This window comes from Rhyacophila brunnea, unplaced genomic scaffold (assembly GCF_057557595.1).
Source record: "Rhyacophila brunnea isolate RB1 unplaced genomic scaffold, BYU_Rbru_1.0 scaffold_16, whole genome shotgun sequence".
Lineage (NCBI taxonomy): Eukaryota > Metazoa > Arthropoda > Insecta > Trichoptera > Rhyacophilidae > Rhyacophila > Rhyacophila brunnea.
Window position 1 is genome coordinate 15,699,637 of NW_028232816.1, and position 1,133,645 is coordinate 16,833,281.

At 33.9% G+C, this 1,133,645-nt stretch overlaps 17 protein-coding genes, 1 long non-coding RNA gene and 5 other non-coding genes across 30 annotated transcripts; 13 read left to right on the forward strand and 10 right to left on the reverse strand.

Moving 5' to 3' along the window:
* Positions 1-36,866: 36,866 nt before the first annotated feature.
* On the forward strand, positions 36,867-37,798 carry LOC147074452 (uncharacterized). The gene is made up of 2 exons (XM_085943962.1): positions 36,867-36,873; positions 37,422-37,798. Exons 1-2 carry the CDS (start codon positions 36,867-36,869, stop codon positions 37,796-37,798), a joined length of 384 nt encoding a protein of 127 aa, XP_085800088.1.
* Positions 37,799-121,808: 84,010 nt separating this feature from the next.
* Positions 121,809-645,555, forward strand: LOC147074453 (thrombospondin type-1 domain-containing protein 4-like). The gene is made up of 17 exons (XM_085943531.1): positions 121,809-122,006; positions 248,073-248,163; positions 252,404-252,576; positions 282,300-282,474; positions 287,711-287,813; positions 289,510-289,640; positions 588,450-588,642; positions 626,785-626,951; positions 627,360-627,753; positions 629,498-629,733; positions 634,993-635,204; positions 635,883-636,099; positions 638,781-638,928; positions 641,126-641,331; positions 644,463-644,607; positions 645,011-645,076; positions 645,317-645,555. The coding sequence occupies exons 1-17, from the start codon at positions 121,981-121,983 to the stop codon at positions 645,433-645,435; spliced, it is 2,802 nt and encodes a 933-aa protein (XP_085799657.1). The 5' UTR covers positions 121,809-121,980; the 3' UTR covers positions 645,436-645,555.
* On the forward strand, positions 502,529-502,600 carry TRNAP-UGG (transfer RNA proline (anticodon UGG)). The gene has a single exon. It is a non-coding gene; the product is annotated as a tRNA-Pro (tRNA).
* Positions 642,396-642,467, forward strand: TRNAP-UGG (transfer RNA proline (anticodon UGG)). Its single transcript has one exon. It is a non-coding gene; the product is annotated as a tRNA-Pro (tRNA).
* Positions 645,556-656,835: 11,280 nt separating the features above from the next.
* Positions 656,836-656,907, reverse strand: TRNAP-UGG (transfer RNA proline (anticodon UGG)). Its single transcript has one exon. It is a non-coding gene; the product is annotated as a tRNA-Pro (tRNA).
* A 168-nt stretch (positions 656,908-657,075) lies between these two features.
* Positions 657,076-657,147, forward strand: TRNAP-AGG (transfer RNA proline (anticodon AGG)). Its single transcript has one exon. It is a non-coding gene; the product is annotated as a tRNA-Pro (tRNA).
* Positions 657,148-664,370: 7,223 nt separating this feature from the next.
* Positions 664,371-664,442, forward strand: TRNAP-AGG (transfer RNA proline (anticodon AGG)). The gene has a single exon. It is a non-coding gene; the product is annotated as a tRNA-Pro (tRNA).
* Positions 664,443-690,812: 26,370 nt separating this feature from the next.
* Positions 690,813-696,056, reverse strand: LOC147074459 (transmembrane reductase CYB561D2-like). The gene is made up of 3 exons (XM_085943963.1): positions 695,829-696,056; positions 693,155-693,347; positions 690,813-691,123 (listed from the first exon to the last, which is right to left on the reverse strand). Exons 1-3 carry the CDS (start codon positions 696,054-696,056, stop codon positions 690,813-690,815), a joined length of 732 nt encoding a protein of 243 aa, XP_085800089.1.
* A 12,355-nt stretch (positions 696,057-708,411) lies between these two features.
* Positions 708,412-755,287, forward strand: GatB (glutamyl-tRNA(Gln) amidotransferase subunit B, mitochondrial). Of its 3 annotated transcripts, none has more exons than XR_015070187.1 (6): positions 708,412-708,931; positions 709,624-709,800; positions 714,464-714,616; positions 715,262-715,434; positions 715,748-717,264; positions 755,274-755,287. XR_015070187.1 is itself a non-coding variant. In XM_085943393.1 (5 exons), the coding sequence occupies exons 1-5, from the start codon at positions 708,497-708,499 to the stop codon at positions 716,397-716,399; spliced, it is 1,590 nt and encodes a 529-aa protein (XP_085799519.1). In that variant the 5' UTR covers positions 708,412-708,496; the 3' UTR covers positions 716,400-717,858. The 3 variants fall into 3 exon arrangements, 1 of the variants encoding a protein (XP_085799519.1); XR_015070188.1 differs by lacking the exon at positions 755,274-755,287 and adding an exon at positions 729,627-729,772 and having other exon boundaries at positions 715,748-717,217; XM_085943393.1 differs by lacking the exon at positions 755,274-755,287 and having other exon boundaries at positions 715,748-717,858.
* Positions 719,058-725,397, reverse strand: Aos1 (SUMO1 activating enzyme subunit 1). The gene is made up of 5 exons (XM_085943394.1): positions 725,232-725,397; positions 724,774-724,945; positions 721,992-722,248; positions 719,884-720,077; positions 719,058-719,525 (listed from the first exon to the last, which is right to left on the reverse strand). Exons 1-5 carry the CDS (start codon positions 725,321-725,323, stop codon positions 719,221-719,223), a joined length of 1,020 nt encoding a protein of 339 aa, XP_085799520.1. The 5' UTR covers positions 725,324-725,397; the 3' UTR covers positions 719,058-719,220.
* Positions 728,335-771,921, forward strand: LOC147074462 (adenylate cyclase type 10-like). Its single transcript, XM_085943964.1, has 32 exons — positions 728,335-728,593; positions 728,946-729,046; positions 729,944-730,121; positions 733,631-733,750; positions 733,867-734,086; positions 734,553-734,749; positions 734,922-734,995; positions 735,136-735,296; positions 735,552-735,705; positions 735,810-735,914; positions 736,977-737,225; positions 748,968-749,239; positions 750,005-750,103; positions 750,665-750,824; positions 752,943-753,054; positions 753,154-753,294; positions 753,717-753,866; positions 754,771-754,874; positions 755,183-755,287; positions 755,429-755,542; positions 757,323-757,362; positions 757,478-757,615; positions 759,103-759,215; positions 759,767-760,089; positions 760,304-760,469; positions 766,016-766,156; positions 766,328-766,449; positions 766,769-766,968; positions 769,801-769,966; positions 770,048-770,305; positions 771,222-771,360; positions 771,775-771,921. Exons 1-32 carry the CDS (start codon positions 728,407-728,409, stop codon positions 771,919-771,921), a joined length of 4,956 nt encoding a protein of 1,651 aa, XP_085800090.1. The 5' UTR covers positions 728,335-728,406.
* An 89-nt stretch (positions 771,922-772,010) lies between these two features.
* On the reverse strand, positions 772,011-780,078 carry LOC147074463 (neuralized-like protein 2). Its single transcript, XM_085943395.1, has 2 exons — positions 779,213-780,078; positions 772,011-772,963 (listed from the first exon to the last, which is right to left on the reverse strand). The coding sequence occupies exons 1-2, from the start codon at positions 779,889-779,891 to the stop codon at positions 772,851-772,853; spliced, it is 792 nt and encodes a 263-aa protein (XP_085799521.1). The 5' UTR covers positions 779,892-780,078; the 3' UTR covers positions 772,011-772,850.
* Positions 780,079-780,318: 240 nt separating this feature from the next.
* LOC147074464 (small ribosomal subunit protein mS37) lies at positions 780,319-780,900 on the forward strand. Its single transcript, XM_085943589.1, has one exon. It carries the CDS (start codon positions 780,427-780,429, stop codon positions 780,781-780,783), a length of 357 nt encoding a protein of 118 aa, XP_085799715.1. The 5' UTR covers positions 780,319-780,426; the 3' UTR covers positions 780,784-780,900.
* Positions 780,901-789,655: 8,755 nt separating this feature from the next.
* LOC147074465 (inhibitor of Bruton tyrosine kinase) lies at positions 789,656-811,643 on the reverse strand. The gene is made up of 15 exons (XM_085943397.1): positions 811,476-811,643; positions 806,578-807,027; positions 806,163-806,355; positions 805,461-805,678; positions 802,856-803,053; positions 801,706-801,936; positions 800,948-801,084; positions 799,893-800,042; positions 798,957-799,281; positions 796,532-796,654; positions 795,408-795,735; positions 794,307-794,499; positions 793,414-793,615; positions 791,749-793,056; positions 789,656-790,110 (listed from the first exon to the last, which is right to left on the reverse strand). The coding sequence occupies exons 2-15, from the start codon at positions 806,746-806,748 to the stop codon at positions 789,964-789,966; spliced, it is 3,924 nt and encodes a 1,307-aa protein (XP_085799523.1). The 5' UTR covers positions 806,749-807,027; positions 811,476-811,643; the 3' UTR covers positions 789,656-789,963.
* Positions 811,644-820,715: 9,072 nt separating this feature from the next.
* On the forward strand, positions 820,716-826,172 carry ND-18 (NADH:ubiquinone oxidoreductase subunit 18). Its single transcript, XM_085943499.1, has 4 exons — positions 820,716-820,811; positions 820,919-821,087; positions 824,419-824,778; positions 825,787-826,172. The coding sequence occupies exons 1-3, from the start codon at positions 820,765-820,767 to the stop codon at positions 824,773-824,775; spliced, it is 573 nt and encodes a 190-aa protein (XP_085799625.1). The 5' UTR covers positions 820,716-820,764; the 3' UTR covers positions 824,776-824,778; positions 825,787-826,172.
* Positions 826,173-827,533: 1,361 nt separating this feature from the next.
* Stoml2 (stomatin like 2) lies at positions 827,534-834,412 on the reverse strand. Its single transcript, XM_085943915.1, has 8 exons — positions 834,260-834,412; positions 834,050-834,157; positions 833,057-833,264; positions 832,323-832,511; positions 831,638-831,793; positions 830,240-830,355; positions 829,749-829,877; positions 827,534-828,110 (listed from the first exon to the last, which is right to left on the reverse strand). The coding sequence occupies exons 1-8, from the start codon at positions 834,305-834,307 to the stop codon at positions 827,817-827,819; spliced, it is 1,248 nt and encodes a 415-aa protein (XP_085800041.1). The 5' UTR covers positions 834,308-834,412; the 3' UTR covers positions 827,534-827,816.
* Positions 834,413-835,003: 591 nt separating this feature from the next.
* Positions 835,004-843,998, forward strand: LOC147074468 (zinc finger TRAF-type-containing protein 1 homolog). Of its 4 annotated transcripts, none has more exons than XM_085943917.1 (7): positions 835,004-835,363; positions 836,695-836,933; positions 837,666-837,827; positions 839,536-839,747; positions 840,548-840,708; positions 842,226-842,428; positions 842,940-843,443. In XM_085943917.1, exons 1-7 carry the CDS (start codon positions 835,154-835,156, stop codon positions 842,968-842,970), a joined length of 1,218 nt encoding a protein of 405 aa, XP_085800043.1. In that variant the 5' UTR covers positions 835,004-835,153; the 3' UTR covers positions 842,971-843,443. The 4 variants fall into 4 exon arrangements, with proteins under 4 accessions (XP_085800043.1, XP_085800042.1, XP_085800045.1 ...); XM_085943916.1 differs by having other exon boundaries at positions 837,663-837,827; positions 842,940-843,110; XM_085943919.1 differs by lacking the exon at positions 837,666-837,827 and having other exon boundaries at positions 842,940-843,998.
* Positions 843,999-844,302: 304 nt separating this feature from the next.
* On the reverse strand, positions 844,303-854,302 carry LOC147074469 (WD repeat-containing protein 89). The gene is made up of 8 exons (XM_085943920.1): positions 854,218-854,302; positions 853,944-854,088; positions 853,294-853,514; positions 852,311-852,492; positions 850,280-850,543; positions 849,684-849,775; positions 845,959-846,061; positions 844,303-845,371 (listed from the first exon to the last, which is right to left on the reverse strand). The coding sequence occupies exons 1-8, from the start codon at positions 854,225-854,227 to the stop codon at positions 845,228-845,230; spliced, it is 1,161 nt and encodes a 386-aa protein (XP_085800046.1). The 5' UTR covers positions 854,228-854,302; the 3' UTR covers positions 844,303-845,227.
* Positions 854,303-855,587: 1,285 nt separating this feature from the next.
* On the forward strand, positions 855,588-857,974 carry LOC147074470 (SAP30-binding protein). Its single transcript, XM_085943398.1, has 2 exons — positions 855,588-855,864; positions 856,118-857,974. Exon 2 carries the CDS (start codon positions 856,132-856,134, stop codon positions 857,002-857,004), a length of 873 nt encoding a protein of 290 aa, XP_085799524.1. The 5' UTR covers positions 855,588-855,864; positions 856,118-856,131; the 3' UTR covers positions 857,005-857,974.
* Positions 857,975-858,526: 552 nt separating this feature from the next.
* Positions 858,527-879,381, reverse strand: LOC147074471 (translin-associated factor X-interacting protein 1-like). The gene is made up of 11 exons (XM_085943399.1): positions 879,244-879,381; positions 877,113-877,247; positions 874,536-874,673; positions 872,616-872,791; positions 870,321-870,496; positions 868,554-868,789; positions 868,112-868,281; positions 867,353-867,548; positions 866,064-866,219; positions 865,810-865,987; positions 858,527-858,787 (listed from the first exon to the last, which is right to left on the reverse strand). Exons 2-11 carry the CDS (start codon positions 877,113-877,115, stop codon positions 858,576-858,578), a joined length of 1,641 nt encoding a protein of 546 aa, XP_085799525.1. The 5' UTR covers positions 877,116-877,247; positions 879,244-879,381; the 3' UTR covers positions 858,527-858,575.
* Positions 879,382-882,210: 2,829 nt separating this feature from the next.
* On the forward strand, positions 882,211-1,103,737 carry RanBPM (Ran-binding protein M). 3 transcript variants are annotated; one of them, XM_085943403.1, is made up of 12 exons: positions 882,211-882,412; positions 1,073,562-1,073,726; positions 1,084,091-1,084,320; positions 1,088,308-1,088,492; positions 1,089,827-1,089,939; positions 1,094,546-1,094,697; positions 1,094,988-1,095,123; positions 1,096,437-1,096,619; positions 1,097,959-1,098,108; positions 1,099,426-1,099,607; positions 1,101,035-1,101,146; positions 1,102,904-1,103,737. In XM_085943403.1, exons 1-12 carry the CDS (start codon positions 882,220-882,222, stop codon positions 1,103,035-1,103,037), a joined length of 1,935 nt encoding a protein of 644 aa, XP_085799529.1. In that variant the 5' UTR covers positions 882,211-882,219; the 3' UTR covers positions 1,103,038-1,103,737. The 3 variants fall into 3 exon arrangements, with proteins under 3 accessions (XP_085799529.1, XP_085799530.1, XP_085799531.1); XM_085943404.1 differs by having other exon boundaries at positions 1,099,447-1,099,607; positions 1,102,904-1,103,184; XM_085943405.1 differs by having other exon boundaries at positions 1,084,091-1,084,281; positions 1,102,904-1,103,184.
* On the reverse strand, positions 1,014,243-1,017,609 carry LOC147074473 (uncharacterized). Its single transcript, XR_015070294.1, has 3 exons — positions 1,017,119-1,017,609; positions 1,015,786-1,016,529; positions 1,014,243-1,014,928 (listed from the first exon to the last, which is right to left on the reverse strand). It is a non-coding gene; the product is annotated as an uncharacterized LOC147074473 (long non-coding RNA).
* A 4,410-nt stretch (positions 1,103,738-1,108,147) lies between the features above and the next one.
* Positions 1,108,148-1,125,708, reverse strand: Arp5 (Actin-related protein 5). The gene is made up of 12 exons (XM_085943401.1): positions 1,125,462-1,125,708; positions 1,125,170-1,125,335; positions 1,123,100-1,123,266; positions 1,122,477-1,122,668; positions 1,120,855-1,121,085; positions 1,120,308-1,120,429; positions 1,113,356-1,113,436; positions 1,113,049-1,113,234; positions 1,112,391-1,112,577; positions 1,111,241-1,111,400; positions 1,109,890-1,110,044; positions 1,108,148-1,108,532 (listed from the first exon to the last, which is right to left on the reverse strand). The coding sequence occupies exons 1-12, from the start codon at positions 1,125,565-1,125,567 to the stop codon at positions 1,108,231-1,108,233; spliced, it is 2,055 nt and encodes a 684-aa protein (XP_085799527.1). The 5' UTR covers positions 1,125,568-1,125,708; the 3' UTR covers positions 1,108,148-1,108,230.
* Positions 1,125,709-1,133,645: the final 7,937 nt, after the last annotated feature.

Here is a 1,133,645-nt window from a genome sequence, read left to right on the forward strand (position 1 = left end):
ATTTTGGGTCTTTCTTACCTACATTATTGATTATTTTAAACCTATCGGTCCCTTGGTTGCATTGCCACCTTTTCTGAAGAACTTAAATATTTCATCGATACAGTGCCCTCTGTGTCTTCCTTCTGGACGGTTTCTCTCCTTTGGGTATAACTGAATGCTATTGACAAAAATATAGTAAGTGTTCAAATAGAAACAACACGTTGTGTTAAGATCATAGATTAGTGAAACGGCAAATAATTTTCAACAGTTGGTGGAACGAAAATTTGCAGTCGTCGCCAGACGGAGGCTGACAGTCGAGGTGTGAGCACGTCAATTTATTTTGTGATGGCGTCGGAGGAATATATTCTTAAATCGTGCAAAGATGACTAAAAAACGTTCCGCATGTAGATACTTGAAAAAGAAGACATGTCAATGAATATACTATTATTATTACGAATATAATAATAAACATAACATTAAAAGGACGCATGTTGAATTTTTATGACAAATTATATTTCGTTCGGCTCGCGTCATTTGCACAATCCGCGCATCGCCTAGCCACTATATTTTTAGACCATGCCTCAGCTGAAGTATAGCCTTAATAATATGTTATTCGTAGAGTGACCTTCTTTCTGAAAACTGCTCTCGATTTATGCACTGACGCTCATTAAATATTAGTGTATTTGAAGGTTGTAACACACACTATTGCACGTCTATAATGTGTATTTCATTTTCCTATGACACTCACACATTAAAAACCCTGCTTCAAAATTTAGTGTATCGGGGTATAGCTTATCTAAATTCCATTTATTAATCTGTACTGTTGTATACATACTATTAAGAGTGGCCTACACCAATGCTGTACAACGTATCACAATGTATATAGATAAACCACATTTTCAACAATGCAAACATTCTGGTCATAAGATGTCAGGAAATTGGTATTTACGTACCTATAACAAAATGCATTGCACAGTTTAATAATGGCGCATTGCAGTGTGACGTGTGACGAATTATTTTTAGTTCAAGTCCATCGTAAAAATATATTAATCGATTATGAATAGTGTAAAATAAACCGGTTGCACGTACACACTCAACTACGATATAATAGTTTGACTTCTCAAATAAAACATTATCATAATATTATACTAATATGCTTGTAGATTAAACATACATAGGTAATTTGAAAACAACAAAAATATTATATAAAACTAGGTACTAGGAAAAACCATTTGACAAAATACGACGCCCAGCGGGACTCAAACCAGTATTCTCTAAATTCGCGACAATTTGATTTACCAATTGAGCCGTTTTCTTGATCTTTCTAACACTACGACAGACGATGACGCTCAATGACAGTTAAATAGTGTATTTAGTAATATATACTGTGACCTCACCGAGAATCGAATTCGAGATCCTCGGATGAAAGTCCGGCGCCTTACTCACTGGACTACGAGGGCCAGAATGCCAATTGCGTTAATTTTGGCAATCGGCTTTTGTGTTTTAAATCAAAATATCAATTAAGTACCTTAATTACTAAATGGCGTCAGACTCTCTCAAAATTTTAGTTATAAAGTACTTGCACTTGCTAATAATTTTAATAAACTATTCTTTCCAATTTGTTAAGCGCTTCATAGATGACACCACTGCTTAATTTCGTCGTAATTAGATAGCACGCATATTATGGCACGCCTATATGCGCACATTGACGCGAATTTAATAGATGTGTGTTCGAGCTACGCTGGGCGTCGTTTTTTTCAAAAGCCTTTTCTAGTATTTGTATACCTACCTACCTATAATATGTGCAAGTGATTTCAAATTATATAAGTCCAATAAAGGATGTTACATTCTCAAATATTGTGAATTACTCAGTATAAAAAATAGTTTATTAAACTAATAGATTAGTTTTTCCTGGTTTTATCTCATGACATATTAAAGTTTCATTAAAATCTTATCAGTCAAATTTGATTGAATTTTGTATACTTAGATTTATTTCTTGCACGCTCGGTCAACGGTATAAAGAAAATTATGAGTTTACTAGTACATAATAATATAATATAATATTATGTGACATAATATTACATGCAGGACCAGTTCTAGTAACTGTAGGACCCGTTGGTGCATGTACATAAGGAGCTTCTTCAGTATAGTTTTCTTTCAAACATGAGATTAAATTCTAATAAAAAACATCTTTTAGATTTCCTTGCAAACATAATATACATATGAGGCTGAATTCTAATAAATAATCTTTGCAAACATAATGCTAGAGCTTTGTTTCTTCCTAAGCCGAATCAGTCCCTTAGAAGGGACCTAATCACAGTCCACGGCAAATACAGCGGGTGATTGAAACACAATCTTTTACCTAAATCAGTGTTTTTAAAGCTTTTTGAATTATCGACACGCTACAACTAAATAAGATTTTGTGACACATCAAAAATTTTAAATTAGAAAGTTTTCCTTAATATAATTACTCACTTACTTACTAACTAACGCTTCAGTGTTGGGGTCATAGAGCAAACACAAGGTCACGCCACTTCTCTCGGCCCATCGCCACGTCACTGCTGTAGGGTGATGGAGAGTCAGCCACGGCGATGGAACCCTTGATGTTGTGCCACAAGGATACGGAGTGATGCACTCTCCCGCGGCACCCAATGCAATATGCACGTCCCAGCCACGTGAAGCGTCTTTTCGTGATTACTTCAATCACCGAATTATTTGCACATATTAGAGTTAACCAAAAAAATAATCGCGCGAGTTGTCGCGGTGTTGACCGGTCTGCTAAGTAAAAAGACAACAAATATACTTAAATAATATAGTATGTCAAAACAATCCAATAATTTTACATAATATAGAAAAATTAAGTAGTTTAAAACTTGGGTTTTACTACAACAATTTCACTAAAACCAAAAACACTGTCTTTTTACTTAGCAGGGCAGAGCAGTCGTACACACTGGTTGGGAAACACTTCTAAATTACCCATAGAATATGTATTTTTTTTTTCTAAAATTATGCTGGAATTATTGATTGGTTTGGTATACCTAATACAATTTGATACAGTGTCGTCTACGGGTCTATGCCGATTGGGTGGAACCGACTGCCCATTAGACAACTGGTAGACAAGTAAGAAAGTTCAATATATATAAGGTACTTAAAATAAATCGAAGTGTATGGTTGTTGCATAGACTCATGTCGATCGTCTTGCATATTAGAATAATATGCACTGACCAGCTGTGATATTCCCACCGTCTACAAACTTTTAAGCTTGAGTATAAATCAATAAAATCGGTAATACACCCTACTTCCAATGGCCAATAAGCCTATTTAAGGTTCTCTAGCCACCCTGCTTAGGCGCGCCATTTTGAAAAAAAATATCCATAATATTTTTCAAAATTTTTTAAGGGGGCGGGGTTAACAAAATCTAACAGTTGCCACTAGCTTCCACAAATACCCCGCATATTAAAGTATAACTTGCCGCTTCAATCGTGGACTCCAACGATTTTCAAGCACATTCCCCATACCAAGACACACTTTGAATCTAGCGATAAACATCTGATCTGTAGATATAACTAAGAGCCGTCGCATCCACAAGTTGTTATCGAATGCGAGTGACTTAATGGTCGTAATTATTATTAACACCATTAGTGTCCATTTGTGACGTCCGCGGTGTGTTGCCTTTTAGAGACAAACTGCATTGGAATATTAAAGCAAATGTTGGATACCCCAAATAGCCGCACCGATGTATGTGTGTCACCCGTCTTATAGTGGTCATAGATCTCCCGTGTCGTATAATGCCGAGATGAATGGGGCCAACTCGTTGAGAAGGCTGTTTGACAGCTGAATTATCCGATTCACGATCTTCAGTCATGATGTCCTAATAAAGAATAGGAACAATAAATTAATAATATTCCATTTTCAATATTGTTTAATTTTATTGAAAACAAACAGTCACTTATTAAATTATATATTGAGAATTATATAGAGAATCAATAAATAGGTAAAAAATAACGATAATAAAAGAGTAAAACAAAATAAGTGACATGTGTAAAATTAAACGATATAAGTACATAATATATATAAACCAATGCCTAAACTAAACTAATAATTATAAAACTATTGATAATTGATATAGGTACCTATTAGGTTTCCCCAAGTATAATATAACATACCTCTAATTCCCTGGATACCTCAAGAGAACCTAAAACAGCGACTGCATTACCTCTTTCGATTTCTGTGCTTATTCGCTGTCTCAGGTAAATACTCAGTTGAACGGTACTCACCTGTTTCATCAGTCAAGCGAGGACTGATCTCAGCCACATTCCATTTACCTAAATAATTTGTATATTTTAACATTTCTGGCGGGGGGGGGACCCGGTTATCTCAACCGTTGTATACCTACACGCCTGATCATGTTAGTTGTCTGGATCCACCAGTATAAGTTATCCGCTGAGTGAAGAGCGCTACATGCCAATATTTTAATACTTTTTATACTAATGAGTTTAGTTCTGAACCTGACGATTTATGATGGTATACCTACCTATAATTGAAAATTCGCTTCGGTGTCATCGATAAAATAATTTCAATATGCGAGAAACAAATTATTGAAAACTATATTATTTATATTATTTTTCAGATTTCTGAGCGATAAAACACACTTCTATCTATTAATCTATTCTATTAATTCTACCTTCTATCTACACTTCTGAGGCCTGTCGTGCGGGTCTAGGACGATTTGGCACCGGGACAACTGGACGCCACGGAATTTGAAAATAAATAGACGTTAAAAAAATATTTAATAATACTATTTATATTTAAATGATTATATTATGATTTAATAGTTGGTGAGAATGTAAATATGCAGACATAAATAATGATTTAATCGTGCATATATTTAAGTTCCAACGGAAAAAGAGTTTTTTATTTTATATAAAGCCTTAGGCATGGTAATTCTCAATCCGCAATAAAGAATACATTATGTTAAGAGTAAAATGAATTAAAACTACTAAATAGTAGATAGAAACTGATTAAAATACCTCGTCTACGTTCTGTATACGTGTCTACGACAGTGCGGCGTCAAATTGTCCGGAGTCCAGTCGTCCCATTCCCTGTCGTGCAGTATATTATAATATATTGTGATTTTGACAAATTTCTTATACAGCGTAAATTACCCGTCACTAATATACGCGAGGGGGGCTTTTGCACCGCCGAAGTCTCCTTTTCCGGGTGCCGCCAATTCTGTTTTGTTTGCGAATAAATACAGGGAAGGAAAATAGATAATTGATAATATTATTGTTCATAAGTGCTCCCCTATGCGTGACAGAAAAAATCCACAAAGAAACTGGGTCACGTAGGCTGATGACATGACCTGAAAAAAGTAATTTGTCATATTATTATTAAACTCTATTTGCAATGAAATGCAACGTACCTACTGTCGTTCATGATATTATATGCATACACCATAATATTATTATCTATCCCTAAAATTACTAATATCTGCAATCTGGCGAAAAAATCGATCGCTTTGGTATATTATAGTCCAGTCGTATTCGGGGTTTACTTGACAAGTAATTCACCTGAATGAGAGACTTTCCATACACTTAGGTATATTGTGCCGTGTTCGAGAATTTGTACATATTATTATGTAGTTGGCCGTATCACAGTTCACCGTGAGATATTATATCGGAAATAGATGGCCGCATAGCATTGAGGTCAAACTCATGTCACAGTAAAACGGAAGACAGAAGAAAATAGGTAGGTAAGTAAATAATTAGAAATGCAATCATAGTCGTGATTAGTATCAGATATTTGATAGGTACCTACCAATCAATATCAAATTAATGTTCTTGTCGAATCTCATAAAAAAATAACATTATTGTCTTCGATGATCCACGAACAACGCGTCATTTTTTGATATCAATATTATGCGACCGTCTCTTTCCGATACAACAACTCACGGTGAATTGTAATGCTTACAATTTATATGCAACCTTATAGTGCTAGTGCCCATTAACAACATACCTACTAAATATCCACACTCGTATCTTCGTGTTTTGTTACGGCCACCATATTGGAAAATGAAGGACGATGTTCAATTTTTCAAATACATCTCATTAAAAGATTATAATACTATCCTAATATTGAAATTAATCCTCATATTATAATATTTACTTGTTGACCAAATTATTGGATATGACCCAACATAATTATAAATTGATATTTTATTATGTAGGTACCTATATAATTTAAGGGTTGAAGAAGTTAAGTTCGACAAAACATATTTGTTAGAAGATGTTTTCATATAACCACATAGGTCATAGGACCTACCCATTTACGGGTGAAAAGTTAGAGGCAATTTACATTGAATTTATACTCCATGGACGTCTGTATAACTTCGTCACGAAATAAAAAAAAAATTGCGAGACCATTGACCGAAACTGAATATTCGAAAATTCACCAGGACTCAAGTAAATACAGCCTGAAATATTATAAATAATACATTTTGATTAAATAATAAGTGATTTTTCAACAAAAAAAGCATATTTTTTGAATAGGTACCATAAATTAATAAAAAAAAAAAATTAATGCCCCTTAACGTATTATCACAGGGCCCCATTAAAGCATAAATCTGCCCCTGTCCAATGTATAGTAAGTCCTATTGCATATTTAATTTGGAAATTGACTTAGGTACTTAAATTACGTGTGTACTTGGATCATTGTTTCATTATTGAAAGTGCCAGTGTGTGATGGAATCTTAAGTTAAGATGATAAACGAAATACATATTTTGATATTTATCCATGTTTGAAGAATATTTTCATCTCTTTTCTAAGTTTCTTTTATACCTACTATGGACGCCGCGCCGTAAAAATCCAGCGTCGTAACGCGTCGGTTTGAAAATGTAACACCGAACCTAGCAGCTTGTCGAAGTTCTGTTCAGTCTATTACCGCACTCGGTACCGTGTACACTGGTTGAGCCTGCGCGTGTTTTCCGCCCAAAAACGCGCAAAATCCCGCGCGGACAAGTGACAAACGGAAGTGCACAGTTTTACGAATAAATTAAAATTTTACGAACACACTCCTAATAATTGGCGGCATTTTACGGTGTTTAAGTGGACATTTTGAATTCTTAATTCGGCCATTGTTTTCCCGCGTTTTTTTAAATACAAATAAAATCTACATTTTATCTGAAAACTAATAACTCTGACTAAATTACAAATTGTTTTAATTCAATACATTAAACAACAGTTGTTCATGCCTAGAGGTAACATACGTTCCGTGAATAATAAATAATAATAATAATAAATTAATTAAATAAAAAAGCTTTTGTGAAACTTAGATGAAGTGATAATTTTATTTAAAAAGCATTGTGTTGTGATTTTCTTTTGTAAAGTTGCTGTTTTGGTTTTTTTTTATTATAAATGGGACAGGAAAATGCTTGGTTTTTTAAGGTGAGTTTATAAATCATTTATAAGTAATTTTAAGTAGGTACCTACATTTATTTTATGTTATTGTTGGTTTGGTATATAATATATAGGTATAGGTTCTTATAATGAAATTATTGATCTTATTATTTACCGATTTTATGGTTACAACCAGAATCGACATTATTCGAATCAGTGGTATACCTTTCCTTGCTTCCGATCAAGGCTAATGTGGTCCCTAAAACTTAATTCCGGATTTCGTTTATTACAAAGTTTTTTTCGTGTGATTCGAGTAGTTTAAAAAGCAAGGTACCTATCGTGTGTTGGTATCTCCTGTGGGTACCTACATATTTTACCTGAAATTAGCAATGTACCCACCTACTCAGCTAATATTATTTTTCTAGACTGTGTAAATAGTTAAGTGTTAATTTATTATGTATTATGTATTTACATCATTAACGTTGGGGACGCGGTATGTACTCGCAATTTGCAGAATATTTATTTATATATACGTATTACAGCTGTTATTATGTATTATTTAAAAAAAAGCTTTAAGCAGTACTTATTGCCACTTTTAGAATGTTGACAACTCGTATGTGTACAATATTTGATGCTTATTTGTAACGAGTACATCAGTGAAGTTTATCGATGATGAGAAGTGTCGAAGAATCACATAATATAACTAACTTCCCATTAGTAATATACCTACCTAAAATCAATTGGGAAAGCGACTGCGTTCATCCGAAACGCTTCGGATATTGATATACAATATATTACACTTACGTGAGGGTGGGTTTGGATGGACGTTAATTTATCAAATCAAATCAAATCAAATTTATTTAGTTTACATATAATGAACATCACAAATTATAAATTTAAAGCGTTAACGACATGACATAAAATAAGTGTTAAAAATTTTTTAAATAAAAATACAGAGAAATGTGAGTTAATAATACAATAATTAATAAAATAAGAAATAAAATAAGAAAAGAAATAAAATAAAATAACAAAAATAAAAGTAAAAAAAGTGGAGTATATCAATATCCGAAGCGATATCATTAAACATGATTATTGCCCTCACAATTTGCATTACTAATGGCAGATTAGTTCTGCACATTGGGAGAACAAACAACGAATGCCCTCGATTCCTAAGGTAAATTATCAGAGACACAAGCCAACACCACCAAGAATGGCAGAGTTCACATTTACGCCGCGTAGGTATACGTCTGAAAAAAATACGTATAAATCTTAAAATACACTCCACTTAGCATACTCGGTATACCTACTCGTAATTTTATGATGTATTCTAATTGTGTACCTACCTATCTAATTATACTGCTGTTATTACCAATGTTTCCGTATGTACTTATTTTATTTGTTTTCCATGTCACATGGACGTCTTGAATTAATAATTTGTAATGTTCACTTCATATAGGCAACAAACTTCAATTTGGATGATTATGATACGGCATGATAATAATTACTCAGGTAGTTGTAATAGTATGGGACTTTATTATTTATATTTTAAAAGCTCTTTCAGAAGGTTTCCCTAAGCTTTCGTGTCATCGTGATGTGTATTCAGTTGAGAGTTACATATTATTATTATACAAAAATATAGTATGTAGGTTGGTAGGTACGTTTATTATGTACTGTACGAATATTCCTATTGACGGTCTTTGAATTTGAAGGATGATTGAGAAAAAAATTTCATTCACACGGTACAAATTGGATCACCATACCATATGGAGTTAATTTGCAACAAAATGATACTAATCTAATTGCTTTTACCTACACCACCACGTCTCAACACCCCGTTTGCGAGCATATACTGTGGCGTAACTAATGCTAGGCGGCATTCAACGTTGTACTGAGAGTGCCCCAATAGTAACCTCACATCACGACTTGGTGCATGGTTCCTGTTACGATTTATTTATTCTTGTTAAGCTTGTGTTTTGAGAGCAGTGGCAGTTTTCTATAACGCAGACGTTCGGTCGCTTCATTAGAAAGTATTGACATATTAATTGAAAAAAAAAATGTAAAAGCAGAAAAAATCATGACCATACATAACAGGTAAACTATTGTTGTATTGCAATACCCATTGTTGCACAAGAATTTTTTCACAAGGGTGTCTCCAAACCTGTCAGCAACAGACCTCCACGTGCCTAAAACCACTTCTGCTTCAGAGTAAGTTTCGTGAAAATGCTATAATTCCCAGTCGGTACCTAGATGGCATGCATGTCAATTTAAGGTTTTTGATTTAGTTGTCTGTTTAATATAGCTTAAAATAAATAATAAAATAGGTAAGTAGGTACCTAACAAATTAGGATGACCTTGTCCAGAAGGCGCGATTTGATTCGCACGTATTCCAGGTACACGTGACCTCATTGAGCCGTCCACATGCACTCGCGGTGTGATGTCTGTGGCACGACAAGCACACACATATTTAGTACTCGAGCGTGAAGCGCGGTGAGACACGCGCCATCTGAACAAGGTCTAAAGCTGCTTAAGAGCGTACATAAGTGAAACGGCAAATAATTTTCTACTACAGGTGCGTCGAAATTAGACTCGCTGGCAATCGGAGAGCGAAAGCGAGCTGTGAACACGTCAATTTGTTTCGTGATGGCTACGGGGGTATTAATTCTTAAATCGTGTACAGATGACTAAAAAACATTACCAATGTACTTGAAAAAGAAAACATGTCAATGAATATATTATTATTGTTACTAATAGAACAATAAACAGAACATTAAATGGACGCATGTTGAATTTTTATGACAAATTATATTTTGTTCTGCAGGCGTCGTTTGCACAATCTTCGCGTCGCGTAGTAACGATCGTTTTAGACCGTGTCCCAGCTGATGTATAGCCGTAAGGGCGGGACTTTGCTTTTGAGGTATTCCAAATTATGTATATCCATGTACTAAAATTGTTATCAAAAAAGTTTTGACACAAAATATGTACAATAAGCTCATAATCCCCTCTATTATATTATGATAGTTCTATAATAGTTTGTCCTAACCACACTTTATTAAGTTATACTAAGTATAATAATCATTATATCAATTTATTTAATGCGATAAAGAACACATAACTCTCAACATGATTTGCTACTATAAATAATATTATTATGAGCTGGTATCAGTCCTCACTGCCTACGTGGATTAAAGACTTAAAAAGATATCCAACGAAATTTTAATTCACGTCTCAACTATGTCTTAATTGTAATTAATATTTATTAATAGGTCATCTGGTCTACGACCGTAGTAATCTGGCAATCATAATATATCATAATACTATGGAGTTGGCTGCAATTTTTTCAATTAAGTCACTAGCGTTTTGGACTTGGTACATTTTTATTACTGGTGTGTTGAATTTTCGGCGTATGCTCCCAGTTTGTCTGATCGGCTCGCTTCCTTGTTATCTATATAGATCAATTAAAACAATTTCGTTTCGTCTTATCGGATTGTGAAAATACACCCACATCAACCCACGTTGTTATGCCTATTAGCACGAGTGAAATAAACCAGTCTTCCACGTTGAAATAGCACCAACAGAACGTTCAAACTTTATGGAAAATAATAACATCAATATGCAGGTTAAGTCTGCGCGTTATTTCTGAGTTCCCTGGGCTTAGCATATTGAGAGAGATAAACCTATATGGCACTTTATCGTAATTCGCAATTCGGTGCCACGTCCTGAATGTAGTCGGCATTGGCTTGGTTTTGTGAAGTTTAGTCAATATATATAACTGATATCTCTTCTTTGAAATGTGTAAGAAATTACGAAAGCACTACGCTAAAACAGCTGTTTTACGTTTTCTAAATTCCTTTATATTAATATCTAATAGTTTTACGGTAGTTTTTATTGATTTTTGTTTGCCTGCTAGCAATATGTTACCTATCTAGGAACTTAGAAATAATGGGAACTGAAATACCTAACGGGTGTGGAGTATTAGGCAACCGATCTCGAGTGTGGAAGAATATGGGATAAACTTAAACACGTGTTGAGAATACGCTTGTTATTCGTTCTGACAACTGCTCTCGATTTATGCATCTCATTAAATATTGGTATATTTTAAGGTTGCAACACACACTATTTAATTGCACGTCTATAATTTATGGTTCATTTTCGTAGGACACTCACACATTCAAAACCCTGCGTGTAGTGTAGCTAAACCAAAATGTAGTGTATTGGGATGTAGCCTATCGAAATTCTATTTATTTATCTGTTTTGTGGGTGGATCTATATTAAGTGTACACTTTTAAAAAGGATGTAACAATGTAAAATTGAAACAAAACCGGAAAAAAGTTAACCTTCCTCTAAATTCGACTGCCCTTGGTCAAGGCATATTTCGCACATAGAGATCTACGGTCAATTTTAAACATTTGTTTCTGAGGAAAAATCTGATAGATACGCGGTATTGTACGATAGATAGTGTTATTGTTATTATATTATTATTTTGATACCGGGACTATTTCAAGGTTAAAAGTAGTTGTGGCGATAAGGTGCGTAACACTTTTTTTAGTTTTGGTGTAGAAAAATCAGCTGATTACACTTCTGTCAATTAATTTGTGTATCACTATTTTCATTCAAATTTCACACTATCATTTTGGTACATAATATGTGTACCGTATGGTAAAAAATATTATGTTTTGTAGTACCTATGCACCGCATCTGAAGTGTATTTATTCCTTATTAAATTCTCAGATATTTTTTTAAGTCGATGTTTTGACGTCTAATAAAATAATGTTATAGTCTCTAACGAAGAATATTTTAGGTAGTTATCGTTTTCTATTCTATCAATGTTCCAAACCTATAGCAACTTGTTATTTCACTGATTTCGCAAACCTGATAGGTACCTCTACCTATTATAAAATCTTAATAATTAATTATAAAGAATAATTAAACCTTGGACAATTTACCTACCTACTTATAGTCATTATTCATATTACATCGTTATTAGGTATTTGAATATTCTAAACGTATAAACTATTTTTAAGTAGGTAGTGTAGGTCTTTACGGAAAATGATCTCAAAGTTCTGCGATGATTTTTAACATTTACTACAGGGTTATGAAATAAGAGAGATAATATATATATTGAACTTAAAGTTGATTGTGTGATTGAGTTGCATGGCATGTTGCACTATCTTGTTGGAACTACATATCGTCCAGATCAAAATCATCTAATCCATGCCAGAAAAAATCTGTAGTCCGGTTTCTGTAGCGTTCTCCATTGACAATAACTGCATTGCCGTTTTTGTTTTAAAAGAAGACCGTCCAATCACACCTTCAGATTATAAACCACACCAAACTGTTAATTTTTAACCAAAAATGAGATTCATCGCCGAAGATGACTTTTTTATGAAAAATGAGTCTGTTTCGAGTTGCTCCAAAGCCCAATCACCAAAATTTCGACTTCCTAGTCGTAGTCTAAGTCTAAGTCCTAGAATTCCGAGCGACGTGTAATTGATTGTACTGGATTTTCATTGTCAACATCGATGTTGTCAGCAGTACGTTAACGTTTTTGACGGGTTGGATTGTTAACATCACAAAAATTACTTTTTGACTCGAATTTTCTAATTAAATTACGAATAATAAGCTCTGTTGGTCGAATATTTGAGCATAAATTTCACGTAATGCCCGTATGCTCGAATAGATTCATTATTGTTGTAATACATTTTAACAATTTTTATACGCTATACATCTGTATATCTTTCCATGATGCTTTACCAAACAATACTGAACACAAATGTCAATTTTGGTATCAGAAAATTTCTAGTAGATTATAGTTCATGGTAGACAGCTTTAAAGAATACTATTAGAGTATAAAATTGGATGATTATTTTCGGAGACAAAAATGTCTTTCGTTCGAGCACTTTTTATAGCGGATAAACAATGAATCTTGTTTAATTTTCCGTTATTTATATAGCATTTTGTGTTTGTCAATATTTTTTTGCAATTACAATCATTTTAAATACAAGTCGGTATTTATCTTACGAATAGATACTTACTGACAAACCGTCCACTTACTCCGAATGAATACTCTGTGGAATCACGGGATAGAAGCGATGGAATATTTCTGGTGAGGGAGGGATTGTTTCCGAATGATCACCGGTTTTGTAAAACTGATTATTTACACAGTAGAAATTATAAAATTGGCTGTTTGCAAGATAATTATTTGAAGTTCGCTACGTTGCGTGTACAGGAGACGAGTATCGATAAAAACGCGTCTTAATCTTGTGGCTGGAAGGCAAATACTGAATCCAAAGAACATTGTACAAATGAGGGGAGTTAATTCTACAGAAGCATCTAGAAATTCGGGTATGCATCGTAAAATGAAATGTATGACGATTCTGCTATACGAGCAATAGCGAGGTTTGGCATGCGTACCTATATTATATGGGTGTCGTCAAAAAAGGGGTGTCAGTACGTATGTAAAATTAATTTTCCAACCACGTGCAATATAAAATGTAAATTTTGTGCCAATATTAACGTTGACACTATAAGAAGATAATACTGAAACAAACTGATCGCAAATTTACAATATTTACCAACCCTTATTGTAATCTAGGTAAAGATATTTCATTAATATACCTAATTAATATATTACCTATATTAATTTATATGTTAAATTTGTATGAGCGCAGACGCTTTTATTTTTCAGATGCTGAGTCCATTACGAAATCAATGAATGTATAATATATCGACATTCAATTATTAAAACCTCACATGTGAAAAAATTTAAATATTACAGGATATAACTTTTTTATACACACAAAAATGAAGGTAGACTATGATAACTCGATTTATATAATATGTGCCCAATGTGTGAGGTATGTATTACGATTTACGACTTTATTATAATGAGACGATATGTTACATTTAAATAGTAGGGTTTCTATAGTGTGAACATTGAAAGCTTTTGTAAACCTAAATTAAAATAAAAATCAATGGTTTCAATATCTCAGTTACAGTCAACCTACAGTTTTAGAAACCCAATTCCCGTATCGTACAAAATCGTAAATGACGGTTTACACCAGCGATAAATTAAGGTGACGTAAATTTCCACGGTCCAGAAAAAAATATTCAATGAACCAAACTAGTATTTTTTTTAACTCATCTAGTACTAGCTAAACGTTTCGCTAAGATTCTGATTTATGATGTTGCTGAACATTGATTTTTTCTGCCCACCGTTTATTTTTATATTAAGTTTGTTTTACACGACAAAAAAATACTACAATGCGTTTCCATGACAATAAATCTCTTTTATGTTTTTAAGTGTTACAAGATCAAAATAACAGTCAAGTCAAGTTCAATTTTATTCTTTGTGATGTTTCATTCTGAGAGATTGTTTAAAAAGAAATAACGCTGGTTTAATTTTAGTCTGAAACTGTCTCATTAGAAGAAACTTGTTTTATAGATGTTCTATGTCAGAGGTCGGAAACTGAGACCTCCGGAGCCACATGCGATTCTCGTTATAATCAAATCCTTTTGTTATCACTGCTGCTAAAAAGCTTCGTCTAGTAGTTGGACTATTTTTTTTATAGCTGACATGCTTTTAGTAGGTATATAATATTATAAATGAATTTCCCGTAAAATATTCGTCCAAATCAAAGCAATTCTTGTAACTTTCGATTGAAAAACATTCGAGGTTGAAACAAGAAAAATTATTTTATTTTTGGTTGCTGCCATAGTACAGATAAAAATGCCAGTCGCCATAAACCATGACTTAGAAGCCAGTTTCAGTATAAGTATGATTCAATAACGTTAAGGACATAAAACGCAAGACATACAAAGACCGCTGAATGTCATCAAATGTAATATTATTACCAATACTGAATGCGCCTTTCGTTACCGTAACAAATGATACAAATATAAATAATGAAAATAACATATTCTTTAATGGTTTTGAAACAACGTTATTTTTATTAATTTTACTTAAATTCAGTCATTTACGTTGACAGCTATTTCGGGCTATAAACCAACCATTCCGAAGATGGGTTAAAAAGCTGTCAGCTTAAATTACTAAATTAAAGTAGAATTAACAAATATAACTTTGTTTCAAAACAATTATAACGGAATTCTATCACGTGAACTCCAGTTCAATTAATAATGTATTCTTTAATACCCATTTAACGTTATCCCCATATTTCTCCACATTCGAGAATTGTACCTTCTTATAACCACGCCCAGAAAGTAAACCCACTTCCCTTATTTTTGTGTTACTTGGTTGCTACGATAGACATAGGTATTTTAGGCGACCCTCGTAGTCCAGTGGGTAACGCGCTGGCCATTCAGCTGGGGGCTACGGACTCGTTTCCGGTGAGGAAAATCTGATTCTCAAAACCTGTGAAAAAAGTTAGTGATTGTTTCATTTGTTTCACTGTTATTAACACACTACTGTCATGGGGCCCTATGGTATGGTGTTCTCTTTTTGTAAAGGGGTTCCGTGGCTAAATTTAACTGGGAAACGTTGATGTACCTAAAGTGCCAAAAGTGATAAAAACTATATTTTAGTCCTATAAGTTACGTCATGTCCTGCTTAGAAGTTTAGTTCTGTAAATTTCTCGTCCTATTTGGGATTTCTCTCAATTCAATGCAGTGACGTCCCGTGGGGGTAGGCAGATTGAGCGTCGCTTGGGGGCGGCAGTTACTCGAAGGGCGGCAAATCGAGGAGAATCATTAGGTGTATAGGTATAGACATAGTTACCTAAACTTAGTAATAACGGAAATATCTTCCCATTAAAAGATTGAGTCACTGATTGGAAACAAAATGTATTAATTAAAATAAAAGGTTTAACAGGCCCGATTTTTTTTGTCGGGTTTGCGATGTCTAGTTTACCTCCGTTTTTCTTGGACGTCACATCCTTGATGAATAGCAATGCCACGTGTATATTTGCGAATTCTATTTGAATTATAGGTAGGTATCTACTGACCAAATTAATTTATCCAAATATTTTTGCCAGTCATTCGCGAGTTTTGAAAGTTGTCAGGTGTAGGTACATTTAAATGTATCTAAAAGCGTGGATACGCAATATTGTCTATTGAAGTATGGAATTTAAATTAGATTTAGTGGTACCTATATATATTGTTAGTAATGTACCCATACATTTCTTAGATATTTCAGTCATGAAAGGATGATAAAAAATGAGGTGGCATTTTGGCGCTACGTAGGGGCGGCATTTTGCCTATGGACGTCACTGATTCAATGGATCCCAATCTCCGACATGGACATAGAAGTAAAGTGCTAGGCACATATGGGATAAGTCTTTTATCAATAGATCAACAGAATATTTAGCCAAGTTAGTTTTTTTTAGTCAACTAGCAAAAAACATTTCCATTATTAATTAATTGATTGTTATCTGACTCTTGTTTTTTCTTCTGAACAATTAAACCATGGATATTTGAAAAAAAATGCCATGTCAAGTAACGTAATGTCACGTCATCTCATGTGATGTCAATATTAATGTCATATGTACGTACCAACTTTACCAAAAACGGACACAAGCGTCCCTTATCCACATTTTAAAAGATACACATCTTGTTAGCGGTGCGGTAGCGCAAATCGTCATAAGGAAAAGAATGCGAGGCCAAAATTTGTTGCGAAATATCATAAACTATTAGGGATGTAAGAAATGTGAGCTATGCTCTATTGATTTTTATGTAGATGTATTACCTACTAGCAAATATAACAAAGTGACAGTACAGTACCATTATTTGTTACCATTTTCACACGTCTTCTTTCATGTTGGGTAGTGTTCCGGATTCAAGTATTTGTCCTTGAGCTGCTACATCAGTCTGGCTGTCTTTGTAGAGTCTCCTGACCATAGACTAATATACTATATACTACTCCTGACTTTCACGAACTCGTTCATTTGTCAATTAATGGCGACGCTTAGCTGATGGTTCATCCTCGTCCACAATGTATATATTTTTGATTAGTTATATAATATGTTGCCCGAGGCTACAGTAGGTTGTATTACCCTATTCCTATTATAATACACCTTCAATCTTTTGGATAACACATTCATTTGTTGATAGTCTAACCACTCGATACGCCATTACCGCACTGTAAGCATCTGTCAAACTATTATGCGAGTATCATTTATTTTCTTTCATGACCCGATTAAAATAATCGATTCCTTCGATTTTTCAAATTTAGAATTTGCGTCTATACGACGTCTCGCTCTCTCTTACTACACATGTTCAAATGTTCTCTCAATATTAAAAACAAGTGAATTTAATATAATATTATTATTATGTACTCAACAAATCGTCATATTATTGATCAGGCACATAAATGAGCTAACACAGTCATAGAAGAATTCAATATGATACTTTTAGGCTTTATGGTACTTCCTCTTCCTCTACTTTAGCCGTGGGATTTAATCAAGCAATTTGCAAGGTGGTTAAACCTACGTGCCCGTTATGCCGGGTCCACACTGGTAACATGTCGCGCGACAACCTCGTTAAATTTTACGATATTTATCATACTTGCTTAAGAAGTTTTACGATAATTACCATACTTATCGTACATTTTAATGAGGTTGACGCGCGACATGTTGCCAGTGTGGACCCGGCATTAGACGGCCGGCCGGTGCAACTCAACGCACTGGCCGATTAACGGTCGCTCGGTAGGCTAACTATCAGTCGTTCTTGACGCACAGTGGACGCGCAGGTTTTATCATATTCTGTCAACTAAATCCAATACAATCGCTGTTTCTTATCGTTATTCTCGTGCTGGGATACATTTTTTTGTTCGAGATCCTACTTCAGTCTTCGTAAGTACCAATATGATGATACGCGGTGTTGAAGATGAATGAAAGCGCGAGACGAGCTATCCTTAGATGAGCTTCAAATGACTTCACAATATACGTATTGAATTGCATCGTCATTATTCACGTATTAGTCAAGATATGTCGCATTGAGAAAACTAAACAGAGAAGCCGCCATGTTTCAATTCCAATCCGCCAATTTACAAAATATTTTTTTTTCTCTGGCAACAAAATATACAATACTAGTCTCATTAAATGTTTTAATTAATACAAAACGTCAGAAGGGTCTGTATTTACAGTGCCTACATCAATATGACAAGTGTGACATAATAAAAATATGTATTCATACGTTGAATGAATAAATACGTTGCATCTGTCGATTATATCTATTTTATTGCCATTAAAACAATACATTTTAATCAATGCATACATTTATTTGTTTAGTTTTTGATTAAGTACACATTTTAGAATGACAGTTTTCAATCAAAACATTTCACTCTATGAATGATAATAATATTATTCTCGTCGACTATTTCCCATTCATACTTTTTATCGAATAACCAATAATATCAATTGTGACCCGTGGGTCAAATATAATGAATAAATTTAAAACAGTCGGTAACACACAATGGGCTTAGTAATCATATGTTTATTTTTAAAGCTAACACTATTCTTGGATTTAGTTTTTTGACATTCCTTTATAACATTTTTTTTATTAAGAAATATGTCAATAGTGATGAATTTGACTATCAATTTTAATGTGTGATTTAGAAAATATATTCCGAATTGACATGTCACATTTTCATCACCACCGTCACCACAACTTTGTCTTCGTCACCCTTCTACATCAGGCAATAGATTAAGCAAACCTTGCATCATTATTCCTTATGTCTAGTCCCATCCAGATTTGTTACCAATAATATGCTAATAAGAATATTTTATTGATTACTCATCTGCTTAGTGGTTCTCTCGTGGATGAGGTTGCAACCTCCTTGAAATTCAGTCATTTTCTGAGCGACCAAGATTCTCCACTCGTTCATCTGAGTGAAGGATGACCCCAGTAAGCTCATTCACTTAGTCGCTTCAGTACGCGCACGCTACTCTTCTGCTTCGCATTCCCCGGAGGCTATCCAAAACCACCAGTCTCTCCAGGTTATCTGGTCCCCGCTGAATAATATGACCAAAAAACTGCAGACATATTGCCGAGAGCCGTTACTTTATCTGGAGTCTGTGGATGATGACTGGTTCGTCCTGTGCTCTGTCGAAGAAATACAATGCATTTGGCACCAACACCACATTTCTAAGACATCGATTACCTTCTGTTCCCCTGCCATCAGCGTTCATGATTCGACACGGTACAAAAGATATTGAGAACATTAATTTATTGATTCATAAATTAGTGATTTTCAATTTCTTTTAAGTGCCTTAAAACATCAATTAGTGGGGTTGGTGACCCTGCTCTTCTACACGTATCAAACTAGACATTATTTTAACTTCCCGTTCCTAAGTAACACATGAGCGCCTAGCCACACGGGAACTTTTAACACAGATCTTAAATCCAAAATGTATGATCTTCCTTCACTCATTTTTAAAACTAATTGCTAAGATGTAATAGATGCTTTTCAAAAACAATTGTGTATCGATAGATGAAGCATTGAAAGTCACAAACTGAAGCAACAAGGGGATGTGTCTATCATTGTAGTCGTGCAATTAATTGTTTGATATTATAAAAAAAAATCAAACAGCCTGCGGCGCCCCTTGTTGATGCACGCGGCGAATAGTTTGAATACCACTGTCCAATAAATGTCATACAACTAAATAAATACTATAAGTAGGTACGAAATTTGGTAATCATTTAAATATCGTATTTTACATTTTTTTATTGTTAAAAGATAAGGTAGAAAAAGGCCAGCATGTTGTATTTCAAGCAAATCTGATGTAATATTGTACCTTTTTAAAAGAATATGTTTAAGCTATTTGGTGAGCCAAAAAACGCTATAACTTATGTTGTCCATTGAATCTTGAGGTGACATAAAAGGCGCGAAATTGAAAATTTATAAAAATTAACACATTTAGACCAAATTATCATGATGGTCATAAACCCATCATAAATCAATCACTGTGAACATCGATGACATGCCACATAAAACATAAACAGATAAATATACACTGCTTTAAGAAATCATTAAAAAGCAAGCAAGCAACTCTCACCTAAGTGGAATATATCGATATCCGAAGCAAATTAATTGGTTAAATACAATTAATAAAATTACAGCCAATAAAATTCTTCTTACTAATTAATTTGTAAACTTTAATATTTTAATGAAGGTCTGTTATCGATAATATTGAATGTTTTACTTTTTTTATCTGTCAAGTTTTTAAAATTCGTAAAACATGTTTCTTGATCACTCCATACATGTAGTAACGTCGAAGTTGATTTTCGTAAGGTACATTGTAGAGTTGGCATTCGTCACATCCGAGAGAGTAGTCCGAGACCTCTGCTTTTTGGAGCCATGTTAAATATAACTTAACTTACTTACCCAAGTAATCAATAATAACCAACAATCCAACACCTAGAAAAATCAATCTTGTCGATGGGCCCAATAATACAATAATATCATAAACAAATCAATATAGGATAACAATATTCATAACCAAAGAACGCGTTTATTTGAATAAGTACTAATGTGGATTGGTAAGTATTTATTTCGATAAAATCGGTGTATTTTACGTGCGTTTCATTAGTAAATGGGTTAATACGCGTGTGAGCGAAATGCATATACTTGAGTAAGCGATTGAGTGCAGCGCATAAGAAAGGATGCAACGTAAGTGTTCTATTTGTACGGCAGAGAGACAGTTTATGTATTACAGAGAGACAGAAGACAGAAAAATAAAACAAATATATTATAATGTACTTTATAGGTACCTAAGTATATTGATCATTTACATTTTAAACCAAATTATATTGAAGACAGCCTTCTTTGCAGATCGAAAGTGGAAAAAGTGTCGTTTGAAAATGATATAAGTAATATTATGTTTATATGATGTAAGTAAAATTCCAAATTTTGAAGTAGGTACCTACTTACAATATTTTACTGAATAATCGATTACAGACTATTTTCTCAAAATGAATTATTAACGTAACATTAATTGTTGTCATTGCTTGCGTGTGGAGTGGGCAAGCTAAACTTTATTGCTTACTTACAAATTAATGATATGATATAATATGTACATATAATATTCAAATTGTATGTAGCTATTATAAAGTTCACTGTAAATAGCAAGTTCCCCACCACACCACATGATAAAGTGGATAATATTTGATTTGTTAGGTGATAAATACTATCACTTTATGATATTTATGTATTGAGGCGGTTAATTGTTAAACTTACTGTCAAAACTGTCTATCTCGCTCTAAAAGTTAACACAGCCATGAGAGGTGTGGTTAAAACAACACTTTTTTACAGTTTAGATACCTAGTTAACTTATTGTAATAATTAACCGCCTCAATTATTTCTATTTAATTAAAGTATGATAAACTACCGTCGGTAACCGCCTTGTGTATAGAATAGTTTCGCTGAAATGTTTTCGACATAACCGCTACTCGCCAGTTTACGATCTCTGATATAGTTTTATATTTAGAGTAACTGACTACCACTATAACTGTATCGCCTGAGAGGCTAATTATTTTCATTGTCGAATATTATTAATATTTGATCAGGTGTAGCAGTTATATTACGTTATATAACTCACCGTGTAGTGCAGGATCCCATAGACTTCTCGTATACATAATATGTGGAACGCATTCTGACAATTGGGATAGGTTTTAGGGGTCACCAGGATATATAATGTCGATGTTGCCAGGCGATATTAGTGGTCAATTTTTTTTTATTGATGTTTTAATTTTTTTTCTTATAACCCACCAATAATTGTTCTGAATTCTTCAATAAAACCAAGACCGAATCAGGGATTGATTGAAAATGCAATAATTGTACCATGCCATCGGCATGGTCGTAGAACGGTTCGTCCCATTTGAAAAAATAAAAATAGCGAGTAGTGCAATGTGATCAAAATTATCGATTCTTAGGATCCTCCATGGCTTAAATTATTTTAGTTAGTAGCATTTTTGTATAAAATCACCCAGATTGGTTTCTTTACTATATCTATGCATATGACATTAGTTTTAGTATTTTGGTTAATCCAGAAACAGTGTAGGTTGCATATATAAGTAGGTGAATAAATTAAATAACGATAACCACTGACCACACTAAGTACATATTTTTATTAAAAAAAAAAGAAACAACAAGTCAAGTGTTCAAACTGCTTTAAGTAAAGTATCATGATCACAGTTTTTACAAACACTACTTACACATTTGCACAATGATATACATGTCAAAGCCGATTTCTTATAACTAAATGATAATGTACGGCAGTAAGGGACGATCTCCAAGGCTTAACGCAAGGTTAAACCATGCATATGTAATTGTAACTGCCGTACATTATCATGTAGTTATAAGAAATTGGCTTTGACATGGATATCATTGTGTAAATGTGTAAGTAGTGTTTGTAAAAACTGTGATCATGATACTTTACTTAAAGCAGTTTGAACACTTGACTTGTTGTTTCTTTTTTTTTAAATAAAAATGTGTACTTAGTGTGGTTAGTGGTTATCGTTATTTAATTTATTCACCTACCTATATATGCAACCTACACTGTTTCTGGATTAACCATAATACTAAAACTAATGTCATATGCATAGATATAGTAAAGAAACCAATCTGGGTGATTTTATACAAAAATGCTACTAAATAAAATAATTTAAGCCATGGAGGATCCTAAGAATCGATAATTTTGATCACATTGCACTACCCGCTATTTTTATTTTTTCAAATGGGACGAACCGTTCTACGACCATGCCGATGGCATGGTACAATTATTGCATTTTCAATCAATCCCTGATTCGGTCTTGGTTTTATTGAAGAATTCAGAACAATTTTTGGTGGGTTATAAGAAAAAAAATTAAAACCTCAATAAAAAAAAAATTACCACTAATATCGCCTGGCAACATCGACATTATATATACTGGTGACCCCTAAAACCTATTCCAATTGTCAGAATGCGTTCCGCATATTATGTATACGAGAAGTCTATGGGATCCTGCACTAGTGAGGATGGACTCAAACGGTGCAAAATTCAATATTATAGTATTTATGATATATGATAATAGTGAATAACAATTTATCTGTATTTTTTACTATTCGATAATATGATGGCTTGTGCAGGTAATACGATAAAAAAGTTGTTTACTATAGTTATCACTTTATCACCATTATCATTAGAAGTGTGACAACTTGAGATGTGTCTTGTCTTCTTCCAACAAATCTCAATTCTACTCTTCCATCCAAAGTAGACTATTTTCAATTTTTTATTCAAACAAATGGTACTCATTGACAGCGAAATTAATTTCTTTTCTTGTGCACTGTCATTCATACCGCGATAGTGACATAACCAGTACAGTCTGCACATCTTGACATGTTACTATTGTAGAATCGTCAATTGTGGTTGCATTTAGATTATTTGCGGCACCTAACTATCAATGTAAAGATTTATTTACCTAGATAGTTCGACAGTTTTGTAATAGTTGTTATTTTTTTTAATTTTGCCCATATGTGCTCCTCTCCCCATAGGGTTTTTAAACTTTAAGTCACACACACTTGAGTGCATGGTGACATAAGTCTTAGGTGACTTCTCCTGAGAGTATGACTGCATATTTTGTCCACTCGCCGAGTTGCTTTTTCGGATATGTACCTATATGGAACTATAAAATACTAGTCATAGTATGTTATTCGTTATTGGGACAGACAAAAATAATTACTTATTAACAAGTTCACGGTCAAAAACAGCCAATAATAGATAACTTTTGACATATGGAGATTAAAAACTATTAAATACGGCAGTGTATTAAGTGTCACTGGTAGGGTTACCAACAGCAGAAGACAAATAATTTAAACGAATCCAAGTTTTTATCCTTTATCATAATTATGAATCATGCTTTAAATTGAAATCAACAGAAATAAATTAAAAATAATACATTATAATACTAATACTATCGACTGAAGTACTTGATGGAATTTGAATTTAAATTCTCATGGATTCAAGCTCTGTACTATTCCATTTAAGTCGTTTTTTTGCGACCCAGGTTTCACCTTTCGGCATCTTCAGGCGCCGTGTACACTCACCAAAGGACAACGAATTCTCTTTAGTCTAGCTTATATTTGACTTTATTGTATTGATTTGTTATATAAGCTAGAATAAAGAGAGTTCGTTGTCAGTGTGTGTTTGCCTTTGGTGAGTGTAGACAGCGCCTGAAGATGCCAAAAGGCGAAACCCGGTTCGCAAAAAACGACTTAAATGGAATAGTACAGAGCTTGAATCCATTAGAATAATACATTAATATTAATTAACAACATTTCAAACCCTCAATTATTTATTTCCACTCCTACGAAATTTGTTCAATTTGAAAATTTTACCCCCTCTACTCAATTATAATTTAGAATTTTACCAACCGTTCCTTTTGCATATTATGTAAAAAGCTCTTTTTCTTACTTCACTACATTGGCAATAATATTACATTACATAAACTCAAATGTACATTTCGATATTCATAAATGATAATAATCGCCATGCAGGGAAACATAATATGTCGTAAAACAAGTGGTTAATTGATTTTACAATAAAGTAAATAATATAGACTACAGTGGTTTTGGCAACCCTAAGTTGTATGCAGGATAATAATATACAATATATGTTGACTTTGTCAAATAGTAGACGTGCAAAGTGTATAGGTAATTCATTCATATGTTATTCTGTGTTGGTACTGGGCAATATCGGTACAGTCAATTGCAATACAGTGTAAGCTAACATTAATTCATATAATATGTACAATAATACTGATAGGTACAGTACCTATTATCTTTACTATCGATTACAATATATAAGTATATTATACGTAATTTGAAAACACCTCAAATATATACCTACAGCTACTAGAAAAAAAATCGGTGCGTGTACTTATGTACGCGTGTTAGAAGTTATACTTCTTTGGATTCTTCTACTCTAGATTCTTCGACTAGCTCTTAATTATCTTGTAAAATTGACACTCAAGAAAAAGGGCCGCTTATTGGAGTACCGTTGGTATACATATTTCTATACACTTTAACTTATATTCCTAAATTATATAACTATTTCTCGTTGTTTTTATTTTTAAAGTAACAACTGTCACTCATCACACGACGTTTAATCGTTTGTTTTCGTAAGGGATTGCAAATAGCCGACAATAATAAATTCGTTGCATAGGCAACGGAACAATTCTACTATCAAACTTGCATTTGTATACTGCTGACTGATTCGCAGCTCACTTCATACTGTTGCGCACGCATTTCACGAGATTCTCTACTACCGATGAAACAGTACAAATTTTCGCGAAAACATGTTCGCATTTGCTTGTCTGTCAGTGCGTTTGCTGATGTTTTCCATCAACGGTGAAAAACGAAAAAAACATAGACGTGTTTATTGTTTATTAGTTTGCGGGAAGATATAATATAATATGTAGGTCTATGTTAGACGGAGACAAACAATATAAATCAAGATTAAAATTACTTGTATCCGAAGCGATACCTAGGTACTTGACTTGTGTCACACATTATTGCAATCGACTGTACTATGCATGATTTTTTCTCGTAAATTTCTCTCTAGCAACGACATAAAACGTATCAAATGTCACTCTTGTATTTCGCCACATCGCGGCATCATCAGACGGCATTATTAAATTATTATTTAGTCCATCGAGATGCCTTTTCCGAGTATTAATTTACTCAGTGCCTCTCCAACTGTACAATAAAGAGAATTTGATTGACAGCCAAGATACATTGCTAATGAACTATACCTATGGTTACAGTGATCATATTTTATTGGTGAAAATAGTGGACATTTAAGAATTGATTCACACTAGGGTTGCCAACTATATTATAACACAATATCAGAACATAGTCCATACCAATTTTCCATCTAAACCTAATGTCCGCGTTGCGCGTACATTTCTGAAATATATCAGCGCAAAACGTTTCCAATCTCCGTACACATAACCTTTTTTAGAAAATAGGTGTGTGATAAGTACCAGATTTTTTATTTGACTTCATAAGCTCATTTTTCACATGACGAGTGTCGTCACTTATTTATATATTAGGTACCTAGGTACTTCCTTATTTAGTTAGGTAACTTCTTTCTTGCGCGGCGTAATATTTTGAGGGGTTCATTTATCTACGCAAATATTTGTGCACTCATTTTTTGTACCAAATTTTCTGCACGTGTGAGTTTATGATCCGCACATATTATTATCATCATTCATCATCATCACAAGTGGCTTAACAAACCAGGGTGGGTCCTTGTTATGGAATGGCGGGATCAACTTCATATAAACTGTGATATATATAATAGATTATGTTATGGAATGGACAATAGCTTGTTAACAGTCTGATTTGATACAGTGATTGCATGTAGTCGATGCTTTCTTCTTTAAGCATGGCATTCTTAGACTTTTAGTTTGATAAGAAAGGTATATTATATAAAACATACTACATACCTATAAGAAAGAAGGTTTGAAACAATGCGCGATAAAGCATACCTTATCAAATGCATTACCAGACGTCTATTATGCTGCTTATTAATACTTGATAAGAATACAAAGATAGGTACAAAACTGTGGGGCAATAACATTCTAATCCGGGATATAAATAGTCAAAAGACAAATATTTCGAAACCAGACAGTTAGTTGTATTATTAGTAGATTTAGGGCCGTTTCAGACGGGACACCGGTATCGAACTCGTATATAAAGGCGCCTTTGTATTATATTTATGAAAGCTCCTGAGCTAATGAGTCAACGCGTGTCCGGTACACTTTTCCGTCGCCCGCTACATTCTCAAGCCGCCGATACACTTGTTTTTATTACCGCAGCCAGTGTTATGTTCTAATTTATAACGCGAAATTATGCGTTGACTCAATAGCTCTGACTCAATAACATAATACAAAGGCCCCTTTATTCGAATACAAAGGCTTTCTATATTATATCGAGCGCGACACCGGTGTCCCGTCTGAAACTGGCCTTAGATTGATTGACAATGTGTTTTACTGAATGGCCCAAAATACTGCAATTATCGCTGATTTTGTGCGATTCATCTCTCACTCTAATTCATTGCGGAATAGTCGTAAATTGTATGCAATAAATGTGTAGTTTTTATAGGTTGAATTAGTTAGAATAAAAATCCAATCGATATAGCGTGGGAGATTAAAAAAATACGTAGTTATAAACCGTGTTGCTTCTCTTAATTTGAATTTATTCCATGTCCACGATGTTTTTTTTAAGTTTGCTATTGTGGGATGGCAAAGCTAGCTGTTCTGAAATAACATTTTTTTTTATTAGTAGGCAAACAAATTATCACTTCAAAAAATTTAAATACACACTGTCGCAAAGTGATAAATAAACAGGTAACCTAGCAACGTTCAAGATGAAAACCGTGGCAATTATGCAATGGTACTGTACTATGCTATACTCCGCGGTTATTAATTTGGTCGCATATTTTATGTATGTATGATTTAAAAAATATTCTAGAATACCTACTTAGGGTGTTTTTAAAACAATACTTTTTAACCGGTTTAATAATAATAAAAAAGGGGAATTAGTAACTAAACATTGAATTTTATTTACTTAATTATTAATACAATGCATTTCCACCATGAATATAGGTAGGAACGCAAATAAAAAAATAATTGAACATATATATTTTACTCAAATTATATAAGATGTAATATTGTGATATGTAGTTGAATTATGTATGCAGTGTAGTAGCGAAAGGTGCCTATTGAACTAATATAGGCTGTGGTGGTCCTTTCGTACCATGTTCAATGCTAAGAAGATAATATTATGAGCCTCTACAGCAGTGTTTCCCAACGTGGGGAAATTTGAATGTTTTGGTGGGAAATGTACAAATCATTAATATTTGGTAGGTACATATTTTTTGTTAAATAACGCATTTTCGAAAATATTTTTTTGATATTGCAACCATGACTTTCCGAGAAAATTACTGTTGCCATTGCCATCATAATATTTAGTTTGAATGCGGTGCTTTAACGCTGTAAAGTGTAAAAGTGTAAATGATTTGTTACTGAAAAAAAGAAATCGTTTTGATATCACGAACTGTGGAGATTTAAGATTAAAATTGACCAAATTAGTATCTCACATAAAAACTCTTTGCAGCTCACATCAAACATAAGGATCGCATTAATAATTGTCTTCCGAGTTGTACCTACATCTAATATAATATAGGTACTTACTTACGAAAGTTAAATTGAAAATAGTATTGCCTATGTGCATTTTTTATTTGAAGTATTTTTTTTCCAGAATTTGTTAGTTAACTATGACATTTTGGTAGGGGGGGGGGGGTGCATGGAGATTTTTGAAGCGTTGAAGTGGGACATGGCACAAAAGGTTGTATTAATAGTTTTTGAACATGGACAAGACATTGGTGTACGCCACTTGCTCTACATATTAGGCCTATACTCGGGGTCCAAATGCTTACTACATAGTATTATTAGGTACTTACCAACTTATATAATCTTTTATTTTCTCTAACATATGTATTATTCCTTTCAGAATGAACAGTTCAGCTTATTAACCCATATTCGCGAAAATATCACTCGTTCTTAGAACGGTTCTACACGACACACTGTAATTGGGCGTCATGGTCTGTTGCAGTGTTGCTAACTTAGTGTTTTTCTTACCAGACCTAACATTTTTTAATATTTACCTAACTTACAAAATTCGCATCTGGCGTTAGGCATTAAATGTAGTGTTTGTTAGCAGTATAAATTGTGTGCAAACAATAATGTGCTTCAAAAGCAACTTGCCGGCGTCTGGTAGATATTATTTTGACGTATAAATTAAATGTAACATGTTTGTATACCGTCATGTTAGGTATTAGAAGGTATTCATTAGCTGCGAAACAATGAAGTGCTAGTTTCTATACATTTTTGTTAATTACAAGAATATCGGGCATTTTGTTCCTGCTTACTATCATATTTTCTTAGCCTATCTGACTTATTTTTGTTAATGGCAATTGGCAACACTGGCCTTTTGTAGTGTGAAATATATAATATATAATAATATGTTATTGTGATTTACTGGTTTGTGCATATTGATATCAGATTATAAAAAATCACAAACATTGCTTCGAAATTCTTCGTTTCGGTGTAAGCATTGTAGTACTTAACTACCTACTGTTTCGTTTTTTTATGTCACGTAAGTAAGTACATGTAATAGCAATTAACATTGACATCCAATAGGTACATATCTTAAACTCATACAGGTATGTTAAAAATTCACAGGTAAAAAATGTCGACATGAATATTTAATTATTAATTAACATCAGTTAAGACTAGCCTTTGGCACGCCCGAGGTGCTAAACATTGCTACTTAGTTGTATTTATTATATTCAGCTATTGCCAATATTCTACGAAAAACATGAAAATGATGATTTTTGTTTATTATAATTTTTGGCACATTTTTACAAGTGTATAATAATATTACTTATATCGATTTCAACGGAGCAATGTAAACGATGGGTATCTAACCGCTAAATGACGTTTCGTGGGGGTGGGCAGGCTATGCGCTGCTTAGGCATTCTAGAGGGCGGCAAGTTATGGAAAAGATATCTATAAATATTACAAAAATTTGAAAGTAGTTTTTGTGTACAAAATATTATGTATTTGCTGCTAGAGAAAGAAAACTACGTACGCCGGTGGATTATGTTAGAATTATCACAATTCTCATTATATTTTTTTGTTTAAGGCCATGCATTAGTTGAGACACGGTCTAAAAAGATCGTCGCTAGGCGATGCGCGGTTTGCGGGTCGCGGGTGCAAATGAGGCATGTCAAACCAAATATTATTTGTCTTATAAATCCAACATGTGTCCATTTAATGTTCTGTTTATTGTTTTATCAGTGACAATAATAATATATTCATTGACATGTTTTCTTTTTAAAGTAAATGGGTAAAGTTTTAAGTCATCTTTACACGATTTAGGAATTATTACGGCCGTCGCCATCACGAAACAAAATGACGTCCTTCCAGCTCTACATGCTCTCTCAGAATGGGCGCGAGTGCAAAATTTCGTCGCGCCTATGGTAGAAAATTATTTGGCGTTTCACTGATGAATCACCTTAAGATGGCCTACAATAAAATAATAGGTAGGTATAATATTTTTTGAGTTTCCGCAGAACAAATTAATAAGGCTATGTTCCCTGGAATTGACATACAATTATTAGAGATTGAAAACTGATATGGGGCGGCATTTTGTCTTGTTCAAGGATGGCACTTTACCTAGGGACGTTACTGTAACCATTTAAGAATAGTACCTACGGTAATTCACAAGATTTGAGAATGTAAATGTAGTATTCTTTATATTGAATATACAAAATTTCATAGCCACTAAAAAATACGACTGCCAATGGGGCTTGAACCAGTATCCACTGGATTCGCGCCAATGTGCTTTACCAATGTTATGTCTCAGGCGTCCTATATAATTACAAAGAGATTAAATAGTAGTTTTTACATATTTGAAATTAAAATTTAACCCAATTTGATTGTAAAAACCAGAGCGTTGGAGCGGGGCTCGGAGCAGGAGCATGGTGCACTGGAGCAATGGAATTTTACCCGGAGCACCGAAAATTTGTAGTGTTCCACTGCTCCGGATGTTTTTCTTATTATTAAATTTTCGTCCTAAAATCCAATGAAAATAGTATATTTTGACACTGCACACACTGGAATTATTTGAAATATGGCAACACTTTCGTGTGATAAATAACCTCACTTTTTTTGACAGAAGAGGCAAATAATGAGAGGCGATTTGCTGTCGGTAATTTTGTTTAATAGAATTACTAATGAAAATGACGATTATTTTAAAACTAATTATTTTTTTATTTTTTTAACATTTTTTGTATAAATATACTTAATACTTATTAAAACTTTTTACCCGGACCGGAGCCGGAGCGGAGTTGGAGCGGAGCAACTCAAAAAAGGGTCCGCTCCAACGCTCTGGTAAAACTGATAGTTAATTTCTTCGTAATTAGATAGGACGCCTGAGACTTAATTAGTAAAGCACATTGCAATAGATAATTAGTTCAAGTGCCATCGGGCATCGTATTTTTTTTCAATATTTTTTTCTATATGTATAATGAGTTAGTTTACTACGCTAACAAGACGTTTGTAATTTTATAGAATCGCTGGCATCAAAAAGTGTTTTCTATAGGTACCTATCAAAAATACAATAAACTTCGTTTGTCGAAATCTAAATAAAAAAAAATGGCAATAACTACATAATAAGTATTAACATTATTTGACAATAAACGGTGCGGGTTCAGAAAATATTTTACCATAACTAAAAATAAAGATTTATTTATTTTTTAATATACCTACCTACATATTATAACCACGCTGTCGGTTTTTTTTTTTGACAGGAATCATTTAACAATCATTATTAGTTTCGTAACACCTTTCCACCATGTAATTATGTTCACGATTACACATGCCAGTTGTTGGTTACTGCAACTGGCAGACGTTATTTTACTCGCTATTTCGCTTGTATTTCTCGATTGTATGTAACTATTCCATCGATCGAATCCCTCTATGAGCAGTTACTGAAACTAGCCACACAACCTATGAATCATTTTTGATCAGATTTTAAATCAACGTGTAATTTATATTAAATTCAATTATTTTCAAATATGTAAAAAGTTAACCAATAAACATTAATTGTATAAAAACATCTACCCATCTTTTTTTACACTGAAAAACAGGCAGATGTGAACATGACTATTATTACGTTTTCCTCGGAAGTAGCAAGACCTGGTTTTAATGAAACATGCTATTTTTACGATGTGGACTCTCTCAACTACATTTTATTTGGACTAGCGTTACGTTTCAAATATATGTGTAGCGGCAAAATGAATGTTTCATTCCCAAGTAAATTTGTCTTAATAACTCATAATTTAATAAATATTTATTTACGTTCCTACTTATTTATACTTATCATCCTATCATGTTACAGTCCCGGAGTATAGAGCAAGCACAAGGTCGCGAAATAAGTCTACGCTTAGCAATAATCCTATACAATAATTATTGATTATTTGGCAGAATAAGGTATATCGCACTGCTTTCGGTATGATATCGGTTCATTTCAGTAATGCTATGACAGCGCACCATCAATACAAGTATAAAAGAAAATTGGTTTGAAAATTAAATTATTGTGTAATTTAAGAGTTATTATTATACTTAGCTGTATAAATACTGCCGGCATGGCCTCCACAAGGGGAGGGCTGACAGGGCTCTAGCCTGGGGGCCCGGGCTCAGTAGGGGCCTGGTGAGGCGAGACGACCAGATAAATGAGATAAACACACATCAAAAATTTGTGTTTCACGATGTGGGGCCGATGACTGCCGGTAATCGTGAGATGGTCACTGTGCCGTGTAAACGCATCTAAAGAGATGTTCGCAAAAATCTTTTATTCATATAATATATTTTGATCAGTCTTGTCACGACTTCGTTGTAAATCTACAATAGTAAAATGTCTTAATTTGAATTTATCGCTTTTAAATGAATGCAATAAATTATTTATCATTCATTCTATTATTATCTGCAGCGAAATTAACATAAATCTGATTGAGAACGCAAAAAATTAAACAGTGGCCGAAATGGAAAATTATAATCGACGGTGTAATACAACGCCTTTGGAGCTTCGCTAGACATGAACATTTACAATCGCAGATTTTTCATTGTTGCTCTTTCAAACGTCATTAATCATTATATGGTACATAAATAGTGGTTTATCCGCCTTGTGTGGTGTATATAGGGTTGCCAATAATCGTCCCGGAATTGAAGTCCTTTTCCGGCTGTAGCTTATCCGGGACGCATAATATTACGGAATAATGTAGTTTGTCGAGAAATCATTGATGAACGGAATTTATTTAAAATCATGGAAAAATTACTTGACCGGACGAGCTTAAAAAGAGCTTTTGACCGAACGGAATTTCTGAAAAATGTCTCAAAATTTTCTGGAAAAAGGTTGGCAAATCGATGTGTAAAATAAAATTTAGCTATTCTTATAAGTGCCTCTATGAGAAGTAGGCATTCACGGTACGAATTTCGTTAAACTTTTTGAGACAATATTCTAAAAAATATTGTTTCGTCAAAGTCATCTAGTTATTCTAGTATGCTTCAGTTTTCAGTTATATCTAATAAATAAATTATGGCAGTTCAAAGTTACTGACTGATTGCTGCAGTTATTTAGTTTTCCTTGTATGCTGACTAATATTAAATATAATTATTATAAGATACACTTTATATTATTATATCTTAATATATATTTTACAAAAAAAGTACCTTCACCATCGGATGACGGATCTGGAAACGAAAAAGGACTTTACTCTAATTTTGTTCAATATTTGACAAAAAAATAGTACCTTCACCATCGGATGACGGATGTGGAAACGAAAAAGGAGTTAACTCTAATTTTGTTCAAAATAGGTTTGATTGAACACGATTAAACAAACGCTGTGCCCAAAGGATGTTAGCTGCAAATGCCGAATTATTATCTAAGTTTAACTTATACCTATTATGTTTTAAAAAAAATATGGAAGTGAAGTGGGAAAAAAGACTTAACAATCACTTTTCTTTAATTAGGTACCTACCTCAATAATTAATATCAGATTGGGAACATAAAACACCCATATTTAATTATTTTCATGCACTTTAAGGTTTATGTCTACTGTATGTTAATTATTAATGTTGACCGAAAACCATAACAAAAACTTTTTTATGCCTCCTGTAAAACTTGATTTGTGTGGGTTAAGTCTTTTTTTCGTTTTAACAGTCGTCATGTAAAATGTATGCTTAAAGTTTAAACCTTATAGCTGAACTATCTTATTATTTTAAGGCATCCATGATACGTACTATCAATAGAGAAAAAAATGCAAATTCTGGTGAGATGATACATCGGCCTATATTTAAGCAGAGTTTTTATTTTCTCGCCTGCCAAAGGTTCATCGAACCCAATTAAAACACATCAATCACAAGAATACTCTTGCGTCACCGCTTCTCAAACAGTCTGCAACTAACGGAACATTATTATATTTTTGAACCTCCTTGTCTTTTACATTAAGAGAAATACTTCAGTGAAACGGCAAACAATTTTCAACTATAGGTGCGACAAAATTTCGGAGTCGAGCTGTGAATACGTCAATTTGTTTTGTGATGGCATCGGGGGAATTAATTCTAAAATCGTGTAAAGATGGCTAGAAAACGTTACCCATTTACTTGAAAAAGAAAACATGCCAATGAATATATTGTTATTATTACCAATAGAACAATAAACATAACATTAAATGGACGCATGTTGAATTTTTATGACAAATTATGTTTTTTCTGCACGCGTCGTTTGCACAATCTTCGCGTCACGTAATCACGACGTTTTACACCGTGCCCCAGCTGAAGTATAGCCTTAATCCGTCTTGGAAAAACTACAAATTTATCATGTTACGTGTAACTGCATGAACTCTCTTCAAACTTAACTTATACCTACACATATTGACATTATATATATATATATATATATATGTTATTGTCACAAGACAGTGTCTTCACACCTACTGCTTATCATCGCGGAAAATATGTCCAAAATGTGCCGCTTTCCCGTGCTTTACGATGGTGATAAGTTTTTTTTAATTGCTCATCTTAACACAATATTTTCATTCATAAAATGATCTGACCAGGATGTATTTGAAATTCTTCGATGAAACTAAATCTATCTTTCTAGATAGCCTCATATATTTAGTATCCTCAGCCTCATGCCTCATGTAGTCCAGTCTGAATTTGTAATGTAATTTTTGTGCTATTATTGAATTAATTCTAAAATATCGCATAGAATTTAGTCATTTTTGATTCTTTAAATACAATCCGTAAATATAGTATTTAGTAAATTGCTAAAGTCATATCTGCTGCAAGAGAAAGGTTTCTTTTCATCTAGATTTAATCGAAGTAGTCAGAAATCCGCGCAATTCAACACCGGAATCTTCGAAAGTTCAACACACATTATTATGTAATTAAACAATAATTGTGGTGGTGGTAGGACTTTAGGAGTAATGAGGAGATAACATAACGATCCAAACAGCCTTTAATCACGCTGAGAGTGAAGAGATGACGTTGGACCTGGCTCGGCTGAAGGGAACTTCAACCTGTCTTGCCAGTTCTTCTAACTAAACGTATTATTCTAAACCGCTAAATACTGTCTATATCAGAGGTTCTCATATGCGGCCACCAGCGCTTTATAGAATAATATTTCAAAAATTTATTTATAAAATTATGAACCTGGTTGAATACACATGACTTGTCTTAAATTTCTTTCCACGCTCAAATGATCCATAATGTGTTTTTGTGATGAGTTCATGTGTGAAATAGTCCGTTTCTGAGAATAAAGTCAGGTCAAAGAATCGGCAACAATTGCTTTATTAATATTATCGATTTTTCCTACTACTGTATACTGTGAAAGATCCTTCAGTGTAATGCACTTCATAAAAAACAAATATCGAAGCCAGTTGACAGATGTTATACACTTAGAAGCAGCCATGCGGCTCGGCTCGCATTGGAAAAAAGGAATACAATTAAGGAATTTCCTTTTGCATTATTTTTAAATAAATAAGAAATGTACTAAAATGTTCAAATGTCTTTTATTAAATGGACTTGTCTATAAATAAATTGATTCATTTTTTTATTAAATATCACAACAAAAGTGAAATTTGGTGCGGCCACCAGACGTTTCCATAGAACTGGCAATGCCAATTGTGCGGCCACAGTTAAATTTCACGTGAGAACCACTAGAGTGTATACGGTGGAGCTACAGGACTGGCATGTCCTGGTATAACTCAAGAAGACTGGCGAGCGTCAGGAATTTTTGGAGGCGCCGTGTGGTGTTCATACGCATCCAGCGAACATTACCGAAGAAGAAGAATAACAATAAATCATGCAACAATCCGTATCTTATTCTCAAAACTCAATCCATTTCATTTCCAGTCCAACTCCTAATATATGACTAATTTCTAGTGTATTATCCGCTAGAACCAAAAATAAATCGTCATTATAGATTACAGCCGTTTGCTGCATAGTTTTAGAATCTCCAATATTTGTATGCGTTCATCACCAAACCAAACTTTATCATACGACAGACTATGTATGTAGAGATATACATATATTTTTTACTGTCAACCAAAACGTCACTGTTTACACAAATGTCAAACGAAGCAACAAAATAATTATAAATGTAAACGGCCCAAAACCTCCTATCTTACAAACATGAAATTTCGCAACTAGGCATTTTAACTGAGAACGAAACAGTCGTATTTTGAAGACTAGACGAAATAGATTATGTGTGTGGCCTATATTTTTATTTATTACATCAAATTGTAGGATAAACAATACTAATTCCCTAACTTTAAAACCGCATTTACGTACCTGCTTACCCTGTCCAGCACCAAGATCCTCGTCTCTTGCCATTTCAGACATGCATCAAGTAAATCGTTCTTCCATAAACGATGCAGAGTGAGGCAGGGTCAACCATGACGCCAGAATCCGTGCGGATTTGTCAACATGACCCAACCACGTGAAGCACAATCATTGCCAAAGGGGATTCACACAACATAATATCGCAACCACATACATACACAGTGTTTCTGTGAAGGTTCTGGCACAAATTCTTTATTAACTCGGCATCAATTTTGTGTGTGTCTCAAACTGTCAATAAGCTGACACTACGATAAGTATCTATATGTCTCCTAACCGTTATTTTATTACTTACTTCCTTTACCCTATCACGCCCAGCGTTGGGGCATAGCGCAAGCACAAAGTAAGGTCTCGCCATTTCACTCGGTTCATGACGGCGTAGCCTGCATCGCGTAGATCGCTTTTGTATCACAGTCTAATATATATATATATGAATCAAGTGTACAGTACTAGGTATCTTTATCCACAATGGGCTCAATTGGTTCAGTTAATCATTGATAAAAATAACAACTATTGATTAATTATGCAAACTTTATAATATTAACTATTAATATATAGTTATTTATGGCATATTTGTGCTTTATAAGAAAAAGCTATCCAAGTATTTGAAAACAAAATTCTCCGAAGAATACTTGGACCAATTAAAGAGGACCAAGGGTGGCGCATTCGTAAGAATGCCGAACTTTACGAGTCTTTCAAGCCGAAGATCAGAAATATTCTGAGGGCAAGAAGGCTGAGATGGGCCGGTCACGTTGTAAGGTGCGAAGAAAGCAGAGCTCTCTACAGGGTCTACAAGGGAGTCCCAGTGGGTATCCGGCCTCTAGGCCGACCTCGGAAGAGATGGTCGGACGCCGTCAGCAGGGATGCAGCGAAGCTGGGTGTGACCGACTGGAAAAGAGAAGCTCTGGACAGAGACGCCTGGAGGATGGTTGTGCAGTCGGCCATGGACCTAAATGGACCTTAGCGCCAGTTTAATCATCAATCAATCATATTTGTGCTATTTACTTACTTTACCTACCATAGTATGACTAATTAAAAATATTTAAATAATTATCGTGAAAATGCAATTTAAAAATGGCAATACTTCGTAATATGCGGCGTTGCCTGAACACTTCGCGATTCGCAGCTGTCATGTTTATTTGATGTATGCGTGTCATTTTGATGATGACGATTTTACGTAATTCAGCATTCAATGTACATAACTAGATTCTAGGTTTTTTAATTTAGATACGAGTATAATACGTCTCGCCTGAGAACCCGTGAAAGTGTAGTATCGAATATTTGTTTTCAATATACATATTTTGCACAAGATAAATAAATGATTATAATTATTTAACGAGTCATGATTCTCGTCAAAATATCTCGCCATAGAATCAGCTGTTATTATATTATATTATGCACGTTATTACACCGTACGTGGGGCAAAAAGCAAAATGAAAAATATTCTGCCCGCCTTTTTCGTTTTCCTCTCGCGCATGCACCGTGATAAGAGAGTTGATACAATATAACCTGAGCAAACAAAGTTGGATTTTTAGAGCGAGATTAAAGAGATAAAGTTTAAACCTGTTTTGAAAGAATTTTGGGTAGGCTCTAATTAATTAAGTATTATTATTTAGTATACCATGGATGTATATGCAATGTGTAAGAGTGATACAGTTATTTTTTGCTGTATTGTATAGTGTTATAAGTTATAGAATGGCGGGTGTTATAGAATAAACACCTTTTATATTATTTAAACTGACTATATTAGGTATACAGTAGGTACTCTCTCAGTAATCCGCCACCCCAAAAACCAGACAAGTGTCCAATTAGTGAAAGCGGCGGATTATAGTGCATACATATAAAATACGGTAAAAATTAAAACAGGTATCCTAAAAATAGTTTTTTTGAGAAATTTGAAGGTACTAGCAAACTAAGTTTATTAACTAAATAATAAACAGTAAATCACTTGATACAACTAGTTGTTCAGTGAGGCAGATATTCTTGAATGGCTTAGGATTCCTGGCTTTCCCTATGACCAAAAGCTTCATTTTGCGTCTCCCGATTATATTGGAGCACGGTATAATTGTTGTGATGCAGTGCTTTGGCACTTTCCTCCCTGGTACACAACTTTCTTCGCGATGGACGTACGTTTTACGAAGGAGAAATTTCCGAAATAAACCCGCCTCATCTGCGTTGTATACCTACTTGTCCGCGGCGGACTACTCCACTTGACAATCGAATACCGGCGAACTATAGAGCTTGATTTTGTGCTTTCAACTAGTAAAAATAATGGCAGATTATAGTAGTTGTCGGATAATCGAGCGGTGGATTACTGAGAGTGTTCTGTATACCTATAAAATATTATATTATAACAGTGGCGAAGGGTGATTTTTGGAAATAGTTGGGCTGTGGAGAAAGCACACTTGCCAGGTATAGGTCAAATGTCTTAGGCGCAACTAAAGCAGCCTATCGTTTTGTATGGACTGGAATAGACAGGCTGAGGTTACGTGACATAATACTAAAAAACACCCGGATTCACCAACAAATAATAATCCATACAATGCATATCCGTTACGTTATAAGGAAGTTTAAGCGATAAAGATGCATTGCATTCCAGACGTTTAGATTGAAAAGAACAATGGTGCGATAATGCAAATCTTTATCAAATACATTTCCAGACATTCATTCTGAATGCTTATTAATACTAGATAAGAATACAAAGAGAGGCCCAAAGCTGCGGGACCATAACGATAATTAATAGTAGGTATCAGTGGCGAAGAGTGGAGATACGCCGTTAACTGCACTAAACTTTGTCCGTCAAACGTATTTGTTTTCATTGCACTATATACTACAACGTGTAGAAAGTGTTTGTTAGTTTTTTTAAATTTCAATTAAACTATAGTAGGGGCAAGTTGTGTTCCTCTGGACAGTGGTGTTTTCTCGTAAACGGGTGATCATATTTTTTTTCTTTCAACACATTCGAATGCACATTTTTACACCAGGCAAAACTGTCCTTACGTTTAGTCTCATGTCTCAAAGTGAAAGACAATCATAGCGTTTGTCTTTTTTTCAATGAAAAAGTAAGTATTTTTCTTTATTATCAAGTGACTTTTTTATTGTAACGACGCCTTGTATATGGCACTATTTAATGTCACATAATAGTGTATCGGTTTAGAATGCTTTAGAGCTAATTACCTCTTTGATAACTTAACCCCAAAAAGTATAACATTAAAAACCGTTAAAAATTGCCATGTCATGTTCCTCTGGACAAATATTTGATTGTTCCTCTGGACACGTTCAGAGGCACAATGCATCATATTTTTATGAACAAAGTAACTTAATCTCTACCCAGTTCATATTAAAGTGTCACGCAGCAAACTTGGAAAGGAAAGGATCACCTCGTGGATCATAACTTACTGACAATCTGTCGTAAGCAATTTTAAGTAACAGGTAACGCTTCTCTCAACGATGCTATTTTTACAGAAGATGATTTTTTATCAGCATACGTTAAAGATCCTCCGCAAAATCTTGAACCAATTATAATAAACCAGCCGGAGGACGGCTCTATTTCAGTCGTGGAAACAAAGAATTCTGAGTCAATCGAAGTTGCTCAGATGCCAACTGAGTAGGTGCACGAGACATTTTCTTCTTACCCCGAGTTGCAGGAAAATGGTGCATACAAGCAAATTACCTGAAATAGTTAGTCCTTACCTAAAAGCACCCCCAAAGAAAATCGTCCGTGGAAGTAAACCAAGAAAATCCCGGATCGATATCGGTGTGTTAGTCAATACTTACACACCAGAGAAAAATGCATTAATATCAGTGACATTGAAAAGAAACATAAAAAAGGAATCTGAAAACAAAATTATACGGGATATATTAAGCCAAAACTTAAACTGAAAAAAGGGATACAATTATTGATTCTGTCGATCTCGGTATCAGCCAAATGCCACAAAACATGCATCGAGAGATGTTAACGGCCCACGTGCTCGTCGTAGGTCAAAATTGAGTTTTTATTGTATTTTCAAACCATGATCCTGGACACTCCTTAAACGTTGTAGATAATCTATTTATATAATTTTGAAGCCTTATTATCCTTTATAGTTATTTTAAACATTTGATGACTGCATAAAGTATTTTTATTACATAAAATAGTATTCTTTAAACCTCTCGCTCTAATGTTTTAGAATATAGTCATATTTCGGTACATAACTGTGCAGTGGTGTTAGCATTTTTTACGTTTATTAATTTTTAAACGCATTTATGAAACCATTAGTATAATTTATTTCGAGATAATTTTTGTAAAATATTCACGATAAAAAATTATATTGATAATCTCTGTGATCCCAAATTTGACAAGAATTAGGCATTTTATTATTCAAAAAATCGGCAAGATTAACACATTTGAAGATGATTCTAAAGATACTTATTATAAGCTATGTATTTGACCATTCAAGTGTGATAAACATCTTATGAATAATGATTGCTTTATAATAATTATTGACCTAAGAATAAGGTAGTGTTTTTTTGAAATACGCCATTTCTTTTGTCATTCCCCAGTGGTTAAGCTACAACATACGGCCGTAGCCATAAATTGTCAAACTATAATTAAAGTAGGGAGTAAAATGATATTAACGTGCGTGTTTGAACATGTACCGTTTAAAAAAAAATAAAAAAAAAATTCGGTTAAGTACATGTTCAAACACGCGCGTCAATATCATTTTACTCCCTACTTCAATTATAGTTTGTAAATTTATGGCTACGGCCGTGTGTTGTAGCTTAACCACTGGGGAATGACAAAAGAAATGGCGTATTTCAAAAAAACACTACCTTATTCTTAGGTCAATAATTATTATAAAGCAATCATTATTCATAAGATGTTTATCACACTTGAATGGTCAAATACATAGCTTATAATAAATATCTTTAGAATCATCTTCAAATGTGTTAATCTTGCCGATTTTTTGAATAATAAAATGCCTAATTCTTGTCAAATTTGGGATCACAGAGATGATGAATATATTTTTTTATCGTGAATATTTTGCAAAAATTATCTCGTAATAAATTATACTAATGGTTTCATAAATGCGTTTAAAAATTAATAAACGTAAAAAATCTTAACACCACTGCACAGTTATGTACCGAAATATGACTATATTCTAAAACATTAGAGCGAGAGGTTTAAAAGAATACTATTTTATGTAACAAAAATACTTTATGCAGTCATTAAATGTTTAAAATAACTATAAAGGATAATAAGGCTTCAAAAGTATATAAATAGATTATCTACAACGTTTAAGGAGTGTCCAGGATCATGGTTTGAAAATACAATAAAAACTCAATTTTGACCTTCGACGAGCATGTCCCCCCTTAAGTAATGAGTTAATGGTTACTTGTAGCATTTGTAAAAGGTTGGGTACTGAACCTAGCGTACCTAGTAAAATGTGATTGATACATGCCAGTAATACGTTCACAGGTCATGTACCTATTGCTAAGAATCATAGAGAAAACATACCAGGGAGTGACGTGAAGGTTTTTTTGTGTGTGAAAAGTGTAATATTTGAAATAATGAATCGGACAAATCTGTTAGTAGTGAGTATCTATTAATAATTGCAGATGTACTTACAAAGACATCAAATTTGACTATGTTTGTCTCATTAAATATTACTTATGTATAACAAAAATGTATTATTTTTATTGTCAATTTAAATAAAAATATTTTGAGTAATAAATATCGTTTTATATATAGGTTATTCCTAAGTTAAAAATGATTGATTTTGTACTGTCCAGAGAAACAACACTGTCCAGAAGAACATGACCCTATGTCCAGAAGAACATACATGGGCATGTTCCTCTGGACAATTTAGAGGTTTTTACAAAAGTGTCTATATCTCGCTTATTGAAAAACATTCACTGAAACAAAAAATAAAAAGTGATGCATCATTAATCTGAGCTCAAAATAATTTAATCTTTTTTTATAATTTTTTTATAGTTTTTGAGAAAAAAAATCAGGAAAGCTTAAAACTGGAGATTGTCCAGAGGAACACAACTTGCCCCTATATAAATCCGAGCCATAGAAAATAATAGTAAAAAAATATTCGTTTATCTATAAAATAATCTAAGATTTTGCTGATTTTAGATATTTTATGGATAGAAGAATATTTTAGATTATGGTTTGGTTTAGACAGAGCTTAATGAATCAAAAAACACTAACTCCATCTCTGTAATAATATGTATTCTTAATTCAACGAAAACAAATAAGTATGACTGAAAAGTGTGCAGTATTTTTGTCGGATCGCCCATAACATACCTAAATTATTATGGTTTGGTAGGTAGGGTTTAATTGAATTTTAAAAACTAACCAGCATCATCTGTGAATTTCTTAGTTAAATGAAAAAAGTAGTAAGTATAGTATAGTGTGCACTATTTATTTTTCAATGTCACTAGGTGAAACTACAAATTTCTCTAAAAAACATGACAATTTAGGTTTTGAGCATTAATTTGACATTGAAAATTGACTGTGACTAGGGAATCCAATCCCGAGCCAAAATCTTGATCCCGGGATTTCGGGATTACAATTTGATGATCCCGGGATCCCGGGATTGTCTTTTTTCAATAATTAATATAACAATTTTATATACACAAATAACGTTGATAAAATCGGTCAAAAATAAATCTAGTATCATTTATACTATTTAAGACATTTACTGTTAATATTGTGTAAGTTAAATCTATGTGTGCTTGCCAGACCCAGGATTCGAACCTGGGATCCACGGCGTTATAGTCCAAGGGCCGTATGTATGTGATTCCCAAATTCTTTATAAGCTATTTAACCGATTTTCTATCATATAGCCTATAGCACTGTTTGTGACGAAAGCAATCTGACGTCACGCGCCATTCAAAATGGCTGTCAATTTAATTTTGCATTCATTGCAACAAACGTTTGCTTGAGGCCCTTGTTCATTTTGTAGACTCTGTAAAACATTTGCGAACTTTAAAAACAGTTCCTAGTCGTGCTGTTTACAAAATACGTATAATTTTGATCCCTAGTCTATAATCTAGATAGTAGATAACTGATAAAATGCCTCGTACCTATTTCGCTTGCAATATTTCTCATGGAGAGATAAGATGGACTGACGTAAGATTACGATAAAATATCTCCGCTAAACGACCGCAAAAATATGTACCTACTGCTGTATCTGGCATTAAAATATGCAATTGGAAGCATTCTGCATTCTTCAAAATAGTATGGTACCTACCTATCTAGCTAATTATTGTAAGATAACTGTAATAAACAAGGCACAACTCTCAAATACACTGGAAACATCAATAGTGTCATACGGCGACTGGTATAAATGATAATATTATACAGAGATCATTACATATTATTATCTAAATCATTTGCATTTTCTGTCATTTATTCTTATTCTGTTTTGACATCTCATAATTATTGAAGTGAAGTTAGTCATAATAATATTCAGTATTGCCACCAAATGTATTCAGTGTTGCCACCAAATGGAAAAGTTTACTGGCAATACTTTATTCTTTCGTACAGTAGAATAATTATAAAATAAATGTGATAAAATAGCTGATAAATTATTTAAAGTTCATAATAATTATTCATGTATAATTATTAAATATATATGGTACCGTTCACACACTTTCAGACACATTTACCTACAATTTCAAAATTTTAAATTATTTATCGGGGAATGAAATTTTATTATATGAACACCATGACACATGAGATGTCACATTCGTGACGTCACTTAACAGCTAATTACATTTGTACCCATGCATACAAACGTGCAGTATAATATAGCCTATAAGGTTTTTGGGAATCTCATGCATACGACCCCAAGTGGCTGACATCCATTTCTCGTAAAAAATAAAATCTATCAATACAAACCTCTACTCTGTGGAGGCCCATATGATCCTAATAGGATCGGACATGGTCGAGAGAAGAAAAGAAGTTCAATCTTGGAAATACGTGGGTTTAATGGAGAAAATAATATTGTTACATAGATAATAATGTGAAAGTAAAACAGTTTTATTTATTTATGAAAAGATAATATAATAATATTATTTCTAATGTATTTATATGTTATTAAAAGTATTTTTTCTGTTATATTTTAGTTTTTATTTTATTTTCCATAAAAAAATGACAAAAAAATCAATCCCGAAAGTTTCGGGATTCATAGGTATCGAAAACAGTTCTGGATCCCTAACTGTGACATAAAATTTCCCTCTGGGCGTATTAATATATTGACGACGCCTAATTCCTTATTGACACCGCCGTGTGATGAAGTACTTATTTATATTATGCAATGATTTCGATGATGATGATGATGTATGCTAGTTACCTTGAAGATAATAAAATTATGTAAAAAAAAATATGTTTGTTTCAAATGACCCAGACTGTAGTGTCAATAATAATTTGCCTCTCCAAACAGAAACGAGGATGTTCAAACATCCATTATTGTCAGGACACACAGAGACGCGCTTTCTTTTCAATCAACACAGAATGAATGACGTTATTACTTATATATTTATCTTTTTTTCTTCGTATAAATATTTGCTTATCGAACACTCTTTTTCTGGAGTCATTGTATGCACGGTGTGTAAACGCACTGTGAATTGATTGGACTTTAATAGAATTCAATTAACTAAGGTGTGTAATATTTGTATAATTAAATACTTAATTAAATTATTATTAAATATTTTTTATTACATTATTAGCACCGATCACCCATGGCCTCATAAGGGGGGACTGACAGGGCTCTAGCCTGGGGGCCCGGGCTTTGGGAGGGCCCGGCGTGGCGGGTTGATCAGATAAGTGAGATAAACACACATCATTAATTAGCGTTAATGGTTTAAAAAAAAAGTCCTTAACATTTTAATTTATATGATTGTGTGATGTAATTTTTAATTATTGTATCAATACTCGACAACTCCATGATTAAAGTAGATGTAATAAATACACTGTATAAGTAAGTACCTTTAATTTGACCTAAAACACAATTTGAAAAACGTTAATATAGTGCGTGACACTGCTTTTAACTTAACCGATAGGTAGGGGGGCCGCCAAAGATCCTAGCCTGAGGGCCCGCTTTAGGATGTGGGGGTCATGCGATCACCTCATGTATAATGCGATATATATTTTATTAGTCTTCGTTATTTATGGCAAAGATAATCTCCGCTGAATGTGGTAATTAAATGACAGAAAAAACCAAGTGTGTCAGATTTAGGAGAAGGACATCGAGAATAAAGCTAGATAGTCAAAAGCCGAAAATATAGAAGAAATAAGGGAACGCGAAGCTGCAAATTTCGATCGTAATTGTTGATTATTCTTCCAATGAAATATGGTAAAAATATTTGTAGAAAATTACTGTTGTCAAATGATAATACATTAATTAATTTAAACGAAATATTCAATCTAAAATTTTCATTTACTGTGAACAGGTTATCGCATTGCATTCGAAGACAGTGACGTCCCGTGGGGGTGGGCAGATTGAGCGTCGCTTGCTTACTTTTTACTTGAAGTTGGAATATGTAGAAATAGCTACATAAACTTAGTAGTAACGAAAATTTCTTTCCATTAAAAAAAACTACTCACTGATTTTATCGGGTTCGCGATATCTAGATTACTTCCGTTGCCCTTCGACGTACACCAAGTAGACCAGAAACGACACGTGCAGGTTTGCGAATAATTAGTCTGATATTTTATTAGTAATATATCCATACAACACATTTCTTAGTTATTGGGCTCATGAAAGGATGATAAAAATACTGTATAAAAAAAATGAGGCGGCTTTTTGGTGCTGCCTAGGGGCGGCATTTTATCTAGGGACGTCACTGTCGAAGATAATCTATATTCTAACTACCTAACTCTATATTCAGTGCCCGGGCCTGACTATAATCGGCCTTGATAAATTACAAATGATGAGCTGGGGATGCTACATGGGTGTAGGGAGGATGCAAGTATGAAGGTGTTCCCTACCGTAATAAAAGACTATAGTATTGTGCTACATATAATGTTGGTTCCGCGCATGACCAGATTTACCACAGTGCTAAAGAGGCTTATAGGCCAGAGTCTCCGAATTAGTAGGAGCTCCGGAGTCTTGAATAAATTGAAAAAAACATTAAGGCAGAGGAAGCCTTCTCCTCCGCACCAAACTTGGCAAAAGTGGGTTGGAACCTTCATTAAAATATAATAATATTGAAATTAACTGCAACAAAAAAATATGTCACCGGAAGAAATATTTACAATCAATAAATATATCCCACCGGTCAAACGCGTTAACTTTGTGGGCGAATCAAATAAATTAAAGGAAGTACCGAGTTACATTTCAGTTATAGCACCTGTACACGTGCATGGATTTATTTGCACCAATAGTGTATATTTTAAACTATCGCGAAAATAACTGTTTATCTACACGTAAAAGTGCTGACTGTTTCTCCAATCTCATTCTTCAAGCGTAAATGAGACGCGATGTTGCCATTGTATGGTGTCATTTCACAGGTTCGTAGATAATTCGTAAACGTCAAAATATTCTGTGCGGTGTAGTTCGTATTTTTTCCGGTAGGTTCGGCACTATCGTTCTACTGCGGATGCGCCATGCAATTACCAAATATTGCGTGAAAATTCAGAAACTTCTGAACTTTTTTGAGCCATGCATGCAATCTTGCAACTTGCACGATAGTACGTGTTTAAAAGTGCATTTTTTTGTTATGGCCGCGATAATACGTACTGTCAACAGTAAATCTATTCACGTGTAAACGGGGTATTATGCTTACAACTTGAGCATGCGTAATAAAAATTACTAGCAAGATTTTTCAGTAAGTAACATAAATAAATTCTTAAGTAAATATAAAATATGATTTTTTTGAAATTATATTTGCTTAGTTTTTAGGGTCCCCATTACTCTTAATAATTAAACAGTAAATACAGCCCTGCATTAGCGTAACATATTAGATAGTAGGTTAATGATTTAAACAAAACGCAATTTTATAATACTAATTATTACACTTTTATTAATAATATTAAGTGGAACGGTTATTTTCAACTAGCGAAGTAGTTGAAAATGTCTCTGAGGTGGACGAAATCGGTTAATAATCGGTTTTAATAAAAGTCGAATAATTAGTACTATAAAATTGCGTTGTATTTAAATTAATAATACAATGAATTTATACCATGAATTGACAATTAACACAATAAAAAACTGGATTCTATTTACTATAAATTTACGCCAAATATACAGAAATTCTAATTTTTAAGCATCTAATTCTTATACATACAATATTCGTGTACGTTTTGACCATTTTTCGTAAAATGTAAGTATTATAATTCTGTGAAACACAGGTGGCCTGTGAGGACACTATATAGAGTCACAAATTGGACAATACATAAAAAACGAGCTATGGAGTTTCTTATAAAATATTTAGATTTAAAAAAACTACCAGACCAGACTGGTGACGATTCGTGCAAATTGGAAGGACACAGCGTACACCAATTAATTCTACAATATAGTAATGTCTGAAATTTGATGTTCTGAAAAATTTTGTGCGAAACACCTTTGAATATCTCAAACACCTGTACGTCAATTCTGTGTTTATTTTCATCATTCATTGACCCTTCTAAGTAGATAGCAATTTATTTATAAAAAAATAAATCTTCTTTTTCAATGTTATATTATAAATTATAACAGATCAGCTAACTCACGTGGTATTTTTTGGATTAAAAATATCATAGATTTTTCTACAGAATCGTGCCGCTAGCGTATAATTTGTACACGTAGAATTTTAGCGAATTTTTAATGGTATGGAAGGTGTTTTGAATGCGTGAACGGTAACCGTCAGGATGGTCTGTAATCTCAATTATCATTTAAATAGCCGAATAAAAAGTATTACTAATTAAAAGCCTGATGTATATAAACTCCACGTATATAAAGCCCTATTAGGTCCATACTCTGACTCGGAACACGTCTTGTATATCAGTAGTTCGATATTTTCGGATATAATGTAGTAGGCGGGCGCAAAAAAATGTGCATAGATTTCATACGGAGATTATGTCACTTTTTATTAAAAACGCGTGAAAAATATGTATTTATAATTAAGTTTTGTTTTAAGTAAATATGTAAGGTGTCTTATGTGGGTGTAATTAATTACTTATATTTTATAACACCGTTTTCGGTTACATTAAAAAAAAACATGAATTCATCCTTTGCATAATCAGTAATCACCATACATAAATATTTCGCTATGCATACTTAATACTAAGCCCAGTCGCACATTAGAAATCAAAATTGGGCGCAGAGCATTACACGTGTGTTGTCACAAATCACATCGACATATTCGAAGTGTTGCAGTCGAGACAAGGACGAATCGGCTAATAATTACTGAAACATGAATGAAACGCAAACAATCGCATGGTTTTAAGTCACCCTTTCGTTTAGCAAACATCTAATGACAACATATTATGATAATTTTATAGAGATAAATAATATATTGCCGTGAATACTAACTAAATATTTTTTCGAATTTATCATCATCGCCTTCATAAGTGGTTCAACAATCCAGGGCGGATCCGAGCTCTTTCTCCAGTCTTGGGCCAGTGCTCTCCAGGTGTTTGCGCCGGCCGCTCCAACATCTTTATCGACACCGTCCAACCATTGGGGGCTGGGCCTGCCAGACAACCAGCCGAGTATTCAGGATTCACCTCGGTGGTTGATCACTGTCCATTATTGATACTTGGTCTGCCTATTGAAGTCTACCATGCCGATTGTGGAGATACACTATTTTTGGAACAGGGGCCCTATGTTAGAACTTGCGAGTGCAAGCTTGACCGCCACACGAGTCGATAGTTAGGAAATCGGGGCCCAGGTCATAGAGTTTCAGATTATGCCGAATACGAAATTATTCTTCTTCCAATATGGGCCCATACATCTTACATAGCACCATCATCTCGAATATATTGAGAGCGCGCTTTTCGTATTTTTATCAAATGTTCAAAAGTGATTTAAAAGCCATATCAAATAATGAAACAATAAAGGCTCATTTACACGAGTCACTGCGGAGATCCTCCGCAGGGAATTGGATTCAGGCATTCACTTTTTGTTTATACGTGTCACCGAAAGTGAAATAGGTAGGTACTCGATTCATTCCAAAATGGCGACAAGTGAAATAGCGAACACATAAATCACAGAAACAGCAACCAAGAACGACAAAACAACACTTTGTTTATTACAATCAGTATGTACTATCAAATATGATGTGGACTGCAGAAACATCTATTTAATCGGTTTGTATTCAATTATTCAAAATGACAGTTTACGTACCTATCTAAATATTATGACAGTTTTAAAAATAGTAATTTTTGGCGAACGTGGGATTCGAAGCCACACCAATGGCTTCAAAGGCAGACCCTTCAGCACTACTCCATCCTTTCTTTTTACAACCGCAACGAAGTTTGACTGTGAGAACTGGATGACAGTCTCTAACATAATATTATTTGCAATTTCACAAAATAAAAATTTCGGTTGAGCTTGTCTGTTACTATTTCATTTGATTGGCTATTATTTTGATATAAACTGTGCAAAACGGGCGTCTGTTTAATAACAGCGTCACGTCAAAGAGGAATTCGGACGTCACTGGAGAGTGTTCTCATTAAAAAATAATAATATTTTCCTACTTTTTATTCCAGATTTTTATGAATATCCACCCACGTACTGTATTAAATTTACAGTCAGCCGTTGGCTGGGTTTGTAGAACAGATACTAGTGCATTAGTAGACATGGCTGTTTTCAGATGGTAACAAAAGGGTTAGGTATGACTTGTGAGCAGCAGCAGTTTTAGGTGCGTGGAGAGTCCCCCTTGCGATAAACCATTTTTGATAAAGTTATATTTTATATTGCCAAGGTTTAATAATTACAATTCGTTTAATTTTGTCTGTGAGTCTACTTGTCTAATTAACCGAGCGGGCATCGACTAAGAAGGACGTGCCGATGATCTTGGGTTTAATATTCTGCCGAGTAAGGCCCGTTTCAGACGGGACACCGGTGTCGTGCTCGATATAATATAGGAGGCTTTTGTATTCGAAGGAAGGGGCTTTTGTATTATGTTTATGAACGCCCCAGAGCTAATGAGTCAACTCATAATTTCGCGTTATAAATTAGAACATAAAACTGGCTGCGGTAATAAAAAAAAGTGTATCGGCGGCTTGATAATGTAGCGGCCGACGGAAAAGTGTACCAGACACGCGTTGACTCATTAGTTCGGAGCATTCATAAGCATAATACAAAGGCCCCTTTATTCGAATACAAAGGCCTCCTATATTATATCGAGCGCGACACCGGTGTCCTGTCTGAAACGGGCCTAAATATCAATGCGAATCTTGTAATGGTCAAATTGAGGAGATTTCACTGTCGACGCAATCGCAATAAAAATAATTGACTGACTTAGTTGATTTTCCAGACGAAAATACATAAAAATGCCATCGCTAAACAACTGGTTGTAATAGGCAGTTTATTCCCCCAAGGTGTTTGCAATTATGTATTTATTTTTAGATAGCGGTCATTGGACCGGGCATTGTTGGAATACGTGTAATAGATTCAATCGTTTAAATTTAATTCTTTCTATTATTACATCAAATTTACAGTGTTATGCGTACATCCAATAAATAGTACACAATGCATAACACTCAATTGGCAGAGATATTTCGACGCACCCGAAACATGTCAAGTTTTTGTAGGTATCTATTTTAATTGACACTTGCAAAACACATGTAACTTAAGGTTATACCTCAGTTGAGGCACGGTCTAAAAAGATCGTGGCTAGGCGATGCGCGGATCGCGGGTGCAAATGACGCATGTCAAACGAAATATGATTTGTCATATAAATCCAACATGTATCCATTTAATGTTCTATCCTATCAGTAACAATAATAATATATTCATTGACATGTTTTCTTTTTAAAGTAAATGGGTAACGTTTTTAGTCATCTTTACACGATTTAAGAATTAATACGCCCGTCGCCATCACGAAACAAATTGAAATGTTTCCAGCTCGACGTTCTCTCTCCGAATGGCTGCGAGTCCAAAATTTCGTCGCGCCTATAGTTTAAAATTATTTGCCGTTTCAATGATGTATCACCTTTGCCTGACGCACAAAGAATTAACTCAATCCTGTTTGTTTGTAGAAAAAATAATTTTCGCATGAATTTAAGTAGGTATTTAAGGCTTATTTTCGCAATTTCTGAACATGTAATCATGTAGGTATGTTATTAACTAATTTGAAGAATCTGAAACTATAGTGAAATGATAATAATGAATGACTGGCGCGAAGTTCTCTTCAAATGAACCTGCAATACGAAGTCACTTGACGCTAACTTAATTAGTAAACTAGGGGTCTTTTTTGCTTCATCATTTAGGCCAATGGTGGCGAACCTATGGCACGCGAGATGATTTTGCATGGCACGCGAATGTTTTATTTTGAAGAGGAAAAAATACCCATATTAATAATAATAAATGACAAATTTGAGCTTAATTACCAAACTAAGTAAAAATTAACATAAAACATCCGTGTACTAACTAACCACTATTGCCCAACCATATTTATTATGTATTATTTCCATTATATTTCAATGGCCCAACAAACAAAAAAGATTGGGAATCACTGAGAAAATACTACTTCATCTCTCATAAATCCTTTCTATTTCCAGCTAGTACGTATATCAATTAATTGCACCCCAATTTATACGGTCGTTCCGGTAAGTTAGTAAACATAGGGTTAACATATTCGCGTCGCAAGGTGCCCAAGTTCGGTGTCGATCACAATAATTGCTGGTGCCAGCTGTTCGGCAATGGGTTAATTTGCCTCCGTAACATGGATCCCTACACAATTGGACCTCATCATCATTATTGTACTAATAATAAAACGAATTACTGTTCCAACAAATAACTTGTTACGCAATGTGTTCAACGGGGTGGCCGCGTCAATCAAGATATTTTGACCGAATTGTTTGAATTGGTTCGGGTCATTATTGGCCCTTCGAATAGCTTGTAAAGATGTTGGTTGAATGACAAGAATGGCGGAACAGGGTTGCCAAAAATATTTTAGTCGGTTCATTATTCGGACGTAGAGTTGTGATCGAGATTTTTTTAGAAATTTAATGAAAAAGATCAGTCTGGAATATCGACAAAATTGTATTTCGAGAATTCTCATTTCTAGGTAAATCATCAACGAGATTCTGGAGAAATCGAGAAATTTCCACTAGGCTGAATGCCGATTAAAACCGGAATATTGTAAGACGGAATGCAATCCCTCAAGAATATTGGGTACTGTTCGGTTATCAGGAATACAGCGGAAAACACATTTTGAAAATAGCCGATAAACTGGATTATTTGTTAGTTTGGGTTAGTTTAGGTTAGGTAGGGTTAGGTTAGGTTTTGTTAGGTTTCGTTAGGTTAACCTAACAAATAATCCAGTTTATCGGCTACTTTCGAAAATGTGTTTTCCGCTGTATTCCTGATAACCGAACAGTACCGAAAATTGTTATTATATCGTAAAATACTTACGTCCTGTAAATGAATGACTTCAGGTCAACAAAAACGATTGATGATTGAGTGGGATTTCTTCTTGATGTATTAGAAAAATCAATTTACCTCGTGCACAACATTGTCTTTTAAGTTATGTCTTGGCGTGACATTGTTCGAACAATCTTAAATCCTATTCTAAGCGACTGGCTTCGCCGCCCTGTGGAAAAATTATTTGATTACATTGATAAATATTGTTTAAACATAAATTCACATTCTGAACAGATTAGATAAAAAAACCGGTCTTGACTGTTTTCTAAAAAGTTTCCCCTTCATGTAGCAGTTTTATATCCGGGCAACTAGCAATGCATCTTTCTGTATATTTTTAATTTTGTCCCGGAAACAAGGCGATTTTGAAAAACTTACTTAAAATTTAAGTCGGTCTACTTGTCAATCATTTTTTGTCCCATTTGGTCACATTTGTCACATTTGCCACTGGGCTCGATTTTGTTTCATTTGTCACATTTTTAAACCATTATAATATTGATTCTATTGGTTTCATTTATAATTGTCCCATTTGTCCAATTTGTCACGCTCGTCACATATCACATTTGTTATGCTGATGTGATTGTCCCATGTAATAGTTTACAAATGTGACAAATGATACAATTATGTATAGGTAGCATTATAACATTGATAATCAGCCTTTATCAGTCACCGGCCTTTATTAGTCACAGACCTTTTACACATTTTCTGGTGTCCCTCAGGGCTCAAACTTAGAGCCGTTGCTGTTCACGATTTTTATAAATCACATAGCATTGGTAATAAAAAATGCTATGTTTTTGTTGTTCGCTGATGACTTGAAACACTTTTTGGAAGTTGTCACCTTGGACGATTGTCGTCAGCTCCAACTTGATATAGATAATATATAAAATATTGAAGCAGGCGTAACAAACTAGAATTCAATATTGATAAATGCAATCTTTTGTCGTTTACCAGAGCCTCAAAAGTGTTGTTTTTCCAATACTCGATGCATGGCAGAGTTCTGTCACGAATATCATCTTTAAGGGATCTTGGCATTACGTTTGAGAGTAAACTGACATTTATTAGCCATATAGTTACCATTTGTAACAAGGCGCTTAAAATGTTGGGCTTTTCCCGGGTCTTTTCGGATGTTACGGTATTAAAACTTTTATTTAATTCTTTAGTTCGAAGCAGACTTCAGAGTGGGTCTATTGTTTGGGTACCGCATCAGTTGAAGTATGTCCTTATGGTGGAGAGGGTTCAGAAGAAATTCTTGAGAATCCTTTACTTGAGGTTGTATGGATACTATCCGTGGCTTTATCCAACTGACTTTCTCTTAGGTATGTTTACATACTGCAGTCTGTAATTTAGAAGAAATCTTTATTTAGCTACGTATTTTTTTCGACTTATACGAGGTATAAATGAGAACTCTGCCATTCTGGGCAGTGTTGACCTGTGTGTCCCTGATAACTATCTTAGAAATAGAGACCATCAGTTGTTTATTCTCCCAAGGTGCAGAACCAACCTGCCTTGCTTCGGGTGTTGATATATTCCACCTACGTGAGAATGAGTGTAGGAGGACGTTGTTTTATAAATTCTTAAAATAGAGCCTGCTTAACTCATCCGGTGTACTTCCTTGTACCTATCTAATTTATATTTTTTCTATGTATTCATTTCTACTGTTTAATAACTTACTATATAATTTATGCATATTCTGATCTATCTCTTTTTTATGCAATACTCTTTTATATTTCTTTCTTTCTAAATGTCATGTTGTGAACGTCTTAAACTTATAATTTGTAATGTCCACAATATGTAACAATAAATAAATTGAATTGAATTGAATTGAAAATTGAATTGAACATAATCGACATTATTTTGATCTCATTTATAATTGTCCAATTTGTCCCATTTGGTCACATTTGACCCGATGGTCACATTAATTTTGTCACATTATTATAAATTATAACATTGGCTTAATCGACATTGATTATAGTGATTTCATTTATAATTGTCCAATTTGTCCTATTTTTACCATTATCAAACAATTATTTAGACCGTAATAATTCATCGGAATATCACAGTGGTTAACAGTGCCTACCAATATTTGTTACTGAAATTTGTAATTCTTGTTATTCCGTTACTTTACCTCTCACTAATGACTATTCACTATAGAAATAGAAAATGATTTTTAAATAATATGTGCATCTACCAAACTGTCTGAAAACCGATTTCTACATGCACGTTTGAAACTTTTTCCCCATAAGAAAGGGATATCGGCAGGCTTCGTGTTTCAATATATTAAATTTAGTTCCTGCCATTTACATTTTAGACTCGGAAGATGCATCGACTCAATTTCTCATTGATTTTGTGTAGATTTTCGGAAATATAATATAACTCAACGCCCGATAAAATGAATTGCGCAATAAATTAAAGCCTACATGGTTTAAAGCCACAGCTGATACTCCGGTGGAAAACAAAAAAAAACTTTATGACTTGTATTTACGATTGCCATAAATTTTATTTGAATTAATCATTGGAAGGTCGAATTTCAAACTACCTAAGGGTGTATAATATTATGTTCACACGGATTTGACGCTTTTCTATACTTACTAATTGTTTCACTATTAAATAATCATAATATTAACTTCACCCAGGCATGTATGAAGTAACTAACAATATTATGATTAGTGAAACCAGGAAAAGTCTTAGGAGGTTCTTCCGGGAACACTCCCAGCACACCACACCATTGAAGGTCGTTTCTTGTTTGTTACACCATGAATCAAGGTAAACGACTTTTACCCTTAATTGCATGGTGCTGCTTTTCAGGAATAAACTGTATTATTTTTTTACATTTTTTGTGTGAATGAAATTTTATTTAAAAACTTGCAGTTCTCTGCAGTAAAGTTGACATAATTTACTGATAAAATAGTTAATGCTTTTATTCACAGGTGTCACTGTTAACTATAATAATATTACACATAAAAAGTGATCGATTAGAAAAATATTATGTGAATTAAAGGATTGCCATCATGCATTTAATGGTTAAAGGTGTGGAGAAGTAGTCTCTTGAATTCACCGCCTTCACGACACTCGTATCATTTGTTGTTCTCGCTGTCAATCCTTTAGTCGTCCACGTTCTTCTTCTTTACACGTCTTCCCACGGGTTTTGTTTCTCCCTGAGAATTCATTAAACATTTTCTTTATACTTGTAACGCGGGAACCGCTCATCCGTTGCAGATGTCCCGCCCATCTCAGAGTTTTTCATATGATAATTTTACTTATATTACTAACTACACTACTGTCATTGGGCCTCATTGTCAGTTATGCCTACTATTCAAAATAACATATAATTATATGAGTATACAAATCTTTACTGCGTCAGACTCCTCCATCATTTTCTGGACCATATATGCGCTGCAAGATTTTTGAGGTATAGGTACATGGTTAAATTACATAAAATAATCATATTAATTGGACTAACGTTTTACGTGATTAAGTATGATGTTTTAATAACTTTTTTTGCAGCTTACGATCCTAAAATAACTAGCTTTCAAAAACTCAATCTAAGGCATAAAGCCCATTGACGCAGCGAGTGCGGCGCTCGCGCAAAATTTCTACAAGTGGCGCGTAAATCATCGAAAATACAACGTAATCAAATACGCCAGCGCCCACTGGATTTGGCGACGCATTATACGCGCCCGCCGCATGAATCATCGTTTTTTCGCGAATCACCGCTTCTCGGCGATACGAATGAAAGAAAATACAATGGAGTCCATTCATTGAACACAGTGAGCAAAATCACGCTCTGGACGGCGTCGTCGATCGACGGGCGAAAAGTCATTATTTAATAACAGAGAACGCATTGTTTAATTTTATTGCATGTCCTTTATTTCGCTGGTTGAATAATGTCGTCGTAAATATTTATTACAAGCCCCGAAATAATATAATATTTTTATTGCTTTGTTATGAGAGACGCTGTAAAAATAATTGTTTTGTGCTGCTTGGGCCGCTTATTACATAGGTGAAGGGTAATGCGCGGCGAGAGACGTGTGATTATGGTTATGAATAAACACTTAATACGCCGACTTCGCCCGCTCGACGCGTTCTGTGGGCACCATCGCTAAAGGTTTGCAACGCCAAGTCATCATAGAAGCAATGTGTATTGTGCCCTTCCCTTCCCTTCGCACATTAGTGGCGTAGTTTTATTTAAATTTATTTTTATGAACATTATTTTACTAGAAAGTATAATTACTTCTGCTTAGGTACTTGGATCTTAAAACAGTTAAAACCGAGAACTATTGAACAGGTCCACATCTGCATTAATTAGGTAACCTCTGGACTGTATTCCAATGTATTAAATACTCATCTCAACTTGGTCCATGAGGATAATTTCATCATAAAATCACTGCTCTCGGTGACTGTTAAAAATGTGACAATAGTAACATAGATAATTTAGGAAAGATAGTTTCTTTGGCAACCCTAATATCGTTTTGTGAAGTAGGTATTCATGAAACTGACTAATAAACACAGTGGAGAAATGTTAAACATTTGGTCTACAACTCTACACAGATAACAATATTATGTAGGACCTATTTATTACCTGCGTATTGATTAAAATTAGATGTAAGTTTATTACAGTGCATTTAAATCGTGTTTATTTGATGACGGATAATATTCTTAGTCGATTATAATCAACTAATCAATATCATATTTTTAACTATTCATTATTTTGTATTACTTACTAAATTATTTTTGAATTCAAGAACACGATATGTACTAAGTATGTAAAATGATTATTAACAATTAGTGCAAGTACGTCAGAGTTAAAATTTTACAAAAATCAAACATCAGTAGTCAAAAAAGTTTTTTACCACGTTTTTCTTAGCTCGTATTCTTGTTTGTCCTGTGGTTGTTTATCTAGTACAAATCTTGCAATCGATTTTTAATTAACTTCCCGACTAGTTAGACATTTGAAACTTTTAGAATATATCAGAACACGATGCCAATGCATTCTTTTAATACTTTTTTTAGCCATCTTTAAGTAGAATTGAATTCATTTTCAGTTGATTCTGTTTTGTATGAAAAGTTATTTCGGAAGAAATCCGTAATCCAATCAACTTTTATTGGTTGCTAAGGAGGTGGTCCTAGCAACTAAATTATTAATATATACGTGCGTTACTATGGAAATCAAAATGAAATGTCAAAATGACATTTCAGTATTATTTCTATCAAGTACAAATTTTTTTGATCGTTTAAGCTAGTCAAGTCAAGTTTATATGATTCAACAGAAAATTTAAAAACGTGGTAAATAAAATATATAAAAAGTTCTTTTTATCTTGTAATTATTTTACCTTATTACTTATATACGTATTGTATTTATATAACCTATCAGAGTCAGTTTAAATAAAAAATACTACCAATAAAGGTATTAGTTACCTTGGTTTAAAATAACAGACACTTACATCAGATAAATCAGATGCGAAGACGTAGAATGTACCGTGGACCGTGGTAGCTAGCCAAAGCTCTTGCGAGGATCGCGATCAAGGAAGACAGAATTAATGGGAACTGGAATATACCTAACGGATGTGGAGTAACAGGCAACCGATCTCGAGTGTGTAAGAATATGGGATAAACTTAAACACGTGTCAAGAATACGTCATTCTAAGCTTGTCCCTCGTTCTGACAACTGCTCTCGGTTTATGCACTGACGCTCATTTAATATTGGTGTATTATTGTGATTACACACACTATTGCACGTTTATAATGTGTGTTTCATTTTCATAGGACACTCACACATTCAAAACCTTGCTTCAAAATGCAGTGTGGCTATCTGAATTATATTTATTAATCTGTTCTGTAATCGCGATCGAGTAAAGTACCATTTGCTTCTACGTTCGTTCAAAAAAAAAATTTCGAAATAGTATGTTTTCCAGGATGTTCCAAACTGTGTATTATATTTTATAATATATATCAGTTCATTTTCACGTCTCAGTCACGTTTAGACGATACGTGTGTTCATACATTGAAGACTTGGGAATGATTCCTCATTCAAGCATAATATACAATACTATAGAACAAAGACATTTATTTTTTGTGTTTCCTGGTTTATTTTTTTTATTGATTAGTGTTCATAGAATTTGAAATACTCATTAATGAATTAAATTCAATATTAATGTGCCTTGACTTATAGACACGTTGTAACATTAATTTAAATAGCGTAAAACATAAAAGGTTATTCTGCTCTGGCTTTAAAGTGTGAAATATGGTCGATTGCTTTGATTCGCAGATGATTTATACAATTTATTGCGAACCAAAATTAATATACTCAGAGCTTCTTTCTGAACGGAAGTTTTTGCCGCTATTACACATGGCTACACGCTTGACTCCATTGCGCTGATAAATAAATTAATATCGTAATGAATTACCATACGTTAGAAAAAATAAATGATTTATAACACGACATATTTTTTTCACACCAACTAGAACGTTTTAATAAGGATAATAATATTATCCGTATACTTACTTATATTTAGTTAGACGTCTATATTTTGGTTCTGAATTACGCCATAAGTTTCTAGTGAAAATGCGCAGTTTTTTATATATACTTTTAGCGGCCCGGATTCAAGCAGTCCGTGACAGGCCTCGGGACTATCAAACAGTGCACAAGTTGTACACAAATTAACACTTTTGATATTGTGCGTTGCAAAACAGGACAGCTTCTGACTGTGTTATTGACAGTCCCGAGGCATGTCACGGACTGGCTGATTCAGGGCCGCTACATATCATGAACATAATAATATTTTTCTAAGTTGAAGGGTCATTACCAACAGTATTCTGCACACGAATTTCTTCCAGTTGTTCCGAACTCAGCTCAGAGGATTGCCGAGATTACTGTAAATTACACGTAGGTATTTAACAATGTTTAACAACAAATAATTTTAGTCATGTACTTTCTGTTTAACAAGATTTTTGCGGCTTAATTCCTGGACCTATGGTGCGAACTACTAAAATTCATCTTTCGATTGACCAGTCGATCACGCTTGACGCGTTTAGATGTTTCAATACATCTAATATTGTATGACGTATGTAATAGAATGATGTTTACTGTATCGACTTGATTGAGTCGAGTAAATGGACAAAATTGTATACATTCCATCTGCCGAAATGCTTCAATTCGATGGCAATTTGTTTTATAAACATTGAAATTCCAGTGCGTTTGGCATTCAAAATAATATAACTGCGGGTTTATGGTCATAATTTATTAGTTTTATTTCGATACTATTAACTTCTCTGATAATAATTATGTTTCGATATTGCTGAATAATAAAATTCTGCATTGTATCGAAACGTCATAAAATATTAAATAATATTAATTCATGATTAAAAGTCAACATATTGGAATAAAAAGTCGAAATTTTACAAAATTCAATGAGTAAAGAAACATAATCCAAAATCAGGGGAACCCCTTCCCAATGGTTAAATTACAACGTATACATGTGAAGCAATAATGAATAAGCAATGATATACTTAGTCAAAGTATTACCATTATCATCATAAAACCAGTGACGTCGCTAGGCAAAATGCCGCCCCATCTTTTATACAGTATTTTTTTGTATGGGTACATTACTAACAAAATATATAAGTACCACTAAATCTAATTTAAATGCCATACTTCAATAGTAAATATTGCGTGTCCTCGGTTTTAGATACATTTAAATATACATACACCTGACAACTTTCAAAACTCGCGAATGACTGGCAAAAATAATTGGATAAATTAATTTGGTCAGTACCTACTTGTAATTCAAATATAATTCGCAAATATGCACGTGGCATTGCTAGTCATCAAAGATGTGACATCCAAGGACAACGGAAGTAAACTAGACATCGCGAATCCGACAAAAAATTCAGGTCTGTTAAACCTTTTATGTTAATCGATACATTTTCTTTCCAACCAGTGACTCAATATACTAAGACTAGATACCTATTTCTATATACACCTAATGATTCTCCTCGATTTGCCGCCCTTCGAGTAACTGCCGCCCCCAAGTGACGGTCAATCTGCCTACCCCCACGGGACTCACTGCATAAAACCGCCCCTAACGTGGTATGTTTAGGGCTTAAGCTTATATTATGATTATTATGAATATAAAATGTATTACCTAGCTCTTGATACTACGTTTTATCACTCTAACGTACTTATCTCAAATGGATGCCTACTTGCTGAGAAAATCTGCATAGGTAGATTCTAGATACCTCTAAACATATAGTAGCTAGGTTAGTAGTACCACAGGCGAAAAAATAGCCTCTCCATGGAATCGAGAACCATCGAAAGTTGTATTATTCGAATTCCTTCTTTTTCCCTCTTTTAGCAGTATATCTATGACCTGCCTTACGAGGATGGGATGTTATTGCCAGTGAGGTTATTGAATCATCATGTTTGAGAAGATCATATGGGCCCTCTACAAAGTTGTGGTTGTATTAACTAGGGTCCAATAAATATGTGGTACACGTTGAAGAAAAAAACAACATATTTTTTGCCAGATCCGCGATTCGAACGCAGGACTCACGATTTGTATGCTCTTTCAAATTCGACATACATATTATGCAGAAAAGATCTAATCCACAACCTACTAGTTTTGAGATATTTGAGGAAATAGAAGATTGGATAAATAAAAAATCACAGAAACTGCGAATCATGGTGTGCTTATGGCCTTTCCGCTTCATAAATCTAATTAGTCGTAAAACGTAAGAGATCATGGTGGAATTACTTTGTTTAATGCGAAGTATTGTTTTTTCCAATATTTCTAATTTTTATTAATTTATGTGAAAAAATAAAATGAATCGGCAACTTACACATGGGTATAAATCAAACTTCATTCAAACTCAGTTTATTTCTAATGTAGTTATTCGTTATTATAGATATTTTTTCTGTTATATTTTCGTTTTTATTTTATTTTCCATAAAAATTGATAAAAAAATCAATCCCGAAAGTTTCTGGATTATGTTTATCAATCCCGGGATTCATAGGTATCGAAAATAGCTCGGGATTCGGGATCCCGGGATTGGAATCCCTAATCCAATCCATAACCTACGTTTTGTTGTATGTAGTACCTAACAACAGAAATTCTCCATCATTTTTTTTAATATTATGTAAAAATCCAAGATTTTTTTTAACAGGATATTTTTAAATAAAACAATTATTAAAATACAAAAAATCAGTGTGTGTGTACTTACGTACGCGCGTTAGAAGTTATATTTCTTTGGCGTAACCAAACAAAACTTGTGATAACCTAGATACTTCGACTAGCTCTTAATTATCTTGTTAAATTACGCACTCAAGAAAAATGACCGCTTATTGGAACGCCGTTGGTTTATTTCTATACACTTTAACTTATATTACTAAATTATATAATTATTTCTCTTTGTTTTTATTTTTCAAGTAACAACTGTCACTCTGACGTTTAATCGTTTGCTTACGTAAGGAATTGCAAATGGCCGACAATAATAAATTCGTTACAATACGACAATAATAATAAGTTCGAACGGAACAATTCTACTTGCTAACTTGCGTTTGTATACATCTGACTGATTCGCAGCTAACTTCATGCTGTCGTGCACTTTCGTAACGGTGTGCACGCGCAGCTCTCAATTTCACTCCACCAAACGCCTCAAAAGAAGTAGGTATAACTTTAAAAATAAATGAGGTTTATTTATATGAAACTTATTTGGTAAACAAACTATGAAAACGTTTTATTTAAAAAAATATCAGAATGCTTCATCTTCTAGGACAAAGTCTAATGGACCACCATAACCTACGATGTCATCATTATAGTTTCTTCCCAATTTAAATTATCAGGAAATGATTTAGCATCTGCAGGTATCAGATACATTATTGACTTAATATCGTTAAGTTTGGCAGACAATATAAGTTTTCCCTGTGGCCACAGTGGAATCAAATGCTCAAAATGGCTTTTTACCGGCCTGCCCTTCACCATTCGCTTTAAGCAAACTTCTGCTTCGGAACCGTCCATTTTCATGAAAATATAAAAGGGTTGGTCTTTTTTATACAATTTCCCTGGTTATTAGTGATCCAATGCCATAGACAAAATATTGCCACTCCGAAAGTTAATTTCAAGAAAGATCCAAAGCCAATTGGATCTTTTATACAAAAATGTATGTCGTTGGAATCAAGACCAATTATCACTGAACTCTTTTCGCAAAATGTAAAATTGAAGATTTGCATTTTGACATTATTTTAGAAATGGATTGACGCGAAAGGAATAACGTTACGGGCTGGATCTTTTTTTCATATACGTATATGAGATATCCTCAATCGGATTATTGAATAAATTTTAAAAATATCCAATGAGCTTTGGATCTTTTCTGCATACATACGTCCAATTGTAGTTTACAGTTTTTGTTATTAATTTAAGCAAACTTATTCTTTTACGAATTTATGTTTTGTATCAATTAATTTCTTGATTCTTGTTTGACATAAGTATTAATTTATGAAGTGTAATGAGATATTTTTACCAGTCAGAAAATAACACTGAAAAAAAAATACATTATTTTCTAAATATACTTAACTCGTTTTTGCTATTCTTGGACATGACCAATACCTACATTGTTTGAAATATAATTAACATCACTGTCCACTGGAGTGTACTCATGATATTCTAAATCCTCTGCATCACAAGACTGTTATCCCGGTCATAAGGAAAGATCACGACTGCTCATTTTTCATGCGGAGTATATTTTACGATTGTTCTGCCACGTATTTCGTGAAATTTTAATAATTTGAATAAGCAGGTGACTGTTTTTCACCGGCTCACGTCAATGATCGACTCGTGTAACATAATATTGACTCACAGTTAGTTACGAGCTGTATTACAAACCCTACCAGGGACTTCAAACCCTGAGTCTCGAGCACTTTTGCGTGCGCCTAAGGACCCATTTGTTAAAAACAGGTCGCTACTCACTGATACGAACCTAAATGATTGTTTAAGGGGGGGGCATGCTCAGCGTACGTCAAAATGGAGCTTTTATGCTCTTTTCAAAGCATGATCATGGACATTCCTTAAACGTTATAGATAATTTATTTACATAATTTTGGAGCCTTATTATCCTTTATATTTATTTTAAACATTTGATGACTGAATAAAATATTTTTATTACATAAAATAGTATTCTTTTAAACCTCTCGCTCTAATGTTTTAGAATAGTCATATTTCGTTTCATTAAAGCATAAAACCATTGGTAAAATTATTTCGACATTATTATAGTGAAATATTTACAATAAAAAATTAAATTGATAATCTCTATGATCCCAAATTTGACAAGAATTAGGCATTTTATTATAAAAAAAATGGGCAAGATTTACACATTTAAAGATACTGATTTGACCATTCCAATGTGATAAACATTCTACGAATAATATTTGCTTTATAATAATTGACCTAGGAATAAGGTAGTATTTTTTTGAAATACGCCATTTCTATTGGCATTTCCCAGTGGCTAAGCTATAACATAATGTCGTAGCCATAAATTGACAAACGATAAATGAAGTAGGCAGTAAGATCATGTTAACGCGCGTGTTTGAACATGTACCTAACCGATTTTTTTTTTTTAAACGGTACATGTAAGAATTATTTAAAAATAGAACTAATATGTTTTATTTATCGAATATCATCATCAGCCGGGATCAATACACAGCTGGGTGAAGGCTTCCCCTAACCTTATTCACTCTTTTAGGTCCCTGGTTCTTCACTACCACGTACCCACATCTACCGAACTCTGCAGAGCTTATCGTCACTTCAATACTACATCTAGATAACTTGATTTTCACTGTTCTTGAGATAGCTATTGAATATGATTCTACATTTCTTTCTCTACAAAATGATAACACTAAGTAAGTCAGAATCCATTGGTGATGCCAATTGGGAGGGCAATAACTCTGTTCAACTAAATCGCTTCGGATGTTGATATATTCCATCTACGTGAGGATGAGTATAGGTGGACGTTATTTAATAAATTCTTAAAATAGGGTCTGCTTAACTCATCTGCTGTACTTCCTTGTACCTATATAATTTTTTGTATTTACACATTTATACTGCAGAATCTATCTCTTTTATTATGTACCTAATATTGTTTTAATAATATTTCGTTGTTTCTAAATGTCATGTTATGAACGTCTTAAACTTATAATTTGTAATGTCCACAATATGTAAAATTAATGAATTGAATTACAATTGAACTGAATTGAATTGAATTGAATTGAATTGAATTGAATTATATTAATTTTGTGTTTGAAAATATTAGATAACTTTAAAACCATAAATTCATTAAATAAATACAATAAAATAAAATATCTACAATATTATTTCTGAGTTCCCTGAATTGAACATTGTTCCCAATTAGACAAAGCACAATTTTCAATTTTCATTTTAAATATTAATATAGCCTAGATTTATGATTTATGTTAATCAAGTAAAGTTTTAATTTAATTTTCCCAACAATGACCAAATCAGAGTTATTAGTTGTAGTATTGAGGTAACGATATATTTATTACATAATAATAAGATTTGTCGTCCAGTTGCACACAATGAAATCAAATTCATACATACGTAGTTTGACAATTTGACCAAGTAAAAATATATTATAATAATATTTTTTAATTAATTTTAACACGAATATTATAAATAATAAACTATCACAATAACATTTCAAATCAACAGCTCTTCTATCATAAATTATTGTACATTTTCACTACATTGTGAGAATTTCAGTTTCACACGTTTTATATTCGTTTGCACGGTTTATTATCAGGTGCAGTGTCTGCTTATTCAAAATGATAAAGATTCTTCGAAAAAGGTTAGGTGACGGATCTCGTTATTTTTATTTGCATAATCTGTAGCGCCTCGAAAAACAAAAGGGGTTTTAAAAGTCTTTCTCAAAGTCGCGAAAGCTCCTCAGTTTTGCTGTTCGACCATGTTTCCTTGTCGAGTTACTTTCAATGGAGTTTGTGTAACCCTGGTGATCCGCAGAATACCATTTGGGGATCACTATTATAGAACATTACACGGCCCTTAACCTTGGCAATAGGTTGGGGGGGCCGCCAAACATCTTGGCCTAGGGGCCGGTTCAGGATATGGGGGCCATGCCGTTCGGAGTCTACCTATGTGTGCCAATGTATATACCACAGAACAGATTAATAAATAGAATTCCGATCAGCTATATCCCAATACAGTAAATTTTGACGCAGGGTTTTGAATGTGCGAGTGTCCTACGAAAATGAGCCATGCATTATAGACGTACAATAGTAGGTATGTGTTGCAACCTTCAATACACCAATATCAAATTTAATGAGAGTCGGTGCATAAACCGAGAGCAGTTATCAGTATTCGACGTATGACGTATTTTTGACACATGTTTAAGTTTATTCCATATTCTTCCACACCCGAGATCGTTTGCCTGCTTCTCCACACCCGTTAGGTATTTCAGTTACCATTATTTCTGAGAAAAATGTTGTATTTGCAGCATCATAAAGATTGCCGAAATTTTTACATACATTCGTGGATTTGGGTCGGTCGCGTATTGCGGATCATTTCTCGACAATTGGACAACTTCACAAGAGGTCACAAAATACAAATTAGGACGCAATTAAATTGTACGTACGTAATAAGCAATAATTATACACGGCGAATATTTTAAAACCAGTTTACTACCAGATTTGTCGAGATAAACATAGTGAATAATTTTAAAACATTTAAAACATCCGTTTGACTAACTAAAACTAGATAATAATTATTGTTGTGTTGTGATTGATAATAATTGGACTTGATGCTGTTTGGTTGCTAGCATACTTAACAGTGAGTAGGTCGTAGATCTATCTAAGTCTAGATTTTTTTTGTGGATAAAATAGTACGGACGTACTTACCTACCAAAATTAAAATACAATTATAATATGTTTATTTATTATGACTATGAGGCACGCAATGTGTTTTATGTATTGCCATATATTAAGGCACATCCTTACATATAAAATTTCAATATTTAAAGCCTGGATTTAATTATGTCTATAGGTACATATTTTATGACAGCCCTTTACAACCCAAGGGGGAATACCACAGAACAGATAATAAATAGAATACCAATAGGCTATATTCAATACGCCGCATGGTGAAGCAGGCTTTTGAATGTGCGAGTGTCCTACGAAAATGAAGCACGCATTATGCACGCGCAATAATGTGTGTAATACACCAACATTAAATGAGCGTCAATGCATAAACCGAGAGCAGTTTTTAGTATTCGACGTTAAACGTATTCTAGACACGTGTGTAAGTTTAACCCGGATTCATCCTTACTCGAGTCGGTTACCTGCTATCGCCTTACCCGTTGTGTATTTGAGTTCCCATTATTTCTGAGTTCCTCTGAGTTTCCTGGGGAATACCGTTAGGACCTACTGAGGATTATGAGGAGGAGTCGATAGAAAGCATACGTCATGCCAGTATCATCCAGAAGACCAATATCTAGTACTGCCCAGGAAGCAGTGGCGAAGGGTGACTTTTGGAAAGAGGTAGGCTGTGGAGTAACCATGCTTGTCAGATATGTTTACGGGAAATAAGAAGATAACCCAATATTACTACTGATGAATAGGTACACTAAATCGATGAAATTTCAAAAGCTCAATTAATTTGATATAATTAGTTTATAAATAAGCCATTAATTTGAATTATGTATTTTCCTAAACGTTTATAAACGTAACATACCTACGCTCAAAATATTTTACCTATCGTCTTTGAAAATATCCGTTGTTGTGTGTAATATGTTCCATAACAATTTATAATTTAACCCGTAAAACTAGACATTTTAAAATACTTCTATATTTAGACACAGACTTTGGTATAAATATTATTTATTTTTATTATTATTTGACCATGTCCGATCCTAATAGGATCATATGGGCCCCACAGAGTGGAGGTTTGCATTAACACCCACGATAGCCGCGTGGCTTGGTATAAATAACTGGTAAATAAAAATCGCGAGATAAATTATTTTATATTTTATATAATTAAGCGCTAACTAAACAACTTATGATTTCGGAATAAAAAGCCAGACAGTGATTGGCGCCATGAGACTGAAGTCATACAAAACAGATCTGGAAAAGGGTTCAAATTATTTCATAATATAGTTAAATTCAGGCGGCGCTAGTATAGGTATATGGTTATAAACCTTATTAAATAAAATTTCTAAATTCTGACGATATATGACTCTCAATTGGATGAATTTTTCAGTGTATTTTTTTTTTTTAATTAAATTATTTACTTGAAGATCTATTTTTCTTAGAAGTAGGCTTTAAATAATCGCTTACTATGGAGCCTTCGCCACTGCCAGGAAGATGAAGTACTATCCGGTTGAGGTATGGGCACTATTGAAGGAGCTTTAGGACTGACATAAAATATTGACCGAAACCGTTGGCAATGGATTGGGGGTCACTCAAAACACTACCTCCCAGAGACATGGATGGTAATTGCGCAGAAGAGTCGCGCGTACTTCTAACGTAATTCAAAAATGATTTAGGATCTGAAGTTAAGTTCCCCCCGATGCCATCAATGTACGACTTGTGTGTTATGTGTTTCCATAGGGGTGGGGTAGAGGGGCTGTAGAGCAGGGTCCTGAAATTGGCAAATCGTCCCTGAGAAATATATACATTGTACATTAACAAAGGAAACAGTTCTTTTACAGATTGTCACAATTAAAAATTACATTATCAAAAATAGATAATTCCTCATAAACCGAAGAAAAAAAATTGCACTGAGTGGAGCTCGAACTCTCATCTTTCACCTTTCTGGTGAGGGGTGTATCGATCCGTCTATGAGCCGTGAGAATTATTTCTAATAACTACGTTGTATCTGAAGTACCTACTTCAAACTTCTTAAATCTTCTGTGTGTTTATACAATATACATATATAATTATGTTAACTTTGAAACTAGAGTGGAAATGTTATTTTTTTAGATTGTGTTTAAAACGTATCATTTACGATCGTCATACAATATTCACATCCATTGAATATGTCGGAAGGTAAATCCTGGAATACTAAACCCAAATTCTATGGAATGGTACAAAACTCTCATTAATCAGAATGTATATAATATTAAGTAATATCGCATAAAAAAACTTTGTAACAAAACAAGATAATATTGTATTATTAATTGTTTATAGAAATAAGTGTGTATGTCATGTCAAGTTTCTTATTAAATTTTGTTAAAAAATTATAGTAATGGAATGATTTTCACAATAATTTCAGAACTGAAGCACTATTTTTTAAATTTACATGAGAATTTTACGAGGCGGAGCCACTCCGGTGCGTTCCGGTCCATTTTGCGCACTGCCTGTGAATAGTCTAGAAATCGAAATTTAAAAAAAATGTCCGGGAAGATATGTCCATTTTTATTACTTACCTTTGTTGCATTTTCAATCTATGATGCCAATGTATTTTTTGAACATTTCCTCAGTTGAAGCATATTGACACGACTAGAGTTGGGTATTTCCCGAGAAAATCTCAATCTCGAGATTCAGGATTTCCAGAAAAAAATTCTCGAGAAATCGGGAAATGTAAAAAAACCTGTAAAAAATCAGTGTAAAAACAGACCAATTCCAAAAAAATATGTTTTTTTTTTTAAATTTATGTAAAAAGACAAACAAAATAGCCGTAGGGAAACAAAAATAATTCAAAACATTACTTATTAACTCATTCGCTGCTGACTATATAATGATTTTTCAATTAGTTGCACGTTAATTACATCGATCGGCCGCGGTCATTACGCGCATGTGCAGCGTCCAAAGTATTAAAATAGAATTTCAAAAAACACAGACTGTCAATCACTGCGTCTGACAATCGCGTACGCTTGACACAAAATTCCTTGATATTGCAAAAATTGCGCTTATTTTGAGTCAACTTTGGCTTAATTGTGTTAAATGCCCCGATCAGTCTTTGAACGTTTTGTGTTTTCTGTCCACTATTTTTATATAGAAAATCGTTTTTTCAATTAATATTTAATAATAAAGAAATCCCGAATCCCGAGAAAAAAAGATTCTCGAGATCCGGGATTTCCCGAAATGTTAAAAATTTCAATTCTCGAGATTCGGGATGGAAAATCTCGAAAATTTCTCGAGAATTCCGGTCGGGAAATTCCCGAAACCCAACACTAGACACGACGTGGCGCTTTCAAGAATCCCTATCAATAACATTCGACATTCACAATAATAATAATTACTTTGTCGAAATCTATTTTTATACATATATTCACGAATCGGTGAAAACTTACACAAAATATTATTCTTCATAGATTCCTTATAGATTCACTAGAATACGCACATGTGAAACTCACACCAATTAAAAGGCACACGTGTTGGAGCGTGGGCGCCAGTGGCCGGTTAAAATGTCGGCCTGCTCAATGTGCGATGGTCATGAACTTGCCTCTTCAGTGATTCAAGGCATTTTAGCTGATACCAGAAATGTTACAATAGTTGCAAAGTCATGATAGGCATCCGTTCCTAAATGTCGAACACGTTAAGTATAACCATCACGTTATATTTATTATTTGAGGACAAACCTATAATGTTGTAGAAAAACCTTCTTTTAAACCAGTGACCGCTGAAAAGCTATGATGGTCAAAGGGGCCAAAGAATTCAAACTGATATTAGGTATTTAATGTATTCTTACGTCCTTTATCGCCTACTAATACGTTCTGATTATACAAGAATAAACATAATAAGGTAATAGTTTATTATTAAAATTTAATTTGCCATGTATCATTTAGGTATACGTTCACTGACTGGAGTACCTATATATAGTTAATAAAATATACTTATGAACTTTTATATATTATTATTAAAAAAATGAAGCTGAAAAAATCGTTAGGTACTAAACGTAATGCTTAAATTTGCCGCAAGTCATTTGGCATTGCAGCTTCATCTGTAGCAATAATTGTGTACTAAAAAGGTCTTATACCTATGTTTAAAATAACGTTGTATTCAATAAATGCAAATAAGAGTAGTCACCTACGCATGTAAATAACCAAAGCAAGACGGCCCTTGCAGTATAGGGCCTTTCACCCGTGGGCTCCGGGTTCGCTTATTGTCAAACATCATTTTTCTAGTCTCTATTAAATATTTATTATTTATATCGGTAACTGACTAATTTTGTTTGTTTGTAGAATATATTATTCCAGTGACGTTCAGTGGTGTCAGGGAGGTCATGTGTTGCTAGGGGTGCAAACGAAGGAACGAATATGACTATTACAACTATTAAGAGCAGTGACGGTTTCACATGAAAACCTGTCGCTCAGTTAGAAAGTGGCGAAATCTTAGTTAAAACAATAATGGAACCATTAAAAATTTTGGCAACATATCCTATTTTTGTATAGTAATATCTACTCAATTGCGGTTTATTTCACAAGTGGCCTCCAAACCCGTCAGTGCTTCTGACCCTGAATCTGACGTAGAGTACCTACGTTACGTGGAGATACTCTAATCTTCAGTAAATTATTTGTATGTAATTTTTTATTAACGTTTTCGTTGCACTTGTCTGTTAAATATGGTCGAAAGTGAGCAACAAATTAGATGGGTAGGTATCTAACAAATTCCTAAATATTTATTTGAGACTAAACATGAAAGGAGGCGGCATTATAAGTCTACATAAAGGCGGCACTGCTTAGGGACGTCACTGTGTTGTTCATTACACTTTTTTTTAATTGTACATAATAAATACTAAATCTGTTTGTTCCCACTATCAGCCGATCTCTCCGATGTTCGTTTGATGATATTAATCGAGTGAAAATTTCCAGAGTGTCTTATAAGTTCGCATATATATATATATTGTATATAAAAAATCGTTAGATGAAGGTCAATATACGACAGTCTATTTCTATTATATTATAATCATCGAGGTACCGATTGAAAATGAATCTTGGTATTATCAATATTTTGTCCAATTTATTATTAAGTTGGTGAGTGGTGACCCCCTACAGTTTGCGACCTGTGGGTTGGAAGCCTGTGAAAATTGGGCTCAAATGAAATCATATTATATTATTTATTTTGTGTTAAAACTAATATCGTAAAATAACGTTAAATTAAAATAATAATTATCATTACCATTAATGTAATTGCCAATAATGTTAATGTTGTCGTAACTAAGCTATAAATAGTTAACAGAAAATTTCTCACCATTTAATTCCTTATTTGATAACTTGTAACAGGTAATAAAATTTGACACTTGTAAAAAAACGTGATTCTTTTTACTACAACTAAACGGTTTAATGTTATGACGAAATGACATTTCTTTGGGCAAAGATTCATTTTTTAAAACTAGCCATTGCATTAATTTCTCAATTAATTGGATAAATAAAATTGTGAACGACCGTCGTATTCTGTTTGTCATTTATTAAGTGGAATAAATTATTTTTCAGCAGTTGGCCTGTTTCAAATTTTATGAGAAATCACAAATGAAGCCCGAATAACCTGTAGACTTTGGACATATCGCTATCATCATTAGCCTGAATCTATACACTGCTGGATGAAAGCCTCTCCAAGCTGAATCCACTTCTCTCAGTCCTATGAATTGCATTGCCACGTATTTCCGCAGAACTTCATCATTTCATCGATCCAGCGGCCTCTAGGTCTCCCTGGCGGACGTTTTGTACCTCTCTGGCACCACTGGATGACTAGATTTGTCCAACGATTGTACCTTCTTCGAGCTATGTGTCTTAGTACATATATCACGATAAATACCACTTTTTTTCCTGACCATGTCCGATCCTTATAAGATCATATGGGCCTCCACAGAGTAGAGGTTTGTATTAACAGATTTTGTTTTTTTTTTACGAGAAATGGATGTCAGCCACTTGCTCAACCTATTAGGTCCATACCCTGACTCACACACAAATTGAAAAACAATATGTGTACTTGCCAGACCCAGGATTCAAACCTGTGACCCATGGCGTGATAGTCCAACGCTTAAGCCGCGCGGCCACCGTGGGCGTTTTCCACTACCTACCTAAAATGTTGCGATTTTTCCAAAATTACAAGACAATCCAATGAAAAGTTAAATAACATTAAATCTGAAAAATATATTATGTGCGTGTTGACAAAATAATAGTTTCAAAAAGTGTCATAATCACGGACATTATGAAGCTGTCAGTTTCAAAGTCTGTAACATCGCCAAGATCGCCATTTTGAGATAATAGCAAAAAACCGTCAAGCACATTTAGAACTGCAAATAGACAAAGTACTTTCTTTTTGATAATATATCTTTGAGATAATTGGTAAATAATTAAAAAGCGAATAGCGAAAAATGTAATTAAAATTAATAAAAAAAATCATGATTAGAGTTAATCGTCAAATATATAAAATGGCGTCTGATAAATATAAACGACTTTACAATCATCATCTGGTTTAATTTTATTTAACCACAATTAATGAGTCTGGATTTGATATTAATATATACCTATATGAAAAAAATCTCGGAATCAAGAAAAATATTCTAAAAAGTATAAATGGTAGTTACGGACTTTGAAACTAGTTGTCTCCAAAAGGTACCAAATTTAATATGATTTTATTTTCAATTTTAAGATAACGGTATTTACAAGAATATTATTCTTTTATTATCATATATTATATATAGGTACTTATATTATAGTATATACAGAAATGCTACAAAATAGTTGTCCATGAAATTTAAGCTAATTCGAGAGTCATCGCGTTATTTTGTCATAATAATTATGTAGTCGATTCGTTATATTATAGTCGCCAGTTATCGGCATACTAAAACTTCCTCATTTTAAATCGATCTATGCTCCCGTGTTATGGGCCATGAAATGCTAATTTCATATTTCTTACAATGAATATAATACCTATACTGATTATTTAGGTTATTACTTCGGAAAAATACTCAAAATTCTTCATTTTCGAACTACATACCGGCACTTGGGTTCTTTTGAACCTTTTTACGTGTGATTTTTGGCGCTCGATTCAAACCTACTGTCAGGCTACAGAGAACATCAGTTCGGCACTACTTTACCGTGGATATAATTATAATAATTGGTTATTATATAGCCAGTTTCGAATATGTACGACTGAGCCACGAAATATAATGTCATGACATGACGATCACATCCGAGATCACACGACCGATAAACGTCACAACAAGTTACTTAATCCAATGTTAACATAAAGTTTTAGTGTCTATTTCTCTGAATTTGCGATGACACGGGACTTTTTCTTCAACATATTTTTTTAATTTTATTTTCATGTGCGGTGTAGTATATGTCGTCTCTGATACCTTTGTGGATTTGTACTCTTTTTCAAACCTTGTGTGGCGGCAACTTTTTTCTTTCGGCTTTTATAAAGAAAATATGTTTGAGATTAGGGTTTACCGTGTATCAAAGGAGTAAGCCTAAATAGGAATCAAAGAAATGGATTAAATATCTAATTTATTATGTTATGGAATTTAATATTATAAATTTTCTTTATGTCGATGTAAAACCGGTTTTGGTTTATTATTAAAAATATAGTATAACAAGCATGCGAAATGATCTCCCATTATGACTAACGAGTAAAGTGTACTACCTGCCAGTGCTAGCGCATATGCACGTGAAATACTGCCCTTAAGCCCCGTTTCATACGCAGCGAATTTTATCGCGCGATAATTTTCCCTCGCGTTGTTGCAGTAAACGGTGGAACTATGTATCAGCTTTCACATTACACTGACGCGGAATTTTTTCGTCGCAATGGCCGACCTGCACAAACGTGGAACTGGCCAGCTAGAAGAGTAGTTATTCCCTGTTACAAAGACGTTATCATAATATGTGATAGGGATCATACGATCCGTTACAAAAGACGTGGTTGCATTAGGCAGCATGGGGATGCATGGTGCATGCAGATGTATGTAGGGATGCATTGGAGCAATTGAATCAAGCTGTCTGAGTTTTTAGCCATATCCACCGAATCTCGCAAAGGAATTGCGAGGAATTGCGATATCAAATGGTATAGCTTAAGATTTATATTTTAGAGTTATAAACGATTTCATGAGCTTTTTACGTCACCATTGACGTGATTTTAAGGCGACTCTATTCGCCAAGAGAACTCATAGATAGTAACAACCGGCCGTTTTGGCTCCGGAAGGCTACGGGGAAGAATAGCTGGAGATAGGAGTAAGAAATTTTTGGTGAAGGAAGGCTGAGGGGAGGGGGAACATTGATTATGCAATTATTGAAGTTCAGTAGAATTTACAAGATAAGTATAATATATGTTTAATTACACAGCGCGTGTGCGGGGAGAAGTATTTAGTTAAGAATGCATCTTATTGGTTCGGAAGTGAGGTCGGAACTGAATTAAAAAACATTATTCAATGTTTAAATGAGGGTGAATGAACTTTATGAATCTGGAGGGAGCGTCAACCAAATGCGTGGCGAATTCGTTTTATTACCGGTAGCGAGCGGGAAGCGTCACAAAAAGAGGGCATTAGTAACAACCATCAAACATATAAAAGCTGCATTCACCATCCAAAGTTTCCACAATGAGAGATATAGTATACTTACTCCAATTAATATTGCAGATAAACGAGTGTTTCCTCCGTAAGTGTCCATGGCGTTGGTAGTCTGATACGACTGTCCCAGGATAGGGAGATTACAATTTGGTTGGGTGTCACTGAGAGAAGAAAGATAGTATTTAAAATTAAAATTCATTTTACTTTTAATTTTGACACTCTTTTCTAATTTCAATTTCCAATCATTACAGGCGGGCGCCGATTGAAAAGGGATAATAAAAGCGGCCCGCTTGTCCTTCTATAATCTATAATCTTTCGTTTGAACTCACGTTGAGAAGTATCCTCACGCTTATCAGTAGCAAAATAGATACCAAAATACTGGTTATAAAAATTAAAAATATTGGAATTTTCGGTATTAAGAAAGCAGAGAAATTGCAAAAACTATAACTAAAATGACTGAATCATCCGACAGAAAGAAATAACACCACATTTGTTTGACACAATACAATATTTTGTTAATAACTTACAAAGAGTTCTCGAGTTTGGTTTTATTACGAAATCTTCCGTGAGCGAAAAAAGGTTTCTCGCCTTCAGTTTCTGAATATAATTTGACATTATTTCGTGCGGTGAAGTTGTCAGTATTGAGAAAAAAATGTTTTTATCGAATACCGGTATTGAATATGAAATACCGGTATTGATGTTTTCATTCGATATTGCAATCCCTAGTCTATGACATCGACAAAGGACCCAACGACATATTCTCGTCGTTATGATACGCATTAAGCTTGTTACCGTAGAGTTTTAATATGGGATTAGGATTCGCTGCGATTGGGCGATTTTAGACAATATTGACGCAATCACGGCATACATATCTCTCTAAAATACTAATCTAAAAATAATTATAAATCATGTAGGTAGATTTTTTATAATTACAAATATTGTATAGATATTATAATATATCCCTTTTGAGACCCAATGACAGTAGTGTAGAAATACTAGTAATATAAGTGAAACAATCACAAACACCCAGGCTTTGAGAAAATCACAAAAATACCAATGCCTCGGAGCACTGCTCACATCGAGTCCGTCACTCGGTGCACTACTCATCTCGAGTCCAGTCTCTCGGTTATATTAACATCTCAATTCAATAATATAGTCGATCTTATCAGTACATCCGTAGCGACGATTATAACGTCAGTCTGTCATCTTCATCATTATATTTATTTATTCTTGAATCGATAAATAAACACTCTTCTCGAAACCTACATGCAACCACGACTACCTCCACACACTTCATTATCCCCAAACATGATTGTAAAATTATTACATTTCGGGGTAAATTATCGAGATCTAGCAGTCATTAGCATACCACTGGTATAATTACAGCGGCAAAATATATCGCAAAATCACTTGTATGTATTGTGAGATCACCGGGAATCAAACCCGGAGTCGCCGTACGAAATTGGACTATGGGGCCCCGCTGCTGATTATGAAATATGTGGAACCCCATACAAATGAGATCAGAAGTTTCAATAATTCTCTCCAGCATAAAAGTGTTTTATTTGGTTACATGTAAATTGTACGTATTACATTTCACCGTAGCACAGTTCGCCATGAGCTTTCTTATCGAAAAGAGATGACCGGATCCTATACGGTCATCTCTATTTTCATAGCCGATTTTGGCTAAATTTATGAATTCAAGAATGGAAACCTAACCTAACCTAACAAATAATTCAGTATATTGTGCTATTTTCAAAACTTGTTTGCCGCTGGTTTCCTGTAAAGTAAACCGACAAGAACCGAGTTTTATTTAGACAGTATCTATCTCAGTAGGTACTATACGACCCAAAGAGGTAGAACGGTCTTTAATATACGAACATATATTTCCGATACAGGGTTTCACGGTGAATAATTGTGATACGGCCAACTGCATGCGTACAAATTTCCGGACACGGGTTTGTTTACCCCGGAATTTGAATCCAAGAATTTGCGGTATGTTTCCCCTTGTCTCTCTTTACCATTGTAGTAAAATGATTAAGAAAACAACCAATCCTCGCAAAAATAAAGCTCACAGTGTGGCAGGACAGTTACATGACAGGTTGCCAATAACAGATTGTTCACTGGGTCAACTTCAAACATACTAAAATAAGTTTTTGTACTGAAGTGTAACATTATCTGAATGTATGAATTGTGTACTACTAGATTTTTTTTATCTAGCTTCCATTCATGATACTTTAATCACTATGAAATAGGAGGCCAATTAAAAACAAATAATAGTAAATTATATAAATGCGTGGGCAAGCGGTTATCAACAAAAATTAAACATTAATTAGACACGGAGGGCTGACGAACACAGTAAAGCGACGCGACAAACGTAAGCGATGCAAAACAAATTTGTATTGAAAATTACGTCGTATTATTATTTTATACTTACACGTGTTATAAACATAAATAAGTTGCTTTTTTACGTATAACTGTGTCTTTGTGTTCGGTAAGGTAGAATTGGTAGATGACCAATCGATGTGCAAAAAAAGTCTTGAAGCGAAACAGAAATTATACAACTGTGTAAACTAATGAGTAGGGCCCGGATTTATATGCTCGTGCATGTTTGTTAGGGTGTATGCACAGCTGTGGCAGTATGCACAGAAATCTGTTTTGAAAAACAGAATCCAAAAATAAAATTTTATTGTGCATATAAATCCATATTTGAGACGTTACAGCATATTTGAGACATTAGTGCATATTTCATAAATAAATTCATATTTTAGAGCTTTTGAATTTATAATTTTAGTTTTTTTAAAATTATTTTATCGAAATATAACTAAGTTAGGAAGGTGGATAGTTTAGATGCACTTGCATTTTTAATGCCATCCGAGATGTGGATTTATCAGAAAAAGTGAAGTCAACTCAGGCACTATTATTTAAAGTTTGCTCATTCACCTCTGTGGACGTTGAGAGGTCGTTTTCTGCATATAAACAATATACTGACAGATACCTATGCGGAAAAATTTAATATAAAATATAATATTGAAAAAAAAATAATGTATTTTTTTTCAGGCAAAAAACAGATAATAGGTAGTATTTAGGAATAGTTAAGTGTGTCGTTTTTGTTTTTTAAGTAAACATAACTTACTTACTTTACATTGCATTTATTATTCAATTATTTGTACTCGTGAAAAAACTATTTTGAAAATTGTAATTGAATAACTTTGCATGTATTGTTTGTGTTTTTTGTTCTGATATCTTATTGTGTTGAAAAATTATTAACTAGATATTCGATTTTTGTCAGTAATATTGGGTAAAGTGGGTATTTACAATTTTTTCCCACAAAAAATGTCAATTTTTAACTCCATATTTCTTCGGGTTTAATGCATATTTTATTGATTTTAAGTGCATGCATAATATAATCATGTTTTTTGTTGCATACAAATCCGCTCCCTACTAATGAGTCGTCCCCTGATGGTAAATATCAGGTTTAATTTAGATTTTCTATCTTCAGTTAATATTACGTACGTAGTTAAGCCAATATATGCATAATAAGTAGTTAGCACCGGTGAATTATGTGAATAACACATTGAAATACAGCATGTGAATTTAACAGACACCGGATCATATTACCAATATGCCAACGCCGTATTTATCCGTAATTACATTGCTTTAAGGAAAGTAAAATGATTTCTTAATTATTGATGTGTCGTTTACATGATAGGACTCCATTATAATGGGTCTTATACTAAAGTTTTTTTGTTAGTTCTATACAGCGCTCGAAATGGACAATTTTACTAACCGGAACGCTCGAAAATTTTCTGACAATTATAACATATTTACTTATGTAATAATTTATTTATTATATAATACAAATAAGTAAGTATATTATATTTGATGTTATCTACCTTCCAAGTACAGTCTTGTGACATGCAAGACATTAAAGGCATAATGTTGTCTGCGCCGCAGACGAAAATCGAGGTTCGCATCACGTCAAAATCATTATTCTTTTTTCTATGATTCCCATAAGTTTCATTCAAACTTTAAAAAATCTCTCGAAATCATGTTATGGAGTAATTGCATTTTGAAAGCTTGACATTACCTCTAAAATCAGGCATAATGCTAATTTCTTTATGTTTTATGTACATGTTCTATATATATATAGCTTGAATATTTTTCCTAGCCTACATATTTATAATATATAGAAAATAATCCATTGTTAACTAACTCTAAATGCCTAAATTATCGACTTACCCAATTTTGGCAGCAACCTCACGAATTACTTTTTAATAATTCACGAACAGCAGCTGCCCTACGGTGCGTTACGGTCCATTTCGATACCTGGTTCTACAATATTTGAGTTATTTATGTTGATAGGTGGTTCGGGATATAAAAACATCTTCAGAAGGACGATAAGGTGTAAAGTAATTTTAACAATATATCGCCGTCTTTCTCCGCGTCGCTTCCTTGTGTCTATCTATGTCCTTACACAATATTCTACAATGTACGTATGTCAGTTTGTCCGTACATCGTGGTGAAACGCATTACGAATGATAGAGTGCTTTCCTTCCGACGGAGCCTCACGGTGGCATCGTATCTCTTTGGACACGTGCGCAGAATGCAAAGGTTTATTATCTTACACCAGCGGCTCCAATCTGGTGGTACGCGAGACCAGATACCTCAAGAAGCAGTCTCGTAGATATCATACAAAAGCACATATTTTCTTACTAGATTGTCAAAATTCAGACCAATATTACACTATCTCCGTCGATGGCGCGAGGATCCTATATTGTTATGTTTAAGACAATTAGATATTCTTTTATAACTATTTTTTTATATTTTCTCATATGTATTTAGCCGATATTCTATTTTATTTTTGAATGTACGAATATTTAGTTTTCTTACAATCTAATGTCTCTGGTAGGTCTTCTTCTCTGTCTACGTGTTGGTCCTTTGTTACATTATATTATGGACACGAACAAGATGCCTTAGCTTCGTCGCACACACCATGTGAATGGTTGAATGTGAAGTCCAATATTTATTGGACTTCAGAATTCGGTTGACTTGAAGAAAAAGTAGATTTGACTATTAAGACCTTCTTAGGCATACTTGGCATATGAAGCATCTACGTCCAACGTCGGATTTTTACCTTATTTGTGAAGAGAGTGATGGTATGGTCAGCTTATTTATGAACTCGTTAGGTATTGATGAAGTTATACCTAGTATCCACCTCAAGTAAGGTTGTAAGGTACTATGATTCGTTACCGTAAAGCAGCACCGTCAGTATAAAAGCATTAAGCATAGCGCATATTTTGGTTCTGTCTGAATATAACTGGCAATCCCAAACATTCTTCTACATTGAGTTGAATATTGTCCCAGCCATTCCCATATCCTTCGTTTTTTATTGCGCTTGCCATCTTCCATGATTTATACCCCCAAGTATCTTCATATTGACACCACCACAATGTTTACAGCGCTCGAAATGGAAAATATTACGAACCGGACCGTTTAATAATTTACCGATAATATATTGGCACCTTTATGAAATGTATAAGTATTAGTGTAAAATAATAAATGTGTTAGATTTTATATTATTTATATACGTACTTACCTAGCTCAGACGATCAAATGAAATAACGCTATTTAAACTTGTGAACTTAAAAAAATATACACAAATTCAGTGAGTTCAATTAATATTTTTACGGACCAATACTCACTCAAGGTGGCCGCGCGGCTTAAGCGTTGGACTACCACGCCGTTGGTCTCAGGTTCGAATCCTGGGTCTGGCAAGTACACATATTGTTTTTAAATTTGTGTGTGAGTCAGGGTATGGACCCAATAGGTTGAGCAAGTGGCTGACATCCATTTCTCGTAAAAAACAAAATCTGTTAATACAAACCTCTACTCTGTGGAGGCCCATATGATCCTACTAGGATCGGACATGGTCGGAAAAAAAATAATCTCGAGAATTTCACAAACCGGAGCTGAGCTCCAGTGCACTCCGGTCCATTTCAAGCCCTGCTACGGCAGGTATATTTGACGCCTCTTCACGTTGATTTTCACCACATCGCTATCATCACCACATATAAATAATTGTTATAATTTATAATATAAAATAATAATATCCCGGATAGAATTGTCCCATAATACTAATATAATATACTTTATTGTTTTTTGGTTGGGCTATCGGTGACGACTAATACAGATTATCTGTAAGTGCCTACATAATTGATTTTAATGCTTTATAGTTTAGCTACCTAGAAATTGTTTTCAAAATTGGTTTTCTGTGGATAAAACATTATAAGTGAATAAACGATTACTATCTTCTCGCATTGAGTTAGATGCCATACGCGTTTTGAAACCGTTGTATTACTCATTCGATTAATTAATTAAAGAAGTGGCAATACAACATCTTGAAAGAATGACGCTATATTAAATACACAACGCATTAGATTGTGAAATCGTATAGATTTGTTTTGTATTGGGTATATATATAAACAACCTAGTTACCAGTGGCGAAGACTCTATAATAGGCTAGTTTTTAATTCCCTATTAATGTATTTAAATAATATCTTAATAATATCTTACTTATACAAAAATAATATAATTTGCCAATGTACCTATATGTATTTTAAATTGATTGTTCAACTAGACAGGCACGTGGCTATTTCACTAATACAATCAAAGAAAGTCTGCAACTAATTAGGTACATTTTACGTATACAACACATACAAACAATTAAACACCTATTATAAAAATATATATATACGGACAATGTCAAAATCACACTATCGCGAGCAGTGAGGCTGTAGGTATAATAGGCTAATATGTGAACAGTGATGTAATTTTTGTATATACATATACATTTATGGCCAGTAGATTCGATGCCAAATAGCCAAGGCTTGGATCTTTGTCGGGTCCCCCTACCTATCGCCAAGGTTAAAGGCAGTGTGGAGCTCTATATTAACGTTTTCCAAATGGTGTTCACGGTAAATTTAAGGGTATTTAATGATTTTTATACTTACATCCTTGAATTATGGAGTTATCGAGTAATAACACACAATTAAAAATTGCATCGCAGAACCACATATTTTACAACGTTTTTATTAGCTCGTATTCTTATTTGTCCGGTGGTTGTTTATCCAGTACAAATCTTGCAATCGATTTTAAACTAACACCCCGACTAGCTCATTTGAAACTTTTAGAATATATCAGAACACGATGCTAATGCATTCTATTAATACTTTTAGCCATCTTTAAGCAGGATTGAATTCATTTTCAGTTAATTCTGTTTTGTATGAAAAGTTATTTTGGAAGAAATCCGTAAGCCAATCCACTATTATTGGTTGCTAAGTGGGTGGTCCTAGCAACTAAATTATTAATATATACGTGCGTTACTATTGAAATCAAAATGACATTTCAGTATTCTATATTAGTTTGTTTTTTATTTACTTCATATAGACATTCATCAAGCACAAGTTTGAGCATATAATAATTCAACAGAAAATTTAAAAACGTTGTAAATAGAAAGTTATTTTATCTTGTAATTATTTAAATATAACCATCATTAAAGGAAAATAGCGCCGCAGGCGATTTTTTATTTTATTTTTACTTTTAGTGCTAATTTGTAGATGCGTCAGCTCGCAATAACTCTTAGGTGAGCATCCTTAGTTATATCTGTAAGGTGTTTATCGCTAGATTAAAAGTTTGGATTGTCAGAATATATGGAATATGTCCTAAAAGTTCTAGGGTCCACGGTTGGAGCGACAAGACACTATACGTTAAGTGGGATAGATGTGGAGGGAGAGAAACACATAAAAGGTTTTCTATTTCTGACACTATTGAAGTACCTCTACACATTTATGAATAGGTAGAGGGTACACACATAAACTGATAAAAATCTAAAGTAGGTACGTTAAGTATTGTTCAAGTACAAATTTGATTCATTGATCAGATCATAATGTGTACATATGATTTGATTACTAAAGAGGTTTATTATTAGTAAGTAACTTGTAGTTAGTATTTATATTGCAAAGAGATACGTCCCTTTCATACTAAAGGGATTATATCACGTAGCACCAGTGACGGCCCTAGACAAAATGCCGCCCCTAGGCAGCGTCAAAATTCCACCCCATTATACAGTATTTTTTATTATCCTTCCATGACTTCAATATCTAAGAAATACATTATTAACAAAATATATACCACAAAATTTAATTTAAATGTCATCTCTACTTCAATAGACAATATTGCGACTATTGCGAGTCCACGGTTTCAGATATATTTAAAAATACACCCGACAACTTTCAAAACTCGCGAATGCCTGACAAAAATATTTGGATAAATTAATTAGGTACCTAAGTATGTACTTACCTATAATTCAAATATAATTCACAAATCTGCACGTGTCATTGCTGGTCATCAAGGAGTGATGTCCAAAGACAACGGAAGTAAACTAGACATCGCGAACCCGACGAAAAACTTGTTAAACCTTTTATGCCAATTAATACATTTTGTTTCCAACCAGTGAACTGAATTGTTTAATGGAAAGATATTTCCGTTATTACTAAGTTTAGATACCTATTCCTATATATTTAATGATTCTGCGAGATTTGCCGCCCTTCGAGTAACTGCCGCCCCCAAGCGACGCTCAATCTGCCTACCCCCACGGGACGTCACTGCGTAGCACTATAATAAATATTCATTTATTTAAATACATCTATGATTTTCTTGCCGTAGGTAAAGTTTTATTATCAATAATTGGCGATATTTTTTAATGGACTGTATATTTGGATGTTGAGTTTGCATGTGTAGGGTGGGATGGTGGGCACTACTTTTAGGGTGTGGTAAGCAGACTAGAAATAAATACCAGGCGACAGTGCCACGTCCTGTCGATGTGCTCAATAATACTAGTTGACTAACAATATTATTATTTTTTATATCATAAGCAAAGCAATAGGTACAACGCGTCGATTTGAATACCAGCATAGATTTGTAGGTATCTATTTCGATAGAGCCGGTGTATTTTACCTGAGTTTCATTGGTATTGTCTTTAAATAGTTTTTTTTATTTATAAAAATAACGAAGCTTTAATACAATACAGTGAACGAGGTAACAAGTCACAAGTCTTCTATGCATATTACGTACGTGACTAAGCGTTGTAAGACCAGCGCGCATGAAACGGATGCAACGTCTGTGTATTATTTATGCGATCGCGCAAAAAAGACAAAATCATACAAATTTACGTGCGTCAGATTGTATGTGTGTGTTGTATGCGCTGCACAAATCAATACGAATATATAATATAATATGCAGATTAATTTGTCGGTGCCAATGAATTATTTTGAACTAATATGTAATGACAATGTCAAAATATTATTTACAATAAAAAAAAAACTATTTAAAGCACCGTTATGTAAATAAATGATTGCGTCTAAAATATTTATTGAAATTCCAGATTTGGTTGATAAAAATAATACCTACTTAATTGTGAAAAAATTCACATTTCAATGACCACAATATGTCGGAATGGGTTAGAAATATAACTTTTTTTTTGAAAATAAGTTAAGTATCACTAGAATTGCTATATTTTTTTAGAGTTAAGCCTTGACAACCCAATACATACATTGGCGATGGGTGCAAGACTAGTCAATGCGCTCCCCAAAGACGTAGACATTTTCAGTGACGTGCTATGTATTTTGTGTTCGAAATTTTATTTTTCTGTATAAAATTGTATTTATATTTTTATTATTATTATTATATATAGGTACATTATACCTTTCTTCTCTCTTGTGAAGGTAATATTTGTTATAGATAATGTAAATCTCATGTTGTGAACGTCTTGAATTTAGATTTGTTATGGTCACACTGTTTTGTTTTCTTAAATACTTAAATAAATATATTTTTTTAATATCCGAATGAAAGTCTTGAGTGTGGACAAAAAATCATGTCAACGTCGGTTACATGTAAATTGTACGTATTACATATCGCTCTATCACATTTCACCGTGAGCTGTCTCACCGGAAAGAGATGGCCGTATAACTGCGTTGTTAGTGGATTATTGCAGACAATAATGTTTCAATTTTGTATTAGATTCAATATGTAAGAACATTAATTTGATATTTTTGATAGGTACGATTTGATACTTACGAGCACCTACCAGAATTTTATATAAATATATACGATATGATTGTATTTCTAATTTACCGAAAAAAAATGAAGGATTTAATAATTATGCTAAATGATTTTTCGAATACCTAATGTTGATAGCATTAATATAAAAATAAATAGGTATCTACGTAATATGTTTTTTTTTGTATATAGGTCATTTGAACCAATTAACCTTTTCAGAATGTTTCAAATAGGTATTTTAAGACTAGCCCGGAAGTAGAAAATTAATAAGCTAGTTTGTTTTTTGGTACCTAGGTGTTCTTATTTTCCATGATCGATCTATTTTCGATTGTGGGCCAATTTGCAAGAAACAAGCGATGCCTGTATTTTACAGTGCGGTATCCAGGGAACTCAGAATATTTATCTGTTCTGTGGCGGTATCCAATTGATTTAACTTGACTTATATCATTTGTCACCTAGAAACATACCGTGTGTAAAGATTTAAAGAAAGCTTTTTGAAACAATTTAATATTTTTTTCATTATTTGTATACCTACATGGTTATAAGTATCACAGGCCTTCTCAACCGGTGTGCCTCAAAATATTGTTGCACCCAAGTACAAAAAAATGGGAAGTGCGTTACCTTCTGTTATGTAAGAAGGTAAGATTCTCAAGTATGGAAATTTAAAACACGTGTTAAAGAATATTATGTTGTTTTTATTGTTTACGTCTGTATCATACTTAATAATTAATTATGTACTTTTTCAAGTTTGTCTATTTACCAAGTATCAAGTAAATTTTGATGACATTCAGGGTGCTTTGTATATCATTTGTTTATTTGTTTGTCCCTCATTAGATCATAAACCTAAATTACCGTCAAAGTCTTGGTCTAAGTCTAAGGCAACTGGTTTTTGAATTTAAATGTTATTAATCTGTTCTGTATTGATGGCCACCATCAAAAAATAAATCAAGTCACTTTTAACATTTCTCTGTCAAATACTGCGAATAGGTAGTTATTTCACTCATTTACTGATACATTACAAAGTTGTCTTCCTTTAAACAAGCGTAAATTGGTCACTCAGTTAGAGCACACTTGAGTAAACAATGCCCTCAATATTGGGTAACTGCTCTCTGAAATGTTCTCAGTCATAAAAAAACTGCTGCTTCACATCAAACGTAGGGTCCCGTGATACGCCCGACTAACACCGGGTGTGGTTTGGTAGAGCCATTAACTTCGATGATCACCGGTAACATTTAATTTATACCTATATAATAACAATTAATATTCTCAATCTATTTTTTTCTTAACTTATAAAATAAACTGAACATGTTTGACACTATTAATAATTATTGTTATAGTGCACACCAGCTGTCGACCTACAATTTTTAGGTAATTGAATCAGGTTTATTTTTAGATGAAATACCTACGTTTATGTTAATTTAAAAAAAAATCATTTCAACGTTTTTTTCAGTGTGTAACAGTGCGTTAAATGTTGAGAAACACCGGTATATTGTACTCCCTGCAGCCCGATTTCCTAACTATCGTCTCGTGTGGCACCAGACGACATGACGTAATTGTGACGTCAGCCAATACACGCTCGAGCGGGTGGCATGTATTGGCTGACGTCACAATTACGTGATGTCGTCTGGTGCCACACGAGACGATAGTTAGGAAATCGGGCCCCTGGTAACAGTTCAAAGTCAATCTCAGATGAAGGTCACCTCATGTACCCCTTGCAGTGGTCAATAGCCACAGAGTCAAGTGGTGTTTTAAAATAAACGTCCATCCATCGAGTGTTTTATCTGAGTGATGCTATTTTGCAGCCGCAGTAAATTAATTCGAGCAACGAGAGAATCGTTAAAATTAATCTAGCATATTTATTCCAACGTAAGCAAATATGTTTACATATAAATACTTCATGAATATTATAATGTCCAGAGAAAGTTTGATAAATAATATAATATATTTAATGTAATAAATTTGGAATATAACTGTCTGGAATGCTCCATGAAAACGCGTTATATTTTTATATCAATGCTAGAGTGCCACCACTTTCCGGTAAGACAGCTCACGGTGAACGTTTATATATGTTGCTGTATTCCGTGTATTTTTAGCGAAATTATTGTACGAGTATTTTTCAATAAATCCACTTCAATTATCGAGTTGTCGGCAGTCGACACGATATTATAAAGCACTGATTGCGACTCTCTTTTGTTTTAGCCAAGTATAAGGTAAATCGTTTTACAGTGGCACCGTACCCATGCAAATTCGGCTTGCAGTTGTAGTGGTATTATTTGCTAGCATTGAAAAAGGCATTGTCGCGAGCAATTCAATACACGGGCGAATCGCTTATGGTGCCACTGTAGAATGATTTATCTATAACATCAGACCCTTAGGCATATTGGACTTATATCAATTTTTATTACTGAGGAAACATTCTAAAAATAATTATGAAATGAAATTGTACACGTATTACGTGAATCACAGCCACATATTTTAAAATCTTAATATTCTGTATGTAAAAATTAAACTTTTTTTTACTATTAACGCAAATTAATTGAGGTGTGTGTTTATCTCACTTAACTGGTCGATCGGCCATGTCTGGCCCCCAGACTAGACCTCATTTAGACTCCTTGTGGGGGCCATGAAGTCAACCACTAATTAAATATTTTACATTTTAAGTACAATTAGGGTTTCCTTTCGATCGCCATAGCCCAGAATTGATCTGGGAACAATGCATATTGTCCCAAACATACAATCATTCTCGTTTTGTGGTTTCGATTTCGTTCGTTCAGCAAAGGATTTAAATTTCACTTTCATCATTGTGTTGTTAACTTTTGAATGTATTTACTATAATGTACTTGGGTGGTACCTACGTGTACTTTCATACTTGTATTTAACACTCCCGTTACTGTGATGTCACCGTAGGTTACATAACCCATTAAATTTCTAATATTTCAGTTAATAAACGTCCTTCGTCATCATCAATACTACATCTAATTAAAATGATATTATTTTCAAAATCGACAGCATTATCAAGTAAATACATACAAGTTATAGATATCCGTCACATTTTATTTAGGTACCTGTCATAAATTATAAATGCACATTGCAAATAGAGCATCGCATTCTAAGTCAAACAAAAGGGATAGATCTATCTAAAAGTAGGTACCTACGAAAAGAGACATACTTAATTAATTGTGAGAAAGAGATAAGCGGTGCGATCAAGTATTATGGCCGGTCTTATTGTTGGCTCTAAGAAAGTATATACATACTCGTACGATCATAATTAAGTTTTGATGGCTTTTGATTGTTTTATAGATATATATAAAACAAATAGCAAATAATGGTGATGAAATTATTAGACTTATCTATGTTGCCAATTTCCTTTTACTTATTAAGTATAATATTTTCTAGCTTATATGGTAACCAAAGGTAACATCATCGGAATGGACGGAATTTATTAGCATCGTAAAGGGAAGGTTAACCAAAACTAGAACATATCATTTTAACTTTTAAATATAAGTACCTATGCGCACTTACAAAAATCTTGGTAAAAAAGGTAAGACTGGTCAAATTTTAAGATTTCATGTCCAAATGCCGATAGCAATGCCGAAAATAAATCTAGGCTAACACAAAACGAGTGGACATTTAGATCGGAAAATGTTGTTTTTAATTTATGGCTGACAATAAATCTTGTCATTCGACCAAAATAATATTTTTTGTGCAACAGAGATTACATACGTATATTGTGTTTGTGCTATCATATTACTATTTCAAATAAAAATTAGTAAATGTGCATCATTCGACACATATTGTTTTGACCTCTGGTTATCACAAAAATGGCCTACTCACATAGAAAAAAAACAGCTGGGCGTATCATATGTGATAAGAAATCTATGACTAAAATAAAAGATGACAAATGAACCGACATTTTTTTATAACAATATTATTCAATTGGGTTCAATCAATCTCGAAGTTTCGTTAAATTTTCTTTATCAAAGTTATTATTTTCCTTGTGTCATCTATTATCGGAAATTGGCTACCGTCTACCGTCTAATCGATGGACATGTACCAGTCAAGAATATTTAAGGTTAAGCCACATTTAGTTATATACCGTTGAAGTTGCCGATGTTTAGAATAATGATTATTTTTTTCCCCCATGCATCTTTGAATAACCCGCAAGCTTGAAAAAATATAGCTGACGTAATATAGCGTTGAGAACAACCGGATGCAAGCCACATCCTCTGGGAATATCCGAGAATGTACCCTGAGAGGGAAGAGATGTTCAATGTCCAACCAGCTGTTGTGTCCTTCGGGCCGTCCAACCTGGTCACCATAAAGACCAATAATTTTATAGCGTTTATGTGAAGATCACTTCATATGGATTTTGTATGTCCGTATTGTTTTAGCTTTGTTTTTTGTATTATATATATATATATATATATATATATATATACATACCATTAAATTCATTTATTTTATATTAACTCTCCGTGGTTTTCTCCCCCATGGCATCTTTTTTTTTTATTAAATTATGTCAATCAGAAAACTCAACCAAACCTCACTTGAGAGCGTCGGTATATCTCCTCAAGGCGTAAAAAACTGCTGATGCTTCACATCAAACGTAGTGCCTCGTGATACGCTCAATTAAGACCGTGTGTGGTGCGGGGCGGTTGGTTTGGAGGGGTCTTTGTTTATGTTTTTTACATGACTGTTTCTAGATAGCATTTTAATACTATTGAGAAAATCTAACATTTTTTCTAATTTTCTTACTGTCTGTATCTAGGGGCGGTAGGTTATATGAAAGTATGGTGAAGCCGGCAAGTATGGTAAAAAAGTATGGTGAGGCAGGCTGGTAATCAATTTGCGGCAAATTTTCCACGTTAACATTACATTATATGGGTACATTATAATGACCAAAGTAAATCCTTCGTGATGCTTGAATCCTTGCATTTTTTTTTATCGCGTCGCTATTTCTCGTAAGTGGTCGGTTTGTTGGCCTGCTTCATTCAGTTGTATGAGAAAGCCGATTGCTGTCCCCTCTCTTTATTTAATACCTCTATGGTCTGTATACATTTTTTTCAACAACAGTTGGCAGCACTGTCCCCATGGGGCGATGATTTTAGTACCTGTCATGTCTTGTTTTGAATAATATTTGAAGTCTTTATCGTCCATGATCTTGTAAGTAATCGAGTTTTATAAAAATGCGGTGACATTTTTAAAGTCGTCTGTTTAAAAGTTGATTTATAAAATATTGACACTATGAATTTGAGATTATTGCAGTTTAAAAGAATTTAACTGCATTCCTTTATCCACTTTATTGCCATACTATAACATTCACTGCCATTGAGAATTTAATATGCGTTATTCAAGAAAAGTAAATCATTTATAATTTTATAACCCAATTAAAATGGGATATATATGCATTTTACTTGAACAATATATAAATGCTTTTATATTACAATACCCACCAAGCATAGGCAGATCAGTGTTACCTGTTATTTTAATGGTCCGTGAGCCAACGATAATACATAATATTTATAATATTAAATGATTAAAAACACAAAAAATACATTTTCTATAACGTGTTTAAACAAAATGTTGAAACGAAAGATGTGGAAGAAAATCTTCTTTATATGGACGGGGCTAGAGCATGTGATTTCTCGACTTTTTTCACTTCTCGACATTCAAGAATTCTCTAAAAAATGAAGAATATTATCTGTTTTCTCGAGAATTTGAGATTATTTTTTTTTTTTTTTGATTTCTCGAGTAACCGTCATTATTACGAAATTACCTCTTCTTGCCGATTTTTTTTTGTTAATTTCTTAGATCTTCCGGTCAAAATCAAATTTAGTGTCTATTTTACCGATAAATCAATTTTCCTTTGAGAAATTACATTCAGTTTTTTTTTAAATTCCGGTTACAGTCGGCAGAGTGACAATTTCTTGATTATTTCTCGAGAATCATTGATCTAAGTTTCGTAAAAATTATTCTCGAGATTCGAAATTGGCCTGTTCTAATTATTTCTACAGAATATTCTCGAAACTATTCGATCACAACGTGTAGTGTAGACGCTAAGTAAAGAAAAGCAAAGTTGAAGAAATGGTTACGATGATCAATAATTAAATTAGATATTTCAGATTGCACTGTTTTCTCAGCTAATATCTACATACTGTGATTTGCTTCTGTACTGTCTATATAATTATATTATCATGAAAGATCGGCATTATTGAATACTTACATGTTTACAATTAATTTTGGTAGATGGCTTTTTAATACCTAGTTTAATATACATATATTAAATACATATTGCTGTATTTTATTTTGTTACAGTAATACTCTAATACTCATGTTTTATTAATAATTAATAACATGCATTTTCCTTGTGTATTTATTCAATAACCCGTATTGAATTGTCAGTATTAAATGTGTGTGTTTTATGTTGTATTGTTTACGCCCCCTGGCGCCGACTGGACTCATCTCGGAAATAATTACTCGGAACAAGTTGTTGTCCAGTGCACGTGATGCGGTTTTATGCGACGTTCACACGACATGAAATATGCTAGCGAAATAAAAACTTCATTAAGTTTAAGTGAATTATAAAATAGTTGCTGTTTGTTTTTGTTTACCGCATTCATTCTTAGATAAAGCGTATGTACACTACGTACATGGAAGATCCGTATATTCATATTGCTGACATATTTTCTTACATCTTCCCAGGTTATGTAATACCTTGACACTATGACGTATTCTTCTAATATGGCGTTGCAGCCCAGGGGCCTTATGTTAGAACTTGCGAGTTGTAGTCGCCCGGTCGACATGACGTCATATGACTCATTGTGACGTACTACCGGAGTGATAATAGCATTCGAGAAAATAACGCTAGTCAAATACTGGCGTTATTCATTGCCCCCATACACAAATAGGTGTTTCAGCATAATAATATCTATGGTGAGCAGTGTGTGTTGGGCTGCTTGCCTCGAGCGTGTATTGGCTTACGTTACAATTACGTCATGTCGTCGGGTGACTTTATATCACCAATTATAACATAGGTCTGCAGATTGTGTATTACCGTTCATTTTCTACCTCTACAATACTCGATCCTCCACACCCCTCTTCGGTTATTAATACTTGTGTAGGTATATAGTTGAACATGTCCATGTAGTGCAGAAATACAGGATGCAATCCTTCCTCTGGGAATGTCCTAAAATGTATATGAAAAGGGTTGAGAGTTGCTCAAGTCGATTCAACCAGTGGATTGCTACATCGATCCATCCGACCTTGTCGCCGCATAGATCAATTTTGTTGCATTAATGGCTTCATACTGCCAATGTGAAGATCTCTTCACATAGATTTGTTTGGCTGTTTGTATTTGCGGCTTTTTGCCTCTGCGCGCTCCTCTATCCCATGGGTAGGTAGGGACTTCAAGTAACGTAAATCAAGTGAAAGGTCTTTTAAGTACACTTGTGTAACTGCTCCTGGGACATTTCCATTTATTAAAAATGATGCTACACACGAAAAGGAATGGGAAAACTGCACGCCAGGACAATTGGACGCCGCACTGTCGTAGACACGTAAACAGAACATAGACGATGAATTTTAATCAGTTTACTACTTCGTAGTTTTAGTTCATTTTACTCTTAACATAATGTTTTTTTATTGCGGATTGAGAATTACCATGCCTAAGGCTTTATATAAAAATAAAAACTCTTTTTTCGTTGGAACTTAAACATATGGACGATTAAATCATTATTTACGAGTGCATATTTAAATTCTCACCAACTATTAAAACATAAAATAATAATTTAAATATAAATAATAATATTAAATATATTTTTAAAGGTACGTATAAGTACCTAACGAATTGCGTGACGTTCAGTTTTCCGGTGCCAAATCGTCCTAGACCCACACGAAACGTAGGATCCCGTGAATGCCCGATTAGACTGGGTGTGTGTATATGGTGAGTCCATTAACTTCAATTTGCATTTCATTATATTTTGATGATTCCTATGAGCAGGACATGTTCACTGTAAGCTCAACGCACGAGCTCCGAAGATAATCATTCACAAATATCCAGGTGGAAAGACAACAATTTCGATAGACTGAAGAGTGACGCGTTGGAGCTGGTTGGCGAGCCTGACTTGCTGGAGACTGCTGTAAACTGAGAATAACACATGAGTAGACTTGAGAAGGAAGAATTTTTTTTCGATTGATTCGAAGATTGACTGGAGTATATTTTTTCTATCTAGTAGGATTGATGACATATTCTCCGTGACTTACTGAAAGAGAGGTACGGATAAACCTCTACTCGTTTCAGCATCGCTTCAAAGTGCATTTCTCGTGTCAGTAGATATTGTCTCTGCCGCATTCGATATGGAATAATTATTATTACGAGGCTCATGCAGGCATAATTAGCGATTTCACCATCTGATTTTAAATGCAGGCCTCCCAAGATGGCGGTCGATTATTATTTACGCACAAAAAAAGGAAATCGGACAAATTTTGGCAGGTTTTTGAGACGTGTGCGGTACGTCCTATCCAGTGGCGGCGAAATTTAATTCATGTCTCATTCAACATCATTCATTATTTATTACATAACTGAGGTACTAAACTAACTAACCCATTTAAGGTGACGCTCCAGAATAGTCCCCACATCCTGAAGCGGGCCCCCAAGCTAGAATCTATGGCGGCCCCCCTACCTATCACTAAGGATAAAGGGAGTGTGATGCTCTACAGTAGCCTTTTCCAAACGGTGTACGCGGTAAAATTAATGTGTATATTTAGTGTTTTTTTGTATAGTTTAATACATCCTTTTGAATTATGGAGTTGTCGAGTATTGGATACACAATTAAAAATTGTATCGTAAAACCACATAATTTTTAATAATAATGTTATTGCAGGAAAATAGCGCCGCAAGCGATTTTTTTACTAGTGAAGCAAAGTTGTGATGTGTGTTTAGCTAACTTATCTGGTTGACTCGCCTCTCCGGGCCCCCAGGCTAGGGCCCTGTCAGCCCCCCCTTGTGGGGGCCATGCTCCAGACCATTTATATGGCCGAATACCGATTGTCCTCCAGGAATTTCTTTCCCGAGCTCTCTCTCTCACCAGTCGTTCACACTCTTTTTACATTATGAAATTAGTTATACATAATATAATATTAGTTATCATAGATTAATATTTAATATGTTTTTTATTTAAAACTGAATATACGCGAGTATATGTTTCATAACCACTCCTTGTAAACAATAAAAAAAAAGTTCATTAACAGTACCTCCACTCAATGGAGGCCTACAGGGGTGGTTCTAAGTTCTAACAAGATCTAGGCTCTTAAGTATGTATATTCCCCATGGGGAATACCCATCAAAAACGGTTGTGAGGAGGGGGGAGGGTTTGGTTGCTTATCACCGTGAATAGTTCACTTTTACAATAAAAAAATGACTTATTTTTTTAAAACTCATTATTGATTATAACTGTATTATAACAATTTACCGGAGATTTTGATAATATAACAAAACTATGTACCTACATACTAGCTAACCAAGGTAATATTTTTCTTGTTTTTTTATCAGCAAATTATTCACATAAAAACTACCGGTAGTTTCTTCATTAACAATAATTATTAATAAATAAATCTGCAACACAGTAAAGTACTGCCCATTTTATTTGTCTAAGAATGTTGTGCTGCACTGCATCAGGCTCCCAACACAGAAGAGATTAATAATATAGAAATGTGAAAACCCGTTCCGCTGGACTGAACCAAGGTTTTCAAGCTGGTCTATTTTACAACGTTTTTATTAGCTCGTATTCTTGTTTGTCCGGTGGTTCTTTGTCCAGTACAAATTTCCCGGCTAGCTAGACATTTGAAACTTTTAGAATATACCAGAACGCGATGCCAATGCATTCTTTTAAGCCTTTTAGCCATCTTTGAGCAGAATTGAATTCATTTTCAGTTAATTCTGTTTTGTATGGAAAGTTATTTCAGAAAAATCCGTAAAAAGTAAAATACTATTATTGGTTGCTAAGGGGGTGGTCCTAGCAACTAAATTATTAATATATACGTGCGTTACTATGGAACTCAAAATGACATTTCAGTATTCTATATTTGTTTGTTTTTTATTTACTTAAAGTACAAGTTTGAGCATATTGAGCATAATAATTCAACAGAAAATTTTAAAAAGTATATAAAAAGTTCTTTTTATCTTGTAATTATTTATTATATTCTGACCCAATCCACAGAACACGAAGCTCGACAGCCCTAAAATATTGAATGCACCTTTACGTGATAAACTAAACAAAAAAATATTATTTAACACATGCTTAAGTTTATCCCATATTTCTCCATACTCCAAAGCTTGTTATACTGTACCCCAGTGGCAAAGGGTGGAGGTAGGCTGTTAAGATTCGACATACATAGTGCACACTAAACTTTATCAGTCATACTTATATGTTTTCGTTGAATTAAGAACACATATTACAGATTGTGTCGGTTTTTTTTTTAATTCATTAAGCGCTGACTAACCAAACCATAATCGAATAAAAATATTCTTCCATCTATAAAATGTCTAAAATGATGTATGGTTTATTGCTAATATCTACTAAGGCTTGCATCAGGTATGGTGTCATGGAATTTTAAAACTAACAAACACCATCTACATTCTACACACTGTAGTCTTAGTTCAATGAAAACAAATATGTTTGACTGACGTTTTGTGTGCACCATTTATGCCTACCTGCGACCTTCGCCATTGCCACACTCCGTAGGTAAGCCATTTCCCAGTACGCTTGTGTACCCTGCACCGCGATTACCTAACTATCGACTCGTGTGGCACCAGACGACATGACGTAATTGTGACGTCAGCCAATACACGCTCGAAGCATGCCGCCCGCCCGCAGTGCCCACCGTAGATATTATTACGATGAAACACCTATATGTGTATGGTGACAATGAATAGCGCCGCTGTCGGAGTAGCGTTATATTTTCGAGCGCTATTATCACTCCGGTAGTACGTCACAATGATGTCATATGACGTCATGTCGACCGGGCAGCTGGCACTCGCAAGTTCTAACATCGGGCCCCTGGGTCCCAAAGAACGCGAAGCTCGATTGGACACACCTATACTTGTTCAGAAATGACAATAATTGTAAATTGTATTATCATGGATTTATATTTTTTTTTAGTTATTGCTTTTACACCGCACTGGTATGGTCCAAAGGGAAGTGAGTAGTTATACTTTTGAAAAGTTCAGCGCTTCAAAATAACTGCAATCAATGTATGTAATTCAATTATTTGCACTGTGATTTCGACGTGAATTCGTAAATAATTCATGTAATTGCTTTGACAGCTGGACCGGACCATTCTCCTGTACTGATTATTTACAATCAATTTAATTTTGATCATATAGCTGGCAACTACTTGGCATAGTCTTAAGTATGCACGCATTGTAATGTAATACTGTTCATTAGTTTAACGTTGATAACCCTAAATTCATAGTTATTAATCATTTGACACTGTCAAATTAATGTATTAGTATTACGCTAAAGTGAAGTTACGTTGAACTGAGGTTAGGAAAATTCATGGCACGATTAATATACCTAACCATTTATTATCTTTAAGCTCACTGTTGATTTCTTGGAATCGTGTATTTTTATGAATTTTGCCATATTGCAGTCCTCCGTGAAATGATGGTTTGGAAAAAGATGGCCGCGCAATAGTATTGAGAGCAAATTCATGTCTTAATAAAACCACCAGAATACAAGGAAAAGACCAAATATGTGAATAAGATGTGAAAAGAATATGTAGGTTAAACTATATGGTAAACTGTACGAAACGAAATATGCAATCGAAAATCTTCTTGTATTGCGATCAGGTTACCGCATTGCATTGAAGATAATAACTAACATTACCATTGTAATTCGCTTTTCAGTACCACGGCCCGAATATTATAGTCGGCCTTGGAAAAAAGCAAGGGATGCATTTGCAACAACAGATGAAACACAGATAGGCATGCTGTTGCTTCCCGTTGTACCTTTACAAATTTAGTTATATTACCTTTCTTAATTAATTAAAGGTATAAAATATCACACAGAGTAAGTTAACTGTCAGTTCTTGGTAGAAATACACTGGTTTTGGGTATTAATTAAAATATAGCACAATATATTTTAATTATATTATGATAAAAGTACGCATTCCACATAATTTATTAGTGATCAAGACAAGCATAAAGTCTTTATTGTAGTCTCGTGTTTTAATTGTCTTTTATTTGGCTACACATTTCTGGCATCTGGCTCAAAGCTAGGTATAAAATATACACAACACAATATTGAGTTAATCCAATCCAATATGATCTCTGAGATGAGATATGCATGAGTAAAAGAAGGTAGGTAGTTATTTTCTTTTATTGAATCCCACACACACGTCGAAAGCAGAACAGCGGTGCTTTTCGTTGGCAAGACAAAACACCTGTCCTTGTGGATAAGTGATATGTATGCAATTATCGTTTACCTGCCGCCAGCCAACCTGACTACCGGCCGACTGCAAAATTGTGGGTATCATGTTCGATATAACAGTCTACATATCATTTTGGATTCAGTTGAATTAAAATTAAATAGTTACGAATCATTTTAAATTTGTAGGTATGTAAGTATGCGAGGTTTATATTGAAAAAAAAATCAAATTATTGATTGATAGAGGTAGTCGAAAGAGTCTGAAGTAGCTGACCATTAATTTTAACACGGACTACAAATCGCAGTCCTCAGTTCCCAATGAATACGACAAAATATTCATCAGAATCACCTCCGCCTTGCGCCAGGGTTTTTGCAAGGCGGTTTCATAGGCCCTGGCCGAATTTAAATTAGCAATACCCGATGCGGGTAGAAGAACAGTTTTCAATAAGGCATATTCTCTCAGCCGGCACAATTTTCATTTGACTAGCATCAAGTAGAGTAGTTTGCGTGCCAAAGTCCTTAAGAAACCTCGATAGTAAATGCGAGGTATCCATGAAGGCATCTAAGGAAAAAAAAAAAAAAAAAAAACACTTTCGTGCTGGTATATTTAATTTATTCTTTCATATTATGAAAAAATATTTTTTTAGCCATTATTAGCCATAGCCATATTAGCCAGATCTACCATTTTTGAATAGGCATCTATCTTGCAAAATACCCATCTGGCATATGGCGTTAAATACATTGTTTTTCGTGACAACAGCTTAAAATTTATCATTCTCAAACCATATTTGCTTAAAAATCAATAGGACTTTTGTACCTAACCTCTGGCCTTGTAACATACAATATTATGTTAATTTTTAATTATTGTATATTGCCCCCCACACAATTATAAAAATATTTAAACAATGGAAATTTATCATCATCATCATCATTTATGGCACACAACCCTTGGCGGTCTTGGCCTCCTTCAAAAACTTCCTCCATCCTGGACGATCCGGCGCCATTACACTCCAGTTGCTTTGGCGAAGCATTATTCTTAAACCTCCTATGGCGCAGTCCAGCCATACCTTGACCTCCAAATACCACTTTCTTGAAGTCTCTCCTCAAATATCAATATTTCTCTCATCCTGTTTGCTGAGTAGGCCGTAGGTATATAAATATGAAGGGAATAAAATTAGAAATAAAAATATTTGAAATCCTATTTTGTTTTTTTTTCATTACACTGTTTAACAACACGAATGAAAATTGCGCCGCAGGTGATTTTTTACTCTTTATTCAACCAATTATTTTTTTCAGAAACATCCAACTTCTATTAATAATAATTATGAAAGGATGCTGAATCGTTATTGAGACTTCGAGAGATATTTATATACAATTGTTGTACAATATGTCGTTAGTCGTAGATCGGAGTGTATTTTTGGAATTGTTAAATTCCGCTCGATAGTTAAATTATTAAGTTTTTTCTCCTTCCTGAACAATTTCCCCAAATGGAGTTAGCCGGTTTGCAGATTAAGCAGTCGAAGAGTGGATGGAAGGTGGAGGGGGGGGGGGTCCGCGAAACTCCATACACATTGTAAAGGGTCCACGATGCCAAAAAGGTTTCGGAGCACTGCTCTATACTAGTCTACACCCTTTACTTACTTTACGAGGGACACGTTTTACTCCCGTCCAAACGTCTGGCAATCCGCCGACCAAATTGCCGGCTACCAACTCAAGGTCGCCTACCCATACAGCAGAAAAAAGATAAACAAATAAATACCTACATGACTTAGTAATAATATAAATACATACACTGTTTACTTAGTTAGACCGATCATTATTATTATGTTATAAAGTTTATTTTTTCTTCATTGCATTGCAGTGTGTTTACTGCCAATTATTCCAAAAATAATAATGTACTATAAATATTTATTACAGTAATCTTTCTATGTATTCTTTTTTTTGAATTTACTTGAAAATTAAATTTACCGACATCAAATTTCATAATGTTTGTCTGTACAGGTCTCTACTATGTTACAGGAACAAGTTTTTTGTTCTTGATAACGTTATGTAATTGTCAATAATTCTTAGTAGAAAAAAGATACTATAATTTTAATTAAAACAAAACACACTATCATTCACCGTTATAGTTGCAACATCACAAAAGAGATAAATGAAGAGATAGCTGCTTGAGTAAGAGCGAAAGAAGTTTGCTGTAGTAGACGTAGAATATGCTCCCAGAGAGAAGAGTTGCTCAAGTCGATCCAACAAGCTGTTGGGCACAATATGGTCGCTACACAGGCCATGATTTGAGTTTCCCCATCTCCACCCGCCATGTATATGCAGCCGCGGTTTGTGCACGGCTGCCTTCCATGCCGCTATAAACTTGTCAGAATGAAAATATTTTAGTGCCACACTTTCTTGACCCGAAGCGATGCTGCACGGGACTGATGTAGCAACCATAATGCTTTTAAGAAGTTTGCGGTGTCTTATTGCGGACGTGAAGATATCTTCACATAGTTTTGTATTATATGTTATGTTTTATATCCGCCTTGTTTTAGCTTTGTTTTGTACAATATTATGTATCATTAAATTCATTTTTTTATGTTAGTTCTCCGTGCTTTTCTCTCATGTGGCAACTTTTATTAAATAAATTCAACTAAATAAATCCAATTAAAGCTCACTTGTGAGCGTGGTGACATCAGTTAATGCTTCACATCGAAACGTAAGACCTCGTGAATCGAGTGTGGTGTGGGTGGATTGATTTGGAGAGGCCTATGTTTGTGTTGCAGTAGACATCTTATTTTTGATTCTCATAATGTGAAAATTGTACCTTATTTTGACATGGCGGACATTTTGGTAGTTTTATAGATAATTATTGTTTTACCGTGTACGCATGTCCCTTATATTTCAAATTGTGTTTCATCACTGTGAACAGCCGTCAAAATGAAAGTCTGACATCGCGAACACCACGGTGATGACCCTTCAGTGCGTAACGTTTTTTTTATGTAAAAAATCGCGATTGCTATATGTATATAATCATCATCACCATCATGAGTCTATCACCTGAATCTATCCACTTCTGGATGAAGGCCTCTTCAAGCTGCTTCCACTTCTCTCGGTCCTGTGCGTTGCGCTGCCATGTACCTACTTCCGCAGAACTTTATCATTTCATTGATCCAGCGGCCTCTAGGTCTACCTTGCGGACGTTTTGTACCACTAGGATACCACTGGATGACTTAATTTGTTCAACGATTGTCTCTTCTTCGAGCCATTTGTCCTGCCCATCCATATTTGAGGCTATATAACAATAGTCAAATTTTATTCTTCGATTTTTGTAAACCAAGACGTTAATACTTTCTAATGAAGCAATTTTTCATGGAAAACTTCCACTGCCCACAAAAGTTCTAATATTTTGTATTCGTTCCTTCATTCACCGCCCTTCATAATGTGCCACGCCTATGCAACGCATGAATTTCCTACTTCCACGTGACGTCGTTATTATTTCACAATATTGTAGTTACAATAACTTCATATATTATTGTAGTAGGGATTAAGCACTAAAAGTACTTACCTATATGTTGTGTTTATATTAATTGTTTTACATACTTATTAAAAGTGATATTAAACTCCTTGAAAGTAGTACAAACGTCAAAAGCGGAATGTTGAACCATTCATTGTAAAACAACTCCATTAAGTTCGCATAAACAAGATGAATTTAATCGCGCACGTCCCACAAGTAAAATGATAATTTCATTAAAACGTTCGCCGCAGTACGGGAGCCGGAATTACGCCAAATTATGATTGCTTCTTTCTGTTTTCTTTGTGAACGGACTATACCTGCGGACCAGGGGTTATTAATCGAGTGTAACTGAATTAAAATATTAATCTTTCCTTCTTATTCGTCGGGACCTCATGCAGTGATGTCCCTAGACAAACTGCTGCCCCTAGGCAGAGCCAAAATGCCGCCCTTTTTTATACAATATTTTTATCATTCTTTCATGACTCCAATATCTAAGAAATGTGTTGTTTGGATACATTACTAACAAAGTATATTCCACTAAAACTAATTTAAATACCATTTCTACTTCAACGGTTTTAGATACATTAAAAAATATACGTGACAACTTTCAAAACTCGCGAGTGACTGACAAAAATATTTGGATACATTAATTAGGTAGGTATGTCTGCACGTATCATTGCTGGTCATCAAGGACGTGACATCCAAGGACAACTGAATTAAACTTGACATCGCGAACCCAACAAAAAATTACAGTCCTGTTAAACCTTTTATGTTAAATTTATACATTTAGTTTCCAACCAATGAGCTGAATATTTTAATGAAAAGATATTTCCATTATTACTAAGTTTATGTACCTATGTTTATATATACATAATGATTCTCCTCGATTTGCCGCCCTTCGAGTAACTGCCGCCCCCAAGCGATGCTCAATCTGCCTACCCCCATGGGATGTCACTGACCTCATGACTGAAGATAGTGCCCCACACTAGGGGCGGCATGATATATGAAAGTATGGTGAAGCCGGCAAGTATGGCGAAAAAGTATGGTGAAACAGGTTGGTAATCAATTTGCGGCAAAATTTCCACGTTAACATTATATTATATGGGTACGTTATAATGACCAAAGTAAATCCTCCATGATGCCCTGCATTTTTTTTTATCGCGTCGCCATTTCTCGTGAATTATCGTTTTAATACTTACATCTATGGCCCCACATGATTAAGCCGTCTGTCGGCCTCCACGGCTAAGCTTCATTCCCCACTGCATTCAACGTCATGCAGAACCATTGACAGTGTGAAATCTGTTGCGTTTTTGATTTGGTCCATCTATCTGGAGGGATCTTTTCCTCGTCCCTTCCGACCTGACTCATTATTACGAGCTTATTAAAGATGAATGGATATTATCCATTTCGTTTCTACGTTTTATTTTAAGCAAAAGTTTTGAGGTTTCTGATCGATGTAAAAAATAAGTAAGTAAAATTCCGTTTTTAAATAAAATCGTATAGGGACACCATGTTTGTAGTACCGGACCGCTCCCAAATTTTAATAGAATGTATTGTCTTCGCAGTTTATAAATACCTGGGTAACGAATTAAAGGCATACGGAAGTAGGCGAGAATTAGGCCCGTTTCAAACGGGACACCGGTGACGCGCTCGATATAATATACGAGGCCTTTGCATTAGAATAAAGCGTCCTTTGAATTATATTTATGAATGCCTCAGAGCTAATGAGTCAACGCGTGCCCGGTACACTTTTCCGTCGGCCGCTATATTCACAAGCCGCCGATACACTTGTTTTTATTACCGCAGCCAATTTTATGTTCTAATTTATAACGCGAAATTATGCGTTGACTCATTAGCTCTATGGCATTCATAAACATAATACAAATGCATCCTATATTATATCGAGCGCGACACCGGTGTCCCGTCTGAAACGGGCCTTAAGGCTATACTTCAGTTAAGGCATGGTCTAAAAAGATCGTGGCTAGGCGATGCGAGGATTGTGCAAATGTCGCGTGCCGTACGAAATGTAATTTGTTATAAAAATCTAACATGCGTCCATTTAATGTTATGTTTATTGTTATATTACTAATAATAATAGTATATTCATTCATTGACATGTTTTCTTTTTTAAGTACATAGTAAAGTTTTTTAGTCATCTTTACACGATTTAAGAATATTTTCATTCGATGCCATGACAAAACAAATCGACGTGCGGACACCTCTACTATCTGTCTCCGATTGGCGACTAGCGAGAAATTTCATCGCACCTACTGTTGAAAATTATTTGTCGTTTCACTGAAGTACGCTCTTAAGCGTAAAAATATGACACAAAATCCAGACGGGAAAACGGCTGTTTCAAGCTGACTCTTTCCATTCCACTTGTTATTTCGTTATCCTTATCCAGTTGACTCGCAGCGCTCGAAAGTTTATATAATATATTTATGTGGATATATGTCACCAAGTCACCGAAATCGTGGTCTTCTCACGCCCTGTTTTCCACCTCGTCCACTAAACTTAAGGCGCTTTGTCAGTGTTTGATCATTTATACGCGTCACGTCAAGTGGCTGGCCCACGCTATAGTGACCATATTTTATTCGAAAAAATAATAACAAATCGGAAAATGCTCATAATCAAATAATATAATATTTTGTAAGCCATTTAAATGCGGTACCTATATATTTTCATAACAAAACAGATGATTTGACGTTAAAATATTAAAATAACACATAGATTCTAGTGTAAAATCAATGAAAATGCGATGTATGTAAGTTTTTAAACATTAGATAATTAAAAACACTTAATAATTCAATTTGGTCAGTGTCTACCAAACTGTGTGCTGCGTAAGGTTCCTGGTGTGCCGCGAAAGAAAAGATTAGCTAAGTATTTTCCAATACCTTATTATCAAATTGAATGTACCAGTCAATGTAAAATGTCATCAATCCTTTCGTGAGTAAGAAAGTTTCACAATTATGTACAAAGCACCATTTTCTGAGCTAGAGTTATCAGCATTTTGAATTCCAGCTTGAAGTTAATAATATCCTCGATTAGCTATTAAATATCCGTTGCCGTTTGGATCGCCATATCCTGGCGTATCTCATCCCTCATGGAGATGAAATAAAAATAACAGAAACTATTACAAATGCTAGACGAGTGTTTTATATAATAACACTATTTTGAGATTTAGTTAGTTCTCAAAACCAATTGTATCTTTCTTACTAACAAAACTATTATATATATAAAAAAAACAATATTATTTTATTGTTTTTATTCATATTAATTAAGCAGGTAGACTTATTTTTTGGGGCATTATTATTTGGTGTGCCACGAAACAAGCTCCTCTTCCCCAGTGTGCCATAAGGTAAAAAAGTTTGGCAGCCACTGAATTACGTGAACAATCTATGGAATCGGTTTTAAAATAATTGTAATCACATGCATTACAGTTAAAATATTTTTGCCTCTGGGAATCATAAACACGAGTTTAAAAATAAATATTTTATTGAATTGTACCGAGATTATGGTTTTATCACCGGAAAAAATTAACTGCGCCAGCCAAAGCGTACATAGATATTTGAATTAAAGTAATCGGTTCCATTTGTCAATAAAGGATTAGAATTAGAAGGTCGTAAGCGACGAAAACGTCATTCTGTTGGACGTGAATAGTAATAATATGGCGAATCGAATACGGTAGGTATGTAAGATAATGTGAATTTTAAACGTAACGCTTCTGTAAAATCATCGGATATTTTCTCTGTGTCCAATTCAATCGGTAGACAATTCGGTGGACGAACAAATCGAAGTGAAAATATTAAAATATCCTTTAAAGTGTCCAAAATGTCTTAGGATAACAACAGTGGCTAAAGCCAGCTGGATCTGCTAGTAATAATTATTACATTATAGATAGATCCAAACGAAGGATAACCTTCAAATAAAGGATTGTTTTCTATAATTTATTAAGAGGCCGCCTGGTCACCGTACCCATCGCGGGTATTAGAGTATTAGATTTTGATAAATCTGACGACATTAGAATCATCAAAGAGTGTAGTATAGAGCTAATGATTGTAGCAACGTCTCCAGATGCCTTCCTAGCAGATGAACCTAAATATATTTCGCAAGATTTTATGTTCATATATCTACTTAATTATTTCGTATAATTAACATCACCTGGCGTGATTTAAAACATCTGATTCTTGTAGGTATACACTAAAGTTGTTTTTCCCTTCCTGACTTGTTCTGTCAGATGTACCATCATAAATTATTAATCGCAGTGATTTTTTTCACTCGCTTGACCGTGTTCCAGATTTACCCACCTCACTCTTTCAATTTCTTTCATCTCGTGTTTCATGTGACATATTTTACCGTGACATTCAAAAATCTTGTGTACACGTAGTACATACAAATATTACAAGTTTTTTTTTTATACAGAAGCACACTGTGAAAATCTATAAATCATACCTACGACGTAATGTCACCATCTCACTTAAAAGTAATATTTTAGTTTATATTAACATACTAGACTGCAGGGATAGTCAACCTTTTTATACCTACCACCCACTTTTGTATCTCTGTTAGTAGTAAAAAAAAATAACCGCCCACCGGTTCCACAGTAATGGTGATTTATAATGTACGGAGTTTCGCTAAGTTTGGCAGAATAAATGTTTATAAAACAACTAACTTTAGTTAAATCTATCTTTTTATTTATACTTTGCATACATAGAAGCATGAAGTCTGATGAAATTAATTAATTAAATTATTAATGAGATCCCTGAGGCTAATGCTGCGAAACTAAATACTGTATATCTAATTGTCACGGGGAATTTTAAGAAAACATAATGAAAATGTTTTTAAAACCCCTACCGCCCACCATGAAAGCTGGAACGCCCACTAGTGGATAGTAGGGACCAGATTGACTACCCCTAGAGAATCTCACCTGTCTTGCATCTTATAATAAAACATAATTATATAAAACTTGTATCGTGCCATAAGGCGTGCACACAAGAGGGGGTTTTCGGGTCCGAACCGCCCCACCAGAAACAAAAAATACATATGTATTAGAATGCAATATTACGTTTTTCTTCATCTGGATCTCACAACTTAGTATTGTGTAACGGCTCAACGGGTGATTTGGCTGTGGAACTACCTTCTCAACGGGTTGGATCCTCTCAGCATTCTACTACCTATACGCAAGGCATGCGTCTGACGAAGACCTGTAGAACTCGGTGCAACCATATACTGCTTTAATATTCTGACGGCATGTCTAAATGATATGGACAATAATTAATAACAATCATCAGTCGGAAGCCAACAGCGGTGGAGTGAGGTTGTACAACTTCGCTTGCGTATTCGGGACGCTATTCGCCTGGTTACTCGCGAACGGTTATAAATACGGGATACAACAAAAATAATATTGTTTGTAAATGAATTTGACAATAAACTCAACATGTGTGGTCCCATGTGATTTTGACAATCAGTGCCAGTGCTTGAGAAAAAGTGAAAAATATTTATTGTTGCACGGATAGTGCACTTTGTGCGGGGAGTGCGTCAAACGCTGTGAAGCGAGGGGTTGTCCACACTGTTTTTTGTTCACACTGTTGCGCGAATTCCAAGACTGCGTGAACGGCAAAAGCAATAAAATGGAAAACACCACGATGGAAGTGAATGAAACCAAAAAAACGAAGAAGAAAAGAAACGATGATGAAGAGGAAGTGGTTGGAGAAAAAGAAGAAGAATGGCAGACGGTGACCTCTGGAAAAAAAACCCAGAAGAGACTCTGGGGTCACTCCAAAGGGAAACCAAAACATCGTCATGATAGCGACGGGAAGTAAAATTCCATTAAAATTGAAAATAGCGCAGATGCTGCATAAGGCAGGAGTAAAAGTACAGAAAATTTACAATAAAAATTTAAAGACGTACATCCAAGTAGAAGACGAAAAAGAAGCAGATAAAGTGAAACAAGCTGGAGAACTCAAAGATCTCGGTTTTGTGACCAAAGAGAATGACTCCTGCTCTTATGGAGTAATAAGAAAAGTCGATATTGATATGGACCTCCAAGAACTGCAAATGGAAATCAAAAGTGATGCAAAAGTAATCAACCTTAAGAGGTTGACAAGAAAAGGTGATACAGGAGAGCTGACAAAGACCTCGTCAGTCAGTATTAAATTTGGGGAGAAAATATTGCCGAGAACAATTTACATATATGGAGTCTCTTTTGCTGTAGAACCGTATGTATTCAGGGTTATGCAATGCTACAAATGCTGGCGATATGGGCATATCGCGAACAATTGCGGACGTACAGTAGAAACGTGCCCTAAGTGTGGTGAAAACCACAAAACCTGCGAAAAAAATGAGGAAATTACGTGCATCAATTGCAAAGGTAACCACGCGGCAAACAGCCAAAAATGCCCAAAGTGGCAAGAGGAAAAGAATTGCAAAGAAGCAATGAAAAAAATGAACATACCTTTCAAGGAAGCAAAAAAAAATATGTTAAATAATAGCTATGCTGACATATTAAAACAAAAAAAAATCGTAGGAAGAGATGAAAGCGAAACAATTCAAAAAACTAAGGAAAACAAAAAGAAAGAAGAAGCGGTGGTAGAAGCTTCAGGCTCAACAATAATATCTACAGGTAGTAGCGTAAAGCCTACAAAAAATAAGAAAAATTCAAAGGGGAAGACAGAGGTTAACGCGATGGGAGAAATTATGAAAGTCTTGCTGAAAGGGGGAGACTGGCAGCAGATCATTAAACAACTAATAATTAAAGCAGTGGACTGGGTATGCAAACAATTCAAAGAAGGACACTTAAAGGAAATTCTAGGGAAGGTTCTGGAGCAAAATGGATAATAAAAAACAAATTAGGATTTTACAATGGAATGCCAGAAGTATGAAGCAAAAAAAGGATGATATAGAACTCTACTTAATAAGACAAAAAATTTCAATAGCATTAATCTCAGAGACTTGGCTGAGGTCTGAATTAGACTATCTGAAATTCAATGATTACACGATGTATCGAAAATACAGAAGGGATGGATACGGAGGAGAGCGATTCTGGTGCATAAAACACTGGCGTCTAAAGAAGAAAGAAAGAAAGACGGAAGAGCTAGACAAAATAATTATAAAGCCATTTAACAGAATAGGAGTGAGGACCTGATCGAAGGATCCCCTTCTAGAAGAGAAGAGGCGATATGACAGCGAGTCGCAGTCAAAGCCTCGGTAAAATCACAAAAAAAAAAAAAAAATAACAATCATAATAATTATAACCGGTTGGCACGCGCATTCGATAACCTCATGGATGACCACTCTTAGTTATGGCTGCAAGTCAGCTGTTCATAGCTAGACTCGAAATGCGGAGTGTCTGGGTATGGGATATGTGTCCGAAAAACTGATGATGTCCGTGGTTGAAGAAATTAATATTTTGAAATGGACCCCTCATACCAGTTTTGTGTGTGCACGCATGCATGGCATCCCTATATATAATATAATAATATATTACTCGTACATTAATATATTACCTACTACTTCTTACCAATCGTCACTCGACTGCTTTCTTCTACTGTGATGGAACATGATTCGGTTCACGATGAAAAGTTAACCCAACATTGCATTACAAAATGTATGTTCCATAAGTCCTTATAATAAAGTCTACTTTTGTAGAATACTTAACAGCCACTAATTAAAAATTGACTAAATTATTTGAATAAATTGCTCCTAGGGTCCTTTTTAGGGGTCGGCAGTTTCTCGCGTTGTAATTTAAAAACTTACGCATAAAGAAAGATTCCTTATGTGTGTACTTATATACGCGCGTTCGAAGTTATACTTTGGCGTAACAAAACAAAAAAAAACTTGTGATGAACTAATAATTAATTATCTTATTAAATTACACACTCAAGAAAAAGGACCGCTTATTGGAACGCCGTTGGTTTATTTCTATACACTTTAACTTATATAATGGTTTCTCGTTGTTTTTATTTTTAAAGTACCAACTGTCACTCTGACGTTCAATCGTTTGTTTACGTAAGGAATTGCAAATGACCGACAATAATAAATTCGCTGCCTAGGCAACGGAACAATTCTAAACTATAATATTATACTGTATAATCGTCACGATTACAGTATTATACTGTGGCGTAAAGGTAGTGCGTTCGGCTGATAACCGAACAATCGGTGGTTCGAATCCAATCGAGTGCGTTTTTTTTCGTGTGAAAAAATAAATTATGTGTTACATGTCACACGCTAAAAATAGACTCTGATCTGATTTCCCAAACGCGCCAAAAGAATTATATATTCAAAAATAAACGCAGAATATAAATTAATTCTGAATAGGTATAATAAAAATTATTCAGATCTGATTACATTACTGAGCATATTGAGCATAATAATTCAACAGAAAATTTAAAAACGTTGTAGGTATATAATACCTTCTTTTTATCTTGTAATTTTATGTTTGAAGAAGTTGTAATGACGAAAATATAAAATATACTGACGCCTCTACTTTTCAAGACATTCTTCAAATAACAATTCTTAGTTTTATGATGAAAAGTACCTAATAGTGTCTGCAAAATTTTACATTGATTAAAACGGCCGTGTTTTAAAAAAAATTAACAAACCAATTCCAAAATCCCGGGATTCCTACATTGTTGATCCCGGGATTTTAGGATTAAGAAATAGATAAGATTGCAAACCCTAAGATACATGTATAGATTTCATTCTGACCAGTTCCCCATCGACTAAATACTTGTTAAAATCGTACCAATTTACACAATCAATATGTCACTGTCGTGTATTAATGCAAGCATGATGCGTGGGAGAGTATTTATTTATTTATTGGTACTACTTTCTTCTCAATGATTTATTTCGGTAATAATCCGAAATCTATTCTTGTCGAGCGCCGGAATTCAATCCAATCTAAAAAATGAATGCTCGGAGAAAATATTTTAATTGTATTTATTTTTGTCTTAAAGTAAGGTAAGTATTAATGTTATTATGCTATTTTAGATTTAATAAAAGGAAAATTGATATTATTGATACATATGGGCCTCCAGTGTTCATTGACTTTTACGAGGAATAATTGTTAGCTTTTCACTTAACTTATTCGGTCATGCATAGACAATAGATTATGGCATACATATTTTATCAGGTTGTCAATGTTTTTTTGAAAGTATGCTTAAAAGCTATAAGGCGAGTGCTCTGCCTATTAAAGGCACCTATTGAGGAAACGTGAAGCTTGTAATTTACATTTTTTGCTAATTTGAAGCTAATCTTGGAGTGATCCGTGTCGTCGGTTAGTAATTAAAGTAATACCGACCTTAGTTTAAAATACAAAAGCCGATAGCCAATAGTAGCTCAATTTAGAAAACGCTTCAGAGATTATTCTAAGAGACATTAGTTAAAATTTGTCGTAATTGAGTATGGTACCTTTAGCATAGTGGTCTATATGCGTGGGCGCGAAATCCGAGAGATGCAGGTTCGCTTCTTACTTCAAATCAAAAAGATTTTTTTATTGGTTTTAATATATTTTCTCAGAAGTGCTTTCAAACATTACCGTATGTTTAAACATAAAACGTTATAAAATGTGAATTCGGGGATCCTTATGCCAACAGAGAACCTAGCGGGAAAATACGAAGCTTGCAATTTGACCTTTTTTGATAATTTCCAATTTCAACTGTATTCTGATTTGCATTCTGTATTATATCTGAAAACATTAAAAAGATTTTTTTTTCCAAAAAAATATGAATTTGTTACATATTTATGTCATAAGTTACGTTATTATTACATTATTTTTATGGTCATATTTATTATAAAAATTAAGTTTAAGTTTTCTATTTTTTCTCGAGTAGATTTTTGACTAGTTCATCGTTTTAATATTTTTTTATATTTATATTAAAAAACATCGATTTGTATAAAAATATAAATGTGTATATCTTGAAATCCTAAGATGAAAAATACGTTTGTATATATTTTTATCGATAAACTTTGATATACTCGCTTCCGTCCGAATCGATATTTTATCGCCAGCTATCGTTGTTTTTATCGCGTAGGCGTAGATTTACCTGCACTACCCATTCCCGTTGGTCCAACAAAAGGTAAAGAAACATATCAAAACATCGTAAATTTGTTTCCATGCGGGACCTCGCTGCCTACTAACTGCCTCCGAAAATCTAATGATTCATTTCTTTCCATTCAAATCCTGCGGTCTTATTGAGATCCCAAGTACACGCATGTGTGTTGTGTTATTGTGAATTGAGATGCACGCATGCGCCGGTGGTATTGCGTTGGTTGTTTCTTATGAACGGTCGCCAATCTGTGGTGTAATAGTAAACTTTTGAAAATCAATCTAAATCCAATATAGTCTATGTCTTTGTAATAAATTAATAAGTCTATTTTGAATTTAGTTCGATTTTCAAATCGAACGATTACGTGTGATTGTAATGGTAACGATTTTATTATTTTTCTTCTATTGACAGACCTGCAAATAAAATGGCGGTTTGTGTGTTAGTTTGAATAAAATATTGTTTCGCTTACATAATCTACGTATGCGTCTCTCGGTGTTTTACATGGTTATTCATCTTAAAACAATATAATGGTCAATGCACTGGTTTTAAAATTGCCTATTGAGTATTTATGTAAGTACATGTATTTACAGCTAAATTTTATATTCAAATATCTGCTTTGATACATTATTAGTAGGTAGGTAGTAACAATGCAATGCCACTTGTAGCTAACTTAATCAGTAGACTCAAGGCAGTTCTTTTGCTTAAATTTCATACATTTACGTCCAATTTAGGTGTCACTGCGTTTTTATATTATCTGAGTGGAAGCGCTACATTAAGTTCTCGCACTCGTGTATTTTCGGAATATCACAGAATCCGAGGATTGCCGAATGCTCACAAATTTCCTAAAACAAACAAGTGCCAGGACAAGAATAGTGTAGGTAGGTAGCTGGTCTTCTCCTTTTGTGCCATACACGTACTTTTTAGACAGTGTAATAAAAAAATATATACTGTATTATATTTATAGTATATTCTTATCAAAGTGTTTTCGTGTGTGTGTATTTTTATTAAAATATTTAAGGGGGGACATGCTCAGCGTAGGTCAAAATGGGGCTTTTATTCTATTTTCAAAGCATGATCCTGGACATTCCTTAAACGTTGTAGATAATATATTTATATAATTTTGAAGCCTTATTATTCTTTATATTTATTTTAAACATTTGATTACTGCATATAGTATTCTTTTAAACCTCTCGGTCTAATGTTTTAGAATATAGTCATATTTCAGTACATACATGTGCAGTGGTGTTAAGATTTTTTACATTTCTTAATATTTAAACGCATTTATAAAACCATCAATATAATTTATGTCGACATTATTATAGTGAAATATTTACGATAAATTAATTAATTCGTAAATCTTGCCCATTTTTTGAATAATAAAATGCCTAATTCTTGTCAAATTTGGGATCACAGAGATTATCAATATAATTTTTTATCGTAAATATTTCACTGTAATAACGTCGACATAAATTATACTGATGGTTTTATAAATGCGTTTAAAAATTAATAAATGTAAAAAATCTTAACACCACTGCACATTTTACTGAAATATGACTATATTCTAAAACATTAGAGCGAGAGGTTTAAAAGAATGCTATTTTATGTAATAAAAATACTTTATGCAGTCATCAAATGTTTAAAATAAATATAAAGAATAATAAGGCTTCAAAATTATATAAATAGATTATCTACAACGTTAAAGGAATGTCCAGGATCATGCTTTAAAAATAGAATAAAAGCTCCATTTTGACCCACGCTGAGCACGTCCGCCCTCAATTAAAATTTTAATGAATAATAATGGTAGTACATGAATAATGTAATACAGTAATACAATAGTAACTAAAAAATAATAGTAATAGTAGGGGTATTATATAAATACAGGTAAAAGTCAAGAAAAACACATTGATCGATGATGGATGATACAGGCAGTCGTAAGTACTAGATATTATCTTTTTTCTTTGATTTTCTCTTATAAATTTTAAGAATTAGTTAGGTAATGTAAGTAAACTTATAAGTTACTCCCGAGATATTCCCACGTCGAAAAAAACTTCAAAGCTTCTCGCCACCTACTACGCCTCGTGATACGCCCGATTAAGACTGTATAATATGCTACGGGCAAATTGGATAATAAGCTCTATCATAATAATTGCTGTTTTGTATTAACCGGTCGGTTATTCAGGAAATACATACTATCTAGTGTTGAGTGTAATTTTATTATAAATGCATCCTCAAAATCGTACATATATTATTACCTAAATCAAATGTCTGTTTGGCATCTGTGGTCCGATTCGACACAAATCCTAACAACTAATAAGATGCATACGTTTCGGTTTTCACGACGCCATTCATCCGAAAATAATGCTTTGGAAGAACATTTCTGACTGTACGCCCTCAGTCACTAATGATCGTGTCGACTTCTTAATCTGAACGAATATATATTTTTATTTACAATTAGATAAGAAACGTAAGGTAATAAAGAGCATGTATGTTTTTATCTAATCGATCGATTGGGATGCACGAGCATAGGCACTACTTTAATCTAACCTTGTTGATTACTACGATTATTCCAATTGAGCTTTATCGTTTTCTATGAATAAATTTAAAAAAACATTAATTGTAAATACTACGCCATTATGATCACAGAATCCCGTATGACTCGCGTCTATGAACACTGTTCACACGTCCCAAATCCTCTTCTTTCATAAAAAGTATCTGGTGAACGTGATTGAATATGAATGGCATATCGTAGATACTCCACATCACAATATCTTACGAGTAAAACCACAAAACCCATTTTAAGAAAATAAACTAAGTTGGTGGTTTAAGGTAGATACGTGGAAACCCCAGGCGTTGAATGATTTTCACCCCTCAATAAGATAGAAATTCCACCTTGTACGAAAAAGCATGGGCATTGTTATTTGAAATTAAAATATATTATACCATTAAACTTTAAATGATTTTATTGTATTTAATTTATTTTTATAAACAGATTGACACACGTGTGTAGCAATCAAACTACTCAGCATTACAAGCGTGATACACTTCAATATTTATGTTTTGTTGTCAAAACAATTCAAAGCGGCGGAAGCCATTGCCTGCGTTTCCTCAATCATAACCTAGATCAATAGTGTGTATGTATTATGATTTATTTAATTGTGTCTATGTCTCTTGTAATGTATTGATTTCATTTGTATAAAATAGCTAGGATGATCCATAACTCATCACCACTCATCTCTAGTCCGTCACCTGCTTAAGGCCATGCATTAGTTGAGGCACGGTCTAAAAAGATCGTTGCTAGGCGATGCGCGGACTGCGGGTCGCGGGTGCAAATGACACCTGTCAAACGAAATATTATTTTTCATATAAATCCAACATACGTTAATTTTATGTTCTGTTTATTGTTCTATTACTAACAATAATAATATATTCATTGACATGTTTTCTTTTTAAAGTAAATGGGTAACGTTTTTAGTAATCTTTACACGATTTTAGAATTAATTGACCCGTCGCCATCACGCAGCAAAGTGACGTGCTTACGACTCGAGATTCTCTCAGTGAATGGCAGCGAGTCCAAAATTTCGTCGCGCCTACAGTTGGAAATTATTTGGCGTTTCACTGATGCGTCACCTTAACAGTAGATCGGTAATCGTCGCTACCGTGATAGTCATAGAACCGTGCTACAAATATTATTATTTACAAAACCAAAAGAGTCTCCGCCCACTACGACGGCCAGCCACCGACGCAACGGCTACCGGTAGAACATAACCATGTGCAGTCCGCGTAGTTTGCATTATACCAGGATATGAAGAGTGAGGAGGCGATGTAAAGCTGGTCTACCGCTGCGGTAGTAATAGAGTGAGGTTAAATATTCATGATATCGTATGGGGGTAACTATGCATCGAAAACGTGTGATTGTTAGTCCAACTACCATAATAATGGACGGAGAATCTAAGAAAATCATCAGTTTTGGAAACCATCAATTTGAGGTTTCAATCGGTTCACATACCTGGGTTCCAATATTACAAAAGAGAACGAGGAACTGGAAGAAATAAAAGCCCGAATAACCGCTGCAAATAAATCGTACTTCTCGTTGCTGCCCATATTCAAATCCAGAAATGTCCACAGAAAAACTAAGATCCGGCTCTATAAAACCGTCATACGCACAGTCGTTGCATACGGGTGCGAGTCATTGACGCTAAATATGAAAGCAGCTGAAATGGTGGACTGCTTTGAGAAAAGATCCTGAGGCGGATATACGGACCAATCAATGATGGTGGGGAGTGGAGAATTAGGTACAACACGGAACTATACCGCTTATACCAAGATTCAAAACTCTCCACCTTCATAAAACTCCAGAGGCTAAACTGGGCAGGCCATGTCCAGCGCATGCCTGAATCACGGTTACCGAAGAAGATTCTCGAAGGAAACCCAGGGGGGAAACGGCCAGTGGGAAAGCCACGCACAAGATGGGGTGACAACATTACAAAAGATGCCAACCAGCTGCTAAAAATCATGAACTGGAAAAGACGTGCGGAGGACCGTTCCGGCTGGAGGACGGTGGTGGAGGAGGCCAGGGCTCGACTTGAGCTGTAGCGCCGTCGAAGAAGAAGAAGAATCTAACAAAAACTCTGACGTAGGAGGGCCTCTTGCGTTTCAAGGAAAGCAACGACTGGCTTCGTACCATCTTTAACCTGACTTTAATCCTTCGTTAGGAATCACATGCGAAGTGTATTTATATACACATACGACTAGATAATAGATACATATTATTGTTATGCCTTTTCCTGCTTGTATCTAATTGAATATTATTATACTCGTACCTATGTGAATACTAATTTGTGTTAATGCATTTTTTTTAAATACATACCGAGGTTTTCAACGGACTAAAAAAGTCTCAATATAATATCCACTGCAACTCCATGCTGAGTATAAAATACCTACGAGCAAGTACTAAATACTCACATATTATTTTAAAGTTGTTACCTGCATGCAATTGTATATTGTTTAAAAAATATTTATGTTAATTTAATTATAACAAAAATGCTGAGGTCTTGATCAGTCTATCCCAATGTAATACCTACTGCAACCGTTTCGTAAGATATTATCATAATACTCGATTGAAAATAGATGTGCCACATTTTATTATTATCAAGTTGCCTGCTTTGAATTACAATAGAAAGCAGCTGCTGTGATGTATGTTCCCCATACATAAGGATGTCACGCCAAAATAATAAGTTTTGATACTCGATCTAAAGTGTCAATACTTGTGAGCGGTTACATGTCAATTGTACATATTACAGTTCATTGTGAACTGTCTCATCTGGAAGAGATGGTCGTACAGCATTGAGATAACAAAATGGTTTTTATTATGTATTTTCAATTGTTTTATTTAGACATGAATGTGATCTCAATACTATACGGCCATCTATTTCCGATAAAACTGTATTAACCAATTTGTCCATGTTTACCATTAATTAACCACCTACAATGTTTATGCCACTTAGGTATTATGATCAAATCTCCCGATTGATTGTGTATTCTTATATAAATTTACATTTTCAGAAATATATCATTTTCAAAATAGTATCTCCTATCCGACATCATACTTCTTTATACCATTCCGTCAATCTGTCACAAATTAATAATTGTAATGACGTTTAATACTTTCTATATATCTACTCGATATGCTAGTACTGCACTGTAAGCATCTGTCAAACTATGAGACTATGCTATCATTTGTTTTCTTTTATGACCCATTTATTTTTCAAATTTAGAATCTTATATCACCTATATATCTTATTTCCACCTTATACCTTTTAATACATCTTCTCTGTGTCTCGCTTTCTCCTACGTATTTACATATATTTTCTCTCATGCATTACAGACAGACAGATAGATAAATCAAGACAAATATTATGTAATGTTATATCCCGTTTACACGTGCATGGATTTACTAATGACAGTACGTACTATCGCGACCATAACAAAAAAAATGCACGTGTGAAGAAGTATATTCACGTATTATCGTGCAAATTGCAAGATTGCATGCATTAATCAAAAATGTTCTGAAGCTTCTCAATTTTCACGCGACAATTGGACCGATAACGATAGTAGCGAACCTGCCAATAAAAAAACGAACTACACCTCGCAGACTCATTTTGAGGTTAACCAATTTTCACGACCTGTCAAATAGTACCAAATAATGATAACATCACGTCTCGCTTACGCTTGAAGAACGAGAGTGCAAGTAAATCGATGCACGTACATGCGCTATAATGTTAGTAAAAACGAGTTTTCGCTACCGTGGGATGGATGTATTGAAATAATAGAATTGTAATATTGGTTAAAAAGTAACGATATCTACTTTAAAGTAAGAATACTTTTTTGATAACCCAACCCCACTCATAAACGTCGGTAAAACACTTCGTCATTTTGTTAAGAAATAGAGTAATTATTGCGTTATTTAGTCGTCTCACAAAGATTAGGTCTAATTTATTGGCGTATAAAACTGAAATCTGACATTTCGTTATCAAGTATTCTAAGTCCGTTGCCCTTTCTAGCTCTTGCTGTATCCACCTAAAAAAATATATTTAAGGCAGAAAAGATAATATGCTTTCAATCGTGACATATCAAAACCTACATTGTCAAAGTATATTACGATATACCTATTATCCCTATTACAATATGATCTGAGAAAAATAATTTACTTATAATAATGTTGTCGGTAAGTTTTGTAGGACGTAAGTAATAAAATTAGTTATTTTATCTTAATATTTTAAGAAAACATATGGTTACGCTTTTTGTAGTGGAATGTAATTTCAAGATGCTTGTGGATTACGGACCTATGGGGGGGGGGGGGTTAAACAGGATGTCAGATACTAACCTTTTATGTTGAGAGGGCTGGCGCGCACTGAAGTTGTGGTAAAGGAACGGTTCGGAATATCACTCTCACGGTTTCACTTGAGTTTTGGGATAAATGATGATGACGAATTCAAAATGGATGATAGACGCGACGTTCACTCAAACCGTATCAGATTTAGTGCGACGAAGGTGGTTATCGTGTGCGCGTGGTCCAGCGGAGCCGTTAATGTGTCTTGTATCATCCCCCTTCTGCGTACGCCTGAGCTAATTATTGACAGACAACATTTTATAATGACCAAGTCGTGGGTACTAGGTATATATCGCACTTATTTAATTCATAAATAATCTTCATTCATAATAATAATATTTTCATTTCATAATAATATCTTACCTATTTCATCACTCCCATAATGTTTTTTGCAGAAATATGAGCATTTTATATCTAAAATTTTCCAGCTATTATCTCGCAATCATCTCCTATTTTAAGAATCTAGTATTAAACCATTCTAAATATTAAACTCGACCCTACAGTATATACACTGAAAATACTGACATAATATTTTGATAAGTGCAGTATCTACCATTATTATGCAATTCCTTTAATAGTATCTATTCAAGAATACGTACAATGCAAAGGTAATTGAACACAATGTAACCCTTTGTATAAAAACACATTTCACGGGATGAGGGCTATAAAATTTAACATAATAAGTAAAATGGGTTGAATACAATTTTTAAACAGTGACTAGAAAGCAGATGTTTCGATTCTCACCAAAATAATATATAATTATTTAACAATGTAGGTACACACTGTTACCAAATCTAAACGATAAAATTAATGTCCGGAATCCCCATCGAAAACCTAAAAATAATCAGAACGAGTTTATAAAACAACAGTAATTTATTCTGACTTCTCGCAATTTAATGCATAACGCCTAGTAGGTACCGAAGTTTTTCATCCCTCGTATCTAGAAAATAACCTTTTCAATCTCGTCGAGCGGTCACCAAATAATTGAGAGAAACTGGGAACCTTGGGGCAGTGAGACAACCCGATGACAATAACTCTGTTCAACCAAATTGCTTCGGATGTTGATATATTCCATCTACGTGAGAATGAGTATAGGTGGACGTTATTTTATAAATTCTTAAAATAGGGTCTGCTTAACTCATCCGGTGTACTTCCTTGTACCTATATACTTCATATTTTTTGTATTTACACATTTATACTATAGAATAACTTAATATTGCATAATTACAATATTACATAATACTTTTTTAATAATATTTATTTGTTTCTAAATGTCATGTTGTGAACGTCTTAAACTTATAATTTGTAATGTCCACAATATGTAAAATAAATTAAAATTGAAATTGAAATGTAACTCTGCGGGAAAACAATCTGACATAATGAAAAGCGAACAGAAAAATATAACGGGGCTTCAAGAAAATATATGTTTACATCACGGCCACGCTGCGATTTTTATTTTCAAATAAAATCATTAGATCTTTTCCCCCATTAAGGAGGTAGCTCACCTACCGACAGTAATCTGTAATGTATTTAAGTCGTTTTGTCTAAAACACGGTACAGTGTATAATTAATATAAAATATATCGTATACCCAAGCTTAACGTTATGAACTAAGTAGGTACCAATAATTATTTCAGTGAGTGAAAAATAATCAACATGTATACCTACAACCCGACATCTCAATGTCTCGTGGCCCAGAACCCATTTAACATCCCCTTACGACGTATACCACGTGTGTCATGTAATTAATTGTCCGATATTGATCAATATAGGTATCCAATATTTTTAATACACCTTGCCAACTCCTCGTGAAGATTCGAAAATATCAAATCCCGTGTTTTATTCACTTTTACTATGTGTTCCTAATCCTTGCAAAAGCTCCCATCCACACCAATCCGAAAATTAAGTATTCCCTTAGTATCCTCACCCCAGGATCCAGCATGAAGGAGTGTCACTACATAAAGAGTAATAAATTTATTTATTACTGTAAGAATATTAAAATGTGTTATTATTTAAGGAGTTTTCCATAATATGTAATCATGCCATAAGTCTAATAATATAATGTGAAGATTTTTGTGGAGATAGAGGTTTTTGAAAGTATGACATCATTAAATCAACAAAATATAAACTCTTAATAAATTTACACATTTAAGAAATAATTGATGTGTTGAGAAATACAGAGATACAAGTGAGATATCGGTAAAAAAATAGTTTGCAGTAGTTTGCGTGAGTCACTATTAATTCACCAAACTATAAGTACATTATTTATGCATGACAAGGATTCAACCGTGATACCGGTTTATAAGAAAAGTGATAGGTATACATTTTATTAATAATATTAAATTGCATTCCATGAACTCTTGTGTATAAAATGCTGTTATTATTTTTATATCAGTGTATCTAATTTGAACCCATATAAACACTAAAAACGTTAACAAATATAAATATCAGTATCATTTGAGAACCAGACATAATTTACAGAATGTTAAAAACAGTTACCTACCTATGTGAAATTTATAATTGCATAATATTTAACTTTGACGTCGATTTAATCAACTGGGTTAGCTTCTCATACTAGTTGTGGTTGAGTCTAGCCGTCGTAATGAGCGATGGGCCTTATTATCCACCTACCATACAGGACTATATATGACACTATACCACTAGAGTTTGAACAGTGAACATTGATTTGTTATACGGTTCTATAAAAATGTGTTGTATGAGCCCTTATTAACACAAAATTCTTTTATTTTATACCCACCTAAATTTAATTATAAAAGAATTTTATTATGAAGCTTTTTATCGCATCTACTTACTTACACGGTTCTACGTGTTACATTTAACACATAGCAACACGTTGACGCCGTAGTATTACACAGTTTTTAATTACGTTTTTCTCTTTGTTACAGTAAAAGGTGAGGATTAATTGCCAGCGGCGAACACAAACCAACGGGCGTGAAGGTGTTAATTATTATTTATTGTGGAGTTCAAATTATAAAAAAATGGTTGTGTTCTAAATTCAAAAAAGAAGAAAGAAGCGTCTGAAGATTCATAGACAATCAAAATTGGATATTCATCGCGATGGATCGGGGATGCCTTGTTTTAAGGTAAGAAATTTTAATTCTTATTTATGGACATTGTCGGAATAATTACGATGAAGATATTCACATATTGACATCTAATTATTCTAAATACGTAATGAAGGTTCGGTGTATTTTACTCTCTCTCCTAGACCTAGAGGTTGACTGCGCCTGTATAGACCGTGTGGTCCAAAGCCACGAGTGATGTTTTGACATAACCGTGGGCATGACGTGTGACTTGGAAACCAAGAGTGCGAGACTGTTGGGTGCCCGGAGTTCCCAAGTCCACCTCACCCATTCGTACAGTAAACCATAAATAATTACAAACCACTTAAATTATCGCCAATACATAATGTAGCAGCCACATCTCTAGCCTCAACCATAAAATATATCGTTTAATATTGCTAATGCGAAAATATAAAGCATTTACGCACCCCACATTACGTTGGAAGAAAATCATGTACCTAATCATTCTTGTAGACACCACATTGCTACCGAAATTCTTTTTACCGGTGTATGAGATGGCTTGCACGTAAATTCAACGTTAGTGTTGTTCAACTGTTCAAAAATCTCTATACTAAGTCCTGTCGCACATAGAAACTCGTCCGACTGCCACACGTCGAATTCGTCGATGTGATTTTGTTGTCATTCATAAAACACAAGTAACTTAATGTAGGTACCACCGCATATAGGTTCGGTGCGACCTTTTGGTAGAAAAATACATCTGCTTATCGCGTGTAACAAATCTCACTCGACATGTCGAGAGTCGAGACAATTTTCTATGTACGACTAGGATTACGGAAGTAGGTACATTGACAGAATGTTGAAATGTTATTCTATATTTTATTTTCACAATTAAGTATTGCGGGTCTATTGCTTTAATCCCAGTGTTAAACCCAGTCCCAGTTTAATCACAGAGTGATATGACTATACAAATGTGTTGTGGAAATCGCGGTACGTCGTTCATTTGTTGTGTTTCGCCTGACTTATCCACACAATACACTTTGACAACGTGTTAATAACGTAGTCAAGGCAAAAGTATTTACTAAAATATTTCGGCACCTTGCTAAAAGAAGTTTTTCCAGTTAAATTTATAAAAAAATCTCTGTTAATTAATGTTTTATTTTAGCGAAACGATAGATCAAAGAAAACGTTTGCTTTTGAACATGACGTCACTAATTTTAACGCGTAAGCGAGTTTACTCAATATAAATGAACTTTTCAGTATTTTTCAAATATTCTTCAAGGTGATTTAACGATTACAAGTAGCCATGTAATGAAAATAACGTTTAAATTTAAAAAAAGTGTTGGTACTAGGAGCTGATCAAAGTTCTGACAACCATAATCACGATATATATCTATCATAACCCCGAAATAGAGTTGACAATAGTTTAGGTTAAATCCTCCATTAAATTACGTACTTACTTATTTGTTACGTGGTAAACCATCCAGCGGGTCTATTCTATACACAAGCCTGCTTTCGGTACGCTACGGCAGCTAAATAGGGTAGGAAAGTATAGAAAGTATAACAATTACAATAAGTTAACCGTCTGAACTGTCAAAACTGTCTATCTCGGTCTAAAATGTATCACAGCCAAGAGAGGTGCTGTTAAAACATAGTACTTATCTTATTGTAAGAATTATAACTAAATTATTGTAATTGTTACAATAAGTGTTAATAATTCGATACTTTCCTACCCTATTTAGCTGCCGTAGCGGACCGAAAGCAGCCTTGTGTATAGAATAGACCCGCAACTGTCCAAAAAATCTGATGTCTACAGCGCTACAGCAATCAAGCTAAACGTCAACGAAAAATAATTGTTTTAAAATAGGTCACAATAAAAAAATAATTATTATTATCGTCTCTATTTTCTATCAAGTGGCACTTTTTTCGCAAGATTTTGCGAATTCTTGCGGAACCCGGGGGTCTATTCTATACACAATGCGGCTATCGACGGTTAAAGTGATAAATATTATCACTTTTTGAGGTATTATTATTGTCACAATAAGTTAACCGTCTAACTGTCAAAATTGTCTATCTCGCTCTAAAAGTTATCACATCCAAGAGAGGGACAAGGGAGGGCAAGAAAATTTTGACAGTTTTTAGACGGTTAACTTATTGTAACAATTAACTGTCTCAATACATAAATATGATTAAATACCGTCGATAGCCGCCTTGTGTATTGAATAGCTTCGCTGGTAGGGAGTCACTACAGTGAATCGAGTAGATTAACGCTTTCGCTTATCGAGACGTCATTATAAGTTTAATAACAAAAATACTTATGGAAGATTGTATCAAATGATAATTAGGACAACCAATTAAAATTGTATCAATTTATTGTAATGTAATGAATAATAAATACTCACCGGTATGTATAAAAGAACATAATATATTATTTAACCAATAGATTAGAATGATGTCTTATCTTCTCTTATCTCAAGTGTTCCGTGTAATAATTACTAGTGAATCACATGTTATGTGACTACATATAAGTTACAAGTAATATGTTTTTAAAGACATAGAAATTATACGAGACGTTTATCAAAAGGGGCTTTTGATCGTGATGGGGGTCTTTAGTTATTAGATGAGAATTATGGATCTGAGGTAACGCCCTTTATAAAATGTATTATATACCTAAATACACGTGCAACAGGGGTAAACAATATTTAATTTTTATATTATCAAATTGAATTTTGAATCTTAATGATTGAAATAATATCACGTTTAGTATCACTTTACATAAACATTTGAATATAGAGCGTTTCTAACCAGCTGAGTATTTTTTGTAGTAGGTATTTGAGGTGGCAGCATGATTTTTCCTTTAAGACGAACTTTCACTCTAATGTCAATTTGACATGAATTTTTCACTGATGTGTTTTATTTTTCGGATATTACCTTATATCTATTAACAAGCTTGCATGCAGTGACGTCCCAAACTAAAATGCCGCTCTTAGGCAGACTTAGAAAGCCTACCCCTCTCATTTTTACTCTCAAATTGTAGAAACAGAATTCTTGAAAAATTTACATACTTACGTAATCTACTAAGGTTGGAGCACTTCTATGAAAACAAAAGTGTTTTTAGGTACATGGGGGTCTATGGCAGTGCCATACTTAGAGTCCCCATTATGTTATTTAAAACTAAGATGTCGGTAATTTCTATCGAAGCGACTGCATCGTCTACCTTACTGAAAAACGAAAACTGCCACTGCTTTCAAAAATTGTAATGATCGCATTTGTTCCTTCATTTGCCGCCCCTAAGCAACGCATATCCTGCCTACCCTCACATGACGTCTTTGCTTGCATGTGGCGTGGGTAACCTAAATATTAATATTATAATTAATTAATGAGTATTATTCCACTTTTATGTAGGTAATACTTGATATTAAAAGCAGCATAAAAAAATTCTACTACCTACCTATTTACACTAATTTTATTTTCACTAGGTAGGTACCAAATAATAGCAAATCCCGCACCATATTTTATCGCATAGGAAGTAGTACCAGACTAGGTAGTTGGAATATAAATTCATGTAATAAAGCAAAACGACACGGAGTGCGATGCAGAAACATCTATATTAACCTGGCAATAAAAACAACATCCAGAGTTGCTAATTAACGGTGTGACTTTATCCGTATTATAAGAGGTTTCGTCCTGGGTGACGTATTATTATGTATGGATATTGTAGGCGATGCAATCTAAGTTGCCGTTATATGGGCTTCCTAAAAATAGGCGCTTATCTTATAATTACGCTCCTAAGTATAGTTCTGCAGCCTAAATATATGAAAGTGATATAATTTTTGAGGCTTTCACGGTTGTTTTTTATCGTAGTATATTTTTGGGTTTCCACCGTGTCTCCTTCTTCCTTCTTACTCGACGTTTCGGGCTCGTTGCAGAGGCCATTATCATATCATCTCTTGATAATGGCCTCTGCAACGAGCCCGAAACGTCGAGTAAAGAAAGAAGAAGGAGACACGGTGGAAACCCAAAAATATACTACGATATGAATGTAATATTATACTAATGAGTGAACTTTCTTTAAATAGGATCTATTCTACTCACTTGCTGGACTCCTGACTGGTCTTAACACAATCACTGCTGAACTTTTAATTACCAAATTTAAATAACGCGTTAATTATATCTATTGGCCAAGTACTCCAAACGCGCCAGTCGCGATGTTAGCGCTAAATGAGTTCATGTATTTCTCGCGTGTTTTATTGTACCAATAATAATATGTAGTTGCATACCTCTGATTAATATATTCATATCGACATCTGTGAACAGATACTATCACTGTAATTAACTTCGATTAATATAAAATCAATTGAAAACGATAAACATAATACACGAATCATATAAATTCAACCTCCAGCTAGTGTTATTCCGAAACATCTTTTTAACATAACGAGGACCCTCCAGTTAGTAAGTGAGTGTTACTTACGCTTTGTGGAAGAATACATATTTTAATTTAAATCATAGGTGTGAAAAAAATATACTTTAGTTGTATTTAGTAGTTGTATAGTGTACCCTAAGGTTTTTTTTGTTTTTTTACCTACCTTATAATTATATAAACTACACTTGGGCACTATTTATACCTATGTGGGTATTGTAATATTAAATAATAAAAAAAACGCTTAAGGAATCGTCGGAGTTCGGAGTAATGTCTATTTCTACTCATCATGTATGGCACTACATCCCTTGGCGGGTCTTGGTCTCTTTGAAAAACTTCCTCCACCCTGGACGATCCAGCGTCGACACTCTTCAGTTGCGTTGACCGAGCATTCTTAAATCTCACGTGGCGCAAATACCTATGAATGACTGACAAACTTTAGTGTCCAGTAATTATGTCGTTCACCGACCATCAGTCTATCTCCACCCTTCGGCATTCTATGCACGTGACCGATCCAGCGCGTTATCTGCATTTCACCCCCATAATAATGTGTGTATAGCTCCTCATCATACCTTGACCTCAAAATGCCACCTTCTTGAACAGCCCAAAAGATTCTTCTCAATACTTACTCTCCTTTCAAAGATATCCATATATCTCTCCTAGCTTTTCCTACTTATTTCTAGCCCTCGAAAAATTTCGGGATGATTTTACATTCTACACACAAATTATGTTACTCATCAATCAATTCTCAGAAACGTTCTCTCAGAGAGTTACTATAATTTTTTTTTTACATAAATATAGTCAGCAGTATTTACGATTTTCGGTTTTTCAGCTGAAAAAAATATCCTCAATGCTTACGGCTTTTTCTGTCTAAATTAAAAATTTCATCCACAACTGAGTCCAAATATTTTTCTGACGTATTTTAGCTTCCTTCCAAAATAATTATAATATAAAATAATTACAAGATAAAAAGAGCTTTTTATATACAAAGTTTTAAAATTTTTTGATGAATTATTATGCTCAATATGCTCAAACTTGTACTTGATATGAAGTAAATAAAAAACAAACAAACAAACAAATATAGAATACTTACTGAAATGTCATTTTGACATTTCATTTTGATTTCCATAGTAACGCACGTATATATTAATAATTTAGTTGCTAGGACCACCCCCTTAGCAACCAATACCTAATAGAGTTTTAGTTTTTACGGATTTTTCTGAAATAACTAACTTTCCGTACAAAACAGAATTAACTGAAAATGAATTCAATTCTGCTTAAAGATGGCTAAAAGTATTAAAAGAATGCATTGGCATCGTGTTCTGATATATTCTAAATGTTTCAAATGTCTAGCTAGTCGGGAAGTTAGTTAAAAATCGATTGCAAGATTTGTACTGGACAAACAACCACCAGACAAACAAGAATACGAGCTAATAAAAACGTTGTAAAAATCAATAGTTGCTATCGGCTTTTCAGCCCAAAATTGATAATTGCATGCGGCGCCCCAGGACTGCACACTTTGAATACCACTGGACTAACAGGTGGTGATATTATTAAAACTACATTGTCATATCAGGCATTACAACAATTTTCTCACGAGAATGTTTGTATATTACTTTTAATATTAGTAACGTGATTAAAAATGAGCTAGTAATGTGAACCTCAGTCAAAACATTATGCCAAATTCCCAGCCAATGACCCCTTGTCTTAATAGTGCTTTGGTATGTTGTTTGGGTGTAGTAAAATTTGATTAAACATTTATTTATAAACATAATAAGAGAAGTGCATTCTACATTAATAATTAATGTTACCATATTAATGAACGACTGTCTACAGGTGTTTTTTCATGGGAAATAAATACAAAGCTTTAATAATTATTCTGATTCATTTGGTGTCATTTTCTATTAAAATATTGATTGACCAGATTGTAATACATCTCTCTATCATGGGCTAGCCGTATTAGATTGCCAACGCCTTGGACATTGAGCCACTTACGGGGAGGTTATGTAGCTAAGAGAATCCCTCTGCTGCCCTCTACCTTTATCTGCATTATTAAACATACTGAAATAATACTTCTGCGCTTGATGCTATATAAGCCCAGGAAATTCCCATCGCATGCCGGTACAGTCATATCTCGAAAGCATCCAGTCGATGGATGATAGTCTGTTCTCTGAAGATCGATTTTTACACTCGATCACCCTCGAACTAGAGTGCCTATGGTTATTATACCTCGTTGCAGAAGCGATGTTCCATTCATGACTCAATCTTCTTGTAATAATAAAATTAGGAAATATGTACGTATATTATGGTCCAAAAGCATTACAGCAAGTGTTTAAAAATTGCCTGGAAAACATGACCAATAATAAATTCATAATGTCGTAGTGTAAAATAGATATTGGTTTATTGTAAATAAACGCTCGATAATTTTCCGTAGATATTCAAAAATGTTATTGTTTTTTTATTGGCATGCGATTCATATTCAACGTTATGGATATGTATTGTAATTTAATTATTTTCTTCATACCTATTTCACGTACCACAACGCAATTTATAGTTATCCACTAAACGGAGCACCCACGATGGCCGCGCGGCTTAAGTGTTGGCCGCGTCGTGGGTCCCAGGTTCGAATCAAAACATTGTTAAAATCGGTCAAAAATAAATCTAGTATGATTTATACTATTTAAGACATTTATTGTTAATATTGTATACGTTCAATCTTGGAAATACATAAGTTTAATGGAGTAAATAATAATGTGAATTTAATATGAGATTGCTGTTTCTGATAGTAAAAACTTAATGAAGGGGTTAGCGAGATTTAAAATAGTAAAGCAAATAATGGTGTACTTATGGCCTTTCCGCTTCATAAATCTAATTAGTCAGCCAAATATGAAACTGCCGTAAAAAGTATGAGATCATGGTGCGATTACTTTGTAAATAGTGCCAAGCATGGTTTTTTTCCAATCTTTCTCATTTTTATTAATTCACGTGAACAACTAAAATGAATCGCCAACTTACACATGGGTGTAAATCGAACTTCATTCAAACTCAGTTTATTTCTAATGTAGTTATTTGTTATTAAAAGTATATTTTCTGTTATATTTTCGTTTTTATTTTATTTTCCATAAAAATTGATAAAAAATCAATTCCGAAAGTTTCGGGATTATGTTTATCAATCCCGGGATTCATAGGTATCGAAAATAGCTCGGGATCCCGGGATTGGAATCCCTACATAGTATTATATTTATTATTTATTATATTGTGAATCAATCACAAAACGTGTATCCGTTGTACCACTATCACAATATTCCGTGAATTTAAAATTATGTTTCAGTATACCTATCACTATTGTTTTGATATTATCAAAGCATTAACACTTCCATGGAACTATTCACTCAAATTTAAATACATAATACAATGGGTAATATTTATGGCAGTTTGGTTTTATATTAAATGCACCCCTGATAATATGAGCATATTGTATTCACAAAATGATATTTGATACACTTTCATTGTTCCTACCGAAAAAATACGAATCACGCCATTGAAAATGTTATTTTTATTTGTGTTAGAATGGCATCAGCTTCTCTTGCATTTAGTTTACGTCTCTTTGTTAACTCTTTGGTTATTTTAGCTACATGTTTATATTAGTTAAAAGTTCCGTTGAAATGATATCATCAAATTGATTTGGACGCATTCTATTCGATAACCAAATCAAAAAGTAAAAAGTCAATAATTGCTAAAGCCAATATTTGGTGATACTTATTGAGCACACCATTATGGCAACACCGGTAAATATAATAAACGGGTGTAATACCTATACCTATTATATTATATGCCATTCCGTGAAGTATTCATTGCTCAAAATAACCTTTCACGTCGTATTTTATTATTCACTTTCAGGAATCCAAGGCATACGAATGCATCCGTCCAAGATGATTTATGGAAAGAAAAATAAATTTTACGCGCCATTTTTTTCAACACGCGCCTTTTATTTTGGCGCCCAATCTATTTTCAACCTGCCCGATCTAGTAACACTTCAGCGAATGTCAAGTAAACCATGTTATGTTAGGTTAGGTTATTTCTTTTCTTTGTACACTTAAAAATTAGCCTATATTTATTTATCAGGTCTATGAGATTCAGTTGCATGAACGTTACCCTACGCAATTTATCGTGTTTCCACGATAATTCGTATCACCTTTTTAGTAATAATTATTATTGAGTAAAAACGTAGGGACGAGACGGACGTAGGATGAAGAAATAAAACGTGACGAATTGAGATGTCATTAATAAGCTTCGCCACCTACTATGCACTAGTCGTTTGTTTTCTGTCAATTAATATTATTATGTAGGTACGGTAACGTTGTTTACATATAGAAAAATGTTAATTTCTATTTCAAGTGTTAAGATAAGTCGTGTACCAAAAACAATCAGTATTTTTCGTCATTTTAAGCGTCATCAGCGTTAATCTATAATAGTATTTGGATTTTGTAGAAATATAAATTAATACAGAAGGTAATGAAATTACATACATTTTGATGTTACATAAGGAGAGGCACATTATTTAGAGATGTCACTTCTTATAAAGTCGTAAATGACTTTTTTGTTTAAAAAAAACATCTAGTGGTGCTAGCAACAAATCGCATGCGTCTCGGGCTGCGAGACGAAGCCGCCAGTACGCATACTGCATATTATGCACATGCTTACGAATTGAACATTCCTATAACGGCTCGCCGGTCGCCGCATCCCATACATATCCACGTTTCGAGAGGCTATGCGCGACTGTAGCTAGGTGCCCATGTGCGCGGTCTTCATTTCAATTTATTTATTTATTTTTTTAACATATTGTGGACATTACAAATTTAAGACGTTCACAACATGACATTTAGAAACAAAGATATATAAATATAACAGTATTTCATAAAAAAAGAGATATATCACGAGATGAATTAGATGAATTAGATAGGTACAAGGAAGTACACCGGATGAGTTAGGCAGAGCCTATTTTAAGAATTTATAAAACAACATCCACCTAAACTCATTCTCACGTAGCTAGGTGCCCATGTGCGCGGTCTTCATTTCAATTTTTTTTTTTTTTTTTTTAACATATTGTGGACATTACAAATTTAAGACGTTCACAACATGACATTTAGAAACAAAGATATATAAATATAACAGTATTTCATAAAAAAAGAGATATATCACGAGATGAATTAGATGAATTAGATAGGTACAAGGAAGTACACCGGATGAGTTAGGCAGAGCCTATTTTAAGAATTTATAAAACAACATCCACCTAAACTCATTCTCACGTAGCTAGGTGCCCATGTGCGCGGTCTTCATTTCAATTTATTTATTTATTTTTTTAACATATTGTGGACATTACAAATTTAAGACGTTCACAACATGACATTTAGAAACAAAGATATATAAATATAACAGTATTTCATAAAAAAGAGATATATCACGAGATGAATTAGATGAATTAGATAGGTACAAGGAAGTACACCGGATGAGTTAAGCAGAGCCTATTTTAAGAATTTATAAAACAACATCCACCTAAACTCATTCTCACGTAAGTGGAATATATCAACACCCGAAGCAATTTCGTTGAACATAGTTATCACTCTCCCAATTGGCATTATCAGTGGCAGGTTGGTTCTGCACCTTGGGAGAATAAACAACTGGTGGTCTCTATTTCTAAGATAGTTATCAGGGTCACACAGGTCAACACTGCCCAGAATGGCAGAGTTCTCATTTATACCTTGTATAAGTCGAAAAAGTCGGAACATCGGAGCGACGTTCCTGAAAGGTTTGATTTATGGCTGTGCGGAAGACGAGGTGAGTTTAGATATTGTGAGAGCATGTGTCATTCAGGTAAGAGCTCCCCGTAATTTTAAAAAATGTTCCAAGGTTTTCGTGAACCAAAAATTGTTGGAAATCTCTGGCGTGAAGAGTTGTACTTTTTCGTGAATCAAAGTTATTATTTTTATTGACGGTAAAAGGAGAGCAAAGCCGTCTTCCTCACATCAACAGAGCTCGCTCGTCTCGAAACATTTTTATGGGAAATTTTCGAGACTTCAGTCATTATTCGAGTTTTAGATGCTTTTATTTCAACTGTCAAAAAAGCATATTGCCAATCTGTTCCGAGTATTGGAAAAAAGATAAACGTTTCTTTCTGGCTATACAAAACTTTGCGCGTCAGGAAAAGGACTGACAAAAAGTATGTTTAGAATAATTTATATTATATCAATGGTCACCAACCTTTTTTTGTTTGGTGGAACATTATTTTGTGATATCTCGAGACAGTGGCAAAGTGCCGGTCTTAAGCAGACTTTGTCCAATTTCATGTTTAGTTTCAAATTATCTGCAAAGTATTTGGTTTCCTATTTACCTATTTTATTATGTATCGTCGGCTATCTTAAGCCGGATACTCATTAGCGAGCCGTAACGGTGACCGTTGCAGTTACAGTCACTGGTATGTACGCCAAATAATTAGTTCGAATTTAGAGTTGGTCACAGTATCTGGAAGAGTTATAATTTATAGTTACGTCTCATTAATGAGTAGGTATTCGACTTAAAACGGACAAATACACAAAAATATTTCATTTGATATACACACAATCTTCTTGGGTTTAGAGCATTTCCATGAAACCTACTATCAAATAGAGATGGTTTTAGGGACATGGAGTTTAGTCGCGCTGACAAGTTTGGAGGTATCCCTGTGAAAACTTTGCCTGTGTGATCAACCAACATTAATATAGGTAATATGTATTACAGTGGTAGTTCAATAATAGTTATATTGCCAGGATTTTCGGATTCGGTTAGATTCTTTCTATGATGCGAAAGTTTTGTTTGTTTCATGTAAAACCGGCACTGCTCTCAAAAGTAGTAATATTTATATTCATTCGCCGCCCTTCATATTGGGGTCTAGGACGATTTGGCGCCGGACAACTGGATGCCACGCAATTCGAAATTAAATATACGTTATGTACTTATAGATACTTTAAAAAAATATTTAATATTATTATTTATATTAAAATTATTATATTATGATTTAATAGTTGGTGAGAATTTAAATATGCACACGTAAATAATGTTTTAATCGTGTATATGTTTAAGTTCCAACGAAAAAAGAGTTTTTTATTTTTTTATAAAGCCTTTAGGCATGGTAATTCTCAATCCGCAATAAAAAAATATTATGTTAAGAGTAAAATTAATTAAAACTACCAACTTTAGTAGTAGATAGAAACTTTTTAAAATTCCTCGTCTACGTTCTGTATACGTGTCTACGACAGTGCGGCGTCCAATAGTGCTGGCGTCCAGTTGTCCCATTCCGTTATATTGTGTCGCCCTTATACAGTGGCGGTTTTCCACGAAACAGGCGATGCAATCGCTTCATGACACCTTAAATAAAAAAATAATCGAAGCATAAAATATCCTGACAACACAACTCTTGTCGTATTGTAATACGTATATTGTAATGGGGTTTATCGTACATGGGCCTTATGTTATAACTTGCGAGTTGAAGTTGCCCGGTCGACATGACGTCATATGACATCGTTGTGACGTACTACCGGAGTGATAATAGCATTCGAGAAATTAATTACACATTATTTTGACAAAACACATTCATATGATATTTAAAAATATATGGGGATGGAATTTTTTTTTATTGAAAGGGGTTCGAGGTACTTACCTACTATATTCTCTTGAACCGAAAAAGCCTTAGATAGTTACATTGTGAATTGAATGGATGTTCGCGTTTGCAATGGCGACAATTTACTTACATTATTTTCAGGTATCTCAAGCAATGTACAGTGACGTCCCGTGGGGGTAGGCAGATTGAGCGTCGTTTGGGGGCGGCAGTTACTCGAAGGGCGGCAAATCGAAGAGAATCATTTGGTGTATATAGAAATAGCTAAGTATCTAAACTTAATAAAAACGAAAATATCTTTCCATTAAAAAATCAGCTTATTGGTTGGAAACAAAATGTATTAATTAATATAGAAGGTTGAACAGGACTGTAATTTTTAGGGTTCGCGATGTCTAGTTTACTTCCGCTGTCCTTCGGCGTCCTTGGTGACCAGAAACACGAGCAGATTTGCGAATAATGATAGTCAATATTTTGTTAATAATGTATCCATACAACATATTTCTTAGATATTATTGGAGTCATGAAAGGATTATAAAAAAAAGTACTGTATAAAGAATGGGTCAGCATTTTGGCGCTGCCTAGGGGCGGTATTCTGTTTAGCGACGTCACTGAATGTAGAAAAGTGAAGAAAAACGCGACGATGTCAAATAAAATCAAACCGGCTCTGCTTTGGTCAATCGATCACAACTACAATAATACATCGATTCACACGTGTCATTGATCTATTATTACGATGGTAGCATTAGGTACCTATCTATCGAATTTCCATACAATTTGAAAATAAAATTGAAAGGGGGCGGTATTATAAGTCTACCTGACTGACAGAAGTTAATCAAAACTTAATTCATTGGAGTAAGAAACAGCTGATTCTGAAAATGGAATCTAAAATAGCTAAATGTTTTAAATTTCACCATTAGGTAAGTTATACTAATCTAATTTAAAACAGATTGAATTTATCGCTTACGAAAAATCACAGCATATGTAACACTTTCTAAATAAACGCAAAAGATATTAAAAAGCTTGTTTATCCAAAATAGAGTTATCATTTCTAAAATTACGCACCTTGATACTGCTCTGGGAAACGCAATATCATCGAAAGCGAATAAATTACATATTATAACCCGCTGCGGCTCCCTTGCGGTCCATTTATGATAAAAAATATTCATAAAATGGTCGGCGTATGGTCTATTTTAGTACCTACCTAATATAAATAACATTTTTTAGGTCAATACTAAAGGTCTTGTGGCCTTGTGGTGTTAACCATGTTTCTCTTATCCTATTAATTATGGTTGTTACCATGAATACAAATAAAAAATGTTTTTATTCAATTCATTATTCAAATTTTAATTCATTAAGATATCCAATTTAATTATTATTAAAGTTTTCGTACTTTCTTTTAATAAAAGTTTCTTTGAACAGTAAGTTTGTTTTCGATTCGTTATTATCATTATTAGTGTAGTATTTTATGATTTTTTTATATTGTTAAAAGAAGCTCTGTAACAGCAGATAATATACAACACCCACCAAAGGATAAATAACGTGGAAAATTATTCGAAACATAATCTCTGCCACCCCAGTCTTTCCAAAAACATAAAAACATCATACGGACTCACATAATATAATATTACAAGCATTTTTTTAGACAATGAAACAAAATAATTAAATTGTTTAAATTTATTTTTTATATGGTTAACCTTCTTCTATTACCTCAAAGGGATGCGCGCGAGATTAATATTTACATTATATTGAATCGCAATCAAATTGTCAGCTATTCTGCTAGGTCTAGCAGCCTGGGATGGTATCAAATGACATCCTGAAGGCCAAAATCCAGAATAGATATGCATATGACGCCAAATTTATATCGACAGTAACGACTTGCAAATTGTAAAAGTGACAAATCAGCGACATGTCAAACGGCGCCGTCTCTGCATACTTCACAATTTTATTAAAATCCAACACCACGTCATTAGGACGCCAAGCTGTCTGCAAGACCTAGCGAGACAGACTAGCGAGAGCCAGCTGGCTCAGCTAGTATCATATTATTATACTAATAACAGGGCACGAATCACTGAGATCCTATCTAGAAAAATCTAATTTGAGGGAATATGACTGCTGCCCATGTGATGGCTACACGTCTTAAATAGTGTTGCATTTCATCAACGACTGCCTAATAGTAAGTAAGTAGTATAGAGGGCTCTCGGAGCTGTGTAGATAATATTATATTCACGAAATTGACCTCCAAACACCCCACGAAATACTAAACAACAAAACAACACACTACACAACATATTTAATTTTTGTCATAAGAAAATTAAAGAATTATGTGGAGGAACATAATTAACTGCACCCTTCACCCAAAATATAATCGAGCATTTTTTTTAAATATCATAACCTCATGCGGCTCTCGTGGTGCAGTGCGTAAAGCGCTGGCTTTCAATCTGGAGCTTTGGGTTCGATTTTCTGTGAAGACAACATATTTATGTGATTATCTCAAAGCTTGAGTGTTTGTGATTGTTCACATTACTAACAACCACCTTTTACGAAAAAGCAAGGCATGGTTAATAATAAATATATATCATAATAACCACAAATGCGAATGTGTAAATAATGTACTAACTTAATTAAAATATAATATGAATATACGCGGGGCTAAAGTACCAATGAAAAACATGTATCATTTTTTATTAAATGATCACTTATTATCTTGTCCGGAAACTTGTACGTATGCAGTTCGCCGTATCACACTTCACCGTAAAATGTTACATCGGAGATATATGGCCGTATAACCTCTTTGGGTCATATAATACCTACTGACATTCATGTCTAAATAAAACACGGTTCTTGTCGGTTTACATTTTACAGGAAGCCAGCAGCAAACAAATTTTGAAAATAGACGATATACTGGATTATTTGTTAGATTAGGTTAGGTTTTCATTCTTGAAGTTTGCCAAAATCAGCTATGAAAATTCACGTCTTATTGTTCATATTGAATCTAATAAAAATCTCTTTCCGATAAGAAAGTTCACGGCGAACTGTGCCACTGTGAAATGTTTTACGTATAATATACATGTAACCATTTATTATACCGATAAATATATTATTATGAAAAATTGTGTATAGCTTAAATATAGTACTTAGTATTTAGTATTCAACCCAAATTTTAAAATACAAAGAATATTATTTAGTATTTTACCATTATCGGTCCTTGTAAAATCATCGTTACGAAACTTTTCCATCAAACCCCCCCCCCTATGATATTTCAATATTGTATGTAATATGGGTATTTGAGGACGATCTAAGAATTGCAGGTCATTTATGAAAATATAATTTATTACAAAATAACACTAACAAAAACGATGTAATATTTTGAAATAGTTTGTGGTTTTTTCACGACGTGATCACGGTCAGCGAAATGCCCTTGCCTTAATGCGTCAGTTGGACATCGACGGGTTAACATTAGCAGATGGCCAATATTATATCTATTTTTAAATATTTTTACACGAATTTTCAAATAAAATAAAATAATTTTGGCAACTGACTTAACGTCTTGTGTATGGCCAGTCAGGAGGAAATCAAAATAATATGAACTCAGGACGCGCTACAGAGAGCCCATTTACGCGTACACACAATATGACGCGATAAAAAATGCAGATTATATGACTTTTCGGCATCGCGATGTTTTCTCTACGAAATCACTAAGTTGTGGTCGGCAAACTGTCAATGGTGAATCTTTTTAGTACCTAGGTCAGGGATGGCGAATCTTTTTAGGTACGCGTGCCAAAATTTCCAAAATATTATTTTTCGACTGTCTGAAAAAAATTGAAAAAAACATATTTTTAAGAATTCTGTAAAGAAAATAGGAAAATTAACTTCGAGTTCTTGAGATTTTATCTATCGCCGTGTTTCTAGCCTTTTTATATATTTTATTCTTTAAATATTTTTTCCATGTTCAAAGAGATTGTGGAAGCATTTTAACCACGCTTCCTTCATAATACGAGTATTATATTCTTCCATTTTTAGCGATAATGTTTGAGGCAAAATACCAATCAGCTGTTTGTATTTGAACGAATGTCGATAAATTTCATCAGGTTTGTTGATTCAAAATTTTCATTTTTAATTGCCTGATCGGTCTCAAGCATTGTAAATCGATCAAAATCAGAGGTTCACGAGACGGCTTCTGCCGCCACCTGATGAGGTCAGTGCGATAAAGCCTACGGACCGACCTATAAAATTATATATTTACATTAATTTTACAAACGTAATGCTTATTCTTGAAATTTGTAGTATTTGCATGCTATTTTTTATACAGCGCGATCTGTCATTTACGAATTTAGTTGTTTCCGTTTGCGCATCGATAGGTAAATATTATTCGTAAAATAATATTAAAAACCGAAGAAAATACGCATGGCTACGTTGTCATTATTTTAAAATTTATTTGTAAATCTCTTTTGTATTTTTTTAATAGGTCATTTTTTTCTCTTCAAAATAAAACATTGGCGTGCCATGCAAAATCATCTAGCGTGCCACTGGTGGCACGCGTGCCATAGGTTCGCCATCCCTGACCTAGATATTCTACAAAAATAAAAATTGACAGTTAATACAAAATTACCTATTGATATTATTTTAGATATGTATAAATTAAAACGTCCTATACCTACCTACTCCTTTTTTCAACATCTGGCATGATTGCCGACACGTCATATTATTTACATTTTACAATATACGTAAAGGTATCGAAGAGTGACTCAACCCTACAAATTATTTACTTGCATCCTACATTACTCAGTAGGTACTACCCCACCAGTGTTGCCATATTTTGAAAGTGGAATTATAGTACAGTGCCTTCAAAATTATAGTATTTCGGCAAAAATTATAGTACGCGTTGAGTGACCAATAATTTTCTGCATCATTTTCAAAAAAATAAACATAAGGTAATTAACGTCTTGTTTTTTTAGAGAAAATATCCATTAAGGGTAATTAACGTCTCGTTTTTTTAGACAAAATTCAAATGTTAAATCATTGGTTTCCAAACTTTATGTTACTACGCCTCCCTTTTAAAAAAATCTAATCTAGGCGCCTCCCCCCCTTATTTCATTAAATAATACAGACACCTTTTTAAATAGTCAACAATGTACCTACTTACGAATACAAAAATGAAAAGAAAAAAAAAGGTTTTAATACTTATATTACATTAATTTTTGACGAATGTGCTTGTTTATTAGCACAATCAATTTCAATACTAGTCAATCCGAATTCATCTTCGTTCATTGACAAATGGAATCTATCATGGACCTCACATCCTGCAGCGGAACCTCTGGGTCAGGATTTTTCAACTATACATTTAAAACATTTAATAGCTCCGAAACAAAGCAGCGCAGTGAGCGACTTTTTTTGCTATTAATAAAATAGTGTGAAAAGTGCATTAGCAAACTAAACAAGAACTCAGTAAATAGATTTTGGTTTGCTTCAATATACCTATCTGGCGTAGAAATCATTTAAAAGCGGAGACATGGCGAACTTTTTTTTTGTCATTTTGATTTCCTAAGCTCCAATTTTTTTATGAATGCCTTCACTTTGTCGTTTTAAATCAGTGAATGCATATAAGTGGTCCTTGGATTGATCTATTCACTCAATTTTTTTTAAACTTCAACCAAATAGACAAGGTTAACAACAAAATTATTGTTCCTAAACAAATTTGCCTCAACTTTCAACATTAAGATTAATTTGACCCTTTTATTTCATTTTTTACGAGATAGCCATTGCGCTTCACAATAGTATAGAAGTGAGAGATTATAAAATTAGTCTCCATATTAATTTGCAGAAAGGTTTGCAAACAACCTTTTTATAGGACTGATTGTTTTGTGTAGTTTATAGCTAGTGGCCGTTTTATAAACTATGAAGTCGCTGTGTTAAGTAATTAACGTCACCTTTTTTTGGAGATGGGGATTATTTTTTTTTGCTTCTCACGGATTATTTTGGCGTTGTTTTTCTTCTATTGGCAACTTTTTTTCTGATTTCTCAAAATTTTAGTATTTTGGGCGTACTATACCTGTTTTATATCGTACATAGTACGCAGACGAAAATTATAGTACAAATACTATAATTATAGTACGGTTGGCAACACTGTACCCCACTCACATAATTCACGACTCTCAGGTTCGCCAGCAATGTTGCCTGTAAGGTGTGCGCGCGCACAACTACCAAAATGTGTCCGCACACATGTTTTCATTCACCGCACAGTCATCACACAAAAATATTGTAAAATAAAGTTTCCTTTGCCAGATTTTAGTTTTGTATACGAAAAGAAGATACGTATTTTAGTGTTTACCAATGACCACCTATATGCCGGGTCCTCTACATTTCTTAGTCTTTGACATGTTTCAACTTGCAAGAAACATTATCAGTACAGTCTCATAGTAGTCCTTATTGTGAAAACATCACAGTTCTTACAATATTTTTTTAAGTGTTCATGCCAAAAAGCATTGTTTTTTACTTAAAATATATAGATTTTATATGAATATAAAAAAAAAGTTCTGCAAGTTTAGTATTGAATATGTTTTATCAACGAATACTTTTTTCTTTATTTCCTATATTTTTATATAAGTACTTGAAAAAATATCGTTGTTAGTGTTATTATTATATAAAATCACTGAATTTAATAAATACTTTAAAAATACAAATTTTAATGAACAATTGTATTTGTGGGAGGGGGAGGGGTGTAAATTTACCGCACCAGGTGACATCATCCATAGTTACGCCACTGCTCAGATGGGTTGATGATCCGCACGCACAATAGAAAAATTAGAGGGAACGTTTCTCGCCAGCCCTTCAAATCCTCCACTGTAATGTACCTAGTCCTGGTCTTGACGCCGTATAGGAAAACTGATAATATCAGCGTCCAATCCCAACACTGATAGAATACAAAGAATTTTCAATAACACACTGTCGCGTTCACTGTTAATTTATTAGTGTTTTCCAGTATCTCATTAAAATACCCTTCTCTGTCAATTGGACGACCCTTTGCTACGTGATGACAGCTCCACGTGTCCGCGGATGACACGTGCACAAGCTACTGGATTATTATGAATAGACAAAGATACTTATTTTAAAATTTGTATTCACAATGAATGGGTAATAAAATAAGTGATGTCAAAATATTTTTTTAATTTATTAGGTTGGCATGACATTGGTGTCTTTATTCTATTCAATTGGTCAAAAACGACGTGTCTAATTAATTACAAAAAACCGAAAGTCCACTATTCAATATTAGTGGTTAATTACGTTTTGGTTCGTCACAATATGCAGAGTCGAACCGCTTTTTTATTTCGTTTCGGTTTACGTTCCGTTTACGAAAAATAACGGTTTTCCGGTTTTCAGTTTCCGGTTCAGGAGTGTTTAATTTTTACGTCTACGACAACTCTGAACGACAACTGTAGTTGTAGTGGAGAGTAAGATCATATTATTAACGGGTGTGTTTGAACATGTGACGGACCGAAAAAAAACGATATTTTTTCCCGGTTTGGCTCCGGTTTTCGTTCTGACAAAAATACCGGTTTTTCCAGTTTTCGGTTCAGTCCTAGTCACATGTAGTTTTTTTAGTTATTTTTTATCGTAAGTACCTACTTTATTTTCTAATTAGAACAATATTGTGTCAAAATTCTCGAGAATTAATCAGAAAAGGCTAATCTATAATACCGAGAATTTAATTTTTCGATAATTCTCATTTCTCGAGAAATCATCCATGATATTTTCGATGAATCTAAAAATTGTTAAGACAATTAAATATCTCAGTTATAGATATTGGCCGAAAGAGCTAATAAAAAGCTATCGACTTGAACGGAATTTATAAAATTCATCATGGAAAAGCTTGACTCTTGTTCTTAAAGTCTCGACTTTTATTGTGAAAACATTATGAAGTTTAACATTTATATTTAATGACCGAGATATTGAGATATAGAAATAGTGAGAAATTTTGAGCTTATTCCTGTCAGAATCGATATCCATTAGTCCAGTGTTCCCAAACCTTTTTACATTTCCGGACCGGTAAACATAGAAGAAATATTTCGGGTACCTCTAACGCAGAAAAAAGTATTATTTAGTTTTTAAATTATATATTATAACAGATATTATACACAACAGAAATATTATAATAGTCTGATTGCGAATATAAAAATATAACATGAAAATTATAGTGTTAATTGAAATAATCAGAAATTCATAATTATTTAATTGTTAATAATAAAACTTCTGGCATTAGGTTTGGTTAGGTTAGGTGTGCGAAACCTGCTGTTAGTGCTGTTACATCTTTAACGAATAATATCTGATAACTATGGCTTCAATATTGTATCGGAGAGACGAAGCGCTACATTGAAATCCAATCGGTTTCTCTGTTTCATTTTTATTGCGTACTGACATGGCCGAAAAAGTCTTTTCAGATCAACAGGTAGTTGAAAATGCAGATGATAACTAACAATGTTCGTATATTATGTCTGGATCAAAAGACAACATGATTTGGTTTCCTTATTCTCAAGTAGATATTAATTGCGCATGGATTGACGTCTTCCATGAAGGAATTCGTTTTTTTCAATTTGCTTATGACATATTACGTATATTGTATATTAAAATAGGAGGTAACTATGCGCGGACTATCCGACAATTCCTGCGGACCAGCAGTTTGGAAACACTGCACATCAATCCGTGATGTATCCACCTGACATGACGCTATTAGTCAAAACACCGTTTATGTAATCACTGAATTTATTTTCCAATTTAATACATAGTACCTAAAGTACAGAGTAACTAGAATTTGAACGTCTGATATTTACTGTGCCGGCTCAATATTTTACAGTCAATATAGGTACCGTAGATAATTTCTTTGATCTACAATATGATTTCTAGTGGCCACTGATTTGTGCTAACTCTGTGATATTAACTATGGTCCTGACTTCTGGCTGTGTCAGAAGTGGTCGAAGATTTTCACAGGAAACTTATGCTTGGGATAATAAATTAAAGGTATTTTATTTTCCATGTTTATGACTTTTTGAATGCCAGTATTTTCTTATTGCTTTTATATTTTTTTCCAAATGGTTATCGATCATAAAGTGAAGTGCACTCGTGTCGATGGCCTCCGCTTCCCTTTTGACCCGGCTACGAATTATTACCGGAGCAAAGTTGTTAATTGGGATGACTCCTTTCGCTGGACCAACGCTGCCTAATTACTAATTAGATAAAAGCAACGCATAACTGGATAAATACTTGACCTTTTAAGTCTCTGAATTTACCGTGAGTGCGTGTGTGAGTTGAGTCTTTATTGCTCGGGTTAACTGGTTAACTGCCAAATGTAGCGTAACAAAATGATGTAAGTCACATCAATTCAAATGTGCCAAGTACATAAAAAAGGAACTTAAATCCAAATATCACTGATGTTGTTAAGTTTGCAAAGCTTTATTAAGTCGTTTTTGTCACCATGTCAAAACTCAGTAGGTGCCTCCCTAAATAATGGTCGGTTCCATGACAAAACACCTAGTAGACATAGGTAGACCTAGTACAAATTTATAAGACGGTTTTGGTAAGCTTTTTGTGCTCACAAATAATAGTTTTAACTAAAAGATTATATACAATAAAATTTAATTAAAATAACTGATAATACTGTCTATTTATATCGGCCAATGGGTAGCCATATAAAGCAAATTATATCGGATAACAAAATATTATGTTGGTGTTATTGACCGTCTTAAATATTAAATTCACCTCTACCAGCTTAATAAAAATATTTCATAATCACAGGTAGCAGTGTAAAAAAATGCTGTAGAGGTCTGGGTTAATTAAATTCAATAAAACATACATAATTAAATATACGTTTGTTTTAACCTGACAATAATTATTCAACTAATGTGCGCAACTTTTTGATACATTGATGCGTTAAATGGTTGACCAATCGATGCGATGCGTTTTACGATATCAATTATTTTTTTAATTGACTAAGTAACGGATTTCTTTTATTACATAATTAAAAATGCAGCTAAACGACCTGAAGGTTTTCTCGTGTGTGTGTTTCGAAAATGCAACTAACTATAATTCATTTTACGTAGGCATCTATACACCCGTAGTATTGATATAATATGTTTGTTTTTCTTGTGAATTGATTGACTGTTTTTATGAAGTAATATCCCGTTTACACGTGCATAGATTTACTGCTGGCAGTATGTATTATCGCGGCCATATCGAGAAAATGCATTACTGTGCATGCATGTATCAAAAAAGTTCAGTGGCTTCTGAATTTTCACTCGCAACTTGCACGATATCTGCGTATGTGCATTAGAAATAATGTGTCGAACTTGAGAGAGAAAATATGAACTACTTACTCTTCTACGCAGAGAATTTTGACGTTTACCGATTTTCACAATCCATCCGAACCTGTCAAATAGCACCACACAACGACAACAAACGCATTCGTTTACGCATGAAGAATGAGATTGGTAAAACTTTTGTGTATAAACAGTTATTATCGCGATAGTTTAAATTACGCGATATTGTCGCCAGTAAATCCATGCACGTATACAGGCACTATAATGCTATATAGGTACATATTTATTCAATTGCAAGAAAGCACCTAGGTACATATTATAATGAGTACCTATACGTCTGAAAATACATTGAATTTTATCCCCATAAAATGAACAGCTTTTACTTACATTTATTTCAAAATGAAGTTGAGTACCAATATACAACAAAAAAACATAAGTACCTAGGTAGGTACTTACTAAGTATATTATATTATTCTGAATTTATTTAATTATAATTAATTTGTGGAAAACGTTCCCGTATTACATTTCAGTTTTCCATTTTATATACAATAATTGAGCATGCGATTAAGCAAATAAATAATTATAATGATTTTGCAACAAAGCTTTTTTTTTTCAAAACCATTATAATGGAGTTCTACCAGGTAAACACCAGTTCAATTAAAAAACAAATATTATACTAAACTTAATAGCTTTCAATAAAAAATATGTACTTATATGAAAAGGGTCACCTCAATAAGTATTTGCACAGGGTCAAGTATTCTGGCCCTGTCCTATTATAATATAATAATATATATCACAAATTAGGTAAGTATGCTAATTCTGAAGTATAATGAGAATATAATGCTTTTCTATTTCGTGTTATAATTTATATTCAAATATGTTAGAGATAGTAGTATTAAATCCGAGACTTGTATTTCAGTTGAGTAGGCTATATACTTGATCCCCCACGGTCCTGGGTTCGAGGCTTACTTGGAGTGGAGGCCTGTTGAGTCCAGTGGGTGGTTGCTCTATAAAAATATCAAAACATGTTTGGTTCACATTATTATCAGTAGTGTATCGTAAAATGCAATGATAAATAATTATGGAGGTAATATTTCAAGTATTGGTACATAAACTGTCTTAGAAATTAATAGCATGGTCTGGTGGTTTACCTTACCTGATCTGATAGGTAATTCTTTGAATTTACTTGAATTTATTTGAATTGAGAATAATAGTCATTTTACATTTATGTACACATAGCTGTGCAGGCGCGCACATCATGGCCCCCCACAAAGGGGGGGGGGGGCTGACAGGGCTCTAGTCTGGGGGCCCGGCGTGGTGATTCGACCAGTTGAATAAGATAATCATACACCACAAATTTGCTGTAATATTGAAAAAAAGTCGCCTGCGGGGCTATTTTACTTTAAAAATATTAACATTTAAAATGACTGTGCCATGCAATTAAGTGTAGGTAATAATATGATGATTGATATAATTAAAAGACAATTTAAATGTAAAATTTTATTTTATAGTTATTTTTAGTGTACCTATTTCCTCTGACTAATGACATTGACTATTTATCCAATATGATGAAGGTTTACAACTTACTTGACTACAACAAAACGGGTCGTGATCAGTGCTTCATAATAATATGATGCCAAGTAGAAACGACAACTCAATGGATTCTAGATTTATTTAAAAATACAAAGTATCGCAAACTAGACGAAATACCCCTAATCCATGGAATACCAGTTGGGGAACACTACTGTAGAACATCACACTGCCCTCAACCAGTGACGTCCCTAGGCAAAATGCCGCCCCTAGGCAGCGTCAAAAAGCCGCCCCATTTTTTATACAGTATTTTTATCACCCTTTCATGACCTTTCAGTATTTAAGAAATGTGTTGTATTGATACATTACTAAAAAATATACACCAATAAAGCATACAAAATTAAATTTAGATATAAAAAGTGAATAAATATAATTAAGTTAGATACTTACACAAATCATCAAAGTCTGATGTATTTAGTTGATATTTCTGACAGGTAGGTACAACATGTAAACAAAATATTTTTAGCTATTTCTATAAGTATACCAAATCTCGATTTGCCGCCCTTCGAGTAACTGCCGCCCCCAAGCGACGCTCAATCTGCCTACCCCCACGGGACGTGACTGCCCTCAACCTTAGGTAGGGGGCCCGCTCCAGGATGTGGGGACCATGGGGGGTCCGTTTCCAAAAATACCTATAACAATTTATTATTGATTTTTAAGCCAATAACATCTAGCAAGCGCCACCGACTTCCACATTTACCTCGTCCAGTTCTTATAGGTTCCCAGTAGGTAATCTTATGGGTGCATTCCACATACCCAGACAGTTCGAACTTTGAATTTAGCAATGAACACCTGGTCAGCTGTTATAACTTCGTATGCTCACCTACGAGATGCAGCGTCATGTCGCATCCACGCGTGGTTACCGAATGCACGTGGCCTAGCAGTCATAATACCTATATTGTATTAAGATCGTTAGTGTGCGTGATAATAAAAATAACCTTGCTACAAAACCTTGTTCCGGGGCAACTGGCTTTCACATTTCTATCTTATTATTCATCCCGTAGTCCTGAGGTCTAAACGTCCGACTCCCGTTATAACACAATTTCTATCTTATTAATTTATTATATTTTGTATAAAATGTTAGAAGATTGAAACAGGCTGCCAGATCGACGAGATAATTTCTCTTAAATTTTCACGGAAGTACGTAGAAAAGCAACATAATAGGAAACAAAGCATTTGAATCAGCTTGGAGAAGCTTTCGTCCAGGATTAGATTCATCCAAGACAATGGTTATGGTTATGTCTATTAATTATGAGTAGGTACCTACACCTTAATTGAGACACCTACCTTTGTTGCAAACTATTAAATTTATGATTAAAATGTCTGAATGAGAACTATTATGCTTACCTGGCTATAAATCAGTCTACTTCCTTCGCGTAAACGCCAGGTAAGCCAATAGCTACCAGTTCCTCGTATTATTATCTGCCATTCAGCCAGCCAACAGGTGTTTCAATAATGAGAAGGCGATGACAAGAAAACGCGTGGTTACAGCCTGCAGTAGTTGCATTTTAACGCTTATGACTAAATAGTAAAGTATACTGTTTGTGCCTACTTTGTTTCTTACAAAGTAAAAGTTGATTACAATAATTATAGGGACTTACTTTTCACCATACACGTAATCGTAAAGCAATTTGGAAGCTTTTAATTAGTTGTATCTATCATTCATGTTGTTAATAATATAGTATACTAAAATTAATATGAGTAAGTAATAATGTAATACAAAATGTCTTATGTGTAAAATATAACCATTGCCAACTGAATCGATATAAATAATTAGTATAAGTACATATGTCAAATTTAAATAAATAAATTCTAATGGATTTAATTTTTGTACTATTTCATTTGAGTCGTGTTTTGCGACCCGAGTTTCGCCTTTCGGCATCTTCAGGCACTATGCGCACTCACCAAAAGGTAAATACACACTGACAACGTGACAACGAATACAATTAAGTCTAACTTATACTATAATAGATGAATACAATAAAGTAGGTAAAAACTTTATCACCCACCTATTAAGTCAACAAATTATGAATAGGTAAAGTGTTCATAAAAAACACCTATCACTAATAATACAATCAATAGGCGAATACATCGTCAAACCCTAATAATAGATCATTAAATAATAATCAATAAATACTACATTCAAGATGTCTAAAATCGTCAATACTAGGAATTTAATGAAGTTAACTACCAATGAGATTATATTAATAATACCTATCAGTCTTTAAAAGTTATATTAGACAAATATTATTACAATATGCTACTATTTTTTTTCACGACACAAATGGAATATTACAAAACTTAAATCCATTAGAATTTAAATTCAAATTCCATCAAGTACCTTCGGTCGACAGTAAGAATATTAAGTAAATGTGTAAGTTTAATATTTTATTTAGTTTAAACAAAAGTCAATGATTAATTCGTTTCTTACTAGTAAATACTTAAGTGGTAGTTACATGTCCAAATATTTGCATAATATTATTTCATTGTAAATCAGTTACGAATTACGATTATATCACATACATTAACCTGGCATGTACAACTTATTGATCGCGGGATGAATTTTAGTCGATCCTCCAAAGGCCCACAATAATTGAGTTGTGAACTATAAGATTTACCCTTAAATTCGCGCAGTAGGCTCTTTGCCAGTTGCGAAGGGTGCCTTTTGAAGGTAGGCAGACTTTGGTAAATAAGCGAAAACAAGTCCTAGAGTAGCCATATTTACAGTAGGTATGCATTTGAATTTGAATTTTGAACTAAAAGTATACGACATAAAGACAACATGTACTAAAATAGATATTTAAAAAAATGTAATGCCCAACGCCTCAACCGCATTTCGATCTCGATCTAAAAAATTGTGTTATCACAAGAGTCGGACGGTCGGTCCTCTGGACCACGGAACGAATCCTGTGCACCGAAATGAATGGAAGGGGTTGTTAAGCTTAATGACAAAAAGCCTCAAGTCACGTGATAGAATGACACTGGTTTTGACATCGTGTGGATGTGTTTTTGACAATACGTTTGTAATTGTTTGTATGTGTTGTGTGCGTGTAACGTACCAAATTACTTGAAGCCTTTGTATTATTGTATTGGTTTCTGTTATGTATTAGTTACTAATAAAAATACATGTCCGTCTAGCATGCAGTCATTTTATGAATGAAAAATTATTTTTATTTTGCAGAATATAAAATAATCAAGTTATTATTTAAATTCGTTAATATGCAATTCAAAATATTTTTTCTTGAGAAGGTAGGCTTTAACTAATTGTCTAGTATGGAGTCTTCCCCGCTGCTCTTTGCACAATATGATAATAGTTTGATGATTGGTTTGCAATGAGTGCCCAAAAGAAGTTCAAAACTTACTACTTATTCTAAACTTATTCACAGCGAATGAGAAATTGGTAAAAAAACAGTATGCACTACGATGCATTCATCCAGCGCACTAAACAATGTTCGAATGTACACAGCGCTACAGATAGTGAACAATAAGACAATAATAATAACAATTTTTATAATATATTATTTTCAATCTTTATGACTGATATTCCCTGCGCAAATTGATTCTCATTTGGTTCTCAGAAACGGGACAAAGCAATACTACGATAAAATAGTCAAATGAAAAAGACGTGTGTCAATATGAGGTAAACATTGACTTACTTCGTTTGGCTTTTGACAGGTCGAAATATTATTGGAGTGTGACCACTTATTTGACATATTTCTCCATTACGACGAACAGATTCGCGTAATGTCAGATTCCCTTTGTCCTGGCAACAAAAATCTGAGAGCTATTTTTAATTTGACGCCCCGGTTGAAGTGATGTCATAAAAATTAATGGCCTGGTCGCCACTGACTTCGCGTAACTACAGCGCGCAGTGACGGTGCGTCAATTTATTGTTAATATTATTTTATTAAATGTCATCATAAATTATCATAAACGTACCACAATATTGTAGCGTTTGGTCAGTTAACAATGTGCGTATTCTATTTTTAAATTACTTAACAAAATTGTCTATGACATGATAATTTACACGTTTTCGCGCGTGCTCGTAAGAATAAACGCATCAATTCTGCATTCAACAAAAATAATATTATTTCAATTGAATAGTATGTGTATTTATATTTTTATGATGTGAGGTACACACACACATTATTTTAATACGTATATATTATTTGCTTCCTGATTGTTTTTTTTTTTTTTTTTAAATCATGTATATTATTTAATACAATGTCAAACGCATACTTGTTGTTTGTTAAATTTTACTTGATTTGCAATATTTTTGTAGAAGCTTAATCGATAAAGCTTACCGCTCGGTGTAATCTGAGGATTTGCGATGGATGCGTTCAAGTCCCATTCTGTATTTCCCCATAAATATACTAATTATTTCCTAATGATAAGTATATTTATGGGGTTGTTAAAAATGATGTCTGTTGAATAATGTTATAATATGTTGTTTATTTTAACGGACGAACCGTCCAACAAACATGTCAATGGCATTCTAAAAGCTATCGCATTTTCAGTTGATCTGTACACCGGACTTGGTATCGAAATAATATAGATAGCTACTGATTGACTGGTTTTACAAGAGAGAATGTGTGATAATTATATGACAATACTTATAAGGTTATTTACTAAATTATCGCCGCATGAAAAAACTTTTAATATTGTAGCTAAGTTTTTGAACGATATTATACTAATAATACGTAGAAAACAAGGCTTCGTCAGAAACTAACCATAAGTGCGAGTAAGAGAGCATTCAGCACTCGTATAATCTCCACAATATGTATTTGAATTAGACTATTAGAGTAAGATAGTAGACATACGAATAATTTACTTAGTGAAACTAGAAGTGAACCCGGTAAATATTGGTTTGACTTTGGGCACAGCCGGGAATATACGTATTGCTGAAATATATACTTACTTAGTTTTTTTAATGCGAAATATAAAGTTACTGGTTAAAGTTTTTAGTTAATTTAGTAGAAAAGACAGTTAACTGTGTATAGTTTAAATTTGATAGCCGTACTGAGACGTAAGATGATGGTATAACGTTTCATAGGTAACTAACTAATAATAAAAAAATGAGGTTCTAATGTGAGACAAATGCAAAGAAAATGGCTTCATATAGCTGGACAATAAATACCCTTTCTTTTTAGTATTATTGCTCTGAGGTACAAACCCATTGTAAAATAATTCTAACTATGATATTTGGAAGTTACAAAATCTACCGTTTGAAAACGGTCACAGTATTTCTAACAAAACCATTTATAAAATGTCGTATTACAATACTATAATTAGCGTAATTATTATCATCAATAATAGTACGTTACCAAAATACAGTAAATAAATACAAATATTTAATTAAAATAATAATTACGAGCGGCCCTGGTCCATTTACAAATTTCTGGCCTACAAGCGTCAAATAGTATGAGTAATGGCCTGATGATCAAAAACAATGCAGACATTTTTTTCAACTGTATCAAAAATCTTAATAAAAAAATACAAACTCTTGATGGAGTATGACGACTTCTTCATTTCAGTCAATCGAAATAATGTACTTTTGTCGTTCGTTTTCATTGAAGAATTAGATCATCTGTATGCAGTTTCATTAAGTTTGCAAAGTAATATGACCTTGCAAAACGATCATACTTTGTTTTCTGTATATTCATGATCCTGTGAGAAAATTAATAAATACCTACCAGTGGCGTGCGGTCCATAGACGCTGCACACAGTGTACACTATAGGTAGATGCATCGCACCCCTAGAAATAATCGATATACCTACATAGTACTTTGAAAAAAGTATTACGTAGGAAGGTATTTATTGTGCGATAAGTACTATACATTTTATCTAACTTTACTTATAAATCATATATAATATGCATATGCTTACTATTTAAAATAATGTACTTACCTAGTTAAATAAGTTTATCAAAGTTGCTGCAGCACCACACATTATATCAGCTACGCGGGGCGGGTATAGGTATATAAATTTCTAAACAACTCTAAATTGTAGTATAATATACTATTATACATTTATCGCGGAATCATTCGTTTGGAAACACTGACGTGATGTTGAACATATATCAGTCGGCAACGGAGCTACGTGCGCTAGCACTTTCATCACGAAAAATGACAATTTTTAAAGCTGTTTGAGGTTGGCAATGCGTAGGCTACGCATGCACTGAGATGCATTCATCTAGAAAACGAAAAAATGCCTGAATGTAGACAGGATGATTGTTGTCGTGCATCACATGGTGAATTTAAAAAAAAATCTTACGACGCTCATTTTGAACACCTACCACTGAATCTATTTTTTTTACTGTAAGTAGGTACTTAGCTATATAGTTAATTTTATTACTACATACTTATGTAACTACAAAAATTATCTTATTATAACTAATTTACCAAAATATTTTCCTAGGTAATAAAATATATTGGATGTTTTAATGCTTGGGGAAAATGAAATGTATATGCAAAACTAACAAATATGGAAACATTGGTAACTCGCTGTTGAGTTGAAACGAGATTCTGAAAGGTAAAAGAAATAAATTCAAACTTCACACCTCATATATTTGGTGAAAATATTGAATTGCTGTTTTTTTTATTTATGTGGGAAAATTCTATTATGTTAGGTTTCTTTTTATGGGTCCTTCGTGTCTGAAAAAATAAATTACTTGTAGGTAGGTATGTAAGTAACGATTTTGAAAATATTTCTTTTTTAGATAAATGGGATTAGATTGTATTGGCACACGGATTGTGTCCTGATTCTGACACCTTTTTTAGTTCAAAATCAAAACATTATACTTAGGTACTTATTTAAAAAAAAAACGAAATTGTAAAGTGAGGCTATTTTATATTCTTCAAAACAAAATTTATCATATTTTTAGAAGTCAAAATATATTTAGGTTTACTTTATCGAAGTAGGTATGTCAGTCAACACTAGAACACATAAATGTTATATTCATATTAAAAACTAAGAAAAATTACCAGGTTGCAGTTCCATTCTTATCTATGCGCTCAATAATACTTTTTTTCCTAACAACAATACTATTTTATATCATAAGCAAAGCAATACAGGGTATATAATAATTATTCATTATTCATAAGCTAAAGGATGCATCAATTTGATTACCAAAATAGATAGGTAGGTATATATTTCGATAAAGCCGGTGTATTTCACGCTGGTAAGCGACGTGTGAGCGAAATGCATGAGTGGGATGCAATGTGGGTGTTCTATTTTATGCAATCGCGCAACTAAGACGCAAACTCTTTCACATGCAAATGTACGTGCATCAGAGAGAGAGATAGCTTATAGGTACATTACAGACAGATAATTCAAGACAAAAATTTACATATAGGTATACTGTTAAATTAAGTATTGTGAACCAAACATACTCATCGTCAGTGTAAACATTAATGATCGAGTTTTGGTACGATCGCAATCATAAGCTCGATTCGATATCATTAAAAAGGATTTCAAGTCATTTTCATTTTTTGGGAAAACCTATTACATTTTACATTAAAAGATTAAACTATGAATTTAGACGGCACTTCAGTGAAACGGCAAATAATTTTCAACTATAGGTGCGACGAAATTCCGGATTGGCTGGCAATCGGAGAGCGAAAGTCGAGCTGTGAACACGTCAATTTGTTTCGTGATGGTGACGGGGGAATTAATTCTTAAATCGTGTAAAGATTACTAAAAAACCTTACCCATTTACTTGAAAAAGAAAACATGTCAATGAACATATTATTATTATTAGTGATAGAACAATAAATATAACATTAAATGGACGCATGTTGACTTTTTATGACAAATTATGTTTTGTTCTGCACGCGACATTTGCATAATCTGCGCGTCGCGTAGTCACAATCGTTTTAGATTTAGACCGTGCCCCAGCTGAAGTATAGCCTTAAGTATTCATGAATCTTTTCTACATAATATTCAAGAGTGATACCATCAGAATATTATAATTCAGTGATAGAAATGAAAATGAAAAAAAAATGTAATTATAATGCCGGGTCCACACTGGCAACATGTCGCCGGCAACCTCGTTAAATTTTACGATAATTATCATAATTGCTTAAGAAATTTTACGATAATTATCAAGGTTGCCGGCGAGATGTTGCCAGTGTGGACCCGGCATAAGATGAGCACGTTCAACAACGAATACACATTTTTAATTATTTTATTAGACTATCTTTGAATTGACAAATGTATTGAGAATAAACGTTCTATTTTCAAATGGTTTCTGTAATCGCGAACAAAATATTGTATTATCAAAAATTCAAATCTTCTAGCGGACCCATAGTATTGAGTAATATTGTTAGTAGGTAATTTAACCCCATTTTCATTATTATGCAAAGCAATTTTGATCACGGTCGTAAATTATTTAATCTCAAGTTTCCTCATACAATAATGTGTTCCTACTTGATCATATTTCAAGTTCCGCCGGGCGGCTGAGCTGATTTGAAAAGGTGAGGTCAACAAAACTACATATTCTTACTCCCAACAAAAATATTAATTTAAGACAACTGACAATTCCCGAATAAAATCACTATTACAGTGCGATTTCTGTCACAGCGCTCATCGCTCGAAATGGAAAAGTCTACGAACCGGAGCGCTCGATATACCTATTTATATACGATGTATTAAGATATTAACATACTTAGATATAAAATTTTATGTTTTTTATAAAAATAAGTCTGTTAGATTTTTTGTTATATGAAAATTCCTTCATTTCTGTTTATCCTGCACACAATACTTTTACATTCATAATAATGTTCTCTGTATGATTTCGCAAAGGTTTAGACATTTTAAATTTAATGTAATACAATTCTACGCTATATCGAACACACACTGAATTATAGACTCGAGGGAATGTAATAGCGGGAAAGTAATTACTGCGGCAGATTTTAGTTCCACAAACGATCGTGGTGACGTAGAAGACTCGATATAAAAGTCACACTATATGCTTTGGTTCCATTTAGAGCCTGTGATTTCTCGATAATTCTCGATATTATTACGAAATTATCTCTACTTGCCGGTTTTTTTTCATTTTTAGATCTTATAATTTACTTACCCACCTATCTATTTTCTTCCGTCTTTCCCGTGTACAACGTTGGTTTTTTTACGTATATTTTCAGTGTTTCATTTAGACATGAATTTGATTTCAATACTGCCATTTTTCCGACACAACAGCTCACGGTGAACTGTGAAACGGCAAACTGCATACGTAGAAATTTCCGGACACGTTGTTAATATTGCTCGATACTTGTAATAATAATTGTATTTGGTTTTTGGGCTAGTACCTAGTAAAGAAAATAGAAGAATGCGAGCCTTTTTAGAGTTTACCTAACCGATTTTTTTTAAACGGTACATGTTCAAATACGCGCGTTAACATCATTTTACTCCCTACTTTAATTATAGTTTGTCAATTTATGGCTACGGCCGTAGCTTAACCACTGGGGAATGCCAAAAGAAATGGCATATTTCGAAAAAATACTACCTTATTCTTAGGTCAATAATTATTATAAAGCAATCATTATTCGTAGGATGTTTATCATACCTGAATGTTCAAAAACATAGCTTATAATGAGTATCTTTAGAATTATCTTCAAATGTGTTAATCTTGCCCATTTTTTGGATAATAAAATGCCCAATTCTTGTCAAATTTGGGATCACAGAGATTATCAATATATTTTTTTATCGTAAATATTTCACTATAATACTGTCGATATAAATTATACTGATGGTTTTATAAATGCGCTTAAAAATTAATAAATGTAAAAATTTTTTAACACCACTGCACATTTATGTACTGAAATATGACTATATTCTAAAATATTAGAGCGAGAGGTTTAAAGAATACTATTTTATGTAATAAAAATACGTTATGCAGTCATCAGTTGTAGGATAATAAGGCTTCAAAATTATATAAATAGATTATCTGCAACGTTTAAGGTATGTCAAGGATCATGATTTGAAAATAGAACAAAAGCTCCGTTTTGACCTACGCTGAGCATGCCCCCCCCCTTAGAACTCCATACTGATATATTTTATATAATACACGGTGACAGCCCAAAAATTATAATAAATTAAATAATAAAATTAAATATAACGTATGTCACAAAAACTAATTCACCGATGCATTCATTATCAATGTTGGTAATAAATAGTACCAGTCTACCTATATTTATTACCTATCTAGATCTAACTGGCTCGCAATTTATAGCACCTGGCCATTCAGTGGGCGGTGTCAGGTGGCGACTTCAGGTGCTACGGTTCATCGACTCGCCTCGACTATTATTTTATTACGGCCGCCAAGCATGGATTTAGCTCATCTGGATATCATTTTACTTTCATCAATACGTTTTCATACGGAATAATAAAATTATTATCACCGCATGGCGCGTCTAGACGAGGTGCACACATGTCAGAAAATCTGTTCTCAATGTCGAATAAAAAAGGCAATGATCCCGTCGCATGGCTTGATAATACCTACCTTTTTTAACGTATTAATTTGAATTTGGACAGTTGCGGTTTTTGGTGAACATAATGTTTATACGTAATGATTTACTAACCATAGGCGGCGTCATCAAAACAGGCTATATTTCAATAGTGAGTCATATTAAAATTTCGTTGACAATGTTGACGTTAATAGATAATACTTTAACACGAAGAGTACTAACAACTTTGGCGATTTTGAAGATATATTCTTTTTAACACTACAATACGCTTATAGGCCCAATCAGGGCTCGAAATGGAACGGAATGCACCGGAGCGCCGTTCCGTCTCGTGAAATTTGTAAAATTATCGCTCCGTCTCGTGGAATAAATATGTTGACCGTCTGAGCTAGATAGGCCATAGAATAGAAAATCTGACACACTTATTTTTATAAAATACACATACGATTTGATAATTATGTAAATATCTTCAGAAAATTTGTCAAGCGCTCCGGTTCGTAAACTTTTCCATTCCGAGCGCTGGGCCCAATGACATTAGTGAACTTTAACAGTAGTGTATTTCAGATCCAGTGACTGCAATCATATAAGATAGGATAAGTATATGCTCAGAATATCAGTCCTATGCGACATTTCTTTTACCACGGGAAAAAACTCGACTACAAATCGCAGTCCTCAGTTCCCAATGAATATGACAAAATATTCATCAGAATCACCTCCGCCTTGCGCTACTAAGAATTTTCCAGGGTTTTTGCAAGGCGGTTTCACAGGCCCTGGCCGAATTCAAATTAGCAATACCCGATGCGGGTAGAAGAACAGTTTTCAATAAGGCATATTCTCTCAGCCGGCACAATTTTCATTTAGTAGTTTGCGTGCCAAAGTCCTTAAGAAACCTCGATAGTAAATACGAGGTATCCATAAAGGCATCTAGAAAAAAAAAAAAAATAAGTGAAACAATCACAAACAACCAAACTTTGAGAAAATTACATTAATATAATATAATAGTCAAATTTGAATAGTTTATAGCAGGTAGCATTTTAAGTTTTCACGTTATTCGCAGAGTATCTCCCATCAGAGCATCTCTCCCACCCGGAGCCAGTCTTGAGTACCGTACGTGGAAAGTCCTAAACAGACTGAGAACCCATGGTAGGGCGCACTCGAGATAACATGGTGAAGTGGGGGTTTTCCAATGACCAAATCTGGGAGTGTGGTAAAATACAAAGCATGGGACACATGTTTTCATGAATGGTTTATCCAGTAAAATTGAATTTCGACGAGATCCTATACGCCGAGGAAAATAGTGTTGCCTTCGCCAACTTCTGGAGCGACGCATTATAGCTATTGAAGACCTGATACAACGAAGAAAGCGTTATTCGCAAAAATTTGAAATCAGGGACCTTAATTAATAATAATATAAACATTATAAACCAATGTCGGCAACTTTATGCCTACATAGAGTGAAAATCATCATTTAAGGGGGATCCTATATGCATGGGCCCCACATCCTGAAGCGGACCCCCAGGCTAGGATCTTTGGCGGCCCCCCTACCTATTGCTAAGGATACAGGCTGTGTGACGCTCTACAGTAGTGTTTTCCAAATGGTGTACGCGGTAAAATTAATGTGTATATTTAGTGTTTTTTTGTATATTTTAATACATCCATTTGAATTATGGAGTTGTCGAGTATCGATACACAATTAAAAATTATATCATGCAACTACATAATTTAAAATAATAATATTATTGAAGGAAAATAGCGAATAGGAAATAGCTTTTTTTGCTATTGTTTGTCTCACTTATCTGGTCGACTCGCCACGCCGGGCCCCTCCTTAACCCGGGCCCCCATGCTAGAGCCCTGTCAGCCCCCCTTGTGGGGGCCATGCCTATATGCCAACAGAGAACCTAGCGGAAAAATACGAAGCTTGCACTTTGAGATTTTTTTTTGATAATTTACAATTTCAACTGAATTAATTAATAAACATGTATCTGAAAACATTAAAAAGATTTTTTTTAAATAAAGATAAACTTACAGTTATTGTAAAAAAATGTGAATTTGTCACATATTTGGTACATAGGTTACGTTAATATTTCATTATTTTTATGGATATATTTATTATTGAAATTTAGTTTATTAAGTTTTCAATTTTTTATCGTTTAGATTTTTTACTAATTCATAGTTTTAATATTTTTTATATCTATTTTAAAAACATCGAATTTTATAAAAAATATAATTGTGTATAACTTGAAATCATTTTTATATATATGAAATCTTATTTAGTTATGGTCCTAATATTTAAGCTCAATTTGCTCCAAACATAAATAATTTGAAAAACAATACATATGTGTATTTGACTGACCCAGGATTCGAACCTAGGATCCACGACATTATAAGCCGCTCGACTATCGTGTAATTTATACTTTGTCAAAAAGAGCGTTCATCCTGAAACAAGCCCTCCCTCAACCAAACATTCAATTCCCTCTCCCGCGATACCCGTTTTCGTCTTGACTAAGAGGGCGGTTTGTTATTCGTTATTACCACAGTTAATTTTCATATTTTTAATACCTGTTTCAACGTCACGCACTTGTAAATTTCATGTGAAATATGTTCTTATCTTATCATTGCTGGCATATTGTTGGAAATAGTACTAGTGAGGGCTCGTTAATTATCATCATCTGAGGGTGAACTACCCCGCAAGCGCCGTGTTGTCGATTCCTGATGTAGGTGTATTGTATGTGAAATCAAACGTCCTATATTTTGAAGTTATTATAATATTACATATTATTATGATTGATGAATATCGAAAAAGTTATACGCATTGCAATGCTAGGTGTCAGATAAAATATACGTAGCACTTTTGAAAATGTTATTCTTGTTAAGCGAAATTTTGTAACTTCTTCTGAATTCCGTTTTATTTATTTACTATTCGTCTGTCAATTTTAAACTAATGTTTATAATGGCTTAGGAAACTTGGTGAGCGAATTCTAGTACTCCAGTCCAAAACTGTGTAAACATAAGAATATATCGCTCGAAATGTCGTCATTAAAACATTGTGTAAGGCTGTGGAATAGTTTTAAGTAAATTAAATCAAATATAGTATTAACGAAACAATCATAATAATAGGTACCTACATTGCATTAGTAGGTGACCATATTTATTTATACCTTTTCCAATGCGTCAATTTTCCTTCAGTAAAAAAGTTATAGGGTTTCCGAAAAAAATCACTTACGACATGTAGTCTGTATGCGTAAATATGCTATAATGATCGAGTACAGACCTACAAACTTATCTGTAGAATGGGATAGACGAGCCACTGTCGAAAACTACGCAATCAAGACTCGTAACTGGACAAAATCTGACATTTGAATGACATTTTCAAAATGGCGTCCTATGGTAGTTTGTAGTTCCATTTTTGGCCATTCTACAAATAAGTTTGTAGGTCTGCATATGATACCATTGGCTGGACAGCGTGGCTGATTAACGGCGGATGAAGTAAAGTGATGATTCAAAAATAGCAAACACACAAAGAGAAGCATTTTAAATATGCGGGAACTATTAATCAAGTCATTGTATGGCCCGGGAGGGGGCCAATAAAGACCTAAGTTCAGCTGCGTGCTCATTATAATTACTTAGTAATAGGGTAATTGACTAATCTGTGATAATTAGGTAGGTACTCACCAGATATTGATAGTAGGTAATAGGTATATGTACCTACTTAGTTACTTACAGATTGAGACGTTTTATACCATTCTGCTTTCAGGACAATATGTGCCAATAGAGTTGCGAAAATATAGACAGATTTCAATTGTATAAAACAATGTTTCTTAACCTTTTTACATCCGCGTACCACAAAAAAATCAGAAAATGTTTTACGGACCATCAACATTAGAATAAAATAATAAATATTTATATAATTGATTTTTTATTCAAAACAATTAATTTTGCAACACAGTATGCTGATATAACAATATTTAAGTAAGTGCATTAAAACAGACAGTAACAAAAAATAAAATTTAAAAATTCATAAAATACAACATATAATTCGATGGTTTATCTAAATTGAAATTACATATTTAAAAATGGATACTAACTATCTTTGAACTGCAGAAAAATTTTGCGGCCCACCAAAAAATCTTCGTGGACCACCGGTTAAGAAACTGTGATAAAACACAATATAAATCATTGATTTCCTACAATAGGCTTTTAGGTAAATTCGCATTGGTTTGGCGTGTACACAATTTCTGACGGTTCGTAAAGTAATCCGTGGCCGTTGATTGGTCGGCTATTAGTACGGGGTAGTTTTAAGCTAATGCGATTTTATATATCATGGCTGCCAACCTGAAAGTATATTCTGAACAATTTTTGTTTGTAAACGTTTGTCCGTGCATGATCACTAAATGGTGCGTTCGACCCTCCGCTTGGCTGTCGAGTGTCGACCCTTCCGCTGTAAAAATCTAGAAGTTTGTAGGTGCGATATGTCTGCGTGGGGTATAAAGGTGACTTACATACATAAAACTCAACCCCAGACGGGGTTATTAATGGGTGCGCAGGCTAATAGTGCATCCATGAGCGCAGTGAAAAATTTCATCATTCGTAGGAGAAATTGAATCGGTGGAAAATTATCGTGTTGTTAGGTGTAATAGATTTCGAAACTCAAATTAATATGTGTCAGTTAAATTTGTAATTTTGTATATTCTTCAGATTATAAGTCCGTGTAACGCGCGTGTTTGAACATGTACCTAACCGAATTTTTTTTATTTTTTTTTAAACGGTACATGTTCAAACACGCGCGTCAATATCATTTTACTCCCTACTTCAATTATAGTTTGTCAATTTATGGCTACGGCCGTAGCTTAACCACTGGGGAATGACAAAAGAAATGGCGTATTTCAAAAAAAACACTACCTTATTCTTAGGTCAATAATTATTATAAAGCAATCATTATTCGTAGGATGTTTATCACACTTGAATGGTCAAAGACGTAGCTTATAATTAATATCTTTAGAATTATCTTCAAATGTGTTAATCTTGCCCATTTTTTGAATAATAAAATCCCCAATTCTTGTCAAATTTGGGATCACAGAGATTATCAATATATTTTTTTATCGTAAATATTTCACTATAATACTGTCGATATAAATTATACTGATGGTTTTATAAATGCGCTTAAAAATTAATTAATGTAAAAAATCTTGACACCACTGCACATTTATGTACTGAAATATGACTATATTCTAAAACATTAGAGCGAGAGGTTTAAAAGAATACGATTTTATGTAATAAAAATACTTTATGCAGTATATCAATTGTTTAAAATAAATATAAAGGATAATAAGGCTTCAAAATTATATAAATAGATTATCTACAACGTTTAAGTTATGTCCAGGATCATGCTTTGAAAATAGAACAAAAGCTCCATTTTGACCTACGCTGAGCATGTGGGCCGTTAAAAATAGTTAAAACGAACACTTTGTTTTTCATAACAACATAGAAATTGACTGACGATATTTTTTGTTTTTTTAACAATTAAATTTGTTGTAGTAAAACCGAAATTTTAATTTAATCAATATTGCTACGGAACGCCAAGCAGCTGATGCTTCATTTGCATTACAAATTTGTCAAATCAAAACAATTGAAAATCGTATTTTATTTATTTTTCCTTCGAAATTTAAATATCAAAATCGAAAGACATTTTTATGAAATACCAAAAAGTTTACGTGTCAATCACAATTTTATTGTTAGCAGTCTTACCATATTGTATTTTATAAATTGTATACATTTTTTGCCAGACCCAGGATTCGAACCTGGGACCAAGAGCAAGTGGCTGACATCCATTTCTCGTAAAAAAAATCTGTTAATACAAACCTCTACTCTGTGGAGGCCCATATGATCCTATTAGGATTGGACATGGTCAAAAAAAAAAAAAAATACATCTTTTATGGCGCTTAAAATGTATGTGTATATTCCTTCTGACCAATTTAGAGCATCTGTCTGGTGTGAATGCAATTTAATGCATTTATTTCACGTCAATTTTCGCTGCGACCAAACCGTATCGAGTGTCGCTTGGATTTCAGTCAACCGTCCACTGAAAGATCTCATCACTTCTAAAATGGGTTGCGCATATCTCCCAACCTCTTTCGTTGTATCCTTTGATGAAATATTGCGATTGTTGAAATTGTTCCCAGTGGGATAGCACACTATACTACGGCTATCGTATCCAAATATAGTACCAACGTTCTTTGTTAAAGATTTCGATCTAACTTTAATGTCTCCCAAAGTTTGGTGCGCCGTTGAATTTAAACTGTCATGGTTAACATGTCATAGCGCTGTGTGTAATGCAAATTGTGGAAAGCAAGAGTCAGGATCGATAGGAATCGAGTTGGGTTCCACATATCCCCTCGGCCAGGGTTGGCGAACCTTTTTACGTACGCGTGCCAAAATTTCCCAAATAATATTTTTCGACTGTCTGACGTACCAAGCAGTTTTTTTTATGGCGAATTTTTTTTTAGTTACTTATCTAAAAAAAACAGTTTTTAAGAGTTCTGTTAAAAAGATCTCAAAATTACAATTGAGTTATTAATATTTTATCTTTCACCGTATTTCTAGTCGAAGGCATATCTTTTATTCTTTGAATATTTTTTCCCTTGTTTTCAAATTACTCAGAGATCGGTGGAAGCATTTAAACCACTCTTATTTCATATTATATTCTACATCACTGAGCCGTTTTCCATTTTTAAAGATTATGTTTGAGGTAATATAACAAGCAGTTATTATATTTGAGTGACTGTCGATAATTAATTTCATAAGATTTGTTGATTGAATATTTTTATTTTTAATTTCCTGATCCTAAGGACCGACCTATGCAATCGTATATTAACATTAAACGTAATGTATATTCTTTAAAATGATTTGCCTGCAATTTTTTATACAATGCGATTTGTCATTATTTTATGCATGAATTTCGTCGTTTCCGTTTCCGCATCGATTGGTACCCAAACATAATATGAAAAACCGAAGAAAATACGCATGGTTATGTCGTCATTATTTTTTAATATTATATATAAGTAAGTACCTACTTACGTATAATTATATTTATTTGTAAAACTTTTTTATAAAAATACATTTTTATATATATATAAAATAGTAATATTTATTTTCTCTTCAAAATGAAACATTCGCTTGACATGCAAAATCATCTCGCGTGGCACTGGTGGCACGCGTGGCATAGGTTCGCCATCCCTGCCCTAGGCCTAATCAGTGATTTGTACAGTGTTACAAACTACACTGTCCATACTATAATAATATTATTGTATAATATTATGTACCTACAATGAATTTTGGTATTTGTACTAATTAGGTACCAGGTAAGGTAGTAAAGAAAGTATGCATAGTAAATAGGTCCGCGAAAACCTTAATTTTGAATTTCTGGACCAATTATAATTTTCTCGGATAAATGAAAAACTAATAATATTGTGTATAGATAAAACTGCCCATTCAATCAAAGTCTTTCATATCTGAGCTTTAAAGAAAATTCAATCAAAAAGTGTTTTAGATATTGATTAATTGAAATCCTTTTAAACGATCAGTATAATACTCTGCACCTTTCTTATTCTTAGTTGGATATCCATAGTAGCGCTACACGACTCTTTTTTTTTTTAATGTATCTGTGTTGTAAATATCGTAAAAATATATATTTTTTAAATACTGTCGACTGAGGGTAGAGGAAGGACATATTCTTCTGTCATTGCGGCAACAACGAAATTACTTTGGATTGGTGTTAGTGTCATTTTTGAAAGTAACGATACCAAGAGTGCCACAAGAATCTGACACCATTCTACCTACTTACTTGGTGGAATTTGAATTTAAATTCTAATTTATTTAAGTTTTGTGTTACTATATTTGAAAATTTTTTACGACCAGAGATTAAGAGCATACTTCAGTGAAACGGCAAATAATTTTCAACTATAGGTGCGACGAAATTTCACTCACTGGCAATCTGTGAACACGTCAATTTGTTTTGTGATGGCGACGGGGGAACTAATTCTTAAATCGTGTAAACATGACTAAAAAACGTTACCCATTCATTTGAAAAAGAAAACATGTCAATGAATATATTATTATTATTACTAATAGAACAATAAACATAACATTAAATGGACGTATGTTGAATTATTTGACAAATTATCTTTTGCTCTGCACGCGTCGTTTGCACAATCTTCGCGTCGCGTAGTCACGATCGTTTTAGACAGTGCCCCAGCTGAAGTATAGCCTTAATTGTTATTCTGTGTCAGTATGCATGTGCCATTGGTGAGTGCGCATGATGCCTGAATATACCGAAAGGCGAAACCCAAATCGCAAAAATGATTCAAATGAAATAGTAAAATTAAAATCAATTTAAATAATTTTATTATGAACACAATATTTTGACGTGCTCTTGTTGCCAAATTGAGAATTTCATCACCACATTCAGTATGAAGGCAAATAATACGACGAAGAATTACCTACTCATTTATCCAAGTAACAGAGTAATGAAATAGCAAATGAATCAGATACTAGGGAGTTTCAAAAGATCAGACAAATAAAATTATGTTAGTCGCTCACATAACAGTAAACCATAGCATACCACATCCTCGACGCCAAGAAAAATAGAGAAGGAGATCTATGCCTTCAATGGATCCCATCGCACATGGGTATTGAGGGCAATGAAAGGGGGGATGATCTGGCAAAGGAAGCTGGCCATTCAGGGGTACCATATCAGTGGATACCAGAAAACCTGGACTGGGATGAGACTATAAAGAAAATGGGCCAAAGTATGTGGATAGATTTTCACCATAGGGCATCATTAGAAAAGGGGAAATGGAGTAAGTCTATTCTACCATCACCACGAGAGGTGCCCTGGTTTGTAGAGTCTCCTTTGACGAGGAATGAACTTAAGTTAATACTGAGGCTAAGAACAGGGCACACAATGGGCAAAAGATTTGATGTCCTCATGGGAAGAAGCGACTCGCAACTCTGCGATGAATGTCATGTTTTAGAGGACATTGTGCATATAGCACTACAATGCCCTAAATATGAACTTCACAGATTACAGCTGCGAATTTCGGATATCTATGAGAATGTCGACGAATTGAAAGGTGTCCTGGCGGTGGGTAAGACGTAAGAGCTAGGCAAAATTGTAAAGTTATTTAACAGAATAGGAATGAGGACCTGATCGACGGATCCCCTTCTAGAAGAGAAGAGGCGATATGACAGCGAGTCGCAGTCAAAGCCTCGGTAAAATCACAAAATATGTAGGTATAACGTGGTCATACTAATATTATTAAAGCTGAAAAGAATACCAGTTAATAATATGTACTTACGAGTATAAGTATTGTTTATTGATACTAACTCTATATTTGGTGTCCCTTTCGTGAGAAAAGGGTCAGTGTAAGTTGTACGAACTTATTAACGCGTTAAATACTGCAAACAGAAAGAAAGAGAGAGAAGTCTCTTTTACGAGAAGTTATATTATTTTTGTATTAATATTTTGATATCGCATAAAATACGTTAGCAAAGAAAACAGTGAGACTAGTTTCTATCTGCTAATTTCTTTTGTCAACACACATAATCTACGGCAAATATCCCGCTGTTATATTGTGCGTGGAATATACCTTGATCTAGCAACGAAAAGAATTACCGGAACCAACGTTGTGTTTTCGAATTGCTTTTTCAAATCTAGTACAAATTACATCAAACATCAAAACGAATGAATCGCTTCAATAATAATTATAGACTAATATTGTATGAAAGTGTTACCTAATGAAATATTGTTTACTAAAGGGTCATCGTATTTTCGACGTGAAAGTTTGAATGTTCGCCAGGTTCAAAAATATATTATTACATTAGACTTTTTAGATGATACCTAATATGTTATGATTAGGGATTCCAATCCCGGGATCCCTAGCTATTTTCGATACATATGAATCCCGGGATTGATAAACATAATCCCGAAACTTTCGGGATTGATTGTTATCAATTTTTATGGAAAATAAAATAAAAACGAAAATATAACACAAAAAATACTTTTAATAACAAATAACTACATTAGAAATAAACTGAGTTTGAATGAAGTTTGATTTATACCCATGTGTAAGTTGCCGATTCATTTTATTTTTTCACATAGATTAATAAAAATGAGAAAGATTGAAAAAAACAATGCTTCGCACTATGAACAATGTAATTCCACCATGATCTCATACGTTTTACGGCAGTTTCATATTTTGCTGACTAATTAGATTTATGAAGCAGAGGCCATAAGTACAACATGATTTGCTTTACTATGTTAAATCGCCAACCCATTCATCAAATCTTTACTATCAGAAACAGAAATCTCATATTAAATTCACATTATTATTTATTTTACAATATTATGTATTTCATTAAACTTATGTATTTCCAAGATTGAACGTTATTACGATTGAACAATATTAACAATAAATGTCTTCAATAGTATAAATTATACCAGATTTATTTTTGACCGATTTTATCATTGTTATTTGTAAATATAAAAATGTTGTATTAACAATGGAAAAAAATGCGAATCCCGGGACCAGTCCCGGGATCTCGGGATTGTCAAATTGTAATCCCGAAATCCCGGGATCAGAATTTTGGCTCGAGATTGGATTCCCTAGTTATGACCTTCTTATGACGCGTTTTGGGGTAGCTTCCAATGAAGGTGAAGCAGAGGGCGAGCATCGGCGCGCTGGTGCGATCAAGTGAAGGAGGTGACTGGGGGCGGCATTCACTCTGCCCTGAGAGAAGCAGAGGGTGGAAAGGGATGGAAAGCTTGGTTGGTTAAAAGATGACAAAATTTCAAGGTGCTCACAATCCTCAGCCGTGGGGGAACAACCAAGAAGAAGAAATTTTATGATGAAATGTGGCAATGGTGAAAAGTGTGGTCAAAAACCTGTGAAGTAATTTATAACATACCTACTATAATAATTTTTTCTAGTGTGTATATGCATGAGATGTTTTAAAATTACGTGTGTTCAATATATAATATAGGTGTTACATTCTCAAATCTCGTGTCTTATTCGTTGAATAAAATAAATGGTTTATTATATTATTACATTTTTATCTGGCTTGATTAGCTGTAATTTATTCATTATGCAAGGCAAATTTATTTTTGGCAATCTTCCAGTGACGTCCCGTGGGGGTAGGCAGATTGAGCGTCGCTTGGGGGCGGCAATTACTCGAAGGGCGGCAAATCGAGGAAAATCATTTGTTATATATAGAAATAGCTACCTAAACTTAGTAATAACGAAAATATTTTTCCATTAAAAAAATAAGCTCACTGGTTTTGTCGGATTCGCGATATCTAGTTTACTCCCGTTTCCCTTCGACGTCCTTGGTGACCAGAAACGACACGTGCAGATTTGCGAATAATTAGTCTGATATTTTGTCAGTAATGTATCCATACAACACATTTATTTGATATTGGACTCATGAAAGGATGATAAAAATAATGTATGAACAAACGAGGCGGCATTTTGGCGCTGCCTAGGGACGGCATTTTATCTAGGGACGTTACTGCAATCTTCACACTGTCATTGCTAGCATCTATGGGATTAATCACAGTATTCGATTTAACACAGGCATTTCTGATAACATTTTGTCATCGATCGCGATAGGTACGTCGTTTCTATGCATACAAACGTCAAAACATACCAAGTGTACCAACTTGCCACAGATTAAGAATGCATTAAAGCCGATTATTATTAGTATTACCTCGTTTAATGGTTTATTTATATGATTGTTTTATACTGGTTAGTGACCGCTTAAGAGCTCGTAAATAACTTGAAATGAGTCGAGAACCGTCATAGAAGTAAAGTAATAGTATCCTCTCCCTCTTTCTTATTCCGCTCTCTGTTTTACAAATAATTTATATTTACTAACTCGCAGTGTAATCTACCCTCTTTTATCGCGATCAAAATCTTGTAGTACTCCAGTTATTTTACATGTGCTTTAACACAAATTTGTTACATAAATAAAAATATGTTCCTCCATAATTATTTAAAAAAAAACATGATAATTGTAAACATAAATATAAAAATAGAAAAAATAATAAGGGTGGGAACATTAATGAAAAGCAAAAAACGCAAGTATCAAGACATTTTGTAAATATTAGGGATTGCAATACCGGTATTTAAAAACCGGTAGGTATCCCAATCTTTTTGAACACCGAAATAGCGCTATTAAAAATCAGACAATACCGATATATTCGGTATTGAAAGTTGAAACACAATGACGTATTAAATAACATAAATATTTAACAGGAATGTAATTTTTGTCGGCTTACGCGATGACTAGTTTACTTCCGTTGCCCTTCGATGTCCTTGGTGAACAGCAATGACACGTGCAGATTTGCGAAACATTTGCATTATAGGTAGTTACATCCTTAATTTTAAATTTATCCTAATATTTCGTCAGTCGCTCGCGGGTTTTAGATGTTGCAGGTATATTTTTAGATGTAGTTTTCTTTTTCATTCGGTATTACGATCCCTAGTAGGTACGAGGGTGGGTCAATAAGTCCTTAGAAAAGCCGACAGGTGGCGCGACTAGTACTGTAAGCGGTTTGTTTTCATGCAGCGGCACTACCGATTCAGTATGCTGCGAAGTTTCAATCAGATTGGTCGGGTTGTTGTTTTTTATTTTCGTACATTTAAAAAAAAAATTGCTTGTTTACAAAAATGGAGAAAATTGAGTTTAGAGCTGTTATTAAACATTTTAATATAAAAGGGTTAACAGCAAAGGAAATAAAAAATGAGTTGGATTTAGTTCACGGCATATCTGCTCCTTCACTTGCAACTATTTATAACTGGTTAAATGAATTTAAACGTGGTCGTACATCAACAAAGGATGAACCACGCTCAGGACGTCCTGTAGAGGTGACTACACCAGAAATGATCAATAAAATCCACGATATGGTGTTAAGTGACCGAAGATTAAAGTTGAGTGAGATAATTGAGGTTACAGGGATCTCAAAAGGTAGCGTCATTTCTATTTTACATGTCAAATTGGGCATGAAAAAAATTTCTGCAAGATGGGTGCCGCGTTTGCTCACAGTCGACAATAAACGCAATAGGGTGGTGGCCTCTAAAGCCCTGTTGTCGCTCATGCAACGCAATCCGGATGAATTTTTTCGTCGCTTTGTGACTGTAGATGAAACATGGATACACCACTATACTCCCGAGAAGAAAGAACAGTCAAAGCAGTGGATTGCGAAGACAAACCATGTCCAAAGAAGGCGAAAACCGTAAAATCAGCTGGTAAGGTTATGGCTACTGTATTTTGGGATGCACGTGGAATTATTTTCGTTGACTATTTGGAAAAAGGAAAAACAATAACAGGGGATTATTATGCATCTTTATTGGACCAGCTAAAAAACAAAATTGAAGAAAAACGGCCTCATTTAAACAGGAAAAAAATCCTCTTTCATCAGGACAATGCCCGTGTTCACACATGTTTACGATCAATGGCTAAAATTGAAGAATTGAAGTTCGAATTGGTCGACCACCCACCGTATTCGCCAGATTTAGCCCCCAGTGACTTTTTCCTTTTCCCAAACTTAAAAAAATGGCTAAGTGGACAACGTTTTTTTTTCAAATGAAGAAGTCATCGATCGGACAAATGCTTATTTTGAGGACCTTCCGAAAACTTATTTTTCTGACGGTTTAAAAAAAATTGAGAAACGTCTAACCAAGTGTATTGAGCTCCAAGGAGATTATGTTGAGAAATAAAAAAAAAATACAAAAATAAAAACTGTTTTAATGCTTTTTTCTAAGGAATTATTGACCCACCCTCGTACATATATCTATGAATGTTTAAAATATTGTCCCGGATTTTCATATAGTTCTCTATTCAGAGGTTTTGAAAGCTCGAATCAAACGATTGACGAAATAAGCTCTCGGGTATAGATAGTGTATTTTTGTACATTTTCTCTTTATCGTAATAATAATATTTAGCTATTTATGTATATAGGAATTTTGTATTTTGATTCATTCACAAATAAAACATGGACAGAATATTTTGTCTTTTGTGAAAACGACAGCGTCATTACGCAGTCAGAGCAAGTCTGCAAAAGTGGAAACACGTAGGTATAATTGTTGTGACATATTTTTTCATTCATTTGATCGAAGGTCTATAGACTCTATAGAATATTAATAAAAACATTTCTAAACAATTAAGTAACGATAATATAGGCGCTTACTTTAGATTTAGTTCACCAAAAATTATCAACACCAAAGAACACCAGCGCCATTCTATATAAAGACTGCTTTCGGCCTTTACGGCAGCTACCTAGGGTAGGAAAGTAAGCATCGAAATATTAACACTTATTGTAACAATTACAATAAGTTAGCCGTTTGAACTGTCAAAACCGTCTATCTCACTCTAAAATTTGTCACAGCCAAGAGAGGAGCTGTTAAAACATAGCACGTATTGTAACAATTACAACTAATTTATTGTAATTGTTACAATAAGTGGTAATACTTGGATACTTTCCTACCCTAGATAGCGGCCGAAAGCAGTCTTGTGTATAGAATAGATGCGCAGAATCGTCTAAATTCTTCAATTTGTGCGTTTGCGTCTGATGTGTACTTATTACGGATAATTTCGCAACTAGTGGACAGCCTTAAGTGTTGACAATTTTTATATCATTATTTATTTTACCTATAGTTAGCGATGGGCATAAAAGTAGGTTGATAATAAAACAATGCCCACGATAGCATTCAACAAGTCAAATCGCCCTTATAAAATAGAGCCGAAGTTATGTATGTATGTATGTATACCGACCGGCGCACTATAAATAAAAGGTAAAACTGAAAGGTGTGAATCATGCGCGTATCGTGGGTCGCATCTCGACTCACCGCCGCAGGTGTGGCCGGTGCTTTATTATCCTAATTGAGCGTGGAACCCATACTATATTATCTGATTTGTGTAAACGGTTTTGATATTGTCTCAAAGATATCACACCTACTGATTTATTTGTATGTCAAATAATAAGCAAATGTTTGGAATCGGCCATTTTATTTATTACTAGAGATAGACCCGCGTGAAATATGAAAATAAACAGTAGATACAGAATGACGAAATAGACTGATTCGATATAATATTATAACATATTTTAATTCAATTGGATAGACAACGGTTGGGTTTAGACCCGCGCCTTTTTACTTGTACCTAACTACACCACACCGCCGCTGGTATCTGATCATTATCGTATCGTCGTTTCGGTAAAAAGTTGATACTACTATAATTTAAAAAAAATAACGATATTCTTAACAGTCGTAAGAGCGTACATAAGTGAAACGGCAAATAATTTTCAACAGTAAGTGGAACGAAATTTCGCAGTCGTCGCCAATCGGAGACTGAGTGTCGAGGTGTGAGCACGGCAATTTGTTTTGTAATGACGTCGGAGGAATATATTCTTAAATCGTATAAAGATGACTAAAAAACGTTCCGCATGTACTTGAAAAAGAAAACAAGTCAATGGATATACTATTATTATTACGAATATAATAATAAACATAACATTAAAAGGACGCATGTTGAATTTTTATGACAAATTATATTTCGTTCGGCTCGCGTCATTTGCACAATCCGTGCATCGCCTAGTCACGATCTTTTTAGACCATGCCTCAGCTGAAGTTATCGCCTTAACAATCATATTGTGTAGAAAAAAACAATCAAACAGTAATAAATTCTGGAAACAAAGGTTTTGCTGTACTTTTTACCGCTACGTGTGTTTTATTGCATAGGAAACATTTTCAATTCATTTTTGCTATATTTTTAACATTCTATGTGTTTTATTGCATAGATTGACGTAAGGAGGCCTCCAAACATGTCAGCGTCTTCTACCTCAGCGTATCTAAAACCACCAAGATTCAAGATCAATTCTGAGATTTTATTATTTATTTTCACCGTAAAAATAGGTGCATAAGTATGAGGCTTTCTTCGTCTCGTATGGCGGCAGGGTGTAGAACACAGCACAAAAATATGCTCAATGTCTCTTGACGCGATTGTAACTAAATAAACGTAGTCAATTTTAATTTTGTTTCTATAATAACAACGGTTGTATCTTGAAGATTGTAGATATTTAAAAAATATATAATTTGGTGTATAAATATAGAATATAAACACGGTTTGGCCTATTAACAATAGGGTTTTGTTCAACCGTAATTTTGGGGTTGCTTCTTTTTTATTTATGGACGTAGGTATTGATTTAATAATTTCTTCTACCCTCTGTGATCCCGTGGAGATGTAACTTTTGAAAACGAAAAGCGCTAGTTTTGTTTATCTTCGAATAAATCTATCATTTTTGATACGGTGTTCAACTATCTTTTTTATTATATACGGTGATTTGAGTACCTACCTTCATATTCTAGAATCTAGATTATATGTGACGTTTTTCTCATTAAGACAATTCTCAGATAGCACAGTCATATTATTTTATACTTAGAAAGAAAAAAGGTTTTTTTCAATTGTAACGAAATTACGATACAGTTGATATAAACCAATAACATTCTGACATTTCTAAAAGTTTATTCACTTTCCGATTTACTATATCAGAAGTTTCTGAACTATGGAGAGCCAATAAAGGCCTCAGCAGTGGCGATTGGTAGAAGTAGGCTGTTGAGATCCGACATAAATAGTGCACACTAAACTTTGTCAGTATTACTTACATATTATTATTTGTTTTCATTGAACTAAAAATACATTTACAGATAAGATTGTGGTGGTTAGTTTTATTAAATTTTAAACCCTGCCTAGACAGTTGCAAGGGCAGGTTACACAATTTCTTATTAAATACAATTGAATACCTACATTAATTAAATTACACGGTAAACGGTTAGGTAATTTAGTTTAACGTTTTCGCGGACAGATACTGTGTATTTAGAGCGATTGATGGACATTTTATAGAAATATTATATTATTTTAATGAGCTTCATTTCTTTGCTCACACAACGTGTTAGTAACTACAGGTCCTCTGCTCCCATTTTTTACTCGATTAAGACTATTGTACCTATGTAAACCAATGTCTTTTCAATGAATATAGTGAAGTTAATAGCACTATACCCAGCCACAATCAGACGTATCACGCGACCCTGGTCGACGTTTTGGTCTGAAGCACCAACACAAACATGGACCCTACAAACCAACCGGCCTCACACCACACTCGGTCTTAATCGAGCGTATCACGAGCCCTGCGCTAAGCATCAGCAGTTGTTTACGCCTTGGAATATCTCAGAAGCAAATATCCAAGTCGCCACGCTCTCAAGTGAGCTTTCACTGAGTTTACTGAAAGGCGTAATTTAATAAAAAGTGTCGTGTGAGAGAAAGGCACGGAGACTTAACAGAAATAAATGAATTTAATGATAAGATACAAAAAACAAAGCTAAAAAAATACGGACAAATGTGAGGAGATCTTCACGTCCACAATAAGACGCCTCAATTTTTTTAATGCAATTTAATTGGGCTTTGTGGCGACCAGGTCCGATTTGAAGCACCAGTATTTTTTTTACGACAGAATAGTTAACCAAGACTGAGTTACTAGTAGCTATAGGGGGCAATTTTTTTCGCACTTGTACTGGATGTACCAAGTCTCGGTAGATCAAATAATAATATTATTTTGAGAAGACGCCACGCTGTATTTATATTGTTATTATCATTTGTGATTGAAAACCAATTGCAATCGCCATTTATTAAATTATTAGATGACAAAATGAAATCTTCTTTAGATCGAATCGCCATTTATGTAATGGAATTTAAATCGACGATAATCTTTTCTTTATGAATATAGTGTCAACAAACTCTACCGTTGGCGACTACAACTCAAGACATTATGACAAAAATTGATATTGCTATTTGTCGGTAAATTTAAATAAATCACCTACGCGTAGGGATGTCAAAAGTATTGATAATATTTGACCGCCAACTCGATGTCTTTATTATCGATATTATAAATCAATACAATACAGGTACATTCCTACAAACTTATCTAAAGAATTGTTAAAAATGGAACAACGAACTACCATATGGACGCCATTTTGAAAACGTCATACGAATGTCAGATTCTGTCCAGTTGCGAGTCTTGATTGGGTAGTTTTCGATAGTGGCTCCCCCATCCACTCTTTAGATAAGTTTGTAGGTCTGTATAGATAATTTTATTTCGATTTACTACCTATTATAATTGATATGATACGAAATATCGTTACTTTTGTTTTGGAAGTGATTTTTGGAAGTGACTTACTCGATATATTTGAGACGTGCTATAGGTACTGGGGGTGTCTTGGATGGAGCACTGAATATATTAAGGTTCATCAGAAAACCTTGGAAGATTAATTGTTTCTGGCAGTAGGTATACAAGATTTGCATAAAATAGAGATAGTTCAGGAATACTTATTCAGAATTCCGCAGTATCATACTTACGTAACCTTAAAAATATCAACTTTAGTTTTTAGCCGAAACGGAATATCTTAAATTAACCGGTGACATTGTTTTGCCAAGAAAAGCTTTAAAAAGCTCTTGGATTCTTTTATTGTGTTAACTGCCAATTCATTGTGTAAATCAGTGATTTCCAAACTGGGAGGCGCGGAGTGTTGCGAAGGGAGGCACGAAAACTTTCACGCAATTAATGTAGTCACAGGTTTGCAGTTTGCAAATGTTTATTTTATAAAACGGCCGCTAGATATAAACTACATAAAACAGTTCTATAAAAGGTTGTTTGCAAACCTGTCTGAAAATATGGAGACTAATTTTATAAATAACTCACTTCTATAGTGTATTGTGAAGCGCGCTGGCTATCTCGTGAAAAAATGAAATAAAAGGGTCAAATCATAATGTTGAAATTTGAGGCAAATTTGTTTAGGAACGATAATTTTGTTGTTAAAATTGTTTATTTGGTTGAAATTTATCGTGAATAAATCAATGCAAGGACTACTAATGCATTCACTGATTTAAAAAGACGAAGTGGAGGCATTCATAAAATATTGGAGCTTTGGAAATTAAAATTACAAAAAAAATAAGTTCGCCACGTATCCACTTTTAAATGATTTGTGCGCCAGATACATTGAAGCAAACAAAACTTGCATTTACTGAGTTCTTGGTTAGTTTGCTATGCACTTTTCACGTTATTTTATTAACATCAAAAAGGTCTAAAATATTTTAAATATTTGGTCAGGCGTTGCAATTTGATGTGATACCTATATGATATTTTTTGATATATGATGATACTCGTATTTAAAAAGGTTTCTGTATTATTTAATGAAATAAAGGAGGGGAGGCGCCACGATTAGATTTTTTTAAAGGGAGGCGTAGTAACATAAAGTTTGGAAACCACTGGTGTAAATGCATTGTATTATCCCCTCCCTCTGAGGCAGACGAAAGCGGTCCAAATTTATTTATTAAAAGTACTAAAGTTTGTGTTTTATTGATCAATAAAGATCTTGACTTTTTACCGAAATCTAAAAAAGGTCTTGAATTTGATCTCAAATGTATTCGGCCAGCAAAATTTGGGTCGGATGAATTACAAAAAGAGTAATAAATAAACCAATCTCGAATTCTCAAGAAAACCAAAATTTTTAAATTCGAGAATTCTCAAATCTTCATGAACGAAAAACGTCAATATCATAAGCTCTAATCAGAATGAGACATGAAACGTTAATGGACGCGAAGTCACACCATAAAAAGTACATCATAAAATGTCTTTAGATACTATATCTGTTTTGCAAGATATGTATTGATACATATAGTTTTGTAATGACAAATGAGTATGACATCCCTACACACGGAGCCCTTCACGATGAAAACAATAATTGTAAACCAATTTGTCAATAGCCACAAATCAATTTGTGATGATATTTCCATCGCCATTAAAGGGATGACAATATTGACAGACGAGTGATGCGAGATTTATGTTATTGTCAATATCTTTGATTCGGTCAATAATTTTATTTATTGACACGTCTTGTCTTATTAACCGATACTGTGTACCGCACTTAGTGCTATTATCTATCCAAGGCCAGGAATGAATTGTTAACTCTTGAAAAATAAAAAAATATATTATTTTATCTCTACATAGTTCAAATACTTTACTGGCAATACTAATACTATTACTATCATTGGTAAATTTCACCCTGCAACTAAGATCGAATTGATAGTAATTAGATAATTATTTTCTTCTTTATATCAATCTTGACTTCTGGGATCCGCCCATATCCAAGTTCTTCAAATCTGACTCCACATTATTCCTCCATGCTGTATTTGGTTGACATACCAACTCTTTGCTTTTTTTACCTTTAAGGTCTGTAATAAATACATATAACTACCTTTTAATTATTTTTAATACAGTGTCATTTATTTATCTTATCTTTCCACAATATTTAAAAAAAATACGTACTTATATAATGATATAATATATTATAGTGTTGATATATGAGTCACTTAAATGTAAACGTAAGTCTTCCAGTCCATTATATGCCATATCTTAACCTGATTGATTAGTTCATTCGAGTCACGAAGAACAAAATTTCTCCTCGAACGCATTCACGAAGAACGATTTGCTTTTGTCTTCAGAATGTTTACGAAGGACATTGACTGGTATAAGTGTGTTCTTAGACGTTATTAGTCAGTCACACGTGAACGACGTAAATGTCTAGTCTATATCTACTTCCAACACTCTTCCAAGACTGGATCCTTTTGTGTGATTTTTCGGTCATAGTCCATGTTTTTACCCAGTCTTTCCAAACTTATTACAGTTATTTTATTTTATGTTTTGTTGAACAATATCGAAATATCTCATTAGAGTTAAGATTCTTCAAGAAAATCCGCAAGCATCGGAAAATATTTGTATTTATCTCCACAGCTGAGATTGAAATAGCATTTTAAAAGACTGAAAATGTTTTATCATGAAAAAACAAATACGTTTTTTATTATGATTCTAATTTAGCGATATAGCTAGGTACTTATGTGATTTTAGGCTAGACGTGCGACGCTCATGTAAGACTAATTAATTAAAACTACGTGAGTCAGAGATTCCCCTCTAATCATTTATGAGGTTATTGCTAAAAAGCTACATTTGCATAGTTTAAGTAAGGCCCGTTTCAGACGGGACACCGGTGTCGCGCTCGATATAATATAGGTGGCGTTTGTATTCGAATAAAGGGGCCTTTGTATTATGTATGTAAACGCCTCAGAGCTAATGAGTCAACGCATAATTTCGCGTTATAAATTAGAACATAAAACTGTCTGCGGTAATTAAAACAAGTGTATCGGCGGCTTGAGAATGTAGCAGCCGACGGAAAAGTGTACCGGGCACGCGTTGATTTATTAGCTCTAGAGCATTCATAAACATAATACAAAGGCCCCTTAATTCGAATAAAAAGGCCTCCTTTATTTATTCGAGTGCGACACCGGTGTCCTGTCTGAAACGGGCCTAAGAGGCTGTATATGAAACAATCACCAGGTTTTATGCGAATTTAACATTTCATGTTTCATGACTTGATGACATGATTATCTGATATAGATTATAAAATAGACAAGCGTATTAAAATACTATTGCGAAAATACGTTCATATTTCCAACTGAACTCAAATGAGTCAAATGAACTAACCAGTCACTACTGAGTGACTCGATTCCATGATTATTTTAGAAAACCACGAAATATTTTGTCATTCAAATCTATGGCCCAGAAAATATACCTACCGCGAAAACTTTTCTTAATGCAAAGCTGGGCTGAGTAGCTGATTACTTTTAATAAAACTGAATAATCTGGACGTCTTCATTCACACAACTACACGTCAGCATAGTACCTAGTTGTGAGATTGATACAATATTTTTAGTAAGTATTCTTCGATCTGTTTAATGAAAGCTTGTCTAACAAAAAACAAGCGAAATTCGCAAAATATTTAATTTGAGAAATTTGAGAAACGCTGAAAAATCTATGCTAGACCTATACGAATATTGGATCAAGATTTTTACAAGATACTTTAATATTAACTTTGTAAATTTGTTTGGTTTAGCAGGTTTAGCTTTAGGCAATAGAAAATTACACTTATACGTATAAATTTTTAGTTGAATAATTTATTATTAAGGGCTCAGGACTGTCAGTTATTTAACCTTCTACCAAATTATATGATATAGGTCAGGGATGGCGAATCTATGGCACGCGTGCCATGCGAGATGATTTTGCATGGCACGTGAATGTTTCATTTTGAATATTACTATTTTATATATATTTAAAAAGTTTTTTTTTATAAAAAAGTTTTACAAATACATATATAGGTACATACTTAAGTAATTACTTATTTATAATATTAAAAAAATTGTGTCGACATTGCCATTCGTGTTTTCTTCGGTTTTTTATATTATGTTTAGGTACCAATCGATGTGCAAATGGAAACGACGAAATTCAGGCATAAATAATGACAAATCGCATTCTATAAAAAATTGCAGGCAAATCATTTTAAAGAATAATCATTAAGTTTAATGTAAATATGTATACGATTGCATAGGTCGGTCTTTGGGATCGGGGAATTAAACAAAAAACTATTCAATCAACAAACCTTATGAAATTAATTATCGGCAGTCATTAAAATAATATAATAACTGCTTATTATTTTACCTCAAACATAATCTCTAAAAATGGAAAACCGCTCAGTGATGGAGAATATAATAATATGAATAACGAGTGGTTTAAATGCTTCCATGATCTCTTTGAGTAATTTGAAAACAAGGAGAAAAATATTCAAAGAATAAAAGATATGCCTTCGGCTAGAAATACGGTAAAAGATAGAATATCAAAAACTCAAAAAACTTAAAAAAAAAAATTCGCAATAAAAAACTGCTTGGCACATCGGACAGTTGAAAAATATTATTTGGGAAATTTTGGCACGCGTACGTAAAAAGTTTCGCCATCCCTGATATAGATAATACATTATAAAGGATGCCACGCATTAGTTACTACAAATGTGCTGATAAATTGATATAAAGTAGACAATTAAAACTACTTGCGGTGGCCAAAGACCAATTTCACTACATATATTATCCTCATGTCGCTCAAACATGTGAGACAGTTATTCACACTAGGTACATTAATTTTGGTACAGCGAAGGGAGTATAAATTTATTATGCTCGTAAAAAATAAGTACATTTCGAATAAAGTGGTCATACGATTTCCCTTTCAATAATTTATGCATTACTGTCATTCAAGTAGGTACAGACATTAACACATTAGTAGTAAGAGAAGAAAATAATTTTTATTTAATTAATTAGTGGTAAAACTGTTCGAGTACGGGTTACCTGCTGGCTGAGAATATCGCGTATTTCTTTAATTTGTATTTCCATATTTCTATCCCTATTGTATTGCAATTAAAGAGCTCAACCTAAAGTACAGTTTGTACTAAATACTCTAATCAATAATACTTTTCAACCCTTTCCATTTTTAAATTTATTTAAACTTTTTACTCTGCAAAAAAAATAAAACGGTTGTTGCCCAATATTGTATATTAAAATCAACATAAGGTACACTACCTGTTGAAATAAACGTTGTGCCTGTACATTATTTATGTAAATATTATTGTAATGTTGATTACTATTATCTATTTATTTACTTACTAATTACTTAACCTGCATGCATACCCATGAACGCCATTTGTGGTTGAATTTTTATGTATCTATACATATCCCTTCTATATCCCGCACAGGCATACTGCGCCGACGGGCTTCTACATTTACTATGTCGGAAGGGTCGAATGCACCGTTCGGTGGTTGATGTAGGCGAAGACGTTAAACTCTTCAGAATCTGAGCAAATGGCAAGCACAAGATCGCCCCACTTCCCTCGGCCTTCTCGCGCTTAATTTCACTGTGCTGTATCAGGGTATGTGGAACACGTGTCCTAGCCACCTGAATCTTCATAATCACGATATTCGTTGTAACGTGATCGTACAGGTACACTCAATAATTAGAGAGTTAGATTTTCAAAGCTCAAAAGTCAAAAACACAGAACAGATAATACATAGAATACCGATAGGCTATATTCAATACGCCGCATGTTGATGCAGGGTATTTGAATGTGTGAGTGTCCTACGAAAATGAAGCACGCATTATGCACGTGCAATAGTGTGTGTAATACACCAACATTAAATGATCGTAAATGCATAAACCGAGAGCAGTTTTCAGTATTTGACGTACACCGTATTATTGACACGTGTGTAAGTTTAACACGGATTCTTCCTTACTCGAGTCGGTTACCTGCTATCGCCATACCCGTTACCGGCATTTTAGTTCCCATTATTTCTGAGTTCCCTGGTCAAAAGTCTAGCTGGGGGTGAGACATGGCCCCCACATCCTGAAACGGGCCCACCGGTCCCCATTATTATTACAAAGCACCGGTCGGTGATCACAACCCTCTTTTATGGTAGCCAAGTAACATGCGACCATTCGCTATATTGGATAAATAGCCATTTTGTATTAGTCAGGAAATACACTTTATAAAATAAAATTCTACACTTGAATTATCATTTAATTATATACCTCATCAAAATTACATCGCACAGCCAAATATTTTAAAATGTCAATATATTTGAGTATCAATATATAGAGAAAATTTGTAGTGTCCCCTCCCCTAAGCCCAACCCCCGAGAGTCTTGTCACCCCTCCTTGTAGAGCCCATGGATGAGACCGTAGTAAGATTGCATCTTGCATCTCTTATAGAGTTACGTTCGTATAATTATTATTTCCGTTAATTTTATTGTTTTAACTAATATAATAATAGAAATATCAAAAGCTTCGATGCATTTACAACAAAATTATACTGCACAAAGGGTAAAATGATAATATTATTATACTCACTGTTAACAAAATATTTTATTGCCTCTATAAGGGTGTCGTAAAATAGACAAGACGATGTAATAAAATCCTCCAAACAATGATTTTTTTACAAGCACAAGTGATTTATTGGATACCAGATATCTCGTAAACTTCTTTGTACTGTATATAAGCGGTAAAATAAAAATTATGTTCATTTTAATCACAACAGCTATAAAAAGCTTTCTATCGTTATTTAATTGATTGTTACGGGTTGATTTTTTAAAGCGAGATGTTTTATTTTTAATATAGCTTAGTTTCTATGAGCTCCACGGTGGAGTAGTTGATGGCAGAGGGTTGGATCGGACCAGCGCTCGAAATGGAAAAAATTACGGACCGGAGCGCTCTCGAATTTTCTGAAGATATTAACATAGTTATCAAATTTTATATATTTTATACATTTATATATTTTATATAATTTATGTATTTTATAAAAATAAGTGTGTTAGATTTTTTGTTACATATGGCATATCTAGCTCAGACGGTCAAATTAATTTTCCCCCAAGACGGAGCGATAATTTTATCGATTTTACGAACTGGAACGGCGCTCCGGTGCGCTCCGATCCATTTCGAGCCCTGGATCGGACCCTTTTTTGGGTTGCTCCGCTCCGGGACCTAATACTTGCTTCAGCTCCACACCAGGGTCTGCTGCGCTCCGGGTAAAATGTTTTAATAGGTATATTATATGTATACATATGTTAAAAAATAAGTGGTTTTGACATAAAGTTTATTAGGTAACATGTAAATTGTACGTAAAAAATTCACCGTGGCACAGTTCGCCGTCAGCTTTCTATCGGAAAAAGATGACAGTATATCTACTATACGGTCTCCAATTTTATTAAATTAAATATGAACATTAATTCAATTTTCATTGCTGATTTTGGAAAAATTTATGAATTCAAGAGTGAAAACCTTACCTAACCTAACAAATACCTAATAGTATAATATCGGCTATTTTCAAAATTTGTTTGCTGCTGGCTACCTGTAACTGTAAACAGTGTAAACCGACAAGAACCGTGTTTTATTTAAATATGAATTTTATGTCAATACTATTATACGACCCAAAGAGGTTGGACAGTCTTTAATATACGTCCATATATTTCCAATACAACATTTCACGGTGAAGTGTGATACGGCGAACTGCATTCGTAAAAGTTTCCGGAATTATATTAAACAAAATTGTCGACATATCGTCATTCATTATCTGCCTCTTCTGCCAAAAACAGTGAGGTTATTTATCATTCGGCAGTGTTGCCGTATTTCAATTAATAATTCTAGTGTTGCTGTGTCAAATAATATTTTCATTGGATTTTAGGACGAAAATTTAATAATAAAAAAACATCTGGAGCAGTGGAGCACTACAAATTTTCGGTGCTCCGGCTCCGCTCCTGTTCCAGATAAAACCCTATTGCTCCACTGTTCCGTGCTACTGCTCCAAGCTTCGCTCCAACGCTCTGGTTGATACGAGTAGTCTCTGAAATCGTGGTTCCGATGGTCTGAGTCTGAGTATGTACCGTTTGACGAAAATTAGACGTTTGTGTTTGTTTAGAACAAAATAAATACCCAATGAGTTTAGCGAATGGTTACAATTATAATTCAAGACAAACATAACATATAACGTAATTATTGTTAACACTGAAATATCACATGCTTCCGATATGCAGTCCGATACTTTACCGATCCAACCACGAGCTCTGACATTTTTGAAACTGTATTTTAGATAATATGTAGCTATTAACTTACATTTAAAATAAGCTTATAAGCTCACGAGAAAACATAAGCTAACAATCCATCAACAATACCTAGCAGATCAATGTGAAAGTGTTACAACAAAAATAATAAGTAGGTACCTAGGTAGGTACTTTAATAACTTATTAATTCATTCAAGGCACGTTCTACTCGCGCTGATAGACCGGCATTCTATCATTCTATCAACAGACTTGATTATATCTATTTTTTTCATTCTGTTTCTGCTTCTGTATGTATGAATGAAGACTTAAATAAACAACTCCAAAGTACTCATGAACAGAGTTGATCACTAACCATTCCGTTACGTTAGGAAAACTTTGCTGTCGCCCACGTATATATTCTTTACGTAGATATAACTGAAAAGTGATAGTGAACTATGTAATAACACTAATAACTCGCCGATTTTAATATATTTTTTTAAATGTACGGCATAATGCATTTCCAGATCGAAGGAAAATTGCTTTAATCTATTTTAAATGCACATAATTTTAAAACATTTCGTTCATATACCTACACACTAGAAAAAATCATTTTGTAGAAAAAAATAAGACACCCGACGGGACTTGAACATGTATCTGCTAGAGTCCAGTCCAATTAAGCTACGGGCAATTCGATAAACATTTCATGTAACAACTACTAGTTAAAGTCGTTGTAATTTGCTCAATTTGCTAAGATACTCGTAGCCTAACTGGAAAAGCATACTGGCGCGAATCCAGCAGATACAAGTTCAAGTCCTGAAGGGTGTCATATATTTTTATCTACAAAATGATTTTTCTAGTGTGTATATGCATGACATGCTTTTAAATTATGTATATTCAATATACTTATACAATGTTACATTCTCAAATCGTGTGTTATTCGTTGAATAAAAAAAATGGTTTATTAATCTATATTTTTCTTCCTTAAATGTATTTAATTCTTCTGGTGCCATCGGCTATATTGTATATAATATCAGGTATGTTCAACTTCAAGTAATAATATGCTGTGAACGTGGTCCTATCCAGTATCAAAACTGCAGTAATTTACCACACTATTCCGTTCTCATACTATTTGGCTGAGTTTTAGTTTTATTTTGTGACCTATATTTTGTTTACTGCAGACCTTAAAATATTAGTTATTGTATTAAAAACCGTGACAAGCACACTTTTATTAATATAACACCTAACATGAATATTTACCAAGTCAAGCTATTCTACCACTATTAAAAGAGCCTATTGCATGACGGAAAGTGACTTAGATTAAAGGGCGCGGATTCACACCTTCTCTGTCTCTCACTCCTGCGGTGGTGAGTGATGCAATACGTATCAAATAATACGACGGTTCCCTCGTGGTTAATTTGAAAAATGATTGATTAATGCGTTAACTTAAAAAACTCAATAAATTATAATGTTATTATAATATCTCATCGTAAAATTCAGTACCTAGGTTTATGTAATTGCATAAAATATAATTTTACTAAAATCATTTAAAGTGTGTTTTTTCGACTTTGTGAATCCTGCCGCCCGCGTCTTTCGCAAAGTCGAAACCAACATCCCCAATTGCTGCGTTGCTGAATACAGGAATCTTTCCCTTTTTTCCATCATCAGAGCGATTTTTGGTTGCCGTCTGCTGCCCGGAACAGACTTCCTAGACCATGTCACATGTCTGCAAAAAAAAATACAAATTATTGTAAGACCCAAAACAATGGAAAAGTTTTTTTACGTATATTATAATATCTACTGCAATAATGATAAAGCTCTAGTTTATCCTCTTAAACTTGGATCATTATATAAAATAGGTGTTTAAAAATAATGAAAATTTGGGTTATGTTACTTTAGGTATGTGTAAGAATTATTACAAAATAATGGAAAACAACATCTAGGTAGGTACAGTAAAAACAAAACAATGATTCGGTTCGTGGATTGAATGCGTACGAATACGTATACCGGCATCAGCGCTACGAGTAAGCATCGGCTGCCAGGTAATTAGTAGCACTGGTAGGGGTAAATATTCGCACGCACACCATCGACCAACCGAATCATTGTTTTGATGACGTGTTAACGCTATTTATTCATTTTATAAGGTCAGTATTGCATGCTGTCAGATTAGCCTTAATATAAACATTATTTAGGACATGGTTTTACTATATAATTAGACAGTTTTATGACTGGTCGTCGACCCCTGGCATCTCAATTTCACAAGGCAAATAAATAAACACCACAATGACCGAGCCCTGCATTTTAAATCTATGAATTAATTTGACAGTAATACGCTTAGCCCAGCAGATAAATAAAAAATATATCCGAGAAGAATGTATTAATTGAAAACATTTAGGCTCTCGACAAAAAAACCGGTATCGTTTTGTATTAAATTTATTCCCCTTTTTGTGTTCATGTCTTCAAATAAATGATACAATAATTGTAATTTACAATTTACCCTGTCTTATGTGACGTTTAACAATTGTAGCGTTAGTTAATAATAAATAATAGCCATAATGACGTAGGTAGTTGTAATGAATGAGTACCAACGTATGTACCTATTTTTATTTTAAATTATTAACTTTAGTCGTAGTGCTCGGAACGGACAACACACACAAAGACCCCTCCAAACTAACTCACTCCGCACCACACTCGTTCACAATCGAGCGTATCATGAGGCTCTACATTTAATTGTGAAGCATCAGCAGTTTTTACGCCTGGTAATATCTCTGCGAGTCTATTCTTAACGGTTCACTCTAGCACATTTCCGTTATTTTCATTAGTCCAAATTAACACGGAAAGCATTCCATACACTAAACAGTTATCGGCGGCTATATCCAATTAGTCCAATTCGTAATACGGGGAAAATTTAGGTTGGTAGACATGTCGGTCAAATTCTAATGTTCGTGCTATCAGTTAGGGCCGACCCAATGACATTAGTATGGACGAATCATCTGAAAAAAAAATGACACTCACTTTATTGTTGGGTCTGCCGAATGGCATAATCTGTTCTAACGCCATTACAATAAAGGTGATATTGCTATAAATTCTTGATGCTTTTTGTTGGGTCTGCCGAATGGTTCGGTTCGAACGGGTTCGCTCAAATGAACATTGACATTAGAAACACTGCTCTAACGCCATTACAATAGAGGTCATATTGCTATAAATTCCCGATGCGTGATATCGCATAATGGAAATTGTGTGACGTCTACCTATACATACTAATGCGCGAATTTACTTGCTAGCTACTGTATTGAGTGCGTCGTCCATTAATAATGTCATTGGCCGAACCCAAGCGGATAAGCCCGAACACAAGCGGATAAAGCCGAACCAGCGCTATCTAGCCGGTAATGAGCTGAACACAAGAATTTTGTATTGACACGTCAGACATATTAACATAACCTACAATTTTATCATGTCATTGCGATTGCAGTAAGACAAATATTATGTTACTACTAGCTGTTACTAGCCACTCGATATTTGACAGCTCGAGGGGAACTATAAATTAAGACGGCGGCCGTGACGTAATCATATTTCAAAACGGTCCGATCTTGCATCTCAATCAAAAAGGCAAACGGCCTGTTAAAAGATATCACTTTTTGACAATTCAGACGGTTAACTTTTTTACATAATAATTAACCGCCAGATTACGTAAAGTGGTAAATGTGATATATTTATCACAATTAGCTCTTTTTTGATGTTAAGTGATATGTTAGAACAGCCCTGCAGGAGTAGATACCCAAGACTGTGGTCGCCACACTCTCAAGTGAGCTTTAACTGAGTTTACTGAGTTGACTTAAGTTGATAAAATGCGACAGAGTAGAGAAAAGCACAGAGAACTAACATAAAAGAAAATGAATATATAATACAAAAACCAAGCTGAATAATACGGACATACATACAAAAACTCTGTGAAGAGATCATCACTTCTGCAATAAGACGTCGCAATGTTTTTGAAATGCAATATTATTGGGATTTGTGGCGACCAGGTCGGACGGCCCGATGGGCCCAACAACCTCAGATTGAACAGGTGCGGTGTCTTTTGATATCGGGTATAATGTTCTGATTCATAGAGGGTATTTGGAGATGTAACATTGTTGTCACACTGAAATTGAAATTTTGATATACATCATTTCTACTGAATACTCGATGAAAGACTCAAAATAAATGATTTTTCCCATGTTCGATCATAAGAAGATAATATGGACCGCCACATAGTTGTTTTTACGAGATATTGGTGTTAGCCATTTCCTATTAGATAGCTATGCACTATTAGATCTATAAATACTCTGGGACCAAACACATAGGTATTAAAAACAAATTGTAAATTGATAGTATTTGTCAAATTTTACAAAATAATACTGGTTACTGGTTCTTAATTTACATTCGTTTAAGTAATGTATTGATTTATTGTCTTTAGATAATAATATTTTGATCTTGTTCAATTAAAATATCCAACTAAATATTTTTCTTTTATTGTTAAATTAGAGTTTTACTTACACCTTATTTCCTTTAGCGATACGTGCCATTAACATTATGCATGCCAATGCCATGCATTGATTAATTCCACGTAAACTGTTAATACATTTTACATAATACAATAATTGCATGTATCCTAATTTCACCACTAGATGTCGCTCGTGTGGTAACATTCCACCTTAAGTCAATAACTTTCCGGGAAGGAAAGGCATCTTCTATTTTGCCAAGGAAACAGAAAGCGCTTTTATCGCGAGTGACGTCACTGACACGTGCCATCTTCATCATAAGAGATAAAGCTGTTCGTATTCTTGTACAAATAAAAGTAGATAATATATAAAATTACTATGTGGCTAAGTGGCAAGCTGTCACACAATATTATATTAAGTAATCAAGAATCTCTCTGACTTGACAGACTATGAAGCCACTTATATAATAAGCAACTACAATATTATATTGTATCTACATAGCAAACAGATTGGACTACGCTAACACGAACTTTTTGTATTGAATTTTTTCATAGCGATTCCGGAACATTTTTATTTTTGATGATAATAATAAGCACCCCCCACCCCAAACAACGATAAGCGGCACATATTTCGCATATTTAATTTAGTATAGACTATAGATTATAGAACAACGATAAGTAGATCCATGTAAACGTTTTAATGAATCGAAAATGTTTATTCTTATATTCTTCATTCCTAGATAGTGCTGTAAGTTTTTGAAAACTTCTTCAACTATTCAAGAATAACGATAAGCAGAACAGAGATGGCGGATGTTATTGGTGTGAGCTTGTCATCTAGTGGCATAATTCAATTAAAAAAGGAAGTTTAACATCGAAAATTGGAGTGGATGTCAAAGGAAAAAACTGGCTTGGCAAACTTGGCAAACTGGAAAAGACGGGGACCCATATTATATTTCCAAAAGGGGACCTCAGTTCCAGGGAAACAAGGTACAGATGAAATGAATAGAACAATGATAAATGTATTTTAAAACATAAGAAAAAATAAGGATTTGACAGACATGTGTCAAAATTTGGCGAACCAATAGTTTCAAAAAATTTTGATGGTGAATAATTAAATGACTATTTGTTGTTATTTTTCATTTTCAAAGAACAACGATAAATAGCACTATATGCTCTTTGTCTGAGTGCCGAGTGTCGACAACTCATAATTCAAGTGTACTTATTAAATAAAATCGCTAAAAATTCACGGAATACCCTTAATTTGACCTCATGGAACCCTGGAATTCCGTGGAATACCATTTGGGAAACATGACACTGCTCTTAACCTTAGCGATAGATGCATCGTGGCTTGGGGGCCCGTTTCAGGATGTGGGGGCCGTGAATTACATTTGTAGGAATATTTCCCCGAAAAGTAAACTTGGTAGATATTCGAGAAGTAGTGTAACTTTTCGGTTGATTCAACAAATAAAATTCTGTTCGTGTTTATCTGTTTATACATCGCTGAGATGTGTATTTGAATTAAAACCGTATTCATTTTAAATAAGATATATACTTAATTCTGTTTCCTGGTTCAACTGAAAAAGTTAACGCTTTTCTTGTAACTCTCTGTTTCATAATAAAATTATAGTTAACAATATTCAGCTCGCTATTGTATTACGTCATATTGCACTCTTGTAATAAGTACGCTGGCGCCATAATGACGGCCTTTGTATGCATTTTGATAACACCTTCATAATATCAAAATGGTTGCATAATCAAGTGCAACATACCTTTGCACATTTCATTTCCTATCACGAAATGAGTGTTAATCACCTGGTATGAGTCCAGCACCTTTTATATCTTTTTATGAATACAAATTACATAAGTGTAAGGCGTAAAACTCACTTAACGCAGCAAGTGGGGCTCTCGCGCAAAATTTCACAAGTGGCGCGTAAATCAACGAAAATACAACGTAATCAAATACGCCAGCGCATACTGGACTTGACGACGCATTGTGCCCGCCTGCCACATGAGTCACCGTTTTTGGCTTCTCAGCGATACGAATTGACGAAAATACAACGTAGTACATTCATTGAACACGGCAAGCAAAATCACGCTTCTCGAAGCGTCGTCGACACACGGGCGAGAAGCCATTATTTAGGAACAGTGAACTCTTTGTTTAGTTATTGCATGTCCGATATTAATTACAAACCCCGAGAAATTTACTAATATTTTTATTGCTTTGTTATGAGAGACGCTGATAATAATTGTTTTGTGCTCCTTGAGCCTCTTACTTCATAGGTGAAGGGTAATGCGCGGGTGGGAGGGGGCCTACTCAATAGTGAGCGCACCAAACGCTTTTTTGGTGGGCTTTATGCCTAAGGGACACTGGTAAGTTATGCTAATTGCTCTCGCAGGTCAAAGCGAATAATTCGCACCGCTAATCTGACGACCATATCGACTTACGGACACAGTCACACTTGCGCGACAGGCGAGCTTCGAGCGTGCGAATCTGCCACTAATAAAAAAATAGTGTCAAAAAAGACAGAACAGAAAAACAGAAACGTTGGGGTCACCATTTATTAGGGGTGGGGGCGGGGTGGTGTTTGGAGTTGTCATCTTAGGTTACTTCTTACGGCAAGTTCGCCACTATCGTCCTACTATGCATACCGCCTTGCAACTGCCAATTATTACGTGAAAATTAAAAAGCTTGTGATATTTTTTGATTCATGCATGCAATTTTGCAACATGCATAATACGTCTTTTTACGTGCATTTTCTTGTGATGGCCGCGATAATATGTACCTACTGTTGTGGATGTTTCTCACTTTTTATGATTCAGACAGTTCACGACAATGTGATTTTCACAGCTGTCGTCTTTAACAATAATTATTATTATTACCATATTTAATGATATTCAGCGGACTTTAATTTCTTGCATTTTATGATCTGTCCGTTAATAAGTAATCAACCAAAACTTGCTTCAAAATCTTAGTCTATTGCGACTGGCTTTCGCATTTCAAATTGCACCCTTTTCTTTCTACGGTTTCATTTTTCATTCGTCAAGAACTGAATCAAAATCTCATCATTGTCGTAAAAAATATTATAATTATTAATTCTAGATAATATATATATTACTTTCTTAATAAAAACTTTTTCGGTTAGTTTCATTCAAATTTAATTTTGAATGAGAAATGAGACCAATCTCAGGAAATAAAAACTAGAATTGAGATCGCAAGGATTGCCTTTCTCAAAATGAGACACCTCCTTAGCAATCGACACATTAACGTAGGTCTGAGACTGCGCATAGTACGTTGTTAAGTTCTCTCAATTTTATTATTTTCTATGGTATGGAAGTATGGACGCTAAACCAAGAGATATAGAATTGAAACTTTCGAGGTGTGGCTGGCGCTGTATAGTTTATAGAATAGACGCATCCTCAAAATTCCTTACACTGACCGGATGACAAATGATGCAGTTCTTAATCGAATGAAAAATACAGTACATGAGCCGCTTTATTAGAGGACTAAAAACTCGTCATCCAAGGAAAGATCAACTCGCCGCATTTCGTGGCTTATGGACTAGTGAATCCAATCCCGAGCCAAAATTCTGATCCCGGGATTTCGGGATTACAATCCCGGGATCCCGGGATTGGCATTTTTTTTTCCATTGTTAATATAAAATTTTTACACATAACATTGATAAAATCGGTCAAAATAAATTTAGTATAATTTATAATATTTAAGACATTTATTGTTATTATTGTATATCTACGTTCAATCTTGGAAATACATAAGTTTAATGAAGCAAATAATATTAAATATATATATATATATATATATAAATAATAATGTGAATTAATACGAGATTGCTGTTTCTGATAGTAAAGACTTAATGAATGGATTAGCGAGATTTAAAATGGTCTTTCTCATTTTTAATAATTTATGTGAAAAAATAAAATGAATCGGCAACTTACACAAGGGTATAAATATAAATGAAACCTCATTCAAACTATTTTATTAATAGTATTTTTTCTGTTTTATTTTCGCTTTTATTTTATGTTCCATAAAAATTGATAAAAAAAATCAATCCCGGGATTATATTTATCAATCCTGGGATTCATAGGTATCGAAAATAGCTCGGGATCCCGGGATTGGAATCCCTACTTATGACACTTTGTGATTGATACGAGCGTGCAGCTGAACGTTCCGGGTAGCAGATAACAAGGCTACCATCGACTTGATAATGGACGACCACCACTAGGGGATGGCACGATAAGTAGAAGAATTCAACTTTTGTTGACCGGTGATAAAATTAATGTTCCAGTAATCGAGAAACTAATTAATTAGAACCCTACTTACTCGTTATATAGTAAAAATAACCTGGGAATTTCATAGTAAGTATGCATGTATAAAATGAGGGCAGTGCATGTTGAAATTTAATGCAGTTTCAAAATGGCCGGAATGATTCTAATATGCGTTGATTGTACTGTCAACAAATCGTTAAACCATTTCGCTTGCATCTTGTTTTGCCTGTAAAATACGAAAAGTTAATATTGTCGCAATGCAGTTTTTAAACATAATAAAATGTAGGAAACATAAATCAAAACATTGCGCAATTTTATGTAGATTTGGTCTCGCAATACTGGACTCCCACTAGTTTCTTTGATATCGAAATTCAGGAATTAGATTCTAGGTCTTGACCTAGAAATACGTCATTGTATTCGTTAGTTACTTTAAATCGCTTATAAGGTTAGAATATACATAGCGAAACAAAAATTGCAATACCGTGTAGATTAGAGAAATGAATCCCCTGATTGCCCAGACGAGTGGGACAAACATGACTCGATAACAGCGTTCCGGCAGCCATTTTATGCACATAACTCCATGCGATCTCAACGGACGTTTACGTTGTATGTTGTAAACCATGCGTCCGTATTTTAATAAATGAAACAAACCCATTAAACATTAATTTACGCCCAGAATAATGGCGTCCTAAGTACACACTCCATCCATGCTCCACTCCATCCATCCATGCCATCCAAGAATATCAGGAAAGGTGGGTACATCCGGCATTGTCAGTCTCACTTTTCCAGTATTCTTTTTGTTAAAATCATAGATCTACCTACATACTTTAAAACTCACAAGTCATACAGTAGGTATAGAAAAGTTAAATTGTCAACCAAATTGTATTATAGGCCTGAAAAAAGATTTATTTGCAGGCACTTATTAAATAACAAAAAAATAAATAATGCAAAAACGCAGTGAGTAGCTTAATTCAGCAATGTGGGTTAGATCGAGTAAATGGCCCGTGAAAAGTCCACAGCTCCCCTGTTTTTCACAAAAGAAAATGCATTTTTACAGCGACTATTTCAAAAGGTATGATTTATTTTTTTTACTTTCTTCCTTCCTTCCTGTCTGAAACACCCTACACGAGTTTATCTTTTCTTTATTTTACTGTGTCAAACACATAGAATTTTTTAATGTGTTTGTTTGTATGTGAAATATTGATACACACAGGCTTCTTTCATGGTCAATACCAGATTTTTCATATAACTTTTTATGGCTATTTCAATGCCATATAAATGACGCCACATATTGTATGGGATATATTAATTTTAATCACACTGTCACCGTTTGTACTTTGCATTAAGGCCATACCTCAGTTGAGACACGGTCTAAAAAGATCGTCGCTAGGCGATGCGCGGATTGCGGGTCGCGAGTGCAAATGAGGCATGTCAAACCAAATATAATTTGTCTTAAAAATCCAACATGTGTCCATTTAATGTTCTGTTTATTGTTTTATCAGTAACAATAATAATATATTCATTGACATGTTTTCTTTTTAAAGTAAATGGGTAACTTTTAAGTCATCTTTACACGATTTAAGAACTATTACGGCCGTCGCCATCACGAAGCAAAATTACGTGTTTCCAGCTCTACATTCTCTCTCCGACTGGGAGCGAGTGCAAAATTTCGTCGCGCCTATGGTTGAAAATTATTTGCCGTTTCACTGATGAATCACCTTAATACATTGGACGCAAAAGACGAGCCTAGCGCGTAAAAATAAGGTGGCCATTCGATATAATTAGCATGCTATTTAAATGTGGTAATTAAAAGTAATTATCTAGTCAGCAGTCGATGTGTTTAGAACGGTGGCTGAGATCGGTCATCGGTTGGCCGACAACACAGGTGAGTGTCGCTCAGTTGCTACCTGAAATTGTAAAATATGCATAGGTGTAAATCATGTGTAAATCTATTGTGTGTATCCAATAACCATATTATTATACGGTAGCCGGCAGAGTATAGGTACAACAACGACGAAGGCCGACTATATTCCGGCCGTGGCACTGATTTGCGAATTACGATGGTAGTGCTAGTTATTGATTATCTTCACATGGAATGCGGTAACCTGTTCGCAATAAATGAAGATTTTCAATTGTATATTTCGTTGAAATTATTATCATTTATTTCAATATGGCACAATCATCATTTTTATTCATTCAACAGTTTACCATATCACATTACAAGTATGAGAGATAACTAGCACTAACATCGAAGTTTACAGTTTCGTGTCACGGCCTAACTATAGTGGCTCGTGAATAACGATATTACGGTAATGATGTAGTCTTGATAATGGTCTAAAGCACCTGGGACGTTGCCCATCAGGAGGCCATTAAATATAATTAGCATGTTATTTAAATGTGGTAAGTAATTAAATATTAATTAAAAGGTCCGCCGCGAATGGGTTTTAAACGTCCTGTACAATAATTTAAATAAAATAATTTATATTACGTATCATTTTGTATATTATGATAAGTGATAATAATTATTTCCATATTTTTAATGTACGCACTTTAAGAAAGGGGTGTCTAGGCAGAGTCAATTACGCGTCACATTTTTCATGCATTTGATAGTACCTACCTACGCAAACCAATAAGAATAGTAAAACATTCGAACAATAATCTTCGTCACAGTAAAATAAAATGATAAAAAACTGCTACCAATTACTTTGATCATGTCAAAAATGTGCTCGGCCCATATAGCGCGTTTCATTTTGACAGTGAACAAGCTAGGTGACGTAATTAATTTTGGAATAGTTATAAAACCACTTGCGCTCGAACGCGAGGCGGTCATAATTCATTTTGGAATGGCTATAAACGTCGCGTGCTCGAGAGTCTCGCGTTCGCTTGCACTTGTCGCGCAACAAACGTCATGGCGTGAATGCATGTGTACGGCTCAATTAGGTCACATGTAATATCTGAAATGCGCACGAGTCAAATCACGCCATCTGGACAAGGCCTTTGGTTTTATTCGACGACACATCATTTTTATGGCCAATCAGTTGCCGATTATTGGACAGACGTAAGATAATGTTTGAAATCTGTCTCAACATATTTATTTATACATACCTACATTTGCTTTACCGAATATGGTGCTATGTTTTTGCTGATTTTTATCGGTTTACTAAATATTAAAGAGTAGGTATGTACTTACTATGCTTTAGGTTTTTTTTAAAATATTATTTTATAACCGTGCAATCCATAACATATTGATTGATAGATAGGTCATATATTTGAACAGAATATATTATATTTGCCGACATACAAACTAACTAATTATTATTCATCCAATACACTGTCGTTTTTTTATGACGCAGCATTTGATCGCATCGGCATTTTTTATTGTGTCAAGCGCCATGCCATATAAAAAACAAAATATAATTGATACTACCGCTCTGGCACCAATGGTTTGTAATATTAATGAGACTCTGATTGTATATCGATTAATGAATAATAATTGATATTCATATTATGAAATTATAAATTATAACAATACCTACATAGTAAAACTACCATACAGGGAAGATGTTGTATGACGTGCATTGAAGGTTTAGATCCAGGAGAAGTTCTATCTATGGCGACAACACAAACAATGACGCCTTCAAACCAGAGAGTTGGAGCGGAGTTCTGAGCAGGAGCACAGGGCAGTGGAGCAATGGGTTTTTACTTGGAGTAGGAGCGGAAACGGAGCACTGCTCCGGATGTTTTTTTATTATTAAGTATTAAATTATCGTCCTAAAATCTAATGAAAATATTATATTTGACACTTTGCAACACTGGAATTATTTGAAATACGGCAATGCTGCTGGGTAATAAATAACCTCACTTTTTAATAATTAGTTTTAAAACAAGTTTTAAAACTAATTATTGTGTTATTTTTAACATTTGTATAAGTACATAGTATAATACCTATTTACCCGGAGCGGAGCTGGAGCAAGTATTAGGTCCCGGAGCGGAGCAACTCAAAAAAGGGTCCGCTCCAAACCAAACCGCCCCGCACCACCCCCAGTCTTTCTAGCTATCCCGGGACCCTACATTTGAATGTGAAGCATTAGCAGTTTTTTTTACGCCTGGTAATGTCTCTGTCTCAGATGCAATATGGTGTTTTCTGATGACCAAGCCTGTAAGTGAGGCAAAATGTAATTTCTGAGGAAAATGATGACGACACGACGAATAAAAAGTACAAAATAATGAATTGATTGTATTATGTATTTACTTGTTGTAAATCTGAGTACCTACCAGTGTCGTGCGGTCCATAGATTCTGTGGATGCGGCGTATCCCTAATATATGCGTATGAATCTTCCGTAGCAATAAGTCGTATCTCTTCGTTCTCTACAAAAGCTGCAATAAGAAAACTAGCGATCATGACAGATGATTAAAATAATTAATTATGCTCGCAGCGTAGTATCAACGTGTGCATCTTATCATTGAAGGGATTGTCTCCGGTAAGCGAGGTCGTGGTAGAAGAAGAACATCCTGGCTCAAGAACCCCAGAGACTGGTTTGAGCTCAGCACTCGGTCTCTATTTAGAGCAACGACAGAGGTCTCTATTTAGACATGGAGAAAATGGTCGAACTCATCTCCGACATCCGATAACGAATATGGCTCGAAATGGCTCGTGTTGCTAAGCATGTGATTATTTAGTAATCAGAGTTTCCCAAACTATGTTCCGCGTAAAAATTATTGATTATGTATTATTTACCTACCCTACAAAAGAAATAAGGTGTTCCGTTAATTTTTCAGGATTTGCAAAGTGTTCCATCGCGGAAAAAGTTTGAGGAACCCTGAATTAGTATAAGTTATTAATTTTGTTTTGAATCGTAGAATATTTTTGGGTTTCCACCTTGTGTCCTTCTTCCTTCTTTACTCAACGTTTCGAGCTCGTTGCAGAGGCCATTATCAAGAGATGAAAATATGTGTTATGATTTGTTTTGAATCTTTTTTTATACAACTTGGTATACTCTAGCAGGTAAATAATATTTCTACTTTATTCTGTTCAATTGCTTGGTGATCCAAACAGGTTTTATAACAAATAAACTATGCCTAGTTAAATATAAATGGCCAGAGTACCCACCTAATATTATTTTACGAAATTATTATATATTCCACATAGATTAATCATAATATTTGTATATATATATATATATATATATATATATATATATAGTATTCTCATGTATGAAACCTGTTTATATTTTGATATATTATACATCGTATTCTGAAAAGCATCTCCCATCTCAGAAGTCATCGCATGCCACTGGTACATACATATTATCTTATCGTCGTTTTGAAGAAAATAACAACGTAATACCTACTCTATTGCTATTTTTTTTGACTGGCAATGTTTAATCCACTTTACGGCAATAATATAAAAATTATATTATGTAAACGATGTACAACGGACTTTGCCACTGTCAATACCAGATAGTTCTACCGTCTGACGCTCGTTAAATCATAACTAGATCTATCTGCACAGCTTCTTTATTCCGTGCTGGAAGTGCATGTACGTCTTTAAAAATGAATAATTTCAATTGATAGCGCTTTCTATCAGCATAATGCCTACAAAGTCATAACTAAATAGGTAGGTGGATAATACTTGCATTATTTTTTTGACATGCCGTATTCATACCTTGTTAACATAATGCAAACATGCATTTTGTCAAAATGATAATAACTCTCATTAACATTTTTAAATATTCAAATCGATCTCTACGAATTCATAGAAATATTTATATATATTTTTATATATCACAAACAACAATAGAGGAGAGTACCCGTGTATTTATCTATGCTTAACCTATTGAGACTATCTGCAGTCACACACAGATAGCATATATTCAACATACCTATAGCAAACCGTATGTTGTAGCTTAACCACTGGGGAATGACAAAAGAAATGGCGTATTTCAAAAAAACACTACCTTATTCTTAGGTCAATAATTATTATAAAGCAATCATTATTCGTAGGATGTTTGTCACACGTGAATGGTCAAAGACATAGCTTATAATAAATATCTTTAGAATTATCTTCAAATGTGTTAATCTTGCCCATTTTTTGAATAATAAAATGCCTAATTCTTGTCAAATTTGGGATCACAGAGATTATCAATATAATTTTTTATCGTAAATATTTTACTAAAATTATCTTGTCATAAATTATACTAATGGTTTTATAAATGCGTTTAAAAATTAATAAATGTAAAAAATCTTAACACCAATGCACAGTTATGTACCGAAATATGACTATATTCTAAAACATTAGAGCGACAGGTTTAAAAGAATACTATTTTATGTAATAAAAATACTTTATGCAGTCATCAAATGTTTAAAATAAATATATAGGATAATAAGGCTTCAAAATTATATAATTAATAGATTATCTACAACGTTTAAGGTATGTCCAGGATCATGCTTTGAAAATAGAAAAAAAGCTCCATTTTGACCCACGCTGAGCACGTCCGCCCTTAACTAGAGAACAATTTATTGACCACTAATGGTAAAAACATAAATTAACGTGAAATTAGGTAGCGAAGCCTCGATTATCGCAGCCTTTCCACGCGTTCGAAATTCAAATCAAATACGAGAAGAGAGAAGCATTTTGTTTAGATAGGCTTAGTGGATTACTGCCAAAAGTTGATAAGTCAATAATTTAGGCATTTAGAGTTAACAACGGATTATGTGTCCATATATAAATATTTATTGATAAAAATTGAAGGTCACCCGATCCGATATATTATAGAACATGCACATAAAGCACAAATAAATTAGCATTGTGTCTGATTTTAGAGGCCATGCCAAACTTCAAATTACAATTACTCCATAACACGATTTCTAAACTCACCAACTTTTAGCAGTAACCCCCCCCCCACGTTACATAATTATTTTTCGCGTGTTTTCTGTGGCTATCTGGATAATAAAACCGTCGTCAATAGAGCAGTGGCGTGTGCCCGAGATCAATATTGCGGCAGGCATGTTTGTGTAAAATAACTATTTTTAAATTTAATATTTGTATATTATTCAGTAATTAATAATACAATTTTGTAAGTAAAATACCATTGTAACGAAATTCAACATTAAGTATGACTATCTTAGCACTTTTGTTCGATTACCCATAGCATACTTCCCTTCAACAGGCACTCATCACCACTACATGATACGCTACCAAAAGTGCAGCTATAATGAATGTTATATTACATTAAAGATACGTGTTCGCCGAAGACAGACGAAACTCGAAATATCGTCTGTTTTTTTTTATATTCACTATACCATAATAATATTATTATATAACTACCATTGATCTATTCTGTATGTTGATTCATTTCGAAATAAAATCGATAGTACAAAAATTATTGCAATATTCTGGGACTATTATAAATCACAAAACTCCTCCCATTTTCGGCAGTGGGCGACGCAAAGACGTTGGTCATTAAATTAATCTGATGCATTTTTCCACCTATTCGATTTCAATTTGTTGTAATAGTATCTAAAATTACAACAAAATAATAATTTAAAACTATACGTCTTTAGGTACTCGAAAAAGAAAGCATTCTAATGAATATTTTTTCCAATATGAAAATAATAAGAAAAGAAAACGAAAGCTTTAAATTGAGTAAGTAAGTATTCAACATATATTATGATTTAAGAAACCATATTATTATTTCGTGCGTTTTCGACACCGCATAGGATTTCAGACTTAGATTTAAGCCCATTTTTGGACTAAACCTTAACATTTTGAGGGATGTCATACGTAATTCAAGTTCCTTAAATATAAATGCTTTACATATTATAATAATACATAATATCTTGAATATGTATTATTATTTATTACATACACAAACATTATTATAATTACGATCTTGTTTTGTTTGAGGAAGTTATCAAGAAGTTATCATATCGTACTTCGTTTGTTTGTTTGGGTTTAGACTTTAGATTGTAATTACTGATTAGTGATTACATTAATGTGATATCGTGTAATATGGGCTCGTGATATGACTCCCCTCGTTAGCTTTACCTCGACTATGCAAAAGTATGGAACCTTCTTTGCCTCGGGAATTAGTTGCAAAGTCAATAACATACTCTATTCTTGCATGTATTTTTATACCGAAATGTGTTGTCAACCGTTCTATAATATTCAATTATAGTACCTATAACATTGTAATTTTGATTATGTGGAAAATGTGAAATGGTAATTTATGCCAAATAATCCAACAATATATAATATTAAATGATTATTATACTTATTAAGTACTGTAATTTTGACACCATTGTGTACTACGATTATAGCAAAAGAACACAGTAAAAGATGGCTACAAATTTCGAGTTTTAATTAAGTAACTATCGAATCCATCTTCAGTTAGTTGTAAAGTTGATAGCATCTATCAACCAACATAGATATTGTGGTTAACTTTATAACAGTTATATTGTGATAATTTTATATTGATATTCGCAGTTATGCATAATTAGGTATGTAATCCTTCCTCCTCCTCTTTGTCTTCTTCTTGTCTCCCTTGGAGGTGTTCTTCTGGGCTTTGCCGGATTTCTTGGCGGCCTTTCCGCTAGTCGTATTTATCATGAATATGCCTCAGACTAAGAGCCGGGCCACACCGGGCGACTCTCGTCTCGAGACCAGTCGCCGAGATCAGACCGATGTATGCTTGCTTGCGCGACTACTGGGCGACCAGGGGCCCGATTTCCTAACTATCGTCTCGTGTGGCACCAGACGACATGACGTAATTGTGACGTCAGCCAATACACGCTCGAGCGGGCGGCTCGTCTAATTGTGACGTCATGTCGTTTGGTGCCACACGAGACGATAGTTAGGAAATCGGGCTGCTGGTGTGGCATGGTCCATATCACTGCATACATCGGTCTGGTCTCGGCGACTGGTCTCGAGACCAGAGTCGCCCGGTGTGGCCCGGCTCTAAGGACAATAAACCATGACAATGTAATCGTGTAAATCTTCAAAATGAGTAGGTATACTAATTTAATGCATATGACTGTGGCTCAAAAGGTTCTTAGCCCGGTCGACGGTCGTTGATAATCGTCTCGACTGGCATATGGTCATAAATAAAACCGGGTGCAATGTTGCAACCCTCTTCAGCGTGCACTGGCGAGTACATGCCGGGAAAGTGACGTATGAAAAAGCAGCTTCTGCACATGCGCCGATGCGACCTTTTGCTATTATATCTGAGTGAAATGTAAAGTGAAATTTGTTAACTTTTTTTTTTAGCAAAAATGTTCCACCGACGCTGTGCGGCGGTATATTAAGTTACATTTGTTTTGTGAACGACAGCGAAAATCACATCGACAAATTCAACATGTTGCAGTCAATGTGCGACTGGGATAACGGTTATTTCAACAGCAGAAGCAAATGTGTCATTTTTATAATACAGCCGTTTTTTTAAGAATATTTCAAAAAGTTTGTTGATAACCGACTTATCAACTGTACTCTTAATAATTGTGTATATTACAATATGTAAATTTGGAATCAAATATAGTAATATTTCTATGAGTTTCATACAAGTAATTGTATTTTTAATTTAATACGTTTCGAAGTTACGGAAGATTGCGTATGATGGAATACCAAAAAATCACCCTTGACCTCGTTAAGGCCTTGCTTAATCGTCATCATCATCAGCATCGGTATTTAGAGATAATCATCTCCGCCAGTACAAAGGCGAATAAATTAAACTGACTTGTCAGTATCGTCCACTGTAACATGCTTTATGAATGATGTTGATGAATGACTGTTTGTTTCAGTGGGTATTAGGTATATGAGTTATGCTCTAAACACAATGTTTGTAATTATGTGTAGTACCTATACATAATACATACCTAATTTTAAGAAACAGTGTTTAAATTAAATCAATTGTTATTTATCTGTTTTTTTTTAATATACATTTCACCATCGTCGTCAGACGGGATCGATTAATTATTGAATGAAGACCTCTCATTGCTCATTCAGCCACATTCGTTGGATTTAAAGTTGTGAACTATGGATGTCCATTTTATGATGTTCTTACGATCGGACATGTTAAAAAAAAATGTTTTAATACGCTAACTTACAAAATACTTTTTTCTGTAGCTATTAATTCGCACCGTGAGTCAGTCCATTTTTTTAGATTTCGATATCTAAATGTAAAACGTCTTAAAAGAAGTTAAAATATGCAATAAAACATATATGAATATGGCATAATGTATCTACGTCAGTGGTTTCCAAACTTTATGTTACTACGCCTCCCTTTAAAAAAAATCTAATCATGGTGCCTCCGGTCCTTTATTTCATTTAATAATACAGACACCTTTTTAAATATCATCATATATCAGAAATTATCATTTAAGTATATCAATCATCATATAGGTAGGTATCACATCAAATTGCAACGCATAACCACATATTTAAAATATTTAACAGTCTTGAAACAAAGTAGCGCCGCAGGCGACTTTTTTTACTATTTATAAAATAACGTGAAAAGTGCATTAGCAAACTAACCAAGAACTCAGTAGGTACTCGTATATAGATTTTTGTTTGCTTCAATGTATCTGGCGCTCAAATCATTTAAAAGTGGAAACATGGCGAACTTATTTTTGCTGTAATTTTGATTTCCAAAGGTCCAATATTTTATGAATGCTTCACTTCGTCTTTTTAAATCAGTGAATGCATTAGTGGTCCTTGCATTGATTTATTCACTCTTAAATTTCAACCAAATAGACAAGTTTAACAACAAAATTATCGTTAATAAATAAATTTGTCTCAAATTTCAACATTATGATTTGACCCTTTAATTTCATTTTTTTCACGAGATAGCCAGCGCGCTTCACAATATACTATAGAAGTGAGGTATTATAAAATTAGTCTCCATATTTTCCGACAGGTTTGCAAACAACCTTTTATAGGACTGTTTTGTGTAGTTTATATCTAGCGGCCGTTTTATAAAATAAGCATTTGCAAACTGCAAACCTGTGGTTAAATTAATTGTATCAAACTTTTCGCGCCTCCCTTCGCAACACTCCGCGCCTCCCAGTTTGGAAATCGCTGACCTACATAATAATATAAACAAATTAGTGTCGTTTTATTTTAGAAACTGTATTTTTCATAACTGAATTAATTCTTTAAAACATAATACATACATATCTCAAAACTATATAATTTGCACTTACTAAGTTTTTACACTCACGGTGCGTATTTAACCAAAAAACCGTTCGAAAATTTCCCTCATATTCTGTAATACTGAAATGATATAAGTTTCCCTATTGTTATAGTTCGAACTCTTTGACAGTTATTAACTTGATAATGTGTATTTAGCTATTAATAATAGTTCTTATATAAGAATGCTTATGATATGAACGTTATGGTTCATTGACTTTGCATATTTTATGAAACGACCTACAAGTATTGCACAAGAATGCACGCTGGTATGAGCTAAAATAATATTATTGTTAAGTTACAAATAATATGTAGGTATAACGGTAATTTATGGATTGTTATTCTAATATTATCGTAAGTATATAATTTGCTCTATTCCTTAATTATGCACTAAGTGTGGTTTATATTAAAAACTTGTCATTTGTAATAAAAACGGCTGAAAAGATTGCATCGAAATGAACTTTGTTGGTATTATCTGTTGTAAAACGTCAGGAAACTACAGCACCTCGGCCACATTTTAAGAGGACAAAAGTACAGTATTCTCCAACTTGTCATTCAAGGAAAGATCAATGGTAAGCGTAGCAGAGGACGGCACCGCATTTCGTGGCTTAAGAACCTCCGTGATTGGTACGAGTGCTGCTCCACTGAACTGTTCCGGGTAGCAGATGACAAATCTAAGATCGCCTTGATGGTGGCCGACCTCCGCTAGGGGATGGCACAATAAGAAGTATCAATAACAATATAGCAATAACATATCGTAAACATTACAAATTATAAATTTAAGTCGTTCACAACATGACATTTAAAAACAAAGAAACAGTGTAAAGAAGAGAAAAAAAAAATACTATGCAGTATCACAAAAACAAATGCTATTAATTAGGTATATTATAAAAAAAAGCGACTTGAAAATATTGACTTGTTTTTTTACATTATATTTTATTTTATCGTAAATCTTTTAGAACCAGCGTTTAATAATTTTATTTAATTCAGTCCCTGCAATTTATGGTATTTTTCAAAATATTTTGTAGTATGCACTGCAAAACGAAAATACAATTTCAATCATTAATTCCCAAATCATAGGTCGTCAGCTACTCAAATTGTGAAGGAAAGTAACACTATTATACACTACTAATTTAATGCATGAATAACTATTATTTCACATATTATCTACAATATTATTATGTATTTTAAAAAATTAATGGTAGAGCTGGGCGACGTGTTCTCGATTCTCTTTTTGCACGGTTTTTACATGGTCCAATAAGGACCAATTATTTATTTGAACTTATTAAGGGCCCACATGCCCCACGTAAGTCAAAATGGAGATTTTATGGTATTTTCAGAGCATAAGCCCGGACGTTCCTTAAATGTTGTAGATAATTTATTTATATAATTTTGAAGCCTTATTATCCTTTATATTTATTTGTAAACATTTGATGACTACATAAGCTATTTTTATTACGTCATAAAATAGTATTCTTTCAAACCTCTCGATCTAATGTTTTAGAATATAGTCATATTTCAGTACATCCATGTGCAGTGGTGTTAAGATTTTTTAGCTTTATTAATTTTTAAACGGATTTATAAAACCATTAGTAAAATTAATGTTAACATTATATAGTGAAATATTTTCGACAAAAAATTATATTTATAATCTCTGTGATCCCAAATTTGACAAAAATTAGGCATTTTATTATTTAAAAAAATGGGCATGATTAACACATTTGAAGATAATTCTAACGATACTGATTATAAGCTATGTCTTTGGCCATTCAAATGTGATAAACATCCTACGAATAATGATTGTTTTATAATAATTATTGATCTAAGAATAAGGTAGTATTTTTTTGAAATACGCCATTTCTATTGGCATTTCCCAGTGGTTAAGTTACATGTCACATTGCCTTTAACTTTAGCGATAGGTAAGAGGGCCCGCCAAAGATTCTAGCCCGGGGGCCCGGTAGAAATCACACGGCGAGCTGTGCCATGGTGAAATGTTTTACGTACAATTTACATGTAACTGTCAGGATATGGGGTCCATGTTCGTATACTTTTTTGACGGCCCTAGCGATACTTATTTTAAAAAATAGATTGGCGAAATCGGACGTCAATCTAAAAAAAATGGGCCGCCAATAAGTGACAATTAAAATTAAATAAATTACAATTTGTGGACCGTCACAGTTGATTCAATCACTGATTGCGAATGGGCAATCGACGGCACAGATTTTGAGATGTGACGGCAGCCCGATAAATCGTATTAATTCGATTCCGATGACAGCCGATGGACATGTTTATCGACCTTTATAAAGAAGCACTTTTACCATTACCACGAATATTGCCGAACCTAATAGGTAGGAGGTAACTACTAATGACAACGGCGTTTTTATTTTATGTAGATAATGCAATCGATTCGTCAGAAGATAATATATAAGGCTGACTCGAAATAGTTCAACCCACTCAAACAGTTATTAAAAGGTAGGTATATCGTGGCGCTACTGCCAAAAGTTGGTAAATCTTGAAATTATGTTATGGAGTAATTTCAATTTGAAAGTTTGACATGCCCTCTAAAATCAGGCATAATGGTAATTTCTTTATGCTCTATGTTCAAGCTCTATATATATATATCGGATGGTCTTGAATTTTTTTTCTAGCATTTTTTTTCCCAACCATGTCCGATCCTAATAGGATCATATCGATGGCTTAGAGCTAAAATATTGTATCTCCAGTTTTGGTCGAAAATGAGTTAAGTACTGAAATGTACCAAATATAGCCTATATTTTTATGTGTTAACATATTGCATCTTCTAAACCTACCATTTCAAAGATATATACCTATTTTTATATCACAAAATCTAATTTTCCAAGATTTGCAAACTTTCAATTGCAGTTTTCTCAATATTATGATTTATGGAGATACAATATTTTAACTCTAAGCCATCGATATGGGCCTCCACAGAGTAGAGGTTTGTAATAACAGACTTGTTTTTACGAGAAATGGATGTCAGCCACTTGCTCAACCTATTAGGTCCATACCTTGACTCACACACAAATTGAAAAACAATATGTGTACTTGCCAGACCCAGGATTCGAAACTGGGACCCACGGCGTTATAGTCCAACACTTAAGCCGCGCGGCCACCGTGGGTGTTTAGCATACATATTTATAATATAATATAAACACATAACTGCAAATATCTAAATTATCGACTTATCAACTTTTGGCAGCTACCCCACGAGTAAACTAAACCGATATAAACTATAGGCTTCTCGATAAATGCTTCTCTTTCGCCTATAAAATCTGAAAAAATATTTATGATGGAATTGGCGTATTTGGTTTAAATTTCGAACGCGTGGAAAGGCTGCGATAATCGAGACTTCATTACATAATAATTTCACGTAAATATTATGTTTTTACCCACTAGTGGTTAATTTATTGTTCTCTAGTTAAATGATGTCTTTAAAAGTCAAGGTAAAAATTAAACTATTTGCCCTACGATATATAAAAATCTTAAATACATGACGTATTAATACATTACCCAAGTCATAAAATAATAACCTACAACTAAAATTAAAGGGGTATATAACAGTGTTCCGAAATGGAAAAGTTTACGAACCGGAGCGCTCGACAAATTTTCTGAAGATATTTACATAGTTATCAAATCGTATGTGTATTTTATAAAAATAAGTGTGTCAGATTTTCTATTCTATGGCCTATCTACCTCAGACGGTTAACATATTTTTTCCACGAGACGGAGCGATAATTTTACAAATTTCACGAGCCGGAACGGCGCTTCGGTGCGTTCCGTTCCATTTCGTGCACTGAGCGTTCTTGCACCTGTGGTCCGCGAAAGCTTTCAACCGCCTATACCGTTACACCGGCTATACTATGCGGGGAATTACCACTAGAAGAAAGCTGGCCGCTAAATCAGCGTTGCCATGTTTACTGAAATTTCTGTAGATCTAAAGCCTAGTACCCACGCACGTTCCTGCTCGACGGTTTTGCTTGACGCTGTGAGGCCACCGTCGCACCGCCACGACTTTGACCACGAGTGAGAAGCGAGGCCACACGAGTATTGCCTTTGCGTCCTCACTCCCTCACTCAAACTGCATCGAGCAAGAATTACGGATCTTCAATCTTTTTCGGATAGCACAATTTGTTCGATCGATGTCGAACAAAAAACCATCGAGCCAGATGGTAAACACGTTGAGACATGTCGGAATGAGCGTAAAACCATCGAGTAAGAACGTGCGTGTGTACTTACTATAATGATATTTTTGACAATATACTGTTTAATGTATATCAAATTTGCTTATAAAGAAGCAGCGGCAGATGTCACACTAACCAAAAATTGTAATTTTATAACATAAGATTTTTTAATAAATAACATTCTCTCTACATATATTGGTTTTTATTTCTGGCTGATGTCCGCGAAATATGTATCCTTTGTTCGCCGGGCCGCGGTTGTTAAAAGGTTGACGAACACTACAGTGTAAACCATTTTATATTGATACTATGATATTGATATTGCATCACTTGACTACCGCGATTTACCCGTATTCATCCGAAACCTTAGACTATAGATAGATCTAGACGCCACCCATTGCATTGCTAAATGAAGTTGCGTGCCGTGCGTTTGGTTTGTGGGCGAGCGAAACCATTCGTATACAAATGTTTGAGACCATAAACCATTTCGCTAGTGCTCGCCCAAAGTACTCGCACTAGACGCTCAGAATTAAAATATAATTTTCTATTTTTTTACGTTATATAGTATTTTTAAGCGGTCAAAATGCAACCATTACGAAAAGATATCCATAATTTAAGTTATTTTAAAGAAACACTAGGTCACTTGATGTTAAAATACATAAGTAATAATATACAAATAAATTATCACGAACATGTATCAACTTAGCTATGAAACGTAATACCATCTTGCTTATCAGTACGGCTACCACATTTTAATACAACACACAGAACCATATTTTCTACTTAATTAACTAAAAATATTTACCACTGACTTTATGTTTAACACAAAAAATAGCGATTTTACCAACACGCGCTCACATGTTATCGACGGTTAGTTAAGCAACAAACTAAGATTTGGCGGCGACATTATAGCAAACCATATCACGCATCTGTAAACCTTTTATCTTACTCTAGCGCGTGTCGCAGAGATTATAAGGGTGCAGAATACTTTCTCACTCGCACTTATGCATCGTTTTTGTTCAAGCCTTGGATAGATCCCTAACAGTATGTAGATATATACCTAAATGACGTTTTAATAATAAAATTTCAATGGCTATTATTAATACTTTACTTAATAATGACTATGTATTTTTTAAATACCTGGTAATGTTCCTCCATCAAGAATTTACAATAAACAATTCTTTTAAGTTTTAATAAAATCGTACCGTTATACTTTAATAGAATTTTAAATATAGCGTGTAACTGTATATCGGTGTATATTATAATATGAATAAATTAGAAATTTATTGAAGCATCTTGTTATTATTAACTAACGTCTAAATATAAAATTGAATATAAAGGGTTAGGCCATCGTTTTGGATATGAATAAATAGCAACGCATCACGCACTTCAGATATGTATTTGGTTTCCAAACAAATCAAATACCAAATGGGCCATACAAATATACTTTTAATTGGACCCAGTGAGTGGGTTCTTAAAATACAAAAATAATTAAGATAAGCTCAAGGGGTAACCCTTTTGGTTTTTATTGAGTGAACATTGTGTGTGAAGATTTGTATTAGTAGAAAGCTATGAAAGTGAAGTGAGAGCTTTCTTGTTAGTATGTAATTTTAGATATTAACACCGTTAATGATTTACATAGACAAATCCCGGTGGGTATTTCAAGGTATTTAATAATATTACATTTATTAACAGATGCACGAGTAAAACAGAAACAATTGGAATTTTTCAGGATACATTTTAGAAATTATAATTATTGTAATACAACATATCGCAAATAAAACATCAAAAGTTTGCTTCGAATATCGAAAAATAAAAGCGATATCGTCAAGTTTTTCATACCTATTATATCTTAATATTATTTAACTATTGATATAATTATTTTGTTTTTTTGATTCAGTTCGAAATTAGCATGCTAAAACAAATTATTTCTCTTGCCAGTATTAAGTATTAAATTTATATAACTTACAATTAGTATATAATCAGGATATCTGTCCAATTGTATTTTAGATTTATTTGTTGATTCTGCGCAATATGTTACTAAAATATTACTTAAAAGCTCTATGCTTGCACTTGTAGAGGTTTCACCCAGTACTGCAACTGACACGTTTGTTTAGAGCATAGACAATGGCGAGTCGGTAATGACAGTTGTCGATAGACCTTGAATCTATGTAGAGGTTACAAGGGCCATTAGCGGTTTTCCAAATATTCAAGGTAAAATAGTCATGTTAAACCTTTACACTCAAAACATTGTTTAATATAACTTCATGCTATCTGCCGTGTAATAACCACTAATGCCATATAAAGGGTACAGATACCAACTCACCAACTCGTGTTTTCCTTTAACACTGCCCATACAATATCACATGTCACATACGAAAGCAACCGTCTGAATATAAAATAATAACGGGGGTAGTTGACAAAGAAATAACAACCACACCCCAAATACACTTATAAAATAGATCGTTCCAATAAATTATTTATCCCAGCATGAAAATAATAATATTATACTACAATACAATACGTTTCGCTTTCTGGAAATCTTCCATTGAATGATTTGTTGAGTTTGTCATTTTCTGATAAATAGTAAACAGGAACTTCGATGCTTTTACTTCTAAAAGATTCAATAATTTTCTTGTATATTTTTACGTAAAAGCTCAATATCACCTTGTCGACAACATGATATTATATTAACCCCTAAAGCTTTCGGCAAAGTGATGAACTACTGACATCCAATATGCAGTATGACGTCCATATGACGGGTTGGAGCAAGTGCAGTCGTCATCGGAGGAATGAGACATTTATTGCATTATTCCATTAAAAGCTCCGACAATGAAAGGCGGATCTGGGAAGCACTCAATAGCTGCGGCGCCGAGAGACGCCCTATCGACGACGCCGAGCCAAACACGCGTCGTGAAACATTATTATTTATATGAAACACAACTTTCTACAATTTGCGTAATGCTAAAAACTCTGTAAACGGCAATTCATTTAAGTCACGAGTAAGTAAAGGCCAGAAAGTTGTCATTGTCGATCGCGTGGGTTCACTCGTGCTCACGGTTGAGTGTGATACTGAAGCCGGAGTCGATTCACTTCTGGATGAGGCTTCTTCTAGTTCCCTCCACTCTTCTCGGTTCCTAGTACTTAGCTGCCATGTACATCCATCGAACTTTATGATTTATTCCATCTATCGTGTTTTACTTCGTCCCTGTAGGCGTTTAGCGGGCTTTGGCTATAACTGTATGGCAGCATTTTGCCAGCGGTTGTCTACTCGCACATAGAGTTGGGTTTCGGGAATTCTCGAGAAATTTTCGAGATTTTCCATCCCGAATCTCGAGAATTGAAATTTTTAACATTTCGGGAAATCCCGGATCTCGAGAATCTTTTCTCGGGATTCGGGATTTCTTTATTATCAAATATTAATTGAAAAAACGATTTTCTATATAAAAAAAAGTGGACAGGAAACACAAAACGTTCAAAGACTGATCGGGGCATTTAACACAATTAAGCCAACGTCGACAAAATGAGCGCAATTTTTGCAACATCAGGGAATTTTGTGTTTCAAAAGCGTACGCGATTGTCAGACGCATGTTTTGAATTATTTTTGTTTTCCTACTTCTATTTTGTTTGTCTTCTTACATAAATAAAAAAATCTTTTTTTTTTTTAATTTGTCGGTTTTTACACTGATTTTAGGATTTTTATAGGTTTTTTTTTTAATTTCCGATATCTCGAGAATTCTCGAGAATTTTTTTCTGGAAATCCCGAATCTCGAGAATGAGATTTTCTCGGGAAATACCTCTACTCGCACATGTCCAGCCCATTGCCATCTGCTTAGCGACCTCATCACATCGCATGCTCTTGTCTGCTTCATTATCCATTGTTTTCTTTTGTGATCTTTACGCGTTATACCGAACGTGCACCTTTCCATGCCACGTTGCGCTACTCGTAATTTTTGGAATTTTATTATATTAAGAGTCATATTTCATACGCATACGTGAGCGTTGGTTACACTTGACACAATAGGAGGTCACTTTTGAAGATACTATTCAGGCGTTCAAATGCAACCAATGCCAGTTTAGTTCTACGCATGGCCCCCACAAGGGGGATGACAAAGTTCTGGCCTGGGGCCCCGGGATTAAGGGGGTTCGACCAGCCAAGTGAGATAAATACACATCACCACATTGCACTAATAGTAAAAAAATGTCGTCTGTGGCGCTGTTTTACATATAATATGTGGTTGAGCTATGCGATTTTTAATTATTGTCGATATTTTTCCATAAAAGTCCATAATTGTGCACAACAACGTAAAAGTGGATGTATTAAAAATACAAAAAAATCGCTAAAATACCCTTAATAATTTTACCTCGAACACCATTTGGAATATGCAATTGAGCCCATATCCGGAAAACGACCGTTATCCTGAAAACGGCGTTCAGAGATATTGGCAGTTAAGGTGATTCATCAGTGAAACGGCAAATACTTTTCAACCATAGGCGCGACGAAATTTTGCGCTCGCTCCCATTCGGAGAGAGAATGTAGAGCTGGAAACACGTCATTTTGCTTCGTGATGGCGACGGCCGTAATAATTCTTAAAACGTGTAAAGATGACTTAAAACGTTACCCATTTACTTTAAAAAGAAAACATGTCAACGAATATATTCTTATTGTTACTGATAAAACAATAAACAGAACATTACATGGACACATGTTGGATTTATAAGACAAATTATATTTGGTTTGACATGTCTCATTTGCACCCGCGACCCGCAATCCGCGCATCGCCTAGCGACGATCTTTTTAGACCGTGTCTCAACTGAGGTATGGCCTTAAACATTTCAGTTACGGATTAACAGCGTGCAACGCGTGGTCAGTTTGGACTATCTACTAGCCTTGTGCCTTGTGCCTCTTGTTAGAATATCAAAGTAATATTTGGTGAGTGCATGCATATGTGTATTATACCTATGCCGCGTAATTTAAACCGATTTACCAAAAAACAGCGATATCGTGATAACGCTCGTTTTCCGGATATGGGCTCAATTGTAGATCGTCACACTGTCTTTAACTTTTGCGATAGGCAGGGGGGGCACCAAAGATTCTAGCCTGGGGGGCCGCTTCTCGCTTCGGGATGTGGGGGCCATGGTTCTAGGTATTCATATTCTCATATGTATATATATATTATATAGAACGGTGTAGTAAAGAGGCGCAATATCCAGCCGTTGTCTATCTTATTGATTTGAAAACATTCTAATCGAATCAGTCTATTTCTTCATTTTATTTACCGGTTCATTTTTATGTCCGACGATATCCACTATTGATAGTTAAATAATCGGTTAGTCCATTTAATAACTAAAATCAGTTAGTCGATTCAGCGTGACTTGCATTTTACTGCAGGTATTTAAGTATTAAAAGTATCTATCTACCATGGTTGAACAAACGGCTATAAGAAAGATTTCTTCGCGACTTAATCGGAAATAGTAGTAATGTGCATTGACATTTCTAATCCTTACGTACGTGAGTTCTTTCATCCATGAGATTTCAATAATCTCACAAACTATTTGTGACAGTGCTCGAATCAAAAACAATAATGCATTAGTTATGCATGTATTCCTTGACAATTCATCATTGAAATAATAATACTTCATATGTATTCAAAATCATTTGTAGGTACTATAATGTGTTTGTATATTTTATGTTAACAATTAGAATTTTTGGTTTTAGATTCCGATTAACGATTCATTGGAATTATTAATTTTCAATTTATTCACAATTAGGTACTTAAATGTGACAATAATATTCTTTGATAAGCTTTTTAAATGTATTTGTTTCTTTTTAAATGTGTTTACTGTAAACGTATGTTTGTTGTATATTATTTTTGTTGATAGTGTCCATCTGAGGTGGACGAACCCGGTTCAGATGTATTTAAGAGCGTACATAAGTGAAACGGCAAATAATTTTCAACACTATGACGTAATTTCGGCCGCGTTGCCATTGCCAGAGCGTTAGTTGACTTGTGAGCACGTCAATTTGTTTTGTGATGGCGTCGGAGGAATATATTATTCTTGTAATCGTGTAAAGATGACTAAAAACGCTCCGCATGTACTTGAAAAAGAAAACATGTCAATGAATATACTATTATTATTATTAATAATATAACAATAAACATAACATTAAATGGACGCATGTTGGATTTTTATAACAAATTATATTTTCACAATTTCACAGTCATTTGCACAATCCGCGCATCGCCTAGTCACGATCTTTTTAGACCATGCCTCAGCTGAGCTACAGCCTAAAAGTGGAATCAGTAGGTGCGATTAATGAAAATTGCGTTTTATTTAAACTAACACTACATTTTTTAATTGACTATTTCTTTTATTCAACGAATAATTCACAAGATTTTTGTATTCTACATTCTTAAATCTTGTGAATTAATTAATTGTTGAATAAAAGAAATAGTTAATTAAAAATTATTAGCAAGTTCAAGTAAGTCACAACAGAAAATATTGGAGAGATCCGTGACGTCGGTTAGTAATTAAAGTAATAAATGCTTTGATTTAGAATACAAAAATCGATTGCCTACCGTAAGTCAATTTAGAGAGCGCTTATGAGCAGGTATTAATAAGGCCAATAGTTAAAGTTTGTCGCAATTAAGCGTGGCAGCTGTGCCATAGTGGTTAATGCACAGGGTGCGAAAAACAAGAGACGTAGGTTCGATCCTGCCGGGTTTCGAAAAATATTTTTTCTATTGGCTATATTTTCTCACGAGTGTTTTCAGAATTATGTATGTTTAATAATAAAATGTCTGCGCCTATCTATCTGGCCACCTGTTTAGTAGGGCGTCGAATTGTTCACGAACAATCGAAACTAACCATTGCTGTTGTTCGTAAATTTACCGAAGATAAATACTGTTGATGAAACACAACATAATCGCCAGTAATGTTGAGCTGTGACATGAGATTTGATTTTGTTGTCGGAATTTAGATACACCACAAAAAGCTTTTTGTCTGCGAACATGATTCATATTAATTTTTACTTTTGGTGCCATTTCCTATCGGAGTTTGACGACAATATTACCCTAGCCAAGTTGTATCAGATCACCAATGCTTTGGACATTGTCACTTATGTAGGTTGTGTAGTGTAGTCCAGATGGCGCGATTTGACTCGCGCATAAAAACTCGCTCGCACCCCAAGTACATGTGATCTTATTGAGCCGTCCACATGTACTTGTGGCGTGACGTAGGTACCTATGTCAAAATTATTAAAGTATTTTCAAATTGTAGGATAGATATTATGCCGTAGTTATTATTGAAGTAGTGAGAATTTTACATTGGAGGTAAATTTTTGAAGCAATATACCCCGTTTACACGTCCATGGATTTACTGTTAACAGTACGTATTATCGCGGCCATAACAAGAAAATGCACGTGTAAATATGTACTATTCGTGCAAGTTGCAAGATTGGATGCACGAATCAAAAAAAAATCGGACGATTCTGAATTTTCACGCGACAGTTTGGATTTGTACGATATCTGTGCATGCGCAGTAGAACGGTAGTGGCGAACCTGCCAGAAAAAAACACTAACTACACAGCGTAGAGACTCATTTTGAGGTTAACCGATTTTCACGACCTGTCAAATAGTACCATAAAATAACAACATCGCGTCTCGCTTGCTCTTGAATAATGATATTGGCAAGACAGGCACAGTTATTATCGGGATAGTTTAAAATACTCACTATTGGTGCACGTAATTCATGCATGTGTAGATATAGCCGCTAATAAAGAATGAAAGAATTAAAAATGACGTATCAGTTGTCATTATTGAACGTCCTCGCCTACAGAGCTCTGCTCATTTTGTTTCTGTCAAAGTTTTGTACGTTAACGGCATAGGTAGAGTTGGGTTTCGGGAATTCTTGAAAAATTTTCGAGATTTTCGATCCCAAATCTCGATAATTGAGATTTTTAACATTTCTTTATTATCAAATATTAATTGAAAAAAAAACGATTTTAGAAAAAAGTGCACAGAAAACATAAAATGTTCAAAGACTGATCGGGGCATTTTACACAATTAAGCCAACTTCAACTCAAAATGAGCGCGATTTTTCATCGATCAGGGAATTTTGTGTCTCAAAAACGTACGCGATTGTCAGACGCAGCCACTGACAGTCTGTGTTTTTTGAAATTCTATTTTAAAAAGTAATTTTTTGAATTATCTTTGTTTCCCTACTTCTATTTTTTGTTGATGACTTCTTACATAAATTAAAAAAACACATATTTTTTGGAATTTGTCTGTTTTTACACTGGTTTTAGGTTTTTTTAAATTTCCCGAAATCTCGAGAATTCTCGAGAATTCTTTTCTGGAAATCCCGAATCTCGAGAATTCAAAATTTCATCATATCCCGAATCTCGAGATTGAGATTTTCTCGGGAAATACCCAACTCTAGGCATGGGCATAGCAAGCATTGATGAACCTTTTTTTTATCCCATTAGTTTTGCATGAAGTGTAACCAATAAATGGAATAATAAGGTACTATTTTCAATATGTATTTTTTAAATTGATAGTTACCTTCCTTATAAATATTCATAAATGCGTTAGAAAATGCTGCGGAAAATTAAAGGAGGATTGCGACACTTATTTAATTTATCTTTTTGCATAATATTTCGTGTCGGTTAAGTATTTTACATACTTTGGTGGCATTTTGATTGAATTTTGTAATATTCCCTTCTGGATTGGCTAGTTAGGAGGGGTTCTGCGAGATTTTACGAAATGCTTCAAAGGTTCTTCAGTACCATGCAAACCACAGAACAATTAATTATTTCTGAGTTCCCTGATGCACACGTGTGGTAGGTCATATTGTAGTTTTAGTTTCAATTCCACTCAGCAGACAACTTGTGTTGTCTCTCTACAACATGGCCCCCACAAAGGGTGGGCTGACAGGGCTCTAGCCTGGGGGGCCGGGCTCTGGAAGGGCCCGGCGTGTCGAGTCGACCAGATACACGAATTCTCTCTAACAGTAAAAAAAAAAGTCGCCTACGGGGCTATTTTCCATCATTAAATTTTGTATCGATACTCGTCACCTCCATAATTCAAATAAATGTATTAACATATACATAAAAAAACACTAAATATACACATCGATTTTACCGCATACACCATTTGGAAAACGCTACTGCAAAGCGTCATACTGACATTATCTTTAGCGATGGGTAGTGGGGCCCACCAAAGATCCTAGCCTGGAGGCCCGCTTCAGGATGTGGCGCCATGCTCTACAATCTACATTTTCGATATGTCAATTCATGGGTTACTTGATATCGCGTATTATTTTTTTTTGAACATACAAATCAGTTAAAGTTATTATTTATGTGTAAAAAATAATATTGTTAAGCCGTAGGCGCCCTTGAGTTAATGTCATCCAAAACTATAACGCACGTATTGAAATTATACGATTATATCAGAAAACACAATAAAAAATGTTATGTAAATCATTTTTATGGGGGCGTTATGGTGTATGATTTATTTGTTTATGTCATTCGAACGGTGTAACATATTTATTTCTCATTCATTTGCATAGAAATTATGATAATTTCTGTCACCATAACAGACTGGATTTTATCTCACTACCTTACCTGAATACATATTACCTAATTTAACATCTTTGTATACTATATTTTTTTTTGAATGAACGCTTTTTAGGTGGAATTGAAATGACAAAGCGTCTTATTTTAAATGTGTTACGAATTTAAAAGGATATTTATTTTTGATTAAAATAAAAATGCATTTAAATGCATCGTAGATTATATCTTAATTCTTAAGGTAGGTGGTGTCATAATATTGTGTATAATAAATATAAAAATTTGATGGTTAAATTATAAGGCAAAATTGAAGGTGAACGAATTGAGGCTTTTTTCTATGACACCAGGCATGCACACATGGGGGTGGTTTCGGGTCCGGACCCTCCCCTAGGAACGGAAAAATACAAATTATTTGGGTAAATGGAATATTAAACTATGGAAAATATACAAGTAGATAAAACTTGACACTCCACCATTTGTTCATTATCTTCAAATATGGGTCAAAATTATACAAAGCCAGAAAATGTTATAAGCCCTATAAATCCCATTCACTGCGGACCTTTTGATTAATATTTAATTACCACATTTAAATAATATGCTAATTATAATATCTAGTGGCCACCTGATAGGCAAAGCACCAGTTGTTTAATAGTCCTACTATCGAAATAAAAAACATAAGTAAAATTTGTCAAATATTAGCTAACCGATAGAGAACAAAAAATTCCGCATATCCATGGCAAATCCATGATGATGCATCCTTTCGTAAACATTAATTAATACAGGTGAAATTGGTTGACAAACGGGTTCTACATAGATCGCAATTACAGAGCGATATTGTCTGCACATGGGTAAAATCTAAATTGTATGAAAACACTTGTACGAGGATAACATTGCGACAAAATAATATATCGAAGCTGGTAGAAATGCATTGATAATGAATGAGAATTTTACCGGTAAAATCGTTTTAACGAGCGGTAATTTTAACAATTTTTTTACCACGTTTTTCTTAGCTCGTAATCTTGTTTGTTCGGTTGTTGTTTATCCAGTACAAATCTTGCAATCGATTTTTAACTAACTTCCCGACTAGCTAGACATTTGAATCTTTTAGAATATGTCAGAACACGATGCCGATACATTCTTTTATTACTTTTAGCCATCTTTAAGTAGAATTGAATTCATTTTCAGTTAATTCTATTTAGTATGAAAAGTTATTTCGGAAGAAATCCGAAATCCAATCCACTATAATTGGTTGCTAAGGGGGTGTTCCTAGTTACTAAATTATTAATATATACGTGCGTTACTATGGAAATCAAAATGACATTTCAGTATTTTATATTTTTTTGTTTGTTGCAAAATAGCAAAAAAATGATTTGTTGACAATTGCCTTATTGTCCTAAATTATTCAGGCCATGCATTAGTTGAGGCACGGTCTAAAAAGATCGTTGCTAGGCGATGCGCGGACTGCGGGTCGCGGGTGCAAATGACACCTGTCAAACGAAATATTATTTTTCATATAAATCCAACATACGTTCATTTTATGTTCTGTTTATTGTTCTATTAGTAACAATAATAATATATTCATTGACATGTTTTCTTTTTAAAGTAAATGGGTAACGTTTTTAGTCATCTTTACACGATTTTAGAATTAATTGACCCGTCGCCATCACGCAGCAAAGTGACGTGCTTCTGGCTCGAGATTCTCTCAGTGAATGGCAGCGAGTCCAAAATTTCGACGCGCCTACAGTTGGAAATTATTTGGCGTTTCACTGATGCGTCACCTTAATTCATCATGTTTATATGATTCAATAGAAATTTTAAAAACGTGGTATATATAAAGTTATTTTTATCTTGTAATTATTCAATCGTAAGATTACCATACTTAATTCAAAATATTTAATACCTAAGTAGAATACCATTGTTTTTAATTCTTACCGCTTCAGCATCTGGGCAAATGCTTTTCTGTCATTTGTAATTCGGCTTCATGGTTTCGGCCAACTTTACTTGATACAAATGTTTTAAACAAATTACATTATTATAATAACCTACCTACTGAACTCGTCATATGGGTATAATTGTTTGTAGGTAAAGATTCCTGTTCCCGTATATAAGTGTATGAATTCAGTATATTACCAACTTATAGTTATACCATAGTATTATTATCGTAATAAAACATTGTATTGCAATTCGCATGCATATAATAAATACACAACCACAAAATTCATTTATTTTATCACTTTAGTGAGATCAAAGATTGTGGTTTATTATGAAAGCAATTCAGTATAATATACTAATCTTACCTACCAATGAATGTGAAAGTTTGACATACGACATTTAGGTATATAACAAAGAATTGTTTTCTCACTGTATCTAATATTAGACAATATAATATTTTCTACCCGTATCATAAACTATCAAAGACCGCAAAGGTAGTAGGATTTATTGGTGTTTCATTTGACAGTGTGTCCATTTGAGGCAATACCATTAAATTTATTTTTATGTTGAAATAGTGTTGTGCACGTATTTGAGTATAAATCATTTATTAATTATTACTTACTAACTATCATCGGTAGCCATCGTGACCAGCCTATGAATCCGTCGCTTACTTCCATAATTCTTGGTTAATTTTCTTGTGCTACTTCAGACTTCTTTCTTTCGTAATTTTAGTATGTAAGTACCTATACACGTAGTTACGTACCGATATAGTATTGGCTAACTAGTAATTGTCTTTAAATCTTATAGCGAGATATTTATACGGAAATTCATGTCAATGTATTGCCATTTTTCAGGTGGATAGTGAGTGCTTTAGAACAGTGTTCCACGGACCCCAAGGTGTAGAAAACATTTTTTTAAATAAATATTTATTAAGTCATAGGCATGGCCCCCATAAGGGGGGGCTGACAGGGCTCTGGCCTGGGACCCGGCGTGGCGAGTTAACCAGATAAGTGAGATAAACACATATCACAAATTTTCTCTAATAATAAAAAAGTCGCCTGCGGAACTATTGTCCTTCAATAATATTTTTACACAATTTCTGTACAATGTTTAATTGAATATGGATACTCGACAACTCCATAATAATTCAAATGGATGTTAAATGTATATATTAAAATATATAAAAAAACCACTAAATATACACATTAATTTTACTGCGTACACCATGGTTTCCCAAACTATGGGTCGCGACCCACCAGTTGGTCGCGAGCGAATATTGAGTGGGCCCTCGCCACTGTATACATGAATTAAAAAAAAATAATTTTGCAGTTCACGTTAAAATTCGAACGTTCATGAAAAAGCTTATGCCATGGAAAAGTTGTATTGAGAATGGCAAGTATGATTGTTTTGAAACACTTGCAACTTTTATTATTGAAAACCAAGTGCAGCCTAAGATGAACGTACTGTCTGAAATTTCCAGTCATTTATCACTGTTAATAAATAACTTTGACGACTATTTTGGCGAAGAGATGAAAAAGTTTGATTCGTTGCGTTGGATTTGTAACCCATTTCAAGACGACTTACCAACTAGTAGGTATGTCAACAAAAGCAAGTGAAGAACTCATTGATTTATCAGAAGATCCGTCACTGAAAAATAGTTTCAATCGTAAACAGTTAACGAAATTCTGGCTCTCGGTTGCTGATAATAATTATCCTTGCCTGTTCGATGAAGCTATGAAAGTCCTCCTCCTCTTTACTACCTCATATCTATGTGAGGTCGGATTTTCGGCTATGGTTAACATTAAAACTAAATACCGAAATAAATTGGATATATCAAACTCACTGCGATTAAAAGTAACTAAAGTTGAAGTTGATGCTAAAACTGTAATGAAGAAAAATAAGAAACAAACAAATCCTTCCCATTGAAATAACTTTGTAAAAAAACCTTGCAGGTGTAGGTATTTAAGTAATATATTTTTTTTATTTAAGTTGTGTTTCTTATTTCAACAGTCTTTCATTAATATTGTTAACACTTATAAAAAATATTTTTTTTGTTTCAATTAGAACAAATAATACAGCATTAAGTAGTTCCACGACTCGCCACTAGGGAATCTGAGCATTGCCAATATTTATGTCCTCTTTTCTCTAAGACAGCTAAGAGGTGGGTCCCAAGATTGGAAATTTTTGTTAGATGGGTCGGAGCCCAGTCAACTTTGGGAACCACTGGCGTACACCATTTGGAAAACGCTACTGTAGAGCGTCACACTGCCTTTATCCTTAGAGATAGGTAGTGGGGCCGCCAAATATCCTAGCCTGGGGGCCCGCTTCAGGATGTGGGGACCATGCATATAGGTATAAAATACAAAGAAATTGGTTGCAATTTCAATCAATATAGGTATATGTATATTTTAATTTTACAATTACATTTTACACTTTTTAATCAATGTTTTTAAATACGAATGATACTGAGAAGTAACAAAAACGTTTAAAAAAAGCATGTTGCTCTGTTACCCAGTGTGCGATAAGTAGTTTTCATTCTGCAATACTGATTTTTTATTTACTTAAAACTAAAGAAAACAATGTTTGCCAGTAAATTTTGCGGCAAACGTTTGCTATCGGAAGCCTTTTCTAAAATTTACATCCCTTTATTATATATTACTAAATTTTAATTACGTTTTATTTTGTATATTTTACATCTTTTTATTTTAAAAATTAAAATTTTAATAAAACGGTTAAATTTTTATCGTAAACATTGTAAAGGGTCCACGATACACAAAGGTTGCGGGACACTGCCTACAACTTCTTCTAGCAACTTGAGTTAAATACTGAATATAAACAAAATTCAAATTTAAGTCCTGTAGATTTGACTGTCTTAAGACTTTCTTTCAGTTATTCACTATAGCCTACCTCCCTTCAACAGGCAACCTTCGCCACTCTGTGAGAGGGAAGCGTTTTGTTTAATAGGATTTGAAAACTTAGGATTGTAATAGCTTTTGGTCTTTAATCGTTCTCATTCTAATATTGAAATTAGGATTGGTATTGAAATTTTCGGTAACACAAAAATAGTTAAAAGTAGGTACATCGAGCATGCCACGGTTTTGATCATAAATAAATAATGAGTATTTTTTTTTCTGTACCTAGTGGGTGTAATTTTTATGATACAGTATGACGATTGACAGGTAATCTTGGTGATACCATATGGGTATACAGCTTTAGGCTTCTGGTCAGATTTTTTTAAACGTAGTTATCTACTTAATAATAACATGTCATACGAGTTTGGCCAGCTTTGTTCAACCTTGCCGCTCTCTGCATCGTCCTGTGATAAACTATAGAGACACGAGAATATTATTTTGCTCAGTCATTGTTCCTTAATACTGATAATCGTGATATAATATAATATTATTTACTACGCATTTGACAGAAAGAATTCGAAAAACGCAATGTTACCTCATGACATGGTTACTTTCTCTGGGAGTTGGGATCTCAGTGTAAGGACGAGAGGTAAAATTATTATAACAATACGTTATTTTACACACGCTGTTAGTATCCCGAGAACCGATTTTATTGGAACATTATTATAAAACACAATGTCTGTACAGGAATTGACGAAAATCTTGGTATACTTACGTCCCTGTATGAATCACCATCTTGCATTCGTGGCATGGCCCCCACATCCTAAAGCGGGCCCCCAGGCCACGATCCTTGGCAGGCCCCCGACCTATAGCATTGTAAGGTTCTACAATAGTGTTCCCCAAATGATATTCCGTGGAACTCAAGGGTTCCACAAGGTAAACTTTTATTTTGGCGTTTTTTGTATTTCGAAATAAATCCACTTCAATTATTGAGCTGTTGATATTCGGCATCATATTATTATGAAGCACTGATCGCGACCTCTTTTTCATGGTACCATTTTCGTTAGTCTGGATATACACTAAACATAATTAGGTATAAAAGAAATTTCTTATATCAATCATCATAATATCACATTAAATCACACATGCATCGCAACGCCAAATATTTTAAAATGTTAATATTCTTCTAGTGAAATAGAGACTTTTTTAAATTACCCATTCATAATAATGTAACGGTTTGTAATTCACACGGGATCAATGGACATTGTCAAACATAAATTTTGAAATACGAAATTTTTTTGTGTGAAGCAAAAAACGATTGATTGTTCCGTGTACATATGGTTGATGACCACTGAGCTTAGTTTTCTATGTGTCATTCTGTGAAGAGATTTATTCGCATTTTTTCAAGTGTTTAATTAATTAATATGATAGTAGTTCTTGATGTCTTTATAAACATTATTTTTTGTTTTTTTTTACTTTTAATTCCACTTTTGATAATGAATGATAAATTACGTAAATAAATAAGCTTCAAATAGCTTCTAATAGCAGCAATTATTTTATAAATTTTAATGAATGATTTTTAAAAAATAATGGTTAATTTATTGTACGTTGAAACTTAGTAGTGTGGATTTTACATACTACGTGTTTAACTTTTTTTTAATAAAAAATATTTATGGATTTCGCAACCTGACGTGGGCTTTAATCGTCTATTATTGCGTTAACAAAACATATTTTACGAGGAATGGTTGTTAGCCTTTACTAATCAAAATGGTGATATGGTCTGGATCAGAGTGTTGGAGCGGACCCTTTTTGAGTTGCTCCGCTCCAGGACCTAATACTTGCTCCGGCTCCGCTCCAGGGTCTGCTCCGCTCCGGGAAAAAAGTTTTAATACGTATTATATTATGTATAGATACAAATGTTCACTGTTAATATTTTTAAATGTTTCAAAATAATCGTCATTTTCATTATTAATTCTATTAAACAAAACCGACAGCAAATCGTCTCTCATTTTTTGCCTCTTCTGTCAAAAAAGTGAGGTTATTTATCACTCAGCAGTGTTGTCATATTTCAAATAATTACAGTGTTGCGAAGTGTCAAAATATACTATTATCATTCGATTTTAGGACGAAAATTTAATAATAAAAAAACATCCGGAGCAGTGGAGCACTACACATTTTCGGTGCTCCGGCTCCGCTCCTGCTCCGGGTAAAATCCAATTGCTCCAGAGCTCCGTGCTCCTGCTCCGAGCTTCGTTCCAACGCGCTGGTCTGGATTGTAACCAGTCCATAAAGTTACTCAGTGTTTGTCGTGGAGCGGAAATGGTGATTTACACTCTTCGGCTGAAGTTAGATTTCTACATTGTTTCTATACTTTTCGCCATTTATCAGAACTTTCTCAAGTTCACAAAGTAAATTCACGGTCGAATAATTGTTAATGTTTACTCGCCTAGTTTGACAGTTAAGGTCACTCTTTGCCCCTATCTCCTCACCAAAGAGCGAAAACTTAGCTGCGTAATAAAAGCATTGACAACTTACAACTTTACCATATCATTATGATCTTGCAGGATTCCACCATTCAGTAGCGTGGGGTTTACATAATATACAAAAAAAAACACTGCACCCCTTAGAGTCCTTAAGACTATAGATCTGCACCTACATAATATTACAGTTTCGAGATGCTATTTTTTATAACAAACAATTTATAAATATGATTTCTGTGAATAGTAAAATAAATTTTCGATTTTTTATTATAGGCAACCGTACAATCAATAATTTTATTGTATTAATACTATCGACCGAAAGTACTTGATGGAATTTGAATTTAAATCCATTAGAATATTGGTTAATTTCTAGCCGCCATCCATTTATATCTAACCTATCACAACAGTGGCCACAAACAAACACTATTTACCATAGACTAACCTTTGATGAAAGGTTATTTATTACCTTTTATAAAAGATTCTTGATAGTCTAATACCGGTCTTATACGTCTACGCCAATGCTAACTAACCCTTAGAATTGATTAATACAATCCAACTATTCGTGGAAAACGTATTTGGAAAAGCTCAGTCGTTGACCTTATAAGTTTGATATGAAAGCTTTTGACATTAGTCCATTTCCTCGTATTCTTACGAGCTTTTTGGTGATTATTCATTGCATCTTATATCTATTGTGCTATTAATATGTTGTCTGCCGCCATGAAAAAAATGGTGTAGGTATACGATGAAAACGTGGCTTGTTATGTACTATACAATAATAAAATCAATATAATCATTACGTTGCATTTAAAGAATCTGTTAAAATATTGCTAAAGGTCATAGGTACTAATACCTTGCAAATGATAGAGGCTGGGCGAAAATCATAGAAATGAAAACACAGATAGATTATACAACAACTTCATAGCTCACGTGCGATAAAAATTATTATACTTTACACATTCGTCAAGGTTAAGCAGTAAGTCGAGCTACTTAACTATTTTTTTTCTTCAAAGACAATGACGGATTTATATTGCAATAATTACAAGATAAAAAAAACTTTTTATGTACAACGTTTTTAAATTTTCTGTTGAATTATTATGCTCAATATGCTCAAACTTGTACTTGATATGAAGTAAATAAAATACAAACAAACAAACAAAATATAGAATACATTTTGATATTTCATTTTGATTTCCATAGTAACGCACGTATATATTAATAATTTAGTTGCTACGACCACCTCATTAGCAAGCAATAACAGTCTTTTCATACAAAACAGAATTAATTGAAAATTAATCCAATTCTGCTTAAACATGGCTAAAAGTATTAAAAGAATGCATTGGCATCGTGTTCTGATAATATATTCTAAAAGTTTCAAATGTCTAGCTAGTCGGGAAGTTAGTTAAAAATCGATTGCAAGTTTTGTACTGGACAAACAACCACCGGACAAACAAGAATACGAGCTAATAAAAACGTTGTAAAAAGAAAAGACCGTCACGGCTTCGAGTTCTCGGAAGACACCCTTCGTCACGAATATTTAACTTTATTGATATCATTGTTTAAAACTAAAATAGTCCAGTAGGAGTAAACTGAAATTATAGATTATAGACTAAAAAAATTGTAGGTTACACTCATTAAGCACGAATAATTACTTACGAGTTGTGCCTTTGAATATGGTAATTAAATGGGATGATTAGTGACGTCCCGTGGGGGTAGGCAGATTGAGCGTCGCTTGGGGGCGGCAAATCGAGGAGAATCATTTGGAATATATAGAAATAGCTATCTAAACTTAGTAATAACGAAAATATCTTTCCATTAAAAAAATCAGCTCACTGGTTTTATCGAGTTCGCGATATCTAGTTTACTTCCATTACCCTTCGACGTCCTTGGTGACCAGAAATGACACGAGCAGATTTGCGAATAATTAGTCTGATATTTTGTTAGTAAAGTATCCATCACACAACACATTTCTTAGATATTCAACTCATGAAAGGATAATAAAAATACTGTATAAAAAAATGAGGCGGCATTTTGGCGCTGGCTAGGGACGGCATTTTATCTAGGGACGTCACTGGGGATGAATATCTCCATTCTGAAAGAAATACGCGTAAAAATCTACAATATGAATTCAGATATTAAGAAGACACTAATTCGAAAAAATGATATATTGAGTTAGTGTTATACCAAAATGTTCCTTATTTCAAACTTTACCGTCTGGAAACCTTCTTAATAAATAAACAGTCTTTATTTTAAAGTCATCCTTTTTACGATTAATTAATAAACTCACATGATAGACCTTTATTTCAAACATTTTAACAACTTCAAAGTCAAATTTCTCAAAACTAGTATTCTCCAGTTAGTGTGTTCTGCCAGAACAGTGACGTTATGTAGTTTTGCAGTTTTTTTACGACGTATGTAGTTCTTCTTTAAGAGTGGGTATAACAGGATCCAGTGTGATTCATATTTCAGTCGAAGAGAGTCCACAGAGCGAGCATCACGTCATTTTAAATTAAATTTACAACAAAATACCTACCTGGTCATCGAAGATTTTATTTTAAAAATATAATAATAATTATTGTCGCTAGAGCAATTATTTGCAATGATTTATTAGGTGCCGTGAAGGCTCTCGCCAGCTGGCGGAATGAAAACAATGTGAAAAATAATAACAGTATATGGGGTGCCTATACGATAATATTTATTTTTAGGCGTTATAAATTATTTCGTGCATTGGCTTTACTCAACCAACAAAATACAATAATGGTACCTACCTATTGTTTCACTAGTACATATTATATTATAAAAGTAATTGCGTTACTAGTTTGTAAAAGTGTCTCTAAACTCGGGTACATCACTAGATATATTGTACGTTTTTTTAAATATTCATTAGAATTAAACAATATTTACCTATTTTTTTTAATAATTATGTAGGTCTTACACATTAAAAATAAATACTATTCATTAATTATGTTTTTTGGATAGCACATGAAATAAAAATGTAGGTAGATAATGTGTTTCAAAATCCTTCGTATGTTTAGTTCTCGTACAATTTCAGGTTAAAAAGTTATTTCTATGTTTCTAAACTACTAAACTAAACTCTAAGTTTAAAAACGTCACAATATCCACCATATTGGTTGCAATACTTCCCACCAAAAAGCTGATTAACATATTGAATTTAGTAACATTTAAGTATATTAAAAGATATTATTTTTTGCTCACCCCATACTCACTAAGCTGAAGCGAGTTTGTTTGTTTTAAATTTAATTTATTGACCATTACTTTTGACCTTGACTTTTTAATATTACTAGTAGACCAGCTATTTCGGACCACATATAAAAATATCATATTTTCAATTCTCAAGGGCATTTCTGTAGAGCGTCCCCTTAATGACACAGAAATCACAACAAATGTTTGACATCGGTACAAGAAGTTAAAAAAAAAACTAACTGCAGTGTAGGTAGCAGTACGATCGCTTTGATGAAAACTTAGTCAATAGGTTACCGGACCATTTAAAAAGAATAATATTTTTGTTTCAAATTGCAGAGGCGTTTATTATGCATTTGAATTAGTAAGTTGAATTATTATTAGCCAATAACCGATATATTCAATCGGTGATTCCGTGTTACATATTTGGCGATCTCGTGACGTATTCGTTGATTGATTGTCAGTTGTTTTTATTTTATTTAAATAAATAAATAGTATGCCTGCTTTAACTTCGATCGCGTGAAGGTTATTCGTGAAGTTTGACTGATTTAATTATCCTGCCATAAATCGGGCAATACTTTGCTTCACGTGTAGGCGGATGATGGCGTTTGTAATGAAATTAGAATTAAATATAAGAGAACATTGGCTCCAATATTATTACTATGTCCGCTCAGTAAACGTTCACCTGCGGCGCTAATAAAGTCATTAAACTTTTCCATTACTGTACCTACGCAATTATTACCTTACTTTGGAACCAAATGCAACCCATATGGGAGTAGGTCGCAAGCTGCAATCCCGAGGCTACATCAAAATCACATGTTATTTTTATTGTGTTTAAATCCAAAGTTTAGGAGTAATTGCTTACAATTATCGTAAAAAAACTGTTCTTATAAAATAAACTTCACTTTGTTTTTGAAGTTATACTTCTTTTGGCGCATTTGGAAAATCAGATCAAAGTGTATTTTTGGCGTGTGAGATATACCACATAATTTATTTTTTCAAACGAAAAAAAGACGCACTCGATTTGATTCGAACCACCGATTGTTCGGTTATCAGCCGAACGCACTACTACACTAGAGAGTGTGTATGTTTGGTATGTAACTTGTAGTTTTTAATTTCAGGCGCGACTCCAAAAAATTCTCATCGGTTATTTGGCTTCTCTAAATGCTATTTATATTGTTCACGTTTGAAAATCATCGTTCACATACATATTATTATGTAGACTCGAATATGAATTCGGAAAGCTATTCCATAATATGTATTAAAAATCGTAGTATCTACTTTATGTAGAACTTTAAGAGCGCCCCACTTGTGTTGTGAAATTAAATTGCATTTTTCTCTCTCCAAATCCTCAATTTTGGTGGCAAGACCTACAAATTTTGAGCTCCATAACTATTTGCTTGTTAAATCCACCAATAAAATTGTATTTCAAGAGTGCTCCTGTCGATATCAAATGGAGAAAAATTTGATTTGTCGACTTTTTGCAATGGGCGGATTTAAAACATCAACAATCATACCTTTTTGCATCAACCATCACAGAGTAAAAATTAGGCTCACGATAATGTCATTATATAATTTAATAAGTGTACAAATCAATGACAAAAAATAAAAATCCTGAATTTTGCAAAAGTTTTTATAAAAATTGGGAATTTGGCCATGAGCCGCACGCCAATACCAAAAGAGCCACATGCGGCTCGCGAGCTGCGGTTTGCCGACCCCTGATTTAGCGTAATATATATTACTGTTTTTTACCTATGTAGATAATCCAGACGATGTGTTATCGATCCCGGGATTGGTAAAATAAATGAAACCTTGAATAATATAAAGAAAAAATATAATATTCAATTAAAAATATTAATATTTTTTTTAGGAATACGTTAAAACAACTTGCTAAAATCAGTATTTTACAAAAAAAAAACATTAAAAACTGTCTCAAACTATCTTAACATAATATCATAAAATCGACAATATTTTGCCATACATGTTAAATTATAAAAACTTACACAACAGGTTTAATTATTGATTTGAATAGGTAGGTACTTAGTTGTTTTATTTAGAAATTGGTCACTCTGTAGTCTGTATGATATCTGTCATTTGTATATAAACACACAGTGTATTGTAAGTCCAAGAAGGACACTTTCGGAAAAACGCAATTTAAGATTTTTCAGCCTCTTGAATCTTGATGCTTATGGACTTTCGGTTTTTTGGCTTTAGAAATTTAAGATTCATGTCAAGAAAACATTCACACAACATATTAACTGTCTTTGAAAGATATGATATTTAATAATATTAATACTATCGATCGAAGGTACTTGATGGAATTTGAATTTAAATTCTAATAATAAAATTGAAGATGCCGAAAGGCGAAACCCGGATCGCAAAAAACGACTCAAATTGAATAGTACAAAACTTAAATCCATTTGAAGATTATGATACTTTTACTTTCAGTACAAAATCTTTCCATACCTAAATTATTTTTGACAAAATACAAATCCTTAACTGAGTAAGGGTTCAAATAGACTATATGACGATCGGGCACATATATGCTAAGAGCGTTTTAGTGTCTATGATCAAATCTATGCCATTCCGACATATTATACATACATATTGTATGAGAGCTATGGCATCGTATTTACACTCTGTGACACCCTGTGACACAGGACGCCAACATAAGAAACGGGTTTTTCAACATATATAATAATATGACCGATCGTCATAGATTGTATTGGAAGCATATGTACTGAGATTGCAAACATTAATGTATTATTATGATCTTAATAAATCATTTTGTCAATAAATAAAGCATTGCAGAGTTCAGCACTTCAAAACTACAAAATTACAGATCACAGCTTCTTTATAACGACCAATCAGTAAAGAGCAGTAAGCCTTCTATGTGTCATCTGACTTCTCATCTCGATCCGGTGCTGAGATAAGTGGGTGACGAGCACTTAAGTGTTTTTGACTCTACGCCCTTCAAAACTCACTTTTGGACGTGAGAAATTCCACTTGGCAATTTATCGTGTAGGTATCTTGTTTACTTAGTAATTCATTCGACATTTTGTATGTTCCTATTCTGACTAGATACTGATCTAAATCAACTGGCCAACGGATTTAAGCCAATACTTGTTTTCTTCTGTGTCGCCAAAATAATGGCACCACAATTTTTAATTTCCCGTTTGAGATGTTGAAAGTTACTTGTAGTATTAGTGTCAACAATAATAAGAAAAATGATAATAAAATAGATACAAGATTTGGATCAAATCATGATTGGCCTTCATTCGCGAATAGTGCAGTGTTTCCGGAATGGGTTCCGGTTTTTATATGTTTAATTTTACACAATAAAAGTTAAGTTTATATCCAGCGGGCAAGGTGGTACTAATTTTTTTCCGTTTATACAACATTCGACTTCTTCAAACTTATCCGTCCCGCTTCATACGCGGGTCTTAATCGAACGTCCCTATGTTGGCACTAACGTTGTCACTACTGAATCCAATCCCGAGCAAAATTCTGATCCCGGGATTTCGGGATTACAATTTGATAATCCCGGGATTGGCATTTTTTCCATAATTAATATAAAATTTTTATATTTACAAATAACATTGATAAAATCGGTCAAAAATAAATCTAGTATAATTTAAAATACTATTTAAGACATTTATTGTTAATATTGTATACGTTCAATCTTGGAAATACAAGTTTAATGGAGTAAGTAATATTGTAATATAAATAATAATGTGAATTTAACATGAGATTGCTGTTTCTGATAGTAAAGACTTAATGAATGGGTTAGCGAGATTTAAAATAGTGAAGCAAATCATGGTGTACTTTCGTTGTACTTGGACGTCACGTCCTTGATGACCAGAAATTACACGTGCAGATTTGCGAATTATAGCTAGGTACATACTACATACTTACCTAATTTAAAATTTATCCAAATATTTTTGCCTGTCACTCGTGAGTTTTGGAAATTTTCAGGTGTATTTTTAAATGTATTTGAAACCGTGGACTCGCAATATTGTCTATTGAAGCAGATATGCCATTTAAATTAGATTTAGTGGTATATATTTTGTTAGTAATGTATCAAAACAACACATTCCTTAGATATTTTTAGTCATGAGAGGATGATAAAAATACTAGGGGCGTCATTTTGTCTAGGGACGTCACTGCGTGGCAGCAAAGAACTAGGGACCGATAAGAGTGGAAGTAGTTACAGTAGGTCTTCATCCGACAGTGAATCGATCCCGGCTGATGATGATACTATATAATATAGATTCTCCAAGTAAATAAATACAAACAGTAAATAGTCCATTCCTATCCTATTGTGTTCAAATAAAGTCTACTTGCGCGTTTACAATCGACAGTGGTGAATTACTGATAATATCGGGCGTTTAGTGGTTCCAGTTGACTGGATCTGGTTACAAATTGCATCATCAGTGCAGAGATGTAAAAATAATTCACAATCGGCGGAAGTAGATTTAGGATGGCGCGATCCAAGATGATCTATTGATTCGGAGCCATTCATCTAGCACGGATCATTGATTCCTCGAATATTTTTGACAACACTTATCGATCAAGAATGCTTGATAGGTGTTATATTAACCGCGAAAATGACGTGTTTTTACAATTTTTAGTACCTATAATCAACGTTCCCTCTCATTTTTATATTGTGTGTACGGATCAGCAACGCATCTGAGCAGTGGCGAAGTGACCCGGTGCGGTATTTATTAATTTCGGTGATTTAATAGAATTTTTTAGAGAACAGCTGAAATGGAAATGGGTGAGGACATTGCTCGCCGAAAGGACGGCCGCTGGACAAATGCCGTCATCCAATGGTACCCAAGGGGCACTAAACGGCCACAGGGTCGCCCTAAAAACCGCTGGATTGATGAACTGATAAAAGCTCGGCGGAAATACGCGGTAGCGAATGACACAGGACCGAGAGAGTTGGAAGAAGCTTGGGGAGGCCTTCATCCAGCAGTGGATTGACCCCGGATGATGATGACGATGATGAATCGAATTTTATTATTTATAGTAAATAAAAAAAAGGAAATAAAGAAAAAAGTATTCGTTGATAAAATATGTTACATACTAAACGGTAAAATTGTGGTTCAATTTATGTCGCTGCTATTTAATGATAATATTATGTTTTTCACATCTCTCCTCTTGGAGGTGTGTTTATAGGACATTTATTAGGTGGTCATTGATAAACACTAAAATACGTACTTATCTTCTTTTCGTATACTTTGACATGCGATAAAATGGGATGGATATAGTGTTCCGCTCGACGTAAAATTTCACTTGCGTGCTCGCGTTAATCGCACTTGACCTTCGTCTTCCGAGAAATGAGTCGAAGAATTATTGTGCATGTGATCGTTTCGTGCATTCGAGCAAAACTAAAATCTGGCAAAGGAAACTTTCTTTTACAATATTTTTTTTGTGTGAGGACTGTACGAGGGATGAAAAATGTGTGCGGACATATTTTGGTAGGTGTGCGTGCTATCACTCCCCTCCATTTTGGTAAGAGATTTTTCTCAACTGTCACTTTGTGTTTTGTTTTCTTTTTTATCGTCTGTATTTGGGATGAAGGTGGATAATTAAGGCACCGGCATGGTTCGCGGCTCCCCATGTCTACCGTACGGGCGGATGCTGAGAGAGGACGTCGCACCCAGCCTTCCCAACAGCGACCGTCCGAAAATCAGTCGATCCCTCACGAAAATGCATACCGGCGCATTACTCGACCCCCTTTTTTGCTCGCTTGCCCTGCCGCGGCTATCGAATTACACGCACTACACTGATATTATACTAATATAATATGCAGAAAACTTAATTTAATACTTAAAATGGCTTTAAAGTTTATAAAAATAATTTTAAAAATAAATCAGGGCCCGAAATAGACCGGAACGCCATTCTGCCTCATACAACCGCTCCGGGTTGTAAAATTTTCCACTTCGAGCACTGAAATAACTTATTATACATCGCTTCCAAACACAAAACACTTAAAACTAACTAATCTATGATGCTAATGGCTGAGGATGCTGCTTGGCTGCTTTCCGCTGATGGAGGCTGCTTTGCTCAGCTGAAGAAGGCCGCTTTGAAGCTCTCTTCATCATGGTGCATCTGGGCCAGGGCTGATTGCAAGGCTCACAGACACGCTGCTGTTGACGAAGAGGGCTCAAGCGGCTGATGATGCAGGGCATTTGATGCCGTTTTCCCTCGTTGGAGCCAGGGTCTTGCCCGATACACTCGTCCGTGGGCCAAGTTCGCTGGCGGATGCAGTTGGTCGGGAGTACATCGGGAGCCATGACTTCGCAATCCGGGTGTTTCTGCTCTTTTCTTCACTGGCTTGGCTTTGGCAGCATCCTCTTTCTACTGCTTTTTTATTTTATACTTTGTTGAGCGCCACCAGAGGCAAGCCTCTGGACGTTTTTTTTCCTCGCCGTTTCCTATTCCGGTGTTTGGATCTCAGGGTGTGTGTCCTGGTGAAAGAAATTTCACCTGCTTCTTGATTCCAGACGATCAAAATCAAGAAGCGTAGTCCCACGTTGACTGGGGCCACTTATCACTCCCCTCCATTTTGGTAAGAGATTTTTCTCAACTGTCACTTTGTGTTTTGTTTTCTTTTTTATCGTCTGTATTTGGGATGAAGGTGGATAATTAAGGCACCGGAATTGTGATGGAAGCGGCGAGTTTATTTACGTTTATTATACTATATGGTTACATTTTTTAATAATTTAATTCTACGGAGGGCGAAATGTACGCGTTCGCGATTTTGCTGCTTGTCGCGATCTGAGCGCCATCTTGTGATTTTTTCCAACAAGAGCCGTTGGCGAAAAAAAAGCGACGTTGCAAATCGTCAACGGTTATATTATGGCATTGTTGCCATTCAACATATTATAATCTACTCTAAGGCATTGCCGGCTCGGCTCTGTTATTATTATTTAATTTCGTAATCAGCGCTTTATTATTTGTTGGCTTCGATACCGATTCGGGCCTCTTCAGATACACAAAAACATCCCCAAATGGGGACCATACGGGGGTGTCACAGTGCGCACATCTTACAGGGAACATTGCCTATAATATAATTTAATGACGTACCATTTAGATTGATATCGCTTTATTTCCGGACCTGTGGGTCTATTCTATACTTATCGAACACTAAATTGATAAATAGTATCAAACTTAGGGTAGGTTTGTATCAAAATATTAGCACTTATTGTAACAATTACACGAAGCTGGTTTTTATTGTTGCAATAAGTGCGATATTTTAACAGCAGCAAGATAGGTGCTGTTAAAATATAGCACTTATTGCAACAATAAAAACCAGCTTCGTGTAATTGTTACAATAAGTGTTAATATTTTGATACAAACCTACCCTAAGTTTGATAATATTTATCACTTTATCACTTTAGCGGTCGATAAGCATAGAATAGACCCACTGATGGCACTAGAACTATCGCATGGAAGTCATTGCCGGTGACTTAATAGTTAATAGTCAAAAAATACTCGTCTATCTATAAAATATCTAAAATTATGCCATTAAATCATACATAAATTTGGATATTTTATAGATAGAATAATATTTTTACAACTTTTTTATTAGCTCGTATTCTTATTTGTCCGGTGGTTGTTTATCCAGTACAAATCGATTTTTAACTAACTTCCCGACTAGCTAGACATTTGAAACTTTTAGAATATATGAACACGATGCCAATACATTATTTTAATAGTTTTAGCCATCTTTAAGTAGAATTGAATTCATTTTCAGTTAATTCTGTTTTGTATGAAAAGTTATTTCGGAAGAAATCCGTAATCCAATCCACTATTATTGGTTGCTAAGTGGGTAGTCCTAGCAACTAAATTATTAATATATACGTGCGTTACTATGGAAATCAAAATGACATTTCAGTATTCAATATTTGTTTGTTTGTTTGTTTTTTATTTACTTCATATCAAGTACACGTTTGAGCATATTGAGCGTAATAATTCAACAGGAAATTTAAAAACGTTGTATATAAAAAGTTCTTTTTATCTTGTAATTATTTTTCATTGAAATAAGACTACAATTTACAGATGGTATTCGTTAGTTTTTAAATTTCTATTAAACCCTGCGATAACCAAGCCATAATAGATAATAGTCAAAAAATACTGCCATTAAATCATACATAATTTTGGATATTTTATAGATAGAATAATATTTTTATCGATATCGTTTGGTATAGGCAGCCAACACCATCTTTAATGTCTACCTATTATTAATTCAATGAAAACAAACTAACCAGCACCAACACCATTTGCAAACTGTAGTCTTAGTAAAGTTAAATGAAAGAAGTATAGTTTGCACTATTTATGTCGTATCTTAAAACCCTACCTCCACCCCTTGCCACTGATAGACCGTGTGGTGTCATATGGAGTAAAGAAATAAGGGATTACTCTACGCCGTGTTGCAGCGTCTGGCCAGTGACGTCCCTAGACAAAATGCCGCCCCTAAGCAGCGCCTATATGCCGCCCCATTTTTATACAGTATTTATCATCCTTTCATGACTCCAATATCTAAGAAATGTGTTGTATGGATACATTAGTAACAAACTATATAGCGCTAAATTTAATTTAAATGCCATCTCTACTTCAGTAGATAATATTGCGGGTCCACGGTTTCAGATACATTTAAAAATACATCTGACAACTTTCAAATCTCGCGAGTAACTGGCAAAAATATTTGGATAAATTTATTAGGTTAGTAGGTATGTAGGTACCTACCTATAATTAAAATATAATTAGAAAATCTGCACGTGTCATTGCTGGTCATCAAGGACGTGACGTCCAAGAACAACGTAAGTAAACTAGATATCGCGAACTAGACAAAAATTATATTCCTGTTAAACCTTTCATGTTAATTAACTCATTTTTGTTTCCAACCAGTGCGTTAAATTTTTTAATGAAAAGATATTCCCGTTATTACTAAATTTAGGTACTTATTACTATATTATATACCTCATGATTCTCCTCCATTTGTCGCCCTTCGAGCAACTGCCGCCTCCAAGCGACGCTCAATCTGCCAACCCCCACGGGACGTCACTGCGTCTGGCCGTCGTGATGAGCGGAGGCTCTAATGCACAAACAAGAGCAATCCCGTAAATAAGTCAAGCCCAATTATATAGTAGCATCCGATTATCTCTGAATAATGACCCCCAATCACGATAATATATATTTATATGCAGAGTATCGAAGAGTTCAAGAACGCGCGATGTATCCACTATGACAGAGAGTCACACCCAGTGACATCACTGCCAGCAACCGGTGACTTTTGTGGCTGGCGCCGAATCACATCCGAATAATAAACGCATCGTTAATTGCGATGCTTTGTGTGTTTGACATCATTCATACATCGGAATATTACGGACGTATAAATAGCGGAGAATGTGACATTACCTACTTCCCTGACATTGTTACTAATCAATTAATGTTATTCATTACCGGGCAATTATACGTTATTTTTTCATAGAGGCGAATCGATGTACTATCAATAAAATGTGTAACATATTGGTTTTCAAACTTTTCATCTCGTGGCACCCTTCGTGTCTAAAAATGTTTTCACGGCGCCTTTAAAAAAATGCAAGTTAGTGTGATATTGTGTGAGGAATGAGTACGGATACTCTCCGAAGTTTTCAGACACAGCTACCCAGTGACATACCTTAAATTGACTCCAAATGCCACCCTATAGTAATTTTAGTATCAAATTGTATTAAAGTCATTACCTACTTTGCGACTTCTATATATCGACATCTATGATTATTGTATTACGCCACGCACTTTTTGTATGTATGTACATGTTCAAACACGCGCGTTCATTTATCGTTTGTCAATTTATGGCGACGGCCGTATGTTGTAGCTTAGCCTGGGAAATGCCAATAGAAATGGCGTATTTCAAAAAAATACTACCTTATTCTTAGGTCAATAATCATTATAAAGCAAACATTATTCGTAGAATGTTTATCACATTTGAATGGTCAAAGACATAGCTTATAATCAGTATCTTTAAAGGTATCTTCAAATGTGTTAATCTTGCCCATTTTTTGAATAATAAAATGCCTAATTCTTGTCAATTTTGGGATCACAGAGATTATCAATATATTTTTTTATTGTAAATATTTCACTGTAATAATGTCGACATAAATTTTACTAATGGTTTTATAAATGCTTTTGAAAATTAATAAAAATAAAAATCTTAACACCACTTCACATGGACGTACTGAAATATGACTATATTCTAAAACATTAGAGCGAGAGGTTTTAAAGATTTCTATTTTATGTAATAAAAATACTTTATGCAGTCATCAAATGTTTAAAATAAATATAAAGGATAATAAGGCTTCAAAATTATGTAAACAGATTATCTACAACGTTTAAGAAATGTCCAGGATCATGCTTAGAAAATAGCATAAAAGATCCATTTTGACGTACGCTGAGCATGTCCCCCCTTAAGATTGTTTCGAATTATTAAAGTTTTTAAACAGCATAACAGGCATAGTCGCGAAGCATAGTTTGAATACCACCGGCGTAAAGTAGTGACTAACGAGAGAAGCCTCAAACATTGTATTTTTATTGATGTTTTTGTAGTGAAAGTTTATACGTCGTCAAAGTCATCACTGAAGATCGTGACCTGGATAATTTGGATGTCAGCTAGTCTTCTTCGTGGCTCCGCTGAACCCATATCGACGTTCAGCTACACGCAGAGCATATGTCAGTGGAAAACCTGTGGTACCTATTATTGTTAATTTGTTCTGTCCATCTGAAATAGCCCTTCCTCGTCCTCATTAACATTCGACATAGACCATGTAGGTACGATTAGTTTTTCCAGGTCGGCTATAATATGGCTGACAGTTTAATATAGGTATAATATGATGCTTGAAATTATATATAAATACTACAATATGATATAGTAATTCAATTATACAAACATTACATAAGGTCAACTCTGCTAAAATATCTCATTGTAAGACACAAGATGTTAATAATTCTGAGTTAATCTTAATTTTCGGTGTTGTTATATATAGTCGAACAAAAACTGCTTGTCCACGTGTTTAATTATTTATTTATTTAAGAATACAAAACATTGTGGACATAACAAATCTAAATTCAAGACGTACACAACATGAGATTTACATTATAACAAATATTACCCTCATACAGAAAAATAAAATTTTGAAAACAAAAAACATACAATTTTACACAGAAAAATAAAGTTTCAAAAACAAAATGCAAATTAGAAAACTAAAAATGTCTATGTCTTTAGGGACCGCATTTACTAATCTTGCACCCCTCGCTAATGGTGCCTGATAGGCTTGACACGAGAAAACGGTTCCGATCCAGAATAAATCATGGCTGCGACCACGTAGGTAATTGGCAGGCGCAGGACACCAGGATTGGAAACTATCCCTCGCGCTAACAAGCAAAAGTGTTTCAAGAGAAGAAGAGACCGACGAGATTCAAGAGAGTGAAAAGTAAGCATGCCTTGTAGAAAGGCAGTCGGAAAATAATCATTTGACGAATTATTGAAAGGAAAATATGTAGTTAAATGTCTTAAAATAACATCGAAGAAATTTCTTCTGGACGCGTTCTAAAATAGACACAGATAATCGACCCATATTCAAGAATGCTACGCACTAATGAGACGTAGAGTATACGTAATACAATTGGATTCTTGAATGGTTTGGATTGTCGCATGGAGAATCCTAGAAGCCTACTCGCACGTAGAGCAGTAGAAGTTATATGCGAGTGAAAAGATAATGAAGAATCAAAAATTATCCCAAGATCATTCGCCTCAGATTGACGCTTTAATGAACTTTTTGACATAATATAATTAAATTTAATCGGGGCTCTCGACCTAGAAAAAGTAAGACAAAAACATTTGTCAGTATTAAATTCTAATTTATTATTTATTGACCTACTTTCAAGTGAACAGAGATTTCGCTGTAATATGCAACAGTCCAACTCACTGCGAATTGGCGCATATAATTTCAAATCGTCTGCAAAAAGTAAAAATTCTACTCCATCCAAGGCTTTCACTATATCATTGATAAATATGAGGAACATAATTGGTCCAAGATTTGATCCTTGGGGAACATATCATATTACATATCACACGCCAAAAATACACTTTGATCTGATTTTCCAAACGCGCCTAAAGAAGTATAACTTCAAAAACATGTATATTAAGTGTAGTAGGTACATATTTACTGAGTATTTATTAGTATTAACTCAATTTACTGAGTGATTGCAAAAAGCTGTTTCTTATTAATCCTTCCCACTTACCTCTAAGTTCCAAGTAAAAGCTCACTTAGAACAGTATTAATTATTAAAATCTACTCAGAATCAAAGCTTGCTTTGATATGCAGTTATAACATATTATTATAATCACAAACGCGTTGAAAGGTACCTATTGACAGCTTTTTGTAACCTATGAACTGAAAGTCAAATGGTTATTGGTTACCCATCCTAATATTTTGACTCTATTGCACAACGTGAATGACGTTTTTACATTCGTCATTAATATCTAGCATAACGGGATAATAAATAAATAAAACAAAAGTTTGATAGGCACTCACTAAATTACATTTGAAATATAATACAGATTAAATCTTGTCATTTAGGTTGTACCTAGGGATTGCAATACCGAATGAAAATGTTAATACCGGTTTTTCGGTATTTCTTATTGAATACCGGTATTTCTTTAATATAAAAAACAGAAGTAGGTGCTTATCAATAAATAAAGCTATTAAAATCTTTTTAAAATATTATTTTATAGCAAAAACCTACATAGGTCTACGACTATTATGTTGACATTTAAAAATATATATTGATCATAATTGTAGAACTAGTGATTTTTTACAAATAATTTGAATATATTGATAATTTTAACTAAAGCCCTCAAAAGTTCATCAAGTGCAAATAAGTCCGGCTGCAGGAAAAACTTCTTAAATTCAACGCTTGTACAGTCATCAATAATTACAGAATAATTGAATTTTTTTGTTACGGATGTTTTATATTTCGAAATAATATTATGATAATTAATTCATCGCGACAATAATTACTTATATAAATATATTTGATGAAATTTGTTTTATTATTTTTTCACCTCTGTTGGATTCACTCAATGCATTTTAACAGCACATAACTTATAATTCATTTTCAAAAACGTAAACGAGTGTGCTTTCTTAATACCGAAAATTCAGGTATTTTGGATATTTAGAACCGGTATTTCGGTATTGATAAATACCGGTTTTGAAATACCAGTATTGCAATACCTAGTTGTACCCAAGACGTAGAAATCGTCTGAAGGTTGACTTAGAGGCCACTGGATCAACGAGATAGTTAAGTTTTTCGGATATATGTGGTTGACATGACCGTGAGGAATGAAATCAGCTTAAAGACAGATTGATCTAGGGCCTAGATTCTAGGCTAATGATGATCATAGATTAATACTTATTGATTCGAAAGGAATGCGACTTTTTCAGTAGACATAAAAACGATTTTCTGTTGGTTTTTCCGTCCGTCGTTATGTAGTGGTGCATGTTCATACCTATGGAAGTAACGCTAAGTTCATTTCAATTGAAATTGTATGAGTTTTGTCTCCATTGCAAAAAAATGATTTTCTAGAATCACAGGTACATTTTCGAGGCCATATAATGTCAGTGGATATATTCATTTTCAATGTAGGTATTTATTTTTGGCATATTGTGTACGTTGTATAATATGTTAATTGAAGACGTTCACAATAAAATGTAGTTTTATAGTATTTACGAATGATATTAGAATACATTTCACAACTTTTTATTCTCTAGGTGACGTTAGGGCAGAGGGCCTATCTCTGTAGTAGATGAAGGCTTGAAAACTGCGTCAAACACATTTTTTTTTCAATGTGTGTTTGACCACCTTATAGATTAAAGTTGGACGGATGGCTTAAAACTATTCTACGCATAATAAATAGTATGTTATATAGTAAAGCCTCCATTTCACGGAGGTCCCATTTAGGTATAATTTGATTAGGGGCAAAAATGGTGACGGTGTCTTAATTCTCATGTAAATTATAAATTACCTTGAAACTTAAATACAACTACAAGTCGCAAAAACCTACTTTGCTTATTTCGAGAGATAATAAATATATGTCTTTAACCGTTTCGAATAAGGGTAGTTTGAAAAGTTTGTTAATTTTCTATGAGATCTGGTCACAATTCAAAAAGTAAAAACACCACTGAAGGCAATTTTTTGAAGCATATCACTTACCGAAACGAAAGTTCACGTTCACGATGCGAGTATCTATAAATAACAAAATACTATAAGTGCTTTCAAATAATATAGTAGTTATCCATTTTAAGGTGCATACCTACATGTTATGCAAGCATAGCAAGTATCATTCTTTAAAAGACTTGTCTCAAAATTTCAGTCAAATCCTATAGATACATATAGTTAGTGTTCGACAGACATTTCGTATAATTTTGCATTTACAGCAGCAATGGAAAACACCCAGTTCCGTGCCGTCATAAAACATAATATTTACTTAGGTATGGAAAAGCCGTCTACGCTGTTGACTATCGATCAAAAACGCATTCGAATAGACATTATTTCAGCGCAGTATTTAGTGATGTTTAATCGCCTGTTGACGAAACGTACATCCACCAGTAATATGCCAGAATCCAAACTGTTTTTGGAAAAGGGCAAGACAATAACATTAATATTAATACTTTCGACCGAAGGTACTTCATGGAATTTGAATTTAAATTCTAATGGATTCAAGCTCTGTACTATTCTATTTAAGTCGTTTCGACTTAAATGGAATTGTACAGAGCTTGAATCCATTAGAATAAACATTAAATAGATTTTTTTTCAAAAATATATGTTTTACTTGTTTTTTAATAAACTTCTCAAACTATTCTTCTTATGAACCTACTTATACACCTACTTTTATTATTAGTTTCGTGTACCTACTGTCTTTCGTATATAAAACATTTACTAATCGTAATATTTAAACAGAAATTCACCGAGAAAAACTGTAAAATAAATTCTGTATACCAGAGGTAAACTATTGTAACTCCAAAAATCGTGAAATGGAGTTATTGTTATATTGTTACTTCATTACTTATCCTGCATACGTGGTAAACAGCTGTAACTCATATTACTCTTATTATAAAAGTTAAAAATGTCATTGTAACTCCATAACTATTAGAGGTAAACAACAGTAAGAAAACATACAATTCTTTTGATGAAACTTATAATCGAACTACAGCGGTAAACAAACAAAAAGGTTTTGATAAATAGATAAATTTTATCTTTTTCCATTCACGAATGCCACAAGTTGAAAGTTCCAAAAATCACAAATTCGTCTCTTCTGTGAAGTTGTCATTTTGGAATTACTGTAGTTTACCTCTGGTATACAGAATTATATACAGAATACCAACAACAGTATAAATCTTTAAAAGGGAAGTAATATCGATAGTGGAGGGGGTGATATAACTTCCAGAGAACTTTTGTAATGACTGTGAACTTTCTATAAGATTATTAACAATGCCAGCTTCGATTAATTTAAGAATATTCTTTCTGATAACAAGCGAAAGTTTATCGACAAAAGTTGAGTAAATGTTTATCGAATATCTCAACACAACTGTTTTAATAAAGTAATACGTTACATTAGCGTGCTTTTGAAGAATGCTTTTTGACATTCCATAGTCTATCAAAATAGCGAAATTCTTACGCGAAGTTATCATTTTTTCCACGTATTGTACAAAAGCTATGTTGTAGTACGTCAAAGCATCACCATGGGGTCAAAAAATAGTTTTGTATTTTATCAATTTTACTGCTCCGGACGCTAAAAAAGTATCTGGTAACCACACAGAAGAAGCCTCAGATGTTGCCTAGAACAATAATATAAATTGTTAATTCGATAAAAAACATTTTTAAATTACCAGTGGTTTGCACGCACCTCAACAAAATATTTTCGATATCTATAAAAGTCTTTCATATAACATTCCACCAAATTAGTTTATTTTTGTAATATGCAACTAACCAATAAATAACCGTGCGTATATTTACTTACACCTCACGAAGTGATTCCCAAACGGGGCTCCGCGATATCTGTCATGGGAATCCGGAAAAGCTGAAACAAAAGCTGACTAAATATTGAAGCATTGTTATAAAATGCTAAAAATAAGGTTTGACACGACCAGCATTTAAGCAATATAGTGCATATCTTAACGCCACGTTTACCATATAGAGAATGCAGCGAGTAGATTACTCTTGTGCTACTGCATGGTGAGGAAAGGTCGACGGGGACGGAATCCTTGAGGCTAGATGCCAGAAGGGTATGGAGTGTCGTCCAAGCCACGTGTAGCGACTCTTAATGATTGAGTCCGACACCGAGTACTCGAGGACGTATCAGCTAACTCGAGTGTTTGTAACACGGTCGTACCAGTATAACCCAAATGGCAGAAACATACTATCATCACGTCAAGTAAACTTATATGCTAAAATCATCAGACCATACAATAACAATAAAAATTTACACGCTACAGAAAGCATTCCGTCATTTGTTGCTCCCTTCCATACCGGTATTAATAATTTGCAGAAAACAAACTGTCACACGTGAGGTTGGTTGTGCGACGTGATACGAGTGAGGTGATTTCAGTGTAGTTTTGATACATGTATGCACATTGTGTGCCCGTGATATGAGGTTACCCTGAACTCACATGTCGTGACGTAACTTGCTATGATAATAATGTGTTTCTGCCTTAAGATTCGGGGTTACATCTAAGTTGTACACATGCAGTTCATCGTGGGACACTTATTCATGCGCCACAGTACGTGAAACATGAGTTCGTATAACATTTTATCAAATGACGAGTTCTTCGTTAAACATATTTTCACCGTGAAATACATTTGTACGTATCTTACAAAATGCGGCAATAGTTTCCAAATAGTACTGTTCCAATTAGATTAACCCTAACCTAACTTAACCTAACCTAACCTAGTAAAGATATCTCCACATGTTGTAGCATACGTACAAATATACTCGACGGTGAAATGTTCAACGAAGAACTCGTCATTTGATTAAATGTTACACGAACTCATGTTTCACGTACTGCGGCGCACGAGTAAGTGTCCTGCGGTGAACTGTTTACGTACTAATTTCTGGATACGAAGATTCGGCGGATACATCGATTTTTAAAGATCAACAGTGGAGACCATTGGCACATGGTAAGATGCCACGCCTTACAGCCATACAAGAAGCACGCGTTGAAGAATATCAAAATAAAATAACCATAGAAACGTATGAAAAAACTATGAAACAATATATGTATAAAATATATGTTATAAATTAACACATATTTGGAAAGCTCAAACGATAGAATAGAGATAATGTATTACTAATAAAGTTTGCTGAAACATCCATGGCTTGTTGTAACTTAAGTGATTAAAACTACATCGAAGTAAGTAGATAGTTACTTTGAGAGAGCTATGTTATATGTTGATACTACATAGCCTGGCGATGTGAAGATTCTCTAGAATTATTTACATATTTGTTCGACAGTATAAACTTAGCTGAACTATCCATCCAGTGGCGTATCTTTTTTTTTTTAGTATTTTTATATTCAAGATTAAATACTGCATTAAAAATACAACTTGGAAATCCAATGACACAGTAAAATAAAAAAAATCTCTGACCTGACTGGTATTTGAACACATTGAATTTAAAATTCTAATGGATCTAAGTTTTGTACTATTCCATTTCAGTCGTTTTTACTGTACGTTTATAGTATAAAATTTAAACACATTATAATTTTAATTCAAATTCTATCAGGAACCCTCGGTCGATAGTATTAATGACATAATTTCGCTTTGTATAATACATCGTCGTGACACAGAGCATTCGCTGGCAGTGGCACTGGCATGAAACTTATGTTTCTAAGGATTTGACAAGTTCCATAAATGTCGATATTTACTCTGATAAATTATATAGACTAATTCAGAAAAATATCAAAATGGTCTTTTACAAGATTTGGTAAGTGGAGGTAAGGTCATTGCATCTTCTTTGTTCTTATTATTATCCTTGTTCATATCAATGTCTGTTGTTGAGAACGTCGTAAGCTTTTATTTTGTAATGTTCGGACTTTGCAGAGTCCACTAAATTTGTGATGTGATGTCATCTCAAACCACTCAGCTTTCTTTTTTTATGATTGGTCTAATCGGTCTTAAATCCTACAATCGATTATAGATGGTAATGTAAAAAAATAATGCCGTCGACATATGTTCCGAGATAATGAAAGGTAAACATTTCATAACTTCGTTACTTACATGAATAAAATGCTATGAGCGTCACCTTTTTTGTGTGTGGTGAGCAATGTCTCGTAAACCCCTCATGCATTCCATACCTACGTCACCTTCAGTGGGTTTTCTTCCTAAGATTTCTATAGGTATGTCTTATCTAAGGGAATATAATAATATACATGCATCAAGTAGATGAAATTATGCTGACATCGATTGAGACTAAAGATACTGAAGAAAATGAAATTAAAGTTTGTAAACGCCGCAGGCGAAAAAAAATCAAATCACCTAAAAAAATATGGAGAAAAAAGTGTACATGAGCTCACTATTGCTAGTAAAAATATGAGCTTACGACATAGTATGCAGTTTCCAATTGTCAGACATATTTCGTATTCAATTTTGAGATAACATATGTGAAATAAATGAATTTAATTATCTTATTTATAATAATTAATGAATCGAAACACAATTTTTAATTTTCACACGAGATGGCGCTATAGTCTTCAAGATTTAATGAAACGGAGCTGCGCTCCGGTCCACCCCGGTCCATTACGAGCGCTGTAAATACGGATAGCTTTACTACTTACATACATATTTCTGCATTTCATAATAAGATTTCAATGTTCACGGCACTGATCTACAACACTAAAGCTCTGAATAGTGTAACTTTAACAAGCTTTTGTCAGGTTCCTACACGGGACAATAGCCGCAAAATGCCACCCTCTGATATTTCGATGAGCTTTCTTTTGTTGTGCAAAGTGGAAAGGCTTTCGCGGGGCATTATAATATTAACGCTGTTGATATTTCCCTTAACTATCGCCTCTTGTATGAGTTTCGGGATTTTTTAAAGGTTTTCATAATATTAATATTTGAATAGCCAATAAAATGGTATTCGATCGAAAGCTTGCGAGATGTTGTCATGCTAGCGTTCGATACATGTTGTTACAGACTACAGACACTCGAGCTTTTTTGTATGGGCTTTTCTACTTAGTTGATTGAAGCGAAGCCTTCACGTCTTTTCATCATCATCGTCTCCGCAACAAAATGTGGATCATGACCACCATTAAGAAACATCTCCACCCCCTCGAATTGTACCAAGCTTCCTCCAACACTTTTGTGTCAGGCGTTCTGTGTATCTTTTTACACAGTACAACCACTGAAATCTAGAAGCGCGATGAAGAACCATACTTAGAACCGTGAGTCCTTAAGATAGGCATCTATCTTTAGGAGGCCGAAAACGACACCAGAGATTGCGTCGCCTACTGTATCCATATAATCTACGTCATATAGCAGGTAGTAAATGTATGGAAAAAAGGCAGTGGCCTAAAACGAAGCCATTTAAAATACGGCCATGAGTTACCCCATTTCCACCCGCCATGTATATGCAGCCGCAGTTTGTGCACGGCCGCCTTCCATGACACTAAAAACGTGTCAGAATGAAAAGATTTTAGTGCCACACTCCCTTGTCCCGAAACGATGCTGCACGGGACTGATGTAGCAACCATGCATCTAAATGCATTAAGAAAAAGTTTTAGAAAATAAAAAGAATCTTGACTTCTTCTGCCGTCATTTATCTTTAATGTTCTGAATTGTCATCTGCACCTGTGTACTGAAACTCTGCCAAAACGGTCAAGATACATCTAACTAAATCGAGCTAAATTATCAACTCTAGATGGTGTTTATTGCCAAGTGGATTTAGTGAATCAAGATGGACGGTGCGGACGACACAAATGGGCACTAATGATCCAAATAATTATGACCATTAGGCCACACGCACACGATAATTTCTTGTGACCATCCCACCAGTGGTCAAAGCTGCAGACCAGCCATTGCAAGCTACGTGACTTGGGCGAATTATTTTGTTATAGGTATTTTTCCGAAATGGAACCCCCCTTCTTTTAAAACATCAAAGCGTTTTATGTATCGAAATTGCAAATGTTTCTGAGAGAATATAACCTGAAAGTATAAATTATAATTATTGAAGCTAACATGTAATATTATATACCTCCCATTATGAATATATATATTTTAAAAATAATCATTAATATACATGTAATGAGTAATGACAGTATATAAATGTAAAGCTAAATTAACCTCACCTGAAGCTTCGTAGCTTAACAAAGCTTTCTGTGTGTGCGTCTGATGAGATGATTATTTTTAAGTCTTTGGGTACATGGAAAATATGCGAAAAATATACCCTCAAATTGAAGTTAATGTAGCAGGGCCCACTATTATGGTCAAACCGTAACACGAAACTGTAAAATTAAATGGTAGTGCTAGTTATTGCTCATACTTCGAATGTAATATAGTAAATTGTTCGTGGACAATGATATTTGTTGCATATTGAAATAAGTCTACGAAATATGCAATTGATAATATTCATTCATTGCGAACAGATAACCGCATTCCATTCAAAGATAATCAATAACTAGCACTATTATCATCCCCAATTCAATGTTACGGCCACAATTTAGAGTCAGCATTGATTCGTATTTAAGATTCATCGTTTAAAAACAAAATTCATTCCAACATTACATGATGCGTGCTATACACACAGACAAAACATTTTTCTACCCAATGTGTATTTATTATATTATATGAATAACATTTCGTTTTCCATTTATTTGCAGGATCCTCACCATTTTGGCTGTAGTCAACATCACATCAGGAAAGCTTGCTGGGCCAAGTGAACCTTTTGATCAAGCAATAGATCCCTTATCGGTAAGAAAACCTTGTACTAATCTTACATACTAAACACTTACATGGAAAATACATTACTGTTTATTGAAATATGGTTGCAAAGCACTTAAGGACTTTAGTATAATTTTTATATACAGGCCCTAGTATAGGGATAGAAAATCTTTTATGCTTGGGTACAAAAAAATGTCATGATGAGTAGGGTGAAGGATTTTTTGATGAGTTTCGACCAAGAGCCTTCCATCCAAATAAATTTTCGTTGAAAATATTTTTCAAGACCGAAATAGTTTTAAGCTCATTTCCCCCCTCTATGATGAATGAAATTCGAGATCTTTCCCAGTTAAAAATTTACCTAAGAATAATGTTTATTTGTTGTTGACAGTGTACCTAGTAGTAACGTGTCAACTTATAATTTCGTGTGTCTCACGTTCGACTCCCGGGTCTTTCAAATTCACATGTTTTTTCAATGTATATTTGCAGTATGGGCGACCTATAGGTTGTCTAAATGGCTAACATACATTTTTCATAAAAACATAATCTATTGATATAACGTCTACCTTATGCAGCCCCGTCTATAGAGTTCGGAAGAGGTTTTTTTAGTAATCTTTCCGAAAAGGAACCGAAAATAAATATACGTCCAGAATCTGATCTCCTATTTTTGCTAGGTTCTGCGTATCGTGGAACTCTTTAAAAATTTTAGTTTAGGTTCTACAATTTTTTCATATACCTAACGTGACTCGCATGCTATAGGTTCACTACTGCTGCCCTACGATGTGACATAGTCTTGATTGATAGAAAAATACGCTGAAAAGATTTATCGATAAAAATAATTGATGATATTAGTTACAAAGTCGTTTACCATCACTTAATTTTACTTTTTTTTTTTTAAATCTTAACAATTTTGTTTTTCAAGATTTTGCTAGGTATTCAATTCTGAATAATTTATCAAAAAATACCACAAATTTGTGTCATATGTAGTCAAAACCGGTGTAACAGGTAAGAAATGCTCTTGATCTATCTATGACGTGTGTTTTAACATTGTTTTACGTTTGTATGCAAAGCTTGATTTAACTTAGCAGAGAATCTTTTAACTTTCATATTTATTCGTCCCATAAAATTCATAAAATATTTTAGAGTTTAAAGTTTCATAAAATCTCTTTGTATTTATTTATTTTTTATTTGTAGAATGTCTCTAAATAAAAGTTAATAGAGGTGACATTTAACTTGTAACCTCAGTTACGCAAAAGAGAATACAGTACTTAATAAAGACTTTGAAATATCTGACCAACGTACGTATTATTCCGATAAAAAATGTGAAAACAAGTAAATAAATATCTTAATTTTATCTACTGTGTATTTCTAGTTGACATTAAATATTAACGGAATTTTCATATGCTATATTTTTAGTATTTTGCTCCGTTGTTTTATGACTTAAAACAATTAAGTATATTTAACGGTCATTTTGAAAAGTTGACTGTACATAGTTTGATACATATTATACTATACCTACCTGTATTATAACTAAACTTCATTGATTATAATTATTTAAGAGTTCAGTGTTTCATTACGAATTTTGGATAATTTAAGATTTAGTAATTAATTTTTCTTTTTCTCAATTCTTGACAAACCACCAACCATAAATTATTACAGAACATAAATTAGAACAAAAAAACGCCAAAACATTTTAATACCAATTACTACCCTACTACTTGGAACTACTCCCTATGGGAGCAAAGGTGGTGTTATAGCTATTTGGTTATGAAAAATTAAACTGTTACAGAGGAAATTTAAAACTTTGGTTACATAAAAGTGCAATAATAGTGTACATATTTATACTTACTTAACTTATCTATTCAAAAAATATTTTTTAACAATTTAATATTTTTTTACCTTGCCCACTCCACAACGCAATTTTATTATATGATGAGTAGTAATTCATAATTTATTTATCATAAGACGACATTGAATATACATTAAAGATTAAAGTCGCTCCTGAGGGAGAACAGTAAATGTTATTCTGCTGGTCTAATACTTAAACATGCCTGCAGGCTGCAGGTAGGTCCCATATTTTTCCTCATCTTTCGCCCTGTCACGGCCCAGTATTGGAGCATATGTCAAGCACAAGTTCGCGCCATTTCCCTCGATCCATCTGCCAACTCTTGTGCTTCCCGCCATGCCAGACCTGCAGCGCGTAGATCGCTTTTATAGTACCGCTGCAGGGTGAGGGAGGGCCGGCCACGACGATGGAACCCTTGAGGGGCTGTACCACAAGGGTACGAGGTATCTCACTCTTTGGCGGCATCCGGACCACATGTCTCAGCCACTTAAAATGTCTCTTCGTGATTACCTCAATCTGTGTCCACTCATGAACACGGATGTTTGTAACGCGGTCGTACCAATGTACCCCTAAGATTCGGCGGAGACATCGATTCTCAAAGGTCAAAAGCCGAGACCTTTAAAAACTATGTCTCACAGCCATACAGAAGCACATGTAGCAGGCACGCGTTGAACAAACGACATTTGGTCATAAGCATTAAAATTCGTTACAATCAATAAACAAAAATACGTTTTAAAAATTACAACAATTAAGATAACAATTTAGATAAATCGTCTATCCAAGTGAGATTAGATGGAATGTTATATTGTTTATTTAAGCTTTCATAAAATGACTACTTATCAGATTTTCGGAATAATGAATTTTTAAAATTGAATAACGGAAGCAGAAGTGGTTAAGTAGGTACATATAAATATATACGGAAATTATCCCTTACACGTTTATTATAGGTGTATAAATTAACAATTTCTAGCCTCCTCTTTGAATATTATATTTGAACCATAAACACTGCATTTATTTTTTAACTAAAAGCCATTTTTTAAAAAACTCTTAAGTATCTACCGGCTATCGTAGGCCGCCACTTGAAAAAAGATATCATTTGTAACTTTTCTTATTTAGGGTAGCAAAACTAAGGATTCAGGACATATTCTTCAGAAAAAAAATCATTTTGCGAGATTGTTTTTGAAAGAAATTTCTCGTTATCTACTTCTATTTACAAAATTAGAAAAATATAAAAGAAAAACCCATTTACTTAGCTACCAGAGTCTGAGATTTGCAAAACGGCAGTTATACAAAAGCCTTAGTAGGTAGTGTTGAATCACTTAGTTAGATTGCACTCGGGAAATATATACTTTAAAGACTTATTTTGTCATCTAGAATATATTCTAGCAAAAACGAATGACTGAGTTGGGACAGTCAGTACCACTTATCTACTTAGATGATTTTTCCGAATACAACGAACATTGAAAAATGATGACACCACTTTATTACGATTTGGTGTTGGGAGAAAGACTATCGACATTTACCCCTTTATGATATCGGTGAAATAATTTAAAGGATATTAAATTTGTAATACTATTTCGGTCCTACCTTTCCAACCTATAGGTCACAACTCGCAGGATTTTTTCTAATAGGTCGCAACTAAACTAAACAAATATTGACTGATGCAACATTCGATTTCAAAGTTAATTTTTAATTGGTATTCTAATGTGAACAATAGATTATCAAGTATGTATATTGTTTGGATAGCCCATGTCATATAAATCAATCGGTCGATAACATACCCACAAACAGCTAGTTACTAGTAGAAAATATAATATACACTAATTACCAAGATACTAGAGAAATAAAAACCATAGTGAATGAATGATTGATAAATGATAATCCATATTTAAATTTTATTTGACAATTATTTACAATGTGCTATTAAAAATACTTTTTTTTATGTAAATGTGACCGAGGATCACGATTAAAAAAGTAAGAAACCTGTAATTTAAGCTCGTATTTGAAAAAAGTGAGTAATAATTTTGTTTGCTCAACATTCTGTCAGGTTCTCTTACAAGTTCAGAATTCTATTTAAACTGGCTTAATTTTTAGTTTTATTATGTCTTATTATAAGTAGGTACAAATTAAAAAATCAGTATCTTATTCCAAAATAATCATTTTTCTATAAAAAAAAAACTTTTTGAGTGTTGTTATATTATATTTAAATTGCCAACGTTTTCCGTTTTTTCACTTCTACATAAAACGACAGCTTTATTTTTTTCCCAGTTGAAATGAAATCGTATTGAAATGGTATCTTCATCTTAAAATGATCATTGTATATAATGTCGTAAAAGAAAGCTTTAAGTGCTTACTATACACTTTTCATTATGTAGAACTGTTAAAATAAACTAGTTAAAAAGTGATGAAACGTTAATTATATTCCAGAATAAAGCCGTAGAATCAGAAGCCATCACCGCACCTAAAACCAGTATACCATCAGCGGACGATGGTGCAGAGACCTGGGCGTCTTGGGGAGCCTGGACACCATGCTCTAGGACTTGCGGTGGAGGAGTCGCAGTGCAGACGAGGAGCTGCTCGTCGTCGAACGCTGGAAATAGGTAAAATTAATAATGTAATTATTTTTAGTTCAAGACAAGATTTAAAAATGTAGCATTCACAACTTAACGAAATGCCGGAAACCAATTGCTTATTAGGAGATCCTAGAGGAAATCTTGGAACGAAAGGGATTCAACCACGCATTGATGGAATTCAACACAGTATGTAGATAGACTAAATTTTAATATATCACGTCTCAATTTTTGAGTTATAAACATTAATTCATGTATTATACTCGTATATAAAGTTTCAAGAATTCTCAAATTTAAGAATATTTAGATTTCAAAAATACTCCAGGTATTCAAAGTTCATATCTTTTTTAATCTTCTTACTCATATTTTAAAACCATTTTCGATTCTAAATAAAACATAAAGCAACTGTTGTAAAAGTGTATGTTTTTGTTGCCATATAAAGGGTTATATGGGAATATACCCTTTAGTGACAATTTATCCTAAAATAATAAAGCTTAAAATATGCACTACAATTCAATAGGTTACAAATTAACTTCTTCTTGATTTCCCTGAACCCAAGATCCACTTGCCAATGCTATAAAATAAATCTGACTTCAGACAATTTATTTTAGAGATAGTTATCTAACTTGTAAAATTAACTGCTCTGTACGACGCTATAACCTATGACCTTAAATTAACATTATTAATCTTTATTTTTAAACTCATAACTAGATTTTATGTCTTCTTACAAATTCATACATCTTTTTACACGAGTTCATTATTAATCTTGTGCGTGATTATTGACATTTGTTATTGTGATACTTATATAAATTTTATTATTGCATCACAAGTGAACACAAAAGTATCATTTCACATGCTATTTTCTTGTGAAAGCCATCTGTTTATTCATATTTACTAGGTGTTTAAAATGTCTTTGTAACACGAACGGATATTGGTAGTGTGTATTTCTTACTTCTCTTAAAAAAACTATAATGAAGTTAAACAAACCCCACATATTAATAGGGTCGCAATGATATGACCCTTCAATGCTGGATATCTTTGAAAGGAAAATATTGAGAAGGGTCTTCTTGGCAGTATGCAACAAAAATTGCCCGTTTTAAAATAATCACTCACGCAGAAAAATAGGCAGGCCGTGTATCAAGTATAGTAGATACTCAACTGTATAGAAGGAGACACAGTATCTTGAGGAAGTTAGCATCAGACGCCAACTTAACTGGAGACATCCGAGATTCAGATTGGGTTAGTGCCGATGTTATTTTTATTCCATATATTTTAGGCAAAAAATAAAATGATTCTTATGATTTTTATTATTAAAATACTTTTGTTTATTACATAAATTAATGGTATACCAGTGGCGAAGGGTGGAGGTAGGCTGTTAAGATCCGCCATAAACAGTGCACATTAAACTTTTTCAGACATACATATTTGTTTTCATTGATATAAGACTACAATTTACAGATAGTGTTGGTTAGTTTTTAAAATTCAATTAAACTCTGAGAAACCAAGCCATAATAGATAATAGTCAAAAAATACATGTCTATCTATAAAATATCTAAAAATATGCAATTAAATCATATATAACTTTGAATATTTTATAAATAGAATAATATTTTTTATTTATTATAGTTTGGTTTAGGCAGGGCTTAATGAATTAAAAAAATTAACCAACAATATGTGTAATATGTATTTTTAATCCAACTAAAACAAATAACTATGAATGAAAAAGTGTGCACAATTTTATCGTATTGCCCAAATTAGACCAAAACTATTATGGTTTCGTTTAGGCAGGGTTTAATTGATTTTTAAAAACTAAGTAACACCATCTGTAAATTGTAGTCTTAGTTCAATAAAAACAAATACATATGACTAAAAAAGTTTAGTGTGCACTATTTATAGCGAATCTTAACAGCCTACCTCCACCCTTCGCCACTGTGGTATACAAATAACGATGTAAGCGTCAAGATCGGTTAAGATCTCACGAAGTTATGCGCATTAAATGGCCGTTGGAATCCAGTTATCGATGTGTGTGTTCCCTCAGTCGTTTTGCTGACACTGCGGGTTCAACCGATTTAAGATTGAAATTTATCATGTAGGGATTTCTTTGTCTTCACCAGTGATGAGAATTTTTTCTTTTCACGACGGCCACATTAAATAATAAGAACTTTTTAGAGGGGGGGCGCATCTATATGCATATTAAAACTATTTTTTGGCATATACCTAAGCCAATCAGAAATTCCGTTCAGAATCAAAGTCGAGAGCTCTTTTTGATAAGATATACCTACCTACCATTCAGAACGATATTCAAAGCATTTTTATGCTTTTCTTATGCCAATATTTATTTTACCGGCTAAATTTAATAAAATCCGGTTTCAGCTGGCAGCTTAGCTTAGGCTTAGGCCAATTTCTCCTTGAGAAATGATAATTCTCGAAATATCGGAAAATTAATTTCTCGAGTTTCGAGATTGATCTTTTTTGATTATTTCTCGAGAATTCTCGAGACGAGATTTCTTGATCACAACCTCTACGTAGGCTGGGTGCTGGTTGCTTATTACTGGTCTACCTACATAGTGTCATAATTTTTGTTACTCTATGCTATTTCTTCAAAGGTTATAAGTAATTCTAAGGTAACATATATATTTGGACATCGTTGCCGAACGGTTGGCGATCAACCTCGCCGAATTCAAATAGCTACATAGGCCATTTAAATAGGCCATTTAAAAAAATAATGTTAGTGATATATTAAATAAAACTTCACATTTATGGTTGATAGGGAAACAATTGTTACCTACAATTAATCGCTGCAGAGCTGATCACAACAATCTTGCAGCATCCCTATCTCGTCTATGTACTTATAATAAATTATCATAAATGTCAAACGCTTCTTGAAAAATTAAGAAGTAAAAAATATCATTTACCACTTAACCTTGAAATGTTTAAAGCTCAGCCAAACATGAAAGCTTTTATGTGTATCCAAAAGTTTCTGAGAGAACGTAACCTGAAAGTATAAAATAAATGTTGTTTTTGTTTTTATAAACATTCATCTTATAAGTATATAAATGTAATAACAGTATATAAATGTACAGTTAAATGAGCCTCAGCTGAGCTTTCGTATCTTAATAATATATAAAATAAAAACTTTAGGACACCGTGTAGAAGAACAATTTTAATTCGTTCTTATAATATTATGTTAATTATCTCCGTGAAAGCGATATGTACGTGCATTGTGTACCACAAAGTGAGATGTAACAAATAGGTGAATAAATTGCTATTAATCTCTCGATGCACGAACCCCGCTCGATGTGAGGCATCGCGGGTTCTGTTCCGTGAATGAACTTAGTAACTTTGGTCTCTTCACCACATGATTTTGATTGGATGCATGTTTGATCCATTAATTGATTTCGTACACGGTATGTCCTAGAAACAACCACTTGCATAATATAAAATAATAAAATCAACTTAGCAAGTAAGTACGTATGTGTAACTAATATATTATAATATATTGTATACGTTCTTATAACTTAACATTTTGATGCCATGATTGATGGATATTGTTTTAGCTAATTTTATTACGTCCTAACACGATATCTAGTTTATCATTTTACGTTATTTTACGAGTAAGTAATGACAATTTAATGCAATTACTGAATATTCTACGACGGGTTTTCACAAACACTTCAAACATTTTGTTTTTATACTTTACTTATAATAAAGTTTTAACCTAATTTTATTGTATTAATTTATTATATAAATGAGAATTAACTGTTTTCGTTGTCTTCAGTATTTTACAGAACAAAAAATAATATATTTTACATTTATAATAGATTTTTCATGAAAAAAGACAAAGACAAAGATGTAATAAAATAGAAAAAAGTTATGCCCAACCGAGTTCGAAATCGGGTTAGAAAATTCTACTGTCTCTGTAGTTCACCGTCTTGTCGAATGGACCATTTTGCATCAAATCCTTATCACTGTCATCACTGTAAACTTGTCAGGCTTTATGCCTATAGTCTCAGGCTTTGATATTGTGTCCGTTTAATTTTTACAATACGTGCGTAATTGTTTGTATATGTTGTATGCGTGAAATGTACCTAATTAATTGAAGCCTTTGTTAGATTATGTTTGTGTTATCGCTCGTTAATGTGCAATTGCAACGCTCCGTCTGTTGAACAAGACGAAAATCAATTTATAATGCATACCTGCAGACAAAATGTCGTTGGCAAATTATATTTATGTTATTATTTACGTATTAATGCAAATAAAAATTAATAATTGGAGTCTTCGCCACCAACATCAGTCATCACACTCATCACATACATTTATGGTTTGACTCAAACTTAAATCAAAACGAATAATTCGCACATTAAGATGAAATAGAACTTGCGGGACGATGTGTGATCTGTATGGATACATTTACTAACTACCCACCAACATGTATTTATTAATAAAAAATACTTTAACTTCCTAGAACAGCGATTTCCAAACTGAGAGACGCGGAGTGTTGCAAAGGGAGGCGCGAAAAGTTTAACACAATTATTAACGAAGCCACAGGTTTGCAGTTTGCAAATGCATAGTTTATAAAACGGCCGCTAGTTATAAACTGCACAAAAAACAAGGACCGCTAATGCATTCACTTATTTAAAAAGACAAAGCGAAGGCATTCATAAAAAATTGGAGCTTTGGAAATCAAAATTACAAAAAAATAAGTTCGCCATGTCTCCACTTTTAAATGATTTCTACGCCATATATTGAAGCAAACAAAAATCTATTTACTGAGTTTTTGGTTAGTTTGCTAATGCACTTTTCACATTATTTTATTAAGGTGACGCATCAGTGAAACGCCAAATAATTTTCAACTGTACGCGCGACGAAATTTTGGACTCGCTGCCATTCACTGAGAGAATGTTGACCCGGGAACACGTCACTTTGCTGCGTGATGGCGACGGGTCAATTAATTCTAAAATCGTGTAAAGATGACTAAAAACGTTACCCATTTACTTTAAAAAGAAAACATGTCAATGAATATATTATTATTGTTACTAATAGAACAATAAACAGAACATAAAATGGACGTATGTTGGATTTATATGACAATTAATATTTCGTTTGACAGGCGTCATTTTCACCCGCCACCCGCAATCCGCGCATCGCCTAGCGACGATCTTTTTAGACCGTGCCTCAACTAATGCATGGCCTTAATAGTAAAAAACGTCGCCTGTGGGGCTGCTTTACTTCGGAACTATTAAATATTTGAAATATGTGGTTGAAAGATCCTGGCCTGGGGACCCGCTTCAGGATGTGGGGCCCATGATAGAATCCATTTGTCAATGAACGATGATGAATTTGTATTGACTACTATTAAAGTTGATTGTGCTAATAAACAAGCACATTCGTCGCATGAAAAACAAATTAATTTAAAAATGTATGTAATATACGGAAGTGGTAAAACCTTGTTTATTTTTATATATTTTTTTCATTTTTGTATTAGTAGGTACATTGTTGACTATTTAAAAAGGTATCTGTATTATTTAATGAAATAAGGCGCCAAGATTAGATTTTTTAAAGGGAGGCGTAGTAACATAAAGTTTGGAAACCACTGTCCTAGAATATGTTTTATTTAATGCTCAAGTATACATTATTTCAAGACGCAATAATTAATGCTTTTTCCCGCTAGATGCAATCAATTAACACGATTAAAGTATAACGTCATAAACCCCATTTAGCTATGCACGTGATCATACAAGGATATAATATATAATATAAATTATTACACACACAACATAATTATAAATAGTTAATTAAAACAAACCATTATATACAGTGAGTATTTATTCCATGGTATACTTTAATTATAATCAGGTCCGGTATAACCCGCGTCAATGGGACATCGTCAACTGAAACAAATTATTAAAAAGTATACATGTATATGTATATATAATATTTTATGGAGACTAGAAGATTTCTAGAGGTTGCTGTATAGACGCATCCTCAAAATTCCCTGGATTGACCGGATGACAGATTTAATCTTGACGTCCTCAATTGAATGAGAAAGGACAGAGAAGTTCTGAGAGAAAGAAACTAGAAAACTAAAGAACGAGTAGGTACCTACCTCGGTCCCATTATGAGATGATAAAAGTACAGGATTCCCCAACTTGTTATACAAGGAATGATCAACGGTAAGCGTAGCAAATGACGACGCCGCATTTTGTGTGCAGTCCGCCGAGCTGTTCCGGGTAACAGATGATAAGGCAAAGATCGCTATGTTGGTGGCTGACCTCCGTTTGGGGATGGAATGATAAAAAGGCATACAATATTACAGGTTCCATCAACAGTTGATAATTAAAGAGATCACAAATAAGTAATAATATCGATTCTTGATTCAAGGATTTTGGTTGGGCTAAGAATGCTTAGATTGTGTTTAAATGATCGTTTAATCTAAAAAAATTACCAATTATGTACCAGTACGTATGTATCAGGCATTAAAACCGACCACATAACATTCATTCAATTCGGTTGCGATAATCACATAATTAAGTAAAAAGTATTTACGAATACCTACTTGCTGACAAATAGAACCTGCCAGATGCAGAAAAAAAGCATTTTCTTTTGTCAATGTCCGATCCTAATCCCTCCAGATAGTGGAGGTTTGTAATAACAGATTTTTGTTTTCACAAGAAATTGATGTTAGCCACTTGCTCAACCTGTTATGTCCATACGCTGACTCCAAACACAAATTAAAAAAACAATATGTTTATTTGCCAGACTCAGGATTCGAACCTGGGATCCACGATATTACAAGCCAACGCGTAAGCCGCTCGGCCATCACGGACATCGTGGGCAAGAAACAATATTAAAAACAATTAATTTAATAAGTATTGATGTAGAATGTAAATATACCTATTACCTTGTCATATTTTTCCGCCCCTTCATGTCATCTGTATCCGTAGGCTATGTGAATCTCGATCCAATGACGTCCTGCGAGGGTAGGCAGACCATGCGTTGTTTAGGGGCGGCAACGAATACGAATATTATAACTTTTCAGAGCAGTGGCAGTTTTCCGTGAAGTGACGGTGCACTCGATCCGTTGAAAAGTGCCGACATCTTAGTTTCAAAAATAATGGAAGAATTAAAAATCCTGGACACCTATCCTATCATTCCTATTTTTATGTTGTAATACCAAATGGCGGTTAATCGCACGGGAAACATGTCAGGGCCTCAGACCTACACGTACCTAAAAACACTGCTGTTTGAGACTATGTTTCGCGGAAGTCCTTAGTAGACGATGACTAATAAAATAAGTCGGTAGGGGTACCCAACAAATTTGCATTCAATTTGAGACTAAAAATGAAGAGGGGTGGCATTGTAAGTCTCACTTTGCCTAGGGACGTCACTGTCTCGACCTCAGGATAGCCTTAATTTGTTGTAATAGCATTGTAAGAAAATGTAATAAATACTATGTGGTAAGTACCTACATAGTATCTCTCGGTTAGTTGTATTTACCACCAGTTTTAGTGTATCTACAATTAAACCGGTGTATCGTATATTGTTGCTTTAGTTAGCATTTGAATAATCTCCAACGAAAATACAATACAAGCGGTACCTTCGATACAGATCACCACGCATGATCGGGCCGATTTTTTAATATAAGGGATACAGAACCTTTCATTGATATTAACTGCATAATTATTATGTAGTCAAAAAATATTCTGTCTTGTTTGGGCATAACCTGTTAACTGTGAAATGTTGAACGTACAGGAGAGAAATTTTAAACTTTCAACAAAATTGCCTCATAAATCTCGGTTCACTTTTATTGTCTAACATTGAGAATACATTTTTAAATAAGTCAACATGACAATAATTCAATAATTAGATTTTCAATTATTCCGCTAATTGGGAAAATAATGTGACTTATCAGTGATCAAAATATGATAAGGTCTTTGATCATGTTATGACCAAACTAACAGCTGTGTTTCTTCACATATCATCCATATTACTATGGCATTTTTGGTATTTTCAAATGAAATACAGATATCAGCTTATTACCAAATGGAACATAATTTTTGCTCTTAACGCAAAATTACAGAAAAAAACAGTTATCAACAACAACGAATTATAAAGATGTTAAAGAATAACACCATTATCATCATCAGCTTTGATCAATCAACTGCAAAGATGAAGGCCTCTCCAAACTGCATTGCGTACCGCGTAGTTACGCAGGAACATGACTATCTCGTTGGTTCAGCAATATCTACAAATTCTGATTACATGAAAATTGTACATACATATTAAATTTCCATGTATCACAGATCACCGTGAGCTGTCTTACCGGAAAGAGATGCCCGTATAGCATTGAAATTATAAAAAAAACTCATTGTTCACGGAGCATTGCAAACAGCAATGTTTTATTAGGTTGATTTTATATAAATAATATCTACGATATGATTGTATTTATAATTATTTACTTACCTATTTTCTTTTGTCTATGCCTTGTTTTCCGATGGATTTTATTTCGTGTTTTATTTAGACGTGCTTTCGATATCAATACTGTGCGGCCATCTATTGCCGATACAACATCACACGGTGGACTGTGATACGGCCCCAACTGCATACACATTTACGGATATGACATTTACCACGCCCTGCATTCCACTGGTGTATAGCTAGATTGTTTTCCAGCGACTGCTACCTGGATAATGTGTTCAAACCACGTGTCCTCCTATTACATAATATTATAAAATGCAAAGTTGTATTTAGCCAGCAATAAAATCAAAAAAGCAAGTCAATAAAAGAATGACCCAGAGATTTGAAGCATGTTGGGCATAGTGCGTAAGAATAGAAAAAAATGATTGATTAGAGAAGGGAATAAACTAGGTTATACTATATGACATATTATGATAAGCCTGAAGTGGAACTGTACAGGAATTGATATCTATCTTGAGATACCTACATAACAGTTAACGAAATCATCATCAAATATAATGGATATCTTGGCAAATATACACAGTAACATGAACATGTAACAAACTTAGATAAAAAGTTTAACCGACAACTGCAATATAACAAGTTTATTACGTTTTGGTATATTATGTTAGTATTATTATTATTATGGTACTAGAAAATATTATCAGATGGCAGCACAACCAGTCAATATTATTCTACGTCTTCTCCCCGTCTCCTCCTATCTCTCATACGTTTACATGTTCTGTCTTACCGTCTTTGTTCTGGTGTTTCAGACTTAATAAATTGGCTGTGAGCTGCTGGTGCAGTCTTTTTATAACCTACTGACTTTGCCGATCACTCCATCGCTGAACACATTCATTTGTCAAGCGGCGACGCGTAACTGATTGTTCTTCTTCACTCACAATGTTTATATTTTTTTTACGATTACAATGGGTTATAGCACCATAGTACTATTATAATTACCCTTAAATCTCTTGGATAACACACCAATTTCTCGATAGTTAATCACTCTATATGTGGGTCTATTCTATACTTATCGAACACTAAATTGATAAATAGTATCAAACTTAGGGTAGGTTTGTATCAAAATATTAGCACTTATTGTAACAATTACACGAAGCCGGTTTTTATTGTTGCAATAAGTGCGATATTTTAACAGCAGCAAGATAGGTGCTGTTAAAATATAGCACTTATTGCAACAATAAAAACCGGCTTCGTGTAATTGTTACAATAAGTGCTAATATTTTGATACAAACCTACCCTAAGTTTGATAATATTTTTCACTTTATCACTTTAGCGGTCGATAAGCATAGAATAGACCCACTGGTATTATCACACTGTCAGCATCTGTCAAACTATTATGAACGTTATCATTTGTTTTTTTTTTCACGAAATAAACGATTCCTTTATTTTTCAAAATTCGAATTTGCATTTACGTATTCGGTTTAATATGTTTTTTCTTTGTATCGCTTTCTCTTTCACATTTTCTTATTTTTTCTCTCATATAAATAAGGCTGACAAATTTATATAAGGTAATAATTTTCTGTGATATTGTGTATAATTTAAATAATATTCTTAAAAGTAGCCATTTGACTTTGTATTGTTACCTTTATTATTTGAACCCTGATCACATTAATGTGTGATTTATACCGTATTATTAAAAAATTATACAAAAATGTCATTGAATAATTCGATTTTTTGGGCGTAGGTAACATGTTGACTACAAAATGTCGAATTTACAGGAGAGCAATTTTAAGCTTTGAATTGCCCACATCAATTTTGGTTAATTTTTTTGTCCAACATTGCGAAAAATACTATACTGAAGAAGATTGTCAATTATTCCACTACATAGGAAAATAATATCACTTATTAGTCACGATCAAAATATGACAAGGTTTTTGGTCATGTTTTGATCAAACTAACCGCTGTGTTTATTCACATATCATATTAGTATCATAGCATTTTGAGCATTTCAAATGAAATATAGCTATCGAGTTATTACTAAATGGAAGATAATACTATTAGTGACCACAATTTTTACTCTTAAAATAAAATAGCCAATAAAGCAGTTATCAGGTTATGCCCAAACACCGAATTTATTGTCTTATTTTCAATCAAAGTTAACTGCTTATTCAATTTTGACAGCTACGGAATAAGACCGCGGAATTTTGGCGCCAAACTTTATACTTTTCTTGACTAAGAATTGGTTAATAAGTCGAAAACCAAACGTGGTTATTCCCTGCTCCACCGTATCCGATGGTACTCTTGTATCAATCGCTTCAGTATGCGTTTCCTGTCTCGCCTACATTAGAATCTCATTCCGATGTGACCTACTGATAGAAATCTATTATCGTCGTATCCAGTTGTAGATTATCAGGAGATAGTGTTTTATATCGTGATATTATATCGGACATGGTGATAAAGACATATCACACGATGCAACCGACCAATCACGTGTGTAGAAAAAGCTCTGCTAACCATTTTACATTTTATTACTCCTATTGGAAACCGAAAACGATAAATTTCCGTAAATTGTTATACGGCACATTAGGTATGCTGTTAATTAAATTTATTATTACTGTGATATTTTTATTGTAGTATTTATTAGTAGAATTTTATTAAAAATCTATTATCGAAAGACTTTTTATTGATTTTCCTGAATTACAAGATGCTAACAAAATAAAAATGGTTAATATATCAATTTGAATTGATTTCTTATGAATAAATTATTCGGTTGTTACTTAATTATTTGGAAATGGTAAATAAAAATTTAGATAGTTTCTACACTTTAGCAGTGGCGCAGTCTATACTAAGCGATTATTTGCCCGTAGCAGCGGTGATTTTCTTTGACGCAGATGACTACTACAATTCGCACAACCAAACCTACACTGACGTAAGTCTGAATTTTGCTGTTTTGAGTTATGAATGCAGTTCAATTACATTTATTTTTCTCTATCTCAGGAGAACACTGGCGTATCTCTAAAAAAATATTTAACGAGATATACCCCTAACTTCGGTCTTATTTTAAATAAATTGATTAAAAAATCGAGAAGAACACTCCAGTAACTCTTATACTCTTAAATGAATGCCACTAGAAAGATTTATTTTTTTCCAATTCTACAAAAAAATGGATATTGTATAGTCATTAGACATTAAATCAAGTACCATAAACATGGTTTAAAAAGTTTGTTTCGGCTCTCCTGGAAAATGGCTGATTTGACTTACGTCAGTGTAGGTCTTTGGGTGCGAATTATTAAATTATACCAAAAATCTTTTTAAGATTTTTATATTTAAATACTTATACATTTTTATCGAGAATTATTGTCCAATATTGCACGTACAATATTGTCTAATTACCATTCACCAGTATGTTTGCCGTGGACATAATTTAAATATTAGATCATTCGATCCCAAGTACCTAGATGCCACAAGAGACTAATTCTTCTATTACTCAGCCATGTTATTAGTTAAGATCCGAGCAGCCTGAAGATTGTGGTGATTACTGGTTATGCCAAAGTAAATTGGTGACATTATCAAGAAAAGCGATTCCAATGAATTAAGCAACTAGATCTTTGCAGGATCGCTTAATGTGGAAGGATATTGTTGGCAATGTCTTTAATTTCAATGGTTACCATTATGGCTCCCACAAGTGGGGCTCGGGCTTAGGGCGGGCCCGGCGTGGCGGGTTGTCCAGATAAGTGAGATAAACACACATCACAAATTTTCTCTAATAGTAAAAAAAAAATAAGAAAACAATTGGAGATTCTAATAGGGATACATTTGAAATCAAGTCGTGTGTCTGAGCCCATAGCCTAACATTTTTTCTAGGATATCTAGATATTAGCGGCTCTCGTGGTGCAGTGCGTAAATCGCTTGCCTTTCATCCAGGAGTTCCGGGTTCGATTCCCGTTGAGGTCACAATATATTTATGTGATTTTCTCAAAGCATGGGTGTTTGTGATTGTTTCACTTCTATTACTTAATACACCAATGTTCCACTACATTGGGCCTCTTGGCCTGTTATAGTGTTATAAAGAATATATTATAAGTAATATATTTATATATTTCGTATTAATTGACAAAACAAATCTAATCGGTATGTACCTATGGCTAGCTATGTGCTACCCTGGTGGCTGCATGCGGCCACCAGAGGATTTTTCTGCGGCCACCAACATCATTTCAGTATTTTTAATTTAATGAACTGAACTAACGTTAAATATGCATTATTGGAAATGAGTCATGACCAAGTACTTAAAAACTATTTTAATAATACCACGGTTGATAAATTTTGGTCGAATTTATACGTTGACCCAGAATCAAGTCAATTCAAAGAATTGGCAACAATTGCTTTATTAATGTCGATTTTCCCTACTACTGCATACTGTGAAAGATCATTCAGTGTAATGGACTTCATAAAAAAAACAAATATCGAAGCCAGTTGACAGATGTAAAGTTAGAAGAAGCCATGCGGCTCGTATTAAAAAAAGGAGTATTGAGGAATTTCCATTTGTATTATTTGTACTAAAATGTTTAAATGTCTTTTATTAAATGGAATATAAATAAATTGATCCATTTTTTTAGTAAATAAAATTTAGCTTTAATTTTTTGAATCACGAGAAAAGTGAAATTTGGTGCGGCCACCAGACGTTTCCATATAACTGTCAATGTCAATTGTGCGGCCACAGTTGAATTTCACGTGAGAACCACTGCTATAGACTCAGTGACGTCCCGTGGGGGTAGGCAGAATGAGCGTCGCTTGGGGCGGCAGTTACCCGAAGGGTGGCAAATCGAAGAGAATCATTATTTATACAGCAATAGCTACCTAAACTTAGTAATAACGGAAATATCCTTCCATTAAAAAGTCCTTGGTGAACAGCAATAACACGTGCAGATATGCAAATAATATTTGAATATAAGTATGTATACTTACATAATTTAAAATTTATCCAAATTTAATGTGTTTGCTAGTTATTCGCGAGTTTTGGAAGTTGTTAGGCTTATTTTTAAATGTATCTACCTATCTGAAATCGTAGACATTGTCTATTGAAGTAGATATGGCATTTAAATTAGATTTAGTGGTATATATTATCATGTTAGTAGGTAATGTATCCACCATACAACACATTTCTTAGATATTAGAGTCATGAAAGGATGATAAAAATTCCTGTACCTAACTCATTGATTCACCTAACTATAAAAAAATGTGGCGGCATTTTGGCACTGCCTAGGGGTGACATTTTGTCTAGGGACGTCACTGATAGACTCTTCGATATTCACTGTTGCATGGTTAAAACATGGTGTGTCAAAGTCATAAAACCGAAATAGCCAAACACGAATCACTTCGCATTCCACAGCGTGTGATCTCAGGTCACATTTACAAATAATTAAAGGGTCACTTATTCAATTTCCAAGTGACCAGGGGCAAGGTAAAAGTTGCATACTTAGTTATGTACCTACCTTTGCAACACAATGGCCCGGTAAGTATATTTTGATCGACGCCTAATAAATAATGTGAGAGGTCAGCGATTTGACACAAGTACAGGCCTTTTGTATACCATTCGACTATTGTGTTGATTGTCATATGAAAATTTCTATCGCTTTAAAGATACTTCATATTATAGTTCCTACTTATTAAAAGTTTACCGTTTCTAGGAAGCACAATGGAGCCTACAACCGAACACCGTTGCATTCGTATTAAATTTAAGACTAGTGCTAACTGTTTATTATTAATTTTAATGTTCACTATATTGATCTGTAAACTTATTCCTAGTAATATGAATGCAATGTGGTCGTTAGCTTACGAATTATAGTTGGAATTTATCCAGTGACGTCCCTAGGCAAAGTGCCGCTTATAATGCCGTCCCCATTCATTTTTAGTTACAAATTGTCTACCAATTCGTTAGGTAGCTACTTCCTTATTTGTCTGATGGTTGTTTAGCCAGTACAAATCTTGCAATCGATTTTTAACTAACTTCCCGACTAGAGACATTTGAAGCTCGTATTCTTATTTGTCCGGTGGTTCTTTGTCCGGTACAAATCTTGCAATCGATTTTTAACTAATTTCCCGGCTAGCTAGACATTTGAAACGTTTAGCATATATCAGAACACGACGACAATGCATTCTTTTAATACTTTTAGCCATCTTTAAGTAGAATTGAATTCATTTTCAGTTAATTCTGTTTTGGTATGAAAACTTAGTAAAAGTAAAACACTATTATTGGTTGCTAGGGGTCTGGGGTCCTAGCAACTAAATTATTAATATATACGTGCGTTACAATGAAAATCAAAATGACATTTCAGTATTCTATATTTGTTTGTTTGTTTGTTTTTTATTTACTTCATATCAAGTACAAGTTTGAGCATATTGAGCATACTTCAACAGAAAATTTAAAAACGTTGTTGTACCTATATAAAAAGTTCTTTTTATCTTGTCATTGTTATTATTTATTTTCTGTTATCTTAAGCAGACAAATACAACAAGAATCTTTGAATTGACGTACATATCGTCTACCGAGAATTAGAGCAGTATCACAAAACCATCTTTAGGTGATTTATTAGGTGCGTAGATGTTTACAATCCTGGCAGGTTTGCAGGCATCCTCGTGAAAATATTCCCTGTGAAATAAGCCGCCATTGCAATGGGTATTACAATACAATAATGGTTATGTTGTCAGGATTTTTTATGTTTCGATTATTTTTTAAACAAATAGATGGACTCTTTCTAATATATGTGGTCGCAATAATGTAATAATGTAAACCAGATCGCAATAGCCAACCGGCCCTGCTGAAGGTTAGGCAGACTTGAGTAGGTATTCCCTTCCGACAGGTATAATATGGGAACACCCGAGCTGTGATCAACATCTCATTCGTCACATAAGCATTGTAAGATTCTATTCTATTCTACTATACTTATAGCTGACAGTTTCAAGAATCAACCGACGACAATTCAAATCTTTGCTATACGATGGGTACATTTAGAGTAGGTAATGCAAAAATTATTTTAGCTTCTTTACTGTACTGTCACTTGAAATAGTTTGAGCAGCGCTGCTTTAGGAAATATTGATTATGGGAAAGTAAAAGAAATATATAATACACGACTCGTAAATAGTGTTATTAATCATACATAATATTATAATATTTTTAAGCAAAGCGTTACTTTTCAATTATGCAATTAAATAAAAATAATACCATGGTTTTAAACAGGCCTGTCCTAGCTACATATTACTGAATTATGTAAATAATGTTTCTCTTTCATCAAAAAGTGTAAGATGACCGCATCAAACTGAAGGGCTAACATGGCGTTAAATAACCAACCAATATTTAAATTTATCTATACAAAATAATAAAAAGAAGAAATTGGTTCGTATTTATTTTTTCCATTATTGTAGTCGATCAACATTATTATTTGTCGATGCAACACCGTTGCACTTCACTTTTTTTACACAATATGTAATACACGGTGCCCTAAAATTAATAAGCTGTGATAACACTATTTTTATTCAAATGTATAACGCACAAAATTTAAAACATTAAAAACAAAAAACGTTGACACTGAATATAATATTGAGAGATCTTCATGCCTTCTAGAATCAAGGTTAGACAATATTAAATTCTATTTACATTGTTAATAGCATTATTCAAAATTACAAACGATAGTCGGTAATATTAACTGAATTTGAAATAACACCCGAGTCGCATATTATTTTTTTAAATTTCTGCGTGAAAATTGAGTGCATCGGTGGCAGCGTTGCCAATTTAGCGTTTGCAGATCTAGAGTCGTATGCATGAGATTACCAAATACTTTATAGGCTATATACTGCTCATTTGTATGCATGAGTGCAAATGTAATTCGTTGTTTAGCGACGTCACGATGTGACGTCATAATTTGTCATAGCGTCCAAATAATGGCAAACTTATAAAATTTCATTCCCCGACCATTAATTTAAAATTTTGAAATTGTAAATGTGTCTGAAAGTGTGCGAACGGTACCATATAAATTCAATAATTATACATGAATAATTATTATGAATTTTAAATAATTTCATTTATTTTATAATTTTAATGTACGAAAGGATAGAGTATTGCCTGTAAACATTTCCATTTGGTGGCAATACATACATATTATGACTAACTTCACTTCAATCACTTCTATTAAGAGATGTCAAAACGGAATAAGAATAAATGACTGAAATGCAAATGGATTTAGATAATAATATGTACTGATCTCTGTATAATAGTATCATTTATACCAATCACCGTATGACAGTATTGATGTTACCAGTGTAATAGTACTGCATTTTGTAAGCGAAATACGAGGCATTGTATCAGTTACCTACTATCTAGATTATAGACTATGGATCAAAATTATACGTATTTTGTAAACAGCACGACTATGAACTGTTTTTAAAGTTCGCAAATGTTTTACAGAGTCTACAAAATGAACGAGGGCCTCAAGCAAACGTTTGTTGTAATGAATGCATTATTAAAATGACATATGAAAGTGACAGATGAAGCAGCCATTTTGAATGACGTGTGACGTCAGATTGCTTACGTCACAAACAGTGCTATACGCTATATAGTGGAACATCGGTTAAATAGCTTATAAAGAATTTGGTAATCTCATACATACGGCCCCTAGCATTTTTCGAACTAGCTTACAAAAAAGGCAACTGGTTTTGGCGTTGTTACTAGCGTTTTGATGCTTCCAATAACTTTAAATGTGTTGAAAAACGCTAGATATTAAGTTTATTTATTTTCATGCGCATCAAATTTCTGACTATCAAATAATACTTAATGCAGGTAGGTCGGTACCTATTTTAGTGAGAAATAAAATACGATGAAACTATTTAATGCATTATTGAATGTTTTGTATATTATTCCGAATCTCTGCGTATATAAAATAATATTTTAGAAATAATTAATCTAAAAGGTGTATTCTTTAATTATCTATGTCTGTCCTACGAGAAAGACGTTTGCGTCTTCAAACATGAAACGAAACTTGAACGCCGTTCACACAGTATAGGTATTTGTTGTCAATTTTTAAATAAGTACCTATATTTCTGTTTAAATGTGTGGTTTTTACACGTATCGACATTTTTTCGATTGTTGCACTATTTTTTCTATACGCGAAAGCGTATTGACTTCGTTCTTGGTAGAATAAGTTACTTGCAATTGTATTTTCACAAAATCTGACGTTTTTTCCTTCGAAATAGCTTGTTTTCATACCCCATCTGGCATATTTTTGTCAACGAAAGTTAGCTACACTGATCAGTATGTGTCTTAAACGGCAAAACACCGCGCCCGAAATACGATGGTTGTGGGTTAATTATAATTATTACAGTCTTTTATTTCATTGGTTAATAAATCGGTAGGTACCTATAAATATTTTTGAAAATTTTTATACACCGTCCCCGTTTTTCCCCTTTATCAATGTAGATTTATCAGGGAGTCTGTCAAAAATGAAATTTGAATAAACCACTAGGTATTTATATTATGTAAGTATAGGTACTTGTGTATGTTTTTCTTATGGAAGCAGGACGTTTACCACTTAAAGACAAATAGGATTTTTTTGGAAGAATCATCGCACTACGTCTGATGACGCTTTATTAAACCCAGAATTTCGTCATGACAGCGACTTGGAGCTGATTGAATCTTCAATGAGAAGGTGCTTTTAAATGTTAGATTGTTCATGAAAATGTTTTCTTGGTACCAATCTGTTTTTCCTCGACATTCTTAAGGCGATACTTCAGTGAAATAGCTAATAATTTTCAACTATATGCGCGACGAAATTTTGGACTCGCGTGAATTCGGAGAGCGAACGTCGAGGTGTGAATACGTCAATATGTTTCGTGATGGCGACGGGGGTATTAATTCTCAAAATAGTGTAAAGATTACTAAAAACGTTACCCATTTACTTGAAAAAGAAAACATGTAAATGAATATATTATTATTGTTACCAATAGAATAATAAACAAAACGTTAAATGGACGCATGTTGGATTTATATGACAAATTATATTTCGTTCGGCATGCGTCATTTGCACCCACGACCCGCAATCCGCGCATCGCCAACCATGATCTTTTTAGACCATGCCTCAACTGAGGTATAGCCTTAAGAGGGTGGGTCTTTGGTTTTCTTAATGTTAACTATTAAGATTATTCGTTTCCCCGCATCCTCCTTGTATCTTAGTGTTTTTAATCAATTTATTATTATAATATACTAATATGTCAAAAGAGATCCATATTTATAATAATAATAATATGGAACGAAGGTACGTGATGGAATTTGAATTTAAATTCTAATGGATTTAAGTTTTGTACTATTCCATTTAAGGCACTTAGGGTTTGACGATGTATACGCCTATTGATTGTATTATTAGTGTTAGGGTTTTTTTACAAACACTTCAACTATTTATAATTTGTTGACTTAATAGGCGAGTTATAAAGCGTTTACCTACTTTATTGTATTAGTTAGAATTAATTGTATTCGTTATCAGTGTGTATTTAGGTACCTTTTGGTGAGTGCACATAGTGCCTGAAGATGTCGTAAGGCGAAACTCGAGTCGCAAAGAACGACTCAAATGAAAGAGTACAAAACTTAAATCCATTATAATTTAGATCCATATTTCATGGAACATCATGTCCATTTTACACAATTTCATGCTCGGGGATTCTAGGCGAACTCAATTCTGAACAAATTGTTTATTTACTTTCTTTCTGTCTCATTTTTTGAATTACCTCTCTTCGTTTTTTATCTCTGTCATCTTTACAAGTGGTGTGATTTTGTACGCCTTATCTACCGGATAATGGGAGCGTGCATACATTAAATGCATTTTTAACCCATTATCGTCCATTTTTTATGAATGTAAGAAATAATTGTGTGAAACGAAAGTTATTGAGTAAAGAATGTTGACAGGGTATATTTAACATCAGCGCACTTACCAAAATATTCAATTCTGATACTCCTACTGCCATAATATAGATAAGACAACAATAGTGTGGTCGGGTAAAACTCGAGGAAGTCATGAATATTAGTTTTTAGTGATACAACACTCCACGCTGATTCCATATTACATTTAGTATGGGTGAGCTTTCGAAAAAATAATATTCTGTAAATTAATGTAACAGCAGGCTGTGGCGAAGGGTGCATGTTAAAAAAGGTGTAGACTTGTAGAGTAGGTTCTATCATCAAACTGATGTTTTTTTACGAGAAATGGATGTAAGCCACTTGTTGAACGTATCAGGTCCATATTCTGGGTCCAAACACATTAAAAAAACAACATGTGAATTTGAAGACTCACGATTTGAACCCTTGACCCACGATATTATATGCCGACGCGGTAACCGCTTCCATATCGTGGACTATGGACATACTATGGACCGTCATATTTACGGGAATTTAATTTGAATTTAGTTTCATCTTCAGTCATTTACTGAATATAAAATACTATATATTACTTACTTTTATATAAAAAATATTTTACAAAAAAGTGATGCCGAACCGGGGCGAACTTGCGCTTAAAAAAGTTTGCAGCTGCACTAGTGACACTTTCTGTCCGCAAAGTCAGTCAGAGCTTGTCTGGTGTGCATACAATATTATACACAAAGATACAAAAAGACAATAAACATATTATATAGGTTTTATCGTCCAAGCCTCACTCATTCCATATCATTTATGAACATATGATATTTAAGCAGACTGAGAATCAGATCTCAAGGACAAATACCATCAAACCTCTATTATAACAAGCCTTTGTTTGTAACTTGGATACACTTTAACTAAAGTGATTGTGCGTCTAAATATTATTATCAATATACGTCTAAACACTAAACAAAGTGCACAGGTGTTGTAATATTATTTTAATTTATGGTGAATACCGAATGGTAAATATATTTTATAAATGTTCACAATTTACTACCAAATAAACGCTGAATTTCTTGAAAAGATTTATCAAGCTCATTATGACCTTTACTGACTATAATGTGTTGTACAAAAATGCATCAACAAAATAAATAGAGAGTCAAGTACAATATTACAACGAAATCAGTTTTTACAATATTCTACGTGAGAGTTGTGACATTATTGAAGGACTGCTTATTTATATATGCATTTCTCTTGGTTTGCATATAATATTATGTTGAAATAAACTAATGAATAATTGAATTAGGTTGGTATATAATAAAATACTTAATTAAAAGACAAATGTATGTATATTTTTTAAATTATTAAAGCGTCAATTACATTGAGCTTTTTTACGAGCTGCTTATTGGCGAATTTAAAAGCGGGCGGTTCAGCTACTGCGACTTCATGATTACACACAAAAATTTCCATTCGCTGATAAGCCACAAGCCAGCGAGCGATTTTGACGGAACGTAGTTCGTTTTTTTACCGGGAGGTCGCTACGCTCCATAACAATGTTTCCATTAAACGTCAAAAATGTAAATTTCAAAATGAGTAGTTCGTTTTTCCACCACCATCGCTCTACTGCGCAGACGCAGTAAGCCCACACGCCGGCGTGTAGTGTGAAAAGTTGACCGGCTTTCAACTTTTCTAGGTGGAGTGTTTACAACCTGCTTATTAGCTTATTCGATGATTACACTGGGCGAATTTACAGGCAGATTATAAATTTGCCAATAATCACCTCATAAAAAAGCTCAATGTAATTGACGCTTAAGGGTAACTTGTATATAATTTTAATAGATGGGAGTGCTGGGGCTTATCAGTAACATATTATGTATTATCATCGTGACGAATTGTCGTTTATATGCCTTGCAGATTGGCAAATAAATGTCATAGCCTATTTTTCTATAATCTAAGGTCATAGCACTAGTGCAAAGTTCTCTTCAAATGAGCTTGCATTGAGATGAGTAACTTGTAACTAATTTTATATGACGTGAACCATAGTCCTTTTTTCCTTTAACTTCATACATTTATGATCTATAACAGTGGTGGCGAACCTATGGCATGCGAGATGGTTTTGTATGGCACTCGTTTGAAGAGAAAAAATACCAATAATAATACTAAATGACAGATCGCATTGTATAAAAAATAGCAGGTAAATACTTTTAAAGAATAAGCATTACGTTTAATATAAATATATATAATTGGATAGGTCGGCCCTTAGGCTTTATGCGACACATGTAATACCTATTATCGCACTAACCTCATCAGGCGGCGGGGGATGCCGCGCCGCGAACCTCTAATTTGTATCGATTTAATTCGATCGAATTATTAATCGTCGTTTATTAGGTTAGTTTTTGAAATGGGTTTATATTTTTATTGGATCTAGATTCTAGATTAAGTCAAATAGATAATATTTATTAAAAATATTCATTGTATTTGGTTTTTTGAAATCCGTTGTGGACCTGGGCCGCCTCACAAAGAGGTTTCGTAATAGATTTTTTTGCGAGGAATTGATGGTAGCTACTTGCTCAACCTATTAGAGTGATTAGACCCATGCCCAGGGTCCAATATTATAGATACATAAACAACGACATGTGAATTTTCAATATAATAATATATTCTCTTTTTTAACACTACAACAGGTCATGAGGCCTAATGATAGTAGTGTACTTAGTAATTAAAGTGAAATAATCACAAACACTGAGACTTTGAAAAAATCACATAAATTTATTGTGACCTCACCGGATCGGATCCGGAACCTCCGGATAAAAGGCTAGCACCTTACGCCCTGGACTACGAGGGCCAAACCCGGGACTCGAACCAGAGACCATGCATTTACCAAGCGGATACACTAGAACTCAGCCATCGCAGACTACCCCATTTTGCAATATACGTTAAGACTTGTAGTCGGAAAAGCTACTGCGTAATGCCAATCATTGTAGTTAATAGAAATAGGAGATGTCAAAAATTTAAAAAAAAGTCTGGTCTTTACACGTAATTTTTCATCATGTTTGACTAGCATGATAATAGATGATTGGTTGAGAATGTATCTATCATATTCGCATTGTAAAATGTATATTGATTACTTTCTAAAATAGTGTTTTATTTTATGTTAATATAATTAATATGCTTATTTTATTATTTTGAATATATGCATATACATTATACGCTATGGGAAATATTTTTTTATTATTTAGTTACCTGTAAAACTAAATTAGAACTCGTAAATAAGATCAAATAAGATTACAATATTGCATTAAAAATGTAGTGTGTATGTATACTTTATTGTTGGAGGGTTCTTTTAAAGCCGGTGATTAAATTAATAAATATTATTATTTATTCATAAAAAAAACACGTGTACGAACCACCTTACTACACGTGTGAATATGTAAACAAAGGTAACCTACAATTAAGAAGTTATCTAGCACTTTATCTTATTTTTATAACGAGGCTAGGAATTTTACTTTTAACCGTTTTGTCAGTTTTTTGGTAATAATTAAAACAACTTATCAGCATTATCAAAATTAATATGGTATTCACGAAGTTTTTGGGCCTGATTTAAACCGCAGCGGAACCGAGTGGCGAATAGAAATTTTTATATGTTTGATAATTTAGAACTGCCTAGGTACTGACACCTTCTTTTTGTGACTGCACCCATCTGGACGGTCTTCGCGCGCTATCGGTAATAAAAACGATTCACCACACATTTTGGTTTACGCTTACGTTGGATTCACAGAGTCTATAGCTCAGCTTTCGACTGCAGTCCATTCACCTTCATTTGAACTTAGAAAAGTGTTTGACAATTCAAGAAGATGCCTTCTTAACTAAATACTTTTACATGCACACGCGAAACATAATACCTACATATATCATCAATAAATCCCGTTGCATAATCAGTGTTCATTTTCAAGCAACGCCACCCTCGCCAATAACATTCCACCCCTCCGTCCGTCACGTATTCGTCCGGGCCTTTGCTACTTGCTCTCTATTCATGACTTTTTTTTTAATTCGTCTCTGGTTCAAATGTCTCCTTAGTAGTGTGCTGTACGGTTATCTTCTACTAGATGAGAGATTCCCAAAATTATTTAGCCCACTTTTCAGAAAAAAAAATATTCAACCCCCCCCCGGAATTTTGTATTCTTTAAGCGTACAAACAAAAATACAATTGTATGTGAAACGTGAGATCGAAGGTGTCAAATATGAATGAAAATTTATTAATATTTATTGCACTTGCACTATTTTTAACCGGATGTATACCCCAAGCGCGTTTACATGCTCTCTAATTCTGTGCGCATAAGGCCGGCCATAGAAGATAAGCGTGTATACACGCTGTACTCTACACTCGTTATACAAGCCCCAGTTGATTGTTTTCAATAATAAACATACCTATTGCAATACAAGTCTTTATGATTAAGTCCCTAAGTATATAAATAAATATGTTTATAAAATTTTATTTTTGCATAGAAATTCATGGTTATACTTCCTGGAATTTTATGGGTTAACTGCTTGTCACAGAACATTCAGAAACTATAGAAAATATATCCACATATTATTATGTCGCCTATTTATAGTATCGTTAATAAGAAATAACATTCGCATATTCCTGCCGACACGCTCACGTTTCATCACTTTCTTTTTTGTGTTTCCTATAAGTAATGGATACTTTTACAAAATATACTGATCACAATTTTAGCATTTCGTGAGGATCGCAGTATTGGTGTTATCTGCATTTTTGCTATCGTGTTATGTCGTTTGCATGTCACTGGGACGATAATAATATTAAGCCTGGCACCATGATATATCCATGTTGCTTGAGAATGTAGAATTGCTAATTAAAATTGTTTGTATTAAATAATATTATTTTGATTGTTGTTTTTAATTATAATAGACAAGCGCTTGACACATAAACGTTTGAAATGCGAATTAAACTTTAGGAAACATTGTTTTTGTTATGTTCACCCATCCTATTTCCGCTTATTGATTTTAGTTTTGAAATTGGAATGAATTCAGATTCTAATTGAAAACAAACAAAAGTTTATATCCCAATGAATATAAAACCATGTGTTTTCATTTGAGAACAATAAATTATTACATTATGAATTGGATATAAGGTTTCTAAAAACATGTTGATTATTCAATATTAATATTAAAATTAATTCAATTATTTTTTAAACATTTTAAAGACTTTTACTACATGTCACGTTTTTTTATATATAAACAACGAAAAACAACATCTTCTTAATCATTGTCCACTCCTTATTTGAAGTATATGGACATCACGCAACGCCTCCAAGAATCCATGTAGCTCGTTTCCTCGTTTTTCTAGGTCATGCCAACATCCCGTATCTCCACTGTATTAACTCTAGGTGCCATTTAGCGACCTTTCGGGACGCCAGAATCTGTTTGGCTTAAAGAACGGATTTAAATTCTCCCGTAGTGCGTTGCCAAGCTACTAGATCAAAATCTTGCTTCTTCACTTCCAAAGTGAAAGTGAAAGAGAGGCTGCATGATCCTAATTCTTGTCTCCTTGTTATTTCCCTAGTATATATCCGCTGCAAGCATCTATTCTCAAAGCTCGGTGTACGGTTACTCTGAGTTTTGGTAACGTATTTTGACTCGCTATCGTAAAGCAGCACTGTCAGAGTGTAATCGTCAAACAGGCGGAATTTCATTTTAATCAAGTATAGCCGTGAGTTCCAGACATTCCGCGTCGAGTTGAATGTTGCTTCAGCCATCACTTAGTTACATTTTATAAAAATACATTGAATAGTCTACTGAATGAGTTAAACATAACTAGTTATAAGAATTAATAAAATAACGCCCCCTTGAAAATCTGTCAAAAATGACAAACACTGGTGAAAAACAATTTAAATTAAATGTTATGTGTTTGCTTTTTATTCAGGCAGACCATCATTACATTTTAAGCGCATTTCTCTCGTGTATCGCCATCAGATTGAAAAACTAAAATCATATAATTGTGACGGTTTTGAAATATCTAAAATAATAATTATTATTGTGATTGATATTGTGGAAGCTCACTTGCAACACAAACAAGAGTTGCCTCTAAATTATTGAGTTGATTCCATAGTTTTATGTTGTTTTTGAATTATTATTATGTTAGTCATGTTAGCTGTGAAATATTGAAAACAATGAAAACTGGTAATTTCCATTCATAAAACGTAGGTAATAAATCGATGCGTCATGTTCGTCTGTCTTTCTCGTCTAATTCTTATGTTCCACATAAGAAAAGATAATAATATAACATGGGATTGCTTTAATTGGAAAAACACCAGTGAAGTGGCTCCAGGTAAAATACGAGATGATTTTGCATGGCACGCGAATGTTTCATTTTGAAGGGAAAAATATTACTATTTTATATAAATCTATTTAAAAAATATCTTTTTTGTAAAAAAGTTTTACAAATAAATATATAAGTACTTGACGACGTAATATATGACGTCATAGCCATGCGCATTTTCTTCGGTTTTTCATATGTTCAGTTACCAATCGATGCGCAAACGGAAACGATGAAATTCATGCATAAATAATGACAAATCGCATTGTATAAAAAATGACAGGCAAATCATTTACAATTGCATGGGTCGGTCCGTAGGATCGGGGAATTAAACATAAAAATATACAATCAACAAACCTTATGAAATTAATTATGCGCAGTCATTCAAATATAATAAATGCTTGTTATTTTACCTCAAACATAATCTCTAAAAATGGAAAACCGCTCAGTGATGGAGAATATAATATGAAAAAAGAGTGGTTTAAATGCTTCCACGACCTCTTTGAGTGATTTGAAAACAATGCAAAAAATATTTAAAGAATAAAAGATATGCCTTCGGCTAGAAATACGGTGAAAGATAGAATATCAATAACTCAATTGTAATTTTCAAACCTTTTTAATAGAACTCTTTAAAACTGTTTTTTAGAAAACTAAAAAAAATTCGCCATAAAAAAACTGCTTGGCACGTCAGACAATCGAAAAATATTATTTGGGAAATTTTGGCACGCGTACGTAAAAATGTTCGCCATCCCTGGTATAGACCATTTTATTAGCATTTTTGTTCTGAGCTCGAGCATTTAATATAATATTATGTCTCCATAAAGATAAAGTAGAAGTTGTTTTAAAAACAATAGTGTTAGTGAGGTTAGTCGTTCACTCAGCCGGGTTGAATTCTTGCTCAGGATTCAAAAAGAAGTTAAAAAAAAATAGTAGACAGATAGAGCCTGTGACTCACAGGCTTGGGTGCGAGTTGTTTTACAATTTTATTATTTATTCAGATTTCAATAACGATGAGGCAATCTTAGAGACTGTACACCCTGAAGTTGACAACTTTATGTCATGTAAAATGTTGTGTACAGACCTACAAACTTATCTAAATGAATGGATGTGGGGAGCCACTGTCGAAAACTACCCAATCAAGACTCGCAACTGGACATAATCTGACATTCGAATTACGTTTTCAAAATGGCGTCCATATGGTAGCTCGTAGTTCCATTTTTGACCGTTCTTTAGATAATTTTGTGGGACTATAATAAGTGAATACGTTATTTTATTTTTAAAATAAATTTCAAATCAGAATATAAAAACTCTAGTTAGGTACATATTTGTTTATTTTTTTTTCTAAATATGTATTTAATTACATTACAGATTGTTAGTTCAAGACGTTCACAATATGTCATGTCAAAACATAACAAGATTTTCGGAGAAATTTTTACTTTGTATAAAATATAATTAGTACATAATATGTAGGCGGCTCTCATGGTTCAGTGCGTAAGGCACTGGGCTTCCGTCCGGGAGCTCTGGGTTCGATCACTAACAACCACCTTGTACGAAAAAGTAAGGGCATGGTTATTAATAATAAAAAAACAATATGTAGATAAGTATATAATACAGGATAAATAATTTACTGACGTATCTTCTTACGGATTTATTTATTATTTGATCGTATTAAACATATTTGGAGTTATAAGACTTTTTACAGTTAAATCTATGTTTTAAATTTTTTTAAACTTTCTGACAAAACGAGCACCTACTGCTCTTCAAGGAAAACAGCTTCTGATAATATTTAAAAAATATATCCAGTCTCCAACTAAATTCATACAAATTTAATAATTTTGTTTTTAACCTCATTTATTGAAGCTCGGTCCTCACGCCACTGCATTTGGCTTAGTCATTGTTACCATTTGGGCCAAAATCGCAGAAAATAATGGCCAATGTTGCGTTTGATTTATCGACGCACATCGATTCGTAATTCAATAATTTTGTAAGACGTTAATAGTAGCCTTGCCGAATTAATAAACCACAGTGGACCACCGACGAATACAATGCTTAGAAACAAATTACGTATTATTAAATTAGTATCCACATAATGCGTTTGCAAAATGATTGAGTATCGCATTGTTAGGATAAAGATATCGAATTTGTAAAGTAAAGTCAAACATTTTTTTTTATTCAAGCATTTTGCTTTATGCGCCTCTTTTTAAATGTGAATTTTATATTTACCTACTCATTTATTACGCCCACGATGGCTTATAATATCGTGGATTCCGGGTTCGACTCCTGCGTCTTGAAAATTCACGTGTGTTTGAAACCAGAGCATGTGTCTTATAGATTGAACAAGTGGCTAACGTCCATTTCCAGTAAAAACAAAATGTGTTTATGTATTATACGACCTCCGCTCTGTGCAAGTCCATGTAATATTCTTACGATAGAACATGGTAAATTAGGGTTTGGGTCGAAATCCCAAAGGCCGGAATCTCGAAGGCCGGAATCCCGAAGGCCGAAATCCCGAATGCTGAATTCAAGAATGGCCGAAATCCCGAATACCGAAATCCCGAACGCTGAAATCCCGAATGGCCGAAATCTCCAATGGCCGGAATCCCGAAGGCCGAAATCCCGAAAATTAAAAAAAATACGCGAATTTTACAAGAGAGACAAAAAACCATTTTTTTTAGAAAAATGGGTTAAGATTGCGCAATTATTCATGTTTATATTTTTTGTATTTTTAGGGATTTCGGCCTTCGGGATTCCGGCCATTCGGGATTTCGGCCATTCGAGATTTCAGCATTTGGGATTTCGGCATTCGGGATTTCGGCTTTCTAGTAATTTCGGGTAAATTATACTTGGGCCGACTGCAACGAACGTAATATTAACTATGAACCCTTTGATAATTATCAAAATAATATGTACGTAACAATATAGCGACATATTTTAAATAATCAATAAGTACGTACATAAAAAAAACTTTACTTAAGAACAAGTACCTAAGTATATTAAAAAATGAAACTCCTTATATTATATAAAATACAATATAAGATACAATATAACAATTTGTATTTGGTACCTACCAGCACTCGAAATGGGGAATTTTACGAACAGGAGCGCTCGGTAATTTTATGAAAATATTAACATAGTTATCTAATTTTATGTGTTTTATAAAAAAAATAAGTGTGTGATTTTTTGTTATATTATGGCCATTTTAGCTCAAATGGTAAAATTATTTTTTCCATGAGACGGAACGACAATGTTGTCGACTTAACGACCCGGAACGGCGCTCCGGTGCGTTCCGGTCCATTTCGAGCCCTGGTACCTACACCATGGCCCCCACATCCTGAATCGGGCCCCCAGGCCGCGATGTTTGAAGGCACCCCCAACCTATCGCTAAGGTTAAGGGCAGTGTAATGTTCTACGGTAGTGTTCACCAAATGGTATTCCGCAGAACTCTAGGGTTCCGTGTAAGATAAATGGTATTCTGTGTATATTAGGTTCTCGGCATCATATTATGAAGCGCTGATAGTGACTCTCTTTTGTGATTGGTATTTTTCTATAATCTAAGGTGATAGGATAGCCAAGTAACATGCAACACTTCACTATATTGGATAAATAATCATTTTTATTAGTTGGGAAACATACTGTAGATAATAATTATAAAATAAAATTGTACTCGTGAAATAGCGCCGCAGGCAACTTTTTTACTATTAGAGCAAAATTGTGGTGTATTTATCTCACTTAACAGATCGACCCGCCACGCCCCCTTGTGGGGGGCATGACCTACAGTATGTGTATTTACAAGAAACTCTGGTGTAATAGTGTAGTGTATTAATGAGTAATTTAAACTGTGCTGTGGTCGAAGGTGCTAGCGGCTAGAGTAAACAATGTTAACTTAACAGTATAATAATATGCATATTTTAAAAGAATAGTAGGTATATCTGGAAAGAAAACGCTAAGTACGCAACGCTAGATTCCTTGTTGTAATTGACTTGGATAAGACAATTAGTGTCCTTAGTAAGTAACCGCCTTTATAATGAAGTTCTAGGTACCATTAATCACCAACTTCTTCATAATATATCTATTACAGAATTACCCACTTTCTATTTTCAGATTAAACAATGGGCGCAGACGACGGCGGATTCTGTCAGGAAAAGAAGCCCGGTGGACAGGTTACCAGAAATCCAACTTTGATGCCGCCCAAGTCAGACCGAAGGTCGCCCCAGTCCTCAACTATGGAAGGCGCTGCATTGGAATGGATAAACGCTATCATGAGTGCAATACGCTGGTATGTTTAATATTAATTAATGTACCTACACACTAAATAGGGTTAGATTGTTTCGTTTGTAATCTATAGCGCACAAAAATTTGACAGAAATTATTCCGCGACATTCCGGGATGGGAATAATTGGTCTCCAGTCATTAACATTTGCCAGGTCTTTTCACCCTTCTGTAGCCTTCCTCCATCAAGCCACTCCACTTCATTCTGGCATGCCCCTATTTCGTTTCCGCTGGGGTTACCCTACTAGTCAGGATCTTTGGAGCCCTGTCATTAGGACAATTCTCTCAGTAAGACCTACCCATCGCAGTTTTTGCACATTACAGAATTTACCAATGATTTTGTATCCAGTATCCACATTGACTAGATACTTATCTCATGGAAATTTCCTTCATATTAGTATTTTGTCGAATTCAATAATAATTACTTAAAACACTCACACGAACGACATTATTGTAATGGGTACGTAGTGTTTGTTGCCGTTGTAATAGAAATATATCGATATGACACGTGAATCGATCTATTAGCGTGATTAATTGACTAAAGCTGAGCTAGTTTGATTTTTATTTGAAATTGGTGCTGTTTTAGCAAGATGCGCTGTTTGCAGTGAAAAGTCAGTAAAGTTTCCCTTCCACAAGTAGCCGATTAAAAATATAACTTCCCCAGGCTAGTTTTTTTAGTTACATGTAAATTGTACGTAAAACATTTCACTAACCGACATGAACCGTGTTTTATTTAGACATGAATTTAATGTTAGTACTATACGACCCTAAGAGGTTGAACGGTCTTTAATATACTGTCTAAATAGCAGTTTGATCACTTGACTTGCTGTTTCTTTTTTTTAAATAAATGTGTACTTAGTATGGTTAGTGGTTATCGTTATTTCATTTATTCACCTACCTCTATATGCAACCTACACTGTTTCTGGATTAACCATAATACTAAAACTAATGTCATATGCATAGATATAGTAAAGAAACAATCTGGGTGATTTTATACAAAAATGCTACTAAATAAAATAATTTAAGCCAAGGAGGATCCTAAGAATCGATAGTTTTGAACACATTGCACTACCCGCTATTTTTATTTTTTCAAATGGGACGAACCGTTCTACGACCATGCCGATGGCATGGTACAATTATTGCATTTTCAATCAATCCCTGATTCGGTCTTGGTTTTATTGAAGAATTCGGAACAATTTTTGGTGGGTTATAAGAAAAAAAATTAAAACGTCAATAAAAAAAAATTTACCACTAATATCGCCTGGCAACATCGACATTATATATCTTTGTGACCCCTAAAACCTATTCCAATTGTCAGAATGCGTTCCGCATATTATGTATACGAGAAGTCTATGGGATCCTGCACTAAAGTACCTATTATCAATAAAATTATCTATCCATCGAACCGAAATCATATTATCAAGTTTCCTGCAATTCTCTGTAAACTAACATAACACAGTTTTACAGTAGGTACCTGCATTATTAATGAATATTTCTTAAACGTAAGACATTGGCCAAAAGTACGTATAATACTAAATTATACGTCTTGTCTACTTAATAATATAAAAAAACGAATCTGAAAATATAATGTTCACGAAGTCATGTTCTTTATTTCATCACTTAATAAATTATTGAATACCAAGGTCGCGGTTAATATTTCGGGACTTCCACATACAAAATATTTACGAGTTTTATATTAATTGAATAGACAGCGCTGATCTTTCGACCCACGCCAACTATTTTATGGGCCATTAAACTCTACCTATAGTTAAATAATATTATAATTCTTACGCCCGGGTCACGCGGCGACCAAATTGGCTGAATACGGCAAAAAGGACGACTCAAAGGTCATTGTCGTTATAAAATTTAAACCGTACAAGGGATTCCGGAAGATTTGCGGACTTCTTTTCCCGTTGCAACGCCTAGTGGTTATTTCGGCACACAGTTTTAAATGATGAACTGGGTATGAAAGATAATATGATGCTTTAAATTAGAATCTGTCTATAACCCATTTTCTACAAAATTTTACATACGCAGCGGCGGATCGACAATTTTCTAGGTGGTGGGGTTTAGCCATTATGTAATTATTAAATATACATACCTACCTACTTTCTCATATTATACATTACGTACCTACCAAGCTACTTATAGTAATATGATTTTATTAATGAGGAAATGAGTAAATTTCCAGAATGAATAATATGATTATGAGAGTCTTGTGTTAATCCTATTCAATAAGTATGCTTAAAATATTAACTTAATTAATAATAATAATTATTATAGACTTAACATTATCAGTTTTGAACAATGACATACAGCGAGCGTTTTTACTTACCTAAAGGTTATTTCCAGTGATTTAGTAGAGTGGTGAGTGATTTAGTGAATTAGTAACAGAAAAGTGTCCGAATACAGTGCATTAGTGAGTGACGCGTCAAAATGAACAAAGCGACGGATATTTCAAAACGGACACCATTCGCGCGACACGAAAGTGCTGCCGTCTGTCGGATAAACTTGTAACTTCAAAAATAATTCAAATGACACGATACAAAAAATATAATAACTATAAGTTATATTATTTCGAGTAGTATCTTCGCTCCAACGCTGTGCCATCTCTGCGGCAGTCGGCAACTAATGAACTCGCCTGTTCAGACTTGTTTCGTGGCTTGTTTAGCATATAGTGAGAGGTGGTGGGGGTCGCTACTTGGCTGAAATAATAGAATAAAATGGATCGACTGGACTGGCGATTTTACTAAACTACTCGACTAAATTTGTCTGTTCAGGCACGGTTTTTTACCAAATCACTCGCTACTCTACTAAATCACTGGAACAGTCCGAACAGACCTTAATGCATTCACAACCTTTGTAGAATGAGATTTGTACCGCGGCGACGGGATGGGACTGAGTGACCCCGGTCATCGTAAAATAAACGCCATAGCTTTCTTAAGTTGAACATGGCATATTTTATTAAATTAATTATTTTAATACCGCGTAATCACCATTATGTTATTACATAATTTACAATCATTGCTTTATTTATGTTTTATTAAATAATACTAAATATATCTATAAATTGCGACGGGTTTAGATGGATAAAATAAATCAAATAGTGCATTTAATTATGTAATGTATATACTAATCATTATGGCAGTGATAAAATTGGACGTGTATTTTTGAAATGATAACGATGTGGGGATGGACCCTACGAACCCTTAAGGTAGAGCCGCCCCTGTGAATATGTCACATTAGCTCTGAGATAAATACTTGTTTCTACATAGAGAATGGTTGTATGGGTATTTTGATACAAATAAACTGTAGATAGTAACAATCAAATTTATTAGTTTTTATTTTGTACTACGTTTTGTCAGGATTCGACAATACCGTTTATATGTCATGTTGTAGTGTGAACGTAGGCTTACGATTGATATATTCGCATAGTTTTCAATGTAATGCCATCGGCCTACAATGGCGTCCTTGAATTTTCACTTTCAGCGCTCTACCCATATCTTCGGTGGTATTATAGATTAATGTAAGGTTTGCGGACATAGTTGGTGAATTTCTGAAAGCATTTTAACCCCGAAGTTCTATATCGGAGTTTTCACTGGGTGGCATGGCATCATGATCGCTAACATTAAATTACACAAAATTTTAAGAGTAGGTAGGTGCTGTTACCATTATATTTAAACAGACGAAATTAAATTTAATTTATTCAAAATTCCCGCCTTTTCGGGATATAATTTCAAAATATACCAATGGAGGCCGCTTGGCCCCAAGATTGCTAGCACTAAGTACCTGCAAAAAGGAATTTTGAAAAACGGCAGTTGATAAAGGCCCACGAGTACCTACGCCATTTTTATTACCAACCCATAACAGAAACTCATGTTCAAAGAACATGTAAAGATCGTTGAGATTTAGAACCCCCATAAACGTAAAAAAATACAAAGTAGTTAGGTAAATGGCATATTAATTATTCTTCTTCTTCGTCAGTCCCTCATGATTGAGGATCTTGACCGGATGATACGACTATCAAACAGCCCTCTCAACTGGTCGGCTCCACCCCTCTCGGCATTCTACGACAAGCAAGGCCTGCGGCTACTTGAAGATCCGTAACACTCATAAATTGGTGCAAATATCTGCAGCATCCAATATTTGCTTAATCTAATGATGTCTAAAAGACAAGACAGCGCGGATGACACAAATTGACACTAACGTTTCTAATAATTTATTATGACTGTTAAGCTATGCACATTCGATAGCCAGGATGCGACAGGATGGGCCGCAATAACACGTAGGTGAACACCCTCTGCAAGTTGGGTGTTTATCGCTTGACTCAAAGTGTGGAGTGTCTGGGCATGATGAATGTGCCTGGAAAAGTGCGGTATTCCTCAGTCGAAGCAACTAAGCAGTAGGTAGGTTAAATTTGGAGATTAGTGGCACCTGCTTCATTATGTTAACCCCGCCCCCTCCCACCGACTTAAAAATTAATAAAAAAATATTATCGATAACCCCCCTCCCAAACCATGTTTCTGTGTACGCGCCTGGGCTACATTGTAATATGAAATTAGGGCAATACGTATAATTTTTGTCAGGTGACTGGCCAATAATTTATATTGATTGGATTTTTATAGTTTAATATAGAGCTATTTAAGTAGGTACTTACGCTTTTGATTTTACGCGTACTTATAGGCCATCCATGGAATGAAACCGAATGCGGTTTCGAACCGTGTGCTATACTAAGCTTATATTTCCTGGTCATGGAAATGTATTTCCACAAAGTATATTATAAGCATCTGATTGTTCCGTTTATACCATACACTTACACTTACAAATTTAGTGAAAATATATTTTCATGAACAAAAATCATAAGTTTAGTATGGCACACGGATCTAAACCGAATACGGTTTCAGTCCATGGATGGCCTCTTAGTTTGTGTCATTTCTTAAGACCTATTGGTGTGGTAGGTAATAGGTATGCAGCCAATGAAATTGTATGTCTACACGTAATACAAAACTGAAAGTGGGGTCTGTACAATTTTCGCGTATCTAGGTACACGTTTCCTTCAGTGCAGCGTGTCATCACAAAATGGTCGGGTCATTGGCCCTGTATTTATTTTGTTGTTATTTCTATTCCTGACACAATTGCGTGACGTTCGCAAGCTATCAATTGTCATTTTGCTTGCGATGCAGTTTTTGTTGGGTTTAAGATTGATTAATCGCTAAAAGCTCTTGTGAATGTTTTTTTTGCAGCCATGTCCTGGTCTGCCTAAGGACTTCCGCAGCGAACAGTGCGCAGCTTTCAATAAACGGCCATTCAGGGGGAGATACTTCATATGGACGCCCTACGTTGACAGTAAGTTACCGATCAGCAATTTGTCAAAATAATCACGCCGATTCAATAATAATTTAAAAAAATACTTTGTATTTTTGAAAAATATACCTATCAATTGAGATACATAACTTCAACTATTATAACAGGAGCCCTGGTGCTGATACGCCATATCGGGCTAAAAAATGTTTTACCTACCTCTTTTAAAAATATCCAGGGCTCGAAATGGACCGGAACGTACCGGAGCACCGTTCCGGTTCATGAAATATCCAAAATGTTCGCTACATCTCGTGGAAAAAATAATTTAACCATCTGAGTTTGATAAGCCATATAACAAAAAATGTAACACACTTGTTTTCATAAAATATAATTACTTACATAAAAGTAACTATTTTTGGCAAATTATTGAGCGCACCGGTTCGTAAAAATTTCCATTTCGAGCACTGAAAATATCTATAATTATATAATAATAGATACTGGTTAGTTTTGGTTGATTGACAATAGTGGTGTTGGTGTTTTTAATCCGTGTCGAATTGGAAAGAGACTTCCCCTCATAATCAATTTATTTTCTAAGCTGTCCTTATGGTATCAGTACCTCAAGAAAAATCCAACAGAATTACAATGAACATTCTGTGATAACTGAGTTTTGATAAAAAAAATATATTTACGTATTTAAATAGTAACGTCAAGTACACAATCAATAATTCGGCATCATTATCCCAGATGAAACATTATAAAATTGGTTCAGTTTATTAAAATATATTTTTTGTAAATATCGGGGTATACTGACAGAATGCATTAACATTAAGTCATTAAAACAAGTTCTGAGATAATCGCATTTAGAGCTTAATTTTTTTTTTCAAAGCTTTCTCTCACGTATAATGTTTTATGATGCATATATATTTTTTTCTACATTTTAAAGAATAACCTTTTGGCATACAAAACATAAGATTGATTGTTGATTGGATATATAGCAAAAACGCACTTAATGCGTTCTTTCAGTATACCCCCGAATTATACCTACACGTCTTTTGAATATGTGTATTCATACAAAATAAAGTATATTGTGACATACTATTTATAGATGTTGCTAGTTTTAAGTATTAAAATTGTATTGCTTACGAATGAAATAAAAAATCATTTTTCACTATTTGTGGTAATTGAATTATAATTTGCCTATTTTAATTATTTTGTTCACAGGCCGATGTACACATTAAATAATCGTTTAGTATCGAGTCTTCGCTACTGTTATGACTTTAGTCTCTTATATTGTAAACAAAGGACACAAACATAACGGAAAGTGGCTTGCCTTCTGGGTGAGACTGTAACAAGGATTATCTCGAGTGTGGAGAAATATGGGATAAAATTAAACAAGAAATGTCATTTTTGATAGTTACATCAGTTTCATAACAATATGCATTCAATTTTGTCACGTAAACGAACGCTCATGTATAATATTATTGGTAATGATTTTAGTCACCCCATCTCTACCCGTCATGTATATGTAGCCGCGAATTATATTGGTAATACCTGAGGACACGCAGTGCGTTTTATGTTTTTATTTTATTTTATGGCATCTCTTTATGTCACTATCTCAAGTTACTAACTAGGTTACTTACACGCAATATGATCACATTGATCACTATCAGTTATCAATATGATCACACTGATCACTATCAGTTATCAAATGGAATATTTTACAAAAGGATATTTTTTCTAGGCAAGAATCCATGTCTCCTGAATTGCAGACCAAGGGGCGAAGCTTTCTATGCGACACTTGCCCAGACTGTCGATGGAACCACTTGTGATAAGCCAGGATTTCGAGCGGTTTGTGTCCACGGACAGTGCAAGGTAAGCTAAATTATGAATATCTTCATATTATTAGTATTATGATTAATTCAAATATGTGGGTACCAACGAAGCATTTCATGTATTATATTGTTTACCTATTTTACTGACATAATATAATTCTATTATTAGGAATAATAAAATAGGTGAAATAAAAAATAATATCGTAACACGTAATAATATAAGTAATTTTATTCGTCAGTCATGCTTCGTGACGACTACTGCCACCTATGAAATTTAATGTAAGCTTACTACTTTACACAAATTAAAATATAAGTTATTTATATAATAAATTGAATAATATATCCTTTTCTTTGATTGATTTTAATTATTTAAATTCCGGAATGCTCATTTTGAGTGAAAAATTTCCTATTTTCGATTATCTTTTCACATTTTTTTGAATTACGGTTTTAGTTAGCGGCATCTATACACAGAATGTGATATTAAAATAACCGTATGTCGATAACATAGAAATGTTTCATGGTAAATATTATTATTAGATAATATTTAAAAAAAAAATGCGACTCTGCCGTCGAATAATAATAGCTCCATCAAAATAAAATAAATATTTTTTATCTGCTATAATATAGCATATATATATTATATAAAGACATATAATAATTATTATGTAATATTATGTGGATATCTTAATTAGATATGCACATATTCAGAATGTTGTATTTATGCTAATAGTATTATCATAACCTAAGTATACCTACTGCCTTATTTTATAATTAATTTTTATAGTTTTCGATTTTTTTTGTTATGATAATCCAATAATTCAATAATTAATATCTTCTTCCACTAACAGAATAAATTGATTAATAAATTCAGTAAGTTTTTTTTAAATTCGAACAAAATATATAAATTATGGAGGGAATCCCAAAAACAATAGTGTCAATAGTGTATTCGTATTGTATGGCCTAACAGCAGAAGTCACTTTAGTTACTAGGGTTGTTTATGGGTCTGCAATCCTTGGATCCCGCTCGATTTCTCGATCCGTAGATCTAAAATACAGGAATTTATACGTTTCAGGATTATGCTTCTATGTTTTAATTGACATACATAACCTAGAGAAAAGTTAGGTACCCTTTTCAATAAAAAATAATATTAAAAATCATGCAATTGCAGTGAAATATTTTCACCTCTATATAAATAAATAGGATTTTAGGTAAAGATCTACCATCGTAAGTTGGCAGCCGGTCGAATTTGAAACTAAAATTTTCTATCGAGGATAAATTTGTTATAAATGCCATTTAATTTTACAACATGTTTCTCGAATTATGGATTGCATAATATTTGTACAGAAATCTACTACCAATAAAAAATTATAAATTACCATTTTTTTGTTAGTTATGGTAAAATTCTCAATGTCATACTAGCGCCCTCACTGAAATGCCAATTTATGATGGTAGATCTATAGTAAGTAATAAACATTTTTATTTCTGTAAATATAAAATACTACTTAAGATTTTTTCAAAAATGTTTTCGCTGCATTAGAGAAATAATATAACTAATAGGCCATCCATGGACTGAAACCGTATGCGGTTTCGAACCGTGTGCCATACTAAGCTTATCTTTTCCGTTCATGGAAATATATTTTCACAAACTATATTATAAGCATCTGATCGTATCCGTTTATACCATACACTTACACTTGCAAATTTAGTGAAAATATATTTTCATGAACAAAAATCATAAGTTTAGTATGGCACACGGATCTAAGCCGCATACGGTTTCAGTCCATGGATGGCCTCTAAGTATAAAATAATTTAATGTAAGAAGATAATAATAATCTGGGATAGGTAGGAGGTAGGTACGCATTGGTTAATTAAAACAGACAAAATGTAAATTTCTTATCAATACAATTATATCGCCATTGCAAGCTACGTAGCTTCCCGCTAGATGCCTCTGATTGGTAGACCAATCACCTTAATATGCTTATAATATTATAATATATTGTTTCGTCACACATTATAATAATATTATCATTGGGTCTATTCTATACTTATCGACCGCTAAAGTGATAAAGTGATAAATATTATCAAACTTAGGGTAGGTTTGTATCAAAATATTAGCACTTATTGTAACAATTACACGAAGTTGGTTTTTATTGTTGCAATAAGTGCTATATTTTAACAGCACCTATCTTGCTGCTGTTAAAATATGGCACTTATTGCAACAATAAAAACCAACTTCGTGTAATTGTTATAATAAGTGCTAATATTTTGATACAAACCTACCCTAAGTTTGATACTATTTATCACTTTAGTGTTCGATAAGTATAGAATAGACCCACTGGTGTGGACATTTAACGCTACCTCAAACAATGAAATGATTTATTTAGGTTATTCTCAGTGCATGTTTCGACAAACTGTTATAAACTTGCAGTTAAAAATATAATCCTTGAAAGTATCTATAAAGCAGATGCGGTCGCTTTCATTAAAAATTGCTGACAACTAAGGTAAAACAATAATAGAAGCATAAAAATTCTTGGTAACCTATCCTATTTTTGTATTGTAATACTCAATAATGGTTTATCCCACAGGGGACCTCCAAACCTGTCAGCGCCTCAGACTTCCACTTATCTAAAAATCATCGTTGTTTGAGAGTAAATGCTTAACTGTGGAAACGCTGCAATTGTTAGTAGATGATGACGTGTATCTCATTTTAAAAAGAATATTGCTCTTAGTCGAAAATAAATAACATAGTTGGGTAGGTAGACTGAAAGGGGGTGGTATTCAAAGTCTGCCTAAGGGCGGTACTTTGTCTAGGTACGTCACTGTATTTCCCATTTTCATATTTTAGCTTTAGAGCTTTTATTCAATGATATCAAATATTATATTTATGTGGAATATTACCATTTTCACATTACAGTTTACAGTGAGCTTAGTAATCTTTCAATTTTCTTTCATGGACATCTTACAAAAGGTAACAAAAAATAAATCGTTTCAAGGTCATATTTCACGTAAATGAAATAACGAAAACCGTACTCATTTTTCGGTTCTCGTACATAATTTTGAAAAGTTTTCTGAGAAAATATATCATAACAATAGAAAAAAATCTTTTCGAAAACAGTGAGACGCCGCAGGAATCGAACCTGCAACTCTCGGGTATCGCGCCCACGCACATTGACCTCTATACTAAAGGCGTCATACTTAATTGCGACAAATTTTAACGGTACTGTTCGGTTATACGGAATACAGCGGAAAACGCATTTTGAAAATACCCGATATACTGGATTATTTATTAGTTTGGGTTAGTTTAGGTTAGGTTAGGTTAGGTTTGGTCAGGTTAACCTAACAAATAATCCAGTTTATCGGCTATTTTCAAAATGTGTTTTCCGCTATATTCCGTATAACCGAATAGTACCATTTTAACTAATGGCTTCTAATACTCTCTGAAGCGTTTTCCAAATTGAGCTACTATTGGCGATTGGTTTTTGTATTTTAAATCAAAGTAGGTTTTACTTTAATAATTACTAACCGACGTCACGGATCACTCCAAAATTTTTTCTTGTAACATACTTGAACTTGTTAATTTTAATCAACTATTTTTTTATTCAACGTATAATTCGTATTCAGAATGTAACATTGTCTATTTAGTGATGGCAAAAAAATAATTGAAAATAGCCAATATACTGGCTATTATTGTTATTGTTGGGTTAGGACGTCAGGTTATCATTATTGAATTCATGAATTTTGCCGAAATCGGCAATGAAAATTGCCGCTGTTTCTACGTGGCTTTCAGTTAACAGACTTGTACCAATTTTTCCATACCCTACGATAATATTAATTTGTATGAACGTCATTTTACGTAGGGTTGATATTTTACGCATGCTGTTATATATATATGCATACCTATTGTGTATGTATGCGATCATTCTGACGATATGGCACAATTAATCAATCATACTTGGATCTTTCACGAAATCGTTCTAAAAAAATCGAGATTTAACATGTGTAAGGAAAATAAAATTTCTGAATTAACCAGGAATTTACGTCAAGTTGTTGTGTTAACCTATTAAGTTCATACTTAGGGTTCAAACACACGTAGAAAAATAATTTGTGAATTATTTAGAGCCCATACGTAGCTCAGCCATCGTGGGCCTACGTTTAGTTGTAATGTAAATATTGTTTACAGATTAATTATTATAATTTAATATTATTTCTGTCCTACATACATAATATTATATAACACCCGTATTATATTATATAAATCTTAGTGAGTGGTTACTTAACTTCTACCATCCTCAGTAATGAAACCTAAAGATAAGAAGAGATAGTTAGGTAAGTAACTGGACAACCATTTTGAATTAGTTGTCCCCCAATTCTTTGCATTTTTCACATTTAAAGAGGATATTATTTTTTTCGGTAATAAATCCGACACCCATGTGCAACTCAGGGCTCGAAATGGAAGGAAACGCACCGGAGCGCCATTCCGGTTCTTGAAATCGGTAAAATTATTACTCCGACTCGTGGAAAAATATTTTGACCGACCGGTCATATAATAGAAAATCTAACACCATTATTTTTATAAAATACACATAAAATTTGATAACTATATAAATATCTTCAGAAAATTGTCGAGCGCTCCGGTTCGTAAACTTTTCCATTTCGAACGCTGGCACTACACTGTGAATGAAAGATAAATTACTGAAACCTTAGAGCTTCTTTCGAAAATCGTTTTAGTCTAAAGTCGATTCCATTGCAGGTTCCCATGACAACGTGTCTAAAACTGTCAAAAAGTATCAAAATCTTCTTTCAATTAATACGATACCGATACTAGGTAATGATTTGATACTGTTTCTTTCGACATGCCAACCCTAAGCGTGTCTATTCCGACACAAGTTGTTTTCGCCGCGTTACTGGATTCGTTTTAAGACTTCCCAGATCGGCACTATCTCAATTACTATGAAAACAGCAGTATGTAGCCGACCTAGCTAATCGCAGGGCAAAAGGCCTGCTGCCATAACTCATGAGATAATCTTCAGCGGGGGCGGGGGCGCGAGCTGGTGCAGTCGTCGCTTCGGGCAGCGATTTAAATGTGATTACTGCAACGGCTTACAGTATCGACTCGCTTCACTCTTCAAGTACCGGGAGACGATGGGAAAATGTCGGGATTTAATGCTCGGTTGAATTTGGCGTATGCATGTGTGTGCGCCGTGTGACATAATCAGGGAACTCAGAAATAATGGAAACTGAAATACCTAACGGGTGTGGAGAAACAGGTCACCGATCTCGAGTGTAGCAGAATACGAAATAAACTTAAACACGTGTCAAGAATACGTAATACGTCGAATACTGACAAATGCTCTCGGTTTATGTACTGACACTCTTTTAATATTGGTGTATTGAAGGTTGAAACGTATACGTCACATGGGCCCTTAAGACTTTTTACCAGTTTTCATTAAAATCGGTAGTAGTTATATATAAATATCTATAATATACCTAAATGAATAAAACTGTACTTTTATTTTTGTATTATCCAATTAGTTTTCTGTGTCACAGTTCACGTATGATGTTGTATCGGAAATATATGACTGTATAGTAATTATGAGACCAAATTCTTGTCTAATTAAAACACTTACAAAATACGTTATAAAAACGACCGGAATACAAGGGTAAATTCATAAGAAAATAGACAGGTAAGTAGATTAGAAATACAACCATATCGTATAATTTATTTTATTTATTAAGCATTAAGACGTACCTATCAAATATCTGTAATGACACCATTATTATCAGATATCAAAAATGGTACATTGTTGTCTGAAGTGCTCCACAAACAACGCGTATTTATCTCATTGCTATACGGCCATATCTTTCCGGTAAGATAGCCCACGGTGAACTGTGTGCTACGGCGAAATGCAATGTATGGAATTCCGAGCCTGGCAAATCCACACGTTGTTTTTCCCTGTGTGTCTGGATTCGAAAGTATGGATCTACAGAATATTAGGTTAAGCAAGTAGATAACACCCATTTCTCACAAAACAATTCGAAACTGCTTCACGGGGTAGCCCATATCCCACATCGAATTGAAGAGCCAATTATAATAAATATATAATTAGTAAAGTTTAATTAATAAATTATAATATTGACTGTTAAAAGGTTAAATTGATATTTTTTACATTTTCGTATGTTTCAAAAATCTATGATTATTTTGTATAAAACAGTGAGTAGATAGTATCAATAATATTATTATTGCCATCCTTGCGAGCGGTTTAAATTATTTATGGTAACATTATCGCTAGAGATTTGCTGCCCGTGTTATGAGAAATGATGTATAATTCTGCACACCTTCTTTGATATACCATACGTCACGGCCCGAGTGGAATTATTTGCCATTTTGCGCTGACTTCCGTTCGAATGCTTATACCATAACAATGCCCGCTGGAACTTCTCCGTTTTCCTATAAATGCTTCACCGCGATGTTAAACTTTACTGTGAAACACCATAAGCATAATATGGGATGGTCGGCCGTAAAATGAGATTATTAGTACTTTACCCTGTTACGCCTAGGATTGGTGCATAGGGCAAGCACAAGGTCGCTTTTGTAGCACCGCTGCAGGGTGAGGGAGGGTCGACTACAGCGAAGGCTAACTCGAGGTTCTGCCATAAGGATACGGAGTGTCGCATTCTCTGGCGGCATCCAGAACATATGTCCCAGCCACGTGAAGCGCCTCTTCGTGATTACTTCAATGATCGAGGGCTGCCGTGTCCGCTTACGAACTCGAGTGGTTGTAACGCGGTCGTACCAATGTACTTCTAAACTCAAAAGTCGACACATTTGAACCTTGGTAAGATGCCATTTCTCACAGTCATACTCGAGCACAGGTAGCAAAATGGAATACCGATCGATAATGTTTTACAAAAAGTCGTTTTGAAACACCCACATATCTATATATACGCAGGTAACCAGAGCATATGAGTGTCTATAGAGTGGAAGTTAATACATACATCCATTTTACGAGGAATAGCTATTAGCCATTTGCCCCGACGTTCCTTGCAGTGGATCAAATATAATACGCATTTTTTGATAAGCCACGATTTCAAAGATAGCCGTTCCTCCAACAATGCCACCATAATAATAATAATAATAAAAAAACAAGCGAGAGACGTACACCATTTTGACAATCGCTGCCCAGTTAAACACAAGATGCCAAGATTTGTTCCAATATTATAATATTAGTAACACGTATTGCTATTCCTGGAAAAGAAATATAACTAGCTTCCCTCGGGCGCAAAATATAATAATTTATTGGACTATTTGGCATTGTAAAGTAATATAATAGTTTAATGATACCTTACAGAGTGAATTTACTAAGTGCACATTATTATTGGTGATATGATAGCTTTCGCGGCTTTGTACAAAAGAAATGTGAGGCATAGTCCGCAAAAAACTATCTACTTATACGGAAGTGTACACATTTAAGAATTTAAATATACTATCAATCATGTATAGTATACCGTAAATATGGCATTAAGTCTATTTACTGCATTGAAATTGATTTGAAAACACTTTTGGTCTAAATTTCGCGACCCAAAATATCTTCACATACATACTAGGATTTGCAATCCCAGTGCTCCATACGATTTTTTGATTCCGAAATGACGGAATTCAACATAATGATTCTTCGTCAATTGGAGATTAGCTTTTAAACGATTTTCAATTAAATTAACTATTTTTTGTAAACTTAATGCATAAGTTGTAAATAAAAATTTAAAATGATTTTGTTTTTGAGATTGTGAGATCTGAGATCGCAAAGAAATATTTACCATCATAAATGGCTCAGGGAGGAGGGTCCTAGCCTCCTCCTTAAGGCTATACTTCAGTTGAGGCATGGTCTAAAAATATTGTGGCTAGGCGATGCGCGGATTGTGCAAATGACGCGTGCCGAATGAAATATAATTTGTCATAAAAATTCAACATGCGTCCATTTAATGTTATGTTTATTGTTATATTACTAATAATAATAGTATATTCATTGACATATTTTTTTTTTCTTCAAGTACATACGTAAAGTTTTTTAGACATCTTTACACGATTTAAGAATTTATTCTTCCGACGCCATGACAAAACAAATTGACGTGCGGACACCTCTAATGTCGATCTCCGATTGGCAACGAGTGCAAAATTTCGTCGCACCTACTATTGAAAATTATTTGCTGACTCTTTCACTTTCTCCTAAACTTCCTCCATATCGTGGGGCAGTGTCCTCCGGGTGTCTACGCTGGCCGTTCTAGAATTTTTGTTGACACTGCCAAACCACAGGAGTCTCGGCTATGGCCCTCCTATATTGGAACCTGCCAAATTAAACGAATTCGGAAATACATTCTTCTTGGAAGCGATTGTAAAGATCGAGTTATGTCGAATACCCCATTGTTCTTCTAGTATGGGTCCATATGTCACATTCCTCTCGAATGTATTGAGAGTGCTCTCATCGGCGTTGGTGAGAGTCCTACACTCCGACCAGGCTCGAAATGGACCGAAGCGCTGTTCCGGTTCGTGAAATATGTAAAGTTACCGCTCCGTCTCACGGACAAAATAATTTGACCGTCTGAGCTAGATATGCTATAGATATAACAAAAAAATCTGGCACACTTCGAAATGAGTGAAAACGAAAAATATTGAAATGGTTATTTGAGGGATAAATCGTCAAATGGTGTCTTAATACGGGAATGCCAAATTTTCATCTCTCTTTCTGAATTGTTGTTAATATGCTCAGAAAATTTTAGAGCGCTCCGGTTCGTAAACTTTTCTATTTCGAGCGCTGACTCCGACCCGTAGGTCATTGGGTATTGGTTGCATTTGCGTCTTGTATATATAAATTTGTGTAAGAATAAATGAATGTCGTAAGTACGCATTAAATTTCTTATCTGTTTAGCCAAAACATCATAAAAAGTCGTCAATAAACCTAACACACAGGTCAAATGGTTTTCTGTTCATTGAAAAAGCTTGTTTTATTCGATATTATATTATCTTAATGATGTATATTCGAAGAAGATGTCGTATAAAAGTATGTATATAAGTCAAGTATGTACAGAAACTAAATATGAATATGAAATGCTTTCTATGTGACCCCAGCACAGAGCATTATTTTTATATTTAAACATGGGTCTGCTTAAGCATATTATTATTGACCAATTCTTCTTATTGTGCCATCGGCTAGCGGAGGTCGGCCACCATTAAGGCGATCTTATCTTTGTCGTCTGCTATCCGGAACAGTTCAGTGGAGCTGCACTCGTACCAATCACGGAGGTTCTTAAGCCACGAAATGCGGCGCCGTCCTCTGCTACTCGTACCGTTGACCTTTCCTTGAATGACAATTTGGGGAATGCTGTACTTTTGTCCTCTCATAATGTGGCCGAGGTACTGTAGTTTTACCAAGAATTTCATTTAAAATGGCTTACCGATATAACGAAAACAAAAGAAAATATCGAAATATCAGTATCCACTAAATATGAAAAATTTATGATCCGAACCACTTGCTTGAAATTTAAAATTTATCAGGAATATTTTGATATATTCCGCGTTCCCATACTCACGTGTGTTTATTTAATTCTAACAACCAGGGCTCGAAATGGACCGGAACGTACCGAAGCGCCGTTCCGGTTCGTAAAATCACCAAAATTATCGCTCCGTCTCGTGGACATATTAATTTGACAGTGAGCTAGATTTGCCATTTAACGTAAAAATCTAAACTTTGTCCACACTGGTAACCACATTAAATTTCACGGTAATTATCAAAATTTGTTTGACGAAAAATTATTTTAATCGAAATTTAATGAGGTTGCCAGCAACTTGTTGCCAATGTGCACACATAAAATACACAAGCAATTATATAACCATGTTAACATTTTCATAAAATATTGAGCGCTCCGGTTCGTAAAATATTCCATTTCGAGCGCTGCTAACAACTAACTGACATGCTACGTGTTTATTGTGTAGCTGTAGCTAATTGAATGAAAAGTAGTGCAATATAATTATTTAAATTTCATTAATAATACAAGTTCAAAAGATAAATACAGAAATTGCAAGATATGACATAGATAGAGCTTAAAAGCAATAGAAACGTGTTCGTCAAAGAACTCATATCAGATTCACATTATTTCTTCGTGTAATAAATACTAAACATGCAAGCTTAGTGCAATCTTCCATAATGTCCTCGTTGATCTATCCCTCTGGAACCTCTTCGAAGCTCTTCCTGGAATCTAATTAATAATAATATAGACGGACGCCCTTGTCCTTTCAATGCAGATTTCATGCCAGTGACATACCTACCTAGCATAATATTTTTTAAATTTATATTATTAAATCACACAATTAATTCAAATAAATGATCATCGTTTACGTAACTAAAAAATTATTTGTTTCAGTTAATGACACTGTTCGATCAACAGAATTTTTTCTTAGTATTTCAATTAAGTAAAAAAAAATGATTTTGTCGTAAAATCAGTATTTTAGTTCTACGCGGGAACATTTGAAACAGTTCCTTCTTGGGGGTGTATTATATACATACGCAAAGCGGCTATCGACAGCTATCGACGGTAGTTTATCATATTTATGTATTGACGTATTATAACTGTTACAATATTATCTGCTCCAAAAGTTAACACAGTCAAGAGAGCGGCTGTTAAAACATAGTACTTTTTGACAGTTTAGACGGTAAAATTATTGTAACAATTATCGGCATCAATACGTACATAATAAATATAATAAACTACTACCGCCTTGTGTATAGAATAGGTTCGCAGAAGTGTAAAATTTCATTTTCAATCGATTATCGTTCGAATACAAACAAGGTTTTGAAATTTGATTTTCGTAATAACAATCAACTAGAGTCTGTATTCTATAAACTGGAGTACACATCACACGGAAAGCATTGCGCCATCGCGTTCAACTGTTGCAAGTTTTCAATGGGTGGGAACGAGATGGATGCTGAAGCGGGGGGGAGGGAAACCGCACGCCAGCTTATAGAAGACAGACTCTAGTAACCATTATCTTAATATTATTTCACCTATGTTTTGTATTATTTATATTGTATTAAGAACAAATATTTAGCAGTAACCTTATTTCAAAATATTTTGAGAGGCAAAAGGGCGAATGTCTCCCATTAATTCTATTTTATTTTTTTCCAATCTAACTAATGTCTAAAATGACGATATTAATGCTTTACATTACTCTTATGAATATGTTACAACAGCTTTAATTTATTATTTTTTTATTTTTACAGTGTAACATTGTTTTTTTTAACAATAAAAACTATTTTACCATTTATCTCAGTACAGTGTTTTTTGTAGTTTCGCCCTTATGATCCTAGAACCCCGATATAATAATGTATTTCGAATGGTGTCCGTAATGAACAAAGGGTTTCCGATTTATTTCTAGACATGAGCATATTTATGACAAAGTAGGGAGTGGTGGGCATATGTTATTATTGCAATGTATATTCTACAAGTTTACATGGCTACAGAAAATACAGTTTTAAGTTTAGAATAAGCAAACAAAAATATCATTGTATGAATCAGAAACGTGTGGGAAAATATAACTGTTATCAGAATTCACATGGAGTGAAATATAATATATATTTTTTAAGAGGTTTTTTTAAACCGTAACTTGAATATTACATTTCAGTATGAAATTTTGCTTATTACAATTTTGTTACATGCAGTAATTCGAACAAATATTTAATACGATATCCTGCGAGTGAACTCAAAGTCCACCTATGCTCGCCAGCGCGCATTGTGAACCCCTCAACTAAGGTATCATAATCCTCAAAAACATCATTGAGAAAACATAAATGATGTTATCGAAGACGTATCTGTACCTCAGAGCCAGAGAGTATCATGTCCAGATTCTGTACGTAAATTATCAAGTCAGGTCCAATACACACTTTGGGTCTATTCAAAACAGAAACCCAAAAATCTTAATAGAATAACACTACAATAATTACATTAATACCTAGGGCAGTGGTTTCTAAACTTTATGTCACTACGCCTGCCTTTTAAAAGATCTAATCTTGGCGCCTTCCCCACTTTATTTCATTAAATAATACGGACACCTTTTTAAATAGTCAACAAAGTACTAATACAAAAATGAAAAAGGTGTCACATCAAATTGCAACGCACAACCACACATTTAAAATATTTAACAGTTGCGAAATAAAGCAGCGCCGCAGGCGACTTTTTTTACTGTTAATAAAATAATATGAAAACTGCATTAGCAAAGTAACCAAGAACTCAGTAAATAGATTTTTGTTTGCTTCAATATATCTGGCACAGAAATTTAAAAGTGGAAACATGGGAAACTTATTTTTTTGTAATTTTGATTTCCAAAGCTCCAATTTTTTTGAATGCCTTCACTTTGTCTTTTTAAATCAGTGAATGCATTAGTGGTCAATGCATTGATTTATTCACTCATCGTTTTGTTTTAATTTCAACCAAATAGACAAGTTTAACAACAAAATTATCGTTCCTAAACAAATTTGTCTCAAATTTCAACATTATGATTTGACCTTTTTATTTCATTTTCACGAGATAGGCAGCGCGCTTCAGGTATTATAAAATTAGTTTCCATATTTTCAGACAAGTTTGCAAACAACCTTTATAGGACTGTTTTTTATTAGGTTTATAACTAGCGGCCGTTTTATAAACTATGCATTTGCAAACTGCAAACCTATGGCTACATTAATTGTGTTTAACTTTTCGCGCCTCCCAGTTTGGAAATCGCTGACCTAGGGCATGAAACATCTTTAATTGCGTTTTTATATTACATAACTCCATACCTACGGCTGAAATATCAAAACAAAAATTATCGATGTTGTTCACAAGGCATTTCCGATTGTCTTTATTGTTCCAAATTTAAATTTGATTTTTTTCAATGTTTCCAGTTGAAGTTTTTAGTGATGTTATGAACATAAATTAAAACTCGAGAATAATATTATTATAAAGACAGGCAAGCCAATGTGTAGACCACGTATGTCAGTATAATAATCTTGATGTTGAGGACAAACATGTGGATTTGATATCGCAAATTTCACTATGATCATTGCACTTTATATGAAAGCGTGGGGCGTCCACACTTTCTTCCAGTATTAGAATGATTTCCTTTCAACTAAGAAAACATTGTCGGTGGGGACTTTCTGCTACCCAAAAAAACGCAGTAAAACGTGTCAACTAAATGAACTGTGTTTTACAATGTCATTTTGTATTTGTGTCTGTTGTTGTTTCGTACACTGAATGTTAAAAAACATAAACAGTACAGTGTGAACATACAATTAATTAATTACATCAGTAAATGATAGATAGTATTTCTTGTTTATACTATATTATGCATAGTTATGTTAACAAATTATTTCATCATTATCAACCTGAATCTATACCCTGATAATGGTTTCTTTAATCTGATTCCATTCCTCTCGTTCACACGTGTTTCGTTGCTACATACTTCTGCAGAACTTAACTTCTTCTAAAACCAATTGATAATGTTGTCAATCATAAACTGGTAAACCATCTTCAGAAAGGCATACGGGGCACATTTTATTTCAACGATAAGCTCGGTGGTTTGTGTCTCTCCGGATTCGCAATGGTAGCCACAAATGCCAATTATTGTGCATTAAAAAAAATTGCGGCGTCTTACTGCGGGCGTGAAGATCTCTTCACATAAATTTTACTGTCCGTATGATAAGCTTGGTTTTTTTGTTATATTTATTAAATTCCTTTCTTTTTTTGTTAATTTCCTTGTTACTTTTCTCTCCGCAGCACTTATGCATTAGAGTAAAATCAGTAAACTCAGTCAAAGCTCACTTGAGAGCATGGCGATCCCAGTCTCGGGTAACTGCTCCTGGGACATTACCAGGCATAAACAACTGTACATATACTTCACATCAAACGTAGTGCCTCGTGATACGCTCGAATAACACCGAGTGTGGTGCGGGGTGGGTTTGGTGTGGAGGGCGTGTTTGTGTTGTAGTTAAGTAGTTCTATTGTATCTTCTGACCAATATTATAATAAAATTGAATGAAATAATTTGAACTAATTTGAGTTCTTGATGCTTCTTATATTCCAATACCTATATTTTTGTAAATAATAAAAACGTATATAAGTATATTGATATTATTTTTTTATAAAAAGCTCTAAATGTTTGGTCACATCAAAATGAAACACAAGCAAGGACAACTAACTTATGCAATATAACAGTATGGAATCCAGTAAGAAACATCTAATAATGTCTATCTCAGTTGTCGACTAAAAAGCTCCAGGCCTCTGGACGCAGAACGTTAAAAGCTCGGCTAAGAAATCCGATAAGTCGCCTCTAACATTGGTTGGCGAAATTATACCTTTGGAATTCATACGTGAACACTATTATAAGCACTACGTGTTATTGGTTTGCTAAGAATGTGATTTGAACTGGTTACTTAAGATTATTCCAGCGTGAATGTCTTGAAATCAACGACAATTGGAGATTTTAGGGCATATTATCATGTAAATACATACATACATACATATTACATGTGCATTATACTGAAAGCATATTATGTACATACATGGAAATCAGTAATGCACAACCTACTGCTGTATAGCCAATTTATTTATATAATTTCTAATAGTTTGCGGGCGCGTCGGTGTACAGGTCACTTGTGATACGGATAATGCTAATTATAATATTCTCATCTGACTCTACACGTCATGTTAAATTTGTATTATAATTATTTTTCTCCACTTTGTATCTCGGTGTCAGGGCTGGTGAGTTTGCTGATATCAGTAATATCTCTAGGTAAAGTATTGCAATTTATTAAGAGCATACATAAGTGAAACGGCAAATAATTTTCAACAATAGGTGGGACGAATTTTTGCATTCGTCGCCAATCGCTGAGCGACATTCGAGGTGGGAGCACGTCATTTTTTTTTTGTGATGGCGTCGTAAGAGTATATTCTTATGTCGTGTAAAGATGACTAAAAAACGTTATACCTGTACACGAAATAGAAAACATGCCAATGAATATATTATTATTATTATTATTACTAATATAACACTAAATGGACGCATGTTGAATTTTTATGACAAATTATGTTTCGTTCGGCACGCGTCATTAGCACAATCCGCGCTTCGCATAGTTAGGATCTTTTTGGACCATGCCTCAGCTAAGTTACAGACTTAAGCATACTCTAAATGTCACTCCCTTATATTTTAGTATACTCACAAGTTTATGTAAATTCATTTATTATAAAATTTTGTTATTTCCTCTAGACTATCTGGAAAAATGCAATAATAACCTTAAAAATGCAGACATAATAAAGTTTTTAGATATATTAATACTGTATGTAGGTATATCATAGTAAGTATAATATTATATTGTAATCCGTCAGTATCATACAAAAAAAATTCTATACCACGAAACACTATGAAAACTATTAAAATCCTCATTAGGTACCTCCATTATTTGTCCTCCGTCCTAGAGTCGTTAATATAGTTCTATCGTATATTTATCGAATTGTTATACTCCGTTCACGGGTGCATGAATTTACTACTGACAATATTATGTATTATTGCGGCCATAACACGAAAATGCACGTGTAAACACGTATTATCGTGCAAATTACAAGATTGCATGCATGGATGAAAAAAAGTTCAGTAGTTTCTGAATTTTCACGCGACAGTTGGAACTTGTGCGATATCTCCATCTGCACAGTAAAACGATAGTGGCGAACATGCCGGAAAATTGAACTATATCGAGCAGATAGATACCAACTGTCACAACCAGTGAAATAGTACCATACAATGACAACAACGCATCTCGCTTATGTTTGAAGAATGAGATTTGCGAGATATTCACCACTTTTACGTGTAAACAGTACTCAGTACTTAATTGTTTAATTTACACACTATTTGTGCCAGTAAATCCATGCGCGTGAACCAACAGACGCCATTATTGATCTTAAGACAAATCCTCTACCTACCAGAGGCATCTAGCGGAAATATACGAAGCTTGCAATTGGAGACATTTTTTTGATAATTTACAATTTAAACTATATTTATTAATAAATATGTACCTACCTGAAAACATTAAAAAGAAAAATATTTTTTATTTTATTTCAAAGATAAAATTACAATTTAAAAAAAATGTTTATGGTAATTTAGTTTATTAAGTTTTCTATAATGTCATGAAGAGATTTTTGACTAATTCGTAGTTTCCATATTTTTTATATTTATTTTAATTAACATCGATTTTTATAAAAATATAAATGTATAACTTGAAATCCTTTTTATTTATATCAAATCAAGCTTCGTATTTTTCCGCTAAGTGGCTCTGGTAGGTAGAAACTTCTCCCTAAATAGGCAGTATTATTACTAAACTTATACCAAAATCCCAATATATTATAATTTTAACAACATGTGGTTGAATTTTTGTAATAGCGTCATGCCGTTTGTATGTGTAAATTTACGGATAGCTTTAAATGTAAATACGTAAACAACATCCAAATTAAATGTTTTCACACAGAAGGATAAACATAAACCGACAAATTATTTTGAATAATATAATAAATTTATTTTTCGGTATATCATGAGTGAGTGTCTGCTATTCAGATAAATACATACACTGATTAAACACGGCGTGCTTACTAACATATTGTTATGCAAATACTAATGTTGTAACAATCTATGCAAATGATATTTATGTAAATATATGGAAAACTAACAAGATAAATATATTATCATGAATTAACTATTGTTTTCTGAAGTAAAACGATTAATTAACGTGGTAATGGAAGCCATTAGACCGACATGTTTATTCACGAAGACATATTATTATTACAAATTTGTCTGATATCATCCCAATTACACTAATAAGGATTAGAGATTAATTATTTTATAAAACACGGCTTATAAATGGGAGTTTTGGTTTGTAAATCCGGATGCACACCCACGGTGGATGAGTGGTACAGCGTCCGTTACTGATGCCGTAATTCGCAGACCAAGGTAAACGATTGTAAAAACAAAAAATATATTATACACACTATAAATTTTATATACAGTGGTGAAGGGTGCAGGTGGGCTTTGGGGATGTGACATAAATAGTGCACAGTTGTCATTATTGAACTAAGAATTCAAATTCCAGAAGGTGTTGGTTAGATTCAACGTTGTTACCTTAGCGTACCTATTTCTTGACAGATCTAGCAGTAAGTTGTTAATAGGCATTATAGCTTAAAAATTTGCAATTTCTATATGGCGTTAAATATAGTATGTGACACTGCAAACTGCTTCGATTTTCTCACAATAAAGCTAGACTATTATACAATTACAAGATTTTCTTAAAAATCAACATGCTGATTTTTTGTACAGCAGCATCATCAGCTATAGCAGCGATACTCAACCTGCGGCCTGCGGGCCACATGCGGCCCTTTAAGCTTTTATCTGCGGCCCGAAACACATTTATTATCAAGAACATGATTTTTAATTTTGAAATTAACGCATGGATACACATTACTTTTGTTTATAATTTTTAAAATCTCAAAAATGTTTTGTAAAAAAGGGGGGGTTTCATGATTTTTTTTGTCACACCATTAGTGATGCGGCCCGCGTTACTTTACAAATATATGTATTTGGCCCGAAGAAAAAAAAGGTTGAGTATCATTGATCTATAGAATAGATGTTACATACAACACGATGAATAAACTTCTTACCTGCATTCATTTGCTAATTTATTTTATTAGCAATTGTTAAAAATAGAATTCTTCTACCATTTTACACTACTTTTTTTAAAAAAAATTATTTTATTGTGTTAACTGTCAAGTCATGTTAGAAACGCATTGTATTATTGATTTAATTTAATAAAAAAAAAATTAGTACTTATTCCACTTTTAATAAATAAATCTGGACCGGTTTAAAAGTGGAATAAGTACCTAAAAAAATTGCGGTTTTTTAAATTATAAACCAATATTTTTTTTTGTGATGCTAGAAATTTTTTGAATTGTGAGAAATCTAGCGTTTTTTTTCTGCAATCTAGCTTATTTTTCACCTTATCCAGCTTATTTTTGTGAATGACAGTTGGCAACATTGGTTAGATTTTAAATTTCAATCAAACCCTACTTAAACTAAACACTAAACTGACTAAACCATAATAGATAAAATGTAATTCTTTTATTAGAAGAATAATGTTTATATATTATGATTATTTGACTAATGTAGTAATAAGATAGTATGGTACTTAAAAAATTCACATTTTGTTACGTTTTTTTTTTAAATTGTAATTGAATTTAAATAAAATATATTTTTCTTTTTAATGTTTTTAGGCAGTAATTATGTATTTATTAATTAGACTACTTTAAAATGTGAATTCTAAAAAAAAAATGTTTCAAATTGTAAGCTTCACGTTTTTCGTGTCTCACGTATTGCCTTATCAAAACAGGCATTTTTGAATATAAAATTTACGGGAATGGGACGATTTGGCACCGCGAACTGGCCTCCGCCGATTGGCCTCCGGTAATTGGCCGCCGGTACAATCGGACGCCGGCCCAATTGGACGCCGACCCAATTCGACGCCGACCCAATTGGCCTCCGGGAGGATTGGCCGCCGCACAGTTGAATTAAATGTGCAAAGGAATAGACGTACGTTACAATTTGTTGGAGTAAATAAGCAAGTCAGTTTAATATGCTTCTATCTTCTCAGTAGTTGTACCTTACACATTTCGCGCTTGACACATTTTTAATATAGATTGAGAAAAATTATTATGCCTTATGATGTTTATTAAAAGAAAATAATTCTTCCCTCGCTAAAACTTAAAGATGTGCATAATCAATTAATTTATTGTCTATACATGGGTACTTATTTATATTTACAACAAATATTAAAAATAATGTTAGATGTTAGAATGAAAATTATATTATATTTCAGCGTTTTATCGACTTAATATTATAATAAAGCTTAAATATGTATATTATTATGCATAAATGCGTATTTTAAGATAGTATGAAATTACAAACAAAATATTAAGTAAGTTATCTGCTAAGTATAAATGTTTCAGTAGTTTGATTGATAAACTACTTAGGTACTGGGTGCCGGACGAAATCCCGAAGGCCGAAATCCCGTATGCTGAAATCCCGAATGGCCGAAATCCCGAAAAATAAAAAAATACAAACATCAATAATTGCGCAATTTTTGCAAGAGAGACAAAAACCCATTTTTTGTGGAAATATAAAAAATGTAAAATACAAACATCAATAATTGCGCAATCGTGAGTGCAATTTTTGTAAGAGAGACAAATCCCATTTTTGCGGAAAATGGGTTTTTCCGATTGCGCAATTTTTTTCATGAGATTATTTTGTAGAACGAATGGATTTTGTGCATCTCACAAAAATTGCGCAATTCGCGATTGCGCAATTACTGATGTTTGTATTTTACATTTTTTTTATATTTCCACAAAAAATGGGTTTTGTATCTCTTGCAAAAATTGCGCAATTATTGATGTGTGTATTTTTTTATTTTTCGGGATTTCGGCCATTCGGGATTTCAGCATTCGGGATTTCGGCCTTCGGGACTTCGTCCGGCACCCAGTACCTAAGTAGTTTATCAATCAAACTACTGAAACATTTATACTTAGCAGATAACTTACTTAATATTTTGTTTGTAATTTCATACTATCTTAAAATACGCATTTATGCATAATAATATACATATTTAAGCTTTATTATAATATTAAGTCGATAAAACGCTGAAATATAATGTAATTTTTATTCTAACATCTAACATTTTTTTTAGTATTTGTTGTAAATATAAATAAGTACCCATGTATAGACAATAAATTAATTGATTATGCACATCTTTAAGTTTTAGCGAGGGAAGAATTATTTTCTTTTAATAAACATCATAAGGCATAATAATTTTTCTCAATCTATATTAAAAATGTGTCAAGCGCGAAATGTATAAGGTACAACTACTGAGAAGATAGAAGCATATTAAACTGACTTGCTTATTTACTCCAACAAATCGTAACGTACGTCTATTCCTTTGCGCATTTAATTCAACTGTGCGGCGTCCAATCCTCCCGGAGGCCAATTGGGTCGGCGTCGAATTGGGTCGGCGTCCAATTGGGCCGGCGTCCGATTGTACCGGCGGCCAATTACCGGAGGCCAATCGGCGGAGGCCAGTTCGCGGTGCCAAATCGTCCTAGACCCAAAATTTACCTGTAAAAAAATACTCGATCATCAAATTTATGTAGGCCGTGAAAGATATATAATATATTGTTGGTGGCGCTTTTCGCAAGTGGACTGTAATTTTAGGATGGTGTGGAGTCCGGATCTAGGGGTGGGGGCGATTTAACAGAATGCCAAACACTGACTTTTATGATGATTTATGATGGCTCCGTGGTCTGGTTCACTGTCACTCGCGCGGTATGGTTTGTTTTACGTCACCCGGTGCGTGGCACTTGACGATACACAGTTTATGGATGATAATGAGATTGATGAATGGTGGTGATTGATTATATGAGTGACGATAGCCGATATCACGGCTTGCCAGGTATTCAGAAGTATCCGACGGTCCCACTATATCAAGCTGACGAAATACTTCTGAATCAGTCAGTATTTTCAATTGAATTTCCAGCCACGGTAATCTATCAGAGACCCGCTCACGTCCGCTATTTAGATGTAACTGCCTGTTGTTTGAAATTACGATGTTCTTTGACCCATAATTGCTTATCGTTTGTTCTTGTAACAATACCAAGAAATTAGGATGTCGGTGGGGAAATAAGGATGGCAATCGTTCACAATCGGCGCAACCATCATAATGAAATTGTTATCAATACAATCACACGTAATTGTTCGATTCGAAAATCGAACTCCAGTTTAAATTTCAAATACGGGATAAGACGTATAAGAATTATTTTATCTATATTTATGTAAGTAATCAAAATTCTTTTATTGGAGTTTAATTCGATGATATGATTAACACACTATATTGTGTTTCTCACTAGATACTATACCAACTGGGTTATTAACCATTTTTGAATATGAGGTGATACCATTAGGCCACGAAGCCAAAACTGTATCGAGATCAAGTACTTTTTGATGTAGTTCATGTGTTTCGCACATTTAAGAGAAAAACCATGTTATAAAGACCTCGATGAGTGGTGAGCGCAGGCGCTAGATTTTATCGAAAAGATATTGAATTCCTGTACAGTTAGATATATATTTATCTGATTCTTGTTAACAGTTTCATTCCTTGCCGTTTTATATACCGCCGTAGTCAGCAGTATTAAAATGATTTTTTTATATTTTAAAAATCTTTCCCTAATTAACAAACCGATGTTGAATAATATATTCGGTAAATTGTACAAAGACAAGCATTTCGCTGAAAGGTGATATAGACAAAATTTGTAAATGTTGATCAATAAAAATGTCATTCGTTCTCAATGACCTTCTCCCGGCTGTAATGTGTACAAATGTTTTCGGCCAAAATGTATTCGTATAATAAATGTTACACTAATTTACAAAAATTCAAAAAAGAAGCTTCGAAGTTAGGTCTGTTTCACCTAGAAACCAAAATCAATGGTGTGATGACTTTAGATTACAAATAATTAGATATGTACTATCACAAGTTTGCCAATAGGTAAAGAAAGAAAAGGCCACCAAATCCTGAAGCGGACCCCTGAGCCAGGATGTTTGGCGAACTAAGGTAAAGGGCAGAAGTGTTCCTCAAATGGTATTCCGCGGAATCCCAAGATTCCGCGAGGTAAAATTAAGAGTATTCCGCGTATTTTTACCAATTTTTTGTATTTTCAAATAAATCCACTTGAATTATAGAGTTGCCGGCACTCAGTATCATAATATCTGTACCTCAGAGGCAGACGGATGCAAATCCAAATACCCAATTGTTCAGGAGAGCCAAAAAACTATTTTTATTTTAAACGAATATTCATAACTTCTAAGAAAATATACATATTATAATGATCATTATTTTTTTTATTCTAATTCAATTAAAGTACTTCTGGAATATGTAAGAAAGGAATAAATATAATATAATTTTATGTCTAAAAAAATAAAATAAAAAACGTAGTGTGGATTTGCATCCTTCTGCCTCTAAAGATATTTTGTTAAATGTGGATTTGTATCTTATTTACCTAGCCAAAATAAAACAATTAATAATAAGTTAAAAAAATTTATAGGTATATAACAAAGCAAAATCGCCCACGGTGGCCGCGCGGCATAAGCGTTGGACTACAAAGCCGTGGGTCCCAGGTTCGAATCCTGGGTCTGGCAAGTACAAAAATTGTTTTTCAATTTGTGTGTGTCAGGGTATGGACCTAATAGGTTGAGCAAGTGGCTGACATCCATTTCTCGTAAAAAACAAAATCTGTCAATACAAACCTCCACTCTGTGGAGGCCCATATGATCCTATCAGGATCGGACATGGTCGAAAAAAAAAAAAAAAAAAAAAAAAGCAAAACACATTTTTTTTTAAATTTTATTATGTATTCATCATCATCATCAGCCTGAATCTATTCACTGCTGGATGAAGGCCTCGCTAATCTCCAAGTTGATTCCACTTCTCTCGTCCCTGTGCGTTGCGTTGCTTTGCGTTTTTCCGCAGAACTTTATCATTTCATCGATCCAGCGGCCTCTAGATCTACCTTGCGGATGTTTTGTACCTCTGGGATACCACTGGATGAATTGTACCTCTGGGATACCACTGGATGAATAAATTTGTCCAACGATTGTTCTTTCTTCGACCTATGTGTCCAGCCCATTTCCATTTGAGGTTTTTAGCAAACTCTATCACATCATTAATCCTTGTCTGTTCCCTTATCCACTCATTCTTCTTTTTGTCCGTTTGCGGTATGCCCAGCATGCACCTTTCCATTCCACGTTGTGATAGTCTAAGTTTCTGGATCTCTATTTTACTTAGGGTCCATGTTTCACACGCATGTGATTACGGGAAGTACACACTGGTTGAACACTTTGCACTTTAGGCACAGTGGGAGGTCATTTTTGAAGAAATTATTCAGGCTGCCAAAAGCACTCCAGCCTAGCTTTACTCTGCGAACAATTTCATCAAATATACATCCATCTATAGACACTTGTCGTGCCAGATAGATGTAGTTTTTCACCTGTTCGAGCTGACTGCCATTGATGAGGATCTCTTTTTGGCCCACAAAGCAGTTGAACATGACTTTCTTCTTTGACACATTTATTTTCAAGCCTACTTTGATGCTTACTCCAGCGAATTCCTGAATTCTGCTTTGGAGGTCTTCTGAGTCTTGCAAACTACTATTTATTGTCATCGGGAAAGCGCAGATGACTCACGTATTCTCCATTTATGGGGGCCCTCGTCATTCCAGTCAAGTTTTCTAAATAAGTCTTCAAGTGTAGCTGTAAATAGTTTAGGTGAGATTGTATCACCTTGTCGGACTCCTTTGCTGATAGGAAATGCGCGATGGTTTATGGAGATGTTGTTGCGCTACTGTATATATTATTGAAAATATTTATATAGCGCCCGGGGATTCCTTGATTTCTGAGTGCATCGAGTATTGAAAATTTCTTTATGGAATCGAACCCTTTCTCATAGTCTATAAAACCCATGGATAGCAGCAGCTTGTATTCCTGTTACCGCTCTAATTTCTCTGATGACTTGGATATGGTCCATAATGCTGTATCCTCCTCTAAAGCTCGTTCTCCTGGCTGGTTCTCATCTAGTACATATTGCAGACGGTTTGAGAGAATTTTATCTTAGTGGATTATTGGATTTGCATCCTTCTGCCTCTAAGGTAGGTATGGCACTTGCATCTTTATTCTATGCATATCTTGGACTATGACTTCCATCACTCTGCCTCTAATAAATAAAGCCTTTAGCATGACGATTCTTAAAAAAAATCATTTTCCCCAAAAATGGAGTTGCATCCGTCTGCCTCTGAGGTACAGATATTATGACGCACTGATCGCGACCCCGTTTGTGGTACCCAAGTAATATGCTACCATTTGCCATATTAGTTAAATAAACATTCTATTAGTCAGGTAATACATAAAAAATAATTATAAATTAAATTTCTACGCGCGAATTCTCATTTAATTATATCAATCAATATATCAAAATAGCGCCGCAGACGACTTTTTTTACTATTACAGCATATTTGTCATGTGTGGTAATCCCAATTAACTGGTAGACCCTCCACGTGCCCCCCCCCCAGGGTAGAGCCCTGTTAATCCCTCTTTGTGGTGCTAAAATATAACCAAACAAGTAATGTGCACCATAATCAGTGGCGGCTCGTCAATACCAATACATCAAATAATTATCATACACCGCGATACTAATATCAGAAAGTGACGCATCGCACGGATGGCCCATAATACAAACAATATAAAACGCTAACAAGTTTGTATCATTTCATATCTGCCCGAACACAAAATGTCACATACGTAAGAGCAACATATTTGATAAACTAATAACGGATGTAGTTGTAACACACCAAATAACAATCAACCTACCTTATAATTTTTAATTGATACAAAACCGCGCGAGATATTAATTTAAAAAAATAGCGTCCTGTTTTGTCAAATTCATTCCCGATCATATTATCGCCTGTACCGCTCACTGACGTTAATAATATGTATGTTTGGAAATTTCTTCCCATATCAAAGATAATGTAATCATATACGAGCATTCACCTTGTAGTTGAAGATGTGCCGACAAGCGCATTAAGTGGATAAATGTTCCAGCGCAGCAGGAAAAAAACACACCGCCGTGGAAGCGAACCCAACGCGACGTGGTTTATGGCAAGCGGCTGGCGTTACCGTAACACTGCTCTTGTAGATTCCACGATGATAACCCGATTGTGTCTGATGATGTAGGATGTATCTTATGTAAAGAAATGCATTTACGTGAATTATAAATGTGCCTACCTACCAACCATATTTTTATTGAAAACTGTTAGCTAAGCGTTAAAACTGTACGAACTATTTTAAAGGCTTTAATGAAGAGGCATTGTATTAATTAAATTTAAATCAAATAAACAATACATATTCCTTAATATGGATGCAGTGACGTCCCGTGGGGGTAGGCAGATTGAGCGTCGCTTGGGAGCAGCAGTTACTCGAAGGGCGGCAAATCGAGGAGAATCATTTGGAATATTTAGTGCTGACAACGCGACCGGCGCGTTTGCATTTATTAGTTGGCCATTAGATATACTTAACATGATATTTAAATGTGGTAATTAATTAGTAATTATATGGTCAGCAGTAAATGTATTAACTTAGTAATAACAAAAATATCTTTTCATTAATAAATTCAGCTCACTGTTTTTTTCGGGTTCGCGATATCTGGTTTACTGCCGTTGCCCTTCGACGTCTTTGGTGACCATAAACGACACGGGCAGATTTGCGAATAATTAGTCTGATATTTTTTTAGTAATGGATCCATACAGCACATTTATTAGATACTGCACTCATGAAAGGATGATAAAAAATGGGGCAGCATTTTGGCGCTACCTAGGGGCGGCATTTTATCTAGGGACGTCACTGTGCTTAGGGGCGGCATTTTGTCTAGGGACGTCACTGTATGGATGTATACTTTAATAAAGATGAGGACATCTCAGGTTATTCATCATCAGTTGAAAATTTCTTGCTAAGCAGAGGAATAGAGTCCTGTGGGTCTATTCTATACTTATCGACCGCTAAAGCGGCTAAAGTGATAAAGAGATAAATATTATCAAACTTATGGTAGGTTTGTATCAAGGTATTAACATTTATTACAATAAGTTGGTTGTAATTGTTGCAATAAGTGCTATATTTTAACAGCACCTCTCTTAACTGTGATAAAATTTAGAGCGAGATAGACAGTTTTGAATGTTTAGACGGCTAACTTATTGTAACAATTATAATACCTCAATACAAATATGTAAAACAAATGCTATCACTTTATCACTTTAGCGGTCGATAGTCGCCTTGTGTATAGAATAGACCCGCTGATCTAAGTATCGAAAATAAATTTTAATTTGATTATAAAGGCTAGTATGCACTGAGAAAAAGTTGTCAACATAAATTATCATAATTATTACAATCATAGATTATTTTAATGTTTTTTGAGTGAAACGGACTAATCTTTTTGATGCCAAACCATCCAAACAGAGATATTTATTTTTATAGCATCAGTATTGTGATTATACCGAAATTAGATTTGATGTAAATAAAAAGGATTTCAAGCTATAAATAAACATATGTATAAATCGAATATAATAATCGATGTTTTTTTTTTAATAAATAGGTACATATAAAAAAACATTAAAACTATGAATCAGTTAAAACCTTTATTTTGCATTTGAAAAACCTTAATAACCTAAATTTTAATAGTAAACATGACCATAAAATAATATGTACATAATAATAATAGTTATTAGTTTTTAACGTAACGTTTTTAGTAGGTACCTAAGTTAACATTTAAAATTGTGAATAAAAAAAAATGTCTCAGATTGCAAGTTTCGTATTTTCCCACTAGGTAGGTACCTACCTCTAGTAAGTGGAAAATACCATTTATTTTCCAGTAAAAAAAAAAATTAAGTATATTAATTATTACGAGTAAATTATTTTTTTTCGATTTTGAGTAACATTTGCCCATAATTTTATTTCTGATCCACACATTAATTATTTATAACCAAATTACCAGATGTCTGAGTTTTCATTCTATAAAAAGACTTTTTCGCACACATAATAAAAAATGGATTAGGAAAATTATAATTTTTCATTTTTCAAAATACACAGAATAATAATTATCACGCAATATGAAAATAACGAAGAATCTTCTCTCCTCAATGTTACAATTTATTCTCCATTAAAACGCATATTAAAATGTTCAAAAATTAATTAACTTCCCCTCTACTCCCATGTTTTGGATTTTTCATTTTTTATTCCCTTCAATTCAATTTGAGTACTTAATTAGCCAAGTGGTCCGTCTATATTAAAATTTAATAACCTTATTGGCGAGGGGGGATTGAAATAAATTATTTAAATAAAAACATATTTTTTATACGTTTCATATTTTTAATTTGGAATTTAACATCAAGTGCACAGATATATATTAATATCTCTGTATTTTATATTAATAAAAAAAAAATGTTTGTTGATCAAATTTTATTGCTACTAAACCGATTATAAACGTGTACCATTACAATATCTAGTTATCGGTTAGGAGTGCTTACTCATATATTATAGTTTGAAATTTAATAGGCTTAGAACGGCGACCACCAAGATTCGAATCTAGATCCTTAAAAAGCAAGATAACTCTTGACTCAAACCCTTTATAATGATAGGTCACCGACCATTATAAGGTAAATATTATCGCTCTACGATCAAGATTTCACTTCGACTTATTTTATCTAAAACAAGTGACGGTGAACATTTTTGAAATGGCTTGCCATACTTAGTACCTGAAGAATTTAATATAGATCGGTAACAAAGATTTTTCCCATATGGAGCCTTTTATGGTATTCCTATAAAAATAATTGAAACAAGCTTCAGTTTGATGTACCTACGTGGTATTGTATATGTTATGATGGTTGCGTCGTCTGAGTGTGACATGAGATGGGCAGCATTAACGGAAACACAGATTGGTATGTTCATGTTTTATATTATGGCAATAAAGTATTGTTACTACACGGCACTGCAAAAGACAGTAGGTATATTAATTCTAGTTTGAGTGTAAAGGTTTAAAAACATACTTTAGAATTTAGATATTAAAAAGAGACACGGACGAGCGGTGCGTGTCGACTTCATTTTAGAAAAACTCAATGAAGACTGTGTCTTTTCCGTTGGGTCATTGTCTATGGACTCTATGGTCTATAAATGACCATAGATAATAAATAACAAGTCAGTTGTCGGGTTATACAAAACCTCTACAATTATCAATTTAATCTAAAAAAAATCATGGTGATCTTGAAATTTTGTATGCAAATAAGTCTTTTTTTGCTTCACTTTCATGCGTTTAGACTTCATCTCTATATCATAATATTTTCTGTAACATTTTTTGTAGGTAATCATTAATTAGTCGATCGTGAGAATAATGTAAAGCTACATTTTAATATATACAATTTATATATATATATGCTATAATTAACTATTTCTTTTATTCAACGAATAATTCACAAGATTTAAGAATATATCATTCTGATTATTGAACATATATTATTTTGAAAAAAACACTTTCTGATATAGTATATAATAACCAATAGAAAAAATCTTTTTTGAAAAAAGTAAGTCACCCCGACGGGGAATCGAACCCTGTATCTCCCGAGTATACGCCTCATCCGTCGCATTACCATTATGCTACGGCGTGACATACTAATAGCGAACAAATTTTTAACTATTGGTCAATTACTATACCTACCCATCAGCGTTCCTTCCAAATTAGCTACTTTGGATTATATTGGAGAAATTCCACGACGTCGGTTAGTAATCAAAAGTAATAGTAATATATACCTACTTTGATTTAAGAAACAAAAATCGATTGCCAAAGTAGCTGATTTGGAAGGAACGCTGATGGGTAGGTATAGTAATTGACCAATAGTTAAAAATTTGTTCGCTATTAGTATGTCACGCCGTAGCATAATGGTAATGCGACGGATGAGGCGTATACTCGGGAGATACAGGGTTCGATTCCCCGTCGGGGTGACTTACTTTTTTCAAAAAAGATTTTTTCTATTGGTTATTATATACTATATCAGAAAGTGTTTTTTTCAAAATAATATATGTTATATATATATGCTTTTAAACTATGTTGAAAGCTTTCCAAGTAGGTTTCATATCAACAAAAGAAAAACGAACATAAACCACACATATTTCAATGTGTGGCGGTTAGGATGACATATGCTGGTCGAATCTTACTGCACACAATAAGAGCTATTGTATATGACGCAAGTATAATGATATAATTACATAAATATGTGATGTTCGTATTGCATGGATATTTGTTGGATACATAGATGATGCAAGAGAAATACAATATATTATTTGAATTATTGATATTATATTAGATCAATAGTATTAAAGAGCAGTAAAATCATTTTTTTCTTAATTTTGGTATACTATATTCACTACACGCCTACGGTGGTAGAGTGGTAACGTGTCGGTCCGGACTCGACCCCCCCTCAGTCTTGTGTGCGCGCCAGATATCAGATACTGAAATATCGTAATCGTATCCATTATAAACTCATTTTTACAATACATACTTTAAATTAATTTAAACCACTAAACAAAAATATTCCAAATAAAAATGGTTTAGCATTTCTGTTCTAAACACGTCAAGTAATGTACGTTGTGTTGCTTATCCTATTTTCTTTGGACTTACGGGCAATATTTTACATTATCTTTCAAGGAAGTGATCATTATTTTCAAGAGATTCGGGTAAAACAGTAAACCAACTGTTGATATCTCGATATTTTCCCATGCTTTTTGTCTTGTCAAAACGTACAGCCAATTTATAACAAGACTGGTCACATACGTATAAGGTAAATAACACCATTTATTTAAAATATCTCAAGTTATCGAATTAAATTAGATATGTTCACTTTAATGGTTTTAACTGTCAATTCGTGGTGGAAAGACATTATATTAATTTAAATAAAATACATTATCATCATCGTCAGCTGGGGTCGATCCACTGCTGAATCAAGGTCTTCCCGAGCTCCCTCCACTCTTCTCGTCCTAGTAGCATAACTGCTCGGTCATCGTGGGCTAACATTATTATAGTCAAATACATTCGTTAAAACTTTCATTAGAGTTTGCAGTTGACTTTTGGAGAAATATATAGGTACCTATATATTAGATATTATTATCTCAATGTCCATTCTTTGTTGCATTTTCTTACTCGATATCGATGTTGAAAGAGTGTAGAAGTGACAATTTGTAATAAAATTAACAGGTGACCAAAATTAAATAGGTAACATTTTTTTTGCTTACACACAATGTATATATTTTTTAATATACTTATATAATTTGAAAACATCTCATGCATATACACACTAGAAAAAATCTTCCGATAGTCAACATTATAACGCATTTCGATAAGCATATCATGTAACAACTACTAGTTAAAATCGCCATAATTAAGTGGAATGCCAGTAGCTTAATTGGAAATGCATACTGGCGCGAATTCAGCGGATACAGGCTTAAGTCCCGTTGGGTGTAGTAATTTTTTCTACAAAAATATTTTTTTCAAGTGCATCTATAATCCTTAAATATGCATGAGATGTTTTCAAATTATGTTTGTTCAATATATAGAATGTTCCATTCTGAAATCTTGTGTCTTATTCGTTGAATAAAAGAAATAGTTTATGTATTTATATTTTTTTATTAACGCTCTACCACAAAAAAAAAAATATAACTTCATCGACAAATAACTTTTAAATTGCAGAAAATCAAATTTTAAACAATTTCATTTTATAAAAGTAACCCACTTTTACTAATGTCACTTACGCTCTCAGTGCACTCGATATCATACGGAACTATTTTGCAATAAAATTCACAATTAACCTATAAATAATCTATAAATCTTTCCAACGTTTAATTGTACACCCAATCGTTCTCCAATAATTGCCGACACGTATAGTAATTTATAACTATGTATGAAAAATTACCAAAAAAATATCTTGTTACCAAAATCTGAATCCAATCGATAATTATTGCATTTAAAGTATCGGATCAATTACACGGTATTTACTACGATATTTGCAACAAATTTTGCGATGCCTGGCACTAATGAAAAAATATATGAGCCCATGCCTACTGACTAGGGATGGGATATCATATGAAAACTATTGGAATACTCTCGAGTTTTCTTAGCAGTCATTGGCAGTCAGCTGATAATGGTAATATTTTTACAGGGAGAATGGACTGCTAAACTTGATTGTTGGACATTGGGCTTATTATAATGACTACACTAAACCACGAAATCTTTCTAATATATATTTATAATTCCTCTTAGCTGTTGGGATGCTCAGAAATCCTTAATTTTCAGTATTTTAGTAGTGGGGGAAGGGGGTTGTTTGGAAGGCCTTGCTCATATATTTGTTTTCCGGTAAAAGTGAGAATACACGGAATTTGATACCAATAATTTGGATTAATTTATTATTTTGTAATATAGATATTTTGACTTTGGTTATAGTATAGGTATAGGTTTCCGATGGGGAACTTGGGTATTAATTCTCAGTTTGCAGGGTAAAAGTTCTTAAGTCACGTTTTTAAGAAATTAAGATTTTAATGCTGTGTGTAAAAAAAATATGCTTTTTTTTGTGTATCATAGATTTTGTCACAAGAAATTTGTAGAAATAGCTTAAATTGAGAAAATTATTTTTAACTCTAAGTAAAATTAAAAAGAAATAAAAAATACACTAATTAACAAGAGTATTTTGAAAACTGTGATTTATTTCAAAACTGATTATCTCAGCTACAATCAACCTGACTAAAGCACTTTTACCCCGAAACCAGAGAATTATTGTATGATATTTTTATAGTTTAGGGCTGATTTGGTTTTAATATATAATATATATATACATATAGGTGATACCGTCAGAAACACTGATAAAAGTATTGATGCCAGAATATCGAGTTGAAGTATGTGTTTGAAGCATTCCTGATACCGACCCACGCGGGGTCGCACCAACCACTTGACCCCGGCGTCGATTCGCCACAAATTCATCATTTAGCGCAGCAAAAATACTAAAAGCACCCAATCATTTTTTAAAACACTGTTATTATAAAATTATCGACGCCTCGTTCTATATGTAACCGTTCGCTAGATGCGTAGGTGTATGGACTTAATTTAAGGCCATACAATATGATTTCTTTAATTAACTGTACCTTTATAAATTATCAGTGCTTTGCATCCGAACGTATGAAGGACTTCTACGGTGCAGATTATAATTCCGGACAAAATGTTAAATCTTTCGTCTTGGGGAATAAGTATTTCCAATCTTTATCACGGTCACAATATCACAACATGAACTTCTTGTCCACGTATTGAAACATTAAAATAACAAGCCCTTTATGTGCAGTTAATCGAACTTCCGTTTTTAAATGAGGAATAAAATGTTATTATTTCATTTAAGCTTCCGTGGTGTACAGATTTATCAATTTACGCAATTTGATGCTTTTTATAGCAAAAATATGTCTAAAACGATCAGGAGTGATGTTAGAATTATTACTAGTAAACTTTTGGTTTATTGCGACGAATAAAAGAAGTTGCATTTAATAAAACATTATTTAAACATGCGTTGCCGCCATGACAGGTAGGTACGTCTCTGAGAAGTCTTCTATATGCGACTGTATGTGTTATCGATGAGGTCTTGTTCTCGGACAGTATCTGTAGTAACCGGCTTGGCCCAATGGAGATACATACATTTATTCTCAATAATTTTGAGGATTTCAGTAAATACGTCAGGAGAAGATTCAGGTAATGTGGGATTAGTTTTGCATTGTTCAGTTATTATACTCACTAAGGGTTGTTTTATAATAAATGTTGTACCAAAAACGTTCTGGATTTTATGGCGTGCAAATAGGTTCCATTATAGCGAAAATGCTTTGTAGTTGAGGTGAAAAGCATGTAAGAGGTGCTTCCGACAAAGTTATGCTCTGATGTTGATCCTTTGTAAATATTCCTGTCTGTTGGAACACTTCTTCATATGTTTGACATACTTCTCCGTTTACAGTTTTAGATTTGTGAAAGACATTGGCTACTTGGAGATGTTTTAACTATAAAACCCCGTTTACACGTGGGGCGATATAACGGCGATAAAACACGTATTAGGTACCGTGCAAATTGCAAGATTGCATGCATGAATCAAAAAGTTCAGAAGCTTCTGAATTTCCACACGACACTTGGACTGTGCGATATCTGCGCTTGCGCAGTAGAATAATATTGGCAAACCTGCCGGTAAAAAATCAAACTACACCGCGCAGACTCATTTTGAGGTTAACCGTTTTTCGTGACCTGTAAAATAGTACTATACAATGATAACATCGCGTCTCGCTTACTCTTGAAGAATGAGATTGGCGAGACAGCCAAAAACAGTTAAAAACAGTGTAAACAGTTATTATCGCGATAGTTTAAAATACACACTATTGGTGCAAGTAAATCCACCAGAGCGTTGGAGCAGACCCTTTTTTGAGTTGCTCCGCTCCAGCTCTGCTCCGGGATCTAATACTTGCTTCAGCTCCGCTCCAGGATCTGCTCCGCTCCGGGTTAAAAGTTTTAATAAGTGAAAGTTGTTTTGAAAATGAGGTTTATTATTCGTACTTTTCATTATTAATTATAATCAACTAAACCGACAGCAAGTCGTCTTTCATTATCTACCTCTTCTGTCAAAAAAGTGAGGTTATTTATCACTCGGCAGTGTTGCCGTATTTCAAATAATTCCAGTGTTGCAAAGTGTCAAATATAATATTTTCATCGGATTATAGGACGAAAATTTAATAATAAAAAAAAACCTCCGGAGCAGTGGAGCATTGCAAATTTTCCGTGCTTCGACTCCGCTCCTGCTCCAGGTAAAACCCCATTGCTCCACTGCTACGTGTTCCTGCTCCGAACTCCGCTCTAACGCTCTGAAATCCATGCACGTGTACATGCGCTATTATGATATCAGATCACTACTCCAATCCGATGGAATATAACACAAAAAATAGTATTTTGTAATATTATATCGATATTGTATAGTAAAATGGAGTAATTTGCAACTTTACAGGTAAGCACGTTCCCTTGTCTAAATATATATTATAATTATTTAATTTAATTGCAATTTCATTATGTATTTAGAGTCCCTGAGACTATTTCATTATTTTTATATAGCTAGAGATTGAAAAAAATGATTGGTCTACAATTAAAATTGTTTATTGCGAGAAATAAAAAAAATCGTTTAATTTAAGCCAGATATCCTCCAATTAACGACGCGTATAGGTCGGTAACAGTCCATGATCCTATCTCAATATATCTTGTTTTATGTAAAATATTTATTACAAAATCGAATTACTTAATACATTATTATTTTGTTGATACGTATTGAGTACCAGGGTTTACAATCCCGGGATCCCACTAATGATCCATATTCCGGGATTAAAATTATTTTATTATTTTTTAACCAAAGGTAACTGAAGGTCTTAAATTTATCAAGTTTTAAGATTATTTGTGATAGCTTAAACTTTTATTTTTTCATAGTACTATATAAAAACTAATATACATCTTTACCTACTTTTCTTGAAGTTAATGGCCCCACCAAACACACCCATCCCGCGCCACACCGAGTCTTAATCGGGCATATCACGGGACCCTACGTTAGTTGTGAAGCATCATTTTTTTATGACTGAGAATATCTCAGGAGCAGTTAGCTTAGAGGTTACCCAAGACTAAGGTCGCCAAGCACTCAAATGTGCTTTAACTGACTTTACATGGCTTTAAGTTAAGGTACCCATGGGAGAGATGAGCACGTAGAGGCAATATTAAAAATCGTAGTTTACAAATTAAAGGTAATACAAAACTGCCGTAAATTTTTTAAATGCAATAAAATTGGCCTCTGTGGCGACCGGGTCGGACGGTCCGATGCGCTCCGATGTGCTTCGAAAAGGAAAAGATGCTCAAGTCGGTCCAACTAGCTGTTGGTCATGTCGTGCCGTCTTACCTGGTCTCCACAAAGACCAATTTTATAGCATTTATAAAATTGTGGTGACTTTTTGCGGACGTGAAGATCTCTGCACATAGTTCTTGTCTGTCCGTATTGTTTTAGCTTTGCTTTTGAATAACATTATATATGTATATCATTAAATTCATTTATTTGATGTTAATTATCCGTGCTTTTCTCTCCCATGCCACTTTTTATTAAAATATGTCAATTAGTAAACTCAGCCAAAGCTCACTTGAGAGCATGGTGACCTCAGTCTTGGGTATCTGCTCCTGACCATCTCCTCCTCCCAGGTTAATCACCACTCCTGATTACCAGGCATAAAAAACTGCTGATGCTTCATACCCAAACGTATGACCTAGTGATATGCTCGATTAAGACCAAGTGTGGTGCGGCGCGGTTGGTTTGGAGGGGTCATTGTTCATGTTATTTTAAGATTTTCCAAAAATATTTCAAATCGGGAAAATTTATTATTTAATTTATTGGCATTAGGTACGGGATCAGCATATTTTTTACATAACTTTAAAATGTCTTCAATACCTACTCAATCTGAATCAAAGTTTGTCTCTTAATGTGAACGATATTGTTTGAATTTTTGTATTACAAAACATGGATGTCCTTTTTAAATTCGCTATCCCGTGATAGAATACCTACTAACCAAAATCCCGGAATTTTACTCCCCAATTTTCATGCGTTATCAGAGTAATTTCATCATTCCGTATAAGGGTTAAACTCATATAAAATTACTATCCGCGGCCCGTGATAAAAGAGTTTAAGACACTTTAAAATTATGATATGAAGTTATAAAAATATAATTTTGTACTGCCAGACAACATAATGTATTTTTTCGTATGGCAACGATACTCGTATGTGGGAGAAATAATTGGATATATCGAATTTGGGAATATTATTATGAATTCATCACTAATAATCCGTAGCAACAAAGGAAACGATGCGGTTATCTTGTATCTGTATCTTTAGTGTGTACGTATGCAGTTGGCCTTATCACATTTCATCGTCAGCTGTTGAATCGGATCTAGATGGCTGTATAGTGCTGCATCAAATTAATATCTTAATAAAACACTTAAATTCATAATAAAAACCACATGAAGACGGAGAGAATGACAATAGAAAATAGTTAGGTAATCAGGTTACCAATATAATCAAAATCATAATATACGAGTATATTTGTATAAAATTCTGTTTGGTGTTTATTAAGGGCTTGCGCAGACAGAGCGCGGTCAGGCGGTCTGCGTTCCGCGTTCGGAGTTCGGCGTTCTTTGTACTGTATGGACTTCATACTGTATGGGTACACAGCCGGCGGTCAGACCGCGCCGGTCAATTGGAACGCTAGAGTTCTAGAGTTCTATGCCCGGAATTACAAAGAACGCCGTACCTCCCGTCCAGTCCCGTCATAGGAATTTGACCAGTCACACAACATAGAGCGAAACCACACGGGGGAGTGAGTACGCAACAGCGGTGCTTTCTCACTTCCACTCGCAGTCGGAATATAGCGGTCTCGCATTATGCAGCGCCTGTGTCACAACGACGTTTGTATACAAATGGAACGCTTATTGTTGACCGCCACCTGTCTGCTGTCCCTGAACGTTAGCGGTCAACGGTCGGTTGAACGCAGAACTCCGACCGCTCTCTGTCTGCGCAAGTCCTAAATTTCTGATAATAATGACGGACATAATTATCAGATAGTTGACACCGATCAAAATCAAATTATTGTTATTATTGAATTTAATAAAACTTGGACTTGTCTGCAATGGTCCATGAATTACGTATAATATTTTGATATCAACGCTATGCGGCCATGTCTTTTCAGTAATGCGTCAATAACATTGAGCTACTTTACGAGCTGCTTGTTGGCGAATTTACAATCTGCCTGTAAAGTCGCCCAGTGAGTGTCATCATTGAACAAGCTAACAAGCAGATTGTAAACAATCTACCGAGAAAAGTTGAAAGCCGGTATACGCTACACACCGGCGTATGGGCCTACTGCGTCTGCGCAATAGAGCGCAGTAGCAACCTCCCGGTAAAAAAAACGAACTACGTTCTGTCAAAATAGTCGCTGGCTCGTTGGCTTCTCAGCGAATGGAAAGTTTTGTGTGTCATCATCACAATCGCTGTAGCTGAATCGCCCGCTATTAAATTCGCCAACAAACAGCTCGTAAAGTAGCTCAATGTAATTGACGCATTATGCGTCTGCATTCTGCTTGTTAGCTTGTTCGATGATGACACTGGGCGACTTTACAGGCAGATTGCAAATTCGCCGACAAGCAGCTCGTAAAGTAGCTCAACGTCATTGACGCATAAGACAGCTCACGCCTAACTGTGTAACGACGAAATGTAATACATATTATATTATGTACAATTTACATGTAACTGCGCTAAATGGAATACGAAATATTACATTCGGATATGTTATATAATGCTTCTTTAAGGATATTGGGATACTACAAAAAAATCATAATCCCATGTTTCTAATGTACGTCTTATATGTATTTATAGCAATCATTTGAAAATATTTCATACATACAAACTTTTTAGACAATAATTACGAGATAAAAAGAACTTTTTATATAGGTACAACGTTTTTAAATTCTGTTAAACCATATAAACTTGACTTGACTAGCTTAAACGATCAAAAAAAATTGTACTCGACATGTCATAATGATTTCCATAGTAACGCACGTATATATTAATAATTTAGTACCCCAGACAACCCCAGCAACCAATAATGGTGTCGAAATAACTTTTCATACAAAACAGAATTAACTGAAAATGAATTCAATTCTACTTAAAGTTGGCTAAAAGTATTAAAAGAATGCATTGGCATCGTGTTCTGATATATTCACCACCGGACAAATAAGAATACGAGCTAAGAAAAACGTTGTAAAAATACGACACCCGACGGGACTACCTGCAACCGCTGGATTTACACCAGTGTGATTTTCCAATTAGGCTATGGACATCCTATTTAATTACGACAATTTTAACTAGTTGCAAATTTCGTTCACAATGAAAATTCAGACGTCAGACCAATACCGTCGAGAACCTTTTTTTTATTTTAACGTTTTTTACCGGGAATTTAAAAAAATCTATTCATATGAAACAAATTTTCATATGCACCTTAGCCTAGTAAAATTTTCTCTATTTCTCTTAAAATCCCATTGATGATTTCTCGAGAAATGAGAATTCTCGAAATTTCGGAAAATTAATTTCCCGAGAATTCTCGATCATAATCTCTATTGGCAACTATTGTGTTTTAAGCTCAGACTCGATCGAACTGAATTTATGATAGATTTTCGGAAGAAATAAATGTGAAAGATTTTTTAGTTGATTTTGGATGGTTTTTTTTATTATGTAAATATTATTCAGAATGGCGCGAAATTATTATGATGATTAGAATCGTGCCCCGTGACACGAAAAGATTTGTATAGCAGCAGATCAATGTGCTTATATTATTATGTTCTGGTATGGTGTCCAATTTATTAATGGTTTACTGGTTCTCAATGCATTAGCTTAAAGCTTAAACAATACAGCGAGACACTGAAGAGCTTCTGGAATATGTAAATCAGCTTAATGGAAATACCTTCTAAACTTCAGCGGCATAACTATGCGACGATGACATAATTTATGCAGTTTACATTGTCTGGATGTAGAGTGGATTATGGAGATATACCGAAGGAATATTAAAAAAAATACATGGCACAAATCTATGCAAGGACGTCCCTGTCCAGTTAAGCGTCAGTATTGTTTTAGATGTGGAATTATAGTCAACAGGTATAGCTTAAAAATGGTGCACTTTTACATAAAAGCATGATTTTTTTCACGATTGATTATTGGTATATCTTTGTCAAGGTGAAGACCATTTTTTAATCTTTAAATATCGTCTTAAAAAGTGTTAAACCTACTAAATATGATAATTGTATAAAAAATGATCAAAAGAATCAGAAAAAAAAACTGTAAAACTTTGGTGAATTTTGGCCGCCATCTTGGTATTTTATGGGCTTTCAAATGCAATTTTTCACAATTTAATATTATGAAACAGTATCCAGAACCATTATACTCGTATATACATGCCTATTATACTGCCCTACCAAGGAAGAAGGCAGTAACTGACTCTCACATACTTTCGAGATAAATGACATAATGTGTTTTTTTTTTAAATTTTTGTATTGTGAATTTTAAAAAAATGGTGATATGTTTTATTAGTATGATGTTAAAATACAAACAAAGTAATAATAAACAAGCAGTAACTGCAATAAATAGGTGCAATGACTGCCTTTTTGTTAAAAAATGTGTTTCATTTTAGCAGGTGTCCATTTTTTCACTAAGGATTTTAACGGTATTTTAGTGATAATACTGATTTTAAAGCAAACATAATAGCTTTCAAATTTACCCAACGGATGGCATTCATAACTCAATTTCACAAATTTTGCGAATTACTGCCTTCCTTGGAAGGCCAGTATACTGGAAATTAATTAAATCAGACGGTAATTTTAGAAAACTAAAATTTGACCATCATCTTCGTATTTATGGCCTTTTCAATTCACCCCCTTAGCATTTAGACACGTATCCCATTTTTTATTACCACGTTTGTCTTAGCTCGTATTCTTGTTTGTCCGGTGGTTATTTATCCGGTACAAATCTTGCAATCGATTTTTAACTAACTTTCCGACTAGCTAGACATTTGAAACTTTTAGAATATATCAGAACACGATGCCAATGCATTCTTTTAATACTTTTAGCCAGCTTTAAGTAGAATTGAATTCATTTTCAGTTAATTCTGTTTTGTATGAAAAGTTATTTCGGAAGAAATCCGTAATCCAATCCACTATTATTGGTTGCTAAGGGGGTGGTCCTAGCAACTAAATTATTAATATATACGTGCGTTACTATGGAAATCAAAATGACATTTCAGTATTCTATATTAGTTTGTTGCAAAATAGCAAAAAATGATTTGTTGACAATTGCCTTATTTGTCCTAAATTATTAGTACATAGAATATACAGAAATTAAAAAGCGCATCTCTTCCGGCCTTGTTCGCTATGATCCCTGTAAGGCCTCGGGTATCCTCGTCTGCCACCTGTAATATAAAAGTTCAGGTTGCGAAAAACACTGATATAAGTCACACTTTTCTGACTTTAATCATCTGATATAACAATTAAAAACGTCACCTTTTCCTTACTATACATAATATCGTCACCTTAATACTACAACTAGATAACTCTGAGTTGGTCATTGTTGGGAAAATGAAATTTAAACTTTACTTGATTAACATAAATCTAACCTATAATTATTAATTAAAATAAAAATGGAAAATTGTGCTTGTCTAATGGCAACAAATAAATAATGTTCAATTATATGAAAAAATATTGTATATATATTATTTTATTTATTTAATGCATTTATGGTTTTAAAGTTATCTAATATTTTCAAATACAAAATAAATACAGTTCCCATTAACTTCTGACTTACATAGTTTTATCATTAGAGAAGGAAATGTAGAATCATATTCAATATATTCGACCATATCCGATCCTAATAAGATCATATTGTATGGTCCTCCACAGGGTGGAAGTTTGTATTAACCAATTTAGTTTTTACGAGAAATGGGTGTCAGCTAGCGATTGCAATACCGGTATTAAACCATTTATCGATACCGAAATACCGGTTTCAAAAATTTAAAATACCGGTATTTTCGGTATTAAGAAACCATACGCGTTTGTATGTTTTTTAACAATGAATTTACTGTTATTTTTTCATTTCTTACTACTGTATTGTATATTAAATTTAGTGTATAAGTTTTATGTTGCCAAAACGCAAATATATTGACTGAAACCATCAAAAGTTAAATGATATTAAAACAAAATCCCTCAACTTAATATACACTTCTAGAATTGTTGCGATGAATTAACATATTTCGAAAAAGAAAACTATCGTGGCAAATATATCAAATTATTCTATAGCTTTTGATCCAACATTGATAATACATCAAACAAACGTTGAATTTCACAGATTTTTCTGTACCCAGACTTATATATAGTATTTGTAAAAATTAGCAGATCTAAAATATTATGATCTCTATCTCCATAAGACATATTTACAAATGTCAACATAATAAATGTGGGTAGTTACATTAGGTTGCTATAAAATAGTGTTGTATTGTTAGTGCTTTAAAATGGTATTTCTAGTGAGCCTGGAATCCGCATGGGTGTGGCGAGCTCTGCGTTCAAACAACTTGGAGTCGCATGGAGGTCAAGGCTGTATTCTGTGAGGACCAAATGGCGTTTGTTTAACGCGTGCGTACTCCTGTATGGCTGTGAGACATGGCATCTTACTAAGCTTCAAGAGTCTCGGGTTTTGAGCTTTGAGGATCGATGTCTCCGCTGAATCTTAGGGGTACGTTGGTACGACCGCGTTACAAACACCCGAGTTCGTGAGCAGACACAACAGCCTTCGGTGATTGAAGTTATCACGAAGAGACGTTTTACCTTGTGGCACAGCCTCAAGGGTTCCGTGGCCGTAACTGGCCCTCCCTCACCCTGCAGTGGTGCTACAAAAGCGACCTACGTACTGCAGGTCTGACATGGTGGGAGGCGCGCAGGAGTTGGCGATGGATCGAGGGAAGTGGCGCCAACTTGTGTTTGCCATATGCCCCCAATGTTGGGACGTGACAGGGTGAAAGAAGAAGAAGAAAATAGTATTTTAAATAGATTTTAAATGTTATATTTATTGATAGGTACTTTTTCTATACTTAAAACATTTTGACAAATACCGGTATCAATACCGGTTTTCAATAAGAAATTCCGGTATAGATATATTCATTCGGTATTGCAATCCCTAGTGTCAGCCACTTGCTCAACCTATTATTAAGTGAAAACATTGAAAATCAAGTTATCTAGTTGTAGTATTGAGTACACGATATAAATGGGATAGCGATTTATTTTAATTTTACTATAATATTATAACGGATAACCTAAATAACATTCGTCTTACGAATGAATACATTTTTTTCATGTACAACTAAGCAGACAGACAGTACAAAAGCATGTTTTTAGAATGTTCTGAGTGAATCTTGTTATAAGGGACTTAGTGGTTAATTCAGTTTCCGTCGTTCCATCGTATAAATAGTTGTCTTTGTATAAAGTTGCGTATTGAAATTAGATTAGATTAGGATTAGACGAAGCAAGTCGAGTTAATCCGGCAGCGAAGTCAGTCGCTTTGTCTACCAGACTGGAAACAATTTGAATTTCATCCGATTATCGGGATTTTGATTATCTGTTGGTGACTATATCCTAGTCGATTGTCGCGGATTAATTTATCTTAGTTTAATGGATTTCGCATCTATTAATATTTGTGCAAGTCAGTTGGACGTCATCAGGCGCGCACACAGAAAAATGGTTTGGGGGGATCTACTTCTATAGGGGAACAACTCAAAAATTTCAAGGTTTTGAGTTAATAATGCCATTCGGGTACCGGACGACATCCCGAAGGCCGAAATCCCGAATGCTGAAATCCCGAATGGCCGAAATCCCGAATGGCCGAAATCCCGAAAGCCGAAATCCCGAATAATGCGGAAATCCCGAATGCTGAAATCCCGAATGGCCGAAATCCCGAAAAATAAAAAAATACAAACATCAATAATTGCGCAATTTTTGCAAGAGAGACAAAACCCCATTTTTTTGTAGAACAAATGGGTTTTTGTCTCTCCTGCAAAAATTGCGCAATCTTAACACTTATCTTGAATTGCGCAAATTTTGCAAGAGAGACAAAAACCCATTTTCCACAAAAAATGGGTTGAAAGATTGTTGAAAAAAAAGATTGTGCAATTATTGATGTTTGTATTATCGGTTTATGGTGTTATGGTGTAATCGCTATCGCTATCAACGTAGAAAGGTCTTTTCTTTATAATTCAGCAAAAAGAATGATCAAAAATGTCATACAATTGAATAACCCCTTCTGGGATTAATCATTAATTCAATTATAAACGGGAATGTCTGAAGTGATTATTTGTTTAACTGTAAATTTTTGTTGTGCATTACTATGTTCATTTGAACTAAATAAAAAATAAACACATTTACTTCAAAAATCAAGGCAACATTGAAGAATTTGTGCAAAATTTTCAAATGCCATTAGCTTAGATAGAACATAGAACTTAGAAGAGACATTAGAAGATATTTTGAGTTGTTTACCTATATAGATATCCATAAAACATTTTTTTTAAATTTTTAATACGGCGAGGTTAACAAAATTTAACAGGTGGTAACTGACTTCCAAATTCCTTATTTAATTGCATCGGAATGTTAAAACAAACTTTGAAGTGGTTGCACATATTCATGAGCGTCACGGGTCTTCCACCGACACAGGCCTTCCGTGTCGGAGAATGAAAAAAGATGAGTAGCCAATCCATGGAGAAGGCTGTTCGACAGCCAAATCATCCGGTTTACGATCCTCAATCATGAGACCCTGACGAAGCAGAAGAAGTAACATTATAATATTATCTTAATAATCTGTATTTTTCATTCCTGGGGTGGTCCGGACCAGTAAACCCCCCCCCCACCCTTGTGTGCGCACGTGGGCGTCATAGTAAATTGATAATGTCTCGAACTAATGACTCGTTTACATGGGCTTAGTACTAATTGTTAGTACTCGCTAGTTGCAGTAATACGTCGGTATTGCTGGTCGAATACTAACGCTTATTACTAATTTGGCCTGTTTTCGGGCTGTATCAGAGTAGTGATTAGATAATGTACTAATGTTTTGCACTAAAATCGTGTAAACAAACCTTAATGTTGAAAGAAATTAAGTTAATCGTTAATGCTCCATAAACCCGGTACTAATCGAGCGTATCACGGGACATTTGACGAGTATTTTTTATGATTGTGAATGTCTCAGGAGCCCAAGACTGGGATCGTCATACACTTATATGTGCTTTGACTCAATTTACATGACGTTAAGTTAAGAGTGACCCATGGCGGAGATCTGCACGCAAAGGCCAAATTAAAAATAATTGTAATAACATAAGTAACAAAAGCTTTTTAAGAAGAGATTTTATAAAAGCAAATTGTGGCGACCAAGTCGGACGGTCCGATGAGCCCAACAGTCAGTTGGCTGAGCCGATTTAAGCAGCTGTTTCTTTTCCGTACAAATTGTAAGACATTCCCAGAGGATGTGGGTGCATATTGTACATATTATAATAAAATAAAGATGTATTTGTAAATTGCAAAGTAATTATTGTTTTTAATATATGGCAACCCCAAAGTGGGTCATTTGTAATCATCTGACATTTAAGTATTTATCCTATTAAATTTCAAATCCTACGCTGCGTTCAGAAAATTGATTGAAACAAAGAAGCTCGTTTCAGAAGTCATTGAGTTGACGACGTTTAACCGTACGTAACTGATGATTTGCAACGATTATTGGCACGGTAATCTTTATAATAATTACTGATGGTCTCTGGTGTAATAATAACAATGATTAACACTTGGATTCCTGTCATGGACCATTAGTCATATAATTGAAAATTACTATCTTCGAGTAGGAGGTAAGAAAATTAACATTAATTTACACTGAAAAGTAAAACATTGCAGCATTTCGAGATTTCCTTTAATATCAAAAGTATTTTTAGCAACACAAACTTACTAACATCAACTTTCACTAATTTCTACAAATATCTTTGTTTTTAATCAACTGTTTTTTTATTCAACATAGATAATTTTGAAAACACTTCTGAGAAAATATATAACCAATAGAAAAAATCTTTTTTGAAAAAAATACGACACTGCAGGAATCGAACCTGCGTCTCATGGGATTCGCGCCCACGCACATCGACCACAATGCTAAAGGCATCCTATCTAATTGCGACAAATTTTAACTAATGGCCCTTACAATACTCTGTGAAGCGCTTTCCCAATCGAGTTACTATTTGCAATCGGCTTTTGTATTTTAAATCAAAGTAAGTATTAATTACTTTAATTACTAACCGACGTCACAGATCACTCCAAGATTTTTTATTGCAACTTACTTGAACTTGCTAATAATTTAATTAACTATTTATTTTATTCAACGTTTTTATTTTTTATTTCCGTTCAGTTTTCAGTATCAAACGAAAAAAATATACTATTGACTGAAAGTAAGTACCTCCTTGATAGATATTGATTTTTAATTATAATTGATGAGAGGAATAATCCTTAGCGACCCCATTTCGCCCTTTCAATAGCGTAACCCCCTCCCCCCATAGTATCAGTCAAATATTATTTTGGAATTTCAATTTTAATTGAAAAAAACTATTCACAATTTTAGGTTTCTTTTTATACAGGTAGAATGATCCATCCATTGTCGTGTGGACGAAGTGTGTAAAAAAATATTATTTTTAACTACAAAATTTTTGAAAAATTATACTATCAACTTGATAGAATTTAATATACATTCTAATTGATTTGAGTTTTATTTATTTATTAAAGAATACAAAACATTGTGAACATAGCAAATGTAAATTCAAGACGTACACAACATGAGATTTACATTATAAGTCAAACATTACCCTCACAAGAGAGAAGAAGAGAATATAGAAAAATATATACAATAATAATAACAAAAAAAAATTAAATAAAATCAAAACATACTTACATAGTACAATTTAATACAGAAAAATATAATTTTTGAAAATAAAAAACATACAATTTTATACAGAAAAATACAGTTTCAAAAACAAAATGCAAAGTACATCATTGAAAATGTCTATGTCTTTAGGCAGCGCATTTACTAATCTTGCACCCCTCGCTAATGGTATATATATAATTTATAGGTACTACTACATTTGAGTAATTTTTTTGCGACTCGGGTTTCGCCTTTCGGCATCTTTAGGCACTATGCTACAAGTTTTTTATCTCCTACGTAGTGTCTGCGAGAATCATTCAATATATTTTTTATTCTTTAAAAATACACACACCAATACAGGAGAAATTTCCGATAAACGAACTCTACCAATATTGCAATAAGGGTGATTCTTGCAGATTTTTGTCAGAATGATGTTAATTAATTTTTCTGGAAAAAGTACCCATTTTTCTGTTCAGATATAATTAATGGTGTATCTTGTAGATTTATGTTAATGGTTCGACCATTTTTAATATTTTATATGCATATACTTCAAAATATATTAAATGATTGATTCATACATACGAATATCCTGCGGTAACGATACATATACGTTTCCCCTTTTCAGCAATCTAACACCCTTTGCGCACGGCCTCTCTTCTTCTGACACCGCCCAACGGAGTCGTAGCGCCAATTTGGGAATCACTGTTCTATAACGTGGCCATTGCATTATTCTTTGATAGCATATTATTATTTGACATACTCCGTAAATGACGAACCGGATATACGCCATTTTGGCGTCATGGCAGATCCATTGATTCAACGCTTGTATAATTAAAAACTTTAAGCGTCATTCAATATATTGAAGTCGACAAACTTGTATTCAATTTATGTTCAACGCGTATTACGCACACACAGGGGCAAATTGGGTATTATAAGTTTGGACAATGACTAGGGGTAACTCAAACTAAATGACACATGTTGACATCCCCTACCGTCTAGCCTAGCCGTAAGTGACACAATATGTCATCGATTTAAAAAAAAAAATTGGAATCTGCTAGGACAATGTGAAGCGAAATAGTAAAGCTTCTATTCTTGCCAGACTCGATTTGGCAACTATACTCAACGATTGTCTGTAAAAGCTTTATCGCAGACCATCGAATGCCACTCAAGAGCTGCCGACTGTCGTTGACAAAAATATGCCAGATAAGCTAAAATAATAAGCTAGTTGGCAGAAAAAAACCACTACATTTTCTTATAATTAAAACATATCTAGGAACTAGCACTTTTATAATATGTGTCTTAAATATATGTCATAATTTAGTACTTACATTGGTTTGCGAAAACATAATAATATATTGGAGAATAATTAAATTATCTCAATAAACCAGGTTAGTGGTGGGTATGACATTTGGTCATTACTTTTAAAATAATATATAGTAAGTAGATATGCTATATTTAAGTTGTCAGTAAACTATTATAGGTATAAGAGCCCAGCATGTTGATTTTTCGAGGAAATTGGTGTAATATTCTAGTTTTTTTATGAGAAATTTTAAATGGTTTGCGTTGCCGAAAAAAGCGAGATTTACCACCATTTGCCAAATACGTATTTTGCAAGTTAGCTATATGTTGAAAAATGCTGGAAAAGTTGGAAATGCAGTTTATTTTGGCTAAACTGGTAGAATATTTGTTACTTATCGACTGTGTTTAGGAAAAAGGGCGTAACCCTCGATTTTTCGAAAAGTGCTTTTATTAGATATTACGAGTAACAATGTATACCTACAACTAAATACACGTTCTGTAAAAAGGAAGTAAGCCGCAAATGCCGATTTATTATCAAAATGCTGGTTTTAATTGAGCTTTAATTAAGTTTTAATTTAAGGAAAAAAGCATTTACCCTCAATTTTAATGATTTTCTGTAACAACTTCTTTAATTATTAGTAGATCGAAAAGATATTACACCAAATCATCAATCATCATGCACCTGTTATTTTATTAATATTAAACCAAAATAATTCAAAAAACTTTTTTGCATCTCCTGTAAAATTTGTTCTGTGTGGGTTACACCCTTTTTCCTAAACACAGTCGTTATGGTATAAGAACCACATGCATTTATAGGTTGTATTTAAAATCAAGCCTTATATTTGGGGTAAATCCGCCCCTGTGATATTATGATAAATGTGTATATATAATATATATGCATATATATATAGTTAGAACAGTGTTAATTAAAGAGTCAATCTCAATTAACACTGAGCATACACCATGATTAGCGGTAACTAAAATTATCTAAGTGTTCCACCGATGAAACAGCTGATCAACACAGGTCAATGGGAAAATTAAGCTTAGCGTATAATATAATGACTTGGACGCAGAACCATTATTTTTGCTAGTAGACACAGCTGATATTCTAAGATTTCTATTATGGTTTTATGATAGTCATTCAGTTTTATTATTGAAATTAGAACAACAACTAGTTCAATGACTTTTTCTTTGAATTCCTTTACTAAGGTGCAGTTTCACCAACCGTGCCGAATGACCTAGGATTTAATTAGAATTGATGACCAATTGTTGGATTTTTAGTTAAGATTTATATCAGACATGGTCCCAATAAGGGGGGCTGATAGGGCTCTAGCCTGGGGGCCCGGCGTGGTGGGTCAACCAGATAAGTGAGATAAATACTGAGGGGTAGGGGTTTACGTAGGGTGTTGATTTACACTTTTCCACTTATTAAAAACACTGATTCAGGGACATTATGTAAGTATATTTCGCTTGACAAGAAACGATTAATTATTAATAACATTTGTAATCGCACGCTTTGGCGCAAAAAGGTGGCAAATCGTATTTAAAGGCGACGTTAAAGGCTCAAGGGTAGATTACCGACTGACCGTACCCACTCTCGACCCTTCGTCCGCCCAGAAACAGGTATGGTAACTTTCTTTTTCTTTGTTTCGCTGTGCATCATGGTCTAGCCTTGACTCATTTACAATTACAATAATATCATTACATTCCCAACTCTATCGATTGGAGGATTTTTGATGGGGGATTTAGGCATTATGATAATATAATAAATATTATTTGGTATCAATACACATCACAAATTTACCCTAATAACAAAAAAGTCAATAGTAATTTCCTTGAAATGTTAATGTTGATTATGGTTTTAAAACATGTAGTTATGCGATGCAATTTTTGATGTGTCGATATTCGACAATTCAATAATTAACAATACTACTAAATACTCTTAATTTTACCTCAAACACCATTTGGAAAACGTTACTGTGTTAGAGCACCCGACTGCCTTTAGTATTAGTGGTAGGTAAGGGGGCCTACCAAAGACTCTGTCTTGGGGGCCCGCTTCAGGGTGCGGGGGCTATGATATCAGATGGTAGTAGAATCATGATTAAATCTTATATTTTGAAAACCCAGGAATTATTAAAATAGAAAAAACACTGTATTTTCGTTTTGTCTCACATCTATTTATTAATATTATAGATAAAGCCACACTACTCCAAACCAGAGTAGACGTAAAGCCGCTGCATCATCGTTCGTTTCTGTATCATGCTGCTGATCGACGGCATAGATGGGTCTAGGACCTAGTTCAATTCGAAAATAAATAGACGTTAGGTTACGTACTTTTAAAAAAAATATTTGATATTACTATTTATATTTAAATTGCTATATTATGATTCAATAGTTCGTGAGAATTTAAATATGCACACGTAAATAATGATTTAATCGTGCATATGTTTAAGTTCCAACGAAAAAAGAGTTTTTTTATTTTTATATAAAGCCTTAGGCATGGTAATTCTCAATCCGCAATAAAAAAAAATATGTTAAGAGTAAAATGAATTAAACTACTAAGTAGTTGATAGAAACTGATTAAAATTCATCGTCTACGTTCTGTTCACGTGTCTACGACAGTGCGGCGTCCAATTGTCCTGGCGTCCAGTTGTCCCATTCCCGCATAGACGTTGCATTCTTACCGTGGTGTGGATGCACTGCCAGTAACTAGAGCGAACTGCTCCACAGTACTGGCGCTGGCACTGGTAGATATTCCATAGTGTGATAATTAGCAGAATACACTCATATTAATTTCGTTAAACGCATATCAGAGCCGGATGCACACTTTAGGGGGAACCTGGCCTAATACATTTTGGGGGCACTAGAAAAACATTTTTTAAAATGGGATTTTACGAAAGTTTGAATACTTTTAATAGTCTCATTCCTTTTTTGCTGTTATATTTAATATTTTTTTATTTATTATTATTTTGTATTTCAACCACGCCATATTTGAATGCTATAATGGATTCTGATTTATAATATTTTGCATAGCTAGTAAGTGTACATTTTTTTTCCGCTGGTATAGTTTTTGAGATTAATTTAAATAATATTAAATATTAGGTATGTATTATTGACAATAGCTACCTACTTTTGCAAATTTTTAGTGCACCCCCAATGAAAGCAATTTTGGAAACCACCGGCCGCCACTGTCATATGTATCATGTGTATGTGGAAGAGTTTAGAGTAACTTAGACCAATGGCGAAGGGTGGAGGTAGGCTGTTAATATCTGACATAAATAGTGTATAATAAACTTTGTCAGTCAGACGTACCTATATGTTTTCATTGAAGTAAAACTACAATGTGTAGATAGTGTCTGTTATTGTTAGTTTTTAAAATTTCATTAAACCCTGCCTAACTCTATCTATAAAAATAAATTAAAATGCCTACCTCCAGAAAGTCATGTGTGCAGGACGTCACTTGGCTTGATAATAATTATGGATATAATATATCTCGGTCTAAATTCTTTGTAGGCCAAAATAATAATTAAAACAAATCACACTCATTGCGAATAATGTGGCGTTTAATTTAAATTTCTTCACACTGCACTCTCTTCCCGTGGGGTATCTTTTACGGTAGTTATATTTTATTGAGACATAAATTTCGCCGGACTAATTGCCCCTTGGCACAGTGGGCAGTCGATAAAGGGGTAATGCGGCGTCGACTCTGCAACACCTCAACCACAAACACGACAGTTCATTTTCGAATACGACAGTAAACAAGCCGATTCATCAAAAAATGACTTACCCCGCAGCGCGGTTTTCCCCCGATGTCCTCTATTTTTAATGAATTAAGATCTGAATATACATAATTTGAAATCATTTCATGCATATACACATTAGAAAAAATCATTTTGTAGAAAAAAAAACTCCGACATCCGACGGGACTTGAACCTGTATTTGCTGATCTGTGATCCGCGACATTGGTTAGTAATTAAGGTATTAATTGATACCTACCTTCATTTAATATATTCGTACTAAAACCGATAGCCAACATTATAACGTAATTTGATAAGCCTTTCATATTGTAACAAGTAGATACATACTAGTTAAAATTGTCGTGATTCAATAAGATTCCCGTAGCATAATTGGAAAAGCATACTGGTGCGCATCCAGCAGATACAGGTTCAAGTCCCGTCGGTTGTCGTATTTTTTTCTAAAAAATAATTTTTTTCTAGTGTGTATTTGCATGAGTTATTTTCAAATGAAGTATATTCAGTACATACATAGAATATTACATTCTGAAATCTTGTGTCTTATTCGTTGTTTAAAAGAAATAGTTTGTTAGAATTACCATCTTCGGTCGTTAAAATTAGCGTATCCGGAAATTTGTACGTCAACAGGTCACCGCAGGACACTTATTCGTGCCCCGCAGTACGTGGAACATGAGTTCGTGTAACATTTAATCAAATGACGAGTTCTTCGTTGAACATTTCACCGTGGAGTATATTTGTACGTATGCTACAACATGTGGTGAATTTTATGTGATGTCTTTACTAGGTTAGGTTAGGGTTAATATAATTGGAACAGTACTATTTGCAAACTATCGACGCATTTTGTAAGATACGTGCAAATGTATTCCACGGTGAAATGTTCAACGAAGAACTCGTCATTGATAAAATGTTATACGAACTCATGTTTCACGTACTGCGGCCCATGAATAAGTGTCCCACGATGAACTGCATACGTACAACTTACATGTAACCTAAAATTAGTGCTATTTGTAGTGATTAGAAAAAAGTAACGAACAGCAAAGCCGGGTCGAAGGTGGGTCGCTTCTTGACAAATGAACGAGTTCAGCGATGGCGTGCTCGGCAAAGTCATGAAACTCTACAAAGATTCCTCTAGGTTGATGCAGCAGTTTATAGACAAATAATTGAGTCTGAAACACCAGAACAAAGACATTAAGACAGAATATACACATAAACGTAAGAGAGAGAGGGAGACAGGGAGAAGACGTACAGTAAAGTTGACAGGAGGTACTGCAACCTAGTAATATTTGCTATATATTTTATGGTATTTAATGTACTATTTATTTTATTTATCTAATAAAATTACAAAATAAACTGTTGTAAATGTTTGACTTGAAATCTCTTGTTTTTATATAAAATGGAGCTTCGCTACGATCTAAATATCGAACTAGGCGGCTCTCGTGGTGTAGAGCATAAAGCGCTGGCCTTCCATCCGGAAGCTCTGGGTTTGAATCCCGGTGAGGACACAATATATTTATGTGATTTTCTCAAAGCCTGGGTGTTTGTGATTGTTCAAAATTACTACCTTGTACGAAAAATCAAAGCAATGGTTATTAAGACGATACATCAGTGAAACGGTAAATAATTTTCAACAATAGGCGCGAAAAAATTTTGGACTCGCTATCATTCGGAGAGCGAACGTCGAGGTGTGAATACGTCAATTTGTTTCGTAATGGCGACGGGGATATTAATTCATAAATCGTGTAAAGATGACTAAAAACGTTACCCATTTACTTGAAAAAGAAAACATGTCAATGAATATATTATTATTGTTACTAATAGAACATAGTAAGTGCCCACCACCACCCGTCATATATGCACAGCCGTGGATATGCACGGCCGCTTTCTATGACGCTTTAAACGTGTCTGAAAGAAGTGATTTTAAGTGCTCATTCCGTCCCGAGACGGAGCCGCACGGGACTGATGCTGTCTACAGAAGAGTTGGGACTATCCCGCTCCTCATACGACGCTGCAAATTTCTCGAATGCCGCAAAGTTGGCCTCGGTTGCTATAAGATCTCCATGACCAATTGGGCCCGTGTGAGGACGGACCCTGGCAAACAGCTCCGCTCGTTCGAGTTCCATAAGCGGGCAATCCCAGAGGATGTGTTCAACATCTTGGGGGTCATGCCCGCAGGTACAACCCAGCCCATCTACTATCAAGCCAAACTCGTGGAGTCTGGCGGCGAAGTTGCCATGGCCAGTGAGGAACTGGCTATTGAGTGCGAAGGTTGGAGTCTTCTAGTTTTTAAATGGACGCATGTTGGATTGGACGCATGTTGGATCGGCATGCGTCACTTGCACCCGCGACCCGCAATCCGCGCATCGCCTAGCCACGATTTTTTTAGACCATGCCTCAACTGAGGTAGAGCCTTTATAATTAAAAAATATATATCGAAATAACTGCTTTAATCGATTATTACATAATAATTGTATTTTGATCTCATCGTCATTGGCTTAAAATAAATCACAAGCTTTTGAGAATTTATTTAATAAAGTTTTTTGTATTATTTTTTTTATCTCGCATTGGCGTAGAAATCGTTATCCCGTCAGAAGAACTACGTGCTCATTGAAGATGTTTTATTTAAGGCACCTGCATTTTGCCTGCAGCATCATCAGTCATTCAACTTCAGACATGAAATATAGCTGCAATGTGCCATTTTAACAAATTTAATTATCTCTTAAACGACTGCTTTCACGAGAAATAATAATTAAAGGCACTGATATGTTTATTAAAAACCTGCTTCCTTGCGACGATTTTACACCTGCATTAGTGCCAATATTGCGAATTGAGTGACAGTCAAAAATATAAGACAACTCGCTCATGGCTTTCTCGGGAATGGGATGACTGGACGCCAGGACAATTGGACGCCGCACTGTCGTAGACACGTAATAGAGAACGTAGACGAGGAATTTTAATCAGTTTCTATCTATTACTTAGTAGTTTTAATTCATTTTACTCTTAACATAATGTTTTTTATTGCGGATTGAGAATTACCATGCCTAAGGCTTTATATAAAAATAAAAAAACTCTTTTTTCGTTGGAACTTAAACATATGCACGATTAAATCATTATTTACGTGTGCATATTTTAAATTCTCACCAACTATTAAATCATAATATAATAATTTAAATATAAATAATGTTATTAAATATTTTTTTTAAAAGTACCTTTAAGTACCTAACGTCTATTTAATTTCGAACTGCGTGGCGTCCAGTGGTCCCGGTCCCTAGACCCGGTTTCTCGTATGTTTGTACTATCTGTGCCTTCGCTACATTACAGGGGTTTTCTTAGACGCCAATGCCATCTTATACGTATTTGAGTTTTAGTATGTTTACTATACCTACATATCAGTGGCGTGCGGTGACTTTTTTTAGGCATGCTGTTTGAAAAATACATATTTTCCCAACATATAACTATTATCTACTTAAGATATTCTAGCTAATTGGATCATAGTGAGTAATCGATGAAATAGTTTGGTGTGATTTATTGCGGAGTTGAAACTTTACTATTATCTAAAAATATTTGTATACTAATATAGAGTGTCAATAATAACAATCAATAAAGAAAGTCACAAGCAATGTATAAATTGTAGAACGATTCGAAGCAGTATAGTTTAGTAAAATTTACCATAAAATTGCGCAATAAATGTATTATATTAGTGATGGTAATATCTAATATTTCTAGGTACGCTCTGCATCTACAGCATCTATGGACCGCACGCCACTGCTACGTACAATTGACATTATGGAGACGTTTTTATACTATTCTAAAAACTGCCTGAGCGGTACCATATTGAGTGCTCGTGTGCTGCATTTGTATACCTACTTAATATTATATCTGTACTTACCTTAGACTATTATGTTTGATTTTGCCAAACTTCAGTTAAGTACAAACGCGTCTAGGTGATCCAATTGGTACCTGAATCGTTGCGCGTAATAGCTGTACCAATAATCGTTATCGATTGCTCACTAGTCACTACGATCGGCGTCAGGCAGCTCATCTTATTTAGCCATAACACGAGAATACTGTTACGTCATGTTAAAGGCAAATAACATCCGACCACCATTTAACACTGTTATCCAAGCTATGTGGATAACAGGCACCGCTAGCTCAGGGTACTGGGTTTTCGCACTATCTCTCTGATGAATTCCAATCCTGTTACGGAAAGGACCATCGAAATCAATTGGTATTCGATGGATAATGTTTACCATACCGCTGCAGGGGTTAATTGCGAGCACTGAAAACTTAACTCGAATTGGACGCCAAAGCCTTTTCTGTGAAAGAAAAGAACATAAAAGAACATAATATTATGTGATACAATTAAATTAAATGAAACACCGTGATAATTTAACCTCACTGTATTTAATGAAAATGTAATTAAAAGTCAATGGTACAAAAATGGCGACATGACGCCATAGTCAAATCACCACCGTTCATAAACGACGATGTTATAATACATAAATGAATATTTACGTTATACAAAAGACATATTAGCGTCTGCAAACTGAAATATTAACACAATAAGTCCTCAGCAACTTAACCTAACATACCAAAATATCCACATGTGAGTGAGGTTATAATTAAAACAAATACTTAAAATTAATTAATAATAAAAAAAAATGAAATTGAAATGTATTTACAGCCGCTTGGCGATTGCCAAGCGGGAATCGCTCCTCCTACGTCCTCTCGTTCCCAAGGGTCAACCAGAAAAGGAAGGAGATTAGAGGTGAGTTGGAAATACTGTCACAAGTTTGTGTACTTAAGTTTCGGATGAAACTACCCATACTAAGTATTTGTTGCCCAATAAACTTGTTTCAAGAAACTTGAAACGTATTAGATGTTCGAATTCGAACGTATTCGATAATATCTGCGCCGTGACTCGCTATTCAGCGCTATTGATATTAAATGCGCGCGAGCGAGATATCATGATACACGTATGTCTAGCCGTGATATTATACTCAACTGTCATCGTTCTCCCTTTCTCCTCTGTTGTAAAGTTGGTATAGTGAAGGACAGAAATGGTCACGTGTTCGTTTTATAGGATACTTTTGAGTTCGCCTTAGGGTTTTAGGTTTCAGAGTTTTTGGTTTGTTGAGTATGAAACTTTATCGAGTCCAGGAGTTCGACGCATGGTATGAGATCTCGCCGACCGCTAGCTAGTTCGTAGTCTTGCCAAGTATGAAATCATCGCCTCGGCGTCGCGACTCGCGTATGTTTAGTATGCGACGGGTTTTAATTTTAGTTTTAGTTGAGTAAGACATTTACATCGAATTGACGTCAGTCGCAAGCTGGAATAACGGAGTTCTGATAACTCTAACTGACTACGCGTTTATCTGGTTTCGTCACGTCAAGTTTCTCGATTTTTTAGTGTTATAATTGTAATTTGTAAACATAAACTGAATTCAAATTATATGCGTGATTGTATAAATGGATAACTACTGAAACATGAGTGACTAGCGCCACAGTTCCAGCTGTACCTGTCTCGAAAATGGGACATTTCAAAAAGCCGACGTATTTTTAACGATTCTATTAAAGCTGATATTTCAAATACTAGTAAGTATTTTGGAACAAGTTTAGATACCAAGTATTTTTTTATACTGGTAGTAAGTATACTTAGTCTTCAAAATCGACCAGTTTTCCCACCTCTAAAGGAGATCCAAACAAAATTCGATCGCCTGACATCGATTCCCCCCACCACTTATCCAACCCGGAAGCTTGAAGTGCCAACCGCAGGATTTTTGTGTTGCCCGCGAGAGAAAAACCTCTCCACTAATTATGATTGTTAATTAGCCCGTTGGTGACGTCTGCAACGTCACAGTCACTCAGGGAGGAAGACAAAGGAAACAGGTAGCTTAGGTTGACAGAAACCTGATGTGGTTTGATGGTGTTATCCTTCCTTCGTCTCCTTACCAAAGACTGGACCTCTGTGCAACTCCTGAGTTGTATTAATTGACAGCTGTTACGTTTAAAGACCGTCGTCTTGAAGGTAATTGTCAGGTGATTTACCTTCAAGGATGAGTTTAAACTAGATGCGAGAAGATGATCAGGAAATAATAAGCTTTCATGAAAGTTAAAACATTAAATGACCGTCTGATGCTCTACATTTGTGTTTAGTTTAAGTTAGCATATTCTGTAGGTACTGCATCATGTAACATGGCTATTGTTTATCAACCCCTATAAACTTACAAAGTTTGGTAGGTATAACATACTCTGAAACTTGGGAAGCTGTATAATAGTACGTCCGTCATATCTGTATGAAAATTTTCATTTCACATATGTCACCTGTTGAGATTCATCTAGCGCTGCAATACTAACTGTTGAACATGAAATAAAGTGGTAGTTGCGGTTTGTCCCTGTGTAATCATTTTCTGAGTATAAGGTAGCTGCTTGATTAATTACTGTTTGCTCAATGGAACATACTGATTAATGCAAGCACCCAGTATACCAGAGCCGGCGTAGTAAACGAGGTATTTTGTAATAGCGTGGTATGCATTTCAACGTTGCGTGGGATGGCGAGCGTTAGCTGATGGAAATCTTCAGTGGAGAATAACTAGAAAGACCTACAGACATGCTCAGCTGATTCACAAATCGATTACTTTGATACTATCGCCCAGTTAAAATTAATCTCTTCATTCCCATGAGTATACATTAATGAATTGATATATAAATTTGAAGATAATAAGTAATATGTTCTAAAATATTTGACTCTCGAGTCACGATCCATTACTGAATGAAGGTCTCCTCGTTATCTCTAAACTTAATTATTTTAACGATACAGCGGACTCATGGTCACCCTTTGTATTCTCTTCTTCTTCAACCATGCCCGCCCCTTAGTTGGAGCGTATTATGTACGTAACTCGCCAGTCCTCTTGCGTTTTTCCAGGTCATGACAGCACCCCGTATATCCGCCGTATACACTTTGTTAATCGTAGGTATTTAGTAACTTTCCAGGACGCCAGAAACCCATTGGCTTGAAGAACAGGCAAGCCAGGTTGAAACTATCTAGATTCTAGAGGCATCCGCACCGCAGTACGTGGCCAAGTCAGGTTCAACGTCGCCTTATCACTCTTAATATTATAAGAAGCTGCTAGGTCCGCTCACTTATCTTCTAGTTACTCCTAAAGTCATGTCAGCGTCTACCTAGTATCCACCGCAAACATCGGTTCACGAAGCTAAGTAAACGGTTGATCTGAGCCTTCGTAAGGTGCCATGAGTAGGGCCGTCATATCGAAAGAAATGAATCAATACCAAACTACCGAAGTATCAGTCGAAAAGGATCGATACTTCAAACTATCAATACTTTTTAACGGCCCTAGCCATGAGTAAAGCAGCACCGTCAGAATGCAAGCGTCGAATAGAGGGTATTTGGTTTTAACCGAGTACAGTCGTGAGTCTCAGACACTCAGCATCGAGTTGAATGTTAATCAACCCATTCCCATTCGTATAGCGAGTTCTCTTTGAAAAAAAAGCTCCCGTGATGTGCAGCTTCAGGTATTTAAAGCTGTCGACAATTTTAGTGTTTTTCCGGTCGCCCTTTATTTATAAATATTTTTATATCTCCAATTGTTTGATTATATATTAGATATATAATAATTTGTTTAATCGCTTACTCGAGTTTTTAATGAGTATATCTTTTTCGATTCCTATGCGTTATGCCCAACATGCATAATAACATGCCGCACTGTATCATTTTTAGTTCTGTAAGGTCCTCGTGTCAAATAGATAAACTTATTAGTCCTGAAAAACATTAGTTAAATAAAATATGAGGATTAAATAAAATGGTTTTTCCGTTCATTTTATTTGGTGGAATATTAAAAATGTGTACATTTATTATATTTGGAGGCTAACTGGACTCCAGCTGCCTTTTCAAGAACCTCTAGAGGTTTACCAGTTTAAAAGTTTAAAAAGTTTACCTACTTATTAGAAAAATAATAAAAAATAACTTTATTAAATGTGGTTTTAAAAGTGGTTCTCAATTAAAAAAAGTTTAATTAGAAAAATAATTAAAATGGTGACCACCGTCAAATAAATCTTTTATGTAAGCTCCGACCTGATTACATAATTCGTTTGTATAGATACCACGCCACCTGTAAGCTCCCCTTAATTGAACACCTCCTGTCCCTGTCCCAGGCAGATAGATGTCTCCTGTGGGCAAAGTGACTTTGAAATCCAACCTTTTGCACGGTATGAGAATCAATTAGGCCCGTATCGAAGTTGTCAATCGAATCTTAAACGTATCGTGTTATTTGTTTTGAATGTGAGATCGTATCACTTTCGCAATTACCCCGAGCTTTTGGCGACACAAAGGGCGGCCCATACGACATACGAAGCTTTCAAAACTATGGTTAGTCAATATATCGTAGGTATTAAAAGTGTACAGCCATTGATTAATCCTAGAAGATTAACGTAATTATATTATATAAAACAAATTACTTATTAAATTAGTGCATGAACATATACAATTCAATATAATTTAACCATTGATGTTACTTATGCATAATTATATTATTATTATATATTAAAATAGACGTTGCCAAACAGCTGAAATAGAGATGGGCGGGACACATTGCACGCCGAAAGGAATGCCGTCATCCAGTGGTACTCAAGGGGCACTAAACGGCCACAGGGTCCCCCTTAAAGCCGCTGGATTGACGAACTGGTAAAGTTCGGCGGAAATACGTGGCAGCGGACGACACAGGACCGAGAGAGTTGGAATAAGCTTGGGGAGGCCTTCGTCCAGCAGTGAATTGACCCCGGCTGATGATGATATTATTATTATGGGCGTGTGTGAAAAATAAATGGCTATAAAATTTTAGTCTGCCAAAATCATTCCATATTTTTTAAATTCTTTAGTACGTAATAGATAAATAAATACTTATATATATGAACATGGCGGAAGAATAAACTCTAACTTCATTCAATTGCCAAACTGCGTTGATTTGTATGTTATGTGGAAATTGTATTATAAATTTGAACTAAAAAAAATAATTAAATTTCACAGAATAAGGGCGATTCTTACAAACTTATCAGATATCTGTAACCTTTTCTGGAAAAGTAATTATCTTTTATTCAGATATTGTACGGAATGGCGTATCCTGTAGATATGCCAATTGATAGACCCTACCATTCATACGTTTTAATCTAAATCTTTTAAAATGACTACGTATTTTCTTTGATTCGTTGGTGACACTAATTTATATTATTATATATATATATTATTTTTTTTATCAGACCATGTGGTATAATGGTAGTAGTGTAGTGAAACAATCACAAACAGCCAGACATTGAAAAAATCATACAAACATTTGTAACCTCAGTATCCAACCCGGAGCCCCCGGGTTGGATGATGTGGTTAAATCAATATATATATATATATATATAAATAAGAATTCGTATTGGTATGACAAAGTGATTGTTTTCCATAAAATCGAGAGCTAAACTGATAATTTTCCCCATGGCCCCCAGATCCTGAAGCAGCCCCCCCCCCCCCCCCCCCTACTTACATAACGTTAATGTTAAAGACAGTGTGACGCTCTACAGGAGCGTTGTCTAAATGGTGTTAAAATTAAGGGCATTCAATGTATTTTTATTAAATCCAATTGAATTATTGCAATAATCAAAAATATTTAATATTGTGTTTGATTAAACATTGTGCCGCAAGCGATTTTTTTGTAATTAGAGGAAATTTGTAATGTGTGTTTATCTCGCTTATCTGATCGACCCACAACGCCGGGCCCCCAGGCTAGATCCTTGTCAGCTCACCTCCTTGTGGGGGCCATGCTTTTTTCACTACTCAACATATAAATTGTTGTAATAAAAAACTCAATAGTAAAAGTTTAGTTTCATATCTGATATATTTCATTAATAGTATTTATTAAGTGGATTGTTTATGGGAGGAATCTTGAAAGCATGTGTTTTATAACAAGACGTTAAGACTACTGTAAGTGGCATATCAATATCACTCGCAGAATATCTTGACCACTTTGCCCAGATTCGTATCGATAATTGGAGATCGATTAGCACTCTGTACTCGGTACGGAATTTTAACTGCAAACATTTAATGTATTTATACATCGTTACATATTAAACATTCAATACAAAATGTTATCTTTTATCATATTTTGACGTTAGAAGTTTAGCAGTTACTCTATGCGTTTATATTAGCATATTATCATTCCATACTATATTATTTCAACAAGAAACCAACTCAAAAAATCTTGTTCCAAGATAAATGGCGTTTAAATTTTTTGCAGAAATTCTCATTTTAATTTTAAAGCCTTTGGTTATCGAAGAAAATGTATGTTTTTTTATATTTAGTTTAGTGGAAGTCAGCAATTGATATACCTATTACAGTTTAATAAGGAATTAACCAAGAAATTTCAGTACCCATATAACTGAATTAATTACAGAAAGGGTTATTCGATTTTATGACACATTGAAGAAATTTTTGATTCTTGTTTTGCTGAATTATGAAGGAAAGTCCAGTTTCTCGGTTATAACATCTCGGTAAGTACATCGCCAATCAATACAATAATATAGTCAATCTCATCAGTACATCCGTATCCTCGATTATAACATCACTCTGTCATCTTTATCATTGTATTTATTTATTCTTGTATTTATAAATAAACTCTCTCCTCTAAACATCCAAACAACTACGAATTTATCTTCCACACACCTCATCATCCCAAAAGTGGTAACCCCGACGAAGCAACGATGACATTCTCTCTCCATCATCCCAAAAAAATATATTTTGACAAAATTATCACACTTGAGGTTTAAACAGCTTGACGACGATGGTATGTCTGGAACTAATTTAATAATATTAATATTTTCGACATTGAATATTAATTTATTATTTTAAATATTTTCCATGTACTTACATACTTTTTCTCTTGACAAATATTTTTTATTCTTTGTTTACAGGTAAGTGTTGGCTTCAATTCTTTTTCTTCGCAGCAAACGTACAGCAGAAGCATTTTACAGGTAAGTATATTTAGCGTTTTAGTACCTATATACCATAAATATCCAGAAGTTTAGCAAGGGTAAAATAGAAAACCTACCCCCAATAAAATGAAGAAAAAATCACGGTACAAGTCTGTTTACTGGAAGCCAAGCGGGAACTGCGGCAATTTTCATAGTTGATTTCGGCAAAATTCATGAATTCGAGAATGACAACCTAACAAATAATCCAGTATATCAGCTATTTTCAAAATTTGTTTGCCGCTGCCTTCTACTCATGGCCTCCTCAAAGGGTGGGCTGACAGGGCTCTAGCCTGGGGGCCTGGGCTCAGGAGGACCCGGTATGGCGGGTTGTCCAGTTAAGTGAGATAAACATACACAACAATTTTGTTCTAACAGTAAAAAAGTCGCTTGCGGCGCTATTTGACGGCAATATTTTATTTTATAATTAATTTTACTGTATTTTCTAACTAATAAAAATTACTATTTATCCAATATGGCGAAGGATCGCATGTTACTTTCATAAAAGGGGGTCGCGTTTAGTGCTTCAAAATACGATGTCGAGTGCTAACACCTCAATAATTCAAGTGGATTTATTTAGAAATACAAAAAATCACTAAAATACACGAATTACCCTTAAGATTACCTCGCGGAATTCTGGAATTCCACTGAATACATTACACCACCCTTAACTTTAGCGATAGGTTGGGGGACCGCCAAACGTCGTAGTCTGGGCCCTGGGGACCGCTTTAGGATGTGGGGCCCATGCTTACACTAAACAGACAAGAACAAAAATCGCTTTTATTATTTCATCATGTAAGTCTCACGTCACAGTTTTTATGTCCTGTAGATAGTACATAATAATACTGTATCCATCCGTCATAGCCACACGCCCTCAAATTTCTTTAAGCACTTTCATACACGTAAATCATCGTACAGCATTCTTTGCTATTAACGAAATGAGCGTGCATAATAAATTGAGGATGATATAAGGTGACATTAAGTTGTCGTAAATGCAATCCCTTTTCTCTCCTCACTTGTACGATAAATCACGAAACGAAAGCTACGGCTGTACGGAAAATAAACGCACTTACTTATATATTAAAGAAAACATTTTTTTTTATTAAAAGCTGAATATTTATACAGGTTTAAGAATCATTTTGGTTCTTGTCTGTTTAGTGGAAGCCAACGGTAAATATTTTTTTAAATAGCCGATATACTGGTTTATTGGTTAGGTTAGGGGTCGGCAAACTGCGGCTCTTTGGGTATTGGGGTGCGGCTCTTTGCCAAATTCCCAATTTCTACAAAAACTTTTGCAAAATTCGCAATTTTTATTTTTGGCATTGATTTGTACACTTATTATATTATATAATGACATTATCGCGAGCTTAATTTTTTCCCTCCGTGATGGTTGATGCAAAAAGGTTGTTGTTTTAAATCCGCCCATTGCAAAAGTCAACAAATTAAATTTTTCTACGTTTGATATTGACACGAGCACTTTTGAAATACTTACAATTTTATTGGTGGATTTCAAGAGCGAAGAGTTATGGAGTTCAAAATTTGTAGGTCTTACCACCAAAATTAAGGATTTGGAGAGAGAAAAATGCAATTTAATTTCACAACACAAGTGGAGTGCTCTAATAGATCTGCAAAAGATACTACGATTTTTAATACAAGGAATAGCTTTCCGCGCTCATATTCGAGTCTACATAATATGTATGTGAACAATCATTTTCAAACATGAACAATATAAATAGCATTTAGAGAAGCCAAATAACTGAAAAATAACTACAAGTTACATACCAAACATACAGACACTCTCCAAAGAAATGCAAGGAAGGTCATTGTTCACATTAGTTTTAAGGAATGCGTGAAAATAATTGTATGTAACTCATTTTCTGTAAAAAGTATATTTATAATTTCAACAATAAAAAAACTTATATTTGCGTTAGTTTTATTTGCAAAATCTTCTTCACTTGATAAATAAACAATAACATTCTCTTAGATCATATTTATAAAAATATATGTATGGCTCTCGAAATTTTTTTTAACCGTTCTGATACTCATATTTGGCTCTTTTGGTCTAAGAGTTTGCCGACCCCTGGGTTAGGTTATCATTCTTGAATTCATGAATTTTGCCGAAAACACATTTTCAAAATGTGTTTTCCGCTGTATTCCTGATAACCGAACCGAATACCAAATTTATTATTATTTCGTTATCATTATAAATCTGATACAATGTATTTTGATTAATATATTATTTTCTGTGATTATGTTTTACCATTATATTTAATTAGATAGATAATGTGAAAATACGACGCGCGGATTCAGATTCGCGCATTCCAGATACATGTGACCTCATTGAGCCGTCCACATGCATTCGCGACGTGTTACGTCTCGCGCGCGGTAGAGGTACAGGTGAGTTCATTGATTCGTCCACATACACTTGCGGCGAGACACGCGCCATCTGGACAAGCTAGCGACCGGGTTCTGTTCCGATCAAAGCCATTCTATGCGTACCTACATCTTATTGTATTCCTTTGAGCTTCATCGTCAGAAAGAATAATGTGGCCATATGCAATATTAATGTCACCTCTAAATGATTTAATAAACTAAATGGTAACGTTTATAGTTCTTTGTTATAGTAGTTATTAAAAAACATTAGAAACATTGAATAACTAAACGAAAATTTAGTTAGTACCTACTCACGGAAATATAACTAACTTTTAAAATAATCTAATTTGGTTTTCTTTATTTTAAACTTCGACTGCTTAATCTACAAACCAGCCAATTGCATTTGGGAAAATTGTTCAGGAAATAGAAAAAACTTAATAATTTAACTATCGAGCGGAATTTAACAATTCCAAAAAATACACTTAGTAACGTTTTTTTGAGTTGTTCCATTTACGATATTGGAAATTTGGCACCTGCAGTTAGCTGTTTTGTGTGAAGAACGATAACACATGTATGTATAGGTTTAGGAGTTTGACATTTTGTGTGAGCATAGAAAACAAGCTATTTAACTTAATACCATTAAAATCTCATTTTTGGTCAAAAGTGGAGTTAGCTGGTTTGCAGATTAAGTGGTCGTTTGCTATACGAAAATGTGTCTTGAACTGGCATATTGGGCCAACGGCTATATTTGGGCCTTCTCACCTATGTAGCGAATCGCAACCGATTTTCGATAAATTGATACTACAGCAGAGGGTGTGGGAAGCAATGACATTAATATGGACGAAGCATCTAGAAAATAAAATGACACTCACTTTGTGTCGGGTCTGCCGGATGGCGAAATTCATATTTTAGTATCGGTATCCTACGCTCAAATGAACATTCTGCTTGCAAGCGGTCTGGCGACACCGCTGGGTCTGCCCATACAAAATTTCTGACTGTCAGGTTTCGACTCCACCGTTATTATTATGTTACAAAATGCCAATGTGCCTAGTTAAAAATTATAAAAAAATCTACTAAACACTCCAAGAAAGATGGGATATCACTTTGCATGTGTTAGTATTATTTATTATTTATAAAATGCCATTTTAAGATATTGATGAATGTTTATTCAATGCAATTGAATGACAGGAACCATTGGACAGTCAGTCGCCTGTGATTCGCTGGGCTCGCTTGCGTCTAATCTCCGAGAAGTCGTAAGTAACCGAGAATCTGTTTCTAACGCAATGAGTCATGACACTAATACGCCATTACAATAAAGGTTATATTACTATAAATTCTCGAAGCTTGTATCGCATAATTGAAACGGATACGTCAATGGTCACGTGACATCTACCTATACATCTGTGAATGACTTTCATGGACAATTTCTCGTGCGCGCCGGGTATGAAGTGAGTCGTCCATTTAATATGTCATTAGTGGGAAGGGATATCTCATTTAGACAGTATATGAAATGGAGTCTGCAGCGTGTAGTTAGTTTTCGTGTCTACGCGTACTATTATAATTTATAATCAAAGTAATAGTATGTACCTCATTGTGATAATCTAACATAATAACTAAGTTTACAGCTCTCTTCTAGATAGTTAATGCATAATAAGTCAAAGTTGCACCCACTTTTGTAACGTAATAATCCATTAAGAATGATAGATCGATTCTGCTCATCTCTTCATACAACTGTCGATTCGGATGACTTTCATTTTTTTTTATTGCATCAGTCCGATTTGTGTCGCCCGCAATGGAATCAAATTGACATTTCAATCACTGGAATCACTCTTGTACGCGATCATTGTGGTGTTTACCTGAAGAGACAAGGTGTATTGTGATATCTGGTATGTATATGTCAATCGTCATCAGACATTTTCTTTTCCTTATATCACCATCATTCCATTGCCGTTGAACTAAATTCATATCTGCATACGTCCAACGTCCTTACATGACAGAAGAAGTAAATATTCTTATTACAAGATTTCAAAATGTTATGTTTTTCGTTAGTAATATTATAGCACCTGTACACGTGCATGGATTTATTTGCAGCAATAGTGATTATTTTAAACTATCGTGGCAATAAATGTTTACACTTAAAAGTGTTGACTGTCTCTCCAATCTCATTATTCAAGAGTAAGCGAGACGCGATGTTGTCATTTTACGGTACTTACGAATAAAAACAAAGAAGGAAGGAGCAAAATAATATGTACAGATCACGGCAATCAGAAAGCCCGGCAAATATGGCCGACATTGCGTGATACACAAACATAAAATACACAACATTTTAAACACATACGAAGTTTATATGCACACGTACAGACCACGTGATATTTGTTTATGCAAAAAAGTCGCTTCCCAAGATGGCGAATTTGGTTTCCCGCTTTTATACTGCAGTATGTTCCTTCCTTTCTTTGTTTATTCGTTCTATGGTACTATTTGACAGATCGTAAAAATCAGTTACCCATAAAATGAATCAACGAGGTGCAGTTCGTTTTTTGCTGGCAGGTTCGCCACTATTGTTCTGCTGTGCAAGCGCAGATCGAAAAAATCCCAACTGTCGCATGAAAATTCAGAAGCATCCGAACTTTTTGATTCATGCATGCAATCTTGCAACTTACTTGACAATACGTGTTTACATGTGCATTTTCTTGTTATGGCCGCGATAATCCGTACTGTCAGCAGTAAATCCAGGCACGTGTAAACTGGTGTATTAGATTTAATTTAATTTACGATGATGAGATAGCATAGATAGGTTATTGATATATGCAAGGATAGTAAGGATAAAACCGTCACCCAGTTAGAGAAGAAATTAGGTCGAATTCAACTCGGTCCAAGAATTTTCTAGAATTTGTTTCTTATTCGTTCTTCGTACCAGATCCAGTATTTTTGAATAAGTGTACGAGTCATATGGCCCAGAAACGGAAAAAATCTAATTATTTAAGTAAATGGGATATTACTTTATCCAACTCTTCATCAGAACCACGTGACCCTGATAATTTAGCTGTCAGACAGCCTTCTCAATGGGTTGGCTTCACTACCCGTTGACAACCCGTGTCACTTATAAATTTGTGTGATTATCTGGAGCGTCTATGTTTGCTTCAATATTATGATGCGACATCTCTAAAAGACAAGACGCAAACGGATACTTACGATCCTCATAATAATGACTGATAAGTCACGCGCATTCGATAACCACTTGTAGATGTGACAGTTCGCAATAACTCATAAGTGAAACCCTTAGTTATCTGCAGGCCAGTTGTTTATTCTTAGGCGCAACATGTGGAGTGTCTGAGATGGGGAGCGTATGTTGGAAAATTGCGGTGTTCCGCAGTTTAAGCGATGAGTAGTTATAGTAGGCGGAGTAAATGTGGAAGTCAGTGACAACTGAATGAACTCGCCTCTCGCCACCTTTGAAATCAAAAAAAAAAATATCACGAATATTTTTTCAAAATTCTGTGTACGCGTATATTTCTCACGAAAACAAAGTTCATAATTATGACTTAAATTTTACGAAGCGTTCGATATGTTTACGAAAATATTAACATAGTTTTCCAATGTTATGTGTTTTATGAAAATAAATATCTCATTGCCAACTCAAGAGAAAGCCGAAACATTCAAGGCTGGTCCTACCTTTTCCGCCCCTCCCGTTGTCTATGGATGGCTTGTCATCACCTGTCGTTGTTCTATAGAGTGCTCATCAGACGCGTCTGTCGTGTTCGTTTGTCAGAGTATTCTTAGTTTCAGATTCATCTGATTTAGTGGTTATTACAAATCGATATTTCCGGCTGTCTTGACACAGGGAATGGTTTGATTTGGATAGATGAGTTACATGATAAATAATACACTAGCATTAACACACCTTCTACAAATGTAATGCTTAGATCAATGCTACATATTTTTTGGAAATCGATATTACCACCGGTTTTTGTGTGAAGGACTAGTCTGACTTTGATAGCTGATGAATAACAGGAATGTATACTATTTATAAATAACACTGGTAGTTAATATATTTGCTTTGAGAATATTTTATAATTCAATTTGAAACGAGAAAGGGCGAAACAATAAGTCAAGCAATCTGGGATCTGATTTTGACGGCTGAACAGTGGACCACTCGTTGCTTGTGCAAAAAGATATGCTCAGGCTTTATTAATATAAAGATGGCGCTGCCTATCTAGTTCAGATGGTCAAATATTTTTTTTTCCATTATACGGAGCGATAATTTTAGGGGTTATGAACCGGCACGGCGCTCCGGGCCATTTCAGAACCCTGTATTTTTTAGACATTTCTGTTTTAATTTTGAGAAAATAATCTATAATTCTTTTCTGCCGACTAGCTTATTTTTTTATTGTATCTGCCGTAATTTTGTCAATGGCAATTGGCAATAATAGTTTCAGAAGATTTCCAATAATAAAGTATATTTATTATTAGTAACGAAACGTAAAAATAAGTCCGGTCGAATATTGCATCATTCCAAAACAACCACTCTGAGTATTACAATTTGCACATTGTCAATAACAAGTAAAAAACCTTCTCACGTTAATATTTTGTAAATACTATGGTTTACCCTTCCGTAGCTGAAGGCGCCCACAATCAATTAAATCGTCCAGCGATGCATCTGCTCTGAATGCAGAACGCAGATACGCCTTGCGAGGATTCACCCATCCGAGTCAAGCCGATGCCTTGAGGCGATCGAAAGACACGTCCACAAATCAATGATAATTATACTCATTTTTTCTTTGGTCTTCTTGTTCAACAGATGTTTTAAAAAATAAAATTGCGCTTTACACTTTAGTGAAACGTTCTTATAAGAATTAATAATTATTGCAACGTGATATTTTGCATTAAAGGTTTGCTATGCAGTACCCAGCACACAGATTCCCAACCATCTTTAAATGGTGGAACCATTAATCTTAACAGAATCTACTATAAAAAAATATATTAGTCGCATTCCTCCCTTAAAGTTCCATGTTAAAATGTGCCGTCCAAATCAATACATGAGACAATTTACTGTTTTTATTATTTATTAGTTGGGGAATTATCAATTTTGAAAAACAAATTAAAAGAGTTATATTTACATTCTTCCACATTGGCCAAAACTCATTTTAACATAATAAATATTACTGCATTAAACAATCTTATTTTTGCCATCAGCGTTTCTTACTGAGTACCTAAGCACTAACCGATACCTATGATGGCCTGTGGAAAAATTATATAAAAATAATAATATTATATCACGAATTTTGCTGGCATTGTTTGTACTCACAGGATTCGTTGATTGCTACAGGATTAACAAACAAAGCAATAAGCACATCAATACTTTCCGGTAACCTGCAACATTAACGTGCGAATTTTAAAAGCTTGACAGAAACAAAATAGGAAGTTCATAGTAGGCGCTGACATTCAATAATGGCAACTGATACCTATTTTTTTATTTATTCATTATTATTGATATAAAAAATGTCGCCTCCACGTAATCTCTCGCTAATTGTATAATAACTATGGTGCAATATATAACCTAAAATTTCAAAATACTAAGTGTTTTAGAATATGCCACGTTAAACTTTGTGATTACTCTATTACCGAAATGGTTTCAAGTTGTACTTTTAAAAAAACTCTCGCGGAACCCGGTTGGGAATAACTGGTCTAGTGAAAATATCTAGAAACTGTTATGTTTAGTGTTTAATACAAGTTTCAACTTAGCATCTAATATAAAACATAAATAATGATAAGTATAGTACCTATTTAATCTGCCAATCGTTGATGTATGTGTGGATTGTTGGTAGGTGCATTTTTTACCGTTTTTTCTAAGTTTTCACTTAGCATCTAATGAAAGTAAATTATATTATATTAAGGTGTGCACTTGCCTTTTGTAGATCCCCCAGTGCACTGCGCAAAGTCGCCGCCAGCGCACTCCACCGTGGCGAGTATTTGCATGCAATCTGCATTGTGACTCTTTTAAGTAAACACGCTCTCTCTGCTCAGCTAAACGGGCGACTAATTGCCAACTCTGCCTGCATACGGACAACTCTTTGACGGTTGAGGAAGGTCGGCGATGAATTTTACGGACAATAAACTCTCTCTAATGCGATTATGCGTGATAATTCGACGTCGTTATGCATTCGTAGATCAGGCGAAGTTTTCGCGAAAATGATGTATTAATAACTAACTAAGCTTTGAAATTTTATATTTTTTTAAACATGCGATAGACACAATTTCGCATAATTTTAAAGGTCTAATTGGAACACGGATCTAATACAATCTAATTAATTTAGGCTGTTTTGGTATATTTTCATTTAATGGTTTTATTATCAACTGTCATTCATTACCTACTAAATTGTTTAAATCCAAGTTGCTTGAACTAACATATTTGGATTGATTGTCGTGAAATTATATTTTTACGGTGTTGATTACATATTTATAATTTATTGAGACTTATCAAATCGAAGGCGTGTGACCCAGGATTGCCGTAAAAACCTTACTGATCGTTACATTTAATAAATAAGGTATTGGAGCCGAAAAGCTTCTTGTTATGAGTCACTCAGTAGTGATTTCGTTAAATTAGAATTAGATGTAAAGTCCCACAAACTTATCTGTCGAGCGGACAAAAATGGAATTACAATGACGACATATTGAATACGTCATTCCACTGTCAGATTCTGTTCAGTTGCGAGTCTTAATTGGGTAGTTTTCGACTATGGCTACCCCAAAAACTCTAAAAAATAAATTTGTGGCACTGTAATGACCTGTTCTGCCCGTTGATGGGATCCGACCGAGCGGAGTTGTTTGCCAGGGTCCGTCCACACACGGGCCCGATTGGCCACGCCGATTTGATATCAACCAAGGCCAACTTTGAGGCATTCGAAAATTTTGCTGCGTCATATTATGGAGGACGGAATAATTCCGATCCCTCCTTAGATTCATCACTTTCAACTCCTGAATCCTCTGTTTCGGCAGAGTTACACGGGTACAGAGGACACTTCATTAAATGTGTTAATTAAACATGTCATTAAAGATAAATGACGGCAGAGCAAGGCAAGATTCTTTTTATTTTCTAAAACTCTTTCTTTAAGCACTAATGTGCGTGGTTGCTACATCAGTCCCGTGCAGCACCGCTTCGGGACAAAGAAGTGTGGCACAATTTTTTTTTCATTCTGACACGTTTATAGCGTCATGGAAGGCGGCCGTGCACAAACCGCGGCTGCATACACATAGCGGGTGGAGATGGGGAAACTCAAATCATTGGTCAGTTCATTTGAGACAGTTGGATACATGAACGTATTGCGTAACTGGATTTTAGTACGCCTGATTTTTAATCTTCATTATTCATGACGTCTCTCTATTCTCGAAGATACAATTAAGTCATGAATCGTGAAAACTTGTTCATGACGTAATGAAACTGTATGTTGCATTCGCATTAACGCTGGTGACTAACACAAGCAGCCTATGAATCTGACTATGGAAACGTAGCTTTTTAACAATGAAGTAATCACGTAGAAGATGGTTCATGACACTAGCGAACAGGCTTTGAGTCATTTAGTTTTAATCAGTCGTTCATGAACGTACGTCTATTTGAAACATAAGCTTTTTCTGTGGTCTATTTGAACTTTTTTAATTAACATTAATTAAACCCTCGTAGGTGAAAGTCAACAGTATTATTTTCAACAATTTCTGATACCTTTATACATTGTACTAATTATTACACCAGATCTTTCTTGCTTATTCTCAAATAATTAAAGCTCTCATAGATTAAATAAATAATACAGGAATATTAAAAATTAAACATTATAAATAATTAACGTCTCGTGCAAACACGATAATGTCTGACTTTAATATAATTATAGTAATCGTGCCAGTGTATTCAACATGCATGCAATACTTGCAATTATACTCCATGCGAGCATTTTCATTATACAAACGGAAAGTATATTTATAATTCTCAATTAAATTTCGTCAGGATAAGGCTTTCTTTACATTCACATAAGTATCAATCATTTTTTTTAACATTATTGTATGCAATATGTGTAACTCAAGCATGGCCCCCACAAAGGGGGGGCTGACAGGGCTCTAGCCTGGGGCCCCGGGCTCAGGAAGGGCCCGGCATGACGAGTCTACCAGATAAGTGAGATAAACACAAATCACAAATTTGCTCTAATAGTAAAAAAAAACGACAATAATTTAAAAAAAATTGGTTTTACGATACAATTTTTAACTGTGTGCCGATACTCGACAACCCCATAATTCAAATGGATGTACATTATTAAAACTACAAAAAATCGCTAAAAATACACTTTAATTTTACCGCGTACGTCATTAGGAAAACGCTACTGCAGTGAGTCACACTGCCTTTACCCTTAGCGATAGGTAAGGGGGGGGGGGGGCACCAAACATCCTAGCCTGAGTGCCCGCTTCAGGATGTGGGGTCCATGAACTCAAGTGTACTAAAGCAATTACCTTATGTATTTATTTTAAAGTATCTATAGCGCCAAATATATCATGATGCATGTCACGTACTATCACGTGACGTCACAGTAACCTGCTGCTACGGGGAAAAAGTGTCGTTTTTCTTTGCGTTTAAAATGTTATCAGACTGATGCTCCCATCCCGTAGCATATTTTGAACATTTAAACGTACATCGTCAGTAAGCAAAATCTGCCAAAATCACCAGAATAAGAATGAGGCCAGCTCACGTATACCGCACTGCGTCGACACCCTCATGACTCAATCAACGTGTTTTTATCATTTTCTCCATGCTTACACATTCGTCAAAATCGCGTGTTTTTTGTTTTTAGCGGTTTATGTATTTTGTATAATAATGTTGTCTATTATCTATGGTCTACACTCTACAGGTTGGTTTCTGTTAAAAAATATTATCTATGGATGTAATATTGCAAGTTATTATAACATACGCACACGTAGAAACCGTTAAAATTAATTGAAATTAGTATGGATAATGAATAATAATCCAAAATACTAATAAATTAGAGTTGGCACTCTCCATCATTGAATTTACAGAAATGGTGATCGTTCAAAATATTCTGCAAAATCACCAAACCATAGACTAAATCTGTCGCCGTGGCAGCGTGACAGCGCGCGACGTGCATCTAAATATAATCACAACTTTAAACGCATGAGTGAGAGGGAGACAGGGGACAGGGGGAGATGTATTAGACCTTCACGTATAAAGGCAAATTCAAAATTTGAAAAAATCGGAAGAATAGTTTATTTTAATCGAGTTAAGAAATAAAACAAAATAATAACAAGATAAAAAGAACTTTTTATATACAACTTTTAAAATTTTCTGTTGAATTATTATGCTCAATGTGCTCAAACTTGTACTTGGAATGAAGTAAATAAAAAATGTCATTTTGACATTTCATTTTGATTTCCATATTAACGCACGTATATACATATTAATAATTTACTTGCTAGGACCACCCCCTTAGCAACCAATAGTAATCTTTTACTTTTTACGGATTTTTATGAAATAAATTTCCATACAAAGCAGAATTAACTGAAAATGAATACAATTCTGCTTAAAGATGGCTAAAAGTATTAAAAGAATGCATTGGCATCGTGTTCTGATATATTCTAAAAGTTTCATATGTCTAGCTATTCGTGAAGTTAGTTAAAAATCGATTGCAAGATTTGTACTGGATAAACAAGAATACGAGCTAAGAAAATACTAACAAAATAAAACATAACGTACATACATATGTCGATCTAGTTGCATAGATAATTGCTACTAAATTAACTTTCATTCCATATTTTTTTTTTACTTGAGGTTCCTAATTTTAAAAGTATTATGTTACTGAATATAACTTTTAAATTGTATACCTATGATGCTTTCACTTAAAATTGACTTAATTTTTTATCGTAGAGTAGTATCAATCAGCGCCTCGGGCCTCTACGTCACTATTACTAAACCGCTACTTGTTTCACTGCATAACACTTTTTTCTTCTTATTTTGACCATATCCGACCCTAGCATGATCATATGGGCCTCCACAGAGTAGACGAGTAGAGGTTTGTACGAACAGATTTTTGTTTTTACGAGAAATGGATATTAGCCACCAGGTCAACCTATAAGGTCCATACTGTAACTCCACACAAATTGAAAAACGATATGTGTATTTGCCAACCCAGGATTCAAACGACATTATAAGCCGACGCGGAAGCCGTTCGGCCATCGTACCTACTTGGTAGAAATAATATATTATCTGAAGTCTAGGGAATCCAATCCCGAGCCAAAATTCTGATCCCGGGATTTCGGGATTACAATTTGACAATCCCGGGATCCCGGGACTGGTCCCGGGATTGGGATTTTTTTCCATTGTTAATATAAAATTTTTATATTTACAAATAACATTGATAAAATCAGTCAAAAATAAATCTAGTATAATTTATACTATTTAAGACATTTATTGTTAATATTGTATACGTTAAATCTTGGAAATACACAAGTTTAATGGAGTAAATAATATTGTAATATAAATAATAATGTGAATTTAATATGAGATTGCTATTTCTGATAGTAAAGACATAATGAATAGATCAGCGAGATTTAAAATAGTAAAGCAAATAATCATGGCGTACTTATGGCCTTTGCCGCTTCATAAATCTAATTAGTCAGCCAAATATGAAACTGCCGTAAAACGTATGATATCATAGTGGAATTACTTTGTTAAAAGTGCGAAGCGTTGTTTTTTACCAATCTTTCTCATTTTTAATAATCTATGTGAAAAAATAAAATGAATCGGCAACCTACACATCAAACTTCATTCAAACTCAGTTTATTTCTAATGTAGTTATTTTGTATTAAAAGTATTTATTCTGTTATATTTTCCATAAAAATTGATAAAAAAATCAATCCCGAAATCCCGGGACTATGTTTATCAATCCCGGGATTCATAGGTATCGAAAATAGCTCGGGATCCCGGGATTCGGGATCCCGGGATTGGATTCCCTACTGAAGTCTACATATTACTACTTATTATATTATACTTTATTAAAAAACGTTGTAAAATGATACTGTCGTAATAGTTTGACAGATCCAATAGCATATCAAGTGATTACAGTATCGACAAGTTTGTATGTTACCCAAGAAATTTAAGGGTAATAATTTATTATAATAGGGGTATGGTACGATAACCTATTGTTACATTAAGCAACATACAATCAATCAATCAAAAACTAGACACATTATGGATGAGGAATAACCATCAACTAAGCGTCGGCACTTGACAAATTTAAAAACTCTAAAGATTCCACCAGGCTAATGAAATTAAAGTCAATATTATAAATAGTATCTGCAATTAATTTTATAGTATTTTAAATACTAAATAAGATATTCATTCTTATTTTATTCTACACGATATGTAGTAAATAGTAATTCCACATAAATTATTGATTAGGCCCGGTTTTCTTCGCTTCAATGGGACACTCAACCGATACAGAATGTACAATTTTATAGTTATTTTATATTGACATATTTTAAGACAAAATTATGCAACATTCATAAGTTGAATACACCTCTAAGAAGTAGGTGTATAACTTCTAGGTAAAAAATTAAAAATACGATGCCCGGCGGGACTTGAACCCACGTTCACTAAATTCGCGCCAATGCGCTCTACAAAAATATAGTTTATTAAACTATTAGCAAGAGCAAGTACGTTACAACTTAAATTTGGGGGAAATCCTCACACCGCCACCAGTTAACAATTAAGATAATTGATTCTTTGGTTTAAAATACAAAAGTCGGCTTCAAGCGATTCAAAAATCTAAAAACTATCAAGTTAATATTTTCTTCGTAATTAGATAGGACGCACATAGAGTTGGGATAACATAATTATTATTAATTTAAATAAAACGCAATTGTATTGTACTAATTATTCCACTTTTATTTAATTGAATTTACAATGCATTTCCACCATGAATTATTATTGATAGTTAACAGCATAAAAATTAATAAAATAATTACCTATGTAATCAATATATTTTCATTTGGAATTGTGACGTATTTTTCAAAAACTTATTTACTGAACGTTGAAAATAATTATGTGAATATTTCAATCGCATTTCATTTTGAAGTGAATTTACTGGGTTTGGGTCGAAATCCCGTAAAATAGAAAAATACAAACGGTAATAACTCTCAACTTCTAACTGGAAAGCAAAAAATACTACTTTTTATAAAAGAAAATGCAACAAAAAAAAAATATTTTGAGAATTATTAATATCTTAGTTTCCATTTTTTTGTTTTTTGTTTCCAAAGGTTTTTTGTCTCTTCTGCAAAAAATTGTGCAATCTTAACACTTATCTTGAATTGCGCAATTTTTACAAGAGATCATTAATCATATTAAAGTGATCAAAATATTTTTTTTGTAGAAAAAATGGGCTTTGTCTCTCCTGTAAAAAATGCTCAATCTTAAAACTTCGTAAAAATTTTACAGGAGAGACAAAAAACCTTTTTTTTGGAAAAATGGAAACTAAGATATTAATAATTGTCAAAATATATACAGTATAACCCCTATTTTACGTTTTTTAAGGGACTGGAAAAAAAACCTAATTGGAGGGAAAATGTAAAAGGGGGGTATTGAAAAAAGAACATTTAAATTTTATGTTTCTAAAATAATAACGTTTTATTGAAAAAAAACATTCAATTTAAATTTTTATTGATTTTTTTTTATTTTTTAATTAAAAAATCATGTATATTAGTTTGTTGCATTTTTGTTTTTTTATTATGTAATTCTCTTTCAAGACTATATAAACATTTAAAAGTGTCATCTTGGATATCAGCAAAGCTTGTAAAGTAGGTTTTTAAACCCTCGATGAACCTCATTGCTTCTTCTTTTGTTGTAATATCGACCTCTTCTTCATCAGAAAGTTCATCAGCAGACAAGTCTGCTGGTGTTAAATGACTGTCAACAATGTCATCAACTTCCACCAAGTCTGATGTCATATCATTGGAGTCAATGTTTACATAATCCTCCAGGGGTTGGTCTGAAATCCTTTCCCAGCCTTCTATAACATCACACTGGATATTTTCTTGGGTACTGGGTACGTCTTCATCCTGCTCCTTATATATCCCAGCTTTCCGGAAACAATTCATGATGGTAGAGTCGGTTATTTCACCCCATACCTTAACGGTATAATCGATTGCATCTAAAATGGTCATACTCAACTCGCATATTTTGAATATTTCCGACGTAAATCGCGGGAAAGAAAAACGTAAATGCGGGTATTAAATGTACTGAAATACATCGGGACTGAAAAAAAAAATACACGCAATTGCCGGGAAAACGTGAATTCCGGGCACGTAAAAACGAGGTTGTCACCCACGGTGGTCGCGCGGCTTGAGCGTTGGACTATCACGCCGTGGGTCTTATTGTTTTTCAATTTGTGTGTGAGTCAGGGTATGGACCTAATAGGTTTAGCAAGTGGCTGACATCCATTTATCGTAAAAAACAAAATCTGTTAATACAAACCTCTACTCTGTGGAGGCCCATATGATCCTATTAGGATCGGACATGGTCGGGAAAAAAAAATTGCATTTTCTTTAAAAGTTTTTAAAAGTAGTATTTTTTGCTTTCGAGTTGAGAATTATTACTGTTTGTATTTTTTTATTTTTCGGGATTTCAGCCTTCGGGATTTCAGCATTCGGGATTTCGGCATTCGGGATTTCGGCCTTCGGGATTTCGGCTTTCGAGATTTAGGCTTTCGTGCTTTCGGCCATTCGTGCTTTCGGCCACTCGGGATTTCGCCCTTCGGGATTTCGTGCGGCACCCGATTTTACTCTAGGATTCACTTGGATTATTTGTGTCCAGAACGTATATTATGTATTTATGTTGTACCCATTTAACTATAAATTCGCGTCTAAAGTATTATTGACAATTTATTTTAAAAATATGTATCTGAATCTACATATTATTATTACGTAATATGTGCTCTTTTTAATGCTTCTATATTTGCAATGTAAATATTTCATATCACACAAATCTGCAATGAATCAAGAACAGCAAACTATCATACGAGTTCATGCGAGTATTTCCACATTAGAATCTTTAATGCATTATGCAAATCGCTGTTGATCCTGGGAACGAGGAAGGCGCCTATTCCACTTATGGTCTATTACTTGTTGAACACTTGTCGTTTGTCCCTCTATAACACTTCTATCTTCTCATATTTTGATGCTATTTCTCACAGAACTATAATCAAAGATACTGTACCAGGCATTGGGTAAAAACAATTTTAGTAATGCATATTAAAATCATCCTAGGATGTGATATCAATTTTCTGCAACAATGATAACACTTAATTTTGTATCCAGTGCACGAAAGATAAATATTCACGAACCGGAGCGTTCGATAATTTTCCGAAAATATTAAAGTGTCTTCGATCATTTTGTCATATACCTACAAACCCCAGTAGCGAGGGGAGGTGATATTATACTTTTATGATTCGACATAAATAGTGCACACCAAACTTTGTCAGCCATAAGTATTTTAATTATTTGAACTAAGAATACAATTTGCATATGGCGTTGGTTAGTTTTTAAAATTCAATTAAACACTGTCTAAACCAAAACACAATAGTTTAGGTATGCTATTGGCAATCCGACAAAAATAGTGCAAACTTTTTCAGTCATAGGTAGGTACTTATTTGTTTTCGTTAATTTAAGAATACATAAATATTACAGGTGGTGTTGGTTAGCTTTCTTAAATTCAATAACCCTGCCTATACCATACCACAATCGATAAAAATTAATATTCTTCTATCGATAAAATATCTGAAATGATTTTTTTTAATGGCATAATTTTAGATATTTTATAGATAAATGAATATTTGTTGACTATTATCGACTACAGCTTGGAATAGACAGGTTTATGTGAATTGCATTTCGTAGCATTACTATAAGTACTATCTCTTTTCTTCCTTTATTTGTCATCCTTAAGCAGTGCATATTTGTCTACCATTTTGGAATGCAGCTGCTTTATTTTTCATGCGAATAAAAATAATATATCAAACGTTCGCGGCCTCGGGGTGCTCCACACGCAAAAAACTCAAGGCAATGGATTTGACTCAGATTAGAGTCATAGGTGAAACTCCAGTGCGAATTTAGTATTTAAAAAAACTTCTTCAGCATATTTATATCTATTTAAATGCAGTTTTTCTCAAAGTGGGCAATAACGCCCCCTTGTGGGTGCTGTAGGCTTTCAGGGGGCCAGTAGAAGGCTCAAAGAAAATAAGGGGGCGTTAAGGAAATCTAGAGGGACGACGGCAGACAAATTCTATGTATAAAAATCCGACGGAATCTAGACACGACACCAATTGACATGCGATTTACTACTCGAATGCTTGGAGTCCCGTATATACGGTTAAATTAGAGTCGCTTACGCATGTAATAATGTGGATGCAGCTTTATATTCCATGTACGTTGTCCATGGTTAAGTTAACTAAATGAAATTATTTGTGATTTCCGATTTTTTTTTCGTAAAAAAATGTTCGGTCGATCGCTGCAATCCTATCCCTATCCGAAATTCTTGAGATGCGATTTTAGGCATAAATGCTTGGTGACCCGTATAGACGAAAAAACTAGAGTCGCTTGCGCATGCACTAGTCTCGTTCCCGCTTTTTATTTCACGAATCTGGCATCTCCGGAGTTGGCCAAAATGGCGTTTTGGTTAAAGTTAAGGTTTTAGTTTAAAAATATGGAGGAACTAGATTTTTTTTTAAATCTCAAAGTGGGCGGTGTTCGAAATAAGTTTGAGAACATGTGATTTAAAGTATTACTATTAAGTAGTATTATTAAGTTTACATTTCATTTTATCTCTACAAACATGACGCATTACAGGTTAAATTATATAAAGTTTTAAGTATGAATAATAAAATTGTTTAGTTGGAATATCAATATGGCACACTAGTTGGTTTCCCGTCACTGCCTCGTGACAGTGATGCCCAGGCACATTGCGCAAAATAGCTTTCCACCATATTATCTCCGCATCCATTTAATTCGCTTGACAAGCCCATGAGAGTTATTTCTCGGTGAAACGATGTTTTGCATTACAAGTAGAGATTATTTTTTTCTCATAAGCTCCATTCTCGAATTGGAAATTAGAATTATATATTTGCCAAGGACGATATTAAGCGATTTCTAATTTATTTATTTATTTATTTAATAAGCTATTGATTAGCATTATGTAGGTGCGATACAATAGCTAATCGACTAACTCACTACTGTACTACAATAATATGTGCTTAACATCATTACAAAATTCCTTTGGTAGAATGGTGTCTCATTGTATTGTTAGTATTAAAAATGTTAATAGGAACAGCGTTTAGGCAAATACGTTGAAGAGAATCTTCTCTATATAGACCAGTGGTGCACACGATTTTTAAACCATGGGTCATAATTCAGACAATATATCTTTAAACACTACATATTACAGTTAATATTGTATACTTTGACGTATTTTTAACAGGGTATAATAATTGTTGGTTGCGCTTATTGCAGTGGACTATAATTTGAAGATGCTGGAAGAGGCTGATAACAGGATGCCAGACACTGACCTTTTATGTTGAGAGGGCTGGAGCTGGTTCGATGTTCACACACTGGTAAACGGAAGGTTCGGAATGTCACTCTCACAGTTTCACTTTTGTTTTGGGATAAAAAATGATGATGAAAACTTCAGGTTGGATGATAGACGCGACGTTCGCTCAAACCGTTGCATATTTAGCGCAACCAACGAAGTTCGAACATATCGATAACCTAGGAAACAACTCAAAAATCCTTGTTCTGAGTAAATCGCATTTGAAGTTTTACATACAATGGTTCCTTTAGTTCCGAAGATTTTTTTAGTGAAAGCATTATTAAATAGTGATATATATAATATTGTAATTTATTATGGCTTAATTTTTTCATAATATTATTAATAATTGATGCAAGAATAAATTAATATTAAATAAAAACCAAAGACTATTCGACTTGTTTCCGGTGACGACAAATAAATCCTCTACATTCATAGTTCTATAAGGAAACAAATCAAATGGTTCCTTATAGAAATATGTTTGCCTGCGCAAACTTGTTTGAATGCTGCTTGTCTATAGAAACATTAAAAAAAAATATCCTCAAAAAAACACAAAAATATCAGCAGCAAAAAAGGACTTAATTTAATTATGCGATAGCAATGTTATTCCTAGGGTCCATTGGGATTTTTACAGAAATCTTAAAGCAGATTGATACACTTGAATAGTATCTAAATCTTTTATATTGAAGTATAAATATTTTTATAATTATTCTTATGTCACTTTTATTGTTTACTAAACGTTGTTAAAATAAACATTCTCATGTCCCGAATGCTAATTTTTTATATATTTTTATTCACATACCAAAAAGAAGGACCCTATTACAGAGTAATAATGTCATAATACACTAACAAAATATGATTCCAATTCTAATGGATTTAAGTTTTGTATTATTCCATTTGAGTCGATTTTTGCAACCCGGGTTTCGCCTTTCTGCATCTTCAGGCGCTATGTGCACCAGTGGCGAAGAGTGGAGGTAGGCTATTCAGATCCGCCCAGTGACGTCCCTAGACAGAATGCCGCCCCTAGGCAGTGCCAAAATGCCACTGCATTTTTTTTACATAATTTGAGAGATAGAAAGCCAAAATGAAAGCTTGTTTTCCCAAACTCCCATGAAATATCCCATTGCTCAACTTACCATCAGTTGTACACTGCAGGTGTCTACGGCTTACTGAAGTCGTCCAATCGACGTAATATGGCGTGTGAAGCTCTCATTATCATCATCATCGGCACTACAACCCAATGTGGGTCTTGGCCGCCTCCAGGAAACGTCTCCACTCCTCTGTCTGCCGTAAACTCCCTCCACCGCCTCAGTCTCAGGGATACTGTGTCTCTTTATATACAGTCCAGCCACCGCAGTATAGGTATCCCGACCCTCCTTTTTCCTTCTGGTCTTTTGAAGAGAAGCCTCTTTGGTGGTTGGGTGTCTTCCATCCTTGAGACGTGGCCTGCCCAACGAAGTCGCCCCACTTTCACGTGTGTGACTACAGGGGGATCTTCATACAACGCATATAACTCATCGTTGTACCTTCCTCGCCACGTGCCATCCTCCTCACATACAGCTCCGAAGACTCTTCTTAATATCTCTCTTAGAACCTCTCATTATAGTGCAATGTAAACAGCGCATGGAGCCATACTCCGGCGACCTGAGTTGCGACATAGATTTTGAGAAACAAGCAGAGCATTCTCAGTCGCTTTTTTACTGAATATTTTTAGGTCTATTAATTTTTATGGGTAGCAGACTTATTTAATATTTTTATTTACCGACGTAAATTAAAACATATTTTTAAATGTATTAATAAATAAAATAATACTAATGCTGGATAGTAGATACATGGGTGCATGTCTATAATTTATTTTGCAATGCAATCATTTAAAAAATGATGCAATGGTTTGATAGATGCTCTTTCAAAATTTATGATGGTTAGATAGTCATTATTATTGATAGCTATAAATGAATAGATAAAATCAATAAATAATTCAAGCATTATTAATTATACAAAACCACAATAATACAATATGCAAACGCTCTCAAAGTAAATGTGCAAAAAATAAACATGCATTTTTTATATAACTTTTTTATGCATCCATTAATCATGTAATCTAAAAATACTATAAAGTATTTTTTTTAAACTGTTCGTTTAGAATGTTACGTAATTATTTATTAATGTTGTAAGGTGTAAAATATTCAAATAATAATAAATATTATGCACTTTCATAAATTAGTGGCATGCATAATTTTAATTGGATTCGCTGGCCATATTTAAATCTCCCAATGTTATTTTTTTACAATACAGATTTTAAAGTATTTGCAGGCTAACTTGCTAAATTAATCTCATTCTATTTACGCATATTTTTTTCATTCGATTTTATAATAAATGTGTGTACAAAAATCTGGATCTAAAATGTAAAAATATGTGTAATGTAGACAGCCACATTAACTTTACATGTATTAAGCCAATGAGACAGATATGAAACGGTGCATATTATAACTAGCCTTTTTGTAGGCTGTAAGAATGTAAAAAAATACTCGTACGGTTATTATTATGAAGTTTTGATGCCTTTCGATAATTTTAAAAACTAATAGCAAATAATGGTGATGAAACCTTATTAGACTTATTTATTTTGTCAAAATATGCATTTCCATTTTACTTATTGTAATATTTTCAATTTCGTTTGGTAATCCAAGGTGACATCACCGAAACGGACGAAATATAATATGCATCGTAAAGGGAAGGTTAATCAAGCAGTAGATTGGAACAGGTTGATGATAATGATGATGATGATACTATATGATTTTGAAGTATTTCCCCCTTTATCAGCGTTTTGATAATTTTCTTAACAGCTTTTTAACTAACATACTTTGAGGACTTATCTATGTTGCAAAAATAGGCATTTTAATTACTTTGATATTGTTAATCTGGTGTGGTAACGTGACCCAAGGTATCACCAAAATGGACAGAATTTATTAACACCGTAAAGGGAAAGTTATTCAGCTTTGATATTTTTATACAGTTTCCCTAAAATAATATCGCAGATTCGGATTAAATCAGATGCCATGTAACTGAAATTTCACTTACTTAAATACTTTTGGCGTGTCATAAAAATCCTTAAACGTTGACAAAAACAAGTGCAGACTTTAGTTTTATTTTTAGCACTCTGCTGCTAATAGGCGTAAAGTTTGACGCAAATTGGTCAAATCCAACAGATTTAGTACATCTTAACTAGCCCCGTCATTGCTTTTTGCAAACATCTTGCTTTGTCACAACGCTCGTTTACTTGAGTCAAGAAACTTGAAGAAGAGCACACCGTTTGATTAATAATTTTTTTCTCCTTTGGTGGCGGGCTGTCAATAACCAAAGAAGTTTGAAGAAAACCTTATTTACTAGACGAAGTCTAAATATATGAAACTAAAACTGATTTTTTTAGTAAGAAGGCTTATGATTAATTAATTAGCTGTTGATAATTTCATACTACTGATAGATATAGGTATTCAGTGCACGGTTCACACTAGGGAATCCAATCCCGAGTCAAAATTCTGATCCCGGGATTACAATTTGACAATCCCGGGATTGGAATTTTTTTCCATTGTTAACATAAAAATTTTATATTTACAAATAACATTAATAAAATCGGTCAAAAATAAATCTAGTATAATTTATACTATTTAAGATATGTATTGTTAATATTGTATACGTTCAGTTTTGGAAATACATAAGTTTAATGGAGTAAATAATATTGTAATATAAATAATAATGTGAATTTAATATGAGATTGCTGTTTCTGATAGTAAAGACTTAATGAATGGGTTAGCGAGATTTTAAATAGTGAATCAAATCATGGTGTACTTATGGCCTTTCTGCTTCATGAATCTAATCTAATCTAAACTGCCGTAAAACGTATGAGATCATGGTGGAATTACTTTGCTAATAGTGCGAAGCATTGTTTTTTCCAATCTTTCTCATTTTTATTAATTTATGTGAAAAAATAAAATGAATCGGCAACTTACACATGGATATAAATTAAACTTCACTCAAACTCAGTTTATTTCTAATGTAGTTATTTGTTATTAAAGTGTATTTTCTGTTATATTCTCGTTTTTATTTTATTTTCCATAAAAATTGATAAAAAAAATCAATCCCGAAAGCTTCGGGATTATGTTTATCAATCCCGGGATTCAAAGGTATCGAAAATAGCTCGGGATCCCGGGATTGGAATCCCTACTTCACACATTATGTTCTGAGATTTATTCACTAGGTTACTAAGCTACCATGTCGTAAAAATGTTAATACCTAAAACCTTCTCTATGAAGATACCTAAATAATGAAATTAAACTAAAACAGGTTTCTAAAACCAACAATTAAATTAGCTGTAATCTATTTCGCTTGTCGATTAATTTGTTATATATTATTTAACTCTTAATAAGCTATTTTTCAGTAATGCCAAGAGATAAGCAATCATACGTACGTAAATAAGTCACACTGCAAAATGTCAAAATAGTTCGGTTCAATCAACGTTCTCTGTAGGCTCATTCGCATATTGAAAATAGTCTCGACTGGGTTATGGTCATAAATTAAAAATGGGCGCAATGTTGCAACTCTCTACCATGTGCATAGGCGAGGCTATCCAGGACAGTAGCGTCACGCGGTTAGCCGAAACGAATGAAAAAGCAGCTCTTGCATATATTTATAAGTACCTATGTTCCATGTCGAGTGCATTTTCCAACAAAACCACATTGACATATTTGGCATGTTGCAGTCGAGACCGTCGGTTTTAATATGCAACCTGGCTCAGATGTGCGCGCATACTTAATTTTATCCGCACAAATGTTTCCAACTTTTGTACACATACATTTTGTAGAAAGTATGCAATACGAGGGTATTTAGTTTGCCTAAAAATAAACTGAACAATTAACTATCTTTCTTTATTCAACGAATAATTCACAAGATATAAGAATGTAACATTCTAATTATTGAACATACATAATTCTGAAAACACTTCTAAGAAAATATATTATAACCAATAGAAAAATTCCACGCAATGTGCGTTGGCGCGATACCCAAGAGATGCACGTTCGATTTCTTTTCTTATTATTATTATTACAACGATTTTTTAGCTCGTCTATTTATTTGTCTGGTGGTTGTTTGTCCGGTACAAATCTTGCAATCGATTTTTAACTAACTTCCTGACTAGCTAGACATTTGAAACTTTTAGAATATATCAGAACACGATGCCAATGCATTTTTTAAATACTTTTAGCCATATTTAAGTAGAATTGAATTCATTTTCAGTTAATTCTGTTTTGTATGAAAAGTTATTTCGACACCATTATTGGTTGCTAAGCAGATGGCCCTAGCAACTAAATTATTAATATTAATATATACGTGCGTTATTATGGAACTAACTAGTATTATTTCTATCAAGTACAATTTTTTTGATCGTTTAAGCTAGTCAAGTCAAGTTTATATGATTCAACAGAAAATTTAAAAACGTTGTATATAAAAAGTTCTTTTTATCTTGTAATTATTTTATTACTTATTGTATTATTAAGTCACATCTCTCTGTATTTTAATTTAAAAAATTGTTAACACTAATTTTATGTCATGTCGTGAACGCTTTGAATTTGTAATTTGTTATGTTCATTATATGTAAAATAAATAAATTTGATTTGATTTGAATTTGATTTGATTCCTTGGGTGTCTTACTATTTTCAAAAAGATTTTTTCTCTTGGTTATAGTATATTTTCTCAGAAGTGTTATGTTAAAACTGCATTTTTTTTTATTTTAGGCACAGCAACGTATAGTTCGACAGTTTGTAATTGAACCGTACTAAAATCATGAAACGGTTGCTTTTTGGCATAGTCCAAATTATTTGGTTTCAACTTACTTTACTATGAGAAATGGCGCGAATAAAAACAAAAATGGCGAGAAAAGAAACAAAATTAACGTTTATTTGCTTTTCTCACATTTGAGTTAATTTTTATCTCAATGGCGCCTGGCGTCTGATGTCATTACGAAAGATTCACACCACAGTACTTCTTCGCAGTTTAATGCAACATTTTAGAAGTACTAATTGTTTATTTGAGAAGCTATCAATACTAATAATACGATAACGTGACAACTTTCGGAAAATTTGATGAATCATAAGAACATAATATATTGTATTATCAAATACATCCGTCATTTATTGACATTATTACCTTTGGTGTGGTCACACCACACAAGAAGTATTAAAAAATACGTAAAATTTATCGTGACATTAGAAGTAAAAATCAACGACAATAAAATAAGTACCTACAAGTATTCCTGTGTTGTCTATGCACAAACGCATATTATAATGTCTACGTCATGTAAGGATTCATCACCATCATCAGCCGGGGTCGATCTACTGCTGGATGAAAGCGTCTCCTAGATCTCTCCACTCTTATCGGTCCCTAGTTTTTCGCTGCCTCGTACATCCACTGGACCTTATGACTTCGTGGATCCAACCAGTTTTAAGGCATCCCAGTGAATGTTTAGTATCCCTTGGGTACCACTCTTATCGGTCCAGGGGATTTTATCCATGCACCTTTCAAGCCACTCTGCGCTACTCGTAATTTTTGGACATCTCTGACATTAAGAGTTCATGTTCCACACTACAGTGACGTCCCGTGGGTATGGCAGATTGAGCGTCGCTTGGGGGCGGCAGTTACTCGAAGGGCGGCAAATCGATGGGAATCATTTAGAATATATTATAGAAATAACTAAAATTATTTTGTTGACATGTTGTACAATAAAGCATAGTGAAAATGATAAATTTAATAATCTGTATTGCCAAATGTGGTACATACCAAATGTGTCTGGTGATTTGGGTGTCTAACATAATTACCTACCTATTGTTATATTTATTCGCATTTTATATCTAAATTTAATTTTATATATTTTAGTAGTATTAATATTTTGTTAGTAATGTATCCATACAATATATTTCTTAGATATTGGAGTCATGAAAGGATGATAAAAAATACTGTATAAAAAATGGGGCGGCATTTTGTCTCGGGACGTCACTGTTCACACATATACGTGAGCGTTAGTAGCACACACTGGTTGAACACTTCACGCTTAGACACAATAGGAGGTCACTTTTGAAGATCCTATTTATGTACCAAAATGCACTCAATTTAGTTTTGGTTCTGCGAGTATTCTCGTCATACATGCCACCGTGAATTAACATTTCTTGTCCGGGATAGACGTAGTCGTTGACCGTCTCAATTTTCGTGCTATTGATTAGGATTTTGGTTCTGCAAAGCAGTTTATCATTACTTTTGTCTTTGGGGCATTTATCTTTAAATTTTACGACTTTATTGCAAGCTTCTGCATTCTTTTCTAAAAGTCTTTTGGGTCGTTCGCAATGACACCAATTTCCTCAGCAAAGGGCACGTGACTGAGGTATTCGCCGTTAATGGCAATTCCACTATTCTCCCAGTCAAATCGCCTGAATAGATCTTGCAAAATAGCGGTGAATAATTTGGGTGAGATCGTGTCACCTTGTCGGACACCCTTGCTAATAAAAAACCTGCAAGACGGCTTACGATAATCAATCAAAAATGAATGATTATTTGGGATAGTTTAATCATTTTATGTTCTGTTTTGTTTCCTCATAGGTGTGTGACGGATAGGTTATGAATGGGTATGTAGATAGAAATAAATTGTTATGTTTTGACAATGGTAGACAAATGTTTGTAAGCGAGGAAGACAATGTAAACAATTTAAAACAATATGCGGACAATTTGTCATCGCAAAATAATTTCGCAAATTTAATTATATTTAATCAAACCAGCGTGAAAAAACAAATGACGATTATGCCTCAGACAAATGTAATACAATCATTAATCACTATGATTAAAATAAACATTAATTTAATCTGTTGCGGTCGCTTCGGCTTTTCGGTAAGTCTAACAAATGGCTAGCATGAATAGATCGACTTTTGACAGGAAGTGAAAACCTTTAAAGGCCTCGCTTGCTAATTTAATGAATTTTTACTCCAGACCTGAACTGAGGATAATAGACAAAATTATCTTCATTACATTTTTTATTTTATTTACAAAGTTCAAATTCAAAGGGTTCGCAGCATGTCATTAAACCAATACATGAAACATTATACTGTGATATTTTGAGAAACACTGTTCGAATTCATAAAGCTTGTTTAATTACGATATAAATATAATTTTATGATTTTCTATTAGACAATAAATATTCAGATTAAGGATCAAGGCTTAACAATCTTATGTTTTATGATAGTAATTATTATTATGATACATATTATGAGTGTTTTTAAATGTGTTTGGATACAAGTCAATGATTTCTTTGACGCATACCCAAGTATATAGATCCTGAATGTATTTTCATACGTGAATGTTTTCCCTGACGATTATGGAGTTCTTATTTATAAAAAAATAATGTTAAGTTTTTGACACACCTGTTTTTATAACACACATCGTATGAATATACCAATATAATATGGTTTTTTTGAAAGATATTGTTGTGTTAATATAAAATACAGTGGAACCCTGATCTACCGTTCTCGCATAAATCGTTTTCCCGCACGGATCGTTAATTTTTGAAAGTCCCGCCAAACACCCATAAGATCAATATTAAATAATCCCGCATTAAACGTTCCCCGATTTATCGTTTTCCTCGATCTATCGTCTAAACATTATGGTCCCGTCACAAATATTATCCCGATTGACCGTTTTTGTCATTTACTTCACGTAGAATTGTTTATGTTTATGATACATACAGACCTTCGCGTCGTTTGTTTGCACAGGTCGGTCGGCGCTCAGTCTTGCCTCGCATCTCGTATCACGATTTTTTATAAGTCACAACTAAATTGCCCCCCATGAAGAAAAATAGAACTCAAGGTGAGAAACTGAAATTAATAATTCAAGACGAGTTTTTTTAAATATATATCCCGTATTTATCATTTCCCGCATTTATTGTTCTTTGGGGTCCCTTGAAAACCGTACACTGTATTTATGTATTTTCCGAGCGATTATATGTCAGGCTTATAATGTCTTGAACCCTGAGCTCGAGTCCCGAGTCTGGAAAAAAATCACATGCTAATCTAAATAGTAAAGAAAAAAATAAATAATACAAGTTTTCTTCTTCTGTCGTATTCGGTATGGTGGAAAAGTGCAAGGGTCGGCAATTTAATAGGAGGGGTACATGTGAAAGTTAATGGCACCTACTAGATTTTATTAACATCAGCCCCTTCTTAGGCTTCTTAAATCTATAAAAAAATATTATGGATAGATTTTCACAGGGTGGGGGTTGGTTTTGAAATTTTCTGCATGCGCGCCCTTTAAGTTGTTATATTCGACGCACTTTTTAATCGTACAAATCTATCTCCGTTTTTCCTATTTCTTTCTTGTAACAAAATAATTACAATTTTAAATTAGCGAATAAATTGTAATGCCTGTCTAACTAAACAATGAGTCATTTCTAATTTGATGCAACTAGTAATATTATTATTGATGGACTATATAATTGGTAATTTAATATCGAGATTAATTGGTCCGACTCTGTGAATGTATTCTCCAATCAAAGGATAACATTAAATGGAGCGGATAATAGCTATTGTGCATGACATCGATATGAGGAATGCAGATTTCGCACTGTCATCGCTGATTTTTAAATCTCTGGGCGTATTCCCAATTCCCATACGTTGATGTAGATATAAGTTGATACTATTACTCGTACTAGATTTCCGATTATATTGTACACATGTCACTGTGTGAGATATTTTATATTACATATGTTAGAGATATGCCTGTATAGCATTTTCTATGTTAACATAGTCCCATTAACCCTGTCCACATACGTTCTTTTTCCTTTCGTCTCACGAATTTATCACAGTGCATGCGTCATCTGCGCATCGTGTGCCTCAATCCGGTTTCGAAATGGCCGTTATTTGTGATGAAAGTACTAGCACAGGCAGATCCGACCCTCTTGGATTTCTGTTCAACACTCCAGCAACTTTGTATTTTTTCGGGAAGGTTCGGGTGGTTTATGGAGTTACTAGTCTATGGCAGCGTTTCCTAACCTTTTTTGGCTCGCGTACCACTTGGTAGTACATCACGCTTAATTGTACCACTTCGTAAAAATTATTGTATTTCGAGAAATTTGTTATTCTATTTGCATTATAAATTTTATAGGGTGACTATATTTCCCAGAACTCAATTTATTTAAGTTTAAAAACATACCAAAGGTTTTGTTTTTCTGATAAAAATGAGACATTTGAACTTTACACAATGTTTTTTTTTAATAAAAGGTGCCGAAGCTCATTTCTTGCCGAAATTCAAAACCAGGACATTTAAAGAAGTTTTTTTAACAACTAATTTTTATTAAAAAAAATTACATAGAATTAAATTAAATTATTTGTATAAAAAAAATGGAATGTGCCGCCGGCAATTTTTTTCCAAAGATTACCGATATTAATATAAAATAAATATGTATATAAAATGGAGTACAGCGCCATCATAACAGTGACGGCGACATCTCAAGTTACTGGTAGCTAACGCGCTAAATTTAAAAGTGCACTCCAAAAATACGATATTGATAGTTGGATTGTCGACCATCGACTGTACATATTAACAACTGTACTGTATTTATTAATTAAAATTATGAATAATAGAAAAAATACAATAGTTTAAATGTTATTTTTATGACTGATTTTTTTTTACTTTTTACGTCCGCCATTACTGATTATTTTTCGCGTACCTCCAACTATCCACTCGCGTACCACCGGTGGTACGCATACCACAGGTTGGGAACCGCTGGTCTATGGTATTCACACAATATTTATTTTAGTCTATCTATACTCTAAGTCTGTCTATAATAATAGTCAATCATATTGGATAGTTGGATTATGATCTACAAATTGAGATTATACAAATAACCCATAGGATTATACAAATATATTATGCATACACAGTTTCGACAAAAAAGTACGACATTACAGTGGCACCCCGACAAAACTGCTCGGACATTGCCGCCGAACCAAATGCACTCGTACCAGTACTCGTCAATACCGCCTGGTCAAATCCGCCTAGACCAGGGTTTGCGAACCTTTTTATGTACGCGTGCCAAAATTTCCCAAATATTATTTTTCAACTGTGTGACGTGCAGAGCAGTTTTTCATGACGAGAAAATATTTTTTTTTAATTCTATTAAACAATGATGATGTTATAGATACTACTCACAGAACATAACACACGTAGTAGCTTTATCACTTTTTTCAATTACGCCATACTATTATATTTCGGTCCACCATTTTTTGTTTCTTATTTGGTGCAATCCTTTTTAATGGGTATAAATAAAATTGTTTGTTAATATATTAATTAGTTTAGTTCTTATCGCACAAATTAACACGAGCATTGCTCCGATCGGATTAGGTATTCTCTAGCTACAGTGGTCTCAAGCATGGTAAATCGATCAAAATTAGAGGTTCGTGGCGCGGCATCCTCCGCCGCCGATATAATATTATATGTGACGCATAAAGTTTAAGGACCGACCTATGAAATTATATATTTACATTAAACGTAATGCTTGTTCTTGAAGAGTATTTGCCTGCTATTCTCTATACAATGCGATCTGTCATTTATTATTATTATATATATTATATTTTTTCTCTTCAAACGCGTGCCATGCAAAATCATATCGCGTGTCATAGGTTCGCCACCCCTGGCCTGGACAAAATTACCCGCAAAAAATAGAAAAATATAATATGAAACAAATTTTTGGTCTTTCGAATTGCGTATCGATAAAAATTTACATACTTACGATAATCAGTGTAATTTAAGATTTAATCCGTTGCAGCATTTAGTAGAGTAATAACTTAAAATCGTCAGATTTTAACACTTATTTACTGCCTTTGTATGGTAGTACATATTTCTAATTTGGAATATGTTCGTAGGTTAGCACACAATATTGAAATTTATTTTTAAATAATTTACATAATTATTTTTTTATATCTTTATTCGTATATTTTTTTTATTAGTGTAAAATAATTAATATCATGTAAAAATAAAAATTGTTTAATTTCTAAATTGTTTTGGCGGCAATGTCTGCGCGGTAATGTCCGGGCGGTTTTGTCTGGACCCCCATTACAGTAGTAGGTGTAAAATGTACTAAATAACAAAATTAAAAGTTTGCTGTCATATTATTATGTTTCCAAAGAATATCAAAAAATTAAGGAAACATAGCAGCATCGGTTACTTCCATTGCAATTTGACGTTGAAGAATAAATTATTGTACTTTCTACGGAATCTTTTCCACATAACTCCAGACACTGTTTTTGTAGAAACTAGTTGGGAATCACTTGTCTAAAGAGCTAGCGACTCAAATATTTGGTCTACTTCAAAATACTTAAGCGCGTAACAACGTTCTCGAATCTACAACTGCTTAAAACTAATCATAGTTACGTAAAAAGGTATTAAAAGATTAATAAAACAACATGACTCAGTATTGACCTCTTGGAAAAAAGCATGTTTGCCAAAATACATTATAGAGATAATAACTTATTTAGTTGCCACCCACTGAGGAATCTATCGAACGTAAGTGAGTAATAGTTTATGATTCATTGAAAACTAAACCACACGTGTATTTTTTTATTACAAGATACTCACATTCGTAACTTAAGATTTTTTCAACATTTATAATATGTTACAGTTTTGATTCTACACGGCTTACTTGCTGATTTCTTTGCTTTGTCTGTATACATGATTTGATCACTTATTAGACTTGGTAGGTACAGTTCCCATCCACCCCTATCGGTATATAATAGGGGCGAGAAAGTTTGTTTTCGATATAGTGACCGCATCGAAGTTCGAATAAAAACGATTTTAAATGACACGCATTTTTATAAAATATATAAGAGATATATTTAAACTTAAACTATGAATGATTCAATAATTAAATATATAGAGAGGTACCTATTTCTTGACGTTTTTAAATAATTGATTATATTACTTATGTAAAATTTTATAACATTGCATCTTGCGCACTCTGCCAACAAATGCACCTAGTATGGAGAGCCAACATGTTTATATGCACTCGGTTAAAAGCTTCTGACAAATTAATTCACTTTTTTTTCAACTGCAAGTGACTAACATCCATCTCTTGAAAAACAGAATTTTGTTAAGGAATCTCTTCGTGAGGATGTCGTAAGTCAATTACGGAATACACCCTATGAAATTAAAAGTTTATTTATTTTTCAAATTTATTTGTTTTACATATACTGAACAGTACAAATTATAAATTCAAAGCGCTCCCGGCATGACATAAAATACTGTCCGACAAGAAGATCTAGGCAATAACCGGAGGTCGCTAGTGCAGTTAAAAGTGGGAGGAGCTTGTTAGTTCACAGTTTTAACACGTAGCCAAGAAGATCCTGTTGGACAGTAAGTTTTAACAATTTTTCAAATAAAAAAATAAAAGTACCTACATGTAAGCACACAAAGTGAACTATCTTAAAAAAATATAAAACAACGTCAGCCTAAATTCACCCTCACGTAAGTGGAATATATCAATATTCGAATCGATTCGATTAAACATAGTTATTGCCTTCCCAAATGGCATTACTAATGGCAGGTTACTTCTGCACTTTGGGATAACAAACAACGAAAGCCCCTGATTTAAAAGATAATTATCAGAGACATACCTACAAGCTAATAAGCTAATACCACCAAGAATGGCAGAGTTTGTGTATAAGTCGGAAAAATATGTAGCTGAATAAAGATCCCTTCTAAACTTTAAGCTACAGAATGTAAGCATACCCAAGAGAAAATCAGTCAGGTAGAGCTACGGATAATATCCATACAGCCGAAAGTAAAGGAGTCTCGAAAATTTCTTCTGGACTCTCTCTACTGTAAGGCTGTACTTCAACTGATGCGGGGCCCAGACAATAGACCCACCTCAAGGCTGCTTTTAACTAAGGAGTTATAGAGAATTTTTAGTACCGTAACATCCGAAAATACTTGTCATGAGTCTTGACTGTCTTACCATGATCTTTATTTTATATATTTTTAGGATTGCATGGTTATTTTATATCGTTCTAAAAAAAATGTATATATAATCTAAATAACATATATCGTAAAATTAATTAATATTCATCTTCAAATGTGATACTACCTTTATACTGGGTACGAAAAACAAGATATTGAACTGAGGCAAAGAGATTAGACTAGATTGGATTAGAGTCCAATCTCTTTGAACTGAGATAATCATATTATTATGCCACGCGTCAGTGTTACCAACTGTGATTCATAAAAATATGCCTGATTAGAGTAAGAAAATAAGCTAGATTGCAGATAACTAGACTTTTTCAAAATTTTAAGTGCCTAATTGTAGCCTAAAAGAAATGTCAAAATCATTTTTGTTGCTCTTACAAGAACAATCATCGAAGAAGAAATTAGTATTTTTCAATTCAAAAAATTAAAAATCAACCCAGATAAGAGTTTTATGTAACATTTATTTTATTTACTTATATGATTTAAGGATAGAACGTATGATTAATAAATATAATTCGAATAGGCTATCCGCTAGACCTACCCCAATACACAAAATATTTGCGCAGGGTTTTGAATATGTGAGTGTCCTACGAAAATGAACCACACATTATAGACGTACAATAAATAGTGTGTGTTGCAACCTTCAAATACACCAGTATTTAATGAGCGTCAGTGCATAAACTGAGAGCAGTTGTCAGAACAAGCGTATTTTTGACGCGTGTTCAAGTTTATCACATATTCTTCCACACTCGAGATCGGTTGTCTGTCACCTACTTCATATCCGTTAGGTATTTTAGTTCCCATTATTTCTGAGTTCCATGGATTTAAGGTTAAGAATACCGGAATGTTGATTTTGAAGAAAATCTAGCTTTAGTATAAAAAAAAATGCTTTTTACGTTGTCAAAAAACGATAGATTTATCGCCATATGGCAGTTGCGAATTTTGCAATCTATATGCCTATTTACAAAATGTAAGAAAAACGCCAAGTTAGCAACGATTTACGCGACCGAATATCGGTATTGTAGAACTGCCTCTGCATACTGTCTGAAAATTGCTTAATAAAAATATAGCACACATATTACGTTACATTATCATATGGGATGTCATTTAATAATATATTTGTATAGTAGGTATATCATTTTTATCTAAATGACTCAGTACTGTGGTTGTTGGTATATTATTCAGAATCAGACCAATGACCGAAGTGTTAAATCAAAACACGGCTCAACCTGTTATCTTGATAGTAAAACTAAAAAGCGTAGTCACATCGGTATTTTCTCGGAAAATACAAACGAATTTTACAACTTTGCGGTCGATAACTAAGAATTTTGCCCACTCAATTGCTATCATTCATAGGCATACATTAATAATTGATGGTTTTTCTATGTGTGTGCACTATGATTAACTGAATTTGTTGCTATGCTGTCATGGACTTTCTTTTAGACCGGGTGCTGGGATCGAATTCATGTGCATAATTAGTTGACGGACTTTTATTTATTACTTATTTTTATATATATTATTTACTTATTTTGTGATTCGCCTACTTGGGACTAGGGAATTCAATCCTGGGCCAAAATTTTGATCCTGGGATTTCGGGATTACAATTTGATGATCCCGGGATTGGCATTTTTCGATAGTTAATATTATTTTTTTATATATACACATAGTATTGATAAAATCGGTCAAAAATGTCTAGTATAATTTATAGATACTATTTAAGACATTTATTTTTAATATTGTGTATGTTCAATCTTGTAAATAAATAGGTTTAATGGAGTAAATAATATTGTAATATAAATATTAATAATGTGAGTAAAACAGTTTTATTTATTTATTTAAGAAATGATAATAAATACAAATGCAAATTCAATTAAAATAAAAAAATAATATATTGTGTTGTCAATAAAAAACAATACATAATAATATAATATAATTCACAAACATTTCGAGATTCAAACAATTGTTATTCATTCATGGATATGTTTGTATTAAATGGAATAAGAAAATTAAAACATACATTAATAAAATTCGGCGTAGAAAGAAGTGCGTGCCTGCACGTCCGTGGCACTGGCGACGAATTTATTATTTTTCTGATGTTGTTATGATTGCATATGGTAGCAAAAAATGGTTATTAATAAATAACCATTTTTTATAATCTGATAATAATCTGTGAGTAACCGGTGATTCCCCCTGTGACATTGTCACTAACATAATGATTTTATACACATACTAATTGATTGTGATTGATAAAAAAATCAATTTCAAAATTTTCTGGATTATATTTACTAATCCCGAGATTCGTATGTATCGAAAATTGTTTGGGATCCCGGGATTGAATACCCTACTTTCGACGATAGTAATCATGAAAAGTCATCGTATCATTTCAATCAATACCATTTTTTTATGAAAAGAACAAGTGATGCAGACCTGTATACTACACCACTGCAGGCACAATACGTATTCATTCCGTTTAACAAAAACAGATATATTGTTAAATAGTACTTTCTCGAAAAATACGTGATATTTAACACAAAGAAAATTGCTTTTTAAAAGACTTGGTGTGGGTATTTTTATTACATTTTTTTTTCGTGGAAAATATTCAGTTTTATCCTTATTTTGTTCTACTTTTATATCCCCAAATGTGTCCCACAGTTTATTTACAATCTGGAACAGTAATTTCCATACACTTTTAGAGTCGGAAAGACAAGATATTTTTTAAACACCCGGAATGCGTATGTTTTCAAAATAAAATCGCTCTGTAAATGTATCTCGTAACTTTCGGTTAGCTCGTATTTGAAGGGAAATCCTCTAACTGTAGTACAAAAATAAATTTTATTAATTAAAGTTTACAAAATACTAAACTTATAGTAAAAAATATGAAGATGTTAAACCAATCACAAAAGATACGATAGTGATTTCAAATGTTGATGAAAAATCAAGATACATTTCAAATGTAGCTCAATCGTAAACCATCACATACTTATTAATGGGAACTGAAATACCTAACGGGTGTGGAGTAACAGGCAACCGATCTCGAGGGTGGAAGAATATTGGATAAACTTAAAAACGTGTCAATAATACGTCATTCTAAGCTTGTCTGACTTGACTTCACTGACGATCATTCAATATTAGTGTATTTGATGCAACACACACTATTGCATGTCTATAATGTGTGTTTCATTTTCGTAAGACACTCACAAACTGTGCTTCAAAATGTATTGTTTTTGGGGTATAGACTATCTGAATTATATTTATTAATTTGTTCTGTGATTGTAAATATGTCATCGTCGTAGACGAAATTTTTTCTTTATAAGTCAGTATACAAATATATCTAGCAATATACTTAGCAGGCATTGCAAACTCAACGACAATAATTAAGTAAATGCCTTTTTCATTAACATAAAATTGCGTATCACTCTAAATCCAAATAAGCACAACATTAAATAATTCATATTTTTTGCGTTAGTGGTATTAAGATCAGGTTAAATTGACTAAGAATAGTAATTCACTTTAGTATCTAGTTTACTACTCTGGAACCAAAACAACAGCTGTTTCTATTCTTGAAAAACGTTGACAAACCAATAAAAATGTTTAATTTCTCTTTTTTAGGTATATAGCTTCTGAAAAAAAGTTTTCTCTTATGTTTTCTGTTTACTAATAATAATTAATTTACAAGTTAAATTAATTATAATATAATAATGGACGGTGCTAGAGGAACCCTTCATCCAGACTGATGATAAATGTCCCCTCTAATTAAAAAATGTCTACAAATGTTTTTAACCTATTATACGATACAAATCATTAACCTACATTTTGCATATTCTTTACAGATTAATTTCGCACAGGGCCAATTTCGAAAGAATTTACTTAAAAATAATTACTTCCTTGTTAGGTATGTGCATGTACTTTCTTTCGCGGCATGATTATTAATTAACGAGTTCATTTATATAAGTACGTGAAAATGGTGAATATATATATTTTGTATAGTCAAAATAGAAGGAACGTTGCTGCTAATGACGATGGAAATTGGAAAAAGTTATAAAATAATATATATACTTGAAAACATCTTAGATATATATACCTAGTAGAAATAATCTTTTTTTATTTAATACGACACCCGACGGGATTTAAACCTGTAACCACCGGATTCGCGTCAATGTGCTTTACCAATTGATCTAAGGGTATCCTATCTAATTACGACAAAATTAACTAGTATTTTTTTTATGAAATGTTAATCGAATTAGGCTAATTTTGGCTAACGATTTTGTGTTTAAAATCAATTAAGTACTTACCTTAAGGCTATAACTCAGTTGAGTCACCGTTTAAAACGATCGCGGCTTGGCGATGCGTGGATTGCGGGTGCAAATGACGCATGCCGAACGAAATATAATTTGTCATATAAGTCCAACATGCGTCCATTTAATGTTCTATTAGTAACAATAATAATATATTCATTGACATGTTTTCTTTTTCAAGTAAATGGGTAACGTTTTTAGTCATCTTTACACGATTTAAGAATAAATACCCCCGTCGCCACCACGAAAAAAATTAATGTGTTCCCAGCTCGACGTTCTCTCTCCGAATGCCAGCGAGTCCAAAATTTCGTCGCGCCTATAGTTGAAAATTATTTGCCTTTTCACTGATGTATCGTCTTAATTACTAACTGACGGCACGGATCACTCCAAATCTTTATTAATATAACGTACTGTAATATAGAGATATATGTAAATAATTTAATAAATAATTTATTTTATTCTTGTTAATTATTCGTTGAATAAAAGAAATAGTTTATTATAAAATAAGTTTAAGAACATCAATACAGAGAGAAAAACGATAACTTTATTAAATAACAAATTGGCCATAAAACAAATCGATTTATACATAAAACGCTAACTTTAAATCGTAAAAGAAGCATCTTTCAAATTTATGCTTTTTTCGAAGTTGTTCAAAAATTCCTAAATTCATTTTATTTCGCTCAACTTTTTATCCCCGGCATCATAATAAAGTCGTTGATTTATATTTAAAACACATTTCCATTAAGTAAATGGCCAGTCAAATTGTAGCAACATTCTAAACAGAAATTATCGGTTTCTGTATACAGAGTTGACGTTGCAAATTTATGACGAGAACGATTCACTCACTTTATTTTATCTTGTCTACCTTTTTACTCAGTTTATTCGCCTTGACTAATTATAAGATAATTACTATATTAATGTGACATTTACATTTGTGTTTATTTTTTTATTGGCCATTAAAGTTATTGAGTATTTTTTTAACTAATATTTAAATATCTTAATTATTATCATGTCCAACGCATCGATCACTGGATTGATTTTAGTCGATCGCACCGCAAATATAAGAATTTAGTCATGAACATATTATTATTATAAAAACGTGTATATTCAGTTGTAATAAAATAATGTTTTTCATAGAGGTTTTGCAAAGGCAGGATTAATTTCTTCTATTTTACCACGTTTTTATTAGATCGTATTCTTGTATGTCCGGCACAGATTTTTTCTTGTGTGTTCAGTACATTTTTTTCTTGTTTATCCAAGATTTGTATTGTACGATTGAATATTTTTAACTAACTTCCTGACTAGCTAGACATTTGAAATTTTAGAATATATCAGAACACGACGACAATGCATTCTTTTAATACTTTTAGCCATTTTTAAGCAGCATTTAATTCATTTTCAGTTAATTCTGTTTTGTATGGAAAGTTATTATTGTCGGTTGCTAAGGGGGTCTTAGCAACTAAATTATACATATATACGTGCGTTACTATGGAAATCAATATGAAATGTCAAAATGACATTTCAATATTCCATAGTATTTATTCAGTATTTCTATCAAGTACAATAAAAAAAATTTATGAATACATAGAATTGTCAAGTTTATATGATTCAACAGAAAATTTAAAAACGTTGCATATAAAAAGCTCTTTTTATCTTGTAATTATGTAATTCCTTACACGATAATCATTAACATAACGAAAATAGTTTATGTTACAGATCACACTGCGGGTGTTGAATTTTTTTGACACGTCGAAACAAAATAAATTAATAACTTTGAAACGATGTGTTTATTGATCGGTATAATATTATTTTCCGACCATGTCCGATCCTAATGAGATCATAATGGGCCTCCACAGAGTGGAGGTTTGTATCAACAGATGTTTGTGTTTACGAGAAATGGATGTCAGCCACTTGCTCAACCTCTTAGGTCCATACTCTGACTCATACACAAATTGAAAAAAACAATATGTATTTTTGCCGGACCCAGCATTCGAACATGGGACCCACGACGTTATAGGCCGACGCTTAAGCCGCGCGGCCTTCGTAGGTAATATTATTTACGACATGTAATAATATATTTATCGATAAACAACAAACAAATAAATACTCTAGAATCCCAACGGGGTCACCACTTTGGGGAAGATGAGGTGTGGAGAAAGAATGTCGTAGTTGTTTGGAAATTTCGGGTGAGAGAGTTTATTTATCGTCACAATAATAAATAAACACAATGATAACGATGACAAAGTAATGTTATAATCGCGGGTACGTATGTATTGATGAGATTGACTATACATATTAATGAACTGACTGACGATGTATCGAGATGTTAATATAACCGAGAGACTGGACTCGAGATGAGTAGTGCTCCGAGTCATGGACTCGAGTGGAGTGGTGAGTTATGGATCGTCCTTGCTATTTATACAAATGCAGTCCATAAATTCCAAGATAGATTGTCGCAATAAAACGAATCTATTGATCTATGCTATAATTGAAGAAATGCCGACATTCGCTTCCAGTACACTGTTTTGTTTTAACAACAAAACGTACATAATATAAAAGAGTGTCACCCTTGTAATGCTGAATGGTATGATTTCTACAAATGGTATAAAAAACACTTTCTATTTCACGGCTTTATGCTCCATATGTAGTAAAATTATGCAGTGGCTCAATTATTGCAATAGTTTTTCAATAGTGCATGATAATCACTAATCATCATTTAAACATTCAATTTAGGATAAAAAGTATTGATTGATCCGATATTAAGAAAGTATCGTTACTTACTTCAAAGTATAGATACTTTTAATACTATTTTGATATTCCTACGTACGAGGGTATTTTTGTTACATAAAAAAAACTAACAACGGGATGTTACAATGAAACTAATTTATTAATGTGACCTTTAATACGCAACGTGTAATCCAGGCTTTCTAAGATTAATGGGGTGATCCTTCTATCTCCTTATCATCTAAAAAACCCATGTTGTTTCAGTAGGTATATACTGGTATGTATATAATATAAATAAACATTTTAAGACATTTCGTTTCTACTGTGAGGAAGCTAACTAACAATTTCAAGATTATGTAGTTTCGAACAAAGAGCTTGAAATCCGGCTTAAATTCTATGTATATATAATACAATCCCGAATAATTCTTGGATTAAAAATATTGTGTTACGCTATTATCGTTTATATGATTTCATCTTAAGTAACATCTTGCAAATAAAATGGCTAGTTTCTCAATAAATCTTAATATACAAGTAAACGAAAATGTGATGTTACTCCTCATGCGCTCTGAAATTCGACTGGATATCAATATAGCCATAAAACATAACTGTCAGCTATGTTGCAAGTCGCTTCAGAGCGCACAGCTGCGATTGTGATGAGACACGATCTCGTGTGAAAACAGAGAAGTCGTTGTACATTCTACAAAGACACGGTGGTTTATATTGACGTTTAAAAGAAAATAACACGCAAAAATATTGGTAACATTTATTATCAGTTAGAAATATACGAATTCGTATTCCAATTGTCGAAAGGACTATTTCGGAGTTTCGTGATCTATTAGGCCCCACGGTCGCGCGGCGAGCATGACCTCCACTTAGGGATTGCAATACCGGTATTCCAGTATTTATAAATACCGAAATACCGGTTTTAAATATCCAAAATACCGGAATTTATGGTATTAAGAAAGCACACTCGCTTACGTTTTTGAAAATGAATTATAAGTTATGTGCTACTAAAATGCAAATATATTGAGTGAATCCAACAGAGGTGAAAAAATAATAAAACAAATTTCATCAAATATATTTAAGTATTATATAAGTAATTGTCGCGATGAATTATAATAATATTATTTCGAAATAGAAAACATATGTGACAAATATGTTCAATTATTCTATATTTATTGATGACTGTACAAGCATTGAATTTAAGAAGCTTTTCCTGCAGCCGAACTTATTTGCACTTGATGAACTTTTGAGGGCTTTAGTTAAAATTGTCAATAGATTCAAATTATTTCTAAAAAAATCACTACTTCTACAATTATGATCAATACATATTTTTAAATGTCAACATAATAAATGTAGGTATGTATGTTTTTGCTATAAAATGGTATTTTTAAAAGATTTTAATAGCTATATTTTTTGATAAGCACCTATTTCTGTTTTTTTGATGTTTAAGAAATACCGGTATTCAATAAGAAACACCGAAAAACCGGTATTTACATTTTCATTCGGTTTGCAATCCCTACCTCCACTACTGTTATAGCTTAATGGGTGACTGGCTTAATATGAAATAGTGTGGAGTCTATGCATCGTAACGGCAACTTTTTCGAAATTTATTGCGTGCGACAACAAATATTTTTTCAACCTAAAATGTTGCATCCATTATGCCGGGTCATAATTGCTTAAGAAATTTTACGATAATTATCATACTTATCGTAAAATTTAACGAGGTTGCCGCGCGACATGTTGCCAGTGTGGACCCGGCATTAGGTTACATGTGTTTTGTGATCAAAAATGCCAACAAAATCACACATTTTATTTTATTATATATGATAATTATACTAATTATTCTCTGTGATTGATCCTGTTGTTTGACAAGAAATGAAAATATAATTAATATCAAATTCTACAGGTTTTTTAAAAAGATTTGTCGATAGCTATTTCGGTTGTAACACCATTCTCAAGACTTGTCTAGACTAGACTAGTCTTGATAATCGACAAACCTTTTTAAAAAACCTGTAGAATTTAATATTAATTATATTTTCATTTATTGTAAAATGGAATTCTACCATGTAAATACTAACTCAATTAATACCGTTGTTTGACCTAAATAAAAAAAAATAATAACATACGAAAATGGTTTAAAAACTAAATAATGAAATCTGATGAAACTGGTTTATCTGACCGATTAATTAAAATAATACAAGTAGATGTTGATATTATTTCTGCTTTTATCTTGCATAATATATATTTTATTACTATAAAGGCTGTTTCGGCTAATAACAATTGTCGTATTGTTCTATTTTTAAAATAAAACGGGATGGAAAAAAGAAACCGACAATATTCTCTTTAACCACAAAAACGTCGTTTACCACAAATTGAAATGTGGACTTATCGGCATTTGGAATGCCTCGTGCGTGAATGTGTTGAAAATCTTTACAAATCAATCTTAAATTAGTATATTTTGATAAGTAACGATGTACAAATATTTATATATTTAAATGAATGACGTAGCCAATTTTAGCTGACCACATTCTTTATAAACGATAATAAATTGTTAAATTGAAATAAAGGCAATATCAATTCCTTTTTATCAACTCGTCTATTGCCAAGTGCACTTATTGAAACGGCATTTATTACACGATTACCATTTAGTTTTAATGTATTTTATATCCAATGATTGCTTTTCGTAATGCAGTAAAAGTGGAAAATTGTATTCAAAAGCAATTTCCATAATGAGTCAAATTTATTTAAAAACAAACGACCTTGTGACATCTCATTAACGAACATCTTTTGTTATCGTATTCCTTTTTCAAATTTGTCCCAATATAGAAGTACCTATATATATATATATATATAATGGGGTAACCATGATAATGTTTTTTTTCGGTTTTACAGACGAAAATTATTTTATTAAATTGTTCCGTGTTGACCAATACACCTGAAAATTGGAATACAGATGTCTATACTGACAATACTTTATTTTAATTAAATTGCGATAAATTCCGAATTAAATAGCCATAGTAGGCTCAATCTTAAGGTACACATCATATGGACCACCCGGGGCGGCTCTACCTTGAGGGTTTGTAGGGACCATCCCCAAATTGTTATCATGTCAAAAATACACGTCCGATATTTATTATACGTTAGTATACGCATACTGGGGAGCGAATCAAATGACCTCAAGTGAGGAAAAATGCTCGCTGTATGTCGTTGTTTAGAACTGAAAATAGTAAGTCTATAATAAGAATTATTATTAATTAAGTTAATATTGATGTGATTAAGTAACGACACAGATAACCATATTATTTATTCTGAAAAAAATTACTCATTTCCTCATTAATAAAATCATAGTAGCTTGGTACATAGTGTATAATATGAGAAAGTATATAGGTATGTATATTTAATAATTAATACTTTACACGGCGCGTAATGACCAGGCGGCCGATCGATGTAATTAACGTGCATTTTAAAGGGGGCAATTCAAATCTCATTATCTATTCAGCAGCGAATGCGTTAATGGCTAAACCCCCCCACTTAGAAAGTCGTCGAGCCGCCACTGTGGACCACTACACAGTGGAGGTTGTATTTTAAGAGAAATGGATGTCAGCCACTTTCTCAACATAATAAGTTCCTCTGTGCTTATTAAACATTAAACATGTGAATTTTGTCTGATCCGGGATTCCTACTTGCAGGCTTAATACAACATATCACTTAACATCCAAAAAGAGCTAACTATGATAAATATATCACATTTATCACTTTATGTATTCTGGCTATGGTATCCGCTTGTATTCGATCTATCTGCTTGGGTTCGGCCGCAACTGGCAGCACGAACATATCTGAATTTGACCGACATGTCTATCAACCTAAATTTTTGCCGTATTACGAATTGGAGATTGTCGCCAATAATTGTTTTGTGTATGGAATGCTTTGCGTGTTAATTTGGACCAATGAAAATAACGGAAACGTGCTAAAGTGATAACCGTTACGAATAGACCTGCTGGGATCCTCGACATATTATAAGCCTAGTAAAACTAATGAAATTCGCAAAGAAAATCCCACATTTATAACGATGACGTATTTGGGTCTACATTACAATAATTTTAGGTATACAAATAATTACAAGATAAAAAGAACTTTTTATATAACACGTTTTTAAATTTTATTTTCTGTTGAATCATATAAACTTGACAATTCTATGTATTAAAATTTATTACAAATAAGGAAATTGTCAACATATTTTTTTTGCTATTTTGCAACAAACAAATAATATAGAATACTGATGTGTCATTATGATTTCTATAGTAACGCTCGTATATATTAATAATTTAGTTACTAGGACCACCACCTTAGCAACCAATAATAGTGGATTGGATTACGGATTTCTTCCGAAATAACTTTTCATACAAAACAGAATTAACTGAAAATGAATTCAGTTCTACTTAAAGATGGCTAAAAGTATTAAAAGAATTCATTGGCTTGGTGTTCTGATATATTCTAAAAGTTTCAAATGTCTAGCTAGTGGGGAAGTTAGTTAAATCGATTGCAAGATTTGTACTGGATGAATAACCACCGGACAAACAAGAATACGAGCAAAGAAAAACGTGGTAATAATATCTCTTTATTAATCCGTATAACGCAATGCTTCAAATTGTATAATGAAAAAAAAATCTTTTAAATGCATGGTCATCTCGTCTGTCAACACAATCGCGTTTATTTTGGTCTGCATATTATGCATAAAATTGTATCAAACCAATTTGCATATATTGTGCAGTATGCATGTAGCCACTATCGTATAATTGACAATGCCGAATGATATATCGGCTGAAAAAAATAGTGAGTCAACCACTATTGAAAAGATGACAACATATCCGATAGCCGACATTTTTGTGCCTAAATAATTGCGCGATGAAAATTATTGGCGTATCCTTGAAAATTAATTGTCAAACGCATTCATCTGCCATATATCTAAAATTGCATTAAGGAGTCACTACTTCAATAAAATTATCATCTTCATTGTCTCAGCCAGAGGTGGAACTAGACATTTCAGTAAAAAAAATGCATCTCTAACATTACCTAATAAAAACTGGAATCTTTAACAGCTTCTTTTACAAATGCCCTTATAATTCCTTACTTCTTGCCTGGTTACTATTGCCGGAATTAGATTCCTACCTCATTTAACTGATTGCAAAAAAAATCAATGTGTAGTATAGATTTCAAAATCAGCCAAGTCCATAATAGATGAATAGGAGAAAAACAGCTTTTTGTTTTCTCAAATACACAATCACAAGGGTGAAAGTTTATATTATTTCGAGTATAGAATATTTAAAATTAATGAATCCCACATTTTGAAAATGCAGAAATGTTAGAAAGCAGTAGTTCGTCAGCAATTCACAAAAATGTCAAAATTACCTAAAGGTGGACTTGGCTGATTTTGAAATGTAGTGACACAATTGACAATATTCAATATCATAGTTGGCGGCGCTTTTTAGTGGACTGTAATTTGTGGTGGATGTGTATACTGGGGGAGGGCGGTTTAAACGGGAGTCGATCCAGGCACTACTCTTGATTTTGTTCGGCTGTCTAGCTGAAGCAGGTCCCGGATCATGCACTCACTAGTATGCAAATGGTTCTGTTAATAACTCGCACGGTACACTGGGGTTTTTGGGTTAATGATGATACTCGAAAGGATACTCGTTTGATGAGTCACCCTGTATGTGTTTACGGTTGTTAAATCCAACGGTCCTAATGAGACTGTAATTGAATTATTGCTTGGATGACGGTCACACTGTAGCAAGTTGACACGGTCGTGGTATACAAATAACTGCCCTTGTATCAATCACGGGCGACTGATGACTGGTTAAATAGTTAAGCGCCTGGATTACAACAATAAATAAGGATAGTGGGTGTGAGATATTTGTGTGGGTTTAAGGATTGGATTGGGATCATAATCGGCCCAACCACTTGTTAGTTATATAGGGAAACAACTCAAAATGTCAAAATGTAGAAATATCTTTTCTTTGTGATTCAGTAAAACATAAGTTAAAATGAAGCGTTTGTTCGTGATAACTACAATCACTGATGGCTGCAGTGTCCACTCATGAAGTCAAGTGTTTGCAACACGGTCGTACCAACGTATCCCTAAGATACGGCGGAGACATCGATTTTCAAAGCTTAAAAATTAAAATAATATTTGAAGATAGGAAGGTTAGATGCCATGTCTCACAGCAATATAGGAATACAGACAGTCTACAGAATATAATTACTCTGTCCATGATTCTCTCAAAGTCTACGGATTGTACGGGCTTAGATTCTTTATGCTTGACTATTTTACATACTTGAGCCTTTTAGCTTGTTTATAAAAAATATAGAAATGTTTGCTGACAAGACACAAAAGCTATACTTACACATTTATGATAACTTAATATGACAATTCAAAAATACCATACCCCTCTTACAATACGTCGGAAATGGGATACACAGCCAGAGTTCAGTTAATATAAGGTTAGTAGTAAAAAAAAATCTGTCAAACGATATTACTATTTCAGATTTCTGTCTGACCCGGGTGTAAGAGGCAGTTATATGTACCATAATAATAATATATATATATAATATTATTGCACTTATCACTCTGATATAATATACTATATTATAATAATAGTAACAAATTGATTATATTATGTAGTTATAACTGGCTTATCACGTGCGGAGGTCATAGACATGACTTATTGCAAATAATACAGTAAATGTTATCGTAAATAGCCATGCTTAGTACAAAAATGTAAATTTGTACCTACCTATTGGAAGGTAGTAAAAAATCTAACTATAAATCGGCCAATCTAAGTAGGTAACTAAATAATTATATGTAAATATATATATTACATAATATGTGCAGAATATATTTTTTTTATAATTAATCACGTGGTTTCAATGGGACATTTATCAATGGCGCGGACGAACCGTATCATGATGAGGGAATGGGACAACTGGGCGCCGCACTGGCGAATGTAATAAATGGACTTTCGTTACGAATTTATACAGAAAGTAGACGAGGCATTTTCATCAGTTTCTATCTACTACTTAATACTTTTAATACATTTTGCTCTTAATATGTTTTTATTGCGGATCAGTGATGCAAATCGTACTATAATTATAGTGCAATACTATAATTTTAATTCCGCGAAAAATGTAAAATATAATAATTTTACGCCAAATAAACCAAAATACTATCATTTTAAACGATTCAAGACGAAAAATGTTCCCGTATTATATATTTTTCAGAAATACTATAATTTTTACGCCTTTGTACTATAAACAGCATAGAAAAAGATGGCAACACTGTTGCGGATTGAGAATTATCATGCCTGAGGTTTTATATAAAAATAAAAGAACTCTCTTCTCGTTGGAACTTAAACATATGCACAATTAAATCATTTACGTGTGCATATTTGAATTCTCAACAACTATTAAAAATAAGAATATAATAATTTAAATATAGATAATAATATTAAATATATATTTTAAAACTAAGTACCTATAATTCACGAACGTCTATTTATTTTCGAATTTCATTCGATTGCGTGGTGCCCAGTTGTCCCGACGACATTTAATAACATTAGCCAGTTTTTTTTAAAATTTAAAATATGCAATATTGTGAAGGTCTGATGTTATGTAAGTACCTAAATAATGTTTTGTTGTTTAAATAAATAAATAAAATATATCACAAGAGGGCATAGCCTTCTTTGTACGAGGTAGATATTTCATTAGATTTAATTACGTCAGTTGGGTTCGGTTAGGTTAGGTTCTTACCGTCAGGCGCGCACACAATAGAGAGTTCGAAGAACTATTATAATAACGTGAATGGAATATTACTTTCTGTTCTTCTTGACTTCTTCAGCATACCTAAAAGACAAAACAGTGCAGATGACACAAACGGACAATTACAATCCAAATAATAATGATCGTTATTATAAGCGGATTCGACATACACTTCATGTCAGGTATCTGGGTATGGGGGGAATGTACCCGAAAAAAAACGACTAGAAGCCACAAATAGTAGGCAGGGGAGATTCTGCCAACCCCGCCCCCTTCGGCCACATCACACATCACCACAGTCAAAAATAAATTGTTATCGATATTTTTTTCGATATCGATCTCCCCCATACCATTTTTCTGTGTGCGCTCCTGCTTACCCTAATATAAACTATTCAAACATAATTAGCACTGCCTTAATTTATTTTTGCGGAATGAGTAGGTACCCAGATTTTTGGAAGGTAGATCGTTTTCTGGATGACTTTCTGCTATCCACCACGCTGATGATAACGCGCTAATATAAATTAAGTTTCTTCTGGTACTTCTACTATTTCTAGATAATTTTGTTTTGTTTCTGTGCATATATCTATCTATATACCATAAAATAGTGTCTATACCCCTGCTTCCATACAGGTGAACGAACGAATGATTTATTTACATTTTTTTTTGACACGCTCATATAATAATATCGCTAACCGATGGCGATATTTTTTGATTTCGTATTTGGCATAAAAACCTTTTCTGATCCTGATAAAATATTATACGGACGACTGTGTTATATCCCTCAATAATGTTTATTTCTCAAATTTGAGCCGTACCTATTCCAATAACAATATATTGTTTATTCTGCAAAATCATGTGATGGTGCTTTTGAGTTTTTATGAGAAATATAATTGAAAATATTTTACTATAGGGGATGGAATCGTAATTCAAAGAAGAATGATCTTTTTTAGGTAGACATATCGTTTTTCGAGATAAGTATTTTGGAAATTTGATATTTTCAGCTGGTAAACGAAACAATAATTAACTTGTAAGGTATTTATATGTGTTTTATACGGCGAACATAAAGATGGAATGAACGAGGATGTAAGAAATATTATCAACTCTCTTTAGGTTAGGTTAGCTGCACAGCAACACATAAATCGATACCTAATTATTTCTCATAATATGAAAATTCCCCAATGGTAGGGTATTTACTCAAACCATATTCAAAGTACTGTCTTTTATATTTATTAAGTACGAGTATTAAGAGTACCAAGAGAAGATTAGTAATGTCTGATTGTGGAAATTACATACATTACAGACGTATTTATCGTATTCTCTATTGACACTCACGAGTGTATTACCTACTGCTGGGCTCCTGTAAGGAAAACCAAATACAACGTCCCTTATTAATAATAACTGCATGCATCGACGCCGACACTCCTCTGCGGGTTTCCGGTCTGCCCGTCGAGCTGGTGTCCAGGTTCAAATACTTGGGTGCCGCGGTTGCCGATAATGGTGGTATTTTTAGTGAGATTGGAATCCGCATGGGTGTGGCGGGCTCTGCGTTCAACCAACTTGGAGTCGCATGGAGATCAAGGCTGTATTCTGTGAGGACCAAATGTCGTTTGTTTAACGCGTGCGTGCTACCTGTGCTCCTGTATGGCTGTGAGACATGGCATCTTACTAAGCTTCAAGAGTCACGGCTTTTGAGCTTTGAGAATCGATGTCTCCGCAGAATCTTAGGGGTACATTGGTACGACCGCGTTACAAATATCCGAGCTCGTGAGCAGACACAACAGCCTTCGATGATTGAAGTTATCACGAAGAGACGCTTTACGTGGCTGGGACACGTATTACCCTTGTGGCACAGCCTCAAGGGTTCCGTTGCCGTGGCAGGCCCTCCCTCACCCTGCAGTGGTGCTACAAGAGCGACCTACGTGCTGCAGGTCTGACATGGCGGGAGGCGCAAGAGTTGGCGATGGACCGAGGGAAGTGGCGCCAACTTGTGCTTGCCCTACGCCCCAATGTTGGGACGTGACAGGGTGGCAGAAGAAGAGTTTTGTTTATTTAATAAAATAAATTAATAGATTAAAACCTGTATTTGTGTTGATAACAGTTATGGACATAGCAAAATGAAAAGGCTCCTCAGGCAATGTTTTTTTCTTTAATACCATTGCAATATACACTAGCACTGTTATTCATTATGGTGTTTTATTATTTATTAAAATATGTTCATAAAGTAAAATCTGTATTTGTGTTGATAACATTTATGGCCATAAACCAACGCCGTCTATAATCAGGCCACGGCAGCAAATGGAGAGCTTAAACGGTGGTGCTATTTATTGCGTAACTTCGAATGCAATAATTATTGTGGTAACCTGTTTACAATAAATGAAGGTTTTTGACTGCATATTTCATTCATATTAATTAGGTAACGTATTACCATTTTTTTTAATATGAAGCAAATAGTTTACCATATTATTGCATTCGAAGTATAAGCACTAACTAGCATTATGATCTAAATTCACAGTTTCTTGCCATGATCTGAACATAGTAGGCATTGGCATAACCATAATGAAAATGCCACACAGGCTTTCCCCCTTTAATACCTTTGCAATAATATATACTGTTATTAGATATTTATTATGGTGATTTTTATTTTTAAATTGTAACTGTTGTACAAAACGACGTAGGTATGTCGTTATTTAAATTATTGTATCGTTGTTTATATCTGAAGAGCATAGCCCCCACATCCTGGAGCGGGCCCCAAGGCTAGGATCTTTGTCGGGTCCCCTACCTATTGCCAAGATTAAAAGCAGTGTGACGCTCTACAGTAGCGTTTTCCAAATGGCGTTCACGGTAAAATTTAGGGTGTTTTGTGTATTTTTAATACTTACATCCACTTAAATTATGGAGTTAATATCACGTAATGACACAATTAAAAATTACATCGCACAATCACATATTTAAAAATAGATAGCGCCGCAGGTGACATTTTTTATTATTAGAGCAAATTTGTGTGTTTATCTCACTTATTTGGTCGACTCGCCACGCTGGGCTCCCCATGAGCCCGGTTCCCCAGGCTAGAGCGCTGTCAGCCCCCCCTTGTGGGGGCCATGCTGAAGAGTGACCATTTTTTATTTACACCTCCCCCTCACGAAGAGGTATATTTAATTACCACATTTAAATAACATGCTAATTATTTCTAATGGCCACTTGTAAAGAGTAATTAAAAAGTGTAGTTTGGGTACTTATTTGGAGATTTATTTAGGTAATTTTTAATTAAAAATAATAAAGATTCAAAGTTAATATTAAATTATATTTAAAAAATATACCATAAGTACCCACTTGTTATTTAGATTCCGAATTGATTATCTTTTGTTTTAACTTTATGGCGAGAAAAGAATTGTGTTCCGCCGCAAAAAAAGAAGTTACCATAAAAAGGGTCATAATGAGATAGTATTATATGACGGGGATTGCTTACTGTTGCGAAGTTATTTTATATATAAAATTGCATGATATTGAAAAAATTCAAGCTACTAAAAATTCTTAATAATTTTTGCGTGACAAGGTTTCTAAAAACTTCAAACCGTGTTCGGCGATGATATTCCGTATTTTTGATTATCGATATTATCACCGATCGAAAAAGCGATCGCAGTCGTCTCTTAACTTGGCCGCCTGTATTAAGTGTAATAATGCAATAATTCAAAATGCAATCCTCTAAGTGCACTTCAACACGCCATTTATGTTGTCAATTGCAATTTACCGATTCCCACGGTACAGGCATCAAAATGAATCGTGGAAGTTTGCCAAAAGCTTTCGAAGTATTTTTTGTATGATGAACATTTTTTTAAAATTAATAATAACCATGTCCCTGCGTTTTCGAACAAGGTGGTTGTTAATAATTTTGAACAATCACAAACACCCAGACTTTAATAAAATCACATAAATATTGTGTCGTCACTGGGAGTCGAACCCAGAGCTCCCGGATGTCGGATGTCACCACGAGAGTCGCCTATGATAAACATATTACAGGTGCCACAATAGAAAAGGAAGTATATAATGTACGTATTTGTATTGCATTTAGGAAATTTGCGGCGCATACTGCCAACGTGAAGATCTTCACGTAGAATGTTCGGCAGTTTTGTATTAGCTTTAATTTGATACTTACTACAATTTTTATTATCTCTCCCATGGTTACCTTAACTTAAAGTCATGTAAATTCAGTCACAGTACATTTGAGTGCATGTCGACCTTAGTCTTGGGTAACTGCTCCTGGACATTTCCAGTCATACAAAAAATAATGCTTCACACCAAATGTACGGTCCCGTGAGACGCCCGATTAAGACCGGGTGTGGTGCGGGGCGGGTGTAGTTGGTGGGACCATTAACTTCAATGTACGTGTTTGTCTCAGTGGCTCAGACTAGATACTAAACGATTGCTTAACGTTTACCTTGAATAGTTAAAGATAATTTAAATATGAGAAATCCAAAACAGAATATGCCACGAATGGTGCAAATTGATTTAAAATTCTAATGTAATGCAAATAAAAACTTAGAAACTAGTAGCATCTTTAAATATTGTGATTTTTTGTATCTTTATAGTGCCTGATGGTTCTGTTAACGGAGCCGTACTCTTCAGAAATTAGAAAGATTCGGAGGTTTATGTACAAACATTATATTAAAAAATAATAATAACATGTTTTTTTCTGAAATTTAAGGTTAATTGGTTAAGGGGGAGTTCTATGTTACTACTGAGACGTCTTGTGACAGAGCTATGCGAGCTGTTTTGTTGATGATTTTCTTCATAATTTTCGTTCTGATGAATATGCTTTGATAAAATCGATGCATCAGTTTTTTCGTTTCTAATGGCGACGATATCTGAAAGGTAGTGTCATTTTTTTAATAAACCTAAAAATTTAAGATTTTTTAAATATAAATATTCATTTATTAAAAATCTTCTATATACGATGATTGACCTGTAAATTTGTTGGAAAGGACACAATGTTTGGCTTGTAGAGGTGATAATCCAGATAAGCGTAAAAGGGTTTTTGATTTGTATAGGACGACCGCTGTGTCTCAACAAATCGATAGGTTTATTGGATGGATAACTAAACCGATAATTTGCACTATTGAACCATTATTATACACATTAATATAATATTTTCTACTTTCATATTCCATAAAATTTCTAAGCTTTATCTAAAATCATTTGAATTGAGGGGGAGAAGGGGATTGAAATTGTAAATTATCAAAAAAAAATCTTAGATTGCAAGCTTCGAATTTTTCCGCTAGGTTCTCTGCTGGCATGCCTCTCCCCCTTAAAGTATAGTAACACTAAAAATGTAGTATTTCCATACATACAAAAAATAATTGTTCTTTAATTTTGTGTTGATGGCTAACAGTGATATTGGTGGTCATATATCCTGTAGTCAGGACGATAGCCCGGAAAAGTCTTGATATTTGAAAGCTTTTGAGAATGATGAAGAGCTTTTTCCAGATGCTGGGACTAAATCAACAATCCTACGGGTTGTCTGGAATGCCGTGTAGGTGTAAGGCTGTGTATAAGTAGTCACGTAGAAGGCTTCCCGGTGGCCTAATCCGGAACTATAAAAAATCTTTTTTTGAAATGTTTTCAAATTATGAATGTTAAAAAATGTCACATTTTTAAAACTTGTGAATTATTCGTTAGAATTATTGACAAGTGTAAGTACATTATAACAAAAATTTGGAGTGATCCTGACACCGGTTAGTAATTAAGGTAAATGTAATACTTTAAATTTAAATACAAAAACTGATTTACAAAAATAACGCAATTTAAGGACGAATACATTCTGGTTTACTCAGTTTTACACGATTATCATTCAGTTTATATTTAAAATAATTCAGAAATAATAAACAACTGATGAATTGAGTTGAAGTGAAAAGCATCGATATTTACAATATTACTAATCATACAAATATATAAATTGATATTTATATAATGTATTGTTTATTGATGTTATTGGTGTTTTAAGGATGATAAAGCATACGTTTATGTTGAAATAGCTAATAACAAAAAAATTAAAATCAGAAGTAGGTACATGTTTGAATCCTATTTCACACATAACTAGGTAAGTATATGGTGACTTGAAAATAAGAGGCGTAACTAGAAATATTGCCTCCTATGCAAAAATCATCGACGGGACATCTTGTTACTATAAATAACGCCTAAAGTCTAGAGTTTTTAACTTTCCTTCCATTTTTTTCAGATTTCCGTGAGATTTATTTTTATATTGTTTGTGAACGATTTGAAAAATTATTAACAGCAATCGGTCTGAGATTTACGGTCCCTTGTCAGGATGGACCCCAATACGATGAGAAAACTACCCTTAACTATTTTATTATAACATGATGTTATGTCACTTACTCACCACTCATTCAGTTGTCAACCCTTCAATAATTATATCACGTCATCAATGAAGATTTAAAAGTGTAAAACTAATACCGTTTTCTAAATCTAAACTAATTCATTTTGTGTTATCTACATGCATAATGATGTGACCGCAATCTAAGCTAGGAGGAAAACTTTTGACGTTTGACTTGTGGCGCATGCGCCGTGTAGATTTTTTTCCGATGCGCGGCAGTCGCCAGTCGCCTCTACGCGCGCACTGAAGCAAAGTGAAGACAGCCTACTTGCTTCAGTCGCTCGAACATACTGGACTTCGACGCGCGCCTTGCAACGTTCATTCCGGTCCGTTCCATTTTCAAACTCAAAACAACAGTCCGCGAACATTCAATTTTCAAACTTACGGGAACGTTCCTTTTCCGAACAGGGATATTATAACAACAATTACATCAGTTTTGTTTCCTATCGTGAGTGTTAATTTCAACAAACATTTGAAATTGGTTTTCAAAATTCGAATACATTTTTTCAATATTTAAAAAACTTTATTATTGCAATTTCAACCATCAGAATTCATCTATTAAAATTTCGTTGCCTTTTGATATATAGTGAATAGAAAATAATATATTCTCAATTTAATAGGAATCCACATATTATTATTATATTATTGATTTAATGATAGTTTTTCATTATTGTTATTGTTATTAACAGAATTTTATAGTGTTATAATTAAAATAAAACAACATGTAAAACTTATCCCCCAAAATTTAACGATGATCAGGACCGGTTTCATCCGCTTATAGGACATACTCATTAGTTAACAATGCTGCATTAAAGTGGACGAAACCGGTTCTTATCGTTATTAAATGATGTCGAATTAGTATCATGTTCAGTCATTTATTGACAGTAAATGTCATTAAATATTATATTTATATATAATATAGCATCATTAAATGTTATATAACATAACGAGGGTGCTAATCAACAGAGCGTTAGGAACGTTATTGCTTAAATTAGTTATTTTTAAATTTAGAGCACATATTTTATAATGTTATACAGCGTGCAAAAAGTGCATCAGTAAGAGTTATTCTGTGTCAAAGTTACAACCTTTTTTTTCTTTAATAGTATCTACTAATTGTGTATTATTTTCTTGATGGAAAAACATATTACTTAATTAAAATAAACACATAAACTTATTGCATATCTTTTGATAATAATCTGAACCCGGTTTGTCTGCTTCACTGGGACATTGTCAACTTACACAAAATGTACAATATTACAGCTATTTATAATAACAAATTTTAAATGTGAAATTATTTATTGAAGTTATCGGAAATAATTAAATGAAATTCTTATAATAAATTAAATTTTATTAGCTTTTCCGGTTACAACTATTAGGTATTTGGCAAGTTTATTAGTTGTGTGAAAATTAGATGACGCCAAAGTTACAAATTGTCACTAACGCTATTTTGACTTAGTAAAGTCAATACAGTTTACTAAGTAGGTACTTATTTATCAATGCTCCATTAATTTCAAAAACACTTTCATTCGATATTTTTTTCCCAAAGTAAGTATGTACATATATGTTTTACAAAATTATTCTGTGTGTGGTAAGAAAATTCAAGATTTATACTGATACAACATTCAGAATAAGTCAAATTAAAAAAAAATAAAAAATATTAAGAATAATAAGAACACTATAATTTTCTACGCCTAAAATATCTTGTCAGTCATTTTTTTCCTATATATATAGTGTATTAGTGTAATAAATAAAGTACATTATAATAAGTACCTATCTACTATACACATAAATATGTTTTTTTGCGTTATTTGGCTGTACGTTTGACTGTTCAGTGTGTGAATTTTTTCTCTTTTATGGTGCGTGTAGCAATATTTGTTTTTCATTTTACGATCATTTATATTTGGCTCGTTCTAGAATCCTTATCTCCAAAGCGTTTTATTCCGTTTTAAGTATTTTAATCTTTACACATTTGCGACTTCTTAACATAGAAAATTCGTCGTATTGTACGTTTTTTTGTTTTTTGTTTTTCTTTTCATTGTTTTTTATTTGTTTTCGTTCTAAATTTAAATGTATTTATCGAATACTTTTACGTTGTTCCATTATACATTCTTATACACAGCTGATTAATAAAATTTTGATTATAAACCAAAATTATATATAATATATGCATTGAAAATACATATTTCACCACTTATTACGCAGGCAGAGCATACTTATGAATGCCTACAAGTACGCAATAATGAAATAATATTACAGGATTGGTTTTTAACCATTCATTAAACATATTTTTGCGGAGTATAAATTAATATATGGAGAATAAAATTAAACACATTCACCGAACCTTTCCCACAGATCGATATAAATATATACTTATGCATATTGATTAAAAAATCAATTAGAACTCATCAGCTATTTCATTGTGATTAACGAAATAGCTATCGACTAAAAATGTATTATAATCAATCAGAATCGATCCACTGCTTGATTAAACCTCCCCATAGCCTCCTCATAGCTTTTTCGAGGTAACTATTTCCGTGGTAAATAATTTATAAAATGTATTTAATACAGTATAACCCCTATTTTACGTTTTTTAAGGGACTGAAGAAAAAAAACGTAATTTGGGGGAAAATGTAAAAGGGGGGTATTGAAAAAAAGAACATTTAAATTTTATGTTTCTAAAAAAATAACGTTTTATTAAAAAACAACATTCAATTAAAATTTTTATTGAAAAATCGTTCGAATGTCACGACCCAATCATTGTCAAGTGCGCGTAACTCGCATATTTTGAATATTTCCGACGTAAATTGCGGGAAAGAAAAATGTAAATGCGGGTATTAAATGTACTGAAATACATTGGGACTGAAAAAAATACACGCAATTGCCGGGAAAACGTGAATTCCGGGCACGTAAAAACGAGGTTATACTGTATACTTAAGTTATTTATATTACAAATATTTGATGGAGTTTTCCAAGTACCTGTCCATATATTAACTCGATTCAAAGTGAAATTAAAGATTTATTCAACGCGTAAATTAAGTAGCAATTCTACCATTCATTAATAATGCACAATGTGATTTCAATACACAGTTGTTATGCAATTTTATTTTTGGAATTTTCTGCGCCCTTTTGATTTTAGAACTAGGAATTGTTGACTTTTCGTTTTCACTTTGTTTGCGTTTTCAGTTTCAAGAAAACCTAATCGCCATTTAAAATTCAAACAGGTCGGCCTCAAGATTGGTTCGCGTTCTTAATTAAGCCCAACAAAACTTATCCAATTACAGAAGTCATTAAAATTTAATAAGAGTAGGTATGGTATTGTTCCAATTTCAAATAATTGTTTTGTATTGAATTATACAAGAGCGTTCTCCTGGCGGAAATTCTAAATAGTAATTTAAAATTATTTGAGTTTATTCTGTTCTCAAACATTCTTGTATTTAGAATAGAAGTTTGAACACATTATTGACTTTCTATATTAGATATATTATTACAATATTTTTTATAGCAACACTTTTTTCAACAATCCATGTAGGAATAGATGTAATATTTATATAGCCACTAAACGAATTATACGGTTAGAGTAATTGTGTATTGCTGACGTACGTATTTATTTCAGATGTGATAAAATTATTATAGTTATGGTAGTTAATGCAGTAGTTTAATATTAATATTCCGAGATATACGTAGTATAAATGAGAACTTTGCCATTCTTGCTCATCCATTCAGTGTTCACCTGTGTCCCTGATAATTATCAGAAATCGAAAGTATCAGTTTTTGTTCTTCTTCATGATACAGGACTAACCTGGCATTTTATTGATAATACTAATTGGGAAGACAATACAATACTTGCCTAAGGGTGAGTTTGGGTTAAGGTTGTTTTTTATGTATTTTAAGATACGCGCTATTTAGCTCACTCGATGTACTTCCTTATACTTTTTTATTTATTTATTTATCTAGGTCAACCAACAGGATCAATCGTAAATGATTATATTATGAGGTATAAAATAAAAGAATAATAATTGATGATCCCAATAACAGGCGGACACAGAAAGTATAAGTAAATATTTTTTACAATAATGAAATATACATTTAATAGAGTTATTAAAAATGATTAAAAGAAGAAAAAAACACAAAAATTACTTAAAAAGTAATAAGAGAGTGAAAAATTAAATATATTAAAAGACACAAAAAAGTCTACATGAAAAGAAGATGGGCAATATAAGAAAACAATACAGTCCAGTTATAATGAGTGGTAAGTCTTGGAGCATTTTACTTTAAAGCCCCATGATGGCCGAGTGGTTACTGAGTCGGTTTATAATGCCGTGAGTCCCGGGATGAAATCACAGGTCTACAAAATTCACGTTTTTTTTTCAATATGTGTTTAGACCAAAGTATGGACCTAATAGATTAAGCAGGTGACTAACATCCATTTTTCGTAAAAACAAAAAAACTGTTAATCCAACTTCTACTCTGTGGAGGCCTATATTATGATCTTAGGATGGAAAACCTGGTAATTTAAAATAGACAAGCGACATTTTATTATTTTCTTATTATGCTAGGTCCGGGTTTGAAACCTGTTGACACGTTTCTTTCTCAACAAATATGCACGGCATAGGTATTTGTAATGTCCTTTCCTTCTATTTTGACCATGTCCGATCTTAACAGGATCACATAGGCCTCCACAGTGAAGATTTGTATTAACAGATTTTTGTTTTTACGAGAAATGGATGTTAGCTACTTGCTCAACCTATTAGGTCCATACGTTGACTAAAAACACACATTAAAGAACAATGTGTGCATTTTCCAGACCCAGGATTCAATCCTGGGACTATAAGCCGTCGTTTAAGCCACTTGACCATCTTGGCCATCGTGGGCACCCTCTAAATAGTAATACAATGAATTACATGGAGCTAACAGTTGTGCAAAAATACACTTGAATATGACGTCTACATGATAAATCTTAAAGCTAAAATTTATATTAAGTATTTTAAATTCCACAAATAAGATTTTAATATGGTAACTTTTTTGATTATCACCATTCCATTATTGAGATTATGTCAATGATAGTGGTGTGAAAACTGCATGAGATGTTATTGACATAAAAATCTGTTCCAAAATGTAATAATATTAAGTCAATGGATACAATCTCATTGAATTGTGCTTAAAATAGATACCTAAATAATATTACAAGGTAAAACGTAAGAATCACAAATCTAAATTAGTTTTCCGTGTGAATAAAAACTAAACATATTAGTCGATTTAGTAAACGTGCAACTGCTTAGGTATACTTTTTTCAAAGTAAATAAATCGAGTTTGCTCTTGAAAATTGCATCACTGAATTTTAAATAGAAAACAAAGATAGCTTGCCAAAAATCATTGAAATGAAAAAAAGCACGTCGGATGTAATAAAGATGCAAGTGAAATTACGTAAGTGTAGTTAGTATAAATAATAATATGCTACACATATTATAATTAAAGTCAGTGTGTCATATTAATTGGATTCCAATTTAAAATCGTATAACTAATAATCACAATAACAATAGTATGGTAGTTTTGACATGCCTGAATGTAACATAAAGCTAATCCTATAGTCATCATGTAGCGTAATAATTTACGCATTCAAACGACATGGTGCGTTAGCCCAAACAATGCCAGTGCAATATCGGTTTTTATGAGGTTTCTTTAAATTCCGTTCATGTAATTCTTCATGGTTTTCGGGTTCCTCACTGGTGATGATCGTGACTACTTTTAAATTTCTTATATATCTCTTCATCAATTCGTGCATTCCGTTAACCTCATATCGAAAAGTAGAACTAGTAGAGTAGAGTAACTGAGTAGAGTAGAACTTTCGGGATTGATTATTTAAGGAAGCATAGAAACAAGGGCGTGCCTGCATGTCCATCGCACTGGCGGTTAGATGCCGTTCGCGTGCCAGCACGTTAGTGACGTCTAACTTGTTTTAAATAAACGTATTTTATTATTTTTTTGCTGTTACGCATTTTGGCAGCAAAAAAAAGTTATTTATTTTATTATCCGTGAACATCCGGCGATTTCCCCTGTGACATGTGCAGGTACGCATCATTAATATAATGATTTTGTCCACATACCACTTGATATGATTGATAAAAAAAATCAGTTCCGAAAGTTTCAGGATTATATTTACTAGCAAATGGTTCGACTTAGCAGAACTATGATTCATTATAATGATCGAGTGGAACTAACCATTCATTATGACTGGACAACTATATTCTTAAATTATTGTACTTTTTTCATAGATTTCCTTTCCTCTCTTTATAATATTATATATTTTAATATTTTTTTTCATGCAGTTATTAATTTTTAATATATCTCCACTGTACGCGATTTTTCATAACTGAATTTATTTAATTAATATTTCTGTACGCCCCTGTTATTGGTACAGTCATTTACCTATGTGTTTATTTTATATCTTTTCATATTGTATACCGCTGTGATTGATCCCGCTGGTAGACCTGCATAAATAAAAATAATAAAAAATAGTTAAAGGGTCATCAAATAAGATATATATATTTATTTCAAGCCTAATCAGTAAAATTTCGACACATCTAATGGTAATTTGGTTTTAGTTCGTTTGTTAAGTGTATTTTATACACCTTCAAATATAAATCTTTATGGAGAATATTCCACGTAGTGCCATAAGAAAGTCCAAAATCTTAATAACGACGTTTAATTGAATGTTCTGGATTTTCATCCACAATTTGATTCGTAACATCGATATTTTCAGCAGTACGTTTACGTTATTGACTGGTTGGATTCTTAGCATCATAAACGTTTGACTCGAATTTTCCAATTAAATTACGAATAGTAAACTCTGTAGGTCGATTATTTTGATCATAAATTTCACGTAATACTGGAAACTTAGCCCAAATAGATTTGTTTAAACTGAATAATATCTTTACATGATGATTTTCCAAACAATACTGCACATAAACGTCAATTTGATGGGAAATCAGAAAACAAATTGCTGTTATGACGTTTTAAAAATCTATCGTACAAATTTAATAACCCTATATAATTTTGTTACCTACGAATTGCACGAATTTTCTGGAACAGCGATAAGTTAAACTCAGTCATAATAAATTGATAAATTCCACTTGACGTTTAAATAAACATTGAAAATAATTACCACAGGAAACATGCTGGCAACACTAGTTGGAAATAGACTAAGTATAATAATTACAGCATTCCTTTTATTATGGGATAATAATAAAACACTGTAATACTATGTAAGCTGTTAAGAATAAGTTGCGAATTGAAGCAGAAATCCTATTAATAAATGTACTTTTTACTTCGTATTATTTATACAGGTTTCTCATTTTTTCTTACGGGATTATCCTCAGTCGGACCTTCCTCGCCCCATGCCATTATCACACATGGCTCCGAAAACCCTTCTCACTACTTACTTATCCTCCCTTCATAAAATGTCCAGTGTCCACTTATATTTTTTTCAATAAGCAGTAGGAAGACTGTACTGATAATGAGATATGTTCATAAGACTGTATAATCCGTCTTTATAAAGAAGTAGAAAGTTTCCTCCGAGGCCACCCCAATGAAGTCGCCTCCGTAAAAAATCCCAAAAAACTACCACCCCCCCCGCCATAAAAAAATTTATAAGTATTGTGTAGGTAAAAATTGACAAATACTTAATTAGTTTTTGTTGGTAAAGGGTAAATAGTGTTTCTAAAAATAACTTGTTTTATGTTGGTATGAGAGTATATATTTTTTTTATTTATACATGAATGTATAAATTTTCTAGGATTCTAATTTTCATTTATTCTAGGAGAATCGATTATATTATAAAGTCTATATCCAGGAGTGACGAACTTGTTTGTTGTCGCGATCGACATTTTACGTAATAAGTTAGTCGTGAAAAAGAGACAATTAATTAATAAGTGAAAAATTATTAAAGGTATAAACGGAATTTTCTTGAATAAAAAAAAATATATACCTACACGCATGTTATAAAAACATAAGTAGATAGAAAGTCTGTGACACCAACTGTTTGAAGTGGGGTATGTATATTGACAAGCATAATTTTTATTTTCTGTATGTAAATCAGTGAGCATCGAATGATAATGAATGATTCGCACAAGTATGTGGATCCAAAATGAGAATAAAAATAAAAATATCGGTAGATTTAATGAAAATAGATAATTATTATTTTCTTGACCAAAATAGTCCGTAGATCTAATGAAATTTAGCAATTTGGGAATATCGCACGCAATAGCTAAATTACGAATACGGCCATTATTGACCAAAGATTACTTCGCGATCTACCGGTAGATCGTGATCTACCTATTGGCCATATCTATGACCTCCACAGAGGAGTGGCGAAGGGTGGAGGTAGGCTGTAAAGATCCTATAAAAGTAGTGCACAAAGTCATACGTATTTGTTTTCATTGATTTACGACTACAATGTGTAAATAGTGATTGCTAGTTTTTTTTAAATTCAATTAAACCCCGCATAATCCAAGCCATAGTAGATAACAGTAAAAAATATTCGTTTATATTATATAAAATATCTAAAATTATAACATTAAACCATACTTACATCATTTTAAGAATATTTTTTATCGATTATGTTTTGGTCTAGGTACAGTTTAATTGAATTTCAAAAACTAATCAACACCATATGTAAATTGTATTCTTAGTTCTATGAAAATAAATAAGTTTGACTGACAAAGTTTAGTGTGAATTATTTATGTAAAATCTTAACAATCTACCTCCACCCCTTGCCGCCACAGATTTTTGTTTTTACAAGAAATGTATATTAGCCACTTGCTCAAACTATTAGGTACAAACATACATTGAAAAAAACAGCTCGTGAATTACCCAGACCCGGGATTCGAAATCGTAACCCACAATATTATGGGCCGACATATTACTGCTCGGCCGTCATGGGGAAAATTTTATAATGTTGAAAATTCATTTGGACTTGGTTTTTCCCGAACAGAACATATATAATAATATGTAGGTATATACACAAATTGTTACCATCTGGCATTTAATTGTGTCAGTGCGTCTGTCAATCAAACAACTCCATCGAATCGAATCTCTTCTGCTTCGACAAAGGTACAACACACAGTGTGTCGATAATTGACCACTTCCGGCCATTTATAATTTAAATCGTGCCCTATCGTGGGATACACTTTTATTACTCTATCTTTTATTGGTTTAACTCTTCGCACACTATTGCAAAAATCCATGTAGATCTTTATCTATTTAATCATCAATAATATCTAATGTATAGATAACACGGATAGCTCATAAAAGGTTGAATAAATGACATTGTAAATATTTTTTTACAATCAACATGAAAACCATAGAGTAAAATCTATTGCGTCTTTATAATGCATGCATAATTATTTGAAAATATCTGATGTATATAACCACTAGAAAAAAATACGATATCCGAGGGGACTTGAACCTGTAACCGCTGGATTCAAGCAATAACTTGTGCTTAAAACAGGGCGCGAAATGGACTAGAGCGCACCGGAGCGCCGTTCTGGTTCATAAAATTCCCAAAACTATCGCTCCATCTCGTGGAAAAAAATATTTGACCATTTTTTTTTTGTGATTTTACCGAGGCTTTGACTGCGACTCGCTATCATATCGCCTCTTTTATTCTAGAAGGAGATCCGTCGATCAGGTCCTCACTCATATTCTGTTAAATAACTTTACAATTTTGCCTAGCTCTTCCGTCTTACCCACCGCCAGGACATCCTTCAATTCGTCGACATTTTACTATTTATTACCATATATTACCATTACCATTTGACCATTTAAACTAGATAGGCCATATAACAAAAATTGAACATATTTATTTTTATAAAATATAGATAAAATTAGATAACTATGTTAATATTTTCGGATAATTATTAAGCGCTCCGATTCGTAAAATTTTCCATTTCGAGCGTTTGGTTAAAATCGTCGTAATTAAGTAGGATGCTCGTAGCTCAATTGTAAAAGCATACTGGCGCGAATCCAGTGGTTACAGGTTTAAGGCCCGTCGAATGTCGTATTTTTCATAAAAGTTTCTAGAATGTAGGTATATGCATCAGATGTTTTCAAATTATATATGTTCAATATATAAAATGTTAGGTAGGTACATTATCAAATAAAAGAAATAGTTTGTAAAATATAATATTTTACATCAATATTTGGTTTTATTACTTTTTTTACATCTTATTTTTTTCCCCCCATAGTAACACGTTTTATAAAGCGATCATACGTCATGTTTACGATAGTAAAGTTGACCACCATTTAATTACTAGAATTTATTTTATAACATAACTATTTTTTTTATATTAGCTCTACAAGCCAATATGGATGACGACGGCTTCGCTAAGAAGTTTCTTATTGACAGATTTTGTTTAACGAGTAGTGGATGTTAGACATTTGTTCAACTTATTAGGTCAATACTCTGGATTCAAACACACGTTGAGAAATAACATATCAATTTTCCAGAATCGGGGTTCGAACCAAGACTTACGATATAAGCGGACACGTTACCACTCATCCATAGTGGACGCTTCAGACAATTATTGTATAACATACATAATTCGGAAATACCTCAGAAACATACCCATTAGATAAAAAAAATGTGCCGGGCGTAAGGAATCCAATCCCGAGCCAAAATTCTGATCCCGGGATTTCGGGATTACAATTTGACAATCTGGCATTTTTTTCCATTGTTAATATAAAATTTTTATATTTACAAATAACATTATTTAAGACATTTATTGTTAATATTGTATACGTTCAATCTTGGAAATACATAAGTTTAATGGAGTAAATAATATTGTAATATAAATAATAATGTGAATTTAATATGAGATTGCTGTTTCTGATAGTAAAGACTTAATGAATGGGTTAGCGAGATTTAAAATAGTAAAGCAAATTATGGTGTACTTACGGCCTTTCCGCTTCATAAATCTAATTAGTCAACCAAATATGAAACTGCCGTAAAACGTATGAGATCGTGGTGGAATTACTTTGTTAATAGTGCGAAGCATTGTTTTTTTTCAATCTTTCTCATTTTTATTAATTTATGTGAAAAATTAAAATAAATCGGCAACTTACACATGGGTATAAATCACACTTCATTCAAACTCAGTTTATTTCTAATGTAGATATTTGTTATTGAAAGTATTTTTCTGTTATATTTTCGTTTTTATTTTATTTTCCATAAAAATTGATAAAAAAATCAATCCCGATAGTTTCGGGATTATGTTTATCAATCCCGGGATTCATAGGTATCGAAAATAGCTCGGGATCGCGGGATCCCGGGATTGGAATCCCTAGTTACCACGTTATCACTCATCCATAGCGAACGCTTCATATAATTATTGTATAACATACATAATTCGGAAATACCTCAGAAATATACCCATTAGAAAATAAATATTGTGCCGGGCGGGACTTTAAATTGGTAAATAACAATGGCTGGGATCCTATGGATACGGGTTCGAGTTCCAGATCTGAAGTGTTTTCCGCTCCGATCTTGATGTACGCGTATTCGGTATAGATTTTCTTCTAGATTTGTTTGAGTACGAGTATTTATAATATATTTCTGAGGCTTTTCCAACTTATATATTATTATGTTTATTTGCAAGACGTATTGACAATGATGACGTTTATGCATTTATTTTCTCTATTTAAACATCTGAAAAAGTGAATAATTTATTTTATTACCATGCTTAAATTAATAATTATATATTCACACGTTTTAAAGTGTTGCTAGTCAATATTTATTTTACGTGTCACAATATCGTATTATTATATTTCGAAAGTAAAATAAAAACTGCAGGTATTATAAAATGAGTAATTTATTAACTATATTACATACCTTTACAATAATAATATTATTTCAAAATGTTTTTTTTTTCAAAAACAACCAATAAAGATATTTTACGACCGAAAAAAACAACTCGCACTTTTGGATAATTACCATTTTTAAATCGATATTTTCCCGATATCCAAAAAAACACGTAAATGTTATTTTAAATACAGACTGTGTTTTAAAAATACATTAATGGTCGTTGAAGTAACAAAAAAAAACAGGAGTGAAAAGAAATTACCGTTTTACTTAATTAATGGCTTAACAAAATTGTTTTTCGATGGAAACAAATTTAATTAAGTATCTTTGTATATCAATTTGGAGTGAATCCATATAAGTATATACGTTATTGTAAGGCATTAATCAATTTATTGAAATTCTAATAGGGGAAATATCAAAAACACCTTTGACCTACATCCAAATGGTCGACAACTGAAACTTATGAAAACTGGGATGGGAACCCATCATCTTTCACACGCTATAAGTGCGAATCATATTTTCTTATGTTCCTCTACCAACCGAGCTTAAATTTTATTTTGAATAATGATAATATGTTTGCAAATTTACAATTCTCTCTAGTTCCTACTTTCTTCTAATATAGCTAGTGTTTCTAACCGTGTTATAATTATACTTAATGCAATAGGTACTATAATTTTATGGCAAATATGTCAAAATATTTCAATTTTGAATAATTCAGGACGAAAAATATTCCTGTATGATAGAAGAATATTTTTAATCGATTATGGTTTGATTAGGCAGGGCTTAATGATTTAAAAAAATAAATAACTAACACCATCTGTAATATGTATTCTTAATTCAACGAAAACAAATAAGCATGACTGAAAAAGTTTGCACTATTTTTGTCGGATCGCACATAGCATACCTACCTAAACTATTATGGTATGGTTAGACAGGGTTTAATTAACCAGCACAATCTGCAAATTGTATTCTTAGCTAAATGAAAACAAATAAGTATGACTGATAAAGTTTAGTGTGTACTATTTATATAGAATCTTAACAGCCTACCTCCACCGTTCGCTACTGCGACATAATATTTATATGACCAACATGGTGCAACGATGAATTTATCACCCCTAAATACTTGCGGTTACAACTATTTATTCTACAATACCCGCAGGATATCAGTTGCGTTAACATTTTGCAAAGCTTTTGTTTTGAATAATAATAGTCTTATTATAAATATCTTATAATTAACTATTCAGAAAGTGTTTTTTTCAAAATAATATATGTTCGATAAATATCTTAGTTTGAGCGTATGACTACCACGAGGCGTCTCCAAGAATCCCTGTTGCTCGCCAGTCTTCCTGCATCGTTCCAAGTTAAACTAGCATCCCGTAGCTCCGCCGTATACACTCTATAGACAATATTTAGCGGATTTCCAGGACGCCGGAATCCGGTTGGCTTGAAGAACAGGCAAGCTAGGTTAAAATTCTTTTCCGGCATCCGCAGCACGTGGCGCAGCCAGGCCCAACGTCGCTTCTTTACTGCCAGCGTGATTAGAGGCTGGTCAGTGCGTTCTCTTATCTCCTCGTTGTTCTTAAAGTCACACCACCGCATACACAGTATCCGTCGCAAATATCTGTTTTCACAGCTCAGTATTCTGTTGCTCTGAGCCTTCGTAAGTAAATAAATATAGCAATGAATTCAATCTTATGTTCGTCATGGTGTATTATTAAAATAATTGACGTTCTTCTTATATTATGGTAGTAAAAATGTTCGATTACCTAATACTTGCGTGATATAAACTAATAAATATTTTATTACTGAATAAAATGACACGCTGAGTGCATAATATCATGTCGTTCGAGAGATGAATTAATAATATATTAAGTATTAAAAAAAAAACAAGCCAATGCCAACGTTTAATTGTCGAAAGTAAAACCATTTTATTGCAGTCTAAAATTTCATACGTGGCATAATATTATGGTAAATTGGTCGTAAAAACTATGCATCTAATTTCGATAAATTTTAATCAAGACATTGTTATAGCCTTTTCTTTAAATGCTACGAAAATAGAAAATTAGATTGACCTATTCAAAATCGTCTTAAATTTGATTAAAGTCGTTAACGATCGATTTTCTCGATTGGATCTCGCTTTTCGGTATCTACAGTCGTTATGCACACGTAATGTGTATAAGATTGATTAACAATAATTATTATTAACCTACTCTACTTTTTGTATCTTCAAATAGTTATATATTTATTTTATTCGTATGTTTTCACGAAGTATAAATATTAATTTTAAATGTATAAAAACCACAGAATAGATTAATAAATATAATTCCGATAGGCTATTCTCCAATACATTACATTTTGACTCTGGGTTTTCAATGTGTCCTACAAACATTAACCACACATTATAGACGTACAATAGTGTATATTGCAACCTTCAAATACACCAATATTGAATGAGCGTCAGTGCATAAACCGAGAGCAGTTGTCGGAACGAATGACAAGCGTATTCTCTACATATGTTTAAGTTAATCCTATATTCTTCCACACCCGAGATCGGTTGCCTGTTACTCCACACCCGTTATGTATTTCAGTTCCCATTATTTCTGAGTTCCTTGATAAAAACTCAATTTAACTTTACAGTAATACTAACTCAGTTTTTATAGTTCCCTTCATCACTAATTTTTCTTCTATTTTACTTATTTTCAATGTGGTTCAATGATTATTACGGATCTGATGTTGTCGACTGCTCTCTACCATTCATTTCTTTGTACTCCTTAAGCCCTTCAGTAATGACGACAACTTTCCATAGTAATATTACGACGACGCAATAAAAACAGAGACTTTTTGTGCGACATTTTCTGAAAATTCAGTTTCTTAACCCTAAATTTCGCTATTGCGTACAACGCATGCGATTTGCGCACACGTAAAACGCAGTCGTATTAAATGTGATGCCGTTTTTGCTTATAAGGACTCAACACATTGATTTGATTCGGTATAAAATTGTGGCAGAGTACGCACTTTGCAGCGTATATGAGTAGATACTGTTAAAAGTAAAAGAATTTCTCTTCATCACCTGCCCATTGAAATATGCTCATAAAATAATCACAACTTTCAGAGGATTTTAGGTAGGTACATTATATGATTTATTGTATTGTCCTAATATAGTTTACTAAGCTACTTTGGACGTTAGCTACTAAGTTATTTTGTTCTAATATGAACATATCAAAGTGTGACTGTTGTGCATTTAAAAAATAGAGTGAAGCTCTTTTGCTTTTAATCTACTCATATATCCGTTATTAATATGTCTTTCCGTTAAAATGCAAAATGAAATACGGCTGCGTTCTATGAACGCGTTTTTCGCAAGCGTTGAACGCAATAGTGAAACTATGAAATGAGTCAATAGTGGATTTTTTATAGCTCATATTATTTGACCAGACGAATTATATAATATTTTATATTCCGTTCATCAGATCAACTGAATGTCTTCTATCGTTCGTGTAATAACCGTAATAACGAGTAGTAATATAATTATATCGACCAAAGTAAAAGTGTTTCGTTTTATTGATTGAGTGATGCCTGCCTTGTCATATTTTAGTGGCGCAGATTTTATGGACCTGTTTTATGACTCCGTCACAATTTATTGGACACTTTATGTGAAAAGCTATCTCCGTGCACCGCATTTGACGGTCAAAACTATTAAATTTGATATCAAACACTTTCAAACTGGGAGCAATTTTTGACTTCGCCTATTTATACAACCAGTGTTGCCAACTGTGGTTGACAAAAACATGCCAGACGTGGTGCGAAAATAAGCTATTTGGCAGGGGAAAAAAGGCTAGATTTTGTGATAATAAAATTTCAATACCTTGTTTTGCCTTGCTCGAAAAGAAAGTGCAAAAAAACATATTTAAAACTAATTTTCCCTGAAACTCATTTTAAAATTGACAAAAAATAATTAATTAATCTAACAACCTACAATAAGTACTTAATAATTATGTAATACTAGAGAGTTGGCGGCTCTCGTGGTACAGTGCGTAAGGCGCTGATCTTCCACCCGAGAGTTCTGGGCTCGATTCCCGGTGAGGACACAATAATATTTATGTGTTTTTCTCAAAGCCTGGGTATTTGTGATTGTTCAAAATTACTAACAACCACCTTGTACGAAAAATCAAAGATATGGTTATTAAAAATTTAAAAAAAAAAATACTAGACAGTAAAATCTCCGATAATCGTCAGTCCGATGCCACATGGCTAAGCACCCATTAAATTATTATATCTGATACCATTATATCACTATAGCGCCAAGAATGCTCCTAGTGTTTCATTGTGTTGTTTTATTTATCAAGTACCGACCTACTTTCATTAATTATCTGAATAAATAAACTAAATACCAAGCTTATTTTCAGCACATTTAAAGCTGTCGAAGGTATCACAAAACGTTAATAAAAACGCCATAAGCTAGATACATTTTTGCAAGGTAGATGTAGATGCCTATCGAAACAAGATAGATCTGGCAAGAAAAACGTTGATTTGGCAACACTGTATACAATTAGCGTGTGTTTTAATATTATAATTATTCTGGTTTTTAAGTGTTTAATTTAACCTTACATATAGGTACATAAAACCATTAAAACCATTAAAACCGACCCTTGATTCAAATGTCAAATGAAATATTGTAAGTAAATAGTTTGCTATTTGTTATAAACAACTGTCAATCTGTTATTAACAAAATAACAATGTTTCGTTGGGTTTGAATAGTTTGAAATTGTGTAGGTAATTAATTATTGGCAATGGTGAAAGCGAGGGAAAACTTGTACGGCTGAAACTAAGATGGCCGGACTAGGCCAAGAATGCTCGACTAAAACCAACTGGAAAGCTTCGGCGCTGGTATTTGAATATAGGTTATAGTGAAACAAATTGTATTAATAAACAAGAATAATAATAATATTGGTTATTTAGACAGTGATTAGACTGTCATTGCGAGAGAGGAACAAAAAGATATAACCCCTCTCGGAAAATGCGCGGGATTATTCACTTTCTTTCAAAGCTTCTGACGATTTGATTTTGGTTTCATGTCACATATATTATTTATTTATATAAAACATACACAATTTAATAATATACGTATTTCTTCATATATTTCGTATTTTTCTTAAATTTCTATAAAAAAGAATATATTTTTACACAAAGTTATATATAGTTATAATTGTATATCGTCTCTATTCTGGCAGAACACACTAACTGGAGAATACTAGTTTTGAGTAATTTGTCTTTGAAGTTGTTAAGATGTTTGAAATGGTCTATCATGTGAGTTTATTAAGTAATCGTAAAAAGGATGAGTTTAAAATAAAGACTGTTTATTTATTAAGAAGGTTTCCAGACGGTAAAGTTTGAAATAAGGAACATTTTGGTATAACTAACTCAATATTATGTCATTTTGTCGAATTAGTGTCTTCTGCCGGAACAGTGACGATATATTATCATGTTTCTTTAATATTTACATAAACACATGCTGTCTTTTCTACTTTCTTGTTATATTAGTTATTCAGATATTTTTATAATTTTGTATTTAATATGTATTATGGCGCATTGGTCAATCGCTGTAATGCCGTAATACTCTTTTTCTAAATAAATAAATAAATAAATAAATATAAAAACGTACATGCTATATTTTCTAGTATTTAATAGTCTTGATATTCTTGACAACTGAAATCGCTATCGACTATTATAAAACCAACCTGTAAATTTAACATTATTTATATTTAACACTTTGGAAAATGGAATTATCCTAATTAAATGTTTCATAATTATATGTCATAGAAAAACTCATGAATCTTTCTTACATTACCCAACCTTAGTTATTTTCATACCATTTTTATTCAGAAGTAGGGACCTGTAATTTCATTGTTTGTTTTTTAATGTATCTTGTCGATCATTTCTGACATTGTGATTCATTTAATTTTAGATGGTATAGTAAATCTATTTACAGTCTCACGTGCAAAGGAGGGATTGATTCAATTATTTCGCTATTTTTTAAGATTGTATAGTATGACTTTTTGGGGTAGGCACGGAGATTATATAAAAAATAAACACTTTTTACTGATTCTAAATTCAATTAAAAAAGGTTTTGTATTCGACACTTATTTTGATAAAACTTGTCAATTATATCGAGAAAAAAGTGTAGCTGCATTTCGTAGCATCGCCAAGCACCCATTGCGTTACGGAATTATTATAGAATTGCGCAACCGACTGTGTATATACTCTATACTATTTATACCTACTCTACGCCCCATGATGGTGACAAATTGCTTCGATTATAAAAGTGCAATAAATCTTATTTGTGGCTTCGAACTCGCCATTTATTTTGATCGGTTTTTCTGACTTCATCGACTCATTTCGGCCACAGTAACAATTATTTCGATCAATTCAATTCTGCCACTGTTGCTCACCGACAATATATCATTCTCAAAATGCATGCAATCACTCAGTGGAGTCAATTATTTTTCCATATAATAATTTTATAAATGTTTCACCCATTTGTCTATTAATAGCCATACCTTATATAATATATAGTGGTAGACTCAAGGGGTAATGTATTATATTATAATACATTACCCCTTGAGTCTACCACTAGTTGAGGTTGGCAATAGTGAGACTTGCTTTTACTTCCGTTTCCTCTCCTAGTAGAATTAAGCCAGGTCGCACACCTAACCTCGTCTCGACTGCAACTTATTTTGTTGGTATTAAAAAAAAACACATACCTATAATAAATTTAATGCACCTTCACACATAAGCTCGAGTGTGACATTTTCGCTTCAAAAAATAGCTGATGTCGCAAGCAACAACCGTTTTTGGAGCGGAAAATAATAATCGCGGCCTCTACCTAGGGGCCTCGCGCAATGTTTCAATCGGGCCTCACACTGCCCTACTAGTAGTATACCGTGTTCGCCGTATCACACTTCACCGTGAAATGTTGTATCGGAAATATATGGCGATATATTAAAGACCGTCCAACCTCTTTGGGTCGTATAGTACTGAGGTAAAATCATGTCTAAATAAAACCAGGTTCTTGTCGATTTACAGGAAGCTAGCGGTAAACAAATTTTGATAATAGCTGATATACTGAATTGTTTGTTAGGTTAGGTTAGGTTTTCATTCTTGAATTTATGAATTTAGTCAAAATCGGCTATGAAAATAGAGATGACCGTATAGTATACGGTCATGTCTTTCCGATAAGACAGCTCACGTCGAACAGTGCTACGGTGAAATGTAATATGCCCATGTAACCGTATTAAAAAGATACACGCCTCTGAATCAGCGGAATAGTTAATATGAACTGCGGACGTATCTAGAAGAGAGGAATTATTAATTCGGCTTTTAACCTCGGACGATAACCACAAGTCCAATCTCAACTATTTAGGGACAACCATGGATAGGTATATTATTATAGGTACGCCTTTGGGGGCAATATTGGATGGAACATCTGTAACATTAAAGTTAATGCCCTATTGAACTTATCTGAAATAAAATAACTCTGTTATTGTGGTTTTACAATATTATTGTCATTATACCTTCGACGGCTGTATTTAACCGCAATTGGGACGATATCGTAACGTGCAATGCATTTTATCACCCGTAATTCACTGTCCGTTTGAATTGCATTGACTTTTGCATAGCTGCACTTTGTCAACTGTAATTGCGTAAAACTGCGCAATATTTATCTACCAAAACAATTTTATCATATTGGGTTAAAAAGAAACCTATAAATCACTTTATGCCAGGTGTTTCAAATTACCGTAATAACTATGCAGATTGATTTCTTGGCATACCTGTAAAATATTCATTCTTACCTTTATGGGTGTAATAATAGGCTTCCACGTTTTTTTAGGTTGGAAGATAGTTAGACTTTTAGATTTCAAATTCTTAACAATGCTGTCTATAAATGAAATTACTTACATACGAGTATTGCAGATTTAAACTTTTATAATGAGTCCTTTATTTAAATAAAATCAGGAATCATTAATTATTTTTGATTCTATGTTATAAGATTTTTTAAGAGGGAGAACTTTTTATTGATTTAAAAATTAGTTAAATGTATTCTTGAACTTAATATTAAGATAAAATGGCAATGAGCTGAACAAAAACCGTCATACAGTGGTACCCAAGGAGCTCTAAGCGCCCAGAGGGACACCCTAAAACCCGGTGGATAGACGAACTATAAATTCGGTGTGTGTACGTGGCAGCAAAGAATTAGGGACCGAGAAGAGTGGAGGGAGTTAGGGGAGGCCTTCATCCCGCAGTGGATCAGCCCCCCGGCTCATAATGATGATGAATCCTTCATTTAATATTACATGACGTAAACATTATATGCATTTGTGCATAGACAATATAGGGATACTTGTACATATTATTGTCTTTGATTTTTACTTCTAATGTCACGATAAATTGTATATATTTTTTAATTTTTCTTGGATGGTGTGACGACATCAAAGATAATAATATCAATAATATAGTTTAATTATAATATATAGGTACAATAATTAAGGATTGCAATACCGGTATTTCAAAATCGGTATTCAATTATTTATCGATACCGAAAAACCGGTTTCAAAAATCCAAAATACCGGTTCTTCGGTATTAAAAAAGCATAAACGTTTATGTTTTTTGAAAACGAATTTGAAGTTATTTTTTCATTACTTACTACTATATTGTAATTAAATCTAGTGTATAAGATTAATGCTGCCAAACGCAAATATATTGACTGAAACCAACAAAAGTTAAATAACAATTTAAAAAAATCCCTCAAATATACTTATATAATAATTGTCGTTTCGAAAAAGAAAACATTCGTAGAAAATATTTCCAATTGTTCCACAACTATTGATCCAACGTTGGTAGTACATCCAATAAACGTAAAATTTAGTAGTGTTTCTAAAAATGAGCAGTTCTAAAGTACTATGATCTATACATATTTATAAAGGTCAACATAATAAATGTAGGTAGGTTCTTTAGATTGCTATAAAATAGTGTTTTCAATCAATTTTAATAGCTATACTTATTGATAGGTACTTCTTTTTTTACTATATTATCGTCACTGTATACCGCAGAAGACTTTAATTAGAAAAAATGACATAATAATATAGAGTTAGTTATATCAAAATGTTCCTTATTTCAAACTTTACCGTCTGGAAACCTTCTTAATAAATAAACAGTCTTTAAGATTTTAAAGTCATTTTTTTCACGATTACTTAATAAACTCACATGATAGACCATTTCAAACATTTTAACAACTTCAAAGTCAAATTACTCAAAACTAATATCACTCAATATTAGAGAGTGAAACTTTTAAAAACATATGTAGGTACAATTAAAATCAATTTTCGCCAAAAGCAAAAAGTGGTAAATCCATTCATTAATAAATGAGTATGTTTTATGTATACTATATCAATTCACTTACAGTAACAGTAAATTACAGTGTTTATACCCGTACGTATATCACACACTATTTTACTATGAAGTATTTTCTTTTTATATACTTACGTAAATCGGTGAAAAAATCTGTTCCGACAAACCAACCATAAATTACAAACACGAGAAAATATCCTTTTCCACTTCAAATAATTTCACGAAACATGCAATCACTAATCAACGACTTAGTTAAGAAACATGTTTGGCCTACATCACTTATGTAACAACATTCATGGTGCATTCATTTTTTTCTGAAAATTAATTAGAATTTTTTTTAACTTATTATCCATAGAAATTATAATCACTTACAAAACATTGTTGGGTATAATGAAAATTTTATATGGCCAATTTAATAAATATCTGCCTGTTGTTTGTTGGTTCCTAATTTTATTCTTTGCTGTCATGAACTTCTGCCGAACTTGAAGAGTTCATTGATTTAACTGGTTTTAGGATGACCCAGTAATTATTTACTGCTCCTTTGGTAACACTGTAACATTATTTCGATTTCATCGGCTTAGCGATCTCCATCGTATCGCATAGGTACCTGCCCTATTCTGCCTTCTTATATGGTTAAATTAAAACCAAAACTTATCAGAACCTATCGTTATAGGTATATATTATTAATACGCCCACAACCAAATCTACCATGCCAAGTTTTGTTTTCTTGCACTGAGTCGCGCAAATTTGATTTACAATATACCTACATAAACCAAATTAGTACTTATGTAATTTTTGCGTACATATTTAGTTTTTATTTTTTCGTTCGCTATATAGGTACCTACCCCAAAAACATGTATATTAGAAAAATATTTTGTAAAATTTACTGGTACGGAGCGGGGCATGAACCTGCATGAATTGGATTCTCTACAACATGCTTTTCCGTGCCAATATTTATTCAAAAATGTCTTCATGTTTTTGAGGTACCTATTCCAAATTACACAATTTAAAAACACTTCAGAGAAATATACGACTATAAGAGAAAATCTTGTTGAAAAAATACCACGCTCAGCGGGATTCGAATCCGTGCCCCTGGGATTTATATCCATTTCTCTACCAATTAATGCGTCATATCTAATTGCTACGAAATTAACCAGTAGTTTTTACGATACTCTGAAGCGCTATCTAAATTGCATTTAATTTAATAAACTAGGTAGAACATTCTTAAATCTTGTGAATTATTCGTTCGTTTTTATGTATATTCAATAACTAATCTATACTCATAAAGATTGTGACTGTCTTTATTGAATAAAAAATAGTGCAATAATTTACATATTGTGTTTCCGTAGTCGCAATGTCCCTTCATATTTTTATCATGTAAGCATGTTATATACTGTTTGCGGGTATCACCTCAGAGGAAGCATATGAACTTCGTAAAATATAAGTATGTAGGTACCTTAAAAATATTATTATGAGGCGTCGCTATTTTCACTCGGCAAACATTGAAGTGATGTGAAGGTCTAGGAGAAATAGGTAAACGTACAATACCTGAATCTAATTAGCCATACTGATTGAGTAGGCATGATTTTTTTACCCGATCAAAAGGATTTCAAACTCGGACACATACATGGCAATTTATCGCAAACCAACCTTGATAAAACCTACATTACCTATGTACATACGAGTAGTTATTGTATTTGACTGACACATGGTTAATAATTCTTTATATTTTTACATCAATCATTTTAATATCGACTTTTAGAATTGGCATACTTATGTTTATTGTGAAAGCTTTTGCAATTTATAAATTTACTACCCCTTCCCTGCGGTACGTGTATTTACCCTGAAATGGTAGCTTTGACGAATTAATTTAATCACGCATAAAAATCAAGAAATGAGCTTTTTATCAATCTAGAATAGCTGGAGTGGAATAAAATTTATCGCGAAGATTTATCGCTCGCGAGCTTTAAGGTCCAGCAAAAGCACGCGACGAATTAACTTAGCTTTTTATAGCCTGACGTCTTTTTGTATACAACCCTGATAATAATAATTAAGCTCTACAAAGCAGTTAGTATGCGTTAAGTAAAATAAATAGGTTAGTCTTATCTGAATTGTAACAATATTTTTTATTTATCTTATCTTTATGTATATATATATAAGATATATACTAGCGGCGGAGTGTATCTGTTGGACGTAGGTATATGGTGAAAAAAAATATGAATGCACACCTGGACAGTCATACTTACGAAACTTAGATAAATGATTAATCAGTAGTCCATACCAATGACAGCAAACGTTGATGAGATATCAAAAGATCACTGAAGATTTTGTCGAGTTTGTCTTGTATCTTACAGGCCATCCATAGACTGAAACCGCATGTGGTTTTGAACCATGTACATTAACTAAACTTATGATTTTTGTTCATGGAAATATATTTTCATAAAGTATATTATAAGCATCTGATCGCATCCGTTTATGCCATACACTAACAAACTCAGTGAAAATATACGGGTTCAGTCTATGGATGGCCTTTTAGACTCGATTCGCACGGAATACCTGTGTGGCGCCACCGGCGAGGCGAGATTCCGCATTTACACATAACTGAATGGGTGCGTTCAGACGGGGACACACGAGCGTCGCGTTCATTTATATGTAAATGCGGAATCTCGCCACACAGGTGTCCCGTGTGAAACGGGTCTTAGTCTTAATATTTAAGATAAGCTACATAATATTATAAATATAGAATCATCATCGTCATTAGGAGGCTTCAACAAATATATCCGCCTATGCCTTTCCAGTTTTTTACTCCAAGGATGTTACAGTCACTGGTAGCATCATTCGACCGGCGTTTTTTGACATTCGTCTTCTTCCGTTTCGCTATTTATTTGCTTGAAAATACCATATTTTTCCCGGTTCAGTGTCGTTCATACAGTATGTTATTCTGATCGAGCGGAGCTGTTTGTCTGGGTCCGTTCACAAAATGGCCCAATTGGCCACGCAGACTTGATATCAACCGATGCCTACTTTAAGGCATTTGAGATATTTGCAGCGTCGTATGGAGTGCAGTTTAATCGTGTTGATTCCAATTCCTCCATAGAGTCATCATTATATTCGTGGTCCTGCATATCCACGGCTGTGCATACAAGACGGGTATAGGGAACCTAAAATCAGTGCACTTGATCTGGTCAGCACAGTCTCCCAATCTTAATCGATTGAACAACTCTACAATATTCATACGGACCGCAGAACTCAGTATTATAATTATTTTCTCCTCTAAGTATTGCCGTATTAATTGATCTACAAATTCAACGGAGAATTTTTATTTTAAACATAGCCAAGAGTCATTCATTTCATGTCAATGTCCATGTTTTCGAGATAGAAGTGAGCACATGCTTTACGAACGTCTTGTTTAGCATGCTTTTAATTGAGTAGGTTAGGATTTTAGGTATATTGTAACTTTTATTATATTACTAGCTGACCCGGCAAACGTTGTTCTGCCATATAAATTATTTCTAGTGAATATTTTGGTTGTTAAATAAAAAATAACGAATGTATCGTAAGTGTGTGGGGATGGGATCTATGACAGAAAGAGGAATGGAGCGCTGTAGACGATGACCGCCGATAAAAACAAAAAAACACCAACCATTAATTTTCTCAATTCAAAATGAGTAATGATGTTCATAATGAATGAATTACTTGTGACAGGATCTCGTTGTTTAATGTTTATGCAATATCCGTCTTGTCTCTTCCAGAAAATTAGCGGATATTGGAGAGCGTCGTATGAACGGTGTGTGTCAGCGATGAACTCCAGATTATTGTTTCTTCTTCGAATCACGATTTCTCGCGTCGATGTGCGGTCGCCAACCATGATTCCAGCTATGTTGTCAACAACAGGCGCATTGAATCGACGCACGTGCTCTCCAGCTGGTGTTTTATCAGGATTGATGACAATAACGTGATTGTCACTTTGGAATTCGTGCATGTGTGCTTTGAAGAATTTCAATAATTCATTGTGCTCATTCAATAGGGCGTCCAGTTCGCCGACGATGCGCCTGGTATTAGGCTAATTGAGGTTATTGTAGCCACAACCTGCATCCACACGATTGATGTCCTCACCGCCCATGAAGTAGATTTGTAAAAATTTATGTGGTTCGTTTGGCATTGGCAGCAATGAGCCTACTTTGTGGTATACTTGGCCTTTGATTTTGAACGTAGAATGGAATTGTTGACCATTTGCCGCAGTATTGTGAACTATTTCTATTGTTCCGAACGAAGTCATTTGGATGGACCTCAGGAACAGGTTTGAATCTGGAACCGTGCCGATGAGCAAGCCGTTCAATGGTTCTGGTGGTATCTCAATTTCTGGTAGTTGCACTTTTCCTGATGCGCAACACATCCCGGACTCATGTTTGAATTTGAGCGCATGACAATGGGGACATTCTTTGTCCATAGCACCAATCAGCACTTTCGGATGAGCAGAATATTTAATATCTGGCTCGTACTTGAATGCGAGACGAATGAACGAAGCGAATGTAAATGCTCGATGTACTTGTTGGCGTTGTCGGTCATTTGCTCTGCGTGTGTTAACTACGAACCGGCGCGCTTGGCTCCTCTTCCTCCTCTTGTTGATTTCGTTCAGCTCGTGCCTCTTATGATTGACATGCACGCAATTGCGACATGCTCACACGCACGTTTTTGTTATCTTGTTGGATTTGTTCGTCTGTTCTTTTTGCTCTACTATTTCGCATGTTTGTTGCTTTATTCGTTCGACGGCCCAAATGGCCCCCTTTGCGTCTTGCTAGCATTGTGCACAGTAATACACGCACACAAAAATAGATAAATTAAAATAAATCGTACAAAATTTTGCACGCACTGCGTTGTTATATGCCGAATGAAATGTCAAAATGACGCTTCTCTTGAATTCATCTCGGACATAGCGCCATCTGTCATTCAACAACATAAATAATTTCGTTCTGTTTGAAATACGAACGACGGTTAAATTTGTTCATACAAAAATAATAAAATCGCGATTAAAAAATGGGACGGTGGGGATAGGAGGGTAAAAATTTGGGGTTATAGGTATTTTTTGATGTCAAATAATAAAAAAAAAATACAAAAAAAATTGTCAAAAAAATAAAAGAAAAATTTTTCTGGATAGAGATACCCTAATCACCTAGCGGTATGAAATATACTTGTTGACCTATTCTCATACCTAACAAATATACATAAACAAAATCATAAAAATCGGTGTAGCCATTTCGGAGGAGTGCGACCACAAACATCGTGACACGAGATTTTTATATATATAAAGATATGACTGAATAGCGAATCACGATTGAAGTGTTGGTTATTGATCATCTTCTTATGCAACGCGGTAATCTGTTCGAAATAAATGAATATTTTCGTTTAAATATTTCATTAAAATTAATTAATAAAAGTTTACCATATTATATTTGAAGAATCGTAACAACTAGCACTACGATCGTAATTAGCAGCTTCTTACCTCGGCCTGACTATACTGAGAAAATTAATCCATTATTTAAATTAAAAATTTAAACTATTTTTTTTTATTTAACGAATAATTCCCAAAATTTAAGAATGTATTATTCTTTAATTGATCGTACATAACACGTATCACGGTGCATCCCTGCACGGGGATCGTACATGGTGCCAGGAATACAAACTACCCTTGAAGACTTATTCAGGCAACTTGACTGGAATGACAAAAGGATCCCCATAAATGGAGAATACCTGAGTTATCTGTAAAAGTAGGTTTGAAAATAAATGTAACAAAGACGAAAGTCATGTTCAACTGCTTTGCAGGCCAAAAAGAGATCCTCATCAATGGCACTCAGCTCGAACAAGTGAAAAGCTACATCTATCTGGGACAACAAGTGTCTATAGATGGATATATATTTGATGAAATTGTTCGCAAAGTAAAGCTAGGCTGGAGTGCTTTTGGCCGCCTGAATAATATCTTCGAAAGTGAACTTCCACTGTGCCTAAAGCGCAAAGTGTTCAACCAGTGTGTGCTTCCCGTGATCACATATGCGTGTGAAACATGGACCCTAAGTAAAAGAGAGATCCAGAAACTTAGAGTAACACAACGTGGTATGGAGAGGTGCATGCTGGGCATAACGCGAAAGGACAAAAAGAGGAATGAGTAGATAAGGAAGCAGACAAGGGTTTGCGATGTAATAGAGTTTATTAAAAGCCTTAAATGGAGATGGGCTGGACACATAGCTTGAAGAAGAGACAATCGTTAGACAAATCTAGTCATCCAGTGGTATCCAAGAAGTACAAAACGTCCGCAAGGTAGACCTAGAGGCCGCTGGATCGATGAAATGATAAAGTTCTGCGGAAGTACGTGGCAACGCAATGCACAGGACCAAGAGAAGTGGAAGCAGCTTGAAGAGGTCTTCATCCAACAGTGGATAGATTCAGGCTGATGATGATGATCGTACATAATTTTAAAACACATCAGAGAAATAGATAACCACTAGAAAAAATCCCAGGGGCGCGAGTATGTATGCCGCTGGGCATCGGTATTATTTTTCAAAAAGATTTTTAGTACTTATATTTCTCTGAAGTATTTTCAAATTATGCAGGTATTTTTTTAAAAATAAACACTTTATTTGTTTTATTTTGAATATTACAAACAGTGACTGTTGTGCATTTTAAAAATGAAGAGGCCTTTTGATTCTAATATTCTCAATTATTATAAGATTCAGTTTTTAGAAATATGGATAACAAATTAGATGCATGCTAGAATACTTTAGTAATTAAGAGCCACGCGTTTTCGTGATCAGATAAAAAAAATCCGGCGCTGGTATTACGTTATTAAAAATAATTCCAACGGGGAAATGTAACGTAGAGAATTCATTTTTTTATTGTTTTTCAGCTAAAATATGCGCCTGCCGCATTTTTGCATTATCATTTTAAATCTGGGCCATAAGTTTTATCAAGACGAAAATAATATATTTTATCCTTGAAAATTTTGACTTATCTTGTTTGAACGATGTAAAAGAATCACGAACATTGCGTTTTTACATTCTTCCGGCGTAAGGAAATTTAAATCGCGTTGGAATAGCTTTTTCTCTTTTGTAACGTTGTGTGTTTTGATATTAATAAATTATGATATTTCGGCTCCTTTACAAATCATTTTAGGGCACGTATTTCAAATATATACAACAGTGTTTTTCAGACTTCATCAAACTACTGCCTTCTTTTAGATCATGGCTTTCTACTTTACTTAGTGTATCTTTCCCTCGCCTTTTTTTGTATTTCATCGATTTCTTCTGAAATAATTTACGAAATAATCATTTTTATAGCCAATTCTTTTTGTGGAATTTTCTTAATGTTTGTGTATTTTTACTGTTCTATACTATTTCTCTTGTCCAGAGTGTCAAAACTTTAAACATCCTGATCGTGCATTTTCTTGATTAGATTACATCTTTTTTTATTAAAATTAACTTTTTAGAAAAATGAAAATATAAATAATATTAAATTCTACGGGTTTTTTAAAAAAGGTTTTGTCGATAGCTATTTCGGTTGTAACACCATAATCGAGACTGTTCAGATAAGCCATTTGCCTCTGCTTAAATACTATACGTATATATAGATGTCTTTTAAGCAAAGGCAAACGGCCTATCTGAATAGTCTTGATAATGGTGTTACAACCGAAATAGCTATCAATAAAAGCTTTTTTAAAAAACCTCTAGAATGTAATATTATTTATATTTTCATGTCTTGTAAAATGAAATTCTACCAAGTAAATGCTAACTCAATTAATTGACTTTTTAACCTTTGGCGTAGTCCTAACCATTTCCTCCGCAATAACCTCGTAGTTTGTAGTCATACAACATAAACAAAATATGTTAACATAAATATTTGGTAGTGTTTTTTTTCATATATTTTAAATTGGACTGTTTAGTCTTAAAAAAAAATATAGCGAGATAGACTATCAAAGTAAAAAGTTAACATTATATATATACATAACTCGTAATAAAATGAAATAATAATATATACGTTTATTTAGACAATAGAATATAACAATTTTACCACATACGTGCTTCCATATCGACTTCTGATGCAAACCGGCTAACTCCATTTGGGCAAATTGTTCAGTGGGTCTATTCTATGCTTATCGACCGCTAAAGTGATAAAGTGATAAATATTATCAAACTTAGGGTAGGTTTGTATCAAAATATTAGCACTTATTGTAACAATTACACGAAGTTGGTTTTTATTGTTGCAATAAGTGCTATATTTTAACAGCACATATCTTGCTGCTGTTAAAATATCGCACTTATTGCAACAAGAAAAACCAGCTTCGTGTAATTGTTACAATAAGTGCTAATATTTTGATACAAACCTACCCTAAGTTTGATACTATTTATTAATTTAGTGTTCAATAAGTATAGAATAGACCCACGAAGGAGAAAAAACATAATAATTTAACTAACGAGCGGAATTTAATAAATCCAAAAATACACTTGGTATTTTTTTTAGAAATAAGCTGCACTATGAATTATTATAATATTTAGCTTCCCTTTTATATATAAAGATAATTTATATAAAGTGCGGAGTTGTTCCATTTACGATATTGGAAATTTGGCACCTGCAGTTGGTTATTTTGTGTGAAAAACGATAGCGCATTTATTTATAGGTTTATGAGTTTGAAATATTGTGTGAGCCGTCACATTAGGTACCTACCTACTATTAAGACCTCGTAAGTTCGATATTATGGAAAAATGAAGTTTGTTCGAATTGAAATGAATTTAAACAAAAAAACATTTTAAATCATATGAAAACCTCGGTTCTTTAGACTAGTATGCCGTCCATCTATCGAAAAAATTTAAATACTCGTAGGTCTCGTGGTTTCAAACATGGTATTAAAACCTCGAATTTTACACCCACGGTGACCGCGCGGCTTAAGCGTTGGACTATAACGCCGTGGGTCCCAGGTTCGAATACTGGGTCTGGCAAGTACAGATATTGTTTTTCAATTTGTGTCTGTCGGGGTATGGACCTAATAGGTTGAGCAAGTGGCTGAAATCCATTTCTCGTAAAAAAACAAAATCTTTTAATACAAATCTCTACTCTGTGGAGGCCCATATGATCCTATTAGGATCGGACATGGTCGAAAGAAAAGATAAGAAAGAATTTCACAACCAGTGTTAGCAGATTCATCGGTTAGAGAGGTGTTTAATATATTGTTTTTATTACATTTTTTCCTTCCCCTCAACATTCTTCTCAAACAGACTTACGAGGTTTTAATAGTAAGGTGACGATCACAGAAAAGAAATTATTTCTGAGTTCCCTGGTGACGATATATATAAAACATGCTTTATAACAAAATGCTATCAAAATCTCATTTTTTTCAAAAGTGCAGTTAGCTGGTTTTCAGATTAAGACGTCGATATTTTATATTGTTAATTATTTTTTGTAAAGATTACACTGCTTAATAAATCGGATTATGGTTAACCCGGATTATCTTCAAGCACATTCTAATCAACAGGTACTGTCAGGATTAGACTAAATCATATTTTCAGCTAATCAAAGGTAATCTTCAATCTCTTAAAAATGGCTCGTGTTCGTTATAATTTATCAGCAAAAAAATATGTTTTATTGATTCATTATACAGATATGTATGTTAATTAGTATGTAACTGCGACACATTAACACTTCTCAAACAGTTTGATTAATATCTCAATAAATATTATTCATTTTGTTAAAAACTCCATTAATTACTATATATTCAAAGGTGATTTCTTCGTCAGATATTTCCTTGAAATATTATAAATTATAATAATTTACTGTGAGATTAATATGTTTTAATCAAATAAAGTCTTTTTTCATAAGAAGATAATTAATGTGAAAAATATTCTAATGTGGGTTTATTATAAAAGTGCAAAACATAATTCGTGTGAATTTGTGTGAGAAATAAAGACGTTTGAATTTTTCGGACATTTTGGAAAAGCGTGCATGGTAATCAAGATGGCTGCCTTTTGGAAATCATCTGGACTTCACATATGCATAATATCAATTCTGGTAAGTAATATTATTTATAATTTATTTCTTAATATTAACGAGTGTACTTGAAATAGATACATAGCTCACTTATTTTCCAAAGTATTTAAGTAACTTTATTCACAAACTAATATTGTGATTAAAACAATCGACGAATTAGCAATCCACTTTTTAACATTAAATAATGCAATACCAGGAAACATCAGAATTAACGGGAAACTGCCTTAACCTATCGGATGTGGTATGACTGGGTACATACCTCGAGTGTGAAAAATATGGGGTAATCTGTAATACCTACGTATTAATAAATATATATATTGGCTGCGCTTTTCAGTGGACTGTAAATATGACGGAATGATGGGGGGATTTTCAGATAGACGTATCATCCATTTTTGATTTGACGACAATACCCGATATATTTCAATAGTCATATATTTGTATCATATTTTGACGATCCACAACGGGAATGGGACGACTGGCCTCCGGACAATTGGACGCCGCACTGTCGTAGACACGTGTAGACGAGGTATTTTAATCAGTTTCTATCTACAACTTAGTAGTTTGAATTCATTTTACTCTTAACATAATCTATTCTTTATCGCGGATTGAGAATTACCATGCCTAAGGCTTTATATAAAATAAAAAACTCTTTTTTCGTTGGAACTTAAACATATTATGCACGATTAAATCATTGTTTACGTCTGCATATTTACATTCTCACCAACTATTAAATCATAATATAATCATTGAAATATAAATAATAATATTGAATATTTTTTTTGAAGTAGCTATAAGTACCTAACGTCTATTTATTTTCGAATTCCGTGGCGTCCAGTTGTCCGGTGCCAAATCGTCCTAGACCCTCCACAACGATATTCAACTGTGATATAATACACAAATAATATAGATCCGCTCATACTCAATGTGCGTGCATAGATTCTATGCATTGAAGGTGTTACTAAAATTCAGTGCCGAAAGAGTCAAAGCAGGTACTCCATCATCCTATGCCTAGAACATTTTACGAAGCATTCTTTAGATTCATTTTACACATAACATTATTCATAAAGCATTGATTTTATCATCTCACAGTTTATGAATATTCACGTTCAGCAGTGACTGTCGTTTGTTCGATCAAGATTATTATTTGAATATAGTAGACATGTTAAAAAAACAAATCGGAAGAAAATGAGACAGTTGTTCTGTAATCGAGCCATATGTCTGGGCATCCGATATGAGATGATTCGACGCTGCTGACTGGGCGACGGACATCTGGACACCGCACAGATGAATGAAATGCACCAAAAATACACATACATTACGACTTGAACCAACAAGTAGACAATTTTACTATGGTAAAGCAAGGTTCATTGGCGTGCTTTAAAGTCCAATAATATACTCAACTATAATTAAAAAAACGGTGTGTGTACTTATGTACGCGCGTTAGAAGTTATACTTCTTTAGCGTAACAAAACAAAAACAAAACGTGTGATAAACTAGATTCTTTAACTAGCTCTTAATTATCTTGTTAAATTACACACTCAAGAAAAAGGACCGCTTATTGAAACGCCGTTGGTTTATTTCTATACACTTTAACTTATATTACTAAATTATATAATTATTTATCGTTGTTTTTATTTTTAAAGTAACAACTGCCACTATGACGTTTAATAGTTTGTTTACGTAAGGAATTGCATATGGCCGACAATAATAAATTCGCTGCCTAGACAATGGAACAATTCTAAACTATAATGTTATACTGTATAATCGTCACGATTGGAGTATCATACTGTGGCGTAATGGTAGTGCGTTCGGCTGATAACCGAACAATCGGTGGTTCGAATTCAATCGAGTGCGTTTATTTTTGTGTCAAAAAATAAATTATGGGTTACATGTCACTCGCCAAAAATAAACTCTGATCTGATTTTACAAACGCGCCCAAAGAAGTATAACTTCAAATTCCCGCTTTGAATAGGCACTCATTTATTTAGATGTTTCAAAAAACCTCTTAATCCTCAATTACGGTACAGCTAGTAATCGAGCCTTGCCTTCCTCAATTTGTTTCCCCTATTCTCTTTGGTTATTATTTGTTCCGGACTAGATGACTAAATTGGTAAACTATATTGGTCCGGCATCAATATTTGTTTTGGTTTTTTCTAATATATTATAATATACTGCTAATCTGCTTCCGGATTATAATGTTTAATAAAAAATGCTATGTTCTTGAAACGTTGGTATATACTATGTAGATATATAAATGATGTAAGTATTTAATGAATATTATGTGTAAGCAGCGTGATCGTCAATTTGCGATAACTAGAGCACTAAGCATAAGTGCCCGTATTTAGGTTTTCATGTAAACAAATTTCTGCTCCTAAAAAAATGAACTTTAACCTTTAGGCGAATTTAATATGTCGGCTTAAAATATAAACATAGCATAGGTACAGACGACGCCAGTCTTGGGGAAAACATTTCCCCATGCATGTTAATGTTACCATGATGTAAAAAAATATGTCCCTAATCGCTGAAAACACGCGAGCGGTTGGAAAATATTTCAGCTATTTACCTTTCTTCAATCTAAATGTGGAATATGGTAAAATATAATATTAGTTTAATGCCTCTAATTGCTTCGCATATCCGCAACACTGTATTAAATTTCGAGCATTTTATGGTGGGAATAATTTGAATATCGATTGAATAATCCGACCACGTCACAGAAGTACCGCACTTCACTAGTGATAAGATGACAGGCCATTTCACCAACTCGGCGACCTCTATCACATCACATAATAATATACTCATCTGTCTCTTTACTATTTGGTTGATCTTGTGGTCTTTCCGCGTTATACCCAACATGCACTTTTCCACGCCACATTTGACCACTTGTGTTTTATGTATTATTTATTTATCTTAGATAAACAGTCCATGTTTCAAATGGATATTTATCCATTGATCCTTTAAACCACCCTTTTGGGCTCCGGGGTGGATAATGCGTGAAATTGCGGGACAGATAGGTGAAATATTTTTAGCAAGGGGAAGTTTTGTCAGGGTGAAAACTGATTTATTGACACAGTATAATTTTTTTTTTTCTAGATGCCTTTATGGATACCTCGCATTTACTATCGAGGTTTCTTTAAGGACTTTGGCACCCAAACTACTCTACTTGATCCTAGTCATATGAAAATTGTGCCGGCTGAGAGAATATGCCTTATTGAAAACTATTCTTCTACCCGCATCGGGTATTACTCATTTGAATTCGGCCAGGGCCTATGAAACCGCCTTCCAAAAATCCTGGAAAATTCTTTGTAGCGCAAGGCGGTGGTGATTCTGATGAATATTTTGTCGTATTCATTGGAAACTGAGACTGCGATTTGTAGCCGAGTTTTTCCCGTGGTGAAAGAAATGTCGCATATGACTGATATTCTGAGCATATACTTATCCTATCTTATATGACTGCAGTCACTGGATCTGAAAGGCATGAATCATCATTACATGTCACCATTTATTCTTTTTATTACATCAATACAGAAATTAAAAAGTGCATCTCTTCCGGCCTCGTTTGTCATGGCCATATACAAAATGGTATACAATATTGTATTTGCACAACGCGTGTGCTTGGAAGAAGTAATAATTAAAAACGCGCCTTCCTCTCATGGCAGTAAGACCCGTTTCACAAGGGACACCGGCGTGGCGAGATTCCGCATTTACATATCGACTGTGTTTAGGAAAAAGGGCGGTATATATTAACAATGTATACAACTAAATACACGTTCTGTAAAAAGAAAGTAAGCCGCAAATGCCAAATTATTATCTAAATTCAGGTTTTAATTGAGCTTTAATTAAGTTTTAATTTAAGGAAAAAAGCATTTACACTCAATTTTAATAATTTTTCTGTAATAACTTCTTTAATACTTTGGACGCTGAAGACGCACCTGGCGCGTAATGAGCAGGCGGCCGATCGATGTAATTAACGTGCATTTTAAAGGTGGTAATTAAAAAATCATTATCTAGTCAGCAGCGAATGAGTTAATTATTGTTAGATCGAAAAGATATTGATATGATCAATCATCATGCACCCAATGTATGTGCCTATTTTTTAAAAAATATTAAACCAAAATCATTAAAAAAAACGTTTTTTGCCCCTCCTGTAAAATTTGTTCTGTGAGGGTTACGCCCTTTTTCCTAAGCACGGTCGATATAAATGAACGCGACACTCGTGTGTCCCCGTCTGAACGCGCCCATTCAGTTGTGTAAATGCGGAATCTCGCCTCAGGTGTCCCGTGTGAAACGCGTCTAAGGCAGCCCAAGACACCATATGTTTTTTTCATACTAAGATGTCGCATTCCATCAATGCGCAGAGCTCCATGTTTTGTAATGTGTGTTTTGTGAATAACAATTACGTCACATTGACGTATTCGATATATTGCAGACGAGACGAGTTTAGATATGCGAGCCGGCTTAAGTATGCTTCTAACATTGTTCCTTATTTCTTATTAAATTATGCATAATGAAAACATCGCAATATTGTTGTTACGTCTGCAGGTAAGTGACCGAAAGACGAGCTCATATAATGTGCGTTTGCGGTTTTTTTCACTATCTTTATTGCCTACAGTAAAAATATTTCAAAAGATAATTTGCTATTTTTATTATTACATCGTTCAAATACTGACGCTGACGAATATAGAGCGAAATGAATGAAAGCGAGTTATATCCAGATAATATGAAAAGCTGCCAAGATATTATTTCTTTACTCAATTCATTATAACGTTGACTTTTTCTGTAATTAATATTCTTTGAAAACGTTTGTTACGTTATGAAAAATATCGTCTTTCTAAGAAAACATTATTTTATTACTTTTTTTAATCATTATAAAAGTTTCTCACAATAATGTTTTGCGTAACGTTTTTGTCGTGTTTTAGGAATGGGACGGGACTGTCAGAAGAAAATTTCTTTTTAGCCATTAAAATTGCCATGTTATTTTGGGCTCATTTTACATACTAAAACTAACAAAAACTGGCCATAAAAAACAAATATTTAATAAAGTACTTTACTCCAAGGTAAAGGACAACAATCATACATTTAAAACAATCCAATTAATCTTTGTCGTCTTGCTAGAGGCACCTGGTAGCTGAATGAAACTTGCAAAATGATACAAAATTTTTAATTAATTAAAACGGATCTATAAACATTCAAGCGTTATTACATCTTATTAACACAATATATTGTTTTGTGGTTGTGTTTGCTATTTAAATGTAGTTGGTTTATGTACTTTTTTTAAAAGTTTTCTCTAACCTAATTTTTAGTTTTAATTTGTTTTATATGTAATTATAAAACATGTGTACTTATAGCTTGAAATCATTTTTATTATTACAACGTTTTTTTTAGCTCGTATTCTCATTTTTCCGGTGGTTATTTGTCCGGTACAAATCTTGCAATCGATTTTTAACTAACTTCGCGACTAGCTAGACATTTGAAACTTTAAGAATATATCAGAACACGATGCCAATGCATTTTTTAATACTTTTAGTTTTTTTTGTTTTTTTCATTTTCAGTTGATTCTGTTTTGTATGAAAAGTTATTTCGACACCATTATTTGTTGCTAGGGGAGGGGTCTGGGGTCCTAGCAACTAAATTATTAATATATACGTGCGTTACTATGGAAATCAATATGACATGTCAAAATGACATTTCAGTATTATTTCTATCAAGTACAAAATTTTTTGATCGTTTAAGCTAGTCAGGTCAAGTTTATATGATTCAACAGAAGATTTATAAACGTTTTATATAAAAAGTTCTTTTTTTCTTGTAATTATTTTTTATCAAATCGAGCTTTAATATCGTGACTGTATCGATATACATAAAAAGCGATGCAAGTTATACACATTCATTGTTTTAAAAAAATCGGTGTAATTAAACATAAACTTCAGTCAATTATGTATTAGAAATCTTTAGTAGTATAAATAGGTGTTATAGAGAAAATTTAATAACTACAGTTTAATAACAAATATGTATACAACTATAACGTGTATGAGATCAGAATGACATTTTTTAAATAAGTATTGTTTTTATTTAGTAATTGTTTGCGCTTTTTATAGTGGACTGTAATTGAATGGTGAAATGATTGTGATGATGAATGTGGATGCTTGGGAGAGGGCGGTTACACGTTGGATGCCAGCCACTTACCTTTTATGATGTTCAGCGGTCTGGCTGAAGCTGACCCTGGCGCATGCCCTCACGTCCTAGTAGACACTCGCACGATACACTTTTGATGAATGATATGGTAAATGAGGAGACACCCTGTGTATAATAAATACTTACTACCAAACAAGAAAACGATGTTCCTCTTAATAATGTTCTCGTAATGATGCATTTGTATTATTATATTGTGTAACTGTAGATATTATGTGTAGATATTATGATAATAATAAACGGAAACTTTACCTTAACTTTTACTAAAGCTTTCTGTTATTTTCTCGTAGTTGCGATTTAAACCCAAGAATTTCACATTGTATGCTAGACTACTTGTCGGTTATTTTCCTATGTAAATAAGACTATCAACATAGCATTCACATTATTTAGGTAATATAAATACTTTACCTTATACAGGTTGAAACAGATTTAATCAGCAGAGTTGCTTCATATTTGCACACAGTAATAATTAATTTACCCTTTTCACTTTGTGCAAAGAAATACTTACTTAGGCTGCGTGGTGTGCGGTCAACCCAAAAGAATCTTAGTTACGCTTTAAAAACTATTACTCACTGTGTTATTAAAAATTACAACAGTGCCCTTAACTTTGTGATAACTAAAATTTTGATAATACACGTTAGAGAGCATCAGCATTCAGCGGTGATTTTCTTTGACAGCAGATGACGCAATCGATTTGTCAGAAAATTTAAAAGGGAGCCTCGAAATAGTTAAAAAATTATTAAATTATACCAAAACTTGCCCATTTTTCACAAATTGGGTAGATAGTAAATATTAGCTAACATAAGATACTTTAAATTAACATCAAACGGGCGTATAATATAACCACACAATGAGATATGTATATCATTGTATAATGTATACAATACATCCAAACATTAATACTGCCACTGGCCGTTGATTCTCTTCGTGAGGGGTACAAAAGCAAAGGCAGAAATTTCCAACTCTTGTGTTTTTGAGAAAAAGCCCAAATACTTGTAAATATTCACGGAGAATCTAAAAAAATTACATCATTTTAGTATTTTGATATCAGGGAACAAATTCATTCTCAGTTTTTCTTTATTGTAAGTCTAGAAAAGAACATTAATATTTAAATCGGTACATTGCTGCTTTTGCTACCGAGCAGTAGAGATTGCTGCTTTTGCATCTTACAGAATTGGAAATTGCTGTGTTTGCCATAAAACTTTCTAAAATGCCGATATCTTTGCTGTGTGCTAATTAGCTTACAGGAAAACCTCATGACTCGGAAAGGAATATTAAAAAGATTTAAATCGCGAACAAAAATCACCGACAACTGTCTGTTTTGTATGGAGCGGCCATCTTGTGGCGTGACATTCCCTTGCATTTGATTGCTTCAAATGAAGAATGTTGTGTATGCTTTTGAAAGGACAGTGAGATTGCTGCTTATGCCTGATGATAGAATGCTGCGTTTGCCACTAAATATTGAATTTATTTGGTTCACAATTATAATACCTATGGAACTGTGCTTTTATACCCCTCGTCCAAGTCGTATCCTATCGATGTCAATAAAGATAGGATCGACAAAAAATTATGCAGATGGGTGAATATACTAAAAAAATATAAATAATAAAATTGATTTACTATTTTTTATATAAAATAAATTTAGGTAGGGTAGTTACATATTTAATTAATTTCTACGGTATATTGATTTGTTTGTAATACAATAAATATAAGGCTGACAAGTAGAAGGCACAAAAGTGAAATTTCTAGAGGAGCAGTTTGAAATAGACGGACAGTGATCGTTTTTTTATTTGAGTATAAAAACATAATGTTCTTAATTGTTTAAATATTTTATTGGTCAAAATAAGTGTATATTTATTTATAAAATTATTGTATTATTTACTTAAATTATATTGCATTAAAATTGAAATCAGGAGTAGACTTACTTCACTCTGCTACTGAGATTTTACACGATCAAATGAATTGGTGCTGTTTCATTCCCATAATGGCTGATTGAAATAATGAATGAAAGCAATGTGATTTGATAATCACGAGTTTATTCTGTTCAATTTTATTCTGGAAGTTCTGTATTATAAATATGTCGTGTAGTTAGAAGAAACCGCTGATGTTAACGGAACAAATGTTTCTATTCTTTCGTCATTTTCATTTAATTGTTACCGGGTACCACCCCCTTGAGACCCTACGGTAGAGCCGCCACTGGTCAGTATATATAGACATAAAAAGGGCCTTGAAGTTTTTACATAAACTGTCTGTTAATCAAATGCCAATAGCGTAGCTGGCTTATCATTTCAATAGAATATAAATAACTTAGTATTTACGCAAATAGAAATAATTTTATGTTGCAATCCTGCAGCATAAATTTAAAATGGCGTCTGTTTTACAAACAGATACGCATTCCCGCCTCAAATTCTCGATAAATCATAATTAATTGCGTTTCTTAACTGTGTAATTTATTGATTTAGCTAATTGTAAACATTATGAAGATTGCAGGTTGCTGTAAAATTAATTTACTATCCAGTAATTTAAGATTTAATGTACACGATAATCGGTATTAAATTACAAGATCGATTCGATGTAATTAACATGTTATGAATTACACAGGTTTCGATATACCTATAATTATTATAATTCTAATGGATTTAAGTTTTGTAATATTCCTTTTGAGTCGTTTTTGCGACCCTAGTTTCGCCTATCGGCATCTTCAGGCATTATGTGCACTCACCAAAAGACAGACACACACTGATAACGAATACAGTTAACTCCAATTTATATATCAAATTAATATAATAAAGTTAGTAAAAATTACTTCACAGCCATGTGGATGATTATAAATTATTCTACCAAGAAATATTAGAAATAAATAGAGAACAGTTGCAGAGCCTACCTATCATGAATGATCGACTTAGCTTTTCTAATAGCCCATTGCTATATCATATATGACGGTTTACATGCGAGACCATATTGATCGTAGAGGCAGAAGCGCACCCAGGGGGGGGGGGCAAGGGGCTCTGGCACCCCCCAAAATTATCAGAATGATTTTAAACATTGAAATTGAAAGCCGATAAACTATACTTTTGGGCTTAGACAAATAAAAACACGGCAAAAAAATGATTTGTAATTCTCCAGCACCCTTTTTAGAAAAATTAAAGTACCTACCTACCTTCGATAGTATTAATATATCTCCAAAAGTTTCTACTAAAAACGATTGTAATGATGGTCAGTATTGTTTTTCATTTTTTATTTTCTTTCCGTGCACCTACTAACTAACACATAGGTATAACAAAACATTGAAACATACCTACCACATAATTTAATAATTATCTGGGTCGATTTGTAGATTTCAGATAATATATTTATACCAAGTAGGTACGATGGCCGAACGGCTTACGCGTCGGCTTATAATGTCGTTCGAATCTTGGGCTGGCAAATACACATATTGTTTTTCAATTTGTGTGGAGTTACAGTATGGACCTAATAGGTTGAGCTAGTGGCTAACATCCATTTCTCGTAAAAACAAAAATCTTTTAATACAAACCTATACTTGTCTACTCTGTGGAGGGCCCATATGATCATGTTAGGTTCGGATATGGTCAAAATAAGAAGAAAAAAGTGTTATGCAGTGAAACTAGTAGCGGTTTAGTAATAGTGACGTAGAGGCCCGAGGCGCTGATTGATACTCGTCTACGATAAAAAATTAAGTCAATTTTAAGTGTAAGTATCATAAGTATACAATTTAAAAATTAATTAAAAATTAAAATTCAGTAACATAATAAAACTAATAAAATTAGGAACCTCAAGTAAAAAAAATCCTTTTCACATGGAATGAAAGTTAATTTAGTAGCAATTATCTATGCAATTAGATCGACATACGTATGTACGTTATGTTTTATTTTGTTAGTATTTTATGGATAGCTTGGACCCCTCTCGCCAAATAGATTATTTGTGGCCACTGAGTTCTACAACTACAAGAACAGTCTTAATAAAATTAATACCCACAATATATTTTTTAGAACGTTTTTATTAGCTCGTATTCTTGTTTGTCCGGTGGTTGTTTATCCAGTACAAATCTTGCAATCGATTTTTAACTAACTTCCCGACTAGCTAGACATTTAAAACTTTTAGAATATATCAGAACACGATGCCAATGCATTCTTTTAATACTTTTAGCCATCTTTAAGTAGAATTGAATTCATTTTCAGTTAATTCTGTTTTGTATGGAAAGTTATTTCAGAAAAATCCGTAAGAAGTAAAAGACTATTATCGGTTGCTAAGGGTGTGGTCCTAGTAATTAAATTATTAATATATACGTGCGTTACTATGGAAATCAAAATGAAATGTCAAAATGACATTTCAGTATTCTATATTTTTTGTTTGTTTGTTTTTTATTTACTTCATTTCAAGTACAAGTTTGAGCATATTGAGCATAATAATTCAACAGAAAATTTAAAAACGTTGTAAGTATATAAAAAGTTCTTTTTATCTTGTAATTATTTATAATTAAAAATGTCGGATTATGAACGATACACGTCTGCTTATGTTATTGAAACTTTCTGATGAAGCAAGCGTCTAGTAGAGTTTCTTCTATCCTAGTTTGGGTCCCTATGATTTCATTTATGTAAGTATGTTCTCTTATGTTATCGATTACACCCTGCCGTCACACGATTGAACAACTGAATCGAGAATCGATAGTTAAGAATATTAAAGTTGATATCTAGGTTACTAATTATTGATTAAATAATTCACATGCACAGTGCTGGGCAGTATTAAATGTATTAGATGCCTACCTACCTGTGTGTCGCATTCTGTTTTTACTTGACTGTTTTCGCAGGGCTAATTTTACAAAATTATTATGCACTTATAAAAGCTATTTTGTCGTTGAGTTGATTTGTCGCAGACTATTTTACTATGTCTGCTACATTTTTTAATAAAGAACAAATATTATTACTAGTGGTAAATATAATAAATTAATATTCATTTGGAAAATTTAACACATCTTTCGAATATCCTCAATGAAGTGAATTATGTTATATAATAATATAACGCTTGTTTATAACCCAACAAACGAGTGATAATTTGCTAAAAATGTCGGTATTCAAATCAAGTTATTTGTTTAAAGGCGACTTAACGAGAACAGCGCCGTAGGATCCAGTCAAGGGGCATTAAGAAACCAGCGTGATGTTCACAAACGAATTTTTATATTAATATCCCCAGCGTGGGGCGGCTGTTAAAAAAATCAAATAAGAGAATTTATGAACACGCGTGCGAATATTTCACACCGAATTTAATTAGTGCCGGTATGTTTTGCTTCCACACGACTAAGACTTGTTTTCTTTGCGCGAAAGCAAATATTGTACCACGGACCTGTGTGCACCGTGCACCACCAGTAAAAGCTACTAAGTAACATGCATCAGTCAACTTACTTGACTGGAATAATAGGGCATAATGTTATTGTGATAATAATATATAGTATCAAACAAGTATTTTATGACTAACTTTCTTCAGGGCATGCTCGCCTTTTATTCTCTTGAAGCTCCATAGGTCACTTCTGCTCTTAAAGCATTTTTTCCTGCTCTCACGTTGGTATAGTTTCCAATCCCGATATTCTGGAAAATTTGAATTTGTATGCATCCGTCAATTACATGCGTGGTCGCAGCCATGGCCTATTTTAGGTAAAAGCTGTTTCCTCATGTCAGGCTCACCAGGCACCAATAGCGAGGGCTGTGCGGCTGGTCAATGCATTCCCTAGAGATGTAGAGCATTTTTAGCGATACATTATGTATTTTGTTTTTAAAATTCTATTTTATTGTGTAATTTGTATTTTTTTGGCATTATTGTTTTTTATTTTATTTCTTTTCTGTAAAATTATTTTTTGCTTTGTTTTTTTTCTCTACGAAATCGATTTACCTGTACTTTTTATTCTAAATGTCATGTTGTGAACGTCGTCTTGTGTCTTTTTAAATAAATAAATATAACCCAGACATTGAGTAGGTACCTACTATTGTTATTGTACTTAAATTGACCAATCAAAATTAGACGAAATGTATACTAAACATAATTAAAAAAAAATATTGTCTTCTTTCTTCTTATACAGCATTCATAGTTTTTTCAGTTTATCCAAATATTGTATATTTTTTTTCTTCTTTTGGTGCCGTCTAGTAATGAAGTTCGGCGACCAAATTGCTGTACGTTTACACGGTTAAATTACAGCCTCTCTATCGTGGACAGGTCTTAAATAAATTAATAAATAAATTTTATAAAAAAAAATACATTTACATATTATATACTACAGTACTACACCATGATACACCCAGGCTTTGAGAAAATCAGACAATATAATATACTGTGACCTCACGGGGAACTCCCGGATCAAAAGACAGTGCCTTACGCCTGGAGCCCGGTCAAACATTAATAGCATCTTAGCCGCAATATAGCCTTAAATCAAAGCTGCCAACAATGTTGCAAGTCTCTTCCGCACACAGTGACGAGACAGTGACGCCACGTGACTAGCCGAAACGAAGGACTGACTGCGACGAGCTGATTTAGTTGCATGTGACAGGAGATGATTTTTCTAACAAACATTGACGTCGCATAGACGTTATCTACTACGATACATCAAATTACATCTGTTTTTTTGAATGCCAGACGAGACTGTATCTGCGACCAGGGATATAGCTACTATACTGCATACTTCAGCTATGTTTTCCGCAATGAGAAATATAATTTACTTCAATTCATGCAAGGAATGGTAGAGGGCAGAAGATGCGTCGTGTAGGTAGAAAAGATTCTCTTGGCTATACGAAACCTCCCAAACATGGCTCAATGTTCAAGGCATATACATAAGTAGTGGTACTATTGGTGAAATAGCAGGTGTTATTATTGTAATTAAAATATATCCGATCGATTTCTTAATCGCAAAATTACGGAATTTATAATGCCTAATTACCAAAATAACTTTTCAAATGTTTTCACTTACTGATTCAGTTCAATGAAAATAGGAATTTTCATATATTATAAATGCTCATGACGTACATATTTACGTCGGGATTACATTAAAAAAATATATATTATTGTTTATGCAATTGTTACTTTTAGTTTAACATCTGAGATTTTAGTGCCTTTAAAAAGGTTAGGTTAGCTCACGTAAGGTTAAATTATAGTTATGAAAACTTATTTTATTTTTATTGTGTTATTTGACCACACGAACAGTTAATGGACTCATATATTTTTTATATAATAATCATATTACATTATTATGGTGAAATGCATGCAAAACTTGCAGTGAAATGCATGCATTTTGGTAGTACATGCGACACCAGTTTTCCAGTGAAAGCTTAGAAATGTTAAATTAGCATACGAAGCATGTAATTTAACCCCGATTCGCGAATGTTTTATGACCCGAGTCCACGAAATTTTACCGTTTTTATTTTGTTTTTATATTATACAAGTATGCATAATTTATTTTTGAGCCTTTTTTTAATATAGAGTCACATAAATAATGGACATGTTGGTTTGAGTAGCTGAACATAATAAAAAAAATCAGAGTAATTTTTGGCTCGTTAAAATAATCACGCGATCAACTCATAATGTGAAAATTCACACTAAAATAAGATTAATGTTATTTGATATTGCAAAAATTGTGCAAATATCTGGCGTAACTTACTGGCGAACCGTACTTTTTTCTCTGTAGGTAGGTACCATTGGCGAAGGGTGGAGGTAGGCTGTTAAAATTCTTGAATACTAGTGCATATTAAACTTTGTCACTCATACTAATTTGTTTTCATTGAACATTGCTGGTTAGTTTTTTAAAATTAAATTAAGCCCTGCCTTAACCAATGGTAATTTTATTTTTAGCATTACAGGTCATGAGGCCAAACGACAGTAGTGTAGTGAACCAGCAGGTAGTGTAATTATAGAAGTTGTAATATAGTGACCTGACTGAGATTCGAACCCGGAGCCCCCGGATGAAAGCCAGCGCCCTCGGAAGCACCATTACACTATTTTTAATGCATAGGTCATTTCAAGGTCATGTCAGGTTCAAGTCACTATATACCGTGAAATGGGTTGAGGTTAGACCAATGCTATTTTCAAATAATCGGTAAGTTACTTTGGCATTATAAATTATCGCTATTGATATCGGTAAACTTTGTATAACTTTCTTTTTAGCCAAACCAAACCTAACCTACAGCGACGATGGGTAGAGGTAGGCTATTTAGATCCGCCATAAATAGTGTACATAAAATTTTGTCAGTCATACGTATTTGTTTTCATTGAAATAAGACTACAATTTACAAATGGTGTTGGTTAGTTTTTAAAAGGGGAATATAATATATTCGCACAATTGAATAGACTGTTTTCACAAAGCGCTGACAACATTTAAAAAAATGTTCGTCACATCGGAAATGGATGATATTCACAAATCAACTACAACAATCAAATGATCGATTTGCACTAAGGAAAAGGTAGTCTTCACGTATCAATATACTATTGTAACCCAATTAATCGTAAAAGAATATAAACACTATGAAAATTAGGTTTAATGATTTTAAACTATATTTTGGCAAAACATAAGTATGTATTAGGTACCTACTTTCAGATTCAAATAATACTATAAATACCTATTTAAAAAGTGACGTTAATTAAAACTTAGGTAATTGTGCCGCAGATGCCGTCATGAGCTTTTATGGTTTTTTTTACGAAAACAGTTTATTCCATGTAGACAATTATAATAAATACCTTTTTCTGTCGGCGCATAGGCTTTTCGATCCAATAATTGTTAATTTAAAATGCTCATAGATTTTGATACTTACTTCATTATCACAAACTAAGTTTATATTAGGTAATATTAGGTTGGGGTAGGTTAGGTTAGGTTAGGTTAGGTTGGGTTAGGTTAGGTCAGGTCAGGTTAGGTTAGGTTATGTTATATTAGATTAGGTTACGTTAGAATAGGTTAGGTTAGATTAGGTTTAGTTCAAAAAAGATACTTATACAATCTCATGACGGCATCTGCGCCACATTTACCAAAATTTATATCGATGAACCGAAAAAGATAAGTAAACCTAGGTGGTGTTATTTGGTTGTAGATTTACATCAAATAATATATATACACATATTTATATTACTGCGTTAATCATTAATTATATTGACACCTAAGCATCATTTTTGCAATTGCCTTCTAATAAAATTGTATTGCTACAATTATTAGTTTGACATTTGTGAATTTCTACCTTTTCTTTGTGCGATATATTATTTATCGGTGAAAACAAATTTGTGCAGTTGTCAAAATTGAGTGAATTTATATTTACAATGAGTGATTTATGATTTTTGTTTTGTGAAACAAACTATTTTATGTGATTTCATCTATTTATTTGTAAAATCATTTAATATATGCGAAAACTATTTTCCAAATGTTAGTTATTTTTTTTTGTGAATCTTGATTATTGCATTGTGCGATTAATTCCCACCCTTTTTAAAATTCAATTGAACCCTGCGAAACCAAGCCATAATAGATAATAGTCAAAAAATACTCGTCTTAAATTACATAACTTTGGATATTTTATGAATATAATAAAATGTTGTATCTATTATAGTTTGGTTTAGGCAGGGCTTAATGAATTTAAAAAATGAACCAACAATATGTGTAATATGTATTCTTAATCCAACGAAAACATAATTGTAAGTATGAATGAAAAAGTTTGTACAATTTTGTCGTATCGCCCAAAGTATATCAAAACTATTATGGTTTAGTTTAGGCAGGGTTTAATTGGTTTTTTATAAGTAACCAACACCATCTGTAAATTGTAGCCTAAGTTCAATAAAAACAAGTATGTATGACTAACGAATGTGCACTATTTATGGCGGATCTTAACAGCCTACCTCCACCCTTCGCTACTGCTAACCTAACCTCATCTAACCTAACCTCATCTAACCTAACCCAACCTTAGTGTGTAATAATGCTGCATCGAAATGTATGAAAATATCTAACCTTAAATTCACAATTATTGGATCGTACAGCATCTCCGCCGACAGAGAAAGGTATTCAATATAACTGTCCACATGCGATAAACTCTGTTTCCGCCAAAAAACATGATAAATGGGCATGCGGTCATCCGCGGCACTATAACCAAATTATCTTGCATACATAATAGTACAGTATACATTATTCTATAATGGTATAACTTTGTTGCATTAAAATAGTACAACATGTAGGTACACACACAGTACAAATTTAGTTGTCACGCGATTTACAGCACTAATTTTATAATACACAATAAATCGTTCGTTCACCTGTTGGCCGTTTACATTCACAGCTTCTCTGTCACACAGTATTGTCATTTCTAATTGACTGTCAAATTATTTACAGACCGTTCTCCATTCACAGGCACGAATTAATTATGTTGATAAATGATAATACTCATGTGCTAAATGGCCAGGTGAGTAACTAATAATGAATGACGCCAGCTTTTTGTCACTTTTGTGCGACAGGTAAAAAGATTTCGGTGACAATTGACAATAATGAATGAAGACCTTGATGTAATAGACGTACCTAGGTAACAAACTTATATGACGCGTTATGTTAATCAATGTTTCTCTGATATAACCAGTGGAGGCTCGTGGATAAGATATCTGAGGGTGCTGTGGTTGATTAAAAATAAAAATAAATGTTTATTTGGATTATATTTTATTATTAACATCAAAATTAAATATAAATAATTAATTATATTAATGAGTAATTAAAATAAATAACTTTGCATAAATTGCTTGCAGAAATAAATTTTAACAATGTTAATAAATCATTAAAGCTATATTTCTTTCCTCCGCACGCGCGCGGGCTCACGTACGAACGCAGACTGTCGGGCCTGCAGTACCGATCAAGCTCCCAGCAGTGTACACCGCTCCTCGCACCTCTCCTACGCCCATTCGAGCATATTCGTTTGAAAACGGTACTGCAGTTCCGTGGTGTATGCTAATTATTGGATATATCGGTGCGCGGGCGAGCTTAATTCACGCTTAAATAATATTGATATTTTCATATAATAATCTCTTCATGATTACCTCAATTACCGAGGGCTGCTGTATCCGCTCACAAATTGAGTCTTTATAACGCGGTCGTACCAATGAGACATCGATTCTCAAAGCTCAAAAGTCAAGACTTTTGAAGTTTAGAAAAAACGAAATTTGGTCCTTACAGAATACAGCCTTGACCTCCAAGTAAGCTCCAAGTTGGCTGAATGCAGACTTGGTTACTACAGTCATTAAATCAGTGTTGCCGTTTGTATTGTCGTATCTTTGAGAATTAGGTTTTTCAGCGCTAATGAAAATGAAATCAATAAAACGGGAACAATTATAATATATATGGTAGAAGACGACTTACGTGTTTGTTTGTCTAATTTAGAGATGAATTTTGACATAAGTAACTCTTTTTCGAAAGCAATTGCATTCTTCTCACTGATAAAATTAATATCTATATTTCATAACTAATTTTATTTTATTGTTACCAATACTAGGATTATTTTTCAAATTCATATTACATCAAACTACCCTTACTTAGTGTGTTGTCAAGTAAACAAAGTTTAGCAGGCACTGATCTAATAGATCAAGAGCTCTAATCGATCAGTGTGGTTTGTTGTCAAAATATGCAGAACTAACGTTACCATTGGTGTTGCCAATTGTTAGAACAATAACTGTCGTCAACATAATAATTTCTCATAAGTATTGATTCCACTTGCGTGATGCTACGTCAGTTTATCAACCTTTTTTTTCACAGGGGACAAATTAAAAAAACAAAAACTATCTGTGGGTCGGATTCTTAAAATTCAATCCTATTCATTCTTAGATTTATTACTATAAAAAAACTTGACTGGTTGCAAAAATTCACCCCCGGAGTCGCAGGTCGCTCATTACTGATTTATCTCATTAAGTATATTTCTTTATAGATATATTATTTTTTATCAGACTGCTTTTTTAATGTGGTTAATTGTTCTACTTAAATTTCTATACATGTTTCATGCCATCATAATAATATAGTCGTCTTAAAATTGTAATTTGTATTATTCACGCATGTAAGCAAGTAAATAGATAAAAAATTCTAATAATTAGAATAGGTCGCAGGTTGAAATCTTGCGCCTGGCAAATTATAATGTTGTTTTTTATGTATTTCGACCTGAATCCATTAACTTCATATATTGAGCGAATGACCATCAAAGTAACAACGTAAAAAAAGGTTTTGAAAAATATCTTCTGGATAAGTAAAAAGTCCATTGGCATTGTAGATATGATAAAAATTTAATATTTTAAGGTTAATTGAAATTATTATTAGAAAATCTTTCCTCTATTTGTGGAAAAAAATCCGATTTTCTTTTTACTCCTGTTCATTTATTACTTACCTATTATACTTATATCATTACCTTCCTTTGCTAATAATGTTTTATTTTCTTGTTCACAGGTAAGTGCTCGAGAAAATTCTATTCTCGTTTAGCTGAAAGACTTACGGCACCTACTATGATATACACATACATTCATCCTATCCAATATCCGTAAGTTACTCACGAATTTAAAATATTAGAAGCATTAGATCATTTACCATGTTTATAGTACTGTTTATTTTTAAAGTATGGTTAAATAGTATTTACGTTGCAAGGGAACATAATGTTGATTATTATAATTTTTAATAAACATATTTTTTCATAAAACGATAACAATCATTTTTAAATGCTTTTAAGTGCTTATCAATAAATAAAGCTATTAAATCTTTTAAAAATATTATTTTATAGCAAAAATCTACATACCTACATTTATTATATTAGCATTTAAAAATATGTATTATAATTGTAGAACTAGTGATTTTTAACAAATAATTTGAATATATTGATAATTTTAACTAAACCCCTCAAAAGTTCATAAGTGCAAATAAGTCCGGCTGCAGGAAAAGCTTCTTAAATTCAACGCTTGTACAGTCATCAATAATTATAGAATAACTGAACATTTTTGTCACGGATGTTTTCTATTTCGAAATAATAATATGATAATTTATCGCGAAAATCACTTATATAAATATATTTGATGAAATTTTTTTTATTATTTTTTCACCTCTGTTGGATTCACTCAATATATTTTTATTTTAGCAGCACATAACTTATAATTCATTTTCAAAACGTAAACGAGTGTGCTTTCTTAATACCAAAAATTCCCGTATTTTGGATTTTTAAAACCGGTATTTCGGTATTGATAAATACTGGAATACCGGTTTTGAAATACCGATATTGCAATCCCTACTAATATGCCACCTAATTTACGACGTTAATTTATCAACACTAAGTAGGTGTGTACCACAATGTTATAACGTACTAATGAATTTATTATATTAATAGACAATGCTTAATTGTGTATATATTTTTCCATCTTAAATAATATTGTCAAAACTCACTACAGCTAAAATAACTCCACAAGTTTAAAGCTTTTCCAAAAGCTTTTTCGAGCTTGTTTTGGCCGCACTCCAACTGGAACATAATAATATGTTAATTAGATTTAATGTACCTTACGTGGACACGAAGCTTTGTACATTTTCTTTTACATAATGTAACACATAATTATTTTTTTTTGTGCAAAATTGTTCAAATATAATTATTACAGTTAGGTACCTACTCATTAACCAAATTGGCTCTACAATCCGATGTAAATCTTCACAGTATCCCGAAGAGGGTTCTTATTACCATTTTTACGAGAATTGGTAGTTGAACACTAGCTCAGCCTATCAAGTATTTAGTATATGATCTGGATCAACACATACTAAAAAAATAAACAAATTTATCAGACGTTAGTTTCGAACCCATGAAATAATGCTTCGTAAACGGATATTCTGATAAATAGTCCACAACGGTTTCCTCCTCACCGCTATTTAAATTGGTAGCTGTTAAATACGTGCAAAGTAAATCATAATTTGAACACGAAGCATAAGCCAGCTCTCGCATCGAAACTCGCCCGTCTGCCGCACAGCCATAAATCACACCTTCTAGGAACGTTGTTCCGAAGTTGCATATGAAGACCGCGTACACCTACCTAGCGACAGTCACGCGTAATCTCTCGAAATGTATGTATATTTGGATGCCCTGATCGGTGAACCGGTATAAGAATGACCGATATGTAGATGTGCGTATACATTCTGGTGTCTTCGACTCGCTGGCGTAAATGCATGCGATTTGTTGATGGCAGCACTAGATTTTTTTTTTCAAACTAAAAAGTCGCATTCGACCGATCTGAGTAGCTCCATTTGGCAACGTGTGTTTTGTGAATAACAATGACGTCATATCGAGGTATTCGACATGTTGCAAAAAAGAGGAGTTTTGATGTGCGAGTCGGCTAATATCCATAGTGTAGAGTGGACTGTGTAGCAAGCATGTCCAAGTTGTCAGATTTTGCATGATTTTGATTTTGGTCTAGTAGAATATTGCCAATTATCTAATATGGGCTTATGTCTTCGCTGCGTTCAACTTGGAACACATAAGTGGCAAATCGTTACATTAGAGAATAGAAAAATCATTGAACTGGGAAGAACAGCTGACGCCTTCATAACTTATTTTAGGTACCTACACGAACATAATTTAGAACCTAACCAATACAATATGTTTCAATAAAGTTTAAAAACAGTTTCATGGATTGGTGTTGATACATAATATGCATATGTAGGTATTTCCTTTTGATACTTTTTCTCAGTCAGTGTGTCAACAGCTGTCAACGTACCGCTACGATGGCTTTGTCATGGTCACACGAGTGCGACAAATTGCAAGGGTGGGGTCTTCCGCGATGAAGCCCATTCACGATTCGTCACCCAATTACAGGTCACGGACATGTAGGGTTACCATAAATTGATATTTTAACAAGTAAAAAATAACATTTCTACTGTCACTTCTGCCTTCATTAATTAATACATCGTATGATAAAGACGCGTCCAGCGCGTAACGATTAAGGTAGACATTCGATATAATTAGCATGCTATTTAAATGTGGTAATTAAAAAGTAATTATCTAGTCAGCAGTCAATGTTTTAATACCATATTAATCCACTATCCGCATTAAGTGACGAGAAAATCTGTATGAATCTAAGATAAAATTTAATAGTTATTTTTAATTAAACTACGATTTATTCAATGGATATTAATGGCTGTATTTATTGGATAATTTGGCGCACCCCAGAAGTATACTTATGTATAAGTAAAAAAATTGAAGAATATAACTACTTAAATTAAATTAAAATAAAAATACTTAATAAAAATACTTAAAATTAAAAATATTTTTTTTTCTAATGTTTTCAGATACATATTTATTAATAGGTACAGTTGAAATTGTAAATTATCAAAAAATGTCTCAAACTGCAAGCTCCGTGTTTCCGCTATTTGCCTCTGGTAGGTAGAAGCATCCCCCTTAAACCACTCGGCTATCTGTATAAAGCCTCAATTTAATATTATAATAATCTATACAATTGAAACGATATCGATACCATGTTAACAAAATAACTATTCGAGAGCATTAATATGAATGAAAATAACTACAATCGATAATCCATTAGTTAGATGTAGATTAACATAACAATCGATCTTTTTTAAATAACTACAATATAATAAAACGTATTGTACCTTTGTTTTTATTCTTCTTCCTTTATCACGTATCAATAGGCACAATATATAAATTTCATATTTTTTGTTACAATGAAAAGTTAAATTTCAGTGCAACTATAAAACAATTATTCTTTAAAATAAAAGGCTTGGCCATTTTGTCAGATAAATGAAGCCATTCAGAAATTGCAATAATCATCTCCACACAGCCTACAGTTATATGATTAATAAAAACACATTGTAAATTGCTTCGTGAAAGGTTAATAATAATAAAAAATACGTCGGCTAAAAGAAAATTATACCAATCGTGACACGTTTTTTGACACGATGTGTTTTTTTATATTATTATTTTAATAAAATAGTATCACAATATTTTTCAGCACACTTATGCATTGGCGTAGTTATTTATTAATTGTAAATTATATATTTTATTATGTAAATAATATAATATTATGAGTAAGTATTTTAAATCAAATTGTGTACAAAATATTCAATGAAACATAGTAGTTCTTATAACCATGGCCCCCACAAAAGGGGGGCTGACAGGGCTGAAGCCTAGGGGCCCAATGTGGCGGGGCAACCAGATAAATAAGATAACTCACATCTTAAATTTTCTCTAATGGTAAAAAGTCGCCTGCTTTACTTCAAGGTTATTACCATTTTAAAATATATGATGTAATGCAATTTTTAGTTGTTGAGTGTTAATACTCGATAACTCCATAGTTAGAAGTGTTAAAAAATCGCTAAAAATACGCTGAATTTTATTTGACCTCGAACATCATTTGAAAAACGTCACTGTAGTACGATAGACTGCATTTAGGCATAAAGTCCACTAAAGCGGGCTTGCGGGGCGCTCGCGCATATTCTATGTGAATCATCGAAAATACAACGTAATCAAATACGCCAGCGCACACTGGATTTGACGACGCATTGTGCCCGCACGCCCCATGAGTTATCGTTGTGTGGCGTCTCAGCGGCACGAATTAACGAAAATACAACGTAGTCCATTCATTGAACACGGCAAACAAAATCACGCTCCTGGAAGCGTCGTCGATAGACGGGCGAGAAGGCATTATTTAATAACGGTGAACTCTTTGTTTAGTTATTGCGTGTCCGATATTTCGCTGGTAGAATGATGTCATCGTGAATATTAATTACAAGCCCCGAGAAATTTAATAATATTTTTATTGCTTTGTTATGAGAGACGCTGATAATAATAATTATTTTGTGCTCCTTGAGCCCCTTATTACATAGGTGAAGGGTAATGCGCGGGTGGGAGGGGGCCTACTTCGTAGAGAGCGCACCGAGTGCCGCTTTGGTGGGCTTTATGCCTCAACCTAGATCCTGGCCTGGAGGCCCGTTTCAGGATGTGGGGGCCATGCTTATGACCATATCACACACAGAAGAGTGAAGACAATAGAGCCATAACTGCTTATTTTTCGTTTAAAATACAGTTACTTTCATATGAAATTATACATACATATTATTCCATAATTAATTTCCAGTTATATGACCACATCTACAACTTGTAGTATAATTGGGATTATACTGAATGGGGCGTTATCATCTGCAATGGGACAACTGGGCACCAGGACAATTGGGAGCCTCACTGTCGAATGGAATAAAAAATAGACTTTCGTTACGATTTTATAAAGAAAGTAGACGACGAATTTAAATCGGTTTCTATCTACTACTTAGTAGTTTTAATTCATTTTGATTCATAATGTTTTTTTATTGTGAATTGAGAATTATCATGCCCAAGGCTTTATGTAAAAATAATTACAAGATGAAAGAACTTTTTATATACAACGTTTTTAAATTTTCTGTTGAATCGTATAAACTTGACTAGCTTAAACGATCAAAGAAAATGTACTTGATAGAAATTATACTGAAATGTCATTTTGACATGTCATATTGATTTCCATAGTAACGCACGTATATATTAATAATTTAGTTGCTAGGACCATCCGCTTAGCAACTAATAATGGTGTCGAAATAACTTTTCATACTAAACAGAATTATCTGAAAATGAATTCAATTCTGCTTAAAGATAGCTAAAAGTAATAAAAAAATGCGTTGACATCGTGTTCTGATATATTCTAAAAGTTTCAAATGTCTAGCTAGACGGGAAGTTAGTTAAAAACCGATTGCAAGATTTGTACCGAACAAAGAACCACCGGACAAATAATAAGAATACGAGCTAAGAAAAACGTTGTAATAATATATGTAAATTACTCGTGACGAATAACATAATATCACCTACCATATATATGCCATCTATGATAAAAAAGTAGGTTATTTGATTATATCGACTGAGTTTATTATAGGTACTAAGTTACTTATTTATATGAAAAATAAATCTAAGCTAGTTTTCCATTCCATTAGCATTTTCCCTTTAAAGTTTGTTTTCATGCATCTACATAGCAAAATGGTGCGACCTTTTACAATTGTCCTAACTAACCGGGAAAATGCGACGTTGGAGATAAATTGTAAACATATTATTTTTTATATTTCTAAACTCACTTAAATTAATTCCATGAAACCTTTGTTGTATGTCATTAAATCAGTTAAAAGTGCAATAATTATTAGTAAGCAAATATGAATATGCATACATATAAGATTGTTGTTTGTCTAGCTAGAACACGATGAAATTATACTATACTATTCCATACTGCTCCTTATGTAACTAAAAGCAGATCCATAACAAGTAATTACCTAATGTACCTAGTTACTTACAGATGTAATAAATTTTATTTCGTAACCTACAACAAGATAACGGCTATCTTATAAGTGTTGGAAAAATCATTTTATTTATTTAATTATTTAACTTTTAATTTCGTTCCTATCATAAAATAGATGGAGAATGTTTCTTAAGACAATTTTAAATATTCGTGCAGGAATTATTCTAAGTTAATTGTTTTTGTTTGTTACTGTTTAATATTTTACAGGCGTACTTCACTGATTCAACAAAAAATACCGTCACGAATATTATACTCAACCAATATCAATTACGATATTTAAATTTTCCTTTCGATTATAAACCGAAGTGATTCTGCATGTGCATTTAAACAATTATTATTTACTAGCAGAGGAAATGGATCATTATAAAAAAAATATATGACTTAAAATAGCACGTTATAAACAGGTCTCAATTTTAACTTGTGATAAATAATTATTTTTTGTTACAATAATAACTACTGACAGGTTTTTATAATTTAACTAGAGAATTAAATACTTGATACAATTTCTTAGTAGATAATTTTCCTATTCGGCTTATAATTTCATTATGTGTATCGTAAGGGTATAATTATTATCAGGTGTTTTTATTGATTTTTTAATGGCTTAATTATTGTACCTGCTCAAAAATAACACGTTCTAAGTGGACCTGATAATAATATTATAAACGGAAAACATTCAATATAATTTCACAAATAAAAACTTATCTTTGGCAGAGTAAACAAATAAAGATAAAAACCACGAAAATATACTAAATTATACGTATGTATGTATAGCAATATCTGATGTAACCGTCTAGCATTTTGTTTTCAGTTTCAATTAACCAATCGCATCATTGTTCATCATTAGTCTTTATTGAGTGTTCCCCAATCTCATTTCTATTTAATTCATTATAAATAATTACAAGATAAAAAGAACTTTTTATGTACAACGTTTTTAAATTTTCTGTTAAATTATTTATTATGCTCAATATGCTCAAACTTGTACTTGATATGAAGTAAATAAATAACAAACAAACAAAAATATAGAAATACTGAATACTGAAATGTCATTTTGATTACAATAGTAACGCACGTATATATTAACAATTTAGTTGCTAGGCTAGGACCACTCACTTAGCAACTAATAATTAATAGTGGATTGGATTACGGATTTCTTCCGAAATAACTTTTCATACAAAACAGAATTAACTGAAAATGAATTCGATTCTACTTAAAGATGGCTAAAAGTATTAAAAGAATGCATTGGCATCGTTTTCTGATATATTCTAAAAGTTTAAAATGTCTAGCTAGTCGGGAAGTTATTTAAAAATCGATTGCAAGATTTTTACCGAACAAATAAGAATACACCACTCACCTGTCATCCAATTTAATTACTATGTAATTAATTAAATTATTGTATTTTATAGTAGAGTAAGTATCATATTTTTTTTTTTTTTATTTAAAAAAAAAAAAAAGTATCATATACTTTTTAAATTACTTAAGTTAGATTTTCACCGTATGTAAATCAGGTCATCTACTTGAGGTCTCGTTAGATTTTGTGATTTCGAAGGACTAGTGTAAAACGACGGTGGAAAATAATCAATCGACTGTTATGAATGTTTAGTAGTACCTAAGCTACTATGTGGTGATATTATCACAACGTTTTAGTGAAATGGAATTGGTAACCATTAACCCACCATAAATGTATGTTGGCAGATTGAAACTATTGTTTGTAACCGTTATTTCTATTTTGCTATTTCAATTTTTTTTCGTTCGATTTTTATCTATGTCTATCGAAATGTTGTAAATAATCATCATCATCATCATCAGGCGCGCGACAACCCGGTGTGGGTCCTGGCCTCCTCCAACAGCTCCCTCCACCTGTCCCTATACAGTGTGGCCGCTTTCCAATTCAGTACCCCCAGAATACGGCAGTCACTGGCAGCTCCATCCAACCAGCGAATCTTTGGCCTCCCTCTTCTTCTACGTCCTATTGAATTACTGGACATCACTCTCTTTGCCGGTTCATTGTCATTCATACTGTACACATGACCTAGCCATCGCAGTCTCCCAATCTTAATTGATTGAACTGCGCTGCAATCTTCGTATAGCCCGTAGAGCTCAGCATTATATCTTCTCCTCCAATTGGTGCCATCCCTGATCGGTCCATATATACGGCGGAGAATTTTTCTTTCAAAGATGTTCAGGGCTCGTTCATTTCGCAGAGTTAATGTCCAGGTTTCCGATGCGAAGGTGAGCACTGGCTTTACAAGAGTCTTGTAAAGAGTGCTTTTAGTTCGGCGAGATAGTATGCGGGACTTAAAATGTCTTAACAGACCAAAGTAGAATTTATTCACAGACATGATTCTCCTGTTGATTTCTTCTGTAATATCATTATGTCGAGTTACAAGAGATCCAAGGGATATGAAACTGTCGACCGTATCAAACTTGTTTGCACCAATATCTAACTTTGGTGCGACTTCTCGTGGTGTGACATAGATTGGCATGTATTTAGTTTTTGCCTCGTTTATTTGTAAGCCCATTCTTTTGGCAGAGGCGTCTAGTGCTGTGAATGCCTTTTTCAGCGCCAATTCTGATATGGCAATGATGTCGATATCATCTGTTGTAAATAATGATCGGTTGTAATCACTAACTTATCTATGTACCTACCTATTTAGAATAATCGTCGCATTATACGGTTTTAGTTCGGTACCAGTCAACCGTGTCCATGTCAAAATTAATCCCCAAATTATGTAGTTTGCTAAAATGAAACTGTGATGCGAACCATTTTTTTCAGATTCACATTCATATGTTTATACTACGTCTATTATTAGGAATATATTTTTTCCTAATAAAAATATTATCAGGTGGCAGTACCACCTGTCAACATTCTCATACGTCTTCTTCTGTATCTCCCTTTCTCTCTCATACGTTTACGTGTATGTTATATCTTACTTTCAGACTCAAATATTTGTCTGTGAGCTGCTGCAACATTCTGGCAGAATCTTTATAGAGAGCATCCTGCCTTTGCTTACGACGCCATCGCTGAACTCGTTCATTTGTCAAGCGGCGACGATTAACCGATGGTTTTTCCTCATCCATAATGTTTCAATTTTTTTGATTGATTATGTATGTTGACTAAGATTCATCAGGTTACAAAACCCTACCCATATTATAATTACCCTTAAATATCTTGGATAACACACTTTTTTTTATCTATCCGCCACTTTGTTGATTTTTTAACACCTTCACTTCCATGTATCCACTTCTGAAATCTCTTCAATTTGAAACAACTATTTATATTCTTATATACATTGATATTTTCAGAGATAAATCATTTTAAAATCGTATTTTCTATACGACACCACATACTTATTTATACCTTTCTGTTAAACTGTCACAAATTAATTATAATGTCGTTAAATACTTATTACTTAATACTGCTATAACTACACTATCAGCATCCGCTAAACCAGAGGTGGCGAACCTATGGCACGCGAGATGATTTTACATGACACGCGTTTGAAGAGAAAAAATACCAATAATAATAATAATAAATGACAGATCGCATTGTATAAAAATAACAGGCAAAAACTCTTCAAGAATAAGCATTACGTTTATTGTGAATATATGGTCGATCCTTATACTTTATGCTTCACATATTATAATATTCACACTAACCTCATCAGGTGGCGAGGAATCCCGAGCCGCGAACCTCTAATTTTGATCGATGTACAATGCTTGAGACCACTGTAGCGATATAATTCCTCATCTGATCGGAGCAACTCTGGTGTCAATTTATGTGTAAAGAACCAGTCTAATTAACACATTAACAAACAATTTAATTTTTACCCACAAAAAATGGCTGCAACAAATAAACAAAAATTTGGTGGAGCTAGTTGTAGTAATTTTGTTAGGCAGTTTCAAAATTGGTGGACCGAAATGTATGGTGTAATTGAAAAAAGTGATAAAGCTATTTGTTATATTCTGTGAGTGGTATCTAGAACATCATCATTTTTTTATTATAATTTTTATAAACTATTTTCCCCGGCACGTCAGACAGTTGAAAAATAATATTTGGGAAATTTTGGCACGCGTACCCAAAAAGGTTCGCCATCACTGCGCTAAACTATTATGAGAGTGTCCTATCATTGGTTTTATTTCTCGATCCGATAAACGTTTCCTTTATTCGTGAGGTCAGTTTATATTTCAAATTTAGAATTTTCGTTCAGTTGTACGTTTAATACGTCTTATCCCTATCTTGCTATGTCTTTCACATTTTCATGTTTTCTCTCACGCGTTACGGATAACTCAAGACAAATAAGGTAATTATAGAGAAGGTTGTCTTGAACGTCTGCGAAAATAATTAATTATTTTTTGTGTTACAATATGCCTTTGTCCCAACCATGTCTTTCAATACTTATCTTAACTCGACCTCTTAGAGTAGAGGTATGATCGGCGAAGCGTTTCAAATTGACCGAGTTCGAAATACTTCACAGAGGCGTGGTCCACACAACACAGATGATGAACTCTGACACTGTAACTGGCAACACGAATTTGGTTTATAATATACGTATTGCTCGATTGTGAGTTACACCTATTATTTGCACGTGCAGGAGAAGACGCGTTTTCTCCATACATTATTATTGGCATATAATATTTGTGTTAATGTATCTGTAACGCATGAGAGGAAACATATTGACTGTAAAAAGGAAACAGGACTTAACCCACACAAATTAAATTTTACAGGAGACACAAAAACGTTTTTGTTATAGTTTACGGTCAAAGTAAAAATAATATTGAATATACAAAAACTAATAAAATACGAAGATAATTAGATTGATGTTTTATGTTGCCAATCTGATATTAATTATTGAGGTACTTAATTTAAGAAAAAACAATAAAAACGTTGGTCAAGTCTTTTTTCCTACTTCACTTCCTTCTTTAAAAAAAAACATAACTCTGATTTAGATAATAATTCGTCGTGTATTTAGTCGTGTTCAATGTAATAAATTCAATCCAATAAAACCTATTTTGAAAAAAACTGAGGATTAACTCCATTTTCCTTTCTATAGTCGATATATAATGTGTATGAGAAAACGAGACAGGCAGAAGACGTATAAAAATGGGTAAGGTATGAAAAAAATATACGCGTCTAAGTTTGAAAGAAAAAAAGTGATGGGTACTCTCATAATAGCTTGACAGATGTTTACAGTCATTTAATTGCATATTATCGAGTAGGTACACAGAAAGTTTTAAAGGGTTTTGCAATTAATTTATGAGAGATTACATTATAATTTTAAATATTGTATCTAATGTATTTAATGACAATGCTTAGTTAGAACATGAAGGGTCCAGGTTTACGGAAACAACGCAGGTATTACCAGCTATTTATATTGGGCTGCAGGAAAATAAGTGGGTATTATTCTTGAATAGTCCCAGAATGAGGGAGACTGGTGATTTCGTCTCATTTTTTTATTGTTATTATTTGTTTCTTTATTAACTCCCAGGCTTGAGAAATTTACATATTAGATTATGTAAATATATGTTGACCTCACCGGGATCGAACCCAGAGCTCCGCGATGGAAGGCCAGCGCCTTACGCACTGCAGCACGAGACCCGCCAAGTGACAAGTTATGGCCTGTTGTAGCGTCAAAAATAATATATAATTTGTATATTACAAATATATTTTTATTGCCAATGTTTAATGCCAATAAACCAAAATTACATTAAAATTTTTGTCCTATTACGAATGCCTTCCACAGTTCTATCTTATTAATTCGCTCTGTGGTTTAAGCGTATACTTTATTCCTAATACTAATTATTGTAATTTTTATAAACTATCAATTACTGTGATTTTTTCTATAGTAAGCGTTGTCAAATAAGTTATTTATAATATATATTGAACTTTTCTCTCAATATGTTGATTGTCTCACGATCTGTATGGCATGTTGCACCGTCTTGTTGTAACCACATATCGTCTAGATCAAAGTCATCGAATTCATGCTAGAAAAATCAGTGATCATGTTTCTGTGGCGTTCACCATTGCCATTTTCGTTTTCAAAAAAATACGGTCCAATAACAACTACTAATTAAAATCGTCATAATTAAATACGATGCCCGAAACTTAATTGCAAAAGCATACTGGCGCGAATCCAGCAGATGCAGGTTGAAGTCTCGTCGGGTGTCGTAGTTTTTTTCTACAAAATGATTTTTTCTAGTTTGTATATACATGAAACGTTTTCGAATTATGTATTTCAGTATAATGTATAATGCTACATTCTCAAATCTTGTGTCTTATTCGTTGAATAATAGAAAATAAATATTGTTGTTTTTATTTAATAAAACGCAATTTTTTTTTTAATAGTACTTATTCCACTTTAATTAAGTACTATAAAAAAATTGCGTTTTATTAAATAAAAACAACAATACAATGCAGTTCCACCATGAATTGACAGTTAACAAAATAAAAGAAAATAAATAGTTTATTATAATATTGTCACTGTTCTGGCAGAAGACACTAATTCGAAAAAATGACATATTGAGTTAGTTATAACAAAATGTTCCTTATTTCAAACTTTACCGTCTGGAAATCTTCGTAATAAATAAACAGTCTTTATTTTAAAGTCATCCTTTTTACGATTACTTAATAAACTCACATGATAGAACATTTCAAACATTTTAACAACTTCAAAGTCAAATTACTCAAAACTAGTATTCTCCAGTTAGTGTGTTCTGCCAGAACAGAGACGAATATAGATTTAAGATTGATCAAACGAAAGAACTAATATAGATACATACGTAGTAAATAATAATATACCTATCTCAAAATTATCAAATTTCTCCACAGAATTTCATGTTATACCTACTGCACACTATCTTATAAATACCTCACATTTCGTTTACTTATGTGTACAGCATTAAACTACTGCAGCGTTATTTTATAAATAACCTGTTTAATATGCACGGATGTCAAAATATAAGAAAAAATCTCATGTTCCATGCATATTTATGACACTGTTTAAGTAATAAACAGACTACCGTGTAGTTAAAACACAATTTATTTTCCGTGCAACCATTCATAAACATTTTAATCACATTATAAACGCTAGTTACTACAATAATCTTAAGAATTCCATTCATTTTTAGTACGGTTCGAGAATTCCTGTTTTTAACTTACAACAGTTACACAGCGGAAGAATTACATAGTTACAGCCATTATAACACTGGTCTAGTCAGTAGGACGTAAAATTTTAATAGCGTTTCGCATTAATAGTAATTCTGTTGATAGTTAACACCTGTGGAATATTTACAATACGCCTGACAGCTGGAGAAATCTTTGGTCTACAATGATGTTTTGGATTCAGTATAAAAATACAGGTGGCTCTCGACTTTCGAACGTTTTACTTTCGCACAATTCGCTATTTCGTACATTTCTTAAAATTTAGATTTTGTTGATAATTCAAATACTCGCTCCTCTCTCCTCTGCTCCCCGTAATCTTCTCAAAATACGCAAAAAAGGGTGGTATTCAACTATCTCTTGACAAGTTTATAAAGAAAACACTCGTTAATTTAATTATACCCATTGATAAATAAATATTTTAAAGTACTTACACTTTTTGTTTTTTTTTTTTACATCCCTTTACTTCATTTTCACCAATTATGTGCGAAAGTCGAGGGCGTCTGTACTATTCTTATACTTTGAGGCACCTCGTCACCTGTAGTAGCCACGATTGTATACCTATTAACGAATCGTTCATGGCCCTCCGTCGTGGATCGGAGGGAAGAAAAAAACGAATGGAAAAATAGGGGCTATAGTTACTGTTTTTTACGTTTTTATTAGCTCTTATTCTTGTTTGTCCAGTGGTTGTTTGTCCAGTAAAAATCTTGCAATCGGTTTTTAACTAACTTCCCGACTAGCTAGACATTTGAAACTTTTAGAATATATCAGAACACGATGCCAATGCATTCTTTTAATACTTTTAGCCATCTTCAAGCAGAATTGAATTCATTTTCAGTTAATTCTGTTTTGTATGGAAAGTTATTTCAGAAAAATCCGTAAAAAGTAAAAGACTATTATTGGTTGCTAAGGGGGTGGTCCTAGCAACTAAATTATTAATATATATACGTGCGTTACTATGGAATTCAAAATGAAATGTGAAAATGACATTTCAGTATTCTATATTTGTTTGTTTTTTATTTACTTCATATCAAGTACAAGTTTGAGCATATTGAGCATAATAATTGAACCGGAAATTTAAAAAGTTTATAAAAAGTTCTTTTTATCTTATAATTATTACCCTTCGTTTTGACGGAGTCAGCACAGAAAAAAAAATTAATATCTATAGAGATGGAGATGGAACTAAATGGCGTTTCTTTTGTCTCCTGTAGAAAAAAATATATAAACAGCTAAGGATGGGTTATGAGAGCATTTTTGGTCATGGTCTCGATAATTCGGTGGGGTTGGCTGGATCGTAATTTGTTAAGATCTTTGGTAGACTGGTTGGGGAACATGGAGTTGTAGATTTTTTTAGACTGTTTCAAGACCTGGTCGTGGATAGTTTCCACGTTCAAGTCGCTATAAAGAATGGTATTTCGAACGAACCGTAGGCATCCGTGAACATTCTTAGATGTGTCTTGTCTAGACTGGAGCGGCTTAAAATTCTTTGTAGAATTAGCATACCCCCAGACAGTAACAGTGATGTCATAACGGGACGGGTAATCGTAGTATAGATAAAAATATACTAGAAAGGAGATACAATAATGTACAATATATCGATACCCTAGTTCTATAGGGAAACAACTCAAAATTTCAAGGTTTTAAGTTAATAATGCCGTAAAACGGTTGTATCTTCATAATTCAATTTAAAAAAAATCAAAAAATTTCTTTGGACGGGTAAAAAAATCGAATAACCGTTTTTGGAATTAATCATTAATTCAAATATTAACGGGAATGTCTTGAGTTAATTATTTGTTAAGCTGTAACATTTCATTTTGCATTGGTAAGTTCATTTGAACTAAATAAAAAATCAATACTTTTACTTCAAAAATCAAGGCTTTAAAACATCGAAATGAAATTTTTTTCAAAATTTTTAAACGCCATTATCTTGGAACAAGGTATTTTGAGTTGTTTCTCTATAGAACTAAAGTATCGATATATAAGAGTCATTTGGGTTCTAATCCAAAAAATCTTCACCGAATACTCAGTGGTACGCGAAAAGTAGAATACCGTTGATTTGCTAAATAGATTTCAAATATATTATTACAGATTAAACGATTTCTACGGGGTGTAAATGCGAAGTCTATCATTATTGGCAGTGTTGGACCTGTGTGTCCCTGATAAATCTTAGAAATCGGGAACATCAGTTGTTTATTCTCTCACGGTGCAGAACTATCCTGCCATCGGTAGTGCCAACTGGGTGTGCAATAACTGTGGTAGTTGTAAAATATGAATAATTAAATGCGCTGGTCCACGTCACCACTCCGTCACGTACCATGTTTTATAGTCATACATAATCAGAATTAATAAATGATGAAAATGATGAGGAAAAATACGAAAACGAGTAAGTATTTATATTACCATTCTCGAGCAGTGATACTCAACATTCTTTAATCAGGCGGAACACTTACACTATTATTTTTATAAAGTTTTGCGAAACCACTAGGTACGTGCCTGACACACACAGAAAGGTGTCAAGTTTACGATGACAGCCACACAATGACCAGTCCTTATTTAAAAAATATTGTAACACTATTTTATAGAAGTAACTGAATACTTAAAGTTTCTTTCCTTTGTCATTAACTGCTACAAAACTTTTCTTTCAAAGTAGAATTCTCTCTACTTCAATAATTACAATTACGACGCATATTTAGACACAAGCAAGCTCACATTTCGAAATAGGCACTTCATTGCTTAACTATAGGTCACGTTAAACCTTACTTTACTTTATTCTATTAAGTACCAAAAATAATTTAAAAGAAGTTCTACCTACCAATTTTTAGGGCAAAGTTTTGCCTGGCAGAGCTCGCGGAACCCCTCTTGGAATTCGCAACTCTAGAGTGATACGTTCTAAAAATGTTTCTTTGGCACTTACAATATTATCATTCAAAAAATGTCTAATGTTTTATGGATAATATGTCATTACTGTTATACCTTCACTACGTTATAACATTTTGACAGCTTAACAGCTGAAGTTCTGCCAGCTGTAATTGGGCAGTCGTTTCACAAGGCATTATTTATGTGACGAAGTGCATTAAATTTAATAATGTTATTTCGCGAATTTACTTTGTAGCAAACGCCATCAACATAAAATTAACTTTAGACGTTAAAAAGCTCTTTAATCTCGCGCAACTTTCACGGCGCTAATAAAACCTATGATTATTTTAGAATAATATTATACGCAAGAGTATAGGTGTGTACCTAGTTGTTGGATGATAGGTATTTTAAATATTGATTAAAACGTTATATTAGAGATGTTACGTTGTTCGTCTATAAATATTACTGAAGTAAAATTTCTTTTGCTGTGGTAGCGTAAAATTGTAACTACATAATAAAGGAATCTGAGACATAAATAAGGAGCTGACTGGGAGCAGCCTTCACTCTACTCTGAGAGAAGTAGTAAATGATCGAGAGGGGTGGAAAGTCTCGGTCGCTCAAAAGATAATAACATTCTGAAGTGGTCATGATCCTCAGCCATGAGGGAACGACCAAGAAGAAGATTTACTATTTTTCAGAAAAAAAGCTTAATTTAAAAATTAGGAGACCAACTATTTGTGAAAATAATTAAATGGAGAAACAGCTCAAGTGGTTGTGGCTGTTTCTTATAAAATGCATCCTTACTATTATTCAATATTAATGATTTTCTGTTTTCTGAAAATCAAAAGTAGCGTGTTCTGCATCATGTTAAATTTTCTTAACGCATTTATGGAATATTTTTGTATGCAGGCAGCCTGATTGATTCATGCAGAATGTAGAACTAGCATGTTAGTGTGTATTAAACACGATAACTCGTTTTTTTTTACAAATTGTGGACTGTGTCCAGTCTGCACAACTACGCTCAATTGAGACTGTTGATTTCAAAATCGGTAACCTCCATATTCCGGCATTTTGAGATAATCTCAAAAAAACCACCATGGTGAATTAGGACTGCAAATACGATATTTAATTTTTGCAAACATAGCAAGCAACTAGATAAGGCGAATAGGACAATAAAATGTCATTAACGATATTAAAATTAATTAAAAAAAAATACGTTTGAAGTTAGACATAAAATATAAAAATGGCGGCTGATGAATATAAACGACTTCACAATCAACCTCCTGGTTAATTCTATTTAACTAACAAACAGATCTGGATTTGACATTTTATGAATAAGTATATGTACATACGATGGAAAAGTTCTTACAGAATCAGAATCACGTATTATTACCGATTTTGAAATTAATAGCCTCAATTATATAATTACTCTCGAAATATATAAGTATCAGGGCAGTAAGATATGCGAGGAGGTGTTCGATTCCGATGTTAACGGATTCGAAAAAATAAAAACACATTTTATAATAGATAATGAATTATAACATAAAACCCCATATTTAGTAAATAACACGGACGTCAACTGGTGATCACATTCAGGTAACGAGAACATCAATACTGCATATTGACGTCAGTCGCCGCTCACCCCTGATCGCAGGTTATGGACGGCTCCTGGCCTTTGAGCCAACAAGTTGTGCCGGCATGCATAATTAAATTTACAATGTTGTTAATTACTGTAATACGCTATAATCGTCCATTTTTGTTGAAATAAATACGTCTCCGCCGTCAAGTTCTTGTATATTGTTGGATTCGATTAATCAACCCTAGTCGTACCTATATAATATACACCAGTTGAAAACTTTGCGTTTTAGAAACAGTAGGTAGATCACGTTTTACAAAATAAATTAAAGAGATTTTTGCAATATCATTTGTGTTGAATATTCTTGAATATGCCAGCATTATTTGGAGTCCTAACAGGTCCCTCCACGCAATTAGAGCGAGTCCACAATAGATTTCTTAGAATTTTCTACTTAAGGACATAATATGGATTCTTTCCTTTATGATAATCATAATAAAATGAATTTTACGATTAGTTTTCTTCTGGGTATGCTATCAATGCAATCCTTGTCCACCCGAAGAGTGATTGCTCTTTTAAAGCATTTATTTTTACTTCTTCGTGGATTCATTTACAACCGTACCTATATACTGGCAAATACATATCAATTTTCATGTTCCCACCAATATCACTCGTAACTCTACGGTCTTCATGATACGGATGTTGATATTTTATGATGCTGTGTATCGTACGATTAACTTATTTGATGGCACCATAAAGGTTGATTTATTTTTTATTAACTATATCATGTTTGTTGACGTGTTAAATAGGTTAAATTGTATTTATCATTTTACTTTAATATCTACATAAGCATAATATACTTTCTTTTCTACTTTCTTGTTACATTGGTTGTTATTTGTAATAAATGAAGTCATTTTTATAATTTGTATTTATTATGTATGCATTGGCCAATCGCTGTAATGCCATAATACTCTTTTCTAAATAAAATAAATAATCGATACCTTAATATACCCCAGGGCTGGCGAACCTATGGCACGCGAGATGATTTTGCATGGCACGCCAATGTTTTATTTTGAATAGAAAAAAATTACCTATTACAAAAATACATACGAGTTTTACAAATAAATTTTAAAATAATGACGACACAGCCATGCCTATTTTCTTCGGTGTTTAATATTATTTTTACAAATAATTTACCTATCGATGCGCAAACGGAAAAGGAAATGCATAAATGACAGATCGAATTGTATAAAAAATAGCATGCAAATAGGTACTACAAATTTCAACTACGTTTTTCATTACGTTTGTAAAATTAATGTAAATATATAATTTTATAGGTCGGTCCTTAGGCTTTATGCGTCACACATAATATTATCGCGCTGACCTCATCAGGCGGCGGGAGAAGCCGTCTCGTGAACCTTTGATTTTGATCGATTTACAATGCTTGAAACCAATCAGGCAATTAAAAATGAAAATGTTCAATCAACAAACCTGATGAAATTTATCGACATTCGTTCAAATACAAACAGCTGATTTGCTATTTTGCCTCAAACATTATCGCTAAAAGTGGAAGAATATGATAATATGAAGGAAGCGTGGTTAAAATGCTTCCACGATCGCTTTGAACATGAAAAAAATTATTCATAGAATAAAAAATATAAAAAGGCTCTAGAAACACGTCGAAAGATAGAATCTCAAGAACTCAATTGTAATTTTCCAACTTAACAGAATTCTTAAAAATATATTTTTTTTCCTTATGAAAAAACTGGTCGGCACGTCAGACAGTCGAAAAATAATATTTGGGAAATTTTGGAACGCGTATGTAAAAAGGTTATATGATATACCCTATTCAAAATTGAGATTAATTCTGCAATTCCATGTTACTGTTCTAACCATTGTCGAAAACCAAATGACCTACGAATCCATTTCACAGTTATGGCATCTCGAATAATTAGGCTACATCTGTTCGCTAGACAGAATATAAATTTACCCATCGCATTTTTTCATTGACTACTCGAGTTCATCAAAAGAGTGCTAACTGATAGTGACGATGACACAGTAAATTTATCAAATTGCCTCATAATGACGTGTCAGTGGTACAAAAAAAACGTACGCGAGCCGGCAATTATCCAATAAGCGCGATTGTCCAAATCAAACTATTAGCTTAGACTCATTGCGTACATGAAAGGTAGTAATTACAGCTCATTTATCATAGTTTTAAATGAAGTTGTTAGAATTATTATTTGGCTGGTAGGTATATACATACTGACCCACTATAAGCACTATACTAGTATACTCGATCCCACTTAGGTTTATCCGATTAATAAACTATTTCTTTTATTCAAAGAATAATTATTCACAAAATTTGAGAATTTAACTTGAATTATATATAACACGCATAATTTCAAAACAGCCAAAAATTAACACAATTTTATAAGCATTTCATATGTTAACTACTAGTTATTACAACGTTTTTCTTAACGCGTATTCTTATTTGTCCGGTGGATCTTTGTCCGGTACAAATCTTGTAATCGATTTTCACCTAACTTCCCGACTAGCTAGACATTTGAAACTTTTAGAATATTTATTAGAACACGACGCCAATGCTTTTTTTAAATACTTTTAGCCATCTTTAAGTAGAATTGAATTCATTTTCAGTTAATTCTGTTTTGTATGAAAAGTTATTTCGACACCAGGTTGCTGGGGCTCTGGGGTCCTAGCAACTAAATTATTAATATATACGTGCGTTACTATGGAAATCAATATGACATGTCAAGTACAATTTTTTTTGATCGTTTAAGCTAGTCAAGCCAAGTTTATGTGGTTCAACAGAATTTAATAACGTTGTATATAAAAAGTTCTTTTTATCTTGTAATTATTTTAATTATTATTATATAGTACACCCGTAGCTTAAATAGTGAAGCAGATTGGCGCGAATCCAGTGAATACAGGTCCAAGTCCAGTCGAGCATCGTATTTTTTCAAAAAAGATTTTTTCTATTAGGTATATATCTGAGTGTGTCAATCTTGTGAATTATTCGTTAAATAAAATAAATGAGGCGTATAATTCCAAAAAGAGATAAGTCCACATTTGGTCAAAATCGAGAAAAAATACGCACGTATTCTTTGTATAATTTTACACAATATGTATTGATCTATAAATTCCAAAACGCGACATAACCCTTCGAAAAAAAATATTTTTAGTCTTGATTTATTACAAAAAGCGCCGTGTTTCATATTATTTAAAGCTTGGTTGATTTCGCGCGAGTTTAAGTCAACTAATAAGGGAACGTTTAATATTGAAAAGGGCGTCTCCCATGCTGTAGCATCTGATAAACTCATGACAATGACAACTTATGCGGAGTAAATTAAAAAGTGAAGTACAAATAGCGCTACGTCCAATTTTATGTTGCCTATATTTATTACATTTAAGAGTTTATCGGCTGAAACAAATTGCCATTTGGTTCTAATTTCGACATAGAATAGAACAGAAAATCTCACGTTAAAACAAATAATTGAAGCTTGAAACATAAAAACGTTGTCGAAAATATTGAAATGTGGACTTGTCGCTTTTTGTAATTAGACGCCTCAAATAGTTTTTATAAACATACTGTGTCCTTTATAATTGAAGAAAGTCAATATTCTAAAGGCGTTACAGATAAAGTTATTTTATTAAGTACCTCTATTTGATACAAATTTCGGTACCTTCTAAATGTGGGCTCAAAGTGATGCGTATTTGACTTCATTCAACAAGGATCATGAAACGGAAAAATACAAATTATTCAGGCGAAAGAATATTACTTTTTTTTCCACGTCGTCTAGAACTGATAACTGAGGATCGAGACTCAGATAAATTGGCTAAGACAGGCTTCAAACAGCATTTTCAACGGGTTGACCCCACTCCTCTCGGCATTTTTCTACACACAAGACCTGTGACCACTGGACGATCCGTGATAATCATGAATAGTGCACCCATTTGGGGCACACAATATTTCCGTAATAATTTGATGCGGCATGTTTAAGATACAAAAAAGCGTGTACGACACAAACGGACACTAATGATCCCAATAATTATGACCGATATGCCACACACATGCATTTCATTACCACATGGGGATGCGACACGTCGTTATATCTCATAGTTATAGCTCTTGATCAGGTATGCATCGCTATATTCAAAGCGTCTGGGTGGAGAAGTGTGATATTCCGCTGGCGGGGTAAATGCGGAAGTGAGGGGCACGTGCTATATTTTATTAACCCCGACCCCTTCCTCCACCTTAATAATCAATAAAAATATTATGGATATTATTTTAGAAATAAGACGCCCCCCCCAAACATTATTTTATGTATTCGCCTGAGTCAAAGGTGTAATTTAATATTTCAACTCCTACTAGAATATCAAAATTAAAGTTCCCTTATCAATTTGGAAATATTATTAGAAATTATTCGCAGACAAAAAACCGCAAAAATTTGAAACATTGAAGATAAACTTGTAGTTTCTATACGAGGCACTTGATCAAATTACGTTTTATATATTATAGCCTCAGGGTATATGAATCTTTTCGGCGTTATTCAGTGGAAATTAAGACGTATTATACCGTAAGTATTTCAAAAACAACGTACTTCCGGAAAATTCAAAATTGTTTAGCTCTCGGGAAATTCCTGAAGTATTACTTTCAGTACAAGATAGTGGGATTATTATCAGCTTTATTATGTGAAAGTAAATAATATATTCGAAGGTCTTATATACCCGCTTTTCTCTCAATATTAAATAATTTTGTAACTATATTGTAGGTATACGGCTCCATATCAATCATCATCATCGTCAGCTGGAGTCAATACATTACTGGAAAAGGCCTCCTTCAGCATATTCCATTCTTGTTGCAACGTACATTAGCTGAGTTCATAGACCCATTGACTTTTAGAGAGTGTGAGAGTGCACCTTAAATAACATGAATTTGTCCAGGTCATTCGCCGAGCTATGCGTCTGGCATATTGCCATTTCATCATCTTGTACCTCTCTCTACCTTATCTATTGGTTTAGTTTGTGGTATGTATACGTTTTTTTTTTATATTAATAACAATATTCAATAATCCTTGCTTTTTTGTACTAGGTGGTTGTTAGTAATTTTGAACAATCACAAACACCCAGGCTTTGAGGAAATCAGATAAATATATTATGTCCTCACCGGGTCGAACCCAGAGCTCCCAGCTGGAAGGCCAGCGCATTACGCACTGCACCACGAGAGCCGCCTGGTATATTCACGTTAACTCCAATATATTCACTATTAACATTAACAGATTTAAGTATGATTGAAAATCATCTGCTAACAATTTACGTAATGAATGTACGTTCCATGATGGAAAGAAGGAAAAAACTACTTAATCTTATATGGGAAATTGAAAAATCTTTGATCATTGAGGTATGTACACTCATATTATGATCTCAGAATAAATTTAATCATGATTAGATACGTAAATGTAAAACACTGATAAATATATCGTCGTAAATCAGGAATTTTCTTTGCTAATTATTAATTATCGCGCGGCTTAAGCGTCGGCCTATGACGTCGTGGGTCCCAGGTTCGAATTATGGGTCTGCCAAATACACAATATATTGTTTTCAATTTGTGTTTGAGTCAGAATATGGACCCAATAGGTTGAGTAAGTGGCCAGCATCAATTTGTAAAAAAAGAACTCTGTTAATACAAACCTCCACTCTGTGGAGTCCCATGATCTTATTAGGATCGGACATGGTCTGTAAATGTTATAAAGTTGACGCATTTACTTTGTGAAAAGCCAAATAAGTAATAATACATAATATATAGGTCATAGGGAAATAAATAAGCCGATCTATTAATTTTTAATCCACATTGCTTTATTTAAACGAGTGTCCGCAGTAAGTTGTCGATTGTTAAAATATCCGCTTGAATCTTGGATCTGTAAAATTCACAATTTGTTCAATATATGTTTTGATCTAAACCATGGACATAATTGGTTGAGTAAATCGCTATTATAAATTTTCCGACAATTTTATTCGTTTATTTAATATATCTGAAAATCTGAACATCGTCCGCCATCTTCCAAACTGGCGGCCGTGGCTCAGCATATACGAGTGTTGGTTTTTGGTATGTTGTTACTGGCACAAAACACATGTGCAAAGTCCCCTCTTTAAGGGAATTAATTTCAGGTAAGGGAAGGGGTAGTTTTCATGATTTTGTGATCATACAGGTCCTCTATTTTAAAACTTAGCACCTTACACTATCGAGATTCGTTTATAGTGTTAAGTGTGGTTATCTAGTTATCAAATATGATACCTACCAGAACTGAACTAATTATTTGGCAAGTTCATCTGGTTATTTGGTCGAGGGAGTCATCTTATCGTGTTAATCTATTTTCGTGTACCGTTTGTAGTATTCTCTGTTATTGTTGATTAATCTATGTGATCTATTATTAACTAAGTGTTTCAATTTTATAAATAAACCATATCTACTATAATTAGAGGTTTTAATTTTAATTTAGACTTATACGTACTTATAACCGGGAATTAAATCTATTTAGATTAAAAAGGATTGAAGAAACTACACGAAATTAGCATGAAAACATGAGTTGGCACGTTAAATACTTATATAATAATATAAATCGCGATCCCTGGCGTGGTGTGACCAGCCGATCGGAAACGAGAGTGATAAGTTTGATTTCGCTTTGTTATTGACACCGTGCAAACGATGAATAATTGGCCGCGTAGAGTTCACTCTTCTCGATAACTGTTCAATTGGCGACACTGTCCAGCGAGAGGGAGGCCGTGATTGATTGGTCCGCAATCACAGCGCCGCAGTCTCGAATAATCAAACGCTGTTTCGTCACTCGTTTATTACTTAACACACCGGCGACATCGACACGTCTTCAATAGAAGGCAATAGCCAACCCTACAATGTCGACGCCTGAATCTATTTCTAATGTTGTAACTAAACAAAGTTATATTAAAAACTAGCAACTTTGTATGATTGTTAGTATTGTTATGGATAAATCATTCTACAGTCAAGTGGCACACTGGCATATTATGCGATTTGCAGTTGTGAATTTAATAACGTTGAAACAAGCATTGTAGCAAACAATACCAATAAACCTGCGAATCACCGGTTTATTATAGTCAGACAGCGGAACTAAATGTTGAGTTCCGATGGTAGTGCTAGTTATTGCGTAACTTCGAATGCAATGTGGTAACCTGTTCTCGGTAAATAAATATTTTTCGATTGCATATTTCGTTCGTATTAATTAACGTATTTTTTGTCTTAACGTTGGTATATTCATTTTGGTGAGAGACTTTAATAGAATAATACACCATATATTATGAACATAGATATCAATGGCATATAAACGTAACTAAAGATGTAGCATTTTAAAAATCAATTCTTCTATTACAATAATAACTTATCTACTTTCCTATAATTTTATATCTTTCGTTTACGACCTTTTGATACTTAGTATCACCTTATAATATATAATTATTTGCTTTGAAATATCTGTAACACATGAGATAAAACATATGAAAATATGTAAGAGAAAAAATACTTAAAATAATAATAAACATAAATTAAATTTTAAAAATTGGAGGATTTTTTTATATTAAACGAGCAATATGATAGCTACTCTCATTATAGTTTGACCGATGCTTATAATGCGTTAATAGCATATCGAGTGATTAGAGTGTCAAGAAATTAGTGTATTACTCAAAAGATTTCAGGGTAATCATAATAGGGATTCCCATCCCTGCTGTAACCTTACGCAACATACATGAACAATAAAAAAATTGAAAAATTATGGATGAGGAAGAACCATCAGTTTAACTTCGCCGCTTGACAAAGAATGAGTTTGGCAAAGCCAGGAGATTTTACAGGCCACAAAGACTTCATGCAGCAGCTCACACACAAATAATTGAATTGTCAGAAACCCCAAAAAAGATAGTAAGACAGAACATATTATGTGTAGACGTATACGAGAGAGGGGATTCAGGAGAAGACGTATGAAAATATTAACAGGTTCTGTCACTTGGTAATATTTGCTAGTATCGTTAATAGAAATCTAAAACTCCTAAAAAAATCTCGTTCTTCATAGGGTTATGATAATTTAGATCAAACTCGGAATTGATTGAGTTGTCACACTGATATAGTAAGTACGGCATACATACCTACTTCAACTTTGCGTGCGTAATGATCAACACACATTTACTATTCTGAATGTGTTGCCAGTTGCCAAAATCTATTTATTTCTTTGTGTGTGACTTAATTGATAAATTTAAGGGTCAGGGCATCCGCAATTTTCTTTGATGACTTCACATTTTTTTATTAATTCACGCGCTGGGTCGAACTTGGTACTTTAAACTTACTGTAACTAAGCACGGTGCTACCTTCACCACTGTTTTATTCGATTCTTCATGTTAATTTATTCTAGCTTAACACCATTGACAAAGAATACCTATCAGAGAGAGGTAAATGGTGGGTAACTGAACAGAATTATATACACTTAGTAAGTGACACTTACATTGCATTAAAAAAATATAATATTACTATTGATGAAAGGGTGCCTATTCTAAACATCTGTGAACACGACATACAAAATCTGTACGTCATATTCATAAGTTCACAATCAATATTTTATAAATACATAAGTAAATAATTATATCATCTACTGCAGTCGGGGTTTATCCAATTTTGGATGAATACCATTAATTCTTCTCGTTTCCGATATCTTCGGAGCCATGTACCCTTATCCGATGAACTTAGGGAGTTCACCGATTTAGCAGGTTTTAGGGTTCCCGAATATTTTTTGACTATTATATATTATAACTCGGTTTACTTAAGGTTTAATTGAATTTTAAAAACTTATTTTCTTTTGACCATGCCTGATCCTAATAGGATCATATGGGCCTCCACAGAGTGGAGGTTTGTATTAACAGATTTTGTTTTTACGGGAGATGGATAGCCACTTTTTCAATATATTATTGAGTCCATATTCTGATTTCAAACACAAATTAAAAAACAATATGTGAATTTGCCAGACACAGGATACTAACCTGGGGCCCACGACATTATAAGCCGACGCTTAAGCTACTCGGCCTTCGTGGGCGTTTTAAAAACTAACCAACACTAACTCTAACAACACAACACTGACTGACAAAGTTTAGTCTGCACTGTTTATTTCGAATCTGAACAGCATACTTCCACCCTTCGCCACTCACTCACAAGAATAATGCTAAAAACACTTGCAGTTTTTAAAACACTGATATAGGTAAAGATATATGCTCCGTATTAGCTGGAAACACAAAGTTATTAATGTATAACAGTGTTTCCCAAAGTGCGGTACGCGTACCCTCTGGGGTACGGGAAGAGTTTGGTGGGGGTACGCGCTTCACCGGGCTTTTGACTGCGCCTGGTGCAACAAGCATAAATACGTCATCAATACAACATCCATGCTAGAAGGTTAATCGCATGTGGAAGAAGAGCAATTGTTGGAATTAACTTCAGACGGATTCTTAAAAAACAAATATAAAGAGTGTACTTTAACATCATTCTGGTTGCAAGTGCAACATGTGTATCCAGTTTTAACAGAGAAAGTCCTGACATACATCTGGCTTTTTCCAACTTCATATATTATATCTGAAGTTGTTTTTACAGCATTTGTAGACATTAAGTATTAAAAAGGAACAGGCTTTTGGATGTGGATTCTGGAACTCAGATTAAAATTAAGGGAACCAAATTATGATGATCTGTCTGAACATAAACTATTTCATTCTTCTCATTGACTATAATGAATGTTATTTATAATATAACTTTTATTTATATTTGATTATGAATGAATTTTATTTTTCGTTTATTATTATTTTTTTGTAGGGACTAAAAAGGAAAAAATAAATATATTTTGATTGTTATTAAAGTATATGCATTTTTTTGACGAGGGGTACTCAGTGTTACGAAAATTATAGAAGGTTTACACAGATGTCGTAAGTTTGTGTAACACTGATATAGAAGAGACGTAAGATTTAGAACGTTGGTATGTCACATAAAGAAGAAGAGTAAACCTTCTCATTTAAGATATTTATTATATTAAAAACACCGTTAATATACATACTGTTATTTATTACTAGTTTCTGACTCATTTAATTATTGGTTATTTTACATAAACGATATATCAATCCATTAATCAAACATGATACAAATTAACAATTATTTATAAAACCCGTAGGTACTCAATTTATGCAAAATGAAGTTTTTTTTTAATCTGTTGTAAACAAATGTTTCTCAACGTTTTGTTATGTCACTAACCACTGACTTAAAATAATCTTTCGAATAATAAATTATATTTTAATATTAATATAGTCTTTTTCTTAGCTCGTATTCTTATTTATCCGGTGGTTCTGTGTCCGGTACAAATCTTGCAATCGATTTTTAACTAACTTCCCGACTAGCTAGACATTTGAAATTTTTAGAATATATCATAACGCGATGCCAATGCATTTTTTAATACTTTTAGCCATCTTTAAGTAGAATTGAATTCATTTTCAGTTAATTCTGTTTTGTATGAAAAGTTATTTCGACACCATTATTGGTTGCTAGGGGTCTGGGGTCCTAGCAACAAAATTATTAATATATACGTGCATTACTATGAAAATCAATATTACATGTCAAGTAGATTTTTTTTTGATCATTTAAGCTAGTCAAGTCAAGTTTATATGGTTCAACAGAATTTAAAAACATTGTATATAAAAAGTTCTTTTTATCTTGTAATTATTTTCATTTTACCTTTATCACATACCAGTGTGGATAATTCGACAATCATCTGCGATCCCAGGTGTTGAACATTGACACACGTGCCGTATTCACTATATGCCTACCAAAATATTAGCGCTTGTACAAGTGTATGGATTTACTGGCAGCAATAGTGTGTATTTTAAACTATCGTGACAATAACTGTTTACACGTAAAAGTGCTGTCTGTCTCTCCAATCTTATTTTTCAAGAGTAAGCGAGACGAAATGTTGTCATTTTATGGTACTATTTGACTAGTCGTAAAAATCGGTTAATTCCAAAATGGGCAGTGTAGTTCGTTTTTTGCCGGCAGGTTCGCCATTATCGTTCTACTGCACAGGCACAGATCGAAAAAATCCCAACTGTCGCATGAAAATTCAGAAGCTTCCGAACTTTTTTGATTGATGCATGCAATCTTGCAACTATAGGATAATACATGTTTACACGTAGATTTTCTTGTTATGGCCGCGATTATACGTAGTACTGTCAGCAGTAAAACCATGCACGTGTAAACAGGGTATATATCTACGGCACAAGATATTATATTATTATACTATACGAAAATAAAGGAAGGAGAAGCCTGTAAAATATGGCAAAAATGAGAAAATAAAGGGTTGAACCATTGCCCCTGAATTAGTACCCAAACTTCACGCATAAACAGCAAAATTTCACATGCAAAGTTGTTCAAAACTTACTCTTCTTTTAGCTCTCGTAAAAAGTAGTTATTTTAAACTTATCTCCTTTTTTCTTTTCACACATAAGAATTATACGTCGTTTATATCAGGTTTAACACAGCCCACAATCAGGGCTGTCAAACCGAGAGAAAAGGTATTGAGACTTTTAATATTACATAATTACAAGATAAAAAGAACTTTTTAAATACAATGTTTTTAAATTTTCTGTTGAATCATATAAACTTGACTTGACTAGCTAAATTTGTACTTGATAGAAATAATACTGAAATGTCATTTTGACATTTCATATTGATTTCCATAATAACGCACGTATATATTAATAATTTAGTTGCTAGGACCCCAGACCCCTAGCAACCAATAATAGTGGATTGGATTACGGATTTCTTCCGAAATAACTTTTCATACAAAACAGAATTAACTGAAAATGAATTAAATTCTACTTAAAGATGGCTAAAAGTATTTTTAAAAAATCATTGGCATCGTGTTCTGATATATTCTAAAAGTTTCAAATGTCTAGCTAGTCGGCAAGTTAGTTAAAAATCGATTGCAAGATTTGTACCGGACAAAGAACCACTATACCAATATATAATAAAAATGCGGTATCTCCTTAAAATAACACTAAGAACTTAAGCGGCTTAAGCGTCGGTTTATAACGTCGTGGATCCCAGGTTCAAATCCTTGGTCTGGAAAATGCACATATTATTTTTCAATTTGTGTTTGGAGTCAGATTATGGACGTAATAAATGTTGAGCAAGTGGCTAACTTCCATTTCTCGTAAAAATAAAAATCTGTTAATGCGAACCTTCATTTTGTGGAGACCCATATGATCTTATTAGTATCTGATAAAAGAAACCAAGAGAAGACCTAGCAAATTATCGTCCAATAAGTCTACTCCCTATTCTCTACAAGACGTTCACAAAAATTCTCTCAAACCGTCTGCAAAATGTACTAGACGAGAACCAACCGAGAGAACAAGCCGGATTTAGAGGAGGATACAGCACTATGGACCATATCCAAGTCGTCAGAGAAATCATAGAGCGGTACCAGGAATACAAACTGCCACTATGCATGGGTTTTATAGACTATGAGAAGGCGTTTGATTCGATAAAGAAATGTTCAATACTCGACGCACTCAGAAAACAAGGAATCCCTGGACGCTATATAAATATTTTCAATAATCTGTAAATCTCCATAAACCATAGCATCTGTAAATCTCCATAAACCATCGCGCAGATTTCCTATCAGCAAAGGAGTCCGACAAGGTGATACAATCTCACCTAAACTATTTACAGCTACCCTTGAAGACTTATTCAGGCAACTTGACTGGAATGACAAAGGGATCCCCATAAATGGAGAATACCTGAGTCATCTTCGCTTTGCCGATGACATAGTAATTTTCTCGCAAGACTCAGAAGACCTCCAAAGCAGAATGCAGGAACTCGCTGAAGTAAGCAACAAAGTAGGTTTGAAAATAAATGTAACAAAGACGAAAGTCATGTTCAACTGCTTTGCAGGCCAAAAAGAGATCCTCATCAATGGCACTCAGCTCGAACAGGTGAAAAGCTACATCTATCTGGGACAACAAGTATCTATAGATGGATGTATATTTGATGAAATTGTTCGCAGAGTAAAGCTAGGCTGGAGTGCTTTTGGCCGCCTGAATAATGTCTTCAAAAGTGACCTTCCACTGTGCCTAAAGCGCAAAGTGTTCAACCAGTGTGTGCTTCCCGTGATGATATATGCGTGTGAAACATGGACCCTAAGTAAAAGAGAGATCCAGAAACTTAGAGTAGCACAACGTGGTATGGAGAGGTTCATGCTGGGCATAACGCGAAAGGACAAAAAGAGGAATGAGTGGATAAGGAAGCAGACAAGGGTTTGCGATGTAATAGAGTTTATTAAAAGCCTTAAATGGAGATGGGCTGGACACATAGCTCGAAGAAGAGACAATCGTTGGACAAATCTAGTCATCCAGTGGTATCCAAGAAGTACAAAACGTCCACAAGGTAGACCTAGAGGCCGCTGGATCGATGAAATGATAAAGTTCTGCGGAAGTACGTGGCAACGCAATGCACAGGACCGAGAGAAGTGGAAGCAACTTGAAGAGGCCTTCATCCAGCAGTGGATAGATTCAGGCTGATGATGATGATGATGATACTAAATTCAGCAAAATTTGAGGTTACAATTAATTTGGCACAAAATATTTTGAAAATACCATTGAATTGGTCTAATCCCTATTTCATGGTGAATATTTATTTCGTTAAACATTAAAACATAGTTCGTGGTACTGATCCCACTGCGGGTTTGAATGTTTTTGGAACATCGACAATAATCAATTAGGTACTGTTGTACTGAAAACATTTCAGATAATATTCTTTCTAGAGTCTGTATTCTATAAGCTGGCGTTGACGTCACGTCATTCGTGGACGGAAAGCATTGTGCCATCGCGTTCAACTGTTGCAAGTTTTCAATGGGAGGGAACAAGAGGGAATGTAGTGCTGAATGCTGAAGCGGGGGGGAAACCGTATGCCAGCTTATAGAAGACAGACTCTAGCATGTATTTAATTATTATATACATACTATAAAGAACCCGCATATCCACTGGTCTCGCGCTAATATGCTTTAAACAATTAAGCTACAGGTCTCCTATTTAATTACGATAATTTAAACTAGAAGGCCCTACATGACATGTTTTTCAGATTGCATTATTTTTGACTATCGATTTTTGTGTTTTCAATCAAGGAATAATTAATTACCTAAATTCAAATCCAGTCGGGCGTCGTATTTTTTTCAAATGTGATTTTTTCTAATAGATATTATGTAAGTTAATATGTATAATGTTACATTCTCAAATCTTCTGAATAATTCGTTGAATAAAAGAAATGTAAAATAAATATCTTCAAAATAGTGCATTTATTGGCGAACAACGAGAAAATAATATTAAAACATAACATTTTCAATTTCACAACTATATGGCTCCACCGCAAGAAAAAATGTCGAAAAAACTATGCTGAGAACAATTGGTAAAATATTGCAAAAATAGTACTGTAATCGCCAATCAGTATTTGAATATTATGAGAAATTGTAGAACGATTCGATTCAATTCAATTCAATTTATTTATTTTTAACATATTGTGGACATTACAAATTATAAGTTTAAGACGTTCACAACATGACATTTAGAAACAAAGAAATATAAAACAGTATTACATAAAAAAAGAGATAGATAGTATGTTATTAAATAGTAGAAATATGTACATACAAAAAATATTAATTAGATAGGTACAAGAAAGTACACCGGATGAGTTAAGCAGACCCTATTTTAAGAATTTATAAAACAACGTCCACCTATACTCATCCTCACGTAGGTGGAATATATCAACACCCGAAGCAATTTCGTTGAACATAGTTATCGCCCTCCCAATTGGCATTACCAGTGGCAGGTTGGTTCTGCACCTTGGGGGAATAAACAACTGATGTTCTCTATTTCTAAGATAATTATCAGGGACACACTGGTCAACACTGCCAGAATGGCAGAGTTCTTATTTATACCTCGTATAAGTCGAAAAAAATACGTATACGATACTGTCAAATCGGAAGAAAAGTATTGAAATATCGGTCACAAAGTATCAATACTTTTTGACAGCCCTATCGACAGCAGAATTAATGTATGTCGACATTATTTTTATGAAATTCATATAATATATACCACTGGTTGAGAAATTGTGTTTGCATAGTATAATAATATATTTGTGTTTAGATTTTTTTTATTGAGAAAACCGAAATACCTACCTTTTAATGACATGTTTATTAATATATTCTGGGGCTATTTAATGCTAAAACGTGCATGTCATATCATATCACATGGGTTATAAAAAAAACCTGTAAAAGATATTAGACAAATTGCCGAAATGTTTTTTTCTTAAAAATGCGTAGGTGCTAAGCTTTTTATGGTTCATTAAGAGAGTCATTATTTATGTTAGGTTATGTGTCATCGGCTGTTAATTGGCTGCCGAAATAATGCAGAACGTGTGAAAGTTTTTCAGGAATTTTTTTGAACAATATTTTTTTTAATATCATGTAATATATATATGATTTTTATAATTTATTTTATTTTTATGGAAACATAAAAACCGGTTTTAAAGTACCAAGAAATCAAATGTATCGGATACTTATTAATAATATGTATAGTAATTTTACTACCATTGTGCAAATAAATTGAAGCTATTGGTTTCAAAGTCGGTAACATTCATTTAACCCAGGGGCGGGCAAACTTTTTGGATGGAGGGCCAAATTCAAGAATTAAAAATGAGCGGCGGGCCGCAAGTAAAATACCATTTTTAGGTATACACTATTTATTATCACGAAAAATAAACATTACAAAAAAATTAATGAGAAGAATGAAACTGTTATACATTTTTTACATTTTTTTAAATTCAGGTATTAATTTTGTAGTTGATATTCTCCAAACTGCTTGTAAATGGGCATCTTAGATATTTGATCGTAAATTTTTTTTATTGAGTTTCATGATCGAAAATGTTTGTTCACATATATAGGTTGATCCAAAAATAACGAACATTTTTCTTGCATAATCTTTAAGTTGGTCGAATTTGTCTGAATTAAGGGCATTGTAAAATTGGAGATTTCTTTACGACGATGCAATTATCTTAAATCAATGTCACACTGCAGATCAATAATCTCAAGTTGTAGCTCTGTCGGTACACATCAATATCTATTGAAAATAGATCGCGTTCTATTGCTAAACAAATTTTATTGTCAATATTTTTTAAAAGAACATAAAAAAGTTATTCGTAATCAGAAGTACAATTAATGATGGCGGGCCGCAAAAAAATATCCGGCGGGCCGCAGTTTGCCCTCCCCTGATTTAACCTCTTTTAAAATATATTTTCATGAATTTGATTCTGTAAATACTTTTCCATCGTATATTTATAAAGGTATATGTTGATACCCAGTTCAATAGGGGAACAACTCATTAAACTTTGTTCCAATATAATGGCGTTTGAATTTTTTGCAGTAATTCTCATTTTAATTTTAAAGCCTTGATTTCGTTGAAAGTGTATATTTTTTTTTATATTTAATTTAGTGGAATTCATCAATGCACAATGAAATTATACATTTTAATAAGGAATTCGCCAATAAATTTGATTATATAACGGAATTACTAATTAATCTCAGAAAGAGTTATTCGATTTTATGACACATTGAAGACATTTTTGACTATTTTTTTTGCTGAATTATAAAGAGAAGACTTTTCTACATCGAATGGCATTCTTAACTCAAAACCTTTAAATTATGAGTTGTACCCCCTATTGAACTGTGGTATCGATGTGTATTCATGAAATATCAAATCCAGCTCCGTTAGTTAGTTAAATATTATTAAAATGGACATTGATTGGAAAGTCATTCATATTCATAAATCGTCATTTTTTATATTTTATAACAAAATTTAAATATGATTTATTTTAAGAACATTCATGACATATTTTTATTTCGTTATTCGCTTTTTCTAATTGTTTATTGTACAAAAAACAACATTGCATTAACTATCCAATCACATTAATCGTGCCCACTTGACAATTCTTGGTGGAAAAACATTATGTTAATTAAAATATAACTCAAGATGTAGGTAGTACTTAATTCTACTTAAATTAACAACTATTTATATCTAACTGACTTGTTCCGTTTCAATAGGACATTATTCTCAATTTGATGCGTACCATATATATGTTAACTCGAAAATATTGTATTAATAATTATTGATTCGTTGATAAAATTGTATTAAACATAATTTTGTTTATCAAGAATCAATAATTTTATATTATTTTGTCATACAATCGTTTCTATTAAATTTATTAGATAATGTTAATTTTTTTTGCAAAAACTTTTGAAAACGCTTTACAACATATTTGTCGTAACATTGTGTGTATTCACAATCATATATTTTTTAATTTACTTCTACCAATAAAACAATGCATTGAATACTTCATTAAAAACTGCTTACCCAATTTAACTAAGTATTTGTCATTTAATATGGATGTAAGTAAGTAAGAGCAAATTCTATTCAAAATATTTTACGTTGGATTATTCGAAAGAAAAAAATCGCATTAAATATTTAACCTACACGAAAAAAACACAGTAGAGCCACTCGAGGTTTGCGTGAAGCAATTTGCATTTTAAATACAGGTAAACATTTGATACTACTGTGTTGTTTCCAATTAATTGTATCCCATGAGGTGAGCACACCTCGCTGAATAAACTCTATCACCCCTGATCGTATCATATTTAATTTTGACTATTAAGTATATTCGATTAGGTACTTACTGAATGTATTATTTTTAGTTAATTTAAAAATACCACGTAGATAGGTACTCAGGTAACATGAATGTGCCTTAACGGTCGGTATCGATTTCATATCAAAAGAAAAGTACGTATATACTCATATACTAAACGATACCATTTTAAGTTTCTTCTTTACAAATTCATGTCAATATCGAACTAAATAATTAATACCAGTATTGATAGTCCGGTGCCATAGTTCGGTAAACCAACGAATTGTGCACGATGATTGATAAACATTAACCTTAATATTGGGCCCCTTCAATTTTTTTTCCAGAAGTCTAAAATTTCCAAAATTACGGATAAATGTCAGTTTTCTATAATTGCCGTGTGGTTTGATTGATTTTCTATGTTGAATTTGAAGTTAAACTAGACCATTGTCAATTAATTGTGTAAGTCTATGAAATACCAAGATGGTGGTCAAAATTTAAAATCTCTATAAATACCGTTTTATTTGATTGATTTTTCAGTTTAGGTGCTGTGCCTGTACCTGTTTAGGTATGGTGCTGAATATTATTTAGAAGATAAACTTTATTTTTTACAATTGGAAGCCCATTAAATACCAAGATGGCAGCCAAAATATTAAATGCCTATAATTAATTACCATCTGTTTAGTCATGTATGTTATGGTGCTGAATACTAATTCGAAGATAATCTTTATTTTTTACATTTGAAGCCCATTAAATACCAAAATGGCAGCCAACAATCACTTTTTTCCTGATTCGATTAATTATTTTTTACAACGTTTGTATTAGCTCGTATTCTTGTTTATCCGGTGGTTGTTTGTCCAGTACAAACCTTGCAATCTATTTTTAACTAACTTCCCGACTACCTAGACATTTGAAACTTTTAGAATATATCAGAACACGATGTAAATGCATTTTGCCATCTTTAAGCAGAATTGAATTAATTTTCAGTTAATTCTGTTTTGTATGGAAAATGATTTCATAAAAATCCGTAAAAAGTAAAAAACTATTATTGGTTGCTAAGAGGGTGGTCCTAGCAACTAAATTATTGAAATAATATACGTGCGTTACTATGGAAATCAAAATGAAATTGTCAAAATGACATTTCAGTATTCTATATTTGTTTGTTTGTTTGTTGTTTATTTACTTCATATCAAGTACAAGTTTGAGCATATTTAGCATAAAATAATTCAACAGAAAATTTAAAAACGTTCTATATAAAAAGTTCTTTTTATTTTGTAATTATTGTAAAATTATATTAAGTGTTTAAAATAGTTTTACACTTTCGAAGAAGAAGAAAAAGTCATTCAAATCACAAAAACATAGCAACAAAAATATATGAGATTAAAAAAAATAATATTCATCATTTCGCCTCAGAAGTGTGAGAAAACGTAGGTATTAGATACCTCCGAATAAAGAATACCTGCATGAATTTAGATGTATTTGTATGTTCTTGCAGTCAATTTATGTCTATTTTCCGCGTGAAAGCCTTAGATATAACATACGTCAGCGGAAAAATCGTTATGACTTTACCTCGTCTCGCACATTCAAAACTTGTTTATAAGAAAAAGTTTTCCCATCAAGCGGCGTATGTTTTTTCTGCCTTTGCAAGAATATTTGCGATCATTCTATTCGAAGTTTTGCCCGTTAGGTACTCTGTGATCTGGGAGCATATTTTAACATTTACGAAAGTAACATCAAGTTCCACTAAGGTCTATTATCTTTTGAAAACTTTAAGTAACATTTTGGGCCTATAATAATGTCTTCTACTACCAACAAAGAGCGGACCCATATACTTTGACTTAAGCTTTTAAGGGGACCTCTTGTCGTTTGCGAACGTATATTTTTTAAGCTTTATTAAAACGAACTGATTTTTATTAGTGACAATTTTTTTTAAATTTATATATTATATACTTTACTTTTCCCGATACATGGGTAACATTCGGAGCTGTTTACAGATTTGGCTAAAGTATATTATAACTAAGTAGTTATTTTAATTCTATATTTATTTGGCGATGATGAGGTGGAGGAGAGAGTTGATTGAGCAATACAATGAACACAGTAATACTTTAAGGCTTCAAATTATTTGGTAAGTATATATATGCATTAACAGCAAGTATTTTAATAAAAAATCGAGCAAGTATTTTATTAAAAAGGTGGGAACTATTTAATATGAACAGCAAGTAAAAAATGATTATTGGTAAGTATTATAATATAACAATGGAAGTATTTAAATTATGATAGGGAATTATTTAAATAATTTTCGGGAATTATTTAAATAATTAATGGTAAGTATAAATATCAATTTGTCAGTATAAAATCTATTTTGGACAGATTTTTTCTTTTACAGAAATAACTTTTTTAGTAGCTTCCTTATTATGTTAAATTTAGTAGGATAGTATTGTTCTTTCTATCTGGATCTCCAGAACAGATTGTACTATTAGAATGGAATTTCTCTATTATTTCATCCCTTACGCCCATTTAGTGTATCTATAAAATGGCTCAATGATGCAATGTGAGTCTCCTAAGCAAGCTTCTAGTGCCTTTAAGATACTATTTCATTTTAACTATCAGCTGTAGCTTAACTTAACTGCACCTTCCAAACCATCAGTTGTAGGTAGCTGTTAGGCATATACTCTTGATCTAAGCGCACTTCAAAGATATATGTAACCTTACCTTATGAGATTCAAACCCTTAATCTCTACTTTATTGCGGAGTTAAATAAATTGTAGTGTATATTATATACATTTTCAACTTTGCAATAATAACAAGACATACTTCAGACTTGTATAGTGCTTATTACATATTATTTTCAGTATCAGAATTAAATAATAAGACAGACTTCAGTTGTTTACAATAAATGTATTTCTTGTGTTCAAAAATTCACAATAATAATCAATGGTAACAAACATATGACAGAATAAGACGTTTGCTTCAATGATATATCAATTACATACAACCTATTACTAAAGACGACCGATGTCGATCAATGTGAATGATTGAAAATGATAATCTAGAATACACACCCAGTCAAACGATAACATAAAAATCTTTTCCTTCAATTACCTACAACCTATTACTAAAAACGTTTATGAAATTCATAAAAGAAAACATAAAATTTGTGTTGTTTTTACTGTTATATTATTTTATGCAAGTCTTCATATAAATAACACAACATTTTAGGATTATCGGAAAACATTCCGATAATCGCAACTTTTGACAGCTCGATTTTTTTATTCGTTCGTTGATCAATATCAGAGCATAGACAAGTTTAGTCGGGCGGCTTATTAATTGTCCTCGGACTTTTGGCTCGCCAATGGCAATACGTTTCACGGTCTTGTTTACATTACATACTGTAATAAATTAACAATATTAAATTATTATCTGATTCGGCATTTACACTAATAGTAAAAATAAAAATATACATATTATATAAATAATTAAGATACTTACTTAAATTAGTAATTTTAAAAGACGTTGAAAAAAACATTTTTTGTAGTGATGAGTAAAAAACATGTAAAATATAAAAAATCCACGAACCCTAACTAATTAATTTAGCATACAATTTTAATTGAGATAAATTTAATATCATACTATTAATTATTGTTGTACCCAAACTGAGATTCTTTTTTTTATAAAATTAGACGATAATAGGTAGTTAGTTTAAAAAAATGATTTCTGTAATATTTGTAGTACCTACCTAGAGAACTTATATTTTTGATCAATTATTAATTTAATCTTTGAGGTTATTCGCATTTATTTTGTGAAATGTCCATCTAGCTCTTTTTTCTGCACCTCTGCGACTTCTTATTTGATCTTCTTTTAATAATACTCGTAATATAAACATTAATAGTTTTGTTCTTACCGATATTCATGAATGCATAGACTAATATACTTTATATGCGATAATGGTAACCCTAAAATGCCGTGCGCCCCATTGAATGTTTTTTACTTTTCATACTATCAAAATAATAATGGATATTGATTTTATCTATTGGCCCATGTCATTTAAATAATGATTATTTATTTTTACTACTGATTTTTGAATATTATTTCTTGCTGTACCAATATTTTACATTCAACATTAAAACTGACGGGCTTATACCGATACTTTGAAATAAATACTTACCATTCATTTAAAATTCTGACAGTTGTTATTTAAAAACTTTTCAAAATTGTCTATTAATACTTGCTTCAAAAATGCACGCCATACTTTAATAAAGATGGCAGCGTGAGCTTATAATCGCGGATACGTATGTACCTACTGGTGAGATCGATGTGATCAGGAGATTGATTATATTAATGAACTGAGAGAATTGATTCGAGCGGAATGACGGTTGACTATGTCGTGTGAAGGGCTCGTGACAATAGTAGTGCGTCTCGTGACAGACTCGATGAATGAGTGAGGATCCATGCATTGTCGTTTCAATTTATATGCAGTACATATATTACAAAAGATATTGTCGCAATTAAGATTCAAAACAGATGCTGATCTAATTATGATTGAGGAAGTTCTGACAACCATTATCACTCTATTGCTTTGTTTTGGCAATAAAACATACATTTTAAAGTGTGTCACTCATTTAATGATGACTGATATGATTGCTACTTTCTTTTCATAAACCTAATTTCATACAAAGCGTAATCATCTATAACTTCCAAGACACGTCAAAATCATCGAAAAAAATATAAAACCTAATGAATTGTGCCATTCATTTGTTTTTATATTTCTTATATTTACTGCAGTTAAGAGCTAAATTTTGAACCTCTTCCATTTTTAAAATAATAAAGCTTCCTGAAGTCTGATTTGGCGTCTAATTTCCTTTAAAGTACACTCATATGAGTCATATGTCATACTCGTTCATTCTATACTTTTTGTTAGTATTGCCTTCAAATCCTTCTTCTTCAGCCATGTCCACCCCTTAGTTGGAGCATATGGACATCACACGGCACCTCCAAGAATCTCAGTCGCTCGCCAGTCTTCAGGTCATACCAGTATCTCATAGCTCCGCTGTATACCTACACTCTATAGATACGTCGGGATCCGGTTGGTATAAACAGGCAAGCCAGGTTGATAATCAAATTAACGTCAAGATGTTTCTTTTATCTCTTCTTTCATATTGCACATCACTGGAGTGACGGATTGAAACCAAAAATTCCAGCCCTGAGAGTGCAAGTCGTCTAACTAGCCATTTCTCTAATCACTATGCCCTTATTCCAGATCCATCGACCCTTTATCAATCCATTTCCCACCAGAATTTCTTTTAGTACTTATTCAAATATCACTTTTCTCGTATTCATTGGTGTTAGTGTGCGGTTCTGAAGGGTTACTAGCCTGTAGGACGAGCAATAATAGCAATTACCTCCTTGTTCCGAAATCCTTATTTATAACCTTTATCCCAATTTATACTAATTAATCCTCCTATAATATCAATATAATATAAATACACGATATAAATATTCATTTAATTCCCTTAATCCCCCTCCTCAGTTTCTTTTAACTGTAAAACTGGCATTACTTCAGTAGCAAAGAGTGGAGGTAGGCTGTTAAGATCCGCCATAAATAGTGCACATTAAACTTTTTTAGTCATACGAACTAAGACTACAATTTTACAGATGATAATAGTTAGTTTTTAAACATCAATTAAACCTAGCTAAACGAAACCATAATAGTTTTGGATTCTGGACAATACGACAAAATTGTACACACTTTCTGAACATATTGTTGGTTATTTTTTTTAAATTCATTAAGCCCTCCCTAAACCAAACTATAATACATAAAAAATATTATTCTATCTATATAATATCCAAAGTTAGATTTAATCGCATAATTTTAGATATTTTATAGATAGACGAGTATTTTTTGACTATTATCTATTATGGCTTGGTTTTCGCAGGGTTTAATTGAATTTTAAAAACTAACCAATATCTTCTACAAATTGTAGTCTTATTTTAATGAAAACAAATACGAATGACTGACAAAGTTTAGTATACACTTTTTATGGCGGATCTTAACAGCCTACCTCCACCCTTCGCCACTGCATTACGTAGGCTAATAAAACTGAAATGTACCTAGTATGTAGATTTTATTTTAAAATGCAATACGATAGTAGATGTAAATAATCACAACAAACAGCGAACACTTCATGAATTACTATTAAACTATTTTATATCGTGTATTAGGTACTACGATGTACCTAAGTTTTACTTGTCGGTCTCGACTGATGTCTGGCTGTCATTAATAACTATATATTTTAAAATACTAACATAATGCTTTTTATTGTCCTCAGGTAAGTTTTGCTGACATTTCAATTCAAGCAACTGCACCTTTGACCTGAGCAAGGTAAGTCATCAAACCGATGGCCTCCACAATCATAACCTCATTTTTACGACCAAAATATAAGACAATCGAAATAAATATGAATTATTTATTATTAAGTACTTATTGACTAAACTAATTCCGAATAAGCCCCAAGATAGAGCCTTTGGGTCTAAGTAGTTACTAAGTATTTAGACTGAGCAAGTTTTGACTTAGTCGGTCACCATACTTACTAATCTTCGATCGCCTAGCCCTAAAGATAACAAAAAGCAAAACGTTATCCGACTTTGTACTAGTTAATGTAGGTACTTAAGCTTTTAACTAAGTGCTTTGTTATTTACAATAGGCAACAAACACAAGCTTATGCAGTACATGTCGTATATTTAAATAAAAATTGCATTTATAAATAAACATTTTGTTCATTTTGTTAGGTATTTTATATTTTATAGTATTTCCACCATTGAATTTACTGTAGATCGGTTTTGCCTATAACACATTTTCATATACTAAAAAATGGACTAAGTACTTAAGAGCATACATAAGTGAAACGGCAAATAATTTTCAACATTAGGTGGAACGAAATTTCGCAGTCGTCGCCAATCGGAGACTGACAGTAGAGGTGTGAGCACGTCAATTTGTTTTGTGATGGCGTCGGAGGAATATATTCTTAAATCGTGTAATGATGACTAAAAAACGATCCGCATGTACTTGAAGAAGAAAACATGTCAATGAATATACTATTATTTTTACGAATATAATAATAAACATAACATTAAAAAGACGCATGTTGAATTTTTATGACAAATTATATTTCGTTCGGCTCGCATCATTTGCCCAATCCGCGCATCGCCTAGTCACGATCTTTTTAGACCATGTCTCAGCTGAAGTATAATAGCCTTAATTGAAATTGTCGAAATAGTTAAAATAAAATGGTTACAAGTAAATTGTATTAAACGTGTTATCGTGAGCTGTCTTTCCGGAAATATATGGCCGTATAGCATTGAGATAACAAAATAAAGCGTTGTTACCACATTATTGCAGACAATAATAATCCAATTTTATTAGATTCAATAATAACATTAATTTAACACGGTATCAAATATCTGATATTAACGCATTATTATCAGATATTTAATAATATGTATCTATGACTTAATACTTACGAGCACCTACCAGAATTTTATATAAATATATTCGTGATGATTGTATTTGTAATTTGCTTACCTACGTATTTTCTTCTGTACTTCCTTGTTTGCTGGTGGTTTTTATTGCGTATTTTGTAAGTATTTTATTTAGACATGAATTTGATCTCAATTCTATACGGCCATCTATTTCCGATACAACAGCTCACGATTAATTGTAATACGCCCAACTGCGTACGTGTAAATTTCTGGACACGAAATAAAATAACTACATATTTGTTGTCTTCTCACTAAAAAAGTAACTGAAAAAAATAATAATGATTCATTAAGGGGGGACATGCTCGTCGAAGGTCAAAATTGAGTTTTTATTGTATTTTCAAACCATGATCCTGGACACTCCTTAAACGTTGTAGATAATCTATTTATATAATTTTGAAGCCTTATTATCCTTTATAGTTATTTTAAACATTTGTTGACTGCACAAAGTAATTTTGTTACATAAAATAGTATTCTTTTAAACCTCTCGCCTTAATGTTTTGGAATATAGTCATATTTCGGTACATAACTGTGCAGTGGTGTTACGATTTTTTACATTTATTAATTTTTAAACGCATTTATAAAACCATTGGTATAATTTATTACGAGATAATTTTTGTAAAATATTCACGATAAAAAATTATATTGATAATCTCTGTGATCCCAAATTTGACAAGAATTAGGCATTTCATTATTCAAAAAATCGGCAAGATTAACACATTTGAAGATGATTCTAAAGATATTTATTAAAAGCTATGTCTCTGACCATTCAAGTGTGATAAACATCTTATGAATAATGATTGCTTTATAATAATTATTATTCATAAGATGTTTATCACACTTGAATTGTCAAAGACATAGCTTATAATAAGTATCTTTAGAATCATCTTCAAATGTGTTAATCTTGCCGGTTTTTTGAACAATAAAATGCCTAATTCTTGTCAAATTTGGGATCACAGAGATTATCAATATAATTTTTATCGTGAATATTTTACAAAAATTATCTCGTAATAAATTATACTAATGGTTTTATAAATGCGTTTAAAAATTAATGAATGTAAAAAATTTTAACACCACTGCACAGTTATGTACCGAAATATGACTATATTCTAAAACATTAGAGCGAGAGGTTTAAAAGAATACTATTTTATGCAATGACATATTAAATGGACGACTCACTTCATACCCGGTGCGCACGAGAAATTGTGCATGAAAGTCATTCACAGATGTATAGGTAGATGTCACGTGACCATTGACGTATCCGTTTCCATTATGCGATACAAGCTTCGAGAATTTATAGTAATATAACCTTTATTGTAATGGCGTATTAGTGTCATGACTCATTGCGTTAGAAACAGATTCTCGGTTACTTACGACTTCTCGGAGATTAGACGCAAGTGAGCCCAGCGAATCACAGGCGACTGACTGTCCAATGGTTCCTGTCATTCAATTGCGTTGAATAAACATTCATCAATATCTTAAAATGGCATTTTATAAATAATAAATAATACTAACACATGCAAAGTGATATCCCATCTTTCTTGGAGTGTTTAGTAGATTTTTTTACAATTTTTAACTAGGCACATTGGCATTTTGTAACACAATAATAACGGTGGAGTCGAAACCTGACAGTCAGAAATTTTGTATGGGCAGACCCAGCGGTGTCGCCAGACCGCTTGCAAGCAGAATGTTCATTTGAGCGTAGGATACCGATATTAAAATATGAATTTCGCCATCCGGCAGACCCGACACAAAGTGAGTGTCATTTTATTTTCTAGATGCTTCGTCCATATTAATGTCATCGATTTTATGTAACAAAAATACTTTATGCAGTCATCAAATGTTTAAAATAACTATAAAGGATAATAAGGCTTCAAAATTATATAAATAGATTATCTACAACGCTTAAGGAGTGTCCAGGATCATGGTTTGAAAATACAATAAAAACTCAATTTTGAACTACGACGAGCACGTGAGCCGTGAAATTCAAACGCTAGTTGCCATAAATCAAGACTTTGATGACATGTTTGAGTATATAAGTACATATTGAGTCTTTCCATCGAATCACACAAATACACATTGAAAAAAAATACATGCATTTATTTCGGCCGTGGGATCGAATTCGCGATCCACGGCTTCAAAGACAGTCGCAATTATAGGTTCATAAATATGTTATATGTAGGTAATATACATAAATATTGACGTATAATTAGTTGTTTATATTTAATCTATAACACAAACATGCTGATTTTATGAATAAAGTGATGTCGGTTACTTCTCAGAATTTTATTTGGAGACTATTTTTTTATTCCCGAGAAAACTAAATTGATTCAATTTTGTTTTAATAATATACTGTCTTTATTTGCATAGCTGTCAAAGTCTTATCCGAAATGTCTTATTCTCTAATTGCTATGGCGCCCCGTTATCTATTAATGCAAATTTACATTCGACCTCACAACCATTCAGTAGGATTATGTCGGATTTGTGTGCGATAGCTTGCAAATTTGCGAGCTCTAAAATGTCCAAATAATAGCTTTTCGATATTATGGTCGATGGCAGTCCATCCCACGCTATATTGGGTGAGAATTTCACGATATATATATTATATACGGACAATATTTACATAATTCGATAAATACCGAAGGCGATAACCTTTTGGGATAATCTTACAATTAATTCCCTTGTTTTAACAAGACATTTTTATTACTAAGTAATAATGTAAAGTTTATACGTTGTACAAAATGTAACGGAAACCTGATTCAAAGTCTGGCAAACGTCTTATTGAAAATTTAAACAACTTGGTAGAAAAAAAAAACCACCATAATACCTACACTTCTAAAATTAAATTAAATATATTAGAACAACTCGACATTATGATAACCCAATATCACACATCATGATATAATATATTAAAATCGGAATGAATATTTTCAGGTGTTACTGTAATATTTTTTTATCAAGCTGGATATTTAAATATTGAAATACCTACATAATCGATGACAGAAAGCATTTTAAAATGTGCAGTGAGCAAGCTAAATTTTGTCAAATTATTTGTATATTTATTTATTTAAAAAAGACACATTGAGCGCATAACAAATTATTAATTCAAGACGTTCACAACATGACATTTAGAATAAAAAGTACAGGTAAATTATTTTATAGCTTAAGAAATACAATTAAAAAAAACAACAATAATTCAAGAAAAATAAAATGGAATTTTAAAAACAAATATAAAAATTATATTATATTCAAATTGGAAATTCCATCCATTACCACATTACATTTTGCTCACATATGGAGCAGTGCTAGGACAACTATAGTATAAAATTTAACATGAAATGTACGTTATTTTTCATAAATATTGTACCTAAAGCTTCATGGTAATGATTCTACCTGGTTTTCATTTGAGTAAATTATATTCGCTTTTTAAACTTCCTAAAGGTGTTATAGTCAAAAGCTCAAAAGGAAGTTAATATTTTATACATTGATAACGTTTGTCATTTTGTATAATGTCAGTTTGTACATGTAATATGACCCAGTATTAAACAGCAACAACTCAAAAAACGTAGTTTTGAGATAATCATGTTTTAACATTTTGAATATTTTACAATACACAAGATATGACAAGTTTTAAAAGGATACATGTCAGAATTTATCTATTCTAAATTTATATGGTCAATCGCCAGTTTTAAATGGAAAAAATTCAAAATGGATCTGTACAACACTGGTTTTGTTTGAACGTTTGTAAAATTTAATATGGGTTTTTTGGCTCTCAAGGTACCTAATTATATTTTTCGAATTGTTTTTTTCGAGTATTTTGATACCAATATCGCGAAATGACGAATTTTTGACTTGTTACCGTTCAATACTGTGTCATCGACATATTCAAGGAGTCAATCAAATGTTCGTAATTAACTATGGCTTTTGCTAACATGATTTTTTTTATATGTGACAATTGAAACATTTAGATTTTTAATGTTGATTGGAAAACTATCAATTGTTTTTATAGTTTTGACTGTTTGTAATTGGTAAATTGGCACGTCATCAAAACAGTTCCATACTTCTTTTACAACCCGATAGTTTTAATGATTTTATTGTATTGATAATTCCACGTGATCTGCAGTGGTTCTGAATAGCGTTGTCGTTTGCTTTATGAACTGACAACGAATAATAAAGCCAAGCATTCTTCATTTGTTTCTCTCACCGTAAATCTTTATTCCTACAGGAAGGACACTATTGACTTTAACTTAAATTTTACATTCTATTAAATATTTGCATATCATTATGAGTAAATTAATACTCCAACACGGCTGTGTAAAATTAAAATAATTCCAGTCTTTACTTCCATTTAAATTTGATGTATTTATTTGATACTATTGTGGATGTTATATATTCAACGACATCTGTGAGCATATTGATATATGAAAACGATTCACTTTGCATTTTTCACCTGTGGCATTTATCAGAGTCTTTCGACCTGGTGAAAGTTTTTGATGAGCGAAGCAATTTCGCGGCCGCAGATACTAATAAAATTTAAAACAAATGTAAGCCTTTCAGTCGGCTCGTTGGTCTAGGGGTATGATTCTCGCTTTGGGTGCGAGAGGTCCCGGGTTCAAATCCCGGACGAGCCCTGTTTTATACTATTTTAATAAACCATAATGATGTAATATAATATGGAAAGCAGTTTTGATGACAGCATATTATCTATAAAGCAATCAGTATATATTCATAAAAAATACATTATCATATGTATAACATGTCGTGTTGTCATTGATGACCTATCGGGGTATATGGGTAATGCGGTGCATAAGGGTGACACATTAAAAGGGTGCGGAATATTTAAGAAAAAAATGCTTATTTAAATATCTATTATTGAGAGTAGATACCTAGGTTTTAGGTTCCACGTCGGCATATCTTAGTACCTAACTAGGTAATTTCATCGCCTATATTTGACATATGGTTGTAGTTTACCTACTATGGAACATTGTTATCAATCTTTTGAGATTCGTCATCTAAATATTCTCAATAATGATAGTGCATTATATAAAAAAGACTTGTTTTACGATGACTACAATAATAGCAGCCTTGGCAAATAAATCTCAGATCACAAAAGTATGATTTTTACTACAAATGCATATTTAATTCGACGAAATTGATTCATTAAACTTTGTTACATATTTTCAGCTTTAATTTCATAATATATATCTCGAGAAATATTTGATTCTACGTACCTTTTAAAGTGGATAGGAATAACTAATCGGTTCTGCGGTATTCCAGAGTGATCGCGATCCTCAGCCGTTAGGGAGACGATACAGGGGATATAGTATATCAGTGGCACATATATTTTTGGTTATACTGTAATACACAACATCAACATAATTATTTTCGATCCATACCTGTATTTCTATTAAAATTCTCACACCTAGCAAAATAATGCAATTTCAAAAACCGTATTGCGTTTCAGTGATACATATCATATTGGGTATTCCCCGATCTCTTTTTTTTGATTCTGTTCTTAGTTAGAGATGATTTTGTGTCGGGTCTGTTAGGATCCACCGGAGCAAATCTGTTTGATAGTAGTGGAACACTGACTTAATAAGTGGCTGGCCTAATGGAAGTTGACAATAAAACCAGAAAAAAAACATTTTAAAATACACGGTGGTCAGACGAAATTTAAATGTAAAATTACATGTTTTTTTGTCATGTATATTGCCATGATTAATAACCACTCTGTATCTATCCATCCATTGGCGTATAATAGTATTTAATTATATATACCTACGTATACGGTTATGTAAAAAGACAGGCTTTAAACAGGGTGAAATACACAATTTATTTAATAAATTAAATTTCATTTAAAAAGGAGAATTGTAAATACACACGAAACAGCTTTGGATAAATTAAGTGTAAAATAATCCGTTAGAATGTCATTATAATCGGAAACAGATTTATCAACAACAACAAAATAAATATATATAATACAGCGAAGAATTTTCTAGGCGATGAATTGTGAGGTGAAAGTTGTATACGCGAAGAATAATGACTGGGAATAATAATAACAATACTAACTGTGAATTGCGAAGAATGTTCTTTTCGTAATGCGATAAGTTTAGTAAACTACTCCAGAACCTTATTATTAAATAGGCATTCCAATCCCGGGATCCCGGGATCCCGAGCTATTCCCAATACATATGAATCCCGGGATTGATAAACATAATCCCGGGATTTCGGGATTGATTTTTTTATCAATTTTTATGGAAAATAAAATAAAAGCGAAAATATAACAGAAAAAATACTTTTAATAAAAAATAACTACATTAGAAATAAACTGAGTTTGAATGAAGTTTGATTTATACCCATGTGTAGGTTGCCGATTCATTTTATTTTTTCACATAAATTATTAAAAATGAGAAAGATTGGAAAAAACAATGCTTCGCACTTTTAACAAAGTAATTCCACCATGATATCATACGTTTTACGGCAGTTTCATATTTGGCTGACTAATTAGATTAATGTAGCGGAAAGGCCATAAGTGCGCCATGATTATTTGCTTTACTATTTTAAATCTCGCTAATCCATTCGTTAAGTCTTTACTATAAGAAACAGCAATCTCCTATTAAATTCACATTATTATTTATATCACAATATTATTTACTCCATTAAACTTGTGTATTTCCAAGATTGAACGTATACAATATTAACAATACATGTCTTAAATAGTATAAATTATACTAGATTTATTTTTGACCGATTTTATCAATGTTATTTGTAAATATAAAAATTTCATATTAACAATGGAAAAAATGCCAATCCCGGGACCAGTCCCGGGATCCCGGGATTGTCAAATTGTAATCCCGAAATCCCGGGATCAGAATTTTGGCTCGGGATTGGATTCCCTAGTTGGAACTGTATTGACTATTAAGGGTAAAGTGAAAGTGAGAAAGCGAGAGTAAAAGAGACTTTAGTGCCTTCCACTCTACAATTTTCCGTCTCTTTTACACCTTATTACCAGCCCTCGGTCAAAGCGTTTAAGGAAAGCTGCTTAATACGCACCTAACTTCATATTTGACCAACTATAGCTATAAATTATGTCTCATTATGAGACCACGTTTAAAAAATAAGTGAATATGTACTAACTACTCGCCTTTTGGCTCCGGATAATTACGGGAAGGAAATCACAGGAGAGAGGGCTGGTATGTTTTTTGGTGGGTGTATGTTTCTTCAGGATGAACACTAATTATGCAAAACAGATTTATTGATACAGTATAAAATAAATTATGAAAATGGTGTATTTGCACAACGCGTCTGTGGGGATAAGTTTCAGAGTACATAATATTATATTCGGTAGGTACTGTCTAAATTTCAAGGTGTCGCGTGTCAAAATAATGAAATTGATATTATTATTATCTTATTCTACAACGCATGAGGAGAGGAGTATGATTAAAAATGTGTCTATATCTAGCAGCTGGAAGGCGGATGCTAATTACTAAAACACTTTAAAATGATAAGGAATGAACTCTGAGAATCCGGGGTAACGTCAACAAAATGCTTGGCGAATTGGTTTTATGACCGCACGTAGGTGGGAAGCGTCCAAATGGGTGTCCTCATAAAAAGGGGGTGTAAGTATGTATTCAAATTGTTTAAAAGTAGATATCACAGAACAGATTAATAAATATAATTCCGATAGGCTATAATCCCAATACACTCCATTTTGACGCAGGGTTTTGAATGCGTGAGTGTCCTACGACACATTATAGAGGTGCAATAGTGTGTGTTATACACCCATGGCCCCCACATCTTGAAACTGGCCCCCAAGCTATAATCTTCGGCGGGTCCCCTTACCTATCGCCAAGGTTAAAGGCAGTGTAATGATCTACAGGTGTGTATTCCGAATAGTGTAGTTTTATAGCGATTTTTTGTATTGAATTTCATTTGAATTATGAAGTTGTCGAATAGGTATCGTCAAACAATAATCAAAAATTGCATGTGATATTTTTTTACTATTAGTGCATTTTTGTGATGTGAGTTTATCTCACTTGGCTGGTCGATCCGCCACGCCTGGCCCCCAGACTAAAGCCCTGTCAGCCCCCCCCCCCTCTTTTTGGAGGCCATGTATACACCAATATTGAATTAGCGTCAGTGCATAAAACGAGAGCAGTTGTCAGAACGAATGCGAACGCGTATTCTTGACACTTGTTTAAATTTATTCCATATTCTTTCACATTCGATATCGGTTGCCCATTTCTCCACACCCGTTGGGTATTTCAGTTCAAATTATTTCTGACCTACCTGGTAGGTATGTATCAATTCAACATGAAATATTATACTTCTCGAAAAAAATATATTTGACATTAAAATTAATTTGATTATTATCGGATAACACGTAAAAATAATATTTTAATAAAGATATTGGTATTCTAAAACGTTTGATAAATGTGATATTTTTTAAACTTCTTGTAAATATTAATAGCGGGCATATCTCAGGCGGCAAAAAAATAAATAAGATCCCTGTGATGATTAATGGCTTCCTCACCATCAACATAAAAGTCAAAGCGATTCATGTGATAACGTAAATATTACGTTTTTTTTCATAATATATTGTTTGATAAAGACATTATTCTGTTTTTTTTTTACGAAAAATCTAACGTGGTTAAATGCTTGCGGCAGAAAAAACAATCGCGAAATGTCAATGAAAATTGATAAAAAATATCATTCCGTTTAGTACGAGATTTTCGAGACATCTTGTTTCAAAACATGTCGTACTAAAAGTTAAAAAAAAAAAACGTTGAAGCCACTGTGTGGCTACTATGTAATCAACATAACGAATAAATTAATTTATACTTAATTGATTTTTTTTCTATTCAATTTGAGTCATTTTTGCGACCCGGGTTTCGCCTTTCGGCTTCTCACCAATGGCAAATGCACACTAACATAGAATGCATTTGATTCTAGCTTATATAATAAATTAATACAATAAAAGAAAGCGAAAACTTTTATTGGAAATACAGCAGTAAATACATTATATCGTCGATGTTTTGTAAATGAGCGAATCAACTAAAATGCTATTTTACAGGAGGAGGATTTTTAACTTTTGACATTTATTTTTTAATTACCTGCAGATGATAATAATAATGTCTAACAAGTTTATAATAAAGCTTAGAAAGAATACTGTCCTAATACTAAGTGGATATTCGACCACGATTATCGTTGTTAAATACTTTTATGTGGAGATACAAATTCGCCGTTTTTACACAACAAAGCTACTGAGGTATGTACATATTGTTTTTTCATTAAAATCTCGATTTCGCCAAAATGGTTGATTCGCCCTTTTTATAAAACACCGACGATATACCTACTCACTATTAATTAATACTAATTATGAGTTTAAATAAAAAGCAATTAATTTTATCGCACTGATTCCACTTTTATTAAATAACTGGACCGGTTTCGTCCGCCTCAGAGGGACATTTACAACTGTTAAGAACTGACAATAAAATAAGTTAATTAATACATTTAGCAAACGCATTCAAATTTCACTACTCATAATCAATTTAACCAGGGTTCGAAATGTATTTGAGCGTACTGGATCGCTGCTCCCGTTTATTAAATTCCCGAAATCATCTAGTGGAAAAAAAAATTTGTGTTCCGGTTCGTTAATTATTAAAAAGTAATAAAATTCACTGATTATATAATATATACATTATATTTTAAAAATTCGTGCGGAGTTTATCATGATAAAAAATAAATAAATAAATCCCATTTTGCGGTGTTGATATAATTTGCGTTCTACAAGTTTAAAGACTGTTAATTCATTTGACTATCTGAGCTAGGTATGTAGGTATATAACAAAAAAATCTATCTCACTTATTTGATATTCGATCGTTACGGTTCGTACAATTCTCAATTTCGAGCGCTGAATGGTATTAGGTAAAGTGTTGGGAACTTGATAAAAGTATAAATCAACTGTGTATCAATGATATACAACAATGTAATGTTTCTGTGAAGAACATAGATAATTCATAAATACTCTGTCATAAAGTGTACTTATGGTGTTAACTCATTAATTATTATTGCTAATTAATTTAAGACTTGGTTTATACTAATGCTAATAAGCAGTAGGTAATAACAAGAGCTTTGTATAACGACATCATCGTAAACCAAAGCCATTTTGTCTTTCTACAACCAAGTAAAGCGGCAAAATATTTATTTTTCTTTCAATACCGTTGTGAGTCTTCAGGTTAGAAGTGATTTTACCTCTTATCCCAAATAATATAATAACGTCGGTAGTGAGCGGTATTTTATAATATTCGTATTGTTTATAATAAGATACCTACAATGAAGTGTTACTACCTTCATTATAATACACACCTGTATGTATTATATTAATTAACAAAACTAGCATACAGATAGTGCATAAAGAATAACGTGTCCCATATATATTTGGGAGTGTGTAGATGTCAAAAAACAAATTCGGTACCTAGCCCAAAAAACAGTTTGTTTTGAACAACTTCCCCTTCGTAAGGACCTCGTATTGATCCAGATTATTCGGTTTTCACGTAACCTTCTTTAAAGATCAGCACCATCTCCATGGCTCTCGGCGTTCAACAATATAATATGATATAACGATAACGGATAATCCGTGCCATTCTTAATTTTATCTGCTATTCAGTATCTTCTTGGCAGTCTTAGCAGTTTTTTTCTATAATCTAAGCTTGGCAGGTACACTCTTAGGCCCGTTTCAGACGGGACACCGATGTCGTGCTCGATATAATATAGGAGGCCTTTGTATTCGAATAAAGGGGCCTTTGTATTATGTTTATGAACGCCCCAGAGCTAATGAGTCAACGCATAATTTTGCGTTATAAATTAGAACATACAACTGTCTGCGGTAGTAAAAACAAGTGTATAGGCGGCTTGAGAATGTAGCGGCCGACGGAAAAGTGTACCGGACACGCGTTGACTCATTAGCTCTGGGGCGTTCATAAACATAATACAAAGGCCCATTTATTCGAATACAATGGCCCCCTATATTATATCGAGCGAGATACCGGTGTCCCATCTGAAACGGGCTTTAGACTATAGATACATCGGTTCACTCCATTGATCTACCAAATCCGTAGTATTCAGTGTGGACTATTTTTGGTACGACCCGTGTGTTTGGCATGCGGAGGACATGCTTGTTCACCTGAACCACAATAGTTTAATATGTGTCAAAAGCTTGGGTTCATTGTACAAATTGTACTTTTTTTAATTGGCTTAGCTTATCTTACGTACCAACACCTCAAGCTGTAGAAATGGTGTGTGATGGTAAAATGATAATGTTGAGTTACTCAATATGCCAAGATCTTTAAATTCGGATTGACTTTGTTATTAGATATTTGACATAATATAATTAATTATAATATATAATCGGAGATCTTCAACTAGTAATACAGACACATTCGTCAGTATTGAATTTAAGATTATTTTTTATTGTCCAAATTTCAATTTAATTAAAATAACATTGCAATATGTAACAATCCGGCACGTTACAAATCGGCGAACATAGTTTTAAATCTTAAAAGTTAATAATTTAATAATATTATTAGCAAAGTAGTTAAATCTATATTGTTTTATCGTAAATTACCTTTAAATTAATCTATCAATATGTCAAACATGTGTGTCAATATGTCAAATATGTGTTATATTATGTAAGTAAATCATGGGCTCCACATCGTGAAGCGGGCCCCCAGGCTAGGATCTTTGGCGGGCCCCCCTACCTATCGCTAAGGATAAAGGCAGTGTGACGCTCTACAGTAGCCTTTTTACAAATGGTGTACGCGGTAAAATTAATGTGTATGTTATAGTGTTTTTTGTATATTTTAATACATCCATTTGAATTATGGAGATGACGAGAATTGATACACAATTAAAAATTGTATCGTATAACCACATAACTTTAAATAATAATATTATTGAAAGAAAAGAGTGCCGCAGGCGACTTTTTTTACTATTAAAGCAAATTTGTGAAATGTGTTTATCTCACTTATCTGGTCGACTCGCCTCGCCTGACCCCTCCTAAGCCCGGCCCCCCAGACTAGAGCCCTGTCAGTCACCCCCTTGTGGGGGCCATGAAGCACATATTATATTAAATTATTACATTGTTAATGCGAATATTGCCGGTCGACTCTGTACGTATTATTCGTCCCTTTTCACCGCTCTGCAGTGACCGCGCCCTAAAAAATCTTAGAATACAACGTGCATAGACTTGGAAAATTTACTCTCAAAGAAACAACCCTAAATGTGTTTTAGTACAAGTTGTAGAAACAAATTTATTAACGGTTACAGGAAAGAGAAAAAAATCTTATTTTCTCCAGAGAGGTCACCCCATTGCATTAAACATCATGTTTATTATCTCTTCCCAATCTTTTGTTTCTACATTATCCTTATTTCGTTTTGGGATATAGGATACGCTGTGGTTGAATTTATTTTATGGAATTGGCTATACTTAGACACGAAATTCTGTTTGCCGACTGTATTTAAATGGAATTTAATCTTCAAAGTGGTTGTTCTTATTTCAAATTTGATTGTCATATAATTATCGCGTGTATAATAGATACTTGCAATTCAATTTACAATATAAATACTATAGGTAATATTATAAATGACATTGGTATATTGAAAATTAGTAATAATAAATTACCTACTAACAAATAGTTAACTATATATTTATGGGAACATACAATATAAAGATATCAACTATAAATTCCCGGTAAAAAAATCGGTGTGTGTACTTATGTACACGCGTTAGAAGTTATACTTCTTTGGCGTAACAAAACAAAACTTGTGATAAACTAGATTCTTTGACTAGCTCTTAATTATCTTGTTAAATCACACACTCAAGAAAAAGGACCGCTTATTGGAACGCCGTTAGTTTATTTCTATACACTTTAACTTATATTACTAAATTGTATAATGGTTTCTCCTTGTTTTTATTTTTAAAGTACCATCTGTCAGTCTGACGTTTAATCGTTTGTTTACGTAAGGAATTGCAAATGGCTGACAATAATAAATTCGCTGCCTAGGCAACGGAACAATTATAAACAATAATATTATACTGTATAATCGTCACGATTGCAATATCATACTGTGGCGTTAAGGTAGTGCGTTCGGTTGATAACCGAACAATCGGTGGTTCGAATCCAATCGAGTGCGTTTTATTTCGTGTAAAAAAATTAATTATATGTTACATGCCACACGCCAAAAATACACTCTGATCTGATTTCCCAAACGCGCCAAAAGAAGTATAACTTCAATAATATTAAAGATTAGCATATCCACCAATTCCAATTATTATCACTAGATATATCTTCTAAATTTGAATTATTGCACATCATTTATTATAAACAATGTAATATAATATTACATTGTTTATAACAAATTCCTTCCGTAGCAATGTCTAAACTGAAAAATTGCATTTAATATTTCTGCGTCCTAAAAAATATAAGAAACATTATTTGGACAAGTATTTTTATTGTTTTATTTTTATTTCTTGAAACAATTATTTGAAAACCGAATTATGCATATATGTTTTCAATTTCAGAACGAATACGTTTAGAATCAATATTAAAATCAAGTCGGTAAATAGACACTTAACCTTTTGGTTATATTTAAAACCGTAAATTCAATTTTCGACTGTCTCAAACTGTTGAGTATGTGATCCAGTTTCGTGTCCCTACTAGGCAGGCAAGAAATTGTTACCCCTTTCACGTTGATATTTTTAAAGCCAACTTTCTAATAGTTATTCTATTGACATGATCAATACACATTTACTTAAATTATTTATAACCGAAAGGAAACACTTATTCAATAACCAGTTGTAAATGCGATATGATGCAATAACTCGTAGATGAGCACCTGTAGTTAAAGATGTAAGGTATTGATCGCTAGACTCAAAGTGCGGAGTGTCTGGGTATGGGGTATATACCCGGAAAAGTGCGGAAGTCATTGGTACCTGCTAGATTTTGTTAACTCTGCCCCCTACTATTGCCTTAAAAATCAATATTAAATTATTATAGATGATTTTTCGGAATCCTCCCCCCATTATAAATAATAAATTTTAAATAAAATACTTACCAATAAAGTATACGAATTGTTGTGCTTAGAATTAACTTTCTAATTTACCTGAAATTCTTAAATTTTCGTTGTTTAATACAACATACTTACATTAAATTTTTATAGATAACATCAGTGACATCCCAAGACAAAATGCCGCCCCATTTTTTCTACCGTATTTTTTATCATCCTTTCATGACACCAATATCTAAGTAATGTATTGTATGGATACATTACTAACAAGACCTATAATACCACCAAATCTAAATCTTAAATGCCATCTCTGCTTCAATAGACAAATATTGCGAGTCAACGGTTTCAGATAGGTACATTTAAAAATACATGTAACAACTTCCAAAACTCGAGAGTGACTGGCAAAAATATTTGGATAAATTTTAAATTAGGTACATAAGTATGTACCTACCTATAATTCAAATGTAATTCGCAAATCTGCGCATGTTATTGCTAATCACCAAGGATGCGATGTCCAAGGACAACGGAAGTAAACTAGACATCGCGTACCCGACAAAAAAATACAGTCCTGTTAAATCTTTTATGGTAGGTCACTGATAAACTTCGTTTACAACTAGTGATCTGACTTTGTTGTATATAATTAGCTATTTCTATATATACCTAATGATTTTCCTCGTTTTGCCGCCCTTCGAGTAAGTGCCGCCCCCAAGCGATGCTCAATCGACCTACCCTCACGGATCACTGGATAACATAATTAGATATTGGTATTCCAAGCGAGAAGTTTAATTAAGTCAATATTTGTTTCTAATACAAAAATAATTAATGCGTATATAACACGAATTAGTATTTTTATAAATGTATGTAAGTAATTAAAACAATATTTAATAAAACTAGTAACTAAACATTGTAGATCATAACCTACTATAAGTATACTTGATTGTGTAGGTATATATATATTATATATAATATATATATATATAACATTCCGTAGAAACTTTCACAGTTCTAATTAATTAGGCTATTTTTTTCGTTGTCATCAAACGCATATTGTGGTAATTAATTTTGTATGCCGGACCTATTTGTAGGGACTAAAAAAACTCTTTTCACGAGTCGTTTTCTGCGTGTTATATAATGGAAATAGAACAAACTGAATTAAAACAACTCTGATAGCAAAAAATACAATGAATACATACTAGAAATACCTAACTGAAACTAAGGCAGTGGAGTAGAATGTAGGTAGGCTGTTAAGATCAGCCATAAATAGTGCACACTAAACTTTATCAGTAATACGTATTTGTTATCATTGAAATAAGACTACAATTTACAGACGGTGTTGGTTAGTTTTTAAAATTCAATTAAACCCTGCGAAATTAAGCCATAATAAATAATAGTCAAAAAATACTCGTCTGTCTATAAAATATCTTAAATTATGCAATTAAATAATATACAACTTTGCATATTTTGTAGATATAATAATATTTTTTATCTATTAAGTATAGTTTGGTTAGGCAGGGCTTAATGAATTAAAAAAAATAACCGTGTAATATGTATTCGTAATCCAACGAAGTATGAATGAAAAAGTTTGCACGATTTTTGTCGTATTAAGGTTTGGTTTAAATAGGGGTTAATTGATTTTTAAAAACTAACCATCACCATCTGTAAATTATAGTCTTAGTTCAATAAAAACAAATACGTATGACTAACAAAGTTTAATGTGCACTGTTTGTTGCGGATCTTCAGAGCCTACTTCCACCCTTCGCTACTGATATACGGCAAAATTTAAATAATAATATCATTACTATGTAACTATAAAATTACATATGTTTATATTAAATTCTGCTGTAGGTTTCAACAAAAGCTAATCATTAAGTTATTGATTAAATTACTTACTTACTTCACCTCATCACGACCCAGTATCGAGGCATAGGGCAGCACGGAGATCGCCTTTGTAGCACTGTAGGGTGAGGGAGGGTCGGCCATGGAGACAGAACCCTTGAGGTTATGCCACAAGGCTACGGGGTGTCGCACTCTCTGGCGGCACCCTGAACACGTCATGTCAAAGAATAATATCTTTAGAAAACCATATAGCCAATCAAAGCGTATAAAGTAAATATTGTAAAATACCTAATCAACTACCTACCGCTTCCACTTTTACTAATATTAAATTAGTATTTATAAGTAAAAGAAAAAATACCGTGTCCGTTTCTGAGCGGAGTATATTATGGACCTTTATACACAGATTGGAAGTTATATTAATAGGCTTTTTGCAATAAGAGGCAGTAAGCCACTCGCCTAGTCCATTGGGTAATTATTATTGTATTGGTTCAAACGCATATTGAAATATTTATATATGTATATGCTTTTTGGTGTCCAGTCACGGAATCAAACCCACGACTTCATTAGCAACCAAGTTACCGTGATTACAATGATCAGACCATATTATTTTGATAGAATTTGATAATAACATACATCGGTAATAATTATGTGTCTCTAACTAAATAAGCACTTGGCCGGCAAGCGAGAAATATGTGTTCGAAGCGAGTGAGCTTTGAACAAGATAATTTTTCTAATACATTATGTATATTTTGGAAGCTTTTCCAAATTATGTATTTAAGAAACACATATCTTCTTAGTACATAAATTATAGCTTATGTTGATTAAATAAACGAAAATATTACTGTCTTGCGTAGGTATACAAAAAAAACCCTCTTATTGATATCTCAAATTAGATATTGTATCACTTTTCCGTAGGCAGTACATAGGTATATATCGTATCAATTTGGACATACTTACCTTTGTAAGAAATAATATACCTGTCCATAACATGTGCTATGTTGCAACATCTCGACCGGAGAGATTTAATCTTCTGCAAATGGATTCGATGATATCTGTATCTAAGTCGTATAATGAAGCGTCGATCTTGAAATACACCGCTATAAAATATATTGGAAATATAATATAATATGAGATTTCCAGATAACTTTCTATAAAACAAAATATGTGTTACTTACCACATAATTTAATTAATCTAGGTGGACATTATCATCTGATTATTGACAGTGCCCTTCTAAGCAAGTATTTTAAGTCACATCATAAAGTTTCATTAATTTCCATAAAATCGGTTAAAAATGACAAGTACATATAAATTAAAAAATAATAAAAACTTCATATGAGTGTCATGTTTATGCTACAGTTGATCCTGATCCAGATATAAAGATATAACTGAACAAATTAAAATTACGTAAATTGACTCGCACTATTGTAAAACCATTTAAATACAATGTATGTTCTAATATTATAAACAAAACATATTACAATTTAAAACAATAAATAATTGGTAGTTATCTTATAATATATATATATTTCTAACTCGAAACAACTTTCAACTCAAATATCGTAGAATTAACAAAAATCTTTGTTTTGTTTAATTCTACGATAATAAATGACACGATGGCCTATTTTTTTTTTGATAGCCAGTGCAAAGTTTTATTCAAAGTCAATATTATTTTGTGATTGTTCAACTAAATTTCTTGGCAATATCTGCACATGTTTTGCTGAATCCGTGAATAATTGCAATTCATTTCAATATCGAGAAGCCATTTCACGGTTGAACTCTTAACCAAATATTTGATGATAGTCTGTTTCTCATTTTCACCCATCGATCATAACAATATTAGAAATGTATGGAGTCATCAAACTGTTACTATGAATCTAAGTCCAGTCGCACATACACATTCAGTTCGATAATGCACTGAAGTGCATGATTTCGGTTTGACATTTTAAATAATAATAAAAAAAAATCTGCTGCCTACACATTTCACTCGACATGGGCAGCAGGAAACATAGCAAAATATTGCAACGGTGCATGTGCAGATGCAGCGTTTTTGTTCGTTTCGGCTAGTCGCGTGATTTCACTGTCCCGGTACGGTCTTGCCTGTGTGCGCGGAAGAGGAGTTTCAACAATAGCCGGCGGTTTTGATTAATGACCATGTCCCAGTCGAGACGATTTTGTATATGCGACCGGGTTAAAATTGTGGTTTAATTTGATTGAATTCTGACATTGACACGTGCGGCTAAAAATAATTAATTCTACTATAAATAAATCTAACACAAAACAAATATTATACCTGGAGCTTTTATAATATAACTTTTTTAATAAACTTTACGAATATTTCGCAAGCTTTCTTTTCTTGAATAGAGCGGATATTGTGTACACATAATTTTATATTGTATTTAAGCTAATTGGGTAGAATGCAAAAGCGAACCACAAACAGCTTGAAAAATAATGAGGTTTGAGCTTTGAACGTGCTTTGGACTTTTTACATATATTTTTTTCAGCCGATTTAATTTCTAGATTATTATATTATCAAATTACAATAGGACTCAAAATGAGAAAGTGTCAGACTATAATATAGTAGAAATATTATTTCCCTGTTCTATCATTTGCATTGGAGCCATTTCATTGCCAAATTATTTACCGGTAATTTTTTTTTCTAATTATGGATAGGTATTTCTGTAAATTAAAAAAAACGAATTTTTACTTTCTAATGTGAATAAATACTTAGGTATATTATGAAACTACACGAACTTATTCTAGGATGAAACATAGATCCTTGCTTTATTAAGAGAAATCCAACATCTACGAGTACCGCAACGTGGTATGAAAAGGTGCATGTTGGGCATTAGGCGGAGAGACTAGAAAAGAAACCAATGGAAAAGGCAGACAAGAATACCTACAAGATGTGATGGTAGTCGCTTAATCTATTGAAATTATAGTGTGACCAGGGAACTCAGAAATAATGGGAACTGAAACACCTAACGGGTAAGGAGTATTAGGCAACCGAACTCGAGTAAGAAAGAATCCGGGATAAGCTTAAACACGTATCAAGAATACGTCATACGTCGAATACTGACAACTGCTCTTGGTTTATGCAATGACGCTCATTTAATATTGGTGTATTTCACACACTATTGCACGTGCGTAATGCGCGTTTCATTTTCGTAGGACACTCACCCATTCAAAACCTTGCATCAAAATGTAGTGTTTTGAATATAGCCTATCGGAATTCTATTTGTTAATCTGTTCTGTCATTATGACAATTGTAATCATACAATTGTACTCGACTGACACCAAACTACCTGCCCACCTGCTGGATCGCTCATCAAGTTCGGTTTAATTATGTCGCACTAGGGAATGAAATGAGTGGAAGGATGATGATAACGATTTACGTTTCCCACAGTAAGATGTGTCGTTTATGCGCCTCGTTGCTTCTGCTGCGGTATTCATGAATTTTTCCCCACCCATTTCTCATGCCTAGACAGTCCATCCAATAAACACTTGGCCTGCTACTTAAACTACTCTAAACCTCAAATATTATGCCATATCGCACCCACAAATGATAATCGTTTGTGGGCGAACCTTCGGTATTTTATTTTTGATGAACTTCACACGCTTAGTTAATAAATAGATCATCAATGATTTAAGTAGGCATTAATTTTATTTATCGCGAAAGCTATTTTTTGTCGATAATTTATATTAAACCTATTTTTTTTAAATCATCTGTTATTAAAACTTCTCTTGCCTTCGGTGTAAATTTACAGATTACAAAAACGTAACATATCACCTGTGTTGCCGTGTTGACAAAACGTTCTTATACGTCCCATTATAAATCAATAAAATCGTTTAAAGTATTCGATTCCATCTCTTGGGAGTTATTTAATGGGGGTATTTATTAGGTATGGCAATCTCACATTAGTCGGTAGTATATATTTAATCGTTATCTTAACAGAAGATCGGATTTATTACCGGCCGTGACTTTTGTTGCGTACACACTCTGTCGACTTCACGCGTCGGTTTTTTAATACCGTTAAGTTGTATTAAATTATTATTAATAGACTAGAAAAAATACCGGGTGGTAGTGCCACCTATCAACTTTCTTGTTGATAAGCTCATTAATATTATTTTGCTATACACGGTTGAAGTTATCATGTAATATTATGTAAGTACCTACCCATTATGAATAATACTTATTTTTACAACGTTTTTCTTAGCTCATATTCTTATTTGTCCGGTACAAATCTTGCAATCGATTTTTAACTATTTTCCCGACTAGCTAGACATTTTAAACTTTTAGAATATATCATAACACGATGCCAATGCATTTTTTAAATACTTTTAGCCATCTTTAAGTAGAATTGAATTCATTTTCAGTTAATTCTGTTTTGGATGAAAAGTTATTTCGACACCATTATCGGTTGCTAGTCTGGGGTCTTAGCAACTAAATTATTAATATATACGTGCGTTACTATGGAAATCAATATGACATGTCAAGTACAAATTTTTTTGATCGTTTAAGCTAGTCAAGTCAAGTTTATATGATTCAACAGAAAATTTAAAAACGTTGTAAGTATATAAAAAGTTCTTTTTATCTTGTAATTATTTGTTCTAATATTATTATAATATAATCATTTGTATAAAATAATAAATATTGGAATTTAATAAGCCTTAACTGAGACTTTGTAGCTTAATAAAAAAATTACGAATTCAGTCATCCTTAAAACGTTCTGAAATCTTGATAAAGTGTTGTGCTTCAACAGGATTGATATAATTATTATTATGATCTCCGTTCTAATTTGAACATTTTTGATGGACTGCCCATAATCAGTCGAAAGTCTAAAAATAAAAAATAACATAGATATTAAATATATTATTATTACAGTAGTCGCATAATACGTATTGTATAACAGCGTTACATTCATTTGATCCTTGTTAAGAGTCTGACAAGTTGCCGACTCTTTGATAAAATCTTAAGTGAATTATTGCACTCCTACTCATTTGCCAAGATAGAGTTAACCGCCTTTGCCAATGGCTGCATTATTGTTAACAGTAAACTATCGGGTTCAATAATAAATAATAACAATATATTATTACATACCAATTCAAATTTAAATATTTACAACATAACCAAAAATTACATAGTTATATTAAGTGTAATATTTGATTATTATTTGGGGGCTGACGGTTAAGTGGTGTAAGAAGTAACATGCAACTAAAAATCATTTCACTACTTACCTAACTATTATAAAAAATCAAAAATTTACACATGTAACTAACTGCCTTAAAAGAAAAACTATATTGTAGGTTGTAGGAACCACATTATAATATTATTAAGTATGCATTTTCACTAAAGCTACTGTAGTTGTTTATTCATGTACTGTTGTAATGGGTTACTATTTGTAGTTATTCAATTACTAAGTTTAATGTGGATACATAATTGATTGATATACAGAACTGTATATACCTAATGTTTATTTATTGTATACCTTGTACACTGTATTACATTTTTAGTATATATATTTAGATAATATTAATTTAGCTATCTATGTGGATTTAGAATTTAATATATATATGCGAATATAATAGAATATGCGAAGAACGATTAATTAATTGAGAGGTTAATTTTGAACTGCTTGATTCAAAGGTTTTGATATTGACTAAATAATATATTATTATGATATGATGTTCGAGTGATGAGGACTTAATTATCGTCTGAGCTCGTTAGATATAATTTATGTTTATATATATATTATTATACTACAATCTAGTTAGGACCTTGGCTTGAAGGTTATTTTTTTTCAGAAATGGTTGTTACTCATCGGGTTAACCTATTGGAAATATTATAATGCTCTAGACTCCAATATACCAACGCGGGCGCATACTTATATTATAATATAACCAAGTATTTACAATATCATTATCATTAATAGCCGAAGTCAATCCTCTGCTGGATAAAGGCCTCACCTAGCTTCTTTCAATCTTCTTCTCCCTAGTTATTCGCTGCTACGTACATCCACCGAATTTTGTAAGTTCGCTTATCCAGCGGGTTTTGGGCATATTTGACATCGTTTAGTACCCTTTGGGTGACATTTTATGACGACGGTGGTTGTCAACTCGCCGAGCGGCATGTCCAGTCATTTTCCATTTCATCTGCTTAGCGACTTCAATCACATTGTGTACCTTGTTTGCTTCCTTATTCATTTATTTCTTTTATAGTCTTTCCGCGTTATACCCAATATGAACCTTTCCATGCCACATGCTACTAACTACTAATGCTTCAAATACACTCTATGACGATCGGTCATATATATGTTGAAAAACCCGTTTCTTATGTTGGCGTCCTGTGTCACAGGGTGTCACAGAGTGTAAATACGATGTCATAGCTGTCATACAATATGTATGTATAAATATCGGAATGGCATAGATTTGATCATAGACACTAAAACGCTCTTAGCATATATGTGCCCGATCGTCATATAGTCTATTTGAACCTTAACTAACATTAACGTCAGTTCACTGTAATAATGATAGGTAAAGTATTCAATATTGATAGATACTATAAAACCGGGCCTGACCCCTGTTCAATGCAATGCCATTTCCGGGAAAATACCGCGAAGAATTTTCTCTGTGCTGTAAACCTATTCACGCATAATAAGATGTCAGCGATCTATTCGGTTCTAATTGTTCAGCATTTTCTCACTTCCTGAAAGCCCGCCAAAATACTCTACTTATTGTCTTTGGCTAAACATACAGAGATGTTTACGCTAACACGTCACTTGTATAGTATAGGAGCTATGGTACATGATTGTAATTAACGTGCAATCAAATTTGATTAATTGAAGGGCTGAAAATGAAGGTACAATAATTATTGGCAAATTTAAGTTGTAAGCAGTTGTAACAATATAACTATATCTTGTAATTCATGAAAAAGGACTCAATCGTGCAACTGATTTTTAGTATGAAAAGTTATAAACGTTTCATTCCTAACATTGTTATACATTAATTCATACCTATGTAGAAAATCTTTATTCATCGTAAAGTACCTACCTAATTTTAATGTTTTTCGTTAATGTGTACCTACCCTATCAAATTCTAAAGCTTTATTTAAATATAAAGACAAGACTCCTTATGTTCTTTTTGACATAGAAATATTGTATTAGTATAACATTTGAAAATCAGACCCAATTTACAAAATGTTGAAAATAATTACAGGTATAATGTTTAAAATACATATGTATTTAATTACACTTTGTTCTCCCAAGGTGCAAAACTAACTTGCCATCGGTAATGCCAATTAGTCGGGCAATAACTGTTTATAACCATGTTGCTACGGATGTTTATACATTCCACTTGCATGTGCATGAACTTTAGTGGATGCAGTTTTATAAATTTTCAAAATAGGGTCTACTTAACTCATTCGGTGTACTTTTAGGTATTTTATAATTACAGACGGTAAGCCACTTCACATTATTTTTTTGTTTCCTGAGTTCTATTTAGTAAACGGTAAACGATATTGCAATTGACCAAATAAAGAATAAATACACCTGATAGGCAAGAATTACCATCTACCGCATTTACTTAATACTTAAGGCCATGCATTAGTTGAGGCACGGTCTAAAAAGATCGTCGCTAGGCGATGCGCGGATTGCGGGTGGCGGGTGAAAATGACGCCTGTCAAACGAAATATTAATTGTCATATAAATCCAACATACGTCCATTTTATGTTCTGTTTATTGTTCTATTAGTAACAATAATAATATATTCATTGACATGTTTTCTTTTTAAAGTAAATGGGTAACGTTTTTAGTCATCTTTACACGATTTTAGAATTAATTGACCCGTCGCCATCACGCAGCAAAGTGACGTGCTCCTGGGTCAACATTCTCTCAGTGAATGGCAGCGAGTCCAAAATTTCGTCGCGCGTACAGTTGAAAATTATTTGGCGTTTCACTGATGCGTCACCTTAATTTTCAAGTGGAAAATACTTGCGGTACCTATTATAATTGGTCGTACTTTTCATAGTGGACTGACGGACTGATTGTGATGGTGGATGTGGATGCTGGAGGGGGGGGGGGGGTTATGTTAAGGTGCCAGGCACCAAACTTATTGCTGTTGAGGCTGGATCCGTGGTCTGGTTGCACTAGCACTCGCACGTTAGGTTACCCGGTGCGCGGCACTTAATGGTACACTTTTGATAAATGATAAATGAAGTTGATGAATGACAAGAGCCGGTAACACGGCTTGCCAGGTATTCATAACTATCGCTTGGACGACGGTCACACTATATCAAGCTGACCCGACCGTGGTCCACGAATAACTTCTGAATCAGTCTATCAATCAGTCAATCAGTGGAATTAATCATTAAACAACGGTTTAGATTTAACAAGCTTAGGCGCCTCCGCTATCTTGAGGTAATTTTCGGTAACTGCTGGCGTTATTTAATCACTGTCGACTGATGACTTGCGACAATATCTGAGGATTTGAGGTAGGTGGAAAAAAGCGATCATAATTGGCCCTACCAATAATATTACACCTATTATGTTCCTTGGCTTATCCCATATTTTTCCACAATCGAGAGTCGCACTTCTTACAACATACCGAGAAGATAGCGCGTTTGTTTATTTTTGTGTTCCCTGGGTACGGCACTGCGTTAATTTTGGCGAAAGTCCCCGACGTCAAAAGATAACCTCAAAGATAAGATAACCAAAAAGATCCGTAATCTTTTTCTTTTATTCAAGTAATTTTAACAAAAGACGCTAAATAAAGATGAAGTTAAAAAGTTCACTCGGCTTATTCATAAATCAATGTAATTCATCCGGCGAGCAGTGGTTCGGACAGGTCCCGTGGCGAGGCGCTGATAGCGCATCATGGCGGCCCGCGAACACAACACGGCCAAATAATTAATGGCCGACTCGGACGAATTGAAAACAAAGAAAATTGGAACAAAGTGATCATCAATCAGACGGTAATTTCGCTCCTTGCGACTTCGCTGAATTAAATGCTCAAGGTGCAGTATGGGCATATTATCTGAGCACACATCCGGAGATTCCCGCCGAATTTGCGCGTTCTTTTTACAAAAAAACATCGTCCGCCATTTGCAGATTATAAATCGAGCAATTATTGAAATGGACGTCTTAATATCATTCGTTTTCTAAACGGCAATTAAGGTCGTATCCATTATTTTTAATAAATTTGCACATTTTTCAAAGATATTTCTTTCTGAGTCCTACAATAATTCATTGTTTTTAGAATAGGTAAGTGTTTATTTATACCACTGATCCGAATTAAATATACTTATTATAATATGTATACCATGGCCCCCACAAGGGGAGGCTGACAGGGCTCTAGCCTAGGGGCCCACGAGAAGGAGCGGCGTGGCGGGTCGACCAGATAAATGAGATAAACACACATCTTAAATTTGCTCTAATAATAAAAAAGTCTCTATTCTATTTCGGCTTTATTCCCATTTTAAAACATATGGTTGTGCAACGGAATTTTTAGTTATTGTGTGTTGATACTCGACAACTCTATAATTCGATGTGTTAAAAAATGTTAAAAATACACTGAATTTTATTTTACCTCAAACACCATTTGGAAAAGGCCACTGTATAGCGTCATACTGCCTTTAACCTTAGCGATAGGTAGGGGGGCCGCCAAATATCCTGGCTTGGGGGCCCGCATCAGGAGTGGGGACCATGATGTATACTGTGGTTTTGTGTTATAAGAAGGCAGTAGACATTTGTGTATTTTTTTTTGCCTGCGGTGTTGACAAAGTATTTCTAATCTAAATGTCAGTATATAATAATATAATATATTATGCAATGTAAAAATGACTTTGATTCTAGATAGCCACAAAGACATAATGGAATATGTTAGGTAACGAATTAATATACAAAACTAAACATGGCAGTGAAGGCGTCATCTGTAAAAACGTGTTAATGATCTACTTAATTGAAATCTTTTCTCTATTTAGTAAATATCCATAACTACAAATTGTGGCAATTAAGAATTACGAATTAAGAAATAAGAATTAGGAATTAAGAATTAAGAATTAAGTATTACGAATTAAGAATTACGAATTACGAATTAAGAAAAAAAACACCATTGGACAGACGTCTCGCGGAGTAATATTTGTATTGTAAATTACTCTGGCATGTAGGTACCTACATTTACTTATATTTTAGCGATCGAATTTCAAAATAAATCCTATCCTATCCAAAAGCCTATCAATAGTTAAATATTATCATTATGACGCAATTAGGTATAAAAGCCGCTTTATTTTTCTTTGCTATTTCGATTCTAACTTTTTATGTTGTGTTTGCGTTTGGTAATAAAATAACATCTGAAAATTTGATAAATAAACAAATATAAATATAATATATTATTTTATATTTACATAAACATATCGATCTTTTGAAAGAATCATATTATATATTGGTTTATTCATAAGATGTTTGTTATAAAAACAAGTGTCTCTAAAACTTGCAAATTGTTGTGTTTCAATCGTGTACCTTTCCTCTTTTTTAACCCATGTTAGTTTTTCCTAGTACCTAAAAACGAACTGAACTCATTGGCATATTACGGTCGGCTCATGTGATTGATTTTTCCAGGATTTAACGAGCGGTTTAACATGGACAACTAAAGCAAATTGCTTTCCCCGTTTATTATTATTTGTAAAAGAAAGTGATAAATTCGTTTAAAATACCCTTTTACGTTATTGTTCCTCCACAATAATATATGGAGCTGAGAGGAGATGTGTATTTTCTCGTTTATATTTGACGTACCAAATTGATTGCAGTGTATGTTGTCTATCAGTTAACTGCTGACTTTAAACCGTGCTTTATATCATGTTTTAAACACATTAATACTGCTATATAATTATTTTATCGTACGAATTGGGTTATTGTTTTATTTATGGAATAATGTTTTGTTGAAGCAAACTATAATGATTAGCTAACCTAACAATTTAGCTTGTAATATTGACAATATATTCCATCGGTGTGGTATTAAATAAAATATCACCGAGAACAAAATAATCGATACCTAAAGATTGATTGGAAATCATTAATATTGTAGTGGGATTGGTTTATCTGGACATTTAATTAGTTATGGAATTAACTGATTAATTGAATCTAAATATCTTATCTTCAAAATGCTTGCGGCAGTGACGTCACGTGAGGTAGGCAGGTCATGCGTTGCATAGGGGCGGCGTACGAAGGAACGAATACAAATATTAAAACTTTTCAGAGCAGTGGTGGTTTTCAATGAAGCAGACGGTGTCCACATTGGCAACAAGTTGCTGGCAACCTCATTAAATTTCGATTAAAATAATTTATGGTCATATTATATATTATAATAATTATCGTGAAAATTAATGAGGTTGCCAGCAACTTGTTGCCAATATGGACACGGCATTATATTACGCCAAATACTTCTCTCCACATATCCATACAAAATGCTCACTTTGCAATTCAATACCCCAATCATATTTAGCTATCTGAATTCTGACCTGTCTCTTTTCTGCAATCTATTAGATTTCTCGTTATTATGGAGGGGGAATCTTTACGGCTTTTGATTTAATTAGACAAGCAAATATTTGCTGACTAAATAAAGCTATCAATTAATATGCTTGAAGTACTAGGCTAGACAGTTGGTTCTTTGGATAGAGCAGTAGAGAGAGTTGTTGTAGGAAGTCAGGTCCCACCATGGCGTGTCGTGCTCCTACTCAGAAAAACCATATTTTGCTTTGGCGCTTTTGCAGTGGACTGTAAGTTGAGATGATACTAGATTGGTAGATTACGGATCTAGGGGGGAAAGTTTACACAGGATGCCATATACTGATCTGAAATGTTGAGAGGGCTGGCGCGCGCTGCGGCCGGTTCGGTGTTCACGCACTGGTAAACGAACAGTGCACTTTTGATGGATGGTATATGTGGTAGATGCATGATGATGACAAGTTCAGGATGGATGATAGACGCGACGTTCGCTCGAACCGTATCACGAAGGTCAAACATATGCGTTTTGAGTCACTCAGTAGTTAACGACGGCTAAGCTATAACAAGCCCGCAACGCGACCGCTTTCCTGATCTCACTCGAGCTAACTTTACTTTTGAAGCAGTCTGTTTGATTGAATGAATCAATAAACTGAATAAACTGTAGTTTAGCGGTAACAGGCCTACACGCACCAGTTGTCTTTAGCTAACTAAATGTTATTTAATTGCTCGTCGTCGGGTCTTGTGACAATAATAAATAAGGGATTTGGAAGTAGGTGGGAAAGAAAGGAACGAGGCCTAGCATATTTGGCTAAACCAATACGACCTGTGTTATTTGATTGACAAGAGCTTGAATTCTAACTAGATGAAAACTAATTATCTCGTTGTATTATACCATTTGCATTTGAAATTTGAATACTTACGTATTACTTATTATATTTCGTAATAAATGATCTTGGTATAAGGTTATTTACCTGGTAAGTAACTATAGTTTTAGAGTAATTATCTAAAGTTTTCGGCAAGCGTAAAGTTTAACGTAAGTGCTATTTAGCGCGCCAGGCTGTCAATAAGTTCGCTAATCGAACGCTAGTAGTTAATGACGCGGACGTCAAATATAACTTTTGGTCTGACGCCAGGGTCGGATCGGTTATAACATTTTAACGATTGGTTTTGTTTACTGATCGCAATAAAAAACCATTTGACCGGCAATAATAAAGCGTTGCGAATAAATCAAATTGTGTAACTGAACGCGAGCGGCCTTTATGGACAACTCCTTGGAATCAAGTTTGAGTATCTAATGCAGCGTTTTTCAAAGTGTGTACCACCAAATCTCTACCATTGCTTTTTTATCCCTAAGTTTAATAAATGAACTAAGTATAGTATTCTCCCATAAGTAAATTATTATATTTGTATGTTTTCACCTCACCTCGAAAAAAATAAGTACATTTGTGAATAATTTATTCGTTGAATAAAAACGAAGTGCCCACATGCCCATCGTAGGTCAAAATGGAGCTTTTATGGTATTTTCAGAGCATAACCCTAGACATTCCTTAAACGTTGTAGATAATCTGTTTATATCATTTTAAAGCCTTATTATTCTTTATATTTATTTTAATTAGATGACATTTGATGACTGCATAAAGTATTTTTATTACATAAAATAGTAGGTATTCTTTTAAACCACTCGAATGTTTTAGAATATAGTCATATTTCAGTACATCCATATGCAGTGGTGTTTAGATTTTTTAGATTTATTATTTTTTAAACGCATTTTACAAAACCATTAGTAAGATTAATGTTAACATTATATAGTGAAATATTTACGATAAAAAATTATATTTTATAATCTCTGTGATCCCAAATTTGACAAGAATTAGGAATTTTATTATTCAAAAAATGGGCACGATTAACACATTTGAAGATAATTCTAAAGATACTTATTATAAGCTATGTCTTTGACCATTCAAATGTGATAAACATCCTACGAATAATGATTGTTTTATAATAATTATTTACCTAAGAATAAGGTAGTATTTTTTTGAAATACGCCATTTCTATTGGCATTTCCCGGTAGTTAAGCTACAACATAAGGCCGTAGCTATAAATTGACAAACGATAATTGAAGTAGGGAGTAATATCATGTTAACGCGCGTGTTTGAACATGACCGTTAAAAAAAACAATTTTTGTTTCCGGTTAGGTTAACTATTATGGTCAATCGTGAACATAATATAAGGGGTGTAGTTGTTATGTATTTGGTCAACTACCCCCGTTAATATTGTATCTAAACGGTTGCGTTTGGATATGTGATGTATTATTATATGGGTCTCTAATAAGGAAATACGCGTGAGTATGTATACCATTTTATACATAGCACATTTATACTGGTGATATTACACGGCTGGATAACACAAAGGTATATGAATCTATGTTTTACATGTGTTTATCATGATTTTTTTTAACTTAATATTTTGGAAAGGCTGAGTGCCTTGTAACCTCTATATGTTGAAGGTTTCTAGACAACTGTCATTTCCGTCTCGATATTGTCTATACTCTAAAAATGAGTATAGACAATAACATGTCACTTGTAGAGTTGGGTAAAGGTAAAACCTCTATAGACATTAAAGCAACCGTAATTTAATATAATTCATAAATTAAGTAAGTACTAAATAATTTAGTTTCAATAAAAATGCATTGTATTATAATATAAAATGTAAGTAACTTTATTTTTAAAATCTTCACTACGTATAAATAAATTACTATCATCGTAGAAAACAAAAAATAATAATGTTATACCTACCAGTGAAGTGGGATACTGCGCGAAAGGGGAGCAGGATTTATTATATTAAGGGAAGTGTTCCAAAGTTTAACAAACGCTGACCTAGCATTCATTAAAAAAACAATCAATGTTAAACATAGTAAATGTTTGAAGTAATATATTTTATCTTTGAATAATGTTTTGATAATTAAAAGGGAAATTAAAAAGTCCTGTTTTCAGTGTTTTTACGCAGAACATAATATAATGTCGATACGTGAGTATTATTAGTCATTGCCTCATTATTGAGGATGGTAGGTCGGTGAAGTGTGATACGGCGAACTGTGTACCTACGTACAAATTTCCGGACACGCAGTAAAACAGCTGACCAATTTTCTTTCTCTTACAATCGTTGTTCATGTTTCCACACAGTAAAGTCAAAAACAAGGCATGTTAGCTAGTCAATAAAAACTCTTCATATTATAATATAGTGGTAATTTGTATGCCGATCCCTTTACAAAATACAGTTAGAAGATTAATTTTAAAATAGTTAATAGTCAGTTGTGATTGCCAAACTAGTAACCATTAAAAACTTTTTGAAAAATGAATGCCGTAATAATATAAACGCATGCAATCTGGTAAAGATCGCCAAAGCTATGTCCAGTAGTAAATCAAGTAGACACTTTACAAGCCACGAAAAACTGATATCAACAGTTATGTGCAACAAAATGTACTAGAGCTCTTCTGCCAAAATGAATTTAGTTGAATTAGGTTATGGTGAATATAGTGGACAAAAAAGGCGAGTGAAAATGCATACATAGGTAATGAAATTTTATATAATTGGAGAAATTTTCAATATTTACTTCAACTGTTAAAAGGAAAAAGGACTTAACCCACAAAAATCAAATTTTACAAGAGGCACAAAAACATTTTTGTTATGGTTTACGGTCAAAGTTAAAATATTCAATATAGGCACATAAACCTCAAGTGCATGAAAATAATTATTTTAATGCTTTATGGTCCCAATCTCATATTAAATAATTATTGATAATTAAAGAAAAATCAATAAATACAATGGTTAAAAACCTTTTTACCCAAATATAAACTAAATTTAGATAATTATTCAGCATCTGCAGCTAACATCTTTTGGACACAGCGTGAATTAAGTCGTGTTCAACATTATTATCCAATAAAACCTATTTTGAAAAAAACTGAGGATTAACTACTTATGTTTCCTTTCTACAGTCAAGTGATGTAAGTATCATAAAGTAAGCAGTGCTTATGGAATTAATTATTTTCAAATGTTACACTCATCGATCGTTTTTTTAAAGAATTAGTACTATTAAATACATTATAAGTTTTAACATAAGCGATATTATCAGCATTCGTTAAAAATGTATTATTAATTGTTTTCAACAATAAAACTGAAATTTAAATTATTGTTTGACGTCACAATACTTAGTATTTAAAAAAATATAATATGAATACATCCAATTCAGCCATAAAAATTTAATAATTATTATTCAATATAATTACAATATTGAATATACCCAATATGTCCGCAGATAATGAATGTTCTGCATACTACAATTCTATTATCTGATACCTACTGTAGTCATTTCTCGTCCTTACTAATTTAAGCTGTCGTGGAGCTGGTCGTATTTTCTTTTTACGTACCTACCTATCTTAATAAATATTTCAAATTATAACTTCATAATTTTATTCTTGTATATGCAAACATAATCTTGGTAGAACTTTCAAATGTTTAAAGAAATATCTCTACACCGCGACAGTCAAAATATTCTTTAGCTTAAACTTAATATGAAAATAAGTCGTGCTTCTAACTGCACTGCCATTTCTAAAAAACACGTGCGATGGTTTAGTATTACTGACAATTTTAATATGTATTCGCAACCCGCATACAAGATAATTTTCTGTTGAGTCGTTTGTCGGCCGTCTCTTCGTGTTTTCTGTAATCCCATCGTTTGGAAAGATAAACATACCAACGGTTGATAAGTTCCAGCATTGGCGCCTCGTACCGTTCACAACAATATCCCACAATTTTTATCTTCCATTTCTTCCACAGTTCCACGTTAGGGGAGTGATTTTTTTTTTACGAATATTGATTTTAAGCCATTTCTTTGACTAATGTATCTTGGAATAATAAATAATTGATAATATTGCAAGCGTCCATGTCTTAGACTATAGATACATCTAGACGCCACCCGTTGCATTGATAAATGAAGCTGCGTTCCGTGCGTTTGGTTTGTGGGCGAGCGAACGCATTCGTACACAAATGTTTGAGACCATAGACTATTTCGCTAGTGCTCGCCCAAGGTGCTCGTACTAGACGCTCAAAATTAAAATCTAATTTTCTATTTTTTTTACGCTATATATTATTTTTAAGCGGTCAAAATGCAACCATTAGGTAAAGATATCCATAATTTAAGTTATTTTAAAGAAACACTAGGTCACTGATATTAAAATATATAATAATATACAAATAAATCATCACGAACATGTATCAACTACCTATGAAACGTAATACCATCTTCTTGATTATCAGTACGGCTACCACATTTTAATACAACACACAGAACCATCTTTTCTACTTAATTAACTAAAAATATTTACCACTGACTTTATATTTAACACAAAAAATATCAATTTTAGCAACACGCGCTCGCAGGTTATCGACGCTTAGTTAAGCAACAAACTAAGGTTTGGCGGCGACACTACAGCAAATCATCTCATACATCTGTAAACCTTTTGTCTTACTCTAGCGCGTGTCGCAGAGATTATAAGGGTGCCGAATACTTTCTCACTCGCACTTATGCATCGTTTTTGGTCAGGCCCTGGTCCATGTCTTGAATCCGGGAACACAATTAAGTATGTGATTTTAAAATTCTTATTAGGATTCTTCACCGAGTTCACAACATAATGCAGTAGTTCTACAAAGTTAACAGTAGTGCAATTAACCGAATTTAAAGAAGAACCTTAAATATGAATAAATATAAACCTGATGATATTCAATTCGATAATTGATTGGCATCCAGAAAATACTAGAATACAGTTTGTTTAGTTTTGATTCGAGACACAGTAATTTAATAATATTGGGGTAATTTTTGGAGATACTATTCAAGTGCCCAAATGCGCTCCATGCCAGTTTGGTTCTGTGAGTAATCTGGTCATCACTGTCAACATACATTTTTTTGTTGCCCAAGATGCATGTCGTTTCCAAAATTTAATAACTAGTGCAACGTGGCATGGAAATATGCACGTTGGGAATAATGATTCAATGAGCACAAATTAAAAAAAAAAGTCATCTATGACAGTGATTCCCAACGTGGGGTGTACAGATGCAATTTGAATGTTTTGGGGGGCGTCATCTTGAAAATCATTTAAAGACGAAGCATAGCACAAGGATCGCACCAAGTTTCTTCTGAGTTGAACATGTAACGTATTATATATACATATTCAGGTACTTACGAAAGTTTAATTACAAATAGTATTGCCTATGTAAATTTTTTTTATTTGAAGCAATTCATTATTTTTTCAGAATTAGTTAGGTAACTATAAAATTTTGTTGGGGGGGGGGCATGGAGATTTTTGAAGCGTTGAAGTGGGGCTTGGCAGAAATAAGGTTGGGAAACACTGGTCTATAATGTTAACTGTCAAACATCAATAATTGATAAGGTTGCAGGTGTGATGAGATTGTCAAGCTGAAAACTGACAATGGGCTAGATATGTAGCATGATGTGTACCTATTCGGGTATTGAAGTAAATGTCCCTCTGAACCATATCGCCCCGCACCACATCCAAACTTAATCAAGAGTATCATGAATTATTCCTTGTATGCATCAGCATATTTATGACCGGAAATGTCTCAGAAGCAGTTACCCAAGACTGAGATCATGTGCTCTGACCCAAGGGCACTTAACGATCGCAGAGTCACGTTTGGTTGATGTACGAGGCAGCGAAGAACGAAGAACTGATACGAGTGGAAGAAGCTGAAGGAGACTTCCGTATAGGAGTGGATCAACCCTGGCTGATAGTGATGATGCAATCTTATAATACGATAACTCTACGCCACTGTCTTGCAGATAGATATTAACCAAATCGTTAATAGTAAAGTTAAGATTATTTTCTTCGAAAAATTAGCTACATGGATTAACCAAACATGTAACCTAACGTCGGGTCATTACAAAATACCTAATAATCGTTGCGGGTTTTTAAAATTTTTACGATAAACATTGTAGAAAATCTCGATTTAATTCATTAAGTGATTTGTGTTGGTAGGTCAGTAGGATTTAAGAAATAATTGTCAAAACACCTTAACCTACATTCAAAAATAGTTAGGTACTTAAAAATGAAATTTACTTAAAATGAAATAAGTATATAATAAAAATACTTAGGTATTTATTTTTTTACATATTATTTAACTTTTTTGATACTATCACGCGAATATACATATAATATATACACATACGAGTATATTAATAAAACTTTTGTAAAATTTAAATTCTTGAAAGATATAGATACTTAAGTCGTTTGATGGGGTACATTTTGAAAAAAAATATTCTTATTTTTTTATTGATTTCTAAGGCCAGCGGGTCTATTCTATACTTTATCGACCGCTAAAGTGATAAATATTATCAAACTTAGGGTAGGTTTGTATCAACGTATTAGCACGTATGATTGATTCTCAACCATAATTATATGTATACAATATTATAGTGGCCCTAATTCCTTTCTTCCCACATATCTAAAATCCCCAATTATTGTCGCAAGACCAGGTGACCACCAGTCAATGGTTACCTCAAGACAGCGGACGCGCCTATACTTGTTAAAGCTAAGCCGTCGTTAACTGCAAAGTGACTTATCCAAATGCATCTGTTCGACCTTCGTTGCGCTAAATCTGATACGGTTTGAGCGAACGTCGCGTCTATCCTAAACTTGTCATTATCATTTATCCAAAAATACTAGTGAAATCGTGAAAGTGACATTCCGAACCGTTCGTTTACCAGTGCGTGAGTTCGTGAACACCGAACCAGCCCTAGCGCGCCAGCCCTCTGGACATTAAAAGTCAGTGCCTGACATCTTCAAATTACAGTCCACCGCAAAAAGCGCAACCATATTATGTTGGTAATACTATACTGAGATTTTAAAGCTAGGTACCACAGCATTGCCAAATTACTGCCGCCGTCGTAATCCAAGTTAATAAAACATTACATTATTTTCTTTGAAGCTCCCTGTTATGTCATTTAGGAGTAAGTATTTACTTTCATAATAACAATAAATTATTATGAAAAGTTTGGCAAATTTTGCGAACGGAAGATGCGAATAAATTATAACTGTTTCCCAAGTCTCTTGCCAAAATTCCGCGCGTAATATTCAACGTCACAACAGAATAAGCGAGTAATGAATGAGATTTTGAAAATTTTGTGAGTAGGTATTATTTACAGTTACCTAGTTGCAAAAAACCGTAATTATTCTTGGTTAGCGGTTGATACTAATATTTTTAATATCATTTCTGTAGCGAAATACCCGATGGAGTACGTACATAGTGAAGCTAAGCGATGGAGAAAAGCGGGAAGCATCTCATAGAAACCGCCGTTGCTTAGAGGTTTAATCGAAATTTAAAAACCATCTGCAATTTGTACCTATTATTAGTTTAATTAAACCAAACACGTATGACTGACAAAGTGTACATTATTTTTGTTGGACTCTACAGCCTACCTCTAATATAATGATCTGGCTTAATTAAACCCAGCTTAGGATTAAATTGAATTTAAAACATACTCAATACCATCCGCAATTTGCATTCTTAGTGTTAAATGAAAACAAAATAAGTATGACTGTAAAAGTTTAGTGTGCACTATTTATGTCGAATCTCCACAGCCTACCTCCACCCTTCGCCACTGTATTTATATAATATATAGTTATCAATGTCTACATAAGTGTAGATATTTCTAATATTCTAATATCTAATATAATCACCATTTAGAACATTTTTTACAGTCCTAATGATTGCGTATTATGCAGAACCGAATTCTGGCTGGAACTGTAAAAGAATATCATTCAATAAACTTGAAATTCAATGAAAATTTGGGGTGCTCCGCGTAAAAAAATTGCATATTTTACGTGTATAGCGTAGGGTTCCATTGCCTACAGACAGTGACGTTCTGTGGGGTAGTCAGGTCATGCGTTGCTTATGGGCGTCAAATTACAAAGTGCGGCGAATGAAGGAACGAATACAAATATGCCATCTAGCATCAAGTTTTCCACGAAGGAGACGATGCATAAAAGTAAAGACACACTAGTTTAAAAAAATAGAAGCATAAAATTTTCGAGCAACACAAGTATTATTGTATCTTAATACCCATTTTAATATATTAGGTATATTATAGGGTGTCTCCAAACTTGTCAGCGCCACAGACCTTCACGTATTTACAACTACCGATTTGTGTAGGTGTATAATGGATAACTAAACATCATTCAATGTCAAGAGTGAAAATAAGTCTGTTTTCTTTACCGCGTCGCTTTACTGTGAACACACGCTAACATGACAGTGATATATTGCTAATTATAAAGATTTTATTGTCATTATAATATTTAATTTGACAGCTATTCAAATCATTCTAAATCAAAATTTCCTCTTTGTATGCAAATGGTTCGAATGCGTTTTGACGTGTTCAAAAAAAGAACAAAATAAAACCACAGATACCAAAATGAGTAAAACCAAACCATAAAGACCGGCTTTCGGTTTGCAACGCTTTCAGCCCGATGAGACATTTCACGCCTGCCATGAAAATGCGTGTAAACGGCCGAAGACGTGTTTATTTGAATAATAATAATGTTAGTGGTGTGTTCTCTTTTTTATTTCGTTTTCACGAATGTCATGTTGTTGGGTTGTAATAGCGCGCAAAATCACATCGCGATGAGTTGTATATTCCGCTGACAGGGCGCGCACGTTGATTATTTTTTTTACGCGATTTTGATCCGATTAAATAACGCAGGGTTGCTAGTGTGAGGAAACGATTTTCATATCCTAGAGACTTTTTTTAGGGAAAATCATATTTGTTAAGACATATGGATCGGTATGTTAATAGATAAGGACACAAACTGTAGGTTACTGAGATCTTTCAAAATCATTTATTTTCGTTTATAAAAACTTGTGGGTCTCAGGTTCCCGTGCGTAAGGTCCTGGACTCTCACTAGGTACCTACGGGTTCGATTCTGGTGAAGTCAAAATATATTATTTTTTACGTTTTATCAAAGCTTGGGTTTTATACGATCATGTTTCACTACACTACTCAATGATAGTTCCTCGTGGCCTGTTGTAGTGTTACAATAATAATTTAATATTATTTAATATAGAAAAATACGGAGCCTAAATATATGAAAGTGAAGTTAAAAAAATATAGCTAACGCTAATGATTAAATGAACTACAAATAAATTTGCCTTGACGATTCATATAAGACAAAATACAAACGCGTTACATATATTAGTTTTTCAAGCATAAAATATATTTTTCTTCTTCATTGATCATAATATTGTATAGGCCACATTAATAGTAGTTTAGTACATATTATAACCACGTCAAAAGAGGCCACCATGTGACAATGCTGCCAACGCGTGGAATATTAATTCTATTCCAATCAATTCAAACTCATGAAAAACTTTATAGAATCGCTATCAAAGCATTGTAATACCAATGTTCATAATATGAATCGATGTAGATAAACACTCAAATTATCTGTCTCAGTGTGTTTCATTACATTTCTTGAGTTGTTGGGTCTTCTGTAATTCTGCCGTTTCAATAAAGTTGACTGCATTTCATTAATAAACCAATGATATTCTTTATTTCGGAACAATATTTCAATTTGTAGGTAGGTACCTACTATGAATGCATCTTATGAGGCAATATAAATATTTTTGTACATAATATTTCAAATCAATAAAATTTATTGTTATTTTATAAACTCAATACTTACTATAAGTTCCAAGTTCAAACACTAGGTATGCTGTACCCACTGTTTAAAGTTCAATAGGGTCATATTGACTCTCTTTTTTATTACTGTTTTTTTCAACTACACAAAATAATGTTGAATTTTACCGGTTTTATGTTTGCCTCATCAACATAATATCAGAGTTACAACTCAAAAAAATGTAAAATAATACTAAATACTTTGAGGTATGTAGTTAACATAAATTGTCATTATTCCGGTATATTTGTATAAATTATTGAATTTACATATCAACATGTTAATTGAAAAAAATCACTAAAAATAGATTCTTATTCAAACAATATTGTCATTCATAAATCATACATTATAATATCGTCACGTCAATACTACAACTAGATAATTTGATTTTCACTGTTTTTGAGATAGCTATTGTATATGATTCTACATTTCCCTCTCTACTAAATGATAAAACTAGGTAAGTCAGAAGTTAATGGGAACTATACTAATTTTGTGTTTGAAAATATTAGATAACTTGAAAACCATAAATGCATTAAATAAATAAAACAATATAACTATCTAAAATATTTTTTCATACAATTGAAAATTATTTAATTGTTCCCAATTAGACAAGCATAATTTTCCATGTTTACTTAAAATAATAAGTATAGCCTAGATTTATGTTAATCAAGTAATGCTTAAATTTCACTTTCCCTACAATGACCAAATCAGAGTTATCTAGTTGTAGTATTGAGGTGACGATAAAATGTATTCGTCAATATTTTTGTGAAGTTTTTACCAATGAAAAATATACGATACTAAATGGTTATTAAACGTTTACTTTGACTTAATAAATTTAAAAAATAATTGTTTTTCAACCATTTTTGGTTACATGTAGGTATATAAAACAACTTAGTTATTATGAATAGTGCAAATCAACATATTCGTCCATTTTACAGCGAAATAAATTAGAAATATCACTAAATCATATGAAATTATTCGTTTTATAATAATATATTGTTTTTTCAAATGTAAACCACAAATCATGCGCATAGATTGTTAAGACCGAACGAATTGCCGCGTGTAACTGTCTACACATAACGCGTTTTGGCTCGCGCCCATTCCAGGTACATGTGACCTCATTGAGACGTCCACACGCATTCGCGCCGTAACGTATGTCGCGTGCGGTCGAGGTACAGGTGACCTCATTGAGGTGTCCACGTGCACTCGTGGCGAATCGCGGCGAGACACGCGTCACGTGGACGAGGCCTTAGTGTATTCTATAATAGCAGTTCGCTGTCCAAATGTTTATTGTTATTCTTCCGAATATAAAATATAAACTTGCGTTTAACAGGCAGTCTTTGACGCTTGTTTTTGCTCTTGTATTATTTGAGATAATTGATAAATTAAACTTTCCATATTATCTTCTTCTTCCAATAGTGAGTGCTATCTATTCCCTTAATCGTCTTCCTTGGGCTCATGTATATAGTGATATTAAAGATGACTGCTTTATAAATTTTTATAATCCTAAGCTTCGGCGGAACGTGTAAAAAATCAGCTAATTCTAAATTTATTGTTTTAAGACTTGAAACACAAAATACGCACTTTTCTTTTCACGGGCATTGACTAGCACCAGACCTCATGGTTGCTTATCACTTCGTTGCAGGGCTGCCACCCACATATCGACAATTAGTCGACAATGGACGGTATATTCTTCGCAATTAGTCTTACAGGGGATCAACTACTTATTGGTACGTCTGTACATTCACAAATCACGACGGATAAGTATGAATAATGATGGAAATATACAGTGTGGCTCAGATGATTGCATTACAATACATACAAATTGATTGATAATATTATTATCATGCGATTGGATTAGTTTATATAATCCTTTTTGACGTATCCATAATAATTTCACTGCTTAGTTAGTTATTCCCGTGATTTAATAAAACGTCTAAAACAAAATATTTACCTGAAAATGACGAATAACAGGAAAATCGCAATCCAAAATCATCATCACCATCATCATCTTGGATCTATCCACTGCTGGATGAAACTCTTCTCAAGCTGATTTCTTTCCACCCGGTCTTTGCGTTAGGTTGCCACATATATACTTATCCAGAACTTAACTATTTTGACGATCAGAGCAGCCTTTAAGTCTACCTCTGAAACGTTTTCTTTTTCTCGAGTTCCATTAGATGACTAGATTTGTTCATCGATTGTCTCTTCTGCGAGCAATGTATCCTGTCCATTTCCGTCTACATAATTATAGCTCCCTCCACTCTTTTCGGTACCTAGTTCTTCGCTGTCACGCTGTTATATATTTTTAATATTGCCCCTATGTGCTCATCTCTCCCATGAGTACTCTTAACTTAAAGTCGTGTCAATTCAGTCAAAGCACATCTGAGTGCATGGCGACCTCAATTTTGGATAACTGCTCCTGAGACATTCCCATTAATAAAAAAAGTATGCTTCACACCAAAAGTAGGGTTCCGTGATACGCCCGATTAAGGCCGGGTGTGGTTTGGTGGGGCCATTAACTTCAGTGTCACATACATTCACCGAACTTCACGAGTTCGTCTATATAGCGAATTTTAGAACATCGATGTGGTCGTTTAGTGTTTAGTTTAGATACCACTGTATGACAGGATTTATCCAGCTGTTGTGCCTCGCCGAGCGACATTTTTTTCTGGACTATTACCATTTCATCTGCTTAACGATCTTTATTATATCGCGTACTCTTGTCTGTGTCCTGTTGTATTATATTATATTGTAAAACCGAATAATTCCTATTTTAAAAATTAGATTTGAAGTTTAAAAAAACGGTATGTAGGTATGTACCTACATTTAGGCCATCAAAAATGGATCGTTACTTTGAATTATCAATAATAATTATCAATCGATTTATCGATATCGACTTTTTGACCGATACTTCATTTCGATACGATATCGACACCAGCCAATCTATTCTTTACACAAGGCTGCTATCGGCGGCTATCGAAGGTAGTTTATCATTTTTATTTATTGAGGTGGTTAATTGCACACTCAATACAGTATCTAGCAAGTAAATTCGCGCATAGCGACATTAGCACATGTATAGGAAGACGTCACGCAATTTCCATTATTGCGTGTTTGCGATATCACGTATCGGGAATTTATAGCAATATCACCTCTATTGTAATGGCGTTAGAACAGTGTTTCTAATGTCAATGTTCATTTGAGCGAACCCGTTCTAACCGAACCATTCGGCAGACCCGACAAAAAGCATCGGGAATTTACAGCAACTATAACCTTTATTGTAATGGCGTTAGAACAGATTACGCCATTCGGCAGATACGACAAAAAAGTGAGTGTCATTTTTTTTTCAGATGCTTCGTCCATATTAATGTCAGTGGTTAATTGTTATAATAATTTTAGCGCTTGAACTATCAAAAAATGCTAGAATGCTTGGATGTGTTAACTTTTAGAGAGAGATAGACAGTTTTGACGGCTAACTTGTTGTAACAATAAATTGTAATAGGTATTTGAATATAAATATGATAAACTACCGTCGATATCCAGCGATAGCAACCGATAGCAGCCTTGTGTATAAAATAGATGCGCATGTATCTATATGATAACCGTCTACATTATTTTGACATCCTTCCGTTCATTTAAAAAACATGTTATCATATTGTGTCTGGGACAATTCTGATAACAATAAGATAAACAATTATCCATTTTTGAAAAACCTGAGTTTATTATTTACTTATACATAAATAAAATTGTGATGAATACAGAATGTAACATACTGTACCCAACGATAAATGCACCAAGTTTTGTATTCCTATAACTAAAGCAAACAGTGCTTAGTCTATGTAAGTAGGAATGTACCTACTTGCTTTTCAAGAAGATCACGAGTTTCTTAATAAGAGTATGGCACGAGATTTCTTCACGAATAAGAACACAAGAAATCTCTTCATATTGAACAGATTTTTTTTCAATTGCTAATTTATATTTAATGCGAATCGGTATTAACTACTTTTACCTGTTTTACTGGACTGAAGAATAGCATTTCTAGTAATTAGTTGTATTCTGAGGTAATATTAATTTATACATTTATTTAATACAGTTACAACTACAACTTACAGTACAATAAGTGTAATTGGATCTACAGTAATAGCTTCAAAATAAATTTAATGATATTAATAATATAAATTGGAAAAATAATTCATTAACAATCACTATTTATTTAAGGCTTATACCTCAGTTGAGGCATGGTCTAAAAAGATCGTGGCTAGGCGATGCGCGGATTGCGGGTCGCGGGTGCAAATGACGCATGCCGAACGAAATATAATTCGTCATATAAATCCAACATGCGTCCATTTAATATTCTGTTTATTGTTCTATTAGTAACAATAATAATATATTCATTGACATGTTTTCTTTTTCAAATAAATGGGTAACGTTTTTAGTCATCTTTACACGATTTAAGAATTAATACCACCGTCGCCATCACGAAATAAATTGACGTATTCACACCTCGACGTTCGCTCTCGCTTCGTCCACTTAGTAAGATATTATTACCAACAGTTATTTATAAAATAATGATTTTTTTATCATGGAAACATTCATAATATAAATTTTTTTGGTAAGTAGTATTGTATAATAATTATAGTAAAGGAACAACTTCCAAGGGTTCCAAACCATAACTCTGCCATTCTTGGTGGTATTGACTTGTGTGTCTCTGATAATTATCTTAGGAATCGGGGGCATCCGTTGTTTGTTCTCCCAAGGTGCAGATCTAACCTGCTATTTGTAATGCCAATTAGGTGGGCAATAACTATGTTCAATATATCTATTTATAATCCACTTACGTTAGGATGAATTTAGGTGCACGTTTTTTAAGATAGTGTCTATCAACCTACCCATCTCTCCACGTGCTTCCATGTAGATTCTTTTATTTTACAACGTTTTTCTTAGCTCGTATTATTATTTGTCAGGTGGTTCATTGTCCGGTACAAATCTTGCAATCGATTTTTAACTAGCTTCCCGACTACCTAGCCATTTGAAACTTTTAGAATATATCAGAACACGATGCAAATGCATTTTTAATACTTTTAGCCATCTTTAAGTAGAATTGAATTCATTTTCAGTTAATTATTCTGTTTCGTATGGAAAGTTATTTCAGAAAAATCCGTAAAAAGTAAAAGCCTATTATCGTTTGCTAAGGGTGTGGTCCTCGCAATTAAATTATTAATATATACGTGCGTTACTATGGAAATAAAAATGAAATGTCAAAATGTCATTTCAGTATTCTATATTTTTTGTTTGTTTGTTTTTTATTTACTTCATTTCAAGTACAAGTTTGAGCATATTGCATTTTTTAATACTTTTAGCCATCTTTAAGTAGAATTGAATTCATTTTCAGTTAATTCTGTTATGTATGAAAAGTTATTTCGATACCATTATTGTTTTCTAGGGGGTCCTAGCAACTAAATTATTAAATAATATATACTTGCGTTACTATGGACATCAATATGACATGTCAAAATTACATTTCAGTATTATTTCCATCAAGTACATTTTTTTGATCGTTTAAGCTAGTCAAGTCAAGAAATGAAAATATAATTAATATTAAATTCTACAGGTTTTTAAAATGTCGATAGCTATTTCGGTTGTAACACCATTATCAAGTAGAATACCAAAGTAGTTACCAAACCTGTAGAATTTAATATCAATTATATTTTCATTTCTTGTAAAATGGAATTCTACCAAGTAAATGCTAACTCAATTAATAGTCAAGTCAAGTTTATATGATTCAACAGAAATTTAAAAACGTTGTATATAAAAAGTTCTTTTTATTTTGTGATTATTTTTATTTTATTATGTATTATTTACTCACATTATTCTGTAATTTTATTTGAAAATTGTTAATACCTACTTATATCATGTCGTGAACGCTTTGAATTTATAATAATTTGTCATGTACATTATAATATGTAAGATAAATAAATTTGAATTTGAATACAATTTTCACAGTAAAACTAGGTATTCATTTTATGGGGTAGTATCAATGACATGGTAGTATAGTCGTCAAATTTCATAGTATTGATAATATTTTATAGACATTTTTACTATTATTTTGAATCTTCTAAAAACTTACTGGTATCTGTAATAAAAATCCATCTGTCCAGTGACGTCCCTAGGAAATTCATTACCTACTAACTGTTATTTCTTCTCTGTGTTTTCAGCTACTACAATCTAATACTACATTACGAAATTATATTATACAATATCACAGTATTGTCTAATTGACATCTTATTTACATTCTGTTCAGCACTGTTACAAATTGTAAACATAAAGGCATGGAAGTTAAACTCATTCTCCAAAATCAGACGCAAATGTAAAGTTATAGATATTTTTATCTGAAGATCTGTAACCCGATTCGTTCTGCAGGTATCAAATAGTGAATCTCTTTCAGTAGATATAGCATAATCTCTGTTATCTTATAATTGCAATAAAAATTAAACTTCTGAGATGCATATCTATTAACGCTTAGAGAGAGAGATAGTAAACTTTGTCATTGCCGCAAGCAAAAAGCTCCTTTCCGCGACTCAACGGTGTTAATATTAATCCATCTTTAAGTTTTGGCCCCAAATGTGCCATAACCACAGAACTGTGTATAAATGCGAATGTCAGTCGCACTATACCAAGACTCTGACGGCCGTTCTGGTTTATGATTTGCAAGAAATATAGAGCCCCTGAATGTATTACCAACGTTGAATGCGCGTTGCGTTTACGTGAGAAACTTCAATGCCTACATATTAGGTATAACACAGACATACATATTGAAAATACCATATTCTTTTAACACATTTTAAGTCTGTCTCGTATTACTCCACACTCGATAATCGTACGTTCTTAACTTAAAGCCCCACGAGAAGGTAAAGCATTTCTCATTGTTTTCTGGCTGTAACTAAACAATGTATGATCTGGTTATTCTCACTGGATGTTACTGCATCTGTCATGGTATCGCAAACCATCCAAACGAGTTATAGAAAAACGCATTGTATAAAATTAATTTATTCATGGAGGCGTAGGTACATCTCGCGCGTGTGTCGTTTTTTGTCGGTAGATATCATCAGGCATCACTGGTAGAGATTATCCAGTTTGATTTCCAGCACAAATTATTGATTTCTCGTCTCATTCTGCTGTTGCACGTTGAGCGCGATAGCCCACTACCTGTTAAGCTTCGTCAAACATGAACGAGAAAAGTCACAAAAAGTCGCCCTGAAAAAGACGTACGTAATTGTAATCTCCGGAGATTTTTTAATAGAGATGTCCTTTGACAATTCGGTATCGATGTTTCGATAACAATACTTCAGGCTTAGACACTCAAATAGTAGAATACGTAATAGGTTCATATTTTAGATTAATATTTACAAGGATAATTAGAAAAGGGAAAAAAAACAATTGTATTTTAACCATGGTGTCTTTAGAGCCAAAATAACAGCAGGGCTATTATTTTAACTCAAAAATCAATAAAATAAGTGAAACATTATGATAATCGTATTCAGGTAGTTAATTATCCTGGGAAGTTAACTTTACTGTCAGGCGTTATATTTTTTAACGTTTTCAGCGTTAACCGCAAGCTGTCAAATGTCATTAAGTAAGACGTGGTAACTGTGCTAATAATTATTGTAGATAACCGCCATGTGTATGGAATTGTTTCTAGTGATATCCGTGATATTGTGGAGCAATAAAAGTAACGGAATAAAGTCAGTTACACAGGACCAAGTCTGAAGAATTAGTTGCACGAGAAACCAATCCATGCAATTTTACCACTACAGCTGCCAATTTATAGATGGCCGCGTTGTTATGATACATAACTCTTTTATGCGCCAATATTTGCCGTTTTTCGTCTTAGAAACATTGACGTAAATTGTGTAAATAATATTTTTTGTCTTTTCTTTATATTGATGTTATATTCTTTCGTAATAAACAGCTAAATTCAAATAAATTAACTCTAAGAATTTCAATACTGCGTAAGTTATATAAAATAATTATATTTTATGGAATATTTTTAAGAGAATTGATATAAATACATATTGTACGGTACCTACTTATAACAGAACTCTGTCTAAATTAAGGATGATTATTATATACATATTTTCAGATGTCTATAACCTATTCTGGAATAAGTAACCATTTGTATGTTCAAATACTGTATGGTGTATAAATCTTTCAAACAATCCAATAACGCTACATAATAGGCCCTTATTATTTGAACGCATTTCCATTGTAATACATCCATAAATATTCATCGGAAATCCCAAGCAGAGTCCATTAGTAAGTTAGTAATTATTGTTTAATTATTTCTTGGCAAAAATCATGTCGATAAACGCTTCAAACAAATAAAAAATATCACCATCTACATACTTGGAAAACTATCTAAAATTGATCAATACCCCTATTGTATCTATTCTTTGGTTATATCTTGTATTGATTAAATCACATCTCTACTAGGTATCGCTATCTCAAACATACTTTACTTGTAAGCAAGGTAAGGCAGCTAATCAAAAGCTCAGCGGGTAAGCGAGCTTTCATTACTGTTGACGAAAAAACCACACTGTAACCGTTTATTCATTTAGAGAGCTTTTATGCAATTACTGCTAAGTAGAACCTTTGTGGGTAAAATATATCCAAGTTAATATATTATTACTGACCTCGTCTGAGTAAGCATAAATAAATCCAATTAATTAATTAGAATTTAATATGTACTAACTGTAAATTAAAATAATATTCAAAGTTTATACTCAATTTAAGTTATTTTTATGACCGAATATTATAAATAACAACATTAAAATGTGAAACCATGTGGTACATGAAATGAAATATAAAGAAAAATAAGTAAATACAGACTAACAGATAAATAAAATATTTGCAATTAAGTTCAATGAGTGAGCTACATTGACTAACGTTTACCTAATTTCACCGTCACATATATGTGGTAGGTATACATCAATAATCAAATACATTAGTTCAACATAGCTATTGCTTTTCCAATTAGCATCATTAAGATCAGTTCAATTCTGCACTTTGGTAGAACAACAATAATTAGTACGTACTCCATATTATGGTTTATATCAGTGGTAAAGGTTTAGAGGTGGGCTTCGGAGTGTACACTAAAGTTTGTCATTTATACTAATTTGTTTTCATTGGACTAAGAATACAAATCTCAGATGGTATTGGTTAATTAAAAAAAAATCATTTAAACCATGCTTATTAAAACATACATAATTTTAGATATTTTATATATAGAAGAATATTTTATATATATTACGGTTTGGTTTATTGGCGGTTTAATCAAATTTTTAAAACCATCTGCAATTTGTATTCTTAGTTTAATAAAACCAAACAAGTATGACTGACAAAGTATACGTAATTTTTATTGGATCTCCACAGCCCACCTCGACGGGGTTTAATTGAATTTTAAAAACTAACCAATACCATCTGCAATTTGCATTCTTAATTAAATGCAAATAAATAAATATGACTAAAAGTTTAGTGTGCACTATTTATGAAAACACTCCACAGCCTGCCTCCACCCTTCGCCACTATTTTATATAATAATATGTAGTTATCAATGTGTACATAAGTATTGGTATTTCTAACATCACCATGCTATTAGTTAGACCTTTGATACACGTTAACTAAACTTTTTCAATTAAAATGACAAAAGAATGTACCTATATACCGATAGATGTTCTAATATATAAATTAAAATCCTGTAGTAACAAACTAGCTCTTATATACCTACCTCACCGGTTCCACGCTAGAGTATCAAGTAACTCAATACCACCGGAGGATGCCGTTTGGCTTAAAAACTTGATAATAAATCTGATTATACGCTGCCAAAGTCTGTTATAATAAAGCTTATAGAAAATAATATGTAATGCGAAAGATTTTCTATTGAACAAGTTATTTCTGAGTAAAGCTTTTTCTAACTTTAAGTAATATGCCATTACACGATAGCTTCCGTTATTATCAAGTTACTACGATAGATTGTAATGTCTTATAAGCTATATAACTAGACTAACCTGTGACTAGAGTAAGCTTTAACTTGTTAGGTGCTTCAATCAGTCCTATTCCAAGTGGTGTATGTGAAAGAATATTGCCTTATTTACTTATTGCGGTGAAATTCGATCTTTTCCTTCTCGATTAGAAAGGGGTGTAATTGGGATTTAAAAAGCATCTATTCGGCACAATTTTATTTAGCATTACACTATTGATCGCGCCCCTTATAATAACAGTCAAGTAGTCTGCAACCCTCTGACACATTAGCATAAAAAATAGTTTTTAACGGGGTGAAGAAAGTGAGTTGAAAATTATTACAAAATAAAATTTTAAGTGTGACTTATCAATCATCCATATTTTTTACTCTGACTGCCTTCGTTAGTTTACTATGTAGCTAATACCTTTTTCATTTTTGCACCAATTTTATTCCATTTTTAAATTATTTTCCTTTCTTTTTGTTTTTTTTTCTTCTACTACCAAGTCTCATTTGACGCTTATTTAGCTGTACATTTATACGTTATTATTACATTCTATGTATACATAATTTTTATGATTATATTTTATGCTGACGCTTTTGCAGTGTACTGTAATTTGAGGGTGATGCTGGTTGGTGGATTACGGATTTAGGGGAGGGGATTTAAACATGATGCCAGACACTGACCTTTATGTTGAGAAGGCTGGCGCGCGCTGGGGCCGGTTCGGTGTTCACGCACTCACGCACTGGTAAACAAACGGTACACTTTTGATGGATGATATATTATGAGGTTGATGAATAATGATAAGTTCAGGATGGATGATAGACGCGACTTTCGCTCAAACCGTATCAGATTTAGCGGGATATCTTTATCAAGCCTACAAGCTCGGTTGTCTTGGAGTAACTAAACTTAACTTTCATCACGGTCGATCATGACCCGTGACTGGTAACAATAATTGGGGATTTGAGGTTGGTGGAAAGAACGGTTGGATGCGAATACAAATGGCCCAACCATTTTATTTAAAAATGACGTATTATTCATAATGGGTGAATACATATTATTAGATGTTATCTTCAATAGTATTATTATTTATACACGCAGGTTACATTATCTTAGTAGTTACCATTTAAATACAAAAAAACGCGTTGATGTTTGGCTGAGCTAAAAATATCTCAATATTAAGTGGTGATTGATAATTTTGACTTCTTAAAATTTCAAGGTGCCTTTATATCATCATTGTCACTAATTCTGCATTGACTTTTTTAAATTTTTATTTTATAGGTTTTTCTTTCTTAGTCGCTGTTTGTTGCTTGTCAAACATGACTCTTTTTCTATTCTCTTGAAAAACAATAGTCATATGGCCTTGCCAATACTTTTGATACCCACAGAGTCTATATTCGCTTGCCATGACGAGACTTCTTAGTACTCTTAGGATCTTCAAAACTTTCGTATATTAAATTTAGACTCAATCTTCATTGAATGGAATTTTTTTGAAGAAATTTGAATTAAGCATTGTCATTTATTATTGTTATTCGAGGCGTAGTCATCTCACTTTCAAATTTAAACGGCCATAATAACATAATAAAATTTTGCTTAATAATAAAATTACCTACACATTAAAATTTAAACTGTATTGGTTTATGATTAATTCTTTGCCAGTGACGTTGCAAAAAAAATAAAAGGACGGATCACCAAACTGCGATTAACGAACCCTGTCCTTGGCTTTCTGCCTTAGAATAACAACAATTGAGAGATTCCTTTGAAATGTTTTCCTTATTTCCCTTCCATGAATTATTCTTCTCTTGGAAAAATATTAGCGTTGTATTTCTGAATATTTTTGTGCAACCTGAGTGTTGTCGAGTAATGTTTGTTATTGTGAGGGAAGGAATTTTACCGCATAAATAAATGCATTTTGTATGAAAAATAATTGACCAGATGTATTGTAAATGTAAGCCAGAGAGAAATGATTCACGATTGGATGACCTCATACAATAAAGATATTTACTTAAAAAAATATTCTCGACTAAATAATACACAAGAATATAGCATTATTATTTCAATAATAATAATAACATATCCCCATTATTTCTGAGGCTGTTTCAAATTACGTATATTTAAAGATTGTTATATTTTCTTTTGGGTATTTATGAATAGTATCTTAACTTTTTAATTCATTCGAATTAGTGTGGATTTAGTGTGTAGTGTGTAGTGAAAACCTATTAATTAAAATTAAAGGACAAAAATGAATCATTATAATCATTCATTGAGCAATGAACAAATTAGATTTATTAATTCGTCACCTCAATACTACAACTAAATAACTTGATTTTCACTGTTTTGAGTTAGCTATTGAGTATGATTCTACATTTCCTCTCTACAATATGATAAAACTAGGTAAATCAGAAGTATGGTAACTATATTATTTTTGTGTTTGAAAATATTAGATAACTTTAAAACCATAAATGCATTAAATAAATAAAATAAAATATCTACAATATTTTTCATACAATTGAACATTATTTAATTGTTCCCAATTAGACAAGCACAATTTTCCATTTTTATTTTAAATAATAATTATAGCCTAGATTTATGTTATTCAAGTAAAGTTTAAATTTCATTTTCCCAACAATGACCAAATCAGAGTTATCTAGTTGTAGTATTGAGTGACGAAATATATTATATAACATTTAATATTATATGTTCATGTATGTAGGTACCTACACTAAATTATTTCAAAATTAACATTAGCATGGTTTTAAAAATGTTTCTTCATATGGTAATGATCAAAATGTTAAAAGATTATATGCTATAGTCTAATTGTTATAACAAATATTATGTAGTATGTCATTTTCCGAAACAAATGTACTATCTCTATCATTATTATAAATCTTAAGTTCATTTCTCGATTTAATGAAAAAATCTGTCTCACATGCAAAGGTTTTTTTTAACATTTAATTTACTTATTTTAGTAAGTATATAATAAATGAATTAATGAAACATATCCATTTTGCTAACATTACAACGTTCTCCCTTTTCCCCAATACAAGTTTTAACTGTATTATAAGGCAAACTCAAATTGAATTTACTCTTTTGAAACTTATATTTTTGGAAACTAATTTAAATATCATAATGTACGAAGTATACGAAACGCGTGTAATCAAATTAAAACATACTCATTTGCTAAAGTATTGCTATTTGCTACGGAGTAAATATTATATAACAACTAGATAAAGTGTGAGTAGCTACTAGGGCTGTCAAAAAAGGATCAATATTAATAATTTACCGATATTTCGATACTTTATTTCATTTATTTCGACACCGATAAGCATATTTTTTTTGCAAATACATCCATCCAATAACAATACAAGCTTTGTATTGAAACTTAAACAGACTTTCTAGCTATATATCGCCTGTACACGTCCATGGATTTACTTGCACCAATAGTGTGTATTTTAAACTATCGCGATAATTACTGTAAAAGTGCTCACCGTCTCGCTAATCTCATTCTTCAAGAGTAAGCGAGACGCGATGTTGTCATTTTATGGTACTATTTGACAGGTCGTGAAAATCGGTTAACCTTAAAATGAGTCTGCGCAGTGTAGTTCGTTTTCTTACAGGTAGGATCGATACTTTCGTTCTACTGCGCAGGCGCAGATGTTGCAGAAGCTTCTGATTTTTTTTGATTCATGCATGCAACCTTGCAATTTGCACAATAATATGTGTTTTACACTTGCATATTTTTGTTATGGCATTAGGTTACAAAACACTATAATATGAGTATGATAAACTTAACACGTAGGTATATTATGGTGTACTCTTAGGGATTTTTTTTTTAAATAAACTAATGTAGCGATCAAAACGTTGTATTACTCAGAGTAGCTAATTAAATCAATAAATACAATTACGACGAAATTATAAACAAATTACTGATGACAATATTAAAAATAATTTTAATATTAAACCACTGATTAACCCACCACCGTCAAGACGTAAATCATCGTAGTAGATGGAAGCTTTTCTATGCTCATTTTTCTTATATCCCGATTTTTTGTGCAAAGGAAAGTTATATACTTAGGTACATAATATTAATACTATCAACCAAGGATACTTAAGTGAATTAATATTAAAATTCTAATTGTTTTAAGTTTTGTACTTATTCAATTTGAGTCGTTTTTTGCGACCCGAGTTAAATAATTGTATTAACAGTGAGTATCTAATATACCTATCTGGTAAGGGTTTTTAAAAAAACATTAAAACATTTTTAAAAAAAATGATCTTTTGCTACTTAGTAGTAAATAAGATTTTTACCCTTTTTTATTGTATAACTTTGTTATATAAACGAGAATTAACTGTGTTGGTTGTCAGTGTGCATTTACCATTGTTGGGTGCGTAAAGTGCCTGCATGTGCCAAAAAGCGAATCCCGGATCTCAAAAAACTACTCAAATAGAATAGTACAAAACTTAAATAAACTAGGATTTTAAAGGATATAGTCTAAAATCACTAATTATCAGGAAAACTTTTTTGAAAACTAGTTTTGGACAGCTTTGTATGTTATATAATATAACATTGTAATTACGTGGCGTTAATTTGACGTGTTCCCTTTTTTCATTTATAATAATAAATTTTATTAATGTATACAGTTTGAGAATTTAATAATATGTTAATAATGGTTCATATACATTATACATTATGATCACGTACTGTCACATACTGGTACGGCGACAAATTTAATCTATAGTTTCATTCCGAAGAATATATTGAATGATCACTAGCCCTATAAATTCAATGATGGAGAGTGCCAACTCTAATTTATTAGTATTTTGAATTATTATTCATTATTCATTGTGATTAAAATTAATTTTAACAGTTTCTACATGTACGTACGAATTACTTGCTATATTGAATAGAACCCAACCTGTAGACCATAGATAATAGACACTATTCTTATAGAAAATATATAGTGCCAACCACTAATAACAAAAAACAGCATATTGTAGAAAATGATAAAAAATGTTCATTGTGACATGCGAGTGTCGATGTAGCGCGGTCTGCGTGAGATGACCTCATTGTTGTTCTGGTGATTTCGGCAGATTTTTCTAACTGACAATGTTCGTTTTAAGGTTCTATTGTCTAAGGTTCAAAATGTGGTACGTGATGGGAGCATCATTCTGATAACATTAATTTTAAATACCAAAAAAATGACATTATACAGATTTTCCCGTAGCGGCAGCTTACTGTGCCAGCGCGTAACGTGATCATAATATATTAAATTTGAACCTTAAAGGTATATTTTACACGTGTTTTTTGCCTTATAGAAAATACTAATGCTTCCTTTAGTTCATTTATAAGATTTTTTTTTAAATAAAGAAGAAAGTCAAATGTTATATTTTATTTTCCCGTTTCTATTGTTGATTACCACAACATATTCGACCTACAAACTTTGAATTAATCATGTTAAATTCCTCAAATTGGTAATATTATAATTTATAAAATACTGGCAATTTTTTATTCTCCTTCTCATGAATATTATTCACTTTTATCATATCGCTCAGATCGATAATCAAATTTGATTAATTGGCTACAAAATATTCAATTAGGTGAGTCTTGTAAAATATTTCTTTCTGCTGGCTGTTACACTTCATTTGTAGAATAAACATCGATTTTTTTTCGTTAGTTACAAAACGCATGGATTACGTGGGCATAATATTAATGAATCTTTCTTAAAACGCGTGGATCTATTTTTGTATCACGGTACTTCTAAAACTTTTACCGCACCGTGTGGCCCTATATATTTTAATAATATTTTCAATTGTACCTAATAACAACAAAACTGTTTAAAACGATAGTAACCATAGTATTAAAAAAAAACAATGTAATTTAGAAAATATATTATAACCAATAGAAAAAATCTTTTTTTTTAAGTAAGATACCCAGCAGGAATCGAACCTGCATCTCTCGGTTTTCGCTCCCATGCACATATACCATTATTCTATAGGCGTCTTACTTAATTGCGACAAATTTTAACTAGTTTAATTAGAAGCGCTTTCCAAATTGTGTTACTATTGGCGATCAGCTTTTGTATTTTAAATCAAAGTAGATCTAACTAACCGACGTCACGGATCACTCCCAAGACTTTTTGTTGTAACTTCTTGAACTTGCTAATAATTTTTAATTATCTATTTTAGAATGTTACATTCTTAAATCTTGTGAATTATTCATTGAATAAAAAAATAGTTTATTGTAATAATATATGCGATATTACAATACAAATAAATATGTATTGGACACTTTGTCTCGCCACAAAATATTTAGACCTTATGTCGTACGGACATCGGGGCAGGTTAGGTTAGGTTACCGTAATAATACATCGGCGAGACGTGTGAACTGATGTATTATAGTATTAGCTAGGCACTCCTAAGGCTGATAAGGGACCGTTCGTCTATGAACCGAGATAACGAGCATCCGATTCAAAATGTAACTTTCCCGAGCTTGATTTTTTCTGGGGCAAGGAAACGTGCTGTAATCTCGAGCCCTTTTTAATAAGTTAGAAATCCATTCCATAATCATGTAAATATAATTTTCATAAAAACTTTCTTTATCGAATGTGTAAATAAGTATCGAAATAAAAATGTATGAATTTGCTCGAATCCGACCGTGAATAAAGTGCCTATTATCAATTACCTACCACTCCACTCGACGAATCGAAATTATGAATTACTTAGTTTTCTTCCATTCACCGTAAAGTACCGTAAATCCTAGAGTGACAATATGTATCAAATTATTCGATACGTGCATACTGAGATAAATAATATATTTTCGTAATACCACTGTTTAGGTAGGTATGTGAAACATATTTATTTTTTCTTGTGATATATTATGACGTAAGCTATATGCTGTGACTTTTAAAATACCATATAATTGTATGCAATCTATAACCAAGCTATTTGAGTACTCATAATATTAACCTTTCTTTATCTTTAAAATATTAAATATGTTCAGATTCTATCACAATATTAGTAACCGTTTTTATAATTAATTCAAATTAATCCGCCTAATTCATCATCATCAGAGGCGTGACAACCCGGTGTGGGTACTGGCCTCCTCCAACAGCTCCCTCCACCTGTCCCTATCCAGTGTGGCCGCTTTCCAATTCGTTACCCCCAGAATACGGCAGTCACTGGCAGCTCCATCCAACCAGCGAATCTTTGGCCTGCCTCTTCTTCTACACCCTGCCCTATTGGATTGCTGGATATCACTCTCTTTGCCGGTTCATTGTCATTCATACGGTGCACATGATCTAGCCATCGCAGTCTCCCAATCTTAATTGATTGAACTGCGCCTCCGACTGAATTGATGATTGAATCCACCTAATTACATTTCGATATTATTTAGTTATATTATGTCCAATAATGTGTGTGAAAATTAAAAATGGATAGAGTATCACCTTCTATGATACTAACAAGAAAACAACAAATAATCTGTGTATTAAAACTTTCATTGTCTATGATTATCAAATCAGTGTTGTGATATTTAAAAAAATCTACGCAGCACACTTTCAGAAATACCTCCGTATTATGTTATAATTATCACCGATGATTTATTCCGATTCAGTGATCCCACTAAAATAGCACAGGCTTTAATTAAAATAGCCCGACTAGAAGAGATCTGCTAAAAGTTTGACGTCCACGAGCGCTGCCAACCTCAGAAATAGAATATTAATACCTCAGCCACGTGAATATTTCAAAATATATCGATTCGTCTGGCACTGAAATTTAAACATAGTTTGACCCTTTACGTACTGAAAATTTCAGATATTCCAATGGTATAATAAATAATATCACTTCTGATACAACCTTGAGCTAGATTTATTGTGTATAGCTTCTAGGAATTTGTAATAAAAGAGAAATATTATTACTTACACAATTTAATCATACACCTAAAGTAATAACAGGCCTTATAAAATGTGCTTGGCATAAATTTATGAAATTCTCCGAATTCTAATGAATGAAGTACCTCACCGTTTGAATATTTACACAACCTTGCTAAAATGTAACTGAATTTTAAATTTAATAATAGCTACTAAATTGAAATATAATATAATAATTAGAGTAACCTACATACTAGAATTTTCAAATAATAATACATTTTGTTTGAGTCAATATGTTCAAATTCCCACTCCACCTTCCAAAACTTTATGTCTCGTAGGGATATTTTAAGTGCCGATGAATGAGCAGAATGAATGGATAACCCAAGCTTATAACATAAAAAGTGTGGGATCCAGGAGTGGCAGGGAGACTTCTGCTCATCAAACCCTTAAACTTAGTGCCCGACGCCCCGTAGTCAACCCTACCCCTATACACACCCTTAATCCAAATATACAGTCCATTAAAAAATATCGCAACATTTTTTTTCTATATTTTAGAATCTTGTTCTTTGAATAAAACCGATATTATATTAATTTCTTTGTTGTGACGTACATCCACCGAATTTTATGAGTTCGTTCATACAGCGGGTTTAAGGGCGTCCCTGTGGACGTTTAGTGACTTTTATGTACCACTATATGACGGTATTTGTCCAGCGGTTATCCACTCTCCGAGCGACATGTCCAGCCCATAACCATTTCATCTGCTCAGCGACCTCCATGACATCGCATACGCTTATTTACTTCCTTATTCATTGGTTTCTTGTGTGATCTTTCCGCGTTGTGGCCAACATCCACCTTTCCATGCCACATTGCGCTACTCGATTTTTTTTTTATTTCTGTTCCATTAAGAGTCCATGTTTCACATGCATATGTGAGCGTCGGTAGCTTACATTGGTTGAACACTCTACGCTTAAGACACAATGGGAGTTTTCAAAAGTGACCTCACACTATGTCTTAAAATTAATATAATTATTAGGTATTGTGAAAATAATACATAATCAATATAATATTTTAGCGACTTAAACTTATTAAATAATAAATAATATACAACAATATCGTTATTAGACCACTGGTGAATAAAGACCTCTCCAAGCAAATACCTTTCCTCTCAACGTACTTTCGTAAAACTGAATTAGTTTGTCGATCCAGCTGTCTTCTAGGTCTATATTTCGAACTTTTTCAACTTCCTGATTACTAGACGTGTCCTGCAATATATATAAATGTATCTTTCCTATTGAGTGTTTATTCTCTTATCAGATTATTCCGTTTTTTGTCATTATGCCTTAGACCTCTCCATATCACACTGTATACGTCTTTAAGTTTCTGATCCTCTCCTTGTATTTTTTTTTGTGCCTAAGTAATTAATTATAAATCTTGTGTTTTTTTAAGACTAAGGGCAGGTTTTTCAGATGTCTCACCGGGCGGTAAAGTCCTTTGGGGTGAGCCTGACGTACAGTGTAACCCTTGAATATTTATTATACAACCAAGATGCTTTATACGTGTGATTTGCACGTAGTGAACATTAGAAATTTTAAATGTAAGATGTTCACAACATGATATAAACATAATACATAATTGAAAATTTTAAATAGCGCAATCATAAAACTATGTACTTACCTACAAACGTGACCTAAATGTGAAAATCTAAATTTAACTCAGTGCACGTAAGTGGAACATATAAATAACACTTTTGTTGAACATAGTTATTGCCTTCTCAATCGACATCACCAATGGCAGGTTAGTTGTGAACTTCGTGAGAACTAACAACTGATGCTCGCTATTTCTGAAATAGGCTTATACTCGTAGATCTGAGACATACCTACTAGTTAAGACTAACAACAATATTGGTTCTTATTAACATAGCGTGTAATTTAGGGGGGAAATGTTGCCAAATTAAAAAAAAATCAGGCTACAGTTATATAAGTATAATATCATAATAATACGTGGGGATAGTCCCCATTAGTCCAGGATACCGTTGGAACTGGTTTATAAATAAGTACTAATATATTTTTACGATTAACGGTACAGTTCAGTTATGAGGAATACAGTGGAAAATACATTTTGAAAATACCCGATAAACTGGATTATTTGTTAGTTTGGGTTAGGTTAGGTTAGGGTAGGTTAGGTTAGGTTAGGTTAAACTAACAAATAATCCAGTATATCGGCTATTTTCAAAACGTGTTTGCCGCTGTATTCCTCATAACCGAATTGTACCCGATTAACGTATTCCATATTCATTGATAGATAAATATTTTTTTTCTTTTTCTGTGACAGAAAATAAATAATATTCTTGTCTCGAAGATATTAAAAAACTTCCAATATTACAATATAATGTAACATGACGATTTTAATTATTAAAAATATCATATAGGTACAACGTCTAAATCTTACCGCAAGAGAATTGACAATTTTTAACAAATACTACGCTCGTTTTTCATTTTCTTTTCAGCAGAAAATTCACAGAACATAATGGACGGGGGGGATTAGGGTTGTAATCCCGAAACCCGGGATCCCACTATATAATTTATGAAAGATTCTATAAGAAGTAAAAATATATTTTTAAAACCTCAGAAACATACCTACATATTTAAAAAAAAACATATACCCCCGGTTCTCTATGCTATTTTATTGTAAGTAGCTATATGAATGAATGTAACATTTCTTAATAGTTACCTAAACTTTTTAACTTATTCTGCTACAAACCATGGGATGGAATGATTTCGATTATGTAACAAGAATATTGGGTACTGTTCGGTTATCAGAAATACAGCGGAAAACACATTTTGAAAATACCTATATACTGGATTATTTGTTAGTTTGGGTTAGATTAGGTTAGGTTAGTTTGGGTTAGGTTACGCTAGGTTAGGTTAAGTTAGGTTTGGTTAGGTTAACCTAACAAATAATCTACTTTATCGGCTATTTTCAAAATGTGTTTTCCGCTGTATTCCTGATAACCGAACAGTACCGAATATTGATACTTTCTGATCGGGGTCAAAGGGTAGGCTGTGAAGATCCGATATAAATAATGCATACTAAACTTTATCAGGCAAACGTATTTGTTTTCAATGGACTAAGACTGTGTACTGTGTAGGTAGATAGTGTGTTAGTTTTTAAAATTCAATTAAACCCTGCCTAGAGTTGGGTTTCGGTAATTTTACGACGGGAATTCTCGAGAAATTTTCGAGATTTTCCATCCCGAATATCGAGAATTTAAATTTTTAACATTTCGGGAAATCCCGCATCTCGAGAATCTTATCTAGGGATTCGGGATTTCTTTATTATCAAAAATATTAATTGAAAAAACGATTTTCTATATGAAAAAGTGCACAAGAAACACAAAACGTTCCAAGATTGGTCGGGGCATTTAACACAATTAAGCCAACGTCGACTCAAAATGAGCGCAATTTTTCTACACCAGGGAATTGTATGTCTCAAAAGCGTACGCGATTGTCAGACGCAGCTATTGACAGTCTGTGTTTTTTGAAATCCTATTTTAATAAGTAATGTTTTGAATTATTTTTGTTTTCCTACTTATATTTTGTTTCTCTTCTTACATAAATAAAAAAAATGGAATTTGTCTGTTTTTACACTGATTTTAGGATTTTTACAGGTTTTTTTTTAAATTTCCCGATATCTCGAGAATTTTTTTCTGGAATTCCCGAATCTCGAGATTGAGATTTTCTCGGGAAATACCCAACTCTAACCCTGTCTAATCGAAGTCATTGTAGATAATAGTCAAAAATATTCGTTTATCTATAAAATACCTATACTTATGTCATCAAACCATACATAATTTTAGATATTTTATAGATAAAAGAATATGTGTATCGATTATGGTTATAGGCAAAGCTTATTAAGGTTAAGATTAAGGCTAAAGAAAACTAACCAAAACGATCTGTAATAATAATATGTATTCCTAATCCAACGAAAACAAATAGGCATGACTGAAAAAGTTTGCACTATTTTTGTCGGATCGTCCATAGCATACCTAAACTATTATGGTTTTAGGCAGGGTTTAATTGATTTTTAATAACTAACCAGCACCGTCTGCATTTTGTATTATTAATTAAATAAAAACAAATACGTATGACTGACAAAGTTTAGCGTGCACTATTTATGTCGAATCTTAGCCTACCTGCACCCCTCGCCACCGAATAATACTAATCCCAAAATCCCGGGATTGCAATCCCTAGTAGGGAACGCGGGAATATTGTGTCAGTATTAAAACCACAAGATAATGACGCGCTAAGCATTGAGATTCTTCAAAAAGTTTTATGACTTTCCACGAAGGCGCATGATTGAAAACATCCCACAATAAATATTTTCCGAAGCGTTTTAAACAGACGCGCCCGGAATTTGTTTCATTTTCCCCTCTCATCTTTGCTGCGGGAATTTCGTCGGAAAATATGTAATCAAGAAATAATAACAGTGTGTCTTGTCGTGGAATTTCTGTAATATACATACTACATCTGACCGTGGGCATACTGAACAAAATCAAAAAGAACTCATTTTTATACATACTTAATCTTATCTTATTGATTAATGAACCACTGTATATTTTTTATTATTCAACCGATAATTGAGAACCCAATTAAGCGAAACCGGTTATAATTATCAAGACAAATATAATGTAAACGTTTTGCAATATTTTCATTTTATTATTTGAAGCGCCTAGTTTCAAAAGCCCCTAAAACGGTTTTTGAACATTTTTGAGTTAGATGTGTATTTAGATGGATATTTTTGTGAGCTATATGATGGCCTAAGATTGAACTTTAAAAAACGCCAAAATTCGTCAATACGTATGACCAAAAATTAAGGGTAAATTTCAAAACTCGCTAAAATGGTTGGGTGTGCTTTTCAAACACCGCTAAAATGGAAAGCCAAAATACTCTTTAGAATGTAACAAATTAAAAAATAAATACATAAAGTTCACAGATTTAAAAGATATGATTTTTTCTCATTTATCTCAAAACTACCTAAAACAGTTTTTTCTCATTTTTCTCAGAACTCAAAAAAAAACTCAAAAAAATCGTTTTAGGGGCTTTTGAAACTAGGCGCTTCATTTATGAATTATGTCCATTTATTACGACCACAGTATTATTAAACACAGTACAGGAATGGTTAAAGTGATAACTGATTTGAATAAATTTAATAGTATCATTTAAGGATAAGTACCCTTTTCGGGTACATTTTGAAGACGAGGGATGACAGGCACATCGGAGAGATAGCGTCGCTGTAGGATTGGTTTGTCGAATAGACCAAATGTCAAATGTTCAGGAGACGATAAACGAATTTCATTATCCGATATTTAAATACATGGAGATATTAAAATTGTTGTTTTTACAGCATATGAATGCTGTAGTCCAGCGTTACCCAACCTTTTTTGGCTCGCGTACCACTTGGTAGTACATCACGCTGAATTGTACCACTTCGTAAAAATGATTGTATTTCGAGAAATTTGTTATTCTATTTGTATTATAAATTTTATAGGGTGACTATATTTCCCAGAACTCAATTTATTTAAGTTTAAAAAAAAATACCAAAGGTTTTATTTTTTCTGATAAAAATGAGACATTTGAACTTTACATATTATTATTTATACTCATTTCTTATCGAAATTCAAAACCAGGACATTTAAAGATTTTTTTTAACTAATTTTTATTAAAAAAAAAATTACATAGAAATAAATTTAATTATTTGTATAAAAAAAAAATGCGCCGCAGGCAATTGTTTTCCAAAAATTAGCGATATTAATAGAAATCCATCCAAGCCATCATAACAGTGACGGCGACATCTCAAGTTACTGATAGCTAACGCGCTAAATTTAAAAGTGCACTCCAAAAATACGGTATTGATTGTTGGATTTTCGATCATCGACTGTACATATTAACAACTGTACTGTATATATTATTAATTAAAATTATGAATTAAGTATAGAAAAAATACAATAGTTTAAATGTTATTTTTATGACTGATTTGCTTTTACTTTTTATGTCCGCCATTACTGATTATTTTTCGCATACCACCAACTATCCACTCGCATACCACCGGTGGTACGCGTACCACAGGTTGGGAACCGCTGTTGTAGTCATTAAAAAGTAATTGAAAGAAAGTGATGGTTCTGGTCCGCTTAGATACAAAAAAAAATCATTCTGCATTAAAAGGTCGATTTCGACAAAAACGGATATTCGACAAACCAATCCTATAGCGACGATAGGGCGAAGATATATAATTATCATTGAATTATTGTGGATAATATAAAGTTCCCACATTTATTCATTATTATAGTTATAGGTTACACGTCATATTGTATCAAAAACTCAAACAGTTTACATGTTAGTAAATATTACTGCAAAGTAGACACCCGATGGACGTTCAGTTTTGGTAGACAAAAGGATGGGTTATTATGGTAAAAAGAGAAAACACATCAACAGATAAGATTTTTAGTTACTTTGAAACCGAATAAAACTCAAATTATTTAGAGGCAAAAATTATTTAATTCAATTCAAATTGATTTATTTACATACAATACATTTTACAAATAACAAATTCAAGACTTTTACAACAAAACAAAAAAATAGTATCAAAACAGTATTGAAAACGAACAAATAGAAGGAATATTAGTAAAATAGTAGATACAAAAACGATGAAGTACGCCGAATGAGCTAAGTAGACCCTATTTTAAGAATCTATAAAATGGCACATTCCTAACTTATATTCACGTAGGTGGAATATTGCAATATCCGAAGCGATTTGGTTGAATACAGTTATTGCCTTCCCAAATCAGAATTACCAATGCCAGGTTAATTCTGTGAACAAACAACTGATGTTCCCGATTTCCAAATCAGGAACACACAGGCCAACACAACCTGGAATTTCAGAGTTCGCATTTACACCCCAAATAACTCGGAAAATTTCAGAGGATTGGAGCGGACCCTCTTTTGAGTTGCGCCGCTCCGGGACCTAATACATCCTGCAGCTCCGCTCCAGGGTCTGCTATATATATATACTATAATATACAAATGTTAAAAAAAAGTCATTTTAAAATAAGGTTTACTTATTATTCGCCATTTTCATTATTAATTCTATTAAATAAAATTTTGGACAGCAAATCGTCTTTCATTATTTGCCTCTTATGTCAAAAAAGTGAGGTTATTTACTTTATTAAAAAAATATCGGGAGCAGTGGTGCACTACAAATTTTCGGTGCTCCGGGTAAAACCCCATTGCTCCACAGCTCCATATTTCTATGACAATACGTGGGCAATGTAAAATAATAATATTCTATCAAAACTTATTAAAAATTGATTCATATTATACTGAATTAATTTTGTTAAAATTATACTAGGTACATTGAGATTGTTGTTACGTGTTGCCATAAAACACAAAAAAAAACATTTTAAAAGTGTAATGTTTTCTATGTCCTCATTACTAATAATGCACCTATAAACGCACCTAACATTTCGTAGGAGCAACACAATAATAATTACTATTGATTTAATATTTTACGACTTTCAATGAAAAATGAGGCCAAGTATTCATCAGCGTCTCTGAGAAATAATAATTATTGTCAATAAATTTACAATACTCTTTTGAGGAGATGCATTAAAATTGTCGTAAATAATTATGAGTTTTGCTCTGGCGCTATGCAATAAACAAATGCATTTAACTTAACGGTCAAATAGAGTTCAATGCTAGTTGTCATTGTGAATATGAATCTGGTCTAGATGGAATTAAGCACAGTTTAAAACACCTCTTTAATTGATTGATTCAAGCAATCTACCTATATTGAAGCTGTAGTAATGGTTATTTATTTTGATTTCGCACTGCGAATATTCAATACTAAGAGTCCTCTGCGTATTCGCTAAATAACGTATAATTTGGACAATCTTGGGATCCATAACAAATAACGCAATACAAATTGATGGCTCCCGCTAAATTCAAACAGCTGTCAAATCAATATATAGAATATACCTGTAGCGAAAGTGGGATGCTTCTACCAATGGCAGACACACATATTTGTTCTTTCCGAAAATACAATGGCGATTGGAGATATTTAACTAAATTGACTCCTGAGCACCATACCAGTCAGTTTTTGAAGGCCATGGTGGATTCGCTGCCAAGCTCTACGAGCTTGGACTTGTTACCCGACCAACATCTCCATGTGGCGGAACGCTACAGGATGCAAACCACATTCTCTGGGAATGTCCGAGAATAAGCTTAAATCGGTCCAACCAGTTTTTGGGTCGATTGAGCCGTCCAACCTGGTCGCCACAAAGGCCAATTATATTGCATTTCAAAAATTTGCGGCGTCTTATTGCGGACGTAAAGATCTCTTCACAAAGTTTTGTTTCCCCGTATTGTTTTAACTTTGTGTTTTGTATCTTATATATCATTAAATTCATTTATTTCTATTAAGTATCCGTGCCTTTCTTTCCCATGGCACTTTTTATTAAATTAGGTCTTTCAGTAAACTCAGTCAAAGCTCACTTGAGAGCGTAGCGATCCCAGTCTTGTGCATCTGCTCATGAGACATTCCCAGGCATAAAAAAAACTGCTGATGCTTCACACCAAACGTAGGGCCTCGTGATGTGCTCAATTAAGACGAGTGTGACGAGCGGGTTGGTTTGGAGGGGCCTATATTTATGTTGTAGTATTTAATGTCATTTCCGAGTTTTGGATACATCAAAATTGCTTTGAGTTAGTACTAATTAGCTACACAAATACAAACCATAAACACAATTTAAATTAATAATGTGGATCCATTTTTAGTATGCATATACGATATTTTCTAAATAATTTGAAGACGTGTAGCCATTTCAATAATAAATAAAACTAACGCAGAATGGAGAAAGTAATAACCCCTTTAAAGATCGCTGTCTCTCTTAAAGGTCTGTAATTTTTACTAATATCTGCATCAATATAATCGCTAGTAAATCTAGAAAATAATGTATAGGGGTGGAGGCATTCAGTTTGATTTTTTTTTTCAAAAATACATAGGTGCGTACATAAAGTACTCTGGTATCTAAAATATAATTGTTTTGGGGATTACACAATATTGGAATTTTTAAATTAACTCCACTAGTTACCAGTTACCCGACGGGACTGGAACCTGTATCTGCTGGATTAGCGCCAGCATGCTTTTATAATTAAGCTACAGGCATCTTACTAAATTACGACGATTTAAACTAGTAGTTGTTACATGAAATGCTTATCGAATTGCGTTATAATGTTGGCGATCGGTTTAAGTATTTTATTAAATTCAAGTTGGTTTAAATAATTTCTTTCGTTTTATAAAGTAAGTATATAAAATTATGTATTTGGATAAAATCACCATTGGCTAGTTTATTTGCTATCAATATTACAGAAAGTGTCAAAACACGTATAAAATTAGTAAATTTAGACACATTTGTATGCATGATTATTATCAATTTCTTGAAAGTTACACCGGTTTAATTTTAATAGTTTAATAGTAGAAACCATTTAAATAATATTTGTGAATATCTATCGTGCATAGGGATTGCAATGCAGAATGAATATATCGATACCGGTATTTCGGTATTTTTTTTTATTGAATACCGGTATTCGATATAATATATCAATAAATATGACTATTAAAATCTCTTTCAAACACTATCTTTTAGCAACCTAAAGTACCTAACTGCATTTATTATGTTGACCTTTATACATATGTATAGATCATAATACTTTAGAACTGCTAATTTTCCCATTAAGTCCGGGTATAAGAAAATCTCGACTTCAAAGTTTGTTGGATGTACTATCAATGTTGGATCAATAGATTTTGAATAATTGGAAATATTTGCGATGAATATTTTCGCTTTCGAAATAAGTATGTTAATTAATCGCGAGAATTCTATATTGAGGGATTTTGTTTTAATATTATTTAACTTTTGTTGTTTAAGTCAATATATTTGCATTTTGGCAGCATAAAACTTCATTAATTAATTTTAACCAAATTTAATATACAATATAGTACCCAATTAGTAAGTAAAATAGTAAAATAACATTAAATCCATATGCGAAAAATGTGTATGCTTTCTTAATACCGAAAATACAGGTATTTCGGTATCGATAAATAATTAAATACCAGTATTGCAATCCCTGATCGTATTACACATTCTCTATTTACTGATCAAGTTGTTAAAAGCTTTCGCACTAAAAAGCAGATATTATTTAGAGTTGTATAATATCTAACACATTTATTATTGAATCATTTAAACTTATAACTAATGATGACTTAATTATAATATTTTATGGATATTCTGAATACTGTATACACTTTACAGCCAATAAAATATCAACATCTATCTAATGGAGAAAATATTAAGTATTCCGCTTCTGCATAAGAGATTTGCCCGATTAGACATTTTAATAAATACGTTCCGTGTCTGGCAGTAGGACTTTTCGTATATACTATCGTATCAGTTAAACGAATCACAAAAGACACTGCGTCTGCAATATTATGTAGACGAATCCGAGGCACGCGCACGGTTTGTTAAAATTTTTATTTATCTATATATTTAAAAAAGACACATTGAGCACATAACAAATTAATAATTCAAGACGTTCACAACATGACATTTAGAATAAAAAGTACAGGTAAATTAACTTAGAAGAAAAAAACAAAGCAAAAACTAATTTTATAGAAAAGAAATAAAATAAAAACGATAATTAAAAATATATAAATTAAACAATAAAATAGAATTTTAAAAACTAAATACATAATGCATCACTAAAAATGTCTACATCTCTAGAGAGTGCATTGATCAGCCGCACAGCCCTCGCTATTGGCGCCTGGTGAGCCTGACATGAGGAAACAGCTTCCACCCAAAATAGGTCATGGCTGCGTCCACGCATGTAATATCTGGATTGTAAACTATGCCACGTGAGAGCATGGAAAATGCTGAACAGAAGTTACCTACGAATTTTTATTTGACTTATGTTATAATTTCCAACAAAAAATAGTTTCATATGGGGGCGTAAATTTTGGGCCGGCACCCGGGCGGAAGCCACTCTTGGCACGTCCCTGCATAGAGTAAAAGGAACGATTAATACAGGTAGTTAAGTAACTTTAAATCAAAAAAATCCATTTCACCTGCAAATGAAATTATCAAAGATATCATTAAAATGTCGAATGATTTTAATAAAAACATAAATCAAGAGCAGTAATTGGCAGCTATGTGTGATGGAGTTATGTCTTAATATAAAACGTTTTATTAAATCATAATATATACTTTAATCGTAGGTCAACAGTGGCGGACTACGAAAAATTGACACCCCGGACGGAAAATTTATTTGATAACCTCTGACTCTTCTTGCATAATTTATTTGCCCTAATAATATTCAGAAAATAATTACAAGATAAAAATAACTTTTTATATACAACGTTTTTAAATTTTCTGTTGAATCATATTATAAACTTGACTTGACTAGCTTAAACGATCAAAAAAAATTGTACTTGATATAAATAATACTGAAATGTCATTTTGACATGTCATATTGATTTCCATAGTAACGCACGTATATATTAATAATTTAGTTGCTAGGACACCAGACCCCTAGCAACCAATAATGGTGTCGAAATAACTTTTCATACAAAACAGAATTAACTGAAAATTAAATCAATTCTACTGAAAGATGGCTAAAAAATGCATTGGCATCGTATTCTGATATATTCTAAAAGTTTCAAAAGTCTAGCTAGTCGGGAAGTTAGTTAAAAATCGATTGCAAGATTTGTACCAGACAAATAATAAGAATACGAGCTAAAAAAAACGTTGTAAAATATAAACATAGTATGTATGAAAGAACAATTATTGGAACAATGAAGTCGATATTCTTTTAAAGAATATTTTTTTGACAATATTATGCATACACCAAAGAATTTTATTCTAAAATTAGTACATATTATTACATTTTAATGTTAAATAAAATTACACCGTGAATGACGTCCGATTGATATTTACTATATTAACTCAATTATCTGTGTAATTTATCTACAATATATTCTACAGATCTTAAATCGAACTTCCAAGCGACCAAGATTTGAATTACCCCATCTCCACCCGCCATGTATATGCAGCCGCGTTTGTGCACGGCCGCCTTCCATGACGATATAGACGTGTCAGAATGAACATATTTTAGTGCCGCACTTCATTGTCCCGAAACAAAGCTGCACGGGACTGATGTAGCAACCATGCTCCAATAAAAAATAATCTTAACTTGCTCTGCCGTCATATGTTTTGATCATATGACTTGTGTAACTGAAACTCTGCTGAAACAAAAGAGTCAGGAGTTGAACGTGATGAATCTAAGGAGGGATCGGAATTATACCTTCCTCCATATGACGCAGCAAATTTTTCAAATGCCTAAACGTTGGCCATGGTTGACATCAAGTCAGCGTGGCCAATCGGGTCCGTGTGTGGATGGACCCTGGCAAACAGCTCCGCTCGGTAAACGACCAATCAATAGTATATTCATGGCAATCATGTGTGTATATTACTATATTAATACCAAGTGCTACATTTTGCATTAAAAACTACGTGATCTCCACAATATTTTTGCATAATTTCTAGTACACGTTTTATATTCTGTAAAATAGTACCTATTTCTTCACATATTTAGCTCTGCCAATATGACAATCGTTCCGATGGCGTTACCAAACGGTGGCGCTAAATCATCCGAGACCCCCCAGCATATCTATTATATACACAAGACTGCTATCGGGGATCTGCGGGTATTGAGAGTAGTTTATCATACCTATGTATTGAAGTATTATAAGTCCTGGCTCTTATATACAGTTTTGACAGTTTACACGGCTAACTTATTGTAACAATTATAATACCTCAATTCATAAATATTACAAACTACCCTCGATAACCGTCGATAGCAGCCTTGTGTATAAAATAGATGCACAGACCTGAGGAACTCAACATTATTCTGAATCATATATTTACAACAGTGCTCGAAATGGAAAATTTCACGAACAGGAACGCTCTATAATTTTCCGAAAAAACGGTATGCTTATTTTTTTCTTTACATACGTACGTACGTTGGATGTATAAATGCAACAATAAACTTTGAACTTCTTACGTGGATGTATATTGAGCAAGTGGGCAAGGATTGTCAGCGCCGCAGGCGAAAGAACCTCGTCTCAACAAAGTATACCGTCAAGAATTGTATTATTCTTTACTCTTACTTTATCTACCACCCACAATCAGCAGGCATGTTACTTCTACCACTACTCGTCACTTCTTATAACTTATATTACTGTCTCATTTGGGATAGTTCAGTTTGTTAATTAATTAAACTTAAAAAACAACATATCCACATAACTACCATAAAGATTCAAATTAAAAATTAGTTTACATATAACAAATTTTACAGATTATAGATTCAAGACGAGCACAGAATATTTAAAAAAAAATCAAAGAAATAGTATTAAAATAGTGTTTAAAAATAAAGAAATAGATGCAGCAACTATTAGAAAAAATAGTAAGTACCTATACAGAGACGAGTAAATACAAAATTTATACAGTACATATCTGTACACCGATAGAGCTAACTACGCCATTTAATTATTTAAGAAGTTATAAAACAAAGAATTATAATTATTATAATTATAATAAATCGTTCACATAAACTCGTTCTCACGCAGGAGGAATATACCAATATCCGAAGCAATTTGGTTGAACACAGTGTGTAAGCGTTCTTTAGATAAATCAATCGGATAAAGCCATGGATGGCATCCACACAGCTTCAAACAAAGGATCCTCAAAGATTTCTTTTGAACCTTCTCCACCATAAGGGCCATTAGGCCATACCTACTTCTAAGAAAAGCTTCAAGCCATCATCACCAAACTACGTAATTATAGCATTTTAAATTACCAATGGTGTATCATTAATTATCGGCTTTTGAGCTTTGAGAATCGATGTCTCCGCCGAATCTTAGGGGTACATTAGTACGACCGCGTTACATATACCCGAGTTCGTGAGCACAGCAGCCTTCGGTGATTAAAGTTATCACGAAGAGACGATTTACGTGGCTGGGACACGTATTCCGGATGCCGCCAAAGAGTGCGGCACTTCGTACCCTTGTGGCACAGCCTCAATGGTTCCATCGCCGTGGCCGCCTCTCCCTCACCCTGCAGCGGTGCTACAAAAGCGACCTATTTGCTGCAGGTCTGACATGGCGGGAGGCGCATGGCGATGGACCGAGGGAAGTGGCGCCAATGCTTGCCCTATGCCCCAATATTAGGACATGACAGGGTAGAAGAAGAAGTATCATTAATTATATAAGATAAAACATGACGGAAGGTGCAACTCGAGTTGCTAAACACGAATCCTATAGAATAATATAAAATTGTCGTTAATCAGTAGGTGTAGGTACCTACCTATATTCAACATTATAAGGACTAATATTGTAGTATATGTATATACCTATACCATAGGCCCCACATCGTGAAGCTGGCCCCCAGGCTAGGATCTTTGGTGGGGCCCCCTTCTTATCGCTAAGAATAAAGGCAGTATGTACGGGGTAACAATAATCTGTATATTTAGTGTTTTATTGTATATTTTAAAACATTCATACGAATTATGGAGATGTCCAGTATTGATAAACAATTAAGAATTGTTTCGTATAACCACATAACTATAAATAATAGTATTGTAAGAAAATTCTTTTTTTTACTATTAAAGCAAATTTGTGATGTGTGTTTATCTCACTTATCTGGTCGATTCGCCTCGCCGGGCTCCTCCTGAGCACGGGCTCCCAGGCTAGAGCCCTCTCAGCCCCTCGTTGTGGAGACCATGACCTATATGTTACAATGATGATGCTTTGGTTACCATTATTGTAATATACGTACACTTACCACCTCAGATTAAAGAACTTACCACCGTATTTATTTAATCTATGACTACCATCTAAAATTATTTGTTGTCCGCACTGAACACGTACCTACCTAATTTGTGAGTGTATTTTAAACTAAACGATTCAATTTGTGATGTTTGTCCTTACCTAGTCTCATTATAGTCATTATTATTGCCACGGTGATGAATAATGATAATACAGAACAATAAAGATATTCCTTTTTTTTTTAAAACAAATTTACAACAAAAATTAACTAAAAGTTCTCTACATAGTAGGGTATCTATTATTTCTATTATTTTTAAAGTAGCAAGTTACAACGTATGTAATTATAACACAATAGAAACGTCCCTTAAAAATAAACTAATTACGGTAGGCTATTCAATAGTTTCATACCAAATACATTTTTGTAGGAAAATGGCATAATGGTGCATTTATTTATTATTCACTGTAAAAATAAGGGTTTACGACACGTCATAAATATTTTTTAACACGTCGAGTCAATTGTCGAAATGACATTGAATCAGAAAACCCTGTTTCAACTGTATTGTCGATTTTAAATGCTTATCGGAGTGAATTCTTAATGTTTTAGCAGATTTACACGAAGTACCTACTACTTAATTAAACCTTCATAAAATTTATAAATATCCACTCATATTTATCATTTTCAAAACGAAAAAATTCTGCTTGTCGCCACTGGTCAACAGCATTATATGTTAAATCAGTTTGGATACCAACGACAAAAAATATACTTATATGTAATATATAGAAAGGTATCGCCTGCTGAGATGTTTAACCAAATTTTAAGAGAACAAAATTAAATAATACAAAATGTTTTAAAAAACAAGCGATTATCACTAATAAGTAGATTTTATCGGAATTGTACGATTTAAATTACCAAACTTTATCATATTAATTTTACCACCGAAAATTTTGCCCGCAAAAATAGACGTGGGTATAAAATTAACACGGCGATTAGATGGCGATGAAAATAATTAAGTTTTATCACTCACAATAAAATATAAGTAATAAATTAGTAGGTAAGTAAATTCGCAATGCATACCAGTCAAAGGTAAAAGCGAGACTGTACTGAGATGTTTCATACTTTAGAAATTATTATACAAATATGTAGGTGCCAACTTTATTTTTTATTGAATTTAAGTTATTTAAGTACAAAAGGTTTTCAAACAATGTCAGCAAAGGCACAATTCTTTTGTAACTTGCAGCTGTAGTTACTTTTTTTTATGTAAGTATGCAATTATTTGGAGTGCTTAGACAATGCATTTAGACACGGATGTATCGACACAAAAAAGAAAATTGAAAGAAATTTAGGGATGTCATAAATTTTATTTTTAACCCTTGCACGCCCGGCATGACATAACTTCGTTAATTTTTAATTTTGAGAAAAACTTTAAAAGATACATTCACACATAAATATCTCAATCTAACGAACCGCAACGCAATTTTAAATGAATCCACGAGCCGGAACGGTATATTTTGGAATTCCACGAACCACAACGGCGCTCCGGTGGGTTCCTGTCCATTTCGAGCGCTGATTTACAAAACTCCTGCACTCGCCCTAGTCGATTCGTAAGATACTTCTACTTCTGAATTAGGGGATCACGGGTGAAAATCCCGACTCTGGAACATTCAAATATTTTTATTCACAAATTAGATGTGGCACTCGAGTGCCCTGCTATTTTTTAGTACACCACTGCGTGAGCACCTATATACAGTTATTGCAATCTTTATTATTAAAACTCTTAGAAATTACGCGATATCCGTTTCAATTAACTTTAAATGGATCGTTTATCCGTCAGCTCAATTTTATTAGTAATCCGATACGATTTTTATGAGCGGTTAAATCACTTCTCCGGCAATATATCTTGATAAAGTAATTATATTTAACTGAATTGGGTATCGTAATTTGATTTCACTCTGCATACAACCGGAAGGGGAGTAACGGCACGGTTTATTGATTAGCCATACTTCTACTAGGTATATCCCACATATAATATTATGTATTGCTACGTGTTCCTATTTGGCTACATGTGAGAAAACTTTGCAAGTACCTAATTACTGCTACGTTAGTTACACAAACAAACAGTTGTAATCTGTAAACAAACCCAAAGTTATTTACAAATGAAACATCAGCTAGAAAAACAATATGTATTTATACATCAAAGATGAAAATCAATTACTCGTATTCTATCTTCCAATAGTTAATTAATATTACTGGTAATATTTCTACTTCAAATTAGTGTTTTGTCCTATCTCACTGGCATTGAACCTCTATGAACCCGTGTCTTGGACACCTTGTCCAAAACAGCTATCTTAAACGTTTTCTGTCTTACTTCATCTCGTAATTGTTATCCAATGTATTTGAAAATATTAAGAAAAATAAGATAAACCATTAAAACATTGAGATATTAAGTAGGTAAGTACAAATATTTTTTTAAACCAGTGTGATACAAAATTAGGTAAGTATCTATCAGTAGTGAAGGGTGATTTTGGACAGATGTAGGCTGTGGAGATCAGAGAAAAAGTTCATACTTGTCAGGAAAATAAGAAGATAATACGATAATTATACTGATGAATAGGTACCTACACACTGCATAATGACAGCGACACAATAAATCAATGAAATTTCAATAGTTCACTGACGATATAAAATTGAGCGATGAGTTTAATTATAACAACGTTTTTCTTAGCTCGTATTCTTATTTGTCCGGTGGTTCTTTGTCCGGTACAAATCTTGCAATCGATTTTTAACTAACTTCCCGACTAGCTAGACATTTGAAACTTTTAGAATATATCAGAACACGATGCCAATGTATTCTTTTGATACTTTTAGCCATTTTTAAGTATAATTGAATTAATTTTCAGTTAATTCTGTTTTGTATGAAAACTTATTTCGACACCATTATTTGTTGCTAAGCGGATGGTCCTAGCAACTAAATTATGAATATATACGTGCGTTACTATGAAAATCAAAATGACATTTCAGTATTATTTCTATCAAGTACAAATTTTTTGATCGTTTAAGCTAGCAAGTCAAGTTTATATGATTCAACAGAAAATTTAAAAACGTTGTATATAAAAAGTTCTTTTTATCTTGTAATTATTTTTAAAATCAATCTATGTGAAAACAGTATGTTATTAAATGCCATAGAAAGATTTTTTTTTAAATTATCTTATTATTAATAATTTTGGACAAAGCTGCAGTCATAGACAATAATATTCTGCGCAAAAGTTTTAGGCTTACCCTTTCGAGCCTAACGCATTGCATATATTTCGGTAGACGGGGCAGAGGTCGGAGGGAATATTAAAGCAAACATTGGATGCCGCAGATAGTCGCACATATTTCTGAGTTCTACGGATCTTCCAGTGGACACAGGCCTTGCGTATCGTAGAATACCAAGAGAAGTGGGGCCAACCCGTTGAGAAGGCTGTTTAAACAGCCAAATCATCCGTGCCACGATTCTCAGTCACGAGGTCCTAACGAGGACTCAGAAGAAGTAATATTCCATTTATGTACCTAAATATTTATTTTTATTTTTACCGTTTCTGGAAGGGGGTCCGGATCTGAAATCATCCCACTTGTATACGCGCCTAATTGTGTATGATATTATAGCAATCGTTTGCAATAACTGACCCAATGTATTTTCTACGTCAGTTCTTTTGTTTTTGTTGGTTTCATGAATTCGAGAGAGAGAATTGAATAAAACATACGAAAGCAAAAATTATTCATTATTCATTATATTCCCAATATATTGACAATACTTTATTCGTCAATATTATTGTGTCTAATAAATGTTTTAATATATTTTATTACAACTTAAAGCATGTATAATTTTGAGACGGTTTTTATCTAATGAAGAACTATCTCACATACTCGTATAATATATGGGATAGTTCTACATTTGATACCAGACGACTCATTTGTCATATGAATGTTCATTTCATAGTTCATTTCCATTATTATAATATAACATTTTACGACGGAGCTTTATGGTTTTTCGACTAGTTTATAGAACCTTTTTTTATTTTTTATGCAAATTAATCGGGTGAACTTTTTACGCGACCGTTAAAATGGCGACCGCATAAAAAATCGCATCGGTGTGGTTTACGACAAAGGTTAAATTATTATAAAAATGGAGCTGCTTGAATCAAATATCGTCATTTTCTTGTGAAAATGTTGCTGGATATTTCGGTTTTTGATTCTGAGCAGCTATGATAAGGCCCGTCCACATTTTAGTGCCCTGTGATTTGACTACTCTACAAGCGGTGGAAAATGTTATAATTAAATATTTTTTCAGACGTTATAAATAATAACTCTTCTTCTTTGTACCACACCAGTTCCTGGAGTGGAGAATAATACCACATTGAAATAAATACCTTAAAGAATTCATACCACTCACAACTTTTCATGCCATGCATGATCAGGAATGTGAATATGAATAATCATGAGGCGACTATAGTTCCCATAGTTTTGGTTTGTCTTTTGTACACATATTATATTTTAGATCGTGTCCCACCAACAAAAAAAAAACGTAAAAATATGGCCAAAAATAGAAACAAATAATTACAAGATAAAAAGAACTTTTTATATATCACGTTTTTAAATTTTCTGTTGAATCATATAAACTTCACAATTCCATCTATTAATAAATATAGAATACTGAAATGTCATTTTGACATTTCATATTGATTTCCATAGTAACGCACGTATATATTAATAATTTAGTTGCTAGGACAATCCGCTTAGCAACCAACATTGTGTCTAAATAACTTTTCATACAAAACAGAATTAACTGAAAATGAATTCAATTCTACTTAAAGATGACTAAAAAATGCATTGGCATCGTGTTCTGATATATTATAAAAGTTTCAAATGTCTAGCTAGTCGGGAAGTTGGTTAAAAATCGATTGCAAGATTTGGACCGGACAAAGAACCACCGGTCAAATAAGAATACGAGCTAAGAAAACGTTGTAAAATATGTTATGCTCAGAATAATAGTATTCACGTACATTAGCTAGATCATGGGCTAAAGAAAATATTTCTCCGTGTAGTGGCCGCATTCTGTTTCCATCCCTGCTTGAGTAAAGTCGCCTTTTCATGCTGTCGCTTATCGCAACATATCGATTCAGTAGTGTATGTGGCAGCTGATATAGACGCCGTATTTCGTGGCTCAAAAATCTCCGTTATTGGCATGAGCCCAGGTCCACCAAATTATAATAAATAAATATAGTGAAAATTGACGTGATAAGTAGTGGCTGACCTCCATTAGAAGATAAAGAAACTGTGCAGTACTTTACCCGGATTGCACCATAGTTATATGAATAAATGTGAACGCTTAAGCCACATAAGCCATAATACATAAATATTCTATAATATACATTGTATAGGTACCTTCTTACCATCACTTTGAATCAGAGCGTTGGAGGGGACCCTTTTTTGAGTTGCTCCGCTCCGGGACCCAATACTTGCTCCGGCTCCGCTCCAGGGTCTGCTCCGCTCTGGGTAAAAATAAACTTTTAGTTTTAAAATTTAAAGTATTATATTTATACAAATGTTAAAAAAAATAAAAAAAAATAGTTTTAAAATTATTAATTCTATTAAACATTAAACAGCAAATCGTCTCTCATTATTTGCCTCTTCTGTCAAAAAAGTGAGGTAATTTATCACTCGGCATTTTTCAAATAATACCAGTATTGCAAAGTGACAAAATATAGTATTTTCATTGGATTTTAGGACGAAATTTTTATAATAAAAAAAACATCCCGAGCAGTGGAGCACTACAAATTTTAGGTGCTCCGGGTAAAATTCCATTGCTCCAGTGCTCCGTGCTCCTGCTCCGAGCTCCACTCCAACGCTCTGCTTAGAATGTATTTTTTAAACTGCAAAAATTTGACGAATGTCTACTGTCCAAATAAGATTTGATTTGATTGAGACAGTAATGTTATCAGGCATGGAGAGGTTTTTTAGGTGTGTTTAATTTCCAACTAAATGATTGTGCGTGTATACATTGTGTAGAGGCGAATGCTTTCAAACTATCGTATATTTTTTGCGAGTATGTATAATATTCTGTAGGTACATACTTATCTGGTTTTCTTGGCGGCAGAGCATCGCCTGAGAGAACAGATATTTTGTAAGTTATGCAGAAAATTCAGAATAGCAATAATTAAATAGTATATATCTAAACTTATACGCTAACAGAAGTAGAAATGTACGGGATTAGCGAAATCCTTGTGGGAAAAGATCTTTCGAAATTGTAGAGGAGATTACGAATAGTAGCGGTTGATAAAATTCATGGCTGCGATTCTAAATTTAGGCAATTAAGAAAGTGAAACAAAATTAAAGATTGCCCACATCTGCGCGATATTCAGAAAATATGCAAATGCAACAGTGCAGATAAATGTTTTTAGCATAATGCTGCAGTAATAGAAGCTGAAACAATAGTATTATCACATTAAAATAATTCGCAACGAAGATTTCATATTATGGCTAAAATACAGTTTTAGTTTTGATCTGTTCAACTAACGACAATCGAGATACTTAAATAATATATTATATTATGTAATGTCATTTATGGTCAGCAAAGTCGAGCGTATCTGACGAAGGTGAATGCAAGACTAGAATAGCAAAATTACTAAAATGTGTAAAAAATCTTGTCTTCTCGAATTGTATATTATGAAACTATTAGTTTCAAAGTCAGTAACATTTGTATTTATTTACTGTTTTTAAACATATTTTTTTTATTCTGAGTGTGTAAGTACGAGTACTTTTCCGTCGTATGTAGGGCGAAGGATTATACCTTGGAAATTTTTTAATTTTTTTAATTATTGTACATACCTACATATTTTGTTTGAGTAAGAACACCTTTTACCCCTGCATAAGCAGCAACTATAGGTAGCTTTTAGCTAACAATCATTTATGCTATTATCAATGCCTACATCACTACTCACGGTTAAACAAGTTTTAGGTTAGGTTGTAATTTGGGACAATAATAGTTCTTCCTTTGACAATAGTGATATATTTGAATATTGTAGTTTTATGGTGTGAAAATGAACCAGAACTTTAGTATTATATATTCTAATGGATTTAAATTCAAATTCCATCAAGTACCTTCCTTTCGATAGTACTAGTATTTAGTATATATTTATAAAATTTCAAATCCAGTTTCGTTTGTTAGTTAAATATAATAAACAAATACATTTACATTCATCAGCTGCCATTTTTTACAGATTTCGACTAACTTTTATTATGTTTAATTGCGTTAACAACGTTTTATTTAGATAATAGCTTCTAATTGTTTACTAATATATGTGTCACTAGATTTCAAAATCAACTAAGTCCATAATAGATGAATTGGAGAAAAACAGCTTTTTGTTTTCTCAAGTACACAGTCACAAGGGTGAAAGTTTATATTATTTCGAGTATAGAATATTTAAAATTAATAAGTTCCACATTTTGATAATGCAGAAATGTTAGAAAGCAGTAGTTCTTCAGAAATTCACAAAAAAGTCAAAAATACCTTAAAGGTGGACTTGGCTGATTTTGAAATCTAGCCACACATATATGCTTGTAAAAGTAAAATATTCTATTTGCAGTCTAAAACTAAGTGTTGAGGACAGACAAAATCTTCTGGCATTGCGGCCACGACGAAATAACTTTGGAACGGTACGGGTGTTGGTAAGTTTAAAGTAACGATACCATCACCTAAATGAGTCGCCTGCACTGCCACAAAAATCTGACATTATACTATATATACCTATTTCTAAACTTAAAAATGAGAACAGAGACGACATTCGCAAGCAAACTCCTTAGAGATCACATCAAAAATTAATATATGTAATCAAATGGGAAAGACAACGAGACAAGTCGTGTTGCACGGAAACCCACAGGCCGTTTAGTTGAACAGTCGGAACTCAACTTCGAAAAAATGAGAAAATCTGAATTCTGAATTAAACATCCCTAACTATATACAACAAGAATAAGAAAAGGATTATTTAAATTAATTATTCCCTTCTGAATAAAACAGAAGATTTAAATTGAATATGCATAATTTCGAATTATACATAATTTGGTTCCATCAATATGGCTGACAGCTTAAATTGTTTCATTTAATAATAGGTAATTCATTTCGATTTCTATTACTTAGGCCGGTTGCTATAATCCCGAGATTGCTTGGCCTGCGAATTATTATGGAATGTATACAATTATTACAGAGTCGCTTGTTCAGTAGGTAATCTTGCAAAGTTTTCACTCGATTTGCATAATAACAGCGTAATAACACTGTAAAATTATTTATTCTGCGGCCATTTAATGAATAAGTTAATTTGAGAGACGAAAAACTTTGCAACGATTCTGTTTAAAATTCAAAGTGATTCGAACGTTTTGCGACGAACTAAAAATTACTTGATGGAAACAATATCGATTCTGACATTCTCTTCGTTTCCTTACGAAAATCTGTTTTGTAGGATATCCAGACTGGTTGGTACTGCGTTATCTGTAAGAGTTTTAAGTGAGAACTCTTTTAATAAAATTGGAATATTTCACAGTACAAAGAAAGACCCTGTGAACGATAATAAACCACCAAAGAAATTAATATCGAGAACTCCAATAGGACGCAAAATAAGAGGCAGACCAGCATACTTGGGGTGCCAAACTGGAAAGCGACAATTAAGATTAGTCTATGTCAGACTATGTTAGTATTTTAGTCGAGTGGCGAGTAATTTAGCAACTAAACAGACAAATTCAGTCGATTAATTTAGTAAAATCATTTAGTTGAATCAATCCATTTTTTCTGATTTTTCGGTCGAATTGCAACACTGCCGAGTGATAAATAACCTCATTTTTTTGGCAGAAGAGCAAATAATGAAAGACGATTTGCTTTCGGTAATTTTGTTTAATCGGATTAATAATGAAACTGACGAATGATAAACCTTATTTTAAAACTACTTATATTTTTAATTTTTTTAACATTTGTATAATTAGGTACATATAAGACCCTGGAGCGGAGCTGGGCAAGTATTAGGTCCTGGAACGGAGCTGGAGCGCAGCAACTCATAAAATGGTCCGCTCCAACAATGACAGATATTTTTTATCAAATTCCTATGTATATTGTTGGCATAATTTAAAACATATAACATCAAAACGATTACGTACCTACTTTCCTTTAAATAAATAACATATTCGTGTAAGCTAATCTAATTCTCCAGGTTGTCAAACGAGACAGGAAATTATAAAGGTGATAATTTCGATGATTAAAATAAAGATAGTGCACATACGATTTAATTCTACTTGTACATATATGGCGTTTCTTTACTATGTAGTTTGCACGCGTACTAGAATTAGTGGCAATTTGCATATTATGCAAATATTTTAATGTTTATATTTCCTTTGCGGTAAAGTTTAAACTGAAGTTACTACGGCGATTAAACCAGATTTATAAATTAAGTGGAGTAATGTATCTATATATATATTACTTAAATCAATATAAATTATGTGTTTTCTTTATTTCAAAAGCTTGTTAAGACGATACATCAGCGAAACGGCAAATAATTTTCAACTATAGGCGCGACGAAATTTTGGACTCGCTGGCATTCGGAGAGCGAACGTCGAGGTGTCAATACGTCAATTTGTTTCGTGATGGCGACGGGGGTATTAATTCTTAAAACGTGTAAAGATGACTAAAAACGTTACCCATTTACTTGAAAAAGAAAACATGTCAATGAATATATTATTATTGTTACTAATACAACAATAAACAGAACATTAAATGGACGCATGTTGGATTTATATGACAAATTATATTTCCCTCGGCATGCGTCATTTGCACCCGCAATCCGCGCATCGCCTAGCCACGATCTTTTTAGACCATACCTCAACTGAGGTATAGCCTTAAAGTAATAAAATTATAATTTGAAAACGTCTCATGCATATACACACCAGAAAAAAATCATTTTGTAGAAACAAACACCCGACGGGACTTGAACCTGTATCTGCTGGATTCACGCCAGTATACTTTTACAATTAAGCTACGGGCATCTTATTGAACTACGACGATTTTACTAGTAGTAACAGTTAACTAACTACTAGTAGTTGTTACATGAAATGCTTATTGAATTGCGTTATAATGTTGGCTATCGGTTTTAGTAGGTATATTAAATTAGGGTAGGTATCAATTAATTCCTTAATTACAACCGACGTCGCGGATCACTCCATTATTTACTTTTTATAACGTACTTAGACTTGTTAATAATTTAATAAACTATTTCTTTTATTCAACGAATAAGACACAAGATTTGACAATGTAAAATTCTATAAGTATACTGAATATAAATAATTTGAAAACATCTCATGAATAATATACACACTAGAAAAAATAATTTTGAAAAAAATAAAACACTAAACAAAATAGTGTGTAAATACACATATGCATGAGATGTTTTCAAATTATGTATATTCAGTATATAGAATGTCAAATTCTCAAATTTGTTGAATAAAATGTTTCTTAATAAAATTATTGTAATATATCCATACCTATTATTCTTTTTTAATCACAGTACAAATTAAAAATCAATTTTTGCGACTAGACTGACTAGACTCTTGATATAATGGCGGGTGGTGGCCCGAGGCAGGAGGATTTGACTGATTTTGACGCCCTCGTAATAAAAAATAAAATAAAAGTCATAAATTCGAATTACTAACGTACATATTACCTATCTAATAAAAAAAATACAGATATCCATACGCCTTTCCTCGAATTCTCCTGTAACCAAAAATGATGATACATTAGTATTTTTTGTGTACAAGTATATACGCACCATCTGTTTATGTGGCTATGGTATATTTTTTATTTGGTTTAGGCAGGGTTTAATTAACTTTTAGGAACTAACAATCACCATCTGTAAAATGTAGACTTTGTTCAATAAAAACAAAGACGTAAGATAAGACTGACAAAATTTAATGTGCACTATTTATGCAAAATTTTACCAGCCTACCTCCACTCTTCGCTATTGGTATATTTTAACTGACCGAAAACCACAACTGCCTCCTGTAAATTTTTATTTGTGTGAGTGTACTTTTAACAGTCGACATATTAGACTCTACGTATATTACAATCGGTGTGATGATTGCAAATATACGTCGAAGCCATTGTTCACCTGAATCTTGAGATATTTTTTATTGTATGTAGAAGAGTGTCTCAGTATAAATTATCAAATTACCTATACATAGAATTCGAGCTCAAAACGCCACGAAAATAAGACATTTCATTCATTTTTAATTTTCCATAATATCATGTTTATTCTCTATGGAAACATTTTATCGCAAGTTTTCGGAATTCCTGCATAAAACATGAGACAAATGACTAACCATTTAAGTGGATTATGTTTTATTTGATTCATAAAAAAACAGGTATGTCTGTGGCGCCAGTTCTGTCCAAATATTTGATGTCACAGACACACCTATTATACGCGTCACGATTTTCGCTTTTTTCTTAACCAGTTCAAACCTAAATCTGCCCATAAGAATTTATTACATTATGTACCAATAAATTATTATAACAAAATATGTGGGGTTGCTGCCAAAAGTTGGGAAGTCGATAATTTGGGTATTTAGAGTAAACAATAAATTATGTGTCTATATATAAATAGGTAAGTATATAACTAAATAAAATTCAAGATCATCCGATATAATAGAACATGCACATATATCACAAAGAAATCAGCATTCTATCTGATTTTAGGGGAATGGTACAACTGGACGCCAGGACAATTGGACACCGCACTGTCGTAGACACGTATACAGGGGCCCTATGTTAGAACTTGCGAGTGCAAGCTTCCCGGTCGACATGACGTCATATGACATCATTGTGACGTACTACCGGAGTGATAATAGCACTCGAGAAAATAACGCTACTCAGACAGCGGCGCTATTCATTGTCACCATACACATATAGGTGTTTCATCGTAATAATATCTACGGTGAGCACTGCGCGCGGGCGGCATGCCTCGAGCGTGTATTGGCTGACGTCACAATTACGTCATGTCGTCTGGTACCACACTAGTCGATAGTTAGGTAATCGCGATGCAGAACTTAGACGAGGAATTTTAATCAGTTTCTGTCTACTACTTAGTAGTTTTAATTCATTTTACTCTTAACACAATGTTTTTTATCTTGCGGATTGAGAATTACCATGCCTAAGGCTTTATATAAAAATAAAAATAAAACTCTTTTTTCGTTGGAACTTATACATATGCTCGATTAAATAATTATTTACGTGTGCATATTTAAATTCTCACCAACTATTAAATCATAATATAATAATTTAAATATAAATAATAATATTAAATATATTTTTTAAAAGTGCCTATAAGTACCTAACGTCTATTTTCGAATTGCGTGGCGTCCAGTTGTCTCGGCGCCAAATCGTCTTAAACCCGATTTTAGAGGCCATATTAAACTTTCGAATTGCAACTACTTCATAACATGATTTTGAGAACCAACTTTTGGCAGCCGAACCACAACGAAAAATAGTAAATGTTGTCTCTTTCTCTATTTTACATACATCATTTTTGAACACCTCTGATATATATTTATTAGAAATAATCATAGGGAAAATATATAGAATGGCACTTGGAAAAATGTTATATGAAATTCATTTCGTAAAAATACCCACAAAATATACTTAATAATTTATTATTGATTTTTACGGTAGTGGGAGGAGGGTTAACTAAATTAGGGCGGTGCCATCATTTTTCGGGTACATTCCCCATATCCAGACACTCCGCACTTTGAGTCAAGCAATGAACAACTGGCCTATAATTATAACTACGGATGCATGGAATGGATGCAGAAAATGGTTAAGACGGTGGTCAATCAATTCAAAAATGAAGTTAACGTAAATCTAATTTTAAATTGTCCACTTTCTACACTCGTACTATATAAAACCAGTGGGCCTTTTTTGAGTTGCTCCGTTCCAGCTCCGCTCCGGAATCTAACACTAGCTCCAGATCCGCTCCGGATAAAAAGTTTTAATAGGTATTATATGTATAAAAATGTTAAAAAATAAGTAGTTTTAAAAGAAGGTTTATTATTCGTCACTTTCATTATTAATTCTATTAAACAAAATTCGGGCAGCAAATCGTCTTTCATTATCTGCCTCTTCTTACTTAGAATTATTAATTCAAATAATTCCAGTACCTATTGCAAAATATCAAATATATTAGTTTAATTGCATTTTAAGACGAAAATTTAATAATAATAAAAAAAAACCTCCGGAGCAGTGGATCACTACAAATTTTCAGTGCTTCGGGTATAATCCCATTGCTACATTGCTCAGTGCTCCTGCTCCGAGCACCGATCCAACGCTCTGTATAAAACCGTGAAGTCTACCTGCTTACAATGCCATCATCTTTTGCGAAATGCAGATATAGCTGGATATATTATTATTGTATCGAGGGTAGCCCTTTATTTATATTATTGGTTCTTCACTATCCTCAACAATGAGGAATACGACTAAGGCCACGTTATGGTGCGATATGGAACCACAGAGCTCCGCGCAGTTGGTCGGCAATCACTGGTCCAGAAATATAGTATGATATTCTTTAGAGATTATTTATAGATTTTGTAAAACCTAATGATATCTACTATATAGAAACAATAAAAAATATTTATACATGTATATTTTTATTTTCAAATTTTATGAATGATTTTAAAAAATACACAATATACCTATAATGTACTGTGTATTGTTTAACGTGGCATTTCATAGAATGATTTATGACTGTTTAACGTTGAATGAATTCTCTAAAATCAATAAAAATAAAATCTACATACAAATTGCCACTTTATAATACGTGTTTATTGATAGGCAATAGAAATTGTTTTAGAATTCTTGACCACCTATTGGTAGATATATGCAATGAAAAATAATCATAATGATTATTGATACTCTAAAGCAGTGATTTCCAACCTTTATAGGTTGAATGAATGGAACCCCTAAACCAGCGATTTCCAAACTGGAAGACGCGCCTCCCTGGGGAGCCGCAGTCCATTGCAAAAGGAGGTGCATTTGGATTTATTACTGTTGAAAAGTAAAAAATGTGTGAATTATCATGCGAGACTTCGTTGAAACCAAACTTTCAGAGTTTTCACTCTTCACTAGGTCAATTTTGGTTGAATCGAAGTGAAGAATGTAATATTTTGTCAAGAAAAGCAATGCAAAGCAGGTACCTACTGCTCCCATTCGTAACATCATATTTATGGGAAACGGGATTTTCTGCATTAGTTGCATTGAAATCCAAATATCGAGCCCCTTTAGTAGAAGATAAAGAGCTACGAGTAGCACTCTCCTCAATGACACCTAGATGTGATAAACGTTAAATACATCCATCGACCGTATTAAAAACCAATTAATTTAAATATGAATATAAATACTTATATAATAAAATGTTGGTATTATTCTGTTAAAATTTATTATTATTTTTTGTATTGATAAATTTTAACCATTTAAAAATTGGTCTGTATTATTATTTTAATTAATAAAGATGGGGGGAGGCGCCAAAATTTGATTTTGCTGAAAGGGGGGCGTAGTAACATAGAGTTTGGAGAGCACTGCCCTAAAATATTATTTCTCGCTTCGAAATTCTTCTTAAAGCTCCGTAGAAATCATATTTGATATTCTTTTCTTGGAGTGATAAGCATATTTATTACTTTGTGACGAAGTTACAACTATGCTTCGTTTTATTATTTAAAATTGCTCTCCTGTAATGTTTCAAATTGTCACATACGATCCTTTGGCTTAGCAATCTCGTTATGGAGCCCGAGCGAAGTCAATAGAAGGTTAGAAAGAAAATATCTCTTGGATATGACTATTAATATTTACAAATATAAGGAAAACATATTATTACTTTAAAATTAAAACCGTATATAAAAATTAGAATATTAATCTTAAATGTCATTGAGAGATATGTTTCAATTATTTTGAATAAAAGACACGTGTTTACTTTTCGTACGGACAAGATGATTGGAAATATTTATATAAGAATTTTAATGAATATTAATGACCATTTATGACACACACTACACACATAGTACGTCCATTCGAAATGTAATCTTTTGGGGACCTCAAATCAACGAGTAATTTATATTAAATGCCAAATATTTGATTATGAATGTATATATCTATAATAGAATCACCACACCTCTCTATGCAGATAGTGATATTCGTTTTTTACACCTGGCAATAAAAAGATTAGTCAAAAATAAATCAAAATATTAATGCGTAAGAATTGTTAAATTTTAAATATATAGGGTTATCAAATAATAGATAATATGTTCACTGAATTTTTCTCTCAATATGTTGATTGTGTCACGAGCTGTATGGCATGTTGCACCATGTTGTTAGAATCACACATCGTCCTGATCAAAATCATCTAATTGATGCCATAAAAAATCAGTAATCATGTTTCAGTAGCGTTCTCCATTGACAGTAACTGCATTGCCTTTTTCATTTTCTTAAACAATACTGTCCAGTTACACCTCCAGACCATAGACCACACCAAACTGTTAATTTTTGTTGGTGTAGAAGTATTTAAAAAAAAAATAGGATGTGGGTTTCCATTACTCCAAATGCGACAATTGGGGAATGGGACGACTGGCCTCCGGACAATTGGACGCCGCACTGTCGTAGACACGTGTAGACGAGGTATTTTAATCAGTTTCTATCTACTACTTAGTAGTTTGAATTCATTTTACTCTTAACATAATGTACTCTTTATTGTGGATTGAGAATTACCATACCTAAGGCTTTATATTAAATAAAAAACTCTTTTTTCGTTGGAACTGAAACATATGCACGATTAAATCATTGTTTACGTCTGCATATTTACATTCTTACCAACTATTAAATCATAACATAATCATTAAAGTATAAATAATAATATTGAATATTTTTTTTAAAGTACCTATAAGTACTTAACGTCTATTTATTTTCGAATTCCGTGGCGTCCAGTTGTCCGATGCCAAATCGTCCTAGACCCGACAATTGTGCTTATTTACGAAGCCATTTAACCAAAATGAACATCATCGCTGAAGATATTTTTTTTGTGAAATAATGGGTTTGTTTCAATTTTCTCTAAAATTGAAATTTACATGCACCAAATGGTCATTTGTGTTGATTGTATTTTATACGAATTCAAACGACAGAACGACGTGTAATTGATTTTTATGGATTTTCATCTACACTTTGATTCACAACATCGATATTTTCAGCAGAACGTTTACGTTTTTGATAGTTTGGATTCTTAGCATCACAAATATTACTATTTGACTCGAATTTTGCAATTAATTTAGTAAGCTCAGGAGGTCGATTATTTTGACCATAAATTTCAAGTACTGCCCGAAACGTAGCTCGAATAGATTCATCATTGTTATAATCAATGTTAACAATTTGTATACCTATGCTGTATAACTGTGTATCCTTCCATGATGAACTGCCAAACAATACGGAACACAAATGTCAATTTTGGTGGGAATCAGAAAAAATGGCTGCTATGATGTTTTAAAAATCTATAATACTAATTTGATTACTCATATCTTTACAGTTTACACCAATTTTTTTTTCACTTTGCGGACGTTACGTTATCGTAGATACGATTACTATATATTATTTCAGACAGTTTTAGGCATAAAGTCTACTAAAGCGGACTTGCGGGGCGCTCGCGCATATTCTATGTGAATCATCGAAAATACAACGTAATCAAGTACGCCAGCGCACACTGGATTTGACGACGCATTGTGCCCGCGTGCCCCATGATTCATCATTTTTTGGCTTCTCAGCGATACGAATTAACGAAAATACAACGTAGTCTATTCATTGAACACGGCAAGCAAAATCATGCTCCTCAAAGAGTCGTCGATAGACGGGCGAAAAGCCATTATTTAATAACAGTGAATCCATTGTTTAGTTTGCTGCGTGTCCAATATTTCTCTGGTAGAATGATGTCATCGTGAATATTAATTACAAGCCCCGATAAATAATATAATATTTTTATTGCTTTGTTATGAGAGACGCTGATAATAATAATTATTTTGTGCTTCTTGGGCCCCTTATTACATAGGTGAAGGGTAATGCGCGGGTGGGAGGGGGCCTACTCAGTAGTGAGCGCACCGAGCGCTTTTTTGGTGGGCTTCATGCCTTAGAGACTCTCTTCTTAACTATGTGACAAATTGAGTGCCTCATAATTTGTAAAACCAAAGCCCATTATATACGCAAGCCTTCGAAACAGTAAAACTTCGATGATAGTGCTAGTTATTTCTCATATATCGAATGCAATATTCAACTGTTATAAATTGTAATAATTTGAAGGTAATATTAGATATACCTAGAATCAAAATATTCATTTATTGCGAACACATTACCGCATTGCATTCGGAGATAATCAATAACTATATATCCAGCAGCATAAGTTGTCCGCTGAATGATGGTGCCACATGCTAACATTTGACATATAAATTAATACTTTTTATATTGAAATGAGCTTGTTCTAAATTCAGACGAATTATGATGGTATATCTATAGCACCACCATAGTGATTGGCAATTCAGTGCCACGGCCTGAATATAGTCGTCTTTGTGAATGAGTTAAATCAGTTGCTTTTTCTTTATCAGTTAAACAAAGCAAAAAATGGTTAAAAACACTAGAAATTCAAATATAATTTTTGTATGCGCACAATAAAATTTGCGGCGACCATTTTTTTGTTAACTGAAGACAAAAATATAAACGTTAACTTATAAACTAGTGAACATAATACCTAGACCTGATGGGTAAACTTTTTGGACTTTTTAAATCTATTATATTATTATTTTTTGTCAATAAAATCGTGTTCTATATTATATTTTCCATTATAAATATTACATATTTTTCAAATCGCATAATGCATATCGTATAAATTTCTAATTTGAATATAAATATATCCACGTAAATAAATTGTATCCAGTGGCGCCTACTTTATCACCTAGACTTAGAAAACTGGTAATGTCATTCGTTGACATTTCGTATTAATTATATATTATTAATTATATCGTTAAATACATTTTAAAAATGCATTTCGTGCTTTGCCACATTTGATTTACGAAATATCCTTATATTTAACATTTTTATATACGTGTGTCTATCATAAATAAATAATTATTATATCAGGTTTCAATGCATTAGCCAAATTATGTATAAATGAATATTCAGATATCTTAAAAATAATTGTAATGTTTTTTATATGTTAACAAAATATATTACATATAATATATATTTGACAGGGGTAGGAAACCATGTGTGACAATCGACGTGTACTGTGAAAACAAGCTGTGTTCGCACAAATCCATGATGTACGAGTCTTTTCAAATTAATACCTTCTAATTATTTTATATACATTTTTCACAGGCCGTCAGCGTATCGGTTAAAGCTTACTCAGTGAGAAACGCCGACGGTGAAAAATAAGATTGTCATGAATTAATTGAATTACCAATTTCAAATAAAAACTTTTACCTTATTATTAATACACCCACGATAGCAGCGCGGCTTAAGCGTCGGCATATAGCGTCGTGGGTCCCAGGTTCGAATCGATTCTTCTTCTTCCACCCTGTCACGTCCCAACATTGGGGCATAGTGCAAGCACAAGTTGGCGCCACTTCCCTCGGTCCATCGCCAACTCCTGCGCCTCCCGCCATATCAGACCTGCAACACGTAGGTCGCTTTTGTAGCACCGCTGCAGGGTGAGGGAGGGCCGGCCATGGCGACGGAACCCTTGAGGCTGTGCCAGCCCAGGCCCAGCCACGTATTCAGTTCGAATCGATACCGATCGATAAAATCGATATCGCATCGAATCGCGTCGTCGCATCGAAGTGCACAATATATTGTTTTTCAATTTGTGTATGAGTCAGAGTATGGACCTAACACGTTGAGCAAGTGGTTGACATCCATTTCTCGTAAAAACAAAATCTGTTAATACAAACCTCCACTCTGTGGAGGTCCATATGATCCTATTAGGATCGGACATGATCGGAAAAAAAATCGTACAGTTTGTCTAATATAGTTGACTTCACAAGAGTTACAACCTCTTTAATAATTAATATCCGACATTCTCTTATTATCGGTTTTTACTTCATTTGTTTTTGAAATCTTTATAATTTAATATATTATTGACAATCACTTTATATAATATATATATATATATATAGCCTGAAATACCTACTTACTATGAGTATTATATTATATCCGTGAAGTTAAGTAAATTTAATTGAATTATATGTTGATTTAATTAACTTAAGAATGTGTTTTAGTGAGCTAGCGAAACTAGTTATAAATAAAAAGAATACAAATTATATATTGGGTTTCATTTTTATTAATGCAATATCTTTCCAACAACTTACTCTTATAAATACTTCATAATTATAGAAAATTCTAATTGTATAAACATAATCCATATTTATTTTTTTGTATTTCCAGGCACTCGGCATGGACGGTGTCGTCTCCCATTACGGAGGACCAGCTCCTGGTCAGTTGACCTGCGGAAGTCGCCTGGTATCCGGGATCTTCCAGCGGCCTCAGCTTCCTCTCGGATACACACTGCTCGCCACCATCCCAACTGGAGCCTGCAGAATTAACGTCACTGAAATGCGTAATTCCAATAACTACTTAGGTAAGGTTTTAATTCCATTTTCCGGACGCTTAAAATAACAATATTTTAATACCTACAGAAAAATCGTTGTTTTAAAATAGGTAGCTAGTTAGTGCTCATACTTCGAAAGCCATTATTATGGTTAACTGTTTGTAGAAAAAGGCGATTGTTCCATAGTGTAATAATTTGAACGAAATATGCAATCGAAAATCTTCATTTATAGCGAACAAGTTACCGCATTGCATTCGAAGATGATCAATGACTACCTAGCTAGTACTATTGCACTATTAGTACTATTGGGACATCCAATGTTTGCTTTAATATTTAAAAGCGACATGTCTAAAACGCAACGTGCTAACCGCAATTCTAATAATTATTCGATACCACTTATGGATGCGTTGCGACAGCTCACAATAACTCGTATAGGTTAACACACTTAGTTATACCTACAGGCCAGTTGTTTATTGATATACTTAAAGTGCGGAGTGTCTAGGTATGGGAAATATATTTGGAAAAGTGCGGTTTTCCGCATTTCATAACTTTGCATTTTTTACTACACGGATACGTCTCCTGATTACCTCGCATATAATTAAATGAATTATATTCACCTGTATTAATATTTGTAGTAATAAATAAATAAATAGATTATATTATACGTAAAAAAAATATTTTTATAACATTATATTAAGTACATCATTGTCATCCTAGAACCGGAGTGCAAAGTTATGAAACGTCTTCTCTAAATCGGGAAGTCAATGGCACCTGCTATATTTTCTTAACCCCACGTCTCCCGTCGCCTTGATAAAATAATAGAAAATAGACCACCCAAACCACTTTTCTATTTATATATATTTCTGCGCCTGTATGTTTGTAGATGATAGGTAGTATCTGAAAAACATATCCCTATAAAAACAATGAATTACCTACGGTAAACGCCAATATATTAGTATATTAAAATAATTATAACGGATATTTCGTATTATTACTATTGTTAAAAATTGATGGCCATGTGATTTTTAAAAATATTAGTCTTACAAATTTTGGGTATCAAATAATATCAGGACTGCATTCTTGCAAATTGACGTTCGATTTTTTTTTAAAACAATACCGAAATTCAATTCAAATGTTTCTCATGTTTTTGTTTTTTTTTATCTTTCATGGGAACTTCATTTACCTACCTGTCAACATTCTAAATAGTGATATCTGGAAATATGAAGTGTAATAGTTTATAGTTTCCAATTGCAAACTGCAATATCTATTGAATATTATATTGTCGTTTTAATTTAATAAAACGCATTTTTTTATAGTACTTATTCCACTTTTAATAAATAGATTAGGACCGGTTTCGTCCATTTGATAAATATTGTTTTAAAAAAAATGTATTCACTTGAAAATGTCCCTCTGAGGCGGACGAAACCGGTCCTAATCTATTTATTAAAAGTGTAATAAGTACTACAAAAAAATGCGTTTTATTAAATTAAAACAACAATACAATGCAGTTCCACCATGAATTGACAGTTAACAAAATAAAAGAAATCTATTGAATATAATATTTAAGAAACATGTGTACCAAAACAATAAAACTATTAATACTTATGCAATTGAGTGCAGTTTTGGACACAATTATTATTTATCACAATAATTACTAATACATTTTTTTTCAAATTCCATCAAAAAATATCTTTATATTGAATAAGGGTAATAACCATTGTTAAGTTTCAGGCAAATAAATGGAAATTTTGTTTTTACAAAATCACACAAAAAGTTCCCACGAAATTTGATAATCGATTTAAATATACATCGAATACATGTATATATATATATATATATATATATATTACAATCGGAATACGATACCTGACAGATTGTTATCTTACCAAGTAAGTAGGTATATTATCAGATATATCAAGAGAAATCTACACCAGATTTCGTTAAAAAAGTGTTATTGCTTTATGTTTTGTGTGAATATATTCTCACAAATCTGTTGATTATTTTTACAAAAATAACGTATTAAGTGTTTCTTAGATAGACCATTAATTATGTAATGATTTATTTGAGTCACGAACATGTCAATTATCTGATATTATAAAATCAATATTAAAACCTAACAAGATTTTCAGTTCAATACATAGTATGTAACTATATACTAATAATGCAGTCATATAGTGAAAACTGAGTAAAACTTTCCCCCCAAAACACACCAATATTTCATATTTTACGCATATAAATGAGAAAATTCGATAGAAAATATACAGCCACACATTATAATATTTTCCTCTTACAATTAATAACCTTAACTTCGTATTAGAGTATTAGGAGATAAATAATTCTAAAGTTTTTGAAACTAACATTTTACCTACAAAATCTACAGATTATTCAAACCTTCACATGGTATTTTCGGACAAGAACGTCTTTTCCATATGTTGAAACTGTGATCTAACAATCTCCTCCAGTGCAGCTAATCGCACTTTCGTTTTCAAATGAGGAACTCCCCTAAATTTATCATTTCATTTTCCGCTCCCGTGGTGCACGGATCTATCAATTTACGTAATTTGAAGCTTTTTATAATAAAAAAATATGTCTAAAATGATCAGAAAAGATGTTAGAATTATTATAAGTAAACTTTTGTTTATTGCGAAGAAGAAAAAGAGTCGCACCTAAAAAGACGCCTGCCGTGTGCTCGTTGCCTCCATTACAGGTACGTCACTGATAAGTCTTCTATATGCAACTACGGCGAATTCCTGTTATTTCCAATTGTTGTTGTTCTATACACGTGCCCTTAAACTGTAATAATTATTACATTACATACTATTTTTCTTGGTGCATCTATCTGTAATGCAACACAACATAAGCTACCTCTTTTTCTATTTGCGCATTGAACATACTGAATGGATGAGCACATCGACCTATTGGACAGGTACTCTTTTCCAGTTTGAAAGATAATCGCAAATTTGAAAAATACTTAGCTATATTATAACCTTACTAACTGCCTTCCAATACCAATAGACCGACAAATAAAGGGACCCGATTGCGTAAAGAAGTGTAAAAAACTATGTAGGTACTCATCTAGTAATGTGAATGTAACTAAAAGCTTTTCTTTATTGGATATGTGTAGGTACTGGTATTAAATATGTACCAGCTTTTAGCGATTCTCACTACGATACGATTTTATAAACTTTAATCAATAAGTACCTTACGTTATATCATATGTAAAATTATTGCGTATAGTGTAGTAATTCAAAATAAAATTATGACGTATATTATGCTGTTGTTACCTATGAGCACTTGGCTTTTTTTAAAGTAAGTGCGTATTGACTTTCTGTCAAAATTATGAGTGATTATTTACTGGAAAAAATATGAGTAAAAATCTTAAGCACTTGTTTCATAAAGAATTTTGCCACGATTTTGGTAGAAAAGATTTATAATATAATTTTATTTGCTTCATGACTCGACAGAATAAAAGACGTATTTCGCAAAATGCGAATAAACAAAATCTGAATAATATTTAATATATTATATTACCATGTTTGATCCTAAAAAGATTATATGGGCCTCCACTGAGTGAACAGATTTTTGTTTTTACGAAAAATGGATGATAGCCAATTTCTCAGCCTATTAGCTCCATACTCTGGATCCAAACACCACGTGAATTTTCCAGATATTGAATTAGAACCCGGTAGCCACGACATTGTAAGCCTAACACGTAACCGACAAATTATTTATAACTTTTGAGTATTATTTAGATAAATTTTATACATTGATATATTTCCAAACCATATTACAACGTATCGATTTTTAAATGCTCGACTAGGGGTGGATTTAACTAGTCAGAGTCCTTACACGTAGCACCAATTGGGGCCTGGATCAATCGACTGCTGGATGAAATTCTCTCTAAGCTGATTTTATTAACCTCGGTCCTTTATATTCTGTTATTCCGCAGAACATAACTACTCTCCAACAAGAACTTCTTGGCTACGCGTTAAAACTGTGAACTAACGAGCTCCTCCCATTTTTAACCGCACTTCCATTATAAACTAATAAGCTCCTCCCATTTAGTCGATGACAGTGCCTTGTGCGTAAATCTTCTTGTTGGACAGTATATCGTCAATACATCGTCACCTAGGTTTACCTTTGGGACGTTTTCTATCCTTTGCGTATCACTGAATGGCCTTTTCTCTGAGCGATACGTGTCCAACCCATTTTTATTAAATGTGCCTACATGCTGTATACTTTATAAGTATTTAGTACTACTACTTTGCAGTATTTTTTATGTTCGATGTTTTAGTGTTTCAAAATCATTTTATGAGCCTCCACTGAGTGGAGGTTTGTATTAAGGCTATACTTCAGTTGAGGCATGGTCTAAAAAGATCGTGGCTAGGCGATGCGCGGATTGTGCAAATGACGCGTGCCGAACTAAATATAATTTGTCATAAAAATCCAACATGCGTCCATTAATATTATATTCATTGACATGTTTTCTTTTTTAGTTTTTAGTCATCTTTACACGATTTAAGAATATTTTCATCCGACGCCATGACAAAACGAATCGACGTGCAGACACCTCGACTGTCGGTCTCCGATTGGCGACTAGTGAGAAATTTCGTCGCACCTACTGTTGAAAATTATTTGCCGTTTCACTGAAGTACGCTCTTTACAGATTTTTGATGTTACGAGAAATGAATGTTGGACACTTGCTCAACCAATTACATCCATACTCTGACTACAAACAGACTTTGAAAAACGACATGGGAATTTTGTCAGACTCGGGATTTGAATCCGAGACCTTTGACTTTATAAGTCGACGCGGAAACCGGTCAGCCACCCTGGTAAAAAATTATAAAAATTGTGTTTTATTTTTTAATTCGACATTCTTTGACTTACGCTTGACATCTACATATAATATAAGTTTTTAGTGAATAGCGCCTGTACACATGCATGGAATTACCGTCGGTAATTGTGCTTATTTTAAACTGTCATGACAATAACTGTTTACACGTAAAAGTGATAACTGTCTCTCCAATCTCATTCTTCAAGAGTAAGCGAGACGCGAGGTTGTCATTTTATACTACTATCTGACAGGTCGTAATGAAAATCGGAGCTCAAATGAGTAGTTCGTTTTTTTTACCGGCATGTTCTCTATCGCTCTATTGCGCAGGCGCACATCGAAAATAATCTTACTGTCGCGTTGAATCTGGAACCTTCCAAACTTGTTTGGTTTATGCACGCAATCTTGCCAACTGCAGGATAATACATGTTTCCCCATACATTTTATTACTGTGCACAGTAAATCTATGCACGTGTAAATGGGGTATTATGCTTTAATGAAAATGCAAAAATTCTGAAACTTATCTGATAACCATTGCATTGGCGGCGGATCGTTCAAGTATCTTACATGCAAATAATATTTAAATATATTATTCTCAATCGGCATTTATATGTGCACATATATATAATTGGGGACATGTGGCAAAGGAAATATATATTGGCGGTAAGTAACGACAGCGCAAGACTTGTTTTATAGCAAAACACAGTATCTAGTGTTGCTAATTTGTCAGAGGACTATCTGTCAGCCTGCATTATTTATGCTCAACGCATTAATTTTGCTACCGGGATTAAATTTACCAGATATTCTAAATATCTGACTGAGATACATATTATGTAATATGTTACTGGGGAGCTATTTTGCAGCAATGCGACATTGTACGATAGTGGAAAAGGGAATTTCGAACTCAAAATATCAACAAAATAGAAAAAAAATCGGTTTTGTGACATTATGTGTGATGTTTTGTTATATTGTACGTATTTCATACTATTATTATGATTGTCCATTTAGATATTCTAAAAATGATAGATACTTGTACAACAAAACTTGATTTATGCATATAATACTGATGCAAGGCGTTTTTTTTAAATCTCAGTGCAGCCCCGGCAAAAATTCTGAAAACGCGTGAATATACCATAATGCAAAATAACTTCTAACTAATTTAACCGTTAAACTTAATAACCCTTTTCAAAATCACTTTCATTTTTTTATGCTCCATTTCATAATTTTCTTCGTTTTCTTTGTGTCTATATACCTACCAATAGCTATTACCGAAGAGATTGCATTGTATAATAGTATATTTAAAAAAACATCGTACATACGTAGCTTAAACTGCTTTAAGTTTAGAAGAGATCTTATATAGCTATATATTTTTTCCGACTTATACGTGGCGTAAATGGAAACTCTGCCATTCTTGGTGGTATTGGCTTGTGTGTCTCTGATAATTATCTTAGAAATCGGGGGCATCCGTTATTTGTTCTCCCAAGGTGCAGAACTAACTTGCCATTAATAATGCTAATTGAGAGGACAATAACAATATTTAATCAAATCGGTTCGGATAATGATATATTCCACTTATGGGAGAGAGAATTTAGGTGGCCGTTGTTTTATAAGTTTCTGCTGTCGTTAAAAAAAGCTATTTGGCAGGAAAAAACGCAAGATTTTGTGAAAATAATATTGCAGGTAAATTTACTTATTCTAAAACAACGAAGTCAATAGCTTTCCTTTCGCGTATCGAAAAAAAGTGCAAAAATCGAAAAAATGCCTATACATGTAAAAACCACACATTATAACAGTATCATATTTATCAACTGATGTCACATACATATCTACCTAAGCACACATTAAATTATATGACACCATTTCACTATAACAGGGTTGGCGAACCTTTTTACGTACGCGTGCCAAAATTTCTCAAATATTATTTTTCAACTGTCTGATGTGCCGATCAGTTTTGGTCAGGATCAGGGAAAAAATAGTTTTTAGAATCCTATTTTAAAAATGTTGATGTTCTAGATACCACTCGCAGAATATAGAACATGATATAGCTGTATCGCTTTTTTTCAGTTACGCCATACATTTCGCTCCACCAATTTTAAAACTGTCTGTCAGAATTACTACTACTAGCTACACCACGTTTTTATTTCTTATTTGGTGCAGCCATTTTTTGTTGCTAGAAATTAAATTATTTGTCAATGTATAAATTAGTTTCGTTCTTCACTCACAAATTGACACCAGAATTGCTCCAATCAGATGAGGCATTTTGTAGCTACAGTGGTCTCAAGCTTTGTAAATCGCGGCATACCCCGCCGCCTGATGAGGTTAGTGCGATAATGTTATATGTGACGCATAAAGCCTAAGGACCGACATAGTATGCAATTATATATTTACATTAAACGTATTGCTTATTCTTGAAGTGTATTTGCCTATCCTATTTTTTATACACTGCGATCTGACATTTATTATTTTATAGGTATTTTTTCTCTTCAAACGCGTGCCATGCAATATCATTTCGCGTGCCATAGGTTCGCCACCACTGCACTATAAGGCCATGAATGCTCCTATTGTTCAAGTATTAAATTAGGTTGTTTTATTTCTTTAAACTCAGTCAGAGCTCACTTTGAGCGTAGCAACCTTAGTCCTGGGTACCTTCTCCTAGGGCATTCCCGGCCTAAAACTAAACTAGATGCTTCACATCGCCAATGTAGGGCCACGTGTTACGCTCGATTAAGACCGGGTGTGGTGCGTGGCGGGTTTTGGTTTGGAGGGATTAACTTCAATGTTTTATTTCTCACGCTACTAAATTAGATATCGACCTACCTGTAGTACCTTAAGTAGGTATCTGATAGTCAGAAATTTGATGCGCATGAAAATAAATAAACTAAATCTAGCGTATTTTCAGTAAGTAGGTACATTTAAAGCATCAAAAATGCTATTAAAACGCCAAAAGTCAGATGCGTTTTTGCAAGCTAGATGTCTATCTAAAAATGCTAGATCTGGTAAGAAAAACGCTAAATTGGCAACGCAGGTGTGCATATATAGTACAACATTGTTAACACTTTATGTCATATCGTGAACGTTTTGAATTTATAATTTGTCATGTTCATTACAAATTATGTAAAATAAATAAATAAAATGGAATTTGAATTTAAAACTAATTTTAAATGTTCATTTTTACAATATACTTACTGAATGTTTGAAACTTTTACGGTTGTTTGTTATGTTGTTAGACCATTCTTTTGAAGTGATAAGAGAGAAAGAGATAATAATTTTCTGTTGAATCATATAAACTTGACAATTCTATGTATTAATAATTTAGGACAAATAAGGCAATTGTCAACAAATCATTTTTTTGCTATTTTGCAACAAACAAACAAACATAGAATACTGAAATGTCATTTTGATTTCCATAGTAACCCACGTATATATTAATAATTTAGTTGCTGGGACCACCCACTTAGCAACCAATAATAGTGGTTTGGATTACGGATTTCTTCCGAAATAACTTTTCATACAAAACAGAATTAACTGAAAATGAATTCAATTCTACTTAAAGATGGCTAAAAGTATTAAAAGAATGCACTGGCATCGTGTTCTAATAATATATTTTAAAAGTTTCAAATGTCTAGCTAGTCGGGAAGTTAGTTAAAAATCGATCGCAAGATTTGTACTGGATAAACAACCACCGGACAAACAAAAATACGAGCTAAGAAAAACGTGGTAAAATGACAATGTGCAATAAGCATGAAACGTCAGGGAAAGAAGCAGGAAGAAAACGCGGTGACAACTCAAAAATCTATTACGCTTATTAATGTACGTGTATTTTATGTTAATTGCGTTTTCAAATTAAACGGTAACCCCTTGACTATTTTCTAGATCCGATATTTCTTGTATCTTTGATCATAATCATTAATTCAGAAGGCAGTGCTCGAAAATTCTTGAAATATCTTGGATAGGTACGCAAATAGTTCCAGAAATAGAAAATAGCCAGCGAAGGCCGATCTGTCAATTCGAGAGTAATTGACTGTAAAAATAGTATTGCCAGAATGAAAATTGATGATCATCTCAAATAGTTTTCTAACATAAGTACATAAATTAGTAGTTTCCGTGAGGAAAGCGTAATCCCAATAGAAATAACTGTATTTATTTTTTAATTACAGAATAATTTTCGTCAAAACAGACAAAAGAATTACTACGTAAGGCAAACTTAATAATTAACAAATTAAAAGCCATGTGGGACTCTAACCTCACATTTGTTCACTGTCCGGGTGACTGCTCTTGTCCTTTAAGCTATCAATCCGCCTATGACTCTTCGAATGAATATAATATTTATGGGCTACAAGTATATCAAACTTCGTCAAGGTGAAGTAGCAACCTTTATAATTAGACACCGGACATCTGGAGTCCTTTTTTTTTGGGACGGACTCGAATATTACAACATTTTTTAATTAAAAAATGCGTTAATAATTTATGGAACCTATGTTTTTCAGAAAAATAAGTTGTACGATGTAGTAGGTACAATGAAATATGAAATAAATGATATTGATAATATGTGCAAGAGACTTTATCGATACTTAATTATATAGAAACGCTGCTATTAGTAGATATACTATACTATTTAGAGAAATTAATGAAGCGCTTACGTATAGAGTGGAAGAATTAGTTGTTAATAGTAATATCTATAATATTTAATAATATTCCACTTTTTATATACCTATTATTGAAATCAAAGTTTAAAATTTCTACTAAACTACTTTTATTTTCACTATCAAATAACAAATCACACTTGCTCCCATAATGAGAAGGACCTGACAGCTAGTGTATTATTAAAATCGTACCAAATCTGAATGATTTCGTATATTATGTTGATACTACGAAAATATATAATATGAAAACATATTATTATATTATATGGATTTATGGATAGGTAAAATGGGGAATATCGGACCTACGTGGTTAATGAAACCCTTTAGAAAAAGTTTCGTACGAAAGATACTTCAAATCGTACTTTTGTGTTTCAAGCAAGTGGTTGGACATATTGAGATATTCAATTTTAATATATAGGTAGGTACTGATGTTGTAATGTTTTTTTTGACATTTTTATAGGCCATTTTCAAACACTTTATATTCATCATGCAAAATATGTAAGTACATGCGTTTTCTGTTAATTGCTACTCCCTAATACTATAAATTATATATCATAGTATTATTTCAATGAAATATATAAACCCGATATAATTATTTATTTCGGAAGTTATCAAAATGATACAATCATAATTAGTCGACATTGATACATTGTGTATATATAGTACCTAATACCATTGATAATAAATTATTTTATCAAGAAAATATTAGATATAAATAGGTATAACACAGTTGCAGTGCCTACCATTTGCCTTAACAAGTTGACCTTGGTTCTAATAGTTCATTGCTTTATCCAATCTGGGAGTTCACACATGAAACTATAATTTGATGTTATAGTAATGTGGTAGAAAAAACAAAAAAAACTTAACCTGCGCGTTTGTTAACTGATCTACGTATTTTCTTAAAATCCGATATCACTTCAGTTTTGACGATTATGGATTATAGCTTAAAATTGTTTATTTGTTTTTATTTAGTGAGTAGGTATATTTCGTGATATTTCACATTAGCTGGTTCCATTGTTTACGGGAAATGACGTTTTAACGGGCTTACCTATTGAATGTATTAATAGTATGTAATATATTCATTACGCGTTTTCACAAACACTTCAGATAATCAAAATTTGTTTTTTACTTGATCCTTTACTAATAGGTAAGAAGGTTTTAACAATCTTTTATTATGTCAATGTGCATTTACGATCGGTGATGCGCATAGTGCACGAAGAAGCCAGAAGGCATAACCCGGTCGTAAATAATGACTAATAGAATACCTAGTACAAAACATAAATCAATTAGAATTTATTGATTAATATTTTTGCCACTCGTACCCGTTAGATATAGGGACCATTATACCACTTTCCTCTAGAAGGTATATAAGGTACTTTTAAACACTTTGTACATTTTGCATTTTTGTTTATTGTTATTAAATCTTAGTTGATATTATTCTTTTGACTTATTAACTTAAAAATAACAACAATGGATGAAATATAATATTAATAAATATTATAATATGTCACATATATAATATTGTGTAAGTATATAATATATAATTATCAAGCCTCGATAGCGAAGGCTGCGTGACTAGCAAATGCACTTACGACCTATGTAAACCTGCCGTTCATATTGTTTTAAAAGCACATTGCAAAGATTATCCTTTGCTTTGTAATTTTATTCTTGTAAATCCACGGTATTATAGATGGTTGCACTATTATATCTAAAATGTAAACATAAATTTATATACAATATTGGTATATACTACAGCTGATGATGATACATACTATCGTATGGAAAATAATTCATTTTTAAGTTGTGGACTTCTTGTACGTATCATGCGACAAAAGCAATAAAATCGTCTTCAAGTTTTTGTCATTGGTCGGGAACCTTTTTTGATACATACACCTATGTGGAATTTTAAACACAGCAAATTTTTCACAGTTTTGAAGTTACGCTATTTCTTAATGTATATAAATCAGTCATTTAATAAATAAGGACAAATATCACCAACAAGTTAGTTCAAGTAAACAATCGACTCCCACGTCCTCTATACTTAATTGACTTTTTATGCAATAATATGTACCTACCTATATTTTGTACTGTTATTCAATTGAAAATGTCCATTAGGATAAAATCGGTTGAATATCAACATTATGGAATAAATGTGGAAAAAGTACGAAAGTACATATAAAGTGTTTTAATGAAATATGTATCTAGATTCTAGGTACTAGTCGTTTTATGTGATGAATAGTTCTTTACACTTTATAATATGTAAGTATTTAAATCAAATACATAATATAATCATATATCAGATAATTACTTTTTAATAACAACATTTAAATATAATGCTAATTATGTCGAATGGCCACCTAATCGGCGCGCCTTTAGCGTACAATGAATTAAATGGGATAGCGGGACTTTTTTTAACATTACACACCTACAAACTAACCTGTAGAATTGCCAAAATGGAACTACGAATTACCATAGGACGCCATTTTGAAAATTTCATTCGAATGTCAGATTTTGTCCAGTTACTAGTCTTGATTGGGTAGTTTTCGACAATGGCTCCATTTTTTTTTGTAGTACATATTCCACTTTTAATCAATAAATTAGGACCGGTTTCGTCCGCCTCAGAGGGACATTTTCAACTGAATCTTCCCTTGTTCAGTTGAAAATATCCCTCTGATGCGAACGAAACCGGTCCTAATTTATTGATTAAAAGTGGAATAAGTACTACAAAAAAATGCGTTTTATTAAATTAAACAACAATAAATATTAACGCAATACAATCACTAAGTGAAAATCTGAAGTATTAAATGGGACGGCGGGACTTTTTTTTAACGTTACACACCTACAAACTTACCTGTAGAATGGCCAAAAATGGAACTACGAACTACCATAGGACGCCATTTTGAAAATTGGTCAAAATTTGAAAAATGTCAGATTTTGTCCAATTACGAGTCTTGATTGGGTAGTTTTCAACAATGGCTCCCCCATCCCATTCTTCAGATAAGTTTGTAGGTCTGTAACATGCATTTTATCTACTCAAGGTCTTATAACTAATTTAATCACGGTGAGTAGTTTAGTGTGTGGCATTGCGGATTAGTAGCTCTGGAATATTCTAAATCTAAATATATTAACGTAATACGTAATATTTATAATAAACCTATTCAATAAGTGAAAATCTGAAGTAATATTATACTGCAAACCATTTAGAAAAATGCAATTACGGCTTATGCAATACACAATATTATAATAGTAGGTATTTTAATTATTCAAACGAATATTTCCAGGGATGTCTCGCATCTACATATGTATTCTATAGACCGTACGCCACTGGTATTTTGAAGAGGAAATTTCTTACGATCAATTTAATGAAATTCTTCAATGTCAATAGTTTATAATCAAATAGACCAGATTGGGCAGAGCATCCTCAAAATACTTAAATATCTAAATAAATAAATAAGTATATGACTTTTTTATCGATATGTAGGTATTGTTGTTTAATTTAATAAAACGCATTTTTTTGTAGTACTTATTCCATTTTTAATCAATAAATTAGGACCGGTTTCGTCCGCCTCAGAGGGACATTTTCAACTGAAGGCATAAAGGCTGAACTCATTTCCCTCTGAGGCGGACGAAACCGGTCCTAATTTATTGATTAAAAGTGGTACAAGTACTACAAAAAATTGCGTTTTATTAAATTAAACAATTATACAATGCAGTTCCACCATGAATTAACAGTTAACAAAATAAAAGATATGTAGGTACTTTTGCGATATCGGTATTGTCACTTGGTAATACTAATAGGTATCAATATGATACATTTAGAACATAAAACGGGTCAGCGGACAAAATCTTTCAATATTTGTATTTATATTAATGGTAGGTACGCAAAAGCTATTCGATATTTAATTATGAAAAACATATTCTACACGCAGTTTATAAAAATGGTTTACCATTACTTACCTGCAATAAAACAAAACATCAATTTTGTAATGCGATCTTTTTAATTGCGATTTGCGAATTTGAATTCGTTTGAAGTGGCCACACTTCGCATTATAATATTGGCAAGACGATTATTTTAATTACAATAATTATCATCGCACCTGAGCTGCCAGAAAAAACAACTGACTAATTGTAGAAATCCATACTAAGAATCATTTGGGCAAAAGTCTCCTTAGGATATTGGATTCGTCCACCATTTTAATGTGTTTTTTTATGGGTTGACGGTTAAAGACTCGAAAGATCCGGCCTTTATTTATAATTAATTAAAAGTAATTATATTATTAACATGACAGTGACGGTGCTAACCAAGGGACTTTGCAAATTTTATTGTCAGCAATTATATTTTTTTATTCAATATATACTGTCACTTCCCTCCATTTTCGAAAGTGAATAGCAAGCTGTCACTCTTATTTTTTTCTTTGTATGGTTTTTCGTCTGGATTCGGGATGTGGAGGTGGACAATTAACATACCGGAATTGTGATCAGAAACGGCGAGGTATATTTAAGTTAATATTATATAATAGGTACATTTTGAATAATTTATTTTACGGAGGACGAAATGTACGTGTTTGCGGTTTGGCTGTTTGCAGCGTTCTGCCCGCCATCTTGTGTTTCGCTTTCAACCAGAAGCATTGTCAAAAAGGCGACGTTGCAAATATTTTTAACGATCATGATCTACGGCATTGCCGGGCTCTATTATTATTTATTTTCGTAATCAGCTCTTACTATTTGTTGGATTTGATACCGACTCGGGCCTCTCCAGATACACCACAGAGACATCCCCAAATGGGGACCATACGGGGGTGTAACAATACCTACATAACAATTATGTATGTTTTCTGAAGAATTTAAAAAATATGTTTTGTTTTCAATATATAGGTATACTTAAATACTGTGTATAGTCATAGCTCCAAAGCAGAATGCAGGAACTCGTTGAAGTAAGTAGGTTTGAAAATAAAAGTAGGTTTGAAAACAAAGACGAAAGTCATGTTCAACTGCTTTGCGGGCCAAAAAGAGATCCTCATCAATGGCACTCAGCTCGAACAGGTGAAAAGCTACATCTATCTGGGACAACAAGTGTCTATAGATGGATGTATATTTGATGAAATTGTTCGCAGAGTAAAGTTAGGCTGGAGTGCTTTTGGCCGCCTGAATAATGTCTTCAAAAGTGACCTTCCACTGTGCCTAGAGCGCAAAGTATTCAACCAGTGTGTGCTTCCCGTGATCGCATATGCGTGTGAAACATGGACCCTAAGTAAAATAGAGATCCAGAAACTTAGAGTAGCACAACGTGGTATGGAGAGGTGCATGCTGGGCATAACGCGAAAGGACAAGAAGAGGAATGAGTGGATAAGGAAGCAGACAAGGGTTTGCGATGTAATAAAGTTTATTAAAAGCCTTAAATGGAGATGGGTTGGACACATAGCTCGAAGAAGAGACAATCGTTGGACAAATCTAGTCATCCAGTGGTATCCAAGAAGTAAAAAACGTCCACAAGGTAGACCTAGAGGCAGCTGGATCGATGAAATGATAATGTTCTGCGGAAGTACGTGGCAACGCAATGCACAGGACCGAGAGAAGTGGAAGCAGCTTGAAGAAGCCTTCATCCAGCAGTGGATAGATTCAGGCTGATGATGATAGTCATAAATTATAATACAACTTATAATATAAAAATTTGAACTTAGAACGTCAGGGGTATGTAGAGTCTATATCGAAGGAAAGTATCAATACATCAAACCATGTTCCCCACATCCTGAAGCGGGTCACCAGGCAAGGATATTTGGTGGGCCCTCCTCCCTGAGGTCAATGGCAATGTGGTTCCCCAAATGGTATTCCGCGGAACCGTAGAGCAGTGACGTCCCTAGACAAAATGCCGCCCCTAGGCAGTGCGAAAATGCCGCCACATTTTTTTATACAGTACTTTTTATCATCCTTTCATGACCCCAATATCTTAGAAATGTGTTGTATGGATACATTACTAACAAGATATAGGTATAAGTACCACTAAATCTAATTTAAATACCATCTCTGCTTCAATAGACAATATTTCGAGTCTACGGTTTCAGATAGGTACATTTAAAAATACACCTGACAACTTCCAAAACTCACGAGTGACTGGCAAACATATTTGGATAAATTTTAAATTAAGTATGCACGTGTCATTGCTGTTCATCATGAACGTGTCGTCCAAGGACAGCGAAAGTAAACTAGACATCGCGAACCCGAAGTCCTGTTAAAACTTTTATAGTAGATATCTACTTATGTACATAATTAAATTGTTTTGTTTCCAACCTGTGAGCTGAATTTTTTAATGGAAATATATTTCCGGTATTACTAAGTTTAGGTAGATTTCTATGTACATATACCTAATGATTCTCCTCGATTTGCCGCCCTTTGGGAAACTGCCGCCCCCAAGCGACGCTCAATCTGCCTACCCCCACGGGACGTCACTGCCGTAGAGTTCCGCGAGGTAAACTTACGGATATTCCATGTATTTTTAGCATTTTTTGTGTTTCTAAATAAATCTACTTGAATTGTTGGGTATTCGGCACTCGTCATCATAATATCATTATGAAGTACCGCCGGATGGCGATCCCCTTTTGTGGTAGCCAAGTAACATGCTACCCTTCGCTATATTGGATAAATGGCCATTTTTATTATTCAGGAAATACATTAAAATAATTATAAAATGAAAGTCTACACATTATCAGAGTTAACTTATGGTATGTGCATCTCACTTAACTGCTCGACCCGTCACGTCCCTCCCCCTAAGCTCGGCCCCCCAGGCTAGAGCCCTGTCAGCCCTCCCAACCTTTGTGGGGGCCATTCTTCAAAGTCTCAATACTTTTTTGACGGCTTTAGGAGTATTTTCCAACCAGGCAAAATAAATAACGATCCCAGAAATTAAAAATATTGTTTAGTGTAGGCCAGTGGTCGGCAAACCACAGCTCGCGAGCCGCATGTGGCTCTTTGGCCCCTTGAATGCGGCTCTGTTTCATATGATCAGTTGAAAAAACTAGCATTTGCTGTTCTTTCCCTTTTCGGTTCTACATATTCATGCGAACAATTTTTTCAACCATGAACCTTATCAAGAGTGAATTGAGAATTAGTCGTCTTATTGATGAGAATCTGGAATCGTGCCTAAAATTAAAAACTACAATATACAAATCTGACTTGTCCAAACTTTCCAAAGATATGCAAGGTCATTGTTCACATTAAGTGTTTGTCAGTCATTGTCATGATTTAATTTTATGGATACCTTAATTACAATTTGATTTTTATCAATAAATAAGATCAATATTAAGTATGATATCAAGTTTTATTCAGTGTACCTACATATAGTTTAATTAAGACTTAAAACTTTAATTAAAGTTTATTAAGTTAATAAACAGTGTACCCACCTATATAGTTTAAGTTTAAGGCCATGCATTAGTTGAGGCACGGTCTAAAAAGATCGTCGCTAGGCGATGCGCGGATTGCGGGTGGCGGGTGAAAATGACGCCTGTCAAACGAAATATTAATTGTCATATAAATCCAACATACGTCCATTTTATGTTCTGTTTATTGTTCTATTAGTAACAATAATAATATATTCATTGACATGTTTTCTTTTTAAAGTAAATGGGTAACGTTTTTAGTCATCTTTACACGATTTTAGAATTAATTGACCCGTCGCCATCACGCAGCAAAGTGACGTGTTCCCGGGTCAACATTCTCTCAGTGAATGGCAGCGAGTCCAAAATTTCGTCGCGCGTACAGTTGAAAATTATTTGGCGTTTCACTGATGCGTCACCTTAAGGAATTTGGCTCTCAAAATAAATCTCAATCTTGTACTGTTGATATTTGGCTCTGTTGACTAATGAGTTTTCCGACCACTGGTGTAGGCTAAAATATTATCTTTATGAAAGTGTGCTCATCATCACTGTTATCGACACTAGACATTGAATGTTATTCTTCTTGTTTCATTTGTATAAATTTTAACACTTCATAACATCAATCATCTATGACCCATCCTTCTCGTGCCAATAGCTGCCATAATTATCTCCATGCGCTATTTTAAAAATAATTTCTTTAACAAGATAATAAATCCAAATTAATATTCAATATGCCAATAGCCTTTACGTTAAGGCTCAACAAAATAAATTCACCAAAAATTTTCAAATAAATCACCCAATACTAGTTTCAAATAATAGTCCCTATAGGCATGTCGTGCGTAATACATTCTAAACGAACATTTACACGTTCAGTACAGTATCAGTATTCTTAATCTCAGTAAATTCATCAATAAACATAATGGAAGTTGTACCCTGACATTACAAACATTACTGACTTAATATCGGTGTCGCAGAGAAAACAATATTCATGAACGAAGTGAATTTATTATAGTATGTAATTATTTACTTAACAAGTCATTTCGTGAACGAAATTAAAATTTCTCCTCCTATTCACATTTCGGCCCATCTCTTTAGCTGTTTAGTCCTGAGTCAGTCATTACGAATCCGCTTACAGAACGGTGTATGACTGACCTTACGGCCGAGCCTCGGACTCACATGTTTCAAGTCAGTCATATACGAACGACACATACCTATCGAATTTATTAATCTATACTTATTAATGATTCATATAAATTAAAATAATTTATAATACATTATATTTTAGTATTACAACTTGCTAATGACTCTGAAATGACTTCGGGCAACAAACGATAATACTACTACAAATGTAATATCGATAAGTATGTCCGTCGATTATACCATTCATGTTCAACTGTTTTGGATTCACCATCTCAATGATTTGAACAAAGGTGCAACTAAAGCATAAATAACGACACAATATTATGTATTGGGTAAAATTGGGGAAACCTAGTGTTTAACCGAAATATAAATCAAATTATCATAAGGTTTTTGAACATATTATATAATTTGAAAACATCTCATGCATATACACACTTACACAACAGAAAAAATCTTTTTGTAGAAAAAAAAATACGACACCCGACGGGACTTGAACCTGTATCCGGTGCATTCGCGCCAGGGAGTTTTTCCAAATAAACTAGGGGCATCTTAGGTAATTACGACGATTTTAACTAGTGATTGATGTTTATCTATGATATGATGATGAAATGTTTATCGAATTGCGTTATAATGATGGATATCGGTTTTAGTATATTAAATTAAGATAGGTATCAATTAATTCCTTAATTATTACTAACCGAGTGCAATATATAGAATGTTGCATTCTCAAATGTTGTGTCTTATTCGTTGAATAAAAGAAATAGTTTATTACATCATTAGCAAGTCTAAGTACATTATAAAAACTAAATAATGGAGTGATCCGTAACGTCGGTTAGTAACTAAGTAATTAATTGATTCTTCTTCTTTCGACGATCCTAATAGGATCATATGGTCATCCACAGAATGGAGGTTTGTATTGACAGATCTTTGTTTTTACGAGAAATGGATGACAGCCACTTGCTCAACCTATTAGATCCATACTCTGACTCATACACAAATTGAAAAATAATATCCAACACCCACGATGGCCGCGCGGCTTAAACGTTGGTCGATTTACTATTGCGGCATGGGTCTCAGATTCGAATCCTGGGTCTGATTAATTGATACCTTCCTCATATATATTTGATTGGTTGTGTATGTTATCTAAGGTTACTGTAGGTTACAGCACCCTATCTCTATTATAATTACACTTAAATCTATTAACTCACTTTAAGTATCTGTTTTCATTCACGACCCGATTGAAATAAAAATCCCTCCGATTTTTCAAATTTAGAGTTTGCGTTTATACGTTATAGGTATATATTTCATTGGGTTAGTAAAATGGCAAGTTGCGAACTACTGCAATATCTACATAAACTATGGAACTATACTTTTACTTCAAAACCTGTTGTGTAATGAAATTTGACCTTAATACAATAATATACAGCTCGGAACAGTACCGATAGTGATGGGTACTGACTGTTACTGAGAAGTGTAATTAGACTATTAGCCCACCACGAATAACAGTACAAATTATACGTGTAACAATAACTTAGTTGCGAGCGGTGTGAAAAAAATCAGGGCGTTTTAAAACAATTATATTTTTCTCACGATTTTGATAAATTATCTTGACGGATAGCAATCAAAGATCACGTTTATGTGAGTGATGCCTAAAGCGTGACCCATAAACAATAGAATAAGAACCTATTTGCATTTTAGCTGTCAATAAGAACTACTACTAATTTTACTTATCAAAAACATGCGTAAGTGTTTCCGTATCTATTAAAATATCTTATTGTTTTTTTTTAACAACGAAAATAGTTTTCGCACGTTTTGGGACAACATTAAATAAGGCGCGCACTCAAGAGAATGGTTTCCCCCACATCCATAACGAAATAACTACCTAAAAATTAATTAGGTGAATAATCCTTAGGATCCTACGATGGCCGCGCAGCTTAAGCGTCTGCCTATAACGTCGAGGGTCCCAGGTTCGAATCCTGGGTCTGGCAAGTACCTACACAATATATTGTTTTCCAATTTGTGTATGAGTCAGAGTATGGACCTAATAGGTTGAGCAAGTGGCTGACATCCATTTCTCGTAAAAACAAAATCTGTTGATACATGCCTCCACTTTGTGGAGGCCTATGTAGTCCTCTTGGGATCGGACATGGTCAAACGAATTCGTAAATACTTAATAAGGTAATATTTTATGAAACCTTAAAGATAGTTGTAATTTTTAACATGCTAGAATATAGTATGCTTTATACCTACATGATACAATTTTTGCTGGATCACTGATAATTTTACAACGTTTTTATTAGCTCGTATTCTTATTTGTCCGGTGGTTGTTTATCCAGTACAAATCTTGCTATCGATTTTTAACTAACTTCCCGACTAGCTAGACATTTGAAACTTTTAGAATATATCAGAACACGATGCCAAGTAGAATTGAATTCATTTTCAGTTATTCTGTTTTGTATGAAAAATTATTTCGGAAGAAATCCGTAATCCAATCCACTATTATTGGTTGGTAAGTGGGTGGTCTTAGCAACTAAATTATTAATATATACGTGCGTTACTATATAAATCAAAATGACATTTCAGTATTCTATATTTGTTTGTTTTTGTTTACTTCATATTATCAAGTACAAGTTTGAGCATATTGAGCATAATAATTCAACAGACAATTTAAAAACGAAATATAAAAAGTTCTTTTTATCTTGTAATTATTATTATAAATATTAGATCTGACAAGAAGAACGCTGCTCACATTGTCCGCTAATTGCGATAACGCATATTGTAACATGACTGTAGCAGTTTATAAAATGAGTGCACCAGTGTCACAAAATCGCACGGATTTCCATTAAATGTTCACTTGAAAGAAAACGTCATGTCGCTAGACGTAAGCGTCTTTATTTACGAGTGTCCGTTCAACGGGAGCTTATAGTCGCAATGTGCAACTTGCATTAGGTAGACTACAGTAAATAAATGTACTTAGGTCTTATTATTTTAACCCAATATCAGTCGCTATTAGACAAGTATTCACAACGTAGAGCGTCTCTACTTCCAAGGGGACAAAGAGAGAACTGCTTGAGCCTAAAGTTTTTAGAAGAATGTACCGTTAATTCGTATTCCACTAATTTGCCGAAAATGTTAGATATTGAAGAGACTACCTCACTTGAGACATGGTCTAAAAAGATCGTGGCTAGGCGATGGGCGGATTGTGCAAATGACGCGTGCCGAACGAAATATAATTTGTCATATAAATCCAACATGCGTCCATTTAATGTTATGTTTATTGTTCTATTAGCAGGTTTTGTTATGGGCAAGGGAACTCGAGAGAAAATTCTAAACATCAGAAAACTAATTGAAAAATGCAGAGAGTTATCCCTATGATGTTATGCTTTATTGACTATCAGAAGGCATTCGACAGCGTAAGATGGAACTGTATGTGGAAGGTACTTCTGGAAATGGGAGTTCCAACCTTACCTGTCTCATCAAAAACTTATATAACAATAGCCACACAAAGGTAAGAGTAAATAGTGCGTTTTCTGAGAGTTTCCGAACCGAGAAGGGAGTTCGTCAGGGATGTGTTTTATCTCCCCAGTTATTCAATATATATGGAGAGCATATAATGCGAAGAGCCCTAGATCATTGGCAAGGCGGAATAACAATTGGTGGCCAGAAAATAAACAACTTAAGATTCGCAGATGATACCACACTAATCGCTGCTGATGAAAGAGAACTCTCAGAGCTGCTACACCGGGTAGAGGAAGAGAGTCGCAAATACGGCCTCCTTATTAATAGGAATAAGACCAAATTAATGGTTGTTGATCGGGCCAACCTTCTACCAACACCAAATACACTCAAAACCTCGAAACAGTCGACTAGTTTGTATATCTTGGATCGACCATCAGTGGAAAGGGCGGATGCGAAGCGGAAATAAGAAGGCGCACATTGTTGCAAAAAATGCGATGACACGCCTTACCACTATATGGAAGGATCGGGGAATTTCGATTGCCACAAAAATAATGCTTGTGCAAACATTAGTGTTCTCGATATTTCTACACGGAGTCGAGTCGTGGACCCTGAAGGCAAGAGAACGGAAGGCAATTGATGCCTTTGAGATGTGGTGTTGGCGCCGAATGCTTCGCATTTCTTGGACGGAGCACAGGACGAACCAGTCGATCATCCAGAGACTGAAGATAAAGGAATGGCTCTCGACGATATGTCTGAAAAGAATTCTGCTGTTTTTTGGACATATTGTCAGGCGCGGACCGGACAACCTGAAGAGACTGGTAGTTTTGGGTAGCCTCCAGGGAATGCGAAGCAGAGGAAGAGCGTCTGCGTGATGGAGCGACCAAGTGAAAGAGCTGAAAGAGCACCATCCATTCTGCCCTGAGAGAAGCGGAATATCGAGAAGGATGGAAAGTTTTGGTCGCTCAAAGGATGGCGAAATTTAAATGTGGTCACGATCCTCAGCCATAAGTGCACGACCAAGAAGAAGAGAGTAACAATTAATAATATATTCATTGACATGTTTTCTTTTTCAAGTAAATGGGTAACGTTTTTTAGTCATCTTTACACGATTTAAGAATTAATACCCCCGTCGCCATCACGAAACAAATTGACGTGTTCACAGCTCAACTTTCGCTCTCCGATTGCCAGCGAGTCCAAAATTTCGTCGCACCTATATTACAAATTATTTGCGTTTCACTGAAGTATGCTCTTAAGAAATTTTGAAAGCAAGGCTTTAGAAGAATTTTGTATATATCCCAAGGATAGAAAATAGTGCGTGTAATCATTCGATTTGCAGGCAAAAAATTGTACTCTTCAAGTCTTCAACTTCAAGTTGGATATTCTTTGTAGGGAGTACAAGCATTAATGAATCATTTCTTATGGGTGCGGGGTATAAAAAACTTTTAAAACCATTGGTCTAATACTCTTGTCTAATGGTACCTGTAGATAAGATCCGACATAAATAGTACACACTAAACTTTGTCAGTCAAACGTATTTGTTTTCATTGAACTAACACTACAATGTGTAGACAGTGTTTGTTAGTTTAAATTCAATTAAACCCAGCCTAATCCAAACCATAGTGTATAGAATGTAGTTAATAGTAAAAAAATATTCGTTTGTCTATAAAATATCTAAAATTATGCCATCATTAAACCGTCCATAATTTTAGATATTTTATAGATAGAAGAATATTTTTTATCGATTATGGTTTGGTTTAGGCAGGGCTTAACGAATTAAAAATAAACTTAGCATCACCATCAGCTGTAATAAGTATGTATTTTTAATTCAACAAATAAGTATGACTGAAAAAATGTGCTTTTTGTCGGATCGCCCATAGCATACCTAAACTAATATGGTTTGGTTTTGGCAGTTTTTAAATGATTTTTTTAAAAACTCACCAGCACCATCTGAAAATTGTATTATTAGTTAAATGAAAACTCTATAATTAGTTAAATGAAACATAATACTCGTATTACTTATATAATAAGTGCTTCATCATTGTCAACTTAGATGATTTCACTGTTTAAGTAAAGCTTCTCCAAACTAATTCCATTCCTCTCGGTAATGGGCGTTGCGTTGCTACGTTCTTCTGCATAACTTAACTATTTCGTTGATCGTGCAGCCTCTAGGTTAATCATTCGGACGTTATCTATCTATATACCACTATATGACTTGATTTGCCCAGTGATTGTCTCTTCTTCGAGCTATGTGTCCTGCCTTCACACCCTATCTCACAAAATGATATTGCAAATTTTATATCTAAGTTTTTTTTTTTAATTTTTAATTGTTATAATCAAAACAGTATGCCGAATAATCACTACTTCCGTCGCAATTTATGAATACATGGTCATATTTTACAATAACATAAATTGTGTTGTGTTTATGCACATGGCCATGATCATACAGCAAACTTTCAGCCTAATTTTTACCATATGTGTCGAATATTACTTGATGAGTACCCCAATAACCCGCCTTCTCATGACATGGTCCTCAGTCAATGAATCATAATGCTTTCAGTATTCTACGAAATGTGGTCTTAATAAAGTTTTCACCAGCATTCAACTTTTAATTGTAAGATTATATAATAAAATTATTATATTCCTAAAGCTGCATGCACAGTGATGTGAAACGTCGAAAAAAGGCGCGCGCTTTGCTCTCTTGCCATCAAAATAAAGCTTTATATATTTCCGTATCATTGTTTTAATTTCCGTCATATGTATAATCTATTCATTTCGCATTGACTTCCTAAGGTAAACTTACGCTTCTAAGCAGAATTTTAATGCCGCCCCCTTTCATCTAAGTCTTTTAATTGTATTGAAATTCCAGGGAATACAGAATTAATTGGAACTGAAATACCCAACGAGTGTGGAAAAATATGGGATAAACTTAAACATGTATCAAGAATATGTCATTCTAAGCTTGTCCTTCGTTCTGACAACTGCTCTCGATTTATGCACTAACGATTATTTAATATTAGTGTATTTAAAGGCTGCAACACACACTATTGCGTGTTACATGTGTGTTACATTTTCGTAGGGTACTCACACATTTAAAACACTGCTTCTATATTTAATAATATATTTTGAGGTAAATTCAGTACCAACCAAAGCCTGAACATAAATTAACCATAAGTGCGATGAGAAAGCATTTGAAATGCGTGTACCTAAACTCTAAAAGCGGAAGATCGATAAGGATGGAAAGTCTTGGTCACTCAAACGATGGCAAAATTAAAAAGTGGTATTATATATTAAAAATATGTATTATCTATCATGCTAGTTGCAAGATTGCATTCATGAATCAAAAAAGGTCAAAAGATTCTGAATTTTCACGTGACAGTAAGTTGGGATGTTCGATATTATCTTCGCCTGCGCAGTAGAACGATAGTCACGAACCTGCCGGTAAAAAAACGAACTATACAGCGCAGACTTATTTTGAGGTTAACCGATTTTCACAACCTGTCAAATAATACTATAAAATGACAACATCGTGTCTCGCTTACTCCTGAAGAATGATATTGGCTAAACACTCAGCACTTTTACGTGTAAACAGCTATTATCGCGATAGTGTAATAATTTACACACTATCGATGCCAGTAAATCCATGCACGTGTACAGATGTTATAACGCTGTCATTATTATCAGATATTTGAGGTACAGCTTGATACGAGTATGATTGCATTTCTAATTTTCTTACCTACCTTTTTTCTTTTGTTTTTCCCATAATATCGATATACCCAACATAATATCGAGTCCGTCACGAGACACACTACTATTGTCACGATTCACAAGTCTCTCAGTGCATTAATATAATCAATTTCTTGATCACATCGATCTCACCAGGACATCATTACTTGCTATTATAATCTCATGTTATCATACTTATTATTGTTTCCAGTATATTCTTGTAACGATCAATAAACTCTCCTCCAAACAACAATGACCTTCTATCTCCTCCTACTCACCTACCACCAAAAATCTGCAACACAACAACAACTTGCAAATTATTTATTTATTAATCATAGCAACATTTTTTCCAACTGTATTTCTTGGATTACGGGTGAATCTTCATGAAATAAGATTTTCGTTAACATCTTCGTATAAAACGAAGCCAAACGTCTGGAAACACTGACATACGTTGGTGAGTTTATTAAACCGACAAAACCAGACATTATTGTAAACAAGACACTTCTCATTTAAGACATCTACGCGTTGAATTATAGCAGCCTGCAACAATTTTTGCATAAGTAATTACTTACGTCTTGATCAGACACTTTCTTGGCAGTTAGCACCATTAAATCGATTCGATTCACTTTGAACGGTTAATACTCTTTGCTGAATAACAGGCCATGTGGCTGCACTTTTGATTGCATTAAAAGCTGGATTCCAATGATAAATACATCCGCAATTAGTTTCAATAATAAAAATATGAAGGTTTTTTTGTGTTATTATTAACTTTTTACTACTGCGATTAGTGACGCTAATACATCCATCGTATGAAGCAAATAATATATTGCTTTTAGATACCTACAATATGAAATCTTTTGAGGTCTCGCCATCAAAAACTGTGCGTTGATATGGTAATCAACATGACACGTCAGATTGACATTTCAGTTTTTTGATAAAAATTAGTCACAGGCCCGAACTCACATTAAACAGGTGCCAATTTATCAGCGCTTTTTATTTAATACATTATAATATAAATATATTAAAAATATATTCGTGTTACGTAATATTTTATAATCATCATATAAAATTTACTCTTTTATTTCACAAGTCAACATACATGTAACAAAGTCATCGTTTAAAATAATTCGAATCCAAAATAAGGTTTTTCCGATATACCTAATTCGATATTATTATGAAAGCTTCATTGGGCCTTTGTTGGTTTATATCTGAGTTTTGCCCTATTGGGAGATTTATGAGATTGGCTTGTAGCTAACTTAATAAGTGTCATAGTAAAATTCTTTTCTAGAGTTCTCGAGAATTCTTGAGACGAGATTTCGCAGCCTCTAGTTGCAAAAAGATAAAGTTTAACATTTTTTTTCAAAATATTCTCTATAATAAAAATCTAACATTATGTAATCAAAATAATTATATATTTAGAAGATACATATCGAGTAAAAGAGTATTAATTAAAATAATGATTATTCGTGAGTGCAAAGTTGATTGATTATTATAAAACTAGTTTCCCTACCATTGGTGAAATTTGAATTAGGACCCTCGGATATCGTACTTGTCAGAGTTATATTGCATAATTCATAGATGAAGGTTATGGTTATACGATTATCATGATAAGGGGTGAGCTAACAGGGCTCTGCCCTGGCGGGCCAGACTAAGGAGGGGCCCGGCGTGGCGGGTCGACCAGGATAAACATACATTGAAAATTTGCTTTAATAGTAAAAAACGTCGCCTTATTCACTTCAAGAATATTGGACATTTTAAAATACGTGGTTGTGAGATACAATTTTTGATTATTGTGTGTCGACTCAACAACTCCATAATTCAAGGACATAGATGTTTTCAAAATACAAACAAATGCTAAAATTACATTTAATAGGTAGAGACCGTAGAGACCGCTTTACCGCGGAGCCTCACGTTAAACTTGTCGGTCTCTATCCATAATTGTACCTCAAACACCATTTGAAAAATGCCAAATGTCACATTCCCTTTAACCTTAGCGATAGGTTCTAGCCTGGTGGCCCGTTTCAGGATGTGGGGGGCATGACGATACGAGTATTCACCCGAACGGTATAATATATGAGTTATAATCTCACTCGTTCCATGTTTTTCTGTGATATTTGCTATCCCATGCGTTGAAAGTTCTACGGGCGCCGTATCTCTGGTTCTCTGCACTAGGGATTCCAATCCCGGGATCCCGAGATATTTTCAATACCTATGAATCCCGGGATTGATAAACATAATCCCGAAACTTTCGGTAATAATAAAATAAAAACGAAAATATAACAGAAAAAATACTTTTAATAATAAATAACTACATTAGAAATAAACTGAGTTAGAATGAAATTCGATTTACACCCATGTGTAAGTTGCCGATTCATTTTATTTTTTCACATAAATTAATAAAAATGAGAAAGATTTGAAAAAAACAATGTTTCGCACTATTAACAAAGTAATTCCACCATGATCTCATACGTTTTACGGCAGTTTCATATTTGGCTGACTAATTAGATTTATGAAGCGGAAAGGCCATAAGCACACCATGATTTGCTTCACTATTTTAAATCTCGCTAACCCATTCAATAAGTCTTTACTATCAGAAACAGCAATCTCATATTAAATTCACATTATTATTTATATTACAATATTATTTACTCCATTAAACTTATGTATTTCCAAGATTGAACGTATACAATATTAATAACAAATGTCTTAAATAATATAAATTGTACTAGATTTATTTTTGACCGATTTTTAAAATGTTATTTGTAAATATATTTTTTTTTATATTAACAATGGAAAAAAATGCCAATCCCGGGATTGTCATATTGTAATCCCGAAATCCCGGGATCAGAATTTTGGCCCCTTGATTTGACGGTCAAGTATTTTATTCATTAATTTCAAACATGATAGTACCTATATATAGATTAACATTATTTTGTTGTCCGGACATTAGTTACCCTTGAACTAATACACATTTATGGTAGGTATCTATGTGTAATTATATAAATTGAATTATTGAAGTCCGCGACGTTAATGATCGGTAATTTATTATTCATGCAAAAAAAAACATTTTTATGCGGAACGTGGTGAAATTTGTCACAAATAAATCAGTGAGATTTTTTGATGTTTAACAATTTATAACTTATTAGAGTATTTATTTTATTTCGTACACAAGCGCCCAAACTAATGACATTAATATGGACGAAGCATCTAGAAAATAAAATGACACTCACTTTGTGTCGGGTCTGCCGGATGGCGAAATTCATATTTTAATATCGGTATCCTACGCTCAAATGAACATTCTGCTTGTAAGCGGTCTGGCGACACCGCTGGGTCTGCCCATACAAAATTTCTGACTGTCAGGTTTCGACTCCACCGTTATTATTGTGTTACAAAATGCCAATGTGCCTAGTTAAAAATTGTAAAAAAATCTACCAAACACTCCAAGAAAGATGGGATATCACTTTTCATGTGTTAGTATTATTTATTATTTATAAAATGCCATTTTAAGATATTGATGAATGTTTATTCAATGCAATTGAATGACAGGAACCATTGGACAGTCAGTCGCCTGTGATTCGCTGAGCTCACTTGCGTCTAATCTCCGAGAAGTCGTAAGTAACCGAGAATCTGTTTCTAACGCAATGAGTCATGACACTAATACGCCATTACAATAAAGGTTATATTACTATAAATTCTCGAAGCTTGTATCGCATAATGGAAACGGATACGTCATATGGTCACGTGACATCTACCTATACATCTGTGAATGACTTTCATGTACAATTTCTCGTGCGCGCCGGGTATGAAGTGAGTTGTCCATTTAATATGTCATTGGCCCAAACCCATCGCGGCGGTCCTGACCCTATCAATAATGTATTATCTTTTAACAGTATGTACTTATCGTGCGACAATGTATTTATTACACAAAATTATTGCATTATAAATTTATTTGTACTTCATAATGGAAAGTTGATAAAATTTCTCGATATAAATAAAACAAAAGCACTTAGTAAAAAGACTTTATTGTTATTTGATTATTACGTGTCTCTCAATTATTATTGTTTAACGTAATCATTTGACAATTTTATAACCTACATCTTACTCTTAATGTAGTAACCCTTTCAAACCGGCGTCATAATTCGATGTGGATATCAATAAAAGTTAATTATATTTCCTACTAAAACGTTGCATAACTTAACGGCGTCGACGTGCTTAATAGGTTTGAGGTAGATCAATATCAACCAACAAGAAAATTAATTCACGCATTCAGATGCAGGTTCTATCTGAAGTGCATTAATGACTCTCATGCCCACATAGTACCTACCTACATTACGTGTGGACCGCGATAATCATTCAGTAATATTTACTACTTGCAATATTTCTATTTTATTTCATTATATACCTATTTTATGAATAATAAGTCGCATGAATCATTGAAAAAAAATATACATGACGTATACATTCTAAACAATAAATAAATACCGGTTTATATAAAAGTTTATTTTGGCATATCTGACTATTAAGGCTATACCTCAGCTGAGGCATGGTCTAAAAAGATCGTGATTAGGCGATGCGCGGTTTGCGGGTCGCGGGTGCAAATCAAGCAAGCCGAACGAGATATAATTTGTCATAAAAGTTCAACATGTGTCCTTTTTTATGTTATGTTTATTATTATATTCGTAATAATAATAGTATATTCATTGACATGTTTTCTTTTTCAAGTACATGCGGAACATTTTTTAGTCATCTTTACACGATTTAAGAATATTTTCATCCGACTCCATCAGAAAAGAAATTGACGTGACTATCCCTCTCCGAATGGCAACGCGCCGCAAAATTTCGTTCCACATAGTGTTGAAAATTATTTGCCGTTTCACTTTTGTACGCTCTTAAAGTATCATAACTCTGTACGAGCAATGTTGTGCAAATGTCATAAGTCTTGGTTAATTAGTTTAGTAGTTTGCGACATATAACTGAACAAATCGACATACTAACATACACTCACTTTTTATTAGGACCTATAAAGTATAGGTAGTATTTTATTTAATCTATTGTATAGGTAGATATAATATAAATTATGTAGTGCGAGGGGATGCAGATAGCTTTCGATGTTCGATAGATGTGTGCAAAAACGTAATTGCCGCCCTTAGAAATCTGCCACTAATAATAAAATGTGTAGTTATCCTTAAGGTGACGCATCAGTGAAACGCCAAATAATTTTCAACTGTACGCGCGACGAAATTTTGGACTCGCTGCCATTCAGTGAGAGAATGTTGACCCAGGAACACGTCACTTTGCTGCGTGATGGCGACGGGTCAATTAATTCTAAAATCGTGTAAAGATGACTAAAAACGTTACCCATTTACTTTAAAAAGAAAACATGTCAATGAATATATTATTATTGTTACTAATAGAACAATAAACAGAACATAAAATGGACGTATGTTGGATTTATATGACAAATAATATTTCGTTTGACAGGCGTCATTTTCACCCGCCACCCGCAATCCGCGCATCGCCTAGCAACGATCTTTTTAGACCGTGCCTCAACTAATGCATGGCCTTAAGCAGTTTCTCAATCATTATTTAATCCAATATACATAATTATCGTACTTTACCAATCATTAACATCAATCATTTTAATAACAACGATGTTAAGATTGGAATCATATCATTAATAGGTAAGTATATAAAGTATATCACATCAAATATCATTTCACAAAATAGATGCATCGAAATAAATAAATAAAAAACCTCTCTGAAAGCGCATTAATCGGTTAAGTTGTATATAGGGTAAATATTGTCTCAAAATATAGATATATTTAAGAATTTGTAATCACTTTTAAACACAATATGTCTGTAGAAGGATTCAAATAAATCATTCACGTAACCTACCGAATACTGAGAGATAATTTCAATGAGCAGTCACCTTGGTTCGCCCACCTACCACAACCAACTGCTAACACTTAAAATATTATTTAGTTATGTTACCATCGTTATAATAAAATATCGATCATACCTGGGAATCGATGTACCAAAGCAGAACCAGTTTGATTTTATCTGAAATTGGCGCGTTTTTAGCAAGATACTCTCAATATGCTAGCAAGAACTCTGCTTTGCGGCGAAAAAACGAACATGTATTTCATTCAAAATGTAACTTTATTAAGCTTATTTTTCCTGGGGTGAGAGAATGTATAATCTAAACGATTCGAGATTGTGCCCAATTTCCCAGTACCATAAGCCCTAGTACCACAGTTCATAGTATATGTTTTTAATATAATGCATGGTATATAATTTGAAATACCCTCATCGATGTGTTTATACTATCAAACTTCGTAGGCGTGCAAGCACAACATACCTCCATAATATAACTTCCACTAGAATTAGTTTATACTTAACTCTTTATTCCAATGCCGTAAGCGCCTTGATCGATTCGATCATTAAGAGATATTTTACAGCCGGTCAACCCTTTTTATGTAATAAGTAATTCAAAACACGATATATTTTTAGGACTTACAGTCCACTTGAAAAATGATTAATTAAAAATTCACCGTGACATTTTTTCAATGTTTTAAATATTAATAAATCAATGTTTACAAAGCGTTTTTATGTATGTACATATTTTATTAGCCTTCGTTTTAATTATTCATCTAACCAGGAGTACGGAGGGTATCATTATTGTCATCATCAGCCAAGTTCGATCCACTGCTGGATGAATACCTCCCCTAGCTGCTTCCTATCTACTCCCCCAATTTTTCGCTGCCACGTAAATCCACCGAACTTTATGAGTTCGTCTATCCAGCGGATTTTAGGGTGTCCCTGTGACCGTCTAGTGCTCCTTGGATACCACCGTATAACCGCATTTGTTGAGCGATATGTCCAGCCCATTGTCATTTAACATGCTAAGCGACCTCTATCACATCGCGCACTCTTGTCTGCTTCCTTATCTTTTGGTTTATTTTGAGATATCGACTAATGAAATGTTAAAAAGTTAGTGTTTTGGAAAAAGGAACAGAAAAAAATTAAATTATTAAATTGATTACAGCAAGTTGAGCAAGTTTCATCAAACTATTCAGTAGTTTTACGTTGGATCTTGACACTCGCCCCTCCACCTGTGTCTCATCTCACCACTCCACCACTGCTTACGTTTACCTACTCGTTTTCATCAAGGTGAAACTCTTCATAATTACGATCAATACTGTGGTCTATTGGTCGAGTACAGTTGTCTCCAAACTCAATAGGGATGTGAGCTACTTATACATATTCCTTCTTTATAATTTTTTATCATCGTCCTTTATCGTACCATACATAATATTATTATATTACTTAAAATAAATTAGGACATCGGACTTCCAATAAAACATAAAATGCGTACTTTAACTAAAATACGAAATAATAATTGAAAAATATCTCAAATAAGTGTTACGTAGTAAAAGTAAAAAGAATGGTATTCACTTTCCTCCACATTTTTTTTCAATTCTCGGTGAGTACCTTGTCACTCCCATCCGAATGCAATTATCAAGATGTATATCTGTGCGTCTGTTTCTATATTTACTTTAAACCACAATCTAAACTATCCTACGCGAGCTACCGAAAATGCCGCTGTGAGCTACCGGTAGCTCTAGGTCTAGTAGTTTTTGAGTTAGGTATAACCTAAAAAACAGAAACAGACACTCCAATGTTATTAATCCGTGTAGATTAGTATTAAACTCGTAGTCACCAAATTTTCGATCTCTAAGCGATGGTGCCCACAGAACGCGTCGAGCGGGCGAAGTCGGCGTATTCATAACCATAATCACACGTCTCTCGCCGCGCATTACCCTTCACCTATGTAATAAGCGGCCCAAGCAGCACAAAACAATTATTTTTACAGCGTCTCTCATAACAAAGCAATAAAAATATTATATTATTTCGGGGCTTGTAATAAATATTTACGACGACATTATTCAACCAGCGAAATATAATGACACGGAATAAAATAAAACAATGGGTTCTCTGTTATTTTTGTTATTTTATCTCTGCAAAATTTCTACAAGTGGCGCGTAAATCATCAAAAATACAACGTAATCAAATACGCCAGCGCCCACTGGACTTAACGATGCCTTGCGCGCCGCCTGCCGCATGAGTCAACATTGTATATTGTTCATAATTTTCGCGACTACCACGTGAATAGACGATTTTTTTTTTACTTATAACATTTTAAACACTTAACATAAATATGGATAAATTGTACAGTTACTAGACAAAGATTAAATTTGATGTGTGTCAGAAGTATCTTAGGCATTTTCGCTCGTATGCTTTCTTTATATTATTATGAAACTATATTTATTTTAAAATCGCTTTATAAAAGGTAGGTACGTCAAAACAGTAATAAATATCTGAAATAATTACACAACACTATTTCAGAAAGTGGAGGTTGATATATGTAGTCCATTGACATATGCTCCAATATCGCAAACAAAAATTATTGACAGCAGAATTAACACAGTTTTTGTCTTCGTACCTGGCGAACCTTTATTTTCAATGTATGTGTGTGTGTATGTATTTTTTAATCTATGCAAGTACTGTTTCAAAAATAGTTCGATTTATTTCCGCGTTAGCAGCATATGTCGATAAAGTCTTGTCAAATATTCATTTTATTTACAATCGATTCGTTAATATACAAAAATACAAGATTAAATTTAAATAACTAGCCTAAAAATTATTAAATAATATTTTTAATAGAAACGCTAAGCGTTTTTTGCGATAAATTACGTCTGAACCGAGATGTTTCGATTTTAATTGCATGCTTTCTAACCTCTAAATCGATGTTTTTTAAATTTGAAAAAAAAGATATAAGGATATAATAAATTCCAATTAACGTTTAGCGTTTCCCTAGGTAATAGATTTACGTACATTTTTATCGTAATTTTGATAATAAATCTTATGTCATTCATTCTTACCACCCGATAGAAATGTACCGAATTTGACACGTATTTTTGGTATATAGAACTCCACGATACATCTTAATTTTTTATTTTATTTTTCTCATTACTTTTGAATATATATTTACCGATTAATAAACTTTTCTAGCTATTTTTCGATAACAACTTTACCTAGAGACATCACCTTAATGAAAATACAAAGAAGTCCATTCATTGAACACGGCTACCAAAATTACGCTGCTTGAGGCGTCGTCGATCGACGGGCCAAAAGCAATTATTTAATAACAGAGAACCCATTGTTTTATTTTATTCCGTGTCATTATATTTCGCTGGTTGAATAATGTCGTCGTAAATATTTATTACAAGCCCCGAAATAATATAATATTTTTATTGCTTTGTTATGAGAGACGCTGTAAAAATAATTGTTTTGTGCTGCTTTGGCCGCTTATTACATAGGTGAAGGGTAATGCGCGGCGAGAGACGTGTGATTATGGTTATGAATACGCCGACTTCGCCCGCTCGACGCGTTCTGTGGGCACCATCGCTAAGGCTATACCTCAGTTGAGGCATGGCCTAAAAAGATCGTGGCTAGGCGATGCGCGGATTGCGACCGATCGAACTATAATTTGTCATATAAATCCAACATGCGTCCATTTAATGTTCTGTTTATTGTTCTATTAGTAACAATAATAATATATTAAACAATATTATTATCAATAATAATATTTAAAAGTAAATGGGTAACGTTTTTAGTCATCTTTACACGATTTAAGAATTAATACCCCCGTCGCCATCACGAAACAAATTGACGAATTGTCACCTCGACGTTTGCTCTCAGACTGCCAGCGAGTCCAAAATTTCGTCGCGCCTATCGTTGAAAATTATTTGCCGTTTCACTGAAGTATCGACTTAACTGATCGCAAAGCTTTTTCTGGTCAGCTGTGTTAGATTTTTCACGTTATTAAAATAAAAATTCTCATTCTGTATGACTGTCCACTTTTTATTTTCGTTTTTGATGTCCCAGTTTATCGCCAGTGTTAAAACATTAATCATAAACCAAAATCCACAATCTTAACCATTAAGAATTCAACTTGTGGGATTATTACGTTTTACTGGTTCGAGAATTAACTTTTACTAAGATACACAGAAGAGATTAAATTGCCTTTGCAAGTTTATTGTATGTATAATTATATCAAACTTAATCTGTTTCACACCTGTACAGTGTTACCATACGCCAATGAATAACAAATAATAAATTATTGATCGTGCGTATAGAGATTTATTCGGGTTGTAAGCTTTTGTATTCAACACGACGAAAACAGTATGTACGAGTATATTATGTACCTAATTAGAATATAAAATTGCCTAATTATTACCGCCAATTTTTTTTAAAGTTCTAGCTGGTTAAGGGGGGACATGCTCGTCGAAGGTCAAAATTGAGTTTTTATTGTATATTCAAACCATGATCCTGGACACTCCTTAAACGTTGTAGATGATCTACTTATATAATTTTGAAGCCTTATTATCCTTTATAGTTATTTTAAACATTTCATGACTGCATGAAGTATTTTTGTTACATAAAATAGTATTCTTTTAAACCTCTCGCTCTAATGTTTTAGAATATAGTCATATTTCGGTACATAACTGTGCAGTGGTGTTAAGATTTTTTACATTTATTAATTTTTAAACGCATTTATAAAACCATTAGCATAATTTATTACGAGATAATTTTTGTAAAATATTCACGATAAAAAATTATATTGATAATCTCTGTGATCCCAAATTTGACAAGAATTAGGCATTTTATTATTCAAAAAATCGGCAAGATTAACACATTTCAAGATGATTCCAAAGATATTTTTTATAAGGTACGTCTTTGTCCATTCAAGTGTGATAAACATCTTATGAATAATGATTGCTTTATAATAATTATTGACCTAAGAATAAGGTAGTGTTTTTTTGAAATACGCCATTTCTTTTGTCATTCCCTAGTGGTTAAGCTACAACATACGGCCGTAGCCATAAATTGACAAACTATAATTGAAGTAGGGAGTAAAATGATATTGACGCGCGTGTTTGAACATGTACCGTTTAAAAAAAAATAAAAAAAATTCGGTTAGATACATGTTCAAACACGCGCGTTAACATAATTTTACTCCCTACTTTAACATGAATGGTCAATGACATAGCTTATAATAAATATCTTTAGAATCATCTTCAAATGTGTTAATCTTGCCGATTTTTTGAATAATAAAATGCCTAATTCTTGTCAAATTTGGGATCACAGAGATTATCAAAATAATTTTTTATCGTGAATATTTTACAAAAATTATCTCGTAATAAATTATACTAATGGTTTTATAAATGCGTTTAAAAATTAATAAATGTAAAAAATCTTAACACCACTGCACAGTTCTGTACCGAAATATGACTATATTCTAAAACATTAGAGCGAGAGGTTTAAAAGAATACTATTTTATGTAACAAAAATACTTCATGCAGTCATCAAATGTTTAAAATAACTATAAAGGATAATAAGGCTTCAAAATTATATAAATAGATTATCCACAACGTTTAAGCAGTGTCCAGGATCATGGTTTGAAAATACAATAAAAACTCAATTTTGACCTTCGACGAGCATGTCCCCCCTTTCTACAAATCGCGTTTATTGATAGAAATTTTAAATAAAATAATATAATATAATTAAACATGTCTATTTATAGACCACAATGACTCTGTTTATATCAATAAATCTATACTAACTCGACGGGTAATGGATTCCTATAATTTTCTATCTTTAGTCCAGTAATGGTCACATGGAGGTAGTAAATTGAAGTAGATTTACAAATGTTAAACTTTTGAGAGTACAGGCGGCCCTTGACTTTCATTTATGTTCTACTTTCGTACAATTCGCTATTTCGTACATTTCTTAAAATTTATATTTTTGTTGATAATGTAAAAAAATTGTGCGCTTCCACAAAGTCGCTTCTCTCTCCTCCGCTCTCTATCATCTAAAATAAGTAAACAAGTTTAATCTTGCGCTAGGATGCGCGCCATTGGTGAGAAACGTAGAAACTACAGTGTTGATACGGACAATAAGAAATTAAGAACTCAGACAAAGATGGAAATTATATGGTTATTTGAATCTTACTCAGACCTCTGTCAAATGCATAAGTACTTAATTGAGCAACAAGAGTTAAATGATATTATACAAAATGAAATTGAAGAAGAAAAAGCTTAGGACTTTTACAATCAAAAATATGAGTAGCCTTCATGCGTCTTGACAAATTTTTGACTATTATGGACGTAAAGAGCGTATATGGTCATTTTGTACATGTTTGAAATTTGGGTAATATTATTTTTTCACTCAAATTAACCATTTTTATATAGCTAGCAGATTCCTTGTTCTATTGCTGAATTAGTGACAGCAATTTTTCAGCAAAATATTGATTAATACAATATTTATATCATTTTTATTATGAAATTAGGCATAATAATTTTCCATTCCGTGACCACGAAACTAAGCTTATTAAACATTAATGAGACACTTTTTATCGCTTAAAAGAGCTCTATTAGATTAAAAAGATATATCTCAAGTAAGTACGTAGAGCAATAATTTTTGATATAGATACAGTATGTTATTAATAGAGCTCTTCATCAAGAAAAGCAAAAAGGGTGGTATATTAACTATCTCTTGACAAGTTTATAACGAAAACACCTGATTGCTAATACGCCTCGTTAACTTTGTTATAGCCATTGAAGTAAGTACACTTTTTGGTGTATTTTTTCACATCCCTCTACTTTCGAACATTCAACATTCGTACACATTCTCGGGAACCAATTATGTACGAAAGTCGGGGGCCGTCTGTATATTAGATATTTCATTGGTAGCTCTGAACATAATTACACAATATTGATTGTAATCTAGAACAGTACTTTATCGATTATTACGATGCTCCGCGTATACGGCATATATGGACCACACGTCACTGTTACCCAGAAAATTGTATACTTTTAACTATATATGATGTTATCTTCTTCGTACTGTGAATATCAAAATTGTCTTTCTTTTTTTGCAGCGTTGAAAACGACCAATGGTTCATTCGTCATCAATGGAAACTTCGCCATCAGCTGGTCTGGAGAATATGAAGCAGCGGGCACCAAGTTCTTGTACCGCCACCAAGGTGGATCAATCGTCGAGGCCATTTCAGCTCCAGGACCTCTGACACAGCCTATTGATATCATGGTAAGTGTTTTTTGAATTTATCTTCGGTGGAAATATCACAGATTTTGTTTAAACTTTAGTTAAATCCTCATACATAGCGGCAACTTAGCTGACAAACATACCGCCACCCGAAAGCAACAGTGAGATATAGTGAAAATGATCAATTTTGAGATAAGTATTCCACACTATGCACTAATATCGTCACGAGTCCTTCACTCGAATCAAATCTCTCAGTTCATTAATATAATCAATCTCTTGAACACATCGATCTCACCAGTACATCGTTACCCACGATTATAACATCACGCTGTCATCCTTCCTTACAAGCAACAATGACCTTTTATCTTCACACACCTTCATTCTACCGCCAAACATAGTATTATGTATTCTCAATTTTATAAAATATTAACAATTCATTGATTTCCTCAGATTCTGTGCCAGCACCCGAACCCCGGTATCAAATACGAATACACCGTCCAGGTTCCCGAAAACGAAGAAAACGAACAGCCACCTCCTCAACCGAGACCCTCGCTGCATGACGCTCCATCGCGTCACCACATCGTGGCGTCCAGCCACCACTCCAGGAATGACCATGTCGAGGCGTCCCCTCCTGACCCCAACTCGAGGAGCTCTGTCGTCGAGGTGGACGGTAACAGTATTGAGCCTAGGAGACCAGACAGGATGGACTCTGACAGATTTCCGTATGGCCCTGGAGTCCTGGCGACCGAATCTGAGAAGCCGACGCATGTTACGCAGAGGCACCGAAGGAGGAAGTTCATTTGGCAAATGTCCAAGCATACTTCTTGCTCAAAGACTTGCGCTGGTAAGTACCTTGCAATAAATAAGTGCGTTAGTTTTACAGCATAATTATATACATTATATTAATTTTCACAACTTGGTTTTATTTAATTGATAGACAAAGTCGATCCTAGCACGTGCGCGAGGCCTCTAGCGAATATTATTTTCCACAGTTGTCCGGTTGACAAAGTTGTTTATCAGTATTAAAGTTAACTTGAAACAACTTTTTTTTTAAATCTTCATTATTTATACCTATATTACAATAATTTACTGGACATTTGGGTGTGAAAAATATTTTTCTTGTATTTTTATCGGAAATTTTGTCAAAATCATTTTTAAATTTTAACTCCTAGCTTCTTAACTTAGAATTTAATTGACAGATAAAATTACAAAACAGCAAAATACTGGCTGTTTTTGTCAGCCTAACAGTATTGCTTTGTACTGCATCTCCCATGATGTCAATGATTGAATGTTTGAAATTGAACTCTTTTTTCAATTTTTCCTGAATTCAGTTCATGAGTTAGGTACTCTATTATAGAAACACATCGTTTTCGATTTTCCCGAGAATTTTATAATTCTATTGTAGGTACGTGTGCCCTTATTTTTTATGTTTTATTGCGACTTCCATAGTCACTTATTGCCTGATTGGGCCCAATAGTCAATTACGTTATTTATATAATATAGAATCTAACATTCTTAAAACAGCATTGCATAAACAAATAATAATTTCATTATTCACAAGATCAATAAGGTCAATAATAAATACGTGGTTAACGCCCAGGCCCCAGGCGTATGTTACTACTAAGTTTGTAACGTCATTTACCTTAACGGCCCACATGCTCAGCGTAGGTCAAAATGGAGCTTTTATGGTATTTTCAGAGCATAACCCTGGACATTCCTTAATCGTTGTAGATAATCTATTTATATAATTTTGAAGCCTTATTAGCCTTTATATTTATTTTAAACATTTGATGACTGCATAAAGCATTTTTATTACATAAAATAGTATTCTTCTAAAACCGCTCGCTCTAATGTTTTAGAATATAGTCATATTTCGGTACATCCATGTGCAGTGGTGTTAAGATTTTTTAGATTTAATAATTTTAAACGCATTTACAAAACCATTAGTAAAATTAATGTTAACATTATATAGTGATATATTTACGATAAAAAATTATATTTCATAATCTTTTTTATCCCAAATTTGACAGGAATTAGGCATTTTATTATTCAAAAATGGGCACGATTAATACATTTGAAGATAATTCTAACGATACTGATTATAAGCTATGTCTTTGACCATTCAAATGTGATAAACATCCTTGTTTGCTTTATAATAATTATTGACCTAAGAATAAGGTAGTATTTTTTTGAAATACGCCATTTCTATTGGCATTTCCCAGTGGCTAAACTACAACTTATGGCCGTAGCCATAAATTAACAAACGATAAATGAAGTAGGGAGTAAGTACCTAACCGATTTTTTTTTTTTTAAAACGGTACATTAACGGTATCTTATTTGAATAATTTTACCTAATTTGTAACCCTTCAAATACTGAAAACATTAATAAACTTGAATAAATAAAAATAAAAACTATTGCCATAGGAATAATGTATCAGACGCCATTTACAGAATGTTGAAAACAGTAATGCATAATTTATAATCATGTATAACTTTGAAATCGATTTACTCAACGTGATTGATTGATTACCTGCGCATTTGAATACCTTTACTTCTCAACTCCCCAATTTTTTGTTTTGTTCTCCCAGGAGTCCAAATGCCGGTGTTGGTCTGCGTTCGAGAATACAACCAGTCTCCTGCCGCAGAGCGCCGCTGTGGTCCACGGCCAAACAGCGCAAACGTGGCAAAGCCCTGTGGTGGGCCTTGTCCGGCCAGGTGGGTGCCCCTTCCTTGGGGGCCCTGCTCCGCCACCTGTGGCTACGCCCTGCAAACCAGACAGATCCATTGCCGGCAAGACTTGGCTCATCATTCGCTCAACGTTAAGGTAAGCTATAATATGTTACCTGTAAAACTAATACGAAACAAATTTATATTGTATATAGATTCTTGTGATCATTTTTTTTCAGAACAGTCGAAAAATGTTGAAGTCTATTAATATCTCTAAAGGGGTACTAGTATACAGGGGCGTAACAAGGTATTTTAACGCCCGTGGCAGTTACGAAAAATGCGCCCTTTAGGTATTAAACAAAATGTATGTACTGTGCGAAAACATCTTCTTGGCTCTACGTAAGGAAGCGCTGTTGGCGACTAAATGGAAGGAGCTTGTTAGTTTATAACGGAATTGCGGTTAAAAATGGGCGGAGCATGTCAGTTCACAGTTTTAACACGTAGCCAAGAAGATGTTTTGCACTATACCTATGAACACTTACTACCTGTAAATAGGTATTAAGTTACGAGGGTGGGTCAATAAGTCCTTAGAAAAGCCGACAGGTGGCGCGACTAGTACTGTAAGCGGTTTGTTTTCATGCAGCGGCACTACCGATTCAGTATGCTGCGAAGTTTCAATCAGATTGGTCGGGTTGTTGTGTGTTTCTCGTACATTTAAAAAAAAAATTGCTTGTTTACAAAAATGGAGAAAATTGAGTTTAGAGAGCTGTTATTAAACATTTTAATATAAAAGGGTTAACAGCAAAGGAAATAAAAAATGAGTTGGATTTAGTTCACGGCATATCTGCTCCTTTACTTGCAACTATTTATAACTGGTTAAATGAATTTAAACGTGGTCGTACATCAACAAAGGATGAACCACGCTCAGGACGTCCTGTAGAGGTGACTACACCAGAAATGATCAATAAAATCCACGATATGGTGTTAAGTGACCGAAGATTAAAGTTGAGTGAGATAATTGAGGTTACAGGGATCTCAAAAGGTAGCGTCATTTCTATTTTACATGACAAATTGGGCATGAAAAAAATTTCTGCAAGATGGGTGCCGCGTTTGCTCACATTCGACAATAAACGCAATAGGGTGGTGGCCTCTAAAGCCCCGTTGTCGCTCATGCAACGCAATCCGGATGAATTTTTTCGTCGATTTGTGACTGTAGATGAAACATGGATACACCACTATACTCACGAGACGAAAGAACAGTCAAAGCAGTGGATTGCGAAAGGCGAACCATGTCCAAAGAAGGCGAAAACCGTAAAATCAGCTGGTAAGGTTTGGCTACTGTATTTTGGGATGCACGTGGAATTATTTTCGTTGACTATTTGGAAAAAGGAAAAACAATAACAGGGGATTATTATGCATCTTTATTGGACCAGCTAAAAAACAAAATTGAAGAAAAACGGCCTCATTTAAACAGGAAAAAAATCCTCTTTCATCAGGACAATGCCCGTGTTCACACATGTTTACGATCAATGGCTAAAATTGAAGAATTGAAGTTCGAATTGGTCGACCACCCACCGTATTCGCCAGATTTAGCCCCCAGTGACTTTTTCCTTTTCCCAAACTTAAAAAATGGCTAAGTGGACAACGTTTTTTTTTCAAATGAAGAAGTCATCGATCGGACAAATGCTTATTTTGAGGACCTTCCGAAAACTTATTTTTCTGACGGTTTAAAAAAAATTGAGAAAGTCTAACCAAGTGTATTGAGCTCCAAGGAGATTATGTTGAGAAATAAAAAAAAAATACAAAAATAAAAACTGTTTTAATGCTTTTTTCTAAGGAATTATTGACCCACCCTCGTAGATGAATTTTACTTTTGAATATTACAGATATACAGATATAACTGATAAAAGTAGGTATTTTCAAAAATGTACGGCCGTCTAAAGCTGAAAAAATAAGATCCGCGATTTTTTGTTAGTACTACTAAAAATCATAAAACTCTTCATATAGGTACTTGCTTAATTATGAATTAAAGATACTAATTTTTAAATATTAAATTATATACATAATTAATTAGACGAAAGACTAAGCAATCGATAAAATATAATTGACATTTTTTTTAAGATAAGTAATCAATATCAACAAAAAAATACCCCGCAGGCGATTTTTTACAATGAAACATCACTTATTATCATAATCGTTAGAAAGTTTCTTTCCCCCATAATCATTAAAATGATGAAGGATGCAATTTTCTGTTTATTTTTATCCTTGCACGTTCAACGCTCGTATACCTATCCCTTGTTACGTCACTGCTAGTAAGTTTTAAGTTTGGCGACCGCTGGATGCGGTAACATAAATGCAAATATTATTATCAATGTAAAAAAACTCGAGATTCTCACGCTTATTAAATTAATCTCGGATAAAGTAATAAAATAAAGCAACTTCGTACAATGATTCATGGTCAAATTAATTTAGCAGGTATGAGTATGATTAAAATTAAAATTATTATTATTTTAAAAACCTTTTCTCAATGTCTGTACCTACCTACACAGAGTAGGGTAAAAGGTGCAACTATCGATATTCAGGTTTATTTACAATAGGTACTAATAACGTCAAGTAAAGCAAAACACCGAAACAAAATTTATGACATTTAATACGTACCTATCTAATTAATTGAGATTATTTTTTTATTTATACTTACTTAAATAAAAATATACTGTCAAAAATAATATATTAAATGAATAATTACAGCTAAATAAAGCCTCCGCTGAGACTTGGTAGCTTAATAATAATAATAAAAAAAAATACACTTTGATTTTCAATAATTAATACCGATAAAGCATTTTCAAAACAGTATCTGACAGTCATTAAGCCACTTAAGATTTCAATATTAGATTAGGTTAGTTACACATTAACCATTTTTTTTATTACTGCTTTTAGTGGCTTGTAAATATAACTAATGCGCGTGTAAAACAGTGATAAATAAACTGAAATTAAATGACCGATACGTCCTCGATAATTATAAATAATATGATCACTTTCAGGGTAGACAAACATGCCGGTACAGGAAGTCGTATTTAGTATTGGGTCTTAAATCCTAAGTTAACTGACCTTAACTGGTTGGAAAATATTTTTTTCATCATTGCCTCTCCAGCGCATATATTCTCTGCACAAGGCTGCTATCGGCGGCTATTAATTTTTTTTTTTTTTTTACATACCGTGAACATTACAAATTACAAATTTAAAACGTTCACAATATGACACTTACAAACAAAGAAACAGTGTAAAGAAGAAATAAATATACCTATGCACTATCACAAAAACAGTATGAAAAGTAAAGTAAAAGGTACAAAATTATAAAAAAAAATTAAATATGAAAAATATTATTTATAAAGCACGGAAGCACATCGAATGAGCTAAGTGGACCCTATTTTAATAATTTATAAAACAACGTCCACCTATACTCATCCTCACGTAGATGGAATATGTCAACATCCGAAGCGATTTGGTTGTACAGAGCTATTGCCCTCCCAATTGGCATCACCACTGGCAGGTTATTTCTGCTCCTCGGGAGTAGGTGGATCGAGGGTAGTTCATATTATTTATGTATTGATGTATTATAATTGTTACAATAAGTTAGCCGGCTAAACTGTCAAAACTGATAGATAGATGTATATAATTATTGTATGCTCCTCCCGTTAAGCTTTCTAACTACTCAGTGACGTCCCATGGGGTAGGCAGGCCATGCACTGCTTAGGTATGACACCTTTTAAAGAGATGGCTAATAGTGGAAGGAATGCCAAAAGAAATCTCTTCTATTATATTACATAAGTATAATACGAGACACGAAAGCCAAACAGCCTTTCATCCTCGTCATCTGTAGTACCTACTCGCGTTTGTAGAGTGGAAACTATTAAAATCAAAACGGGCCCAAGTCTATCGCGAACCTAATATGTGTTAGTCCTGTCAAAGGGCCATTCGCTCATTCTGACGCCTATCAAACATTAAAAGCTGATTTATTGGCCATTTTGAATTTGCTTTGTAGCTGTATCTTAAATAATGTGATAAAAAAGTAATTCAGTTCCCGTCTTTGTGAATTTGAAGTGGTCCATTTGAGTTTCACAGTAGTATCAGCGATAAATTATGCTTTGATCTTTCTTTGTGAAGAATCTTGAACCGAGAAACTTCAATGAATGAATAATCCACAATGTTTACTATACAATTCTTTACATTTTAGTATTTTTAGATTCGCGAATGCGTGTGCGTACCATTCCACGCATTCCTGCCGTGTATTTGTATACTAAAAATGAACGGCACGAAATATGGCCGACGTAACGTTGAATGATCTTCACAAACCAGAACCAATATCGAATTTTCTCACTAAATTAACAATGTTTTAAATGAATGAATAATCATCTAAATTTGTAGTTGTTTTTTCTCGTAATTACCTATTACACATTCTTTACATTCCTTTCGTGTATTTATGCATTCTATCTTCATTCAAGAATTTGGTTTGGCAACTGTAAAAATATTTTATAATAAAATATATCGGAATGAAGTTCTGTACATAAATGTCTTTTCATGAAAATATATTAGAAACAAAAAACAGCTGTATGATTTAGTTACTATCTAAACTCAGAAACTATAAGGAAAGACCCTCTTTCATAGAGATATAAACATGACAATATTTAGATAGACCAACTACTATTAAAATCTCTTAATGTTGTTATGGATAAATCGCATGTTTCTATAGATTTATTTGCTACTAATAATATTATTATTGTCTTTATTGAAAATATTATATAAATTGATTACTGGTATAAATTTAATATTGTCGTGTTTATATATTATCATTTAGCTAAATGATTGCATTTTGATATAACAAAACTTGTTAAAAAGATTTCAAGCTCAACACAGAAAAATCGATGTTTTTTTAAATATTTTATTTAAAAATGGAATCGAATACATAGTTACAGACCTACAACTTATCTGTAGAATGGCCAAAAATGGAACTACGAACTACCATAGGACGCCATTTTGAAAAATTTCATTTGAATCTTGAATGTCAGATCTTGTCCAGTTGTCCAGATAAGTTTGTAGGTCTCAGTAGGTCTGTACAAACTACCTACAAACTTATGCTACTACGAATGAAAACAGTTTTGAATTATAATGGAAAATATATTTTTATTATAATAACATAAATAATATAATATAAGTGAGGTATGTAGGTACATAAAAATTATTATTGTGTATCTCACTAGTTTTTTATGTATATGAAATAGTGAATTTCTTTCCCCCCCCCATATAAAACTGAGAAAGCAACCACAATATGGGAAGGAAAAAATATAAACCTATTTTTCTCTGAAGTGTAATTACTAATTAATAATACAAGTAAAAATATATCATTTTTTATCATCAGATGTCAGACTCAATGTGCTCAGACAACCCTCCACCTACATCGCAGAAATGCCAAATCCCGGATTGCTCCAGATCGAACAACGATGACCGAGACGAAGTGCAGCTCAAATCAAATGATCTAAGTCCGCCAAGCACCGGATATAGCAGGAGTAGTCCAGACCCGAGACCCGGACTCAGAAACCGCAGTTTTAGGGATAGGGAGGAAACCGACAGGTGAGAAAGACATACCTATAACTCTACATTTTTTTAAATATGTAGCAATCATACCACTCAGCATTAAATGAGTGACATACTTTAATATGTATGTTTTGTTGTCAAAATAAAACAATAGAGCGATAGTAATTGTCAGCATTTCCTCAATCATAACTCGATCAGTAGGGTCTGCTATGATTGGTAATTGCGACAATATATCTTGCAATATAATTATGTGCTGCATTAATTTGTATAAATTGGAAGGACAATGCATGAATCCTCACTCAACTCATCGAGTCCATCACGAGACGCACTACTATTGTCACGAATTCTTCACTCGACATAATCAACATCATTCCACTCGAATTAAGTCTCTCAGTTCATTAATATAATCAATCTCTTGATCACATCAATGTTACCAGTACATCATTAACCACGATTATAATCCCACGTTATCATCCTTATTATTGTATTCGGTGTATTCTTGTAACGGTCAATAAACTCTCCTCCAAACATCCACACAACAACAACCTTCTATCTCCGCCGCCTCATCTACCTCCAAAAATATATGCTTCTAGACTACAGTACCGCATGAAATACATACGTTATACTCAATTTGCAAGCGATTCATATCTTATTTCATTATTCATAGAAATTTGATTATTTTTAGATATAATAATAAATGTTACTTTATTACAGATTTAGCGATGCAGCCACCCCTGTGATAATAGCGAGATTCTCAAATGACACCCAGGGACGGCGTGCGGTACCCAGCAACGGGAGGAGCACCGACGAACTCAGCAATGAAATATCCTCACCCGAGGGCGGCAGGAGTGCTGGAAACTCTTTCAGGAGTACCGGAGGCGGCCACTGGAAGGCCGGAAATGCTTGGATATACTCAGAATGGACGCAAGAGGTAGAGCTCTTAAATCTATAATATAAAAATTCAAGTGGTTACAATACGAACCTCTTACAATCGTATTAGTCTATCAGTCTAACTTTTGTTTGTAGATACTTATTACATTGACTGTTAAAAATTCATGGATTAGGCAAAAGGCTTCAAATTATTGGGTAAGTATATATATGCATTAACAGCAAGTATTTTAATAAAAAATCGAGCAAGTATTTTATTAAAAAGGTGGGAACTATTTAATATGAACAGCAAGTAAAAAATGATTATTGGTAAGTATTATAATATAACAATGGAAGTATTTAAATTATGATAGGGAATTATTTAAATAATTTTCGGGAATTATTTAAATAATTAATGGTAAGTATAAATATCAATTTGTCAGTATAAAATCTATTTTGGACATTTTTTCTTTTAGAGAAATAACTTATTTAATAGCTTCCTTATTATGTTAAATTTAGTAGGATAGTATTGTTCTTTCTATCTGGCTCTCCAGAACAGATTGTACTATTAGAATGGTATTTCTCTATTATTTCATCCCTTACGCCCATTTAGTGTAGCAGCATTTGTGTATCTATAAAATGGCTCAATGGTGCAATGCGAGTCTCCTGAGCAAGCTTCTAGTGCCTTTAAGATACTATTTCATTTTAACTATCAGCTGTAACTTAACTAAACTGTACCTTCCGAACCATTAGTTGTAGGTAGCTGTTAGGCATACACTCTTGATCTAAGCGCACTTCAAAGATATACGTAACCTTACCTTATGAGATTCAAACCCTTAATCTCTACTTCATTGCGGAGTTAAATAAATTGTAGTGTCTATTATATACATTTTCAACTTTGCAATAATAACAAGACATACTTCAGACTTGTATAGTGCTTATTACATATTATTTTCAGTATCAGAATTAAATAATAAGACAGACTTCGGTTGTTTACAATAAATGTATTTCTTGTCAACCTAATACTAAAGACGACCGATGTCGATCAATGTGAATGATTGAAAATGATAATCTAGAATACACACCCAGTCAAAGGATAACATAAAAATCTTTTCCTTCAATTACGTACAACCTATTACTAAAAACCTTTATGAAATTCATAAAAGAAAACATAAAATTTGTGTTGTTTTTACTGTTATATTATTTTATGCAAGTCTACATATAAATAACACAACATTTTAGGATTATCGGAAAACATTCCGATAATCGCAACTTTTGACAGCTCGATTTTTTTATTGGTTCGTTGATCAGTATCAGAGCATAGACAAATCGGACGACTTATTTACTCGGACTTTTGGCTCTCCAATGGCAATACGTTTCACGGTCTTGTTTACATTACATACTGTAATAAATTAACAATATTAAATTATTATCTGATTCGGCATTTACACTAATAGTAAAAATAATAATATACATATTATATAAATAATTAAGATACTTACTTAAATTAGTAATTTTAAAAGACGTTGAAAAAAACGTTTTTTGTAGTGATGAGTAAAAAACATGTAAAATATAAAAAATCCACGAACCCTAACTAATTAATTTAGCATACAATTTTAATTGAGATAAATTTAATATCATACTATTAATTATTGTTGTACCCAAACTGAGATTCATTTTTTTTTATAAAATTAGACAATTATAGGTACTTAGTTTAAAAAAAATGATTTCTGTAATATTTGTAATTCCTACCTAAAGAACCTATATTTTTGATCAATTATTAATTTAATCTTTGAGATTATTCGCATTTATTGAGTGAAATGTCCATCTAGCTCTTTTTTCTGCACCTCTGCGACTTCTTATTTGATCTTCTTTTAATAATAATATAATCATAAATAGTTTGTTCTTACCGATATTCATGAATGCATAGACTAATATACTTTATATGCGATAATGGTAACCCTAAAATGCCGTGCGCCCATTGAATGTTTTTTACTTTTCATAGTATCAAAATAATAATGGATATTGATTTTATCTATTGGCCCATGTCATTTAAATAATGATTATTTATTTTTACTACTGATTTTTGAATATTATTTATTGCTGTACCAATATTTTACATTCAACATTAAAACTGGCGGGCTTATACCGATACTTTGAAATAAATACTTACCATTCATTTAAAATTCTGACAGTTGTTATTTAAAAACTTTTCAAAATTGTCTATTAATACTTGCTTCAAAAATGCACGCCTAGGCAAAACATATGAATACCGGAAACTTAAAAGGCTGTAAGTGCCAGAAATTATGAAAACGGTTTTATTTAGGAAATGGATAGCATGTTCCAAGGCCAATGTCCTACAGAAGGGTACAAGTGCCACTGATGCCCGGAAATAATTCTTAAAATTTCCAGAAGATGGCGTTGGTTGTACGAATTGTATGGTTGATGTATGAATTGAATGTTTGAGTGTATTTTGAAATTCCCTCTACCTTCTTTTTTGAAAATGGCACTTACACCCTTATAAGTTTCCAGTATTCAGTATATTATAATAGCATAAAATTAGTTAATCAATTTTTTAACATGAAAATCATGATATAACCAACATTATTCGTTGGGTGTTCGAATTTGGAACCAAGCTAGTCAGAATATCAAAAAAAGCTCTTTGATAATATAAAATATACCTAATCGTGTAGCACCCTCACGCAGCGGACAACTATACACTTACATAATTTTATCTGTTTCCAGTGCTCCGAAGAGTGCGGTAGAGGCGTCCAAACACGGTCGGTTAGGTGCGCTGATCCGTCTGGGTGCGATGAACGACAACGTCCTCTGGATTCCAGGGCTTGCTCCAGCGACAGGAAATGTAGCACGCAATCTTCAAAGTGGTTCACAGGTTCCTAATCATAAAACTTATTATATCGAACAGATCAATAGATTAAAAGGAAAAAAAGACAATATAATTTATAAAATATAGTCTTATTTTCTTCAACATTCGTGCTAGCTTTCTTAAAACTCCCATTACTGTGATAAGTTAGGTAGCCCATTAAACTGCAAATATTTTAGTTAATATGCACTTCGTCATCTTCATATTTCGGCTATTTCTAGAATCATTACATCTAATTAAAATGTTATTATTTTTAAAATTGATACCATTACCAGTAAATACATATAATTGATAGATATCCGTCTGATTTCATTAACCTGTCATAAATTATAAATGCACATTGCAAACAGAGCATCACGTTATATTACGAACAAAAGAGAAAGATCTAAAAGTATATGCGATAAAGGGTGGTTGAGCTTTTTAAGTGGACTGTAATTATTTATAGGGAATATGAGGAGGTCGGATCTAGTGGTGGGGGCGATGGAACAGAGTGGCAGACACTGACCTTTGTGATGATGTATGATGGCTCCGTGGTCTGGTTTCAACTTTCGCTCGAGCAGTATAGTTGTTTTTGGGTCACTCGGTTCGTACATTCCCGCACTTTGTGACACAGTTTATGGAGGGTGTATGAATGATGATGATAGTTTATGAATGAGTCTGTATCTATTGAGTTAATCACTTATGTGACAGAAAGCTATTAGAAGCCCGCACTCGTCCGCTTATGCGATACAACTGCATGTCTCTTTGCAATTACCGGTATTCTTTTGACCCGTAATTGCTTATTGATTGTCTGGTGACAATAACGCTGGGGACTAGGAGGTGGGGAAATAAAGGAATGGAATGGAACTATAAATGGCCCAACCAAAGGGAAACATACTCAATTGTGAGAAAGAGGTGTGTATGTGGTCAGATCAACATAGTATCATGACTTGGAGGTTCCAAGAATGTATAGAAATACTCGTATTAAGTTTGGATGCCCAGTTGATCATTATTTTATAGATAAAACAAATAACGAATAATGGTGATGAAATCTTATTAGACTCATCGTGGGGTTACTGCTAAAAGTTGTTAAGTCTCAAAATCATGTTGCAATGTTGCCAAAATAGGCATTTCCCTTTTACCTACTATAATATTGTCAATCATGTCGACTGTGTTTAGGAAAAAGGGCGTAACCCTCAATTTTTCGAAAAGTGCTTTTATTAGATATTAACAATGTATAAAACTAAATACACGTTCTGTAAAAAGGAAGTAAGCCGCAAATGCCAAATTATTATCTAAATTCAGATTTCAATTAAGCTTTAATTAAGTTTTAATTTAAGGAAAAAAGCATTTACCCACCATTTTATTAATTTTTCTGTAATAACTTCTTTAATTATTATTAGATCGAAAAGATATTACACCAAATCATCAACCATCATGCATCCAATATCTGTACCTATTATTTTTTTTTTTAAATTGAACCAAAATCATTCAAAAAACGTTTTTTGCCCCTCCTGTAAAATTTGTTCTGTACGGGTTACGCCCTTTTTCCTAAACACAGTCGATGTATTGCGACATTACCAGGACATAATTAATATACAATCGTAAAGGAAAGATTAATAGAGTATATGAGCGTATAATCATATTATGAAGAAAGAATAATTTTATTGGAGGTACTTACTGTATAATATTATACAGTGTCTCCAATTATTCTCCATCAGACTATTGTTTCGCTGGTCTTCAGTAAATAACAGTGAATTAATAAACACATATAATTGCTAAACCGCAAAATGCGTGGCTAAAATGTATACTTTTATTCGTCTAACAATATTATTTTTTACTGTATCTCCCATAGTCATAATTGGCAATTTAGATTTTTATCGTGAATATCTTTATTAGAAATAAATTGAAGATGTTCTCGACTAATAGGATCGACTTTTCCCAAGAATTATATGATTTTACTGGACAAAAGTCTCGCATTTTAAACATACACTATCAAAAATTTAATTCAATTTAAAATTCAATGTATCTACGTCATTTCAATTATTTTTCTTACGATGATCAGAGTCTGATTAATTCCTATGGCCAAACCTGCCTACAATGTATCACCCCTAAGCAGTGCATGACCTACTTACCCTCACATGACATCATTGTATCAACTAGTCAATAAATAAAATTATTCTAACCTCAAAAAAATAATATTGAACAAAGACATTATTTTTTCCAGGCCCATGGTCACAGTGCTCGAATCCTTGCGCGATAAATGGAAGGATGACCCGAGAGGTGGTCTGCATGTCTTACTACAGAGGGCAGCACAAGGTGAACACGGGAGGTTGCAACCAGCAAGCCAAACCTGAGGCCGATGTGCCATGTCCTCCGAGCATGCTTCGAGGAGATTGCGAACCGGAATGGTTCAGCAGTGATTGGTCACAGGTTTGTGCATTTATCTCATCTTTTTCCATATACCTTGGTGCATACGTCATTGATATGTTTCAATCTGCCGTCACAGCATTAGTGATTGTGATTTTCCCGGTTACTTTCTCCTTGTTTCCACCTACTGAATATAAAATGTTCAAGCGATTGACTGAACATTTATACCTACCTCAATTTGTATTGGTTAATATGCAGAACAAAATGCTTAAACTAAAGTCCCATGGTGTTGCTAGATTGCCCGTCTGTGAATCCATGCGTGTAAGCTCGAATCCTGCATTAGGTTAAGATCACAATGTTGTTTTTTCAATGTGTGTTTCATCCAGTAAGAACTGAATAGGTAAGGTAAATAATTGCTTATAACCAGCACTGTTAATTATTAGAAAATTCATACCTTGGCTCATTTTTACTCATCAGATGGAAAAATGACTTAAGACTCATTCAAAAGGCTGTATTAAGAAGTCCATAATATGCTAATAACTCATTTTTTTGACCTCATATAATAAATAGTTCAATAGCAAATAAAACTATTATAGAAAAAAAATATTTTAAATAAAATTCAAACATAGGTACAGCTGTGTTAACAAGAATTGAGGCCAAGCAATACTCACACAGTCCCATTGTTTACAAAAAGGATGTTTCAACGACATCAACGTATACGCATGTTGTCCTCTTTTCGCTATAAGCGTAATAAGTAGATGTTAGCAAGACAAACGGCTGTTTCTCGTAGACGTTGCCTCAGAAATGCACCAATACACACAATCTTTCGTATCTGTGTTCCCACCAACTCTGCCTGAGAGACCTATACGTATAAACCACTTTAAATTTAACAGCAATTATCTCAAAACTCTCTTTTGTGGGTTAGGTTAGGTTAGCAAATTAGCCGACTCACTTTCTATGTACGACAAAATTATCAATGGTGGTAAAAATATAATTACAATTAATAAACAAAAATATGCTGTTTCGGAATCATTTCGACATTCACCACAGGTGAAAGTTTTTGATGAGTAAAGTATTTTGTAGTAATCAATTAAGTTGTATGCAAAATTAATTACTTTCATTTGACCGGCTCGTTGGTCTAGGGGTATGATTCTCGCTTTGGGTGCGAGAGGTCCCGGGTTCAAATCCCGGACGAGCCCTCTTTTTGATAATTGCAATTCATACTCATTTTTCATGCATTTTGCAGTATCCTACTAAAAATATACCTGCAGAATTCTCTACATGTCTCAGGCAACAAAAAAAATATGTGTCCATTCCAATAATATTTTTGAATCCCCACCTATATTTATTTTAGTATTGAATAAAAAAAAAATTATACAAACTACCCGGAACTACTCTCTATGGGAGCAAGTGTGGTGTGGTGTGAGATTTGCTATTTGGTAGTTAAAAATAAAATTTGGTATAGTGGAATAATATGATATACTTTTTAAAAAATATTTCTAAATAAATTAACAACGTTTAGCTTGCCCACTCCACACAAAATTTTGTTAGATGAGCAATTCATAATTTATTTATCATAAGTCGACATAGAAAATACATTTTAAGAGTTCTTAAGGAGAAAAGTGTTGTTCTGCTTATCCAATAATACCATCACAATCATGCCTGCAGGTGTGTTTGATAGGCTTTAAATAAAAACATAAATGACATTTGCTTGCATAAAATAAGTATGAGATTTTTGGAATAATGAATTTTACAATTAGAATAATGGAAATGGAAGTGATTTCCTATAAATATCGGAACATACCCCTTACCCATTTAAAATATTTCGTCACTGTTCTGGCAGAAGACACTATTTCGAAAATATGACATATTGAGTTAATTATACCAAAATGTTCCTTATTTCAAACTTTACCGTCCGGAATTCTTTTTAATAAATAAACAGTCTTTATTTTAAAGTCATCCTTTTTACAATTACTTAACACGTTGATCGCCATGGGGGTCACCGGTGACCGGCAAAGAAGACCTGCCTTAGAGTTGTTCTACAGCGCCGGCGGGCACGCGCGCAGTGCATTTTTCGATACGCGGTGACCGGCATGGCCCTTCTGTATATTACTGCCACTTGGCCTGAAAATATGTCTTCCCAGTCACAAAATATAGGCTCACTAATGTAAAGAATGTACATAATGAAAAAAAAAGTTTTCCTTTTAAATTGTAAATGTGTTTTTATTGATATAAAAATAAAAATAGATTATAAAAATGTAAGTTATAAAAAATATGTAAATAATAAAAAAATAGAATAACAAAAATGATTATAAGGTATGTATACGTATATTTCCAGCTTATGTGTATACAGGGTATTCTACCCAATTTGAAAACTTTTATTCCGTATTTGTGCCTTTTCTGTTTATTATACTATCTAAATCTAAATATAATTCGACCGCGAAATTGCACCATGCTCTCGTCAACACATATGGACAGGTGACCGGCGAAATGGCCGGCCCGGCGCAATAGAATAAATTAACTTGTTGGCGCCGCGACGGTCACATGTGGCCGGCACATCATTAAAACCAATATTTACGTATAAAAATCATCAAAATGAAAAAAAAACATTATGTTCTTTCATAACCTATCAAATAATTACCTTAGGAACAAATAATCATTTTTTAACTATTTTATGTAAAACTAGTTGGCGATCAATGTGTTAATAAACTCACATGATAGACCATTTCAAACATTTTAACAACTTCAAAGTCAAATTACTCAAAACTATTATTCTCCAGTTAGTGTGTTCTGCCAGAACAGAGACGATTTATTAATTTAATATATATATATATATACATATTATAATATGATTATGTAGAAAACATACATTGTGTCCAGACCATTCAATTTAATGACCTGCTTTACCCAAATATCCCACTACCTCTATGCCATCTAGGATTGCAGATTATGTGCATTACAGCAGCGTACATTGAGTGCAAATTGGGGCTTCTGTGAACACTGTCTAGTCGACAGTAATCCAAATTTCTCACATTGCACATCTGTCTAACAGTCCTAAGACCTTTCTAAGATATTACTCATGAGTCATGATACACCATGGTTGGTTATTGTAATGTGTTATTATTATTAATTCATACAGATATTTATGAGCAGAGAGAATAACTCGTTGTCTGACTTATTTCTTTTGTCCCCAGTGTCTTGGATCTTGCGGCAGCACCCATCAAACAAGACTGGTCACTTGCCAGAGCTCATCAGGCGGTCCAGAAGGATCTTGCAAGCTGGAACGACCTTCCAATCGCAGAGATTGTGTTCCATCCCACTGCCATTTAGGAGGTATCAGTAAGTATACTATAAAGCCATATAATATTATTCAGACCATATTTAAATCTTAACAAAATTTTATTGATCTAAAATCTTCATCAACCAATTCTTCGTGGTCAGTTTCCAAATGTAAATGTGGAGGAAATATGTTGTTGATATACTTTATGAGATATGTAATTATTTATTAAAGCCAAACATTTCACAATATCTTTACTAAACTATGAAGTATGGTAGTCAGTCTCACCATGCAACCTTCTGTGAACTTTCTGTCTTATAGCCACACTAATCATTAATGTTGTTACCTCCTTTCATATACATGAAGCCATTTATCTTATTATTCCCTTTTGCATTGAGCTTATGAGGCCAATCGGTGATACTGATGATTTCGCTATAATTAATGTTTATTTCTCTCTCTGTCTAGCACCCAGGCCCGACACCAATAATGAAAACAAAAACGAAAATTCAATCGATGATCCTGCAGTAACAGGTAATGTACTAAATTTGCTAAATAAATAGATATTTTGGAACCTTTTATTTTATCGATAGTACCAGAGGTGACATCTGTTGTTTTTAAATTGTATTAATACATGTTTTATTTTGTTATTTTATTCCCAGATGTCTCCATTTCTAGATCAGCCACTACGGTCTGAAGTTTATATAAGTATTATTGTAGGTGTAAATTAATAAAGATAAACAATATCTGTAGGTGCTTTTTATTTACTTTCAGGTGAATGCTCCGACAAGATCGTAAGCTGTCATTTGGCCGTGCAGGCGCGTCTGTGCCAGTACAAGTACTATGCCAGTTCGTGCTGCGCCTCCTGCAGTAGAGCCCCCGCCCTCTCATAACAGACGCCGCTAGTACACCAAACGACAATTTAATGCTTTCATTTTAGCAAAATGATTCTCAGTTAGTTTGTAATATCGAAAATATAATATAATTTCGCTTTAAATAGATCGCTGCCTACCCCCACCTTCTTAATTAATAATAAGAATGCTTACGTCTCTAATCGACAACGTACAATTTTTCGCCCCGTAATCTCACAAACCGAAATTATTGCCAGTAATAAAAATTATTGAAGATTCGGGGATTATTTTCTTTTCAACTGTCAACACTCTTACTACAACTGCAATAATAACAAAATCGAGACTGGCTTATGCAATAATAGTTCATTTTTTCACTCAAAAATGTATTGAATTAATTTATAACGTGATTAAAATATTTCACTCAAATACAATTAATTTTTTTTAAAAAATATAATTTAAAATCATTAAGTAATTAATACCCAGGATAAATCTACTACCGGTATTATACTGCGCATACTCTTAAAAATATTTACATGAAAACATACCTACTAACTGTGATGTCATGCAGGACAACTTTTTGACAGTTTTATCCCAATACATGTGGAACCCGTCACATGATATTTAGGTCTTATAAAGCATGGCTAATAGTGATACTAACTGGCCTATCTGTAGTAGATTTATCCTCAGTAGTGGGTAAAGTAGGTACGTATAATAAAATTTAAACAATTTTTTTAGCATTTCAAAATTTTACATAGGACACAGAATAACACTGATGAGAATGTAGAGACTACAATTAATTCTGTTCGTTACAATTAATACATTATATTGTGTGAATGGAAAAGGGAGGTAAGTCTGAAAAATTTAAAGTTTATTGGATATATCAAATCAACCATAAAGGAGTTAAATCAATGGAGCTAAATTAGTTTTTTTGTTCAGAAACGAGAGAGATTCATATACTTATAATGTTTGATATAACTCAACCTTATTTAGTCTTTTAGACTTGTCTCCCTTTTCCTTTTGCATACAAATATATTTGCTTAATATTATTTCTATAGTGCTGAATATTGAGCAATAGGTTTATGTGTATCAGTGTTTTAACTTTTTTTGGTTTATTTTTAGTTATTTATTCAAAATCATTCTTATCAAAGCCAGTCTCAAAAATTGTATTAATTATGATGGAGTATGGTCGGTATGTGAGATATCTAGTGACATAATTACGAGACATTCAATTAATACAATTTAATGATAAAATACCCTTTGACCGAACATAATTACGGAATAATATTATATTTACATTTATAAAAAAAGATGATGTGTTTTGTCAGAGTAATTAATTATGGATATCTAATAAATAACTAAGTTTAACAATATCACAGTTCAATAAGAATCAACCCAGATTTTCCCGTATAAAATTCAATCAACGGTTCCTAGAAAGGGTTGTTCGATGTTATAACATGTTTGAATCATAAAAAAAATCTACATCAAATAGCATCACTAACTCAAAACCTTTAAATTTTGAGTTGTCTCTGTAATGAATTGTCATATAAACTCCATCAATATTATTTATAATACCACTTCAGAAAAGATATCAAGTTAAAATACATATTTTGTATTTCCTAAAAAAATCTTTAATACGAAGAAACTACACATACTACGTCATTTTAAAAATGTACAATAATGGAGACAATTTAACTATATTTCATGAGTAGGTAATATAATCCGAAGTCTCAACTAACACGCATTTTATAAGTTTTTTAGAAGTTTATCTTAATTTTAAATCACTAGATGTCCCTTGTGCCGAATACACTCCCTGTTATTAAATTAATACCCAAATTATTTTATTTGCACAGGTTATTAATATACACACGCGTAGTAATTTAGTTGAAATGTGATGTGACTTGTATTGTCTAAAGGTAATGATTGGTGTGGCTAAAGGAAGCATTCGAGAGATTTTAAATGTTAAGATTTTAGGGCAGAATGACAGTTTTACATTATTATATTTTGACTAAAATATTTATATCTTTTCCACAAATGGAAGCAAAGCAATAATCAACAGGAAGGTTACCTATTTGTTTTTCTTTAAACCATTACACAAAATATGATCGTATATATTATTACACCTTCATTTCAATAGTCACTGATTGATTGATCAGATGATTAGTCATACTTAACAGCCGCTTAGAGTTACGTGGTCGATATCAGGCGATATCACTAAATAATGTCGGAATTAAAAGTGACAGCTGTCAGAATAGTCATATTATTCTTGTCCATAGATTCCAAGAAAGTATAACTAAGCAATTTCAATTAAGATTCAAGTTATTTTTGACTTGCATAGGAAGAAATGAAATTTACATTGCAATGTTTTGACAGATGTCGCATACGTTTCTCAAGTTTGCCACTATTTGAGATACCTACCATGAATTTCATCAAATGAAATAATGCAATTTATTGACCTCATAATATTTATCGAAATATAATATGACATCAACAATGAATTATTAAATAATTATTTTGTCTGAGACATTCAGTGGCATATTTTTACTGAAAAGTCTACAATATTCCGATTGGTTAATTGGCTAACTCATGTATTTTATATTGCAATTGACTAATCGTTAAATGACACTTGGAAATGTATAGATTTTGACTTGTGCCACTATTGAATTGAAGGAAAACATTTATAACATAAAAAAAACTTTCATATTTTTTATCCATAATTTTGTTTCTTACATAGTTTCTTTTTCTCTTGTGAATAAATAATTATTGCATGTCCTGTAAACAAACTGTCATTTGTTTAAAGTGTAAAGGTACGATGCTAGGGGGCGTATGTGTCTGTAACATTAAATTTAAATATTTAAAACGTCTTATGTGCTGTATTACTTACGTTGTAATGGTTTCACTAATATTATAATGCAATAATAAATCGATTTTAATTATTTCTATAATGTATTCACAAAGAAATCCAGGATAGTAACTCAATTGTCTCCATGAAGGTTAAAAATGTTTAGCTCTCACTAGAGGGAGCAGAATGTTCACAAAGTGAAAAGTTTAACTTGTGTTGTTCAACTCTTTCACTTACTTACCGTGTTTTTTTGGTCTCAATGAATTGCTTTAAAGTCTAAGAGCGCGATGCAGAACCATACTTAAGCGCATAAGTCCATAAGATACGCGCCTAACTTAAGGAGCTGATTTCGACGATGTAAATTCAATGAGAAAAACATATATAATTCTTATTAGAACGCCTAAGTGGAAGAGAGAAAGAACATGTTGTGACGTGTTTTTCGTGTTAGAACGGCTGCTTAACGTCAACGGTTCTGCATCGCGCCCTAAGCTAATGATATTTTCTATTTAGACACTGTTTAAAGTGCTTCACACAGTCTTAGTTGTTATTCCGACAGAATACTTTCTTCTGACTGTATTACCTTCATGATAATATTAATTTTAATATTAATGTTACAGAATGTATAGCTTTTATCCTGTATGTGATCAGACTGTTTTTTAAAAGTAATTTTTAAGCACTTAGTTAATACAAATCACGTATGAATAATAATTATTTTAATTATTGATGTCAGTTCGTTCAACATCAAGTAAGTAGTCTAATACTAAGAATATTCATTTAAAAAAATAATTAAAACATTCTTTTTGTATTATTATTTTTTCAGTTATAGCAATAAGATAAATTATCTGAGAGGTTAATAATTCTCAACCAGTATTTTAACTCACATATATTATTATTTTGAATTCTACCTGAATTAAAAAAGTATTTTTAAATAATTTTATTATATTTTTTCTGTGTCATATAAAAAGCATTTTACTTTATGATAATTTTAATAAAAAATTGTCATTGTATTTTATATTAGTATATATATTTTTTCCTTATTTTTTATCGTAAGGTATTATGCTAGTCTTCGTAAATATGTATTTTTTTTAATTCTCACTTTTTGTTCTAGAAAATGACATACCTACCTACAAATATATCATACTATATTATTTTAACCTTCTTATTTTTGACGCATATAATTAAAAATCATTGCTAATGAACAACATAGCTATATATAGTAAATTTAACTACTTTTATGACGGAGAAGGATTTTTTTTGGTAATATAAGTATATAAATACTTTATTTTCATGCTGGTAGTGGCGAAGGACGAATATAGCCTGTTAAGATCCGACATAAATAGTGCACACTAAACTTTGTCAATCATAAGTATTTATTTTCATTGAACTATATTGTGTGTTAGTTTTCAAATATCAATTAACCCTTCCTAAACCAAACCATAATAGTTTAGGTATGCTATGGACGAACTAACAAAAATAGTGCACACTTTTTCAGTCATACTTATTTGTTTTTTTTTTAATTAAGATTATAGATTACAGATGTTGTTGGTTAGTTTTTTTAAATTTATTAAACAGTGCCTAACCAAACAATAATTGATAAAAAATATTCGTCTATCCATAAAATATCTGAAATTATGTATGGTTTAATCGCATAATTTTAGATATTTTATAGATAAACAAATATTTTTTTACTATTATCTACTAGTTTAGGTTAGGCAGGGTTTATTTGAATTTTAAAAAACTAGCAAACACTATCTACACACTGTAGTCTTAATTCAATGAAAACAAATACGTTTGACTGACAAAGTTTAGTATGCACTATTTATGTCAGATCTTAACAGCCAACCTCCACCCTTCGCGACTGCATGCTAGTTAAATTTACTTTAAATATTCTATTATTTCGTCTTTTTTATGCCGGTTTTTATTTTATTTATTATCAATTAAAATAAATACCTATCTAAATATAAAAAAAAAACTTTTAGTGTAGAAGCAACGCTACATTTCGAAATTATTTCAATCTCAAAATTTGTAAATTTGTATAAAATTTAATATTGTTGTTCACGTTGTACTAGGTAATATAGGTAATTAGATTAGTAATTTAATTAGTCACCTGTCGTTTTTATGTACTGAAATTGTATTCCTTATGGCTTTGACGACACAATAATTTGCTTATTAAATTATGCAGTATTAAATTTTACATTAATTCAGATGAAACAAAATAATCTATTTTATTATGTGTATGTACTTTGAGTTATTTTAATGTCTTTCCACTTAAAGTGATTATTAAACATTACCTAATTATTATTATATTTTCAAGAAAAATAAAAAATAATAATTGACGAATTATACAGGATTTTATTTAAATTTTGTTCTATTTTATACAAGAAGTATTAGTAATATTTTTAAAACACAATTCATTTTATCATTCCCTGGTGTTTTAGTGCTATTTTCAGCAACATTCGCAAAATCAGTAGTTGTTATTACACTGCTGCTTGACAAAAATCTACTTATTATTGTGGTAAACTATTTTCCTATTTACTCTGCAAATTTGCATGTGAAACATAAATCATAATTCGTTCCAACCATGCTTAAAGTCAACAATGTGCAAAATTACACTTCTGAGAAATGTAATCAAGTTTGAGGAATTTGGGGAATTCATTATGATATCCAAGGATTATTATGAGCCTTACAATTTTGATTTATATATTAATATTACTTATTTGGGGACTTTGTAGTCTGTGTAGTATATACTGTCATGGACACGTGGAAAAGTTACGTTGAATGTGCCACAAGAGTGCTTTTGGCTAATTTGTGTTCTATACCTAGGTGCGCAGTTTAGTAAAAAGTAAGGTGATCATTTCGCCCATTTCTAGAGCCAGTAGCACTTCTGGTCTTTGGCATAATAAAATTTGGTCGATTTCTAGCATATCCATACACTTGGTCAAATTAACCAAAAAGGCTCATTTGAAGCCTTTGGTTCCATTGGGACGATATTATTTAATGAAAACACTATTTAAAAATAATAAATATTTCCACTGAAAGAATCATTGTACAATATAACAATTAAAATATGAAATCTGGATTTCCTGCAAGCATGATACACAAATACTATACATCATTGTTAATTAAATTAGAAGGTAGTATGTTTACACGCATTCTAATTCCCTTTAAATATGTATTATGACGTGTAGAATGTTTTTGCGCATAAGACACATTGATGAATATTAATATAAATATGAGGGGGGGGGCTATTGCAGAGCACGTAACATGTGCTATTTTTTTATTATTTATACTGCCATTAAATAATTTTTTAAGAATAATATTTGAAACACAATATCTGTAGTTTATGTTTTCCTATGATGCCATTTTTAAATTATAAGTAATAGTTAATACACCAGGTATTTGCTTAATTTTAGTATTTATTAAATTAAGTACTAATCGACCATATCTAATTGGCTACATTCTGCGTAGTGAATAGACGCTGTCGAAAAGTTATGGTCGATTGGTAATTGTCGATTTTCCTTTTGGCCTTATTAGACGGTGTGATGCAATTACTAATTATGTTTTATCAATGATATTATTAAATTTGTTTCATGATTGCTGTCTTCTCGTCAATGTATTGCAGTAGGACCTCGTTAACTTGAATTAAAGAGATTTTACCATCAATATGTACATGTAATGTATTGAAACAGTATTGAGAATCTTCAAATATATAGTTAATTAACATGATTTTTTAAATTACTACAAACCAATCTTTATTTGTGTGTGATACTTCTGTCTAATAGGTCCAATTGGAATCAGGCTTAGCATTCTTTTATGTTTCTCAACTTTTATATTAAATATTTTGTACATTTTATTTGCTTAAGAATTCAATTAAATATTATTATAATGTAATTCGATCTGTTTTATTCCTCTGCCTATAAGGCTAATGCGAACAAAGCTTAAATGATTGTTCGCCAGTTAATTTTTAATGATACAATGTATTAAAATATAAAACTTGTATTTATACAATATTATAATATTGTTAAATTAACAAAGTTAGCTGATAATGATGTGTAATTTATTTTAAGTTTTAATGATCATGTAGAATTTTCAAATAATAAATAAAAACATATAAAAACAGTATAATTACATATGTTATTAATTATTAATCTTTTCATATCCCTCTGGTGAGGTGAAGTTAACGTTACTAGGGACATCTGGTAGCGGAATTAGAAAACATGCAATTAATTATTTGCTTTCGTAATTCTGTCACACACTAGATGTCCCTAGCAGCGGCGGCTCCTCTTATACCATGCAAGTGCTACGCACTGCCTGCATTTTTGAAGACATCGCTCAACTTTTCATTGTTATTCATATGTGTATCACTCACTTCGCGAAGTAGAACATGTAGCAGTATTATGAACAATACTCCGTTCGTGGGCGCAAAGCGATTGCGATCTAAATAGATTTTCAGTTTGCACAGGATTACAATGAGGTCATTGTATACTTCTTAAACCGTGGCCCAATGTTCCTGAGTAGCGTTTTGTGTAGAATTTTTTACACACTTTATGATCGGCGCACGAAATTAGGACTCTAGAAACAAAAACGCCAGTTTCTGTTTTATAACAATGTTGACAAGTTAATTTTTAACATTTTTACATTTAAGATTTAATGAATCGCCAACATTTTACGAAACTACGAACCGCCGCATTTATTTCTAAACGACTCAAATACATTCAATATAATAAAAAAAAAAACACAACAGCACTACATGAGTAGTAGGTCGTAGCTGAATATAAAATAAGAACGATAATATAAGAGAAACATACTTTTAATGCCATATAAATACATCAGAAATAAAACTGAGTTCGGATGAATGTTGATTTACAATATAAATATTACCCGCGTAATGTTAGTTTATTTTTTAATTTCACATAAATTAATAATAATGTGAGATTTAAAAAATAAACATACTGCTTTACACTTTTAACAAAGTGAATTAACCAGACGTTTGGCGTTTGGGAACGTAAAGCAATAAACGGTGACATTTATATTTCTTTACTGATCTTAAATTATTCTACGTGTTCAAAAACTTTTTTAAGAAATAGAATAAATAAACAAAGACATATTTAATTTACCTTCTGAGAAGTTCGACGTTCAGTCATTTTACACTAAGATATTATCTTAGCTTATGGCCTTCGATGATTAAGGTAATCATGAAGAGACGCTTTACGACCTCTACGTGGCTAGGACATGTGTTCCTGATGCCGCCAAAGAGTGTGACACTTTGTACCCTTATGGCACAGCCTCAAGGGTTCCGTTGCCATGGCCGGCCCTCCCTCACCCTGCAGCGGTGCCACAAAAGCGACCTACGTGCTGCAGGTCTGACATGGCGGGAGGCGCAAGAGTTGGCAATGGACCGAGGGAAGTGGCGCGAACTTGTGCTTGCCCTATGCTCCAATGCTGGGTCGTGACAGGGTGAAAGAAGAAGATCTTCTCTTTATAGAAGGTAAACCATTGCGCACTACCAGAAAATGCTATTTTGAAGACCACCGGCCGCCACTGGTCCCTAGTAGTCCAATGTGACTGAAATTACACGATCTTTGCCCATCGGCCTCAGTAAAACACATTTTTAAACACTGAGCCGTGTCAAGGCATCATAGTACGGAAGTCAGTGGCGGGTTTAGGGATACGATGGTCCGACGCACCGATTGATTCTGAGCCCTCACCCTATGATAAAAAATAATAAAAATCACATTCTTTATATAAAAATACAGTCGAACTTGGTTATTACGAGGAAGATGGGGCCGACTGAATTTGTTCGTTATAAGCGGTACCTGTTATATCAGAAAATAGGTATTTTTAAATGAGCGGTCACATAACAAAAAAAGTCGAAAAAAACGTTTAAAATAAAAAATCTGAAAACTATCGTAAAAATCCCCGAAACAAGCATGGCCTTCATAAACTACAAAAGAAGTTGTTTATTGTAATGAACGCTGGTAGGTTACCTACGGACTTCACAAACCTTGAATTTTTCAACAATGTGAGTGGATACTTTTTCATTATTGTCGGCGAAAACAACAATTAGGCACTTATTTAGTGTCATAAACTTAATCCGTCCCCCGGCGGCATCCTGTCCGATCGGATTTTATTGCTTAGGATCGAAATATTTTTAAATGATCGACCCATTAACAGTATTTTAGCTCGGTGTATCCGATAAGTTGTTCGTTATAACAGTAAATAAATCTATGGAGAAAATCATAAGCGAAATGTCAACAAATGTTTTCTCATTACATCCGAGATCTCGCTATGTCCGAGATCGTAATAACCGAGTTCGACTGTACAATTTTTAAGGCTGCACAAAACAGATTCACAAATATAATTCAGATAGGCTACATTATGAAGCTGGGTTTTGAATGTGTGAGTGTCCTACAAAAATGAACCACACATTATATACGTGTAATAGCGTATGTTGCAACCTTCAAATACCGAGCATAAACCGAAAGCAGTTGTCAGAACGAAGGACAAGCTTAGAATGACGTATTCTTGATACGTGTTTCATATTATCCCATATTCTTCCACACTCAACGTGTTCCCTGGTGCTACGGTAGGGAAGTTTTTTTTCTATATGCCAGGTACAGACCAACATAGCAATATGTCTGCATACAAAATACAATGGTTTGTAAACTTTTCCATTACACAAATGCACATGCACAAGAATTGGTTAGAAACTCAATGCACGCCCGCACCTGAAAATTTTTGTAATTTAAATGATTAGCCAAAATGTCCGTAAGTAGTGTAGGAAAAGGATCTTTTATTTTTCAGATGCTGCGTTCACATAGAGTATACTCTTTATAACCTTACACTTTTTACTATACTGATACGTCTCTTTGCCTGATTACCTTGCAATTCGATCAAATGATGTTCACTTGTATTAATATAATATTATGTAGTACCTAATAAATAAATAAATAGATAATCTGTATAAAAATATATTTTTAAAATACATTACGCCATTGTCATACTAGAGCCGGAGTGCGTTATGAAGTGGCAACTCTACCTAATGAGATAATAGAAAATCACACCACCAGAAAATTATTGTTGCAAAATAATAGATGTCGCTAAGTAGACTTCTTTGTATCAAAATATTATGCTTCAATTCCAAAATAAAGTATACACCACCTACTAGACAATGTCTATGAAGCTTCGAGACTAAACAAAATAGTCTCTTCTCATATTTAAATAGTCACGGACAACATAATTACCTACGCGTGGATGTTCTGTATCAGACGCCATCTTAGTATTAGATACAAAAATCAACAATTTTACATGGATCAACACAATAACATTCATGATTGAAAGGCGTACAACAAGTAAGCAAGAGAATCATTAAAAATATTTTTGCTTCTCCCTTTTCAGAGGTCGGCCACCATCGTATCTTCGCTCTATAGTTTGCTACCCAGAACAGTAATTCAGTTATAGTGTACTCATATTATAAATCACGGGGATTTTTAAGATATTTACAAAATTCGGCATTATCCTCTCTTGTCATTGTGTTTGCTGTGTATTCATAAAATAGAAATAAATACCTAGGTGTCAAATTAATATATTGATATTGTAAATATGACTACCTAATAGTTCTCTTCATCTCCAAATCAACCCGCCCCGTACCACACTCGGTCTTAATCAAGTGTATCATGAGGCCCTATGCTTGGTGTGAAGCATTAGCAGTTTTTTTACACCTGGGGATGTCTCAGGAGCAGATTCCCAAGACTGAGGTCGCCACGCACTCAAGTGTGCTTTGACTGAGTTTACAGAGACTCTAATAAAAGTGCCCATGGGTGTCTGCATGACTATCCAAGTGTGTACAATTCTTTTCAATTACCCGTCACTTATCTCCATTAAATCACTGTTTTCACCATTTAATCCATAGTCTTCGATACTGCACTCCACACTCTTAGGTACAACCCAACCCTGTTGTTGTCATCGTAGCCAATCTTCCTCTCCCCTTAGCAATGTTACAAGAATGATCTACGTACTGCATGGTTGACATGGCAAGAGGCAATGGTGTAATCTTATGCTTGCCCTAAGTCAGAACCACTAATTATAACAATATTTAACTAGGATTAGTCACTGAACATATATCACGGCATCCATGCCAAATATTCATAATAATAACATAGTAATTTTTTCCCTCTCTGATGTATTTATTCACATATGTGAATCTTTTATTTATTGCTTACTATGAATGTCTTAGGCTGGCTCCAGATACCGAATATTATAGGCAAATATGAAGTGAGTATCGTCTGCCCATTGTCACACAAGGATCTATCATAACATCAGCTGTTGATACTATTTATACGAATATAGCATAATTTATCTGGCATGTAAAATAAAGAAATCTACTTATTTCAATACTGGTTGATTCTAAGATGCTTGGAGACTCCTTCATAAAGGACGGAATGACAATTATTAGGTACTTCGCTAAATTCCCAGATTTTTTTTTATTGGACATAAAAAAATGCTGATTTAAAAATAGTCATACTTTCGACTTATTCAGAGATTTTTTAAATCGTAATTTAAATATTAAGCAATAATTTCAAGATTTAGGCATATAAAAAATCGGGCTCGTCCGGGATTTGAACCCGGGACCTCTCGCACCCAAAGCGAGAATCATACCCCTAGACCAACGAGCCGATGAAACTTAGACTGATTATTATAAACAAATCAAACACTCAACATAATAAAGATAGCAAGTAATAAAATGTTGACGTCACTATCAACTTTCACTACTCGTCTTGATGAGCAAGTTTTACGCACGGCTTGAATTTAAACTGATTATATTATTTGGCCACTTCCGCAACGGCTCGTTGGTCTAGGGGTATGATTTTCGCTTAGGGTGCGAGAGGTCCCGGGTTCAAATCCCGGACGAGCCCAATGGTATACTTTTTGTCATGTTCTGATGATTTTTCGAGGAAAATACTAATACATGTTTGATATACATACAATGCCATCAAAACATGTTTTTTTATTATTAAATTAGTATTTAAACACCGGAAACATGGAACGAAACATTGTGTCGCCAGGGTAACCATCCAAATTCATAAAATAGCAAATATACGTGGGGTTACTGCCAAAACTTGGTAAGTCTCGAAATCATGTTATGGAGTAATAATTGCAATTTGAAGTTTGACTTAGGTACCCTCTAAAATCAAGCATAATGCTAATTTCTTCGTGCTTTATGTATATCTTCTATGTATATATCAAATGACCTTGATTTTTTTCTAGAAGATATATTTATATATAGACACATAATATGTTGTTAAACTCTAAATACCTAAACTATCGACTTACCAACTTTTGGCAGTAAGTCCACGAATATTAAAGAAATGGTTAATATAATAGTAAAGTTGGTAAATAATAGGTACATATATTAAATTTAGTCATGGCTTCCGGAAATTGGCGCCAAGCTAATAATAATTTATTGTACGAGCTCTACACTATTCATACAATATTTAATAACGATAATAATTATAATCTTCCGTTTCTAACGACAATGTCACTCGAAATTTATTTGTGTGTAGGTACTCAGTATCTACTACTACTTCACACTGCCATCCATCGTTGGATGTATGAGTCTATGGTTGGAACATAAGGCAAGCACATGGTCACGTCGCTTCGCTCGGTCCATCGCGATGTCTCGCGCCTTCTGCCCTGCAGCGTGTAGATCACTTTTGTAGCATTGCTGCAGGGTGAGAGAAGATCGACGCACTCTCCCGTGGCATCTGGAACATTATGTCGGAGCCATGCGAAACGTCATTTCTTCAAATACCGGGGGCTGGTGTGTCCGCACACAAAATCGAATGTTTGTAACGCGATCATACCAATGTATCCCTAAGCACGGTCGCACATACTGCAACACGTCGAATTTGTCGATGTGATTTGGTTGTCATTCACAAAACACAATACCTATTATGTATCTAACACATAGCGTTGGCGCGACATTTTGGTAGAAAAAACAACATCTGTTTGTTGCATGTAACAAAACTCATTCGACATGGGCCGCGTATTGGAAAGTTTCAATGGTATTTTAAACAGAAACGTTCGAAAAACGTATCACATAATAATTATGAAAATGTTATTTTTTCGATTTGACTAAACACCACTGGATCATTACAGAATTATCACAGCACTCTGGAAGAGACACTACCCATCTACCAGTGGCGTACAGTCTATAGATGCTGTGGATGCAGCGCATGCCTTAATTATTCCATTCTCCATAATATTCATATGATAGTAGGTAGGTATAAATATCAACAAAACCGATAAATAAATAAATACAATTACGTACTAAATGCTTGGCACTGCTCCTTATGAGTGAAAATCTACTATGGTGTGGGACTTACTATTTGAGTGTATCAATAAAAATTTAACGACAGCGCCAATACATGCATTTGTTACGAATATCTGTCATCGGTCAGTCAATAGAAATAATGTATTTTTAAATTGAAACATTCCACATGACAAAAAATGTCATACAAAACACCACTTGTCTTGTAATTTATTTCAATATAGACATATCGTTTTTAAGAGCATGCCTAATCTCAAAAAACACCGCACGCCAGTGCTACCTACCTATGTACCTAATTGATTTTATATTATGAAACCATATGTATGTGTATTATGCTATACTGACATATAAACACAATGAAATATGCATGATACCGCGTCTGTAATAGGTATATATAAGAAAGAGTAGATTTCAGTCTTAATTTACCTTTATTTTGAATCCCTTAAGAGAGCTGAACGCATGGTAAAGACAGCAGATCCCAGGTTTATAAAGGTAGGTACATAATAATAATCAATAATGTCATAATTTGACGAATGTGTATGACAGCGGCATAGTACTGGTAAGAGTAGAAGAAACTAAATTAGTATGGGTTCCTATAACTAGTGTAAGCAGCAGTGGTGAAGACTCCATACTAGGCGATTATTTAAAGCCTACCTTCTTAAGAAAAATATTTTTTAATTGCATATATTATTGACATATATATATATATATATACACTTAATCACTTCATTATTTTATGTTATATAAAAATAATTTATTTTGCCAACGAGAGATGTCGTATATCTAGCAATGTATTACAGTATTATACAGTTTACAAAACAATCTGCAAAGGTATTAAAAAAATATACCACAGCGCTCCGTAAATTAAATAATAAACGCCGCGACGTCTCGACGTAAATAAATTTCCGATTATGTGTGAAATAATTCTGATTTTTTTTCGTATCGACTTTACATCTCGTAACCTCAGGAAGTCTGCTGATTTGTACGAAATAAGGTAAGCTCCTATCGCAGAGCCTAAAACATTCGCGCATAATATTGTTGTCACGACTGCGCACTTTGTCCAAAATAATTAATAATTAGATAATTAAAAAAATAATTGCAACGGCGTTTAATCGAATATTAATAAATAAGTAAGTATAGATTGTTTTTAAAAATAAAAATTTTTGATGGGTATACATGTTTTGAAAAATATGTAATTTAAACACATCGCTCATTTTTATGTCGTCAATGAGTTTTTGAAGTTTCATTGAATTAGTGTGTCGTTGTCATTTATTAGTGTGTACCTCTATTCATTAGTAGTAAATATCGTACTATTCTCGTAAGTATACCTGACAAGTGTGCTCTTTTTATCAGATCTCCACAGCCTACCTCTTTCCAAAAGTCACCCTTCGCCACTGGTAAACAGACAATGATGGTTATCATAAATTAAGCTTCTAGAGTTGGTTCAGAAGCAATTCAGTGGTGAAGGTATATGAAGAAGGTCATGGCCCCCACATCCTGAAGCGGGCCCCCAGGCTAGGATCTTTGGCGGCCCCCCTACCTATCTCTAAGGATAAAGGCAGTGTGACGCTCTACAGTATCTAGCGTTTTCCAAATGGTGTACGCAGTAAAATGAAAGTGTATATTTAGTGTTTTTTTTGTTTATTTTAATACTTACATCCATTTTAATTATTATGGAGTTGTCGAGTGTCCATACATAATTAAACATTGCACAGAAACTGTGTAAAAAGATTATTGAAGGACAATAGCGCTGCAGGCGACTTTTTTACTATTAGAGCAAATTTATGATATGTGTTTATCTCACTTATCTGGTTAACTCGCCAAGCCGCCCCCCCCCCTGAGCCCGCGCCCCCAGGCTAGAGCCCTGTCAGTCCCCCCTTGTGGGGGGCATGAAGTAGGTACGTCCTTACCTCCGCCAAAAAAATCTTCTTCGGGGGTTGTGAGTGTCATTTTTTTCTCTAAGTTTCCAGGAACGCTTTCTATTATTAATTCTCTCCGTCACTGACATAATTTTATTACTTCAATCAATACCTATATGTTGAAGGTATCTCGTGTGAAAAGTTTAATACAGGTACATATCTACTTAATATTTTTAATCTCCCCGAATCCGTGGTTTTAATTGAAATGTAAAAAAATCACCCCACATAAACTCTTCCATATCAATACATATATCATATAATATATCCCCCATGCGGTCATCAGGAATTCCATTGTAGTAGGCAGTGGCAAAGGTTGGAGGTATGCAGCGCTCGAAATGGAAAAGTTAACGAACCGGAGCGCTCGACAAATTTTATGAAGATATTTACATTGTCATTAAATCGTATGTGTATTTTGTAAAAATAAGTGTGGAAGATTTTCTATTCTATGGCCTATCTAGCTCAGACGGTCAACATATTTTTCCACGAGACGGAGCGATAATTTTACAAATTTCACGAGCCGGGATGGCGCTCCGGTGCGTTCCGTTCCATTTCGAGCCCTGGAGGTATGCTGTTAAGATCCCACATAAAAAGTGCAAAATAAACTTTATCAGTCGTACGTATTTGTTTTCATTGAACTAAGACTACAATTTTATTTACATTATGGTGTAAGTTAGTTTTCAAAATTCAATTAAGCCCCGCGAAGAACAAGAATTTTGTCATTAAATCACACATAATTTTGGATATTTTATAGATAGAAGAATATTTTTTATCTATTATGGTTTGGTTGGGCAAGGGCTTAATTATTTTTAAAAACCTACCAACATCATGTATTATATTATTATATTATATTCTTAATTATGAATGAATGAAAAAGTGTGCACTATTTTGTCGGATCGCCCATAGCGTACCATAACTCGTATGGTTTGCTTTTGGCAGGATTTAATTGATTTTTAAAAACTAACCAATACCATTTGTAAATTGTAGTATTACTTCAATAAAAACAAAAACGTATGACTAACAAAGTTTAGTGTGCACAATTCATGTCGGATCGTAGCAGCCTACCTCCACCCTTCGTCACTGTTAGTAGGTATTGCTATAATCCGATAGGCAGCACAACACATTAATAACAATTCTCATGGAGCCTGAAACGCCTCTTTGCAATATGCAGAAAGTGGACTGTGTTGTCATGTAGAAAGCCGATTATGTCATAACTAGACTGTAGTCGGTATAGGTAATACCGATTATAATTTCCATGACATATCTTATCTGACAAATATTCATCATTTACGATAGATAGAACAAATCATTTGGTATTTTCGTAAAAAAGTATCTTCTAAATACGAACTAACATAAATCATTGCCTTATCTATTACATAATCATAATATTCATATTATAAAAATCACTATATGTCTATAAAAATGTATGTAGGTATAGATAAGTAGGTAGGTACACGTCATGTCCGAAGCCAATTACACACGCGGTCAGTTACAAGCGTATTTAAAAAACTCCATACGATATTGAAGAAAACTAATGAATACTGCCACATTAAAAAACCTATTCAATTTAGAGAATTAGAAAAGTCACCAGATACCTACTCTCAAATTTAAACAGCATGTATATGAGCGGCGAAGGGTGACTTTTCGAAAGAGGTAAGCTGTGGAAATCTGAGAAAGAGAGCACACTTGTCAGGTATATCTATACCTGATAAGTGTAAGTTTAGTGTAAGTGTAAGTACCTGCGTACAAGAAATAGGAAGATAATACGATATTACTACTAATTGATACACAATCTTTACAATGAAAAATAAATATACACTCCAATATAAATAAAGTTTTATGAATATAAATTAACAGTGTAGAATGTTAGTCTCCAGGAATTTGTTTATAAACATATATATTATTTATTATCACACAATATTGGTTATGTTTACAACACGTGCTGTTTACTTGGTTGTATTGAACGACTAACTACATGACACTATGCGCATGCGCATGTACCCCTGAGACCGAAATGAATATAATCATAATAATAAAACGTCTCTGTTCTGGCAGAACACACTAACTGGAGAATACTAGTTTTGAGTAATTTGACTTTGAAGTTGTTAAAATGTTTGAAATGGTCTATCATGTGAGTTTATTAAGTAATCGTAAAAAGGATGACTTTAAAATTTATTTATTAAGAAGGTTTCCTGACGGTAAAGTTTGAAATAAGGAACATTTTGGTATAACTAACTCAATATGTCATTTTTTCGAATTAAAGTGTCTTCTGCCAGAACAGTGACGAAATTATGTGTTGCATCGGCGCGCGCAACTTCGTCACACGCCAAAAATACACTCTGATCTGTTTTTCCAAACGTGCCAAAAGAAGTATAACTTCAAAAAAATCATAATACATGGCTGTTCGCATAATCCTATTGAGAATGACGACTAATAATTACCAGGCAATACATAGATAGCACTGATAATATATTTTACGTCATGAGTCATTACACTTTGGTTTTACTGTATTTTTCAGTAATTCGTGTACTGTGTATGTACCTAAGTACACAGTGAAAAATTTATCCTTAGGAATTTCCTTTTCGCAATAATTGCGATAATATCGACATGACATGCAACTTATTGACCAATTATCTTTTGCTTGATAAACAAACTCAGTATGGTGATTTTTTTATTATCTTCATCTGCATCCAATATTTTTTTAAATCGAGATATATTTTTGTTAGTTCCCCACTTATAATATGATAATGATTTTTAAGAAAACCCAAAGAAAATCTTTTTGGACTTACCAAGGTATATATTATTATTATCCTAGGAAAACCAAATGCAGTAATAGCTGATAAAACATGTGGATTGTCCGAGCGTAGGCCGATTTTAAGATACTGGGACAACTGGACGTCAGGACAATTGGGCACCGTACTGTCGAATGGAATAACGTTAATTAATGAAATAAATAGACGTTCGTAACGATTTGATACAGAAAGTAGACGAAGAAGTTTAATAAGTTTCTATCTACTACTTAGTGGTTTAAATTTATTTTGCTCTTAACATAATGTTTTTTTATTGTGGGTTGAGAATTATTATGCCCGACGCCTCATATAAAAATAAAAGAACTCTTTTCTCGTTGGAACTTGAAGATAATATACACAGTTAAATTATTATCTTCTTTTCTTTTCTTTTGACCATGTCCGATCCTAATAGGATCATATGGGCCTCCACAGAATAGAGGTTTGTATTGACACATAAAACTAATTATTTATCCCAAATGTCAAACATGTATGAGAGTCGCTTAAAAAATTGAAAAAAATCTTTAAGCCCAGTCGCTGAGAAAATCATCTTGACATCAACATTGCCACTTTCTTCCGTGCGTATAGGCGAGGCCATGTCGGGACAGTGACGTCACGAGACTAGACAAAGTAAATGACGAAGTGCGACATTTTGGGATTACACCTGCACCGTGTGTTTGGTTAAATTTGTTGCATGCGACACCAACTCTGGTACATTTAGTTACATTATGTTCTGTGAATGGAACAAAATAAAATCGACAAATTTTAACGGCCCACGTGCTCGTCGTAGGTCAAAATTGAGTTTTTATTGTATTTTCAAACCATGATCCTGGACACTCCTTAAACGTTGTAGATAATCTATTTATATAATTTTGGAGCCTTATTATCCTTTATAGTTATTTTAAACATGGGTCAATAATTATATTATATTGTGGCTAAGTTAAATAATTGAACGAATTACCAACAGGGTAGTTACATAATCGTGTCTACTTTCCAATTAATTATATCAGTGACGAAACAAAAAATATGTGCTACATAGCACTTAATTAGGTATACCACTTATTTTATTTTATAATTTAGTGTTCAAATAGTTTAATTGTCGCATCGGCTCGTTGGTCTAGGGGTATGATTTTCGCTTAGGGTGCGAGAGGTCCCGGGTTCAAATCCCGGACGAGCCCAACGGTTATTTTTTTATTTCTACGATTTTTTGTCGTGCACATCGACTTCATGAAAATTAATCTGAACTAAGAGTAATAGTACATACTATTTTTCCGACTTTCCGCGTTTTAGGGATTCCCCGAAACAATCTTTTAATAATAATAATAATATTATATGCAATATACATATTATACATACATTGAAAAATAAAATAAAATTGTATAATATTATAATGTATATTTTTGAAGGATTTTCCGATTTCTTTTAATTTGTTAATTGTCAATTATTCATGGTGGAACTGCATTGTATTGTTGTTTGATTATTCTAGACTAGTGATATTCCAACTGTATTACGTGAAACGATTTTTTTTATAAAAAGTAAGATTTTACAATTTTATATTTTATTGTATGTGTAGGGATTCTAAATAAATACAATTTAAAGCGTAGGCATTCGCAAATGTTAGAAGTTTGAGGATTACCAATGGCGTCAAAGAAATATTGTAGGTTAAATGCATCTGTTTTACCAAAGTTTATGAGATAGTTTTAAAATTTCTTTAAAAAATAAGTTTTTAATGATTGCTATCATCTAACACCGAGAGGATTGAATCCTGATTCTGTAAAATACATATATTGTTTTTCAATTTGTGATTGAAGCCAGAGTATCAACCTAATAGGTTGAGCAAGTGGTTAACATCCATTTCTCGTAAAAATCTAAAATCTGGTAATACAAACCTCCACTTTGTGGAACCCATGTGATATTTTTAGGATCGGGCGTGGTCCAAAAAAATATCGAGATTCTCAAAGTTTTCTGAGCCATCGCCTTCTTTGAGAGCGTACATTTAATCAACCACTCCCATTGATACCTACAGTCAGTTAAAAATAATATTTTTTATTTTAATTGCATGTTAATATTTAACTAGATCTTATAGTATCTACATACAGAATGGATCACCATATAAAATTACCATTTAAATGCCAGATAGATACTAGAGAAGAACGGAAGAAGCATTTAAATGCAATATTTGTTGTTTTTCATGGACAAACCGCGTGTATATAACTCTCTATGTTACTAACCCCGTTTTCTTACGACCGATCTCTATGGCATTTCAATGACCCTCCCCCAGCCTTGTAGTATCCACTTTTGAATCCCTGATGCTTTATAAATATGATCTACTTACAATCTTAATAAATGTCTTTCCAGTCAAGATTGTATTTACGATTGTAGGGACCCTGGGCCATCGACGTCCCTAGAGAAAATGCCGCCCCTAGGCAGTGCCAAAATGCCACTCCATTTTTTATACATTATTTTTTCTCATCCATTCATAACTCCAATATCTAAGAAATGTGTTGTATAGATACATTAAGTAGTAAAAAAATCCCCCGAAAATGGGATTTTTTACATTGTATGCAGAATGTAAATGTATTACTGTTAAACCTTTTATGTTAATTAATACACATACCAGTGAGCTGATTTTTTTAATGGAAATATATTTTAGCTATTGGTAGCTTTTTATATATCGTCGCTGTAGGATTGGTTTGTCGAATAGACCAAATGTCAAATGTTCAGGAGACAAAATACAAATTTCATTATCCAATATTTAAATACATGGAGGTATGCAAATTGTTGTTTTTACAGCATATGAATGCTGCATTCATTACAATGTAATGTAAAGAAAAGGATGGTGCTGGTCCATTTAGATACAAAAAATCGTTTTGTATTAAAAGGTCGATTTCGACAAAAACGGATATTCGACAAACCAATCCTGTAGCGACGATATAATACAACATGATTCTCCTCTATTTTGCCGCCATTCGAGTAACTGCCGCCCCCAAGCGGCACTAAATCTGCCTACCCCCAGTTGCCCTGGGCTAATACATATTGGGCCCTCAGAAAACTACTTATTAAACTTTTTTATATTATAAGTAGGTATTACACGTCTTTCAACCACAATTGTTTTAGCTGATGCATGCAAAATTGATGATTTTGCGTGTCAAAATGTCTGAGAGTAGTGGCTTCTGGTATTCCCAAAATTGTGTGCATATTGTTAAGTATTTAGACCCTGGGATCCCTATCAATATAATGGCCCTGAGTTATAGCACATTAATGGTAAATCTTTTAAAATTAAAAAAAATATTTAGGTAGGTAGGTACCTACGCAATTATTACGCCATTAACGGATGATTTAAATGATAAAATAAGTTTAAAACAATAAATATTCAATAAATTGGGTAGTTACATAAAATAATAAATTTAACCTTCGGCACGCGTCTGCGAAATATATTTTAAATCATTAATTTGATAATATTATATTTCCTGTGTGTTGTCGGATACATGTTTTGATTTAATCAAAACAGTACACATCTTTAATCACTACATTTTTATCAATTTATAGATACTTACCGTTATCAATTTCATAGATAAGGCTTTTTATCGTAAGAAAAAATGAATTCAGGTTTTTATGTTTAAACTTACAATTATTATTCATAATTTTATTATTTGTATTTTCTTCTTACATAATTATTTATAGTTTGTCAGGTTATAAGAGTCCTCAATCTGAAAAGGCCCCCCCACACACGCCGGCGTCCTATGTACCTACGTAGGCATATAGGACAAAAATAAATTTTATTTAAATGAAAAGATTTTCAAGTTATAAGTACACATTTTTTATACCTATTATTGAAATGGATGTTTTTTTTAATAATAAATATAAAAACATTCATTACAGAAATTATAATATAAAATATGACAATAAATAATATGTAATAATAACATAGGTTTATGGCGAATCCTCTACCTACCAGAGGCACGTAGCGGAAAAATACGAAGCTTGTAATTTGATAATTTGTAATGTGTCTGACAACATTAAAAAGAAAAATATTCTTTATTTTAAGTCAAAGAAAAGCTAACAATTTAAAAAAAATGTTATGAAAAGTATTATTTTATGGTCATATTTATTATCAAAATTTAGTTTATTAAGTTTTCTATAATGTCGTGAGGGGATTTTTGACTAATTCATAGTTTTATTATTTTTTTATCACTATTTTAAAAACATCCATTTTTATAAAAATAGAAATGTGTATAACGTGAAATCATTTTTATTTATATCAAATCTTAGGTAGGTATGGTCACAATATTGAAGCTCGATTTTTTTTGTAATTTGTAAGTTTCATTAGACACAAGTCCTTACACAAGAGAAAAACAAGTTTGGATTATTCAAATTTATTAACATTCCCGTCGAGGTTAATATTATAAAAATCCAAAGAGATTGGATCAATCTCTTTGTAAAAATCAGTGTTTTGTATAATAAGTGAAGTGAATAATTAAAAATCCCTCTTCCGTGTTAAAAAATAAGATGTGATGTTCCGGACGAGTGTCCAGTGAAAACAAAAAAGCTTGCATACCCCAGTAACACTCTTAACCTACTACATATTACAATGTAACCGAGATAATAATGAATGAATAAAACTCTATTTGAATTATGAGTTAATACATTGGTCCGCGCGGACGAATCTTTTATAAAACATTGAACAAACCTTTTCCAATTCAAGATTCACTAAATTTAAAGCCTCTCTGTGAAAATTCATGATAGTGAAGCACCTCAAAACAGATTTATTGCTTGATAGCGTGGTGTTGGAGTATACGCTTCATAACTTTGCACTCCAGCTTTAGGATGAAAATGATGTACCTAATATATTCTAAAAAATATATTTTTCCATATATTATCTATTTATTTTATTATTACTAAATATATTAATTACAAATGGTTATCATTTTGATCTAATTGTATGCGAGGTAATCAGGCAAAGAGCCGTATCAGTATAGTAAAAGTGCAAAGTTATAAAACGTATACTCTACCCATTACCTAAATAGTGTAGTAAGCATATTATATTACCAGATAATCTATTATCATAAAATATACAGCATATTAATTCGTATGCTATTGTTACTAGGGAACTAAGCCTCTTTGCGCATATCTATTATCTAATGATTGGATGAATGAGGATTCAAATTATACTTTCATCCACAGGCTTTGGTGGTGTAGGAACACATGTCGATACATAGGGATTGCAATACCGAACGAAAATACCAATAGGTACCAGTATTCGTAAAATATATGAAAAAATAGAAGTATATCACCAATAATTAATATACTTTGGTTGAGCTTTTTAAGTGGACTGTAATTATTTTGTGGGAAGATGAGGAGGTCGGATCTAGGGGTGGGGGCGATGGAACATAGTGCCAGACACTGACCTTTGTGATGATGTATGAGGGTTCCGTGGTCCGGTTTCAACTTCCGCTCGCGCGGCATTGTTGTTTTGGGTCACCCGGTTCGTACACTCACGCACTTTGTGACACAGTTTTTTGGATTATATGTGAGGGTGTATGAATGATGATGATGATAGATTCTAAATGATTCTGTATCTATTGAGTCAATCACTTAAGGGGGGGCTGAGAGCTCAACATTCAAATATAATTTAGTATAAAAAGGACCTCGGCGTCGTAAGTACGTTAATTTAAATCGATCTTTTCGCAAAAATCACTAATCATCGGAGATTTTATTTCAAGAAACATTAATATTATTAGTATTGATATTGTCTGCCGCAGAACATTATTATTATTTAATAAACACCTGCAAGATGTACGCCGATCAGAAAACAGGGCTGTCAAAATAATATTCTGAATTAATATTTTTAAAATTTTAAATTCATCATAGTTTTTAATCAAACCTGTGCAAGTACGTACTGATAGCTTGGGTGGATTTTGTAGCAAACATACTATTGATATATATATACGGGTATATTATTATTATAACCCAATTCAAATTGAACATAGGTTGATACTCAAATACTATTATAGTACGAGGGTAGGTCAATAAGTCCTTAGAAAAGCCGACAGGTGGCGCGACTAGTACTGTAAGCGGTTTGTTTTCATGCAGCGGCACTACCGATTCAGTATGCTGCGAAGTTTCAATCAGATTGGTCGGGTTGTTGTGTGTTTCTCGTACATTTAAAAAAAAAATTTGCTTGTGGAAAATGGAAAAATGGAAAATGGAGAAAATTGAGTTTAGAGCTGTTATTAAACATTTTAATATAAAAGGGTTAACAGCAAAGGAAATAAAAAATGAGTTGGATTTAGTTCACGGCATATCTGCTCCTTCACTTGCAACTATTTATAACTGGTTAAATGAATTTAAACGTGGTCGTACATCAACAAAGGATGAACCACGCTCAGGACGTCCTGTAGAGGTGACTACACCAGAAATGATCAATAAAATCCACGATATGGTGTTAAGTGACCGAAGATTAAAGTTGAGTGAGATAATTGAGGTTACAGGGATCTCAAAAGGTAGCGTCATTTCTATTTTACATGACAAATTGGGCATGAAAAATATTTCTGCAAGATGGGTGCCGCGTTTGCTCACAGTCGACAATAAACGCAATAGGCTGGTGGCCTCTAAAGCCCTGTTGTCGCTCATGCAACGCAATCCGGATAAATTTTTTCGTCGCTTTGTGACTGTAGATGAAACATGGATACACCACTATACTCCCGAGACGAAAGAACAGTCACAGCAGTGGATTGCGAAGGCAAACCATGTCCAAAGAAGGCGAAAACCGTAAAATCAGCTGGTAAGGTTATGCCTACTGTATTTTGGGATGCACGTGAAATTATTTTCGTTGACTGTTTGGAAAAAGGAAAAACAATAACAGGGGATTATTATGCATCTTTATTAGACCAGCTAAAAAACAAAATTGAAGAAAAACGGCCTCATTTAAACAGGAAAAAAATCCTCTTTCATCAGGACAATGCCCGTGTTCACACATGTTTACGATCAATGGCTAAAATTGAAGAATTGAAGTTCGAATTGGTCGACCACCCACCGTATTCGCCAGATTTAGCTCCCAGTGACTTTTTCCTTTTCCCAAACTTAAAAAAATGGCTAAGTGGACAACGTTTTTTTTCAAATGAAGAAGTCATCGATCGGACAAATGCTTATTTTGAGGACCTTCCGAAAACTTATTTTTCTGACGGTTTAAAAAAAATTGAGAAACGTCTAACCAAGTGTATTGAGCTCCAAGGAGATTATGTTGAGAAATAAAAAAAAAATACAAAAATAAAAACTTTTTTAATGCTTTTTTCTAAGGAATTATTGACCCACCCTCGTATGTTTATGATTTCGAGAAAATAATACGATGGTATAATTAATCCATATCAATTATTTGAAACCATTACATTCGCACTTTGCAAGATAACATCAAAATGTGTATATACTTATCTAAATGACGAATGACATTCATGAGTGAGCACGGGCTAAAAGCTTGGAACTGTGTTTTTTTCTATTTCAAAATCTTTTAATTGTGTATTATTTTATTACAGATTCAAGGCCAATTTCATATAACTAATAAAAAATACTGTTTGTTTCTACGAATAAAAAAAGACAGGAAGGTAGATGTGTACAAATCACGGCAATCAGAAAAGCCGGCAAATATGGCCGACAATGCGTGATACACAAACATAAAATACAAAAAATTACAAACACATTCGAAGTTTGCCGCACACGTACAGACCACGTGATATTTGTTTACGCAAAATCGTCGCTTTTCAAAATGGCGAATTTGATTGCCAGATTTTACTGCGATGAATCAGTATGTGTATGTTCATTCTTGTCTTTTTTTATTCGTAGGTTTGTTTACTATGTACACCGAGAAATTTCCATTTATAAAATCGGAAACGATTTTTACAGAAGAGTTTTGGAATATAATGCAACCAAAACTGGAAAAAATTCTATCATGGGTGTTGACTTCCTGAATTAGTTAACTCCAGGTCCATGCCACTACGTGAACCACAGTGGATAAAGCTATTTCCACACTGGCAACAAGTTGCTGGCAACCTCATTAAATTTTACGATAATCATCATAATTATCGTAAAATCTAACGAGGTTGCCAGCAACTTAACTTGTTGCCAGTGTGGACCCGGCATTAGATGCACAAAACTTAAATAATATATATTATAAATAAAAATTTAAAATTATAAATATTTATGATTTATGTCTTCGACAGCCCTGATGAAATAAATATGAAATATGAGTCGGATCGAGTCATAGAGCAAATTTATTGACACAAACAACTTTGACACGACCTTTTTATATTAACTAGTAGACCAGATATTATGGACCACATGTTAAAAAATCATGTTTTCAATTCTAGAGGCCAATTCTGTAGAACGTCCCCTTAAGCGACGGAAAGCTATTAGAAGTCCGCTCACGCCCGCTATCGAGATGCAACTGAATGTTCTTTGTAACACCGTCTCTCGTGATATTCTGTAATTGCTTATTGATTGTCTGGTGACAATAACACTGGGGATTAGGATGTGGGTGAGGAGATTAGGAGTGGAATGGGAATATAAATGGCCCAACCATACTTAAAATATTGATATTTCATAGAAAAAATATCTAAACACGTACATATTATAATATGTAAACCTTTAAAAATAGGTAAAGGTAAGATATGGTAGAGATGTTGATATTTATATATACTTAGTATCAGCGCTCGAAATGGACAGGAACGCACCGGAGCGCCGTTGTGGTTCGTGGAATTCCAAAATATACCGTTCCGGCTCGTGGATTCATTTAAAATTGCGTTGCGGTTCGTTAGATTGAGGTATTTATGTGTGAATGTATCTTTTAAAGTTTTTCTCAAAATTAAAAATTAACGAAGTTATGTCATGCCGGGCGTGCAAGGGTTAAAAATAAAATTTATGACCTCCCTAAATTTCTTTCAATTTTCTTTTTTGTGTCGATACATCCGTGTCTAAATGCATTGTCTAAACACTCCAAATAATTGCATACTTACATAAAAAAAAGTAACTACAGCTGCAAGCCACAAAAGAATTGTGCCTTTGCTGACATTGTTTGAAAACCTTTTGTACTTAAATAACTTAAATTCAATAAAAAATAAAGATGGCACCTGCATATTTGTATAATAATTCTAAAGTATGAAATATCTCAGTACAGTCTCGCTTTTACCTTTGACTGGTTGGTATGCATTGCGAATTTACTTACCTACTAATTTATTACTTATATTTTATTGTGAGTGATAAAACTTATTTATTTTCATCGCCATCTAATCGCCGTGTTAATTTTATACCCACGTCTATTTTTGCGGGCAAAATTTTCGGTGGTAAAATTAATATGATAAAGTTTGGTAATTTAAATCGTACAATTCCGCTAAAATCTACTTATCAGTGATAATCGCTTGTTTTTAAAACATTTTGTATTATTTAAATTTGTTCTCTTGAAATTTCAGCAGGCGATACCTTTCTATATATTACATATAAGTATATTTTTTGTCGTTGGTATCCAAACTGATTTAACATATAATGCTGTTGACCAGTGGCCACAAGCAGAATTTTTTCGTTTTGAAAATGATAAATATGAGTGGATATTTATAAATTTTATGAAGGTTTAATTAAGTAGTAGGTACTTCGTGTAAATCTGCTAAAAAAATAAGAATTCACTCCGATAAGCATTTAAGATCGACAATACAGTTGAAACAGGGTTTTCTGATTCAATGTCATTTCGACAATTGACTCGACGTGTTAAAAATATTTATGACGTGTCGTAAACCCTTATTTTTACAATGAATAATAAATAAATGCACCATTATGCCATTTTCCTACAAAAATGTTTTGGTATGAAACTATTGAATAGCCTACCGTAATTAGTTTATTTTTAAGGGACGTTTCTATTGTGTTATAATTACATACGTTGTAACTTGCTACTTTAAAAATAATAGATACCTACTATGTAGAGAACTTTTAGTTAATTTTTGTTTGTAAATTTGTTTTAAAAAAAAAGAAATATCCTCCAATAAAATTTTATTACTATCATAATAATAAATTATTGTTCTGTATTATCATTATTCATCACCGTGGCAATAATAATGACTATAATGAGACTAGGTAAGGACAAACATCACAAATTGAATCGTTTAGTTTAAAATACACTCACAAAATTAGGTAGGTACGTGTTCAGTGCGGACAACAAATAATTTTAGATGGTAGTCATAGATTAAATAAATACGGTGGTAAGTTCTTTAATCTGAGGTGGTAAGTGTACGTATATTACAATAATGGTAACCAAAGCATCATCATTGTAACATATAGGTCATGGTCTCCACAACGAGGGGCTGAAAGGGCTCTAGCCTGGGAGCCCGTGCTCAGGAGGAGCCCGGCGAGGCGAATCGACCAGATAAGTGAGATAAACACACATCACAAATTTGCTTTAATAGTAAAAAAAAAAGAATTTTCTTACAATACTATTATTTATAGTTATGTGGTTATACGAAACAATTCTTAATTGTTTATCAATACTCGACATCTCCATAATTCGTATGGATGTTTTAAAATATACAATAAAACACTAAATATACAGATTATTGTTACCCCGTACATACTGCCTTTATTCTTAGCGATACGAAGGGGGCCCCACCAAAGATCCTAGCCTGGGGGCCAGCTTCACGATGTGGGGACTATGGTATAGGTATATACATACACTACAATATTAGTCCTTATAATGTTGAATATAGGTAGGTACCTACTGATTAATGACAATTTTATATTATTCTATCCGTGTTTAGCAACTCGAGTTGCACCTTCCGTCATGTTTTATCTTATATAATTAATGATACTTCTTCTTCTACCCTGTCATGTCCTAATATTGGGGCATAGGGCAAGCATTGGCGCCACTTCCCTCGGTCCATCGCCATGCGCCTCCCGCCATGTCAGACCTGCAGCAAATAGGTCGCTTTTGTAGCACCGCTGCAGGGTGAGGGAGAGGCGGCCACGGCGATGGAACCCTTGAGGCTGTGCCACAAGGGTACGAAGTGCCGCACTCTTTGGCGGCATCCGGAATACGTGTCCCAGCCACGTAAATCGTCTCTTCGTGATAACTTCAATCACCGAAGGCTGCTGTGCTCACGAACTCGGGTATTTGTAACGCGGTCGTACCAATGTACCCCTAAGATTCGGCGGAGACATCGATTCTCAAAGCTCAAAAGCCGATAATTAATGATACACCATTGGTAATTTAAAATACTATAATTACGTAGTTTGGTGATGATGGCTTGAAGCTTTTCTTAGAAGTAGGTATGGCCTAATGGCCCTTATGGTGGAGAAGGTCCAAAAGAAATCTTTAAGGATCCTTTGTTTGAAGCTGTGTGGATGCCATCCATGGCTTTATCCGATTGATTTATCTTAAGAAAGCTTACACACTGTGTTCAACCAAATCGCTTCGGATATTGGTATATTCCTCCTGCGTGAGAACGAGTTTATGTGAACGATTTATAAATTCTTAGTTTGATAACTTCTTAAATAATTAAATGGCGTAGTTAGCTCTATCGGTATACAGATATGTACTGTATAAATTTTGTATTTACCTACTCGTCTCTGTATAGGTACTTACTATTTTTTTCTAATAGTTGCTGCATCTATTTCTTTATTTTTAAACACTATTTTAATACTATTTCTTTATTTTTTTTAAAAATATTCTGTGCTCGTCTTGAATCTATAATCTGTAAAATTTGTTATATGTAAATTAATTTTTAATTTGAATCTTTATGGTAGGTATGTGGATATGTTGTTTTTTTAAGTTTAATTAATTAACAAACTGAACTATCCCAAATGAGACAGTAATATAAGTTATAAGCAGTGACGAGTGGTGGTAGAAGTAACATGCCTGCTGATTATGGGTGGTAGATAAAGTAAGAGTAAAGAATAATACAATTCTTGACGGTATACTTTGTTGAGACGAGGTTCTTTCGCCTGCGGCGCTGACAATCCTTGCCCACTTGCTCAATATACATCCGCGTAAGAAGTTCAAAGTTTATTGTTGCATTTATACATCCAACGTACGTACGTATGTAAAGAAAAAAAATTAAGCATACCGTTTTTTCGGAAAATTATAGAGCGTTCCTGTTCGTGAAATTTTCCATTTCGAGCACTGCTTAGTATCTAGTTGAATGATTGGCACTTTCTTCTTCGAAGTATCTTTCAATAAATTTATATTATGAAGTGATCTTAGATGTGTATGTGCCCCACTGATAATTCCACCTAATGTTGTATTAGTTTATTGTAGTTTTTACACTCACGCGTCAAATGTAAATGGAAATAAACGAGACATCGCGTAACCCGACAAAAATTTACAGTCCTGTTAAACCTTGTATGTTAGTTACCACTTTCATATTTTAAAAACTGGTATTTCGGTATCGAAAAATACTGAGATATCGGTTTTGAAATTCCGGTACTTATTGCAATCGCTACCGATACAGGACTGACGCCGGAAATATAGTAATAGTATACTCACATTTGGCGTTGTAATTACGGAAGGAAATAGAAAATCACCTCAGCAAAAAATACAAAATTACTAGTCTGATGATCGTCAACTTCTTTAGGATAAGGTACTGAAAGTAGAAGTAGAAAATAAGGAGTGTGAATAAGATTTATTAAAATAAAAATCAATTTACACTTTTAAAGCTTGTTTATATTTCTTATAAAGTAATTTAAGTAATTATATTGAGATATTTCTTATAATAAAGACGTCAAAACATTTATCTTTTAATTTAGCCCCAGTGCCTGAAATATTGAAATCATATTTTTTTCTTGGATACCTATCACCTACTTACGTAAGCAATATTTTACTACCTTGTTCTGTTTACTATGAATTAATTCTGTACTCTATTTTCTTAAGTCGATAGCATTATAGATGGGAAATTAATAATAATCTGTAATTCACAGGTTTTAGTAAGTGGTGCCATATAGGCATAGAATATGAAATCAATATGATTTAATTTCCGCGACAAACGCCAGTTTCTTATTTTCATACAATTATTAGATATGATGCATATTATGTACATAACGAAAAAGTGGCGTCACTTTTCGAGGCCCACGCATATGCTGGCGTTTTATTTTATTGAGGCGTTTGTGGCGCATGGTAGCGCATTTAAGAGCCGTTTCTCACGGGACACCTGTGTCCAGCCACCGGTGTGTTGAGATGCATATGCATGTCCGGAAACTTGTACGTATGCAGTTTGCCGTATCACACTTCACCGTGAAATGTTTGGATCGGAAATATATGGCCGTATATTAAAGACCATCCAACCTCTTTGGGTCGTATCAGTGGCGAAGGGTGGAGGTAGGCTGTTAAGATCCGCCATAAATAGTGCACAATAAACTTTTTCAGACATACATATTTTTTTTCATTGAAATAAGACTACAATTCACAGAAAGTGTTGGTTAGTTTTTAAAATTAAATTAAGCCCTGAGAAACCAAGCGATATTAGATAATAGTCAAAAAATACATGTCTATCTATAAAATATCTAAAATTATGCAATTAAATCATACATAACTTTGAATATTTTATAGATAGAATAATATTTTTTATTTATTATAGTTTGGTTTAGGCAGGGCTTAATGAAATAAAAAAAATGAGCCAACAATATGTGTAATATGTTTTTTTAATCCAACGAAAACAAATAACTATGAATGAAAAAGTGTGCACAATTTTGTCGTATCGCCCAAATTAGGCCAAAACTATTATGGTTTCGTTTGGGCAGGGTTTAATTGATTTTCAAAAACTAACTAACACCATCTGTAAATTGTAGTCTTAGTTCAATAAAAACAAATACATATGACTAACAAAGTTTAGTGTGCACTATTTATAGCGAATCTTAACAGCCTACCTCCACCCTTCGCCACTGGGTCGTATATTAGTATAGTACTGACATAAAATGCATGTCTAAATAAAACATGGTTCTGGTTCATGGTTTACACTTTACATGAAGTCAGCAGCAAACGAATTTTGAAAATAGCCGATATACTTACTGGATTATTTGTAAGGTTAATACGGTCATATTTTCCGATAAGAAAGCTCACGGCAAACTGTGCCACGGTGAAATGTTCTACGTACAATTTACATATTGTAACACCACATTTACACATAAATTAATGGGCGCATTCACACGAGTGTCGCGTTCATTTATATATGTAAATGCGACATCCCGACACAAAAGTGGCTGGACACATGTGTCCCGTGTAAAACGGCTCTATAAACGTCAATGTGTAAGGACACTAGGGGCTGCACTTTGTCTAGGAACATTACTGGACATATTATAGGTACATAATATATAGACAACCTGAACATACTTTTCTGCGTGAGTAGATTCCATGACGGAAATAGTATAGTTCACATCATTGGTATGTTTTAATTCCATGTTTACCATTTCACTTCTTCTGACGGGTTTAATAATTAGTTAGTGATGACATATTATTCTCTAGGTAAATCATTGTCCTTTTTCAAAGTATTGTAGATTTCATATTTTGAAAATGTTGCACTAAACTTCTCATTGGGCACACTAACAAATACGCCAAATTGGCCACAACAAACACAGTCACGCACACTGACACATTTTTTGTGTTGATGAGTATAAAGATGTCCATATTGGCTGCAATGGTGAGGGTCACCAAGCCCATGATGATAGCCAGGGATCCGCTGATGGTGTGAATTGCCCGTGAAACTGCTGGTCGAATAAAGTGGCCGAATTTGTGTGAGTAATATACCAGCACTCCATTGCCCAGGCTGAGTATTGAAAATAGCATCGCGATAAAGCCTGAAATAAAAGAAAAAGATGAAGATAATAATATTATATTTTGTACTTATATTATACAAGGCCTGAACAACAACGAACTATAAGTGCGAATGAAAAAGCATTCGGCATGCTTATATCTCCACAATATGCGTTGATAAAATTTCTACGGACGAATCAAATATTTTTTGTGCACGTCGTCGGTAAATATTGATTTGGATGACTAAAGCCATTTAAAAACTGCGAGCACGTCTGCTGAAATGTATTGTTTTTGTGTTGAATATAAAGTTAGTGGTAAGTAATTATTTTTAATTAATTTAGTAGAAAATATGGTTAACTATGTTGTGTTTAAATTAGGTAGCCGTACTGAGAAGCAACTTGATGGTATAACGTTTCATTGTTAAGTAAATAATAATAAAATTGAGGCTCTACTGTGAACACGGCTTCATTTTACCGAACAATATAGTGCAGGATCCCATAGACTTTGCGTCTACATAATATGCGGAACGCATTCTGACAATTGGATTAGGTTCTAGGGGTCACAAAGATATATAATGTCGATGTTGCCAGGCGATATTAGTGGTCATTTTTTTTATTGAGGTTTTTTATTATTTAATTTATTAATTAAATTATTTTTCTTATAACCCACCAAAAATTGTTCTGAGTTCTTCAATAAAACCAAGACCGAATCAGGGATTGATTGAAAATACAATGATTGTACCATGCCATCGGCATGGTCGTAGAACGGTTCGTCCCATTTGAAAAAATAAAAATAGAGGTTAGTGCAATGTGTTTAAAATTATCGATTCTTAGGATCCTCCTTCGCTTAAATTATTTTATTTAGTAGCATTTTTTTATAGAATCACCCAGATTGGTTTCTTTACTTAACTTAATTAAATAATTTGGTAGAGGTTCATTCGTCATCTGTCTTGGATACAATTAATTTTCTAGTAACGCATAGCCAAGTTGTAGGAAGTCAATAGGCTCAAATAGTGGATCAGACGAGCTTTTCCGTAAATAAACTTGTGCTAAATCCTTAAATTACATTTTCGTGCAATTGGCTTAATTTCCCTGGTCCAGTGGAGGTTGTCTGTTAAGATTTGACATAATTAGGGCACACAAAACTTTGTCAGTCATACTTATTTGTTGTCATTGAACTGATAATACAATTTTCAAATGGTGCTGGCTAGTTTATAAAATTTAATTAAACCCTGCCTAAACCAAACCCTAATAGTTAGGTATGCTATGGGCGATCCGACAAAAATAGAGCTCACTTTTTAGTCATACTTATTTTTGCTTTCGTTGAATTAAGAATATTTATATTGCAGATGATAATGGTTAGTTTTTTAAAATCCATTAAGCCCGGCCTAATTCTTGCTTAGGATTTTCGAACTTTTCGAACGAGCAAGAATAGCAAACTGCTTATCTACAAAACAGTTATTCGACCAGTAGCTACCTATGGCTGTGAGACATGGTGCCTCATTCAAAGGGAAGAACATAAACTGGCCATATACGAAAGAAAGATCCTCAGGAGAATTTTCGGGCCCACATTGGAAAATGGAAGTTACAGGATAAAAATGAACCACGAGTTAGAAGAGTTAATAAAACATGAAACGGTGGTGAAATTATGTCGATCTCAAAGACTAAGGTGGGTTGGACACGTTGAGAGAATGCCTGAGCACAGGACGCCAAAAATCATGACCAAGTGGATCCCACAGTGGAAACGGTCTAGGGGCAGACCAAAGAAGAGGTGGGCTGACTGTATTGAAGAGGACTGGAGAAAGATGGGGAGGGCTGGAGACTGGAGAGGAGCAGCCAGGGAAAGGAGCGTGTGGAGAACAATTGTAGAGGAGGCCAAATCCCGCCCCGGGATGTAGTGCCGAGAAAGAAGAAGCTCGGCCTAAACCAAACCATAATCATTAGAAAAATCTTCCTTCTATAAAATATCTGAAATTATGTACCTATGGTTTAATCAGTTTAATGGCATATTTTTAGATATTTTATAGATGAACGAATATTTTTCACTAAAATCTACTAATATAATTAGTTCAATGAAAATAAATACGTATGACTGACAAAGTTTACTGTGCACTATGTGCGTCGGATCTTGACAGCCTTCTTCCACCCTTCGCCAGTGTGGTTCGCATATTCAGGTGACATGTCATGGAAGTAAAAACGGACAAATAAAAACTAACGACTCACCACAAATGCTATGTCCAGAATCAAAATGAGGATATCCTGATTTGGCAGATATAGCAAGAGCTCCACCGGTAACTGCACATATTGAACCAGCCAACTGCATGTATAAGTGCACCACTTTTTTGTTCTCTCTAAGCAAACTGTGGGTCCAGAGCATGTCCTTGTTGAACACTAGGATTCCTTCGAACATCAACAACTGATACTGAAAAAATATGATACTTATATGAAATTAATATACATAATACAGAAATACCTCAAAGATACGCGATAGGTGGGTCCGACGAAAATCGCTTAAGTCGAATTTGCGTATGTTGGGATACAACTAAAGTTCTGATCAAATTGAGGTGCATGTCGCCTACTATCACGTGACATCACAGTAAGTTACCGCTACGGAAAAAAGTGTGTAATGTCGTTTTTCTTAGTTTTTTAAATGTTATCAGACTGATATCTCGTAGCATATTTTGAACCAGTTAGAAAAATCTGCCGAAATCACCAGAATGAGGTCACCTCACGTTGAACTGCACTGCATCGACACCAGCATGACTCGATGAACGTTTTTATCATCTTCTACATGCCTACACTTTTCGACTGTCGTGTCAAAATCACGTTTTTTATTTTTAGCGGTTTGCACTATGTATTTTCTATAAGAATGTTGTCTGTTATCTATGGTCTGCAGGTTGGGTTCTATTCAAAATATTATCTATGGATGTCATGTCGGAAGTCATTTTAACGTACGCACACGTAGAAACTGTTTAAATTAATTGAAATTAGCATGAATAATAATTCAAATTACTAATACATTATAGTTGGCACTCTTCATCAGTGTCATTTTTCAGTGAATTTACGGAGATGGTGCTCGTTCAAAATATTCTGCAAAATGACGAAACCATAGAATAAATTTGTCGCGTAGTACGTAGTCACGTAGTAGTGACAGTTAGTAGGCGACATACACCTCAATTTGATTCGCGCTTTATTCGGATGGCCCGATTGGCCCTACGCTGGTTGGACCGACTTGAGCATCTCTTCCCTATCCGTACACTCGTAAACATATTTTGACATTCCTAGAGAATGTGGTATGCATCCTGTAGTTCCAGTGACGTCAATAAGCAAAGTGCAGCCTAGATTGCGGTCAACTTTAATTTTATATTGTTTACAAATTCGTTAGGACACCTACTTCGGTAGTAAAGGAAATAAACCAGTCAAACTGTTGATCGAATCATTATTTCGTTGCCCACTTTTCTCCCTTTTTATGAAACATTTTTTATGTTTACTGTATTAACAATTATTACACTAGTTGTACAAAAATCGTAATATCAGCAAGTAATTTAAAAGAAAGGTGACCCGAATCTATGCTCTCCCGTCATATTGCAATGTATTGTTCTCTCTGCACGGGAATGCCTATACATTTTTTTTTAATTATTTTATATACTTTGGCTATATCGCTATGTTAAACCGACAAATACACCAAAAATCTTTAAATTAAAAACAAACTATCTACTGACAATTAGAGCATTTTCATGAAACCTAGGTACTCTCAAAAACGCTGTGATTTTAGGTAGGTACATATGTGAAAGTCTGTGACACCGACAGGTATTCAGGCACCCATTTTCACCTATGCGATAAACCGCCATTACAATATGTATGTATTACAATCGGTCAGGACGCTGTATACTTCATTTTCTTTAAACTAAGATGTCAATACTTTCATACAAAGTGAGCACATCGTCTGCTTCATGAAATACCGCCTCTGTTCTCAAAAATTTAAATATTTGTATTCTATTTTTTTATTCGCTGATGTTTATAATGTGCCAGCCTTAAATAACGCATGACCTAACTACCCACACGAAACGTTACCGTGTAATTCTCCGTCTTGGCACCGAATCCACCGTGGCCTGAGTCAAAATGGTCTAAATAATGACAGCTAATATTAAAAAAAAAAAAAACAAACATGCACGTCATTAATTTCTTACCCCAGTGACAGAGAATAGGATATGCAGTTGAAAAGCACCTTCGAAGTAACCAATAGCCATATTCCACACAACGAACAGTACTATTGCAGCCATCATATGAACGAAGGTATTTAAAAAAATTCGAAGAGTTTTCTCCAAAGCACTTGTTTCTTCGTCTGGTTTCTGCATTTTTATATTAATATTTATTAAAACTTGGTTATAAAAAAACTACACTCTTCACTGAACACTGCAATTGGTCTCCAATATTAACGTATTGATATGTTAAATCAATCTGATGTATTGCTAGCTTGCAATGCATGATAGCGTATTTTAACAAATGCCGCAAATATGGACCCACTTCCAAGCAACATTGATAAATTGTATGATAACAGAACGAATTTACCTGCGATATTTTCCCCTGAGTTATCATTCTTATCTGTTAGTCATTTTGAATAACGAATTGTGTGTTACAGATAGATACAGATAGATAATAGTATATAGTAATCTACAGCTGATGTTCGCGGTCGACTATTTAAATAAAATGTGAGTAATATTAATAAAGATTAAAACCACAATGCTGCCGCGTATACAAGGGCGGGGTTTCGGGTCCGGACCCCTCCGTAAGGACGTAAAAATTACAAATTATGTAGAAGAGTGAATTTTTTTTTATCAGGACCTCATAACTGAACAGCCTTATGAACTGTTAGACCGTAATCCCCTAAGCCAGGGCTGGCGAACCTTTTTACATACGCGTGCCAAAATTTCCCTTTTTCTGACGTGCCGAGTAGTTTTCATTAGAAAATAGTTTTTAAGAATTCTATTAAAAATAAAAATTACAACCGAATTCTTGAGATTCTATCTTTCATCGTGTTTATAGCCGAATGTATATCTTTTATTCTTTGAATATTTTATTTCTTGTTCTCAAAAATTTCAAAGAGATCGTGGGAGCATTTTAACTACGCTTCTTTCATATTATATTCCCCATCACGGTTTTCCATTTTTAGTAATTATGTTTGTAGCAAAATAACTAGCAGCTATTTTATTTGAATGACTGCTGAAAATTTACATTAAACATAAAAATATCCACAAAGGAACCTGGAAATTACCTGGAAGTTATACATGTAACCAAATAGATCACATTCTTATATCAAGAAGAAGAGCGACAACAGTGGAGGGCGTGCGCGTCTGCAGAGGAGCCAATTGCGAAATCTCCTTAATACTGAAAAAAGAAGGCCAGAGAAGAACTAAATGGAAAGCTGAAAAATTGAGCGATGAAGAAATTTTGGATAAATACTAGGAATCTATAGACACAAACTTAAAAATGACTTTAATAACCGATGATGTTAATGTGGACTGGGAAAATACAAAAAACTTTATTATCACGAGTGCCACAGAAATTCTGGGGGAAAATAAAGCGAAAATAGATGCAGGATGGTTTGATGATGATTGGAGGTAAGCACTGTTAGAAAAAAATGAAGCAAGGAACAAATGCCTACAAATGGAAACTCACTAAAATTATGAAACTTATAAACAAAAGAGAAAAACTGCAACAAAGCTCTTTCGAGAGAAAAAGCGAATGCTGCGCAAGAGAATACTCCAAGACATGGAATATCAAAGCAGAAACAATGATCCCAGAAAATGTTACAAGAATCTTCGAAATCCAACGAAATCCTAACAACCCAGATTAAGCTCCTGTAAGGATAGTGAAGGACAAATGCTGATCGAAATGGAGGACACATGGACACATGGACAGAGGAAAGATGGAAAAGCTATTTCACAACACTTTTAAATCAGGCTTATAGTAATGATTCATGAGGAAACGGAAGAAGTATTGTACCACACTGCTGAGGAATTTATTGATGAGACTACTCTGCCTGAAGTAAGAAGAGCATTAAAAACGCTGAAAAACAATAAAGCACCTGAAACCGACATGATAACAGCCGAGCTGATAAAGAGTGGTGGCCCAACACTGGAAGCAAATATCCACAAGATTATTCTCAATATTTGGGAAAAAGAGGTATGGAAGATGGGAATAATTGTGCCTATTCTAAAAAAGGGAGACAAAACAATATGCGATAACTACAGAGGGATCAGAATTATTCTAAACGCAGCTTATAAAGTTTTCTCATCTGTACTGTATAGCAGGTTAATGATCTATGATGAGGAAATCCTGGGAGAATACCAATGCGGCTTCCGACCAAATAGATCCACCATAGATCACATCCATCTCATGAAGCAAACTATGGAGAAAGCGCACGAATACAACCTGACACTCCACCACCTGTTTATTGATTTTAAACAAGCTTTCGATATCGTGAATAGGGATAATATGCTGCAACGCCTAAAACTACTGGGAATTCCCTTAAAACTAGCAAGGCTAATAAAGACCACACTGACGGATACTCAAGCAGTTGTCAGAGTGCAAAATGAGCAAACTGAAAGCTTCAAAATAGCTTCAATATAATCAGGTGTGAGACAAGGGGATGCGCTATCCACTATGATATTTAACCTTGTGGTGGAATCCATAGCTCGTGAAACCAACATAAGAGGATGGGTGGATAATAGTACAACGCAGATGTGCGCTTATGCTGACGACATAGTAATTACAAGCAGATCCAAACAGAGGATGATCGACCATGGTGGCACTATGAAAATAAAAGCAGAAAACGCTAGGCTGCAAATAAACCAGTCAAAAACTAAGTATATGGTCAGCACACGCGATCAGGTACCGCTGCAGAATATAGACATAGGACAGCATGCATATGAAGGGGTGGACAAGTTCACGTATCTCGGATCCAGCCTAAATACCCAAAATAAGACAGCAGAGGAGATAAAAATCCGCCATATCTGCGGGAATAAATGCTGGCATGCCTGCAAGCGACTGGTGGGGTCGAAAATTCTAGGCCGAAGAAGTAAACTTCTAATATATAAAACAATTATAAGGCCAGTGGTCACTTATGACTGTGAGGCTTGGTGCTCAACTCAAAACGAGGAAAATAAATTAGCTTTCTTCGAGCGCAAATACTCCTAAAAATCTTTGGACCCACGTTCGAAAATGGGAACTACAGAATAAAAATGAACCACGAGTTGGAAGAGCTGATTGAACAGCAAACAATCATAAGATACTTTTTTTTTTTTTTTTTTTTTCTAGATGCCTTTATGGATACCTCGCATTTACTATCGAGGTTTCTTAAGGACTTTGGCACGCAAACTACTCTACTTGATGCTAGTCAAATGAAAATTGTGCCGGCTGAGAGAATATGCCTTATTGAAAACTGTTCTTCTACCCGCATCGGGTATTGCTAATTTGAATTCGGCCAGGGCCTATGAAACCGCCTTGCAAAAACCCTGGAAAATTCTTAGTAGCGCAAGGCGGAGGTGATTCTGATGAATATTTTGTCGTATTCATTGGGAACTGAGGACTGCGATTTGTAGTCGAGTTTTTTCCCGTGGTAAAAGAAATGTCGCATAGGACTGATATTCTAAGTATATACTTATCCTATCTTATATCATGATTGCAGTCACTGGATCTGAAAGGCATGAATCATCTTTACATGTCACCATTTATTATTTTTATTCTTTTTATTACATCAATACAGAAATTAAAAAGTGCATCTCTTCCGGCCTCGTTTGCCATGGTCCCCGGAAGGTCTCGAATGTCCGCACATGCCATCTGTAATAAAACGTTCAGGTTGTGCCACTCCTTGCTAAAGATTTGACAATCTAGGAGTAAATGTAAGACGTCCTGGTCGCTTCCGTCGTCGCATGGACACTTTCCATCAGATGTTATTTTAAACCGGTGCAGGTATGCTCGCATGACTCCTTGACCTGTAAGAATCTGAGTCATCTCAAAACACAGCCCCTTATGCATCCTGACGTCTCGTGCTGCTAAAATTGAAGGTAAAAACTTTCGGGTCAACTCCCCTGTCGATGAGTTTATGTATCGTGAGTTCCATTCGTTTTTCACCATATCTGAAATTGTAATTTTCGCGTAGCTCAGAGGAAATTTGTCATAAGCTATCGCGGTCTTGGGTTTAGAGGCACCATGCCGAGCCAATTTGTCAGCTCTTTCATTTTCTTCTATCCCGGTGTGTCCCCTTATCCACTTGAAGTGCACCTCCGGGTGGCGCCGTCTCAGTAGAGCCGACTCGCTGTGAATAGAAAAGACAATCGGATTAGTAGACAAGGGATCTCCAATTGCTTGGATTGAGCTTTTGGAGTCCGAATAAATACAAATACTATGGTTTTCGGTGAGCTTTCGCTGGATTGGATCTGAGCCTGCCCACTCCAGAGCGCATTGGATGGCATAGAGTTCGGCCTGCATTACCGTACAATAGCTGGCAAGGCGGTACTTACGAGCCGCTATCTCACCGCCATTAATGTATGCCACAAACCCTGCACCAGTACCGCCATCAATTTTGCTCCCATCCGTGAAAATCGGCATGTTATTGCATTCGTTGCTTTCCAACGTTGCAGGATAAGAAACCACTTCAGAAAATAGTCTAGCCGGGTGTGGCAGCCTTCTATAGTCCACCGGTTTTTCGAAAAGCCTGTCGTCAGGCAGAAAACCTGTGAGGCCCTCCTCGCCCTTCTTAGCTCTGTAAATGAGAGCGATTTGTTTTAAACGTAAATCTAGAGGCATAAGTCCTGCTAGAGCTTGCGTTGAATTGAGCGAAGCCGTTCGGTAAGCTCTGCATATTCGTATCGCTAGTGCTCGCTGAACCGTATTGAGTTTTTTTGCTATGTTTTTCCGTTTGGCAGCTTCATGCCATATGCTGGCCGCATACGTGATCATAGGCTCAATAGCACAAGTGTAGAGAATTCGAAGAGCTTCAGAAGATACACCCCATGTGGGTTTGGCCATTCTTGCTAGTTTGAGCGAAGTCACCGCTGCTCTTTTGCAGATGCTGTCCGCATGCTTTGACCAATTTAGTTTGTCATCGATTACAACCCCTAAAAGTTTAAAATCCCTAGAAAAAGATATAGGTTGCCCATTCATCACCAGCGAAGGCGGAGAGACGCGCCTCCTAGTAAAGAATAAGGCCTTCGTTTTCTCCGCGGAGAAAGACAGTTTGACCTTCTTTCCCCAGGCCTCAACGCTCTCCAGCACGCTGTTAGTCATGGTTTCTAGAGAACCAAGTTCTTTGGATTCCATAATCAGCAAAACATCATCAGCAAAGGCCTGTGCGTGTACACTTTCAGGAAACGGCATAGAGAGAAGATCGTCGAGAGCTATGTTCCACAGTACAGGGCCGCAAGACGAACCTTGTATGCATCCCTTTGATGTCTCTTTGGTAGCAGATGCTCCAGCATATTCGACGAAGACTTCTCGGTCGGATAGATAGTTTTTGATGAGCCTGAAAATGTTAGCGGGACAATTTGTAAATCCCAAAGACTACGATGGGCTGGACATGTGGAGAAAATTCCTGAAGTTAGAGCGCCAAGGATCATGACGAAGTGGCTACCCCAACGGAAGAGACCCAGAGGTCGTCCAAGAAGGAGATGGGCTGACGCCGTAGAAGTGGACTGGCTTCATAATATAGGAAGACCCGGTAACTGGAGAAGTGTGGCGAGAGACCGGATTGAGTGGAGAGCGGTTGTGGAGGAGGCCAAATCCCACCCCGGGATGTAGTGCCGTGGAAGAAGAAGATGTCATTTACGCATGATTTTCGTCGTTTCCGTTTTCACATCGATTGGTAAATATTATTTGTATAAAATAATATTTAAAACCGAAAGAAATACCTACGCATGGCTATGTCGTCATTAATTTTTAATATTAGGTAGGTACATAGGTATATGTATGGAAAACTTTTTTGTGAAAACAAATAAGTATTTTTTTAATTATTGTAGGTATTTTTTTCCTCAATTAAAAATAAAACATACGCGTGCCATAGGTTCGCCATCACTGCTCTGGGCATTCTATGACACGCAAAGCCCATGGTACTGATCAATTGATGCAGCAATCTGCGGCATCCAATAGTTGCTTTAATATTCTGATGAGGCATGCTTAAAATACAATACAGCGCGGATGATACAAACGGACACTTACTATCCCAATAATAATTATAACATCCGAATTCTATAGCCACTTGTGGATGCGACAGATAGCAATAACTCGTAGGTGAGCACCCGTAGTTATAGATGCAAACCAGGTCTTCATCGCTATACTCAAAGTGTCAGGGTATGGAGAATGTATCCGGAGAGTGTAAGGGTCTACGGTTGAAGCGACAAAAAGTTATCAGTAGTAGGCGGGACAAATGCAAAGCTCAGTGACACGTCCTGCTAGATTTTGTGAAATCCGCCGCTTCCATTTATTTATTATTCGGTTTATATCAAGTCCAACGATACCAGACCGTGGCACTTAATTGCGAATTATGATAATAGTGTTGGTTATTGATTATCATCGAGTGCAATGCGTTACCTAATATGTTCGCAAAAAATGAAGATTTTCAATTGTATAAGTACTTATGTATTTCATTCATATTATTCATTTACTTCAATATGCAACAATCATCATATTCTACAAACAATTTATCATATTGCATTCGAAGTATGAGCAATAACTAGCACTACCATCGAAGTTTACAGTTTCGTGTCGCGGCTTGACTATTAGTGGGCCTTGGGGTTTTATGTACCTAAGTACGTAGTTAAATGGGTATTTTACCACAGAACAGGTTAATAAATGGAATTCCGGTAGGCTATATCCCAATACAGTACATTTTGACGCAGGATTTTGAATGTGTGAGTGCCCTACGAAAATGAAGCACGCATTATAGACGTGCAATAGGATGTGTTGCAACCTTCCTTATACTAATATTAAATGAGCGTCATTGTATAAACCGAGAGCAGTTGTCAGTATTAGACGTATGACGTATTCTTGACACGAGTTTAAGTTTATCCCGTATTCTTCCGCACTCCAGATCGGTTTCCTTCTTCTCCACACCCGTTAGCGTTAAATATTTCAGTTCCCATTATTTCTGAGTTCCCCGGTATTTACTCTCGTTTTTATTTGAGTAGTAGGTATAAACAAATTATAATGAAAAATAAAAATAACTTTAGCATTTTAATGTTTTTTTGAATCCATAAAGACAATACAATATATATTATAGATACACATTATGTAAATAAATTAAGTTTTTATTTTCATTATTTATTACAATAATTAGGTATAAAAATGATAATAGAAATAGTAATAAACAATTTCTCAACAGCATAAATTTGAAAATGAAATTTTAAATATTTTCTACATATTTATGTACATAGTTTAATAATATATAAGTACTATTTAGGAAAATTTATTAATAGGTAGGTATAATGTGTATGTATTTGTTACATACCTACACAATCTTAAGTTAATAATAGTTATTATTTTTAAAACCTGCATATATGACTGTTTAATTTATGTGCAACATGACATTTTAACAATGTATATACGAGTATTATTTTATAAATAAGTAGATATCTAAAAAATTAGGACTATGATATTATTAATTATAATATTTATTTAATATCATTTTAAATAGGTAATGCATTTTTTTAATTATATTTCAATAATAAGTACGTTTTGAAGAAAGTCCAATGGGTTTATATTATCGTTTAAGTGATTGTTGATCTCTCACATAATGAAGATTTCGATCAATCTGATAAACCATTGTTAAATTTATCTCTATGGTTTATAATTATAATTCGGTAATTATTATCAATGGTCATAACTCATGACATAACTATAGTACAAACCTAGAAACTTATTCGAAGAATGGGATGGGAGAGCCACTGTCGAAAACTACCCAATCAAGACGCGTAACTGGACAAAATCTGACATTCGAATGAAATTTTCAAAATTATGGTAGTTCGTAGTTCCATTTTTGTCCATTCTACAGATAAGTTTGTATGTAGGTCTATAAATTACTTGGTTTCTCTTTTGTTATTTCACACTTTAAGAGTAAACTGCCCGTATATTATAGTATTAACTACGTAAGAGGTATAATAATACCTACTAATATTAATACTTCTATCTTTAAGGTCCACTGTGCTGAAGTGGGAAACCAGCAACCTTATAATATGGCATTAAATACGACATTTTAATTTAATCCAAATATTTTTTTTAAATGAATAGTACAGAGTACTTAATTACACTATTATAAAACAATGTAGGACATATTATTATCTATTTGAAGTTATTTGAATGAAACCTTATTAGGTGACAGCTAACTTATTGCGGCCTGTCAACAAAATAAAGGTTCACCACTCCAAGCCTAAATCATAGCCGTGTCTTCTTCTGACCAGCTTGACACCAACCTGTAAATATCATTCACAGTGGGTTTACAGCAAATCTACGATGTGCTAACAGAACTTCAGAAGAAGTAGAAAAACTGCCCAATAGTAAAGAGAGATTAATCTTGGAATGTATGGCAGCTATTTATTCCAACACACGAGAAAAAGAATATTATTTAATATATAGGGATGTATAATGGACAGTATACACATATAACACTGTATATTGTATCCCTTTATATGAGTATAACATTCTCTTAATTCACTATGTTTAGATACCACATTCTTTTTTCAAACTTTCCTGCTCCATGGCGGGAATTCTATTCAAATTTAAATTTTTTGAAACATTCCCAGAATCTGTTTGAACAAATTGATCAGTGGGGCTTTGAGAGTCAGGAAAATCGTGATGCAGCTGAAGACAGTGAAGACGGTCGCCATCTCGTGGGAAGTTCTGCTGGTAAACCATCGCTTGTTATACCCGGTGCAAAGGGTGGCGATGCCGATGCAGAACGAGCAACACGTGGTACAGGTATGGTATATCTTGAGATACACTGGCTTAACGCGCTTGTTCATCAGGCCGGAAAATAGAGTCATTGGTCCATTTATCACAGAAGGGATGAGGAATACTAACGCAGAAAGACCTGTAAATATAAAAGAAAATATAAGTATGAGTGAAATTTCTATCTACAGTGCGATTTCTATATTATCAAGTCTCCTACATCACCACGGTTGTTTCTGGAACTAAAACCCTCCCCGCGCATTTACTTTCACCGCTACTACATTCCCCGCACCAATAAATCAGTGTGTATACTGCCTAGAGTTTTATTAATATTAAAATGTGTATATATTTTCTGAAGCAGACGAGAACATTATTTTGAATGTACAAGTATTTATAGTAAAAAGAAGAAGCAGAAAAGAAAGTTTTTAATTCTTCTCAATAAGAACCTGACATAGATTATCTGCTATGACAGGTTAACACGCAAAGAGCACGTGACGTTATAGTATTAGCACGCAAAATCCACGTGACGTAACAGTGTCTTCACATGCAGTGCTTTGACGTAGGAGACTTGCGAAGCTATTCTATCCACAATGCGGTTATCGATGGTAGTTTATCATATGTATGTATTCAGGCGGTTAATTGTTACAATAAGTTAACGGTCTGAACTGTCAAAAAGTGCTTACAGTGTTGTGTTAACAGCCCCTCTCTTGGCTGTCTTAGAGCGAGATTGACAGTTTTGATAGGTAGTTTAAAGGGCTAATTTATTTAACAACTATAATGCCTCAACAAATAAATATAATAAAATGATAATATTTATCACATTATCACATTAGCCGTCAATAGCCGCCTTGTGTATAGAATATACAAATTTATATAGAAGTTGGTCTATGGTTTGTTATTATACCCTCATTTGACAGTATTATTATTAAATTGTTGTATTGTTAAAAAATAAGTACCTAAATACGAGTATCGTATTAATTGATTAAAGAGTTCGTAAAATAAATACCAAGTATCACTATCATATTAATTATATTGACACAAGAAAGTTGCCAGATATTTATTGATTGTCACACAGTGTGATATTTATTTGTAGTGTATGTACTTATAGTGGTATGTATAAAAACTAAAAAGGTCATTAACTGATAGTATCTAGTAGTGGAATTATATTATATTAGAATTAGAGGACGATCAAGGTCGGGCATTACGCAAACTATCGGCGAAATCGATTGTGAATTTATTATTGAGAATGCAGCGAGGTATATAAATAGGGGAGAAACGAGCACATATTTAAATTATTTATTCAAGGTTTAAACAATGATTTTTAGTGATGAAGATTCGAAATATTAGTAAATAAAATACAGCTTGTATTTATGGTCTCTTTCAGACTCCAGTGTGTTGTACATCTTTTCAAAATCTAAACTAAATCAGTAGGTGTGTATAATAAAAGAATTGAATAGAAGTCGTTCTGAAAATAAGCAAATGGCTGAAGATTCTGAATTGAAAGGCAATCCCCGGTCGCTAAAACCGATTCCTATTAGTCCTATTGAATAATTGTGCAAAACTCTCGTCAATTAGAATTATTCGATTTGGTTTGTTTAGAATACGTTAGATGATTTCAGCGCCATCATTAGATACAGAGTCGGCTGTGTTTACATGCAATTTAATCCACGTTTAACACGGCCCTGTCAAAATGTTCAGTAGTAAAAAAACTAGTGCGAATTAAGAACAAAAATTAGGACATAAATGTAACAGAATATTGCCGTCGTGGGAAAAGATTGTGGTATGTGAAAAATCATAGTTTAGAGGCAATCGATTCCAAAGATTTTTGCCTCACTAAACCGACTCATTGGGAGATGTAGAAATAATTTGGTTAAAAATAAGGACAATGAGCCGATAAACCATACTAATATAACTGAGTCTGGCATTTGTGTAGATATTATAGCAAAGTGAAAAGAGACTCCAGTACGTACCCTTTTTTTTATTACCAATATTTTTATAAATTACTTGAGAATAAAATTGATCTTAGATACGACAGTTTTACCATTGAATAGAGAATTGATTTGTATAGCATTTTTTTTTAAATACTGCAGTCGAGTTATATGACGGCGATTTGTCCTTGTGTTTCATTATTTATTATAATAATCTTATTGTCTATTTGTCCATATGAACTTACCTAATATTCCATGAGTAGATGTGAAATGAGTCGACTTGCAATAGATGGCAAACGAAGTTCCAACTGTGACAAGGGTGGCGCTCAATGTGGCCAGAGTGACATGCAGAGTTTTCTTGACACTCCTGTCCAGCGATGCTGTCCATGAGTTTTCACCAGACAGTGTCAGGATTGTCTCCGACATCAGGAATTGATACTGCAATAAAATAATAAAATCACATAAATTAATCTGTCTACCGTCTAATACTAATCACTCGTCATTTCTATTAACCCTACATGTTGGAATATACCATGCCACATGCCACAATGGTTATTCAAATCTTTTCGTAAAAATATGTTCTAATTGAAAATGTTCCTTTCAAAATCAGATGTGTGATCCTTTTTTGCTTTTTTTAACACTATCAATAAAATATTGTTATCCTTTCCGAAAGTTGTCGATCCGACTACGACTCCGTGTCTGCAATAAGGGAAGAGCAGTTCTTATTTGAAAAGTATACAAATCTATCATTGTGATAGAAATATGATTTTTCTAACAGCCTTAGGCGCCCCTGGAAGTTGCTAGGGGCGTCGTGGTGCGTACATTAAATTCCACTACAGTAGCGTAACAAACGTGAACTATATTTCAAATATTTAGCCATGAGATTGTGCATAACTGCTCAAACCTTAGTTGCTCATATATTCCATACACATGGCTGCTATCGGCGGCTATCAAGGGTAGTTTATCATATTTATATTGAGGTGGTTAATTATTATTACAATAAGTTGTCAAAAAATGCCATGTTTTAACAGCACCTGCCTTGGCTGTGTTAACTTTTAGAGCGAGATATTTATAATACCTCAATCCACTAATATGATAAACTACCCTTAATAGCCACCGATAGCAGCCTTGTGTATAGAATATATGCGATGGAGTACTAAGCCTAGAATTGTGCATGATTCTTATTCTAGTACCTACTTTTTAAGTATTTTCTGCTCATGTATTTATTACCTAGTAAAAAACACAAATTTATATACCGTATGGAAAATAAAATAATATATATTAATTATGAAAACCAGGTAATATTAACACAACAGTAATGATGTCGCGAATCTGTATGTATTTATCATACAAGTACCCACTTACAGCTATTTACTGAAATTAATATATTTCTTTGTGGCAGATGACATGTAAATATTGTCGTGTTACCAACAACTTCATTATTCAAATAATAAATTATAACATAATATCATTTTATTATATTATTATCTTTGGTGTTTGTATTGTAATCATGTTGTGTATACTGTATGCTAACTAACGCAATACATATTTGCATTTCATTATTATTAGTAAACGCATTATTATAGAAAATAATGTTGGTAGGTATACGAGAATTTTAGGCCCAAACAGAAAACTTATGACAATATGAAAAATATGACATTTTGTCGTGTAAATATTTAGAAAATTTATTATAAGATATTACTTTTATTTTAAATACTAAAAATAACCGGAAAATGTACTATTTGTATTGTGCATAAAAAATAAGTGACTATTTTAAGAGTTCGACTCGAGTAGGGCTCGCTCATTACAGATAGAAATTAAATTTTCTACTTATTGATAAAATTAAATTGATATCTATATAAACATTCTATTTTGCAGCTAGTTAATTTAAAAATAGACGGAGATCCCTGTGCCATAGTCTCAAAACCCATGCCGTAAAATGTTACCTGTCAATGCATCGAGAGTGCATGATTTTTCTTCAAGACAGCAGTAAAACTATCAAATAGTCTTAATTAAATTTAAAAAAAAAAAACAAATATTATATCAAATCTTGCATAATAACTGTAATTGTAACTGTAACTGAACGAAACTGATGTATTGGGTTGGGCAAACTTTATGAATGAAAGGCCACATTACGGCGGGCCGCCAGTAAAATACTATTATTTTGTAGACATACTTACACTATTTATTATCGTGAAAAAGGAATTTCAATATAAAAAAAAAACAAATGATTCTCTAATAGCCAACCGAATTAAACTGTTTTACATTTTCAACATTTTTTTAAAATTGTAGTTGAGATTCATAAAACTCCTTGTAGGTAAATGCTCTACTAAAAACTAACTAAAACTAAAAGAATAAACTTAAAAAAAAAACTAAAAGAGTTTTTATTGATATCCATAATTGAAAATGTTTATGTATGTAGGTTGATCCAAAAATAACCAACATTGTTCATGCAAAATCTCGTATTTGTCCGAATTAAGAGTGTTATAAAATTTTCAGATTTATTCTCAATGGTGCAATAATTCATGTTTCATCATCAAATTTAAATTTTAAAAATGCGTTAAAATGAAGCTCGCGAGCCCCACAGAAATACTTGGCGGGCCTCATAGACCTGGGCTAAGGGTTGGGGCGATTCATACGTTTTGTATGCTGCCTTGAAGAAAATGAATATCTTTCAAACTTGGTTAAAACGGACTGATATAAATACGTCAAACCGTCAACTGTTTTCGTATACCTATGACCTAAAATATTATTTTACGCGAAAAAGCTTGACTAACTTGATAGTGGGTACATTTAAACATAATGAAATATACGTAATATTATTATCTATACAATTAAAATATGTTTTTAACAAAATAATATAATGGAAAAATGGAAATATTGAATAAAGAATATTTAAAAAAAAAGAAAGTAACTTACCCCTAATGCACAAAACCCGACGTGCATTTCGAAAATTCCAACAGACGCGTTCGTGAATACTTTCCAGCAAATTACAAAGGTAACTATTGCAATTATGGAATGATTCAAAGTATTCATGATTTTATTGAAAAAATCCCACGCACACGTCCGCGTAACTATATTAGGCTGTTCAGGAGTTCTAGTTACTGCTATTTCCTTGTTCAGGCCGATTCCATGATCAATCTTCATGATTGTTTTCCTATTGTAGGTATTTATAACCAAAATAAGAAAAATAAATTTGACAGTTAGCTTCGTTCTGTTATAAGTCAGAATAATATTAAAATACGCAAAGCCTAGTTGTTATGATGAATTCACACTCAATCACAGATACTGCTTTAAATTCGATTATTATTATTTTTATATAGTGATTTAGCTGACTTTAAAATACGCGTTGTATTATTTATAATGCTATAACCACTTCAGATCTAGTGTTACCTATCTGTATAGGTTGTGTTAATCGACTGATGAACATTGTTGAGGGGTTGTCTATTTATATTGCTATGCTGCTGGATTATTTTATCATTTTATAGTGTATAAAACAAGTGTGTAATATCGATATAATAATAATAATAATTTATGATGTATATTGCTATGTACAGATACTATCATTCAAATCTAGATTGTTTCTATTCGCAGACGTCTGTGTCCATACATTTATCAATGCACGTAATGAGATTATTTTATCATTTAGCAATATTGGTTAATAACAGAGACGTGCGTGATACTTTCAAATAAATAAATAAATAAATAAATACCAAAGATGTTGAAAACTTCCTACTATAGAGATATAATCTAAATGTATGAAATTGAAGCACAAAAAGGACCATTGGTCCACAAATAATGCGCTACAAGTGACTTCATATTACAAATTCGTTTGAAAATAACTTCACACTGCTGCAGTGACATTTTATTTGCCAATCTGCAGGGTGTATAAAAAGACAATCTGGCACGATGAGTAGATAACGAGTCAGTAATACTACATTTCGCCAGTATTATTTAGTTGAAAATGCTGTAAAATTTGTGTAAAACCCTTTATAACTTTTGCCGCCATTTTGCAGAATAAGACAATCGGAATTGCAACTGAGCGATGCTAATATTTGTGGAGTTTATCAACTTAACCATGCTTTATTCTCTTGCCAAATAAATTTAAATGTCATAACCGAAATAATGTATAGGCTCCTTCTATTTATAGTCAAAATTCTTTGATAAAGACTAAAGGCAGTCTCACAGAACAGATAATAAATAGAATACCGATGCGCTATATTCAATACACCGCATGGTGAAGCAGGCTTTTGAATGTGTGAGTGTCCTACGAAAATGAAGCACGCATTATCTACGTGCAATAATGTGTGTAATACACCAACATTAAATGAGCGTAAATGCATAAACCGAGAGCAGTTTTCAATATTCGACGTAAAACGTATTCTAAACACGTGTGTAAGTTTAACCTGGATTCTTCCTTACTCGAGTCGGTTACCTGCTAACGCCTTACCCATTGTGTATTTCAATTCCCATTATTTCTGAGTTCCCTCGGCAGTATCATAGTAAGAAACACTTAAAATATAAAACAATCATAAACCCTTACGGCATTGTCATAGACGAGGACATTATTTGATCGGTGTTGACTAATTCTGACAACGTTTGTGGCATTCATATTCAATTCTGAATTTTAAATACAACAACCATTATCGTTAGGTACATACTAAATGATAAAAGTACCCGTGTGCGTGCAACCTATGAGCTGGAGCTGCGGAAGCGCTTATAATTATGATGCTCGAACTCTTTCTGGTACGTCTTCTATTGCGAGGAGGTATGAAGGATGATGAGGTAGGTAGATGGACTTCAATGAATCGAAGGTAGATGCGTGTTTGAGTAAATAACCGTTTATTCTCCTCAACAATACTTGAAACAATTCTTACAGACAAGATATTTAGTATTAAGATTAGATTGATAAAGTTAAATTATAATGGCGTGTTTCTATGAGAAAAGTTGAACTGAATGCGACGAGCAGAGATTTGACCGTAGGTTACAAAGATTTGACGACGTGTGTTATCAGATTCGCCCCGCTTTGAGCTTTTATAGAAATTATAACAAAGAAAGGTTATCTGAGGTCAGAAGCAACGACCGTTGACCAGATGTCACTTGTTTACTGTGAGTTGCCTAAGTACAAGCAAATCTGATAAGTTAGCACATTTCCGGATTGCTTTATATGGCAATGCAATGCTTAATAATGCATTCTTCGTTACAAAGTTGCTAAATAATTCTTATGAATAATTACATTTTATCAAGAAAGCAAATGTGTTATGATGAAATTTGATGTCTTGCAAATTGCTAAGAAAGTTGACTGGCCTGGCGTCGTGCCGTCAGTCAGATTGTGTGAATCATGAAACACGCCTTTCTTATCAACTAGTTTACATAGTAACAAATATTATTAGATACTTAAATATATTATGATAATTTATATCTAATGATGAGGTTCCATGCTAGTCACCTCAGACCCTCCCCCTAGCGATCTGGTGTGGCAGGTCGTGATGCAGGAAGATAGATGGTGTGTAGCATGGTGACTCTTGCGTTATAGTTGTCTTGGTGATGCTCGAGATCCTGGGACGTCTGTCTTGATGTCCTTGAGGATCCTTTTTGTGAGGTGCTTCTTGCAAAGCATCCACAACAGGAAACTGGTTGCTGCTGCGATGATGATGATGACCATTGCAAAGGTTGTCCAAGAAAGCTGATTGGCTGCTGATGTGTAATTTATGATTGTGCCACCCGCGGCGGCTTGTGACAGTACGATTTCCTCTTTTGTCTGCTGGGAACCCATGTTATCGGATCTTGGCGTTAGTAACTTGATTCGGGAATGCTCTCGTATTTCAAACTGGTTAGTCCAGCTGTGTGGTCCAATATATATTGTTATTTTCTTGCTTGCGAAGCGTTTTGTCGTTGTGATTAATTTTGGTAGTCGGATTTATTATTTTAGATCAAAGTTTTAATTACATTATGATAGTTATTGTTATTGTTACTCTGCATAAAAAGGGTAACCCACAAGAATGTAATAATTACAGAGGAATCACTCTCCTCAGCGTTCCCGGGAAGATGTTGGCGCAGATTCTCCTGTACAGGATTAGAAGTCCCATGCTGGAGGTTTTGCGTGCGCAGCAGAGTGGATTTGTCCCGGGGAAGTCCTGCTCGGAGCATATTTCAACTCTCCGATGCCTCCTGCAACAGTACCAAGAAATGAATATACCTGTCGCCTGCTGCTTCATGGACTATGAAAAGGCATTTGACAGTCCTCATCGTGAATCTCTGTGGAAAATTCTGCTAGACTATTGTGTCCCACGGAAACTGGTCGCCGTGATAAATGCTCTCTACACCAATACAGAGTGTCGCGTAAGAGCAGCCGGAACATCCTCTGACCTCTTTGAAATCACGTCAGGAGTCAAGCAAGGATGTGTACTTGCGCCCTTTCTTTTTATCATCATGATGAACTTCATAATGCGTAAGACGGTTTGCCCCGACAGTGGGATACGCCTACATCATGATGACACAACCAATCTATGCGAAGAAAGACTGTGCGACTTAGAGTATGCAGACGACGCAGTCGTATTTGACTCGACGATCGAAAGGTTGGAGGTAACCGTGAACAGGCTCGCGGTGAACTCGAAACGTGTAGGTCTTCATCTGAATGCGGCTAAGACCAAATCCATGTGCAGTGCTGCATGCATCGACGCCGACACTCCTCTGCGGGTTTCCGGTCTTCCCGTCGAGCTGGTGTCCAGATTCAAATACTTGGGTGCCACGGTTGCCGATGCTGGTGGTATTTCTAGTGAGTTTGGAATCCACGAATAAGTTAATTGATAATATTATTGATGTAAATAAATAATAAGATTATAAAGTTAACCTATTGTGGATAAACATAGTTTCACATTTAATAAATATTAAAATACGCTGACGAGCAAACAATATAATATTATTAACCAGTGGTTTCCAACTTCGTTCAATATTCTGAAGTTAATGAAGAGTTAATTTGATTGTGGATAAACATCGTTTCAAAATTAACAAATATTAAAATACGTTGATGAGCAAACAATATACTAAACCAGAGGTACTCCAAGTGGGACCCTAAATTTAATTGCCAATAATAATGAAGTTTAATTTAAATAAAATTAACTTCACCGTTTGAAGTTAAAAATTAACTATGATTAAACCAGGGATACACTGAAAGTGGCCCTAACTTTTGTAGTTTGTGACTACCAAAATAATCGAGAAAACAATGTTAATGTGTACTTGTGTTCTGAATAAACAATAACTCGAAAAGTTCTGGGCGTTTTATTACTGGAAATAAAATAAAACTGTGTTACACACCCGGATATACATTACCAACGAGAACGACTAAAAATAACAACTTACTAAAAAAAGAAAAAAAATAGTAATTTTAATATTGTACTGTCGAGGGGTGCTAAACACCACCACCCGAGCTACCCGACACCCCCTAGATATGTCACTACCTACATTTGACGTTCATTATCTCGGAAAGTAGATCGATGGAATTTATGTTCCTTTAAATAGGTACCAATTCGGAAAACGAAGAATCGATTGGTGATCAGAACGACAATATAAAAATTACAAAAAAAAACTATTTGTTCAACGCGTGCGTGCTGTGCGTCTGTTTGATTGGGAGACATGGCATCTTTCAAAACTTCAAAGGTCTCGGCTTTTGAGCTTTGAGAATCGATGCTTCCGCCAAATCTTATGGGTGCACTGGTACGACCGCGTTACAAATACTCGAGGTATCTCGAAGAGACGCTTCACGTGGCTGGGACATATTATGTTCCGGATGCCACCAAAGAGTGCTGCACTTCACAGCCTCAAGGGTTCCATCGCCGGGGCCAGCCCTCCCTCACTCTGCAACGGTGCTACAAAAGCGATGCAGGTCTGCCATGGCGGGAGGCGCGAGAGTTGGCGATGGACCGGTTAAAGTGGCGCGAACTTGTGCTAGGAATGATGGGACGTGACAGGGTGAAAGAAGAATAACAGAATAAGTGTTCAAGAGCTATATGTCATGTAAGAAGATAAATGATTTTCAATTTTTATTTATGGACCTTTCCTTATGTGTGGATATACCCATTGTACGAGAGCGGTATTGAGGATTCAAATGACGATAGATTTTCTTAAGAATTACTCGATATGGTGCACTGTCTTATATTAAGGCTATACAGTTGAGGCATGGTCTAAAAAGATCGTGGCTAGGCGATGCGCGGATTGCGGGTCGCGGGTGCAAATGACGCATGCCGAACGAAATATAATTTGTCATATAAATCCAACATGCGTCCATTTAATGTTCTGTTTATTATTCAGCGTCGTATGGGAAGCAGGATAGTCCCAACTCTTCTGTAGACTCATCCATTTCAATTCGTGACACTCAGTATGCGGGTACACAAAGCGCTTAACGTCAGCAGACAGCAGAGCCAGTTCAAAAACAAAAAAAATCTTTCTTAACTTTCTTCTTTAAGCACTACGGTGCATGGTTGCAGCATCAGTCCCGTGCGGCTCCGTCTCGGGACGGAACTTTCAGACACGTTTAAAGCGTCATGAAAAGTGGCCGTGCATATCCATGGCTGTGCATATATGACGGGTGGTGGTGGGAACTTTAACGTATTCTATTAGTAACAATAATAATATATTCATTGACATGTTTTCTTTTTCAAGTAAATGGGTAACGTTTTTAGTCATCTTTACACGATTTAAGAATTTATACCCCCGTCGCCATCACGAAACAAATTGACGTTTTGACGCCTCGACGTTCGCTCTCCGAATGCTAGCGAGTCCAAAATTTCGTCGCGCCTATAGTTGAAAATTATTTGCCGTTTCACTGATGTATCTTATTAACAAAGACAATGTATTTTATATTATTATTTTTTTACATTAATCACATTTTATTATTAAAATAGAACTACGCCATTGTAAAATATACCTATGACCGGAATTACAAATTATTTTATAAGCAAATCAGTGGTCATCTTGACGTCACCCTTATCGGTTTTTTTCCTGATTAGTGGGGAAAATCACGTAGTATGTAGTATTCCAAATTTGAAAGCAATGGGACGAGAGTATCTTTAATCGAGAGAGGTCAAAATGTTCGTCAAAATATAGCACGGAGCGTATCTTATAGAGATAATCAATTTTGTACAGTGGACATACTCGTAAGTCGTGAGGGTATTTACAAACTATCTAAAAATAATAATATTGAAACTGGATAATATTCAATCGTAAATATCTTGCAGTGTTTCTCGTACTATCAGCTGAATGCAGAACTATTCTAACTCACATTTGAAATATTTTGCAGAAGATTTTTTTGAAACAGCCTACTTCAGTTATTTATTATTTTTATAGACAAGTGTATTTACTGATTTTCTTAACAATAATCCTACTAAAATATGATGCGTACATTCATCCATAAAGATATTTAATAATTTCAGTAAATTGTTTCAAAAAACTCTCTCTTGAAAAATTTCAAATGTAAGTTAGAATAGTTCTGCATTCAGCTGACGTATTGGTATGCGGAAAATTTGAAGGGGTACTTTTGTAACCTGTAAATCCTTTTTGCGCACAAATATTTGACTTGGATTATAATTTGATTTGGATATTAATGTTCAGAGGATTAAACTTAATTAATAATTTACCTACCTATGAGCAGTTTTCACATTACCATAGATTATATTATAATAATATTATACAGGTATATACAGGCATACGTTCGTAAAATTCGTTAGATACCTACATACTCAAATATATTTTTATTATTATACCTACTTTCGACTAGATAAGTCAGACAAATACCTACACCAAAAACCTATAAATTGACATAGGTACACACGATCTACTGATAATTATATCATTTCCACGAAATTTGCTCTCAAACAGAAGAGGAAGAAAGAGAATAAGATTTATAATACAACAATAATAGTGATGTTGTCAGGATTTTCGATTGCGTAGCGATTAAAGTGATTATTGACATAAGAAAAAATCTTCTTAAAATCCGAATGGAAAATTTTCAATTTGCAGATCAGTGGGTCTATTCTATACTTATCGACCGCTAAAGTGATAAAGTGATAAATATTATCAAACTTAGGGTAGGTTTGTATCAAAATATTAGCACTTATTGTAACAATTACACGAAGCTGGTTTTTATTGTTGCAATAAGTGCTATATTTTAACAGCACCTATCTTGCTGCTGCTAAAATATCGCACTTATTGCAACAATAAAAACCAGCTTCGTGTAATTGTTACAATAAGTGCTAATATTTTGATACAAACCTACCCTAAGTTTGATACTATTTATTACTTTAGTGTTCGATAAGTATAGAATAGACCCACAGATGTTAAAAATAAGATCATGAATCTGTTCTGAAAACTTTCAATAATTATTGACACTATCGACAGTTTAGAAAACTAAACACATAATACGTTCCTACTTGTAGATAGGTAGATCATGCCATTTATGGTACTACAACCCTTGGCGGGTCAAGGCTTCCTTCAAAATCTTCCTCCATCCTGGACAATCCAGCGCCGATACTCTCCACTTTGACCGAGCATTCTTATATCTCCTGTGGCGCAGTCCAGTCATACGTAAATAGGTAGTAAGTACATTTTTCTTTTTAATTTGTTTCACAGGTAAGAAAAAGAACGCATGTGACACAATTTTGCTCTTGCTTTGTTTGCTTTTTGCTTCATTTCTAAAGGACGGGATAGGTACGATTTTTGTTATACCTATGTCTTAATATAAAATTTTAAATGAACATTCATTATTCATTTCTTTTATATTTCCGTTATAAAATATTTATATTACATTGTAGAGGGGGCGGCAATTTTTAATTATCAGCCGGGCGGTAGATAACTATAGGTACTTTACACGTTCCGTGGTACTAGTATTTTGTTTGTTTTAGGAACACTGGTTGATTAAAACTCGAAGTACCTACTGCTTTTAATAATATTATGCCTCACTATCATGTTGTATTTTTTATACCTACGATCAGTTGGTGGAATCTATTAGATTTTAGTTAAGAGATACCTACTACCATTTTTACAATTAATACATTCATTATCAAATGATTTGGGTATTTATTTTTTGCTTTTTCAAACAATAATTGATACTTGATAATACACAATCAAAATATATGTGGGAAATCCAAAAGCACCGTCCATACCTCGTTGGTCCAACTTCTTTGGGAAATCGGAATATAGGTACAATGAGGAATAGCTCTTAGGAGAAACCATTGTTATCTTCGGAAAACTACAATCTTTTTGACCACAGGCTGTCAGCCAAGTTTCCCGCAGCACAGTCGACTTGATAATTAATTGTGATATACTTAGGTACCTAGTTACGATATTTTATGCACTGAATTCATCTTAAATATTAAAACCGGCATACCAATGTATTATAATTTTGGTCCGCGTACTATGAACCTACTATATTACAAAGGTAGGTATAGTACCTACGCTCCAAATAATATTATAATTACGCCAAAAGTAAAAAACAATGATAGATATTTCCGAACAAAAATTGGGCAAAGTACCTACTATAATTTCGTGATTTGGAAAATTTGGCGAGCCGAGAAAAATAGTTGCTCGAAAGCAAGGAGATTCGAAAGAGCTAAAAAAACCATGACTGTTTAAAATGGAATTTCTAAAAGAGATTCAATCTCTTTGGAAATTATTGAATTCGCTGGTACAATTATTAAGTATTTGTGGTCAGAAGAGGTACCTACTTTGAAAAAGGGTCCCGAGATTTCTCAATTAGAGAGAATTAAAGAATTATTCTCCGTTATTTTTTTGTGAGAAACAAAAAACCTACCTATACATTTTCAACGGATGAAAACGTGTACCTTCTTCTTCTTTGGCCATATCCGCCCCTTAACTGGAGCATATGGACACCACGCGGCGCCTCCAAGAATCCCTGTCGCTCGCCAGTCTTCTTGCTTCGTTCCAGGTCAAACCAGCATTCCGTAGCTCCGCCGTATACACTCTGTAGATTGTATTATCGGCCTTTCAGGTCGCCGGAATCCGGTCGGCTTGAAGAACAGGCAAGCCAGGTTAAAGTTCTCTTCTGGCATCCGCAGCACGTGGCCGAGCCAGGTCCAACGTCGCCTCTTCACTTTCAGCGTGATGAGAGGCTGCTTGGTGCGTTCTCTTATCTCCTCGTTGCTCCTAAAGTCATACCACTGCACACCCAGTATTCGTCGCAAACATCTGTTTTCGAAGCTCAGTATACGGTTGCTCTGAGCCTTCGTAAGGTGCCATGATTCGCTACCGTAAGGCAGCACCGTCAGAATGCAAGCGTCGAATAGGCGGCATTTGGTTTTGACCGAGTACAATCGTGAGTCCCAGACATTTCGCATCGAGTTGAATGTTGCTCCAGCCATTCCCATTCGGATAGCGAGCTCTTTCTGCAAAATGCCATCTCCCGTGATGTGTACCCCCAGGTACTTGAAGTTGTCGACGCTCTCGATGTTTTGTCCATCGCTAATCAGAAGGAAATCTGGATCAGGACAGGTGCTATTGCACAAGACGTTGGTTTTCTTCGCGTTGATTTTCAAACCAACACGAGAGGAGTTGTTATGCAACCTGTCGATTGTCTCTTGAATGCCCTCGATTGAGTTGTCGAATAGGATAGCATCATCGGCGTATTCCAGGTCGCATAGCTTCACCGTGGGGGTAACAGGTATGCCTCGGTCGGGTGGTATTGACTTCCGTAGTATGAAGTCAAAGAGAATGATAAAGAGAAACGGTGCAAGGACACAGCCCTGTCTGACTCCGGTCGTGACCCTGAACCATTCCGTGACAGTGTCTCCAATTCTGACACAGCATTCGCTATTCTCGTGCAGGCTTTTGATTATGGCAATGATCTTGGGAGGGATCCCGTATGCTCCCAGTATCATCCAGAGGGAGGGGCGGTGCGGACTGTCGAAAGCCTTCTCATGATCCACAAAGCAGCAAGCCATCGGACTGTTCAGCTCATGGCTCTGCCGGAGAAGACATCGAAGGTTGTGGATTTGGTCTGCACACGCTCGACCAGGTAGAAACCCGGCTTGGTTTTTCCTGAGAACGTGCATTATTGGGTCCCTTATTCTCATCAAAATGATGTTTGCCAAAATCTTTCCCGGAACACTGATAAGCGTAATGCCAAGGTAATTGTCGCAGCTTAGAGGGTCACCTTTTTTAAGAAGTGTGATGATTTCACCGTTCACCCAGTCCCTTGTACATCGCTCTTCTTCCCACACCTTTGTCATCAGATGAAACATAGGGTGCAGGATTGCGCTCAAGCTGTACTTGAGGAATTCAGGATGAATTCCGTCTCCCCCCGGTGCCTTTCCGTTCTTGAGCCTTTTCACAGCCGATTTTATCTCGGTGTGCGTGGGCGGGCAATCGGAAATGTCGGTCGCTCGGGGAATGTCCAAAAGTAAAGCTTCCGCAGATATGTCAAAGGGATCCAAAGGGGGTGGGTGGGCGGTTCAGCACTCCGCAGAAATGATTCTTCCAAATCTTCTTGACACATTCTGCGTCAGACTCTATTGCTCCACTGGGACCACGAATGGCTCCGGGAGTCGGTGGTCGCCTGCCGCAGACTTCACGGGTGATTCGGAAGAGTTTCCTGGTGTCATTTCTGCTTGCTGCCTCTTCTGCCGCTTCAATTTGCCGGTTCATAAAATTGCACTTGTCCAACCGCACGGATCGTTTGACTACCCTGTCTTGGGTCTGGTAGACAGTCCGGCGGTCCTCGGTTCGGTCGGGGTCTGTCTCCTCGTCTCTCAGGGCTTTCAGCCTGGCTCGTTCACCAATTTCAACCCACGTTTCGTCAGACATCCACTTTGGCTGCGCACTACTTCTGGTACCAAGGACGGTACGAGCCGACGACACAATCGCACTCTTTATGAGGCTCCAGTCCGCCTCAATGAGGTCGGATTCAGATTTGTGCCGCTCGTAGATACGATCTACACTATCTCGTACAGCAGTTTCGAAGTCAATCCGAATTCTTCGGCGTCGGAGCTTCTCAACGTCAATTCGTTCGCGCTTTGGAGGCCTCGCCTGGCGACTGAGTTTTATTCGGATGTTTCCAATAAGTAACTCATGATCGCTATGGATATCGGTGCCTCTGTAAGTACGCACGTCGAGAAGTTCCTTTCGGTGCTTCAAGCTGTACAAGAAGTGGTCAATCTGCGTCCTCGTGCGTCCATCAGGAGACGTCCACGTATATTTGTGAATGTCTTTGTGGGGAAAAACAGTTCCTCCGATTGCGAGCTCATTCAGAGTGGCGAATTCGACGAGCCGCTCACCATTATCGTTGGGGTCACCGAAGCCATGTCGTCCCATCACCGTGGGGCCAAGCACCGGGTCTGCTCCTACTTTCGCATTATAATCCCCCATTACAATCACGCGGTCTCTTCGGGGGATGGCGGAGACTGCCACGTGGAGAGAATCGTAGAAGGCATCCTTTATCTGCGCGTCGGCATCCTCAGTGGGGGCGTAGCACTGAAAGACGGTCAAGGAGCTACCAGGCGTCTTGAAAGAGGCACGTATCAGTTTCATCACGAGGCAACAGGCCGCTCTCTTTGACATCAATACTGCCACTCCCTGGCGATGGTATTGCTCCTGACCTGAGTAGGCAATAGAGTAACCCTCAATCAACTTTCTCCCGGCTCCTTCAGCGCACTTCGCTCAGCCCTAGGATGTCTACACCGTAGGTGTGCATGATTCGTGTGGCGTGCAGGTCCTTTCCGGGGGTACGCAGGGGGTATGCGCATACTCGAGTTGTTAGAGAGGATTACTCTACCAGCTGTTTCATTGTCCATTTCCATGCAAGGTCGTCGTTTTACAGAGCCGGTTGTCGTCCGAGGCTGCTGTGTAGGTGTTTTGTTAATCTGTTTCGTTTAAGGACGCAAGGTGATTAGCCCAGCGCTCCCGAGTCCTGAGCCACGAGGGCCCTGAAGGTCGGCTCGACCAGGTTTTTCTGTCGGGGATTTCCTTCCCTTAGTCAGAAGGCCAGTTTTAAGGCGCCGGTCACTCGCCCTTCGCCCCCTGCTATTAGCTACAGCTTACGCTGCATTGCCCGGAGGTCGCCGCGGGGAGGCCAGCAGATGGGACTTGCTGGCAGTTTGGCATTTCCCAACTTTTGCTATGAACACATCTACTGGCGTCAATGTGTCCACTTGGGGCCGACCAGCCGTTGACCGCCTACCTGCTGTAAAATTTTTGTCGAATTAATATAATTTCTTGAACCACGTACTTTATTCGTGTTGACAGGTCCAAGTAGGACCAAGTACGCTTGGACCGAGAGCCATCCAAGCGCACTCGTACGGGACATCTTCATACAAATTACTCCTATCAGACCTATCCAAGCTACTTGGACCGCGTTCTACTCATCCAAGCTAGCTTGGATAGGAATAATATTAGTATGAAGATCTCTCATAAGAGTGCACTTGGATGGCACTCGGTCCAAGTGTAGGTACCTACATGTATCGTTGTCAAAAATATGGCAACAAAATAATGTTTTAGTGTTTCTGGCAACTACTCACCAAGTGTCACTTCCTGTCAAAATCAAAAGAGGTTAAATTCTATTTCGATGTTTACAATTTGACATGACACAGCAATATCGCCTTTTCAAGAGAAGTATCAGGGTTTTTCAAATATGCGGCTGCAGAAATTCGGCATCCAGCAGCAATAAAATCCAAAAAACCCACAATACTAGTTCAGAATGGCAGACAGTCATAGGCTTGGAAATTCACGCTCAAATATCATCCAAATCAAAATTATTCTCGGGAGCGGAGGCAGAATTTGGAGGATTGGTTAATAACTGCGTATCCCTATTTGATGCTGCCATTCCCGGAACCCTGCCGGTTTTGAATAAGCGATGCGTGGAAGCCGGTATTTTGGCTGCTCTCTCGATGTCCTGTGACATCAATCGGGTGTCGATGTTCGATAGGAAACATTATTTTTACGCCGATATGCCAGCCGGGTATCAGATAACTCAACAGCGAGCCCCCATTGCGCAAAATGGTAGCCTCGAATTTCAGGTATGGAACAGAAACCTGACATGGACTGCTTAAATATCTTAACCGACACTAGAAAAACATTCGATTCTACCAGAAGTGTTTACTATTTACATCTTTCATAGAACTCCAATATTTGTCCAAATAAGTGAGCTCATTTAAATGAACTATTGCGAGTTGTTTCAAATAATAAATGTATCGAATGGAAACATTTTGTTTAAATATCACCAAGTATACGCTGAATCCCTAAACACTAAATTCAACGTAAGATCTATTATTTTCCTTCTTGTATCACTTACCATATCTATAGAAACCAACATTAAAAGATGAGAATGAAGTATCCCATCAGAATAATTCATACAATGAGAACCATAATACATATGAGGCGTCTAATTCCAAAAAGCGATAAGTCCACATTTGGTCAAAATCGAGAAAAAAATACGCACGTATTCTTTGTATAATTTTACACAATATGTATTGATTTATAAATTCCAAAACGCGACATAACCCTACGAAAAAAAATATTTTAAGTCTCTCACATTAAAACAAATAATTGAAGCTAGAAACATGAAAACGTTGTTTCCCGAAAATATTGAATTGTGGACTTGTCGCTTTTTGTAATTAGACGCCTCATATGATTTTATATTTTATATCGTTTTTTTGAAGAAGCACATTCAACTGCTTACATACACTCCATCGCTCTAATTTTTTTCTAGGTGTTCAGTCCCGGTGTTAATAAAAAGCCATATCGTAAAGTATCACAGATCAAGCAGATTCAACTGGAGCAGGACAGTGGAAAATCGCTTCATGACGAAGCACTCTGTCGTTCTCTCGTGGACCTTAACAGAGCTGGTACTCCTCTCATAGAAGTGGTCTTCGAACCAGATTTAGAGGTTATAATTAAAATTTTAAATACAGTATAACCCCTATTTTACGTTTTTTAAGGGACTGGAAAAAAAAACCTAATTGGAGGGAAAATGTAAAAGGGGGGTATTGAAAAAAAGAACATTAAAAATTTATGTTTCTAAAAAAATAACGTTTTATTAAAAAACAACATTCAATTTAAATTTTTATTGAAAAAATCATGTACATTTGTATATTAGTTTGTTGCATTTTTGTTTTTTTGTTATGTAATTCTCTTTCAAGACTATATAAACATTTAAAAGTGTCATCTTGGATATCAGCAAAGTTTGTAAAGTAGGATTTTAAACCCTCGGTGAACCTCATTGCTTCTTCTTTTGTTGGAATATCAACCTCGTCTTCATCAGACAGTTCTTCAGAAGCGCGCGTAACTTGCATATTTTGAATATTTCCGACGTAAATCGCGGGAAAGAAAAACGTAAATGCGGGTATTAAATGTACTGAAATACATAGGGACCGAAAAAATTACACGCAATTGCCGGGAAAACGTGAATACCGGGCACGTAAAAACGAGGTTATACTGTATCCTTTCTATTTAATAATTCACAGTATTTACATTTTTATCATGATTTAGAAACATTATGGTAAGATTATTTTTTTTTCTAGAGAGATGTAAATCCTTGGATTTTTTATTGATTGTTAGTGATCAATAAGCATAGAAAAATGTACCTATTTCAAGAAATCCATCACCAGAACTGCAAAGAAATTAAATACATGTGGGATTTCAGTTCTAAAAATGAAGCAAACTCGGTTTTTGAAATTTTTGAGTTAGTAATGAATGCCACATTCATAAAAAAAGCTATTTCTTCCAGCATAATCATGGGAAAATTTAATTGTCATCCTGTAATTTAAAAGGAATATTTCATTATTTTTATATATTTATTTGTTTAGAAAAAGAGTATTACGTCATTACAGCGATTGGCCAATGCGCCATAATACATAATAAATACACAATTATAAAAATATCTTAATACAAAACAAATAACAACTTATACAACAAGAAAGTAGAAAAGACAGCATGTGTATATGTAAATATTAAAGAAACATGATAATATATCGTCACCGTTCAGGCAAAAGTCACCAACCCTAAAAACATAGTTTTGAGATATCGCAATTTGAAAGTTTGAAAATGCAGGAAAAATCAGATTTTAATGTTTTTAAGGTTTTATCTACATTAAATTATTTTCTCATGTCTTCTTAATAATTTCTTTAAGGTATTTTTACTTTTTGATGATAATTAAAACATCTGGAAGGTTTTGAAGGAGGCAAGGTAGCTCAATTATGGTTTGGTGACTTTTGCTTGTTAATAATCTGAACAATGTTAGCCAAAAGAAGGACCAATAAAACTCACCATACATAGTATAGTGACTTTTGCTTGTATATTTATAACGAAGGATTTTTTTTTATTGAGTCAATAATGTCTATTCACCTATAATGACTTTTGCTTGTTAAGATTTTATCGAAAGTCATTTAGTGAAAAACAAATAATTCGGATTTAAGCAAAATTTTACTAACTAATGTACCGTGGTGACTTATGCATCTTTAAGAACATAATTTTACGCTTCGGGTGACATACTCAACTCAAAACTGCCATTTTCAGGGTTGGTGACTTTTGCCTGAACGGTGACGATATACAATTATAAATTTAACCTATTTAACACGTCCACAAACATTATATAGTTAAAAATAAATCAACCTTTATGGTGCCATCAAATAAGTTAATCGCACGATACACAGCATCATGAAACATAACATCTGTCCTGCGACGAGGTATCTTGAAGACCGTTGAGTTACGAGTGATATTGGTGGGAACATGAAAATTAATATTTGCCAGTATATACGGATTGTAAATGAACCCACGAAGAAGTAAAAAGAAATGCTTTAAAAGAACAATCACTCTTCGGGTGGACAGGGATTGCATTGATAGCATAACCAGAAGAAAACGAGTCGGGAAATTCATTTTATTATCATTATCATGAGGAAAGGAACCCGTATGTTCTTAAGTAGAGAAATCTAAGAAATCTATTGTGGACTCGATCCAACTATCATAACATTGATTTTTCAGAAAGTACAATTTATATAAAAATAGTATGCACACTTTTATAAATTTTCACATATTAGTATGAATTAGAAATACACAGTTAGCTTTAACCAGGGATGGGTATACATGAGGTCAACGAGAGCCACATTCTGGATTTTCATATATATAAAGAGCCACACCATAGTCACATTTAGAAAGGAAAACTCACGAAAATACAAGTATAATGGGGGAAAAAATACCTATATTTCCTGAAGAGATATTGGAAGCCACATTTGCCCATGTCTGACTTGTGTACCTACTGTGAATTTTGTTCACTTAGACTTCGGCCACATAGGCGGGTGAATGCTAGCGAATCCTGAGCTAGATGCTATACTTGTCTACTAAAAACACTACTGCCACATTGCACGCTACGTGCTTAGGTAAAAATTCATTTGCAATTTGGGAGCGCTCAAGTCAACAACGATATGTCACTCTCAAAACTAACCAGAAAGCTACTTCTCACAGAGAATTTAAATTTAAAATTTCGAAAGTCGCAAATTCGAACTTGTTGGGTGCATAATGTCAATTCATCCCGTGCGTCATTATTCATCACCTCAAAATATACGGCGCTTGACATTTGTCATACTGAAGAAACATCGCCATCTTGCAAAATCTATAGACAATGCTAAAATCACTAGGTGACAACAAAAATAACCAACATGTTTGTTTGCCGGGAGACTCACGAGGTGACTCATAATCATGTAGCGAGGCGCGAAGCGTGCAATGTGGCCATTGCGATAGAATAGTGTGCGTTTGTTCGCTAGGATATGTCACCTAGCACGTAGCCACCAAGCAAGGCACCTGCCTACGTGGCCTTAGCCTTAAGAAATGGGCACCCATGTAATAAAATCACATTATCGATTCTCGATCCAGAAACCAGTTCTCAAATTAATATCATTTATTTATTTAATGATTCACAGGCCATCAGCAGTTTTTAATACTGACTCGGTGAGAAAGGAAAAAAATAAGATGTTCATATCATATTATATTCTTTTGCATACAAAATTCACACATTAAAATTTAATTACTTCTTGCAAATAATCACTTTTTCAAGTTGTAACATTAAAATGTTTTTCTCACAAAAAGCCTGCACTTATTTTAACCGTGTTGAGGTAAATAAAAGGCTAGAACGATCGAACAAAATCGTCAGCTGAATGCAGAACTATTCTAACTTACATTTGAAATTTTTGAGGAGAGAGTTTTTTGAAACAACTTACTGAAATTATTTATTACCTTTATGGATTAATAGATGCATCATATTTTAGTAGGATTATTGATGAAAAAAATGGTGCATATACTTGTCCATATACTTCATCCACTTGCATCCTGCTCGCACCCGTCACTTTGCTTGTGAGCTAGCTAGGATAGGTTTAGTCTTGCGCAGGAGCGCGTGCGGGCGTGTCATGTTGTGCGTTTTGCTAATTTTCTTCATTTGAAATATTTCACCCTAAAAATTTATAAACATGAGTGAGAAACGGAAAAAACTGCAGTGTTGATACGAACAAAAAGAAATCAAGGACTTATAAACTTCACATGACGTTCTGATTGCGGTGAATCTTTTGCTTCAATCGGATGTTCGTATGATACAAACAGGTCTACTACGATATGTTCAATTTTGAAAAATAAAAATAAACTTAAGGAATACGTTCAAAATTGTGGAAATTTATTATCTTTAAAGGTTGTTTCCAAAAGACACGGCATAGTTATGGATGAAATGGAAAAATATTTGTCATCATGGATCGATGACCAACATCAAAAAGATGTCCCTCTGAATATTTCAATTATTCAAGCGAAGGCTCTTAGTTTGTACAAAGATTGGAAGGCTAGAAAAAAAAGATTCTAACACGATTTTTCAAGCAAGTAACGGTTGGTTTATATTAAATTCACTGGAGAATCGGCTGATGCGGATAAAGATGCTGCAAAAGAATTTATTTCCTCATTATCCAAAATTATTGAAGATGGAGAATATTCCTCTAGCCAAATATTTAATGTAGATGACACCGGTTTATTTTGGAAAAAATGCCTAGTCGTACATTCTTATCTAAGGAAGAATCAGTTGCCCCTGGGCATAAACCTTCTAAAAACCGATTAACATTGCTTATTGGTGGAAACTTGGCTGGTGATTTAAAAGTGATGCCAATGTTAATTTATCAACCAGAAAATCCCAGAGCATTGAAAGGGAAGGATAAAGAATTGCTTCCAGTAATCAAATAAAAAAGCCTTGGTTTACTGCGTTAATATTAAAAGATTGGTTCACTTTACATTTCGTGCCAGCAGTTAAGCAATATTGTAAAGTTAATGATTTACCATTTAAAATAAGAAGAAGAAGAAGAAACACCCGCATACCCCACTTAAACATGTCTCTTAAACATCTTATATTTACTTGATAAATAAATATTTCAAAATACACACAATTTAATTTTTTTTTTACTTCCCTCTACTTTCGAACATTCAACATTCGCACACCTTTTCAGGAACCAATTATGTGCGAAAGTCGAGGTCCTCCTGTATTAATACAATCATCTAAATCTAATACTAATAATTGGTTATATTAGGATGCTGAGGAAGCAGCGGCTTTGGTGAAGGAACTAATTTTATTACTCGACAGACTTGGATGCTGCAATGGGAAAATGGAAGAAGGCGCACTAAGAGTGGACGCTAATGTTTCTGTTCACCGAAAGGGAGAACAATTAGGAACTAGAACAGAGGTAAGTATATTATAATAGTCATGATTTAACGGGCCCGGGAGAAAATAGTGTCATTCTTTATTTTGGTTAAAATTATGTAGATAATGCCATCTATGGACATCACTTCTAAACTCTGTATCAAAAGAACTGATATCAATTTCACCCAATAGAAGGTTTCTTCTGACACAAGAAGATACGTTAAAACTATGAACTTTTCAAAAATCATTTTGTGACCTTTTATAGAACTACATTTTAATGATAAAATTATTTATAGAATATCATGATGTACTAATAAAAATCTGACTTGAAAAATGCACCTTTTATAATATAATTTTTTTTTTCTAATTTAATTGAAAACAATTTAAAAAATCTATTTAACGGTTTTAGATTTGTATTGATTATTTAAAATGAATTATAATTTTAAAATTCACTCAAAGAACCATTACAATTACCCTTTATCTGAACCATAGACCCACCACATGTCGCTTCCTGGATTCTACGTCACTCAACAGTTTTGCTTTTTCTCAAATATCCAATATCTTGGGTCGGTCTTTAAAATGCCTCAATTCAGATGATTTGAACAATAGACTTCCATTTGACATCCATAGTGTTTCTAGCCAAGTCCTATGTCACAGAGACTCTTACGCTCTCACATTTTTCTTTCAGATAAAAAATATTGGCTCGATACGAGCTGTTGCAAGCGCCATAAAGCATGAGGCATCACGACAAGTGGCCATTTTAGAATCAGGCGGTATCATTGTGAATGAGACTCGGTCATGGGACGCTGTCCATAAACTCACAGTTGCCATGAGAGATAAAGAAGTCAAACAGGACTACAGGTCTGTATTCATACGTATTAATTAATTATGGTTTCTCACTTTTACTATGGTGGTATCTGGTGGGTCATGGTTTTTTCCCTGCGCTAATGATACATGTTATTGCTGAGCGCCGATAATTTTCACCTGTCATATCTTAGTACATAATCATTCCAAAACATGTCTCTGTGTGTTCAATATTTTAGACTATTCAAAACAATCAACCATGACTAGTAAAACTTTAAAGTTGAGCAAGAAAATGTGTCATTTTAAATATTCAAGAGTATTCTGCTCATTATTTTTTGCGTTAATTATCATTGTTTTGTTCAATTTCTAGATTCATGCCTGAGCCAAACTTACCTCCGCTTATTTTAAATATGACAACAGATGACCGTCCTGGATTTATAAGTGTCCCGTTACTGAGAGAACAAATTCCAGAATTACCTGAAGAAACTCGCCAAAAACTTATTTCCCAATATGGCCTCACTTTGGAAGTCGCCATACAATTAGTCAATGAAAATATTTTATTAAACCATTTCACTAGAATAACGGAAAATAAAAAAAGAAAAGCTAAACAAGTGGCAAATATTTTGATAATGGAATATCAGACATCTTTAAATTCCCAGAAAATAAGTATAGAAAATTGTAATCTACCCTCTGAGATTATTGGAAATCTATGCGACATGTTAGAGAGACGTGAAATCAATATAGCAACTGGCAGGAAAGTCATGGATATACTTGTCTGCGGCACTCTTCAATCTCCAGAAGAAATCGTGGAAGCCAACGACTGGCGATTGATCAATGATGATGCAGCAATCGAGACACTGTGCTTAGAAGTCTTACAAAATAATCCCAAACTAGTGGCGCAGTATAAAGCCGGAAAGACTAAAGTTTTTAAAGCTTTGACTGGTATTCTCAATGCAAACGCTAAAGATAAAGCCAATATGGCCAAGGCTGTGGTCAAGCTGGAAGAATTATTGAAGAAATAATTTATGTGTATCTTATATATTATAATACATTCAATACGAACCATACTTTAATAATTATTTTAATTTTTTTTTTTAACTATATCCGATTCTAAGAAGATCATATGAGTCTTCACCAGTAGCGGCCGGTGGTCTTCAGAATAGCATTTTCTGGTAGTGCGCAATGGTTTACCTTCTATAAAGAGAATATCTTCTTCTTTCACCATGTCACGACCCAGCATTGGGGCATAGGGCAAGTACAAGTTCACGCCACTTCCCTCGGTCCATCGCCAACTCTTGCGCCTCCCGCCATGTCAGACCTGCAGCATGTAGGTCGCTTTTGTGGCACCGCTGCAGGGTGAGGAGGGCCGGCCATGGCGACGGAACCCTTGAGGCTGTGCCATAAGGGTACGAAGTGTCACACTCTTTGGCGGCATCCGGAACACGTGTCCTAGCCACGTAAGGTCGTAAAGCGTCTTTTCATGATTTCCTCAATCACCGAAGGCTGCCGTGTTCTCTTACCGACTTCTCAGAAGGTAAATTAAATGTCTTTGTTTATTTATACTATTTCTCAAAAAAGTTTTTGAACAGCTATAATGATTTAATATCAATAAAGAAATATAAATGTCACAGTTTATGGCTTTACGCTCCAGCGCGAACAATGCTTCAGCCAAATAAATAACACGCTGATGTGTTTTTGTATTATTTTGAATGTATTTGAGTGGTTTAGAAATAAACGTGGCAGTTTGTATTTTCGTAAAATGTTGGCGATTCATTAAAAATGATAACTGTAAAATTGTTAAAAATTAACTCGCCAACATTATTATAAAACAGAAACTGGCGTTTTTGTTTCTAGAGTCCTTCGTTTTGTGCGCCAATCTAAAAGTGTGTAAAAAATTCTACAGAAAACGCCATTACAGGAACATTCGACCACCGTTTGAGTAGTATACAATGACCTCACTGTTATCCTGTACAAACTGAAAATCTATTTGGATCGCAATCGCTTTGCGCTCATGAACGGAGTATTGTTCATAATACTGCTACATGTTCTAATTCGCGAAGTGAGTGATACACATATGAATAACAATGAAAAGTTGAGCGATGTCTTCAAAAATGCAGGCAGTGCGTAGCACTTGCATGGTATTAGAGAAGCCGCCGCTGGTCTCCACTAAAAGTATATTAATCTATGGTCTCCACAGAGTGGAGGTTTGTATTAACAGAATTTTGTTTTTACGAGAAATGGATGTTAGCCACTTGCGCAACCTAATAGGTCTGACTCGAACACAAATTGAAAAACAAGCGTATTTGCCAGACCCGGGACTCGAACCTGGGACCCACGACACTATAGAGAGACCGACGCTTAAGCCGCTCGGCCATCGTGGGTTATTATTTTAAATACTTCACTGATTTAATGACAGCTGAACTATTTATTAAAAAAAAATGTAAAATATTTGTACCTACTGCAATAAACAAACTTTATGCCAATTGTTTTATTCTGTTTTCTCCAAATCTATCACTAGACAAAAATAATGAAGGTACATAATATGTATATTACTTTACAACCTATCCTTGTTTGAGAGCAAAATGTTGAATCTTCTTCCAGATGCCTTCTATGATTTCCCAATAAAAATCACTGAAGACGATTTTAGTTAGAGATAAGTGCCATTTTTATTTTCAAGAAGATATAAAATAATTTCTCAGTTTATTTATTGTCGATCACTTCCAAGATTATCTTTCCAGCTTATCTTATTTTCCACATACTTACCATTTAACATAGGTAACCACATGGTGCCTTCAAGAATCCTTGTCGCTGTGTGTCTTCCCAGGTCATGACAGCATTCCGTAACTCCGCTGTTTACACTGTGTTTGCAAACTGTAACATTATTTTCAATAACTACTACCAGGAATTACCAAACGTGTTTGCACACTGCTATCTGCACTAGATGTCTTTCTATGACCTTTATCTCCATTTTTTGGAGGGCGATATGCTTCTTAATTTACTTTTGTTTTATCTTTCCTCCAAAAAAATGTATCAGTTGAAAAGAAGAAAAGATTTTAGCTACTTTCTAAAATTAGCTGAAAACCTGCCGATGGTTTGGTCTTGATTTAGCGATTACTTGATAATGAACTTTAACCTTTTCTATACCTCATGATATTACTATCGCAGTATCTGACAGGCCGCAGATTTTTAATGACACGTTAAATGTAGAGCGAAGCTCTTACTAAAATCGCTCTACTACCGATAATTTGTGGCTTAGTATTTCATAATTATTCAAACAGATGTCAGTGTTTAATTTTTTAGATTATGCAAATTAATCGACAGGGGCTAGTAATTTTAGTTTCAAATTGGATGAGATAACTCGCAAAATTAGTATGTGCGGCCTGTGTGAAAACTCACTGAAGACATCTTAGAACCGGTTAAGGAAGGAATTCCTTTTATCAAGAGTCACGGTGAAGCCACGGATGCTGTATATTTTTCAATCTGTATTTGATCCAAAACAAGGACGCATCGGTTGTATGAAAAGCTAACACATTACTCATTGTAAAAGTTTGTTTATATAACCTCCACTATATGGAACCCTTATGTCTTAGTGCCATAACCCACTGTCGCGACACGCGGGTGAGCAAATATATATTTACCATTTACAAAATATCAACAAGTGTAAAAGAAAAAGACAAATATTATTCATATTAATTTTTAATTAGAAATTATCACAATCCTTTATAAAAATACTTTGAAAAAATTAAATTACTACAGCATTAACGTTAAAAGTTTTATGATTAAGAAGTCCTTCAACCTTGCACTTCAATAATACATTAGAGACAGATCTGATATGTTGCAATTTCAGTTTCCATAGGATTCGATAAACCCGACACACTTCTCTGGATTGAAGAAGAACATGTTGTTATGGGGTGGCTCTTTCTGGCTGACAGCTTTGATGATCTCCTGGCCCAGGACTCCGCCCACGATGGCGCATGCAGGAGACACTTCTGCGAAGACATTCTTCAGACAAAAGTCGGGCACGAACTCGACGGGGACACCGCAGTCCTCTAGGATTGTGTTCCGAAGACTGAGAAGTGATTTGATGTCTTCGTCTCGGCGGGCAGGGTCTGGATCTCGTCCGTGTTCACTCCGGAAGTTCAAAAGCACTGCAACAAAGAACATGTTGTTTAAAACTAAATGTGTTGAAAAAAAATCTCATACAAAAGCATATCTCCATAGAATCTTATGTGTGAAAGTAAAGTTGAAGAACGAGTGATAGATATCTCCGAGATTTACCAGGGCCGTCTTAAAATCGTAAAACAGTAGGTTGCCACTATTCTTTTTATTTTCAAACAATGTAGAGAATGCCCCTAGGCATCGCGGTGCACCCTTTAAATACCACTGATATATAAACAGAATGACAAGAAGTTATGAAACAGGATTTATCGTTAGTGATTAAAAAATGGAAAACTTGATTAGATTTATTATACACTCAGGTTGTTGCCATGGGAAAGATATACTGACCTCTGGTTACAAAGTAAGATGGATCCCCTTTCTTATTGAGTCTGCTGGAGTATTGCTTGTCGGCCCAGTCTATTTCGAGGGCGGCTTCCAGAGGCACGAAGGTGGCCGTACGGCGGACAGTTGTGGTGACCGCCTCCCCTTTCGCGGGTCGTCCGTCAGATTTGCTTTTTGCCGCCTTGTGATGAATGACATCTCTGAAACAAAATAACAAATTCTAATAATGTAGTGAATCCAAAAAATAAAAATGTATTCAACTTGAAATCTTTATTTATGTTGAATCGAGCTTTGGTACGGTCACAATACTGAAGGCATCGATTGTCTCCAATAGGTCAAGTATATGAAGCCAGTCCTGTTCTTTACTAAATTATGTGGAAGAAGTATGTTATGTATTATGTTGGGAAGTATTGTGAGCATGGCCCCCACAAGGGGGGGGGGGGGGGCTGACAGGGCTCTAGCCTAGGGGCCCGGGCTTAAGGGTGGGCCTGGTGTAGCGAATCGACCAGCCAAGTGAAATAATCACACATCACAAAGTTGCACTAATAGTAAAAAAATTCGCCTGCAGCGCTATTACACTTTGGGGATACCAACATTAAAAAATATATAGTTATGCGATGCAATTTTTGATTATTGTTTCTCCATAAATCAAGTGGGTGTATTAAAAAATACAAAAAAATCGCTATAAAATAACATAAATTTTACCTCAAACACTATTTGGAATACACAACTGTAGATCGTCACACTGCCTTTAACCTTAGCGATAGGTAGGGGGGCCATGATTGTGAGGTAGGTCTCAAATACTCGCCGCAATTGTGATTTTGTTGGCAATCACAAAACATATCTAATTTTATCTATAGCCGCACACAGCGTTGATACAACATTTTGGTTAAAAAAAACATTTTTGGCATATGCAACATAGTTAGAAGCTATGAGTATGAATGTCGGCGAAGTGTGTAGATCAAAAAGTCACCGCCGCTATAGAATCCATGGTGTGCAAATAGCTTTTCAAGCAAGTTCAAGCAACCACAACATTGGCATGTCAGATTGCAGGGAAAGAAATTGAAAACTATATGAAATGATATTTCAGGTTAAAAAATATCCTTGTAATGTAATAGAAAAAAAAATCGAATTACGAATTATGAAATGTATGGGGGGAAAATATTAAAATTAAAATTTTTTTTTTGATTTTCATCAATATTTTCTATTGTTTACGATCATAGATGTGCCTATCAAATTTCTGGTTCCATGTGTGTTAATGGGTCATAAAATGTCAGGATTATTTTTATTACCTTCTTAAAATAAGTAATTTATGATGTTTTACGAAAAGTCTGTCACAATGGCTGGCTCATGAAATAGTGTACTTTATTACGATTTATTGAATATTTTTATATGCCAGGACTTTGAAATAATTTCGAATTACAAAATTCGAATTGAAGGGACTTCAGGGAACGAGGTTCTACTGTAAGATCAAGAGTGGAGGTTTGTATTAACAGATTTTTGTTTTTACAAGAAATCGATGTTAGCCACTTGCTCAACCTATTAGGTCAATACTCTTGACTCCTAGCACACATTAATAAATACGTGTATTTGCCAGACACAGGATTCGAACCTGGGACCCGCAACCTTACAAGCCAACGTGTTAGCCGCTCGACCATCCATAATAACTTTTATGTCTTCAATATTCTGACAGTTAAGTTTTTGACTCAATGGGGTTAGATTGATGTTGAGTCAAATGTCAGTGTGCACGGTATGCCAAATGCGTCTGGAAAAAACCAAATTTATGATGGTGCCTCCACAAAACCAAACATACAACTAAATTCTCCTAACATTTGGTGGTCACTATCTTTTGGACTTGTCACCCGACCAACATGTCCATGTGACAGAGAACTACAGGATGCAAACCACATCCTCTGGGAATGTCCGAAAATGTGCTCCGAAAGGGAAGAGATGCTCAAGTTGGGTTCAACCAGCTATTGGGCCCCGTCTGACCTGGTCGCCCCAAGGCCAACTATAATGCTTTTAAAAAATTTGCAGTGTCTAATTGGGGACACGAAGGATCTCTTCACATAATTTAGCATGTGAATATAATCGGTATTTGAAAAACAACTCACTCAGCATATTCATGTATCTGCAGATCAGCAAACATGTATCCGAACATGCCCCACACCTGCCCACAGAAAAATTTGGAGCCAGCGGCGCGGCAGATGCCGTTGATTCTCACCAGCTGACGCTGGGGGCAGTCTGTGGCGCAGATCACCTCGAAATTCGTGAAGAAGGAATCCGGCAAATCCGCGACTGGCGTTGTATTCACATTCACGGCCACCATAGGGTTCAAGGCTTGGGCACGCTCTTGTGATGCTTCAGCTCTCTGTTACAACAAAAAAATGATGGGATAATTTCAAGGTACATACCTGGTTACCCTTGCATTACATAATATTCATATTGGTAATTGTGCCGCAGGTGGCCATGAGCTTTTATAATATTTTTTTTACGAAAACATTCCATGTAGACAATTATAATGAATACATTTTTCCATCGGCTTTTCAATCCAATAATCGTTGATTAAAAATTTGAAATTTTCATACATTTTGATGCACCATTATCACAAACTAAGATTATATTATCAGATAATATTAGGTTGGGGTAGGTTAAATTAGGTTTGGTTTGGTCTAAAAAGACAGTTGTAAAATCTCATGGCCACCTATGCGGCCCATTTACCTTCATATTATTCACCACTCACTTGCTCACTTCATCTGCCTTTTCTCCTGGTCCTCCAGCTAGATTTTGAAAAGGCGACAATGTCTTCATGACAGCATTAAATGGATCACTAACCTAACTTATCCATGTATTTTTTCGAGCACCTATTTGCAAATTGATCTGTCTTTTCAGTTCACATTTGATCAGGTCCTTATTTAATTCTCTTTATGGTCCCATTCTACTGTCAGTTTCGCTATGTTGGTCAATGGCGGCTGGTCTTACACCATACAAGTGCACTGCATCGCTTGCATTATTTTGAAACATCGCTGAACATCATGGATCATTTATTCAAATATTATCACTCACTTATTGTAGTATGAACTATAACCAATATCAGTCACTATACACCACATGCGTCATTGAGTGGAGTATAATTATTATAGTTCACGTAAAATTAACACTAAGCCATTTAAAACATCAGAAACCATGTAAATCGTTTTCTTTATGCGTAAACTACTCAATATCGATCGCTACAAAATATAATTTTTCTGCGAACTAAGCAGAAACTAAGCTAAATACCTACTTATTGTGCCGCAGAGGTGGACACGAGCTTTTATAAATTTTTTTTTACGAATACAGTTTATTCCATGTAGACAATTATAATAAATACCTTTTTCTGTCTGTGCATCGGCTTTTCGATCCAATAATCGTTAATTGAAAATTTGAAATTTTCCACCACCATTATCATACACCATTATCACAAACTAAGATTATATGAGGTAATATGAGGCGCCGAGTGCCAAAGGAGCTTAAGCGCCAACTTTACGATTTTTGACATTTGAATGTAGGTTTTTTCTATAAATCGATATGTATCATGCCACAAAGTCTTATCGCTCAAATAATTATAGATATTTTACAATAGAGATTTATTTTCTGTGGCATAATTGTTTTGGTCGTTATGTCGACATGCCACAGAAGCTTATCCGCCAATATTCTATGGAGAGCGCGAGACCAAAACAGCTGTCAGATTTGTTTTATTGAATATAGTTCTCAACAGTGAAAAAAACTAAAAATGAGCTCAAGAAGGATTAGAAAAATAGTTTCGATGTGTGTTAAACCTGTAAACGATGAAAATCATGGTAAGTTTAACATGTTTTATCCGTTTTTCTTTCACATACGCTGTTGTTTAAAATATTTTAGATTACTTTTGAAATATGGTTATTAACTTCATTTTAGTAATTATGTCCACTAAACTTTTACTTCCATAAAGGAAAATAACTCTTATTTCTAGTTTCATCTTATTTTATATCTAATTACGAAAGATATACACTAAAAAAAGTATTTAAAAAATCACCCGAATCCTTGAGAAAAAATGATGGTGTTAAATTTGAATAATGATTTTGTTATTTTGGCCAGTTTGGAGTAACGATTTGATTTAGTATTATTAATAATATTGGGTATATAGACGGTTATTACAAAAAAAACCATCCAAAAGCTTTGAAATCATTGCTGTAATGGCAAAAATGTATTTAATATTATAAGGCAAATTTTATGCCAAACAAACTCATGTAACAATCATAACAAATTTGACCATTTTTTCAGTGTTTATTTGGCATAATAAAATTTGTTTATATCAAAATGTTTTTTTATTGCTATCCAAACCCTTACATTGAAACATTTTTTTTAAATAATTTATTTTTTTAAATTAATGCCATTATTTGAGTTTGAAAATGTTAATGCCACAGAAGCTTATGCAACAAAAAAAAGTATCAAGTGCCACCTTTTTTCATTTTTCTATATGCCAAAGGGGCTCAAACACCATTTTTTTTGGAATCCAATAGATATTTATCATTAAATGTTATTGCAAATAATACTTTGATTTTTTTTAAATTTGCTTTGCTTAGAAAATAATTGTCCATTTCAACATTCAAGTTTAAAATTAAAAAAATAAATTCACTGAAAACTTGTCGGCCATTTTGTAGCACTTTTGTTAAATGGTGCTTGAGCTCCTTTGGCGCTCGGCGCCTCATATTAGGTTGGGGTAGGTTAGGTTATGTTAGGTTTTGTCTAAAAAGAAAGTTGTAAAACCTCATGTCCACCTCTGCGGCACATTTACCAATTGTAATATTATTTTACTTAATAAAATATCCTAATATGCATACAGCATTTATAAATAAATAAATGTTAATGTCTTACGTTGGATCCAATCTTATCAGTGGGGGCCAAAAACTGTGCACACGAATCGGCCTGGCTGAGGGGTTCACTGTCGGCCAGCGTGACACTCTTCACTCCTGCCAAGATTATGTTTTTGGCAATCTCTGCACCGAAACCTTTCAGCCCAATAAGGAGAATGCGGGCACCCCGTAATCTGAAATCAGCTATGGCATTATATAAGAAAAACTCACACCGTACTAGTCTATATTTAAAAAAACTGACAAGCCAGTTTTTGACATTCTCTCATGCTCGGAATGGAACTTGCCATACCGTATATTTTCAACTCGTCCAAGGTTTTGCAGTCAAATAAACAGATAATTGCAATAATAAATAGATCAACATTAATTCAAAATTCCTTGGACGCTGTCGACCGATCGAATTCGAAACAGAATCAGTGACACATACATTGAAACATAACCTTCCATAGCCAAAACTAATACCTCTTTTGGGAATCTAGGCCCCATAATCTGATCTGACGATCATAAAGCTCCGCCTCGGCTTCGGTGAGTTCAATTTTATTGTTTTCTACCATGATCGTAGAGTATTTTTTATAACTTCAAAGAGTATCAACAACGCCAAACACGCCGAACGAACGCCAAAAAATACAAATATGCCGGTTCAATGTTTACCACATTAAAATTAAATTAAATAATGTATACCTACATATTGTCTATGATTAAATCACTCAAAAAGCGTACCTACATTTTTTTGTTTGCTACCTATTCTGCTCCGAACAACATGATCCAACCAAGAACCAAATTCATAGTCAGAAATTACCAATAATTTCTTCCAGATAAAAAGGGTTATTTTAATATTGTATATTTTTTTTAATATTTAAAAATATCTGCAAAGTATACCTACCTATAGGTAGGTACTTACCTAATAATTAATATTTGCAGTAATTCAAGAAATTGATTCTAAATTTGAAAATACTTATTATTAAACTTGAAAACCAAAACAAAATCTTTCAAAATCGTTATCGACAATTACAAAAAGAAGGATAAAATAATAAATCGAAATGGCTGAAGTTGTAAAAAAGAAAAAGTATACTGATCCGGAAGTTTTTAGCCGAAGAAAATTTATGCAATATTTGTATAAACTTCACGATGAAGGAGCTGATGATGCAATGTACATATTTGCTATTAGAAACAATCAGCCAAAATCAAAAAAAACACTTGAACAAAAAATCGTTTTTTTCTCACCAAGAGAGCGCCGTCGACGAAATATTGAAAAGTAAGATCTGATAATAGTACTCACAATTATTTCATGAACAACTTACTGTTACCGTATAAGCAGGGACGTAACAAGGTCTTTTGGCGCCCATAGCTAGGGGTAAATTTTGCACTCACACAACCCCACCAGAACACTAAAAACGTGGTTGCTGAAAACAACAATTATCCAAAATATCTAAAACCCTGCTACGTCCGTCAGACACAACACTGTGAATATCACCATGACTGGTCTGGCCAGTGGTTTTCATTAAAAACTTTTAACATAAAGCGATTCATGATTTTATTATAATTATTTATTTATTCATTTGTATATTGTTGTATTATAACATTTTGCTTTTTGCGCTTTGCATGAAGTAAATTCATTAATAATATGCTCATAGCTCAGTGTTTTGGTTATAGCGTTCTCCATGGAGATAATTGCTAAGCCAGATAAACATTTGTGGCCAATGGAGGAATGAAGATAATTTTTAATTTCACATTCTCGTTCACATGACGCGTGGTAAGAGATATTCGAAGAGTGATTTCACAATTTGGGCCTTGCATCTCGCATCTTGAAGACAATATGGATTCATTGCAAAAGAGTTCTAATTGGCATGCGGTGGTTAAATCTGACAGAAGAGAATTTGCTTGATATTTGAAGCTCGCTATTTCAGATTCATTGCACATGTACATAATTGTTCGCTTGTTAAAAGCCTCAGCGAGGAACCAGTCATAAGATTAAAGTTAATAGAGACTTTATTCAGCATTTCAATACCTGCAAGATTTCATTTGTGATAAAATGCTGTCATATACAGAACAACAATCTTTACTGAAGCTACTTTCAGGTGTTACGAGATGGCCTTCGTCGTCAGCCATTTCAGAGACCATACGTGGTACTTTTTGTTTGTTGTTTATTAGGAAATCCTACCTCGATGCCAATACATGTTGCAACTTTCTTTGCATTTTCAATAATGTTCGACACAACTTGATCTCGCAAATTTTGAATAGACTACAAATCCGCTTAACATTTTGGTGATGAATATACCGCGTGAAAGTACGAGTGGGTCGTCCTATCTTGGAACGGGCTGTGACTGACTTTTTCTCAGGGTATATTTGTGTTTGATATTGTTGCGTATTGATCATATCGTTTTCTTTTTCGATCGGTCGCGTCTATGTTTATTAACATTTTATTGAAAATATAATATAACGGAGAATTCTGGATTATTCGCTGATAAAATTTCAGATTGGGACTCCGCCCATAAGTCACAGGATCTTAAATAGTTACCTATCCATAGAATAATACGTCCAAATTTTCGGCCCTCGAACATCGGTAGTGTAAAAACAATCGTGGTTACCATTTGCTACTTTCAAATAGGAAAGTTTCACTTTTATAAATTAAGTACCTAACTGAAGATTTTAAATTTGTAATTTATCATTTACAACAATTTAGTGACCGAGTTTTCTTAAAATTCCTAGCATCATTTTGACGCCCCCTATGCTCATGTAGTGCCTCGGTGCCCAAGGCGATCACCTGATTCGCCAGCCCTGTGTATAAGTCAAACAGTTTGAACTATACCAAATAATATGCTAGCTTTTCTTTAAGGTCTTTTTTCAATATGTTGTTTGTCCTGATTTCCAGAAGAAGAAGGGAAATGTTGGAAAAATCGAAAGTACTTCCAATTGAATCAAAATTGATTAAAACAATAGTTTCACTGGTACCAGATGAAATAATATACAACTTTGACGACTACAAACCGAGAGAATATCAGGCGGCTCTTATGTTTGCTGATGTTTCTGGTATTTATTAACAAAATCTGGTCGGCTTTTTCCCATTTGCATGCAAATAATGCCTGTCATCGAATTTAGATAATTTGTCCCCCTCCCATACATGATTAAATGCACTGCAAATTGCAAATGCATAATATGATATATTAGATTCAGAATGACATGGAGAGAACAGGTATTGATCAACCTTTGCGGAATGTTGAGTTTTTTTCTGTACAATTTGTAATGATGGTTGAAACTCAGCTTACCAATTTTATCATTTTCTATATTTTTAACAATTCAAGCGAATAATTTGTATCCAATCATTTTCAAATATCTATTTAGTCATGGAACACTAAGGAACAGCTGCTGTGATGCTGTAAAACGTCACAGAAAGAGTTTTCACATAACTACTTTTTAACATGCCATCATCAACTTGCCCACTCATGAAGAGCTCTCCTTGCTGTCGATGATGTCATTTGTCCAGTGATGATTGATTTATTCTCCGTGCATCTCTGGCTGATTTGTTATACTGAGTTGTATTATTTTAGGTTTCACTGACATGTGTGAAAGATACACAAAAACTGGCAAAGGAGGAACGTCAAGGTTGACCCAAGTGCTGAACTCGTACATAGGCGCAATGGTTCAAGAGATCCTATCGCATAACGGAGACCTGTTAAAGTTTTCGGGGGATGCCTTCCTGGCCATGTGGAAGAGCACGAAAGAGCTGTCCATGCAGGACGCCGTCCATGCAGCCATCGACTGCGCTCTCATCATACAGAGAGATTATGGTGCCTTCGCCACCGATGTGGGAGTCGTGCTAAAGGGTTTTAATAACACTTATCCAACTATGTTATTATCGAACACACAAATAAGTTCAGTAGAACCTTGGTGTTTCGCACCTCGATTATCTGGATTTTCAGTTATCCTGATTTCATTTTGATCATCAGTTTCACATGATTATAAGAAAAGGGTATAATTTAGTATTTATAATTGGTAAAAAGGGTGAATTTTTCAAGAAATATTGTTAAAAAGAGTACATAAATAATAGATGTTTTATTATTTTTTCGTAATAACAAAAATCCGATAATACAACATCCACTCTATGGAGACCCATATTATGACCTTCTTATGATCGGACATGATAAAAAAATTAAAATAATAATTAATCTCTTTCAGTAAAAGTTGCAATATCCGGCGGAGATGTGCTTTTTAGTCTTATTGGAAATAATTCCAACTCACATTATGCGGTCCTAGGACAGCCAGTATGGGATGTAAAGGTAGGTACAGTAACATCAAGTAGTTATTTAGTCTTCTTATGTGGCATAACAGGCCTCAGTGTACCTTCGCTACCCCGAATAAAGACCTCAATCTCAAGACCTCCAATCTGTTTCTGTCTTTCCTTCAATTATCGACTTGAAGTGCTCACAAGAGTCACAAGTCTTTCTGGACACCACAAAGTTTATAGAGCTCATGATTATTGGTAACGATATCGATATGCCAAATGCTATTCTAACAGACGGAGCCAAATGTTTTTTTATAAGATTTTACGCTTGAATACATGTAACTTCTGAACTTGCCGGTAACCAATCTCCATGTCTCTAAAATCTAAACTGTAACACAATACAGACTTTTATATACCTTGACACCTTTACACCTTGACAATCAAGAAAAATTGAGGTGGATGTAGAAACCATTACTTATAGCATTTATTAGCACTTTACCTGTGATAATATAATATAAATTTAATAACATTAACAATGTAATATAAATCATGTTGTATGGCAATGTCCGCTTTATGATGACCAAAGATGAAGGCTCTCAAAATTTGACAAGTCAAAATTATCATTTACCACATAGTCTTGAGATATTTATAGCTCAGCCAAACATTAAAGCGTTTTTGTGTATCCAAATGATTCTGAGAGAATATAGCCTGCAAGTAAAAGTTTATAATGCCATACGGTTGAAGCTAACATGTATGTAATAGGTACATATTATGTACCTTCGCGTTATGAATAATATGTATTTTTGTTTTAATATAATATAATCATTAATCTTGTATAAATGAAATGTAACAACAGTGTATAAACCTACAGCTAAATAAGACTCAGTTGAGACTTTGTTGTTTAGAAAAAGAAAAAACAATGTCATTCATATCTCTCAATTTCAATAACCAGAAAGCGGAGTATTTAAGCCAAGCCGGGGACGTAATAGCCTCGCCGAGCGCCTGGAAATTTGTGAACCCGGTGCAGTACATCACCAAACCGATGAAAGACGGGGTTCACACAAAAATTGTGGGAATCGGGGCTACCTGGAAACATGTCGATAAACTTATGGAATCAAACGCGGCTGAAGGTTAACAATTACGATACATTTTTGAATCTGTCAAAATATTTATTACAGGTTATATGAGGCATCTATTTCCAAAACCCGCCAAATCCACAATCACGAAAAAGTCAGGTTTTGGTTGTTTCGTGTCGATGAATAAGAATCAGTGCGGCTTGTGTATTTATTTTGTTCCTATGTTATATCCCTAGGAAAAACGACTCGAAAGTATCAAGTTTATTTTCTATATCCGCCATCTCCAGACGGCAAATCGTTCCTATAGCCGCCACATCAGCCAATGAGCTCTCTGCATTGCACGGTAATGCAAGATGGCGGTCTAGCTCTCAAACAGTGAATATCTTGTCCATTTCGTCACGTGTTTGTACGAAGTTATAATGTCAGAATTATTGAAAAATGTGCCAAAAAGTTCTCCAAATAAAGGAAGGAAGCGTATTCAGCAACAACACTTATGGAAAAAAGAAATACAATGCAAAGAAAGGTAAATGTAGTTCTTAATATTCCCCTCTAATTTTCCAATTACTGGGTGTTCACAACAAATTGTGTTGAAATATTGTTTGGTGTTAAATTATTAATTTAAACTATCACGATTATTGAAATACAGATCTATATAATATTATTATACAGTGTGCCAATATACACATTTTTATTAGAGTATTTTTAATGTGTATCGTTGTTTAATATTATAATAAATTCTTTTTTGCTATGCATTTACAATACCAAAAATGCCCAAATTCTCAAACCAATACCTACAAAACGTAATATACAGTGACGGCATATCGAATTAATTATACAATGTAAAGAATACACCTATGCAAATTTCTACTTTACACACATACCTATTCGTGGAACCTATGCAGAAAAAAAGTTTTAAACTACAAGCCTATAAATATGTAAACATCAAGTGGCTTAAAGTTTAAAGTAGAATGACATATAATTATTGATGTACCTAACTATCTGTTTAATTTAAGCAATTTATTGTTAAATAATCATAAAGATTCATACTTTTTAACAAATGTGCATTTTTATTTGTTCAAATTAAGCATTTAATTTCCTTAAGGGCGGACGTGCTCAGCGTGGGTCAAAATGGAGATTTTATTCTATTTTCAAAGCATGATCCTGTACATTCCTTAAACGTTGTAGATAATCTATTTATATAATTTTGAAGCCTTATTATCCTTTATATTTATTTTAAACATTTGATGACTGCATAAAGTATTTTTATTACATAAAATAGTATTCTTTTAAACCTCTCGCTCTAATGTTTTAGAATATAGTCATATTTCAGTACATAACTGTACAGTGGTCTTAAGATTTTTTACATTTATTAATTTTTAAACGCATTTATGAAACTATCCGTATAATTTATGTCGACATTATTATAGTGAAATATTTACGATAAAAAATTATATTGTTAATCTCTGTGATTCCAAATTTGACAAGAATTAGGCATTTTATTATTCAAAAAATGGGCAATATTAACACATTTGAAGATAATTCTAAAGATACTAATTATAAGCTATGTCTTTGACCATTCAAATGTGATAAGCATCCTACGAATAATGATTGCTTTATAATAATTATTGACCTAAGAATAAGGTAGTGTTTTTTTGAAATACGCCATTTCGTTTGGCATTCCCCAGTGGTTAAGCTACAACATACGGCCGTAGCCATAAATTGACAAACTAAAACTGAAGTAGGGAGTAAAATGATGTTAACGTGCGTGTTTGAATTAATTATATAAATAGATTATCTACAACGTTTAAGGAATGTCCAGGATCATGCTTTGAAAATAGAACAAAAGCTCCATTTTGACCTACGCTGAGCATGTCCCCCCTTAAATAATATATGATCACAATTTTTAATTAATTAACAATGGTACTTTCTTCATGGACAGCTGTTCTCCTTGTACAAGAGTCAGCAGAAAGTTTTGTATCCATCCGGGAATACCCTTATGTTAGGTACATGTTCAAACACGCGCGTTATCATGATCTTACTCCCTACTTCAGTTTTAGTTTGTCAATTTATGGCTACAGCCGTATGTTGTAGCTTAACCACTGGGGAATGCCAAAAGAAATGGCGTATTTAAAAAAAACACTACCTTATTCTTAGGTAAATCATTATTCGTATGATGTTTCTCAGACTTGAATGGTCAAAGACATAGCTTATAATTAGTATCTTGAGAATTATCTTCAAATGTGTTAATCTTGCCCATTTTTTGAATAATAAAATGCGTAATTCTTGTCAAATTTGGGATCACAGTGATTATCAATATAATTTTTTATCGTAAATATTTCATATAATAATGTCGACATAAATTATACTGATGGTTTTATAAATGCGTTTAAAAATTAATAAATGTAAAAAATCTTAACACCACTGCACAGTTATGTACTGAAATATGACTATATTCTAAAACATTAGAGTGAGAGGTTTAAAAGAATACTATTTTATGTAATAAAAATACTTTATGCGGTCATTAAATGTTTAAAATAAATATAAAGGATAATAAGGCTTCAAAATTATATACATAGATTATCTACAACGTTTAAGGAATGTCCAGGATCATGCTTTGAAAATAGAATAAAAGCTCCATTTTGTCCTACGCTGAGGATGTCCCCCCTTAAACGGAAAATGTCCATTTGCCAAAATTGCTTGCGTGTGGATTTGGCGGGTATTGGAAATAGACGCTTCATATATTATATTGCACTCACTTTGGCCTAATGCCGACACCGTAAGTTGCGGATTCAAACCTGCAGCTCGTCAAAATATGCATGTTGTTTTTTCAATGTGTCTGATCCATTGCAAGGACCTAATGGGCTGGGTGAATAGCTAACAACTATTCCTCATAAAAAATCTGTTAATACAACTTCCACTCTGTGCGGCCCCATATGCTTTTTACTTTTTCACTTTACATATTATTATGTCGTATTATTAAAGCAGAGACGAGGTTGAATAATTAAGATTAGCGCTCACAGGCAAGTCTGAGCGCAATCGGAAGGTCCTCGGGTCCGGACCCTCAGCAGTAATGAAATAAATCACAAATTATTTAAATGAATAGAATATTACTTACCATGGGGGTAGTAAATAAAACGTTTGCTTTTAATATTGTCATGCGACATGTCTAAAAGGAAGCCACAAGTTATTAGTATCATCAGGGGTGACAGGTCTTAAGTCACAGTAGCTTGTAGGTGAGTATCCCACCATAGTTGCAAGTTGGGCGATCCCCACTAGAATCAAAGTGCGAAGGGTCCAGGTACGGAGAATATACCCGGGAAAGGCGGTGATCGATAGGGAAAGCACAAGACTTAAATATGGAAATCATTGGCATCGGCTAGCGGATATAATAATAAAAGATATACATAATAAAAACTATGTAACTAAGGTAACTAGCTGTAATTAAAAATCACATTACCCAAGTGATATTAAATGTAATCAAAATTAATTAAATTAAATCTCCACCCATCTGTAAACAAATAAAAAATTATAATAAATTATTACAATATATATTTTCTCCCCAGAAGATGCGGAGTCTAAAGACGAAGACGTCGAACCGGATTCGCACGAAACAACTGTACAAAGGTTCAGTCAGAATATTCAAAAACTAATACAATCACATGCTGATAAAAATGTCAAAAATTGTAAGTAGATCATGCATTACTATGTGGTATATTTCTTCCTACATACTTGCAGTCTATATAGAGCTCCATTGGTATTCACACTCATAATATTTTGATTGTCCGATTGCATATTGCAGTGCGTCGAAGCGTAAATTTTGCAATTCAGAATAAAATGTTGGAGCCGCTTCGGCGGTTCATGCTGACGCCCGTGATGAAAGCCATCGAAAACGACGAGCCTATGGAGTACCTCACCGAGATGCGGCACGTCGTCATCGTCTTCCTCAACATCATTACCCAACATATGTCGTTCGAGGACCTCATCAAAGTCTTAGACAAAGCATACAAGGAAGTCTGCAAGTATGTATTCGAGTCGCTTACCTTGAGACCAATGACATTATTAATGGACAACGCACTTAATACAGTAGCTAGCAAGTGAATTCGCGCATAGCGGCATTCGCACATATATAGGTAGGCGTCACGCAATTTCCATTATGCGATATCACGCATCGGGAATTTATAGCAATATCACCTTTATTGTAATGGCGTTAGAACAGTGTTTCTAGTATCAATGTTCATTTGAGCGTACCCGTTCGAACCGAACCATTCGGCAGACCCGACAAAAAGCATCGGGAATTTATAGCAATATCACCTTTATTGTAATGGCGTTAGAACAGATTATGCCATTCGGCAGACCCGACAAAAAAGTGAGTGTCATTTTTTTTCCAGATGCTTCGTCCATATTAATGTCATTGCTTGAGACGGACCATTTTCCCTTTGATAATTTTTTTCATAATATGGTATTGAGTAACTTTCGGTTTTGTAGATTGGTCGAAAAGAGGAGGGGCATTCTGAATAAAGTCTCCCTGTTCGATAAAGACATGATGTTCTTGATCGTGTTCGGCTTGCGAGGGCTCAAACATGAGCTGGAAACGCAATTCGCATTGAACTGCGCTTTAGAATTGAGAGATAAACTAACCGAACATGAAAATATCAAAAGCGTATCCATCGGAGTCACTACTGGTACTTATTATTATTACTTTATATACTTCAGTACTTACTTATAACTCTGTAAATAGTCAAAACACCCATAATTCAAAATTTTGTGTAAATCGAAAAATTCACCAATTTTATTCTATAATAACGTCATAGTATATCGCTGTTATTGTTGATAATCAAATATACTCATCGACAGGTCTTGCATATTGCGGAGTTGTTGGTCATACATTGCGGAGAGAATACACCGTAATTGCTCTGTGTGTTAACAAGGTAAGAATCGTTTCTCAAAACCCTTCAAAGAATTCACTCGTAATTGAAAGTAAATTTTTTAATCATTGAAAATAACATATTTCTTTAGCAAAATGTTTTATAGTAGTAAACTAATCAGTTCAACGTTCAATTCGATACAGGGTGCTCGCTTAATGGTCGCCTACCCAGATAAGGTGACATGCGATAAAGAAACATTTCTTCAAAGCAAACTCAACAGGGAGCACTTCTCGTTGATGGAACCTAAAGTGCTAAAAGGATTGACTAACGTCGGACCTATTTATGAATTTCATTTGAAAAAGAAGTAAGTATAACGCAACACGTTTGAGGATATCGATTATTATACTAGTGGGCATTCAAGCAACAGATAAACGGTTTCAACAGACATTGTCATAACCTCATGATGCGAGTAATGATTAATATAAAGATGGCATTTGCAGTGTACCGTACCTACTCTGGGACCTAAATGCATTAATTTATTATTCTAATAAATTGTTAGTTTGTTTATGATTATTCATGAGAGTTAATTTTATTTAGGTTGCATTTTTACTTTTTTCAGTAAACGTTCTGTGACCAGCTCATATCCGTTGGTCGGAAGGGAGAAAGAATTGCTACAATACAAAACTTGGATCAATAAATGTTTTGATAAAGAAGAATATCTCTATTCAGATTCTCAAGTATCCACCCCTTTACCGAGTGTCCTTGTTATAAAGGTAAGTAATGTGCAGACATAATACATAAGTAATAATATAATTAACAATAGGTGAGGTGCGATCGTTTTAACTAATTTATTTTAACTGTGAACATTTCCACGTAGGGTGAATCGATGATTGGGAAAACAAGACTAGCGGAAGAGATGTTGAATATCACACCGAAAACAGTTCAAGTGTGCAAATTAGCATTGGATCCTAGTGACAGAACTGTAAGTCTAAATATTATAGTAGCCACTGAGGTCGACTCCCATTCCTGTCCATTAATAGGGGTGGTAGGTTGTAGCAGTAGCGCTATAACTATTATTAAAATAATATATCTGCCGCGCCTGTGGTTCTACTCTATACACAAGGCAGCTATCGACGGTGGTTTATCATATTTATGTATTGAGGTATTATAATTGTTACAATAAGTTAACCGTCTAATACTCTAAACTGTCTATCTTGCTCTAAAAGTTAACAGAGCCAAGAGACTGGTTGTTAAAACATAGCACTTTTTGACAGTTTAGACGGTTAACTTATTGAAACAATTAGCCGCCTCAATACATAAATATGATAAACTACCGTCAAGTTGCCTTGTGTACAGAATAGGCCCACTGATATCAAGTGTTTCAATTCATGAACTACCTGAGTTACATATTGTAAAAGTTACAATAAAATGTTGTTTATAGTCGATACCGATTGACTGTGAGTTTTCTTATCGGCTACCTCCTGTGGCAGATCGGTGGCCACCACGTGAATTTTTCTAGTCAACAAATTATACATACCTATCTATAGCACTGTTTCGATGCGAAAATGAATAAATCCTATCGTCAAATATTGAATGGCTCGGAGGGCGAGAAAAATATAATAAATACAGCACAACAGAAGGCCGGAAATTAGTGCGTATCATCTCATTCGACAGTTTCAAATTTCTGTGGTATATTAGAAATCTAAAAAAATGCGGTTCACACTTTTCAAGAGAAATGAACTCACAAAATATCAGTATTGTAGTATGTATATTGTATATAATAAAAAATTAGAGGCACACATACCTGCCGACATGGGGATTAATACAAATTTACTTAAATACTTTACATCAATAATTATACTGAGATTCTGTCATATCACTCGACATGGAGAGTACCTACTTTCAGGAATCTTTGCGAAAAATAGTGTCGACCAATAAAATTGTTGTCTTCAAGTGAGCAACAAAACTATAAAGAAAAGTGATAAGTATTCTCAGATGATAATTATTTTTCATTACGCATACCTAAATTTGTTATTTCTTACAGAAAAAATATAGCCTGCTGAATAAATTCATTCTTTTTGGATTGAATTTATCCCATTCAGAAAGAAGCTTCCCCGTCGCTTGGGAAAAGAAAATCAGTGACTTGATCGGTGATAGTCAGTTAAGAAAGCGGCTATGCTCCATCAATGATATTTGTGATGTCAGTTTTCCTAGCTCGTTGCAATATTATAAACTCTCTGATGAAGAAAAAGGCGACTGTTGTATCGAAGTATTGAAAGCGCTGCTTGAGAAGGTATCATTTTAAGTTACTATTTAATAAATTTCTATCATGTACTGACAAAATTGAACCCCATTTTGCAAGCAACAAAAAAAATTATGGAAGCCAATTGCCAGTGTAACCGTTAAGGCCAAGCGGCAGTTATAGTCCGTATAGTTATAGTTCCGAAGATGGGTTTATAGCCCGAAACAGCTATCAACATAGTTGACTCGATTAACGTAGAATTATTAACAAAAATAGCTTTTATTCAAAACAATTATTATGGACAATTTTACCTTCGGTTTAAATAGTATATAAAAGTGTAATATTATGATGAAGTATATAATATATCATTATTATTATCTAATTTGTAAATGAGTTAGTTACTTCTATAATTTAGCTTATCCACTCAACAATTTTATTTATACATCTGTGCTCGGTTTAAAGCCGAATGAAAATTGATCGTAATCGATAGAAAAAATTCTGAGGGCACCAGAGCTGTTCTGCTGAACTTCGATACCTGCAGATACGTTCAAGCATCCCAATCTAGTCGTACATGCTGATGTAGTGGAAATGAATTTGTTTGAATCAGTGCTCGAAATAGAAAATATCACGAACCGGAACGCCATATCATGTTCCAAAATGTATTGTATATATATCCAGGCGCGCATACAGAAAATTGGTTTGGGGGGGGGGTCCATTTTGAAAAATATCTATTATGTTTTTTCTATTGATCTTTAAGGGTTCAGAGTTAATAAAATAATTTCCCGACGTGTCAAAAACGGAATACCGTACTTTTAGAGAGACATTCCCCTACCCAGACACTCCACCCTAATAGCGCTACACGTTCACTTATAAGTTATTGCGAGTTGTTGCATCCACCAGTGGTTATCATCACCAGTGGTTTGTAATATTTATTAGGACCGTTAGTGTTAGTTTGTGTCATCCGCGCTGTCTTGTCTTTCAAACACGCCTCATCGGAATGTTAAACAAAAAAATGGATGCCCCGGATAGTTGCACCAATTTATGAGTGCCACGGGTCTACTAAGAATGCCGAGAGGAGTGTGTCCAACCCGTTTATAGGCTATTCGACAGCCAAATCATTCAGGAAGTGATCCTCAGTCATGAGGTCCTGACGAAGAATAATATTCTATTCACCTAAATAATTTGTTTTTTTTTACGTTTTTGGGGGCTTGATTATAAATCTATAATAATAGTATAAATAAGCTTAGTTTTTATATAATGTACATTATATTTTTTTTAATCTACCCGCAATACACTATAGTACCTATTCATTAGAACTTTTTAAAATATTAATAATACTTATAAATTTACAAAATAGTTAACGGCCCACATGCTCGTTGTAGGTCAAAATTGAGTTTTTATTGTATTTTCAAACCATGATCCTGGACACTCCTTAAACGTTGTAGATAATCTATTTATATAATTTTGAAGCCTTATTATCCTTTATAGTTATTTTAAACATTTGATGACTGCATTAAGTATTTTTGTTACATAAAATAGTATTCTTTTAAACCTCTCACTCTAATGTTTTAGAATATAGTCATATTTCGGTACAGAACTGTGCAGTGGTGTTAAGATTTTTTACATTTATTAATTTTTAAACGCACTTATAAAACCATTAGTATAATTTATGACGAGATAATTTTTTTTAAATATTCACGATAAAAAAATATATTGATAATCTCTGTGATCCCAAATTTGACAAGAATTAGGCATTTTATTATTCAAAAAATCAGCAAGATTAACACATTTGAAGATGATTCTAAAAATACTTATTATAAGCTATGTCTTTGACCATTCAAGTGTGATAAACATCTTATGAATAATGATTGCTTTATAATAATTATTGACCTAAGAATAAGGTAGTGTTTTTTTGAAATACGCTATTTCTTTTGTCATTCCCCAGTGGTTAAGCTACAACATACGGCTGTAGCCATACGCGCGTGTTTGAATATGTACCGTTTAAAAAAAAATAAAAAAAAATTTGCTTAAGTACATGTTCAAACACGCGCGTTAACATAATTTTACTCCTTACTTTAATTATAGTTTGTCAATTTATGGCTACGGCCGTATGTTGTAGCTTAACCACTGGGGAATGCCAAAAGAAATGGCGTATTTAAAAAAAACACTACCTTATTCTTAGATCAATAATTATTATAAAGCAATCATTATTCATAAGATGTTTATCACATTTGAATGGTCAAAGACATAGCTTATAATGAGTATCTTTAGAATTATCTTCAAATGTGTTAATCTTGCCGATTTTTGAATAATAAAATGCCCAATTCTTGTCAAATTTGGGATCACAGAGATTATTAATATAATTTTTTATCGTGAATATTTTACAAAAATTATCTCGTCATAAATTATACTAAGGTAAATGTACCAGTAGTTGACCATGTACCAGTAGTTGACCTTTTTTCAATAAAATGCCCAAAATAAGAAACGTAGACACGGGATTGCTCTAAATTGTAAAGTTGAGACAAGTGAAGCCATCTGTGGTCGGATTGAGGAACTAACACATCACCATATGTCATAGGAGCGTCATAGCAGCTATTTGAAAACAACACATCACGCCGTAAGCATTTTATTTTTAATTTCTTAAGTAAACTGTTAAGGATATCAGTGGATGTAAGCATATGGCAATTTAATGTTTTTGACTTCATAATATCAAGTTAATGCATTACGGGCAGTCATAACATTGAAGTATCGATATCATTTGTAATTTTTAAGTTATATTTACAAGGAAGCAAGTTTGTGGGGGGGTCAACTACTCAAACTTTTTTTAATACTTTTTCAGTAGTTGACCAGGGTGGTCAACTACTAGATAAATTAAATAAAATTATGTTACTTAGTTTTGAACAATTTTTACATTCATAAGTATGGAATGATGATTATTTATTAATTAGAAGTGTCTAGGGTGGTTCTGTCCAGTAGATGACCTAGGCGTCAACTTTTTTTTTTTGGTTTGTGTATTTTTTCTTCGGAAAACAAAAATTTCTTGAATTATAGCCCTGAATATATAGCAACTGAATGAAGCAGGCCAACAATAGCCGACAACTTACGAGAAATAGCGACGCGAGAAAAAAAATGCAAGGCATCACGGAGGATTTACTTTGGTCATTATAACGTACCCATATAATTAATAATGTTAACGTTAGTTTTGCCGCAAATTGTTTATCAGCCTACCTCACCATACTTTTTTTATATAACCTGCCTGCTTCACCATACTTTCATATAACCTGCCGCCCCTAGGGGAGCAGGGTCTTAGCCAAAAAAGGAATCGAGACAGTGTACCAGCAGGTAAATGCCGACGATAAAGAATGCATAACCGTCATAGTAACAGGGAGTGTCGGTGGGGCTGTCACACCAACGACAGTCCTCTACAAGTACAAAAGAATTCCTCAAGACATTTCCGAAAATGTGGACTTTGTCCATGGAGCCCTTAAGCTGTAACAGTACCAGGAGAATCGTAAAGTGTGCTTTCAATGGTTACATCAGAGGAACCCAAGCGGTATTTAGAGGAGTTCCTGAGTAAAAACATTGATGAGGAAAATCTTGAATCATTCCGCAAAAACAATGAACCTGATGAAGATGATAAGTCACTCTTCGCAGTGTGGCGAAAAGTAAAAAATGAGTTGGAAAATATCACTCCACCTGACCTGGTCAGACTCAGCGATGACTCAGCATTGCAAGAAGAGGAATCCGATGATATGATGTCTTTGGCCGCCTGGAATACTATGAATTATTATGATGTTTCATCTCCAATCGCTAGGGCACCTGTGGCTGGTCTAACGACTTGTGATGGTGATTCGTCTCCAATCGCCAGTGCACCTAAGGCTGGTATAAGGATTTGTAATGATACTTCGTCTCCAATCGCCAGTGAACCCGTGGCTGGTCCATCAAATATTCGTAGTCCATTCAAGAGACATTTTTTCTTCCCCGGTGAAGGGGAAGAAAAATTCAAGAAGAAAGCAAAAAAGGGAAAAAACCCCCACCCCACTTGCCAGGAGTATTTCCTAAACAAAAAGAGGAAGAAAAAAGAAATGGAACGGTTGAAAAAAGAACGAGCTGCAGAGAGGCAAAGAAAGAAAGATCTAAATGAGCAAGCAAAGGAAGAAAAAAAATGGGGGAATTGAAAGCAGTCAAGAAGAAAATGCGTTCTTCTTCTGAGTCTTCTAACCCAAGTGTTGACATTTCAGACTAAGCGGAGAGTGAATGGCATAAGTATAGTGATGAAAGCTTTAAGCTTAAACTCGATGGCTGCCCGTTATGAAAGTCATTAATGAACATTATATTATAATACTTCCCGGGGAAAATCGTCCATATTTCTAAAGTAAAAGCTACTATATCATCGACGCAAAAGTGCGGGAGACTATGGAAATGGCCAGAGCAATTCGATGTACTTAGCCATGAATGGAAGGCTGTAGTATCCCACATAAATGACCCGACACAAGTAAGCAAAACTCGTAATGTTTATTTAGTTCCGGTGTTGGACTTTATTTGGAATATCTAAGGATTTTTATGTTAAGTTTTATTTTGGTAAGTACTGAGCCTATGCGTTACTATGTAGTATGTATGTACTTAGTTGCTAAAATAAATATATTTTTGTATTTTTAGTTTGAAGTAACTAATTTTGCACCTTTTGTTACCCGAACAAAGCTGATGATTGGCTGTCAAACAAAATCCTCTCCTATGTAACTTGTTACTAAACCGCCCATTGCTACCAAGTTGATTCAAGTAGCTATGGGCTAGAGTGGTCTGACAGGAAGCCCTGAGGCAACTCTGATGACAGATTTGCCATAAAGCCTTCGGATTAGACATGGTCAACTACTGAGAAATATAGTGGTCAACTACTGGAACCCCTGATTAGACATGGTCAACTACTGAAACATATAGTGGTCAACTACTGGAACTTTCAATTTTTTGGATGGTCAACTACTGGAACAAAAACATGGTCTTGAAAAATTGAACACAATTTTTTTGTAACAGACCCTTTCTTAATTTTTGTCTTGTCGTATTAATTAAGACATTTGATCCATTATGAGTAGACTTGCTTTGCCAACATTCGGTGTAATGCTAAACGTTAATCGTTATTTTTGTTGAATTTTTTTCTTAAATGGTCAACTACTGGTACGTTTACCTTAATGGTTTTATAAATGCGTTTAAAAATTAATAAATGTAAAAAATCTTAACACCACTGCACAGTTATGTACCGAAATATGACTATATTCTAAAACATTAGAACGAGAGGTTTAAAAGAATACTATTTTATGTAACAAAAATACTTTATGCAGTCATCAAATGTTTAAAATAAATATGAGGGATAATAAGGCTTCAAAATTATATAAATAGATTATCTACAACATTTAAGGAGTGTCCAGGATCATGGTTTGAAAATACAATAAAAACTCAATTTTGACCTACGACGAGCATGTCCCCCCTTAACCTAAACATGCATTAATAATAACTAGCTGAGCCAGCTGGCTCTCGCCAGTCTGTCTCGCTAGGTCTTGCAGACAGCTTTTCGTCATAGTGACTTGGTGTTGGATTTTAATATAATAATTGTAAAGCGTGTATAGACGGCGCCATAGTTTTCCCTTCGGGATGGATTTTCATTCACGTCAGACAGTTGAAAATTTAGCTGATTTGTCAGTTTTACGATCTGCATGTCGTCACTGCCAGTACAAATTTGGAGTCATGTGCGTAGTCTATTCTGGAGTCTGGCCTTCTCAATATTTCAGGCTGCTAGGCCTAGCAGAACAGCTGGCAATCGCCGATTGCTACCACTGTCATTTTAATTTTAATACAATATATGTGTAGGTATGTGCATTTAAATATGATAAATAATTATACATCTCAATCGTCATAAATCAATCGGATCATAAATAGCGATCCAATATAACGCTAATATTAATCTCTTTCGGGTCCCATTTACATAATAGAAAAAGGTTAGCAGCATAAAAAATAAATTTAAACATTATTTTGTTTCATTGTCTATAAAAAATAAATGCTCGGAGCCATAGAATAATATTTTAAAAATAATATTTTGATTTAAAAATTAACCTTAAACAATATAGTTTCCCGGTGCGGGACATTCATATCGAGACAAATGTTGATAAATAATGAAGCAATGCATATTATTATATCTGATAAAAATAGGAATTTATAAGACCTAAAGATTTGGAATCAGCTTAAAGAGGCCTTCATCCAGCAGTGGATTGATACAGGTTGATGACGATAATGACGAAATAAATGGGTAGGTATATAAAATCACAAATTTAAAAAAATATTGCAGTTTATATGACCAAGAAGAGTAGAATTAGGTTGGGAAAACCTTCATACAGCAGTGGATTAATCTTGGTTGATGATGATAATGACGATATTATGAATGGGTAAATACAATATCAGCAATTTTGATAAATATAGCAATTCATATGACCGACAGAAATTCAAACAACTTAGAGAGGCCTTCATCCACCAGTGGATTGATTCAGGCTCATAATGATAATGGAAATATAAATAGATATAATATAATATCACCGATTTTGATAAATACAGCAATTCAAATGACAGAAAGGAGTAGAATCAGGCTTGGGAGGCCATTATCCAGCAGTAGATGGGTTCAGGTCAATGATGATAAGGACGATAGAAATATGTCTAATATAGTAGTAGAATCAGGTTGCGGAACCCTTCATCCAGCAGTGGATTGATCCTGGTTGATGATGATGACGATATGAATATGTAGATAAATGTAATATCACCGATTTTGATAAATACAGAAATTCATATCACAGAAAGGAGTAGAATCATGCTAAGGAGGTCTTTATTAAGCAGTGGATTGGTTCAGGTCGATGATGATGATGATGACGATATGAATATGTAAATAAATATAATATCACCGATTTTGATAAATACAGAAATTCATATGACAGAAAGGAGTAGAATCAGGCTAGCGAGGTCTTTATTAAGCAGTGGATTAGTTCAGGTCGATGATGATGATGATGATAATGATGATGCTGACGATATGAATATGTAGATAAATATAATATCACCGATTTTGATAAATACAGCAATTCATATGACAGAAAGGAGTAGAATCAGGCTAGGGAGGTCTTTAATAAGCAGTGGATTGGTTCGGGTCGATGATGATGATGATGATAATGACGATATGAATATGTAGATAAATATAATATCACCGATTTTGATAAATACAGAAATTCATATGACAGAAAGGAGTAGAATCAGGCTAGGAAGGTCTTTATTAAGCAGTGGATTAATCCTGGTTGATGATGATGATATGAATATGCAGATAAAATATATAATATCACCGATTTTTATAAATACAGAGATATGACATAACGGAGTAAAATCAGGCTAGGGAGGTCTTTATTAAGCTGTGTATTGGTTCAGGTCGATGTGATGATGATGATGATGATGACGATATGAATATGTAGATAAATATAATATAACCGATTTTGATAAATACAGAAATTCATATGAAAAAAAGGAGTAGAATCAGTCTATGGAGGTCTTTATTAAGCAGAGAATTGATCCTGATTAATGATGATGATGATGACAATATGCATATGTAGATAAATATAGTATCACCGATTTTGATAAATACAGCAATTCATATAACAGAAAGGAGTAGATTCGGGCTAGGGAGGCCATTATCCAGCAGTGGATTGGTTCAAGTCGATGATGATAAGATGGATAGAAATATGTATAATATCACAAATTCGTTAAACCAATAGTAGTAAAATCAGGTTGCGGAACTCTTCATCCAGCAGTGGATTGATCCTGGTTGATGATGATGATGATTATGATGACGATATGAATATGTAGATAAATAACATTAGAAATTCAATACTATCAATAATACAATCAACGTAGAGAGGCCTTCATCCAGCAGTGGATTTATTGAGGCTCGTGATAATAATGGCATTATATATAGATAGGTAGATAATAATATAATATCACTGATTTTGATAAATATAACAATTCATGTGTAAGTAAGGAGTCGAATAAGGCTGAGGAGGCCTCAGTGGATAGGTCAAGATTTATGTTGATAGGGACGATAAAAATAGGTAGATATTATACAATATGACTCATTTTGATAACTATAACAATTTGTATTAATTTCTTTCATTGTTTGCAATGGCAACTTTGTTAGTTTAATATGACTATATTGTGATCTATGGAAATTAGTAGCTTAGGTAATTATTCAATAAAAAAAATAGTGCGTAACAGCCACAAAGAAGTATTTAAAAAAATCAAATTTGGAATATCATGTTATCTATGAAATGGCGGACAGTGGCGCACGCTCCTGTCAAAAGATATTATACGTAGTGAATTGTACCAGGATTATGGTTTTTTTCACCGGAAAAAAGTGCGCCAATGCCTACATTACGATATTTGAATAAAAATAATCGAATTCGTTTGTCAAATAAAGGATTAGAAGGTCTTAAGCGACGAAGACGTCATTCTGTGGGTCGTAAACAGTAAATATGGCTATTGCATACGATGTGTAAGAACATATCGGATATAAACGTCACGTACATGTAAAATCATGGAAAATTTCTGAAATGTGTTCAATTCAATCGGTAGATGAATCGGTAGCGCACATTTCGAAGTGAAGATGTAAAAATAACAATAAAATGTCGCTTAAATGAGCTGTAGGTGTATTTTCCAAAATCTCTTAGGATAATAATATATAGGAGATTATACAAACATAAATAAACGTATATGAATCTAATTGGAATGAGAAAATATTAAAAGAAATAAAATAATTGACTAGGTACTATGGACCTATTTGAATTATTTAATTTATAAAATGAATATTATAATGCAAAGCGTTTTCAAATGATCAAATTAGCACAATTTATAAAAAAATTTTAAACGCAAAAATGCAGGCGACTTTTTTATTATCCCTGAAACAAATTCATGAAACAAATTCAAATTTTCTTCCTTTATTCATAATAAAGAATAGAAAAATAAAAGAATATATTATTACATTATTATATATTTGCAGAAAAGTTTAATTTATTTTGTTATGACAATGTTTTCGGTATTTTAGTATACGACTGTGATTAATTAGTTATATATCTGATTTAAGTGCCTAAATAAGAATATAGGTAATGTTTGTAGGTATATTTCGCTTTAACTCTTCGATTTACCGCTTTGTGGTAAGTGCCACCATTTGGCAATAAGCAACGTAAATATGTACTTTGTATACCCCATCAATCATCATAAGATTCAGTTTATATAACTGAATAAAATATATTTTTAATAAAACCATTGAAAAATAATTTTCTCAGACTTTTGCCGCCCTTTAAAACTTTATAATAACTACATAAAATATACGAATGTAGCATTGTTTATTAAATATATCTACATAGATAATTATTAACTACCTGAAGCAATTACTTTGGTACACCTACATAATATTTAAAAAAAAAATGGAAAAATATTTGTACTAGTGGGATCATGTTTTTCTATTTTATGGGTTTCTGAGATTGTTGAAAATTATGACCCAAATGAAATATTTTGATTTTATTTTCTTACTGGAATCTGCAGTGAGGCTATTTAAATATGTATTATTTTAAGTACCTACCTAATTTATTACGTCAACGTTTCTCCGTGCGTACGATTAAACCTTGGTCGATCCAGTGCTATACGAAGTTCGCCCTTATTTTATTCTATTCCTCTCGGTACTTACTTAGTTTGTCATTGCAAAGTATTTCCGCCGAACTTCATCAATAATTCATCATTAATGTATAAAAAATAATTAGAGTAGAGCAGGAAGGTTAGGTAATGGGCACCGAAAAACCACAACTTAAAATAATTAAATTTGGAAAACTAAGGAGTCTTATTTTTTCGATTTCTCTATTCTGACACCTCATTGGCTGCATACAACTACTAATACTAATAGGTCGACACATGAACGGTCCGATTGCCTTACAAAATGCAAAAATTTTGACCACAAAATTATGGCGTCAAACCTATAATTTAGCTAAAATACTTTCTTATACAAAAATTCATCCGACAATTATTATGGTTGTCTCTCTTAAAAATTCTTTTTATTACAACAAAAAACATTGTCCCTCATTGACCATAAAAATGTTCAAAAATTTCAAACCTTGGTAGCATAGATAATATAACCCCTATACCTATCTGGTAGATACCTTATAATTAGTACGTTATTAACTTACGATATATATATAGGCATGTAACTTAACTGCATTATAAAAATAATATGTAGGAACATGAAATACTTTGATACCTACCTATAAATGCAAACATGGAGAGAGATAATTTTTTTTATCATAGTTGTCTCGTTTTAAAAACTAATAATAGGGTCATCTTTGACCCTTTCTTTTCTGAAACAAAAAAAAATCCTTCATCAATAGACATTATTGCACAATATATTGGACAAAGCAATAAATCTTTGCCCCGCCTTTTTCAATACAATATTGTTTTATGACCCAAGTTTTTAGAAATGCCTTACAGCAAAAAATATCTTTTCTGTGAATGCATTTTGTCTATTGAGTACGAGTACAGTATTTCGGCCAATATAGTTGAATACAATTTATTATTGTCTTGAAAGTTTACCTACTTCTTCTCGATTTTGTCATTTTAAAAGTACGGGTCACTGATAATTCAGGGATTCTCAACAAGTAAAATAATTTTTTAATAAAAAAATATGATTTGATGTTTATGGTATTTTCTTTAATTTCAATTAAATCTGAACCGGAACGAAACATTCTAACGAAACCAAAGGAATTCATGAGACGGCGTCGCTGTCCTTCAGGGATTTTACGAGCCGGTACGCAATCCTCGGGGTTTTAACGAACAGGAACGCCATGCTCGGGAAATTCACGAACCGGTACGGCGCTCCGGTGCATTCTGCTCCATTTTGAGCGCTGGTTTGAATCAGCATTTCAACATTCACAACATATTGTTAGTAGCTCTAAGCTTTGTTCGATGATCTGCTGTTTCATGGTGTTACTGCTTTTGGGCCCTAATATTCAATATTTGAAAAATCTATTGTTTTCTTTATTGTGCTCTTAAAAGAAACAAATGAACTAACATAATTACCATTGCAGTTTAAATCAAATTAAATTTTCATTAGTGAGGAAATATGCCTTTTTTGCGATGTACACCTTTGCCCTGATTTCAGATTGAAATGGTTTTCTAGAATAAAAATGTAATTCATGATATAACGAGGTATAAACGAGATTACAATTAATTTAGGACAGATTGACGAAAAGGTATAAAGAAACGTGGTGTTGAATAGAAAACACAACTTTGAAATTGATATATATCTCTGACTGATTCAAATTAAAGATATTTCGGTAGTGCACAAATCAATGTGAAAGTGTTAAAAACTCAACAAAGTGGTGTTTAGATAAAAAATTATTGTGTAAGAGATTTAAGGATAATAATTATACTGATGATACTATCATTTGAATTTATTGCTCTGTAAAAAATTGATATTATGGTATATGACGATGACATAATCTACAAAAAACTGTAGGAATATTATTACACATTGACCGTCGTCTAAGTGCATATCTTTTTCCTTTTGTTTGCTATTATCGTTTAACTCCATCCAATAGGGCAGGACAGGGTATAGGCAGTCTTCGTCACTGTAGGTTAACTACTTTTCCACATATCCTTTAATACACATGTATAAATGCTGTTTGGGGAAATATGATAATGTAGAATTACTATAATGTTCGCTTTTCCCAGATGTTTCCCGTTCTTTGCATACTTGCCATTGACCACGTGTTCCATGTTGAAGAAGTGACGTGGGCCATTCTGTCACGTATTATCTTATCGGACAGACTGATCATAATGATGTGTGTGGATAAGAACAGGGTGCCTCCGTCTGTTGAATTAAAACGGATCCTCGACAGCCCTACCACCTTGACGATTGATTTGACAGGGTTGGACAGGTGGCATCACTCTACTCTCGTGTGTCAAATGCTTGATGTGCAGGCTGTCCCACCAGAACTTGAAAAGTATTATAAATAATTGATTTCTTATAATATGAATGAGTGATGAAAATAATTCAGATCATCGAACATGAAATTTGTAGGAGTTTTTAGATATGATATGGTATTCTTCCTTACCACATATATCTATCTTATAAGGTTTTACGATTAGGTATGTAACGTAAAAAAGAGGAGAGCTAACAAAAATTCTGCTAGGCCTGTAGGCACTTTGATGTACTACAAAAATATTCTAGAGATTTTCTGCGGTGATCAAACTCATTTTATGAGTAATTATTATGTACTCGCAGATATTCCTGCATCCGCATTTGAACATAAAATCTCTTAAAAAATACTTATGGATAGTAGGTACATAATAGCTGCTACGGCAACTAGGAAATTTTGCAAAGCTCTTTTGAAATGATTTCCAAAATGCACAACACAATAAATAAATAACTTAAATGCACATATGTATCAGTTAATCTGACGGTTTGTCAAAATTGTTTTTTTAATAATGCTGAAACCTTTTAAAATTCCATAAATATATTTGAAAATCTGTTATGGATTCATCTATTAGAATTAGACCCAAACGAACAATTTTGGGATTGAGGTTTCTCAAATTTCACGCTTTTTTTGAATTTATAGCTTTGACTTTTCAGTGGAACTATTACATAATATAATAAATAGGGCATAATGAAAATACCTCTTAGGATAATAATATAAGGGATTAACTATAATAAATTATGCCATTATCACATTAATTTGAAATAAAATAAAAGTTATTTGTTGTTTCAGAGTTATACAAGCTTTCAGCCAGGGTATTCCCGGATGGATACAAAACTTTCTGCTAACTCTTGTACAAGGAGAACAGCTGTCCATGAAGAAAGTACCATTGTTAATTAATTTAAAATTGTGATCATATATTATTTAAGGGGGGACATGCTCAGCGTAGGTCAAAATCAGTATCATTAGAATTATCTTCAAATGTGTTAATCTTGCCCATTTTTTGAATAATAAAATGACTAATTCTTGTCAAATTTGGGATCACAGAGATTATCAATATAATTTTTTATCGTAAATATTTCACTATAATAATGTCGACATAAATTATACTGATGGTTTTATAAATGCGTTTAAAAATTAATAAATGTAAAAAATCTTAACACCACTGCACATTTATGTACTGAAATATGACTATATTCTAAAACATTAGAGCGAGGGGTTTAAAAGAATACTATTTTATGTAACAAAAATACTTAATGCAGTCATCAAATGTTTAAAATAACTATAAAGGATAATAAGGCTTCAAAATTATATAAATAAATTATCTACAACGTTTAAGGAATGTCCAGGATCATGCTTTAAAAATAGAAAAAAAGCTCCATTTTGACCCACGCTGAGCACGTCCGCCCTTAATATGAACGAATCAACAATAAGATTTGCTTTATATTTTAGGACCATGACTTGCGACAAAGCGTTGGAGATGGGTGCGGTCATTCCTCACAACAGTGACCTCACTTGGCTGGAAGACAGTTCCAGTGATTCCGATCACTCCGATTCCAGTGACGGTGTATCCAGTAGGGGTTGGGATATCTTTAAAACCAGCTATAGAAGGGTAACTTTCACAAGTTATGTATTTTCTCCGGCTTAAGTGTATACGCCGTGGGTCCCAGGTTCGAATCCTGGGTCTGGCAAGTACACATATTGTTTTTCAATTTGTGGGTGCCAGGGTATGGACCTAATAGGTTGAGCAAGTGGCTGACATCCATTTCTCGTAAAAAACAAAATCTGTCAATACAAACCTCTACTCTGTGGAGGCCCACATGATCCTATTAGGATCAGACATGGTCGAAAGAAGTACCTATATGCAGAAATTTGGTTACACAAATATTTGAGATGACAATCAACCACATAATAAAAAAATGTAAAATGATGCTATTCTGTGATAGCTTACTTCGTATGAACACCCTACCAAGTCTACCTTCAAACCTTAACCCTCGGTTGCATGGTGTTGCCTTTCAGCGACAAACTTTATTATTCTTAAATTTTTTTATGATTGAAATTTTATTTAAAAACTTGCAGATCTCAAAGTGTGCACAGGTGTCACTGTTAATTTATAGTGATATTAAGGTGAAGCTTTTACTGAGCCGTTTTTAAAGAGGCACCTAGCGGAAAAATACGAAGCTTGCAATTTGAGATTTTTTTCTTCAACTGTATTAATTAATAAATATCTATCTGAAAACATTAAAAAGAAAAATATTTTTTATTTTAAGTCAAAGATAAACAATTATTGTAAAAAATGTAATAAAATGTGAATTTGTTGAATCGGACCGCACCCTATTATTACATATATTTTATGGTCATATTTATTATTAAAATTTAGTTTATTAAGTTTTCTAAGCATCACCTAAGCGATAACGCCCATTGAACGGAGCAGAGTGCGGCGATCGTAGCGCAGTCGGCACAAGAAGCATAAATACATAACCATAATCACACACCTCTTGCCGCGCATTACCTCTCAATTATGTAAAAAGCGGCGCCGATCACATTTCGCCTCGTGTTTCTTTGCAAAGCAATAAAATTTATTAATTAATTGGTCGGCTCTAAATTCATTTTCACAATTATGTCATTGTGCTAGCGGAGTAACTTAATATGATGTAAGCACACGGTGTAGAATAACTTATAATATGCGGAATAAGCGCGCGCCTGTGCGACAACGCTCCCAACAGCCGAGTAAATTAGAGACCGTCGCGCCCCATTCGCTGGTCACATCCAATGTATTTTCATTTTATTGTCGTGCTATGACGTCAAAAGACGCCGCACTGAACTCTGTGTGCGTTGAAATATAATGCGCGCGCGGCGTTATGTTCGTCATACGCTGTGTATGCTCTATTGTATTCCTTGGTGATTCATCGCCCAAACTGAAAAAAATGCGCGAGCGCCCCGCGCGCCCGATTGTATTTGCTCGGCGCCTAAGAGATTTTTGACTAATTCATAGTTTTTCTTATTATTATTATCAAATTTTATATATGTATGGTCCCAATATTGTAGCTTGATTTGATATAAATAAAAAGGATTTCAAGTTATACACATTTATATTTTTTATAAAAATCTATGTTTTTTAAAATAGATATAAAAAATATTAAAACTATGAATTAGTCAAAAAGTTTACTATTATCGTTTAACTCCATCCAATAGGACAGGACAGGGTATAGGCAGTCTTCGCCACTGTAGGTTAACTTTTTTTCCACATATCCTTTAATACACATGTATATATGCTGTTAAATATTTTTTATATCTATTTTAAAAAACATCGATTTTTATAAAAAATATAAATGTGTATAACTTGAAATCCTTTTTATTTATATCAAATCAAGCTTCAATATTGGGACCATACATAAATAAAATTTCATAATAATAATAAGAAAAACTATGAATTAGTTTTCATCATCTCATTTTTCTTTTTAATGTTTTCAGATACATATTTATTAATTACAGTTGAAATTGTAAATTATCAAATTGTATTTTTCCGCTAGGTGCCTTTTTAAAAAAGGCTCAGTAAAGGCTTCACCTTAAATGTGATTGATTAAAAAAGTAATAACTACATAAATTAAAGGGTTGCCATCATGTAATGAGTACAGTCCAATATTTAGGCGACCAAATAGTCAAAAAATATCCAACTTGTCTGTGGGCTGAATATTATTGTAGTGACACATATATGAAAACATTTTAGATGAGTGAAACGAAAGTCAATCTCGATTCGAACATGAACAAAACTATCCGTGTAGCTATGCTGGTCAACACTTGTAACTTTGACGGGATGGAGAGCGAAATGACAATGGACGGTGAGTCATAATATCATATTATATCATCACCGATGTATGGATATCCTAAACGAATATCTAAAAACCCTGATAAAAATATTTATTTGATTGGTTTTTAAGTGATATTTTTGAAGACTTACGACTCTCTGAACCCATTCGAGCAGCTTCTTTTGAAATGTAGTTCGGTACTGGGAGAAATATTCAGCAGGGTGATGCTTATGAATGTACTGCAGATCGAAGGCGACAGGCGAGTAGCAAGCGGTGAGAAATAGAATACATTTTTGTTTATTGTCTAATATCGTCAACATAAATTATGCACATTATATTACTATTACGTCTTAGAAAATATGTGATTGAATTGGATTGAATTAGTAAATAATATACTAGTTATTTGTTTTATGTCATAAATGGCCGAGTGGCTTATGCGTCGGCTTATAACGTCACGGGTCCCAGGTTCGAATCTTGGGTCTGGCAAATACACATTGTTTTTCAATTTATGTATGAGTCAGAGTATGGACCCAACAGGTTGAGCGAGTGTCAACATCCATTTCTCGTAAAACAAAAAATCTGTTAATACAAACCTCCAACTCTGTGGAGGGCCATATTATGATCCTATTAGGATGGGACACAGTCAATAGAAAAGTAAAGAAGTTATATGTAATGATAATCTATATCTTCCTCAGCCATCGTAAAATTATTTGACATCGGCTTCCTGAAATGTGCGGGAGGAGATTTCACCCGTGAACAGAAAGGTGTTCTGATAAAAATTCTTCCGCAAAACGCCACAGTTGATCCGAAAAAGCCTTGCCGCTGCGTAGGTTTAGTCGTTAAAGGTAACACAAATTTAATAATAGCGCCACCGCATACATAAAAATATGTAATAATTAGGGCCCGGATTTATATGCTAGTGCATGTTTTGTTAGGGTGTATGCACAGCTATGGGAGTTGCACATAAATCCGTTTCGAAAGACGCAGAATCCAAAAATAAAATTTTATTGTGCATATAAATGCATATTTAAGACGTTAGAGCATATCTGGGACATAACTGCATATTTCATTAATAAATGCATATTTTGGGGTTTTGCATTTATAATTTTACCGAAACATAACTAAATCAGGTAGATGCATTTGAATTTTTAATGGCATCCCCGAGCATTTCATTAATTTATCAGAAAAAGTGAAGTCAACTCTGGCACATTTATTTAAATTTTGCGCTATCACCTCTGTGGACGTTGAGAGATTATTTTCCGCATATAACCAAAATACTGAGAAATATGCGGAAAATTTAATGCCAGAGAATATTGAAAAAATGTTTAACTTATTTTTTCGGACAAAAAAACAACAAATAGTATTTAGGAATAGTTAAGTGTGTCATTTTTGTTTTTTTAAGTTGTGTTTAGTTTCCATAGTTTACATTTACATTTTGCATTTCTTGTTCAATTATTTGTACCTACTTGTAAACAAACTATGTTGAAAATTGTAATTGATTAACTTTATATTGATTATTTGTGTTTTTTTGTTATTGTATTATATTGCTTAAGATTATTAATTTGTTATTCGATTTTTTATCAGTAATATTGGGTGAAGTTGGTATTTACAATATTTTTCCATAAAAATGTCAATTTTTAATTGCATATGTGCATGCATATAATCATGTTTTTTGTTGCATATAAATCCGATCCCTAGTAATAATAATACGCAAGCGATTAAAATAAGTTTCTTTTCTTTTTTATTTAGAAAGTAACAAAGACTTGCCCGCTTATGCCTGGTGTGGATACATACGATTTTGTAACACATTATTCTTCGGAGCCACTTATGATTTACTGACAGAAAATCAAAAGGTATATCACATTTTTCAATTGAGTAAATCTTATGACTATTCAAAATTGCATCTATATTAATTGCAGTCGATACCCCGATACCCATGCAATTCCTTTTTTCTATTCAAACATTCCCAATAATAAATGTATACACATTAAATTCGGCTACGTAGGATTTATGGGATTTTTTTTTTATAGCTGCAGTTTCGTGTTGAGAAACTATTTCGGTCTATGACCCCTCATCAGATATTTTGGAATCTAATGAAATATTTATTTATTTAAAAATGGCATACTGATTCAAAATTTATTTAATAAGACTCGTTTTCTAGAAAGATTTTCACAGTCGAGCGGTCGTATTTCTCGAAAAGAATACAAAGAAGTGTCATTCTTGCGGTGAAGGAAGTTTTAACAAGATACTAGGCATCCGGAAAGATGTGAGGACATTGATTTCATGTTGTGACTCTGATGAAATAATATTTATATGACTACATACTATATACAATGGGTATACATATTATGTATAACATTATCAGTGACAAATTCCATAGCTATTATTAAAAAACATTTCCCATCAGGTTTCTTCACGTTCTGAGGAAGCCAGAATATCCGAGTATTATACTCAAATACTGGATAAAGAATTTCATTTGATTGAAGAATTCATAGACAATACGAGAGACGCCCGTCATAAGGTAAGAAAAATAGCACAACCCCTTTTATCCAGTTTATTCAAGACTCGATCTTATTAACTCATACAGTGCTGACAACACGGCTGCCGTGTCGGCATTAAATGGCCATTAGATACTATTAGCATGTTATTTAAATGTGGTAATTAAATAGTAATTAACTGGTCCGTAGTGAATGAGTTAAGATGCGACTTGTGCAACCCCGCATACTTTTTGGTTATACTTCTTTTAGCGCGTTTGGGAAATCAGATCAGAGTGTATTTTTGGCGTGTTCAGTTATCAGCCGAACGCACTGTCTTACGCCACAGTATAATAATGCAATCGTGACGATTATACAGTATAATATTAAAGTTTAGAATTGTTCCGTTGCCTAGGCAGCGAATTTATTTTTGTCGGCCATATGCAATTCCTTACGTAAGCAAACGATTAAACGTCAGATTGACATTTGGTACTTAAACTGTACTAAAATAAAAACAACGAGTAACCATTATATAATTTAGTAATATAAGTTAAAGTGTATAGAAATAAACCAACGGCGTTCCAATAAGCAATCCTTTTTCTTGAGTGTGTAATTTAACAAGATAATTAAGAGCTAGTCAAAGAATCTAGTTTATCACAAGTTTTGTTTTTGTTTTGTTACGCCAAAGAAGTATAACTTCTAACACGCGTACATAAGTACACACACCGATTTTTTTCTCTCGTAGCAGTGGCTAATCTTCCTACTACATAATATCATCGTAAAAAACATCCATATAATAATTATTCTATGTTTGAAAGTGTACATGAAGAAGAATGAATAACATTTTAATTAGCTTTAAAGCCTTGTATTCATTGATGGAGTTAGCGTACTTAACAAGTACTAACTATCCTTGTAACTCAACCGGTGAAAACATATTATTCGATAGATCAGAGTACTAGATCTTGATCGAGTAATATAAATCTTATGATCGGATAGTAACTCTGCTCCTCGCTTTCCTCCTCCACTGATTTCCTCAAACTAGTAGTACAGTTCACGATGACGCGATGTGTTAGGTTATTTTTTTACCACGTTTTTCTTAGCTCGTATTCTTGTTTGTCCATTTGTGGTTGTTTATTTAGTACAAATCTTGCAATCGATTTTTAACTAACTTCCCAACTAGCTAGACATTCGAAACTTTTAGAACACGATGCCAATGCATTCTTTTAATACTTTTAGCCATCTTTAAGTAGAATTGAATTCATTTTCAGTTAATTCTGTTTTGTATGAAAAGTTATTTTGGAAGAAATCCGTAATCCAATACACTATTATTGGTTGCTAAGGGGGTGGTCTTAGCAACTAAATTATTAATATATACGTGCGTTACAATGGAAATCAAAATGACATTTCAGTATTCTATATTTGTTTGTCGCAAAATAGCAAAAAAATGATTTGTTATTTGTTCTAAATTATTAATACATAGAATTGTCAAGTTTATATGATTCAACAGAAAATTTAAAAACGTGGTATATAAAAAGTTCTTTTTATCTTGTAATTATTGTTTTGTTTTGTTACTCGTTTTAGTAACGAGAGAGTTAAGCCATAAAAATGACACTCGAGCGTGCAAGAAAGAGAAATTCGACCTTCGATGAGTCGACTGTACTTTAATATGCATATAAACGTGTCCTATACTGACACAGTTAGAGTAGAGCAGTTTGGATAGTAAGTATGTTAGTGTACTCTACCACTAACTCTACCTATGAAAACAAAGCTTTATATAGATATACAATAAAATTGAATGTTAGGGTAATATTGACTTTTCTATTGCAGAGAAGACATACTAATGATATGCCCGAGAATAACGTTCAGAGTAAGATGCACTTAGTAAATTATAAATAAATATATTTGATAAAATGAATAATTAGTAATGAAATTTAATAATGTAGAGTAAATTTTTATGAACTAATATGATTGTGTATATTTAGGAATCCACGACACTTATGTGATGGGTAAAACGTCTTCTCGCCTGCGCTCTTTTGCTGACGTTGATTTCACAAACTGCGAATGTGAAATGATTCTGGCCGCCATGTATACACAAATTATTGAACATTGCAGAAAATCTGGTAGATTTTTTTGAACATTGCAGTCTCAATATTATATATCATCAAAAATAGCTAACATTATGGTCATTAGTTCAATTATTATTGTTGTTGCAATTATTATTGCGGAAGGATGTATTTGTTTCTTATTTTTCTTCATTACAGTTTTAGCATCAACTTCAACTTTAGTTACTTTTAATCGCAGTGAGTTTGATATATCCAATTTATTTCGGTATTTAGTTTTAATGTTAACCATAGCCGAAAATCCGACCTCACATAGATATGAGGTAGTAAAGAGGAGGAGGACTTTCATAGCTTCATCGAACAGGCAAGGATAATTATCAGCAACTGAGAGCCAGAATTTCGTTAACTGTTTACGATTGAAACTATTTTTCAGTGACGTATCTTCTGATAAATCAATGAGTTCTTCACTTGCTTTTGTTGACATACTAGTTGGTAAGTCGTTTTGAAATGGGTTACAAATTCAACGCAACGAATCAAACTTTTTCATCTCTTCCCCAAAATAGTCGTCAAAGTTATTTATTAACTAACAGTGATAAATGACTGGAAATTTCAGTCAGTACGTTCATCTTAGACTGCACTTGGTTTTCAATAATAAAAGTTTCAAGTGTTTCAGAACAATCATACTTGCCATTCTCAATACAACTTTTCCACAACATAAGCTTTTTCATGAACGCTCGAATTTTATCGTGAACTGCAAAAATGTCTGATCCGTTTGATCCTTGCAAATACAAATTAAGGCGTTGTATGGCGGCTACCCATTTCTTCACATAGTTTTTGAAATAGGCGGGCTTATAAGGGTTTTGTTTTAATATAATTTACAATTTTTATCTAGCCAGCTAGCGCTAGCTTCAGCGCTAGCTGGCGATATTCCGCGACTGTGCTGCCACCTGTAGTGCATTGGCAATTCAAATTATTATTATTTTATCACAATATTTTCCGTAACTAAGTTTATTTCAATTTTTAGAAATTATAAATAGCTGAATGAAATATCAAATGTATCACTTCCTATTTTTTTAAATTCATGTATACAGTGGCGAGGGCCCACTCAATATTCGCTCGCGACCCATAGTTTGGGAAACCATGAATTAGACAATCTTCAGTCTCATCGTTTGCAGCATTATATGAATATCACTGAATAACTTTTATCGGGGAACCTCTCGTCGAAGCACTCCAACAAGGAAATTAGGAAACCAGGATACATTTATATATAGCCGATGTCCGTATGATGTATACGTATAAGCGGAGATAAAATCTGTCTTCTCTGTGCGAGTGCCGAGGAGTGCTGAGAAATTCAAATCGCTGAGTGTGCCATTACGACATCCAAGCTGTCACTCTTTCCCGCAGGGATTTTCTACCATCCGCTAAGCTAATGAGAACGTCAAGGAGTGGATCGAGACTCATATCATTCATATTCATAATATTTATTATTTAAGTATCAGTATTATTAATATATTAAAATGAATATTCTCTGTGTGACAATATTTTAGACCAAATTTACAAACTCATCGAAGCCTTTATCGAGTTGGCTGAGTTGAACATAAACAGTGGAAACATTCCGCTGGCTATGGGAGTACTGTGCGACGTGGAGGACTTTGTCAAGGTATTTATTAATTGTACCGCTAAGCGAGCGATCGCCCATTTGTTCAGATACCAAATCATTTTATGTGATTTGATTATTTGATGTAGAAATATATACCGGTGTTCAATCAAAGCGCACCGTCAAAATTTTTTCACCAACAAAAAGAAATTTTAATCGAGTGATAGAATTGTTGAAAAGATCAATCGACACAATTCTAAGCTAAGGTTTATTAATGTTTTTAATATATGATAAAGGCTCCGGAGCTCTAAAAACAAATTGAAAAAATCTATAAAGCATCTTTGAGCACCATTTTTTTTTAATATTTTGCTTGTTTTGCAATGTACTTTTTCTATTTAAACATTTTTTATACATCAATGTGAAATTTTTAATGTTGTCATTTTATTAAATAATAATTTTCCCCAAATTCCTAGGCTACGCCGGTTAAAGGGTTAAAAATTGGTGGCAGTAGGATTATTACAAACCACAAACAACATATTGCCTAAATGTTACTATGCATATTTTTTTAAATTGTGTGTCAGTTAATTAGTTGGAATTTTGTGTTTCAATTAAAGAGTCCCAAATTTGTGCTGCTGGATAACAGCAAGGAATACATTAAGTGGCAAACGAACTTTGTGCTCGGGAGGATCTATTCAGCGAGAGGGCGCGCAATGTTGGACTTTGACGATACGACGGAAGCCAAAACTTATCTGTTCAAGGCTATGGATCTATTTGAATGCCCCTTTCCAAACACCAAGTGCCTATACAATTTAACACTTTCATTAGAAATAAGATTAACAATGACTGTACATAGTATTAATGTTATGAACTGCTTTCGAAAGGATTGGTTCACGACCAATTCACGTAAAACATCATCAGATATAAAGCCTCGACTTCAGTAATACAAACATATCACATCAGCATGAGGTTCGATATTTTTAATAGATAATAAGGCATATTTAGAAAAAGTGATGCAATTTTGTTGATGTAAACATAGCTGACAATACAGATTGTGCTATAGTGTAAAAATTGTACATGCAAATAAAAAGGAAAAGCTATTGTTTAAAATTATTATAGTTGTAAATAATGTTTACTCGTGGAATATATATGGTTTTATTTTGTAGAAACAAACAAAAGTTCACAAGATTTGTGGAAAATGTAAAACGAAAGTTGAATGTCGACATTCCTCAACTGCTCATCGGAAAGGTGACCGGAATTAAGGCCATCTATTTGGAGCAAGTTTCCGAAACCCTGGGACATCTATTCAAACTCTTCAAGGTTAGATTTAATTGAGGGCTATAGAAACAAAACCGGCGGTTTCCATGTTTGGTCAAAAATGAGTTAGATATGCAATCAGATTGAGCTAGCGACTGTGCACTTGCGTACTACATAAGTAAATTCGTCCTCTCTAATCTCTAACCTCTAATCTTTACATATTTGTAAAAATAAAATAGAGTTTGTAACGAAAGCGGATGTTTTCAGACAGTGACGTCGCTAGACAAAATGCCGCCCCATTTTTTTATCATCCTTTCATTACTCCAATATCTAAGAAATGTGTTGTATGAAGCATGGCCCCCGCATCCTGAAGCGGGCCCCCAGACAAGGATCTTTGGCAGCCCCCCTACCTATCGCTAAGGATAAAGGCATTGTGACGCTCTACAGTAATGTTTTCCAAATGGTGTACGCGTTAAAATTGATGTGTATATTTAGTGTTTTTTTGTATATTGTAATACACCCATTTGAATTATGGAGTTTTTGAGTATCGCTACACAATTATAAATTGTATTGTACAACCACATAATTTTAAATATTAATATTATTGAAGAAAATAGCACCGCAGGCGAATTTTTTGCTATTAGAGCAAATTTGTGTTTATTTCATTTATCGAGCCCGGGACCCAGGCTAGAGCCCTGTCAGCCCCCCCTTGTGGGGGGCATGGTATGGATGGATACATTACTAACAAAATATATACCTACCACTAAGCTGAATCATAAAAAAATAAATTTAGATACGAGGGTGGGTCAATAATTCCTTAGAAAAAAGCATTAAAACAGTTTTTATTTTTGTATTTTTTTTTTATTTCTCAACATAATCTCCTTGGAGCTCAATACACTTGGTTAAACGTTTCTCAATATTTTTTAAACCGTCAGAAAAATAAGTTTTCGGAAGGTCCTCAAAATAAGCATTTGTCCGATCGATGACTTCTTCATTTGAAAAAAAACCTTGTCCACTTAGCCATTTTTTTAAGTTTGGGAAAAGGAAAAAGTCACTGGGGGCTAAATCTGGCGAATACGGTGGGTGGTCGACCAATTCGAACTTCAATTCTTCAATTTTAGCCATTGATCGTAAACATGTGTGAACACGGGCATTGTCCTGATGAAAGAGGATTTTTTTCCTGTTTAAATGAGGCCGTTTTTCTTCAATTTTGTTTTTTAGCTGGTCCAATAAAGATGCATAATAATCCCCTGTTATTTTTTTTCCTTTTTCCAAATAGTCAACGAAAATAATTTCACGTGCATCCCAAAATACAGTAGCCATAACCTTACCAGCTGATTTTACGGTTTTCGCCTTCTTTGGACATGGTTTGCCTTCGCAATCCACTGCTTTGACTGTTCTTTCGTCTCGGGAGTATAGTGGTGTATCCATGTTTTATCTACAGTCACAAAGCGACGAAAAAATTCATCCGGATTGCGTTGCATGAGCGACAACAGGGCTTTAGAGGCCACCACCCTATTGCGTTTATTGTCGACTGTGAGCAAACGCGGCACCCATCTTGCAGAAATATTATTCATGCCCAATTTGTCATGTAAAATAGAAATGACGCTACCTTTTGAGATCCCTGTAACCTCAATTATCTCACTCAACTTTAATCTTCGGTCACTTAACACCATATCGTGGATTTTATTGATCATTTCTGGTGTAGTCACCTCTACAGGACGTCCTGAGCGTGGTTCATCCTTTGTTGATGTACGACCACGTTTATTCATTTAACCAGTTATAAATAGTTGCAAGTGAAGGAGCAGATATGCCGTGAACTAAATCCAACTCATTTTTTATTTCCTTTGCTGTTAACCCTTTTATATTAAAATGTTTAATAACAGCTCTAACCTCAATTTTCTCCATTTTCCATTTTTCCATTTTCCACAAGCAAATTTTTTTTTTAAATGTACGAGAAACACACAACAACCCGACCAATCTGATTGAAACTTCGCAGCATACTGAATCGGTAGTGCCGCTGCATGAAAACAAACCGCTTACAGTACTAGTCGCGCCACCTGTCGGCTTTTCTAAGGACTTATTGACCCACCCTCGTATTAATAAATAAATAAGCAAATAAATATAATATTAGTTAAACACTTACCCAAATCACCAGAGTCTGAGATGCCATTTGGTTGATATGTCTGACACATTTGGTCTGTACCATTTAGTAATACCTACGCAGACGTAATATTTTTACACCATTTTTTCTATGCTATTATTGTACCCTACAATATGTAAACAAAATAATTTTCCTCATTATTTATTTAATATAAACCTATTTTTAATCATAAATACACTATTAATTAATAGTCTCAACACTCAACCGTTGAAGATTGAAATAAAATACCCAAATCCACACTATTATCAGCACAAAATATGTTTACAAAAAAACGACTTAAAAGAAGGTATTGTTATTCACAGCACGATAAATACGATATAATCTAGGTAGGTACCTACTAGTGTACATTTTTATTACAATTAGCTGGTACTTAATGTAAATACTATTATATGCACGAATACTAATTGATTATGTCAAATGTCAATGGATTAATAATCATTATGAATATCTATTTTGCAATAGGTACATCCGGCAACTTTTAAATCTCGGGAGTGACTGGCAAAAATATTTGGATAAATTAAAAAATACGGAAGTATGTACCTACTTATAAATCTCTACCATAATTTTCCTTGTTTCGTCACCAACGTTGAAATCTATATAGGTAATATTATTTTGTTTCAACACCTACCTTCGTCGCTTGTTCGGCGCCACCTATGGCGTGACGGCTTTTGCACGTATACCTACATAATATCACTGTTATGAAAGGAACTCTTAAATGAGTAAATGACATTATATTATTATATTATGACTGATTTATTATGGATTTTTGGTGTTTTACATTTATCATTCATAATGTGTCTACGTGCCAAGAGTAGTAAAAATATTTTTTATTGGCATTTGTATACGAAACCGAGCAGTCAAAAATAAAACAAAAATTCCTCGCGAAGCGTGGTGACATCATACTAAAATATATACTCTAGTAAGTGCTGGATAAAAAAAACATCTCCAAACGCTCTGGTTATAATATAACTAATATAGGTAGCTATTTCTATATAATACCAAATAATTCTCCTCGATTTGCCGCCCCCAAGCGACGCTCAATCTGCCTACCCCCACGGGACATCACTGTTTTCAGAGTCTTCCCAAACAAACATGGCAATTATCAAAATGGCCAATCGGAGCTCTGCATTTTACCATTTTGATTATGGTATACTATAGAAATTGTAAGATGATTTCCTGCGAGACGAACGGTGTTAGTTTTTTAAAGTTTTAAACAATATGGTGTGCTTCGTTTTCAAAAAAATATTAAAAACTGCAAGTTGTTTTATCAAATAGTTTTCCGAGTGAAGTAGTACTAAAATCATCACATTAACTTATTAAACATTAAGAAAGGCAATGTTACGGTGCATACTCCGCATCGCAAATAATTTAAAATGCCTAATATTTAGTTTAATAAAATATATTTGCTTATTAGTGAAAATTTTTCCATTGTGATGATTGATTTGAATAATTTAAATTTTGAATTTTTGGTGTCACCATAATAGATTAGGCATCCCGCACACTGCGGTGCAGCCTAACCAATGTTGCGAGAAATTGTTCCTCTCACAAAAGACACTCTCGGCACAACTTTCAAGGGCATCTAACGTTTATTACACCATGGCTTCACATGTGTGTAAATATGGCAGGTGTGGAGGAAAAAGTAAATAATATAAACTGTAGTAAGTTTGAAAGTCATTTTTGTACTTAGTTGTAAATTTAAACAATTCAAACGTTACGGAATACTCCACTTTTTACCGCAACATTTACCAACCAAAAATAATGTTGCGAAATAGACCCAGCAGTTTTCAGTCGTGTTTATAACAAAAACGTTAGTTGTGCATAGTGCAAAACAAAAGCATTTTTAATTAAGATGAAAATAGAAATATTTCAAATAATTACGCCATATATCAATTGTATTAATTATATTGAAATACTAAACTTATAAGATCATATTGAAATACTTTTCTCAGAAAATAGAAAGAAATAAAATATTTTTATTGGTTTGCCAACTTTTATGAAAGTGGAAACTACCGCTTTGTTTCTACACCCCCTAATTTATATTTAGAACATACATAACTTGAAAACACTTCTGAGAAATATAACCAATAGAAAAAATCTTTTAAAAAAAAAAAAGATACCCAGCAGGATTCGAACCTGTGTCTTTCAAGATTCGCGCCCACGCCCATTGACCACAATGCTATAGGCATCTTATCTAATTGCGATGAATTTTAACTAATGAGTATTACAATACTCTGAAGCGCTTTCTAAACTGAGTTACTATTGGCAATCGGCTTTTGTATTTTAAGTCAAAGTAGGTATTAATTACTAACCGACATCACTGATCACACCAATTTTTTTTCTGCTGGGTATTGTATTTTTTTCAAAAATGATTTTTTCTATTGGTTATATATATTTCTCAGAAGTGTTTTCAACTTATGTATTTTCAATAGAAAGAATGTTACATTCCTAAGTCTTTGAATTATTCGTTGATTAAAAAAATAGTTTATTGTATATAGAATTTCACAAGTGCAAATTGCACATCCTTCTGACCTTCGATTTTGTGATAGTGATGGGACAATTTGACAATCAGAAACAATCATTTGTGAAGACAATTATTGTTGTTATTTCAATTCTGATTATAGTATTAGTGTATAGCACATGCAATGCACCAACAGAATGTCAGTTTCTGCTGTCGCAGGTTCAAATATTGCATCTGGCAAATTCACCCTTTTTGTTCAATGTGCGTTTGGTTCCAGAGCATAAACACGATAAGTCGAGCAAATGCCCTTCTCGTAAAAGCAAATTTGCTAACCCATTGCAGACAGAATTAACTTTTCAGGATCACTTAAAAAGGCACACTGATTACTAAAATTGACATAAGTGATGTATTTTTCATTCAAATCAAATAAATCTTTTAAAACTTTGTGTATAAGTGGAATGAAAAAAACATGTCAAATATAGTTTTTTGGGTTTTTTTAACCTTTTTTATACAAAATGACATATACAAAATGTCCATGATAGAAGTAAATAATAAAAGGAAGATATACTAAAACTGGAGCTAAATATAATACTATTCAAGATATTTAGAAGATGGAGGGCCATTTTATGTTTTTTACTGTCTCAAACACCTCATACCTAGCAAACTGATCATTATTTTGACAAATTTAAATAAAAATAGATTTTATAAATCAAATATTTCTTAAAAAATATATTGTACTGTAATCATAAATCATAAAATGATAGCTACATCTATTATTAAGTAATTTCAACTTTTAAAAAAATCCTGCATCCTGTAACACCGGTGCCAAATTGGCGGCGATAGTGCGCGATGGGTTAAGAAACATCCTCGGAGGTGGCCAAGGTGTACCCCGGATTGTAGATGAATGGAAAAAATCATACAATACCTAATACACCCGAAACTTATTTATATGCTGAATGAAACCAACATGGTATATGTCGTCCACAGGTGCCGCAAAAAGAAAAATGGAATTTGGCATACTTAGCCGCCCTCTGGTCACTGAATCTCGCCGTCAAGAGTAATGCTAACTTTTCTCTGCTGTGCACCGCACACACCAACATGATGACAGCGTGTCAGTTTTATCAACAAGCAAGTCAATTATTATTTGAAAGTCTCGAATCAAAATTATCATTATATACTATTTCAATATTTATAAAGTTTAGATGACCACTTTCACTCAGTGTCTCGTGAAACATGTCTCGCTTCTCTAAATAATTATTTACGTACAGTATAATGTAACAATTTTATTTTTCCTGAAAGGAGAAACTGTGCCACATCATTGAAAAGTCAGCGGTAGAATTCTGCTCGCAGAAAGATGAAAACTTAGATTTAGTGGAGATGGATGCCGTGGCTGACCTCTACTCCAGCATATTTTTGTTCAGGTATGCATCTTAATCTATTAATGGCTATTTCCCATGTCCATCGTGGATACGAGGATTCATGTTAAAAAGAAATGGTGATGATCAGCAACGGCTTTTCTAACATCATGCACGTACGCTGCACTCCCGCCATTTTCTAAAACATCACTCAACGTGCATCATTGCTATTCATAAGTCATCACTCGCTTATCGCAATTTAATCCATGTAAATTTACACCAACAGCATGTACCCACTGTACAGTCATCAAATATTCGGAGATATCTTGATAATATTTTATTAATCAATATTTTGCATCAAAAATAAAAGATTTTCCTTCCTCAGAATTTTCTGTGCCGACATAGCTAATGCAATCGATCTCGGATTCACTATGCTCCACGTGTTGGATAAGGCAAAACAGAATAAGAGGCGATCGATGGTGCTGCTCTGGCTGAGCAACGTGCTCTGCAGTTACAAGCGTTTCAATGAGGCCGTAGGAATACTCAATCAGCTGAAGATGATCCAGCAGGATCAAGATATCACGAGTGGGTTGCTTTTTATAGACTTTTATTCTTCTCGGCTTGGGGTATATATATTTGTAAGTTGGTTGTAACGCTTTTTAAGATAATTGCAAGTTGCAATTTTTTTTTTATTTGTAGTACTTATTCAGTTGAAAATGTCCCTCTGAGGCGGACGAAACCGGTACAAATTTATTTATTAAAGTGGAATAAGTACTACAAAAAAAAAAATCAAACAACAATACTTAAAATAGTGTTATTTTCTGATACTGACAAGATAGATAATTAAAATTGGATGGGAATTAATTGCACATTGCGTTAGTCAAAATTCACAGCAATGTAAGAGCTTCAAGTCCTTTTGAAGCGGATGAAACCGGTCTGACATTATTAAAAAAAATGGAACTGGTACATATTGTTTTATTTGACTAAAACAGTGCGTTTCCACCAAGAATTGACCATTAACACCATAAGAAAAAAAGAAAAGGAGAATAATATGAATTTATTTATTTTCTCATGATACCATTATTTTATTAAAAACAGTTTGAATCAATATTTAGTCATAAATATTGTGTTATTTCTCAATAATTTCACTCAACTGAATTAACTAAATGCCAAAACATAAAATTCCCAATATCATCACAATTCATTTGTGGTAACGCAGTAATGAAGCCGGGTCGAAATTTATATAATATATTCTAATGAATTTAAATTCAAATTCCATCAAGTACCTTCGGCCGATAGTATTAATATTATTTAATATATATTACGAAAATGTACAATTTGCTGCATGGCTGTTTATGTTGAACAGTATTTTGTGAAACATTCAACTAATGCAGCGAATTCCAAACTGGGGAGCCGCGGAATGTTGCAAAGGGGGGCGCGAAAAGTTGAACACAATAATTAATGTAGCCACAGGTTTGAAGTTTGCAAATGCATAGTTTATAAAACGGCCGCTAGTTATAAATTACATAAAAAAACAATCCTATAAAAGGTTGTTTGCAAAAAGAGACTAATTTTATAATACTTCACTTCTATACTTTTGTGAAGTGCGCTGGCTATCTCGAGAAAAAATTAAATAAAAGGGTCGAATTCTGAAAATTCTTGTTTGAAATCTGAGGCGAATATGTTTAGGAACGATAATTTTGTGTTTAAGCTTGTCTATTTGGTTGAAATTTAAAAAAAAAATTGAGTGAATAAATCAATGCAAGGACCATTAATGCATTCACTGATTTAAAAAGACAAAGTGAAGGCATTCATAAAAAATTGGATCTGCTTTGGAAAATTCTGCGCCAGATATATTGGAGAAAACAAAAATCTATTTACTGAGTTCTTGGTTAGTTTGCTAATACACTTTTCACATTATTTTATTAATAGTAAAAAAGTCGCCTGTGGCGCTGCTTTGGTTCAGGGATATTAAATATTTTAAATATGTAGTTGTGCGGTGCAATTTGATGTGATGTGATGTGATACCTATAAATGATAAATGATGATTGATATACTTAAATAATAATTCCTGTGTATTATTTAGGAAATACTACATTAGAGCACCACACTGCCCTTAACCTTCAGCGATAGGTAGGTGGGCCCGCTTCAGGATGTGAGCATGAACGATGATGAATTTAGATTAACTACTATTGAAATTGATTGTGCTAATAAACAAGCACATTCATCGCATGAAAAACAAATTAATTTAAAAATAAATATAATATAAGTATGTAGACCTTGTTTATTTTTATATGTTTTTTTCATTTTTGTATTAGTACATTGTTGACTATTTAAAAAAGTGTCTATTATTTAATGAAATAAAGAGGGGGGGAGGCGTCAAGATTAGATTTTTTTTAAATGGAGGCGCAGTAACATAAAGTTTGGAAACCACTGAACTAATGTATTGAAGTTTCTAAACTAAATTCTCTACTATACATAATTATAAGGATATATTATTATCAATATGCAGTGACGTCCCTAAACAAAATGCCGCCCCTAGGCAGCGCCAAAATACTGCCTATTTTTTATACAGTATTTTTTATCATCCTTTCAAGCCCCCAATATCTAAGAAATGTGTTGTATGGATACATTACTAACAAAATATATACCACTAAAACTAATTTAAATACTATCCTACTTCAATAGACAATATTGCGAGTCCACGGTTTCAGATACATTTAAAAATACACCTGACAACATTCGAAAATTGCGAATGACTGGCAAGAATATTTTGATAAATTAATTAGGTACTTGAGTACTTATGTACCCTATAATTCAAATATGATTCGCAAATCTGCATGTGTGATGGCTGGTCATCAAGGACATGACGTCCAAGGACAAAGGAAGTCAACAAGACATTGCGAATCCGACAAAAAAATTACAGTCCTGTTAAACCTTTTATGTTAACTAATACGTTTTGTTTCCAACCAGTGAGCTGATTTTTTTAATGAAAAGACATTTCCGTTATTATTAAGTTTAGGTACCTATCTATTTCTATATATATATATATATAATGATTCTCCTCGATTTGCCGCCCTTCGAGTAACTGCCGCCCCCAAGCGATGCTCAATCTGCCTACGCCCACAGGACGTCACTGTCAATATGTAAATATTATTAAGTCTATAATGTGTAATTTATGTACATTGAAAAATGCGTTGTTACAATATGTTTGTTATTGTTAAAATTAAGAAATGTAGGATATTTAAAAGGGAAAGTAATTATTTGTTCAAAATTGAATAATTTCAGTATATCCTAGAACCCCTCTATCTAACTAACTATCTAACTGTCGGTAGAATTGCGTCATCTCATCACTATTCATCAAAAGAATGATGTTTATGGAACAACTTTTATCATTTTCATGTATTAAATCTATAGGCAAAGCGTGGTATTATGCCAAATCTCTCGAGATACATCTGGACACAGGATTCACGGTGGAGCCGTACGAGATGTGCATAAAGTTTTGCCTGGAAGAAGGAGAGACGACAAGATGTATTCAAAATCCGGAGGCGGGCTGGCAATTTTCTATCGACATGTGGTTGAGGTGCGTATCACAATCGATTCTATCGAATTGACCGTTGTAGGGATTGTAAGAATTTTTTTAAATCTGAAACATTATCAACAGGAGCCTACGAAGTAACTGTTTCGCAGTAGCCACGATTTGGGACGAAAAAATAAGAGATTACATCACGAAATCCATGAAGTTCAACAGATTCGTCAACTGCTTCTCTTCCCTCAGACTTCTGGAGGGGTTGCTCCACGTGATGGTGATGGAGATGAACGAAAAGCAGGTGGACAAGTACACGCAGACCAACCGCACCATCAAGAGCGTGATGAAGATAATCAAAGTTGAATCTCGAAAATCAAATATTTACATTGTCAGGTATTGGTGGAAATTTTTAACTTTATTCTCTATGTCCGCTTTGATGTCATAATGCCTATCCCTTTACTGATTACTTGCACTGTTTCTGAATACAGTAATAAAATTAAAAATTGTGAGACATAATGTTATGGATCAAATAAATAATAATGCGATATCATGAAGAATCAAAATTCCTAATCCATTTTTAACAAGGAGATCTATTCACCCGCACTCGGTTATAATATGACCGGGGTCGACGACTCCGTAGAATTATAATCCGGTATCTGTGATAGCGAATGGCAATTTCATAATAACTTTACTCGGTCATTCGAGTTACTATTGAAAACACTTAGGCCCTCCTCCCACGGCGCAACTGAAATCTGACGGAACTAGTTGGGGATGAAACTCATAAACTGACCAATGTGATGCTTCGCACATGGCGCTACTGAAACCCGCTTGAAATAATAATCACATAACCTCAAAATGTCAAACTGGACCATCAGCTGTTTTGTACAAAAACCGACAACAAGCACGCTGCTGCGTTTACTCGAATACAATTATTAGGTTATTTCAATTTTGCTTATCTTGTACTTTTGACGTCTTGGGTTGTTATGGTTTTTATAGCATGACGCTTGTTACGCAGTGCTACCAATTTTGGTAAGAAAATATGATTTTTCACCGAATCTACTGAAATTGGTACCACTGTTTTACGGTGATTGGAAGCTTGAGAGACTGCGCGACCGTTTCGAAACTGAGAGATTCCAGTCTTGCCGTCAGCGAGCCGCCATTGAAATACATTAGCTAGATACTGGTTGGAATTTTAGTTTCAATTCCGTCGTATTTCAGTTGCTCCGTGGGAGGAGAGCCTTAGACTTCACAATATATGTACCGATGATGCGTATCTTTCATATAAATATAATTAATTCTGCTTCTTCAGATACATTTTGCTCAAAGCATACTATCGCTACATCACAAAAAATGATTCAAAAGTATTCAAGTATCTAGAGACAGGCCTGAAGCTCGCCAACAAGATCGGCCATTTAATAATGATAGAATGGATTAGTCACACGGAAAAGGTGAGCAATTATAGTATGTAGTACTAAGCTATTACCAATCTTTACAGTAACATTTCAAATAAATTGTTGCATTTCTTTCAATAAGTACGGGCTGTCGCCGAGTACTCATTGTGCCATTAATCTCCAGTGATGTGACATGTGTCCGGGAGGACCACTTTTTGTACTGGTCTTAGAAGAAGACCGATCCCTAGGTATTTATTCAGTGTATTTGGCACTATATCGGTAGCAGAAATCACCAGATAACAAAATTGAATTATTATTATTGTTTATCTTGTAGAATTACATTTTATAATAGTACATATTATATATATATATTATATATATATTACATATTATACTGTTACGCACGTTTGACTTTTTATATAACTACTTGCATCCTAGGTACTTGAAATAATATTTTTTATTAATGAGCAGGCATGGTCCAACAAAATCAGTGCGATAGAAAAGGACAATTGGTTGATGCACTGCCAAGAGGGGAACGAGATAAGCTACAAAGAAATTGAGCTGAACCGTCGAAAACTCATGCCCTACACTTTGCCTGCTCCGATTCATAGATTTTGAAGTATAGAAGTTAAAAATATGATAATATGTCAGGAAGTCCTCGAGAGGTATATGAATAGAAATACTATTGTAATAGAATAAAAGAGAGATAAATAAGAAAATTGTGTATTTGAAAATAATAAATACATAGTCTCGTTCATTCACCAAAAAGTATTTTGATTCCCTAACTTAATTAACAAGCAATATTCTTATATATCAACTCACTAACGATATATAATAATATAACGTTAAAAATATCCATTTTTTCAATTTGGATATCATTCCGAAGACAATAAAATATAAAATCTGTACAATTATTATTAATTTCAGTTTAGATACCTACATGATGAAATTAAAAAAAAATGCAATGTCTACGATAAATTAAAAATCAAAATAAATATCCAAATACATGATGCATACGGCACTTAGATGCACTTAGATTAAAATTCATTTATACTTACAAAGTGCCCGCGCAGTAATGACAAAAAGAACTGCACATTTATTAATTATACGAGATATGAAAGGGATTGTGTAATTCTCTTTGGCATTTCTAAAGTTGGCGACGGATTCCTGACCGAGCTTCAATATATTTACAGCTGCTCTACATTGCACAATATGCGTACAAATTGAGAATTACAATCAAACCTCAGTCAGGATGTTCTTTCACACTCGGACAAAAAAGTCTTATTATTTAGGATACTTCGACTGTTCAAAAAAACATAAATACATACACTGAACGGTACCTGTTCAATACAGTCCATTTAACCTGCATATAACATTTTGATAGTGGTTATACTATACATGTACGGATATCACGCCCTCGCAAATCTTGAAGGAATGTTTTTTATGAGTATAGGTTACATATTAGGCTAAGTGTGGCGGAACCCAGAAGGCTCCGGCATTAAAGTAACATCTTAAAAGTATGATATATCGGTTACCGGAGAGCCCATTCACGCTTGCAGCAAATAGTCTTTGAGGCATTTGGGAAGAGGCAAGGATTTCACAGACTGAATTTTTACATACTGCAGTATCGCATCCCTGCATACGTTTTGTAGAGATTGCACTGAAACAAAACAAAAATTATTAGTTGCATTCACCGCAGAAAAATACTGTATATAGAATAGTGAAGTGAGCTGCCTCGGTTTTTACAACATCGTCAAATAAACAGCGAATATTTTGACTATTATCTAAGGATTATGGCTCGGTTTACGCAGGATTGAATTGTTGTATATGTTGGATCTTAACACAATCTTATCTCTACCCCTCGCCGCTGATGTGCAGTATATTTACTAGATGTGAAAACTATGTTTATTTATGTGATTTTGGTCAAATTATATGGGCACTTAAAAGTAAGATATATTTATTTCTTAACTTTAGCTTTCATTAACCTTTCTAACGCGGCAACTGACTTTAGTCAGCCTATACGCGCAAGTCATCCGCGCGTCAGCTGACTAAAGTCATTTCGATTTTCGTTTGCCTAGTACTGCTTTCGGCCAGGCGCGAAAAAATCTAATATTGATTTAATTTATTCAGAAATCATCCTTCTCTTGACATCTGTCAATGAATAGCCTAAACTTTTGTTCTATCTAATTTAAATAAATATTTTTCGGGAGCGTGTCTTGGATAAAAAAATATCAGTCATCGGGCCAATTCAAACTTGCCGGGTATATAGTGTCTTATCGCTTCTTAGTGCATGTGCGCCGAAGATATTTGACTGACGCGTTTGTAGCGATACGAATTCGCGATATAATATGTTATATTGTTTTTTAGTGATTGAAAAACTATTTGGTGCATAAACTGTTATATAGAATATGAGAAAGTTACATTGATCAAAGTGAATTTACAAAACATTTTACAAAAGGAATGCTTTTTGAGATTGCATTCATTCGTCTACCTGCTAGTATATTATCCGCGAGTTAATAGTTTCGGAAAATAATTTGAACAAGGTGTAATTTAAATATAAGAGTCCGCGATTCAATATTTCTCTTTGTTTATTGTTGATTAACATTTTTAAATACTATTTTCCGATTATACTAATAGGTAAAACGGACAAAAGTTGTTTATTTACCTTAGTTATCAGTCATTTATAAAGAAAAGATATGTTAAGTAAATAAACATTTTCACACAATTGAAAATTTCTGTATCGGAAAAATTAAAAACATTTTGTGATAGCATATTGTGTGTGGTCGATATTTTGTCATTATTTTAAAATGGATATCCCTGGTAATTTGAGCGATGAAATGGGAGAAGCAATTCATGATCCTGATTCAGATTATGAATTGAGTGAAAATGAGTACTACGATGATTCAGATACTTCCAGTGCCCCATCAGAAAGTGCTGCTGCCGCCGCCTCTAATTTAAATGTAAATCGTAATGTTGACGATCTGTCTTCGTGGACTACTGGACCTTTCATACCAGTTGTTCACGAATTTGATGATTTCTTTTCTGGAGTCAGCCCGCACACAAATTTATCAGATAGCTCTAAAGAAATAGAATTTTTTGAGCATTTTTTGAATTCAAATATAATGGACAGAATCGTAATCGAAACAAATAACTATTATACAGAAGACATTAGAACACAAGAACCATCGCCGAAATCACGAATGCATAAGTGGGTCAACACAGACGTCCCAGAAATGTACATTTTTTTTGCTGTAAGTATGTTGATGACTAGAAATCGTCACATCACAATAGAGGAACATTGGTCAACCGATCCACTCTTATCCAGCCAAATGTTCGGGAAAGTAATGCCAAGAGACAGATATACTTTGCTTTTGAGGATGTTGCACTTTTCGGATCCCAATACTCAAATTCCTGGAGATAAATTACATAAAATTAAAATTCTGATCGACCATTGCCGAGAAATATTCAAAAAAACAATGATGCCGCACGAGAACTTATGTATCGACGAAAGCATAATTGTTTTCAAAGGTAGATTGCTGTTTAAACAGTACATTCCTTCAAAACGCCACCGTTTCGGCATAAAAATGTTCGTTCTTTGCGATGTGATGACTGGTTATATATTAGATTTCATAATATATTGCGGGGAAGGAACAGATATTGTCGATGAGCAGGGACTTGGCATTTCGATAGCTGTGGTAACGACATTAATGAACGAATATTTCGGTAAAGGTCATACTATGTGGACTGACAACTGGTATTCAAGCCCAGACTTATTTAAACATCTTCATGAAAAAAAAACAAATGCTTGCGGAACAGTCCGAAAAAATCGAAGAAATATGCCAACATTTAGGAAGCTCAAGAAAGGAGAAGTGGAGTCAAAAAATAGTAGCTCGCTATTGGCTATAAAATGGCACGACCGGCGCGAAGTCCATATGTTGACTACATTGCACAATGATTCATTTACACCCACAGGAAAATTCAATAGGCAGACCGGAGAGCCTATACTGAAACCTACATGTGTTATCCAATATAATAAATGTATGGGATCTGTAGATAAAGCTGATATGATGTTAAGTACACTAAGTTGTATGCGAAAATCAATAAAATGGTACAAAAAGGTGGCTTTCCATATCATAGATCTGTTTTTATTAAATTCATATATTCTGTTTAGTACTATCACAGGCAAAAAAACAGGTCTAGCTAATTTTCAGTTAAAAGTAATCAGGCAAATATTTGAAAAATATCAAGTTCCAGCCACATCCCGCGCACAGCAACCCGTCGACCATCCACTGCGCTTATCAGCTAGAGCGATGGCAAAGCATATGCCGGACATAATTCCTCCCGCAAATAAACGGATAAATCCTTGCAGTTTGTCATCTTTGTGCGAATACAAAAAAAAAGCCGAAAACCAAAAAATATTCCAGATACATGTGTTCCGAGTGTAACGTGCCATTATGCGTGTATCCGTGCTTTAGAGAATACCATGAAAAGGTGAACTATTAAAATATTTAAGTGTTTCAAAAATACTAAAATGACCTACCTACATATCAGACGATGTTGAAATTTATAAATTAATAACATTTGAAACTATGTGGATTATGTGTTCTGTTTAGTGAATAGTGTATTGTCATGTTATCAAAATAAACCATTAATATTATCAAGTGGGGTGTAAAAAAGGATTTCTCATAATTTATTAAGTGGTCTGGGATTACGGTTGCATTAACTCTGAAGTTTTAAACATAATTCTGTCATCGACGCACTTGTCCGGAGCCGACACGTCAACAAAATGGCGACTGAAACGTAAGTCACACGCTTTTTGTATAACGCGGCTTGTTCGTCATTCTTTATCATAATCAGGGCACAAATGTTTATTTTTAAGATCGTTAAAAATATTACGACTATTCATAATCACCGTTGAACACTTAAAATATTTTTGATGACTGTATTTGTACATGTTTGACTGACATTTATTGTGATTTATCAATACTTGAAATCATGACGCGCTCTATTGTATTAAAGCGGTATTCTTGACGCTTTGAAAGGGTTAAGAGTTACAAAGAAAATTGTAAAATTTTAAATGCTCTTGACCTATGAAATGGGAAGTGACATTTTTTTTTATATACCATGTTCAATACTAAGAAGATCATATTATGGACTGCCACAGAGTGGAGGTTATATTTTTTTTTTTACATGAAATGGATGCTAGCCACTTGCTCAACCTATTAGATTCAAATACACATTGAAAAACAATTGCCAGACCCGGGATTCGAACTCGGAACTCTCGACACCATCAAGCCCACACAGTAACTGTTCGACCATCGTGTGCGTGAAAGATTCTAGCATCTAGTGAGCACATAATAAATTTAACAATATTTGTTTGTCGTGTTGTAAAAAGTAATTGAGTCAGAAGTAAAATTTTAAAGACATGAATATAAGCAAGGTCAGTACATTGTAATGAACGGGTGGCAAAAGGTTAATATAAAGCTAATTATGCATTTCAACACTCCAAAAATATCTAAAAATGTCCTCGTACCATTATTGAGGATAGTTGATGGAGAACAAAGTTTCTAACCGTTGTTAGGAAGTTCTATATTAATAAGCCTAATCTAATTGAGCAATACGTACTTTTAATTTTAAATACTCAGTCTCCAGTTAGCAATATTAATTAAATATAATTTTCGGTACAAGTCGGTTATGAGGAATACAGCGGAAAACACATTTTGAAAATACCCGATATAATGGATTATTTGTTAGTTTGGGTTAGTTTAGGTTGGGTTAGGTTAGGTTTGGTTAGGTTAACCCAGTGGTCGGCAAACTCATTAGTCAACAGAGTCAAATATCAACAGTACAACGATTGAGATTTCTTTAGAGAGCCAAATTTTTTAAACTTAAACTATATAGGTAGTCACACTGTTTATTAACTTAATGAACTAAAATAAAAGTTTTAAGTCTTAATTAAACTATGGGTACTGAATAAAACTCGATATCATACTTAATAATGATCTTATTGATTGATAAAAATTTAATTGTATGTAAGGTATCCATAAAATTAAATCAAGACAATGACCAACACACTTAATGTGAACAAAGGCCTTGAAAAAAGTCAGGTTTGTATGTTGTTATTTTTAATTTTAGGCATGATTCCAGGCATAAATAAAACGACTTCTCAATTTACTCTTGATGAGGTCATGCTTGAAAAATATTATTAGCATGAATATGTAGAACCGAAAAGGGAAAGAACAGCAAACGCTATATGAGTCAGGAATACTATTCCAGGTGTTAAAAATCATGTCTTCCTTCTCCAGGTCTTTCAAAACAGACCACTTGTGCTGTGAACTAAGTTCACATTATTTGTTTTTCTACAATATTTCCATATCAGAGACGTTCAAATTTAGAGCTCCATAATTCTTTGTTTTTTAAAGCCAGCAATTGCATTTCAAAGTTGCCAGTGTAAACATTAAAGGGAGAAAATATGATTCCCGTACAGTAGCATTAGGAGGTTTTTTAGGCTAACGTAGATTTGCTGTTTCTGTATTCCTGAAACCTGTTGAGAAAATCTTCCCTCATATTTAAAATTGTTGTTTTGAAATAGCACATGACAATATCAAAATCTTGAGCAAAAAGGGATAATTTGTTTTCCAATGAAATAACTTCTTCTAACATTGAAAAAAATCCAGCTGATTTAGGTGAGACGTAACGTCTACCATGAAATATTTTTTTTGCATCAACTAATCATCTGTTATTTCTGGATAGTGAACACACTTCTCAAGGAGAAATGCTTTAATTTCTGTTAATAAAGTAGCGAAACGTTTTCTCTTGATAATCAACGTACTTTGTTATGCAGTAGAAGATCTCCATACTCACTCTCCTTTTCAACTAAAAAATCTTTAAATTGGCTTTTAGCTATAATGAAGTTGATAATCTTAATCACAATTTCCATAACTTTGCAAATATTTTCTGAAAATGTCTGCGCACAAAGCGCTTCTTGACGAATGATGCAATGGTAAGTAAGTATCTCGTGATTTTTTCTTTCAAAACATTAACAAACCCGTTTCTTATGGCGGTCATACTTTTCGCCCTGTCTGTTGAAATTGACATAATTTTATGGAGTGGAATATAATGTTGGCCGCGGTTTGACGACCACTGGGTTAACCTAACAAATAATCCAGTATATCAGCAATTTTCAAAATGTGTTTGCCGCTGTATTCCTCATAACCGAACTGTACCAGTTTTATATAAATTTTGCATTAATTTATTTTTGGGCAAATAAAATAGTAATATTTTCTTAATTTAGTAAGTACATTTGGAATATGAGTAGAACTACCTATGGGGTGATGTTTTCTATAATTATTGATGATAATACTTCATTACACTTATTTTTAATAATAAAAGTATCGGTTCTTGTCTGTTTAGTGGATGCCAGCGGCAAACAAATTTTGAAAATAGCTTATATACTGTATTATTTGTTAGGTTGGTTTAGGTTAGGTTATCATTCTTGAATTCATAAATTCTGCCGAAATCGGCTATGAAAATTTCCGCTATTCCCATCTGGCTCCAGTAAACAGACTTGTACCAAAGTGTTTAAGTAAGTATTAAAGATAAAATATATTGTGATAAAAGTTATTACATTTTCAAAATGCTTTTGAAACAAAGTGATACGAATCCTACTTAATTATGAGATGATTAAAATACAATAATACTTGACACATACAAATCAGATAATTTTCTCAAATTTGTAACCATACAATAATTAAGTAGGTACTTAGTAAAATTTTGAATAGGTATTCAGAGGAAGAAACTAACCACCCCTCTAATCTCATAAATGCTTTATTATTGTGCCGTTGCCAAAGATATTGAATGGAACCGTTAAAATAGTAATTATCAAATTAAAATTAATAATAACATTTACCTCCATAGAGTTGAATGATTTTGACTTGTTTAGTCGTGCCATATACATCGACGACTGCGTATAGCGGTCCTCGTTTGTAGGGAATGTCTTTGGTGCAAGGCCCTTGGTCTTCCCCGTTAATGATAAAATGCATTTCAGCGAAATCCTCATTCACTCCGTTGCTTTTACTGATAGGAATGAAAAAAACGCCGATTCTACTGCCGGCATCCGTCGGCAAGATGTCCTCAGGTTGCCCGCTTTGCACGGGAGGTTTTAATACTAACTTGGATACGAACCCACGAGGAGTTTTGACAGCGTGCCCATCGCCCAGCACCGACTGGCGAATATCACTTTGTGAATTTCCCTGATTCACTAGTTCAAATAAAACGGTATTTTGAGATTTGGATATGGGGAATATCCAGGATGTCCCCATATTAGCGAGATCTGGCAATGCGTACAGAGGCAAACCACCGTTTTCAATGCCAACGGTCTGAGGATCCAAGAGCGTCAGCCCCAATCGCATATATCCACTCCACCCGCGCTCATTTTTCTCAATTTCGATCAGAAATATCTCTCCAGGTAATAAGGGCTTTTCGCTAAACGTTACGGCGTTGGCAAAACTAGCTTTCCTATAAGCAACAGTGTTATCTTCGCGTAAAATAATGTTTGATCCATGAAAGGGATGAAACCTGGACAACATAGTGATGTATTTTGTTAATATTCGTACTGAACATTAATCAAGGTTATTTCGAAATGAACTACGATCGAGCAAATTTGTTTTTCAATAAATTGATTACATATCAAAACAATTAGTTGTAATAATTCATTTTGATTCAGACTGAGAAGTTAAAAGTGACGTACAATATCCCATTATAAATATTTTCTACAATCGTGCCATAAACAAAATCAACTCTTTGTTTTTTGCAAATTTTTTGTGTATTGTAAGCAAAAATAAAACATAAAGATTTATTACAATTGTAAAAATTATTCAAAATGTAAAAGTATTTCAATTTTTTAATAAAAAATATTAAGTTTATTGAATAACCAACAAAACAAACATAATATTTATTTTATACAACATTCTACATTTTGGAAAATATTTGCTTATGGCATTCAACATACAATTTTAAAGTTTTACCTAACCTCAAATATTTGACAGATTTGAATTGGATTCAGGATACTAGATATTTTTCAAATTATATTATTAACTAACTTCTTACAAATTACACATTATAATGAGATTACCAGCAGTGCTGTTGGCTAGCAGAAAACCTCAGAATGAAGGTAAAGTTAAATTCGTAGAAATGTTGCCCCTAAAACTAAAAAATTCAGTATCCAACAAGGGAGATCATGCTTCTTCGGCTGAATGCATTCAGGAGTTGACCATACTATTCGCGTGTCTGAAAGTGAATGAATTCTACCAACCACCGTGCTCGAAGGAAATAACTAATTTCCAGTCTTGTATAACACAATCTACGGCCGATAGACTACTCAGGGAAGAGAGGGAATTGAAAGGACTTTTAACACCTGGCGATAGAAAAATGGGCTCTAAGCAAATAAACCAAATGTTAAGAAAGTATCCAGCGTTATAAACATCAAATTATTTATAAATTCTTGTTTCTAGTTGTAGTTTTAACATCAACAATATATTTATTTCAATTTAAACAAAGGCTTGAAGTTATGATTAAATAAAAGAAATGTTCCATTAATGAGTTTATTTTTATTCTCCAAACCACGGTCCTCGGACTATTTAGAAATACTCTATTCATGCTATCTTTCTCTGACCGCAAAGGTCTCAAATCCATCTGGGGAATTATCAGCTCCAGCTGGATGTTTTGACTCACACTTTCCAGATCCCCTACCGTCACCACAAAAGCAACCTGTTCTTACTGTTCAGTAAAAAAATTAAGGGAGTCACCAGAACAATTGCAATGAAATCACGTCATGTTCCCCTTATTAAAATTGGTTGTACAAAAACATTATTTACTACAAAATACCTGAGTATTTTAGTAAAATATGATGTATATGTTGTGGCAATAATGAAATACTTTGAAGGTTGTAGAACTGAGGCCACATCTAACGTGATTAACTAATCCAGTGATTACCAAAGGTCAATGTCCATAAACCGTTTTAGACGTTCTTTAAAATGTTTCATGGGTTCCACCCAATGACATATTAAATGGACAACTCACTTCATATCGGCGCGCACGAGAAATTGTGCATGAAAGTCATTTACAGATGTATAGGTAGACGTCACGTGACCATATGACGTATCCATTTCCATTATGCGATACAAGCTTCGAGAATTTATAGTAATATAACCTTTATTGTAATGGCGTATTAGTGTCATTAATCATTACGTTAAAAACAGATTCTAGGTTACTTACGACTTCTCGGAGATTAGACGCATGTGAGCCCAGCGCATCACAGGCATCTGTCCAATGGTTTCTGTCATTCAATTGCATTGAATAAACATTCATCAATATCTTAAAATGGCATTTTATCAATAATAAATAATACTAACACATGAAAAGTGATATCCCATCTTTCTTGGAGTGCTTAGTAGATTTTTTTTACAATTTTTAACTAAGCACATTGGCATTTTGTAACACAACAATAACAGTGGAGTCGAAACCTGACAGTCAGAAATTTTGTATGGGCAGACCCAGCGGTGTCGCCAGACCGCTTGCAAGCAGAATGTTCGTTTGAGCGTAGGGTACCGATATTAAAATATGAATTTCGCCATCCGGCAGACCCGACACAAAGTGAGTATCATTTTATTTTCTAGATGCTTCGTCCATATTAATGTCATTGGTTCCACCAAACAAAAGGATTAGATATACATGCACATTCTGTCTTGAGCAGTGTGGGGAGCCACAAAGACCTAATAAACATGTAAAAAGAAAAATATTATAAATATACGATTTGTAAAAAAAATGGTAAACAGGTAGAATGGATTACAGGAAATTAAATATTATAATTTCAACATACGGTAGAATTTTTAGTAGTAGGTTACCCAGATTTTTTTTTGAATTCCAATTTCGTATAATTATAAGAAAAGGGTTTATTTTGGAATTAAAATATATTCTATATTCATTATTATCCTAAGAGATTTTGGAAAACGCACCAACAGCTCATTTAAACCACATTTTATTGTTATTTTTACATCTTCACTTCGATATGTGCGCTACCGAATTATCTACCGATTGAATTGACCAAATTTGAGAAATATCTGATGATTTTCCAGAAACGTGACGTTTATATCCGATATTTTCTCATATACCGTATACGATTTGCCATATTTCTTTTAACGCACTACAGAATGACGTCTTCGTCGCCTAAGACCTTCTAATCCTTTATTGACAAACGGAATCGATTATTTTTATTCAAATATCGTAATGTAGGCACTGGCGCACTTTTTTCCGGTGAGAAAACCATAATCTTGGTACAATTCACTACGTAAATTATATTCTGACAGGCGCGTCCGCCACTGCTATTCCAAATTTGATTTTTTTTAAATACTTCTTTGTGGCTGTTCACGCACTCTTTTTTTTTATTGAATGATTACCTAGGCTACTAATTTCCATAGATCACAATATAGTCATATTAATTAAACTAACAAAGTTGCCATTGCAAACAATGAAAGAAATTAATACGAATTGTTATAGTTATTAAAATTTGTGATATTGTATAATATCTACCTATTTTTATCGTCCCTATCATCATCAATCTTGACCTATCCACTTCATCACATGAAGGCCTCCTCAGCCTTTTCGACTCCTTGCTTACACATGAATTGTTATATTTATCAAAATCAGTGATATTATATTATTATCTACCTATCTATATATAATGCCATTATTATCACGATCCTCAATAAATCCACTGCTGGATGAAGACCTCTCTACGTTGATTCTATTCTTGACAGTATTGAATTTCTATATTTATTAAAAATGCTAATGTTATTTATCTACATATTCATATCGTCATCATAATCATCATCATCATCAACCAGGATCAATCCACTGCTGGATGAAGGGTTCCACAACCTGATTCTACTACTATCGGTTTAACGAATTTGTGATATTATACCTATTTCTATCATTCTTATCATCATCGACCTGAACAAATCCACTGCTGGATAATGGCCTCCCTAGCCCGGTTCTACTCCTTTCTGTCATATGAGGCGTAGAGTTACAAAACCCGCTCTGGGCGATTTTTCAAAAAAAATAGTTATGAATGTACGCAGGAGCTTTTTCGTAAGACCTATCTTCTGTTCTAGGTGAGAGTTTTAAATCCCTCTGTTTCTTCAAAAAATCTAAATAAATATCGAGGAGACTGACTAAACCCGCTCTGAAAATAAATTTGTTCTGGTAAAACCCTCTCTGTGTAACCGGCCAATCAGACGCCGCGATTTAAATAATGACTCTTCACGAATCCTTTAATCTCCATACAAACCGTCAAACCGTTTTCTCGTGCGCATCATAATTTTGCTTCAATTATTTTACTATTTTTTACTTTTAATAATGAATGTTTCAATAGTTAGTGTGACGGAATCTCAACAAGAACAATCAAGGAAGCGTTTGAAAAATCCAGTTGCGTGGAAATGTAGCCTGTTACACCAAGAAAGGTATTTAAAAATTGACTATATATAAGGTTCTCAAGTACACGTTTTTATCATTATTTGGTTTGTGTCAAAAATATAATTAAAGGAAAGCTATTTTCTGTCGGGGAAATGCTTTTTGTTTGATAATTTGTTCCATACAAATGATAGATTTAGTAGGTTATGTTACATTAGGTAAGATTTTCATCACCCCTGATAAAAATGACATTCCTTATCATTATCTCCACAGGACAATTTTTTTTCGTTTTTATTTGTTAATATGAATGATAATGTATTTTAATTCAAATATGTTTATTAATTTGTAGATTAGCTTAGTTGTAATAACGATACATAGTTAACAATGCTGTGCTATTTTGTAGAAATACCGTTATTTTTATAATACGTTTTTGCAATAAATTTCAGAAATTCCACGTTTACTATTATTTGTATATAAAAAGTAGCAGGAAAACAGAATATAGGTAATAAATATTTATGTGGGAAAATAAGTAAACTAAGACTTCGCGACTTTTATTTGTCGGATTTGGTTTTCTGAATTAAATGCTATAAAATATCTAATATACCTAAGTAGATTATGAATAATATACCTTAAAAATCTTTTCATTTTATTTTGAAATTTAATAAATAGGTTGATAGGTAATGGTGGGTTTTCTACAGACATGGAATTTGGGGACACAGGTAATGCAGGGATTAGTTAGGTAAAGGCCGGTACTTAATTCCGCTGGTTTTTTTTTATTTATGCTATTGATATTATTAAAAAATATGTTATTGTTATTTCAAATTATCTTATAATTACCTTTTAAGGGTTTAATAATTTCTTTCTGAATCAAAATATGGTCAACTTATATAATTATAAAAGATTAGTTAGTTAGTTACCTAATTACCAAATAATTTGCATGATATGTAGGTAATAACTAATTGTCTGCAGGAAAAGCAACATTTTTTGATAATGATTTTTTTTGTTTATTATAGAATAAAAATAAGTACCTACATGACATTAACATATTAAAATTAAAAAGTTTCACAAAGGCAATTTGACATATAAAAAGTAGTACTATGCAACTAAATAACTATTTTTTTAAATTTAAAAAAAATTATTTTTAAGACAAGGACATACCACTATTTTTAAAAAATATTACATACCAATATAACAGCTAAATATGTAGGTGCAATGCGAAAAATATACAGCTCCCAGTAGGTAAGAATGGTTATAAAATATTTTCTAGACAAAGTAAATTCGAAAATATATTACATAATTAAAATAACTACGGACCGCTACTGAACAATGTCGACCTAAACCTGAACCTATCGACAATGTACCACTGTGCGACAAACACTGCTCTTTTTTAAAAATTCCGCGTCGAACGCCGCTCTGCAAGGTAGAGACTGACAAAGACCGCTCTTGGGATAATTAAAATGCATTTATTTGAATAAATACAGCTTATACATTGGATTTGACATTTTATTATAGTTTTCCGTATGTAACGGAAGAAATATAACATTGATTCTACCACTATACTATACCTATTTCTATCGTCCTTATCATCATTGACCTGAACCCATCCACTGCTGGATAAAGGCCTCCCATGCCTGGTTCTACTCCTTTCTGTCATTTGAATTGCTGTAGTTATCAAAATCGGTGATATTATATCTATTTATATTTCCATTATCATCATGAGCCTGAATCAATCCACTGCTGGATGAAGGTTATCCCAACCTAATTCTACTCTTCTTGGTCATATAAACTGCTATATTTTTTAAAATCTGTGATTTTATATACCTACCCATTTATATCGTCATCAACCTGTATCAATCCACTGCTGGATGAAGGCCTCTTTAAGCTGATTTCACATCTTTAGGTCTTATAAATTCCTATTCTTATCAGATATAATATGTATTGCTTCATTATTTATTAACATTTGTCTCTATATGAATGTCCCGCACCGGGAAACTATATTGTTTAAGGTTAATTTTTAAATCAAATTTAGATTTTTTAAATATTATTCTATGGCTGCAAGCATTTATTTTTTATAGACAATGAAACAAATTAATGTTTAAATTTATTTTTTACACTGCTAACCTTCTTCTACTATCTCAATGGGACCCGAAGGAGATTAATATCACGTTATATTGGATCGCTATTTATGATAATCACATAATATATTGCTTTATATTCGAATGATTAAGATGTATAATTATTTATCATATTTAACTGCACATACCTACACATATATTGTATTAAAATTAAAATGTCAGTGGTATTGCCAGCTGTTCTGCTAGGCATAGCAGCCTAAGGTGGTGTAAGACGATATTGTGAAGGCCAGACTCCTGAATACTCTACGCATATGAGCCCGAATTTATATTGGCAGTGACGATTTGCAAATCGTAAAACTGACAAATCAGCAAAATGTCAAACTGTCTGACGTGAATAAAAAACCCATCCCGAAGTGAAAACTATGGCGCCATCTATGCACACTTCACAATTATATTAATATCTAACACCGCCAAGCCGTCTGCAAGACAGACTGGCGAGAGCCAGCTGGCTCAGCTAGTGTTTTGTTATTTGTTCAATTATCAAGATTTATTCTTATCCGAACTATGTCATTCCCAATTAGACCGGATAATCTACTGCACTGTGTAAAACTATACGATATTCAAATTCGAAAACTCTTGTGTAAGAGCATTTTTTCAGTTGTTTTTGTTTATTTTAATTTTAACCTTGTTTCAAACACTAAAAAATGTTGGTGGGAATGCTAGTATGTGACACTTTTGGTGTAAGGATTTGTAAAGGAAATTTTATAATAATTGTCTCACTAATGAAAAGAAAATATTGTATATTTTTTACATATATTATAATTTATTCATAAATTAGTAAATAATATGTACATACATTGTATGAGTACAGTACAATAATATGTGAGTTTGCAACAATTTAATAGAACAAAATACACGGCAACAACATCGAAACATGAATAATTAAGAAATACTACATAATATCTCTTTAAAGAAATTGAAGACTATTTTCTTTATGGTCCTGCTCATATACTCCATGGATGTTTCTATTGAATATCAGATTTTAAATTAAGACCAACCAAAGACATCATATTATGAGCGCAATACAGAACCATACTTTGAAGCGTAAATAGAAAAGAAACAATTTGTAACAATAAGTCACATGTTCTTTCTCACTTCTAATGCGTTCCAATAAGCATAATACATGTTTTATCACTCGAATTAAATCACCGATTTTGTTATCGTAAGTCAGATGTCTATCTTATGGTTCTGCATTATTCTTTTGATTAGATTTTCTACGACGCTAGTACTAACAAACAAGACTTACAACAGACGCAAAAGTACTTACACTTTCATTTACCAAAAAAACATATTGAAATTGCTTTCTACCTTTCGATACACAACAGTTTCAAACTTTCCACATTTATAAAAGTCTTCCAGTGTTATTTATTGTTCAATTTCCCATCCCTGCTTTTAAACAATATTTCTTCACACAGATATCGATATAAACTGCAGTGGGGTGAGATGCCACTACTTCAGATATTTCCTACTGTCCGATTAATTTTCATTTATCTCAATAGAATTAAAAATGCATAATATGTTAGGGTTTATATACTTAATAATAATAAATTCTATATATATATAGCACATAAATTGAAAAAATCTCAGAAACACTATCGAAAAGTATACTTAATGACCAACCATTTATTATTTACGGGTAATAATTCCTGATTTGAAATTTATACAAATAACTCGTTATCTCGATAATTGGTGCAATGATTCTGTGCAATTTGCTCGTTTAAGGGATACCTTAAAAATAAATAAAATATTTAAATGTCGATAACATAAAATAATATAATATTTTCCTGCCTGTCATATGGTGCCCCTACAAATATGAAATACAGGCATTCCTTGACATATTGTCGCTGTAGGATTGGTTTGTCGAATACACCAAATGTCAAATGTTCGGAAGACGAAAAACAAATTTCATTATCCCATAATATTTAAATACATGGAAGTATTTAAATTGATGTTTTTACAGCATATGAATGCTGTATTCATTACAAAGCAATTTAAAGAAAAGAATGGTTCCAGTCCATTTAGATACAAAAAATCTTTCTGCATTAAAAGGTCGATTTCGACAAAAACGGATATTCGACAAACCAATCCTATAGCGACGATATCATGACCGAGATACGTTCTCACACTCGGTCGTAAGACGGGGTTCATACAAAAAAAATATTAATAAACTTTTTGATGCTATGCAAAAATAATCAATCAGTCGTAAGTGCGTAAAGTCAAGGAATACCTGTACAACACTATTAAATACTTATACACTAAAAATACAAAATAAATATAATTTTTATAATGTCTAGAGAGTGGTGACTATACCACTGCTGTCGTCACAATGCCATTGGCACATTGACATATAAAAACATGATTTTTATAGTAAAGAAAAAAAAATAGGTACCTACACAATGAAATAAAATAGTGACATTGTTGAAGCCATGGTTCTGTTGCTACCACTTAATTATTGATCTTAATCTTTATATACTAAGGGTATCATGAAATGTGAAAGTTTGAAGGTCACTGCCGTAGGTAATTAATCTAACTACAATTTAAGTCCAAAGAATGGTATGCTGTGGTATTTTCAGTCTGCTCAAGGGCAACTTCTTGCCTAAGGACGTCATAATTATCATAAATATTTTTTTAATTAACTATTTCTTTTATTCAAACGAAACAAAAATCGATTGCCGAAGTAACATGATTTCGAAGAGCGCTGAGTGGTAGGTATTTAATAGCCAATAGCTTAAATATTTGTCGTCATTAGTATGTCTTCCGTAGCATAATGGCTGAATGCGACTAGTTTGGGGCGTTTACCCGTTGGAGATGCCGGGTTCGATTCCCGACCGGTTGGCTTACTTTCTTCAAAAAAGTTTTTTCTATTGGTTGTGATATACTCTCTCAGTTAGTGTTTTTCTAAATAATATAATGTATCATAAATATGACAAAAACTAATCAATCATTAGAAACATCTTTCTTTGCTACATTTATACAAAAAAAATATGTACCATACTACAAAGACAACGGATTAATATTAATGTGAAAAGGTATCAATTGACGTCAATCACTTAATAGTTACACACAACACATACAACCCTTAATAGACTGCGAAAACTTCACATTGAGGTGCGGCGCTTTGGAGGACTAATAGGACATAATACTCAAATTGTGCCACTGTTGTCCCAAGTTACGGTTGATAGTCTCCATTCAGTATTCATCTATTAATTATAGAGAGACATAAAGACAAAATAGTATGTAGCTTAAAAGTTGCAGAGGCTTCTTCAATCAAAAGAATGTAGGTAGTTATTTTAACACTGAAGTTCTTTACATATTTATTTAATGCTGCGATTACATTATGATCACGTCACACGCTGGTACAGCAAAAAATTTTGTCTATGGTTTTATCATCACGCAGAATATTGTGATCGATTACTATCTCTATAAATTCAATTATGGAAAGTGCAAACTCTAATTTATTAGTATTTAAAATTATTATTCATGGTAAATTTCAATTAATTTTAACAGTTTCTACATGTGCGTACGTTAAAATTACTTACGATATTGCATCCATATATAATATTTTAAACAGAACCCAACCAGCAGACCATAGAGATCGATTTCAGCAGATTTTGCTAACTGAAAATGTTCGTTTAAAGGTTCAAAATGTGCTACGGGATGGGAGTATCAGTCTGATAACATTTTAAATACCAAGAAAAATTTACACACTTTACGGACATTACACACTTTTTTCCCGTAGTGGCAGCTAACTGTGATAGCACATATCGTGACGATAATGTATTTGACGCATAAAAACCCTTGAATGTCACGGAGACAGTGAGATCTTTTCTTAAGTGAAAGATTTATTAGAATTTTGTGATAAAAAAAAACTTGCATGCCTTTTAATTATACAATATGCTCTAAAAATGCTAAAAAAAGAGTCCAAAATGGTGAAAACCTTCCAGTCACTCTAATACCCCATATTCCAAAGAGAGAATTTCACAAATATGATTTGACAAAATGTAAATTACATACACACATTTAACTTGACATTATTAAAATTATATATTTCCATAATTTATTTAAATGTAGTTTTCAAGCCCTTGTCGATCCATTTTGGTGCTGCAATCTGATAGCATGGCACTCGTTTAACGGTGATCACTTCATCTTCTGCAGACGATGCATTATAAAACCGTGATAACTCTTCAATCGCTTTGTCTTCCAGCTAAAATATAATAATAATTATAGATAGTATGATAAATTTGGTTATATACAAAACAATTGACAGTGAAAAAAAACAAAGCCAGCCTTGCCACTAAAGTATATTTATTACCCCCACAGCAACTGAGTCTCCCAAAATACATATTCATTTTTTACATTGTAATAAATTATGAATGAATGAATTTATCTAAATTTGAGAGACTGCGAATCCATGATGACAAGAAACTGTCAATACATACATAGTAACAACTTATTAGGCACTCTCGGTGTTGCCGACTTCCATTGACAGAAATATGCCAGGAGGGCAATTCACGAATGAGGCACTGCAAAACACGTCACCAAACCGCTTTAACTGAAGTACGTAAAATTTTTAGTTTTACAGGAGATATTGTGTGAGCTTCGAACGAAATGGATACCAGATATCTAAGTGCGAGTGAGAAAGCATTCAGCATGCTTATACCTCATGTCCATGCGTTAGAGTAAGATAGAAAGTAAACATGTCATGACGGAACTCTTCTGAATTTCATGGAAATTAAATAACATTTTTATCCATTTTGGTAATGACTTCATATTTAATCAGTACTTACCGTTAACGTTGCATGATTAAACCATTCATTGTTGAAGTACGTAGCCAATTAATCTTTAAACAAGCTAGTTACGTCTCCAATATAACAATATTACAACACGGAATTTCCGTTGTATTTTGCAAACAAACATGTGTGTTTCTGTATTACAAAATCACAATAAATATTTAAATGAGAATTTAAACACAAAATAATAATTTCAGCGGTAATAGTTATTGTAAAAGATACAAAAAAATAGAATAACAGCCTGTTCACTACGTACGAATTTCTGACGTTTAATAATATGTCAAAGTCAAACGGAGAGTTGCTAGCGTCTCTACCGCCAAAGCGTGTATACTTCAATTGCATACTGTACTCGACACTACTGGCTGACTTTTAATATACTTCGTTGAAGTAGGCTTGCGCTTACGTTGCGCAACCGGTCATGGTGCTTCATTCGTGAATCGCCCTCCAGATAGGGTAATAAAATACGTTAGTTAGCAGGAAAAAATGCTAGATTTTTCTATAATTAAAAAAAATGTCTACTGAAAGATACACTTAAAAAAATGAGTTATAATTTTGTACATTGTTTTGCGAGAACAAAATATATTGAAGATGAATTGTTTTTTTTTCGCAACAATAAATTATCTGTCATATAACCAGAAATTAATCAGGTGCGAAATGTGGCCATCACTTAAATATTGTACATTTAATTTATTGGTAAAATATTATACGGTACCAAACGGCAGCATGTTGATTTTCAAGAAAATTGGTGTTTCAGTGGCAACACTGGGTACACTGAATACAATTCAACAAAATTTGTTTCCATTTCAATATCTAATTCACCTTTTACACCATTCATAAGACTACAAAGATGAAACAATAGCACCGTGTGGAATATTATTGTCATAGTGTCAAGCAAACATGAGATTTTTGTTTCATCAAGAAATGATCTTGTGAATTTATTCCTGAAGATAAATGTGGGGAAATTTAGCAATCGTACATAAAAAATTACAAAAAAACAATATGCTCAAACAATCATCCGGTTTCAATATACAAAAATTATAATAATTTTATACCTGAGTCAGTGCCAAGGGTTTCGTCATCATTTTGCATAAATTTTCCTTCTGCTTTCGCTCGTCCTCCAAAATGTCGCAGAAACTTTTGTTTTTCTCCTTCATGGGAATAGGGGCCGTGTCGATCTTCTGCCAGGGGTTCTTGGCTTGCGGACTCACAACAGGTTCGGGTTCAAAATTAACTCCCTTCTTCATATTCAACTTGTCCAATTGCTCGGCCAAATTCAAAGGGTCTTTATTCTCCAGAGCCATCTTCTTCCGCTGCTTTTGGGACATCTTAGTATTGACGACGGTTATATTGAGCGTAGTCTGCGGACTTCTACCCACGCCATCGTTGAATGAGTCTTGCGGCGACATGTTGCCGGCGTCCCAAACAGAAATCGGAGACGACAAAGTCGGATATGATCCGTTACATTTGGAGACGGGGCTCTGAGACAGCGGACTGCTCGCAGATAGACTGCGATCGTATGAAAACTTATCCTGCTTTACGAGTTTCGTAAACGATTCCGGAGCGTCATCCAAAATATTCGCATTCTCTTTCACGATATTGATGGCCTTTAATCTTGCCTGAATAACTTTTTGCTGTTTTTGTTGGGTATTTAGAACTTTCACCCATCCCTCTTTCTGGTCGGATATTTTGCTTAATGAGAGGGTCACATCTTCATTTTTTTCTGGAGATAAATCCAATGAAGTGATGGAACTCACCGATTCATTCCTTCTCCTACATTTTTCATTCTCAGTGAAACTTATCCTTCGTGGTCGGGATTTTTTCTTCCCGCTGCCGGATGAGCTGCTCTTTTTCGAATCGTCCAATATTTCTTCATCAAATTCAGCGTCCAAATTAACCGGAAAACTGTCGGAGCATGACATAATTATTTCATCAGAAGTGGCGTCGGAAAACGGTGTTATAACTCTATTTGACATGACCGGATTGAATGAGCAATGAAACTTTGTCAATTCCTCTAAAAGTTCAGGCGACAGCGTCTCCAATGATTTGCTATCGAGAATGCTGGCTAAATTCAATGAAATATATTCCATGCAGCAGTTTTTCAACTGTGGACAGTTGTAGGTGCATGCCAGTTGGAATATTTCCGTCACGTTTTTCAACGTCAGCATATTCGCAAAAGCCACCTCACACATTTCACGCAGTCGCGAAATGAATAGTTGATCAGACAACACCAGCATATTGCAGAGGAATTCAAAGTCATCAGATTCTTTCAGCTCTGGACATTCGTCAGTATATAAGAAAACTATAATAGCACTCAGCATATTGTAACTGATCGGCATTGAAATCGTAGAGTTGGCTGTGCTCTAAAAAAGATAAATTCCAAAACACGTTAGAATGTTTCTCAAAATTAGATAATCATAATCGGATAACAAAAACGTTAGATTTAAATTTATGTATATAATATTGTGAACTTTACAAATTATAAATTTAAAATACATGCAGTATTAGAAAAACAGTATAAAGAGTAAATATTTAATACAAAAATTATAAAATATTATATACATGGAAATACACCGAATGAGCTGACCCTATTTTAAGAATTCATACCACCACCAATACTTATCCTCACGTAGATGGAATATATTAACATATGAAACGATTTGGTTGAACAGTTATAAGTTGCGTATAAGTCAGAAAAAATATGTAGGTACATTAATTACCTCAGTCCAGCTGTGAGCAAACATGCCATTGAAGTAATCTAATCTGGCGGCGAGAATGCACTTATGAGCCTTTATGATGGTTCCATCGGCGCATTTAATGTTTGTGTCCCACAACTCAGTATGTTCAAGTCTGTTCAGACAATATTTCGACTCTTTGTATTTGTTCTTCGAATCCTTCAGAATGATTTGGCCATTGTGACAGCTGAAAACAATTGAATTTAATGCAACTAACATTAGGACGAAATTAAGTTTTATAATACAGTCAAAGAGTGACAAGTTGATATTAAAAAGAAATAATGGTCCGGTTAACTCCCGAAAGCGTGTTTACACGCCATAATTACACCAATTCCTACGTTAATTACTACCAATTAACTAATTGCGGCATAGAAAGGATTAAAAGAGATTAATATAGGTGGAGATTGTTTACAATGTCGATAGACTAAAGAAATAATAAAAAAGAAAAAAGAGGATTCTCAGTCAGGTCTTATTGAGACCAGAGGAGAATAAATTTACTATTAAGATAAACAACACATTTATATTTAATAAACTATTTTTTTTATGCAATGAATGCAAGTGCGGTATAACAAAAATTTGGAGAGATCCTGACACCGGTCAATAATAATTAAGGTAATTATTAATACTTTGATTTAAAAATTTGAAATTTAGAAAACGCTTCATTTAGAATTGTAAAAACTTACTTAACTTCATCACAATTAGATGGGACACACATAGCTTAGTGGTTAGAGCATGTACGCGTGAATCCCAGGGAACACAAGTTGGAATCGCGCTAGGTGTCATATTTTTTATTTTTTTGAAAAAAGATATTTTCTAATTTTTAATGGTTAGAAATGTATATTTAGACATATTCTTTGGAAAATTATAGAAGTGCTTACGCATATTTGTCCAGCATTTTGTAAAGTCCTGTAACGCTGAGCCTCTTAGCGGCTTCCTGCAGCAGCCTGACGGGATCGTAAAACTCTTTGTCCTTTCCAGCTTCGGCTTTGTTCAATCGTTCCTTTTCTTTTTTGCTGTTTTCTTTCTTGGTGCTTTTAATTTTTTTCTGGTTAACTTCAAATGCAGACAATTCTAAAATAAAATTATTTGTCAGTGCATCAGAATCAACGTTCAATATTTACACCAGAGCCATATTGAGAACATTTAACGGCCCAGACAAATTGTGATTGGGGACCCCCATATAAAGGTTTTTAAAAGTAGGGAAAATAAATAGTATTCAGCAAAAAAATTGTATATTATTCACATATCAGAGGAGAAATGTCAGTCATACTTATATGATTTCATTTAACTAATAAATTACGGATTGTATTGGTTAGTTTTTTAAATTTAATTAAACTTTGCTTAGATCAAACCATAATTGTAGTAGACGTAGGCTGTGGAGATCCGACAAAAATAATGCACAATTTGTCAGTCACACTTATTGGTTTTTATTGAACAAAGAATTCAAATTGCCATTTTTTTTTTAATTCGATAATTTCTGCCCAAACTATAATAGATATAAAAAATTCTTCTATCCATAAAATACGTTAAATTATGTATGATTTAATGGCATATTTTATAGACAGAACAATATTTTTATCTAATGTCTATTATGGTTTGCTTTAGGCAGGGTTTAATTGAATTTTAAAATCTAACCAATATGACTACAACCTACAATTTGTATTACTAGTTCAATGCAAACAAATAAGTATGACTGGCAAAGATTAATTTGCATTATTTATGTCAGATCTCCACAGCCTACCTCCACCCTTCGCCACTGTCACATTATTACATAATATTCTACGTACAAAAACAAAGCATTATTTTAGGGTAAGTAAGAGTCTGTGGAGGCCCATATGATCCTATTAGGATCGGACAAGAGAGTAATCACAAAAATAAAATTAAAAATCTGTACCAAAAATATTACAATTTACAATCAATAATTGCAAATGAATTAAGTCATCGCTGACTGTAAATATTATAACTGTAACAATAGTCACCTCCAAGATTTTCTTGAGCATCCATCACAAGATCTATGTTTCCGTTTGCCATTTTCTTATTCAATTCATTTTTGTCATTGTTCGTTTCGATCTTAATCTTAATATTGCACGGTCCCAGCGTGCTCAGGTCGCATTCGCCGGTGTAAAGATATTTGAGAAGCTGTTTAAAAATCAGTGGATGAATATTGTTCACAGGGATGGTCAATTTATCGGAGGTCGCTCCGACGTCGCTGATTATTTCAGAAGATTGCGGATAACAGAGCTTGGCAAAATATTCACTGCCCGATGAAATAATGAAGCGATGGGCAGGATACAGTTGATTGTCAACCTGCGAATGAGAACAGTAAAAATATACAATTAAATTACATTCGAATGACTGAAAGTTATATTAATGTCACTTCGCTATTTCTAGTGTGAGTAATATGCTAGCTTGCTTTATTCTTATCGGATTTCAATGTATCTGATCTCGTGACAGTAGAAACCAGGCTCTACTTTTTGACAAAATCATAGACAACTGATTATTGTAAGTCATCATAAAAAATTCACAAAAGTCTTACATATAATATGTAATTTCAGATTTAAATGAATCGTTTTGTTCTTCATATACATTATAATGGAATAATATCTGAAATAAAAATGAAGTCAGTTTCACTGTTAATTCTTTCAAATAATTGAAATATGCACATTGCAGTAGTCGTGTAAAAACTTCAGTCGTCTATGGTCTTATCAAAAAGTAAAAGTTGTGAAAGATATGTGCATCAGTCCCCAGGTTTTTTATATAACAATCAGTTTTTTTTTCTCATTCTAACTCATAAAACCTATTACTGCATCATCACTCTTCTTAGAAAGTGGAGTAGTACACAGGGTAAAACACATATTATTTCTGTTGATAACCAACAATGTCTCCGGGCCAAGAAATACTGGAAAATCTTCCAGTTGACTTCAACTCGCTCCAATTTGCCCTGGATGCAACTAAATAAGAAGCTCTAATCAATGACTAAACTGACTAATAATAGACTAAATGACTGAATAATAGATTCATTTCCATGGTTGACTACATAATATTATATATTCAATTTCATTTTGAATCCTATTAATTATAATATAATTATACTCAAACAAACCTTTAATACAACATCATGTAACAGATCATACTCGCTTGCCTCTTCTAGCAGAGCCGATAGGTTAGCTGTCATTTGAGAGGATGTTACTTGCGGCAATTCCAATAGACCACAATTTGGCGACACCTAAATGAAATTAAATTATTCAAAATTCATCACATTGCCAACTGGAATAAAATTTATTAATTGAGCCGACGTTTACATAGTAGACTCCATTATAATGGTTTTGAAACAAAGTTTGTTTTGTTAGGCCCTCCTCCCACGGCGCAACTGAAATCTGACAGAACTGGTTTGTGAAGGAACTCATAAACTGGCCAATGTGATGCTTCGCACACGGCGCTACTGAAACCACTTGAAATAATAATCACATAACCTCAAACTGTCAAACTGAACCATCAGCTGTTTTGTACAAAAACCGACAACACGCACGCTGCTGCGTTCATTCGAATAGAATTAAGTTATTTCAATTTTGCTTATCTTGTACTTTTTACGTTTTGGGTTGGTAATGATTTTTATAGCATGACACATGTTCGCAGTGCGACCAATTTTGGTAAGAAAATATGATTTTTCACCGAATCTAATGATGTTGGTACCACTGTTTTTCGGTGACTGGAAACTTCAGAGACCGCGCGACTAGCATGTCGCGTCTCTTCGCGGCCGTTTTGAAGCTGAGAGATTCCAGACTCGCCGTCAGCGAGCCGCCATTGAAATACATTAGCTAGATACTGGCTGGAATTTTAATTTCAGTTCCGTCGGACTTCAGTTGCGCCGTGGGAGGATGGCCTAAATTTTATTTTAATTGTATCATTTACGTTGACAGTAGTTTCTAACTATAAACACATCTTCAAATTATATCCCTGCATTTGCCTGTTTCTTCTCAATACAGCTCTCTGACATTTCAGCTGGAATTTGGAAGTTGCCTTAAATCCCACATTGTAAACAGCCCAATAATATTGCTGATTGATAGTTGGAAGCTTTGTCCTATTTTTAACATGAAAAATTGTAAATCCATGTAGCTTAAAATAGCTCAAGATTGACCAGTCAATTTCAAATACCGGTCTTTCACTACTGCAATGAAACACCATCAGTGGATAATGGAAACTACTGTACGACAACATTATTTAGGCAACAACAGGAAGTCGCTCTTATCGCGTATAGAATATTTCACAGTGTTGTCATTTTTTGAGAAAACATATCCCGCGAAATTAGGTTTTAAGTTTATATCAATTCTATTATCAGTAAGTTTATAAGTACATTAATTTATAAGTCTAATTATTGTTCAATAAATATCAATAGAATTTTTTTTTCAAATAATTTCACCTCTTAATTATTACTATTATATTAGGTTAATTATTACAGTGTAATTATTGAATTTGGAAGGAAATGTATCATTGAACCCACATTAACTGATAATATTGCTGCAAGTATTTATTAATTAAATAACTAGAACACAAATTATGAGTAAAAAAGTAGAAGTGAAAGATATAACATATTCAATATTATATTGATGACCCAATCACATGTTTTATAATTTACAAATGATGTCTTTATATCGTATTTTTAGTAAAATTGTTGTAGAAACACATACTGTGAAAATAATTTTCTATAAATTAAATTATATCCACCTTACATAAATTTTAAAACAATATGTACCTACTTATCGGTTTAAAAATTAGGAAAAAATAGGACAATTCATTAACTAACTAATGATCATTTATACTTAATTATTATACGTCTAAAAATATTAATAAAATAGATTACGATACACATAACTTTATAATATACAAACATAATTTCCAGTATTTGGGGAAATATTTCTAGTATTACAACACTGAATTTTGACATACCTGACATGACAGGAACCCGTAAAATGGGCTTGTTGAAAGTATTGTATAGGCTCACCTTTTAAATACGACTCTTTTTCTTCTTCGCAATAAATCAAAAGTTTACTGATAATAATTCGAACATCATTTCGTATTGTGTTAGACATCTTTTGAATATAAAAAGCTTCAAATTACGTAAATTGATGGATGCGTCCAATACGAAGTGTCAAAAATGTAATGAAAAATTTGGGGGCGTTCCTAATTTGAAACCGGAAGTTCGATTAGCTGTACGTAGTTCACAGATTTGCCACGTAGCCAAGATGAAGTTGCCGGACAATATACATAGTAGTATGTACAATGCACTAAATTTGAGCGACACAGCGTAGAGCTAAATGTACCCTGGCATCGACAGAGCTTGACGTAATTGAAAAGTGGGTCAAAGCAATAAACTCTCATTGTAGTGCAGAGACAAAATAACAGCAGGTCGCAGTGTAAGCCTCGGCATAATTAGATTTAAAAAAACATATCTGGATCAAAACAAAGTAATTAAACATCCTACTTTCATTATTATTATTAATCAATTAAAGGTTTAATATTTTCCTAACCTGTAACACGGCAAAGTTATTTCCTTTCCTGTCGCCACATATATCAACAGCTCTGTGTATATTAGGCAAGCGCTTCAATTTAATGACAATACAATCGTCCTTATCGATGAATTTGTGCAGTTCATTTTTGGTCTGGTTGTTTGAATTGGTTTTTGTGGAGAACGATGACTGGTCTGGCGAAACAACAGGAGTTTTAGTGATGCGAATTTTCTTCGGCATCACCACACCGTGGAAAGCTTCTCCGTCCTTGCTCGTGATCATGATTGAGTCTCTGGTAAGGGCTGTCTCCATAACAACTACCGGTCGATTCATAGAAAAAATGCACCTGAAAATATATATATATATATGTGGCTGTCATCGGACCCAGATCTCAATTATAATATAATTTATTAAATATTCATTTTTCACATACAGTCAGTACCTATATATAATATGATTTCGTAATGTTATGAGATATCGGATTTGCAATTTCATAACATTATTCCATAATAATTTCAAAATATTATTTCACAATGCGGCCAGTTAATAAATAGCGGGTCAGAATCGATTGGACATCTCACTCGATTACAAGTTTCCGTTAAAGCAAGATCGCATCGAATTGCCATTATATTTATTATATTGCATCGATTGTACCCTTGTAGTTATTTTAAACAGTAAATAAATTCTCGCCTCCTCCATCGTCATGAACAACTGCTACCGTATTTTATCTGCAATACCTATCCGCCGCCAAACCAAATAATATCTACAATATATAGAAATGAGTAATTTTAAGACCACCTAGCGTTGGTGAAAAACGAACTGCTTAGAAACAGCACACCGAAACACACGCCATTATTATTACGTAAATCCAATAAGAGTCAAACAGCAATCAACCGACAATTTAGCTGTAAAGCTTTCAGCGAATATTGGGTTGTGTATAATATAGTTTAAAATTACCTCATTAGCTGGTTAGTCTTGTCTTGCCAAAGATGAATGTTTCCACAAGTGGTGAGCACAAGTACGGAGAGTTGTTTCTGGTAATCTGTTAACTTATCACCACCCACGACTTCTCCTCCGATAACTTCCACTTTCTTCATATTGCGTATTCTGTAAAAAAAAAAAATTATCAAGTTGACAACACATTTTTGTGATTCTCTGACAATTACTTAAGTGGAACAACTTAACAAATTACATAGGGTGAATTGAATTATTGTTACCGTCATTATTTCCGACTGTACTTAAGTGAAGACTATTGTATAGTTTTCTCTCGCTTGGCGTCGTTCTAACTACGTCACATTTTTTGCCAAAAACTATCGAACTTCACACTATGTGGTATGTTTATAACAAAATCTCATGTATAAAATTACTGAGATGTAATGTCACCATTGAAATTAGTATCTTAGGTCACAAAATACATATATTCGAAATGTATAAGCACTGAACTATCGGATATGTATTGAAATAGTATTAAAAAAACTGTTGGATGACACAGAATCTTGAAGCACTACAGTAAAACCTCATTAATATCAATTCCATAGGACCGAAATATGAAATGTATGGGGGAAAAATATTACAATTTTGACAAAAAAAAAATTTGATCTTAGATGTGCCTACGAAATTTCTGATTCCATGTGTGTTAATAGGTCATAAAATGTCAGGATTATTTATATTACCTTCTTAAAATAAGTAATTTATGTTTTTAGAAAAATCTATCACAATTTTCAATGACTGGCTCATTAAATAGTGTACTTTATTATGATTTATTGAATATTTTTATATGCCAGGACTCTGAAATCATTTCGAATTAAAGGTATGGTTGTATATGAAAATAATGTTGAAGGGACTTTTTTTTCGCGAAAATTTCGAATTACGGCGAATGTCGATTATCAGTGTTCTTATTAACGAGGTTTTACTGTAAATGATGACTATATATGGAAAATGAAGAAGTATTACAATAATAGGAAAATCAATAATTGTTTGGACATGAATTATCAATGTTTGACAAATTATACCTGGAAGCCAATCTTCTGCACTGGAATTGATGTAAAAGGTAAACGTCTCCTCTGCTGGTGGAAACCACAGTCGCTCCGTCGCTGACTGCTACATGCTCAATCACATACTCGTCCTGGCCATTACCTAGTTTGGCCACCTAGGATGAATTATTTGCAATGTTTTAAAATGTGTACAGATAATAATAATATTGTTAGTTACCTATATAAAAGTAGACTTGAAAAACAAAAAAAAACATTGTATTAGAAAAAAGGTGATATAAAGTGAATGGTTCAATAATCTATTCCAAGATTAATCTCTAGTGAAATACAATAAATTGCAACATTTTGAGAGACTATGTGATGCATTTTTTCATACATTTGATTGTAATTATAATAGTACTACAAAAATATGCTTGCACTCAAAAAAAAATTTGAATGAATATTTTTATACAAGCACGAAAATAACAATATGAAACAGCCATCAGAAAGAACTTAGGATCGATGATAACAGATGGAGATCTTGCTTACTTATTGAACAGCAATACCAAATACTATTGAATGTTTTTATTGTTGCCATAGTAACCGATACAATATGGATACAATAATAAACAAACAGAAAATTATTACATTCTGATGTGAAATGGATGTGAACTTTGCCATTTGCAATTTTCTTTGATAGCTCAATGTAACTTTGTAGTATTTTGTAAAATCTGTGAGTTGTCATGAGTACTGAATTAATTATTGAAGTAGTATTATGAAAGGAATCCACCAGCAATTACCTTTTTGGGTATAAGAATAGTGCTCCCATCGGCCTTTGGATGGCCTAGCTGTCCGCCATTGAGGCCCCACGTGTAGAGTCCCTTGTCGTTGAAAGCTGCCGAATGATAACGACCCGCGCGTACCCCTCGAGCCCCCGTCACCTTCACTTTGACGGGGCGGGGAGAGAGTTGAGAGGCTGGCGGTGGAACCTGGCCCAGTTGATGGTGTGCGTTTAAACCGCATGAATAAATCTGTTGGAAATTTCATTCAGACGTTAGTTTCATTTGACAATCATATTGTTACCATTACCATGTCAGAATAGGCACTTAAAAAGGCATTCACATCACTGGAAGCATCAGGCGAAAGAACAGGCATACAAATAAATAAGATAATATTTTGACATGTGAGGTAACATTAAATATATATATTATATTAAGAATATAAGTCTCAAGACCAAATAAATTATGACAATGGATAAAAAAATATGAAATTTTTGATACTGCTAAAATCCAACGCTTTTCTATTGGTTCACAGAACATTGTCAGCAAGAACAATTGAACTGCAAACGAAATACATTAATTCCAGGATGTTTTAGCCATTTTTTGATGTGGCTGTATCGGTGTACCAAGAAGATATCCTGGGCAGATCATATTACCATTGAGGAGGTTTTAAGATGAGTCAATAAGCCTAGAGAGCCTATACCTGTTATCGAGTGCAGGAAACCTGTATACCTTAGCCATATTTCCTGCAATAAGAAGTATGATTTACTCTGACTCATAATGCACAGAGAGGGTGAGATTCGAAGGACATAGAAGACAATTATCTTGGCTAAGAGATCTCTGTAACAGGCTCAATCAGGAAACTGATACGACTGGCCCAGAATAGGGAAGTGTACTGCAATTTGGTCGCCTACCTTCAATAGAAGACGGCACCAATACTAAAAACAGGGAGAAAATGAAAAATCTACTGCTGTAACTAATTATATTGTCGAAAATGTTATATTTTTAAACTGGTTATTGATTCTCTTCAATATCACAGTGTATACATACATAATAGTGTTTTTAAGAAGCTCGTCGGCGCATGCAATTGTCCACTTGGTAAATTGTCAGAGAACGCTTGCTTCGCAGATCACGAATTATAAATCAATCAATTATTATCATGACAACTTACAGCTCCCGATTGCATGAGAAATAGTGTATGGTCACGACCAACAGCCACTTCTGTGCATCGCTCTGGCAACACCAAAGAAGTTGGCAGGACACAAGTATCGCCACGTGCTACACCCAGCCGGCCTCCCTCTCCGTGTCCGCAAGCCCACACTCCACCCGATGTACTGACAAACACGCTGTGGAACTTACTCAGGCATACCTGAAAAGATACCGGAAATCGCCGACAATGTTCTATATCGAGTCAAAAGGTCTTATAGATACTATGCACTGTATTACATTATTAACACAAGATTTGCAATTATATTTTGAGGTCGCGATCAGTAGTGATTTGCTAAAAAAAATATTCCAGAGCGCTGTAAATCTACATTCCAACTTTTCAGTAGCCACTGAGAATTTGCTGATACCCATAATATGAACATAAATAACTTTTTAGTAATTAAAAGATATGCAGGAACTTTTCGTAAATGATTTGAGTTCAATAAAAAGGCTCCAAAGAAAAATTGCGATAAAATATCTACATTATGAATTCTAACCCTATCGTCGCCCTAGTATTGGTTTTGTGATGCTCCATTTTTGGCGAAACTGACTTTTTAATGCAGTTTATTTTATTTTATATCTTCTTCTTGGTCGTACACTCATGGATGAGGATCGTGACCACATATGCATTTCGTCATCCTTTGAGCGACCAAGACTTTCCATCCTTTTCCGCTTCGCTCAGGGCAGAATGGATGGTGCCCCCCAGTCAGCTCTTTCACTTGGTCGCTCTAGCGCGCAGATGCTTTTCCTCTGCTTCGCCTTCCCTGGAGGCCACCCAAAACCACCAGTCTCTCCAGGTTGTCCGGTCTGCGCCTGACAATATGTCCAAAAAACTGCAGAATTTGTCTCAGACATATTGTCAAGAGACGTTCCTTTATCTTCAGTCTCTGGATGATTGGACTGGTTCATCCTGTGCTCCGTCCAAGAAATACGAAGCATTCGGCGCCAACACCACACCTCAAAGGCATCAATTGGTATAGTAATATCGAGAACACTGATGTTTGCACAAGCATCATTTTTGTGGCAATCAAATTTCCCCGATCCTTCCATATAGTGGTAAGACGTATCATCGCACCTTTTGCAATCTGTGTGCGCCTTCTTATTTCCGCTTCACATCCGCCCTTTCCACTGATGGTCGATCCCAGATATACAAACTCGTCGACTGTTTCGAGGTTTTGGAGTGTATTTGCTGTTGTTAGAAGGTTAGCCCGATCAATAACCATTAACTTGGTCTTATTCCTATTGATAAGGCCGTATATGCGACTCTCTTCCTCTACCCGGTCTAGCAGCTCTGTGAGTTCTCTTTCATCAGCAGCGATTAGTGTGGTATCATCTGCGAATCTTAAGTTGTTTATTTTCTGGCCACCAATTGTTATTCCGCTTTCCCAATGATCTAGGGCTCTTTGCATTCTATTCTCTCCATATATATAAACAAAGATATTTTTTCAAAAATGTCCAAGAAACCACGGTACAAAACAATCATTCGGTATTGGTTTGTCCAATGTCTGGATCAAACGGATTCTGCCCCCTCTACTACGTGCTTGGTCAATGGATCGCTTATCCTTTTCTAATTTTACTTTTAACCTTTTACTTTGCCTTTACTGACTACATCGTCATTACACATTTGAATACGTTATAATTTTTATATTAATTTTATGAGAATTTAAAGTGATCGCTGCTAAAATGCATTATCTGCTGTTAAATAAATACAAATTCTTCTTAATTTTTTTTTTTTTTTTCGACCATGTCCGATCCTGATAGGATCATATGGGCCTCCACAGAGTGGAAGTTTGTATTGACAGATTTTGTTTTTTTATGAGAAATGGATGTCAGCCACTTGCTCAACCTATTAGGTCCATACTCTGACACACACAAATTGAAAAACAATATGTGTACTTGCCAGACCCAGGATTCGAACCTGGGACCCACGGCTTTATAGTCCAACGCTTATGCCGCGCGGCCACGGTTTGTGTTTTAGTGTGGGTGTGGGTGTTGCAAAATATACCCACTAATAAAGGTTATCACCCGAAAGTGTTTTGACTATAATAACAAAAGGGAGGCTTGTGAATTTATAGTATTAGGTACAGGATGTTTTTACTGGAGTTTACTGCATTACTCTTTTAATATATTAATATAAAGTATCTCTCACTATGTCAAATAAATAAATATGAAAGACCTTCATACATTGAAATATAAGGTAATGAACTGTGTTTTTCGTCTCCTGAACATTTCACATATTGTCATTTTGGACAAACCAATACTAAGGCGACGCTATGTAAACAGACTACATAGACTCAAGTAAATGTTCATAGGATATTGTAGAATTTTCCAGTTTAAAATAATCAATGTTTGCAAGAGAAAAATAATTTGGGTCCTTGAGGTAATCTGTGCAATTGATATTGTATGGAAATGTTTAAGGTCGCACGTCATGATAATAAAGTTCCATAATAAAATCTGACCCATGCTCTGCCCCCACTTCACCATTGGTCGCAATGAACCATAGAGACTTACTTTTTCTAAGTTCTAATCAGATTGCTACGTTGTAATAACATAATAAAACAATGATATACCTGCTTGATGAAAATATTCTGTTTGGTAAACGTTGTCAACAGTTCAGGAAAGTTCCTTTGATGCTGTGAGCCAGTACCGGATGTGTAATTGGTGTTGGAGCCCCAAGCATAGACTTCGCACGGCATCTGCTTCGATAGTTCACAGCGCGGTGGCCGGTCAAGCATTGCATGGTCCACTGGACAATAATCGTCATAATCGAATATGGTGGTACTGGCTCCTGAAAATAATTAATCCCAACATGAAGAGTATTTATTCGTCTATATTCTGACCAACACGTCAGAGTGCTATAATTATGAATATTGAGAAGACGGAAACAAAGAGTGGGGACATAAAAGAGGGATGTAGGAAGATATTTAGTTTGTTAATAGCAGTAATGACCTGTCGATCACAATGTTGCACTTTACGTGATATTTTACAAATTTAATAAAGCCACATATCGTCGCTTAAGAAACAACACCGCAGAAGTCAATTAATTAAAATTTTCAGGGGCTAACAAAAACCGTCTCAAAAAAATGAAAATTGATACCTTTTAACTTATTTTTTTTGTGTTTAGTTAATACAAAAAAAAATAAGTTAAAAGGTATCAATTTTCAATTTTTTGAGACGGTTTTTGTTTGCCCGTGAAAATTTTAATTAATTGACTTCCACGGTGTTGTTTCTTAAGCGACGATATCTTCAATGGTAATATACGTTTAACTTACCAATTTTCATAAGAGCAACAGACGTGTGAATCTGTCCATAATAGACACTTCTATGAAGTGCCGTGTAGCCTGACTCGAGATCTCTTAAATCCAAATGAGACACGCCCTGTGGATTGCGAGGGTAACGCCGTGCCAGCCATTCAACAAGAGATCGCCGACCCCTCGAAGCAGCCATATGCAATAGAGAGCGACCCTGAAATAAATAAAATAATGCAAATTCTATTTGTAGTATAATTAAAATTACCTACTATTTAAAAATTGGGTAAATACGATAGGCGCTCCATATCTCAACAAAAAATTTGAAAGTCAGTCTTGGAAAACTGTAATTAATTATGTCTCAATAATTATTAGTTATTATTAAATTGTATGAAGGTATTTACAAACGAAGTGTGCTATGCTTTGAAATTATTCTTACCTCATAGTCGACATTATACAAATAAGCATGACATGTGGATTTGAAGAAACTGGCCAGAGCAGCATCTGTGACAGCACGTTTTGTGGTTGCAGAAACCAATTGGCTTCCATGATTTTTAGAATGGCAATACTTGGTGCACTCAAACTCCATCAAAACTTTAGAAGACGCCATTTTTAATGATGTACGGCTATTGAATATGACAATAGATACACTTAGATTAATATTTTACACAACCACTAAAGAAATATTATTATTAATGAATTGAGAAATTAATCTGCATTGCAAACTCACACGTTATTAATAAAAATGGTAACTTAAATATCAATGAAATCTAAACACTCTATTTTACAATATAAAAAACACTATACAAAATTTGTAAAAAGTCTGATAAAAACCCCCAACAGGGGGCCGTAATGTAGTTTAGATAGCCATGATTGGTTTTGGAACAAGCTGAAAACAAACAAAAAAAAATTATTACATTATTACACTTACATTGGAGGAAGAATAAGAACCCTAAGTGTAAGGCCTGAGTGGACAGCGTTCGGCGGGGCGTAAGTGGTGTGTGCAACTCAAACTTATAACCGTGTGTGAAATATTCGTAGACAATGTCTTTTACATCGATATAGATGTGACGCATACATACATGACGTATGATGGTGTTTGTGGCGCTTTTAAAAAAACGCTATTGTATAATGAGCCTAAGTGTAGGAACTCCGGCTAAATTTACCGAGAGCTTACCACGGAGAAACGTCAGATTTTTTTTAGTCAATACTTGAAAGAATCTAAACGCCACTTTTTGTGCATAGACAACCATGGCAAAACCGCTATTATAAGCGTAGACAATAAGTACGGTCACAGAGAACAGTGAAATATTTTAATAAACTTAATAATTAACAATACAATTATTACGTTGGCGACAATACCTACGTAATAAAATATGCAAGTTCCTATTTCTTTCGAGCGTTGGTTATATTTTGGCTTTTTTTTTTTAAAATAAAGCTACCTCTTTGTCAACCTTGTAAATGGCTAATTTTGAAACAATAATAATTAATGTCGTCTACGTAAGCCGACGACAAACGCGGTTGCAAGGCAGATACGTTTCATAGGACACTTATTTACATATTCCAAAGTTTTTTCGTTGGCCTTCAAGACAAGTAATAAGATAATAGTTATAATATATTGAGTTGTAGTCTACCCCTATGTTGAACGCATAACCGAGAAAATTAAGATTAAAAAAAATTACGAGGTAAGTTTGGTATATTTAATATGAATGATAACACGCTTCATGAATATTTATGATATGTATATTATGCCGAAACGTAAATTTTAAGTAGGAAAAGTGGCATTTTAATGAAAATCAGTGACGTTTAATTTCAATCAGTGTGAGCCGTTTTATCGAGGCTGTATTGACCGAACGTTTGTGGAAGCGAAATGTTTTCGTGGGGCTCATAAACTGGAGCCTGTTTTATTTATTATACATTTAATTAAATGAATACGGATACAGAATACTGACTATGGAAATATATTATAATCTTATAAGAACAATCACTAGGTAATCAAAGAGTAAATAAAAGCCATCCAAGCCATTTTCACTCGTATTTCTTATTTTATTGATAAAATTTGAGTCGGAATTATCTGAAATTATAACAATGTCATTTAGTTAACACGGCTCAATTTTATATAAAAAATACTGTTAACTATAACGTTATTTTGAAAAATGTTCCTTATTTTCGCATAACTATTTGCGTTTTTATACGAAGGTTTAAGGCTCGCACAAACCAACGCGAATATTCACCAAGTACCCCGTCAAAATATCCCGAAAAAAGCACCCGCCATCGGTACGGAAAGTCCGGTCAAAAGAGTCTCAAAAAAAGCCAACGCCGCTGTAATGCTCCCTACTTACCTGTTGTTAATGAACAAACGAAACATTTATTCACGCAGGAGATCTAAAGATACAATGAAAGCCATCAATTTGTCATATATTTGGCTATTTTTTGAGACTCTTTTGACCAGACCTTCCATATCGATGCGGATGCTTTTTCGGGATATTTTGACGGGGTAAATGCGAATGGATGGCAGTGTCAGTGACAAATTGTATCAATGATAATATAAAATTATATTGATAGATTTGAATGCTCGATACCGAAACGTCAAACAATCGCAGCAGTCCATATTGAACTTTGTAAGATAATAACTTAATTCCCTTCTGAAATCTGTGCGTCGCGTGCTCTTTCCCGTAAGCCAATACAAGCTTGATTGGCGAATATTCGCTGCGAATAATTCGCTTTGGTGTGTGGACCGCATTAAGCACGAATGTCTTTGTGTCAAAGGTTACTTTATAATTATTTAAATTTTATGAAATGCATTGGCGAACTCTATTATGCTATACTTACCAGTGGCGAAGGCTCCATACTAAGCGATTATTTAAAGCTTACCTTCTATTTTCAAGTATTTAATTTAAATAAATAAATATCTATATTGTAGGACATTGTAGGTTATAATAAAAATATTGATTGCCATCTATCGTCGTTATTTATAAGTAGAGCGTTTAATTTAGTAAAGTTTCGAATCAAAAATAAATGACGGAACGTCACAACGTGAGTGCTATTTTTTATACTATATTTCAACGATAATACAAGCCGAATTTTCTACCGCAATTCAGTTGCCAACTTCATGCACATCTGCGTTTTTGTTCCCGACTCGGAAGCGTAAACAGACAAGCTTATGCGCAATGTTGATTTGTTTATTGTCTATGCTTATCTTTAAAATCAAATAATAAATAATAAGGATGATTAAAAAAAATAATAACTATTGTGTTCGATCACATATAATTTATAAATTGTTATTAAAAATAAATATTGTATTAATTCGCGATTATTATTTAGGTTACTTCAGTCATAGACAAACATAACATGCTATTCACAGTTCATGTCATTTTGACATTTCAAAGCGGTGATAAAGGTTTATTTTATAATACAAAATTCAATGTTTCGTTCAATTCTGTGTTTTGAATGTGGATAAATTATCCCATTTTGTACCGAAATCATTCGCCAGTGCTTTAAATATATAAGTATTTATTAAATTGTGAAGTGTCCCGATAGAAAATGTGCGAACGATTGCATTTAAAAATTATCAAAGCTTGACCTTCCAAGGGTTCATTTACGTTTGAATACAGCAAAAAAACTTATATTAGACATTTTCACAACAATTTATATGATAAATATTTGTTTTTAACTGTCAGTTATACATTAAACAAACTTTTTTGTTGGCGATGCGTATTGTTTGGTAAAGAAAAGTATGCGTGGAATTCTACTGCCATAAGTGATTTAAATAATTTGACAAATTCAGCGGTGAAACCTATGACCAGTGTGTCGTTGTCATTAGTGTGCACCTATTCATCAGTAGTAATATCGTAAGTATTATCTTCTTATTTCCCGTAAGTTACCTGACAAGTGTGCTCTTTTTCTCTGATCTCCACAGCTTACCTCTTTCCAAAAGTCACCCTTCGCCACTGATACTTACTGATTTTTGAAAACTGCGCATTTTATTAATTTAAAATGTTTGAATTTTATACATTGTAAATGATTTTTATATTTGTACTTATTGTCTACACTTATAATAGCGGTTTTGCCATATAATAGCGGTTAAGCTGTCATAATATAGAGCCGGAACTCCTTTACGCTGTGGGTCCCTCTCTCATAAGAACCAACCTGAACTTTGTAAAAACAACAATGCGCTTAAGTCATTAAAACAATAAATGTTTGATTATTTCAGATATTTTTACTATGCACAATGAATCACAATAAAGGCACATTGATCATCATATTTAGATATAAATAAGTATTGTAAAGCTGTGTTTATCCAAAATGAATAGTTCTATTATTTGACGGGATCATTATTTCTGTAATAAAATATAGATCTTTATTCTGTGATCGGTTCTTCGGCACCACAAGCCATATTACTATTATTTTTAGATTTTAGAGGTGGACGATTAGGATAACCGTGAAAACATATTGTCACATCAATATGGCAGTGTGTTGAAGATTTGATGAGCAGCTTTCAAATATTCATCCAGTATACTCAAATAGTGCAATAATGCTACCAATAATGTAATAAACTGTAGATAATCGATTTGCTCGTTTTCGATTGGATTATCAAACAATATTCACATAAAACAGTTATTATAGAAGAAACATTAAAATTGACAATGCTAATGATAACAACTGAATCAAAAAAAAATAGGTGGTTTGTTTTTACACCCCGCCATACGAGAAGTAGAAGATAGATTTCTATGTATTATCTACACTTCCCTAAAATATTCCCTTTTCTATGCCCCTGTTGACATTCAAGTTGATTTTTATGACACATGTAGGTGCTCATAGTGTACGGGAGTACCCAGTCCCATAAACTTATCTGTATAGTGGACTAATGAGTCTAATGATGCCATATTGAATATGTCATTCTACTGTCAGATTCTGTTCAGTTATGCGATTGTGACTCTCCCATCAATTTTACAGATAAGTTTGTAGCACTATAAGTAGATCAATGCTAGTTTTTTTGTCAAATAAACTTAATATCATGCTGATATGGATTCAATTAAATAGGTATAGAGTATTTTTCAACAACTAGAACATCCAACATAGTTGTTTATAATTTGGTTTCCTTTACAATCCACTGGATGTTGTTAATATAATATATATTATTTAGAATGACTCTCCACCCCATTGGCTCATATATTTAAGTATCACCCTATATTTCTCAAAAAAATCTTTCAAAAACGTTAAATGCATAGATACTCACAGAAGTGCATTTAAATAGAAACGGTTTGACAAAATGTCATGTATAAGATTACATCATATTGAGTAAAATGTCAAAATATGCAATGTATTTTTACTAACCTTTAGGAGAACATATACATACTAACAAACGATGCCGACGAATAACTCAATGCATCCATAGTTTACGTGAGAGAAAGACAGTAGAATTTCATTAAACTACGAAGCAATTAAGCTATTATTATCGGTCACAAAACATCGGCGATGGCGACAGGACACCACAAAAGCGACAGCTGTCAAATTTTACAATTTACAATGATCATAGACACACATGTAATATTTACTCTATGGACTCAAGGTCGAACATTATCAGTGCAATTGTGACGTACCTATATTGTTATCAATGCAGCAATATGGAAGTGCAATTAAAATATTTTTCACCGTATTCAATAAATTGATTCCATATTTGTACATACATTAGAATAATTTTATTTTCAACATCTTTAGTTATCAAGTACCTAGGTACCTATGTTTTGAAATAGGCGTCTAATTTATTGTTTTTTACTAAAATGTATTAGGTGACTGCTATAGTAATGGGACAGCATTAGCTATGGGACACCTCAACTTTAAACTCCCAAAATAAGATTAGCTAAGCATTTCTGTAAGCGTGAAGGAGACAGATCTATTTTGTCATTTCCTCTTTATATGACTGCATTTGTATTTTTCCGTCGCTAGTTGGCTCGACTTACAAAATATAATTCTTAGTTGAAGTCACCTCAAAATCGCAAAAACACGTGTTTGTACTATGAAGGACCTCGGCGTCGTAAGTACGTTAATTTAAATCGACCTTTTCGCAAAAATCACTAATCATCGGAGATTTTATTTCAAGAAACATTATTATTATTTTTGATATTGTCTGCCGCTGAACATTATTATTATTTTATAAACACCTGCAAGATATACGCCGATCAGAAAACAGGGCTGTCAAAATAATATTATGTAATATAATATTTTTTAAATGTTAATTTCATCATAGTTTTTAATCAAACCTGTGCAAGTACGTATTGATAACTTGGGTGGATTTTGTAGCAAACATACTATTGATATATATACGGGTATATTATTATTATAACCCAATTCAAATTGAACATAGGTTGATACTCAAATACTATAATAGTATGTTTATGATTTCAAGAAAATAAGACGATGGTATAATTAATCCATATCAATTATTTGAAAACATTACATTCGCACTTTGCAAGATAACATCAAAATGTGTATATACTTATCTAAATAACGAATGACATTCATGAGTGAGCACGGCTGAAAGCTTGGAAATGTGTTTTTTTCTATTTCAAAATCTTTTAATTGTGTATTATTTTATTACAGATTCAAGGCCAACTTCATATAACTAATAAAAAATACTGTTTGTTTCTATGAATAAAAAAAGACAGGAAGGAAGATGTGTACAAATCACGGCAATCAGAAAGGCCGGCAAATATGGCCGATAATGCGTGATACACAAACATAAAATACACAAAATTACAAACACATTCGAAGTTTGCCGCACACGTACAGACCACGTGATATTTGTTTACGCAAAATCGTCGCTTTTCAAAATGGCGAATTTGATTGCCAGATTTTACTGCGATGAATCAGTATGTTCCTTGTCTTTTTTTATTCGTAGGTTTGTTTACTATGTACACCGAGAAATTTCCATTTATAAAGTCGGAAACGATTTTTACAGAAGAGTTTTGGAATAAAATGCAACCAAAACTGGAAAAAATTCTATCATGTGTGTTGACTTCCTGAATTAGTTAACCCCAGGTCCATGCCACTACGTGAACCACAGTGGACATCAAGCCATTTCCACACTGGCAACCTCATTAAATTTTACGATACTTACCATAATTGCTTAAGAAATTTTACGATAATTATCATAATTATCGTAAAATCTAACGAGGTTGCCAGTGTGGACCCGGCATTAGATGCACAAAACTTAAATAATATATAATATAAATACAAATTTAAAATTATGACAGACAGCCCTGATGAAATAAATATGAAATATGAGTCGATCGAGTCGTCGAGCAAGTTTGATGACACAAACAACTTGGACGCGACCTTTTTATATTAACTAGTAGACCAGATATTATGGACCACACGTTAAAAAATCATATTTTCAATTCTCTACAGAATCGGCATTGAGAATTGAATTTACATGTGGTCCATAATAACTGGTCTACTAATTAATATAAAAAGGTTGCCGCCAATGTTTGTCTGAATAAACTCCCTCCAAGTGAAGCTTGTGAAGTGAAGCTATGGGGTGACCAAAAAATAGTACTTTCTAATAAATGTTACTAAATTCAATATGTTTATCAGTTCTTTGGTGGGAAGTATTGCAACTGATATGATGGATATGATAACTTTTGTGATTATTTGTTAGCCACGATATAAACTTAATAATATATTAATAACTTTTTAACCTGAAATTGTCCGAGAACTAAACATACGAAGGATGTTGAAATACATATCTACCTACATTTTTATTTCATGTGCTATCCAAAAAACATTACTAATGAATAGTGTTTATTTGTAATTTTTAGGACCTACGTATTAAAAATAATAGGCATTGTTGAATTCTAATGCATATTTTTTAAAACGTAGAATTTAGTGTCTGCCTATTATAAAAAGAAAGTGACTTTTTATTGCCTGCGCAACTTCACTTTTATACAAGTGAAACAAGTGGTAGGTAATTGTATGTAAAGCCAATGGGCGAAATAATTTATATCATGAGTGCCTAAAAATAATTATTAACATACAGTCACTAGACACATTATTTTTTTATTAGTCCATCCGACTGGCGGGCGTATAAAAAATGACGCCAGGGCTGTCGACGCAATTAATTATGTTGTACTTTTTAAATTTTATTTATAATATATTTTATTCAAGTTTTGTGCATCTAATACCGGGTCCACACTGGCAACATGTCGCGCGACAACCTCGATAAATTTTACGATAATTATCATAATGGCTTAAGAAATTTTACGATAATTATCATACTTATCGTAAAATTTAACGAGGTTGCCGGCGACATGTTTCCAATGTGGTCCAGGCATAATATCCACTGTGGTTCACGTAGTGGAATGGACCTGTTGTTTCTGGGGTCAACTAATTCAAGAAATAAACACCCATGATAGATTTTTTCCAGTTTTAGTTGCATTATATTCCAAAACTCATTTCCGATTTTATAAATGGAAATTTCTTGGTGTACATGCAAATTTATGTGGCGTGTGTTTATCTCACTTAATTGGTCAACCCACCACGCCGGGCCCCCAGGCTAGAGCCCTGTCAGCCCGACCTTGAAGGGGGCCATGCGTACCACATTATGGTAACCCTATTCCTAAATACACACTAAAGTAAACAAACCTACGAATAAAAAAGACAGGAAGGAACATACTGATTCATCGCCATAAAAACTGGCAACCAAATTCGCCATTTTGGAAAGCGACGACTTTGTGTAAACAAATATCGCGTGGTCTGCACGTGTGCGGTAAACTTAAATAGGTAATTTTGTTTGTGTATCATGCATTGTTGGCCATATTTTCCAGGCTTTCTTGATTGCCGTGACACAATATGTTCCTTCCAGTCTTTTTTATTCATAGAAAAAAACAGTATGTTCTATTAGTTATATAATGTATTATGAATCTGTAATAAAATAATACACAATTAAAATATTTTCAAATTGATAAAAACACATTTTCCAAGCTTTGAGCCGTGCTCACTCATGAATGTCATTCTTCATTTAGGTAAGTATATACAAATTTTGATGTTATCTTGCAAATTAAACAGGTATCTGACCTTTTCACTATATTATACATGTACCTACATGCAAATGTAATGTTTTCAAATAATTGATATGGATTATAATACCATCATATTATTTTCTCGAAATCATAAACATACTATAATAGTATTTGAGTATCAACCTATGCTCAATTTGAATTAGGTAATATTAATAATATACCCGTAGATATATCAATAGTATGTTTGCTACGATATCCACCCAAGTTATCAGTATGTACTTACAGGTTTGATTAAAAACTATGACGAAATTAACATTTTAAAAATATTAATCCATATAATATTTTGACAGCCCTGTTTTCTGATCGGCGGACACGTGCAGTTGTTTATCAAATAATAATGTGTAAGACGGCCGACAATACCAATAATATTTTTTTTTTTTTTTAAATAAAATCTCCGATGATTAGTGATTTTTGCGAAAATATCGATTTAAATTAACGTCCTAACGACGCCGATGTCCTTTTTATACTAGATTATATTTCAATCTCCTTCTCTTGAGCCCCCTCTTAAGGAACATTGATCTTTCGATGGCATTTTTTTAATACAAGTTTTGTGAATTTCGGGAAGAAACTTCTCAGGGAAGTGCGAGGGATACGAAATATCTATATACATTGAGAATTACTTATAAGCTCCAAAAATCACCTAATGGCAGTAGCGCACCCAGGGGGGGGGCCAGGGGGCCTTGGCCCCCCCCAAAATATGAAAATCATCAGAATGATTTTACATATTGAAATCGAAAGCCAATAAACTATACCTTGGGCTTAGACAAACAACACGGCAAAAAATTATTTGTAATTCTCCGGCACCCTTTTTAGTAATATTTCTTAGATTTTAATTTCTAATACAAAAATTTCGAAACACTAATGTCAGGTTTTTTTAGAAACCCGTTCCCTAATGAAATTCTCGGTGTCCACCCGAATTCCGGAGTGGTATTCCGGTGGTGGTGGTGGTCATGGCTGGGGAGGGTTGACAGGGGTCTAGCCTGGGGGCCCGGGCTGTGGGGGGCCCGGCGTGTCGGGTTGACCAGATAAGTGAGATAAACACATTTCATAAATTAGCTTTAATAGTAAAAAAAAGTCGCCTGCGGCGCTATTACACTTCATGACTATAAACATTTTAATTTATATAAATGTCCAATATATTTTCTGATTATTATGTGTCGGCAGCTCCATTATTAAAGTAGATGACGTACTGAAAATCGCCAATAATTCACTGTATAAGTACCCTCAATTTGAACTAAAACACAATTTGAAAAACGTTAATGTAGTGTTTCACACTGCCTTTAATCTAAGCGGTGGATAGGGGGCCCGTCAAATACCCTAGCCCAGTGGTCGGCAAACTCATTAGTCAATAGAGCCACATATCAACAGTACAACGATTGAGATTTCTTTTGAGAGCCAAATTTCTTAAACTTAAATTATATACGTAGGTAGTTTAGTTAAAGTCCTAATTAAATTATAGGTAGGTACACTGAATAAAACTGAATATCATACGTAATAATGATCTTATTTATTAATAAAAATTAAATTGTAAGTAAGGTATCCATAAAATTGAATCATGACAATGACTGACAAACTCAATGTGAATAATGGCCTTGCACCTCCTTGTAAAGTTTGGGTAAGTCAGGTTCGTATGTTGTTGATTTAATTTTAAACACGATTCCAGGTTCTCATCAATAAATCGATTTCTCAATTTACTCTTGATTTCCTCTCTTGGAAATCTTTTTACTAACCACAAAACTTGCAATATTAACATTGTTGAAAGATTTTATTCAGTACCTAATTAAATACAGAACTTTATTTTTCTTGACTCTTCTCCTCAGCTGCTTTCTTCCTTGCATCATCGACAGAATATTTAGCGCAAAATTACGAGTTTTTAGTTGTAGTATCTCTCTAAATTTGAATGCGTCAATTTTTCCCGACACATAAATACAGGTCTGGAAGCCATTTAAGTTTTGAATAAACGCGAAGTCTCGGTCTATTCAACATTGTATTTACGGTTATCCTCTTCCATTTTCTTTGCTGCTTCTTTGTAGCCATGTCAAATATGACAGAGAGCATATGTGGCAGAGCCGCACTCAAGGGGCCAAAGAGCCGCAGTTTGCCGACCACTGCCCTAGCCTGAGGGCCCGTTTCAGGATGTGGGAGCCATGGTGTAGGTACACCGAGTGCAATAGACAAAAGACCGATAAACGAGATATAAGGCTGTGTTGTATTGAGTAGGTTGTGTATAATTTAAAGGCAATAATACTTTTTGTGTCCATTTTCAATTAATATGTTAGAACCTCAATATTAAAAAACCAAAAATCTGCAACATTCTGCGAAAAGAACGACTACACCCACTACGGTGGTGGTGTAAATCAAAGGAACATTTTTTTCGGTGGAATTCGGAATAAATATTGTATTGTTGTTTTAATTTAATAAAACGTATTTTTTTTTTAGTACTTATTCCACTTTTATTAAATAGATTAGGACCGGTTTCGTCCGCCTCTGAGGGACATTTTCAAGTAGTTGAAAATGTCCCTATGTATATCGCCATGTATTGTGAAAATATGTAAAAATATTTATATGAAGAAGAAAAAGAGCCTATGGGACTAATTTACATTCTCCTCCTTGGGCCCCCCCCAATAATAATTCCTGGGTGCGCCACTGCCTAATGGTAAGTATGTCCAATTACTAGAACAGATTTTAATACTTTTTAGTAATTGGACAGCCTTTCCAATTACTGTGTTTGCTTAAATTTATTTAATATTAATAAATTTCTGTGGACTTTAATGGTTCGTGCTTATTTATTATTAGCTTATTTACAAAATTTCAGTTGATTAGCTCTTTGCGTTCAGTTATTGACCGGGTGTCCAATTACTATAACACTGTACTGTCCCATTACTAAAACAATTTTTTTATTGTATTTCATATTTGAATCGTCGAGTTTCAAAAACCATTCTGGCCGGTTTTTTACGAAAATGACCTGTGAATGCCATCTTATTCATAAACTTAAAATCTATCTATTTATCCGGGTGAGAGTTTCAAATTGCATTCAATCTCGTCAGGAAATCATTTTAAATATTTGGGTCACTTACAAAAACCACTCCGTATGCGAACTGAGTTTCAAAAACCATTCAGAGTGATATCGGCCAATCAGGAGTCTCGATTCATACAAAATGCAATATGGCCGCAGTACTAAATCTACAGTCGGTGAGGTAAATCGCTCTAGTTTGCTGTTGATTCTTTGTCGTTTTAAATCATATATAATGGATGATTATTTGACAAGTGTTACGAATTCTCTTCCTGGAACCTCAAGGAAGCGTTCAAGGAACCCAGATGCATGGAAACGCAGCATGCAACGCAAAGAAAGGTAAACACAATTTGACACTTCAATTTGTATTTTCGCGGCATTTTTGATTAATAATCCATAGGCGTCCCTGACTTTTAAAGTGTAGATAAGTACTTTAATTTTTCGTGTAATTTTCTGATCTACTTCTTTTGATCTGATTTAGCCTAGCATAATATATGAAAAAACTCTCAAGCGTTTTTGCCAAAAAATCATCGATTTAATTCTTTTAAATAAATACTTAATTCTATTTTAAAAATTTGAAACTTTTTTTTGTGTCTTCTCAATGGTATATAAAGTAATATGTAATATAAGACTTATAAGTAATAATATTGATAGTTTACATCAATAAAACAAAAGAAAAAAATTATGTACTTGTACATATTTATTTATAAATAAAAAGGTAAAACTAAGTTTGAACCACAAAACAAGTAAGAAGACATTTTTTTATTTGTAATTGTACAGTACCGAGAACTACTGATAAAGGAATGCACTGAATTCCATATCGTATTGTAAAATTATATATTTTTTCACAGACTGGACAGTCTTTGTTTGTTCCGTCACGTTCATAAAAGTTAGAATATTCATAATGTTTTAATGTGATGTTGATACAATACGAAAGTTAAAACAACTAAACGAATTATGGAACTTAAAATGGGTCATAAAATCAATGTTTTAATATTTTTACGACCCTGAACAATAGTACGACAGCAATAAGCTAATAATGACTTGTGAGTTATGATGTTATGAGTAATATGATAACACAAATTATAACCGAGGCGCCACACAAATATTAGTCTCACGTAATACAGATTAATAATTATAGTGATTGATTTGTCTACAGCAGACGAAATATGACCAAAAAAAAATTAGAATAAGTCGTAAATTTGGTTACAAACTATCTTCCGAAATATCTTGTTATATTTAATCTGTATTCATGGAATAGGTACCTATATTACAATAGTTAGGTTTGTACTTCCTATATCTACAGATTTTTATGTTTCTTAATTGATTTAGCATTTGATATTATGTTTTTTGAACATCGTAATATTGTATCATTAGTTTTTTTTAATTGGTTATTAATTTTAAAAAAATCAATATTTTATTGTTAAGTTATATTAAAGTATACCGAAAATTGTTAATTGTATTTTTGATTGTATAAGAATATTTTTTGTTTAATCTAGATATAATTAAATTAAATTTCAAATATTATTGGTGTTTAATTTCATAAAATGCTTAAAAGCAGTCAAAATGAATTTGTATTCTTTAAAATCACATGACGCGCCACTGGAATTTTAGCACTGTGTTATTTTAGCAAAGTGAGTGACAAAAACCACTCTGTTCTTAAAGGTGAGATGCAAAATCCACTCTATTCGACAATGAGTTTCAAAAACCATTCTGGACAGTATTTAAACGAATATATTTTGTGTTACAAGTTATCTGCATACAAATTAAAAAGTTATATCACATTAAGTAACACATTAAATTTGAAGACATTTACGAAAAAAGAATACATTTAATGGTTCACATGTATGCACAACAGTTTTTCGTGATTTACTCGAAACTTGAAAAACCTGCCAAAGTGGTTTTTGAAACTCGATGATTCATTTTACAACATGGGTTATTTATAATTTTTGTCGTCAAATGTATTTTATTTTTGTAAGTCTGACAATTTAATTATGTATTTAGGTACAGCCTTCAAGATTTATTTTAGGCTAAGACTTTAGGTATCTAAATTAATCTGTAATTTGATTTAAATGCTGTGTCCCATATCTGTACCACTTGCGTCCCATTACTATGTCAAAGGTGTCCCATTACTATGTTTTCTCATTTTTTTCCGAAGAATATAAATTTCTTATAAATGCTTTTGGTTATATTATTTATGCATTTTCTTAAAATTCATTCAATTCCGCATCTTGACATATTATCAGATATGTTCCCTAGAGGCTAATATTCTTTGACTTATACACTTTTTAAAAAAGTCATTTCCTTAGATGTCCCATTACTATAGCATTCACCCTATTCAACTACCTAATAGAAATTGCATGATGAATAATTTTACACGATATATTTAGTACGCAAAACTTATGGTCACATAATAAAGACAGTCAACTATGAATTATCAAAGAATAATATTTTTCACGTTTATGGCAACTCCATAGACAGGGCAACACTTTACAGAGTTGAATAACAAATTGCAGTGTATTTTCTCGGCGATATGTTGAGAATTATTTCTAATTCACTTCGATTCCAGTCGACAAAATGGTTGTTAGATATTTAAATACTCTTAACATTTCATACCGCCATTGGAAATTTTCCTGTGGGCGTTGTCTTTCCCAGGTGTTTGTAAAATGTTGTTTTATTTTTGACAGGGCCCAGGCACCATTGTCGACCACCAGTGTGAGGTTAACAGATGACCCTTCTAAGGCCCTCACCCAAAAAGAAGCACCGATTGTGGACAACGAAGTGGCTGTATCCTTACCGGAGGATGTCGCTCGAAGGAAGGCTTTCCTGGCACAAAAAATCCAAGTGTCTGCAGTGGTAATTATCTACTGTACTTTTCCAAAGAGTTACGAGACAAAATCCTATTTCAATATTGGGACCAGCTTACCGATTATGAATTGATGTAGTTAATTCTGTACCTGTATCGTCCTTATATTGCTTTCAGTAATTTTTATTAGGTACCAAATCAAAAGTATAAATGGTAAATTTTAGTACTCCATATCATTCTTGTGTTCTTTTGAGGCCAGAAACCAAACCAAACACAACGTAACTGTAACCAAAAAATAAGAAGGTTGTGTTTGGTTTTGCGTTGTTTTTCAGTAGGTTGCGTTAGGTTTTGGTCTAAAAGCACCTTTAATCACAATGATGATATCGTCACTGTTCTGGCAGAAGACACTAATTCGAAAAAATTACATATTGAGTTAGTTATACCAAAATGTTCCTTATTTCAAACTTTACCGTCTGGAAACCTTCTTAATAAATAAACAGTCTTTATTTTAAAGTCATCCTTTTTACGATTACTTAATAAACTCACATGATAGACCATTTCAAACATTTTAACAACTTCAAAGTCAAATTACTCAAAACTAGTATTCTCCAGTTAGTGTGTTCTGCCAGAACAGAGATGATATGGAGTACTATAAAATTACCTTAAAAATTCACATTTTATAATATAATATTCAGGGGCGTATTTACCATAAAAGGGGCTATAATCCACAGCCTCCGAATTGGAAGGGCCAATGACCTATTTTGGGTGAAAGCTGTTTCCTCATGTCAGGCTCACCAGCCACCAATAGCGAGGGCTGTGCGGTTGGTCAATGCACTCCCTAGAGATGTAGATATTTTTGGCGATCCATTATATATTCTGTTTTTTAAATTCTATTTTATTGTTTAATTTGTACTTTTTGAATCATTGTTGTTTTTTTAAAATTTTATTTCTTTTGTATAAAACTATTTTTGCTTTCTTTTTTTCCGAACTGATTACTTGTAATTTTTATTCTAAACGTCATGTTGTGAACGTCCTGAATGAATAATTTGTTATGTACTCAACGTGTCTTTTTCAAATAAATAAATATTAATCAATCTTTTTAATTTGGCATTCAAAAAAAAAATCTGAAAAGTTTTTCCAGTATAAATTTCTTTAAAATCCATAACATCTCAAAAACACAGCAACATTATAATATAGAATACCTAGTGTTTCCGATACTGTAGTAAGTGAAAATTTGAAAGGGAAGGGTAACACGGTTGAATATTTTTTTTTCAGTGATTGGGTAAATAATAATTTTATGTACGAGGGTGGGTCAATAATTCCTTAGAAAAAAGCATTAAAACAGTTTTTATTTTTGTATTTTTTTTTTATTTCTCAACATAATCTCCTTGGAGCTCAATACACTTGGTTAGACGTTTCTCAATTTTTTTTAAACCGTCAGAAAAATAAGTTTTCGGAAGGTCCTCAAAATAAGCATTTGTCCGATCGATGACTTCTTCATTTGAAAAAAAACGTTGTCCACTTAGCCATTTTTTTAAGTTTGGGAAAAGGAAAAAGTCACTGGGGGCTAAATCTGGCGAATACGGTGGGTGGTCGACCAATTCGAACTTCAATTCTTCAATTTTAGCCATTGATCGTAAACATGTGTGAACACGGGCATTGTCCTGATGAAAGAGGATTTTTTTCCTGTTTAAATGAGGCCGTTTTTCTTCAATTTCGTTTTTTAGCTGGTCCAATAAAGATGCATAATAATCCCCTGTTATTGTTTTTCCTTTTTCCAAATAGTCAACGAAAATAATTTCACGTGCATCCCAAAATACAGTAGCCATAACCTTACCAGCTGATTTTACGGTTTTCGCCTTCTTTGGACATGGTTTGTCTTCGCAATCCACTGCTTTGACTGTTCTTTCGTCTCGGGAGTATAGTGGTGTATCCATGTTTCATCTACAGTCACAAAGCGACGAAAAAATTCATCCGGATTGCGTTGCATGAGCGACAACAGGGCTTTAGAGGCCACCACCCTATTGCGTTTATTGTCGACTGTGAGCAAACGCGGCACCCATCTTGCAGAAATATTTTTCATGCCCAATTTGTCATGTAAAATAGAAATGACGCTACCTTTTGAGATCCCTGTAACCTCAATTATCTCACTCAACTTTAATCTTCGGTCACTTAACACCATATCATGGATTTTATTGATCATTTCTGGTGTAGTCACCTCTACAGGACGTCCTGAGCGTGGTTCATCCTTTGTTGATGTACGACCACGTTTAAATTCATTTAACCAGTTATAAATAGTTGCAAGTGAAGGAGCAGATATGCCGTGAACTAAATCCAACTCATTTTTTATTTCCTTTGCTGTTAACCCTTTTATATTAAAATGTTTAATAACAGCTCTAAACTCAATTTTCTCCATTTTCCATTTTTCCACAAGCAAATTTTTTTTTTAAATGTACGAGAAACACACAACAACCCGACCAATCTGATTGAAACTTCGCAGCATACTGAATCGGTAGTGCCGCTGCATGAAAACAAACCGCTTACAGTACTAGTCGCGCCACCTGTCGGCTTTTCTAAGGACTTATTGACCCACCCTCGTATCATAAAAAGTGGCGTATGCCAGTAAAATCTGTCTAAAGCAGTACTAGCATGTTATAAGTATGGGAAACGTTCATATAGAGAGACATTTTGGTAGCATCATAGAGCTGGCAGTCGTCTCATGACGCAAGTGTTGAGAATATTTCGTCGCCGTAGATGTCAAGGGAGCCAAGCCACAAATTTGGCGAAAATGAGTAAAGTACACAAAAGCATTTTAAAATCATCAAAGATGCAGTGGTCAATGGATTTAAGCCACAAAACTCTTTTGACTACCACACACGTGTGCCAACTGTACATTTCAATATTCTGTGGTCAAGAGATATAACACACATAACTTCTAAGATACTATTTTTTTTAGTTATTTGTTCAAAATAATAAACAGATAACACCACAAAGTATATTCTGTGTTCAAAGTTTCACCGTTATATCTTTAAAAACAAAAAAGTTCAATAAAAAAATGTTGTTTTTTCTTGTCACACAAAAGCTTTCTCAGCATTATGGTTTTGTGGACTGGCTTCCTTGACATCTACGGCGACGATTTTAGTTCTGTGAATCACTACAGTTCTTCCTAAACATGTTGCACTTTGGAATTTTGCGTACATAATAAAAAAAATTGGTGTCTAATTTTATATTATTTTAAAACATCAGAGAAAACCATAGATGTTAAAAAACTGTGGTTACAGCTTTCATTTCATAGTTTTAAATGTACACATTCACCTTTTCTCATATTATGATAATGAACAGTTATATCTATATTCACTTTAATGCAATTAAACATTTCAGGAAGATATATCAGTAATATCAGGTGTGCCCGAAGAGCATATCAAAACTAGGAAAGTCAGGATCTATAAGCCTGCTAAGAACGCAATGCAGAGCGGTGTGAACAACATTCAACATTGGGAAATCGAATTCGACACGCGGCAGCGTTGGGAAAACCCCCTCATGGGATGGGCATCCAGCGGCGACCCGCTCTCCAACATGAAGGTCAGTTTCCGTGACACCGAAGAGGCCGTCAATCACTGCGAGAAGAACGGTTGGGCGTGGTACATCGACGAAGGCAAGATCACCAAACCAGAGAGGCCAAAGTCCTACGGTGTCAACTTTTCTTGGAATAAAAGGACACGTGTCTCGACCAAGTAGACAGTTTAACTCTTTTACTCCCAGCTGATTTAGCCTAGCATATGCGAAAACTCCCAAGCGTTTTTTGACAAAAAATCGTCGATTTAGTTTTTTTTAAATAACTAATTCTACACATGTTTTGAAAATTTGAAACTTTTTTTGTGTGTTCTCAATGGTGTATAAAGCAATAATAAGTAATAATATTGATAGTTTACATCAATAAAACAAAAGAAAAAAATAATGTATCAATATTTATTTAGAAATGAACGGATAAAACTATGTTTGAACAACAAAACAAGTGTGACAACATTTTTTTTATTTATAATTGATTTATCAAATTTTATAATATAATCTATCCTTATGTAGTAACAGAAAAAAAAATAAACAAACTATTATTTATCTATGAAATAGAATTTTTATAAAGTAATCAAAAAAAATCGTATAGTGTCCAAGGTATTCAAGAATATTATTCAATTCACGAAATCGCAAGAGAATTCGATACAGTATCGACGACTAACTGATATGGGAATGAAGTAATTTCAAAAAATAAGTCTCAAAGTACTAAATCATTTATAATAATATTTATATTCCTGTATTTTTTCACCATCTTACAAAAAGTACAGTGGCATCCATTGTTAGTTCAAAAATTACAAAACTCATTTTGTAATGTGATATATGAATCATAAAACAACTAAAAGAAATATCACTAATATCAGAATTTAAAATGTGTCATAAAAATAATGTTTTATTATTTTTATGACCCTATTTGGTCTCGAGTTGACAGCAAGAGCAATTATGACTTGTGAGTTATTAGGGTATGCCAAATTATAAACAAGTGCGGCACTAAAAAAATATTAGTCATGCCCAACACAGAGTGAATATAATGCTTTGTCTACATGAGATGAAATATGACAGGAAAAAATTTGGAATAAATCGTAAATTTGGTTCCAAACTTTCGGCCGATGGATCGGCCCAGATGGAGTTTTCGCATAGGTATGGTGGGCCGAAATATCGGCCCCGTGGGAGTAAAAGGGTTAAACAATATCTTAATTTAGAACTTTGTAAATAAAGGTTATTTATTTTGAGTTAATAATTCTTTCAGATGTTATGTTAGCATATAATAATTAATAGTGTGGCTGCTGATACCTTTAGATGACTACTCATAAAATTAAAAAATGTGCTAAAAATATAACACACATTTCCTTTCACATGCATCATGAATTAAAGTATTTCACTTATTTCAGAATATTGATTAAATTAATGAGTATTTCATCCTAAAGGTATATTTGACCTGATTTTAAATAAACCAAAATGTTATAAATTATGTATAGTTAAATCTTGATTTTATGCAATACTATTTTGTAGATTGTGCAAATAAAATTAAAAAAAATATATATACCAACTTCAGTCTTTTAATTAAAGCATTATTTTTTTATCCTATAAATTGTTATAGTTGTTATAATTGTTTGATGTTACATAATAGTGCCTATACACATGCATGGATTTACCTGCACCAATAATGTGTATTTTAAACTATCGCGATAATAACTGTTTACATACATGTAAAAGTGCTGACTGTCTCTCGAATCTCATTCTTCAAGTGTAAGTGAGACGCGATTTTGTCGTATGATGCTATTTGAAAAATTCGTAGATAATCGGTAAACATCAAAATGTTCTGTGTGGTGTAGTTCGTGTTATTTCTGACAGGTTCGTCATGCAAGTACCAATTATTGGGTGAAAATTCAGAAGCTTCTAAATTTTTTTGATCCATGCATGTAAGCTTGCACGATAATACGTACTGTCAGCAGTAAACCCATGTACATGTAAATGGGGTATAATGTCCTATATCACCCTGGTTCTAACTTGTAAGAGTGATTTGTTATATTTGACTGAATCAAGTTTAAGCTCGTTATCCAATTGGGAATGGCTGGCGCAACATCCAACTCGATGTGGAGTATTTGGGACTCACAAATGTACTCAGTTAACCTATTTGACGCTTGCATTCTGACGGTGCTGCTTTATGGTACTGAATCATGGCACCTTACATAGGCTCAGAGCAACCGTATACTGAGCTTCAAGAACAGACACTGCGTGTGCAGTAGTATTACTTTAGGAGTAACGAAAAGATAAGAGAGCGAACCAAGTAGCTATAAAAAATCCATATTAGGCCAGTATTTTTCAACCAGTGTGCTGCCAAATTTTCATAAATTTTATTTTAAAATAGCGTAAGAAACATATTTTTGTTTGGCTTGCATGAAATGTGTGGTTTTAAATTGACTTATTGTGAGTTGCCACATGCGGTTGTAGCACCAGGAAGAAGAAGAACATGCTAAAAGTGAGGTGACCAAATTTAGTTATGACGCTTCAACACGTGGGTCATATTATGGTCCATCTTAAATACATGGATAGTAGGTTATTTGAGATGTAAATATGAGCCAATGATCAATGATCCGAAAACAAATTATACAATGGTTTGTCAACTTTTTACACTACACAAATACAATAAATGTGCATAATCATTTGTTTAAAACTCAACGCATGTCCACACCTGCAAACAGTGCTACTTCTCTTCCAATATCAAACTTGTTTATTTGTCAGTCTATTTGCAAACATTTTCCATATGCTGCGGAATACTAAAAAACCCGGTCTCTTTGTATTCCCGTTAACATTGTAGTTTTTATACAATGTTAACGGGAATATGTACGTTGGTCTGGACTAAGCTAAAGGATTGACATAATAAGGTAAGGAAAGGAAATATTTTAATTAAAAAAAAAAACAATTTTCATCCAATATTTTATGCTAAAATATTATTTCAACGAGAGAATAAAATTATTAACAATAGGTTTTTAAGCCGATTTCTGTTATGAAAGGAAATTTTAATATGTAACATGAATAAATGCAGTAAACAGTAAATGCTCGATGACATATACTGGATTATCTATATAATATGTACATACACTTTTGAACTCTATAATACAGAAAATAACATTATTTCCGATCTCATTTTAAAAAAATCTTACAAAATTATTACATATAACTAAAATAAAGCCAAATTGCGATACCTACAAGAGTTTATTTTCTGGTGCTGACATTTTAGTACTGTCTGCAAGTTTCTTATTATATTTGGCTCTTTCTTCATCGTCGGAGATGTATTCAGCTGCCGGATCATCGGCAGAAAGCATCCCAGGTTGATTAGCGTAACTCGAGCCAACGGCTTTCATCGTGAAAGCGCTCAAGTCTTGTATGGGCAGGGAGGAATCGTAAGAATTTGTAGACGGTTTGTTATTATTTTGACTAGGGTCACTTCCTCCACTATTCAGTGGATTTCTTGATACTGTAGAGTAAATAGACAGGGCCTGAAAAAAAAAACAAAAATCAATATAAATAAAAATTAGTGTAATATGAAAAATTATATTCAATATTTTTATTAGCTCAGATAAAACATGATTTTTTTTTATTCAAGTTAATTTTAACACATTGTGGACATAACTAAGTACACCAGTGATTTCCAAAGTTTATATTACTACGCCCCTTTATATAATAATACACACAATTTTATATGGAAAAAATAAAAAAAAAACATAATTGACAGAATAATAATCAGGTTTTACTATAATTCTTATAGTAAAATATTATATTACATACAAATATTCATGTTAAGATTAATTTGTTTTCAATACGATGGATGTGCTTGTTTATCGACACCTACGTATAAAGCCCTAACTGCAAAGTGGTACTTTTCAATAGTACGATTTCAATGGCACCACAAAGTAAATTTTTAATGCTTAAATCGTAATTTTTTGTTGATTGATATAATTATATTGATTGAATTTTTGTATTTTTCGATTATCATTGTTGTATTCAGTCAAAATAGCCAAAAACGCAGTTACAGACTTTTACATAGGAGGTGTCATTATTAGCACAAAGTTTATCAAATCTAGGTGTCATTGAGGAGTTGAAGAGAGTGCTACTCGTATCTCTTTTTCTACTACTAAACGGGCTCGATATTTGGATTTCATACAGCTAATGCAGAATATCCATATGATTTATATATTTATGAACACTTTCACTTTGTTTTTTTGAATCAGTTAATGAATGCATTTGTGATCCTTGCACTGTTTTATTCGTTTTTTTCATTTTCGTTTCTGTCAATACTTTGGCTACAAGTCACGTTTGAATTTTAGGTTATTGTTTTGATGATTACTGCGACTAGTAACTGTAACGGTTGTTTCATGGACTTGAAAACTGCAACCCAGTGGTTACGTTTCTGTTAAAATTTTCGCACCTCCCAATTTGGAAATCACTAAGTACACCTTATTAATATTTAGATGTTTTTCAAGAAAAACAAAGAAAAGTTAGGTATGTATGTAATAGAATGTATAAAGTAACAATAATGACTAATACAATAGGCACAGTGAATAAACTAATCATCTTTTATATTGATCATCATCAATGATATCTATTGACCTCATAGCCTCACGTCAATAACTAGAGCAATATGGTTGAACACAGCTATCACCCTGTCAATCGGTGCCATAAATGACAGGTTAGGTCTACCTACACCTTCGGAGTATGATGCTCTCAATTTATTGATTGTCAGGAACAGAGGTCAATACCAGTTAGGATGGTAGATATCTCATTCACACCACACCATAAGTCGGAAAAAATATGTAAGTAACTAAATAAAGATCTGTTCTTAGTGAGTAGTTGCACATTTAATTGTGGCATATGCAATGACATATTAATGTCATTGGGCATATGTCTCAAGAATAGAAAATATCCAACAACACAGGACCGGAATGGTCAAAAACAAAAAGTAAAATATATATTATAACATCTTATAAAAATATCATGACTTTACCTCATTTAGTGCTAACACCGCGACTGGCGCGTTTTGAGTAGTTGGCCATTAGATGTAATTAACGTGTTATTTAATGTGGTAATTAAAAATCAGCAGTGATTGTGTTAATTAGACAGTTCATAAAAAAACATACCTGTGCAACCAGGCCAGAGATGTCACTGGGGTTTGACGGAATAATCAGCGTATTGTTTGTCCGAGCTAGTTTATTGAAAGCTTGAACATATTGCTCGGCAATAGATAAAGATGCAGCATTTTTACCATCCTGCAAAATAATTTAGAGTTGTATAAAATATACATGTACAAAATACAATCAATGATATCGTTGTAAATAACTATTTTTTGTCAGGCATGCAATACATGAACATTATACATATGAATGACACTCTTTCTCACCTTTAGGGCTAAAACACACGGCGCTGCAAAATTATGGGTTTGCACCACATGGATGTGGAGACTAGGTCGATTTTTGCATAGATAATGCAATGAACACCTAGTAAACCAAACCGACCTAGTATTGGCATCAATGCAGCAACTTGCAGCGCCATACGTCTTGGCCCTTATAGAACAATCTATTGATTGAAACTTCATTATAACATAAAGTGAAAGTGGGAATTATTTGAATACCTGATGTGTAAGTGAGGCAGCGACTAATGTTATTCCTCGCGATCGTGCTTCAGCCACGGCCAACATGGCCTGAGCCTCTCCCGAAGCTTTGTTTATCTGTTCCTGTTTCTCAGCCTCTGAAAATAATCATAATGTTTACATAAAGATGCGAGAACCTTAGGGCTTCTTCAACTGAGGAAGATCGATGTATGTGCAGCTATTGTGAACGCAGACTTTTATCTTTATTTGCTTGGCCGGGATTTTATATTCAAATACATAAAGTTGATACAATATTGGAAAGCAATAAATAGCTCAAGAATTTTCTTTCTCCGTGTGAGGGTGGCATTGAATATCGACTATGAATGGCCAATGGAGTGGTTGGGATATAAAGAAGAGCCACGGCTCAGCGTCTTACGCAGTGTGAAGTTTAATGGAGTATAGAAGAGGTAGGGCTTCAATTCCCTACGTGGTGTTGACGTGCGGCGAGCGAGGAGTTGAACAATACATTGTGATAGTGGGGAGTCATGGGGCAAAAGGGAGACGGAGGCTCGAATCTTCTACCGCAATTTTCGGATGAAAATTGATTACTCGCGATTCTCCTGTTGCAGAAAACTTTCTTGCTCAAAGATTCTCAGGGCGGTAGAATTCTACATTGACTCGGCGTCGGTTTACTACCGAAACTCAACGTATTTTCGACACACGTGTGTGTTTTAACTATTTGTGATACACCTTGTCCGTTTGTTAGTCTACGACACCCTCCTTAACTTTGTTATACGTTTGTTTAACACACAACACCAGCTCACTAGTCATCGTTTCTAGCTAACTGAGGCTGTGTCAATGATGTACACAAATATAATCTATTTTTAATCATATCACTGTCATTAATAACAGGGCTGACCCTGTTACATAAGCATGTGTGCGAGGCCCTTGGCTACAGAGCGCAAATATTATATACCTTCCAAAAATGGTTAACGGTTGTATGCTTCATAGTTTGGTTGTTGTTTAAGAGTTTAATGGAAAAAATATTTTTTCCATTAAACATTTTTGTTACCACCTTTTAGCAAGACTTTCATTATTTCCCGAATCAGGTTAATCTCTGTCTTCCCTTTTAACTTTTTCCTATTATTTGAATGCTTTACGCTACTGTCTGTAGCTGTTATTGTTGTGGCTGAGGCTTCTCCCACCACTTCTTCTTTCCTTTTGTTTTCCTTTATTTTTGGAATTGTTTGGCTTTCATCTCTTCCATTTTTTTTTTCTTCACTACGTCACGATAGTTTTTACTTACATATTTTTTTGCTTTCCCATAATGTATTATATTCATCTTAAAAATATCTTTTAAAATGTTGAACTTACTGAACTCTCCGATCAACAAGACTCATAAATTTTAATTTGTAGAAAAAAAATTAATCATGTAATAACCTGATGCTAATATTCTTGCCTGCCGTTTACCCTCTGCAACATTGATGTCTGCTTCCCTCACTCCTTCGGATTCAAGAATAGTCGCTCGTTTTTGCCTCTCCGCCTCAACCTGTTTTTGCATAGCATCTTGAACTCGTGAAGGTAGCTTTATATCCCCTGTGGACAAAATATTTTTTTTACACTTAATATCAATAATTACAATCCATTTCCAATTTATATGCCATATTGCCATCTATTCAATGACAATTTTTATTCTTCAAAAATACATTGCAAAATATAAATGTAACATTTTCTTTTCTGCCTAACACAACATGCAGCGTCACGATTTTTCTATTATGTATTTGTTTGTACATACTTTGGTATATACCACTAGGCTACATTATTTAAAGTCACTCTGTAGTATTTAAAAGTCGTATGTATATAAATGAGTCGAATTAGGAAATTTGTACATGAACGATGGTGAAAAAAAAACCAACCAAAATCAGCATCACGAATAAGGATGGGTTAATTACTATAAGCAAAAAACTAGTTCCTCACATAAGTATATATTTGAGGTCAAAAGGCTGGCAATATTTGGCTGTTTCCTAGATAGCTAGATAAAAATCCATTTGGAAACCTTAGAGTAAAATAAACCAAGAAAACCAAATGAGACACGCTACCATAAATACTGAGACATTATACATACTAATTTCGTATCTGAGACACGCGATGCCCCATGCCTGCGCAGCTTTGTTGATGGATTCAACAATGGAGACATTCAAAGATTCCCTCTCACGGAAGACTTTATCGAGCGCAATCTTTCCCAATTCACTTCTCATCGTGGTCTGTGCTAATTGTGTAATGGCAAATTCTGGATCTTCCACTCCGTATGATGCTGAAAATTAATAGAAACAACACCAAATTTTTATACTTATCAAATTAATTCAGTGGTACATTTCGGAAGAAATCGCTTAATTAGTGATACAAATATGAACTCTACGAGTTTAAGTTGTGTGCTTTCTTTTGAGGGAGCACACATGTGAAATTGATTGCCGTGCAAAACCTGAAATGAGTTAGAAAGTTAAATAAACCCGAATTGAAAAATAAACATTTCTTCAGTATGAAGACCTACAGAATTATAGATACTAGCAGAGCCAGCTGGCTGTCGCTAGTCTGTCTCTGGAAAGTGTTGAAGTATCCAATAACTCTTTTTGGATTTCTGAGTAGATGGGGGGGGGGGGGGGGGTTTCAAATAATTCACTTTTGCAGTGAGTGTTGTAAATGGAATGAATATGTTGCGTTTTGAGAACATCGAATATAAAAGATTTAGAAACGATAAAAAATTTTGACATAGCAATGTATGCAAACTATACATAAACAGGATTAGATACATAGAAAAATATTAGGTACCTAAAGATTTATATTAAAATTAATTTTTACCTAAGTACGCATTGACAATTCTTAAATAAAGTACCCCGTCAATATTCAACGTTACGTTGTCTGATGTAATAGCACTCTGTTTTGGTACATCAATGGCAATTTCTTTTAAGCTTTGAACGTATTTCACACGGTCTATTATTGGCCACAGCATATTCAATCCTGGCTCCAGGATACGGTAAAATTTTCCCATCCTCTCGACAATCCAAGCCTGGAAATAAGAGTACGGTTATACACACTCAAAAAATATCTCAATAGATTTGTATATGAGAATTGATTTGTCAATTTACCCAGGCACATTACTTAATTGTTATTCAAAGGGTGAGGAAAACTCTACGATAAAAAAATGAACAGCAAAAAATACCATAACATAAGATTATTTACAGATATTTATTGAAATAACTATTGGCATATTTCTATCCGTTATTTAAAGTCAAACAATTTAATATTTTGGCGGCTAGCAAGTGGCACGGTTCGATAATCATTTTGAAGGTTTCTTTCTAATAAAAACAATTTCAATAGGTAAATAAATTGTTCATCTTAAAGATCGTTTTAGATGGTCTATTTCAGTTACGATATCAGAAAATATGAACAGACTTACTGAAACTATGACGGAGCTGTGGCTCGGTGGGTTCGCCAAAATTTATCGTATCAGTTAGTCTTAGTTTTCGTGATAGTCTGGGCAAGAGGAAAGAGGACATCTCCCACAATGTCAAAAGACCACAACAAGATTTATTGCGAGTTATGGAATTAACGCCAATAAAAGAGAGGCGTCCTACGATGTTTTGTTTGATAACTTCAAATAATATGATGTGGTAACAGTAACTAGAGACAACAAGGATTTGGAAACAAGTCGGATAACTGAAACTGAACTGAGCATCTAAAAGGACCTTTAAATATTTACTGTTTCATAATTACTATAAAACAATACTGCTTGGAGTGTAAGATGTAATAAGGATATAAAATTATGAAATATTATTGTGTTGAATACCATACCTCTTGTTGCGGGACAAACATGATCACAGTATTCAAAGGAGTAGACGATCTATGCCTTGTAGATATTATTAGAGACTGATTTCCAGCAGCGGCAGGCGTCAGAGTATTCTAAAATGTAGAAATATGAACCAATATGAATTGACATTACCTTTTGATTGTCATGTATGAATTAGCTGAATTAGGAACATTGCAATAAAATGATTTGGGTACCCGAATAACACCTGCCGTCATCGACATTATCCTTGATCGAGATAACATTTTAAAGAAATACTTTCAAAATGTTATTTATCCTAACCAATAAATCTTATCCTCCTAAAAGTCCACAGATTGACGTCTTATTTTAGGGTTGCCTGATCATCGAATATCGAAGTTAACCATGGATAATAAAATATAGCTTCACGCAGTAAAAAAGAAAAAATGCACCATAAATTTCCCTAATATTAGAAACCCGGTCAAATGGTTTGAGTAAATATGGGCGTGGCCAAATTATTTATGTTTTTTTTATTTATTTCACTTCGTTTTATAACACGACCTTCAAACTCTCCGAAATCATTTTTTTCAACGGTGTGATGATTTTAAAATGGTAGAAAAAGTTAATTAAGTGTGTATATAGATTTATTTCAAAATCGTTCTGGGTTAAAAGGTATACGCAACAAAACCGCATTTCATTATAAATATTCTAAGCTACAAAATAAACTGTGATTATTAATATTTCAAACGGATATGAATAAATTAGTCATATACAATAATAATTCATAGAATGAACAGTGTATTGATTTAGTATCCATTTATTAATTTGTGAATCGTGCAATTATGACGTACTAGGGACTAGGCAATTTTGACGCAGTACAAATCACCAGTAGCGGCTTGACAAGTTTGACCTCCGAGTTGGCGAGTTGATCAAACATTTTCATCAAACGTGTTTGAATATAATTTTACTGCAGGCCACCACAAGAACTTCCGTTGACATGACATAAACAAACAAAACAAAAGAAAAAGGGCTTTGCGTGCACTGCTCGTTGGTCGTTGCTGTGAAAATAACTACGTAGATTGACTAGGTCGAAGGTGTTATTAGTAATTTATTATTGTAAAATTACATCCATAATGTCGGAAGTGTTAGATTGCGAAGTCGAATCGTGCTCGACAAGTGAAACGGTAGAAAATCCCGAAAAAGATGAACTCGTGGAACCTGAGGCGAAACGAAGAAAAATTAGTAAAACTGAGAAAAAGCCATTGGATAAGCTCGAACATAGATTGGGTGGTATCCTTTGCTGCGCAGTTTGCTTAGATTTACCAAAGGCTGCCGTTTATCAGGTATTCTAAACGACAGCTGATTTTGACATAATGACAAAACAAAATCAGATGGTCGTTTTTTGTATGTAACTATTTTGACTCGTTGATCAATATTGCGTTGCCGTTGCGACCTATTTAGATCTAACTGCATAAAAATCGTTTATGTAACTGCGTATACTTTTTTGTGTGTGCGCTCTGCCTCTGTGGAGCGCTACGCCCAAATTATTGCACAATAAGCAAAACGCAATCGATTAGTTTTAGAAAATAATATAATTTTAATATTAAATCATTACTGTGATATTTTCTCGTCGTCTTCGTTATACAATTCATCTTAATTTATTTATGGAATATTATTTTTATAAAAAAAAAAATGTATAATTTTTTAAAATGGATTGTAAAAATTTATTCTTTGTTCCTTTGTCTGCATAAGAATGATCTGTACGTACCGTCATATGTAAATCATTTGTAATGGTACTCATGTGCAAAATAAATATTATATTTTGCTTTGTTGTTTTGTATGCTATTGTTGGATGATTACATTTTGCTTTGGTAAATAAAAGTTTATGTAAATGAAATTCAGCTGTTTTCCTTTGATTATTTATTCCCTACACCAAATCCGAATCCTTGCCGTAGATGTATTAATTGGTCAGAACAATATTCCTAATCCTGATACATTATAGTTTGAAAACAGCATTCATGACACCTAAAATGTAGGCATTATTTTCATTATTAATACGAGATAAAACTGTAGTATTATCAAACACAAAACAGTTGTTTTACAACACAGGGAATCATATACCTACTCAATTAAATAAAAAAAATGCATACTTTTTACAAAAAATACTTTCATCACATTCTTTCACTGAGTTCCAGATTTTAATGTTCCAGAGGTAAGTATTGTTATTTAGTTGGAATTTTGTACATTTATGTATTTTAGAAACATTTATTGTTTTATGTATAAATTGGTTAACTAGGTAAATAAACCAATCTATTTTCAATATTAAAAATATATCAGGAATTCTATAATTAAAATGACCTAGTAAATGTGGTTTAAGTAACTCTTACTATTAAATTTAAAATAACTGCTGTGGATTATCAGAATCAAATTATCCGTAATCCATTACTTAATAATTTATAAATCATAATAATAATGGTAGAATTAATTTGTATATTTTTTAATTTATTTTAATGATACCCATTCACGTTACAGTAACTATAGTATGCTGTATGAGGCAGCCGCAATCAATTAAATGGCGAGGTATTTGATTTTGCCGTACAGTAGATTACCTGTACGACAGATGGTAACGTGGACGGGTGCTTTAAAAGTGTATACTAACTTATGTAATTTACAGTGCAGTAATGGTCATTTAATGTGTGCCGGATGCTTCACACACGTGTTGGCGGACGCGAGGCTCAGGGATGAGACGGCCACGTGCCCCAACTGCCGCGTGGAGATCTCCAAGGACTCAGCCTCGCGCAATCTGGCCGTGGAAAATGCCATTTCCGAGTTGCCGTCTGAATGTCAATTTTGCGCCAAGGAGTTCGCTCGCAACTCTCTCAATCATCACCAAGATGCGCTGTGCGAAGAGAGGTCGGTTTATCAAATTTAATCCCGCTTGCTAGAACTTTCGCTATTTTTCATCTTGGTGTGATGTATAGACCTATTTATCAGAAAATTTGATGACAAACAAAAAAATTAGTAAGTCATCTCCAGAAGTGGGTGACCACCAAGACAACAAACACTGGCTTTCTTTCTTACATGATAAAAATGAAAGGATACCATATCTAAACATTTTATTGCCTAGACGGGTGATGTTTCATTTGAGGTTATGCTTTTTGACATGAAAAAATGTCAGGCATGTGACATGTCAATCAAAATAATATATCTCGTCAAACAATCCAAATTGTATATTATTTTTTAATCAATTGATGTCCATTTCCAATATACACCGAGTCTATACATATTTTCAAAAATAATTAAACCTTTTCTATGCCTCACGATATTACTATGCCGCAGATTTTTAACGACACATGTTGAATGAAGAGCGAAGCTCTTTCTACAATCGCTGTAATACTAATAATTTGTGGCAGATGTCACTGTGTGTTTAATTTTTTAGATTATGCAAATCAATCGACAGTGACTGGTAATTTGAGTTTAAAGTCGTACGGCCTGTCGATCACGGCTTCATAGAGTGAGATAACTCGCTGAAGGCATAGAACCGGTTAAATCAGCCAACGTCGTAAGAATTTAACAGAAAGTAGATATATTATATTCTTGCCATATACGTATTATCTTTTAAGACATAGATTGTGTGTTCAGTAGGTTTACCCCGGTCACGGTGGAAAGTTCTGTGTGTTCACGTGACACCTCTTTAGGCGGACTGCTCCGAAGAGCTGCAATGTATTGCGTTATGTTTGTGAGCATGATGAGAAGGCCAAAGATAATGAATTACGGTGTCGGCAGCAACACCGCACAGCGAATCAGGTGGGCTCAATAGCCATTTCAACAATAATAAATCAATTATACTATATCATCCTATATTAATTAATTGCTATAACAAACTTGCTAATGGCTTGGATATTAATTTTATGTTTTGTAGGTAACCCTATCATGAAACAGCAGATGATTTATCATCCAAGATTTCTTAGATGGTGGCATTTTATACAACCAATAAAAGATTACAGCAATTTAAAATCGTATGCAGCAGAAATATTAATTGTCTTTCTGAGGGAACTTTACAAGTTTACACACTTTATTAACTCATTTACCTCTGACGGCACAGCTGTTGTGTCCTTATTAGGGGGCCATTATATATAATTAGCATGTTATTTAAATTTGGTAATTAAATGCTCCACGGTGAAGTAGTTAAACCTTTCTCATTGAAGTGGTACAAGTTCCATTGTTACTTTTGGTTTGTTTTTTTAAAACCTCTATTTACGACGTAAACTTAAAACAAATTGTAAACAAATAATATGCACAACATAATCACTCAAATCAATCATAATATATAGTATGATTATTAATTATATTATGTATATTCTATTCTGAAATTCATGACGATTGGCTGTGTCAAGCTATGGAATCTATGATTTCATGGGTGATTAATATCATAGTGCTTCCTGATAGTGTTGCTGTTCTGTGTTGTATTTGTAATGAAAACTATTGAGCCTACTTCTTTCTGGTGTATGTAGCTATCGATGCCTTTCCAGTTAAAAGTCATTATGGCGGGCATTCATGATGTGTGCACCTGGACGCGTTCCTTTGCGTGATGCAGTGGATTTCGGGTCGGCTCGGTATTCGCTGCGTCTACAAAATAATTTAGAGTTGGAGTGACTCCGCGCCGTGCCGCTTGGACGCATCGTGAATGGCCATATTAAAATTATCTGATTCGCAAACAAATATATCAACACTGACTTAAATTGGTATGATGCGGTTATTAAAAATGCATTACAATGAATTGGGCTGCCTTTTATCGGCGTGTGATGAATGGGAATATGGTATATTATTATGATCTTGTTAACAGTTTGAATTTTATATGGCTAGTGTGTACTGTTAAATTTATTCTATATTACTAACCCAACGCTCTTATTTATTTTCTATCTAATCTCTTGATCTATGTACTTGTCATAAACCACGGTGGCGTAATGGCAGACTGTCCACCTCTGAGGCCTTGGGTTCAAATCTCATGTCTGACAGAATTCACACGTTTTTCAAAATGTGTTTGATCCAGAGCAAGGACCTAATGTTTTGTGTGAATGCCTAACAAACGTTCCTTATAAAAACTGTTTATATAAATTCGTAGGCACATATTATGCTTCACTCAGGACTATTGCGGTCACTCCTCTTGAATGTGTAATTTTATAAAAACTTCCGTGCATTTATCACTACTTGAAATGTAAATGAATTTTAAATTTATAACTACATATTATTTGGTAGGTATGTATAAAATGTCTCAAGTAATATTTCTGTTACAGAACAAGCTCTCCTAGCCTATCCTGTCCATATATTATATAATTCAACTAAACGTGGCTAAACTATTTATTCTATAACAAGTCAATTATTATTAGTTATTTTATGTCTTAATATTTAAATTTAACGAGTGAATGTCAATTCAATATAATAGCATGATAGTAATAATGCAATGGCAATATCAAATTTATCGATGATCATTATCAGCAATATTTGATGACAGGACGACAGGATGCAAGTACAAGTGCATTGGCTGCCCGTGGTTCGGGCCACACCATGAGGCGGCGGCCCACGAGGAGTGCTGTGCTCATCCCAAGCGCACGGGCGCGGAGGTGATGGCTACGCTGCACGCGTCCGAGCGGGCCCATCTGCAGGACAAGCAACTCTACGACACGCTGCTCAAGTTGCTCAGCTATGAAAAGATTGCATACAATGGTGAGTTCTGTAATATTTAAGCTATTGCGGGTTCATATACGGCAATGTGAAGCTTGACAGAGATGTTTGGTTACTGTAGCAACATCTTATTATTAACGTCATTTTTGTCTTGCATATTGCCGAATGGCCATTCTGACACATATCTAAATCGTAGGAGTATAACGATCTAACTATATCACAATAAGACATAATATTTAAAATAAGTTATGTGTGGCTAAATTATATGAATATAATGACAGTAAGCAGGGTACTTTTTCTTACAATATAAAGTATGGCAAAACTTTTTTCATCATTACTGCCATTCAATAATAATATATGAATCAAATTAATTTTAAAGATCTAAATAATTATTATCAACATTATTAAAATAATTTTGTAGTTAAAAAATGTGGTAATTGTGCTGCAGAGGTGGACACGAGCTTTTATAATTTATTTTTTTACGAAAACAGTTTATTCCATGTAGACAATTATAATAAATACCATTTTCTGTCGGTGCATCGGCTTTTCGATCCAATAATCGTTAGTTGAAAATTTGAGATTTTCATACATTTTGATACACCATTATCACAAACTAAGATTATATGAGGTAATATTAGGATGGGGTAGGTTAGATTAGGTTAGGTTTGGTTTGGTCTAAAAAGAAAGTTGTAAAATCTCATATCCAACTCTGCGGCACATTTACCAAAAATGTTCTAATCTACGACAACTAAGTTAAACGAACTGTATATGTTTATTTATTATTAAATTTTCTTGAGAATGTGACGGCAAACACTGATATGGTATCCCTTCACCTTTCACAGACTTGCAATTCAAGCCATATAGAACGGAGGAATATGTGAATAGAATGTTCTATGAGACTTCACGTTTCACCGCACTCAACAATCAGTGGGTTGTGAAAGCACATATCAACAATAGCCAGCGTGACCCCACACAGAGTTCGGAACGAGACATCACATATCAGGTATACCATTGTAGTTCTATTTAATTTGTTTGAATATATACATATAGACTGCGGCTTCTATATCGATACATACACGTCATCACGGTCATTTCTGAAACTAAAACCGTTGAATACCACCAATGCTGAAAATTCTGACTTTTTATACTGCGTTGCTCGAATACTATGTGATTTTTGCAGCTGGCATTATGTTTTCATATTGTTTCGATTTAACCATTTAATCTAAGTCAACATCCTATGAATCTCAGGCTAATAGTTATTATTAATAAATTTAATATGGATCTGTACCACTATTACCCGAATTATTTAAATACAGTACTCTCTCAGTAATCCGCCACCCCAAAAACCAGACAAGTGTCCAATTAGTGAAAACGGCGGATTATAGTGCATAAATACAAAATATTGTAAAAATTAAGACAGGTATTTCATGAAAATAGTTTTTATTAAGACATTTGTACTAGCAATTTACAGTTTTTTTATGATCAAAATCAATTATGTATTAAATTATACATATTAATTATTATAAACTAAGTTTATTAACTACATACATATTAAACAGTAAATCACTTCACACAACTACTAACTTGTTCAGTGTTGGTTGTTTTTTTCTGAATATTGTTGGAAGATTGTGTCATCTCATAATTTATGCAACATGATGAATGTGTTGATGGTTCCATTATTTTTCTCTGCCCATTTAATGGTTGCGCGTCAGTCCCGGCCAGTGCATCTTCTGATTTGACTGTATGAGCTGCGGTCGGTTGACAATTATTGCCTTCATCCTCAGAATCCAAGCCTCTTGATGTATTTACGAGCTCGTCTTCAGTCAGAAGTGGCGCATACCCCTCAGAACTTTCCGCTACCCATTCTTCTAAAACATTTCGCGTTAGCTCTGAGTTTTCAGTCGCCCTCTAAATCATTTCTTCTTATCGAACTAAGTCTTCCGGTTCCCAGTCTTCATCATCTTTCATGGAGGACCACAGCTTTTTTCACGATTAAATTATTGCTCGTCTCGGTAGGTTGTTCCATGCCTCAGCTACATTAAATACGACGGCGGACAGTTGATATAGGCACGCGGCGGACTATTGAATTTAAATACGAATACCATAGAATTATAGAGCTTGATTTTGAGTTTTAACTAGTAAAAATAACAGCGGATTATAGTAGATGTTGGATAATCGAGCGGCAGATTACTGAGAGTGCTGTACTATATAGTATATTATTTAAGTGTGGTGATACTCATTACTGTTGCATTGTGAAATTGGCAACAAATTGTGCATCCACATGCTTTAACATTCTTTCATTTAGGAAAGAAAATCTCCAAGACGAAAGAAATAATTTGTTGTGCATACTGCAACATCATTAGTATGGATGATCTTGAATAAACATACATTAAAATTAAAAACTTTTTCCATTTAATATATCTAATCTAATGAAGATTATCGATAATTTCCCATTTAATAAAGACAAGTATGTAATATTTTTTGTCATGTAAGATTTAAATTTTATAATATTGTCCCCAGCTAATATTAAAATCAAAAACGACCTCGTCTCTCTCAATCCACTATGTGATACTGCAAGGGCCTTTCGGTGATATGCGGACGATCCCTCGAGTCCATCATTTTGAATTCAACGAGAGGGAGACAGAATCTACGGCAGCCGCCCTGCCGCTTCCCGATACCAACGAGTGCAATCGACTTCTGGCGAACAAAGTTATTAATTTCAGGTGCGGAATAGTAAATTGTCACCATTTCAACCTAATACATAATGCTTGATAGCGGTGATCCCATTGATTTAGCTTAATTCGCTAATTTTTTGTGCATAAGGTCATCCCCATAACGCCATGAAATAATTTAAAACAGACAAGTGATTGTAATCCCGTACAGCATTTTCAAATACAAAAATACGGGACTAGTATTTTTTTAACCACGAGAACAGGTGAATTTTTTTCCCTCAGTTTGAGATCTATGCAATACAAAAAAAAAATATGACGGATACACAAGGAATCTTTTATTCTTGAATCATGTCTTTGAAATCCAGCAGAATTTATCATTAAGAAAATTCAATATCTGTCAAATTAGAGATCATAGATCTTTTTGCACACAATTATGATTTCCCAATCAAGTACATTACTATTTTTTGTCGTTAATTCGTAATATTTATCTTTACAACTTCAAAATACAGTTTAAGAACCTGTGCATCTCTAAACATTACCGTTGCGCTTGTTTGTATTTCAGACTGATGATGTTCCTGTCGTCCTCAAAGTAGTGGAAGTCTCGCTGTCTCCAAAATCCACTCGCACACCACCTGAATATTTCTTTAAATACCTTTATGAAGCTTTACTTTTTTCATTTAAATTGTATTATACTTAGTTAGATTTAATTTAATTAACGTAACTTTTAAATGAAGCGATAATATTTTTTCATTTTTTCAATGGTTAACGAGGTGGTGAGATTCATTAGGTTCATAAATGTTTAAAATAACTTTTATCTGTATTTACCACATAATTATAACTATTTTTATGATACATGTTTCATCTACATGGAAACACAGTCAAGTAAATATGAGTATCAGAAATAATATATATTTTCTCATACTTGATAATGCTCGCTATGTCAATAAAACATGTGTCGTAAAAAAATTGATGTGTAAATATTGATAATAATCTTATATTTAAAATTATAATGTTTCTAGTTTATTAGTTACATATCGTCACTGTTCTGGCAGAAGACACTAATTCGAAAAAAATGACATATTGAGTTAGTACCAAAATGTTCCTTATTTCAAACTTTACCGTCTGGAAACCGTGTAGTCTTTATTTTAAAGTCATCCTTTTTACGATTACTTTATAAACTCACATGATAGACCATTATTTCAAACATTTTAACAATTTCAAAGTCAAATTACTCAAAACTAGTATTCTTCAGTTAGTGTGTTCTGCCAGAACAGAGACGAATATATATTATGATATTACAACATATTTATAAGAACGTCCTCAGATCTTGCATTAATATTTATTTATTTACATGTGCCGTTTTGTCATGCTCAAGTTTACCAATAGTTTGAGATTATTATAGAAAAATCATCGTATGACTGTCATATGTTGTGACTAGGCTAATTGCTTTACAACCTTAGATGGTAAAATGTATTTATCTATGAAAACTTTCTCATAACGATCAATCAAGATCTATATTGTGAAACACTCGACCGGTTTGAATTACAAATGCATTGAAGTTGCGTACCATATTGACAGAAACTGAAGCTAAGATGATCTATTATTTTGATGAAAGACCAGTAAAGAAGTTATAATTATTATTGTTCATTTTAAGATAGATATCTACAATCAGTTATTGTATTATACTAAAATATAATATAATACCATCATGAAATAAAGTTAACATTAAATTGGTGATCTAAGAATGTTGACAGTTAATCAAATTTATTGAATCATTTTGTATTTGGGTCAATACGGTATGTATGCAATACGTAATACATACCAATAGTATTAAAATGGCGGCTAATCTCATTACATAATATTTATTCATATTTAATATATTATTATAATTGACCCTATAGTAACTTTTTCTGTATTAACACCACAAAATTGTCACGGAATTAACTCACATAGCCATCATAGCCATTCCTGATAAAGAATTTCAGTACACATAGTCTTAGCATCGCACAGATATTTGACATAATGTAATTATTTCACAATGTGTGCCTAGCATTCGAGGTTCAAATGAAATCAATTTTTTCCCCTGAAGTTGTGTTTTTCTGTCATTTATTATATAAAAACTTCTCTATGGATCGTATATTTAATACTTTGCCATGCTTATTAATTATTAAGTGAGGGATGATTTCGATATCATTAAATTTCTTTTTTCTATGCGATTTTTATATTTTTTTGTCATTGTGTATTCCAAATTGTGTTATTAAAAATATATGTATAAGACAGTATTTTTGCACTATATGACATTTTTTGCAGCTAGTTATAAATTATTTTGTATGTGAATGTTACCTCGATATATTATAAATAAAAAATACATTACCAGTGAATGCTGTCTTTATATTATCCAATACACAATAATTATGAAAATTAAATCATATGAGATTGATCTTGCCAATTCATTGTTAGTGTGACTACGACAATATTATATCCCTTATTTATTATCATTATTATTACCATTGAAATTAAATCAAAAAAAACATTCATTTCTTGTACCTACAGTTAATAAATCACCAAACAATTTTATGGAAAATAATCGTAATACATAATGCACACGAGAGTTATTATATAAGAAGTAGGACTGTACAGTGAAAGAAAGTGATTAATATCATTTTTGTGGAAAGAGACGGAATCAGAATTACCATATGCATAGTAACCAAAAGAGTTTCGTTTTGCTTCAAACATTATGTTTATGAGGATAAATTATGATACTGAATAAGATACACTATATTTCATAGTTTATTCATTATTTTTATACGAATATTACAAAAGGAAATTTAAAAAAAAAAAACTGAATGGTTAATATGGCTTCTTTTTCTTAATTTTCACCTTCTCCATTGCTGAAGTCATCTTTCCTACTTGTGGACTCTTTGACAGAGATGGAACAGATTTCTGCCATAAGTTCAAAATGCCTGACTCCCCTCCGGTAACCAAGAATTCATTCTGCAAAAAAAATCATATTTACATATTGACACAACGGAAAGTGCAGATGAGCTGGTCAGTGTGTATATTATAGGCAATGCAACACTGATGCAATTTGCGAGTTTAATGTTAACGAATTTGACATTGAGTACCAATCTGAATTTGTGTAATTTAACTTCACACCCAATATGAAGAGCAATGATCGATAAGAGAGAAAAAAAATTGAATACTAAAGTCACTACACTGATTTAGGCCACGGCATCATGAGATCATACCACACTTTCACGTGAGGGATGACGATATATGTCCAAGTAAGTATCAACTCCCAAACGGTTCGACACATACTATACAGACTTTCAAATAACAGAAATGAATGGACCCTCCAAAAGATTACTAAACAACCTTGGGATTAACTGCATTTTTAAGAGAATTTTATTTTTTAAATCAATGCGTGAATTGAAATAAGTACTATGATTCCAATAATGATTGAATGTTAAACAGCCAATACTAGGAAAGTGTTGAAATACACTGGTAAATAATATTTTCTGTCTGAATATGACCAGTGTGGAGTGTACAATAAGTGTGCAACAAAATTAATAGGTACTCACTTCATAGTCGAACCAACTACAACGGACAATCTGTTTGTTTTCTTCAAAATTGGAAAGGGGTTGAAGATTTCCATCAGCTATCTTCAAGGTTCTCATGCATTCTCTAAAATAATATGTATTGATAAATTCATCAAATAAAGTAAAATTACCATAAACCATTATAGGCAGATAGAATCACCAATTCAATAGCATATTTTGTGAAGAAGTCTTTAATTCGTATCATCACAGATTTGTTAATAAATACATAATAATATGCATTTATATTTTATACTTTTCTATATACTATTTTTCATTGTAAATTTTCAATAGATGTTAACAATATTGATAGATTTCTTTTATTATAACGTAACCATAATTATTAGGACTGAAATAAAACCTACAATCTACACAATGGTCGTAATATAAAACAAGTAAAATAATAAAAGTATTGGCCAAGGTAAAAGCTTATAATAATTATTTATTGAAATCGAAACCATATGGTTTATTTTATTAATATATGTTGATACCGCCTAAACCATGGCATCCTCAGAGGATCCAAGGCCATGAGGCCTGAATCATCATTGGGCTGATTCATGCAAACATGAACAGATCGACTGCGAGGCAAATTTCTAGCCCGTAAGCAAATAGTAATAATTATTAATATCATTTTTTTAATATTATTACCTACATTATTTCATCCAATTTTGACCAATATTGGAAGCAAAGTTCCCAGCCATACAATGTACCTAGCACCTAGAATATCTGATTTGAGATTACTTTAAAAAAATATGTATTTGTACCTAGTTCAAATATTTCAAAATATGTAGCTAACAAGCAAAGAAATGCAGAAGGTAGTAATAATTCCAAGAAATTCACAGCTCCTTTCCAAAGCATGTACCTAGAAAAGGTCTGAAATATGAGACCTGAGGTACCTACTTACAAGCCAGGTACATATGCCAGAGGCTGTTTTTGTCATTTTTCAGAGATAGAATAATAAAATTGTGAATTGTTTGTTGGGTATGATTACTACCTACTCTGCCCTACCAGCCCCTATTAGGGTCATTCGGGTTTTGGTCTCTGCGGACGTCGGCTGTGGCGCCGCGCTCCCGGCGTCACTGCCATTTTAAATTTAATTATTTTTTTTTTTAATATTTTTGTTAAATATTTTGTACGCTGTACTTTATTGTATTTATATTCCGAACAATAAACGCCCTGTTTTCGCCTGTACTTCCGCGTTGTCAATCAACACAAACATGTCCCCGAAAGAAGCAGACGATACCACCGTGACTTGACATGACATTCATCATCAGGGGGGTACAGCGCATTTACCTACCCCCCCCCTTTCGGAGGTGACATTTGGCGCCCAACGTGGGGCATACGCCTTCTGATCGTGATCGTCTACGATTAGGAGGTAGGCGGAATTTCTTTCGCCCGAATCCAAGCCCTGAGAAGCGATTGATTGACAACCGGAAGAGAGAGCAGCGTGTGGAATTGTGGGAGATAGTACAGCGTCCAGAGGCTTGACCTCTGGTGGCGCTCAACTTGCAAGCAAGCAGAATCATCAAGCCTTCAAGATGCCGCCTGTCATGGATCCGCCGCAGTTAGGAAACTATCGCCGGCCGACTCATCGCGCATCATCGGTAATCACGCACGAGGATGCTGCCGAATAACAGCACGCCAGACCATTTCAAAACCAAGGACTCTCGATGTTTCTTCGACCAGCTGTATCATCAGTCGACCCTGGCCCACGGACGGATACGTCGAGGAAGTTCCTGGCTCCAACTGTCTGCGAGCCTTGGAATCAGCCCTGGCCCAGACACGGGACACCAAAGTGCGTAGTCGATGCCACCGGCGCGTCATCTACCACACTTCGGAAGAGCCAAGCAGCCTTCTTCAGCAGAGAAAAGCAGCCTCCAGCAGCAAAGCGAGCAGCCTAGCAGCATCCTCAACCAGCCGTAGCATAGCGTCATAGGTTAGGCAGTTTCAAATAGTGTTTGTGTTTGAATGTGGTGTAAAGACAGTTTAAATATACAACATTTTAGCGTCAGTTTATACCTAGTAACCTAAGCCTGTGTAAAAAAACTTTAGCCTGTGTCAATTACGTGTTAGCATAGTTTTTTTTCATGTAAAATTGCCTGTCAGTGTGTGTAACTGGAGGCATGGCAAGCAAGCAATCAAAAAGTGGTCGCGTGGTATGCATCTGGGTGAAGTGTCGTTCGATCTTCGGACCGGCGTTAAGACAAGCTGGGCGCGACGCCCTCCTCTCTCAGCATCCTTACGGTAGGTCCGGAAAACTGTGGAGTCACTGACCGCGAGGCGTCAAAGTGCTGTATTCCCAGTTTGACCGGCCACCGACGGTTCGGAGGGGCTTCGATCCTTTAACGCAGGAGATGCAACCACCCACATATCAAGCCGCCGCATTGTCCAGTTACACACGCTAAAAACTTTGAATCGTGGTCGATCTTAATCGGCCCAATTACGGTTCAGGGCCTTTCCCAGAGAGGTCGCTTGATACCGCCTAAACCATGGCATCCTCAGAGGATCCAAGGCCATGAGGCCTGAATCATCATTGGGCTGATTCATGCAAACATGAACAGATCGACTGCGAGGCAAATTTCTAGCCCGTAAGCAAATAGTAATAATTATTAATATCATTTTTTTAATATTATTACCTACATTATTTCATCCAATTTTGACCAATATTGGAAGCAAAGTTCCCAGCCATACAATGTACCTAGCACCTAGAATATCTGATTTGAGATTACTTTAAAAAAATATGTATTTGTACCTAGTTCAAATATTTCAAAATATGTAGCTAACAAGCAAAGAAATGCAGAAGGTAGTAATAATTCCAAGAAATTCACAGCTCCTTTCCAAAGCATGTACCTAGAAAAGGTCTGAAATATGAGACCTGAGGTACCTACTTACAAGCCAGGTACATATGCCAGAGGCTGTTTTTGTCATTTTTCAGAGATAGAATAATAAAATTGTGAATTGTTTGTTGGGTATGATTACTACCTACTCTGCCCTACCAGCCCCTATTAGGGTCATTCGGGTTTTGGTCTCTGCGGACGTCGGCTGTGGCGCCGCGCTCCCGGCGTCACTGCCATTTTAAATTTAATTATTTTTTTTTTTAATATTTTTGTTAAATATTTTGTACGCTGTACTTTATTGTATTTATATTCCGAACAATAAACGCCCTGTTTTCGCCTGTACTTCCGCGTTGTCAATCAACACAAACATGTCCCCGAAAGAAGCAGACAATACCACCGTGACTTGACATGACATTCATCATCAGGGGGGTACAGCGCATTTACCTACCCCCCCCCTTTCGGAGGTGACAATGTACTATGTATATAGTGATAAGTATTGGTTTACGGAGGGTGTCGATTTACACTTTTCCACTTATTAAAAACACCGATTCAGGGACATTAAGTATATTTCGCTTGGCGAGTAACAATTAATTACTAACAACATTTGTAAACGCGCGCTTTGGCGCGAAAAAGGTAGTGAATCGTATTTAGAGGCGACGTAAGGGCTCAACAAGGGTAGGTAGCCGACTGACTGCATCTACTGTCGACCCTCCATCCGCCCAGAAACAGATAACGGTAACTTTCTTTTTCTTTGTTTCGCTGTGCATCATGGTCTAGCATTGACTCATTTGGGGGATTTAGGCATTATGATAATATAATAAATATTATTTGGTATCAATAGGTACACCAAACTTCCATGAATGACTGACTTACCCTCTTTCAGAATATGAGCCACCCAACAACATTGGTTGATTAGATTTTGTATTATAGACATCAATTACATAGCAGTCATCGGCACATGTTCTCTGAAAACAATTTGTTTTTTCTATTATTCAAACAAATTCCATAGGTACTTTTCAGTAATTTCTGTTTGCCCCTTGTATAACTTACTTGACCCCTCCACAGAGTGGAGGTTGCTTTACCAGACCTTTTTACGAGGAATAGCTGGTACCCATTGGGTCCTTGCACTGGATTAAATACACATTGAGAAAACAACATGCATTTTTTTACACAAACCAAAACGACAAAACAAAAACCTGGGATCCACGACCTTGTAATTATAGAAAGAAGGCTAAAAGCTAATGTTTACTTAATTTTGACTTATGAATGTTGTCTTTCATAATAAATTTAGGAATGGCAAGAATGTCTGCTTCAATGTATACAGTAAACTTAAAGATTTGTTTCTCTGCAATTATTTAGGTACGCAAAGCTAATCAATAATTTCAACTTAAATGACTGGAAACTGGATTCATGGAAAGGCCTAATTCGGTGAAGTTTCAACTAAAATTATCGTTCAATATTTAATTTACCCTCATAGCTTTTGTAATATCTTCCCGGGTAAATGTAGATGTCTGATCAGCCGTCTCTATGTTCCAAAATTGTAGATCAACATTCTGGGTTACACAAGAAATGGTATCTTCGGTGATCCAGTTTATTTTGTCGACTGCGCATTCCGTGCTGAGGGAGTACTGCAGCGCATCATCCTCGGTCAGTTCACTGATATCGAAGACATTCACTAGTCCATCAACACCTCCCGTCACCAGCTTGTTGGCCTGCTTTTTACTGAATTCTACCTAAAAAAATTATAGAAAAATTTTAATCAGCCATAAAACAAAAAAATCCAGCTATTTGCCACTGCAGGTAAGTTGGTAATGCTTTGGACTAACAATCCAACATGTGCAATATCCAGTTTTCATAAAAAAATTGAATTCTAGCACAATCTAGATTCATGATCTGAATATGATTTACGTAAAGTCCCAACCGAAATAAATATTTAGGTACCTATATCATCCCCCGTCGCGTCAATATGGTCTCTCTGACAGCCCGTTTACAAAATTTTATGAGGACTTAAAGCTGTCCACTAGTTATGAAATGATCCATAATCCTCCGGTGATGCTAATCTACAATAATGTAAGACTGTAAAATACCATATGGCAGTGGCGAAGGGTGGAGGTAGGCTGTGAAGATTCGACATAAATGGTGCACATTAAACTTTTGTCAGTCATACTTATTTGTTTCCATTGAACTAAAAATACAAATTACAGGATTGTATTGGTTAGTTTTTACAATTCAAATAAATCTTGACTAGACAAAACCATAATAGTAGTGATGGGCTGTGGAAATCTGACAAAAATAATCCACACTTTGTCAGTCATACTTATTTATTTTCATTGAACTGAGGTAAGGGATGGAGTGAGATGGGTTAGGTAGGTTCCAATGAGTAGAAGGATTTGTGCGTGATAAAGTAGACCCAGTTTATCTCCCTTAACCACAAAAAGCTACAATCGTTAATACAGGCTTGTACAATGAGATTAATGAATTTTACAATTAATAATTACGTAGATGTATTGCGAGAGGATTACAAATCGTGAGATCGTAGATGCGACTAGAGTTTAGAACGGCTTTAATACGTGTTTGTGATATCTCGCCCCCTTAGCTTTTATAGTGAATTGAGACAAAGGAAATGCTGCTATCAACTACTTGAATATTTTGATAATCATGCTTATGAAGTTTATTGTGCAATGGATGATTCTTTCGTAAATTATAAACAAATGATTTTAATTTGAACAATTATGCAGTTTCAATAATTGAGTAAGATTGATTTTCATACAAACAACTTTTGTGAATATCATAGCAAACTTACATAGCATTATTTCTTAATTTGCGATATTATTGATTCATTAAATTATTATATTATTTTGCTAAATTAGCTTTCTGTTGAAATTTGATTGACTCGCATAAATCGCTTTTGTAATTTTAACAATATTATGTTGCCAGATACATTGTAGTTATAAATTAATGGTTTCCTGCCAAGTCATGCTGGATAGTAGGGTATTAAAACAAACTTAAGATGCTAACTTAAAAATACACTCTGCCTGGAGATCCGTTAGGCACCCACAGAACTAAGAATACAACTTGCAGATGGTTGAGAAAATTCGATTAAGCCCTGCCTAACCAAACCAGAATAGCTAAAAAATATTCTTCAGTCGATAAAATATCTAAAATTATGTATGATTTAATGGCACATTTTAGAAATTTTATAGACAGAAGAATATTTTTAAATCAATATCTATTATGGCTTGCTTTAGGCAGGGTTTAATTTAATTTTAAAAACTATCAATACCATCCACAATTTGTATTATTAGTTCAATGAAAACGAATAAGTATGACTGACAAAGTTTAGTTTTGCACTATTTATATTGGATCTCCAGTCTTTCCCTTCGCCACTGTCATATGGTGTATTACTAGGAAATCGATTTTAAAATCCTGCGATTGTTTGCATTTCGATATAGCTTACTGTTGAACAACAAATGTAACATAAAGTAATTAAAAATAAATACCTGTACTATGTCGTCGGTGTGCGAGTTCCAATATGCTCCAAGTAATTCTTTGCCTCTGACATCAAAAAATAACATAAATGCATCGCCCTCTATCAAGTCGGATCCTCCACACAATACTCTGTTATCACACGAAATATCGAATGCGCTGAATGGTTTTGTGAACTGTTTTGTTTCTGCAGGCTCTACAAAATAATAAAATCAATAATATTATAATTCAAAATTCAAGCAGAAAAATATTTGATAATTTTAATAATAGAAATAATCTTGCGACTATTTTGAACTTATTTACAAATTAATAGTAAACATCTCCCTTGGGCTATGTCTAAAGGACCAAACTACTCTTCAATAGACAGGAAATCAAAAGAAGGGTCACAAGAAAAAAACTGAGTTGGTTCAACTGTTTAGAAATACATACAGACGGTAAAGCAGTGAAGAGAGGTTGCAGCAAAGTTGTTTCTTGGAGGTGATTAACTAACTCAATCACGCCATTACAGCCTCATCATTAAGGCTTTACTAGAGTGAATCATTAAAAATCGGTGAGCACTTTGGGCTCATATTCCATAATATAATAAAATTATTTTAATACATTGTTCCATAAACCATGTGCAATTTTGTAGATCGGATTTAGTATCAGCAGTCATAGTCGATCCGATGCTGGATGACTGTCTCTCCAAGTTCTCTCCTTTTTTTCTCGGCTCATGATAGTCCATGATATTTCCACCAAACTCAATAATTTAATCCATCATGGGGCTTTTAGGGTGACCCTTTCACCACTTTAGATTTCTTAGGCATAACTAGATGACAGAATTTGTCCAGCGATTATGTCGGCATGAGTGATATACTCGGCTTGTTTGGCAAATTACATCACATCTCATATTCTTGTATAGGGGACCCATGGTTCCTTTTTCTGTCATTAGATTTGTCTATCTTTACTGCGTTATTATTATATATACTTATCATTAAATATGAAAATAAATAAACACCTTCGTAGCTTGTAGTCCATTTGTCAGATGCCCGTATATCCCATAACTTAATACTGCCATCAGACGACCCAGTGAACAACAGATTTTCATTTGTTGGTGAGAATCGAATATCGCAAATGGTTCCTTTGTGCCCGCTGAACTTGCAGACTTGTCTAAGAGAGCTTCCATCATGTGAATAAACCTCACATTTTGAATCAGAGGTGACTATTCCAATTTTGTCACTAAAATTAGTAAAAAAATATTTTCATAAAAACTAAAACAATAAAACATATCTCTTTTTCAGATATATTAGTGTTTATTTATGAGTGGCGCTCAACTTCACAAGTTACTCGCATATATGCTATATTATTCACCTAATTCACCACTGCTTTGCTCCCAGATCCTTTGAGTCCTCCTGAATATACAATGTCCTTGCTTGAGGATGCGGTGAAATGGATGACTAACCAAACTTATTCGCGAATTATTGAATAGCCTTTAATTTTGCATCCAAGTACTTAGGTGCTTCAATAAAATTAATTATCATTACTGAGAGCTGCATTTCAATGCATCTGGTTACGCCGTAAACACATCTTTTAAATACAAAACCATGTAATTTGGTGCAAATAGTAGGTACCTTAATTATGTATTTATTATATGAAAATAATGTTTACCTTTTCCCGCATATTTTGATAATATAATTTTTATTAAGTGAAATAGCTCTTTCGTCAACTACTTTATGACAGATTGGAAATTCAGCATGCAAAGATGCTTTACACGCATCTTCATCAAACTTCTCTCTGATAACATCAAGTGGAACTGAAAACAAAACAGTTTAAGGTTAGAATGATTAAATATGATCTAGTGGGAAATTTCAATGATATATTGACATATCAATTAAGTATGTACGTTAATTGAACGATTTTATTTCAACGAACGAGAGTTCACCTTCTAACATATTAAAGTTATAATTTATTTAATTCACAAACATGCAAGTTTACATGTGATTTGACGTTTATTTATAAACACATGTGAGTTATTTAGTTAGAGTCAGTGCTGCCATCTTTTCAAAGTGGAATTATAGTACAGAGCCTCCAAAATTATAGTATTTGGGAAAAAAGTATAGTACGCGTTGTCATCTGTTGAAAATGTATAAGTATCTCAGAAAAAAATAACGGAGAATTCGAAAGACTGAGAGATCCCCTTTTATTTTCAAAGTCAAGAAATGTTTTTACGTTTTTCGAGCAATTTTTTTCCAAGTTCTCCAAATTTTCTTATATTGCGAAATTATAGTACTTTGCACCAATTTATCGAACGAAAATCTCGAAATTTTAGTACTTTTTACATATTTTTTCCGATATTCAAAATTATAGTATTTTGGGCGTACTATACCTGTTTTATATCGTACATAGTACGCAGACCAAAATTATAGTACAAATACTATAATTATAGTACGGTTGGCAACACTGGTTAGAGTTGCCATAAAATATCTATAAAATTCATATTTATAATCCAGATGTACCTTTATACAACGAATATATTATTACAACCAAATATTATGATGCTTCAACTAGGTACAGAATAATTTGACAATTAATTACTTAATTTATCAATGACATTAATATGGACGAATCGACTGGAAAAGAAAATGACATTCACTTTATTGTCGGGTCTGCCGAGTGGAGTAATGAAAGGAGTTTTACCTACCAATAAAACTTAAAAGTAATTTATGCAATTAATTTAGAATAGAACATAAGTAGGTACCTATCATTATTGCTATTTTAATTTATAATTTTATTTCTACAACTCAAAGTGATTGGACGGTGCCCTACAAACGGATGTTTAAGCGATGGTGCCCACAGACGCGTCGGGCGCGCGAAGTCGGCGAATGCAGTGTTTATTCATAACCATAATCACACGTCTCTTCCCGCGCATTACCCTTCACCTATGTTATAAGCGGCCCAAGCAGCACAAAATAAATATTATTACAGCGCCTCTCATAACAAAGCAATAAAAATATTATATTATTTCGGGGCTTGTAATTAAAATTTACGACGACATTCTTCAACAAAATAAAACAATGACTTCTCTGTAATTAAATAATTGCTTTCCGCCCGTCGATCGACAATGCCTCGCGCAGCGTGTTTTTACTCGCTGTGGTCAATGAATGGACTCCATTGTATTTTATTTCATTCGTATCGCCGAGAAGCGGTGATTCGCGAAACAACGATGATTCATGCGGCGCGCGCGTATGCGTCGCCATATCCAGTGGGCGCTGGCGTATTTGATTACGTTGTATTTTCAATGATTTATGCGCCACTTGTAGAAATTTTGCGCGAGTGCGGCGCCTGACGCGTTCTGTGGGCACCATCGCTTAAACCGAATTAGTATTAAATTTTATGATTTATTAATGGATTTTTTTTTTTTAGAAACTGTCGAAGTTTGCTTATGGTGAAATACAATTGTCTATGGCGTTACTCATGTCATTATATTTTCATAATATTAATTTTATTAACAGTTAATTTATTTTGTAATATTCTGAAACTGTGGCACATGTAATTATAAGAAGCGAAGATATTGAATAAATTGAGAAAGGTTTGTTAGTACAAACATAATTGTTTTTATCTTGGAACATCAATCTTGTGGCCATGTCACCTATGCATTATTTTGATTAAATATTTCTTAGTAAATCAGTGACAGTCTGAAGTTATATTTCAATAAATCAATCGAGCCATTGTTTGTCTCAGACTTTATCATTATTATTTAGGATAATTGTGGTTTTTTAATAATAATTTTCCACCACTGACATAATTTGAGGTTAATTACTAATAACAAAGTTTTTTAACAGAACAGTCGAGCAAAATGGCGTCACAGGCATTGGCTTCATTAACAGCCACCTACACAGATTCAGAAGGCGAGGAGGATATGGACGACGGTCAATCTTCACCAGATAAAAGCCACAGTCCTTCACCTGCGACGCGATCTATGCCGAGTACACCCTCGAAAGCCTTACCTAGCCTTACGACAAATAACGCATCCGCCCCATCTTCACCGAGACAACCTAAAAGACTCGTTTCTTATAATGACGATACCGTCGTTTCTGACGATGAAGCCAATATAGCAGACCTGGACAAGAGCGAATCAATGGAAACCGACCCAAATGAGCCGATTCGTAAACCCGCAATAGTCGCCGAGGACGGCGTCACCATACCACAGGAACCCGCGGGCAAGTGTCCTCTTGAGTTACAAGACAAGATAACCAACTTCCACAGCAAAATGATAGTCGACGGAACCGATATGAATAAAGTTATGCAAGACAGAAAGAGTTTTAGAAATCCAAGTATTTATGAGAAACTTATTCAGTTTTGTAATATCAATGAGTTAGATACGAATTATCCGCCTGAAATGTATGACCCTCTCCGCTGGGGCAAAGAATCGTTTTCGGAAGAATTGGCCAAGTCTCAGAAGATCGAAATGGATAAAAGGGAAAAGGATAGGAAAGAGAAGTTATCGCGAATCGACTTCACTACCGGTTTGATTAAGAAGTCAGAAGTGGAAGACGATCCCAAAAAAAGAAAGTCCAAATGGGACCAGGCGGCGCCTAATAGCATGGCCATTAAACAACCCGTCAAGCCGGCGGGACTAGTTCAACCCGCTCTTACGACAGCTGTCACCGGAACCAAAGGAACAGTTATATCCGCCTTTGGTTCTCTACCCAAAAAAGCTAAAAATTGATGTCAGACTTTGTGAAAATAGTGTGGTGTGAAAACAATAGACCAATATTGGCCTTTGTGATTGAGATCATAGTCTTACAGTGACATAATTTTGGTCCTGAGGATTAAAATAATCCATGTTGAGTAAATATCGATTTCAAAATTAAATATGCAACTGTAGACTGTACATATCTAGCTATTATCATTTTTTTTAAATGGGGTCTTGTTTATAAATAGGTAGGTATGTGGAATGGTATGTGTGAAAACTGCTTACTTGCACTCCCTTAGTCCTCAGCAAGCCAATTGGTCCTTATTACATATTAACAGATCATGCGATGTGTCCGATAAATGAAATATGGATACCATCTGTCAGTAAAATCTTTAAGTTGGATAAAAAACCTTTAAACAGGCAAAAATATTGATACAGATTGTTACTCAACGAGAGTTTGGAATATTCCGCCATTGTGTAAAAAATGACAAAACATTAATGTCAATTGTATCAGATTGGAAAAACCCTGTTCTTATATTTGAAATAAGTACCTACTTTAAAAAAACAGAAAAGTTTAAAGGTTTTTTAATTGTCAAAGTAAGTTTGCAAAACCTGCAAAAATTTGAATGTGTTACCTACCTATCAGAAAAATCCTAGAAAATATCTTGGACCAAGTGGGATTTGAACACACATATTTCACTTGCTGGGCGAGTGCCCTTAACAAATTAAATTACCGACCCAACGTGTCCCTGTGAATAATTTCTAATACTACTTACTTTATCTGAGAGGTGCCAAACAAAATAAATAATGTCATTGATTCAAACTACAAAGATGGCTACCCTTTCCAAAAAGATTTTGAAACACCTTATCTTGAATAAAAAATAATTTAATATAAATCTTTATAGATAAATGTTTATAGTAATAATACAAGGAGTATCAATAAAAAACCATACAGAACAATAATGTATTTATTTTAATTTTGTAATTAAACATTAACACAATCACTGCTGACCTTTTAATTACCACATTTAAATAATACATTAATTATATTTAATGGCCAACTGCTCCAAATGAGTTAAGTAATTAATTATATTTTACCCACTTCTTTTTATACCTATTCTATGATATACTTACATCCTTCAGTTGTAATATTTGGATAACCCATGAACCCATGATGATGGATATGTCGTACCCCCGCAAGTAAACTGCCACAAGTCCAAAATTACGTGTTTTGAGTTAATTACTACGTTTCATTGTCTATCGTTCATAGTATATGTACCGACAATTTCATATCTCTACGTCATCAAATTCAAGTCAAAAATTCATTCAATATCTAAATATATTTCAAAAACACAGTACAGAAATGCGAATGGTAAAAACTTCAAAGCTGATTTTCTCTGTCTGACGTTTTTTGGATTGTAGCGGTTTAGTTGTGGGGGTGCGATGTGATATTATTGATGTTCAAAGTAGATTAAAATATATATATATATATATTAATAGTATCAATTAGGAAGGTTGATAAAATAAATAATGAAATTCATTTTTTTTTTTTTTTACATTCAGTATAAAAGCAATTCAATTGAAAATCAATTAATTAATCTAGCTTATTTACTATATCTACTGTAACTATACCTACTACTCTCACTTGTTTTGGATGTTCTGTGCATTTTCACTTTGGATCGTGGCCCAACTCTTTCAATATTCCCTGACGAAAGTTTAGTTGCTAAAACTCGCAGTGTAATCGGATATATCATGTTGAGGTTCGAAGTCTTATCAGAGAACACCCATCTTATATTTGATTCAAGTGCCAAATGATCTGTAATGTTAAATGTTTCAGATTTACAGGCGGCCCTTGACTTTCGAATGTTCCACTTTCGTAGAATTTACTATTTCGTACATTTCTTAAAACTTAGATTTTTGTTGATGATGCAAAAACTGTGCATTTCCATGCAGTCACTCCTCTCTCCTTCGCTCTCCGTCACCTTCTCAAATACGTAAAAGGGTGATATTCAACTATTTCTTGACAAGCTTATAAAGTAAAAACCCGATTGCTAATACGCCTCGTTAACTTTATTATAACCAGGGAACTAAGAAATAATGGGAACTGAAATACCCAACGGGTAAGGCGATAGCAGGTAACCGTCTCGAGTAAGGAAGAATCCGGGTTAAACTTATACACGTGTCAAGAATACGTTGTACGTCTAATATTGAAAACTGCTCTCGGTTTATGCATTTACGCTCATTTAATGTTGGCGTATTACACACACTATTGCACTTGCATAATGCGTGCTTCATTTTCGTAGGAGACTCACACATTCAAAAACCCTGCTTCAACGTGCGGCGTATTGAATATCGGTATTCTATTTATTATCTGTTCTGTGATTATAACCCATTGACAAATAAATACCTTAAAGTACACTTTTTGATGGTTTTTTTCAATGACATTAATATGGACGAAGCATCTGGAAAATAAAATAACACTCGCTTTGTGTCGGGTCTGCCAGATGGCGAAATTCATATTTTAATATCGGTATCCTACACTCAAATGAACATTCTGCTTGCAAGCGGTCTGACGACACCGCTGGGTCTGCCCATACAAAATTTCTGAGGTTTCGACTCCGTCGTTATTATTGTGTTCCGAAATGCCAATGTGCCCAGTTAAAAATTGTAAAAAAATCTACTAAACACTCCAAGAAAGATGGGATATCACTTTTCATGTGTTAGTTTTATTTATTATTGATAAAATGCCATTTTAAGATAATGTTTATTCAATGCAATTGAATGACAGAAACCATTGGACAGTCGCCTGTGATGCGCTGGGCTCACTTGCGTCTAATCTCCGAAAAGTCGTAAGTAACCGAGAATCTGTTTCTAACGCAATGACACTAATACGCCATTACAATAAAGGTTATATTATTATAAATTTTCGAAGCTTGTATCGCATAATGGAAATGGATACGTCATATGGTCACGTGACGTCTACCTATACATCTGTGAATGACTTTCATGCACAATTTTTCCTGCGCGCCGATATGAAGTGAGTTGTCCATTTAATATGTCATTGGTTTTTTTACATCCCTCTACTTTCAAGTAACACATTTTCAGGAACCAATTAAGTGCGAAGCCGAGGGCCGCCTGTATTTAATAAATTATAGACACGTGTGGCAAAGGGTGGGGGTAGGTAGTTAAGATCCGACATAAATAGTGCACACTAAACTTTTATCAGTCATACATATTTATTACATTGAAGTAATAATACGAATTACAGTACACACCCATTGTATAATAAATTCAACATAACCATCGTAAATTATCATTTTTGTTTTCAAATTTTACAAATTCAAATTTATTTATTTTACATAATTATAATGAACATGACAAATTATAAATTCAAAGCGTTCACTACATGACATAAAGTAAGTGTTAACAATTTTCAAATAATAATACAGAGTAATGTGAGTAAATAATAAAATAAGAAAAATAAAAGTACACAGAGCGAACTAGGTTGATAGATTGTCTTAGATATTTGGAAAACAATGTCCACCTAAATACATCCTCATGTAAGTGGAATATATCAATATCCGAAGTGATCTGATTAAACATAGTTATTGCCCTCTCAATTGGCTTTACTAATGGTAGGTTAGTTCTGCACCTTGAGAGAACAAACAACGGATGCCCCCGATTCCTAAGATAATTATCAGAGACACAAGCCAATGCCACCAAGAATGGTAGAGTTTCCATTCACGCCGCATATAAGTCAGAAAAAATATGTAGCTCAATAAAGATCCCTTCTAAACTTTAAGCTACATTATGTAAGCATACCTAAGAGAAAGTCAGTTGGATAGAGCTGCGGATATCCATCCAGCCGAAAGTAAAGGAGTCTCAAAAATTTCTTCTGGACCCTCCACCATAAGGCCGTACTTCAAATGATGCGGGGCCCAAACAATAGACCCACTCTCAAGTCTGCTTCTGAGTAGTTATAGAGAATTTTTAGTTCCGTAACTCAGAAAAGACCCGGGAATTACGCAAGACAAATCCCAATATTTTTAGTGTCTTTTTACATATGGTATCCATATGACCACTAAGCGTCAGTTTACTGTAAAACGTAATGCCAAGAAGAAGAGAGAACTCTGCCATGCATCGAATACTGGAAAAACAATACTTGCGAGACTTTATTAAACGATAAAATATTGCATTAATCAATATTGAAGTCCAGTTTGTTAAGCCTGCCCCAATCTAATATATTATCTAAGTATATCAAGTTTGAGTTGGTGACAATGTCCAAGGTGACAACTTCCAAGAATAGTTTCAAGTCATCAGCAAACAACAAAAACATTGAATTTTTTCTTCATTCATTTATAAAAATGGTGAACAGTAATGAACCAAGTTTGAGCCCTGAAACACACCAAAAATGTTTCAAATGTCTGTGACTGCATATTATGTATTGTTGACGACTCTTAAAATAACTCCTGAATAACCTGAGAAATCAATCAGACAATCCAATTAGTTGGTGTTTTCCCATCAGAATATCGTGATCAACTCTCTCAAATGCTTTCAAGAAATCATTATAAAAACAGTCAACCTAACTGCCTGAATCTAGTGCTGACGACACATAATCAGTAAATACCATCAAGTTTGTTTCCATTGAACAGCCTGCTCTAAATCCATGCTGCTCATTCATTATAAATAATTCAATCCTTTGAGAAATCATGCTGTACAATGTACATGATCATCTCAAGTACTTTTGCTGGTGCATAGAGAACAGATACCGGCTTATAGTTTTCCACTGATGACTCCGTACCACTCTTATGAATTGGAGTAACCTTCTACATTGTCCATGCTTCCGGAAAGATACCCGTCTCCATTTTCAGGTTAAATATAATATATTTATGAATGCATAAATTTCACAAAATAAGTTTTTTGTACCAAAAAATTTATAATACCTAATTTCTTCTCTACCAAGGAAAAAATATAATGATTATGATAAAAGGTATTCTGGAATTGCTTTAAAAAATATTTCGATGCTTTAGGCGACAGGTATTGTAATTTGCATTATTTTTAAAGTTTGGAAAAATACACATAGCCGATTTTGAAGGCGCAACGACGATATCTTAGCATCTTTTTACAATGAACAGGCGTTAGCCATTGTGTTCTCGCTCTGAATCAAGCAGTTAAGGAGTTAAGGCTATACCTCAGTTGAGGCATGGTCTAAAAAGATCGTGGCTAGGCGATGCGCGGATTGCGGGTCGCGGGTGCAAATGACACATGCCGACCGAAATATAATTTGTCATAAATCCAAGATGCGTCCATTTAATGTTCTGTTTATTGTTCTATTAGTAACAATAATAATATATTCATTGACATGTTTTCTTTTTAAAGTAAATGGGTAATGTTTTTAGTCATCTTTACACGATTTAAGAATTAATACCCCCGTCGCCATCATGAAACAAAATTACGTATTGACACCTCGACGTTCGCTCTCAGACTGCCAGCGAGTCCAAAATTTCGTCGCGCCTATAGTTGAAAATTATTTGCCGTTTCACTGAAGTATCGCCTTAAGCATTTTGGTCCAGCTATTTATGTCAGTTTTTATTGTCCCGGGTCTGGCAAATGTATGTGTTATTTTTCAATGTGTGTTTGTACCTACTGATACACCCCCGTTACAGGCGGGCTTCTCCCGGTGTAAAATAATCATTTAGTAGCTATAAGTCGAAACGTAACCCTGACCTCTAGAAACGGCTTCATAAAACATCTAATCTGATTCCTTGCTCAACCACGTAAGTATTTTTTATTCATAGGTAAAGGCCTTCGTCCGGTGTGTGAAAATCGCATATTGGGCGGAGGTGTAATTAAGATAAATTTAATTTAATTTAAAAAGTAAAAATGATGATGGATGAAAGAGATAATTTTAAGACTAAATATAAGGATTCAAAAATAATAAATTTTGCCGCACTTGCCGGCTACGTCGAAATATCTGCGCGCCTGCGCCGAGGTGGTCCTCGTGATTCGTCAAATCAAAATCATGCGATAAAATTTGGCCAATCACGAGAGTCCTTTTTGTAGAATGGCGTGGGTACGCGAAGTTTGAAAAAGAAAAAAAAAGGTTAGTAAGCGTCCCTTTTCCAATAGGATAGGACCTGCGACTATAATCGTAAAAACCCAGATAAATTTGTGAAACTAGAAATCATAAGAAAATATTAGACCACGTCACGAACACGAAAGACCGAGTTTTATTTATACTCCAACCGTTTAATTTTTTTTTTTTTGTGAATCCGGGGTTCGATGGACACCTGAGCTAGCCGCTGGAACCCCGGGTATCTCACTACCTAGAATATGGACCTAGTAGGTTGAACAAATGACTAACATCAATTTTTCGTGAAAACAAAAATCTGTTAATACAAATTCCATTCTCTGTAGGCTCATATGAATCTTTTCTTAGAATTCTTAGAATAGAACATGGTAAAAAAAAATGTAGATCATCTCTTCAATTCATGAACATTCATTCAAAGTCATGAACAGTGAAAAATATGAGTTTAAATCCCACTCAGTAGGACTTTTGCTAGAATTTTTTCTAATTGGTATGTTTCTGAGATTTTTAATTTTCTGTAATCTATTTTCTATAATATGAATCTAACATTCGTAAATCTTGTGAATGCAAAAAATAATAATTTAATTAATATAGTTTAATGCACAAATGCATTATGCATTAGAATTTGTTATGTTATAATTAGGTAGTACATTTCATAATCTATATATATATATATAAAACAAAGTCGGGTTAGTTACACCATTTATAACTCAAGAACGGCTGGACCGATTTTTATGATCTTTGATTTGTTGGATTTGTCTCCGCCCCGAATAGCAGAATAACTATTAAAACATTGGATAAATCACGGAAAAAATTAATTATGAAGAAAATTAATTTTCTCATACATTTTGTATGGAAAGGCTTTTGACTGACATCGATGAATTTGAACGATGAAAACCTCGCGCATTCGAAAATAAAAGAAAATCACAAAAAATTTGAATCCGTATACAACGCCATCTCTGATACATGACAGAAATAATAAAGAAGAAACAAACAAACAAAAGAAAGAATGATAGTCGAAATGTCTAACTGTCAATGATGTAGTGTGCCCAACATTTCGTGCTTCATGTCAACAGCTCAATTTGCTTGAAAACGATACTTATTGGGATATGACAATCGCTATTGTTTCTGCATCTCCAAGTCAGATACGCACATTATTTGATATCATTATTTCGACATGCTTCCCATCGAATCCACCTGAACTGTGAAACAAGTGAAAGGATGACATGTCAGAAGACATTTTACATCGAATTTGTGTCAGTTCAGGGAATCCCGATCTCGAGGTGAATGAGGAGATACATAAGCAAGCTTTGCTTTTGATCTAATACATGTGTTACCTCATGTGCGGCAGTTTTTTAGTCAAGTTAGGAATGCCAATGCCACATCGTGGAATGAACGACGCTTTCAATCGAGAATTGGAACGTGATTGTGAATATGATCAAGATGCATTGAACCAATCAGTTCGAACGAATGTACCACTGTTGAACCCTCAACAGAAGGAAGTTTACGATACGTTAATGAAGGCAATTGATGATGGAAATGGTGGCTTATTTTTCCTCGACGCGCCCGATGGAACTGGGAAGACATTCCTCATGTCATTGATTTTGGCTACTGTTCGTGCGAGATCCGAAAATGCTGTAGCAGTTGCTTCTTCTGGGATAGCGGCCACGTTGTTAGAAGGATGCCGAACGCCTCATTCAACGTTGAAATTGCCGACTGAAAAACCGACATGCAACACTGCGAAATACTCAGCAATGGCCAAAGTTTTGTTAGCAAGTAAAATCATCACCTAGGATGGATGCACAATGGCGCACAAACGCGCATTGAAAGCACTCGATCGAACTATAAAAGATCTGCAATGACTCAAGAAGTTTTGGAGGCGCAATGATTCTACTATCTGGCGATTTTCGCTAAACACTACCAGTCATTCCAAGATCGACCGCTGCTGATTAAATAAATGCTTGCCTCAAATCATCGACTCTGTGGTGCTATGTGGAGACACTTCAGCTGACGACGAACATGCGAGTTGCATTGCTAAACGATCCATCTGCCGAAGATTTCTCCAATCAATTGCTGACTATCGGTAACGGCCGTGTTCCTGTCGATGAATCGAGCGGATTGATTTCGTTTCCGCTGAATTTTTCCAATTTCGTCTCAACTAAGGACGAACTCAACAACAAAGTGTTACCGAACATCATTGCTAATCACAAACATGACAATTGGTTGAGTGAACGAGCATTCTTGCGGTAAAGAACAAAGATGTGGATCACTTAAACTTCACAATTCAAAATCAAATCGTTGGTCCACTGCATTCCTTCAAATGTATCGACTGTGTAACAAACGTAGACGAAGCAACCAACTATCCAACTGAATTTTTAAACTCATTGGATCTGCCTGGCTTGCCACCGCACAATTTACGTCTAAAGGTTGGCTCGGTAGTCATCATTGAATTGAAATCGAATTACAATATGTGAACTTACCAGACCCAGGATTCGAACATGGGACCCTCGACACTATAGACCGGCGCTTAATCCACGCGGTCATCGTGTGTACAGTTCAATATAATTAAAATACTTTTCATTTTGATTTGATTTTTGCACATTTATTGAACTTATTCATTTTGAGTATTCATTTTAACTTAATAAAAAACTGAATTTAATTCAGCTAATAAGTTAACACAAGATTATTGATTCTGAGGCGGTACGAAGTTTGCCGGGTCAGCTAGTATTATATAAATATTGATTACATACCAATATGTGGGTCAATGATTACAAATGCTCTTTTTAGCACATCCACCGAAATGAGTTTGTTTGGCGTTTTCTTCCCTCCAAGTTGGTTTATGATTTCTCTGATGTATTTTTCTTGTGATATTTGTCTCTGCCTTAGCAATTCAATTGCCAGATCTATGCGATCAAATCCTTCTTCACTCTGTACATAAAAATAAAATGATTATCTGTGAAAATAGAGTTTGGTCTATTTAAAAACAGGCACTCAGACAAATTACCTCAGTAAATAGTTTATCAATGTCAACCTCTGGTGCGGTAGGCTTTATTTTGAGCTGTCGCCGAGCTGTTTCCATAATATTGTTCACTTCTACGTCTGATTTTAGAGGAAATGTTGTTTTGAGCATTTTTTCCAAGTCCTCCATTGATATAATATTCTGTACCAGAAAAGAATACTATTAAAATTTTAAAAACTAAAAGTATTGCATATTGGATTGGATTGTCTTTGGATTTCTCACTCAGAAAGCAATACAATTTTAATTTTACTTATTTATTTATTTAAGAAAATAAAGCATTGTGGACATATTAACAAATCTAAATTCAAGACGTTCACAATATGAGATTTACATTTTAACAAACATCACACTCACAAGAGAGAAGAGAATAGGTTCTAATAATAAAAGAAACATCAATTTTATACAGAAAAATAAAATTATGAAAACAAAAAAAATAAACAAACAAAATAAACAACTAATGGTGCCTGATAGGCTTGACACTAGGAAAAGGTTCCGATCCAGAATAAATCATAGCTGCGACCACGTAGGTAATTGTCAGGCGCATGTAAATTTAAATTCTTTAGGACACCAAGATTGAAAACCATCCCTCGCGATAACAGGCAAAGAAGTGACCTACGAGATTCAAGAGACTGAAAAGTAAGCATGCCTTGTAGAAAGGCAGTTGGAAAATAATCATTTGACGAATTATCGAAAGGAAAATATTTATATGTCTTAAAATATTGAAGAAATTTCTTCTGGACGCGTTCTGACATAAGCTTATAGGAAACCTCATGACACCAGACAATCAACCCATATTCAAGAATGCACACACTAACGAGACGTAGAGTGTACGTATTACATTTGGGTTCTTGAATGGTTTGGCTTGTCGCATGATGAATCCTAGAAGCTCACTCGCACATAGAACTGAAGAAGTTATATTATGCGAGTGAAAAGATAATGAAGAATTTGCAAGTTTACAGGAGACCAATAAGAAAATGGTTTCGTGAATTAGATTTATCACTAAACTTAGTTCATATTAAACTTTGTCACATTAAAAAAAAACACTGTCATAAATTAAAATAGCTCTTGTTGACATATTGAAGATGATATTATTTCTAATAATCTAACACCGTAAATAACTCATCTTTGCTAAAATATTCCTTAGCATTATCTTAGAAATACATTGCGTGATTTTCACTTATTACAACATATTTTATCAAATTGCAATTCGTATATTAAAAAAAAAAAAAACCATAGAATCAATAGGACGGTATTTACAATATGTAAAAACATACTTGATGATCCGAATAGGTCTTGAGCAAATTTTCTTTCAGCTTATTCCATTCATTTCTGTGAGCATAATATATATCTTGGCTTAGTGATCCGTTCAGGACGCCCCAGAACAGTTTTATCTGTTGATCATCCAGCATCTGTTCGCATCCACTGCACAAGTTGTATGCCCATTCCGCTCTTACATTTACTTGTTGATACCTAACAACAACATTAATCGTATTATCTCATTAAATTTAAACTGTCCACCTTCTGGGCAAGAATATATCTCAATAATTTTCTTTATAAATGACCATGAAATTTGGCAGATATTTGTTTAAAACTTTCAAAGTGTGGGATTCGGCCCCACTGACTGGATCTCAGGATAACTGGATGACGAAACAATGGACATCTGAGCGCTGCACAAATAGATTAAATACATGTTCATTACAACTTGAACCAACTTGTAAGCAAGAAAGTCTAACATGAATTAATTATCTACTTAAATATTTCAACAAACTTTCGATTGGCACAAAATATTACACAAATGTTCAAAACATCAAAATATTGACAATATTGCGCAATCTTCTTGATCGTTTGGTTGATATATTACCGTTTATTTCTTTGCGCATTACATTAATCTGTGCTGTGTCCATATGTCCATTGTCCAGTTGTCCTGACATCCTGTTAGAGTCGGCGGGGTCCAACCAGCAGCACCAAATCTTCCCAGACTGCGACGAGGGAATTGTGAAATATTATCAAATTAGGATACAAACACTATTAACCTTTCTGAAAAATAAAACGCCAAGAAGTCTTGCATTGATACCTCCTTTTCATAATTTCCTTTTGCACTCCAAATATCATTTATCAAAATGCTCAATTCTCTTCTTGAAAGCCTCAAATTTCTTAGTTTTCCTTCGTAACGTAGATATGGAGGCACAACTGGGTCCAAACCCTGAAACAATATATAAATTATTAATGATCTATTTTTGGTAACAGATTCATAGTATTTAATCAATATGAAAGTGTCTTGACATACTTTTGGTTGGTTTGATCGGTTACAAGTTGTTCACTAAACCAGTATTCAACGACGCAAGGAAAAGGTATGCATTTATACATGTTACAAACTGCCTGTTAATTAAAATTGAGGTAGGTAGTGGTAAAATTAAATCATTATATTAGTTTGTGGTAAAAATCATAAATGAAATCAATTTTATTTCCACGCACCATTCCATCAAAGTATTCCTGATTGACTTTCTGCGCCGTGGGTCCCAGCTCCCTAAGGATGACATGCAACTGCTCTCTGCTGGACATTCCTTTGGAGAGAAGTTTCCAACGGGCTGTCCCGCCTCCGATAAAGTCACCACAAATCTCCCACTGTGGTCGGGGGCTGCCAAATTGCTCGAGATCTGTGCACTTGTCTTTCCATTCAACAGCTTCTTCCTTCAGAGCCGAGTATTTAGCTAATAGAATTAGAATGGATCATAGATTTATATTTTGGCCATATACGATATATAATAATAATTATTGTCTAATACTACTTTCACATTAAATTTACAAAGAATGGATTCTATATTTGGACGTGCTTTCTAGTTAGAAGCTAAATTAGAAGAATAAATTGAAGCCTGGAACTCACAAAGAGGCAATATAAATAATAATTTTTTTTATAACAGTTGTAAGGTTAAATGTAGTTTATTTTTTATATCATTTGTTTATTCATTTATTTAGAAAGAGTTTTATGGTATTACAATGCGCCATAATAGATAATAAATACAAATTATAAAAAAGATTTAATTACAAATAAAAACCAATATAAAAAGAAAGTACCTATGTGCTTATGTAGATATTAAAGTAAAATTATAAATACAATTATAAATTTAACCTATTTAACATGATATTATAGTTGCACAGCATCATGAAACATCATATCCGTCCTGCGACGGGGTATCATGAAGACCGCAGAGTTACGATGATATTGTTGGGAACATAAAATTAATATTTCTCAGTATAGACAGATTATAAATGAACCACGATGAAGTAAAAAGGAATGCTTTAAAAGAGCAACCACTCTTCGGGTGGATAGGGATTGCATTGACAGCATACCCAGAAGAAAACAAGGCGGAGAATTCATTTTATTATCATTGTCATAAGGAAAGAATCCATATGTCCTTATGTAGAAAAATCTACGAAATCGATTGTGGACTCTATCCAACTTAATTATGTGTATGGACCTGCGAGGAGTCCAAATAATGCTGGCATATTCATGAATACTCAACACAAATGATACGTATAATGTACGTAGCACTCGGACGTTTTCAAATGATTTTGAAACCCTCATAACAAAACCAAGCATTTTGCTAGATCTAGTACTGATGTTAAGAATATGCTGATTGAAAGTGAACTTTGCATCATACAATACCCTACTCAATATTATACCAGACAATGTGTATTGCTATTTAATAATATGTATTCTTTTTATTTAAATACCCAACCTACACAGTGTAAGCTTCTTTATCTTCATAAGTTGTAGGCTAATTGAAACAAAAAAAAACAATATTGAAAATAATTATTATATGTAAATAACTTTAAATGCATGTAGTACCAGATCTGACCTTACATAAACGTTACATTATAATGATGATATTTACAGAAAAAATTACTAGAATACTCAATGTGTTGCCAATTTTCTATTCTTACGAGAAAAAAAATTGTTCAATCATACTGTTTGTAGTTACATTCAAAATGTCGTTGAAAAATGCAGAAAATGACAGATCCTTCCGTTGCACTTTGAAATGGCTGTAACTGAGTGAACATTTACACAAAAGTTGACAAATCGGAATGTTCTAATGTGGTTCTCTATGCAGTTCGATGTAAAATAACATTCTGAATAACCCACTATGTAGGGGTTAATTCATTAACCCAACAAATTTGTAGAATTTAATTCATTATAATAAATATATCAAACCATTTTTAATTAAAATAATGTTTTCTTACAAAGCAGACTATTATATCTTCCTTTGAGTTCCAACAACTGCTTACTAACTTCATTATAGTCTCTCATTATAACGATATGATCGGATTCCAAGAGCTCGTATTCTTTTTTTGGGATAGCGTCAGCATAGTCGTCAGACATCGCGTTCAGTTCCTTGATTGCCTTTGACAGGTCTCTTCTATTCACAAAATAATCAGATTATTATTACTACTATTTATAGTGGTACCGCTAAGCAATTAAGTTGTGTAGATCCCATTTTTTCCCATGTGAAGGAAGTAGGTTATCGCTGATAATGTTTAGATCGTACCTGTTGTATTGCTTTGCCACACTCGGTGCCCCTCCCATTCTTTCTTGTTTCCTGCCCAAATTATTACAGTAATCTATTTTGAAATCACACCTATATGATAGAATTCCAATTTACAATAATACAATATTAATTACTAATTAATATTATATTTTTTAATATACATGAAAACATCTCAGATATATACAACACTCTCATCCACTGGATCCGCACCAATGTGCTTTGTGCTTGAGCTCTGTAAGTAGTGGTATTTACACCTTGAAGCAGTGGCGCACCCAGGATTTAATATTGGGGGGGGCCCATGGAGGAGAATGTAAATTAGTCCCTTAGACTCTTTTTCTTCTTCACAGCTTAATTTCTCGTTTATCAGTCTTTTGTCTATTGCACTCGGTGTACCTATACCATGGTCCCCATATCCTGAAACGGGCCCTCAGGCTAGGATATTTGGCGGGCCCCCTACCTACCGCTAAGATTAAATGCAGTGTGAAACACTACATTAACGTTTTTCAAATTGTGTTTTAGTTCAAATTAAGGGTACTTATACAGTGAATTATTGGCGATTTTTAATACATCTACTTTAATAATGGAGCTGTCGAGTATCGACACATATAATCAAAACATATATTGCACAATTATATAAGTAATTGAAAATGTTCATGTTCATTAAGACTAATAGCACCGCAGGCGATTTTTTTACTGTTAAAGCTTATTTATGATGTGTGTTTATCTCACTTATCTGGTCAACCCGACACGCCGGGCCCCCCACAGCCCGGGCCCACAGGCTAGAGCCCTGTCAGCCCTCCCCAGCCATGACCTACACCACTCCGGAATTCGGGTGGACACCGAGAATTTTTTGACAGTTCCCTTAGGTATTGGGTTTCAAAAAAAACCTGACATTAGTGTTTCGAAATTTTTGTGTTAGAAATTATAATCTAAGAAATTTTTCTAAAAAGGGTGATGGAGAATTATTACAAATCATTTTTTGCCGTTTTTGTTTGTCTAATCTATTGGCTTACAATTTCAATATTTTTGGGAGGGGCCAAGGCCCCTTGGCCCCCCCCCCTGGGTGCGCCACTGCCTTGAAGTGCTCGAAAATTACGTTAATTTTTGACAATAATTGGCTTTTGTGGCTTAAATCAAGGTATCAATGACATTAATCACTAACCGATGTCTGGATCTCTCCAGATATCGATTATTTTAGTTATAACATACAGCTAATCGTTTACTAATATTATATTGATGTAGGTAATGTAAAGAGAGTAGTTGTGGATCTCAGGTTCGAATACTGGGTCTGGAAAAATCCTAAATGTTGTTTATGGACCCAGACCATAGTCCTAACAGATTGAGCAAATTGCTAACATCCATTTCTTGTAAAAAAACAAATATACTACTTAATGCTTTTTGTGAAAATTTAAAAGAGTTTGGACTAGTTGTAGAAGGAATCATAATACATATATGTTTATTCCAACATTTGACAGTGATTTCAAAACTATTTTAATATGTTGGAATTGGTAACTATAGAAAAATTGATATTCTATAGTGTTCTCAGCAAACAAAAAAAAATAAACTGTGATGTTATGTGATTGTTTAATCAAATAATGATGATTCATTGCGTATGAAACCTTTTTAGGATTGAAACACAAGGCGTTTTTTTATCCCTGTGGCAAAAATTCTGAAAGTTTATAAATGAACCTACAACTTTAATTGTTTATTTGTATTTGTTTGTTTGTTTAATTTTTTATGCGCTTCGTGGCATAGGAAAAGTTGCTTTAAATGCTATTTGAATATAATTTTCTTTAGTAGGTGAGAAGTTTGGTAAGAAGTGAGTTCTTTGTTTTTTAAAAAAAAGGCCCTGTTCGTACCTATATAGGTATATAAAAGGTGTCTCTGCATTAAACACTTTAAATTTACGTCTATTGTGATTTTAGCTGTTAATTACATGTAATAAATACTTGGTTTAATTTCACCTTCAATTGTATTTATAGTGACTTGCCTGCATTGCTCCAAAGCCAAATTGAATACTACTGGATCCTTGCCACTATCAGTAACCCCCATTGAAACATAGTGCTCCAGTTTATTTTGCAGTTCAATATTCTCATAGTATAATGCTGAATTAACATTACTTTCAACGGTGGTGACTACCGTTTTATAGAGTGGTTCTCTTTCCATCTGAAACATGTTAAATTGAGTACTTACTATTAATTGATTTAAAAAATACATATTATCGACTAAGGGTAAATACTTGAAGGAATTCGAATTTAAGTTTTGTACTATTCCATTTCAATCATTTTTGGTGACTCAGGTTTCGAATAATGATTTCAAATGAAGATGCCGAAGGATATTTTCTTGATAGATTGTCCTCAGTTTGCTTGCATCAAATATTTTTTGACAACATAACCCGTAAGGAGGACGACAACATGGATAATCTCTTGATTTTTGTTCAGGTCAAAGACCGAAGGGGATGAAAAACAATACCGGTAAAGCAGAAGATCATAATACCAAATAGTGGTATGAGTTTTCTACAAACACAGGCCATGCGTGTCACCAATGCCAAGAGAGATTGAAAAGACTTGATCCTCTGTCATGAAGATGTTGAATATTATCATATTTAATTGGAAAGAAATACAATAAGTAATATTTAAAAATACAGTCAGACTTTGGATTGCAAACATAATTCGTTTTGGATACGTGTTTGTAATTCAAAGCGAATTTCCCCATAGGAAATAATGGAAACTCAGATGATTCGTCCCAACAAAACACAAAAATATTCATATAAAATGATTAATACAAAATACTTTTCTATATTTTTATTATTTCAATTATTTATTTTATAATTATATAAAGTAATCAAGTTTATTAAAATTTATGGTGTACGACGAATTTCACTGTTACTAATGGAATCACTGCTATATGTTGGCTCACTGAAATTATTTTCTTTTTGTGCTTCTTTATCAAGGAACCAATCCAATGACACTTGCTTGCTATTGCCTCTTATGAGGATTATTCAGTGAGAGAGAGAGAGAGAGACAAAGCGTATGTGTACCACTCGTATACATGTGCATGCATTTACTGCTGACGGTACGTATTATTACGGCCATAACATTAAACTGCACGTGTATTATCGTGCAAATTAACAGATTGCATGTGTGGATTAAATAGTTCAGAAGGTTCTGAATATTCACGCGACAATTGGACTATGTGATATCTCTGCCTGCGCAGTGAAACAACAGTAGCGAACCTGCCAGTAAAAAAATGAACTACACTACGCAGTGACTTATTTTGAAGTTAACCGGTTTTCACGACCTTTCAAATAATATCATAAAATGACAACATTTCATCTCAATATTACTCTTGAAGAATGAGATTGGCGAGACAGTCAGCACTTTTACGTGTAAACAGTTATTATCGCGATAGCTTAGAATACACACTATTGGTGCAAGTACATCCATGCAGGCGTCATTGCTCTTCGTTACTTGCAATCCAAGGTACTTCTATTATTGCACCTATTATCCCGATTGACCGTTTTTAATGAATATTTTTTATTTCGCTTTCATAGAATTATTTATGATACATACTATTACAGACCTTTCAGTCGCGTCGCTTTATTTGCACAAGTCGGTCGACGCTCAGGCTTGCCTCGCATTTCGTATCACGAATTTTTATAAGTCGCAACTAAAATGCGCCCCATGAAGAAAACTAGAATTCTAGCTGAGAAACTGGAAATAATTCAAGACGTCGAAAAAATCCAGGAGAAAAACGAGTTTTTTTTAAAAAAAAATTCTATATCCCGCATTTATCGTTTTTTTCTAGGTCCCTTGAAAATCGTAGAATCGGGGTTTCACTGTAGTCCATAATAATATATTGGTTTTGTTGGTGACATAGTGTTATATTACATACATTATTATCCACTTACTTCATGAATTGTGTCTCTCAGAGTTTCATTATCAAGTTTGTATGTTTCCAAAATTTTCATCAGATTTTTATTTTCGGCTTCGAGAGATTTAATTTTTAAATCTTTTTGTTTGTTTTTCTCTGGAATCCCAAGCACTTTCTGAAAAATATTTGATCATTGCTAACAACTTAACAACTTTATTCTTCTTATTCTCTTGTTGTATCTGGCTTTTATTCCAGTTTGAAAATATTTAATCGATTAGGACGTTGTGGATGACAAATGATGATACGAGGGTGGGTCAATAAGTCCTTAGAAAAGCCGACAGGTGGCGCGACTAGTACTGTAAGCGGTTTGTTTTCATGCAGCGGCACTACCGATTCAGTATGCTGCGAAGTTTCAATCAGATTGGTCGGGTTGTTGTGTGTTTCTCGTACATTTAAAAAAAAAATTTGCTTGTTTACAAAAATGGAGAAAATTGAGTTTAGAGCTGTTATTAAACATTTTAATATAAAAGGGTTAACAGCAAAGGAAATAAAAAATGAGTTGGATTTAGTTCACGGCACATCTGCTCCTTCACTTGCAACTATTTATAACTGGTTAAATGTATTTAAACGTGGTCGTACATCAACAAAGGATGAACCACGCTCAGGACGTCCTGTAGAGGTGACTACACCAGAAATGATCAATAAAATCCACGACATGGTGTTAAGTGACCGAAGATTAAAGTTGAGTGAGATAATTGAGGTTACAGGGATCTCAAAAGGTAGCGTCATTTCTATTTTACATGACAAATTGGGCATGAAAAAAATTTCTGCAAGATGGGTGCCGCGTTTGCTCACAGTCGACAATAAACGCAATAGGGTGGTGGCCTCTAAAGCCCTGTTGTCGCTCATGCAACGCAATCCGGATGAATTTTTTCGTCGCTTTGTGACTGTAGATGAAACATGGATACACCACTATACTCCCGAGACGAAAGAACAGTCAAAGCAGTGGATTGCGAAAGGCGAACCATGTCCAAAGAAGGCGAAAACCGTAAAATCAGCTGGTAAGGTTATGGCTACTGTATTTTGGGATGCACGTGGAATTATTTTCGTTGACTATTTGGAAAAAGGAAAAACAATAACAGGGGATTATTATGCATCTTTATTGGACCAGCTAAAAAACGAAATTGAAGAAAAACGGCCTCATTTAAGCAGGAAAAAAATCCTCTTTCATCAGGACAATGCCCGTGTTCACACATGTTTACGATCAATGGCTAAAATTGAAGAATTGAAGTTCGAATTGGTCGACCACCCACCGTATTCGCCAGATTTAGCCCCCAGTGACTTTTTTCTTTTCCCAAACTTAAAAAAATGGCTAAGTGGACAACGTTTTTTTTCAAATGAAGAAGTCATCGATCGGACAAATGCTTATTTTGAGGACCTTCCGAAAACTTATTTTTCTGACGGTTTAAAAAAAATTGAGAAACGTCCAACCAAGTGTATTGAGCTCCAAGGAGATTATGTTGAGAAATAAAAAAAAAATACAAAAATAAAAACTGTTTTAATGCTTTTTTCTAAGGAATTATTGACCCACCCTCGTATCTTGTAATCTGAATTTAAAAAGAATGGGCAAACCATGATCTCCTACATGTTAATTCACAAAAGATTTCCTCGGTAGATCTTACAAAGACAGAAGGATAGCAGGAAATCAACATCAAAGCAGTTTTAATAACCAGTGGGCTTTCATTAAGACGATACATCAGTGAAACGGCAAATAATTTTCAACTATAGGCGCGACGAAATTTTGGAATCGTTGGCATTCGGAGAGAGAACGTCGAGCTGGGAACACGTCAATTTGTTTCGTGATGGCGACGGGGGTATTAATTCTTAAATCTTGTAAAGATGACTAAAAACGTTAACCATTTACTTGAAAAAGAAAACGTGTCAATGAATATATTATTATTGTTACTAATAGAACAATAAACAGAACATTAAATGGACGCATGTTTGTTTTATATGACAAATTATATTTCGTTTGGCATGCGTCATTTGCACCCGCGACCCGCAATCCGCGCATCGCCTAGCCACGATCTTTTTAGACCGTGCCTCAACTGAGGTATAGCCTTAAGCAAACGAGCAAAATAAGATTAATATTGACAAAAATTAAGGCTATACTTCAGCTGAGGCACGGTCTAAAACGATTGTGACTACGCGACGCGCAGATTGTGCAAACGACGCATGACGAACAAAACATAATTTGTTATAAAAATTCAACATGCGTCCATTTAATGTTATGTTTATTGTTATTTAAGTAATAATAATAATATATTCATTGACATGTTTTGTTTTTCGAGTAAATACGTAATATTTTTTAATCATCTTTACACGATTGAAGAATGAATTCCTCCGACGCCATCACAAAACAAATTGACGTGCTAACAGGTCGGCTATCGCTCTCCGACTGGCAACGTGGCCAAAATTACGTTCTACCTATTGCTGAAAATTATTTGGCTTTTCACTGAAGTATGCTTCTTAAGTAACTCATAGCTATAAACGCTCCGTGATTTGCCATAATAATTTATAATTCATAGAAACATTACATAAATGAAATACTAACCATTAATGTGTTATTCAAAGTAATTTGTTTATCTCTAATGTATAATGAATCTTCAAAGGCTCCTTTTATTTTTACCAGTAAAGGTTTAAATGTGGTTATTTTTTCCAGTAGCAAATCAAATGCATTTCTGTAAACCTGATTTTTAAAATAAAATTAGGTACATAGGTAATAATAATAGTTTAGTAGTAGTTAATAATTTAGGTAAAGTTTATTAAAATCATAGATCGCATATAGAATTAAATGAGGAATTAATATTTAGAATAAGTATTTAGATACACACTAATAACAACAAAAGAGTAAAACAAAATAACAAAGAGAAAAGATGTAAAATTAAATGATATAAATACATATTATAATAAATATAAACTCTTATAATTTTTTTTTTAATATCCTAGTTATCCCCTAGTACCTACGTAACATATCTCCTCTAGTCCCCTAGATACCTCAAGAGTACCCAAAACAGCAACTGTATTACCTCATTGAATTTCTATGCATATTCGCTGTCTCAGGTACTCAGTTGAACGCACTCACCTGTTTCACCAGTTAAGCGACGACCAAGCTCAGCCACCGTCTTCAAAGCAGAAGGACCCCAGAGTCCTAATGTCTTGATACCCAAGGGACAGGCAATATAATTTGGTGACAGACAGGCATATTTTTTAACCTTGTTAGAGTAAGTTAAAAGAGCTGCTGAGCCTGACGATTCAACTGATTTATTCAAGTGAGACGCCGCTAGTGTATCCACCGTAGTGGCATCCCAAACGATACATCTCCCTTCCCTCCATGGCATTATCATGATACCATCATGCTACTTGCTATGTTGTCGACAGACACCTGGAGACTCCTTCCTTGACAGATCTCCAGACGAAACCAAAGATCGACAGATCACAATATCATTGATGTCAGAATGGCGACTATGTCTCCCGGCACTACTCTGGTAGCTCGATCCATGTCAGCACATACGGACAACAGATCTTCCGCAAATACATTGATGTACGTCACACAAATGCAAACCAAGTTGGAGAACAACAGAAATGCGTAAAGCATTATCATTCAAAGGGTATTGAGGTTAGAAGACTGAAGAGCGTTTACCCAAAGACCTGACTCACTCCGTGAAACTGCCATAAATCGAGTAGTCTCCATGGAATCGAATAAAAATTAAAAAAGAAAATAACAGGAAAAACAATTAATTCCAAATTACTTCATCCTGTCAAGCTTCAGCAGTCAACATTTGTCGCAAAGGACTGACTCTTGCCATTGTGTGCTTGTGGTGTGGTCGTACCAGTGTAGCTTAAGTCTTGGTCAGACGTCCCATTTGTTCCTCACAGAATACAACCATTGGCTTTTTGTTGATTCAATGCAGACAACATTATACGCATGCAGTTGCCAAGACGTTGAAAAGACCACAAACGTGGCATGTAAGTATTAAGCACTAGCTAACAGGCAGACTGAAAATTCTTAGAGAAATCTCAATGGATGCAGCACTATGTAGCAGTGGCGAAGGGTGGAGGTAGGCTGTTAAGATTCGCTATAAATAGTGCACACTAAACTTTGTTAGTCATATGTATTTGTTTTTATTGAACTAAGACTACAATTTACAGATGGTGTTAGTTAGTTTTTGAAAATCAATTAAACCCTGCCCAAACGAAACCATAATAGTTTTGGCCTAATTTGGGCGATACGGCAAAATTGTGCACACTTTTTCATTCATAGTTATTTGTTTTCGTTGGATTAAAAATACATATTACACATATTGTTGGTTCATTTTTTTTATTTCATTAAGCCCTGCCTAAACCAAACTATAATAAATAAAAAATATTATTCTATCTATAAAATATTCAAAGTTATGTATGATTTAATTGCATAATTTTAGATATTTTATAGATAGACATGTATTTTTTGACTATTATCTAATATCGCTTGGTTTCTCAGGGTTTAATTTAATTTTAAAAACTAACCAACACTTTCTGTGAATTGTAGTCTTATTTCAATGAAAAAAAATATGTATGTCTGAAAAAGTTTATTGTGCACTATTTATGGCGGATCTTAACAGCCTACCTCCACCCTTCGCCACTGCTATGTAGACATAAATATAATTGCATGAAACGATAATAATAAAATGTGTGATATATACCTCCAGTATACTGTCGACATAAGCCTGTTGATTCTCCAAAAGCTGATTCTCATTTAGCTTCACTGACTGCAGATTTTTATGAACAGTGTGCTCTATATCAATTAGAAATTTTGGCTTATGCCGATTGTGTAAATTGATGTTTACCTGAAATAGAACATTTAAAATTAATAATAAATTATTGCCATGATTATAATAGGAAGACGACGCAATTTATAACTATTATTGCTGGCTTTCAAGGTTTAATATCAGTTTAATGATGAATTTCTTCACTTTAAAGAAAATAGATTAAGTCTAGTTTCTGTCGAACAAAAATAATCAAATTCTTAAGTAGGATTCTACTTGTCTCACTTTCAGGGTCTCGTGACGGCGTATTTTGAACATTTTTGTGAAAATCACTTCACACAAATATACTGCTTATGCATTTAGAAACAAAAAAATTAATATTTGACGTCCGTAATTTGAATTAGAATCAATACAGAATACCATGGTAATTATCTGAGAGATTATAATTAATTACCGTGCAAGCTGTTGATATTTTGATATTATGATAACAGTGCAACAAGATAAAAAATATATTATACCTAGGTACCAGTGGCGAAGGGTGGAGGTAGGTTGTTAAGATCCACCATAAATAGTGTACATTAAACTTTGTCAGTCACACTTATTTGTTTTCATTGAAATAAGACCACAATAATTTACACTTTTTAACTTAGGCTAACCAACACCAGTTCAATAAAAACAAGTACGTATGACTAACAAAGTTTAATGTGCACAATTTATGGCGGATCTTAATAACTCATTTAGTGCTGACACGCTACTAGCACATTTGCATTAGTTGGCCATTAGATATAATTAACATGATCTTTAAATGTGGTAATTAAATATTAATTAACAGGTCAGCAGTAATTGTGTTAAAAGCCTAACTGATAATACAAATCCGTAGTCAGTTTTGAATTCTATTAACAAACTTTTAAAACATAAATGAAATATTTTTAAATCAAACTTTTTTTTGTGCAGTAGGTACACTAATTTCACGGGTATACTGAATCAAAAAACCAACACAGCCATTCGAAAAACAACACCCACGCTCAGCCTTGAACTATCAACCTTTCGATTGACAGCTGGATGCACTACTAATAATTATTATACCATTGAGGCTGTGGTAAATGTAAAATTGTTTGAGAAAACTTAGTACTTGACGGAGTGGAGGAGAAGCGGATAGGGTAGATTTCAATTTGGTCCGCTAACCATGTAAATCGTTCAACACTCTGTTATGGAAATTTCAACAATAACAAAACAGAAATCACCGATTGGCACTCAAATTTAGTACACCATGCATTTGAATCACCAAAGACAAGTCATAATACTATTACCTACTTTTTTTTAGTCTTTTACATACACAAGTATGTCACAACATTACTGAAAACCTTGCGCTATTCTCTAGCCTTTGGCAAATGTCATTTTCTTTTGTAAACAGAGCATAATATGAGACTTCACAGAATGGAAGTTAATTTAACAGCCTTTTTTTCATGAAGAAGACTTGTTTGTCAATTGCTCAACCAATTGTGTTGGTACTTATTCTGGAAAAATCACACATTGAAACAATACGCAGATAGGATTTAAACCCTAGAACCAAGACTATAGACTCTCTTGCTCTGCCACTACTCCACTGCGGACATGGGCTAATGAGAGATTGCTATTGTAGGGCATAAAGCCGCGTTGACACGATCCGAGTACACTCGTACCAAGCGCATTCGTATGAAACAGCTTCATACTAATTACTCCAATACGAGCTAGCTCGGAAGAGTAGAACGCGGTCCGAGTAGCTTATATAGAAGTAATTAGTATGAAGCTGTCTCGTACGAGTGTACTCGGATCATGTCAACGCGGCTTAAGAGCAGTGTCAATCGGAGGATCCACGTATCCTAACACAATCACTGCTGACCCTTTAATTACAACATTTAAATAACATGTTTATTATATCTAATGGCCAAGTACTCCAAACGCGCCAGTCGTGGTGTTAGCACTAAATGAGTCAATGTTAAGACCGACTTCATTAAAACAAAAGTAACCTTTCACAAGGAGATACTTGCACGATATAGCATCGTCATACAGAATTTTGGTCACCTACGAACCTTGGCCAAGTGGCAGTATCCGGTATCCAGGTGGCTGATCAAACACAGTAAGCAAAAAGTCTATTCAAACTGAAGATACTTGTATGAGACGCTGTTTATTGGGCAAAATTTGCATAAATTGTGGGAAGAACAAAGGGGTTGGATGGTGCCTCTCTGAGAAAGAGTGAGAGGGGGAGAGTGTACCTTAATACTTTGATCCTTTGACCTGAATGTTTATAAAATTAATTTTTAGAATAAAATAAAACGGATTCTTTTGATATATGGTGCACATTATTCAAGAGCTCTTCAAATTATGAATGCGGCATATGAATACAAATTCCATACATATAATATCTCCGTGTGAAGAAATGTTAGTAAACTCAGTAGGTACCTACCTATCCGATATGTGAATTTCCATCTGAAACCGCTCCAACATTATTACATTAAATGAAACCTATATATATTAATTGTAATGCAGACATATTATTTAGAATTGTATATACACAATGATGTGTATTATCAAAATTGCAAAAAACCTTTAAAAAATTTAATAAAAATAATAATTTATTTTGAGTACCTATGTGATTACTCAGCAAATTTTTATGCAGCTTATTTGGTAAAAAAAGCTTGATCCGATTAAAAGAATGAATATCAATTCTTTGTTTTATTTTTTTATTTAAGTATCTGTATAATATGTATTTACAATAGAAGTGTTTAATTTAATTCAATAAAATTATGATGGGATTTTGAACAGTAAAGTTGTGCTGCCAGCATAAAATAATAGCATCGACATGTGGTGCCATCTAGCCGCAATAAATGTTACTATTGTTGTGACGTCACCGCCTGGGAGACTAGATTAGAAATGGCTGCTGTAAGTAGTGGACGGGAAGCGATGGATTCCCAAAATGAATCGCAAAGTGAATCGGTAGACCGTTTAAAATCGTTATATCCTAATGTGAACGAAGACGAAACACCCTTGCCAAGATCGTGGAGCACCAAAGACAAATACAACTATATTGGATTGTCTCAAAATAATCTCCGTGTTCACTACAAAGGTAAGAACTTTCAAGGTTTTGTTTATGGATTGCGAAGAATTCGAGAGTGCCAACTGACTTGTGAAATATTTTTTCAATAAGCTCAAACTCCGCGCAATTGATAAGTTGTTTCGTGCGTCCGAATCATATTTCTATTGTGGAAAATTTAAAATACTCATGTCATCGACCGTGTCAGTCATGCTACGTTAGGAGATGTCTGCAAAACGCAAACAAAGAAATCAGCTGATCGCTTCGTTGACATGACGCAAAACAACCAACCCCTAAACATTTTCATCTAGTCACATTCCAGGAATATTCCCGGAATCGTAGACGACGATTAACATCGATTGAAATAACCAATATGTAAACACATCTATTTATTTATTAATTTAGTGTTTAGTTGTCAAAATGAGGACAGTTCTAAGCGAGTTTGGTCATTTTTGATTTTGCCGTCGTAATAGTTTCTTTATTATCCAGTGGATTAACCTACCGAGTAAAAATCATTCTCGAAGTTCATAATGCGTAATTCTTTATTAGTTTTTCACGTATTCTGTGCGATATGTGAGCATTTGAAATAAGTTTGACCTAGGTGCTCCGTAAGTCATTTTCACATCAATCGTTCTCTGGTTTTTTTTTTGTCAACCTTTGAAACATCAGGATTGTTTTTTATTTTTAATTCATTGTGCAGTATTAATAATTACAACATAGCAAATTAACTACTGTGAAATGTTTTTTTAATGTAGGTATACATTGGACCTAATATTGTTTGTAAATTTGTCGAACAGGAACGAAATTTTAAAATCAAAAATCGCATTAAATAATATGTACATAAGTATCTCTATCACTATCTAGTTCTAGATTCTAGTACCAGTAGTCCGTACTATTAGGATAAATGATAATATTGTTGACCTTCTAATCTAATAGCTGTCAATGTAGTCACTAGCCAGTACCTACAACTACATAATATTATTACGTACCTACCCACCTACACACAATAATATAATCAGCTGAATTTATTTTCATTGGTTTTCATTTGACGTAACAAAGGCATAAGTTTTTTAACAGCAGTCATTTGCACTGTCGTATTTTTTATTGATAAATGTTTTCATTTCTTTGTTGATTGCTTTTGAAAATAATATAAAGATCAGGGTCGGATTTCGGAGCCTGCGTTGATGTTGACAGGGGGTTCTAAATTTAAAAGAAATCCACAAATAACTTACATTGACCGGACATGGTAAAGAACATAACTTTAATACTCCCAAGAAGTATTCCCAACTCATATTTTTTATGTCGAATTACAGAATAATATAGGTACAAATGTTTAACATAAGTACTTATTAATTAGTTTTGTGCCATTTGACATTTTAGATAGTCAAGTCAGTAGTTAAAATCTGTTTATAGTGGAACAACTTAACATTGAAATTGCGCAGATTATGATTTCTTCTACTGCCCACGAATTTACATGGGGTAGATTTAATTATTGTTACCGCTATTATTTCCGACTGCCCTTGCATGGAGCCTATTGCATTGTTTTCTCTCGTTATATTGTCTGTCAAAACTATCGAACTTTGATGAATATATTATTGGGCTATCAAATTAGTACCTACTATAGATTGTTAAAACGTCATAACAGCCATTTTTTTCTGAATCCCACCAAAATTTACACTTGTGCTCAGTATTGTTTGGCAAATCATCATTGAAGATACACAGTTGTACAGTACAGTTGTACAGTTGTATACAAATTATTAAAATGTATTAAAACAATGATGAATCTATTCGAGCTACGTTTCGGACATTATGTGAAAATAATCGACCTATAGAGTTTACTATTCATAATTTAATCGAAAAATTCGAGTCAAATGGTAATTTTTGTGCTGTTATATGAATCCAACCCGTCAAAAACGTAAACATACTGCTGAAAATATCGATGTTGTAAAACAATGTGGATGAAAAACCAGAACAATCAATTACACGTCGTTATCAGGAACTTGGACTTTCTTATTGCACGAAATGGGATATAATATTCTTAATAAATATTTGCATTTGAAGGCGTATAAAATACAGTTAACACAAGAACTTAAACCGAATGACCATTAGGTGCGACTTAGCAACAAACAGAACCATTATTTCATGAAAAATCATCTTCAGTGATGAAGATCATTTTTGGGTAAATGGTTTCATACATAAGCCCATTTGGTACGTTTAGGTTTGGAGTAATGTAAACCCACATACTATATATATACAAACAACTTTACATCCACAAAAAGTAACAGTTTGATGTTTGGTTTACGGTATGGAGGTGTAATTGGACCGTATTTTTTTGAAAATTTAAATGGGAATGCAGTTACATGATTACTGATTTTTTCTGGCATGAATTAGAAATTAGATGATTTTGATCTTGACGGTAATATGTGATTCCAACAAGATGGTGCAACATGTCATACAGCTCGTGACACAGTCAACTTATTGAGAGAAAAGTTCAGTAGGTACTTATATATGTATACATATTATCTTGTTTGAAAACCCTTTATATTCGTACGAAATTAATCGAGATGTGTTCTAGTGGGAGTGAAGATATTATAATATTTTTAATAATATGTAAGAAGTACATACTTTGTTGATTTAAAATCTGTATTGTACAATCTTACCATTTTTCAACGAATTTTTGCGTAATTCTATAAGTACATTAAATTATTAATGCTATTTTTGAATTTAGAATGTTCTCCAAATTCCAAATGATGAAAATAATGTAAGTATGTAGATTTAACGTTGGTAAATGATGTATGTTTATGTAGGTACCTATAATATACATATACCTAGTTTGTTTGAAACTTGGTAGGTGGTTAGTTATTATAGATTTTTTAGTTTATTCCTAATGTCGTTATAGTACATACTTACTACAAAATAACCTTTCTCAACTTTGCGCAAACAAACAAAAGCAAGTTAAATCTCCTTATCGCACTTCTATTCACAGTTCAAATCAATAACCCAATTTCACCTGAGATTCGTTTGCTAGGTAGATGAAATTCACCACCTGGGCAGATGACGTCCAAAAGAAATTACAATTCAAGCAATGGTTGATAACGTGGTTATTATTTTTCATATTATCATAAATTAGTATTGCGTTAAGTAAAGATATACATATTAATAGTAGGTATGTACTACTGCTCAGTTTTCCGCCTCACGAAAATGTGGATTTTAAAACTATTTGCATGCTAAACCATGATAATAATAATATGTCTATCGTTGTTGACATCACAATGCTTGAAATCGTAAATTATTTCGGGAACTTTTTACTGTCTCTTTATTAAACCGTTTGTTTTGCTCACTACTTTATTGAACACTTCTTTTCTGGGTTGGATGATTTATTTATCGATTTCATAGAAAGAATATATGGGAAAATGCAAGTAGAATTGTCAATAAAAAGAATAAAATAATAACGCTCGCGGTGTGAGCCCGGGCCCCAGGCTAGAGCCCTGTCAGCTCCCCCCCCCCCCCCCCCCCTTGTGGGGGCCATGACCTGCCTACCTACTGTAGAATAAAAGAAAATGCGTGTTCTCTTTGTTGGTATGAACTGTCAATTCTTTTGGGAAGGGCATTACTTATATTAATTAAAATACCTATAATACAATATTCTATCGAAGGTACAATTCAATAGAGATCAGGTCCGATTTCGCTCACTCAGATGTATATCCGTTGACAATGACAGCATTATTTATATTATTTATTATATTTTTGCCGAGCTATCGAAAGTATTGAAAGGCTGCGAACTTCCGTCATATCACCACTTCTTCTCTGAGTGAGTGGGACGTTCATGCTCTCCATCCAATTTTTAGTTGATTTTACCGAGCTCTTCCGTCCTCCCCAATGTCAAACATTTCAATTCCTCGAAGATCGCACTCTCTCTACTGAGTGCCGCTATGTTTACAATGTCCTCTTGAACGCTTCATTTATCACAGGGCGAGTGAATCACTTCTCCCCACGAGAATATCGAATCTTTTACCCACAGTGTGGTTTTTTTTACCTTACTGCTCATTTCTGCTCATTAGCGACCCGACAAACCAGGGCGCAGGGCACGTGGAAACCGGAGAAGGTAGAAACGAATGAACTTGTTTTTAATATTAATACTCTCGACAGAAGGTACTTGATGGAGTTTGAATTTGAATTCTAATTTCTATTTGAGTCGTTTTTTGCGATCCGGGTTTCGCCTTTTGACATCTTCAGGCGCAGTGTGTACTCACCAAAGGCAAACACACACTGAACTTGTTTTTATTGTATTTTTCGTTTCGATTTTATGTTCGGGGGAAATTGTTTACTATTTCATCGGAAGTAACGACGCGTGTCTTGTGGAATGCTGCTTTTATTAAAGCGTTTAAACTATATTTAATTTAATTCAAATGAATGATTGGGCAAAAGTTTACAAACTGTTGTTTAATTTGTTACATTGGCAGTTAAGTACCATCTGGAGATACGTTTTCTGGATAATCCATGCCGCACTGCACTATTTGCCAAACTTTTTTGGCCAAAACTAATAAAAAAACAAACTTAATAAGTAGATACCTATAGGTTTCAATAAAATAATATTGTTTTGTCAACATATCTAGGTAATGTAGATGATAATTTTATTAGTGAGAAAGATGTACCTTACTAATTGATTTTGGGAAAGAAATACTTACACTGCTCTAAATTTTAGATAAACAAACACAACTTTTCATATTTATTATCATCTTGTAGTCATTCCCGTTTTTTTTATTTGTTATACAGTATACGGATACACAGTACCGACAGGTTGGAAGACTTCTTCTTTCGCGGCACAATTGAAACTCATATAAACACTAGTATGCAGCGGCACACATTTTGACAGGCACGGCCATACTGTAGAAGTTAAAAGAGTCATAGTTTTAACCATAATATTATCATCGTGGAGGATCGCCACGTAAATTGCTTATATGTTACGCATAATATTACGCGATCATGCTGAATTAAAACTGTGACGCGTTTTTAAATAATTAATTAAAAGGTCTTGCACGTTTTATGAATGTGTCAACAAGCCATTCAATTCAATGAGGAAATAATTTCTCAAAACGAGAAATACGCAGTGTACTATTGAAACATGACATTTAACCTGTGTAAATAATATTTTGATACGAATATCGGCCATTTTACTAACCAACCGATAATTTAATTAATTAATTTACATGGTAAAACGAAATGCAGCGTTACGAATTTTCATCTGACACGTCCTTTATTCAGTTTACAACACATTAAATCGATTAAGAATTGGTGAAGAATTTGTTGAAAATAGGTACAATACATACGAATTTGGTGGCTGGTAATTTGACTTTATTTTTGATCAGATCTTAAAGTCACATCAATACGATATCATTTCAATTTTCATCCATACCGAATTAAACTCAATATCCATTATTGCAGCCAAACGTGGATTTTTGTTATTATTGAAAATTTTCAGATATATGACATTAATAAATAACATTTTTTATGCAATTATAATAGGTAGGTAAGTACATGCCACGTATAATTTCGATGGTTGTCTTCGAGATTTTTGGGTATTCATGTGATTTTTTAATAATAACTATGTACATAATAATATTTTATTTTTTAACTATGTCTATAAAATCGTATGAAAATCAAATTTAATTTTCTGTACCTACGTGTGATGCGTTTATACCCCGTTTACACGTGCGTAGATTTAATGGTGGCAGTACGCATTATCGCGGCCATAACAAAGAAATGCACGTGGAAACACGTATTATCGTGCAAGTTGCAAGATTGCACGCATGAATCAAAAAAGTTCTGAAGCTTCTGAATTTGTACGCGACAATTGGACTGTGTCTGCGCAGTAGAACGATAGTGGCGAACCTGCCGGAAAAATAAACGAACTACACCGCGCGGAGACTCATTTTGATGTTTACTGATTTTCTCGACCTGTCAAATAGTACCATACAATGACAACATCGCGATGACAACATACTCTTGAAGAATGAGATTGTGAGAGGCAGTGAGCACTTTACGTGTAAACAGTTATTATCGCGATAGTTTAAAATACACACTATTGTTGCAAGTAAATCCATACACGCGTGCAGGCGCAATTATGATAAGAGCAATATAGATTGTCGATTATTAACCATTATCGTGTAGTGGGTATACGTTCCACATTTTGTTCATAGATTTAAAACATCAATAAGTGAACTATATCATTCTATCCATTGATTTTTTTTGAATGTTGGAAATACTTATTACACCTTATTAAAATGAAGTTAGTGATGCTCTCATTAATAAAAGAGGTCATTATAAATTGTATAACTTTAAAGGGCAGATGTAGGATTATGGGATTCGTTTTGTTCACTCCTGGGATCTTGTAATTTGACAAACATAATTATTTAAAGATTGCTATTGTTTTTTGTACTTTTGTCCGGTGCCGACATACTATGAATTTATGTAAACGGAAAATACTATAGATAAATCTTACATTTAGAAGCACTATCTTCATTAGAGATTTAATTTTATATGAAGTTTTATAATTGTGCATAGGAGGCGGCCCACGTAGTCAGTAAGTGCGAAGGCGCGGCCTTTCATCCGGGGCCTCGAGTTCGATCCTCGGTGATGATATCTTAATATATTTATGTGATTTTATCAAACCATGGTGTTTGTGATTGTTTATTTTATATCTATCTTATATCTTCGTGTCTGATCTCGTAATCTCGTGAACGAGATGAATGTTTTATTTTATAAAACAAACATTTAATTTAAATTAAACCTTTCCTTTTTGTCAAAAACCTCATTTTCAACCCGAGGATTTCCGAATCAAAAAAATTAACCGGGATAGCAAACTTCCAGCCAAAATGTATTAAATTCAATAATTAATATTATATCTACACCCACTGTTAGTAGTTAGTTATAACATTGGTTACTCGATTTTAGCTGCGAGGTGTTTGTTACCAGGTCCAGTCTTAGGGCACTTGGACCGATTGTGTCAATCAGGCCTCGCGTCTTCGTTTACGCGCAAGAAAAATAGACTAAAAAATAAACGGGAGAAAAGTTTTTTTTAATTTAATTAAATATTTTGACAATACGGCAATTAAAACGCGAGCCGCCTCTGTAGTATGTATAATCATATAAATCTTTTCGTTTTTCGCGAAATTTCGACCCCATTATTCAAGAACATCTTAAACGCGTGTCAGGAAAACACAGAACAAGCTAGTGAATAAGAAAATAAGGATTTGGTCATTAATATTATGCAAGTAAGCAAAGCTAAATGGCCTGTCATGATGTATCTATAGTCTAAGCCTGTCATCCTATCGTCCCAAGTTATCTCAATGCCTCGTGGTTCTGAAATATATACCATTATCTTTGCGTAATTTTGATTATTTTCTTGTTACCCATAGGCAAAAATCGTACCGCACCGGATAAAAAATCCACACGTTGTGCGTTGCTTATTATTGTAGATATTGTGTAGTGTTTGTGCATAAACAGCGGATCAGCTGGGCCGAGAGGTATGGCAACGTTGCGCTCTATCAAAATCGTACTCATTGTTTTTTTTTGTGTGTGTGTGCGCTAGGTTCAGTGACGTATTGCGCATTTCAATAATAATTATTTTATCGCGATGTTTTCTTGAATAGTTGCCAATGCTAAAAAATAAATACACGACAGACACTGCGAATTTATCGAATTTGATATCGCGAGCACATTTTTAGATTATTTAGAGTAATTTATTAGTTATTATGTTAAGTTAATTTGATAATTTGAAATAATTGCCATTGAGATGAGTGTATTATGGAAATTATACACAATGGTGTGCATGTCACCTGTATTTTAGTCACCTGTAGTATGGTGATTAATCTGATTATACATAGTTCCTTTTGCAATATCTGCTTTAAACCACTCAAGGCAGTCAATCTTATACCTACCCCTACTTGAACCCTTGAACAAATGAGTCGAATAGAGTCATAACTCACATTTTGCAATTTTGTTATTTTTTAGTTAAGTGATTCTAAAGGCATTAATATAATGTACTTATATAAAAGAATAGTTGGCTATCAAAAGTCACTTTAAACAAACCAATGATGTTATATTATACTTGACTATATATTATATAATATAAAACATCATTGCTTTAAAGTTTGAACTTTAAACCTTGTGAAAATAGTTGACAAAGTTGACTGTTGGTGTCATAACATAACTCACATTTTTCAATGAATACCTAATGTTCTGTCTTCAAGGCCCTTCTAACCAATTAAGGAGCTCTATTTCTCACAGTGTGTCTGCAGCTTTAGGAGTATTATAATGTAAATTGACTCCAGGGAGTTCAATACTTTTCTTCTAATTACGAAAAACTGGTGGTTTTTGCGATTATCAGGAATATGTGAGTTATGACTCCTAGGCAACTCAAATGATATAAAAAAAAAACTGTTCAAAAGTTGTACAAATATTGTTTACGAAATTTCTATGAGGACGTTTAGTTTAATAATGTTCTGTTACAAAGATCGATGTTTTTTTGTATTCCGCCGTGGATGGAAAACATGATGGTGTCAACTAGGCATTACAAATTACATGCTACTTCGCTCAAAATGGCTATTCCACTTAGTTAACACGATAACACGTTTTTGTTATTTTTATTGATCCGAAATAACACGGATATCGCTCGGATCAATTCTGTATAGGCTGTATTATACAAGGCGGCTATTATAATTGTAAATCGTTGCGCATGCGCCATACCATTGACATTTTTTGACATTATATCCACTTTGACGTTTGTTTAACTTAAAAAAGAACTGGAATTATGTATGCGCTATATCTCGGTTAATTTAATTATATTGTTGTATTATATATGGCGTTTATAATGTTATATAATATTACATTGTACAAAGGTACAATAATTGTACATTGCCTTTGCAATTTGTTGGAACATTTTTCGCGTAATTAATGACATTTCACAGCTATCAGGTGACAACTCTGACTGCGCGCCGCGTATCTAGATACCAACGCTAGTACGTATTAATTGTCGTCCTCTATTTCGTTCTAAGCAGGCAGCGCACAACGGACATGCGTTAAAACCCTTATTTAATATCCCGAGATAATTAACTATCGGAATACGACATTGCATTTAAGTCTCATGTATATAATATCAATGACTTAGAATATGGCATAACATGAATCACTAACCTATTTACATTATTATATAAATTATTTTCCTTATTAGTGCAGGATCCCATAGACTGACCGAATCAGGAAATGATTGAAAATGCAATGATTGTACCATGCCATCGGCATGGTTGTAGAACGGTTCGTCCCATTTGAAAAAATTAAAATAGCGGGTAGTGCAATGTGATCAAAATTATCGATTCTTAGGATCCTCCTTGGCTTAAATTATTTTATTTAGTAGCATTTTTGTATAAAATAGCCCAGATTGGTTTCTTTACTATATCTATGCATATGACATTAGTTTTAGTATTATGGTTAATCCAGAAACAGTATAGGTTGCATATAGAGGTGGGTGAATAAATTAAATAACGACAACTACTAACCATACGATGTACGTATTTTTATTAAAAAAAGAAACAACAAGTCAAGTGTTCACACTGCTTTAAGTATGGCATGGTACAATTATTGCATTTTCAATCAATCCCTGATTCGGTCTTGGTTTTATTGAAGAATTCAGAACCATTTTTGGTGGGTTATTAGAAAAAAAATTAAAACCTCAATAAAAAAAATTGACCACTAATATCGCCTGGCAACATCGACATTATATATCTTGGTGACCCCTAAAACCTATTCCAATTATCAGAATGCGTTCCGCATATTATGTATACGAGAAGTCTATGGGATCCTGCACTATTTGGCACATTGTCACAGTTTCGCTAGATTGGTATGCCAGGATGCACGAAATTTTACTTACCGACCACAGTCTTATAGGCCATCCATAGACTGACACTGTATGCGGCTTAGGACCGTGTACCATACTAAACTTATGATTTCTGTTCATGAAAATATATTTAGTATGGCATACGGTTCTAAGCCGCATACGGTTTCAATCTTTGGATGGCCTCATATATTACATTCGTACATTTTAAGAGTGAGCGAGCGGTTATGAGCATAATTCTGAATAATGCGAAATTGGTTATGCATTTCAACGCGATCAAATTTTACCACTAGGGATAATTGAAAATATTAAATATTTGTTTTATTAAGGACGGGTTCTATGTTTATATGGAAATTGTTGAAAACAATCATAACCATTCTATATTATGACAGAAAAGCTTTGAAGACGAATGGAATTTCTATCGATCAGCATATCTATGAGCTTTAAAATTCTGATAAACGCGTTCACAAAATATAATAATATAGTTTGTTAGCACCGCAGGCGCAGGCAATTATACCTAGTGTCTTTTCCACGGAATCTATTGTCAAACGTTGTATTATTTGCAATTCCATGGTGATTTGGACGTCATTTATCATCGTAATTTAAAGGAAGGTACATAATCCACACAGTTTAATAACGATCACGACCGTCTGTTTCATAATGGCTGTTCACCAAGTATTGACAACATCGAAATCATCAATTTAATGATTAGTTTGCTGTAGAGTTTGACAACCGCTTAATTAATACGCCAACGTGCCTATATTATTTGCTTGCTCTTTCCCCCTCCGCGATTTTGTACACGTGTCCCCCCACCTCCTTTCTTACGCCACTGGTTTCAGACTAATTTTAGCGAAAAACACAAATAAAATTAATATCACTCAGGGTTTACTTAGTGCTTCATGATAATTTATCAAATAATATAGTTGTCACTTGGTATTTCCACATATTTTACGAACGTTGTTTCGTTCTCATATTGAGCTCTGTCGTTAGAGCTTATGCATTGCATTGGAAAAGGATAGCTGGTGTAATTCCATTAGTGTTGCCAACCGTACTATAATTATAGTATTTGTACCATAATTTTGGTCCGAAAACCGTCTGTTTTGTGAAGTTGATTCCCACTTATCCTTCTATGTTTTGGTATATCTGCCAAGGGACGACGGACAGCTGGCTACCCGTGCATCACGATTTGTGGGATCATAGCTTTCGCCCTTCCTTACCGCGCGTGCATTCGAAATTGTTCTTGTTTTTAATTCCCGTCTGAACACATCGTAATGTTCGATATATTATGTTTAAGAATTTGTTAATTTATTAACGGCACATGCGCCTTAAACAAACATTAAATTGAAATAATGTTTTCTATTCGGTATTAAATGTAATTAACGGTAAAAAATTAATTTAATGTCTGCTTTAATGGATATACTACCGTATGAAATGGGTTGTTTAGACAATGGAATCACCGTTATTACTGTTATTAGAATATAAATAATATAAGCAGTACTATACTTACAAGACAAGTTACGTATGCTCATTGATTGATCATTGTATAATAGATTGCATTGGCGAAGGGTGGAGGTAGGCTGTTAAGATCCGACATAAATAGTACTTATATAACTTTGTCAGTCAAACGTATTTGTTCTAAGCCCACAATAAGTAGATACTAGATAGTGTTTGTTTTTAAAATTACATTAAACACTGCCCAATTCAAAGCATCGTGGCTAATAATAGTGAAAAAAAATTCATGTACCTATCTATAAAATATCTGAAATTATGTCATTAAACCATACATAATTTCAGATATTTTATAAACAGACAAATATTTTTTTATCGATTATGGTTTGGTTAGGCAAGGCTTGAATTTAAAAAAATCCCATGTGTAATATGTATGTATTCTTAATTCAACGAAAACAAATGCGTATGGTATGACTGAAAAAGAGTGCACTATTTTTGTCGGATCGCCCAAACTATTATGGTTTGGGTTTAATTAAATTTTAAAAATTAACCAGCACAGTCAGCATATTGTATTCTTTGTTGAATGAAAACAAATACACATGACTGACAAAGGTTAGTGTGCACTATTTATGGCGAATCTTAACAGCCTACCTCCACCCCTCGCCACTGATCGATTGTAATTCAATTCTTTTGTGAATAGGTATATTCATGGTTTTTATAGTAATATGAGTGTTCGAGTTGCATTTCTGCTAGTATGTATTGATATTTAGTTCTGTCACGATTTTATACAATTAGTACATATTACATTGTGTATTCATTTCCTTGGTTACAGAGTTAGCGTGATACGATATCGATAGCATATCATTTATATTTTACATTGTAAAACGACGTGTTTCTCTTAGATAGTACCTATATTATTTTTAAAAAATACTTCTGAAACATATTAATTATTTTTTAGGTATCGACTCTATTGACATCTACTATTTGGATAGTTACATTGTGGTAATCAATGATAATACATTCAGAGAATATTGATTTTTCGTCGGTATATTAGAAATTTTCATGCAAATTACGATGAGTATTATGATCATAAAATGAATGTTTAATTTTCTTTGTCCCTCATAGACATTGCATTGCTGATTGAAAATTGCAATTTCTGTATATGTTTCACATGGCACCGCTATGTTCATGACTGTTCTTCGCTGGTCTTCTTCTGTTCCTATCCTATTTCAGTCGCCTTCCACGCAGTCAGGGGCAACTGGCATAATAAATAAGGCTGTTTCTTCCAGAGATGTGTCCAGAGAGAAGAGAGAGAGAGAAAGATTTCTCTCAGGAAATTAGATGCGTAGTTATTGCAATTTTTATTGATTCTTACGATTTTCTTTGACGCTTTAAAGGCGCCCGATTTAAAAGGGGACCTCGAAATAGTTACAATAATTATTAAATTATCCAAAATGTTTTCAAAAGCAAAATAAAGAAAGGGGTCCATAAAATAACCACTCAAACATATACGTAGGTACTTATAGGGATTGCAATAGCGAATGAAAATATCAATACCGGTTTTTAGGTATTTCTTATTGAATACCGGTATTCGTTAAAACGCAAGTACATACTTATCAGTAAATATAGCTTTTACAATCTCTTTAATAACATTATGTTATAGAAAAAAACCTACCTACCGACATTTATTATGGTAACATTTAAAATATGTATTAAAGACAATATTGTAGAATTGGTGATTTTTACATATAATTTGAATATATCGATAATTTCAACTAAAGCCCTCAAAAAAAAAAAACGCGGCTGCAGGAAATGCTTCTTCAACGCTTGTAATAATAATAATAAGAATAATTGGAGCATTTGTCAGGGTTGTTAATTTATCAAGACAATTTTATGAATGGGTATATTTTTTAATGAATTGTGTCATATTGTTACTTCACCTATGTTGGATTCAGTCAATATTTTGCATTTTATCAGCACATAACTTATACACTCAATACAGGACAAACTAATGAAGAAATAACATTAAATTCATCGTCAAAAACGTCACCCAGTGTGTCTTCTTAATACCGAAAATTTCGGTATTTTGGATTTTTAAAACCGGTATTTCGGTATTAGTAAATACTGGAATACCGGTATTGCAATCCCTGGGTACTTATATTAAAAAAATAAACCATTATATGTATTATTATTTGTTATCATATCACTGTCGTCCTTGATGACTCACTGTCGTGCTTGATAATAGTTATTTTTAGTTAAAATATGTGATTTATGATATTTATTTTTTTATCGCGGATGGGGATCAAAATCTGTCATTGCATCGGTCTTCCACGTCCACTGCACTGCTGACTCGATGTTGGTGCATCTAAAACAGATCCTTCGCCTTCAGTCAGGCGCCTTTGATATTGACATTTTATTTTTGTCTTGGATTCACAATATTATTACGTATAGGTAAGTAGCTACTTACTTATGCAGACCAAAAATAACAAGTTCGTTTACCTTTCGGGCAAATATAATTTACACATGAATGCGAATTGTCAGAATTTTTGTATTATTTAACGCAATAAAATTATAACTATGCAATGTATGAAATCACACACAGTGTACGAATTTAATCCGCACATGTCCGAACTTTTTATTACTAACCTTACCTATATTAACTTCATATTAGCCACTGGGCTCCAACTTACCTACAGATCTACTGTATATACACAAAAACATGAATTTCGTTTCACGTGTGCTAATGGGATGCCCATGCATTGACATAATTTAGGAGTAGCAAGGTCACCGAGAGAATCAAACCAAATTCTCCTTTCAACCCGAATCAAACTTTTTTCAAAAAGACACTTCAATATGTTATTGTTGTGGATATATAATATCAAAAGGATAGCCATTGTTGGGCGTGGTGTGAAGCTATTTGACAGTGCTGAGTGGTAGTTACCTTTACATAGGTAATAATTATATTGATATGAACTGTCCATATACCTACGACGAAAGATGTATAAAGTTTGACTCAAAATGTTTCGAATGATACAATAATAATGGATGTTTAACACTAAACACCACCTATGCGTGTCTCGTCAATAGTCAACGGCCAGTGGAATCGTAGAACAGAAATGAATCAATCAAATCGATCTTAAGTTATTGATTTACAATTTACGTGAAATTTTACGTTTATAGGTACAAAGCATTTGTAAAAATGAATGAGTAATATACTCAGATCAGAGAACACAGAATTAATGGGAACTGAAATACCTAACGGGTGTGGAGTAACAGGCAACCGATCTCGAGTGTTGAAGAATATGGGATAAACTTAAAGACGTGTCAAGAATACGCTTGTCCTTCGTTCTGACAACTGCTCTCGGTTTATGCACTGACGCTCATTCAATATTGGTGTATTTGAAGGGTACAATACACACTATTGCACGTCTATGTTGTGGTTAAATGGTTAAATTCTCCCTTGGCTGGCTTCAAACGTCTTAGTATCCAAAAAATACACAATCTGTAGCCCAAAGACATTATGTACTATTCTATGGTCTTTGTCACTTTAAATGTATAACACGGTTCAATAATTATTAATATCTAACCAATGCCATCATTTTATGCCGTATGACTATGGGTATACTTGGATTTCGCATTGTCTTTTAGCTTTATGCATATCGTCATCGGCTCATTAGGTGCTAACTGACTCGGAGATCCATCCTCCATAACATTCTTGGGTCGCCGATCCGAGTACCCATGGTTATCAATTAACTGCCATTAAACCACAGTGCCATTTGACCTCCTCTCCCATATAGATTGGGGAGCGCGGGCATGGTAAGGATGCCGTGTCGAAAGAGAAAGTATCGATCGTTCGATAGGTATATCGTATCGAATGAAAAGTATCGGTCAGTGATTAATTAGATACTTCTCATTGCTGATTTACCCGTATCAAGTTCCACGCGATGCTTTTGTGATTTATTTGTCAGGCTCGCACTGACATAAAAATGCCTTACACCCCCGTTTACACGTGTATGGATTTAATGCTGACAGTATTAACGTATTATCGCGGCCATAACAAAAATGCACGTGTAAACATGTACATATTGTCGTGCAAACTGCAAATTGCAAGATCGCATGTATGAATGAAAAAAGTTCAGAAGCTTTGAATTTTCACGCGACAATTGGACCGTGCAATATCTGTGCCCGCGAACCTGCCGGTAAAAAAACGAATTACGCTGTGCATATCACCGCGACTCATTTTGAGGTTAAACGATTGTCACGACCTGTCAAATAGTAAGTACCAAATAATGATAACATCGCGTCTCGCTTACTCGTGAAGAATTTTACGTGTAAACTGTTATTATCGCGATATTTTAAGATAAACACTATTGGTGCAAGTAAATCCATGCACGTGTACAGGCGCTATTATATCGATGTTACAAGTTATACAATTAGCAATCATTATAGATAATTTGATGAACAAACGCGTAAAATCCAAGAAATATATAAATAGGTACGTGACTAAGTACCTAAGTAACCAAAGCAAAAGCATCCATAGCAGGCCGCCATTTGCATTTTGTTCACAAACAGTGCTGTTATAACTGTTATAAGATAATGATCTACTTTAAATTATGCGAAAACCACTTGAGTTTATTTCGGTGTTTGATAACTTGAATGAAATGCCAGGGTCCCAAGATAAGTCTTAAAATTACAACTAAAAGATTAGTGGTTACGCGAGTGAGCAAGGCCAAGAGAATACCCCTAGATATTGGACCTACGGGACTATTGTCTCAATAAACCACTCGTACAGTAGAATACTGAAAGAATGTTATATAACATTGAATTGTGTCTATTACTAAGGGGACGAAATTGAAAATTATATTATATAATGTAATATGATGGAATTATCGTAAGTAAATATCTGTACCTCAGAGGCAGACGGATGCAAATCCAAATACCCAATTGTTCAGGAGAGCAAAAAAACAATTTTTATTTTAAACGAATACTCATAACTTCTAAGAAAATATACATAGAATAATCATTATTTTTTTTATTCTAATTCAATTAAAGTACATCTGGAATATGTAAGAAAGGAATAAATATAATACAATTTTATATCTAAAAAAAATAAAATAAAAAACGCAGTGTGGATTTGCATCCTTCTGCCTCTAAAGATATTTTGTTAATGTGGATTTGTATCTTATTTACCTAGCCAAAATAAAACAATTTATAAGTTAAAAAAATTTATAGGTATAAATATAACAAAGCAAAACACATTTTTTTTTAAATTTTTATTATGTCATCATCATCATCACCAGCCTGAATCTATTCACTGCTGGATGAAGGCCTCGCTAATCTCCAAGCTGATTCCACTTCTCTCGTTCCTGTGCGTTGCGTTGCCAAGTTTTTCCGCCGAACTTTATCATTTCATCGATCCAGCGGCCTCTAGGTCTACCTTGCGGATGTTTTTTACCTCTTGGATATACCACTGGATGACTAAATTTGTCCAACGATTGTCCTTTCTTCGAGCCATGTTCCAGCCCATTTCCATTTGAGGTTTTTAGCAAACTCTATCACATCATTAATCCTTGTCTGTTCCCTTATCCACTCATTCCTTTTTTGGTCCTTTTGCGTTATACCCAGCATGCACCTTTCCATACCACGTTGTGCTATTCTAAGTTTCTGGATCTCTCTTTTACTTAGGCTCAATGTTTCACACGCATGTGGTTACGGGAAGTACACACTGGTTGAACATTTTGCACTTTAGGCATTTTCGAAGAAATGATTCAGGCGGCCAAAAGAACTCCAGCCTAACTTTACTCTGCGAACAATTTCATCAAATATACATCCATCTATAGACACTTATTGTGCCAGATAGATGTAGTTTTTCACCTGTTCGAGCTGAATGCCATTGATGAGGATCTCTTTTTGGCCCGCAAAGCAGTTTAACATGACTTTATTCTTTGATACATTTATTTTCAAGCCTACTTTGTTGCTTACTCCAGCGAGTTACTGCATTCTGCTTTGGAGGCCTTCTGAGTCTTGAAAACGACTATTTATTGTTATCGGCAAAGCGTAGATGACTCACGTATTCTCCATTTATGGGGACTCGTGTCATTCCAGTCAAGTTGTCTAAATAAGTCTTCAAATGTAGCTGTAAATAGTTTAGGTGAGATTGTATCACCTTGTCGGACTCCTTTGCTGATAGGAAATGCGTGATGGTTTATGGAGATGTTGTTGCGCTACTGTATATATTATTGAAAATATTTATATAGCGCCCGGGGATTCCTCGATTTCTGAGTGCATCGAGTATTGAAAATTTCTTTATGGAATCGAACGCTTTCTCATAGTCTATAAAACCCATGGATAGCGGCAGCTTGTATTCCTGTTACTGCTCTGATTTCTCTGATGACTTGGATAATATGGTCCATAGTGCTGTATCCTCCTCTAAAGCTCGTTCTCCTGGCTGGTTCTCGTCTAGTACATATTGCAGACGGTTTGTGAGAATTTTATCTTAGTGGATTATTGGATTTGCATCCTTCTGCCTCTAAGGTAGGTATGGCACTTGCATCTTTATTCTATGCATATCTTGGACTAGGACTTTCATCTCTCTGCCACTAATAGATAAAGCCTTTAGCATGACGATTCTTAAAAAAACTCATTTTCCCCAAAAACGGAGTTGCATCCGTCTGCCTCTGAGGTACAGATATTATTACATTTCGTAATTAAAGATATTGCAAGGTTTATTACATTACCTTCGATAATGAAATTGTTTAAAAAAATATTATTTTACTATCATTACGGCGTAATATAGGTATATTCTAACCTTAATAAACGTGGACCTTTCCCAAGTAAAAGTGTATTGACTTTTGGATATCAGTACGTTCCGGGATATGGAAACTGTCAGCCGATGATGATGCCATGTCTCGTCGTTTTCCGCGAGTTAAGTGGGTCAGGGTGTCGCGGGGGAGGCCATTGCAGGCGCCGGGGGCAGAGGGGGAGGACACGTGTGCACGTGCGCCTAGAGATAGAGACGCCCACTGCAATCGGAAGGTGTCGCCGTCTCTTTCGCCCCGCATGACTCCGTCCCGCTCGCTCGCGATCCGGTTGATGGACTGGCGGCTATGAATAATTTTGCCTTGTAATCTGAAGTGGCAAACTCCTGCCGCATTCGCTGCCCGAGCGATGAGCTGCCGTAATTGAATAATATTGCAAAAAGTAAGAAAGTGAAAGGCTGACGATAGTGCAATTGCATTAAAAATACATAGGTATAATTGCTCCTATTTAGATACATATGTTCATCACAGTTTTCGATCAAAAACTTATGGACGGACGATCACAATTTTCTTCACTGACTTACGAGAATTAGTATTAGTTGATGGATATTCGCTCCAATTAGATATTGATTTAAATCACTGCATATTATGAGTTGCGTGTTTCAAAACTGCAATCCGTGGAATCAGATGGTAGCATTTGTGGTGGGGACATTTTGAAAGATCTATTAATTATCAATAGTGATTGTCAATACGTAACTATTAAGTGCGTAGGTTTTTGTCAGATTTTAAGAGATAAGAGGAAAATGACACGATAAGATTTATGAATATTATTACGAACAATATTATAATGTACACAATGTTAGTTTTATTATAAATAAATCAAGCGCCATTGTTGAGTTTTTCTTGTAGATTACTTGCTAACTATATATACAAAAAGTTTCACATTATTTTCACGTCAATTACGGCCAAGGATTTTACGTTCTTTGTTGTGATTTACCGGCCCGATGATTTTCAGTCTTTTCATATTAACGTCAGAACAATTTGGTGTATACAATTCAATATTATATTCAAACGATGTATTGGATTACGTTGCTTAGGGGTGGATGACCTAAGGGTTAAGGGGTCAAGTAAGTTAAAAATTAGTTACGTATAATAATACATAATATGTAGTTTGCAAATTGCCACATATCTATAAAATATATGTAAGGTGCATTGGGGTAATTCCGAATATGGGTATATTCCGAAAGTTCAAAAATTCTACCAATCGAAGCAATACTTTCCAATTGACAACATTTAGTCTAAACGCCATGTTAATTGTGCTTGCCTTGTCAGTCATCGCTAGTCGCTAGTGTCAACAATGCGTGCATACCATCAAGTTTTTTCGGATAAGTGTTTTTCGCGCCATTTTTCCTGATTCGTAATTACCCCAACTTATATATCACGGAATTCTGGTAAGTTATTTGAATAAGTGATTGCTTTTACGATAGATTATCGTTTTTTACGAATTTGTGAGAGAACACAACGTTCTAGCTGTGTTTTTAATTTTTTTTCGGAAATACCCCTTTGGGGTTATTCCGACATATATTCATTCCGCAATAGCCCACTTAAATTTTTCATAGTAATTGGCAGTGATTCTCAATCTGTAAACAAACTAAAAATATATCTAATTTAGATGTACATAATATACTTAATAAAAAAATAAATTTAAAGTAAGTAAATTTAGCGTCGTCCTAATAAGAAGCTATCGCACGTCCGTTATAATCTTGGGTAAGTGCGGTAACGCCAGCCTTCACCTTAACAGCAAAATTAGTGTATCCGACATCATGAGCGAATATAGCGATTCTGATATTATAGATTATCTTGATTTTGAAGAATTGATCGATGAACACTCTGAAGATGATTTTAAAATATATAAGGAAGAACCAAGGTCACAAAAATACAAAAGATGTGAAATATCGTGAAAGTTTAACTGACGAAAAGATACTCACCAACAACGATTCAAATTCTCTCTGTACTAAGAGTAAAGGTGTTGGCAAAAAAAGTAAAGGTAAAGAAAATCAAGCGGATAAAACAGACAAAAAAAAAACGATGAGAAAGGACACATTGAAAGAGATGACAAAGACAACGTTGATGTTTTTATAAAAGGAAAAAATATGACAACTAGAGAAGACTCAAAAGAAAAAGACAAAGATGAACAACTGCTACTAAAACTGAAAAATAAAGATATAGTGTACAAAACTCAAGAAAAAGACCCTGCCATGAAGAAAAATTACAAATTAAATGATTCAGTGCTTGTCAGATATTCAATCAGAAAAAATGGAGGTACTATATTGGGTTCATAGAAGAAATAATAAAACATGAGGAAACATACTTCTCTATCAAAAACTATGAGACCACAGCAGTAGCTAACCTTTATTACGACCAAAAGAAAAGATAGTGTCAACGTTCCAGAGTCATTAATAGTGAAGAAGATAGAAATATACAAAAAAAAAGTGCTGATGAAAAAGAATATTACTTATGTAATGATAAAGATAGAATTTATTTTGACTGATTGCGTACCAAACCAATAGATCATTATTATGTATATGTGAGGCTTTCAGACCATATCTTAAGCAATTCTGTTATATTTTTTTTAACAGTGTAACCCGCATTTTAGTTTTAGGTTTGCTAGCAGGAATAAATTATAAGTTTATGCCATAAAAGTAGATGAAAATGATTAAAAAGACAAGTTCCGACTTTGATTTAACATTTTTAATGTTGACTAATTTAATTGTATGGGTATGAAGAAAGTTTATTTTGCTATGCAAAAAGCAATAAATAAACAAAAGATATCTTCATAAAAAATATTGTTCTATCAAGGTAGTCAAATAAGAATGTAGACTCAAATAAAAATTGATTTTTAAAATTATCACATTCTTTGATTTTCCTTGTCTTTATTTTATTGATTTAAGGTGGTAGGTACTTGTGTCATATTGGGATATTTTTTCTCATTATTTGTCACCGGTGGGAACAAAACTGGTAGTGACAACCGGGAATAAACCTGCTCTGCTCCATCCCGTTCCATAATCCCTATAATCCTAAGTACTTAACTGAAATGTTGAGAATCACTATCTTTTTTTGGGGTAATTCCGAACTAATAGTATCAAAAGTTAGGGATTATGGAAACTATTAACAAAATTGATGATATTTTGTGTTAGGCGTAATTACGGTCAAAAAAGAAAGGTAAACCTTCGGTCAAAGTGCAATAAAATCAACTTTTGAATAATTTCGGAATTACCCCAAGATAGTTCGTAATTTCCCCAATGCCAAAAAAAATGACTCAATATTTCAAATTCTCAATGTAAAGTACCCAACTATATATTCAAGAATCTAATACATATGTATCATACATCTTTTCTTTAAGTACACAGAGGTAAAACAATAATGGCAGTAAATATAAAACACTTTGAATAATTAACCGAAATATATAACCTCTAGTCATCTCATACAAATTCCTGTCGGAATTACCCCAATGCACCTTATAAAAAAAGAATCACACGTGGGACTGCTTCGAATGAATGCTCTCCGTATGACAATTATTTGTGTACAATTTAAAACGATCAAAAGTGCAACATTTCATTTCATATTTAATATTGGTTTAAATTACATGGTCTCCTTGTATGTGAAATTACATTGTTATCTAAATGCATATTTTAGATGACTTGCCAAAAATTACATGATTATCGTTGTTGTTGTCATATAAAAAGCGAATTAATATTTTGTCTTGGCGCAATACCCAATCGTGTCTATTGAAAAATAGTTCGGTCAAATCAAACAATTGTCTAGTTACTTATTTAATGTTAAATTCAATTTATCCTATACCTACATGCACTTGTTTGCCTTGGATCCTCTTGCCCTTAATTATATAGCATGGTAGAAATCAATGGCATCATGTATTTGAAAATCGGTGCACAATTTTACGGTATAATCATCCATATTTAAATGTCTGCCATGTTGAAAAGTGTAAGAACCTATAGATTGTACCAACTATTAGGATTTTGCGAAGTTGATGTACCTATATGTTTTTAACTCGCAGCTCCAAAAAGAAAATATGTTTTTCACAAGGGTTTCCTTTCATTAAAAAAACAGCCTAGGAAAGTGATCTTGACTGTGAAAAACTGTCAGCTAATTCTGGTATTGCAAATGATGACACAGAGCTACATTAAATAACACGAATGTTACTGTTGGTAGGGTTTGGGTCGAAATCCCGAAGGCTGAAATCCCGAGGGCCGAAATTCCGAAAAATAAAAAATTCAAACAGTAATAATTGCGCAATCTTGACACTTATCTTGAATTGAACAAATTTTACAAGAGACAAAAAACCATTTTTTCTTCAGGATTTCGGCCATTCGGGATTTCGTCCGGCACGGCACCCTTTGGTTGGAACTTTGTATGTTAATGATTAGATTAGATCGCTTTTCTATTAGAACTTTCATTACTTTTGTTTTTTTATAAAAAGAAAATATGGTTACCTTATGTACAATTCCATTTTTTATTTATTTTTTATATCGTACCTATACTAAAAGCCGATTTATAAATCTGTTCGATTTTTGAAAGTCAGTGTCGTACATTACGCGGAAGTTGACCCATCACTGATGATGGCAATTATTTTAAACTGTAGTTAGATTATTAGATACATTTTAAAGTAACCCAACACTGAATGACTGACTTGGCTGACTGACATAGAAAGTTGGCCTGAAATAAAAGTACTCGCTTCGTTTTGTGCACGTCCGCGTTCAGTGAAAGTGATATTATTATTTATCTATTAATAATTAAATTCACTATCTACTGAAAATGGTTCGAAAATAATAATACGGTAGATGTCAGATGATCACTGGTGTGTCAAGTCGGTTACAAGTTACGATTTATGTGGAGTATTGAGTGTCTTCGTAAATTATAGTAATTATAATTTTATATAAATTATAGTATTATTATATTATATTATAGTAAATTATATTTGTTTTATCTTGTTCTTAGTATCAACCAGGGAAACAATCCGTAGTGGCAAGTGAATTTTTTTATGTGTCAGTAACCGACGTGATATTCAATTTATAATAAAAAAACCAAACATATCAAAATTGGTAAAAAAAAAAGATAAAAAGAACTTCACTAACTACACTGCGAAAAAATAGTTGGAACTTCATCACGAAATAACCCTTGCTGACGCGACGCATTAATAACTCATTCTCGCTAAATTGTCCATAACTTGCATTTTGGTTTAGCATCTTATAATTACGTTGGATTAGAACTCTGATTTTAGATTTTAGATACTTATAGTATGTACCTATTTAATTATTTAATACGTGCTTTAATGAAAACTGTATGCATCATACTATGATAGATGTGTCGTGTAACGTAAAACCTAGTAGGTCCACACATGGCCAAAATGTAACAGATATACGTAGGTACTTATATACATATTCTATGTGTAATTTTACACAGCATACCTACATACAAATATGATCTATAACAAGAAAGAAAAGAAATACATACAATGTACATAAATCAATTAATTGAAATTTAATCATTCGCTCACACAGAAAAATTGTTTGGGGGTTGTCCATTTTGAAAAATAGTCATTAAGGGCCTGTTAAAACTTCCAAATTAACTCCGTCTACTAATTATTATAGCTTCTCGTCGCTTCAACCGCGGAATACCGCAATTTTCCATATACCTACATTCCCCATACCCAGACACTGCACTTTGACTCTAACAATAAATATCTGGCCTGCAGGTATACCTAAGGGTGCAGGTTCGCCTACGACAGTGGACAGTGGTTGGTTATATTCGAAGATATTTTGACTGTTATATCCTTTACTGTTTTAGCCCATAAGTGGTCATTTGTGGCAGAGCCACACCCAAGGGGCCAAAGAGCCACATGTGGCTCGCGAGCCGTGGTTTGCCGACCACTGGCCTACGAGATATTACGATCTGTAGCATCCACTAGTGGTTATCGAATGTGCGAAGTTTACCGTGTCTTATCTATTTTTTTTCTATTTCGAGGGGGGTCCGGACTCGAATACTCGATTCACATAAAAGATAATAATGTCAAATAATGTTATTTTGCTTATATTATGTATTGCAGTGGAGGGTTTATTGGTTACCTAATAAATTAGGCACTTTGTTTTAATAATTTAAAAATAAAAATGGAATACAATGGAAACTGACGTTAGACCAATTACGTACGTTTCAAAAACAAAAATGCCATTTACCACGAATTTTTAATAATTTTGGATTTATCGGTTTTTGAAAATATACGCATCATATAATATGTACCGACCGCCGATGTTAGCTTTACCCTCTCTTATCTCTCGTATCAAATACCGTGGACGTTGAATAATAATGGTGGGGGACTGGAAAGTGACAACTGAGTTAAAAAATGAGTTGGGCGCAGTTTTCACATCATCACACACCCGTTTATGCGTGAAAAGTTTCATAATATGGTGAACTGGTGTGTGTGTGTGCAAAGTCATATTATGCATATGCGAAAACTAAAAATTGCGAAGAATTTTTATTATAGCCCAACAGAGACAAGTTATACAAGACTAATACACGATCGTCTCCATTTGTATGAATGATGGTTTAATTTTCCGAGCAACGTAATATGTCTAATTAGAATGTTTTTGTTTGACTTGTTTCACAAACGAAATTATTTGTGCAGGCCTAAAACGCTGTTGGAAGTTTACGTTAAATAAATATTATCTCGTGGCATACGAGTGATGTGCATTTTCAGAACACCACCTTAGTATTTTAACTAGAATTTACGTGGTAGAACTCTATTATAATGGGTTTGAAACAAAGTTTTTTTTGTTAATTCAACGAAATTTATTTGCTTTACGTTGACAGTAATAACACTTCTGATAATGGGTGAGTGTAAACGACTGTCAACATAACTTAAGTCAAATATTGTTTAACAGAAAACTAACTTTATAAAAATAATAAGGTACTTCCCTATTGTATTCACCACTTTAATAAAAACTTGTCTTACGGCACGTATTTCGCTTGTATGGTGCGCTTTATCGAGTAGAAAAGACTTCAAACCCATTACACTAGGTACTTAATTTTATATTGTTAAAAATAGTTGTGTAGAATTTACAATATCATTTTAAAATTTTAATTGGTTTAAGTTTTGTACTATTCCATTTGAGTATTTTTTGGTGATCCGGGTTTTCTCCTTTCGGTGTTTTCAGGCATTATGCACACTCAAAAGGAACTATAGCAAAAATACGCTGAAGAGGCGACACCCGAATCGCAAAAATGACCCGAATGAAATAGTACAAAACATGAATCAATCGGAATTATAATTAAACTTTTAGTTTTAGTATTAATTTTAATAGAATATTTAATTTTGTTGTCCATGGGATTTCAATTGGGTCGTCAGCTCATATTGGGCCAACAGTTAATACATGAACGTCGTTACAATGTTCTTCTCTTCGTTGTAACCGTAGGTTATGAGAGACTGTGGTCGTATTTAGGGATTGCAATACCGGTATTCAATTATTTATCGTTACCGATATACCGGTTTCAAAAATCCAATATACCGGTATTTTCGGTATTAGAAAAGCATACACGTTTATGTTTTTCGAAAATGAATTTACCTAATGTTATTTTTTCATTAGTTGTATAGGTACTTATATATTATATAAGTATATTAAATTTAATGTGTAAGTTTCATGCTCCCTAAAATATATTGACTGAAACCAACAAAAGCTAAATAACATTAAAACAAAATCCCTCATTATGAATTATACATATTTCGAAAAATAAAACATTTGTGGCAAATATTTCCAATTATTCTCTGTTGATAGTAAATCCAACAAACATTGAATTTGAGAGAGATTTTCTTGTACCCGGACTTGTAGTATTTGTAAAAATTAGCAGTTCTAAAATATTATGATTTATACATATTTATAAAGGTCAGCATAATAAATGTAGGTATGTTCCTATAAAATAGTGTTTCAAATAGATTTGAATAGTTAATATTTATTAATAGCTACTTCTTTTTTTCTATAATATGTTTTGACGAATACCGGTATTCAATAAGAAATACCGAACTACCGGTATTGATATACGTATTCATTCGGTATTGCAATTTGCAATACCTAGTCGTATCCATACATATGATAAGTTCTAAGTGTTGTCGGAATTGCATTGCGTCTTGCGTCTCTTCGCAAGGCAACGTTTTATATTACAAAACTGATTAATAGCAATTCGATTATGGCTCCGTGGTGAAACAAGTGGCGTGCAAACTTGGAAATAGATCAGCAAGCCATCTACCATAGACATACGTGATTTTGTTGACAAATGATCTAAAATGAATGATGCATGACATCACATAAACGTGCTTCCCTTTCAAAGGCAATGATTATTCGCCGAATTATCGAATTTCGAATCACGACGGTAGTGCTAGTTATTGATTATCTTCGAATGCAAGATTTTCGATTGCATATTTCGTTGACATTACTGCTATTTATTTCAATATACCATTATTTTCTACAACTTACCATGTTGAATTCAAAGCAAGTACGAGTAATGACCAGCACTACCATCGAAGTTTACAGTTTCGTTTCACGGCCTGACTATATAGTGAACCTTGCTTCGACCCCTGGTTTATTCGCGTACCTACTACCAGTAACGGGCGGGGACTTATAACTTTGCAAATATCAATGTCCTGTGAACATTGGTGATTTCTATCTATTTTTGCAAATGTTAATTGATTTTGTATTGGGTGGAGATAGCCGTGAATTTATGTATAATGAAACCTCACTTTAATGGATATAATATATAACTGTCGGTGGTAGGACAATATTAGTCAGTTCTGTAATAGAAAGCGGTCATGGTTTTTACCAATTAATTTAGATATTACTTACGCGTATAAATCAATGGGCAGGTAGGTAAGGTGGGTACTATATATTTTTGTCTTTTTTTAATTTTTTTTATTGAAATTTTGCTTATACAAAAATGTACACGGGTGTAGTAGTGAGTTATATTAGATACTTCCCTGACCTACGCAGATTGAAAAGCAAATGAAAGCCTAACACCATTACTAGAACTTGTGATTTCTTGACTTTATCGGGTTCTCGATAATTTGGAATTCGAGAATATTAAGGATTATATTTTGATTCTCGTGAAATCGAGATTGATTGATTAATTTCTTGAAAATTCACAGTAATACTTTTTGACCTCTACTCCATTACTCTCATTAGAATTGAGTACCTATCTGCCGCGGTCTTAATATAGTATATAGGTAGTAGGTACCTACACCAATCTGTGAATTTCGATTGTAGTGTAAGTTATTGCTTATGTTAAAATGGTGATTGTTTCATATTGGAAAAAATGGTAAAACGTTAATCAATATGAACAACAATATGTGCTATCGAAAATCGTTATTTACTGCGAACAGGTTACCGCATCCAATTCGAAGTTACGCAATAACTAACACTACCATCGCAATTCGCTGTCTAGTGTCACACTCACGACCTGAATATAGTGGGCCTTGGAGTATCCACTAATCACCCATTTAATTATTTTGTAACCAATAAATGTATTATAATGGTTAGTAAGTCAATGATTTTATTTACTTTCAGTTTTCTTGAAAACGATTTACGAGATGCTTATATAATAAACTTCAGTTTTCTTGAAAACGACTTACTATGATAGCGAGGTGCTTGTAGAAACGTGGGGCCAATGCCAAGCCCGTTTACAATTTTTGAAAAGGGTCCATTTGATTTGGTGTTCATCGTTAATATTAATTGACGAGGTACATTCCTACCCAACCTACCCAACCTACCCAGTTTCTTCCCGTTGGTCTCACATAATTAAGTTATTTCAACTCGAGTATGATTCGCTCAAATGTTAACATTAATTCAATTAGTTCCTTTATGAATCCTATCACAATCTCGTTCAACTGAATGAATAATAATCCTACATGACTTTTGGGTAATATTCAATTATTCATATCTATAGGTAGGTACGGCACCTAAGTAGTATTTTCTGGAAACCAAACATTATAGATATTTAGGTAGGTACCCACTTCTACATTTTACTTATCTTTGACAGAGCAGGTATTTGGAAGTTAACTATTATTATGAAACAATTTATCAGCTGACAAAAATAATATTTTAAAGATAATTTGAGGTTTTTGTTTTTCCATTTGATGTCTTTGTAACACGGAAGCTCGTCGGTGTTTTGATAAACATGTATATAATAAGTCATATGGAAATCATCATTATTTGTTATTACTCCAATACAAGTTGTTGCCAGGTTATAACAGGGTTATATTATAAACACATTGTCTATATACACAATCATGTCAGGCTCACCAGGCACCAATAGCGAGGGCTGTGCGGCTAGTCAATACACTCCCTAGAGATGTAGACATTTTTAGCGATGCATTATGTATTCTGTTTTCTAATTAAGTTAAAAAAAGTAAATTCAATTTTATTGTTTAATTTGTATTTATTTTATTTCATTTCTTTAAAATTATTTTTTACTTTGTTTTTTCTCTACTTGATTTACTTGTACTTTTTATTCTAAATGTCAATCTTGTGAACGTCTTGAACTAATAATTTGTTATGTGCTAAATGTGTATTTTTTAAATAAATAATTTGAAAACACTTATGAAAAATATATAACCACTAGAAAAAATCTTTTAAAAAACACCCAGCAGGATTCGGACCAAGAACTCACGGGATCAAGGAAATAATGGGAACTGAAATACCTAACGGGTGTGGAGAAACAGGCAAGGAGGCAGGAGTGTGGAAGAATATGGGATAAACTTAAACACGTGTAAATAATACTCTTGTATTTCGTTCTGAGAACTGCTCTCGGTTTATGCACTGACGCTAATTCAATATCGGTGTAGTTGAAGGTTGCAACACACACTATTGCACGTATATAATGTGTGGTTCATTTTCGTAGGACACTCACACATGCAAAACCCTGCGTCAAAATGTAGTGTATTGGGATATAGCCTATCGGAATTATATTTATTAATCTGTTCTGTGATTCGCACCCATCTGTTCTGACCACTGCAATTATGTACGTTCAATAAAAGAATGTTACATTATTATATCGTCATAAGAAGTACGTCAGATTATTTTCGTGAGTAAAGGAACTGGAAAATATCAACATAATATTGGTATTGTACCATTTACATAGTTAAAATTCAATTCAAATATATTCATTTAATATAGGTCCTACTTATATAGTAAACATGATAAATTACAAATTTAAAGCGTTCAAAACATGACATAAAAATAAAGAAAATAATTGTTCAGAATATTTAAATAAAATAAAACAGGACAATAAAGATGAGTAAAACACCTTGGTTCATTGCTATTCATGGGTTATAAAATAATATGTGTAATCTTTTCATAATATTATTATACTTATTATAAATTAATTTGGGGCACCGTAACCATGCGATTATTTTTGTATTACCTTAGTGAAGTGCCCAAGTAGTAATTTGACATAACCTATTATTAAAATATGTCGTGTACCTACCTATTTTAAAAAAATATCTGGAAATATTATCTTAATTTACTGAAATCAATTAAAATAAAATATCGAAAAACTGTAAATGTATGTCGGTAGGTATATTTTTTGTGGTTATTTATTACTGGTATATTTTCCTTGCCTAGTATTTAGAAATGTTTTCAAATAATTTTGTACCGGTTAATGAATTAAAAAACTTCAACAAATCCAACATTGAACCGATTCATATTGGCATCGTCGATAGAAGTGAAATGTTTCGTCAGTCAACAGTTCAGGCCCACACTGGAAGGGTTTTAGGTCAGGACGACCCTGGAGATAAAAAATACCATTCTAATTTTTTATCCTCTTAGCTTTTGTTTGCGTTTTGTATATTTGCCGTGAAAATCAACATGACAACCGGTTATGCAAATTTGATGCAAGAAAGGTGTGGAACAAGAGAGCTAGAGAGAGAAAGGAAACTCTCAGTGTGTTTGTTGATCTGTCGCCTGATCGGCCGGAACCTTTGGCTTGGTTCGATTCTGTTAGGTTTGGATTTGGACGATTACGAAATTACGGTAGCTGTGTTTGTAACCTACATACGCGCTTTTGATTTAACCAGTTGGTTACTAGTTCGCGTGTATCTGTAGTATTTTTTTCTAAATCGTCCAGACTGAATCTTGTTCGCTAGTTCTGTCTCATCTCGATCTCCGGTCACGCAGTATTATTGAATTTGCTGCCGCGAGATGGCAATTGGGACAATACCAATTTGGAGAATATAATACTTAACCGATATTATTTCCCCTTTACATTATTACCGTTGTATAATTTTATACATTATCTGCACAATACTATAATGTAATTTTATGGCAGTGTTCAATATGTGCTACAAAATAATACCAATGATACAGTTTCATTTGGTATTTAATGGATATTGAATTTAAAATCTAATTGATTTACGTTTTATACTTTTCCATTTGAGTAATTTTCACATATTAATTTGATATGTAAACGATAATTAACTGTACTCTTTCTCAGATGTGCATTTGCTGTTGAGTGTGCATGGTGTCTGAAGATACCGAAAGACTAAGGCCCGTTTCAGACGGGACACCGGTGTCGCGCTCGATATACTATAGGAGGCCATTGTATTCGAATAAATGGGCCTTTGTATTATGTTTATGAACGCCCCAGAGCTAATGAGCCAACGCGTGTCTGGTACACTTTTTCGTCGGGCGCTACATTCTCAAGCCGCCGATTCACTTGTTTTTATTACCACAGCCAGTTTTATGTTCTAATTTATAACGCGAAATTATGCGTTGACTCATTAGCTCTGGGCGTTCATAAATATAATACAAATGCAGCTTTATTCGAATACAAAGGACTCCTATATTATATCGAGCGCGACACCGGTGTCCCGTCTAAAACGGGCCTAAACCTTGGCGAAATTCATTTAGAATACAGTTTCACGTTAATTTTTTTAATCGATGTACCGTTTGTATTCTTGGTGATGATAATTCATGATTTTTTTTATAATAACCACATAATATTATAAGAATTCTGTTTCATTTGCATTGTAAACTTAAGTATGAAATATGTATCTTTGGTTCAAATCAAAATCGAATCATTAATTTTATTTGACAGGTGCATGCGACGTTTATAAATAAATAAATAATACATATTGCCAACTTTAAAAGACATAATGGAACAAAGAACGACTGATAAATTTCAAAATTATAATTGAGTCGACCGTAGTAGCTGTAGAGCTGTAGAATTGTAGAGGATCCCTCTCATCTACTCTTTCGAGTGTTTTGTAGTGAGGAGTGGGGAGCAGATTAATTTGTAAAACTAACGCACAATAGCATAATATACCGTAAAAGACAGGCTGTACATTTTCATTATTCATAATGACGTTAAATTTCTACTTTGTTTCGTTGTCACATAAAATAATGACGTGCTATCAGCTTGTTAATCCTGACCAATTTAACCTCAGTACTGGAATGAAAGTAAACAATACCAGACAATCAATCATTGCGAAGGTTTCTATTTGTATTTGAACACTGAATTCCTTTCTGAAATTTGACACTAGCCTTTGGGGAGGTTTTATGTATGTTTTGATTTTGGAACAGACTCCACTCTTGGTAAATACGTTTGAATGAACACACATTCGGGGTTTTTTTTTTACTGAATCCTCATACCTTTTCTTACTCTATTAACCCAAGCAGTGTATATGTAGTTACTTACAACCAATCATATTATATAAACGACATTATTTTGGAATCGATTCCCAATAGTATAATAACGAAAAAATGTATTTTTCGTTCGTTTAATTCACCGTGGAAACGTATTTTTTGTAAATTATTGGAAGATTATGCCCAAAGAGAAAATTGTGTATTTAAATTCTGCAGTATTATACTAATAGCGCATGTACATATGCATGTATTTACTTGCACTAATAGTGTGTATTTTAAACAATCTTGATAATAACTGTTTACATAATATAAAAGAGCTGACTGTCTCGCCAATCTCATTCTTCAAGAGTAAGCTAGACCCGATGTTGTCATTTTATAGTAGTTGTAAAAATCGGTTAACCTCAAAACGAGTTTCTGCGTGGTGTAGTTCGTTTTTTTTCCCGGCTGTCTCGCCACTATCGTTCTACTGCACAGGCCAGATATTGAACAAATCCCAACTGTCACGTGAAAATTCAGAAGCTTCCGAACTTTTTTGATCCATGCAAGCAATCTTGCAACTTGCAGGATAACACGTGTTTACACGTGCATTTTATTGTTATGACCGCGATAATACGTGCTACCAGCAGTAAATCCATGCACGTGTAAACGGGGTATTAGATACTAAGAAAATCTAATCTATTCAGTCGTTGCATCAGAAGCGTCGTCTTCATCAGCAGTTCATATTTTGCGCACAATCCTCCAGTTATCCCGAGAGTCTGAACTGAGCATAATGCCAATATATTGAAGATCTGATTATTAAATTATTGATTCGATCAGTTCAGCGAGGAGGTATTTTTCCTCTTTTGACGTTCACGTTGTGAACCATGACTGATCTAACCAATATGTAAATACATAAACCAACCTCCATTCGAGTATAATAATATAACGAAATTCAGAGTACGTACGTCGCAAATGAATTGTTTATCTACGAACTTATAAACTCACAAATTCCATTTTGGTCAAAAATTAGATTTCTATTGAAAACACTAGTAATTATTGAACGCCTGCCTCTGTATAAGCACTTCTCGCGCGGATTTAAAACGAAAATTTTACGGTTTTTATTGTCTCCTGACAATTGTTTTGGATTTTTGAGGTTTATAAGAAAGGACGACAATATCTCAAAAACAAATTCTTTTTTGATTCCCTGATTTTATTGCCAAAGTTAATTGTATGGCTGTCTTTCCAAGTAATTTTCCATACTAAAATAAACAAGCTGTAATACATAATATTGTGTGTATACGTACTAATATGCCCTTTGTATACGGTAGGTCAGTCACAAAACGTGTCGTGATGTGCAGATTAGCGACGATGTGCCCTTTCCTGCTTATAAAGATGATTATCATTCGTTTAAATCTGTTGGGTCACCTTTGTCGATGCAAGGACAAAATATCAAAGCTGGACTGACTCGCCATAACTTTGAATTTTTCTGTTCATTTCACAAATAAGTAAGTGCTTATACCTTATTGAAAGTTTTATATAGTTATGATTTAATTTTCCTAGGTACTACAAATTGTATTGTTTTATTATTGATTACCTAATAATTGTGTTAGTTAGAAACAAGGGGGCTACTCTCCATTTTTTAAATGCACAGCAGCCACTCTATGTAATGTTTAACTTAAGACAAATACAGTGATTATTTTAAATTTAAACAATGAATTAAATTTCTCAGTAAGTAAACTCTAATTATAAAACATATACTATAGGTACTTAAAACCCAGTGTCAAAAGGTTAGAGTAGGCTGTGGAGATGATTCGTCAAAATTAATACCTACATAGTTATTTCGGTGTCAGTCTTCATTGTTTTCCTTGAACTGAGAATACAAATTGCAGATAGTGTTAGTTTTTAAAATTCAATTAAACTCTGCCCAAACCAAACCATAATATCTACATCAACGATAAAAAAATATTCTTGTTTCTATAAAATACCTAAAATGAAGCTATTAAATCATACATAATTTTAGATATTTTATAGATAGAAGAATATCTTTTATTTATTGTGGTTTGGTATGGCGTGGTTTAATGGAATTTTAATAAAACTAGTTAACACCGTCTCTTCGTGATAACACTGATAACCTCAACCAAGAGACGCTTTTCGTGGCTGGGACACGTGTTCCGGATGCCGCCAAAGAGTGCGACACTTCGTACCCTTGTGGCACAGCCTCAAGGGCTCCGTCGCCTTGGCCTTCCCTCCCTCACCCTGCAGCGGTGCTACAAAAGCGACCTACGTGCTGCAGTTCTGACATGACGGGAGGCGTAAGGGATGGCGATGTGGCGAACTTGTGCTTGCCCTATGCCCCAATGTTGGGTCGTGACAGGGTGGAAGAAGAAGAAGAAGTTAATACCATCTGACCATTCTTAGTTAAACAAAAACAAATGACTAACAACGTTTAGTGTTCACAATTTATGTCTGATCTCCACTGCTAAACCCTCCTCAAAACTGTGAAATTATTTTTATTCGCAAATCTCAGTGTTTAGGTGATAGGGAGAAGCCATTTTGCTTTTGACATATATACTCAGTTGTCTAGATCTCCAGCGTGTGAAGATAACTTGTAAATATCACGGCAGTAGCGATGACTTCAAGATTTATTACTAATTGTATGCGATCACACGCGCGAAGTCTTCAGATGCTTGCTGTCGCCCGTGTAGTGTCCAAATTCAATAGAAAATGAATTGTTCCCGTAACTACCACTTTTCCCCTATTACCTATGTCCTGTTCATATAATAGTCACATGTCACTGATTCAAAATACCGTACATCGTAGAATAGGGAATTAAAACTGGAAACGGAATTATTTCGGCTGTATGTATAGGTATACTATTATTTCACTGTAAGACAGGAACCTAGTTTGACTTGTAAATATTATTGTGCTGAATAAGTTTCACGAACGCCATGTCGTGAATCCATCCGACGATATCATAATAATGTTTGACGTATCATTTGGTTATATGAAAGGAAGCCAACTAGAATGTATAATGTTATTGAAATCACCATATTTGGGTCAGGTTGAAGTAGAATGTAAGTATTAGAGTAAATAAATCCATTTTGCAATGCGGTCGTTTGTTATTTTGTGAAATTACTTTATTATATCGAATAGGTTCTCCGATGTCGTGGTTTGCCAGCCCGATTATCGCAGGTTAATTTCGGTTACAAAACGATTATTATTTTTGAAAGAACCGTTATTAAGCTTACGTAAGTAAGTTTTTATCGACTGCTAATAGAATGTGGTATCTGTATCTTTGGTAGTAATCCAGCATACGAAAGTCCAAATCCCGGCCGATTTTTTTTTTTACTATAATATATTATTGTGCATTTCGGATCCAATGGTTCCTTCAATATTGATTGAATTGAGAATATCGCCTTGTAGTCCAATGCGTAATGCCGGGTCCACACCGGCAACAAGTCGCGCGACAACTCGTTAAATTTTACGATAATTATCATAATTGCTTAAGAAATTTTACGATAATTATCATGCTTATCGTAAAATTTAACGAGTTGTCGCGCGACTTGTTTTCGGTGTGGCCGAACTTTAAGGTGCTGCTGGCCTTTCATCCCAGTTACATTCTATTCCTGCTGGGGTCACAAATCACAATAATATATTATTTAAGCTTGTGATTTTTTCAAAGTCTGGGTGTTTGTGATTGTTGCACATCTATTACTACACTACTGTTTCACTACACCTCTATCGATGGGTCTCATGACATTTAGCACACATTTCTACTAAAACTGCTTAAATTAGTTTATAAAAGACAACTATATAATAATTAATAGTCTATCTATACTCTAATAGTCTAATATACCCGATCGTTTTCAATAATGTACTAATAATAATTATGCTTGAAATGGAAAAGTCATCTGTGTTGGCAGCACGGCATACATAGTTTGTAAATAAAATGCTGACGACGGCCGGGTGATAACGTCTTGCTTTGTGTACTTGTCCACGTAGTAATTTGCGATTTTACGTGATTATTCAAATACAGTGTTTCCCAAATTTACAACGTACTCGTACATTTTTAAATATATGCATATCTATCTCATTTGTGATAATGATAACAACGATTATGGATATCATGTCTCGTGTTCGTCGTGTTCGTGAAACGTGTTCGTCACCGTGCATTTGTTTGGCTCTCGCGTAACAAATATACATAATCAAAATGTTCAATCACCATGGTTACGCGTACTACGGTATGGGAAATACTGATCTAAATAATGATGGCATATAGTTATATGGGTGATTCTTTTCAAAACCAAGATTATTATGGGTATTCATTCATCTATCAATTTATTATATTTCTACATACCGTTGTATAACTACGTCTTAACTATAAGTATTTAAGTCTTTCAGAGTCATGTACTATTTTCGAAGCGCGTTCCGCCTGGTGCTCCGACTGATAACTTTAAATTAACATTTATGTTTTAATAAATTTATAACTGGTTTGGACTGTTTCGTGGCCTCTTTTTATATTTTATGACTAATCTGTTGCGTCGTTTGCGTCAAAGTAATCGCCGCTGACTAGTATAATATCTACAAAGTTACGTATTTAATGTTTAATAAAACTGTATGTTGGGCACGAATCAAAAATCATTCATTCAAACAGTTCATTGTAGGTGTGAGTTTTCGCAAAATTGCCAGAACACTTGCGTGGGCCATACTCTGTTTCCTACATGGCAACACTGGCATTTCAATCGAGCCTATCTGCTCAAAACCTCGTCCTCTCACCAGGGGTTATAATTTTACATTATTTATTACATACTGCATTAACCATAATTATTGTTGTTCAGTTATGGTAGTTTGGTTATTATTAGTGTATACTTTCTGTAAATGTGTTATTTTACTCTTACTAGTAGCGAGTGACAGGTTTCTTGGTTACGCTAAGTGAGTTCGCGCGTACAAACAAACTCAGCGCAACCACACCTCACCAGTGTTGTCAATGGAATTTACTTGAAATCTACAACGCACGTGTTATTCAATGCACTGATTCACACGAAGTGACCAATACACTATGCTGCTAATAAATCATCACGCTCTTTTTCAAGCAGCATGGCTATTGATTGTCGTCCGTACTTAAGTCAAGCCTCAGTGATGTTTGAAGAGAAGTTTACCATGTTTTGCTCAAATGGTTTGTCACAACAAAACTCCATCAGCAATATTTTTAACGCTGCAGTGTTCAATGTTTTCAGAAGTTTATCAACATTGTTACCACAACGAACTAGTGGGGAACACGCATGCATGCCTGTGATACGCTGGTTATAAAAGTACAATGCATTTGCCTTTATCTTGCATTAAAGAAACGATGACTCTTGAGAAGTAGTCGAAACTATTGTAGATATTATTAGTTCCATATTAGCATTTTCTACTGCTAAGGATAGTGTTTCATTTTAAATGACATAATTATTTTTCGGCGATCTCTACATTCTGCCATATCGGAAGGTATTGAGATGCCTTTGGTGTCCTTCGCATGGTCGGACCGTCGGTTGGTTGTGTAGGCGACCTCACACTTCCGTGTCGGTCATCGATCTTTTCGCTGACAAAGCTTTTCCAAATTATTGTTTTCCCTGCTGGTGGCTTATATTATTAGGTAGGTAATCCTCTTTGCAATCCATTGAATCTTTGGGATGCGCTTCCAATACCACGTCTCAAATTCGTCATTCTGGACTCGTAGCTTTAATTACATAAATCGTACATGTTATATATTATATTTCACCCTCTTTGGCATAGGCGCTATAGGATAGAGTGACCGTCTTTGTATAATTATGAAAACATGGTATTTTTTTAAATTTAGAAAACATTGACTCTTTTGGAAATAAAGGATGTCAAGTTATTCATATTTTATATTTAGAAAATCGGATGTTTTTTTTAATAAAATAAAGTGAAAACTGGGAATTGTAGGTACCTACTTACATACCGTCGAAAAAATAGGTTCATTAAATGATAAACATATCTATAAAAACAATGTGCCAATAATAATTGGATTTTCGATGTTGATACATAGGTACCTACCTATTATTGATAATTTAAAATGCAAATTATCAATAAAATTTATTATACTGCAGTTTTCAAATTCACCCGCAGAGGCATTGTGGTCACCCTTAAGCCCTATTATTTAAAACTAACAGTGGACGATTGTTGAAGACTGCCTGTTGGAAGGGTGTGGTGTAGAAGGAAGCGTGCTAGGACAGTCATACTTACGGGAATTAGTGTTGAATTTTATTTTTACTTACAATGTTACTGGACATAAAATATAATATATAATTATTTTTTTTAAATATGCAGTTATTTTACCAGGCTGCAGAGGTCTTGAAAATCGCACGCTAAATAAATAATATGCATATAATATTAAGCAAAACTAAAAAGGGTTTTTGATAAACGCATCCCTCTCGGTCGTACTATCATTAATATTATTTCTGTCGTCATCGGCGAATTTTTTGTATGTTCCCTGCTGAATGCGTGGAATAGCTGCGATAATTGAGATTTCACGTAAATATTACTTCTTCCTTTACCACATTTAACTGGTTATTAAAATTCTCTTGGTTAGATGATTTCTTTACTAGTCAATTTTATTTCTTTGCCCATTATACGGTACCTAAATACATGTATTAATTGTTGTTAAGATAATTATCAAGTCGGCTAGTAAGGAGTCTTCGCCACTGATGTAACCCATAAGTCGAACTCTGGTTTAAGTTATAATTATAATGCATCTTTTAATTTTGCATAATATTTAAATGTACTATTATTTTACCTAGTCAATAAATATATAATACATTGATAATAGGCTGCTGTTGGGTTAGGGTTAGATGATAATGTAATAGATGTAAATATTTTGAAAAATGTGTCGACACGATGTCAAACACGATAGTGTAATAATCATAATTAGGTCACGTCGACTAGGTGCCAGATCAAGAGAGAAAGAGAGAGAGAGAGAGAGAGAGAGAAGCCGTCGACCAAATAAATTTTATTCCGGCACCCGGGGCACCGTCATTTGGTTTTTCATTATGCCACAATATCGACGTTTAACCCCTTCGGAAGCCATATCCTTTTACATTTTATACGTAATCAGTTATTATTATATTATATTAATTGAACTGGCGTTTACGTGGCAGATCTCCGTTATAATAGTTTTGAAATAACAACAAAAAACTTTGTTTCAAAATCATTATAATTATTATCGATTTTGTAATATTTACAGGAGTAACGTATAATTCCCACATAACTGTATAAAAATCACTTATACTTGGTTACCTATTTTTTTTTATTCAAACGAATAATTCACAAGATTTAAGAATGTAACATTCTTTATATTGAACATATATAATTTGAAAACACTTCTAAGAATATATATATATGCAATAGAAAAAAATCTTTGTTGAAAAAATACGACATCCAGCAGGGTTCGAACCTGCGTCTCTCGGGATTCGCGGCCACGTGCATTGACCAGTATGCTATATGAATCTTATCTAACTGTGACGAATTTTAACTAATGATTCTGGCAATAGTTACAAGATTCCTTTATCATATTATGTTCTTTGCCCTTTATAAAATTTGTGTTTATTAAAATATATTTTAAATTTTATTATTTCGCAGACCTTTCTCATACATGTACTTATATGTAGGTAATTAAGTTAATTTGACGTAAATTATATTTGATATTAATTAACATTTAAAAATTGTGTTCCTGTGATGCTATATTATTATATTCCTATTATTTTCCAATATTTTTTAACACTGGTTTATTGCGTAGGTATTTTATTGGAAATTTACTGTTTTTTAAATACCTATAGGAAGTATTATTATTTAAAATGTACATACGTACTGTGATAATCAATGACAATTTGGTCACTATAAATTTTCGGGGAGCCTTGATGTACTTATTTTTTTATATTAAGGGGCCATGCAACGACAAGTTAGCGAACCACTGGCATATACTACAGTGACCATGTATGATACGTAAACTTAAAAGGTATGTTTCCATGCATTACAATAATTATTACATAGTTAGTACCTACTTCCGCCGTATTAAAATGTATATGATTTATATTTCAACGCTAGTGTCGATTTGGTATGAGATATTGATATCATGATGATAATTCAGACGTTTGCCTTGAGATCAAAGACGATCTTCCTTGTTTGCATTTGGAAGTTTTAAGTTGATTTTAAAAATTTGGCAGAGAACTTATTATTCTTACCGCATTTCAATTATCAACGTTTCGATACTTCTATCAAGTGTTGTTTTTTCCCCAATAATTAATATCTTCGTAAAAAATGTCAAGGGAGAGTGTCAGGTCATTTTGTGGCGATTTTAACAGAGTGCAATTATTTAGCGAAAAATTACTTTCAAAATTGTTTTCATTCGTCGATACATTCTTAATTATCTAATAACAATAAGAAATTATTTTTTAAATTTAAATTAAAACTTATGATAAAATGAGCGTTCGTTGCACTGCCGATTCGGTGTTTTCCCAGATTTTAATGTTTATTCGTTATAAGTAAATAATTTGTTGTCCACCGTAGCGAATCACCTTTTATTAGGGGGAGAGGCATGCCAGCAGAGAACCTAGCGGAAAAATACGAAGCTTGCAATTTGAGATTTTTTTTGATAATTTACAATTTCAACTATATTAATTAATAAACATGTATCTGAAAACATTAAAAAGATTTTTTTTAAATTCAAAGATAAACTTACAATTATTGTAAAAAAAATGTAATAAAATGTGAATTCGTTGCAGGGTCATTATATTTTATGGTCATATTTATTATTAAAATTTAGTTTAAGTTTTCAATTTTTCGTCGTGTAGATTGTTGACTAATTCATCGTTTTAATATTTTTTATATTTATTTAAAAAAAACACCGAATTTTTATAAAAATATAGATGTGTATAACTTGAAATCCTTTTTATTTATATCAAATTTTCTGAATCTCTTGTAATATAGGTATATACCTACATAAAAAATACACACATCTGCTACAAACTTCTCCACATGGGGGGATTGTTGGAAACAGCTAAATAGTATATTTCTAGAATTATTACCTACCAATTTAAATGTTAGGTATATGTATGTATATACCGCTATAACAATCTGATATCCAATATTACCTTTACGTACGATTTAAAATTATTATATATTTTACCTCACCTAATCCTAACCATATTAATGTCTATGAATACCTACTTGTTTTGCTTGCTATTAATATGACGACATGGATAGAACTTGTTATCGGGGATTATCTTCTCGAGATTTCTCAAGAATTATGAGGAAAAAATGTGTTCTTTCACGGGATTAATTCTTTCCCGAAAATGAAATTTTCCATAATTTTTGATTTTTGAAAATGAAAATAAGTCGATAACTCACAAGCTTCTAGAGTTTTAACATTGGCTATAATAATATTACAATACAAAGTACACCCGTGTAAAGAAATTATTATGATCTTGAATACCGTTATGTGACTTAAGCGTCAATTACATTGAGCTTTTTTATGAGCTGATTATTGGCAAATTTAAAAGCGGGCGGTTCAGCTACTGCGATTTCATGATTACACACAAAATTTTCCATTCGCTGATAAGCCACAAGCCAGCGAGCGATTTTGACGGAACGTAGTTCGTTTTTTTGCCGGGAGGTCGCTACGCTCCATAATAATGTTTCCATTAAACGTCAAAAAGGTAAATTTCAAAATGAGTAGTTCGTTTTTCCACCACCACGCTCTACTGCGCAGACGCGATACGCCCACAAGCCGGCGTGTAGCTTATAAAGTTGACCGGCTTTCAACTTTTCTCGGTGGAGTGTTTACAACCTGCTTATTAGCTTGTTCGATGATTACACTGGGCGAATTTACAGGCAGATTATAAATTTGCCAATAATCAGCTCGTAAAAAAGCTCAATGTAATTGACGCATTATTATATTTTCATAACGTTATACGGGAAATGATGTTTGTATGCCCATTTGATATACCGTTTTAAGTAGACTGATAAATATATCGCTGTTTGGCTCATACCGGATTTGTACGAAAAGCCCACTGTGATTGTATGCTTCAACCGGTATTCTGTGCGTCTGTGGAAATGCTCATGCTTCGCTATAATGTTTCCTTTTGTTTCGCTACGTCATTTTCTCATGCAACTTTCGCTGGATACAACAACTAAAGCAGCGACGCTCAAACTTTATATTAATACCCCCACTCTATGTGAATTTTTGGCGCGTGCATATTTACAAAATAAATACGTTAAAAACCTTTTCTAATCTCAGCTTAACTATATGAAAGTGATGTTGGAAAATACTACTTTACCAAGTACTGATAGCAATTCAACACGATTTTGGATTAATTCAAATAGGCAATTTCACTAATTATTTGAATGGTTAATACAAAATGTAGCAACGCTACACGTGAATGTCAATAATTATTGTAGGTGCATAAATATTGATAGGCTGCCAAATATACCGAAGCTCCATTATTTAAATGAACAATTACAACAATTAGAAAATACATTCGTGTGGCTCATTTAAATGACGGGAACAAATTAGTACAAATTATAAAGGAGATACTCCAATCCATTAATATTATTTTGTGAAGAAAAAATGATGAATAGGTACACACAATCATTGTTTTTTTTAAATAACATAGAGATTATTAATTATCTTCAATTTTGGAATGTGAAGGTAACAGTTTTAACATGGAATCTGTAAATCTGTCCGTACATGAATTACCATGGTGCAAGATGCAACCGTAATTATTAACATATTTATTTTTATTTGTAACTATCATACATTAAAAATGCATTGTCATGTTTTCATCGTAACTTTTGTGGATATTAATTATATTCGCTATGTCTGTTCCTGAAGTTTTAATCGAACCAAGTCTAAGGAAACACCGTTTGAGAGTAGTGTTTGCCACCGGTAATCGGCGATAAATTATCGTGTTCAGTGTTGATTAGTGCGATTGAAGAGAACGAACTTCTCGAAACGAAGCTAGCTCACTCGCTTGTTAATAAATTCAGTAACGCATGGAATCTATATATGGCCTGGGAGATTTTGTTTAAAAACTAAACTCGCATATTATTATGGACTATAAATTAAAAAATGTATAAAATTTTATTTAATTATATTATTATAATTATATACCTACAATGCGTTTTACAGTAAGTTGTAAATTATGTACCATTTTCGTGAATATATTGTAATAATTGGGTATATAGTTTTGTACTGTAAGCGGCATAATATTACTTATTTATAGGAAAATCTTAAAATTATGCGAATTTCTCATAAGTTGATTATAATACTATATTACCCTAAACCCTGCAACTTACATCAAGTGGATCTATAACAGAACTACTAATAGTATTATGTGGCACCACTGTTATCTACAATTATCGTGTTATCGTGGGAGGGGGGGCACAAATTTCCCCATTTTTACACAGTACCTCGTACCTCCAAATTCTAAAACCCGCCACTCTATGTAAATAATGGTGTCTCATACACGGTCTATATTTTTGGTTGAATTGATTTTTATTATTAATATTAATGTTTTTGCGTACAAAAAAAAGTTAAATTGGCTGAGATAGTTTGAATACTAATAGTAAATTATTGTATTAATAATATTGAATATAATTTTCGCCTTTGTGTATAGTATAGAATGTAGATAGATAATCGTCAATCATTAGAATTTTATTTTACTTTGTCGGAAACGAGTAAACCCCATTAAATATAATGCTGTTACTCATGGCCCCCACAAGGGGAGGCTAACAGGGCTCTAGCCTAGGGGCCAAGGCTCACGAAGGGCCCGGCGTGACGAGTCGACCAGATGAGTGAGTTAAACACAGACCACAAATTTGCTCTAACAGTAAAAAAAAAAGTCGTCTGCGGCGCTATTTTGCTTCAATAATTATTAATAATTAAAATATTTGATTGTACGATGCAATTTTTAACTGTGTGCCGATACTCGACAACTCCATGATTCAAATGGATGGGAAAATACAAAAAACGTTAAAAATACACCTTAATTTTACCGCGTACACCGTGGAAAACGCGTCACACTGCCTTTACCCTTAGTGATAGGTAGGGGGCCCATCCTAGCCTGGGGGCCCGCTTCAGGATGTGGGGGCCATGCTGCTACTTACTGTTCGTTATGACGTTATTTATTTTCACAGTTGTCACTAACTAAACTAATTGTGTTTCTAAATTCCGTCACTATGTCGGGGTGCAACCACTCGTTTTGCGACTGATTTTCCCCTGCAAAAAAAGGCCGCTCATTTACATACGTATGACTAAGCATCTGACACTGACCTTATGCAATGATAATCACATACTTAGTTAGGTTAACTTTAACGTAACGTCTATGCTTTTGGCTCTAATAATAATGTTTTCCCTCAATTTACATACGTATGACTAAGCATCTGACACTGACCTTATGCAATGATAATCACATACTTAGTTAGGCTAACTTTAACATAACGTCTATGCATTTGGCTCTAATAATAATGTTTTCCCTCAATATTGCAGACTACACGATATCTGGAGGACTGACCACTCTTCCCAAATTAATATTATTGTCGTCGAAGTGATTTATCAAAGTAATTTATCTATTAGTTTCCTTTCGTTGCTTACATCCCTTACGTACATTCCGTTATCGATTGCACTTTCCGAAATGAAAAACAGTATGCTAAAAATAATACTTACACACATTTTTACGTCATTACGTTTACGTCACGGAGTCGTAAATTAATACGTAATACCTTTAGAAGCGAGCGAGTGAAACTGTTGTCGTGTCTCGTTCTAAATGGCACCATGGGCACACGACATACAACGTTGTTTGTTGGAGAAAATAATGTTTGCTTTGTCCAGCTCTTACTGCCGTTAGGATCGTTAGATAGTTAGTTACTTTATTTTGTAGTTTGTTACAACTTGTAAGTAGTCTCTGCAGGGTTTCACTATTTTTGTTGGCCATCATGGCAACAACATTACGTCGTACTGGTTGGTTTATTATTTGTTATAACCTGTAAGTCATTGATAGTATTATTTTATCATCGAGTAGTTATTTTTAATAAATGTTGAGTGAATTCTCAAAAAATATATCGTTGTTTTAACCAAAAAGGTTGGTAGGTAAGTCATTGTGTTCAAAAGTATTTTAAATATTGCTATTTTGATCAATAGGTACCTATTATAATATAAGTTTATAAATTACAAATATTTTTAAATATAAATTATTTTTTTGAATCGTTATACATATTAGCAGTTTTTTTACGAATGGTGCTTATTAGCTGTTCGTAATTGTTCTGCATCAACGTAATTCGAACTCGTTCGAATGGCTTCAGGGTTAGTGCCTTTGACCACGGGGACAACAATATAAGCGGGTTCTAATAATTTAAAACGACAATACCCACCGAATATTTTTTCGCAACCTTCATCTAATCGGGACATATTTTGATTTTTAAATTATATAATATATACTTACCTGTTAATAAGCGAGATGTGTATCTGAAACGACCACTGTAAGATTGCCTTTGCGACTGTGGTCGCTCCATGGACGCAGCCCTACTTGGATGCCACGAAATTAGTTTCATTTGAAGGGATTTTGCGGATCATCTTGTGACAGCCCACGCTCGCTAATTAGGCCTTCACTCGCTAGGCTCCCTGGCTGGCAACATCGCTTCTAAACATCATACTCACGTAGGTGGGCAACCTTCCCGACCTGCTGTTCTCTCACAAAGCGCGTCTTCATTTACGATTTGGATTGTTTAATTCTTGATTAGCTGCTGTCAATCCGGATTCACACAAAAACTTTGTTTTGAAAAGATTGTTATCCAAAATTGCATCATGAGACATTACAATGTTTTATCTCTAGTTTGGACAATGTTTTTTACACGGAGTAATAGGTACATATGTATGAGATAATATGTAGATAAATATTTTCATTTCGTTTTGTGAGTATGTTGGTGAGATATGGATTTTTGGATAACCAACCACGAAACTTTTGTTATTCGAAATACCTATGTGATCTAGAAAATAAGCGAACAGGTCTTGCCACAGTTGAACATTCAAAGAGCTTCAAGGTTCAATTCCATCCTAAATCTGGGAAACTATTGTTTTGTCAATATATCCAATATATAAGTATGAAGAGTTTTTCAAATTTTCATTCTCTTTTAAAGTTACGAGTAGAGTTGGGTATTTCCCGAGAAAATCTCAATCTCCGAGATTCGGGATTTCCCGTAATGATGAAATATTGAATTCTCGAGATTCGGGATTTCCAGAAAAGAATTCTCGCGATATCGAGGGAATTTAAAAATCCTAAAATCAGTGCATAAACGGACTGATTCATAAAAAAAAATGATTTTTTTATTTAAGTAAGAAGACAAACAAATAGAAGTAGGAAAACAAAAATAATTCAAAACATTAAGTACTTAGGTATTAAAGTAGAATTTCGATAAACATAGTATGTCAATAGCTGCGTCTGACAATCGCGTACGCTTTTGAGACACAAAATTCCTTGATATTGAAAAATTGCGCTCAGTTTGAGTCGACGTGGGCTTAATTATGTTAAATGTCCCGATCAGTCTTTGAACATTTTGTGTTTTCTGTTAAAGAAATCCCGAAATGTTAAAAATTTCATTTCTCGAGATTCGTGATGGAAAATTTCGAAAACTTCTCGAGAATTCCCGTCGGGAAATTCCTGAAACCCAACTCTAGTTACAAGTATGTATCATAAATCTAATTATCCATTAGTATTAAATATTATTGTGTACGCTCCATTGTACTATTTTATAATAGGTATGTACGGCGACCATACGTCCTTTAGGTACAGGGCCGTCTTTTATTTTCGGGCGTTGTACTTTCCATTTATTTTTCTTTCAAAAACCCATTCGGAATACTTTACTTACTATATTTTTGGTGAAAGTATTTAGCGATCGTAATTTGAATAGGTATCGGAAAAGTAATATCCAGTAGATTGCCATCTCGAAAGATCTGAAAAAAGCTCTCACATAACGATTCTGGGACTCTGGGAGGGATTCCCAAGGTAACAAATTCAATTGGATGCCCATAACATTAAAAAACACGCATAATTCATCGCCGCCGACAACGTCACTAGGTGTTTTAACCAGTGTTTTGACCTTTTCCATGATACCATAGCACAGAGCGCAAAAGGTTCCTAAGTTAAAAGATTAAACTTCTCGAAAACAAAGCATTTGCAACAATTCAGCACGAGTAGGGAAAGTGGCCAGATAGGAGCGGTGACGCGACGTGAGGGTTGAGGGGCGCGCCCATACATCCAACCGTTGTCGATCGCGCGGGGTCACTCGAGATTTTAGTCGAGTGTGGTACTAGCGTAGGTGCGTGTCGGAAGGCGCTGACTGGATGTTATAGAAATGAAACGAGTATGCAGCAGGGCGTGCGTCTAGATCCAACCATTGTCTAGCTCAATGGTTGGAGGAATCGAAATACAAATCGTACTTAATTATTTCCGTATTTCACGCGGATGACTCTAGTTAAGTATAAATTCGTGATATTAACATTAAATTACAATCCTGTTTATGATTCGGTGACTGAACGAAAAAAATGTTCAATATTTTATGTGAATTCTTTTCAATTGATATAGGTAAAAAATGAGATTCAAACGTGTGGTTGTAAGTGAAGACTCTTTTAATGTCAAATCAAATGTCGCGCTACATTATTCCCTCTGCGAAATTTTTGTCATACGCAGCAGCGTTCTTTTATGCAGGGATCGGTAAACTTTTCACGCAGAAGAGGAAAATATGAAGAATACATGTTTTAAGGGGTACATATTATTATATGCATTATACAAGAGTATGGCTGTTTAAAATGAATTGTTAACAAGTTCCCTATAAATAGTATGTTTTATTAAGTAGAAGAGGTCAATATGGACAACATTTTTTTTTCAACTGGTCTGATGATTCAATCATTGCATCTATATTATTTATTCAGGGATCGGCAACACGGCGCCCGAGGAGTATATTTGATGCGCTCCCACCAGCGTTGCCTACTCGTTGACAAAAATATGCTAGACGTGTTAAGAAAGTAAGCAAGAAGTAAAGTACCCATTTGACGTGAAATAGTGTTAGATTTCCTTTAAATCTATTTTTCTTAAATTCAGTCAATTATCATTAAAGGTCATGTTTTCTTCTATTTTTTATAAATTTGTCACATATACAGTAAAAAAGTCACATGCGTCTTATTTACAATTCATTAAACATATAAATGTGATGCTCCATAATTCTGTCTTCGTTAAGACCAGTAATTGTATTTGAAATGTCGATGTCATACCAAACACATTGGCATCAAAATTTGGTATAAAATATACCTAGTATTTCTAAAAAAAACTATAGTGCCTACACCACCTACACAGAGAACAAATTTCTCCGTTCCCCAATTGTACACATTATATTTTTCGTATTAAATTCTTCAAAATTATAGTAAGTATTGTTGATATATTTGGCATAAAATTATAGTACGGTTGTCTATATTGATTCGCATTGAAAGAATAATTTGTAACTATTGCTGGGATCTATTTATAAATTCCAAAAACCTTCGCAGAAAAGATTCTTTCATGTAAAATAGATATTCTAAAATAATAAATGCGAATGGAGGCAATGTTTATTCGGTGATATTTTGAATATGTGGTAGTTTTATTTCCACATTCAATTTTCTAAAGAGTCGCACGTGGCTCGCGAACCGCAGTTTGTTGACATAGGTTTTATATTTTCATAACCAGGATTTCGCAAGAATTTGAAAAAGCTTACGAGACATTTGACTGAGGTTAATACCTACAGAAGGACGGGGAATGACATATACAAATAAATTCATCCCTACAGTAAACGTTATTTAGCAATGGGGAGCTGGAGATGGGTAGGTGGTTTTCGACCCCGCTTTGCGTTGTTTGCAACAAAAAGCCAATAGGTATATTATAATATATATTTTTCATTACACTACTGTAATCTTATACTTGCACTAGATTAGTTGTATAACTTATTTTCCTTGTTATGTTGAGAACGGATTAAAACTGTAATTTGTAATGTTCAGGCATGTTAATAAATGTATGAATAATTATAATATTCCTCTGACCAGATAGCTTATCAATAAATACTTTCCTGACCGTTATAAATCCATTCGTTGTACATGAACATTGATTGGCCCATTTATTTTTATGCAGGACATTTTCATGTTCTGTCGTGTAGTTTCAACATCATTCTTTTAAATACAAGCAAGAGGTAAAGTAAAGTATTGACGTAGATAAGGGACTTGCAGTTTATTATGAGTGGTCCTACACAGACCACGACAAAGTGATTTTAATTGTAACTAGACTTACGACTATACTATCGTAAGGGCATCTAGGGGATGTTCAGGTAATAAATAGTATGAGGTTGCAAGTTATGGGCACTCACTTGTAGATGCGTATTGAAATACAAAACTGGCAAAAGATAACAAAGAATGACGCGTGGGATGAACTAAATTCCTGCCAGTAAAAACGACGGTCTCGACAAAATGTAAAATGTTTCGTGAAAATGCCCTTTTGCTGACTGGTGGTTGCGGCGGGGATTTCCCTGAAATATTGCGAAAATGCGTACGCCTATGTGATGTCCCGAACGCCCGCCTGTAGGCAACGCAGAGAAGCGGATTGTAACGTGACCTACTGAACTTTACCTACATTTTAGCTCTGGTAGGCTGTGTGACATGGGTTTTTAAACTTTATCGTCTCGCGGCGCCCTTATTGTATAAATAAAATCTGTCACGGCGACCTAAAAATGTAGGTACTTATATCTACAGATCCGCAAATTAATCTTCTTTTTGTAACATTTCCGTTATCGGACGCCGACCATGAGTTCGGGTATTTTTTACCTGTCTGTCGTCGCTGTTCTAAATAGGCATGGAGTGCTGAGGTCAATAAGGAATGAGGAAATAATATTAACACTTTGGACGCTGAAGACGCACCTGGCGCGTAATGACCAGGCGGCCGATCTATGTAATAACGTGCATTTTAAAGGTGGTAATTATAAAATCATTATTTAGTCTAATATTACCTTTTCCACTCATTGCTTATACGAACTTTATTATAAGTTTCCTGTCCACACTGGCCTTATAAAATTTATAACTCCTGCGCATCTATTCTAAACACAAGGCCGCTATCGGCGCCTATCGAGTGTAGTTTATTATATTCATGTATTGAGGCGGTTAATTGTTACAATAAGTTAACCGTCGAAACTGTCAAAAGGCGCTTTGTTTTAACAGCACGTCTCTTGGCTGTGTTAACTTTTAGATCGAGATAGACAGTTTTGACAGTTAAGAGTTTAGACGGATAACTCATAGTAACAATTATAATACCTCAATACATAAACATGATAAATTACCTTCGATTGCCGCCGTTAGCAGCCTCGTGTATAGAATAGGTGCGCTGAGTGCTGACCTCACACTTTTGTCAAAATGTAGTTATGGGAATTCGTTTCTTTTTATATAGTTTTATAATGCTGCTTATCAACCCTTTTCACTGGTATCTAATAGAACCGATACTGATTATTACTAAATTGTGTTAATTAATCAGTAGAAAGTTGAGTTATTATATTTTATTATTCTATCACTTAATGTACCTACATTTGCAGAAATATGAGCATTTTTATGTATTAATACTATTTTTAGAACGAACATTTAATGGTTATTTCCGTGGTGGTAGTATTTTAGAAGTTTTGGTTTATTTGAAAACGTTAGGTGATACTAAATTAATTAGGTGTACTTAATTAAAATGTTTTTTTTTTGTTTTGTCTGCGATACTAGAAACTATTTCTGTGATCTTTTATGTTTCGGCGTTGAAAGAATGCAATGAGAAGAAAAGTAGGTATATTATGACGATTTAGACGATTTTAATTAATTTCGCAACCGCAACGTGGCGAAAGGAAATCTTGTATTTCTCTTTTGACAAGGAAAGGCGTAAATGTAATTTATACGTACCCAAGTGAGAATATTACAGACTCAACATCTCGGACGCACTTCCCTCCGCCGAGTTGTTACCTTCCCCCGGGGTGCCCCGCTGCCCTGCTGCACACCACGCGGCCCGCGATATTCCACAGATTATATTATTATTCGTGCGATATTAATTCTACGCTCCTCGCGCTTTTCCGGGACCTTTCGGGTTCCTATCTGACCCACTTCTCCTGACCCAGTTTCCGCGGAGGTTGACGATTACCGCCCCCCGCCCTTAGCCGGCCCCGTCGCGCCCCCGTCCTCCGGGCGCTTGCATCTATTCCGCCCCCTTTTCGATGCCGCTGCTTCGGTTCTTTGTTGTCGGCTTAGAACTTGGGTAGTTGGCACTACATTAATTTGGGCGTTGTTCCATGGCGATCTATTGGACTGGAGGACAATTGAAACATTTTTCATCATGATTTTTTCTGACTATACTTTTCCAGGTACATTCCCCATACCCACTTTGTTCGACGGTGTTCACCTACGAGTTATTGCGAGTTGTCGCGTCCACGAGTGGTTATCAATTGCGGGTGGATTAACGGTCATAATTATTAGGATTGTTAGTGTCCGTTTGTATCCTACGCGCTGTCTAGTCTTTTAGACACGCCGCATCGGAATATTAAAGCAAACATTTGGATGTCCCAGATAATTGCACAATTTTTTTAGTGCCACTGTTCTTCCAGTGGCCATAGGCCTTGCGTATCATAGTATACCGAGAGGAGTGGCACCAGTCCATTGAGAAGTTTGTTCGACAGTATATCATCGGACGAAAACAAAGAAGTAATATTTAATTTATCTAAATAAATTGTATTTTTTCCGTTATCCTATTATCTAGTATAACTAATGAAACATTATCTCAATCGGGTGGCGTTAAATTTTCATTGAGAGAAATACGAAACAGAATGATAGTGTAGGTAGATGGAAAGCATCCCTAGAAATACTTAGGAATAAAGGACTAACAGAAAAGCAGATGTATTTATTGTTTTCGAGTATGAACCTTATCGGTATTGGATCGCATCCTAGTTGCATTCTCAAAGCTATCTTGTAAATTACTTCTCCCTGTTGGAAAGTTACCCGAACGATTTTCCCGCTCTATTTATGTTACAACGGCAAGGACAAAATAATGCCACGGATTACTCAGGGAATTTTATTCCTGCGTAGATGTTCGTTTCTATTGTGAAATGCTTTTCTTATCGCGCTGCGAGTCTTTTGTCTTTTATTCAATAAGATTAATGCTATTTGCGAAGTTAGATAATAACTTCTATAGAACTTTTCCTTCTTCCATAACATAGTATCGAACTGAAACTCTTTTCGTTTTATTGCGTTAGATAGAAAACGAAAGCAGTTCTGCTTAGTTGCATTTATTTATGCTTTCAATTGCATGCTCGTTTGACAATGGAAAAAATGTTATAATATCTTATTCGATCATGAGTTTGTATTTACTTGTTAGTAATCCGTTTTATAATACTTAGTTACTTAATTTATTATAGGTATCTACTGAATTATTTTTTACACGCTTATATTATAATTTGAGGTCTTCAGGATACATATAGTGATTTTTTTTGTATTAAATTATATTACAAATTAGTTATTGACCCGATATACAAGTACATACATGGGTATTTGTTTTTTACACCGTTTTCAAGACTGCGCTATGTTTAATCGATTTTCCATTATAAATTATTATTTTTCATTAAATATATTGAATATGCACAAGATTTAAAAAAAAAAAACAGCTTTCTTCATATTAAATACATACCTAGTAAAAGCCTCAAATATACCTACATAATATAAGATAAAAACCTTAGAATGTTCGAATCCCATTCGGCGTGGAAAGTATAATATGAGCCAGTAGATGAATTAGTAAATCACTAGCTGGGATGCGATAAACACATGAACCCCATTCGATTAAAAAAAATCAAGGATTTTTCTAATTGGTTTGTTTCTTATGGCAATACTAATTATGAATTTAACAATATTAAATGTCGTTTATTATTCAAGTTTTTTTTCACAAAAAGGGTATTATATTTAAACCAATTAATTATGTAGACGTAACTGTATATTTTCGTGAAATATATTTCTCTCTTTGCGTATATAACGTAAATACCAGACCACATTTACGTCCCTTACGATTTCATTACAATAAAGGGAAATATTGAGTATTGGGTATAATATATACTTGAATACTATTGCCATGTTTAATAATTACCAAATCACCTAATTCCAACATTACTCTCGCCCAACTAACGTCGATGTTTTTCTCTTTTGTTCCAGGTCAGTACAAATATCAAACACTGCTACTCTCGGCGCACTTACATCCCCCACTGAAGACTGTCAAAATAATATCGAGTGGGGGTTGCGAAGCGGGTAGGTCAGGGGGCGGCATCCACCTCCCCGGCTGTGTAGAATGCACCTACCCTAGCCCTGTCCCACTTTTCGCTGTCGGGCCATTCATACTTCGCTTGTACTGGGCGGCCGACGCGTTTGCCGGTCAGCGAAACTCTGAGGACTGGGTAATCAATTTTCACGCGTCGTATGCCGAACGCCGTGGAAAACTTAATGTTATTTTTAAATTGGTTATTTAATAGTGTTCTCTCCTAAACGGTTTCAATGCTCGATATATATAGAAACATTTTTTACGTACCTAGGTAGTCCCCTTTTCTCTTAATCGTAAATAATAATAAATACATTTAAAATAAAATCTCGCCTAATATGAAATAAATGTTAGATACTAATTATTTTATATTTTTTATCGATTGCCCAAGAATAGCAGTGAGAAAATCCACATAAAATATGGATATCGCGGCAAATATAATACAATGAAAAAAAAATCGAATATTTATTATTGATTTAACTGTGTATCATAATAATACGCGTGTTGGCAACATCATAATTAAAGTTTTAATCAATGTGAAATAACTTAACATGGTTTCAGTCTATATTTCAAACAAAGGTTTAAAATATTACTTTTTTTGTTGTACATACTTTTGTTATCAAATATGTATTCATATAGTCAGAGAAGATAGGGTATCACAATGGCACATTTGATTATAGATTTTACCGATTATTCAGGCTTAAATCCCAAATTTCTAATTTGGGACTTGTTTGGCGATATATTGATAGGTATTGAGATAATAATTAGGCAAATACGGAATGCATAATATAATTTCTCCAAAATTACGAGTCGATTAAAAACTCCATTTAATAATTTACCGAATATATTTGAATATAATAATTTGAAGAATATAACACTTTTTCACCACGGACGTCTGATGTAGGTACCAAATATTGCTTTTGTTTCTTATTATTCTCAATTTTAACACTACGACGTTTACAGCTATTACTCGTTTATGGTATTAATTTATTTTATGTGTTCATTACATTTTAATTTCTAAGATAAGAGAAGACAAGTTATGACAATTTCATATACGTTTTTCCAATAAAGTATACATATTATCTAGGGCTAAATTCACAAAGATATCCCAAATTTTTCATATTCGAACTTTTCACACAGCGCTCCGGACCCTTGAGGCACTTTACCTGAACAGACCAAACTTCAAGCATTTCTATATTTTTATATTTCCCATTAACAATACATACACCAGCATGGTTAAATCATGACATGACACTTTATATGAAATAGTTAGCAAGTATTATAATATCTAGGGTTTAGGTTTAGGCCGAATGATATGCGGGTACTTTAAGAATTGTAATGGCCCGAATCACCTTCATCAAGATAGTATAATGCTTTGCAATAAAAAACTTTCATTTTAAATCGAGTTGCGTCATCCAGCAATACTAGAACCCAGCCCCCGGGTCTAGTCTTACATGGATGAACGAATGGCTGACAACTAATCTAATTAAAATGTATGTTACGATACTTCCACAATGTGGTGCGTATTGTTCGCGTGGGAGCGAGCGATGAGAGGAGAATGATTTACTCTTTCCTTTACAAAGTCAATTGATTAAACCAATACTGGAAAGTAAATTATTAAGACTTCGTCTTTTGTGTATCCGACCAGAATAGAGATGAAACGTCGTTGTTCACAATGAAATTAATTAGCGGAAGCTGTGTTTATTATTTTCTTCTGATTGTATACATACATAATAATATATATTATGGAAACCCTTAAAATGTTCATTTTTTTAATCAGTCCACAATTATTGAAGTATATATTTAAAGGTTAGCGCTAAATAATCGTTTATTAAGGAGTCTTTCTCATATTTACATAGCCTTCGATTTTATTGCTATCGGCGCTATTGGTTTCAAAGTCGGTTTCCTCCATGAACCGTCATTTCGAGATTAACACAAAAAATCGCTAAGCACCAAGCAGCCGAGTATATTCAGAAAATAATTGGCAAATGCGAATGGCAACGTAAAATGACATAAAATACATTAACATTATTAGAGAACAATATTTAAATTTGGTCGTAAATAATAATATAACCGAGTTTACAACTAACTCCTGGCTTAATATTATTTTACTAGCAAAAGTAGATACAATTGATTTATTGTTGTATATTATGTCATGGAAAAGTACCTATAGACTATACGTGTAACACATCTCACTTATGTACTTAACCCGAAGCTACAGACAATTCAGGTCCACGGGTCGATTGCATAACCATTGCCCTGGAATCTCTATTTCGTGCTCTTTCTCTCTAGCCAGTCACACTCGGCCTCCCGGCGCCTCTACTTCTACCGCATCTAAATCGTAGCTGCCCCAATATTAACTACATTAGGTTTAAATTGCTCGAATAACTCAGCGTTCGTATTTGGGTTTCTGTGACTGGTCCGACTTCTTAGAATTTTATTTTCGAATTATTCAGTAGCTTTTTCATCTCTTCCTTAGGTTCCAGTTTTAACACCCATATTTATCGATTTCACGGTCACATTGTTTGTATACCCCGAACTTCGTTTTTAGACAGCAGTTTGGACTTTAATAGACTCTAATGTGCGAAAACTGCTTCATTCCCACTCTTTAGTCTGCTGGAGAGTTCAAGTTTCACCCCGCTCATGAAAAACATTTTAAAAAAATGGAAATAACCGACTTCGAAAGTAAATGCCTCCAAATAGGAAAATTCATCTGCCCGTTATGATTTAATTTGAGTGGATCCACTGTTAAAATGTAAATAATAATTAAGTGCCGTTGGATTACTTAAATAAACAGTCGTAGTCCTCCCTCTACGAGTATTCAAATCATCCGGCGTAGCTACGGCTTCGTCCCTCCCTAATGTCTTTCACTCTCACCCCCCCCCTCTATGACGTTCATCTACCTACCCCTATGTCTAATAATAACTGCACGGTCGAGCGTAGAGGACTTATGTAGATTGGTTCGCGACGAAAATACATCTTATTGTGCCCCGTTTATTTATATGTTTTATTCATATATTGCAGAGATTTCAAAGTGTGCGTCGCAGATTATTACAAATGTTGTAATCTATTCCAATGCGTTGGTGCACACTCACATGGGTAGATTCGTATGCATCGCTGGCTGTTTTATTCAGGTGATAACAGAAATTCAACGCAGCATACTGCTCTTCATTTACTTTTGAAAAACTGAACAGACTCACCCATGCTACTAATTGATATTGTTTTAGGAATAAATAACTGCTTTTTTTAATAAATTGAGTAGTTAGGAATTCGCATAGACTATAGATACATGGAATTCGTATCTATGGTATCGCTACATTTTTTAGTTTGTTTCCTTGAACGCATATATAAAACTATTTTTTTTTTCAATTTTAACTTTCATTAGCTATATAGAAAGCAGCAAATACGAATATAGCAATATTATTTTTGCATACTCGCCCGTGGTAGAGTAGTGATAGAATGTCTGCATCTAAATCAGTGGATAACGTATTCGAATCTCGCGTCTAACTAACTCATATTACGTTTTCAATGTCTATTTCGACATATAATGAGGACCCAATCAGTTAGGGGATTTCTGATAATCATTTCAATAATATACATTTTAATTAAACCTTTTTAATCATGTTCGAATAATAATAATTAATTATTGCTGATTGAGTGATTAGTGTGATTACATTCGACTTGAATTATATGACTTAGGCATTATTAGAGACCGACAAGTTTAACGCGAGGCTCCCCGGTAACGCGGCAGCTATGCAGCTGAGCCTCACGTTTAACTTGTCGGTCTCTACTAACCCTGTCGAAATGGGGAGAGATTATCCTCAGTTCCACTTTGGCTACAACTAGTAGTGTATCACTGGATGAGTATAATATTGATTCTGATCAGTGGTGCGTTTAGTGACGTAGAGGCCCGACGCACTAATCACAATCGAATTTCAATTGTCCAAATAATTAAATAAATAAATGCTTCACATTCAAACGTAGGGCCTCGTGATACGCTCGATTAAAACCGAGAGTGGTGCGGAGCGGGTTGGTTTGGAGGGTCCATGTTTGTGTTGTTCAAAAAAATCCACGCATTCCACAATTTATTATTTTTATTTTGTATAAAGCAACATGGTTTAATCGTTTAATCGTTAGGTACGAGGGTGGGTCAATAATTCCTTAGAAAAAAGCATTAAAACAGTTTTTATTTTTGTATTTTTTTTTTATTTCTCAACATAATCTCCTTGGAGCTCAATACACTTGGTTAGACGTTTCTCAATTTTTTTTAAACCGTCAGAAAAATAAGTTTTCGGAAGGTCCTCAAAATAAGCATTTGTCCGATCGATGACTTCTTCATTTGAAAAAAAAACGTTGTCCACTTAGCCATTTTTTTAAGTTTGGGAAAAGGAAAAAGTCACTGGGGGCTAAATCTGGCGAATACGGTGGGTGGTCGACCAATTCGAACTTCAATTCTTCAATTTTAGCCATTGATCGTAAACATGTGTGAACACGGGCATTGTCCTGATGAAAGAGGATTTTTTTCCTGTTTAAATGAGGCCATTTTTCTTCAATTTCGTTTTTTAGCTGGTCCAATAAAGATGCATAATAATCCCCTGTTATTGTTTTTCCTTTTTCCAAATAGTCAACGAAAATAATTTCACGTGCATCCCAAAATACAGTAGCCATAACCTTACCAGCTGATTTTACGGTTTTCGCCTTCTTTGGACATGGTTTGTCTTCGCAATCCACTGCTTTGACTGTTCTTTCGTCTCGGGAGTATAGTGGTGTATCCATGTTTCATCTACAGTCACAAAGCGACGAAAAAATTCATCCGGATTGCGTTGCATGAGCGACAACAGGGCTTTAGAGGCCACCACCCTATTGCGTTTATTGTCGACTGTGAGCAAACGCGGCACCCATCTTGCAGAAATATTTTTCATGCCCAATTTGTCATGTAAAATAGAAATGACGCTACCTTTTGAGATCCCTGTAACCTCAATTATCTCACTCAACTTTAATCTTCGGTCACTTAACACCATATCGTGGATTTTATTGATCATTTCTGGTGTAGTCACCTCTACAGGACGTCCTGAGCGTGGTTCATCCTTTGTTGATGTACGACCACGTTTAAATTCATTTAACCAGTTATAAATAGTTGCAAGTGAAGGAGCAGATATGCCGTGAACTAAATCCAACTCATTTTTTATTTCCTTTGCTGTTAACCCTTTTATATTAAAATGTTTAATAACAGCTCTAAACTCAATTTTCTCCATTTTCCATTTTTCCATTTTCCACAAGCAAATTTTTTTTTGAAATGTACGAAAAACACACAACAACCCGACCAATCTGATTGAAACTTCGCAGCATACTGAATCGGTAGTGCCGCTGCATGAAAACAAACCGCTTACAGTACTAGTCGCGCCACTTGTCGGCTTTTCTAAGGACTTATTGACCCACCCTCGTAGCATTTAATTAAATTTATTCGGATAAACAGACTGTTTGTTACGTACCTGCGTACTCTATGACTGATTTGAATTGTTTCGAGTCCCCCTTTTAATTTTTCTGACAAATCGGTTGCGCCATTTATCCGACGCCGTTTATCAAATCCTTTCGAGACACCGCTGCGCCGTACAGCAATGCTAATTTTACGCGTTAATCAGAGGGTTGGAGCGGACCCTTTTTTAAGTTGTTCCGCTCCGGGACCTAATACTTGCTCCAGCTCCGCTACAGGGTCTACTCTGCTCCGGGTAAAAGGTATTATATTATGTATACTACAGATGTAAAAAATAGTTTTAAAATGATCGTCATTTTCGTTATTAATTCTATTAAACAAAATTACCGACAGCAAATCGTCTTTCATTATTTGCCTCTTATGTCAAAAAAGTGAGGTTATTTATCACTTAGTTGTTGCCATATTTCAAATAATTCCAGTGTTGCAAAGTGTCAAATTTCATTGGATTTTTTCGTGAATGCTTTTCTAAAAAATCGCAGCGTTCGAACGGCCAAAAAGAAAGATTATGCTCATGACCGGTATACAACCGTCGACATAATCACGGAGAATACAATTCACTTAAAAATAATTCCCAAGTTGCCCTAGCTCGTGTAATAAATTTACTTTTTTTTTCCTAAATCGTGTCGACCTTCCCCCGAGTCCCAGTGGTAAATTTTCGTCCAAGTATTTCGTCGACCTAATTCCATTATCTGATTAATAAAAACAATAAGTGTGAACTAGTTCAAATGTCGTTCGCTAACTTAATTATTAGCAGCGGGATGTCCTCCGTACACGTGTGCGCCGCACCCAACACCGTGTCACTCTATATGAAAATGTGTTGAGTCGAGTACATATCGATGTCTTTTCCAGATGCCATAAGCCTTCTTTCTTACACCGGGAGTAGCATAAACTGTCATTTGGACGGAATGAACGAGCAAAACAAAATAAACTAAAAACAATATGTACACGATTAGGATTACATGTAAATTGTACGGAAAACATTTCACCGCGGCACATTTCGCCGTGAGCTTTCTTATCGGAAAGATATGACCGTATACTAATTTTATTAGATTCAATATGAACATTAATTCAATTTTCTTTGGGAAAATTCAAGAATGAAAACCTAACCTAACCTAATAAATAATCCAGTGTATCGGCTATATTCAAAATTTGTTTGCTGTTGGCTTCCTGTAAAGTGTAAACCGACAAGAACCGTGTTTTATTTAGAGATGAATTTGAAACAAATATGCATTCAGGTCCATTTGCGTCTGCTATTTCCTCAACTCCCTCTATCGTGGTCCCATCTTTTGAAGAAACCAACCTCGTAAATCTGTTGAGATACCCTTACATCTACATTGTTGTGTCCATGTGCTAAAGCTAAAACGGGTAAGGCCTGATGCGACAAAAAAAAACACTTAGTTCTATATAAGTACGTAGCTAGTACTTTTGTTGGCAATTTAATTCAAAACGTTTGAATACCCACCTGCTCTGTTTATAGGCCGAAAATTATGTATACCCAAGTACTTGACCTAGATATATCCGTACACAATAAAATCCCTTTTTGGCTTTCAATTATTACGTTTTCAATAGAATAGCTTTTCTTGTGTGCATTCTTCTTGTATTGCGTTATTTTATTATTAACTTAAATGGTTTATTTTTGTGTACAAAATATATTTTCCATCCCTCATATCTTGGTTTGGCAAAGCATCGATCGGGGTTGATTCCCAGTTTGGATTAACATTTTAATTGTATTATGTTGCTGTTTCGATTATTCTAATCTGCAACCTTGTTTGCTTGACAGAACGATATAGTAAAAATCTTCTAAAGAACCTAAACATTACTTGGGCTAATAATTAAATTGTCTGCCTCCATCAGCGCATTAATACAATGCTAGATTCACTGAAATAGTCGATTCCACAAATTACTAAATAGGCAGATGTTGCCAAGATTAAACAGAAAACTTGAATTTATTACGAATCGAATGATGACAAAATTAATGGAATTATTGTTTGATTACTTATTGGTACGTCGACCATTTCGAAAACAGAAGATGTTCGATTTATACCGGAACCAAAGCATTGACATTATAATACAATACTATAACCTATAACTGATTGTGAAGGGACGGACAGTCGTCATGCAAATATACCGAATTAAAAACATTTAGATGAGTAATCACACATGTATAGAATATGAGTCCTTGTATTGTTACCAATTCAACTACACAAATAACGTTATGGAATCGTCATCGAGCTCCGTTATACAAAAAGCTCGTGTATATAACCAAAATTTTCGACTATACTTATAAAGAGTCTTTGCGTTATTTCTGTTATATAATATAATTGAAATTATTTTACAAGTGCGTGGAGTATGGTTAAGTTGGTAAACTCCACAAACATTTAGATCGCTCAGTTGCCATTCCGATTTTCTCACTCAAGCCATGGCGGACACTTTTATGTTCATTGTGATTACTTAATCGAATGCAGTTATAAACGATTTTACACAAATTTTACAGGAATTTTCAACTAAATAACAATGCCGAAGTATTGGCTGTTTATCTATTCACCGTGTAGGATTCTCTTTTTATACGCCCTGTATATTGACAAATAAATGACATAGCAGTAGTGTGAAGTTCTCTGCAAATGAACCTGGAATGCGAAGTCGTTTGTAGTCAAATTAATCAGTGGGCCAGTGGTCCTTTGTATGATTTCAATTTCATACGTTTATTCTCCATCTCTATGATTATTAGGTTTTTTTTCAACATCTTTGATTTGACCCATCCTAATTGAATAACATGTTCCTCTCCTACCGGAGGTTAGAACATCATCGCTACCATTTCTCCTTAATCGTATCTATCTTAATCATACTAAATTCCTAGAATATTATGCTTTTATATTCATCTTTTATTTTCTCTTCAATATCGTTAAGAATGCCGTATGATTATAAGCCTTCGTAGAACATCGTGTTTAGGTACTTCATTATGTGTCGTCTACTCTACTGTTTGAGGTGTTCTCCGTTAGTGGCTGTCATATTATTTTGATTAGTATGTTGGAAGTAGTGTTTCGGTTGGTCGCATTATCGTCGCTATAGGATTTGTTTCCCGAATATCCATTTTTGTCGAAATCGACATTTTAATGCAGTTCAATTTCTTTTATCGAACTCTACCGAAATCATTTATAAAAACAATATATTTTTATCTAGGAACAGAGATATTTTTTTAAAAAACCCGAATACGCCATGTTAAGTTACAATTACTCCGTGGTATTCTCCCGAATGTCCAACTATTCGTACCTGAATATCCAAGTTAATTTCGCTTGAAATATATCTCTGGCTGAGTGTTTATTTCCCGAATATGACTGTTAGCCAATCAAACCGCGCTCACGCCGTGCATCTCGCTCCCACATTCACGCTGTCTAGCTCTAAAACAATCACGCCCACTTTCATATTTTTCGGCCGTCCGGAGACTTCTTTCAAATTTCGTCTTATTGATATTGTTTTTAACGTTACTATTGTTTTAATAGTGAATTCATCAAATTTGAAGAGATCATTCATAGCTGATACATCACCAGTTCGCCCTGAACTTACAGTAGAGTTGTGGAAGTGAGTATTTTAACCTAAATAACTGCATTTTGTTTTAATAAATGACACAAAATCCCAACGGTTATATGAATTCTACAGTATGACCCGGCAACTACTATGACGTAAAAAATAATTATTATTTCAAATTATTATTAATCAAACATTGTTTGTCTTTATTTTACTTTTAATCTAGGTATTTCTATGAAAATAAAGGCGATGCTATTATTTATTTTTGAATGCGCTGATAGTTAATTTAATATGTATGTTAGTAACTATTTATTTAGTGGATATTATATACTTAGGATATTGGTACCTACCTTATATTAGCAGCCAATGGTAATTAATTTGTACATGCTATTATTTTGTGTTGTTATTCCTTACAATAGTAAATATATGATATTTATTTGGTGGTTTGTAATAAGTTTAATTGTCAATTATAGAAATATATAGATATAATAATATACAGATATATATAAATAGATTTTTTTTTTTTTTGGAAAAAGTATTAATATAAAATTGTTAGCAAGTACGAGTAAGTACCATCATAAAATATTGGAGAAATGACCGTGACGTCGGTTAGTAATTGAAGTAGTAGATACCTTATAATATATTTTCTCATAAGTGATTTAAAAAAAATATGTAAGTATGTTCAATTATTAGAATGGTACATTCTTAAATCTTGTGAATTATTCGTTCAATAAAAAAATAGTTAATTACTTTAAAACTATTTTATTACTTAATCCGAAAAAAAATCGAAAAAGCGATTGCCGCATGTTATTATTACATACGAACTTGGATAATTACGATCATTAAGTATTTAAATAGTAGAGGTAATTATTAACGATTATCATGTAAATAAATATAACATTTGAGGCGCGTACTTTTTGACCATTCAGTAATCTGTGGGCCGTGCAGCAATACGCTACGGTCTTAAATCCCGAACGTCCATGTTTTGTCCCGAATATCCACTATTCTGAGAGAGCGCTAAAAATTTCCCGAATATCCACAGTGAGTACTTGTAAATAAAACGCATTTTCTGTGCATTTAATGATTTATACCAGTATATTATTATTGGAATCTATTCTTAGATAATGTTGCAATCATACAGTATAGAAAGAATGATTGATACATCTACTGATATTAAAATATACGACAACGAAATTTGTTTTTCGTCTCCTGTAAAATTGACATTTGGTCTATTCGGGAAACAAAACCTATAGTGACGTTATGTCAGCGGCGCTTTTATTTATGTGCACACGCTGCCGGCAAAGGAAAACAGAAATCAATAACGCGTTTTGCGATCGCATTTCCTTCCCCTCCTGGCCAAAGGGGAAGGTGCGAAATTGGTAATCGGACACTCGTAATGATAGGAATGTTAGTTGGCATGGAAAATTCGGGAGGGGCGCCTAAATTGTACGCCTATTATTATTATTATGAAACGCTGAAAAAATAAATGACCCATGAAGACTTATTAGCTCTCCAGATGGTCCGATATTGTTGTACGTTGTACCCAATTTGGTTCGTATCGGAACGTCTGTAGTTGTGGCTTGCGGTGACTTTTTAGTGAGCATGCTGTAAAAAAATACATATAGTAAGTATTGTCCACTTGGGCCACTATTCATTTTTTTTTTTTGATAAAATATGACGCGTGGGTGCATGTTTTCTTTCTGTTCAGGAAGCAATGGTCTATTGTCATAATCGGAACGCCTGATTTGATCGGGCTGACGAAAGACTAAAATATACTATACTAGTATGTGGGCCAACCAAATCGAGGAACGTCTGGAGACTATTACAGAGGTGCACAAGCTTTTTGAAAGAAGGGCCAATTTATCCATTTTCTAATTTGTCACGGGTGTTGAAAAATAATGATATATTATACTAGATGAGATAATATACATTTTATGTTTTATTTTTAATTTAATAGTTACATAATTTTATCAACAACTTCAATCTCTCTCCACTCCACTCCACATTACGAAATTTACATTACAAAATTTAGATCGTAGTGCTAGTTATTGGTCATACTTCGAATGCAATATAGTAAACTGTAGAAAATGTGTTTCACATTGAAATAAATGGTAATATGTTAATTTTATTGATTTCAAGGAGATATTTATTTATTTATTTATTTATTTATTTATTTATAAAAAAGAGTATTACGGCATTACAGCTTTTGGCCAATGCGCCATAATACATAATACATACAAATATATAAAAATATCTTAATTACAAATAACAACTAATATGACAAGAAAGTGGAAAAGACAGCATGTGTAAATATTAAAGAAATATGATAATATATACAATTATAAATTTATCCTATTTAAAACGTCTACAAACATTATATAATTAATAAAAAACAAATCAACCTTTATGGTGCCATCAAATAAGCTAATTGCACGATACACAGAATCATGAAACATAACATCTGTCCTGCGACGAGGTATCTTGAAGACCGTGGAGCTGCGAGTGATATTGGTGGGAACATGAAAATTAATATTTGCCAGTATATGCGGATTGTAAATGAACCCACGAAGAAGTAAAAAGAAATGCTTTAAAAGAACAATCACTCTTCGGGTAGACAGGGATTGCATTGATAGCATACCCAGAAGAAAACGAGTCGGGAAATTCATTTTATTGTCATTATCATAAGGAAAGAACCCGTATGTTCTTAAGTAGAGAAATCTAAGAAATCTATTGTGGACTCGATCCAGCTTAATTGTGTGCATGAACCTATTAGGACTCCAAATAATGCTGGCATATTCAAGAATACTCAACACAAATGATACGTATAATGTACGTAGCACTCGGACGTTTTCGAATGATTTTGAAACCCTCATAACAAAACGAAGCATTTTGTTAGATCTAGTACTGATGTTAAGAATATGCTGATTGAAAGTGAACTTTGTATCATACAATACTCCCAAATCTTTTATCTCCGTTACCCTTCAAAATCTTCATTTACTGCGAATAGATTACCGCACTTTATTCGAAGGCAATTAATAACTTACACTGTCGTCGTAACTTGCAAATCAGTGCCGCGGCCTGGTTATAGTCGGCCTTGATCGTTGGCATATTTTTCACTTAGCAATCATTTTTCATGTTCAAACCGAGCCACAAACAATGCTGGGTGGCCGAACTAATGCACTTATTTGAGAGTTACCCTGCTTATCATAATTCCACGTTGATCCTTCAGTTTACTATCTTCTATGGCTCTCTTGTGGTGATAGTTAGGTGTGCCTATGTATAGTTAACTTTTATCGCTCGTGATCAATGGCCAAGATATCAAACTATTATTGGTACTAGCAACACACGTATCATTTAATTAAAGTGTATATATATTTTTATAGGATAACATATCTTCAGTTGAACTGACTTTCTATTGTGAGCGTGGATTTATTGCCGCAATAATAATGGTTGTCAACACCAACTAAAAATGTATATTGATATACATAACCGGGAAAATGGTGGAAACATACATATTAGGAGTATTCCTAGAAAAACTTTGATCTTAATCGGATTCAAACACACATCCAACCGAATAGGTATGTTTTTGAGGTTTTCTTTATTAATTATGATCGCCATGTGTTGACGTTATTCCAAAATCATCCTCTATTATAAAATATGAAGATAATCCACAATAAAGATACATGGATCGCAATGGGCAAGTTATCTATTTCAATTAAAATGTTTTGAATTCTATAAGTGTGTAAGATATTATTGAATACAAATAAATACATATCGAAACGACAATAGATTTCGTTTCACACCATTATAATGGAGTTCTCTCACGTAAACGCCATTTTAATCAAGACATAGATAGATAGTGTGAGAGATAATTTTGTACGAAACAATGCGTACCTACCTATAGTTTATTTAATTCATTATTGTATAAGTGTAATCAACTCGTTGATGCTACTTGATGTAGGCTTTAAACTGCTGGTAGACTGTTTCCAATGAGTGCTTTTTAGATTGGTAAGTTATCTTCATCAGTGAAGGTCGCCTGATGCTTAACTAACCGTTTTGCATCGGTACGATCTACCCAATAATTATTGTTAATTAATGCTTAGCTGTTAGTACCCGCATGGCATGGCATCACATCACCTTGGAATATTTTGAATTTAGGTCTCGTCTTTTCCTCGCTACGCCAATGTAATATAATACATGGTTTTATGATGTACCTACATGGACAACCGCTGGACAAATGCCGTCATACAGTGGTACCCAAGGGACACTAAACGATTGCAGGGACGCCCTAAAACCCGCTGGATAGACGCACTGTTAAAGCTAGGTGGATTTACGTGGCAGCGAAGAAATGTAGGGGAGCTAGGGAAGGCGTTTATCCAATGGTGGGTCTAGGGATTGCAATACCGAATGAATATTTCAAGACCGGTATTTCTTATTGAATACCGGTATTCGTCAAAACTTATAGAAAAAACTATTAATAAATATAGCTATAAAAATCTATTTAAAATTATAGCAACCTAAAATATCTACCTACATTAAATTTATTGTATTCACCTTTATAAATATTTATAGATCATAATATTTTAGAACTGCTAGAATTTTTACAAATAATATAAGTCAAGGTACAGGAAAATCTCTCAAATTCAACGTTTGTTGGATGTTTTATTAACGTTGGATCAATAGTTATAGAATAATTGGAAATGTTTTCCATGACTTTTTTATTTTTCGAAATATATTAATTCATCACGACAATTCTATATATATATATATATATATATATATATATATATATATATATATATATATATTTGAGGGATTTTGTTTTATTATTATTTAACTTTTGGTGGTGCCAGTCAATATATTTGGGTTTAGGCATTAATCTTATAATCTAAATTTAATATTAAACAATATAGTAGTATATAAGTAATGAAAAAATAACATTAAATTCATTTTCGATATTCGAAAGCGGATGCTTTCTTAATACCGAAAATACCGGTATTTTGGATTTTTGAAACCGGTATTGCGGTATCGATAAATAATTGAATACCGGTTTTGAAATACCGGTATTGCAATCCTAATGTGGGTCGACCCCGGCTGACGAAGATGATATGGCGACCAAGTGACGTTTTTAACATAATTCAGACGGTTAAAATATGAAAACTTATATAGGTATAGGTACATCGTGGACCTTTATCCTAAACTTACCACACATTCCGCTTTTACCGAGATTTCACGGTTTATAATTTAGTCAGTACGGATCTCTAGCCTTTGTGCTAAGTTAAAATGCTCATAGCATTGGAACAGGGAATGGGACAACTGGGCGCCAGGACAATTGGGCGCCGCACTGTCGAATGAATTAAATAGACGTTTGTTACGCTTTTATACAGAAAGTAGACGAGGAATTTTAATCAGTTTCTATCTACTACTTAGTAGTTTAAATTCATTTTCCTCTTAATACCCATAAAGTTTTTTTATTGAGCATTGAGAATTTATATAAAAATAGAAGAACTCTCTTCTCGTTGGAACTATAACATATATCTACACAATTAAATCATTACATATTTACTTGTGCATATTTAAATTCTATTGGTAAGTATTAAGTATTAAGTAGTAATACATATAATAATTTAAATACATATACATAATAATATTATATAATATATATATATTTTAAAAGAACCTACTTATAATTCAAGAACGTCTATTTCTTTTCAAATTTCATTTGATTCCGTGGCGCCCAGTTGTCCCGGTGTCGAATCCTCCTAATAGACCCTTGTAACATACACAAACGTCGACACATGATTACGTCCGTTTTGTCTTTTCATATTAAATTTTCTCATTTCATGCAAACCGATAATTTAAGTACTGTTTCATAATGGTTGGTACCTATTTGTAAAAATCCGGTCGATCTAATCCCAGATGAATAATTTTATCACGCGTCCTCTGCCACAAAAGTTACAGTGTTTTATGTTTTTGTACGCGACTCTTAAGCCGATCCGATTCATCATCCATGAAAAGGGCTCACCTGGCCGAATTTTACGCGCACCCCTGATATTCCGCGCGGGTTGGAAGTTGGAACCCCCGAAACGTCATATACCTATACGTGTATGAAAATATACAACCTCCATATTATTATCCTACCACTTCTGCTATCGCTTTATTATGACGAAGAACTTAGTTTTAACAGCTGTTGTTTTTATTGTTATCTTGTTGCATTATTTGAATAAGTTACTCATTCTTATCTTATCTTGCTTTTCATAGTGAATAGGGCATAATATAATATTTCATAAAATAGCAAAATAACAACAATTCTAATTCTTACGTACACAAAGAAAGTCTTGTATCGATTAATACAAACCAGAATTTTATGTCTATGTACCTGCAATAAGGCTAGTTATATACCTACTTATTGTCAAGTAATATTATGATTTTACACGGAAATAATCATTCATACAAAATTTAACATTCGTTCGTGCCCCAATTTTGGAAGATGGTGACCCTATCACAGATTCAATGTAATTTTTTCAGTTGTACATTTAATTGTATTTCATAGTATTCTTTCGTTTTTATTCAAATAATGTTTCATGAAATGTTAATTTTTACAATAAATGATTCAAAAAAGCTTAACACCAGTTGCCTCCAAGCGATACTACCGCCATCTTGGAAAACAGCGGCCAATTAAAAAAAATCGTTATTATTAATAAAACGTGTGATGGAGTTCACCGCCTATTTGACGCTTGCGTTTTAACGTCATTTTCAGCGTCACAAAATTATTATTCGGTGCATTTTTGGTAAAAATGTTACTTAGTTATAGTTTATAACGAAACTAATAAAATCTATTTTTTGGAAATTGTCAATAATTACGCCATTTTCGTTTATTAATGGGAATATAATATTTATGGGTTATTTAAGAATATTATACGTAATTACTTTCCATCAAGCATTGGCGGTAAAGAATTTTATAGTGTTTATTTGTTAGCACTATTTTTCAAAATTGGTAGCATGAATATCCATTGTCGGATGTCGGTGTCACTAATCGACGTTGCAAATTTCAATCGCTGTATTACAGACAAATCATTTTTAACAATAAGCTCTAAAACAACTCACAAATAAAATCACAGAATTGTTTTTTCCCCCGTAGCATAAAACGTTTTTGTTTCAGGTTTGTTTGGTCCTTTGAAATATGTTATTATCTGCAGTCCATTTTGATGATTTCGTTGACCTTCTTTTATTCGGTATATTTTTCTCACAATATAATTGTAAATACTTATTATTTGTTTTAATGTGTGAATGTGATTTGGTCTTTTTATTCTATATAATGTTGAAATGGAAACAATAACTCTTATAGCAATGACATAAATTCTTCCATGGTGATATCTCTAAATCTAAAGAATTTATAGATATATAGGTACCAATAGAAATTCTCCGTTATAATGGAAATATAATTTGTTAGCTTATGAATTTAGATAAACCCCTAATGTGATAGAAATAAACAAAATTAAGAGTAGGGAAACGTGTAATAGAAAGTTGCATTTTGGGAATAACGCGGAAAAAACACAAAATAATTTATCGGTAAGGGAGGCATGCGATTTCACAGAGATCACAGATCCGAGTGAAGTGGCAATGGGCCCGATATGTCTCTATGATCTGAATGGATAATATTAGGGAAAACACGGTTAGTGATACACAACAAGCGCTAAACGATTACAGGGCCGCCCTAAAATCCGCTTGATAGACGGTCATCAAATTCGGAGGAAGTACGTGGCAGTGAGGAACTAGTAACTGAGAAAAGTAGCTAAAACGGGCAGACAGACTCTCTAATTTTATTTTATTATTAGTAATGATTCTTTTTTATATAGCAGAATGATATTGCGTTTTTGTTATTTCGGTAGAGGTCCGTGACAATAACTAATCGTGACTTACGTATGCATGATCTAACTAAGTATTGTCATTCATATAAAGATGGATACGTATTATTACCCTACGCAGGTTAATTAATTGGTTGCCATTCAACTATCCACCACTGACTAATTGTGTTGTACAATAAACAAATCCTTTCACACCGCAGCACGCATCATCCATCTATAAATAAATTCATTGAGACATTGTGCAAATCAAATATGTTGGTGTATACGGTCCGAACCCTTTTGTAGTTTACGCAGCCAGGGCGTTTAGGAAAGGCCAGTACCTACCGCATTTTCCGCAGCGTTTGCCGCTTAATTATGCATGGGGCTGCCTCACCTCGGCTGTACACTGTACATAGTGTGGCGGTTGTTGCGTTGAGTAAAATTGCGCAACGCGACAAACGACGATAGTTTACGGACACGGGGAGGCTGGCTATCTGTTGGGTACCTATGTATGTTAAGTTTCATCCGCACTTCAACATTACGCGACTCCGGGCAGGTACTATTACAACCAACTGAACCAACGTAGGGAAATTCAATTTTGAATCAAATATATTATCTACTATTGATTAAGTATTTTTTAAATAATAATTAAACCATAGATTAAAATAATTACAAGATAAAAAGAACTTTTTATATACAACGTTTTTTAATTTTCTGTTGAATCATATAAACTTGACTTGACTAGCTTAAACGATCAAAAAAAAATTGTACTTGATAGAAATAATACTGAAATGTTATATTGGATTCCATAGTAACGTACGTATATATTCATAATTTAGTTGCTAGGACCCCAGACCCCTAGCAACCAATAATGGTGTCGAAATAACTTGTCACACAAAACAGAATTAACTGAAAATGAATTCAATTCTACTTAAAGATGGCTAAAAGTATTAAAAATGTATTGGCATCGTGTTCTGATATATTCTAAAAGTTTCAAATGTCTAACTAGTCGGGAAGTTAATTAAAAATCGATTGCAAGATTTGTACCGGACAAACAACCACCGGACAAATAAGAATACGACCTAAGAAAAACGTTGTAAATAAAAATAATAAGACAGATGCAATTTTCCCGTGACCCCGTGCTGTCTCGCTGCCGAAATTGATCAGAAATGGATACACCAGGTTCATAATATTAGCCAATCACTGCTGAGCTAACAGATCGACGCATTTACGCGAAATATATCACATCATTCAAAGGGAATACATATCCAATTACGTATAGCATAAATATTGTTTTTACATATTTTTGACACACATAACGGATTTTTCTTCAGTTTCTCGCGGTGTTTGTATTGGCGAAGATGGCGTGTCCTACAAGAGTCAACTTGTTGTAGGTCTCACGTTTAAAATCAGCTGTGCTCCGTGCCTTTGATATAGACACTACAACAGGCCATGCGAACCAATGAAATTAGTTAAACAGTAGTAATAGTAACAGTGACACAGTCACAGAAACACCCAGATTCTGAGAAAATCATATAAATGTATTGTGACCACACCGAGAATTTAACCCGATACTCCCACACAAGAATCCAGTATCTTACGCATCGGACAAGCGGTGTATGTCGATTGAATATTATAGACCGCTGCAGTTAGTCACAGGAAAAATACCCAAACAATAAGGCGGCTCGCAGATAGAGAATCAATGCAACAACAACTTAACACTCCTGTAACTTTGCTTACATTTAATGCATAGCGACATCGGACATCTTGATTTTTAATACCTTGTCTTCATCTCTCTAACGTTGACAATCAATCATCTTTGTACTTTTCCAAGCAAGTGGAAGATATCGATATCTGAAACAATTAAAATGGCCACAGTTATTTGTCCTCAATTGGCATTAGCAATGGTAGCTTAATTATCAACTTTGAGAGAACAAACAACTAAGCTCTCGATTTCTTAGATTATTTATCAAGGACTCGCAGATCAACGCTTGCAAGAAGCCAAATAAAGATATCATCTAACTTTTAAACTACAATAGGTATGTAAGCATCTCCCGTTATAAGATAATGTTGCCATAACGATTGAAAGACACGTTTATATGTCTCGGATAGCGCAATATTCTGCGACTTGGCATCTTGTAATATCCAACACACGGCGTAGTACCTGTTTTTCAGTGAACGCCCACCCGACAAAAGTTTTTGGGCATTTACATTTTAAAGCTCCTAATACTTTGGATCTTTTGGATTCAGGAAACTTTTACAATTTTAGATACTAATGAAATAAGTTCTGTCTTAACAGTTTTATTCGTATAATTTTAATTTATTTAATTGTACGGAATAGTACATATATTTAACTATGTGCATATTACTATTATTTTCTGTATTGTAAAATATGATAAACCAAAGCAATACCCGAATGAATGAACAATGGTGAACTCCCATTTCGATTTCATATTAAAATTTATCTGGTAATTAGTACTTCATACCTTAATACCGAAAAGGTTTTTTTTCAGGCGGCCGTAGACTAGATATTATACCTTTTGTTAAATAAACACGCATATCAAGACCTCGTCTCAAAACTTGTTATTTACATAATATCATACATATTTGTTTCGTGGGATGTCCGGATAACATTTTTTTAGGCATTTTTCAAGATGGATGTATTTATGTTCAAAGCCATCCAAAGCGGACGTTGGGGCTGAGTTTAGATGTGGCGGTGCCACCTGGACGATTGTCATATTGGCGCCACTAGTGGTTACCAAACAACCAATATAGAGTAGCAACATACGTAATCTGGGAAATATTTATGAGTTCTCGTCCTTTTTATGTTTATTTCGGTCCACCAAATTGGCACAGCGATCTTAGGCGGCCCAAATTGATACCCTGTACGATGTGCCGGCTCTCGTACAAAGCGTACAGCTCGTCGTTGTATATTCTTCACGGTGACTGTGTGTCATTGATGGGTTCGAAAATTCCACTCGGTATGCTCCGCTCAAATGAGTCCAGTACTCTCATTATTTTTTGGTTATGGCAGGCAAATGTGATTGCAAATGTTGTCAACATACTGCACCTACTCGCCACAGCGAAGGTACCAAGCGACCTTATACCTACTGTAAGTTGACTGTTCGTATCCACATTGCAATTGTGGCCCGAACATTTAGGATGCGTGTATATTATAAAATCTTAAGTTCTCGGCAAAGATAAAGATTCATACACAGAAATTGCAACATTTGTTTCCAGCAGAGAAAACATACGGTACCTACATGAAATATAATACAAACTAGTGGCCTGTCCTTGTTTGCGGGTATGAGATTGTATTTCGAGCGAGGGTGATTGTTATCGGACACAATGCCATCCCTCCACTTTATCTCGCTACTTAAAAGCTGATTGACTTATCTGCTACGGTCGTGAATCGAGCCCCATGTCGTGGAATTGGAATCTCCGAGACTCTTATCTATGGATATACCCCATCTATGCATGGCCTTACGCAGTGGCGTGTGCATGATTTCCGGCCAGCAGGGTAAGAAAATGCCTGTCTCGTCTATTCAATTCTAAACTATCTTAAACGCCAATTTTTCGAAATACGTTTTTTTTTTACAAATTTCCAACATATCTTTATAAACCTAAATGCATAGGATTATATTGAATTTAAGAAACAATTATTTCCATGCCAATTCTTAAGTACTTATCCTAAATGACATTATTTGCCAATGTATTAATTTTTTCATAAATTTGAAATTGAAAAAAAATCCCGAAAATTTAATGTAATTAGATTAATTTAGATATTACATAAGTAAATCGAATCAAGAATAGGTTCGTAATTTCTAAATTTCGCTTTCCTGCACATTTTTTATGGTTTGGCGTTTAGGATAGTTTAGAGTTGATTATTGTGTTTATCAAAATTATACATATTCTATTAAACATTTCGATGTGTTCAAATTACCCCGAGTTTTCACATTAACGGAACAATATAATTACTTGCGTATTTGAATAAACATGGTGTATCCACACTAAATTATAATTAATAATCCGAAAAATGCACGTGCTTATAATAGATTCAGGCCATACAACCATCAGTTATCTCATCATACATCATAAAAGCAAGCAGCGGCGCGCTCTTTTCTCGGTTATTGACATATACTGGATCTAGATAACCGGTATGTGACTCACTTTTACGTAGGTACACCATTCACAGCTTTTTAAAAACGATGATTTTTTTTTTAAATTTATTTATTTAGGAAACAAACAGTTACATTTTGATTACAAAATTATGTTAAGAATAGTGAAATTATATTGCAACCAACAAAATTTCCATGTATAAATTATTATATAGTTAAGCCTAACAAGAATAAAAAGTGAGAAAGTAAGAAGAGCATAAATATAACGAAATTACATATTATGAAAAATGAGGAATAATTATAGACAAAAATAAATTATATTATATAATACATACATACATTTTAAATTTGGTTAATATCCATTATACAAAATTTTGGAGATAACGCGTTCAAACGAAGCAGATGTATTATTGAAAGGATCAACGGTGGAGAAAGACATATTGTAATTTAAAGAAGAGCGCCGAATAAAGGAGTTTTGTGCATAATTTGAATCACTACGACTAACATGGTGCAAAGCTTGGTTCGCGTAAATCTTGATGGACAGTGGAAACCCACCCTTTCGAGTAGATTTGGCGAGTCGACAAAATTTAATGGTATAATTTGGGTATTTAAGGTTTCGACCAAAAGGCGACTAGCAATGCGTCGGAGGTTGATTTTTGTATTTTGAAAAATTGATTTGTGATATTTTGAGTATACATTTTTGGGTATGAAGTTTATTTTGCCAAATATCTAAATCGCCAAATATGTTGATGTAATCGTTTTTAGAATAATTTTTTTTGGTTATTTTTAAAACAGTATTTAAGATGCCATTGAGTTGACATTACTTGACTCTATTTAAAAACGAAACACGTTCGTTCTTAATGCTGGTGTGGGAAATTGTTTTACATTTTCATGTATTGTGTTGCGTCGGAATTTATTTTCACAGAACAAGAGATATATTTTGACACTTTGAGATATATTCCACAATAAATATTGTTTACACATAGTCCCGCGTCCATCACGTCGCGCCAGTCACTGTTGCCCATGGGTCGGATTTTTTATCATTCGGTCCGTTTTAAAATACTTCTACCCCTCTCATTCCCTTAAATTTATTGCTTATATTATTCATTGGTACTATTTTAGAAGGGTATGTATTAATTATGGCGTGTAAGAATTATTCGCTTCTCTGTGGGACGCCCTGACGCGCAAATATTGTAGAGAGCCACTGTCAGGCTTGAGATTGACTCACTTCCGTTTTGCGCGTCAACGATATTAGCAGCGAGTTGTAATGAACGGCCTTGATTGTCTTACGAAATGTCAAAAACTATGTCTCTTCAAATCTACCGAAATTTAGCTAAAACCCGGTCCTATAATATTGAATCAATGGAAACAAATTGGATCCAAAAATACTAAATTATTTACCTTGGCTCGGTTCAGCCTCCGAGCATAAGACACGCTAAAGGTTGCACTGCTTCCTACCATACCTCTTCATATCCTTTGCATCATTAATGATGATGGCGGTCACCGAGATTAAAGCTTTGTAAACAATCTCCTTCCATTTTCAGCCATCCTATGCTTACATGGTGGTTATTTCTTGATGACGTCGCTCCGCCTAGAAGACGCACTTCCACACGACTTCCTTATTTATCTCTAGACTACTTGATATGTTCTAACAATGTAGCAGGATAATTAGTTTATTGAAGAACGTGTCTTGAGGAGGTACATGCGAGTTGTTCTCTGACGTCAATTTTTTAATATTGAATATACCTGCATAAGGGTTATAAATAATGTTATTTCTTCTTCTTGATTATTAATTAAACTTAAAACATAATTTTGAAAAACCTCAGAATCATACATCGAGTACTTAATTGAAAAAAAAGTTGGACCGAGTTGTACTCGAACTCACGTCTTTCACTTTTTGGGTTTGTGCTTTCGCCTCTAACCTGTCGATCTGTATTATTATACATTTTAACTGAGACACTTCAAATAATACAGAATGTCGCGCGGTATAAACGCAGTAGGTATTTATATATTTTCTGAAAAACTTACTTTCATGCGCGACGGCCGAAAAGCCTACTCCGGAAGAGTGTACATTAACTCATAAAATTTAGCGGTCAGTCCTGCCGAAGCGATATTATTTGTCCGCTTTTTGAGTGTGTTTGCCATTCGCCCGAGTCCATTTCGGGCTTAAAGTTCGGCCATGGAAGAAAGCTCTCAGCGCATTCCGGCAGGCATGAACGGATTATTTGTCTTGCCGAATGGTTCTATTATTAGACGAGAAAGCTGCGTTGGGATGTGTACCGATTTATCGCCCTCTACGGTATGAAATATGAAGATAAATAACGGCGTTTGTTTTACCTTTTTATTCGCTTTGTTTCTGGTAGGCAGATAACCTACTTAAAAATAAATCTTTCTTTTACTCTTGGGAACAATGTTTTCATTAATGGCTCTACAGCTGTCCGAGGATCTTAAACACCTATATTTCCAAGGGGGAGGGCGTTGGAACGGTGTTTTACAAGGCTTGGCTGTCCGCTGTTTACAATTTACGTGAATTTACTGTGTCCATAGGTTGTACTTACTTTTACCGCATCATCTGATTCACTTTTTATACTCATAGAGCGGAATGCACAATCTAAGATTTCGTTCCTAAGGATAAGTCGCCGAAAAGCATGACTTAACTATAGACAATCCTGAGTATAGAGTTAAGGAATCCTTAACCATAGACTACTTTTGTTATGAACACGCCCCCTTCTGTATTACCATTTACCACTGACAGCTGCTGTCAAAATAAATTCGCATGTCTATAACACAGTCCATACACTCAAATTCATTTGACAATGTATCTCAATATGGATATTGATAGTGTTAATTCGTTTGGCATGTACTTGCAGAATATTATTTTATTTTTATACGCCAGCCCGCAGAAATACAAAATACCAGATGAAGAATGACACTTGATGCTAGTGTTACCATGTTAAAAAAAATCTTGTGGTGCCTGTGGAATCACGTATAATGACTTAATGAAATACATATTAATATAATTAAATATTAATATGTATTTATAGTTATTGCATTTATAAAATGCAGTTGTCATATTTTTGTCATCGTTTAACGATTATAAAATAATTTACCTAATTTAGCTAACGAGAATTTTTAAATATGGTATTATTTTCAATAAAAATGATCTTAACTAAGGACAGTGTTTCTGCATAGTGTTTTCTGCTAAGGAAATTTTAGTTATGACAAATGTTTCTGCATTCCGCTCATAGGCTTTTTTCAAATTGTTTTTGCTAAAGTGTATACTGTATGCATACCTACCCGTGGCGTGCGGTGACTAGTTTGTGGGGATGCTGTAGAAAAATTACATATGTATCATATACCTACTATTTCTTATTTATCTATTTCCTACCCGGGTTTTGTAAATAATAATTGAATCTTTGACCAGCCGATGAAGTAGTGGGTACCAATGGCACGTGGTTTTTTCCAGTGTTGGTATGTGTGATATATTATTCTAAAAATGTTAACGTTAAAACATTAATTATATAAAAGCTTTAGAAAGCGTAAAATTTTGTAAAATTAACCATACTTGCACAATAAATACCTACGTCATACATTTATTGTGGATTTAGAAAATATTTGGTAGGTACTTACCTATTTACTTAATCATTTTTGGAAAATTTACAATAAACCGTTATGTGTAAAAACGTAAGTTTGTTGTTTTTTTTTTTATTTCACGCGACTATTCCTTCAAGATTTTTGTAAACAATTTAACAATCAAAATGGTTTGCCATCCCTGACGTATACATCGCCTTCAGACGTTGAAAAGTTCGCGTCCCAGTGAGGGCTCCATTGCTACCCAGGTATTGGTGAATATCTTTTTACATTTTTGAATGCGATCTAGAAGATATTCCTCTTCTGTGGTGGTGGTGGTGGTACATCGTCTGTGTACACGTATCTATTCCATTTCCATTGAATTGTGTTTTAATTATTATTGTTTCATCATTTGTGAAGTAAGTAGAGATCGTTTATGTTAATATACGAGGGTGGGTCAATAAGTCCTTAGAAAAGCCGACAGGTGGCGCGACTAGTACTGTAAGCGGTTTGTTTTCATGCAGCGGCACTACCGATTCAGTATGCTGCGAAGTTTCAATCAGATTGGTCGGGTTGTTGTGTGTTTCTCGTACATTTAAAAAAAAAAATTTTGCTTGTTTACAAAAATGGAGAAAATTGAGTTTAGAGCTGTTATTAAACATTTTAATATAAAAGGGTTAACAGCAAAGGAAATAAAAAATGAGTTGGATTTAGTTCACGGCATATCTGCTCCTTCACTTGCAACTATTTATAACTGGTTAAATGAATTTAAACGTGGTCGTACATCAAAAAAGGATGAACCACGCTCAGGACGTCATGTAGAGGTGACTACACCAGAAATGATCAATAAAATCCACGATATGGTGTTAAGGACCGAAGATTAAAGTTGAGTGAGATAATTGAGGTTACAGGGATCTCAAAAGGTAGCGTCATTTCTATTTTACATGACAAATTGGGCATGAAAAAAATTTCTGCAAGATGGGTGCCGCGTTTGCTCACAGTCGACAATAAACGCAATAGGGTGGTGGCCTCTAAAGCCCTGTTGTCGCTCATGCAACGCAATCCGGATGAATTATTTCGTCGCTTTGTGACTGTAGATGAAACATGGATACACCACTATACTCCCGAGACGAAAGAACAGTCAAAGCAGTGGATTGCGAAAGGCGAACCATGTCCAAAGAAGGCGAAAACCGTAAAATCAGCTGGTAAGGTTATGGCTACTGTATTTTGGGATGCACGTGGAATTATTTTCGTTGACTATTTGGAAAAAGGAAAAACAATAACAGGGGATTATTATGCATCTTTATTGGACCAGCTAAAAAACAAAATTGAAGAAAAACGGCCTCATTTAAACAGGAAAAAAATCCTCTTTCATCAGGACAATGCCAGTGTTCACACATGTTTACGATCAATGGCTAAAATTGAAGAATTGAAGTTCGAATTGGTCGACCACCCACCGTATTCGCCAGATTTAGCCCCCAGTGACTTTTTCCTTTTCCCAAACTTATAAAAATGGCTAAGTGGACAACGTTTTTTTTCAAATGAAGAAGTCATCGATCGGACAAATGCTTATTTTGAGGACCTTCCGAAAACTTATTTTTCTGACGGTTTAAAAAAAATTGAGAAACGTCTAACCAAGTGTATTGAGCTCCAAGGAGATTATGTTGAGAAATAAAAAAAAATACAAAAATAAAAACTGTTTTAATGCTTTTTTCTAAGGAATTATTGACCCACCCTCGTACCTAAGCAAACTCCAGAACACTGATCCAGAAACGCGCAAGTTTGAGACGCTATTCAACCGGGAAAACCCTTGACTGATTGCCGTTGCGAATTCCGCGCCGTTATGTTTTCCCGCTCAATCAATATCTTTAGTGTTAAAACCAGATCGTGGATTTATTTTTAACGCGATGTTTCTCCGCGCATCTTTTCATCGGAGATTGTTTGCCAATATTTTGAGCTCGGCGCTCTTCGCTACAGTCACTATTTTCGGATTTTAGAGACGATTCGCTGTTGAAATGGATGGGACGGCCACGGTTAGATTCACATTTGAAGTCCTCGCAGTCCATAAGCGCTAAGAACGATCATCTTTTCGAATTATTATTTTAATTTTCAATCTGAGAAACATTGAGCGAATAACCACTTCCTTAAAAGCCTTCTGGTACCTCTTATTTAATTGACCTAATAACGTCCTTAATAATTTATAGCTCGTTTGTCCCACAGCTTTGAGGATCTATTTTACTGTTTTCGGTTTGATGCCTGATTTATTTCTTAAAAAATCTTGTCTGATAGATAGTTGATAGACAACTAGAGTCTGTCTTATATAAGCTGGCCTGCGGTCCCCCCCCCGCTTCAACATCCATCTCGTTCCCTCCCATTAAAAACTTGCAACAGTTGAACGCGATGGCACAATGCTTTCCGTGTGACGTGTACGCCAGTTTACAGAATACAGATTCTATGTATGTGTTTATGATAATTGATAACATATTTGAACATACATAATTTCAAAACATCTTATGCATATACACACTAGAAAAAATCTTCTTTAGAAAAAATACGACACCCGACATATTTGTCTATTTGTTGATTTCTTTACTATTATAAGTTGTAATGTAGTACATACCTCACCAAGACAACGGAAACTTATACCTATATTAATAATTAATAGTGGCAGTCTTCAGAATGGATATTTGTATTAATACGGATTCCTTTATTAATTGTGAGTGATATTGGATAATCGCTTTATTTGTCTTACCATCTTGAGTAGTGTCAAATCTATTCACAATAAATTCCGACAGCTTTTTTCCTACACTTCTCGGAACATCGTTTCATTGTGAGCTTTTGTCGATTTACGGGATTCATAACAAATTTTCTAACACATTCTTGACATACTTAGCCACTGGAATTGGTATCTATTTTATCCTTGATACTAGTAAGATGTTATTAACCTGTTGCCTTCTCGTATTAGATCATTTTAAATAACCTCAATTCAAAATTTATACGGTTGCTATGTCTTAATGATTCTGTTGAGATTTTCACTAAGATTTAATTATATTGATACTTTGAAACTGTCTCGTGTATACACGTCGCAGGGAGACATAATTATAAATATACATAGTGGACTTGTTTCCGTGATTGGTGCGGCCAACTGATCCAGCTGTACGATGTGACCGCGTTAATCACTTAACTAATTTAACGCCTGGTTGACTGACGCACGCGTTGCTATTAGTGCGATTTTCGTGCATTTTCTTTCGAATAAAAATAAAAACATCGACGACCTCTGCGGCGATCGCAGCTGATTCAGCATCCGCCAAATATTTAATTTTAATTAATTCAGAAACCTTGATATTATACTTCCTTCCTGAATTGATTTGTAGTGGTAGGTTACAAATAAAAACGAACGATAACATTTCATTCTCTTGTGACCGCGAGCCATCTTGAAGCGGACGCGATTTATTAAATGATGTAAAATTTAAATTCCGCTATTCCCTACGTATGTATTTTTTCCTGAACTTTTGTAAAATAATCTTCAAAATATATTTTTTAACCTTGGAACAATCCAGTAAATATATCGTCACTGTTCTGGCAGAAGACACTTATTCGAAAAATGAGATATTGAGTTAGTTACACCAAAATGTTCCTTATTTCAAACATTACCGTCTGGAAACCTTCTTAATAAATAAACAGTCTTTATTTTAAAGTCATCCTTCTTACGATTACTTAATAAACTCACATGATAGACCATTTCAAACATTTTAACAACTTCAAAGTCAAATTACTCAAAACTAGTATTCTCCAGTTAGTGTGTTCCGCCAGAACAGAGACGATATATGTGTGAGATGAGATTAAGCCGTTAACAACATGTCAACATAATTATAATAATGACTTCTTAACTTCCATGGATCCTGGAATTAAAAAAAAGGATTTTATAGATATTATTTTCATTCCAGTTCAAACAGTTGACTTAGAATAAAGAATCTCAAGTATTTTTTCCCGACCATGTCCGATCCTAATAAAATCATATAGGCCTCCACATGGTGGAGGTTTGTATTAACAGATTTTGTTTCCACGAGAAATGGATTTCAACCACTTGCTCAACCTATTAGGTCCATACTCTGACTCATGCACAAATTGAAAAACAATAAGCATGTCTACTTGCCAGACCCAGGATTCGAACCTGGGACCCACGACGCTATAGGCCAACGTGTATGTAAAGTTTAAAATAAGATAAAAATACTATTTGGTGAAATTAAGTACTTTTGTTGACTTCACACATGATGTAATCGTGATTATATTGGCCTCATCCAGAAACTTTTCCAATCCCGGATGATCCAGCGCTGCCACTTTCCAATTCTTGCGGTATTCCGTCATTCTAAATACATGGCCGATTCAACGCAGTCTTTACATTTTTATATGCCACGTTATCGCTATTAAGTGTATATTAGCTATTCATATGTCGATCTCCAAATGCCATTTTTATTGACAACCATAAAAAGTATTATGGGGACTCATCTCTTAAAAATATAAGTACATCGTTCTCTCATCCGTTTTAGAGGCTGTAATCGAGAGTTCTAGAGAAAGTATCAGAACCACTCATCTTCATTCCTTGATAGTATTTTTTCTGAAAATTCGAGATTCTTAGTTCTCGAGAATTTGTTTTAAATTCTCAAGAATTTATGAAATTTCCGCTTTTCCCGGAAGATCGTAAAAAAAATCTTTGTTCTGAATTCTTGAAAGATTACAAGCTCTAATACTGTTTAGTGCCCAGCATTTTGATCCATTTTATAAAATAAATATTCGTTCTTTTCCAGACGTTTGACATTTTGGATATGTAGGTACCACATGTGAATGTAAATCCAAAAAACTTTAACACCGTTTCGTCTCGACATAAATGTAGATTGTATCATTTACACAATTTTGTTACGTATGTATTTTATATCGAAGAATGACTCTAAACGATATATTTCTCACATATATTTTTATCACAAATCCTACAAATTTATTCCAAATCTCTAGCATCAGCCCAACGCTGAAGCAGCGTCGGCCAATTACCCACAGGTGTCCGGCTGTAAGCCATACCTATGTCAAAGCCTAACCTTTTCCTTCGAGATTAACAACCATGAAAACCTACAGCTTAGTTGCTAATGTACCTACATATCGCCCGGAAAAAAGTTTACAGTGTGGAAAACGGTAAAAGCCTGCGGTGCTTGGGGAAACCTTATTCCAGCAGTGAAGTGAAACGACACCAACCGATGGAATTACGACTATATAAATGCTAGTTGAATCCATGATTTGAGCGAACATTTATGCTTTTAGAAGGATTCCATAAAATAGGTCAATATTATCACCGTATACTTCACGAAAGTTATGCTTCGTTTACAGATAGCTGTTTTGCTTTGTGCTCAGTAATTATCGTTTAATAATAATATTGAATCTAATACAAGTAATATCCTGGTAAGAATATTTATCAACTTGGGAATCAAGTACAATCAACTTTTACATAAATATATTGTGTATTTAGAAAAATATAATGTAAAAAAACTTAACATAATAAATAAATCCCATATTATCAATCTAGAATAAGCAATGACATTGAGAATAAGTGAACAATACATAATTTTAAACTATGTAGTGTAGGGCATGGACTGTATTTCTTAAATGTTAATATTGCACCAATTTACTATAAATGGAACAAATTTGTGAGAAAAGTGTACGATAATATGATATAATTTACCAGAATCTCCCTCCGTTCATGGGCATATACAAGTTTCCCCAAAACTTACCTTACGATATCAATTTTAATTAAAAATAAATATGTAGTACTCTTGATAATGGCCTCTGCAACGAGTCCGAAACGTCGCGGAAAGAAGGAAGAAATACACGCGGTAGAAACCCAAAAATCTATTGTGATATACTACTATTGCTTAAGAATTGCTAAAGAATATACATATATGTAGGTAGGTAGGTACATAATATATTTATACTAAGAAATTTTAAAATTAATTTTTAAATACAATTCTAATAAAATCTCTGTTCAAAAATATAGCAATTAAATTTACATAGCGTATCAGAAAGTCGTATTTAGGTACCCAAGCAGAATCTTGAAAAGTTACTAGGAATTCAATAGATCATGAGGAATTAGAAGGCAATTAACAAAAAATATGCAATGAAACTTACGATAACTGGTAAAGGAGCTAAAATGTTAGAAAATATTAAACTAAGTGTAACTATCGCTCATAGTATCAATGTACCTACTATCACTACCCTCCATTTTGGTAAGAGAATTTCTCAACTGTCACTTTGTGTTTTTTTTCGTCTGGATTCGGGATGGAAGGTGGATAATTATGACACCGGAATTGTGATGGAAGCGGCGAGTTTATTTACGTTTATTATACTATATGGTTACATTTTTAATAATTTAATTCTACGGAGGGCGAAATGTACGCGTTCGCGATTTTGCTGCTTGTCGCGATCTGCGCGCCATCTTGAAAAATCATTCCCAACGGTTTTTTTTCTTGGGCGACGTTGCATATCTCCAACGGTCAAAGACAATGTTGCCGGCCGGCTCTGTTATTATTATTTATTTTCGTAATCAGCGCTTTATTATTTGTTGGCTTTGATACCGATTCGGGCGTCTCCAGATACACAAAGACATCCCCAAATGGGGACCATACGGGGGTGTCACACTACATGATTATGGTAATAGAATAATGTCTAATAAACATTATGGAACATTATACAGTACGAATTTTATCAATATCGGCTTAATTTTATCAATCTACTCTTATGGCTGTGAGACTTGGTGCTTAACTCAAAACGAGGAAAACAAATTAGCTGTCTTCGAGCGCAAAATACTCCGCAAAATCTTTGGACCCACGTTGGAAAATGGGAACTACAGAATGAAAATTGAACAGCAAACAATCATAAGATACTGTAAGTCCCAAAGATTACGATGGGCGGGACATGTGGAGAGAACGCCTGAAGTTAGAGCGCCAAGGATCATGACGAAGTGGCTACCCCAACGGAAGAGACCCAGAGGCCGTCCAAGAAGGAGATGGGCTGACGCCGAAGAAGTGGACTGGCTTCATATAGGAAGACCCGGTAACTGGAGAAGTGTGGCGAGAGACCGGAGTGAGTGGAGAGCGGTTGTGGAGGAGGCCAAATCCTACCCCGGGATGTAGCGCCGTGGAAGAAGAAGAACTCTTATTGTTAACTTAATATTTCCACTACAAAATATACACTAAATTGTATTCAATACCCGTAATCAACTCATTAATTGAAATTGTTCTTTATCGTACTTTCATTCATTTCAATAATGTACGTACGTCATTAGCGTTTTTTTCAATATGGAAAATTGACGTGTTTACATTTTGTTGGAACTCATACGTACGTCTCTGTCCGTATTTTGCGAATTAAAACTGAAAACGTGTTGGCGTACAATTGTTAGCATATTTTTCACATTCTAGCCGTGCCTTTCCCAGCCGTTTTTCTTCTTCTTTTGTTTAAGCGTCTTTGTTACATTTTTCAGAAATGATTCTTTGTGCGCTTTTCTGGCGCGCGTCAGCCCCGGGGGCGAATGATAATAAATTATTCCGAGGGTAATGTATGACGCCCTGTATTGATGATGATCCGACATAAAATATAATAATTAATATGCCTTCCGATATAGCCGGTAATATAATGAATACAGAATCAAACGATTTATTATTGTGTGCACGTATTATCGTGACGGGAAAACTTGCATTCTCTTGGCGTTTCCTGCCTTCAAGACAAGAATGACGGGCAAAACGAGTAAAGTGAGAAGAATATCTGAGCCACGCCAAGAATTTATAAATCAAGTGTTTTCGTGAAGCCTACATACTTGGCTAACTTTAATCATTATTACCATTGATGAAGGGTTCTCTGACTTGATTCCATTCCTCACCGATCCGTGCATCACGTTGCCACAAACTTGACCAAAACTGTCCCGTCGATTATACGACCACTGTATTTACCTGTCAGACGATTAACACATTCCTACATAATTAATTGTTAATTGAGTCAGCATCAACTTTGTAGAATTCCATTTTGCAAATGACAATATAAATTATATTAAATTCTACAGGTGTTTTTTTTTCGATTTAGTCGATAGCTATTTCGATTGTAACACCATTGTCAAGACTACAAAAATAAGTGGCTTTTTTATTCAACGAATAAGACACAAGATTTCAGAATGTAACATTATATATACTGAATATACCCAATTTGAAAACATCTCATGCATATACACACTCAGTGTTGCCAACCGTACTATAATTATAGTACAATACTATAATTTTCAATCCGCGAAAAATGTAAAATACTATAATTTTTCGCAAATATCACAGAAATACTATAATTTTGAAGGATTCGAGATGAAAAATGTTCCTGTACTATAGTTTTTTCAGAAATACCATAATTTTTACACTTTTGTACCATAATCAACATAGCAAAAGGTGGCAACACTGTACACATTAGAAAAAATCGTGTATGTAGAAAAAAATATACGACGCCCGACGGGCTTGAACCTGTTCTGCTGGATTCGCGCCAGTATATATGTTTTTTTTTACCTTAACAACCTTTTTAACCTTATAACGCATTTCGATAAGCATTCCATGTAACAACTACTAGTTAAAATCGTCATAATTATCTAAGGCGCCCGTACTTTAATGGCACAACATACTGGCGCGAATCTAGCAGATACAGGTTCAAGTCACGTCGGGCGTTGTTATTTTTTTCTACACAAACGATTTTTTCTAATGTGTAACATGAGATGTTTTCAAATTATGTATATTCAATAAACGGCTTGTCGACGCTTAAGTATAAAACTCATGGAATGAGTTTTATACATTAATAATCGAGGATATTGATTTATTTCCAGTTTTTGGGAGCCGTACATTTTTGAAAATACTTTTATTAGTAATTATATCGGTAGGTATTATTTAATTCCCGTACCAGACACCATCGAATTTAGTACCTATGTATATGTTGGTAGTGAATGTGCATGGGTGCCTACAAGTTTTGTATTACGTAAGGGGCGCAATTTTCAATACTGCCTGGGGCCCTAAAATACCTTGCTATGCGCCCCTACTTGTAACTGATGTGGAGCATTATAAATATTGCACATAAGTAAGACATGTCTAAACAAAATAGATGGTTACTATGATAACATTGGGAAGGTGATAATAAATACAGCATGTTTTAACGCTTTCCTTGCGTTGCATAATTCGGAGGGAGCGTGTATGAGGTCGACGTTGACGCCGCCGATAGCCGTCGCCTCGACCCGTCCTTGACCGAACTTCTATTCACTAGTGCGGTGCGGCGCTTCTCAAACTGCAGACGGTGGATTCGCTTTATCAAATCTGCTCGCTCCTTATCTTTATAGCGTTATATTATATCAAATTTGAGCAGACAAACGACAGCGTGGTCGGCCTATCTGCCACTACTAAACTAAAATCTCCGTCGCCCGCTCATTGCAAATCCTCTCTCAATTTCCATCGTCATCTCTTGAAAAAATAACCTAAACCGTTATGTAATATGTATATATTCCTCTTCTTGGTCGTTTCCTCGTGGCTGATGATCGTCACCACCTTAAAATTCTGAGCAATCTCTCAGAGCAGATTGAAGGCTGCCCCTAATAAGCTCCTTCGCTTGGTCGCTTCAGTGCCCCGACGCTCTTTCTCTGGTTCGCTTTCCCTGGAGGCTATCCTAAACCTGCAGTGTCTAGGTTATCCAGTCCGCGTCGAACAATATGTCCAAAAGACTGCAGAATGCGTCTCAAACATAAAATAATAAACTCTTTTTTCGTTGGAACTTAAACATATGCACGATTAAATCATTATTTACGTCTGCATATTTACATTCTCACCAACTATTAAATCATAATATAATCATTTAAATATAAATAATATTAAAAAAAAAATTTCAAAGTACCTATAAGTATCTAACGTCTATTGATTTTCGAATTCCGTGCCGGCCAGTTGTCCCGGTGCCAAATCGTCCTAGACCCAATGTCTCCATAATGTACATTTGTTTGGTTACGGTATAGAAATACGACGATTCCAGAGAACTGTGTTCTAAAATCTACACAACCTGAACTATTCCGGTTCAAGACGAAATATTACATCGTTAAAACTGTCAATTCTATTATTGCGGATTTGTAAAATGTTTTTATCATTTGATAATATATAATAATTTGTCTCGTCGCGAATGATAGTTTAGAATTCCAAGCGTTAAATAAAAGTATTAACAACAAATTAATTAACAAGATTATAAAATTCTAATTTCTCCTCACTCATCACTATTTTCCCGTAATTCAAACTTCCTGTACTAAGTAGCGCGTAGAAAAAGTGGCGAAACTGCCGTGATGGTGCACTATATTTCAAAATCGATAATATTTGATAGTTTTAAATGACTTTTTAAAAATTATTATTAGAAAAGTTTTGAAAATCAGTGCGACCAGCCAAGCGCCTCACGGTCTGTTGTTATCAATATCGATAACCGCATTTTATGAAACCGCGAACATGTCTCGATGTACTTTGTACAACATGTCGCAGAATGCAGTTCATTTGGAAACACTGTTGGCACTCGCTCTATGGAAGGACTTTGAGCTCTGATTGATTGCTTTTGATAATCATTCTTTGTATTCGCTTACATACCTCGGCGTATGCCTTCTAATACTATATTGAGATACATTCGATTTTATTTTCTTCCCCGCTACCCTTTTATTTTAAATTTAGTAAGTTCACAATAATACATTTAATTACAGATAAAACAAAACTAATCAATATGTAGGAACGCAATTAAAATTCTATATAATGTATAATACAACATTTCAGTAAATTATATTACATATTCTTTTCCTTCACCAATTGCTTCATCGTGTCGGTTTAACAGATGCAAATTTAACGATAATAAAAAATAGTTACCGTCGATCTACTTTCCAAGCTAACTTTAAAAAAAAAAATGTTTTATTGTCAAAAATGTCTTGTCACGGTGTTACCTGTGTGAAGAATTTCGAATATACCTGTATTTACTTCCCATTTTTATTGAATTGAAAATTTTGTATGTGTAAACATTGACTGGAAGACAGTTTGTCGTTACAGTGGAGAAGACTGTCCGTTCGACGAAAGTAAACGAATAGAATGACAATATACGTTTGGACATTGGTAACTAATCTGTGACGCGCGGTAATTCGTTCGGCTTTAAATACGAACATTTCAGCTCAAATCATTTCAATTATTATTATTTATGTGTAGAAATTTATGAATCTTTTTTATTTCTTCACAGCGCGGCACTAATGGTTTAGATCAATCGTTTCATATTAATTATATTTATGTATGTCGCATATGTCGTTTTTCAGTTTTTGTTTGACTCAGAGTATGGATCTAATCGGTTGAGAGCAAGTGGCTAACACACATTTCTCGTAAAAACAAAATATTTTAATACAATCTCAATTCTGGAATGGCCCATATTAGTATGATCCTCTTAGGATCGAACACGGTAAAGTAAGTAAGCACATATCTTGTTTTGTGGATTCAATACTTACGGTTTGAAAAAAATCATCTAAATTTGTCACAATTCTTATACTTACTTAATTGAATTATTTTCTACAAGTCAAGGTAAATAAGGTTTGGTATGCAGTAGGTTGACGATTTAAATAATTAAGAAGTAATTTAAAATAAAGTATTCGTGAAATTTTCTGTCATTGTCATTGTATAAGCGATAAGTTAAGAATTAAATCGAAAAGGCGACGACCGTGAAAAGTTACCGTCAAATAGCTTACAGATCAACAATCTTGTGATATTCGAAGACAAATAATAGATACTGCTTTTCGAACGTGATAATAAATAAATACTCGTGTCCTTTGTCAAATCCTTATTATTTCGTTGGACAGCTGAATAGATCCGCCCATTATCTGAGCACCTACAATACTAAATGTTTTAAGATGCCTGGTTTTTTAAACCTCAGTTTTGATAATACGGCTCATCCATCACACCTTCATAATATCGACCATGGAAACGAAAAAGGACGTAATCTACAAATTTTACAGGAGTCACAAAAACGTTTTTGTTATGGTTTTCGGTCAAAGTTAAAATACAAAATAGACACAATCTTGAAATGCATGATAATTAATAATTTGGTTTTTATATTCCTAATATGATATTAATTATAGAGCCAATTAAAAAAAAACCAACCAAAATAAATTTTTTTAATTGCTAGCTAAATTTAGATACTAAATGCACAACAACAGTTGTGTACAACGTTATTATGCAATACAACATATTTTTAAACAACTGACGGTTTCCCCCTTTTTCCTTTCTAAAATCGATATTATTTAAGTTTAAGTTATTTCTATGCTTTTCGTGGTCATTTTGTTTTCGTCCCGAGAGTGGTCGTCCTCTGGCAATGTTATGATTCGTAGGTCGATTTGACTATAGGTACTGCCCATTTGAAATAAATAACCCTTTCTCCACATTAGTTCAATGGGGGAAAAGAGTTGTAACGTTTTGTACACAGAAATTTATTATTTTTTTAATTTATTAATTAGTTAATTTAAATAAAACATAATATATAATATTTAATTCACATAATTTATTGGTTTCGTCCGTTTAGAAAGACACTGCGAGTAGCTATTTATTTAAATATACTTTTAACGTTGTGGAAACGTGTTCTGATTGTATATTTGACATAACTAAAAACATAACATATGGAAACAAATTACGAAACAAACAGCTTCCTGACCTTAACTCCGTATTGACAAAAAGGTGAGTTAAGTTTATTCACTTTTCACAGGCAGTATAATTATATTAACAACTAAATCTGCTGTAAAGGTAGGTGTTGGTAATTTAAGTTGATTACGGTTTCTTTACGTTTTTGATATTAATAGATGTATGCCTACCTAATTTGTGTTTTATGTAGTAGGCATATTTTTTTTACGATAATACGAAAATATCGTGTATGGTCAGACGGTATTGTCTATTAAATTTATTGTATCTGTCAAAAACGCTCGTATACACATTTTTATTATCCCATTTTATCTCGATTACAGCATTTTCTCTTATATTTTTATTACGTATTATTTCAAATATCTTTCTCTATCCGTTTTTGTATATATGTTTAGGTAGATAATATATAATTATTATTTTTAATATTTATAATATTTATAATTGATATTGCAATTTTTGCATCTTTTTCTGTCCGATAATTCATTATTTTCAAACTCAAATTGAATAATATTAACATATTTTCATTATCAAGGTTTGTCCAAAGCCACCTTTCTCCAGTTTTGAACCTGCCTACTTCTCTAAGTCTAGGTATTGAAGCCGATGAATTCTATGGGTGATACAGTCTTTAAATGAAAGCAAGGCGTATCACTATTCCATTATGTTCCATCGTTCTCTCTGGCTCCAGCTGGTAGCTCCTTTGGAATTACATACCTGCTCAAGCCGCAGTATTTGCATTTAATATGCCACGTGATCTTTTCGCCTTCATAAAGGACCATAGCGCCTCTTCATATCCGGACTACAAAACCTATAAAATTGCATCCCCATAAAATATAAATGTACAATTTATTATTACGAATGTGGCTGTACTGCCTGTTCATACCTATATTCTGTAAATTCTTATATGAGAACCGTGAACATTAACGTGCCTTTTGTGTGTACCTAGTGATAACTCGTAGCGAAATATACAGTGAAGATGTCCTCCCTGTCAGGGAGTCCTTCATTTTGGGATTAGAGTGGAGGGAGGCTTTTGTAGTGAATCACACTATTAGGTACTTCGCAGTAAAAGTGAAGAAAACGCTTTAATTAATATTGCGCTGAGTTAGATTTAATATTAATAACATATTAACATGGAGGTAGGTATTTGTAAAAGACTAATTATTAATTATGGTGAACATTTTAGAAATCGTTACTAAGGTTGCACGTTGTCTCGGTAGAGACGTTTTGATTTTCTTACTGACTTGTACATCAGATCACTTAAAGCGATGGGAAATAGTATTATTACTGGTTATTGTTAATTAAACGTTTAAAAAAATCTCCTGATTGATGCTATTAGTTATTTATCTCTGGCGCGCAGCGCAGTAGCTATCGTTTGATATCAAAAATATCATTAAGTGCATCCTGCGATCTTGCCCCAGATCAGACAGACGAGCAGGCGGACGGTTTTCGCGCAATTTCGTCACTATTGCATTCACGAATCGCATCACGAGATCCCATCTAGACGGGGTGACGTCGGCGCCGAGCGACGTCGGTTGCCCCCGGTGCTTCATTGCATACGACTACGTGTACGTGCGTAGGCGTTGATACGTGTGTAGTTTATTTTCTCGTATAACTGCCGATAGTAACTAAGTAAGCGAATATTGGGAGATACAAGGCTTCGTATGTTTAAATGTTGGTATGCAATAAAAGCGACGTTATTACTATGAAGTTGACTTCTACGCTGAAACACCTTTTTTAATTCGTTTAAAAACTCATTTGGAAATATATAATGTGAAGCTACCCTAGCTAGAGTGTGATAATTTTAAACACGTATATATAGTGCATAGATTTGAAATGATCTCATCGTACAATCTATAAAATTTTTCCCCATAAATATTGATGAATTTTGAAAGTGTTAAGTGATGAGTATCATTCGCAATTATTCCTGGCGCCTTGTCGCTGTTTGACTACAGACTTATTGCCTTCCTGAGCACGATACAAAACTATCTGGATTAACTAAATCGAACTTCGCAATAAACACCATACCTACTTGGTAATTTAGCTCGACTTAGACGTGTCTTCACTGTACCTACTTTAAACCATTTCGTTGTGAGCCACTACATTTTTTTCGTTGATTTACTACCAGCCAGCGTATAGGACGTACATTATGTATGGATACTGTAGGCGACGCAATCTAAGTTGCCGATATCGGCCTCCTAAAGATAGATGCCTATCTTATGGACATAAACTTATAAGTATGATATTAGTACTGTCATCCGAAGGTACTTATTGGAATTTGAATTTAAATTCTAATGGATTTAAGTTTTGTACTATTCCATTTGAGTCGTTTTTTGCGACCCAGGGTTTCGCCTTTCGGCATCTTCGGGCACTATGTGGACTCACCAAAGGGTAAATACACACTGACACTGACATACCAAAACTTAAATCCATTAGGATTCTAAGTATGATTCTGCATCGCGTTCCTAGCATTGCAATTAGAGTTGTATATTTCCCGAGAAAATCTCAATCTCGAGATTCGGGATTTCCAGAAAAAAATTCTCGGGAATTCTCGAGATATCGGGAAATTTAAGAAAAACCTGTAAAAATCCTAAAATCAGTCTAAAAACAGACAAATTCCAAAAAATATGATATTATTTTTTATTAATGTAAGAAGACAAGCAAAATAGAAGTAGGAAAACAAAAATAATTAAAAACATTACTTATTAAAATGGGATTTCAAAAAACACAGACTGTCAATCGCTGCGTTTGCAAAAATTGCGCTCATTTTGAGTGGACGTTGGCTTAATTGTGTTAAATGCTCCGAACAGTCTTTTAACGTTTTGTATTTTCTGTCCACTTTTTTCATATAGAAAATCGTTTTTTCAATTAATATTTGATAATAAAGAAATCCCGAATCCCGAGAAAAGATTCTCGAGATTCGGGGTGGAAAATCTCGAAAATTTCTCGAGAATTCCCGTCGGGAAATTCCCGAAACCCAACTCTACTTGCAATGCTTGACTATGGGATTAGTCTATTTTCATGCCACCAGATTTGAAAGAAATATCAATGTTTATATTTCATAATATATTATACAAATGCGTAGGTTTATTTTGAGTTTGAAATTGAACTTGCATTTGAAAATTACTTCCCAATAATCTGGAAAGACACGAGGCAATTTACCATATTAAACATTAGCGATTACTGTATTGACCTACATATTATTATTAGATATATATTATGTACGAGTACATTGATAAGTTTAGTTGTTAGTTTATTACATACGACAGAAGTGACAGATACCTGCAATGCACGTCATATGCCTTTGAATCAATCAGTATACCCGTATATACATAGGTGCAAACGCTAGATTCAATGAAACCAAAATACCGATAAAGAAATAGACATTTTTTAAGTTGTCAGAGGAAAAATCAATAGCCAGATATAAAACTTTCCAGATATAAATCTTAAGATAAAATATGAATGCAGTGTTTAGTTATTTTATTGAATTTTAGTGAAATCGTTACGTTTCAGTGCCAGTAGTAAATTATGTAAAGACGCATTGCTAGTAAATTTATTTATCAAGAAAATCTTTCGTTTAAAAACTGAAACACCTGAAAAAAACACTAATTTAACGCCACATGTCAAATACAAATTTTGCAGCTTAGATGACTACTGAACGTTGCACACGCTTGTAACACCATACATGCTAAAGTTGGGCGTTTAAATTCTACGTAAAGTGACGTTAATTTTGTACCGTAACCGTACATAAGTACAGATTTCCCACTGACACAGGCCTCGTGTGTCAGGAAGGGTTGGTACTGCTAGCCAACGGCGACCCTGTAAACTAGGCCACGATCATCAGTTACGAGGTCCTGACGACGAAGAAACATACGTTTGTAGAGTGCAATATACATACATATTTAATTATTGTATTTCTAAATTAAATTAAAAGGAAATTAATGCTAAATCTATAGTTTTTTTTCTTATTATATAATTCTAAATGTGTATTTAAAGTCGGTCGATAGTATCTATTAATTTCCTAATACTTTTTTTTGCATAATTTGACTGGTTTTTTCATCTTTCATTTTGTCGCTCTGCTATGGCTGGTTTGTTGCCCGCGATCTTTCGAACTTCTCTCGTCTGTTTTTTAACGTTATTTCGTATTCCAGCTCGCAAGCTCGCAACTCTTCTCTCAAAGTAGATATAACAGCTGACTCGAGTCGATAAGTAAAACTTTGCGAGTTAATAATCTTGCTTCAAATATTCACTCAACTTGTGTGAGTTTTCTTTGACTGCAAAGAGGTAAAGAATCGACCGGTAGGAGGATGAGGGGGGCAGTCGATATGTCGATTCCCTTGTCCCCCCGAGACCATTTGTGAATTTGCCGGTAGTGGCTAGCAGTCACTATGATGTTTTTCGACTGACTGTGACAAGGCTGTAAGTTGTTTTCCCTTAACCCTAGTATAGGTAAATCGTTCTACAGTGGCACCATAGGCGATTCGCGCGTGTATTGAATTGCTTGCGACAATGCATGTTTCAATGCTAGCAAACAATACCACTACAACTGCAAGCCGCATTTGCCGTACCCATGGTGGCACTGTAAAACGATTTACCTATAACAAGTAACGGTCGCTATTAGGATTAATGATGATAAAACTATGGTATAGCCGTTTCTGGATCTTTTGCGAATGATTTTTTTTTCATTTTTCGCACCATGGGATCAATCAATGCCTAAAAACTGAAAGAAAAGAAACAATGAAGATTTTCGAAAAAATCTCCAATTTCATTGTTAACGCAGAGTTGCGATTGGCTGCTCGGAAAAGCTATAAAAAGCCAACTCAGTGAAACATTCAAAATTTTATTTAATTTATATTTAGTTGTATGTAGTTGCAAAGTATATTTAAATTCTCCGGGAACCACGGGGTCGCGGAATCTGATTGAGTTGCACTGATTTATGACATGGGGAATGGGACAACTGAACGCCGGGATAATTGGGTGCCGCACTGTTGAATGAAATAAATAGACGTTCGTTACAATTTTGTACATAAAGTAGACGAGAAATTTTAATCAGTAAATAATATACTACTTAGTAGTTTTAATTCATTTTTCTCTTAAGGGGGGACATGCTCAGCGTAGGACAAAATGGAGCTTTTTTCTATTTTTAAAGCATGGTCCTGGACATTCCTTAAACGTTGTAGATAATCTATTTATAGATATAATTTTGAAGCCTTATTATCCTTTATATTTATTTTAAACATTTGATGACTGCATAAAGTATTTTTATTACATAAAATAGTATTCTTTTAAACCTCTCGCTCTAATGTTTTAGAATATAGTCATATTTCAGTACATAAATGTGCAGTGGTGTTAAGATTTTTTACGTTTATTAATTTTTAAACGCATTTATAAAACCATCAGTATAATTTATGTCGACGGGAATGGGACGATTTGGCACCGCGAACTGGCCTCCGGTAATTGGCCGCCGGTACAATCGGACGCCGACCCAATTCGACGCCCACCCAATTGGCCTCCGGGAGGATTGGACGCCGCACAGTTGAATTAAATGCGCAAAGGAATAGACGTACGTTACGATTTGTTGGAGTAAATAAGCAAGTCAGTTTAATATGCTTCTATCTTCTCAGTAGTTGTACCTTATACATTTCGCGCTTGACACATTTTTAATATAGATTGAGAATACTTATTATGCCTTATAATGTTTATTAAAAGAAAATAATTCTTCCCTCGCTAAAACTTAAAGATGTGTATAATCAATTAATTTATTGTCTATACATGGGTACTTATTTATATTTACAACAAATATTAAAAATAATGTTAGATGTTAGAATGTAAATAACATTATATTTCAGCGTTTTATCGACTTAATATTATAATAAAGCTTTAAACATGTATATTATTATGCATAAATGCGTATTTTAAGATAGTATGAAATTACAAACAAAATATTAAGTAAGTTATCTGCTAAGTATAAATGTTTCAGTAGTTTGATGGATAAACTACTTAGGTACTGGGTGCCGGACGAAATCCCGAAGGCCGAAATCCCGAAAAATAAAAAAATTCAAATCATCAATAATTGCGCAATTTTTGCAAGAGACACAAAATCCATTCGTTCTACAAAATGGTCTCTCCTGAAAAAAAATTGCGCCTTTAATTCAACTGTGCGGCGTCCAATCCTCCCGGAGGCCAATTGGGTCGGCGTCCAATTGGGCCGGCGTCCGATTGTACCGGCGGCCAATTACCGGAGGCCAATCGCCGGAGGCCAGTTCGCGGTGCCAAATCGTCCTAGACCCTATGTCGACATTATGATAGTGAAATATTTACGATAAAAAATTATATTGATAATCTCTGTGATCCCAAATTTGACAAGAATTAGGCATTTTATTATTCAAATTGAAGATAATTCTAAAGATACTAATTATAAGCTATGTCTTTGACCATTCAAGTGTGATAAACATCCTATGAATAATGATTGCTTTATAATAATTATTGACCTAAGAATAAGGTAGTGTTTTTTTTAAATACGCCATTTCTTTTGGCATTCCCCAGTAGTTAAGCTACAACATACGGCCGTAGCCATAAATTGACAAACTAAAACTGAAGTAGGGAGTATGAACATGTTAACGCGCGTGTTTGAACATGTACCTAAGGATAATAAGGCTTCAAAATTATATAAATAGATTATCTGCAACGTTTAAGGAATGTCCAGGATCATGCTTTAAAAATAGAAAAAAAGCTCCATTTTGACCCACGCTGAGCACGTCCGCCCTTAACATAATGTTTTTTTTTATTGCGGATTGAGAATTATCATGTCCTGAGGCTTTATATAAAAGTATAAGAATCCTCTTCTCGTTAGAACTTAAACATAATATGCACAATTAAATCATTATTTACGTGTGCATATTTAAATTCCCACCAAATTATTAAATAATAATATAAATATATATTTTAAAAGTAGGTACCTATAATTCAAGAACGTCTATTTATTTTTGAATTTCATTCGATTGCGTGGCGCCCAGTTATCCCGGCGCCGAATCGTCCTAGACCTTGTATTGATTGCAAAAATCATATTTTTTGCGTCATGTTAAAGATAGTAAGAATGGCATATTATTTATGCTCGTAGATGGATTTATATGGAAAGTGGACATGCGATAAGGCTGTAATTTATCCTGTCTTCTCGCAGACGTATTGACGACGCGTCGTCTTGTCCTCGTGTCGTGTCGCCTTCGTCTCTTGTATTGTAACCGGATCCGGAAGTCGCCCAACCTACTTTAAAAACCACGCCCCCTCCCTCATACCGGGAGTGCGAGCTTCTTTTCGTTCGCGACCGTTTTTCCGAATTTCCGGTGTGCCAACCTGTTTGAATTTAGAATTTTAACCCACGGCCGAAAAATCCGGATGTTCTTTTTACTTAAAAAATGCGTAGGTAGTGTACTGTGTAATTTATATGCCGTATTGATTTCACACAGTAGCCATTGTTAAAATATCATGTAAATTTTCATTTGTTATTTTTAAGTCGTTAAATCAATATAATAGACATTCTGATGCTTGTCGACAAAGCTAAAAATGTCCAAGACATGTCACTAATGGACACAGCGTGTGGTAACTAAATGAGACCTCGTAACCAAGCCTGCTCATCGACAGCCGTCTGGCATTAGAGTATATTGATGGCAAGGTGGACTGCACAACCGTCCTCCAGGATCTATATCACGGCCCCTCTATTCGGTCATAGTTAGCCATTCTGCATCTATCTTGATGTCGTTCGCCCATCTCTTCAGAGATATTCTATCACTCTTATTGTAAAGTAGATATTCATTTTTCAACTGCATACAGTACCTATGTACATATAAAAAATTGCAACTGCGTTAGCAGAGTACCACAATGACACGAACATGGATTTGTTATAATGAGCCATATTCTAATGTAGGTAGAGTTAATTTTTTGACCATATGTATATTTTTGTGAATTAAAGAGGTTTATATTGTATGATTCTGATGCCAGATGAGCAAATCACGTTTACGGGAACCATTGAGGTACGTTCATAATTAAGACAATGTCGTTGATTTTGTCGTGCTAAAAATGCGTAGATCCCTATATCGTTAAAATACATCCGTATCGTTGTGGCCACTTACTCTGTTTAGGATATGAAGGGAAATAACTTATCGGTTTTCCCGTTCTAGTATGTTTAAAACCACCGAAGCATTACAGGACATCCAATCATTATGTAATTTGAAAGTACTACACGGATTGTAGATTGTCGAAGATAGCGTATTGAATTTTTATTAAAGAGTCGCTTCCTGCTGTAGGTACATAATATGTCTCTCATCGTTTGAATTGAGTGGAAATGCATGTCAGGTATGGTGTACGTACAAATTTGTGTGGAGTTGTAGGCCTTCATTTTATTCGATCCATCGTTATAACATAACATAGAAGCGTACGGTATCCTCAGGGCTGTATTAAGTAAATATTCTAAAATATATATATAATATAATATTATAATATTAGCCCGGATGATAGGGCCAGCGCCTTACGCATTGGGCTACGAGGACCGACCATTGCATAGACAGCACCGGGTTTCTTAACCTTGTTTTCACCGTCAGCACATTTATCAAAAATGGGATGGCGGACATTTTTTACCCAACGAAACATAATAATTCAGAGTAGGTACTTACGTGCATATACTATTTTACAAATAAATCAATTCCTGGTCAAAAATGTATTAACGAAGTTATAACAAGTGTTCCTTATTAAATATGATAAGACAGATAGTTATTATAAATATGTAATTATGTTTTTAGTAATCTCTATATATATAAAAATCTCGTGTCACGATGTTTGTGGTCGAACTCCTCCGAAATGGCTCGACCGATGTTTATGATTTTTTTTATGTATATTTGTTAGGTATGAGAATAGGTCAACAAGTATATTTCATACCGCTACGTAATTAGGGTATCTCTATCCAGAAAAATTTTCTTTTATTTTTTAGACAATTTTATTTTTGTATTTTTTTTATTATTTGGCATAAAAAAATACTTATAACCCCAAATTTTAACTCTCCTACCCCCACCCTCCCATTTTTTAATCGCGATTTTATTATTTTTGTATGAACAAATTTAACCGTCGTTCGTATTTCAAACAGATCAAAATTATTTATGTTGTTGAATGACAGATAGCGCTACGTCCGAGAAAAATTCAAGAGAAGCGTCGCGTCATTTTGACATTTCATTCGGCATATCACAACGCAGTGCGTGCAAAATTTTGTACGATTTATTTTAATTTATCTATTTTTATGTGCGTGTATTACAGTGCATAACGCCAGCAAGACGCAAGGGGGGCCATTTAGGCCGTCGAACGAATAAAGCAACAAAAATGCGAAATAGTAGAGCAGAAAGAACATACGAACAAATCCAACAAGAGAACAAAAACGTGTGTGTAAGCATATCGCAATTGCGTGCATCTCAATCATAAGAGGCACGAGCTGAACGAAATCAACAACGAAAATTGGAACGGAGCCAAGCGCGCCGGTTCGTATTTAACACACGCAGAGCAAATGACCGACAACGCCAACAAGTACATCGAACATTTACATCCGCTTCGTTCCTTCGTCTCGCATTCGAGTACGAGCCAGATATTGAATATTCCGCTCATCCGAAAGTGCTGATTGGTGCTATGGACAAAGAATGTCCCCATTGTCATGCGCTCAAATTCAAACATGAGTCAGCCGGGATGTGTTGCGCATCAGGAAAAGTGCAACTACCAGAAATTGAGATACCACCAGAACCATTGAACGGCTTGCTCATCGGCACGGTTCCAGATTCAAACCTGTTCCTGAAGTCCATTCGTACATTCAATTCATGCTTCCAAATGACTTCGTTCGGAGCAACAGAAATAGTTCACAATACTGCGGCAAATGGTCAACAATTCCATTCTACGTTCAAAATCATAGGCCAAGTATACCACAAAGTAGGCTCATTGCTGCCAATGCCAAACAAACCACATACATTTTTACAAATCTACTTCATGGACGGTGAGGACATCAATCATGTGGATGCACGTTGCGGCTACAACGGCCTCAATTCGCCTATTTCCAGGCGCATCGTCGGCGAACTGGACGCCCTGTTGAATGAGCACAATGAATTATTGAAATTCTTCAAAGCACACATGCACGAATTGCAAAGTGACAATCACGCTATTGTCATCAATCCTGATAAAACACCAGCTGGAGAGCACGTGCGTCAATTCAATGCACCTGTTGTTGACGACATTGCTGGAATCATGGTTGGCGACCGCACATCGACGCGAGAAATCGTGATTCGAAGAAGAAACAATAATCTGGAGTTCATCGCTGACACACACCGTTCATACGACGCTCTCCAATATCCGCTAATTTTCTGGAAGGGACAAGACGGATATTGCATAAACATTAAACAACGAGATCCTGTCACAGGTAATTCATTCATTATGAACATCATTAGTCATTTTGAATTGAGAAAATGAATGGTTGATGTTTTTTTGTTTTTATTGGCGGTCATCGTCTACAGCGCTCTATTCCTCTTTCTGTCATAGATCCCATCCCCACACACTTACGATACATTCGTTATTTTTTATTTAACAACCAAAATATTCACTAGAAATAATTTATATGGCAGAACAACGTTTGCCGGGTCAGCTAGTAAATATATAAAATATATCAACGTCGCATGCAAAAAATGTAAAACAAAAATAATCACAATTTATTTAGTGGGATCTTTGGCATGTTCTTCAATTAAGTTTTCTTAGTTAAGAATGTATTTATGTCAATATATCCTGAATAATCGTATAAAATTTAGGAATTACTTGTATACTATATCTTGTAAACATCTACTGTCTAGTAATTATTATCTCTGTGGGTGAATACGTTAAAATAATTATTGATTATGTCAAAATAATGTTTAAATCCTGTGTACAATTATTTCCGTCAATTTGTATAAGTACCTACCTAATTCTAACCTATGTTTTTCTTTTCTTTACAGGTAAGTGACAATATGCACTCAAAGTGGACTGTTTATTTTTCCTCCAATTGATTAAAGGTACGTATATTACAGCTGGTGAGAAAAACAATGTTTTATTCTGTTATAATATTGATTCAAGATTAGTTTAGTATTCTTACTGAGAGTCAAAGAGAGAAAGTGTGTTGTGTAATTTATTTTCGGAAGACCTTTTTAAAATTAATAAACGTTCCGGTCTATATTTGACTTGAAATAATTCCCACTCTCCGAAATAAGTGATTTCATTTTTATCAAGTCAATTTCCGTCGAATCGCGTTTGCCAAAAACCTCCGCATACATTTAATTATTTATATCATCGCGAAAGGTCGAATGATTATCCCCGGCAAGTCCTCTTCGATTACTAATGACATGGGTAGTTATTATTTGCCCCCGAGGAAAATTCAGTTGTGAATTCAGAAGTTATAAAAGTTATCATGTTAAGTAGTTAAAGTATCGAGAGTACAAGATAATTTTGAAAACTTTTATGTCTAGTCGATAGTATCAATTTGTTGATAGGATGAACTTTGTTTAGCAGGGATTATGAAATTGAATATTGAACTAAAAGTAGAAAATGTCTTAGTCAGGTAAATTTCTTCGTGAATCGAACGAAATGTGGCTATGTTTATTTAACTCATTTTAATCCTTGACCCTTCGCATGGAATCACAAGGGAGGGTTTTATTTCTGTCTACAAAACCTCAATTTTAATTTTGGATATAGTAGGTTGGTCAATAGTAGATATTATCAATGGATTTTATAATTCTAAATTCATAAAAAATTGTGCTACATCAGTTTCTGAAAATGGTGGACAAATTAAACTGAGAAAAACTTATCAGTGCTAAACGTAAGTTTTATGATGTTAAGTAAAATAGATATATGTTAAAACAGTGAAATTAAGTTATATATTATGTGAACTACGATCTAACCCTAATCTAATGTCTCATATCTCCTGCAATGGTGAACCGTAAAGTGTCCGCTTATGAAGTCGTGGATTTGAATCGCGCGTCTGGAAAATTCACATGTTGTTTTTTCAAATAAAATTCATGCATCAATTTCTCGTAAAAATAATCTGTTCAGGAACGTTTTCGGGAGGCGGACAAGGTCTAACATCGGATTAGAGTAAATATAAAGAAAACTCTTAATATATATATTTTTAAATTCTAATGGATTCAAGCTCTGTACTATTCCATTTAAGTAATGGAATAGTACAGAGCTTGAATCCATTAGAATTTAAATTCAAATTCCATCAAGTACCTTCGGTCGAAAGTATTAATATTATATATTTTTAATAATGTGAAACACCTACATACATACATACTCACACATCTCAGTTTCATCTTGTCGGTTTGTCTCGTTTTTGTTTCAGGCAATATCGTTTAATAATCCTTTCAATCCGCGAATCTAGTTTCGTCTCAATTGGAAACGAATTTTGACAATTTGTTATGAAGTGTAGAATAATAATTGCCTACGATGCTATTGACATTTCTTACTTTAGAAAATGAAATTATTTGTCACTTACATTTTCTTTTGAAAGCGATGAAAACACAGTTGTGAACTTAATATATTGAAAGTCATTGAGTCGGAGTTGTTTATAAAGGCGTGGGGTTTCGATTCCTATTTTAGAATATTAGAAACCCGACACTTGGCGTCCAGACAGTAACAAAATATATCTAGAAATCACCCTCTACGCTACCCTGTCTACGACGTATATCCCCAAAGGCATAGCTATACTCTATCTATATGACTATTCACGAGGTTTTTGAAACAACTATGTATATTATTTTCTCTTTTACACATCCTTTTAGCATAGCGACAGCATAGTATAGTATGTGTTATACATTCGATGTCTGAGCTACTCAAACTATGATATTTCCATGTTGACTTTTTGCCATCAAATTAAATTGTGCGCCGCCCCGCCGCGTCGCAAACTCGCCCACGGATGGCTTTTCCATGTTTTCCCATAACACCCACTTAGATGGCTTCATGTATGAAAATATCTTTTTTTGTATTTATAATTACGCATTTCGTCGTACCTCACTCTCCATACGCTGCCTTATAGCAATGGCAAAGTCTGTCCAGAAGGAGTCCAGAAGAAGTCCTATTTTTTTGTAATACACACATTTAAAAAAAAAATACTATTACAATATTTTAATGGGTAAGTACCGGAGAATATCCCGAAGGTCAATTTCCCGAAACCAGAAATTCAGAATGACAAGCTTCTGAAATCCAATTTAGGTAGAGAGCTTAAAAGTAGTTATTTAGTTACTTGTCTTTAGTATACTATCACGCCACAATCCCCCGTGAGGTAAGCAGCGGTAAATACTTACAAACATATCTAGATAGGTAGGTTCTTATGAAAATGTTTATAGATGAAATATATTGTATTTCCTTCAACTTTTTCTCGTTGTATTGTTGTTTTTATTTCATTCGGGATTTATGACCCAACCCCATTTTAAAATATTCTGCATTATATTTTGTAGGCCTTAACATGTATTATAAGCAGATACGCTATAATGTCTAATCCTGCCTGCCACTTCCTGATTATATCCACATGTCATTTTCCTTCTAGTCGAGTATTCTTTGTTGCATTCTTCGCGAAGGCAAAAAGAAAATTATTAATCACTCGTTCGCGGCTCTTGCGACAAGAGCAGTGAGCGGCTCTAAATACGTGAAAAGAATCAAATGACACTCCGCCGTATTAACTCCACGTAAAAAACTCGTTTTCTTATATTGTCAGGCTCACTCACACCACGTCTATCGTTTGATAAATGCTTTAGTTACGTGGTCTAATGTTCTTTTCAGAACGAACATAGAGACTTCTCAGTGTAACAAAAAACTCATCCGTTTTAAATTCCCATTTTTTCACTTGTATTTTAAATTAAACAATTGCCTATGCTTTTTGTTATGTGGCTATTATTTATTTGCAAACGTATTTTTGTATAATATTATTAATTTATTTAAAAATACACGTTGAGCACATAACAAATTATTAATTCAAGACGTTCACAATATGACTTTTAGAATAAAAAGTAAACTTAGTAAAGAAAAAAAACGACAATTCAAGAAAAATACAAATTAAACAATAAAATAGAATTTTAAAACAGAATACATAATGCATCTCTAAAAATGTCTACATCTCTGAGGAGTGCATTGACCAGCCGCACAGCCCTCGCTATTGTTGCCTGGTGAAAATTATATGAGGAAACAGCTTCCACCCAAAATAGGTTATGGATTAACAATAACTATCCTAATTAATTCGAACAAAATGTTAATACGTTAACACATAATATTTAACGTAATATATAATTATGCCCTTTTCTAAGTAATACGTATAAAAAAACGCAATAGCCCCCTGAAACACTAAGCTGAACGATGTAGTATTCGAAACTATTTTTTCATTCTAACGAATGCAAAAATAACCCTGTCCAATCCAAGCCATAGTAGATAATAGTTAAGAATATTCGCTTATCTATGTATGGTTTATTGACATAATTTTAGATATTTTACAGATAGAAGAATATTTTTTGTCGATTATGGTTTGGTTTAGGACAGGATTATGGTTTGGGTTAACACCATATGTAATATTATGTATTCTTCATTAAAAAAAACAAATAAGTATGACTGAAAAAAGTGTGTTTTATTTTGGTCGGATCGCCCATAGCATTATTGTGGTTTGGTTTAGGCAGGGTTTATTTGAATTTTAAAATGCATTTTGAACCGCCTGCAAATTGTATTCTTAGTTCAATGAAAACAAATAAGTGCGACCGACAAAGTTTAGTGTTCACTATTTGTGTTGAATCTTAACAGCTTACCTCCACCCCTCGCCACTGCTACACTATTATTTAACAGACTACATCTCAGATACAAAGCCGCAAAACTAAGTTGATACCGACCTGACTGTTGTTGGTTTCGACTGCGTTTTGGGGTTAGTCTATACATTTTCAGTATTTTTGACCCCCCATCATCATCATACATCCTATCGTCATAAATCATTACATTATCCTCCCCCCAAGGGCGTGACTTCGTATATGGATGAGCCCTTACGGCTGATGGTGTCTCAACCCTAAACAATTTAATACCGATTTGACTCTTCGCGGACGTACTCCAACACGGCACGCATGTTTTCCCCGATGTTAGCTTATACTGTTTTTCTCATGAACATTCTCTTTAGGATTTCACTATTCCCAAATGCCATAACTGATTGGTATTTTTTTTCTCTTAATTCCGAAGGTGGCACGCAGGGGCCGGGCAGGCGACCACATCTGCCGTACCTTCACTTGCGACTCTGGATGTATCGTACGTCAGATTAAACGTTTTGCATTTTTTCTCTTTTCAAAAAACATTCTTTCCTAGCCTAGCCTAGGGCAGGCGAGATTGTTTATCCCCTTTTCCGTGTGATAAACCCACATACATAGCAAATCGTTCCAAACCAACTTTGGTGTGAAATATTAAATAATTTGTTGTGTTTCTTCCTCTATTATGTGTTGTACGCCGACAATTTCACGGTAGAATATTTTGTATTTCTAAATAATGTCCTATCCTCTCATATCACTAGTGTTGTACATATAAAGACTTTTACATTTTTTTCGAAGTAGTTGCATTTTTATATAGGAATAATGTTGCTGTATCGTACTAACAGAGCCTTTTGTATATACGGAAAATGCAAACGTCTCGAATTTTTAACATTACTTTCTATTTTATCTTAGGGCGTAAAGCTGCCTGTGTCAGTGTGTCCCGGACCTAACTAAACATGGCGAGCAATCGAAACGCACATCATTCAATTCCAAACTCAAAATGGATATTTTATCGTATTTTCAAAGCATTAGCCTGAACATTCCTTAAACGTTGTAGATAATCTATTGATATAATTTTGAAGCCTTATTATCCTTTATATTTATTTTAAACATTTGATGACTGCATAAAGTATTTTTATTACTTAAAATAGTATTCTTTTAAACCTCTCGCTCTAATGTTTTAGAATATACCTAGTCATATTTCAGTACATCCATGTGCAGTGGTGTTAAGATTGTTTTACATTTATTAATTTTTAAACGCATTTACAAAACCATTAGTAAAATTAATGTTAACATTATGTAGTGTCATATTTACGATAAAAAATATATTTTATTATCTTTGTGATCCCAAATTTGACAAGAATTATGTATTTTATTATTCAAAAAATGGGCACGATTAACACATTTGAAGATAATTCTATAGATACTGATTATAAGCGCGTGTTTTAACATGTACCGTTTTAAAAAAAAAAACGATTTTTTCCCGGCTAGGTTACATCCCCGTGGATGTGTAGTACCCATCAGATTCCACTGTATGACGGCATTTGTCCAGCGGGTACTCACTCACCAAGCGGCATCTCCAGCCCATTCCCATGTAATACCTAACATTCCATGCCACGTTGCGCTACTCGTATCTTCTGATATCTCTTACATTACTAGTACACATTGGTTGAACACTTTGGAATTTAGACACGATAGGAGATTATTGTTGAAGATACTATTCAGGTGCCCAAATGTATTCCATGCCAGTTTGGTTGTGCGAACAATCTCGTCATACATACCATCGTTAATTGACATAATATTATTTATTTACATAGTAATAAGCTTCTAAATAGGGAACACAGAGTTGATGGGCACTGAAATACCTAACGAGTGTGGAGTAACAACAGTCAACCGATCTCGAGTGTGGAAAAATATGGGATAAACTTGAACACGTGTCAAGAATACGCTCGTTCTTCGTTCTGATAACTGCTCTCGGTTTATGCACTGACACTCATTCAATATTGGTGTATTTGAAGGTTGCAACACACTATTGCACGTCTATAATTTGTGTTTCATTTTCGTAGGACTCACAAATTCAAAACCCTGCTTCAAAATGTAGTGTATTTGGGGTATAGCATATCTGAATTCTATATATTAATCTGTTATGTGCTTCTAAACTTCTTCTTTGAATGGTCAAAATCAAATGATTTACACTTGTTTCTAATTTCAATATTGTGTTTTTTTTTATTCAATAAATAATTCTGACACGGTTTGAAAAACAATGCCTAAACATTGATTTGTTGTTCCTTATATTTTTATGTATCTATTTAAATCTTCCACCAATGTCTGAATTAGTTTTGTTTTATTTATTACATAATTTAAATTCTCCTCCAGCGTTTTCCGTAATTACATTTTCTTGTGCTTTCCTTTTCATGAATAAAATAGAATTAATTAGATCACCCGAATTATTCACCGCCGCAGTGTTGTATTCATATTATACATACCTACACGTTCTTTTTAAGGGGGGACATGCTCGTCGAAGGTCAAAATTGAGTTTTTATTGTATTTTCAAACCATGATCCTGGACACTCCTTAAACGTTGTAGATAATCTATTTATATTATTTTGAAGCCTTATTATCCCTCATATGTATTTTAAACATTTGATGACTGCATAAAGTATTTTTGTTACATAAAATAGTATTCTTTTAAACCTCTCGCTCTAATGTTTTAGAATATAGTCATATTTCGGTACATAACTGTGCAGTGGTGTTAAGATTTTTTACATTTATTAATTTTTAAACGCATTTATAAAACCATTAGTATAATTTATTACGAGATAATTTTTGTAAAATATTCACGATAAAAAATTATATTGATAATCTCTGTGATCCCAAATTTGACAAGAATTAGGCATTTTATTATTCAAAAAATGGGCAAGATTAACACATTTGAAGATAATTCTAAAGATATTTATTATAAGCTATATCTTTGACCATTCAAGTGTAATAAACATCTTATGAATAATGATTGCTTTATAATAATTATTGACCTAAGAATAAGGTAGTGTTTTTTTGAAATACGCCATTTCTTTTGTCATTCCCCAGTGGTTAAGCTACAACATACGGCCGTAGCCATAAATTGACAAACTATAATTAAAGTAGAGAGTAAAATGATATTGACGCGCGTGTTTGAACATGTACCGTTTAAAAAAAAATAAAAATAAATCGGTTAGGTACATGTTCAAACACGCGCGTTAACATAATTTTACTCCCTACTTCAATTATAGTTTGTCAATTTATGGCTACGGCCGTATGTTGTAGCTTAACCACTGGGGAATGACAAAAGAAATGGCGTATTTAAAAAAAAACACTACCTTATTCTTAGGTCAATAATTATTATAAAGCAATCATTATTCATAAGATGTTTATCATACTTGAATGGTCAAAGACATAGCTTATAATAAATATCTTTAGAATCATCTTCAAATGTGTTAATCTTGCCGATTTTTTGAATAATAAAATGCCTAATTCTTGTCAAATTTGGGATCACAGAGATTATCAATATAATTTTTTATCGTGAATATTTTACAAAAATTATCTCGTAATAAATTATACTAATGGTTTTATAAATGCGTTTAAAAATTAATAAATGTAAAAAATCTTAACACCACTGCACAGTTATGTACCGAAATATGACTATATACTGAAACATTAGAGCGAGAGGTTTAAAAGAATACTATTTTATGTAATAAAAATACTTTATGCAGTCATCAAATGTTTAAAATAACTATAAAGGATAATAAGGCTTCAAAATTATATAAATAGATTATCTACACCGTTTAAGGAGTGTCCAGGATGATGGTTTGAAAATACAATAAAAACTCAATTTCGACCTACGACGAGCACGTGGGCCGTTAATTAGGTAGCACTTTTTGCTCAGTGCCCCTTGGCCGGCGTAAATGCTTACAACGCGCTACAAGTACCTACGCACGTGGAAGTGAAGCTGCTACGACTGAAATGAAACCATTATAACTGTTCCTTCCCTTTTCCACTCCCACGTTTTATTTCGTATGAACATATTATTAACATTGCCGTTTTTGCCGAGAGTAAACCGGGCAGTAGCTTAGCTAGAAATATAATAGGACCCCTGTGTAAAAATCACGCAAGAGCCTACCTGCTACGTATTCCTGAATGTGAAATGAAATATTTTTACCTGCTACGTATTCCTGAATGTGAAATGAAATATTTTTCCTCTCTGGGTTGCTACCTATTTATTTATATACACATAATTATCAATTATTTATTTACCTTTGATTGTCAGGTATAAATAATGGTTTGACCGTCGGGCACCCTTCTTCTCAATAGAAAACTCTTAGCACTCTCCATTGAAAACTATTTGGCTGCCTGCGTAACTCACATCATCCGTCTCTACCCCCGCATTTTAAATGTGTCTAAAGTGTCAATTACATTGAGCTACTTTACGAGCTGTTTGTTGGCGAATTTAATAGCGGGAACTGCAATTGTGATGATGACACGCAAAACTTTCCATTCGCTGAGAAGCCAGAAGCCAGTGACTGTTTTGACAGAACGCAGTTCGTTTTTTTACCGGGAGGTTGCTACTGCGCTCCACTGCGCAGACGCAGTAGGCCCGCACGCCGACGTGTAGCGTGTAAAGTTGACCGGCTTTCAACTTTTCTTGGTAGAGTGTTTACAATCTGCTTGTTAGCTTGTTCGACGATTACACTGGACAACTTTACAGGCAGATTGTAAATTCGCCAACAAACAGCTCGTAAAGAAGCTCAATGTAATTGACGCTTATAGGACCAACTTCTATTTATTATCAAGTCTTCTACGTCAAGATTTTGCTTGCGTTGACACTGTCACATCACGTGCTTTCCGTGGCATTAACTCTTAATCTCTGGCACTATTGACAGGAATTAAAAGTTTCCTTACAATACTTTCGAAATAATACCTACTCCTCGTTTACTTCCGCAAAGTTTCGATATCTGAACATACTGATTTCTGGGCGCGGGGAAAGTAAATGCAGGGAAGCGTTTTAGTTCCAGAAATTATCGTAGTGACATAGAAGACGAGAAGACGATATATATAAGTCGCTCTGTAGTGTCTGTCTTCAACTTGCCTTTACCACCCTAGTCTAAATACAATCTGCGAATACAATATCGTTTCTGTAATGGTTTTTCTCTTCCATATCGGTTGCAGTTTCGACATGTAGTTTTTGCCACTGCTTTTGGTGTCACACTCGTATCGGCCTCCATCAGAGATAAACGTATTCGCTAATCACATCTATATAATATTGACGTTAAGGCGTAACACCACTGAAACCTCCGATGTGACAAAGTTGACATTGTATCGTATTAACCGTGTTCATGAATTAACGGGGTTTTACTGTACTAAGTATTTATTTTTGTCAATCTATGTGTTACACCGAATGTGGGAAATTGACTATTACATGAAATGGGCAAAATTTTGGCTAATTCATGTAATAGTCAAGCCTGTTGCCTTATTCATGAATTAGGTAAATTTTCTACTGAGTACATGAATTCGCCAGGGTATGGAATTCTTGAACTGTCAACATGACAGAAGAAAAAGTAAATTTAATACGGATGGTTTTATTAGTTATAATTGAACATAATATAATATTATTATTATTAGGTTAGGTTAGGTTAGGTTTTGTAATTCTGAATTAAATTATTCAACTGAATGTCCATTTTGAGGTTAGCTATCAAGTGTCAACAAACTATCACAAACATTCAATCGACCATTGCACGATTGATACCCAAGCACGAATCAAATCGCGAAAATACTTTTCAATAAAATTCTTCCGTTATCATATTATAGTTCTAGATTTTTTTTTGCGCATAGTAAATGGATATGAACGTCATTGTAGTTATTGATTGGTATATTTTTATAATATAATCAATGACATTTGACATATTTGTTTAGTTTGATTAGTCGCAAAAAACACCACCGGAGCGCGATCATTTATTTTGACCATAGATAATATATGTACATTTTGACCAATGCATGAGCATTTGATACATTTAGTTTAGTTGCAAAAAATACCACCGTAGCGCTACTATCTAATTTGTCCAATACATGAACTAGGCAGAAAAATTACTGCCGAATTCACGCACTCTCCAGATATTTTGTCTAATTCATGAATAAGGCAACGGGTTTGCATTTTTCATGATTTAGGCAAAATTTTGCCCATTTCATGTAATATTCAATTTCGCACATTCGGCGTAACATATGCATATACAAAGAGACGTCACAAATTTTAACGTTTGCACCCCATACCGTGGAAACACATTTTTTATAATAATTTCAGAATAATATAATATCTTCTATACATTCTTGTTTTAATTCATTAAGACTGTTACCGAATGCATGTAGTTTCGGAACGACATTTTTTCAGTAGAGAGATGAGATATAAAACCTCCCACCTATATTTTTTATATACGAAAGGTACACAATCTAGTTGGCCAACGATAAGATTCGTTCAGACGACTCGTATCCATGAAACTACATATTATTAAAAAGCTACGGGAACGACATTGAAACAATGATACTTCCCACCCTCGTTTTTTCTAGGTATACATCGGGCGCAAACAAGCTTGGCGAACGAAAAGATTCGTTCACGCGACTCCAATCCTGTATATAGTGCATATAGTTACGTAAAAAGTGCATCATGGATTATTGCGACCGACATTTCCGAACTATGGAATGATATATGACATAGGCGCCAGATGGTGGGTGAGCGATTCGTAGGCTGGCTATGGAATCGTTTAAAAATATTAGGTCGTTCGCGAACGACGCATATTAGTATCTACAGCGTCCGGTGGGTCCTACAAAAACCACCCTGTTTCAAAAACATCAAAAACGTATAGTTTTTATATTGATACGTAGATTTTATTGATATGTTTAATAAAATGATTAATAATAATTTTCTGTTCATTATTATATCAATTGAGAATAACGGTCATTTATTATTGGCTAGTTCTAATTAAATAACTGGTAAATGAAATAATCTTCTTAAGCGCTACAGTCTCAATCAAGGCAAAGAGGGAACAATGAAACAATAAATTTGACAGAGGTTCGCGTCAAAATTTTAATTACTATTATACCCAGCCTATCAAATGCAAATGCTTTATGAAATGTTCATCAACTTCGAGAATAATACGCTATACTGGTGGTCTCCAAAGTGGGATCCGCGATTCGATAATAGGTGGTACGGCCGAGTGACAGAAAAATAAGAAAAATTATTAAAGATGAACGGATGATGACTTGTGTCTTTAATTCACACGATCATAAACTCCTCGAATTAGGTACATATTAAAAAAAAATCGACAGAAACGACGAATTTAATTCTAACATTACACCCACCATCAGGTAAATTTAAAAAATGCATCACCTTTCGATCACATCTCGAGAACAGTTAATAATTGACAATAGAGAAAGTGCAGTTTAATTTCAACAAAAATCTTTTCATAATTGGTGGATGGAAACCAAATATTCAAATTTAGTATGTACAGCAACTGGTGTAATTATTCCGTTTGGTGTTACCTACGTTTGTGGGGTATCATTTTCTGCGAGGACAGAAATTAAAAACAAATACGAAATAAATTTAACTTGAATGGACCTACGGCAAGTCATAATAAATTCTAATGAGAAAACCTAATATGGAAGTAAAATTATAAACTGTTAAAAATAAATAATTTTTAATAAAATAAATATATTTATTTTATTTATGACTGACAATTCATACCAATCGTTTATATTATATGATTCACACTATAAATTTACCCTGTCTTGGGTAGGGGTACGCGATCAAAAAAGTTTGGAGACCACTTCGCTATATTAACGTATTCTTTAGTGTAAAGACGTGTGTACATATAATATAGTCGTTAGTATGAGATGACTTAGTCGAGAAGCTCGGTAGTTCTACTAATGTTTTACAGTTGTTTCAGAAAACAATAATTAATTATCAAAAACGGTAATCGTATGAATAATTGCATCGTAAATAGCTTTGATCGAGATCTATTTTTAGAAGGACTGAAAGTTTAAAATTCAATATAGATTACAAGAACTATAAATAAGGCTATCTGAGAACATTATGGTGAAAAATATCAGTTTATTTTACTAATGCTAGAACCCGCTTTGGGTAGTTAAGCCAATCAATAGACATGAAGATTGTGGCTTTTCCTCCAAATTTCTGCGTCTTTGAGATCTTACATTATTTGATACAATGTGTCAATAACATCCATTGTAAGCAGAACGGTTCTATCATATGAAAAATCAGAACATTGTTTCCGGGGTTTGGGTTTGGCTTTTTAATAAACCAATATACCTATGTACTTACTTGTAGGTATAATAATATGGATATTTTATTTTAAATTTAATTTTTTTCTGGAAACTGAGTTTGTAGGTAGGTGTATTCAACCATATCAGTCAAAACTATTATAAAACATTACGTCAGAGTGTTTAATTATTATCATTATTTATTATTTTAATATATTTTTGGGATAACTGGCTCCAGCATGAGTGAACGATGATCAAAAATAATTAAAAATAAAAATTAAGAAACGATGGAACGTCGACATATTTTGGGTTATCAAGATTCGGAATCGAGGGTTCTGGTTCCAAAATAATCAAGGGGTTCCCAGGGTTCGGTTCCGGTTCCGGTTTGATTTCCAGTTGTGATTATAATATCTACAATATTTGTGAATGGTCCATTATTTCAAACTCGGGGTCTCGTTAAATCGTTCTCCCACAAAACAGGTTTTTGAGCAAATTAATATTATTTTGTGTTGATCATTCATTCATCGAATCTACGCACTAGGATCTAGTATGCGGCCGGTGCCTATTGTCATCGGACGCTGTGTGTTAGTTAATAAACGCATAACAACAACACGATGAACATTGTGTGATAGCGCAGAGCATCTATTGTGTTCACTAGTTCAGATAAACGGACTTACTAATTTTAATTAAACCTTGCCACCGTTTGATCCTTTGCAATAAAAACTCTATTTAATTCAACTTTATTTGTCGTCGTTCACTATGGTCGTATTTGTAACATTTATCGCAAACGCTATCGTATATAATTTATAATTTGTTTCGCACTCATTTTAAATGATGCAAAAGACACTTGGACGCGCCGATGTAAAAATTTAATTATACATTGCCTTTTAATCCGTGGTGATTGATTGAATTTCTAAATACGATTACACTATTTTTGAGCAGAGTACTAATTTCTTAGAATTGTATTTACTTTTGTTCATATCCTCAATAAGAAATAATTTCGTCTTTGAAATGTGTTCGTATAAATGGCTGTAATATTGTATATTTTGTAAACGCTTTAGACAAAACAAAATAAATTTCTTAGAACGATCACGGTTCGTATACAATACCAGTCTTCATAGATACTTGAACTTGGAAACCATCCACGACTACGTATTGAAAGAAAAAATACAGCTCTATGACAGCAGACTTCCCTGAACCAGTTGATCAAAGATCTTGATAATTATTACGATCCAGGCATCTGCCATCCCCACCGAATTTTCGAAACCACGAGCAATATTGCTCTTAAAGTTAGTTAAAACCTCCTTATCCATAGTCTATATTTTTATCATTCAGTAGGAGATAAAATTTAAACAATTTTGTTCCCTCTACATTTATATTTGCATAGGCCATAGGAATATAGATAATAATTTTCTTATTTCGCAGTGTTAACTTCATCAATTCGGAAGACTAAACACTATTGAACATATTGAACTGGGTCTCCCCGTAGACACTGGTATTTCATCGGGGGCTCCGAGTTCAATCTCCGTGAGGTCACAACGATTTTCTCGATGTCTGGGTGTTTGTGATTGTTTCTTTTTTATTACTAAAAACACTACTGTCATTGGGCCTCGTGGCCTGTTATAGTGTTAAAAAGAATAACTTCATAATACCCCCATTTTCCCTTACCTCAGACACACGTCGAAAGGCCATGAGCGTTTCGTCAATAGTTATACAATCGTAAGATAGGGTAAAAGGCCGTTTGCCCTTGGTGCCTCATATTATAGGAATAGCATATATTTTGTATCAGTTGATAATGCCCCATTGAAACAGATTAAACCGATCCTGATTATTATTAAACTATGATGTGGAATAAGTACTACGTATCGTATTTAATACAATGTATTTTCACCAAGAATTAACGGCCAACAACTTGAAATATTTGATTAGCATGGCCTTAGAATATCTCGGAAGAAATTAATTATTACCCATTGCTGAAAATATACAACATAAAGTCATTTCGGACACTCGTTTAGTTCGGAGTCTCCCAAATTATGTTCCGCGAAACGTGAATAGGTGTTCCGCGAATATATTGTTATCAGAAGAGTACCCCAGTGTGTCAAAGCTAATATTATTATTTTACTTCCGTTTACTACGACATATTTATGCGAAACAGGATTTTCTAATTGTGCTGCAACGAAGTTAGTCCAGGAACAGGCTCAACGCCACATAAGAAAATACTATAAGAATTCAACTGACTAATATTGTGCCTGATATTAAGAGGATATGCAATTCAATGACCCAAAATCTGAAAAGTCATTATGTTTTAAAAATAATTACTAAATATATAATATTGTTTTTCTCTATTTTTTTTTAATTAAAGAAGAAGAAGAAGATTATTTACCAAACCTACAAAATAAACAAGGTGTTCCGTTAAAATTGCAGGATTTTCGAAGTGCTCCATCGCAGGAATAGTTTGGGAAACCCTGAGTTCAACAAACTTGTCCAACGCTTGGAGTTTGCAATCAAATATTGACATGGTGTTGCAATTGAACAATATATCGATGTACCTAAATATTATATTATGTGGACGTTGCCAAACCAAGTTTGTTCAGTGTTGCGACTTCATTTCTGTAAAATATGTACCTATCCTAAGTTTGTCTTTTATGAAGATTGTGTTTACGCAACAGTTATTGGAAGGGAATTATGCCAGTCTACAAAATATAATGCCAACTGCAGGCACTTATCGCAAACCTGTCTCAATCTCAGTTCTGTGATTCACTATTATTATTTATTGTCTGGTAAATATTTTTCTACGTTAATATATTTTCTGTCTACCTATTTGTGCTGACCTTGCATTGGAGCTTAGCACTCTCGCCTCCTTATCGTTGTTTCACACGTACGAATTCCGACGCTGAATCAAATTTATTATCTTATTTTTTTAGCACTACAACTACTGTGGGTCCTGGCCTCCTTTATAACCCACGTCCAAGAATTTCTTTGCTCGGTGCTACCATGTAGTTTTCTACTGCCAATGTTTTGAGATCGCGCTTGACAATATCCATCCATCTTGTGCGCGGTCGGTCAATACTGCTTCTGCCATCCGAATTGTTGTCAATTGTAGTGACACGTACATCCTGTGTAAATACCCTAATCATCAGAAACGTCCCATATTAATAGTTTTGACAATATGCAAGTCCTTGTTTCACTCATATAGTTTTTCGTTGTGTTTCTTTATCCACCATGACTGGTCAATGAATATACAACGGAACGCCCTCAGTCAACTTACCAGGTTTCCGAGTCATCCACGACAGTAGATATTGAGTGTCTTGTATCTACAAATAAAATTGTACTTTAAATGGCGGCTCAACGGCATGGATTGCAGAAACTTCACAAGACTGAAGCAACCATATTATATATCCACACTGGAACCCATATACTACGTCTTGATTGTAAAATGGTTGAGTTCGATAGAATCATACAATGTTATCCGTATTTACTTAATTTTTTCTTGTTTTTTTGTTATTGTGTTTTTTTTTTTTAATTTATACAGATAGTTAATGTTTTCGAAATTAAAATTTCGCGCGTCTAGCTGTCAAATATGTCGCCTTTAAACTTCCGAACCAGCTTTTGATACTTTCCGTCGCACTATTGGAGATTTTCTTTCGGCATTGTTCGGCTTAATTAAAGTTTTTCATTGTTAACTTAATGCGAAACTCGATTAATTACGTCAAGTTTTAACATAACAATACCAATTGATTTAATATTCCATATTTATATTCAGCGGTAGCTGTTCAGTATTATTTTGGGTAGATTGAATAAGTATCAATTTGACAAAATACATAGTTACCTATTGTTATTCAGCCTTGATTTATTGACAAAATATTATTATGAATTTAATTACATAACTCTGTTCGTATTACTTATTTTCTACTTCCTTGAATACTCGCATAGGTACTTCTCTATCAGGTACCAGGTAATGTATGCACCTATCATCACATCAATTCAGTTTACCTGCTGTTTGCAAATTACTGACTCACTTATTGCGCGGTTAAAACAATCATTCTCGAACTGTTTTAGTCATTAGTTATATATCGACTGTGTTTACGAAAAAGGGCGTAACCCTCGATTTTTCGAAAAGTGCTTTTATTAGATATTAGCAATGTATACAACTAAATACACGTTCTATAAAAAGGAAGTAAGCTGCAAATGCCGAATTATTATCTAAATTCAGGTTTCAATTGAGATTAATTAATTTTTAATTTATGGAAAAAAGCACTTATCCTCAATTTTAATGATTAATCTGTAATAACTTCTTTAAATATTATTATTAGATCGAAAATTAATATATTACACCAAATCATCAATCATCATGCACCCAATGTCTGTGCCTATTTTAAAAAAAACTATTAAACTAAAATCACTCAAAAAAAACGTTTTTTGCCTCTCCTGTAAAATTTATTCTGTGAGGCTTACGCCCTTTTTTCTAAACACGGTCGATATTATCATGATAGAAGTTGCCAAGCTGATGAAATCGCCATGAACCGCAATGTCGCTCAAAATTTCAATTTTAAGTTTTCTTAGTGGTGATCCATGTAGATGCAATGTAATTAATTATGTATTTTTTATAATCGAATAATTCACAAGATTTAAGAATGTACCTAACATTCTTTTTATAGAACGTATCTAAGTACATAATTTTGAAATATACAACCAATCGAGAATAATTAAAATTAGATAAGATTCCTATAGCATAGTGGTCAATGCACGTGGGCGCGAATCCTGAGAAACGCAGGTTCGAACCTGCTGGGTGTCATATTTTTTTCAAAAAAGATTTTTTCTAATGGTTTTATATATTTCTCAGAAGTATTTTCAAAATTATATATAAAATGTGTTTATAATAATATTATGACGCATTGGATACTAAGTGATACCTATGTGTTTCTTTTTTTTTGTCGCAAGTGAGTGAGTTTACCTATGAATTCACACACGAAAGAATACTTTGACAATCACTGGTCAGATAATATGTTACCTGACGTATATTTTATTTCATGTCGATCCAAGGACGGGGACCTGTACCGAATGTATAAAATATTTTTCTTACTGTACCACCCATAGATGGTGCGTATATTTATTTGAATGTGCGAGCACAATAATTATTCTGTACCAACCGGGAATAAGTAGGTAAGTCTTGTTTTCGGATTATCATAAGACATAACTTCTAAATTAATTGATATTATGTTGATTATTAAAAAAAAAAAAAAAGTACAATACGGTTAAATTATAAAACTATATCGTCATAGTTTATTTGCATAATTAAATAATTATTGTATATAATTAAATATTAAATGACAAAGCTTAAATCGTTCCCCTAAAAAGTTGCTTCTTGTGTAGTTACCTACTTAATCACGTTTGGTACAGAATTATACTGCCGTCCTAAGCGAAAGAGCAGTATCTCAAAAATGTTAACTTTTGGCTATGAGCAATTTTGTAAAGATACAAACCGCACCACTTTGTAAATTATTATTTGATGTTTATATGCGATATAATACCTATTCTCATACTTACCTAACTGCTTATGGGTTAATTTTAATTAAAAATTAAAAACTTAAGCTAATAAATGAGATACGTCCATTTTGCTTAGTAAATTTGGTTTCGAAATAATAGATACGACCTCGGCCTTTATGATGTTGTAGGAAAACTTACATTTATTTTCAAAAACTTGCATTCTTTTATACTTTCGTACAAATCAAGTTTTAAATATCATGTTAATTATATCTAATGGCCAACTAATGCAAACGCGCCAGTCGCGTTGTCAGCACTTAATGATGTGCGAAGTGTTATTACTTCTAAAATCGTTCTCAGCACACACGACTAACTGTCATTTTGCTTGACAGGAACGTTTGAAACATGATGTAATATGAAAGACTTTCTTGCCATAGAACTGTATATTTCCAAAATTCTTTGTTAAGAAACTGCGTCCTTTCTTCAGATATCATTTCAGCGCACTTATGAGCATATTTTTTCAGTATCACAACCATTTTTTACTGCATGCATTTCTGCTATTTTTTGCAACTTTTGTTTTTTTAGTTCTTTTAAACACAAATCAAACTTTTTTCTCTTTCTAATTAATCCCTTTTTTGTGTAAAGGACATCACTGTTGCGTTTACGTTCACTAAAAATTTCACCTGTGCCATTATTCTCATTAATCTCACCCTCATCCAATATTTGCCGAATATCTTCAGTGACAGTGTTATTAGAACTGACAGGATTAACTGGCTCAAGTTCTAATAATAATGAAGAATCTTCAACTATAATATCATTTATTGGAGATTCTGTTTGATTCAAAGAAGTAACATCATACATAGTCGCAGTAGCAGTAGCAGGACTAACTGACGGCCAAAAATAATATCACATTACATCTACGTTGGTCTGAAATAATAAATCACGTATTATAAGTAATATTGTATTTTTTGGCCTTTATCTGATACACTATAAATACGGACATAATATTGAATTATATCGATTAAAACAAATCAAAGTTACCTTCAAAACACAATATGTTTTCATCCTGAAGCATTTCTGAAACCATACCCACCCAAATTGTTCTGCATTGCCTCACCAACATCAGGTTCCGAACATTTAACAGTTTCTGAAATGACGTAAGTCCGCACTTAACGGCCCACGTGCGCCGCGTCGCGTAGGTCAAAATTGAGGTTTTATGGTATTTTCAAAGCATAAGCCTGGACATTTCCTAAACGTTGTAGATAATCTATTTATATTATTTTGAAGCCTGATTATCCTTTATATTTATTTTTAACAATTGATGACTACATGAAGTATTTTTAATACATACAATAGTATTCTTTTAAACCTCTCGATCTTTAGAATATAGTTAAGATTTTCTAGATATATTAATTTTTAAAGGTATTTATAAAATCATTAGTGAAATTAATATTAATATTATACAGTGAAATATTTACTTATAATCTCTGTGATCCCAAATTTGACAAGAATTAGGCATTTTATTATTCAACACGATTAACACATTTGAAGATAAATGAAGTAGGGAGTAAGATCATGTTAACACGCGTGTTTGAAGATATATCGAACCGAAAAAAAATCGTTTCAGCAACAGCTAAATTATTCTTTATTAATTCTTTCTCAGTTTTAGATATAGATTTCAGAATACTTACTTTGAAAACAACCAAATTTCGCAACAATCGCTGATAATATTGTAGTATAAAAGAATATAAAAGTCGATTTGATCGAATTTGATTGACATAACCTCACATGCATTTTTTCGAGAAATTTAAATGCATTGTATTTGAATAATATTAATGTCTTACCTAATTCCTTTATATTTTATTGACACATTATCATCATTTTCATCGTTCTTGAATACACTCTTGATATATTTTTGATGAAAACACGCTTGTCAAACCTACAATAATACACGCCGAAACGTCAAGCCGACAATTATGGCATTGTCGCTAGCGAAATATTGTGAGCTTTTTCGGTCATAATTGTAAGCGAAAAGGGCGTATCTCAGAGATTCCACTAAACCGCTTAGGAAATTGAGATACTGCTATTGCGCTTAGGATTTCATTGTGATTTTGAGATACGCCATATTTAATTAGCTTATTTTACCTATTTAAAAATGAGATGCGGCTACATCGCTTAGGAAAATAGATGTGGCACCCCCTGAATGTTCATAAGGCAACAAAAACCAGAAAACGAAAAAAAATGAGATACCGCTCTTTCGCTTAGGACGGCAGTATAGGTAAGCAAATATTGGCTTCGTAGCGTAGTTACTTGATACAATGATTTAATCGTTAATATACCTACTTATTGGTTGTTCCGCGTTTTATTTTAAGTGTAACTAGTTGGTAATTATTATAGTGATGTAATATCATTTAATACTTACGAGGAAGAAGACGTGGGTAAGTATTCCGTTAATTTGAATCCGCTGTATAGGTACTTATTAAAAAAATGGTTTCGCTAGCTTGTCTTACATAAAATGAGATTTCCAAGTATTCGTAGACTGTGAAGGAAGAATTGTTTTTTTTTAAATTTTCTAGGTTGGTGTATTGATAGTCCACGGTGGCCTAGTGGTAACGGGTCAGGGTTTGGAAAATTTACATGTTTTTCAATGTGTGCTCGGACTAGTTGGGTTTCGGGAATTTTCGAGAAATTTTGAAAATTTTCCATCCCGAATCTCGAGAAATGAAATTGTTAACATTTCGAGAATCTTTTCTCGGGATTCGGGATTTCTTTATTATCAGAAAATTAATTTAAAAAAAACGATTTTCCATATGAAAAAAGTGGACAGAAAACACAAAACGATCAAAGACTGATCGTGGCATTTAACACAATTAAGCCAATATCCACTCAAAATGAGCGCAATTTTTGCAACATCAGGGAATTTTGTGTCTCAAAAGGTACGCGATTGTCAGTCGCAGCGATTGACATTCTGTGTTTTTTGAAATTCCATTTGAATAAGTAATGTTTTCAATTATTTTTGTTTTCCTACTACTATTTTTTTTGTCGTCTTACATAAATAAAAAAATCATATTTTTTGGAATTTGTCTGTTTTTACAGTGATTTTAGGATTTTTACAGGTTTTTTTGGAATTTGTCGATATCTCGAGAATTCTCAATTTCCGAATCTCGAGATTGAGATTTTCTCGGGAAATACCCAACTCTAGTTCGGACCCTGAGTATGGACTTAATAAATGGCTAATATCAATTTCTCGTAAAAACAAAAATCTCCAGATAATTTATATGAGGAACTATTTCAGGTATCTAGATCAGGGCTTCACAATCTTTTTCGAATCACTGGATACCATTAAAATTATAGAATTTTCGTGGCCCACTGACTAATATGCATGTAGGTATCTATCGATCACTCTTTTCTAATTCTTAAAAATATAAGTACAGTGCCACAAACTTATCTGAAGAATTGATTGGGGGGCACAGCCGAAAACCACCCAATCAAGACTAGCAACTGGACATAATGACGTATTTAATATGGCATCCGTATAGCTTCATATTAGTTCCGTTCTTCACATAAGTTTCTGGGACTGTATGCTGCGTATTTCAGTATTACTACATTTTTTTAATACCATACTTGTCCATACTACATAATACAATATGTATATGAAAACCGTAGATAATTATAAAGATTGCATATCGACTTACCTGTTCCATAGCAATTAATAGTATCATCATGGTGAATACGTATGTATGTATTAGTATTATGTATTATTTTAGAACTAAATAAAAAAAAACTTGATTTTACTTATACGCCAGGGACCATCGTCATTTGCCCAGAGGTTACCTACTCAAGAAATGGAAGAAACCTACTACTGGAAAATATGTTGGACGCTTGAATTTTACTGTTCGTAGTAGTATCTTGCGGCATGCTGTATGCCGTATGGAATCAGGGAACTCAGAAATAATGGGAACTGAAATACCTAACCGGTGTGAAGTAACAGGCAACCGATCTCGAGTATGGAAGAATATGGGATAAATTTAACTCCTTCTAAGCCTGCCTTTCGTTCGGACAACTTACTGCTATCGGTTTATGCACTGACGCTCATTCAATATTGGTGTATTTGAAGGTTGCAACACACTATTGCACCTCTATAATAAGTGGTTCATTTTCGTAGGACACACACATTCAAAACTCTGCGTCAAAATGTAGTGTATTTGGGTATAGCCTATCGGAATTCTATTTATTAATCCGTTCTGTGGTTGGAATGCTTTGATTTAGATCGGGGTAGAGTGCTCGCCTCCGTACAGACCAAAGTATGATTCCGACTTGTGCAAAAGTAATATGATTGTTTCATACCACATGGGTTTGCTATTATTATTATGCCAGAATTATATCCCATAAATCCACTCTGAGCGAATGTCGATTTCGTATATCGAAATAATATGTAGTCGCACAATTATGTATAGATAGTTGTTGTATTGCGCACGCCTTTGTTTTGTTTCTATCGTAGGCATAATATCACGATCGAGAGCCACCCACTGCTATCTGTCGCTAGTCTTTGTCCACAGTCGTCATTCATTGCTAACCTCTTTCTGACCATGACTGAACGTCGTCCGTGTGTGATCCTCTGGCGCGCCAGACCAAGCCGCGCAACTAAGGAATCGCTCTGCCCACACTCTGTTTAGTTCTATGCATGTCAAGTTGTTCTCTCGCTCGATTGCAATTCACTATATTATTATTATCATGTCTACAAGCAGACAACAATAATGTCACTTTTAACGTGTTGCATTGTAAGTATGTAGATAATATACTTATAGAAACTCGAATAGGTATGTAGGTCTATTTTTTATATTAGCGAAGATTATAATTTCAAGACCTCATGTCATATTAAGAAATATAAATAATTACAAAGTCAGATAAATGACAAACCCAAATATGTTATAAAAAAACCAGCGAGAAAAATAAACAAACCAAAATTATATGTAAGTACTGTTACCTTCGCTGTAGATCAGTAACACGTGACACGTGTGAAACGATGTATTATTGCAATCCTGCAGCAGCCAATCACCAATGGAATGGCAGGTTAGTTCTGCACCTTAGGAGGACGAACAAAACTAATGCACCCAATTTCTTAGCTATACGGATCAATGCTAATGGTATATAATATTATACGGAAATAAGACGTTTTGTAAGATTTATTGTGGAAAAAGGGAACTTATGTATTTGCAATATTATACGAAAAATCGTGGCCGGTAATTTGAAAACATTTCAGCCCAATGGAATCTTTGCCGAAGTAGCAATTTGTATTGAATTCGATTTGAATGGTTTTCTGCCTTTTGTTAACCCGCCTAATGATGTCAATTTACCTTCGTATAAGTGTTTTCGCACAAGTTACATCGATTCACAAGAAAAAACATGGGTAAACTCGCTATATTAAAATTAACTATGTATAAAATATCTGCACCATAATATACCAACTGAGCTTCGAAAATATATGTTTGCGGCGGATATTGTGTGCGCGATGGTATATCTTTAGAAGTAACAAAGAGATAATAGAGCAGACCAATCAGTCGGAGGCGACGTTGGACTCAGTCGCGTACTGCGGTTGTCTCGAGGTATTTTAACCTGGCTTGCCTGTTCTTCAAGTCAACCGGATCCTGGCGTCCCGAAATAACTTCCACCCAGTGTATACGATGGAGCTACGGGATGCTGACATGACCTAGGAAAATGCAAGACAACTGGCGAGCTAACGGGATTCTTGGAGGCGCCGTGTAGTGTCCACATCACTTTACGTTATATATAATAAACAAACTATTACCCATACAATATTATTTTGGTGTCACCGCAGACACAAATTGAAAAAATCAATAGGTACTCATACCAACTTAGAAAATATGCACGAGCTCAATTTTGTTAAAGTGTAGTCGACGAATATAACAAAGGGATTTGCATATTGTTATTGTATTCATTTAAGAATTTTTGTAACAAAAACCTGTCGGTAACTACCGCTGATATAGTTACAGTTGTACTTATATTATTAATAACTATCGACAAACCCGCGACGTTGCCCGCATGACATACGGAAATAAAAAATAAACAGATATAGGTACAATATAATGAAGAAATATCAGATTTAAAAAATCAATAAGACAGCGATTGGATTTAGGTGTTCCTTCCACCCGGACCTTCCATTTGTATGTGATTTTAGACATAGTGTACGTCCTGAGTGGCAGCGTTCGGCGCAGCGTCGAGCGTTTTGCGCTACTCAAACGTATAACCGTGTGTGAAAATGTTTGTAGACAATGCCTTTTTTTGGTTATACATTTATACGGTTATACGTTTGAGTTGCGCAGAACGCTCAACGCTGCGCAGAACGCTCAACGCTGCGCCGAACGCTGGCACTGAGGCCTCACACATATACGTCCGTATCATTATTTCGACTGAGAGATTTAGTCAGGGAACCCAGAATTAATGGGAACTGAAATACATAACGGGTATGGAGTAACATGCACCCGATCTCGAGTGTGGAAGAATATGGGATAAAGCCACGACGTGGCTTGTCCTTCGTTCTGACAACTGCTCTCGGTTTATGCACGCTCGTTCAAAATTTGTGTATTCGATGGTTGCAACACACTATTGCAGGTCTATAATATGTGTTTCATTTTCGTAGGATACTCATACATTTAAAACCCTGCTTTAGTGAAGCCTGCAACCCCACGTCACCACTCCACCGCTGTCTGACTACTTTACATAGATACTCGTGTTGAAGTACTGTGTTATTTTTAAGAAATTTTATCTTACGTTTCGAACCTTTTGATATACATTGATGAAATTCTATTAAATTGGTAAAAACGTATATATTCTGTGCAAGTTTCTTCAATATTGGTCCAGTAGTTTTTATTAGTTATAATTGAACAAATTATAAAACTAATAATAATATAAATAAAAAAACTATAATTTGTGTTTCGATGTCGTGTGAATAATCAAAATTCTCATCAAAAAACAAATATTTCGAAATCTCAGACAGACATTTTCATTATATTTTTACTATAGATTACAATAATACAAAATATACAGTAGGGTGCCTTCAATTGCATACCTGAAGGACAAAATAATTTTCATCTCAATGAATATCTATTCCATTTCGATATACTTACAACATTTTTAAAATGTATAATGCTGGCGGGTATTTTGCGTATAACAATTAATTTTCCCTAAAAACTAGACGTACAATGTCTGTGCACTAACCCATTGATAAGTATGTACCTACATACTTGATTCTGTAGCGTAATAATTGTCCTAATAAACTAATAAAAAATATATTAAATGAAATAACGTAACAGTAAGTAACAATGTGAGGTAACTAACTGACTCAGTTAAATAATGACAGAATGTTACGAAGTTAATAGATTAGAACGAGGCTTAAATGTAACACACGCAGGGCCGGCTTAGGACATTTTGAACCCTTACTGTGCTTAATTGAGTGCGGTGTTTTTAGTAATAAAAATATATATTATATTCCAGCGAATAATGCATGCAAATCAATCAGATTTTCGTACGGATGTTTTATTTTTTGATTATCTAATTTTTATCATTGCATATTTTTCTATTTAAATAATTTTTTGGATCGTAGTCGGAGAATATTGGCATTAAAATATTGGAGATTATAGTCACCGCATATTTACGAGAAATTGTTGTTAGATATTCGCTCAAACAGTACATAGGTAGGTAGGTACTTGTCAGTAAAACTTACTGGACTTGGAAGAATATAATAATATGAGTAGATACAAATTGTCGACGTAGAATGATTATTATCGTCGATTTAAGAAAATAGACAGTGTTGGTTTGTTATTAAAATTTAATTTAATCCTGAACAAAATCCGTAAAAGATAAAATTTCAATTTTATTTTAATGAAATGAAATATGATTTAACTGCGTAAATAAAACATCTTTGTTTCGCTTAAAAGCTGATAATGAAAAACCTTGATGCAATTTAAAGATCTGTTACGATAATTTTCCGGAGGATGTCGCGATATTCTCTACAAAATATGATAATGTAAATACGGATTGTGACAGCCTTTAATGTGTATTGGTTGTAAATATATGATGCAGTGCATCTGTCGGTAGTAGGGATCCAATCCCGGGATCCCGAGCTATTTTCGATACCTATGAATCCCGGGATTGGTAAACATAGTCCCGAAACTTTCGGGATTGAGTTTTTTTATCAATTTTATGGAAAATAAAATAAAAACGAAAATATAACAGAGAATACTTTTAATAACATACAACTACATTAGGAATAAACTGAGTTTGAATGAAGTTTGATCTATTATTACCCATGTGTTGAAAATTCATTTTGTTTTTTCACATAAATTAATAACAATGAGAAAGATTGGAAAAAACAATGCTTCGCACTTTTAACAAAGTGATTCCACCATATTTTTTTAATGCATTTGTCATTTTTTATTTTAGTTGAACTTGTATTTGTATATTTGTCTTCTTTTCATAAATAAATAAAACTGTTTTACTTTCACATTATTATTTTTATTACAATATTATTTACTCCATTAAACCACCTATGTATTTCCAAGATTGAACGTACACAATATTAACAATAAATGTCTCAAATAGTATAAATTATACTAGATTTATTGTTGACCGATTTTATCAACGTTATTTGTATATATAAAAAATTTATATTAACTATTGAAAAAAATGCCAATCCTGGGACCAATCCCGGGATCGTCAAATCGTGATCCCGAAATCCCGGGATCAAGATTTTGGCTCGGGATTGGATTCCCTAGTCGGTAGTAATACATTGTAACAATCGTATAGAATATAGATATAGATGGTTTTAACAATTGCCTAGTAAGGAGTCTTCGCCTGTGATGTGTTATTTAAATTAAAATTCCTTACAATAAAATTGATTCAAGTATTAAAATATATATATTGATTTCAACCTATGTACAATACGGTATATCTATATTGATTTATTACCCGCCATTTTCTAATACACGCCTGTTGCCGTATATTGGATGAAGCACGCGTGTACTCGTGGATGGAATTAATTATGCCATACTGATTCTATGTATGTCTGTGGCTCATCATATCACTCCGCCATAGTCAGAGAAAACTTTTATTGGAAATTGCTCCTTGCTAACGGTTCATAATGAGGAGTAGGTTGAAATTGCAACCAGCTAGCGTTGCAGCCGCACGCCATTTCCCGGAATGAGGGCGCTGCCTGATTAGCGTATCGCGGGGTAGCATTACGTTTTCAATTCATCAGTGCCTTTCAACCAGGCTCGCTCGAACCGGTTGTTTACATATGGACGGTGGATGTTATTGAGGCAGTATTCTGATTTTTTTTACTATGGTTCATGGTTGGTTGTTACACCTGTCCCATCTGGTTTCATCTCGAGACAAGGAAGTGAGGCACAAAAATGTTTTCATTTAGATGTATGAATTAAAATATATATTATATTCTTTTTAACACTACAACAGGCCAAGAAACCCAATGACAGTAATGTAGTCAGTAATATAAGTGGAACAATTACAAACACCCATGTGACCTCACGGGGAACCGAACCCGGCTGCATAGTCACGATATGTGGATTGGGTATGAGAAAAATCAAATCAGTATTAGAGGATATAGGATTGACGGCTGCTTGGTTATAACATCTTCAATGTGTCCTTCCATCAATTGAGTCTTATTGAAATTAACCATTACTTTAATTTATAAAATGATTTTATCGGTATTCACCATATATAAAGATTCCTTACGACACGTGTTTCACTCACATGGTGAACATTATCAATTAGGAGTACTGATATTTACGTTTGAATGTGTGCTATAATTTGGTTAAATACTAAGGGGTATTCGGTAAAATTCAAATATATAATTGAGTAGAAAATTGCTCAGACGGAAACTACAATCTCGAGAAATCAATAAACACCAATAGAATTCACGAGAATCAAATATTCTCAAATCTCAAGAATTAAAAAACACATAAATCACAATACTAAGAACTGATTTGATAATCTATTTTAAATTACTAGGTATGTACTTATTATACATTATTCATTTTTCTAATTGTCTTGTTCCTTGTAAATGAATTTTATTCCTGAATTTTGCAGATGGGGGGGTGTCTATAAAACTTTTCCCTATTAGTGCTATATTCGCTCATGTGGAAAAGCGAAATCTTAAATAATGAAATAACTCCGGTCTGAGGCCAATGAAATGATTATTGGGCGGAATATAATCCGATTCGCATGGTTGAGTCGACCTTGTACGCGTGCACTGTTTTGTTGGAAAGATTGTCGGGTTTTATCGAAGGAATGGAAAATATTTACGTACAGAAACAGTGAGACAAAAAGCTTTTATATATACATACGGAGTACATGCAAAACTCATCTGCATTTTCCCCGAAATGCCACACACGAGACTCGTATAATATATTTTATAATACATCGTGTGGTTTATACTGATAAGTCGCCTCTACGAAATATTGGGGATATCGGTATGGAATATTTGTTGTGTAGGTATTTCACGTCCCTCCTTTCGGACTCGAGTATGACCCTGCTCAAAATGTGGGTTTCCTGAAATTACACTTTTCACAATGATAAATTGTAATATGACAATACACTATTTACCATACCGTGAAGGGGGGCGGGAGACTACGCCGCGGTCCCTGCCCACACGCCCTGGATCAAAATACATAATATCTTGAAAAATATACATTACAATGATATCAATAAATTGTTAAAACAGGAAATTGACCCTCGCAACTTCTGAACGTTTTTCAATACTATCCTGAAAGCGGTTTATGTTTATTTTACAGTGCTCGCGGTAGTAGTGTCCATGTCTCAAGCAATGAGTTCGAAAACCGCGTTTTCATAGAATTAACAATATGTAGGTAGGTACTAGGTAATAGGTTTCGTCCAGAGAAATGACACGGGCGGTGGGTTGAGTGAACGTCAAAAAGGTATTTTAATATAACATCCAGTTGCTCCGTTTAGGAGTGATGAAATGGTAATGAAGTTTTTTTTAAAACTTTAATCGTTGATGGAAGTAAGAATTGTTTACCCCCCCCCCCACTATATTGCCCTTAGGTGCGTATTGATATTTTGAACAGTCGTAAATTATAAAAAAAATACTAATTGGGGTTATAACCCACATCTATAGCATGGCTGGCCAGTTTACCCATCAAGCTACTAATCCAACTACTATACATAACAACTACGCATGTTAGGTTAGGTTAGATTACTAACTTAAATAAAAAATAGTTAGATCGTAATAGATTTTTGGGTTTCCACCGTGTACTTCTTCTTCTTTCCTCGAAGTTTCGGGCTCGTTGCAGAGGCCATTATCAAGAGATGATATGAAAATGATGATGAAACGTCGAGGAAAGAAGGAAGAAGAAGTACACACGGTGGAAACCCAAAAATCTATTACGATAAAAAGCAACCGTGAAAGTCTCAAACATTATAAAATAGTTAGATATATTCGTATTCATGGTGTACTTTAATATTTCAAACAAAGTTTTTTGTTGTTGAGTTGACAGTTGTTTCGAGCTACGAACACATCTTTAACTGAGATAACGCGTAAAATATTACCATTTTCGCTTCTATGGTTTAATAATAATATTTCCGACCATGTCCGATCCTAATAGGATCATATGAGCCTCCACAGAGTAGAGGTTTGTATTAACAGATTTTTTTGTTTTTTTTTTTTACGAGAAATGGATGTCAGCCACTTGCTCAACCTATTAGGTCCATACTCAGACTCACACACAAATTGAGAAACAATATGTATACTTGCCAGACCCAGGATTCGAACCTCAGACCCACGGCGTGATAGTCCAACGCGTAAGCCGCGCAGCCACCACGGGTGTTGGTCTATGGTTAAACCATTATAAACCGTCCGGTATTCGAATTTAGAACTAAGCTCATCGCAGTATAAAAAAGTATTGAATGATAATATGTCAAATGTTAGCATGTGGCGTCCTCCCTTTGCAGACAACTTATACCTACTGGTGGATCTATACATATTTTTCACACACGTGGTAGGTACCACAGAGTAAATGTAGGTTATTCAAACAAACTAGTTTTACATATTAAATGGTTACAGAAATATATAGGTCCACCTGTTTGCGTTACAATATTACGTTGCACATATCCATTTTACTATTCTCGTCACTTAATTGGTAAAATTACATTATGTAATAATTAAATTATTATCCTGAATTTATAATGCTTTTATATTATTTAGTTTTTGTTGAATTTATTGAAGGTCTGTTCCTAAATTCCGTAACAATAATCATTGCACAGTATTCACGCCAGTGCTTCATCTTGATGTGTGAAGAAATATTAAGCCAACTTATATATTGCAACCGCGCAGCCTAGTTTCTCTGGCAACGCATTTAATAAAGGTCAAGGCATCTTAGAGACCTCCATTCGCACGCTTGCTGGGTCGGTCACCCGCCGTCGTTCGGGGGTGTCTCACTCACCTTTGTTTCGCTGCCGCTTTTGCAACTCTTCGTCGTTTTTCTCCATTGTTCCACGCGGAGGCATTGTCGTCGCTAGCTGCTCCATTGTTGTTCTATATGCGAAAATCTCGAAGCGAGATATTGTTGATTTACCTATCATAAGATGCCATTGACGCAATAAATGGACAGCGTGTTACAAACAAAATGCCCTCACAAACAATACATACTGAGTCTGCCCGGGACCGTAAACAGATAAAGTAGTTAGTCCGGGTACGATTCCTGGTGAGGTGACGATATATTTATGTGAATGTTTTACTTCTATTACTAACTGCACTACTGTCATTGGGCCACATGGCTTGTTATAGTGTTAAAAAATATATAATGTATTTTTAATCTATGAAAAAAAGTACTTTACATGTTACGTTGTAATTACTTAGGGTACAATTGCAAACCATCCTCTACTTTTCCAAGAATTTCATTTATAGTTAAATAGTAATAGTTCTAGATACAGAATAGATTAATAAGATACCTATATATGTGAAGCCATTCGCCATAGACCAAGAATTTGAAGCAAGTTTGGTTTATGATTCAATAACGGTTAAAACCGAAGGAATTCAAAATGTTCGGAATGTCCTCAAATATTACCAATATTGAATGCGCGTTTCGTTTACGTCACAAACTTTTATAATACAGACGAAATTATTAAAAATAACATGTTTAAGTTTGTTCCATATTTTTTCACACTCAACAGTTAAACCTTGGTACAGCCTGGCCCAGAAGGCAACGAACTTCCCATTATTTTTGCATTCCCTAGTTCTAAGACCGCCCTAGGACTAACCCCTCATAGCATAACTGTTATTTGTTCTCCCACAGTGCAGAACAAACCTTCCATTGGTACTGCTAATTGGGAGGGCATTGACTGTGTTCAATCTAATCGCATCGGATATTATTATTTTATATTCTACTTACGTGATGTGAGTTCAGGTGAAAGTTGTTTTATACGTTTTTAAAATGGGTCTACTTAAGGCCATATTCCATTGGCAGACGCACAGACCCAACCCGATCCAACGATCGACGCCAACCGTCGTCGCTAGCTATTTGCAATTACACGCAACGATTCAATCTCGTTGGTCCTTGATTTGATTGGTTAAAATAATACTAGTGTTGCCATTATTAAAATTATAGGTTGAGTGAAAACTAGATATTTCTTAGATTGGTGGCTACACTGAACGCATTCCCGCGCAATTTTACGTCAACAAAACTGAGCTGTCAGCTGTCAAACCTAGCGAGCATCAGATCTGTTAAAATTTATGCGGCCGTTTGACATTTATAGAAAGTTTGTATACTTATTGTTAATTTACATCATGAATAACTGGGCGACCTTGAATCTCCAAACCAATTGTCGAATATCGAAATCGAATAATCCAAAGACTAATTTATTGTAGCGAGTTTGGCTATATTTCAACTGGCTCAGGCGGTCAGGACTCGCCGTAAACGAAAACACTGGGTCAAAAGTTGGCTAACTGAAGAACAGCGTGATCGCCATTGAATATGGCGGGTTTTTTTACGTTCCACACTATATCTTTGGCGTGTATTTATTCGACGAGGACTGTGTCCTCGGTGATACTCCATATATATTTTTTAAGTTTTCGCCTATAATGAAATGAACGACCGTTTGCATGACTCAGGCGCATATTCGGCTATTTTCGTACGCTTTCGGCAATCTTCGCTTGATAATGAAAGGATCGCACGACGGATAATAGAAAATTTTCTACTTTCGACCCGATCGCTCACGATCCTTGAAAACCATAGAGAATAGAGTTTGACAGTCGTGGCAGACGATCGGGCCAGACGCAATCTGCCAATGGAATATGGGCTTTAGTTCCCTCGGTGTGCTTCCATGTATTTTTTACTAATTAATTACTCTGTCGTTTTTAAATATTGTTAAAATTTATTTTTCTTTGTTTTGTTATGTCATGTTGAGTATGCTTTGAATTTGCAATTTGTTCATTTTGATTATAGATATTATTTAAAATAAGTAAATTTGAATTTCAATTATTGTGCATAGACAGGAAAATACACCGAACTGGCATTATTTAGAATATCTATAAATAAATAAACTACAAAATCGCGTATGTGAATAATACAAACATGTCAAAATACCTGCAAAAGTTCACTGTTATAACCAGGAAACTCAGAAATAATGGGAACTGAAATACATAACGGGTAAGGCGATAGCAGGTAACCGACTCGTGTAAGGAAGAATCCGGGTTAAACTTACACACGTGTCAATAATACGTTTTACGTCGAATACTGAAAACTGCTCTCGGTTTATACATTTAATGTTGGTCTATTACACACACCATTGCACGTGCATAATGCGTGTTTCATTTTCGTAGGACACTCACACATTCAAAATCCTGCTTTACCGTGTGGCGTATTGAATATGGCCTATCGGTATTCTCTTTATTATCCGTTCTGTGGTTATAACTTATAACCAATAGTTTATATAAGTCATATTTCGTACTATTTCAACATAACGATGAGTACCACCTTGTACCATACAATTTTTTTTAAACCACCTTTCTATATTCAAAATTATTTGGATGCAATAAAATTTACTGTGTACCAGTGGCGAAGGGTGGAGGTAGGCTGTTAAGATCCGCCATAAATAGTGCACATTAAACTTTTTCAGACATACGTATATGTTTTCATTGAAATAAGACTACAATTTACAGAAAGTGTTGGTTAGTTTTTAAAATTCAATTAAACCCTGAGAAACCAAGCCATAATAGATAATAGTCAAAAAATACATGTCTATCTATAAAATATTTAAAATTATGCAATTAAATCATACATAACTTTGAATATTTTATAGATAGAATAATATTTTTTATTTATTATAGTTTGGTTCAGGCAGGGCTTAATGAATTTAAAAAATGAACCAACAATATGTGTAATATGTATCTTTAATCCAACGAAAACAAATAACTATGAATGAAAAAGTGTGCACAATTTTGTCGCATCGCCCAAATTAGGCCAAAACTATTATGGTTTCGTTTAGGCAGGGTTTAATTGATTTTTAAAAACTAACTAACACCATCTGTAAATTGTAGTCTTAGTTCAATAAAAACAAATACATATGACTAACAAAGTTTAGTGTGCACTATTTATAGCGAATCTTAACAGCCTACCTCCACCCTTCGCCACTGCTGTGTACCGATCTAGTATCAAGACATTGTTTAAAAAGTGCAATAATTTAAACAACCACGTGTCTCCTTGTTTGCATTCAATTCATGTATTATGAATACTAATATCTTTTACTGATCAGCTGTTCCGGCGACAGCGCAGTGGCGAAACGATTTTATAATGCCTTTTAATATTACTTGAGTCGTCACTCGTTATTCTAATTCAAATCATTCCCTACCTATAATAGTAAACATCGTTCCGTAATGTCACAGTATGAGAGTAGGCAGTCCGTGACCGCGTTTTGAATTACTCGCTAGCAGCATGGCGATGGCTGGCTGCGGCTGCACGTGCAAAATCCTTGAGCCCGATACAACCGAAAACCAGCGAAAGGTATTGCGGTGTAGGTATATGTGGATACTTGTTGGCTTTAGGGCAGTGCTGCATTAGTGGATCGCTAAAAATAAAAGAAAATTGCACCACTTTGGGGTTATTTATTACCCCTAAAACTTTACAATAAACTGGAAAAAAAAATACTCAAAATATTCAAAATCTGCACAGTTTTACCATCTTTATTATGTAGAAAATGTCGATAATTGTCAAATAATCTGCGTACTTAGCTTCCTTTTTACATACATAATATTATATTATGTAAATTAATTAGAATCATTTATTTTTATTAATTTTCCTCGTGCTCCTCTCTCCCATTGTCACTTTCTATTAAGTTAAGTCCCAATAAACTCAGGCAACGCACACTTGAGTGCATGGCGACCTCAGTCTTGGGTATCTTGTCCTGAACTGGTGATGCTTCAAATTCTATCCTCCTAATATGCTGCTCGCGATACGCTGATTATCAAGACCGTTATGGTGCAGGGCGATTGATTTGGAGGGAAATATTAGGCCTGATCCACATGGCGCGTTTTGATTTGCGCGCATTCAAGGTACATGTGACCTCCTTGAGCCGTCCACATACACGTGCGCCGTGACGACTGTCGCACGCGGTCGAGGTACACGTGACCTCATTGAGGTGTCCACATGTATTCGCGGCGAGACACGCGCCATGTAGACAAGGCCTTCGGTGATCACAACGCGCGTGATTATTATCGATGATTGCTGGCGCGTGGCACATGTTGAAACAAGTGCGGGACAAAAATATTATTAAAAATCGATCGCGATATAACGAATTGGCACTCGCCGGGGTCACGAATTCACGATGAACGAAGGTGCCGAATGACAGATAACAATAATTAGTAGGTATGATGGCTAAATCGAAAATCTTCAAATGGTTGTGAAAATTGAAAATGTTCAATTGTTCTCCTAAGGTTATCGATATTACAAGTGAACCTTAATACTCTTTTCTCGTATTTAATGTATATTAATCAAAATTAATACCATTGAATTATTCTTTGTATTAAGATAAACGAAAGCTTACATACTTGGAAATTCACATCCAATAACACTCGAGTAAATAATTGAGCAGAAAAATCATAAAAGCAAGCCCATTTCGTATTCCGCTGATATCGCAAGCCTGTTCATAATATTATTATGACGACCACGCCTGCTCGGGTGGTTCCTGGTAGCCCCGCTTAAACTTTTCCCGATCGAATCACGGGGCTATTTACAATTTTATCAATAGGTTTTTTTTTCGTTTTAAAATCGGCTGTATCAGTAGATTTCTCTTTGCGTGCGTGTTCGCTATGAATATTTTGGCTTTTATGCGAACCCATTTTAAACAATGAATGCCGCAAAACGCTTAACCGATATCTGTATAGCTAAAATGTAGTCACATAATACGGGACATTATACTCGTTAGGATTAAGTCAAATATAAAATTGGGTCTACATGGCCCGTTCGGTGTACTTCCATGTACTTGATCTTAGTTTTAAAAAGTTAGTAGGTACCTAATGTTACTTATTTTCTTTGTTTTATAATATGTCGTGTTGTGAACGTCTTAAATTTACAATTTGTAATGTTCCACTATTTATATAAAAGAAAATGAATTTGAAAAAGAGAGAAAATGTTATTCGACATGTACGTCTGACATCGCTTCTTTTTACTACATAATATGAGCCATAATACCAATGTAAATTCAAAGAAACATTATTTTTTGGTTCTACAGCCCGGGGTTAACCTCGATCGCATTGAGCAGACCCTTCCACTCTGACGAGAACTTTCTATCTCATGTCTATTGCTGCCAGCACTTCCTATTTTTTCTATAAGCCACCGAAGACACCGTCTTCTCATACACCGTTTTCCTTATGTTTTACTAAACTTCATTTCACATGGAGTTGGGTTTGTGATAAATCCGACGACACCAGGCTCAACGAAGAGACCATGATTGTAGCGTCGTTTCCAAATGCCATCCTCGTAGTTGGCCTTTCGTTAGTAATTCAGTGGTTAATTTAATAATCCTATTAGTAGATGTTTATTATCTCCTTTTGGACGTCATTATGTTGTCACGTGTTTCGTATTAATGTAGGCAGCCTTATCAAGACAACTGAATTGATAATGGAATAATTGTTATGAAATATAATTATTAAAGTGTACATGTTATTTTGTAGTGAACAGTTTTGCATGATACGTTTTTACATAATTTTCTCTTTTTTTCCCCATTGAATCTGTTTACATTTCCAACCCGTCCAATTAAGAAGCGTAACTAATATCTAGTATTCTAGAATATCATAGCGTGTATCATTTTATGGCCATCGAAGACGAAGTTGTATAAATATTATGATAGATAGGAGTGTCAAAACCGAATCGTCATGTGTACATTTTCAAAGCTGTAATTAGTTTTCCAGATGAAATGGCCACCAGAGAACGGATTTGGACGCCTAGTGAGCGTAGATAAATAATTTGTTATGACACCGAGCCACTCTCTTTGGTGAATCCTGTACTCCGATTGATGTTGTGCTAAGCGCAGGCCATAAAAGGGAGCCGCTTTGTTTTATGATAAATATGGTTGTTTATTTCCTATTAAATATTAATGATGGTTTTGTTGTTAATTCTACAATATTTGAGTTATTTATGTTTTGACATAATATGTTTATGTATTTAAAAACAAAACATTGTGGACATAATAAATTAGAATTCAGGACATTCACTACATGCGTGAGATTAAAATAGAAAATTAACCGGTACTAAACAAACCAGTTAAATACAAATTCATATGTAATACAAATATTTCCCCCGGGAGAGGGAAAAAACGATAAATATTTGTTCAAAATTGAATTAAAACATGATAAATTAATCTCGCACCCCTCGCTAATGGTGTCTGATAAGCCTGAACCAATTCTGATCCAGAATAGAACCACGCATGTAATGATTGAAGGAGGAGTGCATATAAATAAATAAATGGACGTCAGGATTGGGAACCATCCCTCGATAGAGCAGGCAAAAATTCCTTTAGAGCAAAAGTGAACTTCGAGCTTCAAAAGAGTGAAAAGCGAGCATGCCATGAAGAGAGACAGCCGGAAAATAATCGTTTGACGAATTATCGAAAGGAAAATTGTTGCATTTGTTAAAATAAAGACATCGAAGAAATTTCTTCTGGAAGCGCTCTAAAATAACCTTGTGGGAGAGAAACTTCATAAGGACTTCAGATAATTGACGACTATTTAAGAATACTACGAACTGACAACTATCTCGGACTGTATCATTATAACTTAGAACGATTCAACGATCCCATATAAATAATTCAAATGAATAAAAAAAAGCTTCCAAACCTTTATAATGTCACTGTTGATAATCGCGACTCATTTCAAATAGTCAATAGTAGTACTATCACGCAGAAGTGAGAAAACACTTTCTAAGTAAAGTTATAACTCGAGTATTGTATAGCTAATCTTCGTTATTATTTTTCCAATATTCCATTATTTTTCCATTTGGCCTTTCCGCAAAGCTTCCACCGTATAATTGGAGGGAGTTAATGAGATGTGACGTAAATATTTTTTCTGAGCACTAGCTTCGGTTAGTGTCACCAACGTGGCAATTTCATTATTCCATATTTATTTTGAAATGCTTTTCCATTTCTTTTGTTTTTTTCTTTCTTTTATTTCTCCTTTCTTCCCTTAATTATTATCACACTGCGTTGTCAACTCTTTTTTTAATTTTATATTTATTTTTCAATTGTATCGAAGATTTCGTATTGTATTTAAATAAAATCGGAAATACATCAGAAACATACCCATTATAGAAAATCTCGAAAAAACTATGCCTTTTGACAGGACTTAAACCTGCATCCATCAGATTCCGGCCAATGTGATTTACCACGTTAGCCACATGCACCCTACCTAATTACGACGATATTAAATAATAATCATGCAATTGAAGCGCTTCTCAAATTTCGCCAATGTAGGCGACTGGCTTTAGCAGTTTGAAGCAAAGTACGTATTAGGTACTTACCTTGATTACTAGCCAGCGTCAGGATCTGTCGAAATTGTAGTCTTAACCTGCTTGCACTTATTAATAATCGAATCAACTTATTTACTTACTTAACCTGGCGCTATAGACCATTCAGGTCCATGTCCGACTGCACAACTGTCTTCCAATCACGTCTAGCCCAATCTCTCTCTCTCTCTCTCTCTCTCTCTCTCTCTCTCTCTCTCCGGTCGGCCACACTCGGCCTCTTTGCGTCCCTTTTTACGTTGTCCATCTATCTCCGGGGTTGGTCCAGTGTTCATGTGCCTATTCGGGTTCCATCATATATTTTATGGATAGTTATATTAAAATCGGTCCATCTGAGTCTTCTTAGTCAAGATATTAACTACGCTGGGCTTAAATTGCTTGAAGAATTCCGAGTTCTTACGGCTCCCCTATCTTTGGTTATCTTTGAAGTCTAAGTAGGTATTTATTTTCTAATTCTTGGACAATCTATTCGACTCCGGGTTTCGCACTCATACACAACTATTGGTTCCATGGTCAAGTTTTATACCTGAAATTTCGTCTTCTTGAAGAGTAGCTTGGACCTGTATAGTATCAGCAGCGCGAAGAACGCTACATTTTCAGGCTACTGGCGAGCTCGAGGGGTTTTTCGTTACTGTGGTTCAAATCATAAGTAGTTTTGAATGTCTTAACAGCCCACCAAAATGTTTCCTGAGTGTCTGAACCACCAACATATTATAAACTGTTTGTGAATTAATGATAATATTATGTCAATGTTTACTTCTAAGCTAAATTGTATTTATATGCAAAGTGTCATTTTATACCGTTGATGGACCATATTATTGTAAAATGATTTCATTCGGCTCAGTCGCATGGCGTAAACATCTCCCGACTAGTTTGGCGAGTGACGTTTGTTTTCTGTTGATATCATTTCGCAAAATAATAACATTTTGCTAAGTAGGCGTTTTATAGTAAAACTGCGCAGATGTTTTATTTTATTTTTATCCACGATGTTCGACTATTTTGTTTATCGCGCGAGCATGATGGCTTTAGGGTTGCCCTCGTTAATAGACAACCCGTTTTTACCGGTTGTCACTAAACGTCATAGTGGAACAGTAGACATTTACTGGTTACCTAATTGGATAGTGTATTCAAATAATTTAATTGTTGTAGGTATTATTCCTCAAAGTCTTTGAGTTGGCGGTTCTCGTAGTGCAGTGCGTAAGGCGCTGGCCTTCCACCCGAGAGTTCTGGGTTCGACCCCGGTGAGGACACATTAATCTTTATGTGTTTTTCTCAAAGCCTGGGTGTTTGTGATTGTTCAAAATTACTAACAACCACCTTGTACGAAAAATCGAGGACTTGGTTATTAATAATAATTTAAAAAAATATATATATATGAGTCAACCACGTTTTTGTACCATTTAAATAGGCACATTCGTTTAGTTAATCTTTTTTCAGGTAGGTATATTCTGTTATATATTATACATTCAACTAAATTAACTGAGATCAGGCTTTCTAGAGTTATTGTTCAGGTTATTTTATTACATTGCCATGGTTTCATATCATTATCACGTGTAGTTGAAAGCTAAATGTTATATTAACTATTAGAATAGTGATTTTGCTCCAGTAATCTAGGAGTAAATACTTGACGAAATGAACAAACCCATACATCGTTGATCGGATCCTAAGTGAAGGGATACTGGTGTAAAAGAATGGTCCTAGAAAGGTATCCTCCAACAGTAATATCGCAATTTTTATAAAGTTAAGATGGGCTTTGGAAGAGGCGTCGGAGTGGATGCGGGATTTAAGACTGAATACAGTCGAGTAAGATGTCTACGGACTGAAAAAGCAGTATTAGGTGTAGTAGTGGCGTCTTAATCCATGAGTCGCGAGTTCGAATCCGGATCCGAACAAAAAAAAACTGATGGTCTTAAATGTTTCTTTGATTCAGCGCATTGGCCTAATTGCGTCAGCTGTGTAATTCGTGAAAAATATTGTATCGAATTTTACTTCGGTTAGAAATAAAAGCTATATTACGAGTAGGTATATATTTTCTTTTTAATTGTTGTCTAATAATTTTGAAAAATACACGTGGCAGCCCTGCGCCTTTATCAATCTGTTACGCGATTGCAGCAATTTATTTGCCAAACATAATGATGGGATCGAATCAGACGTCCGACCCCGGCCCGACCGTGTCGCGGAGATAGCGCCGTAATCCGCGTCTCCGAATCGCGCGAAATCGCCATCGGATCGAGGGTCATTGCCACGCGGTCTGCCAAAATCGGGCGATCGAAGTTTGGTCGAGTCACCAGCGCCAGCGAGGTCCGATCGGAGCGATCGCGAACGCAAATAACTCACCGTGCAATACGCACTTATTCACTCGCGCGCCCCCACTCCCCAAAAACAGTTCATCATGATAAAATAATGTTTCAGTTCACTGTCTTTTGGATCAATTTAATAATCATTTATTTATTACCAAAAAGATATACTTAATGATTTTTACATCATACAATATAATAATATATATATTTTTAAATAATATCGATGTGTTAGTCGACAAATAGTCCAATTTTTGCCATAATTGAGCTACTAATAAACAAGTAGCTCCTCTGCAATATGCATCATATTGTTAAAATATTGTACGTTCAATTAATATGATATTTAGGAAGATATAATTGCCTATCTATTTTTTTCCAACCATGTCCGATTCTAATAGGTTCATATGGACATCCACAGAGTGGAGGTTTGTATTGACAGATTTTGTTTTTAAGAGGAATGGTTGTCAGCCACTTGCTCAACCTATTAGGTCCATACTCCGACTCATACATAAAATATTGAAAAACAATATGTGTACTTGCCAGACCCAGGATTCGAACCTGGGACCCACGACGCAATAGGCCAACGCTTAAGCCGCGCGGCCATCGTGGGTGTCCTATCTATAGGTACCAACTATATAATAATATTATTTATGTAGAACTATGTCAATTTTGCCTTCGATATTCTCATCTTCACATATAATTTTTCATATTATGACATAAATGTGTATTTGCGACCAGGCGCGCGCACACAAGGGTTGGGTCCGAACAGGTAGTTGTTAATAATAATAAATTGCTTAATGTTAAAAATGTTTAAATTCTATACAATTATTTTCATTAATTGATAGATACCTATACATAATTCTAATCTGTTGTTTTCTTTTCTTTACAGGTAAGTGGACTGTTTATTATCTGTCTACCAATGGATTATTATAGGTATGTAATAATTTGTATTATACCCATTGGCCCTCACACCGTGACACGGGCCCCCAGGCCAAGATCTTTGGCAGACTCCTTACCAATTGCTAAAGGCAGTGTAATGTTCTACAGCAGCGTTTCCCAACTGATATTCTGCGGAACCCTAGGGACTATAATATAATGGATAATTATTTTTTTATTATTTATGGAATCAATTATTAGTAGTGTATGAAAATGTTACTTTTCATCATAATTTAACCAATGATTTCAATTTATTCGTAATAGTAATGGTATTTTTGTCGTTTTCCAGTGAATACCTACAAATAATTATGAAAGCATTTCTATCGAAACGAATAATAAATAATCTGATATCATAATTATTTCCGTATATGGAGTATGTTGATAAGTCTAAAATATCAATTCTCAGTTCTTAGGGCATCTATTTGTACGTTTGGCTTTCTGTGGCAAATCAGGAAGCATTTTAAATTTAAGTTGCTTTTGTTTCGGTTCATAATACTTTGCCAAGCCGGGCCCCCAGGCTAGAGCCCTGTCAGCCTCACCCTCGTGGGCCATGATCATACTTACAGCTGGTGAGAAAGAAGAAGTTTTGTTTTGTTGTAATCAATATTGATTTGATAACGATAAATTAGGATTGCAGTTTAACCTTTTAAAATCAATTTCTCTCTGAAATAAGCGATTTCTTCTAAGTCAATTTCCGTTAAAAAGCGTTTGCGAAATGCCTCCGCATACATTTAATTATTAATATCATCCCAAAAGGAAAAATTATTATTTATTATCCGGTATCACGTAGGTAGGTAGTTATAATTTGCCTATGACGAAAATTCAGTAAAATAATACTAATTATTGAAATAAATTAAAAATATGTTAAGCATGTCGAAAGTATTGCGCTTATATTATTTTAACACACACGATAAATAAATATAAAAGCTTTTATGTCTCGTCGATAGTATCAGTTTGTTTATTTAATAATCTTTGTTTGACAGGGACCATTAAATTTAATAGAATGCTAAAAGTAAAAATGCCTGTAGGGCCGGATTTACGGTTGAAGTTACTAGATATAGTCAATAGTGTATGGAAAATAACGCACTTGCAATAATTCATCATGATGTACAGATTACTTAGTTAGTTTATTAAAGTGAGAAGCGGGTAGAGGGGCGAGTCAGCCGAGTGTGATACTGACGTACGTGTCGAAAGACATTGATTTCATATTCACAGAAATATTACAAAATAGACGATTTTTATTTTTTCATTGTAATTTTAAAGTTTTCCACCTACCGCCAGTGACATCCCGTATGGGTAGGCAGACCATGCGTCGCATAGGAGCGGAACGTTATAAAGGGCGCCGAATTAATGAACTACTTAATAGAAATAGTACAACTTTTGAGAGCAGTGGCGGTTTTCCATGAAGCAGAAGATGCTGTCGCATCATTAGAAAGTATGTTGAGTATGTTGTGAATAACAAAAGATTAATAATGTGACAACATGACTATTATTGTATTGCAATATCCACTGTAGGCGTAAAACCCACTTAACGCAGCAAGTGGGGCTCTCGCGCAAAATTTCACAAGTGGCGCGTAAATCATCGAAAATACAACGTAATCAAATACGCCAGCGCACACTGGATTTGACGACGCATTATGCGCGCCCGCCCCATGAGTCATCGTTTTTTGGCTTCTCGGCGATACGAATGAACGAAAATACAACGTAGTCCATTCATTGAACGCTGCGAGCAAAATCACGCTCTGGAAGCGTCGTCGATCGACGGGCGAGAAGCCGTTATTTAATAACAGAGAACTCATTGTTTAATTTTATTGCGTGTCCGATATTTCGCTGGTAGAATAATGTCATCGTGAATATTAATTACAAGCCCCGAAATAATATAATATTTTTATTGCTTTGTTATGAGAGACGCTGATAATAATAATTATTTTGTGCTTCTTGGGCCCCTTATTACATAGGTGAAGGGTAATGCGCGGGTGGGAGGGGGCCTACTCAGTAGTTTTTTGGTGGGCTTTATGCCTAAGAGATATTTTAATGTCGGTTTATCACACATGCAAATTTTTCACTAGCGTGCCTCCAAACCTATCAGCGCCACAAGCCTCCACGTATCTAAAACCTCCACTGTTTAAGATTGGGTTTCGTGGAAATGCTCTAATTCTCGATATGTGTGTAAATTTAAAGATCTTTGGTGTGTTTGTTTGTTTAGGATAGGTAGCCGAAAATAGGTAATTGGGTACCTAACGAATTTCAGATGATTATGAAACTAAAAATGAAAGATGGCATTCTAAGTCTGCTAAAGGGCGGCACTTTACCTAGGGACGTCACTGCCTATGCCCTATCGCAACAAACATTATTGATGAAATTATAATTGGTAGATAATTTAGATTCAAATCGAATCGTCATTGTGAATATCTGTGTACATTATATTTCTATATTTCACACGGGCGATAGCTAGTTGTCTACAATGTATTAAGACGATACATCAGTGAAACGGCAAATAATTTTCAACTATAGGCGCGACGAAATTTTGGATTCGCTGGCATTCGGAGAGTGAACGTCGAGCCGGGAACACGCCAATTTGTTCCGCGATGGCGACGGGTATTAATTCTTAAATCGTGTTAAGATAACTAAAAACGTTACCCATTTACTTGAAAAAGAAAACATGTCAATGAATATATTATTATTGTTACTGATAGAACAATAAACAGAACATTAAATGGACGCATGTTGTATTTATATGACAAATTATATTTCGTTCGGCATGCGTCATTTGCACCCGCGACCCGCAATCGGCGCATCGCGTAGTCACGATCTTTTTAGACCATGCCTCAACTGAGGTATAGCCTTAAGTGATGACTGAAAACTCTCAAACGTTTGCGTGTTTAGCGTATTAGAAGCATCAATGATTAGAAGAATATTTCAATTAAGGTTTCCGAAAATATTCGCGAAGTACCTAATATTATAATATAAATCTTGATGATACAACAGCTCCAACATATTATTGTTATGGTCACATATTTTTTTTTCAATAATTATTGTAAAGTTAGCAATTTTGCGCGTTATCTTGTTGTTTCGTGCGTATTGACTTTTGCAGTATGTCGTCAATATAATATTGCTTAGTACGAAGCATGTTAATTTCTTTTCCCGCTAATAATGGCCAACGTGCGATTATATTATTGTGTTGATTTGCGATGAGTTTGCGTTTTGTGTGTCGAAGATGAGTTATTGGATAGCTGAAGGAAATTTAACAATAACTACTTTTGTTACGGCCATAATGATGTAGGTATTGGCTAGAAGATTCGGGCATCTTCCATACCATCAATCAATCACCCGTAAGAGGTAGGTAATCCTTTTGGATTTCATTTCATATTATAAGCACACACTATAAGCAATTTTTGAGTTAACCCTACCAGTTTACTTTTAAACTTTATTCTCTACATGATCTCTATGCTTCGAATTAAGTTTACAAAATTTGAGTACAAACAATAAGTCAGGGTTTCGAACCGTTAATTTTTGTTCGTTTCAGTTTTCGTTCCGATAAAAATAACAGTTTTTCCGATTTTCGGTTCGAAGCCCTGCTATTAGTATCTACGAAACTTGTAGTACCTGGATAATAGAAGTTGTGTCCGGAAATTAGTACAATATCACAATTCACCGTGAGATGTATAGAAAACATATTACCGTATAGTATTAAGATCAAATTCATATCTAAATAAAACACTAATGTAATAAAATCACCGGAATACAAGGGAAAGACAGAAGGTAATTAAAGTAGAAACAGGTACAATTCTATCTTATAATTTATTTAAATTCCTATCAAAATGTGATAATATTGCCAGCATTATTATCAGATATTTAATACTAAGCAATATTAAATTAATGTTCTTAGTGAATCTAATAAAATTGGAACATTACTGTCTGCAATGCTCCACGAACAACGCGTTTTTTTTCTCGATGCTATACGACTATCTCTTTTCGGTAACTCTCACGGTCAACTGTGCTACAGCGAAATGTAATGCGTACAATTTACGTGTAACCAAGCCAACTGGTTTCGATCATTTTGTTAAATTGAAGGACGTTATTTTGTAAGTAAGGTTATTAGCCAATAGTACAATTCAAAGCCTTTTTAAATTATGGTGGATGTAGAGAAACAAACATCAAATCTAAAAAGGTTTTACAATGTACCTATACCTACTCAGATTTTTAGACTCACATGCCACTTAAAAAATGAGTGAACATTGGCCAACATCCATCCTGAATCAAGATTTTTTTTTGATTCTGCTTGGAATCGAACCATTTACCTCTAGAACGATAACTTAGATAATTTAATAAATGTCCTTTTAATTGCATTCATACAGACGCCATGCTCATGATTTCGTTAGTACATACAGTTTTATAAAGCACCATATTACCTACCTACTGTCGTTGCCTGATTGTAAAATGTCGAAATAAGTCGAACGTTGCTCAGTCTCTCTTGAATATTTTCCCACCCCCAGTCATTAGCGTTGCGTTGGAGTGATACTCGTTTCCGAAATAGCATACTGCTTGGCGAATCGAGTTTGTCGGCCTCTCGGCGCGGCGGTCCATTGCCCCGAACCACCCCTGCTAAGGGCGAGTAACAATTCCCCTCCTGCCTGTCTAGACTCGAGCCGTGGTCGTTGACTGCCACACTCTTCTTTGTCTCCAGTTCTGCCCTGATTTATCCGCGCGGTGCACTTCGATGGAGAGGTCTTATCGGCCTGCCTGAATTGCGGTGAGTCGATGGCACCGCTTTAAAAAATTATTACTCCTTATGCAGCATTGAGATTAAAGCAGACAAATAAATGACAACATGGTAAAACTTATAATGATGGGTTAGAGGGGGACGAGAAAGAGCTCCCTCTGATGGACCACGTTAACGAAGGTCCTGCGTGCAGCTCTGAATGCCGATAGGGATTAAGCAAAACCGTTGAGAAGGCTGTCGGACTGCCTAATCATCTGGCTGAAGATCCTCAGTCATGAGGTCCCGACGAAGGAGAACAAAAACGCTTATATCGTAATTTTATTTAATTATCTTTTTTTTTGTTCATATTCTTCATTTCTCCATCAGTGTCTTTATAAATATGACGTCGAAAGCGATGTGCGAATTCCTTCTGATTTTATCGTAACATTGTATATTAAAATGTTCACGCCTCCGTGTTGTTTTAGTGAGGTCACATTAAATTGTCCCGTTAAGGGGCTGTTGATTTTCCATTGTTTGTTGAAAACTTTTCGCTGTTGGCCTGTGACCCGCCATTTTTTTCCGATGCCGACGCACGGTTTAATAAAAACAAGCCCCTCCTCTGCCCTGCTAAATAACCTTTCGTGCTAAACTTATAACAATTTTCAGCCTCTGATACCCCGTCTAGACTTTGCGGGTTCTATTCTATTTGCTTCGTGCAATTTTAGTGTAAATACAACCTCTATTTGAAATGTGAATGTGATCGCGGCATGTGAGGTGCACATTATATTAAATTTATTTGTAATGTACCTACATAGAATTAATGTAAATACAATAAAATTATTAGTGGTAGACACATAGTCAGTGGCGGCTCGACGACTTTCTACGTGGTGGAGTTTATCCATTAATTATTAAATATATATACCCACCTACTTTCTCATATTTAATTAGTGAGTATTTAATTTAATTAATTATTTTAATACCGCTTAATCATCATTATGTTATTACATAATTTACAATCATTGCTTTATTTATTATTTGTATTATAGTAATAAATATATCTATAAAATTGAGGCGGGCTTGGATGGGTAAAATAAATTAAATATTTCATTTAATTAAGTATCTATGTATATTATGACAATGATAAAAATATCGGACGTGTATTTTTGGAATGATAACGATTTGGTGGTGGTCCCTACGAATCCTTAAGGTATAGCCGCCCCTGCACATAGCTTACTGAGCTGATGGATTATATTATGTCAGAACCATTATTGTAAAAACTGGCCCCAATTAAGTGTGTAGTAATATTATGACATTCCATTACAATTAAAATTTGTAGTATCAAAATATACCTGTTTTGGCATAGTCTGCATTGATTTTTTTTTCTTTATTGCGCGCTTTCCGCAATAATTTTATATTTTAACAATATGTTTGTTTGTACTTATACCGTTACCTGAATATTGCAACTAGATAACATCGACTTTGGCGTTTTTGTGAAATTGAATTTTAAACATGGTTACAGTGCATAGCATCATCGTTATCGGCCTGAATCAATCGACTGGTAGATGAAGGCTTCTCCTGGTTGATTCCATTGATTTCGGTAAAATGGGTTGCGTTGATGTGTACATATTTCCAAAGAATTGACCATTTTTCATCGATCCAGCGGCTACTTATCGGCCTTTTTCTCTTATGGATATATTTACCCAGCAATCATCTCTTCGAACTTCGAAATATGCGTCTTGCCCATTTCCATTTATTTCCAGTGGATATACCTGAATTGAACTAGTTCTCACATGATGTCACTGTAACGTTATATGACATTAAATATTATAAAATAAACAATAAGATTCATATATTAAAACATTAGTATGTTGGTTAAGTAAATAATAATTGTAGATAGGTACCTACTTTGTTGTAAATTGTAAAATCTTATGAAGGTATCTACCTTTTCAATGCCATGAACCATCCCCAACCCCATTGAGCTATGCGCTATCCGCTGATGATATTATATTGTATAGAAGGAAATGAGCTATAATAATATTATTCTCAAAAAACAACATAATATGTATTAAATAAAGTTACTTAGTTGCAGTATTGAGGTGATGATAGTATTAATATTGTTTTAAAAGAAATATAATATATAGTTTAGTTTGTAAATTATATTTTTTGCATAGAGCCTTGTAGCTAGTTAATGTAAATATATGTATATATTATTATAATTCATTTGCATAAATATACTTATATTACATCGCCCTACCGAGCGCGTAGTCAATGAGATAAACGTGTATCCGCGAATGTCAACACTCAATAGTATCTAACGTTTCCTATATACAAGTATTGTGTATATTATTATAATCTGACTAGCTAACCGCTTGTATATTTTTATAAGACAAGATTTTTTTTAAATATTCAAGTATTATTTATCTGTTTATCGAAGTCATTTCGGTAGCATTTGCGTTTACATTTATATTTGCAATTATTAGGTAAATTAGTACCCACTTACAAATTTTTCTTCAGTTTGCCATTATAAATTAAATTATGTGTTATTCCGATATGTTCTAAAATTATATTAATTATACGTATCAGTTTCGGCGAGGTCGATCGACTGCTGAATTAAGGTTTCCCCATATTACGTCCACTCTCATTATTAGTGTCCCTTGCGTACTACTGTATGTGTCCATCGATATTGTGGATTTTGTTAATACGTTATTAGTTACAATAATCGTATCACGAATTTAGTATGACATTCTAAAACGGTAATAAAATACAGGTGTGGGTGGGGGTCGGGGCCGTCATATCATAAGAAAAATTATCGATATGTGGTATCGAAGTATTGGTCAAAACGTATCGATGCTCTTTTGACGGCCCTGGGTGTGGTGTTGGGTATGTGTCAGTGTTGCCAAATTTATTTTATTATTTTTCCAAATTGGTATTTTTACTATAAAAAAAACGAGATTTAGGACCAAAAAGCAGGACAACCTAAAAAACGCATAGTTCAGTATTTCTAATGTTTATTTATATAATATTAATCAAAAATGACACAACACAAACTACAAAACTCTTTAACTATAAAAATACTAATATTAAACATTTTTTTACCGACACTCGCCCATTTGTACTTGGCTGAAGATTTTACTTTCTGAAGAGTTTCATTCTGCTGTATTAATAGGTAGGTATATTGGCAAAATTCAGCGCACGAGTATGTATGTCATGTTGAATTGAATAAGTAATTCCAATTTTATCAACTCAATAGAACATCTGTTTCTTGCATCTGACGATTTTGAATTCATCTGAGAAAATACCCGTTTGGTGTAGAAATTAGATGTTGGTATGCTTAAAATAAATTTAGCTTGAAAATATTTTGTGCCATCACGCATACATCGTGTTCTTGTGTCTTAATCTAAATGTCTTTTGTTGAAAAATCGTGAATTTACCTGTCCCGCGCGGCATTATCTATTTTTGCTTAAAAAGCGGGACGTCTGGCAACGCTGGTATGTGTTCTCTGGATTCATCTACCTGCCTATGTACATTCTCTCTTGACAAACAATACACAATAAAGCCATAGAACAGAAACCGTCCGACCGTTATTCGGTGTGCTCCGGCGCAGGCGAACCCCACATCCGATTCACGGACCCGTTACTCCATCTGCCATCTTCACGGCCGACTCTGACATCGAGATTGAAAGTCCTTTCGCGGGCAGCGGCGCGGGTCGCGGGGGGATCAACGGGCCGCCGGCGGGGGTCGATGCACCCGCGCGTTTGTTTTGTATGGAAAGTGTCAAACGCGGCACTGCTTGCCCCCCAGGTTAACGGACCCATCCGGAGGGCCCTGCGTTTTCATTCGATATTATTATAATGCGGCGACGTGTCGTGTCACCAATTTGTGGATCTCCAGGGACTGGACGACGCGCTCTGTTTTCTAAATATTAGCTCATTTGATATCGGCGGGGAAATTGATATTTATTTGATCGTATATTTAAATAATACACAGTGACATAAAACGTCTAATTTCAATGGAAACTGGATTATTACAAGCATATCAATAAATCGACAAGTTCAAAATACCTATACCCTACGCGCAATCTATGTCTCTACGCTGCACCGCTGCCCCGGGTTAACGGACTCTCCCGGATTGCCCTGCATTTTCATTTCATGGCATTACTTTGCCTCACTATGTCGTGTAACCAATTTGTGAAATTACGTGTGGTCCTAACTGGAAGGTAAACATTATTTTCGGAATATTAGTACTGTTACCATGGTACTTATTCATTTTCACGATTTCCCTGAAGCATTGCACATTCTTTTGTTTTCCAAATAGGTAGACTTCGTGTAATCGTATTAACGTATTGTACTTATTCAAAAAAAATGCCGATTCACTGTGGTATTGAAGAAAATAATTAATTATTACCATTACATTACAAATGTTTGTCTTATTAACCACGTTCTTTCACCAATTAATATTGTTTGACATAACATAATTTGTGAGTATTTCCAATAAATTTGAATAATTCTTTCAAGAATGGTTTTGTAGCAATCTCCAAAATATTGGGTTTATTAGACACTTCTATGTGTACATACGTAGGTAATATCCATTATAAGATTGTATTCAAGTCTTATGTTAGTTCTGTTATTTGAAATTATTTTGCAAGCACATGAAGTATAGTTAAGTTGGTAATCCCTACAAATATTATAATCGCTCAATTGGCGTTCTGATTTTCTAGCTCAGGTAATGGCGGGCATTTTTTAACTAAACAATAATGCCGAAGTTTAGTATTATTGACTGCTTCGATTCGCGCCGGATTGTCTTATACGCCGATAAAATTGGTAAATAAATGTCATACGAGGGTGGGTCAATAAGTCCTTAGAAAAGCCGACAAGTGGCGCGACTAGTACTGTAAGCGGTTTGTTTTCATGCAGCGGCACTACCGATTCAGTATGCTGCGAAGTTTCAATCAGATTGGTCGGGTTGTTGTGTGTTTTTCGTACCTTTAAAAAAAATTTGCTTGTGGAAAATAGAAAAATGGAAAATGGAGAAAATTGAGTTTAGAGCTGTTATTAAACATTTTAATATAAAAGGGTTAACAGCAAAGGAAATAAAAAATGAGTTGGATTTAGTTCACGGCATATCTGCTCCTTCACTTGCAACTATTTATAACTGGTTAAATGAATTTAAACGTGGTCGTACATCAACAAAGGATGAACCACGCTCAGGACGTCCTGTAGAGGTGACTACACCAGAAATGATCAATAAAATCCACGATATGGTGTTAAGTGACCGAAGATTAAAGTTGAGTGAGATAATTGAGGTTACAGGGATCTCAAAAGATAGCGTCATTTCTATTTTACATGACAAATTGGGCATGAAAAATATTTCTGCAAGATGGGTGCCGCGTTTGCTCACAGTCGACAATAAACGCAATAGGGTGGTGGCCTCTAAAGCCCTGTTGTCGCTCATGCAACGCAATCTGGATGAATTTTTTCGTCGCTTTGTGACTGTAGATGAAACATGGATACACCACTATACTCCCGAGATGAAAGAACAGTCAAAGCAGTGGATTGCGAAGACAAACCATGTCCAAAGAAGGCGAAAACCGTAAAATCAGCTGGTAAGGTTATGGCTACTGTATTTTGGGATGCACGTGAAATTATTTTCGTTGACTATTTGGAAAAAGGAAAAACAATAACAGGGGATTATTATGCATCTTTATTGGACCAGCTAAAAAACGAAATTGAAGAAAAATGGCCTCATTTAAACAGGAAAAAAATCCTCTTTCATCAGGACAATGCCCGTGTTCACACATGTTTACGATCAATGGCTAAAATTGAAGAATTGAAGTCCGAATTGGTCGACAACCCACCGTATTCGCCAGATTTAGCCCCCAGTGACTTTTTCCTTTTCCCAAACTTAAAAAAATGGCTAAGTGGACAACGTTTTTTTTCAAATGAAGAAGTCATCGATCGGAAAAATGCTTATTTTGAGGACCTTCCGAAAACTTATTTTTCTGACGGTTTAAAAAAAATTGAGAAACGTCTAACCAAGTGTATTGAGCTCCAAGGAGATTATGTTGAGAAATAAAAAAAAAATACAAAAATAAAAACTGTTTTAATGCTTTTTTCTAAGGAATTATTGACCCACCCTCGTAGTAGTAGTTATATGCAATGCAAATTCACTGTAGCAAACATAATCAATGGACGAGTGGTCCCTTTTTGCCTTCAATTTCATACATTCAGGCGCCATCACCATAGAGCAAGGTTTTTTCAATATTTTTCGTTGTACCTAATGCATATTATCCAAGAAGATTATGTGAAGTCTCTAAAAAACACAAACACATGCCAAAGGTATGCATAAAAATAAAACGGTAGAAATATAACAATGTTACACCTGTCATATGTGTATTCATAATATTTATATTGCTTTTGAATTACATCGCTCTTTGTAGCTGTAGACGAAAAGCATACAGATCTTAGATAATATTATCTTCATTCCTAAGTAAAGTGGAGCAAAAACCTCTATTAAAAGTAAGTAGGGGGAAGTATCTAATTTCAAACGTGAGAAAACTCATTTTATTTCATAATATTCTCGTTCTTTGAAATGTGTACAGTGTACAGTAGGTGCTTTATTTTCATAGCATGTGCAAATTTTCTCGTGTCCTTTATGTACGTTTCCTTTGCTGCAGATTTTCTTTATGCATCGCACTAAGTAGTCGGCAATGATTATCACTGTTTATTCATTGTTGTTATTTTATTTTATTTTTATTGTCAAGAGTTGGATTATATTCTTTGGTGTTAAGCGATTGGACATTAAAAACATTGTGGTCGCTAACAAATGATTAATGTATATTTTACAAATTATTTAATTTATTACATTTTCCATTTCTTTTTTTAATTGCAAAAGATAATAAAACATATTTCGTTGGTATGCAAGAAGTGTCTTTTGAATGAATCCAAATTAACATAACAAATCCATTTATTTATACTAATAATATGTTTTTGTTTGTGTTTTATTATTATTAGGTATTAAGTATTATTTAAAACTTGAAATAAGTACCAAAGATGATTATGTGGATCATGGCCCTCACATGCCGAAGTGGGCCCCCAGGCCAGCATCTTTGACGCCCTCCCCCCTTTTATCGCCAACGTTAAAGACAGTGTGATGCTCTACAGTAGCGTTTACCAAATTCTACACGTGAATTATCATTTAAGTATATCAATCATAACACCACATCATATTACATCGCACGACAACTGTAATAGGATTAAAGAAGAATAGCGCCGCAGGCGAATTTTTCAAACTATTAGCAATTTTGTTTTTATATCACTTAGTCGGTCGACCCGCTACGCCGGGCCCTTTCTATGCCCGGGCCCCAATGCTAGAGCTCTGTAAGCCCCCACTTTGTGGGGGCCATGCTGTGGATTCATGCTAAGCATTTGAAGAATATTCTGCTATTATAGACTCGTTAATTTGAGAATACAATTACAAGTTGACTGACTTTGAGAATCATTACATCTTACATCAAACTTAAAGTAGCATTTCAACTTCATTTAGTTTATATCTCCAAGGTTTTTAAATTACTATTGATGGGATTTATTAATCTCTCAGGATAGCATCGAAAAAAGTACACAACGAAATTTGCTTTCTTGCTTTTCAACTAGGTACTTATTGTTGCGAATCCTACATTCGCCCGCATGACATAAATTACCGTAACGTTCTCAAATGAAATGTGTGTATTCATTGGTCCTAAACACAATTAACTACGTTACATTTAAATTGTTTCCACATTTTAAGATAGTACCTATGCTAGATTTTTACATTGTAATATTATACATGTTGAAGTAATTACCTAGGTACATCTAATCGAAGTTTCTTGTGTGCAGCCATATCTGGTTACAGCTAAATCTCTAGTAAATAATAGTTTTGTTTATTATTAAAAACCCTAGTCAGTTCTATGTGATTTAATAACAGTGACAAACAACCACCTAGGTTCAAAACTGCGACCATTTTATCGTATTATAGATACAATATGATATAGAATGGTTATTATTTATGTGTAAACATCTCGTATCCACTGAATATAGGTATATTTTAATAAAGTTTGTTAATTTCTTTCATGCATATCAGCCCAGCGACACAATATCACCTCGATTTTTTTCCTAATAGGTTATATTATAATGCAGTGCACAGCAGATAAGCAGTGAATGACTGATAAACCCACCGTTTTATCATAAATGTCAATATTATTGTATGTAATTTTTCAACATCGTATCGATTACTATAATGTGAATGCAGTTTGATATTGGGAATATACCTATACCTACAGACCGATTACAATGTGGCGTAGATAGAAGTCGTAAACTGTACGAATTGTAAATATTATGAAGGAGATACTTGGAAGCAATAACGGTAATTTAATAAAATTGATTCAAAATAAATAATAAGTATGGTCAGTAAGTTCTTAATTTATTATTATTTTTTTATTTCTATAAAAATTACCACTTCGGCAACATGCTGATCTCTGAAAATATTTATCGAGTTTAAAAGCTTTCTACACTTTGTAAATTGGTCTAATCACTAATGGTATCGAGCAATTTTCCTTCGTATAAATGTCTTCGTACAAATTACCGGAAGCGTGGTGGATTGGCGACAAAGGGTGTGTGCGGTGCGTATAAATGATAAGTGCAAAATCATGTTCCTTTTGTTGTTTCTTATAAAATACACACATTACAAAAAATGTTAATGCTGGCGCACATTATTAGTTATCATAATAATAATAATAAAATATCATCATCATCATCATCATCAGCCTGAATCTATCCACTGCTGGATGAAGGCCTCTTCAAGTTGCTTCCACTTCTCTCGGTCCTGTGCATTGCGTTGCCACGTACTTCCGCAGAACTTTATCATTTCATCGATCCAGCGGCCTCTAGGTCTACCTTGTGGACGTTTTGTACTTCTTGGATACCACTGGATGACTAGATTTGTCCAACGATTGTCTCTTCTTCGAGCTATGTGTCCAGCCCATCTCCATTTAAGGCTTTTAATAAACTCTATTACATCGCAAACCCTTGTCTGCTTCCTTATCCACTCATTCCTCTTTTTGTCCTTTCGCGTTATGCCCAGCATGCACCTCTCCATACCACGTTGTGCTACTCTAAGTTTCTGGATCTCTCTTTTACTTAGGGTCCATGTTTCACACGCATATGTCATCACGGGAAGCACACACTGGTTGAACACTTTGCGCTTTAGGCACAGTGGAAGGTCACTTTTGAAGACATTATTCAGGCGGCCAAAAGCACTCCAGCCTAGCTTTACTCTGCGAACAATTTCATCAAATATACATCCATCTATAGATACTTGTTGTCCCAGATAGATGTAGCTTTTCACCTGTTCGAGCTGAGTGCCATTGATGAGGATCTCTTTTTGGCCTGCAAAGCAGTTGAACATGACTTTCGTCTTTGTTACATTTATTTTCAAACCTACTTTGTTGCTTACTTCAGCGAGTTCCTGCATTCTGCTTTGGAGGTCTTCTGAGTCTTGCGAGAAAATTACTATGTCATCGGCAAAGCGCAGATGACTCAGGTATTCTCCATTTATGGGGATCCCTTTGTCATTCCAGTCAAGTTGCCTGAATAAGTCTTCAAGGGTAGCTGTAAATAGTTTAGGTGAGATTGTATCACCTTGTCGGACTCCTTTGCTGATAGGAAATCTGCGCGATGGTTTATGGAGATTTACAGATGCTGTTGCGCTACTGTATATATTATTGAAAATATTTATATAGCGTCCAGGGATTCCTTGTTTTCTGAGTGCGTCGAGTATTGAACATTTCTTTATCGAATCAAACGCCTTCTCATAGTCTATAAAACCCATGCATAGTGGCAGTTTGTATTCCTGGTACCGCTCTATGATTTCTCTGACGACTTGGATATGGTCCATAGTGCTGTATCCTCCTCTAAATCCGGCTTGTTCTCTCGGTTGGTTCTCGTCTAGTACATTTTGCAGACGGTTTGAGAGAATTTTTGTGAACGTCTTGTAGAGAATAGGGAGTAGACTTATTGGACGATAATTTGCTAGGTCTTCTCTGTCACCTTTTTTGTGAAGAATGACAATGCTGGCATTTTTCCATACCTCTGGGACATCCTCTTTGCATATGCAGGCTGTGAACAATTGTGCAAGTACTTCATTTGCATCCTTTCCTGCTTTTTTGAGGATATCTATCGTTAAACCGTCTTCCCCGGGGGCTTTCCCACTTTTCATGTAATTTAAAGCATGGGTTACTTCCCAGGATGTAATTTCGGGAGTATGGTCTTCCGAATTTCCATTTCTCTGAAGATCTAAGTCTATAGTCGTATTGTCAGTGTCATCACTGTAGAGATCGCTGTAGAACTCTTCAACTCGGCTTAACAAGTGTTCCCAATTTCTGACGATAGAACCATCTTTTGCTTTTAGTGCTGTGATTTGACGTTTTCCTATCGACAAGCATTGCTTGTTTTTGTTTAAACTTCTGCCTGCTTTCACAATTGCTTGTATGAGGTTTACATTGAATTTACGAAGGTCTTCTCTAATCTTCCTTCGGAGGGTTTTGCAAAGTGATGAAAACTCCATATCGTTTTGCGCCTGTCTATCGCTCTTGGTTTTCCTTCTCTGCTCCATAAGATTCAATGTTGCCTTCGAAAGCTTGGTGGAAGGTGTAACTTCTGAGCTTTTTACGCCTGTTTTTTCTGCACATTGTAGAATAATATTCGTTATATCCTCCGCGTTGGATAGGGAAACGGTTTCGTTCTCATCTAAGAAAGCCGATAGTGCATTTTTGAGTTCATTTTGGAATTCAGTATTGTTCTGCATGTATACGCGAGCATTTGACTTCTTCTGCAGTTTGGATCTTTCTGATTTGACGTTCAATCTTATCTTACATCTCACCATCCGGTGATCACTGCCGGTGTTAAACTGATTGATCACCTTACAGTTTAAAAATGTATATTTTCTGTCAGCGAGGATGTAATCGATTTCGCTGGTCCTTCCTGTCGGGCTTCTCCACGTCCATTTACGTGTAGGTTTATGTTGAAAAAAGGAATTCATGATGTGAAGATTGTTGGTTTCAGCAAACTCCACAAGCATGTCCCCTCTACCTCTAAAATATACGGTTGTATAAAACACAATTCCTGTTCCAAAACTACACGTATGGATCTCCACGTCATGTCTACCTACTTTTTACGTGCATTGGTTCTATGCGTAGAATCTAAATTCCAAACACACTAATTGTTCAGAATCTAACATAAAACTGTTACGCACCGAATCAACTAACTACACTAGTACGTCAAATGGTTTTCATTTTTTAATGGGAAGCAGTGTTGTCATCTTTTTATAATGCCGATTTTAATACAAAGGTGTCATAAATATGGTATTTTCAAAAAAAACTACAAACACTTATTTAAACACTTATTTGGTGAAAAATTATAGAAAAAATTATAAAAATTATATTTTTCGCGGATTCATTCGGTTGGCGATGGTGATGGTGAACAGAAATCCATCGCTAACGGGAAGCTACGTGCACTACCTAGTACTTTCATCACGAAAAACGGCCATGTTGAAGTTGATTTGAGGCAGGCAATGCTCACGCTACGCATGCACTGCGATGCATTTATCTAGCGAACGAAAAAATGCATGAATGTAGACATGGCTTATTATGGGATGTGTCCCCACACGCCGCGTAGCATGTGTCAGACGGAAGTCACGCGCTACGGAGTTTTCATTCCCCACAGTTAGCCATCACGACTGATCACATTTTACCTCACTTTTCCAACTGCTCGGCGGACCCACGCACCTTTCCATGTCAGGTCTGCGATTAAACCACGACACCATTGGCGGAATGCATAACTACAAGTGGTTGTGAGTATTGCTACCTGTCCACCCACAAGTAGTTATCGTGTACACGTGTTCTATGGTTTATTTTGTATACATATTTCAATGTTATATTCAATATTGTATTAATAATAAATTGATCATTAGGATACACCACGTGATTTATTGATAGCTTCACACATTGAAGTCTAGAAAGTTTTATGTCTTATTATTATATAATATAACACAGTATATTGATTGAAATAAAAACATTTTAATTTGATCCGGGGTCCATTCAACAGGAGACAAGCGTTCCAACCCCCTGTACGATTGGCGCATGATAATTCATAATACCTACTTAATATAATTATTGATTGAATGTGTATTCATTGTATGTAAAAATACTAGCGGTTTTTATTAGCTATGACATAACTCACATAACGTAACAAATAGACAAAAAGTATTGTTTATTTTATGTAGGCGTTCCCTACGGAAGAAATGAATTAATATAATGTGAGTATTTCTAATAAACAGGATTTATGAATAATTTCACGATCAACAGGTAGGTAAGCGATGCGTCGTTGATTTTATAATACCTGCTACCAATCACACAAAGGTGAGCGATTTTTTTTTTAAATAAATAATAAGTATCGCATTTTTTATTCATATCGGATCCGGCACACAATCGATAATGTTGTCAATCCATCAATAAATTGGGAATACGACAGGTCAAGCACACCTACTCACATTGATAAATCTGTTTGCCGTATGGTGTTGAGATCAAGTTTAAATAAAACTCTGATAGTGTTTTATTTAGTAATATCAACTCCTATCAAATTATTTTTCTTGTTGAATCTAATAAAATTATAACATTACTATCTGCAATGCTCTACGAACAAAATGCGTCAGTCATTCTTTTGATCTCAATAACTGACATCTTATTCCGATAGGTAGGTATAACGTAGGATATTAATAACACAATAAGCAGAAACACTGTATCGAACCTGACGCAGTGACAAAACAACGGTAACAAACAGAAAATCGCGGCAGTAAAAAGTGGTGGTGAGTATTTTATGTTGTGGTAGGTTCACGTTTGTTTATTTTCGCCGTTTAATTGATTTTTAAAAACTAATTTGGCTCGCTGCAATTATTCTTCTACCATCCTATGTTTGTGTAAAATATGGATATTGTTAATCGTTCTACCCAGTGACATTTCGACGGTGCATACCACTGACACAACAACGCAGGGGGGAGAAGTGAATTGAATTGAATGACCAAACCAAACCATAAACTGGCCGCGGTTTTGTTTTTTAGTGCCACTGTGGGGTGGAAGCATAGCAGTGGCGTACAAAGTAATACACAAATCACAAACTTCAGTAACAAAACATTTAATATTTTTCTAAATCTTGTTTAAAATAAAAAATTTCTCATATTCTACCATTTGTCTCCAATAATCGATCAAGAGGTCTTTCAGATACATTTTAAACCGTCCGGTTTCTAACCTGTAAAAGAATAATTGTGTCGCTGAGTTTCAAAACCCGCCATAACACTTTTTCATTATGTTGAGAAAATCAATAAAAACTTTTTGAACTAAAGAGGTTTTTGAATGTTTCAGTAGTGTTATAGCGGAAATTGATAGACGCATTGATTTTGTTTCATACATGACAGTTAATCGCAGCGGGTTTTGAAAGAGGCGATAGAATTTTTATGCAGAGATTTTAATAACGAATCCAACGATATATAGGTATATCTTAATTATTTCAAAAAAGTGTTATAGCGGGTTTTGAAATTTAGCGACACAATTACTATTTTGAATTTCCAACAGTTATCATATTGTGTAGTTTCGACCTCTCTTCACTAGTTCGGCGTTGCGATATTTTAATAATCGGATTTTTGATACTCGGCATTATAATTGGTATACAACGCATATAGGTACTTAGTTGGATTCAGTGTGTATGCAAACTCGATTAACTCTAAACTAATATTATACTATCACACGTATAACTAATTAGAACCAAGTTGAACGAAAGTTTTAAACTTCGTCTCCCCTAACGATGGATTCACTCAAACTTTCTGATTAAACTTATAGTTAGCGATGTTTACAATAATGCAGCGCTCAAAATGGAATATTTTACGAACCGGAGCGCTCAATATTTTATGAAAATGTTAACATAGTTATCTAATTGCTTGTGTATTTTATAAAAATAAGTGTGTTATGCCGTGTCCACATTGGCAACCTCATTAAATTTCGATTAAAATAATTTTTGGTCAAACAATTTTTGATAATTATCGTGAAATTTAATGAGGTTACCAGTGTGGACAAACTTTTAGATTTTTACGTTAAATGGCAAATCTAGCTCACTGTCAAATTAATATGTCCACGATACGGAGCGATAATTTTGGTGATTTTACGAACCGGAACGGCGCTCCGGTGCGTTCCGGTCCATTTCGAGCCCTGTAATAATGTATAACGTACGGAGCTTATATGAGTTCTCATAAACGATGCTGAAAAAAATAATCTAGAAAGATGGTGCCTATAGGTAAATATCAATTTCAAACAAAAAGGGGCATCTATTCTGGTCTACTGATTAAGTAAGCTACAACTTCACATGTCTACTGTGACTTTCCACTATAATTTTGGATTCACCCAATTAGTTAATTATTACATAGGTACATGATTACGTGTGCCGTTATTGCCAAAGTAAACCTTTAATACTTAAATTCGTAAGATTGGATAGTGTAGTAGGTATTAAAACAGATATTTTAATATAAAATTTAGATATTTTTCCAGTGGATTGATTGATACTCCCTCGATAATTATAATATTATGTAGGCGGTCAAAAGCAATACACGTTGACCATTACTTTAAAGATAAATAATCACGTAGAACACCGAGAGATGCGTACTTACGTACAAGCTTACTGGATAATATTATTATGTCAGCCTTAAATCATCTGGTGAGGCTAGCGGTAACTCAGAAATATTGGGGACTGAAGTACCTAACGGGTATGGAGTAACAGGCAACCGATCTCGAGTGTGGAAGAATATCGTATAAACTTAAACACGTGTAAAGAATACGCTTATCCTTCGTTCTGACAACTTCTCTCGGCTTATGCACTAACGCTCATTCAATATTGGTGTATTTGAACGTTCCAACACACTATTACACGTCTATAATGTGTGGTTCATTTTCGCAGGACACTCACACATTCAAAACCCTACGTCAGAATGTAGTGTATTGTGATATAGCATATCGGAATTATATTTGTTAATTATATTATACTCGGATATACCTACTCCGGTTAGTGGTGCAGTACCAAAAATTGTATTCAAACCTTCACTTATTTCTATTATGATTATGGCAGAAATAATTCATTATTAATTTCGGATGCCCCTCCCTGCCTCTGCTCAAAAGCCTTCCAGCGCATACTCGCAAAGCGACAGCATTTCAAAAGCAAAGCCCGGAAACCCGATCACGTTTTCTATTTTGACTTTTTGTTTTTTATTTTCCCGATATTCGATATGTGAGCTTTTTTCGGCGCCGAAAATATGACAATACTAACTTGCCGGTAGTAACATAAACAGTCCCCCTTTGATTTGACTAATAAAATAAAATGTGTAGGTATTATAAATGTTGGTTTCACCGAAATGTAGGTACATTATTAAAATTCATATACTTATTGAAAAAGCGCTTCAGCGAGTATTGTAAAAATCATTAGTTAACTTCGTCACAATTAGATAGGACACGTATTGAAAAAGGACACTTTTTCGCAAATCATGAGTATAGAAAAAATTATATATACCTATATTTTTTAATATAATGATATATTGCATGTCGCCGTTATCTTAATATCCATAACTTGCATACAAAATTATGTATCTTTTTAATAGATTCAATATTAAACTTAACTTGATTGTAATTCATTATAATTTATAAATGTTATGTGTCATCAGTCATCACACATAGAAAATATTTTATACGACATGTGTTTCTCTCACATAGTCAACTTTATCAATATCCACCCTCTACTCAATTGTTTTCTTTTCTAGTATCATTTATTATATCCACATAAATCAAATTTTACTTGAAGCACAAATACATTTTTGTTTGGTTTTCGGTCAAAGTTAAAATACAAAATAGACACATATGTGCATGATAAAATAATTTGGTTTTTAAATATCTGCAATCTGATATTAATTATTATTGAGTTAATTAAAGAAAAACCAAATAAAAATTATGGTTAAGTCGTATTTCCCACTTCACTTCCATTTTTCTTTTTTAATTGCCAGCCAGCTACATTTAGATAATAAATCGGCATTTGCAGCTATCCTTTGGACACAACGTGTATTTTAGTCATCTACAACGTTATTATCTATCCAATAAAACCTATTTTGAAAAACTGAGAAATACATCCTTCTTCCTTTCTGCAGTCGATATGCTATTTACATTTTATAATATTGACAAAGAGTAGGTATATTATCAAAACCATAAACAATATGTACATTTTTATACTTTTTTTGATAACGTTTTCAATGTTAAAATTCGTGTCTTATTAAATATATTATCCTTTTATAAAGTGATTACCACGTGATATACCTATAAGTTTTATAAATTTAAAGTACTTATTTATATTGTTTCTTCCTAGATAATGTTTATTTTAGAGACACGTGTAACTGTTGACAGTGGGTGAAATAGTCGTAACAAAAAATATGATGATTTACCTGTCCGCTGCGGGCATGCCGCCAATTAACTTTTGTTTTTACTTTGAAGAGATTTGTATATCATTATACAAATATTTGATACTTCTGAAGTCTTCCGTGAAATAATTCATGTATTTAAATAATACGTTAGACCAGAAAGCTGTAAAAGCTCTCTACCTCACCATGCCTCAGTTTTGTATTAGATAACAAAGATTTATATGGAATTTTGTATATTTTTCTTTTTGAATTCGTTGTCAATAATTATTATCAAAAAAATGGTAAGTACTTGATTCTTGGCTTCTACAACAGTTAGTAAGACTGATTTTTTTATTTTAAAATATGCGTTTTAAACATTCACCTGTTTGTATCCGGTAAGGTAAGATCTAACAATCTACCTGAGTGCAAAGCTCACTTCCATAATATAGAACTCTTCCGTTGCACCCTCTTTGATGCATTTATGAGAGCGGCGGCACTCATTTCAACTTCCTCTTTCCACAGTAGTCTTGGCAATATGCATCGGGGGTTGTTATTATGTTCAAAGGGGAGGAAATATAAAGATAGTTCGTCTTCAGGATTCTAGTAACTATTTTCGCCTTAATCGAACTTAAATATTATCTGTACTTCAGAGAAAACGTATTTAGACCAATTTTCACGTATTAAATCCATTCATAACAGAAACCTGAAATTCTTTAAACAGTAAAGCTGTAATTACATTAACAAGGGTATGATTTTTTTCTTTTTAGAGATAAATCAGTCTGGCTCCCGGATACAGATATTATAATCATACATTATACGTGTATCACAAATCGTTTCGCGGCCTTTACATATTTATGGATTAAACGCTAAACTGCTTTACTCGCCCAAAAGCGACGCTCATTGATGGCATTAAAATCGGGCCGGTTAATCTCTTAAAGTGACCTCCGATTGTGCCCGAATAAGCTGGGGAGGGGACGCATACATCGAACAGTGAGTCGACACCTACTGACGAAGATGATGAATTAGCTGTAACTAGAGTTGGGTGTTTCCCGAAAAAATCTCAATCTCGAGATTTGGGATTTCCCGAAATGATGAAATTTTGAATTCTCGAGATTCGGGATTTCCAGAAAAGAATTCTCGAGATATCGGGAAATATAAAAAAAACCTGTAAAAATCCTAAAATCAGTGTAAAAACAGACAAATTCCATAAAAATATGTTTTTTTTTATTTATGTAAGAAGACAAAACAAAATAGAAGTAGGAAAACAAAAATAATTAATAACATTACTTATTAAAATGGAATTTCAAAAAACACAGACTGTCAATCGCTGCATCTGACAATCGCGTACGCTTTTGAGACACAAAATTCCCTGATGTTGCACAAATTGCGCTCTTTTAGAGTCAATGTTGGCTTAATTGTGTTTTTGTGTTTTTGTGAAAGTTTTGTGTTTTCTGTCCATTTTTTTAATATAGAAAATTAATATTTGATAATAAAGAAATGTTAAAAATTTCAATATTCGAGATGGAAAATCTCGAAAATTTCTCGAGAATTCCCGAAACTCAACTCTAGCTCTAACAATCTGTACAATCAGCAAAACATATTTATTTATATAAATTACCCATTTTATATTGCAATTGATTCAAATAATAAAAAAGGTATTACATTATTAATTTTAATCGAGTTTCCGAACTGCCATCGGAATCATTTCGTGAAATGTAATCTAGTAGCTGCGGTGCAAAGACGCCGGTCGTCGACCTGCGATGATACCTCGTCCTGACCCAGGAGTGACTGACGGCTTTTTGCCGACGCGGTGCTCCGCTGGAACCTGCCAAAGCCCGATAGCTTTCGAAGCTCGGAGCTTTTCGCCCGTACAAGCAGACGTTGGCGTTGTGAAACTATCGGCACGGTCGCGACACTTTTACAATTCGATTCTGAAGAGTGCCCGTGTTAGTCTTACCCACTCGGTTGGCCAATGAATGATCCATCGGCATAGCTTTGGTAAGAAAGTATTTATTGTCCCGATTACAATTTAAACATTCATTCTGATTGATACTAGAAAAAATTATTAAATACAGGGAGGAGATAGAGAAATTACAAAATCTCTCACCTCACTCGCTTTATCTTTTAATTGTCTTGGCTATGTACAAGATGATATAGCTGACGCCTGAATTTTTTTTTTATTGAACGAATAATTCACAAAACTTGAGAACGTAACGTTCTTTATTATACGTACATAATTCGAAAACACCGCATAAAATTACATTTGTTATATACAGTATTAACAAAAATCTTAATAAAACACGATCCACCGGATTCCGGCTAATGTGCTTTACCAGTTTAGCCACCTGAACCTACTTAATTACGACGAAATTCTTCAATGAATGCGGGTCCCGCTCGGTACTATATTTTTCAAAGATGTTTTCTAATATACATGTTTCTGTGGTGTTTCCGAAATACGTAGGAATGTTCAATAAAATATGTTACATAATCAAATCTTATGAATTATTCGTTGAATAAAAAAGTAGTTTATATAAAATTATTAGCATGTGCAAGTACGTTAATGGTAAAATTTTGAGAGTTCCTGTCGGCTAGTAACCGAAGCAAGTACTTAGTATTGGTGCCTTGATTCGAAAGCCGAATGAAAATTGAAAAGTGCTTCAATTTCACTACCTACTAGTTCATGTCGCTCAGGGTTCAGGTGACTGAATTGGTAAGACATACTAGCCGGAATACGATGGATACAGATTCGAGACCCGCTCGGTACCATTTTTTTTTAAATATTTATTTCTACCTAATAGATAATATTACTATGTCTGAGGTATTTCCAAATAACAATTTTATTGTTAATTCCGTTAATGCAATTATTAAACTTTTGTAAAATTCTATTCTCACAAGCGAATGCTAGCTTACCAGTCGTCGTTTCCTCATGACTGAGTTAATGTTGTTCATTAGAATTCCTATCAATGTAGCCGATTACCGATGCCAATGAAGTTTCTACCGTATACCTACTCGATTTTATCGATCTAGCGGGCGGTTGTTATCACTTTTACGGGTTACGTTTTGCCGGTGACCAGTTAATTAAATTTATTACCCCATCTTTGAGTCACGTGGCCAAAAAACTAAAGAGCTCGTCTCAGACAGATAATTGAAATATTTATTTTGAAGCACTTTATAAAAAACTTATAATTTACGATAGGACATTATAATTCAAGAAACGTTAACAAGAAATATTTTCTCGTCTTACCCTGATTCACGGTCGTTCCCTCATGGCTTAAGTATTTTAAGTTACATTTTTAATGTTGTTTTTTTTTATTTTTATGGCACGCTGTGAACGTCTTAAACTCGTATAATGTAATGTAGAGAATGAAGTAGATGTAAATCATTCTATAGTATCACAAAATGCGATTCGCATATGTATTGCTAATGCCTGTTGCAATGCTACCAAACAATACCACTGCAACTGCAAATCTATTTTCCCGTGTAGAATGATTTACCTATATTGTATGATGAGATCCAGTAACTGGATATATTCTGTACTGTACCGATGTACTGTCGTATTCTTAATAAATAATCTTCAGGTGTTCAAATTTAGAACTAAGTTCATCACAGTATAAAAAGTATTGAATTATATGCCAAATGTTAGCATGTGGCGACCTCATTGAGCAGACAACTTATACTGGTAGATCTATAGCCTCAGAATATTGACGAGACGGTGTAATGTATTGTAATTCGTAAAATGTTCTGTTATTCCACCTAAACCATTTTTTAATAATACCAATAATATTAATTATTTCATATGGCTACAACATTCAGTTTACAATAATTCTTCTATATTTATTTTTGAAAAACTTCATACTTTCGACGGTTTATTTCAACGCCAATAATAAAGGTATCTCTTTGTAGATTATCTAGTTTTTTAGGCGCAATATAAAAGGTTTTGCAATATTCGTCCATTAATTCGGATTACAAGTTTACTTTTGTCTTGACTCTTCCCGCTTACGGGGGGGACTTACGCGTCTTTCGGTTTGGTATTATTCAGTTGAACCAGTATATTGTCGCCTGTATAATAAGTAGATGAGTCTCTGTATAATGGGTTAGTGCTTTGACACTGTACGATACCAGAAGCACCAGCAATGACAGTTCTCAAGAATTTCTAAACTCATTGCACAGTTCACTAGTTTTAAACGGCAAGTTATTATTAATACATTAAAAATACTACAATTGGACTTGACTTCATTTTATTATTGTTGACTGAAAAAAATATTCGATAATCCACGGCAAGTTTTAAAACTTAACTTAACCTTCTTGTAGATATTAACTGTTAACACGCTGTCTAGTAGATATACAATTACAATGACAATGGATAAACCAGGTAAAGCAATGAAACGTAAAATAGGTAACAAAATATATGCAATTGTATTTATTGTTGTGTGTGGTTGTGAAGCCATTCGATATATCTTACTGCGTGAGAGCATGTGACCTTGAGGCACAATGGCAGTAGTATGATTAGTTATAGAAGTGAAATATTTACAATTAGGCTTTGAGAAATCCCATAAATATATTGTGACCCCACCGGGATCGATCCCGGATCCCCCGAATGAAAGACTGCTCTGCGCACTACGCGGGCAGTAAATCGACATAATAAAGTATCATACATATGTCGAAAAAACTGTGTATGCATATAGTATAACACCATCACAGCATCTCTCGCCTGGCTTCACAAATTAAATATTACAAAGAAAATTTACACGTAGCCATTTTTGTTATATTATTTATATGTCTAGTCAGATCGCATTGCTCAATCAATCCTATTTTTTTTTATTTACATACTTAGTTACTTTGTTACATAAAATATTATGACAATATTACATCATGCACAGTGGCAATCAGACAATGGAGATTATTTGACTATTATTTTAATTTCCACAGTAAATTAAGAATAATTCATAATATCTTCTAATAAATTTGAAAATTTCTACGTCCATCGTGGTTCATGCGTCGTTTTATGCGTATTTTTGTCAGGTACTACTTGACGGAAAAGGATTAAAAAATCTGAGATTAGAATCATAATATAATGTAACCCTGACGTATAATCCATTACGTCACTTCAGCCACGACATTAGATTGATCGTGAAGGTGTGCATACAATGGCATAACAACGAAAAAATCGCTCGCAAAATCATGGTCACGGCGAATGAGAGGTGAATTTTAAAGGCGAACAGGTTTTCAGTTAACCCCTTCACACCGAGCGATTTGCGAGCGAGTCAATTTGTTTTGTGATGGCGTCGGAGGAATATATTCTTAAATCGTGTAAAGATGACTAAAAAACGTTCCGCATGTACTTGAAATAGAAAACATGTCAATGAATATACTATTAGTATTACGAATATAATAATAAACATAACATTAAAAGGACGCATGTTGAATTTGTATGACAAATTATATTTCGTTCGGCTCGCGTCATTTGCACAATCAGCGCATCGCCTAGTCACGATCTTTTTAGACCATGCCTCTGCTTAAATTTAACAAAAATTTGTGTTGCAAAATAATTAAAGCACATTGTCATGGTACGGGTAAGAATCAATTCTGATTAAATTACTGCTAGTTAGTTTTTCAAGGAACGCACACACATGAATTAATTAAATGATTATTATGTTTCTTATAATCATAATGTAAAAAGACGTGTGCCCACAAGTTCCGCGTCCGTTTATTTTTCTTATTCTTGTAGCGTGATGCACTTGGCTGACGGACAAACGTCAATTATTCTGCACTCGCTTACATAATATTGAATTGTGAGTAAATTACGCCCTCTATAAGACTACTTATGGAATCACAGTCAAGATGCAGCATATCTTCGTTTTTATTGGATTCCATTATTTTGGGCAGTTTGCTGGCAATTCGAAATAAGCTTTCCGTTTTTCTTTTGGATACACATTTTAAGCTCGGGGCGCGTAGCTTTCATTTAGTTGCTTTTGTATCAAAGCTTAGTGTTATAATATTGACATAATCTAATTATTATAAAGAGCTATGTTATTTTTCTCCTTTTTATTATTCTTGTATGTCATTGTAATCTCACAACAGGTGTATCAAAAGAAAAAACCTAAAGTGATGGATGGTGTATACATAATACACTTTTTAACATCTACGATATCTTCATCTTCTTCGTCTTCTATATAAAGGTCAGCAGTCATCAACGTGACATCGCTGACCGGAACAACGAGATTATACCAATATGAAAGCACCTCCTCAGATTCTTAATCCGTGGTAGGTATTCGCCTTCTGCCCTGACCTCTTTTTCTTGAAGTTTTCTTTTGCGTGATACATTGTAGTATGTGGTATTTTCCACCTCGCATCACGTGATTAAAATACTCGCTTTGTGGTGTATAATAGCAATAGCTCTGACTGATTTTCATTAAGTATCTGTTCTAACGTGTCTTTTACTATTTTTCCATGATACTTTTCATTTATACACCCAATTTTTAAAAGACTGAATCCTATTATACGATTTTATGTTACTACACCATGCCGAGAAAATGTATCATCGTATTATGTGCGCACGTAGATCTAAATTCATACCTTTGTTGTATAATAGCAGCTACTTCGTTTTGATGAAGACATAATTGTAGAATATAAACACCTATGCCAAATCCCATAACTATATGTGCGACATTTTTGACATCGCGTCATGTCGTACATCTATTGGCGCGAACATAGCAATAACGATTGGGTGGTTTTCAATGTGATCTTCATTAAACAATTTAAGCGTGTCCGCCGTGTCCAGCCAGCCTGGTACTTCTTCCCACACAGACAATAATATAAAACACCGTAGGTAGGTAGCTCTTCTGTTGGACGACTAAATAAACCTTATATTGCCGATTCAATTACGCATGTCGTCTTAGACAAGGCTGTTGTTTTTTTTTTCATTTACTCGTCGGAGATTTCGTTAGCAGTTTCATTGTATATTGTTGGGTTACTGTTCGGGCCGATTATGCCCGCTTCGTGTTTTGGTACGCACGATTTGCGGGTCCACTCGGCCGTATCTCGCGTCGGACGATGAATCTTCCGCAGTCGCCGGCCCGTGTAACATGGAATTGGGCGCGCCTCGTATTCGGAAAAAACTTACGAAAATTCATCCAAAAACCTCGCCTTTTGAAGAGAACAGGAATTATTTTTTTCCTATTGGGGGTGGTAGTCTATATGTGGGGAGGTTGCAACACCACGGCTCCGCTGGATCATTGAAGTGAGAAGGACGCATTGTAACTCCTGGTTCTGCCGAACTGGCTGGAGTTTAATTGAGTAGGTCAAGGCTCGATTTCGAGTTTGGCACCGTTACCATTGGAAAAAGTATTGGAGCGGTGTTTGTCTTTTGTACATACGCATTATTTTAGAATTCGGACAGGTAGACAATATTTTCAGCACATTATAATATGTTTAAATAATAATTTCAATATTAGTAAGTGTGAAAATATAACAAAAAGCTATTTTTCCAAATTTGGAAGATACGACGTCTGTGAATTTTATCGCTGCATCATGTATGTATATTCTCTTTGCTCTTCAGTTGTATCAAAACAAGAGAACGCTCCACGAAATTGCTGATATGCTACCTATATACGTATATAATAAAATCTGAATATTTATTAATTTCAATTGCGTTATATACCTACCTATACGGTCACCAACCCTCATGTGTGGTAGTAGTGTATTACTATAAAATCCTAACTTGATTTTCATTCACAGAAGTAGGAATACAATATTGATAAAATGTATATAAATGGATATTATGTGATATTCCCGTCCCAATAACAGGCGGACACAAGAAGCATCATCGTGAAATCAAACCGTTTATTCTGTTAGTAATATAATAATAATTGCATTAAGACGATACATCAGTGAAACGGCAAATAATTTTCAACTATAGGCGCGACGAAATTTTGGACTCGCTGGCATTCGGAGAGTGAACGTCGAGCCGGGAACACGCCAATTTGTTCCGTGATGGCGACGGGTATTAATTCTTAAATCGTGTTAAGATGACTAAAAACGTTACCCATTTACTTGAAAAAGAAATCATGTCAATGAATATATTATTATTGTTACTGATAGAACAATAAACAGAACATTAAATGGACGCATGTTGTATTTATATGACAAATTATATTTCGTTCGACATGCGTCATTTGCACCCGCGACCCGCAATCCGCGCATCGCGTAGTCACGATCTTTTTAGACCATGCCTCAACTGAGGTATAGCCTTAATGTTAAATCATTCATTACAATTACCAATGTTATTTATTATCAATATCATATCGACTTTGGATAATTTCTTCAATTCGGTCTGCTGGACTAGGATAACAGTCGGGATTAGGGGAGACAAAATAATATTTCCTGCGTTGAAAGAAAAACACGCTTCAATTATAATGATTATTATAATAACTATATTTCTTTTAAAATTCTTTAATTTCTAGCTTCGTTCTTGTATCGGTCGCCGAACGATAAGAGATAGTATTATCGCGGAACGATATTTCAAGAATACCTGTTATTTACACTTGAAAATGTGTGTATAAGTGTTGTATAGCTATTATAATTATTAATTAAACACATAAGAAAGCCACATGAATGTATCAGTACCTATTTCATCGTTATTTTTGTTTCTACGATAATTATTATTACTTAGACTTTAGAGGTAGTCGAAAATGGGTCATTTGTGGGGTTGGTTAGATTATTTAGAATGTCATCTTCAGCATTCCAAAGTAATCATCAAAAGTGGCGATATTCCGTGACAAATGTTTTTGCAACTGCAACTGACTTTTTTGAAAAATGTATGACAATCAATTTTAAAAAAATCAAATGCTCTCATATTAAGTTGCAAATTGTCGTCAATGCAATTTTGCATTGCGCTTCTTCACCGTTCAATTAACGCTAAATTCTAAATTAATAAAAGAAATATAAATTGTTATCATAAAATATGATTTTATAATAGAAAGTCATTGTCTATGACGATATGAAATCAAGCGCAATTAAAAAAAAGCATAAAGCGTAGGTGTTGATAGGTATAAATCAACGTAAAATTATTATACCATGATAGATCGCAAAATGTGTTTTGGCGATAGTATATTTTTCATAAACACTCAACCTCAGAAATCGTATGAAAGGAAATATGTTTATAACTTATAACTAGACATAAAAATATTGTATGCGAGTTATGCATATTATGATAAGAAAATATAAGGCATTATAATGATAAATATAATATTTTCTACAAAGTTTACGAATTATTCAGTCTTAGTTAGACCCCTCGAAGACCTCAAATTCTTTTCGTCCAATTTAGGGTACTTTCATCCGTTTAGCCGATTGACTAAAATATAGTTTCGAAATACCTACCTACCAAAACTATATATGCATGCAAAAAAGACGATATTCCCTTAAAATGGGATTGAAATGACTACCTCATTACTAACCTGCGGTGACCCCTCACGAAGCCGTATTTGCCTTACTCGCAGCGAGTGGACCCTGTGACACTGGCCAGTATTATACGTCGTCGTCCAAACTAATACGCGGATGTACGGAATTTTATTGTATTGTTAATGTTTCATTTCTTTGCGAAAATTTAATAATGCTCATCTTGAGTTAAGTGACGGGTAATAATTTATTAGACATCGGGCAACGGCCCCGGTGACGCATGAAAATGTAATGAGTCAGGGTTTTTCTTCGCAGAATACGTTCACGACAGGTGTTCGAATTTGCCCGCTTCTGCTCGACCCCCTACCTGTTGCGCATCTATCTACTTTTTGAAACGTTGCATTCGTCAGGTCTATTGTTCTTGTTATTCATATAAAGGGAGCAAGATGGTGCTTGATTTAATTTTTTTTAATATGATTGTTTTTTATTCTTCTCTCGGTGCCGTGTTCTATTGAAGATTAGCTAACAAATTGCAGTACATCTCCCGTCGCCTTGAACATTGAGTCACTTACGGACATTGCGTAGGCAATAAAATCGTTATCTGCTTCTACCATCCATCTACCTTTCCCTGTGCAATAAATGCATCGGATGTATGTTTATATCTATACTACGATTATTTAAAGCCTACCTTCTTAAGATTTTTAATTGCATATTGACCTATTTATATAATCACTTAATCATTTTACAATCCATCCATATGGCGCGCCGTGAGAATATAGAAGAAGCGACTACTGGCTATATCGATATAGTGACTAGTCACTAGTGTGTGAATCTCTAACAATGGCTTCTGCATTCTGTAGGGAGGGGCTGCCGATTACCGACAATGCATAGGTACTAACTAACCTCATAACAATAATTACGGTTTATTGTTGGGCATGATATTATTACTGCGAACAAAATTAAGCAGGGAATCAAGCCGGCGATTCAACAATGGCCATGCGTTTACGCTACGTTGGGTCTTAACAGGATTTATCTATGTGGTTCTTCTCTCCTCTCTTTGTACATTATTTGTTTTTTTTTTTATTAACCAATGCATATTTTAACAATTAATATTAATTTACTGTTTTTTTTCTTTATTAACTTCATACATAAATATGACTGAATTTCACGTACCTACTTAATTATTTTTTTAATATACATACCTACATTGTACGCATTATGAGTTCAAATTTGCATTAAATACTTGTTTTGGCATTACATTCTACCTGTAGCGAAGTTTTTTTTTTTTATGTAGGAAGGCTATCATTTGGAATTATAGCACCTGTCAGTACTACTTTCGTGAACTTATGAAGATAATACTATTAGTATGATGTTACTACCGATGAAGGGTACACACTAATGTCGATGTATAACGATATCACAGAATTACGAAAACCGATGGTGTCGCGAAAGAAAACAATTTCAATTTTATTTTTATATTATAATTTAACGGTATAGAAAAAACTTTTTGGAAATCTTATTACAACCTTTTTCTTAGCTCGTATTCTTATTTGTCCGGTGGTTCTTTGTCGGGTACAAGTCTTGCAATCGATTTTTAACTAACTTTCCGACTAGCTAGACATTTGAAACTTTAAGAATTTATCAGAACACGATGCCAATGCATTTTTTTAATACTTTTAGCTATCTTTAAGTAGAATTGAATTCATTTTCAGTTAATTCTGTTTTTTATGAAAAGTTATTTCGACACCATTATTGGTTGCTAGGGGGGTCTGGGGTCCTAGCAACTAAATTATAAATATATACGTGCGTTACTATGGAAATCAATATGCCATGTCAAAATGACATTTCAGTATTATTTCTATCAAGTACAAATTTTTTTGATCGTTTAAGCTAGTCAAGTCAAGTTTATATGATTCAACAGAAAATTTAAAAACGTTGTATATAAAAAGTTCTTTTTATTCTAATTATTTTTAATTATCTGATTGAAGGCGAATGATGGAAAGCGTTCATACTCAAGTGCAATTTGCCGATTTGTTGCGATAATTTGCTGGTAGATGTCACGATATTCTAAAAAAACATGATTCATTTGCGTACAGATTATTACAGCATTTGAACGACTGACCGTACGACGCAGCGCATCTGTTTGTAGATAAATATTGCAAAATTGCAATCAATTACATATCAATCCCTCTGTTCGGCTGTTAGAGATTATCCACTGGTTTCTTTTGAGATCTTTCCTCGTTATGCCCAACATGCACCTTTCCATTCCACGGTGCACTAGTTATATTTTTTGGATTTCTCTTACATTGAGTCCATGTTTCACACGCATACGTGAGCGTCGGTAATACACACGTTGATTGAAAATTTTACGTTCAAGACACAGTGGAAGGTCGCTTTTGAAGATATTCTGCAAGTAATCTCGTTATACATACCACTGTCAATTGGCATTTGTTGTCCGAGGTCAGTGACGTCCCGTGGGGGTAGGCAGATTGAGCGTCGCTGGGGGCGGCAGTTACACGAAGGGCGGTTTTACTTCCGTTGTAATTGTACGTCACGTCCTTGAATTATATTTGAATTATAGGTCGGTACATACTTATCTACTTAATTATATTGTATATAATATCCATACAACACATTTCTTAGATATTGGAGTCATGAAAGGATGATGAAAAATACTTTATAAAAAAATGTGGCGGCATTTTGTCTAACCTACTATAATAATTATAGTGCCGCTACGCGGGTGAAGCGTCGGCCTATAGCGTCGTGGGTCTCTGGTTCGAATCCTGAGCCTAGCAATTACTCATACAGTTTTTCAATTTAATATTATTTCATTAGAGCGGTTGCTTCGTAAACAACTCTGCATTACACTCCTGGCATTTCGTCTCTGTTCTGGCAGAACACACTAACTGGAGAATACTAGTTTTTAAGTAATTTGACTTTGAAGTTGTTAAAATGTTTGAAATGGTCTATCATGTGAGTTTATTAAGTAATCGTAAAAAGGATGACTTTAAAATAAAGACTGTTTATTTATTAAGAAGGTTTCCAGACGGTAAAGTTTGAAATAAGGAACATTTTGGTATAACTAACTCAATATGTCATTTTTCGAATTAGTGTCTTCTGCCAGAACAGTGACGATTTATTCTAAGTGTGACAGGAAAATAATAAAACGTTTGCACGTTCAAGTTCCACCAACTGTTTTTGAAATGTTTGCGTACAGTCTGCTTACCATATTTTGAAGCATAATATTTTCATCCCTAGCACAGAGCGAAACAATCAACTACCCAGAGACTCCTGTAGTGAAATGTATTTAGCACCCTGCAACATCCAATGATCCTTATCGCGTGCTAGTCTACTCGCTTTTCCCCTATCAATACAAGCATTCTGAAACTACGCCAAATGCATATCGTAAAGTACCTAAATGATTTTTCCCTCTACGGACACCTTACGTGTCTTAAATGTTTTAATTTTTTACACAAAAATCAAAAGAGAATAATTGAATCGCTAATATTCTACACACGTTACAAACTGGCTTCGTTTTTGCTGTTTATCCAAGTACATTATATTATTAGTTAACCCACTGGGAGCAGAGTGGGTCGATGGTCGAGCGAACACACATTTGGCCTGTACTAAACCCTCTCCCCCCCGAGACCCGCTGACAGTGTTTTTCAATTACATTTTTTTATTTTAAAAAAATACCGTTTAAATGTTTTATTGCGGAGAGAAAGTACGTCATCATGTTTACGTTGGCTTTGAAGATGTAATGATTGTTTTTTTTTTGTATCCATAAATGTGCTATAAATATTCAAATTTTATCATGATTATACCTACTTCAAAAGAGACAAATTCTTCTGTTATTTTTAACCCCCATTGAGTATAGTAACGAATGCTATACTTAGAACCATTTCGAATATTATTTACTTGGAATGAAAACATGCATTATTAAGAAGGTTCATGTAGCCCATTCACAAATGAAGCAGCATTTTCAATGTGTGAGTGCCCCACGAAAATGAAATACATATTATATAGACGTGCAATAGTGTGTGTGTGTGTGTTGCAACCTTTAAGTACACCAATATTGAATGAGCGTCAGTGCATAACTCGAGAGCAGTTGTCGGAACTCAGAACGAAGGACAAGCTTAGAATTAGAAATGATTAGTTTAAATTTATCTCATAGACTTCCACACTCGAGATCGGCTGCCTGTTACTCCACACCCGTTAGGTACTTCAGTTCCCATTAATCCTGTGTTCCCTGTGTTAGCACACCACTAGTAGACAATATATAAACGAGATTTAACTATATTTGTTATCAGTGTGCATTTGCCATTGGTTAAACTAAGTCGCAAATAACGACTCAAATGGAATAGTACGAAACTTGGATCAGATATAATTTAAATTTAAATTCCATCAAGTACCTACCCACGGTCGAAAATATTAATTGTATAGTTACGTTTAAATTAATAATATACGAGTGATGGATTTGATTTAAACTGGCCTGCTTCGAGATGCGCTCCAATGCATTCTCGTTTCCCAATCCACCTACTATAATACCACTGCCTATTACGTTTGCGAAGGCCCAATTGCGAATTCATCGGCCAATTTAGAAATTCGACCTACCTATTCGCGCACTGTACATGTATTTATTTAGGTTAACTGATTTATTGTTTTTGTGTAATCGATGCATTTTCCTGTACTTTTACGTCATCGTCGGTTTTCATTTTTTTTTGTCTTTGTTGCAACGGACTTTGTAGTTTCCAAGTGATGTATATCGGTAGTAAAATAGCCTTTATTAATAAAGCGACACGCCATTCAAATATCGATTCTTTTTGGATATGGTACAATAATATTATGATTACGTTCCTAAGAAAAGCAGAATTGCAATGTAATTTCATTGTAAACGCGAAATAACGTTAAAATGTTAAATAAAACAGAATAATCTATATGATTTACCTATTCATTTTCAACTGATCACAATAATCCGGTTCTGTGGGTCTATTCTACTATACACAAGGCTGCTATCGACGCTAGTTTAACATAATATTTATGTATCGAGGCGGTTAATTATTGTTACAATGAGTTAACCGTCTAAGCAAACTGTCAAAAAGCGCTAAGTTTTAACAACTTCTAGAGCGAGATAGACAGTTTTGACGGTTTAGACGGCTAACTTATTGTAACAATTATAATTCTCAATACATAAATATGATTAACTACTGTCGATAGCCGCCTTGTGTATGAATAGACCCACATACCTTAGATATCTCATAATTTATATGTGGAATAAGCACTGCGTGCATGGATTTATTTACTGGCACCAATATTAAACACAAATTAAATTAACACGATAATAACTGTTCACAGGTTTACACGTACCCACAGAACAGAATATAATAATTAGAATTCCGTTAGGCTATATACCAATACAGTAAATTTTGACGCAGGGTTTTGAATGTGTGAGTGCCCTACGAAAATGAACCACGTATTATAGACGTGCGATAGTGTATGTAATACACCAATATTAAATGGGTGTCAATGCATAAACAGAGAGCAGTTGTCAGTAGTCGACATATGACGTATTCTTGACACGTGTTTAAATTTATCCCGCATTCTTCCTTACTCTAGATCAGTTACCTGCTTCTCCTTACCCGTTGGGTATTTCAGTTCCCATTATTTCTGAGTTCCCTGTACGTACCTAATAGTGCTGACTTTCTCGCCAAAATTATGTATTGAATTCAATTAAATATACCTACCCATCTTTTTAGAATCATTTGTTTAGTTATATTTAGGTACAAAACTGCATAATAAATAACATACCGACATAATGTAAAATGACAATTTTTATATTGGATACCATGGGTGGCCACTTGATATCGAATCATCATAATTCCCTTAGTTATAAATTGCATCACTCTGATTGTAATCAAGATATTGGCTCGCTCGGTGTTTGATACATTTTAGATGCTGTAGCAATGCGGAGGGCGAGTCATCAAATCGGTTCGCTATCACCTCTTCGCGTCTCGCCTGCGTCGCTTGACTCCAGTCGTGACTGCGATTCGACTCGTCTGCGAGGCATCCTGGCGGTCGGGCGGATGAACCGGTCCGCTTCATTGACTCCTTTCTTTCGCGAAACCGTACCGCTTTACGGTTCATTTGCTGATGAACCGCAAAAAAAAATCAGAAGTCCGAATGAGAATCAATGATATTAGGTAGTTACCTATACGTAGGTATTGTATCGTTTAGGCAATTCAAGCAATCTAATTTTGGTTTTTAAGTTAATTCGCAATTATTATTTCTTTCTTCTGAAACGATTGATAATTTTTAATACACTGCCTTAACTGCGTAAACTGTAACGTTTCCACAGTGATTTTGGTGATTTTCTATGTCGCGCCAACCTAGTGCTATTGCATCATGATTGATGTAGATAGGTACACGTGTAGGGTCGTGTTCAAATCCCCGATATAGTTTAGGTTAGGGTTAGATTCTAACCCTCAGAACGTGATGCAAAACCTTCTGGATTAAGTCGGCAATAAACACTATTCAGAGTTGCTTATTTAGCTCGATTTAGTTATGCGTGTCTTGACCGTTTTTAAATGGTTTCGTCCTAGGCCTCTGCTAGGGACATCACAAAATTATCGTTACTTCGATACTTTTTCGGGGATGATGATGAGTGGAGAGAGAATGTAGTAATTGCTTGAAGTTTTCGAGGAGAGAGTTTATTTATCGATACAAGAATAAATAAATACAATGATAAAGATGACAGTGTGATGAGATTGATGTTATCGATAGATTAATCGGACCGCGAGACTGGACTCGAGTGAATGACTGTTGACTGTGTAGCTGTAGAGTGACGTACTTGAGATGAGCGACGAGTTATGGATCGTCATTGTAATTTATACAAATGCAGTCCATACATTATAAGAGACATTGTCGCAAATAAACAAATCATAATATACGGTTACTATAGTATGACGTATTATTTTGTATTGATGTACTTTAGGCGACGCAATCTAAGTTGCCGATATTGGCCTTTTCGAGATAGGCGCGAATCTTGGAGACTTACTCGCAGTATGGCTCTGCAGCGCGCTCTTAGTCAGCTAAAATCAATGTAATTATTAGTTCAGACCAAGTTACATCTAACTGTGGGCGAACCCACATGAAATGCAAAATCACTGTCGAACAAACAAGCGTGACCATGTTTGGGAAAGGAACGAAGCGTAGCATTGTGTAATGTTGCTTTGATTAAAGCGCACAAATTGTTCAGGCTACGTTTTTTAATTTCGTGGCAATGATTTCAGGAGTGGGCGTGTATTCTGTTTTAAAGCTTTCAAACAAATGATTGTGCAGGAACATGTGTGTTGGGACAGATGTTTACATACTAATTTGTATAATTTTGATAACAGACAGATCTTGATCTGGACTGCGGAATCTAGAAGATCCCTCTGCATTTTTTTATTTAAAAAACGCCGACGCGAAACGACTTGCATTTAATGTAAATAATAAATGTATTCATTGTCACCATAAAATAAGGTTTTCTTCGACATATTTGTTGCCAGTGGTGAAAATCTGTTCATAATACGGTGAATAGAATAGTACCTATAAACTTATATTGTACTACCTGTGATATTTCCGCATTGATGTGCATTAAACGCCTTAACCTTCCAATACCTTTCCTCATTAACTCTCTTCATCTAAATATACATCCATAGTTCCTGGTTGCAAACTAAGCTTACTTTATATTTAGCACATTTGACGATGAGTTCGGCGCATTTGGATTTAGGTAAATTCTTGACGGACTCTTGGACGTTCGCGGCACTAAAATGACCAGAAAATATTGTAATGTTGGCACAGTAAATGCACTTCCTAGCTCAGATGTCCGCAACCAATACCAGATATAACATTTTGTAACAAATATACGCATTTATTTCTTGTTGGAAAGATATTAGAATTAAAGCAACAATAAACACTCATTTTTTTTAAAATAAAATAACTACTTAGCAAAATTAAGATTTTGTAATTCTTTTATTGGTACTATCAACGGTACGGTGTATCGTACAATATCAATGTTGTAATCGATTGTGGTAATACTGGTAAAAGTATAATACTGCACAATATAAATTGAATAAGTATATATAATTAATAGTTAATATAAACTTTTAATTAGACTAGTGTTTTTGTGGTAGAACTCCTTTATAATGGTTATTTTATCAGCGGTTGTTTGAATAAATTCACGCACGTGGACGTAAGTATCCCTTGTATTTTGACAATATTTTTCGAATCGCGAGTATTGCAATACTCGTCAGTTGACGCATGCGTACAATATAATTATGTCAATCTGGTTTTCATCGTTTGAATAATGTAGGTATATTATATAATGAATAATGTATGCAAAACTATAATTTTATTTCTGTTTAGAATATAAGTACATAACTATTTGACAGCTGTCAGTCTTGACCCAATGTTTCGTCGCCAACAGCACTTCGTGTTCATTTTTATTTGTCAGTTCTTTTTGTTAGTTATCCAAAAATACGCTGACTTATTTAAACAGTCACCACCTTAAATAATACGGCCCAAAGTATGCACATTTAAATCGTTCATAGGTACCTACTTTCAATGTCTGTAATGATAGCATAGGCGGGTATTATATTCTGACAGAATCAAATCCTTATGTTATAATATTTGATTAGCCAAATCCTTTTCTCCGAAAATTCTTAACCATAATGGTTTTGAAAGTAGTGTCATCCTGTTATTTGAATAAATCAAATTACTAACGCCATCAAATCTCAGCGTAAGGAAACTGGTTCACGCAACAAATCCAAGTTCAATATTTGGCACGGCCGGCCCGATGTTTCGCCATCGCTGGCCGGCCCGCCTAATTTTAGAGACGGTCGGCTCCAGAATAGATCTTTACTTCGACGCGCTTGCTCCGCTGAATAGCTGATCGCCGGTGGGATTCCCACGATGGCAACACTAACAAGTTGTTCATACTGTCTGATGTAAACTCAACAGTATTATAGCATAGCATAGCATAACATCAATATTGACTGAAATAATTAGAGGAAGTGATACAAATACGAATTCCAAAACGTTTTTAGTAATATTGAATTGTTAATTTATTATCAAAAATTATCTGCGTTAGTAGTGTAATATTAAATTGATTGTTTATAGATACAATATAACATGGCCGTGATCTGTAGACTAGACGCATTGCTTTGGTTACTCATTAACGTTCTGTTTTTTTTTGTGCATGTGCTTGTTCATTTGAATAATGATGGTACATTGTATCATAAAATAGTAAATTTTTATATAACTATATACAAGACAAACAATTCTTTCAATTGTTTTGAATTGTATTGAGTTTAGTACCTATTAGAAATGGTGTGGGTATATTATGGTTACATAGGAAAATTTTTTTAAATGTTCTTACATGTAATTTTCATGCGTGTTCATTTAATTAATATAGTAAGCATATATACACAGTAACAAACTTTTGTATTTGTCAATCATTATATATGTACACAGACACCATATTTAGGTAAAACATGGAATCTGAAGGCGAAACCTACATTATTAAAACCTAAGTATATCCTTTTGAATGTCACAAGATTAATTAGAATGTATTTTTTAATTTTAAATGTAACATTCTTTATTTAAATATGTACACATCTTGGTAAAGCCTACATACCTAGACAAAGTCTTGTGACACACGCAGGGTCGTCCTATTACCTTCGTTGGCCCTAAGTGTTTTTATTTTTAGAGACCTTGGTCTTTTATGAAAATGTTATCGTTTTTCCCATAGCCAAGTTCAATAGCTTAATTATTTATGAAGGGCGAGGGATGGAAGTGGATCCGTACGCAACAGAACTTCAGTAGGTAGTAATAATTTTATGCTCATAATTAATATTGTAAAATTAACAAACATTATCGAAAGTGCTTAACCTATCGAAGCTGAATGTAATACTACGTGTAATACGCTGTTTGTCTTTGTCTTCCTTTCGCATCAATATTTCATCAGAGTGCACTCTTTCGATTGCGATCTTTTATCTGAATTTAATCTGATTCTAAATCGAAAGGGATATTCCTATTCAAATATTTTTATTGAATTTTAATTGCGTGCTGCCACTGAACTGATTAAACACTGACGGTTATTTATACTAGGTATATAATAACATGTAAGTGCAAGCGAATTTATTGCAACGAGAGTAAGCGAACCGGTCTGGTTGGGGTAGCTGTAAGCCGTACCTATAATATATTGCTCATCAACCATCATCTCGTAAATGAGTTCTGCCGTTTGACGGATACGGCGTATCGCAAATTCTAGCGGTGCAGTCGGCATGAAAGGCTTACTATTTGGTACATTATAATAATTTTATTTTCCATCTACGTTGTAGCATCTCTTCAAAAATTGCATACAAACGCTGCACTTGATCCTTTGATTAATGGCAATGCCCTCCCCTCTCCCCGCCGCGCGCGCCGCTCCTATTCAATCGGCATTCGTCAGAAGTGCATGCTGCAGTCCCGACAGTTTTCCTGAATACATAGGCGTCCTGCAAAATTTTCACGAACGAATGTAATAAATAGCTTTTACCCGAATTTTGGAAAATACATCAATAATTTGCAAAAAATGGTAGTTTGAATTTCGAGATTAGCCGGTCAATTCTCAAACGTAACAGACAGGATGAGACCGTATATTGAAAAAAGACAATGCATTGGAGCGCGTCATATTATTGTTTTTTTCTTTTCTTAAATCGTGAGTAAAAATAACTACAGGCGATTTAGTACCTACGAATTGCAACACTTCGGCAAATTTTTTAGTGTAATTGATTTGGCAACAGTGCAAAAATTAATACTCTGTAAATTGCCGCATTGAAACATGGCGACTGAAAACTATTGTTTATCACCGTCAGTTTTGCCTTTGGTAGATATATTAACCGACCGATATCTTAATACGTGACCTTTGCCTTTTTCATATTTGTTATTTTAAAAAAATCACTTAAAATACAAAGGTGAGCTTTTTTGATCGAAGAATTAATAAATAATTATTCAATTCTAGCTAGGCTCTAGCATCTCCATGCGCACTGAAGAATAATATGACAAATCTCAGTTATCTATATTTCTCATTTCTATATAAAATTTTCGTGAAATATAATATTTTGATAAGTACAAAGATTATTGTGAAATTCCATTGTATTAAATTATACGGGTGTTTTTTTTAAGGCGATAGCTATTTCGGTATACCGAACAACCAAAATTAATATAAATAATATTAGCATTTCTAAAATAGAATTCTACGAAGTGACTCAATTAATGTATAGTTTAAATTTAACTCTACCTAATTTGATAAATCAATTACTGATTTTCGCCAAGTATATTTGACCTATTCAGATTCTGCAATATGTGTCTCACTTTAATATTGAGATGCTGTGTGTGAAGGAGTGTACTGGTATTGAATCTACGTATTGTGCCAGTGTGTTCGTGGTTTTCTTCAAATTCGCACGCCTTTCGTCCAGTATGTATCTACAGTTCGCATCGCTAACCTCTGTGTTATCGCTTGAACCTTGCGCATAATTATGTAGAAATACGTCTGGTTGGCGCTGGCGTTAGAATCAAAAACAAATAAAATAGTACGCCATTTAGCAGCTCGATAGTGTGGTAAACGATATCTTTTAATATTCACATACCAATATAATAACAATAACAATAATAATAACACCAATTTAAATGATACGAAATGAAAAGTAGGTATTAATTTCTTAAGCTAATTCAATTGAAGAAAACGTATTTATTGGCTTGGTAATCTCTGCCAATAGAACACCATTTGGAAAACGTTACTGTGGAGCCGTCACACTACCTTTAACCTTAAAGATTAGGGGGGCTCGCCAAAGATCCTAGCTTGGGAGCCCGCTTCTAGGTGTGGAGGCCATGGGAGGGAGCTTACTTCGCACTAGATGAGTAGAGACGTTTCCTGGAAGCAGCCAAGTTCCGCTTTGGGTTGTAGTGCCGATGATAATAATGCAGTACTTTTAGAATACCTATACAACTTACAAAGGACCGTGTTTCGTTCATTATTATGTCGCTCCTTTGACTGTTGCACGAGAAACTAGCTGAAGTGCCCTAAGATAAAACACAAACTGTTTGTATAGACTGATTGTCTCTGCGTAACTGCTACGCTTTCATTAATAACGCTGTGTGAATATGTACTACTAACAAGACTGCTAACTCGCATTATCCAACGTCTTTCAGCACATGTTCTCAAGTTTAAATGGACAAATATACTCGTGTAACCTCCTCTCCTCCGATTACCTAGATGGTCGAGGTTGGGCTCAGACCCGGCATACATATTTATTTAAGTATATAGTTATTTGACAGTTACAACAAACCATATTATAGGTAAATAATATAAATTGTACGATAACTTACATAAAAAATGGACACTATGCGACCAATGAGTTATGTTTTCGTCCCTGTAGATATGGCGGAATGAATTTACATGGTTTGATTGAATTTACGGAGAGCGGTCAATTGAGAAACTTACTCGGACTCAGAGTGACTGAAGAACGACACCGTATGAATACATAATAATATGTATATCGATAATATTATATCGATTGCCATTTTCCCGGTGTTGACAGAAATATGTTCTTTTTTAAAATTCAAACTAGAATGCTAGGTATGTCATGAACACTAAATTCCTCTCCACAATGATAAGTTAATACACTTTTTTTATTCTTCAACGAATAATTCACAAGATTTAAGAATGTACCTAATATTCTTTATTGAACATAGTACATTATTTGAAAACACCTAAGAGAAATATGCAACCACTATAAAAAATCTTTTTGAAATAAATACTTACGATACCTCGCGGGATTCGAATCCGTGCCGCTAATGATTCGCGTACATGTGCCTGACCACTAATCTATGTGTGTCCTATTTAATTTGCGACGTCAGTGAAACCTTTTTCCCGCTTCGCCTTAAAGGTAGTAGGTACATACAGCTCGTAAACTATGAGAATGCTTGTCGATTATCGGCTTCCAGTGATGACAGCTGAAACTGATCAACGATCATCAATAGTGACACTTCGGAAATATTTGTGTTTATAATATGCCCCTCCCCGTATTGTTACTTGTTTATCTACTTTACGAAAAATCGCAGTGACATCGCTTCAAAAAATCACTTACGTGCCACCGGGCTAAGGGTCGTTTCATTTAAGACTCAGCTGAACAGGAACAAGGTCATTCATAGTTTAGTCAGAAATAAACCTCAGCGTTGAAAGGACGTCATTTTAATTCAGTCTAACCTCAAAAACCTCTAACCATCGGGGATTTATTTTAAGAAACGCAATAATTATTAATTACAATTCTCGGTCGAACGAATATCATTATTATTATTCCCTTCAAACATAACATGTATGCGACGTAACCTGAAGCCCGCCGAACGAATACAGGGCTGTCAAAAAATTTTAAGTTAAAAATAGCTTACTGTACAGATGGAATAATTACATACTTCCAAGCGTCAAACGGCATACAACATTCATCTAAAATAATTATGAAAAGACTAGCTGATTATGTTATGTTATTTTTGTATTGTTCTTATTTTTTTGCTTATCAAAATATTTCACACATTATCTGATGATGTGTATTTTGGATATATCGTAATATGTATCTGGTCTCATTAAAATTGCTATTAAGTTGATATAACATAGGAAAATCTGTAAATCATTAAAATGTTAATTTCGTTATAGTTTTTAATTAAACCGGTGCAATTACATATTAGATTTAAACACTGTTGTACTGTGTGACTTTTATAATATCAGATAAAACTGTAGGATGTCAGCAAAAGAGTAAACAAAACCCAGCTCATGGGATAACCGAATGGTAAGCAACTGTATATATTATATTTTCCCGCCAAATTGCACACAATTAAAAACAATTTATCATAAAAACAAGTAAGACGTCTTCGACAGCCCTGGGTGATTGATTCGATAAAGTCGGCAGTTTTTTTTGTCTTGTTCTCTGCGATCGCTAGCTTTGAATAAAAAAAATCTATGGGTGACCATTTTTTATGAGTATAAATTATTTCTTGCATTGGCTTTTATTAATTAATAATTATTGTACCTACCAACTAAAAGTAAAGTTGCGTTACTTGTTTGTAAAAGTGTCAGACTAAATTAATTAAACTAATCGGGTAAGTAATAAAAAGTCATTAATTGAGTTAGCATTTACTTGGTAGAATTCCATTTTAAAAGAAATGAAAATATAATTAATTATATTTTCATTTCTTTTAATAAAAAGTCACTTTCTTTTATAATAAACAGACACCACTATATTAATTTTTTTTTTAAATATGCATTAGAATTAAACAATATGTACCCATTTTTTTTTTAAATAGTTATGTAATAGGTCTTACATATTCAAAATAAATACTATTCATTAATAATGTTTTTTGGATAGCACATGAAATAAAGATGTAGGTAGATATGTATTTCAACATCCTCTCGGACAATTTCAGGTTAAAACGTTATTAATATATTATTATTAAGTTTATATCGTGGCTATCCATCATATTGGTTGCAATGTTTTCCACCAAACACCTGATTAACAAATTGAATTTAGTAACATTTACGTATATTAGAAGATATCATTTTTTGGTCACCCCATATTTTATACACTTTGACAGTGTTATGATTTAAATTAAATAAGAGATCATTATTATTACTTTAGACCAAAGCATTGTCGGCGACCTTTGCATATTACCAGTAGAGCAACAATTCCGGACCACATGTAAAAAAATCATATTTTCAATTCTCAAGGGCAATTCTGTAGAGCGTCCCCTTTTTACGGCGCCCTTACCTCTTCATCTGGCCGGAGGACGTCTCGAGTTTCAGTGGCGTCCCGCGGGAAACCATTTGAGAGGCGCTCCGGTGTAATATGGCGCGTATTCAGATCACGTATTGACGATCCGGTAAGACCTCTACGGGTACTCATTCCACGCGTCAAGCCAGTGGCGTGCCCGGATGCTAGGGGCAAGGCAAACCAACTCAGCAACAGTAATCGTAACTAGTACAATATGGGTCATTAAAAGTTGTGAACCTACCTGTTGTATTCGGATATTTTTGCCATACAATCCTGTTTCATGAGAGGGACTTAGTCGAATTGTTAAATTCCGTGCGTAAGCAAGATTTCTGGAGTTAACTCATTTAACGGAGATAACGTTGTCAGGTTATTCTGCGACTGACGATTTCGGGCTAGACGGCAGCGACTTGCTTGCGCGGTATAGACTTTTACAGCGCTTTTCGGTTTGCGCGAGCTTCAGTGTTCCCGTCCATACACTCGGGCTTCCCGATACAAACCGGTTTGCGCAAGTAAGCTTGTGGTAACGCATGAGCGCCTAGCCGGCGCTTAAAGAACGACTTATGATGTTCCAGTGCCTAATTCAATAGCAAGTGGTACCTACCTACATACATAACGACCATTGTCGATATATTTGGCATTTTGATGCAGATACATTCTTGTGTTAAAATATCCTCTTATTTCTGATGCTATGACCCTGTGTGAGTCGTAAGTGTTCTCTACCATCTGCTTACATCCAGTTCCAGGTCTTTGGAAATTCAAATCGGCCAGTATTCGTCCATCCTATACGAGGTCGACCATAAATACTTTTGCCTACCGGCTTCCTCAATGGCAGTTGCTTGTTCATTTGCGACTCGTCCATCATGGCAAGTGTACATGGCCCAGCTGTCTACGGACATATCTGATGTACGATGTGCAGGCTCGTATATTTACAAAGTCTACACCTCGTTATTGTACCTCCGTCACCAGTGTCACCACTCTTGTGTTATTGATTAGTCAGAAGATATTTCGCAGCACGCTGTTACCTGTAGGTACAAGCAATGTTACCCATTTATTACAGTTCTTATTATTTGGCAGCACTATAATATTATCTTATTTGGATTTAAGATATGTACCTATAAGTTGTCCGTTAGTTTACGTGTTTGTCAAAGGTCGTGGCACCCTAATCTCTTATGGATTATTCATATATTGCAGGGTGTTTCAAAACTACAGCAATGATTTGAGTTTCCCCATCTCCACCCGCCATGTATTGCCTGCCATGGCCGCCTTCCATGACGCTATAGACGTGTCAGAATGAAAAGATTTTAGTGCCACACTTCCTTGTCCAGAAGCGATGCTGCACGGGACTAATGTAGCAACCATGCACATTAGTGCTTAAAGAAAGAGTTTTAGAAAATAAAAAGAATCTTGACTTGCTCTGCCGTCATTTATCTTTAATGACATGAAGTGTCCTCTGTACCCGTGTACTGAAACTCTGCCGAAACAGGGGATTCAGGAGTTTAAAGTGATGAATCTAAGGAGGGATTGGAATTATTCCGTCCTCCATATGACGCAGCAAATTTTTCGAATGCCTCAAAGTTGGCCTTGGTTGATATCAAGTCAGCGTGGCCAATCGGGCCCGTGTGTGGACGGACCCTGGCAAACAGCTCCGCTCGGTCGGATCCCATCAACGGGCAGTCCCAGAGGACGTGTTCAGCGGGTCGTGCCCGCATGTGCATTCCGGCCCATGTCCTATCAAGCGAAAACCATGCAGCTTGGCTGCGAGGTCACCATGGCCGGTCAGGAACTGGCTTACCCAGTGTGTTGGTCTTAGTTGCTTCATCTGAAGCCTGCAGGACACATCTGGAAAAAACATAAAGTAAAACAATATAATAACGGCAATCGGCTTTCGTCTATGTATACACGCTACTGGATTAAATTAATTAAGTGCTGCCTCAGCCTACTACAAAGTGCATCACAGAGCAATAAGAAGTTACGCGCCTGCCATACGATGCTACTACTCCGTTTATAGACACTCCTTAAATCTTAAAACATAGACAACGAGGGATAGGCTGTCAATTCTCACCACACAATGTATTTATGTAACATTTAATTAATATTCCAGTCATAATAGTAGGATACTAAGATACCAACATAACAGTATTATAGGTATGTATTACCTACTTAACACGTTGATAAAAAAATATTGTCCAGTATGAATATTTGATAAGTTCCCCTGTGTTTGATAATGCTACAATGATTACGTCTTATCGATAGTCCTATAATATATTATACTGCAGTAAATAATGTGTATTTGATAATTTAATATAATATCGTCTCGAAGCTTTTATGCTTCCGGAATCAATTATTTACTTATCATTGCTATTTACTACCCGTCTAGGCTTGTCAGCATTGTTGCCAACCGTACTATATAATTATAGCATTCTACCAATTATTTTGATTCCACGTAAAATGTACGAAATTTATATACACTACAACTTTTAGCCAATTATTATAACAAAAAAGACCAGCGTAGGTACTGTAGTTTATACATAAATACTATTTCTTTTACTCAACGAATAATTCACAAGATTTGAGAACGTAAGATTCTATATAGGTACCTATTGAAAATACATAAATAATTTGAAAATATCTCATGCATATACTAACTAGAAAAGTCATACGACACCCGACGGGACATGAACCTGTAACAGCTGGATTCGCGCCATTGTGCTTTTTCAATTAAGCTACGGGCACCCTACTTAATTAAGACCAATTTAACCACTAGTTCTTACGTGAATTGCTTATCAAGTTTGCGTTAATAATGTTGGCTGATTCAACGGGTGTCGTATTGTTTTTCTAAAAAAGATTTTTCATAGTAAGTATATGCATGATAATGTTTTCAAATCATGTATGTTCAATAGGTACTACATATTTTGAGATTTTGTACTATAATCAATAGCTATAAAAAGGGAGTAGATAACACTATTTTCTAGCAGGGCATTCGAACTAGTTAATGTAACACATTTCCGTTATTTTCGCTGTGTTACTTGTCGTAATCACAGATAAATACTACCATAGTCGGAAGGGAAACTTATATAAAATTACATTATAATAATATGCTAAACTAGGTAATTCGACCTTATGACATATTAACTATGTGTCAGTTCATCCCTCTATTATTCACAATTATTGAGAGCACACGGCTTGAAGTTAAATTACTAGATAATGCTCTTTTGTTGTTCCAACGACAATAACAAGCCGTCCGATCCCATCCATTTCCAAAACTTCGCTACATTGGTGGAATATTTTATTTGAAGTGTCTCCAATCTTTTGTACCCCATAAAAATCCGTGTGTTGGATTGGTTATTAATTGTGGCTTTTTTCTTTGTTTTTGGCAGGTCATGGAAAAACGCACAAGGACGCAGCGAGCGTGCGCGCAACGCACCCGATCCCGCCCGCCTGCGGACTGTACTACTTCGAGGTGCGCATCGTGTCGAAGGGGCGTGATGGCTACATGGGCATCGGACTTAGCGCCCATGGAGTCAACATGAACAGATTACCAGGTCAGTGTCTTCTAAATAGACCATGCAACCATGGCATTGTAGATCCATGTGCAATCAAATACAAAAATGCACTTAATCTAATCGAATCTAATATTCAAACTCGGGACGTTCCCAGTTTTGACAGTATGCAAGAAATTGGCGTCTCTCTTGATGAACACTAAATTTAAAATAAATTCACAATGTACGTAGGAAACTCTTTTCAATTCACTTTTATTAATAGTAACAGGAAATTAATAAATATAAATCTTTGAATTATATCAAACTGATACTAGTTAAATGAGCAAGGAAGTAACCCTAATATTTTATTACGATGATGGCCGAGCGCCAACGTGTCGGCTTATGAAGGACTCCTGGGTCTTGAAAATTCACATGTTGACCAAGCGACTAACATCCATTTTTCGTAAAAAAAAAAAATTCTACGAAAGCCCTTCGTTAGGCAACCCAGAGTTAGAGATCGGATTGTAGAGTCAATTAAAAAATATATTATGATGACGTATTGATAAAGCAACCCAATTAATTCAACGGGTTGGGCGAATGACTAACAACTTACTCTAATCGTAGAAAAGATTGTTACCAAAACTAATTTACTTTATTTTTTCCTTTTGACAAAGACTTCATTGGTTTGCATTTTCACAATATGTACTTATCGAAATTATATTATGTTTACGTTAAACCTCGTGTTAATATTGATTCAGTGAATAAAATTTTATAATTAATGTCACTTTTATTTAAACTGTGGTTGATATTACTATACAGCTTTATTTGAGCCATGGTCCAGTCCATCGCGTTTTGCTTCATCCAATTCGGTCGTCTGCGCGCCTTCTCAGTGTTGAATACTGAGGAAATTCTTGAATTTAGACATTGTCCTCTCAGCGCAATCACCACTTCTCGGCTCCTCCCTCGTTCAGTCAAATGAGAAGCCTTCCTATCACATTGTTTCATATCTGTGTATTCAGCAGTCTTCTTTGTTTTCTATAAAGTTTGTATTTTGAAATTTTATTTATATGTAATTATTTGAAAATTGCCTAATTATGTAAGAGTGCTACACCTTTTCACGCGGTGGTGTAAAGCCTGGTACTCATTAGCGAGTCGTAACTGTCACCTTTCTAGACACTGTACCCAGTGTAACGGTGACCAAGATGTGGACGTCAATGGTCTGCATGTAACCGATGGCGAGCCGCAGTGTTCGTTCTGAGCTGAAACATGTACGAATCGATAGCTAGTGCAGCGTATATTGGTATAGTAGTCTTTTTACTTGATAAAGATAAACGTCGACGATGTTGGTAGAGTCACGACATGTATAAAAGAAGAAGTAGTTCTTCTTTACTTACTGTTTTAAAATATCAACATATCAGTGTTCATTACAAGAATTCCACACGAATGAATCGTACAGTATGTAATTAATTTGATTGGATTTAAGATTGAGAGAAGAAACATTAGATTTCGAGAAGCGTATCTGTGCAAGATATATTAGCTGTATCCTTAATTTCAATATTCGCGGCGAGAAACGAGTGCCACATTCAACCTCCACGAGCGATTGCGAACCTTCTTTTAGATTTAGTCCCTTTGATTCGCGGCATCCGACAAACTATAGACCGCTGTGAGCGCGCCTCGAACTGCTCGCGCAGGCTCGCAAACTAATTATTTGGCGCCCATACTAGTTACCGTACCTGCAACGGTCACAGTTACGGCTCGCTAATGAGTACCCGGCTTTAGAATTGAGAATAATCAATCACACCTCACGATTAGGTATGATACCTACACCTAATCAATTAATAATGCATTGTTTGCTATTACTTATGTATGATACTGATTAATGATACTTCGGCTGTGCAAGGTGACCTTATAATGTCATTCAAAATGACCACTAACTAAGTCAATTTTACATTTTAAAAACTAACCATTAATAACAACGTATGTTTTTAGATAAAGCAGCTACATAATTGTATGTTATCTAACACTTATGAAATGATTTATTTTTATGGATAGTTATATTAAGTCTGTTTCTGTATTCATACTAAAAACACACCCCACATGGAGAATATTATGGTAACACCTTAACGGATTTTAAAAAGTGTTAATTGTTAGCATTGGCGGATTTAGGGACGCGGAGGCTCGAGGCACTGACTGATTTTGAGACCCCCCCAGCGATAAAAAAAATAAATATAAATATCAATGTACCTATCTCTTTTCCTAGAGTCACATCCTGTAACTAAAGATAATTATGATATAATAGCGGTTTATTTTTTTGTATAAATACATGGGTATCTGTTTGAATATATTATGTAGGTATCTACTCAATTTGTGAAGGTAACCGGATAAAAAAGAACATGATATTTAACAGAACATGTACCTATTAACAGAATTTGAAGAAACAGAACGGCGAAAAAACCAGAGCGTTGGAGCGGACCCCTTTTTGAGTTGCTCCGCTCCAGGACCTAATACTTGCCCAGGGTCTGCTCCGCTCCGGGTAAAAAGTTTTAATAAGTATTATATGTATACAAATGTTTAAAAAAAATGAGTACATAGGTCTAAAATAATCGCCAATTTCTTTATTGATTCTATTAGACAGAATTTCGACAGCAAATCGTCTCTCATTATTTGCCTCTTCTGTCCAAAAAGTGAGGTTATTTATCACTCGGCAGTGTTGCCATATTTCAAATAATTCCAGTGTTGCAAAGTGTCAAAATACACTATTTTCATTGGATTTTAGGACAAAAATTTAAGTAATAATAAAAAAAAACATCCGGAGCAGTGGAGCACTACAAATTTTCGGTGCTCCTGCTCCGGGTAAAATTCCATTGCTCACGTAATCCGTGCTCCTGCTCCGAGCTCCACTCCAACGCTCTGGAAAAAACAGAACAGTGACAAAACAGAACAGCCAGGGGGAAAATAAAATATTAATTTGTGTCGTATATATTTATTAATTAAATACTTGTAAGACTTAAGTTTATAAAAGAAATATATAAATATTTAATATATCATAATATTGTAATCACTGCTTGGGCCATTCGGCGTAAAAACCTCAATTTATCTGCTTGATCTTGATAATCATGCACAACTCCACAGAATTATTAAACTTATAATTTCGCTGTACCTAGTCACCCAAGCATTTTGAACATATTATAAGATAGATTGATTAAGACGAGATATAGGTACTTAACTTGCCGGCAACACTTCAGGAATGCAGAAATTATATAATTTGATTTTTACGGCATATTGAAAAACCTGTGTTATTAAATGTATAAAGATACGACAATTTCAATATTAAATGTTATATTTTTCCTGAAATGTCATAGTTCTATTTATCGCTGTTCTGTTTTGTCACTGTTAGTTTTTTCATGTTCTGTTTTGTCACAGTTCTGTTTATTCATGGAACCATTTGTGACAAATACACATATTTTAAAGATTTTGGTATAATTTCATTGTCGTATGTCTGATTTAAGGCCCTCTGTTAAATCGTCTGACGAATCAGTTGCGTCATCCGCGTCAATGAAAATTCATGGAACCATTTGTGACAAATACACAATATATTTTAAAGATTTTGGTATAATTTCATTGTCGTGTGTCTGATTTAAGGCCCTCTTTTAAATCTTCTGACGAATCAGTTGCGTCATCCGCGTCAATAAAAATCGGCATCCTCCGTATTAATATTAATGGTGTGGGAAAGAGTGAACGGGGGGGGGGGGGAAGAAAACATCACAAATAACAATTTCCCTGGATTCCAATATAGGTCGCGTAAATATCCAATATTCGACGTATTGACATCACAAGTGGGATTTTAATTCAGGGCCTTGAATATTATAGATTGCCAGTATCCGTCATTTAACTACAGAGCGCGGCAAATTTTTTTTATGACGCTGCCTCCAAAGCAGTTAAGCCGGTATCGATTTAGTCAATCCATTTTTTCGTGGCTAACCGAATAGTTTATAATTTATATCACATGTTCGTAAAAAGTTTGTTTTCCTCGTCCAAATTACTCCTCTGAGAGGTAATTCAAATCTACCATACATACTTTTAAGAATGTCTTAGGATCGCGTCTCCTATATGTACCGATGGCGAAGGGTGGAGGTAGGCTGTTAAGATCCGACATAAATAGTGCACACTAAACTTTGTCAGTAATATCTATTTGTTTTCATTGAACTTAGACTACAGTTTACAGATGGTGTTGGTTAGTTTTTAAAATGCAATCAAACCCTGCAAAAACTAAGCAGTACCTAATAGATAATAAATAGTCAAAAAATATTCGTCTATCTATAAATATCTAAAATTTAATTATACCATTAAATCATACATAATTTTGGATATTTTGTAGCTAGAATAATATTTTTTTATTGTTTATTTTGATTTGGTTAGGCGGGGTTTAATGAATTAAAAAAAACTATCTAACAACATGTGTAATATGTATTCTTAATTCAACGAAAATAATGAAAAATGAGTATGAATTAAAAAGTGTGCACAGTTTTGTCGGTACCAAAACTATTTTGGTTTTGTTTAGGCTGGGTTTAATTGATTTTTAAAAACTAACCAACACCACATGTAAGTCTTAGTTCAATAAAAACAAATACTAATGACTGAGAAAGTTTAATGTACACTATTTATGTCAGATCTTAACAGCCTACCTCCACCCTTACTTAGCACATCTCTGCATGCAAATGACGTGGAGTAGTAACGGTGCAGCCACATGGTGTATGGGATTTTGTATTCATATTCATATATTGTACGATGTCAAGTGCATCGCTTTTGTTCAGCGTGACTTATGGTACCTACCTATATAATATTAAATATTTGGCGCGTTTTTTTTTGTTTTTTAATATTTTGTTTCTGTCGAGAATCGAGTAATGTAGTGTAATGAGTAGTTCAAGGTCATTTTTCTCGAAAATTAAATCGACTATTGTCTGGAAACTGACCACGAGCAATCTATCGGTCAAGCTTTTTTATTACGATGCACGGTAATCCCGTATAGTTAGGAGTATCATAACATAACATACGAAGATGAAACTAAATTTATACCAACAATATAATCAGTTTCATCGGTATTGGTCCAGTAGTTTTTGAGTTATTGCCGAACAAACCGGACACAGATAAAACGCACACAGATTCACAGTATAGATGTCATCTCGTCTCAACGCAAGCATTTGCAAATAGTTTAATACACCGATATTATACTAATTCGTAGAAGTAAAAAATATTGAGTTACTGCTTTCATTTCTTACAAATAGACCACCAAATTTAATGTATTTTGATTTGTAGTTATTTCGTTTGATAGACCTGATCTAAACCTTGATGGTTTGAAAGAATTTTAATGGGTTAGAATAATACTAAGCTGTTTATTAATATTTTTAACAAGTTTATCTGCCTTTTACGACGACTTGTTATTAGCCATTCCGGGGGTAGGGAGAGGGACTAGAAAATGGGGGAACATTGCATAAACTCATTCACTGGATTGAAGTAGGTACCTACGCATATCGATTGAAAAATCAAGATGTAAATTTTAGCCATGCTGGCGCAACACGCATTCTCTGGACTACGTACGTTAAGCAACAAAAGAACTAAAAACAATTGGCTAAAAATTAAAAATAAACCATTCATGTTTTGATTATATCCTGGATAATATGTTATATTTTCAGTTGATATTGTAATAAATTGCGGAATCCGCTAACCTTTTCGCTGCCGAAATGTGAACGATGTCGCGTGTCGCGGCAATTGTTCGGCGCTGCACAAGTTTAGCATGTTCTTCCGGACACGCCATATTTATACACGGCCTCAAACAATATTAATATTACCTTTACTTTCGGATATCTAGGCTTTCTTTTTGTTCCCGTTATTTTAGGCACCTGCCATAAAACATGTTTGTATTCATAGGTACCTTTAAAAGTGAGATCGTAAAGTTTCGAAGGGTTTCTTTATATACCTACTTAGTAGTTTTTTTTTTTTTGTTACATTGTCAGCCGCTGTCGTCAAACTCTAATCTCTTCTATATTAGTCAAGCCACGGCACGATTTCGCGAGTTCCGATCGTAGTGTTCTAATAGAACGTGTTTCCCAACCGCCGGTCCGTAGATTTTAGGAAGAATATCCATTTATTAATTGAGTCAATATTAACTTGGTAGAATTCCATATTACAAATGATATAAGTCGATAGCTATTTCGGCAGAGTTTAATAAGTAAAAAAATCACCTCTCACTGCTGGTCAAAATAGCTGGTAAAGAAGGCGTATGTTTTAATGCGCCAATGTATAAAATATATTTTTTTCAATAACTAGGTTCCACTCCAGTAAAAACATCCTGTACCTAATACTATAAATTCACAAGCCTCCCTTTTGTTATTATAGTCAAAACACTTTCGGGTGATAACCTTTATTAGTGGGTATATTTTGCAACACCCACACCCACACTAAAACACAAACCGTGGCCGTGCGGCTTAAGCGTTGGACTATAACGCTGTGGGTCCCAGGTTCGAATCCTGGGTCTGGCAAGTACACATCGTCAGTCTATCTTGTAAACCTCGTAAATCCCGTTTTGGTCAAAAATGAGATTTTGAGCGAATACGTTAGAATGGTTGAATATCTACGAATGTGTTAAACTCTTATATCCATATCTCGTTTAATAATTTCAAAAATCAATCCACAAAAACCTCGTAAATCGCGTCCATACAACAATAAAATTTGCCAACCTCGTAAATACCGTAATCCCGCCATTTCGTATGGAGAACTGTCACAGTGTCTTGAGTATTACATTACCTTCGTCTTGTTTCGTTATACAACTATACTTTGGGTATCATATTACGAGAGGAATTAATTTATATTGATACAATATAGATTAAATATTAAGGTAAGCGTTTTATTTATAATGATTTCCTATAATATGCACACAATGCTACATTTACAATAGAACGTTTTTTTCAGGTTAGAATTTCATGACATGCATATTTAATGATGTTTGGTTATTTTCAATGCTTTTTAGTTTATTAGCACATACAATTAGAAAAGAAAACAAATCAAATTACATTCAAGTACCCACTTACTACGTGAATGCAAAATTTACAAAGTTTAATCTGTTTTCAGATGTCATGGGCTCAAAAAATTATGGGCATGCTACAAATAAAAAATAACACAATTGAAACAACTGCTGCTAAGGAAGGAAATAATATAGAAATAATCCCAATGGAATATTATGAGACCATACATATTATTCCATTATCATCGCCATATGAGGTCATTTCTAGCGATGACAATGTTTTAATGAATGATTCACAACACGAAGCTTCTTACAATATAAGTGTGAGACCCCAACTAGCAAAATTATCAGGAAACAATATAATCGAGACTATTGACAGATCTTCAAACTATGAAAATCTCGTGAAAAAGCCATTATTTAGTTCCTTATTCCAATACTGATGATTCGTTACAGGAAATCAGTACGGACACTTAAAGGAAAAGGAGGAAAAAAAATGAATGCAAGGCAGATAAGTCCGAGTGGAAAAGTGAAAAAAAGAAGGCAAATATAGAAAGAGGTGAGCAATATTTCGGAAGGAAAAAAACAGAACATGCATGGGAGCATGTTCTGTTAAGCATCAAAAAAGTTTTTGCCATCTCTATCGGAAACAGACAGAAGAGAACTAATCCTATATAGCGATGGTTGTACATATCAAAATTGAAATTCGACGATGGAAAATTCACTATTGAATATTGCAATGATGAATGATATTAGGATATTAGAAAAAGGACACACCCAAATGCCAGTTGATTCGATGTATTCTACTATTGAAAGGTACCTGAAAAAAAACAGGATATAAATGTTCCTGCGGAATAAATGCCGTAATGCTCGAAAGAAACCAGAGCCATATTATAGTGAATATCTGTATCACAACGATTTCAACAAATTTGACTTTAAATTTATCAAAAGTGTTCGTCCTGGAAAAAAAGTTGGTAATCCGGTTGTCACTGATATAAGGGCATCATTATATGAACCAAATGGCACTATACAGTATAAATTAAGATTTTCAGATGTTTGGAGTGTATTGCCTCCAATGACATTAATATGGACGAAGCATCTGGGAATAAAAATGACACTCACTTTTTTGTCGGGTCTGCCGAATGGCATAATCTGTTCTAACGCCATTACAATAAAGGTGATATTGCTATAAATTCCTGATGCTTTTTGTCGGGTCTGCCGAACGGTTTGGTTCAAACGGGTTCGCTCAAATGAACATTGACACTAGAAACACTGTTCTAACGCCATTACAATAAAGGTGATATTGCTATCAATTCCCGATGCGTGATATCGCATAATGGAAATTGCGTGACGTCTACCTATACATGTGCGAATGTCGCTGTGCGTGAATTTACTTGCTAGCTACTGTATTGAGTGCGTTGTCCATTAATAATGTCATTGATTGCCTCACAAAAAGGACAAGGACGTCACACCTAAAAAGTTTGCTGACCTTTCACCTCTACATGCCAGTCGTCTTAAAATCAAACCAAGGAAACATCATGATCTGCAAGAACTGAAGACTGTTTTGTCGAAAAATTTTCACGATTACTACGATAATCTACCACATTAAAAAAAAATAACATGTTCATTTATTATTTTTTTTAAATATACCTATATAAGTAAAATTGTTAATAAGTTTAAACATTACATTTGATATTTTTGTAAACTATACAATGTGTCTTAATTTGCAATTGTCTTAAACAGTACTCGTTTTTATGACTGAAAACCTTCTAAATCCATCAAAAGGCAAAATACACTAAGTATGAAAACCTCATAAATCCAAAAAAGGCTATTTTTAATAAGTATAATGAAAATTTATTAAAAATAATTACTGAATACAGTTGCTGATTTAAAAAGTAACCAAATGGATTTTTGAAATTTCGAAATTCCATTTAAAACCAAAATTAGACAGTTTTTATTGTCTCCTGAACAATTAGTTGATTTGGATTTACGAGGTTTACAAGATAGACCGACGACATATTGTTTTTCAATTTGTGTCTGACAGGGTATGGACCTAATAGGTTGAGCAAGTGGCTGACATCCATTTCTCGTAAAAAAACAAAATCTGTTAATACAAACCTCTACTCTATGGAGGCCCATATGATCCTATTAGGATCGGACATGGTCGATAATAATAGTAATAATATTTTACAAACATGAAAAAAATATTACACTCCTAATATAATTATTATCTAGTATTGTTGTGGTTTATGTGTATTAAGTTATATCATGCAATTACAGAGATTACAATTAATTATCATAAATTCTAATCACTTCAGGAAGTATAGGTAGATAGGGGCAGGTAGGTAGGTAGACGTGTGGTTTTATATTTTTCTTTATGTTGGGTGCATAATCTTCCTACAATATGTATGTACTTGAAGCCATATTCTGACGTTAGTAGAACAATTAGTATGTATGTGTAACTGAGGGTTGTTCTTATTCATCACTGTACAATATACCCAAAGTATTTTATACATCCTTTTTGAGTATTATTAACTTATCTAATTTAAAAATGAAAACCTGTTTGGTTTTATTTAATTCTACAATTGATTGATATCGAGCATCTTATTAAGTTATGATCTGACTTTAGACAAATAGTGACCAATAACCAACGAGGTGTGCGTTGATCCACGCGTTTATCAACGCTGGCTGCAAAACACCGCATCTAATCAACAGCTGTCAGATAATTACATTATTGTACATGGATAAACTATATATATTATGGTTTGGTCAAAGCAATATTGTATAGATTACCAATTATCTATGCAAACACCAACCATAATAGAATGAATAATTTCCAAGAATTTGCAATAATTCTCCGTGGTCAATTGATTTGTAGAAGTAATGTGATTGATTTATGGATGGAGTGAACACAATGAGAGTGTTATCATTTTTTTTTTTAATGAATTTAAATATATTTTTAATATTTTAACAATAAAGTGACATTTACAATTATTCAAAAGTTACTATTAAATTATATAGTTCAGTTTACATTGCGCAGTTTTCATAATATTACCATTAATTAAATATTTCAATATTGTTTTGGAACATTGTTGACTGAATTCATGCATGCTCATTGAACTGCACTCGACTCTCATTGGTGTCATTCAGTTTGATAGTTATGCAGGAACTATCCAATAACCTTTTCTTTAAGTTACAACATTATGGGACAGTTCAATTCACAAACAATATATATATATATATATTCACAATTAGCAACGGTGCCTAGCGGACCATATTATGTCGAACGATTTCGTTCTGACCCATACAGCCGTTCGTACCCCACATCCCCGATCATCTCATTGTGAGATCGACGACATGTCTACATTTACTATTCAATGGTTTTGATAGAGTAATGTATTATTTCCAGGCTGGGACAAGCACTCATACGGTTACCACGGCGACGACGGCCACTCATTCTGCTCGTCGGGCACGGGGCAGCCGTACGGCCCCACCTTCACGACAGGTGACGTCATCGGCTGCGGGGTGAACCTCATCGACAACACCTGCTTCTACACCAAGAATGGACACCACCTGGGAGTGGCCTTCAGGGATTTGCCTGTAAGTGTCGAACGCAGGTCCAAACGAAACGAGCTCAAGGTAAGGGCACCGGAAGGGACGGCGACCGATGCGGCGTCCTGGTGGTAAACCCTCCGTACTCACTCTGCACTGTTTCTACTCTTCTTGTAATATCCAACATTGAGAAATAATGAATACACTATCCTGACCGGGTGGCTCTTACATTGTTATCTCGTTATATGCTACATAGCAAAGGCAATAATTTGCACGACCCTGATATATCTCTAAATTAAATGACAAACCCACATAGTAGATGAGTTAACCCCCCCCCCCCCCCGCCCAATCGACTTTATTAAATATTTAATTACATAATTACCTACTCTTGACTATTTATATTCAGTAACTAGGCGGTAATAAATAGCTCTAATACATTAATAGTGGATGAAAATTTAATAGGCTTAACAGAAAAACGATCTTGCGCACGAGGTCTCATTTTCTGAGCAAGAGTTGTCACCAGTTTGGATTCGATAAATTTCTGTCACTGTTGTCACATGAAATACGTTTCTCAGCCCTCTTGGATATGAAACAAAATAACGGGAATTAGTACAGATGGTAGATGAGGATTTTCATGTTGTTTATCAAATTTAGAGCCGTGTTTTGACATAATTTTTACTCAAAATCAATTGCATTGTTCTCACTAATAATATTATTTTATTGTTACATATTATTATTAAAGTATATAGTGAGTAAAGTGTGAAGTTCTCTTTAAATGAAAGTGCAATGCAAAGTTACTTGTAGCTAACTTAATCATTAGATCAGCGAGGCTATTCTAATATATCACTTTATGTATTTAGGCAGTTAATTATGACAAAAAGTTAACTGTCAAAAGTGCTATCTTTTAACACCCCCCTTGGCTGTGTTAACTTTTAGAGCGAGATTGAGTACGTCGATTACATATTGAGAATTGAGATGCGACTAATTTGAAAAATAATACTACATCACATAATAGGTACCATTATAAGATATTTCTTGGCACATTCACTGCAATACATGTGAAACAAATATTTAAATTGTATATTCTTACCATGGCATCGCAGCATTATCTCTGTGTCCGACTGACATGACTAATAAAATTGTAGGTCATGATCAATTATTCTTGTTAGACATTTGTGTTTGTATACAAAATTTCGGGGTTTTGCTGTAAAAACCATAGATACGCCTGCACGAGCATATCCGAATTTGACCGATCTCCGCAAAGAAGAAACATATTTCACACGTGGCAGGCGTACCAACCTAAATTTTTACCGTGTTATGAATTACCAATTATTGTAGATAATCTTGTGTATGGAATTGCTTCTGTGTTAATTTGGACCATTAAAAATAACGGAAACATGTTACCGTGTTACCTGTTAAGAATTTAACTCTGCAAAGTTCATTTGTTTTGCTTCAATTTCATTAATTTAGTCTCCCATCTATATAGGAGAAGGTTTTCTTCAACATCCTTGTTAATTACTTCGCCGCGGAGCATTTAATTTTACCACATTTAAATAACATGCTAATTATATCTAATGGCCCCCTCATGAGGGCACAACAGCTGTGCCGTCAGTGGTGAATGAGTTAAATAAAATGTAATTAATTAATGAAACCCGATATCTATTATTTAAATCACATAATCTAATAATGATCAGGTCGGATCCATACAACTATTTATTTATACAAATGAGTATTTAAAAACTATTTTTAAACATGCCTAATATTAATATTTTTGCAAACTATAAAAAAACAGAAAAACGACCTTTCTAACATAACTCTAGTTTGACAAGAATTTGAGTGGAGGCTATAAATATTCATTTCAGGTGTGTTCTGTGTTCGAGGTAAATTTATAAATTAAAATATGAACCACCAGCATTGCAAATGATATGAATCTCGACTGCCTTCTATATTAGATAAATTAACCATAATAGAGAATGACCAAAGAACAGGAGCACTATTAATACTATCATGGTTTTCGAACCACAGTAACAGGTTCACAAGTAGCTAATTCGCAAACAGTTGCCTTTTTTTCCAATACAAGCTGGGAAAATGGACATGTGATATTAGATTCAGGACATAAGTGTTTGTGATCATCGTCCTCCCCCTCCTTTCTTTCTTAAGGGTTGAGCAAAGGTTGAGTTGAGTCAGTCCTCTTTAAAAACATGTGTGGAGTTGATATGGTGAAAACATGCGTGAAAATATTTTGATCAATGTCAAATTGGCTCCACATGCAATAGACGGATCTAAATACTTCTTCTGTTTCATTAGAGCGTTTTATGAATCAAAGGAAATACTTGTCTTTTCTTTGGAAATTGATTCTTTGATGCGCATGCATATTTAATACTCATAAACACATTTCCATTCAAAATGCAGAAAAATAACTTATATATTTGCCACCAGGACGTAATAACGAATCAAAGAATACGATTTTGTGTAATGCGTCTGTGTAATTTTGGCCGTGTGCCACGAACATGCAATTTTTGCATTCGAATACTCCGCATCATATTTGCAAAAATATTCTCTGATTCGCTATAGGAATAAGATCTCTTTTAAGACGGACAATTTAGAACCATTTAAGGCAACGCAAGATCCGACTGGCAGAAATAGCCAACCATTGGCTCGGTAAGATTTCAACATCACAATATATAAATTTTAATTTTTCTTTTCTCATTTATCTCAATATTTTGACTGGTGTATGGATTTGTTTTTAATGATTTCTCGTATTATACTTTCATTCTGTCTTTTGCATTATTTTAATTGACCATCGAACTATCTTGATTGGAATAACTATTGTGAAGTAATTACATAATATCCTTTTACATATTAATTTGTTGCTTCTGTTTTATCTTATCTTCTAATTTTTTGCATGAAAAACAAAATTTCTATGTTACATAATACATAACAATAGTACATAATACAGTATCCAGTGGTGTAGTGCTAAACAAAATTTAGACGAGTTTAATTTATTTTCAACACACCATCTTATGAACCATTTTAATTGTTACAAAAATTTTATAGCAGAATTACAATGATAAATATCCTGATATTTCTGCAACATAAATTGACTCACCAACTGTTTCTCTCACATTTTTAAATCCATTATAAAGACAATATAAAAATATTATTTAATATTCCGTGACTTAAAATTTTTACAGCAAAATTATTACTTTCTCAAAGTATATAGGTATGGAAGAGATTCTAAATGTGTAATAATTGTTAAAAAAACAAATAGCCAAAAAATAGTCTTGAAAAGAGTCAAGCAGTGCACTCCGGTCCCACTACACCACTGTCAGTATCCCATACAGTACAATAACCCATCCACTTGCTTACATTTTATTTGGTTATATTATTAAATATTATTGAATTGGAGTTTTATAGACATATCTCTCAACTCTAATCCATACTGACTGAGCTTATGCATACAATTATTAAAATTTGGTACTTATTAATAATAATTTCACACAATATTATTTTATGTTTAAACTCATCCAATTATCTCGCAATTACATTATTTATTACTGAGCATGGTTTCCTGTTTTAAGCTTCCTATTATTTTTATCTGTTCATTTATTTCTCTGTTTACTTAGCTTTTTGTGTTGGAATTTTCAGCTTGTAACATAATATTACCAATAGTAATCGAAAACTGAAAGACACCGTTCAACGTTGCTCAGATATTAACGGTATTTGAAATAACACCTCGGTTACATATTGATAGAAAATTTCAGCATGATTAATAATCACATTGATATCTTGATCGGTGAAACACAACGCCTGGATAACGATATATATATGGGTTAAGTCCCATTTGGTACAAATATATTTCTAATACTCATATTTCTGAGGTGTTCCAAATCATCTATAATCTATACGGTAGATGACTTCTGCAAGAGCGACTCCGTCAGTGTCTTGCGGTAATTCAATTACATAAAAATCCACATAAAGACTGTGTGACAAATGGAGCTTGTTGGCGGCTATCTATTAAATATTTCGACGTATCGAGCCATACTCACGGATGCGTACATTCATTGTTTCCAGCCAAATCTGTACCCGACAGTGGGGCTCCAGACGCCTGGCGAAGTCGTCGATGCCAACTTCGGGCAGCAGCCTTTCGTCTTTGACATCGAGGACATGATCCGAGAGCTGAGACTGAGGACCAGACACACAATCAACGAGTTCCCCCTTCCCGATGCGCAAGGAGAGTGGCAGGCCATTATGCAAAAGTTAGTCTACCATTTTAATCAGTCAAGAGTCATACTTGACTAACATAGATTTTGTTTCCAAACCATTAAATTAATACTTTTTAACTCAAATTTTTTTAACACTTGGCGATTTTTTTTAATCAAATGTAAGTACAGTACTCTCTCAGTAATCCGTCACCCCAAAAACCAGACAAGTGTCCAATTAGTGAAAGCAGCGGATTATAGTGCATACATACAAGATATGGTAAAAATTAAAACAGGTATTTCGTAAAAGTAGTTTTTTCGAGAAATTTGTACTATGTAGCAAATTACGGCTTTATTTATAATCAAAATCAAGTATTTACTAAATTATACATATTTATAAACTAAGTTTGTTAACTAAATATTAAACAGTAAATCACTTGACACAACTAGTTGTTTAGTGAGGCAGATATTCTTGAATGGCTCAGGATTCCTGGCTTTCCCTATGACCAAAAGCTTCATTTTGTGTGTTCCGGATGCATTGGAGCACGGCATAATTGTGATGCGGTCATTGGGCACTTTCCTCCCTGATACAAGTTTCCAAAATAAACCCGCCTAATCTGCGTTGTATTATACTTGTAGGTACGCGGTGGACTACTGAATTTGACAATCGAATACCGGCGAATTATAGAGCTTGATTTTGTGCTTTCAACTAATAAAAATAATGGCGGATTATAGTAGTTGTCGGATAATCAAGCGGCGGATTACAGAGAGTGTACTATACTTTGTATAGTGAACCTACCTACACATAAAGCACAGTCCAAGCGTGTATATACTAATAGAATTAACACAACATTAATATATCATTTTTTTTTAATTAATAAATGTTTCATATGATTCAAGAATATAACATTCTTTATCACACGTTATTCGAAAACACCTTATGCAGCGATTATATTACGATCACGTCACATGCCGATACGGCGACAAATTTAGTCTATGGTAGTCTATGGTTATGCAGAACATAGAAAAAATGTTCACTGACTAGTGCGGTTTATGATGTAGCGCGATACGTGTGTGGTGACCTCGTTTTTGTTTTGGCGATTTCAACAGATTTTGCTAACTGACTGTTCGTTTAAAGATTCAAAATATGATACGGGATAGGAGCATCATCAGTCTGATAACATTTTAAATACCAAGAAAAACGACATTACACACTTTTTTCCCGTAGTGGCAGCTTACTGTGACAGCACATAACGTGATGATAATGAATTTGAGGCATTAAATTTTTTCTAATAGGTATGTTTCTGAGGTGCAATTACGTATGTACAATAATAATACCTGACAACTTGAATCTATGTTAAAATACTAATTAAATGGTGTTTCATTTTCAGGATGGTATCTACATATTTAGTTCACCATGGTTATTGCGGAACTGCTGAGGCATTCGCCAGAGCCACTGGACAAGTATTCGACGAGGAAATAACTTCCATTAAAAATAGACAAAGTAAGCCAAACACATGGTCAGTGTCCAGATCCCCTTCATATTTACTGTGTTGTCCTGTTGTCAGTCGAGTCGGTTCAGCATGTGTAGTGCAATACAAACATAAGTATTGTAGGAAAAAATAGATTTTAAATCATTAAAACTTGCGGACTATTTATTATAATTTAATTTTGTAACGAGTGCATTCTTTTAAAATATCCTCGATAAACAACTAAAACATGACATATCTGTAATGTTGTATACTCTTTCACAGAAGGATGTGAGTAGTGATGGATACCATTGTGATTTATTTTGTGCAAACTCTTTTAAACAAATGTGCCATCAGTAATAAATATATAAACACATTCTAATTTCATTAGATTGTTTATTTGTAATTGCAGTTGTTAGTGATATAGTTCAAGTTTTGTACTACCCCATTTGAACCGATTTTCGTGACCCAGGTTTTGTTTTTTGCCATCTTCTGCGCAGCTATTCTTAACAGCTGATCACTTTAGCACGTTTCGGTTATTTTCATTGGTCCAAATTAACACGAAAGGCATTCCATACGCAATGCGGTTATCAACGGCTATCTACAATAATTGGTAAATTCGTTATACAGCGAAAACTTAGGTTGGTAGACATGTTAGCCAAATTTGGATATGTTCGTGCTGGTGGATACGCCCGAACCCAAGAATTTTGTATTGAAACATTAGACATATCAACACAACTAGGCATTGCGATTGCAGCACAAATTTAATTGCAGTAAAACAAATATTATGTTACTGCTAGGCACTCGATATTTGACAGCTTCCGGGAAATTATAAAAGACAGCGGCTGTGACGTAATCATATTTCAAAACAGTCGGATCTTGCATCTCAATTCTCAATATGTAAAATTAACATACTGTAGCTCGCTCTAAAAGTTAACACAGCCAGGAGAGGGGCTGTTAGAAGATAGTACTTTTTGACTGTTCAGACGGTTAACTTATTGTAATAATTAACTGCCTGAATACATAAAGTGATAAATGTGATATATTTATCACATGTAGCTCTCTTTCGATATTAAGTGATATGTTAGAATAGCCTCGCTGGGGTCCCAGCAAACTTGGGTCACTAAAAATGATTGAAAAGGAATGTTATAAAACTTAACACGTTGATCGCCATGGGGGTCACCGGTGACCGGCAAAGAAGACCTGCGTAGAGTTGTTCTACAGCGCCGGCGGGCACGCGCGCAGTGCATTTTTCGATACGCGGTGACCGGCATGGCCCTTCTGTATATTACTGCCACTTGGCCTGAAAATATGTCTTCCCAGTCACAAAATATAGGCTCACTAATGTAAAGAATGTACATAATGAAAAAAAAAATTTTCCTTTTAAATTTTAAATGTGTTTTTGTTGATATAAAAATAAAAATTAAATAGATTATAAAAATGTAAGTTATAAAAAATATGTAAATAATAAAAAAATAGAATAAAAAAAATGATTATAAGGTATGTATACGTATATTTCCAGTTTATGTGTATCCAGGTATTATACTACCCAATTTGAAAACTTTTATTCCGTATTTGTGCCTTTTCTGTTTATTATACTATCTAAATCTAAATATAATTCGACCGCGAAATGGCACCATGCTCTCGTCAACACATATGGACAGGTGACCGGCGAAGTGGCCGGCCCGGCGCAATAGAATAAATTAACTTGTTGGCGCCGCGACGGACACATGTGGCCGGCACATCATAAAAACCAATATTTACGTAAAAAAATCATCAAAATGAAAAAAAACATTATATTCTTTCATTACCTATCAAATAATACCTTAGAGACAAATAATCATTTTTTAACTATTTCATGTAAAACTAGTTGGCGATCAATGTGTTAAGGCGTATGGGTTTATTTGCGAGAATCAAATTTGACGTAACTCGGCTTCTCGCATAGTAGATACGAAATCAGAGGTTTTAAAAGTGTTGAATTAATAATATTTTTTTCCTAACAAATTATATAAACATTTTTGTAGTCAGTAGAATAAATTATAAGAATAAAAATAGTAGACCTCTAAATAAGAACCTCATATTATTGATATGCTGAATTTGTGAAGTGACACCTTTTCTTGAACCTATCATATTTAGGTTCAAATTCAGTACAAATATTTTTCAAAAAAAAATCTAATACTAAAAAACACGAAAGTGTAAACAAATATAATTTTATTCATTTTCATAAGCTAACATTACAAATTATAAGTTTAAAACATTCACAAGATGGCATGAAAGATTTCTGTTATTATTGCGTTTTTATTAAATTATAAAAAAATGACTCATAAAAGAAAGCAATTCAATGAATATTTGTCGAGGAACGTTTTTTTTTTTAAATTTAGTACACAACAATTATGATTTAAGAAACAATTATTATAATAGCATGTATTTGACGGCAGTTCGTTTTGGTCGCCGCGGAGGATTTCGGAACATAAGTGTATAGAAAATTAATAATTGGTTCCTTAATTAGTGTATTGGTTTAACGGTATGCATTGTATTAGAATAACTATTATAAATTGTTTTTTTTTTATAATTTTATTTTCTTTTCTATTGATAGCTATTAATTGATAATTGATATTATTATATTGATAGATATTAATTGTTAACTTGATAATTATTATATTGAGGGTTTCTTATATCCGTCGACCGTGTTAGTCTAGGATCAACGAGTTCAGGCAATACACAATTCATATAAATCTTGTCACTTGTGATGTGAAGAGTAATATTGTTTTTATTATTCAATGAAATAGGTTCTTACCTCAATATATGTTTTACTTGAGTTAAATAATTACTAATAAATACCTAAGGTGATTCCATTCAATTCAACTCGGCATTAAATATATTAAATTCTAAAAGTTTTGTACTATTTCATTTGAGTCGTTTTATGCGATCCTGGTTTCGCCTTTCGACATCGTCAGGATGCGCACTCCTCAAATATACACTGACAACGAAAGCAGCTAATTCTCACTTAACAATAAATTAATACAATAAAGTAAGGTAAAAACTTTATCACCTACCTATTAAGTCAAAGTGCACAATGAAAAATTTAACAAACAATTAATTATGAATAGTTGAATTGTGGCAGTATGAAAAAAAAAGATTTTACCACAAACCATCTGAAAAATACATACATCATAAAACATATACGTGATTTTGTGCCCCAAAACACTTATTTTATTATTATTTTGACGATTAGGAAAATTATGACACATGTTTCAGTGGCCATTACTATGACAGCATTCGAAAACGTATTTTACTTTAAATTTTCTACAAATTTACTATTTGTGACATAAACCACTTAAGATCGATAATAAATAAATAAATAACCTTGAAAAATAATATTATTTTGTTTCTATTGATAATGCCAATAAACATACTCCTGGATACGTCCCTTTGAAAATAACAAAACATGGCGACCCAGGTACATAAAAACTGTATTAAGTACATGCAAAGTTTTTCAAATCGTTTAAAGCCCAACCAAGTAGGTATTTATCAAAATAATTAAAGTCCACCTATATTTTATCTAAACTGCTCAAGTCCAAAATATTTTTTTTTATAAATGTTGCACCGAACGAATACCTTTAGGACTTCTTTGTAGCCATCGTGGTTATAAGATTCAATTATCTTACAATATCTCACATGCTGCAACCATTTGTATTACAAGATAATAAATAATATAATATAACTACATTTTTCTCAGTTTGACATTCACTCGTATTTTATGATGTTTGATTTGTCAACACAAATTATAACACCTGGTCTACGTCATGTGGTCTTGCCAATTTGATTGTTACTGCAATGCGAGTAAAGGTCATTTTTCTATGAGTTAAAATACTGTTCGCGACGGATAATTCAGAAGCATACTAAGGTTAGAAATGAGAAATTAGAAAAACTATATGGATTAATCGATCAAATGGTCTCTTTTTGTTAATTTTGCAAAATAATTATATATCTAAATTGTCTGAAAATAGGATAAATACATGAAAACGTACGACGTGTTTTGGTAATATAGCATCACTAATTGTACCGAATTTATAGGGTTTTATTTATTTTTTCATTGTTAATTATTATTTATAGTATTACGGAAATGTTATATTATAATAAAAAAATATTTTTATTGTGCAGTATATATTATTTTGTGAGAAAAAATCATTCAAAATTGGCTGATGTATACTCAAACTAAAATGGCTTTAAAATCTTTATTTTTCTGAAATTAAAAAAAGTACGTGAGTTAATCAATGAAATGTATTGTTTTACCCATTTCTTTCATACAATATATACCTGCAAAACTATTATTAAGTTCAAAAATTCACTGTGGCGTGACAGTCGTTTTGGCCAATTTCGAAAACAGGACCGACTATTTGTCATTTATTTTAAAAAGTAAAGCGAATCAGAAAATTTTAATGACACAAAAAGTGTTATTTGAATATTATTTATTAGATTTTAAATAAATAAAGTGTTTATTATGTGTCAATTCGTGTTAAACGTCCTTGCCATTTCCACGATTCTGAGAAGACAGGAAAAAACGGGTCCAATGGCCTTAATGGAATTAACTTTTGATACATCCATTATTCTCTATTTATTATTGTTTCTCTGTTTCAGGAATTTTGAAGTTAGTTTTATCGGGCCGCATGGGCGAAGCAATAGAAAGTACTAGAATATTATATCCCAACCTCCTAGAACAAAACCACAACCTTTTATTTATGCTAAAATGCAGGCAATTTGTTGAAATGGTCAATGGATCGGACTCAGAGGTATGTACTTTTTATATTAACACATTGATATGTTATTGGATATAATATTCCTTTCCCGACCTGATGTGAATAAAATTTACAAATGATTGATGAGTTTTACTTTTATTGCACACTGTCAAATAATAATTAATAAGGTCTGTAAAATAAACGATGCCGAGCTGACTCAGTTCTGCTATATTTTTGACTAATGATTATTCTGCTTATCACACTCACATTAACTGCTTCGTGATTTGTGTATTTGTCCTACACTTATGAGTTATTATTAATATGGCTGTGTCTGTGCTTTTCAGATGTGCGTATCTCGAGTGAGCGGAGGGGGTGACGTGGGAGTGGGAGGGGCACAGACTTCCGTAATTCTACACACGAACAGCACCAGCCCCACACATAACAATCCAAATAATAAACACCACAATTCTCACACCAATGGTAAGTTTGAATTTTCTTAAAGGAGCAACTTGTCTTAATTAGTTTGAAAATGAATCATTTGGAATATGGCTCTGTTCAATTATTTAATGTGAACTTCATATGATTATTATCATTATTACAGCTTGGTGTGTTTTTATTCATTTTTAATTTTAAAACCCACTACAAATATCAATAAAAACCTTATCTAAAATTTTGTAAGATGTGCTTCCGAGATGAAGATCCGCTTATGAAGTCGCGGATCGAATCCATGGTATGGAAAATTCACATGTTGTTTTTCAATGTGTGATTGAGCTTATATGTTATATCTGCAGAACTGCGGATCCCCCTACACTTTCGGATATATTTATACGCACCCGAACCCCGCTGAAGTCTTTATTACTGCATATACAGTATCATAAAATTTAATCCAAGATCATAATATGGTTATGATGGTTCTGGATTTTGCTGTGGTCACCAACATCATTTTCAGTGTTTTATTTAATTAACTGGGCTAATGTTAAACATGCGTTATTGGAAATGAGTCATGACCAAGTACTTAAAAACCATTTTAATAATACCACGGTTCAAAAATTTTGGTCGAAGTTATATGTTGACCAAGAATCAAGTCAATTCAAAGAATTGGCAACAATTGCTTTATTGTCAATTTTTCCTACTACTGTTTACTGTGAAAGATCATTCAGTGTAATGCACTTCATAAAAAACAAATATCGAAGCCAGTTGACAGAATATGTAAACTTAGAAGCAGCCACGCGGCTCGCATTGGAAAAAAGTGAGGAATTTCCATTTGAACTATTATTAAATAAATAGATATGTACTAAAATGTTCAAATGTCTTTTATTAAATGGACTTGTCTATAAATAAATTAATCCATTCTTTTAGTAAATAAAATTTAGCTTTAATTTTTTCAATTACAACAAAAGTGAAATTTGGTGCGACCACCAGACGTTTCCATAGAACTGTCAATGTAAATTGTACGGCCACAGTTAAATTTCAAGTAAGAACCACTGTTCTAGAATAATAGATTGAGCGACTGGTTAATATCCATTTCCTGGAAAGAAAAAAAATCTGTTTGTCCAAGTTGGAACTAAGATCCACATCGGATTGTAGAGCCAATGGAAATAAAGTACTGATGTTATGTTTGAAATATTGGAATGAATAGAAAAAAAAATTCAGAATGGAACATGATTGTACATGACGTACAATATGAACTTAGTGTTTCTAATTGGTGACAGATCGGCATAGAAAATCAAAATTAATGGCATAAAATTATTCTATTTATTGCCTTTCAATAGAATGTTACGGTATGATTGCAGGTACAAAAGAAGAAGTAAATAACCAAGCAAACCTGGCAATGAACGGCACGGCGTTTGACGGCGAAGGTGATGTCATTAAGGGTCACCTCTCACCTCTAGCCGCTGCCGAAGACAATAGTAGCGATGTGGACATGGAGTCCTCGTCTAATTCAACCAACGGTCTTACCTCAAGCGCCAGTAATGGTATGTTGTGATTGTTTCATTTACATATTTATTTTGGTACAGCTGTATGTAGAATACTATTTGTATCGATTTCTGGGTGTGGCTGTAAGAAGGTACAATTCTCCAGTATGTAGAAATATGGGATAAACTTGAACTCGTGTTAAAGAATATGTTATATTCGATAGTTACGTCTATGTATGTATCTCATAGTATTAATATGCATTAAAGTTTGTGACGTAAACGAAGCATACATTCAATATTGGTAATATTTGGGGACATTCAGGGGGCTTTATGTTTCTCGCGTTTAATGGCCTGACCATCATTAAATCATAAACCATCAGCGCCTTCAGAGTGTTGACTTGGACAATACTATTACCTCAGTACCGATCTGCTAAAATAGCCTCATATATATACACGGCAAAATATGTAAGTAGTTTTTAACATCAATTATTGTAGACTATTCCAAAGATGTGTTCAAAGCCCGAAACAGCTACAGTAAAACCTCGTTAGTAAGAACACTGATAATTCGAAATTCGCCATAATTTGAAATTTTCACGAAAATAAAATCCCTTGAACATTATTTTCATATAAAACCATACCTTTAGTTCGAATTTCTTAATTCGAAATGATTTCAGAGTCCTGGCATATAAAAATATTCAATAAATCGTAATAAAGTACACTATTTCATGAGCCAGTCATTAAAAATTGTGACAGACTTTTCTTAAAACATCAAAAATTATTCATTTTATGAAGGTAATAAAAATAATCCTGACATTTTATGACCTGATTTGGTAGGCACATCTATGATATCCGGAAGCGAAATTAATGAAATTCAAAAAAAAATATTTTTTCAACATTTTAATATTTCCCCTCATACATAACATATTTCGTAATTTGAATTTTTTTTTGATTTTCGGTACCATGAATTTCGTATTAACGAGGTTTTACTGTATCAACATAAATAGCTTAAATTAATGTTATAGGATTTAAAAAAAAACTTTTTTCAAAACCATTGTAATGGAGTTCTACCACATGTACGCCACTTCAATTAAATTCATTAATTGATAATATATCTGTACAAACAACAATAAGAGATTTTTCCCCTTCAATATTTGAATTTTAATCATGCCTGATGTGTTAGTGGCAATATGCAGATCTACAAATCCCCCCACACTTTGGACTGAGATTCCACAATGCTGTACGCATTGTGGAATCTCAGTCAAGATATGTTAGTTACAGAATTGTTTTTTATTTGTCACCCTATAACTTGTTACGTACTGACAGTAAATAATCTGTACAAGAGAGTTAGCGTTTGCTTGGTGATAATTCATCTGTTTTTTACATTGATTATTTATTACAGGGACAAACGGGTCAGTGAGCAGTAATGGATACCAAGCACACAGAGTGGGCGGTAGTTTGCTGCCTCATGTTCAGAAAGGGATGCCTGGAATCACGTCCACCATCGACGCCACAGCTGATCCTGCCATATTGCAGGATGATGATGACATGGGTAAGTGGCACGCATATCATCAACTTTCAAATACTGTCCCTCTGAAATATAATGCAAGCCATTGGGGTGCACAATTTCATTTTAATTAATGAAATTCTTACTACATCGGATGTGGATCTTCGGTATTTACTAAAGAGATATTGCCAGGCTCGGAATTTGAAACCGCAAACTTGTGGCTTCAGAAGCGGACATTGTATAGATTGAAAACAAAAAATTCTTCCATTTCAATATTTTTTTATTTTTTACCACTGGTTTATTTCTATATTATTTAATCATCAATATATAAATATTTTTTTGTCATCATTGAATATTCAGGATATGGCTTAAAAAACATCACCAGTTCTGGTGTTAAAAAAAAGCATTGGAAATAAACCAATGGAAATGCCGTTCAAGATCGTCTATCTCTGTCCAAGAGTAGAAGGCAATAAATTTATTTGACTTATATTATAGATTAGAAACAAATCATAATATAGATTTTAATACAGGTATTGTATCATTGCTTTATATTACATACTATGTATACAGTAATGCCTCGACTTACGCGATCTAGGAGTTACACGATTCTTGAATTTTTTCATTTGCCAACACTGCCGCCGGTTATCTTCAGTGGTTCTCCCGATATCTTTGGAATATATATTTAACATTATCATAGATAGCAGAATGAGAATTTGTGATTTGGCAAAGAAGTTTGAGCTACCGGAATCCACAGTAAGAAGAATTTGTTAGATTTTGCGAAGCCATCGACATCGAAATAACTTTTTTAAGAGCTGCAATTATATTAAATATTTTTCTTCTAAACTAGTGTTTTTGTCAGTTCTTGGGTCGCAATTAAACAAAATTTATGTGTATTTATATGCAAAGTTGTACCCTGACTTACGCGAATTCGACTTAGAGTGATTTTCGTCAGACCCACCTATCGCGTAACTTCGTTGTATTACTGTATTGTATATTATAACGTTTTTAGTCGCAAGTAAAGAAATATATATATATATTAATTAATATGTGTGCGTTTTATGGCTGATCATATAATAAATAACTTAATATGATTACATTGTACTGTACGCTCCATATAACATTTACATTATATTAGAGAAAGAGTAGACCCATTGAACCAAACCTTCAAAAAAAAACAAACCAACTATTTTTGTGTATAATTTTCCTCTTTTTATCCCATACCCTGAAATTTTCTGTTTGATGAATCAAAGTCATTGGATAGTATCCTACAACATATAAATGCAAAACTCATGAGTACCGCTTTGCATGGTGCGTGTGACTAACACCGTTGCGCTGAACGAGTGACTATTGTGGACATTTCAGAAGTAGAGATGTGTGGCGCAGGGTCGGGGTCGGGAGGAGCGGGCGGCGGCCGGCAGGTGTGTGGAGGAAGTCGCGCCTCCGTCGAGCGAATGCTGGAGTTCGGCAAGGAGCTCTACAACATGAGCCAGCATCTGCCGCAGGACAACCCGCACGCACACAACGCTAATAGGAAAATGCTAGAGGTTAGTTTTTCTACCTATGTCAGGTTGACAAGTTGTCATACAAATACAAACAGTTTGGTTCGAGACAATCATATCTATGACATACTGCTGACGCACAAGTATTATATCAAAAATATCTGACAATTGCACTATCATAGCAATATATTGGATCTATGTCATTACAAGGATAGGCTTTAAGTTAAATTCGCATATATTTCACGTACATAGTTTTTGATATTCTTTAAAACAATCCGCGGCTTTCATTGGTCTCAGGCCTATTAATTGTTATTAAGTGTCATGCAACGTGTTATGCCATCAGTACGGAGTGATTTGCGGGCAATGCGGATAAGTCAAAACTGAAAATGGGGTCTTCACGTGTGAGTATCTCAGTAGTACAGTGAAATTTTTTTAAATGTCCATGATTCCTGTTCTTGACTGAATGCCAAGCATTATTTTGATATTTGAGAGATTTCAAATAATAGTTATATAATTTTCTAGGAAAATTTGGGCAATTTATTTTGTTTGTATGTTTGTGGTTATTAAATTAATATCATAGGTGTACCTAGAGTTATGAAAATTAAGAAATGAAGACGTCTGTGAATGGCATGCAAGATGTGAAATCGTGAATGCTGTGGCAAACTGTGGGTATGGTTGAGATGAGAGACGTTACATGAAAATTTACTAGGGGTCTTTTATAAGTTTTATTTGCAAAGCGGCCATTTAGATTTTTTTTGTAGATACAAAGTTCATATAATATGTATGTAAGACCATAAACGTTTCATTCAAAATAATACAATGCTACGTTGGTTATGGTAGGTACTCATAAAATATGATTGTAATTAATCAACAGACAGAAGTGGAAATAAATGCCTCCAAATCGGATAGACATCATTAAATTTGTTCTTATAGCGCCTGTACACGCTCATGGATTTACTTGCACCAATAGTGTGTATTTTAAACTATCGCGATAATAACTGTTTACGTGTAAAAATGCTGGCTGTCACCAATCTCATTCTTCAAGAGTAAGCGAGATGCAGTGCTGTCATTTTATGGTACTATTTGACAGGTCGTGAAAATCGGTTAACCTCAAAATTAGTCTCTGATGTTTTCGTTTTTTACCGGCAGGTTCGCCACTTTCGTTCTACTGCGCAGGCATCGCACAGTCCAATTGTCACGTGATAATTCCGAAGCTTCTGAACTTTTTAACCCTTGCATACAATCATGCAATTTGCACGATAATACGTGTTTACACGTGCATTTTCTTGTTATGTACGTACTGTCAGCAGTATATCAATGCACGTGTAAACAGAGTATTATTCACCAGTATCGATTAATTTATATTAAATTTAATGTCTGTCTATGTCTATGTATCTATTTGTGATTGATACATAATATGCATTACTGTAATAAAGTATGTCAAATAAAATATTATGTAATTCTGTTTTCAGGACGCCTTCAGTCTTCTGGCTTATAGTAATCCGTGGGCCAGTCCTGTTGGCTGGCAATTAGATCCGTCCCGTAGGGAACCCGTCTGTTCGGCACTCAATTCTGCTATACTCGGTGAGTTTAGCTGCTTATAATATTAAATTAGTGACCAGAACGTACACGCATTCAGAATATGAATTGTACCAGTCTCTCTTCAGTATGCATACTACTCAAAGTCTCCTTATAGTGAAATGGGATTTCAACCTCAATTGACAGGTTGCAGTCCAAAGCAAAAATATCATGAGCTTGCAAATAAATCAAAATTAAAATCGCTTGCAATATTGATACTGACGACTCACAGCTGCAATATTCGATATTAAGAGTGTGCCTGACATCTGTCAAATAATATCTGATACATCATTGGAAGCAATATATCATCAGATGAAGAGATGAGTAGGTACCATGTATGTTCATTATACTCATATATATATACATAACTAGTGAGTGTTGTATCCAATGTATATGAACTCTACTTTACAACAGCGTTCGAAATGGGCAATTTTACAAACCGGAGCGCTCGATAATTTTCCGAAAATATTAAAATATTTATGTAAGAATATATAAAAAGAGTGTATGTACTTAGTAGATTTTTTGTTATATACCTACCAAGATTAGACGGTTTGATGGGACAGTTTTGTGGCATGCAAGATTTGGGCATAATGTTGTCGGCAAGGTAGATGAAAATTGAGTTAAGTTTTCAGTTTCGTATAAACTTTAAAAATTATATTTAAATATGTAAATGATGCAATTTTTCCACGAGACGGAGTGATAATCTCGAGGAATTCACGAACAGGAGCTGCGCTCCGGTGCGTTCCGGTCCATTTCGATCGTTGCTTTACAAAAATAGTATTGACAAGGGCATTGTCTTACCAATGGTGGCAATTTCACAATAGCAGCATACAGATTGATGTGTCATTTATATTTTGTTGCCACATAATAATATATTGTGCTGGCAACTAAATTAAATAGATAGATAAGATAAAATTCACAGATTCTTACGCCAGACGGCATGATCGCTACCGATTGTAAAATGTAATTTTGTATCGTGGAGTCGTGGCCAAAATATAATGGTTCCTCTTTTTAGTGCCCGACTAGTAATGATCGGTAATAATTGGGTCAAACGAAAATGTTCAAACTAACTACGCGGTGTCGTCTCATTGCTTTTGACATAATGCAAAATTCACATAATATGAACCACAAATAGTATCCTAGTAAATACAATCGGCAACTTGTGATTTGTCTAAATGTAATCTCCAATAGATTTTTGGCCAGTAGGTATAGGTGTAAGAATTTCCATTTAACAAATGTGCATATGAAGTGGGCAAGCTAAAAACAGACCTATATATTATTCCATTTTTATGTGTGAAATGTTAAAACCAAACTAATTTCCACTATACCAATTTTATTTTTCAGTAGCAAATAGCAAATCTTGGACCACATTTACTCCCATAATTGTTGATACTAGTAACTGAGTGTATTTTATGAACCAATCAAATCAAGCGTCAACACGATCGAATTTGTACTTGAATCGTTCTGTGTAATTGCTATGTAAAGTCAACGATCGGTGTGGATTGTTGAGTCTACTGGTGAAATTAGACCTTAACTAATACAGTACAACCACGATTATTCGGGATTCCACTATATACAAAAGGCTTTTCTTATTTTTGCGATCATCCGTATTTATTATTATCCTACCTATCGGTGTTTGGTCTGTCAAGATGTGGAACATTTCATTTAGTAAAAATGCATTGCCACGATGTACAACATCAAGTGCTCTTCCAATTGGAAATAAAAGTGGAGAATTGAGAGTTGATTTTGTTTATCATTTTCAGAGTCCCAGAAGTTACCGTGGCGTGCCCCCCTGGAGGCGAGCGCCGGTCATGCGGCGGGTCTCCTGGCGCTGATGGCAGCGCGCGGTCTAGGCGCATGCGCCTTCGCCGACCTGCACGATCTGCTGCCCCACTGACCGCGCCCCCCCTCGCCGCGACCGCCGCACGCCACTCGCCGCCCCGCACCGCGCGACGCGTAGCGACCGCTACCGACTGAGACGCTTCGTCGCCCGCTCTATCGCCCTCTCCCGTTGTTTATTTTTTACCGTGCCCGCCTTCACAGACTTGCTGCGGTTTTATTTCTTCCCTATCACAATTTCTTCCGATGGAAATTAAAATATTTACAGCTATGTTTCATCATCATAATTATTACTTTTGTCAATCGTGTTTTGTACTTTTGACATGCCAATTCGATGCAAACGATACTTCACTTGATCGTCTGCAATAATATTATGCAAATATTGACAATGCTCCAAAATCCCTCCTAACCTTTGTATTGACAAATTTATTTCTAATTCAGATATTTTTTGATGACGTAACTGCCCATAAGTACTCGATGATTACGTGATTCGTTATTATATCGTCAGTGCGTAGGCAAAAGAACAACAAACCGTGCAATATTCATTTAATTTGAGATAATATTATCTAACTCATGTAATATGTTTTCATGTTCTTGGAGTCTTGTCGATGCTTACAAAATAATAGTCGGTATTGTATCCGCAGTGCCCTTCAATTTTACTCCCATAGCTGGTTTGTTCTTAGTTTTTCGAGTCTCGATTTAAAAATATTAAAAGTGCACGCGTCTGTAGATTTTGCGCTAATAGAAGTATATATTATATTAAATTGAAAAAAGTCTGTGTAGTAGTAAGAAACCAATAATATAACGGCGGACATATTTCGAGCGGCGATGTATCCAGTCCTCGTGCGAACGTCGCTCGCTAAATAAATGCAAATGTGTGTGTTTGTGCCGTGCGCCGTGTCGTGCAACGAGTGAAGACAGACGGACGGTCGCTTCGCTTCAAAATAGCTGACCCTTATAATTCTTAGTGTTAACCGATCGGCTGCGGTTCGGTGGCGACGATCGTATAATATAATATACATATTATAATATAATATAAAGTTATGTTGTCTCGAATACCATGGATATTTTTTGTATAAATGTTTTTTTCTCTTGGTGATACGTGTTCAAAAAAAAAACACCATCACGCTTGTCTTAATGAGCAACGTGACTAATTGACTAACAGCAGTTTTTCAGACTCCGATAAAAGTTTTCAACATTTTATGCGATTCATATTAAACGATAATGTTAACACATATAAGATCTTCAGTTATTTTACAATGTTGGACAATTCTAACATAATATTATTTTTGTAAAACAATTCGGCACCGTAATCCTTTATGCTCGACTGTCAATTAGCGAAATATAGAATAATTAATTTTTATTTATATACCATATTTATTCAGTTTATCGGTTAGCTCGATCATAACAAATTTCATACGATGAGCAATAATAATGTAGCGTTTAATTCAATCGTCGAAGAGGATGCCGACGCCGAGGCGATGAATTTGTCTCGCGATTCGCATTGTTCGTTGTTTATGGTTGCTAATATTTTTATTAACCGGACTAAATAATTGTTTTGCCACCTGTATTCATTCATGATTTTATTTTGCACCGAATATGATATATTCGCTGAAATAATATTGCTTTTGCAGTTTGTGTTTAAACTGCATAATAATTATTGTAATATAAAATATAGTATTTTATGGAAGATCTCTTAAAGTCTTACGGTGGTCTTATATTAATAAAAACACTTATTTTTTGTATACCAAAAGTGATCTTGTCACACGAATCGATCAATGATTCAGAACTGCTTTATTACTTTGGATTAATTTTTACCTTATGTTACTTCCTGTATTATTATTTTCTTCTTTTTACTGTATTTTCTTGTATACCATTGTTTGAATTACTTCAAAATAAAGTATGTTTATAGAATTTTTTTATATAATTTCGTGTTGAAAGCAAAGACGTGTTCTGGACGATACAAAAAGCCAAATTTGATTGAAGAGTCTTTTCTCTGCCAAACACTTAATTAGTAATAATTTTTCATTTGATCTCATCAATAGTGAATGGATCTTAATTTTTATTATTATGACAATGCACACCCGGTATGAATTTAACTAATAAAATGGCTCGTCTACTAAAATACTATTAACCCTTTGGAGACGATCGGCGCCAGTTTGGCAGGAAATCGTGAAAGTTTATTGTTTATAATCATTAATCGAAAAATTGTTTATTGAAAAATATAACTATCATTTTAACATTTTATATAGAGCCTAATATATTTTTTGAGAATTATTTGAATAGTGAGATCGATTCATATTTATATCAAAATGGTGACCGATTCAGTAGGGATATGAGCTGTTTCAGTGGGTAAAAAGCGTTAATTAGCCTTCCATCTTAAAGAGATACTTAGGTTACTGTTTTAGTATATATTTATTATTTTGTTAAAAAAATGTTATGTCTTTTTTGTCAAACATATTTTCTTGATCCCACTGATAAATGTAGTCAACTTAAAACACAGATAATAAAATAAAAAAGAATCAATCAAAAACAAGAAATTATTTAATCAATGAGTTGTAACAAATTTTTAATCCTGCAAAATCAAACCCGTCTTCAAAGGGTGGGTCAATTGCATAGAAAAACTGTAATTCTACAGAATACGTAATATTTTGATTTGCACTGGACACGTAAATACATTTTTACATGACATTCAACACTAAAGAATGATGCTATATCTTAATTTTCAACAAAATTGATAACATATAGCTACATTGAAAAATATAAATGACCAGTTATAAAGTTTTGTAAACCTATAATGCCTACCAAACGATGTTTGGAACTGTTTTGAATGGACATGTAAGTTTTTTTTAATATACATAAACACAGAACAAAGAATAAAAATACATGTCAGTAAATAAATTGTCAACAGAGTCCAGCAAAACTACTGAAGAATTAATGTTACGTTTAACCCAAATGCCTATTGTATCTGCGGTGTAATTACCGTACAGCAAATATTGAATCACGAAGAGCTTTATCTATCGCCGTATTAAATAAATTTGTGCCTGATGCGTGACGAGCGTTAATAAAGTGATGAAAAGTTTTATCAGAAAGGAAAGCGGAGGAAATCTGTCTTAGATGTATCAACCCATCAACCCTACAACGAGACGCTCAATGTTGATCGGACTCGGGTCTTGAATATGTATGTATATTATGTAAGAAAATATTATGATGTACACAGCTTTGAAGAGTATATTACACAGAATAGGTTACGGGCAGCGTATATGATGTATATTATACTTCAATCGTGACAATTTTAAACATTCATCATCGGCTTATAGATTTTTCTTAAGTTTAGACAGTGGATAATATTAGATATTATGCGTTTTATTTTAAATAAAAGCATATTTATCCATAATAAATGTATCAATATACTAAAACTGTACAGTTAATGACATAGTATATATTTTTAATTGAGCCGCTCCGCGTGAGATAATTATTATATTGTTTCAAAAATTGTCATCGGTTGAAATATTGCCCTTGCATGTTAGGAGATAAGTTGGAATATGGGAATTTGGCTCGAACGAGTTTGAGACGTGTCGGTTATTGAATCGCGGTAAGTGTTAGAGTTTTTTTGAATAAGATCAACAATATTTATTATCTAATTAGACATTCTCAGTTCTTCTGAGATGCGTAGCTTCCGTTCGATAAAGCTAAAGAACGTTACTGACCTTTGCGAGACGGACGGTATCGAGAGGATCGCATCGTGTTTCTGTGAATAACAAAGTGTACAGCAGCTATCCCCGAGGTGAGTGACTGGTGAGGGGTGACGGATCGATAGTGTGAACGTCCGCCGTAATCTTCATTAAAATCCTCGACTCTTAGATATTGCTCGTGAGTAAAGATGAAAGAATTTCCTCGATGAAGTTTAGAGGCTGAAGAATAATAAGTAAATGAAAATATTCTAATAATTATTATTGTTTTACCAATATTGATAAATATAGAGAATATTATAAATATGTGTATTCAATAATAATATGTTTAATTATAATCGTATAATAAATAACATATAAGAGAGACATGTTTTTATCTTAAAGTGTTGTGTTTTTGTACTACCATATATTGTGGATTAGTTATTATTTGTATTAGATTTTGTTCCAAAACTGGCTACATACATGTTTGATACAAAATTAATAAATGCGTCATTTTAGCTCCGCTTTGATTTCATTATTTGATAGTTTACCTTATTGATAACCTCAACCCGCCCTATACCACAAATTATATTGATTTTTGAAATCAGGTACATATACAACTTATGATGAAGACTAGATTACTTTTAATTAACTGTACAATTCACAACACCATCTAGCAGACAATAATTGAAGCATCAGCCAGAGCAACATTGCGACTTTCTCTTTTAACCCCCCCCCCCCCTTCTTTAAAATATATATTTATGGCTCTTGAAAAAACCCAATCGTGCTACGCATATTTGGCTCTTTTATATCAAAAGATTGCCAATTCCTGCAATAGAACAATGTTCTACATATTGCAACTTGACATTCTATGATAGTAATAATCCAAATTATGTTATTAATTGCACTGGCATTTATGTTTAAAACTTTATTATAATGGATTTGATTATTTTTTGTACCAAAGTAGCAACGTCACTTGCAATGCTATTCCAGCTGACTGTCAATCAAACTTGTACTTTATATGAAGTAAATAAAAAACAAACAAATATAGAAAACTGAAATGTCATTTTGATTTCCATAGTAACGCACGTATATATTAATAATTTAGTTGCTAGGACCACCCCCTTAGCAACCAATAATAGTCTTACTTTTTACGGATTTTTGAAATAACTTTCCATACAAAACAGAATTAACTGAAAATGAATTCAATTCTGCTTAAAGTTGGCTAAAAGTATTAAAAGAATGCATTGGCGGCATCGTGTTCTGATATATTCTAAAAGTTTCAAATGTCTAGCTAGATAAAGCTATGTGTGTGCTATGTTCTGTGAGTGGTATCTAGAACATCATCATTTTTTAGTAGAATTTTTAAAAACTATTTTCCCCATAACTGCTCGGCACGTCACAGTTGAAAAATATTATTTGGGAAATTTTGGCACGCTTACGTAAAAAGGTTCGCCATCCCTGATATAGGGTAAAGTAGGTAAGTAAAATGAAAAACACGAGTACAGTATTTAATCTTCCAAACTTTACTTCAATTAAAAATACACTTGAGAAACTATCAATTTTTTTTTTTAGTAGAGTCAAATATCAATAATTTCTTCTTTGATAACATTGCCATCACCGGCAGGCCCCAGTGTCAAATCCATAATGGGCGCTGGACTCTTGGAATACTTATTGCTGGCGTAATGTTCTTTGAAGTACTCTCCGCCCATTTCGTTGTACTCCTGACGAGTGAACAGGTAATTATTCAAATCTTCATCGCAAGCAAAGGACCGTGCACCTCTCCACGCATCTGTGGACGGGTCGGAAGCCATGTTGATTTTGTGTGGCGTCTGGAATGGCCGCATCTCTAGAAGTTCTCTCGATAATCTTTCTTTTAATCCTGTCACAATAACATGCCCAATGAAAATCAATCATTGTACAAACAATTAATTGTGTGACTGAGCATTAAAAGTGTAGAAGTAAAAAATGAGTTGTACCCCGTTTACACGTGCATAGATTTACTGTGCACAGTAAGAAAATGAATGGGGAAACATGTATTATCCTGCAGTTGATAAGATTATTTTCGATATGCGCCTCCGCAGTAGAGCGATAGGGGCGAACATGCCGGTAAAAAAACGAACTACTCATTTATTGAGCTTAACCGATTTTCAATACGACCTGTCGGATTAGTAGTATAAAATGACAACATCGCGCCTCGCTTACTCTCGAAGAATGAGATTGGAGAGACAGTCAGCACTTTTACGTGTAAACATTTATTGTCATGATAGTTTAAAATAAGCACTATTGCGGACAGTAATTCCATGCACGTGTACAGGCGCTTTTAGGTTCAGCTTTCACATTACCACATAATAAGTACTTATGTATGCGTGAAAAAAGTTTCAACTATTTTGTATGAAACATAAGCATACTCATAAATAATTATTAAAACTGGTCTCAGGAGAAATGCCTCGTAAACATTAGATTAGGTAATGAAGGTATTTTTATTATCACCTTATGCACTTTTAATTTTTAGCTCAATCAATTATATCACATTAAGTAAAATATATAACAATTTAAAAAAAAAATTATACATAGTAGGTCAATTTCTTTGACACAGTATCCCTATGGTACATATTAATTATGTATTAAATTACCACCAATAACCATGAACTGTTACTAGGATTTAAAACAAAAATTGAGGTATGTTCGGTTATACGGAATACAGTGGAAAACACATTTTGAAAATAGCCGATAAACTGGATTATTTGTTAGGTTAACCTAACCTAACCTAACCCAAACTAACAAATAATCCAGTTTATCGGCTATTTTCAAAATGCGTTTTCCGCTGTATTCCGTATAACCGAACAGTACCAAAATTGATTTTAAAGGCTCGCATTTCTTGTCCAGAATTTTAGTTTTGTTTTTGGTGTATAAAAAATTAATAAATAAAATTGACCAGCTCACTTCAAACCTAGCAGCCACGTGCCATGGCAGATCAAAAACTACAATCGACTGTAAGTAAAATAAAATGAAAATTATGTTCACAGTCAATCTAGGGTGAGGTCAGACTGCTAGCAACAGGTTTTCCTTATCCGGTCAACACCAAATGACCTAATAACCATCCTGCTTTGAAAAGATTAAGTTCCTATGTTATCTATCTAAAAATTAACTTATTAATTTAATTGGGACACATAACTCGTAATTTACATATTGGTTAATAATAATTATGTAAATTAAAGTATAAAATTAATAAGTACCTGAAAAACTACCACAACCCCCAGTGATAAAAACATTATTAGCGAGCTCAAGCTGGTCTTCGTGGTTAAATTTCTTCAAAACATATTCTAGGCTCTCCGCCAATCCGGCCTCCATGTTACCCATCATAAACGGTTCAAAGAGAAGTTCTGGCGCTCTGAAATATAGCACATATCTAGTATATACTGTGCAGCAAGGGTAACTCAGGTTATTTGTTTTCATCAATGATCAAGCGTCTCAAAAGTCAAGTGAACCAGAAAGAAACCTGTGCTAGAACACAGTGGTGGAGCGGGCGGCGGGCAGCAGCGGCGTGCGCAACTCAAACGTATAACGTATAACCTTGTGTGAAATGTTCGTAGACAGTGTCTTTTTTCGCACATTTTACACGGTTATACATTTGAGTTTCATACCCTGCTGCCCGCGCGGTCACTCTGGCCAAGGACTGAGTGAAGGAAAATCACGACATTGTATACAGCAGTGGTGAAGACTCCATACTAGGCGAATATTTAGAGCCTACCTTAATGATTAGCGTATAATAGCACAAAACACACTTATTTAATATTTACCCACTTAAATGTAATGTGTAGTAGAAGAAATAGTATTTACATAAAATTAAGCAGTGAAACTCGATTCCACAGCCTTTCCACCCATTCAATAGAGAACACAACATGCGGTGTCTAAAGCAAATTGACGATGTCAGACATAATATTTCAAATTGTATGGGTGAGACGGAGGCGCTTACCCAATAGCTTTTAGCCCATTTTTGGTTGAGTTTGTAAACATATTTATTTTTCGCGTGTTTTGCAAACCTTCAGTAGCTCGGTAGACAAAAAGGTTACCGATAATTGAATAAAATTCAACTTAGAGCCCCTCAAATATGACTGTCCTAGCACTGTTTTTCAGTCATCTAACATAGCCTACCTCCCTTCAAAACCCATCTTCGCTACCGGTACCAGAAAGACTTGCGAGCGCTGGTAACCATCATTCGGAAAAGGAGAACGGAATACTGAGCAGAGTGAAAAAATTTGTAGCAGGCAAGATCCACCTGGGGTGTAGTGCCACGAAAGAAGAGGAAATTAACCAATATGAAAAAAATGCAGTTCATGAACCGCCACTATCTGGACTACATAGATACATATAGCGACATGTAATAATTACCAATGCTACAACACTTATAGTCCATGAACTGAAAATTAGTGTCGAGTCAAAATTACTATCTGGATGCAAATTTCACCAGTCAATGTAATTACTACATTTATACTCATTGCATTAATGCTTTTCTAGCCTACTTTATTTCCGCTGTGCACCTACATGGTAAAATAATTAGAAATAGTAAAAAGATATGTTACTGACCTCAACCTCTCGATGCCGACATGCAACTGATGTGCCTCAGATAGACCGGCTTGGGTGGTGTCTCCGGCCACTCCTCCTGTAAAGTTTGGGTCGTACTCTCGAAGCACCTCTTCAATTTCCAACAACTTCTCATTCTCAGCATCGGAATCAGAGTCGTTTCCTGAAAATGTAAAATTCATAAATGTATTGATAATTATACAATATTATATAATTTTCGTCCACTGTGGTCGCGCGGCTTAAGCGTTGGACTATCACGCCGTGGGTCCCAGGTTCGAATCCTGGGTCTGGCAAGTACACATATTGTTTTTCAATTTGTGTGTGAGTCAGGGTATGGACCTAATAGGTTGAGCAAGTGGCTGACATCCATTTCTCGTAAAAAAAAAAACAAAATCTGTTAATACAAACCTCTACTCTGTGGAGGCCCATATGATCCTATTATGATCAGACATGGTCGAGATATAATAATATGAAACAGAATTCTCAAATGACAAGATACGTTCCTCCCTTTTAGAAAATATTCTTTTGTTTCAAATAGACGAGCATGTCCGAACACTGTTATTCGAATGGAGCATAATGGAACACAACTGCATCCAAATATACAAATTGGCAGGCAACTGCATGAACGCTCGACTAGTTTTATTATGGTACTAAACGGTTCCGGCGTAAGATGAGACCGTCATAAATGGTTCGTTTTGGCCTATTTCCATTGACGGCCTATAAGGCACCCACAGACAAACAGGATTCAGGACGATATGTTATTACATTGCAGTAAATCGAAACTCATACACCACGACAACATTAAACACAATCACTGCTGACATTTTAATTACCACATTCAAATAACACGTTAATTATATCTAATGGCCAACTGCTCCAAACGCGCCAGTCCCGTTGTTAGCACTATATGAGTTAATAAGTAGGCATAATGTTTCTTTGATATAATCGGAATTGGACATATTTAGAAATATTTTTTGTAAAATCAGTGGTTAATTAACTTCTTTGGTTTTATTTATCGTTTTTTAGGAGATAAACAAGGCATATTTAGGTGTCGATGAAATAAACGTCTTTTAAAATTATTTTTTGTATCATCACTATTCACTACAGACTGGCACGCAATTAACATAAAAGTAATAAATTAGTGAGGGGGCACCTTCTCGGCTGATTGTCTTATAAACGTCCCAGTCCTCATCTCTCATTCCAAAGTCATCATTGGCCTTTTCCTTTTTGGCGAGGTGTGAGATGAGGCGCATCCGCTCCTGTGCCGCTGCCGTTCTCCGCTTGGCCATGTCAACCCGCCTCTGCTTACGCAGTAAGCGTCCCGCCAGGATCTCGCCTCTCTAACAGAGCAAACAGTTTACAAATCTTTCTTTTCCAATTAAAAAATTGTACATACTCCGAAAGTTGCAGAGGAAAAATTGGTGACCAAATGAATAATAATCGACTGTTTTTATTCCCAAATGTATCGGTCAGCGAAAGTAAAATAGGACGATATTGTGCAAAACTCAAAAATCATTTTTTGGCTATCCTGACAACTAGACTTATCTGCATTTTCCTTTCCCACTATTTGTTTTATATGTTGTGCAACAAGAATAGAGAAAAAGTGAATGCATTTAAAAAAATCAATATAATTTTTAGTTTTAAGTTATGTATTTAAGTGTATTGTAAATTTGGGAAATGCCAGATATAAATAGGTTTGTCATGTTATGTCCAAATTCCCAACAAATTAGCAACAAATAATAGTAAATCCGGTGAAATATAAGGACTTGAATTTGAATCATTTACAGATTTGATACAGTTAAAAAATTCACCTTCTTCTTGTATTCTTCCACCCACATGGGCAGCATGGCGGGATCGGAAGGCGGGTGCGCTTTACTGGTGCTTACAACCGAGATTTTATCATCCACTGTCAAGATGGAGTCGGTTTCTGCCGTGGCCGCCGCTACGATCTTCTGCCGTATCTTTTCAATTCGACCATTCAATACGTTTATTTGACGCTGAAACATTAATTAATCCAACAGTTGACAAAAAATCAGAAAACCCAATAAAATCCAATGGAAACCACTTTAAGAATAGTGTGGTAAAATCACAATTTTTAAGAACATAGACAAAGGATACCTGAAGATCTTCTTCATTTTTTATATCAGTGGACTGAATGGCTCTGTAAAACTCATCATCATCTCCGTCATCCAGTAAATCCTAAAGAATAAAAGAATTGAGAAGCTGAGTATTAAAGTGGTACAAGCAATATACATATAAGTAAAAAAAATAGTTAGGAGCAGTTGTCAAATCACAATATAATATGACGTATGTATATATTTATCTACGAAAAAGGCAAGGAAACATAAGCATTTCATTGGATTACATTCGATGAACCCATGAATACAAAATTTTATTATGGTTATAGTAACGTAATTTGAATGTTTCTGACCAGTATCTCTTCAAACAATATTACATAAGTCAGTGTGTTTTTCTTGCCATACGTATAATCACTATAATCTATCATTAATTATTAAGAACCAGACCTCATTTTTAGATTTCAACAGTTACATATGTAGAATTTTTAGTCGTGTACCCATTTAACTTTTAAGTCAATTTACTCAACATGGTTTCCTATGCACTTGGATTCACTGAACCATCAGGTAACTTGCAATAGTATGTAAATTTTTTTAAGAATTACAATTTAATATATCGTCGATGCACATCAAATATGGTCTATGTGACTCTGAGTACATTCTGAGAAAATCGATAAAAACTGTTTAAAAAAAAAACGGAATGGAAAATAACACTTCTATTTATGGACAAATTAGGGAAAAAATATTTATTCCATGTGAAAATACATTTTATTGCCAATATTTACTATTTTGAACAAGAAAATGGCATTTTACTGCGTTTTTTGCACATGGTTCATATTCTATGCACAGTTTTCGTCACATGAACCATTTTTAATACTAGCTATCAAAATATATCATTCAAAATTATTCAAATTTGATAACTAGGCACTAGTCTGGTGTCTAGTTAACAGAATTAAAATATGAGATTCCATTATCACAAAATTTATGTGAATGTTATGGACATACTATGACAATGGAATTGTGCAGAGGATATGACTTTTTTATTACAAAATAATTTATTAATTTTCTGTTTTGGCAAACATTTATTTGACATCGGCTGATAATGTTTTTTCCATCTTCCCGTGAGGTTTAACACTTATCATTGGGTCATCAAAACACCCAGACTTGCAGCACCAGCACCCATATTTATACAGTAAAAACATCCATGTAAAACATGTTGGCGGTGTAGCGGGAATCAAACCCGTAACCTTCAATTCAAAGTCGAGACCGTCATTTACATTTTCCCTCTTTCTTTAAGAATAAATTGTTATTCTTTAACAATATTGAAAGCATGGATATTAATCATTCTCTATAGAAAAAATAAACACAACTTCGTTTTAATGTTATTTTTATTTCAAATCGTACATCCATCAAACAAAATAACTATAAATAAGACCAACAAAACGAAGTGTTTTTATACAATAGTGACATTATTAATTGGAACATAATTCACAACACAAAAAAACTAGATTAAAGTTTTTGCTCCAATTCCTACATGGACATTAGGGAATCATAAAAAGGGTGATGAACTTTGTCTATCACAAGTTTTAATTCTTCCAAATGCCTGAATTTGGAGTCAGACAAGGCAAGGGCTCTGTTATACAGTGGCAATGGGGAACATAGCTAGTCTTGCGGCGTTGAAGCAACTAGCCATATTTCAGAACCCTTAAATCTGTGAAAACAGGATCCCCTACTTTATTTCCTGGCTGAAAGAAGTTAAATTCGTATTTAAAGTTACGTGATTTAAAAAAAATCAAAATGAACATTTTTAATATTATACAGCTGTTTGGGTCGAGCCATTTGCATGCGTGATACATAATCACTTGGAGAATACATTGGGGACTTGAAGTAATTCTCCAGCACAGAATGGACATTATCGGCTTCCATCATAGTATTAGCCTTCTTCAAAAATATCTGTTCTACAGTGACTGATGTCATTTTTGAGTAGTCACTTAAAGCTCTTGCCAGTAGACGATTCCGATTTTGGTAATTACAACCATCAGAAATTAGGATGATCTTATTATAGTTACGTGGCCTGGTCCCTAAATAGTTGATAATACAACTTGTGAACTCGTTGGAGGTCACACCTCCATCTGCTTCGTGCCACACGTAGAGAGTCACGTCCGCATTATTAAGGACATATAAGATGAAATTATGTAGTTTTAGTTTCTGTTTGTAGTAAACAGCAGATGCCAGAAATTTAGGGCATAACATCACACTCTGCAAATCCATTGTTAAAACTAATGTACTCTCGTTGGCAGATTCTTTGGCAGTGTTCTTGGCCTTTTTAGCTTGCTCCTTTCGTGTTATGTGTTGGTCGTAAATTTCTTTCCCAAGAGTTTCACATTTAAATCCTACACAAATATCACATTGATCTTTGCGTGGATGGTGAATAGAAACTTTTTTAGCCTTTAAAACGTTGCTGAAAAAGTTTCTGTTCGCAGTGAGCACATTTTCTCTGTGCACCACATATTGAAGACTGATAGCATGTGTTGAGTTGATAAAAAAGACGATTTGACATATCGTCGTTTTGTTTGAGACCGCCAATAATGACTTGGAACAACTGGCAGAAGATTTAGCCACTTTTTTACATTCTCCACAGCTTCAGTTTGCTTGGCCACTCATTTATTTGTATTGTTGGGGGGAACATTTTCGCCGTCATTAATAATAATGTGTTGCTGATAACTCCATCTTGTGCTAGTGCTTTGTGTGATGCTCAAAGTATTTATGAACATTTTGCGGCACACTTTGTTTATCCCCATCCTTAGTAAAAAGTTATATATCGTGCTCTTGATTCTTCTTCGTGATAGCTGTACTTTCACTGCGATGCTTTCTTACAGCACGTGTTTCTACAAAGCCCAGGAAATATGCTTTTTCTCCGACCAAGTTTTCAACATCCAAAAATTGTGAAATGTGTGCAGGCGATCCTCTTCTGTTATTTTCTGACAACTTAAAGAATTTTTATATGCCACCTTGGGTAATTTGTGTGAACATCTTATTCCAATAGACTTTGCTTGCTTTGATTCGTTTTGTTGATATTTTCTGCAATGTTTTTTATAGCCGACATACCCTTTCCCCAAGACTATCCGTTTCTGATTTTTTTTAATTTTCTGAACTACTGAAATATCAGAATCCATTGGTAAAGAAATATCCATATCACTTTGTGGGATCCACTCTCTAGTTGATTCGCACAGCATATTTACATGAAAATACATCAAATTTATTTAATAAAACGTAATAACTTACCGCTAATTTATAAACCAAATGATCACAGATAGTAAAACAGTGATATTAGGTGTGGTTTATATAGTTTTTCGCTCCAAAAATAACTAGGACACGTACAAGTGAAATCATGATGTAAAATACGGACCATGTGACCATAAACCCGATACTAGCCACGTATTAAATATGGCGCATGTGCATTTAAGATCACATGGTTCATATTTAAATGCAAAGTTTTGAATGTTGGCACATAGTTTGTTTTATATCTCCTTTAATTTTTGTTATTATCACATGGTTCATATTTTACAAGGTAAAGAAAAAAAAAAGAAAAAAAACTGTATATTTAGCTCATTTTCGTAAAATCGTCACATAGACCATATTTGATGTGCATCGACGATATATAGGTAGAGCTGGTGTCCAGATTCAAATACTTGGGGCCACGGTTGCCGATGATGGTGGTATTTCTGATGAGCTTGGAATCCGCATGGGTGTGGCGGGCTCTGCGTTCAACCATGTTATATTTTATACTAAAAAGGTGCCAATCGCGTTGGCGCTACATTGTTATATTTAAAAAAAAAGAAGTAACCTCGTTTGAAAATAGAAATTATAGATTTGGGCGCCTCAAGTGTGTATTTTACAAATAAAATTAGCAATGAAAAATAAGAACATACCTAGTGAAGTTTGTTAAAAGAGTTATTTAATTACACACAACACAATTTCGTATAACAAGCGTACAACATTGAAATTTAGAATAGATACAAAAAAATAGAAATTTAATACAAATTCGAGGTATATTTGTTTGGTACGGGTCATAGAGTATTTAATTGGTTTTGATTACTTAACTTATTTTAACTGATGGCTGGTATTACAACTTGGCTGGAACTGTGGTTAAAGATACTTCCCGTCCGAAAGGAAGCATCTTCAAATGGTGTTGAACTGTTCTATTACGTTAATCGGAAGACGTCCATACGGAATGAATACTGAAATTGGAGTGATTGATATTTTTGCGGCCGGGAATAATTTGTTTGTTATTTCCCCTTCCCCTTGTGACAGATTATTGCGTCATGCTTTAAAAAGCGGGAAGACTTTTTATTGGTTGATTTATAACGGTTTATTGTTTTAAGGTGCAGGGTTGACACACAATGTCAACAAGGTTGTGCCAAATTTATTTGTTAATTAATTAACGATATTTATTTAAGTTTGCGTTTAAGATGTAGACATGTCACATGAAATGTAACATGACAACCAGCTTGGAGTAGCATGGAGGTCAAGGCTGTATTCTGTGAGGACCAAATGTCGTTTGTTTAACGCGTGCATGCTACCTGTGCTCCTGTATGGCTGTGAGACATGGCATCTTACTAAGCTTCAAGAGTCTCAGCATTTGAGCTTTGAGAATCGATGTCTCTGCCGAATCTTAGGGGTACATTGGTACGACTGCGTTACAAACACCCGAGTTCGTGAGCAGACACAACAGCCTTCGGTGATTGAAGTTATCACGAAGAGACGATTTACGTGGCTGGGACACGTAATCCGAAGGCCCCCAAGATCGCGAGACTTCGTACCCTTGTGGCACAGCCTCAAGGGTTCCGTCGCCGTGGCCGGCCCTCCCTCACCCTGCAGCGGTGCTACAAAAGCGACCTACGTGCTGCAGGTCTGACATGGCGGGAGGCGCAGGAGTTGGCGATGGACCGAGGGAAGTGGCGCCAACTTGTGCTTGCCCTATGCCCCAATGTTGGGACGTGACAGGGTGGAAGAAGAAGAAGATATATAGGTAGGTGCTCATGACTGTGGGTGATTTTAAGTTAAATTAGGTATATAAAATTATTATATATCGTCGCTTAACGGCCCACGTGCTCGTCGTAGGTCAAAATTGAGTTTTTATTGTATTTTAAAACCATGATCCTGGACACTCCTTAAACGTTGTAGATAATCTATTTATATAATTTTGAAGCCTTATTATCCTTTATAGTTATTTTAAACATTTGATGACTGCATAAAGTATTTTTGTTACATAAAATAGTATTCTTTTAAACCTCTCGCTCTAATGTTTTAGAATATAGTCATATTTCGGTACATAACTGTGCAGTGGTGTTAAGATTTTTTAGGTTTATTAATTTTTAAACGCATTTATAAAACTATTAGTATAATTTATTACGAGATAATTTTTGTAAAATATTCACGATAAAAAATTATATTGATAATCTCTGTGATCCCAAATTTTACAAGAATTAGGCATTTTATTATTCAAAAAATCGGCAAGATTAACACATTTGAAGATGATTTTAAAGATACTTATTATAAACTATGTCTTCGACATTCAAGTGTGATAAACATCTTATGAATAATGATTGCTTTATAATAATTATTGACCTAAGAATAAGGTAAAGTTTTTTTGAAATACGCCATTTCTTTTGTCATTCCCCAGTAGTTAAGCTATAACATACGGCCGTAGCCATAAATCGAAAAACTATAATTGAAGTAGGGAGTAAAATGATATTAACGCGCGTGTTTGAACATGTACCGTTTAAAAAAAAATAAAAGAAAAATTGGTTAGGTACATGTTCAAACACGCGCGTTAACATAATTTTACTCCCTACTTTAACTATAGTTTGTAAATTTATGGCTACGGCCGTATGTTGTAGCTTAACCACTAGGGAATGACAAAAGAAATGGCGTTTTTCAAAAAAACACTACCTTATTCTTAGGTCAATAATTATTATAAAGCAATCATTATTCATAAGATGTTTATCACACTTGAATGGTCAAAAACATGGCTTATAATAAGTATCTTTAGAATCATCTTCAAATGTGTTAATCTTGCCGATTTTTTGAATAATAAAATGCCTAATTCTTGTAAAATTTGGGATCACAGAGATTATCAATATAATTTTTTATCGTGAATATTTTACAAAAAATATCTCGTAATAAATTATACTAATAGTTTTATAAATGCGTTTAAAAATTAATAAACGTAAAAAATCTTAACACCACTGCACAGTTATGTACCGAAATATGACTATATTCTAAAACATTAGAGCGAGAGGTTTAAAAGAATACTATTTTATGTAACAAAAATACTTTATGCAGTCATCAAATGTTTAAAATAACTATAAAGAATAATAAGGCTTCAAAATTATATAAATAGATTATCTACAACGTTTAAGGAGTGTCCAGGATAATGGTTTGAAAATACAATAAAAACTCAATTTTGACCTTCGACGAGCATGTCCCCCCTTAAGAAACAACACCGCGGAAGTCAATTAATTAAAATTTTCAGGGGAAACAGAAAACGTCTCAAAAAATTGAAAATTGATACATTTTAACTTATTTTTTTTGTGTTTAGTTAAAAAAAAATCATTTTTTCATTCAAAAAGAATTTTTCCACAGAAGGAACACGGTGTAGGATTTTTTTTATTCAAATATTATTCAAAACTCAAAACCGCCAAATGGGGACTTACGCGGTGTTGTTTCTTAAAACACGATATGCATATTGTTATTCGAAAGCGAAATGAAAAATATTCAACAAAAACGGTCAATCGGGATAATATTTGTGACGGAACCATAATATTTAGACAATAGATCGAGGAAAACGATAAATCGGGGAACGGTCAATGCGGGATTACTTAACATTGTTCTTATGGGTGTTTGGCGGGACTTTCAAAAATGAACGATCCGTGCGGGAAAATGATTTATGCGAGAACGGTAGATCGGGGTTCCACTGTAATTAGTTTTACCTGTAATGCTAAAAGTTGATTCAGTTGTTCTTCATCTTCTGCGAGTTTTTCCTCTCGCTTCCTCGCATTAATTTCTATTAGTCTTTTTGCCATCTCTTTCTTTCTTTCTTTTTGGGCTTCAACTAAAACATCAAGTATATATTTTACTCGCAATCGTCAACCTTAAATAGCAATTACACAATGATTCAGATACCAATTGGATCGTCTCAACGCTTATTTTGACTCGTGATTGAATAATCTACACTGTTGTGAGTCTTAAAACTTTTAATTACACTTAAAAATATCTATTGCTTGATACATTAAACAGTCTTCCCATATATTTTCTTACTTAAAATGTCATTGCAAACTATTGGAGATTGCATATGGACAAGTGAATAAGTAGCTGATTGTATTTACCATCACATTATTAAAATAATTACTTAGTGACCCCTATCAATGCTGTCAATTTGATGCTGTCGCCTGACTTTATTAATTATTACCTGCACGGGGCCATACTCGGAAAGTTACAGTTTCAAGCCAATCCGTCGAAATGAATGTACCAACAGACCTGATAAATTGGGATTTACAATCGGCTGGGTGTAAGGCAGTTGTATCTTTCTGACATTAGTTTCATAGTGTTCGGGGTCAGTCCATTTCTTGAGTTCTTCCTGATAGTCGAGAGCAATGAAACAGTGTTGCAGGAGCAATTCTTCGGCCCGCGAAGGAGTCACCGCATTCAGATGGACAGGATACTTTAGTTGTAATAGTCTGTGTAAATATGTTATCATTTGGAAACCACCTGAAATTGTAATATGTAAATTTTCGTTTATGTTATATAAAAAATGCCTCAGATCTTAGGTATTCAATTCAAGAATTATAAAGCAACCCATAGTGCTTATGAGAATAATAATTACAAGATAAAAAGAACTTTTTATATACGTTTTTAAATTTTCTGTTGAATCATATAAACTTGACTTGACTAGCTTAAACGATCAAAAAAATTTGTACTTAATAGAAATAATACTGAAATGTCAAAATGACATTTCATATTGATTTCCATAATAATTTAGTTGCTAGGACTCTAGACCCCTAGCAACCAATAATAGTGGATTGGATTACGGATTTCTTCCGAAATAACTTTTCATACAAAACAGAATTAACTGAAAATGAATTCAATTCTACTTAAAGATGGCTAAAAGTATTAAAAGAATGCATTGGCATCGTGTTCTAATATATTCTAAAAGTTTCAAATGTCTAGCTAGTCGGGAAGTTAGTTAAACATCGATTGCAAGATTTGTACCGGACAAATAAGAATACGACCTACGAAAAATGTTGTAATATGTAAATACAAAACTACCAATAGATATTTTTAAACAAATGTTCAATCGGACAGCGATAAACCAACCGGCCTTTAGCATTAATTTAAGAAGGAACTACATTATACTGTTGTACATTATATTATACATTGTACATTATATGTACATGTGTAATATTATCAACAGTTATTTTTTATGTCATTTTGTAAGCGCTTTAAATTTGTAATTTGTCATGGTCATCGTATGTAAAATAAATAAATAAACCAGTGATGGTTTATGATACCTGACGATTTCGAATCCTTAGAATGATGTCCATCAATGTCAGAATACAAAAATTCTTAGACATTTATATCACATCAAATGATCATAATTTTTTGTTAAGTGTCAAATATTCCAACAGTGCAAACGGTTTATTACTGAATCGATGTATCTTGATCTAGACTAGGCACAATATAAATAATTTACAATAATTATTGTATCAGGTTATTCTGGAATATTATTCACTAAAGAAAATACATGATTTTTAAAAACGTCAGAAAAAATATTTTTTAGAAAGTTGGACCTAGTGGGATTCGAACTTCATTTCTTTCACTTTCCGGGTGAGTTCTATCGATCCGACTATGCGCATTATTTCTAATAACTATGTTTATTTGAGAAGTTAAATTCTGCCAATCGAAAGGCTGTCAGCTTCGTAATCGATTAAGATAAATGAATATAAATTCAACATTGACCCAATGAGTAAAAAGCTGCACATGAAAATTTATGCAGAGACTCAATCTGGTTGTTCATAATACTCTCGATCTTGAATAATGATAAAAAAAACTAATATTGTAAAATTAAAATTAGTATCGATTTAATTGCGAACATGTCGTACCTAAATTGATTCGTCTTGCATGTTGGGCAATAACTTCTCCTCTAATGACAGGAATAATGTGCGTGGTGTGATATCCGCAGTTCAGTATTAATCCTGTGTTTCCGACATTGTTATGGTAGAACGAAAATAATGCATCCACTCCGTAAGCAATCGAGGGCACACCGTAGCATTCGAATAACAACTCGGACATCACTGAAAATACCAAGATTTTTAATACATCATATTATATAGGAAATCAAAAATAATATTGAAAGTAGAGTTCATCCATTAAGTAATAAAGGTTTAGAAAATTAATACTATCGAAATTTAAAAATTAAACAAGGTTTCTGAGGATTGATTTTTGACAAGTGTTATGGGTACAAAAATCTTACAGGTACATCTTAGCTTATTCAACAAAACACTTATTTTAATCCAAAACGGGATATACAAATTTACAAGATGGACACACAATATCTATTTCATGAAACAGTTTACACTGAAAAGATTACCTTGCCTAGAATTTACATACACACATTTGAAAGGAATCAATAAAGAAAATGGTTGACCCAATTAAGATTCAAACTCAAGACTATTTTTGGACCTCATTATTCTACCTATAAAATGGTAAAAAGAACCCCACATACACTGTCGACAGTAATTTGGATTGACAAACGCCTCCGTGATAACGATAGGATGCTGGATGCTGCTGTCTGTATTGATTCCTAAGTGACTGAACGTGTAGTCAAACACCTGCTCTTGAGCTTCAAAATGCGTCACCACATTACGATCGAATTGAGTTTTCAATTGGAATCTGGAATTAAAAATCATAAGAGTAGGTACCAACACCATAACTTTGATTATTCGAATAAGCCGAAACATTGCTTTGTCACCCCCAAAACAGTACATTCGAAGGGGTTTGGGTCGAAATCCCGAAGGCCGGAATCCCGAAGGCCGAAATCCCGAATGCTGAAATCCCGAATGGCCGAAATCCCGAATGGCCGAAATCCCGAATACCGAAATCCCGAACGCTGAAATCCCGAATGGCCGAAATCCTGAAAAATAAAAAAATACAAACATCAACAATTGCGCAATTTTTACAAGAGAGACAAAAGCCCATTTTTTGCGGAAAATGGGTTTTGCAGATTGCGCAATTTTTTGCAGGAGAGACAATTTTGTAGGACAAATGGATTTTGTCTCTCTTGCAAAAATTGTGCAATTCAAGATTGCGCAATGATTGGTGTTTGTATTTTCTTATTTTTCCTTTTTATATTTCCAGAAAAAATGGGCTTTTGTCTCTCTTGTAAAAATTGCGCAATTGTTGATGTTTGTATTTTTTTATTTTTCAGGATTTCGGCCATTCGGGATTTCAGCGTTCGGGGTTTCGGTATTCGGGATTTCGGCCATTCGGGATTTCGGTATTCGGGATTTCGGCTTTCGGGACTCCGGCCATTCGGGATTTCGGCCATTCGGGATTTCAGCGTTCGGGATTTCGGCATTCGGGATTTCGGGATTTCGGCCATTCGGGATATCGGCCATTCGGGATTTCGGCCATTCGGGATTTCAGCGTTCGGGATTTCGGTATTCGGGATATCGGTATTCGGGATTTCGGCCATTCGGGATTTCGGCCATTCGGGATTTCGGCGTTCGGGATTTCGGCTTTCGGGATTCCAGCCGTTCGGGATTTCAGCGTTCGGGATTTCGGTATTCGGGATTTCGGCCATTCGGGATTTCGGCCATTCGGGATTTCAGCATTCGGGATTTCGGCCTTCGGGATTTCGTCCGGCACCCCATTCGAAGTGCTAAGGTTTGAGTGTGTGTGTGTGTGCGATTGTAAATGTAAATGGGGTGTTCTTAAATTATTGTCAATGAAAAAAAGTTCCAGTGGTTCACTAGCGATATGAGCTAAAGAATTTATGGGCGTAGAACTATGTTTGTTAGCGAGGACAGTTCTTGATCGGTTGACATCTCACATGCATATAAAATGGCTGCCGAAACCCAGTTATCGAGGCCTGTTTTTCCGTGTCTGTCTCATCGCTGCTATTGAAATAACAACACTTTATACACTATGTTCATTGGATATAATACAATATTGTTAAGCATAAGGAATTTTCATAAAGCAATTACATGATTGAATCCTACTAAATATAGTCAAATTTGATAACCAAATTACTGGTTTCGGTAAATTAAAAAATAAACCTATGTTTAACTTTATAATTTTGATTAATATTTATGACGAGATTGTTTGCAGAACCAAATTGGCATAGAGTGCATTTAAGCATCTGAATAGTATCTTCAAAAGTGACATACCATTGTTCAACATATTCAACCAATGGGTGCTACCAGTGGTCACGTACGCACGTGAAACATTAACTCTTAATGGAAGAGAAATCCTAAAATACGTGGCATAAAGAAGGTGCATGTTGGGCATAACGCAGAAAGACCATAAAAGAAAATATTGAAGATAGATAATCTGCTCATTATACTTACATAATAATTAATAGGTATATCGTCGCTTAAGAAACAACACCGCGGAAGTCAATTAATTAAAATTTTCAGGGGCAAACAAAAACCGTCTCAAAAAATTGAAAATTGATACCTTTTAACTTATTTTTTGAGACGGTTTTTGTTTGCCCCTGAAAATTTTAATTAATTGACTTCCGCGGTGTTGTTTCTTAAGCGACGATATATGGGTGCCACTGAAATAGATAACATACCGTACAGCTTCGATGTTGATGATATCGTTTCCAATTTGAATTGGAGGAGTAACAGGTGGCTCCGCATCCTTCTTCCCTCTCTCTTTCCGAGGCTTTGCAATCAGATTTTTAAATGTTAAAATTGGTTCAGGCGAAGTTGCCCATCCAGTACGGCATTGATAAGATCCTAAAAGACGAACAAGAATAATATGAAATTTGATCTAATTAAAATGAATAGTTTACTTTTTCCATGTTACGATTTTTATTAACAAAAAAATCCAATAGATTAATCAGACTATTCAAAAAATCATACCGTTATCAATGACTAAAGGGACGTTTTCATTTTTTAAATAAATTGGATATTCATGAATTACATCTGGAATCGTTTTTGTATCTCTAAGCTCCAGCACGTTGGTCATTTTAAATTACAGCAATTTTACACCTAGGTTTTACACACAATTAAACTAAATAAATTATAACAATAAAATGCCGGTAGTCGATTCTGACAAAACGACTTTTTCATTTTTGACAGCTAACCATAGCGAAAATATTCCAATCATAACAATCATAGACAAACGCTCAGTCAGTGCTGCCAACTAAAATATTCAAAATTCAGTAGATTTTTTGATTTTTTTCTTTATCGGTAGATTGACAAAAATGTATGAAATTCAACGATTGTGTTTGATGAAAGCGTGCATATTGATATAATCTCACAAGCGTCTTTTAAAAAATCATGTAAAAAATGCCTTTTATTCGTCACAAATATCTTAATGCAATAGGTAATAATAAGTCCAAGGAAATTTGAAATTTCGCTGCCGGGTACATCAATAAAATTATTGTTACATTTTTGTTAAACATGGTTAAATCTAAAGAGATTGGACTCCTTTTCAATCTCTTTGGGTACGTTGTAAATATATGTTATACATAAATTAATTAAAAAAAAAATAGCGGCTTTTTCTTCACAAATTAAAAGACACAAAAACAGCTGTTTCTGATAGTTACAGATACTCAAGATACGGCTTTATGACATAATCTCCTATATATTATTATCCTAAGAGATTTTGGAAAATACACCTACAGCTCATTCAAGCGACATTTTATTGTTATTTTTACATCTTCACTTCGAAATGTGCGCTACCGATTCATCTACCGATTGAATTGAACACATTTCAGAAATTTTCCATGATTTTACATGTACGTGACGTTTATATCCGATATGTTCTTACACATCGTATGCAATAGCCATATTTACTGTTTACGACCCACAGAATGACGTCTTCGTCGCTTAAGACCTTCTAATCCTTTATTTGACAAACGAATTCGATTATTTTTATTCAAATATCGTAATGTAGGCATTGGCGCACTTTTTTCCGGTGAAAAAACCATAATCCTGGTACAATTCACTACGTATAATATCTTTTGACAGGAGCGTGCGCCACTGTCCGCCATTTCATAGATAACATGATATTCCAAATTTGATTTTTTTAAATACTTCTTTGTGGCTGTTACGCACTATTTTTTTTATTGAATAATTACCTAAGTGCAAGAACGTAGTGGTCGCGCGGGGGCGGCGCGGCGGCGTCTTGCGAAACTCAAACATATAACCGTGTGTAAAATGTTCGTAGACAGTGTGTTTTTTGGGGCATAATACACACGGTTATACGTTTGAGTTTCGCAAGACGCCGCCGCGCCGCGCCCGCCAATTGACTACGGCCGAGCACTAAGATACTAATTTCCATAGATCACAATATAGTCATATTAAACTAACAAAGTTGCCATTGCAAACAATGAAAGAAATTAATACGAATTGTTATAGTTTTCAAAATGAGTCATATTGTATAATATCTACCTATTTTTATCGTCCCTATCAACATAAATCTTGACATATCCACTGAGGCCTCCTCAGCCTTATTCGACTCCTTACTTACACATGAATTGTTATATTTATCAAAATCAGTGATATTATATTATTATCTACCTATCTATATATAATGCCATTATTATCACGAGCCTCAATAAATCCACTGCTGGATGAAGGCCTCTCTACGTTGATTGTATTATTGACAGTATTGAATTTCTAATGTTATTTATCTACATATTCATATCGTCATCATAATCATCATCATCATCAACCAGGATCAATCCACTGCTGGATGAAGAGTTCCGCAACCTGATTCTACTACTATTGGTTTAACGAATTTGTGATATTATACATATTTCTATCCATCTTATCATCATCGACTTGAACCAATCCACTGCTGGATAATGGCCTCCCTAGCCCGAATCTACTCCTTTCTGTTATATGAATTGCTGTATTTATCAAAATCGATGATACTATATTTATCTACATATTCATATTGTCATCATCATCATCATCAATCAGGATCAATCCTCTGCTTAATAAAGACCTCCATAGACTGATTCTACTCCTTTTTTTCATATGAATTTCTGTATTTATCAAAATCGGTGATATTATATTTATCTACATATTCATATCGTCATCATCATCATCATCATCACATCGACCTGAACCAATACACAGCCTAATAAAGACCTCCCTAGCCTGATTTTACTCCGTTATGTCATATGAATCTCTGTATTTATAAAAATCGGTGATATTATATATTTTATCTGCATATTCATATCATCATCATCAACCAGGATTAATCCACTGCTTAATAAAGACCTTCCTAGCCTGATTCTACTCCTTTCTGTCATATGAATTTCTGTATTTATCAAAATCGGTGATATTATATTTATCTACATATTCATATCGTCATCATCATCATCATTATCGACCCGAACCAATCCACTGCTTATTAAAGACCTCCCTAGCCTGATTCTACTCCTTTCTGTCATATGAATTGCTGTATTTATCAAAATCGGTGATATTATATTTATCTACATATTCATATCGTCAGCATCATCATTATCATCATCATCATCATCGACCTGAACTAATCCACTGCTTAATAAAGACCTCGCTAGCCTGATTCTACTCCTTCCTGTCATATGAATTTCTGTATTTATCAAAATCGGTGATATTATATTTATTTACATATTCATATCGTCATCATCATCATCATCGACCTGAACCAATCCACTGCTTAATAAAGACCTCCTTAGCATGATTCTACTCCTTTCTGTGATATGAATTTCTGTATTTATCAAAATCGGTGATATTACATTTATCTACATATTCATATCGTCATCATCATCAACCAGGATCAATCCACTGCTGGATGAAGGGTTCCGCAACCTGATTCTACTACTATATTATACATATTTCTATCGTCCTTATCATCATTGACCTGAACCCATCTACTGCTGGATAATGGCCTCCCAAGCCTGATTCTACTCCTTTCTGTCATTTGAATTGCTGTATTTATCAAAATCGGTGATATTATATTATATCTATTTATATTTCCATTATCATTATGAGCCTGAATCAATCCACTGGTGGATGAAGGCCTCTCTAAGTTGTTTGAATATCTGTCGGTCATATGAATTGCTATATTTATCAAAATTGCTGATATTATATTTACCCATTCATAATATCGTCATTATCATCATCAACCAAGATTAATCCACTGCTGTTTGAAGGTTTTCCCAACCCAATTCTACACTTCTTGGTCATAATATAAACTGCAATATTTTTTTAAATTTGTGATTTTATATACCTACCCATTTATTTCGTCATTATCGTCATCAACCTGTATCAATCCACTGCTGGATGAAGGCCTCTTTAAGCTGATTCCACATCTTAAGGTCTTATAAATTCCTATTTTTATCAGATATAATATGTATTGCTTCATTATTTATCAACATTTGTTTCGATATGAATGTCCCGCACCGGGAAACTATATTGTTTAAGGTTAATTTTTAAATCAAAATATTATTTTTAAAATATTATTCTATGGCTCCGAGCATTTATTTTTTATAAACAAAATAATGTTTAAATTTATTTTTTATGCTGCTAACCTTTTTCTATTATGTAAATGGGACCCGAAAGAGATTAATATTAGCGTTATATTGGATCGCTATTTATGATCCGATTGATTTATGACGATTGAGATGTATAATTATTTATCATATTTAAATGCACATACCTACACATATATTGTATTAAAATTAAAATGACAGTGGTAGCAATCGGCGATTGCCAGCTGTTCTGCTAGGCCTAGCAGCCTGAAATGGTGTCAGATGATATTGAGAAGGCCAGACTCCAGAATAGACTACGCACATGACTCCAAATTTGTATTGGCAGTGACGACATGCAGATCGTAAAACTGACAAATCAGCTAAATTTTCAACTGTCTGACGTGAATGAAAATCCATCCCGAAGGGAAAACTATGGCGCCGTCTATACACGCTTTACAATTATTATATTAAAATCCAACACCAAGTCACTATGACGAAAAGCTGTCTGCAAGACCTAGCGAGACAGACTGGCGAGAGCCAGCTGGCTCAGCTAGTAATAATAATTAGGCCCCGATTTGATAAGACTGACAATAATGTTAATCGATTATAGAAAAACAATGAATGAAAGAAATTAATTTTCCCGTCCACCGCCAAAACTAAAAAATCAAATTTTAAACCAACTTGGCCAGGGATTGCAAAACTTTTTACGTACCTACGCGTGCCAAAATTTCCTAAATATTATTTTTCAACTACCTACTGTCTTGTGTGCCGAACAGTTATGGGGGAAAATAGTTTTTAAAAATTCCATTTAAAAAATGATAATGTCTAGATACCACTTATAGAATATAGCACACATATTATAGTTGTCTCTTTTTTCAATTACGCCATACATTTCGGTTCACCAATTTTGAAACTGTCTGCCATAATTATTACTACTAGCTTCACAAAGTTTTTGTTTCTTGTTTGATGCAGTCATTTTTTGTGGTTAGACATGGAATTACTGTATGTTAATATATTAATTATTAGTTTGGTTATGTAAGCACAAATTGACACCAGAATTGCTCTAATCAAATAAGGCATTCTCTTGCTATAATGGTCTCAAGCATTGTAAATCGATCAAAATTAGAGGTTCGCTGGGCGGCATTCCTCGCCGCTGGATGAGGTTAGTGCGAGAATATTACATGTGACACATAAAATCTAAGGACCTATGCAATTATATATTTAAATTAATCGTAATGCTTATTCTTGAAGAGTATTTACCTGCTATTTTTAATACAATGCGACTGTCATTTATTATTATTATAGGTATTTTTTTTTCTCTTCAAACACGTGCCGTGCAAAAACATCTCGCGTGCCATAGGTTCGCTACCACTGAACTAGGCGGCACTATCGCGTAAATAAAATTACAGTAGGGAAAGCGATTATTATTTTTAGCTTTAGACTTTCCTAGGTAGAATATTTTGATATTTCCAAAAATATAATAATTATTGGTAATTTGTATGAAATAGGCATTTATTTAATGCAACGTAAAAATAAATTTTAAGAACTGGTGATAATTTAATTTTAATATATCTACATATTATCAGAATCACTGGTCCACGAAGAAAAATAAATCAGGGATCCTTGACATATTTTCAATTTTAAAGGGCCCTAATTTTTGCATCACTTAATATAAGTACCTGTTAATCAGTTAGTTGTAACCGAATGCAGGTGAATTTCATATTTTTTGTAGTACCTTACCTTACGTAAGGAGTGTATTTAAAAAAAAAAACACATAGTTACGCCACTGGTAGCCGTGGTTTGACCGTTTTATCAATGGGAGTGTATTTATATGTACAGACGCAGACACAGTAAAATTATTTGGGGGGGGGGATTCATTTTGAAAAAAATGTCCATATTTTTTATTGGGTTAGCAGCCGGATGGGGTGTGCTTGACAAAATCTAGCAGGTGCCACTGACTTCAACATTTACCTCGTCTGCGGAATACTGCACTTTTCCAGATACTTACATTCCCCATAGGTAGGTACCCAGATACTACAGTGTTCACCATATGGGTATTACAAGCTGTCGCATCTATACGTGGATATAAATTGCGTGTGGCTTAACGGTGAGTATTAGAATGTGTTAGTGTCCATTTGTGTCGTCCGCGCTATCTAGTCTTATCGTAATATTAAAGAAAACATTGGTTGCCCCAGATAATTGCACCGATTATTCATGAGTGCATTAGAATACAGGAGTGGGGCCAACCCGTTGAGAAGGCTATCTGACAGTCAAATCATCCGGTTCACGATCCTTAGTGCAAGAACGTAGTGGTCGCGCGGGGGCGGCGCAGCGGCGTCTGGCGAAACTCAAACGTATAACCGTGTGTAAAATGTTCATAGACAGTGTCTTTTTTGGGTCATAATACACACGGTTATACGTTTGAGTTTCGCAAGACGCCGCAGCGCCGCGCCCGCCAAATCACTACGGCCGAGCACTTAGTCATGAGGTCCTTACCTTACCGAAACATTCATATTATATTAATACCGAACACGTAGGTATGATAAAATATGAAATGTATGTAACAATACAACTATAAATCGTTCGTTAGTAGAATATCCTAGGTAGGTAGTGTTATATCCCGGGACCTGGTGGCTAGCTCGGGATGTTGGTGGGACCCGGGATTCACAAAAATTAAAAACTAAATTGGTATTTTACTCGAGTTTTATTTGTGTCACTCCGAGTCGTGAGAGCTAAGCGCCAACCCTGGCTCGCTACCATAGACTGACTAGCAGTGTTGCCATCCTCCCAGTGTTGCCATATTTTGAAAGTGGAATTATAGTACAGAGCCTCCAAAATTATAGTATTTGGGGATAAAATATAGTACGCGTTGTCATCTGTTGAAAATGAAAATTTTCCCAATTTTTCATAGTCGGCTCGTTTTTATTAGGAGAAATATTTCGCCGCGGGCCGCAGGTTCCCGATTTTTCATGGTCGGCTTGTTTTTTTTAGGAAAAATATTTATACCTATTTTATATCGTACATAGTACGCGGACCAAAATTATAGTACAAATACTATAATTATAGTACGGTTGGCAACACTGCATCCTCCCCTCACATACTCCTTATTATTAATTAAATACAATAATTCTTACGTGCTAAGTACAAGTTGAATATTTTGACAGTTAATCAAGGAATAATGGACGTGCGTACGCCCATTGTTGACTAGGAAGTCAGTTGACATGGTTATACCTAATAATTATTTTTATCTATCGGGAGAGGCCCAATGATCATGGATATAACAGTAGGTACTTATGTACTTACCTACCTACTTATTACTTCGATTTTGCATTTTATTGATAGGTATATAATATTTACACGTAATGCATCGATTAGGGATGTAGATAATAGATTAACACAGATTAATAAGATAGAAATAGAGTCGTATAGTTCCTATATACGATAAGTCTACTTTTGGTCAAAATTGAGATAATGATGACATTTTTTACTACCGCCAGCTCTCCACAATTTGGTTCAGTTAATCGGTTCCTAAAGGCTATGAATTCATATGAAAAGAGAGTTTCAAAATCACGATGAATTCCTATCGGCGATAAATCCACGGTGCGGTTTGTTCCAAAGGCCGATAAGTCCATGCGACCTTATAGACAGCCAATTAGCATCGAGCATTTGCTAAAATCAACATGGCCGTTGTAGCAGTTCTCGTTATCAAAAGTGTCTCAAGTTTTTAGTAGAAATACAACGAAATAATGTCTGATCTTACCCAGAATGTTGCAAAAGTGGAAGGAAATACATCAAGGAAACGATTCATCAATTAGGAATTATGGAAAAAGAACGTGGATCATCGGGAAAGGTATTTAAAATACGACTATTTTGCATTAAATGTTGGCAAATACTGGGTGATTGAGAATTTCCCTCGAATTAATCAATTGTTTTTATTTTAGTTTATTTCCGTACTTTTTTGTAAATGTTCTACCTGCACAAAATAAAATCTGTGTGAATGTAAACTTCCCTCGTTTCAAATAATGGTTTTTTAATAAAAAAAAATTATGACATTTTTTTCTGTTAAAAATTACTCGCACTACGTTTATTTAAAAAAAAATATTGTGATTACATTATTGATAGTAAGTAAGTGTCAATATTATACATAATGGGTACATTTGTGTAAAAGTGCATATTGTTTTTTCAATGTATGCTTGATCCAGTGCAAGGGCCCAATGGGTTGGGCGAATGGCTAACAACCATTCCTCGAAAAAAAGGGTCTGTTAATATAACCTTCACTCCACAATTACATTTGTGTATCTTTTTTTATTATCACTTACCTAAAAAGCCCTTTAAAGTTACATAACCATGTTAATATTTTTTTGATTTTATTTTAATAATTATTTGTTTATTAGATGAAGAGAAGACAAAACTTATGTTCGATTCGTTCTAATGTACCTACCTATTAGTTTTTATGATAATAAATAAATTTTACAAAATACGATTTTTATTTTACTGACGAAAATTCTCACATCATCAATGAATGAAATCATTCTAACAAATTACTTTTGTATTTATTGAAATAATAATTGTTTTT

Coding starts and splice junctions, on each gene's coding strand:
- LOC147074464 (XM_085943589.1), top strand. CDS start 780,427: ATGAGATTACCAGCAGTGCTGTTGGCTAGCAGAAAACCTCAGAATGAA.
- LOC147074459 (XM_085943963.1), bottom strand. CDS start 696,056: ATGAAGATTGATCATGGAATCGGCCTGAACAAGGAAATAGCAGTAACT. Junction 693,348..695,828: donor TCGGGTTTTGTGCATTAGGG/GTAAGTTACTTT, acceptor ATTTTATTGCAG/TATCAATTCCTGATGTCGGA. Junction 691,124..693,154: donor ATCTACTCATGGAATATTAG/GTAAGTTCATAT, acceptor TTATATTTACAG/GTCTTTCTGCGTTAGTATTC.
- LOC147074470 (XM_085943398.1), top strand. CDS start 856,132: ATGGCGTCACAGGCATTGGCTTCATTAACAGCCACCTACACAGATTCA.
- LOC147074471 (XM_085943399.1), bottom strand. Junction 872,792..874,535: donor TGAGAGACACAATTCATGAA/GTAAGTGGATAA, acceptor AACATGTTTCAG/ATGGAAAGAGAACCACTCTA. Junction 865,988..866,063: donor TTGATAAACTATTTACTGAG/GTAATTTGTCTG, acceptor TTTTATGTACAG/AGTGAAGAAGGATTTGATCG.
- LOC147074465 (XM_085943397.1), bottom strand. CDS start 806,748: ATGGCGTCTTCTAAAGTTTTGATGGAGTTTGAGTGCACCAAGTATTGC. Junction 795,736..796,531: donor TACATGATGTTGTATTAAAG/GTTTGTTTGAGT, acceptor TCTCATTCGCAG/GTTGACAATCAACTGTATCC. Junction 793,616..794,306: donor AAAATGCTGGACAAATATGC/GTAAGCACTTCT, acceptor AATTGTTTTCAG/CTGTCACAATGGCCAAATCA.
- GatB (XM_085943393.1), top strand. CDS start 708,497: ATGACACAGCAATATCGCCTTTTCAAGAGAAGTATCAGGGTTTTTCAA. Junction 714,617..715,261: donor AATTAGGAACTAGAACAGAG/GTAAGTATATTA, acceptor TTTTTCTTTCAG/ATAAAAAATATTGGCTCGAT. Junction 715,435..715,747: donor GAAGTCAAACAGGACTACAG/GTCTGTATTCAT, acceptor TTCAATTTCTAG/ATTCATGCCTGAGCCAAACT.
- LOC147074463 (XM_085943395.1), bottom strand. CDS start 779,891: ATGTTGTCCAGGTTTCATCCCTTTCATGGATCAAACATTATTTTACGC. Junction 772,964..779,212: donor AATCATTCAACTCTATGGAG/GTAAATGTTATT, acceptor GTTTTGTTTCAG/TGCAATCTCTACAAAACGTA.
- Stoml2 (XM_085943915.1), bottom strand. CDS start 834,307: ATGTTATCTCGATCAAGGATAATGTCGATGACGGCAGGTGTTATTCGG. Junction 831,794..832,322: donor GTGTCTCAGATACGAAATTA/GTATGTATAATG, acceptor TTTTGTCCACAG/GGGATATAAAGCTACCTTCA. Junction 829,878..830,239: donor CTGCCTCACTTACACATCAG/GTATTCAAATAA, acceptor ATTATTTTGCAG/GATGGTAAAAATGCTGCATC.
- ND-18 (XM_085943499.1), top strand. CDS start 820,765: ATGTTGAGAATTATTTCTAATTCACTTCGATTCCAGTCGACAAAATG. Junction 820,812..820,918: donor CGATTCCAGTCGACAAAATG/GTTGTTAGATAT, acceptor TATTTTTGACAG/GGCCCAGGCACCATTGTCGA. Junction 821,088..824,418: donor AAATCCAAGTGTCTGCAGTG/GTAATTATCTAC, acceptor TAAACATTTCAG/GAAGATATATCAGTAATATC.
- RanBPM (XM_085943403.1), top strand. CDS start 882,220: ATGGCTGCTGTAAGTAGTGGACGGGAAGCGATGGATTCCCAAAATGAA. Junction 1,073,727..1,084,090: donor CAACATGAACAGATTACCAG/GTCAGTGTCTTC, acceptor TATTATTTCCAG/GCTGGGACAAGCACTCATAC. Junction 1,095,124..1,096,436: donor CCACAATTCTCACACCAATG/GTAAGTTTGAAT, acceptor GTATGATTGCAG/GTACAAAAGAAGAAGTAAAT.
- Aos1 (XM_085943394.1), bottom strand. CDS start 725,323: ATGGTAGAAAACAATAAAATTGAACTCACCGAAGCCGAGGCGGAGCTT. Junction 722,249..724,773: donor CTGATAAGATTGGATCCAAC/GTAAGACATTAA, acceptor TTGTTGTAACAG/AGAGCTGAAGCATCACAAGA. Junction 720,078..721,991: donor CAGATACATGAATATGCTGA/GTGAGTTGTTTT, acceptor ATTTTGTTTCAG/AGATGTCATTCATCACAAGG.
- LOC147074453 (XM_085943531.1), top strand. CDS start 121,981: ATGGATCGGGGATGCCTTGTTTTAAG. Junction 644,608..645,010: donor CTGCCATTTAGGAGGTATCA/GTAAGTATACTA, acceptor CTCTCTGTCTAG/CACCCAGGCCCGACACCAAT. Junction 645,077..645,316: donor CGATGATCCTGCAGTAACAG/GTAATGTACTAA, acceptor ATTTACTTTCAG/GTGAATGCTCCGACAAGATC.
- LOC147074468 (XM_085943916.1), top strand. CDS start 835,154: ATGTCGGAAGTGTTAGATTGCGAAGTCGAATCGTGCTCGACAAGTGAA. Junction 835,364..836,694: donor CAAAGGCTGCCGTTTATCAG/GTATTCTAAACG, acceptor TGTAATTTACAG/TGCAGTAATGGTCATTTAAT. Junction 842,429..842,939: donor AACAAAGTTATTAATTTCAG/GTGCGGAATAGT, acceptor TTTGTATTTCAG/ACTGATGATGTTCCTGTCGT.
- LOC147074469 (XM_085943920.1), bottom strand. Junction 852,493..853,293: donor ATGGACTACAAGCTACGAAG/GTGTTTATTTAT, acceptor ATTATTTTGTAG/AGCCTGCAGAAACAAAACAG. Junction 846,062..849,683: donor GGCTCATATTCTGAAAGAGG/GTAAGTCAGTCA, acceptor ATATTATTTTAG/AGAATGCATGAGAACCTTGA.
- Arp5 (XM_085943401.1), bottom strand. CDS start 1,125,567: ATGACCAACGTGCTGGAGCTTAGAGATACAAAAACGATTCCAGATGTA. Junction 1,113,437..1,120,307: donor ATCAACTTTTAGCATTACAG/GTAAAACTAATT, acceptor TTTATTCTTTAG/GATTTACTGGATGACGGAGA. Junction 1,110,045..1,111,240: donor GTCGGCATCGAGAGGTTGAG/GTCAGTAACATA, acceptor GCTATATTTCAG/AGCGCCAGAACTTCTCTTTG.
- LOC147074462 (XM_085943964.1), top strand. CDS start 728,407: ATGGTTCAAGAGATCCTATCGCATAACGGAGACCTGTTAAAGTTTTCG. Junction 750,104..750,664: donor TCCATGAAGAAAGTACCATT/GTTAATTAATTT, acceptor TTTATATTTTAG/GACCATGACTTGCGACAAAG. Junction 750,825..752,942: donor TTAAAACCAGCTATAGAAGG/GTAACTTTCACA, acceptor AAAACATTTTAG/ATGAGTGAAACGAAAGTCAA.